This window comes from Ambystoma mexicanum, chromosome 5p, assembly GCF_040938575.1.
Source record: "Ambystoma mexicanum isolate Mex_15411 chromosome 5p, UKY_AmexF1_1, whole genome shotgun sequence".
Taxonomy (NCBI): Eukaryota; Metazoa; Chordata; class Amphibia; order Caudata; family Ambystomatidae; genus Ambystoma; species Ambystoma mexicanum.
The window spans coordinates 448700935-449854367 of record NC_090930.1 but is presented as its reverse complement, the minus strand read 5'-3'; the positions used below and the strand labels follow the sequence as shown (position 1 = coordinate 449854367).

At 45.8% G+C, this 1153433-nt stretch overlaps 1 protein-coding gene across 4 annotated transcripts; it reads right to left on the bottom strand.

Moving 5' to 3' along the window:
- Positions 1-190921: 190921 nt before the first annotated feature.
- Positions 190922-744318, bottom strand: KLHL13 (kelch like family member 13). 4 transcript variants are annotated; one of them, XM_069612858.1, is made up of 7 exons: positions 744057-744318; positions 531140-531281; positions 458966-459098; positions 359424-359620; positions 338609-339404; positions 247412-247525; positions 190922-192452 (listed from the first exon to the last, which is right to left on the bottom strand). In XM_069612858.1, exons 1-7 carry the CDS (start codon positions 744113-744115, stop codon positions 191965-191967), a joined length of 1929 nt encoding a protein of 642 aa, XP_069468959.1. In that variant the 5' UTR covers positions 744116-744318; the 3' UTR covers positions 190922-191964. The 4 variants fall into 4 exon arrangements, with proteins under 4 accessions (XP_069468959.1, XP_069468958.1, XP_069468957.1 ...); XM_069612857.1 differs by lacking the exon at positions 744057-744318 and adding an exon at positions 637854-638198; XM_069612856.1 differs by lacking the exon at positions 744057-744318 and adding an exon at positions 637291-637703.
- Positions 744319-1153433: the final 409115 nt, after the last annotated feature.

The following is a 1153433-nucleotide window of genomic DNA, read 5'->3' as shown; positions in this document are numbered from 1 at the left end:
ACATTCTGGCCATGTAGGCAAGTCTTTGAAGAGAACCTAGTGGTACAACGCTGCAGATAAATCAAGCATTATTAACAAAGAAGCATTGTGGTTATCCACGGCTCCAGAGTAGGCCCTCTCTGACGTCAAGTAAGGCCATCTCTGTACCATGTTGAGGACAAAACCAGGCTAGTGCAGCCCCATTAGATTGTAGAGCTCCACAAAACCTTGTAGGTGGGTAAATACTATCTATAAATGATCTTCATTGGAATGGGAAATTGGCAAAAGGTCCAAAGAGGGTTTTTTGAGCAACAGAGAAATTCATGATAACGTTAAAACAGGGTGACTAAATCCAGGAGTAGGGATGTGTTAATAACATTTCCTAAATGTTAGAATGGACTCAACAGAATTTTGGATAAACATAGGACAATGATTGCCAGGCAAAAGTGGGTTGCATGGACAAAAACACAGAACGAATTTGTTCTGAGGAGAATTCGGAAAATTCAAGTTTAAGAGAAGATGGAAAATCATCTTTAGAGGAAGGTCCAGTAATCTGGGCAGTAGCAGAGTTACCACTTCAGTGGCGGATCTGGATGTTTTCATTATCCATGGAAAGAGGAATTTCCTGGAGCCATACAATAGAAACAGATTTAGAAGGCCTGGTAAGGGCTTTATTTTCCAATAGTCGTAAGGTTTGATATGTTTCTCCAGAACATGGCAGTCCACAGACAACAGCACCCCATCCTCTTATCACGGATCTGAAAATCATTAGGTTTGCAGTATAAGCACTTTAAAAACTATGCTGATAAGAGAATGGGAGTTGTTGAACCATATTTGACTAGAGCCCCCTCACCACAAATACGCATGGCTATGGTGAGAATGCGATTTTATCTATGGCTCACCCGAGATGTCTTGGCCCAATGAAAACAAATCCTTGTGTCAGAGAATTTTTGCAGATTCTGCAATGATCTAGCACAAAAAGAAACCTTAGAGCACTTAATTGTGGAAAGTACAGCGCTGAGTTCCCTGAGAAACAAATTATTTGTGAAACATATGGACTCAGTTGGAAATGTGCAGCCTGAATTTAGATGGGCTTTCCTTCTTAACTCTGCCAACATGAGCTTGAACATGGCCCTGGTGAATTTTTTTACTACGCTTCTTCATGATGATGAAATTGGTTAATATGCGAATGACAGGATCCTTTATTAGATTTCATGCCATTCATGTTCTGTTCTCTATATAATAGTTATGTAAATAGTCACGGCTTATATCTGTAAATAATTTAGTATGTTTTTCTTTCTGTAATTTAGCATGAATGTAAATAGTCAAGGTTATGATATGCATATAATCATTTAGAATGTACCTTGTCTGTAATTACTATGAATATATGAAAACTCGTTTTTTTATAAATAGAAAAAAGTAGATTATTTTCTGCTAAATTTCAATAAATAAATAAAAATAAATAAAATAAAACACAAACCACTGCAAATAAAAGATATGTTTCTCCAGAACATGGCAGTCCACAGACAACAGCACCCCATCCTCTTATCACGGATCTGAAAGGTGTCACCATGTCATCAAAACGTTATATATGTACCTGGGAACACTAAATCAAACACAGCATAGAATATCAGCAGATAGCATTTTCAATGTATCTTGACCTCTGCATTTATAAGGAACTGAGTTTCAGCACATCCTCAGCCACAAAAGTATTTTAAGATGCAATCAGAAGTGCCCTTCTATGCTCGGCAGATCAATGACATGTCGGTGCTCTATTGCACTGAAATGAACATATAATGCAACTTTAACCAGAATTCCAGTTTCTGAAATATTTCATGCTAATGCTCCTCAAAGAAAAATTGAATTCCAGAAAAACAGAGTGCAATTTGTTTTCAGTCAGGGTGGTATTATGGCTGACCCAAAGAAAGTCGCATCAAAGCCACGCATGCTCCGTAAACTGTTTCTGAAGTCAGATGTTTCCTAAGTATGGTAAACTGTGGTCACTGTTTCATATCCTACCTGGCAACTCTGACAGAACCACTAATACACCTCACACAACCTATCAACCCACAACTGGAGTAAAAGCTGTTAAAAGACATTTCAGTTGCTTAAAGATGCACTCAGTGCTAATGCCACCGTATTGCACTTGGACACAAAAATGCTGGTAGACCAGTACATGTGGCCTTGGAGCTGTGCTCTGGCTCTATGACCAAAATGGAAAGACCTACATCATTGCTCTCGCCAGCATAGCGTGAATTTTAATTCATACATTTAGAGAAAAACAATTGTGGTTGTATGGTGCATGCCGTGCACCATTTCCATCACTATATGTAAGGTCAATATTTCAAGACGATGACGAAACACAAACTATTCATCCCCATTTTCCATGGAACAATCCCTTTCCAACCTTCGGAAAGAGAAAAATTGATGAACTACAAAGGTATGGGGTTTCACCTTTTTTCTTAGAGTTGAGATCTTCACTTGAGGATTGTTGAGAAGAACGGGATCTTGAGAGAGAGGCATTTCTAGAATATAAGAACCTGGACACAGAAGTAGCAGCCTATGTATTGTAAGTGAGGATACTGCCAATTTTGCACTTTTCCAGCTTATTCCCACTAACTCCCCGCCTCCGAACCCTTCCCTTTTCAGAGCCACCAGAGCACCAGGGGACCACTCTGGTGGTGATAGTGTGTGGTAAAAATATCCTTTAACATTAACATTGATTGCAGAGGTATGTTAGGTTTGCAGTTGCTTTTAATCACAGTACTGGTTCATGTTGGGGTGACATCCAGGTTTTCAGTAAAATGGGCCCAGATAAGGGAGTAGTATATGTAGATGGCAAAGGTTTTGGGCCGTAAGCGAGGTACAGTTATGTGAGGGCTGGACAACCTGAGAATTTGCACCATTTAGTTTGTGTGACAAAATGGCCCTCATTCCGAGATAGGAGGTAAGTTCCGTCCATTACCGGCATGGCGCAAATAGCATGTCTGAGCTGGCAATAGACCGCTAAAAGCGCACTATTACGAGTTCGCGGGCACAAGCTTTGCGCCATGCTGGTAAAGACCCTTGCGGCATGCCGCAAAAACGGCAGGAAAACCCTCTATCAGCATGACCCGCACCGTAACGAACACTACCGCCTAATAGCAACGCGGCATTAGCGGTGACCGTAAATAGCGGTCACCGTTATTTACGGTCACCGTTAAAATGCAGAACCGGAAAAAGCGTGATTGCGCAGGAACTGGAAGGAGCACTGCAGCCATCTTTAAAAACACAATCCATTGCCATCCTCACCAGACAGGACCCCTGGCACACTTTCTACATACCGGGAAGATAACATCATCAAGGAGGAATGCCAAAGCACCAAAAAAGGGAGCTGCCCGCCTCCAAAAGGAGCGGTTCAGCCCTGACAAACTCCAAATGCTGGTGGATACCCTCCATGAGCATGCTGACACTGTTTTCAGCAATGACATGCGGAGGGTGGCGGTGATAAAAAAAAGATCTGGGCTCTAGTGGCGCAGAAGGTGAGCGCCGTGGGCAACACCCCCCGCACCACAAAGGATTGCAGAAATAGGTGGGACGACCTGCGGCTGAGGGTGCAGAGCATACTCTCGGCTAATAGAAGCCAGGCCCTGGAGACAGGAGGAGGCCCAGGTTTGCCCATGAAATTAATGCCGTGGGAGGAGACATGTGCGGCCATGATAGGCCCCGAAGCCATCGAAGGGGTTGGAGATATGAAGTGCGGGCAACGTCATCCGCTGATGGAGGTGAGTGTCCAAAGTCAATACTGCCAACGCCAATGTTATGAAAGTCACTGCTAAGGGCTGGCCAAGGTGTCACGGCATGGTCGGCCACACCCTCCCCTTTAAATCATGCCGAAACAAGTGAGACCCAGGCTAGTGCCAGGTACGAGGCCGTAACCTATATGAGACATACCACACAAAGTGGGCCATTCCGTGAGGCACACAGGGCAGTCGATGGAAACAGTGTGATGTGAGCCAGGACAGTACCCAGCCAACATGTGTGACACAGACATATGCATGCATTTACCACCCAAGCATAGAATAATGTGCCGTTCTCCACCCAAATGCCCACTAATATCTGTTTGTGATATTGTAGCCATGTCCAAATGCTGGCTCTCAAATCAACACTCATGCCGTCCCTCTCTTCCACCCCCACAGGCAGCGAGCATGACAGCGAGGAGCAGGCAAGCAACCGTCCCAGCACCTCCAGGGGCCAAGGCAGGGGCCGCCCTCTACCTGCGAGCAAGAACACACCTGGAGGCACACCACCGGCTCCAGCAAGGCCCGTGGAGGGTGCACCACCCCCACCCCCACGCCTACCCCACCCTGCACTGGTGGCAGACACATGCCCTACGCCACGCTCTGAGGAGTCGAGTGTGGCTGGGGAGATTGCAGCCATGGCCCCCCTCGAGGTTGCCGGCAGCCCCATATCCATATGCAGAGCGACTGAGGAGGACACATATGAAGTCGTCCACACCCCTGATGCCCAAACCAATCCCCAGGTCTCCTATCAGGTGAGTGTGACACACCTGAGCTTACTGGCCAAGGAGCAACACAACATGCCAGTCCTGTGGCCAGTTCCCTTTCTGAAGCGCCGGAAACACATGTGAGCCTGATTCCCAGCAGGGCAAAAACATCAGCCATTGATGCTGAGCAGGCTGAGCAGCTCACAGGCCTGATCAATGACTTCATACAGGACAATCGGCAGTCCAGGGAGGAGTGGCGGAATGAACTGAGGGCACTGGGCCAGGTCATTACGGACAGCACCAACCGGCTCTGTGAGGTCCTTGGCCGGATAGCAGATGCTCTGGAGGCTGCACATCCTGCACAACAGCCCCAGCAGGAGGACACACTCTCCGTCGGTCCCAACGTACGATGCGCCGCCAGGACATGCCTCCCCCTGGCTCTGGGAGCGCACAGTGACAATGCTGCCATCCACATGTGGCCTATGTGGTCCTTATGGGACTTGTGTGGGGTTGTTGTGGTGGTAGGGGGGGTGAGGGGGTGTTTGGGAGTTGTGGTGAGAGGGGGTGGGGGGTGGGGGTGTGTTTGGGAGTTGTGGTGGGAGGGGGGTGAGGGTGTGTTTGGGAGTTGTGGTGGGAGGGGGAGGGGGTGAGGGTGTGTTTGGGAGTTGTGGTGGGAGGGGGAGGAGGGAGGGTGGTGGAGGGTTTGTTTTCACGTTTAAACCTTCAATTCTAATACACTGGTTGTTCATCTAAAAAAAACACAGTGGACATTCATCATTGAGCATGTGTCATTTTATATCGCACAGTGCATTGTGTACATGTATCCCCACACCCAGTTCCCGATGTCCTGACATCCTCACACCCTCTGCTGACTTGTGTGTCAGAAATATTATCCAATCAATGCTTGCCGCACAGCACGTACCTCCTGTGCATCGGCACTGTGATGCTGTCCTGCCCCTTCTTCCTCCTCCTCCACTTCATCATCATCAGGTGGTAGCAGTTCCATGTCAGGGGGCAGGGGCACGTTCCGACTGATGCACATATTGTGCAGCATTACACATGCCATGGTGATCTTGGACACGTTCTCATGGCTGTAGATGAGTGCCCCACCCAACCGGCTGATGCAACAAAATCGTGCCTTCAATAGGCCAAAGGTCTGCTCAATCACCACACGTGTACGGGTATGGGAACGATTGTAGTCCTCCTCGTGCCTGGTCTGTGGGTTTCGGACAGGGGTCATGAGCCACGGCTTCAAGGGATAGCCACCATCACCTGCATGAGAGGGGAATGAAAGTAAGTGTTTGTACATTCATGGCAGACAACTGAACTAGTCTTACATGGCAGCAGATGATTTCTGCCCATACGCACATGTGGCTGGATGCATTGACCCCATTTCTGGCCCCGCTATGTGTCCTGTACAATGGAATGATGGAGGGGGTAGCATCTTCAAGATGGTTTATGGTATGCACTCACATCTTGTTGCACGTGCATCATATATGCATGCAGCAGTCTTGGGGTAAAATCATTCATGTGCTGATTTCGTAGTAGGGAGTGTTGGCTGTAGTCAGTAGCATATTCATCATTCTGCACTGATCAGTACCATGGTGACTTGCAGCCCTCCTATGGGTGTGCGGAACGAGTGACACGCTGTGGTATCCCTGTTAGTCTCACTTCAATGCACTCCCAGGGATTACTGTCCTGTGTGGTGATATGCTGGAGGCAGCGACATAGTGCATATGCAGTGCATAGTGCAGGAAGGCCTTACGGTGTGTGAGGGCTGCCGATGAGTGGTGCATGTGTTGTTGAATGCGGCCTGGTTACCTGTTAGTCCTGTAGTGTTAGGTGTCGGCCTTACTTCATCACTGTGGGATTTGGTAGTCATGTGCCATTTCACTTGCTTTGGGGGACAGTGTTCGGTGAGGTGCACATCGTGCATCATCGTGCACTGGCTTCAGCATTTCCAGGTGGAGTATGCATCTCTCCCCCCCTTTGCACCCAGATTGAGTATGCATCTCCCACCTCTCCCCACCCAGGTGGAGTATGCATCTCCCCCCTTCCCACCCAGGCGGAGTATGCATCCCCCCCTTCCTACCAAGGTGGAGTATGCATCTCCTCCCATTCCCACCCAGGTGGAGTATGCAGCCACCCACCTCACAACCCCGATGCACTGCCATGGCCCAGTCAGGCAACTCACCAAGCAGCCAGGCACGTTGTCCAGCATTTCGCTCCATATAGCGTGGAGTTCCGCAGGACCAAAGAGCCATGAGTTGATCCTGGATATCGTGCACAGCAATGTGTGATGATCTTGCAGGTGTTACATACCATCTGCAAGTTGATGGAGTGGTATTGCTTGCGGTTGCGATACGCCACCTCCATGGCATGCGGGACCACCAACTCCACATGGGTGCAGTCGAGTGCACCTATACAATTTGGCAAGCCTGCAAGTGCATGGAAGGCAACTTTTGTATCGAATATCTCCTGGGGAGTCCGTGATAGGGATATGTAGTCCCTTGTGTGCTTGAGGAGGGCATCCAGCACTTGGGTCAGTATCCGGGAAAATAAGGTTTGTGATATGCCATGCATGTGCCCCACTGTGTGCTGGTAGATGCCTGTGGCAAGGAAGTGGAGCAAAGACACTACCTTCAGTAGAGGGGGGATGGCGGTGCGTTTTTCTATGAGGCTCACTATGTAGTCAGGGATCAGGTCCACTATGGTGGTGATGGTGTCACGGTCAAGCCAGTACAGGGTGTGGATCTGCTCTGGTGTTAGGTCGAAGGGGGTGGCTCTGATGCGAGGGATTGGGGGCTGCCGGCCTGGTAACAGTGGCTGCACTGGTGGGGCATGCTGGGCCTGTCTTAACCTCCTTCTCCTCCTGTGTATCCTCTGTGGTGGGGGTTATGGTTGTTGTTGTTGCTGTTGTTGTTGTTGTTACTGCCTTGCAAGCAGGGCCTCCAGCTCCAGTAGTGCTACTACTATAGGTATCACATTGGTGTGGGAGGGGGTGTGGTGTGTGGGTGCGCTCCTTTTGTGCTGTGCCAGACTCCTTGCCTCCACCTGTGCTGATTGTGTGCACCTGTGGCTCTTGGAAACACTGCTCAGGGTTCTTAACATCTTCTCGGAGATGCCGGTATTTACTCCATGCCGGAAAGGTACTTTTCGGCCTTCAGTAGGCCATTATTTTCATGTCCGCATGGCTTGTGATCAGCTCCGGTTTACGGCGCCTGGACCACTATTTACGGCCCCATAATGTACGATGCCGTAAATAGCGGTCTGGTTGGTCAGAATAGCCCGTAGCGGTAAGCGATGCCGGTAATCCTTTACCGGCATCGTTTTTACCTTACCTCCAACCTCGGAATGAGCCCCAATGACTTCTACTCTGTAGGAGAACAAGGGCGAGTAGTGGCTAAGCCTCCTATTCCGCCCCCACACTTCTGCAATCCAACAGTGATCCCAATCAAAGTTAAAACAGGCACAGTTAAGAGATGTGCCTCCTTTGATATGATATGGCATTTATAACGCACCTATATACAAGTGTTTCAAGGTGTGACGAGGCAAGGGAGGGGGATCCAAGAGAAGACCGAGACAACGATCTTACTAGGCCAGGTGGCATTGAGATCGCACAAGTGCAGGGGAGGGGCAGAGGGGAAAAGTGCGAGTGGAAAGGGGGAGGGGGCAGTGCAGTACATAGGATAAACAGTAAAATAAATAAAAACAATAAATAAAAAGTGTGGCCAGCTGGTGGTAAGTGCAAGGGTAAGATCAGACATCAGGTGTCAAGTGCTGGCGGGAGGCTGTAGGGATACAGAAACAGCCCCTAAGTGCAAGGGTTGCCAGGTGGGCAGTAAAGTTGTGCAACTAGAAGGGATGGGACCTGGGCCCAAGGTCAGAGGGTAGCCAAGTGACCAGTGCAGTTTCAGTTTCAGCCAGGAGTTCAGCAGGGGAGAGGAGGAGCGAAAGCAGAAGCAAAGAGGAAGGTCTTGAGGTGCTTCCGGAACTGGAGATGGTTCTCCTCAAGTTTCAGAGAGGCAGGGAGGCTGTTCCAGAGGGAGGCCCCAGCTGAAGAAAGAGATCAACCACCAAAAAGCTGTTTGGAGAAGCGACTGACCTTGAGGGAGTTGGAGGCGGATGAGCAAAGAGCTCGAGAAGGAAGATATTTACGAAGGGGGAGTTGAAGGTATTGAGGCCCCAGAAGGCCTTGTGGACAATGCAGAGAGGTTTGAACTTAATCCTCGCAACCACTGGGAGCCAGTGCAGAGATTTCAGTCCTGGAGAGATATGATCACTGGGCTTGAGGCCAAGGACCAATTCTCGCAATCCTGTTTTGGATGAGTTGCAGAGATTAGAGGCAGGCATATTTAGAAAGAGGCTTTTGCAGTAGTCCAGCCTAGAGAAAACCAGAGCTCTGGAGACAGTGAGCTTCTGGGGGAAGGGGAGGAAAGGAAGAATACATCTGAGGAGGTGCAGCTGGTAGTGTGACTTCTTAGAGACGTCAGAGATGTGAGGAGAGAAGGAGAGTGTGGAGTCGAAAATAACCTCAAGGTTTTTAGCCTCGCAGGTGGGAGAAGGAAGAGGGCCAAGAGAGGCGGCCAGAGAGTCACAGGAAAGGAGGGAGCAGGTGTGCCGATGAGGAGAATCTCTGTCTTACTGGCATTAAGGCAGAGATCATTGGCGGCACACCACTCCCGGATAGCAGACAGACAGTCAGAAATTACAGAAGGAGACGAGGTGGCGGAAGAGAGCCTGAAAATGAAATGAGTGTCATCCGCATAGCACTGAAAGTTGGGGCAATGCGGTGGGCAAGAAGTGCCAGGTATTGGTTGAACAGCCAGGGAGAGACGTTAGACTTCTGGGAAACACCACAGGTAGTGATAGAGATAGAGGAGAGGAAGGACCCAAGTTGGACCTGGGAGGGTTTATCAGAGAGGAAAGAAGTCAGCCAAGCCAGGGCCTGATCAGTGATACCCAGGTTATCATGGAGACGGTTAAGCAGGATGGCATGGTTGACCATGTAGTGGGCCAAGGGAGGGCTATACTCTTAGAAGTGGTATCATTGTGACCCAGTAGAAACCCAAAGAGAAAGGTACAACAGTCCAAAATAAAAGGAATGTCCAATCAAGGATGTATAAAAATATACACTTAACAACACACCAATGTACAAATAACTATAAAAAAGTCTAAAAACATACCACTTTAAATGAAAGACAGAGAGATGTAAAATGTAATGGTGCAATAATCTGGCTTTTCAGCAGGGAGAATAAACAGGCCAGGAATGCAATAAAGAATTAAAAAAGGATGTCTTTTAGTGAAAAAAGGTGTTAAAAGGGACTTAGCCGGTCTCTATGGGCCCAAAAGGTGGACCAGAGTGACAAGGCCAGTACAAAGTACCTTATTCCAATGTTTAACAGTGTGGAATCATACTTTGAGCTGTATTACAGTGCAGGGTGAGCCAGGTATGGTTGTGGCAAGTCGTGCTGGGTCAAGTGTTGAGTGGACGTCCAGTTAGTTCAAAGTGGGAGTTTGGTGTGGTCCAGTGTGACATTCGGCTTGTGCAGTTCTGATGGCCCACCATGGTGGGTTCGAGGGTTGAATAGGTTCAAGACGTTGGTAACTGCTGTCTCAGTTCAGCAAGTGATGTGATGCTGCTGCAAGTTCTGCCCAAAGTCTGTCTGCTTGATCTTCGATGTGGTGGTCTTGGTGATCTGATGTAGGGTTCGATGAGGCAGCAGAGATTGTCTGCAGCAGTGAGCAGGTTGATCGAGCCAAACAGGTCACATGCTCTGATTGGCACGATGTTTCGTGGTGAGCTGCTTTGATGGTTGCAAAACAGCTGTTATTTAAATGCTTGATGAAGTGTTAAAAGCAGCACCATTGGATGGATCCCTCTGGTTCAGGAGCAGTAAACACAGTTCAAAATATCGTTTCACCAGTTTGATGTGGTAGAACAGGGATCCTGACCCTCCTGATGCTGTGAGGCCCACTGCAGGGGTTCTAGGACAGTGTGAGTCCTTTCAGGGTGAGTCCTTTCAGGTTTTGATCTTCCAGCCTATGGAAGTTTGGTAAGGAGTGGCAGGTGCTGGTCCTCAGCAAGTGTCACACTCAATGTACCCTGGGAGTGGGTAGTAGGCAGAGTTCTCACCTCTTCTGAGATAGAATTACCTGCATAATTGTATTATTGATAAAAATAGAAAAAGCCAGTTCTTCTACACCGTTGCCAGATGGCAATCCTTCACAGTTTGCTCTTACTTGTATGAAATTATTTAACTTTAAGTATTCAGCCAGCTATATATGTCTGGTGGAACAAACCCTTCATCAATTCTGGGTGTCTTCCATGTGGTAACGACAGGAAAGGTTGGATTAGTTTAGAAGACGCATGCATGAGTGGGATCATGCAAATAGTACAAAGGGGGGATAGCAGAGCACTGGTGGACACCAGATTTACTAAGTCCAAAGTAGATGCCCCAAGCAAAACGTATCTTGATTACTTAGGAATGATTTAAACTATCATAGTGGAAGTTTGCATACTTTCCAGATGGTTGCAGTGAGTGCCAATCCTGAAATCATGCAAGAGGTCGAGGAAGAAGAGCATGGAGATGGTATCAGGTAATCATGTCCCCATACATAATGTCCCCATACATAATGTCGCTTGGAAAAGCCATTGGCAACATTATATATTGTGACATTATCTATAAGGGGCGGGTTGTGGGGAAGTCCCCTGCTCCTCTTGTAAAAAATAAAATCAGGGGTTGCTGGTGTGTCCCCCACATTTTCAATGTAATATTGTCTCTGCAAAAAACAGGTACTTTTTTGTCAGGAGACATTTTAGCGGGGACATTATTACATGGAACCATGGAGATGGGGTTGTCATCAGTTGAGGCAAGGATATCATTCACAAGTCCTGTTTTGGTATGTTGCATGGGTTGACATGATTTTAAAATCTGACATCCCTCATAATATCCTGTAGCTGGATGATTATAACTTGTGCAATGATTTTGTAATCGGGGTATGCTAGCATTGGGGACAGAAGGGGGATTGTTAGAGTGTGATGCTTTCAAGCAATGTTTATAAATACAACTGCTTGCTTGAAGTATCTCAGTATTACACTAGATCAGGGGTAGCCAACCTGTCACTCAGAAGATTTTTTGGCCTACAATTCCCACCAATCCCATCCAGCGTAGCCAGTGGTTGGGCATGATGGGAGTTCTAGGCCACACATTTGGGTGGTGACAGGTTGGCTATTCCTACACTAGATACTAGAGAGTGGATGGAGAGGCAACAGAGACCTTAGGCTACCCGCACATTCAGGACCTAGAAGAGTGAAATCTGAGTTGTTAGGGAATTTTGGCTAGCCTAGTTTATGAGAGAGGAACTTAGACTAGTGTCATGGGAAAAAAGGGAAAATGAGAGGTAAATAAATCAAGCGCTATGGTAGGGGTTACGAACAAAGATGCTAAGGTCAGAAGAGGAGTTCTGTGGTTAGGGAAGTCCATTCAAGGTGGATGGAGGATTGTTTGGCATGTTTAAATATATTTCTACACTGGTTGGCACTATAGATTGCAAGAAGACAGAATGGATTCTTGGCTGCAAATTTACCTTGTGATGAACAGGGTAGGTGAATTTGATGTCAGTGATGTGTTTGCTGCAGTAGAATCTTTGAGTGTGGAAAAGGCACCTTGATATAAATGAAGGTACTGTTATTTCATGGTGAAAGTAACTGACATTGTTCACGCTGGTTACTGGGCTAAATAATATGCCACATTGCTGTTGAAATGGATCCTGGGCCTCATCACAAGTACGGTGGTAATGGCAAAAAAGGTGCAAAAACAGAATTACCACTACGTTTACCATTTGCTTGAACGGGTGATGCGGTTTTTGTGTTGGAATGTAGTTACAGGTCTTATGTTTAAGTCAGAGTTGAAATGAAGTCTCTAGCTATTAAATTGAGGGAATTATGCAAGGTTGAATGAGAGGTGTTTTTAGAAAAATAGAGCAGAGAAAAACTGAAAATCGGTTTTAAAATGACAGGTTACCTAAACTAGATTTAATGGCAAAGAAAAAGAGAATGCGACCCGTGAATCTTCACAGTTACACGTCCGCTTGTAACCCTTCACGTGGCGGATACACCCTTTTCTTTATGGAAATTACTTTATTTAATCAAAATCACTAATGGTTTATGGTCTAGTAAAACAAAAATGAAGAGAACAATCAGCGCTAACACTCGGAATCACAGACAGGGTTGCAAGAATGGTGCTGACAATATTACAGGTTCTTAAGGTAAAGATAGGATGGTTTGGAGATTGATTGGGATAGGACAAGACAAGGCAAAACATGCTATGGTTTACTATGATTCCTATTAATACTTACAGTCCACTGTAATTTAAGATTTTGGACCGTCAAGGGTTCTGGTCATCGCACGGACCAGTCTAACCAAGGTCAGCAGGACACATCTGGCGGGATAGGACAGCTGGGTGGTTCTGGTGATTGGACTGCACACTGGACTGGATTAGATTGGCCTTTCTGGTTACTTTGGAGATATTGCAGAGGCTGGTGTTGTGTCTCCACTATGATGTGTTCCCCCTGGATGAATGGGCGGTAATTTTGAATGCCCGCACCGTTGCCAGGAGTGCCTTCTCACAATCGTTGAATTTTTCCTCCACAGAGGATAAAGTCTTACTTGCATAGGAGATTACTTTATTGACCTAGTCATGCTTTTGGCATAATACTGCGGTCAAGCATGTATTTGAGAACCCTGTCTCCAAAAAGAACTCCTTATTTTTGACAGGTTAAGCTAGACAAGGCGCTCGTGGGAGGCCTCTTTTGAGTTGCTTTACTGCCTCGGCTTGTTCTGGACCCCACTCCCACTTGACCTCCCCTTCACTTCAACAGATGGATCAGGGGTCTTGTGATCTCTGCGTAATCCTTAATTAACTTTCTGCTGTAATTAGTCAGTCCAAGGAGGCTCCTTAGCTCACGCAGAGTTGTGGGGTCTTTTAGTTTCAGGGGTGCTTCCACTTTCTTTTCCTGGGGACAGAGACCCTCAGGAGTTATCTCATGACCCAAGAAATTGACAGGGGTCCTGCACCACTGTGCCTTTTGGAAATATAGTTTTGCTCTGGCAACCCTCAACTGTGTCAGAACAGTCCACAGTTGAGCTTTTGATCAGAACATCATCTACATAGGCCAGGTTAGCCCTGCCACCCAAGTCGGGCATGGCATTGTGTAAGAAGATATTAAATTAGTTGCCGGAGTTAATGTATCCGAAGGGAGTCCCGGTCCATGTGTACTGCTGCCCCCCGAAAGTAAAGGCCAGCTTGTCCTCCCTACTGACAGGTACGGTTCAGTACCCATTGGGCGGGTCAATGGCAGTGTATACCTATGACCCCTGGATCTGGGCCAGCCCCTGGTGAATGTAGGGGAGGGGCCATCGGGACATGTGGACCCGTTTGTTTAGCTCCCTTAGGTCAGCACAGAGTCTCCACTGGCCGTTGGGTTTTAAAATCCTCAGCACCGGATTATTGAAGGTGCTGTGGACTAGATGAATTATCCCACGGGACTCAAGGTTTTTAATGATTTCTATGAGGGACTCCATGGATGCGAGAGGCTTGCGATATTGCTTCACAAACACTGGAGTCATACCCGGTTCAGTGGGAATTGTTGTTGTATGGATTTCGGTGCGACCACAGTCATATGAGTCCACCGCAAAGAGATCCTGAAAATCTAAGAAAACTTGTTTCAACTTTTAGGTTGACTCACTTTTCAACCATTTGCCTGAAGCCCGGAAAGACTTCTGGTTTAGCTATTTCAGCGGCCTCCTCCATCTGGGTGGAGAGGTCCCTGGTTAAAATGCTGACCTGGACAGAGGGCTCCAGGCACCGAAGGCAGTCCTTGTGGACCTGGAAGATCACCTCATCCCTCCTGAAGTCACAGGTCACCTCTTCGTTTCCATAAGGGCAGGAAGAGTACACAAGGAAATTCCCCCCATGCCGGGTGAAGATCCTGTCTGGTGTTGTGTCATTGTCGCTATCACTGTCAAAACAGTCATTGGGGATTGGTCCTATCAGTTCATTACCTAAATCTATGGAAAAATGTCGGTCATCAACCGCCATCCAAATAATGGGGCCTGCGCCCAGAGTGATACTCCTAAGGTCGCTTTTATCCATCAATATTGGAATGGTGTTGTGTTCTACATTGACTAATGGTGTTGGGTTTAACCCCAACCCTTGCTGTTGGAGATGGGTGTTGAGGTGAACATATGCGTCCGGATTTTGCAGTTTCTGTCCTCTTTTCATTTTTTCTTTAAGTGGGAATAGTCGTGTCTGTGCTGGGATGGTGACTTCTTCTCCAATTTGAACTTCAACTGCATACGGCAGCAATTGGGCTGACCAAAATGCATTTTCTGAATCATCAAAGTCCATGGGATTACCCCTTAATCGGGACCAGGCATTGTAGTTTATCAGGTCCAAATTAATGGCAAAGCGGTTGAGAATGTCACTGCCTAAATAGAATGCAGCAGGGACATCTCACACGACCCAACAATTAGGTACTATGCTTTTGTTGCCTATAGAAATTGTGAGCATACACCTGCTAGGCAGGAGATGTTTGGATTTGGAGTTTGCAGGTCCATTTCCCATTTGTCTATCAATTTAAATGTGGGAATGGCTGGATCTTTTGGGAGTTTTCGGAACATGGCTTTGCTGATGAAGCTCTTACCGTTGTTCACACATATTCGGGCGAGAACAGAGTCCTTACCCTAATTTAACTGAATAGGGATAAATAACTGTTCTCTAATCTTCTGAATGTCAGCTAAGCTTTGAGCTGGTTTCTCATCATTTTGGACTATGGAATTGGGAGTTTCTGATTGTGAATTAGTATAGAATTTCAGAGTATTTCCTTCCAGTGTGGAATGCCACTTGAAACTGGAAGGAAGGTTTATTTTCAGAAATACAGAGGAATTCCCATCACCATTTTGTTGTCCTACAGAAATTACTGTCACGTCTAGTATTTGGTTATTTTGAAAATGGAACTCAAAATGATTCGGTTTTTGTTGAACCATGTGGCGTTTGCCCTTTAAACTAACATGGTTGACACTATGTGTCAGAGGATTTTGTTCATGCATTATTGTTCACTATTAAGGGGGACAACCTTTGCAGGATGTCATTCTCCAGTAGACAGGGTGTGCCCTCTGGCATCATGACTATGACTGGGTGTTTCACCTTGTGTCACCCAATTTTAATTTCCAAATCCGCAGTCCCCTCAACAGGCATTTCATTCCCATCGAAGTTCTGAAGTTGTCCCGGAAGAGGGGTGCGAGGGATCTGGTATCTCCCCCCCTTCCTGAATTCAGCTGATCAAAGGCTCTCTTTGACAGAAGAGTGGTTGGGATCAAGTGTCCACCAGTGCCGAAAATGTGCATTGCTCTTGTACTTGGACCGGGGCATAAAATCTTCCCTCTGTCTCCTCAAGGGGGCAAAGATAATGTGCACTGTGGGCCAGTTGGTGGGTTAGTTTCTTGATTCTTGATTCCGACACAGGGGTAGTTTGGGCAGGATTCTGTATGGGGGCTTGGGGATCTGCAAGAAAAATGTGGCAAATGGATATTGGGGGAGTTTTGGGCTCCCCTGGTTCTGATTCTGGGTCGCCCCCTCCCTTTTTGGAGGCAGTCCCCAGAATAGGTTTGGGCAAGGTGGTTTTCTGGATTATTATTCTGGGGTTCAATGATAGGCGATCCTAACTTAGTCCCCTCATTCACCCAGTCTTCATTAGGATCTCTCTGGACCCATTTTTCTTTGGGAGGAGTTCCGCCATCGCTGAAGAAGAAGGTCATTATCTCAGAGTCCTCTGAGGACCCCTCTGATTCAAACTGAGGACACTAACCTCCACAAAATGGGTCTTTTTAGGTCCTTTATTTCTCCTACCCGCCCTCTGTTCCTTGGTTTGCAGACTTTCAGGGGCAGGAGATTTTGGTTCCAGTTCCTGGGTTTCCAGGGGCTTTTCACAAGTGGGGAAGGAAGCTTCCTCTAAGGCTTTACACCCCCATTCCCCTGTGGCTCCTCCCTTGGAACCAGTGAGTTGTCGGGATTCTCTCCCCGTCATTGTTCTGGGTACCAGACCTTTGGTTTGTGGGGTTTTGAGCTGCCATGCTCATCTGAGGGTTCTGCTGAGCCCTCAACATGCGACCGAGATCCTGGGACAAGTTCTGGACCTGGCGCTCCAATTGGGACACCCGCTCTGGCTAGTACGGGGGTCTCTGGTCCATCCTAGGTGGATCACAGGAAGGGTAACTGTCCCTTCTACCATAGAACCATGGGTTTGGATAGTTTGGGCAACCCTCCACCCTTGGCCTCCCCTCTCCCGGATTCGGCTGTCTGGGCTTAGGAAAGTGGGGAAAGAAAGGAGGGTTGTTTTGTAGGTTGACGTTTTGAGGGTACCGGGGAAAGAAACTCAACCCGGCATTTGGGGGATTACTGCCCTCCTGGGGAAAGTTAGGAGGGAAGTTTCCTGGGTTGGTACCTACCTGGTTGGATCCCTCCCCTTGGGCTGGGGGAGTCCACACATACCCCAGGATGGGTTTGTTACCCTTGTATCAGGGGCTAATGTAATTAGGGGAGTTAGGGGTCGCATTTGTGGGATTACGTCCCTGACTACCTGTCTGGGTTTGGCCCGAGGGCCTTCTGGTTCTTTGGCTGGATGGATTCTGTACAGGTATATTTTTAGGCCCCTCATCTCAAGATCTAAAATGGGGGCCACCTTCACCTCCACCACCTTAGCAGCAGCAGGGTGTTGGCTGGTTTGGGGTTTTTATTGGTGTTCTTGTTATCTACAGGTTTCTGCACCTCATAAATACGAATCACCTGTTCTATGACCCAGTCCAGTGATCTCTTCTCATGAAAGTCCCTCACCAGCTGAGTCATTATGAATTTGGGGAGTGTATGGAAGAAGGTGTTGATGAACTCCCTACTATCTGTGCGCACCTTCCTGGTGGTCTGCACGAAGGCGCGTTTGAGTTCCTGCACAAATTCTTGTGGGGCCTGGTCTTCCCCACACTGAAGATTGTAGGCCGCCTTGCTGGCCTCTTGGGGGTTTCTATGGACAGAGAAGTGTTTTAAGATGGCACCCTGTAGGTGGACCATCTTGAGTGGTTCTGATCCTCCAATCCCGCAAAGAAGCTGGAGTACTCAGGGGGGAATGTCCATTTCACATACTGGATGCAATACTGACTGTCTTTCATATGAAAAGTGTCCATCATCTGTTCATATAATTCAAGGTGTTCCCAGACCGAATAATTTGCATTTTTATGATAGGGAGTATAACACTCCTAATGGCCTTGATCTGCTTAAGGGGATCTTTTTGCATAGCTCTCTTACTTTTGTTGGCCTTTTTGGTTTTAGTCACCCGAGTCCACTCATCCTCTGACTCAGAGGCACTGCTACTGGAGGTGGTTTCTTGATCCTCTAGGCACTCCCTGATTCTGTGAGCTTGAGAAGGGCTTTCAGAATGTGGAGGCCTAGTTTCCCTATTCCTGTGGTGCTCAGAAGAGTCTGCTCCCAGGATTGGCGGAGTACCCCCCCACCCCCACTGCTCTACCTAGGAAGAGGTGTTTAGGATACTCTTTTTGGGTTTTATTTCCTGGAGTTCCCCACCAAATTTAACAAACTGATCTTTTGGTAGGCGGTATTTTTGAGGATCCAATTCCCTGACTCTCCCCTCATAGGAGTCTTCCTGATCAGAGATGTTAGCCCTAACATTTGGGGATCTGTACAGAGACGGCCGTCCATCAATTTCTGGGAGGTGCTGATCTGTCAGTCCCATTTTACCAATTCTGTTGAAGTCTACCATCCCCATGGCCCCTGGTTCATATGAACCAGCGGACATGAAGCTGGCAGAGTTCATGGTACTGAAGGGGTTTGAGTCCCTGAGTACAGGGTCCTGATGTGATGCTCAGTGGTTGCTCTGTCCCTCTCTACCTTTTCTCTTTCAGCCCCTATTCCTTGATGATAAACACAAATCTGAGCCTTTTGTTCCTCTATCAAGGCCTTACTGGTCTCAATGATTCGCTCTTGCATTGCTATCTGTTGGTGGAGCACATCATTGTTTTCACAGAGAGCCTCATTGTCTCTATGTGCTTCCTGTCTGGTCCGGGAATACTGGGCCAATTTCTGCTGCAGAAGACTCACCTCCTGAGTTTTGGCATTATTGGTCTGGGTGTTATTTTCCAGAGCATCCTCCACCCGTCTGGTGTGCTCTAGTAGCTTCTCATATTCTGTTTTAAATTCATTGCCTCCTAGAAGGCCAGCTCTCTTCCCTCTAACTCTATTTTTAATTGGCTTACTTCCTGGCCTAAGGCGTCCCTCTCCTGACTCAGGGTGCCCCTCTGTTCAGCCAGGTCATCCCTTTGTTTTTTAAATGCATTGGATTTCTGGCGCTCCACATCAAATTCCTCCTCAGAGTGGAGGTCTTTAATAATAAATTTATTATTTTCCCCTTTCAAGGTTTCTATCTGGTTTTGTAGGGTGACTATCCGTTCTGCGCATACTCTATTATAATTTAATTGATGCACCAGTTTCTGTTGACTTTGTTGCAGAGAGTCCACCCTTTCCTGACACTTCTCTTTTAGTGTCTGTATTTGGGTATCTTGCTCTGCCTTCTCTTGCTGTAGGAGAGCCAAATCTTCTTTTAATTTTGTAACATACTGTCTAGATTCTGTCTTAATTCTTGGCTCTTCTGTAGCCTTTGTCCTGCAGAGTTTAGATCAGTCTGAATCTTCTCCAGTGCTTCAACTTGATTCTGTGCCAGAACTATGTTTTCAGAGTGCTTTTCCTGCATTACTCCTATGTGGAGGTATAGGTAGGCCGCTGTTCTGCCAATTTTACTCTGCTCCTCTTTCACTTTTGGGTACAATTCACTAAGAGCTTGGCGTAATGGGCCCTTGTCCTGCCATTTATCCAGGTCCATGGCAGTGACCTGTTCTTTGATTTCCTGCAGCCAGACATTTTCATCCTGCTCTGGCCACTCACCCCTGACAAAAAGCTTGTGCAGGGGGTGCTCCCTAGCCATATTGATTTCTACCGGGATAGCCATTTTGAAACTATCAATTCCTTTATGAATTATTTCAGGAATTATTTACTTTTACTTTTTTAAAAAGGCCTAGTTTTGGAGTATTTATTTTGAGAGGTGCTTGTACGGTGTAGCACAGTACACCAACAAGGTGTCTCTATCGAGCAGGTTAGTCTGCTGGGTTAGACTGTCACGGGTGGTAACTCAAAATCACAGCACGAGCCCCCAAATCTGTTAAGAATTTCAGTCAGGCAATTCACCCGGCTCTCAACCTAGCATGCAGTGCACAAATGAAATACTTATTTTATTATATCTATAGGTTCAATATTCTGAGTGATATGCCACTCATATCACACCCCTTCTCAAAATACCCCCAGGTCACAATAGACCAGAAATCATGCTGGTTGGTAAAGGTAATATTTATTTATTTATTTAAAATTCAAATCAAACATATGTTTTAATATATGGGGCAGCAATCACCAATGTGGTGACAATACAAATAAGAAAGTAGGTAATGCAGTTGAATTCACTTTTAGCAACACAAGATAGAAAACACAGAGAAAAGAACAGTTTTGACTTGTTTGAAAGATAGCGCTTGAGTTAAGATTTCCCCCTGTAAAATTCCCTAACCCACAAATAAGCAATTCTAAACAGATGTGAGTAAACAGCAGGTGTTCAGAAATAAAGAACAGTCAACAGAATTTAAAGATAACATTCCCTCCCCAAACAAGAGAGAAAAACGGTTTGGAAATCTTACACTTTTAAAATGACATTCGGAAATGGCTGAGCAAAACAATGAAAAGTGGGCAAAAATCCAAAAACCATTATACATTCCTATTGGAGCATATAGGAGAAACACTAAAAAAAATGCTAACAATCATAAGCTATAGTATGAGCAAAATTACACACTTTGAATCTTAATGGAAGTTTGGAAATACTTGAAATTGAAAATCACATGTGTAAAACGACAGGAATGCGAATTCCCACCTAAATTTCACTAAACGGTTTTTGGATGCAGGTTTTGTGTTGGAATGTAGCTACAGGCCTTATGTTTAAGTCAGAGTTGAAATGAAGTCCCTAGCTATTAAATTGAGGGAGTTATGCAAGGTTGAATGAGAGGTGTTTTTAGAAAAATAGAGCAGAGAAAAACAGAAAATCGGTTTTAAAATGACAGGTTAATTTTACCTAAATTAGATTTAATGGCTAAGAAAAAGAGACTGCCACCCATGAATCTCCAAAGTTACACGGCCGCTTGTAACCCTTCACGTGGCGGATACCCTGTTTTCTTTATGGAAATTACTTTATTTAATCAAAATCACTAATGGCTTATGGTTTAGTAAAATAAAAATGATGAGAACAATCGGCGCTAACACTAGGAATCACAGACAGAGTTGCAACAATGGAGCTGACAATATTAAAGGTTCTTAAGGTAAAGATAGGATGGTTTAGAGATTGGGATGGGACAAGGTTAAGCAAAATATGCTGTGCTTTACTATGATTCCTATTAATACTTACAGTCCACTGTAATTTAAGATTTTGGACTGTCAAGGGTTCTGGTCATCGCACGGATCAGTCTAACCAAGGTCAGCAGGGCACATCTGACGGGATAGGTCAGCTGGCCGGTTCTGGTCACCGGACTGCACACTGGACTGGATTGGATTGGCCCTTCTGGTTATTGGAGACTAGAAATCAATGGGATGGCGAGTTTGGAGCAGGCAAGCATTTATGGTAGCAAGCCAGACTGGATTAAAATGCTTACCTTAGGTTTTGGGTGTCATGGCCACTGGTCAAGGGCCACTACCTTTATGCCCTACAGGGTCTAAATGGACTCAGTCCTGGCGTCTTTCGCGCCAGGCTCATTTGAAAGTGTGTTCTGCACACAGTGTGCCTAAGGCACGTACATCCAGGCTGGGCGTGGCCATACAAAAACATTGGAAGCATGTGCAGAAGTCTGAGGGAGTGAAAAGGTGGGGCCACAAGGCGTGGTTTAAGGGTAGTGGCTGCGGCCAAGCTATATAAGCCAGCCCCACCCACATGCTGGCACTTCGCGTTAGTCTGCTGTATGCAGCGTAACGCTTACCGCCGTCTGCAGCTTCTTACCTGTTTCCAGCTCTGCACGCTTCTCTTCAGTCTCTGGAATTCCATCTTCAGTGCGCACCTACCTGAGTCCAGCCACGCCATCGCTCGAAGCGCCGCTTACCTAATTCGTACTCTGCAGCTACAGCACGCATCTTACCTGAGTTCAGCCACGCCATCGCTCGAAGCCCTGCTTACCGCATTTCCAACTCTGCAGCTTCGACACGCATCTTACCTGACCTGTCTCTGCAAATCCAACGCCTGCAGCGCCTCGCATCCTTACCTATTCCGAACGCCCAACAGCACGGGAGACATCCTCCGGCTCAGCATCCTCACGGATCCATCCATCGGGCAGCCGACATGTCCTCGTATAACCGCTCGCCATCAAGCACTGTCAGAACTGCAAGGGAGACAGAACGCACAAGGTTAGCAACTGCATAAACTGTTAATGCTTGCCCGCGTAATACGCTAATCTTGCACACCATCCGGAAACCCAACTTACCTTCTAGTGGAGTCTTCCGAAATCCCCTCTGGCACTGGTTGAACTCGCTTCCATTACGCGACTCCGCGTGGCCATCTTCACATCTATAGGGGAGAGAAAGGACATTACAACATTACAGACAATAATCATTAGGGAAAAGTCAATACAAAAGGACACAGACAATAATCACTGCTACAAAAACGCACCTTCAAGGTGGATTGGTCACAGCCAGACTGGGCCACCGCGCACACGGACCAGTGACGCAACTTGGTCCAGCAACGGTGCCCCTGCTGAGAGAAAGCAGGACAGAGAGTTCATCCTTACAAAACAACAGGTGAGATCATATGGGAAAACGCATGCTCATCTCACTCTGGAATGAAGGGTTTGAGGGGGGTCGCAATTCAACTGCAGCATTTTCATTGCCTCTTACCTTCTCCCAAGGGTATTGCCAGCAACCAGAGCAGTCCACACTATCGCAGCTGGGGGTGAAGCCTGAACCAGAGGAGTCCAGTCCAGGGAGGGCTCCAACCGTGCCCCAACGCCCCTGCAGAGACCAGATGAGCATAACATTGGGATGGTTTCAGAATTTGGGCCTAACTGAAAAGGAGTTCAGAAATACAGAGGCCTTGGTTTTGCAAAGAAATCTGGAATCAGGAACAAGATGGAGAATTCAGGAACAGGGCGCCACGCAGAAAATCAGGATGGAGTCAGGAATCAGTGTCCTTGTGTGCAGTGAGGTTCCCTTATTTATCATGCCAAATGACATCACTAAGGTTTATGGTAGGGTCAGACTTACAACCCACACCCACAATGCTTTGATTGGTCAAAGGCACAGTTTCCGCCTTTCTTTTCACTGATTGGATGACAGAAAGGGGTGTCATGTTTTATGGGATGATCTGGAACCCTCCCATAACTATTGGGACCAAAATCTAACTTTCCCACAAATACATATTTATGTAGTTCTGCCCTCTACTAAGAAAATCAGATACATAAATTACATATTTCGTGGGTCATATTTAAATCCAACTCCCAAGTTGGTGGAACCTGGTTTAGTCTTTCTGTTGAATTTTGGCAATTTTAACCATAAAAGGTTTGGCCTAACATTTCCCAATTCTGTAAATATACGCGCAATTACCCCTAGGACATGTGTACACAATGGTATGTTTGTAACATTAATAGTTTCTGCACAATTGTTCATTCTTTATAACTTCTGTTCCTTACGCAGTAAGAAATTCTACCAACAAATGACTAGCATAAATTCAGATTTATATGTATGCACTTTTCATATCTTTTCTCATTCTTGCTGCCAAGTTAAATGTCTTGAAGTTCAGTGGCAAAATAAGCATTTTAAACCCAAAAGTCACATGTCATTTTTTTCTTTCTTCCCAAGTGTAAGCAAATGTCCAATCCTTTGAAGTTGAATGAGGGGCCTCTCACTGGAGAGTGGAGCTTCCTGCCCCTCCCCTGGAAGGGTGGGTGTCCAAGCCTGCTATTTTCTTCACCTGGGGCAAAGACAAATGTCTAATGAAGTCCCTTTGTCATGTGTATGCGAGGCCTCCCAGCAGCAATTAGCCTTTCCTGCGCCAGCAGTGGAGGTGTCAACCTTTCTCATGGCTAAGAACTGTCAGAGCAAGGTTTTTTTGTTATATAGTTGATTAACTCAGACTGGGTTTAGCTCTAAGTTTCACCTTTTAAATCTTTCCTTTAAACATATCAAATTAAACAGTTTATAGGTGGATTTTTAACATTAGCAAATCCTTTGACATTCTTAAAGAATTAAGCCTATACACAAGAGCATACTTTCACAACAGGCGATTTTGCTAATCATTCATGAAAAAGCACATTAAACTTATTTTCTTTAAATCTGGTTTACATCTGCAGCAAATACACATTTTAGTCAGCACAAGTTCTTCCCTAGAGTGCCCAGTTTTAGCCCTGTTTCCCATGGAAAAATGAAAACACTGTCCCTGGTTTGCTTTTACAAAGATATTACAAAGATATTGTTACCAGGAGCTGTCATTCAATGAGGCCCGGTTCCCTGAGCCACAGTGGATGATCCTGAGCATTTCAGGGCCTTTTTGATCATGGTGGTTTATGAGAAATGAATGGATTTGGGGCAAAACAGCACTTTGAAGGTTGAAACAGGACATTTAAAAGAGGCATTTGGGGTTTTTCAGTACAGTAATGCTGCTTCTTTCCTTGGCTTCATGTTGAATGTGGCAGAGCCCACTGGTATGCTCCTGCAGTCAGGACTCTGTTTTTACCCCACCTGAACTGTGTGTGGCAGGGTGTGCAGCCTTTCTCTGGTTGTGACACAAATGCAGTTTTAAAGATTTTGGCACGCACAGGAGTCAGCGTGGTCATTTTGGGCTGTTTCCTTCACCATTGCAGTAAAGTGATGTAGTGGGGCACATTGGAATGGGTCAAAATATCCCACAGTAGCAGCAACAAAGAACATACTAGTGCCAAGGCATAGGACACATGTGGCAAGTAGGCTGCCCATGCCCTAAGTCAGACCATCTCACGGAGCACTGAGGAGATTGCAGCACACCAATAACATGCTGCATGACATGTCAAAACCTATATTTTCAAAAGTGCTGTGCCAAGTGCCCAATGCTCTAACGAAACACAATGTCACATCTCTCTGCCAGCAATCTGTGAAGAAGAGTGTGTCATAAAGGCCATATTCAATGCCGTTGCCTATTACCCCATTGTCATGGCAGCTTTGGACTGCACGCATGGCATTGGGGGAAACACCAGACATCGGAGCATGTGCTTAGCAACAGCAAACTATTCAATGAATATACACATTGCATGTGACACTGACCTTACTGGGAGCCACACAATTTCCCTGTTTCAACTCATGACACCCTGGTACTGCCAAACCCAGCCTGCATGCATGAGCACCCAAAGAGGACAGCACACTTTGTTCCTGGATATGTATCCACAAAGATACATGTGGAAGTGCGTTTCAGCAACTGGAGGTAAGGGGAATGTGTGCCAAAGATACACCATACATATCTAGCAAGAACCTTCTTGGGGCATAATTCACATTCCCTCAACAACACTCCCTGCCATGCCCCCTCCAGTGATTCACACCGACACTCAAGCACTTGGGCAGAAGGGACCACATGTGGCAGAATGCATACAGTAGCAAATCAGGACTTGCATTCTTTTGCTAAAGCCCCCTCACCACATAGATAATGAACACCCCACGTGGTTACCAATGGAGGCAGAGCGGAAAGAACCTCACCACTCCTAGTAGCACACAAACGTATGCAGACATACAATACACCAATCTAACACACTGCTATAGGCATACATCCATAACACAAAAAGCCAGCACAGGATGCAATATGCCAAGTACCATCTAGAATGTAAAAGTCGGAAAGGGGGTGCAGCAAATAGTGGTGAAATACATATGCTCCAGAGCAGGGTGAGCACAACTCATTGGGCATTGTGAACTGCAAGCATCCTACCCCGATAGTGCTTTAGTGAGCACACTTTACTTTATGAAAGTCTAACACCATCACTACTTATTCAGGAGGCATGAGCTCCACCAATAGTTTATATATCAGTGAATCAATGTCATCCCACTTGCAGGTGACTCTGGCTACTGTGATGAATCCTGTGGAGTCATCACTGATCCCCAGCCTACAATCTCATCCCATGTGGTCAGGGGAAGGCAGCCGCTACCCGATCCTGGCCATGGAGGTGGTATTATGAGGGAGGATAACATGGGAGGAGATGGCTGTCGGGGAGATGTGGTGACCCCATAAAGGTAGATGCTGTATTCTTCCCTTCCATGTGGAGAAGGCCCTTTAATTCCTAAAGTCTGTTCTCATACAAATCCTTCCAGTGGTAAAACCCTAAAATCCCTTCTTGACAGACACCCTATGCAGGATACCATTCACACTTCATATGTACATAATGCTCACTTAACATCTCCTATTTCTGACACTTTTAATTCAATCAATTATTCAAAGCAATGCAGTATTAAAAAGTCTAAAAACTCCTATGAACTCCAACTCAAATAAAACCTCCAGTGCTATAACGAGGAAGAGGAGTTAATGTTGAGCAGAACAAACACCAAGCTAAATGTGCAGACTAGTTGCTGTAATAGACATCAGCTGTGCAGGACATTTAAAAATGATGTGCCTTTTCAAGTTGAATGTGAAAAAGAAGGAAAAGAGAGATGCAGAGCAAGCGATGCGGGAAGCAGAAACGGAGGCAGACACACGAGAGTGGACTGTGTGAAAGGAGGCAGGTGCTTCCTACTGACAAGGTGTGAGACCAGAAGAAGCACAGCGGGAGCTGCAGGTGAACCACTGAGGAGCCGGCAGCAGTGGAAAGGCTGCCAGGGATGTGGTCTCAGTGAAGAGCAGTTGTGCCACCAGCAAATGAAGGAGAAGCCGAAGGGAGAACCGCGGGAGGGTCTGCAGAGTGGGAAACACTTTCCCCAAGCACAGACTTCACCGCAGCCATATGCCAGGGTCAGAAGCGTCAGCAAACACTGGTAAGTCTGCACAGAAGCATTGGGAGTCCCAGAGCATACCGACAGGTGAACAAACAATTGGGAACCTATTTTGAATATCAGCCAAATGGTATAGATAGACAAAATATACACAAGTCTCCATGTATGAGATGTCGATATGGGGAAAGCTGGAATAAATGCTGTCATAAGCAAGTGAACACTAATGAAGACGTTCAAAGGCAAGATCTGCACCGGTCTTCTTATATGAGATGTAAACATGGTGAAGATTGGAAACAATATGGCCACAAGCCAATGAATACTGACAATGAAGTTTCCATTTATGAGATACCACAATGGGGGAAGTTGGAACAAGTAATACCTGGAGTCAACAAAATATAAACAGTGAGGGAGTACAACTGTATTATACTTAAATAGAAAGAGATCTGAAAGATAAACAATATAGAGTGTAAGAAGACCTGCTGAAAGAAGTGCATTAGGCATCCTGAAAACATAATTTCCTTGAAAAGACTAATTCCATCATCTTTAAGAAAGTGTTAGATGAAAGAGACATTTCGCCTACTCTTAAAGAACCACAGTTTTAACAGAACATTTTTAATATTTTACCTGAAACAGTTCAAGGGAAGGGAATCAACTCCTCGATACAAGGATTGTTTTGTTGGATTTTCATGTTTAGTTTTTGCACACCTTCTGCTGAATTTAATGCAGAAACATTTACTTTGCACCTTTTGTCATTCATTTTGAGTTCTGGATTCTGTATCCATCTTTAGGGCATTTGAGGCATAATGTTCTGTATGTTTCAAAGTACAACGTGCACCTGTGTAGGTTACTGTATACCCTAAAGACATAGATACCACACCAACATGGCTGTACGTGTGGCTGCCGAACCAACGCGAATGTGCATGGTTGCCATGCCAACATATATACACAGAGCTCTCAGGCCGCGTCTTAGACTAGTTGTTGGCTCCAAGCACGATTACGGACTTGTTTGGTAAGGCAGTTTGCAACTTACATACATTATCTCACTTAAAGTGTATTCGCTTATAGTACTATGACAATTATATTTGCAACTTTCCATCGTGCAAGGCAGGTAAGTGGAGGCCCCTGGAAGACCCTCCGGGCCTTCTATATTTATTTATTATTTATCGCACCTCTGCGGCCTCTGCACCACGCTCCCCTTCCCCTCCCCAGACTTCCTGATTGCCACCTCCCTAGCCCTCCCCCTCTGGTGATTGGCTGCTGCAAGCAGAGCCTGCTAGGCCCTACGGCCATGTCTCCCCCCCTTACTGCACTTTCCATCGTGCAAGGCAGGTGAGTGGAGGCCCCTGGAAGACCCTCCAGGCCTTCTATATTTATTATCTGCGCCCCTGCGGCACCTGCACCGCGCTCCTCTTCCCCTCCCCAGACTTCCTGATTGCCGCCTCCCTAGCCCTCCCCCTCCGGTGATTAGCTCCTCCCCTGTCTTAAACAAACACCCCCCAGGGCAGCCCCTCCACCCAAGGGCCCCCAGGGCCAAGGGCGGCTCCAACAGAAGCGGCTTCAGGAAGTGTCAACAGGAGTCTGCAGGGGAACCCAGTGAAGCCAGTGACCAGCCATGAACCATCAACTACAAGGACCAGTAAGGTAGGAGTGGCCTGGTTCAGGGGAGAGCTACAACTCCGCCCCTGAATCCTAGCCACTTAGCAAACCAGCTTTAAACAGTGTGAATAGGTCTCTCTCCCACTATACAGGTATCTCATATTTAATAGGGGTTCGGTCCCCATATTACATTGTGTGATGTCTATATCGCATTGATGGGCCTCGCTCCCACGATAAGGGTCTCTCATATTGCATTGTATGATGTCTAGATTGCATTGATAGGCCTCTCTCCCACTATACAGGTCTCTCAAACTTAGTAGGGGTTCTATTTCTAGGCTGCTACACTGTGTGACACTCAGATTGCATTGATTGGCCTCTCCCCCACTATACAGGTCTCTCATATTTAATAGGGGTTCTGCCCAATAATGCATTGTGTGGTGCCTAGACTGCATTGATGGGCCTCTCTCCCACTATACGGGTCTCTCTGGCTTAGTAGGGGTTCTGCTTCCAGGCTGCTACACTGTGTGGTGTTCGGATTGTATTGGTGAGCCTCTCTCCCACTATATAGGTCTCTCATGTTTGGTAGGGGTTCTGTCCCCATATTGAACTGTGTGGTGTCTAGATTGCATGGATGGGCCTCTCTCCCACAATGGAGTTCTCTCATGTTTAGGAGGGGTTCTTCCCCATATTGCATTGTGTGATGTCTAGATTGCATTGACGGATATCTCTCCCACTATACAGGTCTCTCAAACTTAGTAGGGGTTCTATTTCCAGGCTGCACTGCTACACTGTGTGATATTCAGATTGCATTGATAAGCCTCTCTTCCACTATACAAGTCTCTCATATATAAAAGGGGTTCTGCCCAATAATGCATTGTGTGATTGTCATGATCTCTGCTTCCAAAAGGTCAGGGTTTTCCCAACTCCCTTGGAAGCAGATCCATAACCCAGGTTCCGAGTGCCAACAAGTCCCAATTGGGACCTTTTGGACCCAGTCCTGGCGCCAGTGGCACCAGGCTCATAAATATGCCCAGTCCCAGCGCTGGAAGCGCCGGGCTCATAATGCTTGGGTGGACTTACCTTCAGCAGACCATGCTGCTTACTTGCCTGCCAGTTGAGCCTCTGATCCTCTTCTGTTTGGAACTACTTTTCCTGTTGGGTGGGGCTGGAGCCACTCCCTAGATTCAGAACACTGGAACTCTTCTGGAAGGCAGGAACTCTTTTCTTACCAGGAACTCTTTTCTTACTTAGGCGTGGCTGTGGAAGGAGACACCTAAGCACTACAGGAGGCTATTTAAACCACACCCGGTGGATGAATCTTGCTTTGCGTTATTCTGCAACCTCTGCAGCAGAACGCTCATCGTGTCTTCTGCATCCGGTCCTGGGCCTAAGGAAAAAGGCTTACCATCCTGAATCCAGTCTTCAGCAACACCTATAAAGACAAGAAAGAACAGGTTAGCATTCCGGCATCTGAAAGGCAAAGGCTTACCATCCTGAATCCAGTCTTCAGCAACACCTATAAAGACAAGAAAGAACAGGTTAGCATTCCGGCATCTGAAAGACAAAAGTTTACCAACTCTTTGCACGCTCCGGAGGCCTTCGGCGCTGCATCCCGCATCTGAAAGACAAAACAAGGTGCGTTTAAAGACATTGGGGAACTTTAATACTCACGTGCCATTACTCCTTTCCACATCTAATCCAGTGGGTATTCCGGCACCCTGCAGCCGCTCCGAACTCGTACCTGCAAAATAAAAAGACAGTTAGAGCGCATAGTGAAGCAGGCAACAAGCGCTTACTTACGTGCTTCCAGGCGCTTCTATTCATCACACGGGCTCCATCTTCAACTCACTTCAGCCCGTCATCCGCCATCGCCGGAACCCTGCAAAACAAGAGACATCATTACTAAAGACTTTAAAGACATTTGAATGACTCGAAACTTACCGTTCGTGCAGTAAACGACGGACAGCAGTCCTCTGAAGTCAAGAGGCCTGCGCTACCTATCCAGTGAAGAAACTGCTTACAGCACCCTGCCCTGAGGCAGATGGAGAGCTCGGCATTCACTTACCTAAGGTGAGAGCGTTAACCTTTGGGGGTCTACAGGAGAGGAGAAGAGGAAAGAGATAGGGACACCCCAATAACCCCAGTTCATTAACCCCATATTTTCTATCTGCAGACATCTTACTCTACACGTCAGGCATACAGTGCACAGAGGTCCAGCCCAAAGAGCCAACCGGGTGCTACACATCACCTTTGAAGATACGGTAGTCGCCTAGTCAAGACCGGCGCCTCTGCGAGAATCAGGTGAGCGTTACAGAACGCAAAGCCTACCGCAAAACTCTCGCCCAGGCGCTATGGAAACCTCGGATACTGACCCCCTAGCCCGGTTACTTGGGGAACTAAGGGCAGACGTGCATGCAGCTCGTCAGGAAATGAATGCTCTAAGAAGGGAACTAATTATTTCCAAGGAGAGAACAGACAATCTTGCTAGACAAGTGCTACAGTCACAAGCCGGACAGACCCCGTTACCCGCATCAGGGGCAAATCTTCCTTCAACATCCTCTATGAATCCAGTGCAGATCAACCTACCTGGGAATGTACCTCTGGCTCCGCCCGAACGATTTTCTGGTGACCCAAAGAGGTTTGCAGTATTTATCAATCAGTGCCGGTTGCACTTCTTATGCCGGCCAGCAGCCTTTCCAACTGATCAAGCAAAAGTAGCTTTTGTACTTTCGTACCTTAGTGGCAATGCGGCAGACTGGTCGATCCCTCTAGTTAATCAAGATGATCCGGTTCTCCATGATTTTCAAGCCTTTCAGCTTAGTATGGAAAAATTGTTCGCAAGACATTCACAGGGGCAGGCCTTGGACAATGAGCTTCTTTCGTTGCGACAGGGTAATCAAGACCTTTTGGCTTATATTGCATCTTTCAATAGACTAATAGTGGAAACTCAATGGCCTGAGGACAAAAGGATTACGCTGTTTTATAGAGGTCTACGTGGAGAGCTCAAAGACGTTTTAGCCCAAGTAGTGAATCCCCCACAAGACTGTTCGGATTATATAGACTTGGTCGTTCAAATAGATCACAGGCTGCAGAACAGGAAGGCCGATCGTTCCAAGTTTGATGCTCGAGTATTTTCCAAACCGCCAACTCCTTCCAAAGGAGTAGACTCCGGGGAACCCATGCAAATAGGGGGTCTGAAAGGTCCTCTAACACAAAGGGAGCGGGAAAGGAGGAAACAGTTGCAATTATGCCTATATTGCGGAAACTCAGGGCACTTTCTTCGAGACTGTCCGGTGAAACCTGCCAGGAAGGCAGTAGGAGCTGCAGTTACCAAAGTTACAAACTCTGAGCAGGGAAACGACCTCGCCCGACAAGAATAGAGGTCCTCTTGCCGAGCGTGAAAACCAGCTCCGTGACCTCGCATTTCGTGATACCTATGGTCCTCATTAGCCCTGATAATCCGGATCGATTACATGCAATTGAAGCTTACGTCGACAGCGGTGCCATCGGCAATTATGTGGATCATGAAATGGTTTTGAGGATGAATCTAACTCTTTGTCCCAAGGCTGTAAAGGACGTCATTACTACGGTGGATGGTACGGAGATAGCCTCCGGGCCAGTAACGCATACCACTCAAGAGGTGACGCTAGTAAGTCAAGATGGACACCATGAGAAGATCGTGTTCGATGTGATCAAGGCCCCTCAGTTTCAGATTATTCTAGGAATACCTTGGTTAGAGAAACACAATCCTCTGATCGATTGGCGAGCAAGAACGGTCCAGTTTCCAGAATGTGTCTCTACTTGTCACCCTCCACCTGGTGTTGCACTGGCCGCAATTTCTTCAGAGACTCCCCAGTTACCTCCCGAATACCTAGAATACCAAGATGTTTTCCGGAAGGATCAGGCTAACTCTTTACCTCCTCATAGGTCTTATGACTGCCAGATAGACCTGATACCTGGATCTACTCCTCCTTGTAGTAGAATTTATGCCCTCACCGAGCCTGAGAACCTTCACCTTCGACAATACCTGGATCAATACCTGGCAAATGGGTTTATTCGTCCTTCCAAGTCCCCTGCTTCTTCAGCTTTGTTCTTCGTTCCAAAAAAGGAAGGAGACCTTAGAACTTGTATCGATTATCGCTCCCTGAACCAGATCACCGTTAAGAATAGATATCCGTTACCTTTGATCCCTGAACTCCTGGACCAAGTCAGAAAAGCATGCATATATACAAAGCTGGATCTTAGAGGAGCTTACCACTTGGTACGAGTAAAAGAGGGCGATGAATGGAAGACGGCCTTCCGCACCAAGTATGGGCTATTTGAATATCAGGTCATGCCCTTCGGACTTTGCAATGCCCCGGCCGCCTTTCAATATTTTATGAACGATGTCCTCAGAGAGCTCATAGATGTATGTGTTGTTGTTTACATTGACGACATCCTCGTTTATTCTTCATCGGAATCTGAACATCGGAAACACGTGAAAATGGTACTCGAAAGATTGCGTCAACACAAACTTTTCGCTAAGTTGGAAAAATGTGTTTTCAACGTGACTGAAGTTGAATTCTTGGGATTCATATTATCACCTGGCGGAGTGCGTATGGATTCAAAGAAGGTCGATGCAGTTCTCAAATGGCCATCACCATCCTCCGTAAAAGGTGTGCAAAGCATGTTAGGCTTCGCTAACTTTTACCGCAGGTTTATCCCCGAATTCTCTCGAATAGTCCAGCCCATCACTGCCTTGTTAAAGAAAAACAAACGTTTTGAATGGTCTACCGAGGCGGAACAAGCTTTCCAGGATTTGAAGACTAAATTTATCTCTGCACCAATCTTAAAACACCCTCGCCCCGAACTCCCCTACATCGTGGAAACTGATGCTTCAAGCCTTGCCATGGGGGCAGTTCTATCACAAAAGGACCCGGTAACCAATCAGTTGCATCCCGTGGCATTTTGGTCCCGCAAATTCTCGCCTCCTGAAATCAATTACACGATTACTGACAAGGAACTTCTGGCTATCAAGTCTGCCTTTAAGGCTTGGCGGCATTATCTGCTGGGGGCCCGACACACCGTTACTGTGATTACGGATCACCGAAACCTGCAATATTTGAAGACCGCAAAAGCCCAATCCTCTAGACAACTCCGTTGGGCATTATTCTTTGCCGAGTTTGACTTCATAATTACCTATCGACCTGGTACAAAGAACGGTAAAGCCGATGCCCTTTCTCGGATGGGAGTGGAAGAACACTTGGTCAACCCTAAACCTGTACCAATCATTCCCGAACAAAGAATTCTGGGTGTAATCGCCACAGAATCCATAGAGGAAGTTAAGGATAAAGCCAGGCAACTTGTAACTCCAGCAGACATACAGAATTGGCATCTGCAGGGAAAGGACTTTGCAGTAAAGGACAACTTATTGTATTTCCAAGAACGATTATACCTACCCAGCACAGATTTACAGAAAAAAGTAATCTCTTGTTATCACGACTCTTTAATGGAAGGTCATCCCGGTATAGCCAAGACCTCAGAAAAGATCAAGCGCTACTTCTGGTGGCCGTCTTGGAAAAAAGATATCAGAGACTTTATAATGTCCTGTGGAGTATGCGCCCAAAACAAGAGTCAAAAGGAAAGACCCGCAGGCCTCTTACGCCCTATTGACATCCCACTTCGCCCTTGGCATACGCTTTCTATGGACTTCATCACCGATCTACCTCCATGCTCCGGATACAATACGATTCTAGTAATCGTGGACTTATTCTCCAAGATGGCGCATTTCATTCCGCTCAAAGGCTTGCCAACAGCAGCAACTCTGGCCCGAGAATTTCTCGAAAACATCGTCCGACTGCACGGTTTTCCTTCGGTTCTAATTTCGGATCGAGGTAGTCAATTTATTTCTCATTTTTGGCGAAGTTGCTGTCGGTCGGCTCAAATTGATGTGAGACTATCGACCAGTCACCACCCTCAGACCGACGGACAAACCGAGAGGACCAATCAAACTCTGGAACAGTATTTACGCTGCATGCTGCAACAAACTGAAAAAACTTGGAAAGATATCCTTTGGATAGCCGAGTATGCCTACAATAACTCTGTCCATTCGGGAACTGGGAAAACCCCGTTTTTTCTTTTGTACGGCAGTCACCCTCGAACCTCGGAGTTGGATCCCCTCCAAGATCTTGAAACACCAGCAGTAGACTACCTGCATTCTACAATCACCCAAGCCTTTAAGGAAGCTGTTTCTCACCTTCAAAGGGCTAAAGAACAATACAAGAAAGGAGCAGATCAACATCGGAAGGAAGCCCCTCACTATCAAGTAGGGGATCAAGTCTGGTTATCCACCAAATATCTATCTCTAAAAGGGCCACGCACATTCAACCCAAGATACCTTGGTCCCTATTCCATCACTACCATAGTAAACCCAGTAGCGGTCAAGTTGGACTTGCCCCCGCACATGAAGATACATCCGGTCTTCCACGTCTCTCTATTAAAACCCGTGCAACCTCAAACCCGACTAACCAAATCTCCAAAACCTATCCTAGTGGATGGAGAACTCGAGTTTGAAGTCAAAAGCATTCTGGACTCCAAGATCTCCAAATCTAAACTATTCTACCTAATTGACTGGAAAGGCTACGGCCCCCAAGAGAGATCCTGGGAACCTGCTGAATATGTCCACGCTCCTCGCCTAATCAAAAGATTTCACCAAACGTTTCCTGACAAGCCAAAACCCCCGGAGAAGCCCGGTTTGGGAGAGGCCTTGAGGGGGGGTACTGTCATGATCTCTGCTTCCAAAAGGTCAGGGTTTTCCCAACTCCCTTGGAAGCAGATCCATAACCCAGGTTCCGAGTGCCAACAAGTCCCAATTGGGACCTTTTGGACCCAGTCCTGGCGCCAGTGGCACCAGGCTCATAAATATGCCCAGTCCCAGCGCTGGAAGCGCCGGGCTCATAATGCTTGGGTGGACTTACCTTCAGCAGACCATGCTGCTTACTTGCCTGCCAGTTGAGCCTCTGATCCTCTTCTGTTTGGAACTACTTTTCCTGTTGGGTGGGGCTGGAGCCACTCCCTAGATTCAGAACACTGGAACTCTTCTGGAAGGCAGGAACTCTTTTCTTACCAGGAACTCTTTTCTTACTTAGGCGTGGCTGTGGAAGGAGACACCTAAGCACTACAGGAGGCTATTTAAACCACACCCGGTGGATGAATCTTGCTTTGCGTTATTCTGCAACCTCTGCAGCAGAACGCTCATCGTGTCTTCTGCATCCGGTCCTGGGCCTAAGGAAAAAGGCTTACCATCCTGAATCCAGTCTTCAGCAACACCTATAAAGACAAGAAAGAACAGGTTAGCATTCCGGCATCTGAAAGGCAAAGGCTTACCATCCTGAATCCAGTCTTCAGCAACACCTATAAAGACAAGAAAGAACAGGTTAGCATTCCGGCATCTGAAAGACAAAAGTTTACCAACTCTTTGCACGCTCCGGAGGCCTTCGGCGCTGCATCCCGCATCTGAAAGACAAAACAAGGTGCGTTTAAAGACATTGGGGAACTTTAATACTCACGTGCCATTACTCCTTTCCCCATCTAATCCAGTGGGTATTCCGGCACCCTGCAGCCGCTCCGAACTCGTACCTGCAAAATAAAAAGACAGTTAGAGCGCATAGTGAAGCAGGCAACAAGCGCTTACTTACGTGCTTCCAGGCGCTTCTATTCATCACACGGGCTCCATCTTCAACTCACTTCAGCCCGTCATCCGCCATCGCCGGAACCCTGCAAAACAAGAGACATCATTACTAAAGACTTTAAAGACATTTGAATGACTCGAAACTTACCGTTCGTGCAGTAAACGACGGACAGCAGTCCTCTGAAGTCAAGAGGCCTGCGCTACCTATCCAGTGAAGAAACTGGTTACAGCACCCTGCCCTGAGGCAGATGGAGAGCTCGGCATTCACTTACCTAAGGTGAGAGCGTTAACCTTTGGGGGTCTACAGGAGAGGAGAAGAGGAAAGAGATAGGGACACCCCAATAACCCCAGTTCATTAACCCCATATTTTCTATCTGCAGACATCTTACTCTACACGTCAGGCATACAGTGCACAGAGGTCCAGCCCAAAGAGCCAACCGGGTGCTACACATCACCTTTGAAGATACGGTAGTCGCCCAGTCAAGACCGGCGCCTCTGCGAGAATCAGGTGAGCGTTACAGAACGCAAAGCCTACCGCAAAACTCTCGCCCAGGCGCTATGGAAACCTCGGATACTGACCCCCTAGCCCGGTTACTTGGGGAACTAAGGGCAGAAGTGCATGCAGCTCGTCAGGAAATGAATGCTCTAAGAAGGGAACTAATTATTTCCAAGGAGAGAACAGACAATCTTGCTAGACAAGTGCTACAGTCACAAGCCGGACAGACCCCGTTACCCGCATCAGGGGCAAATCTTCCTTCAACATCCTCTATGAATCCAGTGCAGATCAACCTACCTGGGAATGTACCTCTGGCTCCGCCCGAACGATTTTCTGGTGACCCAAAGAGGTTTGCAGTATTTATCAATCAGTGCCGGTTGCACTTCTTATGCCGGCCAGCAGCCTTTCCAACTGATCAAGCAAAAGTAGCTTTTGTACTTTCGTACCTTAGTGGCAATGCGGCAGACTGGTCGATCCCTCTAGTTAATCAAGATGATCCGGTTCTCCATGATTTTCAAGCCTTTCAGCTTAGTATGGAAAAATTGTTCGCAAGACATTCACAGGGGCAGGCCTTGGACAATGAGCTTCTTTCGTTGCGACAGGGTAATCAAGACCTTTTGGCTTATATTGCATCTTTCAATAGACTAATAGTGGAAACTCAATGGCCTGAGGACAAAAGGATTACGCTGTTTTATAGAGGTCTACGTGGAGAGCTCAAAGACGTTTTAGCCCAAGTAGTGAATCCCCCACAAGACTGTTCGGATTATATAGACTTGGTCGTTCAAATAGATCACAGGCTGCAGAACAGGAAGGCCGATCGTTCCAAGTTTGATGCTCGAGTATTTTCCAAACCGCCAACTCCTTCCAAACAAACTACCCTACTCACCAACCCCCCCACTAAACCCTCCACCACGCCAACGGCCTCCTTTACTCACACCCCTTTCAGCTTCACCCCACTCACCATCCTCGAGGTCGAAAACATCATTCGCAACCTAAAACCCTCTAACTGCCAAGGTGACTCTTGCCCAGCACCTATCATTAAGGAAGCGGCACATGACCTTGCTCCGTTCATAACCACCTTCATCAACTCTTCATTCCTAACTGGTACAGTACCCAACAATTTAAAGGACGCCTGGGTTATCCCTCTCCTAAAAAAAACGAATCTAGACCCTGAAACACCAACGAACTATAGACCTATTACCACTGTACCGTTCCTACTTAAAATACTTGACAGAGCAGCATACCTGCAGATTCAGAATTACTTAGAAACTTATAACCTCCTCGGCTCAAGACAGTCTGGCTTCAGACCCAAGCACGGGACTGAAACAGCTCTTCTTGACCTAAAAACTCAAATTGAGGACCTTAAAGACAACGGTAAACTGTCCCTTCTACTACTACTGGACCTATCTGCTGCCTTCGACTTGGTAAACCACCAAATACTATGTCGGCACCTGAAATCTGCTGCCCACTTTTCTGACAATGCATCCAACTGGATCAGCTCATTCCTCGACAACAGACACATGAGAGTTTTCTCACCCACCGCTTCGGCCGACCCTACACCAGTCCCATGTGGAGTCCCGCAAGGGTCCTGTGTCTCCCCTACTCTCTATAATGTCTTCACCAAACCATTATTTGATGTGCTTGACTATCTGGGTGTCACCTACACGAACTACGCCGATGACACCCAGATACTCATACCCATCACTGGTGACTACATTGCTGATTCCAAAGCCCTCAATGACATTTACCTTGTCATTCAAGCTTGGATGGCCCAGCACGAGCTGTGCCTCAACGATGATAAGACTGAGCTTCTCATCTTAGGCACGCAACAGAGACTTAACAAACTAAGTCCCCTGTTCGGCTCCTTTAACATTGACGGTAATCTAATTAAAGTATCTAAAGATACCAAAACCCTGGGTATCTACCTGGACGCCTCCTTATCTCTCACCCGACAAACCAATGCAGTGGCTGCCGCGTCTGCCTACACCTGCAAATTGATCTCAGCCTGTCGCCCATTCCTCACCGCCAAGAACTGCATTACCCTGGCCAGGACCTTGGTTATGTCCAAATTGGACTATTGTAATGCATTGTACCAAGGCACTAACCAGGGCAATCTCAACAAACTTCAGACCACCCAAAACAATGCCATTAGAGCGGCCCTTAATATCCCTCGATCTGCCCACATCTCAGAAACAAGGAAGAACCTCAACTGGCTCTCCGTCGCCCAAAGGATCTCACTGAAAGCACTCACTCTTACGTACAAATGTGTCAACCAACAGGCCCCCTCATATCTAGCCTCTCGATTCACTCAACATATACCAACGCGAGTACTCAGATCTGCACAGTCCCACGGTCTTGCAATCCCTAGATTCAAGCTTCACACAGCTGGTGGTGCCAGCTTCCCTGTCCTGGCAGCCAAGCTTTGGAACACTGTACCACTCACCATCAGAACCTTACCGTCATTCAACCTATTCAAACACAAAGCCAAGCTTTGGCTAGTTACATCTCACTGACTCTGACGGACCATCCGGCTTTGCTTTGCTCCGACATTACTGTCCCGCTCATTGCTTTGCTTTGTAAACGTCAATTGTATATTCTGTATATTCTGATCGCAATCTGTTGGTACCAGTGCGATGATTTGTCATACCTGTAACTTTCTGTCAAGATATGCGCCCGGTTGCCTTTGGGCCTGGTCTGCGCTATATAAATAAATAAATAAATAAATAAAGGAGTAGACTCCGGGGAACCCATGCAAATAGGGGGTCTGAAAGGTCCTCTAACACAAAGGGAGCGGGAAAGGAGGAAACAGTTGCAATTATGCCTATATTGCGGAAACTCAGGGCACTTTCTTCGAGACTGTCCGGTGAAACCTGCCAGGAAGGCAGTAGGAGCTGCAGTTACCAAAGTTACAAACTCTGAGCAGGGAAACGACCTCGCCCGACAAGAATAGAGGTCCTCTTGCCGAGCGTGAAAACCAGCTCCGTGACCTCGCATTTCGTGATACCTATGGTCCTCATTAGCCCTGATAATCCGGATCGATTACATGCAATTGAAGCTTACGTCGACAGCGGTGCCATCGGCAATTATGTGGATCATGAAATGGTTTTGAGGATGAATCTAACTCTTTGTCCCAAGGCTGTAAAGGACGTCATTCCTACGGTGGATGGTACGGAGATAGCCTCCGGGCCAGTAACGCATACCACTCAAGAGGTGACGCTAGTAAGTCAAGATGGACACCATGAGAAGATCGTGTTCGATGTGATCAAGGCCCCTCAGTTTCAGATTATTCTAGGAATACCTTGGTTAGAGAAACACAATCCTCTGATCGATTGGCGAGCAAGAACGGTCCAGTTTCCAGAATGTGTCTCTACTTGTCACCCTCCACCTGGTGTTGCACTGGCCGCAATTTCTTCAGAGACTCCCCAGTTACCTCCCGAATACCTAGAATACCAAGATGTTTTCCGGAAGGATCAGGCTAACTCTTTACCTCCTCATAGGTCTTATGACTGCCAGATAGACCTGATACCTGGATCTACTCCTCCTTGTAGTAGAATTTATGCCCTCACCGAGCCTGAGAACCTTCACCTTCGACAATACCTGGATCAATACCTGGCAAATGGGTTTATTCGTCCTTCCAAGTCCCCTGCTTCTTCAGCTTTGTTCTTCGTTCCAAAAAAGGAAGGAGACCTTAGAACTTGTATCGATTATCGCTCCCTGAACCAGATCACCGTTAAGAATAGATATCCGTTACCTTTGATCCCTGAACTCCTGGACCAAGTCAGAAAAGCATGCATATATACAAAGCTGGATCTTAGAGGAGCTTACCACTTGGTACGAGTAAAAGAGGGCGATGAATGGAAGACGGCCTTCCGCACCAAGTATGGGCTATTTGAATATCAGGTCATGCCCTTCGGACTTTGCAATGCCCCAGCCGCCTTTCAATATTTTATGAACGATGTCCTCAGAGAGCTCATAGATGTATGTGTTGTTGTTTACATTGACGACATCCTCGTTTATTCTTCATCGGAATCTGAACATCGGAAACACGTGAAAATGGTACTCGAAAGATTGCGTCAACACAAACTTTTCGCTAAGTTGGAAAAATGTGTTTTCAACGTGACTGAAGTTGAATTCTTGGGATTCATATTATCACCTGGCGGAGTGCGTATGGATTCAAAGAAGGTCGATGCAGTTCTCAAATGGCCATCACCATCCTCCGTAAAAGGTGTGCAAAGCATGTTAGGCTTCGCTAACTTTTACCGCAGGTTTATCCCCGAATTCTCTCGAATAGTCCAGCCCATCACTGCCTTGTTAAAGAAAAACAAACGTTTTGAATGGTCTACCGAGGCGGAACAAGCTTTCCAGGATTTGAAGACTAAATTTATCTCTGCACCAATCTTAAAACACCCTCGCCCCGAACTCCCCTACATCGTGGAAACTGATGCTTCAAGCCTTGCCATGGGGGCAGTTCTATCACAAAAGGACCCGGTAACCAATCAGTTGCATCCCGTGGCATTTTGGTCCCGCAAATTCTCGCCTCCTGAAATCAATTACACGATTACTGACAAGGAACTTCTGGCTATCAAGTCTGCCTTTAAGGCTTGGCGGCATTATCTGCTGGGGGCCCGACAAACCGTTACTGTGATTACGGATCACCGAAACCTGCAATATTTGAAGACCGCAAAAGCCCAATCCTCTAGACAACTCCGTTGGGCATTATTCTTTGCCGAGTTTGACTTCATAATTACCTATCGACCTGGTACAAAGAACGGTAAAGCCGATGCCCTTTCTCGGATGGGAGTGGAAGAACACTTGGTCAACCCTAAACCTGTACCAATCATTCCCGAACAAAGAATTCTGGGTGTAATCGCCACAGAATCCATAGAGGAAGTTAAGGATAAAGCCAGGCAACTTGTAACTCCAGCAGACATACAGAATTGGCATCTGCAGGGAAAGGACTTTGCAGTAAAGGACAACTTATTGTATTTCCAAGAACGATTATACCTACCCAGCACAGATTTACAGAAAAAAGTAATCTCTTGTTATCACGACTCTTTAATGGAAGGTCATCCCGGTATAGCCAAGACCTCAGAAAAGATCAAGCGCTACTTCTGGTGGCCGTCTTGGAAAAAAGATATCAGAGACTTTATAATGTCCTGTGGAGTATGCGCCCAAAACAAGAGTCAAAAGGAAAGACCCGCAGGCCTCTTACGCCCTATTGACATCCCACCTCGCCCTTGGCATACGCTTTCTATGGACTTCATCACCGATCTACCTCCATGCTCCGGATACAATACGATTCTAGTAATCGTGGACTTATTCTCCAAGATGGCGCATTTCATTCCGCTCAAAGGCTTGCCAACAGCAGCAACTCTGGCCCGAGAATTTCTCGAAAACATCGTCCGACTGCACGGTTTTCCTTCGGTTCTAATTTCGGATCGAGGTAGTCAATTTATTTCTCATTTTTGGCGAAGTTGCTGTCGGTCGGCTCAAATTGATGTGAGACTATCGACCAGTCACCACACTCAGACCGACGGACAAACCGAGAGGACCAATCAAACTCTGGAACAGTATTTACGCTGCATGCTGCAACAAACTGAAAAAACTTGGAAAGATATCCTTTGGATAGCCGAGTATGCCTACAATAACTCTGTCCATTCGGGAACTGGGAAAACCCCGTTTTTTCTTTTGTACGGCAGTCACCCTCGAACCTCGGAGTTGGATCCCCTCCAAGATCTTGAAACACCAGCAGTAGACTACCTGCATTCTACAATCACCCAAGCCTTTAAGGAAGCTGTTTCTCACCTTCAAAGGGCTAAAGAACAATACAAGAAAGGAGCAGATCAACATCGGAAGGAAGCCCCTCACTATCAAGTAGGGGATCAAGTCTGGTTATCCACCAAATATCTATCTCTAAAAGGGCCACGCACATTCAACCCAAGATACCTTGGTCCCTATTCCATCACTACCATAGTAAACCCAGTAGCGGTCAAGTTGGACTTGCCCCCGCACATGAAGATACATCCGGTCTTCCACGTCTCTCTATTAAAACCCGTGCAACCTCAAACCCGACTAACCAAATCTCCAAAACCTATCCTAGTGGATGGAGAACTCGAGTTTGAAGTCAAAAGCGTTCTGGACTCCAAGATCTCCAAATCTAAACTATTCTACCTAATTGACTGGAAAGGCTACGGCCCCCAAGAGAGATCCTGGGAACCTGCTGAATATGTCCACGCTCCTCGCCTAATCAAAAGATTTCACCGAACGTTTCCTGACAAGCCAAAACCCCCGGAGAAGCCCGGTTTGGGAGAGGCCTTGAGGGGGGGTACTGTCATGATCTCTGCTTCCAAAAGGTCAGGGTTTTCCCAACTCCCTTGGAAGCAGATCCATAACCCAGGTTCCGAGTGCCAACAAGTCCCAATTGGGACCTTTTGGACCCAGTCCTGGCGCCAGTGGCACCAGGCTCATAAATATGCCCAGTCCCAGCGCTGGAAGCGCCGGGCTCATAATGCTTGGGTGGACTTACCTTCAGCAGACCATGCTGCTTACTTGCCTGCCAGTTGAGCCTCTGATCCTCTTCTGTTTGGAACTACTTTTCCTGTTGGGTGGGGCTGGAGCCACTCCCTAGATTCAGAACACTGGAACTCTTCTGGAAGGCAGGAACTCTTTTCTTACCAGGAACTCTTTTCTTACTTAGGCGTGGCTGTGGAAGGAGACACCTAAGCACTACAGGAGGCTATTTAAACCACACCCGGTGGATGAATCTTGCTTTGCGTTATTCTGCAACCTCTGCAGCAGAACGCTCATCGTGTCTTCTGCATCCGGTCCTGGGCCTAAGGAAAAAGGCTTACCATCCTGAATCCAGTCTTCAGCAACACCTATAAAGACAAGAAAGAACAGGTTAGCATTCCGGCATCTGAAAGGCAAAGGCTTACCATCCTGAATCCAGTCTTCAGCAACACCTATAAAGACAAGAAAGAACAGGTTAGCATTCCGGCATCTGAAAGACAAAAGTTTACCAACTCTTTGCACGCTCCGGAGGCCTTCGGCGCTGCATCCCGCATCTGAAAGACAAAACAAGGTGCGTTTAAAGACATTGGGGAACTTTAATACTCACGTGCCATTACTCCTTTCCACATCTAATCCAGTGGGTATTCCGGCACCCTGCAGCCGCTCCGAACTCGTACCTGCAAAATAAAAAGACAGTTAGAGCGCATAGTGAAGCAGGCAACAAGCGCTTACTTACGTGCTTCCAGGCGCTTCTATTCATCACACGGGCTCCATCTTCAACTCACTTCAGCCCGTCATCCGCCATCGCCGGAACCCTGCAAAACAAGAGACATCATTACTAAAGACTTTAAAGACATTTGAATGACTCGAAACTTACCGTTCGTGCAGTAAACGACGGACAGCAGTCCTCTGAAGTCAAGAGGCCTGCGCTACCTATCCAGTGAAGAAACTGGTTACAGCACCCTGCCCCGAGGCAGATGGAGAGCTCGGCATTCACTTACCTAAGGTGAGAGCGTTAACCTTTGGGGGTCTACAGGAGAGGAGAAGAGGAAAGAGATAGGGACACCCCAATAACCCCAGTTCATTAACCCCATATTTTCTATCTGCAGACATCTTACTCTACACGTCAGGCATACAGTGCACAGAGGTCCAGCCCAAAGAGCCAACCGGGTGCTACACATCACCTTTGAAGATACGGTAGTCGCCCAGTCAAGACCGGCGCCTCTGCGAGAATCAGGTGAGCGTTACAGTGATGTCTAGATTGCATTGATAGGCCTCTCCCCCACGGTAGAGGTCTCTCATATTTAATAGGGGTTCTAACCTCATATTGCATTGTGTGATGTCTGGATTATATTGGTAGGTCTCTCCACCACTATACAGGTCTCTCAAACTTAGTAGGGGTTCTATTTCCAAGCTGCTACACTGTGTGATGCCTAGACTGCATTGATAGGCCTCTCTCCCACTATACAGGTCTCTCAAACTTAGTAGGGGTTCTACTTCCAGGCTGCTACATTGTGTGATATTCAGACAGTGCATGGTGTGAACTCTAGGTTGCACTGATAGGCCTCTCTCCCTCTATACAATTGTGTGATGTCTAGATTGCATTGATGGATATCTCTCCCACTATACAGGTCTCTTAAACTTAGTAGGGGTTCTATTTCCAGGCTGCGCTGCTACACTGTGTGATATTCAGATTGCATTGATAAGCCTCTCTCCCACTATACAAGTCTCTCATCATATAATAGGGGTTCTGCCCAATAATGCATTGTATGATGTCTAGATTGCATTAATAGTCCTCTCTTCCACGATAGAGGTCTCCCATATTTAATAGGGGTCTATCCCCATATTGCATTGTATGATGTCTAGATTACACTGATAGGTCTCTCTCCCACTATACAGGTCTCTCAAACTTAGTAGGGGTTCTATTTCCAAGCTGCTACACTGTGTGATGCCTAGACTGCATTGATAGGCCTCTCTCCCACTATACAGGTCTCTCAAACTTAGTAGGGGTTCTACTTCCAGGCTGCTACATTGTGTGATATTCAGACAGTGCATGGTGTGAACTCTAGGTTGCACTGATAGGCCTCTCTCCCTCTATACAAGTTTCTCATATTGAATAGGGTTCTGTCCCCATATTGCATTGTGTGATGTTCAGAATATATTGATAGGCCTCTCTCCCACCATACAGGTCCCTAAAATTTGGCAGGAGTTCTAATTCTGGGCTGCATCGTGTGATATTTAGATTGCATTGATAGGCCTCTCTCCCACTAGACGGTTCACTCAGGTTTGGTAGCGGTTCTAATTCCAGGCTGCATTGTGTGATATTTAGACTGCATTGATAGGCCTCTACACAGGTCTCTCAAATCCTGCTGACAAACTCACTTTAAAGTGAGACAGAACCCACCAGTGAATTACCGGGTAGTGAGACCCGGATTAGGGGCTCACACCTCATAAGGCACAAGTCCTAGCCGCGCCCCTCAAAATCATCCTTCAACTAGTAGATATCCTTCTTATACGCACACTGCTAGCTCACTACAGTGAACCGCGTTTAGGGAGAAGGGCACTAAAGAGAGCCAACAATAACACCCAACTTTATATCCCCCAACCACCTACCCTAGCCCCCTCAAGACAGTGACTGAACGAGTCAGCAACATCGGCCGGAAATACCACCTACAGACAGAGCACTAACTTTTAGCGGACAGCCCCCCACTCCCATTACTACAACACAAGACAACCAGACCAAAGCAGAACCAACGGGACATCAGCAAACAATAAAGACTAAACAACTCCCTATCTCATAATGCCACGCAAACGGCCCATTCCGAGGGAAAGAAAAAGAGAAGAAAGAACAAACACTCTGGAAGAGCAACAAGGAACCACAACTACAGAACGCACCCCCGCAGTCAGGATCAAGAATCAAACTAACACTGAGAGAAGAGACAAATCCCTCTACTTAACTCCTTATCTCGCTGACAACTGGTCACCAGAGCAAACCAACCCAACTCCAGAATCAGCAACATCAGACTATACAACACAAGCGCGCAGAAGGAGGATGAACAACACAAGAAACAACAAATACATGACTGATGCGATAACACCCTACATCACCAAAGCAAGAAGAACCTCCAATCCACAACCACAACTCATGGAAGACGAACCCGATGAAAACAAAAACCCAAGACAGAACCTAGAAGAACTCTTCGAAGACGCTGACGCCCCAAAATCTATACCTCAACAAGAGATTGACCAGGAAGGAAACCCCAACACCAATCAGAAAACATCCTCAACAAGAAAGTCCAAATCAAACAACACTTCCAAACTCCACTGCAATCTTATAAACGCAAGATCCATGTCAAAACACTCAACAGAGATCTTCGACCTACTCGATGACAACGGCATTGACATCTGTTCATCACAGAAACATGGCTGGACGACAGCTACAAAATCACACTCCAAAGCTGCCTTCCAACCAACTTCAAATGCCTTCAAATAAACAGGAAAAACAAAAAAGGAGGAGGCATCGCAATAGCATTCAAAGGCCATCTGAAAATAAAAACAGACGAACCACTCAACATCCTCAACTGCGAAACCATGGTAATACACCTAACAGCAAGCCCAAAAACCAACGTCACATTCATCCTGGTGTACAGACCACCGACATATGATGGAACCTTCGTCGACTACTTCATAGAAGCCGTCACCAACATAGCCATCAACTACGAACACCTAATCATCCTGGGGGACTTCAACATCTGGTTTGAAGACAGTAAAGCCAACTCCCAAAACTCACTGATCGAACAACTCGCTACCATGAAACTATGACAACTAGTCAAAGGGGCAACACACTCAGCAGGACACACATTCGATGCAATTTTCACCAAAGAAAAACTCATCACCACGGCACCACCGATACAAATACTGTGGAGCGTCCATCTCATCATCCCATTCGTGATCACTCTGCCTACTCAAGTCAGCATTCATCCTCCTAAACTCACAGCCACCACAAAAAGAAACTGGAAACATGTCAAAGAAAGCAACCTATTTGAACAACTGGAATTAACCAAACCCTCAACTACAGAACTAGAGCTAGCTGACCTAGATGGGAAAGCGGAGCTATTACACCAATTGATTGAAGATACAAACGACAAGATCGCCCCAGAAAAACCATTCACCCCATCAAAAAAAAGAGCAATGGCAAAATGGTTCACCCCACTAATAAGCACCATGAAAAAGGAAAACAAAAAAGATGGAACTGGAATGGAGGAAAAAATACCACCCATACAAAAAAAACTGTGTTCCAGAGACAAATCTGCACATACAAGAAGGAAATTCAAAAGGCGAGGAGGATGCATTATGATGACAGAATCACCAATGCCACCAACACACAAAAAGAAATGTTTAACATCATTAAAGAGATGGGAAACCCTGCGGGCTGTGACAAAACCCCAACCCCCTCAGAAAAACTATGCAACGACCTGGCAGACCACTTCAAGAAAGAAATTAATGACAGCCGACAAACCATACAAAACATACCAACCGACCACAACATAATACCAAGCGAACCTATCACAGAACCTCAGCACAAACTCAAAAACTTTCCAGCAATATCAGCAGAGGCATTCGCAATGCTGGTAAAACAGCAGGAAAGCTGGATCACCCATGGATCCCAGCCCCCGGACATCTACAAATCAATCCTCGCACAAGGAACGCCAGCAGAATACTACAGAAACCTTCTGAACCTATCACTAGCAACAGGAACTGTACCGAGGACCTTCAAATCAGCATATATCAAACCACTTCTGAAAAACACAAGTGGCGACATAGAAGACCTCTCCAACTACAGGCCAATTTCAAACATTCCCTACCCAGCAAAACTCCTGGAAACCTACATATATAAACTAATCCAAGACCACTTAGAAAAACACCACCTGCTAGATCAAGCTCAAGTCGGTTTCAGACCCGCAAGAGGAACGGAAACAGCACTACTATCCATCTGGGATGACCTAAAATCTAACGCAGACTCAAACACAACCTCAGCCCTTATTCCACTCGACCTCTCCGCAGCCTTCGACACAGTTAGTCATGACACCCTGACCACAAGACTAAAAGACATAGGCATAACAGACACAGCACTACTCTCGACTAAATCATTCCTAGCAGACAGAACAGAAACGTATGGGTCAAACCCTTCAAATCCACTCCACGAGTTTATACTGTGGAGTGCCACAAGGTTCCTCACTATCACCACTGTACTTCAACATCTACCAGACCCCGGTTATCAGAATCTTCAAAAAATACAACATTATGTGCTACAACTACGCAGATGATACTCAAACCATCTACAGAATCATAGACACCCAAGCCGATCACTCAACCCTAACCGAGTGTTTAAAAGAAGTCTTCAACTGGATGAAGGCCAACAACCTGAAAATCAACCCAGGAAAGACAGAAATCATGATCATATCCAAAGACCAAGAGTACAAAACCGCCATCCCGTGGCCAACGGAAATGGGAAAAGCACCATCAACATCAAAAGTAGTAAAAAATCTCGGAGTCCTGATGGACAACGCCCTAACCGTAGAACCACAAATAAATGCAACAGTCAATAAATGCAACAGTCAAGAAATGTTTTTTCCTCCTCCACACGGCAAGAAGAATCCTACCTTTCCTCTCCTTCACACACAAAACACTCACTATCGTCGCTTCATCATGTCAAAAATTGACTATGCAAATAGCCTCTACCTCGGATTACCAGAATACCTCCTGAAAAAACTACAACGGATCCAAAATACAGCAGCCAGACTACTCCTCAAATTATCAAGAAGAGAACACATCACTCCTGTCCTAAAAACACTACACTGGCTCCAAGTAAAACATTGCATCACCTTCAAAACAATGTGCATAACACACATGGCAATCAATGGACAAGGAGCAGAATTCCTACAAAAGAAAATAACAATCTACAAACCAACAAGACTCCTCAGGTCAAGCAACGAAATCCGCCTGGAACCAAAACCATACCTCAAGAAAAAGCTATGAGGCACCTCCTTCTACCAATTAGCCGCAAAAACCTGGAACAACATCCCAAAAGAAATAAGAAACACCAAAGATCACCTAAAATTTAGGAAATTACTAAATACCTGGCTCTTCAACACCACAGACTCAAACTGAAAACGAACCAACAGAAAGGAAAATCGATGACTAAACTGGAGCGAACACGGACAACTCCCAGAACAGACTGGGAAACGCCCACGGCACCTGGACGGGTGACGCTGAGTAGAGCGGAACACAGGCGACACCCATGGAGACAGAGGCAACAACAACCCTAATCCCACCCAACACCCGCACTCGCCCCTTAATTGCCACCAGGTACCACAATGATAGGGAATTGTCAGGATATTAATAATCACCACACTAGCTGTGTTGAGGACATTGGCAGGTGCACTGGCCGCATGAGTGGGAAAGGGAGACAGCTAGGGCGGCGATGGAGGCTGGGGAAGGAGGGGACAGATGTGAAAGGGACCTTGGCAGGGGCACGGGCCGTATGAGTGGGAAAGGAAGACAGGTAGGGCTGCGATGGAAGCTGGTGAAGGAGGGGCCAAATGTGAAAGGGACCAGAACAGGACAGAGGTGCAGGGGTGCTCCTGAACCCCATCTGGGTAGATTACACAAACCCAGCACCTTAATCCAGGATAGAGATGCCAACTCACCAATTTCACTAACAATTTCCCCCTCTGCATACACCTCTCAAACTCCAAACCAAACAAAACCAAAAACCTACAGCACAACAAACCGCACAAACTTCACTACATGGCAACAACAAAACAAAAACACACATAGACTTGCACAACAGCACACGATGACTACCGGCCGCAAACACCCCAGGCCCAGCCAACAGACCCACCGGGCTGAGGCCGCCAACAGCAGATCACTGCTCTCTTGCACTTTTCCAGCTTCCTCCCACTAACCCCCCCTTCCCTTCCCTTTTTCAGAGCCGGCAGAGCACCAGGGGACCACTCCGGTGGTGATAGTGCGCGGTACAAATGTCCTTAAACATTAACATTAACCTTTGCTCGACACGGCGTTACACAGCGTTGTAAACTGTGCACTGGTGATGACCACTTGTCTCGATCATCTGGCCATGACACGCGGCAAACTCCCCTTCACTTCACATTTTGACACATAGCTGGCTCAGAGCACTATTACTGACTTGGTTGGTGAGTGTGCATACAACTCCCCAGTACTACCTCGCCTAATGGTAAGGGCATATAGCTTGCCCCTCCGTATGACACAGCGGGACACAAAAAGGTTTGCTTTGTGTTAGCGATTAGGCACCTTTCACGCACACCTAGCTATGACACATGGCATACTATCTGTCTATCTGAACACAGACCACTCTGACACCGCTTTGTGAATACGGTTGGTGGCCTCATTCCGGCGACAGGATGGGGGCACACATACCGACTACAGGCGGGTCTCCCCTGGCCGTTCATAACACATTAACGCCCATGAGCCCTCAATTTATCAGTTTCCAGATATTTATATCATATATACAACAAACAATTTGATACCCATGTTGCCATGGTACACATAAGCATGTGACCCATTACTGTCATGTTACAGTGGACTGACTTGAGTATCATAAGCAAACCACAGCGGGTTATCCAGAGACATCCCCCGGCCCTGCCGGTACCCTTTGCGTGGCGGCTGAGTAACATTTTGTATTTCACTTTACATCGGTCCTCATCACTGATGGGCTTATACTTTTTCCTGACCAATAAGATACCCTACGTGTATATTTTGTCTTCACCATATCCCTTCTATATGCAGGGTCGTTACACCACAGAAATACGCAGAAACACCATACAGGTCAGTGTACCTTGTACTTTTACGTATTTATATGTAGATTGATTAAGTTGTTCAAGTTATACATTTTACTAAGCACACTCACCTGCTGTATTCACAGGTGTAGTTTGTACTTTAAAACATACAGAAAATTAAGTCTCAAATGCCCTGAAGATGAATACAGAATCCCAAATGTGCTGGCCTTAGATGATGCCTTTACAACAATTTTTTACAGGACTCAGGTCCACCAAGAGTGCGAATAGGGTTCTCCGCTAGCGACAAGGGGCTTTGTTTGGATGTCAGTCTTATGATCTCTGGTGGCCTAGCAACCAAACCCTTTTGCACCAGAAGTCTTAGACACGAACTGTTAATACAGAGAGATACTTATGGAGACAGAGTCATCACTTAAACCCAAGTGACTTTTCGTTATAACAAGGGTTGTTCCCCTCTTGCCCCCGCTCTTTCTCTACTGAGATTTGGTCATACCACAAATAGCACTCAATGAATGATTTGACTAGGAGGATGTCAAGACAATATTTCATGAATAAACTGTCCTCATTGTGGGATTATTCTCAAAGTATGATTCTGCACCTCTTCAAATTTAACAGGAACAATACAATTCCTTCTGGGGGTTGTCAAGTGCAACTGTAGGGTGATGACTCTACTGTAAGGCTCTGCAAGCTTTCAGAGGGGCTGTCAGTGAATGAGGATCATATTTACTATAATGAAATAGATCTCTCACAACCTGTTTCAGTGAAGAGGCACTTTCTGTCATCTGTCGATGCCATGATCCATTGGCTGAGAATCAAAGCCCTTGGTAATTGAGCTAATCAACTTTCTCTATGAGAAGATTATCAACATCTATTATACACTTCTTGAACCTCCTGAAGCCCATGAGCATCAACTTTGTTCTAGATGTGTTGATGCTTAGAACATTTGTGAGACAGTATATTTTGAAAGACCTTAACCAATGTAACTAAACCATTTTCTGTGTGGTCCAAAGCACTGCATCGTTGGTGAAAAGAAGTATTGTCTCCCTTATGCTTCCAAACTGCCCCATACTGCACACACCCTTAAGTTACCCTGTGAAATTCCTGAAGAACGGAAATCATTCCTATTTCCAAGCTAATATTTTATTGGGCCTTGCATGAGAAATGCTGGTCTACGGAATTAAAGGCTGCCAGAGTCTAAGAGCACTACATAGCAGTTTTGCTTGTGAAGAAGTGCACATTTCCTATAAAAAGAGTCAATAATAGGCTTTACCCGACAGAGCTAACTCCATCTTGGAACTTCTTATGTGAATTAACAATGATTTTCTCTGTTGTCAACCAGTCTAGGCATTGTAGTATGACCCTAAAAGATAATTTGTTTGTTTTTCGTGGTCAGTTTTATCGTGTGCACTTTATTCTATTTTTTTCCATTTTTTTCACTGAATTTTTGTTTTAAATATATTTTATATGTTTGTGGGGGTAGGGTTTGTGGGATCGGTGATGTAGACTACAGGGGGAGTTTGGTGGGGTGACCACCTGGTTTTTAAAAAAAAGAAATTCAGTGAAAAACCTAATGAGCAAAAGTGCATACAGTTAACCTAACCACACAAAACCTAGAACCTCAGAAAAAGATCTTTCATAGAACCAGTTAATAAAAAAAAAGGTGAAAATTGCTAGGGTCATTTTTGTATCCCTTTTTTAAATACTTTATATCACCCTAAGTGTAGCCCCTGGTTTTATGGCCATGGCCCCGGGGCGGACACGTGAAACTTACCCCGAGCCAGCAAAGGGCCACAATGGAACCACCACCACCCTCGCAGACCAGCTGGTGAGGTGAGGCACTGAGCAACCTGCAATTAAAGATGATGTTACTACAGGAGATGGGACACAATCCTGTTTTCATGACCTTCAGTTTTCAGCCTTTTATATGAAAAAAACTTGTAAGCCTATTAAACCTGTAAACGTTCTTCCACCTCCTCTTTGCCCCTTTTAATTCTCCGTCTCACGGGGTCATTACGACCCAGGCGGTAATTACGCAAACTTTACCACCATGGTGTAAACTACGTTTACACCATGGTGGATGGTGGATTTACCGCCCCATTCCAAGGTGAGTGGGGCGGTAAATCCCCATTTCCCATTTTCGCTTCCCCATTCCCATTTTTGCCCCATAGGGCATAATGGGAGTGGGGAAGGCGCTAATTACGCCACCGTAAATTACAGTGGCGTAATTAGCATCATGGCGGGTTAGCGCCATGGATTTTAACGGCTGCTAAAAGCAGCCGTTAAAATCGGAATCAGGCGTTAAGGGTTAACGACGGCGTTAACCCTTAACGCCTGAGTTGTAATGAGGCCCACTGTTTGTTGTGTCATTTACAAAATAGGTGATCCTCTATAAAACAAACCCCACTCCAGATGAACTTGCCTCGGCTCCCATCTCTCCTAACCAATACTCCCCCTTTTTCCCAGTACACTTTTTGTTGTATTAATTTCCCTAACATTGGCAACTGCAGCATGCCCTTAATTGCCATTCCCCATGTGTCAGTCAATGTGTATTTACAAATGTTCGAATGACAGTACCTTTAAATTCCAGAAAACTTCACTTCTACAAGATGCAACCCCCCTGTGCTGCAGGTGGTTGCCATGGGTTTCGCAAATTATATTTTCTTCAGGAGTAAAGAAGACCAACTTTCCGTTATAATTATTGGTTTCCTTTTTGGCTGTGGTTTTTGTTATAAAGGCCTAGAGAGCCCCGATTTCCTCCTTGGCAGTGCTTTTTGTTATTGTCTAGAACTTACGGAGCCCATTTTCCTCCATTACGGTGCATTTAATCACTGTCTTTCTGCCATTGCAGTGTTTCTTTAGTTCCCCGTTACATGATATATGATGTGGCATTCACAACACTCCTGTACATAAGTGTTTCTAGGTGTGAAACTCCATCAAGCCCTGCTCACCTGGTAGAGATACTTTCCTCTGTGGTGGTGTCCATGAGAGCGGAATCAGTCTCTGTTGGGCTCCGCCCAGGTCCTGCCAACCTGGGTGGAGCCTGCAAGGGAGCTTGTCTCCTTGCTGGTCCACCCAGTCAGCCCCGCAAGTGGGCCAGAGTCGGTGCTTTATCTTCACCCGGACTGCTACGACAAGCACACCTGGGACTTCCAGGCGATGCTGCCTGAATCCCTGATGCTCTGGGGGGGGGGGGGGGGAGCAGCTCGAGGCCACGCTCTTACAGGCAACGCTATTCTTCTTTTCTCTTCTCACTCTCCTTTTATATATCTTCTTGGCTGTCTCCTTCTCCTTCAACTTTCAGTTGTCACTTCCAACTGCCTTTTCTTTTCGTAATTTGCTATTAGAATCCCTATAAGGTAGGTCCATTCTTGTTGACACGGGAGACCTGTCCGTTGTTCTAGATCCCAGAGTTATATGTGTCCCAAAGGTGGGGCCAGATGGTACCATCAGGTAAGTCCTTCAAGCAAACCAAAACGCATACAAATTTAATAAAATACCTTTAAACCCTTGTATCTTGTTTTTTCTATCAGTCCTTCCTTTCCTACCCCTAGCCCCTACATGCACCTGCCTATAACTCCCCTATCTACCTGGACTCCATTTGGGTCACATAAATCGGCTTTCTTTGCTGCAGAATTAAGCATTTTTCAATGAGGCATAAAAACACTTGCAAAGATGGGACCCACAAAGTTCAGAGTTGAACAGAAATAGATCAAAATAAATGCTCTTATAGCCTGGGGTAATGCCTGTTTTGTTTTTTTTTTAAGCAATTTCATGACTAAACTACATCAAAGGGCCAGGTCAAAGCATGTTTCTGTTTACAGTATTATAAAATGGTCAGTGTCACTTTCCAGTCCCACAAGACATGCATCCTTGACCAATAATAATTGTCTATCCTATTCACCCTGGTGGGACATTAAACTTTAAAAAATAAACAACAAAACAGCCAGGCCTGGTTATTGCATGGTGGCTACTGGGATCACACAATAATACAGCCTCAGAATGTGGATGTCATATTGTTGTCAACTTGGTGAGCAGTATTCCAGTCATGAAAGCAATGGTGTGTATTAACTGTCTGGCCTGGGTGTCTCCACAATAACCATTTTGGAGCCTGTCCCCGGAACTGCACTTTTGGTTCCTTTCAGGAAGGGGACACATTCCGTCAGGGCACAACAACTCTCTAAGATAAATCCCCTGGGAAAAAAGTTCTTCAAAGACAGTTCTGACATTACAAAGTCTCTCTCACACCAGGGAGCGGATCCCTGGAGTCCTTTTTAATTAGGCAGACATGGGGTGTAGTTAAGGTACCCAGAGGACAGGTTTAAGCCAAGGGAGGGAGCCATCATCTTGGATTCTAATATGCTCCCTAAACGTTCTACTCCACTTCTTGCAGACAAGGCACTCTTGGTACGACATCAGAAGGTAAATAACACTTACGGCATGGATTAGACCCCTGACAACAGGCTTGTTTCGGGCCAATCCACTATAACAGTTTGGTTTTGTAAGTGGGGAAACCCTGCTTTTAGTTGATTCATCTTTGGAGTTCAAGACAAGAAGGATTCACCTGGAACTATGTTGGGGATATAGTCTATTCCAAAGTCCTCTGCCACAGCGTATAGGTAAAGACAGGAGATTCCAAGGAATTCTGAGGAAAGCTCTTCTCCCTACCAACCTTGTGGGGACATTTGGGATAACACTGCTGCTGTGGACCAAGACATCTCTGCTGCCTGTGCACTGGAATCAGGATCCTGCTAACTGGAGGTGAAGGACCTGTGTCAGGTCGGAAGAAGGAGTCGGACACTTGGAAGACATGATTCAGGTTTTTAATGAAATTATAAGTAGAAGGCCTAGCAGTCCCTATCACTAAAGGGAATAACCTGCATAAAGGTGCTCGTCCGCTGTCATAAAGTAAAAAGAATATAGGCCTCATTAGGGGTTTGGCAGTATTCCAGCAGTAACTCTGCTGTGGCAGAATTAGCGTTACCACAGTGTTTTGCTGCAGAATTACATCCTGGCAGGCATGTGCACACACCAATGGTGGTAACTGTCCGCTCAGCGGGGTTACCGCCGAACAACCTGTGGTGCGGTGTTATTCTGCCAAAATTGCCAGAATAACCATTACTGCCATGGCAGTCAGTGTAATTTCCACTGGTGGAAATACCACCAGCGGAAACTTGTCATCGCTATAAAAGGAAGCACCACAGTTGCCATTTTGGAAATCACAATCCATTGAATATCTCAAGATATAGGTGTGCCATCCAGACACCCAGCTAATGCCAAACATGTCACCGGGAAAGGGCAAAGGCAGGGTGCCCGATATGAGGCAGCGAAAGCCCAAATTAATGGAGCAGGAGCTCATGGTGTTGGCAGAGCAAGTGGTTGCCCACTCTGAGGAGCTGCATGCAGCATTGCACATTAATACCAGCCAACAGAGCAAAAACAATATATAGGTGGAAATCAGGGACAAGGTGGTGGCCGTAGGGCACGTCCAACGTGAGTTTGAGGACATGAAGAAGAGGTGGAATGATCTCAAGGCCAGAGTCAGGAGCCTCATCTCCATCACCTGCCAAGAGACAGCCGCCACTGGAGCTGGCTCATTGGAACCCTTGCAACTGACATCATGGGAGGAGATGGTAAATTGGATACTGCACATGGTCAGGATCGAGAGCGTGGGCACGGCAGAGCTAGGAGCCAGCAGCCAAGCTGATTCTGGTAAGTAGCACAGTGAGATACACCTATAAATGGACAACCCTGCATGCATCAATGAATACCCATACTACAATTGAAAGCAAGCAACATGAACTCCAGCAAGCAATCACCATCTACGTGAGGCACCAGGCCACAATGACAGCAACCAGTAGCCACAGGACCCCCCCTGTCATGACACCCACGCACAGTGAACATAGCCACCATGCAATTTGTCCCTGCCCATGGATGCACAACTGTGGATGGTTGCATCGCAGCCACTAACCCCTCGACTACTGTGGCCCATGTAGACACACATTGATGAGTACACATCTGACAACATGGTCATCTGACTCACACACAACCAAATGTACTGCACCCACCTGACTGCACCACCAGATACATGCCACCAACAGACCTGACACACCACTGCACAGGACAGCCTGTAGCCAAACACATCCCAGGGATGCACCACCAAATCAAACTGGCCAATCCACACCTGGCCATCCAGATGCAATGTATGCCATGTACACAGCGGCCGATGCATGATGCCAGCCCCCCATGAGGCCCAACACACAGTGATGACAATGTATAAGTGACATTGAACGTTAATTTGAGAAGCACTTCATCACCAATGTGTTAAGGCACATCTCAATTTGTCCCAGCAGGAATGCAAGGCAACCAGGAAGGGACTGAGGTGGCTGCCCCCTCCATGACACCAGCACGACACCAGCAAGACACCAATAGCAAGCAGATGGGGAGTGTGCCTCCAAAGAAGAGGCACCAGGCCATTAGGCCACTTGCAGCCAACCCAGGCATCCAGACGGGCACACACACAGGGCTATTACAGACCCCAGTGTGCAGTCTGTGCCACCAGAGACAAGCAACGGCATGTTCACATCGGGTCTGATTGTGAACACACAGGTGGATCAGAGTGTGGATGAAAGCCTGCAATCAGAGCAGGCCACTGCAGGCACGGGTGTCGAGGAGTATGAGTGTGCCTGAACTGCGTCCAGCCACCTACATTCCCCATCTGCCAATTTTCGCCTGAGTCCTCTCCCATGCTCCTACTCCCCCCACTGCACACACCACCATCCCACCGTGATTCCCATCATGCCCTGCACTGTGCGAAGGACTCACCTGACGAGAAGGCCAGGAATGCTTGCCGTCATGGCCAGCATGAGGAACATGATCAAGGTCAATCACCACAGCCAGTGCCTGCCCCCACATTCCAGGCCATCTGGGACTGTCTGGACCGGATGGAACAGAGGCAGGCGGAAATGCACGCCATTGCATAGGAACACTTGAGGCATGCTGACGCCATGCGTGACTGCATTTGGGGGGCCTGAGACAGTTGTCAAGGTCAAGCAATCATCTCTGTAGGAGCACAGTGACATGCAATGCAAGCCTGTGCCTCACATGCCAGAGGCTGTGGGGGCTGGCTGAACAAATGTCCTCATCACATGAGACTACGGCCTAAGCCATACATCTCTGCATGGACCATCTACGAGGGATCGTGCAGGGGAGCTCACTGTCCGTCACACCTGCTGATGGGTAATTGGTGAGTACCCCGCCCAGGCGCTCTCAACGGCGTGCATCAAATGCTGCTTAGCCTGCGGACAAGGGGGAGAAGCGCAAGCACTAGAGGGAGTAGGACCTGGTGCTGTGGGTGGGAATTGGGAGTTGGTGTTGAGGATGGGGGTGGGAGTTGGTGTTGGGGATGGGCTCACTTTGTTGCTAGTAATAAACACACTTGACTCCTCATCAGGTTGACGGTTTTCATTCGATGCAATTTTGATATATATGCATTCATTGCATGTATGGGTGTCATGTCTCTAGAGTCAGAATAATTATCCATGAGCTCCTGGCGGGCCATCCTGCCTTCCCTTACTTCCCCACGGATGGGCTGTGGTGCCCTGTTCCCTCCTCCAGCCTCTTCCTCATCAGAGCTGAGGGGGGTCATTGTCCTCATCTGGTTGCATTTCAACATTCCTTCATATGCATATTTTGTGCAGCATGACGCAGACCACTACGATTTTCACGACTTTTTCAGCGCTGTACATTAGTGCACTGCCTGTGTTATGTAGGCACCTGAACCAGGATTTGAAAAGGCCAAATGTCAGCTCAATACATAATCTTGTTCTCCTATTGGCCTCATTATAGCCATATCCCATGGTGTAGTAGGGTTTCTCACTGGGTTCATTAGCTATGCCAACTGTGGTTATCCTGTGTCACCTGAAAAACATGGATGGACTGTGTGAGACATGGCGGGGTGAGGGCCGGGAAACAAGTTAATGGTCCTGACATGTATGCCCCCATGTTCATAACTCAGTGTATGGGCACAGTGCACCTTGTGTGCATCGGGGTTGAAGAGGCATGGGCTACATTGCAGTCAGAGACATTGTGGGAGTCAGCAGTGATGTGGTGTCTGTCACTGCTGTGGCATTGGCAATGCGCTGGTCAACTGTGGTGTGGCAGTATGCCATGTAGGGTACATTGCAATGCTTACATGGGTTGCACGTTGCCCTGGTTGCCTGGTGCTGCCTTGCATGGGTGGATTGTGGAGGGTTTTGACCCATGTGGAATCATTAGACGGGGTGAATGTGGGGATTAAGCTGTCGCTGCCCATCATTTTACCCCAGAACAAAAATAAATCATTGGAGTGGGTAAAGATGGGGATGCGCTGTCGCCGCCCATCATTTCATCCCAGAATCCAGGAGAGCTGCGCAGTTGTGCGCACACCAAAATGGTTACCTAACTTGCCACCCACCAGTGTAAAGAAAGGTCTTTGTTAACAAAATCCACTGTTACTGATGTCAAAAAGTTGCTGAAATCGTGACTCATTGGACCACTTTAAGGATTCAGCCCTTTTTGTGGGGTTCCACATAACCATCTTACTGTAAGGAGCCCGATCAAAACAATGTTAAGCAAGGATTTACTACCATGTAAGAACCATTCCTGTTTAGAATGCATTAATCCAAGAAAGATCCCAAAATTGCATGCAGTACCAACAAAATCCTCAAGGCGGCACTAGCGGTCTAAACTCTGACAGGAGAGCTGTCTTGCAAAACTGTCTAAGTGCAAAGAAAGGGGTCTCATGTCATTAAAAGTTCAAAGGGGTTGCCTGTCCTGAGAACTCTTGACACTTCAGAACTCAACACAAGGAGCCAGGAAATCACAGGGTTCTGTTAATTAAATGCAAAGTGGCTCCCTGGCCTCCTGATGTCAGCCTGCCAGACACCACACAAAGGACCCTTTCCTCTGAAAGGAATATGTTGATTTTTACTGTTTTACTGTCAACAAAGGCCTGCCTGCCAGAGGATGCATGTGACTGACCCACCCAAGTCTTGGAGGCGGACCTCAACACTCTGAACTGACTTGAAAGCAAAATATATATTTTACAAAAACACTGATAACTCTTTGTAATCAAATGACAGAAATGTATAACTTTGAGAGCCTTAATTTAAAAAATGTACCTTTAATTCAAGCCCAAACTCCAAATTGTGGGATATTCTGGGACAAAACCCTGCTGTTTATTAATATTACAGACTCCCTGTTTCAGCTAGACAAACGAAAATGCATTGGTATGTGGGTAGATATGTGAGGAACAGTTGTATAAAATTTAATGAAGATCCAATGTTGTTTAGCACATTAAAACGTGCAAAATATTGCCATTTCTGGATGCAAGCTCCTAGAAACGCCAGAGTCAGAACAGGGGCTAACATCAATAATGCCTCATGTGTGTATGTCATTTTAAACAAATGTGTACCTGTGCAAATATGTCTTTTGTTATCAAATATAGAATGTGTGCAATTTGACAGGGGAGTGTCCTCTCTGCAAGCCATAAAATGACATCACTCTGACACAACTTAGCTCCCCCAATCAGGGGAGAAATGAAAGCTGGACCAATGGCAAGTGGAGAGGGGTAGGGTCTAGTGATGCTGCATACACACCCACTCTCAAAACCCATAAAAGCAGACAGTCAGGACAGATAGGGACCTTCATTTCCATCTGCCGCTGGAAGCTCTGCCGGAAAAATCCATATTTACCTCCATCAAACCTCCAGAGAGACAAACTAGAGACTTCAAATCCATCAATCTCCAGAATCCAGAAGCAGTGCTGTACCCAGAGAGAGAGCAGAGCTGACCCAGACCCATGTTAGCAGTTCCAGAGACCAGACCGCTGTGCGGAGAGACCGTCCGTGGCGAGTGAAGAAAACCTGACCAGATCCGTGACGAGGCCCATTTAATTCAAGAATATAGTGTGAGTACATAGTAAAACTGTACCAAACCAAAGCTCTTAGTTTAAATTCATCTAATTCAATCTATTTAACCTAAGTAGAACTGCCTGATAACTCCAAATCTGTCACCTGTCATTCTAGCTGCAAAATCTGTCACTTGTCATTTTGAGCTTTTAAAATTTCAAATCTGAAAAACAACCTTTACAAAATCGCTCATATCTCCGCGACCGTTTGTCTTAGAGACTTGCAGTAACTTTCATTTGGAAGCTGAGATCCCAGGCTTTCCTAGGACCCCAAAACGATAGTGATAGTCCTTGTATTTCTTCTGTAATAGCGCCCGGCGCATTCGCGAATTTTACCGCGATTTGCAAATTTCTCCACATGTAAAAAAATCTGCTGCTGCTTGCCTTCCATTTGCCAGAAATTCGTTTAACCTGCTAATCATTCCTGAATCATTGCAAGAGTGAGCCTGGACTAATATTAACTAGATACCACTCACCCTGAACCTCTGAAAGGGAATTAAAAGCATTTCCAGCATATTTCTCATCCATTGCTAGCACATATAAAAACATTTGGGCCTGTGTTTTCAAAACTCCTATCTGTTTTCTTTAAGCGTGCTTGGGGGGGATTGAACTGAATTACATTGATTGCATTTCTGAGAACTGTGTGCTTTCCTCCCATTTCCTTGCATTGCATAAAGAGGGGGGGAGTGAATAGCCAGAGAAAAGTGATTACATTGTTTGGTTAAAATCATATTGAGTATTTTCTGTACTGCATTCATTGAATATTGCATCCACCTGAGCTTACATAAAGCATTCTGTACCACCTTCTTCTTTTGTTCCTATTCACCTGTGTGCTACCTTATCCATTTCATGTCAACTCCTTATTGATCATAGAGAAGCGTGTTGGTGCCAGATTCTCCGTTGTTAATCTTTATCATATCAGATTAAGTGTGCTATTCAATTATTAATTTATTATAAAGTGTGATATATATATCTATTGTTTAAATTATCAAATAAACCTTTTAACTTGCAAAACAGAACTACTTCTTGGCTCAGTGGGGTCAGGAGGATTCCAAGAGAGGGGTGTTATATAGGGGTAGTCATCCAGAACGCATGAACTGGACATAAAGGTATATCAATAAGGGTTTTCATTCAGTATTCTAGACTAGGCGTTGACTTAGCTGTAGTGTTGAATTGAATCCTCTTACAAATTGGGGGCTCGGGCCGGACGTTTGGGTTAGATCTATCGCTTGTGCAGATTAATACAGTGTGCTAACTGATGGGATACATGCATCCAGTCGGATCACCACGCTGTGTTACGCTGTGAAGCATTCCTCAAAAGGGACACTCCAAGAAAAGTTCTGTTCTGCAAAAATAAAATACAAACTTCTGTAAGTCAGGACAGAGACCAATCTCTAGAATGACGACCTTAGTAGACATGAAAATAACCAGAGAGCACCTCTTGCATAAGCTATTTGTGAGAGGTGAATGGACCGAACAGGGCCAGGATGCGTGGTTGCAGGCCATCACACAACAGGTCACTGAAACAGGGTCAGATATATATAGAGATCAGGGTCCCTTACATGTGGCCCTGGGTGAACTATATATGGCTCCTAAAGCCAAAGAGGAACACAATAAGATTGCCAGGATAGCAGCATACCTGTACCTATATATGGGAGACATGCAGGATAGATGTGCTGAAAGCCAAAATCTGGCAAATAGGCAACAGATGGTGTTAGAGAAGGTCCAATCTGACCTGGTCTCTTCTGAGCAGAGGCTGCAGAGGAGCCAGGAGTCAGAAAATGACAGCAGACGGTACATCACTAAAATAAAGGAGGATATGGATATACTGCAACAGGAAAAGGCTGACCAGGATACTAGATTTCTGGCCCTGCAGAAGGAGCACCAAGACAGTTTGGACTCCTTACTGCAGAGCCAGAAAAAGCTGGAGCAACAATTAGACTTTAACAGGGCATGCACGGAGCAGGTAGCCACCCTGCAAAGTCATCTAGATAGAGTGAAGGTAGAGAGCAACAAGCTGATTTTGAAAGACCTGGATACCCAGGCAGAGTTTGATGAAGAACGGCAGAAAGCTGGTGCCTTTCAAAGGCAGAGGGACGACCTGGCGGCACAAATGCAGGCTCTTAGTCAGGAAAGAGACGCCTTAGGCCAGGAAGTCTGCCATTTAAAAAGGAAAATGGAAGAAAATCACCTGGCCCACCAGGGACTGGGTGACCTCCAAAAAGAACACCAGAACTTGGTAGAGCACACCAGAAGGGTGGAAGATGCTCTGGCAAGAAAGGAGCAGGCCGGTAGGGATGGGACTCAGGAGGTAAACCTCCTGCAGCAAAGACTGGCCCAGTTCTCCAGGACCAACCAGGAAGCACAGAGGGAAAATGAGGCCCTCTGTCAACACAATGATAGGCTCCAACAACAGGTAGCGATGCAGGAGAGACTGATAGAGTCTAGTAAGGCCTTGACTGAGGAACTGAAAGCACAAATGCAGGCTCTTGCATTGCAACAGGGAGCAGGGGCGGATAGAGATGAGGTCCGCTGGGAAAGAGAGACTCCTGACCATAACCTCAGGAGCCCTAACACCAGGGGCCTTCATCTCTCCCAGTCCCTGGACTCTACCACCCCCATGTCCCCTGGCGCACATGAGCACAGGGCCACAGGGATGGCAGATTACTATCCAGCTAAAAGTATGGGGCTCATAGGCCAGTACCACTCAGGAATGGAGGGGTGGGCATCCGGGTATGGGCACCCAAGTACAGTACAGTTCAGTGGGGAACCCCAGGAGAGTAGGCCCCTTAAGGGCATCCTGAAAACCTCTGCCCAGTTAGGTCAGTGGGGGGGGTACCCAGCAAATCCTGGCAGCAAGGAGGGATCTGAGGACTCCTCTGAGCACCACAGGAAACAGGAGACCAGGTCCCCACATTCTGCCAGCCATTCCCAGGCTCGCAGAATCCGGGAAAACCTGGAAGATCTGACGGGAACCTCTGGGAGCAGTGCCTCTGAGTCAGAGGATGAATGGACAAGGGTTACCCGAACCAAAAAGGCCAATAAGGCAAAAAGGGCCTTGCTTAAGGACCCCTTAAAGCAGATTAAGGCGATCAGGAGCGTCATCACGCCTTACCATAATAACGCTAAGTATTCTGTTTGGGAGCACTTAGAGTTGTTTGAACAAATGATGGAGACTTTCCATTTGAAGGACAGCCAAAGCTGTATTCAATATGTAAAGTGGACCTTCTCCCCGGAATACTCCAGTTTCTTTGCGGGGCTGGAGGACCAAAATCATTTAAGATGGTCCACCTATAAGGCGGCCATCTTGAAACATTTTTCTGTTCACAGAAATCCTCAAGAGGCTCGCAAGGCAGCCTACAATTTGCAATGTGGGGAGGATCAGGCCCCACAAGAATTTGTGCAGGAGTTAAAGCGTGCTTTTGCACAGACCACGAGAAGGGTGCGCACGGATAGCAGAGAATTTATTAATACGTTTTTCCATGCCTTGCCCAAATATATCATGACCCAGCTCGTGAGGGATTTTCACGAGAAAAGATCTTTAGACTGGGTCATTGAACAGGCTACCCGGATCTATGAGGTGCAGAAACCGATAGATAGCAAAAGTAATGCCCAGAAAAACCCCAAAGCCAACAGCACCCCTGCTGCTGCCAAGGTGGCAGAGGTAAAGGTCACCCCCGTTTTGGATTTGGAGATGGGGGGGCCTAAAAACCTACCTGCACCTAATAATGCTAGGCCCAGGAGGTCCTCGGGCCAGTCACAGACAGGGAGCCAGGGAGGCAGCCCCACAAATGGGGTCCCTCGCTCTCCTGATTATGTAAGTCCCCGTTACAAGGGAAATCGACCCATCCTGGGTTATGTGTGGACTCCTCCAGCCCAAGGGGGGGGATCCGGCCAAGCACCTAACCCAGGGAACCTCCCTCCTAACTTCCCACCGGAGTGCAGAAATTCTCCAAACCCTGGGCAGAACTTTTTCCCCAGATATCCACCCGACTTTCAGCCCCAAAACCATCCATCCTTCTTTCCCCAATTCCCTGAGCCCAGACCACTGAATCCGGGAGAGGGGAGGCCAAGGGTGGAGGGGTACCCAAATCTTCCCAACCCGGGGTACTACCAGAGAAGGGATAGCTACCCTTCCCGGGATCAGCCCAGGGGAGAAAACAGGGCCCCGTATCAGCCTGAGCGGGTTTCCCAGTTAGAGCGCCAGGTTCAAAACATGGCGCGGGATCTGGGTCACATACTGAGGGCTCAGCAGAACCCTCAGATCGGCATGCCGGCGCAGAACGCACCCAACTCTGGACCTGGTGCTCCAGAACAATGACGGGGGCAGCACCCCGATAACACACCGGTCCCCAGGGAGGAGGCACAAGGGGAAGGGGGGTGTAAAGCCTTGGAGGAAGCTTCCTTCCTCACTTGTAAACAGCCCCTGGAAACCCAGGAACCGGAAACAAAATCTCTTACCCCGGAAAGTCTGCCTCCTAAGGAGAAGAGGGGGGGTAGGAGAAACAAAAGACCCAAACAGACTCAGTTTGAGGAGGAGGTACAGATCTTCCAATTTGAGGGAGAGGGATCCTCAGAGGATCCTGGGAAAAGGTTCTTCTCCTTCAGAGAGGGGGGAACTCCTCCCAAAGAAAAATGGGTCCCTAGGGATGCAAATCCAGACTGGGGAGATGTGGAGACTGAGCTACCGCCGCCCACCATCTCATCCCAGAACCAACAGCAAGAAAATCCCCTGGTTCAAACCCACCCTGGGGACTGCCTCCAAAAAGGGGGGGGCGGCCCAGAACCGGAACCAGGGGAACCCACAATGGCTCTGATCTCCAGTTGCCAAATTTTTCTTTCAGATTCCCAAGGCTCTCCACAGAATTCTGCCCAAAATTCTTCTCTCGCGATGTCCAGAACCAGACAATTAGCCCACCAGTTGTCCAAAAATGTACATTATCTGTGCCCCCTTGAGGAGAAGGAGGGAAGATATTATGCCCCGGTACAAGTACAGGGGCAGGGTACAATCTCGGCACTGGTGGACACTGGATCTCAAGCTACCCTTCTGTCCAGAAGGGCCTTTGACGAACTGAATGCAGGAAAGGGAGAGAATTACCAAATTCCTAACACCTCTCTTCCTGGACAACTCCAGAACTTTGACGGGAAGGAAATTCCCGTTGAGGGGACGGCAGACTTGGACATTAAAATTGGGCGACATAAGTTGAAACACCCGGTCATAGTTGTGACCCCAGAGGGCACCCCTTGTTTACTAGGGAATGACCTCCTGAGAAGGTTGTCACCCCTAATAGATTGCGTAAACAATGTCCTCTGGACCCAGACTAGCCGACCAATAAAATTAAAACAGAGTGTTAACCATGTTAGTTTAAACGGCACCTGCCACATGGTTGAACAAAAATCTGACCAAGTAGAATTTCACTTCCAGAACAACCAGATTCCAGACGTGACAGTAATAGCAGTAGGACAACAGACTGGTGATGGGGGGTCCTCTCTATTTGTGAAAATCAACCTTCCTTCCAGTTTAAGGTGGTATTCCACGCTGGAAGGAAACACTCTGAAATTCTATACTAATCCACAATCAGAAACTCCCACTCCTATAGTCCAGAAAGATGTGAAATCAGCTCAGAGCCTGGCTGATATTCAGCAAATTGGAGAGAAGTTGTTCATCCCTGTTCAGTTAAATGATGGGAAGGACTCTGTTCTCGCTCGAGTGTGTGTGAGCAACGGTAAGAGCTTCATCAGCGAAGCCATGTTTCGCCAACTCCCAAAAGATCCAGCCATTCCCACCTTCAAACTGATAGACAAATGGGAAATAACCTGGAAGCACCTAATTCCAAACATCTCCTGCCAAGCAGGTGTATGCTCAAAATCTCCATTGGCAACAAGAGCATAGTCCACAATTGTTGGGTCGTGCGAGACGTCCCTGCCGCCTTTTACTTAGGCAGTGACATTCTCAATCGCTTTGCCATTAGTTTGGACCTAATAAACTTCAAAGCTTGGTCCCGATTAGCGGATAATCCCATGAGCTTTGATGATCCAGAAAAAGCATTTAGGTCAGCTCAATTGCTACCTTATGCAGTTGAAATTCAGGTTAAAGAGGAAGTCACCATCCCAGAAAGGACCCGACAATTCTCCCTGGAAGTGAAAGTCAAAAGGGGACAAGAGTTGAAAAACCCTGATGCTTACATACATCTAAATGCTTCTCTCCAACAGCAAGGGTTGGGGGTAAACCCAACTCCATTAGTCAACATAGAACATGACACCATTCCAATAGAGGTGGATAACAGCGACTTAAAGAGTATTACTCTAGCCGCAGGCACCATTATTGGAATGGCGGTTGATGACCGACATTTTTCCATCGACTTATTAAATGAACTGTTAGGACCAATCCCCAAGGACTGTTTTGACAGTGACAGTGAGGACAATACAACACCAGACAGGATTTTTACCCGGCATGGGGGGAACTTCCTGGTGTACACTTCCTGCCCCTATGGTAAGGAAGATGTGACTTGTGACTTCAGGAGGGATGAGGTGATTTTCCAGGTCCATGAGGGCTGCCTGTCCCACCTGAAGCCTCCGGTCTAAATCAGCACTCTGACCAGGGACTTCTCCGCCCAGCTGGAGGAGGCCGCTGAAATAGCCAAACCAGAAGTCTTTCCAGGCTTCAGGCAGATGGTGGAAGAGAGAGTCAACCTAGCTGATGCCTGTGTGACTCTGGAACAAAAGCAAAAGTTGAAACAAGTTTTCTTGGATTTCCAAGATCTCTTTGCGGTAGACTCATATGACTGTGGTCGCACTGACATCCACACAACAACAATCCCCACGGACCCTGGCATGACTCCAGTGTTTGTGAAGCAATATCGTTTGCCTCTCGCATCCATGGAGTCCCTTACTGAAATAATTAAGAACCTTGAGTCCCGGGGAATAATCCGTCCAGTCCACAGCACTTTCAATAATCCGGTGCTGGGAATATTAAAGCCAAACGGCCAGTGGAGACTCTGCGCCGACCTCAGGGAGCTCAACAAACGGGTCCATACTTCCCGATGGCCTCTGCCCTACATTGACCAAGGGCTGGCCCAGATCCAGGGGTCACAGGTATTCACTGCAATAGACCTGACCAATGGATACTGGACCGTGCCTGTCAGCAGGGAGAACCAATACAAACTGGCTTTTACCTTTGGGGGCCAGCAGTACACATGGACCCGGACTCCCTTCGGATACCTCAACTCCGGCAATGAGTTCAACATTTTCCTACATAAGGCCATGCCCGACCTGGGTGCGAGAGGTAACCTGGCTTATGTAGATGATGTCCTCATCAAAAGTTCATCTGTGGAGGAACACATAGCGGAGATCCGTTATGTTCTGACACAGTTGAGGGCCGCCGGAGCAAAACTTTCCTTTCAGAAAGCACAGTGGTGTAGAACCCGTGTTAATTTCTTGGGGCATGAGATTACTCCTCAGGGTCTCTGTCCCCAGGAAAAGAAAGTGGAAGCCCTCCAGAAACTGAAAGACCCCACAACTCTGCGAGAACTAAGGAGCCTCCTTGGACTGACTAATTACAGCAGAAAGTTCATTGAGGGCTACGCAGAGATCACCAGACGCCTGATTCATCTCCTGAAGGGGGGGGTCAAGTGGGAATGGGGTCCAGAACAAGCCGAGGCGGTAAAACAACTCAAAAGAAGCCTCTCACAAGCGCCTTGCCTAGCTTACCCTGTCAGAAACAAGGAGTTCTTCCTGGAGACGGGGTTCTCTAATACGTGCTTGACGTCAGTATTATACCAAAAGCATGACAAGGTCAATAAAGTAATCTCCTATGCGAGCAAAACTTTATCCTCTGTGGAGGAAAAATTCAACGATTGTGAGAAGGCACTCCTGGCAACGGTGTGGGCATTGAAGAATTACCGCCCGTTTATCCAGGGGGAACACATCATAGTGGAGACTCCACACCAGCCTGTGCAATATCTCCAAAGTGATAGAATCCGGACCGGAAATGTGAGTAATTCCCGAATTACTTCCTGGATTCTTTCAATGCAAGGCTTTCCTGTGGAGGTCAGATATGGCCAAAACAAGAAGAGTCCCCTCGCGCAAGGTCTGGCTGACTTGCATGATTGTGCCAGAGAAAACTGTCTCGAGGACGAAAGTCTAAAAATCAAGGACAACACGGAGGCATACCTTAATTCCCCACACAAAGTCTTTGAAGAGGACAAGTGTGAGGGAATGCCCACTGTCTATGTGGATGGATGCTCTTACCATGTTGACAACGACGGGGAGAAAGAACTGGTGGCTGGCGTAGGGAATGCATGGGTGAATGAGTCCCCAGAACCCTCCGCTGGATACAAAATTGGTCCCCGAAGTAGTCAGGTGGCAGAATTGATGGCTGTGCATCAGGCCATCCTCACTGCTGTCCAGCATCAACTCCACGAACTGGTCATAATCACAGATTCGGATTATGTACGGAACGGGTTCGTGGAGCACCTGGTTAATTGGAAAACCAGAGGCATGTTATGTGCTAACAACAAACCCTTGAAACATGGGAAGTTGATCCAAAACATTGATGATCTGGTCACATTGAATGGGATGACCATCTACTGGAAAAAGATCAAGGGTCATTCCAAAGTAGAGGGACCAGACAAAACTGGAAATGACTTAGCTGATCAGCTGGCCAAAACCGGGGCCATCCAAGGGGATCTAATTGAGATTGAGTCCCTGTTGGGGGAAATCCAGGTCACTGCCATCACTAGGTCCCAGACAAATGCTCACAACGACCTTTCAATTGTACAATGGAGTAAGGAGACCCCTGATGCTGATTTGATTACAGCTCAGAAGGGGGATCCAATAATTGGTAAATTTTACCAACACCTTGAGGACCCTGAGAACTTTCCCCTGACGGATACCGATTACATTGGGAAAGAGGACCTAAGAGTGTTGATGAAATGTCCAAAAATGTTCCGGATCCAAGACGGTTTGTTGGTAAGGAAATCCAAAGCTGGCCACGATCAGTGGGTGGTTCCTACCTCATTCCGAAGCCTGATGTTAAGTCACGCCCATGATGCGGCCACCGCCGGTCATAGGGGGTTTCACACAACATTGGAAATCTTAAGAGAGGTTGCATACTGGCCACACATGGGGCAGGACCTCGACCAATATTTGAAGGGTTGTCTTGTGTGTGCACAATTTCAGCCGACATCCCTCACACACCGGGCGCCTTTACAAAAGAGGGGGATGACCCTGCCATGGTCAGATTTACAAATCGACTTTGTAGGCCCTGTGATTCGCTCGGCTAGGGGGAATAAGTACATGTTGACTGTGACATGCTTGTTTACCAAGTGGGTGGAATGTCTCCCAGCCCCAAATTGCAAGGCAGAAACTGCAGCTGCCTTGATGATTAACCACATCTTTTCCCGTTTTGGTCTACCTCAAAGGATTGAGTCAGACAGAGGTAGCCACTTCACCAGTGAAGTAATGACAAAGATGTGGGAGATACTGGGGGTCAAGGAAAGCTGCATATTGCTTATAGACCAGCTTCTTCTGGGGCAGTAGAGAGATATAACCGAACCATTGTGAGCATATTAAAGAAGTTTGTGGCAGATTCTGGGCCAAGTTGGGATATCCGATTACCTCTGGTCCTAATGGCCATCAGATCTACCCCTTCATCTGCCACCAAAATGTCACCATTTGAGTTGATGACTGGGCGCAAGATGGTGCTTCCGCAGCATTTGCTCTACAGGACCCAAGAACAGACACTGATAAATGCCTCCACAACTCATGAGTATGTGGAGAATTTAAGGAAACACCTTCAACATGCTTTTGCTTATGCTCAGCGGAATCTAGAAAGATCAGCTGATAGCATGAAGACCCATTATGACCTGAAAACTTCCAGGAAGGAATATCAGGTGGGAGACCGGGTCTATCTATACAACTTCCAAAGGAACCAGGCCAAGCAGCGCAAATTGTTGCCTACATGGAAGGGACCCTTTGAGATCATCGACAAGATCTCCCCTGTGGCCTACAAAATCCACATCCCCAAAGGTCCTTTGACAGCGGGGGAAGACAAGTGGGTCCACATAAACCAGTTGAAGTGTTGCCATCCCAGGCACACTCTGCAACAACTGGAGGAATCCTCTGGAATCCTAGCGGGTACTGTCTCAGACTAATTCAGTTCCAACCATAAAACATACCACATCTAGTCTCTTAAATATTGTGATTCGCATGAAACTGTCTCTTAGTTATACTGTTTTTTTTGTTTTTTCAAAATAAGAATGTAATGTTTCGTTATGATGAAATGCATATGCTGCCCCACTATCTCAACAGTGGTGGAAAAATGTCTATGGATAGGTATTGCCGCTCTTCCTTTGTCGTCCTAGGAGAAAGAAAACCGGGAGACGGGCCAAGGAGGACGATCCGGAGACCGGGAGCAGAGACGCAACGGGCCCGGGGTACCGCCCAATCTTCCCATCAGGACCGGCGAGGAGAACTGATCGATCTGACCGGATGGAGAGGAAGATGCTGAACTGTGCCATCTACAGAATTGGAAGAAGATAATGTGGACATACCAGCGCCAGGGTTCAAAACCTCCCTTGCAACCGACTCCCCCTCGACTCAAGTCAAAGCGCAGTCGGGCGGGGGGGTTTGTGGAGGGTTTTGACCCATGTGGAATCATTAGACGGGGTGAATGTGGGGATTAAGCTGTCGCTGCCCATCATTTTACCCCAGAACAAAAATAAATCATTGGAGTGGGTAAAGATGGGGATGCGCTGTCGCCGCCCATCATTTCATCCCAGAATCCAGGAGAGCTGCGCAGTTGTGCGCACACCAAAATGGTTACCTAACTTGCCACCCACCAGTGTAAAGAAAGGTCTTTGTTAACAAAATCCACTGTTACTGATGTCAAAAAGTTGCTGAAATCGTGACTCATTGGACCACTTTAAAGATTCAACCCTTTTTGTGGGGTTCCACATAACCATCTTACTGTAAGGAGCCCCATCAAAACAATGTTAAGCAAGGATTTACTACCATGTAAGAACCATTCCTGTTTAGAATGCATTAATCCAAGAAAGATCCCAAAATTGCATGCAGTACCAACAAAATCCTCAAGGCGGCACTAGCGGTCTAAACTCTGACAGGAGAGCTGTCTTGCAAAACTGTCTAAGTGCAAAGAAAGGGGTCTCATGTCATTAAAAGTTCAAAGGGGTTGCCTGTCCTGAGAACTCTTGACACTTCAGAACTCAACACAAGGAGCCAGGAAATCACAGGGTTCTGTTAATTAAATGCAAAGTGGCTCCCTGGCCTCCTGATGTCAGCTTGCCAGACACCACACAAAGGACCCTTTCCTCTGAAAGGAATATGTTGATTTTTACTGTTTTACTGTCAACAAAGGCCTGCCTGCCAGAGGATGCATGTGACTGACCCACCCAAGTCTTGGAGGCGGACCTCAACACTCTGAACTGACTTGAAAGCAAAATATATATTTTACAAAAACACTGATAACTCTTTGTAATCAAATGACAGAAATGTATAACTTTGAGAGCCTTAATTTAAAAAATGTACCTTTAATTCAAGCCTAAACTCCAAATTGTGGGATATTCTGGGACAAAACCCTGCTGTTTATTAATATTACAGACTCCCTGTTTCAGCTAGACAAACGAAAATGCATTGGTATGTGGTAGATATGTGAGGAACAGTTGTATAAAATTTAATGAAGATCCAATGTTGTTTAGCACATTAAAACGCGCAAAATATTGCCATTTCTGGATGCAAGCTCCTAGAAACGCCAGAGTCAGAACAGGGGCTAACATCAGTAATGCCTCATGTGTGTATGTCATTTTAAACAAATGTGTACCTGTGCAAATATGTCTTTTGTTATCAAATATAGAATGTGTGCAATTTGACAGGGGAGTGTCCTCTCTGCAAGCCATAAAATGACATCACTCTGACACAACTTAGCTCCCCCAATCAGGGGAGAAATGAAAGCTGGACCAATGGCAAGTGGAGAGGGGTAGGGTCTAGTGATGCTGCATACACACCCACTCTCAAAACCCATAAAAGCAGACAGTCAGGACAGATAGGGACCTTCATTTCCATCTGCCGCTGGAAGCTCTGCCGGAAAAATCCATATTTACCTCCATCAAACCTCCAGAGAGACAAACTAGAGACTTCAAATCCATCAATCTCCAGAATCCAGAAGCAGTGCTGTACCCAGAGAGAGAGCAGAGCTGACCCAGACCCATGTTAGCAGTTCCAGAGACCAGACCGCTGTGCGGAGAGACCGTCCGTGGCGAGTGAAGAAAACCTGACCAGATCCGTGACGAGGCCCATTTAATTCAAGAATATAGTGTGAGTACATAGTAAAACTGTACCAAACCAAAGCTCTTAGTTTAAATTCATCTAATTCAATCTATTTAACCTAAGTAGAACTGCCTGATAACTCCAAATCTGTCACCTGTCATTCTAGCTGCAAAATCTGTCACTTGTCATTTTGAGCTTTTAAAATTTCAAATCTGAAAAACAACCTTTACAAAATGGCTCATATCTCCGCGACCGTTTGTCTTAGAGACTTGCAGTAACTTTCATTTGGAAGCTGAGATCCTAGGCTTTCCTAGGACCCCAAAACGATAGTGATAGTCCTTGTATTTCTTCTGTAATAGCGCCCGGCGCATTCGCGAATTTTACCGCGATTTGCAAATTTCTCCACATGTAAAAAAATCTGCTGCTGCTTGCCTTCCATTTGCCAGAAATTCGTTTAACCTGCTAATCATTCCTGAATCATTGCAAGAGTGAGCCTGGACTAATATTAACTAGATACCACTCACCCTGAACCTCTGAAAGGGAATTAAAAGCATTTCCAGCATATTTCTCATCCATTGCTAGCACATATAAAAGCATTTGGGCCTGTGTTTTCAAAACTCCTATCTGTTTTCTTTAAGCGTGCTTGGGGGGGATTGAACTGAATTACATCGATTGCATTTCTGAGAACTGTGTGCTTTCCTCCCATTTCCTTGCATTGCATAAAGAGGGGGGGAGTGAATAGCCAGCGAAAAGTGATTACATTGTTTGGTTGAAATCATATTGAGTATTTTCTGTACTGCATTCATTGAATATTGCATCCACCTGAGCTTACATAAAGCATTCTGTACCACCTTCTTCTTTTGTTCCTATTCACCTGTGTGCTACCTTATCCATTTCATGTCAACTCCTTATTGATTATAGAGAAGCGTGTTGGTGCCAGATTCTCCGTTGTTAATCTTTATCATATCAGATTAAGTGTGCTATTCAATTATTAATTTATTATAAAGTGTGATATATATATCTATTGTTTAAATTATCAAATAAACCTTTTAACTTGCAAAACAGAACTACTTCTTGGCTCAGTGGGGTCAGGAGGATTCCAAGAGAGGGGTGTTATATAGGGGTAGTCATCCAGAACGCATGAACTGGACATAAAGGTATATCAATAAGGGTTTTCATTCAGTATTCTAGACTAGGCGTTGACTTAGCTGTAGTGTTGAATTGAATCCTCTTACAGGATGCCCTGTGTCTTCACATGTTTCATGTTTGTGTCCTGGGGTAGGTCAGTCAGGGTTCCTGGTCAATTCTGTGTATTGTGTTGTTGCATCATGGGAGTTGTGGTTCATTCACTTTAATACTTCTTATGTCCCCCCAGGTGTGCGTCAGTGCTTTTGGTAGTCAGGTCTGAGTGCTACTTACCTACAAGCCAGATATGCTGTCCTCTGTGCCTCTCCATGTACACAGCCGGGTGCTGTTGCACAGAATCAGTGAATGATGTGTGGCCCCAGGAGATCGGCACAGCAGTGACTGATGGTTAGGTCGGGATAACAGGTCATCTGCACATTCATCAAGTGATATTGTTTCCAGATGTGGTATGCCTGTTCTGTTGCCTGTTGTGGTACCAATGCCACATGGATGCAATTCAATGCCACAATGGTGTTGGAGAAGCAGGCAATGATGTATTACCTTGCCTTGGCTGCATGCACCTGTGCCTTGGTGATGGGCTTAGATATGTGAATATGTGTGTGTGTCATTAGGGCATCCAGGACTTGGTCCAGAACCTTGGAGAATGTGGGCTGGGACATGCCATCCAGTGTCTATACTGTGTGCTGGTTGGCACCTGTACCACAGAAATGTAGGACTGCCACCATCTTCAGAAGGCGGGGGGGGGGGGTGTCCAGATGGAAATGGCATCCTGCAGTTGTGCCTGTGTCAAGGTCAGCAGGTTGGTGATGGTTGGACAGTTCAGTCTGTATAGGGTGACTTATTGAATGTCAATGGTGATGGTCAGACATGTGGTATGATATGATATGATAGTTTATTTATATAGCGCCTACACACAATGTGTTTCAAAGCACTTCAAGTCAAGGGAGGGAACAAGGAAAAATACAATGACATTCTTACAGGCCATGAACAGTAAAGATGTGAAATTAACTATCGTACTCAGCCTGACGACATTTCAGATAGTGAAGACATAGATGAGGAAGGGAGGGGGAGAGTGAGAAGGAAATGGAAACAGACAGGCGACTACCGTACTAAGTCTGACAACATTTCTGGAAGAGCCGGAGGAAAACAAAAGGTGAGCGAGAGGGGTGCAGCAAAAGGAGGGCAGGAACAAAACAATCTACTATCGTACTAGGCCGGACGATATTTGAGATAGTGTTGCGGGGCAACAAGTAAGGTGAGGGGTGAGGATACAGACGAGGTTGCTATCATACCAGGTCCAGGGACAATTCTGATAGAGAAAGTGCATAGAAGAAATTAAGGGGAGGAGAATGGAAAAGGGAGAAAGGGAGAGGAGGAGAGAACAGAGAGTAAGCAGTCAAAAAGAGTGGAGAAGCAAGAGGGGAGAGCAAATGCAATTGCAGAAGTCAGTAGTAACACATAATGTTGCAAGCCAGGATACAAGATGAAGATGGGAACAGCATGATTCAGGGCTACCATGAGTACAAGATGCAAAGGAAGTCCAGTATGGTTGCCATCTGCAGCATATGCCTCCTACGCACTGGGTACCCCTGTCTCCTTCCCTGCTGTGGTACAGCATGCTGCTGTAGCTCGATGTAGAGTAGCAGGTTGTGGAGAATGTAATCCACCTCTGCTTGTGGCTGCATGTTGCGAGGATGTGTTTTGGGGGTGGGGTTGGGCCATTAATACTCCACCTGGGTGGATTTGTGGGCCTTGATTTTTGACACCTGTATGCATTTGCCGCCACCTTTTTTATGGAGGTAGTTGTGCTATGTTTTTGAAGGAATTTCCTCGGATTTTTGGAGATAATTCTGCTGTTTTTGAATTTATAATCTTGCGGTAATGGGTTTCCTGGATTTGGCAGTGATTCCCTTGGTGGAATTAGCCCCAGCATTGTTTCTGCTGATTTTTGGCAGATTTACTGCTGGAGATAATTCTGCCGGAGGTAATTCGCCGATTGAATTACTGCCGATTTTGGGGTCACTCGTAATTTAGCGCAGTGATAAAGTTGGCAGGAACCGTATTACAAGCAATGTTACCACTTACGGCCAAACTCTTAATGAGGTCGTATATGTTCTACGTCCAAAGTAACCTATCTGGCCCTGCCACTAATGTTAACTAACTGAAATAAACCAAGAGAATGATTTGTCTTCGCCTGGTCTCCCCTCCAGGTCATTAAATAGTCTTGATTTGTGCCACCTCTCGGTGGAACAGATAGTCTCTGTGATCAACTATTGCAGCTCTTCCAGAGCAACTTTTCTTTCTCCTGCTTTCTGTGGTCCCGTTTTCCAAATGTCTTTTACAATAACCTTTTTTGCCACTCAGATAGTTATTTGCAACATCTTTCCAGGTCTTCTCCTCAGGAGCACTTGATAGGGGTTGTCCTCTGCCCCTTTCTAAACTTCTATTATCATCTGCAGACTTTGAGTGTCTCTTTCTTTATTGGTTAACCCCAGCTATACTGATGCAGTGCCTCTCTTCTAAGCTTTTCCCCTCTGGTTTGGGTATCTCTCCACTTATTGCTCATACAACTGTCTGTGCTTAGCCCCTCTCTTTTAGGCTTTTTGTTTCTGAAATGAACTGTTCTGTATTTGATAACTACTCGTTTTGAGCACTGGGGCGAGTTTCTTCTGCTAGATAACGATATGCCGTGGGCCTCCCACTTCACCCGGTCCCACAGGTATGTCTTAGTTACAGTGGACTGCTCTCTCTGCTGCTCGGTTTCTCAGGTCCACGTCAAACTCCTGCTTCATACTGTCACTACTGGTGTGAAGCGACCCTCACTCCCTGTACGGACGGTAACAGCGTTTGTGCTGGGGCGTCCTGCCCACCACGTCCAGCTTGTGGTCATTCCACCACTGGGTTGCTTGCTCGTCTCTTGGCAGACGCAAGACTTTTCTCGTGTCTGCATGTGCCGGTTCTCTGGCATCTTCCGCTCTCTCTCTCCAGAAGTTGTGGTCTCTGCGGAGAACTACTGCTGACGTAATGTTGCCAGGGGGATTCACCTGCATATCGGGCTTCTCCTCCTATCTCTTCCGCCTTGGCACAGTTATATATGTGTCTTGCATTAAAGAGATATCCTCCCTTTCTGGTGCCATTAGGTTTTGTGTTGCATTGCCTTCAGCCAAAGATAAGGATGCCGAATTCTGCAGTTTATCAGGTCGTCCTATGTATGCAATTACATTTGTTGGTGTAGGGAGTTCCTCACAGGAAGGAGTAGTCTCTCCCAGTGAGGTCCCACTTGCCTGGACCCCTATGGGGGAGGGTTATATGGAGTGGGCTCACCTACCAAGCCTCATAGGCGAGGCCTTCCCCTAGGCGAGAAGGAGTGAATACCTGTGTTTCATCACAGACCCCTTGTAGGTACCAGAACATCTTCCTGGAGTGATAGTGCAAAGAAAATGGATCGCTTTCTCCCTGCAGACCGAGGATCGGGCCTCCCAGCAACTATGAAGTCCAAGGGCAACTCAGAACCCCTGTTTACCACCGCTAGACATCTTCAAGCCAGCTTGATTGCACTTGACCCATTGAAGTGGACCACTTCCACTCAATCAACAGCTCCATTTTTTGTCTGTATTGAGTTAGTTGGGGCCATGGCAGGGGGTCTGTGTGGCCAGAGCCACCAAGGGTGTGCTAACAAGCCCTGGAGGTGCTGTGTGCGGGAGGAGCCTCCATGAATAGACTACAATTCCCATGATTCCATGGGGAGACATGCATACGTGCTTCATGTGCATAGCAAGGTCTCTTAAGGAGACCGGCCTGTCTGTGTGAGGTGCTGGTACTTGTTTCCCTGAATGGCACGGGCTGGGTGGCGTGTGATGGTGGGGAGTTTTGAAAATTCCCGGGCGGCGGCAGTGAAAAAGGAAAAAGGCATGCTACATGCATGGCCAGCGTGAGCAATCTATGCAGGGCTCCCTGCTTCCCAGTGGGAGTTCCTTTGCATGCTGAAGGCAACTGTAAATCGGGTCGCACCACCGAGGACAGCAGCAATGCTAGTGATTTATCCAACTGCTCTTACCTGCTCGGGCTTGCAGTCGGTGCCCCGAGCCTCAGTTAAGTGCTCATGAACTGTCCATGTTGTTTGACAAAGTGGGAAGTTTAAGCTCACTAAAGAGAGATTGCCTGTGAAGTAATATGAACTGGCATTTCTGTGACACCCAGCGTCGCTGAGGAAACCTATGGCATTCAGCTTAGAAGCCTAGGACTGAAGCTGGTAGAGATGCTAGTCTAGGCAGCACTTCACAGTAAGGAAATATGTTAAGAGGAGAGATGTGCGAATTGAAAGATATGACTATTGTGTTTATGTTCGCTCATTCTGCTTATTGTTGGCAGCTGTATTTTGCCATTCATGCTCCCATTTCAGTGTGCATGCTATGTTTGTGCTCAACATTTGGAAAGCACGTCTTGACTGGCTCAACAGCAGTAAAGTGCCTACAAGCCTGGCACAGTGCCGTTCAGCGCCAAGGACAAGAAAAGAAAGATATCTGAAGAGGCCCTGGCCCACTTGTCCGTCTTAAAGGATCTTACTAACTTTTTAGCTCATCATCTTTACTTTCAAACGCATATCCTTGAACACTGACATTGCTGCTAAAACCTTTCGCCTGAGCATCTCTCCCCATCTAAACAAAGTTCTCTTTTTTTCTCAGTCTGCATTCTTGGGAGCTCATATTTGAGTCCCCCGTAAAAAGCAGTGAGGACCTGTAATTATTCTGCTTCAATGCATAAAGGTCCCTGCTGCCTTATTTATTTACCACTGTAAAGTGCAAAGCGGGAGCGCAAAAAGGCAGCGCACACCCTTTACACCGCCCGTTTGCACTTTGCCATGTAAATGAAGTAAATGCCATCAGCCATGTAGGAATGGTAGGCAGTGTGTACAATGGATTCCTATGGAGTCTGTTGCTTCTTGCTGGTACAAAAAGCCAGCGGGCTCCATCAGAATCTCCTGCAGCTTGTGTTGCTTCTGGCGCACCATAAATTGAATGCGTAAAAATCCTGCGTAGGACTTTTACCCATTCAATTAACGGTGGGTCTCATTTTGTATGGGGGAGAGGAGGGCATAACTTAACTTACATTTCTGCTGCTCCCTTCCTCTCCAGCACACAAATACTCCAGCATGCGCGTTTGCATCCATGCCTGGATGCCATACAAATGAATGAAAATGAGGCGCACCGTTAATTGAATGCGTAAAAGTCCTATGCAGGATTAACGGTGTGCCAGAAGCCACGCAAGCTCCTATGTGTTTTCTATACAGGGGGTGGGACGTCAGTGTTTTTAATCATTTGTGTGCTTTGTTGTTTTTTAATCAAAGTTACTATTTTCGTAGAACCTTGGCTGGACATTCTTTTGTTTTGGTACCATCACAATATTATTGTTCATGTTGCAGCTGCATCTGCTAACACCCCTCAGCCCAAAGATGCGAAGGGCGAATACCTGTCAGTCTGTGCTTACTGAACGATGTACTCCTGCAGAGCAGAAGCCATTTCATCAGACTGATTCTTTAGGCCCCACTGCCCCAGGTTCCACAAGCAATAATAGCCCTGGGAAACCCAAGCCTTTACAAAATGTGTAACAAATCCAACACCATAGAAGATGCAATCAAACAGTGTCTATGCCCAAGCTAGGAACCAATCACTTGTCTGTGTCTATCATTCTAGATTTAAACCGGCCCCAGTATTGAAAATGACAAATGAAGTTGATTTAAAGTAAATTGTTTTGTTGAAACTTTATTTTGAAAACTGCTTCATCTTTTGATTTCAGGAAGATGCGAGTTTAAAAACACAAATCTCTGCTGTAGATTGTTTGTTTGATTTGATTCTTTGTGAAATTATCCACATCAAGTTGTTTGCTTACATATAGAGAAATGTTTCTAGTTAGATTTGCTTTAGACTGAGGTGTGGGGGCAGCCCCATTGTTATTCAATCGTGGAGCCACTCGCCACATTATTTTGATGGCATTTTATTTGAATACATCCATTGTTATTGCAAACAAGCTTGTTTCTTGTCTCAGAGAGTGTTAGGGGGGTTGTTACACATTGAATTATTATAATGAATGTCCGAAACTATACAACTGAAACATAAATCGATTGTGATAATCGTTTTCAGGGAAGATCTTTAAGCCTCCTTGGGTAGAGTGTCCCCCAATTGATATATAAAAGCAATCCGATAATGCATAATGAGACTGAAACGCGTCTGTGGTTGCATTTTCCCAGCTGTTTAGAATGGACTATTACTTTTGGGGTGGGAGGAAGCCAGGCTTGCATATGGTCTTTCCCTTTCTATAATGACATGGCAGGCTGAAAAATGATTGTTTGCCTGAGAAGGACAGCAGTTATGATTCATTCAAAACATTCCAACCATCAACCTTCTGGTTTTCTAGGGATTGCAAGGAAGACTCGTTTTTTTCATGCCATTGTTTTTCAATAAATCCCAATGCTCACCAGTGATTCACAAGGCAGCCGCCAATCATTCTCTGGGCATCACATGACATTGGCAATGACAGCTGCCTTAAGTAAATCCATATTTTAAAGTGACACGTGCCAGTAACGTTATGCATATCAGCAGACAAATCTTTACAACCTCAATGCAGACCAGCCTAGTCGCCCGGATTTCCAGCAGTGCCACGAACTCTGCCTGTGCCTCCATGTGATTGGCTAAAAACAGACCAATCACATGCAGGTTGGGGCAGAGATCCAGTATGGCGTGCAAATCCTGCCCACATCTGTTGTCTTGTCAAAGCCCAATCAACAGCATAATGTTTTATTTTTGCATTTTTACAGATGTGAGCACTGTCTTGTGGGTTGTGATGGGTGTGGCAGGGGGCCAGGGTCTTACATGGGAGTGGGTTTGGCCTTGCATGATGTAAATCGCTGGATTTTTGTTCGTGAAATTTTAAAACTCAACCGATCCACAGCTTATTTTAGCATAAAGTGTTAATAATGCATGATAATGTGTGAATAAAGGTTCACACATTTCCCATGCAAACACGCATCTACAAACCCACACCCCCACCCACAACCACAACACACCCAAGACACATACCCACCCACACCCACACCCTTTACACACCCCCACCCACATCCCCAGCATACCCCTACCCTACTTACCTTAGCTTCACGCTGTCTCCCTGCAGCGCCAGTTCCCTTTCACTTCCGTGATCGGGAACCAGCTCGGCAGGGTCCTTTTCTTCTTTTTTTTCGGGTGCAGCAGGGGTGTCCCCGCAACTCCTGCTCACTATACCACACACTATAGTGAGGGGGTGTTGCAGGGGACACCCCCGCAGCCCCGTTTTTTTTCTTTTCTTTTCCGGGTGTGCTGCGGGGGTGTCCCCCGCAACACCCCGCTCACTGTACCACACAGTATAGTGAGCAGGGTGTTGCGGGGGACACCCCACAAGCCCTCTGCACTTTTTTTTTATTCTTACGTACAATGCTACCACCAAAGGTTTGGACTTCTGGTGTTCGAACCTTTGGTGGTAGCATTTTTTGGACTTTTTGTACGGTCGGACCTTTTTTTTCGGTACGGTCGTACAATTCCGTTTTGAACTGCAACACAATCTTTCTGCCATTCCTATGAAATCCAGCAGAATGAAACAATTTATATTACATGTTCTAATAGCCTTAAATAGAATTAATATATGTCCTACTTAGTCATCCTGTGCTAGACCCCCAATAAATGTACCTTTGCCGAAACAGTCATGGTAACACACACACACACAATCTGGCTATGTCACCAAAAGTAATGATATAGTCGGACACATATTTTCTACAGAAATAATCAATGTTCATATTTTTTAATCTATAAAGCAATACATTTCTTCATCTCAATTTGGCCAATCGTAATTTCAAGTACATTTTCAAATTCCAGTAGCACTCTTCCATAGTAAGAAGCAGCTCCAGATTGCCCCTCGGCCTTCCGGTAGGTAAATCCAGCAAAGGAACCACCGTCGCACTCTGAAAAACTGTTTAAAATCGCCTTTAAACGCTTCTATACACGGATTCTGAGACGGTAGATTGCAGTCCAAATGGATTGCTCGACATTGGCAAGAAATCCCGAATTCATTACGATGGTCTTAGTGCACTACATAAACTATTTGGTGTTGCTGCTCCTATCCAGAGTGGATCAAAATCACACATATTGTACTGGCCACAACAACACAACCCCTGAGTACGATTGCCTAACCAGGTCCTGCTTGATTTCAAGCTGCTCTCGCTGTGATTACTGGAACATACCTTTCCAATTCATAAGTCTCTGAAAAGTAGATGGCGAACATGCCAGGCATGTGGGCATTCTTTGATAACAAATGCCGCCAAAACATTTGCTGAATATGGTGCACTGCCATAGTTGCCTAATGATGATATGTCGCTCCATAAAAAAGGTAAGATCCACTGACCTTGCTAAAAGTGCAAAAACCTAGCTGGGAAATTTAGTCCGGAACCATGCTGGAACTATTAAAGCCACCAACCCAAATAAAAGGCGAACTTGCAGACTGAAGGATAAACACAAAGGGCCACATTCATGGAAATGTGCATAGAAATCCAGCAGTGGCTGCGCGCCGAGAAGGACACTGCACCAGTCTGCAAGCAGAATGAGAAATGCACCCCCCGCGTATTCATGGAATTTACTGCGCAAAGTAATCGTAATCACAAGTCATAGCCGGGACACCCCCGACATGCACACACGCAAAGCAGAAACAGCCAGAACATATACCTTTGCGAATATATGCCCCCCTCAAACAGCGTGTGGGGTCCCCTGCAAGCAGGCCTGCTTCTCAGGCACACTGCGCGGAGTCCCCCGTAACTGTATCTGACACGCCAACAACGGGCGTATAAAAAAATTGTAACTCTGTAATTACTCAGGAAATCTGCGCGCGAACCCCAGTGAACCGTTTCTGCACCCCGCTAAACTGCATACGTGCATCCCCTAAGTTATATCGGAAACCCGGTTGAGTACACCCACCCCGAAATCCGACATGCAACCCCACCTCCGCGCTGCAAATCCTACGCGCAAGTGTATTACGCCTGCCTTCGGGTGGCGGTTAGTATGAAGGACTTGCATGGCCATTTCCCAGCCGAGAGGTTGCTTGATCGAATCCATGACTACATCTCGTGACATTCAATTTTGGGCGTGTAAGTGACTGCCTACAGGCCATCCTTTAGAACGCCTATTTTTTAGAAAGTTTTTCCACATTTTTGGTGTTCCGCCCCCTTCCCATCCCTCTGTACAAGCCTCGCCCATGCAAGTCCAGGAAAAGTACTGTGCATTCAATGCCAGGAATCGCCGAACAGGGATTTTTGTGCAGTATGGTGCGCAAGTACCCTATTGTCTATGCAAATAATTCCATGAATCAGGGCCAAAGGTCACAAGGCACTAGCTACATATGGGGAGTGAAGTCTAGCCCAGGTAGCTGAATTAGGTCATTGCCTTGTTAATTTGCACGCAGTCATCTTCATTGGACGCTACTACCGTCAGGAAGAGACGGGACCATGGTCATAGGCTGGACAAAGACCCCAGTCATGATAAGACACCAAGCACCTGAAATGAAGCATGCAAGGATTCTCCACTCCCTGAGATTGAGTTGGTTTAACACTGTTCTGGGTGGACGCTTGGGAAAATGTTCCTTTTTAAGACTAAGGTTGGACATTGGACCTAGGGATCTTTAAGAATAGGTACTACATCACAGACTATGGGGGTCATTATGAGTTGGGCGGTAAGGGATGCTGGGCACCGGTAAGGAGACCTGTGGCGTTAATCCCTTACCGCCCAATTCCGAGGTCCCTTAGCAGGAACCGTAAAGGACTTGTGGTCTGACCACACCTCCTTTATGGGTCCCGCTAAGGGGCCAGGGCGCTAATAATGGACCTGCTATTCACGGGCCCGTTATTAGCGCCTTCCCCATTCCCATTGAGCCCTATGGGGGCTCAAATGGGAATGGGGAATGGTTGGTTGAATGGAGACTTACCGGGTCTGCACAGGTCGGAATGTCCCGGTAAGTCCCCATTCAACCAGACCGGTGCTGGACCCAGTATTGTACAGTATTGTGCAGTCATGGCTGCCTCCAATCTCGGAATGAGGGGCTATGTGTTCCTAATACCATACATGGTTTTACTTAGAAAACTCGCTTACGTTACCCATACACTGTAGGCCATTATTTAACACAACCCTTAATAAACAAAATATCTCTTTGCTTAAGTTTAGAGAACCTGACTCAGGGGACAACCTCCTACCTTGTGAAGGGCAAGGGTTGTGCAGAATCCCAAAACTCATCATAAATGATTCGACTGGAAAGAGGCAGCAAAGGTAGGCAGAAGGTTTATTTCCATACAGAAATGGGTTGGGATACCAGTGTAGTATACACTTCCCAAAAATGTTGTCCCTGAGCACAGAAGCCTTGGGGTTTCTATACAGTTTTAGATAATGAACCTCATACAGAAAAGTCAGTAAAATACTTTAGTTGCTGACATGAACAATGAACTTCCTAATGGTAACATTCTGGGGCATGGCTTCACAGGACCATTCTACCTTGATGTAATGCTGCTCAGCCCACCCACGTGAGACAGATTAGCTCCTTCTCTGGAGTTTTCTACCACACGTGACGGTATAAAAAACCACGGACTCAGCAGTCATGTGGTCGCCATTCCGTCTCGCAAGCGGTTAAACCCACCTTCATTATTAAACATTGTGGGATGTTTTTACCCATGCATCCAAGCCCTACCACAAAAACTGTGCAGTGCTGGCATGGAAAACATCATGATGGCCAGAACTTCCCAGGAAATGCACAGGGAAATGCACCCATTTTTGCCTATGTTGTGAGCACAGAAGGGCACAGAGCCTAAAACCATTGTAAAAGGGGCAATGCTGATTGCCAAAAGCAACCCATAACTGGTGGGAATTCGTTTTCTTCAGGTCAAACATGGCTAATTTATGGGCACAAAATTATTTTACTGCAGAACTACACCAATGCCATTTGTTGAACCTGGACAATATACTTCCATGTAATATCTCTTGTTTGAAATGCTTGAATTCAAGACTGATCCAAAAAAAAATTGCATGCAGTACCCGCTTTTGACTGAGGGCGGCGCTAGCGGTCTAAACTCTGACAGGGAAACTGCATGTCAGGAGTTGCAGGAGAGGCCTTTACATCAAAGGCTGGGAGTTAATTAAAATCTTAACCACATGCTGTTCCCAGAAGACAATCTGATTTAATTAACAGGCCAAAGGCTGGGAAACCTCTCACCTCCAGAGATTCACACCAGGAGGTAGAATCTCACATGACCTCTTGATTGATAGAAGGCAGACTGGCTGGGAGCCTCCTGGAGACCACACAATAGGCTCTTGCACTTGAATAGAATATGTTGATTTTGACTGTTTCCTGTCAACAAAGGCCTGCCTGCCAGCAGAGGCATGGTCACTGACCCACCCAAGTCTTGGAGGCAGACTCCAACACTCTGAGAACTGAATTGAAAGCAAAATATATATTTTACAGAAACACTGATAACTTATTGGGACTAAATGACAGGAATGCACAACTTTGAGTTCCTTAAAATGGAAACTTTGCCTACAATTCAAGCCCAAACTCCAATTTGTGTGATGTTCTGGGGCAAAACCCTGCCATTTATTGATACTACCGACTCTGTGTTTAAGCTAGAGACATGGGAATTTACTGGAGTATGTATGGACAGGCCGTGTATATGTGTATCATTTTTAATGAAAAACCAATATTGCAAAACCAGTTAAAAATGCAAAATGTTGCCATTTCTGAATGCAAGCCCTCAGGAAGAGCAGATTTGGGACAGAGACTACCTCATGTGATAGGTAATATGTACATGCAATGACAAACCACTATGTATTTGAGAAATGTGTACTTTGATCAAATATAGATTTGTGTGTAATTTGACAGGGGAGTGTCCTTTCTGCAAGCCATTTAATTACATCATTCTGACACACAATCCTGCTCTCCAGTGAGAACGCAAAGAATTATCCAACCTATCAGAACTCTCAAGGGGTTGGGTCTAGAAAGCTAGCCTCTCCACCCACTTTCAAAACACATAAAAAGAGACTGCTGGGACAGGTAGAGAGATTCAATTCCATTTGCTGCGGAGCATGCTGACCGACGACTTCACATCCAGAGATCCAGACTTCAAATACATCAATCTCCAGAACCTGTAGCAGTACCCAGAAAGCAGAGCAGTATCCAGAATCCAGAGAGGCTAGACCAGCAGAGCAGAGCTGATCCAGATCACTGTGAAGTGCCGAGACCAGAACCGGCGTCCAGTCCAAAACCTGACCAGATCCGTGGCGAGGCCTAATTCAAAAATATATTGTGAGTACCTAGCAGAACTGTGCAGAACCAATCTCTTAGTTAAAATAATCTAATCCAAACTATTTTAATCTAACCAGAACTGCCTCCTAGAAGTTGTCACTTGTTATTTTGCAAAGCTGTCACCTGTCATTTTCTAGCTGCAAGCTGTAACCTGTCGCTTTCAACTTTTAAAAATTTAAAATCTGAAAAACTACCTTTATTTAATCGTCCCTATCTCTGGAACCGTTTGGGCTAGGAACTTGGTTTAACTTTCCTCTGAAAGCTTAGAATCTCAGCTTAGAACAGACTCCTTATACTTTTGCCGTAATCACGATTCTCGCACTCGCGAATTTTGCCGCGATTTGCGATTTGGCCCGATTTCTTTACTTGTAAAAAGATAGCTGCTTTTGCCTGAACTGCTAAATTTCGTTTTGCCTCTTAAGAACCATCCCTGAATCATTGCTAGAGTGAGCCTGAACTCGTATTAACTAGAAACCACTCACCCTGAACCTCCTGAAGGGAATTAAAACCATTTTCAGCATATTCCTCACTTCATTGCCAGCACATATAAAAGCATTTTGGGCCATGTTTCAACTTCTATCCGTAGTCTAAGCTTGCTAGGGTGAACTGAATTACATTTGATTGCATGTCTGAGAACTGTGTGCTACTCTTCATTTCCTTACATTGCATAAGGGGGGGGGGAGTGAATTGCCAGAGAAAAGTGATTACATTGTTTTGTTGAAATCATATTGAGTATTTTCTGTACTGCATTTTCATTCAACATTGCATCCATCTGAACTTATATAAAGCATTCTCTACCACCTTATTCTTCTGTTCCTATTCACAAGTGTGCTAGTGCCAGACTATCCATTATTGATTACTGCTCAGATTAAGTGTGATATTCAATTATTAATTTATTATAAAGTGTGATATACATATATATTGTTTACATTCTCAAATAAACCTTTTAAACTTGCAAAACAGAACTACATCTTGGCTCAGTGGGGTCAGGGGGGTTCCAAGAGAGGGGTGTTATATAGGGGTAGTCATCCAGAACTCATGAACTGGACATAAAGATATATCAATAAGGGTTTCCATTCAGTATCCCAGACTAGGCATTGACTTAGCTGTAGTGCTGGATTGAATCCTCTTACAACATGGGACATCGGGATAGGCGAACCTCTGCAACTGATTGTGGCTTACTTCATACGTGCACGACTTTAAGAACAGCCGTGCATTGGTATATGATCTGTGCCACCACCTCTTAGCATGGTTGTGGCTTTCATGTCATTGTCACAATGATGGCTGTTGTTCTGCACCGTCTGAGGGTCATATACGCCCAATGATCCAAAGTAAAAGACCACCAGCTTTCACATAGGCCCCTTTTGTGCTTTGAAGCACAATATTTATTGTGCTTCCTAGTTCATCCCCTATGTATTCGACCCTCCATGTTCCCATTCAAAACTCCTCCAGTGTCCTGTCGTACTCCTATCACTAGATAGCCAGATTTGCTAGTGTATATCAGTGTGCTTTAGTCTTGTTATGTGCATATAATCATCACAGTTCCATTTAGTACACAAGCAGATGAGTGTATTATACATCCTCTATCTGCAACATTTCTGACATAGTTTCTTCCATCTGGGTCGATTCATTTTTACAAGCAGTTTACATTTATCTACTCAGTGCTAATGACGACGAGGGGTATCATTTGCTCACTGTACATTTGTATAGCTCTTTCTTGACAATTCCTAAAGCCGCTCCAGAATCAGAATGAGACCGTGACCATCACAACAGTAGTAGACATGGGTAATATGATCCTCCTTAAATGTTCTGGTGTTGGTTGTCAGATCTTCAATTATCTTCAATTCCTTAGACTCACATCTATATCTGTGAGCTGGGAGCCAGTCATTAAACCTACTTTTTTTCCCCAGCTCTCCCAGCCATTTTCATTTTTCACTTCCCCTAGAAATAGACCACGCAGAAGCCACTGGGTGAAGGTCATCCCATGCCTGGCTGTCCAGACTGCTTTCATTCTGTATTTTGCTTGGGCCAGTCTAATCATAGCACCTGTTGAGCAATTGGGAAAAAGAAAAGTCACTTTGACGTTTAGAATCAGTAGAACAAAATGCATTGTGCCAAATGTGGCATTATAAAATGTCCACTTTTCTGGATTTATTTAATTCTCTAGTCTTTTTGGTTGGGAAATACAGAACAGTATTTTCTTCATTATGGTGCATATCGGGTTTCTCTTATATGGGGCATAATATGGCAACAGTCTATAAGACTTTTTTGCAAACAATGTTTCTCATTTTGTATCTGCATACGTTCTTCCATAATGAAATTATAACACTGGCTTCCTATTGCTGGACTCTTATAAGCAGGTAAACAAATTCTGGTGCTACCACTGCGTGTACTCAACGTCAAGGCATATTAAAGCTCACCTCCCAACCAGTCACCCACTATATGATAGCTGTACACTTATCCTCGTATATCCTGGAAATAAACATACCTAGCACAATACTCTGTTAGATTACTTTTCTGGATTGGTTTTGGCATTTCAAATGTTTTTATTTTTGTCACCGATTGCATAGGCTTAGTCTTGCACTTTTTAATAATTTTTCGTTGTTCCAGAGATCTTAGCTCTTATTTAATGGTCAAACACATGTTTTCCTACTGCTCTCAGTCCCTTCCTCGATCCATTGCAAAAGTTTAGGGATTGGGGTTTTATCTGAATATTGTACTTGTAATCCCTTCTCCCAGATCCATGGCAGCCATTTTTTTGCTCTTTTTTTCTCGAGTTGAGAAACGGTTCACACACCGTTTCTCACTCTAGAAATAACATTATTAGTACCCCGGTACTAATAGCATTTGAACTTTCAGAGTTGGGGGGGCATCCCTTGCTTCACTCAGGTTTGTAACTGTCTTCCTGGGGGCATTACCCAACCAGTAATGCCCCCTCGGAGGATTCAATTGCTTCATTAATACCAATTTATAAGAAGGGCCCTACGGAGGACCCAGCAAATTACAGAATGTTATGTGAGGGGTTAGAAATTAAACCGGGACACAAAGTTGTCATCTTTCTAGTTGAAGACTTTTATTTAAATGAAAAAAGGGTTGGGAAAATGTCTCTCAGAACCTATTCTAAAGAGGAGGTTCTCTACCTAAAAACCAAATTTCAAGATCTGTCTGTGCCTGATTGTCAATAACTGAAAAGCTGCCATTGTGTCCAAAACGTCCTATCCTGACCCTCACACTACAAACAAAATAAAGTGTGAAAGGAATGTCTTCAATCATGTTCACATTTGAAAATTAGAATAGCTCCAACAAAAATGTTCTCCAAGGTAAAAGACCCTGGACGCAGAGGGTGGTTCCCTTTCCCTGGATTCTGAAATGGGATGGCAAAGTCTCTTTTACTAACAGTTTCTTTGTGTCCTTGATTCACAATGTTCCAGTTAGGCAGCCAGTTTGTAACAGTTCCTTTGTGTCTCTCCTTGATTCACAATATTCCTGCTAGGCAACAAGTTCTGTAGCAGTCTTTCTTTAATACAAGTTTCTCCTATGTCTAGCAAAACACTGTCCTGCTTTTGTATTTCTTGTAGCTTTGCAACTCGCCTGGTATACTCCCCTGACAGGACTCTCTATGCAATTCCAAATGCCCGGTGTTCTCTCCTGCCAGGACTTCTCTTGGGTTTCAATTGCCTGATATCCTTCCCTTGTCAGGACTTCTTATAAGTTTCAATTGGCTGGTATCATTCCCTTGCCAAACTAGCATTGCCCCAGGGCATGAGTCGTTTTACTGATATGCAACTCAAATGGCTTAACATAGGGCTGCCACACTTTTTCCCGATGGAAGCAATACACATGGAGGTAGGACTTGTATCCTTGCCTACTTTATTAAAAATAAAAAGAAGTATGCTACTAATAAAAATGATGGCAAATAGTGGCAAGACTTTATTAAATTGGCATGTGAAAGTTAACAGACAAGTGTCCCTTTTATCGGCGACTATGATGGCTATTCACTCCTCATGTGTAGAAATTCATGAACTAATTGGATGGTGTATGGATGAATTGCTTAATCTTGGTGTTCCTAGGAAAACTGACAGATTGTGCTCGCGCCTGGGATAGAGCAAATAATGTTGATTATCTGCATGGTAAGAAATCATTAATTTTGGTAGACAGTCCTTTCCTGACTTGGAGCCTATCAGCTACATTCGCTACACTATTGACAATAATTTACGTTGTTTTCTTATGTTACCTCATTTTAATCTTTTTCCTCCACATATGGTAACAGGAGCATGGGAATCTATTCCACTAGCAGACAGGAAGTGCAGGGTTTGTGACAAGGCTCTATAGACTATAAGACATCTACTCACACAATGTATTGAGTTATTCACACTCTATGGAGCCCACTATCAGAAATGTGTCTGTCGTCTGCAGGATGTGTCAGAGGATCAATTCTGGGCTTCTGTGATCAGTGCTCAATCAAATGTTATTTTACATTCCGTCTATTTAGTGTGACAGGTGCTAGTAAGATCATTACAGAAATGCGTGTTGTATCTTTAGGTTTTAATGAAGATCTTATCTTTGGAACTAAATATGGATAGACATTGTATTCTTATTTGTGTTGTCTTCATTGTGATCTAATGTATGTGTTAAGGTTTATGTTTAAATCAAATACACGTAAACATTTTTTAAAAATGCAGCAGCTAAAATGATTTTCTACCAGGGCTGTAGAGCCAATTTGGCTGCAGTCTTGCACACTCTCCACTGGCTTTTAAAGTGTTGTTCCTGGTATATAAATGCTGTTACTACCAGGCCACTTCCTTTATTAGCACCATGTTTGTTCATAACAGCTCTCCCGCTTACTTCACTCCACTGCAGCCAGGCTCCTTTATGTGCCCAAGTTTAGGCTTTCCATATGGTGTGGTTGTTCTTTTTCAGTGCTGGGAGCTAATCTTTGAAATGCTCTCCCAACACACCTACGCCTTCACTGCTATTCATCTGGAGTTCAGGTGGAGCTTAAACACTTTCTTGTCTCTATACTAATCCCATATGCTTACGGGTGGATTGGTATTAACATCTTTGACCATGCCTAGGCTCCAAGATGCCTTTTCAAGGCGATAGTTCATGCTTTACAAATCTCTATACATACCATCATTGTGGAAGGGGTAACCATTGCACATTTTGAGTCTGCCACTGCCTTAGCCAACATCTCAGTTTCCTAATCTTCAGGGAGCCACTCTGTCAGGGTGGTACATGCAGAGTGAACTTGGGCAAATGCAACTGGGATAACCCCAATATAGTAATCAATGAAACACGCTCAAGATTGAGACACACATCTCCTGTCCTTCCAGGTAACTACATTCCTAGAGTTGCACCACGGCCAATTCTTGATCGGTACAGTGGTTATTAGATGTTGAACAATCATTTTCCAACACAAGTTTTAAAAAATAATGCCACCCTAGAAACCCAGATAAACAAGGTTAAGATTAAGATGCAAGCAGCTCAGCAATGGCGTCAGCATCTGCAGCAATCTCCAGAGATGCTGCTGAACAGTTGTAGCCAGGCAGGTACATCCCTGCAGGGAATGGCAGTTCCCATTAGCAAACTCTCAAAGGGCCCATCCAGCATATTTAGTATATATCACACACACACATCTGTCCTGGTTGGAAAGCCTGGCAGGGAGTAGGTGAGCTCCTGGATCAGCCTTGTTGGACCTGCTGATAGATGGAACAAACAGTTTTCTCTAAACCTTTACATTAGGCACGCACAGTGCCCCCATTCAAAGGCAGTCCTAGACATACCAGCAAACGCGTTGTTCTACTAGAGAGTATCTAACAGGGACTTAGTCCCGTTATTCTACTGACAGTTCCCCTCATATTCATTAAAGCTAGTGGTAGTGGGTCTGACCACCTGAAGCCAGTTTCTGCACATATCTTATCTATTTTCCCTATTATCCCATTTTGGCTTCCAGTAACCCCCCTGATTGTGGGTGGTATGGCCAATGGAGCTTTTGTTGTATTGTTAGTATTTTGCTGAGTTCATGTATTGGTATTCCTCTAAAATGGGTCCCTCTATCACTATTACCTCAAAGCTAGGAATCAAATCCTGTATCAGTGCATTCAGAACTGATTGTGTGCCTATCCCTATGAGTAGTAGGATACGCCTCCACCCATTTATAGTATAGAATGAATTGTCTATACCCAGCGCATATTCCAGGCGTGCATCTCTCCGCATCTGAATATAATCTCACTGGAGTTCTGAAAATGGGGCAGGGTGTGCATCTTGATATACATTAGATTTTTCTATAATCTGATGCTGGCATATGAAGCATTTCCAAAATGTGCTCTTTTGTAATTTGTAAAAACACTTGGGCAAACCATTCCCATTGTATTGCCATGATGATAACATCCCGCCTTTCCCCAGGCATTCTTCACTATACAGGGCATTTGTTCTTGAATTGCTCTGGTGTTCCATTTGGCCACTTTTGTAACTGCACCGTTCACTGAGGCATCATCTTCTCTGTCAAATGTTCAAGTCAAGGGCAGCTAGAGGTGCCTGCCTAACAAAAAAAGCTCCCCGGTTCTGCATCACCTAGGCCCATGCCTGCAAGTCTGGAAGCCATTGGTAACATTGTGATTGGTTCCCAGATGGTCATATGACTGACTGGATGTTTCTTTCAATTTTCTTTTCCACTTGGCCACACCATGGTTCTCCAAGGAACCATGTACACCATCTGAGGGTCCTGCCTACAAAAAAAAGCTGCCTGGGCCCACACCACCCAGGGCTCTGCCTACAAGTATTGAAGCGATCTGGAGCGCAGCGATTGTCTGCCATCTAACACACTGTCTCCCTTACTCAGTATTCCCTGGGCATCCAGCACTGATGTCTGCAGTCAAAAGCCAAAAGCAGGAAAAGGTGACTTGCTGTTAGCTCCAGAAAGAGGCTAGGACTAGAGCCCCTGCTCAAGGTAGAACTTCACCAAGCTCCCCCTTTACCCGACTCTTAGTTTTACGCGTAGGGATCCTTCCACCCATACACAACTCATTCAATGCAGAACTTCTGTTACCTGAAAGGAAAAAGAAACATTGCTGTTTTGGGCCTGTTAACTGTCTTTTGGTTATCTATAGACCCACTGTAGCCCAACAACTAAGAACTTGCATTGGCTTCTTCAAAGCCGACCATATACCCTGCCCTTTCTGCTCACCCACCTATTCTCTCTCTTGGGCGTCACCCTCCTTGTCTGCCTTCACTTGCAAATGTCTTCTACTAACCATCATACACCTTGTACTTTCACCATTCCACCTTCTACTCCCTCTTCTTCCGTTCTCTCACAGCCTTCAGCCTCAACCTGGTCTACCTTTTCCCTCAATATCCGGCATCCCACTCCCCCGCTGGCCTTTCCTAAATGCAAAAACATTCCTCCAACAAGAGACAAGCATTCTCCCAGGATCACTCTATCACTTGGATGCTGGAATTCACAGTCCCTCTGCAACAAGCCTTCCTAAATCACTGTCTACTTTAACTATTATCACCCTCAACCTTCCCTTCTTGGTATCACAGAAACCTCCACTTAAAGAACTCCCTTCATGACTACTACACTAGCAGCGCTCCACACTGCCTCTAACACCTTCGCCCACAGTCTGTGACCTGTTGGGAATGGTGGCAGTGTGGATTTCCTTATCAATAAAACCCTTAAAACTGTCTGACGACTACCTCGTTTGACATCACCTGTTCCTCTTTTGAATATGCCAATTTCGAACTACTCCTTCCTACCCCGCTCACTGTTCTGGCTCTCTATCAACCTCCTGGTTCTCACATATCCTACTTCCCTGATCAGAAACTTCTCCTTGAGTCAATTCCAAACGATGTCCCAAGTGTCATGCTGGGGGCCTTTAACCTTCCCAATCTCTCTGTAGCTAACTGCCTTAAACTTAATTCACTCCCTCTACTCCCTCCCTAGTCGCTTTGTAGTGTGTGTTGTACCCACCAAATATCTACCAAATCATACATGGAGCATATGTCAATTTTCTGAGGGTTAGGACGAAATTATCTAAATAGAAAAGTCCTACCACCAAAAGTCTGACCCCCATTTTTTTGCATATGTATATGTGGGGGGTAAAGTTAATAAAAATGTATAGGTGTAAGGTGGGGGGCTGTGGTGGGTCTCCCCATATATATATATATATATATATATATATATATATATATATATATATATATATTGCAAATAAATGGAGAAAAAAACAGACTTTTGGTGGTCAGACTTTTCAACTCAGTAATTTTACCCAGCTCCTTTTCACACTGGCTTTGGTTGGCTGAATCACGTTTGTGTTGGATCTATCCAGTACGGTTTAGTACTCCATTAAAGTCTCTGCCTCAAATTACTGTGGAGTTATGACAGGGAATTAAGTTTAGGAGCACACAATTAAACAAATTGGGATTATCTACGTTGGGGGCATAAGTGTTTATCATAGTGACTTGTGCATCTGTCAGGATCCCGGTCACCATCAGGGTCCTGCCTTCCTGGTCTTTCCTAACTGTCAGGAGTCAGAATTGAAGGGAACTATGGTTGGAAATCACCACCCCTCTAGAGCATGTAGAATACGAGGAGTAGTATCCCATTGTTGGGCCAACTTGTTTGCTGTGGATGAAGTGAGGTGTTTCCTGAGTAAATGCAATATTAACATTGTAGCGCTTAATAATAAAAGAAGTTTTCTGATTTTACCCAGTTGATTACCACCCTGAATATTCCACACAGCCATCTTAAATCTCACACAAAACACACAGGGGTCATATCTTCCTCAGGACTGTATTTTAGGGACCTACTCATACTCTCAACCAATGCCCTGCTTTCATATGGGGTCAACCTTCCCCCAGCCAGAAGGCTCGACATGTTTTTCCATGTTCTGCCCCACCATTCAGACACTACAAACAACGAACAGAACAAAACCTCCCACAACACAACCTCCCTTTACCACCCACCCACACAGACAACCCCAACTGGCCTGTATCACAAAATCCCTCCCAACCCACAACCTTAACCGAGCGAATAACACATGAGGTGCTCGCGCCATGTCAAGCACCATCCTAAACAGTGTACTTATTTCAAATATCAATTGGTGCAAACCCCTATCATATATTGGCCCCACTCTTTTCACCATCCGGTGCGATGACAAGATGCTAACCCAGCAACTACAGTGCCCCATCATACACAATAATGGTATTCCAGTCTTAAATTCTCATGGGGCGTCATGTATTCCAGTTTCATTATCTGTATCTGCAACCCTCTCCTTCGAGCCACCTCCAGGCTGCGACTTCAAACTTTTTTCTACAAATGAACTGGCAGCATCAGGTGACGTAATAAAATGTACGTTTCCTTAATGTTGGATGCGTAATTTTGCCAGGAACGTCTTGGAGTATCTTTTTTTTATCATGGAGCTTTTGCGTAGTCTGAGAAATTCTGAAAGATTTGTAGTTTATCTACATGAAATTGTAGGTTACCCTTCAGTCTCAACAGCCGAAGTATGGTATCCCAGTATTGGTAATTGTGAATGCATGCAATGTTTGGCTTTAGCGGAGCTCCCAGCACTGGTATCATTGTGGGTACCCTATGTGCACGTTCCAGCACAGACAACAGTGATAAATCTTCTCTGTCAAATACTGTTGTTGTCAGGTTACACCCCTGGAAGTTGTGGCACTTTTGGAGATTCTAAGATCACGTTTTGGCCATAATCAGGATATGTGGTCTAGTCCTCACCCAATATGGCAGCTGTTTGTTTATCAATGCACCGTTCCCAGTGAACGGTGTGTTGTATCCGTCCCTTCCTTGGTTACCCGCTACTGTGTCTCGACACAGCTTCCTCTGCAGTTGTATTGCTCTGTGCTATTGCTTTAGCTTCTTTTCCCTCCTGGTGTTTTTGCTTGTTCCGTTTTCCTGCTTGCTTTTCCATTGCTTGCCTTCTCTCTGTTTCTTTAACTGTTAGCATTTTTTGCATATTTTTCTTTATAGTATTGGTTATCGTATAGTGCTCCCTCTCTGTCTTATTTTTCCTCAGTTAGATTTCATCTTTCATTTCCTGATCCGCGTCCCGCGGTTTCATTTATCTGATGCTAACCTTTCACAGCGTACGCGCTGCTTTATATACAGCTCCTTATTTCTGTCTACTGGTGATTCCAGCCACCGGAACGCGATTTGCAGGGTTTCCTTGAATTCCACAGTGTTCATGGTGCGTTTTACTTTCTCTCTTTTCCTCAGACTTTTGTGCATCCTTCACGTCTGATTACTCACCTCGTAGACTCCAGTGCCTACTTTCAGAGATATTTCTGTACGTGTACTTTCTTTCTTCCTTTGCTATTTCTGTTGCTCTCTATCTCCTTATCCTATCACTATGTTTCCTGGATCTTTCTTCTCACCCTATTATTTGCTCTGCGCTATCACTCTGTCCATCTTCTAAGTGTTCTGCTCTTCGAGCAGTTCTGCTATTTTGTTTATTTATCTACCTGTCTATCGAGCACCTCCAATTGTTGCTGGGACTCTCATCTGGGGACAACTCTGGAATTGCCGGTTCACTTTCTTGTGTGCCAATATTTTGGCCAGGGGAACTCGGGAACAAGACATACCCACGACACTCCTTCTCTTCTCAAGCCACTGAAAAGTTCTGAGGATTCTATTGAACAGTACTCAGTTAAGGACTATTCCACATGGACCTACCAGGGTTTTTTGGTGCCATTGGCTTTTTTCCTGGAATTTAAGGCAGGCTCCTCTGGGTTCTTTGCGACTTGACAGTATGCAGCGCCAAACTACTACCATGGCTTCGCTAGAACAGTATCAGAAGTTAGTGGTTGCGTTACAGAATCTGACAGCTGAAGTCCAATCTCTTTGATCCGAAAATGTAACACTTTGTCAACAAGTGGTAGCCCGAGATGAGAGTCGGGGGGATCTTCCTCCCATAGCTTTACCCTCTGGAAAGTACAATGGAAGTCCTCGAGCATTGAAAGAGTTCCTCGACGCCTGTCACGTCCACTTCACTTTCAGGCCTCAGACTTATGAAACTGCCTGATCCCGAGTAGGATTTGTAGTATCCAACCTAGTGGGCAATGCCTTGGCCTGGGCGACCCCTCTAGCTACTCGGAATGATCCAGCACTGAATGACTTTGACCAGTTTGTCGGTCTACTGAAGAACAGATTTTATAGACCGGAAGTTCTCTACTTATTTTACAAGGCTATTCTAGATATTCGCCAAGGTCCCACGGAAGTACAATCATACGTATACCGTTTCCAGAAGCTGGCGGTGAATGCTGAGTGGCCAGACTCTGCACAACAGACTTTATTCAGACGTGGCTTACACAAGGAGATCAAGGATGAGCTGGCCAGAATAGCCAGACACACGTCCTTCCAAGAACAGGTGACTAACCTTGCAGATCGAATACCGATTGGGCGAGCGCCAACAGGAGAAAACACAGTCTTTTATGTACCCTCCTATGAACACTTCTCCTCTGGCTACTAAGGAAGTACAGTCATCAGAAGAACCAATGCAGATTGGTACCACCCGAGGACCTTTGACACCTGATGAACGCAAGAGAAGAAAGGATCAAGGTTTGTGTATGTATTGCGGTTCTTCGAAACATCTGCTCAGGAACTGTCCGGAGGTGCTTCCCAGACGAAAGAGAAATGCCAGCCCCCGATCTTATGCAAGGGAGATTTCGGGGGAAGCGATTGTAACCCTTGTAGCCACACCAGATCAATAGACAACACTGAGGACAACCAACTGATGGTATTCAGTACCCTTTTAAGACATAACTCCTCTGAATCCATCAAGGTCCTGGCCATTTTAGACTGTGGAGCAGCCAGTAACTTTGTCGACATTACATGGGCCAAGGAAGACAGACTACCCTTACATGCTAAGCAACGACCGGTTCCAGTTGAAGGTGTTGACGGAACACCCCTCTCGTCTGGTCCTATAATCATGGAAACCATTCCCATGATTGTGCAGCTGGGAGAACACCATGAGACGTTAGTATTCAATGTCATACGAGTAGCTCACTTTCCGGTTATTCTTGGAATACCATGGTTGCGCAGACATAACCCCACTATAAATTGGTGAGCCAACAAGTTGAGCTTCGATTCTGACTATTGCCAACAACATTGTTTGGGGCCGGTTGTCTCTGAGGAGCAGATTGGTGAGACCTCACTACCCCCAATGAGAGGATTAACAGTCTCCTCTGTACCTGTTCACTATCACAGATTTGCAGAGGTGTTTAAAGACAAGATACCCAGACTCCTACCTCCACATCGCCAGAAAATTGTGCAATCGACCTGATTCCAGAAGCCACCATACCTTTTGGCTGAATGTAACCTCTATCTCTGCCAGAACGCAAGGCTCTGAAGGATTATCTAGAGATCAACATGGCTAATGGACTTATCCAGGCATCAAGATCCTCAGGGGGGCATCCTTATTCTTCATACCGAAAAAGGATACGACCAAACTCAGGCCATGTATTGGTTATCGAGGTTTGAACAGCATCACAGTTCGAGATTGATATCCTATGCCGCTTATTAGGGACATCTTAGAAGCAGTCCAAGGTTCCGTGATCTTCACAAAGCTGGACCTCAGAGGGGTATATCATCGTCTGAGAATAGAGGAGAGAGATGAGTGGAAGACAGTGTTTCGAACTCGACTAGGGTTGTATGAGTATAGGGTAATGCCATTTGTGCTTTTCAATGCACCGGCAGTGTTTCAGCGATTCATTGACAAGATTTTCTCAGACCTCCTATATCTTTCGGTAGTCGTCTATTTAGACGACATCTTAATTTTCTCCCCGTCAATATCAGAACACAGAAGACATGTTCGAGAAGTCCTAGGTCGTCTACAACCCAACCAGTTATTCGTGAAGCCTGAGAAATGTCAATCTGAGGCAAGTTCTGTTTCCTACTTGGGTTTCATTCTGTCCAAAGAAGGAGTCTGTATGGATCCAGGAAAGGTAAAGGCCATTCTAAATTGGCGAGAACCACAGACCGTCAAGGAAGTACAACGATTGCTGGGATTAGCACATTTTTATAGGCGCTTTATTCCTAGGTTTTCGGACACTGTATTACCTATCACAGCTCTATTTGTTTTCTATGGCCCCAGTGCTCGTACAACCTGATCAAGGGTGGCAGTTCATCAGGGAAACAGATGCTTCAGGCAGGGCTTTGCGAGCTGTACTCCTCCAGATGGCCACAGATTGGCAAGAACACCCCATGGCTTACTATTTGAGGACTCTTACAGCTAGCGAGCAAAATTATTCAGTCCTTGAGAAGGAGCTCCTGGCGATAAAACAGGCTTTGGAAGAGTGGAGACACTTACTACAAGGAGCTACTCATGCCTTTATTGTCCGAATGGACCACCGGAACTTGCAAGTACTTCAGCAGATGTAATGTTCTAACTCTCGTCATGCCCGATGGGCATATTTCTTTTCACAGTTGGATTTCCACATTACTTACATACCCGGCTCAAAGAACTTGGTGGCAGACGCCTTGTCCAAGAGCTTCGGGGAAGACACAGGAATCTATCTAGGCCAAGAAAGGCTTTTACCCAATACCAAGATGATTATGGTGGCTACAACCTTCCTCTCAGAACATTAAGAGGGAAATCGCTCCTCTGCCTCATCCAGTGATCTCAGCCAGCTGTGTAGTAGTAATGATGGACTGTATTATCATGGTCATGCATTGTATCTGCCCACAAATACCCTTCATACACAAGTAATCTCGTGGTGTCACGACATACCTCTAGCAGGACATAAAGGACTTAAGAAGATGCAAGAACTGGTATCAAGACATTTCTAGTGGCCTTCATTGAGGAGGAATGTCGTGAGTTACGTGGTTTCTTGTCCTGTGTGTGCAGCCAATAAGACAGTAGCTGGTAAGCCCTTAGGTCTCCTCCAGCAAGATACTTTACCATCCTGTCCAGGGGAACACATCTCAACTGATTTCATTGTTGACCTCCCTCTTTCCAATGGCATGATGGCCATTATGGTGACCATAGATACTTTTAGTAAGATGGCACACTTCTCGGCGACCTTGGTGTCTGACTGAGGAACCCAATTCACGTCCAAATTCTGGTCTTCATTGTGTCACCAACTGGGAGTACAACAAGCTCTCTCGTCGGGTTATCACCCTCAAAGCAATGGTCAGACAGAGAGACTTAACGCCGGTCTTGAACAGTATCTCAGCTGTTTTTGTAATCGAGAGCAGGCCGACGAGGCATTCCTGCTACCTCAAGCAGAATTTGCCTACAATAACTCAGTTCATACTGCCATTAAGATGAGTCTGTTCTACTGCATCTACGCGTACCATCCGTAACATATCCCTTGGGAAAACCTCATGACCACAAGCTCCCCTACGATCGACAGCCTTCTCACAACTCTAAAGAGAGCTCATACTGAGGTAATCCACACGTTGGGGGTTAGTCAACAAGGGTATAAGAGGAGGGCAGATACTGAGAGGACGAAGAACCCTGAGTGGCAGCAGGGAACTTTAGTATGGTTGTCTACCAAATTCCTCCCTAGATGGGTTCATCCTGGCAAATTTGCCCCCAAATTTATTGGTCCATACCTTATCGAGACACAGATCAATCTAGTGGCCTTCAGGTTGTGCTTGCCTACCAGTCTTCGCAGAGTGCATCCTGTTTTTCATACTTCGCTCCTCAAGGAGTATAAGGAGGATCCCCTCAAAAGAAGAATTTGCAGGTTGAAGACATCTAAGGTGCAGGACCCCGAGGAATATGAAGTTTCTCACTTAGTAGACTCTAGGTATCGAAGGGGAATCTTGCAGTATCTAGTCCACCGGAAAGGATAATGTCATGATACAAACTCCCAAACCTCTGGAGCTTATGGGCCTACCCCAGTCACTGGCACCCTTAGGGGCTTACCAAGCCCCAAGAGTTTTTCCTAGGATTTCCTGGACTCAGTCCTGGCGCCGTTGACACCAGGCTCATAACATGTGCTAATTGCATGGGACTACATTCACAGCCTAATAGGGCTGAGCCTTTCTGTATACCCTGGGTGTGGTTGAGGGACTTCTTTACCTGAGATGGCAGGGTGTGGCTAAGGGACTATTTTACCTGGAACTACTTACAAGGCTATTTAAGCCACACCCTGCAGGCAGAACATGCTTTGCGTTATTCTGCACTCCTGCAGCGTAACGCTCACCGTGTCTGCTCAGTACTTGAACTTCTACAGCCACGCCCGTCCTGAGATCCCGATCCATTGGCACGCGAGAGAAGGAAAAGAAGAGAACAGAACAGGAGTTAGTACAGCAACAAAGGCCTTACCTGCAGTATTCCATCCAATCAGCCGCGCCTTCAGCTGCTCTCCGGACCGCCGCACCTGCAGAGAAGAAGGTATCTGCACGGGCACCTAATACTCACCCGGGGTCTGCATTCTTCAGGAATTTCGCTGAAGCGGTTCATCCCATCGCCGTCCTGGAGTCGTGCCACACCTGCAGAAAAGGAAAAGAAACAGCAGGTTAGTCGCGTACGGAAAAGAAACAGCTATACAGACATTCAGCGCCACTCACTCGCGCTAATACTCACCTGCAGGAAATCTGCTCAGCATCTTAGGAAGAGACAAGTCTTCATCCAAAAACCGCTCAAGACCGCGCCTGAAAGAAAAGAGAACAAAGGTTAAGACTTGGTCAATAAGGACATTAAGCACCTATACCAAGCATCCATTAGCATAGACACTTACCTGCTTAATCCAGCTAGTCAAGACTCAGCGACAAACCCGCAGGATCAGTGAAGTAACTTGGTCCAGGGAAAGACTGTGTATACCGCGCCCCTGCTAGAGATTGCAGGACGGAGAGCCTGCCATTAAAAACTCCAAGGTGAGACAGAAGAGGAGAAGTGCATCAGAAGGTTAAAGGAGGTGGAACTAATCCGGCTCCACTCAGTTAGCTAATATCTTGTTTCGACATTGCAGGCAAACGCCTCCTGGGGTGATAATGAGGGAGAATATGCGGGCAAGCATCATCACTCAAGCTGTGCAACGCCTGTGCAGACATCATTCGTGCGGCTACGTGCTACGCCCCCGTGGAGACCAGGTGAGCGTGACAGATGCTCCGTTTCTGAGAGAACATGGGAACCTAGGAGCCACATTCATGCGCCCAGATTGATCAAGCGCTTTCACAGATTTCATCCTGGAAAGCCGGGGGGTACCCCAAAGGAAAGGGGTATACTGTCAGGTTACGTCCCTGGAAGTTGTGGCACGATTGGCAATTCTAAGATCCCATTTTGGCTGGAATCGGGATATGCGGTCTAGTCCTCACCCAATTTGGCCGCTGTTTGTTTATCAACGCACCGTTCCCAGTGAACGGTGCGTTGTATCCGTCACTTCTTTGGTTACCCGCTACTGTGTCTCGACACAGCTTCCTCTGTAGTTGTATTGCTCTGTGCTATTGCTTTAACTTCCTTTCCCTCCTGGCGTTTTTGCTTGTTCTGTTTTCCTGCTTGCTTTTCCCTCACTTGCCCTCTCTCTGTTTCTTTAGCTGTTAGCATTTTTTTGCGTATTTTTCTCTATAGTGTTGATTCTCGTATAGTGCTCCCTCTCTGTCTTATTTTTCCTCAGTTAGATTTCATCTTTCATTTCCTGATCCACGTCCCGCGGTTTCACTTATCTAATGTTAGCCTTTCACAGCATACATGCTGCTTTATTGACAGCTCCTTCTTTCTGTCTACTGGTGATTCCAGCCTCCGGACCGCGATTCGCAGGGTTTCCTTGCATTCCACAGCGTTCGCACTGCTTTTTACTTTCTCTCTATTCCTCTGACTTTCATGCGTCCTCCACGTCTGATTACTCATCTCGTATACTCCGGTGCCTACTTTAATAGGTATTTCTGTACATGTACTTTCTTTCTTCCTTTGCTATTTCTGTTGCTTTTTATCTCCTTATCCCATCACTCTGTTTCCTGGATCTTTCTTCTCACCCTATTATTTGCTCTGCGCTATCACTCTGTCCATCTTCTAAGTTTTCTGCTCTCCGAGCAGTTCTGCTATTTTGTTTACTTATCTACCTGTCTATGCCATCAACAAGTGAATTACTACTGAATTCTGCCCAGTACCTCCAATTGTTGCTGGTACTCTTATCTGGAGACATCTTTGGATTTGCCAGTTCACTTTCTTGTGTACCAATATTTTGGCCAGGGGAATTCAGGAACAAGACTCACAACACTCCTTCTCTTCTCAAGCCACTGAATACTTATGAGGATTCTATTGAACAGTACTTCGTTAAGGACTATTCCACAAGGACCTACCAGGGTTTTTTGGTGCCATCAGCTTTTTCCCTGGAATTTAGGGCAGGCTCATCGGGGTTCCCCACGACTTGGTATCTATACCGGTCAAGGTGGCATCCGGGGGAGCCCAACCCTACTTACACGAAAGGAAACAGAAAAAGCATAAGGAAAAGAAGACTCTACATTCCCAAGGAATCCGTAGGAGAAGGCAGACGGAGACCAGAGAGAGTTCTACAGAAGAACAAGGTGAGGAGAAGGTTCGGGAGGGTACCCCACTGCATGACAGTTGTGCAGACTTTCTCGACAAATTCTTCCATGCATTCAGTTGGTTCTGCTTCCCAAATTCCCACCAGACAGATGTTACATCGGGACCGTCCAACCAGGTTCTCGTTTTTTGGCAGTTACTGCCTTAATGGTAGATTCCAAGAGAGTTAACCTGGAGGAGGAGATTGCTGCCGACCCATCTTCCAGACCCGAAATCTGATTTGCTGCCAGCCCCAGTCTGGCGCCATGTTTGTCTAGGCACACTTGAAGCATATTCACCTTGCTTATAAGTGCATCCAATTTAGTATCTACCTTGCTGAGACCAGCCTTAAGGTGTAGTAGAAGTACTTTCACTCCTGTTCCGGGGTCATCAGCTAAGTGTACTATTTCCTCATCACTTTCTTCGGTTATAGGAGGAGGGGCTAGGACTTTGGGTTTTTTCACTATTGCTTCACCTTCAAAGGAGAGCTTGCACTGGTTATTGTCTCCCTTGTCCATGTTGGTGTTTTCCCTATGGAGGAGTACAAGACTCCTTCTGATGAGTGTTCCACAGCTCACCCTAATGTGCTAGTGCTGGGATGTAACTGATTATATATGTTCTAGGTCGGTAAGTTCACAAGATGAATTACACTGATTGTTAACAGCAACCCCAATCAGCTTATTTCTGTGGCAGTGCACTCGGATCCAGGGCAGCCAGACACAATGTCTGTGCTTACCAGAGTCACACAGGACTGATGACACTCCCTCACAGCACTCCGGCGGTTACGCCACTGGTGGGCCCCACCGGGAAGAGCCATCAGTGGGACGTTCCGCTAAGGGTCGGTAGAATGCAACTTACTGACAGCACAGCCTCCTGATTGCTGTTATCATGCAGGGCCCCACTCATGCAATGCATTTCGCCATTATACGCTGCCTGTGCCACCTATTATTGGATATGTCTCTGAACTTAAGCCCACATGCTGCCAGGATCACAGCACCTGCACAGCAAAGTCTCCTTCTGCCTGTGGTCCCTCATAAAATTGTCATGCATCCGACCTGTCACTAGAGCAGGTCGCACTGGTGGTTAGCGCTCAGAATTCGCTGTGACTGAGGCATCTGAGGTGCAGCTCAAGTGATCGCCACCTCCACTGATGGTGCACCACTATATGCCGGGCTGCGGCTCGCTTAGGCCTGATGGAGAAGGACGAGACGACAGCCACGTCTTCTGACTCACCCCCGTGAACCCAAATCACATGGATTCTTTCTACGCCGTTCCACAACCGGTTTTTGGAGTTTTCAGTGCGGGAGCACTTTGATATCCATCAGATTTAATCAGGAGGTTATCCTGGTGTGCAGAGCTGAAACATGATCTGACATGCTGGATCCGGCTCTCGAGCACCGCAAGGCAACTCTCTTGACCTTGTCTTTCACTCTAATTTACTCTCCCCTGCTCTCCCTGATCACTCCATTGTTCACTTTAGCATCTCGGTGCCACCACTCTTTATTCATAGACTAATAGGAAATTCAGGCAAGACTCTCTTGCACCTTACCTTGATGATGTGAGGAATGCTCTTCTATTTCTTACCCCTATAAATCTCTCTTTCATTGTCCATGCTTTTTGTGACTTGCACTATGCACGTATGACTTAATTTGACCAACACTATCCTGGTTGCACATTCACACCTTCTCGTACACACCCTGGTTCATCTCTGAAATTCATAACCTCAAAACAAAAATTCTATGAGGGGTAATAAATGAGAGTTATACACAAAGTTGTAATTTTTTCATTATCAGATCTCTTTACTACAATAAAAGGGTTGGATAAAGACCTCTCTCTCTGTCCCTATCCTAAATAGAGTTTCCCTACCTAGGAAAATAAAACTAAAGATCAGTCTGTGTCTCGTTGTCAAAATTATATAAATTATCCTTGTGTCCAAAACATATTACCCTCACACTAGAAATGAACAACTAAAAGTCTAAGGAAATGTCTCTGACATAGGTTTGGCAATTAAAAAAAGCAGATAAATCCAACAAAAGTAGTCTTTCGCAAGGAGAAATCCTTGGATCCAGAAGATGGTCCTCTTCCCCTGGATAACTCAGATAGGATGGCAAAAGTATCTTTTCCAAACAACAGTTCCTTAAAAGATGGCAAAAGTTACTCTTTCAAACAGGAATTTCTCAAAGATAGCAAAAGAAAGTGTCTATTTCAAGCAATGATTCACGTGGTTTCAGCTCTTTCTGGGTTTCTTTGCACTGAGTTCACAAACCAAATAGGTCTTATTCAGAAGATGTTTCACATGGGGTGCTCTTCAACCATTTTGATATTTTAGCAGACCACCTGATGTACTTGTCCATCAGAAATCTGCTCTTGAGGTCTCTGCTTATACCCTTCCACCAGTTATTTTGATTTCAACAGGAAAAGGGTCTTTATTCATTTTCACAATTTCCAATGGCCTATTTCCTTAGAGTCTCTGGTTATATTACCATGTGCCGTGCAAAAGTATGTAAATTCCTTTTTATTACTTTTGGTGGACTTCCAGGATTTCTTTTGGTAGGTTCATCAGACCCCTGGTGTACTCTCCTGCCCAGTATCTTCGCACAATGTTAACATTCTTATTTAACTTCAACTTGCCAGGTGTTTTGATGGCCAGGGCTTCCTTTCACTCGGTTCTTAATCTTTTGTACATTTCAAATGGATTGCGTGGTGTACTTCCTGCCCAGGAATCCCCTTCTGGGGTCTTGCAGATTCCCTTGTTTACCTCTCTGCCAGGTATCTCCCCCGCTCCCAAAATGCTCACTGCCTGATGTGCCTCTTTCACCAGGACTTCTTTTAGAATTGCACAGTTGTATTCTTTCACTTTGTCTATACTTTAGGGGCTTGAGGTACTACTTGTTCCAACTTTCCCCAGATTGATATCTCATGTATGGAGACTTGTCCAAGTTCTGTCTTAACTTCTTTATTAGTATTCATTTACTTGTGATAATTCTTGACCCAACCTTTCTCAGGATGGCATCTCATACACAAGGATTTGTGCAAGTTCTGTCTTTCTATTTTACTTGGTTGATATTCAAAACAGTTTCTAAATTGTTCATATGCCTGTCGGTACACCGCAGGGTCCCCAATATCTCTGGGCAGACTCACTGGTGCCTGATAGCGTTACCGACCCATGGCATGTTGCTGAGGTGAAGCTTCCTCTCTGTGATGGTGTTTTTCGCACTAAGGACCTTCTCCCAGCTCCGCTTTCACCCGCTGGTAAAACTGCTGATTCTCTGCATGTCTGCATCCCTAGTAGGTCTGCTGCCGGCTCCACAGCGGTTCTCTCACTGTGCCTGATGCGTCTCTTGTGGCCTCACATCACGCCAGTAGGTAATGTTTGCGAGTGACAGTATTATGGAAGTGCGTGCCTCCTCCAGCATGGCTCGCTCCTGTGGTGCTGCTTTCTCCCTCGGGTCTGCTTCCTTCTTCTCCTCCAACAGTTCTCGGAATGCGGACACCATTTTTAAATGTCCTGCGCACTCAGACTTCATTACAACAACTAGTCTGCATGTTTAGCTTGGTGTTCCCTACAATTCATGTTAACTCCTCCTTCCTCTTCCTCGTCTCAATACTTGAGGCGTTATGGTAGTTGAGTTCACAGGATTTCGGGGACTTCTAAAGTAATATTGCTTAGGATTTTTGTTTGGAACAAAAACATCAGAGAAAGGAGATGTTAGGTGTGGGTTACATGAATATGAGGTATGAATTGTATTCTCATAATCAACACAACACCATCAGCTTTATTTCAGTAGTAAAGTACCATAAAAGCACAAACAGATATAATACATTAAATACAAATCATATAACAAAAGTGCTTGGTGCTTACAATACCAAAGTTGTAAAATAGATCATTTATACAATAACCAATTATTTCCTGCAGCAGATAAATTAAAACAAGATAACATACAAAGCTACATGTTCAGTACACCATGCATAAAATATTAACAAATGTATGCTAGGCAATACAAATTGCTTTCTACTTAATAGGGTGCCCATTTAAGCTTCAAGTACAATGTATGCGGTGCATTCTAGTCATAGAAACAGTAAAACCCAATTAAAAATATTGTTTCAGCAATAAATATGTAGGACAGTGATTGGTACATTAAGAATATGTCAGTCATCAGATGCACACCCAGAGTGATTAAGATCCTAGGGAATTATGTCTTCATTGCTCCTACATAACTCTAGTGCGGAACAAATATTCCTTACACTCCTGTATCAAAACAAGGGAAATAATTAACAAGATGGCAGATCATTATAACCTGCACATAGAAGTAGTAAGTGGCCCACAGTCTCTTCTATAGTGCCACAAACCAGGGACCTTGGGCCAATGGTGGAGCCCCACTTAGCTGTAAACGATGCCACTTTTAAGGTGGTTTTGCATAGTTGTATGTAAAGTGCACGTGCATATCCTGGAGTTATCACATCAAGATAACTTTCATAACCAGACAATTGTTCACAGGTTAAATAAATGCGCCCAGTGCTCAGTGCTAAGTAATCATACTTCAGCTGTGACATGCTATGGTTTAGGCAAGCGTCTTTTACCTGCTGTTTATTGCTGGAATTCACACTTCCTGGATTTTCCTGGAGGGATACCAGGTTCAGCCTCGCCAGTTCTAAACAAACAAATCTAAACCACAGAAGTGATTGTGAGCCACACTGTTGGAGAAAGTTACTAAGTGCCACTCAAAGCACACTTCCAAGTTTGGGTTAGTCCAGATATGTACCCAATAAAGTAAGGGTCTCAAACAGATAATCTCAGCAATCAGATGTAGGTTGCACTCCCAACGAAGGCTAGCCAACGGTGCCCCTATTAGCTGCATAAGGAGTGCTCTTACAAAGACATTTTCACAAACACTCAAGTTGGTTCACTTAAATGGCCCCACAACTCTGCCCCGTAATATTTTTCAAGGGTTCCCGTTGCTTTTAACTGCTGAGCAGCCCACGAGAAATTCTCTGATAATCTTATACCACAAGTAATCACACATTTTTACTTGTTCCAGGGGAATACCTTCGATCTCAATTTTTTGTATTGATCTTTTTGACTGGTGAGGCCGAAATACATATAGTTTTGTTTTCTCTATATTTATTGTCAGGCATAACTTTTTGCATTTTCTAATGAATATATCAAAGTTATGCCTTAAACTGATAGAGGAAGTTGCCAGTGTTGTCGCGTGATCAGCAAAAAACAGAGAGGGACACTTAACCAAACCCACCTTAAGTGGATCAAGGCTAGAATTTACAGGTTCCTCTAATAATTCATTAATATAGAGGCAGAAAAGGATGGGGACCAGCATGCAGCCCTGCCAAACCCCCCTTATGGTATTATGCTTAGAGCGTTTTGCAGGAAAGGATTTTGGAGTTCTACAATATGAGGGTTTTGTATACTGACAACACACCTACAAGAATTTAGGATTGATGAGGTCCTCTTCTCTGGGAAGGGAAGAACACTGCATCTCTCATGATGAGGTCACTAGCTTCCCCCGACAGCTGTCTGTCCCCCCCCCCACATGACCCTGCCTCATAATGCCACCCTGTTTTGCCCTCCCCAATCTTAGCACCTCTTTTGCAATTGAGGTGTTCCCCAATGCTGGAAGGCAAGATGCTTATTGGAACACAAGAATTCATCAACGCTCATTGTGAATTGTAAAATGGGTACTTTTCTGGCCCTCTTTATTATCTCTTATCAAAATACAGAAAGAGAGAAAACCAGAAATGTTAATATATCACCATTAGCATTGTTTTAACACACATCATCTCTGCAAAATCGCTTCACTGGCACCCCCAGGTTGGAAGAGAGTCACTCGCCAATGGGAAAAAGCCGACGAAACATGTCTGCTTACATCAGCCCAGCCGAAATGACTTGCTCTTTCTCTGTCTTTGTGATTTCTTTCCCTCAAAATGTAATCCAGTATTTTTCCAGCGATGTTTATCGTCAGTAGAATCGCACAGCTGCATGGCTGTTGCAGCTACTGAACTCCACTAAATTTGTAAATAATCTCCAGTTTCTCATGAAAAGCCAACATACCTTGCTCTTGGCTGCTGAAAGAATCTAAAACAAGCTTCGTCTGAACACAAACAGAAATGGGCTTCTCTTTAAGCCTGAAATCTAATGTTCACTGGTGTTCACAGAATGTCTCTCATCTTGACTCCATATTGGAATCAAAGAAATGCATTTTCTAATGCATTACCCACCCCCAGCATCAGGACCAGGTAGCGGCTGCCATCCCCTGGCCCCATGGGAGGAGATCTTTGCCAGGGAATCAGTAATGACTCCACAGGATTCATCACAGTGCACATGGCCCACAACGCTGGCACAAACTACAGGCCCCTACCCTACAAAACCTCCTTTCTTCCTTCACCTCTGTACTCTGGCAAACTTCCCAACTACACAAAGCTAATTTCTTCCAATCACAATCACCCCCACAAACTTTCATCTACCCTTCAAATTTTGCTCACACCTCCCAAGCCAATACCCATCGCCTCCTCCCTTTCTGCTAATGACTCTGCTCACATTTTCTCTACATCTCTAAAATTTGTGAGACTCTCAGTCTTTCTCTCTCTCAGCCCCAACCCTCATTCTGTCCACCATCACACACCCTAGACTACTTCAATACCTCACTTATTGAATTGGCACCCATCCTTTGCAGCGCCAACCCGTTTTACAAACTATTGACCGTTTTGCTCTCCAAATGGTCAAAGACTTAGTCTCAATCAGCTTATTTCTCTGAGCTCTTTACTCTCTACCTGCTGCACTCTTCCCTGCCTCTTTCAAATCTGCATCTATCTTACCTCATTTGAAGAAACCCTCTGCTGAACCAAACGTCCCGGCAAAATATCACCCAGTTTCCCTCTTTCTCCTTTATTAGAAAGTCCTTTTATGGGTGGTCTTCAACCTGATCACCAAGTACCTTGTGGATAATGGCCTTTGATATTTACTTCAAACAGGCTTCCTTAATAGACACTCTGTAACTCTTCTCATGCACGTCTCCATCATTCTCTTTGATGATCAATGTTCAAACTCTCCTATATACTGTTGCTTTTGTACCTCTATGCTGATTTTGACATGGTGGACCACTCCTCTCTCCTCACTCTCCAGGACCTTGGGATTCGAAAATCTGCTCTTGCCTGGATCTCCCCCTGCCTCAAAGTTTGATCCTTTAGAATCTCCTCGCAAAGCTTTGACCCCACGACTCACCTTGTTGGTTTCTCCAAGGATCATTCTTTGGACCTCTGCTCTTCACCCTATGTAGCTCTGCCCTAGGAAGACTCATAATGTGTTTTGGCTTTCAATATCACCCTTTTGGCAAATCCAGTTCTTTTCTTATCACCAATCTGCATGATTCACCCACTGGCCAAGTCAAACTAAGATACATCAAAACCTTAACTGAACATTATGGCGATACTGTCTTCTTTTTCATTGCTGTGGATTTTAATGTCAGTATACCAGCCGCCAGCCTTTCTAATTCTATCTCCAATACTAACAAGGGGAAATATAGTCAAATGAAAGATGAAAAGGGTAGACGGTGGGTTTACCTATTATATTCTTGAGGATTTATAATGCTAAATGTCCATTGTCATATGAAACACACCATAATGACCACAAGTAGTACTACCACTCTTGTCTATGTCCTTGTAAAGTTTATCAACAAATGTCATTTTATTAGAATATCAGTTTGGATGAACGTCTTGCTATCCCTACCTTCATGAGGATTCCCCTGCCTAAAATAAACTAATGGAAATACTCTAATAAAGGATATCTGTGTCTCACACTTAAACATACAAAGAAAATAAACAATGAAATACTTGGCTGTTCAAAACAATAATGATTGAGTTCATATAGCAACCAAAGTCTCATGTCACAACCTTGGCAAACTCCAATTCCCCAGTTTTTAAATGTGATTCTACTTTACAGCTCAAACAAGGAAAACAAGATTTGCAACAAATTTCCAACATAGTTTGATGTAACTGTCACGATCCATGCCCCTGACCCCCTCAGGTATAACAGCCCCCTGACAACAGTGGGGCTAAAGCGCTTCACACCGGCCCCAAGGGCCTTAAATCTCCATCAGAAACATACATGGAGTCAGTCCTGGTGCCTTTGGCGCCAGACTCATTATCAGGAATGAAGCAATATCAGTTTTGGACCTAAATCCCACATGGAGGCCTATTACAAAGCTCAGTTCCTTATAACCAAGCCATGCGGTCTAGTGTTTTGGGTGTGGCTGGGTCTGGAACTATTTGGCCTGGAACTACTTTACCTAGGCTACCAGGACGGAGAGTTCAATGCACAAAAACAGAAGATGAGCAATAACCCTAAGGGAGGGGATTTGGACCAGAGGGAGGTGGGAGTCCACCCATCACAGAACCAGTATCTTAACCCTCCATTCTCCTGTTATAGGTGCTACCTAAGGTCTGGCATATAACCAAGCAGAGAGGGGTCCGGATAGCGCATATACCTCCATCCAGTATCGTGTGGCGCCCCCGTGGATACCAGGTGAGGGTAACAGAATGCGAAGACTCAATCAAAGCATCCACCTGGGCGTCATGGAAACATCAGAGACTGACCAACTAGCCCAGTTACTGGGAGAATTACGGGCTGAGGTGCAATCTGCCCGGCAAGAAACCAACGCCCTTAGGAGGGAGTTGATTGTCACCAAGGACCGCACCAATGAATTAGCCAGACAATTACTCCAAACACAGGCCGGGCTGGCTCCGTTGCCAGGAAGTATTCCGTCAGTTCCAGCCACATCCGTCAATCCAGTGCAGGTGGTCCTCCCTGGGCAGATCCTTTGGCCCCACTGGAACATTTTACGGGGGACCCAACAAAATATGCAGTATTCATGAACAAGTGCCGCCTCCATTTTCTTTGTAGACCCAGAGCCTTTCCTAACGATCAGCGCGGGTTGCCTTCATTCTGTCATATCTGAGTGGCAGTGTCGTGGATTGGTCCATACCGCTAGTAAGCCAGGATGACCCACTCCTGGAGGATTTCAGGGGGTTTCAACAGGAGATGGAGAAGCTGTTCGCCTGACATACCCATGGCCAAGCTCTGGATAACTAACTTCTGTCCCTCCACCAAGATGTGTTAACATATATCGCCACTTTTAACAGACTTGTCGTTGAAACTGGGTGGCCTGAGGAGAAAGAAACAACGTTATTCCATCGAGGATTACAGGGGGAATTGAAAGACGTCCTAGCTCAGGTGGTAAACCCACCAAAAGACTGTGCAGAGTTCATCAACCTAGTGGTGCAGCTAGACCACAGGCTGCAAGATCGAAGGACAGATCTAGCAAGAACGGAAAATCAGACTGTGTATGTAAGCACAAAGGAGAACAGTCCGTGTTCATCAGAAAACACTTCGGAACCCATGCAAATTGGTGGGGGTACGGAGCCCATTAACAAAGGCTGAAAGAGACAAAAGGAGACAACAGCAATTATGCCTGCACTGTGGGAAATCAGGACACTTCCTCAGAGAATGTCCCGTAAAACCCCCTAGGAGAACAGTTGGAGCTACAGAGAAACAAGAGTCGGAAAACTTCCAGGCCCGGCAAGCATAGAGGTCTGTTTGTCGAGCAAAGGAAAAGAGCCACAGACCTCACACCTTGCTCTGCCTGTGATTTTGATCAGTAACCAACAACCGTCTCGGATGCATGCTGTGGAGGCATACATAGACAGCGGAGCCGTTGGTAACTACATAGACCAAGGCCTGGCAACAAGGATGGGGCTTCCCCTCTGCCAGAAAACGACAACTGAGAAAGTCACCACTGTCGACGGCACGGAGATAGCTTCTGATCCTGTAACTCAACGCACAGCAGAATTGACCCTTCTATGCCAAGACGGACATCGGGAAGCCATTGCCTTTGACATTATCAAGGCCTCTCAGTTCCGGGTGATTCTAGGGATGCGTGTTGGTGCCTGCCGCCAATCCTAATATCGACTGGCGAGCCAAGAAATTATCCTTCTCCAATGAGTGTGCTCATGCGTGCTACCAAGTGAAAATTTCCATCATCTGTCCCAGAGACACCTGTCAAAGATAAAGAGGCATTGGTACTAGGTGTAACAAGTACAATACCAAGCGTATACCACGATTTCCAAGATGTTTTCCAAAAAGAACAGGCTAATACCTTACCCCCTTACAGGCCATATGACTGTCAGATCGACCTCGTACCTGGTGCACAAATCCTGTGTAGTTGAATTTATGCACTCACCGAACCTGAAAATCTCCACTTGAAATCATATCTGGACCAATACCTGGCAAATGGTTTTATCCGCCCGTCCAAATCCCCGGCAGCCTCACCCCTATTCTTCGTACTCAAGAAGGAAGGGGACTTGAGAATGTGCATCGACTACCGCACACTAAACCAGGTAACAGTAAAAAAAAGTTATCCTCTACCGCTTATCCTAGAACTGCTGGACCAAGTCAAGAAAGCCCAAATTTACACCAAATTGGACCTCAGGGGGCATACCATCTTGTGCGTGTAAAGAAAGGAGATGAATGGAAGACCGTCTTTCGTACTTAGTCTGGGCCGTACGAATATCAGGTGATGCCCTTTGGGCTTTGCAACGCTCCTGCCGCATTACAGTACTTCATGAACGATGTACTATGGGTATTGATCGACGTATCTGCCCTAGTTTACAACAACATCATCTTGGTGTACTCCTCTTCTAAACAGGACCATGTCAGGGACGTTTGCACCGTCCTTGCAAAACTCTCACAGTACCAGCTATACGCAAAACTTGAAAAATGCTCCTTCCATGTCACCGAAGTCGAGTTCCTTGGTTTTGTCCGCACTCCCAGAGGCGTCCGGTTTGATATGCACAAAGTAGGAACCATCCTTAGCTGGCTATCACCGTCTTCAGTCAAAGGTGTCCAAAGTATGCTCGGCTTTGCGAACCTTTATCGCCGATTCATCCCGGGTTTCTCCCAGATTGTGCACCAGATCACTTCTTTATTACGAAAAAACAACAAACTGTTCCAATGGACAGAAGAGGCAGAGAAGGCCTTCCAGGAACTCAAGAAAAGATTTACCTCAGCCCTGGTGCTACGACACCCCTGCCCAGATCTCCCATATGTAGTGGAAACAGATGCCTCCAGCATGGCAATGGGGGCTGTTCTTTCCTAAAGGGATCCCGAAACAGGCCAGCTGCATCCTGTGGTCTTTTGGTCGTGAAAATGTACTACACCAGAACTTAACTATGCAATAACAGACAAGGAACTCTTAGTGATCAAGACAGCCTTTAAGGCTTGGCGGCATTACCTCCTTGGCGCCAGACATACCATCACAGTAATCACTGACCATCGCAACCTACAATACCTCAAGACGGCAAAGGTTCAATCATCCCGTCAACTCCAATGGGCTTCATTCTTCGCAGAATATGATTACATAATCAAGTACCGACCTGGAGTCCAGAACGGAAAAGCTGATGCCCTATCCTGCATGGGTATTGATGAGAACGCATATTCAACCCCAGACCCAGTGGCCATTATTGCAGGTGATAAAATACTAGGACTTACAACGACGTTATCTCTGGACGAACTCCAAAAGGAAATTCAGCTCCTAATGAACACCGAGACTCTACAAGACTGGACCACTCAAAGTGAACATTACACAACACAAAACCAACTCCCGTATTTCAGAGGGCATTTATATCGACCAAATAAGGCACTACAAGAACAAGTAATTTCTGGTTATCACGACCCCCTGATAGAAGGACATCCAGGAATTGCTAAGACCCTAACCAAGGTGAAAAGAAATTATTGGTGGCCGACCTGGCGAAAGGACATTACGCAGTTTATTCTGTCATGTGGCATTTGTGCACAGAATAAATCCCAGAAACAAAGACCTGTGAGACTGCTTCAACCCCTGGAAATTCCACCTGTACCTTGGCACACACTCTCCCTCGATTACATCACAGATCTGCCTCGCTGTCAAGGGTTCAACATTATCCTAGTGATTGTTGACCTATTCTCTAAAATTGCCCATTTCATTCCACTTAAGGGTCTACCAAACGCATCCAGTCTGGCAAAGGTGTTTTAAGAGCAAATCGTACGATTACATAGTTTCCCCTCCATCCTGATTTCTGACCGAGGGAGTCAGTTTGTGTCTAACTCGTGGAGGAAGAGCTGTGCAATTGCCCAAATCGATATTCGTCTGTCCACTAGTCACCATCCCCAAATGGCCAAATGGAGCAGACGAATCAGTCACTAGAGCAATACCTACGTTGCATGTTACATCAAGTGGAAGAAAGCTGGAAGGATGTGCTGTGGATAGTCGAATATGCCTACAACAACTCGCTACACACCAGTACCGGACAGAGTCCATTCATTACCGTATATGGAAGGCACCCACATACTTCTGAATTAGATACCCCCATGGCCATGGCCTGCGGTGAAGACTTTACAAACAACCATCACCCAAGCCTTCAAAAAGGCAGCAGAACACTTGATCCAAGCCAAAGAAAGACAGAAAAGATTCTCTGATCAACACCAAAGAAAAGCCCCAAACTACCAAGTCGGAGATGAAGTCTGGTTGGCCTCTCGGCACATGCTTATAAGAGGAACTCGAACATTTTGTCTCAGATATCTAGGGCCCTATACCATCAAGGCTATTATAAATCCTGCGGCAGTAAAACTAGTTTTAGCACTAAATATGCAGATAAATCCCGTATTCCACGTGTCAGTCTTAAAACCTGTTCAGCCTGGAACTCGGTTCAAAACACCACCAAATCCGGTACTGGTTAACGGAGAACCTGAATTTGAAGTCAAAGACATCCTAGATTCTAAACTTACCAGGTCCAAGTTATATTACTTAGTGACCTGGAAGGGATACGGCCCTCAGGAGAGGACATGGGAGCCTAGCAAGCACTTCCATGCGCCACGCCTGGTAAGACGATTTCATCAGAACCATCTGACCAAACTAGGGCCAGACGGAGGAAATACCTTGAGAGGGGCCTTAGGGGGAGTGCTGTCATGATCCATGCCCCTGACCCCCTCAGGAATAACAGCCCCCTGACATCAGTGGGGCTAAAGCCCTTCACACTGGCCCCAAGGGCCTTAAAACTCCATCAGAAACATAAATGGAGTCAGTCCTGGCGCCTTTGGCACCAGGCTCATTATCAGCAATAAAGCAATACCAGTTTTGGACCTTAATCCAACATGGAGGCCTATTACACAGCTCAGTTCCTTAGAACCAAGCCATGCAGTCTAGTGTTTTGGATGTGGCTGGGCCTGGAACTACTTGGCCTGGAACTACTTTATCTAAGCTATTTAAACCACACCCAAACAGCAGAACACGCTTTGCGTTATTCTGCACTCTTGCAGCCTAACGCTCACTGTGTCAGCTCCTGCTCATCTGCTTCTCCGGTGGCCCGATCCTGAAGCCCTAGATCCGGATTCCATTAATAACCTGGAAGAACAAGAACAGCATTAGCGAGCAAGAACACTTACCTGTGAAGTAACCGGCCTTGAATCCATCTTGCACTTTGCTTACCTCGCCGATCTCCGGAGTTCGCCGCAGCCTGCAAAGGTAAAGAAACAAGGACAGCATTAATAACAATTCTTACCTGGGCAAGCAGCGAGTCCTGGCAGCACCCTGCGCTTCTCTTACCGCGCCCATCTCCGGGTTTCACCGCAACCTGCAAGGGAGAAGGAACAAGGTCAGCATTAACAAAGCACTTACCTGGACAATCAGCGCTTCGATCGCTCATCACTCTGGAACATCACTGCAACCTGTACAAAGAAGAGAAGAGAACACAGGTTAGCAATTAACATCAATAAACAGTGCAGCGCTCCGCGCATCAATAACTCACTGTGGTTCTTGCCATCGGCGTGGCAACTCCGAGATCGCAACCACCCCTGTGAAAACAAAAAGAGACATTGTTAAGGAACAGCGTAGTTGAGCAAGACGATGAGAAGACAGAGAAAATGGAGGGAAAGAAAGAGACAGAATAAAAACGGAAAAGACATTTTAACTCACCTGGAAGACAGCAAGCAGAGTCAGTCACAGCAGGTCTGGACCCGTCATAAGGGCACACGGACCAGTGAAGCAACTAGGTCAATGGAATGCCCGTACCAACCACACGCCCCTGCACAGAGATGCAGGACAGAGAGTTCAATGCACAAAAACCTAAGGTGAGCAATAAGCCCACGGGAGGGGATTTGGACCAGAGAGAGGTGGGAGTCCACCCATCACAGAACCCGTATCTTAACCCTCCATTCTCTGTTATAGGCGCTACCCAACGTCTGGCACAAAGCCAAGCAGAGAGGGGTCCGGAACAGCCCCCGTGGATACCAGGTGAGCGTAACAGTAACTTCACCTTGTCAACAGAAGTTTCCAACACATGGATCGCATGATTCTTCTTCCTCTTTGAACAGACTTTTTGTTCTTCAATAGCAACAATGTTTATATTTGTCAGGATGATTTGCCACTTTAACAACTCCAGGTAATATAACTTCCCTGCAACAGCCTTGCTTGGCTCTTCCTCCAATACTACTAAAACAAACAATGTCTCTGTCAGGACCCCCTTGTAGCACTTCTCCAACTTTCACTTGGCCTGCTTCCTTGCCAAGCCTACAATCTCCAAGGTTTTCCATTTTGGTATACTCCCCTGTCCGAACAGCTTTTCCCAGCAACAAGAGCTCTTTATAGTCAAAGTCAAGTGGCAAGAGTTTACAACAGTTTCACAGCATTCAACAAATAACAGCTTCAAGATTCTCAACACCTTTTCAGGAAATACAACATTCACATTGATGCTCTTCAATACTTTTCTGCAAATTATGTTCCTTTAATTCTACACACTTGTCCCCAGAAGGGCAGCCTTTTTGGCACTCTTCTTTCCCCACTTCACCTATGTTATTTTATATATATTTGTACAGCAGGGCATCTTGGCGCTAAGCAGTAGAGATGAGGAAGTGAGATAGCAGAGTGAATACCTAAAAGTGGAAAGTCTTGATGTATCGCCGGAAGGCCAGATGGTCGGCAGTAGCTCGAAGAACCCAAGGAAGCTCATTCCAGGCTTTAGCAGCTGTGACGAGAAGGCGCGGCCACCTGTCTTTGACAGTCTGATACGGGAAACCGATAGCAGAAGGGCAGACTGAGACCAGAGGGTGCGAGCAAGGACATACTGAACAAATTGTTCCTGAAGATACTCTGCTCCCAACTTGTAAAAGGCACGATGCACCAGCCACATAGATTTGAACAGGATCCGCTTCTCAATCGGGAGCCAGTGCAATTGTCTCAGGAGCTGTGCCATATGTGCTTGTGCAGGAGGATGAAGGATTGCTCTTGCCCCCGCATTCTGGAGCAACTGGATACAATTTATCAAATCACGTGGTTGGCCATAATACAATGAGTTACAGTAATCGGCTGTGCTCAAAACAAGTGCTGCTATCACTGGGGCATGGAAATGGCAGGGGATGAAAGGCAGAACCTTTCGTAGGATGCGTAATTTGTAATGGCCAGATTTTCACACCGCACTCACCTGCTCTACCATTGAAAGAGAAGATGAAAACTTCACCCCAAGATTTTTCACTGAAGGGGAGGGCAGGGGAAATGGGCCAAGGGAAAAAGGCCAGAACTCGGGGGTCCAGAAAGAAAGTGGACTAGCTGTGCCTACCACAAGGACCTCAGTCTTGTTGCCATTAAGCTTTAGCCAGTTAACAGTCATCCAGGCACCAAGATCTGCCAGACAACTCCTAGGCCGAGATGCAGTTTCATGGCGAGAGAGATCCAAGTGAACCAGGAACTGTGTGTCATCCGCATATGAGTAAAAACAGAAACCATGTGACAGAATGAGAAAAAGAAGAGGACGAATATAAATGTTGAACAGAATCGGTGAGAGAGCGGATCCCTATTGGACTCCACAAAATAATGACAGCCTTCGAGCAGAAGGGAGGCAGAAAAACTGATTGAGACTGATCAGCCAGGTAGGCAGCAAACAAGCTCAACACTTGGCCCCCCAGGTCCAATTGGAGAAATGCAGCCACCCCGCCCTGATCGACTAGGTGGGTGTGATCATCCAGCACTGAGTTGAGCACTGAATCGGTCCCCCTTCCCAGCCGAAAACCGGACTGAAAGATATAAAAAAAACCTGGAAGTCTCCAGAAAAGATGAGAGAAGACATGACTAACTCCTTCAGTGAGTCTGCCTTCATTCCCGCTGCTTCCAAATAGAGCTCCTCTTGGTCCAGAAGCCTTCTGTTGCAAGCCAGCCACCAGCGATAGCCTCAAGGCTAACAGGTGCATGCCAGCCACCCGAAACAGCCCTCCTGCGTGCTTCCTGCTGTGCAGCCTCTGCACAGCAGGTCACCAGGTAGAAAGCCTTCCTTATGCACCCTTCCTGCTGCATGACCTCTGCACCTCAGGTTTCTGGGGATACAGACCCTCTCAGGACCAGCAACTGGTATCTGTCCTGCAGTGGTCCTGGCATCCTCTCTTTCCTGCAGTTTCTGTCTGGGCTGTCAGCTAAGTGCATTCTGCCTCTGACTTCCTCTGCTCTTCAGCAGCAAAGTCAGCTCTCTCTATATGGCCTGCACCCGAGTGGGCCTTTTAAGCCTCGCAGTCTCCCTCAGGTGTGAGTCATCTGCACTAATGAACTGACCACTCCTGCAACATTGTGCCTCTTCAGCCATTTTCCTTGTCCAAGTACTTAGTGAATTCTGGGACTTGAAGCCTTTAAAGGAAAATGTAAGTTTTCTTACCTCTGTTGTGTTATGTTCAAACACCAATTTGTTCCTAATAACATTCTTTGAAGGAACTTTATAAGAATTAGGTATTAGCCCAAATTGTACAGAAAAAGGTGATTCTTTTACGCTGTTCTCATTCCCAATTTTAATTTCACTGTCTTCTTGGCTGTAAGGGAGGGTCCTTATTATAGGTCTCCCAACCTTTAGAAGGAGTTTGATTTCTCTCCAGGTCTAGGAGTGTATGAGTGGGTTCACCCCTATTTGTATGGATATCTCAGTGGCCAACCAGATGTTTATTACAAGTCATTATAGACTTTGGCATTGCTGATACACCCTCCCTAAAGGAAGATAAATACCATGGGCCTCATTACACGGAAGGCGGTAAGGGTTTACCGGTACCGGTAAGGGCACCAGTACCGGTAAACCCTTACCGCCTTACTACGAGGTCCCTTTGCATGTCCTCCCTTAACGCCTGGTTTTTACAGGCGTTAAGTACGGGACCCGCAAAGGGACCTTGGTGCTAATTACGGTACCGCAATTTGCGGTACCGTAATTAGCACCTTCACCATTAACATGGAGCCCTATGGGGCTGACTGGCAATGGTGAAGGGGCAATGGTGGATGACGGAATTAGCGCCCCCACACACCTTGGAATATGGCGCTAATTCCGCCATCAACCAAGGCGGACCCGGTAAGGTACCGGTGGCAGCCATGGCGCTAATAGCGCCATGGCTTACTGCCTTCCGTGTAATGAGGCCCCATGTCTCATCCAGCGGATTCCTTTCACTCCCCCTGCCCCCTTCTACTCCCTTTTGTTACGGTTTATTGAGAAGCCACCCTCCACATTGGGATTTCCTTCCTTCCACACTTAAGGTGTGATGCAACAAACTGTTTAATGGATTCTTTTCTTTAGCCCTATTTCAGACACATTTCATGCCCTTTCGATCCCTCTCCCCTGAGCTAACAATGAGCCAAGAACCAGGCTGGTGTACAGGAAATAAATTGGTATTTATTTAAACTAAAAGTGATAGAAATTAGCATGAAAATGCCAAACACCACTTTATCCATGGCACAACACCATCAACTTCTCTCAGCATAAATAAATCACAAATGTGAATTGAAAAGAACACAATCACAATTCTTCACTTGCTACAAATTTCACTTCATGAAATAATTACACTGATCAATAATGAAAGCAATCATGTGGTGTTGTGAGATTTTGATTTTCCTGCAGGCTTAAAAGGCTAGCAGTAGGATTACAAGATAGGCACACATACATATGGCAATTATGATTTTGCCCACACTTTTGGTTTAAAATAAACACAAGGTGATTTAGCGGTTTGTTTTTCAGACCCCTCCCCCCTACTTTGGTCTGTGTTAGGGAAGTCGGATGGAAAGGTTGGACTGATTTAAGAACAAAGACACCCCTCTTACTTAAAGAAGTCAGGGTCAACAGGACAAAAAGGATTACCCAATTAAATTATAGGCTATACTTTTCAGAGCACACTGGGAAGTGAGCTTTGTTAATTTTGAATTTTAACAAAATTCATCCTGCAGTGTTCTGCCTAATGGGCATTTAATGAAATTTATATTTTTAGTTAACTGGGCTAAGGATCTACACAGTTTTGCCCCAACACCCACTATAAAGGGAAAGGATTCAAGGCAAGCAGATTCCCGCACTCCACCATAGTACCCAGTCAGCTTTGATTCCTTTCGAGAAATAGACAGCTCCACCCAGATGCACTATCAGCAATCTCCTCTGGTGTTTCCTGACAGCTGTCATATGGTAAATTTCAGCAGCCTTCTTTGTCTCTTTTTCTCTCCTGTGTGTTCCTGTCCTGTGTCGTCCTCCTGTGTGAGTGCCCCCCTTATATAGTAACAATGACACCACCAATTTACAATCTTGGGGAAGTCCCCTGCAATAATTCAAGCAACCAGAATTGGACAGTTAACTTTCTCTCTCCTCCCAAACCCAGCCTCTAAATCAGGATTGGTTTAGGAGTCTGGAGCAAAATATGGCCCTTCCCATTTTGTAATCGCCATTTGTTCTCCTTTCAAATAATGGCAAAAAATAGTTATGTATCACAACTTCATAATTGTACTATCAATTGCCACAATATACATATATTCTGATTCAGCGAATCATGGGGAATTAGATACACCGACCACCAAGTCCGTACCATGTAGCATGGCCATGTGGCTTGTTTTTGCCATTTCCATAAAAACCATAACAGTTATGAAGATATAAGTTATTATCCATAACCCTAATTTTATTCTCCACCCGCTCACCAACTCTCACATTTGGAATATGTTCAGATCAGACAGAAACACATCTTAGATGGCCATTACAGTTCCATGCGTCACAGGTGGATATATTTTATATCTCCAGAATCGCCTAGAAATTACATAACAAATGGTACATAGATGAAATCCATCTGTCTTATGGTTGCTGAGAAAAAAGCCTAAATGATAATAGTCCTTTTAAATTAATTGTGAATCTTCATGTGGGTCAAATTGTCCTCCTCCTGCCTTCAGGCCCTTTCTTTTCACTGGTTCAGCCTGTACCCAGAGTTTTTTTTATCTGAGTCTCTTTGTGTTGAAAGCATGCTCTTTAAAGTTGCTGCCCCCATTTTCATACTTTTAGTCATGCTCCAGCCAAGGGGAACTTCTCTTGCAGTCAAGGCCCTCAGAGCCAGCAGGTCTGGAGAGCACTGAATTTGGCACCCTTAGCAGGACACTTTATTACAGTTGGTGATTAGATGGGAGATGTGACATCGAGGCTGGGAGTGGGAGAATTCCTTGTGAAGTTTCCTACAGCCAACAAAAGGGTTAATCTTGGGCTGACATTTTTTCATGAATACAAAGTGGCTTTTTCAAATGTCACTGGAGTTTTGTAGGAGAAACCTAATATACATTGCTTTTTGTCAACCCACACATCAGGTCTTTTCCCTGACATTTTTCTGTTAGCAGTGATGCATTTTCACCTTTAAACACACACCTCTTCCAGCCATTTTTGGTGCCAAAGTTTAAAAATCCTGTTTTTCATGTGAAAGGGGTCTTTGATTTTTCCTTTTTTTGTAAATTAAAATGCTGATTTTCCTTTGGCAATGGCAGGTAGGAGCCTTTTCCTCATGGCTATTCAATTTTACTTGAAAACAAAGGCCAAGTCCTTTTTGTTTCAGTGTTTAAAATCCTGCTGTTCATGTGAAAGGGACTTCTGGTTGGAGCCTTTGAATGTGCTTCACACAGGTGATCCTTTCTGCAGAACAGCACCCCCAAGGTCAGGAAGCATCTGCCTTTCCCTGGACACCTGGCAGGAGACTTTAGACAGGAAGTTAATGAGGGATCCGTAGGATTTATCACAGCAGCCATATGGGATTGATATGCAGATACATGCAAGAACTGAAAGTGATCACTTTCCTCTCCTTTCGTATCTAAGCTACCCAAATTCTGTTGTGGGTAGCAATGCTATAGGTAATCTTGAAATACATCATGGCCTCAATAGATTCAGTTGTAACTCTGTGAACATCGACAAAGTAACCTCTTTGATTGATGAATGCGCTACTGATCCTTTGGTTCCAATATCTACTGAATCATTAACTATTAGGGGCTTCTGACCTTAAGGACTGTTAATCAGAAATTAGTTAATCACAGACCTTTCGATCAGGATACTTGCAAGGCCAAAAAGCAATTAGCATGTGATATATGTCAACTTGCCAATTCTCACTTAGACCTTGAAGATAACATTGTTGGATTTCACCTAAGGAGGAATGATTATCAATCCTGGCTTAGACATCAAACACATAAAGCAGACAAAGAACGCTGGCATCCTGTAGCTGAATGTTCTCACTCTAATGACTTGAGAACTTTTTGGCAAATTATCAAGCGCTCTGACATTGTTTCCTCCTTGTACAGTGGAGCTTCCCCCACCTCTTGAACAAGGTTTATCGGTACTACATAGGCAGTGCCCCTCAGAATAATGGTATCCCTGACTTTGATACCTGGTCCTGGATATATTCCTTGCAAATTTCAGATCTCATTCGAATCATTATGAGTAATAAGTCCTCTCATGCGCCCTACCCTGAAGGCTTCTGTAATCTCATTTTAAGAAAGAGACCATATTGGTGGGACAACATCCTACAGACTATCTTTGATCATTAGCAGCACTAATATTCTGCCCTCTTCTTGGACTAATAGTCCCAGTCCATAAAAAAGGCTCACGTGCTGGGCCGGTTAGATATACGCTAATATCTATGCTAGACTTTTCACCTCAAATTTCTTCACAAGTTTTATTAGAAGATCTTAATGGTTGCATAAATGCAAATAATATAATTCCCATACATCATGCAGGGTTCAGGAAGTCCTCCAACACACTGGATAACATACTTGCCTTAGTGAATATTATCCAACAGGCATGGAACATCCGTTCACAGTCAGTGTATGTGTCTTGCATAGACTTCAGCTCTGCATTTCACACAGTTCAGAGATGGCTCTTGTGGCAAAACACATTGGGCCTCATTACGACCCAGGCGGTAAGTTACCGCCTGGGCCGTGACTTTACCACCATGGCGTAAACTATGTTTACGCCATGGTGGTTGGCGGACTTACCGCCCCATTCCGAGGTTGGCGGGGGCGGTAAGTCCCCAATCCCCATTTACCCTTCCCCATTTTTGCCCCATAGGGCATAATGGGAGTGGGGAAGGCGTTAATTACGCCACCGTAAATTACGGTGGTGTAATTAACTCCATGGTCCCTTAGCGCCATGGATTTTAACACCTGCTAAAAGCAGGTGTTAAAACCTCCATGGCGCTAAGGGACCTCGTACTCAGGCGGTAAGGGTCGGCGCTGTTTACGCTGCCGTTAACCCCTTACCGCCTGAGTCGTAATGAGGCCCATTAGGTGGAACATTCCTCTGTGGCTGCTATGAATTATTGTGGCTCTTCATAATCACATTAGAGTGAGTGTTAGGCTTAATAGATAAGTTAAGGTAACTGATTGGATCCCTACCTGGGTAGGAGCCAATCCGGGTTGTATCCTTGCCACTACCCTCTTTAATTTGTATCTTTCCAACCTACCCATAGCCTTTTCCTCTTCTGTTGTATTCCCTTCTAGAGTTGGACTTTCTTCCACCAAATGACTATGCTACATGGATGATTTTGTTCTAGTTGAAAGCACTCCATAGGGGCTACAGGAACAATTACATTTACTCATCGAATTAAGCCAAACTCAATGGTGTTCAAATCAATACCAACAAACCAAGACTGTGTTTTACTCCAGCCTTCCCAGAAGAAAAAAAAGGGTTTCACATGGAAGTTAAATGACCAAACTCTACCAAGTTTGCTGTTGGGTAACATGTTGATGCACTCAGGGCCTTCTCATACAAACATGGTGGCTATTCTGTACACTCAATTATGAAAGTATATAAAGCCAAAATTGTCCCTATCTTAACCTATGGGGCACAAATATGGGCTCATAAATTCAGTCGAGAATTGGACCTACTTGTAAGCAAATCATTAAAGTCGTTATTTAGGTTACTGATTGGCTTTCCTGTGTAATATATTCATGTACCAATTTAACCTCTGCATGGTGCCACTCTTATAATAAGATACCTTAATTATCATGATAAATGTCTGTCTTCCCCCTACTCTTCCTTGCTGTCATGTGTATTTGGCCTTAGTTCCTTTTGAGAGAGGTAGTGTCAGGGAGCGGTTATTTAGCACTGCAAATGGGTAGAACACAAGGCTGTGTGATAGCCAGATAATGTGAACCATACGTTTTATAAAAAGAGTGTAAAGATATCTGCTCTTTTCAAATCTTGGTTGATTTAGCGACCACAATAAACAGTGCTGAATTTGTCTGCTATAGATTGAAAAATATATCTATTCCTTCCTATTTCCTCTCATTTCCCTATCACAAATAACTGTGCATATATTTAAATGTTATATTTAATCAAGTACATTCTAGGGAAGCAACTGGTTCTTGAACTGGCATACACAGATTATAATGTTTTTCCACATTTTGTGGCAATGAATTATTGGAATCTGCGAAGCACTTACTTATAGAACGTGAATGTTTTAGCCATTTATGCAGAAGGGCTTTGTTGGCTTATGACAATGTGAATCTGGACCCCACTATTTTGATATATGGGACCACTACATGTTGGGCAATTGCATGAATTTAATTTACCATGTAACAAAGCTTTGGGTTTTAATATCCCAATTAATTGATCAAATGTAATTGATTGCTTAGTGATTGTTCTGTGTACTAACTGTCAACTGTTGATTGTATCTCAAAGACCTATTTGTTATATAGTGACTATTTATATGGTAAATGTGTAAAACGTCATATGATGAAATTATACTAATATTTTTTTTAAACTATCACCTTTTTACTGATAACAGGCACATCTTTTTCTCCTTTTCTCCTTTCCCTCCTTCACCAGATTACCAACTGTCACACTTACATTTTTCACTGAATCATTCTAAACTGCCTCAGGCTGAACTCTTTAAAAACAAAAGTCCTCTTTCTTCCAGCTTCCAATGCCATCCCTACCCTACCCTCTCATATCTTCTTCCGACCTGGCATTGCTCAAAAGCTTGGGGTCCTCTTTGATAGTGACTTTTGACAACAATAATTCATCACTATCACTGCCCCTGCTGCTCGTATTGACCTCCCCAAAATGTATTTGGAAAATGAATCTTTTTCTTACTCACCACTCTACAAAAACTCTTTTGCTGTGCACACTTGACTAGTGATCAAACCTACTCCCATGCTGGAGGGCTCTCCATGCACAACCACTTTCTTTTCAAGTTCCTTGTACCTGTCTACAAAGTTATCAGTGGTCTTGCTCCTCAGTACCCATCCGTATCTTTTTATTCACCATCCCATTCCCTCTGATCCTCCTCTGCACTGTAACTCACTTTCCCATGCCTACATCGAAGCCAGCCCAACTGTGGATCTCTTCAAAGCTCAGCTTAAATTTCACTTGTTTGATAAAGAGGGAGCTTCCTTCCACTCGCCCTCATTCCTTCCTATTTAAGCGTACCAATCCATTCAGTGATGCTAAATAATGTAATTTTGCATATTTGTATAGTAGTCCTCTACTTCAAAGCACTTGGCAGTTCAGGCTAATGTTTCCTTTGTAAGCCAACTGTTTTCTTATATCTAGATTATCTGTTTGTTTTGCCCCAGGCAAATGTTCCGCTTTTTTACATCCTTATAAACTGGTTCGGCATTTGTTCTATTCTTTGCACTATTGTACAGGCACCTTTTGCAGGAACGCCTCAAATGTCTGTAAATGTGTTGTTGTAAGTCATTTCTGAGCAAAATTGGCATCCCTGTTCTTACATACAAATACAGTGCCTCTCGCCGTTTGCTCAGCTAGCGCATTCCCTTTGCTGACATCATCCCTTGGGACTTGTGCATGGCACACTTTAGGACTACTTATTTTTTTTATATGATATGATAGTTTATTTATATAGCGCCTATACACAATGTGTTTCAAAGCGCTTCAAGGCAAGGGAGGGAACAAGGGAAAATATGATGACATTCTTACAGGCCATGAACAGTAAGGATGTGAAATTAACTATCATACTCGGCCTGACGACATTTCAGATAGTGCAAGAGCTAAGACATAGATAAGGAAGGGAGGGGGAGAGTGGGAAGGAAATGGAAACAGACAGGCGACTACCGTACTAGGCCTGATGACATTTCTGTTGGAGCCAGAGAAAAACAAAAGGTGAGGGAGAGGGGTGCAGAAAAGGAGGGGAGGAACAAAACAAGTGACTATCGTACTAGACCTGACAACGTTTCAGATAGTGCTGGAGGGAGGGGGTAACAGTAAGGTGATGGGGGAGCGACACACGAGGTTGCTATCATACTAAGTCCAGGGACAATTCTGATAGAGTAAGTGCATAGAAGAAAGTAAGGGGAGGAGGGGAGGAGATAGGAAATTGGAGATGGGAGGAGAGAACAGAGAGTAAACAGTCATAAAGAGTGGAGAAGCAAGAGGGGAGAGCGAATACAACTGCAGACGTCAGTAGTAACACATAATGTTGCAAGCCAAGATACAATATGAAGATGGGTACAGCATGATTCAGGGTCACCATGAGTATAAGATGCAAAGGAAGTCCAGCATGAGAGTTGAGAAAGGGTAACGCACAGTGAATCAATCATATAGGGAGATATATGCATCATTTGTAATAGGGTTCCTGCTGCAATTAAATTTCCTAGCTCCTTCTATAAATTGTAATTTTTATGCATTATTCCAAAGGCATAGAAGGAACGAGTGTATTTATTGGCTCACTTCACAGGCATCAGAAAGTGCAACAAATTCAGCCATTTGACCTGTATTTGACCTGTATTTATCCCGTTAGGTGTGTGCTGTCTACCACTTCATGAAACTGCATAGGCTTTAGTTCTGGGTTTTTTAATGGAGTTTCCTGTAAATCTTCCCTAGGCTTTGTGACAGCACTTGTGATTACAATGCAATAGTTCTCCTTCCCATCTGTAGGGCACACCAATTACGACGCAGGGGTCAAAACTGGACAGCGCACAAAAGTAATGTTTGCAGAATTCAACAATGCTCATATTTAGTTAATTGCGATGTTGACAGATGTGTTTTAGTAATAATAGAGCATTCACTATGTGTGTGGACGCATATATGAAGGGGTGCCTCCCCAATGCTATATTCATAGAATGATGGCCGGTCAGTCCATCTGCTGAACTAATCATAGGCAGGACAGTAGAACATCCTCTAATGGCTCTAGTCCTGTACTAAAATATGCAACCGGGCAGCATCTATCACTGTGTTTGAGTAAGCACAGCTCCCTGTTTCATATCAATATAAAATGAATATTTATTTATAATCTGGTAGCCGGTGGGCTGAGGAGCCCTTTAGTGCCTACTTTCTTTCTGCAAACACCCTGTCAGCTTCGTCTGTCCATTGTAGGGGTTTCAGATGTATTCAAATAAGTTATTTTACCTTCACTGAGTTTACAAAGTCTAAGGTGAAACGAGAAATGTCTTTAGCCTTGGGAGGTTTAGAAAAGTATCACAAAAGAAGATTAAATGGCTCCAACACAAATGTTTTTCCAGGACAGAGGTCCCTGTTCCAGAGGGTGGTTCCCTTCCCCTGGATTCCTCTTTGCTCTTCAAGATTTTACATACAACAGTTCTTTGTGCCTTCCTAGGCTCACCACAATTGATGTACTAACTTGTTGACTTTGCAATTGTAATTTCCCAATACCTGGTATGCTTTTCTGCCAGGCTTTCATTTCTCTTCTCCGGGACAACACAATACCTATTCTAGTCCTGATGTTTCTTCTCAGGACCTCTTTGCTTTTAATCAACACAATCATTTGTTCAGTCCTGACCTTTCTCCTCAGGACCACTTTATTGCTCATAGGTTTGCCTGTTCTATTCTCCAGCCAGGCTTTCCTGTGTTCACACACTTGTGATTGCTTGGTATACTCTTTTGCCAGGACGTCTGCTGTTCACAAACTAGTAGTGGCCTGGTATACTCTCCTGCCAGGAACAGAGCTTTGGCCCTTCTCCAAAGTTGCATATATACTCTGTTTATCAATCTGTCCTCCAGATATATTATCTGGTCTGGGTTTCCCCTATATGCATATCACATATATCCATTTGCTTGCAATGGGCTTGTTTGTAGCTTAACTCCCCTTCTCACATCAAGTTGATTAATTCTTGCTCTCTCTGCTTCTTGTGACTCAATTACTTGTACTCTGTGTTGCCGCCGTCATGCAGCAGGGTCCCCACTGCCTCTGGGTGGACTCACCGGCTCTTGTTGGCATCTTTTGTTTCTCCCACGACCAACTGGAGAAGCGTCTCCATCTGCTTCCTTCTCGCCACTGCTTCCTCTTGGTTCCTTCTTCTCTAGTGGCTTCCACTTCACATGTCTGCTTCTTTCTGGCCTCTGGTAGGTAAAGTGCTACGCTGACACCCAGAAGTCTCTCACTGGCTCTTGGCATTCCCGCAGCAGGTCCTTCTTGCGCAGTCTCTTCCTTTTTCATTGGAGAGTCGCATGACTCTACCACACCGGTAATTGCCTTTTGGTTTCTTCACCTTCATGAAGAGACGCAGCTCTTGGAGGGAGAAAGAGGTACACAAAAAAGGATGAGAGACCCAGAAGCAGCCAATCGAGACCAGTGAGCACCAGTGAGCACCCAGAAGAGGGTTGGGAGACCGGGATTCTTGCTGGGAACCCTGAGGGACCAAACCACAGTAAGGCATGGGTCGGGGACCCGTACACAATAAGAAGTGATATTTAAAGTCAGATTATTTGTGGCAGTCTCTGGCGGACTGCTGATATCTTGAGAAGGGGAAATACAAGTCTGGGACCCCCCAGCAAATTCCGTCAAGCAGTCTGAAGTATCTTTCCCATGGCAGTACCTGGAAGGTTAGTAAGCCAGGTCTGCTGAACACAGCCTTAACGAACCAAACAGGGGTCTGGGACCCATGCCAGAAAGCCTAAAGAGACCGATGGGAAGGGAGTAATTCCCCATAGCCTTAAGAACTGTGAGAAGTGGGCTAAAGATGACCAGGGGAAGGAAGTCATTCCCCCACCAGTTGTCAAATTGCCACATAAGCCTGAGAAAAGCCTGGTGAAGAGAAACATTCCCCCGGTATGAACATTGTGAAAAGCCAAGAGAAGGGAGGCATTCTCTTGGCATTACAAGAAGCCTGGGGAAAGCCAGGAAATCCATGGGAAGTGAGGCATGCTTTTGGCAGTACAAGGAGCCAACAGAGAACCAGGGGAAAGGGAATCATTCCCCTCTGGTGTTTTGTGAAAACTGCGAAAAGCGGGGCGAGGCACTCTCTTGGTATTGTAAAAAGCCCAAAGAAAGTCAGGTGAAGTGAGTCATTTACGCCCTGGTGTCTGGGAACACTGTGATAAGCCTGAGTAAAACCAAGAGAAGGGACACATTCTCTTGGTACCAGAATTTGGAGTTGGAACTTGGGTTCTTTCTGGGCCAGAGAACCTTCTGCTACTGTGGAACTTTGATTTTCCCCTGGAACTTTGCTTTGTCTTTTGGAAACGTATTGTGACTTGGGGAAGGGAGCATTCCCTCAGGAACCACTTCCCCTGATATACGGAACTGTGCCTGTCCAGAGGGAGTAATTCTTCTGGACCAAGAGGATAGCAAACCCCTTTAGTTTATGTGTAAGTGCACGGGTTGCAAATAGGCTTTTGACACAGGATGGTGGACTCTTTTTGTTTTTTTAATATTCTAACAGAGTCCTTCGTTTTTGTTGAAGCAACCCTATCTTGCCCGAACTCTTAGAGTTAGGGCAAGATCGGGGTTTCTTTAAATTTGTTCTACTTTAATAAATATTTCTCCCAACCACTATGCCACCAGTGTGTCGGAGTCGTACTTCTACACCCTTACAACACACTCCACCCGGGCTACAGTAATTAGTACATCTCACTTTGCACAATACTAACACATTCACTGGGGGGACTGTTAGGCGGAAACCTGTGCAGTTCCCTCTGGGACCACTGCAAAAGATTTAGGACTACAGGTGTTTGGCGGTGAACCCACTTGGTAGCAGTCTGTACCACACAGATTCACTTACTCTACGCAGAAGAAAACGATCAATCCCCCTAACAATATTTCGACAAGTCTAGGTTCTACCGGTATCACTTATTTTCAGACAGAGGTGTGTACCTCAACCTAGATGGCACTCTAATATTAGTTAGGACGGGAGAGAAAAATAGGAAGGTTACGAAATCAACACAGTTCAATACTTCACGGATAAAATGCAAGGCAAGAAGGCAAGAACCACAATAGATCATAAAGTTCAGAGGCCAGGCCCACTCGGAGAGAGGCAAGGCGTTATGTCCCAAAAAATCTCTAGTGGAAATGCGTTCGAGTCTTTGTAGCAAATTGTTATCGGCAGATTGAACCAGTTTAGAACAACACGCTAGAAAAAGCTTGGAGGCGACCCAACGGAAAGGCGAGGATTAAGACACCTCACTCGAACCGATCGAAAGGGAAGCCAGGCGGACACGGTACCTTGTTGTGGAGAGACAGCTCCGGCGGGGGCAGTTATTCCTGGTGGTGGATGCACGTCGGGTCTTTGCCAAGAGTAGAGATGATCTCGTTGTCGAAGAAAAGTGAAGTCCGGTGCACCACCAGGGAAGAGACCAGCCGCGGAGTGCTCCGTCACAAGGCACCACCTTTTGGTCACGGTACAGGAGTAGTGGCTATCCGGTTGCCGGGGTGCTCTGCAATGGCAATTCGACCACCGCGTCCTGAGGTGAAGAAAAAGCAAAGGGGACTGGTTGTTCCCACCAGTCAGGGGAAGAGACTCTCCGGCAGGGAGATCTCCTTTGTCGTCGGGAAGTGGTGAGTCGCTTCAGCAGGGCTCCACCGGAGGTGTCGTCGTTGCAGGTCGGCTCAGCGTTACCCTCGTCGGATTCCTACGTCCTGTGGCGACTTCTGAAGATCCAGTCCCAAAAGCCCTGCTTTTATGCAGAAAACCCCCATTCATTCAGCCTAGCTGTCAATCAACACTCACTAAGTGGTTAGCGGGGAGGCTCACCACTTGGGCCAATCACTCCAGAGTGCAACCGGATTTGGCAAGGCAACTCGGTCCAGGGTGCCTAAACCCCCTCCCACACCCGTGTGGTAACCCAGACAGAATGGCACCACTTTGGAGGGTCTCTGTACAGAGGCCCGCCAAAAGTGGAACAAAGGGCTCAACCTTTGGTTTAGGAGTCACAGAGACGAACACAGACGCCATTTTAAAAACCGAGTTCTGGCAGAAAATACCATCCGATAAACTTATTTAAGATAAGTAGACCGGTGGTACGTTAGAGATTAACGAGGAAAAGTATCAATCTCCAACAATGGGACGAATCCCATAGGGTTATGTTCGGGGTCGAACATAACAAGTAGTTTCCACTGCCACCAGCCAAAACTCGACGAGGGGGGACGGGACAGTGCCCCCTCGAATAACAGATCCAGGAGTAATCGAATTACCCCTAATAGTACGTCCACAATAAGATGGTTTGTACTACTTCTGCTAGTAAATTTAGGTCTAGTAAAGAAAATGGTGACTTTACATGCCCGGGGAGACAGTAGTCAGTCCCCGGGTATGGAGTCTATGGTGGAGGTCCGCTAGGACGCCCCAGTGCTACGGCACGTAGGGTGCGGTGTAACACACATAGAAAAACATATGAGACCCTATGGAGTAAAAGACCCCATAGCCCATAGAACACATTGACATTCAAGGGAATTACACACATACATGTCCAAGAGTGGGAGGAAAAGAGTCTCACTCTTGGCAGGATGGAAAAAAACAAACTCCAGAAATGCAGCAAAGCCGCTGGGGGACTCACTAGGTTAGGAAATTCAGCCTAAACAGAGCATTCTCCCTAACAGGGACAAGTCTGTACGGGAAAGAATGCTGATCTGAAATGGGGCAATAGAAATTGGAAGCTTCAGTCACAGGATGAACTGCTGGTTTACTAGACATGCTGGCGACTTTCACAGTTTCAGAGGATAAGATGACTTTCTTAAAATCTTTTGCCTTTATTGTGGAGTGAATTTCTCTGGTGACTATTAAACATTGCATCTTTTACCACTGATTTTAGAACTGCACATGGACTTCCTTGGCCTACAGGTATTAATGCTTGCAATATGACGACAGCCACCGCTTGGCAATCTTAATCATTATTCTGTTGCATCTTTGAGAATGTTCTGGTTGTTAATTTGAAAAAGTAGGGGAGGAAGGTACCACAGTCCTTCCCCCTGTGGATTGGAATTGAGACTGCTTCGGGAATGCACACTTCTAATACCCCTTTTGTTTACAATAGTTACAAGCCAAGTTAGTAGTCACAAATCCATTCAAGTTTCCTTGTTGGTGAGGAGCATCCCCTCAATGGCCGCTGTGCCTTCCCCGGGCATTTCCTGTGCCTTTTCATAGTGCTGGGGTCCCTAACTCCAGCATTCACAAACACTGCCCTTCCCAGACCTGCTATGTGTTGCTGAAAACTTTGTACATGGAGGGTCATGAATTTTCCCTCATTTGCCTTTTTCTGCTCTTGATATGAAATGATGATTCAGAAGTGAAATTAACCGGGAAAGGTGCTTGGTCTGCCATCCAGTACAAACAAGCTTGAGTTGTTGCTGCACATCGGGCAGCACCATCTGTGCAAACGCACCTGCTATTGCTCCCTTTGCCATTTTAGATGGCTTATTAATTACTGAATGATGCATAAAACAACCTTTAAGCCACTAAAATAATCAGCTGGTGATTCATCCTTCCACTGTTTGTAATTGTATATGTTGTCTCAAGCAGTCCTATGTGGGCATACCACAGGATCATTTATAGAAAAGCATCTCTTATGTGAACCAATTCAGCACGTACCATATAACGTCCGTGGGTCAGCTGCACCCTTTCAATCAATCGCTGGTGCACTTCAGCTGGCACAATCAGCCTAATAAGCCGATTCATATCAGGCCAGAAGGGATTACAGCACTGTATTACAGTTCACAACTAGTTATTGAAATTCTCAAACTCCTAATATTTAGAAATTATTTTCACAAATTTCTCAAACCTGGAGGAGTCCATGGAGCATGTACTGTTACCAAGCAGTTTATCAACACTCACCCCCATTAACTGTCTCAGTGGTGCTTGTAGATGTACAGTCTCAGCATTTTAACTCATGCCAGCATGGGTATGAGAGGGGCTGGTAGGACATGCCTCTTGCCTGGCCGGCTAGTTCTTGCGAAAAGGGGCGGCGGGGGGCCCTTTCTGTGCTATGACTGGGGACTTTCTGGGGTTGCTCTTGCATAGGATCCGCTGTTCGGTCAATCCCTGAAGTCATTTTAATATCTTCTGTCCACTTCTAGTCTGTTTCCTCCCCATCCTTAATTTCTGTTAACTTTTCATACACTTTAGTTGTGTGGGCTAAATAGTTCCGGCTCTCCCCTTCCGTTATTCGCTTATGTCGGTGGGGCCTTTCTAATTTATGGTGTAACTTCATCTTTGTTTGTGCTAAATTTCTTAATCTTCAGCCGCCCTAGTCTTTTCAAACCATTTGCAAACCAAGTCAGAAAGACGTCCCATTCTACTAGTCTATTTGATGAGCTCTTGGATTCCACGCCATTCCCCTCAGGTGAAAAAGCTTTATTATAACGAATGTCTGGAACCCTTTACCTCTACCCTCTGTGTCAATATGTTCATTTTTTCTAGATATCTACATGTTTCTGGACAGTAGCCAATACATATAGCATATGCTGCCATACCTCTGTTCTGCGGTCTAGCTCTTTTTACTAATTTCTTCCCATGTTATTGTTCATTTATTATAGCAAGTAGCCTGGTGTCTACCCGCTTAATCCTTTCTCCCATGACACCACATTCAGTTCCTATCGCCTCCATTTGCATTTGCTCCATTATTCTCAAATCCCCTACGTTGTGTTCTACATTTCCTCTTATATTCATTTCTGAATTTGAGACTTATTTACACTTTAAGTGTTCCCAAACAATCTTCAAGGGCAGCTCTCCTCCGAAACACATTTACAAGCTTCAATTTGTCCTTTTAGCTATCTTCTGTGTGCACACACGAGTTTGAAGGGAGTTGGTCTGCTATTCCCATTACCGTCTCAGGAGGGCATGATGGCACCAAATGCAGAATCCTCATCATCAAATAATCCACCAGGGCACCAGGCAGCAGAGACAAGGCACTTCGATACAGCTGTACAGAAATGGTTTGGGAAACTAGCAAAAGTAGTCCCATGCCAAGGCCAGAAACCTCAGAGTTTTTATACAGTTTTATAAAATGGGCTTACATACAGGAAAGTCAGTAAGGTGCATTTAGTCGAGTACACGAACAATGAACTTCCTGATGGTAACATTCTGGGCGCGTGGCTTTGCAGGACCATCCGAGCATAACATAATGCTACTCGAACCACATAACAGACTCAGGAGTTTGCCATCACATCCAACGGTATAAAAAACTGAGGACTCAAGACATGCCATCACCATTCCTGTTCTCAGGAGGCTAGACATGCCCTCGTGATATACAAGCAGGCATACCTGTACCTCGGATAGCGGGCAACGTAAAGCTTGCACAGCCGTATGTGCAGCCGTGCACTTGCCAACCAATCTGTAGTTGATCCACGCCACCACTCATTACCACGATTGAGTCTTCCATGCCATTGCCACAATGATGGCTGCTGCTGCGCACTGTCCAAGGCTCATTTACGTCCACAGACCTAAAGTAAAATGCCACCAGCTTTCACAGTTGTTAGGGTTCAACATACTCTTTCTTGGACCAGATAACTTTGGGAAAGCGCAAAGTCGAAGAGGATTCTTTGTTGTGATAACTTTTGCTTTGCTCTTCATCCTGACTGCCAAAATAAGCCTTTTGGAAAACTGTAAACCAGTGTTTATGCTTTTTTGCAAAACATGTGATATCTGTTGGAAGACATGGGATCAAAGCACTGGCTCTACCATGTTGAGCCCGAATGCCAAAACACAAGGCCAACGTTATCGTCGAGAACCCTAATTTCATACCTCAAGGATGGCTTGGTGGATTGCCTGAGCCACTTTGACCCATAGGAGACTCTGGGCCTCATTACGAGTTTGGAGGTAGTCAGGTCGTTTTTACCGGCATGGCTACCCCCAAACTCGGGTCCGGGTCCTGAAAAATGTGAATTACCGGGCCATTACGACCTTTGCGGTCCCGGTAATTCCAATTTGCAGGACCTGGACCCAGTACATCCCAATTCCCATTGGTCTGACCAGGCGTACAGAGCGGCCCCGCGAGCAGAACTTATAATGTGGCGGTAGAGTGATAACGGCACCAGCAACACTACCGGCGCTGTTATCACTCTACCGCCAGAGTCTTAAGCTCTAGCTCTAGCTCAGGGGAATAGTTGCATATACATTGAATCACAACCTCGGTGGAGGAGTGGGGGGGGGTGGACCACACCAGAACGTTACAGTAAGGCCCATCTCCACGTGAAATTAAGCCAAATCAACATGTTCCAACCCTCCCTCGTGATACCTAGAAAGCAAGGGAGGAAAATACTGATTAAGTATCCCTCCGTTGGTCAAAATAGGGGTTGTTTAATGATCCACTAGAAGACAGTCAAATAAGCCCCTTTAAACACATCTAACCCAACTATGTTTCAAGAAAGGCATGATAAAATGCCCCTCCAGGGACTTTTGAAGCAGCTGGTAGACCAACAGGTAAGAAAGGTGTCGAACAGCGACACAATGTGTAACTGTAAGAACTAAAGACCACTGTTTCCAGTCCTGGCTGAGCACCACACATTTCATCCATTCTACTGCAGGGGTGTAGGAGTGAATAAGATACGGATGCATTTTTTAAGAATTTGTAGATGGTAGGGGAAACTGGCCGTGTGGGCAGAATGGCTAAATAGATTGTCCCACTCCTCACAGGGAAATTGCAGGCAGCCGATCAGGTTCTAAATCCGGAAGAGACTGCTCCTATGCAGACTTCAAGTGAGGCCTTCTAGAGCATATGGGGAATGGCCCAGAGTTCTACAAGCAGAAATGTTGGGAGTATCCAATTATTCCCCAGTGAAAACACGCACCATTTATCCTGCCGAATCAAAGACAACATCAATAAATGGGTGGGGGAGAAATCCATATTAGAAATTAAAGAATTATTAGTAATAGAAGAATATAGTTACTTACTCCCTTCCAGCACACCTCCACTATGTGGTCAATTATACAACCCTACTTGACAATATTTACACCCCTTGAAGTCCCTGGTCCTCTGTGCCTAGTCGGTTAGTGTCATCCAGACCATTGGGAAAAGGAGAGATGTGAGTCAGTTAATCTCCTTCCCCTTTTGGTGACCAAGTGCCCACTAAAAGCTAGTTCCTGCGGGAAAACTGGGCATGTAGCACACGCTAGTCTGGATCTCAAGATAAGGAACCTATGGCAACAAGTTAACAGTAGGCCAGCAAAGATCCGGACCAGGATGGCGGGGGCAGCGGGGGCAGCTGTGCCAAACAGTGGGATTCCAGCGCAGAGAATTACTGATACGCACCAAATTGGTTTAGATGGGCTGCTTTTGTTGAACCTCCTGAATCAAATAAAGCACTAGATGTCAGTCAGTCTTTAATACTTTATGCGGTATAAAAACCCAAAAAGTACATATATAAAACATGCATACATAGCATATCAAATAAAACATACAACTATTTTTCAAGTTTGTAAATATATTCCTATTCCCTTCTCTTTTTCCCTTGTATTAAAAAGAGGAGAGTACTTGCAGCCTCATATAAATCCCAAATTGAAATCAATCGCTACCACCCGAGTTATAAGGGCTATATAAGAACATTTTGACTATCATCACTCATATCCTTATTCAATAACTTCAATCTAAGCAGCCAGGCTCTATGAATATAGTGGGCTACTGAGAATACAATATGAAGTTCATTAGAGAGTCTATAAAATGTCATTGCTTCAATAGTAGATCGATGGTTAGTTGTCCTGAGAAGTGGTCTTAAATATCAAACTCTCAAATCTTTCAGTTGAGCACAGAAAAACAGAACAAGAGTAACAGTTTCCATACCTAAGCCACATAAAGGGCATACACCAGATCCACATTGAACCCAGTATTTAGTAAAGGAGGCTAGTTGAAGCGTTCCCATCCTAAAGCGCATATATAGGGATTTCTCGTAGGGCGTATCTATGTAATCAAGGTAATATTCAAAACCAAAATGTAGTTTGTTATCAATATAAAATGGTCTCAGCTTGATGCATTTTCCAGCATCAGCACTTTTTCTTTCAATTTTATTATCCTCTTAATCCTGGGAAAAGCAGATGTGTCTATTTTGTCAGGGAATTCCCATACTGCAGCTTCATTCAGCCCTATTAATTGCTTCTTCCCATGCGCTACCCATGGAATACGTTTCCCCCACCTCAAGACTCAAGAGATGATTTAAAGCATCTCGATATTGCCATAGGCTTTCAGAACTCCACAGCCGAAGCCAGTTGTGTACTGGTTTGACGGCAAGTAGGTCACCTAACGGGTTGATGTCAAGCTCCAGATGTGATGGGGCAGATGGAGCGCTCGCCTCTTTGGCAGTATTAAAACATTTTTTTAAACTTATTTTTCAATGTCTCAAGTGCTTGTACCGTAACCCCACATTTCTGCACCAAAATGTTGAGGCTGGTATTGCCTGCTTTCGATATAACTCCAAAGCAGGCAAAATTGCACCTCTCCCATGCTTAACAAAAATGGAATGGGTAGCTCCAGCATACTTTCCCAGGTTGGAGCAAGCTACGTCAACTTGTGCGGACCATCATGGAATCTGATTCCCAGATAATTGTAGAATATTGTCTGTTGTCATTTGCATTCCTTTAAATAGATATCCAGTTTGTTGTGTTTTGAGAACTGTGGCACCATTATCTTTCCTTGTATTAGTATTCAACGTCAGTCTCACATTTATCAAGGAATATATCCTTTTTTAAAAAAAAACGTTTTATTTATGTTGGCGGTTTACAGGTGTATCAGAGAGTGAAGCATCACATCAACAGTGTTCATATACAACAGTATTTACATCATCTTTACGGGTAACAGCTCATATATGCAGGTTACAACAGATCATATGAACAGCAAACATACAAATGATCAATCCCTCAATTCGTCACGTGCCAGGTGGCTGCGAAACGTGCCCCATATATCTCGAGGCCTGCAGAGTATGGGCATACAGTTCCTCGTTCTCTTGCGCCCAAGTCAGCGGCCTTAAGCCACTCTTTCTCGGGGGGGGGGGGGGATTTATTTTTCCAATGGAGGAGTATTGCCCCCTTAGCAATCATGCAACCTATGTTCACAAATGCTCTGTCACTTCTACCCAGTGTCCCAGAACATGCACCAAATAATGCAGCTAGTGGGCGTTTCTCCAACTGGACGCAATACTTCTATTATTCTAACCCAATAGATATTCAGCTGCGTGCAGTCCCAAAACATATGTAGGGGCTCGGCTGTGATGCTGTTCGTTGGGGGGGGTGGGGAGTAGGTCATTTTGCCAAGTCTGGCGGGGGTATAGTATAGGCAGTGTAATATTTTAAATTGCATGAATTTGAACCAGAAGTTAATGGAGACTTTCTTACTTTCTTAGTGTGGGCACACATGCGAGCCCAGCGAGTTCTGTTGCCAGTTCCTCAGACCAACGAGACGTGCTTTTGAGGGGGAGGGGAGAGGGTGTCATCTTTTCTAACAACATTTTATAAAGTGTGGCTAATGTGTGCCTGCTATCTCCTGAGTTGGCTATGTAGGCCAGTATCAGAGTTTCAGGCGGTTCGCTAGGGTATTCAGGCCATCTGGATGCCACCGCAGAGCAAACCCGGTAGAATTGAAACAGATCCCCTCCAGCGTCTCCGTGACCCGGCCTCCGGGTCTCTGGCGTGAGGAACTCACCATTTGGGAACAGGTCTGCTAGTGCTCTGCACCCAACGTCTCCCACCGGGCTTGGGTCGCTCTCTCCCGCAGCGGCAGAAGCCCCAGGAAGTTTCATATTGGGAGCCATTTGTAGAATGGGTGTGCAGCCCCTACGTGAGAGAAGATCAGTTGCCAGACCCTCAGTGTGGATGCTACTGGATCCATCAGAGAGTCGGTCAGTGCGACCCGCAGCAAGTGACACAAGTTTATCATGAGGGGGGGACATTCCACTAGGTACCAGTATGAGAAAATTGCACCTGTGCGGCCATCCAGTATAGTTCAGTGTGTGGTGCAGAGAATCCCCCCTTCTCGTAGGGGGCCGTTAAATCGACCCATTTCTTTCGGACTGCTCCGGAATGCCACAGGAACAGGGCAAACAGTGAGTGCAGTTTGGCAAAGTAAGATTTGCCCGGCCAGACAGGTACGTTGGCAAATACGTAGAACAATTTGGGCAGCAGTGTCATTTTTATTAGTGAGAGTTTGTCCTGGGCGGAAAGCCGGAGAGTTTGCCACTTGTTCATTTTGCTGTTGACTATCATGGCGGCAGTGTCATAGTTGTTCTTCAGCAGTGTGGGTCGCGTCCTGGACATCAGCACCCCCTGTATTTGACATGATCAGGTGCCCAGCGCAGGGGGAAGAGGCCTCGATATGGGAGGGTGCAGTCCATGAATGGAAATATTTCCGACTTGGAAAGGTTGATTGTGAACCCAGAGGACTGACCAATATGAACTACATCCTGTAGTATGGGATCCAGGTTGATATGTGGACCGCGGACATACAGCAGTATGTCATCGGCGTACAGTTATACAATTTCCGGTCGACCAATCAGGCGGAGCCCACGCTGACCATGTCGTTCTCTGATATGCCTGTCATGGGCTCGATAGCCAAGGCAAATAGGATGGGGGAGAAGGGGCAGCCCTGATGGGTGCCCCTGCTCAGCTAAAATTGTTCAAATAATTGGGAATTAACCGCCACTCTAGCCAGTGGCTGAGTGTACAACAGTTGGATACATTATAACATGTTCGGGACAATACCCATTTTCCCAAGGACCACCCACAGGTATTCCCAGGATACCATGTCAAGGCTTTTTGTGCGTCTATGGTAACCGCAACCGTCTGTGCAAGGGGATCTAACCGTGCCATTGCGTTGAATAGTCTCCTTATGTTGAGTGATGTAGACCTCCCAGGTCTTGAGGGAAGTTTTGGATTTCTCCAAATCCCTGCGGATGCACTTAAGGACCCTGGCTTCCCTTGATATAATCATCCACCTGATAAATACCTTGAAGGCTGCCACCTGATTCCATGCGACATATCTCCTGCAAAGTTAGTGGTGAAAATGGTGTCAATGTCTGCTTTAATGTCTGCTCGAAAAGCTGCATCAGTCAGAGCGGCCCACTTAAACCTCCAGGGGCAGTCGCCATGTCTACCCTCCATCCGGATGGACAAGGATATCGGAGACTGGTCAGAAAGTGTGCAAGGTCTAATGTCTATGTCAGTGACTCTACCCAATATGGACCCAGACACCAAGAACATGTTGATTCGGGAGGACATATCGTGTACAGAGGAATAAAAGGTGTACTCCCTTGTGTGAGGGTGCATGATCCGCCAGGGGTCACATAGGCCTAAGAACAGCATGAGAGAGTGCAGCTGGCAGTCTGGTCTTGATTGGGGTCTAGGGGCAAGGTTAGTCCTGTCTAGTATTTGGTCTAATATCAGTTTCATGTCCCCTCCCCACACTATGGGCACCACCACTTATGTTGACAATAGCCGCTCTAGCTCCACGAAGAACTTTGGGCAGTCCACATTCGGGCAATAGTTATAAGCCAGCACCATTTCCACACGTTCTAGTATACAGTGGACTACCACAAACCTCCCCTCAGGATCTATATGCGATTTCTTAACAACGAATCTTAGGTTTTTATGCATCAGTGTAATGACCCCCAAGACCGAGAGGAGAAGGAGGTGAAATATCCATGCGGGCCCCAGCTAGGAGCCACACAACTGCTTCCTTGGCATGCGTTTCCTGGAGGAACAGCACATATGCCTTGTGTCGCGTTGCATATGATATGATCTTGCGGGTCTTAACAACATTATCCAGTCCCTGGTTTTCCAGCTCAGGAACATTAGTGGCTGTGCCATATACTGAATGTCATTACAACATGTGCCAAACAGGATATATTGGTTCTCTGTAGTTTGATTAGTACTGTCTCCTCCCTCTAGCACCCAGCCGCCAACTGGTTTAGTTTATACCCCCCAAGAACTTACAAGGGTTGTGCCCAGTGTCCCAAAAATAGCACCAGGTTGCTCCCTGATCATGCCAGAACAGTCCCCTACCTCCCCCACTACAAACCCCAACCTAGCAGTGCCCCTAGCCCTACTCCCTTCCTTTTGCGGCCCAATAGGAACCTGGGGACCGCCCAACTTGTAGAACAAATATTGCAACTGCAAAGGGATACGCCATTGCTGCAATGCCATAAACAGTGTAGTAGGGGTTGGAGACCCATATCTGTAGAAAAGAAGGTGGCTATTTTGTTAGTGCACCACTATCTGCTCATGGTAGTGAAGAGATCAGGAATCTGCACCCAGTCCAAGTGGCCAGATCCTCTCAGCCAGGTTGATTGTTCTCAATCGGGGCTGCCACCGGATTGACCCCGGGTATCTGTGCTTCAGTGTATTTCACAGCTTCACTCGGGACTGTGAAGAAGTAGAGTTTGCCACAGAAACGGAGTTTTAGGCGAGCTAGGAACAACATTGATTACTGTATATTTCTCTCCCTAAGCATCTTCACACCTAAAAATTGGCGTCGTTCTTGTTACACCCCGGTGGAAAAGTCTGGGGAAATCCTGATGATCTGGGATCCCAATCTCAGCTCCCCTTTTTCCCGGGCCAGCCTGAGAAGCTGGCCCCTGTCACGGAAACTCAAGATTTTCACAAAGATAGGTCTGGGGAAGTCGTCAGGTTTGGGGCACGGGGCCAGAGCCCGGTGGGCACGCTCAACTGCAAAGAATGGGGAAAGGTTGGGGTTCCCAAGAAGCTCTTTGAGTAGGTTCTCATTGGCCAATTGCATCTTTCCTGTAAGTGCATCCTCGGGTACCCCAACTATTCGAATATTGTTCCTTCGTGAATGGGATTCATGGCCGTTGCACTTGTTTTTTACAAACTTCATGTCTCGAGTAAGGTTCGACACAGTGTCTTGGAGGGCATGTAACCCATCCTCTTTGGCCCCAATCCTGGTCTCGGCCTCCGTGATGCAAGCACCTTCATGGGCCAGCTGCGTCTGCATGGATGCTACGTTTGCGTTAATGTCATCGAGCTTCTCATGAATGGCCGCAAAGTTTTAAGCCATGGCCTCCACCATCTTGGTAAGGTCGGGGATGGAGCAGGGAATAGCCTAGAGGATTTGCCTTCATCCTGTGCCAAGGGGCTTCGGTCAGATCTTGGAGTTGACTTCACAAATGCATCCACAGCTCCTGTTTTCTTTCCTCTCTTGGCCCCTCTGGTCATGACTTGGAGTCAAAGCCGCTGGGCACCACCTGTCGCCGTCACAGCCAGCAAGTCTAGGCAATACGGGAATGCCGGGTCAGTCACCCTCTGCAGGGCTCCACTCACAGCGAGGGGGGGCACTGATACAGGACCGTAGGGTTGTTGTGTAGCTATTGGGAGAGGCAGTTTCCCCTCGCCACTCACCCCTGGCAGGTACTGACAATAGGTGTTTTTACCTAGGTTAGTCAGCAACGACCTCGCACAGCATTTGAAATAGTGAGGTGTGGTGTGTCTTGAGGGCGCAGGCGTTGTAAATCCTTCAAGTGGCAACCAAACAGTGAGGGATCAATATGTGTGGTGGTCTTGGCAGGTCAGGGTATCCTGCCAAGAGCGGGGTGTCCAGTGAAGCACACAGAGGCAGTCTCTTGGTCCCAGAGACACAGAGACCGCCTCATGCAGTGGTAAGGCAGCAAGTGCTCATATGCCTCCTGAAGCGCGCAAAGTCGGTGGGTGCCAGCCTCATGCGCTCTCAAGATTTGGGGTGTAGAGTCTATCAATCTTCATAGGCTGGAGCGAGAAGGCTACTGTGCTCCGGATAGGATGAGGCTACCTTTGCCTGTATGTGTGGGATTCAGTTGGTAACCCAAGGGAGGCAGGTGCCCCCCTGGTGCCGCGGTATTGGAATAAATGTCTCCTGTAAAAAGGACCTTGCAGGTAGGAGTTAGTGGGTTGGAGTATGGTCTAATTCCCAGCTTCAGGCCGGGACCGGAGTGTTGAGCACGTTCCAGGCCCAGGCCCAACAGGCCCAGCAATCCATGGCACCTCTGCTGGCTTCAAGTTAGGGCATTCCGGGTGTAGTGAGCAGCTCTGACATGCAGAAGGGGGGGGGGCGCACGCCTGGGAGCATCCCAGTTTCTTCCATAAGCTCCTGAGGAGGGAGCAGTGTGTTGCCCTTGTTCTTGGGAAAGGTTTCCTCGATGCCCAGCTGGAGGTACAGATCCCCGCCAGAGTCACAGGATTGCCAGCAACAGAGCATGGCGTTTGCAGGGAAACCCGCCCAACGGCATGCCCAACTGGATCATGTTGTATGATATCACTTGGGTGGGCCCCAAACAATGCACGAGATGAGGCGTGCAGGGTCCAAATAACGGGTTGCACAGCTGCCTGCGGTAGCCCAGAGATATTGGGAGTCTCCCAGTGTCTCGTGCCCCAGTCGGGTGCACTCCCGCTGGGGCGGGGGTGAGGGGCACCAGGCAGTGGTTCCCAAAGCTCACCTCAAGTGTATGAGCTGGGATCCAGTAGGCGGCTGTGCAGGGAGCCGGGTTTTCTCGGGTGGGCATAGCTCGCAGCCAGAGCAGGAGTCGTCTTTTACCTGGAGGTAGCAGTATCTCCATCGTAGATCACAGCAGAGGAGTGAGCCTCGCAGGGGACAGACATGTGATATTACCACCGGCTCTCTGCAGACCCCCCCCAGTTCCATCAGCACCCACCTCTAAGCTGCACCGCAGGAGTCTGATGAGTACGCTTCCCAATGTTGCAACTCCAGCGGGAAGGTTGCGCAGTCAGACCGGTGACGTGGAGTGTGGCAGATCTGGAGGAGGTGCTGTCCCTCATATGATTCCCAGCAGCGCCTCGCCCTGCCCAGGGACTCAGCGTTGTTGAGTGAGAGGGTGACAGCCGGAACCCCGGCAGGTGTATCAGCGCTTGAGTGGGGAGTTCCGAGCCAGTGGGACCCCGTCAGTTCACAGGCAACACAAGCCCAACAGCTCCCACCACTTCAGCAGCATCTGTGTCGTCACTCAAGTCTAATAAGAACGAGCCGCGGGTGCCGTCTGGCGAGCAAGAGATCACCCACATGTAAGACACCGGGTGCACCAGGTCTTCCCCCAAGTTTTCCTCTGGCTATCGGCAACTCAGGATGTCGCCACCTTCTTGTTGGGTATTCCGGCCATGTAGCGGAGCAACATCACTAAGCAGCCATTTTAGTTGGCTGCTCAACAGTGCCCCCATCCCCCCCAAGGTATATATTTAGTGTCATCCTTAGCCCCTGTGACAGTATCACTGCATCACCGGCATAAAACAGGGCCAGGTAACAGTCCTGGCCCATCTTTGGGCAGTCCATACAGCTCTCAGTTAGTGCCCTGACAATTTCTTCTATATATTATAATTATATATATATATATATATTACATAGCCACGGTAGTGGCCATGTAGTTATGGTTAAGTTGATGTTTCCATAGGAAGAGCACTTTTGGGCGGCTTATAACTTTGCTCCCCCTGGAGGAATCCTCACCAAACTTTGCAAAAAAAGTATATGGCCCACTCTGAATTTTTTTGCAAGGTTTGGTGAGGATTCGTCAAGGGGGGGCAAAGTTATAGGAGGGGTCCCAAAACTTTTTTTTTCCCCATAGACTGAATGGGAAAAATGATTTGCTCGCGCCTACAGCCCAAACCGCTGGACGGATTTTCACCAAATTTGGACCAGGAGCAGCGGCTTGGTCCCAAAAGAGTGCTTTTGGTGAAAATCCGTCCAGTAGTTTTTTTTTAAATGACCAACAATGAGGTAAAAAAAAATTACTGATATCTGTGTTCAGTCCGCGGACACACTTCCCTGTACGCTCCGCGTGAAGCGGGTAAGATTTTCGGTAGCACCCGCCATCTTGGATTTGCGGACGCCCGTGGACAGCGCAGTGAAAGTTTGTTCAAAATGTGTATTTAGTAGAGTGTGTTGGTGTGTAGGAGTGTTTGGGGAGGATGGGAGCGTATGAGATAGGTTAAATGTGATGCTTTTTTATGTGGTAGACGTTCTTTTAGTGTTCGATTTGTCTGCGGACATCACGGGTGTTCTGAAATGTTCTAAAACTGAATGGGTGTGTTCTGAGGACTCAATATGTGTCCATTTTGTTCGCAAGCAAGCTGAAACTGTTCTAAGAACACTCGCGGTGTCCTGAAATGTTCGCAAATAAACATAATGGGGGTGTTCTGAGGACGCTGTCCGTATTGTTCTGTGGCAAGCTGAATGTGTTCTAAGAACACTCGCAGTGTCTTAAAATGTTCGTAAATAAACAAAATGGGGGTGTTCTGAGGACGCTGTCCTTTTTGTTCTTTGTCAAGTTGAATGTGTTCTAAGAACACTCGTGGTGTCCTGAAATGTTCGCAAATAAACAAAATGGGGGTGTTCTGAGGACGCTGTCCGTATTGTTCGATGGTAAGTTGAATGTGTTCTAAGAACACTCGTGGTGTCCTGCAATGTTCGCAAATAAACAAAATGGGGGTGTGTTCTAAGAACTCACACGTTGTCCTGAAATGTTCGTTGGAGGTGTCCTGAAGATGCTGTCCGTATTGTTCGCTGGCAAGTTTAAAGTTTTCTAAGAACACACGTGTTGTCCGTATTGTTCTTTGTCAAGTTGAATGAGTTCTAAGAACACTCGCGGTGTCCTGAAATGTTCGCAAATAAACAAAATGGGGGTGTTCTGAGGACGCTGTCCGTATTCTTCGATGGCAAGTTGAATGTGTTCTAAGAACACTCGCGGTGTCCTGAAATGTTTGCAAACAAACCAAATGGGGGTGTTCTGAGGACGCTGTCCGTATTGTTCGCTGGCAAGTTGAAAGTGTTCTAAGAACACTGGTAATGTCCGCGGACATTAAAAGTTTCCATAGGCCATAGTTGAAATGTTTGACTCTATGGGTGTGATATGCGGCAATGGTTGTGGCCATGGCATAGAGTGTATAATATGCTTACTATTTGGTTTAGTAACTGGAGTACATGTATTCCTTGTTAATTTCTGTGATAAAAGAAAATAGCATGTTAGTATTAGTATTTTGTAATGACTTATTACATTGTATAATTGACTTTTTTTTTTTTGGACCCTCATTATTTAGTAGATTACAAACCAGAGTACTGTGCAATTTGCTCAGTTTCTGTGTTCGTTGCTAAAATCATTGGGTCTGTGGGAGAAAAAAAAATCCATGTTGGATTAAAAAAAAAAACTTTTTCTGTTATGCTACAGTTTATTTGTTTGTTTTCAGTGTTCACGTGTTGCTTCTGGCTAATGCTTTATACATTGGGTTGTTGCATTTTTTTGGAGCATTAACATATTATTTATTTGTTTAGATATTATGAAATTATGGAGCAGTTAGATACCAGTAGGCGTATTCTAACTGTCTGTTTATTGATATATTTTAGTGGTATTGATTTATCTGTTTCGATATTGATAAATTTTGGGACAGTTCGATACCAATTGGCGTATTCCAGCTGTCTATTTTTTGCTCTAGTTTAGGGGTATTCATTTATCTGATTAGTTGTTGTACAATCTTCGGGCAGTAGCTTTTGGAATATTCTAACAGTTTAAATTTTTTTACTACAAGTTTACTTAAGGTTTAAGTACAGTTTAGTTATCAAATTCTGGTTTTAAGAACATTAAATAAGTATTTGTAAGATTTGCTGGTATTCTCTGCTTTAGAGTAATGGTACTATCATTACATTCAAACCATCCACATTTCTTTTTTACATATGCAGTGTAGTGCCCTGAATTGGTTGTGGCTCATGCGTGGTAGATTATACCTATTGTTGTGAAGGTTTTCTTACCAAGTGATATTTGACCATGTGTGAATCCAGTCAGCTTGCAGTTGTTGTTGGTACCATATGCATTGTAACGTAGAAGCATTAGTATTACGTATTTACTATGTGTTTGTATTACTAACGTGGAGCGATTATCTGAATTGCAGGTAGAACATAATCTACCATGGTTTGCATTTTGTACAAGTTGCTGAAATGGAATGAATTCACAATTAGGTATTGATATATTTATGAAGTGTTCATTGGGGATTTCTTCTTGTGTCACATTGTTGCAGAGAGTGCATGTATGTTTCCACATGTATGAAATCTGGAAGATTTCATTTATAGGTATCTTTTTGTTTTCCAGTACTTGTGGTAAGTACATTAGAAATTCTTGTGGATCTTCCTGTGAGTTTATAGTGAATTTCACCATTCCAGCACAGTAGTCCAATTGTTGTCTTATTCCATAAACACTAAACGTGTTGTCATGATTGTTTGCTGCATTGTTTTTGAAGTACTAACATTTGCATGCACAATGGGTCTGTACTGTGTAAGTAAATGTTGTCAACAATTGGTGGTAATTGAAATAGAATATTCATCGCTACATTTGCGTAGCAACTTACACCAACTATATTTGAGAGTTTAAATGAACCAGGTAGTTCTGTATCTGATTGCTTTTTCTGGAGATTGTCTTCCTTCTTTGAAGAAGTACCTGGTTTACTTTCCCTAATTTATTCTTTTTTGCTTGTGGTACTTGATGAAGTATTACTTTCTTTTACTCTCTTTGGAGGATTTGCAGTGACATCCTGTTGCATTTCTGTTTGATTTATTTTTCATTTATAACGTTTTACTTTTTGTGGAACAGAATATGTGTTTAGATGGGGGGTGTATAGTGAGCAAAGTCTATTGTATTCTAAAATGCAAGGAATATCAGCGTTTATTTTACTTGCATCAAAGTTGATTAGAAATAGACTGTCAAGTGTACGTAAGCGTGATAGTGCTACGTAGCTCATGCTTCTTTAAAGACTGTGTTACCAATATCTATCATTGCTTTGTCTAGGGTAAGACATTGTTTCATAACATCTGTAGCACTTGCATTATCGCCATAAAGTGCATTAATTTGCCGGGTTTTCAATATTGCTTCTGCTTCTTTAGAAAGTATACCAACTCTGATACTTTTTAAGATGTTGGCATAAGTGAGATCTGCAAATTGCTGCATGTTTTCTGTTAATTCTCTGTATTGGAAATGTTGCCAAAGGTTGACATTTCCAATGCTGCCAACAGTTTTACGGCAGAGTTTGTGTCCTAATGTTTTAAAAATAGGCTCCCCTTTTACTGGTGTCAATTGAAGAAGATCTCCGAAAACAATAATGTGTTTTCCTGCAAAGAGCTCTTCATAGTTTGTTTTGAGTACTTCTTGTAATCTGAGGTGAATCAAAGCCAACATTAGGTTGGAGACCATGCTCACTTCATCTATTAGTAGCATTTTCATTTGTTTCAATACTCTGCCTAGTTCCATTGCGGCTTCTGCAGAACGTTTGTAATAGTCTAATTTGTTATGGTGTTCTACTGGCAATAGTAGTAATCGGTGTAAAGTGACACCACCTATGTTGTAGGCAGCTAAACCTGTGGGGGCAGTGACAATAGCTGACAGTTTATGGTTTGTCAATTGTTGAAGGAACTTACTGATGATTTTGATTAGGAATGTTTTGCCAGAACCAGCTTCACCACTGACGTACAGTAGTATAGGTTTATAATTACAGCAGGAACATTCTTTATTTTCATGTTGTACACCATGTGCAATTTGTTCTGTACTTCTTGAAAAATGCTATGTTGCTCATTGTTTAGTTTTGATTGTAGTATAGTTAAGTCTTCTTTATCTTCATACTGACACATGGTGTTTTCTACTTCTAGCATAGCTAATTCTGCCTCATTTATTATTAGTGGTTCTCCCAGTGGTTCTTAGCTTCCTGTTACAGAAGGTTGACTACTGTCAGGAGTGTCCTTATCTAGGTGGACCTGGAGTTCTTCTTCGTGTTGCTGTTCATTGTGCAACATTGTTTTGTGTTGTGTAAAGTTTACATCAGTTATAGTGCTTTCATTTGCTTTGAAAGCATCTTCATATGAGTCATAGTTATCTAGTATTTCTTCTTCTTTTCTCCATGGTTTAAAGAGTTGTAGCAGGGACATGTAATATACTTCTTTATGTTGAGGAGTCTTTAATGACAATTTGATATGATTAAATAAATTTGGTTTAGTGAGTTTAACTAAACTGTCTTCACAGTTTGTCACTCTGTATTTACCTTTTTATTCATCAGGTTTTATATTATTTTTGTATGTGTAGTTTTGGGCTATGTGGTATAGACACATGGTTTCCAAAGTATTACTTCTGTTTGGGTAGTATGTGTCCAATAAATTGTTTTTTAAAATGTCATGGCTATTGGGATCACGTTTGGCTATCGTTTCTATATCTTTGTATGATTTTAGAACTCTTTTTCTAGATTTAGCTGGACCAAGACTTAGCCATACTATATTTTCAGATTTACCCTACAATGCAGTACCAGTTAAATGATCAGCTGCTTCATATGATCCACATTCTCTATGGGAGAGCATTTTTATGCCCAAGCTGTATAATTTCTGAGACACTGTTTTATCTGATGAGAGGTCATTCCAGAGGTCTTGGAGCTCTGTCTTTTCTGCTTTAGTTAAGTATGCTGTGACATATTGTGCAACTGCAGTAGAATTGTCTGCAATGTACTGCACATCTATGTTTGCATTCCATAAGTGGGCAATGATTGCATTATAATCATTGATATATTTTTCTTCTTCTTTTCTTTTTATGTAATATGTATTTTTAGGTGACTTACCTTTAACACTATGTCTAACTCAAGACATGAGGTTGTTCACTTGACCTGTATTTGTAACTGGTCTAGGGAAACCAAATCGGCATTTAGTGTAGTATTTCCCTTTGTTTTTGTATTTGCAACGACAATATTTCCCAGATTTGTGTCTTTGAAATTGTAAAATTTGTGCATGAAGATCGCTATTTGTTGTTTATGAAGGAATGTCACAAGTGACATATTTTTCAATAAACTATAAAACTGTGGCATCACTGTCTTGACCAAATTTAGGAGCATCTTTAATCCATAAAAGCATGTGGATATGTGGTGCTCCTCTGGCTTGGTATTCTTTTCTCCAAAAGAAGTGTTGCACTTCTCCAAGGGGAGTAACAGTTTTATTACAAATAAAATGTAGCATAGCAATGAAGCGATGGTGAAAATAACTTGAAACATTAACAGGATCCAAAGAACAAAGTTCTCCAGGTGTTAATATATCTATGTTTTGTTTTTGCTTGATATGCGTAGGAAATCATGTAAATCTTCCCATGCATATTCTGCACAACTTAATGTAACAAACCAAGTGGGTGGGCCAAGGTTTCTGATCATGCTAATAGATTAGTAATATTTGATTGTAAAACCTCATCCTTTTGTTGCACCTTTTGTAATAATTGTGTAGCTGTCATATTTTGAAAGTGTGATCCTGATTTTAATATGTGTGCAACTTCGTAATATAAAGTTGCTAGTTCACTTTCAAAGAGTAGGTGGAATATGTATTCCACATTTTGTCTAAATCTGGGATCTTCAGAATATATCCGTAATGAGCGGTATTCTGATGCTGATATCTGAATAGGTCTATCATCGTACCTTCCTCCTTTGCCAGTAGGAAAGAGTAGAGGAAAAGCACGTGCTTCTATACTTTTTTCCCATATGCTGATTGGTGATCATTTTGTTTGACGCATTTGGTATGTTTCCAGTGCATCTTCTATGGTGTCATTAGAGTGCAACGGATGAATTGTATAATGGTCTAAAGTATTTGATATTGTAGCAGGATCTAGGAGCTCAAATTGACTAGTTTCTTGTGTTTCCTGAATTATTTCAGTTGTATCCTTCAAGTTTTCTTCAATATTAATTTCTTTGTAATATTCATTATTCTCTTTAAGATATTGCAAGGCTTGTCTAACTTTATGTAAATCTACCAGCTGTTGCCATATGTTTTTGTCTTTTGTAGGTACTCCATTTATCCATTTACTAAGATAATTAAAGATTGCTGCATTGGACGTTGCACTCCTAGAGTATGCACATTTTCTTTTAGATCTAATGGTAAATAAACTACTTTTCCACAAATGCCTTTTACCAGTTCACAGAAAGGTAATTTTGCTGTTTTTGGTTGAAGGCATGTTATTGCTAGAAATGGGTGCACTGTTTGAATGATGATGCTCTCATATAAATTAAGTTGTTGTAGGGGTTTTGGTAGTGGGTATAATTCCAAATTATTTGTGATAGCACGTGAAGGAGTTTGGTTGTTGTCAAGTACTGTAGTGCAGTAACTGCAAAGTATTAAGGGGTCAATTATTTCGTATTTGTTTTCTGCTACAAGGTAGAGAGCTAATTCAAACCATTTAGAATCTTCATTGTCTTCTATTTTGTATGATAGGTCTACAGTTTTTGTGTTACTTTTATAAAATGTTCTGCAGCAACATACACACATGGTTTGGTACTTCAACTGATGTACTTTTAAATTTTATTATTTCTTTTTTGTATGTGTTTAGTAAAAGATATCCATGTGTAGAATTGTTGCTAATTTTGTTTAAAGCTATTTCATTCTGTAAGTGGCTTTCACTTCCAAAATATTTTTTCTGGATATAGACAATTTCTTCAAGTAGGTCTTTTGCTGTACCATGTAGAAGATTGTTATTTAAATTTGCTAGTGCTAAAGCAGGACTTTTAGCATATTACAGTTTATAGACTAGATTTCTTATAGTTGAATGATGTGTTGATATCCTTTTGATATCATGGAAGCTGGTTTTATAAGTAGATCCTGTAATGCAGGCCAATGAATGTCCTTGTAGTCCTGTGTACTTGCGCACTGGACAGGTATCCATATTTTGCAGTAGTTTAATTTTGATTTTGTCTTTACTTTTTACATGTTGATTGAGGAATTGGCGTAAAGACTTGAAAAATTGTTTGGGAATGTTACACATTGACGTGCATGGCCATTTGTACACTCGATGTTCTGATTCAGTTGAATGGAGGGGTAATTGTAAGTTTTCAGGGCATATTTTTGTAAGGAGTACTTCTTGTTCCATTATGGTATTATTAACTTTTTCATAACCTCGACCACTGATATGTATGGCAATTGTATTTGTTTGCTTTTGTTTGTACGCTTCTTCATTAATGTATGGTTCTGTGCTCGTAGTGTGATTCCATTCACCTCTGCATATACTTAAGAAGTTCTTTCTGTTGACATTTTGTTTATTGAGAAGTCTTTTTTTTGTAATTTAGTTATTAGTTTTGTTAGTGGTTTCATTTTGTTTAACACTAAAATAAATAACTTTCTTTTGAGAAGAATTGCACTGTCTATCAACGTTTCTAAGATTAATTTCCTACGATAGTTTTTAAGCATTGAACCTGATTTCTCTCCTGTTTTTATAAGATTTTGAAGGACTTTGTGACGGTACATTTTGGCTAAAAGCAGTTTTAGCTGTTGTGACAGCTGATTTTCTGTTAATTATTTTTTGGTTTGTTTTACATTTTGATAGAGGAGGCAAAGTTTTTGTACTTGAAACTTCTTGTGTTTCAGTAAATAACTATTAGCTGTTTTGTTTCGACTTTTTTTTACAAATTCTGCTAGAGATGGATGCTTATGTTGGACACTTTTATTTTCATTTGTTCTACTTCTGCGTTGCTTTCTACGGACTTGACTTTTGGTAGGCATTCTTTAGGGTCTGTTGAAAAAAATAAAGATGGTATGGGTTGGGGTGTTCTGCAATGTATGTGTGCTGTGTGCATGAGTGTTTGAGTAAAATGATAAAGATGTATGTAATGGTGTGCGATTGTGCATTGGGAACTACTACTAGTAGGGATGGGTATTCTTGAATTTATGTGCTACTAAACTGGGGTTCAGATGACAGAAAAAAGTAAGCTAGTGGTGTGGAGAAGTACAAATAGTAAATCTAATGTATACAATTAAAACAGTTGTTTGTTCTATAATATTAAAATTCTAGCGGTTGAGTTGGGTAATTTGTGTGTCCAAAAATAGGAATTTGTGGGCCATTCTGGCTGTAAATCGCTGTTTAAGGCATGGGATTTTTGGACAGAATGGTGCACAATCTCTATTTTTAGGCACAGAAATAGCATGAATTAACTTTACAGTGTGTTTGAGTAATAATACAAATATTATGGTGATATTCTGCTTACTTTTTTTCTAAAATGAACAGGTTATTTCTTAGTTCTTCTTTGTTCTTCAAATGCTGCTGCTTCTTTTCAGGAGAATGGTCTTCACTGCAATTGTAAAAGAAACAAATTAGTAATTTTGTTTGTATATAGCACTGTTTTTAATTTAGACATTGATTTTTTTAATTGAAATCCTCAGTGCCTTCCGCAAAACCATTAAAACTATTTTATTTGCATAAAATACGTCGCACCAGTTCAATACATATGATATTTTCTTAATGAACAAATTGTATTCCAATGACTAACTGCAGCAAACAAAATATCTTTACTAGGTCTTGTGAAATTCATAATGTACCACTGAATACCACTATTTCTGTAACTAAGCTGTTCTAGGTAATAGTGCCTCAGTGCCATGCTTAAATTAAAGTAATTAAATAAATAAATAAAAATATGTACTTGTATAAGTATTATATTTTGAGATTTGAACAGAGTGTGCATGCATGCAATTTTGTTTGAATATATGTATTCTATATATTTCATTTAAAAAATGTTAGTTTAACATGATTTGAGTGTGTGTGTATAAAGAAAGTAAATAGTATAAAGGTTTATAATTGATAGTTGATTTTAGGAAATTGGAAAAAAGACAGTAGATTCATTTTACAGATTACACAAGCTAAAAGTCAGTTTGAAAATGTGTTCATGTACTGTACAGAAAATATGCATACCTATAGTTTGTGTTCATGCATATGGATATGCATGGAGCTGCAAGTAGAAATCTTGGAGACTTGTACAGTATTTCTTGTAGATGGTGCTTGCCAATGATATGACACTTGTACTCAGAGAGATTCACAGTACATTTGCAGTGCTGATCTATGATGATGCAGTTAGATGTAGAGGTCTTGAATGTGATTGGTCATGTGATTTCTTAGCTACATCCAATGAGGGAATGGCACAGAGAGTGAAGTGGAAATGGTAGAAGGGCTGTTCATGTTACGATATGTCCGCGGACATGGCGGTAGTTCACGGACATCGGGAGTTACATCCGGGGATTTTTTGGTTCAGAAGTCATGCAAATGAGAATGCGCACTGAAAGGGATTGGTCACGAAAGTTTAGCGGGTGTGTTGTGTTGTGCCAGGAGAGAGTTTCTCAGATACTCTTTTTGCTGAGAGAACAACAGATAGCTATGGCTGTGTGTTTCAGAAAACAGATTGGATTTTGGGAGATTCGTGGATACATTGGTTGAAGGTGCATGCAGAAAGGTGTGGAGTAGCTGTAGATCTTGGATTTCCACATGTGGAAGTACACTGGCATGGAGTACGTGGAATTACGTGGTTGGTCTTGCTACCTCTCTGTGCTACTTTGGAGAGAGACCAACATCCAGACATAATTGTAATTCATTGTGGAGGGAACAATTTAGGACATGTGACTGGAATTGTTTTGCAATTTGCTATGGAAGAAGGACTTGGGAAGGTCATGGACATGTTTCCTTATTCTCAAGTGATATTTTCACGGATTGCGCAGAGACAAATGTGGCTTCGTTCTTCTTCATTTGGTCCCCAAATGGAAAAAGCAAGGTGCAATGTTAATAAAGCTGTTTGTGCCTTTCTAAGAGATGTTGGCATGTCCTCTTTTCACAATGAAAATATTATGTTTCATAGTACATACATTTTTTCGCAGAGATGGAGCCCATCTTACTTATGCTGGCAATCAGATTTTTCTGTGAAATGTTCAAAATGCATTGCTACCTTTTTTAGAATGACAGCATCCATTTTGAAGTAGGTGTTAAGTATTCATAATTTTTGACATACAAACACCTCCCAAAGGCTCTTTTCAGAGCCATCACTTCCTCCCTGAGAAAATTGCAATAGTTATAATAGGGTAGCAACCCAATTTTTTAGATGTTCGCGAACTGTCCGCGGACTTCTAAAAAATACAAAGGGCCCTGATTTATTTATCTTCACTTCTACTTTTTAACTGTGAAAGGTGGCTCTGAAAAGAGCCTTTTTTTTGTTATTTTGTATTTTTTTTTGGTTTTTTGGTTTTTTATACACCACACACTAGGAGAGGAAGGGAAAGGAGGGTAAAGGGGGGGGGGGACACTAACCACAGGGATAAGAAAGGGCGAGCTGAGAGAGGAAGATGTAGAGTGGGTTTTATTTGGGTAGTGAGCAGGTCTTCTCGTGCTCTGAGACGATAGTCTCAAAAGCACTCTGAAGTTGCTCCCCCTGCAGAGTACTGTGTCACAGTACATACATACAACTGTGACCCTCGAAAGGTAGGGGTCATCAGAATTCTGTATGGCCTGTGAGGCAGCTTGAGGAAGACGCTATCCCACAGAGGTGGTCCTTGTGGTGACAGGATCAGAAACGGAGGATGAAGTACAGGAAATCAACCTACTACGTTCTTCGCAAGGTACAACCTTGCGAATAGCCCCAGAGTGAAATGACCTCAGGTGTTGCTTCATGGTCGTGGTCCCAAAGCTGTACGAACCGTGCCTCCCGCGACTGAGTATCATTTTGCACTCATTGCAGGTGACACGGTTCGCACGAGCCTTAGGACCATTCCCATGAATGGTAAACAACCGCCACACCCAAGACTCACGCCTAGTGTGGGTAGTAGGGATTTCCTCTACCTCATTCTCCTCATCCTCTTCTTCCATCTCTGCATCCTCACTCCTGTTCCCCTCTTCAGGCCCTTGGGAAGGTGGTGGTGGTGGAGGTGGTGCTGAGACAGATACAGCACCGGCTGGCAGCAGTGGAGCTATAGTTGCCATCAGGTTCATGATGGATATCTGCAAGTGGCAGCAAAAATCGCAGTGCTCTGAAGAATAGTCAGAAACACGAGAATAAGCTCTAGGGCATGGTCTTTTATAGGGGTGCTTGTACGCAGTCCGCAGACATGCGCGCTGTCCGCGGACAGATCGAACACAAAAAAGGGTTCAAAAAGTTTCAAAAGGTATGTAGAAACTCAAGATTACTATGTGGGACTTGTGCCATGATGAGTTTTTATTGGAAAATATTGTGGATTACTTGAAAATGTACTTTTAAATTGTTCGGGACACGAACAGTGTCCGCATTCAGAACACGCGATTAGCGTGGACGCGGTTACATGATCCCTTCGCGAACATGTCTGCGAAGGAAGCGCCTGTCCGCAGGACACCAAATGCACGGACATTGGTTTGCGCATGCGTGTTGATGTTCTACGGACACTGTTCGGGTCCTGAAGTAATTAAAAATGCATCACACGTCAAACGAACATTTCAGGACACCGCGTGTGTTCTTAGAACAGTTTCAACTTGCTAGCAAACAGTACGGACAGGTATAGTGTTCTTCAGGACACCTCCATTTTCGTTTAATTACGAACATTTCAGGACAGAAATTGTGTTCTTAGAACAGTTTGAACTTGCTAGCGAACAGTACGGACAGGTATAGTGTTCTTCAGGACACCTCCATTTTCGTTTATTTACGAACATTTTAGAACACCTGCGCTGTCCGCGGACACCTACATTGTTTTTTAAAACAAAAAAAAAGAAACTAAGTACAACACAATATAAAAATGTAACTTTATTTAACATATATTAATAATTTATGACAGAGAAGGTGAGGCAGAAACGAAAACAAAAACAGGAGAATTAGGGGTTTCAACATGATTGGTATCAGGTGAAGAAGGGATGAAAGTCTCATCAAAATGTTTTGGGTTATGGAGAGGGTTTGGGGATAATTGACTGGGATATGGTGAGGGGGACATGTACATGTGGCGCAATGGTATGAGGTTTTTGTTTTAAAATGATCTTCAACAAACGTTTTCAAATTATTAAAATTGGTCAACAATAAATCCATTTTTTCTTTTATGCTGTCAAGCGTGTTATCCATAACAGGTTCTTCAGAGGTATTTTCTATTTTGGTATGCTCTGTACAAAAAATATATATATGCTAAATGTATATGAAATAATAATCATTAAATGGTTTATATTGTAAAGTGTTTACCATTAGTTTCACTATCTTGTGACATTTCCTCACTTGGGAAATGCTCCTCTAGCCATTCCAGCATACTAGACATTTCTGTGAGAAAAAAAAAGATTTTTTTTTAATCTAATACAGAAAGTTTATAAATATATGAGTAAAATGAAGTACACTTACTATTTCAGGTAAGATATGTTCTACGTACTCTGTAGGTCTGGTCTTGTTCTTAGTTCTGTAGTGTCTGTGAGGTAATTATGTTGGAAGCCAATTTATCTTCTTTTGGTATATTCCATTTTAGAACGTATTGCATTTAAATGAATGGTTAGTGTGTTACATATATGGGTTACATTTCTTATGTATTACTACAAATAATGCATATGTGTGCTGCTTTTTGAATTTGTTTAATGTTCCTATGTTATGATATAAGAATCAAACATACCCCCCCAGAGTTTTCAGGTAGTGGTACTGTTCTCTGAACATGTCCGCGGACATTAAAAGAGTTCACGGACATCAAGTTCAGAGGTTCAGTATGTTCCATATTACATGTACATAAAGGCAAAGTTATTATTATTAAGTTGCGCTACTAAAAACCTATGACATTCAGTGAAAAAACTTTGTTAAAGGGACGTTATGGTTCCAAGTAAAACCGAAAACCCTTGAAATTCGCCACTTGTGGTAAGCTAAGCAACCATAACTCGCGCCACCGCCGTGCACTGCTAAGCCTAACGCCCAGGACATAAACGATGATATCACAAATGTCATTGATGACATCACTGATGACATCACATGTGTATTTACTTTTCATGAAATGTGTGTACAACGGATTCTTATTATAATGTTGTTAAAAAAACTGTCAAGGATCATTGGAATAAATGTCATGAGCTAATTAGTGCATTAAGCAATGCATTGATATGAATAGCATTCTATTGTGAAGTTCTATCCAGTATACTAACCTACTCATCCAGAAACATAGGCATTGTGTGCAGCATATATGAAGGTACAATATTCATAATGTTGATATGTTGAATAATGAAATGATAACTGTTTTCTTATTAGAGTTTTGCGTACTGTGAAATATGTAATAAGTAGCTAATAAAACCCACGTATTACATAATTGCATTATTACAAACAAAACACAAAGAGACAAGAACACATACAGATATGGGTATATACAGGGAAAGTGAAGTAAGCAAAAAAGCAGAAGTAGTAGCAGAAATAATTCATAACCTAACTGATTATCTTTATACAAATAAATGATTGCTCTGTTTGAAAGCTGCTATTTACCCTATGTATATGTATCACATGATGTGACTGGACCCTACGGAAAGTAATGTGAGTACAATGTATACAAATATGAGCATATACAGGGAAAGTACAGTAATAAAAAAAACAACAAAACTATCAGAAAGTGCTGATAAATCTACTGATTATCTTCATGCACAGAAAGGATTGCTGTGTTTCAAGCTTGTGTCTTCCCCTATGTATATGTTTCATATGATATGACTGGACCCTAAGGGAATTACTATAAGAACATACTTGAAGGATAAGTCTACAAATATAGTACGTTTACAATTTTTAGTTCCTGACTGTTACTGAAGAAAACATGTGGCCTAGATATGTCAGTAATGGAAAAAAGAGGGAGCCAGACAAGTGATGTTATCAATGATGTCATCAATGACATTTGTGATGTCATCTTTGATGTCCTGGGTGTTAGGCTTAGCAGTGCACGGTGGTGGCGCGAGTTATGGTTGCTTAGCTTACCATAACTGGCGAATTTCAAGGGTTTTTCGGTTTTACTTGGAACCATAACATCCCTTTAACAAAGTTTTTTCACTTAATTTCATAGGTTTTTAGTAGCGCAACTTAACCATAACGTCCCTTTAACAGTTTTTTCACTGAAAATATATATATATATATGACAAAGTAGGAGGGCAATGACACAGCCGTGTCTCACCACTTCACCACACCAAATGGCGTGGTTAATTCACCAGCTATTCCGAAGTGTACAACTGCCTTGTTGTCAGTATACAGCAGCCTAATGGCACAGATCAATTTGAAGGGGACCCCTTTTCCCTCACAGGGATTCCCTTGAGATACTGTTGAACGCTGTCCTTAGATCCACAAATACAGCATAAAGTTTCCTTTTCAACAACACAATGTACTTCTGGATCAACAGAAACAGCCAAAAACCTTGATTGACAGTACTCTGTTTTTGGAACACTGCCTGTAGGTCGCTTATGATGCCATTTTCCCTTGGCCCAAGATTGAAGGTGGGATAAAACAGCCTTGGCATATTACTTTCCCCATAGTATCCAAAAGGGAGATAGGATGGTAAGATCGTAGGTAGGATAAGATCCACTAAATGTAGATTGGAGTGTCCACCATGACAGGTAGGAAAACACATGCACATTCTATCTAACATGTAAAGCTTGACCTTTCTATTCCAGAGTCGGCTGCCAGGTTTCGTGTCTGTCTGGAGGCCACGGGGGAATAGATGTGCAACAACTGGGTCAAGTTGAAAAGCAAGAAGACTGAGGTGCTTGTGGTGGGCCCCCCTCTGCATATTCCTTCTGGACTCTGTAATAACGAGGACACACACTGGTGGTGAAACGATACCTTTATTGATCAACCTGTAACCAGACGTCCCACGGCTTCCTCCGCTCTTTCAACAGTCCTCTAACAGCCCACAAACCAAAGGTAAACAATCTAGGAACCTTGGAATTACGAGCGTGGAGTTCTACATGCAGAACTCCACGCTCGTATGACACAAGCTACTTATAACACGTCTCCCCCCCTCACACATTCAATCAACACGCATTGACCAACTAACACTAAGGAACCAGGAGACTAGGGAAGGAAGGAGAAAAGAAATGGGAAGGGATAAGGGAGAGGGGTGGGCACCCACACAGAAAAGATCACCCTGTAATGGAACCCAGGATAAACTCATTATACTTAGAAGGAAACTTCCTTACCCTCACCGGGATGGACCTACCCATACCAAACCCAGAGCTGGGCTCTCCGGGAGTTGTTACTGCTGCCTTCCCATAATTTGAAGTAGAGGCAGAACCATCTGGACCAGTGGGTACCCCTTCAGCACCCCCTCAGAACCTTCAGCACCCTTCACGGATCTTTCTGGACCTGTGGATGCTTCTTCAGCACTCCTTCGACCCCAAGATGCCAAATCAGCATCCCTTGGAGCCCCATCCTCTGCATTTGCCATTACTACAGTACTTCCACCCTCCACGGTACTGTCGCCATCCAGGCCAGGGACACAGGCGGTAGAACCTCAGGAAAATCGCCATCAAAACATTCTTCGACGCCACCTACACCCGAGGCGTTTTCCCCTCGAACCACTATGCACCCCTTTTTCACAATAACCACACGTCTTACACTCCACCTGGTACCATCGTCTAACTTCACAGAACCACGACCCGTCTTGGTCACCACACGCGGCTGCATGTATTTGCTAAAACCCTTAGCCACAAACCTTGGATTCTTCACGACAACTTTGTCCCCAACTTCCACTCACAAGGGTTTCCTCAACTTTAGTTAACCCTGCCAAAAGGCCTCCTGTTTGCAGCGCACTCTCTTCAAAACTTCCTGCATGTCCACCTGTGACCGGCCACCGAGGGCGGGAACCCTCAATTTAGAGCCTGGCTTCCTGCCCCTCATTAGCTCAAATGGGGACAAACCCGTGAAAGTTGAAGGAGTCAGCCTATAAGCCTTGAGTGCCTCAGAAACCACGCTGCACCACGGTAACCCATTGGTGAGCGCCAATTGTATGGCCCCTTCACGAAACGGTTCATGCGCTTGACCAACCCATTGGCATCCGGATGATATAGGGACACCCTATGGTGGTGAATCCCTAAATGAAAAAATAAATCTTGCATGGCACTTGATACGAACTGAGAACCATTTTCCGTGACCATACTAGCAGGAATATCTTCTCTATTGAAGACAGCAGAAAGGAACTCAACCACTTTCTCAGTCGTCACAGAAGTTAGCGCGTGGCCTCCACCCACCTGGAGGTGTAGTCCACCATCACCACAATGAATCTTAAACCACCAACCAAGGAATCTATGGGTCCTATTATGTCCACAGCTACCTTGGACCACACATCCTTGGGTACCTCCACAGGATAGATGGGCTGGGCAGCAGTCGCCTTGCTCTCATCACTGGCTGAACACGCTGCGCAGTCTTTGACAACTCTCTCGACATCATCATCCATCCTGGGCCACCAATATACCTCCCTGAGCCTCCTTTTAGTCATAGATCTCCCTAGGTGTCCTTCGTGAGCCAGCTCTACAAGCCTGCCCTTGAGTGACTCGGGCAGAATCAATCTTGGGCCCCTGGCAATACCCCACGGACCCTCGGACAATTCAGGCCACACATGACCAAACAACTTTGACAACTCCTCATCACGGACTCCGGGCCTAAGGGCGGACCTGATATTACCCAAAACCGGATCCATACTGCACTCCTCGCTCTATAGCTGTTCGCAAATGGCAGGAGTAACGCCAGTTACCAAGATCCAATTGTCACCGGACAATTCCTGGATATGATCCTCACCCCCCTGACGCGGAAAGTGGGATAGATAATCAGCCACAGCATTCCTTTGACCGGCACATACTCGACCTTAAAATTAAATTCTCCCATATCAGCCATCCAACGTATGACCCTGGAGGACGCCTGGGATAAGCTTCTGGTCGTTAAAACATGTACCAATGGCTTGTGAACGGTGCGCAATATATACTCAACACCCCATAGAAATGTTCTAAAATGCCTCGAGGCCCAGACCGCAGCCAAGACCTCCCTTTCGATCACAGCGTATCTACGCTCAGCCTCCTTGAGCACTCTGGATGCGAACGCAATGGGGCGAAAAGTGCCGCCCTCCCACTGTTCTAACACAGCCCCAACACCATACTCGCTAGCATCCACAGTCAAGACAGTTTTCCTCGATGGACAAAAGGATGCAAAGTACGGGGCTTGGTCTACGTCCACCTTCAAGTTCTCAAACTCACTTTGACACTGATCAGACCAATCAAAATGTGCACCTTTGAGTAACGCCCTCATGGAAACTGTTATCAGAATACGCTGGTATAAATCTGCTATAATACTCAGCTAAACCCAGAAAGGATCTCAACTGGTCCTTATTGACTGGGGAGGCGCGTCACGTAATACCTTTACCAATTCCTCTTTAGGATGTACCCCCTCAGCATCCAGAGTATGTCCTAGGTAAGTCACACTCTCCACACCCACCTTGCACTTTCTCATTTTGACTGTGAGACCACTCCTTTCTAACACACCCATGACCTGCAGGACTCTTTCATCGTGCTCCCTTTGAGATCTTCCCCAAGCCAATATGTCATCTTGGAAGTATTCCACACCGCTGACCCCTGTGAACAACTTTTGCATAACCCACTGAAAGACAGCTGCGGCGGACGCTAGGCCGAAAGGCATTCGGCGGAAATGGAATGCCCCAAACGGGGTGATGAAAGAGGTGAGAGGGCGTGACTCGACATGAAGGTCTATCTGATGATAGGCAGAGGAGAGGTCAAAGGTGGAAAAACAGGATGCTCCCCCCCACCAAGGAGAGCATCTCGCTGATTTTCAGCAAAGGATGCCTGTCGATCCAGATGTTGCCATTTAAGTCCCTAAGATTGACACACATTCTCATGCCCCCATTAGATTTGTGTGCCAGAACCACGGGGGCCAACCACTCCGACGACTCCACCTCCTCAATCACTCCTGCCTCCATGAGCTTGTCGAGCTCCGCCTTAAGTGAGTCTCAGGCAGCAATGGGAACACGTCGAACTTTGTGTACAACAGGGGTGGCACCTCTTTTTAAAACTATCTTGTGTGCAAAACCCTGCAACTTGCCTAACCTGGATGTGAACACACTGGGAACCTTACTTGAAGTAACTCAGCCGTTAAGGGTGCAGCCACATCCTTACTGCTCCCACTTCCTTCACTCACACTTCAAACTGGGATAGCCTTCCCAGGGCGAACTTCTATTTCCAGGGCAACCTGCTCGTCCCACCCTATGACCGGATCACCCTTGTGTGCCACATATAGTTTACCCCTGGTACTTCGCCCTTGAAACTCTATGTCAACCCAATCAAAACCTAGTACTTTAATGGAAACACGCCCATAGACACAAGGGTTGATATCAGAAGAATGCAAGTCAGACGCCTTCTTCTGAAATTTGGACTGATACAGTTCAGGAGATACCATGAGATGGGGGGATCCTGTATCAACCATCAAGTCAACAGGCACTCCATTTACACACAAGGTTTCCCATGCGCTCTTCCTTGTTGAGCCGACACTCAACAATAAAGCCTACTTGACACAAACATTGGAAGTTGGAGAAGACCCCACATAACAATCACCGTCACCTCATCCTCCGTATCATTAGGGTCAATCATTCGCACAGTTTCCTTAGTATGACTATTGTTTCTGCACATACCGGCGTAATGCCCTCTGCTTTTGCATTTCCTGCAAACTACAGTGGTGGCTGGGCATGCCTTCGACCCCGCCGAATGCCCCCGCCAACCACACTTTCTGCAAACATCTTTTGAGTTGAACGTCCCCTTGGAGTCCTTGTCTCTGGCTCTGGCATCATCAATTCTGCATGGTTGGACCATGTGTACCATGTTGCATCTTTCAGTCATTTCTTTCACACTCTTTCTGGATTCCTCCATGGCGCGGGCAATTTCAATCACTTTCTCCAGTGATGGATCTTTCTCCATCCACAACCTTTCCCTGACTCTCGAGTCACTTGTCTTCATCATAATTTGGTCGCAAATATATTCCTCCACCACGCCCGTGAACTTACATGTGGCTATCAGTGTGCGTAGGGCAGTCACGTAGGAGTCGATCCCTTCACCAGGGCTTTGTGCCCTCGAGAAGAAGCGATATCTCTCCAGGACTATGTTGGCCCTTTTCCAAAAACGTCCCTCCAATTTGCTTTGCGCAGTTTCGTACGCCCGGACGGTTCCTTGGGTGGCGTCACCCCCATCACCATTATCAGGTGGAGGGGCCAATATACTCGGACCAGGCATATGTCTGAAAATTCTAAGACCCTCTGTGCCAATGCAATTGAGCAACGCCACTTCCTTGTCGTCATCTGACAGTCTGGCACCCCCTGACGCCCTCAGGTATACCTTGAATGTGTCCACCCACAGCTCCCAGGCAAAGGGAGGCTCACCCGGGTTGGGCAGGAAGGCAGGGGGAGGACACACATTGCTGTGCTGCATATTTGGTGGAAATTTTAAGTTAGGATCTCACCTGGGGGTAGGAGGGTACCAGGAGGGGACCTCCGCGCAGTGCAGGCGTTTGACCTGGAACGGTGAGGGTGCAAATTAATGCCACCTTTCCTAGCACTTAGGCGTTGTGGAACAACCACAGTTCCGTTTGTTTACTGAAGGGTTGGCAAACCCCAGACAGGGAATGGTTAACTGGTGCTCCCTCAGTCCCTATTGTCTTTCAATTGCACCCTGGCAAACCCGAGGCAGGGAAGGGTTAACTGGTGCTGAAGGCCAGAGCACGCCCGCCTCCCTGGGAGGCACGTCTTCGCTTGTAGGCTGGTTAGAGACCGGAGCCCCGTCCCCTTTTCACTTGCCTTCTGCCGTGGATGCGCACTAGTTCAGGGGTGGCAGACTTCACAGGGACTTGCTAATGTGAGCAGGGTGGAGCTTCCTGCCAGGAGACACAGACGTAGCGCTCGCCACCTCACCTTGATCACCGGGCTCCGCTCCCGTTCCTCGTTACTTTGGTCGCTGAAGCACTTGGCGGCACCGCGCGCGCCGCGCTCAAACCCAGCAGGGAGCGCAGCCGGTTGCCATGGGCTGTGTGTCCCAAAGCGGCGCCACCGAAGGAAGACGGTCCAGGTCCGGATGAGGGCTCCGCCTCCAACAGCTCCGTGAGCTCAGGGCCGTGAACAGGAAGGCAGCGGCCGGCGATGCGAAAAGACAGGACAGCACGGCTGGTGGTCAGGTGCATGGGTTCACAGGTTGATGGCTCGTCGCCAGTGTAGTAACGAGGACACACACTGGTGGTGAAACGATACCTTTATTGACCAACCTGTAGCCAGCCATGCCACAGCTTCCTCCACTCTTTCAACAGTCCTCTAACAGCCCACAAACCAAAGGTAAACAATCTAGGGACCTTGGAATTACGAGCGTGGAGTTCTACATGTAGAACTCCACGCTCGTATGACACGAGTTACTTACAACAGACTCCTGATGTATGGCCTTCTTCTCTGGACCCCTAACCTTCTACTGTTTCTATTGTTAAACATCTTGTGGTGAAACTTTCTCTTTCCATGGGGACGCAGGTTAGCACAGTGTGTCAGCGGATTATTTCCAGCTTTAACTCCTTTGTCATGTTCTTACTTTTATTCAGGCGAAGCACTGCGCCCCTGGGGTTTCTGCTCTTGTCACAACTTCTATTGAAACTCTCTATTCCTTGCCCAACTGGGCTACCTCAAACAACATTTACAGGTCCTTCAAAAAACCGCTGCATGGTTGGCTACCTCTATGCCCCACTGCGCCCACATCTTCCTTATTCTACAGAAACTTCATTGGCTCGCGGTAGCCCAGCACATCCAATTTAAAGCCCTCTGTCTGGTACATCAGGCTTTTTATGGTCATGGAGCAGAATATTTATAAGGGGCCCGCAATACAATACATGGCATAAGGAACTGGAACGCTGGGCTGCAGCTGAGACCGAAGCATGGGGAGTGGGGGTCTCTAGAACAGATGATGGGGCAAGTATAACTTTTGAAGCATGGAAGACACTGGTATGGGACATGTTTCATCCCTCAGACGATAGACCCCCTTGAACGGTCACACTGCACTGGTAACTGAAGTTGCTGACCTAACGGATAAAGACTGTGTACCAAATTGCCCCACAACAAAATGCAATTAATCATCACTGTGACCCCAAAGCAGTCACGAACAAATATGGATATTTTACAAGGAGACAATTGCTGTTCGTTAATGTTTAGTTGTTATTAATGTTGTTACATTTTTGTCTTGTTTCTTTTTATTATGCGTAACACGCTGATGCAACAAATGATTTAATGTTATATTTAGAGAAAAGCCAATAAAAACAATAATAAATGGAGCAGAATATTTATAGGCCAAATTCTGGCTTTATGTCCTATGCCGAGATCTGTGGTCCAGAGATGCAAGTCCAGTCAGAAAGGGGGCTGTTCCTTTTCAGTGGTAGATGTTGAGCTATGGAATTCTCTGCCTCGCTCTATTAGGGTGACGGTTAACCATCTCTTTTTGCCAGGCCCTAAAAACTCTTCTGTACTAGTTAATTTGTCTGCCCCCTGCTGAGGAGCGCCAAGATGCCTTTGGGCGAACGTTGTGCTTAGTAAGCACAATACAATACACAAACACCTATTAGGCAAAAGAAAGGCAAATGTTTGCCTGTGTCACACACATTAGTTTAAAGATTGTTATAATATTAGGGTTCTGTTTGTGGCTTCTGAGAAGTGTACAGTTCTATAATGTCCAAAGTAATGCTAGAAAACTATGTGGCTATCCTTAGACATGGGTTGAACGCACCTCAAATGAAGGTAGTGCAATATTTCAGCTAAGATATGCTCAGAGTAACTAGGCGGTCCTTTTGACTTAGAAAGAATGTTATTGAGCATATCAAGCTTGATTGTAGAAAAAGATTTCACACTGACAGATGCCTTCATAATGTTATTTTATCATAAACACATGATGCATCTCAATTTTACATGAAGAGGTGATAGAACCTCTTTATGTCACTATCCCGCACGTTGAAGACTGCAACCAAGAAAGGCTGCAATTTTTAGTCGGATTTGGAGTGGCCTTCAATGAGCAGGAAAGACCCATTTCGGGAGCGAGGGGGGCAGAGGTTACCCCCAAAGTCCTCCCCAACCGCCCACTATCTCCCACCCCCACGTTTCTCACATGATGACAGGAGTGTCTTCTTTAAAGGGGTTGCACCCATCATCTTCTCCTTTTGCTCTCCTGTCTCCTCCCTTACCTCCATAAACAATGACCAGCTGCCTACCAAACAGAATCAAACATACATACACCCCAACATCTGCTCTCCATGCCTTTCTTCTTCTGGGCCACTGCAGAAGAGTCTGTCAGCCTCAGCACACACTCACGTGAATCATGGGATGGGGCTCGGCCTCTGTAGCTCAAAAGAATCCGGCAGTCTTTTTTTGCCCAATATATTGCAAGCAAAAGACTGCATATCGATGAAGTATCATTTAACCAGCACTCATGATATCTCTGTCTATTTTTCACTAAAGGTTCTATGCATCATTTGTTAATGATCAAATTAGCGCCTTGAGAATGTACCTGCCAGCACGAAACATGTTGGACAAAACAGTGATGTGCCCAATAAAAACCCAATAAGTCATGGAAGGACCCTTATGCTTGCAGAGTGGACTCCAATTCCACCTCTGGCGTCACACTGATCAAAATGTAAGAAGACCTTTGAATGATCAGCCTGCTGTATCCTTCCATTGCCTGGTCCTCTCATCCGCAACCTCTTGGGATACCATGGAACACTTCTGGTTGACGACTGGCACCATACAAATCAACACTGAATAAATAAATGTATATTAATGACTAGATTTAACCCCCTCCCATTGGGGCTTGTGCGACCCACCTCTAATTATACACACACCTTGTTTCTCATACTCCCCCCACATGCTCCCAGCCCTCTAGGTGAGACTGCCCCCCTCAACACTCACTTTTATCTGTGCCTCCTCTGCCCCCTTGGCTCTGTCTGTATCATCGGATTGCATGTCCCGGCTACTGGTTCACTTCTGGACAATTTTTCTCCCCCCACCCCCGAACACAAGCCCTGTGAGCTGTTCCTTCCCACTTTTTTAGCCATTTTTCTTAACCCCCTCCAGCCTTCCGTGCTGTCCCCTCCCCACTCTTCCCATATGAAGAGACATTATTTCTTATATCACCACCACTTCCAGCACACTCTTCCTGCTTTTAAGCCCTCTGACTTGGGGTGTCTTGGGGTGTCACCTGTTTGGTCCTGTTCGGGCATGAAAAGTGCCAAAGGCCAAAAACCGTGTACAGCACTACCCAGATAACCCTACCATCAAGTGCTTCACTAATTATACACCTCTGCTCATCACCACCCTAACTATCACACACACTGAGAACGCACTAAGCACCACCACAGCTCTAATAATCTCACACGTATGCCACTTACAACTTCTCAGCCTAATCCACCCAAACACACATGCAACCTCAGCTCATTCTGCTATACTCCATTTGGCAGACATTGCTGCTATCACCATGCACAACCTTGATGCACTCTTCATAATAGAAACTTGGTTTAGCCCTACTTCCTCCCACATGCTGGATGGCCTTGTCACTTGCAATAGCAGCACCAATCCTGTCAACCTTTCAGAGTCCAATGTGGACGTCAGAACCATCCTCAAGACTTCATTGATATGCATGCTCCAGGATCCTTCACAGCTCAAGCCCATGGAGATCCCGACATGTCATTTTCCACTCTTCCACACTACAACTATTTTCCATCTGATCTACTATCCAACACAGAGTAACAAAGCCTTTCTGGATTAAATCACTGCATCAAATGCCAACCATTTCATCAACATTTCCTGGTCAACCTACATTTGCCAGGAACGCAAGTGTCCAAGTCAACCAAAAAAGTCCTCTTTGTCTCCTGGACACCCTGCCCATCATACAACTCATCAATGATCTCACACAAACCAAAAGCAGGACTCTTTATGTACTGTCTACCCAGACAACTTGAATGGATGATGCAGCCATACCTATATCAAGCCCAAACACTCAAAACCTTTCCATTGAGAGTAACTGAAACCAAAAGACCTTAGCGCTAATTCAAAACCTGCCCTCTGGACACCTTACAAGGAGATCTCACCAACCTGGCTTTCACACTGTCAGGTTCCTGTCCCAAATGTAGAACTGAAAAGGCGTCTCTTATGGGTGCGTCATTTCTGCTTCATGTGACGTCACCAGTCTTCTCTTTTATTCACTTTCACACTTCTTCCTAAACTTCCTCCAGAAGATGCAATTTCTCTGCGGAAGCATATAGGGTTTTCGCAATGGATACCTTGTTTCAAGGACACTTCGTGGTATAGGTACCATTACTGGCCTTGCGCATGTGGGGTGGGTGTTACCTTCCCTCACAAAGGAACAAAGAGAGGCAATCCCCAAGGCTACAGTCTTACCAGCAGTGGCAAAGCAAGCCTGTCAGGAGGAGAATACACAATCCTTTCATAGCTGAGCTGGGCTCACAGGGCTGACATGTGTGATATCAAATTGCATCAGCTAAAATAATGAGAAATACTAGAACTCAGATGCGGCTTCTGTGGAGTGAGAGGAGCAGAAACCTGGTTATAGAGGGGGACAGGGGGTTTTGAACATTGTGGATGTCTAAGAAATTGGTAAGTCTGTTGAACACAATCGTTTTGAGCACTTTAGAGTAGTGCGGTAGGAGAGACACAGGACAAAAGTTAGCCGGAAGGTTCGGGTCAGCCTGTTGCTTTTTTAGGAGATGGATGACCATGGCTGTTTGAAAGTGGAGTCGAAGGACAGGTTGAAGAGTTCAGTTCAGTGAGAGACCACTAAAGGGGAAATAGGCTTGACTAGCTGAGGAGCAAGTGGGTCTGATGGGGCCAACGAAAAGGTTAGCCCATAGTTAGTATTACTGTTACTAAAGTGGGAGATAGAGACAAAGGATGATGGCGGAGTATGAAATATAGGACGAGGGAGCATGAGGAAGGTCAGGAGAGTCTCTAATGTTGGACATTTTTGCAGCGAAGTATTCAGCTTGGTCATTAGCTGTGAGAACAAAGTTGTAAGCTATAGACCGAGGAGGAGTGAGGAGGGAATTTAGGGTGCCCTATGCCCGGCGAGGATGGTTGGAGTGAGAGACAATGAGGGTTAGGTAGAATTCCCTTTTTTCGCTCTATCAAGAGTGGACTTGAGAGAGTTCAGGGTAGAGAGGTAGAGATGCAGGTCCTCATGCGAGTGGGTACGCCTCCACTTGTGCAGCACCTGATGCATGTCTGTGCAGAGCCAATTTATGAATGGGGTGACCCATGGTTGAGGATACTGAGACAGGAGTAATAAGCACTGAGAGGAGAAAGTCATACAGTAGGGATTGGAAGCTGGTAAAGGAAGTGTTGGTGGAAGAGGCATCGGGTCTGAAGGAGGCGAGTGAGAACTGTAGGTTGGAGACAAAGGGGTAATGGCAGAAGGTTTAAATTTCCATTTATTAATAGGTGTAGCAAGTGGTGTGGAAAGGAGATGGTGGTGGAAACAATTGAGTGATCAGATATGGATGGTGTGACAGTCGTATTAGTGACTGAGAGAGGGATATAGATGAATAAGAGATCCAAAGAGTTACCCCCTGTGTGGGTAGGTAGGTTATGGATAGAGTGGAGAGCGTGGTTATTAGGAAAAAGCAGAGGATTTTTGTGAAGTAGTTGGAGAGGGTACCCACGATCATCAAAGAATGGTCCAGTGGGACCAGGAGGGTGATAGATGGAGATGATGTGAACTGAATGGGGCAGAGCAACAGTAGAGATGGCAAATTCAAAAGAGGTAGGAAAGGACGTGGCCTGGGAGAGTTGAGAGGCATTGAGGCGAGAGAGCCTAAGTGTCCGACGCCTTCACCTCTGGCAGTCAGTCGAGGAGAGTAAATGAAGGCTAGTTTGGAGTTATGTAGGGCTGCCAGAGTTGCAGTAATAGCAAGGTTTAGGGGAGGAGAGCTGGTGTAAAAGTAGTCAGTGATAAAGGAGGTGTTGTTGCATACAGACTGAGCATTCCAGGGTGCGATGTTCAGTTGATCTGTTAAGGATGAGTAGAGAAGTTGAGCCTCAGAGGAAGAGAGGAGAGGTGGATAGGTGTTAGAGGAGGTATGGTTAGCCCACCAGCATTGTTTGTTGGCAGGAAGTTGGAAGAGAGATAGAGCAGTGGGATTTTCGAGTTCTGAGCTTACTCAGTAATTCTGCTCTCAAATGCGGGGAGATGTAAGATAGCTCGAGATCATGGTAGCTGGATTAACAGGGTATTGGTGGTGGCGGCTAAGCAAATCGTGAGGGTCGGGAAAACAAGGAAGAAGCCAAAGGTGGAGGGATGGTTGTCTGATCTACAGACTCTGCCCAGTTACAAGAAACGTATGTTAAAAAAACAGAAAAGAGCCCGAATATTTGGAACTATGGAGACCATTCAATGAACTGTATAATTGAGGCTAATCTGTTAACATGATTGGATGATTTGGGCGAGTGTGTAGTTTGGATTGACGTGAATGAATAGGGACATTTGTGTTGTTCAGTCTATTGATGTGAATGTATTGCCAAGTTTGTTGTTGTTTCTTGTGTGTAAATAGCAAGAATGTATTGGGTTAGGTATAGTTAATGATTCTATTATATACCTTTAAGGTGAATAGTGAATTTGTTAGGTTCTTGTTTAGTAGGAAAATAACTGACTAGTTTAAGATTTAACACGCAAATGTCAATTGATGACTGTTATGTTTATAACTTTGAAATGATAGAGTAAAAATAATAATAGGGATAGGAAAGGAGGAAGTTGTAGCGTGATTGGAGAAAGTCTAGGGAGAGGCCAGTAGGAAGAGCAGGATTTAATGCATTATTGGTGAGTAGCACAGTGTGGCGAGACAGAACAGTAATTAGGAAGCTTGGGGTACTCACAGGTGCAACATGGAAAAAGACAAAAGCAAAGCCTAAGAGGCAAAGAGTCTGGTCAACAGACGGTCTTCATCTTCACTGTTCCTTACATGGTCGGGACCATGCCACTGGGCTTTGAGCTTTTGTTCATGGCTAGGCATTACCACAAGGACTTTATTACCAAATGAAAGTTAAGTAAACTTGCTTTTTGATTGCACCATGTTTTTCTGCTTTTTTGTGTGCTTCCTCCAAGTTCCCACTTTTCTGATCAATTCCATGTGGGCCTACGTGCTCTGGAAAAACTGACCAGTTGATAGTGGAGTTTTGCTGGCCCTGCTATTCTTCCCTTATAATATGGGCTATCAATGGTCCGAAGACTGTAGATGTTTGCAGAGTTTTTCAAACAGCAAACAGAACCCAGAGTAAAAAGGTGTCCCAATTGCTTCAATATCTGCCCGTTACCTTCCTCAAGTAAATGCTTGAGACTTCTCTCCATTGACAAGACTTTCAGTACATGCATAGAAATATTGATGTTCTCATTCTTTTTTTCTCAAAAGATCTTTTACCTCACCCATGATGATTGACATGCATAGAGTGCCTTTATCGGTCAGAATAAAAGCCTCAAAAACATTTGCCTTGGTTTAGTCCATGAGGTAAACACCTCCAATTACCTTTTGGCATTGTTTAGGATGACCAATATCTATTTAAATCCACTTCTTGCTTGAGTGGTCCTACTCTATCCTTAAAGGGGACTTCAATAACAGGCAAGGGTTGAAGTAAAGCTTCTGAGCCATCTTTTGGAGTTGTATTTTGGCATATGTCAAACGACTGGATTTAATATTTGATCTTAATATATATGCCTGGCCAGTACAAACTGCTGAGAATATGATCTTATGTTTTGGATATTCCAAAATAGACTGCTGTGAGGTGGGTATGGGTGTGGTCGTTCAAGTTGAGTTTAAATAGCATGGAGATGAGCAGTTGCCTTTGGAATCGGATTCAAACTAAAAGGAATCCTTTTCTTTCCCTTTGCAATGACTAATGTTTATGTTATACATCAGACGGCCAAGAGTGTAGCTTAGCCAAATGCATAATCTCTGTGATGGCAAAGTAATAGTTTTGGGTAGCTTGCCTCATGCCCTCAATGTAATGTAATGTAAGGAGAAAGCTGATTTCCTGTTAACTCCTGTTCTCCAGCATTAGTATCTTTCATAGATTCACATGCTGTGAATATTCCCCAGCGACAAGTTGGGAATCCTCAGTTACCTTATAGAAATAATTCTCTTGTACAATTTTGAGGGCTATCCACCTCGTTATGGGTGTACCGGCCACATCCAATGGGATATTGGGTGTGAGGCTGCTCCCACCCAGCCTTCCTCATATTCTGACCAGTCATACTGGATTTTGTAGTAAACTCTGAGGCCTTTTACCTGGTCCAGGTGGCAGGAGGGTGCATGTGGATCTATTAAAGATACCAATGCTGGAGAACAGTAGTTACAGGTAAGCAACTTACTCCTTTTCCAGAATTGGATCTTTCATAGATTTACATGCTGTGAATAGATTGTAAAGCAGTATGAAATAGGTGGTCGTAGCCAGATAAAACGGCCTCTTACCTTACTGAAATGAACACTGCAGAACCGCTCATCCCGTATGTACGTCTGCTGCTTACTGCTTCTCCAAAGAGTAATGTCTAGTAAATGTATGTGTCACCTTCCAGGTAGCCGTCTGGCAAATGTCCCTGAGTGACATACCTCCCCATAGCGCGGCTGATGCCGCAGTGGCTCGTGGTGCACCCTGAGCGGCCTTCCCGCTTGTTCATGACTTTTAGAAATAGCAAACATGATTCATCTGGCTACAATTTGTTTAGATATTGCTTTCCCTTTGTATGCTGGACCGAAAACCACAAAGAGCTGCAATGACTTCCTAAGGGGTCTTGTCCTGTGCAAATAGAACTTGATGGCTCTCTTCACGTCCAAACAGTGCAATGCGCTTTCGGCTGTGGAAAAAATGTCGGTGGCGCTATGCTGGTGTTTTGATGAAAATCCATTGTTACTTTGGGTTGGTCATTAGTAGCACTTTATCTTTCCGGAACCGTAGATACGGATCCTTAACTGTTTGCAGCTCTGAGACCCTTATAGCTGATGTAATTGCCACTAAAAAGCTGACTTTCCAGGATACACATTTGATGCAGGCTGTGGCCAGTGGTTCAAACGTCTTCTTTGTAAGACCTGCAAGTAATGTATTTAGACTTCACTATGGGGGAGTCTGTTTTGTTGGAGGGAAGACCCGAAACAGTCCCTCCAGAAAATGATTAACTAGCCTGTCACAAAACAACAGTGTTGCATTTCTTTTCCTTGTGTATCTGGAAATAGCCGTCACATGGACTTTAATGGACGTGGGGCTAAGGCCTGCCTTTGCTCGGAACATCAGGTATGGTAGCAGTTGTACTGGTGTTACGCGAAGCGGTTGTAACATGCCTAGCCCCTGGCACCACTCACAGAATCTTTTCCAATTGAGCCAAAATGACTTGTTTGTAGCAGGTACCCTTTCTGACTCTAGGACTTTCTGTGTTCCTCTGCGAAGTCAGGAGCCACACTGTTAACTGCAGGGAGTGTGGGTCGTGGTGTAAAATCTTCCCACGGTCTTGGGAGATGTGCAGATGCCTGGGGTAGTCGTATTAGGCGATCTACCAGCAGTTGCTGGTGGTCGGAATACCATGTTTGCCTCGGGCAGTATTACTTTACACGTATGAGCCATGATTTTCTGTATCGTCCGATGTATGATCGGAATGGGAGGAAATGCATAATCAAACAGGCCTGCCCACGGGAACAAGAATGCATCTCCAACTGAGCCTTTCTGCTGAGTTCTGCTCGCTTATGCTGGGCACTTCTTGTTGCTGGCTGATGCAAATAAGTCTATGTCCCCGCCGCTTGAATACCTCTCTGAAGCTGCTGATGGTTGATCCCCCATTCGTGAGATTGAGCCAATTGTCTGCTCAGGCTGTCTGCTATGCTGTTCAGGACTCCTGGCAGGCTCATCTGTCTCGTTATTGCCCATTTCCCGATGCGTTGGGCTTCCTGTGATAATGGTATGGATTTTGTACCCCCTTGTTTTGTGATATAAAACATAGTGGTTGATTTTTCTGTTAGTACTTTGACCATGGTCCTCTGCAGGACTGGGACACAGTTCAAGGGTGGTTATTAAACTGTACATGCAGGGTGGAAAAATGCCTAACCTAAACCTAAATCGAAAGATGGAGCAAGCTTCCACCATCAAATGAAAAATAAGGCAGTCCTTGTGGCGTCTTATCAAAGAAAAAGGCCTATACTAAAAAAAAAAAATCTATTGCCGAATCCTTACAACTAATTACAGAAAGAGTGTGGGATAGGGGTTTGAATAAAGGAAGAAGTGTTCAAAAATAAGTCAAGATGTGATTGCCAGGGGGTTCCCTTTCCCACGTTTTGTGCACAGGACAAAGTGGATCTCCTGAGCACAGCACACACTTGAGCTTTCCCAGCACGAGCGGACAGTTACGTACCAGCTATTAGGTTCTTCGATGGTTAAGTCTCTTTTCAATAAAAGTCTCTTGCCTTCGAGGGCCTGATGTATTCAACAAAACAAATAAAAAGTTCCAAATGCACTTTGGGTAATTAATTTCCACTCCTGGATCTTCCTCTTTCGGGCTCGGACTCCTCTCAGACTTCAGCGTCCCTTTGTCGGGTTTACTATGGCTTTTCTTGCATTCAGAAACCTTAATGTCTTTTCAAACAATTCACTGTGGACATCCCTCGGTGGGACTTCAGGCTTTGCCCCTTCTTGTTAGCATCCCTCTGCCGGGTTAACTCTTAAAAACCTTTGCAACACACAGTTCATGTGTTAATTGCACCAAGCGGGATTAATTTCCCCTAGCTTCACAATCATCTGTCGGTCAAAGACTTTCAACTGTACCAAGGATTTTAAAAAGACCCCTGTATGATCACTTTGACCCCTTTTCCCAAGGCCTTCTGGTTATGGTAGTTTCAACAATCGGGTAATCGCCCAGAGCTCCACGAGTGAACACCCATGTGTTGGAATCCTCTGTTGCAGGTTTTCCTCCTTCTTGCATCAATAGCTCCATCGGCCGTTCACAGTTCAATTTAGCCGTTTGCTACTTTTGGTTCCACCAGTTTCTTATTGGCTTTCCCCTCAACTCACCGTCTGTGATTAACCGCTTGGCTTTCTTTCTCTTTGGAGTAAAGGTTTGTACCGTGGGGACAAGCGTCTCTCCCCGGTTTGGTTATCAGCGGAGGAGGGTCTCATGTACCGTTGACATCTGATGCAACACACGCTGGTTCTTGTTCACGGTTTTACGATTCCTTCTGCGGAGGATTCACGGGCCTTGGATGGAAAGGGCGAGGTTGCTTCTCTCCTTGTCACACTGTTGGTATGCGCTGGCTTTCTCCTCCTCTTGAACTGCCGTCCTGAGTTAGCTCTCACGGCGTGCGGTCTGCCGGAGGGAGGCAGTGCAAGTGGAGTGTGGCTGGGCCCTGGATCGAGGTCAGTGAGAGTGGCCAAGTTGTAGATTCAGAGCAGATTCAGTGAAGAATTAAAGCTGTTCAGCAGGGGAGAGGGAGAGAGAAAGCAGAAGCAAAGAGGAAGGTTTTGAGGTGCTTCTGGAACCGGAGGTGGTTTTCCTCAAGTTTCAGGGAGGCAGGAAGGCTGTTCCAGATGGAGACCCCTGCTGCAGAGAGAGATCTACCCCCAGCTCGTTGCTTCGAGAAGCGGCTGACCCTGAGGGAGTTGGAGACGGATGAGCGAAGGGCTCGGGAAGGAAGATATTTAGGAAGAGAGAGTTGAAGGTATTTGGGCCCCAGAAGGCCTTGTGGACAATGCAGAGGGTTTTGAACTTAATCCTCGCAGCCACTGGCTTAATCCTCGCTTACTGGCATTAAGGCAAAGGTCATTGGCGGTACACCATTCCTGCATAGCAGACAGACAGTCAGAGATGAGGGAAGGAGAGGAGGAGGCCGAGGGTAGCATGAAAATGAGCTGGGTATCGTCCGCATAGCACTGGAAGTTGGGGCAGAGAGCGACGATGCGGAGGGCAAGGAGTGCCAAATACTGGTTGAAAAGCCAGGGAGAGAGGTTAGATCCCTGGGGAACACCACAGGAGGAGAAAAAGATGTCAGAGAGGAAGGACCCCAGTTGGACCTGGGAGGGTCGATTGGAAAGGAAAGAGGTCAGCCACGCCAGAGCCTGACCAGTGATACCCAGGTTATCACGGAGACGGTTGAGCAGGATGGCATGGTTGACAGTGTCAAAGGCAGAGGAGAGATAGAGTAGAATGAGAACACATGGAGTGTTGGAATCGAGGTTCGAGAGCAGGTCATCACGGATGTTCAGGAGAGCAGTTTCCGTGCTTCTGGCAGCTCTGAAGCCAGATTGATGGTCATGAAGACTACCAACAGATTCAGCTTGGAGGTTAAGCTGGGAGATGGCCAGTTTCTCCAGGAGCTTGCCCAGGAAGGGAGTAATGGAGATTGGGCGATAGTTAGCCGGGCAGGAAGGGTCGGAAGAGGGTTTCTTGAGGAGGGGGTGCACAAGGGAGTGCTTGAGGGGGGAAGGGAAGACTCCAGAGGCGAAGCAGTGGTTGCAAAAATCAGCCAGGGCAGGAGCCAGGGAGTCGATGTGGTCCTTGATGGTTTTGGAAGAACAGGGGTGAACCTGTTTAGACGAGACTTTCATAGATCGGACTTGTCTGGAAACCTCATCAGCAGAAAAAAGTGGAAAGGCAGAGAAGGAGGGGGGAGGGGTGGCTGCAGAAGGGCCATAGGAAGAGCCAGGAAGAGAGGGAGGGAGGTGAAAGGAGGAGAGCGAGGACAGGATGTCCTGAGTTTTTGAGATGAAGTGAGAGGCCAGTGCAGTGCAGAGGGCCTGGGAGGGGACAGGAGAGGTAGAGATTGCAGCAGGGTTGGCCAGCTCCTTGCAGATTTTAAAGAGTTTGGCCGAGTTGTTTGATGCCTCAGAGATGCGGGCTTGGATAAGGGCTCTCTTCTTGGTGAGAACGGAGAGCCGGTATTGCCTTTGGAGCAGGCGGCAGGCCAGTTTGTCAGAGGATGAACATGAAGCATGCCATTTCCTCTCTGCCACCCTGCACTTGCGTTTTAGGGTGACGAGATCCGAGTCATACCAGGAGTTACATTTGGCTTTGGGCTTCAGGCGGATTCTCATGACGGGGGCAAGCATATCAAGAGTATTAGATGTAGCAGAGTGGAGCATGGAGAGGGCTGTGTCAGGGTGGGAGTCAGCCGAAGAGGGAGGCGGGGGCGAGAAGGTAGCAGCAAAAGCCTCAACTGACACGCGCTTCATGGGTCGGATGACCGAGAAGGTGGGTGGTAGTGAAGAGGGTGGCTTTGCCTGTGGGCTAGGGAGGGTGAAGTGGGAGGATAGGAGAAAGTGATCACTCCAGGAGAGAGGAGTGGAGAGAGGGACGGAGAGGGGAAGGTCGGAGGAGATCAGAGCATCAAGAGTGTGCCCTGCAGAGTGAGTAGGCCCAGACGGGAGAATAGAGCGTGCGAGAGAGTCGCAGAGGTCACGAAAGAGACCAGTGGGGGGACAGGAGGCATCGAGGTGGAATTTGAAGTCACCAAGAAAGAGGAGTTGAGTGGTTGAGGACAGGAGTGAGGAGGAGAGGTCAGCCCACTCAGAGAGGAAGGAGGAAATTTGACCAGGTGGCCGATAGATAGTAGCCACGGTAAGGGAATGGCTAGGAGAGAGAGAGAGAGTCGGCAGACGAGAAATTCAAAAGAGGAATAGGTCTGCGTAGGAGTGACAGTGGCAGGAATCCACTCAGGGAAGATAAGGGCAACACCACCCCCTGCACGGTTGGGCCTGGGCACGGAGAGGATCTTATAACCGTCAGGTAGGAGTGTGTCAAAGCTGGTGGCAGAGCTGGCAGTGAACCATGTCTCAGTGAGACCGAGGACATCGAGGTCCAGTTCCTCAAGAAGGCGACAGATATCAGAGGAATGCTTGATGGCAGAGCGAGAATTAAGAGTAGCAATGTGGAGAAGGTTGCCATCCTTGAAGAACTTCCGTGGAGGGGTACAGATCAGAGGTACGCCCTGCGGAGGTGTTGGAGAAGGAGGTGAATAATGAGCACGAGAGGGGGCAGGGAGGGAGGGTAGAGGCAAGGTAGCCGAGGACAGAGGAGGGGGGACAGCAGGAGAGGAGAGGAAGTTGATGAGGCGTGGGAAGCGTCTATCAAAGAGGTGAAGGTTGGCCTGAGGGCCTTGAACCAAGACAGTCCCATTAGCGTAGACATTAATGATGGCCTTAGAGGCGCGGAAAGGGGCCAAGAGGACATCCCAACGGGTGCCACCATTAATGGGAAAGGAGGAGAAAGGAGAGAGCACAGAGACCATATGAAGGGTCCATAGGTCAGGCGAAGGCACGAAAAAGAGAATTTCAGTGAGAGTTTCCTTGGAGCTGGCACTAGTGTAGGTGTCAGCGATAGGGAGGCCTGGGTTGGAGACCAGGATGTCCCTTTTAAACTTTTTCCTACCAGATTTAGTGCGGAGAGCGGGATAGTCAATGGAGAAGCAGTTAGAGAAGATAGGCGAGATAGAGAGCACCATGGAGGAGGAGGAAGTGGGGGGGTGGGGGAGGAGGACAGACGAAACGAGAGCACGCAGACAGGAAGTGAGCGGCAGGCAAGTTTACCACATTTCAGAGAAACAGTAAATGCGTATTAGGTACAGGGCCACCTAAGTTTGAGAGTCCTGCGAGGGGAGAGAAACAACCTAGTTTACCACATTTCAGAGAAACAGTAAATGCGTATTAGGTGCAGGGCCACCTAAGTTTGAGAGTCCTGCGAGGGGAGAGAAACAACCTAGTTTACCACATTTCAGAGAAACAGCAAATGCGTATTAGGTGCAGGGCCACCTAAGTTTGAGAGTCCTGCGGGGGGAGAGAAACAACCTAGTTTACCACATTTCAGAGAAACAGTAAATGCGTATTAGGTGCAGGGCCACCTAAGTTTGAGAGTCCTGCGAGGGGAGAGAAACAACCTAGTTTACCACAATTGTGGAAAACAGTGAGGCAAGGCACCATGCGGATGAGGTGAACCAGGTGAAGGAGGGGTGGGCCGGGGGAGCGGAGAAGCAGGTGAAGCTGGCGCCTTGCGTCCCCTGCGGACACCTGCAGACACACAGGGAGCTGCAGCTGAGGAGTCGCCCTTGGCCTGGGGCCCTTAGCCACAGGGGGCTGCCGGGCAGAGGGCTGCCCAGGGAGGAGGAGGTTATAGGCAGAGGGAGAGGAAGGGGAGGGGGGGGGTGGGCGGGCAGGGAGGCGGGAGGGAGAGGAGGACCAGGAAGTGGGAGGGGGCAGCAGGAGAAAGGCACACAACGCGCACGGAGCGCGAAGCAAGTTAACAAACAATTTCAAGATTCAATACTCACGGGGCCCAGGCAGGGCTTCCAAGCCTGCAGTTCCCTCTGGGCTACCGGCGACCGCTCTCCCACGCACCGCTGAGCAAAGAAGCAGGCGGGGGGAACGGCTGTCGAGTAGGCCAGAAAGGAACAGCAAGGTAGCCAATCAGAGGGGGGGGTGGGCGGGCAGGGAGGCGGGAGGGAGAGGAGGACCAGGAAGTGGGAGGGGGCAGCAGGAGAAAGGCACACAACGCGCACGGAGTGCGAAGCAAGTTAACAAACAATTTCAAGATTCAATACTCACGGGGCCCAGGCAGGGCTTCCAAGCCTGTAGTTCCCTCTGGGCTACCGGCGACCGCTCTCCCATGCACCGCTGATCAAAGAAGCGGGCGGGGGGAACGGCCGTCGAGTAGGCCAGAAAGGAACAGCAAGGTAGCCAATCAGAGGGGCGGTGGGCGGGCAGGGAGGCGGGAGGGAGGAGGAGGACCAGGAAGCGGGAGGAGGCAGCAGGAGAAAGGCACACAACGCGCACGGAGCAAGTTAACAAACAATTTCAAGATTCAATACTCACGGGGCCCAGGCAGGGCTTCCAAGCCTGCAGTTCCCTCTGGGCTTCCCTTGAAAGAAGGGAGATACTCTGGCTCACCCGTCTGTGTCCCATACCCACAGGACCCCCCCATTCAGGTGATCCTCCCTCAATGGTCCACCCCCAGGAACTGGATCCAGTAGCGATGGCTGTTTCCTGGCCACCTGGATGAGAAATCCCCGGGGACCAGCTAGGGAGACACCTTCAGGTTTCTCACAGAGCCCATCAAACTTCCCTTAGCTCCAGTAGATTGATGTACATTTCGGCTTCGCTGGCTGTCCATAGGCCCTTGACATGTGTAGGTGACCGGTGTGCCCCCCCATCCTGTCATGGATGTGTCTAATTGTTTTGTCTGGGTCCGGTTCTTGGAACGGGTACCCTTTGCTAAAGTTGTGTTTGTTCTTCCACCATTGTAGCCGATGCTGGGGTGAAATGTACTTTTTCGTCCCACGACTGCAACACTTATGACTAGTATTTGGCTACAAACTATTGCAGGGGGCGCATGTAGAGCCTGCAATTTGGGATCAGGGGGATACACTACAACATCGTCTCTAGCAGGCGCATGCACTTGCGTACTGAGATGAACCTTTTTGGGTTGAGCGTTGGCACTAGTGTGAGCAATGCATTTACCCTTTGTGAGGAGGGTCGCACACTCTGCTCCTGTGTAGAAACGCGTGCCCCTCAGAAATCAAATTTTTCGACGGCTCCAGTGAAGATTGTTTGTAGTTTATGGAAAACCCCAATTTCTGGAGTGTTCGCACCATCTCAGATATGGAATGTTGTGTCTTGTGGAATGATCGTGCTGTTATTAACCAATCGTCTAAATATGGGTAGACGTTGTGGATTTTCCTCCAGAGGGCTGCTGCAATGGGCGCTAGGCATTTGGCTAATGTTCTTGGTTCCGACTTCAGACCAAATGGCAGTACTCGGAATTGGTAATGTATGTTGTTGACCATGAACCTTGTGGAAAAAGGTATCCCGCAAGTCGAGGGATCCCAAGAAGTAATTGAATGGCGGCGATGACTTTTTGTAGTGTCGATTGGAATTATCTATTTATAAACTTATTGAGGTTGCGCAAATCCAAAATTGGACGACAAGTGCCGTCCGGTTTCTTGACCACGAAGTAAGGAGAGTATACTCTGTGGCCCCTTTGGCACCTTTCTAATGGCTTTTTTTCTGCATCATTTGCTGCACCTCCTGGATTAGTACATGAAGGTGACTTTGAGATTGTGCGGTGGGTGGTATGAGGGTTTTACAAATTCTAGGAGGTGTCCGTGTGTGATTGCTTGAAGAATCCACCTGTCTGCGGTTATGCAATGCCATTGGTGGACATGATTTGACACATTCCACCCACTTGGTCCTAGGTGAGGGCATAGCAATGGTAGTGGCTTTCCTTGTCTTCCCCTCTGGGGGTTAGCTCTTTGCTTGCATCGCTGAGGTTGTTGGAAATCGTTAGATTTGTTAAATCCCTGGAAGTACCTCCTGTATCCCTGGGAGTAATATGTTCCCTTGGTACATGTTCGGCCACCCTTGCAAGAGGAAGAAGAGTAGTTCCTTCCAGATGCTCCTCTAAAGGGTCAAAAAGTGTTCCTGTTTTGCAAGCTGGTGAGTGAGCAGACTTTGTCGGTGTCAGTCTTGATTGCTCTAAAGGCTTGTCGATCTTACTGCCAAAGAGAACATCCCCTTCAAAAGGCATGCCCACTACCTTGTGCTGGACATCCTGCCTTTCAACCAACCATGTCTTCTCATGACCACACCGTTCCTGTGTTGCTTGAACCCGGCCTCAACCAGGTCCACTGCCATATCTATATTACCTATGGTTGGTCACTTCTTTTCCTTCCTTAAGCAGTGGCATTGCTTCTTTCCTTTTATTGTCTGGCAGATCTAGTAAAGGGGCCATTCTATGCCACATTTCCTGATCGTAGAGAGATATGATTGCCAACGAGATAGCTGCCTTAACTGTGGTTGCTGCAATTTTGATTACGGTCTTTCCAAAGGCATCCAACTTAAACCCCTCGTTCTCAGGCGGAACTGCACATATTTTTGTTTGAGAATGTGCCTTCCTGCTTGCTGCTGCTGATGCAACAGATTCTGGTTTGGGTTGAACGGTGTAGGCAATTAGGTGTTGAGTCTGGTGTCTTATAATTCTTATCCCATCTGCCTTTAACAGCTGGCTCGGTAAAAGGGTGTTTTAGGGTTTGCAATCCTATGTCCCATATATGGTCTCATATTGGGTTGGACACTACTGATTTTCTTCTTTTGCCCTTGTGATCAATTAAGAAACATTCCTTCTTCTCTTCCCCAGGAACCAGACTGAAATCCTGACAGGCCTTTGAGATGGTGGTATGGAAACCACCTATGTCAGGGGGAAGACAGATTTGGCGTTTCCTCCTTTTGGTCCTTCACTGGGGTGTCCTTATCCCACCCCGTATGCATGGGGGATGTGGTAGTGGTCGAGTGTGTCTTGCAGATCAGTATCTGTATCTCTTTCTGTTTCACCTTCCTCTTGCTCCCTAACACTACTTTATACCACCGGTCTCTCCCTTTGCGCTGGCATCCTTTTAGATTTCACCTTTTGGAATTGAAGGCGATCCGTTGACCTGTATGAAGACCTTGATTTTTCTGGTGACATTGCTCTGAGTGGTGAACTAGACCTGATGGGTGATGCCTGTCCCAAGCTAGATGGTGACATGCACGCTGAAGGGGGTTCTTGAACCTGCATTTGACCTTGTTAACGGCCTGAGAGGTCAAACCAGCTGATGTCCTTGTGGCTGATGATGACCTGTTTGGGCTGATGGCAGCCTGGTCTGCAGCTGCAATACTATTGCTTGTAAATACGACAGGACCTGTAGTGATAGAGTTTGCGGGTTCAAAAGCGCCTGGGCAGGTTGATCTGCCATCTGAATGTGAGTAGATCCCGCTGAATCAGAGTCCTGAACTTGAGATCTTCCTGGTCTGGGTGGTATTGACCTTTCAGAGTCAGACAACTGTGATAATTGTGCCTGTTGTGCTATGAAATCGGAGTCTATTTCATGTTGGAGGACATCCTCTGGCATTACGTCCGAATAAACTATTGGGGAGACTGGCGAGGTTGTCACTTTCTCTAGATGCACTTCTTGAAAAGGCTGTAACGGACCCTTCTTCTTGCCTTCGTGGGGTTTGTACTGTCTCGGTCGTGGCCCATCTTGCCTGGTTTGATTGGCTGGTTTCCTTGGTTGTAGGCGACTTTATTATAGTGCCCATGGTCGTGGTCGACAGTCCTCTAGCGGACAGGTGCATTGAGGACGAAGTGTGTACCTGGGGCTAGGTTGTTCCACCAGTCGACAGTCTGCCGTGGTGCTTTTTTATTGATGTCTTCGTTGATAAATGTCCTATTCCTGAAGTGGTGGTCGATAAGGTTTTTGTCGACGTCGAGGCCTGCTTTTGTGGACGACAAGATTTTTGCAGTTGACTGGCTTGTAGACGAATTACCTGATTTTGCATCTGACAAGGTTTTTGCCGCCGCCGGGGCTGTAGACGAATGACCTGTTTTTGCGGTCGTGGACAAAGGATTCTTCGAGGAAGAAAAAGCTTTTCATGCGGTCATTGTTTTTGATGTACCCACAGTCTTTGTAGCAGACGACTGCGTCTTCGGTGACTAGGATAGTGTTGACGATTCAGTCGTTGACGTCCTCACCCCCGCACAGTTTACGTAGACTTTTTTTCCCTGTGGTGACCCTTATGCCATTAAAGGCACGCCTCTTTTCGGACCTAGCCCTTTCCCTAGTTGAGATCTGGTTCCTCTGGATATGGTCATGCTCTTGGTGGATTCCGACTCGGATGGCAGATAATGCCCCTCGTGGAGCCAACACACTTGTCGTCTATTCTGTCTTTAAGTGTTTTTGAACTAATACCCTGAGAGATTTCACAATCGTCAGCCGAATTACTGGGATAAAGGCTAAAGATGCACTCACTGTGTCTGTCGCCTTCATAGACATTCTTGAGGCCTCAGGCGTTAAAGGCCTTAAGTAGAGACTTCTCTTTTCCCATGTTTTTCAACACCGCTCTGCCCTATTCTGTCTCCCAACAACGACGCCGTTGAGGAACAGTGATCCTTTTTGATGAAAAAATTAACTTTTCCTTAGAAATTGTGGTTTCTCCTGAGGAGAACAAACCTGGGGACTCCATCCAGTTTGACACGCTGTTAGAACCTGAAGAAGGCTGAGTGGAAGGAGCTTCACCCTCGATATCCCAATGGATGGGGCTAGTACACCCATAACAAGGTGGCTAGCACCCAAAATGTTACTTCGAAAATTATTTCTATAAGGTAACCGAGGATTCCCAGTTTGTCGCCGGGGAATCTTCACAGAATGTGAATCTATGAAAGATCCAATCCTCGAGAACAGAATTTATAGAGCGCAGACAAGGCCAGATGGCATCTAAGCGCTGAGAAAGCAGCAGACAAATCAGCAGACAAGAAAGAACACCGTCAACAGTGAAGAAAAACAGAATTAGAAAAGATACGTTTTTAAATCTTTCTAAAATCTCTGCTTGTTCACCTGAAGAGAATTCCACATAGCAGGCGTGAGGGTTGAGAACGCTCGGCCTCCTGCTCGTGCTCTGCAAAATATTGGGACTGTCTAAGGTTTCTGCGAGGGTGACCTCCGAGCTCTAGATGGCACATAGGGGATCAGTTTAGTCTGCAGGTACTCTGCACCGGTCTGTTGAAGTGCCCGGGCCACAAGGCAGAAAGTCTTAAACTTAATACAACTGCTCACCGGGAGCCAGTGCAGCTGTTGAAGGTCTTGAGAATGAGCAAAGCGGTTTGCTCCCAGAGCCAGCTTTGCTGCAGCATTTTGTAATAGCTGCAATCTCTATAGTAAGAAGACTGGTTGGCCTAAATAGATACCATTACAGTAATCTACGGACCATAAAATGGAATTTGCCACAATTTTCAATATCGTGGGGTCCCCTGTATTTATCCAATTTGTGCGGGGGGGGGGCATGCTCGGATTTGTGTATTCAAATCCTTATAGTCCCCTTTACAGGCATCTCCAGGTTCTGGACTTTCTGAACTAAAGGGGAGTACTTTTTGTAATAAATTAAATGGAAGTCTCCTTTTCTTTGACTTTGAACTGGGAATGTACTATCTCCAGAATTAAAAAAGTAGTAGCACTACGCTCTCTATAATCCTTAATGAAAAGGTATTTGCCATCATCAATTACGTTTTTCAATGTCCGTCCGGAATGGAGTGCAAACCTCCCATGGGACCCATCCAGGATGTCTACTTGAAAGCTGATCTGTACCAAACAAATGGGATTGGCAAGGGGTGGTTACTCACTGGCACCATATAGGTGTAGAGTAAATGCGTTGGTTTAATCTTGCGATGGTAGAGAAGTCACCATAATGACTTATCATTAGACCTTCCCGATTTGCCATTGTACTTGGGATGTCACTTTATTTTCTATGGGTTGGACCTCTTTGTTAACTACTGTATCACCCCAATTCTAACATTGGTGACATACTCAAGGTGCCATTTTAGTGAGGACAGGTTATTGGGTGAATGCATTTGTGACATAAGCAGAGTCAATGGTGGGCATTTCGGGAACCACAGCAACTAAATTTCCTATAAATGTTTATTAAATTGTGCAATACCAATGCACAAAAATAGATTTCAGTGTTTAGTATTTACTATCTAAATGGTTGATCTTTTTTGTGACACTGGACTACTCATTGTGCTAGCCCAGACACAGATTGTGCTACCTTCTGCAAGGGGCAGATACTCTTCAAATTTCAAAATTGCTTCTTGGTCAGATATTGGTTACAGTAGATTCCTGTCTTCTGCTATAGCACTTTATGTTACTAGTTTCTTTAACACAAACACAATATTATTTAATGGATTGAAGAATACAAATTACTCAACAGGAGTAAAGGTAGGTTAAAAACTAAATATATCCAGGCTGAATACCAGCTCTTACGTTTTTAGATGGGTGCATCAAGGTGCTGGCACAAAAGAGAAGTATGCATAGTGCAGTCACGGTTTCTTGTACTGGACATACTGTGCGCTGGACCATAAAGAAGCTTTCATGAAATGCAAAGGGATATTAACTAAATTAATTTTTTCAGGCACACATCGGAGAGAACATTGCACTGTTAACTCATTTCACTACTTCATTTACACTGATTAACTTTTCTATCTCTCATTTACAACTCTTAATTGATAGTCTCTTTTCTTTACCCTCTTTTTCTGACATACGTTATTGATTGATTGCAAATTTAGCCACTCTGATGTAACTATCACCTTTACCTTTGGTGTGGAGTCTTTCGCTGTCATGAAAGCTTGTACTATTTTTTGGAGGTATGAGAGTTTCACAAACAACTTACGAATTTAAAAATAATTCAATTTTGTATTTACATGTACTTGATAGTAGTACAGATTTTAGTTTTTCCAGTGGTGCATTAACACCAGTTGTGGGTAAATAGAAGGACGCAATCGCACATTGGATGCAAGAGGGCATTTATGGTGTTCCGAGGCAGTTTAGGAAACATTCGAAATTAGTGCAAGTGACCAAGCGTAGCGAGGGAGCCCCATGTGATGTAGCGTGATTGCCCAACTGAGAACATTTTTTAAATAATGCCTTTAAATTGTGCATTTTACAGTACAATATTTGAGAAAAATAGGAGGAAAAGCCATATAATTTACAGTTGGTTCTCCACGAGAACACATACAAAATCCTGTAAATGCCATGCCACCACAGTAAATGGGAGCGTTCTGCAACATTTTAATGAGGGTGCGGCCACAATCTGTCTACACTAGTAATAAAGATCACTATAAATCACTTGCAGACAGCTAAAGATGCATTGAACGTTTGCGTGTGTACGCGCGCAGGCAGGCGCACAGTGCATTACTTACAAACACGTATGCATGCATACATACATTAAAAGACACTTACCTTTCTACAGGGAATTTTCTCTTTGGGTAGAGTAGGGAGCAGGCTCTCAGTCCGAACCAATCCCGGCAGTGCTGGCGCAAGCTGGAAGGACTAAAACATGCAGGCCGTGCTAGCGCCGCTTATCAACATGGTTTGTTTGTTTGTTGAATCCATAACAAGTACACACTTAAAAACAGAACAATGTGTTCAGTGAGCAGTAGCCCTGCAAGAGACTGGAGCTGACAGGGCACTGAGGAGGGTTCCGGGCGTGACGGCGAAGAACTGACACCCCTCCCTCAGAGATATTCATGTGCAACCCAACAGTCTCAGTGGCTTATAGTGGGAAACTGACATTAAAATCATTTTAACTTATACCAGTGCCCAGATTCTCTAATGGGAGTTGCAATTGTCTTTGTTGTGTTATATAGCTAATAGCTGTATTTGGAACTTACGTTTTGTTAGACGAGATAGCGTGTTATATATTTGCACGTAGCAGTGGTAAAATATTGTTTAGAGGACTGCGACATGGCAAATAAGGTTGCCTTGGCAAACACGTGCATCCCCAACTAAGAATTATGCTGGTAGATCAGTGAGGGTACTTTAAAGAACACGTGTTTTTTTTACTCAACCAGAAATACCAACAATGACTAACTGATAGCTCGTCCCACGTTATGAAAGCATGTTACGGTAATTAATCATCATATTTATATATATATATTTCAAGCTAGAATGTTTAGTATATAACACTTATTGCATACTCCTTTATGAAGGCAGAAACATTATTTATTAATCCTATCTTGAAATGTTACATATTTGCCTAGCCAGTTTTAAATTCCGTGAAAATGGTGATGAATAAAATGGCAAACACGTTTCTCGAATGTAGGTCAGAGAACCAATTCAAGCTCATTTATGCACTGGCTTCTTAGCAAGTGCAGCTTCCCACACAGACACAATCAGCAAGTATCTAGGCAACAGGGATGCAGCAGAATATAAAAAGTGCATTAATCAAGTATCTCAAGACTGAATAATTGCAGTTAAAAGTTTTATTGAACAAAAGAAAGAAAAACAAGAGTAGTCCAAGTTCACTGAGCGGAAGCAGCCCCCCTGCTGAAGCTGCATTTTGTGCTAAATAACCTTATTTATCTGAGACTGTACAGAGAACACATGGGTGGAAATTTATTTCAGAGGGTAAACAAATTGAATCGCTGGAACAGTTTTGGTCAGTGTAGAAATAATGTTGCTTACAATGTGTCTAGCCCTTATCTATCTGAATTTAGTATAGCTGCAGCGAAGATCACCAAACTGGTACACTAAATTGTGATATAATTTGTGCTTCCACAACAGCAGAAACAAAAGAAAATGCAAAACATTTCCTCCCGTTGAAACTACTTTTCAAAATCTGAAAAGGTCAAAGATAAACTGCTCCCCACAACTGCATGAAGGAAAAGCACAAAAAGCCTGTAGAACTGCAACTGGTACTCAGAAAGTTGCCTATTACTCCTTTCAGACATTTTGTAATACTTGGTCACCTAAAAAAAACTCCTTATGCTTTAAAATCGTACACAGGTTAGGGAGTGAACTGATATGCAAGAAGTACTGTGAATAAAAGGGAGGTAGCTCGTTCTTCTGGACAGCCTTCTCTTTGTCACATTTCATTGTGGAGTGGAGCTTCAAGTGATCATTTTCTGAGACACCTTGAGGAGGACGTTTTGAAATTGAGGTTCTTTATGTTAAGTATTTGCTACATTCCTTCCATAGTTTAATTTATTTGTTTTTTCCATGTAAGGTACCTCAGACTCAATATACAATATTAAAAGCGTACCTAATTTTAGCATTTCATCAACGGCACCCTAGTAAAATTGATTCACTTTTCTCTCTGATGATAACATGTGCAATGTTTTGAAATTCTCTTGACAAACATTCTAGGTCAAACTGCAAAAGTAGCCATGTAGTCTTTAGACTGATGTTTAAGTTACTGGTACCAATTGTTGTAGGCCACGCCTGACAGATTAGTATTGAGTCCATGATGCAGTGCAAAAATATTACTGTAACATCTTCTATCTAAAGATGTTTACGGTGCTGAAAGAGGTGATTCTCGAGAAGGTGACCCTGTGTTGTCTTCTGGTGGAAAAACAGAGAGAGTACATGCTCGAATACCACCAAGGGATTCGGGGAGGTCAAATACTTTGTGCCATTCGTCTTTTTCTGGATCATACTTCTGAACTATTTCCACCATACAACGGTTATTCCAAGAATATCCTCCAACGACATAGATTTTATTTTCAAAAACAGCCACCCCAACGTCACTTTGTCCACGTAACATAGCAGCTATTGGGGTCCACTGGTCGATAGATGGTGAATAGAATTCACAGCTTAGTACATCATCATAATCACTTGTTCCTCTAAAATGGTTTCCTCCAATAACATATAGTTTATCCCCAACCGTACACATACAGTGTAGCCCTCGGACAGTTGTCATGGGAGCCTTCTGAGTCCATTTGTCTGTATCTGGATCAAAGCACATCAGTTCTTTCTGGAAAGTATCATGAGTGATTCCTCCTGTAACAACAACACGGGCAAAGGTTAATATTCTGCACATATTATATAAAAACACAAAGCATGTTCACTGTGCTGTACTAATGAGATCATTAAGATATTCTAGTTCGTTCTTCAGACTAAAATGGGCTGGATACAAAACAAAAATGAACTACTTCCAACTTCGATCAATAAAGCAAACCACATCTAATGTACATTTTACAAACAGGTTTTTCTATCAGGACACCAGCATCCCTTTAAAAAAAAAGCAATTTTGATAACCTGATGATGGTTGTGTAGAAAGGATTATGTGTCTTTTCTGAAAAATATGCATACCATGTTAATGCTATATTCACACATTAGTTAATGAACACAAATTCACCTTAAATACGAAACATATTTAAACAATAACCTCCACAATGCAAAATAGGTTACTAAATAAAAAAATGTATAAGATTAACCAGATGTAGGTTACCTTTTTTGTAAATTTTATCTTTTATTTTCATCATACTACAACACAACCTATCAAAAAACGAAATCGTCAATTATCCATAAACATTTCAACCCCCCCTTCACTCAGACGAACTCCCTCAGGTCAATGTGTGTGTACATCACATGCATCTACATTCACAAATCACTAGGAAAAATCTTGAAACCCAGATCCCGGTTGGCCTTGAATGACCTCCCAAGGACTAAGGCCTAATGGCTTGGTATTTCACTAGGAACAGAAACCTTTCTAAGTCAATATTCCATGTGGTGTCATGGAAGAGGCGAGCAAACATTTCCATTCCAGGTCTTTCCCACAACATTGCCACAGACTCCTTTTTTGAGTGTGGGAGAGGTCTTTTCCACACAGCTCCTATACGTGGCTTTTAACGCTATCAATACATTTTGTCCAATGCGAGCGAGACCATGGGCGTCTGCAAACTTTGGAGGAAGCTCTACCTCCCTGATCCATCTAAGGACCACCTTTCATTAAGTTTTGGATTCTTTTGCATCCCCACTGGACAAGCCAGAAACGAGTGGATGGTGTTAGGGAACATTTTCGATAAAAGGGGCATACTGCTATCTAGGTAGCAATTTGATTTCATGAAGCTTTTATTGGCATGAGCAGACCACCGACCAAACCTAATCTGTGATGGGAACTCCCAGATTCTTCTCCCAGGAGGGGGATGCCTTGTGGTCATCACTGAAATTTGCTGCAATCAATGCCTTGTATAGTTTCAAAATGACTTACTAGAACCGTCATACTCATCCAACATTTGCTCAAACTTAGTCAGCTCACTTCTAATTGTACCATCGTATTTCAGGGCAGAGAGAACCTCTTTAAGCTGAAGGTAGTAAAGAAGAAAAAATAAATCAGAATGGGCCCAGCACCAACTCCACTTTTAATTGAGTTTGGGGTATAAAATGGCGGACCTCCAACATTGGTCCTCTCTCGCAAGCCCTGCCTCATACCATTGTTGAAATCTTAAGGGATCTACAAGATCATCTCTCATGGGCCACGTCCATATACAAACAACCAGCAAAGATACAAAGAAAGGCATTCCGTCTCCATCCTCTCTTGCCACAACTCCCATAACATACCCAGCACCGGTTGCTACTTCGCTCTAAGTGAGTGTCTTTCTAGCTACCCAGAGTCATTAGTAAACTGTAACTTGAGCCAAGACCGGATTCTGGAGAAAACCCATTGTTTGTCATCATTATTCCTCAAGTGGTTCCCCATAATTTTCAATTTGATAGTTCTAGAATAGTACTAAAAAGTGGGTGTCCCAAAGCCAACCCCCTACCACTCCTTCCTTTGGATGAACCAGCATGTTTCAAGTCACTCTTGCTCTCTTCCTAATCCATAGGAAATATAGCACCCATTTATTTAACTATGGGAATGCACAGTCCGGAGGTTCAACGGACATTTGACTAAGGAAAAGAACCCTGAGCAAAATGTTCATCTTTATGGAGTTTAGTCTCCCAAGTGTGAGGTACCTGAGGGCATCCTCACATTTACACCCCCTGGAGCCTCTTCTCAGGTGGCCAGGGAAAGGCCTTCAATCTTGTATCCTGACCCTGGGGATGGAGATGCGAGGGAGGATCACCTCGCTGGAGGGATCTTGAGAAGTGGGGAAGAGGATGTCTTTGAGTGAGAAATGGTATCCCCTTTGCTTGTCACAATAACACCTATCCCCTCACACCGCCTTTATAGGTTGTCAGTCATTTCCTCTTTCTTATACTCATTCACACCACTTTGATACTGAGACGAGGAAGCGGCGACTACACTGGACCGAAGAGAGAGGATGCCCAGAGGAGCGGCTACATACCAGTGAATGGAATAAAGTGAACACTCAACTGGGGAGCTCTTGGGGCTGCAAACGGACATATGGTAATGCCGAACGAATTGAAACCTTTGACAATTGGTCATGGAACCCGGACTGAGGGGTTTTGAATGCAGAGCAAGCTGCAAGTTATTGTGAAAGCATTAAAAGATGAAACAAGTGATATTGAAAACCAAACTAAAAGAAATGTATGAAGAATACGTGAACAAAATGGAAAACAAGTAATGAGCATTTATGAACCACGAGAAAAGCAAGTGATGAGCACTTATGAATCCTGTGAAAGTAAAGTGGTGAAAAGGGTGAACACCATGGAGTGAGTTGTGTGGAAAACATGTGGCAAAGCCAAGAGACTGCCATGAAGAATCAGAAATGTATGTAAACTCATGACATGTGTACAGAGAGAGAAAACCTGTGTTGGCAGGAAAACCCAAAGAATGCAGAAGGATAAAAGGGTGCCATGGGTTATCGGTTGTATGACCTGTAATGGGTGGATCATGTGGTCGTACAACTGCGCCTAGACAGAGTGACCCATGCCTGGAAAGAAGAGCCAAGGAAGATAAAGATAAGGAAACTGTATTTGATGACATGATTGCTGAAGTGAATGAGAAAGAGAGCAATCTGTACTAACCATTGAAAAGCTTGAAGGATTACAAAGTTGAACTCAGACTGTTTTTGAAAGCCAAGAGATTTGAACTGGATTGTAGGTTTTGAATCTGGTTGGAAGCTGGAAGAGCTGACCTCTTGGGGAAGGGAACCAACTTTGCGAACTATGTCAAGCTCTTGTGGAAGGGACCCAAGACCTTTTGGAACTATTTTGAACTTGGGGAAGAGGAAGCAGGAAAGTAAGCCAAGACCTGGAAGGAGCTCAGAACTTTATTTGCAACACTTCGTTTTGTTGCTGATATCTCTACACATTGTTTATCTTTAGTTGTGAGAACAAATGTAGGTTTTGGACACAGACAGACTTAAGTTGAACTTATTGAAAGTAGTTTCTTTGGGTACGGTAATCCCACATTACCATGGGACATTTAAGAAAATAAAAACATTTTATTAGAAAATTGAATCTGTTGTCTATGTCTTACTTCATGATGCCTTCACACAAGCCATGATAGTGTCAGTCATGATGAGCCTCTAAATCCGTACTTAGTCTGTCCCAAAGAGGTGGAACATTTGCATTGTACAGATTTTACAGGTATTTAGGCAGGTGTATCCCAGGAATATAATTTGATTAAAAAGGTATATGAGCTCCTTGTAACACAGCCACTGTTCCTAGGCAGCCTAACGGCATCAAAGTGGACTTATGGACATTTTGTATTTATATTTATTTATTTTAAAAGAGATGTCAATTTCGATCAGAAATTACTTTGACATTTACAAAAAGCATTCCTAGAATGGTGCTGTATAATAGCACACATGGGGAACAAGATAGTGCGTAAACAGAGATACATTCAGACAGATGCTGAGGAGCAAGATCATTAATAGCTTTGTAGACTAGAAGGACCTTGAAAGGTGGCAGTTGTGCATGGAAAGCCAACCGGATTGGTGTCTGTAGGTAGAAGTGAGGGAGGATATGGGTAGGTTGTAGAGAGCGTGGGCAGCAAAGTTGAGGTGAGGGCTTTGTCTAGAGGGAGGACAGAGTATAGAGGAAGGCCAAGGACTTGGCTTCAGCAGTAGTCATGTTTGTGGAGTACGAGGGTGGAGATTAGAGTATGTAAGTAAGAAAATGATGCATTTTTGAATTGCTGAGGAGGTAATTAGGAACAGCAGTAGTAGTGATGATGATGATGATTTTTTGGAGGCAGAGGTTGCTATCAAGGAAGACCCAAGGTTAGGAGGTTTTGGTGAGGGAGCAAAGCAGGAAGGAGATTGAGGAGGGGAGGAATGGCATTGGTAGTTGGGAGAAAGAGTATTCTGATTTTGAACAGTTTAGCATGAGGCAGCTGAGAGCCACCCAGTGACGAATTGCTGTGAGAATGTTGTTAATTCGTTCTGAGATGGCTGGGATGAAGGTAAGAAAGGAGAAAATGATTTGAGTATCCTCAATCAAAAGATGATGGTGCTATCTAAAATGACAGGAGAAGTCTTCTTAGGGCAGAGGTATAGAGGGTGAAGAGCAGAGGTCCAAGGACTGAGCCTTGGGGGTTGCAGACAGAGAGGTATGGGTGGGGTCAGAGGTTTAGGAGTTCTAGGAGATTTTAAAATATCAACCTTTCAGATAGGAGGCGATTCAAGTGAAAGCAAATTTATGAAACTCAAGGTTCTGTCAAGTGACGAGACGAGAGGAGTGGTCGACAGTGTGCAAAGCAGCAGACCGGTCTAAACGGATGAGTATAGAAGAGAGTTTGGAGTGGTGAGCATCAGAGAGAAAGTTGCAAACATTCACCAGTCTCTATGGAGGGTTTACTAAGGAAGTCAGGTATACATGGATCTCCACAGAAATGATCCTCAATCTACTTAGTGATCTGCTTGTAGCCCTCCCACTGAAGGACCTTTGACTAATGGGGAATGAGCCAAATGGGCAATAGTTTTCTTTGACGTCTGGGTGAGCGGAGGGTTTCTTTAGTGTTGACAGTTGCAGATTTGAAGGGGGCAGGAAAGAGTCCAGCAGAGAGAGAAAGGTTAAAGAGCTCAGAGAGATACGGGCAGGAGATTGAGACCAAGTCTTTGAACATTTAGGGAGCAAAAGGGTTTAAAGGAGCGTAAGATAGGTTGGTGCTGCGAAGGATGGATGCTAATTCCAGAGAAGAAGTAGTGGAGAGTAGAAGAGTACGGGGGAGAGGTGGGGGAAAGAAGGAGAGGAGGGAGAGAGAAGGCCATGAGAGTGTCAAACATTTTAGAGGAAAAGTAGTGAGAAAAGTCATGAGCAGAAAGGGAGAAGGAGCTGGATATTGTCTTGGGAGCTGTAAACAAAGCTTAGTGGGTAGATGCAAATTTGCAGAGGAGATTGTAAAGAGGGGTGATTACATCTGTGAAGCAGGAGAACCTGTTAGAGGCCAGTGCAGAGGACATTTTGTAGGCTAGGAGTAAATCAGAGGTCCTTCATTTGTGCCAGCATCATAGGACACAGCACAGGTGGGTTTGTTTTGAGGATCTGAATATTTCAGCAGCAATCCAGGGATAGGGACAGGAAGGGGTGAATTTGAGTGTGTGCAGGATAGTGTTGGTCAAATGGAGTCATAAGTGCATAGTTACTAGAACGCCGTAACTAGAAACATGCGCAACATCACAGAAAAGAAACTACAACCCCTGATGCACCCTATTACCAAATACCTTGACAACTCTGCGAATGACCCACTATGGTAGAGGTATACAATCAAACTCTCTTAGTTGCCATTGACAAAGTTGCGCCACTGAACATGTGCAAAGCTAGACCTCTAGCCCATTCATGGTACACCTCAAACCTCAAAACTATGTGCAGTACCAAGAGAACTGCTGAAACAACTGGAAAAATACCTTACTGAATCCAACAAAAAGACATTTTCATAGCTGCCCCTAAAGGCTATAAATCGGTCATCCTCCAAACTAAAAGTGCCACATAACAAAATTGCCAAAGCCAACTCCATCACCAAGGAGCTTTTCACCATTCTACGAGAACTAGAATCGCCAGTCGAAATGCTAGAAACGTGTTTTAAAGATACCGCCTGGTGCACAAATATACAAAAAGCTCTCCTTGACAAAATCGCCCTACTACAATTGAAAAATAATAATTTAACACCTGTCCTAACCCATCAGGTTCCTCTACATACACCCTGGAACACTAACACAATTTGAATTCGCCCCTCTCTCAACAATAGATGTCTTGAAAATCATTACAAGCCGCGAGCCTTCCAGGTGTCAAGTGATATTTGCCCGGCCTCACTCATCAAATACTGCGCAGCCGAACATACCCCATTTATCACAACCTTAATCAAAGCCTCTTGAAACGAGCAATGTCCATACTAACCTCGAAGATGCATGGGCCCTGCCTTTACTAAAGAAACCAACCGTAGACCCCAACATCCCTACAAACTACTGACCTATAACAACAGTATTTATTTAGTCAGTTTATTTATATAGCACTTATAAAAAGGTGGATTATTTCGAAGCGCTTGAGGGTGGGAAGGGAACAAGGGAATAACAGTATTCATTCTTAGGCCTTGAAGATTCTGAATATCAAAACAGAGAAAGAAAACTAGAATACCAGGCCTGATGACATTTCTCCTATAGTAAGTGCATGAAGTGTTATAGTTGCGACTAACAACATTAAAATTCTCAGATCTCTAAAGATATACAGGAAAAGTTCCATACTGTTACTGCTTCCCTGTATCCATGGCCATTAAGTCATTAGCTCTCAGAAGACTGCTTTAGAAAAACACTGGCAGACACTTTGAATGCAATGTTTGATGGTAAGGCTAGATCAAAGCGAGATCAAAGATTTCCATCAGGTGTTTTGGGCAGGGAGGGGCAGGAACTGGGTGGGAATGGCCATAGTGATTAGCAGGGCCATGGGCAGTCAACGGGTGGCCAAAGAGATAAGCATCTACAGGCTGTGTCCCTCCTATGTACTCTAATGCAATCATTTTGGCTTATAGGTGTCGCAAGTGACATCTAATAGCACAAACTAATAAAAATACAAAACTGATTATACAATAAATTTACAATCGAAAATAGCAAAACGTAGCCCAGGCATTTAGCAAAGCCAATTTCAGGGCAAGATGCACAACCAAGTACCCGCTTTAAAGTAACGGATCATCAAAAACTGTAAAATTCTAATCAAAGTTGTTTCTGACCCCTTAAGCCACATGAAACCCTCAAAATCAGGGAGTCTGGTGGGCAGAATTATGGTGAAACAGTTGCATTTGTGCAACGGGCAAGGGTTGATCATGTTGAAAGCTTTAGAGATCCAGATGCACGAGGAGTGAGAACTCTCCCGCCCCCTCCCCAATCAAGCATACCACATTCTCATTTCATATAAAACCAGGAAGCCAGATGGACAAGAAGACACAACTGTTAACATAGAGCACGCAATTATTTAACATGACTTAATGTGATCGAAATTCTTTCCAAGTAAAGACATGACAGTTATGGGCTTGCAGTTACCCAAACAATTCTAATCCATATCATTCTTAAGCAGCATTGTAAAGTATTCGGTTTACAGGGAGCCACAGACAATGATGATGAAAATCAAGCAATCAACAGACAATGACGAATTAGGTTTAACAATGGATATGGTAAAGGAAGACCACTGCTTAAATTGTAGCTTTCAATTTAAAAAGCAAGACAGCATGGTGGAAACATGAAATCATCACTCATGTTAGGTAGCTTTGGGAAAGAGTGCTACAGAATGAGGAAATATGCTCTTAAATTGGTAAAAGATGTCTTCTTTCCACAACTGTTAAAAACATTGACTAGGTAGTGAATTCTAATGCAAACCAAAACTGATCACTCTTGCCGCAAGAACTCCATTTTACTAATCCAGTCATACGTACAGTACTATCTTCTCCTTCTGTGAAGGTCCTATTACTTGTTCCTGCTACTGGTGCTATTGGCTTTTAACATTTTGCAAGAACATGTTCTCCTGAAAAAAGATTTACAATAATATGATCATATATTAAAATTCAAGTGAATGTCTATTTGTTGAACACATTTATGAAGTAATATTTCCTTTAGCTGCTCGCAATAAAAGATTTAAAAAAAAAAGCTAAAGTGTGCCCTTTGAAACCTGAAACAAAGAGTAGTACAGTTACATCTTTATCAGAATGATTAACAACCCCGGCAGGCTATTATCAAAATGTGCCTATTTCTGACAAACATGGCAATAATTTCAACACTTAACAAATCTTGTTTTGGGTGACAAGGCGGCTTAGAAATCAGGTAATGCAGTCACCCATGCCTTTTTTATTAGAAACATACATAGCAAAAGGGTGAATGCCAAAACAGTGCTATCTAATATTGGGACGTTACACAGAGCTTCCCTAGATCGATGTAGAAAAGGTACAGTGTCCTCAAAATGTGCACTTGCTACGTACGAAATTGTGTGCTATGTGCATGTGGACATTCGTGTGAGTAAGTGACTTTTTATGCCTCACTAGTAGCTTGCAGCTTCTCTGTAGTACCTGCTGGTGAGGCACTGGTCAAGTTGAATTGTTTTTCCTGGAAACAGTGTCCTCCTTCTAGAAAAAATTATTAACAGCTCTCTTGAATACGGTTAATTTCCTGACCAATTCAAACATATGGCCCATAGCTCTTGGTCCTCTCCAGTGATGGCCCAAGAGAGTGTATATAAAGCATGACATCTCTAGAGGAAAATTCTGTTACACAGATGTTAAACCTTACAGGGAAGGAAATGCACTGGATTTTGACCTCCTTACTGGATGATTTCGGATTGATGGTGGGCAGGGAGGGTGTGACCATCTTGGCTTACTCAACCGCTCAGTGGCATTTGATAGCATCAACCAAAGCTCGATTGGATACATTTAAGTACTTGGGTACAAACGTTTACCTCTAGTATATCTTACAGCTCCACACTGCCCCAGTTTCTGTATCTTTGGTCACTGGCAGACGTGATCTGCTCCGACAGATTTCTAAAATTACGCTGATGATAGCCAGCCCATCAATGAACTAAAATTCACATCCCCCAGAAGAACTGCCTATCAGAATGTTTCCCGGTGATAAATGATTGGCTGAGCAGGAATTTCCAAAAGCTTAATTTGATGAAAATAGCGTTTTTGTTAGTGGACAATTGACTCCATTCTGCCAACTTTGGTCTCAATTCTGCAAAGGTCCATCCTCTGTGGTTAAAAAAATACTTGGAATTTATATAGTTTCTGAACTGTCCAATGAACAGCAGTATAACATGTTACAAAGACAGGCCTTTTCCCACCGATTTTTCAAACATCTCGTCTTCTACCTTGATCCACTTCCCTTTACACATGTGGCCATTGCATTGGTACAGACCAAACTCTGCTATGTAAATAGCTCAAATCTGGATCTTCTTGCTAAGCTTATAAATAGACTGTTAGGTCTCCAAAAAACAGCCATTTGGACTGTGAAGCAAACATCAATGAGAACACATAAAACAGGGATGTCATTTGGGGGTCACAACTGTGACCTCTGGGTCCGTGGCCACGGCCTCTGTGGTCTAGCTTGCAACCCCTGTATTTTCTTTTTTAAAGTACATGATTTTTTTTCCGGTAGCTCCAACTGCTCCCACGATTCAGCACAGAGGATGGGGAGCTTCACTGCTGGCTGGGTGTGGCGCTGGCAGACCCAGACCCCTGTTGCCAAATTTCATTAGCAGGATGCATGCAATAAGTGGCTGCTTCTGCCCCGACTACAAAGTGTGGAGAGCATTTTTGCAGCTGTTTATCTCAGCCATCATTCTGCTCCAGCCGCCCGCAGTCTGCTGGCGAGATAGCTTTGCAGTTTCAGGTACCGAGAAAAAGATCTGCTGCTTAACCAAAAAGGGTCTTTGACAAAACAATGGAACATAATATTGTGTGTGCTGAGTGTCTATTTTTGAAAAGAGAATGCCAATACAAGTAAGGCCCTCTTGATAGTTAAAGGAATGTCTAAAGTTCGTTTTTAATATAAGCCTATCAAGTAAGGTAGTAATGCTAGTGTTAAGCCCATTTGAAATTCTTAATTATTTACACCAGGGCAGTGTTAAAATCATCTCTTTGAAAACAACAGCAATTGACATTATAAGATTTAATGAAAAACACAGCAAAGGCAGTCTGCCCTTTCTTCATCTTCGAAAGGAAAAATGAAGAAAATGCCTATTCTCCCCGCATGGTGTTTATCTACAAGTGTCGGCCTGGCGGCTGGCGCCACTGAATAAGTAAACATCCCTGCCCTTCCGTGACCCTGCAACAATTAAAACTCCGAGAGGGGAAGATGTGAATCCTGGTCTGTGGGTGGCTCGAGTATATACCAAGTTAGATATTCACACAAGGGTAATTTAATCAAGCAGGGACACATTTGCAATTCATTTCCTTTGCATTATGTGTGTACATAACATCCAGGCAGCAGAGGACACACGGCATGCTGCAGCAGGGTCTCCCATGAAAATCATCAGTGTTAGTGAGCCAAAACGACCTCCACCTATGCAGGACCGCACAACAGTGCACAGCTTCCAGCATGGAGCATAGTCCTCCCCTTGCCACGTCGCCAAACTGCTCTCCCAGAAACCCTCCATAGAAGACCTGCACCACTTACTGCAGGTGCAGTATCAGAGCTGCCAGGTGTGTGCCTTTGCCGCCCTCTCACATCATCTGTTCGGGGTTACCCATAGTCTTAACTGCTGCCTGCCCAGTGCCCATCTGGCTGACTTTGAGCAAACAGGTCAAAAAGCCACAGCGGCTGAGCGGCCTTCCCCTGCCTGGAGCTATTCTTTCCCAGAAAAAGTATTTCAATGTTAGGGCTTGTAAAGGAAGTTGAATTACAAGCACCAGGTGGACCAGAGGCTGCCAGGTGATGAAAGTAATAGTGTTTCTTGCCACTCACTGCCAGCATTAAAAAAAAGAATCCTTGCTTCAACAGTTCAGTGGGTTAAGCGCCTGCAGCAGAGATCATTGTCTGATCTGTGATCACAGGTAAGGTTTGGAAGTTGACTGGATAACTGGGTACTCATTTTATCTACTTCACAAGAGTACATGGATGCCAACATCTATTCCATGCGGGAGACACTTCTGCAATCCTGTTTTAGCCTTGCATTCTGGGAGTAGTAGTCTTGGATTGCCCCATTATAAACCCATGACTAAGCATCCCAGAATGTAAAGTTAAAAGCAGGACTTGACTAGTGGCCCAAGAATCGATACTTTTGCATGTATAATGGGCGAAAATGAGTTTTGTGTAAAAACGTGAGTCAATGTGTTTAGTAAATGAGAAAAAGAGACAAGTAAATAGAAATACAACAGATAAAATGGTGCTATGCGAACAAGGTAATATGCCTGCTGAGCGAAGTAGACAGCGTCAGCAGGGCAGACAGTACTACATGTCTATGTGCACGGGTCGCGAGGGCAGGGCAGCACTTTGGAAAGCGATTGTTCCCTAATATACACCAATCGCAGAATTTCTCACTTCTACATTTTCTACGATGGGTAGGTTACATTAAATAAGGGGGAGTTCTACAAGTTAGTTCCTGTTTGAAGTTGCCGTATTTGAATTTGTGTTGCATGAGGACGGTCTCACTCACTCGAGAGTTAAATTGCTTTTTGTGGTGCAGCCAGCAGCGGGTGCCACTCCTTTTCATTTGTATGTGGTGGCATGGTTTATTTGCATGTTTCAAATATAAAAGGCAAGCAAACTGAGCCAAACCGCATACAGCCCTATCAGCAAAGCATCTAAATTTAACTTGTGTAAAAGTAGTCCTTTATTCATCCGTGCATCACGGCAATCAAGGTTGTTGTGCTTCCCCTGTTGGGGGAGCTTTGTTGCCTATCCGAGGGAATTTACCTGTGCTGTGCAATTTATTGTGGGTGTTTGGTAGCTTGCACTGGCCTAGCCCCAGGCGTGCTTATACTCTCCTTCTAAGGGACACGTCAGTAGGGCGGACCATGCAGTGCATACATTCTTCATGTTTTTAGTAAGCCTACAGGCTATAGGTTACGCATATGTTCTTCATGGGAGAGAAGTTTGCACTGGCTGTGCATATATTGTAGGCAAAACTGCACTGCCCTGCCTGTGCTGACTGGCACTCTGGCTGCAATTAAAAAGGAGGGAAGTGGGATGGTGGGACAGATGGGGTGTGGGGGCACGGGGTATGAGTGTCTAGTGGGTCACGGGTGACATGGATCACACACTTTGGCTCAAATTGTTGGATTTCAACAGTCATAATGTCTTATGGAGTTGAATTACAAAAAACACAAATTGCATAATAAAGCTGCATGACATGTACATTCTTATAGTAATATGTTAAGGCAAAATAATATAATTGTGGCTTTAATTTTCACCTCCTGAATGGTAAACTATTATGTGCCAGAATACAAGATAATGCCGAACTGAAAAATCTAGTTAACTCCACTGTACTTTCAGTGATTTAAGACTTGTAATACAAGAAGTTGTGTAATAAACAAAGCTAGATATGCAGATTCTTTGTCACAAACTTATTTATTCTTGTATTAAATGTGTGCCATATTATATTGATATTGTGACCATATTTTTCTTAGTGTACTGAGGGATATTGCCTTAGGATGCCACTTCCGGCGATGTCACTCGGGGGCAGGGTCAAGTGACATCACATCCTGTGATGTCACTCAGGGGGCAGGGTCAAGTGACATCACTTCCGCGACCCCTGGCATTTTGCTGAAATGACATCCCTGACATAAAACCAATACTGCATAAACTACACTGGCTCCCAGTAAAGAAAACGTGTGTTATTTATATCTCTCTGAACTGCCCACCAGTCACTCCTTGCTTTTGGACCACTGTTCCTTATTAGTAAAAGAATCCCATTCTTCTCTGACGTCAGCGCATGGGAACTTGAAGACTAATCACATCTGTTTTTTCACCACAGCTGAATGGGTGGCTAAGCATTTCCCGTCAAGACAGCTACTCTCTGAAACACCAATGGACATAGATTGAAGACCTTGGCTTTTATAAAACAGTTGGCCTTTGCAGGTGTTTCTTCTAACACTCGCACCAGGACACTGCTTCAGCAAAGACGTTGGGCTTTACGCACTTAGATTAACATGCCGTCCATTTGTGCCCTCTTAAGTAACATGTGCCCAGGAGATGAACAATAATCAAACCCTCCGCTTAATGGAAAAACTTCAGCTCCTAAATATTTTTCCAATATTCAAGACTTTTTATTCAGGCCCCTTTTATCAGAATACTATATTTACAACATCAATTAAACAACTGAGCAGAGGTCGCTATATCTCAGGTTCAGTACATTAGGAAAGGTCCGTATTTGAAGAATACAGAAGAAACAATTTTACAACCGCTGTAACCTGTTGTACCACTTGAAAGCAGCTTAAAAAAATGTCTTACATTCATAGCTTATCTAGACATTTCCTGGAGGCTATGGATCTGACAGGTCATATTCCAATACAATGTTGTGGTTTTTTTCCATTGCGTCCTTATTTATGTCTGCAAATTAACAATACTTTTGAAATTCAGTTTGAGGAATCAGTTATCTATAAGGAATAGGTTACATATAAACGCTTTTTCGAAACAAAGATCAAGAGGGGCACCAAATTTAGAATTTTTATTACAAAGTACTTTGGCGGTAGGTTAGTTATCAGCACATGCCCAATTTACAAACCGTAATGACAGCAAGTGTTGGAGTGTAATGGAATAGCACTGTGTATTTTCTCTGGTATCGCCAAGCCTGTTTTATTCAGGAAATAACGTAGTTTGCGTCATTAAAGTTACCTTGGAGATCGTAAACATATCTCATTTTATTTTCATTACTCCTTAAACTTAAACCCACCTTGAAACTGCTTATAAAAGGTCGATGCAGAGTTTCACCAATTAGTCCCTGGAGACTAGCAATAAGTAACAAGTTACTTACCTGTAACTGTTGTTCTCCAGCATGGGTCTGGCATGGATTCACATGCTCATGAATATAAGAATATTCCCTGTCGTCAGGCCGGAATTCCTCGGTAAAGAAAAAATCAGTATCAGTTTCGTTTCTAATCTGTCTTTCTTAGTAGTAACCAATCACTGATCTCTGGCTCATACTGCCCCCAGCCAATGACTGCCCTCTACCTGAGCCTGGCAGCCATCCTCAGATTTGGTAGCACGTAAAGTGGCAGTATGACCAAGTGAAGAGCCGCAGAGGGGAAGGACGGAGGGTTCGCATGCAAATCCATGTCAGACCCATGCTGGAGAACAACAGTTACAGGTAAGTAACTTGTTCCTTCTCCAGCATGGGGTCTAGCATGGATTCACGTGCTCATGAATATAAGAATAAATAGCAGTTTACACATGCACAACCACGGGAGGTGGCAACAGGCTCAACATTAAGCAATACAACAACTCAACATTAAGCATCTCTTACCTCCTCACCAGGCTCACCTTAAGTGAACAGGTTGCGCAGCACTGCTTGGCCGACCCTGGACTCCTCCCTGGAGTCCCGATCGACGCAGTAGAATCTTGTGAATGTGTGCGTCGACCTCCACGTAGCAGCCCTGCAGATGTCCAGCAGGGGCACACAAGACAGGAACGCCGAGGTAGCAGTGATCGCTCTGGTCGAATGGGCTCTCGGACGGCCGGGCAGCGGTCGGTTTGCCAACCGATGACAGTGCATGATGCAGCCAGAGAGCCATCTGGAAATGGAAGCCTTCGAGAGAGCCTTCCCCTGATTCACAGGTCCAAAGTTCACAAACTCTTTGTGCGGTCCACGTAGAACTTCAGCGCTCTAGTCACATCCAGCGAGTGCAAAGTCCTCTCGGCCGGCGACGAAGGCGACGGGGAGAAAACTGGCAACACCAAGGGCTCGTTGAGGTGGAAGTCCCACGGCACCTTGGGCATAAATGAGGGGTACGTCCTCAGCACCACCCTCGTGTCGTGAAAAGTCAAGTATGGAGGCTTGCAAGACAGGGCCTGGATCTCTCCCACTCATCGTGCAGAGGTGATGGCCACAAGAAATGCTGTCTTCCAAGACAGGAACTTCAACGGCGCCAAATGCATAGGCTCGAATGCACTCATGAGCCTGGTCAGCACCACGTTGAGCTCCTACGCCGGGGCACGGGCCCTCACCGGCGGGAACGATCGGAATAGTCCCTTCATGAATTCCTTCACCAGGCGATGAGACCACAAGGATGCACGTCCTGTAGTTCTGGTGTATTGGGAAATGGCAGCCAGATGTACCTTGATGGAGACGTGAGCCAATCCAGCTTTGGCCAGCGACAGTAGGTACGGCAATACTTGAGGGGCCGTAATCCCCAGAGGGTTCATCTCCTGTGCACGGCACCAGACAGAGAACCTCTTCCACTTATGTCCATAGCATTAGAGAGTTGAGGACGCCCTGGCATTTGCAAGAACCTCTCTGCAGTCAGCCGGGATATCGTACCCTCCAAACTCTAGTGCTGCAGGAGCCAAGCCTGCAAGTTCAGCGACTCCGGGTCGTGATGAAGAATGGCGCCTCCTTCTCTGGAGAGAAGATCCGTGTCCGTCGACAGCTTGATAGGTGGGGACGCTGACAAGTCCAGAAGGTCCGGGAACCAGATCTGTCTCGGCCACGCCGGTGCGACGAGGATCATCCTGCACCTGGACCTCTTGAGCTGGTTGATGAGATGGAGCAGCAACAGCAACGGAGGGAACGCGTACAGGAACAGGCCGTCCCATGGGAACGAGAAAGCATCGCCCATGCTCCTCGGTTGTGTGAACCTGCTGGCGATCCTCTGGCACTTGGAGTTTGTCGCCATCGCGTACAGGTCGATCTGGGGTTTGCCCCACCGTTGAAAGAGCCAATCCAACTGGTTCTGGCGTAGTTCCCACTCGTGGCACAAGCACAGCTCCCTGCTGAGTGAGTCGGCGATGGTGTTTTTTATTCCTGCCAGGTGGAAGGGAACCAGAAACATCCCCTGGGCGACGGCCCAGTGCCACAGATCCTGGGCCTCCTTGGATAGGGCTGGGGATCTGGTGCCTCCCTGCTTCCGGATGTAGAACATCGTGGTGGTGTTGTCGGTGAAGATCCTCACCACTTTGTCCTTGAGGGACGGAAGGAACGATTTGAGCACGCAGAAGACGGCTCGTAGCTCGAGGATGTTGATGTGAAGAGACCTCTCCTGCGGGAGCCAGAGGCCTCTTGCGTGGAGATCTCCGGTGTGGGCCCCCCATCCCTCCAGGGAGGCGTCCGTCGTTACCGTCTCCTGATACGCCGGGGCCTGAAAGTCCATGCCTGCCGCGATGTGCGCACGGGCACCCCACCATAGAATCGCCCAACGGAACTCCTCGTCGAGCAGGATCCTGTCTTCGAAGCTGCCCGCCGCTTGAATCCAGCGGGTGTCGAGGAACTCTTGTAGCGGACGCATCAGAAGTCTGCAAAGAGGCACAAGGTAGATGCATGAGGACATCATCCCGAGGAGGGACTTGATGGACCTCACTCTGGCCACATCCGTGGCCAACAGGCGCTGCATCTTGCCCAAAATGGCCTTCGTCCTTTCTTCCGACGGAGATGCCAATCGCTTCACTGTATCAAGCTTTGCTCCCAGAAACAGTGCCACCTGCGACGGGACCAGATGGGATTTGGGGTAGTTGATGGCGAATCCCAGCTCTGTGAGCAGGCCAGGAAAGAGAATCCTCGCTGTGTGTTCGACGGCGAGTTCTCTTGACCTTGCACGGATTAGCCAGTCTAGGTAGGGGTCGACGTGGATCTCTTGCAGGCGCAGCCGCGCCGCCACTGGTGCGAGGCACTTGGTGAACACCCTGGGTGCCGACTTTAACCCGAACGGCAGGGCTCTGAATTGGTAGTGACGCCCTGGACTACGAATCTGAGGAACTTTCTGTGTCCTTTTAGGATGGGGATGTGGAAGTAAGCATCCTCCAGGTCCAGTGACGATAGGAAGTCGCCCTCCTCCAGCTGTCCCAGCACGTGCTGGAGGGTGACCATCTTGAATTTCTGTGCCTTGATGTCCTTGTTCAACCGACGCAGGTCCAGGATGGGGCGCCAACCGCCTGTCTTCTTTCTGACGAGGAAGTATCTTGAGTATACTCCGGAGCCCCGGATCCTCTTGGGGACGAGCTCGATGGCACCTTTCTTTAGCATCGCCCTTACCTCCAACAGCAGTTGAGGGACGTGATTCTCTTTCCTGGCCACGGGAGGAATGCGAGGACACTTCTTTTGAAATTCCAGCGAGTGTCCGTGGGCCAGGGTGTCCAGCACCCAACGGTCGGTGGAGATGGACTCCCACACGCTGACAAACTTCATCGGCCGGCCTCCCACCGGGGTGCTTTGGTGGGGGCCCAACGCTACGGCCGGTTCAGTCCTGCTTGGAAGAGGCCTTGGCCTCCTTGCTGATGGCGGCGAGACCCTCCTTGCTTGCCGCGGCCTATGTAGGCCTCCTGGGACGAGGAGCGGGCCGCCTGGTAGTAAGTAGAAGAGCTGCCGCTGGATCCCTTGGAGGCTCCCTGTCTGCCTCCAGAGCTCTGAAAGGGTTGCCGTTGCTGAAGGACTCCTAGGGCACAGGCTGTTTCCGTGTCTGTCTTGATGGCCTGGAGGGGCTCATCCACCGTCTTTCCAAACAGGTTGTTGCCGTCGAACGGCATGTCCAACACTCTGGTCTGGATGTCCTGGCAAACGTCCGTTGCCTTGAGCCATCCTCGTCGTCGGAGACAAACCCTGTTGCACAGTTGGCGAAATCCGGTATCGGCAATGTCCGTTGCCACCGTTATGGCGTGATTCGATGCCACCTCTCCTTCCTGCAGAATCTGTAGGGCCTCTGCCCTCTTGTCGTCCGGCAGGAAGTCTAGCAGAGGAGCTAGCTTGAGCCAAAGCTCCCTGTCATAACGGGCCACAATCGCTAAGGCATTGGCCGCCTTAATCGCCGTCGCCGCCAACGAGATGACTAGTCTTCCCATGGAGTCCAGCTTCTTGCCCTCGCTGCTTTCTTCTTGGCCGCTGCCGAGACGACAGAGTCCGGTGTGGGCTGGGCCCTGAAGCAAAAGGGGGCGGCATCAGGGACCCGGTACTTCTTCTCGTACCTGTCCCTCTTGGCGGGTGTCGTGGAAGGGTTCTTGAGGATAGCCAGCCCTACGTCCCAGATGTCATCGAGCAATGGCACAACGAGGACCGTCTTTCTCTTGGCCTCTCGCCATTGGTAAAGAAAACCTTCCTTTTTCTGTTCCTCAGGGCAGAGCTGGAAGAGCTCGGATCCCCTGGCTATCATGGCGTGAAAAGAGCCAATTTCGTCGGGCGGAGAGGCCCGGGGGAGGGGGGGGTGATGACGGGATGTCTGTTGTGTCATCGCCGCCGTCGTCGTCCGTCCCTGTCGCTGTATCCTTCGCTGTATCCTCCCGGGGGTCCGGTGAGGGCGATGAGGGGTCCACAGGCCTGGCGGGTACGAAGGGCGGAGCGGGGTGGATTCTCCTCCGCTTGTTCGGAGGGCTTCCCGACGGGCCTGGTTCTGGATCCTCTGTCAGGGTCCTTGGTAACCTCGTCCTTATCTCAGTACATAAGGATTGGATCGCGAACAAAATGGCCTCCGAGCTATCCTGGGGCTCGGGTAATGGCTGCGACGGACGGGATGGTTGCTCCACTGGGCCCTTGTCGTCGCCATCGTCGCTATCTTCGATCACATCAGCGGGAACCTCCCGCGGGGATCGAACCTTCTCGAACCTCTCGTTGAGGCCTATGAACCTCTCGTTGAGGCCTTTCACGGTTTCCACCGGATCCTCCTCGGAGGCTGAATCCGAGTCCGTAATGGCCACTGGCCCCCCCCCCTCTTTTTTCGCTGGGGTCTTCACGGGGGTCTTAACGATGGTCTGGAAAGAGGATTCCCTCCGCGGCGGCAGGGAAACTCTGGGCCCCGAGGCAGCCTCCACTGGCGTAGCCTCTGCCGGCTTCACCGTGGCCGCTGCGACAACCTCGATAGAGGCCTTTACCGGGTGGATCAAGGCCCTCACCACCTTAGGTGTGTCCTGGGCCTTTGCTTTGGGGGGGGTGAGGGTCATCGCCTTGCTCCCCCTTGGCTCCCTTCGAGAACGACTGGGGCCTCTCCAGACGCTTACCCAGGGTCTCGGACTTCCTCTTGCCCGAACCAGAGCGCTGGCTCGTGGTTGATAGTGCCGGGGAAGTCGCGCCCTGCCTGGCAGCCGAGGATCCCGACCTTTCGGCGCTCCTGGTGCCCGCGGACTCGCGGTGCTTGGCCTTCTGTTGGGCCCCCGTCGCCGGGGCGCCCCACAGGACTTAGAAGACCGCTCAGACTTTTTCTTTGTCTTCTCACCTGCTGTGCCCTTCACCAGCCAGGCGGCGAGGCGGGAACGACGATCTTGCTTGGTCCGTTCCGACAGGTTCTTGCAGAATGCACAGTCCTTCTCCACGTACGTCTTATCCTCATGAAGGCAGTAGAGACATCTCGAATGCTCGTCCTCCTTGAAAACATTTTGCAATCCGCATCCTGGGCAGCTCCTGAACAGCTTGGATCCAGGGCGTCGAGCTACCCTTGTCCTGGGCCATGTCCGTTGAGGTAGGCCACAGATCTTCTGGAATCTTCCAAGAAGTGTAACTCGACGAAAACTTCACCCTTGAGGGGCGTAGAAGAATTCCGAAACGGGTCCCCGTTATCGGAAGTAGAAACGGTGGAGCTTGAGGCTCGAAAAAATGAGAAAATTCTCCTGAAAAAGCGCAAAAACGCAGTAAAAGCTTGAGAGCTAAAACACGAGGACTCCCAACATTTGAACGTGCGATAAAAATCTGAGGATGGCTGCCAGGGGAGGGGCTTAAGCAGAGGGCAGTCATTGGCTGGGGGCAGTATGACCCAGAGATCAGTGATTGGTTACTACTAAGAAAGACAGATCAGAAACGAAACGGATACTGATTTTTTCTTTACCATGGATTCCCGGCCTGACGACGGGGAATATTCTTATATTCATGAGCATGTGAATCCATGCCAGACCCCATGCTGGAGAATTGTTTGTGTTTTCCTCATTATTTTGAGATAAGTATATCTATTTTTTCAAGTACTTTTAAACGCATCCTAAGTGTTAAGGTTCCAGTAGCGGGACCCATTTATTTTTTAATTGGGAGATTGCTTTAATTCCCGAGTCGATTATGACTGGTGTAGTGTCATTAGCCCTTTTTTGCTGCAATTATTCCCAATTATGATGAAACTTCTCCTTCAGATTTTCACCGTTCTGTAAGGAATTTCATCTAGGAGGGAAATTAGTTCTAATCGGAAATCATATATATATATACATATATATATATATATATTACATCATGTGTTCTGAGTGATTTTAAAGTTGGCAGCTACATACCACACATTCTCTATGAAAGGAGGTAATCAATACATTTTCCATTACCTTCCGCACAGGATGTTAGGGAAAGGCTTAATCTAAAGTGGCTGCTTTCTGAACAGAAATGCACTTTTGTTGGAGACATTAACACAGATGCCTTTTTAATACTGGAGTTTTTATTTCCCACATCTTCGAAGGTCTTTATTTGTCAAAGATGAAGTTCAACAATATTTTTATAGACCATGTTTAAATAACTCTTGGGGGGTGGGGGGCGGGAGGCAATTGGTGTCAAAATATGACTGGGGTTGTCATGTATGGTATAATTCAAAACTCAGATCTAATTGAGTCCAATTGCTTGTCTGTATACAAAACACAATTACATTTTTCTCAAAGGTGGCCATATAACCAGTAAAGCTGAAAAGCATGGTTATTGGTTTAACATGCGAATACTAGACCTTCTAGGTTTTCCAATTAGTAGAAATTTAACTATCAGCATTTATAGCCGGCTTTATTTCAGAATGTTAAACTGGTATTTGACGGATGGCTGTGCTGCTTCCGATCTTTTTGAAAAGGTGGCCTAAGGAAAGTAGGAAGACTGACTTTCCTTTTGGATTACTTTATACAACGTTCACTATACAAATGCAAGGGAGACAAAGGTGTTCGTCGTTGAATGCTTTTAAAGATTCCAGAGGTAACTCGTGAATGAAGAGCACCCCTTTACATTATCTTAGGGCCATATACAAATGTCTATGCTCTATTAATCAGCCGGTTGAACAGTGTTTAGTATAAACACTGTTATTCAGTTGCCGACGCAACTGTGTTTAGCCTGTATAGCAGTTGGAGGGTTCTCTGGTTAAATCATCCTTCATCAGGACGTGGAATTGAAAGGGAATCTCAATCAATGAAGTATCCTGTGGTCGTGATCTAAACAGAACGGATACGGATATAGGAGTTGATTGGGTCTATATTCAGGGCATATTTTAAAAGCTTTTAGAGCTAGTTGATTTCTTCAAGGTCCCCTGCAAAGAGATCTTACTACTGTGCAGATTAAGAGTTCAGGCGGTATGTGTGTGATATCTGTAACAAGGCTGTTTTAGCAATCTGTCTCGTCTGGATGAATAGAGAGCATAGAAAGAGCTATAAATTACTTGGGGATCGTGACGCCGGGTCACTAGGGTCCACTTTGGAGTTGTAGAGTTCTGGAGTTCTCAAGGGGCGATAATATGTGAATCTATCCGGAATCAGCCACACAACAAGTCGACATGTGGGGATCATGCGCAGAAAGGAAATGGCAACACCTATCCACTTAGGAAGGGCCTGCAAATAGCTCACTAGTTATTGGGGTGCCGGCTCCCTGTAATCCAAAATAAATTGGATGCAAGTGGACTCTTCCACTGTTAAGGGGCCAAAAATCCCAGCTGAGAAGGTAGCTCCGGAGTAGGCACGTGCAGTGGTATCGGGGTCCCAATAGTGATCGGTATCATAACTAATGAAAGAAGGCAATGTGTGCATGCAGCAATCCACAAAGTGGTGTCAGAGTGCCAGTGCATGATGCATTTAAAAGGCCCAGAGTAGCTCACAGAGTGAGCCCGTTGTCAGAGGGACACGTAGTTAGGGCAACAGAGATCGCAGGAGTGTCTCATGTTTTCAGTAATCCGATATATGGCTGTGATGGTTTAGAATCATGATTGTGGGGCTCTTAGGAAAGAGTGAGGGCCCCCAAATGTGATCCTAGACCTAAGGTGTGTGCCAAATCTGAGGTAACTAGGGGGTCCGACCGCCGGCTCTGCATCCAACTGGAGGTGCAGTGAGGCACGCTGGACCAGGTTTATATGGTAATCATGGAAACCCGAGACCAGATCACAGTGGAAGTTTCCATGGCGGCCATCTTGGGCTTACTACAAGCCTATTCCAGTGCACAGACCGCTGTTGAACTAAAAAGCATCCCATGTCTTTTCATGTTTAATTAGGGCATTATAAATCCTTGCTTGTAAAGGACGGTTCTCTCTCTCAGGGTGCCATCTCCCTATATATGTTATCTGGATCAATCAGCATAGATTGACATCACTGTGCCGTATTTTTTGGGTACAGAATACAAGGCAATTTAAGAGTCCTGTAATGTGCTGATTAGTGTTTGGGCGGGCCTCCCTCACATATTCCCATCTATGGTGCAAAAATATTGTCAGGATTCTAATGGCCCCCCCACCCCGCTATATACACCCATTGTTCACGGTCACTCGGAAGGTGGTATGGCTGGTTAGTGTGTGCTGTGGGCCCATACTATTATTTGAACTACAGCAAAGTAGGTATACAAAGTGACCTCAGCCTCGTGCCAACAATGGTGTGTCTGAAGTAGCATGGTGATTACTGTAATGTAATCAGGTCATGGCCACGCTTAAGGAGCCAAAGAGAGAGTGTTCACAATCATCTTACTTACACTTTGGACAGATCTAGTGAACAGTTGTGGCATCTCATTTGAATATCACTTTGTCTTCAACACCATAATTTTTCTTACATTTTTGACAGTTCTTGTAAATAGTTGGAAGTATGCTATGTACAATTTCAACACAGGAATGTGTTAAATAATGTGACAATTGACTCCTGCCTGGTTCTGAGAGTGTGAGATACCCTTTGGAGTACATTTAAACAGAGATCACAAAAACATTACAGGTATTACAAGAATAGAAGTGTGGTTTGGACACTTACCGTCACTAGAGCAGAGATATTGTGTTTCAATAACTTTTGTGTCCCAGTGTAAACTGTTACCTAAACACAGAAAGTGGTATATAATAACAGCTGCCTCCTGCGCGGTTCTGAACATTGTCTAACATCCCTTGGGAGAACAATAAAACAAAGTTCACACAAATATTACAGGTATTCTGAGTACTTGGAGTGTTATGTGGACACTTAATGTTACTAGAGTAGAGGCATGTTAGATATGTTGTGTGACAATTCAATGCCTCCTGCCTGGTTCTAGAGGGGGTGTGAGCCCAATCCTACTGAGTGATTTGATTGTTCCACTCAACAGAGACGGTGAGACCACTGTTGGCAGTGCCTAAGCGATATATCCACCTCTGCTTTAGCTTGCCAAGTTCTTTGTCTCTATATCCCCCCTGCCCCAATTGAGGGTAAGCATCAGGTCAGTATGTTTGTTTTGTGTAAAGTGTTCCACAAGTGGTTTGTCAGAAACTTTGTTGGGTATGCAGGATCTTTGTTCTGGGATACGCTGCTTAACTGGTCGTATGGTCTTGCCTACATACAGCAATTTGCAGGGACACTCGCTGACGTAGATGACCATCTTGCTGTTGCAGTTCGTGTGTGTCTTAAGGGCCCAGTTGGTGTTGCCATGGTCAAAAGTTTGTCTAGTATCTGTGAATTGACAAGCCAGGCACTGTCCACATGTGTAGTGTCCTTGAATAGGTAGAAGCCCCCAGGTCCTCTCAATTGACTGCTGTATCACTAGTTCTTGGTAAGGTATGGACAAGGCGTTCTCATAAATTTTCATTCTTCTTGAAAGCGAAGAAAGGTTTTTTGGAGAGGGTCCCAGTGTCCTTGATGAGGTGCCAATTTTTGTTGATTGTACTTTTGACTACATTACTAATGGGACGAAAAGTGGTGATATAAACCAGTCTACTTAAGGGTTCTTTAACCCTCGGGTTTAAGCAAACAGCTCTTTTTTTGGTGTGTCTCATATTTTATGTGGGGTATCCCCTTTGTATCAGTCTTTCTTGAAGACCCTTGGCATGTCTCCAGAACTGTCTTTATCAGTCCAATTTTTCCAGATTCTCAAACAATATTTGTAAGGTAAGTTGGTCCTCAGGCCAGCTGGATGGAAACTCTTGAAATGCAGCAAACTTTTGCAGTCAGGCTTTTTCCTGAATAGTTCGGTGTTAAATTCCGGGCACGACCTATATATGTGTAATCCAAGAAATGAAATTGAATTATGGTCCCAGTTGATGGTGAATTTAGAATGAAGGTTGCGCATATTAAGCTAAGTGTGGAATAACTGGAGTTGGTCTGCAGCATGTCATCGATGTAGCAGCGCCAAACCTGTATGAATGGCTTGAAGGGATTTGTTTCGGCATACATGTGGTCTGCCTCATATTGAGCCATATATAAATTGGCGACATCCAGAGCAAAGGTTGCCCCAATACGAACACGTTTTGTTTGTAGAGTTTTTTTTTTTATAATAAGGAAGACATTTTCGGTCACTGCCAGCCGAATCCACTCCAAAATAAAATGTGTATGTACTGTTGAGGTGGTGGATCTTTTGTCTAAGAACCCACGTAATACGCGTAGACACTCGGTCTGAGGGATGGAAGTATACAACGCCTCTATGTCGAGGGTTGCTAAAATGCAGGGCCTGTCTACAGTGATGCCTCTAACAGGCAATGCGTCAGGTGTGTCCCAATATCAGAAAATGATCCAGTAGACGCACTTACCTAACATATGGGTGTTTGTACACCTGCTGTACGTACACACGTGTGTACACACACACACACACACACACACACACACACACACACACACACACACACACACACACACACACACACACACACACACACACACACACACACACACACACACACACACACACACACACACACACACACACACACACACACACACACACACACACACACACACACACACACACACACACACACACACACACACACACACACACCCCCCCCCCCCCCCCCCCCCACACACACACTTGCTACAGTTCATCTAAGTGTATGGTGGTGTTGGTATAAATTTAACTTTGCTATTAGCAAATGGTTTTTACTGGATCCAGTTGCTTACAGTGGTTGATGTAAATCTCCTGGGACTGTGACGATTTTGTCAGACCCTGTGCACCGCACCAATCTTTGCCTATATCTGTTGCTATGTCTGCAGACAGCAGCCTCCAAGCTTCACTCGCCCTAGGTCCTCACACTCATGCAATCACCACCTTCTTTACATGGCCACCTCTTTCCAGGGTATGTAGCTTCGAATTTCTTCATTATTTGAGAGTGTGACGTGGATGTCTTTCAGTGTGGGCAGTGTTCATCCAACAGACAACCATACAGCCTTCCATTTCCACATACAAGAGGCATATTTATATAACAAACGTTTTTGGGTGGGAACTGCATATATACATTTATGTATGTGCAGGTGGAGGATTGTTATACCTTCTTTCCTTCTAATGACACTCAAACAGGCAATGGAGCAATTTGCATATGACACAAACAGTAAAACAATCTCGCAAACCCCAAACACAATAACGCACAAAGAATCGAGAGATCTCCAAACTTGCTTTGGGGATCTGAATTGTTGATGTTTGCCTTAACTTCATTCCAACAGGTGAAATTATGTGTAGTCGAAATAAAGCCCAAGGGATGGATAATCTCTGTAGCCTGTGTGGGCAAAGTGATAAATAGACCTTGGAATACAATGTTGGAAAGTCGAGCTACTAAGGAGAAGAGAATTAGTCATTTTAGACGTTTTGTGGACAAAGAAGACTAGTTATCGACAGATAATTTCTGGGAGAGAATGTCAGCAGGACATGAAGTTTTTGTGTCAGTTTTAAAAGTGTTGAATGAATTAGGTTTTATTAAATTGTGAATGATTTGTCAATATGATATGGGAGTTATTGTTTTATTGTTGTAAATTGTGAAAAGTCAAATATCGGTAAAAGCACAATACAAATAAAAATAAAATAAAATAAAATAGAAAGGCTAATACTATGTTCAACAACCCAACCAGTCTAATGGAAAACAGTTAGGATGCATGAAATGCTAAAATATAAACATAAGAGATCTAATAAATAAGAACCAATAATTTCTAGGTAAGTAAAAGATTTTGAAAATAATCAAAGAGGGCACAAACAGTAACTAAGACTGTTCCAGAGTGGCAAAACAAGGCAATATTTTAAGTTCTTTGCATTTGCTTAAAAGGGTCGTCCAGAGTAGACATTTGAGCAAAGCACCACCACCTAAAATATCAGAGACCCTTTGTCCTTTAAACATTGGAGAGAGCAAGACAAATCATTTTATAGCATAGAAAAATCAAACTCAATATGTGCCAACAGATGCATCCAATGAAGATCTAAAATATTGGAACGGAAGTTTAAAGTACAATTCATTTTAACAGACTTTTAGGAAATTTGAAAGAAGCAAAATTGGTAAAGGAGAAGAAGAGTTTGCGAAAAGAGAGACAGAAATTCAACTGAGTTGTAGAAATCATGAGGATATTAGGAAGTACAGTAGGATACACTCAGGTCACTCAGTGACCAATCTAGCAGACCAAAAAGAAATGTGGAGGCGAGAGAATTTTGGCAGTTTCAGAAAGAGAGAAAGGGATGCATTTAAGAGAATTCAAGGGAGAAGAAAAAAGGAGCACATTTAGAACTGAGGGTATAGCTTTGGAGGAGAAAGTTATACTTAAATGTACTTTTAATGAAATGAGTGGAAGAATGGAAACCAATGTTATACAATGCAGAGAACGCCAACCAGTGGTGTATTAACCCTATTAGTGGAGGGGGAGAAGTAAATAATTTAACTGCAGTTTAAATAAATGTGCTTGTGTTTTGATCATTTTAAGTTGCATACAGAGTTCTAAGTTCAACAGTTAAGACCAGGTCTCTCTTACAGTTATCAAAAAAACAAAAACAAAGGCACCACGAAGAAATATTCAAGATTCAAGGGGGCGAGTTTCCTTATTTTTAGTGTACGAGTTTGGATGTGCATTAGATTACTGTAGACACATTAAAATTAGCTGCCCTTTAACATACGATGAATTGTTGGGGGTAGGTAATGTATCGCACTTAAATGGATGGTGGGGGGCATGAAATGTATCACATGTAGATGGATCGTTGGGGGTAGGAAATGTGTTGCTCCTAATTAACCGCATTAAAAATTCCCCATTCTGCATACTCGACCACAAATCTAAACACAACCATAGCTCTACCTCACCACAAACCGCACACACTTCACAACTCCCAATATGAAACCAAACCATGTACAATCACAAGCATGGCGGCTACCAACCAAAAACGCACAAATGCTCAGTGACCGGTTTCTCTGAACTAAAGCTGCCAATAACACATCAAAGCTCTCCTGCTCTTCTCCCTCTAAATCCCACAAACAACCCCCAACCCTCCTGACAGTGCAGATCCACCAGAGCGCCAAGAGACCACGCAAGTGGCAAGAGCGTGCAGTACATAACTACACAACATTAACATAAGCACAATAAACAACAACTAATGCAAATAGCACATGCACTGACTGCTTCTGTGCGCCACATCATTTTTCTGTAAGAGATGTACATGTTGGGCTTAATCTTCATTGTACACACATTTGGCCCATCTCCACCAAACAGACACAGTGTATGCCATTGCAGAGAATGTTGTGCATGCGTGCCCTGCTCGGCACTCACAAATAAAAAGACACATGGTAAGCAGTGTTCCCAATTGAAATTAAACCCAAACGTTGGAGGGGGTTTCATTGTAATTGTACACGCTTCCTGCAATGCGCGTGCACAATGGATCCCTATGAAGCCCGTCTGCATTATGCTTTTGCATAAAGCAGGCAGACTTCACAGGGATCTACAGCATTTGCGCCAGCATGAAAATGGGGGAAGAGGAAGGTAGCATTGGAAATGCAAGTTGCGTTCCGTCCCTCCTCTCCGCCACAAAAAGTAATGAAAATGAGCTGTGAGGTGAATGCAAGGCATCAGAGCCTTTTATGCCTTGCATTCACGGTACGGCTCAATGGAAAACAAGCCCCTGTGTGTTCTATGTTGGTGCTGGATGTTTTTGATAACTTTTACTAATCTATGATGTTTACTTGGTGCGGTTTATATGGACTGACATGCCAATTTTCGTTTTGCAATATATTATTTCAATTATTACTTTTAACAGCATAATAAGGTACAGCCAATGGGAACATATGTTGGACTGTGGGGTGATGCTAAACTTTGTATTAGAACAATTACCCTTCCTTACAGACAATTACAGGTGTGTGGATATCTTGGGGAAGTTTGTCTTGGAAATGGGGCACAAGAATGGCCACATCTGCAGCACCCTACCCACACTCTGCAGACCAAATTAAAGGCAAAAAGTGGAGAATATGGGTCTGTAGTCTTGGACCTAAAATGTATATAGGCACAGCAGCTACTTGAACTAAAATCCAAACATAAAATATACAGCCACCTCTAGTGAATCAGTTCAAATGACCAGTTTTCCCTTTCAAAACACCTTGGTCTCATTAACCACGAAACTTACAACAGTAGATTCTCTGGCTTCCTTGTGGGTATAGCTTACTGCAAGCAAAGCAGCCTTTCAAGAGGGTGAATGCCTTTTGGATAGTCTCTGACCTACAATAAACTATAGACGGTCACTACTACTAAGTCATTTCGTTCTGCATCGACATTCTGAGGATCAGTTCAAATGGTTAATCACTGATAATTTAACAATACACGGTACTGCCTTCTCCAGAGTAAACAGTCTCCATAAATTGGGCCAAGATTCCATTCAGAGACTGGCGAGTCACATAACAGGCCCCAATGAAAACTGGCAAGATTTGCCACGTGTCCGCAGCGAGTAACTGACTGACTGCTACAAGTCAGATTGAGAACTAGGTTACAGGGCATGGACGAGTTTCTAAAGCAGTCTATTTGCTACATTTATATTACAAGAGGGGGTTGTTTCAGGTTGTGGGGCTTTCACAAGTCCATATTTAACCTAGAATAGCAATGTGAGTCTAAGACACCCAATTGTACGTTTAACAGCTGATATCCATGGAGTAGAGTTCAATGTTTTATTCTAAAAGTAGGCTTTTCAGTAGCATCTGAGTGCCAAAGTGGTGTGACCCAATGTAGCTTTTGTGCTTATAGTGCTGTATAGAATCATGTGTTTGAAACCGACTGCCCTAGTGCTTCGATTGTATTGTCACATATGATTTTATTTATTTTATTAATTGGGTATTTATAATGTGCCTATACACAATGTATTTCAAGGTGCAACAAGACAGGGGGCTGGGGGTTGCAGGGCAACAGTGATGACGAGAACGGTCCTACATGGGCGTGTGACATTCGTATCATGCAAGTGCAGTAACACGAAGTGCAGGGGGAGGGAGAAGTGCCTGTCAGGGGGGGAAGGGCCTGTGGGATAAGTGAGTGTCGGGGGCGCTGGGGGGTCAGGTGGACCGCCCAGGGAAAGCAGAGATTGCAGGGGAAGGAAGGTCCATGTGCTAGGTGCGAGGCACGGGGCTGGAAGGACTCAAGGGGTGCAGGCCCAGCCGGGCTAGTGCAGGGGAGGGGAACCGGAAGGCAAGTGCTGGTTGAAGGAGGGGGGAGTGGGTCAGGCGAGACAAAGTGTAGGGCAAGATTTGATCAGCAGGGCCCGATGGCCTGTAGGAATCTGAGGGAACCAGGCAGCCAGTCAAGAGGCAGAGGGGGACATTAGCAGGGGAGGAGAGGGAAGGAGGAAGAGAAAAGCAAGGTCTTAAGAAGCTTCCAGAACTGAAGGAGAACCAGCTCAAGTCTGAGAAGGGCAGGGAGGCAATTCCAGAGGGAGGTACCTGTGGAGGAGAGAGATCTAACCCCCACGCTTTGCGTCTGATCCGAGTTGGAGCTAGAGGAATGAAGGGCTCTAGCAGGAAGTCATTTAGGGAGAGCCAGTTGGATGTAGCGGGGTCCAGGGCCCCAGAAAACCTTGCGGATGATTCAGAGGGTCTTGAACTTGATCCTCACAGCAAGGGGGAGCAAGTAGAGAGTTCTTCCTCATTGAAAGAGTTGTTGCTACAATTGTTTTCACGAGTGCTGCAAATACCAGTGGCATTATCTTTCAAAGCACTCTAAAGAGCATACACATTGTATTGCCACACAGGTGTTCTGAATTTCAGGATGCTCATTGGATTAAGTACTCATCCAATCATTATTGCTGTCTTCTGGGGGCAAAGTAAATGGAAAATGTGTTTCTTAGAAATAGATGCTCTGTGGGGCGGAGAAAGTCATGAATTTACAGAGTGTTTGTTTAGCGGTTAAGGTCTTTTTACATTTTACCACTCGCTAATGAAAGAGAATCCTGATTTATGTTTTAAATGTGCACATTTATGACCTCATTTACGTGCATTTGTTCCAGGTAACAAACTATACTGTGTTGCAATTTACTTATTGGGCTGCCTCTTTTGGGTAGTCTGCCCCTCTCCTGTTTATTGCGACCGGCACTGAAGTGAATCCAAGATGGGCGCTACGCGCCAAATCAAAGGAGCGGTTACAACGAACTAGCACTCCCGGAGAAGAACGAATCCAGAGCGCTGGGAAACCTGGTGAAGCTGGAGGCGTCCCGCATCGCCACTCCTGAAGCGACCGACAGACGCCCGGAATGAGTGCCCCTCGTAAAAAGAACAGGGCGGCCTGCGGTGGAGGCGAGCGGCCGCAACCTGATCCCCTGCGCAGCGCCTGGCGCCTGGAGAGAACGACACACCCGGAACACAGCCTCCCGCTCCAAACCGCGGCTTGCGGGCGTTCCGTACAACGTTGAGCGCCTGCTGACATCCTGCATAATCAAGCCGGTAAGGAGTGGGGGTGGGTGGATGAAAAGGGCAGGGCACCCCTCCCTCCCCAACACAAACTAAAATACTGGCCATACAAGAGCTGGGACAGAGAGGAGTGCAGAAGGTAGATCCTGAATTAACGGACAAAAGCTATAAGAAAGCAAACCCCACTCACGCCGCCTGCACAGCGAGAAGAAACACAGGGGTAAGGGCCCCAATAAAACTGAGAGGGCAGGGGAAGTCATACAAGCCCATACAAGCTGCAGGAGGGAAGATTAGGGAGGAAACTCCCCCAACTAATTCAACCGAACAGGACTTCCCCGGGCTCAGCCTCCAAGCGGAACTCGAGCTGCGACAACCCCTATAACCAGGGGGGGGGGGAGAAGGAAGACTAGACCCATGAGCCAACTCAGTAGCCGGCGGAACACAACAAGGAGAGTCCTCACATAGATAACAGAGAGCCCCACAGGAGCGCAACACGCTTTGGTTACTAACTCTCGCACAAACACGAGTGCCACTGCGCAGACTACCCCGCAAGCTGACTCGAAACACTAAAGCCTGCGCCAAAAGCAACCCAACAGCCGACAACTGCGATGGGCAAAGATAGAGCGACAACAAAAAAAGGGACCAACCAGAGCACGATGGAGCAATTCACAACCACCGCCATGCTTCCACCAACGGAAGCGGGCAGATCCGAGGATGCACAAAATCGGTCCCTATGGGATGTGATGAACGCCATCTCCAACTCACGCACCTCTATGGAGGTCAAAATGGACGGTATTTCCACAGAAGTCTCCCTACTACGCCACGATCTACAAAAGCTCTCATCCCGCACTGGAGAGACGGAGACCCGTATATCGGTTGCAGAAGACGAACTGAGAGGCATGGGTCAGCAAATGAATAGAGCACTGGAACGCATAAAGGTACTGGAAAGTAGGGTGGAAGAAGGTGAAGGCAGGTCAAGGCGAAACAACATCCGCATACTTGGCCTGCCCGAAAAGGCTGAGGGAGAGAGCATGGAACTCTTCCTAGAACAATGGATTGCCCAGCTGTTTGAACCCAAGACTTTGTCGAAACTGTTCTCGATAGAAAGGGCACATCGAGTACCGACGGGCAGGCCGATACCTGGTGGGCAACCGCGAACATTAGTAGCGAAGATCCTTAACTACAGAGATCGCGATGCAGTGCTGCAGATAGCCAGGGCAGAAGGTGACATAACATGCAACGGCTCCAAGATCGGCTTCTTCCCAGACTTCACTAGGGAAGTGCAGAAAATGAGACAATCCTTTGACCCCCTCAAAAAACGCCTTCAGACACTGAATGTGAAATATGGTCTCCTGTTCCCAGCTCAGCTGAAGATATACCACAATGGCACGACAATACACTTTACTGACCCTAAAGAGGCATGGACCTGGGCAGAGAGAAATCTGAAAGGAGACGGGAATCCACACAAACACCAAGAGAGGAGAAGAAACAGGTCACGGCTAAACGAACCACCAGAAAGGCCACCCCATCAAGAAATGGATGCGATACCACAGAGAAGACGAATAATGGGACGGCGAATGAAAGAGGAAAACAGATATGGCATGAAATCAAACGAACTTTGCTTGACACATATTGCAACCGGAAAATGATTGCTGGCGGCCCATAGACCGGCACAACACACCCCCCCCACACAGCAGCAAGTGCGCACCGAGGTATTTCCAATACCAAAGACAGCTACGCACTTGCAATTAGTTTGATTGGTTAATTGTTTTGCTCAATGGGCGACAGATGCTTCAGTTGGGGGTGGAGTATGGGGAGGGGGAGTTGGGAGTTACACAGGTATTCGCTAATCAAATGGCTCAGCAGGGCTACAACAATAACAACTCGCACATAACACCAAACCCAAGGAGTAATGGCCACATCAAGAAATAATACTAAAAAGTTAGCCTTTCTGACATGGAACGTGAACGGCCTGGGAAACAGCATAAAACGAAGGCTAGTGATGCAATACATAAAGCGACAAGACCCAGATATAGTAAAGCTAACTGAAACACATCTGGCGGGCACAAACTGCCGATTCTTCAAGAGAACCATGTATAGGACAGCAATGCACGCAGGGTTCTCCATGGGCTTGAGAGGTGTGCTAATACTGATAAATAAAAGGACCCAGATCGACATAACTAAAATAATCCAAGACCCTGGAGGCAGATTTGTTTTCATACAAGTCACACTATGGAACCAAACCATAGCTATATTGGCAGTCTATTCACCCCCAACACTCATGACAGCTTTAATCGAGGAGATTACACCGATAATAGTAAACAATCCAACGGATACTTTGGTAATAGGCGGAGACTTCAATGAGGTAATGAACATCAGTGAGGACCGCACGCATACAAGGGGTAGAAACCCGGCACTACCAACCAAGCTTGCTACCTTCACGGCGGCACTGGGCCTAAGGGATGCATGGAGAGACCTTCACCCAGAGGAGAGGCAATTCTCTTTCCACTCGGGCGCACATGCGTCAATGTCCAGACTTGACTATTTTTTCCTCCCTTGCGAAAGCATACATAAAGTAATAGAGGCGACACTACAACCCCGAGGGATCTCAGATCACTCCCCACTCACGATGCTGCTTGAGAAAGAGAGACCACAGCCGCCACCGAGGTGGAGAATGAATGCATACTACCTGGGATTCCCGGAACTAACAGAAAAAAGTCAGGAAGCAACTGCAGCATACTTTGAACTGAACCAGGACTCAGTGGAGGACGCGGGAGTAGTATGGGAAGCATACAAGGCGACCCTGAGGGGTGAAATCCTGCAGAAGCAGAAGTGAAACGGGCTGAGGCAAATTACATAAGCACAGGAGCGGCCGGAGAGAAAACAACGCGCCAAAATATACGAAATGGGAGATAAGGCCAGCAAGATGCTTGCATGGCTAGAAAGGAGAGAAGAGGGCCACCTACAAGTACGCCGGATAAAAACCACAAACACCGAATGGGCCACAACGGACCCAGATATTGCAGAAGCCTTTGCAACCTATTACGAAAACCTACATGCCCCGCCGATGACCCCTACGGACCCCAGCATACTGGATACGTTGACCATTCCGACATTAAATGAAGCACAGAGGTTGGCACTCGAAGCTGAAATAACAGAGGAAGAACTGACGACTGCCATCTCCCAGCTTCAAAATGGGAAAACCCCGGGACCCAACAGCTTTCCTGTGGAAATCTGGAAGAAAATTGGCACCGCAGAAGTGGCACCAGACATGCTTAAAATGTTCCTGCATGCAAAGGAAAAGGGTATACTCCCGCCGGACTTAAGAAAGGCCAGTATAGTGGTGATACATAAAGAAGGCAAACCTCCGGATGCATGTAGCTCCTACCGACCAATCTCACTCAAACAATGAAGCCAAAGTACTGGCGAAAATACTAGCCAACAGACTGCAGACAGTGATAACATGCTTGGTCCATCTGGACCAATGCGGCTTCATGCCACAGAGATCCACACGAATGAATATTCATAGACTACAAACTGCCATCGAAAGATTAACGGCTCTACAAGACAAACTGGCGCTCCTCACTGTTGACTTTGAGAAAGCCTTTGATTCCGTTCACTGGGAGGCCCTCTGGATCTAAAATGGGATTTGGAGCTCAATTCACAAACTGGGTTAAACTCCTATACAAAGCCCCAACAGCAGAAATCAGAGTAAATGGGTGGTCCTCGAGAAGCATATAACTTGGAAAAGGCACCAGACAGCGATGCCCCCTATCGGCGATGTTATTCGCACTGGCGATTGAACCACTAGCGATAATGCTCAGAGAATCACAGGAATGGAAAGGTTTCCAGTGGGGACAGGACTGGGAAGACAAGGTCTCCCTATACGCCGATGATCTTCTAATCTACCTGAGTGACCCAGCTCTCTCTTGCCCCATCGTCACAAATATGTTAACTACCTATGGGATCTTCAGTGGGCTAAGGGTAAACAATGATAAATCCCTGCTATTCCCGATCAAGGGACTTGATCTGACAACTCTGATACAAAACAGAAAGAGAGCAGTTCCGATACCTTGGGATAAAGATCACAACAGATCTAACACTATATACAGAAAAGAACCTACACCCAATAAGAGATAGATTTGTGAATGATGTGAAGCACTGGATGACTCTTCCACTCACACTGCTGGGAAGAGCTGCTCTATTCAAGATGCTCGCCCTCCCCCGGTTCATATACATCCTGCAGAACGCTCCGATATACATACCGAAAATAGAATTTCGCAAAATAGATGAGACGCTTAGGAAACTGTTGTGGGGAGGAGGCCACCCTCGTATTGCACTGAAAACCCTACAGCGATCAGTATGGGAAGGATGAATTGGACTCCCGCACCTACAAACTTATTATTGGGCAGCCCAGATGCCAGTAGTGAATGACATCCTACACAACGACACAAACCTACCGCACAACAGCGCAGACACGCAGGCGGAGCAAGGGATCACCCCCCATGGAAAACCTCTATCAAAAAAGAACACAGCAGAACACATCCACAATGGGCGCTCAGAGGACACAGATCTGTACGGACGCACACAAACACCTGGGGTGGGAAGGGAAGGTCACAATGAACAGCCCCTGTGGCATAATAAGCATCTTCCAGAGCTCAGCGGTATCCCCAAGTGGTCGGCCTGGGGTGAAGCTGGGATCCAGAGACTAGAAGACATGGTAACAGAAGGTGAAATAAAATCTTTCCAAGCTCTAAAAGACGAATTCAATCTCCCTGATTCAGAACACTTCCACTACAGGCAAATGAGACACGCCCTTATCGCAAGTGAGATTGACATCCCTAATGTACCCCGATCTAGAGGAACATAGTGATGGAGCGAATCGATCACAAAATAACATCTACAATGTACAATGCAATCAACTCATTTGCTACAATGGAACTCACAGAACTCAAAGAGAAATGGGAGAGAGATGTGGGTCCAATTCATTCAGAGGACTGGACTAATGCCCTCATGTACCCCAAAGAGACAGCAATCTCTGCCAGAATCAGGCTGATCCAGCTAAAAATCCTGCACAGAATACATTATCCCAGAGAGGATCTGCATCAATGGGGAAGGGCGACTGATCCCAACTGTCTACGATGCCATCGAACGAGAGGGACCTTCTTTCATATCCTGTGGGAATGTCCACAAATACAAGACTACTGGCAAAAATGCTGCGACAGGCTATCAATAGTGGTTGGCCGCGAGATACCGATGGACCCCAAACTCCTGATACTAGGGATCAATGCAGAGATAGAGCTATCTCGATACGAAAAACTCATGTTTGCAACATCCACTAGACTTGCAAAGAGGAATCTAGCCCAATTATGGGACTCAGCCTCACCCCCACAATATGAGAAATGGGTAACGGATGTGGACATGTGTGTACCGATGGAAACGAGAGTGTACACCACAAGAGGATGCCCAGAGAAAGCAGCCAAGATATGGCAGAGGTGGGAAGACACTTGAAGGCATGAAAAAAGGAGCCTAGAATCTGATGAACTACCAGAATAGAACTCATGCATGCGATCGAGACGATCCTAAAAGCCACTGAGCATAACAGATCTACAGTATAAAAGGATAGGAGAAAGCATTCAAGCTTTGCAAAGAAGTGACTACCTGTATTGACCAAGTGTTAATTTATTGATGTTATGTTTTGTTTGTACCTATAAAACAATAAATATTTTATATAAAAAAAAAATAATAGCTGTGATAAATTGATCAGTTTTGATGGCATGTTGCCCCGTAGCCTTGCACTGTGGCGTCTGTACCTTCTAGGGTGCAGCCTGTTCTATACCCAACAACTAGAATAGCCTGATTCACTAAGGAGATATAGGAGTAGATAAATGATCTACAGCCACCGAATGTCTATAAATGATTACATCAAACATTAATGTGCATACATCAAATTCATTCCATATAAGGTCTACACCTTTATCTATGGTAAAATCGATACCCTATATGGGCCCATATACCCATTTTGCATCAAAGATACTCATACTTGTGTGCTGTTGACCTTCGAATCATACGTAAAATAGCATCATGAAATCTTAACACTAAGTGTTCTACTCGGGTCAATTATCAACATAAATGTACAGTCTTGTTAAGTAATCAACATACTGGACTTCCACTGCATAATTAGTTACAAGAAACAATTTATATCCCAGTCCTCATTCAAACCGTCGGGTGAGAGCAAGTTCAATCTATCTATCCAAAATGCTTCCCGTTTGGCTCTCTTCTTCTTGCTGTTTTGTTGTTGCGTATCAGAATGGATAACTTCTAGAACTTGAAAATTCAATTGGGTAATGCTGTGTCCTTTGTCCATAAAATGCCTTGTTACTGCTGACAGTGCATTTCTGTTTCGGATACAAGATTTATGTTCTGTCATCCTTACTCTGATTTTGCGACCAGTATCTCCCACGTAATAGATACCACATGGGCATCGTATGCAGTACACTATGTTTTTAGTGAGGCATGTCTCATAGCATTTCAGTAGAATTTTCTCTCCGGTTCTTGGATGCAAATCATATTCGCCTTTTGTGACATTGTTGCAGTTACTGCAATTAAGTCACCAAAACGTGCCGCGTATCCGACTTTACGGTCAATTTCCATCCTTTTGTGCTAACCAAAAGGTTTCTCAGATTACTACTTCGCTGATAGGTGAACACTGGGGGTCTAGGTAATAGGTCCTTGGTTCTCACATCGCTAGTCAAAATCATCCAGTGCTTGTTGATGCACCTTTTAATTTGATTACTCTGTACTTAGTACTTTGACACATACACAATTGGTGGACTTGCTCAATGTGCTTTGCTGTGTTTTTGCGGCTAGTTTGGTTTTTGCAGATGAGAGATCTTCTAGAGGGTAGCCTCTCTCGCTGAGTTTCTGGCATATTTTCTCCAACTCACTTTCACACTCTGTGGGATCGCTAACAATGCGCTTAATTCTTAACATTTGTCCATATGGTACATTTTTAAGTGTATTCTGTGGATGAAAATTGCGTCGATGTAAAAGGTTGTTCCTATCAGTCGGTTTAGTGAACAGTGTGGTGGAGATCTGGTGGTCTCGTACTTTAATTTAGATATCCAAAAAATTGATGTCTGGCTACCAATCTCTGCGATAAACTGGATCCTTGCGTTAATGGTATGGATATATACCAGGAACTGATCAAGTAGATCTCTATTTCCATGCCAAATGCCAAAGATATTGTCTATGTAACGTGACCAAATCTTGATGTGTTGCCCCCATTCATGATGTCGAAGTATATTGGTTGCCTCAAATTGATACATGAACAGTTAGTATATGCCGGGGCCATTGTAGCTCCCATCAGAATTACTGATGTCTGTAGATAGTAATCCTTCTCGTATCGAAAATAGGAGTTCTGTGAGATAAAATCTAAGAGAATCATGATAGATTCCTTGGATGCTCCGATGTCTTCTTGAGGAAGCAGCCACTCGACTGCTTCTTGGCCAAGGCTGTGTGGAAAACTGGTGTACAAACTGTTCACGTTTAATAATATTTTTTATTGATTTTCAATATAGGTAAACGGAATAAACCATAAACATATGGCAGTCAAACTGCGTCTCCCTCAGTCCCCCAGGCACTGATTTTGTCCTCTGCCGCAGGTTGGAATTTACCCTATTTCCGGGATTCAGAGAGCTTGTGGGCAAAACCGTTTTGTAGTCATCATTCAGAAAGGCCTTCCCAGTCTGTTCCAAACTTTGTTTGTGCCCCCTGTAGTGGAGTAGGTCATCCATTCCAAAGCGGCAAAATGACAGACTTTCCTGAACCAGTCGTGCTTTGTTGGGGGAGTCTTTGGCCTTCCATTTATGCACGATGACCATTAGTGCAGCTAGCGAAAGGATCACATAGGCCTTCCTGGTTGGTTTCACCCATCGGTTCCTGTCCGGGTTGGCCAGGCATAGTATCCCTTCTCTCAGCCCTCTGCGAGAGCCTGTGCCAAATATCATGTGCAAGTGTTGGTCTATTTGTTTCCAGTAGCCATCCAGTTTTTTGACAACCCCTCCAAATGTGCAACCAGCCTCCCTCTTTGAAACATTCCCGCTAACACATCCCGTCTTATTGGGATAAATCTGTTTCAACCTTGACGGAGTATAGTGCCAATGAGTCATCAGCTTGTACCAGAATTCCCTGATCTGCATTGCATGGGTACGTTTTGGAATGTCACCCAGAGCCCCTCCCAGTTCTCAATGGTATGGGTTCCCCGAGTATCGCCTCCCATGCCCTCATATATTTGGTGGTTGGGACTTGTTCCGCGTTGAGGCCTAGCTTGCAGATGTTTGAGATTAGTCATTTATCCGCGGGGTTGGATGTCAGACATTTTTCGAAGTGGGTGAGGGTCCTGGTGACCGCAGCCCGTATACGGGGACCCTTATCCAGTGACGCAGTTGGAGGTATTGCATTCTTTCGGTTTCCAAGAGCCTTCGCTCCAACTTGCAATGGGGGAATGACTATATCTTGGCCCTGGAACATGTCCCCTATCTTGGTGCATCCTGCTTCTTTCCATTTCTTGAAAGCACCTGCGGGATGCTTGGGGTGAATTGAGGGTTGCTAAAGATCGGAGTATGAGGGGAGGGGAAGGTGATGAATTGTTTGACTCGAGCCAGCCAATTCCATTGTTGCTCTGCCATGGTGGTAATGACTGATTTATGCATGTTGGACGGGCGATTTTCTTTATGTAGCCAGAGGACCTCCCCCAGTGGGGCGCCTACTACTGCCTGGTCCATCTGTCGCCATATCTTCGCTGTGGAGAGCCAGTTTTTGATCATTCTAATTTGGGCGGCCCTGTAGTATATGTAGAGGTCCAGCAAGCCCAGCCCTCCTCTTTTAGTCGGTGTGTGGAGAAGTTCTGTCTCCAGACGTATATGTTAATGAGTTTGTATATTGCTCAGAAGAAAGATTCCAGCACTGCGATTGGCAGGGCTTGCAAGAGGTATAGTAATCTGGGGAGGACAGTCATTTTTATAGCATCATTAATTCTGCCAAGCTAGGGGTTTGTGAGGGGGGGCCCAGTTGTTGAGTTGTTTCCTGAGCTGCTCGATCTGCTGGGGGTAGTTGGCCCCATAGAGGCCCTACAGGGTTGGAGGTAGGTGCACTCCCAGTACTTTGACGCTTGGGTGTACCCATCTAAATTGGGCTGATTGTTGTGCTTGGGTTAAGTTATTCGCTGTCAGTGTCAGATTTAGGATCTCTGATTTTGCCAGATTCACTTTCCTGCCACCATCGCATATCTTCTCCGAACATCTTTGATCACTGCGGGAAGGGATGTCTCTGGCTTCCCAAGCGTTAGGAGCATATTGTCGGCATACGCTGTTACCTTGTAGTCTGCCATCCCAAATGGTATGCCCTTGATGTCCCTGTTCATGCGGATAGTGGCCAGGAATGGTTGTAGAGTTATAGATAAAGGGCAAAGAGAAGGGGCGACAAGGAACAACCCTGTTTGGTACCTCTGGATAGTTTGATCTGCAATGATAATTCCCTGTTCACCAGGATTCAAGCCAACGAGTTTCTGTAGTTTGCTCTAACCATGGCCATGAATTTCGGCCCCATGCCCATTTTCCCCGTAGTGAACAGGAAGGTCCACTCCACCCTGTAAAATGCTTTTTTTGGCATCAAGTGAGAGGACGATGGCCGGGGTTCCTCTCTTCTGCGTTTTTTCCAGGATGTGGCAGACCCTCCTGATATTGTTGTGGGTTTGTCTCTGGCTTATAAACCCTGATTGGTTGTGGTGGATTAATTGTGGCAGCAGGGCCTCTAGCTTGCTGGCCAAAATTCTGGTTTAGATTTTGGTGTTGATGTTTGTTTATCAGTGCAATGTGTCTGTATGAGCCACATTGTGTGGGATCTTTGTCTGGTTTGGGGAAGAGCAGGATTTTTGCCTCTTCCATAGTAGGGGCCATACTTCCCGAAGAGTCAAAAGTGTTGAAGAGCGCTGCTAACTTGGGGGCCAGGATGTGCTGGTCAATAGAACCCCGGAGTGTACCTGACCGGTCTGGGGGCTATACCCGTTCGAAGACGTTTTATCGCCTGGGTTATTTCAGCCGCCAGGCCTTTGCTTTCTACTATGGATATTTAAGGGAGTGTGATTGGTCTAAGGAACTCGTGTTGGGTTTCCTCGTCGGGATTGAACTGTAGAGGCTCTCATAGAAGCTAACAAATTGGGCTGCGATGTCTAGTGTGGAGTGGACTTTCTCCCCTTGGGGGTGGCTATCCCTTTGATCATTTGGGCATCTGACTTTTGCTTGAGCTGACTTGCCAGCAGTCTAACTCCCTTTGATATAATATTTTTGTTTTAATGCTAGTAGTCCCCATTCTTCCTTTTTAGTTTGAAGCATATTCAGCTGAACTCTGATATGTTGGTACTCTTTATGCAGTTTTCTCATGGGATTGGGCGCCATTCTCCCCATTATGTCCTGGAGGTGTTTTTGTAATTGGGTCTCCAAGGCAGGCGCTGTTGGTTTCGCCAGCGAGCTCCATGGGCTATGAGTTCCCCTCTTAAAGAGACCTCTAATTATATGGGGCTCCTACTTGTATCCCTGTATTTATTCTCCACACTGGTCGGGACAGTGCACCGCATCGCAGCCTTCCACCCCCTTTTGGAGCTAGGTTCCCGTATCTCCTCTGAATCTTCTCCTTATTTCTCTATTAAAAAACTAATGGCCATAAAAAAGGAAAGAAAGTGCTTTACTCCAAACGGTCACACAATGCATTCACATTCAACCCTTGTGTGTTCTCTTCAGTCACACTGCTCTATATTCCTCAAATTCCCTTATTTGTTTTTCCTTGCAATTTATACTCACATGCCCATGTTCTTCCAAGAGCCTCGTTTTCAGTATATCCACAACGTCTGGGCTTCTCCCTGGGGCCGCACCCGGCTCAGGTGAGCAGCAGGGTATGCGCAAAGCTGGAACCCACAAAACCCTTTTTCTTCTGCATACATGTTTTTTGGGGACTGGTCAGCCGTAGGTGGGGGCGGCCTTGCCAGAGAATCTCTGATCTTGCCGCAGGTACGGGGTCTCGAGGAAATCACGCTAAGGGGTCACCAAATGAACGTGGGCACCCAATACGCGTCATCTCAATATGCAAAAATAAGGATAACACACCCCGTCAGGGAATGAGACCAAGAGATAAGTTGCAAGGATAACAAACTTTGTATAACAAAGTATTAAAGCAAACAACTCTGCTGCCCAAGAGCACTCTGACAAAAAGTACACGGGCAGCACATTAAAAATGCGCCAAGCGTCATAAGTGACATCATGTATAGGTAACATTTCAGCATCTTTGGTTGGTTGGAGACATATACTAAACCCAGGTCCATATAGGATGCCTGGGCTCCACTGGCTGTTACTTCTTAGTCGATCAAGATGCACGGGGGGGTTAGCTGGGCTCATCTCCGTGGTGAAGGTCAGGACAAATATGAAACATCTCTAACTGTCTAAGCTAAACAACAGGAACTGATAGTAAGAGAATAATCCTTGCATGAATGGGGTTCCGCTCCCAGGTGTCTCCTTCTGGGGGTTTGATCTACTATTTATATGTTCCCTGACGTCTCATGACGCTAACAGACATGTTTTGAATTGGAGAGAATATACTGCTACACATGATTAAGTCTATGTTAGGTGTTCTGGAATTGTCAGTATGAGGGGGGTCAGATGGGTATCAACATGAAAGAAAGTGGAGGGTCAGGAACTGGTGGGCTCTGGCCTGGCGAGGTGGGGGTTGAGAGGGCATGGGCAGTTTAGCGAAGATGGATGGGCACTGGTGCTGGGGCCTGCTTCGATCTCATGCTCTGCGGATTGCACATTCTTGGGAACTGATGCTAAACAATTGCAACAATAAATGGCTGGACTTCATTGAGAACAAGGCCCGCGCAGAGCTGGCAAGGAAAAGGGGTGGCGGTGTCTTGGGCTCTCTGTGCGAGTCGCTGGGGATGGGAGAGCTGAGTTTACAGAGGGATGATTTTTGGGCCCAGTGAAAAGATGGCGTTTGTGCCAAAGCAAAATGACACCTGTTTTCGGGCCTGTAACCAATGTTATTTGTATAAGTCTCTATGTTGTAGCATAAGGGGAAGGGCCGTGGGGGTGTCTCCCCCCCTTGGTTTACACATCATCTATTTAAGGCCTGGGGGGGTGGGATAGGACCATTTCCTTCACAACAAGGTGATGCCAACTTGCTAATCTGATGCATCTTTCTTTGTTGTTCTGTTATCTCCTATATGTTGTGGTCTATGTGTGTTGTGGCCCACCGGTACAACGTTGTTACATTTACCAAGTGCACGGCCTAATTGTTTGACTTATCAGATGAGAAACAAAAATAGACCCTGAAGAAGGACCATGTCAGTCCCAAATGCATTGGTCTGATCATGCATCTGCACTATATTTTGAATTAAATATGGAAGTTTTATACTTGAAGTCCTTGACATCCTCCTTCAAGACAATCACCCAGTGGATATGGCAGTGCTAGCAGAAATGCTTTCTTCGTGCATGAGGGAGAAATCAAGAATTTTCTTACAGAAGGTCGTCACGGCAGAGGCCCTTAAGAAGGTTCTCTCAGGCGCAGTAGTTAACAGGAGGGAATGAGGTATTGGCCTCTACCATAGGCAATGGCATACCCTACTTCTCTCCCACAGCCCTACTCTTCCATGATGGATGCGGCCACTCTCCAGTGCAGGTCCTCAGCAAGCACCTCCATGGCATTAGTTTTGGGGAAGGAGAATAAGCTCCTCAACGCCTTTGGCCCAAAGGCATAACCATAATGAGCCTTGCAGTTCAGGCAAGCCAATAGTTTGGCTAGGTTAGCGGAAGCCAAACAGATTGTGGAGGTAGCTTGCCAAATTCGACAGTTTCATACAGGCTGACAAGCAGATGGCTTTCCATTACAGTCTTGCAGAGGCTGAACAGGTTGTGCATAATCTTTTACAGTCAGCGGCAAACCCTCAGGTAGAGAGGCTTCCACATTTACTCTTGCATTAATGACAGGCTGGTACAGTCTCCCAGCCTGTTGAAGGTGGAGTCCTCCCTGTGTGTCCTGCTGTTCTGCCCAGGTCTCTCAGTGAAAGCAGCAAAGTAATTCTTGCCACCAGTCAGAAGCTTATAGTCATCCTCGTCAGGGTTTTTCTGACAGAGGGCACAATATAGGGGAAACTCTGGACTGGGTCCATCTTTTTGACCACTTATGCGACCAAAGATTAGTGGTTTCAGAGAATGCTTGGCCACATAGCCTCCTGCATCTGGTCCACTTCTCACGCCACTGTCGAGATGAGGTTGACCCAAGTTTATCTAGCGTCTGTCTGATCTCAAGCATCTCACCCCTAGTCAGCAGCGTTAGAGCTTCCCCCGCCCCCTTACACCCGGACCTTGGGTGGGGGGGTGCGACTATGCCAATCTTGTGAAGGTAGTGGAGAAAAGATATTAGTGGTAGCTATAGTGACATAGTGAAGGGGACTGGGAACATCATGAGGGGGGTATAACTGATGGGCATACGTTACATATATGTTATTTACAATTTAGAACCTTTATACGCATGTACAATTAAGAGGATTAGATTATGACTCATTCATAGGGGAAGGTTGATTTTATTGCACACAGAACCTCCACCTAGAAAGAGGGGGATTCATAGGGGTGATTATGAAACTTTTTACCAGGAGGTGGTTTTGGATTTCTGTTGTAAGGAAGTTTCAGTAATGAAGAGTCCGAAGGGTGAAAGTAAGAGCAGAGTTGGTAAAGGAGGAATGTGAAGAGAATGGCTTGGAATCAAAGAGTGTGAGGGTTTCAGTAGCAAGTCATAAGAGACAAACATATGGGGGGTATCACATGGATAGATTTAAAGCCATTAAAATTTGAATGGGGTGGTGCAGGCAGGATGAGGATCATGATACGTGGAAGAGGGTGGGCAAGTTACAGTACTTAGTCAAGCTGGGTAACAGAACAGAGGTGGTCGCACGCGGTGGCTGGAGAAGAAATCCACCCAGCCAAGTACTACAGTAAAGAACCATTTTGGGAAAAGAAGAACAGGGGACTAGTTTTCAAGCTACTCAGGATGTTGACCTGGGACCTATAGCAGTGGAAGTTATAAAGTTTCAAGTTTAAGACTGCCGTTCAACAAAAAACCCCAGACTACAAGCTGTGCAGGATAAACCGAGAAGATGACAGGGAGAAAGAGGACTTATGTTTTGAAGGATATGAGCATCGGGCAAGCAGTGCCATCTAGTGATAAATGGCAAAGATACTGTTGGTGATGAAACAGGAAAGCGCACAGCTGAAGGAGGGAGGAGAGAAGAATATTTTAATGTCTGTCAAATAGATAATAAAAGAAGTCAAAGGCAGTGATGCGTTTGCCAAGAGGAGATTAGGTGTACAGCGTAATGCGCATGGGTGGGGTGGTGGGGGTGGGGACGGGTGACCATGGCAGCCTTCAGAAACAGCTACTATGAAAATGGTGGCGGCAGAGGAGGTGCCAGTATTCCAAGTTCTGGAGAAGGAGCAACTGGCCAGGAAGGAAGCAACCCAAGAAAATGGTGCTATTCTTGGAAGCCAAGCTGTGCGAGTCCAGAAGAGACTGCGATGGTCAATGGTGTCAAAAGAGAGAGACATGAGGGTGGATAAGAGGTGGCAGTGGAAAAGTTAGAGGCAAGGATTAGTGTATTTCCCTTGAAGTGTTTGCTCCAGAACAAAGATTAGAGGGGTAATTCAGTCAGTTAGCCCTCAGGTAAGTGGTATTCGGCTTGCACATCAAACGATCCAGGACCTTGGAATAGTAGGGATAAGTGAGACCGGTCAGTAATTAGCCACGTTTTTGAGGGTCAGTGGTGGTTTCCTTCAAGATGGAAGTAACAGTAGCCAAGAGAGGTAAAGGGTAGAAACAGGTTGCTGGTGCAGTTCTGATGTCATGGGAACAGAAGATAAGTGGGGAGACCAGAGTATCAGTGCCAGCTCAGCCAAAGTGGTGGAAGGTAAACCTGATAGAGATGAAAGTTTAGGGGTGGACTGGTGGAGAGGAGTAGAGAAAGATGGTGTAATGTTGAGGGGTAGCAGGAACACATCAGAGAAAAGACTAGGAGAGAGAAGAAAGTCAGGAGAGGGGCAAACATGAATTGAATAGTTTGCAATGATGAGATTGAAGATAAGAGATTACGGTTAATATATTTGATGCACTTGGCAGAGTACAGGTCACTGCATTTTCATCCTGAGGTCACACTAGAAAGGTTTCAGAGATGTTGAATGGTAGTGTCATGTTCTACATAAGGGGCAGTCACGAGAAGGTGAGAGTGCATCAAAGCATGGAATACAGTGGTCACAAATAACCAGGTTTTGGGATCTACAGTGGGATCTACAGTGCCGGATTTAAATCCCCTTACCAACTGATGAGTTTGGAACAGGACCACAACCTTCATGAAGACTTTTAGGGCTGAAATTTGTTTAAAAAGGAGTAAGAGTAATATGCAGTGCATATGCATACCCACATCACCCCAAACACTTCTTGAATTTATGAGGCTGGGAAATTGACCAAAACACAAAACTATATAACAAATCTTTAGCGTGACCGGGATCTGCTTATTGCGTAAGATCCTGAATTTTTACCAGTGGTTTAAAGGGATTAATAATGGCAAGTAGCCACACATTGCCTTTAGTCAATGGCTAAGAACATTGTGTATAAATGCAGCTTCATTCTTCTGCGTGGACAACATTTATTGTTGCCAGTAGCAGTCGCATACTATCATTGAAGCAGTGTGTAGTAAGAGAGCAGACGTGAGATGAGAAGTTGGCAAAGGGGGTCACAAACATTGCACACAACTGAAAGAACCACATACCCTGGGTGAGGAACAGACTTCTGTAGATCCTGGAAGAGCCAATCCAGATGCTAACTTGGGCATGAACACAGATTTGGTTCTCAAAAATGATTGTGTTTCAAGATTGCTTCTTGAACTTTGGGAAGACAAGTGGGCGGGGAAGTCATTACACTAGTGTGCAAAATACTTGATACCTTGAAAGGATCAAAAGGCAGACTATCGGGACACATTACACATTGTGCACCATGCAACTACATCCTTTAATCCCAGGAATATACAAAATGGGAGTGAATCCAAAAGTAGTATTACTGTGTGAAACTTAGGAGCTAACGGCTTCATGACAGGACACTCTGTACGCAAAGAGGAGATTAACAGTATCAGACAGAGTGATGCCTACTAAGCCATGTGCTTGGTCTTCTCAGTTGCTAAGCAAAGTTCTCTCAACCTTTCCTCATACATGGATGGAGAATGCATGATTGTCCTTCTAGCTACCGAAATCCAATACTAATATTGCAATTGCCTCACCATTCCACATTGCCCTTTCTGCAGATAAAACACTTAAATATGCGTGGGTTGACATGGCACAGAGGAAAGAAAAAGAACAAAACTGCTTTCCCTTCTCTCACTTTGGTCAAAGTCTAGCAAAGGTACATTGGCCGCACCAGAAGGATTATATGTGTATAAATTGTTAGAAGGAAGAACTGCATCATGGAAACCTTTGAATGGCTTACACAAAGGGAAACATTTAAAAACCTCACAGTTTAAAAAAAGAAGTAAAAAAAAAGTTCTATTGCAGCACATGATTGATTTAAGAACAGCACTATACAAGTCTCATTATTCAGACATTCAGGGTGGTACACGAATTGTAAGGAACACTCTGTAAAACACTTCATACATACCAGAGAAACGTAAAAATGATGTAGACTATTACAGAGTAGAGACAATGAGTTGCTGCAGGAGGCTAGCCAAATAAGCAGCTTTGTTGTCTATTTTATTACCCAAAAATAATTAGGGAGTAACAGATATGTAGGTGTTTTTCTCGTGTTACCACATGTACTGCTGTGTTGATGTGATTGGACCAGAGTGGTCAGTAGAACATGAGGTGCACTACTGTAATCTGAAAAGAAAGGGGACTAGGGCAGGATGCCACAACCTTTGGCTCCCCAGATATTTTGGACTACAACTCCCATGATCCCTCTCCATGAAAAATTCTAATTTATGGCTGATGGGAGTTATAGTCCAAAACATCTGGAGAGCCAAAGGTTGCTGGCCACTAGACTAGGACATTACAAACAAGCACTTTCTAAGCCAACAGTTTTGGCTTGTGTCTAGGGATGAGTTCTGCATTTTTCAGGTGAACAAGTTACTTTCTTACCTGGTAACGTTCTTTTGATGGGATTTTCCTCCGACATATTCCACATCTATGACAGGTAATCAACACAGCTGTGCTGCTTCGGAAGAATTTTCGGCGTCCTGTGTCGATAACATCGATACGCTGTCCTCGAGGCCTCCGTCGAGCCGACGTCACCGGATGTTATAAGTAGGACGTTTTTCCCCAGAACGTGTGGCACCAATCTTCTGCCAGTATGACTACAGAAAGCCTTGTGGAAAACGTAAGATGCAATCGCATAAAAAATTCTGTAGAGGGGCAGGCTGAGAGGGTGCGATGTGGAATACGTTGGAGGAACATCCCATCGAAAGAATGTTACCAGGTAAGAAAGTAACTTTTTCTTCAAGGGGATTGTGTTCTTGGACGTATTCCACATCTATGACAGACTCCAAGAGCAGTACCAACGTATGGAGGTGAGAAAAGAATTTAGAATTTTAGAATGCCCAATAAAATTGCAGAATAGAGGACCGCCTTGCCAAAGGTCATATTTTGCCCATGGATAGAATCCAGGGAGTAGTGTTTTACAAAAGTACGGACAGAGGCCCATGTTGCTGCTTCACAGATGTTACGAATGGGAACACCCCTCTACAGAGCATTAGAGGCAGCCACACCCTAGAAGAATGGGCCCGTAGGCCTACCGGAGGGTCCTTACCAGCCAGAGGGTAGCATTCAGAGATTGTCAAGATAATCCATCTGGACAAGGTCTCCTTAGTAACAGCTTCACCCAAACGCCTTCCAGTGTATGCAACAAAGAGCTGATCGTCCACTCTGACCCGGCACATGTGTGAGGTGTAGAAACTTAAAGCTCTCCTAGGATCCAACCTATGGAGTCTCTCCTCTTCCTTACCAGGATGCGGAGGAGAATAGAACGCCTGAAGAACTACCTTCTGGCTCAAATGAAATTCCGACACAACCTTTGGAAGAAAAGAAGGACGAACCCTAAGGACAACCTTGTCATTATGGAACACAGTGAAGGGTGGTTTGGCAGAAAGTGCCTGCAACTCACACTCTGCGTGCGGAAGTAACCGCAACTAAAAATACAGTTTTAAAGGTTAACAGTCTCAATGGACAAGAGTGGAAGGGCTCAAACGGAGCTCCCATGAGGAACTTTAAAACCAAATTCAAATCCCACCCCGGCACCTGGAAAAGCGACGGTGGAAACACATGAGTTAGCCCTTTCAGAAACTGAGAAATCAAAGAGATCTTAAAATAAGAACACAACTCAGACAAGGGCTTACACTTTGACAGCGCCACCAGGTACCCCTTAATGGTTCCCACTTGCAGGCCCTTGTGGGCTAACGAAAGCAAAAAAGACAGAACCACAGGAATGGCACATGAAAAAGGATCCACATTCTTTACCCTGCACCATTCGCAGAACTTTCTCCAACGGCAACGGTACAGGAACTTTGTTGCAGGCCTTCTGGCCGAAAGCAACACCTCCATCATGTCTTCAGGGAGGTCCCAATCCTTGTACCTCACCCTTTCAGAAACCAAGCAAGAAGGTTGAGAGACTTGACCTCTGGATGGAGAACCCAACCCCCCCTCCCGTGAGAGCAGATCGTCTTGGTTGGGAAGATGGTGTGGAGGGCAGATGGACATGTCGAGAAGGTCCGGGTGCCACACTCTCCTGGCCCATGCCGGAGCAATGAGGATCATTCGGGAACCGAACCTCCGTAACCTCTGCAGCACTTGCGGAATGACAGGGACTGGAGGAAACGCGTACAGCAGTGGGAAGGACCACCCCACTATGAACGCGTACCCCAAGGCTCCTCTTGGAGGAAATTCCCACTAGCAGAATATTGCGCACTTCCGGCTGACACTGGTGGCGAAGAGATCCACTTGTGGGGTCCCCCAAAGGGCAAAGATCTCTAGGAGAACCTCCTGAGCCAGCCTCCCACTCGTGAGAGACCATGCTCTGCCTGCTCAGAGCGTCTGCCGCCTCGTTTTCGTCCTCCGGCTAGATGAACTGCCGAGATCGAAATTTCCTGCTGGATGGCCCAGAACCAGAGCTGCATCGCCTCTCTGCACAAAGGGAGAGACCCTGCCCCCCCCTTTTTGTTGAGGTAGTGCATGGCCACTGTATTGTCTGTCGGAATCAGGACATTATTCCCCCTTCAGGGCTTCAGGGCTATCCTGACGACCCTCAGCTCCAACAGATTGATATGGAGTCTGGACTCGGACGGAGACCAACGACCGCTGACTGTCAACTCGTTGGCATGAGCTCCCCATACCGTCCAAGGTAGCCAAAATGGAGCCCCCTTCATCAGATTGCCTTCGACAGCCCACCACAGAAGATCCTGGGTGACCGAGGGCGGCACCTGAACGGGATCTGACATCCTGCTGGAGGCTTGCGAACACTGCATCTTGAGAGCCCACTGCAGAGATCTCATCCGCAGCCTGGCCTCTGGCACCAGAAGAATGCAGGATGCCATGAGGCCAAGCAACCTCAAGAACTCGAACGCCGGGAGACTCTGGGCACGTTGAAACTTGTCCACCATCTGCAGAATGTGATGAGCCCTCACCTGGGGAGGCAAACACTGCCCCAGAGATGTGTTGAGCATTGCTCCAATGTACTGGAGCCGCTGGGTAGGTGTCAAGTGGGACTTCTTTAAGTTGAGGGAGAAGCCCAGCTTGTGAAGGGAGTGGCAGGTGACTGACAGACGATCCAGGACTTGCTTGGGAGAGCCCGCCCTGATCAACCAATCGTCCAGGTAGGGGTAGATGTGAATCCCCCCCTTTCCTGAGATACGCTGCCACCACAACCATGAGCTTGGTGAAGACCCTCGGTGCGGAGGTCAATCCGAATGGCAGTACCCAAAACTGATAATGGGAGTCACCAACAGCGAACCTCAGGTACTTCTTGTGCTTCGGATGAATTGGCACATGAAAGTAAGCATCCTTGAGGTCGAGAGACACCAACCAGTCCTGAAGTTGAAGGGCCTGGAGGACTTGAGAAAGAGTAACCGTCTTGTACTTGTGCTTCCTGAGGAGCCGTCTTTTTTCGGGCTAAAAAAATATGGGGAATACCATCCCTTGTTCCTCTCCGCTACAGGCACCAGTTCTATGGTGCCTTTCTCCAGCAGGGATTTGATCTCCTGCGCAAGGAGTGGATCCGGACTCTTAAAAGAGAGCTTCCCTGGTGGATTGTCATGAGGCCTCTGCCGGAAAGGAAGACAGTAGTTGTGGGCTATGATCTCCAGAACCCACACATCTGAAGTAATGGCACGCCATTCTACAAGATGCTGCGCCAGCCTTCCCCCAACCGGCAAACGATGGGACATGGCCTCATGACTGAGCTGAAGTGGCTGCAGCAGTGCCCGAGGGCCAAGAGGCAACTGCCCGAGTGGCTTTGGCACCTCGAGTGCCTTGTTTACCACCTCTGGTACTCCTATGTTGGCCCCTTTGACTGGCAGCTCCCCTCGATCTACCAAAGGTCGAGTAGTATTGAAAGGAACCTCCCCTCCATTGCTGTCCCCTAGGACGAAATAGCAGAGGTTGACGAACTGCAGTGCTCAAAGACTTCGCTGCAGCTTTGGAGGTCTGCAACCTCTCAAGGCTCTCGTCAGCCTTGCTGCCAAAAAGATGGTCACCATCAAAGGGCATGTTGAGAAGCCGGGAGTGTACATCAGGAGCAAAACCTGACTTCCGCAACCACGCAAACCTGCGCATCACGGTGCTCGCCGTCATGGACCGGCTGACACAGTCTGCCACGTCCAGACCCAACTGAACGGATTCACACATGGTATCCTTGCCATCCTGAATGAGGGCAAGAAAACCATCCCGTTCCTCCCCTTCGGGAATATGTTCAGCCGCCAAAGATACACAATTCCACAGTGTGAGTGAATCTTGCCAAGGCACAAACTGAGTTGGCTGCCTTTAAAGCCACACCCCCAGATGAAAACACTTTCTTTCCCCAACCGTCGAAACGCTTGTCGTCCCTAGCAGGAGGGATAGTAGGGTATGACGCCTTGTTCGCTGGGGCCGTAGCCGCCTGCACCATCAAACTCTCCGGAGTGGGGTGCAAAGACAAGTAGCTGGGGTCGCCACTGGCTGGAAGGTATTTATTCGGCAGCTACCTATTCAGTGCCGGGAGAGACTCCGGAGCAGTCCAAGCCGCTGCCACACTTCTTTTTAAGGCCATATGAAATGTCAGCAGCAGGTCGGGGTGGACCGTGGTCCAAGATATCTGTCACGTCATCCTGCAGAAATTCCACAGGTGGAGCAGACCATCCCAAAAACTCCCCCTCGACATGAGACGTCTGTATGAAGATTCGGCGTGAGTACCAGGCTCAGGCCTGCCAAATTCAACCTCCGGGGAGGTGTCCAGACCACTGGCGTCATGCAAAGATTGACGCAGGTCTTCCAACTGGCTATGACCAGACAACAAGTCATCAGGAACCTCCTGGGGAACCAGACCTTCCGCATTCGACCCTTCATCCACCTCAGAGATATAATCCAGAGGCTGGAACAAATCCCTGGATGAGGGCACAGAAAAAGGCTCAAACACAGGCCTCACTGACTTACTTAGGGCCTTCCTCTGTGTATCCACCGGTCTCTAGGGCACTTCCGATAAAGCCTCTTCAAAAGGCGTTGAGGGTGTCGACGGCCTCGGCACCAATGGCATCGATGACTTCCTCGGAGGCGGAGCCTCGAGAGAGTCCCTCGACGGACATGGTGCTGATGGCGTCGACGTCTTCTTAGAAGACCGCACAGGCTCCGACAGTCTCAAGGGCGTCGAAGAACGGGACCTGCAGGGGGCATGGCTAGAGCGATCAACTTTGTCCGATTGGGACCTCGACGGCCCCCGATTATCACGCTGACCGCCCGAGCCCAAAGGCGTGCGAGCAGTGGTCCTAGCGTGTTCCTTGTTGGCGTTTCTCGAAGGCTCGTACGGAACGGGGCCCTGCGATTCAAAATTCGCCATCATCTCCTTACGAAATGCATCCCAAGCAGGAGAGGAATGCTTGTTGGGACAAGCAACCCACCGTCTGGTGGAGTCTTCGGACGAGGAAGGCGACCGGTAACGGCGCTTCCGCAAGTGCCTAGAAGAGGCAGAGGAATGACGGGAACCACTCTGCGACCGAGAGCCGCTGGACTTACGCCGACGCGGAGAGTCGCCCCTCGAATCGTCGGTCGAAAGCCCAGCCGATTTCCACTTTCAGGGTTTGGAAACCCTACCTACAGATAGCTTCTTCTTCCGCTCCTGCAAGTCCTTCGAAGTAAAAGACTGGCAATCGTCACAGTCATCCGTGGTGTGGTCCACGCCGAGGCACCAGAGGTAGACGTCGTGCGGGTCCGTAAGCGACATCTTGGAACCGCAGTCCTGACACTTCTTGAAGCCGATCGAGGGGTTGAAGAAGATGAAGACATGATTATTCACACAAACCAAGAACGAAGAACCGATTCAATCAGGAGAAGAACCGAGGCGTGCTGAAATTCCGAAGCGAACACGTTAGCGGAAAAAACGGAACTGAGGCTACGGACGTCGATGCGTCCTACTTATAACATCCGGTGACGTCGGCTCGACGGAGGCCCTCGAGGACAGCGTATCGACGTCATTGACGCGGGATGCAGACGCCGAAAAATGTTCTGAAGCAGCACAGCTGTGGTGATTACCTGTCATTGATGTGGAATACGCCGGAGGACACAATCCCCTCGAAACAATATTACTACCTAGCCATAAGATGGCAACAGCTGTTAAAGGAGAAAATGGAGAAAAGGTGGGCACCACTGTTGGTTCTGTTTGTCTTAAAGAAAGACTAATTCCGTCAGTTGTTTTGATAGATACTTGCTTATATATGGAGGTTACCGGGTTGAGAGAAGCCCAATGACACTCGGGCTCTATAACACATACAATGGCAAGAAAAACAGAGTGGAAACCACCCCGTAAAGCCCAGTGCTCCTTATTGCTTCCTACCAGGAAGATAAATTCATTCCTTTGCATCTTGAAACCTTTTTGTTAATGTTATTAGCTTGTAAATTAAGCTCAATACTGTAAGTAATTGTAGTCATTTATGCTACCAAGTTCAAAAATGAAGCTGTCTCAGTCGCTCTTTTTCAAATCTTTACTAATATGATTGTGTTTGAGTCACACAATTGTTAGGCGAATCCACAATTCCTCTACTTTAAGTAGAGAAATTGTGGATTCGCCTAACAATTGTATTAGTAAAGATTTGAAAAAGAGCGACTGAGGCAGCTTACTTCCCCTGAAACCCCCTTAAATCCAACCCTTATCTTACACCCATTTTACAGCTTACCTTACCATAGCCATTCTCACCAAAATGCATACGAAGTGAAGGTATGACTAAGTACATGCATGACAAAGTCATGAAGATGAATTAAGTGCTGGCGAAGTGTTTCCTCATCATCTCTTTCCCTCCCATCCTCCTCTGCACTCAACCATACCTAGACTGTGTCTCCTCTCGCTTCCACTCTTTCTCCCTACTCACCCTGCTCTACTTGAACTCACTGTCCATAACAACCGAAGCCAGTCCACCCGTGGACCTCTTCAAAGCTTGGCTTAAATTTCACTTACTTGCTAAAGAAGGAAGCTCCGCTCTCCCCCATCCTCCCTGCCCGACACCACAAATACCTACATCTTTGTACTATTTTACAGGCACTCTTTGTGGGGATGCCACCACCATCTGATCGAAATTGACAACCCTGTTCTTCGAATTAATACAAAATACAAATTGCTATAATTGTACACTGGATAGATAGCTTGAATAACATTGGTTTTGTTAAGCCATATGAAATCTTATTAAAATCCGCACACTACGATTGTGCCAAAAATATCCATTTGAACGGATCTGTTTTCATAGTATGATTCCCTGTGCAGACTTAAAAAAACATGTTAATCATTTAACATTGTTCTCATGATCATGAACTCCTCAAACATCTTAGAGGCAAAATAATCAAAACAGTGTTGCACATTTTACAGTAACACACTAATATACATTGTGTACAATTGAAGTATACACGTTAAATTGCTGGACATGGATTACCTGAAATGTACATCAATCCACCAAAAACAGTTCCAGCATGCCCATAATGTGGTTCATTCATTTTTGCAACGTAGCTCCATTCGTTCATGCGTGGATTGTAACATTCCACTGTAGCTGTTGAAGTAAAGCAAAAGATAATAATGTATTGATGCTTCTGATATTAAATAACAGCAACTAACCCGACAGGGCAGCTCAGTGCTAGGAATGAGAATTTTACATTAGTGGTGAAATACAGTACGTTTACATTGAAGAAATACAGAGATTGGGCCTCATTACAAGTTTGCCGGTCCGGAAGCTTACCGGCACTGTTGTTTCCAGACCGGCAAACTACGAGAGTGTTTGCCGGAGCTGGTGTGCCACGGTAGGCAGACCATCACGGAAGCACCGGCATTGTTTATGACGGTGCCGGTGCTTTCGTGATCCTCATTCCCATGGACTCCATGGGAATGGGGAAGAACATTTTACCCACACCTAGCTCCCGATCTGCCGGGACCTTTAATATCCCAGTGTTAACGGGAAGCTTAATAGAGCAGACACAGGAGTGCATCAGTTTAAATAGGTCATAAAAGTGAATGGCAGGAAAACTCGATATCCTATTTTATACAATTTTATTATAATTAGGGGTTTAACTCAGGTTTGGCATCTAAATGATTTCTTGCAAAATTCAGATAGATTGCCAGATAATTTGAAATTAACCCTTTCTAAAGTGGCCCAGGACACATGAAAACGTAATTTATTTTAGAACTAAATCTACATAGAGGTTGTTGATACATTTTCTGCTTTTAATGTCAATTACTACTATTCACAGTTTACGAACATTGTTATCACATGTAGCAGAAAGGTTCACCATCATATTGGGAGTCACATAATCCGCTCAGAAATAAATCAAATATAATCAATATAGCCGGATTTACCTGCGAATCGATTTTAATCATAATGTGCATAACAGAGAAATACTGTTTTAAAGCTAAAAGAACGAGAAATGTAAAACCTTGAGCCACATTTCTATAGAAGTAGATGCCAAAAATGAGATTGGAGCACTTGTCGAGAAGACAATAGGAAAAGATGAATATGCTACACAACCTGAAAGTGACCAAGGTGACGTTGAAGATCAAAGGGAAGGATCAAGATACTGTACTCCCCTTCTACACACTTTATAAATAATTTAGTTCATTTCTGAAACTCATGTTTATTTACTACTCATAGATGGTGATCAATAAACAGTTAAACTTGAAATATTATCCCTAGAAGGTTTGCATGTCATAATCTACAAAATGTGGTATCTGCTTTATTTTAGATTCCTAAAAGTAGTATTACGAGGAACTGTTTTCTTAAAGTAGGTTAAGTGTAGAATTGGGGCAAGATGGGAGAGCAACTGAAAATATAATGTCCAAATAAAGTTCCAAGTAACAACAACCTACCCAGACAATACTACCTTACCAGGCAAAGAGCTCACTGCAGCATGCAGATGGGAACCCAAAGATGGACCAACATCCCTGTAGCTAAGCACAACCTTTCGTTGCCACTGGAATTACTGTGGCAAAGTGCATGAAGAGAGTCATGGGAGAACCCTCCGTCCCTCTTTCTACCAACCAGTTCCTCACCTTTACAAGTCCTTTCCTATCTGCCTGGCTGGAAAATCACTGTAGTCACGTAGTGGGAAACGAAAAACTGACCAGCAGTTCCTGCAACTTTGCAACTGATTGCCAGTCCAAACCAGCTTGTTTATATAGATAGTGAGACCAGCGTGGGTGACCATCGAGTGGTGGATGAAAAGGATGTCGCCTGTATTCCTTTCCAACACCCCACACATTCACCATACCAAGTCCACATAAAACTTTGAAATAAGGTGAGTGAAGCTCTCACCACCACTATAAATCAACAGCGGTATCACTTAGGGGTGCTTACATAATTAACATCACATGTAACAGCAACTGATTACCATTGAAGACAACATCTACACTGGAAAATGATTCTTCTATTGTGATGCCTCAGTGAATTTCCAAAAAGCTAAAGTTTCTATAACTGCTGACCCTTTCCTTTGCAGGTTACAATCAATACAAGGACGCAAGAGCACTAAACTTCTAAAATGTAACTATTACTGCTGAGCAGTTGAAGGTTTGCCCACTTTTAAATCAGTTACTGCCTTTGCCCCCCCAGGACCCTCCACAGTCCTAGTTCTGCAGCCAGCTTATCCGTTAGGCTGGTCCTCTCTGTCCTATCCCATCCTTTGCTCAGATATCAGGACTGGAGGCACTGCTTCACCGGGGCCTGCTGTTTGTTATAACCCTCTGGCAAGAAATTAATAGTTACTCACCATAGTGACTAACATACTCAGTCCATAATCCCCTTTCCTCCATACTGCATGGGCATCCCTTGCTAGGTACAGGAGACGGAACCTTTTTCACCAGAAAAAACCTTCTTCCCCTTAAAATTTAGAGGAGCGGCCCTAGGAGCATTGTTAAGACGGATTTCTGAACTCTGCCCTGGAGGAGCAGAGGTTCAGAAGGCCAGCCTAGTTTCTTGGAACAGGGTAACCTCTGGACAAGCCAGACCAATCAGGGTAGCGATCGCGGCAGTCAAGACTAGGTCTCAAGAGGGGTGAGGATGCCAAAGCCCGCAATGAGCACACAAAGCAAGGACACTTACAAATTACTCCAAGCAGGTGTTATATTAAAAATATATACACATTTATTACAAGGCCTTTGTAACATTGACCGTAGCGAGAAATCACAATAAAACTCCAGTAAACCAACACATACCAAACCAATACAATATATATATACAAATACAAACGAGTCTAACGAGTTAGACGCATGAAATGTGTAGACCCCCTAGATGGGGAGGAAAACAGGCAGTGCGAATAATAATTAGACCCAGTCCGCCTTCAGAGGCACCTAACTAAAAGGAAGTCCAAGCCCTACGAAGAGTGGAGCCATGTGCTCAAAAGTACCTGCACACGCTGGTGCCAATGGGCAAAAAGGGGGGTGTCTCTTCGAGGGAATCAGGCAGTTTAGTTCGGTGAACAAATGAATATGAACAGAGCTCCACGACTCAAGCGCAGGTCCACTGTGGGCAGAAGCAGAGCACAAGTACGGAAAGGCGTGCTGTTAGACACAGCAGGGAAAAGCTATGGGCTCCTGCAGGAGGGCGACCAGTTCCTAGCGATGCTACTCACCGGTCCCCGATGCAAGCAGACCCAGGCTTCTCCGCGTCAGTTTCAGTGCTGGCAGGTTCAGATATGAGCAGGAGACGTCTCAGCGTCGTGTAGATTCCGCAGCAGCAGAAGTTGAGTTGAGGATGTCCCAAACGCAGTGAACCCGCACAGTTTGTTACCACAGCAGGGCAACGGAGCGGCCGTGTGTATTTCAGCCCAATGTACACTACTCACTTCAGACCTGGGAATGCCAAGTGTACGAATCGTGTGAGAGTGACGAGGACTTGTAATACAACACAACCTGACGGCGGTTACAGAGCAAGACTCCTGGGTAGGCTGGTCAGTCTGCTGGATGGCCCAGAGACACTTCCGAAGGCTTACGTGCAGGAGATGGTGAAGATGCCGAGAATAGTTGTTCCCACTATTCCAAGGGGTCGAAGCACCAGTACAGGCCTTCTCATCAGAGGTAGAAAGGGTTTCACAAAGTGACAGCAGTGCAGAGGAGCAGTCCTTCAGCGGGTCACCAGCGATTCCTCGGTTCAGCCTCGTGGTTGCAGGATACTTGGCTCCTGTATTCCTTTGTTCGTGAGAACTCAGGAGATCGACATGGTAGTGGTGTTTCCAGCCCCTCTTATCCACGGTTCCCTTCGCGCCAAAACGGAGGGGGACCCAATGGGAGATCTGCTCACAAAACACTCACACCATACGTGGACCTATCACGGACCACGGAGGTCCCAGGCATTCACACCACCCTAGACTCTCTGCCACCCAGGATGTGTATTGGGACCAGACATCCCACCCCACATCCTGGAGGCACACACAAGGCCTGTAGAAGCCCGCGAAAGCATCTGTGTTTCGCGGGAAAGTACATGCCCAAATAAGGAAGGCCCCGGGTCGGCTCGACCTGGGGGAAAGTGAAGGGGGCAAGACGGTCAGCAGACAGGACAAAGAGCCTCGTGGTCTGGCCATTTTGGGAGCTAGGCCACCATTTTAGGCTAAGCGCGAGAAACGCGCTTAAACACCAAAAGGAGCTCAAAAACACAAGAAACGATCGCTGACACCAGTCCCGTCGTGATTCACTTGCACCGTTCATTATCAATCCAAAGAGAGTATCTAGGGCCTGTAGAAGACTAGAGACCCAAGAGAGCAGTAATTTAGCTTACAGTGCCCTCTTGTGCCATGTTGCGCGAAAGCTGCAACATGATAAAAGAACTACGGAAAACAACGTTTCCCGGTACTGACTGTCTTAAGGGCATGTCAGTTTCCCCGTAAGAATGGAGCGAAAGCCCAGAGGAGTGCGGCAGAAGGCTGCACTTCTCTGGCAAAGTCTAGATCCTGGTGAAAACAACAGCAAAATGTTTAGGGGTTGCCACATGGAAGGAAAATTACCCACAATTAAGAAATCTTTCCTAACAAGCATGCGCTCCCCTGATTCCGTCCACCAGCGCAACTTCTCAGTCCCCATTGACTCGTCAACAATATTTACCATTGCCTAATGACACCAGTGTTAGGGGGGAGGATGGTGGGACATATGGAGGAAAGGGGACTATGGACTAAGAGTATGTTAGTCACTACAGTGAGTAACTATTAATTACTCTTATGTCCCGTCGCTTTCCTACATACTGCATGGGCGATTACAACTGAATGTAGCCCCAGGGTGGAGAGGAGACCCTCCTTTAGAAAATAGATTCCTTAGAACCGCCTGTCCGACAACCGCGTCTGACTTAGAGCCGGCATCCAAACAGTAATGCTTACAGAAAGCTGACGGGGTGGCCCAGGTGACCGCCCTGCTGATGATCTGCTATGGTACCTGCTTTTGGAATGCAATGGCCGTGGCCTTGGATCTGATAGTGTGGGCGTGCATGTTGGCCGACAATGGCCCTGATGGCGGAGACCATGAACCGTGCAATAGAGGCTTTGGATGCCTGATGCCCGGGCCTTGACCACATGAAGGTAAAGAGTGCGTCCGACATGTGGAAGCCCCTGGTCCTGTCCAGATAGCATTTCAGAATGTGTCTGACATCCAGACAGTGCAAGAACCTCTGAGCCTCGTCATAGGGTCAGCAAAAAACATAGGTAAGACTATTTCCTTGTTTAAATGAAAAGCGGAGGGTGTAGTTTCTTGATGGGCTGGCAGAGCCTGGAGAGGCCTGCCAAATGTCTTCTATCAGATTGGATGAGGAGAAAGTCTCTGCAGGTCCCTATGGCTGACAAATAGGTGTGGCATGTGACCACCAGCACGCCTGAGCACGCAAGAGCGCAGAGAAGGAGAGCACATCATCCAGTGTGCACGTAAGGAGGTCTCTCTCTTTAGAGCCCGCCCAAAGACAGAACCTTGTCCATTTACCTTAGTACTGGCTTCTGTAGCTTTACTCCTGGCTCTCTGAATGAGCTCTAGATTAGTCTGCGAGAGGCTCAGGTGCTTGAGCGTGACCTGTTCAGAAACCACACTGTGAGGGCTAACTGCCCACTTGCTGTGCCAGAAAAGGAGCTGGCCCCCTCAGAAGGTGAATGGGTGGTCTGTCAGTGAGGCTGAGGAGTTCGGAGAACCACGGTCTCGCCGGCCACCATGGAGCTATCTGAATGACGCTGAGTTGACAAGATTCCTTTATCTGCAGATCAAGGGTGTGGGAGGGAAGGCATACGCTGTAAGCCGTCACACTGTATCTGGAATGCATAGCCCTGGGATCCCTGCCAGGACGCAAACTGATGGCACCTCCAGTTGCTGAAGATCTCCAGCAGTACCTGGTTGTTCAATTGCCACACGTAATTGTCTGATCCCAGCCTGCTGAGCCTGTCCGCCTCCATGTTGGACAAGCCCGGGAGGTGGATGGCCCTAAGGTAGATATCGTTCTCAGAGGGAAAGACTCTCTCTGAGCTTGTGTCCCAGATGAGGCCCTGGAAGGACAGGTTCTGCATAGGTTGCAGCTGAGTTTTCTGAGGTTGATGGTAAACCCCAGGTCGTGGAGCATGTTCATAAGTGCGGAGGAAGTGTGGTGTACCGCCTCTGGAGATCTCAAACTGACGAGCCAGTCGCCCAGGTATGGGTAGACGTGGTGGCCTTGAGCCCCGAGGAGGGCTGCCACTGCATTAATGCGCCTGGTAAATATCCTGGAGGCTGAGTTGAGGCCAAAGGGTAGCGCCTTGCATTGGAAATGGTAGCCCATGATCCTGAAGCGCAGGAAAGAGCGATGTGGTTGCCAAATCAGGACGTGTAAACAAGCGTCCTTCAGATCCAGGGAGCAAAACCAGTCTCCCTTGTCTAGTGTCTCCGCAATGAGTGCTGGCGTAACCATCTTTAATTTTTGAAGAGGGAGGGAGAGGTTGAGGGTGGATAGGTCCAACACAACTCTCAGGCCAGCCTGGCTCTTCTTTTGTATGACGGAAATCCTGGAATAGAAGCCAAATCGTTTCTGGGAGTCTGGGACTTCTTCCACTGCCTGGTTCTCGACGAGCAACCAAATTTCCACCCACAGATTTGCTGTCCCAATCTGTGGGAGGGGAGGAGAGGGAGGGACCAGTAGGTGGTACCCCGAGGATACTACAGTGAGGATCCAGGGGTCCGAAAAGTTCTGGCGCACAATTTGCACGTGAAAGGCAAGCCTGCCCCCACCGGAGACATGTGAACCTGAAGGGACGAGTCATTCTTTCTTTCCCTCTGAGGCTCCTGCGGAGGAGGGGGGGGAGTGGAAAAAGCCCTAGCCCCTTTGTTGTTTGCGCCGGTGCTGACTCAGAGAGTGGTCAAGCTGCCTCGACCTCTGTTCCTGGAAGCCCCGGAACCTGCCCAACACCTGCCCCTTGTCGGAGGGTTGATGCGACTGGGTGTACGCCTGTAGCGTGGCCTATATTAGGATAAAGACTTCACAGTTTGCATGCTGTTCTTTTGATCCAATTCCTCATCAGTGGTAGAGTGAAAGAGGTCACTACACATGAATGGAAGGTCCAATATGTGTTCCTGAACATCAGGGTTAAAGTTAGCAGCCCGAAGCCAGGTTGTCCTTCTCATGTCCGTGGTGATGCATATGGCCCAGCCAGAGGTATTGATGTGGGCCACAGTGGACTCCATGATTTCCTGTGCTACCAGCTTGGCTTCTCCTAGCCCCACCTTGAAGCATGCTGGCTCTGCACCGTTAGTTCTGGAAGGAAGTCCGCTATTTCCTGCCAAAGCCTCTGGTTAACGGCTGCCAGCATGGCATCCAAGTTGGATTGACACATGTGCAGCAAGGTGTTGGAGTGCAGCTTCTAACAAGTACACCTCCAAGGCTTTTGCTGACAACTGCGTATCAGGGTCCTCCTCGTCGTCTGTGTCCACCAGAGTATCTGGCTGGTCTGGTGCGGGTGGAGGTGTGCTGGGCGCTGTGGGCTGCCGCATGGAGACCGGAGCTGGAGGCGGCTGCGGGGGCTGGTGTGAAACCCCCTGTACGGTGGGAGGCAGGGGATCGAAGGAGCTGGTGGGGCTGCGCTGGCACCTGTGGCACCAGAGCCATAGGAGGAATGACTATGGGCGCCGGTGGAGTGACCGGAGGGAGCAAGTCCCTGACTGGATCCCGCAGGATGCCCCCCATCTGAGGGGTTCTCATCAGTGCCAGGAACCTTTCGAAGAACCTGTCTTCGGAGGCTGAAGAGGTTGCAAGTGGATAATAACTGAGTGGCTGGAGGCTGCTGGGGCCAGAGCGCACTCTGTCTCGGTTGCAGAGGGAACCTGGCCTGCGCTGCTGATGGGTAAACTGTAGGCCACATACCTGGTTGACATCAATTCCACCTTGAAACTCGTTCTCCCACCTGCTCTGTTCCTAGGAGAGGCCTCGGATGAGTGGCCATGTTGTCTGTTGCGGTTGACATGTTGTCGAGCTGTGTGCCATGTGCCGAAGTCGTGGTGCTTGGCTCCCTGGGCCCGGCTTCCTCCAAGACTCTTAGCGGTGGAGCATGAAACCTACCCTCACCTCAGGCCGGGGCCTGCAAGGAGTATTGCCGTCAGCATTGTCACGCGGTAGTGCTGTGTGCAGGTGCCCCCTCGGACATTAGGCCGGCACTAGGGCGTTGCCCTTCAGGTGTACACCTGGTAAAAGAACCTTGTGGTCCCTCAGCACTGCATCTGGAAGGATCTACTGACCCCTCGGGCATGAGGCCGGTAGCTGGACAAGCCTTGGTGCGTGTACCAGAGAGGTTCCTCCCTCTCAAGCACTTCCTTGGGAAGGAGTCGCCCTTACAGGGTGCAATGGAAAACAGTGCCCCTTCCTTGGGCCTCGATACCTGTCTGACGAAGTTCTTTAAGTCCTCTGAAGGCGACCTTTCGAAGATCTCCCTCCACCTAGCTAGCCTGTTCTTCAGTGCGCGTGAAGTCAGTGCGTCGCACGCGGTACAACCTTCCCAGCCGTGGTCGGGGCTAAGGCAGCGGAGGTAAAGAGCGTCGGGGTTCGGTGTAGGAAAGAGCCCCTCACAGGCTGGACACCTGCTGAAGCCCGCTGAAGTCGACATGCGCCAGGGAGGAGCATGGCGCCAGAGGTGTCACAAACCTCAGCCCTGATCCCCACTGGCAAGCCCGTTGGCCCGTTGAAATCAGGACTCGGGTCACGCGGACACTCCGCACATCTAAGGGAAACAAAAAGAGACATTAAACAGAGAGAAGGCATGCAAGAATTACAAAACAATAAACAGCAATAAGACCTACCGGAAAGACATTACTTGGGCCGCTGTCAGTGAAGTAACTGGACCGCGCTCGCCCACGAAAGACAATGCGCCCCTGCCCAGAGAGCAGCGTGGAGAGCTTGCCAACCTCAAAAACAAGGTGAGAAGAGGGCCCAGAGGGGCTGAAGTCATACGGGAGGTGGGGGGAAACTTGCCTTGGTTGGCCAGTCCTAAACACAGTCCTCCTGTATTTCCAGGCGGGACTTCCACCGAGAACCACACCAGAATCACTGAGAAGGATACCAGCAACCAACTGGCTGGGTGGCGTCCCAGTGGATACCAGGTGAGCGTAACAGGAGGAACAAGTACCTGATTGACAAAAAGAAGACAAGATAGAAGTATCTGGGGAAGAGAAGCCAAACCCAGGAGCGCTGGTGAAATCAGCCTGTTCCCGCCGACGCAGGGGACTGAGGAGTGGCGCCAGTGGGCGGAGTCAGGGGAGAGCATGCTCCCTGGCCCGCACCCCCACGTGCCTCTAACTTTAAAGGGGGCAAAGGTTTTTTCATGTGATAAAGGTTCCGTCTCCCATCCCTAGCGACGGACTCCCATGCAGTAGGGAGTATGGAGGAAAGGGGGTGGGATGTAAGAGTAAGCATGATGCTAACTTTGCCCCTTGCTGCTCCTAACCGCATAGTGAATATGCCATGTGAGATGAAACCTAGGCTTACCTATTTTAGTAAACTGAGAAGAGGTGCTTCATCTACATTTTCTTTTCTCTGAGGGTAACTCCTTTTTTCCCCCTTCAGTCTTTTTCCCAGATTTTTGTCTTCCATTGCATTCTTGTTCATTATTTTGAATGAACAAATTATTTACCTCTCAGTAATGTTCTTTCGAATGGATGTCCCTTCAACGGATTCCTCATCTATGATATCCCTATGCCAGCGCAGTTCTCCAGAAAAAAAATTCCCCACCGGGGGCTGCAGAGCGGCTGAGCAGCTGGACTGCCTGATGCTTCTAGCACATCTCGCCAGATAGGATTTTGGAAGCCAGTATATACAGCAGTGCCGCACTCCCTGACCTCAGTAGCACTCTGAAGCTGACGGACCATAGAGCTGATGGTGTATTAGCTTACCGCAGGAGGGGTAGGCAGGGAGGGTGATCAGGAATCTGTGTGAGGAACATCCATCAGAAAGAACAATGCAGAGAGGCAAGTTATTTGTTCTTCTAATAAATTATTTTCTCCCACAGAGGACTCACAAAGCAGTACGTAAACCTGGAGGAGGGAGGAAGCAACACCACCACCTAAACCAGGAAACTCTGGAGGACTGCCCTACCAAACCAAACATCCTGGCTCCCAAGGGAGTCCAAGCAGGACTGCTTAGCAAACGTGTGCCAAGGTGCCACGTTGCCATCTGGCAAATATCCAGGATAGGGACTCGCCTCTGCAGGGCAGAAGTGGCTGCCCTCCTCTGGTAGAATGAGCTCTGAGACCTTCTGGCACATCCTTCCCAGATGATCCACCAGGACAGTGTCTGTTTGTTCGCAGCCCTGCCAGCACAAGCGCCAGCGTAACCAACAAAAAGCTGTTCATCTTTCCTCGCCCCTCTAGTACATAGGACATAGACCATAGACCATAAGGGCCTGTACGCGGTCCAAATGATGGAATTGTTCCTCTGCCTTGGAACACAGGAAGACAGATGGAAATTCGAGACCACCTTTGGCAGAAAGGAGGGTCTCACTCTTAATGCCACCTTCTCTTTGGTAATAAAACAAATAGAGAGGAAAGAAAATCAGTTAAGGGCGTGCAATCTAATAGAACATTCATGAAGGGGGAAATCACACACAGCGCCCAAAAGAAATGTTAAAAGAAAATTCAAATCCCATGGTACCACAAACTGACGAGGAAACTGGCTACATAAAGCTGTATGAACTGCAGAAAAGTGGGGTTTGGGAAAAACGAGCCCAGTTCCGGTGAACTTTTAAATATTGAACTAGCAGCAAGGTAACACTTCACAGTGTCAATATGCAGACCCTCCTTTGGTAAGGTAAAGCAGAAAATACAACACAGTGGACAGTTTCCAAGCTGAAAGGAGCACATCAAGGAAATCTTTCAACAAGTCCCCCTCCTTGGATCTCAGCCTGTCAGTAGCCAAGCATGAGGGTTCATGTTGCTGCAGTTTGGGTGCAGGACATGCCCCTCCGATTGGGGGAGCAGGTCGACTCTCCTCAAAAGATGTCAGGGAGGGCATATGGACATGTCCAGCAACTCTAGATACCACGTTCTCTGGGCCCAATCTGGGGCGATCATGATCATCATGGTTCTGAACAGGCGCAATCTCCTGAAAACCAGCGGAATGACAGGGATCGGCAGGCAGGCATAAAGGAGGTTGAAAGTGCACTCGACCTTCAGCACGTCCCACATAGCACCCCCCACCAGACGAGAAAAATTCCATGGAGCAGAACAACTCACACTTCCTGTTGACATAGGAAGAAGAGGTTCACTTGAGGAGTTTCCCAACAGGGGGAGATCTCCTCCAGTACTTCCTGACAGAACTCTCACTCATGGGAGGCTGAAGTCTGTCTGCTCAAGGTATCCGCTGTGACATTCTCTCGTCTGGCCATATGAGATCCTGTTCACCAGAGCCCAGAACCACAGTTGCATTGCTTCGCAGCACAGAGGCAAGGAACCCACACTACCTTGTTTGTTGAGGTAGTGCACGGCCACTGTGTTGTCTGTCAGGATCAGCACAGTCTTGCATTTCACAGAGGGGAGGAAAGCGACCAAGGCCAGCATGATGTGTTGATGTGTTGCCGAGACTCCGTGGGAGACCACAGTCCCCTCACTGTTCGGTGTCGCAGGTATGCGCCCCAGCCTAAAATGCATCCATGACCATCATCACCTAGGGCTAAAGTTGGCAAAACAAAGTGCCTCTCGCAAGTTCTCTCGTACGGCTCACCAGGCGAGATTCTGAACCACCTGGTCCAACACCGGTAGAAGGTTCGACATGTGTCCCTGGATTTCTGCGACCATTGGCAACAGAGAAGCCACTGAAGTAGTGATGTGTGCAGCCTTGCCTCTAGCACCAGAAGGAAGCAGGAGAACCACAAGGCACAGGAAACTCGAGTCAGGTACTTGTTCCTGTAATGCGAGGATATTGACCATCCAAAAGATGTTCACCACTCGATCCTCGGGTGGTAAAGCCCTGCCCAGGTGAGTGTCCAAGACTGCCCCGATGAATCGGAGAGACTGGGACAACGAAAATTCTGAAGTTCAGGAAAAAGCCCAACATTTGCAAAAGTGTGCATGTGCAGAGAAGGTGCTCCGACACTAGATCCGGGGTCGTCTAGGAAGGGAAAGACATGAATGCCTTCCCTCCTGAGGTGAGCCGCTAACACTGCCTGCTAACACTGAGGAAAGAGAGAATGGCAGGACCTTGAACTGGTAATGTTGTTGGCACTTCCTGTGCGTTTGATGAATCGGCACATGGAAGTAAACATCACGAAGGTCCACAGAAACCAACCAGTCCTGCAGATCAAGGGCTGGAAAAATCTGGGCTAGAGTAACCATCTTGAACTTATCCTTGCATAAGAAGTTCAGCAGGCACAGATCCAGAATGGGATGCAAGTCTCCGTCATTCGGCACCAGAAAATAGGTGGAGTCCCACCGTCTTCCTCATTCAGAGCGCATAACTGGCTGTATCGCTTATCGCCAGAAGCGGATGCACCTCCTCTAGGAGGACCTAGTACGGAGATACAAGGGGATAACCAGAGGAGCATTATCAGGGGTGTGTGGGTAGGGGGGGTGGTCGCACTGTACAAACTCGAGGCAATAACCCTGTCGGGTGATCCAGCCCAAGCGTCAGACGTGATTTTTACCATTCCGTGCTTAACATGGAGAAACCCCCCCCTCCTCACCAGACGTGTGGTTAAACACGTCACCAAGGTTTGGCACCCTGGGGTGTGGCAGTGGCATTGCCACCCCTCTGGGCAGATCTTCTCATACCTCTCGGGAAGCATCTTCCTCTTCCCGGGGCATATTTACCAGGGCCTCTTGGGGCAATTGCAGTGAAAGGACAAGAAACCCTGCCCTGAGAAGAGCGTTGTGCGGAGGGCTGTTACCTGGCAAGTCCCAAGGACTTTGCTGCCGATTTGGACGACTCAACCTTCTGGAGGACGTTGTCAGCCTTAATTCCAAAAAGGTTGTTGCTGAAGGGCATGTCCAACAATCTGGCTTGATTGCCGGCAGCAAACCCAGACGTACTCAGCCAGGAGTCGTGCCTGTCGATCGTTCTGGTGGCCATGGCCCTACCAACACAGTCTGCTGTGTCCAACCCTGATTGCAGCATTTTGCGTGTCATCTCCTTGCCATCAGAGACCAAGGATTGTAAACTGTTCCTCATTTCCCCTTCTGGGATGTACTATGAAGCATTGGCGCAAGAGGAATTCATGGCCCGCAGTGCAAGACTGAGCGATGTGAACACCTTCTTGCCCCATGCAACAATCCTCTTAATCTTCCTGTCCGGTGGAAGGGACGGGAAGGTAGAGGTCTTCAGACTAGCCGTAGTGGCCTGAACCACCAAGCTCTCTGGTGAAGCGTGAACAGAGAGAAAGGCTGGGTCTGACAGAGCAGGATGGTATTTCTTTGCCATGTCTCTGTACGCAGCTGGAACAGAGGCAGGCTTCTCCCATTTCTCCACTACTGCCACAGTGAAGGGCAGGATTGTCTCTCTCTTGGGCGCTTCGTCCAAATTGTCACAAAGATCATGTTGAACCTTGGACCTGGATGGAGCAGAGCAACTCAGTACTGGCCACTTCAGCCATCAAGCGCTGGAACCAGGCTTGGGCTTTTTCCAGCGTGGGAGCTGCAAGAAAGCCAGCTCCAGGGAGGTGTCTAGGTCACTGGCTCCTTCCAGGTCCTCTGCCATTGCGAACACATCCCTACCTTCTCTGTAAAATTCTTCTGGGAAATCTCTCATTTCCCTAGATCACTGAGGTTCGAGCCCAAAAGGGACCTGGTCACCCTCATCGTCATAGATGTTGTACATCTTTGATATAAAAGCACCTGTAGGGAGTGGGGCATATTCTATAGAGCCGTGGTGTCCCTGCCGTCGACGAAGACGCTGTTGCTGGCACAGAGTGACCTCAGCTTCTGTTTGGTCCAGGCCCTGAGCCCTTGGGCATGCAGGAGTGGTCCTTTGAGGGTACTCTGCCAGTCGCAAAAGACGCGGTGCGACCCTACGGTACTGTGGCAGAAGCCTTTAGGTGCAGAGACCAGAGCTGCCGGAGCATTGGTGATGATGTCTAGCATCTTCAGGCGGAAACTCTCCCATTCCTTTGGTGCAATGGATTGGGACGGAAAAGGTACCACTTTTAGCCGCTTAGTCGAAACCCTATAGCGGTGGCTCTTCTTCTTGGAAGAGGAAGACTAATGTCGGTGTGAGGACTGTAAGGAAGGTATGGTATCAACAGTAAGACAGACAAGTGACCACAGTTCAAGGGTGTTTATTGAACTTTAACAAAGGGGTGATAAACGCCTATCTAATCCTAAATCTACAGATGGGAGCAAGCTACCACCATCAAGTAATAATGATGCAGTCCTAGTGGAGTCTTGTCAAAATAAAAGGGCATGTACTAAAAAAAACTATTGGTAATCCTTAGCTCGACATACAAATAGTGTGGGGGTAGCGTTCATGAAAAAAATAAAAAAATAAAAATTGTTCACAAAAATATGTCACGTCTCCTCCCACTGTCTCACCACCTCCCAGGCCCGCATTAGCCACGCCTCCCAGACCCGCATCCAACACCTTTTCCCCTGGTCCCACACATGTCACCCCTCAAGTTCCCCACAGCCCTCGCCACCATGCACACTCTGCTGCAGCCAATATCCAGGCTACGGCCTTTTTTACATTGGCATTTCACTTGGCGCTTACATCCCAAGCAGCGCTGGTCTACGAGACATTCTACGAACTTACGTCGGCGCTCTGACATTAACACACAAAGTGCCTCCGGTCATGTGACCTTACACCGGCGACTGTCTCCCTTCACAACAAGGGTCACGTGACGCGATTCCACGTTCCCTTGTGACTCGTGACCATTTTCACACAGTCAAAAGGGCAAGGGAAACGCAAAGTGAACACTTCACAGCTGTTTCGTTGGAATGCTGCACAGTGTTTTTGATCACTTTGGAATTTTGGATTTCGTGACTACAGAACGTTCTACGGATTGGATTGCTCTTCCCTGCTGTTAAGTTGAACTGTTGTCCTCCGGTACTACGACCTTTGGCTTTGCTATTCGGATTTTGAACTTTGGACTTTGGTGTATTTCTTCTGGCTACTGACCTTGGACTGTTAATTGGATTGCTCAAGGATTATCCACTGTACTGCCTGTTTGGCTCAGGTGTTTTTCCATCCAGAGTGCTGCCATCGGCCCCTCCTACTCTCCCTATCCCTTCAAGGCTTTCTGGTCAGCTCATTTGGGTAAGCCTTTAACACATTGTTTTGGTATATTGAACTGCCATCCATTGCTACTGTTTGACCTAATCATTCATTGCTTTACAGTGGTCAGGGGGTCCTTCCGGTGTTCCTGGTTCCAGCTTTTCGGCACTCTACATCTGTGGCCTCAAAGAATTCATTGGTAGTGAATTATTTTCTAGAATTATTTTCTATCAGTGTGGTACTTGGGGACGGAGGTATCTTAATCTGCACGACCATCACAAACAGAACAGATATGTCAGGATGTTAAGGCCATTGGCCGCCCTTCCCCACGTTTTCAGCATGGGACAAGGCAGTTCACTGGAGCATAGCACACACTCGGGCTTCTCCGGCACAAGGATACAGGTCCATTACCAACATCAGGGCCTTCTGTGCCCAAGTCCCTTAAGTTATCAAAGTCTCTTGATTCAGAGGGCCTGATGTACCAAAACAAACGAAAAGTTCCTTTCCTCAAGTCAGGTGATTCACTCTTCATCCTGGAACCCCCTCAGCCATGCTCGGCCCCCTTTTTATACCACAATTGTTACTTTGGATCCCCCTCTTCTGGCCTCAGATCCCCTTCTCCAATGTTCAGAGAATATTCTTTCTCGGGTGACTCACGGTTCACCCCAGATCTTCACTAGCCAGGCTCAGATCCTTCCTCTTACACAGTTAGTCTCCCTCAGCGGGGCTCAGGACCAATTGCAGTTCGTATAAGCTATCGAAGACTTTCAAATGTGCACAGGGTTTAGCTTGACCCATTGCAGGATCACTTTGATTCCACAATTTACACTTTAAATTTGCCACCTCTCAGTTGGATACCTGACAGAGACCTTCGGATGAGCACCCACGTGGTGCAGGACCACTCTGTAAATGTTATCTATCTTGGCTTCAAAGGTTCAGTCACTCCTTGGATGTTCAATTATATTTGCGTCGCTCATCACATCTCATCGCTTCACACACTGATCTCTACAGATTTCTTCATGCTGCCACTTGCAACCTTGGTTCTAACACAGACCTGTCTGCTATCAGTCTCCCCGACTCACCGGCTGTGCTGACTTCACAGGCGCTGCTTTATTTTAGGAGCCAAGGACAGTAAACACAGCAGCAATCACTCCACCCCACCTTGGCTATCAATGCGGGAGAGCCCCGGGTACCTCTGACGCACAATGCACCTTTCTTCAGTTTTAATTCCCGGCCTTATATTTCTTACTCTCAAGGGCTTGTGAAAGTAGCATTTTTTCTCTGAAAAGGTCAAGGGCACTTCCCTCCTTGCAACCCTCTATGGTCTTGCCATCTTTCTCCTCGTATTAAACTGCCATCTTGGAACTGCTGCTTCCTCATGTATGATATGATGTATGTTATTTATAACGTGCTTAATACCCAGAGGTTTCTAAGCGCGGACTCGGGGATCGAACCTATGTTGTTCTGTGTCATCTTGCTTCCAAGGCAAGCACGTTGCCGCTGAGCTATCCTCCCGAGACTATGTGTTTTGCCTTGCTCAGAGTGTGCTTTCGGGCTCCGCCTTTTATCCGTGTGGGGAACTGTGATGGAAGTCAGGTGTGTGTAACTATCAGTAATTGCCAGACTCTGCCCGACTATGGTGTTGGGACATGTCAGGTATATGGCTCTGGTGTTAGTCTGTTTTCTCTCAAAGTAAGCTGTCCGTGGGAAAGTGTTTGTCTCGGGAAAGGGGGTGGAGGGTTGAGCACCCAAGTATCCAACCTGGTAGGATGGGGAAAAGGTGTTATAAGAAAGGGTATACTGCGTCGCACCATTTGGTGTCCCTCTCCCATTCCACAAAGACCCCTCATCCAGGGGACCCTCCTGCACTGGTCCACCCCCAGGAACTGGATTCAAAAGCGATGTCCGTGTCCTGGCCACCTGGATGACAGATCACCGGGGACTAGCGGGTGAGACACCTTATGGTTGCTCACAACCCCCAGGGTCAGGATCCAGTAGCGACAGCCTTTCCCTGGCCAGCTGGAAGGAGGATATGTTGGGGAAAGAAGTGAGGACATCCTCCGATTCCTCATAACAGCCATTCGAGCATGGTGTCCTTGAAGCCAATAACGTCAAGCGTTTGAAAGGGATTTTCTACAGTGTTGAAGGCAGCTGAAATATGTGATGAATCCAGAGAATTCGTCCCTTCGCCCCAAGGGGAAGCCACCCCACTCCCATGTGAGGCTAGGGAGGTATGTCTGCTCCGCAACACCCTCCCTAGGGGAGGAGGCAAGTGGGACCTCACTAGGAGAGACTCCCCTTTGGGGACAAGGACTCATGTTCCTATGAGGAACTCCCTAAACCATCCGCTGTGGTGGCATATATGGGATCATCCAATATGAAGGACTGTATAAAACTCAGACTTCACTAAGGATCATACATATTGGCACAGACAAGAGGAGCTGTCTCTTTAAAGAGACCGCCATTTAACTAGGACGAAGGAACTCCAAGGAGAGGACACGCCGAGCCATGTTGAAGCAGAGAGGCATACGCACACAGGGGAAGCCCCCCAACAGAGTAACACCTGAGTGAGGTGAAGCTGAAGCGAGCCGCAGAGCATGCAACTGTTGAAAGTGCTCTGAGTGTAGGAGCGAGATGCTAGAGGTTCGGCGTCTAAGAGGATGGAGAAGCCAAGGAGATAGGAAATCAAGTCCCGGGGGTGGCATGACCACAACAACTTCGGGGTGGGCAGTGCGCCTGTATATCCACGCCAAAACCACTTGCCGGAGGAATCGGCTAGAGAGCTGGTTACACATAGTGATATGTGATGGCCGAGAGAGAGAGTCGACAGAACGAGAGATCGGCAGAAGCAAGAAGCAGGCGAACATGAACAAATGAAGAAGAACAGAGCAACACCAGCAACGAAACAGGGCAGGTGGTGCAAGAACTTCAGAGGGAAGTGAGAGCTATAAGGGATAAAAATGAGGATCTCGAGGCAAGGTCAAGAAGAAACAACATCAGGGTGATGGGGATCCCGGAGACTGTCCTGCAACAGAACATGGAAGTATTTCATTAAAGATGTGCTGCAGGAACCATCATTGTCTTCACAATTTTTGGTTGAACAGGCGCGCAGGATATCGCAGCTTGCCCCGCGGCCAAGTCAGAATCCACGCCCCATGATAGCAAGGATACTGAACTACCGGGACAGAGATGCTATACTGAGAAGGGCGAGAGAAGTGGGAGACCTCAGCTTTGGGAATTGTAGAGTGTCCTTCTATCGGGATTTCACCCCGGCAGTACAGAAAGCCTGCACGCTATTTGCAGCGGCAAAGAGAGCGCTACACAACAGAGTGCTGCAATACTCTATGCACTACCCTTCCAAATTGAGAGTCCAGCATAATGGAAGAGCGCACAGAATTTATAGAATCACTGCCGAGATGACCGAGCAGGCGACTAGAAGAAGGAAACAGAAGTCTACTCTACTCGATCGGCTAAGGATTTGCGCTATGTTGGAAGCCAATGATATCAGCAGAGTCATAATGTGGGCTTGTGCACTGAAGGGTCATGCTGAATCATCGCTAGACATGTAACGAGTCAGCCCAGCTGCGTTTGATAAATGTTATTTGCTGTTGGTCCTCCTCCCGAGGGGTCAAGGAGTAGGAGGTCACTTGGTAGATGGTGTCTGGCACACCCGCGCGGACGCCCATGTTGACTGGGATGTTGGATAATCATGCGGAGAGGGTCTTATCCACTGCAGGTTGGGGGAGGGGATTGTAGGAGGGGAGAGGCAAAGTTGGGACAGGGAGGGGGTGAAAGGGGTTGAATGCCTTGGAGGCACAGTTGGGGTATTTCAAAAAGGTTCACATCTTCTCAGAGAAACCAAAGGTCAGTTTACAAGAAGGTTGGGATTGCAGAGCACAATAGCCTTTCGATTCAGTCCTCACCCAAGTGATGGCATGTAAAGTACTCAGCTGGAATGTCCGCAGGCTGCATGAGCCACGCAAAGTCCGCCAAGTAATGCAGTACTGAGAGCGGCATGGGCAAAAGTGGTCATGCTACAGAAAACGCACCTCAAAGGGAAAGGGAGTGAGGGGGTGTCTAGGAGCTGGGGGAACTGTAAATATTTTACCACTTACTCAGCGTATTCAGCAGGGGTAATGACACTCATCCATAGATCATTGGGGTTTCGGGCAAGTGACACCTTACATCGACCCAGGGGGGAGGTTCGTTATCGTCTTGGGTTGTGCGGGAACCACAAAACTTACACTGGTCAACATATATGGGCCCAACGTTTACAACACCGAGTTCAACGTACTGCTCGGACATTGTCAAAAATATGTGCACACCAACATTATATGGGCAGGGGATCTTAATGTGATTTTGAACCAGGAACTGGACAGATCGGGGGAGGGGGGGGATTCACAAGGGCGGCAGGGGCGATGCTGACTGCCATGGAGACACTAGAGTTGGGAGACATATGGCGATTATTACATCAGGGGTGGAGAGGTTTTCACAACATTCCACAGTGCACAATACTTCCACAAGACTGGATTATATCCTGGCAGGCCCGAGCCTTGTGCACTGGAGAACAAAAAAGGGCTCCAACCACAGATGCAATTTAAAGACACTCTCCTAATGTCGGAGTGTCCATATAATTCTATATGAAAACTTAAGGGTAGTGCTTCAAATAGTAAGCCAAATACCCTTTACATGCATTATTAGGTCAACAAACGTGATAGAAGAAGGTAGACATCCCTCATTCTTAATTTTCGTTCAATTAAATTTATTGATTTTTGATATTAATCAAAAAATATATAGAAATAAGAAAAATTAAGTCTACTAGTTGGAAAGGCAAATTCACAATGGATAATCTCGCTGTTCAATATTCACACAGTGAGTGGGTAAGTATCATCTAGTGGTTTAAGAAAACATATTTGTGCACAGTAAACAGAAAAAAACAAGGTATTTTCAGTTTTAACAGCAAGTTGTTTAGTTGTTCTGTGACACAATGCGAATAAATATGCTGGCCAATTATTTGGTCCCCATGTGCTAGCAAAGGCTAGCTTGTAATTCTGTTTAAAGTTGGGTGTCCAACGAGTACAGTTCCATAAATCAGGGAAACGTCTGACAGAGTAGAACGAAATTGGTGTATCCAAAGCGATGCTTGTGAAGAATGCACAAAGACCAGGGGGAAATATGGGGAAAATCAAAGGGGAGTAAGCCCAGTTTGTTAGTCCACTGATACGGCCAGGTGTTCAAGTAGCCCAGCTATGTAAGAGGGGACCAAACAATCAAATCAGGGTGACAATTAAATTGCAAAGCAGAGGACCAAAACCATCAGTCAAAACTCTGTGCTACTCCTAAGAACGTACTTGCATCATTTCTCGGTGCTGTGGTCGGTGCATCTGGACGTAATATTACCCCACCCCGATGGAGATTTAAACCAGCGGCGCTATTAGACATAGGGCCTCATTACACGTAAGGCGGTAATGGTTAACGGCCACCGTTGATGGTAACGGTGACCGTTAACCATTACCGCCTTACTACGAGGTCCCTTAGCGGGTTGGTGCTTTAACGCCTGCTTTTTGCAGGCGTTAAAAACCAACCCGCTAAGGGACCTCGGAGCTAATTACGGCACCGCAAAAATGCGGTGCCGTAATTAGCGCCTTCCCCATTCCCATAGAGCCCTATGGGGCAGAAATGGGAATGGGGAAGGGCAATGGCGGAAGGGGGATTTACCGCCCCTCCAACCTTGGAATGGGGCTGTAAATCCCCTTTCCGCCAAGGCGGTGTCGGTATTTTACCGGCATGAGCCATGGCGCTAACAGCGCCATGGCTCACCGCCTTCCATGTAATGAAGCCCATAGTGTTCAAGAGCGAGATACATGATCTGATTAAGCATTACTTCCGGGAGAACCTGGGTAAAGTGGTGGGGAAAGTGATCTTGTGGGAAGCATTTAAGGTGGTGTTCATGGGAGGATGCATGTCCACAGAGATGGGGTGTTGAAATTAATCCGTAAACAGTTACAGGAGGTGGAGCTCGAGGTAAAACACAGGGAGCAAGAGGCGAATAGGTTGAATACGTTAAGTTCGCTAGCCAGACTAAAGAAGGGTTTGGACCATTCCCACAAACTGGCTGAGAGGGAAGTGATGTACTTTGCCTGGCCGGCAATGGGCAGTAGATAAGGGGAGTGAGACACGAACAAGGCTACAGGGAAATAACTGCAGTGAGAACGAAGGATGGGGAGGTGGTGGTGAAACCAGGGGGGAATCGCAGGGGAATTTCGTGAGTGGTATAAATCCTTATACGCTTCAAGAGGCAAACTATCAGAAGCCGATCTTAGGAGATTACATAGAGGTGGCAGCGGCACTCCCCAAACTCGGTTTTGAAGCTGCCGAGGAGGTGCTGGTGAGCCCCGTCACAATTGAGCTACCGAGTGCGGCGCGGGCCCTCCCCACGCCCAAGGCACCGGGTACCGACGGCATAACGGCTGAATTTTACAAGGAATGGGGGCCGGGGTAGCCCAACACTTGCTAGGGGTGTGGGAGGAGGGGATGTTAGCGGGACAGCTTCCACCAACGATGCGGGAAGCAGTGGTAACTTTGATTCTTAAACCGGGAAAGGATATGCTGGATTGCTCCTCTTATCTTTCGATCTCCCTGTTAAACCTAGACACAAAATTGTTTGCGAAAGTGTTGGTGGACCGCCTACTCCCACATATCACACAGATAATCCATAGGGACCAGTCCGGGTACATCCCCGGGAGGTCCACCTCTTTGAATCTTAGACAGGTATTCGCAATACTGGCCCAGATAGACCCCGCAACACAGGCAGTTGCGGCACTACTTGATATGGAAAAAGCATTTGACTCGGTCGAATGGAAATACCTGTTTGAAGTGCTGTCCCCGCATATTTTTTTGAAAGCAGTACAACTTCTGTATGCAGGCTCCAGCACTCCAGATAAATATTGGCAGCACGTGGTCAGACATGTTCAAGCTGGGGAGCTGGGGAGGGGGACTAGGCAGGGGTGCCCACTCTCTTTGCGATAGCGATCGAGGTGCTAGCGGGTAAGCTGCAGATGTTCCATGAGCACAGTGGTCTATCCATGGGAGGGCATAGTGAACTAGTCTCGCTATATGCAGACGACGCAATTATTTATTTTAAGAATCAAGAGGTAAACCTGGCACCCCTGAGGGGCCTCAGGTTGAATCGTTCAAAGTCCTCCCTTTTACCTCTAAACGAGGCCACCACTTGCCCACCTGAAACGGAATGCTTCGGGTGGGAGCAGTCCGTAGTTACATATCTGGGGGTTAGGATTAGTAGGAATGCCCAATCTCTGTTAAGAGACAATCACAGGAGCTATTTACAAGCTCTGAAAGTTTGTATAGACAGATGGTGTAGACTCCCACTCACACTTATGAGCAGGGTACTGTAGCCAAAATGGTAGAGATCCCCAAACACCTTTACATGTTCCAGAATATACTGGTGTGGCGGGGGATGAACTATTTCCGAGAAGTGAACACAGAACTGATTAAGTTGGCCTGGCATCCGAAAGCCCTAAGTATAGGTTGGACGTTTTTAACACTGCCGTAGGAGAAGGGTGGGATGGGCGTCCCTGACATTGAAGTATATTTCCTGGCTGCTCAGTTGTCTTTTACCCAGTTTTGGATGCCGGGAGCGCCTCTGACACCTCACGTACGTATAGAAAAAAGCTCAGTGCACCCACACTCCTTACGGGGAGTTTTGATCTCTGGCAAAGTGGCTGACAGGTGTCGATTGGACCCAGTAGCTTGCACGGCACATGCCTGGAAGAGAGCCCGGAAAAGACTTGGGGTGATGCATCAGTTTGACCCAGGAATCTCTCTTGGCAGATAGAAGTCTTGGCACCAACCTGTGATATGTCAGTGATGTGCGATTGTGGGGGCGGGTATCTCACGGCTAGAAGATATGTACCCGAATGGGGTGTTCATCCAGCAGGACAAATTTACTGACAAAATGGGGGGTCGATTCCAATGCAGGTTACAGTACTTCATGGTTGAAGGCAGCCTTTAGAGAGTGATCCCCGGTGTTCCGCACACAACCCCACTATTACTATACATCAGAAGCTCAGCTGGGTGCAGAGGAGTGATCTAGTTGATATATAATATCATTCAGGCAGACTCGTGCCGAGATCCTCTTCGCTGCAAAAGCAAGTGGGGAGAAGACTCGGGCGAAACCTTTGCTGCCAAGCAATGGACGGTGATGTGTGGCACCACACACACAGGGGGGCTCAGCTCCAGACTGCAACAGATCCAACTTAAAACCCTTCACAGGGCCTACATTTTGCCTGCATGATTACATATGTACGATGAAACTAAATCAGCTAAGTGTCCAAGGTGTAATATGGAACCAGCAGACGTTGTACATATGCTATGGTCATGCGCCAGTCTGCGAAACTATTGGGAGGCAGGGTTTGCAGTCATGGCGCAGATGCTGGATCAGATTATTCCCTGTACATTGTTATGTTGTATGTTTGGGTGGGCTCCTGGGGTGCCAAAGTCATGCGCCCAAGCTATTGGTGACGGGCATGATACCGGCTAGGAGATGCATTCTAATGAAGTGGACAAATGCAGCCCCACATAGGGTGAATAAATGGCTGAGAGGTTTAATTTGGTTGAAAGACATGGATAGAAACTATGCATCTCTGTGTGGGGAAGCAAAACATGCATAAAACCATTTGGGACCCTCTCGCGGCCTACCTGCTGACAAGAGACGATGCTCAGACCTAAGGGGCATTGTAGGTAAAATGGGTGTAGGATTAAAATGCAGAGTAATTTATTCAGATGGGGGAGTGGACTATTTAATAATAATAATAATTTGGCATTAATATAGCGCTACAAACCCTCATGTATCTGAGCGCTGCTTATTATTACCCACAGTGAGCGGTGCTCATTTATCGACCTCGGAAGGATGAAAGGCTGAGTTTGGCCCTGCCGGGATTCGAACCTGCGTTAGCAAGCTCTGCACTGATGCCAAAGCGAGCGCTCTACTTGCTGTGCCACTTGACGACTTGCCATTTGGACCAGAATAACACGTATGCATACCCCAACTGATGTGATGAGTTCCCAATTCTGTATGCGAAAGAGCCTCTGTAATAACAGACAGAATTAATGTGGTTTGGTGATGTAAAGATGTGAACCGTTCAGTAAAGAAATTTATTTTTATTTTTTTTATTTATTTTTTTAAGTACAGAAGAAGAACCGAGCAGGCACCGGAAAATTAAAAAAAATCGAGAGAAACTAGTCCCAGTGAAATTGACAAGACAAGGAATAAAATGTCGATGACGTGGAGCTGCAATAATCTGAGAAAGAGAAGCTCATTGTAAAGAGATCAGACTACAGTGCGAGTACCATGGGAAGAGGGGAAAACTCCATGGCCCTCATTACAAGTCAGGCGGTGGACCATGGTGCTATTAGCACCATGGTCCATGCCGGATTCCGCCATGGTGGATGGCGGAATTACCGCCCATTCCAAGTTGAGTGGGGCGGTAATTCCTCATTCACCATTTGCCCTTCCCCATTCCCATTTTTGCCCCATAGGGCATAATGGGGATGGGGAAGGCGCTAATTATGGCACCGTAAATTACGGTGCCGTAAATAGCACCAAGGTCGCTTAGCGCCTTGGACTTGAACGCCTGCAAAAATCAGGCGTTAAAGTGTGAATCAGGCATTAAGGGTTAACGGCGCCGACAGCGCCGTTAAACCCTTAACGCCTGACTTGTAATGAGGGCCCATGTGTTAAGAAGTGAGGAGTGAAACAAATAAGAGCAAGAGAGAATACACCCAATGAGAGGGGACACATGAGTAAGCCTTAAAAAGAGACTATTGAAACTGAGACACAAGTACTCTGGGTTGAAGGGAAAATACAAGGTACTCTAAAGGCTGAAGAGTGAAGCGAATTCAAGGGAAAAAATACTCCAATAAGAGAACGAATTATATGGAGTAAAGGCAAGTGAAGCCTATAAGAGCAAAGAAACAACAACCAAATCACACCAGGAGAGGGAGAACAGTCAAGAAAGCATCTACCCCATAAGAAAGTGTATGTTAAAAAAACCCGAAAGGAACATTAGCCTAGGACAAAGGCTAAAACAGAACTACAAGAGATTCCTGGAAGTCAATCTCTAGGGAAGAAGGAAAACCTAAAGATCTTATGAAAGAGTTGCAACAACTTGTACATAAGGTGACAAAGGACTAATTGGTTAGAATAGTGGTAGGGTCAGTTAGTATTAGTTTTTTTGGACTGCAGACTTATTCTTTTTTTTGGTAACCTCCTGATGACAGACAAGCGCTTTAGTTATACATAATGGCAGGGAATACCCCATAGCAATAGGGAAAGTTAGGCCTTTTGATTTTCGTTTAATAAAACCAGCTGAAATGGCATCACAGTGTCCGCGTCCTCCTCCTGACACGCCACAAACACCTATAAAAATGAAAATGGAGACGAGTGGTGGGCAGTTTTAGGAGAATTGGTGATGTGAATGAATGAAGTCTCAGTAGAGTGTTTGGACTGTAATCCAGATTAGAGGGGGTCAACAAGTGAGAACCTTGAGATAATGGACTATCGAATATGTGTTTGATGAGAACCCTCATGTATTTTAGAGTGGTAGGAAAGGAGAGAGACAGGTCTGTAGAATGAAGCGTTGCTGGAGTCAGCATTTGGTTTCTTTTGGGGAAGTGTGACTAGGATTAACAATATTAATGAGTGAACAACAAATACTAATTCATATAGATCAAGCCTTGAACAATTTCATACACTTAACTAAAGTGCACAATTCACAGCCATGGTAGACCTAGAATATCAATGAATGACAAAACATGTTCCTTTGCTTATTTGATGCTAAATCTCTTATGATGAAGTCTGCTATATGTCTTCATCTATGGGGGATGTTGAGGTATTGTGAATTGTCTCCAGACCTATGTGGTAGGATGGAGATGCTGGTGTGACTCCCACATATGACCCAGAAACTGATCTTTCAATGCCCTCCACCCCGGATATCTGCTACACTTCTGAGGACTCTTGGTTTGCACGAGCAGTGAATATCCCAGCATGGAGCCCACATGGAGTGAGTGACTGGTGGAACAGGCTAGCCGAGAAGACTATGAAAAAGCAGCCTGCATGAAACTTCGTCAGAATTGGTAGGAGCTTCCTTGATGCAGAGGCAGAACTGGCATACTGCATTAGAGACATAAAAGGAAAGGCAGGATTTTGTTCACCTGCAGGAATTTAAAATAGACTGACTATATAAATAATATCACATTTGGAAAGATATGGAGAGCAGAAGAAGGGAGACCAGAATGAAGTGGGCCAGAGAGTAGATATGAATGTCGAGAGCAGAAATCTTGAGAATGGAGAGAGCGGTGCATAGAAGAGAGCACAGAGCAGGGAGAGGGTCCAGGATAACCGTTGACACATGAAAAATTGCCTACATTCATTCCGGCAGTTGGGACTTGCCTGATTCGTTTGCAGACACAGAAATCATTTAAAAAAATATGGGCGCTGTCGTTTTTTAAAGCTGTTATGCGAGTCCTGCATTCAGCTTCCCCTCACACGATGGCCCCGCCCCATAAAACAAGCCTCACCAAATGCCACTCCTCATTCCACTATTTCCCCCCACCCCCAGCTCCCATGAGTGGGTTCCGACCTGTGCATGTAGGGAAGGAAGGGAGGGAGGGTTGTAAAGGCGAGAGAGCAAGAACTAAGTAGCAGAATCACCATGAGGGTGATTTTCTTTCTTAAAATGTTCTGCTCTCCTCTCCTTCCCAACTGAATGAGCAACAGCCAACCAGTCCTAGGATGTGGCGACCACATATGTCGACCAGATTCAAGCAAATAAATTGTGCTGAACTCAAAGGAACAACCCACAAAGAAGAGTGCTTACAAAAAGCATGAGAAGTGTAGCCCATGTGTTTGCCCGACATTTCTGCAATGGGTAAATGGCTTGGGAAAGCAACAGATGCTGCTTTTGCTCTGATGAAATAAGCCAGAAGTCCCCGAAGCTGAGAGTATCTAGTAATGCAGGAAACAAACCAAGTGGCGAGGGAAGCTTTAGCCAAGTTGTTATCTGGAGACAAATCACATTAAGTGACAGAATGTTGGTAAGAAGAATTTAAGGGGGAACTACAATCTACATAAAACATTAGAGTGTAGACCACATCTAACCTGTCCAAACTTTCTCAGCTCAGGAAGCATTAGCCTGGGTTAAAAAAAAAACAGCTAAATTATCTCTTGGTGAAGACACATTTCTGAAAGGACTTTGTGAATAAAGAAGGGGACCATTCCAAGGACCATGGTTGTGAAAGACTGATTGGAGTTTTTTGGGTAATGGCGCTTAATGCCCTAATCGGTCTGGCCGATGTAAAGGCCTCTAAAAATAGATCTTCCAGGAAAGAAGACCTAAGTCACAAGTATCCATAGGTGCAAATCTTTTGTGCATTATGAAGCATACAACAACATTTGAATACCATTGAGGCGCAGGCTGTGTAACGGGAGGGTAAAAATGAAGCACACCGTTGAAATGTTGCTTCATGGGCTAATTTAAGGAAAATTAATCTTGTTGTGATTTCAAATGAGCTGCAATGGCTGAAAGATAGTACTTGAGGAATCAATAAAGATACATGTGGCTGCCAAATAATGCATGGACATGACATTATCCAACACTGCCATATGAGGATTAATTTAGGGGCCACTGGCAAAAACAAAGCTATTTTCTTCAAAATGTTTTGTGAATCGGCTCCTTCCTAGCAGCTTACATAATATCTAGATTCTCTTTGGATAGTTTTAAGTGAGAGTAGGTTAAATGCTCATGAACCAGGCTCTCAAGTTCAACGATGATAGAGAGGGGTGTATTATGCACCCATTCTGCCGAGACGGGTGGAGTTCCCGAAACACAGCAGAGCTGGAGAAGATCTGGAAACCAGATTTGTGTGGGTCAAGTTGGAGCTATCCAAATCAGAGTTGACAGTCATTCTGAACTTCCTGAATGTCCACAGAAGAACAAGAGCAGAAAGAAAGTAATATATGATTTGTATAACCAGTCAATGAGAAGGGCGTTTCCTAGAGTGGAGCCTCAGGTCCAGGTGAGAAGCAAAGTGGACACTGCTCATCCTGGTGACTTGCAAAGAGATCAGAGGGAACTCCCACTGGGAAAAGACCATTTGAGGAAAGTTGAGGACCTACTGCCTCCTTGCTTGTTGAAAGAAAATACATGGTCATGCTGTCTGACATCACCCAAATCACTTTGCTCAGAATACAAGGGAGAAAGGACATCAGAGCCGAGAAGATCACCTTAACTCCTGAAAGTTGATGTGTTGAGACTTGTCCAATGGTCCCCACAGGTCGCGAGTCTGGAGATCCTGGTAGTGAGCTCCTCAGCCATACCCCGATGAGTCTGTTAATGGAAGGGAGCACCCATCAACTTAATGCGCTCCAGAAACCACTACTGAAGGTGGTAAAGTAATGACAGAGTAACCAGAATATTTCTTAACTGTGATTTTAGAGTCTGACTCCAGTATTAGCCCAGATGTAATTGTGAAGGTGTAATTCTCCAGGTGCGCTGATGGAAGCACATGGCTGCAGGAGGACATAAGGACTAGGAGTCTTTGGAATAACTAAGCTGTTGTCAAGACACGTAGAAATATAAACCACCTGCTCTCTAAGCAGAAAGGATTTAGTTCTAGGTATACTTTCCAATATTGGCCACTATAAAGTTGATCCTCTGGGTGGGTTTGAGGACTGGCTTTGTTTCGCTGGTGGCAAACCCCAGAGAAGACCAGGTTGAACTCTCAGAGGACTGAAGAGCCTGATCAAAGTCAGAGGTCCAAGATCGAAACAGTCAGTTGTTGAGGTAGGGGAAGCAGTAGATAGGGAGACTGATAGGCGTTTAGAACAACCCGTCTCAGGGCCTGCATGTTAGTTTAACTATGGTCCTAGTCAGTGGTCCCTGGAAAAAACACAGCCGCTGGAGTACTGAAAATCTGCCCTGGTGGAATACAAAAGTACTGAGAAGCAGAGTCATCCACGTCAGATGAAACAATAGGATTGTTTCCAGTACCAAAACTAAAGACTCTACATTAGATTTCATGGAAGGCTGCGATACTGGAGGAGAAATGAAAACCTTGACATAGAGAAGTGAAGATGCTTGACCTCACAGTGGAGTTGTTTTTGAAATGCAAGCCATGAACGAAAGAAGCCTCTGGTATCATACGCAGTACGGTCATTAGATGGCTTCTTAACCTTCCCCAAGCATGCAGATGCAAAACTCTCAACAAAGGCCTTGGGATCCACTTGTATGGATGGGTTGGCACTGGGACTCAACTTTAGTGGGTTCATCCCAAAGCTACAGGATTCACTGGTTTCTTTAATTTGGTATTAAATTGTAGCTGCTCAACACTAGGACACTTGGCACTTGTCCAGGTTGCAACCGAGGTATGGGTTTGTTTATTTTATTTATAAAGCGCTCCGGACCCGGGGGTAAATGGGCGCTGGTACATGTTACAAAGCACAATACATGGTCATTAACAGTGATACTTTTTAGCAAAGGTTATATACAGAGAGTACAGCCAATGGCCAATAAGAGACATAACTGGTACATGTACAGTAAATGCAGATAGTAACTGTGTCTAACATGCTAATTGACTTTGTGCCAATAGCCACCCAGTGGCAAGTTTCCTGAAGGACTGGAAGGAATTGGCCGAATGTTTAGTGGCAGGGAGTTCCAACGTTGGGAGGCGAGGATAGTGAAGCTAGAGCCTCCGGCTCTTTTAGAGATAAATATGGGCACCATGAGACATAGGGTGTTGGAAGATCTAGTAATTCTGCTGGACTGCTTCCAGGTGAATTTATTAGCAAGGTACGGGGGGCTAAGTGGTTGAGAGCTTTGTATGTGAGGCAAAGAGTTTTTAGGTCAATTTTTTGTTGGATGGTAAGCCATTTGCATGTGATTCTAGTGTTGGAGATATGCTCTCACCTAGGAATATTTAGTGCTACTCGTAGCGCATTATTTTGAATGACTTGGAGTTTACTAATTATGGCTTGGTTGGCACCTAGGTAGAGGCTGTTGCAGTAGTCTAGCTTGGACTGTATGAGGGCTCTCTCTAGAGTAAGGCAACTATTAGTAAAGAGAAAAGGTCTGCAAGCCCGAATTAGTTTTCCTGTGTAGGCGGTGGAGGAAGCGGTACAGTTGACTTGCTTGGTGAGATTGATATTGGCATCAAGATAGAAGCCTAGAGTTTTCACGTTTTTGGGGACAGGGATGGTGTTGCCATCGATGATGATTTTAGAGTAGTTGGGGCTCAGTTTTTGTAGGTTGTTAGGTGAACCAACAATGAGCAGTTCGGTCTTCTCGTCATTCAGGCAAAGGCCATGTGTGGGCATGCATGCCTGAATGACAGAGAACATTTTATTGATCCTGGTGACATCAGTATTGTAATTGCCAGATATGGTGAGGAGTATCTGGGTGTCATCCGCATAGTTTGTATAGGTGACACCCAGACGATCCAATTTATCAAAGAGAGGCTTTGTAAAAATATTATAAAGTGTGGGGAAACGCGTGAGCCTTGTGGGACACCACAAGTAATGGGGATGGGGTCTGCTGCTGTCACAGGGGAAAAGACCCTCATGGTTCTGTTGGCCAGGAAGGACTGTATCCATGTGACAGCAGAAGGGGAGAAATGAGCAGCAGATGAGAGGTGGTTACAGAGTATTTTATAGTCGACCAAGTCGAAAGCTGCTGAGAGGTCTAGGAGGAGTAGGATAGCAGCCTTGCCCTTGTCTTTAATGTCATAGGATAATATTCTCTGAGAGAGGTTTAGATTTCTCTGCTATGAGGGAGGTTATATCTTCCTCAAAGGTCCCTGTTGGGCCATGGGGCCTGTATATTAGTTCCAAGGTGATAGTGGTCTTAGGTGTAGTTTGTATTTTAATACAGAGGTGTTCACATGAATTTAGTATGGGGGCAGTGACAGATCTAATATCAAGCAAGGATTTGAATATGAGAGCTACCCCTCCTCCACGAGCATTGGGTCTGTCGGCCCCAAGGATGGAGTAGTTGTCGGGAACCGCAAGGGTTAGGTAGGGACCTGCTGCTGCATGAAGCCAGGTTTCTGTGGTGGAAAGGAAGTCCAGGTCTTCTGAGCGGATAAGGTCAGTGATTTCAGTAGGGTGAGCAACAAGGGATCTGACGTTGAGTAAGGCTCCTTTTAGTGAACCGGTGCTTGCATGGGTATTTTTGTTGGTGTCTTTAGTCGTGGGCGTATTTAATATTTTACTCGGTAAGGTGTGTAGTCTGCAGCCTAGTCTGTTGTTGCGAGTGGTGATGTTGGGGTAGGCTGTAGGGAGATATTCTGTTATTTTGGGTGAGTTTTGGTTGGTGTCACAGTGGGCATCTTTGGCAAGGTCAACGCGGTTAAGTGGAGGGTGATCTGGAGTGACGCCGATTTTAGCAGTATGGTCTATAGGGGCGCTGTGGGGGAAGGGAGGCAGGGTGGGCAGGAAGGGTGTGGTGAGGGAATGGGGTGATGTCTAAGGCAGCCAAGCTTGGCTAGACCATTGCTAAATGGGATGTAGCTTCTTCTACTACAAGGTGTGTGATTGGGCATGACACAGAAGGGGAACATGATGAGGATGAGCCAGGCTGGCATAGTTCGAGGCAATGGAAAGGGCATGAGTACAGTGGCTAGATTCGAGTTGTGTGTAAACTGGCAAAGTCACTGGTAAATAGAGCAGACAACAAGCTGGTTAAGGTGGCAGCTAGGTACAATGCAAGTGTACAGTGGTCAGTGCGTGACCATAGGGCACAACACAATTGCACAATGGTCAGTGAGTGACCATAGGGCAAAACACAATTGCACAATGGTCAGTGAGTGACCATAGGGCACAACACAATTGCACAGTGGTCTCTGGGCGACACTAGTGTACAGCAGTTACATTTAGGCACAGGGCACATCAGACTAGGCAATGCAGAAACACACATAGGCAAGGTGAAATTTTGGCACAGGGCACTTCTAGGCTAGTCAGTGTAACCTGGTAACAGTAATAGATGCAAATGAATGAAATGATTTAAACAATGAGAGAATGTCTAAATCTAGTGGACACCGTGATGCTACGAGTGCATGTGACTAGTAAAGCAGTGATGGTTCAGCTAGGTGTTGTAGTCCTCTGTGAGGGTTAATCATACAGCAGTAGTAAGGGCTATTAGTTTCATCATTGTGGGGACAATAGCTGGTAACAACAAAACGGGAAGTGGAAGCAATTTCACAAAGTTCAAATAGGCAGTAACTTCAACAATAGCTAGACGGTTGTGATCCTGGTGGATGTAGCATATACCATGACAGCGTGATAGTGCATCGGGTGATGGTGCCTCAGGGATCCAGATGCGTGATTTGGGCAGTCTACAGTCTTAGGTGGTAAAGGCAGAGTGTTATGCCATGGGTCAGTGCAGTTATGTGCAGGAAAGGGCGGCAGTAGGTTTTAGGAGACCAGGCGTGATTTCACAGATCGGGGGGCAGGGTAAGCAGAATAAGGCAAGTGTGACTTACCAGTATTGGGTGGCAGCGCTGGGTGCCCAGAGTCCATACTGCCCCAGACAGGCTCACGTCAGGCACTATGCCTTAGTATGGGTGCCTTCGTGTGGAGCCGGCTCGAGCCTGCCGGCTCGCAATTGGCTGCTTAGAGGAGGCAGGGAGCCAATGGAGCAGGGCAAGGGGGTCTGTTCCTCCTCCTCAGAGCCGGGGAGTGCAGGCAGGCACTCCGAATTCCGGGTCGGCCATTTTGGAGTGGCGGTCTCCCCGTGGGTGCTAATGGCGATTAGCACAGATCTTTAGTGAAACGAATCTGGTGTGCAGGCGAGGGGGCTCAAAGGGACATCCAAAGTGCATACAACACTTAGATGATGCAGCCTTGGTAATTAGGAAGGATGTTGGCGGCGGGCGGCGGGCATCCAGCTTCGTGATATGGTTGGCAAAATTAGGCAGACAGCCTAGCGAAAAAGCGGGTGCACATCCGAGCACCTCTCTTCTGGCCACTACTCCTGTGCCCTCTGCTGTACTTTTATACATTTATCTGGGGTGAAAAGGTGGTCCGGTACTGCAAGTTCTCTGGTGAGAGAAGGAATAAGTTACTTACCTGTAATCCTTGTTCTTCAGCATTGTTCTCTTTCACAGACTCGCATGCTGTTGAATATTCCGCGTCAGTCTAGGGAATCCTTGATATATTAATAAACCAGCCTCAAAGAAAACATAAGAAACTGCACTTAATTTAGCGTTCTATTAGTCTCATTAGAATAGATTAAAACAGTAAAATATGTACAAATTACCTTCATGGTGATTCATGTTCTCTTAGTCCGTGTACTCTCTCCTTCACAAATGTTTAAGAACGCATGGCGATTTGGAAAAAGCAGATTCAAAAGGATATCTGCCCCATTAAGAATTTGAGTGATGTGCCTAACCCGTGCGTGAGCTCCTTCGCGTGTCAGTCCCACCATTTACCCCTACGTCAGCAACTACCCACACCCAGATCCCTTCAGGTTTTTCCGATTTAGCCTACAGGCAGTTGTGAGTAGGTATATGCTTTTAATCGGGGTGGTTGGGTGGGTATTGTGAAGGTGAGAGAGCAAGGACTAAGAGAATCTGAACCGGACTCCCAAGATGCCGCTGTGGGAAGAGGACGTGACGGAGCCTCTCCTCACAGGGCCGCAAATGTAGCTTTCAAATTAGCAATGGCTACACCCCTCAAGCACCCCGAAAAGTAAAGACGAACCCCAGGCAACAGCACCGAACCGGTGAAAACGGCAGGAACGCTGCAACCGGAGCAAGGGAATAATCTGCATGACCCGTAGTGAGGCATGGGCCGGCGCAGCACAAGGCAGCCGGCAACGGGTGAGAGGAAAAGCAACACTGGAGGAACCACTGGCTGAACCACACCAATGGGAGCGAGGGCCCACAGAGAGCAGCGCCGCCCCAAACCAACATTCCGGCAGCGCTCCCGGCTCAAAGCGGACAATTATCAGGGATAGCCGCCCGCCACGGAGGAAACGCACACATAAAAGGTAGCAGGGAGCCGCTCTCACACAGAGAAGATGCGGACTCCCGCTAATATAGCAGGCCACCATAGAGAACATAAGGAGCAGCTACAGACTGGGCTCATTCGATTGAGCAGACCTTAAAACGGACCGCCGCAGGCAGCGGGGCTACGGCAATAAAAGCAGACTGCCAGTCAAGGAGGATAAAAGCAATTAAAATATTGCAGGAGTGCCTGCAAAGTAAACAAACTCGACTAGAACGAAACAGGGAGCCTCTCCCTCACAGGGGAGGTACGGCCTCCTGTATACATTCATGGCACACAGAGGGCATCAGAGAAGGCAAACCCAGACTAAATAAGGACTAGAGGAGCACTGGCATAAGGAATCTCAAATAGAAGTCAGTCTGGAGTATTTTTGTAGCAGCAGAGATGCAGGGTTCCAAACAGAAGCAAAGGCACACCAGGAGAGGAAAATCACCAGCAGACACAGGTGAGAAACAAGGTGCCCACCCACCACACAGCACAAATCCCCAACGCAAGTAGGTTACAGTGGGCCACACACATACAAGAGCGCCCTGAAGAATGAACTGCTGCCCGGCAGTCTAAATAGCACAGAGTTCCAATAACTGACACCTGCGGCAAGGGGTACCAACAAATAGGCAACAGTTTAGGAGGATAAGGCCCCACCAAAGAGGGGACGGAGAACCGGAAGAGTACTACGGAACCCTGAAGGGACCTGAACCCGTGTGAACGACGGTCCCCACTGAGAACAAGCTACAAGCGAGGGTGTGCTAGCAACTAGAGAACACCCACAAAATTGAAAACGTCAGAATCCTAATAGCCTCAGACCAGGGGGAAATCGGTGGCGACAGTGTCTCAACATCCACCCCTCACAAAACAGACCTCGAGTTTAAAGGATTAAACAGACCTCAAGTTTGGTGGGGCACAGACACAGCAAAAAGCTCAGGGGGTAAACGAAACAATCAGAGTTCGAAACAGCAGGATACCAGTCCAGTGCAACCATTGCAATCTGAAAAGAAGGTATGAACAGCTGGCTTAAGGAGTTTCAAGACTAATTTATGGCCTCCTTTCAAACACAATTTAAATCACTGAGAACAGAAATAAAAACACACTGTACAAGAACTGAAAGTGGATGTGGCATAGAGTGGAACGGGAGAACCTGGAGCATGCCCCTGAGATGTTCTGGCCGTGGTTGCAAGCAGCAGCAAGACGCTCAACAGGAAATGAAAGGGCAAGGAAGCTGGAGTCTGAGAACACAAGGCTGTCAAGTAAGAAGGGGTATGGTAGCATAAGGTACCACAGTGAAGATACATAGAGTGTAACCGTTACAATGGTAGAGGCCAAAGGGAGGCTGGATGGGAGACGTTTGATGGAACACAGTTGGGTTTAGTAGCCCCCACGACGCAATCTCTGGGAGGACAGAGGGCCAGGCGCGATGGACACCACGTCTGTGCGGTCATAGGATCCTGGGCCCTCCTCAGGGAGTTGGGAAGCGTTGCGAGGGGTTAAAACAAAAAGGGGAAGGAGGGGAAGTTGGGGTGGGGGGGTGAGCAGGGAATTTATTAAGGGGAGCGAGGGGGGTGATGTAGAACCAGGACTTATTGAAAGAGACAGTAACTCCAGGTAGATAGGATGGCTCTCTATTAAACATACTTACATACAATGTGAGAGGGCTAAATACCCCAATAAAGAGGAAAAAAATCAAATAGCTGACACGGAGGACGAAGGCAAACATAACGTATCAAGAGACTCACATCAGGGTAGCTGACAAGGAACTCTTGAGGGTAAGAGGGTTTTCTCAGACTTATCAAGCGAATGCATGGTGTGCTGATAGCGATACAGGGTGGATTGGGAATACAGATGTAGGGGACCATAGTTGACAGGGAAGATAGCTACCTCTTTTTGAATGCTACATACGGTAACCGGAAGATAATACTGGCCACTATATATGCCCCCAACACGGAGCAAGATGGGTTTCTGAGGTGGGACTCTCTCGCGATTAGGCAGCTTTGCCACCGGCGAGGTGGTCCTAATGGGGGACTTCAACCTAGCTTGGGCACTACAACAGGACAGAAGCAACACCACACATTTGGGGACACTGGGGCCATCTAAAGCATTGAAACTGAAAATGGAGATGTTGGCACTACACAACGTATGGAGGGAGATCAGGGGTCAGGCACAAGGATCCACTCATTACTCCCATGTCCACACCTCCCAATCTAGAATAGATTGCATCTGGACCACCACAGGGTTGGTGGGGAAAGTTATGTAGATAGATCTAGGGTCCATCTCCCTATCTGATCATGCCCCAATTATGGCGACTTTCAATGTGGGGCATAGCAAGGGGGGGCCTAAGGAAGTTGAACTTCCCCACAGAATTGTTACAGGACCAGGTGATGGTAGACTCCATTAGGGAAAAGATAGACCAATATTTTACGTATAATGACACAAGGGAACACTGTTGGAAACAGTCAGGGTCTCAATTAAAGCAGTGCAAAGGGGAGACCTAATAGCGCTAAAAGCAGGTAAGGATCAACAGAAACACAGGTGGGAGGAGCAATTGGAAGGGAAGCTGAAAGATTCCAGGAGAAATTTCCAAGCAAAAAACTACAGTTGGCACTGAGACACGTTCAGGGGCAGCTGAATGCCCTGCGCACCAAGACGGCCACAAAATCACTCCTATACCTGAAACACTCGTATTACATAAGGACAAACAGGGCAGATAACCTCCTGGCTCAACAGCTCAAATTTGGGGAGAAGAGTAGAACTATAATGAAACACTGGGACAAAGACAGATGGGTCAAGAAGGATAAGACATGGGGGAGATCCTAAGGGACTATTAACAAACGCAACGCACTTCTGATAACCCTAAAAAGGACAGGCAGGATGAATACCTAGAGAACCTCACCCTCACTCGGATTTCAGAGGAGGAAAAAGAATCCCGGAAAGGCAATAGCACAATAGAAGAAGTGACTAAAGCAATTAGAAACTTACCGGGAAATAAAGCACCGGTACCAGATGGGTACTCTGACAGCTTTTACAGGAAATTTCAAGATGTTCCCCCCCTAGACTAACAGAGCTATATAATACAAACAATGAATGAAGTGAAACTGCTATTCTTCCCCAAACAGGGTAAAGATGCTATCGCCCGATAGCCCTAATAAACCTAGATGCAAAGCAGTACATGAAGATACTGGCCGAGAGGATCTCGCACCTACTCAGATCACTCATAGCTCCAGAATAATCAAGCTTTATATCGACAAGGCAGACATTTGACAACACATCTAGAGTCTGTCTGTCACCTAATAGAAAAAATGGAAATTACACAAACAGCCATACTAGTCTCACTAGATGCAGAGAAAGCGTTGAGCAGGGAGGAGTGGACACTTCTATTCCGTACTATGGAACGAATGGGGTTTGGACAGAATTTCCTCAAATTGGTTAGGGCCAAATACAGAAACATTTCTACAACCTTGTATCGGAAACCGACAGTTAAGAACTCCGTACTCAATTTCACAAGTTTTCATCCACAAGCTTTGAAGGAAAATCTGCCATTCGGCCAATTTCTAAGGATCAGGAGAAATTGTACTACATTGCCAGAATACGACCACCACGGCAAGGATCTGGAAAACAGGCTAAAAGCTCGAGGCTATCCACCACCGATCATTAGGAAGGCTTGAAAAACAGCAAGGAACACTAACAGAACCTACTGTCTGACTAAACGACAAATAGAAGCACACAAAGAAAAAATGACATGCGTTACAACATTTACACCAGTCAGCAACGCCTCAGGAAAACCATTCTGAACAATTGGAGCCTACTGCAAACAGACACATTTACACCAGAGAAACCAAGATTTGCATTTAAAAGAAGCAAAAAGGAACACGTTACCTACCTGCAACTGTTGTTCTCCAGCATGGGTCTGGCATGGATTCACATGCTCATGAATATTCCCCGTCGTCAGGCTGGGAATCCTCGGTAAAGAAAAATCAGTATCAGTTTCGTTTCTGATCTGTCTTTCGTAGTAGTAACCAATCACTGATCTCTGCGTCATACTGACCACAGCCAATGACTGCCCTCTCCCTTATCCCCGCCTCTGGCAGCCATCTTCAGATTTGGTAGCACATGAAGTGGCAGTATGACCAAGTGAAGAGCCGCAGAGGGGTAGGCGGGAGGGTTTGCATGTGAATCCATGCCAGACCCATGCTGGAGAACAACAGTTACAGGTAAGTAACTTGTTCCTTCTCCAGCATGGGGTCTGGCATAGATTCACATGCTCATGAATAAAAGAATACATAGCAGTAAACACATGAACATCCACGGGAGGTGGCAAAGGCTCAACATTAAGCAATTCTTACCTCCTCACCAGGCTCACCTTAGGCGAACAGGTTGCGCAGCACTGCTAGGCCGACCCTGGACGCCTCCCTGGAATCCCGATCGACGCAGTAGAATTTCGTGAAGGTGTGCGTCAACCTCCACGTAGCAGCCCTGCAGATGTCCAGCAAGGGCACACCAGATAGGAACGCCGTGGTAGCTGCGATCGCTCTGGTGGAATGGGCTCTCGGACGGTCAGGCAGCGGTCGGTTTGCCAACCGATGACAGTACATGATACAGCCGGAGAGCCATCTGGAAATGGAGGTCTTCGAGAGAGCCTTCCCCTGATTGACAGGTCCAAAGTTCACAAAAAGTTGCGACGTCCTCCGAAAACACTTTGTGCGGTCCACGTAGAACTTCAGGGCTCTAGCCATATCCAGCGAGTGCAAAGTGCTTTCAGCCGGCGACGAAGGCGACGGGAAGAAAACAGGCAACACCAAGGGTTCGTTGAGGTGGAAGTCCGACGGCACCTTGGGCATGAAGGAGGGGTGCGTCCTGAGCACTATCCTCATGTCGTGAAAAGTCAAGTACGGGGGCTTGCAGGAAAGGGGCGGGATCTCTCCCACCCGTCGTGCGGAGGTGATGGCCACAAGAAAAGCTGTTTTCCACGACAAGAACTTCAATGGAGCCGAGTGCAGAGGCTCGAACGGAAGTCCCATGAGCTTGGTCAGCACCACATTGAGCTCCCACGCCGGAGCCTTCACCAACGGGAACGATCTGAACAGTCCCTTCATGAATTCTTTCACCAGACGATGAGACCACAAAGACGTCCGTCCCGTGGTTCTGGTGTATCGGGAGATCGCAGCAAGATGAATCTTGATGGACGTGTGCGCCAGTCCAGCCTTGGCCAGCGTCAGTAGGTACGGCAGTACTTGGGGAGCCGTAATCCGTAGAGGGTTAATCTTCTGTGCGTGGCACCAGACAGAGAACCTCTTCCATTTGTGTCCATAGCATTTAAGAGTTGAGGACGCCCTGGCCTTTGCAAGAACCTCTCTGCAGTCGGCCGGTATGTCGTAGCCTCCAAACTCTAATGCTGCAGGAGCCAGGCCTGCAAGTTCAGCGACTTCGGGTCGTGATGGAGGATGGCGCGTCCTTCCCTGGAGAGAAGATCCGTGTCCACTGGCAGCTTGATTGACGGGGACACTGACAAGTCCAGAAGGTCCGGGAACCATATCTGCCTCGGCCACGCAGGTGCGACGAGGATCATCCTGCGCCGTGACCTCTTGAGCTGGTTGATGAGCCGGATCAGCAACGGCAATGAAGGGAACGTGTATAGAAACAGGCCCTCCCAGGGGAACGAGAAAGCATCGCCCATGCTCCTCGGCTGGGGAAACCTGCTGGCGAATCTCTGGCACTTGGAGTTCGTCGCCGTCGCAAACAGATCGATCTGGGGTGTGCCCCACCGTCGGAAGAGGCGGTCCACTAGATCCTGTCGTAGTTCCCACTCGTGGCACGAGCGCAGCTCTCTGCTGACCGAGTCGGCGATGGTGTTTTTTATTCCTGCCAGATGAAACGGCACCAGAAAAATCCCTTGGGCGACGGCCCAATGCCACAGATCCTGCGCCTCCTTGGACAGGGCTGGGGATCTGGTACCGCCCTGCTTCCTGATGTAGAACATGGTGGTGGTGTTGTCGGTGAAGATCCTCACCACCTTGCCCTTGAGGGACGGAAGAAAGGACCTGAGGGCCCAAAACACTGCACGGAGCTCCAGGACGTTGATATGGAGGGACTTCTCCGTCGGAAGCCAAAGGCCTCTCGCGTGCAGATTTTCGGTGTGCGCTCCCCACCCTTCCAGCGAGGCATCCGTGGTCACTGTCTTCTGGTGGCCCGGGGTCTGGAAGTCCATGCCCGCCGTCAGATGCACGCGGGTGCCCCACCACCGGATCGCTCGTCGGAAACTCTCGTCGAGTGTGATCCTCTCCTCGAAGCTGCCCGTCGTCTGGATCCAGCGCGCGTCCAGGAACTCCTGCAACGGGCGCATCCGGAGCCTGCACAGGCGGATGAGATAAATGCAAGAAGACATCATTCCGAGGAGGGACTTGATGGACCTCACCCTGGCCGCGTCCGCAACCAGCATCCGCTGCACCTTGCCCAAGATGGCCCTCGTCCTTTCCTCCGATGGAGAGGCCAGAAGCAACACTGTGTCGAGCTTCGCTCCCAGAAACAGTGCGTCTTGCGCGGGCACCAGGTGGGACTTGGCGTAGTTTATGGAGAATCCCAGGTCCGTGAGTAGTTGGACGGTCCTTGCCGTGTGCTCCACGGCAAGCTCCTTCGTCTTCGCTCGGATGAGCCAGTCGTCCAGGTAGGGGTAGACGTGGATCTCCTCTAGGCGCAACTGCACCGCCACCGGTGCGAGGCACTTGGTGAACACCCTGGGTGCCGACCTCAATCCGAAGGGAAGGGCTCTGAACAGGTAGTGACGCCCTTGGACCACGAATCTGAGAAACTTTCGGTGTCCCTTTAGGATGGGGATATGGAAGTAGGCTTCCTCCAAATCCAACGACGACAGGAAATCGCCCTCCTCCAGTTGACCCAGGACGTGTTGGAAGGTGACCATCCTGAACTTCTGTGCCTTGATTAATTTGTTCAGTCGTCTTGGGTCCAGGATGGGACGCCATCCTCTCGTCTTCTTCTTCACGAGGAAGTATCTTGAGTAAACTCCGGAGCCCCGAAGCCTCTTTGGGACGAGCTTGATGGCGCCCTTCATGAACATCGCCCTTACCTCCAAGAGAAGTTGAGGGACGTGATGTTCCTTCCTGGCCACAGGGGGGACGCGCAGGCACCTCTTTAGAAACTCGAACGCGTGACCCTGAGCCAGGGCGTCCAGCACCCAACGGTCGATGGAGATGGACTCCCACACGCTGACGAAGCTCGCCAGCCGGCCTCCCACCGGGGTGCTTCGGTGGGGGCCCGACCCCACGGCCGGTTCAGTCCTGCTTCGACGAGACTTTGCCGCCTTGTCCTCCTTGGCAACGACGACGGGGTCCGCCCGACTTGCCTCGTCCCCTGTAGGCTTCCTGTGATGACGAACTGGCCGCTTGACGATAGGTGGAAAATCCGCCGCTGGAACCTTTGGAGGCACCCTGTTTGCCTCCGCCGCTGTGAAAGGGCGGCCGTCGTTGCTGGAGAACACCAAGAGCCCCGGCCGTGTCCGTGTCTGCCTTGATGGCTTGTAGGGAATCGTCCACTGTTTTCCCAAACAGGTTGCTCCCGTCGAACGGCATGTCCAAGACTCTGGTCTGCACGTCCTGACGGAAGTCAGTAGCCTTGAGCCATCCACGCCGCCTAAGGCACACGCCGTTGCCCAACTGGTGAAATCCAGTGTCCGCGATGTCCGTCGCTATCGTAATGGCGTGGTCCGACGCCACTTCTCCTTCCTGCAAGATCTCTAGGGCCTCCGCCCTCTTGTCGTCTGGTAGGAAGTCCAGCAGGGGGGCGAGTTTGTACCACAACTCCGTCGTAGCTGGCTACGATAGCCAAGGCGTTGGCGGCCTTAATCGTCGTCGCTGCCGATGAGATGACTCTGCGTCCCATCATGTCCAATTTCTTTCCCTCACCGTCCGGCGGGGAGGTTGACGTAGAGGCCGCGCCCCCCCCGCTTTCTTCCTGGCCGCCGCGGAGACGACCGAGTCCGGGGTCGGCTGTGCCCGAAGGCACAAGGGGGCCGCGTCCGGGACCCGGTACTTCTTCTCGTACCGATCCCTTCTAGCCGGCGTTGTGGATGGGTTCTTGAGGAGGGCGAGACCCTCATCCCAGATATTGTCCAGCAGAGGTACAGCGGGAACGTCTTCCTCTTGGTCTCGCACCGTTGATAAAGGAAACCTTCCTTCTTCTTCTCTTCCGGGCAGAGCTGGAAAAGCTCGGATGCCCTGGCGATCATGGCTTGAAACGATCCAATCTCGTCGGGCGGGGAAGCCCGGGTGGGAGGTGACGACGGGAGATCCTCGTCGTAAACCTCGTCGTCAGTACCCGTCGCGGACGTGTCAGTCCCCGTATCATCCCCACGTGTGCGAAAAAGAGAACATTTTCCTAAGAAAAAGCGCGAAAAAAGCACTAACGCTCGAGAGCAATAGCACGAGGATCCCAACACTTGAACATGCGGTAAAAATCTGAAGATGGCTGCCAGAGGCGGGGCTTAGGGAGAGGGCAGTCATTGGCTGTGGTCAGTATGACGCAGAGATCAGTGATTGGTTACTACTACGAAAGACAGATCAGAAACGAAACTGATACTGATTTTTCTTTACCAAGGATTCCCAGCCTGACGACGGGGAATATTCATGAGCATGTGAATCAATGCCAGACCCCATGCTGGAGAATCTAAGAGACCACCTGGTACACACATACCCCATCGAAAAACTAAAAAGACCAGACCAAACAGTTCTATGGCACCTTCTAAGGTAGTGGGACATTATAGATGCAGAAAATGTTCAGTATGCCACCTTACACAAGATCAGAAGGAAATCTCTCTCAATGGAACAATTTGGGAGTACAAAACATTCTACAATTGTCTAACAAAATGGAGCATTTATATGATCAAATGCCCATGCAACCTATTATACATAGGAAAAAGCAAGAGAGAAATCCGACAAAGAATTTGTGAGCACAGATCATGTCTCGAGAACTTCATCGAAGACAAACCCATGGTGGCACATTTTGTCAAAGAAAAACACAAGCATATTGAACTACGTTGGTGTATCATCCAGACCATTAATGCAAAAGCCAGAGGAGGGGACAGAGACCTAGAGCTAAGGAAACTAACAAAAATGGATACACCGTCTGGATACGGTTAAGAATGGCTTAAGTGTTTCCATAGAATGGAACCTTTTCTTCTAAAAACACCTAGTTCACAACTGGGGTCCTTTTATCGGGCACCACAAACACTTCCTCACCACCACAAAAGTAAGCAGCCCCCACCACCCAGACAGCACACAGATCTGAACCTTGAAACACAAGTGATCAATTACCAGTGTATGTTACAATAATAGGCTGTGTTTTCCTTGAAATGTGTTAAATTGCATACAAAGCTAGAGCGCCTGTCAGTACAAATCACTGACCAAAGTCGTAGAGGGACCTTGTATAGGGCGTCACGAAAAAACTTTAATGAACACACCCAGCAGAAGTGTCTTAAACTCTCTGAAAATCACAGATTGTGCACTCTCCATACAATGAGGGGCAGAAACAATAGACGTGTGTTTATTTGTCCTTTTTGTAAATTGTGATCACTAAACAAAAGTTAAGAACCGATTGAAACGTATATATGATTTATACCCAGCAGGCACTGAATACACGTCATGACACGTTCTTATGTGTTTCATAAGAGACACATTACCGTCTACATAATACGACAGGCGTATACCGCTATTAGTGACCCTGCAGTATTATGAGTCACAATGGAGCACTTCTATCCACTACGTGACACTATACACCAACAGCATCCCCCCACTGCGTACGCGCTGCCCCAAGCGCCAGGGCGCTTAGCAACCAGCGTCACACTATAAATATGGTATAGCGCATGCGCGCCAGTAGGAACACATCCACGGATACAGCTAGAGTACTGTAGAACCTCTCTTCAGTAATATGATCGCAACATCTAGCACAAATAGCAGCCCGTTGGTGGAGCGCACTGAGATGTTATTATCTGGGTTCCACTATTACAGGAAAATATTTTGTTTACAAAATTTTTATACAGAGACACAAACGTGACGATTTCATCAAGTACTGGAACAGTCTCATATGGACCTACCAGCTTACGCTAATTAAAGAGCACAGCGAGCATTTTTGTCCGCATTTTCGTTAACACAGTCACGCGGTCAGCATTGTTGCACACCAGTGGACAACACAAGGATAATAAATCCCTGTTTCCATTTTATCAGCTGCACAAGCTAGAAATACAAAGAATAGCACCTAGAAGCACAGGAGCCAGCAAATTACAGCGCACAGAAGGCACCGAGTGAGATGAATACCGCATCTCTTCTCAGAACCTGTGGCACTACAATGATGCGCTCAGGTAAGATATTTCTCAGTACACCACATAGGTAATAAACATACCTATAGAGAGACACCAACCACACTGATTTTATTTCCACTATCCAGTTTTTAGATTCACCATCTACGGGAAACCAGAAGCGACATCTTCCAATCCACTTCATAGTCCTAAAGATGGTACAAGAACACCCACCTCATCAGTTCTTGCCAGAAACACCACAAAGTGTCAACTAGGAAGATGTTTTGGTTACAAGAACCACATTCTTAGTCACTAACTGCAAAAAATCTTTTGTCTGTGCAATAATCTCAACTAAAAATTATTATTATATGAATGTGTAATATGATAAAATGTGTACTAATACCCATAACACATGGGGTTAGACATGGCAGCACATGTATAACGACCTAAATAGGCTTTTTATGAGAAAATAAAATTGTTATATTCACAAATTCTATTTTTGGTGATCTCCTATTAATGTACGGATCAAATGAGTTGATCAGTTAACTTGTACTGTGAAATACTGCCGGCCAGTGCCAGACAGGTGGGGTAGTCTTTGTCCTCTTGTCATATACTATGGGGTGGGCGGACAGTACCCCAACCCACAGTGGCAGTATGAAGGAGTACCAAGGGGAGGAGGAGGATTTCGAGGAGCAAGAGCAGGAGGCTTTGTGGGGGATAGGGCCCAGGGAGGAAGATTGGGAACATTACAGTGCTGGTTTTGCGGGAGATGGGGGAATTTTGCAAGGTAATGCACCAACAGGCCTGGGATGGGATGTAATTGTGGGCCATCACCTCCAGGGCAGGGATTCCAAGGGTGACAAGTAATGGCACAACAGCAATTTGGGCGAGGGGGTCATAATCAGTTCCCTTATGGGACTGACAGGCAGGGGCAACGTGGGCAACAACCACAACAGCAGGGTGAGGGAATACAGGATGACGGGGAACAGCCGTCCCATTCCAAGGAGTTAGAATGGCAGGGGCGGCACTTTTTCATTCCCTCGGACAAATGCATATACTGATTAGGACAGCCCACAGAGAGCACTTGCGTGTACAATCCTATTGCCAACCACACACCCTGAAGAGGAGACCATGGTGGAAGCGAAAATAGGAAACAAGCAATTTCAATTTATGGTCAATTCAGGTGCAACTAAATCATGCATTATGTAGGGTAACTCTCCATTATCAGGTAATACTCTTGACATGCAGAGATCCTCTGTGGCTATTTTTACGGTTCCATACACTGAGGAGCAGGATATAAAAGTGGGAGGGAAGGTAGTACGAGCCACGTTGCTATTTCCAGAGAATTCCCCTGTTAACTAACTAAATATAACTATCATTCACAGAACAAGGGGTATGTGTTCCACTCCAGGGATGTGTGTAGCTCGAGCAATGGTAATAATCAATGCAATGGCAAGGGAGTCAATAGTCCCTGGGGTACCTGTGGTCCCGGACATATTTGTCTATGGTATCAAGGTATTTGCAAAAGCAGTGCCTCAAATTGCGACAAAATGTTGGCAAGTGCCCACAATTTTATTTTCCGACCCATGGTGCCACCCGAGATGGTGGCAGGGACAATATTGTCATTAAATTTGCAAGGACTGGTAGTGTCAGACAAAAGAGTAGTTGTGATTGGAACAGACCAGGACAGGTGAAAGTGGCGCACAGTACTTTGTGTAGACCCGACAGTACAACTGACAGAAATGAATGTTGAGGAGTTATTTGAGGATAGTGAGCAAAATGGGGAGATCATTTTGGAAATCTGCATCCCCTGTGATACCATGGTGCATTATAGGGAGGTACAGTTCCCCCTGATGGCAGTGGTGACCCAGTCTTTATTAATTGAGGAGGACATGCAATATGTGCCAGCACATTTATGGACTATTAATCCACATGATGTTGGGTTACTGAGAGATGTGACCCAGTACAGATTACATTGAAATCAGGAGCAGTTCTCCCGAGGGTACGGCAGTACCCGTTATAAAGGGAAGCAGACGAAGGGATAAAACGCACTATTCAGGCTCTGTTACAGCAAGGAATCATTGTGCCATCCACATCCTGTGCAATACAGCCATATACCCAGTCAAGAAAGCAACAGGGGTAATTGGGAGGATGATCCAGGATCTACGTCCTCTTAATGATGTGGTGCAGAAGAAAGTTCCACTAGTTCCAAATCCGGAAACAACCCTATGTACCATTCCCATTATGGCGACATATTTCACAGTGGTGGATCTGAAGAATGCGTTCTTCTCAATCCCACTTCACCCTGCTTCATGGTATCTCACTGCATTTACACATGGCCAATGGTGCTTTGAGCACACAAGATTGCCTCAAGGGTAGTGTGAAAGTCCAAGTATTTTCAATAGAGGACTGCATGCCGACATGGGAAATATTCAGGTGCCTAGCACAATCATCCAGTATGTGGATGATCTCCTGGTATGTAGTGAAGATTAACAATAATGCAGGAGGGATTCTGTTGCATTATTGCAATTGATGGCTCACAAAAGGGTACAAGGCAGATAAGAAAAAGCTACAATACTGCCAACAGGTGTTACTATACTTGGGACAACTCATTTCTGCAAATGGGTAAAAAATATTGCCAGATAGGGCGATTGCAGTATGCACCACCCATAGACCCAGTACAGTCCAGCAAATGCAGCGATTCTTGGGTTTATGTAATTATCGTAGGGCATGGATCCTTGACTACGCAGCCTATTAATTTATATTCATTTATTTATTTATTACATTTGTATAGCGCACAGCCTACACAAGGCCGCTGTTAAAAAGTCTCAGAGAAGGACAGAAGACAAAAAATGGTTCATTGGAATGGACTAAAGAAATAACTAGACAATTTGAGGACTTCAAAGAAGCTATTTGCACTGCCCCCGTTTAAACAACTCTGGATTACACACAGGAGTTTTATTTATTTTCCCACTCTGATGGACGGCTCATGACAGCAGTATTGAACCAAAAGAGCACAATGGGCCACAAACCATTGGCTTATAGTGGGACACTCGATTCGGGCATGCAGGGACAATTTGTGTGCGAACAAGCACTCACAGTGGCTGCATTTGCAATAGAGAAAAGTTCCATGATTGTCATGGGGTGCTCTGTTACCTTGTTTGTGGAACATTCACTATTTACCATTTTGGAAAGACCTAAATCGACCTTGACAACTCAGAGATCCTCTGCATATGAGATTAGAATATCCAAACCTCAGATTCATATAGTAAAGTGTGGAACAGTGAATTCTGCCACATTTCTAACAGAGGCATTCACGGAAGATGACCTGAAAATGCATGACTGTGCTACATACGAGGGTGAAGAGGAGGGTAAATCTAAAGCTAGAGACAGTGGGCCTCATTACAAGTGAGGCGGAACGGGTTAACGGGGCCCGCTAAAGGAGGCTGACCCGTTAAACCCGTTCTGCCTCATTACAAGCTCCCCTCGCGGGACCCGGTAAGTAACGCCTGGTGAAACCAGGCGTGCTTACCGGGTCCCGCGAGGGGAAGAGGGAGCAAACAACGGGCCGCTCGTAATCGGCCCGTTGTTTGCTCCTCCCTATGGGGGGGCTCCCTATGGGGGCTGAATGGGAATGGGGAAGGTCTGGGCGTGGGTTCCTGGAGGGAGGAATTACCGGGCCCTCCGAACTCGGAATGGCCCGGTAATTCCCCATTCTGGGAACCGGACCCGATTTTGGCAGCAGCCATGCCGCCAATAGCGGCATGGCTACCGCCAAAATCGTAATGAGGCCCAGTGCATTGACAGAAGGAGAGACACTATATGTTGATGGGTCATCAACAATTCACCAGGAGACGGGACGGAGGCACACATGGATGGCAGTGGTGCGTGGTAAAGGGGGGCAAGTTCTGATCATGAAAAAAACTACCTGTGCATTATTCAGCTCAAGCAGCAAACTTGTCGCTCTCATTGAGGCATTGAGAGCCTCAAGGGCAGTGTGTCACCATCTACTCAGACTCGGCATAAATCACAACAGTGATTGTGGGTCTGTCTCGGTGGAAGAGGAGAGGGTTTCAGAGTGCAGATGGCTCTCCAGTGCAGCATGCAAGACTATTGGGAGAACTGATTGAAGCCTTATCATGGCCCTCTGCTGTGACAGTCATCAAATCCGCTGACCATACCAATGCCATGGATGAAATCTCTAAGGGCAATGTGGCTGCAGACCAGGCAGCCAAGTTGGCAGCCTATCTCCCAAATAGAATGTTAATGGAGTGTACAGGGACCACCCTCGTAGAGAGTGAGACCACAGTTCCATAAACAGCATTATATCACAGATTATAGAGTTGCAAGGGAAAGCGCCTGAGGAGGAAAAGGAGCTATGGTTGAGGAGGGGATGCAAACAGTCTCCCACTGATCTATTGTGGAGGCAGGAGAGCTCTGGGAAGGTGGTGATTCCCCAAGAATTACTCTGTGGCATTTGGGGAACTCCATTTCCCCTCCCAGAGCTCCAAACAACATATTGTGGCAGTTATTCAGGAGGACTGGTTTGTACCAAACCTCCAGGAGAGCATTTCGGAAAGAGCAATACGCTGTCTGACATGCCAAAGTTTCAGCAGAGTAATGAAATTAGGGACATTAAGAAGTAAATTACCTCACCCTGTGGGGCTGTTGCATGAACTGCATATAGATTAGGCAGATATGGGGTAAAGATGCAATTGATAAGGATACCTTATTGTGGTGGTTTGCCCCTTTTCAAGGTGGGTGGAGGCAGGACCATGTGCACACCCAGATGCAAAGTGTGCAGCACGGTTCCTGGTCAGAGAGGTGTTTCCACGATGGGGCATGTGCGAAGTATTGAGCTCAGATAATGGCACACATTTCTTTAATGCGCTATTTCAACATGTCGCTTCACTATTGGGCATAAAACATCGAATGTGCTCAATTTACCACCCTCAGGCTAATGGTGTCGCGGAGATGATCAATGGGCTTTTGAAGAGTAAACTGTCAAAATTGTGTTCCATGTTGAAGAAAAACTAGGTGCACTGTTTGCCCTTGGCCCTCTTCAGTTTACACACACAGCCTAGTAAGGACCACCATTTGACACCACATGAGATAGTCACAGGCAGGCTCATGCAGATATATATATTTTTTTAAAAATGCTCTCTCTCTCCTCTCCAACATTAAGCAAGGATGCCTGACCGACTTGTTCAAACCTCTCGGTTATGTAGAGATACTGTCAAAACAAATGTCATTTGCTCTAGGAAGGATATATTATGCTTTAAGTATTATATAGTTTTGTATGACACTTGTTGTGGTTGTTGTAGTGGATGAAGGTATGTCTGTATATGGGGTGGCCATATAAAAGGGGGGTGGAAAGTTGGAAAATAATACTAGTATGACTATGTCTATGATGAGAAAGAATCACAAAATGTCTCACTTTTTGCCGGCCATCCCTACAACTTTTCTTACACTAATAAAGCGGAAAGTACGAATGACATAAGATTTATATAGGGGTTGAGCTTTGGCACCATTTCTGACATAGACTATGCAGAATCCTCCAACAGCTGGTACTCCCATATGCGTACTGAAGGAAGAAATGTGATAAATGAAAGCTGTTACGCGTGTGCACTTATCCCGCACACATCAGAGGTCCCTAAGGTTTTAGTTCCACATCTAGTTCCAATTACGGAGGCACAATTCTTGGTAGATCTTGCACTATATAGGATAAAGAACACATTCCAGGCACACAGCGTGCAGTTGAGGAGCATTGATCTAGCGCCAGCGCTATGCAATGGCAATATGAAATACCGCAAGTGTCTACAAGTACCATATTTTCCTTGGGAGGTTACTCACATGTCAATGACAAATGGCAGGGCACCACAGTGACGTGCCCGGCAGATGTACTGATCAAGTACAGCAAAAAGACAACAGCCTGGGTAGAGACTATGTGTGCACAAATATGGTCCCAATGTATCAAAAGGCTGACATGGATTGCAACAATGGAGAAGACAGTGTGAATACATAGAGCCACCACCCCCACTCCCCTCTCGTTTAAGTTTGGCACAACCTCAATTGCAGTCAGGCATAGTAATCGTAGCCGCCTTGCTCTCTGATTCACCTTGCCTCCCACTGTCTTGCAAAACCTTGCAAACCCACCTCCATGCCCCTTGTGAATGTCTCCATGCCCCCACCCACCCTCTGCTCTCCTAGCAGCCCCTCCTCTACTCCTCCCCTTCCTTTCCCTCCCTCTGTTAAATTCCGGCACTACCTCAATTGCCGTCAGGCATAGTAATAGTAGCTGCCTGTCTTTTGCAGCCATCTTGCCCTCCCCTGCTCCCCCCACCTGTTCTTTTATATCTTTAGCACTTACTCTTATCTGTCCCTTGACCTCTGATAACAGCTTGTATGTCTCTCCCCTTCCCTCCTTGTCTTTTCCTCCCCTCCCTCCTCTGTACTACCATGAATAGTCGTTAACCTTTTATGACAGTCACTTTTTCTGTTCCTCTCCCTATCCCTTCTCTCTACTCCTCCTCTTCATCCCCCCCTCTTGTCATTCATACACTGCAACAATTGTCGTCAGGCATAGTAATGTTACTGCTAGTCTTGTCTCCCTTCTTTCCTTCCTCTCCTCTCCCTTATTGTTCCATGCACTTGTACTGTTATATGATAGGTATTCTCGCATTCTGATTTGGTTGAAGGACCTGTAAGAATGTAACTGTATTCTCTCATGTTCCCTCCCTCCTTGAAGCGCTTTGAAACACATTGTGTATAGGCGCTATACAAATAAACAATCAAAATCAAATGGACTATGAACTTTGTTTCAGCAATGAAGGAACAGTTCCTTACATAAATCACTGACAATGAAGTAAGGAAGACTTTGCAACATCCCTTATATGGAAGCAGGACGGTTTGGGGTGAACCCATGCCCTTATCCAGTGACAGAACTGCAGCAAGCCATGGGTATAAAAGCTCCTGCCTGGCACCAGTTTGGGAAGAGAAAGGAACGGAAGAGGGACAGAAGGCCATTCAGGGAGCAGAGTTCTTTGCCCCCATCCTCATTTCTGTAAAGAATAAACTTGTTATCCATACAAGATAGACTCTTGGCCTTACCTCCCTAGAGGGGTGCATGTGTGAGCGTGATTAGGGGTACCCTTATAATTAGGGATACCCTTGTAAGTTGGGCTACCCTTACAGAGGTCAGAAGACAATCTGAACTGCACTATGACAGTTCACTAGACCAAAGATCGTGTGGCTATTTGCTATGGGATGGACAGAATTTTTTGGGATGTTGTAAAGCAAGACCTACATGCTTGGGTTTACTACTGGAGTGGAGAGGTAATATCTAGTGAATAACCGCACAATAGAGTGGTTTAGAAAGTACTACAATCAATGACAAAGATATTTAAAAAAGGTTCTGTCAGTACCCAGAATTAATTGAAATGGAAAAAGGAACCAGATTGATTTTCCTTAAACTGAATAGAAAAAAGAAGACTTAACTATAGGTTAAAAGGACTAATACACCATTTCATTGCAGCATCACAGTCATTTCTTGTGGGCTTTCGTACCTTTTTAAAAAAAAGGTGTTTAAAATATTTTCTTGGCAAGCTCTGACCACCACAACATAGATGCTGTCCACCCATAGGTTGCTTTGCACTGAAAAATTCTGGAATTGGCTACTGTCCAATTGTATGGGGAATACCAATGTGGCCATATATAGTCAAAAGCTCTACTGCCTGAGATTTTAATTCCTGAAGGAACAATACTAATTTGGCACCCCGCCTGCCCCACCGTATTTGGCAGCCAACAAAGGTTTCAATGAATGAAAGCAAGTCTTTGTGGCTTGGGATTGGAAATCTCACACAATCACCTCAAATATGCAGGGCCTGCCCACTACCCTTTTAAGTATGGAACCAGGCATCTACAGGACAGAGCACTCCTGAACAAACAGCAAGTCTTGCTGAGACTTTTAGCCAAAGTGTGTATAATATTTTAGGGGAAACATACTACTTTACCTCCCAGGAAGAGGCAGTGGTGCCTTTATCTGTTCCAACATGATCAGCCAGAATTAAACCTTAACAGTTGTCACCGACCATGCTCACAAGCCTCAATGATGTAGCCCACCTGATGGGAGAGAGCACCATCGGTCGGAATTGAAAAAATGAACATGACAGAGCCAGCCCTGAGCTTTGCAGCTTATCCATTAATCAGCAGGAAATGCTATTGCATGGTGTATGTAAACCCCTTAACCAATTAATGTTACCTGGTCCATGTGGTCAAAGGCTGTGCCACCATCTCTGGAGCCATGTCTCCATTGGATCGGAGATACTACACTATACCCCAGCTCCATGGACAGTACTCTGTCCTATCTGACAAGCTTGGATGAATAGCAGTACCCCACGCCTCATCCAATCCGAAGTTAACTCTCGAGGAGCCCTCTAACACTAGAGCAGGACACTACCCAAGCCCATTGGACTAGTAACCTGTAACCTAATTGCTGCATGTTTGACAACTGGTGACTTAAAAATGATGGAAACATGATATCAAGGTACGCACCTACAGATTTGATAGCTGTGCCATAAATCAGTCGAATGGTTCCACCCATCAGGTACCACTGTGTTGGGTCCTCATTGGACAGGAGCATTTTTTTTTTACCCATTGTTCACTTATGGGCACATCAGCTCTTTGGGTAACAAAAGACTGCAAAAGACCACGCATCCCCAGTGAACATGGAAACAGAAAACCACAAACACAAAGCAATAAGCATCCAGCAACTTTCCAATAGTGAAAAATAAAATAACTTCATTTAAAGAGAACGTATTTTTAAACTCATTCATTAGAGGAAAAGGGTATGAAGCATTGAAAAGTGCAGGGGTAAAGACTAAATTGCAAGCCACTAATCTGGCATAAAACGTCACTCACCACTCCCATTCTACAGATACACACAGCACACCATTTTGAGACCATCATATGGAAAAATAAAAACAACCCACAGCCAACACGTTCAGGAGGCATGATAGACAATTGACAGAAGTTCGTCTCTGATTAAAAATAACCGCCAATATAGTACTACAGCCAGAGTTCTAAACACCTATCACAAAAATGTTGGTAAGAGGACAGTATCAAGATAGAACAGACAGAAAATAAGATTTCAGGTGAGGTCAGCGCTGTTCGACCAGTACAGTTGTGACGGCACAGTAGGAACAAGTTACTTACCTGTAACTGTTGTTCTCCAGCATGGGTCTGGCATGGATTCACATGCTCATGAATATTCCCCGTCGTCAGGCTGGGAATCCTCGGTAAAGAAAAAACCAGTATCAGTTTCGTTTCTGATCTGTCTTTCGTAGTAATGACCAATCACTGGTCTCTGCGTCATACTGACCACAGCCAATGACTGCCCTCTACCTAAGCACCGCCTCTGGCAGCCATCTTCAGATTTGGAAGCACGTGAAGTGGCAGTATGACCAAGTGAAGAGCCGCAGAGGGGTAGGCGGGAGGGTTCGAATGTGAATGCATGCCAGACCCATGCTGGAGAACAACAGTTACAGGTAAGTAACTTGTTCCTTCTCCAGCATGGGGTCTGGCATGGATTCACATGCTCATGAATAAAGAATACATAGCAGTACACACATGCACAACCACGGGAGGTGGCAAAGGCTCAACATTAAGCATTACATCAAACTCAACATTAAGCATCTTACCTCCTCACCAGGCTCACCTCAGGCGAACAGGTTGCGCAGCACTGCTTGGCCGACCCTGGACTCCTCCCTGGAATACCGGTCGACGCAATTTCGTGAAGGTGTGCGTCGACCTCCACGTAGCAGCCCTGCATATGTCCAGCAGGGGCACACCAGATAGGAACGCCGCGGTAGCTGCGATCGCTCTGGTGGAATGGGCTCTCGGACGGCCAGGCAGCGGTCGGTTTGCCAACCGGTGACAGTACATGATACAGCCGGAGAGCCATCTGGAAATGGAAGCCTTCGAGAGAGCCTTCCCCTGATTGACAGGTCCAAAGTTCACAAAGAGTTGTGACGTCTTCCGAAAACACTTTGTGCGGTCTACGTAGAACTTCAGCGCTCTAGCCACATCCAGCGAGTGCAAAGTCCTCTCAGCCGGCGACGAAGGCGACGGGAAGAACACAGGCAACACCAAGGGTTCGTTGAGATGGAAGTCCGACGGTACCTTGGGCATGAGGGAGGGGTGCGTCCTGAGCACTACCCTCGTGTCGTGAAAAGTCAAGTACGGGGCCTTGCAGGAAAGGGCCTGGATCTCTCCCACCCGTCGTGCGGAGGTGATGGCCACAAGAAAACGTTTTTTTCCACGACAGAAACTTCAACGGGGCCGAGTGCAGAGGCTCGAACGGAGGTCCCATGAGCTTGGTCAGCACCACGTTGAGCTCCCACGCCGGGGCCGGAGCCTTCACCGGCGGGAACGATCTGAACAGTCCCTTCATGAACTCTTTCACCAGATGATGAGACCACAAGGACGTCCGCCCCGTGGTTCTGGTGTATCGGGAGATCGCAGCAAGATGAATCTTGATGGACGAGTGTGCCAGTCCGGCTTTGGCCAGCGTCAGCAGGTACGGCAGTACTTGGGGAGCCGTAATCCGTAGAGGGTTAATCTTCTGTGCGTGGCACCAGACAGAGAACCTCTTCCATTTGTGTCCGTAGCATTTAAGAGTCGAGGACGCCCTGGCCTTTGCAAGAACCTCTCTGCAGTCGGCCGGTATGTCGTATCCTCCAAACTCTAGCGCTGCAGGAGCCAGGCCTGCAAGTTCAGCGATTTCGGGTCGTGGTGGAGGATGGCGCCTCCTTCCCTGGAGAGTAGATCCGCGTCCACCGGCAGCTTGATTGGCGGGGACGCTGACAAGTCCAGAAGGTCCGGGAACCATATCTGCCTCGGCCACGCAGGTGCGACGAGGATCATCCTGCACCGTGACCTCTTGAGCTGGTTGACGAGCCGGATTAGCAGTGGCAAAGGAGGGAACACGTAGAGGAACAGGCCTTCCCAGGGGAACGAGAAAGCATCGCCCATGCTCCTCGCCTGGGGAAACCTGCTGGCGAACCTCCGGCACTTGGAGTTTGTCGCCTTCGCGAACAGGTCGATCTGGGGTGTGCCCCACCGTCAGAAGAGGCGATCCACTAGATCCTGCCGTAGTTCCCACTCGTGGCACGAGCGCAGCTCCCTGCTGAGTGAGTCGGCGAAGGTGTTTTTTATCCCTGCCAGATGAAATGGCACCAGAAAAATCCCTTGGGCGACTGCCCAATGCCACAGGTCCTGCGCCTCCTTGGACAGTGCTGGGGACCTGGTTCCGCCCTGTTTCCTGATGTAAAACATGGTGGTGGTGTTGTCGGTGAAGATCCTCACCACCTTGCCCTTGAGGGACGGAAGGAAGGACCTGAGGGCCCAAAACACTGCACGGAGCTCCAGGACGTTGATATGTAAGGATTTCTCCGTCGGGAGCCAAAGGCCTCTTGCGTGCAGATTTCCGGTGTGCGCTCCCCACCCTTCCAGGGAGGCATCCGTGGTCACTGTCTCCTGGTGGGCTGGGGTCTGGAAGTCCATGCCCGCCGTCAGATGCGCGCGGGTGCCCCACCACCGGATCGCTCGTCGGAAACTCTCGTCGAGTGTGATCCTTTCCTCGAAGCTGCCCGTCGTTTGGATCCAGCACGCGTCCAGGAACTCCTGCAACGGGCGCATCCGGAGCCTGCACATGGGAATGAGGTAGATGCAGGAAGACATCATTCCGAGGAGGGACTTGATGGACCTCACCTTGGCCGCGTCGGCCACCAACATCCGCTGCACCTTGCCCAGGATGGTCCTGGTCCTCTCCTCCGACGGGGAGGCCAGAAGGGACACTGTGTTGAGCCTCGCTTCCAGAAACAGAGTGTCTTGCGCGGGTACCAGGTGGGATTTGGCGTAGTTCACGGAGAATCCCAGGTCCGTGAGAAGTTGGACGGTCCTTGCCGTGTGAACCACGGCGAGCTCCCTTGTCTTGGCTCGGATGAGCCAGTCGTCCAGGTAGGGGTAGACGTGGATCCCTTCGCGGCGCAGCTGAGCCGCCACCGGTGCGAGGCACTTGGTGAACACCCTGGGTGCCGACCGTAGACCGAAGGGGAGGGCTTTGAACTGGTAATGACGCCCTTGGACCACAAACCTGAGGAATTTTCGGTGCCCCTTCAAGATGGGAATATGGAAGTAGGCATCCTCCAAATCCAACGACGACAGGAAGTCTCCTTCCTCCAGCTGACCCAGGACGTGCTGGAGGGTGACCATCCGGAACTTTTGCGCCTTGATGAACTTGTTCAGACGTCGCAGGTCCAGGATGGGGCGCCATCCCCCCCGTCTTCTTCTTCACGAGGAAGTATCTCAAGTAGACTCCGGAGCCCCGAAGCCTCTTTGGGACGAGTTCGATGGCGCCCTTCTTGAGCATCGCCTTCACCTCCAGGAGTAGTTGAGGGACGTGAAGTTCTTTCCTGGCCACGGGGGGGACGCGCGGACACTTTCTTTGAAACTCGAGCGCGTGGCCCCGGGCCAAGGCGTCCAGCACCCAACGGTCGGTGGAGATGGACTCCCACACGCTGACGAAGCTCGCCAGCCTGCCTCCCACTGGGGTGCTTCGGTGAGGGCCTGACCCCCCGGCCGGTTCAATCCGGTTTCGACGAGGCTTTAGCGCCTTGTCCTTGGCGACGACGGCGGGGTCTGCCAGACCTGCCTCGTCCTCTGTAGGCCTCCTGAGACGACGAGCGGGCCGCTTGACAGTAGGAGGAGAAACCGCCGCCGGAACCTTTGGAGGCGCCCTTGCCTCTGCTGCTCCGAAAGGGCGTCTGTCGTTGTTGGAGAACTCCAAGGGCCCGGGCCGTCTCGGTGTCCGCTTTAATGGCCTGAAGGGAATCGTCCACTGTTTTCCCAAACAGGTTGTCCCATCGAAGGGCATGTCCAGGACTCTGGCCTGAACGTCTTGACGGAAGTCCGTAGCCTTGAGCCATCCACGCCGCCTAAGGCAAACGCCGTTGCCCAACTGGCGGAACCCAGTGTCGGCGATGTCCGTCGCAACGGTAATGGCGTGGTCCGAAGCCACCTCACCTTCCTGCAGGATCTCCAGGGCCTCTGCCCTCTTGTCGTCCGGCAAGAAGTCCAGCAGGGGAGCCAGTTTGTACCAGAGCTCCCTGTCGTATCGGGCCACGATAGCCAAGGCGTTGGCAGCTTTAATCGTCGTCGCTGCAGACGAGATGACTCTGCGTCCCATAGCGTCCAATTTCTTTCCCTCGCCGTCCGGTGGGGAAGTCGATGTGGAGGCCGCACCCCCCCGCTTTTTTCCTGGCCGCCGCGGAGACGACAGAGTCCGGAGTAGGCTGCGCCCGGAGGCACAGGGGGGCCGTGTCCGGGACTTTTTCTCGTACCGGTCCCTTCTAGCTGGCGTCGTGGAAGGGTTCTTGAGGAGGGTGAGGCCCTCATCCCAAATGTCGTCCAATAGAGGCACCGCGAGGACCGTCTTCCTCTTGGCCTCGCGCCGCTTATAAAGGAAACCTTCCTTCTTCTTCTCCTCAGGGCAGAGTTGGAAAAGCTCGGATGCCGTGGCGATCATTGAGTGGAACGATCCAATCTCGTCGGGCGGAGAAGCCCTGGTGGGAGGCGACGACGGTACATCCTCGTCGTATACCTTGTCGTCCGTACCCGTCGCTGCCGTGTCAGTCCCCGTATCATCCCCTCGGGTGGACGGGGAGGAGGGCTGGAAGGGGCGCGACGGCTGAAAAGGAGGTGGAGGGTGGATCCTTCTTTTCTTGGTAGGGGGAACACCAGAAGGTCCCGGTTCTGGGTCCCCCGACGGGAGAGGTTCCGTCGGCAACAGTAGTCTCGTCCTTATCTCTGAGCATAAGGACTGTATAGCCAACAAAATGGCCGCCGAGTTGTCTCGCGGCGCTGGCAGAGGGGAATCCGACGGGCGATCAGGGGCCCCGTCGGTACCCTCGACGATGTCGTTGTCCCCTGCGTCCGGATCCATCCCGACGGGCCGGTCTTCTTCCACGCCGAGGCCGAGGCTTAAGACCTCGACCAGCTCCTCCTCCGAGGTTGAGGCCGAATCTACGACGACGCCCTGCCCCCCCTTTTTCTTCCCCACGGGGGATTTCACAGGGGTTCTATCGATGGGCACAAAAGAGGACTCCCTCCGAGGTGGAGGGAGACTCTGAGCCCCGAGGTCGCCACCACTGGTGTAGCCTCCACAGGCTGAGCCAGGGCCGCCGCGACAGTATCGATAGAGGGCTTGGCCGGATGGATTAAGGCCTTCACCACCTTAGGTGCGCTCACCGCCTTATCCTTGAGGGGGGGGACACTGCCTCGCTCCCCCTCCGCCTTCGAGCTCGACCGGGGCCTCTCCAGGAGCTTCGTCGGGTGCTCGGCCTTCCTCTTACCCGACCCAGAGCGTTGGCTCGTGGTTGATGGTGCCGGGGAGGGTGCGCCCTGCCTGGCGCCCGTAGAGCCCGACCGTTCGGCGCTCCCGGTGCCAGCGGACTTGCGGTGCTTGGCCTTATGTTGGACCCCCGTCGCCGGGGCGTCCTCAAAGGTCTTAGAAGACCGCTCGGATTTCTTCCTCTTCTTCTCGCCGGACGGGCTCTTTCCTTCTAGCCAGTTGGCGAGACGTTGATGGCGGTCCTTCATGGTCCGCTCCGACATGTTGCCGCAAAACGCACAGTCCTTCTCCACGTGCGTCTTGTCCTCATGTAGGCAGTAAAGACAAAGAGAGTGTTCGTCCTCCTTGAAGACGTTCTGCAGCTGGCATCCAGGGCAGACCCTGAACAGCTTTCCGGGCGTCGAGCTTCCCTTCTCCTGGGCCATGACCGGGCCTGAGAAACTTCTGGAGTCCTCCAAAAGCGTAGCTCGACGAATCTTCACCCTTGAGGGGCGCAGACGAATCCGAAACGGGTCCCCGTTGATCGGATGGAGAGTCGGTGGAGCTTGAGGGCTCTTTTGACCGAAACAAACGAAGTTTTTGAGAAAAAACGTGAAAAAATAGCACTAACGCTCGAGAGCAATAGCACGAGGATCCCAACACATGAACGTGCGGTAAAAATCTGAAGATGGCTGCCAGAGGCGGTGCTTAGGTAGAGGGCAGTCATTGGCTGTGGTCAGTATGACGCAGAGACCAGTGATTGGTTATTACTACGAAAGACAGATCAGAAACGAAACTGATACTGGTTTTTTCTTTACCGAGGATTCCCAGCCTGACGACGGGGAATATTCATGAGCATGTGAATCCATGCCAGACCCCATGCTGGAGAATGAAAACACTCTAAGCTACCATGGCAGGTATTCTGCTTCATGACAAAGCAGGTGTTTCCATCATAGATAATTACAACCTCAAATGTCCCAGCAATGACATTTCTTTTCTAGCCGAATCAATGGATTTACCCCAAACCAGTCAACGAAATTAATTTGATGCTTTGTGCCCAAATTGTTTTTTATTTGTTCCAAATCTGCCCAGCAGTTTTTACAGTATGGCTGTTCAAAGACAGCACTTTTGTCTTTATGGGAAAATTAATGCACGTTGAAAACAGAATTTTCTGTGTTTTCTTAATATGACCCCTTTCTGATCCTGGTTGATCTCTCTTGTTGTCCCGTCTATGTCTCTGTTTTCTGTGTGCCCTGAGGCCTACGGGCATGCTGTGGGTTATAAGAATAAAAAATAAAAATAAAAAGTTTGCATTTAATAATGTTTGCATTTTTTACCGAATTGTTCCCAAAATGTCAAGTTTGGAGGAGCCTTGACTAACCTTTGGTTTAGAATATTTCATCCAAATCCATCCAGCAACTCAAAAGTTATTAGCCTGGCTCAGCCTCTCTGCTGTAGAAACCACCAAGGCTGATATAAAGGTTTTGAGGAGTAGGGGGCAACTCTTCTCTCGCAAATATTTTTAAAACTGTTCAAAAACTGCACTTTTTCTCGAACGGACTGAAACTGCGGTTTTTTGAATTCTTAACAACTTATTCCTTTTTAAAACGTGTTATTCCTGAAATGTGCATTGCCGTTTGGAGAGGCCCTTGACAAAAGTTTTGTTTCGAAAAGTTCATCTAAATCCATAGAGCAAGTCAAAAGTTCTTAGGAATAGAATTTTGTGAAAAATGGCTAGTTATTTCATTTCTGAAAGGCCTGTCAGCCTATCTGATACATTGTGGGACACATATATAGCTATAATTTTAAGAGAAGGGGCGCCACCTTTTCTGTCAAACATTTTAACTACTGAACGGAATAACGCCAGCCCCTCCCAGAAAGCGAGTCAATGCTTCGTGCCGAAGTGGTTTCATACCTTGTCCAATTCCGTTCAGCAGGTTTTGCTGTGCGCTGTGCAAAAATGTCGACTTTTTCTCTATGGGAAAAGAGCATTTTTGTGCTTTCTTAACAACTTTTGTATTTTTTAACGATTCTTTCCCAAAATTTACAGTCGGGAGTGGGGGACGGGACTGTGACAAACCTTTTTTTTGCAAAATATCAGGCAAATCTGTCATGTAAGTGAAAAATTATTAGTATCAATTTTCTGGTTCACTTTGGAACTTTATGCTCCGCTTATCTATAGAGATATATCCATAAGTACAGAAAGGAAATGTATTTGGTTCAGACAGTATTTCAGCGGAAAAGATGGGCAAGCAGGTATCTTACTCTGCTCGGCATTCAGTCAGTTATGCTTTGTAGGCCAAGTTGGGGTGTGGGGAGGATTTTCATATGACTGTGGGTATGTCGTTCATATCACCAGCAATTTTTTATTTTTCATAGGGCAAAAAAAAATAGCTTGGCTTGATGTGCGAGCACCGTTTTTTTGCCCAGTATATCCTTACAGAACATGCACGTGTGACTTTCTAAAAATAATTATAGAAGTCTATGTGTGCGTTGAAGGGGAATTAATGGATCGATGTGTGATTTGGTGTCCGTCTGTAAATGCAACTGTGTTTATGGAACATAGCTTCATCACTAGGAGGCCCGCTCAAGGTGTGTGGCCCCTGTGACTTTTAGAGCGAATATTAGCCTATTTGCATTGAACGTAAACACCAGGGGTCTAATTCACAGAAGGGTTTTATAATGGTAAACTACATTGGAAAACGCTTTGTGAATCAGGGCCTAGGTGTTAACTTGATCCGAAGAAGCCCAGCTGTGTGTGCCCACTGAAGACAACCAAGAACTACTGTAAATAAAAACTAAAACAGCTGCAGCACAAATGGAAATGTTCAAAGAATAAAAACCATAACATTGTATTCTTACTTGGTACTATACATGCGATACCAGTGATTGAAAACTAATTACAAATAATTAACTTTTTCTCTGCTATCAAAATGTCGAATGTAGGTTAGCAGAGCACTGCAGAGTGAATAGAAAGTTACTGCATACCCCAAAAAGATCACCCCGCCCGAAAAGGACAGACAATTCTGATATGGCAACAGAAAGGGACTATCTGGAATCAACACATGGGAAGCACAGAGTTCACATTAGAATGAACTCTGGCGTTAAGTGTCTTTACCTTCATTCTTTGCCTCAGCGGAGCCCTAAAAGTACATATAAATAACATCATTATCCAATAAATACAAACACGAAGACTAATCAAAGTCCTTATTTTAAGGTAGTAAAAATAAATCAATAAATAAGACAATGTATACATAATGTTTGCTAAATGGTCTTCCATCCATAGGCCAACTGTAAAGGACAAATGCATTAGTTGCATAACAATTGCCACCCTAAAATCTAACACATGCCAATCCAGAATGAATCAGAGTGGAACAATTAAAATATAGTATCAATTCCCCATCATTCTTATGAAGAAATAAAACAAAAAACACAAATTACCACATAAGCACATGATCCATTTCTAACCAGTAAGATGATCCTTGTTTACAACACTACAAAATAGATTATTTTTTAAATTGTTAGTTTATTCAACTTTTCACAAAGTACATTCAAAACATCACAAAGGAAACTGAAAACAGGAATTATCCTAAAACCCCAACTAAAAACTTGTGAGTCTGCACAATCCTGCTTCCGCATCACACTACAATGTCTCCAAAACAGGCTATGGAACACAATACAGGCGTGGTCATTTCCACTCAAATCTATCCCACTGCTCCTCCTCTGGCATGTCGGATCTCCATCCAATGGCTAAACACGACTCCGTTCTTAAGGTCCCCAGTGCTTCATATTGACATAACAAATGTCTGACTCACTCCAGCACACCCTACACCACATAGTCGACATTCCCTCTCCGATCCTAGGATCATTTGCAGGGCTCCCTCTAATTCCCTTGTTCTGACTACATTATACTTGATCTTCAGGTGATCCCAGATCAGATAATATGCAGCAGGGTGGCTCCTTTGTTAAATATAGTGCACAAACTCTGCAGCATTGTTCCTTGTTCCTAGATTAACCAGTGCCTGCTCCGCCCCTTGCTCGATAACGATAGTTTTCAGCACTAATTTGTAATGCTGTAGCGATTCACCCAAAATATCACCTGGGGCCACCTTTAGCCATTTTCCTGCTACTTCACTCTAGACAGCTTGCTAACAGCATATATTTGGCTTGTGAAATATACGCCTACAGGAATAGATTTAACAGTGAACCCACTGGCGCATTAACCATTTTCCAATAAAAAGTTAGATATCCCAAGGTCATCTTCTGGCCAACAGACATGAGATTGAATTCTAACAAAATCATTTCAAAGGCATTACGAGTTGGTAGTCATAACACGCTCTTTACGAGCCCTCTTTCCAACTTGGACAGTTCTCCAATTTTAGATCGTGCTCACGATTCCATTCCATAGGTGTTCACTGGAATCACCTTGGCTTGATACAGATGGAGAGCAGAGCCCACCAAAATGGCCTCCCCCCTTATGTACAAGAGAACGAATCTCCCCCAGGCCACTTAACTTTCTCTTTTTCTTAGGTGGATCAAAGATCATAATCTTGGTTTTGGAGATGTTAATGATCAGTGAATTCTCATCAGCATAATGCTTTAGTTTATCCAAGGAGGTTTGTATCCCTCCCAGTGTTATATCTAAAATGGCCAAATCATCTAGCCATAGAGCCAAGTTAGGTGGAATCACAGTAGAGTGACACAGGGCCACACCCAAGTCTGCTGTGTAGAGATGAAACAAAATCGGGGCCAGGGTACAGCCCTGTTTCAGACCCCTGTGGGTTGGTACCCAACCCACAGGGGTCTGTGTCTGTGGGTTGGTATCCAAGCGGTACAACCTCCTTGCTAATCCTCCATTACCTTAAACCTCATCTGGGAATACAAAAGCACCAGCAGACTATAGACAATATAATATTCGCAGCATACAATATTAATTTATTTATTTCTTCATAGCCAGGCTCCAAGTATAAATGTCCAGGGCAAAAATTAGATTTGTATATTTACAACGCATCTCAACTGCCCTCAACGTTCTTATACGTGGTTGTTCAGGCAGGCCTTAAAGTTCGCTACTTTAATGCCCTTGTAGGAGAGGCAGCTGAACATAAAACTATTAAGTGTTTCTTTACATCTTTTACAAAAAGATACATTGGTCATGAGCCCTGCTTAATCTTCGGCCAAATCACACATTTTCCCCACTTTGAGACGAAGTGAATGTTCGCTGAGCAAACAAGCATACAGATTTAAAAAAAAGTTAATTATGTTTCCTGTATTTTAGGGACACATGTCTCGGGTGCATTGGTCAGTAAGACCCAAATCACTGCCCCTAACAAATCCACTGCAGCACCATCCAGCCAAAACCCTCAGACAGATCCCTATCAGCACCACACCCATGCAATCCTCCATCTGTCCCCTAGAGGCACATCCAAATCCTTCACCCACCTCTCACAAAGAAATGAACAGCAACCTCATTCATCCATGGTATTACAGGCACACGTTTGCCTTCCCTCCACACCACTTGAGCAACCACTGGTACATGAAAGGACAGGTAAAAGAGTGGTGAAGATTTTAAAAAGGGGAAGTAGAAGAGAATGTAAGAAGAGGAAAGGAAGAGATCTAATGAATACATTGCCTGACATGGAATTAGAAGATCTGGGTTCCAATCCCAGCTTCTACACTTGACCAAAATGATGTGATGTTTGGCAAATCATGTTTGGCCATCTGCCAAATGTGGGAAAGCTTAGCAATGAAGTAAACATGTGCTATACATTCTCTGCCTGCTGTTCCAGCCACCCGAAGCCCTTCCAAGGGTGGTGCCATTTTTTAAAATGTTTTTTATGTGGGGAGGCAACATTAAGCCTGTCATTACAAGACCAACATGGGCTGACAGAGCTGGAAAGGACTATATCTGTTGCTTGCTTGTTTCTGCTTACATGAGGGGGGTGGGGGAGAGTGGACCCTGCCCCCCCCAACACATCTCTCACCTTTTGGCATAACAGGACTGCCTATGAAACTACCTACATGCTGTGGAAGTTCAGTTCCAAACAAAGGGGTATCCAGGGTTGTCAAAAGCATCCAGAAGTCTTGGAGGAGTCGACCCAAGCCTGTGCCTGAAATAGGCACTTCCAAGTGCCTGAAGTCGACCACAACAGACCACCACCCACCTACAAAACAGCAGCAGTTAACATGCAAAGGACACTGTCCTGGCCCAGTAAATAAGATAATATATGGACTGCAGACCTGGCTTGGGGCTGGTGTGAGGTTCGCATTGTGGAAGGGACTATTAACCAACCATTATTGCATTGCCACATTTTGTGGCGCCTTGAGTGAACCTTAGTCAGCGGTCTTACCTTTTGGTGAGAATTCAACCCCATGCCAGAGACTTTTTTCCCTCACGTTTTGAAATATTCGTTGTTATTAAAATTAGGCACCACAGGAAACCATGTTAAATGGACTTCCATTGGCTTCACAGTGGAGGCTACCATCGGCTTCACCGTGGAGGTTATCTTGAATGGATTACTTTTTTGTAGTAAGCCCACTCATATCTTTATGGTGCGTAGATAATACAAATTGCTGGTTATCATAACTTGGTTTGGACAGCAACATCGCTGGTTGAGTTTCCTCTTTGCACTGGTAAACTGGTCACCCCACCCCTTATATTTTAGGAACAGGTTTTGCTCTTTGTCCACATTACCAAAGGGAGACTAGGTTAAGGCCCTTGCTTTGTCTTATGATGGATCATCTCTACGAAAAATGGTGATTTAATACGTGCAATGCACTATCAAATGGCGTTTGATCACCTCCATGACCCACACATTTTAGGCCCATTACAGGAATGAGTGTCTCAAAATAAATGTTTTGCTTTTTTGTACATTTTCTTATGGAGATTCTTTGAAAGGGCATATTCTACACATTCACTGGAGTAGTGTCCTTCTCTTCAGTAGACTGCTTCACGATTGGTTGGTACCAACCTCTTATAATGGTCCTTCATATGGGCAGGGCTCAGAATTTGCCTGAGCCATTGGCGAGTAAGAAATGGTGTGTTGTGTATACGTGTAGAAATTAGGTGGCAAGTGAGTTTTTATTGCCAGCTAGTAGATTGCAACTTAAAATGTGTACCCCTTCTTATGGGTATATCTAATACAAGAATTATTAATGTGGCGGTATACGCAACTGTGTTAAAGCAAATTTTCAGATAACTTTTCTTTAATAAAATAAGATGTTTTATTTAGTTTAATCAATTACAGATTTTGCTAGCTTCTTTTCCTACAGTTATGGACACAAAATGGTGCAAGAATCGGATACTAACATTAACCCTATTTCCAGGCTAGTGTAGGAGAGGATAGGTCAATAGGACCCCCCCCTCCCACTGCATTTCCCACCCTGGTGAAGACTCATGACTCGTCGGCAGCCCACCGGCCCCCGGGCGGCTGCAGACCGACACGTGAGGCTGCACCACCACGTTATGTGGCAGAGCACAGACGCCATCTTGTACTAAGCCAACTCCATTTTGCTAGAAACGTTCAGATCTAACCCAGGCAGAGCCAACGTGCACACTGAAAGCTGCAGCTTGACCCCCACTCGACCGCGCTCACAGAGGCCCACACTTCCCCCATCCCCACCGCATGGCAGATCCGCTGAGGACTCGTTCTCACGAGCCACCAGACACGAACAAACAACAAAATAAAACACTGTAGCTGTTAACCTTCCGCAGTACATCATTGCCCCAGCCATGAACGCGAACATTAGGAAGTAACTGAAACCAGCCCAAAACCTGCATGCCCTGACCCTGTACCAAGCCCCCAGCGTTAGACTGTGTGGCGCCCTACACCCCTACCTACCCCGAAAACTCTTGTAATATGTAGAAACCATTTATGTAATATATGTCATGTTGATTAACGTTTGCTGCTAATGTGAAGACGAATGGGTAAAGAGTAATATGCAACAGATATTGTTTATAATGTAAATATGTACGAAGACTGGCTAGCTGATGACAATATGCAATAACATGTGTTGCCCTCTTTATAAATACACCTGCCTAACACTACCTCATGTTCATATGTCAACTATAGATGTGAATTGTTGTGCTAAAGGGTATGGCCCCCAGTTAATATCCCTTCTAATGCAAATGCATACGAGTCCTCTTAGAGACCCCACGTGTTATTCGCCCCTCACCCACGGGACAGTATACCGCCTTGTGCAGGATGCCGCGCACAGAGCTGCAAGGCCATCTCCCCCTCCTCCCGCCCAGGCCCTCCAGAGATAGCTGGTGTTCAAACAGCACAGCCTCGCCTCCCCTCCAGACCCGACCCTGCTGGACCCATTTCAAGCATCCGCCTCCCCCATGTCAGAGGCCGCCACAGCCTGACTCCATGATTTATGAGCTGCCTGGTCCTAAATCCCACTGTCTCTCCGGCACTAGTCACATGCCCCCCATGGGCCAGTGGTATCTCCGCCGACCCCAAGTTAATGGCCCTCAAAAGGCGGGCGCCCACCCTTGTACCAACAGATCGTAATACCACCCCTCACCAAATCTACCAAGACAGGGTGGCCAAGTGACCCTTCCCATGCCCCCGACTATGCACATTGGACCAGATTGTTTGACCCTAAGGTATCCTCCAAACTGATGTATTGGGACCCTTCAGATTACATATCAATGTTCCTGTCTGCGTATTGATCTAAGGTCAGCACTTACAAGAGTTGCACACCAACGAAAGCATGAAGTGTGACGAATGGGTGCGAATGTGTGGCCAAAGGGGCAAATGTCAGTTTAGTTAACAATCATCGTTACAAGGCATATCCGGCCCGGCATTCCACCCCGATGAGCCCAGCTGACCTTCCAACCCAACGTGGCGCAGCACCAACGTCAGCCAATCCTGGAGGAGCAGCTATCTACTGTGTATACCCCCTAGACATCAGCACCCAATCCCCACGATTATGTGTCCCCTATAGCTTGTGTCACCCATGACGTGTTCTGGAAATAAGTAGGCCTGTCTTTGCTATTGTCAGACAGAGCGCTCTCGGAGTTTTCAGAGTCCTTTGCATGCCCTATATTGATCTATATAAAGCTCTTTTGATCTCACCCGGACTTGGTCCTGGTCCCATTCCCCTTCTGAGGTGTGTCCTTTATTGCCTCTCACTAAGGGGGGTGCGTTTCTGGGGACGCTTACATTCAGTGGTGACCCCATAGGCGTGATTTATTTCTTAAGGTTAAACTGTCCCCTTGGCACGAGACGGCCCCAATCTCAGTGGAGACGCACGGCGTGCCCGCTCAACAGAGCCGCCCACCTGCGGCAACTGGTACGCAGAGACTTGCGCACTCAGTTAGGGCAAGAGGGTACGGGTCCCATTTGAAAAAACCCTTCATACCGCTCGCCGGAGCCGGGTGGGGCCATTGAGTGCGAGGCCGTGCCGCTTGAACAGACCAAGTCCGGAGAGTCTCGGATGAAGACGGGCACGTGAGTATTAAGTGCGAGTAATACTAAAAGGGGAAAACATGTAGAGGAGAAGGGGAAACAAGTCGGGGACATAGAGGGGACTTTTAACTTCTAATACTTTCTCTTTCTTTGTATATGGCCATTAGGATACAAAAGTGAAAAAGGGAAAAGAGGACGGGAACCTAACTCTGCAAGGAGGTAGAAGGCGGCGCCGCGTAGTGCTATCTCGACTAGTGCTGGGAATAAGTGAAAACAGTGAAAGAATAAATTAAGGGTGTCTGAGTGAAGAGACACGGAAAATACGTTAGTTAGTTTTCTCCAATTCCTCTCCTCTAGGGTAAAATAAGGTCTCAAAAAAAAATATATATATATATAAACAAAAGAAGCTTTGTGAGGGTTAGAGGGGGTCATAGAAGGCGAAGGGCAAGGCAGGGAGGGTAAATGCTATATGTGTATGCTGAGGTATGATGAATGTCTGTTGTGTGTTGTGCACATCGTGTGTTTATGTTTTTTTGTAATCAATTGTCTCTATATAATAATACTGATTTCTAGGGGGCACGGTCAATGTAAGTGTGACCTGGTAAGATTTGACAAAGCAGTGTCTTTTGTTGAGTAAAGGTGTAAATTGATTATTAGAACCTGAAAGTGACTAAAGCCCCATGCACACAGTTACCCACGCATAGTGACGAAAAAGATTGACACAAGAGAATAGAGTAACACAGGTCTAGGCATGGGAGCAGAGACACCCTTAGCAAACATTTGTAAAAGATTGCCGGGGCATGCGGAAAGAATAACGAAGTACCATGACCAGTGGGTCACAGAACTAAAGGGGGAGGGTCTCCCCCAGGTTTGGCCACAAGGAGGGTCCTTTGATAAAAGTGTTCTGGACATGGTAGCCACCTGCATATTCCTAAAATACAAAGGAAAACACTTTCATAACAGGAGAGAGATACTAGATCTATGGCGATTATTCGAGGAAATACCTCCACCAAAGAAAATAGACACCACACTTGATCAACCTGCCCTCACGGCTACCCCATCAGCACGAGCAGAGGGTGGTAAGGAGGACGGGGGAAAGAAGGAGTGATAGAGGTGACTCGATTGTACCCACTTCTGAATAAGCCCCCACCTGCTGAAGGATATAGTGATCCCACCTACGTGCCCACTAGTACCCCTGCCCCCACAGCACGGCCAACAGCACCACCACCATATGAGTGCCCCCGATCAAATGGACAGGTAAGTACCCCCTCAGTAAACATATGTAAATTAACAGAAGACTTAGATGCCAGGCTCTCTATAGCCAGAGAAGAGTTGTCGAGGATACAAAGCATATGTGAACAAGGTGAGCCCAGTACGACAAGGTCAGAGCGATTGTCCTGGTCGCACACCTTAGATAAGTCAAATGAGGAAGGGTGGAAGAAAGGGGAGATACTATTCAGGATACAAGAGGAGCTCACCCAGATAGTAGAACTGGGAGTGAACAATACAGGAGGAAGTGTAGAGGGAGGAGAAGTGGAAGGTGATGGAGAGCAGAGCTATGGTGTGACATAGAAGACGACGAGCAGGAAGCTGGGAGATTGGGAATGCCGGCAGGAGGTAGTTTAGTGGAATTCGGGGAGACACCGCTGGGGAGGACAATGGAACAGGAGTGGATAGGGAGATTAAGAAACTAGGAAAGAAAGCTATGGTGGGGAAGAAAGGAACAAAGGTGAGTATTGGGAAAGGAAGTAAGGGACGATTACAACTCCCACTAATACATCGGGGGGCGGGAAGACCAAATTATATACCCTGGGTACAGATGGACAAGGCAAACTTACTAAAATCACTGCCCCCGCTATCAGGTGGAGCTAGCAAGTGGATATATGCCTTCGAGAAGCACACCACAGGGGTGCCCCTGGCCATAGGAGATGTTAAAAGTTTACTCCTGTCAGCAGTAGGTGACCAATCAGACCGGGTGTGGGCAAAAGCAGGTTTCCCGGGAATAACACTGGATAGTGACAGACATGATGGCGCTGCCTTCAATACAGTGCGCGCGTGCGTTTGGGACGCATTAAGGGAAACATTCCCAGACACGCCAGATTTACAGTCAATAATGCAATGCACTATGAACGATGGGGAAGAGGTTATGGATTACATTTTTCGAGTACAGGAGATGTGGAGAGCTGAAATGGGTACACCATTTGACCAGTCAACAACATTATTTTACTTCATAATAAAGAGGGGGCTCTCAAAAGAAGTGCAAAAAGCACTTGACAAAATAGCAGCGATTGAAGCGAAAGGATGGCCAGAGATACAGAGCATAATAGTACACCATTGCAAAAGAATCAAGGAAAGGGAGAAGACAGTGGCACAAAAAAGGCTGCAAGACGAAGCCAAGTTAGTACAAACGAAACTGGTGAAGGTCGCTGCAGCTGTAGCAGCACTCCCACACGACAGAGACACGGAGGAGGAGGAGGAGGGACTGGTAGCGATACAGGGGAAGATGGCTGCAAATTGGGCAGACAACGGGCAAAGACAGTGGAATGGACAGGAGGAATATGGAGGGCAGCAGTGGCAAGTGTGGCACCCCAGAAACAGGACAGGTGGGTACAGAGGCCGACGAGGAGGTGGACAGGGATACGGAGGTAATGGCGGAAATGGGGGGCCGGGACCCAGAGGGGGACAAGGAAACTGTTGGAATTGTGGGAGGTGGGGACATTTCTCGCACAAGTGCAGAAGAAGGCCTAACCCAAGTTATCAAGATGACCAATATTACGGGCACCCCCATCCAGGGAGCCCATACGAGTTGCCCCGGGACGGAGGAAGAGAACAGCAAGACCAAAGGGGGCAAGAGCAATACAGGGAACGACCACACAACGTTCAACAACATCCACAAAGCAGTGAGCACCTTCCCTACACTCAAAACAACCCCTTCACTACAACATCAAACAGTGCGCCTGCCCCATATGGAGTAGTAGCAGTAGTTTCAGGTAACGTTTTCAGCCAGGGGGATACAACCAGGCATCCAGCATAGGACAGCCCACAGAGAACACTTGCGTGTCCAATCCTATAGACAACCTTCAATGCAAGCGAGGAACCATTGATAGGGGCAGAGATAGGAAATAAACAATTCATCTTTATGGTAGATTCGGGAGCCGAAAAATCATGCATACGTGAAAGCTGGTTTCCGCTATCTAATCGTAAATTGGAGACGCAGCGGTTCTCTGGGGTGGTGGTCGAAGTTCCTTACACAGATTTGGACGTGACAGTGGGGGGAAAACAGTAAGGGCACCCCTATTGTATTATGAGCAATCCCCTGTCAACCTGCTGGGAAGGGATCTCCTCAGCAAACTGAACATGACTATTTCATTTACTAAGAGAGGAGGGATTGTTTGCTCAACCCCAGGGATGTGTTCTATGCGTGTGTGCTAGTGATATATTCAAGAGCGACATGCCCAGAGGTGCGCGGCATACCCGTGGACCCAGATATGTTCATCCATGGGTTAAAAACATTGGCACGGTTGGTCCCAGAGTTGGAAAAAACTAGAGTGAAGAGTACCAACAGAATTTGTTTTCCGCCCAATAGCCCGCCCCGAGATAATGCCAGGGACGGTGATGTCACTGGACATACATGAAGTACAAATCACAGCCAAAAGAATAGCTGTAATTGAAATGGACATACATGGCTGTGAATGGCGTACGGTGTTATGCATAAACGCCGACATTGCACTCCAAGATTTGTCAGACAAGGAACTTTTCACAGATTCAGAGAGTGATGAAGAAATAATCATGGAAATAGCCATCCCTTGTGAAATAATGATACAGCAGAGGGAGGTGCCAGTACAGTTAATGGCAGAAGTAGGGGCCCCACCTTCTTTCTTTAATGATGACATGCAGTCGATGCCCTGGCAGTTGTGGGCAACAGGTCCACATGATGTAGGACTGCTACGCGGAGTCACACAAGTGAAGATCAACCTTAAGCCTGGAGCAATTCTGCCCCGGGTCAAACAATACCCCTTATTTATTTTTTAATTTATTTATTTTAATATTTATATTGCACCGGTAGCTCGCGAGCCTCGGGGTGCAGAGACAAGAACACGAAAGACAGATAAATGGTGATAGGACGGGACGATCACATAAGATTACTCTGACAGGGAGTTAAATGGGTGGCGGTTTATTTGAAGAGGTGGGTTTTTACCATTTTGCGAAAGCGGGTATAGTTGGTTTCCAGTCTTAGATGGTCCGGAAGGTTGTTCCAGAAACTGGCAGCAAGAGTCTGAAAGGCTCTGCCTAGGCCACTTTTGAGTTTGTGTGGGGCCGTTGCAATTTTGCCGAGTTGGGACGATCTCAGTGTTCTATTTGGAACATATGGTTTGATCCTCGTTTTTAAGTACGTTGGTGCCTTTCCGTGGATGCATCTGTGAACGATGGTTAAGGTCTTAAATTGCACCCTATCTTCAATTTTCAGCCAGTGAAGCTCCCTTCTGGAGTTGCTGATATGCTCTGTTCTAGATTTAAACTTGACAATTCTTAGAGTGTTGTTCTGTACAACTTGGTAGCTTTGTAGGCACTGCTTGGAGGCACTTCCCTTGTCCCGGGAAGCAGAAGAAGGAATAAAAGAAACAATAAATGCCCTACTCGCAAAAGGGATAATAGTACCCTCAAACTCCCCATGTAACATGTATTTACCCAATCAAAAAAGCGAAAGGAGGGGCCTGGAGGATGATCCAGGACCTACGCCCACTAAATGACGTCATCCAGAAAGCGTTCCCTTTGGTCCTGAACCCAGCATCCATTCTATGCAGCATTCCAAAAGACGCATCTCACTTCACCGTGGTGGATTTGAAAAACGCATTCTTCTCAATACCCCTCGCAGAAGATACCCGACAGCATTCACCCTAGGGGGTAGGAGGTATGAACACTGCAGACTGCCCCAGGGTTATTGCGAAAGTCCCAGCATATTCAACAGAATATTGCACGATGATCTTGGGAACATGACAGCCGACAGCACGATAATACAGTATGTGGATGATTTGTTGATTTGCAGCAAAAACGAGGAAGAATGTAGAAAAGACTCCATTGCCCTTTTGACATTACTAGCCCAAAAGGGGTACAAGGTGGACAAAGAAAAGTTGCAATATTGTCAACGTGAAGTGCTATACCTAGGGCAATTGATCTCAAAAGATGGCAAGAAAACAATCCCAGACAGAGTAGCAGCCATCTCGGCTGTAGGGAGACCAAAGACAGTGAAAGACATGCAAAAATTCCTAGGGATGTGCAACTATTGTCGTGCATGGATATTAGACTATGCTGCAAACACACGCCCATTGCTCCAGGCACTCAAAGAAGCCCAGAAGGAAAATACAGAGATACAGTGGGACTCAGAGTTGTGCGATGCATTTACGTCACTCAAAGAACTAATTTCAAGCGCACCAGTGCTCGCGAACCCAGATTATGAACGTGAGTTCTACCTGTTCTCGCACTGCAAGAGAGCACTCATTACAGCAGTCCTAAACACAGGTCACAAGCCTCTGGCATACTACAACGGGACATTAGATGCAGTAATGCAGGGACACTTCGCGTGCGAACAGGCTCTCGCAGCCGCCGCGTTAGCCATTGAAAAAAGTGCCACCATAGTTATGGGATGCTCACTGACACTGTATGTAGAAAATTCATTGTTCGCCATACTAGAGCGATCAAAAAGCATGCTAACCACACAAAGAGCCACTGCATGTGAAGGTAATACTGTCAAGCGCCAATATACATGTAGTAAGGTGCAAGGTGGTAAACCCCGCAAGATTCATCTCAGAACCATGCACTGTGGAGGATGTACAGGCACATGACTGTGCAACATATCAGGGCGAGTAAAATGGAACAACTGTAGTGAGTGAGAACGCACTGGCTGAAGGAGAGGTATCCTTTATAGACGGGTCCGCTTCCATAAATTCAGAAACTGGAGAAAAACATGTGGGGGTGGCGGTCGTGCGAATGGAAGGCGGCGAGTACGAGGTCCTAATACAGCAGCGACTGCCGTCCCATTTCTCAGCGCAGGCAGCATAACTGGTAGCATTAAATGAAGCACTACGTGCAGCAAAGAGGTGTGCCGTGACAATTTACACAGATTCAGCATACATGGCCACAACAGTACATGGAGGACTTGCAAGGTGGGGAAGAACTGTGCAGACGTTTCGTCCGTACAAAATATAGAACTACTAACGGAACTCATAGAAGCGTTGAAAGAACCAACCATTGTAGCAATAGTAAAATGCCAGGCCCACACCAACAATGCAGACTTTGTGTCTTTGGGAAACACGGCAGCAGCCGCAGCTGCCAAAGAAGCGTCATATCTAACAAAAGAAAAAACAGGTGAGTACTTAGTGCGGAAAGAATCGGAGGACGATGTTCCAGACGGGTACAACGCCATGCCAGTGTCTCAAATATTGGAGCTACAGGAAGGGGCAACTGAGGACGAAAAATAATTGTGGACAAAAAGAGGGTGCAGCCAGTCCGCCACTGATTTATTATGGCGGCAAAAAAACACAGGTAAAGTAGTCATGCCAACTAAGTTATTAGAAATACCATTCCAGCAGCTAAACTTCCCAGCGCACAATGCAAGACAACACATCGCTGCCGAGATACAGGAACACTGGTTCATTCCAGGGTAACAGGAACAACTCTCTAAGCTAGCAATGTAATGTACATCGTGCCAGATATACAACTCCGGCATGACTCTAAGACCACTGATGGGATCGATACCCAAGCCGGAAGGACCGTTCAGAGAGCTGCATATAGATTATGCAGACATGGGTGAAAGGTGCAACGGGGCGAGGTACATGATAGTGGTAGTTTGCCCCTTTTCACGGTGGGTAGAGGCAGGTCCCTGTGCCCGCCCAGATGCCAAGTGCGCTGCGAAGTTTCTAGTGCGGGAAGTATTCCCCCCGCTGGAGAATTTGCGACGTAATTCGCTCTGACAACGGCACACATTTTGTGAACGATCTCTTCAAAGAAGTAACATCAATGCTAGGAATTAAACACAAATTATGCTCGATCACCCGCAAAGTAACGGTGTGGTAGAAAAGATAAACGGATTACTAAAAGGGAGACTCTCAAAGCTATGTTTCACCCTTAAGAAAAACTGGGTACACTGTCTCCCCTTGGCCTTGTTTGAGCTGAGGAATCAGCCCAGTAAAGACCACCATTTGTCACCCCAAGAGATTGTGACAGGGAGACGAATGCACACAGCACATTCACTTCTCCGTAGACATTCAGATGCACACAGAAGCGCTACTGTACTAAGAGCGGAATTCAACGACTACCTGACAAAACTCACTAAGGCAGCATGCAGGATAGCAAAACAACTCGCACCACCATTCATAAGTGACGGGGAAAATGAAACACATGCTCCAGAAAAAGAAAACCCAACAGGTCAGCTGGAACCAGGTGAGATGGTATATGTTAGGAGTTTCGTTCGTAGGTGGAATGCTCCAAGATTTCATGGCCCATACGAGTTAGTGCTTTGCACGCCCACGGCGGTGAAAGTGAAGGGCTTGAGATAATGGATACGTTTGACAGACGTCCGAAAAGCCTATGACAGTGTGGGATCAGTAGAAAGTGCAGAGAGCCCTGACAGGGAAAATGTGCAAGTATAAGACAGTAATTGTGTAAAAAAAAAATAATAATTACGCACATGAGCCTGCAAGGTTTACTGAATGACAACTGTATTATAACGATGTTTACGGCAAGATGTGAAACAGTATTAAACGAAAATGACCTGTTTTGTTTTGTTTTTTCTTCTCTCTCTCTCTCTCATCATCATCATTCCAAAGTTGGAAATGCAAAAATGATTGCAACTATATGCCTAATCTGCCTTTTTATGTTTTAACGTATAGGAGAAACCATGGCAACAAACAGGCAGCCTGCAACAATTAGAAATAGGGACGCTAGGAGTAGAAATGTTTTTGATTTACGAACATACTCATATGAATGCGGGTTGACTGTCTGTGCAGTTATATTCTTCACACTCATGTTTGGCCTAATACTCTATTGGATAATAGCATTTATCTGCATTGAGATAAATGAGGGGGGAGGTAATGGAACCAACATGGAAAATGCAAGCAAACCGTTTAAGGAGGGTAACTATTTAATATGGGATGGCTTTCAGCTGGTATGGGGGTACGGCCCCCATCCAGACCAGGCAAAACGTCAGAACGATACTAACAAGTCAACCACCCCTCCGAAGCCCCAACACAATGCTATAAATTTTAGTGTACATGAACTAAATGACCGGCATCCATTTGTTATATCATGGCTATATGACACCACTGCTACCCTGCCCACAGCGACAACCGATCCTCCTAGAGAAAATTACTACACCACAGAGAGAATGAAAGAGAATATTGAAATGGCTGACAAATGTATGACTCGGTACCAGGAGTGGGAGAAAGAGGAGGGGGGAGAGGGAGTCCCTATTGCATGCAGCCAGCAACACGAAAACATTTCTTAAAAACAGGAGAAGGAGGGAGGCGGGTAGAAAGAGATATGACGAATACTATGGCCTGGGACTAGATACAATAGAAGATCCCAGGCACCCACACCAGTCGAATAAATGGTATGCAGACATGAGCTCCACAGCTAAACAAACAACTATTGAAAGCTGCTACGTGTGCTCCCTAATCCCCCATGCCTCAGGCACACCTATGTTTTAATGCCACAAGAACTGCCTCTCGCAGATTCCCAGTGTCTCCTCCATCTCACCCTGTGCAGAATTAAGAACACCTTCCAGGCACACACGGTATCTTTTGAAATGCTGCAGAACGAGAAAATGTGCTACTCGAGGGCCAAAAGAGTGGTGTGTTTAAAAGAATCATTCTTTGTAATAAAAGGAACACTATTTTCGGAAAACAAATGGAAAGATGATGTGGTAACGTGCAAGGCTGACGCACTGAGAGGGCTACCGACCGAAAAACTACAATGGATTGCAAAAACGTGTACCACAGTCTGGTCAGAACATATAGCAAAATTGACCTGGTTGAGCGCTATAGAAAAAGCATTGAAACTACAGAAAGAAATCTCAAATGAACTTTGCTTCTTGGGAGAAGGGAAAATCGATATGGGCGTACATGCACCTCCCACCATAATGGAGGGGCACGTGTTCCCTGGCGACACTGCACTCAGCTCTAATGGTAATACCGGAAAGCCACATCGGAGAAGGGGGCAGGACGATGACCCAAGCAGCAGCCAACGCCCCACCCACTGAAGAGCCACCACTGTACGCCCTGTCAGAAGGGAACACCGAAAGAATCGTATCCAGAAAACAGAGGTCGTCAAACTACATATCAAAGGCCTCCTCAGAACTTTTGGCACAGATCCCAGACAGGTACAGGCTATTCAGCTCAGCGGAAACCTTCTTCGCCTCCCTCATCCCAAGCATTCAGGCCCGGGAAAATGCAAAGTGGCTACAGATTACGCGGTGGGAGCTGATCCAATTGGCCAATGACACTGAAGAAGGGTTTAACGTGATCAAGGTGGAGCTAAGGGCTCTAAGACTAATGACAATGCAAAACAGGAATGTCTTAGACCTGTTGACGGCGATGGATGGAGGCGTTTGTGAAAAATCAGAAGTGCCTGTTGCACTTTCGTACCTTCTGAAGATGCTGCTAATGGGACACTATCACACGTCATCGCTGCAGTGCACAACCTAGGGGAACACATGAAGAAAGAAGGTGGTGCAGAATCAAGCACATGGTTCGACAACATTTTTTCATGGGTACCATCCTGGATGGGGCTCGCAGTGAAACTACTAGTGCCCCTCATCGTATTTTTGCTTCAGATTTTGTGTGTGTGCCAGTTGGGTCTTCGATGCTGCGCAAACGCAGTCCCACATGGAACGATGATGATGGTGAAAATGGGAACGCCAGAGGAGGGGCACAAATGCAACAGGAAGCACACGTACAAACTGGTGAGAATTCAGTTTAGAATGGTACCTATATATTATGACGGGGATATAGTGGATAGGTTATATCATACCACAATAAAGGAGCCCCTTGAACTAGAACGGTACACAGAGGTATGGGTGGACCTGGAGGGAGACGGGGGGTGTATATATATGACCTGCACACCAGATGAGTATGCTAGAAGGGGGGAAAGCCTCCGGGGGGTTTGCAGAGCCTGGATGCCAATAAAGGGAACGCTGGCCTGGGAAGAGGCAGTGTTAGCTGAGAAGGAGCGCGAGCGGCTAGGGGGGCTAAGGTATTTGTTACTTAAGTAACGAAGGGGGGAATATAAGGGAGGATAGGTCAATAGGACCCCCCCCCCACTGCATCTCCCACCCTGGTGAAGACTCATGACTCGTCGGCAGCCCACTGGCCCCTGGGCCCAGGCGGCAGGGCGGCTGCAGACCGACACGTGAGGCTGCACCACCACGTTATGTGGCAGAGCACAGATGCCATCTTGTACTAAGCCAACTCCATTTTGCTAGAAACGTTCAGATCCAACCCAGGCAGAGCCAACATGCACACTGAAAGCTGCAGCTTGACCCCCCACTCGACCGCGCTCACGGAGGCCCACACTCCCCCCCCCCCCCCATCCCCACCGCATGGCAGATCCACTGAGGAATCATTCTCACGAGCCACCAGACACGAACAAACAACAAAATAAAACACTGTAGCTGTTAACCTTCCGCAGTACATCATTGTCCCAGCCATGAACACGAACATTAGGAAGTAACTGAAACCAGCCCAAAACCTGCATGCCCTGACCCTGTACCAAGCCCCCAGCTTTAGACTGTGTGGCGCCCTACACTCCTACCTACCCCGAAAACTCTTGTAATGTGTAGAAACCATTTATGTAATATATGCAATGTTGACTAACGTTCGCTGCTAATGTGAAGAAGAATGGGTAGAGAGTAATATGCAACAGATATGGTTTATAATGTAAAGATGTATGAAGACTGGCTAGCTGATGACAATATGCAATAACATGTGTTGCCCTCTCTATACAAACACCTGCCTAACACTACCTCATGTTCGTATGTCAACTATAGATGTGAATTGTTGTGCTAAAGGGTATGGCCCCCAGTTAATATCCCTTCTAATGCAAATGCATACAAGTCCTCTTAGAGACCCCACGTGTTTTTATTCGCGTCTCACCCACGGGACAGTATACCACCTTGTGCAGGATGCCCAGGCCCTCCAGAGTTAGCTGGTGTTCAACCAGCACAGCCTCGCCTCCCATCCAGACCCGACCCTGCTGGACCCATTTCAAGCATCCGCCTCCCCCATGTCCGAGGCCGCCACAGCCTGACTCCATGATTTACGAGCTACCTGGTCCTAAATCCCACTGTCTCAGGCACTAGTCACATGCCACCCAAGGGCCAGTGGTATCTCCGCCGACCCCAAGTTAATGTCCCTCAAAAGGGGTGCGCCCACCCTTGTACCAACAGATCGTAATACCACCCCTCACCAAATCTACCAAGACAGGGTGGCCAAGTGACCCTTCCCATGCCTCGGACTATGCACATGGGACCAAATTGTTTGACCCTAAGGTATCCTCCAAACTGATGTATTGGGACCCTTCAGATTGCATATCAATGTTCCTGTCTGCGTAGTGATCTAAGGTCAGCGCTTACAAGAGTTGCAAACCAACGAAAGCATGAAGTGTGACGAATGGGTGCGAATGTGTGGCTAAAAGGGCAAATGTCAGTTTATTTACCAATTATCGTTACAAGGCATGTCCGGCCCGGCACTCCACCCCGATGAGCCCAGCTGACCTCCCAACCCCACGTGGCACAGCACCAACGTCAGCCAATCCTGGAGGAGCAGCTATCTACTGTGTATACCCCCTAGACATCACCACCCAATCCCCACAATTATGTGTCCCCTATAGCATGTGTCACCCATGACGTGTTCTGGAAATAAGTAGGCCTGTCTTTGCTATTGTCAGACAGAGCGCTCTCTGAGTTTGCTGAGTCCTTTGCATGCCCTATATTGATCTATATAAAGCTCTTTTGATCTCACCCGCACTTGGTCCTGGTCTCATTCCCCTTCTGGAGTGTGTCCTTTATTGCCTCTCACTAAGGGGGGGTGTTTCTGGGGACACTTACATTCACTAGCCTCCAAGACCAACAGTTTAGGGACAAAGTAGACATCAATATTTGTCTGACAGATGCATCAGCATTACTTATTTAATACCTTATTTACTTTTTTTTTAAAGCTCCTAAACAGCAAACTAAAGAGCTAAAGTAATAATCAGGTAAAAGGTTCAACCAGCTGAAATATTAATCCATTTGATTTTACAGGGTACAGATTACACTTAACAGTTCTACAATAGAGCAGTACATATGTAAGTGATAGACTCACTGTCAAAACATGAAGGCTTGTCTCCCTTGGCATAGCTGTACAGCACCACATACAGAAAGAAATGTACACAGCCAATCTTCGACTGAAAAGCTATGTCCTTGCCATTATGAAACAAAACAAGGCTTTTAGAGACACAATTCCAGAACAGGACCCATTAAGATAAACGATAAAACTGGCATGCAGTGATTGGCATCTAATATTCTGCCCGACATTGTGGAGGGTTTTGACCCATGTGGAATCTTTAGACGGGGTAAATGTGGGGATTAAGCTGTCGCTGCCCATCATTTTACCCCAGAACAAAAATAAATCATTGGAGTGGGTAAAGATGGGGATGCGCTGTCGCCGCCCATCATTTCATCCCAGAATCCAGGAGAGCTGCGCAGTTGTGCGCACACCAAAATGGTTACCTAACTTGCCACCCACCAGTGTAAAGAAAGGCCTTTGTTAACAAAATCCACTGTTACTGATGTCAAAAAGTTGCTGAAATCGTGACTCATTGGACCACTTTAAAGATTCAACCCTTTTGTGGGGTTCCACATAACCATCTTACTTTAAGGAGCCCCATCAAAACAATGTTAACCAAGGATTAACTACCATGTACGAACCATTCCTGTTTAGAATGCATTAATCCAAGAAAGATCCCAAAATTGCATGCAGTACCAACAAAATCCTCAAGGCGGCACTAGCGGTCTAAACTCTGACAGGAGAGCTGTCTTGCAAAACTGTCTAGTGCAAAGAAAGGGGTCTCATTTCATCAAAAGTTCAAAGGGGTTGCCTGTCCTGAGAACTCTTGACACTTCAGAACTCAACACAAGAAGCCAGGAAATCACAGGGTTCTGTTAATTAAATGCAAAGTGGCTCCCTGGCCTCCTGATGTCAGCTTCCCAGAGACCACACAATGGCCCCTCTCCTCTGAAAGGAATATGTTGATTTTTACTGTTTTACTGTCAACAAAGGCCTGCCTGCCAGAAGACATGTGACTGACCCACCCAAGTCTTGGAGGCGGACTCCAACACTCTGAGGACTGAATTGAAAGTAAAATATATATTTTACAAAAACACTGATAACTCTTTGTAATCAAATGACAGAAATGTATAACTTTGAGAGACTTAATTAAAAAAATGTACCTTTAATTCAAGCCCAAACTCCAAATTGTGGGATATTCTGGGACAAAACCCTGCTGTTTATTAATATTACAGACTCCCTGTTTCAGATAGACAAACGAAAATGCATTTGTATGTGGGTAGATATGTGAGGAACAGTTGTATACAATTTAATGAAGATCCAATGTTGTTTAGCACATTAAAAAGTGCTAAAAGTTGCCATTTTTGAATGCAAGCTCTTAGAAACAGCAGATTTGGGACAGAGTATACCTCATGTGATATGTGACATGGGTATGTAATTTCAAACAACTGTGTAACTGTGAAATATGTATTTTGATCATATATAGATTTGGGTGCACAGATGACAGGGGAGTTTTTTCAAGAGATCATAAATGGCTGACATCACTCTGACACAACTTAGCTCCCCCAATCAGGGGAGAAATGAAAGCTGGACCAATGACAAGTGAGAGGGGCAAGTTTAGTTATGACCAACACACACACCCACTTGCAGAACATATAAATGGACCACTGAAACTTAGGTAGAGGCATTCATTCCCATCTGCAGCGGGACGCTCTGCCGGAAAAATCCATACTTACCTCCATCAACCTTCAAGGAGCCAACACTTAGACTCCAAGATAAACAGAGACTACAGAACCTTAACCAAAAAGGCCACTGCCAGCAAGAGTATTTGTCAACAGGCCTGAAAATCTTTTTGCAACTGAACTCTTCAGACAGCCGGCTGACGCCGTCTGAATTTTGCCAAGAACTTTTGCAAGAACCCGGTGACAGAAATATCCAAAGAGAAGGCAGGACCCGACCCAGAGAACCGGTGCCTAGCAGAGACCAGGCCATTGTATCCAGAGTGCTGACCCCGATGCTGTGAGCAGTTCCAGAGGCCAGGCGCTGTGAGCGGAACTCGGGAAGACCTGACCAGACTGAAGTCCGTGACCAAGTCGCTTTCCGGTTCAAAATCTCTTGTGAGTACTCAGCAAAACTCAGAACACATCTCTTAGTTAAAATCATATAATTCAATCCATTTTTAATCTAAGTAGAACTGCAGCTTAGCAATTGTGTTATTCTGCCATCATTTTTAAAGCTGAAAAAGTGTTGCGTTTAAAATTTGCAAAACCAAAAACGACCTTCACTAAATCGCTCATATCTCCGCGACCGTTTGTCTTAGAGACTTGCAGTAACTTTCATCTGAAAGCTTAGAATCTTAGCTTTTAATCGCTACCTACCCCTTATAGTTTTACCGCAATCGCGGAACACGCATTCGCGAATTTTGCCGCGATTTGCAAATTTCTTCACGTGTAAAAATCTGCTGCTGCTTGCCTTCCATTTGCCAGAAATTCGTTTAACCTGCTAATCATCCCTGAATCATTGCTAGTGTGAGCCTGGACTAATATTAACTTGATTTCACTCACTCTGAACCTCCTAGAGGGAATTAAAAGCATTTTAGCATATTTTTCACTTTATTGCCAGCACATATAAACGCATTTTGCCTGTGTTTTCAACATCTGTAGTCTAAGTTGCTGGGTGAACTGAATTACATTTGATTGCATTTCTGAGAACTGTGTGCCTTCCTTCCATTTCCTTGCATTGCATAAAAGGGGGGGTGAATTGTCCAAGAAAGTGATTACATTGTTTTTGCTGAAATCCTATCAAGTTATTTTCTGTACTGCATTTCATTCCACATTGCATCCATTGGAAACCATAAAAGTATTGTTGCTATCTTATCCATTTCATGTCAACTCCTTAGTGATTATCAAGAAGTGTGCTAGTGCCAGATTCTCCGTTGTTAATCTTTATCATACCAGATTAAGTGTGATATCCAATTATTAATTTATTATAAAGCGTGATATAATATATATTGTTTAAGTTATCAAATAAACCTTTAAACTTGCAAAACAGAACTACTTCTTGGCTCAGTGGGGTCAGGGGGATTCCCAGGGAGGGGTGTTATATAGGGGTAGTCATCCAGAACGCATGAACTGGACATAAAGATATATCAATAAGGGTTTTCATTCAGTATTATAGACTAGGCGTTGACTTAGCTGTAGTGTTGAATTGAATCCTCTTACAACATAATCTGATTCATTGAAAAACCTGTAGGACCACAAGAAAAGTATTGAAACAGTAGATATTTCTTTCAGTTTAAAGAGCCTCCCCACGTCAGCCACCCAGCACCAGAGCAGGAGCTCTTGGGCGCGCTCACCGTTCCCCTGGAGCTGCTACCGCTTCCTTTACCTGACCTGGAGGCCAAGGTAAGCCTGCACTGCATAACCATAGTGCCTCGTAGCCTCCGACCGAAGCGCTGCATCCAATGCCTAAATAGGCTTATTAGCATTGCCCTATGCTAAATTTCAATTCTAACGCCCTACTAGATGCAACTTTGTGTAATCCCCTGAATTTTGCCCATATTTCATCTCACGGCATCTGTAAGCCCTTTGTTGTGCTCTTCCTAAGATGGCCGCCGCAACAGGGCTCCTTCCAACCATCTCCTGCCTGTAGGCAGCTTCACCGCGAGACACCCTGATTGGATGGCTCCTCCTTCATCCTCCTATAGGATTCGCCGGCAGGCGAACGCCGGCCCTCGCTAAGGCACTCGACAAGGCTAGTCGCTGACTGAGCGGACCGAGCGCTGCCGGCGCCAGGCGACGTCTCCATGCGCAATTTGTTGCGGTTTTCAGACATTCCTAGTGCCTCCTGCCCGCAACATGTCTACACAAGGTAACCACTACCACCTACCTGTACCTGAACACACTCTTTGACATTATACTTGTGCCCTGGTATCCATTCACAGACTGCTCCCTCGCCGCCTGGCGATCAAGGTCTCTACACTATTAGTCTATAGCTTCACTGCATTACTGCTACTATGTTCCTAGATTTGCAAGCCTGCGGTGTATCAGCATTGTCTATACTGCGGCACGGGAACAACTATCTCTAGCCACGTCGGCCCCTAGCCTATTAAGATTAAATGCAAACCTTGCCTCAGTGTGCCCTGTACTATTAAGCCTGTAGAGCGATCCTCGCTGACCCCAGCCTGCTGTATTGTGCACTGTTTACCATGTTGTGTCTGTTAACTGAACCCAGCCTCACTGCATCTCACACTATTTAGATCACGGAACTGTTACATTTGAGTCAATTGTATCTGTGCCAACTGACCCTTATGCAGTCCCATTGTATCTTAGTCTATTGCTCACCCTAAATATGTGCTGCTTATTGATTTCTGAGTCAAGTGTTCCCACGTGCAATCCCATTGTACTTTAGTTCCATTTGAGTCAACTGTATCTGTGCCAACTGACCCTTATGCAGTCCCATTGTATTTTAGTCTATTGCTCACTCTAAATATGTGCTGATTATTGACTTTTGAGTCAAGTGGTCCCGTATGCAGTCCCACTGCACTTTAGTCTATTACTCACTCGTTAATAATGTGTCGCCCCATTGTATCCTAGTCACTCATGACCACTGCTAACCTAGGTGCTGCCCATTACACCTGAAGCATTTGTTCCCACTTGTACTTATGTCACCCTAATAGGCTGTCCTACATAGCACTGCTACAGCTTGATTTGCCCACCCCACCACGCCTACTCCACAAGATACAAACCTTACGAGTGACACTAGCCCTTCTTACACTAACAGCATTCAGTGCTAACCTAGTTTACAAACTCAGGACCGCTCCAGTCCCTGCCATTGATTATACCACCTTTCAGCTCTGGGCCCTCTCTCCTACCATGACACAGACACAACGCCAATCCCTATCGAGCCATAATGACCAACTTGAAGAACACTAACAGCCCTGTTCAATCAAGTCCAAACCGTGCAACACCACATCTAGAAATGCTAGACTCCGAGCTAGGCTTGCTAAAATATATGAACCTCTCGCTAGAACGCTGACCATGTCCAACCGTAACAAGCCTACACCTAACAGGAAGACTGAAAAACCTCACAACCCTAACTTCAAAACACAGAACATGCACACACACACCCCTGCCATGACCCAAGGAAAGATACACACACCTCCATCTACCACCCCCCACCTTAAAGGTGCTTTAATTAACACCAGATCTATGATTGCCCATGCCATTGAGATTGCTGATCTCATTCATACAGAAAACCTCGACTTCTTGGGCTTCAATGACCAAAACGACTTACCTGCAAGTAGAGTGGTTAACCTACTCTCTGAACTAGGATTCTCACAAAAAGTACTTCACCCCACCCACAACAAAGGTAGAATACTTGATTGGGTGGCAGACCACAATTGTAACGCCTCTATCCTATCGATATCCCCCCAAATTTGGACAGACCACCAACTTATAACATTTGCTCTAGATATGGACAGACCCACCCCTAGCTTAGCCCAGCCAGCTCTGTCCATCGCGACAAGGAATAAGAGAAACATCACCCCAGACAACCTACTCACTCTCATCCTCCCTACACTTAAATCACTACCAGACAACCTGGACCCCGAAGCTTTAGTGAATGAGTATAACAAAATCATGCCTTCTGCACTGGACTCAATTGCTCCACTGAAAATGAGACAAAGCAAACCTAAAGCCCACCTCAACTCCTGGTACACCCCCCACCTGAAAACACTGCGCACCAAAAAAAGACAATCTGAGGTCGCATGGAAACTAGAACCGTTGGAAGAAAATAAAAGCACTCTGAGGGATATATCTACCCTCTACAAAAGGAAATACTGTCGGCAAAACGAGAAACCTATAACACTAGAATAGCCCAAGCTAACTCTAGTATGAAGGAACTCTTTATCATCCTAAAGGAAATTGAATCGCCCATCCCAGTGCCAGACAACTGTGTCAAAGACAAACTCTGGTGCACCAATATTCAGCTAGCCCTAGCTAACAAAGTGTCAACTCTCCAATCCAAAATTGCCAAGAAAAAATCCTCACTCAGCTTGGATACTAAGCCCAAAATGTCCATCACCACCCTTAAAAGCAACAATGACACTCCTCGCTTTAAGTTCTCCAAAGTATCTTTTTTTGAGACTGAAAAAATCATACTGTCACTTAAACCATCAAACTGCCAGGGGGACCAATGTCCAGCCCAACTGATAAAGGAAGCAGCCAGAGACCTGGCTCCCTTTATCTCAAAACTTATTAACGCCTCATTCTCAACAGGATCTATACCTAGCAATTTAAAAGAATCCTGGGTTCTCCCACTGCTTAAAAAACAGACGCTAGACCCAGCCATACCCACGAATTACCGCCCAATCACCACCGTGCCATTCCTCCTAAAAATTATAGATAAGTGGCGTATTCTCAAATTCAGAAACACCTTGAAACCAACAACCTGCTAGGAGCACGGCAGTCTGGCTTCCGTCCCCAGCAGGGGACCGAAACAGCCCTTTTAGATCTAAAAGCACAAATTGACGAGCTAAGGGATCAAGGGAAACCAGCAAGGTCGTTTGTAGGCATTTGGACATGGCTGCACACTTCTCCGAAGAAGCCACAAATTGGATACAATCCCTCCTCAATAATAGGACCACGAGAGTCTTCTCCACCACTGCGGCAGCAGACTCCATCCCCATTACATGCGGCGTGCCTCAGGGATCCTACGTTTCCCCCACACTCTACAACATCTTCACGAAGCCCCTTTTCGATGATCTGGACCTTCTTGGTATCACCTACACTAACTATGCAGATGATACTCAGATTCTCCTACCACTTACTGGTGATTATGATAAGGATTTGGCCTTGGTGAGCAGGGTGTATCTGATCATCCAGGCATGGATGGCCACTCATGGACTATGCCTGAATGATGACAAAACTGAAATCATTATCCTTGGCACACCCGCTACCCTTAAAAAACTGGGCCCCAACTATTCCTCCTTTAATATAGATAATAACCAAATTACAACCGCTGCGGTAAAAACTCTAGGCTTCTACTTGGACTCTACCCTCTCCAACAAGCAGGTGAACGTGATGGCTTCTGCCACCGCCTACACTTGCAAATTGATAAGAGCAGGTAAACCCTTCCTCTCCAATAGTAATTGCATCACACTGGCAAGAGCTTGTGTGTGTTATCAAAGCTGGACTACTGTAACTCGCTCTATATTGGGGCCATCAAAGTTATCAAAGAATTCAAATCTTACAGAACAATGCGCTTAGAGCAGCATTAGGCATCCCCAGGAGAAGCCACATTACTGAACCCGGAAGGGCCAACAACTGGCTTTCTACCCAAGAGAAAATCCAGCTAAAAGTGGCCTCTCTTGTTTACAAATGCCTAAACAATGTCGCACCATGCTACCTTTCTGAGAGACTCATAAGAACTAAACCTACAAGACTCACCAGATCCGCCAACGTCAACAACATTTCTACACCTAGATTTAAATTATCCAGAGTCGATGGTTGTAGCTCCAAGTTAAAGCAGCTCAACTCTGGAATTCCTTACCACCCACCTTGCGGACAAATAAACCATACTTTACCTTCCGACACAACCTTACAAGATGGATTAAAGACACAGACAAATAATAGACCACCATTCTGCCTGGTCTTAAACTGCATCTCTCTCCACTTCTGCACTTTGCACACACCTACTACCCAGCGGTTACCGCCTGCCTAAGTAGAACTGTGAATACGTATATATTCTTTGTATATTTCTTGTTGCTCTTTGCATGTGTTTGCCTGTAACTAAGCTGTAAGTTGTCTTAAAAATGCGCCCCATTACCCTTGGGTCTGGTGCGCAATACAAGTAATAAAAACAAACAAACAAACAATGTGCCAACTGTAACCAGTATTCCCGATATTTAAGTGCCATGTAGCACAGTTGGAGAAAGGGAGTGTTTAAGAATTCTCCCATTATTATAATTTGTGAAAAACATAAAATAAGTCTTCAATGTGTGGCGGATAGAAAAATGAATAGGATAGATTCAGTCTTAAATTTAAAATAGTTTAAAAATCGTTATAGAATGTGTCAGAATGGTTTCCAGTCTCTTGGGCTTTCATCAGCCTCTTCTTTGACTCTATGAGATCTTCGGTACACAAGCCACTTCAGCTTGTATCAGCTTCTTTTCCCCTTTTGGAAGGTAAATGCTTCACCGGTCTCTTAGGCTTATATGCCACCATCTCAGGATGTGGGGTAGGAGTGAGACTCAGGCAGTCACAATCGCTTCTGTAGCCCTCACAGGATGCCTAGTGGGTGTGAGACTCTTGCACCATTAATGACTTCTTCAGCTTCAAGGCAAGCTCGAGATTTGGGGGCGTGGAGGGGAGGTGGAGTCCACAGCCTCCCAGGAATCATACAGTCTCTTTTGCAAGATCTTTTGCAGAAGTGAGATGCAGCGGTCTCAAAGACACTAGGCAGCTTCTCTTAAGACTTTCTGTAAGGTTCAGAATCTCCAACATTCACTTAAGTTGATTCTCTGACTACCTATTTCCTCGTTTTTCTTCTTTGGACTATTCTCAGCCTATTTACTTTCCTTGCTGTCCATATTGTGTGGACATATGCAACCATCCTCTCTATGGTCTGGAGTTTTAGGGGAGTGAAGGCACCAGGGTATGTGGAGACAGAAAGAGATTTAAAAAAACCGGTCCACAATTTTGAATTTCACTCCCGCCTTTAGCAGCAGCATGCATGCTGACTCTTGCTCTCTTTCTCTAATGTAATAGGGACTGATACTGTGCCTGTTAAAAGTGTAGTGGTCACCCGGCAATTAGGCATGTGTAAGTGGATATTGCGTTATATGCCCAAACTGGTGTTTGCAGGCATTGGTCTATGGTGGGAAGAGGAAGAGCAAGGTTTAGAGTGAGTTGGAGAAATAGTGTGCAAGTAGCTCACAGTAGGAGGTAAACATGGAAAGACAGTAACGCGGGAATGGGTTGTGTTGAACGCTTGTGGCTCAACTTCTCCATTTGGGGCGGCAGAAGTGCAGGAAATTAGCAGCGCGGGACTGAGATGCAGATAATCTGACAGATGCATACTAGCTGGTAGGTGATACAAGTTGGGTGTACTTCGAGAGAGTGTGATTGGCTGCATGATAGGCTTTGTATGTGCTCAATCAGTCCAATGAAGTTTAGCGCCTAGATGGATTAGATTAGCGTATAGGAGTCCCCCATCAATACTTCTTTGCACCTAGTAACTTATGCCAATTAAAATATGCATTTAAGATGCACTTAAAGTTCTGCTTGCGATCAAATAGTAATAAGAGTTCAATCCTGCTGCACTGCCCTGCTGACACCACCAATCCATATCTATCCATGGCGCTCTATGGGTAAAGGTAGTGAACAAGCACCTGTTCCTGTTTCCTCAGTTGTGTTGTCTGCATTTCCAATTATTCGTTTAGATAGCTAAGGTGGGCAGCTGCTTATTTGTAGGGCTGGCTAGAATTATACATTACCTGATATTTACACAAGTATCTGTATTTCAATCTGTTGCAGAAGTGTTCCTGTACAGTTCATGCGAGTCATAGGAGTGTTACTTTACAGAATGCGAGAACTTTACTTCAAAGGGAGCTAAATTGTACGATTATGGCTGCATGCAGCTGTTTGTGTCTATAGACAATGGTCCACAAAGAGAAGTGCTTTGATGTATACATTCTGGCATTTTGTTATGTTAAGTGATATTCATAAAGCACAATATTAACCATTTACATGACTTTGTGGAAATGATGGCTGTCATAGAGGCAAGCGGTAGCTTCAGCAGGGTTGGGATGCCATTAGGAGAGATTTCCCTGGGTATGTTAGGGGGAAAGAAGATTTGCTACATCTCAAACACAATGTAGTATGATATAGGTATTTGATATCCTGCACAAGACAAAAGAAAAGTGGAAAGAGCAACATGGAAACCAAATCACTCCTAAAGTTAACATTCAACATCTTTCTCTCCAATTTACACAGTTGCACTATCTTCTAGATATTACATTATAGAAGATATTTGACCATAACACACTTGTTCACATCATGGAACAGCCTGACAGTAGGGCACCTCTACATATTACAGTAAGAGCTCTGGTATCATGCTAAACCCATGTACAGCCAGATCGGGAAAAAGATCTTGCAATGGTTGTCAATCTTGTGTCCAAAAAGATTCCCAACAAGCTTCTAAATGGCACAATAATCTATTAAAGTTATAATGATAGTTAAGACTGCATTACAGTTTTTAGCCTGCTGAAAGATTTGGTGCTCTTGAAATATGGAATTTAGGCAAACTGCAATTCAATGGTTTCATATCAAGAACAAGTGATACATATATTGACAATAGAATATATTCCATAACAAATTCAACCTGTTGGAATGCCCAGGACCTTTAGGTCACAAAATGGTGTTGGCTATAAAATAGGAAACTACAGCATAGAAACAAGCACCGTCAAATCGGGAAACACTTACCCAGTTCTCCAGCAGCATTCCTACCACCAACTGCATATAAATGTCCTTTGAGGGCACTTAAGTGGAAGAAGGTACGTTTCTCATTCAGTGATGCAACCTGCATCCACTTGTTATATCTGGGGTCAAATCTGAAGACTGTGTCCACTGCTGTCTTTCCTTTTGTGTCATAATTACTCTGTCCACCGACGACATAAAGAAAGTTTCCAATCACAGCAATCCCATGCTGGTACCTTGGAGCATCCATAGGAGCTAAAGATTTCCATTCATGTGCCTTTTCGTCATACATCCTGAGTTCTTTGCTGACAACCAGCTGCTGCCTTAAAACTCCACCTAACGTTACCAAGTGAGTACTATCCGAGCGGATGGCAGTTCTCTCGGACTGCATAACTGGTTGCATGTATGGCATCATTTGGTAATTGCTGGCTTCCAAAAGCAAATTCACACAAGTATTGTCGGTTCTCATGAAATCCACTGTCTGGACATGATTAATAAGATCCTGTGGTGCCATGAGGGGAAATCGGATGTTCTTCATTAGTTTTGCAGCATGTTCCATTCGAGGCTCTTCGTACCGCAGCCAACGGCAAGCGGCTTTAAAGAGTTCAAGTTCAGTACAGTGCTTAAGGCTATTACTTGAAAGCACAAAGGCAAGACGATCAAACGGCAACTTCACAAACTCCCCTGTAGTCAACAAAGGAGGGAAGTTCTTCAGAATAAAGTTATTAACGTACTTGTCCACTTCTGTGAGATTGTAGGTGTTAGCAATGCGCCCAATCTCTACACAATTTTCTAAAGAGACCTAATGGAAAAAGCAAGACAATGTGAATTAGAAACATTCTATATTCAAATAATAGTTACATAAATTATTGATGATTGATTAGTAAGGTCTCAAGCGCTGATTGAGATCCAGAATATTAAACCGGGCCAGTCCCCTGAAACATTAGTTCACAAAGCTTTTCTACTAAATTTCAGTATCTTCCGAGACCTCCCTTTCAGCGGCTAACTTTTGTATACTCGAATATCTTTATACAATGCTCAGTTCGGGAGCATCCTTAAATCACACTTGGTTTGAGGTGAGTAGGTGTATATCAAGTGTGCATTCCACTATGTTAACATGCATGTTCTTATACATCTTAATATGAAGACAACCATCCTGACATACCAGCATATCTACATGCAACCCTAGTCACCTTGTTGGATTTCCCCAGCTGGTCAAAGGGACGTGCTATGGCACTGCACCGGTACGAGAAATGGGCTGCCTTTACCAATTGCGATAAAAGAAACAGTTACTCGCTATAGTGACTATTGTACTCGTAGCTCATAGTGTGCTTTCCTCAATACTGATGGGAGTCCGACTTATGTCCATCAAGACCGGAGAATTTTGCACTGCAAAAAAACAACTTCCCATTTAATTGTGTTGCACATAAAGACGTGCCTGGAACGCACGTCCACATCCTCCCGCCAGCTTTGCCCATCACCTGCTACTAACATCAAAATGATTTGCAGGGGACAGACGGTGGGTGGTATGGAGGAAAGGGGACTAGGAGTACAGTAGTCATTATGGTGAAAAACCATTTATTACTACTGCATACATCATGTCCCCTTTTTTCCATACTGATCGAGATAAAACAGCAAGGAGCAGCTTTGGGGAGTGGACAAACCATATTGGCTAGCAAACAGGTTGCATAGGTCAGCATGTCCGAAACTGCTGTCAGCCCTCAGGCTGGTATTCAAACATCAATGCTTGCAGAAAGCAGATTGTAAAAACCATGTGGCAGCGCAGTGTGCAGCACTGTGTGTCGGGTGCTACCTGGCACTCCCTGCTGGACTTGCTACTCGTGAGAGTATGTTGTCTCTTTCCAATGGAAGGCGGATTTCTTCTACTTAAACACCACGCCAGCGCGGTGTGTGGCAATGTGTGTCTGGTGTCTGGCGCTGGAACACAAAATGTTTGGCTATCTTTGACATAACCACCTGCTGCCTATGACTACTTTTAAGTGTTGAAGCATCCTGAACTGACATCTACCACGAGTAAGTGTCCCCGAGCCGCTCAGTCCAATTGCGAGTTCACCCTGTATGGGACGAATGCTGCGGCTCTTCCGCTCTCTTAATCAGTGCCCAAAATTTGCTGCGTGGATGACTAGGTGTCAGCTGTGACGGGCTCTTAAAAGGGGGTAACTGCGGGCTCTGTCCTCTGAGCTCCCCTGTGGCTGAACTTACACCAGTTCCCAACCACAACTTGTGTGGACCTTGGGCTAAACATTCCTTTTTTCTGCACAGAGTTCCAAGAGCGGAGTGCTTGCAGGATTTCTTCCTTTGAGCTCCTCGTATGGGAATTCATGACAGCAGCTCTAGCTGACTTTTTGTTGCTGGCTTTGCCAAACGCCGTATATAACATGTGGACCTACGTCTAAACATCCCTTTCTCTCTGTTTGGTGTCCCACTGTAGGAGTGACTGCGGGATGCCTTCCATTGAGCTCCTCATATGGGTCTTACAAGTAACAGTATTAGCTGACGTTTGCTATTGGTCTACATTACGCCCTGTTTAATTTCCTTGTGGAGCGATTGCAGGAAGTTTCCTTGAAGCTCCACATTTTGAGATACCCTAAGATACCTTGAATGGTAGCCTGTTTTATTTTGTGTTTTTTGTTTTAAGTTTATGTTCATCTGATCAAGTGTCACTGTGCTATTTTAAATAGTAAGAACTGGAATTCCATATTATAGGGGTATCCCATGAACCTGCGAATTCAGATATTTTACTTAGGACCTGAATTCTATCCCTTTTAGATCTGGAAATGGTAAATCTATGAATCTGAAACAAATAATTTAAGATATGTATTTATTGGACCTGAATTTTTAGGAAATTATAAATTCCTGAATTTGTGATAATTTATTTTAGAATAGGAACTGAACTCTATCCTTACTTATTAAAGAATAGGAGCGGGACTTGGGTCTGATCCTCTTTCTCCGGATTTGGCTCTTAGATCCAGTGATCCTTTTACTTTGAAGAGACCGAGTCTTTGTTTGGCTAACGGGGAAACCATTTTTACCCTTGGTACCTGTATCCTGTTGAGAAGTACCCTTTCCCTTGCTGTTCCTGCTGACTATCCTACCCTAGAATGCCACGAATGGGACTGAGGAGGCAATTGACCATTGAAGATTCAATTGATGATAAACAAGATATGGCACCTATTGAAGACCCTCTTATTGCTTTGTCTCGGGTCACAGATCCTTTAAAGAACAATAATTTGGCGGATTTAACTGAGACAATTGAGCTGCAGGCTGTGGATGAAATTATGCTCCATTGCAAGACTGGAACAATCTTTGATGGATGAGGCAGCAAGGATTCCCAGAGAAAATGAGCTCCATGAACTGATTATCATAGAGTTTGCTGATCTTGTTATGCAAAATAATGGAAATGTTAAATTTGATTCTTCGTCTCATAGCATGGTGCAGCAGACATGTGATGCTTCCTATGCGGGGTCATCTACGGAGCCAACTAATTTTATTGATGAATATACAAAAAAATATCAATGGCTCAGAGAAAGGGGCCTCACTTAGACGCCCCCATACATCACACCCTCATGGAAATAGACGATACAAACCGCCTGACGCAACCCACTGTATCAGCCTTAAATATGGTCCTTAGTTAGTTTGTGAACCTCCTTGAGAATATTTGGGCGGACGTTAGAGCACATACCAAACTGAAATGTATAATAGATTGGAGGGATTAGAAAAGAGTTGTGGGTTAGTCTTACAACAAAAGATAATTCCAGAGGTTGACCCGTTATTGATGGACGAATTGAGGGAACTCAAAAGATTGGAAGGGTTTGAGAAGACTTGTGCGTCAGTAGTGAACCAGCAGTTAACTTTCGGTTTTTGAAGTCCCCGGTTTGGTGGGCTTGTTGATAGATGCCAGAGAATGCATTATAGGAATTAAGGGTGGGATGTGTCCTCTGGCGAATGGTCCGACACCTGAGCAAGAGGCCTCCAAGGCTGAACCTGATATTATAGATATTATAGACTTAACGATTAATGATGTCCCTAAGAAACTAGTTATACACAATACTAATGAAAAGGGGTTTAAGGCAAATAAATCAAACATTTTTTAAGAACATTAAAAAACAGAACAATTCCTCACGTAAATATCTCTGCAACCTTACTATATACCAGAGTCTCTGGTCAAGAGAAGTTACAGAAATAAAGGCTTACAAAATGCGATGACACTAGTTTTGGAGGAAAGCATTGAGGAGAGAATACCTGAGGTGGGAGTGGTACCAACCTGTCTTGGGGAGGGGCCTCCGGGACATAGGAACCGTAACCCACAGGATAAGATAGGTGAATATGGGACACACTCCATAAGGGGTGAGATTGGTATCCAAACTGATCCTATGTGGAAAACAGTGGAACCCAACGAGGGATCAAGGATTGGCCTGGGAACCATCCCAGGGGCCACTGGAGTAGGCGGGAACTTAGTTTTGGTGGGGCATGGTACTCCACTGGTGAGACCCCAGCACTAGCTATTAATAAAACAATAGTGAACCCTGAATCCTTTAGGAAGGTTGTCGCTTTGGTCAAAGAGGGAGACTCAATATCAGAGTCTCCCTCTTTGACCAAAGCGACTGTTTGAGAAACTGTCCCTCCCGACCTTTCCCTGTCCACCGCCTGATCAGGCACTGGACAAGGTCACCAGGCCAGTAGGTGGTAATCTGGGTGCATTAGTTAACACTAATCTACAGTGCCCAGAGTAGATTAAACTTTTGGGGAAAATGTATGTTCCGAATGTCACACAGAATCCTATGGATTATGACATCTCTCAACCGCACATTTGGTTTTCGAGATAGGAAACCTCAGGATCCAGGTGTTGGGATCAATGAGTATCCTGAGCGGAGCCAAAGTAGCAATGTTCAATTTATGCCTGGCAGTAATAGTGGAATTTCAGGGTTATCTGACGGTATTAATGGAATACATGGAAATGATCTGCAAGTTACACAACTTGTACAGATGACAAGCCTTTTGGGACCTAACAGGTCAGTGTGTTTGAACCGGGGAAATGTTCTTAAAATCTTAGCAAAAATCCCGAAATTGAGTCGCATATCCTCCTGTAATTTTAACAGGATTCAATTTCCAGAGCGTGAGCAATGGGAGAAATGTAATATTTATTTCAACTCCCAATTGGTTATGAATTGTGTAATGGCTGAAACTGACACTTTGGGGAAACTGGGGTTTGAGGTCAAATTACAGGAAGTAGAGTAACAACCCTTAAAAGGTAATTTTACCATCATGATAGACACAGGCAAGCGAGGCAACAGCACAGTGGCCTTAATAAACAGAACAATGATTGGGCCCAAATCAAAGCAGCCCTGTGGAACTGATCCCGCCCCAATAAGTATAGAGCCGAAACGGTTGACCGAGGATATTAAACTTAAGGTGTTGTCTTGGAACACAATGGGAGAACACTCTTTTGTTAACCAATCCAGAAACCGTTGCCAAGTTGAAAGAAAGTAACTGCATTTTCTTATAAGAAACTTGGCACTTACATAATCTTTCTATAGTTGGTTATGAGGTGTTCTCCCAACTCACAAAACGTAATAGCGTAGGAAGACCCTCGGTGGGTCTTATGACTGCGATCAAGGGGCCATTGGGATTTTCAGCTAAGGCAGTGCCGGATCTCCCGCTCGGGATCTTGGGTGTGAAAGTGTCTTTTCCAGTGGGTGTTACACCTTTTAGGCGATGATCGCTGTTCTACAAAAGAAGGCTTTGTGGATCAATACAACGTTCCGCCACATTAAGGTCAGACAATCCTGCCTATGCAAATATCAGCAGTCTAGTCGTTCTACGTCCGCAACGGACATCGATTGAAAGTCATGTGATCCCATTAAAACCCCAGCGAGGCTCTCTTTGTCGCGTTGCTACTGTTAAGTTTGTTTCCAGGGATATTCTTATTCCTCTGAACTTGCCTTCCTTCCCCTTCTAAGCTAATATCTTAACTGTTATTTCTCACTATCTCAGAACACTTTTGCAGCATCAGTCCCTCCCGGCCCACTTGAATCAGCCCGTACTTCCGAGTCCTTCTGACCCAGCCGACCCTCTGCTCCCCAGTCACCGGTCAGGTGAAAGCTCGATCCCAATTCTTTCTTATACAGGGAGTCATTCCTTTCATTATTCTGCATTTACTTTTCCCTAATACCTGTACTCACTCACCTTCATCTTGTAGGAACCTCTGGGATTTCTGGGATTTCGATTCCAGGTGGATTCCATTTCCAGGGTGTCTCTTCATCCCATTTAACGCCCTTTTCCTGTATTGGATTCCCGTAAGATCTTCCTTTAATTCCACCTCATTTATTTTTATCTCTCTCCTTTCGCATACTCACCTATCGTTCTCCTTACCCCATAGAATACAGGCTTCCGTACCGCAGAGAATCCACGCCAGAAGAACTCATCCACCTGAGGGCCATCTCGCTCAGGGTTTTCTTCCCCAGAAGGTTTCCCTGGGGTTCGTGCTCCTTCCCTGTGGGTTTTCTGTGGCAGTGGGGGAGCAGGGTCCTCAGTGAGTCTCTTGCTTTCTGCCTTTGCTGCTTCTGGACCGTCATACTGACCAGGTTAGTGCCCTTTGTTGAAATATTCGAATTGAGCTTGTCTATTGCTCAGAATTTCAAAGTTACAGTAACAGTAAAAGTAACAGTGGGTGACCTTGAAATTCTCCTTGTAAATGTTCATTGGCACAAGGCGATAGCTGATTTAGATTTTATTTGGGAACAATCACCACCCTAGTTCAGCATTGGCAGGGAGCTGCTCCTGATGGTAGAGTTATTTTGGCAGGAGACCTTAACTCCGATTGCAGTCATATGTATGATGGTAATGTACCCTGGGAGACCCCACCGAGTAAGCAACAATGGGGGAGAAAGTAGATCTTATCGTTAGAGTCCTTGGGTGAGGTTTGTTTGAATGGAGGTTTGGATGCAACAAATTCAATAATACCAACTTGGCGCAGAGGAAGCAGCTGCTCCACCATAGATTATATTTTTGTAGATGTAATCTTCTCCAATTTCAATACAGCGGTTAAGATATCCCCTAATCACTGGAGTGACCATAGTGTCCTGAAAGTTGACTTTGATATACTAGTATCCAAGTCGATCAAAGGCGACTCAACTTAATTTAGAACAGTGGGACAGGGTAAAGGGATTAGATGGTCCCCATAGCATATAGGGACCCTTAACAATGAACTGTCCACAGTTCTGAGTAGCCCTATCAAAAAACAACCCAAAAGTTATCAAATTCTGTGGGGGGCGAATACTTCGAGTTTCCAAAACTCAAAGTATTCACCCCCCACAGAATTTGATAACTTTTGGGTTGTTTTTTGATAGGGCTAGCCCTAATTTGAGGTGAGGTTCACATGTCATACGCATAGGCATATGTTTAACGATCAGCTAGCCGGTGTGAAAAGCATCTATGCATCGAAACATGAGGTACAGCTGGGACCAAGTTCAAAGAAATTCCAGAATTAGATTGGTCAAACAAAGGTATAAAAATTATTGAAGATCCAGAAAGGCAGCAAAGTTACAAAAGGATGCTGAAATCATGCTGCATACCCTAGATGTAAGGGCATTCGGGGCTTTGATTAATAATCAAGGAGTTTTCTACCATCGTTAACCAATTGAATGCGGTCTGCGAAACCCAATAGGTCAATTTCTTCACTGATTTGTATGGGGTTACCCCAGGGGCTTAGTCTTAAGACTGTGGTGATCCGTCCCAAGGTAGCGGGGGTGAATGGTGAACAATTATTGATTATGAGGTGGTGTTAAAGTTTATTAAGAGTGCTAGAACCTCCCGGGGGGCAGGACCTACTGGCCTGACCAACAATACCTCCAAGCGGGATCCCGCTGTTTGGGCGCAGGTCCTCACCATGCTTTTTAAGAGCATCCTGAAAAATTGTGAGATTTTGATTTCTTGGCAAACTGCCTATGTGGTTCCTATCTTTAAACGGGGGGAAGAGAGAAACTATTGACCCATAGCACTAATCAAAGCTGATTGTAAAATGTTTGCCTCAATCTTGCTAACCCACTTGAATGAGAGGATGACTTCCTCACACAAATCAAATACATTCCAGACAGGTTTCCGAGTAGGTCATTCCACGAACCTGAATGGATTAGTTATGAGGGCATTACAGGAGACAGCCTGGGGAAAGTATGATGGGAAATTTATGTGGCTTCGATTGATCGGTTGACTGCTTTCAGCCATGTTATTCGGAGTCGCCTGTGGGCTAAGCTTGCAAAGAGGGGACTGCCGGGGGGGATGGGGAAGGGTCTGTTGCGGCTCATCGTGGCTCTCTTTGATAATGCAGGGATCCGCGTTAGACTCAACATGGAAGACAATTTGTTCTCTGTAGGATTGTTACTCGCGCGGGCGCAAACAGGTTTGTGCTCTTGTCCCCTGTCTTTTTAATGTATATGTATCTGATATAGGAGATTATATGGCTGAATTTGGTCTGGTTACACCGAAATTGGGAGAGTTGCATATTACTTGGCTGGCCTATGCCGACAATGTTCTGCTCCTGGATTATACCATGGTGGGCCTCCAATGTTTAATTAACAAATTTGCAATATACGCGGCACATAATGGATTGTTATCCCCCGTAAAACCAGTGTTTTGGTGCTGTCTAGAGGATGAATAAGGAAAAGACAGATGCAGGGGGTGCCCATAGAGAGTATGTTGAGCGTGCTCTACTTGGGGTTTCCCATGCTGGCCCAGCTCTTGAGTTCGGGACTTTGCTCATTCCTCAAACAGAAAGCATCTGTCCAATCAAACCAAATGACCAAATTGGAGCAAAAATGTGGGCGCTTTTCTATTAGATTTTTTGATTTGCTTCTACGAAGGCAAGGTTGTCCCTAAACTAATATATGGTATGGAGCTACACTATCAAGTGCTGTTGAAATTTTGGGAAACATTGGATCACAACCTGGCGCAGAGAAAAGACCGGAGTAGAAGCTCTGACGCCTCTGGTCCAGGAAAATGGCTTCTATTGGCCCCATGGGGAGGAGCTTGTTGACCTCTCCCACAAGCGGAGAAGTTCCCAACTGGATGATTGGTGGGGAGGAAGGAGGGGAGAGGAGAAGAACAAAGATGGTAGACCTTGAGGCACTATCGATCATGTCTAAAGGCCCTGAGAGATGGTCTAACAATGCAGAAATTGACAGAGGAGCCTGCAGTCAACTGCTGTTGTGTGTACCTGGCTCCACTAGTCGTTGCGAAGAAGCCTTTGGAAGAGGAGCAAAGCTGCCACCTTCTATAGCTATTGAGAGACCGGTTGTGATTTCTGTTTTTTCTTTATTGGTAGCCACGATACCCATCAGAGGACCTCTACCTGACATTCCTGGAGAAGGATAACTTCGGAAAAGATGTATTTCTGGGTTTGGAGATGACAACAAGAGACTTGGTGGTCTGGGTCAATGAATTCCATTTATTTAGCACTTTGTCCATAAATGGAAATAACAAATATTGAATGTCAAAAGGAAAATCGAGTATCCAGTCTTAAAACTCCATAGTAAACATGGCGTATGCGCATCAAAGGCCACCCTGCGCATTTCAACACCCAAAGCCATGCCTCTACTGTAGGTATGGATGTGGTATACCGATGCCTCGATCAGGTCCTGAGCGATGATCGGAAGGAAAGCCTTAAAGTTGCACATTTTCCTCCATAGCTCTTTATTCACAGTCACCCAAAGTACTTTAGATTTAGTGTGCATGAGTTGCAAAGAGGCGTTGGTGTAGATCTTGCCACCATAAGCCTCCAGAGGTTTTTCATCCTTAACCAATAAGGCTGGTGATGAGGAGGAGATGCCTTAAGTAAAAGGATTAGCATAAAGCGCTGTAGAAGTTACCAACTATGGAGCATGGTTGCTGGTGAACTTTGAGGCACAATTTCACAGAATTGAGGGGCCTATATCACACCTCAAGTCTCCTGTTGGTGGCTTGCACAGAGTGTGGTTTCTGACAGATCTTGCAATTTTAGAAAAAAATATCTTTCTCAAGATATACTTTGGATCTACCAGAGGATCGGAGGGCCAGGCTCCGAGAGAAGACACCAGACTATTGTTGGGGATCTTCAGGAGCTCTGGAGGAACTGTGCCAGGCCAAGCATACCATTGTGGAAGGCCTTAGCTGAATGAGGAAGGTCATCATCGGCCAACAAGACAAATCCCTTGTGTTGGGGGTCAGAACGATCTGTGGGCAGAGCTGATGGCTGCTGAGGCACTGGGACTTCTGGGAGAGTCAGTGGTTGTGTTGGCGCTGGCAGAGGGTCAAACGGAGTCACAGCATTGCCTTGGGAAATGTACACAAATTCTCCCTTTGAAGCAGGGCCATACTCCTTAAGTGCCAAATCAGTGTGCGTGATCACGTGTGTGAAAGATAGTAGTGTGTTTAAATTTATTTAAATATTTCAAGTGGTATGTTTCCCGTTGATCTCCATATCTTTCCAGGAGATGCCCATGCAGATTTTAGATGAGGTGAAAAGACATTTTCTATCGACGATCTGAAAATGTGTTTCTAACCGCTTCCCTCACAGAGATATGATTCTTTCAAAGAATTTAAGTTTTGATTAAAAATAACATCCATCTGCTACATTTTGAATTTTGAAAAAAAACTCGGCCTGCAGATGTCATTGGAAATTGACTATTTTCCATAATACTGCTACAGCAAGCTCAAATGCGATTTTTTCTCTTGGGGTAAGCATGATCTTATGACTTAAGCCTGTAAAACCTGTTTGAATGAGCCTTGCTGCACATGTGATTCATACTCGAAGTAAGCAATATTTGGGCCAATGATCATGGCCTCGTGACTGCATTCCTAAGGTGGGGTCAGGATGTTAGTGTGAGATGAATTTTCAGGCAGTTTCAAGTTACGCCAAGATACAACCACAATATGTATGGGCCTGTTCACTTCAAAGTTTAAATTCTAGATAATATTATTCAGAGTGAAGTGAATGCAAGACAGAATGAAATGAAAAGTTGGAGCCATTTATGCATCTTCGATTTTCCCCATGGGTTCACCATTGAAAAGAAAGTAACATTTTAAAATAATAGACACCTTTTGTTTACACACGGCAAATTATAGGCTGTCAAAATAAGTGTTCTGGGACATATTGAGTTCTCCTGCCGATGGCCCCATGATTGGTACTCCTCTACATGTGGCAAAAGTTCTGACATCTATGCATTTTTGAAAGCCCTTAGCATCACCCAACCAGTCTCACATTAAAAAGCCCTAAAAATCATTGCAATCGATAAGGTTGACTTTTACTCTGTTGCCGACACTGCATTATTTTCGCTTTCTGCATTTTTCAGAGGCATGCATTTCATCATCGCAGCAACCGAAATGTGCAATTCAAAGGTAGGCATAATTTGTGATTGGCTCTTCTCTCGCTCTTTCAGAAAGGTTTTCTCAGTTCACTTTATTTTAAGACATTATCTGAGCCTTATTCTCTCCGACAATTGTTAGTGTAATATTTGAAAATCAAGGCAATTAACTAAAGAGCAAAATAATTCTTGGGCACTTGTCTGACAAGGGCTGCAAAAGCCTGCCTAAAGTCCAGAACAATTTTGTACGATCAAACATGGTAGGCTGTTTGTGACTCACTTAGGTGTTCTCTTTAGTGCCACAACCCTACTGCAATGCCTGGATTAAGTCCATAAAATACTTTTCTGCCATCTTGAATACATGCAAATGCTTACAGACAGGGCCTACGTTGTGCAAGTGAAACCAGCATTTCCTGCTGTGTTTGTCTGAGGTGGCCCATTTGCTATAGCTGAACAACAATGGGATCACATTGACCATTAACATAATACTGTTATTTATTAAAAAAACATAAGGCTCTGACTGCCACCTTTCATGGTAGAAGCTCTTAAAGAGACAAAGTGGCTTTTGGTCCATTCACTCTCAGGAATGGCAATCTCCCTCATCTCCCTCACATCCTGCCTTGAAGGGACCACAACAGAAATCTGACATCTGGGAAGTCCTGACACCCCTACATGGAATGGCGGCTCAGCTATGGTATCCTTCCCAAGCCACCTTCCCCCTACCCAAGCCCTGTAGCACTCTGCCATTTTGAACATCTGAATTTGGGCATCCAGGAGTGGTGCCTAATGACCACAATTGTACCCATCAAAATACCCAGTAAGTCATCACATCTGATCCGATGTTGGCATTCTGGAACAGTGTGCATAATGCATTGGCAGCCCAAAGGTATAGGCTGTCTGGTGGCAGGCTGGCCAGGGTATAAAGCTTTGACCTAGTGCTCAAGGCCTGGACCATCAGACTCTCAGTGATGGCATGAAAAGTGCCAACAATAGGATTCTGAGGCACATGTCTGCTTTTCTTTTCACCTTTCAAACACACTGGGGGTTGTGAAAAGGTCCCCACTACATTTTCCATAGATGACGTTTGATGGACTCTGAGGACATGGGGAAGCCAAAGATTCAGTGAGGCAAGCTCCTTACAGTTGTTTGTGCAGCATTCCCCCCACAGCTCCTCCAGCCGATCCGTGTCAACATCAGGGGGTGCAGACAGCCCTGGCATTGTGAAATGACTCAGGGTAGACAAGGGGTGCTTCTGTTTCATGGAGGAAATGAAAAAGAATGTTCCCTAGTACCTGGGGCTAGCATCCACTTCTGAAAAGGAATGAGAATTATTATTTATATAGCGTGTTTGATAAAGTTATGTACAAAGAACTTTTACATAAAATGATCACCCAAAAGAAGTTGGTACTGTAAGGAACTCATGGTGTCAACAGTAAAGACGGACACAAGTGATCACAGTTCAAGAGTCTTTATTAAACTGTATAGGTAGTTTGGAAAAATGCCTAATCTAAACCCAAATCGAAGATGGGGGCAAGAGTCGATCATCAAATAATAATAAGGCAGTCCTACTGTTGGTGTCAAATAAAAGGGCCTATACTAAAAAAAACTATTGCCAATCCTAACGCTAAATACAAAAAAAAAGTGTGGGATAAGGTTCTTAAGAAAGGAGGACGTGTTCACAAATAATAAGTCATGATGCGGTAATTTGGGTCTCCCTTCCCCACGTTGTCAGCACGGGACTAGGAAGGACTTTGCAGCACATGCTAGAGCTTTCCCAGGACGAGCTAATAGTTCCGCTTTTAGCAATCCGGGCTTTCGGTTAAGTCTCTTTTGACCCAAAATGTCTCTTGCAGGCTCGGACCCTTCTCAATTATTACCCTCCCTCTGCTGGGTTCACTATGGCTTTCAACAAAATCTTCTTTGTGGCATTCATGATTCTTAATGTCTTTTTGTACAGTTCACTGTGGACATCCCTTGGCCGGGTCACTTTGTATTTCGGGACTTTAGACTTTGCCCCCTCTTTATAGGCATCGCTCATTCGGGTTCACTCTTGCCAATGGCTCCTTTTTCATTCAAATCTTACGATGCTGGATTCACTTCCCTTAGTTTCACAATCAAAGAATTTTGACTGTACAGAGGATTTTACGAGACCCCTGTACGACCACTTTGACCTCCTTCTCGCCTTTCCCCAAGGCCTTTTGGTTATGGTAGTTTCAACAATCGGGTAATCGGCCAGAGTTTCCTGAGTGAGCACCCACGTGGTGCTGGACTCCTGTTGCTGGTTTTCTCTTTCGTAGCATCAATAGTTCTTTTAACCTTTCACAGTTCAATTAGCCGCTTGCTACTTTTCGTTTGTTTCTTATCGACTCTCCTCTCAACTCACTGGCTGTGATGAACCGCTTGGCTTTCCTTCTTTTTGGAATCAAGGTTGGTACAAGCGTCTCTCCCCGGCTTGGTTATCAGCAGAGGAGGGTTTTGTGTACCGTTGACATCTGGTGCAGCACATGCAGCACATGCTGGCTATTGTTCGCTGTCTTACGATTCCTTCTGTGGGCCTTAGTCGGAAGCTCGTTACCCTCTTGAACTGCCGGGTGGAGTTAGCTCTCACGTTGTGCGGTCTGCCTTGCTCGTATTGCGCTCTTGTTCTCTACCTTTTATCCCTGTGGGGAAAGTAAAGGGCCCAAAGGTGTGTGAAGTTCTGGTAAATTGCCTGACTTTGCCTGACCCTTGGGTTGGGACATGTCAGGTAAACAGTTTTGATAATCTGTTGTTTTACGTGGGGTAAGACCGTATTTGTGTCGGAAACAAGGGGTAGAGATTCAAGGTATCCTAAGGGATACGAGGGAGAAGAGGTGTTATATGAAATTATAGCCCTCTTACAAGGGATTTTGGTAAATTCAGAATGGCAAGAATTATAGGGTTTATGGAACAAACGAGAATTTACCAGGATTATTGTCGGAAAAGAAAGGGCATTGTGGGAACGGTAGCGTTTGGTCCTCAAAGTTTGGGAGTGTGAAAAACCATAATCAGAGGGACGTGGAGAACAATGACTGGGTGTGTTGGGATAGGAAACAGAAACACAGGGGTTCTGGGAGTTGTGGGTTTTAAATGTAACAGAGTTTGTATTCTTGGGGGATTTGCCAGATATGGAGGGGGCGTTGGATTTGGGTAAGGGAAATTCTTTGGGTGGAAGACAGGTAGACGTGCAACAACCTATGATGGCCTCAGGGACTTCGTCCTCCTCGCCTTTGTCCCTGGTGTCATACTGCGTCTCACTTGGGGCACTCCCCGAACATAACTCCAGGATTCACAATACAGGTGATCCCTTCTCGCTCTTTCGCCCCAGAGTTGGGATCTGAGCGTGTAAGCCTTCCATGGCCACCTGAATAAGGGCTTCATGACGTCTCCTCTGGAGAATACCGCCAGGTTTCTTACAGTACTCTTATCGACCTTGGAAGCATGAAAGGATAAGTTGGCCTGCAGGTCACACACAGATTGCAGCAGCGAGCAATCAACCCACTGGAGCTATCTTACCGGCTATAACCAGTACCCCTGCAAAAATAATACCCAGAATAAGTGTTTGAGATCTCGACATTAGGGTGTGGTTTTCCTTCTCCGTGAGAGCATAAGCGCAGAGCGGATGCCCAACCTCTTAACCTCTTGCATGGACTCTGGACTGGCAGCCACTGAAAAAAACAGGCAGCAAACATTAGCGCTACGCACGGTGCTGCCAGAAAAGAACAAAGACGCTTGCGGAAACACAAAGATGGCGAAGTTCTGGCTTTGCAGGTAGCCACAGATAATGTACCTGATTCTAACATGGCAGACAGTTTTTATAAATCTGAGTCGTCAGGGCACAGGTCGATCTAAAACCGGCTATACATTTGGGAACGAGTTGGACGCCTTTAGCCATGGCCCGGTGTCAGTGGCTGCCTTTGCCTACACCTACTCCAATCCTCGTACTCTTGCGGCCGACTCGCTCCCTGACACAGCCCTCTCTAACTTTCACCTTTCCATTTCCAATACTCTCGATATCCTTGCCCCTATTCATGAGGGTCCGACTGAAGCCTCCCAAAAAGTGCACCTCTTGGTACAACTCTTATCTAGCAGACCTTAAACGCAAGTGCAGGACAGCATAGCGGAAATGGGGATCTTCGGGCGCACCATCTGATAAGCTGGAGTGCCGCCTTCTGCAAAGGCAATACAGACTCTGCATTCGGCACAAGAAAGGAGACCATATTCAAATCTGCATCTCTGCGGCTTCCAACAATACAGCTGAACTTTTCAAAATCTGTAAGGAGCAGGCCTACCCTACTGCAGCTGCAGCCTCATCCTCTATTGCACCCACCCAGGCCCTTTGTGGGAGCCCCCGTTTCACACTTGACCTCCGAAACACAGTACATCCTGTCCTCTCTCTGCACCCACTCATGCACCATCATCTCCTGGGTCCCCTTCGGCCGCCTTAACCTCTCCCACCATTCTCTCCTCCCTCTCGCCTGTCACACATGAGGAGGTTTCTAGTCAAATTCGGTCTATGAAAGCCTCCTTCAAACAGGTGGACCCTTGCCCCCACAAAACCATCAAGGAAAATATACCCCAGCCTTGGCAGACCTCTGCAACTTCTCTTTCACCACTGAAGTCTTCACCACATCCCTCAAGCACTCTCATGTGCACCCTCTGCTCAAAGAACCCTCTGCCGACCCTTCCATTCTGCTCTTTTCCTGGGAAAACTCCTGGAGAAGTTGGCTATCTCTCAGCTTACCCTCCACACTGAATCTGTTGGTTGTCTCCATGACCATCAATCAGGCTTTAGAGCATCCAGAGGCACAGAAACTGCTCTTGTGAACACCCGTGAAGACCTGCTCTCAAACCTTGACTCCAACTCTCACTCTGTCCTCAGTCTCCTTGACCTCTCCTCTGCTTCTTTTAATACAGTAAACCACAACATCCTGATCTCTCGCCTCTGTGATACACTTGGCATCACAGATCAGGCCCTGCCGTTGTTAAACGGGATATCATATCGTACCTCCTTTATTATATATATTGGCCTAAACCCAGTCGCTCTGCAAAGAAATCCGCGTTGCAAGGTTCTGACCTTAGATCGATTTAGCCGCCATTTTAGGTTCATCCGCCATTTTGATTCTCGCTCCAAAGTCATCCTGTGTTCTAAAATGGTGGACAGTGTTCTTCTGTTTGTAACTTGGCTGTCTTGACCTCCACATGCAAGTTAATGTCTAAAGTGCCCGTAGGCCAAATGTTAGGATCATGTAACAAGACCTTGTCCTTCGTTGACCTGTAGATCGAGGATTACCTGTGCCAATGAAACTGATCCGCGAGCATATATTGAGTACAATGTTGTTTAAATACTAAATGTGAACATTTGTAGAACTGCATTGTATAAAATATGTACGAAGGCTTAATGTTAAATCCGAAAACACACTGTTGCCATTGTAACCTATTGGAGTATGTACTAGGAATAATCCATATGCATGTACATGAATAAATTAGAAGTGAACTCGGCACGAACCCCTAGCCCGAGAAATGATTAACCTGTAAATGGGCTGGACATTATGTTACAAATTGTATAAAAGAGCGAATTTTCTGATGTACAGTCCCACTCACTTCTCACACCGAAAGGGCTGGTATTCGCTGTGATGCACTGAGGGCCAGATAGCTATCTGATACTTTGTTCCTTTGAAAACTGTTCAGTTGTATAATAAAAGATCTGTGTATCTTTGTAAACCTGTGTTTGGTGCATTTCCTTTTGTGGTACTCAATCTCGATATTCTCTTTTTGCTTTTACACCGTGGTTTGCGTCCTTTCTCTAGGACTGTCCTTCCCAGGTGGAACTTGGGTCCTTGCCCTCCGCTATTACTCTCTCTAATTGTGGTGTCCCACAGGGATCTAATCTATGCCCCTGGTTCTTCAATATCTACATAGCCCAGCTGGCCCACAAAACCTCTGCCTTTATCTCCAACTTTCAATCTTATGCGGATGACGCACAGCTCTCTTCCTCTTCCTCTTTCTTGATCATTCCTGACTGTCTGAAATTCAGTCCTGGTGTGCTGCTAACTACCTCTGCCTTAACGCCAGCAAGACCGAGATCATCCTCATCGGGAACCCTGCTCCCACTTTCCCACTCTCACTCTGGAGGGCCTCCCCGGTCCTGCGCCGATCCCACCAGTGAGGCAAAAAATCTGGTGGTTATCTTCAACTCTACTCTTTCCTTCTCTTCTCACATCTCGGACATGTCCAACAAGTCTCACTACCAGCTACACCTCCTCAGAGGTATTCTATCTTATCTCACCTTTCCCCAAAGGCTCATTGTCTCCAGAGCCCTGGTTTTCTCCAGACTTGACGATTTCAACAGTCTCTTTCTCAGTCTTCCTACCACTACTCTTCAACCTCTTCAACTTTTCCAGAACAAAGACGTGAGACTTCTCCTTGGCCTCAAGCCCAGGGACCGCATCTCACTGGCAATTAAATCTCTTCACTGGATCCCCATGGCTGCAAGGATCAAGTTCAAAAACCTCTGTATAGTCCACAGGGCTTTCTGGGGCAGGGCCCTCATTACCAACATTGTCTCTTCCCAAATACTCTCCTTCTACAGCCCTCCGTTTGGCCTGCTCCAGCTCTCTGCGGGTGAGCCGTTTCTCCAAACAGAGACTTTGGGGTATATGTCTATTCTCTGCAGGTGGCTCCCTCTGGAACAGCCTTCATACCTCGCTCTGTCTTCAGCCAGACCTCCTCAAGTTCCGGAAACTCCTCAAGACCTTCCTCTTCTCTTCGTCTTTCCCTCTCCCCTGCTAACCTCCTTCTCTTCGCTTGCTTTGCTCCCTCCTTCTCTTCCCTATCCTTCTAAGTTAAATGGCTGGTCACCTGGTGTCCCTCCAGAGCCTCACAGGTCCCAAGTTCCCCCACCAGTCCTTCACTTACCTCCGGGCCTCAGCACTCTGCCTGGCACTACTGCAATATGCTCCATGATAGGGGCAACCACTCTGCACTTAACCCTGGCTCCTGCTGGACTGGGCGCATTTGTCCCCCTCCCTGGCACTTCCTGTTCCTTTCTGCGCACTTACACAACCCCGGATGTCTGTCCAGTCCTTCCTCGGTCACCCCTCCCAAGCCTAGTCATGCTTGAAATACTCTTGCATAGGTGCACCGGATGACCAACCACCAAGCAAACTGAAATGTTCACCAGACCAGTACTGTTTATTGATCTGTATGTTCCTTTCCCTCTTCCCTTGCCCCACTTTTTCCCTGCACCATTTGTCAAGCACTACTCTTGTTGATATTCCTCTTGCCTAGTATGCTAGTTATTGTTGTTAGATCATTCAGAATCTTCAAGGGCTAAGAATGACAAATTAATTCCCTTGTTCCCTTCCCGCTTTGAAGCACTTCACCAGTGTATATGCGCTCTACAAATAAACAATTACAATGAGCCACGAAGCAAATAGGGAAACTGCCCTGTGAATCAAAGCTCCAATTCTGTTAATCATGCTATTAACCTGTGCATAAAAGCAGACCTAAATCTCCAGTATGCTAGAGCGATAGGATGGGTTCCTGATTGAGCAGTTACAGCGTGAGGAGGGTTAGATCTGGAGGATTAGATCTGGTGGAGCAGAAGAAAAGAACTTGGAATAGACAGACCAGATGACCAAAGTCCAAGTTTGAGGTAAGGAATAGGGATGTAACGGTATAACGGTACACCATTAAAGATACCGTGAACCACTTAATTGAACAATAATAACCGTCACATTGTTTATACCGTTATACCGTTCATACCGTTAAGTGTGCTTTTCAATCTAATTTGGAAAGGCTGCAGTAAGCAATTGTTGCATAGTCTTGGTTTTGCACTGTTGGATGTGCCGTCTGCCAAATAGTTTCAGTTGGAGCAGTTTTTAATGCCATTCCATAAACCACACGTGCCTTACACAAAATCAATATGTTAGCAATAGGAAGAATAGATACAGTGCCAAGAAGGAAAAGGGTTTACTTTGGGGTGGCGGTTTTGGGGTTTATATATTTATAATGGATAATGTTCTATAAACATATGCCAATGGGGGATTTCCTAGTTCTATCATTGAATTTACATATAATAAGTCACACTGCAAAATTCACTCATCTCTGTGGGTATTCCCTGCTGCCATACCAAAGGGTAACATGTCAGTGATTACTGAACACCTTTTGGCCCGCAAGTAAACTAAAGGCTGTAAAGTAAAAAGAAAGTGCGTGTGTGTGTGTACGTGCACAAGCGTATACTACCATCAGCCTCCATTGATCTGTGGCATGCAGGTTATCAAGATGGCAACATGTTCATCTTCACCAGTAGCCAGTGGGGAAGCAAACAGCCTAAATAACCACTTAAGAAAAGCTTTTCAGTTTGCTTTGCCAGTTGCAGCAGGCCTCCACCCCACCCCCTCCTCTCCTCTCCACACGTGTGTTTGTGTTTGGTGGAAGCAAGGCATTTCAGTGGAAAGTATGTTGAAAAGCCCAATTCTGGCCCTGGGTGCCTGGTTTTGTTTGTGATGATAAATCTGTCAATTTATGACCTTCTAGAAAATATTTGTTAAGCTCAGTTAACTCCACCTGCTATACCGCAATAACCATGATATACCGTCATTTGGCAAGAAGGTTATCGTACCGTCATAAAACGAATACCGTGACACCCCTAGTAAGGAGACAGACCTGGAAAGGTCCATCTGTGTTTGCCAATTGAGTGATTGCAGTTTCCCAGTGTGTTCCGTTCCAAAACCCATTTAAATGGTTGACTTTCCCTGCTCTTTGGTGGAGCAAACTAAATCAAACTTTTTTTGGATTGGAGAAATTAACTGTACCCAGGGCATATCCTTGTGACAAAAACGTATTTTTTTTAAAAAAGCACATTGGCAAACGTTTAATTTCAGTTAAGACTGGTTGTTCGTTCAACATTTAAGCATAAACTGTTCAGAATCATTGCTCTTGTATGTAAAGTAACATTATTTGCCATGAATGCATTGTGGGGATGGGATGAAATTGAGTTTACATTACTTTCAAAGTGATAATGAAAAGAAATGTCAAGTAATACAACACTGACATTATCTAATACAACACAACCGTGACCAAATGAAGATAATTTTAAATTAACCATTTATTCCATTGTTACTGCTACTGATAAAACATTTAACCGTATAGTGTACATTCTGCTTTTGATATTACAAAAACCAGTATGTGATTGGCAGATAATATGTAATTGGGGTAGCATTCAACAACACACAGTTTTCTTTTTGTTATTTTTTTATTTTCTTTTTACATATTTACATTTTGATGCACGGGGGCAGTGATTATCTGGTGAAATGTAGAAGCAGGTATTTGATCCTAGGTCTTCATATTCGCATATGAGCAACTTTGCCACTAAACCATCAACGTGCTGTACTTAAGTGTTAGGGGGGAAAAGAAGGACAGAATGCCAAACCAATTCTTACCCCAGATATAAGAAACACTTTGCAGAAGTCCAAAACAGGCAAGATCTGTAAAAAGCTGGCAGCTTCCAATGTATCCTGAAGGTTGTCCATATTCAGAGACAATTTAGCAGTGTAAATAAAATCAATTATTTTCTTTAGACCAATTTTGTTCACGCCGTGAAGCTTAATGCACATCAGATCTTGTTCCTTCATGCCCCCTACACAGGGAATTAAAATGATCATCGTCAGTAATATTTCACACATGAAAGGAAAACACGTTGCTTTCACAAACCAATAGCGAGAATAGTCAATCCCTTTTATTTTGCAAACTAATTTACCTATACTTTCAATTTTAAAATTGTAAATTATGCAAGCAGAAATTCTTACTACAAGTTCTTTTGCAATCTGCTTATCTTAGGAGTTCAGCATGTTGAGCAGTTTTAATGAAAAGTGCCTCCATATTCAGATCAGCACATTTTTTTTAAACTATGGAAAGGGGCAACTATAGAAAAATATCAAAATATTTTCATCTGACAGTCGTAGTTCTGAATCTGTAGATTTGTATTTCTGTTTCAAAAAAAGATGACTACCTTAGAACAGTTTTATGTGTTTTGGTCCATCAATTATGCAGAGAATGGAACATTTTCTATAGGCCACTAAAAGTTGTAAATGCATATAACATTGTCTTCATGTCTTGCTTTGTCTCACGGTCCTAGATCATTTACTGGGTGATTTTGATTTTAGCTAGTTGCTTGCTAGGCGTTATATTGTGTACAGCGCGTTTCCAGGTAATAGAAAACATGGTAAAACATGGTAAAACCAGGCCTCCAGATAAGTTGCCTACCAGGCCTTTTTACACATGAAAATCTTGTAAATACTACAGCTTTATTATTTTCCTGTGTACATTTACACACACGTTTAGAGCAGAGGGCAGTGCAAAGGTCAGATTACTTGACACAAAGCAGAACACTTCTTTTGATTGTTATCTACATGGATGCAATTGCAAGCTATTGATAAAAGCCTCTGAAACAGAATATATTTCTCTGTAGCATTTCAAAAAAAGAAACTGCACTCTGTGATTAAAGGAATGGTGTATTTCCATTCAGATTCTGCTGTTAATGCTCATGGAGGAAACAGAAGCACTGTGTATATTTATTTTCCTAGCATTTTAGGATGCTTTTTTTCCAGTGAAAGCAAACCAGTATTTTACAATTGTATTTTGCAGAGTTCCTGTGCTGTGTGCATAATCATGCAGAGGCATTTATAGCCTGATTCATGGAATTATTTGCGTGAAAAACGCAGATTTGCACGACTTTGTGCCCGAAAATCCCCATACTTCAAACAGGGATTTCCAGGCAAAAAGGCGCGCAAATGTGATTTTTTCACGCAAATAATTCCATGAATCAGGCTGATAATTTTTACACTTATAAAATTTACACTCTAATTATGAAAACAGTGTGTAAAATGCATCCATTCAACATGAACATTACTATAAATGGTCAGTGACAGCAGAGTCTTTGCTCAAGGGTGAGTGATTGCCATTACACCAATCACTGGTCTTCTAGCCTCTCAAATCTTCAAGACTACAATTAAAACATCAAAAACCTGACTCTCCAGAAGTGCATGCGCTGTTAAAAAACACACACACATGAAATTTACATTTGTAATTGAAATAGAAACTCAGCAAAACTGGTCCCTGTGATAATCCAGATATTTTATGTAGCGCTTCATACATGGTTCGTCCAACATCTAGGCACTGTGATTATTATAACTCGGTCGATACTTAGTTAACCGACCGCTGAAGGATGTTAGTCAATAAGATAGCTCAGCTGGTTGAGCCTTCGTTGCTGCGATTTTTGTGTGATCTGTAGGTTGCAGGTTTGAAACCCAGCAAGATCAACTCAGCCTTTCATCCTTTTGAGGTCGATAAAGGATTACAGACTTCGGTTTGGTGATAATTGTGATATATATGCTCTATGTACAGTGCTTTGCCAAAAGAGCCATATAAATAACCATTTGACCATGAGATTAGATATATAATTTAGCATGGAGTCCTTGCCTCCCTGCACTGTTGTATCATGACACTGGCATACCATTAGGTATTAATAGCTCCAGGAAATTAGGACTTTCATTAAACATCAAAAGACAATTCTGCTATCAAACCTTAAAACACACAATACAATTAATGTTTGCTTTACTATGTAATTGTCTAGGTTTTTGTGTTTTCAAAATTATATACAGGACAAATCAAATGGCCAGACCTTACAGAAATAATGAAAGGTGTATACTGTCACAATGCAGAAAGCTGCCACATAGTAATGATTTCCATTCAGTTTTTGCAGACATCGGCTGGGTGTCGCATACATTTTACTCTCTTGCAAAGGAGAAAAGTCATCTTGACTCTCTTAAAATCACATTTACTCTTAAAGTTTAAAAATAGGGAGTACAATACTCCCACCTGAAAATCTTATCTGGAGCACTGGGTAAAACAACCTATGATGCATATGGAATATGCAGGGGATACTACACAAACACATCCCCTAGTTCTTGCATGGGTTAAAGAGTTCCAGGAAGCTCATGAATGGAAAACATGCAATGGGTACACCTATGACATTGTCCGGGACAGACTTCTGGAAATACCAGTCAGTGGACAAACCTAGCCGATCGTTACTCCCCTTCTGCATAATAAAAACAAATAGGAATCAGATGCTTTTCCCTCTGAAGGGGGTTCATAGCATGTTCACTGTATCAACAGAACAAGAACAGTCACCAAACTGCCCCTACAATGGAAGGGAACATTTTTGACTTTGACTACAACATCCTTTCTATAAAAAAAAAAACAGGCCACACCCTCTGAAACGTAGATAAACCATATTACAATTATAGCGGGTGACCAACAGGTTCTCATTTACTGGCACCTCAACCCTCAGACACATAAGGATGGTTCACTGAATGTGCATTGCCTACAAACTATAACCCACACATGACCAAATCACTATTCAGCTACAGACTGGTGAAAGAAAAATAACATTGTAGTAAGGTGGGGGGAGGAGCGGCTGAAAACGATACATAGAATGTGAAAATAAGTCTTGTGTCAGCAAGCGCACATTGGTGCAGTTCATGTCACATTTTCCACCTTGCGTGTATATTGCAGTAACCTCCGCTCCGCCGCTGGTAGTTTTAGTTCTTCTCTTCTTATGACAACAACATGCCAGAAACGGCGGGAAACACCACCTAACTGTTGTATATATGGGTTTACTGTGCTGGGGGAATGCCAAGTGTTGCCATGGGGATGGCGAGCATTCTTTGTATGGAGTCATTGGGCTGTGCATGGTTGAGGTCACAATGCTCTGCTATGGAATTTAGGATTTGTTATGTATTGTATTTCGGCAGTTGGAGATCTGATGCTGTCCTGGTTGGGGGTCTCAACTATATGTCTGATACATGTCCCAATAAATCTGCTTTTATCCTCACCTGGTGTGTCTTGCCTCACTACATTGGCGAAGAGGATGGGATGCTGAAGAAGTCAGAGAGAACAACCCAGGCAAGCCTTGATGGTGAAGGAGTTTTTTGGTTTTTTTTAGACCCCCAGCCCGGTGAATCGTTGCGGACCTACTCTGCAGTCCTTGTACATTACCAAATGATAAGATTGCGGCGGTCCTTGAAGAGTGGATCACTGTTCGCCGTCTCCAGCTTCGCACACGCTGCCTGGTACTTGCAAGTACAGAGGTCAGCAGCTGCCAAACCCGAGTGTTGTCTGGTTGCGACACAACTAGTGGTAATTTTATCGAAGAAGTATCGGGACATGGCTGTGGCGTTGTGCTGTGTGAGCAACATGGCGAGTGCAGACCGGTGCGCGATGTGATACGGCTCTCAACGAAGTGTGTACAGGATCTAGTCCACCATCTCACTGTGCTGCGAAGAGTTGGTGGCTTCACCGAATTCCTACTTCCTGTAGTCGTAACCCGACTCATATGACCCAGAATTTGATACACAGACGGCGAGCGCGTACCTGGTCACGTGACAGCATCACAATTTCTTTTCCCTTCAATCTCCGTTGGTTGGAACTAACGTCTTGACCCCAGGAAGCAGCTACGAGATTGGTCAACCGCCCAGGGCCCTTTTGGCAAGGCGGCGACGTGCTACCTGCTGAAGAAAAAGGTCGAACATACACTATTATTGGTCGAGGTGAGAAACAACGTGGCAGGGTTTGCTGTTGATTGGTAAATTTAACAGAACCTTGGTCACGTTCGTGAAGAAGAGCACTACTGCTATAGAAGATACCAATACAGTTACTCCTAACATGGCTTTGTCTGGTGTCCCTGGGCCACAAATGTTCATGCCTACCCCGGGGCCTGCTAGGATCAAGTGGGGCCCAAGGAAAAGGGGATTTTTGCATTATGTTAAGGTGACATGTGGCAATGGTATGTCTACGGAGAGGAAAGTATCCATGTTAATGCACTTTTTGGGCTATGAAGGGCAAAGAATTTATGAAAAGATGCCTGACATTGCAGAATTGGACATGGAAGATGGTGGTAATGACTTTGACTATGCTTTGCTTAAATTAGACAAACATTTTGAGGCAAAGATCAGCACGGTGTTGGAACGTTATCATTTCGGAATGAGATTCCAACATGGCGGCGAGTCAGTAGAAGAATACATTACAGCTTTGAGACACTTGTCATTGAATTGCAAATTTGGTGGGTCATTAGATGAACATAAGGGATCAGTTCATGTTACATTGTTCAAATGATAAAATTCGAGAGGAAGTGTGGTTGAAGGACTATCCTGATTTAGTTATAACGATTGCTAAGAGGATAGAGCACACATTGAAGTGCGTGGCGAAATTGGGTACGAAAGACGAAACCTGTTCAGCCTATTGAAGTTTTGAAGATTAGTGATCCTAAGAAGGGGGGTACTAAAGGGAAAAGAAAATCGAGAAATAAACTTGTAAGAGGGAAAGACTCAGATCAGAGGACGAGTGGGGCTGGGCAAGCTCAACTGAGTATTAAAAATATTCAGAAGGAGGTTACTTATAGAGGTCCAAGAAGAGAGGAACGTTTATGTTTTAGGTGTGGGAGTGCGCGTCACTTATCAACTTCACCGATATGCCCCGGCAGACGAACAAATTGCTCCATATGCAAGAAGTGGGGGCATTTTGAAAACTGCTGTAAAAATTATCGTATATCTGGGGCTAAAGGAACCATGTTTGTTGAGGAATGCGAGGTTGTTTCATCAGGAGAGGGTGAAGAGTCAGAGTGAGGTAGTCACTGTTAATATGGTGAAATGTTCTGAGAATGAGGAGTGTGAACATCCTGCGGCGTGGGTTAAAGTGAATGGGCAAGAAGTAAGAATGTTAGCAGACTCATGTTCAAAGATTACTCTGATGCCAAGGGGTACTTATGAAAACATAGTACATGGTCGGATGGAAGATCTAACACCATCAGATAAAAATCCTGGGGACTACAATGGCGGGAAAATAGAGCTATTGGGGTGCTGCATGGCTCACTTCAGTTTCAAAGGGAGAACGACATATGGCAAAATATATGTTACAAGGAAGGGGGAAACTTTACTCGGGTGGAGAGAACAAAGAGGTCTGGGCATCAAACTGGACCCTAATAGTGAAGAACAAGTCCTTAACATTGGAAATGTCAGAGGGCCTATTAGAGTGGGGGATGTTAACAGTGATTTCATAACGAAATATCCCAAAGTCTTCAGTAATGGAGTAGGTTGTCTGAAGGGTATGGTGCACAAAATTACGCTAAGAGATGGGAGTAAACCAGTGTGTGTGAAAGTGAGACCATTACCTATGACGATGTGTGATGCTGTGAAAGACGAACTAATTAAACTGGAAAAGGCGGGTATCATTGAACCAGCCAAGGCCGTAGAGGATTTCCCCGGCTGTGGTCGTAAGGAAGCCAAGTGGTGAATTAAGAGTGTGTATAGATTTAAGAGAATTGAATAAGTGTGTCATAGCTGATCGACATCCACTACCCAATATGGGTGAGTTATTGAGTCGAATTGGTAATGCTAAGTTTTTTTGCGAAGCTAGACATGGCAAGTGCATACCATCAAATAGATTTAGATACTGAATCGCGAAAAACTTACTGCATTTATTACGTATGAAGGAGTTTATCAATTCCGACGTATGCCGTTTGGGCTAATATCTGCTTCATCAGTATTTCAAAAAGTGATGGACAAATTACTAAAGGGAGTGAAAGATGTCTGGTGCTTCCAGGACGATGTGTTAGTGTGTGGGAAAACTGAAGAGGCATTGAGGGAAAAAGTGGAGGTGGTTCTAAAGATATTCAAAGAGTGGGGAATTACGTTACGTGGTCAGAAGTGTGTCTTTTGCACTCGTACGGTGGAGTACTTGGGCCATGAAATATCTGAGGGAGGTCTTAGACCTAGGAAGGATTTGGTTGATGGGATAAGAAGAATGCAAGTTCCGAAAAACAAGGCAGAATTGAGGTCATTCTTAGGTACCATAGAATTTTACCATTGTTTTGTAGAAAATTTTGCGGATAGAGTAATAAACTTGAGAGCTCTGCTAAAGAAAGGTGTTGAGTTTGACTGGGATAGAACTTGTCAAAAGGAGTTTGAAGAAATAAAGTTGAAAATTGATATGGCGAAACCATTGGCTATGTACGACACCAAGAAGACGACTATTTTATCGGTGGATGCTAGCGAAATGGGGATTGGAGTGGTTATGTTCCAAGCATGAGCGGATGGTATGGAAGATGTAGTTTTACATGCTTCACGCATGTTGAAAGGGGCTGAGTTGAATTACTCAGTAATAGAAAAGGAGGCCCTAGCGTGCCATTGGGGAATTGAAAAACTGAAAATTTTTGTGTGGGGTCAGGAACTCACTTTGCAAATTGACCATAAACCATTAAAGGTAATCTTTGAAAGTAAAGGCCTGGATAAAGTCTCAAGAAGAGTTGCATGCTGGGTAACCAAGTTACAATGTCTTAAATTCAATATGGAAGTTGTCCCTGGGAAAAGCAATGTACAAGCCGATTATGCTTCGAGGTTAAGGGTGGAAAGTAGTGATGATGAAGAGAGTGAAAAATGTGGTGATGTTGGTAATATGGTATTTGCGACCACTGAAAGGGTGATACAGAGAGAAGAGTGGATTGAAGCTCTGCAGTCTGACGATATATGGAGACGCATCATGGGTTTCGTCAGAGAAGGTTGGCTGGAAAAGAGATTGTTGTCGGGAGAGGAGAGATCATTGTGGGAAGTAAGATTAGAATTGTCGGTGAGGGATGGCGTATTATATCGGTGGGACAAGTTGGTTGTTCCTGGGAGTTTGAGAAAAAGGCTGGTCTAAGGATGTTATAAAGGCTGATTTTTGGAGGCCATGTTGCGATCGAGAAATCGAGAGAGTCGTTGGTGAGTGTGTAGTGTGCATTAAATCAGGAAAGAATCTTTCGGCTGTGGTCCAACCAGTAAGAAAGACGTTGGTACCGGAAGGTGTGTGGCAAGATCTTGCCATTGATATTCAGGGCCCTTTCGATATGGGTAGAGGACGAGGAAGGTTTATTATTGTCTTAATAGATATCTTTTCAAGGTGGACTGAGTTTAAAATATTGAGGGATGTTACAAGTCAATCCATTGTGGAGTTTTTGAGAGGGAGGGTTTGCCAAGGACCCTTCTCACAGACAATGGTCCACAATTCACTGGTAAATTGTTCCAAGAATATCATTTCAAATGTGGAATTCGGCACAAGAAGACTGCATTGTATTATCCACAAGGGAACGGAATGGTTGGGAGAATGAACCGTTGATAATGGATGGTATTCGAGGAGCAAGCGCATGTGGTGGTGATCGTAAAGTAGCAGTCAAAGAGCGTTTGTGTGCTTTACGGATGGCCCCCAATGCTGAAACGAGAGTAAGTCCCTTCGAATTGATGAGAGGGCGAAGAGGTAACACTGTGTTGTCACCGGCATGGTTGGGAAGAGTGAGGGAAACCAATGAGGTTGTAGAGGAATTAAAAAAAAGAATGGAAGAACGAAAGGGTAAATGGGTCGAGAAGATGAATAAGATGACCCCAAAGAGGAAAGTAACAATTGTTGAGGTGGGTGATTGGATCAGAATACGGATGCCCGTAATAAACAGGAAAGGGGATCTGTTGTATTCGGATCCTGTCAAGGTTGTCCAAGTGTACAAAGGTGCCGTTAGGACAGAAAGCGGCCAAATTTGGAATTTGTTAAGAGTTGCGAAGATAAGAAAGTAGTTGTCTTAAATCATCCCTGTGATATGTCAAAAGTGCAATGTCTGCTGATGTTATACTTGATATTTCCATTTTTTTATGTTAATACCCAGTTAAGTTATGTTTCATTTGTTATTAATTTTAGGCTTTGTTCAGATAAGGGGGGGGATGTGTTGTATATATGGGTTTACTGTGCTGGGGGAATGCGAAGTGTTGCTATGGCGATGATGAGCATTCTTTGTATGGAGTCATTGGGCTGTCCATGGTTGAAATGCTCTGCTATGGAACTTAGGATTTGTTATGTATTGTATTTCAGCAGTTGGAGATCTGATGCTGTCCTGGTTGGGGGTCTCAACTATATGTCTGATACGTGTCCCAATAAATCTGCTTTTATCCTCACCTGGTGTGTCTTGCCTCACTACACTAATCGTTGCTCTTTCCTCCCGAAGCTCCTGGGGCTGCGATCCATTAATCAACACGCAGAGTACTCATTTAATTTCCCCACCGGTGCTCCCAGTTCCTGCCACACTTGGAGCAGACTGTTTTTTCCCTTTTTTATTTTTATTTGTGTTATGGTTTATCAAAAACTTTTCACAAGATAGCCCATTTCTTTCTTCATCAGGAAAGAGGGCCCAAGGACGTGAATATTTTTCATTATTATTTTTCCTCTGAACAATGATCCCTGCTAGAGATAAAAATGCCTCTGAGAGGCCACGTTTCTGGGTTTTTCGTTTAGTTTTCGTACTTATGAGATCCTGAAGGCACCAGCCTGGAAAAACCCAGGTCAGGTTTGATTCATTTCTTTTTAGTTTGGGCTAGTAGGTGGCAGGGCCACCTATAGCTGAAACTATTGCATTAGAGTACAAAGGCCATATGTGGAGGGACACAAAGCTTTGAGGTGGTGTTTGGTTATTTGCCCACCGTGGAGGGTCGGAATATGGATGAAGACTGATGTCCCTTTTCACTTTGAGATTTATTAAAGAAAAGTAAAAATCCCCATCTTTCCCTATTCTATCGCTCGCTTTGACGTCTGTGCAGAGCCTGCTGACGCAGGTTCAACTCCCGGCTGGGGGACTCAGCCTTTCAACCTTCCGAGGTCGATAAATGAGCACCACACACTATGGGTAATAATAAGCACCGCTCAGATACCCGAGTGTTCGTAGCGCTATATAAATGCTAAATTATTATTATTGTTATTATTAGTTCAAATATGATTTGACTTAGCCTCATCTTTCTTGGATGATTCTCCTTTTGGACTATCACTTTTCTCTTGGTCCTTCCTACAGGACCGTGTTCTTTTCTCTTCCTGAAATAAATGATTCAACCATTTACAAATCTCTCCTACTTTGCTTTCTTGGGTTTTACTCATTAGAGACGGATTAGTTCAGAATCGACTCTTATGCCCTTCTTGAGGGGTCACCAATTGGATTTGTTTATCTTGTCTGAGTCGAGCAAGATCTCTATTCACTTCTCCTCATTCACGTATCACAGTCTTTACTTTGACGGGCAGGATTAGTCCCAGAACGCTCCCGCTACCTGGGATTTCTTGGGGCAATGTCACTGGGGCCTCTTGTGGCTCTGGGTGGGTTCTCTGTACAGGCAGGTTTCTCCCTCACTCCTTAAATCTTTCCTTTTCGTATCAATGTCGAGTATGGTCATACATAAAGAATGATTCTTCCAAAAGAACATGAGTAATTTGTACTTTCTGTACCTTTCTGCTTCATGCTTTTGCTTGAGGGGTGATCTCTGCGTTGTTTGGAGCACTCCTGGTCCACCACGAGTGGTCACACCACCACCTGCGATACTTCGCTTTCAGTCTGTGCTCCAGGACGCCCAGCATCTGGCTGCTTCTGCAGCTTTTCCCCAGGTAAAACACTGCGTGTCTCTCTCGGCTTTGCGTTCCCTTTTAGGTGTAGGAGGCCACATGTCCAATTCTCTCTGTTATGCAGGCAAGACGCTGTGTGTCTAACTCCCTCTCTCTGATCAGATGCAGCATGTCTACTTCTCTGTCTGTGACCGGCAACATCCCACGGTTTGTAAATTCGTGGGCTTTTGCGCTTGCTAATCTCCTACCTCTGTCTCTCTGACGTATGCTTTCCCAGCGTACGTCCAGGCCTTTCTTTATTACTCTTACTTGGTTTCTGCATCCCACTGGAATGGGATGTTTCATTAAAAGAGATATTTATGGTTTCTGAATTACAATAGCAGATATTTGTTTCTTCCTCATTCAGGATTCCACAATAGATGTTCTCTGAGGTATGATGAAGAGGGAGTTCCTTATCAGAACAGGAGTCCTTGTCCCAAAAGGGGCAGTCCCTCCCGATGAGGTCCCACTTGCCTCTACCCCTAAGCGAGGGTACTGCAGAGCGGACTCACCTCCGTAGCCTCACAGGGGGGCTCCCCCTTGGGGAAATGGGATTCATTCCTGTGTAACGTCACAGCAACCATTATTATTATTAAGCACAGGCCTAGCTTTGAGAACCAGCAGGAAACTTTACAGTGTTATACAACAATACAGATACATAAAAGAGCACTTTAAAGAGGTATACAATAGTATAGATGTATAACGGAGCGCTTTTCAGAGGTAACAACGGAACAGATATACAACGGTGGGTAGGATTCAGAGGGGCACAGAGCAAGGGTACAGCTGTACCAGGATGCGAGGAGGGGAAGAGAGGGCAATGTCATCAATTTGGATTTCTCAGCTCTTAAATCGAAGCCCAATAAATAAGGCCACTCTCTCAAGGATGGAGCAAGGTGGCAAAAGAGTACAGGGTTAACATGCAATAACACACAATAAGAGAAAGTCTACACAGTAAATAGGCAATATTTACAAACATATACACTATTTCATTCATCTACAGGGACGAACAATCGTCTTGATTACAAAAGAATGTACAATAGATACAAAATACGATTTGATGGGAAGCAGTGACCTTCTTACAATAGGGTGAATTCGAGTGTCATTCTGACCAGGTTGACAAAAGATAAGTTGACATAAATAGATTAAGGACAACCAACATTAGACAGCAGCCTGACTTGTGGTACTCCTGGACCAGTCTCTTTTCACACAAAGATACAACACTCTGCTCCAACAGCATGCCTGTGAACGGCTTCTCCACATAATGAATGCCAGACATTGACTGTCCACGGTCATGCTTATCCCTTTGGCCATTCCAACCCAATTCCTGCACTTCCCTGCCCAAAACACCTACTCATGGGAACTCTTTCAGCTCACTTTAACAAAGCCTTACCATCAAACTTTACACTCAAAAGTACCTGCTGTGTTTTCTCAAAGCAGACTTCGGCGAGTTAATGACTTAGAGCATAAACACGCTACTGGTGTAGTAAAAATGCTTAAAGCAGGTCTCCCTTCAGCCACTTGATTTATAAGCACTATGTGGGTCCTTCACTCAAGTCCTGTTAAAACAAGCATTGGCAAAGCCAACCGTTTTGGTTGGGTATTAGCTGTGTATAAGTTTAGCCATTTGTCAAACACTGCTAATGGGTACCCAGGTATTCATACCATTTCACGGGCCCCCAAAGGGAGTGCACGGCCATACAAGCTCCTTTGGTAATATGTCCGTAGCGCTTGTGCTGTCAATGAAACCCCACTGAATGTGACAGGTCCAACAGGATTGTTAATGTTAAAGATCATTACCTCTTTTCTGCTTTATGCAGAGTTCAAGAGAAAAAGCTCACATTGAAAGACGCGCTCATCCAGAGCGAAGTGCTAACTGATCGGACCTCGGTACAATCGTTATTCAAGATTGGAATTCTACTGAACTAGAATGGTAAGCTGAGATGTACACGTTCAGTAGATTTGGTAATAGCTTAATTGACTTTAGATACATTTTTGCGTGAGGTCCTGTTTCAATCTGGGACTCCCAAATGTTTTGTAATTAGTAACATTGCCGTGGAGTGCGTCATACGCTCAATACCACAACCATGTTCCAGAACTCTTCGGGTTGTCATAATATAATGTAACTTAAATACTTAGTCACAACCTACTGAAGTAGTTGACATCACAAGAAATGACTGACATATGGTAATTTCACACCAATGTCCATTCTGTTTCAGGGGCAGGTTCGCTATTCCGGCCAGGTGAAGATGACCATCTTGAACAAAATATCAAGAGTATAGTAGAATCTGCTCTACTAATAAACGCAACAGTCAAGAAATGCTTCTTACTCCTCCACATGTCAAGAAAAATACTACCTTTCCTCTCCTTCACACACAAAACACTCACTATCGTCGCCCTCATCATGTCAAGAATCGACTATGCAAACAGCCTCTACCTCGGAATACCGGAATACCTACTGAAGAAGCTACAACTGATCCAAAACACAGCAGCCAGACTACTCCTCAAACTATCCAGAAGAGACCACATCACCCCTGCCCTAAAAACACTATACTGGCTCCCAGTAAAGCACTGTATCACCTTCAAAACAATGTGCATAACGCACAGGGCAATCTGCGGACAAGGAGCAGAATTCCTACAAAAGAAAATAACAATCTACAAGCCAACGAGACCCCTCAGGTCAACCAACAAAATCCGCCTGGAACTAAAACCTTACATCAAGAAAAAACTTGGAGGAACCGCCTTCTACCACTTAGCCGCAAAAACCTGGAACAACATCCCAAAAGAAATAAGGAACATCAAAGATCACCTTAAATTCAGACAATTACTAAAAACATGGCTCTTCAATACCAGAGACTAAAATCAAAACAGCAGCAAGACAAAATGACTAAACGGGAAAGGACATTAACAAGCTCCCAGAACCGACTGAGAAGCACTCAGGGCACAAGGAGGGGTGACGCCGGACAGAGTGGTTCACATGCGAGGCCCATGGAGATGGAGGCAACAACCCCAGCCAATCCTTACCATCCCCAACCGCCCGTTTAGCTACAACTAGGTACCACTGGGTTGTGGAACTGGCGGGATACCACCAATCACCACACTAAGGGCCTAATTACACAGAAGGCGGTAATGGTTAACGGCCACCGTTAATGGTAACGGTGGCCGTTAACCATTACCGCCTTACTACGAGGTCCCTTAGCGGGTTGGTGTTTTAACGCCTGCTTTTTGCAGGCGTTAAAAACCAACCCGCTAAGGGACCTCGGAGATAATTACGGCACCGCAAAATTGCGGTGCCGTAATTAGCGCCTTCCCCATTCCCATAGAGCCCTATGGGGCAGAAATGGGAATGGGGAAGGGCAATGGCGGAAGGGGGATTTACCGCCCCACCAACCTTGGAATGGGGCGGTAAATCCCCTTTCCGCCAAGGCGGTGCCTGTAATTTACCGGCATGGTCCAGGGTGCTAATAGCACCCTGGACCACCGCCTTCCGTGTAATGAGGCCCTAACTGAGGTATGGACACTGGTAGGTGTGAGGAACATGCAAGGTTGTTGACAGAGCGGGCAGAGGAGGCAGCGAGATGTTCAAGGGGCCTCGAATGCAAAACGAGCACAGACCTACAGAGGTACAGGGTGCCCAAGCCCAACTGGTCAATTCAGGATAGAGATACCAACTAACCAATACCACTAACAATTTCCTCCTCTGCATACACCTCTCAAACTCCAAACCAAACACAACCACAAACCTCCAGCACAACAAACCACACAAACTCCACTACACAGAAACAACAAAACAATAAACACACATAGACTCGCACATCAGTACACGACGACTACCTGCCGCACACACCCAGGCCCAGCCGACGGAGGCTGCCAACAGCACATCACTGCACTCTTGCACTTTTCCAGCCTCCTCCCACTAACTCACCTTCCCTCCCTCTTTCAGAGCCGCCAGAGCGCCAGGGCACCACTCCGGTGGTGATAGTGCGCGGTACAAATGTCCTTTAACATTAACAATAGCAATCTGATCCAAATGAACCTTTGGTTATTGCTTTCTAATTGCAACCGTGCATTGTGTTTAGACAGGCAGCCCCTGAAGAATGTCCTGTATTGATTAAGCAATCGCGGAATATGCAATGTTTGATGAATTGGCATGATTGGTATGGTATGAGTATGAATGGTGTGCTTTATGTGTGTTTTACATAATCAATTGTTTGCACAGCACCAGACACTTAATTGAGAGTAGTGTAAGATCCAAACTGATATGCTTCCCTTGCGCAAACGTCTTATTTGCATTGTTGAATCTTAATAATTGAATTGTCTAAAACCAAAGTAGAAAAATGCTTTTTTTTTAAAGTGAAACACGTTATTAATAAAAGATGACAAAAAACTTTTGTCAGTTGCATTGTTAGGACTGTCCAGTGCTTTAGCTCTATCTCTGCGGACAGCTCCACTCATGAGGCACCCAGGCAGTGCAGCGATGCCAGCATTTTCTTTTTAATAGTGCGCCGATGAGGGTTATCTCACAAATTCCTCACACTGGAGCTCAGCAAAGGCGGTGGACGTCATCTAGAGTACCAAAACTGGCAGGTCAACCCTCCTTGCCTAAGCAAACCAAAAAGACTGAAGTACTTTGGGGATCCGGAGGAAGTCCTCACTTCTTTTGTTATACTTGGCTTCCCTAGTAGAGCAGAGCACCGCAAAACATGCAATCCTTTCTTTCTTGCAGGGACCACAGGATAACTATGGGTTGAATGTCCTCCCTCATCTTTTTGAGCAGCGAGTAACGCACGGCAAGGTAGCAATTACGGCTCCCATGTCAGGTTTGGTGGGCACAGCCCATGCCACTCTGTATGGGGCTCCACACTACTGCGGACCATCTACCTCTCCCTCCTGTGGTGCTCCCCCATGCTTACTGGGGTGCGGTGGGATATCTGTATAACCCCACATCATCATTTTTGTATTTTCATTACTTTGCTGAGGGCACACAATCTATGGCTGTGCTACTGGAAACCATGGTGTGCCACAGGGCTTCAGGTGGGGTCCAAACTCTCAGGGCAGTGTGGCAGCGCTCCCAATGGTGGTGGTGCTCCACAGCACACAGGAGTACTGCGACTGTCCTGCAGCAGATGGAATGGGCTCCCTCCATTAGCTCTTGGCAGCCCCCTGTCCCGAGTGCTGAAGCACCCCACAGTTCTCTCCAGGTTTGGCACTGTTTTCTGCTTTTTCTCTTTCCAGCTGCGCAGTTCCTTTGTGCCCTGTGTTGCCAGGGGTGACGAGTTCTAGCTGGCACGAGTCAAAATTTAAATGACAAGCGCCCCCAATTTGCAAGTCACCGCCTCATTGTTGTGGAGGCTGATGGCATTTTACTGAGGTTTGTGGAAGTACACAAGCATTGGACAGTGCAGACAGATAGCCATCATTGTTGCAATGGCACAGAGGCCTCACCTATGCTAGGGCGGTTGGTGCGGAATGAATAGCGGGTGGCTTGCAAATGCACAAGTTTCTATAATGCTGTGCAAGGATGAAGTATGCCACTCCCCGATGCACAGGTACCCATACCTACACGTCCCGCATTAGATCATGAAGGTGGGCTTAGCTGCTTCAGAAAAAGAAAGCCTGTCATACGGATCACACAGTTTTAGTACAGTTAGGCGATGGAAAGCTCATCAAGTGGAGTTGCTCTATGTCACATGGGTGGGCCGAGCAGTACTGCATCAAGCTCAGATGGTCCTTTAAAGGCATTCCCACAGTACTTCCATTAGAAAGTCCATTGTTAATGCAATAGACTAAATGCATCTTGCTGACTTCTCTGTATGAGGTTCATTGGGCAAAACTGTAAAAAAAACCCTGGGTTTTCCAAGCTTGGGGCCAATGTTATGTTTTTGGGACAGAATACTATGCAGGTTTCCGGAACCAATACCGCACAGCTGTATTGAAAAACACCTTGCCTCTATCTCTGCTACCTATCTCCTATGACCGGGTCACAGGCATGACCTTGTCAAGGAAAAAGGGGGGGGGGGGTTGTTGTAAGGACTTTGGTGCTGGAACTGTGTATGCCAATTGGTCCCCTTTCCTCTGACACAATGCCTATCAGCATGTGTTGTAGCCAGGTCTCGTTCTATGATGGGCGCATGCACCAGCCACCTCAGAAACCTGGCATGGATTCAGTAAAAAGTAAACCTGGGGCTGAGAGTACCACAATGCACCTGGGCCTCACCGACGAGACAAAGCCTGAAACAAGAGGAACGGATTCATTATGCAAATATAAATGGCCTACGAGCGATATAGCCCGAAAAGAGGAAAGATCTCAACAACAATCATGCAATCATTCCAAAAGCCCTTACAATGCATCGGAGCAAGTAGCAATTCGCGAACAATGAGCACAAGCAGAGTCGTGAATAAGATGCTTCACCACGTAAAGTGAAATTGTGCTCAAGGAATACAAGAGGACACTCTCACCTAACTGTACTGGGAGAGGTAAACCTTGGAGCATATGACATCATATGCCTGCAGGAGACATGGCTAGTACAACCACCAACTCTAGAGTGATGTCAACTTACCACGGCACCAGCAGTAAAAGGTAATCTCGGTCGTCCTTCATCCGGCCTCTTGATTGCATGCCGCAATGGATGTGGTCTATCAATGGGACAAACACTGATTGCGAATCTGTCAATATTGGCAGTTATAGCCACCTGGGAGCAAAGGAACAATGGGAGCGACGCATCAAACACAGTAGTAATTGTCAACACATACTGGAATCTGGCTGCCATTAATGCAGAAAAATGTATTTCACTATGCGAACAGGTGATTGACGAGGCCATGTCAACAATAACAGTGTCCTTTCTATTGATCTGCGACGACCTGAACGCAGTTTGCAAAATAGACAAAGGAAAAAGAGCAAAACTCAAGATTTCACCAGCAGAACAGCGAGGGAAAGTGTGGCTTGATTTGATCCACTTGCGAGAGTTACACAATCTCGACAACATCTTCATGCTAGCAAATAGAGTACCCACTTGGGAACGTGCAGAATCAGCAGCTACAATTGACTACATCTTTGTTTCCCAGCTGCTGTTGACCTTAACGACCTCTTTTGAAGTTCGGCAAACAATTTCCAGTGACCACAATTTATTGGAAACATGCTGGTAAATTCCGGGGAAAAAAACACACCAGGGCGAACACACAAGTTGAGACCAACGCGCAAGGCTCGCAAATTAAATTGAGTGCAAAGGCAATCGAGGACCTGACGGCGAAACACAAGTCAAATAGTCAACAGGAACAAGTCAATTCGGTTGACTACCAACCCTTATTAGCGGCATACAAGCAACATTCCGCAAGCCTGGAATGCTCACACATTCCAAAAATCATGTCTACAACAAAGAGCTTGTTGAAAAGAGAGGTGAATACAGAAGAGACAATAGGATGGCAAGAAAGTTGACGCCGCCAGAAGCCTGTACAAAAATCAAAGAAATAAGAGCGTACAAGGGATGTCCACTGGCCTCAGCGCTATTCTTGACATACATACGAGATTTCCAAAAGAGTGAGGCGTCCATACATGCATTCCCTCCAAAAATCGGAAATACATCGATTTTGCGTTTTCTATATGCCGACGATCTTACACTATTCGATCAAACAACCCTCGGTTTACAGAGGCAATTGAATGGCTTACTCTGGTACACGGACAAACATTTTCTTGAGATCAATAAAGAAAAAACTAAAGTCATGATACTACAAAAATCTAGCAAGAAAGTAGACGACAAAAAATGGTGTCTGGGAGAATCTCAAATCGAGACAGTCGAATCATTCAAATACTTGGGAGTCCTGTTGGACAGCTCCAAACATGAAAATGCGATGCAAACGGCTCTGCACGGAAAGATCAAAAAAATCCGCGGCTCAGGCAAAAGCAATTGACAGAAAATTTGGGAGGTTCTCCTTAATCCCGACATTACATTTTCACAAAACAAAGGTGGTGCCAGCTGTGACGTACGGTTCTGAGGCCATGCCGACTAGTCCAAGGGAACTGTGGGCCAAATTAGAAGCCGCCTTTTGGAGATCTGTCCTAAAGTTGCCGAATTCTACATCTGGAGCCACAATCAGGTGGAAACTAAGTTTACAATCACTTGAATGTACTGTTAGCTGTAACTCCATAATGCTGTATCGAAAGTGTAAAATTGCCGACAGTAACTCAATATACAAAATGATCAATGGAGAAATGCAAGCGGGAGATGCAAACTATTAAACTGGCAAAAGGAAAATGAACTCCTAATAGACAACTTGCTTTAGAAGAAGAGCTCATTCAAAATCCGTGCAGAGTGCTGCACAAAATTAAAAATCTAGATTGGGTAAAAACGATTGAAACAGCGTCAAAAAATAAATTGACGTCACATTTATCTCACAACACAAAAAAGTTAAATGAACTGCAACATTACATTAAGAAATTCCCCAACAAGGTGGCGAGAAACTTGATATTAAGAGCAAGACTAAATTTGTTAGAGACCAATGAAATACTATACATTAGAGGTCGCTCACAAACATCAACCTGCCGCTTTTGCCAGGATGCATCGTCTCACCCGCAAGAAACAATTCGACATCTACTGATGGTATGTGAAGGGACACGAGCGATTAGATGACGATATCTCGCAAGTCTAGTCGGAGCTGACACACTGTCACAGAATAAGACTTGGTGGAACCGGTTAATAGACAGCGACAGAACTAGTTGGCAAATCGCCACAGCAAAGATTCTGGAATACATTGTGAACAACTTGCTTTAAGAGAAACCATCGACCTGCTGAAAGTGACACTGCATTAAACAAGTTACAACACAATACAAACACTGAACTTGTCACGGTGAAGTTGATTCTTGGCTGTAATATTGTAAACATCTCATGTTGAGTAAACAATAAAGAAAAAAAAATGGGCTAGACCACCAACCACAGAATGGCTACAGGGGAGCAGTGGAACAGCAGCAGGGAAACTGGAACCGTCAAGGGGCTTCATGGGAACAGGGGCGACTCAGCAATACTCCCCAAACCCTGTTTGAACTCAAACCGGTTATGGATAGGACAAAATCAGAGAGAAAATGACCCCCAGTAACCACATGATTGATTGGAGGAAAATGTACACTGAAAATGGGGTGGGGCTAAAAGGCTTTTTGAAGACTTCCAGTGAAAGCCCCAGCCCTCAAGGGCTGGGGCAGCAGATCAAGGGACCAATAGTAGCTGAGGTGAGCTAAGAAGGAAAGGAAAGGAAGGGATGTAAAAAGCAGGCAGATTCAGTTGAGAGTGAAATTTGTATGAGTCAGGTTGGAATAAGAGAGAACCAAGAGACTGGTGAGGAGTTGGAGGAGACTATTGGAGGACTATGAGTGAAAGTAAGGTTTTGGGACTGCGAGAGCGGTACTAAATTTGGATTTATGTGAGTGAGTGAGTGACTGGGTGAAGGGAGTTTTGGAAGGAGAGGGAGGTGAGAGGCAGGAGGATAGAACAGAGTAGAAGCAGGCATACCCTTGGGAAAAGGGAGTTTTGGAGTAGGGAGAGACCAGAAGGCAGTTGGCAGGTCGTGACAGAAGAGAAAGAGGAAAAAAGGTCAGACTAGGAAATGTAGCATAGGGAGAGGGGCTAGAGATCAGTTGGAGGGTGGAGACAGGGGGTAGGAGAGAACGGGAAGACATGGGGCTGGAGCGTGGAGAGAGAGAGAAACAAGGATGAGAGGGAAAAGAGAAGACAGTCAATGGAGGAGAAGGTTATGAGACATCCATCAGCAGAAGGGTGCCAAAACAGACAGAACCCACTAGTTCCCGTTTCGAGTCCCAGAGAGTGTCATCTAGACAAAACTACAGCCTTTAGTCCTCCGTAGAGGAAGCAAGAGAATTAGACAGTAGGGGTGCCCTGGATGTTGTCAACTGATCATGGAACGAGGAGTGGAGGAATAGGAAGCCTGGGCAAGGGTGGTGGGAAGCTGAGGGAAAGGGGCATGGATCATCCTGTGACTGGGAAACGCAATTGCTTTGTGTACCTATATTAAGAATAGAAGTTGAAACGTATTGGTTGTCGTCATCCGATTCATTGAGCACATTTTCAGGCTCCCTATTGCATTATTTGGTGATGCGCTTTGGGTTTCTGTATTCTCCACCATTTCTGGCACTTCCTGGTAAGTGCTCAATACAAATTGGTTTACAGATTTTAAAAAAAGTCACAAGCTTAAGTCAATTAAAAAATGCTAATTTTGTAATGGGCTTGATGTGAATGCAGGTGCCTGGGAATGCATGAGAGAAAGTTGGTGTGCCTGATAGAATGTTTAGCTGTGAGTTTAGGAATGCTGTAGTGAAGGTTCCACTGTATGTCAGTTGGGGAGCCCCAGGCTGGGTGATGGGACCCAGTGGTTCATACTTGCCATCGTAATGTAACTGGAAAAAAGGTGACTAATGGAACCTACCCAAGATGTCTAAGGATCTTTGATTATTACACTGGTGACAAGCTGGTCTCAGTGGGAGGCCTGAAGAAGGTCCTATGTGGGAAAATAGACGATAAAGGCAACCAGTCTACGGCAAAGAGTGCAGAAATGAAGGAAAGGAACCACTGCCCCCACTCAAGTAAGTCCCAACACCCAAGGCCAAGACAGAGGGAGTACTGCAGTACATTTGGGACGACCAAGGCCCAAGATTGGATCCAGCTTATATGATACCCCAGGAGAAAGGGGGAGCTGCCGTACATTTGGCAACGGCTGAGCAAGAAATAGGGGAAGCTGCGCCCCAACAAGAGATCAGGGGCTTAAGAGAAGGATGAAGTCCTCAAGGTTTGAGGAAAGAGAGAAATTAATTTGAAAGCAAAATAAGTCAATTTGCGGGCAGATGGTATAGTTGGACATAATTAGGGGTCAGAAGTTGCTTGTATAAAACACACTGAATATTATCACACAGAATACATTTTCTAGATTAACAGAATCTTTGAAAATGAACCAAACATGTGTGCCATTTTATTCATATCAAAATAAATTATTATTTTAAAACTGAAGCAAGATCTTTTGACCCAGATAAGAGTGGCGAGAGGAGGATAAACAGGGAGGGAAGGTAGATAGAGTGCTCCATTAGGACATTCCAGGCAGATCTAAACAAGCAGCATCAATAATCAAAAATGCAGCAAGCGACGCATGCAGACCTAAGCACTTCAGCGGCCGCTGCATTTTTCCTTTTAAATAAACCCTTTTTGCTGCTCTAAAGAACCCCATCTGCCTACGAACGCTAGCGAACGCACTTGGGCAGCCGTCGCTGCAGCTTTGAGACGATTCGGACCAGGGGGACTCCAATACCGGCTCGAAGACCGCAGGCTGGTGGGTGATCCGCAGCCAGAGCAGCGTGAGCGGAGGCGACTGCTCACCCCTCCCCCTCTGGGGCACACCAACGCATTGGCATCGGGGCACGTGCTGGAGAAACGCCGGCGGGCCAACAGAGCACGCCCTGGGACGCTCTGCCGGAACTGCCGGAGCCATGAGTGCAGTCCCTCCCGCCCACCTGATCCTGAACATTGCCGGGCGCTAGGACTGAGGCGGCCCCGATCGCCGATCCACTGCATCCCGCTAAAGAAATCCTCACCTTCATTCCTGTGCCTGCGGAGGATCATGCGGGAAGCGCTCCAACACCACCTTATCACGGACCCGCGGCTACCTGAAGTGCTCGCCCCAGGCCCGGGCCTATGCCACCAGACTTCCATCGGTGGTCTCGCCTCCCACTCCCCCTCCCCCCCCCATCAGCGAGACTGCACCGCCCAGGGTTGAGTCGCGGCACACCTGGGAAGATCTAGTGCCGCGCTCCCCTTCTGGTGGACGACACGAAGGCAACGGACCCATCCATAGCAAGGTAGGGGTGTGAGTGGGCCCAGGAGCCAACCCTGCTTCTTCCCCCCTATCCCTACACGTCTCCTCATAAGCCCGGACTGGCGACGGGGCCTGTGCAGCCCTTGATCAGAACTGTTGAGGACCGTAATATGCACTAACCTGTGCTCCCCCTGGGAAAAATATAGCGATACGATCCTGCACTCCCTCCAAAACAGTTTCTCTCTAATTAAGGCCTCAGCACGCCTGGACCGCGGTGGGGGCGTGGATGTGAGGGACGATTCACAAAACAGCTCCTACAGAACACCACTACTACGGGGCAAGGTCTCTCCCACTCGCCTGGCCTAGCAGTTTGTATGAGAGACCCACACCCCGGGGACGCACGCTCCGCTGACTTCGACGCCGACCCCGTGTGAATACACCGGGGACCCCTTGTGTCACTCCTGACCCGACTACGTAATATACACGTGCCTGCTGCTATACTGGTGTGACACCTGCGACATGGGGAAAGAAAAATAGTAAACTCTTCAAAGTAAGATAGATTTTCATACAACAGGGCCCCCCACCCTAACCCCCCGCCAGGGGACGCAGACTTCAGAAGAGGAAGTTGCCGGCGAGGAGGCTCAGGACCCCCCAATTTCTCTGTCCGACCTCATGAAAGCGATTGGGGACTCGAGAACATCGCTGGAACTCAAAATAGGCGGCCTGTCCTCAGAGGTCTCCTTTATCCGATAGGAACTACGCAACCTCTCAGCTAGGGTGGGCAAGGCGGAACAAAGGGTGTCCGCCACAGAAGACACCGTCCACCACCTGGAAAAACAACTTGCCACAATCACCCAGAGAGTCACCCAGCTGGAATACCACGCTGAGGATAACGAGGGTAGAGCGCAACGCAATAACCCGAGGATCCTTGGAATACCGGAGAAAGAGGAAGGCCCCAGTGCTGAACTGTTCCTGGAAGACTGGCTGACTCACGTCTTCGCTCCTAAAAAGCTATCCAAATTTTTCTCCATAGAAAGAGCACACAGGGTGCCCACTGGGCGACCTACCCCTGGAGCCCCACCTAGAACAATGATTGCACGCCTGCTGAATTACCGAGACAGTGATGCCATCCAGCAGATGGCCAGGGCCTCTGGCCCGATCACGTACAACGGATAAAAGGTTGGGTTCTACCCCGATTACACCAAGGAAGTTCAAAAGGCCTGCCAGTCATTTGACTCCGTTAAGAAGAAACTCCAGTCGTTATCTGTCAAGGACGCCCTGTTCTTCCCGGCACTGCTCAAAGTCTACTACGAGGGCACCACTCACCTCTTCCACAACCCCAGAGAGGCATGGGACTGGCTTGAAACTCAAGTCCTCATGGACCCTAGAGCTGGACGCACACCACTGGGCCCGCCCACACAGAAGCCCTGGTCCGAGCGGCCCTCGCCCCCTCGATCCCCGACCAATGCAGACGACGGCACGGCTGGGAACCCTACAGAGAAGGGATAAGGCCCACGCAATATGGGGACGAATCTGCAACACAATAACATGGGAACGCTCATATAGCGGCTGCCGCACCTAGTGCTTTACGGGCGCTATCACAGTCCAGGCTATCCCGAGGACGTTTACCAAGTTATAAGTTTGATGTTTGGGCGACAGGTGCTCCCAGTTGGGGGGGGGGGGAGATACAGGGAGGGGGGTGTTTTAGGAATATAAGGAATCGGAATCACGGATCGAGAAGGCATGACACCGGCAGGCACTGCCGAGGGGGGCCCGCACAGCCTGCGGGTGGGACAGTTGATAACAGAATTATCCAGGCGTCAGGCACGTCACTACGGGGCGACTCACAGACGTTTCCCCTGAGGTAATACCCCTACACTCCTTTGAAAACTATGCAATTGCCATTGATCCTTCCAGATGCCGAGTTATAACGCCCATGCCGATAGAATGAACTCCAACAAGGTATCCTTACTGTCCTAGAACGTTAACAGACTTGGATCCAGCATAAAACGAAGACTGGTGCTCCAATATCTCAATCGTACTCACCAGACATAGCTCTTCTAAACGAAACGCATCTGATTGGTACGAACACCAACTTTTTCAAAAGGTCCAACTATCCACATACCTAACAGGCTGGATTCACGAAAGGCGCCAGGTGCAGGATGATACTCGTCCACAAGCGTGTCCCCCTACAGTTTAGGAAGGTGAAAGCTGACCCCCGGGGCCGCTATGTAATGATATTCGCCGATATTTGGGGCGAGAAATGGGGCCTCGCAGCAATGTATGCCCCCCCCCAAGCTCACGAAAGAACTACGGTCCGAGCTCCAAAATGTGCTCCTGGAAGAAGAGGCCGATCTGTCGGTGATAGGGGGGGCCTTTAACAGAGTGATGGAAACCGCAGTCAATAGATCTCATAGGAGATCAGGATTCCGCCCCGCCTCTACGCCACTCGCCATGTTCGCCAAAGCCCTGGGGTTCACATATGGCGCTCATTCCATAGCGACGAGGCTGGTTTTTCCTTCTTCTCTGGCGTGCACAAATCGTTCTCAAGGATTGATTATGCCTTCATCCCCGCAGCACAAACCACAGACTCCTAGCCGCTGAATTCCTCGCAAGGGGTATTTCGGATCACTCTCCACTTCTCCTAACCTTGAAGAATGCCTGTCGATGTCCGGATCGCAACTGGCTCCTGAACACATACCATCTGCAGCTCCCCGAAATCGCGGAGGAACTGGAAAAAAAGACAACAGAGTATTTCGAAATTAACAAGGGCTCAGTGGACTGCCCGATCTCGATCTGGGAGGAAGACAGTCCTTCTGAGAGAAGACATCTCAGCGGTTTCCACCCACCAAAAACGACAAGTCCAAAAGATCAGAGAGGCAGAGGCACATGTCCTGGTGTGTGAGCGACAGACCCTAGAACACAGCGACCAAGAGACAAAGGATGCCCTGACCACGGCACAAGATACCCTCAGTAACCTTGTTCTGGACAATGCACGAACAGCCCACCAGCTAGTCCACAGTCAAATTTATGAACGTGGCGACAAAGCAAACAAGACACTGGCCTGGTTGGAGAGGTGTGAACAAAACAGGGGACATGTACGTGCCATTAAATCGCCAGATGGCACGCTACTCACAGACGACTGACATTGTCGAAGCATTTGCCACCTACTACGAGAAGCTCTACACCCCACCCGCTGAACCTGCTGTACCCTCCCACTACCTCGACCGGATCGAGATCCCAAAACTCTCACAACACCAGTCAGAACTCCTGAACGCTGAACTCACGGAGGCCGAGATGCAAGAAGCACTAACACAGCTCCAGCCCGGGAAAACTCTGGGTCCCAACGGTTTCCCCACAGAAACATGGAAATACCTCAGAGGTACACTATCGGCCCATATGCACCGCATGTTCCTACATGGCAAAGAACTAGGGACGCTCCCCTCGGACCTCAGGATAGTAGTCATACACAAACCAGGGAAACCTCTAGAGGAATGTGCCTCCTATCGTCCCATCTCACTAATCAATGGAGAAGCCAAGGTTGTCGCCAGAACACTCACCAACAGGCTTCTGGAGGTGATAGAGACCCTTATCCATCCGGACCAATGTGGATTTATGCCCAATAAATCCACTCGCATGAATTTACGCAGAATCCAACTGGCGCTGAGCAGAGCTAAAGAAATACCGGCCCCACTAGCCCTCCTGGCGGTGGACTTTGAAAAGGCATTTGACTCGGTGGGGTGGGACGCTTTGTGGGCAATCATGGACTGGATGAACCTGGGGCAAACCCTTATATCATGGGTCAGGCTGCTCTATGCATCCCCGGAGGCCACGGTAAGGGTGAACGGTAGGTCCTCTAAATCATTTCCCTTGGGTAGGGGTACGAGACAGGGGTGCCCGCTGTCTCAGCTTCTCTTCCTCCTGGCCATCGAACCACTTGTTATTGACCAACTGGACCGGATTTGCCTGGCCGGGTGGGGGGGAGGGAGAGAAGACCGCCTCTCGCTCTACGCGGATGACCTCCTTGTGTACCTTAGTAACCCGCGCACCTCATGCCCTATTGTCTCCCTCATCCTTAGAGAATATCAAAACTTTGCAGGCCTGAAAGTGAATGAAACCAAAACCATTTACTTCCCAATCCAGGGTGGCGAATCTGCGATTCCTGGGACCTGCCCATACCATATCTCTATCAGGGAATTTACATATCTAGGCATACGACTCGATCCGACACTTGAAGGGTTCCTCCAGCTGAACCTACAACCAGTACTAGAGCGATTTAACAAAGACACTTCCCACTGGCAATCACTCCCCCCTATCGATAAAGCGCAGAGCTGCATTATTCAAAATGATGACCCTCCCCTGACTCCTTTACGTTCTCCAAAATGCCCCATTTACCATCCCCAGAGAAACCTTCGCACTTATTGATAGGAACCTCTGCACGCTACTATGGGGAGGGAAGCAATCCAGAATCGCCCTGACACGCTCCATAGATCGGTCTGGGAGGGGGGGTAATCGGTATCTCCCCTGCATGCATACATATTACCTTGCGACACAGATCGGAGTGGTAAACGATTGGATGCATGCAGACCCCACACTACCACACATCCACATCGAACTGGAGACCATGACCCTGTTAACCCCGCTGCAGACTCTGTATGCCACCCACAACCACCTCCCGAAATTACCCAAGACGACGCATCATATCCGTCGAGCTTGGTGGGAGGCACACAAACTGATTGGCTGGAAAGGAAAGCCAACACTGTCCCAACCTATATGGCACAACGCACTCCTTCCAGAAGTAGTGAAAATGGGCTCTTTCGGTCACTGGCACGCAAAAGGGATACACACACTGGCACATGTGATACAGGAGGGTCGCCTCCTGGACTTCGGGACCATGCAGGTGCAGTTTGATCTGGCGCCCATGGACCGGCTTCGGCATGCGCAGCTGGCCCACGCCATCCACACCCAATTTCCAGACATGACAAACATACCCCCATGCTCTCCCATTGAGACCAATATCATCCCGCAAAGCATCCCCTCAAAGGTCACCTCCATTTTCTATCAGGCCCTCAACTCTTTCAGGGCTATACAGCTCGACGGGCTCAAAGCAAAGTGGGAAAGGGATGTGGGCCAACTGGAGCCGGAAGACTGGGTTGATGCATTAATGTCCCCCAGGGTAATCGGGATAGAAAATAAACTCAGACTAATACAACTGAGAATCCTTCACCGCTCTTATCACTCACATACTGCAATGGCCAGATTGGGGGGGGCTAGAAGATGGGACATGCATCAGATGCAAAACTGAGCCAGCCACCTTCTACCATATGATATGGGACTGCCCAGTGCTACAGGTCTTCTGGGAGGACTGTATTAATATGATCTCTGCTGCCCTGGCAACGCCAATCCCTAGGGATCCCAAAAGGGTACTCTTAGGCAAATCATCACACGTTCACCTGAACACTTCCCAGTCATGAATGAAAGCTGCAGAAAGCAAGGCCTGGAAGTACAATATGAGGGCCTTCTTGAAGGGGAGCAAAGGTCCAACCAAATTTCTTGACAAAATTTACTGTACAAATGGGGCAAAGAGCACTGGCTCAACCTGTGGCAACTGGGGCACCATCAAGGGCTATTATAGCAAAATATTTAACCATTAGGATAGGGAATCATTACTGCAATATCCGAAGGCAAACAGACAAATTAAGATGCATTCTACTTTGTCTGTATACCCTTACTACATACACAACAAATACAAGTCACACAGTTCTTATTATGAGGTGAAAAGAACATTGCAGAAAAATATGTACAAATACACGTTATACCCTGAAAAGCTCAAAGTACCACACGTATAAATAATAAACAAACAAACGTAAAGAAAGGAATGCTTTTTTAACACCAGAGGAGGCAAAGGTGCTGGATTGAAAGTGAAGCAGAAGAGGAGCCGAGCCATATACTGCCACAAATTTAAATATATAGCATAAGGGAAACAATGCAGACTTGGGTCACTCACTAAATGCCAGCTCAGCATTGTCAGTGCAGGATCCATAAAGGGGAAAGCCGTTCAGGTGAAAAATGAGGAAGATGGAACCTCTAAAGTTTCTTTGCAGGCTGAGCTGAAATTTAACCTGCAGGCGCGGGCCTGGAGGGGGTTGCTACAGCAATAACATGTAATCCCTTTACCTCTTGAAAATGAATACACACAAACATGTATACAGTTATGTCTGTTAATGAAGCAGTTATTAACATGAAGACCTTCTTCTAAAAGGAAAATAGGCCATTTATGTGGGTACATAAAAGTAATAGAAATGTAAATGATACAGGTCTTTATTCTATGAGGTGAATGATCAAGTCACTGAAGTGTAAGATATCAAGCAGCCGGGGTTACATTACTACAAATAGCATTATGCATGGATTATGCGAAAGGATCCAAGAAGTGTCTTGTAGAGTTGGCTGGAAAGTGGAGGCGACTGATGCTAAACAATTACATACTTAATCAATGCATGGGGGAAGGTTTTGTGGGGGGGTCGGTAAGGAGCTGTCTGGACACCAGTTGTAACAACTAAGGTGTTGCGTAGCTAGTGCTGCTGCTAGGGAGATGTCCGAGGCTTCGAGGAGAGAGCTCCTTTAAAAGCTAGGTGCGTTAACGTATTTTAAGATCATCACAGCACAATGGCAGGTGAACTACAGTTAGAATTTGGACTACTATTGAAAATGTAAATTATATAACTTGGAATGTCTGCGGTTTACATTGCTCCACAAAAAGGTTCAGAATTACCTACTTCCTTAACAGTCAGAGAATACACATGTAATTCTGACAAGAGGCATTGGATTGCAGAAGAGCTTTCTAGACTTAACAGAGAACAGGGGTGGGTGTTGTGTTTGGTACCACATACTCAAAATGTGCAAGAGGTGTTTTGTTTTGGATTGCTGTAGATGTTCCACTGGAAGTAAAGAGGAACATAAATAGCACTGCAAGGTGTAATATTTAATTAATTGATCTATTACATGAAATACCTAACATGCTTGGTCAACGTGCATGATCCAAATCATCAGATACAATTTTTCCCCAATTCATATGCAAACATGTGTTCCACATGTAGGCAGGATTATGTTGTAGGAGGTGATTTAAGTGTACATTACACAAAACTCTACATCATTCCAAGTAGGAGTAAGAAGAGAAATAGCAGATGGGGTACTGAAGAAGGAGCGGACACAACATAAATGGTGGCTGTCTGGAAGCTTGATTACCCAGATGAAAAGGCTTACTCATATTACTCAGCACCCTATGATCTGCATACCAGACTAGATGACAATTTTGTTGCTGTGTCCCAGTTTCATAGATTTGCTAAATTACAATAACTAACCAGGATAACCTCTGTTGAGTCCCATTTGCAGGGTCATTTTCACTGGAATTGGAGCACTGAAGCAGACCACTGTGAGGGGAACATATGGACTCATTACAGGAAGCAGGATTCAGCAGGGGAGATATCTGTAAAGATACCATATAAATGTTTAATGCACCAAAAATATGGCGATTTCTGAAGTTATTGACTGGGAGGTATATAAAGCCGTTATACAGGGTGGTTGCATCTTCAAAGTTGTGGGTGCAAGGGGAGCTTTGCACAAAAACTAAGTAGACTTGAGATGAGTTAGTGGTACTGCAAAGATTAATTGATTTAAGGAAAAAACATTTTCAATCCATGGAACTGATGCAAAGATTTGAAAATAATTTGAGACATACCAAGAAACATGAACTTGGGGGCAAACCCGGGAACTACTAGCATGGTTAATCAAGAACCAGTATAGCCGACATTATTACATCTATCAGTGAGACATGGATGGCATGAATGTTATATTCCCGGGTGATAAAAATTTGTCATTATGGTTCTAGTTGTATTTATACCCTGAAGCCCCTATATTTAAGAAAGAGCAAAAAGATAAGATGATTGACCACAACAATATTAAGAAATGATCGCAGATATCTTATTGCATCGCAATTGTCATTTGTATAGCACCTTTCACCATTGGTATGGACCCAACGCACCCTGATGCCTGCGGGCTCCGGAGATATAAATGGACAAATAAAATAAAGGCTGTTGATTTAAAACCCTCGGGGGACCGAAGTCCAGGTATGGGAAATTCGTGTGTGCATTTTAGCCAGTATGAAGGTTGGTAGGGATGGTCAGTCCCTGCTAGCTATCCAAGTCGAGCTGGCATGTGGATGGGTGCTGAGAGGTAATTAGGAGAGTATACAAGAGCAGTAGACTCATTAGGTGTGCAGCTAAACAATCTTTGTCGTGGGGGATAGCTGCATTCCAATGGCAGGGGTGTTGTGCAATGTGTCTTAGAGTAGTGTATGATTGCAGATGCTTGTCAGTTGGTTGCAGTGCCTTCAGATATCTTCCAAAAGCATGGAGTGCGATACGTACCTGTGTGTCCTGGCTGGTTTCGTAGATGAAGCTGAAGTTAGCCACACTACACTCTGATATTCATTTAAACACTACACAATGGCTGCAGCGCCGATAATGCTGCACATTGACTACACTCTGGTATTCTTCTAGAATTAATATATTGGCTAAACGTTAATATTCACCTAGATGTAATACATAAGTTACCCTCTAAATGCACTTTTAATACAAAGGCTACTCTGATATTCACCTAAGCTAAGTGCCATTGACTGCACTCTGAAAATACTTGCCTAGATTCAATACATTGGCAACCCACTAAGATTCACCTAGATGGAATATATCGTCTACACTTTGAAATGTACTTAATTGTAATACATTGACTACATACAGATAATCACCTAGTTTCAATGCATTAGCTACACTCTCAATGCACCTAGATCCAGTACATTGGCTAGGTTATAAATGTACTAAATTCAATACATTGACAACATTCTTATATGCACATAGATACAAACATGGCACTATGAAAATGTACCTAGATTCAATACATTGGCTTCACTCGAATATGCGTGAGATTCAAAAACATGGCAATACACTAGTATGCTTCTATATTCAAGATTCTAAATGCATCTAGAATTCAGTATGTTCAATAAATATGCAGCACACTAAGGAACATGGATTCTGTCTGATGAAATCAGGATAGGAATTCAAATGCCTATTCCGTAGTATGTACCTAGATGCAATACGTTGGCCATGCTCTAATATGCCATTAGATGATGCCTAGTGGAGGGCAGTACCGTGCAAATGACATCTAGTAAAGTGAGTGACTGTAGTAAGCCCCTAGTGCAAGATACCGATATAGACTAATGCATCCTAGTGTAATGCTCAGTTTAGGTACTGATACAGCTTATACAAATTGGAGAAAGCGGTAGAGGTGGTTTTGCTGGATTAAACAGCTACACACAATACAGTACATTCTGACTGGTTGTCTCTTACATGTGTTGTAGACTCAATGTCGGGCTACGGCAAACAGGTGATGGGGAGCTAGCCCAGGGAGCTGCCCTTTGCCTTTGGTCCACAGCCAGCTGCCTGGGAAAAGCTACCCTGGAGCAGATACTAAAGTGATTGTGTTCTGGTCACGTGTGGCAAAAACCGATGAATGGGGAAGGGTCAGGGCAGGCGGTGGTAAAGAGGACTGGGATCAGCAACACGGAGGACCAGGGCACAAAGGCAACCACTAGAAAAACCAGAATGATACACAAGAAAAGCATACTTAGCAAAGGTGTGCCAATCACAGGCAGGGAGCAAAAATGGGTTTCTGAGCCCGTAGCACGCAGAGTAAGTGTGATGCCTCAGAAAGTGTTACAGACACGTGTGGCACGCACAGACCAGTGGGGAAGGGTCAGGGCAAACAAGTGTGAAGGTGGTCTGGGATCAGCAATACGGGACACCACGGCATAAAGGCAACAAGAAAACCCAACACGAGCCACAAGAAGAGCAGACTTACAAAAGATGCTCCGATAACGCCAGTGCACAAAAATGGCATTCTGATGTGTTTCGAACCCATGTGGCACACACAGAACAATGGGGAAGTGTCAGGGCAGGCGGTGGCCATGTGTGAAGGGCGACTGGGGTCAGAAACACGGGAAACCAGCACCATGAGAAAATCAGCACAGCCCAGAAGAGCAGGATTACCAAAGGTGCTCCAAAGGTGGATAGAGGCATGCTGGTACACAAATATATGGACAAGAAGTATGTTACGCTATCAGCGTTCCGGGTAAGAGGCAAAGCCCAGAGAAGTGATGGCATACTAGTAGAATTGTAAATTGCATACGAAGAGAAAGTAACCCCCAAACTGGAACTAGTCTTCAATGAGGTTCAGCATAATGGCAAATTCCCCCCACCAATAAGAGAGGTAATCACCAAATTATTGCTGAAACCTGAACCAGAACAGTTACATTGCTCATCATATAGGCTATTAGCCTTACTAAAAGTAAAATGTTAGTGCATTGCCTTCCTCCTCATGTCGCAGACCAGGTTCATGATGATCAGTTAGGGTTCACTCCGGGAGTAAGCACCAGGTCAAATTTGAAAGGGTTGCATGCGTGAAACAGGAAATTAAGACTAGCCCTGACAATATAGCCATTAAATATATGCTCCCTTCATTGATTTGGGGACAAGAGAGGTACCAAGGAGCCCTCCACACACTCTGCCAGACATTTGACGATCAGGGGTCAATGGAGCGGTCAGCACAACAGATGTAAAGTTCAATTATTTAGCCTCTCAACTACAATTCGTAACATAATGGCTAGATCAAGATGAAAACACAGGTGGTCTGTTTGGCGCACAGATGTCTTCTTTGTACTGAGTTGATCTCTTTATAGGTAGAACTAACAGGGGTATATATGTTTATGTTAGCTTGTACAGCATGTGTTTTGACTTTTAAAAGAGTTTAGACTCCATTCCCACATGCGCCAAGTGGTCCACCTGAGTTCTCATGCCTACCTGGTCCTAAGCCCCGCCCACCTGGTACCTTCCTTACTGCCGCTCTTTTTCACCACTTAGCAAGTCCTGCCCACCTGGTGCCTTCCTGCTTGCCGCTCTTTTTCTTACTTAAGGAGCCCTCCAGCCTCTTTTCCTTTGCATATGGAAAGCAGGTGCAAGTGGATCTAGGTCACCTGGCCTAAGCCCCGCCCACCTGGTGCCTTCCTGTTTGCTGCTCTTTTCCACCACTTCGCAAGCCCCGCCCACCTGGTGCCTTCCTGTTTGCCGCTCTTTTTCACCACTTAGCAAGCCCCGCCCACCTGGTACCTTACTGTTTGCCGCTCCTTTTCCCTACTTAAGGAGCCCCCGAGCCTCTTTTCCTTTGCAGATGGGGAGCAGATGCAAGTGGATCTAGGTCACCTGCCTAAGTCCCGCCCACCTGGTGCCTTCCTGTTTGCCTCTCTTTTTCACCACTTAGCAAGCCCTGCCCACCTGGTGCCTTCCCGTTTGCTGCTCTTTTTCACCATTTAGCAAGCCCCGCCCACTTGGTGCCTTCCTGTTTGCCGCTCCTTTTCCCTACTTAAGGAGCCGTCCAGCCTCTTTTCCTTTGCAGATGGGGAGCAGGTGCAAGTGGATTTAGGTCACCTGGCCTAAGCCCCGCCCACCTGGTGCCTTCCTGCCTGCCGCTTTCTTTCACCACTTAGCAAGCCCCGCCCACCTGGTGCCTTCCTGTTTGCCGCTCTTTTTCACCACTTAGCAAGTCCCGCCCACCTGGTGCCTTCCTGTTTGCTGCTCCTTTTTCCTACTTAAGGAGCCCTCCAGCCTCTTTTCCTTTGCAGTTGAGGAGCAGGTGCAAGTGGATCTAGGTCACCTGGCCTAAGCTCCGCCCACCTGGTGCCTTCCGCTCTCTTTCTCCACTTAGCAAGCCCCGCCCACCTGGTGACTTCCTGTTTGCTGCTCTTTTTCACCACTTAGCAAGCCCCGCCCACCTGGTGCCTTCCTGTTTGCTGCTCTTTTTCACCACTTAGCAATCCCCACCCACCTGGTGCCTTCCGGTTTGCCGCTCCTTTTTCCTACTTAAGGAGCCCTGCAGCCTCTTTTCCTTTGCAGATGGGGAGCAGGTGCAAGTGGATCTAGGTCACCTGGCCTAAGCCCCGCCCACCTGGTACCTTCCTGCCTGCTGCTCTTTTTCACCACTTAGCAAGTCCAGCCCACCTGGTGCCTTGCCGTTTGCCGCTCTTTTTCCTTACTTAAGGAGCCCTCCAGCCTCTTTTCCTTTGCAGATGGGAAGCAGGTGCAAGTGGATCTAGGTCACCTGGCATAAGCCCCAGCCCACCTGGTGCCTTCCTGTTTGCTGCTCTTTTCCACCACTTCGCAAGCCCCGCCCACCTGGTGCCTTCCTGTTTTACGCTTTTTTTCACCACTTAGCAAGCACCACCCACCTTCTTAGCCCTGCCTCTTCCTTCCTGCTCCTAACTATTGGATCAAGGGCGTCTCTCGCCCGGGCGTCCTAAGCGAAGGGCAGACGATGAAAAGGGGAATTCCTGTTAGGACCTGTTCGGACCAGGAGGACCCCGGGCCCGACCCCCTGCTCAGACAGCAGGTAGGCATGCACCAACATGTGTTACTCCCTCTGGTCCCCCCGTGATGTTCCCTTGTGCCTCCCCATTCTCGCACACAGGTGTTGCCTGTTTTGCTTGATTCTTCTACCCTGCTCCCCCCTCACCCCACTCAAGCCTACTTCTGCAGGAGTCTGTCTTGATACATTCTGGTTTCACCAGCACCGTCTTGTGGACAATGCTGGATTTGACTTTTATGGACTTCCTTCATTCATGGTGCGTCGCCCTTTCTCAACTCTCATGCTGAACTTCTTTTGCATCTTGTACTCATGGTGGCCCTGAATCATGCTGTTCCCATCTTCATCTTGCATCCTGGCTTGCAACATTACGTGTTACTACGGACTTCTGCAATTGTATTCACTCTCCCCTCTTGCTTCTCCACTCTTTCGACTGCTAACTCTCTGTTCTCTCATTTCCCTTCTCCCTTTTCCTATCTCCTCCCCTTCCTTTCTTCTATGCACTTACTCCCTCAGAATTGTCGCTGGACCTAGTATGATAGTAACCTCGTCTGTCTCCTCTTCCCTCCCCTTACTGGTTGTTTCCTCCCCAAACCCCTCCAGCACTATCTGAAATGTTGTCAGGCCTAATATGATAGTTGCTTGCTTTGTTCCTCCCCTACCTTTCTGCACCCCTCTCCCTCACCTCTTGTTTTTTTTTCCGGCTCCACCAGAAATGTCGTCAGGCCTAGTACGGTAGTCGCCTGTGTTTCCATTTCCTTCCCACTCTCCTCCTCCCTTCCTTATCTATGTTTTAGCTCTTGCACTATCTGAAATGTCGTCAGGCCGAGTACGATAGTTAATTTCACATCCTTACTGTTCATGGCCTGTAAGAATGTCATTGTTTTTTCCCTTGTTCCCTCCCTTGCCTTGAAGCGCTTTGAAACACATTGTGTATAGGCGCTATATAAATAAACTATCATATCATATCATACCTAAAACTTTAACAGAGAAAGACTTGTATTAACGGCAACAAGAGGATTGCAGGTTAATGAGGGACCCACATGGAAATGCTAAGTTTCACTCTTCGCTGAAATATGACTAAACCATGGCAACCTTTTACGGTTCACTATACCATCAAAAATAGTGCAAGAAATCTGGAAAGGTTTCCCTAAATGGCAGAGGGAACCCATGGTTCTCCATACTCCTTGGGACATTGGCATGTGCATAATCTACATTATAGATGGCACAGCATTCCAAAGGTTAGGTAACATTATATTGATTCTAGTGCACACATACAATGTCCAAAGTAACCCACTAGTGTCAGCATAGACATCCTCTTCTGGTTCTGTGAAATGATAGGATAACATCATCGATACCTAATAGTGTGCAGCGAGGACAAATGAATACAGTGGAAGGGATTTCAAACACAACATTTTCCCTTTTGGATGCCTGTGCCACAGACTAAGTGTTTATTATTTTTCTTTCATCCCAGCAGGCATTAATTTAGGGTAGTTCCCTGGGTGCTTTGCATTCGAAAATGGTAGTATAAGATTGTTAGAGGAGCAATGTCAACACGTTGTATGTGTGTGATACAAATGAAATAAATAAACTCTTTAAAACCTTTTGAGGCATTTAGGGGCATGGGGTGAAGGACATGAACCGCAATGTTTGGACTGCGCCGGTTTCATTCAGCTCCAACAATGGGACTATATATTGTGGTGACCATAAGGAGGCAGTGGGCCTACGCCCCTCGTCTGAGGACAGAACTGGTGCAACTTGAGGGCTAATATGAACCGGAACTACTATGTCACATGACGCCCGATGAATGCTGGAAACATATTGTTTTAGGGAGGCTGGAATTTAGAGACCGAAGACCTGTAGAGGGGGACGGCGTGGGTTAAGTGAGTGTGCGGGGGTAGGGTGAGATGCTGTCTGTCTCCTTACAAGACAATGAAAAAATAAAACCTTGCCTGCTCATCCTCTGAACACTAATGTGACTGGTTTTGTACTATGTGCATAGATGGTACTCCTGACTCAGACCTGTCATGTAACGCCGTGAGCTGCCGGACCCGATTTGCCTTCTTACCCCGGGAGCGCCCTCAAGAGAAGATATGAATCCTGGTTAAAACTCCAGGGAGCGGAAGGTTTGTTGTGAGGAGGATAGCAAGGATAAAGGATGTTTGACCTAAAAACCTGACCTACTGCCCATTTGACGTAATTCTTTTGACTCAATTTTGTTTTACCTACTGTGGAGGGAGACCCTCCGCAACCCCCGTCTTCCCCCCACCTCAAACTATTCTCTTACCTCCACCTCACAACTATTTGTTTATTAAAGTGTACCATTTGACCTATCGAATTAGGTCAAAAAGATGCAGTCAAAAGGGAGTAGGTCAAATTGGCATTCGGTCAAATTGGACAATAACGGTTAGCAGGGCTGGTAAGCATTCATGTGGGCCGCACAGGGAACAAAGGGTCTTAAGGGGAACCCTTGGCTCTCCACATGTGTTAGACTACAACTCCTTTAACTACTAGCCTAGCATAGTCAATAGTGAGGGATCCTGGGAGTTGTAGTCCAAAGCATTTGTAGAGGGCGAGGTTGCAGACACCAGATACAGGGGATATGCTAAAATGGGATGGAGGGTTTGGGTTGGATGTACCGCATTTGTTGTGGGATGTGCCGGTTTTATTTTACTGATCCTAGTAACTCTTTATTACCCTTTCCCTGATATAAATCTGGAAAAATCATCAAATCAAATAATTAGGCAGGCTGTTTCTGGTATATGGTTTTCAGTTGACCGAATGCATTCAGTTCCTGTTAAGAGAAGGGTTTCGTAGAAAACTTTTCTGTATTATCTTTATTTGCGTCAATGGTTTAAAAAAAAAAAAAGAACAATAAAAGGGGAAAATTGGAAAACTGAAGCCAGTTTAAATAGGGACAGAAGAAAGTTTGTAAACCGAGAGTCCCTATCAGGACCACACTGCAGTATGGCATTGTCTCTGGTTAGCCGCACCTCTCTTCTCAGGGCCACGTAAGAGTGGAGGTCAATGAGTGAATGGAAAAGAGGCGCCTGGTTAATGGGGCAACTGGAGACAGAGCAACAATAGTAGGGACAGCAATGGGCAAAGAACAATTGAAGAAGGTGTAGGAACCCCGAAAGCAGTGTCCCACCCACTGTTTACCCATTTTAATAGTGCTTCATGTGATTATTTTTGGACACTTTAACGTAGACAAGTTGGGGGCCCTGTGGTGGGCGTTGATGGAGCAAAAGGAGAAAGCAACTTCGAAACAATGGGGAGCATTTGCGACTTGGTTTGAGGAGGCAAAGGCACAAAGAAATTACTGTAAGGTTAGAGAAGTTAATGATAGGCTGAGAGGGCAGATAAAGTACTTCAGGCTGAGAAGTGCAATGGTTAAACACACACATTTGTGCCGCTAAAAATATTGGAGAAAAAGGATAAGGAGAACGAGAAGGAGGACAAGACGAAGAGGATCAGAAGGAACAGGGTGGTGCATCATCTGAGGAAATTATTGAAATCTTTACTAGCATGAGGTGAGAGCTGGACAGAGATGAGGGGGCTCAAGATCAGGCATCCTTTAACAATTAAACTTTATGCAGCCAAACCACCAGGATCGAGTGGTCAGGTAGCGGCAGGAAGACATATATGTTAATTAGTGTACCTCCCTCCATGATGAGGGGGAAGCACGATCTATACAAGAGACCTTTGAGTGTTTCAAGTGCCTTTTAGACAAGTGCTCAGCAGGTAACGAGGAAGAAGGGCACCAACCACCAAACTGTTACAGAACATGTTCCATGGATGCCAGGGGACCTGAGAAACCTGACAAAGGAATTCTGAAACAGAGTGGAACTGCAGAGCCTGTAGAGGACCTGCAGATGTTCCTCCAGTGTTATAATCCCTCCTGGGTGGATATGAATCAGTTTATCAGGATAATCATGCCACCGGAGTTGAGACAAAGGCTTATAGAGCATGCCACTTGGCCAGCCTTGGATCCAGGGACAGGGGAAGCATTGGTTCATGCTAAGAAGAGGATAGTTATGGCGATGCCTGATATATGTCTGCAGAAACAGATTAGGCCAAGACCCTTAACTGTGAAAGAAAAAGTACCTAACACTTACGTGGATGAATCCCAAAGGGATGATTCAGCCTTTGACCACACCCACCAAAGCCACCATCTTTTCAGAAAAGGAGAAATCCAGAGTTCTCCGGCCATGCATCAACTACCATCAATTAAACCGGATCACAATCAAGAACTAGTACCTGCTACCACTCATTTCAGTGCTCACTGATCAAGTTAAGGACACCGCCAGGTTCACAGAGCTAGATTTATAAGGAGTGCAAAATCTGGTACAGATCCCGGCAGGCACTCAAATCTTCCTCTCACTACAGAAGAAATTGCTGAATCCATCAAATCTCTCCCCTCGGGCTAGGGATTGAATTATATAAAGAACTAAGCACGGTCCTGGACCCTAATTTGCTTCTGACCTGGGAAGAATCATTACAAACCGGAACTCTCCCCCCCTTCGATGTCAGAGGCATTGATTACCATATTGCTGAAACGCAATAGATCCCCCACAGACATGGGTTCCTACAGGCCACTGTCCTTACTTAACTCTGACATTAAAATTTGCACTAAATTACTGGCTGCAAGACTCCTCCCGTACATGTCAGATCTAGTTACCCTGATCAGTCTGGGTTAATTCCTGGGTGGACCACTGCATTTAACCTGCGAAGACGCTTCGGTATAGTTTTGCAACTTAACCAAGAGACGCAAGCCGTGTCAGCCTCTTTGGATACCAAGAAATCGTTCGACTCGGTCTCCTGGCAATTCTTGTTCTTCGCCGTATGGGCCGGGCCGAATTTCTTTATACAATGTGTCCATCTCCTATATTCATCCCCAAAGACAAGGTTCAGAACTGGATCCACGTTGTCCCCTATATTTTTTCTTGAACGTCGCACTCGACAGGGATGCCCTCTGTCCTCATTACTCTTTGCCCTTACTATAGAGCCCCTTGCATTTATCATGCGCCTCAGACACATACATCGAGGTCTGCGAATGATGGGCCCCACGCACATCATTTCTTTATATGCAGACGACACACTGCTCTATATTAAAAACCCGACTACAAACCTTGCCCCAATACTCGAGGAAGCCCGCAGATTTTCTGCATTTTCTGGGTACTGCATTAATGAGGCCAAATCAAAGTTGTTTCCCCTGAACGAAGCTACTATCTCCCAGCAGATCTCCAGGGCTTTAGATGGGCCCAGGTTAAACTGAATTATCTGGGCATCATGATTACTTGACACCAGCACACCTTACTTCTCGAAAACCACAGAAAATACATGCTCACACTTACACATAAACTGAAACTATGGGCCAGTCACCCAGCCTCGCTCTATGGCAGATTGTCGCTACTGAAGATGATCATAGTCCCCAAACTATTATACTACTTTGTCAATATCCCTGTGTGGCCGGGGCAGACATTCTTCGACAAGCTCCGATCATTGGCAATTGGCTTTGTTTGGGGCGCAGATACCCCACGCATGAAATGGGAGGCCATGACCAAACCATATGATCAGATGGGTCTTCAAGCTCCTGACTTCGGGCTATATTGTGAGGTCGCTCAGGCTCACTTTGCTAGCCACTGGTACACCCCACACGCCCGTCCATACATGCAGGCCTCGAGAGATACAGAGCTTCCCCATCAGACCTGCGCACAATTGTACTTGCTAATCGCCACCCTGACATTTGCACATTCAACCCGGTGCGTACGACTGTTAATGCATGGTCCAGACTGTTCAAGAGGTTGCAGGTCCACAGGCCTTATTCGAGCTCCATCCCACTTTGGTGTTGCCCGTGGCTCCCCACAACGTACAATAAAGCTATCCATGAAGGGTGGGATCCAACTGGCATAATGACGCTACGCGATCTTTTCCCAGAAGGCACATTAGTAACACTGTCAGGCTTTTACTGAAAAATTGGGAGCTGGCCCGATCAGGACATTACAGTACTACAGAATTAGTGCTGCAATCAGGGCAAAGTGGTTGTCGCTCCCCAGAGAGCCAGACGCATGTCAGCCTCTTGAATTGGTCATGGCAACTGGGTACATCAGAGGACTGCTTTCTACCCTATATAAGAAATGTCAGGACACACACTCATTACCCAGTAAAGCTAGGAGAGGCTGGGAGGAGTACTTGGGCACCCCACTCGATGACGAGCGGTGGGCACGCTGGTGCCGTCTCACCAAGGAGGTCTCCCTGAACGCCAGGCATAGGCTCATTCATTTTAAAGTACTTAACAGGTTGCACTACACCCCTGGGAGGATTTCCAAATTTGCCCCTGATGTCGCTAGGTGTACCAAGTGTAATGTTGCTGTTGCTGACATGCAGCACATGGGCCTGCCCCAAGATTATATATATATATATATATATATATATATATATATATATATATAGCATACATTACTCACCGTAATCGTATTTCTGATGCTTGTATCTGCTTAGATTCACATGCTGTGCATAGGCCGACATCTAGTGGAAGCTGCGGAGTATTACAGTTTGTTTTTCGAAACTCGAAAATGGGCGTCGACACAGGGCGTGCCAGTAATACTATCCCTAGTGTGACGTCCACTGTACCCAAGATCCCTCACGCGTCTAGGATCCTCAGATTGTATTTTTTCTGACATGAGGTAGCATGAGGAGTAGCGTGAGTACAGATAATCCAAGCAGATAGACAGACAGGTAAGACTACAAGCAATCATGCGCCTTCTCTCGGAGGGGAGGAAGGGAGGGTCGCATGTGAATCTAAGCAGATACAAGCATCAGAAATACGATTACGGTGAGTAATGTATCCCTTCTGAGGCTTGTGGAATCTGCTTAGATCACATGCTGTGCATAGATTAGCGAGCAGTACTAGAAGAAGGAGGTGGGATGTGAGAAGGGTCATGAGCAAATAAGTGTCTTAGAACCGCTTGTCCCACTTGTGTATCTGTCTTGGAATGGGTGTCAATGCAGTAATGCTGAGTAAAAGTGTGAATAGAGCTCCAAGTAGCTGCTTTGCAAATGGTGTCAAGGGGAACATTTGCAATGAAAGCCAGAGTGGCCCCAATGCCTCTAGTAGAGTGGGCCCCTGGCGTAAAAGGCAGAGTCTTTTCAGAAAGTGAGTAACACAGCTCGATACAGTTAATAATCCACTTCGAGATGGCACCTTTAGAGACGCGATCCCCCTCTCTGCCTGTAGCTACGGAGACAAACAGTTGATCTGTTTTCCTTAGCGGTCTTGTTTTATTTACATAGTAGAGGAACGCCCTATGCACATCTAGGGTGTGTAGTTTCACCTCAGCCGAGCTTTGCGGGTTCTGGAAGAAAGCCGGAAGCTCGATGGACTGGTTTACATGGAATTTAGATATAAATTTAGGTGAGAACCTAGGCTGTGTGCGTAAAACCAGTTTGTCTTTATGGATAGTAAAGAAGGGATCCTACACTGACAGAGTCTGAATTTCACTGACCCTTCTTATAGAAGTAATAGCTACTAAGAAGGCTGTTTTATAAGTCAGGTGTTTGAGACTGCTTTTATGCATGGGTTCGAAAGGGGGGCCCATGAGCTTGGCTAGCACCACATTAAGGTCCCACCCTGGCGGTGGGTTTGAGATAGGAGGGTGAAGTCTCTTTACTCCGTCCAGGAAGGCTTTAACTACTGGTACTTTCCACCACGACACCTTGCTATGGGAAGTGGTGTAAGCCGAGAGAGCTGCCAGGTGTACTTTCAGTGAGTTAAAAACCAAACCTGCATCTAGCAGGTGGAGCATGTATGTAACAATAGTGGAAGGAGTGCAATCAACTGGGTTGATTTGTCTACTCTGGCACCAGATAACGAACCTCTTCCACTTGTCAAAGTAACAGTGCCTTGTGTTTGGCTTCCTAGATTCCTTTAGGATGTCCATACACCTCTGTGGCAAATTGAGTTGTCCAAACTCTATGACCTCAGGAGCCATGCTGCCAGGTTCATTGAGTTGGGTTGCTGGTGCACTGTTTGACCTTGGTGCTGGGACAGTAGGTTGTACCAGGCTGGAAGTTTGATGGGCTCGCACACCGCCATCCTGCGTAGGTGTGGGAACCACGGTTGTCTTGCCCACATGGGAGCAACTAGGACGAGCGTCATCGATTCCCTGTTTATTTTGTTCACCACTTTCCTGATGAGGGGAGTTGGTGGAAAAGCGTACGCAAACATCCCTGACCAGTTCATCCACAGGGCGTTCCCCTGGGAGTCTGGTTGGGGGAACCTGGATGCAAATCCTGGGCATTGTTTGTTTTAGCTTTTGGCGAATAAGTCTATAGTGGGGAAACCCCACTGAGAGAAGAGATCTTCTACGACCTCTCTGTGAAGAACCCATTCGTGTTCCTCTGGGAGGGAGTCTCTGCTCAGGGCATCCGCTAGGGAATTGAGCTCCCCTGGAACATGTTGTGATGACAGGAAGATGTTCCGTCTGAGTGCCCATATCCAGATTTTCTGGGCAAGCTTGGACAGATTTGGCGAGCGAGTCCCTCCTTGCTTGTTCAGGTAGAACATGGCTGTAGTGCTGTCCGTCCGGATTTGCACTGACAGGTTTAGTAGATGGGGCTCGAACGCCTGAAGCGCTCTGAACACTGCCAGAAGCTCTAGCAGGTTGATGTGGTTCTTGGCCACTGAGTGAGACCAGAGACCCTGAGCTGTGTGGTGGAGATGGTGAGCTCCCCAACCCGTTAGACATGCATCTGTAGTGACTACTGCCTGTACTTCGGGATCGTAAAAGGGTTTCCCCTTTGCGAGATTCTCTCTTGTCCACCAGTGAAGGCTTTGTACCAGTGTTGGCGAAACGACCACTAGATCATCCCACTGACCACTTGCCTGAGACCACTGTTTCGCCAACCATTCCTGCATGGGACGCATGCGCAGGCACGCGTGGGGGACCAGGTAAATGCATGACGCCATCATGCCCAGTAAACACATTGCTTTGCGTACGGTTATTTGTTGACCGGACTGATAATGCGGAATTTGCAGTAGTATATTCCGAATTCTTTCTTCTGAAGGAAAGGTCAACCCCTCCTGGGTATCCAGGATTGCTACTAGGAATTGTTTTGAGGTGCATGGCACCAGGCTTGACTTCTTCTCGTTGATTGAGAAGCCTAATTCGTGGAGGAGGTCGATAGTCCTTTGAATGTTTGTCCTGCAAATTCCTGGGGTTTCCCCCGTTATGAGCCAGTCGTCCAGATAAGGGTACACTGGGATTGCCTCCCTGCGTAGGTGTGCAGCCGCCACCGCCAGTACCTTGGTGAATACCCTTGGTGCTGAAGCTATCCCGAAGGGCAGTACCTTGAATTGGTAGTGGCGACTGTTCTCCTTGAAGCGCAAGTACTTTCTGTGCGCTGGGAACATGGAAATATGAAAATAAGCATCTTTCATATCCAAGGTTGCCATGTAATCCCCCTTTTTTAGGAGGGGGATTACCTCTTGTAGCGTGGTCATTCGAAATTTTTGGGGCTTGACATACTTGTTGGCAGGCCGTAAGTCCAATACTGGGCGCATTGTCAAGTCTTTCTTTGGCACAAGGAAGTAAGTTGAATAAATACCCTTGTTTACCTGGTGTCCCGGGACAAGTTCTATCGCGTCCTTTTGTAGAAGAATGGCGATCTCCTCGAGGAGAACCTTCTGATGTTCTAAGGAGTGTACTCTTTGTCGTGGAGGATGGTTCCGGGGACGCTGCAGTAGCTCTATACAATATCCCGTGGATACTGTTGACAGCACCCATCTGTCTGATGTGATCCCTTCCCAAGCCTGGGTGAAGTTTGAAATGCGTCCCCCTACTGGGGTTGCGTGAGAAGGGACCCTGAACTGAGCGTCACTGCTTTGGTGGAGGCGTGCCGCCTCCCTTGCTGGGGCTGCCTCTGCCTTTACCACGACCTCTCCTATTACCTCTGCCGTAACCTTGGGTAGACTGTTGGTTGTTGTTCCACTGTGTACCCTGCCCCTGGGAATAGTTAGATCCTCTCTGGGAATTTTGGCCGCGTGGGTGACGAAAATTACTATTCCCTCTCTGGTTAGGGGGTTTATTGGTTAACTGGCCAAGGGATTTGAGTGTCTCGTATTCGTCCTTGGCATTTTTCAGTGCGTCTTCGACCGCCTTACCAAACAACAGATCGGCTTCCACCGGTTTGTCTAACAGTGATGCCTGAGTTTCTGCCTTAAAACCAGACTGCCGTAACCACGCATGTCTCTTGATAACAGTACCTTCTGCTATCAATCTGCCTGCATTATCCGCGGCGTCGAAGGTTGCTTTCAAAATGCAACCAGACACGGCTCTACCCTCTGCGGAAATCCGAGCTAATTGGCCCTTTAACGGTTCAGGAGCAGAGGCTATGAGAGCCGCGACTTCTTCCCACTGATGGCAGTTGTAGCTGGCCAACAGGGTGGTGGAGTTAGCAATCGTTGCTTGATAGGCGGACGTTGAGGCTACCTTCCTGCCGAAACCGTATAGTTTTTTGCTCTCCTTGTCGGGAGGAGCTTCTGACGAAGACAAGGGTGTTCCACCCCTCTTACGAGTGTTGCTAACAACTAGGGAGTCTGGCTTCAGATGTCCTCTTATATAGAGAGGGTCAGACTGAGCTGCCCTGAAAAGTTTTTCAACCCTGGGATTGACTGCTCTGGTGAGGTTTGGGTTCACCAGGGACGGATCTATTCTCCGCTGAATGGATTTAAGGATAGGGATGGTCTGGGCAACCGGCCTCCTTTCTCCCACTAACTCTTCTGCGAAGTCCCTTTCCTCCTGTACACCGTGGGTGTCAATGTGGAAATGTTCTGCTGCGTGAGCGAGAACCTCATTTAGGAGGGGCTGGTTATCGACCGGGGAGTCGGTAACCGGGGCTTGGTTCTCTGCCGGGGAATCTACTCTGTATGTTTCCGGGTCATCCTCTTCTTCTTCCTGTTCCTCATCATCCCCATAGTAGCCCATCCCGGTTTGCTCTTCTATCATACCCAATTCTTGGTCTCCACAAAAGGAAGCCTCTCCTTTATACTGTGAGTATGGTGTTGCGTAAGGTTGTACCTCGAAGGGTTCAGACCTCATCGGGGTTTCAAACCGGGCCTTCTTACTCGGGGGGATAGGATCAGTAGAGCCTGAGGGTGTGGCCCCTTGTGGATCATACGAGAGGAAATGTTCTGGATTTTTATCATAAAAATCAGCCAAAGAAGACATTCTTGACATGACCCTATCTATGTCTTCACTGGACCATTTTTTGGAACTGGGAATGACTCTCTCAGCAAGTCTATGGGATTTACCTTGAGTAGGTTTGCTGGTTGTGGACCTATCAGCAGACCTGGGCTTGTCTGTCTGTTTAGGGGGTGTGGAGTGTTTCACAGGTGTTGAAGAATGTACAGGTAGTTTCTTCTGCTGGTTTCCCCCCTCCCCGTGCGTAGAAAAATGTTTTCCCTGTCCCTTAGTGGCTCCGGAGATTTTCGACGCCTGGCGTCGAGGATCGGGAGCGGTGTCCCTGTCCTTTGAGCGTGGGGCCTCGCTGGCTTTAATTGCGGGCTCCGCCTCCTGGAGCGCGGCCTGGGGGTGGAAGTCGTCTTAGTCTTCCGACGATCGAACTTCTGTTAGCCGAGGGAGCGAGGCACTCTTGGCAAGAGTGGATGATTGCCTGGAGTTATGCGGCGATCTTGATCAAGAGCGCCCAGAGGACACCGAATCGGACCGTTCTGTCTGTGCCTCTTTCCGAGAACTCGACGTCGTCGAGTCTCGGTTTGACTTAGTGTGTTTAGTGTGTGTAGTATGTGAAGCGCTTGCGTCGCCGGGGGTCTTCCCCATAGCCGCCCTGCCGGACGAACTTCCGAGGACGGGGACCTGCGCTCGGCTGTCTTTCGACGCCGTAATGCCCTCGCCATCCGAAAGTATGGCGTCGCTGCCATCGCTGAAGGCGCCCTCCGCTGCCATGGCGCCTGCCTGGCGTGGTGGGCCCAACGCTTCGTCGAACGGTCCTTAAGTGTCTTAGGTTTAAACCTACTACACACTCTGCAGTTCGCTTCTGGGTGGTCCCTCGGCAAGCAGAGATTGCACGTGGCGTGCCTGTCGACCCAAGGGTATTTGCGGTTGCACTTGGGGCAGAATTGAAAAGGGGTACCCTCCATACGCACCTTGAGGCAGCGGGCTGTTAAGTGTAGGAAATGTATAAGGTGTTCCTATATACCAAGAGTGTAGAGTATGTACCACCCCCCACTCTCCCTACTTGCATGGCCGAGGCCAGCGGCCTACCAGGCCCGGGCCGAGGCCAGCGGCCTTCCGAGGCCCAAATCCGTCGTGCAGCAGCCGACGGTCGATTTCTTCTCCAGCCAGCGTCGAGTGTCGAAGTTCGACGTTGGGGTGGGGAAGGATGTCAATAGATTAATAATTTAAAATTTTAGCAAAAGTATGGCTAAGGCCAGGGGACTCCGCAAGATGCTTCTGACCAGTATGGCGGAAAAAAACAATCTGAGGATCCTAGACGCGTGAGGGATCTTGGGTACAGTGGACGTCACACTAGGGATAGTATTACTGGCACGCCCTGTGTCGACGCCCATTTTCGAGTTTCGAAAAACAAACTGTAATACTCCGCAGCTTCCACTAGATGTCGGCCTATGCACAGCATGTGATCTAAGCAGATTCCACAAGCCTCAGAAATATATATATATATATATATATACCACTGAAACCGGTAGACACCGGTGTTACGCGGTGGAGGCCATAAATGTGCTCTACCTATACCATGAACAACCTGTTACATGCTTTTTATGTTTGCCCCATGCCCCGCCCTACTATCTAGTATCCCCTTGGGACGGGTGACACGGGCATTGTTTCTCTTCATTTAAAACCTAGCTCACCCACACTAGGGAGTACCCTGTACTCCCTAGTGTGGTTTTACAGGGCACTCCCTACCGGAATACAAACCGCAGTAGAGTCTGGAGCTTCTTTTTAGTTCTTAATCTTGAGCTACCCTGGGATGGCCAGACTAGTCTACGGGATATTAAAGTAGTGTTGACCCAGAGTAGACATTTCGGTCCTCCCCTTTTTTCAGTCCTAGGTGTACTCTTTTTTAACACCCCCTATGTTTGCATTCAGTCCTTCAAGAGGATCTCCGTGACCAGGTATATATAGGAGTCCAAGAATGTCTACATTGTTATGGTTTTTCAGAAATGGCTTCTCTTTGCCTTCTTTTACTATCCCCTTTTTGTGTAATCGTTGCACCAGCGCTTTCTAAGGAAAGTTTCCCTTAGGATTGGGAAAAGACAGGGACAGGAAGTTGTTTTCTCTCTATCCTTCTGTCTTTCCTAATGACCCAGTATGTCCCCGGTCACTGTATATGTGCTTGTTTACTGTATTTGAGGGACTTTCACATTGCCTCTCCGTAATTATATACAGTTGTGTGTTGCCCTCCTTTTTTGTGTTAAAACATTAGCCTGTTAGGGCTTCACCCTGTACATTGTACTTCTAGTGCCCCCTAGGTTGTAACAACCTGCCACAAGATCGCTAAGTTCTGGTCTGAGGTTGCTGACATACTATATGAATGCACTGGTGTCCCCCCAGCTTTAACTCTGCCAAAATACCTATTCAGTGACATTGGCAAGGTCTCTATCAGAAAGGGGAAACTATTCAACAAAGCTGCGGTCATTACCTGTCAAAGATGTGGAATACGTCAGAGGACAAATTCCCTGGAAGGACTGTACAGAATGTGCCCACTGAACTAAATTGCTTATCTTTAGTATGTACTCGATGTGGACATTTGCTGACTCAGTTGTTGCACACTGCAGTATGAATGTATTCCGATTGCACACTGTTTCTTTGGATGTATGTCTTCTACTGCGTTGAAAATAAAGTTTAAAAAATAAAAATCTGGTACAGATCTAAAAAGAAAATGAGTAAAAGACAGCATTCAAGATCAACTAAGCCCACCAAGTATACCATCATGCCTTTACAATGACCGTGTAGCCTTTTAAAATGGTCACTAACGCATTATAGAACATAACCGGAGTCTATTTAGCTGTGTATTTAGATGATCTACTCGCCCAACAGACAAGATCATGTACACCATATACAGGAAGTACTCTGCTGATTTCCAAAACATTGTCTTTATGAGACATTTGAAAAGTGCCAGTATCTCATGAAGGAGGCAGAGTTCTCACAGGGGTACAAATGGATCACAAGAAAGTACAAGCTGTCCAGTAGTTTCCCACACTTACCAAACTGACAGAACTATAACGATTCTTGGGATTAAACAACCTTGATTGGCGATTTCTCAAACACTTGTTTAGGCAGGCAAAACCCCAACCGGGTGACTCTGAAGTTGTTCCCTTTAGTTGGAAGGAAGAGGCGCAGTAAGCCTTTAACCAGCTCAAACAGGTCTACTGTTAGGCTCCTGTCTTGATCTAACCAGCCGCTTCTCACCTGCTTGTACTCGAAGATGTTGTATCCTGCTAAATCAAGGCAGCCATCCTCTCTCAAAGTGGAATGATGAGGAGAACTCACCCCGTCCGATTGAAATGAAGCGATATATGATCACGTCAATATTTTGCACAATACCAGCCTCAACTCCACAAAACTGGTGGACTCTCCTCTGCCAATGCTGCAGCTGGTAAAACAACCAGAGTTACTAGTGACCTGAAGACACATTATATTTGCAAGACAGTCTAAAACACCTTAAGTGGTGCCTTGTTTTTAATCTATGTGGACAACCCACCCAAAACAGGAGAAGGGAGATGGTGCTAAAATGCTTCTGGTGGGCCCACATGGCCAAAGATATTGAAGTGTATAAATAAGAATGCAGCTCTATGGACAGCAGAAAGGAATTGGACAACCACCAGCCCTACTCTTACAACTCACCTGTGAAAACCTCTGCCTACAAAAGCTGGCATTGTTTGCACTTTCTTTGCATCGGAATATCATTTTTGCTTGGTATCTCGTGGGCTGCCATGATCCCAGTGAAAGACCTTTTCTTCTCACATTTGGCTTTGTGAACATATACATTTTACATAACTGTTTATACATTTAACTGGCTTTTACACATATGCTTATCGATTTTCTCCAGCTAGGGGCATCCCTGCAACACAGCCTCTTAATATAGGTGACCCCAAGCACATCAGAGAGTTTACATAAGCAGGCCCAGTCCTACAAATAAGGGGGGTATCAGCCATTTTTACCCTCTAGAAATAGGCAAATACTCCCACAAAAAAAACCAAAAAGGTGGGGGAGTAAAAAAGCTCAGAACAAAACTCAGAAATTGACAGACAGGACTCAAAACAGCTACATGGAAATGTTTGGACCAGTGGTGCACCACAGGAAGAATCTGCTATAACTACGGATAAGGTCCCAAAGTTAACTTAATGTGCAAAGAAGTATTCCTCACAAAAACATGTGTTCTACAGTTACAAATATTTGTAGTAGCTTATAAAAATGCTCCTATAAAGGGAACAGGGCTTTACTTTTTTAATCCCTAAAAAATCTTTTTACACCCAACTTTATAAAATAGGAAGTAAAATACTCCCACTTCAAAATCTTATCTGGAGCATTGAGCAGGCGCCTCTGTGCAGTTTCGATTCATTGCAACACAAAGTTCAAACACCTCACGGAAATCGGGACAGAATTGAATGTGTGTATATTGCACTAGCATATGAATGCATGGCGGGAGGTATTTACATGGACTGCAGATTAAATAGTCATCTTTAACAGTTGCTGGAAGATACCATAGGAATCCAATGATTTTCTGCCCTTATCAATTTGGATTTCTAAGACTGAGCATAAAGGCAGTTGCCTTGTTCCGTTACAGAAATCATTTAAAATATACAGGTTTTAATTTTTTAAATTTTTTTTTAAACATTCTTGTTTTACCACATAACACAGTAAGCATTGCCTTTTGTATTAACATATCTCAAATAATCAATAGTTATACGGGACTGCAATAAAATTGTTCCCTCTCAGCCCTCCCTTTTCCCCAATCTCTATCCATTGTATAGCTAGTGAACAATTTTTATATGGGAGACAGATAATGCTTTACATCCATGTTCCTATTTCGGACAGCACAGCTTAAATGTTGATCGCCCAGTTGAAGGTGGCTTATCATCTGAATTATAAAGCAATGTCTGCTTTAGTAGGTTCTACGCCATCATCACACCTTCCCTACCAGACTGTTCCCTGTTCCAATTTTAATGGCACACGGATGCTTCTCCCATACTCCCCTCTTAAATTCTATGAACCATTTGTCTATTCTAGGCCTTTTTTGTCTTTCCATTCCACTGCTATCCTGCAATTGGCTAGTATAAAAGCTAAATCAACACATTTCATGTTTTTGAGGCTTTTTTCTTCAAGTACAAACCCAGTAAGTTCCTGGTTCGAGATTTTACTGGGAAGACCCAAGAATATATGCAACAAGTTTACTTTGGGCCTCATATTTTAGTCACAAAAACAGCTGACACTAAAGTTCAATGTCTGTTTTTTTTATTTTGGTTTGCGGGACAAAAGGATTTTTGTTTTCCATTTTACCCCCCCCCACAATCCAATAGTGGGGTGTACAATGGGGTTTTCAGCCTCAAAAATTAAGCATCAGCTATTCCAGTAGCCAAATAAACCAAAAATGTGTGAATATATTGATGAAAAGTTCTTCAAAGTTGTGAATGGAGCTTGTAGTTATGAGAAACAACCTTGCATTAGTGACTGTTATGAGTGGATTCTAGCCCTGAGGTACAACTCCAGTTTTTGTATGCCTTCTACAGTTTTAATTACAGCTCTTGTTGCAATGGGATGTTCTCAGCAGACTAATGGACCCACACACAATGAAGGAAATACCCTAGATTGGGTGCTTTCTCACAATATTTTGCTTTCACCATTTCACTCTACTCCATGCCCATGGTCTGACCACTTCGTAATCACATTTGATTTACATCTTCCAGCTATGCTAAAGCGGGTGAATGCTAATCCTAGGGTAGAGAAGAAGGTGAGAAACCTTGGGAAAAAATATGCTTGCTAATTCGCCTCCAACTAAGGATATGGTTGGCCTACTTACTCAGTTGCAGCAGATAACACTGATGGCTGTTGATTCAAAGGCCTCCAGAAATCACTAGGAATATAAAAACTAAACCAAAAAGAACACCTGGTTGAATAGCAAAGTGATCCTACACAAATAAATTAAGAGAACCCGCAAAAGAAACTGGTGAAAGGACCAGTGTTCTTAGACTGAGATCGCTTAGAAACGAGCAGCAGCAAGTTATAAAAAAAACATTTTGTCAGCTAAAAAGGAGGATTATGATATCAGAATTTCAAGTTCAAAATCAAGTTCTCCGGAACTCTGATCCATATTTAAGGAGTTGGAATGGAGAAACGGTCCCAACCTAGATCATTTAAAAAGTGCCACCTGGTGCCAAAACATCCCGTCTGAATTTATTAAGAAAATAGATGAGCACCAATTAGCTATTAAGGAGCAACAAAAACAATTGCAGGGCACGCATTTCAGTATGGCTCAAGACTAATTCCCTTGGTGCATCAACTATTGTTCCTCCTACGTTTACACTCCAACAGGTTTCTAAAAATTAAGTTTACAAAACTGTGTCAGGTCGAAACATTATTTTTTTAAGGCGATACCTGTCCTGTTAATGTAATCAAGTACTCGTTAGATAGTCTCACACACTTGTACATTCTGGATTACAAAAATGGTCAATTCCTCCCTTTTATCATCAAGCATACCTAATTGTCTGAAGGAAGCATGGATAACATAAGCCAGTCCTGTAAGAGGATTCAATTCAACACTACAGCTAAGTCAATGCCTAGTCTGGGATACTGAATGGAAGCCCTTATTAATATATCTTTATGTCCAGTTCAGGCGTTCTGGATGACTACCCCTATATAACACCCCTCTCTTAGAATCCCCCTGACCCCACTGAGCCAAGAAGTAGGTTTGTTTTGCAAATTTAAAAGATTTATTTGAAAAAAATTAAACATTGTATAGATATATCACACTTTGATAATAAATTAATAATTGGATATCACACTTAATCTGATATGATAAAGATTAACAACTGAGAATCTGGCACTAGCACACTTGTGAATAGGAACAGAAGAAGAAGGTGGTAGAGAATGCTTTATATAAGTTCAGATGGATGTAATGTTGAATGAAAATGCAATACAGAAAATACTCAATAGGATTTCAACAAAACAATGTAATCACTTTTCTCTGGCAATCCCCTCCCCCCTTTATGCAATGCAAGGAAATGGAAGGAAAGCACACAGTTCTCAGAAATGCAATCAAATGTAATTCAGTTCACCCCAGCAAGCTTAGATTACAGATCGGAGTTTTAAACACAGGCCCAAAATGCTTTTATCTGTGCTGGCAATGAAGTGAAAAATATACTAAAATGCTTTTAATTCCCTCTAGGAGGTTCAGGGTGAGGGAAATATACTTGGGATGAGTTCAGGCTCACTTTAGCAAGGATCTAGGGTGTAACTAGCAGGTTAAACGAATTTTTGGCAACTGAAAGCAAGAAAACTGCTGTTTTCACACGTTGAGAAATTTGCAAATCGCGGCAAATTCGCGAGTGCGTTTTTCGCGATTGCGGCAAAACTATAGGGACTAGCACTATCGTTTTGGGGTCCTAGGACAGCCTAGGATCTCAGCTTCCAGATGAAAGTTACTGCAAGTCTCTAGGACAAACGGTCACAGAGATATGAGCGATTAAATAAAGGTCGTTTTTCAGATTTGAAAATTTAAAGTTCAAAAAGACAAGTGCAGCTTGCAACTAGAAAAGACAGGTGACAGCTTTGCAAATGACAGGTGACAGTTTTACTCAAGTTAAAATAGCTTGCATTAGATTATTTTAACTAAGAGATTGGTTCTGCACAGTTCTACTAGGTACTCACACTATATTTTTGAATTAGGCCTCGCCACGGATCTGGTCAGGTTTCGGACTGGACTCTTGTCTGGTCTGGGTCTCTTCACAGTGATCTGGGTCAGCTCTACTCTGCTGGTCTGGTCTGGGTTTCTGCTTCTGGATATTGATAGATTTGAAGTCTGGATCTTTATGCACAGCTTTCTCTAGAGATTGATGGAGGTAAAGTATGGATTTTCCCGGCAGAGCGTCCCGCAGCAAATGGATTTGAAGGTCCCTATCTGTCCTGCCTGTCTGCTTTTATGTGTTTTGAAAATGGGTGGAGAGGGCAGCTTCCTAGGCCCTACCCCTCTCCCCTTGTCATTGGCCACTTCATCCGCTTCCACTTGATTGGGGGAATGAAATGAAGTGTCATCATGATGAGGTCTGTTTATGGTACAGAGAACCCACCCCTGTCAACTTACACACAATCTATATTTTGATCCAAAAAACATATTTGCACAGGTACACATTTGTTTAAAATTACATGCACCCTTCACATATCACAGGAGGTATACCCTGTCCAAATCTGCTCTTCCTGGGGGCTTGCATTCAGAAATGGCAACTTTTGGACTTTTTAACTGATTTTGCAATTTCGGACATTAACCCAAATTTACACACATGTGCGCAAGGAGTATGGACATTAGTTGATGAAGTGTCAGATTTTTCACATGCACACATTTTGAGTAATATCCTCTTTTCCGCTAAAACCCCCCTGAACATACCACCGGGTCCTAGCACGTCTTAAAACGTGGGCAGAAAAATCACAAGAATTATGGTATCATTTAAATAATTTTCACAAGTCTGTACTATGAGTTATTCATCTTTTTAGAGTTATGTTCTGGCCCCAAAGGGGTGTGGTTTCCCCCCAGCACAAGGTTGAATTTCTGTTTTTTCCAGTTCTGCCAAGCCAGCTTGCTCTCACAGGCAGTGCCCCTCCCCTGTCCTTCCAGGAGGAAGCTCCATTTACGACTCCCGCCAATAAAACATTTGCCTGAGTCAGGACAGGGCTTTGTTCAGAGCTCCTGTATTCTGTGGGGGCTCCCCTTAATTCAATTATCAGAGAGATGGCATATCCTTAGTGTGGCCAGCAAAAGGCAGATAGGCCTGGGAACACAGCTGTGACTCAAGTTTCACTCCTGATGGGGGGTAGTTGCCAGGCAAAATTGGAATCTCTTTAAGCCAGTTTTTAGCTACATGTCATTTCTGTTCCCCAGTTTTCTGCATTCAAATAAAACTAAACATTTTTTACATATGCAGCTAGAATGCTGATTCTAAGTTTAAAACTATGACATTTAAACAATTGCAGCCTATGTGACATTCAAAAGTAGGTCACTCATTTCTTTTAAACATTTAGATTTTTAGTGTCTTTCAGTCCAAATTTACTTAAACTGCTGAAATCCACAGCTCAGCCAGTCTTGTTATAAACCTTCAAGTCACTTCAGAATATAACTTTACATTGGATCCACCTCTCAGTAAGTCTTTCTTTGGCTTGCCTTGGGTTCATTTATTCAGTTTTACACAAAATCTGGTGGTTTTAAAACGCCGGCTTTCTGATAGTGGTGTGTACTGGTACTGCACCCCTTTTTGGGATTTAAGAAAATGAATTCCCAACAGTTATGGGTTTGCTTTTGGCAATCAGCATTGCCATTCCCAATGGTTTCAGACTACTGTGTGGGTAGTCCAATGGTGGTTTTAGGCAGTGTCCTTCTGTGCCCATAACATCGGCAAAAATGAGTGGCAGCCTATTCTTCATGCATTTCCCTGTGCATTTTCTGGGAAGCTCTGGCCATCATGATGTTTTCCATGTCAGTACTGCACAGTTTTGAGGTAGGGCTTGGATGCGTGGATAAAAACATCCCACAAGCCCCCCTCTTGCGATGGCCATTCTATTTCACTAATGGGACTCGCAAGACCTGGGATGTTTCCTCATCTTCTTCCAATAGATGGCACAGTTCAGCATCTTTTTCTCCATCCGGTCGGATCGATCGGTTCTCCTCGCCGGTCCTGGTGGGAAGATTGGGCGGTACCCCGGGCCCGTTGCGTCTCTTCTCCCGGTCTCCGGATCGTCCTCCTTGGCCCGTCTCCCGGTTTTCTTTCTCCTAGGACGACAAAGGAAGAGCGGCAATACCTATTCATAGACATTTTTCCGCCATTGTTGAGATAGTGGGGCAGCATATGCATTTCATCATAACGAAACATTACATTCTTATTTTGAAAAAAAAAAACAGTATAACTAAGAGACAGTTTCATGCAAATCACAATATTTTAGAGACTAGATGTGGTATATTTTATGGTTGGAACTGAATTAGTCTGAGACAGTACCCGCTAGGATTCCAGAGGATTCCTCCAGTTGTTGCAGTGTGTGCCTGGGATGGCAACATTTCAACTGGTTTATGTGGACCCACTTATCTTCCCCCGCTGCCAAAGGACCTTTGGGGATGTGGATTTTGTAGGCCACAGGGGAGATCTTGTCTATAATCTCAAAGGGTCCCTTCCATGTAGGCAAAAATTTTCGCTGTTTGGCCTGGTTCCTTTGGAAATTGTATAGATAGACCCGGTCCCCCACCTGATATTCCTTCCTGGAAGTCTTCAGGTCATAATGGGTCTTCATGCTATCAGCTGATCTTTCTAGATTCCGCTGAGCATAAGCAAAAGCATGTTGTAGGTGTTTCCTTAAATTTTCCACATACTCATGAGTTGTGGAGGCATTTATCAGTGTCTGCTCTTGGGTCCTGTAGAGCAAATGCTGAGGAAGCACCATCTTGCGCCCAGTCATCAACTCAAATGGTGACATTTTGGTTGCAGATGAAGGGGTAGATCTGATGGCCATTAGGACCAGAGGTAATCGGATATCCCAACTTGGCCCAGAATCTGCCACAAACTTCTTTAATATGCTTACAATGGTTCGATTATATCTCTCTACTGCCCCAGAAGAAGCTGGCCTGTAAGCAATATGCAACTTCCTTTTGACACCCAGTATCTCCCACATCTTTGTCATTACTTCACTGGTGAAGTGGCTACCCCTGTCTGACTCAATCCTTTGAGGTAGACCAAAACGGGAAAAGACATGGTTAATCATCAAGGCAGATGCGGTTTCTGCCTTGCAATTTGGGGCTGGGAGACATTCCACCCAGTGGTGAACAAGCATGTGACGGTCAACATGTACTTATTCCCCCTCGCGGAGCGAATCACAGGGCCTACAAAGTCGATTTGTAAATCTGACCATGGCAGTGTCATCCCCCTCTTTTGGAGAGGCACACGGTGCGTGAGGGATGATGGCTGAAATTGTGCACACACAAGACACCCCTTCAAGTATTGGTCGAGGTCCTGCCCCATATGTGTGGCCAGTATGCAACCTCTCTTAAGATTTCCAATGTTGTGTGAAACCCCCTATGACCGGCGGTGGCCGCATCATGGGCGTGACTTAACATCAGGCTTCGGAATGAGGTAGGAACCACCCACTGATCGTGGCCAGCTTTGGATTTCCTTACCAGCAAACCGTCTTGGATTCGGAACATTTTTGGACATTTCATCAACACTCTTAGGTCCTCTTTCCCAATGTAATCGGTATCCGTCAGGGGAAAGTTCTCAGGGCCCTCAATGTGCTGGTAAAATTTACCAATTATGGGATCCCCCTTCTGAGCGGTAATCAAATCAGCATCAGGGGTCTCCTTACTCCATTGTGCAATTGAAAGGTCGTTGTGAGCATTTGTCTGGGACCTAGTGATAGCAGTGACCTGGATTTCCCCCAACAGGGACTCAATCTCAATTAGATCCCCTTGGATGGCCCCGGTTTTGGCCAGCTGATCAGCTAGGTCATTTCCAGTTTTGTCTGGTCCCTCTACTTTGGAATGACCCTTGATCTTTTTCCAGTAGATGGTCATCTCATTCGAGGTGACCAGATCATCAATGTTTTGGATCAACTTCCCATGTTTCAAGGGTTTGTTGTTAGCACATAACATGCCTCTGGTTTTCCAATTAACCAGGTGCTCCACGAACCCGTTCCATACATAATCCGAATCTGTGATTATGACCAGTTCGTGGAGTTGATGTTGGACAGCAGTGAGGATGGCCTGATGCACAGCCATCAATTCTGCCACCTGACTACTTCGGGGACCAATTTTGTATCCAGCGGAGGGTTCTTGGGACTCATTCACCCATGCATTCCCTACGCCGGCCACCAGTTCTTTCTCCCCGTTGTTGTCAACATGGTAAGAGCATCCATCCACATAGACAGTGGGCATTCCCTCACACTTGTCCTCTTCAAAGACTTTGTGTGGGGAATTAAGGTATGCCTCCGTGTTGTCCTCGATTTTTAGACTTTCGTCCTCGAGACAGTTTTCTCTGGCACAATCATGCAAGTCAGCCAGACCTTGCGCGAGGGGACTCTTCTTGTTTTGGCCATATCTGACCTCCACAGGAAAGCCTTGCATTGACAGAATCCAGGAAGTAATTCGGGAATTACTCACATTTCCGGCCCGGATTCTGTCACTTTGGAGATATTGCAGAGGCTGGTGTGGAGTCTCCACTATGATGTGTTCCCCCTGGATGAACGGGCGGTAATTCTTCAATGCCCACACCGTTGCCAGGAGTGCCTTCTCACAATCGTTGAATTTTTCCTCCACAGAGGATAAAGTTTTGCTCGCATAGGAGATTACTTTATTGACCTTGTCATGCTTTTGGTATAATACTGCCGTCAAGCACGTATTAGAGAACCCTGTCTCCGGGAAGAACTCCTTGTTTCTGACAGGGTAAGCTAGGCAAGGCGCTTGTGAGAGGCTTCTTTTGGATTGTCTTACTGCCTCGGCTTGTTCTGGACCCCATTCCCACTTGACCCCCCCTTCAGGAGATGAATCAGGGGTCTGGTGATCTCTGCGTAGCCCTCAATGAACTTTCTGCTGTAATTAGTCAGTCCAAGGAGGCTCCTTAGTTCCCGCAGAGTTGTGGGGTCTTTCAGTTTCTGAAGTGCTTCCACTTTCTTTTCCTGGGGACAGAGACCCTGAGGAGTAATCTCATGCCCCAAGAAATTAACACGGGTTCTACACCACTGTGCTTTCTGAAAGGAAAGTTTTGCTCCGGCGGCCCTCAACTGCGTCAGAACATAACGGATCTCCGCTATGTGTTCCTCCACAGATGAACTTTTGATGAGGACATCATCTACATAAGCCAGGTTACCCCTCGCACCCAGGTCGGGCATGGCCTTATGTAGGAAAATGTTAAACTCATTACCGGAGTTAAGGTATCCGAAGGGAGTCCGGGTCCATGTGTACTGCTGGCCCCCAAAAGGTAAAAGCCAGCTTGTATTGGTCCTCCCTACTGACAGGCACAGTCCAGTATCCATTGGTCAGGTCTATTGCAGTGAATACCTGTGACCCCTGGATCTTGGCCAGCCCTTGGTCAATGTAGGGAAGAGGCCATCGGGAAGTATGGACCCGTTTCTTGAGCTCCCTGAGGTTGGCGCAGAGTCTCCACTGGCCGTTTGACTTTAATATTCCCAGCACCGGATTATTGAAGGTGCTGTGGACTGGACGGATTATTCCCCGGGACTCAAGGTTCTTAATTATTTCAGTAAGGGACTCCATTGATGCGAGAGGCAAGCGATATTGCTTCACAAACACTGGAGTCATGCCAGGGTCCGTGGGGATTGTTGTTGTGTGGATGTCAGTGCGACCGCAGTCATATGAGTCTACCGCAAAGAGATCTTGGAAATCCAAGAAAACTTGTTTCAACTTTTGCTTTTGTTCCAGAGTCACACAGGCATCAGCTAGGTGGACTCTCTCTTCCACCATCTGCCTGAAGCCTGGAAAGACTTCTGGTTTGGCTATTTCAGCGGCCTCCTCCAGCTGGGTGGAGAAGTCCCTGGTCAGAGTGCTGATTTGGACTGGAGGCTTCAGGTGGGACAGGCAGCCCTCATGGACCTGGAAAATCACCTCATCCCTCCTGAAGTCACAAGTCACATCTTCCTTACCATAGGGGCAGGAAGTGTACACCAGGAAGTTCCCCCCATGCCGGGTAAAAATCCTGTCTGGTGTTGTATTGTCGTCACTGTCACTGTCAAAGCAGTCCTTGGGGATTGGCCCTAACAGTTCATTACCTAAATCTATGGAAAAATGTCGGTCATCAACCGCCATTCCAATAATGGTGCCTGCGGCTAGAGTAATACTCTAAGTCGCTGTTATCCACCTCTATTGGAATGGTGTCATGTTCTATGTTGACTAATGGAGTTGGGTTTACCCCCAACCCTTGCTTTTGGAGAGAAGCGTTTAGATGTATGTAAGCATCGGGGTTTTTCAACTCTTGTCCCCTTTTAACTTTCACTTCCAGGGAGAATTGTCGGGTCCTTTCTGGGATGGTGACTTCCTCTTTAACCTGAATTTCAACTGCATAAGGTAGCAATTGAGCTGACCTAAATGCTTTTTCTGGATCATCAAAGCCCATGGGATTATCCGCTGATCGGGACCAAGCTTTGAAGTTTATTAGGTCCAAACTAATGGCAAAGCGATTGAGAATGTCAGTGCCTAAGTAAAAGGCGGCAGGGACGTCTCGCACGACCCAACAATTGTGGACTATGCTCTTGTTGCCAATGGAGATTTTGAGCATACACCTGCTTGGCAGGAGATGTTTGGAATTAGGTGCTTCCAGGTCCATTTCCCATTTGTCTATCAGTTTGAAGGTGGGAATGGCTGGATCTTTTGGGAGTTGGCGAAACATGGCTTCGCTGATGAAGCTCTTACCGTTGTTCACACACGCTCGAGCGAGAACAGAGTCCTTCCCATCATTTACTTGAACAGGGATGAACAACTGCTCTCCAATTTGCTGAATATCAGCCAGGCTCTGAGCTGATTTCACATCTTTCTGGACTATAGGAGTGGGAGTTTCTGATTGTGGATTAGTATAGAATCTCAGAGTGTTTCCTTCCAGCGTGGAGTACCACTTTAGACTGGAAGGAAGGTTGATTTTCAGAAATAGAGAGGACCCTCCATCACCAGTCTGTTGTCCTACTGCTATTACTGTCACGTCTGGAATTTGGCTATTCTGGAAGTGAAATTCTACTTGGTCAGATTTTTGTTCAACCATGTGGCAGGTGCCGTTTAAACTAACATGGTTGACACTCTGTTTTAATTTTATTGGTCGGCTAGTCTGCGTCCAGAGGACCTTGTTTACACAATCTATTAAGGGTGACAACCTCCTCAGGAGATCATTCCCCAGTAAACAAGGGGTGCCCTCTGGAGTCACTACTATGACTGGGTGTTTCAACTTGTGTCGCCCAATTTTAATGTCCAAATCTGCCGTCCCCTCGACGGGAATTTCCTTCCCGTCAAAGTTCTGGAGTTGTCCAGGAAGTGAGGTGAGAGGAATTTGGTAATTCCCTCCCCTTCCTGCATTCAGTTCATCAAAGGCCCTTCTGGACAGAAGGGTAGCTTGAGATCCTGTGTCCACCAGCGCTAAAATTGTACCCTGCCCCTGTACTTGTACCGGGGCATAATATCTTCCCGCCTTCTCCTCAAGGGGGCACAGATAATGCACATTTTTGGACAACTGGTGGGCTAACTTTCTGGTTTTGGACATCGCTAGCGAAGAGATTTGGGCAGAATTCTGTGGAGAGCCTTGGGAATCTGAAAGAAAAAATTGGCAACTGGAGATCAGAGCCATTGTGGGTTCCCCTGGCTCTGGTTCTGGGCCGCCCCGCCCTTTTTGGAGGCAGTCATCAGGCTGGGTTTGAACCAGGGGATTTTCTTGCTGTTGGTTCTGGGATGAGATGGTGGGCGGCGGTAGCTCAGTCTCCACATCTCCCCAGTCTGGATTTGCATCCCTAGGGACCCATTTTTCTTTGGGAGGAGTTCCCCCCTCTCTGAAGGAGAAGATCCTTTTCCCAGAATCCTCTGAGGATCCCTCTCCCTCAAATTGGAAGATCTGTACCTCCTCCTCAAACTGTGTCTGTTTGGGTCTTTTGTTTCTCCTACCCCCCCTCTTCTCCTTAGGAGGCAGACTTTCAGGGACAAGAGATTTTGTTTCCGGTTCCTGGGTTTCCAGGGGCTGTTTACAAGTGAGGAAGGAAGCTTCCTCCAAGGCTTTACACCCCCCTTCCCTGTGTGCCTCCTCCCTGGGAACCGGTGTGTTATCGGGGTGCTGCCCCCGTCATTGTTCTGGAGCACCAGGTCCAGAGTTGGGTGCGTTCTGCGCCGGCATGCCGATCTGAGGGTTCTGCTGAGCCCTCAGTATGTGACCCAGATCCCGCGCCATGTTTTGAACCTGGCGCTCGAACTGGGAAACCCGCTCAGGCTGATACAGGGCCCTGTTTTCTCCCCTGGGCTGATCCCGGGAAGGGTAGCTATCCCTTCTTTGGTAGTACCCCTGGTTGGGAAGATTTGGATACCCCTCCACCCTTGGCCTCACCTCTCCCGGATTCGGTTGTCGGGCTCAGGGAATTGGGGAAAGAAGGATGGATGATTTTGGGGCTGGAAGTTGGGTGGATACCTGGGGAAAACGTTCTGCCCAGGATTTGGAGAATTTCTGCCCTCTGGTGGGAAGTTAGGAGGGAAGTTCCCTGGGTTAGGTGCTTGGCTGGATCCCCCCCCTGGGGCTGGAGGAGTCCACACATAATCCAGGATGGGTCGATTTCCCTTGTAACGGGGACTTACATAATCAGGAGAGCGAGGGACCCCATTTGTGGGGCTGCCTCCCTGGCTCCCTGTCTGTGACTGGCCCGAGGGATTTCTGGGCTTAGGATTATTAGGTGCAGGTAGGTTTTTAGGCCCCCCCATCTCCAAATCCAAAACGGGGGTGACCTTTACCTCTGCCACCTTGGCAGCAGCAGGGGTGCTGTTGGCTTTGGGGTTTTTCTGGGCATTGCTTTTGCTATCTACCGGTTTCTGCACCTCATAGATCCGGGTAGCCTGTTCAATGACCCAGTCTAAAGATCTTTCTCGTGAAAATCCCTCACGAGCTGGGTCATTATGTATTTGGGCAAGGCATGAAAAAATGTATTAATGAATTCTCTACTGTCTGTGCGCACCTTTCTGGTGGTCTGCGCAAAAGCACGTTTCAGTTCTTGCACAAATTCTTGTGCGAGCCTCTTGAGGATTTCTGTGAACAGAAAAATGTTTCAAGATGGCCGCCTTATAGGTGGACCATCTTAAATGATTTTGGTCCTCCAGCCCCGCAAAGAAACTGGAGTATTCCGGGGAGAAGGTCCACTTTACATATTGAATACAGTTTTGGCTGTCCTTCAAATGGAAAGTCTCCATCATTTGCTCAAACAACTCTAAGTGTTCCCAAACAGAATACTTAGCGTTCTTATGGTAAGGCGTGATGACGCTCCGGATCGCCTTAATCTGCTTTAAGGGGTCCTTAAGCAAGGCCCTTTTTGCCTTACTGGCCCTTTTGGTTCGGGTAACCCTGGTCCATTCATCTTCTGACTCAGAGGCACTGCTCCCAGAGGTTCCCGTCAGATCTTCCAGGTTTTCCCGGATTCTGCGAGCCTGGGAATGGCTGGCAGAATGTGGGGACCTGGTCTCCTGTTTCCTGTGGTGCTCAGAGGAGTCTTCAGATCCCTCCTTGTGGCCAGGATGTGCTGGGTACCCCCCCCCCCTCCACTGACCTAACTGGGCAGAGGTTTTCAGAATGCCCTTAATGGGCCTACTCTCCTGGGGTTCCCCACTAAATTGCACTGTGCTTGGGTGCCCATACCCGGATGCCCGCCCCTCCATACCTGGGTGGTACTGGCCTATGAGCCCCATACTTTTGTCTGGATAGTAGTCTGCCATCCCTGTGGCCCGGTGCTCATGTGCGCCGGGGAACATGGGGGTGGCAGAGTCCAGGGACTGAGAGGTATGAGGGCCTCTGGTACTAGGGCTCCTGAGGTTATGCTCCGGAGTTTCCCTTTCCCAGCGAACCTCATCTCTATCCGCCCCTGCTCCCTGTTGCAATGCAAGAGCCTGCCTTTGTGCCTTCAGTTCCTCAGTTAAGGCCTTACTAGACTCTGTCTCTCCTGCATCGCTACCTGTTGTTGGAGTCTATCATTGTGCTGGCAGAGAGCCTCATTCTCTCTCTGCGTTTCCTGATTGGTCCTGGAGCACTGGGCCAGTCTTTGCTGCAGGAGGGTTACCTCCTGAGCTGTGTCCCTATTGGCCTGCTTCTGTCTTGCCAGAGCCTCCTCCACCCTCCTGGTGTGCTCTAGCAAGTCCTGGTGTTCTTTTTGGAGGTCACCCAGTCCCTGGTGGGCCAGGTGATTTTCTTCTATTTTTCTTCTTAAGTGGCAGACTTCCTGGCCTAAGGTATCCCTTTCCTGACTAAGAGCCTGCATCTGTGCCGCCAGGTCGTCCCTTTGCCTTTGGAAGGCACCAGCTTTCTGGCGCTCCTGGTCAAACTCTGCCTGGGTATCCAGGTCTTTCAAAATCAGTTTATTGCTCTCTGCCTTCTCCCTATCTAGGTGGCTTTGCAGGGTGACTACCTGCTCAGCACATGCCCTATTGAAGTCTAACTGTTGCTCCAGCTTTTTCTGGCTCTGCAGTAGGGAGTCCAAACCTTCTTGGTACTCCTTCTGCAAGGCCAGAAATCTGGTATCCTGGTCAGCCTTTTCCTGTTGCAGGATATCCATATCCCTCTTTATTTTAATGATGTGCTGTCTACTCTCATTTTCTGACTCCTGGCTCCCCTGCAGCCTCTGCTCAGAAGAGACCAGGTCAGATTGGACCTTCTCGAACGCCATCTGTCGCTTATTCGCCAGATCTTGGCTTTCAGTACATTTATCCTGCATGTCTCCCATATATAGGTACAGGTATGCTGCTATCCTAACCATCTTGTCTTGTTCATCCTTAGCTTTAGGAGCCATGTATAGTTCACTCAGGGCCACATGTAGGGGACCCTGATCTCCCCATTTATCTGACCCTGTTTCAGTGACCTGTTGCGTGATGGCCTGCAACCAGACCATGCGGTCCTGGTGAGTCCACTCACCTCTCACAAATAACTTATGTAAGAAGTGCTCTCTGGCTATTTTCATGTCTACTAAGGTCGTCATTCTAGAGATTGGTCTCTGTCCTGACTTACAGAAATTAGTATTTTATTTTTGCCAAACAGACCTTTTTCTTAGTGCGTTCCTTTGAGGAGTGCTTTACAGCGTAACACAGCGTGGTGATCGGACCGGATAGTGTATCTGGTCAGCTGGCACACTGTATTAATCTGCACAAGTGATAGATCTAACCCAAACGTCCGGCACGCGCCCCCAATTTGTAAGAGGATTCAATTCAACACTACAGCTAAGTCAATGCCTAGTCTGGGATGCTGAATGGAAACCCTTATTAATATATCTTTATGTCCAGTTCAGGCGTTCTGGATGACTACCCCTATATAACACCCCTCTCTTAGAAATCCCCTGACCCCACTGAGCCAAGAAGTAGGTTTGTTTTGCAAATTTAAAAGATTTATTTGAAAAAAATTAAACAATGTATAGATATATCACACTTTGATAATAAATTAATAATTGGATATCACACTTAATCTGATATGATAAAGATTAACAACGGAGAATCTGGCACTAGCACACTTGTGAATAGGAACAGAAGAAGAAGGTGGTAGAGAATGCTTTATATAAGTTCAGATGGATGTAATGTTGAATGAAAATGCAATACAGAAAATACTCAATAGGATTTCAACAAAACAATGTAATCACTTTTCTCTGGCAATCCCCTCCCCCCTTTATGCAATGCAAGGAAATGGAAGGAAAGCACACAGTTCTCAGAAATGCAATCAAATGTAATTCAGTTCACCCCAGCAAGCTTAGATTACAGATCGGAGTTTTAAACACAGGCCCAAAATGCTTTTATATGTGCTGGCAATGAAGTGAAAAATATACTAAAAATGCTTTTTATTCCCTCTAGGAGGTTCAGGGTGAGGGAAATATACTTGGGATGAGTTCAGGCTCACTTTAGCAAGGATCTAGGGTGTAACTAGCAGGTTAAACGAATTTTTGGCAACTGAAAGCAAGAAAACTGCTGTTTTCACACGTTGAGAAATTTGCAAATCGCGGCAAATTCGCGAGTGCGTTGTTCGCGATTGCGCCAAAACTATTGGGACTAGCACTATCGTTTTGGGGTCCTAGGACAGCCTAGGATCTCATCTTCCAGATGAAAGTTACTGCAAGTCTCTAGGACAAACGTTCACGGAGATATGAGCGATTAAATAAAGGTCGTTTTTCAGATTTGAAAATTTAAAGTTCAAAAAGACAAGTGCAGCTTGCAACTAGAAAAGACAGGTGACAGCTTTGCAAATGACAGGTGACAGTTTTACTCAAGTTAAAATAGCTTGCATTAGATTATTTTAACTAAGAGATTGGCTCTGCACAGTTCTACTAGGTACTCACACTATATTTTTGAATTAGGCCTCGCCACGGATCTGGTCAGGTTTTGGACTGGACTCCGGTCTGGTCTGGGTCTCTTCACAGTGATCTGGGTCAGCTCTACTCTGCTGGTCTGGTCTGGGTTTCTGGTTCTGGATATTGATAGATTTGAAGTCTGGATCTTTCTGCACAGCTTTCTCTAGAGATTGATGGAGGTAAAGTATGGATTTTCCCGGCAGAGCGTCCCGCAGCAAATGGATTTGAAGGTCCCTATCTGTCCTGCCTGTCTGCTTTTATGTGTTTTGAAAATGGGTGGAGAGGGCAGCTTCCTAGGCCCTACCGCTCTCCGCTCGTCATTGGCCACTTCATCCGCTTCCACTTGATTGGGGGAATGAAATGAAGTGTCATCATGATGAGGTCTGTTTATGGTACAGAGAACCCACCCCTGTCAACTTACACACAATCTATATTTTGATCCAAAAAACATATTTGCACAGGTACACATTTGTTTAAAATTACATGCACCCTTCACATATCACAGGAGGTATACCCTGTCCAAATCTGCTCTTCCTGGGGGCTTGCATTCAGAAATGGCAACTTTTGCACTTTTTAACTGATTTTGCAATTTCGGACATTAACCCAAATTTACACATATGTGCGCAAGGAGTATGGACATTAGTTGATGAAGTGTCAGATTTTTCACATGCACACATTTTGAGTAATATCCTCTTTTCCGCTAAAACCCCCCTGAACATACCACCGGGTCCTAGCACGTCTTAAAACGTGGGCAGAAAAATCACAAGAATTATGGTATCATTTAAATAATTTTCACAAGTCCGTACTATGAGTTATTCATCTTTTTAGAGTTATGTTCTGGCCCCAAAGGGGTGTGGTTTCCCCCCAGCACAAGGTTGAATTTCTGTTTTTTCCAGTTCTGCCAAGCCAGCTTGCTCTCACAGGCAGTGCCCCTCCCCTGTCCTTCCAGGAGGAAGCTCCATTTACGACTCCCTCCAATAAAACATTTGCCTGAGTCAGGACAGGGCTTTGTTCAGAGCTCCTGTATTCTGTGGGGGCTCCCCTTAATTCAATTATCAGAGAGATGGCATATCCTTAGTGTGGCCAGCAAAAGGCAGATAGGCCTGGGAACACAGCTGTGACTCAAGTTTCACTCCTGATGGGGGGTAGTTGCCAGGCAAAATTGGAATCTCTTTAAACCGGTTTTTAGCTACATGTCATTTCTGTTCCCCAGTTTTCTGCATTCAAATAAAACTAAACATTTTTTACATATGCAGCTAGAATGTTGATTCTAAGTTTAAAACTATGACATTTAAACAATTGCAGCCTATTTGACATTCAAAAGTAGGTCACTCATTTCTTTTAAACATTTAGATTTTTAGTGTCTTTCAGTCCAAATTTACTTAAACTGCTGAAATCCACAGCTCAGCCAGTCTTGTTATAAACCTTCAAGTCACTTCAGAATATAACTTTACATTGGATCCACCTCTCAGTAAGTCTTTCTTTGGCTTGCCTTGGGTTCATTTATTCAGTTTTACACAAAATCTGGTGGTTTTAAAACGCCGGCTTTCTGATAGTGGTGAGTACTGGTACTGCACCCTTTTTGGGATTTAAGAAAATGAATTCCCAACAGTTATGGGTTTGCTTTTGGCAATCAGCATTGCCATTCCCAATGGTTTCAGACTACTGTGTGGGTAGTCCAATGGTATTTTTAGGCAGTGTCCTTCTGTGCCCATAACATCGGCAAAAATGAGTGGCAGCCTATTCTTCATGCATTTCCCTGTGCATTTTCTGGGAAGCTCTGGCCATCATGATGTTTTCCATGTCAGTACTGCACAGTTTTGAGGTAGGGCTTGGATGCGTGGATAAAAACATCCCACAGTCCGATAGCACAGCGAGTACAGCGCTCACTTTGACATCTGTGTAGAGCCGACTGATGCAGGTTAGAATCCCGGCAGGGACAAACTCAGCCTTTCATCCTTCCGAGGTCGATAAATGAGCACCACATACCGTGGGTAATAACAAGCAGCGCACAGATGCCCGAGGGTTCTTAGCGTTACAAAAATGCGAAATTATTATTATTATTTTAACACCATAACTAAAAAAAAGAAATCTTAGATCCTGAAGTTGCAGGTAACTATTGCCCCGTTACTAATGTCCCCTATCTTCTGAAGATCTTGGACAGGAAACCGTACCTGCATGGTAGACATCCGTCAGGTTTCGGAGCGCTGCACAGACTGCCTTTCTTGACCTACAGGCTAATCTTCTGGGCATTAACGGCCATGTTAATGCTTCTTAACCTTTCTGCTGCATTCAATTTTGTGCACCACACCCCATTGCTGAATAGGCTTCCTGAGATTGTGAACTGCTCAGTGAATCAGGGTCTCTAAGGTTGGTGAATTTAAGCCTTCACCGGCACCTTTGCTACGTGGATCCGCCCCCCCACCCCAGGACTCCTGCCTTTCTCCTACAATGTTCAACATATAAACACGCACTTTGTTTGATGATACCCAGATGATCTCTGATCTCGGGCAATTCTGATAAGATCTTAAAAACATAAATCAGACTTATATGTTGATCGAGTCTTAGATGGCTATGAATTCTTTAGCCCTCAATGCCAACAAGACTGAGTTGTTGATTGTGGGGTCAAGCCGTGTCTAAAGAAATTGCAGTCTCAATGTCAATTTATGATTGCTGATTCAGTTATTCCGCTAACGCCATTTCTAAAAACCCTTGAAAGTCTATCTAGATTTTCAGTTGTCAGTGAAAAGACATGATGCGCACCTGCGATCTTCATCAAACTCTTGAAGCAGATTAGACTATACCTTTCAGTAGAAAAAAGATCACTCTTGGCCTATGCCCTTTTTAATTCAAAACTTTGATTATTGAAATAGTCTGTTGGAAGGCACATCAAAGACTAACCTGAAAACTTTGCAGGTCATCCAAAAGTGTGAGATAAGGGTTGTTCGAGGAGTAGGAAAACTTAAAAAGATCTCTTCATTGTTTGCCTGTTTCTCAGAGAATCTCTCACAAAATGTTGACATTGACTCATTAATCTTGGGCTTAAAACACACTGTCCTACTTATTTGACCGATTAGTAGAGGCCCCTAAACAAAGATTATTATGATCTAATGATAGCAAAAGCTTTTCCAGCCATAGTTTAAATTAAATTGAAAGGCTTCAGTAGAACAAGTTTTGATGTTACATTATCTTAAATTAACTTATACCGCGCACCGTTAACATTTGTCTGTGCACCGAGTGTACGGAATAGATTGCCGCTCAAACTTTGCAGTAGACCTTGCACTTCTAATTTCAAGAGGGCAATTAAAACTTTCCTTTTTAATTCCAAGGATTGAGTTCCTTGTACTTAGTAAATGCATAAACAGAATGAGCTGCTGACTCAGTTTCGGCATCAGATTTGCACTGGATTTCCTTGTGTTCTCTTGTCTTTATCTCATGTGCACACTGAGGCCTGTGGGTGTGTTGCGCGTTAAAGTAATACAAAATAATAACCACTGCAAAGGAACCCTGCCCTTTCAGCAAGGTGGTCATTTGGACTGCTTCTCTGCCCTTTCTGATGAGCTAACTCTACTGAGGTTAGACTTTTTTTTACCATTGGTCGAGCAAATCTGCAATAGCTCTGCGTGTTGGTGCACCTAGCATCTTCAAAACAACTAAGAGTGTCTTCTAATGTTACTCAGGGCTTGAATACTGCATGTGTCAATATAGTATTGTAAGCAGTGTCATATGTTTTCAGTGATTTACTGTGAAGCAACATCTAATGTTGGACTCGGTCTAAAGAACTGTGCCCAGTGGGATTTTCATGAAAGGTGGAAGAGTGATTAGTCTAACCGAGAGTAGACCCTTTACTTTGATTTAGACTGAAACTGTATCACCATACAGTATAAGCGGGTAACAGCAGAGATTTAATCACAGGACCCGCAGGATTCATTCGTAGTCAAGAGGACCACAATCTGGGAGGGACGTTTTGAAAGAACTGCCATCCTGTCTACCTACTGCTACTAATTGTAAAACAGACTGTTATTATTAGGAATATTTTGTTTATTAACTTTTTTGAACCACTTTATTATACAGGCCAAACTAAACAAATACTCATGGTTTATTCAGTGGCTCCATAAGATAATGTATATTCTCAGTGTAAGATTGTATAAAAGAATCATTTATCTATGCAGGGGACACACTGCAGTAAGAAAATATAAACAAGTGCATGTTATATCTCCTGGTTGTATAGTTTATTCAGTAGTATATCTGAGTCAAAGCATCTTTTTTCCTCATGCAACAGGAGATCAGGTTTATGTTTAAAAGTATTTGATACGTTGAAAATATAACCAATGAAAATAGGTAAGAGTTTCTTTCGTAGGTTTATATAATTGAACGAAGGATAATAGTGCTGTCTCTGCCACCTTCATATCCTTAGGTGTGAGACAGGTTAGACTTGCATAATAGCGCATGTTTACTCCAAAAATAGGTATGATGGCGTTTACTGACACATGAACAGTTTGTCCACAACAATCTAGTGTTGTTTAACCGATGTATTAGAGACATTTATATTATAAATAGGAGGGTGCAAAATTTCAAGTTGTAAGCTACTAGTCATAAAAAAGTAACTCGCCACCTCAATTACATAGACACAGCATAAAAGTTCTTACTTGCTAAGAGTGAAATATCCCTGGCCAATGGCTAGTGGCAAGTGCACATTTTGCACCCGAGAATAATACCATCAAAAGGTGTGTCCTACAGGTGTTCCTTTATTTGCTTTCAAAAAGGAAAAAATGTACAAGGCCATTTGATACACTCTTGAATGAAAGAAACCCTTCACCAACAAACCTTGTGGAAGCTTGGTCCAATTAACGGCCATTTTCCATGTGGTTCATGCTCTGTATGCAAAGCACAATTACCTAATGAATATAGAGCTTTAACATAGGTGACAGACTTTGGACCTTAACAACCGTCGAATTTGAAGACTAGGGGAATCATCTACTGTACTGAATGGCCTTGTTGGCATAGCTATATAATCCAGACTGCAAGGTCTTTTAATGTACATATTAGTGCACACAGACCACACACATCAACTTCCTACACCAAGAAGCACCACTAATGAAACTATCTGGTAAATCAGCATGCCCAGAATGACATTCTAAGGTCAGTCATTGTAATAGTCACGAACACGTCACACATTGAAAGGGATTTGCAATGTAAGGAATTAAAATGAATATACCTTACAAGTGGAGAGGCAAAGTGGTCTGCAGTTGATGCATGCCACCTATCAAAGCATGTTTCCTCTTTCTATTTTGGAGGTGGTGCTTAATGTAAACAACTTTGACACTGCTACAAAAGAGCCATTTACGTGCAGAGTGCAGCGCAGGTAAGTGGAGAGGCAAAGTGGCCAGCTGGTGGTCGCAGGTGATAACCTAACTGGAATATGACGTATGAAGTAATTTATTTTGATCACTCAATTCACAAGCACGAAAACGGTCCTTATGGCTTTCCTTCTGATATATGTTCATACTGCAGGGAAGTGTTTGTAAAAATGCAGGCATTTTCAACAAAGGAACAGCTCCGCAGCACCTTTCGGGTTGTGTGTAACAGTGCGCTTGTTTCTAACAGATCAATTCAAAACATGGCAAAAACTCCAGAACAAAGTAGTAGTTGCTGGTATTATTAAAGGTGTTTGTGAAAAGAGCAACATTCTTGATGCTGCCCATGGTAAAATCACTGCCTTCCTTAGACCACACTTACAACTAAACCAGACGGTGTCCTGATAACGGATAACGTGGAGGAGCCACTGTTACAGATTGAGCCTTCTGACAAGACCAGATATATAATCATTCTCTCCTTAATTTATGCCTCAGCTTGCAGAGCGAGTCTCGAAAGACAACGCATTGTAATTCTTAACTTACTGATACTGCAAAATCAACAGAACATATTGATGAGATTGCTTGCGCTTCAACCAACTTGTCTAAGTCACCTGATCCAGTGGCATCTTAACCACTTTTGAGGCCCTGGGCAGGGATATCTTTGGGGGCCCCCTCCACCAAACCAAAAGAGTGAAGTGATCAAGAATATCTGGTCACATCCCCGGCCCCCTCATCGCAATCACAACCTATAGGTTGATATGATGCCTTGCAGCATTCAATATAAGCATGTTTACTCCCTTGAAGTCCCCGTACACTCTTCATTCTTGCTCTAATCAGAATGATAAACAAGTAGCATTTGAAGGTCAACATTAGCAGTCTAGACGAGAGGTTACTGCTGTTCTAGTATAGATACAGGATACATTTTATCAATAGCTTCCACAAAGGTATGCAGCCTGTATTATTAATGCTGGACCGTATGTAAAAGGTAAATGTAATCTAGAATAGACACAAAACTCACATTAGCTGCCTCACAGAATGCAAAATGGCTCAAGCATGGATAGAGGAGATTAATTGGAAGGAAGTAGAAAGCTACACATACCATACCATGGATAGTGGATGCAGATTAGAAGCTAGCAGGAAGGTATCTGTATGCAGACAAACTGAGATAAGAAGTGGGATATGGTTTTCAAATTTGTGCTCGAATTGTGCCCTGCACTTGCGCGATCTCATTGTCACCGGCCTAGTAAGATCGTTGTCTCTGTCTTCCCTGTGCCCCCCACCTTGCCTCGTTGCACCTTGAAACACTTGTGCATAGGCACGTTATAAATGCCATATCATATCAAATAGTGTTGCCATTAGAGATCAAAGGAACAAGTGCCTGTGGTGTGCAATATATCAATGCTGACTATTCTAGTGGAAGCAACACCATAGTGAAACCATGAATGAGGCTTTTATAAAGCTCATACCCTGAGAAGGAAATCACTCTGAAGGGTTAACAATTTTGAAAGGATTAGGCAATACAAGATTAAATGAGATATTCAGGATACCACATTGCAGAGTTGGCACACATCCACCGCTTAACCAAGTTCTGCATTTGAACACTTTTAGTTTAAATTCATTGTAAGAACTATAAAAGAATCTCATTTTATAAAACTGACGTGGAAAGTACACAAATCACATTGCCAAACAACATGACCATTTAAACAAAGAAATATTATAGAAGGGTGTTACGCAAAATGGGAATGATTCTAGATTAATTCTTTACATCATCAAGGGAACTATACAAGTACCAGCATACCAATCGGTTACTTAGTACATTTAATCGGTTTTTTTCTTCTCGTATTTTAAAACTTTAAATACTTCCAAAACAATGGCTTGTGACATTGGAATTTATAAACGTGCATAAAAACCATTGACTTTAACAAAAAAGCTGTTTTTTTTGTGTCAAACGAGCAGACCTTAAAATATGCTTGCTCGAGGCCTGCAACATCTGGCCCGCTCTATTCGGTCTAACCACCCCTTCCAGTCAAATGGCATACATAAGAAAGATCAACTAATGAGCAAAACAATACCACTGCATACAACGGCAAACCTAACAGAAGACAGTGCAGTAATGTAAGAGATGTTAGATGATTTGACCAGGATCACTGTCGTCTGCTGATAAAGCCAGGATAGAAGCATGAACGCTTTTGTTACACAGGCTTGAATCTGGATACTTATTCACCTCTTGCACTAACCATTTTTGCTCATCATTGGAGGTGATTGCCTAGGTTTTACAACACCCGATCTGAACAAACAAATGTCTAGACCTTCGCCATACAGATGATATGTTAGTTTGTATAGCAACCCCTGTCTGATGCAGGTATATTGCTGATAATAGCACCTGTTATGCTGTAAAACCAGGTGCATATGCAGGCAGTTTTATAAACTTCAAGCATAGGAAAGGCTCACCTGGTTCTCGCCGGTTTTGCTGCAATGTGCTCTTCTAATCTTGCATATGAACACATATCTCTGCAATGAGTGCTTAACACACTGAGCCAACTGCTAAACGATTGTGGCAATCAATTTATCAATATGCATTTCAACTTTAGCTATTGCACATGATCAACATACTTCCCACAGGAAGGAAAGAATGCTACAGAGGGGTACCGTTAGGAACACACAGTGTAGGTATACCATAGTTAATAAAGAAGGCATTACATGATGATCAAGGCAAAATGTACTTGTCAAAACAGACAGGCAATGGGGTTAGAACCTCAGCAGCATGCCATAAAATATCATGGAATCTTAAGTCTTTAGATCAGGCAGCCTTGTGGGGGCAAGTGCCCCTTTTGCCCTCCAATAAAAATGTCTCTGACCTGATCTAGCTCGTATAACGGCAGGCATTCACGCCTCTCCACCTGTGCATAATTCATTGTATTCCTCATCTGATTCTTCCGAAGAAGAAGAACAAGTGGATTCTGAATCCCTTATCATAACAAAGGCTTTATTTAAACTGAGCAGTAATATATCGAAAGAGCAACAGATATTGATTTGTGTAGATTCTGGAACATATATAAAATCTGGACCACAGTTGTACCTGGTAGGAAAGAAGTCATTCCAATTGCTGAGACCACTTGCATAGATTATATTACTAAGCTTTGTAACCTCTCAGCAGTCATGGATGACATTCCTGTCCATTATGTTTTCCCTCTTGATGAGGGTACATTGTTTTTTACTCCTGAGGATGTTATGATTTAATAAGTAAGCTTAAACCATTTAAGTCTCCTGGCCCTGACGGGTTGCTGTGAACAGTCAGGAATGCAACTCGGACACAAGAAAGTTATCTTTTTGGTTAAAGACTTGTATTGAAAACAAAAGGATTGGGAAAAGGCCTCTCTGACCCTGCTCTCAGAGGCATTCCCCTACCTAAGGCCAAAAAATAAGGATCTGTCTCTGCGAGGATGTCAAAATCAAAACCGTCCTTGTGTCCAAACGTTCTATTCTGAGCCTCAGACTATAAACTAAACTACAAGGTGAAAAGGGAAATGTCTTTAACCTTAGGTGGTTGCAAAAGAGTTCATAAAGGAAGAATAAACAGCTCCAACACAAAAGTTCTCCAGGGGTGAAAAGCCTTGGCTCCAGGCGGTGGCTCTTTTCCACTGGAATTCTCCTGGAGACAAATGATTATTTGTCTAACAGTTCTTTTGTCTTCCGTGGCCCACAACAGTACTGTTACTTACAAAAGCTGCACAACCTTGTATTTTCCTTTTGTCTGGTAAAACGCAGTTCTATATTTCTTCTTATGACATCTTGGAGACTTGCAACTGCCTGGTATACTACCCTGCCCGGACGTTTCATTCACTTGTGTTTGCCTGGTATACTCTCCTGCTAGGGCCTCTTGTATTCATACACAATTGTAATTGTCTGGTTTACCCTCCTGTCAAGACGTCTTGTAATTACAAGTTGTTATTCTTACTTCCACAGTTGTGCATACCTTTTTTATAAAATATATCTTATTGATACATCTTTCGATTTGGATTCCCCACATAATTGTATTCCATACAATCATATCTTGTTAGGGGCCTAATTCGCAAAATACTGTGGCTTTAATTATTAGTTTGTATTTGGCATGGTCGCCGAAATGCCCCGGTCTCCCCACTGTGTTTCGGTTAACTCACTGGCTCTCTTTGGCATTCGCAGCCCCATTCGCTCTCAAGCAGAAAACGTGTACCGGCGGCTTTCCTCTCTGGACTGCTATTGCTTTGCTCTGGTGTCTCCTGCAGCCTTGCCTCAGCACGCTGGTCTCGATCCAGGTCCCAATAGGCAAAACACTGCTTTCTGTGGTTGCTATACGCCCAGGAGTTTTCCACTGGCTGTTGGCGTGTCTACGGCACGACCACACCTTCCAGCATTTCTCTTCTCCCTTGCTGTTGAGCTGCCGGCTCCTCCACACCAGTTTGTGCTTCCAAGACTCACAAGGTCTTCTTCCAAACAGCAGCCTCCATGACTTGGCCTCTGGGTTTTAAATATTGTGCATACAGGTGCACTTTGAAAACAACTAAAAAGCTCATTGAGCTTGTGGCTCCTTTCGTTCTGCATTGCTCTTTTCCACTTCCTAGTCCCAGTTTTTGGGTGATTGTGGGAAAAGTAGATTGTAGACATTGTTGTCGGGTGAAGTAGATTACTTGGAAAATCACTTTCAACCGTTCTAAACGATAAATCAGTTCTATATGGTGAATAATTAGAAATGAAAAGGTGGTCTTGTGAGCTTCCACGTTTTAGACCTGGGATGGAAGTCATATAGAATCTTGGCAAAGGGTTTATCTATTTTCCCTAAAAGGGGATGTAGATGTATGGCAATAGGCCACAAGGGTATTTGGTATAAAGGGGGTAATCTTCACGGGCAATATGAGGGATACCTTGTCTCATCCAAAGAAGCCATGAGGTCTCGCAGCAGGCTGTGTACTCCCATGTGATCCTGCCTCATATAGCCGCCCCCAGGGTCAGGGTTAGGGTCAGGTAGCGGCTGCCGTAGCTTGGTCACATAGGAGGAGGTTACCGCCAGGATATTAGTGATGACTCCATTGGATTAATCACAGTTCCTAATAGTGTTATTAAGTTAATGTGGGCGAATGTTTTCTATAAAACATTTGCACAGATTTATTTCTCTGGGGCAATACCATTAAGTTAGAAAAGGTGGATATTGATAGTCATTTACAATAAAGGCCCTAGAGACTACACATCTAACTATCGTTTGCTAGCGATGGTGAATTCTGACTTGAAACTCTTTTCTCAGCATTTGTTAAGTTAAATGAATGCTTGGATGAAAGAACAACAACTCTTTAAAAACCAGCAGTCCGGTTTTAGAAAGGGTTTAGGTAGCTATATCAATTTATGGCCCTTAGTATTACTTATTGGCTCCACCCTTGAAAGAAAATGGTGTGTGCTTTACATACGTTTTATTTACTGCAAAGTCACATTCGATACTGTGGACAATAGTAGACTATGGGAGAAAAGTAAGAAATGGTATTTGGATTTATGTACCTTACATTTTCTTAAATAATTATATCCCGACACCTCAGTTCAACTGAGGATTAAGGATTAACCAAGAAGCTTTACTTAGTGAAAGCATCCAACTAATCATGGCCTAAAACAGGTTTGCTGCTTAGCCTCAATTTTATATAACCTTTATGTAGCTGATCTGGACGAGGAAATTAAAAAATGCTGCATCTTTACGCCACGTTTTGGCATGCAACACATGGCATCGTTGACTCATGCAGACAATACCATTATTATAGATCAAACTCCTCTGGGCTTGCAGCATAGTTTGAATGCCTTGTACAACTATTTGGTGGAAAATGGTTTGACCATTAACTTTAAAAAAAAACAAACGTTATGCCTACACAGTCCAATAAAAGAAAGCCCACTAAATATGTATGGACAATTGAAGAGGAATCCAGGTGCTTCTAGATGAGGCAGTAAATAAAAAGGCCTGGTAAGCTTTAGTGCATATCTTAATCCTCCTCTTTGAAACTTTTCATTTTTACTCAGAAATTAATTTCTTCACTAATTGGTACTGTTTACAAATGTTTTGTACCCGTATTGCATACACATTTTCTATGGAGTGTGGTAGGTAAGAAGGAGGAGTCGGGCACATTTTGGACATGTTAATTTTTCTTAACAGACACATTCATTAACACCCCACCCCATCCCTCCTACGTGCATTATAACACAAGGTGTCTAGGAACAGATTAACAGTCACCATGTATCAAACCAGCATAGGTACATGCCACCCAAAAACCTCAACCTATATTTTCCCACATCTTGTGACTAGAGAATGGCGGAACTGCATTCCTTTTATCACCCCACCCCACCCCACTAGCCTACCTAGGCCCAACCGCCCATATTATACCTTTGTTTTCTGATATTTGTGAAAGGAATGTTAACCATTAGCCCTCCTTTGAGGACCATAGGTCATGTAATAAGGCCATTATGTCCTCCATAGAGTATATTTCCAAAACCGTGTCCACCCATTCCCTCTCCAAAGGCAAGAGCTCTAAACCTGGCCCCTAACCAAGAATCAGCGTTCTCCCTCTCGTAACTTCTGTTTCAAATATTCCAATTTTCAGACAACTTCCTCAATCCCCAGTTCCTTTAGTTCCCACCTTTTACCCTTTGCCTCTACCAGCAGCTCTTCCTCTGCCTCTTCTGAATGATGTATTCTCCGTTCCAGTACCTCTATCTCCCGGTGCAACGTATCGCCTATTAGCAGTCTTTACCTCTTTTTTCTCGCCCCCTCCATGATCAGCAGGCCCCTCCACATCACCTTTGCTGGTAATATCCACCTCCCAGTATCATTCACAACAAAATATTCCACCATCTCTTTCTGCAATTCATCTGCAAAAGCAATGTCCCTTCAAAGGGAATCGTTGCACCCCCACTGCATGTCCCGCAAATCCAAACCCCAAAATGGGATCTCCATAACCACCATTCCATGGTCTGACCAACCAATCAGAACAACCTTAAAGGATGACATCCTATCCAACACTTCCCTGGGTACACACAAATAACCTAACCTTGTGAACGTGCCATGCGGAGGGGGAAAAAACGTGCAGACTGGCCCCAAATGCTTCCATCCCCATACATCATCCAGACCGGAGATCCAAAACCCCCTCACAGGGTATACCAATGCTGTGCTTCCTTCGGAGCCACCCCGATGAATCCCCTTCCAATCCAGCAGTGGGTCTGCCCACATGTTAAATTCCCCACACATGTTAAATTCCCCCCTAGCAACACCAGACCTCGAGACCCTTTCAGAACCAAGACCAGCTCTCGGCACAAAAGAAAAACGCCTTTCCCGGATTGGGACAATAAATTGTTGCCACCCTCATTTTGACCCCTCCTATACTGGGTTTGACCACCAGGGTTCTACTCTCACCAATTAAGGGTCAGTCAGCCTCAACCTTTCGTGAAACACGATTCCCACTCCTTTCCTTGTTTGCTTCTCCTGAGGCCCAAAATGAATGCCATATAAGAGCACACGGGATAACGTCGCTCCTCCCCACCAAAAGTCTAGGTTCCTACCCCACAAGTATATCCAGGCCCAGCCTCCGAAATTACCGAGCAACCAGAGACTGTTTCATTGGATAATTCAGGCCTTTCACAGTCAGGGGGCCCATCCTGACCTGGTTTCCACCACTCTCTCGTTTCCTCTCTACACCCACCACTTTAGACCTATTGCAGACTTTGTGAAAGTACCATTTATGTCACTGTACCGGTCCTCTCACCACCAAAATATCCCCCAAGAAACATTATGTCCAGCCCCTTTCTCCGCCCACCCCGTCCCTCCCATTAATCTACCACGCATTCCCCACACTAAAACGCCCATCTCAGAAATGGGCCACTAGAGCAAGACTCCCTCCACCCCCTACCTGCCCATAAACCCAACATTGCATTTAACCCTTTCCCACAAAGCTCAAATAGACAGTAATATACTTGTTCATAACTTTGGTGCCCAACTCCAATCCCCTCAAAACAAGTCACTTCACCAGGGAGGGAGTTCCAAATCTACATTTCCTATGCGTTTGTTTTTTTTGTTTTACTTTTCCATAGAGCAGCGATTGAAAACAAATTTATTGGGTGAATATTGTAATGGAAAGTGTGGCCAAGGCTTGCATTACATCTAAGGTATCCACTGCTAAGCAGTCTGATTGTACTAGGTCTATTTAAAAAAAAATAAAAAAATAATATTTTTTTGATTTTGTCAGCATACAACCATAAGAAAAGATTATTATATGGAAACAATAATAAAGATCCAAACATGAGCACCCTAATACAATTCAGAAAACATGTTCCCCCTCTCCCCCATGAACCCACACAGCTTTAAAATAATGAAAAACCGAGGGAAGAGGAAGGAAAAAGAAAAAAAAAACTTCTTTATTAAACCACCCCACTCCTACTTTGCTTGACAGGTGAATACAATGTTCCATACAGACCATATTAAATACAGTTAAATGAAGAGAATCAAAAAAGTACTTATCTTGTCATGCATCACATCTCTCGTCAGCAGCTTAGTCCGGTTCAAAACTTAGAAAGTACCCCCAAATTCTTTCAAAAAGTTTGTCATTTTGTTGCATTGACATCACCACCTTTTTGATGCCACAATTTGTACATTTCCTCCAACCACATGTTCACCGTAGGAAATGTAGCCGGTTTCCAATGACGTAGAATTATTCTTTTTGCAACTAATGAACCTCAAGATTCAAGTCACCTGCTGGTATTTTAAATCATCCAAGTCCGAGACCTCGCCCAAAATCAATGTATCAAAGATAAACTCTTTTCCCTTGTTCAAGACTTTGTTTAGTTTCAAAAATATTCCTCTCCAAAATTATTTTACTTTATGGCATTCCCAAAACAAATGCTCAAGTGTGCCATGTGCTTGACCACAGTTCCAAGAAGCATCTGTTAAACCCAAACCTTGACGGAACATAAGTTCCGGTGTCCAAAATACTCTGTTCAATATTTTAACTTTTCGTGCCCACTCTCCTATATTCAAAGACATTCTTGGAATGTTTCTACATAGATCTTACCATTTTTCTTTGGTCATTTCATCCTGCTGGCTATGAAACCAGCTCTCCATGGATTTTTCATTTCATCCCGATTTGCCGCTGAGAAGGTTATACATTTTAGAAGCTATGTGCTCTTGTCTACCCATAAACCTCATTGTGATCATCAAGTCTGGAGATACAAGATGCTGTAGGTTGACAGCATTCCTTAGTTTCCTGTATTCTCCATATGGGCAATCTCTCAAATTGAATTTTCTCTCCAGCTCTTGAAATTATTGCCATTTTCCCTCTTCTCCTTACTCCCATTTGGCCAAAATATTGTTTTGTTCCTAATCTTGATTTCAGGATTCAGCCATATCGATGACGAGCGCATTAATTAGGGTTTTGTATCTAATGCATTGGCGATACTTGTCCATATTGACCTCAGGAAATCAGTAACTTCAGATTTCTCTCTCCAATCTCTGTTAGTGGACGACAGGACTGCCGATGTTTCAAATGGGCCCACCATGCTTGCCTCCCCATTTGCCCACTCATCATGACCCTTTGAGATAAACGCTAGAAAGTGCGTGATCGTGAATGCTTGATGGTATTGATCGTGAATGCTTGATGGTATGTCTCAAAGTTGGGAATACTTAGACCTCCCCTTTCTTATAAAAGTTGTAGCTACCATAGCTTTAATCTAGGTATCTTCTTTTATCAAACAAAGGTTTGGATCAAATTATCAAGCCGCTTCAATAATGATCTCTTTACAGGTAAAAGTATCACACTCATTACATATGTTATTTTTGGTGTTGCTATCATCTTAATTGCATGAAATTTGCCTCCCAGTGAAAGCTTCAGTGCTTCCCACCTCTCAAACTCTGCAGAGACCTTATTTATTGTTGCTGTTAAGTTCAACTCCATCATTCCACTGATCTCAGGCGTTAGCCATATTCCTAGATACCTCATTTTATCAGGGCACCACTTGAAGCCCAGATTTTTAACCAGCAACCCATTAGTACCTGGAGTGTAAGGTAAATCTACATTTCCTACCACCTGGCACCAGTTTTCGAGCTGGCAATGCCCAAGACAAAGCTTTTCTCCCCTCACCTTGCATTCCAGCAGGGTGGTTCCCCTCGTCCTGTGCTCCCTCTGTCAGGTACTGGAGATCCAGCATCTTTTCAGAGCTCAAAGTAATCCTGTAATCCACTTCCTTTACTTCAAAGATCAAGGCAAACCGATAAACCCATCTATACCGAATGCCCTTGTCATTCAATGAGGTTATTAGTGGACAACACTGTCTTTGTCGCACAAGCATAAAAATGGATATGTCCTGGTATGTGCTAATGCCCTCACGCTTATATTGAAGCTACAGGTGGCGTGTTGCTCTCTCCAACACTGCTGCCTTTTCTGTGCAATAATGAAAGCAGACCACCAATGACCCTTTCCGCCTCCCCATCAACCGTTGTGTGCTCTATAGAAGATGACCAGCAAGGCAGAGAACATTCACAATCTCTTTAATCTTCCTTTCCATGTCAGCTGCCAGTTCCCCTAGCTGTTCCTTAAGACCGAGAACTCTCAAATTATTTCTCTGCTACTTATTTTCTAAATTATCCAGTTTCAGCCAGACATCATCTTCCCTGTTCCCTAGCTCGAGGAACCTTGCAGTTCCCCACTAATCGGATTGTTCTCAATGCCTTCAATTCTGTTCTCCAGTGAATCCAACGCCCCCCTGAAATCCGAGAGCGAAGACTGTATATTCCCCCTGAGGCCTTTAATTTTCAGGAGTTTGCCCTGTATGTACCTTTCATTGCTACCACTGACAGTCCACTATTTTCATCCTCCTTCTGGGCCATCTTCTGTTCCCCACGCACATACATTAATTCATGGCAAAATCGCTGCAGTGCATGAACACCCTGAAGGCCTTTCTCTTCTAACCAGTCTATGTAGGTTCGTCCCTGGGGGGGCTGCCACTCTCTTTCAAGCCCAAAGATAACAGCCAAAGATTCAGACCTGGTAATCCCTACCAACCCCACCCAAAAAGCAAAGCTCAACCTGCCAAAACTGAGGCTCACATGCCTTTGTCTTTGTACAAATTCTGCCTCCTGAATCCAGTTCATCAACCAGGACTTCATCACCAGGGCTTCTTAATGGACCACACCTGCCACTGTCACAAAAATGCTGGTCTCACCCAGTACACGTCGTACGAATAATGGTGTCCTTCAGAGAATGCACAGCATAGCAACATAAACAGTTTTAAATAATCCTCACTTCCAGCAGTGGGAGAACCAGGAGCATTGAGGCTGCACGGGGGCGAACACCTCCTTGCCTCCGGCACTTCAACTATGTTCACAAAGTACTCTCTCCCCACCGGCAGAGTCTGTGTCCGAGAGGCATCTTCGCCAACCCGATTCTCTCTGTCCTTATAATCGCTTTGTCCTTTCGAGTCTTCACAGGAGGATGGGCCCACCAGTGGGTCAGTGACCTAACACCACCCAAACACCTCCGCAGAGGTCATCTAGCACTCGGTCCTGCAGAGCAGACCCGGTCCAAGCCACCCAGGCTCTCTCTGGGTTTTTCTCAACAGACCTTGTCTTTGTGCTCTGAATCACTCCACTGCTGCTGTCTCGTCGCCGACTTCAATCCTTCTCCTCACCATTTTTCCATCCCAACAGAAGGGAGCCTCTCTTCTCCATGCCGGTGCCTGGGACGCACAAAACGTCTTGCCACTTAAACAGGGGTAATCAAAGCCTTATGAAGCACGGGGTAGGCCGGAGCATGGCTTCAGATGGCCCTCTTGGCCTTCGCCCCCTAGTGGTGGTGTTAACTTTTTTTTAATGAAATGATAAAGAAAAGGCCTATCCATGTTGCTATGGGCGTTTCCCTGCTGACTAAAGTAATTCAAGGTGCTAGGTTGTCATCAGGAAGTCTAAAATAAATGTTCAGTCCAAACCTATCTACCTGACGCTACCACTAATATGAATAACTAAAGTAGTTCAAAAGAATCTCTCTCATCTCATTTCCCTTTATGCCTTCTTTTTTTCTTGCAGCTTTTTCTCAGTTTTTATCCTTTTTCCTTTTATGCTCAATGTCTCCGAGTAAAAATAAGTTTCTTGTACTCTTCTCTGTTTTCCTTGTGTAGTCAACTGTACAACTGTCTACAGTTAGAAATATGCTTCTTACGTGGCACTTCTCTGATACTCTTTCAGGAGCTCTTGTACCTCCTCCCAATTGTTCATGGGTTTTTAATTCCTTTTAGAGTAGTGGTTTGTTTAGAATTTCTCTCCACATATTGTCTCACACACTTTCCTTGAGATTCAATCTTTCTTAGGTTTTGTATCCTTTTTAACTTGCATTCAGAGTTCCCCTCTCCTGGGTTCTTCCTATTGGCTTATGTCCCTCCTTATTATGTTCACTTGACAGTCTTAATTTACAACAACACGGAACACCGCATCAGTGAGTGCTCTCCCCACTCTAACCTTGAGTTCTGATGGTCTTCTCCCTCTTTCCCAGGGTTCACTTCCACTTTCCCTCGGTTTCCCAACTAGCCTTTTTCGTTTCATTCTTTATCATTTCTTTATATCTCTAGTTAGGCTGGTTTACTAGGGGAGTGTAACCTTTCTGGCTGTCACACGTTCCACTTTTTACATCTGGTTGCCCCAGCAGCCTCCTGCTCTTCGCCTTCACCCCGGTACCCGTGTTTCTCTGGGGCAGTATTGTGTGGATCAGCATTCGCTCGGGTAATGAGTTTGGCTTTCTGATTTCTCTGGCTTCCCTCACGTCTCATTCTGTGCGTCTCAGCAAGAGGTTGCGTTCCGGGGCTGGGAGCTGTCAGCGCTCCCTGCGGTAATGTTCTCAACGTTGATCACCGGGCGCCTGGCCCACCACAGTAGGACGGTGGTCACGCCACCTCGTCAGACAGGCTTTCTGCACCTGCCTATACAAAGGTTTCCTCCTCGTTGTCTTCATTGCCAGTTCTCCGGCATCTCAGGATGACTTTCTGCAGCTTTCCAATTGCCACGGGCTCTGCTGTTCCCTCTGGTTCTGCCTCTCTGAGGCATGCTTACATCTGGGCGCTTCCCCTGCGCACCATACTCTTGCTCCTCTTGTGGCCCAATCATCTGAGTAAATATGAGTCTTTTCTTAAAGAGATACTCTCTTTGTCTTTGTTTTGAACCCTTATTGTCCTTTTAATCGAGGCAACACATTGTACTATGGATGAGATGAAGACTAGCTCTTACACCAAATAATAAGACCGACTCAGGAAGTTGGCAAAATGTCTCCATTTTATTCTCAATTATCTAAAACCGGGAGTTACAACGGACATCAACGGACGTCAGACAGCATAGTCTCAAAGCATTTCATTAAAAAACATTCTTATATAACAAAAATTTGTCATACCTGACGTCATACTATGTGGCAAACTAAGAAAACCAACGTGAGACTGTGATAGGACTAAGGGCATATCTAAGTATACATTCTTTAAGGGATCAGGTTGAGATTGGGTCTCTACAGTCAGGTGGACAACTTATGCCCTCCCCTAGTGCAAGTCATCTTCAACAGTTATTAAGTACGCAATACATCATTGGCTCTCAAACTATAAGGCCCTTTGTTATATGGCCCTCTACAATTGTTTGGCACACTTGTACACTTCTGGAACATTTGATTCTCTAGCAGCATGTAAGCTGGTACCCCAGGTGCTGGTGGGTGGACTTGACCGTACCTCACCACACAATTAGCCCAACATCGCTCATCCCTCATGCCTTCTGCCATTCACATTGTCTTTGAACTTGGCCTTGTAGTAGCTTTTCTTCTCTGGGAACATAAGGGAGTGTGAGCATGTTCTTATCAAGCTTCAGGTCAACATGCCCATTTCTATTTCCATCCTGGACTCACGTGACAGGAGACAGTGAATCAGCCCTTTTATAGCATTTCTTTCTCTTGAATAAAGAAACTTGGCACTCATGGTGTTCTCTCTTTGCATCTTAACAAGGTATGCCTCAGCGTCTCACATTCATTGTTCAAGGACTGATAACCAGTTTTGGCTGCTTTAACCTTTGACACCAGGCCAAACAGCTTTCCTTTGGTCCATCTTCGAGCTTCAGCTTATTTCTTTGCTGCGGCACACTCATAGCTATCAATCATCCTTTCTCCATGGGTTGAGCTTACTAAAATTGTGACATTGAATGTCTAGATCCTATGTTTGTTGGCCTCCATTGTTGTGATGCCGGGCTGGGGTTGCTAACCCTTGATTTTAACATTTTTTGTAACCGTGAATTAATTTTGTGAAATAAAGGACACTTTCACACTTTTGCACTGCAATACGGATGGTTCGCAACCCGTTCTTTTCAAGGAGTAACCCTGTATGCATACCCGTGCACTCCCACCCTGTGTAGTGCAGCTCACTTCTTCGACAAGAGGGCTCTCTTGACGGAATGCAATCTGATATATATATATATATATATGTTGGTGGCACCGCCTGCAGTCTATTCACTACTTATAGCCAGCCTTTACTATTACTTGGTTAACTTGCGTTACAGCATCTGTACAGTTATAAAATGGCTTACATTTTCTGCAGTGCTTCTTCACACGTGTAATCTTCATCCTGCACATGAAAGTCATCTTAATTCTTTACTTCGCCATCATATTCTATAAGGGCTATGCATTTTCTTCTTCAGTCATCCTTCTCAGTGCGTCACTCATTTCTTGTGACATCACCAGCCTTTCCTTTTCACATCTTCACACTTCTTCAGGGATCTCCTCAGGAGACCGTCATCTCTTCAGGGATACATCATATAGGGTTTTCTCAAAGTCTCTTCGTGGCATTGGCACCATCACTGTCGTTGCGCATGCCGCTTTTTCCGGTTTCCAACATACAGGCAGAATAGGGGCGGCACTTCCTGCAGAGGCATTCAGCTGATCCTCTACAGTTTGATCCAACATTGCCTAAAGCAACATAGAAGGATGACACTGTATTATTCTTCAAAGAAGTGTGAGGGGTCAGCAATGCAAGGCAGACAACTTTTGGATGATTGTTCAAAATATGCCATTTTATTCAATTATAAATGTTATCAAACGCCTCACTTTCCATACTCCGATGAGGATTTCCCTGCCTAAAAAAACTAATGGGAAACACCAACACAGGATGCCTGGCCCTCACACAAACATCAAATACAAACAAAAAATATATGGCAATTCAAATATCAACAACAATGATGGTTGCAGTTTATTGATAACGTTTTAGTAACCTGGGTGAACACCCATCCCCAGGATTCAAGGTAAATGCAGCTCCAATGTTCAACAAAAAAGAAACAAGGAAATCATATAGGTAGTATAGTCTCAATTCAGTTCTTGATGTTTCAATGTCAAGGTAACGTTTTGTTAACCCAAAGCTCCAACAACAACAAAGCTTGTCTTCTTGGTGAAATACGTACTTTAGACTTACTCAAAATAGCATCAATGTTATTCCCAGGCAAAATGCTTTGCCACCACTTCCAGTTATCCAAGAAGACTTGCCACACTTCAAAAGAAATACAACTTCTGAAAATGTTAGTGAAAAACAGTTCTTGGTCAACACTTAGTATGTCTCTCTAGATAAGATTAGTAATCACAGTAAGTATCTTTGTCAGGATGACTTCATAGCACATCTACCTTCACTTCAATAACTTCCACTTCTACAAGAGTTCACCATGTGGGCATGCTCCTTTGTCTCACAGTTTTCCACTTCACTTGTGCTACTGAAGTCTTGCATCTACTGACAACCAAAGACACTAGTACGGCTTCAGTGCTTTGTAATGCCACTATAGCTTCAGTACTTCGCAATACTACTACAGCTTCAGTACCTTGTAACTTCAAACATGTTTCGGTTCTAGCAAATCTCTGCTTCAGGTACTTCAACAGCTTCAAATAGGCAGGGCACTCTTCCTCTGAATATACCTTTTCAAAGGGGCAGATTCTTAACCTCTCGTCTTGTCTGCAACCTACAACAACCTATAATTACCTTCAGAACACACCTATTTCTTCCATTCACAGTCTTTGGCAATGTAGGTTGTATCAGCTTCAAAGAGTAGCAAGTTTCCCTTCCCAAACCTTGCCTTTATCCCTTTGTCAACTGTTAGCCGGGATAATTACCCAGAAGCTTTGTGGCCACTCTCTTGGCTTCAGGTAATGCTGCCACACATATATTGGGCAATGATTAAGTTCTATTAGGCTCACAATAGTGTTTAGACTGCTTTCTGTCTTTGGGAAAGGCTGCTTTCAGTCTCAATAGGGGAATACTCTTTGCTTGGGCAATGCTTGCTTTCGCCAACTTCAAATACAATGGTTTAAACACTTGATATTTATTAAGAAGCAATTGTAGTCTGCATGAATAATAATTCAAAGTTCACTCTTCCTTTGAGAAACTTAATTAGGCACACACAACCACTTCTTCATAGCTTTTACAAGGTTTAAAGGTTTAAAAATTGCTTTTCTGTAACATTTGCTCTTCACACGAGTGAAATAGAATTACTCGATCACACGCAAGGGTTACATTTCAAGTGTCCCACTGTTAATGAATGAACAACTTTGCCTTGTTTCTACTCTACTCTTACGTGAGTGCTTTTTAAGCTGGATGCAGTTGCCGGCAGCACTCGCGCAAGGAATCAGAACATCAGGTTTAACTCAACGGCTTCCCTTTTCCTTTCTCACCACTTCTGCGACTTCTGGCTTCACTTGGGACCCAACCCCTTCATTTTTTATTTATTTTTTTACATATTAGTTTAATACAAAAACATTTGCAAGGAATCCTCCGTAACAATCCTTCAATATTCCCAAATGTAACAGCCCCAAAATCCTCCAGTGTAGAGAATTAAAACATTCCCTTAAAAATGTAACTGCTGCGATCATCACAGCAGTCTTCTCGCTTCTCAGAAGCAAGGACCACCAGTCAGCTGCAGATAACAGCACATAGCCTTCCAGGAATCGTGAAAAATGTCTTGTCCTAATCAATGTAAGAGCTGTGCATCTTGTAAACAAGTGAGGAAGGTTTTCGACAGAACCTGTGCCCTTGCAGAATCTGCAACACATTGAAATGGAGCGCATCACAGCTCTTGATGACAAGACTTCCATTGTTTTAAGCAGGTTCAATCTGACACTCATAAATTGAGTCCTGTAGTCAGGGTCCGGAAATGTCCTTGGATACTCTGGTACATTGCCTCTACATCTTGTTTCTTTCGCAAGCTCATGGAAGAGTTTGTATTTATTTATTTCATCATTTGTTGTTATCCAATCTAAAGTCCATAACTACTTCTCGACTTTCGTCGGGTTACGACAAAGATCCTCCACTGAGGCGCCTAACTGTCCCAAGGTAGCTCTACAGTCAGCTCCCCAACTCACCAAAACACTCCCATCTTCTTTCAGCAGCTCTGCTCTTAAAATGGCCACGATTGAGGCCAAATTCAGGATTTTCCACTCAGCTGCCGCTTTCAATGAGCCTAAACCCAATTCACATCTAACTACCTGAATTGGGATTAATCTTTGTAGGCCCAGAACCAGTTTCCAGAAGAACCCAGTGTATTTAGGGAACCAGAGCAAAGTATCCGCTCCGTAAGTCATCACCAGGACCTCCTTTGCTTTGTACATCTCCAAAAGAGGTAACAGCAAGTACCGGCAGTACCTAAGTTTCACAATTAAGGCCTGGTTTGCTACAGCAATCGCTTTCCGCTTTAGGGAAATTCGAGTGTGCATTTCTACAACACTACTGGAGATGTAAACCCCCAAGTACTTAAAGGAGTCCACAATGTCGAACATCTCCTCAGCCCCCAGGGCCCATCTGAAGGGTTGTTTCCTCAAGGTCCTTCCCTTTTTTTATTGTTAAGATCTTCGTCTTCTCAATTTTAATTTGGAGATCCTTTCCCAATGTGCATTCGTTCAGGGTCTTTATTTGTCTTTGTAGTCCTATGGCTGTTTGATCTAGAAGAACTAGATCATCTGCGTACAGTAGACGAGACACCGTTACTCCAACCACTGAAGGCAGAAAGCATCCTTTTTTTTTCCATAATGCTGGCAGGGTCCGAAATGTATAGATTGAATAACGCTGGGGGCAGAAGGCACCCCCGTTTGACTCCTCTCCTGGTTGGAATTTCCTTACTTAGCCACCCATTAGCATTCAGACGCAATCTGATGTTAGTGTGGGAATGAAGGGACCTTAGCTGGGCCACAAGATCTTCTGGGCACACACAGTCAGCCATCTTATTCCACAGGCACTGCCTGTTTATGCTATGAAAGGCTTTTTTAAAGTCCACAAATGCTAAGTGGATTTTACCATTCACTTTGAGGGTTTTGTCCTCCAAGATCGATAGTAAAAAGATTGGGGCAGTAGTCCCCAGGAACCTGACAAAGCCACACTGAAAGACAGAATTTCGGCCTTCTCTATGTGACCACTCATTCAGTCCCTAAGAGTAAGGCTAAATATATTTCTCCTAGGACGTCTAAGAGGGCAATAGGCCGATAGCTATTGGGATCCCGTCTGTTACCACTGTTAAAAATCAGGATCACATTGGCTGATTTCCAAGAGCCAGGAATATTTTGTGCCACCAGCACGTTCTACAAAATCAATCCCAGCATTACGGCTCATTCATCCAGGTTTTCTTTCAGCATTACGTTTGAGAGACCGTCAGGGTAAGGCGCGCGAGGGATTAGTGCACCTAATCAGATTAGCCAGGTCTTCATGATCAAAAGCCAAACAGTAGGGACTATATGAAATCCGGTGGTCATTATCTCCTGGAAAAGGGGTGGCATACAGAGACCTAAAAAGGTTGGTCCAGAAAGTCACTGCCATCCCATTTACTTGAACAAGTTTAAAGTCCTGGTTCGGCCGATTTATAAACCCCCAGATTTCAGCTGTGGTTTTGTTGCTAATGGCTTTCATCATCCGCTCCGCACCTTGCTGGACGATGGTGCTTCTGTATCCACAGAGCCAGTTTCTATTGTTGTTTCAGATCTTTTTTACATCCATTACCCAGTGCCACGGGCTAGATCTCTTGGCCGTCCGGACAGCCCTTTTCATTTCTTGTTTTTTTTCAGCTACCAGCTGTTTATAAGCATACAAGCATGCAGATTTCCTCCAGAAGCTTGCTTATTTATGCTATTTGTGACCAGAAATTGGGCCAAATTTGTAACGTAGTTGACAACACTCAATGGTTTTAAGGTATTCATCTCCATGAGTTTTGCAGAGATGACGGCAACAGCTTCTCTCGACATTCTGAAGCGACATCCACTGTTTACGGTCTCCTGTTTAGAATTCACCAATCGTATATGCTTCACTGCCTAAGTAGACCACATCATTTTTAGTATGCTGTGGTCGGAGGAACTAGCAGGCAGTACTTCCAGGGTGTCCACAATGTCCATTAGATCCCTGGAGACAAAGATATAGTCGATGACTGATGTTTGCAGAGCCCGTTACCAAAGCCTGTTCCCAGGAGGGTTAACAACGCCCAGCTATTTCAAAGTGGCCATTCAAAATATAAAGGTCCCTACTCTCCATTAGGGCCAACCAGAGATTCCTCTCTGGATATGTGCATTAGGTGAATTCAACTCTCCCTGAATCACTTTCCCATTCCGATTGATCAATGGCAAGTTCAGGTCTCCACAGAGTATTGTTGAGGGATTATCCTGGCTACAGGCCTCATCAATTGCCAGGCCATATTAGTTGAGAATTTCTTTTGCACCAATTTGTAGCAGATTCCAATAAATGTTTATGATTATCAATGTTTTGGACGGCCCCTCCTTTAGATCCAAGAAGTCCCCCATTCAACAATGTAGTTTGCTGAATAAAAGGGCCTCTTCTGATGTGGGACCTCACTTCATATGACATAACACTCCCGATTAGGTCAGTGGACCTGCTTGAGAGCGGCCTGCCGCACCCATCATAGCTGGATTTGAGTGCATAGTAAAACCATTTAGAGCTGGGCATTCTCTTAGCCACGTTTCTTGCAGGTCATTGAACAAATGAAATTATCGCACTGCAGAGGAGATGCATGTGCATCTATGATCATAAAGACTTGTTCCTCCTCCATCATTGGAGCAGTCTTTGTTAATGCCTCATTATCAGAGGGTTTAGTACCTAATGAACTGAAACATACCATGGTTACCCCAATTATTAAGAAGCCAGGTCTGGCTAGGGACAATCCTTTGAATTTCCGACCCATCTCAAACACCCCCTTTCTCCTGAAAATATTGGATAGGGTAGCTTATCAACACATTTCGGAACACCTGAATCAGCATACCATCCTGCACTCTCACCAGTCGGCTTCAGAAAACTCTATGGTACTGAGACCTCGCTCCTAGAGTTTAAATGTAGGCTATTATCACAAATGGATAAAAGTAAGCTTTCTCTGATCATATCACTGGACCAACCCTCCCACAGTGCCTTTAAGTTAATGGACGACATCATTAATCCTCTCCCTAAAACCAAAATACTGGGCGTCACTTTCGATCAATCCCTTAACACAAAAGCATGTGTCTTCCGTCGTATCTTCAGCAGTATACTATGTAAAACTGTTGTCACACTTGAGGCCTCTTATTTCCCAAAAAAAGTGCGGAAACCATCACTAGGTCAATAATAGGGGCCGAGATGGACTATTGTTGCAGTCTTTTGCTGGGATCCAGTGAGGGGGTCATACAGAGACTACAGGTGGTCCAGAATTGGGCTCAGAGTGGTAGTTGGCCTCTCAAGGCGTGAGCACGTCACAGAGACCAGGCGAGGACTCCACTGGTTGCCCCTAGAATCCAGAATTTAATTTAGAACGTTGGTGATAACCTTTAAGTGCAGATTGTTGATGATGCCTCTGTATCTCCAATGTGACATCACCGACAAAGTATTTAGGAGAACCTTAAGGTCGGACTCTAAAAATCTCTTGGAGCAACCTAGAGCTAGGACATCTACGGCAGAAAATGGGGCCTTTGCATTTAAGGCGCCAAGTTTGTGGAATAATCTGCCAGATCATTTAGTTATTTCTATGTAGTTTCTTTCTCATTGGCCTTGGGCACTAATACCATTAGGCCTGTGTTGTCTACCCTCTAATTTTTGTTGTCTGCGCCTTCATCCATGTTGGTCTATAGTGTGCTATATAAATATCTTGCAATGTAAGACATGGAACGCCAAATCTCCCCACTTTAAGTCCCCTTTAGAGAAACGATGGGAAAAGCCCTGCGTGTTACATAAGGCCAGTGAAAATGTCTTCCCCCTGTTCGCTCGGGGGTACAGCTAATATAAATCCGTGTTTATTAGAGCCGCTATCAACCAAGCCCAGGATTCATCCTCAGACAGCTATGATGGTTTTTGGATTTTTTACGGCACAGAATCTGTACTCGTTTGTACCACCTTGATGTTTTATTGTTTGTGTCAGGTTTATCCTTAGGCGACTCTGGGCAGAACCCTCATTAACTGGGGAATCATAGGCAATTATAGAGTGAATCACCCCTTTTGGCCCTTGTGGCCTCCTTTCTAAGGGGGTATCCCTAATGGTACACATAACAGGGGTTCTCCTTGCGAGGGCTCTGTGACGATCGTCGAAGAGCATCTGTGAATCCTCGGTCACTCAAGTCTGTGAGGTTGAATCCCAAAAGCAAGAAGCTTGGGGCAACGGAGAGTATTAGGTTCTTTACCACATTGGAGCAATGGTGAAGATGCACTAAGCCCATACGCTCTTCCCATGTAAACTCCACAATGGCAATATCATCTGTGTTAATTTTGAGTGCAGGGATAGAGTGATATAGCCTCATTATGTTGAATCTGTTTAAAATAAGTTCCACCCCTTTATCCACAACCCTCTCTTATCTGAGGCATCTGAAATAGCCTCTATTTGCGCAGTTATTTTTCTTATTTTCAGGGGTGGCTGATTTATTCCGCCTTAGCCGAGATAGAGGATGGTTTTTCTTTCTAGGCACCCAGTGGATGGACAGGGTGTGAGAATGGAACTTATAATTTGAAGTAAGTGCAGGGACAGTTAATCTCTTAACAATGCAACATGGTTGCTCATTGCTGCAATGAGGTCTTCTTGCCATCGTCGAAGGTGGACATTTCAGATCCTGAAACGACGGGGTTACGTCCCTGATGCAAACGACCCTTGATGTCCCTCTTCTCACGCTCTAAGGATTTAGTCACAGCTATAGCCCTTTTTTCTGCCAGAGTTAGGAAGGGTTTATGCAGTCCCACAACACCGATATCCACTGTCCTTTGGCTGGCGTCCAGAGGCTCTGAGTAAATCGATATTTCATCTGAAACGCACCTCAGGGTATTCTCTTCCCCCTCCTCGAGTAAGTGGATAGATTTATAAGTGTGTTTAAAGTCTCAAGATCCAAATCGTCCTCTGCCTTTTGTGTGGCTATTTCAGCAGCCATCTTTGGCTCAGCTTTTCTCTGGGATTTTGTTTTTTTTTTATATTCTTGTACCGGTTTCCCCAGGTGCAGGAGAAAAACATTCTCAAAAAGCTTTAGGAACCTTTTGACTTGACCATTGGGATTTGACTTTGAGGATTATATAGGGTCAGCCTCAGATGGCTTCTCTTCCGTTTCCTGGCAAAAAGTGGAAAGGGTTTTATTGAAGTACCTTCTATGTTTGGGTTTAGAGGTAGCGCTTCTATAGTTGATAATACCACCCGTTCCCGCAATGACACCCCAGAGGTCTTAAGCTGGTGTCTGTTGGAGCTTCCCGCTATAGATGTAGCCTCAGCCACCACAATAGGACATTGCTCCACCGCCTTGGCCAAACCGTCTGCTGGTGATGTTCTAAATGGCTCCTTTTTATTTTGGTCGTCCCCCGAGTTTGCAAGATGGCAGTTTTGGGCCCGCTGTCATGATCTCTGCTTCCAAAAGATCAGGACTTGCCCGACTCCCTTGGAAGCAGACCCATAACCCCGGTTCCGAGTGCCAGCCAGTCCCAATTGGGACCTTTTGGACCCTGTCCTGGCGCCAGTGGCACCAGGCTCATAAAGATGCCCAGTCCCAGCGCTGGAAGCGCCGGGCTCATAATGCTTGGGTGGACTTACCTGCAGCAGACCATGCTGCTTACTTACCTGCCAGTTGAACCCCTGATCCTCTTCTGTTTGGGACTACTTTTCCTGTTGGGTGGGGCAGGAGCCACTCCCTAGGTTCAGAACACTGGAACTCTTCTGGAAAGCAGGAACTCTTTTCTTACCTAGGCGTGGCTGTGGAAGGAGACACCTAAGCACTACAGGAGGCTATTTAAACCACACCCGATGGATGAATCTTGCTTTGTGTTATTCTGCATTCTCTGCAGCAGAACGCTCATCGTGTCTTCTGCTTCTGATCCTGGGCCTAAGGGAACAAAGGCTTACCATCCTGGAATCCAGTCTTCAGCAGCACCTGTAAAGACAAAGAAAGAACAGGTTAGCACTATGGTCTTCAGTGGCAGCGCATCTCTTACCTGGTCCTTCGGCTGTCACCAACGCCTCGCGCTGCATTCCGGCATCTGAAAGACAAAGGCTTACCTACTCTTCGCATGCTCCGGAGGTCTTCGCACTGCATTCCGGCATCTGAAAGACAAAAGCTTACCAGCTCTTCGCACGCTCCGGAGGCCTTCGGCGCTGCATCCCGCATCTGAAAGACAAAAGAAGGTGCGTTTAAAGACATTGGGCAACTTTATTACTCACATGCCATTACTCCTTCCCACGCCGAATCCAGTGGGTATTCCAGCATCCTTCAGCTTCTCTAAAGCTCCGAACTTGTACCTGCAAGATAAAAGGGACAGTTAGTGCGCATCGTGAAGCAGGCTACAAGCGCTTTCTTACGTGCTTCCAGGCGCTTCTATTCCTCACGCGGGTTCGATCTTCAACTCTCATCAGCCTGCCATCCGCCATCGCCGGAACCCTGCAAAACAAGAGATATCATTACAAAAGACTTTTAAGACATTTGAAGTGCCCAGAACTTACCGTTCGTGCAGTTAACGACGGACAGCAGTCCTCTGAGGTCAAGAGGCCTGCACCCTTATCCAGTGAAGAAACTGGTTACGGCACCCTGCCCCGAGGCAGATGGAGAGCTCGGCGTTCACTTACCTAAGACATCTTACTCTTCGAGTCAGACATACAGTGCACAGAGGTCCAGCCCAAAGAGCCAACCGTGTGTTACACATCACCTTTGAAGATACGGCATTCACCCAGCCAGGACCGGCGCCTCTGCGGGAATCAGGTGAGCGTTACACCTTCAAATCTGTCTCCTTTGCACAAGTCGTCGTGACCACCCCCTTCACCCGTTTGCCTCTCCGCTGTGATATATCCTTTAATAAAAATCATCTTGGAGCATTGCCAGCAAGGTTTTTTGGTCTTTTAGTGGGTCATGTAGTGACTCAAATATCTTCATGAAGGGAGCCATTGCAATAGTCTCCACCGACATTTGGCTGAAGGGATTCTGGCCCGATTTTCTTGGATGGCCACTCTCTATCCTTCGGGCTGAAACCCCACAACCGATGTACCCTACAAGGTGTGGAAGAGATTAATGAATGCTTTTAAATTTATCCCCTGAAGAATGTTCGCCTGAACTGGGCAGTTAAGAACAGAAACATGTTGGGATGCTTGTTGTTTTAGTGACACATTGAGATTTTTTTGTGTGTTATGTGATATCTTTTGTGTCGTATAAATAAGTTATTTGATGTTTTACATTTGTTTTATATTTGTTTTTTAATGTTTAGTACACTGTGTTAGGTGAGGGTAGTGTTTTTTGTTTAAATTCAGTTTAAATTATTTGAATAATAAACTTGTTATACATTTGTGTAAATCAGTTATAGCAGACGGTCCATATTTTTAGGACTAGTGATGCTGGAAAACCTTATAGAGTTTTTGTGTGAGGGGGTTGGAGGCAAGTAAACAACACGTATCATCTTGCTCTTTATTGTATTACATATATCTATATCCCCGTTGGTGGAGTAGGATGTTTTCATGTTAATAGGGATTCTTTATACCTATTTAAACATATTAACCCTACAAGAGTTCACCATCGGTGCGTTCCACCTCCTTCATACTTGGGTGGCTTCGCCCACACAATGTGTTATTGAAGAGAGCCGGCCTTGAAGTAGATTTTTCCAAGACACACAAAGATGTAAATGACGGTGTAAAGAAGCAGCCACGTCGTCTTTGGAGCCTTTACCACCCTTCCATCTCCATTTCAACGGAGCACCTGCGACCCCGCTTGTTTCCCCAACTGTTTTTTCTGCGTGTTGTTACATCTATAAAGGAAACTATTTCCATCGGAGCACATGGGGTCGGGATATGGACCAATGCTGTAAATGGTGAAGATTTAGCATCATTTGCACTCTTATACATAGAGCCATCCTGGCCCTGATGCTGTTTTGCCACTGGGAATGCACTGGCCAACACATCAGCAAGAGCTGTCCGGTCTGTTGCCCCCAAAGTTGGAATTACGGCGGTGGAAGCCATGCCCTCTGTTGCCTAGATGCTGGATTTATCATGTTCATCAAGGAGGCCATTGTGAGACCCTGTCACAGAATGGAACTCACAGGGCTCATCTCTTTCTGCCATACGGCCGCCTTGATCAGTTCTCCGTGCAAGACTCAAAGTTATGTTACCGGCATAGATGCCACCGGCACACATCCCAACCGCCTTCATTTCTGATGCAATATCACCACAAACGCTACGATCCACACAAGCATCCATGGCTACCCCACTAAGCCGGCATTGACCATCCATTAGTTCGAGCCGGGCTGAGATCATCACACAAGGGGTCACAAAGAGTTCTGGGACTATTTCGGGTAGGGTAGCAACACTGCCTGATTCTCCTCCTCCAGTGTCTGTGAATCGAGAGGAGTTGATAGAGCGGGAGAGGAAGCGGAAATCGCAGAGTAAGACGGGGGTCCAACCAATGAGGGGTGGAAAGCAGAAGTCTTATCCATCAATTCTTCAGACTCCAAGGCTTCTTCATATTATATGGCGACGCCAGGAGTATGAAGAGAATGGGCACTCTGTAAATTGTGAGGTCGCTCTGTCGTGTCGTGTCTCGCAGGTCGCCCACATCTCACTTTGCTGGTTTCCGTGCCATTATACAATCCGTCTGTACCGGCCCGAGCCCAGGCACTCAGCTGCTGTCGACTAACTGGTGAGTGACTGGACTCGGCTTGGTACTCCGCGCCTTGCTGGGTGCAATATAGAAATCCTTAAAAGGTGCAGTAAAGTGCAGTCAGACATGCTGGCAAGTGAATAACAGTCTTTCCCCACAGCAAGAATTTAAATTTCACTCTGCGGCGTGTTTGTATGCATGAGCATGCTGGCGGCATCTGTTGAATGAGTAGGAATAGTAGCAACGATAATACTTCAAAAGGGAGGTTAAAGAGACACACACTTCACCGTAATTCCACTGTGATTGCTGTAGCAGAATTAATCAGAGCAGAAGCAATGGATGTTTTAGCTGGTTTTCCACATGCCTCTGACTCTTATGAGCCCTGCCGGGGAACTGCCTCTCAGACTACCGCTACGCTGACGCTCGGTTTTGGGAGACTTTTAAACCCAGCGTCAGCAGCAGACCTCCTTCCTTCCCGATTAGCCACGATTTTGCACAGATGCAGGTTGAAAGGGAACACTGTCTCACACTGCCGCTAGCGACCCACACCCTTCCTTCCTGAAGGTGTCTCCGGCCCTGCCACTTAATTAAGCAGCCCCTCTCGCTCTCAAGACCCACGGCTTCATGATGGTCTCCGACACGCTTCTCGCTGCGCAATCTCTGCAATTAGGCTCACGTGGGAAAAGGCAGCACACCCAAGTTTGGGGGAACAGAACCCTCATAGGATGGTTCTCCCAATGCTGCCTGGATTGCCAACACTGTCTTGTTCCTTCTGCCTTTGCTACTACTGCACACACTCCAGTCACAGTTCCAGCTCCTTCTAACTGCCTGCACCTAATGGGGCCTTTTCTGCCCCTCAGGTTCCTTCAGGTGTGGGCTATTAGGCTTAATTGCCTGACTACTACTACAGCCTGACTTTTCAGCCCTCTTCGTCGTCCCAGTACTTCTGAGATTATAGGACTTGTAGTCCCAAACAACAAATTCAGATGTTCTGACTTCTGCTGTTTGGCAAACAGCCTCTCATGTGATCCCATGCAGTACACCACCCCCAGGGTTGGGATTAGGAAGCGTCTGCCTTTCCCTGGCCACATGAGCAGGGTCTCAGGCCAGGTTTCTGTGAGGAATCATGACCGATTCATCACAGAAGGCAATTCCATACATGCGGGTATGGTGGTCAGCCTACGGAGTTCCCTGTGGGAACAGGAGTCCTTGTCCACCAAGGGGAGTCACTGCAAAGTGAGGTCTCATTTGCCCAGACCCCTAAGGAGGGTCTTGCAGAGACGTTTGACCTCCCTACCCTAAAAGTGGGTGGCTCCCCCAGGGGAGAAGGGACGAATACTCCAGATTCGTCAAAGTAGGTATATGCACATATTAGATTTTTCATAAGCAATTTCAAACTGAAAAAAATTCTATCTAATTTGACTCAAACGAGAGGTATGCAATTTAAACTAGTCTCAAAGAAGTTAATTATAACTACATACATTTTGTTTTAGTGTTCAAGAACTGGACGAAGTTTGCAACATATGAGGTAGACCCAAAGAAATAAGTTGGACAGCAGAATATTTCTTCGCCATTATGTACAGTCAATGCCTCGATAATTACTATCTGTAAAACATATAGAAACATTTCCACTTCTGGAAACCGAGTAGATGTGGCTGATTGTACATAGGATCTTTAGCATTTGGTCCTAACGAAATGTTACAGCAACGTCGATCCTGAATTACCAACTTAACGACGATAGTGAAGAAACTGTATTCCAACTTCATATAACTGTTCTTTAATGTTGACTTGTTAGTGTATACTATTAGATGCATTTCTTTGCTTTTCTTGCACTGTTATGAATTGCTCTCACTGGTTTTTCACTTAAGGGAAAACAAGGTGACAAATATTTTACTCATGTGGAGTGTTCACATGCATATTGGATCTACTGAAACTATACTTAATGTATGACACTTTAATATGCAAGATAAAGAAAATTCTTTAACAAAAATGTGATTTAAAAAGATTTTTGAATAGGAACAATTTGTGAATGATTGTCCTGGGTTCGTATTGTAGAGTTTGCATTACCTTACTACATATATTGATTAAAAACATGGCAATTAAACAGCATTGGCACATAGCTGATGTAATGCACCTCAGAAACAATTATTCGAACTCACTGTTACACGCCCCAGTCTCTCCTCTCTACAGAAAGATCTGAACATGTCCTCAACCATTTTATTTTAACATTTAGCAAGGTACATCTATCAGAAAAAAAGGGGACTTGTCTTTGGGGAAATCAGCAAAGAAAAGAATGGCACTCTCTGTGGCCCTCAACAAAGTATGTACTGTTCATAAATAATCATACCTTAAACTGTAAGATGTGCAAGCAATGCATGATCACATTCCATTGAAAATACAATTAGTACAGCACTTGTACGTGTAATCTAAGAACACAGTCAATAATTAGGGTTGCTAGCAACAGTACCTGTAAACATGGCCTTGAAGTAATCACTGGCTGATGCCATCATAGCTCTGTGAACAGGAAATACTTCTTCTCCATCTCCTGGTACGAGTGTCACATCACACAGCAGACCTTCTATTCGTAACTGGTCGAAGCCCTGCAACAAGTTATAACAGTAATAAGACATTTTGACATCATCAATAATTACTATACTCATTTATTTTTGTTTTATCTTGTTTTTAATTGCGTTTTGATTTACATGAAACCTTACACACAAAACTATTTTATAGACACAAAAGTAAAACAGAATCATCTATATAAATAACAGGATTAAGCGTCATGTCAACTCATACCCTTTACAGTTTCCAGTATGCCTGGAAGGAGAATTGAAGCAGAAAAAAAGAAAATCAATTTCATTCAAATAAAACATTCATGCATACTACACATAATTCCATTGTCTTTGCTTCCTACTACGTACACACAGGATCAATTTAATTCAGGAAGAGTACCAATGCAATCATTAGAGAAATGTTCTCACCCCACATCAGTCTCACCCATAACAATTCCTGGCCATGGACAGTTTTAAAACGTTCAAATTTTTTTGGGAAGGAGACTGCCCGAAATGTGCTTTTGGCAGGACACTATAGAATCCAGTGTCTTAGGGTCTCCATGGTTGACATAGACTTACAAAAGCGACCGTTTAAGCCTCCCCCTTCCAATACAGAAGTCGCTCAATGTTTAGTCCTTTTCCTTGGTGTGAATTTGGTTCAATCTGAAGCTCATGTAGATGTTTTTTGACTTTTTACAAGGAAAGCACTTCAGATTAGTAGATAATTGGACCCTCTTATGTGGAAACCTTGCATACTCCTGATGGAAGGAGTGCGCAGACATGACATTGAGTGTTGCCCCCAGTCTTCCCTGAAGAGTTTATTCTTAGTAGCAGCTGGGTTACCTCGGAGGAGTCAATTTTCTCCAACATGTCATGCGTGGTGTCAGTATACACAACAACCGATTGTACGTAGTGACTCATTAAGTAGAGTTGGTCTAGACGTTGTATCAATCGTCTCTACTTCCTCATGTACCATCTTCCTCAAACATGGTGCTGTATCAGTCCTCACATTGAGGGATGTGGTCTAACACTGTAGTCATTCCCTTGCCATGTGAGCAGGTTTCATTCTTTAGGTGACTAGCTAAATACAGAGTTCTATGCAGGTCGGGTCCCTCAGTGACACAGCATGTGCGTGTGTAAGGGGACTTGCGAGTATATTTGCTGCTAGATGGGTTGGTTGTCTTCCTTCCTTATTTTATTGGCGGAACCCTGGGGGAGGAGGGGGTCGTCTATCTGGGTGAGGTCTATCTTTCTCTGGTACTCTATACGAGTGCGAAAGGCTCTTTGTCGTTTGAATGGCTAAACATGATTTTCGTGTTTAGGGAGCAGATTTTTGACAAGCGCCCTGCATACTAACTGTCTAGGGACAGACTTTGCGCACTGATCTATTTTAATATATTTTTATAGTGTTTACTTTTTACTTTCGTTTTCAGTCCCGGTGTTTCCAGATTCATTGCCCAACTCTGGTTTCTTGCGATTATTCTTCATTTGGACTACTTCCCGTGGTATTCGGAAGAGGCTTACTTACTTTATCTTACAGCACAAATTTTGAGTGGGCTTATTTTTTTTTAAATTCTGACTGGCAAGTATGTTCTGTTTTTTCTCGTATTTAGTGGGTTACAGGTTGGGAGCTGTGCACCCAACTTGGTTACATAAAGCATTTGGATGCTACTTATGAACTGTGTGCCCAAATTGATCACCTTTGTGCTACATGTGGACGTGTCTGGAGTGTTTAACCACTAGCTGCAGCCCTTTGTTTGGCTCTGGTAAGTTTTAGACAACACAGGTCTCGTTATAGGCGACTTCTGGGATATCTATCTATCTATCTATATATATATATTACACATATAGGATACATTATTCACCGTAATCATATTTCTGATGGTTGTATCTGCTTTGATCACATGCTATTCTTAGATCATATGCTATGCATAGGCCGACGTCTAGTAGAAGCTGCGGAGTATTACAGTTTTTTTCGAAACTCCAAAAGGTACGTCAACAGGGTGTGCCAGTAATACTATCCCTAGTGTGACGTCCACTGTACCCATGGTCAATATATTTTATTTTTCTTCTACTTCTCTGGGTGTAGTTTTTCTACTTCTCTGGGTGTAGTTTTTCGACAATGGTGGAGGGGATCTCTCTTTTCTATTGCATCTGGCGTGTCAACATTTTCAATAAGAACTTAAACAAATCTTTCTTTCTGTTTACTTGGTGATGGTATTCTCTACAGGTGTCAGAATCTGCTATGTCATTTTTCTGTAGGTCCTCTAGAGTGATGTATTTGTTTTTTTTTATTCTTTTGTTTCACAGGGCCTTTCTCGGTCCTGGCGAAGGTGCTGAATAATCTATATCACCAAAATGTTAGGGATATGCCCCCTCTATGTTGTATTGCCACTAATACAATTATGTGACGAGAGGCAGGTTAGCCCTGCAGTTTATAACACTCCATATGTTTATGTTGTCTAGGGGCATGCCATTATACGTAGAGCCGTAGTATTAAACGATTTGAGTTGTTTACTTGAGTGGTTCATAGGTTACAGATATCTAATTTTGGGTATCTGGTGCTTTGATTATCTATGCTTCTGTCTCTATTTTTGTGGGTTTTGCTTTAATAGTTTTTTGCAATTTTTGTGAAATGTATATATGCTGTTTTCAAGCAATCATTAAATAATGTCTTTCGTGATGCAATGAATAATGTTTAAATACCTAACTACATGTTGCATATTTTTTACATATTGGTTTCTGTATCAATTTGTGTGTTTGGTTCTTGTATATGTAATAATTATTCATTTTTTATTACAGCAGATATGGCACTCGTGTTAGGGGTGAGACTAAGGCCAAAAAAAGTAAAAATCATTAGAATAAGCTGCCAAAAATTCCTGATGGGAACATCTGTCTGTTCTTATGCTTGCGTTTACTCCAGTTCCCATTGGAGATGGAGAAAGCCCTTGAGTGTATAAATCCTAAACAGGAAAACAATCACAGATGAAAAGGCTTTGTGTCCCTTAATGTTGTGATCGTTCAGTTGCTGGCATGTCACTTCCTATTCAAATTGTCAAGAGTCCATGGTGATCATCAGAAGTGACTCCTGGTCTGAAAATGTGAGGTGCACAATAGAAGCCCGACGCCCCCCACCACTAGATGAACAGCTTTATATCTTGAGGGATGGGTATTCTAGCTGCCTGTTCAAGGGCTGCCAGATTCCAATGAGCAGAGCGGTGCAGTTGTACACATCTCATTTTGCACCGCACACAGGGCACTGGTAAAACACAAAGCCATGAATCCCAGGAAGTATTAACATATCTGGCTGTGGCAAAAGAACAGGAAAGAAAGTGACAGACAGCTACTGGTCCCGAATAATCTCCAGCACATGAATATTGATCTCCCCAAGAATTCTACAGGTATTGGGACTAATCAAGGGAGATCTTCATCACTCCCCTAGGAACTACCACCCCCCTTTGGGACTAGTCAGGTGGGCCCACTACGCTTAACACCCCTTGGGTAAGCAGGATTGCTCAGAAGGTGACTCAGCCATGTAGGATAGTGACCCCAACAGGGGTATAAGTCACTATCCCCCATGCCCAAGCACTAAAACCTTCGTAGGGTATGAAGGGGTTTGATATTGTGATGAACATGCACACCCTTTACTAATGGCTGATTCTGACTCTAGGTATGCCCAATCTCCTGTGAAGAAGAAGAAGAGACTAGTGAACCAGCCCACTGAGGAGCATCTCTGGTACATCAAATAACACAGGAGGCTGATCAGGCCCCCCAGAGTTCAACTACACCAAAGACAGCAAAGGAGGTGTGGCCAGAGACAGTGAGAGAGAATGCCAGTGTCGGCAGGCAGTGCACACCATGAGGGTGCAGCGAGGCGCAGTTAAGGGCTGGGCGGAGCAGCCTCAGAAACTGCGAGAAAAAGGGAGAAGTCCCACGGAAGACCAACGTGGTGCCCAGCTAAAAAGTGGCATAAGCAAGTGCACAGCATGAGAAGAGTCAACCAGACTCAATGCCCGTCCCAAGGAGCACCGCTCGAGGCAGTCAGGTAGATGGTGACTCAAATGGAGAGGGAGGCGGGTGAAAGAGAGAAAGGAGAAGCATACCCTAGAGCATGGGAGTGAGAAGGGAAAGAGCCCTGGAGTACACAGACTGGGAAAGCCCCAGACTGGGGAGAGCATTGGAACACCTCAGAGTGAGGAGTGAGATGAGCCCCCGAGAGGAGAAAGACTTAGACCGCCCCAGGATGTAGAGTTTAAAGGAGTAGAACCCCAGAATGTTGTAAGGAACTTATGGTGGCATCAGTAAAGACAGACTCAAGCAGTGCTCCAGGTGAGATTTTGAGGTGGCAGTATTGATTTAAAGAGAAAAAATTACTTTTCTCGTTTGCAAAACGGTAAAATCTATGCGATATCCAGGCGACGTGTGCAAAAACTGTATTGAAATCATTACCATGCGGCAGCTTTCTGCATTGGGACAGAATACACCCTTCATTATTTCTCGAAGGTCTGGCTATTTGATCTCTCCTGTACATATATAAATGTTGAAAACACAAAAACCTAGCCAATTTTACAGTAAAGCAAACATGAATTGTATTGTGTGTTTTGAGGTTCGATAGCAGAATTGTCTTTTGATGTTTAATGAAAGTCCTCATTTCCTGGAGCTATTAATACCCAATGGTATGCCAATGTTATGATACAACAGTGCAGAGAGGCACAAGGACTCCAAGCTAAATTCTATACCTAATCTCATGGTCAAATGGTAATTTATATAGCGCATTTGGCAAGGTGCTGTACATAGAATGTATTTATAACAATTTTCACCAAACCGAAGTTGGCACTCCTTTATCGACCTCGAAGGGATGAAAGGCTGAATTGGTAATGCCAGGATTCAAACCTGCAACCTACAGATCACACAGATCTCAGCAACGCGCACTCAACTGGCTGAGCTATCTTATTGGCTGACATTCTTCAGAGGTCGGTAAACGGAGTATCGACTGAGGTATAATAATCACAGTGCCTAAATGTTGGACGAATCATGTATGAAGCGCTACATACAGTGTTATACCTATCTAGATTATCACACGGACAGGTTTTGCTGAGTTTCTATTTCAATTACAAATGTAACTCATTGGTTTGTTTTTGAACAGCGCTTGCACTACCTGTAGAGTCAGGTTTTTGATGTTTTAATTGTAGCCTTGAAGACTATAACACTCACCCTTGAGCAAAGACTCTGCTGCCACTGACCATTTAGAGTAATGTACCCTATTGACTGCAAGGTTGAATGGATGTAAACTAGACCGTGCGTACTCGTTTACACACTGTTTTTATAATTAGAGTGTAAATAAGTGTAAAAATAATCTGCCTCCGCATGATTATGCACGGAGCACAGGAACGCTGGAAAATACAATTGTGCAATACTGGTTTGCTTTCACTGGAAAAAAAGCCATAATTTGTTAAAAAAAGATTAATTATCAATTGCAATGTATTTTTGATACGGTGAATAACATTAGTATATGCGCTCTACCCACTTTTTTCAGTTAGTAATGTTTTATTTAATTTCGGACTGATCCATGCTAACTGGAGGTCAGTGGCTGCATGGCTACGCAGAGACCGACATCCACCTATCAGTCTGTTAGGTAAAGTACAGGAATTGGTTTCCTATGTAGGCCTGTGCGCATTCATATATACATTATACATAAAATCCAAATTTGGAATAATTATCAAGTGCACACTTTTTAGTGAGTACGAAATAGCTGGTTTTAATTCAATTGTTAGAGTTTCTTCACATAAAGAAAAATCTTTTCCAAAATAAGTTCTTTATCGAACTTGTGCCAACATTTCTCCGCTAGGAGGGAGGTGAATGTGTTTCGCCCTTTCTTGGGCTTTGTCAAGGCACTAGTACATTGTTTGGCAGTTAACGTGCGATTAATATCGACATTTTTATTGTTTATACAGTACAGAAAAGGTTTCTTCCATTAACAATCCTTAAACAATGTTCTTGGTTCTTCAACACATTTCTGTGGGTTCAGGTGAGGTTTTCCGCTGTCCTGGGGTCATGTTATAATTAAAGATACTGCAGCGTTGTGCAGTCCATCTTCTGGGTTGTGCCGCTCTTGGTTATGCGTCCTGACTTTTGATTGATTATATCATTCCCTTTTGGGTCCTGTCCTTAACCCTGATGCTTGGAGCCACCGCCGTCTTCATCTCATGCCTGGTTCGACTCAATCAAAAGTCAGGACGCATAACCAAGAGTGGCACAACCCAGAAGAAGGGCTGCACAAGACTTTCGACTGTACAGAAGATTTTACAAGACCCCATGTATGACCACTTTGACCCCTCTTCTCGCCTTTCCCAAGGCCTTCTGGTTTTGGTAATTTCAATAATTGGGTAATCGTCCAGAGTTTCCCGAGTGAGCACCCACATGGTGCCGGGCTCCTCTGTTCCCCTTTCTCATCAATTGTGCTTTATGCTTTCAAAGTTCAATTAGCCGTTTGCTACTTTTCATTCAACATAGCTGGTTTCTTATTGACTCTCCACTAGACTCACCGGCTGTGATGAACTGCTTGGCTTTCATTATCCTCAGAGTAGGTACCACGGAGACGAGCACCTCTCCCCGACTTGGTTATCAGCAGAGGAAGGTCTTGTGTACTGTACATATCTGCTGCAACACACGCTGGCTTTTCTTTGCGGTCTTACGCTTCCTTCTACGGAGGTCTCATGGGCCTTGGTCGGAAAGGGCAAGGTCGCTACTCTCCTTGTTACCCTCTCAGTATGTATGCGCTGTATTTCTCTTCCTCGAACTGCTGTGCTGAGTTAGTTCCCTGGACGTGCGGTCTGCCTTGCACATCTTGTGCTCCACCTTGTATCCCTGCGGGGAAGGGAAAGGGCCGTCAGGTGTGTGTGGTTCTGGTCAATTGCCTGACCCTACTTTTGTGACATGTCAGGTAAATTGCTCTAGTGTTAGTCCGTCGTCCTTCGTAATGTCAAAGGGTTTGCGTCGGAAAATGGGGGAGGAGGGTAAAGTGCTTGTGTATCCTACGTGGTAGGTTGGGGAAAAGTTGTCGGAAGAAGGGGGGATACCGCGTCTCACCCGTCTGTGTCCAACTTCCACTCCCCTCGGATACCCCATCCAGGTGAGCCTCCCTCACTGGTCCACCCCCAGGAACTGGATCCAATAGCGATGGGCGTGTCCTGGCCACCTGGAGGACAGACCTCCGGGGATTGGTCAGGGAGACACCTTCTGATTTCTCACAGTGTGTAGACTGAGAAAACCCCAGAGTGGGGAGTAGAGAGTGAGAGAAACCCAGAGTGGGGGTGGATGAAAGACTAAGAATCCTAGAGGGGGACGAGAGGACAGAGACTTGTACTAAGACCCTTGGTTAACCTGTCAGCACATTAGGAACTGTCTTGTTTTAACTGTAGGCAAAGGCCATTACTGAAAGGCCAGGGTTGGGGTTAAAAACCAGCAGTTATGCCTTCCTGTGAATAGTTACACAAAAAGTGTTCCTTTGTTTGGTTTGTTGTTTTTTGGAAGATAGGGAAAGTGGTTTGGTTAGAAAAGATTTCAGACAGAGGATTTTGTATTAGTTTTAGAAATCCTCATAAGCACCCCTTTTGACTTCCTTTTGTTATAGAAAAGGGCTTGCGCTTGTAGATTTAAAAAATATTATTTGAAGTGACAAAAACAAAACCCTCAAATCAATGTCTGGTTGTTTTAGTCCTAACATCACATTAGCCAATAAAGATTAGGCTCTGGGCCAGGCCCCGCTTATACTTACTGTGGCTTAGTCAATGCCCTCTGCAAAACAATTCTCAGAGGGGTTATAGTACTGGTGCAGCCTCTTGTGAGCTGGGGGCTTTGATGGCATCATGAAGCAAGACACAGACAACAGATTCAAAGTTGAAATAGAACACTTATTAACGTAAATGTAAGAATGGTGTAATGCCTAACTTGCTAAGGTGAGATTTCCCTACCTAAAGAAACTAAGGACAGTCCAAGTCAATTGTTTCAACTTAAAGGTCTGTGTCCAAAACCTATACTTGCCCTCACAACTAAAGCTAAGCAAAGTGTAGAGATGTCAGCAACAAAAAAAGTAGTGTTCCAAATAAAGTTCTGAGCTTCTTCCAGCTCTTGGCTTACTTTCCAGCTCCCCTTCCCCCAGTTCAAAGCAATTCCAAAAAGCCTTGGGGTTCCCTTCCCCAAGGCAACAACAAAGTACACAAGGTCTTCCCCAAGATATCAGCTTGTCCAGCTTGCCAATTCACACTCCGTTCCAATCTCTTAATACTCAATACCAGTTCCAGGTCGACTTTACTTTACACAGACTGCCATCTTCAGCATTCCCTTCAGCAATCTATTTCATAAGTGAAGATTTGTTTTCTATATTTTTCCTTGACTTTTTCAGACAGAGTATCCTCAGTCTATGCTCAGTTGTCGGATCACACGGTCGTCACACAACGATAACCCTAGGCTTTCTTGCCTACAGAGGTTTCTCTGTCACTGCCCCTGTGCTCTGGTTCACATTCACTTTGGTTTCCAATTGCCAGCCTCTTGGCTTTGCCCCAATGTGTTTTTATCCTTGCCAGTCCCTTGGCTTTGCCACAGTGTGTACTTCCACACAATTCACTCGGTGGTGCTCACTCTCTTTCACCACCTTACTTTCACAATCTTCAGGAATGTTCATTACTTACTTTTCACTTTATTCAGTACATTCTCTGCTTTGTCTTGCAGTGTTCATTACGTGTTTCACACATGCTTGCATTCCATTTGTAGGTTCATCTAAACTTTCTTTAGTTCTGTATTCAATAATGCTTGATTCACCTTCTTTCACTTCTAGTTCAACTTGCTCCTATTGTTCAATAAAACCCCTCACTTAGGATTCACTTTCAATTGCACATATATTTCCGTTCATCCGACAGTAACACTTACCCTGCAGTAGCCCCAGGAGGGCCCAAGTACAAGTGTTCCCTTCACTCACCGGTCATTGGCGGCTCCTCCGCGCATCTTCTCTTTGTTCTCGGCTCTGCCCACACTTCTCTGTAGCTTTGCGAGCAGTGCTTGCTTTTCGGAAATAACGCTGTGGTTTGCCTCTAGCTCCACTCGTCACTTGTGGGCGCTACCGGTGATCTGCAGCACTGGAGACACTTCTGTGCTCCACAGCTCTGGCTGTGGTCACCCGACCAGGGATGCTCTGGCAGCTTTGACCTTCTCACGGCCCACTCAGCCCCTAGCATCGCAGTCTCTCCTTGACAACTGCTGGTGTCCTGGCCTCCAGGCAGGACCCTCGCCTGCAGCCTCCTTCTTAGCAGGACGTCTCTCCTCTCAGGCCTGTAACTCCCAGCCCGGCTTCTCTACAGCTGGTCTCCCATTCCTTGCTGGTGGCTCCAACTTTTATGCACATGTGACCGGTTAACAGGTTGCAGGTGCAAGCCCTCCCAGTCCAATTACTTATGTTGCTGGGACATGCCTGACCCTTTCAATAGTTTCCAGGCCTCTTCCTCATCTCAATACCAGAGTGGTGTAACTGAGGGGAAAGGACTGTCAACAACCTATGAAGATAGGGGGAGAGTAGGGTTTGCTATCACAATGGAAAGAGGGATACCATGCCTCGGCTAAAGACATCCTCTCCCCACTCCCCAAGGAACCTCCACCCAGGTGATCCTCACTCACATCTCCACCCCCAGGTTCAGGATCCAAAAGCGATGGCCTTTCCTTGGCCACTGAGCAGAGGCTCAAATGGGAGTAGGTGTGAAGATGCCTTCAGGCTTTTCACAGGTCTCATACAAAGGTGATTAAAGGCTGCACTGAGTTCATCTAGTTGAAAACACACCGCAATGAACTAAGGCCAAAAGGTAGGACCCTGGAACTGGCGGCCAGATACGGATAAATATTATTCAGTCCCATTACACATCCTTTCTCATGGAAGTAGAGCTGAACAGATTTGCAATGTGATCATCTCGAACTTATCTTGTGGAAATACAAGGATATTCGAGAGGTCCAGGACAGTGTTTAGGCAAGTGGATCCTTTTTAAACACTTTGTGTAATCTTGAAAAGGAACCCTGTGAATTCTTTCGGTTAGAGGGACTCTCTTTGGCTCTGAAACCAGCTATTTAAAACTTTGGTCTGTAATACAGCATGCATGTCTGAAACAGTGATGGACAGGAATAATGGGTAGTAGAAACCTCTTTTCCATTTATTTATCTATTTATTTATAGAGTGTACTAAGCCCTTGGGCATCAAGGCGCTATTATCTGGTAAACCATCCAAAACAGAAATCATGGTTTGCGGCAACTCCGATCTTCTACCGCACCCACTACCCTGGCCACCCGCCATGGGAAACTCACCGACACCCTCCAACACAGTGAAAAATCTTGGATGCACCCTTGACTCCGACCTAACACTCTCGCGCCAAGTCAACAATGTCTCAAAGCCCTGCCACTTCCACCTCAAAAACCTTAGGCGCATCTTTCCATATCTCATTTCCCAACAGAGTTTCCGCGGTCCAATCAATCGTCATATCAAGACTGGACTACGGAAACTCCCTATACCTCGGAATTCATGCCTACCAACTGAATAAACTCCAAAGAGCACAAAACGCGGCGGCCAAAGTGCTACTCGCGCTCGGTCCAAGAGACCACGTATCCCCAGCCCTCAAGACACTGCACTGGCTTCCAGTAGCCCGTAGGGTGGCCTTCAAAACCTTATGCCTCACCCATCGAGCACTACATAAAACTGGACCACAATATCTTCAAGAAAAGTTAATACCTTATCACCCCACTCGCACCCTTAGATCAAGCTCAGCCGGCCTCCTAGTAATTCCCAAGACAAACTCAGTCAGTTTAGGTGGAGCATCATTCTCAGCCCTGGCCCCAACCCTATGGAACTCGCTCCCTTCCCACATCCGCCAAACTGAGGACTTAAAGGCATTCCGCAAACTACTAAAAACCTGGCTCTTTCCCTAAAACCAACCGGTTCCAAACCAGCAACATCAATCATCACAATAACACCGACCCAGCAAACCACAACATAAATAAATAAATAAATAAAGTACAGCTAAACTAACCAGAATGTAACCTGCAATGACAAACAGAACTAAAACGAGTAATGTAGATCTAAAACAGTGAAGTGGATAATAGGAATAAATCACTGGGAATGTAGAAAGTGCAGAGAGCGGATGAACGTGGAGACCGGACGAGCGTGGAGAGCAGAAGAGTGTGGAGGGCGTGATTGGACGAGTGGGGAGTACGAATGAGTGTGATGAGTACGAATGAGTGTGATGAGTACGAATGAGTATGATGAGTACGGATGAGTGTGGAGGATGAATGCTGTTGGCGGATGAGTGTGGAGGGCAGTTGAGTGTGGAGGGCAGTTGAGTGTGGAGGGCAGTTGAGTGTGGAGGGCAGTTGAGTGTGGAGGGCAGTTGAGTGTGGAGGGCAGTTGAGTGTGGAGGGCAGTTGAGTGTGGAGGGCAGTTGAGTGTGGAGGGCAGTTGAGTGTGGAGGGCAGTTGAGTGTGGAGGGCAGTTGAGTGTGGAGGGCAGTTGAGTGTGGAGGGCAGTTGAGTGTGGAGGGCAGTTGAGTGTGGAGGGCAGTTGAGTGTGGAGGGCAGTTGAGTGTGGAGGGCAGTTGAGTGTGGAGGGCAGTTGAGTGTGGAGGGCAGTTGAGTGTGGAGGGCAGTTGAGTGTGGAGGGCAGTTGAGTGTGGAGGGCAGTTGAGTGTGGAGGGCAGTTGAGTGTGGAGGGCAGTTGAGTGTGTAGGTCGGTTGAGTGTAATGAGCGGACGAATATGAAGAGCAAATGAATGTGGAAGATGGATGAATGTGGAGAGCTCATGAGTGTACAGAGCGGTTGAGTGTAGAGAGCGGAGGAGCGTGGAGAGCGGATGAGTGGATGAGCGTGGAGAGCGGATGAGCGTGGAGAGCGGATGAGCGTGGAGAGCGGATGAGCGTGGAGAGCGGATGAGCGTGGAGAGCGGTTGACTGTGGAGAGCGGATGAGTGTGGAGGACGTGAGCGGATGTGTGGGGAGAGCGAATGAGTAAGGATGAGTGTGGATAAGTATAGATGAGTGTGGATGAGTGTTGGAAAATGAATGCTATTGGCGGATGAGTGTGGAGAGCGGATGAATATGAAGAGCAAACGAATGTGGAGGACGGAAGAGTGTGGAGAGCAGTCGAGTGTAGAGAGCAGTTGAGTGTGGAGAGCGGTTATGTGCAGAGAGCAGAGGCACATGGAGAATGGAAGAGCGTGCAGAGTAGAGGAGCGTAGATAGCGAAGGCGCGTGGAGAGCAGAGAAGCATGAGAGCGACTGAATGGGGGGAACGACTGAATGGGGGAACAACTGAATGGGGGAACAACTGAATGGGGGAACAACTGAGTGGGGGGAGCGACTGAGTGGGGAGAGCGACTGAGTGGGGAGAGCGGTTGAGTGTGCAGAGCGGTGGGGGAGCGACTAAGTGGGGGAGCGACTGAGTGTGAAGAGCGGATGAGTGTACAAAGCGGATGAGTGTAGAAAGCGGATGAGTGTAGAGAGTGGATGCGTATAGAGAGCGGATGAGTATGGAGAGCGGACGAGTGTCGAGAGCGGACGAGTGTCGAGAGCGGACGAGTGTCGAGAGCGGACGAGTGTCGAGAGCGGATGAGTGTCGAGAACAGATGAATGAGGAGGGCGGATGAGTGCGGAGGATGGGAGAGCTGAATAGGAGACCAAATGAATATAGATGAGTGTGGATGAGCGTGGAGGAGGAGCGCTGCTGGCAGACGAGTGTGGAGCGCGGATGAGTGTGGAGGTAGGTTGAGAGTAAAGAGTAAAGAATATGAAGAGCAAATGAATGTGGAAGACAGATGAATGTGGAGAGCACATGAGTGTAGAGAGAGGTTGAGTGTAGAGAGAGGTTGAGTGTAGAGAGAGGTTGAGTGTAGAGAGAGGTTGAGTGTAAAGAGAGGTGGAGTGTAGAGAGAGGTGGAGTGTAGAGAGAGGTGGAGTGTAGAGAGAGGTGGAGTGTAGAGAGAGGTGGAGTGTAGAGAGAGGTGGAGTGTAGAGAGAGGTGGAGTGTAGAGAGAGGTGGAGTGTAGAGAGAGGTGGAGTGTAGAGAGAGGTGGAGTGTAGAGAGAGGTGGAGTGTAGAGAGAGGTTGAGTGTAGAGAGAGGTTGAGTGTAGAGAGAGGTTGAGTGCAGAGAGGGGAGGAGCGTGGAGAGCTGAAGAGCGTCCAGAACAGAGGGGCGTGGAGAGCGAAGGAGCGTGGAGAGCGGCCGAGTGTGGAGAGCGGCCGAGTGTGCAGAGAACGGCCGAGGGTGCAGAGAACGGCCGAGGGTGCAGAGAGCGAACGAGGGTGCAGAGAGCGAACGAGGGTGCAGAGAGCGAACGAGGGTGCAGAGAGCGAACGAGGGTGCAGAGAGCGAACGAGGGTGCAGAGAGCGAACGAGGGTGCAGAGAGCGAACGAGGGTGCAGAGAGCGAACGAGGGTGCAGAGAGCGAACGAGGGTGCGGAGAGCGAACGAGGGTGCGGAGAGCGAACGAGGGTGCGGAGAGCGAACGAGGGTGCGGAGAGCGAACGAGGGTGCGGAGAGCGAACGAGGGTGCGGAGAGCGAACGAGGCTGCGGAGAGCAGACGAGGCTGCGGAGAGCAGACGAGTGTGTGGAGAGCGAACAAGTGTGCGGAGAGCGAACAAGTGTATGGAGCGAACGAACGTTGTGGAACGGATGAACGCATGGAACAAATGAGTGTATGGGTGAATAGTGCATAGAGCGGATGTGAAACAAAACACATAGAACGGACCTGACCGCTCAGAATTGCGTGACGTGCATATTTTGTTTTGGAATGCAAGGAATCTTTGAAAGAGCATACTACATATCACACCCCACGCTTACTCTTTCCTTACACCACCATTCAACTAGAACACAGAGATACTATGACACCATTCGGTATAACTGTTCTCATATCAACATCTGCCGCTCACCCCCCATCACTCTAAGTAAATATGGCTGGTCTCACACCCCCAGCCAGGCGTTTCTCCTCAGGCCTAATCGCAGCCACACTCGGTCTGGATAATTCCAGCCAGACCAAACACATTCCCCTGATCTCTCAACCACCACACCTACCGCTAAGAAGCAGCTACCACATGAATTCCGCACCAGCTGCACACATACCGGTGTGCACACGCACCTTTGGACTCTCTCTAATCTTTCCACTGACCCGAACTTCGGTTCCCAAGGGCGTTCAACCTACCAGCGCCTTCAGACCATACCAATGGTATATAAGGCGCTATATAAATGCAAAATAACAATAACATAAAACAGTTACACATGGCCTTCTTCTGGCAGAGCTGATGGCCACAAGGAAAGCCGTTTTCCACGAGAGTAATCTGAGTGGAGCCTGATACATAGGCTCGAAGGGGGCTCCCTTTGGCGTTGTCAGAACCACGTTGAATTCCCACGCCAGGGCAGGAGCCTTCACCAGCAGGAAAGATCGAAAAGGTCCTTTGAAAAATTCATTGACAACTCGGTGGGACTAAAGCGATGATCTTTCTGGATACATGGTATATCAGAACATCACCGCCAGATGTACCTTGATAGAGGTGTATGCCAGTCTGGCCTTGGCCAAGGATAGCAAGTACGGAAAGATCTGCAGGGCCGTGACCCTGAGATGGGTAATCTTCTGAGACCTGTACCACGTATCGAAGAGCTTCCACTTGTGACTGTAGCACTTCAAATTCGAGGACGCCCTGGCCTTGACAAGGACCGCCCTGAAGTCTGCAGGCAACTCATTCTCCAAACTCGAGGGCTGCAAGAGCCAAGCCCTCAGGTTCAGCCATCCTGGGTCGTGATGAAGGATTGCACCTCTTCTCCGGTGAGAAGATCCGGAACCACTGACCAAACCGGCCTCGGCCACGCCGGGGTGATGGAATATCATCTTGCATGGACACTGTCTGAGCGTGCTGATGACTCGTGTTAGCAGAGGGAATATGGAAACGCGTACGGAAACAGCCCTTGCCACAGGAAGGAGAAAGCGTACCCCAGGCTCCTCGGCTGATGGAATCTGCTGGTAAATTTCTGGCAATTGGAGTTTGCTGCCGTAGCAAACAGATCTATCTAGAGCAATGGTGTTCTTCACTCCCAACAGGTGGAGCAGGAAGAGGAACATCCCCTGTCTGACGGCCCAGCACCACAAGTCCTGCGCTTCTTGGGAGAGCACCGGGGATAGAGTGCCCCCCTGCTTCCTGATGTAGAAAATGGTGGTGGTGTTGTCCGTGAAGATCCTCACCACCTTGCTTTTCAGAGAGGGTAGGAACGACTTGAGGGCACAGAACACTGCCCATAGCTCCAGGATGTTGATATAAAGATCCTTCTCCTCCAGCAACCACAAGCCTCTGGCGTGCAGACATCCGGTGTGCACCCCCATTCTTCAAGAGAGGCATCCCTGGTGACCGTCTCCTGGTATGGGGGGATTCTGAAATCCTGTGTCTTGGCCGATGTTGGAGCGGACGCCCCACCACCCTATCACCGACAGAACTCATCATTGAAAGAGATCTTGTCCGTGAAGCGTCTAGACACTTGTACCCAGAGCGCATCCAGAAATTCCAGAAGAGGTTGGATTTGCAACCTGCAGAGCCGGATGAGGTAGATGCAGGACATCATCATGCCCAGTAACAGCTTAATGGCCCACACCGTGCCGGTCTTCGTCAACGACAGTCGCTGCCCCTTTCCTTGAATGGCTGCTACCTTCTGATCCGAGGGCGACGCCAGGCAAGACACCGTATTGAGTCTGGCACCTAGGAACAGCGTGTTCTGCGATGGTGTAAAGCAGGACTTTGGATAGTTGATGGAGAATCCCAGATCTGACAGTAGCTGGACAGTCATTTCTGTGTGTCCGTCGGCCAGCTCCCGCGAGCGGGTGCGAATCAGCCAGTCGTCCAGGAATGGATATACATGTATGCCCTGTAGACGCAGATGGGCCGCCACTGGTGCTAGGCATTACTTGAATACTCTGGGGTCTGACTTCAAGCCACAAGGTAGAGCCTTGAACCGCTAACGCTGTCCTTGCACCACAAAACTTAGAAACTTTTGATGATTCTTGTGAATGGGAATGTGGAAAAAGGCATCCTCCAGCTCCAACGACATCAAGTCTCCTTTTTCCAGTTGGCCGAGCATGTGTTGCAACGTGACCATCCTGAACTTTTGGGACTTTAGGTATTTGTTCAGACATCATAGGTCTAGGATGGGCCTCCAAACCCCCGTTTTCTTCCTGACCAGAGAGTATCTGGAATAGACTCCAGAGCCCCAGAGCCATTGGGCAACCAACTATCACCCCTTTTTGCAGCATGGCCCGTACCTCTTACAGGAGCAGAGGAATGTGATGCTCCTGACTGGTAACCGGAGGAATCCGTGCACACCTGAGTTGAAACTCCAGATGTGTCCATGGTCGAGAGCACCCAGCCCCCATCTGTCAGTGGTGATCTTGGTGCACAAGTGGGGGCCCGACTTCCCAGTCGGTGCAGGCTTGCTTCAGTACTGGTGGCCTGCCCTGCGGGCTGCGGCAACGCTGTCCTCTGCTACTGTAGGCCTGGGAAAAGCATATGTGGGCTTCCACAGCTGTGGATCTGGATTTCTGGAAGGCTGACGGTACAATGTGGAGAAACCTTCTGAAGACCCGCTTGAGTTTTCCCTGGAGGAGCGAAAAGAAAAGCAGTGACGCTGTAGAGTGCCCAGGGAACGGGCTGTCTCCGTATCCGCTTTGATGGCCTGAAGGGACGCGTCGACCACCTTCCCAAATAGGTTCTCTCCATGAGGGCATTTCCAGCACCTTCGCTTGGCCCTGCTGATGGAAATTCATGGGCTTCATCCAGCCTTGGTGATGAAGGCAGAGACACCATTCCCCATTTGCCGAAACCCTGTGTCTGCGACGTCCAACGCCACTGATAACGTCATCATCCACTACCTCCCCTTTCTGGAAGACAGTGATTGCCTCCATTTTATTATAGTCAGGGAGGAACTCCAGAAAAGGCCCCAGCTTGTACCACAACTCCCTGTCGTGCTTGGTTAGGAATGCCGGTGCATTGGCCGCCTTGATAGTTGACACCGCAGTGTAAATCACCTTCTTTCCCATGACGTCCATCCTCTTCCCCTCGATGTCTGAAGGGATTGAAGATCACGAGGACGGTTTGGCCAACCGTTTCCTCGCAGCCGCCAATACCACCAAATCCGGTAATGGGTGCGGAGTTCAAAGTTTGATATTTCTTCTCCAGCCTATCCCGTTTGGGTAGAGCCATGCAAGGGTTCTTCATGATGGCCAGGTCCTCTTACCAAACATCGTCCAGAAGACACACCGCCATGATTGTCTTCCTATTAGCCTCACACCTTTGGTACAAGAAGATTTCCTTCTTGGTTTCCTCAAGCACTAGCTGGAATAGTTTGTAGGCTCTGGAGATTGTGGAGTGGAACTATCCCACCTCATCCAGTAGGGACAGCCTATGTGGAGCATCACCGAACGCTGCAATGATATCCTCGTCATCCGTTGTCATGGCTGTATCCGTTCTCGTGTCTGGGTCTGCTGGGGGAGAAAGGCCTGGTGGCAGATGTTGAAATGAGGGTGTCGGATTATGCTTCCTCTTCTTCACTGGAGGCTGATCGGCGACCTGGGGGACCAGAGGTACCGGAGCAGGAGGCACCCTCATCTGGATCTCTGACACAAAGGTGTGTAGAGTTGACAGAATATCCAAGGAAATGTTCCTCGGCTGAGCAGGCAGGACAGGAAAACTAGGCCCTGCGCTGTCATCGTCCTTCTCTTCAACGTCCTTGAGGACCGTGTCTACAGACTCCTGGTCTTCGTCGTCCGTGGACGAGACCTCCATGGATTGGGCGACGGCCTGGAGGGCTGATTTCGAGGCCTCCTCGTCCTCCTCTTCATGTCCTCCCTGAGGATCTTGAACTGGGGCCAGAGCCGGTTTTCCACCTTTTGGCATGCCTGCAGACTATGCCCAAGTCACTGCGGTGGCCTTGTGCCTTGGGGGTAGGGACACCACCTGAGCCATGGGGGGCTACCCTAGCAGGATCAGAGCCCTTAGCTGTCCTGGCATTAGCAGTCGTCGATGCAGTTGCTGAAGAGGTCTTATCCTGTGCCGGTTGAGCGTGCTTGGGCTGTTCGGCCTTCTCCTCCGTCCGTGGCTTCTCAGATTTCTCACATAGTTTAGACTTCCTCTTCGAAGAGGAGCTCGATTGCCGGCTGGCAAAGGAGGCGGAAGGTGATGTTGATCGCGCCATATCCACCTTGGGACCCACTTCCACAGTAAACCCAGAAGACTCGGACTTGCAGCGCTTGGCCTTATCTTGGGCCCCCACGAATGAGGCGCTCTCAAAGGACTAAGACGACTGCTCCTCGGACCGACATGTTCTGGCTGAGGTATGATCCTGCTGGGAGCACGGGTCAGAGGCCTTGGCATTAAGCAATGCCGCCAGTCTACTATGCCTGTCCGTCTTCTTGGAGAAACAAAGGCATATATTGCACTCCACCTCCTTGTGGTCCGGGTGCAGGCAGTAGAGGCACTGCAGGTGCTTGTGCTCCACAAACACATTCTGTTGCCCGCATTTGGTGCAGGCCTGAAGAGGGACCTTCCCTCTTTCTCCTCTGTCATGGTCAGAGTGCGCGAAGTAGGCCCAAGTGCCTTCTAGAACCTTCGAAGATCTTAGCCCTTGAAGGGCCCAGAACTTGACAGACAACGGGTCCCCGCTGTCGGCAGGTGAAGCAAAGAGCACACTGCTTCTTTGAAACAAAAATAGAACTTGTTCCATCAAAAACACACAAAAAGTACAAATAGCTCTGAGAGAAAACTTGAGGACTCCCAACACTGAAGCATGCAGTAAAAATCTGAAGATGGCTTCCAGAGGAGGGGCTTAGAGAGCGGACTGTCACTGGATGGGGGCAATATGACCAAGAGGACAGTGATTGGTTTAGGGGAAAAATACAGTTTTTTAGTGAAAGTGAAACTGTTTTGACTTTTACCGAGGATTCCCAGCATGACGACGGGGAATATTCATGAGCCTGTGAATCCATGCCAGACTCCACACTGGAGAAGGCGACATTGAATTTCGCTGGGAATAATCATCACTGCTCCCAACTTCTTCCTTGTCTCAGTTCTTAATAACCTAGTCTTTAGGGTGTATTGTGGAATACTTGAAGTAGATTTGGTTAGAGGTTCAGGGAGCATGCCACAATATGCCATTCGAGGCATGAGGAAGAGAGGGAACATCCCTAAGAGAGAATGGGGGTTATGGGGCTGTTTTTGATGATGCCTTGTTATCCCCCTGAGGGTCACCTCCCCCAATGTGGTCCTCCCTCAAATAGACGGCCCAGGGTCAGGATCAGGATCAGGTAGCAGCTGTCATCCCCTGGCCACATGAGAAGAGGCTACTTCGGGAAAAGGAGTAATGACATCATCAGATTCATCACAGGACAAGGACTCCCATTCCGATGAGGAACTCCGTAGAGCAAATGGCATATCTCTCTATATGGGACTGCCAGCCAAGATGATTAATCTGTCATCCTTAAATTTGGCCCCAGGTAATGTGAGAACCAACCAGCCATACCAGAGAAAAGGTAACGTCTCTTTAAAAAGAGACATGGATATACCTGAGACAAGTAGTTCTTGTGAGGAGAGAGAGCATGGAATGCAGTGAAGCCGCCTTACATGAATATGCCTTGGAGAGGTGGAGCAGAAGAAAGTCGTGGAGCCTGTGACTTCTGGACAGGCGACGAATGCCAAAATTGGATGCCAGAGAGACGAATAATCCTGCAACAGGCACACAAGATCAGTACAAGGTGGCAGCGTGACCACAGCGGCATTGTGGTGGGTGAGAGGCCCAGCTAACGATGCTGACACTGCCTGAGAAGGGAATGCCCTGGGCTCCCTGCTGCCTGTGTTTAGAAAGCATTCCGCTACAGAGGAGCCAAGAACGCGACACTGGAGAAGCGAGAGAAGAACTGAGAAACTAAATACTCTAGAACGCGCCGAGCCCTACGCAGTTCTCCTGCATCAGAAAGGGTACTGGGGAGAACGGGAAAGGTGATAGGCTGCCAGAGCAACGTATTGAGAGAAAAGAAGCTTCTCAAAGTCACATCTGTGTAAGTCTAACAGTAAATCTGCAGAATTGGAGCTATGCTAAATCCATACACAGTTTGGGAAACTGATAAAAAGTGGGAACACATTACCTGGGGTTTTCTTCCCTGCTCTCAGGGTCAAAACCCTAAAGAGAGGCTACTGCAAATAGGTATAATTGTTGTGAAAGGAGACTGTTAAGAGAACAGAATCAGCAAAGAGACAATCAGTACCAAGAACCCAGGAGAGGGGGGATCACAATTGGTAACAATGACAAAACCTAGGGAGGATTAACCTTAAAAAAATATAAGAGGCAGAATAGTAAAGATATGAGGGTGAGAAAGTATTCTAAAGAACATTCTATTAAAGCTGGAAACAAAGAGTACACAACTACAAGTATATGGGTAAGAGCTACAGAAGCTAATGAATGAACTATCAAGCGATTATTTCTTTCTGTAAGTTGTCTTTCTTGATAATCTAACAAGAGACATTTGACTAACAATAACCACAGGATATAAGATACAGATTTAAAGAGAAAGCCACTGGGAAGAAAGGCATGAAGAGAAACAACCAAGAGAAGAGAGACATTCTTTGCCCTTCTGAGTTATTCATGTTAGTGTTAGGGCTAGGGCTAGTTAGAGTTTGGTTGGGACTGAGTAGTTTGATCCATGTCCCTGTAGAGTAAGGCTTATCCACCAGAGGCAGGAGGCAAGGATAGGGGGAATGAGGCCTACAAAGAGCAATCCATGAATTCCAACAGGCTAAGCAGATTCCATATGTCCTTTTTACAACTACTAAATCATTTAAAATGTAAGTGAGCTGATCATACGTTGATGGACGCCATATCCATAGGAGACATTAACGGACCACTGGAGGCAACTGCCACAAAGTAAGGCTGCATCAATTTCCACAGGCTAGTGTGGGCAATTAAAATATTGACCAAACTTGTGCTTCCTGGCTGGTTTCCATGGATTATAAATGGAAAGGTCTCATGTGATTAGCACATGGAGATTGTTACTGACCTCCTCTCAGCCAACCAGAATGTTCAGATTGCAGTCATGGACTACTGGTATTTACTGCATTCTGAACATACTGCCTTCAGAAGCATACAAGGAAACGTTACATTACCAGGCAAGATTCTTTTCAACAAGGCCCCTTTTTTCTTTTCAACAATAGACCGATTTTTGATTGTAATGTGCTATGTAACACCTTAAGAGAAAGCTAAAACAACGTTGGAAAATGTTTCCTTTTACATTGCACCTAGTGCATGCTCATGTAAAACCTGTTCCCATTTAAACAAGTAGCAAATAAAAGGCTTACATTATGAAGGCAAACAAGTAATTCAAAAACTACAAAATAAAACCACATTTTAATTACTAACTCAGTTAGTCTATGTACTTTGCTCGCCCTTAAATTAATTTTTTTAACATCATCACCAAAACTCCAACACGTGTATTGCTACTTCCACAATGTGGTAATAGCTGTATAGATCTCGGGAGTGGTCATAATCTTTTGGCATACTGACCCTAACAAAAATGATGTCCTTTGGCTTCACCTTGGGTCATAACTTGGTGGTTTCTCATTATCAACCCCCCCCCACTCTATATTAATGGTGTGAAATCCTTAAACAGACATATACATTTTTTCTCTCACACGGTATAGAGGCCTGGGTGAAATTATGTTGTAAAGAAGAAAAACAAATAGTAACTTTCATATATTAATAATAACATAGTTAACATTGTAAGCCCCTTAGTTTTCTGGGAATTCACACCACACAAGAGAAATGGCAGTGCTTTGGTACAAAAGGCATCCCTTCAACTCAATTGTATTTTACATTATCGCCTTTTTAATACGCATGATTTAGTTAGTTACTGTCATGGAAAACTAGTTAAATGCCTTTGTGAATGCTGCAACATTGTGTATGAAAATTATCTGTCTTCGTCTGAAGAAGCTATGTATAAAATAGCACTCCTTTTAAGACAAAGACAATGTTCTGGAGCTAAATGCTTGCCTTTAGACTAATTTGCATGTCCACATGGCTACAGGAAGTGAACCTCCAGTGATGGCTACTTGGCAACGCTGTGGCAGGTGTGACTTGGCCCAGATGGATTATTTTGAAAAATATATGTGGAATGTGTGGCTTGGCTCAAAGGGATTATCCTTTTTTCACATTTCAGGTGAAAGTTTTTTTTTCCAAGCCTTTTTAAACCCACCATGATTTTATTGGCATACACCCCCACCCCCAATGCTCCAACCCCAAGACTACACTGCACTGATGATCCTGAATAAGGGTGCGACCAGGTACGTAGTTGTCTTGCAGCTTGCAAAATGTCTGTATTTCAGTTAAATTATGTATAAGTACCACAACCCTCTAGAACAAAGACAACAAAATGTCCTGGAGCAAAAGGCGTTCATACCCAAAATGCCATGCTGCTAGTACTCTGAACCAGAGGTGAACTTCCAGGGAAGGCTACTATTTGGACCTGTGGAATGTGAGTGAGACTTAGCTCAAATTCTCCGGCTTACACATACATTTGAGGTGAAAGGTTTTTTCAAGCATTTTTTAAACCCATCATATAATTATTGGTTATGTGATTTATAAGCAGAATATATAAAACAAAACACCAATGGGAAAATTGAATGGAAATTCATTGAATTCATTCATTGAATGAAAATTGAATGGAAACGCCAATGGAAAATTGAAAATTCCAATGGGGAAAAAGCACTCCTCCCTCCTTATTCTCCTTGACCTTTCTGCTGCTTTTGATACTTTTGATCCCTCTCATCATTTGGCTTCAAGGACAACGTTCTTAACTGGCTCTCCTCTTATCTTTCTAACCACACCTTTTCTGTGTCCTGGGGTGGCTCCTCCTCCCCTTCTTTTCCTCTCAACTATGGAGTTCCCCAAGGCCCTGTCCTTGGCCCTTTTCTTTTCTCACTCTACACCTCATTCTTAACTCCTATTATCTCCTCTTTTGGCATCTCGCACCAGTTCTATGCTGATGACACCAAGCTCTTCCTCTCCTTCTCCTCCTTCTCTCCTGACATTCATGATAAACTCTCTTCTTGCCTTTCTGCTATTAAATCATTCCTGGATGTCCTCACACTTTCTTACTCTGAATACTGATAACATTGAACTCCTCTTCTTCCCTGCTATCACTGTTCCTCCTCCCTCACACTTCATTCTCTTTCCCCCCGCTCTCCTCTCCCCATTCCTGCAACCTTGGTCTCCATCTTGACCCTCTCCTCTCTCACCACATTTCTCTCACTGCTAAATCCTGCCGCTTTCACCTCTATAACATTCGTAAAATTCGACCCCTCCTTACCTTTCACGCCACTAAACTTTTAATTACTTCCCCCCACTCTTCTCCAGACTCTTCTACTGTTATACTCCCTTCTCTTCGGACTCCCATCCGCTCATCTCTCCCCTCTTAAATCCATCTACCACTCTGCCATCCGCTCCCTATGCCTTCTCTCACCTCTTGACTCCATCTCCTCCTCCCTCAACTCACTAGGTTGGCTCTCTTTCCACTCCCAACTCAAGTTCAAGTTCCTCTGTCTTGTTTTCAAATCCCTCTATGATCTTGCTCCCCCTTACCTCTCCTCCCTTCTACACCCCTTCTCGTCCTCTCCGCTAATCTTTTCCTACTCTCTCCTCCTCCTCCACCCTGCGCCCCCTTCCGCTCCTTCAGACACCTTGCTCCATTCCACTGGAACCGCCTCCCCCAGCACATCCGCACTTCTCCCTCCTACCATTCCTTTCCCTCTTCTCTAAATTCTTACCTCTTCCACTCACCTCCCTAATACGCCACCTTCCCTACCTCCTTCCTTCCCTTTTACCCTTACCTCTAACTCCTCCTCTTCCTTACACTCTCCATCCCTCCGATCCCCTTCCTCCCCCCGCCCGATTCTTGTCTCACCTTCTCCGCTCTTCTTCCCTCACATTCCTGCTCTTTCCCCCGTCCTTACCTCCTCTAAGACCTACCATTCCATTGTTCACCTCCCCCCTCCCACACCCTCCTCTCCGCTGCAATATTGTAAATTGTTCTTTATGCTGTTATCAGGTTGTGGTTCAATTGTCATCTTATGCTTGCTGTATGTTTACTTGTTCTTATGTAAAGCACTTTGGGGTAAAGGGCTATATAAATTAAATAAAATACAAAATACAAATACAAAATTCTATTGCTAATTTTTGACTTGCAGAATCGGCAGATGTTTTCTAAACAAAATGTTTCTCACAGTGCTCACAGCTACCCCCACTCATGCAAAGATTCACTAAGAAATGGAAACGTTATTAAGAAAGTAAAAAAAAAAATGCCTTTTTCGGCCAAATGCCATTCATTTTCCCATATAGAAAAAGTGCCGTTTTTGAACAGCCGTACCGTAAAAAACGTTTAGCAGATTTGGACCAAATAAGAAACAATTTGGGCGCAAAGCATCGACTTAATTTCTGTGACTGGCTGGGGATAAATCCATCCAGTCGTTTTTAACGGGGTGTCCCCTGTACCTTAAAACACATATCAGCATTGGTGCATTGCAACAGAGACGCTTTTCAGAAATGAATAGTAACCTTTTTGTTCTGCTCATGCGAGGAGCGATTCACTCGATAATACTGCGAGAAGCGGCAAATGAAAGAACACAAAAATCTGCTTGGATGAGGAAAAAGGATGCATTAAACTTTGGAATGAACTCCTCCACGACCTTACAGAGCCTAATAACGTTCGACATCAGAAAGTGACTCAAACATCTTATGTGGTCACTCCAAGGGAAACACAGATTGTTTTGGCAACAGCGCTTAGATGGCCTGGCAATAGGCGCTATATAAATAGCAACAGCGATAGCAATCCCATCAGGCAAGAGGTCGGGACTGGGAAAGAAGACACCAAGAGAAGTTGAGGGTGGGATGGGGAGACAGTTACGGGCAGAAAATTTTCAGTTTATCAGGGGAAGACAGCACAAATCTCACAAGATTACTGTGGCAACACTGCAAGGTGCGCTCGTAATAATATGTGCATCACACAAAGCGATGAGTAATGGGGGTAATGAGAGAGGGCTAGGGAGGGCAAAAGAAATTGAGTGGAGTGAGTGGTCACATGTTGAGCGCCTGTGAGGATGTGGAAGACTAGCATTCTGAGAAATGTGTCCCTGTTATCGCAGGAATCAGAGACATGCCACTCTACCACAGGAATTTCTGTTATTGGAAAGGATTACTGTGAAATGATTGCGGAAATATGAAGTTGGAAAAAAAAAAGGTTTAACATCTGCAGTGCCTAAATCTACTGGGGACAATGGGTGTTTGTTAACACATTAATGGTGTGACATGGCAAGTGGCCAAGGCTAATGGGCCCAAAATAAAACTATTAGTACAACATGTACAGTGGCCATAGCTAGTGAGACCTCAAGAAACCATGCAACATGTTCAGCCATGGCCACTGGCCACAGCTAGTGGACCCAAAAGGAAAAACTATTGGTACAACATGTACAGGGGCCACAGCAGAAAGCCATGGCTAGTGGGCCCTAAGGAAGCTATGGGATAGCAAAACAATTGAAATTCAGTGAAAAGCCAATCGTTAAGAGAGTGTTGAGGTTATCAGATTTAATACAACAAAACCCCTGAAATTCAGCACACTAAATTTCAATCAAGTCCACCTTGGAGAAGAAAATGCATCAAATGAACCAAACAATAATGGGGGTAATGAGCAGGAGAGGGCCGGGGAGTAAAGAAATTAATTGAGGGAAAGGGGGTGAGTGGTGTGTGTACCATGGAAAGAGGAGTGGGCACTTGGTGAGGGCCTGTGAGGCCAGGGAAGAGTTTGGGATGTTTTAGCATAACTGTGGGAATCCCTTAGGCATTGGGAGTTGAATGCTGCTGTGTAGTTCGTTGCCATTATCAGGGGAATCCCACAGGAATGGGGAGAGAGTGGGGAAAAAAGTTATTTTACACCTGTAGTAATCACATCCCTAGGTAGGGGCTAACAGGTCTCTGTGCCGAAGGTCATGGCTAATGGGCCCCAAAGAAACCTATTGGTGCAACATGTTCAGTAGGTCCCAAATAATGCTATTGGTGTAACAAGTACCATATCCACGGCGAAGGCCACGGCTAGCAGGCCATGAAGAAGTTTTAAGTTATTTACCTGTAACTATTGTTCTCCAGCATGGGGTCTGACATTGATTCACATGCTCATGAATATTCCCCCGTCAGGCTGGGAATCCTCAGTAAAAGAAAAAACAGTTTCACTTTCACTTTAAAACTTTATTTCTTCTCTAAACTAATCACTGTCCTCTGCGTCATGATGCGCCCATCTAATGACAGTCCTCTCCATAAGCCCCGCCTCTGGCAGCCACCTACAGACTTGGTAAGCATGTAAAGCGGCAGTATGACCAAGAAGGGTTTGAATGTGAATCCATACCAGACCGATGCTGGAGAACAATAGTAACAGGCAAGTAACAAACCTTCTCCAGCATGGGGTCTGACATGGAGTCACATGCTCATGAATAACGAATACACAGCAGTACACATTGCACAACAACGGGAGGTGGCAAGGCTCAACAGAAGCAATTAACACTTACCCCTGGAACAGACTTACCTCAAGCAAACAGGTTACGTAGCACTGCCTGGCCCACTCTGGACTCTCCCTGGAATCCCTGTCGACACAGCAGAACTTTGTCAAGGTATGTTTGGACCTCCATGTTGCAGCCCTGCAGATGTCGACCAAGGGCACACCAGAAATGAACGCTGTCATCACAGTGATCGCTCTGGTGGAGTAGGCTCTCAGACGGCCCAGCAGAGGCAAGTTAGCCAGTCAATGACAGTGCAAGATGCAGCCGGAGAGCCATCTTGAGATGGAAGCCTTCAACAAGGCCTTCCCATGATTTACAGATCCAAAGTTCACAAACAATTCAGAAGTCTTCCTAAAACTCTTAGTGCGTGCCAAGTAGAACTTCAAGGCACGAGCAACGTCCAGCGAATGCAAAGTCCTCTCCGCTAGAGATAAAAGGTTCAGGAAGAAAACGGGCAACACCAAAGGCTTTTTGAGGTGGAATTCCGACGGGACCTTCGGCATGAAAGTGGGGTGCATATGCAGCACCATCCTTGATATGTGGAAAGTAAGATACAGCTGCTTGCAAGACAGGGCCTGGATCTGACCCACTCGCCTGGCTGAGGTGATGGCCACAAGGAACACCGTCTTCTACGAGAGAAACTTGAGTGGGGCCTGATGCGTAGGTTCGAAGGGTGGCCCCGAGTGTGGTCAGGACTACGTTGACTTCCCTTGCGCCAGGGCAGGTGCCTTCACTGGCGGGAAAAATCGAAAAAGCCCCTTGACAAACTCCTTGACGAGGCTTTGAGACGACAACGAAGATCTTCCCGGGGATCTGGTGTAGCATGAGATGATCGCCTGGTGTACCTTGATGGATGCGCGAGCCAGACCAGCTTTTGCCAAGGAAAGCAAGTATGGAAGAATATGTGGGGCCGTGACCCTCAGAGGGGTAATCTTCTGCGACCTGCACCATGTAGAGAAATGCTTCCACTTATGGCTGTAGCACTTTAGTGTCAACAATGCCCTGACTTTGGGGAGGTCCTCCCTGCAGTCTGCTGGCAGATGATAACCTCCAAACTCTAAGGCTGCAGGAGCCATGCCTTCAGGTTCATAGATCCTGGGTCGCTATGAAGGATTGCGCCCCGCTCTCTGGTGAGCATATCCGGAAGTACTGGCAACTTCACTGGAGGCGACACCGACAGGCTGAGTAGGTCTGGATACCAAATCTTGCACTGACAATGTCTGAGTGTGTTGATCACATGTAGCAGGAGAGGAAACAGGAAAAGCGTACAGAAACAGACTTCCCCATAGGAAGGAGAACGCATTCCCCCATGCTCCTCGGTTAGTGGAATCTGCTGGCAAACTTCTGGCACTTTCAGTTTGCTGCTGTGGCAAACAAATATATAGTCAAATGGGACTGACCCCCGAGCAGGCAGTCCACCTGATCCTGACGAAGTTCCCACTCATGGCAGGAGCGTAGTTCCCTGCTAAGCGAGCCGGCGATGGTGTTCTTGATGCCTGTCAGGTGTAACGGGACGAGGAACATCCCCTGTCTGATGGCCCAATGCAACAAGCCCTGAGCTTCCTTGGAGATCGCTGGGGATCGAGTGCCCACTTGCTTCCTGATGCAGAACGTGGTGGCAGTGTCGTCTGTCCGTGAAGATCCTGACCCTCTGGAAAACTTGAGGGCCCAGAACACTGCCAGTAGCTCAAAGATGTTGATGTGCAGATCCTTCTCCTTCGGAAGGCACAGACCTCTGGCGTGTAGACATCCGGTGTGAGCTCCCCAACCTTCCAGAGAGGTGTCCGTGGTGACTGTTAGGCAGAATCCTGTGCAGTGCCCTTAGGGACCACTACACACGATTAAGACTGCAGGTGGCAATACAAGTTTTACCTTTGGTACAAGCCTGTACTACTATGTCAGAGTGGTAGCAGTGGCAGAGCAGCCAGGCCTATCTCAAGAGTATATGAGCAGTAGCAGCGAAGGGACCACAATTACTGTGACTCAAGCAAACACTGACTCAAGGTTTCAGGTAAAAAATATAAGTACATTTATTTTTTAACCATTTGTTATAAACACAACACTTCTATTAAACTTAAATTTAAAAAAAAACACACGTTAAATATACCACCACTAACCAATTCACTTTGTACAGTAAGTCTCAAGGTAAGTACCCTGTGTTTGAATGAACCAGTGTTACGAACAAAACACGTTACCGCGAATACGGTTGCAATCACTTTTTGACAGTTCGGTCTACTAAACAAACGTGTATCCATGACATGAATTGCTACCGGGGCAAAAACACACTTAGCACTTCAGATACCCAGAGGGAGTTGGGGACAAAAATCACAGGCAATATTTTGGTTAGGCAAGCAGAATCAAGAAACGCTCAAAGACAGGAGTTCAAAAGTCAAAGGGCCGGAGCCAGGGTCGAAAGACGCCGGGGCCAATTGCCGAAGATCACACGGTCAAACAGTTCACGATTCAACGTAGCCAAAAGTACTTCGATATTATCAATGTTCGGAAGCAAAAGTTATAAGAAGGAGGGAAGACAAGGGCAAGCCTTGGAAATGAAGAAAAAGGGGTTCACCCAGTTTCCTCAACAGAACACAGTACCTTGTTCCAATGGTGCAGCTGGTGCTCTGGCAGTTGTTCCTGTTGGTTTCCCACAGACCCACAATTCCTGCAGCTTCGTTGAGAAGGAGGACGTCTGAAGGGGGTCTGCACCACACAGGGATGAAGCCGGCAGCAGCGACAAGGAACAAAATGTGCGCTCCTTAAAAACAGGAGAGGCTCTTCAGGTGGCTATCCGGACCACTACAGCAGTGTGCAGCGATTTCGACCAAGGAAGAGGATCCTCTGGCTGTAGAAGATGAGCTGGTTATCCCCACCAAACTCAAGGAAAGAAGACTACGGACTGGATCTTCACTAAGTCGTTGAAGGGAAGATAGCTCAGGACTGCAGCAGGGCTTCACCGGGACGGGGTAGTTGCAGCAGCCGTTGTTCTTTCTGCTTCTCTTTGGTTCCTTGTAGTTCCAGTGGCGACTCTCTGACTTCTAGCCCAAGAGACCTGCCTTTTATGCAGAAAACCCCCATTCACACAGCCTGGCTGTCAATCACCCAGCAGGTGGGTTGTCCAGCCCGGACAACTACCCTGGCCAATTATGACAAAGTGCGACACCCCTCCCTCACATGCAGCCCACCTAGACACCCAGGCTCCTTGAGGAGGGCTTCTGAGCAGAAGCCCGCCAAAAGACAGTGAACAAAGAAGGCGAACCTAGTTTGCCGCGCAAAGTAAAACACAAGAAGGACTTTAACAAAAAGAAATGGCGAATAAACCCAACCGGAGCCAAAAGAAAGACGATTTGGTCTAGCAGGTTTATGTTCGAGGCTAATATAATAGCCAAGAACAGTACCACGTTTATCTAATATAATCTGGGTAGAAAAGTTAGGGTAGATACCACTGCCACCAGCCAAATCTAAATGTTAAAAGAGCGAAACAATGCTCAAGTAGGTACAGATAAAAAGTGATACGAATTAACCCTTTGCAGTACTCCATGGAAGATGGGGTGTACTGGATCTGTGGTAGATTGACTAAGTTAAGTTAATGGTAACTTTACCCTTTTCTGGGGGACAGTAGTCGCCTCAGAAATGGAGTCGAGGGAAGTCTTAAGGACAATCCTGTGCCACGGCACTGAAGGTGCTGTGTGACACACAAAAAGAAGGGGGCTGCTGAAGTGGTGTGCTTCAGAGTCCACAATCACAAAAACAGAGAGAAACACATAGCAAAACACAGGTAAGAGTGGGGGAAAAGCTCTCACTCTTACCAAGTGGAAAACAATAAACTCCAGAAGTCCAGCAAAGCTGCTGGGGGACTCACTAGGTGAGGGAAATTAGCCATAGATGAGAATTCTCCCTAACAGTGACTGTCTCCTGGTACGGTGGGGTTTGAAAACCTGTCCCCTGAGTGATGTGGGAGCGTACCCTACACCACTATCGCCTGCCGGAACTCCTCATTCAGGGAGATCTTGCCTGCAAAACTTCCGGACACTTGTATCCAACGTGCATCCAAGAATTCCTGTAGGGGTCGCATTCGCAACCTGCAGATATGGACGCGGTAGATGCAGGACGACATCATGCCCAGCTACGACTTGATGGACCGAACCATGGCCATATTCAACGACAACAGTCGCTGCACCTTCCCTTGATTGACCGCCAGTCTCTCTTCTGAGGGGCATACCAGGCAAGCCACTGTGTTAGTCTGGCAACGGTCACGGGGGCGGACGCCTATCAGCCAATCGTCCAGCTACGGGTATACGTGTATGCCCTTCAGACGGAGGTTGAACCCCACCGTGGCCAGGCAATTTTGTGAACACCCTTGGGGCCGACTTTAAGCCGAACATTAGGGCCTTTTGAACTGATAATGTTGCCCTTGTACTACGAACAGTAGAAACGTTCGATGTTTCCTCTTGAAGGGGACATGGAAGTATGTGAAGTGGGAGAACGGAACAAAAGGCTCCCACCAATCCCCTCACACCCCTGGCCTAGAGGATCACGGCCCAGGCACCCGCCACGAGCGGAGTTTGCCCATCTACCAGACGACCAAATACCCTGGTACAGGAACATACGGATGTGCCCACCCGCCTGCCCACCAGCCTGCCCTGCCCATGCCGACACCTGCGGCATGGATGGACTCGACTGAACCATCCAACACTAAATCAACACATCGTTAGAGATGCCATGACGACCTAGCCAATGGTCAGCACACCCGTGCAAACATGCACACTGGACACTCCCACACCAATCCACACGAAGAACATATTCAGTGCTATGACGTAGGTGACGGACACACTCACTGACGCGCATCTTTATTATTTTTCACATAGGCTTTTTTCAAATGCAGAAACGCAAGAAGCACAATGAACTCATCTAAAATGCTTGCTCACGCTTCTCCTAAAACCATGCATTACAATGAGAAATATAACAAAGACATGATACTGGGGATAAAGCAATATGATACCATAACCTAAAGCGCTGTGTATCAAACGGTTCCACCTATGCGCCAGGCCCAAGTAGGCCGCAAGCAAGAGCTTCCATGAACATTGAATGAGCAAGAGTACAGTTGCTGACCCTGCAGAATGAGCCCGGCGAGAGCAGACAGTCAAGGGCACAATGTTGCAAACTTGCATGCCGCAAGCCGACGCCAAGGTCACATCTGCAAATTAAGCCAGGCACACAGTGGAAAATGCAATATTAATTGTGCAGAATTCTGCCTCAACCACGGTCTCACCTCACATGACCAAGCCGAACCTGACAGGGTGCCAGGCCCAGGAGGAGGGAGGCGCCTGGATCCCACGTTTCAAGACACAGGCAGATACAATTAAGCGACTCAATGGACATCTGCGGCGGTGGGAGTAGTCAGCCTTCCAGCATATGAATAAATCCTCACATTGTCTGCACATACCCATAGTGATACATTGTTGCAAATGACAGGTGCACCGCGAGCTGGGAACAGCGATGGTCCCAGACTGGGGGGCTCGCGAGTGGACCAATCAGAACATGGGGCTCTTATCACTGACGACATTAACATTAGCCAATCCTCAGGGGTCTTCATGTAACAATTTTCATGTATCAAATTGAAGGAACAACCCAAGTATACCACCTGACTAACCCTCGACCACTAATAACGCTCTCTATACGTATGCTATACTAACCCTACCACTCGAGGAGCCAATCCAGAGTGGCGATAGGTTTTGTGCTAACTTTCCCAGGTGACGCAAATAGCGCGTCATACTAAGGTAAAAAGGGCCTGTGAGCCCCACGATTAGAGAGAGAGTGTCAGGACGGACGCGTACGATCCTTGACCCATCCCTGCCGTTTTGTTTAATAAACAGCAGAATCACCTTGCTTCTTGCGTGTGTCTCATGCTCATTTTTTGGGATATACGGGAGGAGTTGGGGCCTCCCTGCCCGGAGGTCCGCAGACGGCCCAGCCGACTCTGAGAGAATTTCCCCCGACATACGCATCCTCTAGGTACAACGACATCAAGAAATCCCCCTTCCTCCAGTTGGCAGAGCATGTGCTGCAACATGACCATCCTAAGTTTTGGGACTTCAGGTACTTGTTGAAACGGTGCAAGTCATCCTCATGGACTGTACAGACGGACGCTTGGTCGTCGTCCCTGGAGTAGATGTCCATTGGCTGATCATAAACCTTGGGGGGCTGCTTTGGGGCCTCCTCGCCCCCCCTTTTTCCCCGCTGAAGGTTGTGTACTGGGATGTGAACCAGTGCAACCCCTCCCCCCCTCCCAAGGGGAGGAGGTGATACTCTGTGCTGTATGGACCACCCTCGTCTGGTCAGTACCACCCGTCGTAGCGGTCGCCCCAGTGGGGTCGGTACCACCCACTGTAGCGGTCAGCCCTGTGGATATCAACAAAGTGGTCTGACGGCGTCTTTGGTTGCGCATGGTGAGCGATCTATCCAACCTGGGACCCGCATCAGCGGCGAACCCGGTGGAATTGGCCTTGCGGTTCTTGGCTTCATCTTGGACCCCAATGGATGGGGTGTCCTCAAAGGACTTCAACCTCCTCCTGGAGGGAGACCGCTCCTCGGACCGACCAGTCCTGGGTGAGGCATGACCCTGCTCAGAGGAAGGGTCAGGAGCCTTGCTTGACTTGAGCCCTGCCGCTAGCCTGCTATACCCTGTCTTTCTTTGTCTTCTATGAGAAGCCCAGGCATATCTCTTTCCCATCCTCGTTGTGGTCCGGGTGCAGGCAGTACAGACACTCTTGATGTTTGTCCTCCAGGAAGACGTTCCTTAGCCTACATTGGGTGCAGGGCCTGAAAAGGGCCGTTCCCTCCTTTTGCTCCTCCGTCATGGTAGGAGGGCACAAAGTAGGCCCAAGACAGCCTTCCAGAAACTTCGACGAACAACCACCCTTGAGGGGTGCAGAACTTCAACGACAACGGATCCTCGTTGCCGGCCGATGAAGATAGGAGCACAAGGGCTCGGCTGGAACAAAAATAGAACTTCTCTGCGAAGTACAAAGTACAAAATAGCTCGGAGAGCAACTCGAAGACTCCCAACACTGAAGCGTGCATTAAAAAGCTGAAGATGGCTGTAAGAGGCAGGGCTTAAGGAGAGGACCGTCACTGGATGGGGACAGAAATGCCCAGAGGACAGTGATTGGTTTAGCAGAGAAATAAAGTTTCAAAGTGAAAGTGAAATTGTTTTTTTCTTTTACCAAGTATTCCCAGCCTGTCGACGGGGAATATTCATGAGCATGTGAATCCATGCCAGACCCGTAGTGAAAAATCTTGGGATGGGTCATCATATTTAATGCAACAATATCCCTAAAATTCAGCAATCGCACTTCGAGTAAGTCCACCTTAACTATGCGCCCCTGTTGCGCAGCATATCATAACAATATCACTGGTGGTGTTACTAATTATATAATGCATGACATCACTGGTTTGATTACATTTTGAAATTTGACAACTGTTTAACATAACATATGTACATATTTCATATTTAAATGTAACACGTGGTGCACAATTATAAGTACATACAGACATTATTACAGAAAAGAATGTAATCTGGTATATTGGAATACAAATGTATAATTCTTTTCAAAGAAAGGACTAAAAATATTAGTAATACAATTGCTATGTCTATAATTAAATATTTACTTTATAACCTTAAATTCTTTTCTATAAATGTAATTATGTAGCATGTTGCTAATTAACCAACCTTCTTATTCTTACATTATATATTATCACAATGCACAAAGATATATACTTTCTTTTGTATGGGATTATTTTTTTTATAAACTTTTCATTTAGAAAACAAAGTGTTCATGTAATGCTATTACAGTTAGGCAAATTGTACATTTAAATGTGAACATTGACTATTTTCATTCCACTTGCTATTAAACACGTTTCTACTTCTATCTTTTCTTACTATTTTTTTACTACTACATAGATTTACCAGAATCAGCACTTTCCCTGCAACAAAGTATTGTCATTTTACTAATACATGACATTCAAACCATTTGCAGAAAGTTACATCTTTTTATTTTAAAGTTTATAAGTCCTACAAATGAATGCTCTACATGTAATCCTTTCATAATTCTCTATCAGTATACTGTTCCATGTCATATTATTAAGTGTAATAAAATGAAATATGCATCAAAAGAGGCCAACAGAAACACTAACTTATTTAATCAGTAATGACACATTTGATACAATTATTGATATCATCAGTGGTGCCATGTATGATGTAATCAGTGATGTCATCTATGAGGTCATCATGTGGTCATCCGCTGCGCAACAGGGGATGCATAGTTAAGATGGACTTGCTCGAAATTAGTTAGCTGAATTTCAGGGGTTTTGTCGCATTAAATCTGATCACCTTAACTCTCTTTTAACCAAGGTTTTTTTTCCACTGATGTATATTGTAAGGGTGCAGAAGTAAGACTCAGACACAATGCTATTCGAATTTTCGATATATAAACTTAATAAGTAGATTTGAAAATACCTCTCTATCCATACGGCTAAGAGGGGATTCCCTACCTCAAAAGGAAACTAATGAGATTGTCAGGAAGTCTGAAACTAAAAAGTCACTGTTGTGTCCCGAAACCTCACTTCTATCCCCAGCACTAACAATCTAATTTAAATGTGCAATATTACTCTCTTCTAAAAGGAAAAAGTGTTCTTTGCGTTTTCAAACAACTGAAAAGTTCTCAGCTTTGCTGGCTGAAAACAGGTATTACAAAAATAAGTTACAAAGTGTAAATGTCCAATCTTAGGGATGTACTCCTTTCCCCTAGCTTCTTTCTTAAGTTAAGTCTGAATAATTGGTGAGGAACTGTGGTCTGTTTCACAGTTCCTATTTCTTACTAGTATGCTCGGTTCCCAAGCGAAAGTTTCCAATGTTAGAGTTTTGGTTATTCCCATAGACGTCTTTGATGATATAAGTCAGGAAGAACTGTTCTTCGGTAGTACAGTTCCTGTATCTTACCAGCTTTGCATATTCTACTGCCAAGTTTAGGATTGCAGTGGTTTTGATCCTGTTGTTATCAGTCTCTTAAATGTGTGCGAGTCCTAAGCTTGCAATGCTTTGTGTGGCGTGTTTGGTTTCCTTTTGTGGTTATCTTTGGTGTTATCCTTCAAAGTCTCTGACCCTCCTGGCTCTAGACCCTGGTTTCACAGGTGGGTGCGAATCCCAGACCTGCAATGTTGCATTGTTACAACTTGGTTCACTTCCCTCCAAGTCTGCCACTCCTTCTCACTTGCTTCAGGGTCTGAGAACGTTCCAAATGTGTAATTTGTCTAATGTTCATTTTAGGGTCCCAGACGCTTTTAACAAATAGGTAATGGTCTCTGTCGGGTTCCAGGCCTTCTTGGCTTTGAACTTAGCTTTCAGTGGTTGGTGAGAGTCCCAGACTCACAATATTGTGTCACATCCACTTGGTTCACTCGCCTACCAACTGCAACTTTCTCTAATTTATTTCAGGGTCCTGGACCCTTGGGTTTTGGGTATGGGTCCCAAACTTGCACAGTCTTGTACTCCTTTGGCTCATTCACCTGTCAAACATACAACTGTCTCTTATTTGGTGCAGGGTCCCAGACCCTCTTTCTCCAGCTCTTTAGCTCACCCATGTGCTTCTTCGAACCTCCTACAGCTCTGTAGCTTCCCACATACCTGCCTGCCTCCTTCATGGGAGTCTATGTGGTCCCTGGGCAGCTGTCTCCTTCCAAGAGGCTCCAGCAGTGTTTGGGCGTCCAGCGGGGTCTGCAGCCCTGCTGCAGATTAAGGCTCCTTCCTGGTCACGCTTGCGTTTCTTTCTGCGCGTCTTCGCTCATCTGGATCTGCTTCCCGGTTGTTCTCTTCGTGGGACGGCTCTCCCTCTCTTGCGTCCCTCCGTCGCTTCCGTTTGAGCACCGTTTTACTCCCGTGTTGAATTGATATGTTCCTTCAAGCCAATCAATCAATTTATTTGCATAGCGCTCTATCACTCAAGGCATCATGGCGCTCAAACAACTGATAGTCAGGATAGATGTAAACGAAACCCAGGTGTCAATGGAGGTAAGTATCTCTGAGCTTTATCTAAAGAGAAACTTTTGAGATGCTTTTTGAAGGATAAGAAATCCTCAATTTTTCAGGCAACGGATTCCAAAGCCTGGGGCCGGCCACTGAAAAGGCCCGGCCACCCAAACTTTCTTTCCTGTACTTGGGTATCTGAAGGAGTGCTGCATCTGAGGATCTCAAAGAACGCACCAGGCTATATTTAACCAGTTTCTCCTGGATGGCTAAGCATCCATTTCCAGCTAGTGCACAGTGCATAATGCAAAGCGCCTTAAACTGCACCGAAGCTTCTACCGGGAGCCAATGGAGAGATTGTCTAGCCTTCGTTACTCCTGCTCTGGCTGGCAAGTGGGTACGCAAACGCACTGCTGCGTTTTGTAGCACCTGTAGGTGCAGAATAAGGAATGCAGGCTGTGCCAGGTAAACAGCATTACAACAATCCAAACTTCCATTAACACAAGTTGCCACTACTTGAGCATGACATTTATCTGAAATAAACGGGAGGACTTTCTTTAGCCGTTTGAGCTTAACAAAGGCTGCACCATACACTGAGCTAACCTGCGCCTCCATAGACAGGGATTCCGAAAGCTTTACACCTAAATTACGAACTGTCTTGGTAGGCTTAGGCAATGGGCCCAATGATGTAGGCCACAAAGCATCGGACCATCCTTCAGCAGCCCCTGGCGGGCCCGAGATCAAAGTCTCGCTCTTCCCGCCATTCAACTTGAGCCGATTTGACTCCATCTAGACTCGGACAGCTTCCAGGCAGTTTTTTAGCTTATCTCTTACATTGCCCTACTTAGTGTCCAGTCTAAACAGCATCTTTGTGTCATCTGCAGAGAAGACTCTATAGCCAAAAAGAGGAATCAATATCAGCAAAGGGTGAATATATTAGTTGAAAAGCAGGGGAGAAAGAGCCAAACCCTGCGGAACACTGCAGGAGACCAAAATGGAGAGGAATGGTAGGGGTGAAGGGAAACTATCTGCGAGCGAGAGGTCAAGAAAGCACAGGTGTCTGGAAGCTAGACTGCTCATTCGATTAAACGTGAGTGATCCTTGTACTCCTGACCATCTTCCTCGTCACAGTAACGTCTGTCACGTTACCTGCACAATATTTTCTATTGTCAGCGTTGTTCTGTAAGTCAGTTTGACTATATGCATTTTCAATATTATTATGCAGGTCAGTTTGACTATATGCATAATACTTCATACAGTGTAGGTCTTCAATCACGTGGGTTATTGCCACTAACTTGACAGTAATATATATTAGCTTTATAGGAGTTAGTCTTGGAAAAGGGGTAGGGTGAGGTAAAGAGATATCGCGTTCCCTGGTGATAATCATCCCCAATCCCATACGGGGATTCCTTCCCATGTGATCTTTCCTTGGTGCACCACCACCAAGGGGACTATTGTACTGTGGACATAACAACCTGGCCTCATGGGAAGGGTCTTTGCGTAGGGAAGAAATCCTCAGATTCGTCACTATATGTTTGTTACTATAGGGCGCCCCATAGTTAAGGTGAGTCGGAGTCGCACATGAACCCCTTAAAATTCTATTGTTAATAACATTTGATTTGAGTAACTGATTTGGCAGAAATCTCAAAAGTGTTAGATACCCGTGCCCTCCCTCCCCCAACCGTAAAGTGTTGTAAAGATGTGTTTAAAAAATAAGAAAGTTGTTGAGAGGACAAATAAAAAAACAAAGTTGCAACCTACTTCCCATTCACTTTTCCATAGAAAAACAAGGTGAATTTTTTGCCAAAGAGCATAGCCCAAATTGATGGATGGACTTGGATCAGATGCGAAACAACTTGGGCACGAATCGTTGTCTCATGATACATGCATGGTTTGGTGTTATTCCGTGCAGTAGTAGTGATTTAAATATTTGACGCAGAAGCGGATGCCCCCTTCTCAAAAACAGATAGCTAGATCTCCGGGATTTACCAAAAGCTGGGTGTATTTAGAAATTAAATAACCGCCATCTTGTTTTTCTCTCGATGCAAGAGATATTTGACGTTATAGCCGAGGATAAATCAAACACAGGAAAAAAGCTATCTGCAGGTCAGAAAAAATGCAAATGCCATCAGGTTAGAGGTGGAGGCAGCTAGAGGACGCCAAGTGAGATTTGAGAGTTGGAGGGGAGTCCAGGGACTGAGTTTGCAACAAAAAGCTTTCGGTAGCCTCAGCTATAGTCGCGAATAGCCGACATCACAAAGCAAACTACGTCACAGAAACAGCATGTGTTGTGGGGGAAAGGGAGAGTGCAGGGGAATTGAGGAGGCCATCTGGGGAGTGGTGGGAGCTAGCACAGATGATGGGGGCACTTGGTGGGGCCCCGAAAGCATTTATTTTGGCAGTTTTTCCAATATTTGCATCTAACTTCGAGGCTACAAAGGACTACGGATAGCTGTGGGGAAGAGTAGTTACGTGCCTGTGGCTATACATTTTGGGATGTGTTTTATTTTTGGCCATGGTCAGTGACACGGTAGGTACTTGGGAGTTTCATCTATTTTGGCTGTGTGTTTTCAGACTTTCTTACATGTGAGACTGTGGAGAAAAAAGAAAATGGTTTAAAAAAAATCAATACAAAAAGGAGCCACCCTACTCTAGTTTTAGATGCCACATCCACTGTGTGTTAGCGTGTGTATTCACACCCATGCTATTGTATCTTGTGTAATTGTACCCATTAAATGTATCCCCACCTAGTTTACGGTCATGCGTACTTTATCATTATCTACCTTACATAAACTACATGAGCAGTCATTTACTATATAGATCTTTTAACATCCATTGTATTACTAAGGTCTCGTCTGTCATTCATATTCCATACTCAGACCTTTAAAAAAAAAATATATAATAATAATAATAATAATAATATGCTATAACCACTGCTATATAAACAGGGGAGCGATTGGTGTATTGAGGATCGCACCAGCAACGACTGGGTTGTTTACCCACGGCTATCCAAAACCCATCCCACACCATGCATTGTTACTTGCGGGTACACCCTATAGCTAGGGATGTAACGGTATAATGGTATACCGTTAAAGATACCGTGAACCAATCAATTGAATAATAATAACCGTCACATTGTTTATACCGGTATACCGTTAAGTGTGCTTTTCAATCTGATTTGGAAAGGCTGCAGTGAGCAAGTGCTGCGCAGTCTTGGTCTTGCACTATTGGATGTGCCATCTGCCAAGTAGTTTCAGTTGGAGCAGTTTTTAATGCCATTCCATAAACCACACGTGCCTGACACAAAATCAATATGTTAGCAATAGGAAGAATAAATACAGTGCCAAGAAGGAAAAGGGTTTACTTTGGGTTGGCGGCTTTGGGGTTTCTATATTTATAATGGATAATATTTGCTAAACATATGACAATGGGGGGATTTCCCTGGTTCTATCATTGAATTTACATATAATAAGTCACACTGTGAATTTCGCTCATCTCTGTGGGTATTCCCTGCTGCCACACCAAAGGGTAACATGTCCGTGATTACTGAACACCTTTTGGCCCGCAAGTAAACTAAAGGCTGTAACGTAAAGAGAGCATGCGTGTGTTTATGCGCACAAGCGTATACTACCATCAGCCTTCATTGATCTGTGGCATGCAGGTTATAAAGATGGCAACATGTTCATCTTCACCAGTAGCCAGTGAGGGAGCTAAAAGCCTAAATGACCACTTAAGAAAAGCTATTCAGTTTGCTTTGCAAGTCACAGCAGGGCTCCCCCCTCCTCCTCTCCACATGTGTGTTTGTGTTTGGTGGAAGCAAGGGGTGGCATTTCAGTGGAAATTATGTTGAAAAGCCCAATTCCGGGCCAGGGTGCCTGGTTTTGTTTGTGATGATAAATCTGACGATTTATGACCTTTTAGAAAATATTTGTTAACATTGGTTAACTCCACCTGCTATACCGCGATAACAATGATATACCGTCATTTGGCAAGAACGTTATCGTACCATCATAAAACTAATACCGTGACACCCCTACCTGTAGCCGCGGCTATGGAGCAGCCACTGGCACGTCGTGCGTTGTGTAGCTATGGCTATAGACATTTATTTTAAAAAGATATATGTGTGTGGGTTATCGTCTTGGATTTTTTTTAAAGATTTGAGTGCAGTTGTAACATTTTAATACTTTTTATTCATTAATAGTGTAAGTGTACATACTTTAAACAGGTAAATAAATATGACAACAAAGTTTGTTAAAAGCAGTTTTATTTTGGGTGGGTTGTGGGTTTTCTTTTCTTTGGCCCAATTATCTGTACTCTTACTGCCCACGATTTATCCTAAATTTTCAATGTTTTTTTTTCATTGACTGTACTCCTTTTTGAACATGAATAGTTGTTTTAATTCTTTTAATGAATCCATCATTTAGTTTGTGTGGTGTTTCTTGTTTAATTCTTTGTGATACTTGAATGATTTCTTCATCTGTTTGAAAATATTTGAAATATTTTTCAACTATAGAAGATATAATACACTTTAAGAATATTTGTGTTGGTTGCATAGACATTTAAAAGTAGTTAGATAAATTATATCTATCTGTTTGGGGACTGACATTTGTTCCTTAAAATATTATTGTTAGTCTCATTTTATATAAATATAAATAATGGATTTACAAAATCCTGAATGTTGCGTATTTTCTTCATTTTCCTTTTCTTGAGCTGCTCGTCGCCTCAGATATTAGAATTAGAAATGGAGGCAGATTACATGAGAGAAGGAGGAACGTCTTGTATTTACTTTCTGATTGGTTGTTTGTTTGTGTGGTGGGTAGCTGCCAATAATATGTCAAGTAGATGCTGTTCAACTGTTGAACCTATTAGAGAATGTACTTTTGAGTGATGTGTATATGTGACAATAAACTGTAGATTATAGCCAAAGGCTCTTTAAAGAACCACCCAGATAACTAAGTCAATTGGAAGGGAAAATAACTTTGATGCCTTTTTTTTCGTCAAATAGCCGTGGTTACGACGTTGCGGCCTGTCAGAGGTGTTGTAGCCGCGGGTACCACTAAGCCAATTTGACGTCGTGGTTTTTTGTCGAGTGCAGCCACTGCTATAACTTTTGCCCTATCCACCGGTATAGCGATACCAATTCTTGTGTATTATCATGATATGATTATCATGGTGCCTTCCTGGTTGCCACTCTTTCTCCCTACTTACGGAGCACTCCAGCCTCTTTTCCTTTGCAGATGGGGAGCAGGTGCAAGTGGATCTAGGTCACATGGCCTAAACCCCGCCCACCTGGTGCTCCTGGTTGCTGCTCTTTTTCCCCCACTTAAGGATGCCTAAGCCCCGCCCACCTGGTAACTTCCTGGTTGCTGCTCTTTTTCCCTACTTAAGGATGCCCAAGCCCCGCCCACGTGGTGACTTCCTGGATGCCGCTCTTTTGCCCTACCTTAAGGAGCCCTCCAGCCTCTTTTCCTTTGCAGATGGGGAGCAGGTGCAAGTGGATCTAGGTCACCTGGCCTAAGCCCCGCCCACCTGGTGCATTCCTGGTTGCTGCTCTTTTTCCCCACTTAAGGATGCTTAAGCCCCGCCTACCTGTGCCTTCCTGTTTTTGCCTACTTAAGGATGCCTAAGCCCCGCCCACCTGGTGTCTTCCAGTTTTTCCCTACTTAAGGATGCCTTAGCCCCACCACCTGGTGCCTTCCTGGTTGCCGCTCTTTTTCCCTACTTAAGGATGCCTAAGCCCCGCCCACATGGGGTCTTCTTGGTTGGCACTCTTTTTCCCTACTTAAGGAGCCCTCCAGCCTCGTTTTCTTTGCAGATGGGGAGCAGGTGAAAGCGGATCTGGGGCACCTCGCCTACGTCCCACCCACCTGGTGCTTTCCTGGCTGCCGCTTTTTTCCCCTACATAAGGGTGTCTAAGCCCTGCCCACCTGGTGCCTTCCTGGTTGCCGCTCTTTTTACCTACTTAAGGAGCACTCCAGCCTCTTTTCCTTTGCAGATGGGGAGCATGTGTAAGTGGATCTAGGTCACCTGGCCTAAGCCCTGTCCACCTGGCGCCTTCCTGGTTGCCGCTCTTTTTTCATACTTGAGGATGCCTAACCCCACCCGCCTGGTGCCTTCCCGGTTGCCGCTCTTTTTCCCTACTTAAGGAGCCCTCCAGCCTCTTTTCCTTTGCAGATGGGGAGCAGATGCAAGTGGATCTATGTCACCTGGCCTAAGCCCGTCCACCTTCTTAGCCCTGCCTCTTCCTTTCTGCTCTCAACTCTTAGATCAAGGGTGTCTCTCGCACAGGCATCCGAAGCGAAGGGCAGAAGAAGAAAAGGGCGATTCCTGTTTGGACCTGTTCGGGCCAGGAGGACCCCTGCTCAAACAGCAGGTAAGTATGCACCAACATGTGTTTACTCCCTCTGTACCCACAGACCATCCCCAAGGCATAAATTAGTTTAAAAAAATTGATTAGCAGAGTTTGCTAATCAAAATATTTTTGATTAGCAAACAGACCCATTTGATTAGTAATTTTGTACTAATATTTTTAATGTCACCAGAAGTTATTTGTACCCAAGAAAGGAAATGAGCAACAATACAGGAGTTTTGCATACCACTGAAATAAGACAGAGAGAAGTCAGGCCATGCAAATTCTTTAAACTTCAGCTAGATCCGCAGGTCGGGTAACTTAGTTTACCTTTTCAACCTAAGCGAAATGCACTTGACCCATAGCAATGGACGACAACATATTTAAAATGTGATTTCTGTAAAATGGTGCATGTCACTACAACCCCACTTAATGTTTGGCACATAGCTGCCATCCAGAGGCCAGCCATGCACAGTGAAACCTCGATTTGACATTTATTGCAAACAAAGTAAATTCTAAATAAAGATTTTAAACACCTCGTGTAAATGCTACTCGTCATTCATAAAATCTACTCGCTGTGCGAGATGGCAAAAAGACTTTGCGAGCCATAGGTGAGTGGCTGTAAAAGGTAAAAGGTTAGCTGCATGAATGGATACAAATAAGGAGATATGATAAAAAGACTCTGAAAACAGTTTGGCCAGCTGTCTCCTGCAGGTGATAATATACAATACAATCATAAAGCAAAGCGAGCTCTAGAGGTTAACTACAGTGTTTGGTAGTGCAGTAGATCTGTGGATGTACAGACTGGATGGAACTATTGATCACTACTTTGCGTAAGCATTTAGTTTGCTTTGTGTATTCATTATGTAAGAGAAAAGAAAGACTAAGCAGAATGGATTGCATAGCAGGCAAAGAACTGGTCAATCTAGGTAGAATATTGTAGTTTGTCGTCATCTCACTTTTAGGGTACCTGGTATAAAGCAACAGGGTGATAATATAGAATCTCACCGAGTATTGGTTCAGTCATGGGTTGAGTACCAGTTGCAAGATGTATGCAACCTGCAGGTTGCATAACTAGGTTTGCCATCAAAGGCATTTCATCATGTGATCATGTACATTTTCAAAAGTTCACTAGTCAACATGATGCATCTTCCCCAACAAAATGAAAAATAGTTGACGCTATAAAATTCAGATACACTAACAAACTTTAGTCTAAAGCATGGAGATGATGCAGTGTTTCACAGTATCAATACTTTAATTATGCATTATGTAACAACTTACATTTTAGGAATGGAATTGCATGACTGTCTTTTTAAAAGATATAAAGTTGACACATACTGGTCTTTGCCAAGACAGGATATAGACAGCTTAATAAAAGTATAATCCCGATTACTTCTGGTTTGTAATTATATGAAACAAATTCTTGCCTAGCACCCCTACACAGAGTGAGGAGATAATTACTGCTGCACTTTCCCTCCATTAGCACTTAAAGGGACCAGTGAAAAGAGCGTCAAGAGAGCACTGAGGCCAAGAGAGGACTGCAGGGCAAGCTGTGCTTTCACTGAAGAGGGCAACTTAAATAGCTAACTTTGCTACACAAGTGTTCATTTGATTAGCAAACCTTCAGAATTGCATAGCAAACTGCTATGCAACACTGCTTATTTTATCCCTTGCATCCACACCATCGTCCGGTAATTGCAACATCAACTTCTCCGGTGCTGGGGTGAGGACAGGTGCTCCACGGCCCACCCCCCCTTCCTGGTCCCCCGTGATGTCATTGATGCCCCCAACCCCATTCCTGTTCCCCTGTGATGTTATTATGCCCCCCTCCCCGGTCATATCCTTGTGCCCCCTCCTCGAACGTCCCCACCCCTTTCTTGCCCCCTTATTATGTCCTCCCCCCACCGCTGCTTGCCAGCTCTCTTCCCTTATCCTTTCTGCCACCCCCTCCCCCTTCACATCTTACAGTACAGGAGTTGTCTCGATTCATTATTTGTCTCACCATCACCGCCCTGTTGCCAACGCTTGGATTTGACCATATGGACACATTGACTTGGTGTTTCATCTTCCCAACTCTAATGCTGGACCTCCCCGGGATGTTGCACTTTGGGTGGCTCTGAATCATGCTGTGCCCTTCTCGATTCCTTGCCTACATTCTCTGTTCCCTGAAACATTATGTGTTTTACTGACCTCTGCAACTGTATTCACTCTCCCCTCTGCTTCTCTGCTCATTTTCACAGTTTATTCTCACTTCCCATTTCTCTCCTCTCCCTTCTCCCTCCCTCCTCTCGGCCTCCCTTTCTTTTCTATACACTTATTCTATCGGAATCGTCCCTTGACCTAGTATGTAAGCAACAACGTTGATCTCCCCCCTCCCATACTTATTCTCCTCTCCCCCCCCCATTCCCTTCCAGCACTATCTGAAATGTCGTCGGGCCTCATACGATAGTCACTTGTTTTGTTCCTCTTCCTTCTTCTCATCCCTTCTCCCTCTCCTCTTGTAAAATTCCAGCTCTACTAGAAATGTTGTCAGGCCTAGTACGGTAGTCGCCTGTCTGTTTCCCATTCCTTCCTATCTGTGTCTTTGCACTTGCTCTATCTGAAATGTCTCCTTGCCGAGTATGAGAGTTTAATTTCACATTCTTGATGTTCATGGCCTGTAAGAATGTCACTGTATTTTTCCCTTGTTCCCTCCCTTGACATGAAGCGCTTTGAAACACATTGTGGATAGGCGTACATAAATAAACTATCATATGTTATATCATATCTCATTGATTTTACAATACACAGTTTTACATGCTTTTCTGATTCCATGTCCTCATGTGCACCTTTGTGTTGTTTGAATCTTTATACCTTGTTATTTTGTCTTTTTGAATCTGTTAAAATGTTACGGGAGGCCATGACTACCAGCGGTTGTTCATACCTGCGGCTATCAGTGCTCCAATTGGCGAAGAGCATTTTGGCGGGCAAGTGTAAGCACGGGTATGAGCCCACCTAGCCTGCCCGTGGCCAAAACCATTTGTATTTTGGTGCAGTGATCATATTATTTTATGGATGTTTACCTCCGAATTTTACATGCCTTTCTGTTTGGATGTTTCCACCTTCAGGCACACATGATTCAAATCTGAAACCTTTGCAATTTGTGTTTTTCAACGTGTGTTCATTACATCCAGAGTGCTTTCACTCCTCTCCTGTATTCTGCTGCCTTCTGTTATCTGTTGACCCTTACCCCAGTCTTCCATCAGGTCCGTTTGACCATTCTGACGAGGTAAGCCACTTGCTTAACTGCCCTATTGAACTACTTGCCTTGTCAGTGTATACCATATTGATTGCCTAGTCAGGGTCTAACCACATTGCTTGCCTTGCAGTGGTCTCGGGGGGCGGGGGTCCTTCCGGCGTTCCTGGTTCCAGCTCAACAGCACTCTACACCTGTGGCTTCAAAGACTGCACGAGCAGTATTCACTATCTGCTCGTGTGGTACTTGGGGATGGAGGTTCTATAATCTGCACGACCATCAAGTCTGAACATGTGGTCGCTCATGAATGCTGAAACTACTTTATTAACATTTGTCCGTGATTTTTCAATTTTACCATTAAATCTTGTGGTCCATCTCCATTTTTGCCTCAGAGCGGTTCTGTGAGCCCCTTCCTTTGGGACTCCAAGGGAATGGGGATTTACCTTTTCCACCATCTGCCATAATATCCCGGTGGCACCAGGAAGTCAGGCAATGGAAATAGGGTTACGGGGTTGCCAGTAACCCACCGCCTATCGGCAGGTTTTGCCGACAACCCCGTAATGAGGCCTAGAGTCTTGAAACACCTGCAGAAATGGAGCACTCCTTCAAAAATGCTAGAGAGGTTGAGAGCGAAGACTTTTAATAAAGTGTTTACAGATGTGCTCCTCCAATCTCCAGCAGTACCACTTGAATGAATGAGAGGCCTTCCCAAGATCTTTTCTTTCTGATGCAATACATCTGCCGGAATTCTTCATCCAATTCATCCTGGGGCACTAATAGTGTCTTTATTCGGTTGGAATTTTTCAGAACTGAAATAAATGTTTTTTTTAAAGTCTGCCATGGAATGGGATATTAAGCCTGTTCCCCCTTTCGATGGCAGCCATTAAAAACAGTCCAAAAAAGGAAGTTGGATGTCATGGAATGGGAGAAGGGACAACATATAAAAGAAAAAAAAAACGAACACCAAGTGACGTAGTGGTGAACGGTGCCTTTTCGGGCTGCTAAGGACCCCGCATTTGTAGTATTATGATTATTCCTCGTCAGGTACTTATTGTACTTTAAACTGTCTTCTTGAATAACATTAGAAAAATGAACACATTCAAGATATAGTGGAAAAGTAAAACTGTTACATGATCCGATTACCTGTTAAAAACCAGTGCAAAGCTGCATCAACACAGTTTTCAAAGTGATTGGGCCCTTCCTCGACGTGGCTACAGCCACGTGCAGGCGTGTCTTCTTATTGATTTAGGTGATTGGTCAAACATTTTGGTGCGAACACGCCATTGTTCTTTGGCTTACCCACACGTACGGAAAACACATTCTGGTTCGCTATATCGCGTATCCACGTTTATACCCCTCTCCCAAGCACCTCTTTCCTGTTTTCTGTCATTGCTGTTTGTCTCTTGGTGAGTGAACCTTTTTGTAAGCCTTTAGGAACTTTTAAAAGCAGTACCTTGATGTATCCATTCCTTTTGTTACCTTTCTTCTTCCTATACCTTTGTCTTGTACTTTGTAGTTTGTCATTTTAGCTTATATTAGAGTCCTTTTTCTGTTGTGTATTTTTACAGTATTTACTTTTCAATCTAAATCCTGCATTTCAAGATGACTACGACCACTGATGAGGTGGTGTGGGTGGCTTGAGCTTTATCACTACAGAAGAAGCCATGTGCACACAAAAGAATTTCTGACAGTTGGCAATATTTCTACGTAAAGGACCAACACAGCAAAAAGGAGATCAAAGAGTTTGTGTGCAATTTCTTTGGTATTAGCACCATGGCTACCCCATTACCGCATTCCGGGTTCGGGTTCTCGGAATAGGGACTTACCGGGTCATTCCAACCTTGGAGGACCCGTTAAGTCCCCATAAGTCTCAATGGGAATGCGGATGGAGCTAATAACGGGCCCGCTAATAGTTGGCCCGTTATTAGCTCCCTGGTCCCTTAGCGGCTCCCGCTAAGAGACCTTGTAATGCGGTGGTAAGGGGTTAACGGCAACGACACCCTTACCGTTGCCGTTAACCCCTTACCGCTGACCTCGTAATGAGGCCCAGTGTGTTAAAAAATATATATATATCCTTATATATTTCATTATAGCTGCCGTTATCCCCTGTGGAATTGCGGGTAAACCCCCCCACATTACCCTCCCCAGTCGTTGACGCATTTAGTCACGCATGCAGCCTTGGTAGCCATGGCTATAAAACCATTTTTTAAAAAAAACATGTACATATATGTATGTGGGCAGTAGTCTTGTAAAGATTTATTTTAGGATACATTGAATATAGTCTTGGTACACAGTTACTGTAAGAACTTTTATATTCATCAACAGTACATATAAATGTAAACCCTATAAAATGAAGCAAAGTTTTTTAAGAGCAGGTTTATTGGGGGGGAATGTGGTTGCACAATTTATTTTTATTTTACTTTCTACACATGATAGATCGTTTTCAATAGTCCAAGTGTCTATATTATTCATTTACAATCCGTATGGAATAACAAAACCTGTGAAATTCAAGGAACATATTTTTGTTGCATGGACTTTAAAGTTAGAACTTAACAAAACCCCTGAAATTCTGCTAAAGCCACCTTAATTTAGCGTCCCCGTTGGGCAGCCTATGACCACAATGATGACATCACATGCCCACATTGGAGCCACCAGGATTAATTACTTGTTCCTCGTGCAGCTTCTGTACTATTCTGGTCAGGAGCGGTGTCAGGGGAGAAGTGCAAGCACATTTACCTGACCACTTCATCCACAGGGCGTTCCCCTTGGATCTGGGTTGGGGAAACCTGGATGCAAAGTCTGGGCATTGTGCGTTTAGGCTTGTGGTGAACAAGTCTAAAGGAGGATAGCCCCAGAGGGAAAAGATATGGGCTAAAATGTCTCTGTTGAGTTGCCACTCATGCTCTTCAGGTAGGGGATCTCTGCTTAGCGACTTATTTTCAGTTTCAAAGAGGAACGTCGACAGGGCGTGTATATAATACTATCCCTGCTCTGATGTGTACAGTATCCACGATTCTTCACGTGTCTAGGTCCATATATGGTGCGGTTTTTCTTGGGTGACCATTTTAATCCGTTCGTTCAAAACTTAATTGGACTTTTGTTTCTTTTCTCTTGTAGTAAATGTTCTCAGGTGGTTTATTGCCCGCCCATTGGTTCTCTCTACAGAGAGTTCTTTGTTCCTCTTCCCATGGTAAAGTTATCATATATTTATAAATCTCTCCTTTTGGCTTCTTTTCTCTTTTCTACTGTTCACAACTGTTGATCTCTTTCTGATCTCCATCTTTGGACATACATTCCGATACAGCCTTATCCTCTGGCTTGTGTCTTATTACTTCATTCCTTTCTTGAACTCTGCTTTCTTTGCATTGACTGGGACAAGCATGATTAGTCCCATTACGATTCTCTGTCCCCTGTTACCTGTTGCTTTCAGGGAGAACGTCACCATGCCACCTACTCGCTCGGGTCGATTATCTCTTCCGCCAGCCTGGCCCCTCTCATTTTTTCAATGCTTCTTCCTTCATGCTGTCATCTAGGATGGTTGAACAGTATTTCTGATACCGTTAGATTCTGTGTCTTCAATCGCGGAGTGCTTTTGATGTGGTTTCTCGGACCCCCCTAACCCCAGTCCAGTGCACCACAAGCTTTTCATAGTCATGCCACCACTTTTGTTCTCACCCTCTTGATTCCAGGATGCTGCGCATCCAGCTTTGCCTCTGCACCAGCCATTGAGCAGTTGTGTAGCTCACAGGGTTTCCCTGCTCTCCCTTGATTCCAGGATGCTGCACATCCAGCTTTGCCTCTGCACCAGCCATTGAGCAGTTTTGTAGCTCACAGGGTTTCCCTGCTCTCCCTTGATTCCAGGATGCTGCGCATCCAGCTTTGCCTCTGCACCAGCCATTGAGCAGTTTTGTAGCTCACAGGGTTTCCCTGCTCCCCAATCTCCTCCCCTCTCATATATGACTTAGCCGCTTCCCCAGCACGCACGTTTCCCTCTCCCCCCTCTGTCCCTCCCTTCTTTTTTTTTAAAGAAACACTTAGTGTTTCCAGTTGACATACCACATACTTCTATCTTCATATAAGTTCTCACCAAATATATTCAAGAGGTACTGTTGGGATGTTTTCTAGAGAGCGCCTCACAGGAACAGGAGTCCCTGTCCCCAAAGGGCGAGTCTCTTCCGGTAAGGTCCCAAGTGCCTCAACCCCTAGGGAGGGTGTTGTGGAGTGGAGTTACCTTCCTAGCCTAACAGATGGGGAACGGGGTCCCCCTTGGGGGGAAGGGACACATTCCTGTTATTTGTCACAGGAGCTACATGGACATTTAATGAATTGACCAGCACTTGCCCCTTGCCCTTCTCTCTCCTCCGCACATCTTGTTACTGCACTTGCAAGATCCGAATGACAAGGCCTAGTAAGGCCAATTTTTTCTTTATCTCTGTTCTTCCCCCTTCACCACACTCCCCTTTTGTCTTGCTGCGCCTTGAAACACCTTTTGCTGTGTAGGCGCATTATAGATAGTGCACTATACGCAATGCTGAACTGTCAATTGGTTTGACATTTGACTTATTACACCATATGACAAATCCTTTCCTTTTATTAAAGTAGCAGTGTCTAGAGTTTACATGCCTCCTTTAACATTTCTTTACATCTGTCTGTTAAATTATGAAGGCCAAACTGTATAACTTCAGCAGCAAAGCTGCTCAATGTCCAAGGATATGGGTGCAGGGTGAACCCTTGATTCTGTGACTACATGTTGTAAGGGCATATTAGTTTAATTGGTAGGCAAATGGACATTTTGAGAAGGTGTTAATCATGTGTAAACAAGTCAAAAACCCAGGTCTACCCGTGGCCGGACAAGGGCTGCAGAACCTTCCTTTGTATTGTCTGGGTAACATTATATTGCGTATACAGCAAAGAAAGAAAATTGAATTATAAGCAATAAATGCTACAGACTCCCATCCCAGGCCTACTGATTGGTATAGCAGAGCGAATGCATCATATAGTACAACATATTTAATTTAAAATTCATGTAATAAAACAGAGGTGACAGCACTTAAAACCCACTACACATAAAAAGATATTGCACACATTTTGTATACAAATACATTTAAAATAATGCAAAAAAATGTATCCAAACCACAAGTGTGCCCGAATTTTTTTTTTTCTACACTAGACCCAAATAAGTGGTTATTTAAAACTGCCCGACATGTTTCAGTCCCCACACATAAATATTGGGTCATTCTTCAGGGGCAACTTCTAAAATGATTGACGGTGGGTCAGCTGGTCTCCAAAAACTTAACCTCTCCACAAACTAGGGAGAAGGAGAAAGGGATAGAGGGAGACACCATTAACTTCTTTATATATAATCGAGAAGGTGTCAATACCATGTCAGCCATGGCCACATTGGAGCGACTAGGATCATGGTTACGTGGTACTGATGCATCTTGTGGATTATTTTGTTCAAAAGTGGTGTTGGTGAAAAAGTGTAAGCAGATTTAATACTAACTTATCCCCTTGGACCTCTTCCCCAGGAACCTGGAGGCGAAACTTATGGCCTTTGTGTTTTCTCCTGTGGCAAACAGATCTATGTCCGTAAGACTCCAATGTGAGAAAATGTTTAAAATACATGAATGTAGCTCCCACTCGTGCTCAGAGGGTTGATCTGTGTTCCTGTTAGTATGTCTGCTAGGCAGTTGTGTTCACCTGGAACATTTTGAGATACAAGGACAATTCCTCTCTGGAGGCTCCAGTATGCTTTATTTTATTTTGTGTTGACGTACTGAACACCGTGCAAGAGCTATGCATGTTTTTCAGGTTTACCGTTGTCACCAGGGGAAGCCTACATCACAAAGCAGAACACCTGCCATTGGAAGCTGGCGACCGGCACTCATGAATCCTCTGTTTACCTATGGGATATCTCCTCAGTATCGTAATGGAGACTGTACTGTCCTTCTCAGCATTAGATTCCTCTGCACCCGCGGGATATTCCGTTGATGCCTCGGCTTGCATTGTGCAGGCTGCCAAGCGGTTCAATCATCGATCCAATAGGGTCTTCAGCTTGAAGAGCTTGCACGATTGACATTTGGCCTCCTGATGGTCTCTTGAAAAACAATGGTTACACACGTTGTGTGTATCCTTGCTGGGACATTTACAGTTACAGGAAGGGCAAAGTTTAAAAAGGAGTTTTCTCCATGACTAGCATCAGCGGACAGTGAGACAATATGTATTATGGCGGCAATGTGTGGAGACATTCTCCTAAAATGTTTTCCTCCCAACTCTCTCTACTGTGAAGGCCAAAGCCTGAAGAGTTGTAGGCTGTCTGCGATTCGCCTGACCACCAGAGTGCTGCAAAGTAATTGCATTGAGCGTGGTCGCTGAAGATGGTAACATGAAATATACAAATCTATCTCAACAGACAAATACAAATGCTCGATGACGATCAACGAACTATACAAAGCTAGAAACTCGACCAACACGATGCAGGGAAAAAACTATTCGAGGACCTTGACGGGTATCAGGGTATGATACACATTACAGTAGGGATTTCTCAGTTGAGTTTCTCAGCTCTGTTTAGGTTCACTCACATATAATTTTGCTGTAGTGGCTAGATTTCCAGTGTGCAGCGGCTGTATAGCAGTTCTATGTCACTAGTGGGAAGCAAGACTTTTTTTGCGGCTTTCGAAAGAGAAACCCGCCTCTTCTTTTCTACCAGAGTCCTTAACCAGACCTTCTTACCTCGGTTATGTCCCTGCCCACATACTACAGGCCACTGAAGAACTCAACATTGCCTTGACAAAGACAATTTGTCGAAATACGTGTTGGCTGAAGGATTTTAATGTTTGTTTGTCAAGACCTAATTGACAAAAATGAACAACAAATAATTAGCAAAATTCTAGATTATTCTTAAATCACCTATATTTACTCAATTAAAGACCACTTAGGCTGGCACAACAATCCAGACCCACCCTTACCTTTTCACTGCTTATCTTTGGGGTTGGGAGTAGGGCCCCGTGATTCTGGAGGTGTGTGATGCTGGAAATGCATTGGAGGGACAGGGCCTCCATGTCCTTGTCCTGTACTCCCTTATCATGTATGTTCTGTGTTGTATTCTGCACAGGAGTCCATGTGGGACTTGTGGCAATGCAGCTCTTCCCATTAATGGTTGTGGAGAACAGAGACCCTTGGAATTTGCTTATGGCACCCTGTGTGCCTAGTGTAAGTTTTTGGGCACCTGTGTGTGCCCACAGAGCAGGGTATGAGCTGGTGGCAGCTCCATGCTGAATTTGACAGGTGCTCCAAGTATCCTCCATTTTGGTATACCCAGGCCCTACCATAGGAATCAGTGAATTCCTGATAGGAGACAATATGGCCCCTGTGGCCTCTTGGTTTCTATTACCAGTTACCTCATTTTCCCAAAATCCTCAGAAGCCCCCGACTCTGACTGGCTGTTGGGTGGAAGAACCATATATGGTATTGCGGGGAAGTCCAGGCCAGACTGGCTGGAACCTTCCCGATGACTGTATGTTGTGGGTACACCCTTGGGGTGGGGTCCTGGGTGAATGGAGTGTGTGACCAATATGCATTCCATGTTATGAGTGTCTGGTATCTGTGTGTGCGACACAAAGAATGAGACAGCCCTGCCCGAATACCGAAATGAATGTAGTGTGGTGTGCTGAAAGGCTGAGTGTTTGCTCCAATCCACATTCCTTGTGATGGGTGTCTGGGTGGTAGCGAATGGCCTGAATGCACCGTGAGCCCGACTGGCTGCTGCCTGCATGAATGCCCTCCTGACTGGCTGACTGAGCTTGGCTCAGCAGTGTGAATGAAGACAGATCTGTATATCTGGGGACCTCTCACTTACCAGAATTGTTCAGAAGCTGAAGTTTAAATTTGAAGAAGCTGCTTCTCCTTGAAGCCCAGTTGGAAGAAGGTGGTTTGCTCCTGCTCTCCGTCGACGAAATCCAAAAGCTGTCGTGTCCATCAAGGACTGATCCAAGAGAGGACCTGTTTATGAGACCTCTCCCCGAGCTAAGAGGGAACATCATGGAGAAGCCGATCATCAACGCACCCTGGAAGTCAGTCCCAAAAGGCTGTCGGCCGGATACGCGGTCCGCAGACAAACATTGAAGTGAAGCACCAGGACATCGAGGCCGCCGACGTACATCACCGTCGACCGGGGTTCAAAGAATTTTCGTGACCGCTGGAAACCGCTGACTCGTGTTTCCCAGAAACGGGGAAAGCTTGTCGCTGTGCTACTCGATGACCAGAGCAGCAACGCTCCACCATTGCCTAAGAATATTTAAACTAAGGGCTCCCTTGCCTTAACCGTCAACCACTTTGTCCATCCGGGGGAAAACCTAAGTTGCTGACGACCAAGGAGAATCCGCCAGTGGATTTCCCACCACCTGAAGTCCACAAAGACGCAGACGAGTGAAGGTCCAGCCATGGTCGAGTCCCGATCGTCGACACCAATGCTGACACGCGATGCCCGCTGCTGGGCCTACGCTTGTCACTGAGTCCACTTTGCGGCCCCGAACTGTGTCATTAAGGTGCACTGCATGCCTAGTCTACGCAGGACATCCATGATTGATCGTCAACGAGCACCCCGAAATTTGAAGCTGCTGTTCCGACAACACTGTTCACATTTTCTTCACGGAATCTCAACGGCCATGGCTCCTGCTTTAAAGGGAGTACACTCACGAGGAACCCATTGACGAGCTGTCGAAGAAACACTACTAACTCAGGTACATTGGGGTAATGGACATTTTTAACCAGGAAACAAGACAATTTAAACATAAATGGACTGGGCTTGTTAATACCCTTTATTAGAGGTTGCCCAGGTGGGGGGAATCCTCACACAGAACTGTGTTTTAGTAGCAGGAGAACCAATCTGCCATTGTTTAACCTAACTTGCCTTCCTTCCTGATGCACATTACTGTTTGATTTGTATGCCATTATAAACGGTCAGCAGCTGGTGCATTTTAAAGGAGTTAAGAGTGATACCACATAGACATTGTATACATTTGCTATATTAGATTTGCCAAAGTACAAATTGTGTTTTTAATTGTGTATATACCTTGTACCTTATTCATATATTAAGAACTGTGTTAGAACATAACAGTGTGTAGACATTCATTTGTGGGGGTCTTGGGGACTACAGTGTACTTAAGAACCAGCCTGCATCACCTCCTGAGAGCTTATGCCTTGGTTGCTCGTTCTTCACTACCCTATAGAGAACCTTGGCTGGGGTGCTCTGTGCTTCTACTCTGCCATATAGAGGGCAGGAGTACATATAACCCCCCTCCAGTCTTTACAATGTTCAGCAAGCCAGATTATAAATTAGGATGAGAAGCGCACGGTTAGTCGGATGTACTCTAACCATTAGAATGTATTGGGCATGTGTGTGCATGCAGGCCATACACACAGCTCAGCAGACAGTAAGGACATACCAAGATTGGGAGCACGGTACAACATTGTTACATAGACAATCATTTTTGTATTATTTTTTTCGAAAACCTTTTTACTAAAAAAACGAAATTGTCAAATATAGGAGGGGTGGGGAAAGCCATATAAGGGGTATGGGTATCGTGCATATGTAAAAAAAAAAAACAATAGGAGAGCGGGGCTGGGGGAAACCCTCCAAAACATATTTTTTTGTTAAAAAGATTTCCTTTTAAACATAAAAAAGGCTGTTGATGTAATGACATAGAACTGGGAGCACGATAGTAGCCCAACATGTAAGTATCACAAAGTTCTCTGCCAGCTTGTGAAACATCAGACAGCAGAGCAGCAGGAAGAGGCCCACAGACCCAGCCGCCCAGTCAGCAGCAGAGCAACAGGAACAGACACTTTGCAGTCGTAACTGCCATGTCAACAGCGGGGCAGCTATCGGGTGCACACAGCACTGGCAGTCAAGGGAGAGGAACCCGAGTGGACGTACCAGAGCCACCCAGTCAGATGCATAGAAAAATTAGCTGTAAGGTAAGGCTAGAGCAACCTAGAATATGCCATGCACATCAACTTCATATATATTTTTAATAGAAAAAAGCAGCATAACAAGGTAAGATGGTTCAATATAAATCGTTTTCCAATATATTTCGCTTGTCCATTTTAGGTAGCAAGATTTAAACATGTATGGCATTGTTCTCTGTTTGAAATCTTTGCTTGTGAACAATCAAATATATTATCTGACCCTTTATTGTCATGTCTATATAATCTAAGATTTTCAACCCTGAAATAAAAATAACACATTGTTACAAAACAGTTTGTTTCCTGATCCAGGGTGTAGCGTGGGATTGTCGAGTTGTGAACCACTGAATGGGATTATAGTCAAGAATTAGAAACTGGTATTTGTAGGATTTATGCTGGGGTGGGTATTAAATTGCCCTGAATGGGCGTCGCACCATTCAATATCCAAAAGGACAAAGTTGTCTTGCAAATCTCGCAGCCTGGCACATTATCGTCTTGATAGAGGAAGCAGACCCACTCCTCATAAATAATTGTCACTCCAAATTTACCACTAAGCTTTTGGGGATTTCGTCCTTTTTTCTGGCATCTTGACACTAAATCTAGCCCAAATGCGTTTTAAACACAGCAAAACTGTATCAAGCTCAGAAACGGTGACTCCATAACGGTTCCCAGGTAGTGAAAGTAAGAGACACAAGGTTTTAAGGGTGAAACGTCAGCAGAGCAGAGGGAAAGGGATTAGATAAACCCTATTAACCTTAGAAGAAGTATTGAATACACCTTTCATAACTAAAAATGTGGAATAATTTAAAAAATGTAAAAACGTACATGTAATGGTGTTGAGCTAGCAACACCATACACGGCACTTTCCAAAGGAAAATGAAGAAACGTCCATATAAGTTCATTAAACGTGTGATAAACGGACTCAAATCAAATATGCATGACAAATTTGGTGAAGTTTCATTAATATTTTGACATAGAAATGAAGAGATAGACTTGAAAAAAACCGTGTTTTCTTGTATTAGGTTTTCTATGTACCCAAAAAAACAAGGCTTTATACAAGGCACTTGTGCAGAGGTTTAGGACACAAAAAGCAAGTCAAAGTTCGATTAACCAAACTGAAGATATTCGTATTATTCTGAAAAGAGAATGTATCTATATATTTTTACATGCAAACCCAGGGTATGGTACATGTAATCTAGACAAAAACAAACCTTGCACATAATCGTATTTTTCAGAATCCGCAGTGACAAAAACATTGACAAAAAAGTTTCTTGCACAAGCACCAACAAAAGTATGTGCAGCTGTGCTTCATAAAGTTGTCCACTGAACATGAATGCCTGAGAAAAATATCAGACATCTGTACCCCAGATGATGAAAGTATTATGAATTTAGGTTTATAAAAATAGATGGCATTTTTACAATCACACACTTGGTGGTCACCCTTCTGCAGAGTTCGGAAAAAAACAATGGCATCTAAAACAAAGAAAATATGCTCCAGCTGACATAATCAGTTCATGTGATGCATATTTTCTGTAAGCAAAAGTGTTCAGATTGTATTGGAGTGGTTTGCATAAGGGGAACACACGTCTATGCTTAACCAAAACCTGTATAAACAGAAAAACAGACTGGCAAATAAAGTGAAGATGCATGAAAATTGTCCCCGTCAGGGAAGACTCGTTCATAGTACATGAGCATGTAAAAGCAATTTACCTATCTATCAGGCAGTTCACAGAATAAATACTTATGAAACATGCCCTCTCAGCTAATCAAAATGAACCCCTTTGGGATAATTGTGTCTACGAAGCCAACTTCTGCAATTCTTTCCCACCAGAAATGTAGAAGACAAAACATCAATTGGACAAGAGAAACACTACAAAGCAGATGGACTGTGATGGATGGACAAGGGGGGAACTAAAAAGGGAGGAAATAAATATTAAAGGTATAGCAGCCTGCCTGAAATTAATGAATACTTTTTTGATAAAAGAGCGCACAAAGAGGAGGGAGGGAGGGAAGAACAATATAGCATTAGAAACTAAGTGCGACAGCCTCGGACCCTGTACTAGAGCTTTGACCTACTTGGCTTTCAGATGTAGAATGGATTAATAGAAAAGTCCGACGTTTTTTCATAGCCACATCCTTGTCGACTGCCAGCGTGCCGGAGCAGACGGGAGGGCCGTAAAACAATTTCCTGGAGATGGGGGGAAGGGGGTGTGGTGTGGAGATATATATATATATATATAAAACCGCCAGATCATATTTGTTGACCACAGGGGAAACAGTAATGTCAACACATTCCTCTGTCTTGGCCATCATGTTAAAAACAGGTAACCGAGTGCAGGTAATCAGAAAGGTTCAGAAAGGTGCATAGGCCATTGGCATCCTGAAGGTCGAATGCCATAATCACAAGACACAAATGCTGCTCAAAAAGGTTGTCTGCAAGTTCTCCCTCTTCCAAGAACGCCAGGAGAAAAGTAAATAAGTGCCTTCCCCAAAGGTCTGGCTAATGTTAGGTAAATACTGACTTCTGCTTCGGGAGGCCCAGATAAATCTCGTGGTAAGACCCAGCGCAGGATGGCGCTACAGTAATCTGCAAAGGGCTACTATGCCCAAAGACAGAGTCATGTGGGTGAGCAAAAACCTCCTCTTATGCCAAACCCTCAACCAAGCACAACCAGATGCAGTGGCTGGTAGTGCTCTTTTGGCCTTGCAAGGTGCAGGTGCTGAAGGTACTGGGCCTTAGCAAAAACATTTTGCATTTTTTTTCCTGAACTCGTCTCACTGCTCAAGCATAGATAAGTAAGTGGAGGATGGCTCCTGTGCAACCTTAACTGGCGATTCCTCTTACTTCTATGCCAACCACTGAGGCAGAGAGTGGTGAGGTATCCTTCAAGAGGAGAGAGAAGTGTGGCCTTTGGAAGAAGATGAGCTCAAGGAACGAGATCCATTGTGCCGCCTTTTTGTATTGTTCTTCTTGACTTTATTCAGCATGGGATCTTCGATCCTTAATTTTTAAAGCCTCTGACAGACCAGAACCAGCAACTTAGAGGGCTTTTGTTGCCTTTATGTAGGGTGACAGCAGCACTCGAACAGCCTTTGGATGCACCAACTGGCAAGAGGCACATTCCACTGGGTCATGAGCTCGGTCCAGACACCAAATGCAGAATGCAGTGCTGGTGTCGATCAAACATTGGTTTTGTAGGTTTTTAAGATGAAGGTCATCAGCGGAAACATGATACACTTAACAAAATGAAGTGGTGGCATTTGGATGGTAGCATCCGAGTGTGCAAGGAAAAGGGGAACACAGATTAAGCTAGCTGCAGTGCGCTTCCTGGTGGCTGAAAAATATTAAAGCCAAAATTCCACAAGGAAAGGGATTTCAAAGATGGGGAACTTGAAAACAAGGAATCCATTAGTACTCATGATCCCTCATTAATGCAAGGGGAGCCCTCCTCTGGTCCAACACATCTTCACATGGGGCCTGCTAGTTGGGTGACCCTTAACAGGTTAAATACAGCATGGGACGAAAGGGAACTCTAGTCAATGAGCCTGCAACAGAGATTCAGAACTGGCAGAGGCTTACGGTGCACTAAGGTGCTCCCAATTCATGCATTTATTAATGGTAGAGGAGGTCCTTATCTTGAGCCTCCAGACCCAAACACTCAGAGGGAAGTGGCCTGTAATTGGACACCTGGTGTATTGTATTTCATACCCAGGATGAGTTGTGTGCATCAATGTGGTGCATCCAAAACCAAGGAAAATATTTTAGGTTTGAAGTGCTCATTTGAGGGTACTACATTAGCCCAAAATGGGTGAACCTTTGGCAAAGACTCTAGGCTGCAAAGTACCCTTTGACAGGTACAGTTTAATAAGTCCTTACAGTAAAAGCCAGTTGGAAACAAAAGATTTGCGCTATGCAGGAAAATGGGCACCTTTTAGGCTTTTACATCACCTCAGTGAGGTTTCTGGTCATCGCTGGGGGCCATTGTTCAGGTCTTCCCCCAGTTAAAGTAGGCAGAGCGTTATGGAGGAGAGCCTTTGCAAAACAATCTTGATGGATTTTCTGGGGCAATTATATGGTGTGGGCGGCCCCATCACTTCTATAGCGTACTTAATGAACTGAATCATGTTAAGGCACTGCGAATTAAAGGAGAACTGAACTGAAGCCCTTCTTACCTCCATTTCTGATCTACAAATGCCAAGATTCTCAAACAGTGCATTGAACATGAACAAGAAGGGTGTGGGGGTGCACCACATGAGCCTGCTGAGGAGGGACAAGAAAGCAATGGCAAAAGGTATGCACAGTCCAGGGCTGCGTGTATCCTCGCACTAAGTATAAGGGTAACGTGTTCCAGCTTTGAAGTTCAGCACTTAGCATGCTTAAATCTGGTTGTCAATGGGAGAGGCTGGTGCCAGGAATTGGGCTGAGTCTGTGCATCTTTAGTTCAAGTCTGTGCTGCCCCTTTCTATGGAAGCATTGAGTCAATGATAACATCTCAACAAGAACTATGCAATCAAGCCTAAACATGTGCACTTGGCTAGGTGTGTGTGGGCGTGCGTGCGTGCGTGCGTGCGTGCATTCTAGCTACCAGCTTGCAACTTAAGATGCTTATCCTCATACAAGACAAAAGGAAACAGTTTCCACGGTCTGTGGAACACTTGCACCGCGTCCACAGAACAAATTGTAGACAAACATTCATAAAAATATATTGACCATATGGCAAATCAAATTTAAGATACATTGGGGTATCCACATGTATATCACATATACACAATCTTACAATTTTGTTTTTTAAAGTTTTTTTCAAATTTTTACTTAAGAACTTGTGGACCTGTAGTGTTAGTACCAGTTGACAATATTATATTCATATTGTGCAATATAGTATTTCAGATGTAACAACTCATCAAAAACCAACATTAATAGTGTATCAAACAGAAGAACAAGTTACTTCTTACCTGGTAACGTTCTTTCGATGTGATGTTCCTCCGACGTATTCCTTATCTTTGATAATTTGTCTCCAGCTCGCTGGCCTCGGAAAATATTTTCTCATTAGAGGGCCCTGCGCATCGACGTCCGTCGAGTTGGTGTCCCTCGACAGCCACCGTATGGGCGCAGACGTCACCATGCCCATAAATAGCCACGCGCAGCATCCGTTGCTCAGTTCCGTTTTGTAGCATAAGGCAAGTCCTGCATGAATTGGTAATTGACCTTGAAGGAGCGTAAACTGCAACCACAAGGGAAGTATTACTTCAGGGATGGATGGGAGGGGCGATAAGGAATACGTCGGAGGAACATCCCATCGAAAGAACATTACCAGGTAAGATGCAACTTGTTCTTTGAAGGGATTCCGTCCTCCGACGTATTACTTATCTTTGATAGACTCCCATAGCAGTGGTGTGTAATTGGAGGTGGGAGTAAAAACGCCATGTTTCCCTTTAGGAATGAACAGAATGTAATACGGCTTTGCCAAACCTAGTCTCTTGACTAGAGGAGGAATTTGGGTTGTAAATTCTTGTGAAGGTATGTGCGGACGACCATGTGGCAGCCGCACATATGTCTCGAACCGGAACCCCTCTTTGGAGGGCCGAAGAGGCTGCGATACCCATGGTTGAATGAGCCCTAAGATTTTGAGGAGGCTCTTTCCCTGCTAGTTTGTAACATTCCAGAATGGCCAAAATAATCCATCTGGAAATGGTCTGTTTTGTTATCGGTAGTCCCAATTTGTGCCCTGAGTAACCTACAAACAGTTGGTCTGCTTGCCTAATCCTAGCAAGTCTGCTGATGTAAAAGCTTAAAGCCAGCCTTGGGTCCAGCCTATGTAGCCTTTCTTCCTCTTTCCCCGGATGGGGAGGAGGATAGAATGAAGGTAAGGTAATTTTCTGAGTGATGTGGAATTCAGCACCACCTTTGGGAGGAAATTAGGCTTCACCTGTAGGACAACTTTGTCTTTATGAAAAATTGTCTGAGGGGGTTTACAAGATAGAGCTTGTAATTCGCTCACCGTTCTAGCGGATGTTAGTGCCACTAATAAGACAGTTTTAAGGGTGAGAAATCTTAGCGAACAAGAGTGGAGTGGTTCGAAAGGAGTACCCATCAGGAAATGTAAGACTAAATTTAAGTCCCATAAGGGAACTTGGAATGGTCTTGGAGGATAGACATTAGTTAATCCCTTTAGAAATTGTATTACTAAGGGTAATTTATAATACGATGGCTCCTCTGCAGTGCGCTTGAATATCGATAGCGCTGCGAGATAGCCCTTGATAGTGCCAATTTGAAGGCCTGAATTTGCCAAATAGAGTAGAAAGGATAACACCGTTGGTGTACCACATGAAAAGGGGTCGATATTCTCTACTCTACACCAGCTGAAAAATTTGTTCCAACGGCAGCGGTATAAAGACTTTCTGGCCGAAAGCAACACCTCCATGACCTCATCAAGGAGGTCCCAATCCTTGTATCTCAACCTTTCAGAAGCCAAGCGTGAAGGTTGAGGGTTCTGATGTCTGGATGGAGAACCTGACCTCCCTTCTGTGAGAGAAGATTCTCCTTGAGTGGAAGGCGAATTGGAGGGCAGATGGACATGTCCAGAAGGTCCGGGTACCATGTTCTCCTGGCCCAGTCTGGGGCAATTAGGATCATGGTCCTCCGGAATCTTCTCAACCTACTGATCATTTGAGAAATGACGGGGACTGGTGGAAATGCGTACAGGAGTGGAAACTCCCAGTCCACTACGAACGCGTCCCCTAGAGCTCCTGTCGGCGGAAATTCCCTTGAACAAAACAGATCGCACTTTCTGTTGGCGAACAGATCCACTTGAGGGGTTCCCCAAAGGGCAAAGATCTCCTGAAGGACTTCCTGAGCTAGTTCCCACTCGTGGGAGACTGTGCCCTGCCTGCTCAGAACGTCCGCCGTCAAGTTCTTATCTCCGACTATGTGAACTGCTGATAGAGAGATTCCTTCTTGAATTGCCCAAAACCAGAGCTGCATTGCCTCTCTGCACAGTGGCAGTGATCCCACGCATCCTCTTTTGTTGAGGTAGGGCATGGCCACTGTGTTGTCCGTCATTATCAGGACATTTTTTCCCTGTACTGATGGCACGAATGCTTTCAGCGCTAGTCTGATCACTCTCAGCTCCAATAGGTTGATGTGTAGTCTGGACTCGATGGGGACCAACGACCACTGATGGTCAAGTCGTTGGCATGGGCTCCCCAGCCCGTGAGTGAGGCGTCTGTGACTACTGTGATCTCCGGCCATGGTTGCCAAAACCGTTCTCCTTTCAAAATGTTCTCTCGATAAGCCCACCATTGAAGGTCTCGGACTACCTTGTCCGGAATCCGAAGGAGATCTGTCATTTTTCCTGAGAACTGCGACCACTGGGTTCTTAGTGCCCACTGGAGAGATCTCATTCTCAGGAGAGCCTCTGGCACAAGGAAGATGCAGGATGCCATGAGGCCTAGCAACCTCAAAAAGTCGAAGGCTGGGAGATGTTGAGCATTTTGAAACTTGGTGACCATCTGCAGAATATCTTGAGCCCTCACCTCTGGTGGCGAGGCTTTTCCCAGAGAAGTGTCCAGGACCGTTCCGATGAACTGAAGTCTCTGTGATGGTATCATCTGTGATTTCTTTAAATTGAGGGAGAAGCCCACTTTGTGAAGGAAGTGGCAGACATAATCTAGCTGGATCTGAGCTTGTTCAGAAGATACAACTCTGATCAGCCAATCGTCCAGGTAGGGGTAGACGTGAATCCCTCCCCTCTTTAGACTTGCCACCACTACCTACATTAACTTGGTGAAGACCATCGGGGCGGAGGTCAGCCCAAATGGCAGAACTCGAAATTGATAATGAGAGCCGCCAATTGCGAACCTCAGGTATTTCCTGTGTTTGAGATGGATTGGCACATGGAAATAAGCATCCTGGAGGTCCAGAGATACCAGCCAGTCCTGGAGCTGGAGGGCCTGAAGGATCTGAGAGAGAGTTACCATCTTGAACTTGTCCTTCCTGAGGAACTTGTTCAATTCTCCTAAGTCCAAGATAGGTCTCAGTCCTCCGTCTTTCTTCGGTATGAGAAAGTAGGGGGGAGTACCAGCCTTTGTTCCTCTCCGCTACAGGTACCGGTTCTATGGCACCTTTCTCTAGCAGGTCTACAATTTCCTGCAAGAGGAGCGGATCTGGAACTTTCAGAGAGCTGTTCCCCGGTGGATGACTCTGAAGGATGCATAGAAAAGGCAGGCAGTAACCTTGGGTAACTGTCTCCAATGCCCAAGCATCTGACGTAATAGCCTGCCATTCCGTCAGATGTTGAGTTAACCTGCCCCCTACTGGTGTCTTGTGAGGAGAGTCCTCAGAGCGGTTTGGAGGCGGCAGATGCAGATGCCGAGGGTAAAGAGGCACCTGCTGCGGCTTTTGTATTTTTAACCCGTCCACCTCGGGTGAATCTTTTCTGGCCCCTTTGAACCGACTCTCCTCTGCCTCTTCCAAATGCAGAATAGAAGCAAAAGGACTTACCTCTCCAAGAGGTTCCTGAGGGGCGATATGGTGTCTGACGGATTGCAGCTCCCAGGGATTTTGCTGCTGCCTTTGATGTTTGTAGCTTTTCTAAACTGTCATCTGCCTTCTTACAAAACAAAGAAGAACCGTCAAAGTGCATATTCAACAGTCTGCTTTGCACATCTGGAGCAAAACCAGACTTTCGCAACCAAGAAAATCTCCGGGTTGTTGTACTTGCCGCCATGGCCCTGCTGATGCTGTCAGCAGGATCAATGTCAGTTTGAAGGGTTTCGTACATTGCGTCTTTACCATCCTTAGTGATGTTTAGAAACGCTTCCCTTTCTTCTCCCTCCGGGCGGCAGTCAGCCGCTGATGAAGCAGACTCCCAAAGTGTGTGGCTGAACCTTGCGAGTGTACAAGTAGCATTGATGGATTTCAACGCCATGCTACATGCAGAAAAGACTTTTGGCCATAGAGTCATATCTCTTGTCATCCCCGTCCTGTGGAACAGTAGGGTAAGCCGATTTACTACCTGATGAAGTTGCTGCCTGAACAACCAGACTCTACAGAGTTGGGTGTCTGGATAAATATTTAGGGTCAGCACTAGACACCCTATATTTGGCTGATAATTTTTTGTTAACCGCCGGGATAACCTCAGCCAATATTTTCCTTTGTAATGCCGCATGAAATGGCACCACAGGATCCTCCTGTGGACCTTTACCCAAAATGTCTGTGAGGTCGTCTTGCTGAAAAGCAGATGAGGGTGTAGACCACCCCATAAACTCTATTATCCTTGCCATCAAGGTTCTTCAGCATGTTCCCCTGGGTCTGGTTTGGCAAATTCCACTTCTGGGGAAGTGTCCAACTCACTTGCTTCATGTCAGGATTCTTGGAGGTCCTTTAACCTACATTCCCCTCAGAGGTAAATTTCTCTGGTACAGGAGTTGCAGATCCCTGCAACTCAAAAGGTCTTTCCTGATCCGAATTCTCCCCTTCTTCATAAATAGATGATAAGGCTCTGGAATGATCAGAAATTGGAAATGGTATAAATCCCATTTCCAGAGAAGAAGGGGCCAAATTCGTCATAATTGGCTGAGAAAACATAGACGCCGTCGACGCGGACGTTAAAGGCTTCGAAGCCATCGAAAAAGGCGTTGAGAAAGTTGGTAGAGGCCTCGAGGAACTCGAGAGAATCGGAATTCTACTCGAGGTTGTCGACGACATTCTCGTGATCGAGGCTCTGGGTATGGCCACTGGCTGTGAGGTGGCCGTGGGTTTGTCCTTTCTCGGCGTCGACGTCGAAGACGGCGTCGAATCGACTGACCTGTGCGTCGAAGAACCCTTCGATAATGGCGTTGAAGACGCAGATCTATGCGTCGAAGGGACTTTCGCCGATGGCATCGAAGACGCAACCTTGCCTTTACTCGAGGGTTTGTGGCGCTCTCGAGTAGCTTCTTTCGCCGGGTGCTGCGACTCGCAGCATTTTGATTTTTCGGGTCTTTCACCCAGGGTATCACCCTCAGCAGTCTTCGAGGGGGTCGAGGTATCTTTTTCCTGAATTCCTCCCACTCAACCTGAGAGCTGTTTTGTGAGGCAGGAGACCCTTTTCGGGGAAAACGGAAGACGACGAAGAAGGGGATCTTCGATGTCTCTTTTTTGAATGCTTAGATCTCGAAGAGTGATGGGAACTGCTTCGAGACCTAGAACGAGAATGTCTTTTGTGATGGCGAGGAGACGAATGTCTCGACTCCGCCGAGGAAACTTTCGAAGAAGTTTTAACTGCCTTACCTCTCTTGAGCTTCCCCTTACGCTCCTTCAAGACTTTCGCCGTCATGGACATGCAGTCCTCGCACTCCGAAACAATGGTGCTCGACTCCCAGGCACCACAAACAGATCCTGTGAGGATCCGTCAATGACATTTTCTTTTCAGAGTCTCGACATCTTTTGAAGGCGAACCGTGGAGTCGTCGGTTCGGATGAGGAAGCCATCGAGTACGAGTCGGTATTCTTGAGGAATAAAGAAGTATATTTGACTGAAGAACTGAGCAACGAAATTCCGCGGCACCACGAAGCGTGGAAAAACGGAACTGAGCAACGGACGCTGCCCGTGGCTATTTATGGGCATGGTGACGTTGGCGCCGATACGGTGGCTGTCGAGGGACACCAACTCGACGGACGTCGAAGCGCAGCGCCCCCTACTGAGAAAAAATGTTCCGAGGCCAGCAAACTGGAGACAAATTATCAAAGATAAGGAATACGTCGGAGGACACAATCCCTTCGAAAAGATTTTTTTATAAAAAGAAAACTAATTTGCACAAAATCGCGTTTCAGGATCCAATATCTTTTCTTCAGGAGCAGGATTTCATATTAGTCCAATTGACTTTTTCCTAAAACAAACGCTGTGTAAAATATAATAGAACACATTTCGGTTAGCTATTCTATACGGTTCCGAATCGTACTCCCCGAACTAGCATATTCATACTTGTCGTGGATGCCAACTGCAGATCTCTACGGGTATCGCAATGGAGAAGGTCCTTAAAGGGAATTTCTCCAGGTGTGTAGAGAGTCACTCTAAGTCTAGGTAACATAGGACAATTAATAAAGGGTCGCTTTTAGTCCACGTGTTATATTCATCTCATAAGGAGGTCAAATAAGAAACTGATAATTGAGTAATACTTAAGGGGAGTCACAATCCTACCTGTCTCTAGGTGGTCAGGCTATGTAGTTTTCTAATTGGTTTTCTCGTGGCATTTAAAACTCCACCTGTGGACAGGTACGATAAATGTACTGTTTATCTGCAAATGGATATAATAAACAGGATTATGGTGAAGCATACCCTACGATCAGTCATCTCCATCCTGAGTACATTTAATATCACCTCTACAGAATACTAAGGACCCGGTGACTACTGGTTTTGTGGGCCAAGCCACAGCACATGCAGTTCGAACAGAGGACCAATTAGAAACTACATAGCCTGACCAACTAGAGACAGGTAGGATTCTGAATCCCCTTAAGTATTACTCAATTATCAGTTACTTGCTTATTTGAGCTCCTTATGAGATAAATATAACACATGGACTAAAAGGGACCCTATATTAATTTTTCTAGGTTACCTAGACTTAGGGTGACTCTCTACACACCTGGAAAAATGCCCTTTAAGGACCTCCACCCTTGCGATACCCTTAGCGATCTGCAGTTGGCATCCACGATAGGTACGAATATGCTAATTCCTGGAGTACGATTCATCAAGGATTCAGAACAGTATAGAATAGCTAACCGAAATGTTTTCTATTATATCCTACAGAGCATTTGTTTTAAGAAAAAGTCAATTGGACTAACATGAAATCCTGCTCCTGAAGAAGGGATATCAGATCCCGAAACGCACTGAGCTTTTGTGCAAATTTGTTTCCTTTTAAAAAAAACTTTTCTGTTTGATACACTATTAATGTTGGTTTCTGATGAGTTGTTACATCTGAAGTACTATATTGTACAATATCAATATAATACTGGTACTAACACTACAGGTTCACAAGTTCTTAAGTAAAAATTTGAAAAAAACAAAATTGAAAGAGTAATTTGTATATGTAACATGCATGTGGACAACCCACTGTATCTTAAATTTGATTTGTAATATTATCTATATATTTTTATGAATGTTGTTTGTCAACAATATCTTGAGTGTGCACGGGGCGACAGTGTTCCACAGAGCGTGGACACAGTTTCCTTTGGTCTTGTACCACTACGACACAGTGTCAGGGTTGATATACACTCCTGTGCACCTCACTACTTCCATTAAGTTAAATATACAATTCTGAAACAGATAGGTGTGTGTCTGTATAAACCTTTGTTTATCCCTGATACAAGAGCATGCATCTAAGATATGTAACAAAGGCACGGATGCCTCTTTATTTACTAGCCATCAGTGTCAGTACTTTCAGTCCCTTCCCAGTAATTTACAAGAAACTGCTCAGACTACAAACTAAATACTGACAAGATGGCACCCTTTTAGTTGGAAAGGCAAGACTCAAAACTTTGCTATTCCCATATGGTCTACCCTGTCAACAAACTCCCAATCTTTTCCAGAAAGGCTTCATGGATTAGTTTGTTCTTAAGATTATGATTTACTGCAATAGTGTGGAAACGAGAGGATTTCCCTAAACGAAATACAAATGTCAAACAGTGCAGACATACACATTACCTGAATTACAGTAAATGTATTCAGGCTCCAGCAAATGACCATAAGTCGTATGCCCCTTCAGAGCCTAACAATTCTGATTCCATTTGAAACCCAATTGGAGAACACTGCATTTTAACCAACAGGCATAGACTCACCTAGACATACAAGTTATAAAAGCATCTCATGGTAATGATTGTTGAAAACCTCAACAATTAAAATTAAAGGCATGGTCTAGTGAAACATTTTATTTAAAAAATAGATAGGCAACATAAAAAATAAATACTGGCATTCTCTTTTTTAAAACTTCCTATGTAAAATTTTGAGCTATTCAAGCTCAAAATTCGCAAAAGCAAGCACATGGGCGCATCCATTTGCCCTACTGTGCTGGCTTTTGCGGCACTAATGAAGGAAAAGCCAGCTAGCTGTAGTAAACAAAAGCTACCGCTGGGTGGCTTTCCCTTCATTAGTGCTGTATGCGGGGGGACGGAGACCGGAGACCAGAGCAGGAAAGCTGCAGCTGAATCTTGGTAAGTGCTATTTATTTAAAAAAAAAAAACAAGCACTAGCTGCGTTTTTTTTTCTAAGTTTTCCGGGCTGGAGGAGCCCGGAAAACTTAGAAATAAAACTGCAGCTTTAAAAACGTTGTATTTATGTTTGCGGTCGCTTTTGAAGCGACCGCAAACATAAATACAACATTATTGTGTTGGAAAACGCTGCGGTTTTTCCAACACAGCCGCGTTGTTTCTGCCTAAATCTGCTTTCCCATTTGGGGCTCTGGGCCTCCGAGCCAGAGGAGCCTGAGAAACTTGAAAAGAAAAACCGCAGCTAGTGCTTATTTTTTTTAAAAAAAATAAATAGCACTTACCGAGATTCAGCTGCAGCTTTCCTGCTCTGGTCTCCGGTCCCCCCCGTCCTCTGCGTACAGCACTAATGAAGGGAAAGCCACCCAGCGGTAGCTTTTGTTTACTACAGCTGGCTGGCTTTTCCTTCATTAGTGCCGCAAAAGCAAAAGCCAGCACAGGAGGGCGTCCATTTCACAAAATGGATGCGCTCATGTGCTTGCTTTTGCTAATTTTTAGCTTGAATAGCTCAAAACGTTACATAGGAAGTTTTAAAAAAGAGAATGCTAGTATTTTTTTTTATGTTGCCTATCTATTTTTTAAATAACATTTTTTACTAGACCATGCCTTTAAAAACCTGAGAACCAACAAAAAATGAACTTTTGCTAATTACAACTGCTGGGTATCACAACAATAGATCAAATGTACAATTAACAAGCCCTTAAATCCTTCATCCAGCAGTCTGAGATTATTACCTTCCGGATCTACAATTCATAAATTGTCTAAACATCTGTAAATTGTAGGTTTCGAAATTGAGGGGAGCTGGGAGCTATGTAGCTCCTGCTTGTAGCATGGATGAGCCTGGTTAGCTCGACACAAACTTCTACCAGGAGCTACTTTTGACTCCCTAGGCCAACTGATGCCAAACAAACACACCTATGTGAATTTAACTCTGTTTGGGACAATGTATGAATAAACATACTGACAAATCTACACCACATTCAAAGCGTGAGGGATCATAAATAATGGACAAAATGATATGTTTGCATCTTATGTTGAAGTTAGGTTTGCAGAAACCCTAATGTACTAGCTGCTTGTTCCCCATTGGTAGCCCAGTCACTGGTTCATGCTGTATACACAGGAGCTCCTTTTAGCTCCTGCTTATCCAATCTTAATTTTGATCCTTGAAATTGCAACCAGAAATGTCCCAACTCTATATTCTAGATAACAAAATCTAACCCTAAATCACCAGTACCAACATTTTACCGCCAATTTGCTTAGGTGAATCATACTAAAATGCCAAAAAAGAAGTGAATCCAAATTGGAAATTGCACTTATGCCCAACCGTCAAAGAAAACAGTAAGAAAATCTATTCTTCTAGATCTGACATTATGACCTCATCACTGGTTTTTTTTCATGCATTCAAGAGACATTTTCCACCTCGAGGCCTCGCAAAATCTAATGAACACATGCATACTCAAGGAGTTTTTATTAAGGTTGTGAAACATTTATACGGTACTCGCCTTTGCTAGCGAGTACAATGAAATTCTGGGATTTTTTAAACTGATTTGATATTTACTGCAAACAAACTTTGCAGGAAATGTCAAATAAAGAGTTCACTGTGAATGGCAGGCAGCAGTGCGTCAAGCATGAAGTGGGCTTATAGCGACAAGCACCATTTTACAAAAAGCGATGGTAAAAATGTTCAATTATCATCAAGGGTCGAGTGCATTTGTCTTACGTCGAGTAGGTAAACTAAAGTTACGCGATCAGCAGATCTAGCAGGATTTTAAAGAATTGACGAGGCCTGCCTTGAAAGTTTTTACAAAGCCATTATACACAGACACTCTTAGTGACTGAGAAATGCATGAGATCTAATGAAGGAACAAGGCTTTTGGTACACATGCTGTTCAAAGGCAAATAACTAATTTGGAAATCAAAATTCGAATTCATTGTTCACACTTTCGAAAACAAAATAATTTCAATTATAACCATGTATCCTCTTTACAATGAGAATGTACTTTCTTTCTAGCTTATCATCACAATGGCCACAGCTGTTCAGAAAATCAGTGTGAACTGAAATCAGTTACCCTCCTGGAAAATCAGCTACCCTCCCTCCTAAACTCAACACTGTCATCTACACTATCTGAAGAAAAACATCATGTACAACCTCCATAAAATGATACACATTGCTTAATATCTAGAAACTTTTAAAGAATCTTGTGGTACTCTCAATTACCAACACTAAACCACTATCTCCCTCTTCTTCACACTTCTTAGATCTCCACATTTCACTGCATCGAATTATTGCAGCTGAACATTAATATTATTGATGTTTTTTTATAGAGGAGTTATTAATTACACACATTAAACCTGCTCCTTGTGAATTGTGCTAGTGATCGTTTCTAAAAGCAGCTTTAGATCCACTCCCATGTTCATGTTGCCTTTATCTCTAACTCTTCTTTCCAAATTGAAAAAGTTCAATAGAAAATATTAGAAACCAAAAGTAGGAAAGGAAGGTTACAAATGTGGGCAGCGTTGGTTTCTCTCATTATAAATCTATACTGTATTAAAGAGATGTAGTACTGGTCTGTAATGCGTAAAAGACATAATGAAAAACTGTAAACTTAATTAACAAAATGAGAAAGGTACCTGTAGTACCACAGAACTGTGAGTGTTGCTAGTGAAAAATCTAGTTGTCCCGGTCTTTGACGACTGAAGATGGGCAGACACGCCCATATCGCTGCTCCCAAGAGAAACTTTCATATGAGGATCTTCCTCTTCCACTAAAGATCTGTACCAGAAAGAGAAAATACAATTTTAAGGTTGTTAGTCTTTCAATCAAGAACTTTACACAGCAAACGCTACAAGTCATAACTCTTGTTTTCTTATTCTGAAGACATTTAAAGAGTCAACACCCCTTCGTCAAGTCCACTGTTCCAAGTATTATTTCATTAAAATCATGGACTTCCAACAACATGCTCATCAGGTAATCAGCAGAGCTATCTTGTGAACATAATTTTTCAAATAATTCATGAACAACTTAGAGAAATCTAAAAAATACAGGTTTTTGCTAGGCACATCTTTTCGCCAAAGAATGACTAAATTATATAGAATAACTATGTAAAGAATGATTTAGACAATTCTAGGACAGAATTACAATATTTGTGGTATCTGCAAACTTTTATATTTTAGGAATATATTGAGACGATATGAAATAACCAGACATTTCACAAACGTTTGAAGGACTTGAGTCTCATGCTAGCATGAAATAAAAGGTTATCTATTATTTTCTGCTCCAGCAATGGTGTTTTTTTTACATGTTGAGCCACGTGAGACTGTCTGCTGTGATCTGGAAATATTGTACTGTATAATGGACATCTTTGTTGCACTGTTCAGAGAATGAGCTTGTTGAATGGCTACATATTTCAAGAGCTCGAAAATGTGAATTTGATTGACAACCAACTTTTTCTTACAACAAACTATGTGCAAATACTGGAAATCTGCAAAGATATCCTGCTAAAACAAATGACATGTGCATGTGTAGATAAATATGAACATTCAACTGAGCAAGAAACTACGACAGTATGATTAAGATTCGCAATAGATACGCATGGCAAGTGTGACCAGAGTATGGTCACCAGATGGATGGGCTAAACAGAGAAATGGGGTTATACGGTTATCAATGATCAATTTGGGAAAAGCATACATAACATGACAATATAATTTTATAAAATATTTGGCACTTATTCAGATTCTACAGCAGACTCCAGTTATTTGTCCTTAGATTTACAACAGCAAAACAAAAGAGTTAATGGCTAAAAGCTGTAGAATGAATCTTAATCTCTGGCATTTCTCTGGGCAACCCTCCAGACCATCATTCTTCGCCTGCCAAGCCATTACAAAAGGGTAAAGACCATATGCAAATCAGGCTTGATACCAACCCAAAAGGGGCAGACCAGCTCAAACTGTTTGGTCCCATGCCTTCTGCATGAGACCACAAGCATTCCCCAAGCATATTTCGGCCTTGTTGGGCCTCATCAGTAAGGAGTAGCTTGGGTCTCTAGGCTCCAACAGGCACGATATCCACTCGGGGTGACTGCAGCTTTTGGTATTGGGTGGCAGGGTGGGATGAAGCCTGATTTGCATATGGTCTTCACCCTTCTGTAATGGCTTGGCAGGCTGAAAAACGATGGTCTGGAGGGTTGCCCAGAGCTGTGCCCATGGCTATGAATTGGTAAAACCTTGCAGCCATCAACTTTTGGATTTGCTTTAGTTACTCAGAGTGGGACAGGTATGCCCAGTTGTGTGTCCCGAGCCTGCTGTGCCTAGAGACTCAAGGTATTTCTCACTGATGATGCCCAACAAGCCCGAAACATATCTCGGGATGCTTGTGCAGAAGGGATGCGACATAGTAGTTTGGGCTAGTTTGCCTCTTTTGGGGTGGGACCAAGGCTGATTTGCATATGGCCTTTCCCCTTCTGAAATGGCTTGGCAGACTGAAAAACAATTGTCTGGAGGGTTGCCCAGAGCTGTGCCCGTGGTTATGATTTGTTCAAAACTTTCCAGCCATCAACTTTTGGCGTTGCCTTTCATTTACAACATACAAACAAAATTGAATCAAATTTGATAAAACTAAGTAACATGAATGATGAGAGATTATGGTCCCTGCTGGCAAACACGAACATCCAAATTCAGAGTGGATGCACTGGTCTCCAATTAAGTAGCCTTTCATCCCCATTGAGACAGAAGTAATCAAAAACATTTATTTGCTTGTGGAGTGCAGGCTTTATCACCAGTTGGGATTTCACTCCAAATGAACAAACACTGGACAAGTGCCTTTGTAGGTTTGAAAGATGGTTGTATGAATTTAAACCTTAATGCTGTCCCTCAAACTGCAGCACAAACCACAACCTTGGCTAGAGTTGTAGTTAATGCACTCTTAATCTACGGAATATATGCCATGAATCCATGTCCTCCTCATCAACGCCAAGCCAAAGTCGAAAAGGTAGAGGAGCCAACTCAGAGTTGCTATTGCTATTCTATTACCTATCCTAGCCCTCTGTCGAAGTCTGTAGGAAAAGGTTCAAGTAGGATCGCCTGGTCTCCAATCCAGGCCTGCCCATCGCCGAAACCTACATCCACTTTGTCATTACTTCTCCGGACCTTTGGATTCCCCTTATGGTCTGTGTTCTCTCCCTTTTTTCCTCCTCTCCCATCAATGGTGGCAGCCATTGGGAGGTACTCTTGGCATCTTTCCCGTCTTCTAGGGTCATCATTAATGTCTACCTAAATGGAAATGTCATGGTACAGGGCTCTCAGCCCAAACTCCTCCCTCTTGATAGGTGTCTTCTGTCTCTAATCAACTTCCTCCCATCTCCTGCCATTCTTCTTTCTGCCACCCCTCTGGCCCCTCTGCCACCTCCGACGGGTGTACCACATTCCTGTACCCCTCCACGGAAGACCTTCAAAAGTGGCAACCTGCTCCACTTAGCTACCTCTCAACTCTTGCTAAGCCGTCAAACACTCCTCCGACATCTGCCACCTCCTTGAAGACCACGCTCTCACCGAGACATGGTTCACTGCCAGCTCTGTCACGAGTTTTGGTAATCTCCTCCCTGGTGTTACAAGATCCTCTCTAAACCCAAGTCTAACCGGCCCGGGGACGGAGTGGCCCTGATCTTCCCTGAGTGGGTTCCTGCTACTATCAAACCCACTCAGGCCTACTCCTCTTTTGAATGCCTTGTCTGCAGGCTTGCTGTCCCTCCTGGCCTCTCATCAACTTTGGTCACCATCTACAGGCCCCCGGGCCAGGTCTCTCACTTCCTCTCAGATTGGGCTGACCTCACCTCTTCTCTTCTGGCCTCCACCTCAGAGACTTCAACATTCACCTCGACTCCCCTGATGCCGCCTCTGGGCTCTTCTGCAACCTCTGTGACTATTTCCCTCTCTATTCTTCCCTGCGGTCCGACACATTCAGCTGGATACACCTTGGATGCTCTTATCTCTTCAGACACAGCCCCATCTCCAACCCCCTCTCTACGTCTCTCTCCTGGTCTGATCATGTTCTCCTGTCCTCTCACCTGAACCTCCTGGGTCCCCCAGCTAAGCCCACACTTCCAGCCTCCTTCTCCGTCATTTGACATATGAAGTGACTGTCAGTTGATGCTTTTGCCACCACCTTCACTCCCCCTCCTACTCCTACTCCTACCACTGACTCTCACTCTGATACAGCCCTTACTAACCTTCAACTCTCCATCTCCATCACTCTGGACATCCCTGTCATGAGGATCAACATTAAACCTGCCTCCAAGTGCAACTCTTGGTATGGCTTGGTATGGCTCCGACCCGGCCACTCCGAAACGCAAGTACAGAGCAGCTGAGTGGAAGTGGCAGGCTTCAAGCACATTCTCTGACAAACTGGCCTGCTGCATGTTCCAAAGGCAATACAGACTTTCCATCTGATCGAAGAAGAGGGCCTATATCCAAGCCTGCATTCCTGCGGCCACTAACAACACAGCTGAACTTTTCAAAATCTGCAAGGAACTTGTCAACCCTACTGCAGTCTACACTTCTCCTCTGCGTTCCCTGGCCCTCTGCACTTCTCAGGCCTCTCACTTCATTTCTAAAACTCAGGACATCTTGTCCTCACTCCCCATTTTGAAACTTTCTCCCTCTCCCACTCTCAGGGCTCCCTTGGCCCCCCACATCCCTCCCACTCTCCTCTTTTTCTCCCAGAACACCAAATGAGGTTTCTAGACAAGTCTGCTCTATAAAGGTGCTCCTCCAGAATTATCAAGGATAACAGTGTCTCCCTAGCTCCAACCTTGGCAGATTTCTACAATCACTCCTTTGCCACTGGATCATTCCCCTCACTCCTTAAGTACTCCTTGTGCACCCTCTTCTCAAAAGGCCTTCTGCCGGCCCTTCCTGTCTGGCAAACGACTGCCCTATCTCCATTACCCCATTCCTGGGAAAACTCTTGGAGAAGCTGTTCATCTCCCAGTTTATCCACCACAGTGAATATGTTGGTTGTATCCACGATCACCATTCTGGCTTCAGAGCTACCAGAGGCTGGGAAACTGCTCTCCTGAACACCTTTGAAGACTTGCTCTCTAATCTCGATTCCAGCTCTCCTTCTGTTCTCATCATTCTTTTCCTCTCCTCTGTCTTTGATACGGTCAACCATGCCACCCTGATAAATCGGCTCTGTGATATCCTTGGTATCACAAACCTGGCTCTGGCCTGGTTGACCTCCTTCCTCTCGGACCGACCCTCCCAGGTTCAACTGGGCCCTTTTCTGTCCACCATCTCACTCTCTACCTCCGGTGTCCCTCAGGGCTCTATCCTCTAGCCATGGCTCTTCAACATCTACCTGGCCCCTCTCGCTCATTTGATCTCCACCTTCTCTGCTAACTTTTAGTGTTATGCGGATGACACGCAGCTCTCCAAGCTTCCCTCCTCCGCCTACTCTTCCGTTCTCATTCCGGAATGCCTGTTATTCAGGCATGGTGCACTGCTAACAATCTCTGCCTTAATGCTTGGAAGACAGAGATCCTTCTCATTGGGACCCCTGCTGCCTCTTTCCCTTTGAAAACTTGGGCCGCCCTCCATGGGGCCCCTACCCTCCTGTGAGGCAAATAACCTTGGTGTCATCTTCGACTCCTCTCTCTCCTCACATCACAGATCTTTCCAAGAATGCCCACTTTCAGCTGCACCGCCTTAGAGACATTCTCCCTTTCCTCACCTTCTCCCAGAAACTCAATGTCCCAAGAGCTCTGGTCCTCTCCAGGCTGGACTACTGCAACCGCCTCTTCCTCAATCTGCCTAACTCCTCCCTTCTTCCCCTTCAACTAATCTAGCACAGGACAGTTGCTGCAAGGAACGAGTTCAAGACCCTCTGTATCATCCACAAGGATTTCTGGGGCCTGGGACCCCGCTGCATCCAACTCTCTCTCCTAAAATATCTCCCTGCTAGAGCCCTTCGTTCGTCTAGCTCTAACTCTCTCCTGTTCAGATGCTTTTCCAAGCAGAGAGTGTGGGGTACATCTCCCCCGCATGTGCCTCCCTCTGGAATGGCCTCCTTGCCCCTCTCAGACTTCAGCCGGATCCCCTTAAGCTCCAGAAGCTTCTCAAGACCTTCCTTTTATCTTCTTCTTTCCCTCTCCTCCTCACCTGCCAATGTTTTGAAAATATTTTGTCCATGTTTAGGTTTTTATCTAGTTCCTGTATCCAGCGCCAAGCAGCTTCAATGTAATAACAAATCAAAGTAAATTTATTTCAGATTTTAAAAACCCAAATGATAAAACTGATACACAAAAATACATCAGAAACATTTTATAAAGAATTTTCCAGATTTCACTGCTCAATCACACTAATAATTTAGGAAAGAAGTGCCCATTGCTTCACAGCATACTGTTTCCTATTTCAAAAAGCTTTTTACAGTATAAAAATACAATTCAAGCGCAACTGATCTATCTGATATGAAGTACAAATACCTTTCTGCCTCTCGTGCATTTTGGAACCAATTCATAAGCCTATCATAATAACACTCCATTTCCAATTATAGATGGTGCTGATTGGTGTCCTTATTCTTTTAATAGTCATACTTTGTGTATTTTGTGGCTTTAAATATTTCAAGCTCAATGCTTTTATATTAATTGACCAGACATAGTGGCACATGTAATATTTGTAAGACATCCAAAGAAGCCAATTCTTTTTTCCCATATTGTATTCAGAAACTACTAACAGATACCAATTTTCAACATTCTGGGGGTGAGGTGTCAAATTCGATCTTTCCAGTGGCTTACCCACTACTGGGCAAACTTGAACTTTGAATCACATCACAGGACAAGTGACATGGGAGAAACCAAAGAAACATGTGGGTGGGGGTCAGAAGCAAACCACCCCTTCCTGCGTTCAGTAGAACTTCCTGATCAGACCTGGTGTAGTTGAATTTGTGTCATCCTTTTGTAAATGGTAGAGACATGATTTAGCGTAGATTAGAGTTTGGACAGAGGACTGTTGATCAAACATCCTGACAAGAAAGACATATATTACTCACCGTAATAGCATTTCCTATTGTATCTGCTTAGATTCACATGCTGTGCATATAGTCCGACATCTAGGGGAAATCGCAGAGTTTTGCTTCTTTTTTCGACGATCAAAAGGGGACGTCGACATGGGCGTGCGTGAATGTAACACTATCCCTAATGGGACATGTAGTATACTCAAAATCCCTCACGCGTCGAGGTTCATCTGGTTGTGTTTTTCTGCCGTGAGGGAGCCTTATAGTCAGCGTGAGCGAGTACAGAAGAGAGATGGTGTAAGATTTGTTCCTTCTACTCCACGAGGGGAGGAAGGGTGGGCGCATGTGAATCTTAGGAGATACAATCATCAGAAATGCTATTATGCTGAGTAATGTATGTCTTTGGATGCTTGTGGATCTGCTTAGCATCACATGCTGTGCATAGACTAACAAGCAGTACCCACAGATGGTGGTGGGATGCGTGAAGGAACAGTAGCAAAGAGATATCTTAGCACTGCTTGTCCCACCTGAGAATCAGACCTAGAGTGTGTATCCAGGCAGTAGTGTTGTGTAAAGGTGTGTAGAGAACTCCCGGTGGCTGCTTTGCAAATGGAATCTAGAGGAACATTTGCAATGAATGCTATTGTAGCCCCTGTGTGCCCTGAGTAGAGTGTGCTCTGGGCAGGAAGGGTAGATCTCTTGGCAAGAGAGAGACAGAATGGGATACAGTTTACGATCCACCTGGAAATTGCTGATTTAGAGACAGGGTCCCCTTCTCTACCAGCTGCCACTGATACGAAGAATTGGGCTGTTTTCCTTAGTGGCATTGTCTTTTCCAGATAGTAAATTATCGCTCTCCTCATATCTAGTGTGTGGAGGCTTCTTTCCGCCACATTAGTGGGGTTTTGGAAAAACAGGGATAGTTCTATGGATTGGTTTACATGGAACTTTGAGATAAATGTAGGCGCAAAGTGAGGGTGTGTGCACAAAACCACCTTGTCTTTGTGAATCGTGAAGAATGGGTCCTGAATTGAAAGGTCCTGCAGTTCACTAACTTTCCGTATCTAGGTGATCGCCACTAGGAAGGCAGTCTTGTGACTGTTTTAAGGCTAGCTTTGTGCATTGGTTCAAAGGGAGGACCCATCAGTCTGGTAAGAACAACATTCATGTCCCATCCGGGAGCTGGGTTGGAGATAGGGGGATGAAGTCTCTTTACCCCTTCCATAAAGGCTTTAATTACAGGAATTGTCCACCAGGAAACCATGCTCTGGGACGTGTTGTATGCCGAAAGCACCGCTAAGTGGACTTTAAGAGAACTGAAAACGAGTCCTGAATCTAAAAGGTGCCTTAGGTAAATGACAATATCTTTAGGTGAGCATTCAATAGGATTGATGACATTGCCATTACACCAGATGACATAGTGCTTCCATTTGCTGGAGTAGCAATGTCTGGTGGTAGGTTTACGTGCCTCTCGGAGTATGTCCATGCATTTTTGAGGGAGCTGGTGGTGCCCTCACTCTATGATCTCAGGAGCCAGGTTGCTAAATTGAGAGTTTCAGGGCATGGATGTAATGTTCCCCCCGCCCCCTCTGATCTTGAGACACCATGCTGTATGTGCATGGCAGCTTCCCGGGAGGGGAGACTGACATTGCCATGAGATGGGAGAACCAAGATTGGTGCATCTTGTGCACTATTCTGTTGAGCAGGGGGAATGGGGGGGGGTGGGTAAAGTGTAGATACATTTCCCGGATCGTGTTCCTTGATGTTTGAGACTACAAATGTCCTTGTCCCGTAAAAGTATGACTTACCCCTTCCACAGTGTGGCATGCAGCACGACTGTGCAAATAGTTTTATGATCTCAGAGGAGAGTTGTAAATCCACCGGAAAGTTTGGGTGCTGTTTCTGGGAGGCTTTGTTAAAATAAACTGAATTTTTGTTCTTTACAAAATATCTTTAGCTAAAACAAAATACTACAGTACTAGAGTGCCCATGCAATGTATGTATGACGTGAGGCTCAGAGTCTGATTTTCACTGCAGCATTGTGTATGTCTGCTGGTCACCAGCTTTGCTCTGTGTGTTCCTTGCATCTCACTGGGACTACTCAAACACAATGGTAGCCTGCAAGTGGTTTAGGGAAAACAGCAAAGTGAGCTGATCACTGTGAGCTAATCTTTTTACTCTTTCAGGTCATAGCCGTACGTGGAATTGCTTTAATGCTGCTTGACACCAGTATCGCCATGTACACGTCTGCCAGCGAAGCAGCTCAGGGAGCCAGATCAACCCCACACTGCCTCGGGCTGTGAAAATCAAATTGCAAAGCAAACTTAGATGGTGTCTGCAATACAGTAAACTGGTCATGAGTTGTCCATGTTAAGATCATTAAACTTTCATTTTGAAAACTATACCGCCAGTGTATTCACTTGCAATTTCATGAACAAAATGTTGCGTGTTCCCTTTTCCAACAGCATTACACATCAAGTGAGATCTTCTTTCAAAAATACATGGCAGAAATGCATTGTGATACACAGATGCATGAAAATAGAAGCACATTGTAAATACAATGAGTGGTACAGTTACATGTTTCATTTCATACAAGGAACACATTACTGCTTAAATCTGCATTGCCAAATATAGTATTCTGTTATGGAGTTGACAATGTTAGATTTCTGTTGATTCTTTAGCCTGGTCACAAGCTGAACTCATGGTCAATCCAGGATATGCAATGCTTATAGGAGGTATCCCAGGAGAATAGATTGCTATTTGAAGTTAAGCAGACTCATTCATCTTGCACCAAAAGAAACACATTAAATCCTTACCACAACGACCGTCTGTTCAGAGACTTGGATTAGAACATTTAATAAGACGCCCCATACTCACATGGAACCAATCTCAAGGGAAGGATTGTTAAAGAAAAACACATGTAACATTTGAAATATGTCTAAAGTACAGTCCTCCAACTGATAACATTCTAATTAAACTCATATGCTAGGATCTGTGTTTTCCAAACTCCCATGCTTCAAAGGAAAATTATTGCACCTAAGATCGGACCAACAACATTTTCCAGTTGGAGTTTACAATAGGATTTGAAAATAAAAGAGGCCACAGTCATCTTACCAGGTCAATCTTTATCTGCAGGGAACACCAGACATGTTTTCACATCCACAACTCAAAAGAAAGGTAAAACTAGTATTTCAAAACGAAATTTCAAATCCAAACACTAGTTTCGACTTAACTCCACAATCATAGGCCTTAGAATTAAAAGGAAAGGTGTTTTGCAAAAGGGGGGGCCTACTCTGATCATTGAGAGCAAATTCAACATAAAAATAAGTCACATTTTATTGCATACATTCATGCAGCATATCTCTGCATTTGTGAGGGTAATGAGAACCCAGAAATCTGTAGTTCACCTATGTGTCATGTTGCTACGATGAGATAGGACTTCAGAAGTGCCCAGAGCATACATCACCATCTTTGTCACATGTTGAGAAATATGATCAACATATGATAAGTCAGGGGTGTCTTTCTCTTGGGGTGTCTGCCTATTATTTGAGCCAATGGAAAGGCCTGATCAATCAAAAAGTGTGAGGTCACAATGCCATGGCGGGGGATTGATTCCCGTTATATATGTACAAACAAACAAGGAATAAGGAGAGATATAGGATTCTGAAAGGTGCCTAGCCCTGTTCCAAATGGAAAAGTTCTGATCTTGGATAATATCTGGAAATGAGAGGGGTGAGCTTTAGGCAGATTTTACCTCTAATGTTTTTTTAGAGGGAAAAGAAGAGCAGAAGGGACCTGCTCACTGAAATTCCTTTGCAACCCTTGAGAGTCCTTGCTGGCTCTGTGCCTTAAAGAAGGATTCAAAAGAATGCATAAACATCTTCCAAATTAAATTAGCTAAACCCGCTAGAATCATTTCTCTGGCAACTGCCAGGAGTGGATGGACTGGGAGGTACGCCAGCTAGGGAGAGCACGTTCCGAACAGAATGCATAATCATGTAAAATGGAACTGCTCTTCGCTTTCTAAAGGTATTTAAAACTAAGCCAGATTTGTTTTGCACAGAAAAAGGCAGCATTGTAAAGCACAGCTATTTGTAAATCAAAAACCAATCAAATGAAAGCCAGCAGGTTTTCCCATTTGTAGTCTGACACCGGCTTTATGGAAGGGTGCATGCCCATTTCCACATCTCCATGATTGAAAACATGGGACCTGTGAAAGGCATAGATCTTTAAAAAGACAATGATCGTGTCACTTCTTTTTTTTAACTTTTCTATTTGTCTCAGTTGAAATACAACTTTTACAAACATTCTCATCAATTTATCAACATTTAAAATACAATAACGTTTTAACAATAGAATTATTAAAATCATCATCTCAACCCAACAATGTTAAGATACTTTGACATGTTAGAAAATAAAACAATCTTGGCACGGACTGTCATTCGGAGTCACAATGAGTATAGGACCACAATATTTGCATGTTATCAACAGAATCATCTTAGCTCGAGAAATGTGTGTATATCTAAATAATGCTTATTTCCATTATCACACTGGTTATCATGTGTACATTGATATCATTCTATTCTAGGAGCATGTTGCAATTGTGTCTTTATGTAGCATATAATCTATAAGGTATAATCAATTCCAAATGTTATTAGATATGAATTGCAGCTAGAATCAGCGATATACATTGTGCGTCGCCCACACAGCTTTTACCATTCTGGTCTGAATTAAATTGAATCTGAACCTCATTATTACCATTCTATATTGCAAGTTCGGATGTTTTTGCATGTAATTGGGTATTTCATTGACTTTTATGAGGAAATATCACGTTTTGAAAGCATTTATACTTTAAACATGCATTTCTAGTTTTTATCCAATCTATTCCCCAAAATGTAGCTTTCGCTCCAGTGAGATTTTCTAATAACAGTCTTTCACGGATTCCTGTTTCTATCAAATTACTTATGCATTTTTGTTTCCATGTGTTTATCATATCAGTACCATTTATTGTAAATGCCTGTGAGAAGTTATTTATTACCGTGTTTTTATACTGCTCTGAGACTCTACATTTGCTATATAGATTCAATGAATTCCACTCAACTCGGGATTGCAAGTCCTAACTCGTGGAGTAAGACCGACAAGGGAAAGGTTTTTGGAAGTTTCAGCAGTTCTTTCCAATATTTACCTTCGAGATATTACCAATTTGGCCAGTTTTCTATCATTTTTGCTCGAAGCCCCATATATTATGGCAGGAACTACCTTTTGTCAGTAATACGTGATAATTGCTGGAGAGTTGAATTTCCCAAATTTGCACTATTAGTTTTGCCTGTGAACACAACATTGTCATTCTCTCCATTAGCTCTTCTTTGGATGGTGTGTCAGAAGGACTATCATTAATATTGATACCTAGATATTTATACTGCTTTACTACTTCTATCGCTATTCCACCAAGAAGCTATTTAAATTGGTTTATTGTTGTACTTTTGTTTTCTATGATCATAATAATAGATTTTTTTAGAATTAATTTGGAGATTATTCTCATTAGCGTTATTTTCCAAAGCTGATCAGATTCTGGCTAGGCCTCATGGTGTTTGATCTAAAATAACCAAGTCATCAGCATATAACATGTATTTTATAGGACACTGGTTTAATTTAGGCGGGAACAATCTGATCTTACTGAGATGCAAGTTAATTTCTTTAATATAGAAATTGAACAGAATGGAAGCATCCTTGTTTCAATCCAATATTAGTTTTGATCTCTTGAGTTAGTAAACCTCTCGATTTAACTTTATCCTGACAGAAGTTCCAATGTACAATTGTTGTATAGCTCTAAGCAAGTAGCTCGGGCACCCTGCTGTTTCACGTTTGCTCTACAATAGCGGTCTAGATATGGTGTCAAAAGCTTGCTTATAGTCTATAAATACTATGTACATTTTTATTTGGATCTAACAGTTTGATTTTTTTAAAGCCTGGAGTATGTGCAAGTTAGGGGCTGTCACAAAGCCTGCTAGGTTGCTATCAAGCAGGTTATTATCTATTAGTTTAAGCTGGTCAATATTATTTTGGCATAGTTCTTCCCTGGAGAGTCCATCAAAGCTAATGGCCTATATGTAGTTAGCAGCCTCCATCCTACTTCCCTTTTTAAAAACAGGAAAAATAATCGATAGTTTCCAAGTCTTGGGAATCTCACCAGTTTGCTGGACTGTCAAATATATTTGCTGCAGGATCAAAGACCATTTGGAAGGATTTGATTCAGGCCCAGGAGCCCTTGAAGCACTTAATTTTTTAATGATCGCTTCTATTGTATCTGTTTCGATATCTAAATGTTTTTGGTTTTTAGGACACTTCACTGGAGAATCCATTTTTAGAGACATATTGTAAAAACGTTTCTCAAAGTGCTTAATCCATCCCTCTTCTCCTATCGGGTAAATTATATTTGTGTCCGTCTTTACTCTGGCGTCTTCTTTTAATAATGACCATATTTGAGCACTAGATTTCCATGTTATAACCTTTAACATCACTTCTCCTTTTAATTGTTTTTTCTTAATTTGGTATTGGTTCATAACATTTCGGTACCTATTATTAATTTGCTTTATCTTATCTCTGTAATCACTCCTTCCTTCCATTTAAATGTTTCAGATTGCTGTTCTTTTTTCCCTTTTTTTCCTCGTATTACAGGGTCATAGACCCCTACGTAGCTTCGCCCGGGATGCCTCTTATGATTATCCACTTGCACGAATCGGTGTAACACTTCCACATATGGTTTCTGAGGTGAGCTTTTCAAATGACCATGTTTGTTTCATTTATTTTCGGTCCATTTTATTCATTTGAGGCCCTGATTTATACAAAGATCATAGTCATGAAAATCTTGTTTTGTTTGTTTAATCACTAAGGAGAAGTCAATTTCTAATATATTATGATCACTAAGGCCAGTGGCTATTATCTTGAAATCATTTATCAGCTCTATTGCTTCTCTTATAACAAAAACAAATCGATAATTGCTGTTGACTCCCCTCCTTTCCAAGTAAACTTGGGAGGATCATCGCCCTTAAGCAGCCATTTAGCATAACCATATTTCTTTGTTCCATTAACTTGAGCCATTTTCTGGTCCTGTTGGTTATCAATTTTTTACCATTATACCATTATTAATACAATAAGTATTTAGATCACCAGCAACAATAGTTAAATTGATGGTTTTATCTCTCTCTATTTCCTCCAGTAATGCTCTAACAAGTGAGAGAAATTTGTCATCAGCGATTCGCGAGGGATTCCAATAGGTATTCATGATGGCCATGGCTATGGTAAGTTGTGGGAGATTTCACATTTCACTAATTGTAAGCCAGGGTGGGGCGTTTTTCCAGTCTGTTATTTTCCCCGGATAGGACATTTTTAGAGCGTCAAGTAGGCCCATCATGGGACTGCCTTTGTTTTGTTTAATTGCCAGGACCCAGCAGATTTGCCGATATGACCAAGCTGGTGCATCAATCAGCCACGTCTCTTGTTATAAGATGAAGTCAAAGTTTTTTAGTGCATTCACTTTATCAGGTATCATTACGTGTGAATGGCCTCTGGTATTCCAAATACCAATGGCAAACTTTGTTTTTTCAGCTGTCTCTCTTTGTTAATTATTTATTTTGTGATTTGTTTCCATTTTAGATCTGGTCAACCAGGACCATTTGACTGGCTTTATTTCTGTTGTTTTCGGTTTCTCATTGTTATAATACACCTCTCGTCTCAGATTACCCATTGTACCTTCACAGTTTATTATCGGGGCTTGCCATAGAAAATGATGCCAAAGTAAATCACATTAACTCCTCACTCATAACAATAAAAAAGGGAGGGGTATTCCTTCATTAGAAAATCATAAAACTATATTTAAATATTGAGTGGATATGCCCCTACACTCTTGTTTTAAAGTGCACATTATATCTAAACACATGCCTAAAGTGCCTGATGGAACTCAAGAGCTTGCATTCAATCTCCATGCATACGTTAGAAACCCACATAACCGTAACTACACATAGGGTCAATTCATCATAAATGTTTTTCCCATTAAGGTTGCTTCACTATGCAACCGTTATCAGATATCAACACTTCTTTTTGATATTGTAGAAAATAAAATATATTAAATTTGCCATTCAAAGAAACTTAGTTCGATGTAAATGGTATGCATATGTTACACTGGTCGATAAGTTGCGAAGAAAGTATAGACATTGTCTTGTTTAGAAATTACATAGTCTTATTACAATAAGAATCAGAAAAAGTATTGATCTATTTTATTTGATTTGAATAGAAATAAATATTGATTCCTGCTACAGCCTGCCTTCTTGTCCCATAATTGTTGGCCGAGATCATATACCAGGGGTCGTTAAGTTAGTGGATATACATTAGTGATATCTGTAATTGAATTCACAAAAGATCGGACATGGCTAAAGCACCAACTCAGCCCCTCAATAGCACCGAACTAGCCTTGATCCCAATTATAAAAGTGAAACAGGCAGAGACCAACAGGTATAAATAACCACCTTTGCCGCTTTTGGTAACGTGGGGTGAGGGCAGGCTTCACTCTTCAGAAGGGATGTGAGCTGGTACAGATGTAATGTAAACAACACTATCACTGTGGTAGCATAGTAAAAATGTACATGTAAGTTTCTATAAAAAGAGAATCTTTAATTTAGCTAACAGAAATGTACACAACTAAAATAAACACTATTTATCCACACCTATAAGGGAAACAGAGATAAAGCAGAGCTTGGAACAAAGGAGCACCCTGGTCTTCTAGACTTAGGCAAAGATTTTATCCACAAAATGTTAAAAGTTATTGAATAGGTCTTTCAAAAGGTAGCGTAAGGGGCTCGAAAATCCATAGGGTCCTATAAAGCAGACAGGAGGAAAGGGCATCTTCAAATATGTTTAGATTCTGATATTTTGGGCTCAATTGCGTGGAGCCAGGCTTCTTACTAGAGAGAACCACTGTTGAGACAGTAAAGTTATCCTTTCCTAGTGGCAAACTGGCATCGAGAAAGTTCAAGGCAAGAGCTCCTAGTGGATCGAGTCTGCGTTTGTAGCGGGTCAAGACTGTCTTCCAGCAGGCCAGGTCGGCAGTCAGGTTGACGGCGAGACTATGCTTCCATTGCATTGAGTCAGTGGTTGAGACATAGTGAGTCAGTTGCTTCTACACAGTCTAGCTGATCGGTTGGAGTCAGCGTCTGAATGGCTCCAAGACCAAGTGCAAGTAAGCGGTCCAAAATTATAGAGTACAGTCACGCCGGCTCGAAAAGCGTCTCAAGGTAGTAAGCAGGCTTTGGGCTACTTTCTGGACTTTGCAGTTGCTGTGAGGACTGAGTCCAGTGTTTCAGGGAAAAGGGGAGTCCTTTCCTTTACCCTTTTTGTGGAGATCACTTGAAGAGTTCGATCACTTCCAGCGAGCACGTCCTGGTTGCTAGACTCGGTTGCAGTAGGCCTTATCCAGCCAGCTGGTCATTCCACCAAGGCCAGTCAGGGAGAAGCGCTTTCCTCTTCTTTGGAGCGCTCGGTCTCCAAAGAAGAGGAGGACTTTGGAGCAGACGGTACTCCTGATAGAGTTTCAGGTGAATACTTCTTCAAAGGTCTTCCTAAGATGACACAACCAAGGGGAGGGTGCCTTATATTGAGACACAGACAAGTGAGTCTAGGCTACCCCACCCTTTAACACAGTATGGTACGGATAGTGGCCTACAGCAAGTCTGAGGTAAAGATAGTGGCCAACAGCAAGACTAAGGTAAAAATTCCTCTTTCGTTTTGATCAGACACTAGACAAAAAACTGATAAAACAAAATGTATTCACAATCAATAATACAAAAATATATATTAAAACAGCACAATCATATCTAATAGTATAACTAATCTGCTTAGTCTAAATCTCACAGAGTCCAACATAGGTAGCAAGGAAAAAATGTTTAAATAGTGTGGTTAGGAGCTAAAGTGACTTGGTGCACTGTTTTTATAATCAGCACACTTCGATGGTCGACAATTTTGTTGTTTCCAGTTCTGAGGCAAACTGATAAAAATTGCAGTTTGCATGTATAATATATCCTCTGGGCTTTCTTCAGGACAATATGGCTTAATGCAATGTAGTATAATTTTAAAATCCCTTGACGGTAGAGAGAAGTCTCCAGTCTGCATAAAAACAAATTAAATATATCGTTGGGCAGGTTTTCTCGAGAGAGAGACATGCGTTTTAAAAACTGATCAAAATAAGAAAACATAGGATTGGTTTCTGAAGGCTGTGGATCACTACCCACCTACAATTACTTCTTTGGGTCTTGGGCTGTTTGATGTAATACTGTCACCAATACAGTAATATAGCTTTTTTATCCGCTGGTCAATGCTGCAGAGAGGGGCGAGAAAGGGCAACAAGTTCCCCATTATTTGTTAACCATTCTACATAGCTTAACTTGATTGCGAGTACCAGACTCGAAAAACTGGCTGTATTGTACCCGATAATGTCGGTAACCAGGCAGTGTAACAACATGCAGTTTTTGTAAGGGTGCAATTATCTTCACACAGAAACTAGCAAGTCAATCAAAAAGTATTTCCTCTACAAAAAAGAGGAAACAGAGTTATTCATATTATTGTTGACTAGGTGTAACAGCATTACGTCTTGCATGTTGTAAATTGAGGATTAGTGCTGTATGGCGTACAACGTTATAGATTGGCGAACGCAAACAATGTGAACAAATGTGATTTTTTTAGGGAGATACCAATCACCATCGTGGGATAAAACTGTACAATGGATTGACTTGCAGAATATCCTATTTATAAACAAAGTTACGGCAGGTTCTTTACCTTCTCCGTCCTCGGTTATGGGATTCTGTACGTCTCGCTTCTCTGTCTGGCATGGTAAACAAGTTAATGTAAGAGCTCCCGGCTAAACCCTGATCTACCCAGGTGGGTTAATAATAATATAGAAAAATGACCAGGGTGACTGCACACTGTATACACACCTCTCACAGTTTTCACACAATCAGCATTGTTTCAGATTGATTGAACAACATCAGCACTTTTAAATAGAAAAAGTTTTTCTTTTCTATCCAATGATTTAATACATAATGAATTGTTTTTGTTAAAAAGTATTTACAGGACACTTGTCAGTTTAGAAACAGTATCTCCATGTGATACCCAAATAATTATCCAGGTCTATGTGAAATGTGCCTGGATCACAGTACAAAACATACATAAACCCTTTTGTCAGTAAGGGAACGCGTTTAGACAAAAGAAAAATGTAGATAGGGTAAATCCGATTACAAAACCTATACAGTGTGTGCGTTTAACACTGGGAGGGGGAGTTGACCCAACAGTGTTTTGGCCATTAGTTAGCTATTATTTGTTGCTGAAGGTTAGTAGGCCTTCATCAGGACGAGAAGAGAGTTTGTAGTGGAAGGGTCCTGTTATCTCGTGTTTCAATGATGTCTACCCTTGTTCGATCTTCTTGACTCTCTTGGAACCTATTTTGCAAATTACGCAGATGACACTCAGATTATCTTTTAACTATCTGGGGTCTATACTGCGGATTCCATAAGAGTTAATAAAGTTTTCAAGGCCATACAAATCTGGATGGCTTTGAACTCATTTGCCTTCAATGACGCCAAAACAGAGTTACTTATAATTGGCACCCAATATAAACAGAAAAATCCTGATATTCTATACAAATCCTTTTCAATAAATGTGACGGTTATTGTTGTCTCAAACGGTTAAAACTCTGGGTGTCTATTTTGATTCTCATCTCACGTTCGAGAAACATGTCTCATCTCTTAAATCCTCCTGTGCCTCTTTACCAGTCTCTTATGGCAGAGCCGCTTCTAAGTGACTTGAGGCCAACTGTGCACTGATCGCCGCAGCTATTGTTAACTCTAAATTAACAGGTAGCTCCTGGTAGCTGTTAGTTTTAAGCCAAGCAGGCTCTACCAAGGTGGAAACAGTAGCTAAATAGCTTCCAGCAATATCAAACCCTGTTATCCTAGCGCTGAGCTGGTTGCCTGAGATCCCAGACAGGATATTATGGTCAGTGCTAGCTCTGAAGAGCTTGATCAGGGGGAATGTTGGCATGCTTCAGGGATGTTTCCTTTAAGGTGCAAGGACTGGACAAGCTGGCCATCATAATAGGCAAAACAGATTGTGTAGGTTGAAAGAAGTGGAGCACTTTAGAAAAACAGACAGGAACCAACCTTGTCGTCAAGCACACCTACAGTTCCTAAGATTGACATGTATTCAACAACATGACTTTGCGATAGCCTTCTAAAATGACCCTCTCTGGAAACACTACTTCAATCACAGCATCCCCCATATAGTCACACTGAGAAGAAAGTGTTTTTCACAGGAAAATAGGTCTACTTTAAAGCGTGACCAGATCATAAAGGTAAAGTAAAGCCTTGCCCTCAGCTAAAGGTCCGATTACATTACAAGGAGTGGTTATAAAAATGTACCATGCCCACTTTTATAGCTCACATTTAGGGACGGCAGGGATGCACTACCATTTCTGCATCTGATTCTAATGCTAGGAGTATACAGCAGCATCAAAAGGTAAAGTAGGACCTGCAAAATCTGTCAGAAAAGGAATGACATGGACATTTTGAAGGCTCCCTTCCCGCCATTGCTCATTGCCTTACCTTTTGAAAAGATTGTGATAGAGGTTATCAGACCTCTCGGACCATACTAGAGTGGATTACACTACGTATTAGTCTCCTTGGATTATGCTACTGTTGTAAAGACTAGAGGGGGATGTCTGTACTTCTGCTCTCTTTATGGTAGAGGAGAGGCACAGAGGACCCCAGCCAAGATTCTCCATTATTGGTACGTGGTCGAGCAATCAAGGCCTAGCTTCTCAGGAAGTGATGCAGGCTGGTTCTTAAGTACAGTGTAGTCCCGAAGCCCCCACAAAGGAATGTCCACACACTGTATAAGTTAAAGCACAGTCTTTATAAAATTAATATTCAAGGTTATGTACACTATCAAAATAACTCATTTTGTGCTCAGAAAATCTACAATGGCAAGTATATACAGTTCTAAAGTGGTACCACAATTATCAGATCTCATTAAAGTGCATCAACTATACTCTGGTCAAATGTCACACAGATCCAGGAGTAAAAGTAACCAACAATAGATATAAGAGGAAAGCAGTTGGTTAGAACAATAGGCAGAATACTGGCCCCTACCACTAGACACAGTTCTGTGTGGAGATCCCCCCCCCCACCGGGGCAACCTGCAGAATAAAGAAATACCACAAGCCCAGTCCATATATTGTTTACAAGAGTCTTTCCAATAGTTCAGCAACCCCAAAGTACCTGGTGCTGTCGAGTTCCTCGTCGGGAAATCGACGGCCCATCTTGAGTGCACTCCCTTTAAGGCAGGAGCCACAGGTGGACGAACGTCCGGCGAGAGCAAGGGTGAACCACGGCGGTGAAGTGGCAGCTCATTCCTGGCGGTGCTCGGCGACGACGGAGCGTAGGCGTCCTGCAAGGAAGAGGCGTGCGGAACACCTCGGTGACAATAGCTCTGGACCGCAAAGAGTTTGAAGAACTGTGGCCCAGCAAGGGTGTCGAGTCGTCGGCATCTCTGTGGCATTGGGCGGTGGGAAACCCACCTGTGGATGTTCCTCAGCGTGTCGACAGCCTCAACTTTCTCCGGCGGGAAAAAGTGGTCGACGGTGCGTACGAGAACGTCCTTGGATCAAATGAAGTTCTTTGGCAAACGGGAGTGCGGCAGCTCCTGTCGGCGACAGTGGTCGTCGATGGTGATGGACAACAGTCCAGGGGCTGCTCTTTGGGATTCTGCGCGGTCCCCGTCTCTGGTCAGCAGCCTGTTGTAGGTCTGTCTACCAGGGAGCTTTGGCAAAGATCAGCTGGTGCACGATGGTCCCTCGTAGCTCGGGAAGAGGGCGCCTTACCAGGTCCTCTCTGGGTCAGTCCTTGAAGACACAGCAGCTTTCCGATTGATGAAGAAAGGTAACAGCAATTCTTCTCTTCCAGCAGGGCTTCAAGGTCAAGCTTCAGTTTCACTCCAGTTACTCTTCAGCTTCTGAACACGAATTCTAGCAGTGAGAGGCCCCCAGATTTACTAGTTGGTCTCCCATTCATTCTGCTGGGTCACACTCAGGCAACCAATCGGTCAGAAGGGCATTCATGCAGGCAGGCAGCCAATCAGGTGCATAGTGCATTTAGGCCATTCACTTCTCTCCAGACACTCAAAACAAGTAATGTGTATTGGGACAAGTACCCAGCCATTCAGCACTCCACACTGCATTCATACCAGTTTCGGGCAGGGCTGTCTCAGTCATTGTGTCAAACACCAGATACTAGACACCCCCAACACAGAATGCGTATTCGTCACACACTCCATTCACCCAGGTCCCACCCACAGGGTGTACCCACAACCTACAGTCACTGGGAAGGCTCCAGTCAGTCTGGCCTGGACTTCCCAACAACACCATATATGGAACTTCCACCCAACAGCCAGAGTCAGGGCATCCCAGGACTTTGGGAAAACAAGGTAACAGGCAATAGAAAGCAGGCGGCCACAGGGACCATCTTGTTTCCTATGGGGAATCGACTGATTCAATGGCAGGGCCTGGGTATTCCAAAAATGAGGATATTCAGAGCATCATTCAAATTAAGCATGGAGCTGCAACCAGCCCATACCCTGCTCTGTGGGCCACAGAGAGGTGCCCAAAAACATACACTAGGGGCACAGGGTTGTACCCCCACCCATGGGTGCCATAAGGGTATCCCATGGGTCTGTTCACCAAAACCAAAAGAGAGCTGCACCGCCAGGAGTCCCATATGAACTCCTGCATGGAAAACACGCCAGAACACGCGATAAAAGGCAAAAAAGGACAAGGATATGGGGCCATGTCCCTCCGATGCATTTCCAGGATCATAACTGTGACGTATCCCAGGGTATTGTGTCACTGCTCTCATGGGGGGAGCCCCTTCCAATGAGGACAAGGCAGTGAGGCTGCTACTCGATAGTCCCTCTGGGGATGGCACTCAGCAAGATAATATTATGGAGAGGGAAGCCCCCCTATGGGACCAGTGACGACTATTCTGGGAGAATGTAGCATTTCCACCCTCCACTCCTGCCTCCATTATACTCCTATCCTATATCCACCTCTGAACTTCCCAGTACCTCTAACCATTGCTGTAGAGGATCCCATCCTTGTAAGATATACTGAGACGAGAAAGAGTAGGGATTACCTAGAAGGAGTACATCAAGAAGAAAAACTCCTAACCCCAATGGAGAGTAATCCTGACAAAACTGGGACAAAGAAGATCTGCAGAGGAATAAGGTGCATACAGCCGAACCAAGGTACACACTCCATTCAATGTGGACACTTTAAACATATATAAAGGACTGCAAAATACATCTGATCCTCACAGGAGGAGCTGCGAGAGCCAGCACAGCCCAGGAGAGAAGAAAGCAGACCGGGGAGCTGAAAAGGGAGCAGGAAGCTACAGGGCCGGCGCGGACCGCAGAGAAACCACAAGGGTCGGGGAAATCCCACAGATGATCAAACATGCCCGGGAAGACCCAGGATGGTCGCGGACTGGGAAAGAAGGTACAGAGTCGCTGGGAAGGCACTGAGGCCCCCGAGATAGTGGCAGAGAGCCAAAAGGGGAGAGCCAAGAATACAGACACTTGGACCATAACCAAGGGGATGAGGCGGTAGCTTACCATGAGTCACACAATATTACTTGGAAGGAGAGTGAACCAAGTCTATCAGAAGGGAAACCCACACGAACAAGGCGAGTTTAGGACCTGCACACGCAAGAATGTCAAATATATAGGGTCTGGATCCCTAACTATGGAGGAGAGATTTGCATACCTTGGGCTGCATGACAGTACTTGACAGGAGAGTGAACCAAGTCTATCCAGAAAGAGGGTCACACAAAAGAAGCAAGTTTGGGACCCGCACAAAAGGAAGAACGATCCCCAGTACCTCTTCATAGTCACATAACCTGGCAGAGTGATAAGCCAGGTGGAATGTGCATTCAAATGGGAAAAGGAAACCAGCGGATGAAGCCATTCCCCCTCACAACACAAACTTCCACGAAGCCTGAGAATTTGAAAACCCAGAGAAAAGCCAGGGGAAGGGAGACATTCCCCAGCAAGTATTGTATTATTTCAGAAGCCTGAGGAAGGACAGGGGAGGGAGACATTCCCAGACTTGAGCAACCAGAAACCTGAGAAAGTTTAGGGGGAAAGGATTCCGCCTTCCTAATACTATAAACTGGGACTAGAGGGGATGGCGCCATCCCCCTGGTAAAAGAGTTGAAGAAGCTTGTATGCAAAAGATATCACAGTGAAGACAACTATGTGTATTGGAGAAACCTGGTGAATCTAGAACTTTATGTTGTTTACAAACGGCACTATAACCTGAGGAAGAGAGACATCCCCTCAGAACACAGTCTCAAAGTGGATCTGCAGAAAACCCCTCAGTTCTTTAGTTTAGTTCAAAGTGTAAGGAAGGAAATAGTATTCAGACACAGGGGGGTGGACTGTTTACTTTGGACATCCTGACAGATTCCGTACTATTTCTAGTTGAGGCACGGAAACTCTGTTTAGTATTAGGGATAGGTAGGGGTTTTTCCTCCTTTATTTTCCTCTAATAAATGTATTTGCCAACCACCATGCAACCCTGTGTAATATTCACAATTCTGCGCACTTACTCAATATTCTTTAATATGTCTACTATGGACCAACACCACCCATAATATATTAATAGTACTCTGCCCTGTTTGAAGCCGCAGGGGAGGGCCATTCTGGACTCCTTGGCACTTCTTTTGGTGCCTCGGGGAGCGAAGACCTGCAAGGAACTGAACTCGAGGCAAAGGGGTCTACACCGCTCTGGAAACAGAAAGACAGTCCTCTTGACGTTAAAAATGCAGAAATGGCAGATCACAGGATGCTGGTATGGAGCTGGACAGAGGACTGCAAGGGGAGCTTCAGGCTGATAAATGCCACCCCTCCCAGGGGGGGCACGCTGTAGGAATCTACACTACATTCCGCACATAACTGGACACCACGGGGCAGGATGCCCCCAAGTACGTTTCTCAATAAGGATTGTACAGTATCACATGATCAACCCATACATCGACCCTGGTTGGTTCTTGTAGTTCTCTGCAGGCAGCCTCATGCAGATGGAATGAGTGCTTCTGGTGGTGGTGTGCTGAGCTCTGTGTTCCTCTCATCTCATTTGGAGGCCCTTCCGAGAACCAATCCTGTAAGGTCCAAGCAGGCACGCACAATTCCACCAAATCTAAAGCCATGTCCACTTAACCCACCTTCTTTCCACCACACTAGAGGGTGCAAGGCGCTAAACCTTTGTATATGCCACTTGCCCTTCAACCCTCCACCCCACAACAGCAGATACAGTCCCCTCTAGCCCTCTCTTTCCACACAGAAAAGTGCTGTCATTGCTTCTCTTAAAATCCTTTCCTGTTGGAGCAATGTGGCAAATGATGTTATTCGAAATAATTTCCAATAAGCAATTTCTCTATAGAGGCAAATATGGGTTCAGAATTGTAAGCCACATCTTGCATTTACTGGAACGTAACTGGCTTGTTTATCAGACGAATTGACTTGGTACAAGCAGCATACCTGTTGAAAGGATTTCTGATTTCCAAATATCCTCCGATACTAGAGTCCCCATACCTATCTATACTCCCATTTGGCAGGCTGGTCCACATGGAAACTGGAGAGATTTCAATGATGTATCAGATTTTTCAGTAGACATTTCCCATAGGAAGAAACTATGTTGGCCTCTCGCTAATCCTCACAATTCCTCTCTAAGATACAAACATAAGTTTAAAAAGTGTGATCATGAAAGCTATTGACAATGTTTAATTCCATTTTCTTTTGCAATCTCCGCTCCGTCACACACTGAATTATTACAATGCAGGGTTTGAAATTGCTGGGAGCTATTTAGCTCCTGGGTCTAGCCAAGGGGATCTTGGGTAGCTTTAAACTAACAGCTGACAGGAACTACTTTAGACTCCCCATGCAAGTGGTGTCTATAAAACCTAGCTGTGTGTAATTAACTTTGTAGGTTTAGGAATGTGTATAAAAGAGAATGAAGGACATGCATAAGGGACATTTAACGGATATGGGATAATACAAAAAGGGCAAAATGTTAAAGTTTGTATCTTGCACACAAGTTGGATTTGTTGTGCACTATGTACTAGCTCCTACCTAACGTGATGCCTGATACCAAGGAGCTGCTTTTTGTTCCTGGTCAACACATCCTAATTTTGAGCCCTGCAATGAGAAGATAAAATATTCGGCTGTAGTCGAAAAACTTTTTTTCAGCCAAAATGTGGCCGAATAATCCCTTCTTTAACCCCTTAAGTGCCACCGACGAGCCCGCTCGTCCGGGGAAAGCGCTCAGGGTTTCTACTGACGAGCTGGCTTGTCGGTTTTGGCACTCTGCTTTGCTCGATCCCTGCAACGCAGGGATCGAGCAAAGCTGTAATCCAACCCCCGGCTATGTGAGGGGGAGGTCCCCCCTCACTGCCAGGGGGCTGGATTACCTTCAGTTTCACGTCTGTGTGCATAAAGCACGTCAGCGTGAAACTGAAAGTAAAATCACCACAGCAGCCATTTTCGGGGTGGGGTGCCACTAGCCACCATGGATTTTTTACTCAATAAAAGGGGGGTGGCCCTCGCCCCCCCGACCGAGGTAGAAAGGGGGGCACCCCTTGTAACCCTCCCTGGGAAGGGGCATCTGACCCCAGGGAGGGATGCATGAGGTGGGGCCTCCCCTATCTGACGCCAGGGAAGGATGCATGAGGTGGGGACCTCCATTTGGGGTGGGGGGGAAAGAGTGCCACCCCCCCGTTGCAGTACAACATTCGCTGTCAATTTAGGGTGCCACTCAGCCCCCCTAAAAAGCCTACGATTTTGTATTATTTTTTTTGTTTACCCAACTTCGCTTGGCGCAGATGGCCACATTAGTGTGCCAATCTGGCCCCAGGGTGCCCAAACCCTACTGCCCCGTCTATTGGGGGGCCTGCCCCAATTTTTGTGGTGGCCCTCTCCCCGTCCACCCCAAATGGGTGGGGGGGGCACCTCATGCAGCCCTCCCTGAGACTCCTAGGAAGGGCTGCATGATGTGCCCCCCCCTCCGTTCGGTGATCGGAGATATCTGCTCCTACGAACGGACGCCTGAGCCCAGGGAGGAGTGCAGGACAGCCCCCCCCCCATTATCTGCCCCTGGGGAGGGCTACATGAGATGGGCTGCCCCTCCAATTTGGCCATGTGTGGGTTCCCACGGGTGTCCTTTTTTGGAAAATGCGTGGGGTTCCCCGTTTTCGACACCCTAGGCCCAAATCTGTAGGTTGCCCACAGAAACAAAATGGGCAGTGGCGAAAGGCTTGGGGTTCCCAGTGGGTAACCCTTTTCCTTTTGTGCCCCCGGTAGGTGCACCCACACATGTGAGGTACCGTTTTCATCGGGACACGTGTGGGGATGCTGGAAGGTAGGCCACGTGTTGTTGGCGGTGTTTTTCGGTGGGTGGCCAGAGCGAAATGTCGGAGGATTGTCTGCATTTCAAGCCAATTTCAGAGACATTTCCCTGTGTCCACTCACCGAAACACGTCGTCAACAACAGATATCATACCTTCTCGCATTGCCACAGGTGTCCCGACGAAAAAGGTACCTCACATGTGTGGGTGCACCTACCGGGGGCGCAAAAGGAAAAGGGTAACCCGCTGGTAACCCCAAACCTTTCCCACAGGTGTCTTCTTTTCGGAATTTTTTTTTTTTTTTTTTTTTTTGTTTTATTGGTTTGACAAAGTTAAACCTTTAACATTCCCTTAACAATCCCTCCTCAAAGAGGTGGAGGCCCCCCTAAAAATAGGGTCGAGTTCCAAAGTCACTAGATGATCGTCCCTAGGCCAGAGGCACTAGTTATTTGGGTGGCATCCACCTCAGATTCCCCTCCCGCTCCAGATTCAAAGATTCAACAAATTTCAGAGCATCCAAGGTACGGCCCACTTTCTCAGCTGTGATGAGCCTTTCCCAATACTCTTCTTCATTCTCCTCCGTGATCAGGCTCGTATAATTTCCCATATACATCAACCGAATCAGTTTAAGGTTCGGGCAAGTCAACATCACATGCCTTATAGTTTCCAATTGGGTCTTCTTTCTGCAAAATCTACAGTGTGCTAGTGATTTGTCAATTTGCCTTCTGCGCCACCTTATTTCTCTCGAGTGCCAGATGTTAAACCTACAGCGCATGAGCAGATCTCGATAGTGCTGTGAGGGGAATTTCATCAAATATGGAGGTAATAAATTCAGGACTTTGCGTTCCCAGATGACATTGTGACATAGGTCTCGTGCTAATTTCTTTTCCTGTGTTTCCTCCCAATCTTTTTCCCGATTTGTTCTTTTAGCCTTTTCTGGATTGTTTTTCAGAGTATCTTCGGAGATCGACAGGTGTTTCAAAGTATCTTCACACCTCTTTTTCCAGTCTTGGAGAATTGAATCACTACTAGAATCGCCTAGCTTTGCTAGGATTCTGAATGGTGCAGGTGGATTATCTAAGATGCACTTTCTATAGAGGGATAATGATTTCCACGTCGTGATTGAAATGATGGATTGCAGTCTTAATTCCATTCTTATAAGTTCCAGGGGTAATGAATTCGGAAGGCGCAAAATCTTTCGCCAGAAGTAGGCTTCACATTGGTTCCAGACCTCCCAACGTAGGGCTAAAAGAGCCTCAGCTCCATATGTGATGACTGCTACTACCTTTTGCTTGTAGAAGGTTATAACCGGCAATAAAGAGAATTTCCCATATCTGCGATGTACAAGTAGCCCTTGGTTAACCAGACTTTTTAGTTTTTCTCTGATCAGAGTATAGTGTGCCTGCTCATTATAGCTTCGGTTAATTCTTATCCCAAGGTAGATCGTAGTATCGACCACTGCCAGTTTTTCTTTATTTAACGACCATGAGTATATTTTCCCTGCCGATTTCTTTCCATGACTTGATTTCATGGTCAGGATCATTGATTTTTTTGCATTTACTTTCATATCATTCATTTTCAGATATTCATTAAAGGCCTCAATCCTACGCTGAAGACCTATCGGCGTCTGATCCATGAACACTACATCATCCGCATAGAGCATCCATGGTATATCTATGCCATTGATCTTCGGAGGGAAGGCCCGAATCCGATCTTGTGAGGATTTCATGTCAGCCATGTAAAGTATGAAGAGAAAAGGGGCGAGGGCACATCCCTGCTTAATGCCTCGGGATGTCTTGATCTTCCTTGATAGTCCACCGTCTGCATTAATCTGAACTTGGATTGAGGTGTCGGTGTACAATGCCTGGATTGCCTCCAGTAGGTCCACAGGGCATCCCCAAGCGTTCAGTTTAGCCCAGAGCCGTTCTCTGTTTATTCCATCAAACGCCTGCTCGAGATCAATAAAGGCCAGGTAGATAGTTGTTTTCCCTTTTAGGGCCTTCGCTTTTAGTATATTGATCAGGAACAGGTTAAGGCAGGTGCCCACTCCACTCACAAAGGCAGTTTGTCGCTCGTCTAGAATTCCGGCTTGAGCTGCCCAGTTCTTTAAATCACGTAGAAGGATGGAGGCAAAGAGCTTGCCAATGGAGTCTAGTAGCGCAATCGGCCTGTAATTTCTAGGGTTGCCACGATCACCTTTTTTAAAAATAGGCACAATGTAGGCCTCCGTCCACGTACTAGGTATTTGTTTAGTTCTCGCTATTTGTTTAAAGAGGGCGTGAATTAAATCAGACCAGCCTTCCATGCTTTCTTTTAACATTTTGTTGGAGACGCCGTCTGGTCCAGCCGCCCTAGAAGAGCTTAGTTTTTTGATCAGCATTTGGATTTCTTCTTTATCAAAGTTCAATGACCACGTAGCGTTTCCTGTTGTTTTTACCGCAACCTTACCCTCAGTTTTTCCTTTGAACAGGGCAGTATAATGGTCGAACCAGTTTTTCTCGGAGACTTGGTTAGTACCTATGGCCGATTGGTTTGAGTCTCTGTTATTAATAAGATCCCATGTACTTTTGGTATTGTTAGCTGCTAAGGCTGCCATCATGTGTTCTGCGTCACTTTGAGTTCTTTGATATCTGGTTGATTTTAACCAGTTCTTGTAGATTTGACGGCATTTTCTTTCCCGATCGCATTTGTCTAGGCTATGAGATTTTTTAATACGCCTAAGGTCAGCTCTGTATCTTTTTCTTCTGGCGACTACAAATTCATTAAAGGCGTGTTTTTTTCTTTATTTGCTTCAGCTTAGATGGATCATACTGGACCTCATAGGCTTTAAATAGCCATTTATAATCGACCACCTCTTTGCCCTTTTCTACAGCTTCCTGGAAGTTTTTCACCAGTATTGGAATAGTCTGGTCTTTAAGTCGCAGTCTGTTTCTTCCCCATGATATCTCAGTTTCCATCACTTTTCTTCCCCTTGGGAGAGTTCTTGAATTCCATGCAAGCTCGGTTTCCAGAAGAGAGTGATCACTATTTGCTTGCTTGATCACTCGGAAATGCATGGAGGTCCCTGTTTTTCTTGCTGGCTGCAACACCCCAGGCCTAAATCTGTAGGTTGGCTCCCCAAACCCTTTGGGGGCGGCGGGGTAACGGTGGTTTAGCCTTATTCCTTCACGCCCAGGTAGGTGCACCCACACATGTGAGGTACCGTTTTCATCAGGACACCTGTGGGAACGTGGGACGGTAGGCCATGTATTGTTGGGGGAGTGTTTCGATGGGTGAGCCGAGCGAAATGTGCGGAAAATGCGGTTTTTTTCCCACATTTCAGGCTTTGCAGGGGTGTGTGGGTAATAGATTCTGGGGCGATGTGGGCAAATCATACCTCTGCGGATTCCCACGGGCATTCTCTTTTCGGAAATGCCTGGGGTTCCCTGTTTTCCTTGGTGGCTTGGACACCTGAGGCCCAAATCTGTATGTTGTACCGGTCGGCAGAGCGTCTGAAATTCCAGTCTGAAAACAGACTTGGGGTTACTTGTGTTTTAGGCTTTCCCCTTGGCGGCAGGTTGGTGCACCCACACATGTGAGGTACCGTTTTCAACGGGACACGTATGGGAACGCGGGACGGTAGGCCATGTGTTGTGTTTGTGTGGTTTTCATAACGTTATGACCCATTTGCTGGTGCCCTTTGTCACACAAACCTTTCATTTCACAAATGCGACCTACATTTAGTCGCTGCTTTAGGCACCATACTCTTTTGTAACCTGCACAAGCCACCTACCCTTGAAAAGGTCTGTCTGTGCTCTTTCAAAATGTATGCTTACCGTTCCTCACCACATTGGTTTTCCCGATTTACACATGCTAAATGCGTCTGTTCAGGCTGTGAGCGTAAAACTCCTGTGTACCATGGCTCAGTGTTTGGCTTGTGGTATTGTTTGTTTTGTAAAACACTACACAAAATGTGTGCTCTCCTAACTGCAAGAGTCGGGGGAATGTAGCGGAGCATTGCATTTCTCAAAATTCATAGAAGGCATTGCCATACCAAGCCAACCCTGTCCAACACATACCTTTTTTTCGGTCATTTTCCTGCTTTTCCCCCAATCTATGGCAGTTTCCCCTACCTAGTTGTTGCCTGACCTACGCAAATCACCCCTCCCTAAACTTGGAAATTTGTCTACTTTTCAGAAATATATGCCTTTCCGTCCTCCAAAATCGGCTTTCCTACCCTTTTCTTCCATTCCGTCCATGCATGTCCAATTGGCAAAAAAGGCCAAAATCGCCTACCTCTCACAAAACGGTTGATAACCACATCAAAATAATTTTTTTCCGTTTCCACTCATCCTGTTCTTAAAAGCCAGGAAATTGGGGAATTCAGCACAGCAAACCATTCGTTCCTAGCTCTTACAAGGGAGAAACCACAGGCTACTTTGTACATCAGTTGATTGGCGTTTTTTGAAAAAATCCCAAATTGTCCCCCTTTTTGGTTATTTTCTCTCATCCCCCTACAGCAACCTAGGATTCCTACGAATCTTGTTGGGTGCATATTAAACTGAATTATGACATAATAGCTAATGTACAATTCTCATACCAAGTAGTTTGATTTTGACTTGAACATTAGGAAAACCCCTTAAAAACATTTTCTGAAACAAGCAACAGGGTCTAGATATTTGGGTCATACATTAAACTTAGTAGATTACCTTCTGTTAAAAGGTTGACAAAAACTTTGGGAATAGATCATCTCCAGAAGGGTTTTTGTTCACTTGCAAATTAGACTGTACAAATTGTCTGGCACAGATCATTTTGTATGCATGTATTCATTGACATGCAACATATTGAGATACTAACTTCTTCTGAAGATTATGAAGTGTATGATCTTTTTTTCATTTGGGATCTCTACTCTTTTTATTTCATTTACGGTCGTAATCTAACCTTTTCATTTGCAAAGGTTTCGCAATTCCTTGGCCATCTTAAAAGCCTATTAACTGTAACTCTAATATTTGCGAACTGAATTTCTTTAGCAATACCAATATAATGAATTCAAGAGAAAACGAATCAATTACTATGCTTAAACAATTCAATAATACTCAGAGCTTCGCTGTGAGGAATGGATGCCGTTTACTGCTAGAAAGGCTAATGGCATCTCTGTACTCATGTGACTTCTTAGCCACTTAAGGTATGAAGGAGAGCTTCTTTGGGCCTTACTTATTTTAAAATAAGAAAACATGTGTGCGTTATGGTTCTTCAACTTATTTAATAACAGCCTGAAGCCCCCAAAACATATAATAACATCAAATAAACATCAAATGAAGCAGTTCTGCTCCATCCTCTTACATGTACGTAAAGGCAACAGACTGGTATTCCCTGAACACTTTCAAATAAGAAGCATAGGTTTAAAAAAAAAAGCACTATTTACAAATGCAATCTAGAAAATAAAAGGACAAAATAAATACTCGAATGTAGCAATTATTAAAAGAAGAGTGAATGAATTGAATTTAAACAGGCTTGAAAGGGCCTGCAAATAATCACTTTCCGCTACCCTTCACCATATACAAAAATTAGCCACTTTGATGAACAAAATAACAGTAGTCCTCTTTCAAAATATACAGTACTCATTAAGTTGATGCAAAAGGAATGGATCCGGAACCTTGTGTTGCCAATGGCATGACAAATTACCTCAAGTAGTCATCTTAAATTGTTCAGGTACATTTTTCAAGTATATTTTTACATATAAAAGGAGAAAGCAGCATAGGTTACATATATTGTGTTTTAAGAAAAATAGGCTGATCCAGAAGAAGCGATGCAAAGGCAAGAATGTGTTTGTAAACTTAAAAGTAATTAATACTTTATAATCACGGACACCAAACGTATCTATCGCCCCATAATTTCATGTTTTCACATTCCCTATTTATGCTTCCTTTATGTAAAATTCTTATGTCCTTTAAATCAAGTATTGAATTTAAGGCGCTTAACTATATATGATCTCATTTATTATAGGTCCACTATATATTGTGTAACAAAAAAAAGTAAACATTATATCTTTGAATCACTGATTATGCAGAACATACAGCAACAATTAAGGACACATTTATTTTTAAAAGGGCTCATCCTGGCAAAGGAATTTTACCATTCATATTCCCACCACTAAATAATTGTACAAGTGATCCATATGATTAACATAAATGTAACAATCTTGATCATAGGTTGGCTTTCCTTAATGCACATGTGCCTTAACTGTGGTGAGCAGCATTTTTCAAACAGCAACTCATTTTGAAAATATTCAAAAATGTACTCTTTCTTACTCATTCTTAAAGGAAACGTGCCTGGCCATTACTGCATATTATTTTTAAAATGCAGCTGTGTACGACTAAATGAACGAATATTGTTTTAAATATAGAGAGGTATACAACGGAGCAAGGGACTTTGTATTCCCACTCAATGTCGTCAATAGTGGTATCACGCATATGTATGCACGTAGGTACTAAAACTGATCATTCCACCTAAAGCTGAAAAATGTCCAAAGAGACATCTCCTTCCCCACACCTCCTGTCCATGGCAAACATAAGTATGGCTTTTCACATGTACTCTGGCCAGCTTGCAATAGTCCCTCCAGATCTAAGCTACGTGTCCACTTTGAGTTATGCCATACTTTTGGGAATGGCCATGAAACTACAGCAATGGGGTGTCCACATGGTGGCACACATCGTAAATACGATGCCTCTTGGAATGGTCTAGGGCTGCTAGTCCCCAAACCAGGCATATACTCAGCGCGAAGTCAATATGGCGAATTAATAAAACAACATAATAGATGAATGGCAAACCAACGCCTGTTTGGGTAACTGAAATATGCATGCAATACACTCCTGTGGAGGAGGTTCTGGAGACTTTATGATCACAATTCCAATTTATTTCATTTGAATTGAAAATAAACTTTCCACAGTCTACTATGAAATACAGCATGCCATTCATTTCTTCAGAGGTAAGCCTAAGAACAAACCAATGAACCTCACACTCAAAGGCTATAGAACAAGTAGGCAGCTCTGCTTGAAACTATGTTGCGGAATGCAGCACCTTAACTTTTCTAAATGGAACTCTTGTCTATTTAAGTTTTATTTTCGAAAATTGGTGAGTGCTCCCTAGAACAATTTGTATTTGTCGTTGAAAGGTACTTCATGGACTGCAAAATCGACGACATGCACGTAACCTATGTGAAATGTCCATTGCTCAACTCAGGAAGCAAAAGACAGCAGAGCAGCAGGAAATGTGGGAAAGTGGGTTGGGGAGAGTAGAGGATAGATTGTGGAGTAAAAGGGATGAGGGGCAGAGGGAGGAGTTGTTGGGGGAAATGGGAGAAGAGGGGATCAGTGAGGGTTCCAGGGGTGTTCCTTGATAATGACAGCCAGGAGGAGGCAGTGGTCCAGGGTGAGGGACGGGGGTTCCATTGTTGTCCTCTGGAGAGTGAGGAGTGGGCAGGGGAGATGGTTGGGGGGTGGGGGTGTTGGAGCGAGGGATCATTTTTGCAACTCCCATTGTGATAAGGTCTATGTGCAGTGGGAATTTCGAACAGGATAACTTCACAGTGATCCCATACAATCCTTCAAAGTTCTTTCACCACCTTCAAAATACGAAAAGTGTCTGACCCCTTGAAAACAGTCAGATCACTGGATAAATCCTTGCAAAAATGCAGGAGATTAAAATTCAACCAGGTTTTATTTTCACAGACTGCTCTGCAAGTAGGTAAACCCTTAAAAGCATCCAGCTTGTGCACTGCTGTATGGGGTTTCCCCCAAACGGGTTTTAGTGCCCATTACAATGAATGGCTCAGTTTAGTTTGAGGTGCCAGAGGAGATTTTTGGCTCTATAGCAGGTTACGGTCCCTGCTCCCCTTAAAATGCAATAGTCAAAACAATGAAGATTACTCCCTGGGATACGTTGGGCTTTCTCTTCTAATGTACAGACTACTGTTGACTTTCTACCCATTACTTTAAGGGGGGTGCATGGAAACAAAGAAGAAATACAGTTTATTAATACAAATTGAGGCAGGTCACAAAATGCGTTTAGACAGGACATCATCAATAACCCTATGTGGAAGGGCTTGTATCTGTAGCATACATTTCAGTGGAGACTTCACTCACAGACTTACCCTAATACCCCCTAATTTGTTGAGTGTCCAAACAATGCCTTACTTGCACAAGATATGGTGACTAGTAGGGTACCGATATAACCAATCTATTTACTTTTTAACAACTGTAGGAGTGAAGGCCCCTCATTTGCATGAAACACCAACTGCACATTCAATCACGGAGCAGCGAAAGGGCTATTTGTGTGCCGTTTTGGAAATAAAGGGAGAAGGGTTCAAGTGCAGTGTACTAACCTAAGGAGAGGACAGTCGCTCCTGTCCAGGGGAAATATGTGCAAACAAAGGATATCCTTCGACCGTGGCAGCTGCAGATTATGAATCATTTGATAAATGAAGTGGATCCAACGTTTCCCTTTTGGTCTTGAAATGATTGAAAGAAACAATGCAATGATTTTGAGTGGCTGGTGATTAATGTGGGGATACAAATGTTCCATTAACCATTGAAAAGAGTGGGAGCAAAAATAAACTGCAGCTTTTCTTAGTAATTCTGTCAAGCAGTTCAATACAGGCAAATAGAAATTCACATGTACGCTCAAACTTCGTGGCGCAAGGATAACGCTCAAACAGAATGCTACCCCTGTGCAATCAATTTACACTTCACATTCTCATCCAATGCATGCTAACTCCAAGAGTACGAAAGGCTGCTCTGTGGACACAAATGCCTCTGTGCTCTTGCCACCTGACGCCGAGAAACAGAACTGCATGAAGAGCTTACGGTACTTCCAACAACACAACAGCAAAGCTCTCTTGCGTTTTCCCGTCTCTCCTCACTAACCCAACTCGCTCCCTTCTCTTTGCAATTCACCAAAGTGACTGGAGGCCATGCAATTGGGAACGATACGTGGAATAAATCCTAAACAGCGTGCACAAATTCCACTCGCCATTGGCTAGTGAGACTTTACTTTTGGCAATAGTGTGCTGTGAGTATGCATATAATGGAGGTGGCAAGTCACTTTTTCATGGCTGGTTAGTAGCTTGCAACTTGACTTTTTGCCCGAACTAATATCATAACATAACAAAATGTTTTAGTAAATAAAAAGCCATAACTAATTTTTCATATTGTACAGTTTGTCTTTAAATGGCAGATTGGTCTAGTTTAAATGTTTACTTGTATAACTTGTAAATAAATGTAAAGTTTAGCAACACTGAATAAACCTTAGATATTTCGCAAAGTACTTCAAGTGGTTGACATTACAATACACGTGTGACTTGGAATGATAAAGCATTATTGACATTGATCACGATCATTCACTGCTGTGGGGACGGCAGCCACAGACCTAGTCTTTTGATTATCTGTAAGTGTTACAATAATATCTCAAAACTAAAGAAATATGATATGAAAAACATTTATTAAAATGTATGACCAATAGATTTTAATTAATTGTAAAAATCAAATTTGTATAGTAGATAGGGATTGTGATAAGACAACGAGACGGGCAGCCTTCTAGATGTTTCTAACTGGCCATACCGGCTCAGAGATCAAAAGAACTCTAGGGAAGGAGGGTGGGGGGGAGGGTGAATAATACAGGTTACTTTAAACTAGTATGGTGCAAGGCAAGAGTTCAAAGCATGCTACGTGCACTGTTGTTGAACTGAGCATAGACATATGTAATTAGATTGTATGTAGTGCATGGGTGGCATATTGACGTATTCCTGCGTGTCACCCTTAAAGTGGACAAGAACCAGAGTTGCACATTTAAGAGAAACTGTGCAAAGTTTAGTACAATCCATCGCAGGGGGTGGAAGGGATTATCATTCTTCTATTGTAATTGCCATGCAATCTATTCATTGTTTGGAGTTTGGAATACATTAGTCAGAAAGTCAACATCTTGAAACCAAAACGTCTTCTAATAACTCAGAAGATGTATTGGTTAGACAAATAAATTGGCTCTACGTGTTAAGATTGCTAAAATATTGCTTTGAATACCAGTTGTAGAGTAATTATACTCATCTTGGATGATTCATTCAAAATACTGGAAAGCATATCATCTAAACTTAAAACACGTGACTGCATTTAAATAAGAGTTACTGTAGACAAAATGACAAACGTGATGGGTCCCATTTAAAGGTGTTCTGTGGGAGCATGAAGACTATAAGTCCATGTGGTTGCTTTCTGTTTCAGAGCCTCATTTTCTTTGTGGCATTAGAACATATTATAACTCATCAATGCCATTAAACCCTACTTATCCAGCCCCAACCGCTTGGCCATAGCTAGAGCAACTATAGGAGCCAAACTCGATTATTCCAACGCCCTTGTAGCTGGCACCTCTGCCAAAAACATTCACAGACTGCAAACCACACAAAACAATGCCCAGAGACTATATATCCCACGCCAGACGTGAAGCCCGGTGGCCCCAGGTCAAAGACTGTATTACTCTGAAAATCCTCACCATCACTCACAGATGCATCAACAAAACCGCTCCAGCATACCTATCTGAAGCAATAGGACCACATCCACTCGCCCCACCAGAGCTCAGTACACCAACCAGCTACACATACCACGCATAAAGAGAGCCACAGCAGGAGGTCTAGGCTTCTCCTATATTGCACCCAAACTCTGGAACTCACTCCTTGCCACTCTTGGAGCTGAAACTTCCATCTCTGTCTTCCGCAACAACCTCAAGGCCACTCTCCTCAACTAGCAAGTGGAGGACAGCCTCATCCACTTCTGCCATGTATATTGTAATATAACATAAATGTAATATAACTATATTGTAACCTGTATATATACTGCTAATGACTATGTACATAAGGCTGTTGTGCGCTATATAAATACAAATAAAACAAACCCTTTAAACTGATGCAAGTCTTTTCATTCTTGTGCTTTTCGGTCTTATGCAGTAACACAGAGCTGGAGGATATTGCCACTGCCATTTCTGAAGATTCTAATGTAGTTGACAGAAATTAAACTTTTGCGCGTTCACAGCAGAGGGCTTAAAATGTGCACTTGCTACTAGCCAATGGTTAGTGATTGCTGAACCTTGGCGAGTAAGAATTGGTTTGCTGTGTGCGTGTGGGCAATTGAGAAGGCGACTGTCTTTTTAGGCCTGGTTAGTAGATTGGCACTTGGCATTTTAACCCCTGCTCTAGAACATCATGTCAGTGGTCATCATAAAAGCATAGAATAATTTGACATCAGCTGCCCTCTCAGCCACCTGCAGATGTTCCTGTATTTGTTGTCGCTACAAAAGCCTGCAGTGCATCCTTTCCTTCAGTACTTAAGATGCATCAATCAATTTGCTTGCAGAAAGTGATAAAATATGAAGTTAAATATTATGTACTGCTTTGCAAGACGCAAATAAATATTTAGAACATCATCTATATAAGTATAAAACGTATATCAATACCATTGGGATTTATCACTGTGCTACCATAGACTGCCTTAACTGGAACCATAATAGTTCCGTTTTATTTATTTTTTACAACACTTTGCATGGTTGAAATACAATCATGTATTGAAAGATGCGATGGTATGGTTTCAGGGGTTTGCTTATCTTTGAGTTAACCATCACTAGATTAGTATAACTAAACAACAACGGATATTAGAAGAAATATTACCGCAATTGTTCATTAAAATATAGTACCATGGAGGCCACCAGGGGGTGCAGGCAAGATGGCAGCCTGAGCCGATAGCTCTGTACCTATCCCCAGGAGTTTGGCAGAGCAACCGTAGTAAGGGGCCCAAACCCCCTGAGGAGGCGAAATTCGTTGGGGTGAACCACTGGCCAGCCCGACAACAACTCCGGGCCCCCGGGGTGACCCCCACCCAGAGAACGGCCGAGGTAAACATCTTGGCGCCCCTCCCCCCACCGGCGTAGCTGTTGAAAAGCCATTGGGGAGGCGGGCGCTGGCAGTGGCGGGTGGGGAGACCCGACCCCCTGGAAGGAGCGGTAGTGCACACCTGGTGGTGGAGGGCCGCGGCAGGACTGGGCGGTGATATCTCCTGTTGGGGCCTGGGTGGGACGCTCCAGGCCCCATGGCGCCTGGTACCAGCTCGCGGTGCGGGTCTCCCCCTCCCCTGACGCACCTATAATACGTGGAGTCAGAGCTTGCCCCACACGGCATTTGGGGGTGTGAGTGGCAACGCGTGCACTGGTGGGGGGTTGATGACTGTCCCCCCCAACCCCGAACATTGCAGAGGGACTGTGGCACTGAGTGGGTGACCACTCGCCTGGCGGGTGAATACCACTGGCTCATCAGAGCGGACGGCCCATTAGGCGAAGACTGGGCACCCGCGGTGTGAGTGCTGGGAAGACCACCGTGGGGCACATGAGGGCGAGTTGTGGCAGATTGAAGTAACCCCTGGTCTACCGGCAGGCTCTGGGTGAGGCTACAGGCGGAGGAGAACCAAACGAATTGTGCAGTATTCACACTATCAGCACAAAGGAGGACCCCAGGCTCTGGGAGAGGCCATAGGTTGAGGTGGACCTAACTGATTGTAATGCACACGCACCACCACCGCAAAGGTATGCGACTTTGCGAAAATGCTTCTTGGGGCATACACCGCCTAGCGACGCCTCCCTGGGCAGTAAATTGAACTGGCCTGACCATGCTGGTGGGAATGGCAGGGAAGGCACGAGCCCTGGGCTAACATTGCAGACTCGAGCCACATCCGAGGCCTGCACCACCTAACCCGGTACTCTGGTCTGGCGCTTGGGGTTGTCCCTGTCCTTTGCTCCTGGCACTCTCACTGGTTCAACGTTTGGACCTACCTCCAGCTCACTATCAAGGAGTTATTGGTGCATCACTGGCAGCACACCCAGACATTTCACGGTGATGGCCCTGGAGACAAATTGACGACGCAACACCACCGACTGTGGAGTTCGAACCTTGTGACCTGGGCTACTGCGCATTGGACCGGCATCTGGCGGTCTGGCTATGGATGCGGGGGCGAAGGATCACACCTGCCGGAGTGAACATACTGTGCGCTGCCTGGGCTTTCGCGCTGGGCTTGCTCCCATCCTTGAGGCAACGCTTCCCGCTGTTGCACTTTATTGGTCAAGACAGGTGGCAGCGACGGTTTTGTGTTTTCATCGGCCCCTTAACTATAACCACACAAGAAACCGGGGAGCTTCCCAACACCTGGCCAACATAACTGGGCCGCGGTACGACCTCCATGGGTTGGAAGGAAGCTCTATCTAAATATCGGTTTCAGGTTGGGGTACAGAGATGGCGTCCGGGGGCTCCCCTGCTCCAACCCCTGACCTGGGCACCATGCAGAATAATATCCAGATGATGCTGGAGGAGATCAGGGGGATACGGACAGACATGGGGGCCAAATTGGCAGACCTCACATCGAAGGTGTCCACACTGGAAGACCGCATGGAGGGGGTTGAGAACAACCAGCTGTCGACAGCGCTTCTGGAGACTAAAATGGAGGCAAGATACAGCGACGTGAGGAGGAATTACGTTTCAAGGTGGACGACATGGAGAACTGGGAAAGAAGGAACAACCTACACATCTTTGGCCTGGGGGAAATCGGAGGGCGAGCGTCCACTTGACCTGGAAGGCAAGGTACAGGACATTATACTGATTGTACTGGGGTCGGATGCCGGAGAGGAGATCATGTTAGACTGAGTTCACCGAGCTGGGAGCCTGGGGGTGGAAAGGCCTCACTCAGTATTGGCAAGATTGCATTACTACAGGGACAAAGCTAGGATACTGGAGAAGGCCAAAAATCTTCAGAGCATACAGAATGGGGACTCTACGGTTGCCATTTACCAGGACCTGTCTGCCCTCACGCCTCTGATGAGGAAGAAGTGTGGGACCCTCACCAGGTGGCTGCAGGAGAACAGGTTACCCTTGTCATTAGCGCTCTGGTAGTTTTCTATGGTAAACAGTGGAGCTAAAGTAGCGTATGTCAGTTTAGCTCAACCAAGGAACACAAGGGAGTGAAATTATTTACAAACATAAAAATGCAATTTATTAAATTCTCAAAAACAAATGTTTAAAACAGCGACATATGCCATTTTAGGGACAGGAAAAAACATTTTATACAAATCTCAAGTGATTATGCATATAGGTGGGTTAGTACAACTGAAGTGACTGTAATTTCATGTGTTGCTAACAAATGAGGCAACAAGTAACCGTTGTCGGCACACATAAATCAGGTGTTTCTAGTGCGGTGAATGGATTGAGCTGCCAGCGGGTGAAGGGATGGTAACTGCTGGGAGTTGCACCGGACTGTCTTCAGGACTGGGAAGACTTGAAGCAAAATGGTGCTAGAAGAGTGCCAGGCACCTACAGATGGTAAGATGGACGGGAGGTTGAGATTAATACACAGAAGATTTGCAGGGTGTGTTCACAAGGAAACACTGTGAGAAGAAAACATACCTAAGGTAGTGGGAGCATCATGACTGAACGTCGTTAGGTGGCCAGTTTGTAGAATCTATCTCTGGCGAAAACATTGAGGTCCTTTTGAATAGACTGGTGGTCTCTGCAACAATTTAGAAGAGCCCAATGTAATTGGGGTTTAAAGCGAGTGAATGAATAAATCTTGAATCAATTGCTAAATTACCTGGTGAGGCTGGAACGGGATCCAGGTAAGATAAGAAGAGAGAGGAGTTCTCTGTCTGGGGTACGGATTTGAGCCGTATTTTAACTGTGGAGGAAAGTGTAAAAATAAATCATGGAGAAAAATTGCTGCATGGGTAAGCAAGTTTACTGGCATGCCGGTGGGGTAGAGTAGGTGCAAGTCTATTCACAAGCTGGTGTATGGAAAGGCGCTAATCAAAATTGGTCGAATGTAAGCGAGACCAGTATGGCTATGGCTAGAGCGATTAGGAGACGGTCTGAAAAGAGAAAGGCACCTTGTGTGTGACCTGGAAGGTTAGAGGTAGCTGGAGAAACCCGTGATTTTGCAAAAAATGCCATTATTGACTGTGCGGCCAGAGCTGGTGATGCGAGACTGCCGTCTTGTGAATAGAGCCAAAAGCAAGTCAAAGAACAGGGCAGGCTACAGTAGTGGGTGCCTACTTAAGTTATTGGACACTGATTCCCAAACAGAGGAACGGAGGTAGTTTACGCAGTGTGAAGCGGAGCTTACCTCTGCTGGAGAGCTGTGTAGTAGACTCCCGATGTTGTCTGCTACTGACGCGTGCGTGGGGAGGGACACTGCGTCTAAATGTATTGTGTCGGCGGGGTGCCCTCGAAGCGCATGCGTACGGAGAATAGTGTTAATGAGATCAGCGCAGGCACATTGAGTTGCTGTGTGGTGCGGATGAGTGTGGGATACACTTGGTGAAACGAATAACGGGACCTTCAATAAATGTCTATGGGTCGAGGAAAGGGGTATTAAAGTGTTGTTGAAGCAGCAGGTTTCAAAAATACATTTTTTCTTTGATATCACTTTGAATTCAGATTAAATTATATTGCACGTTGACACGTATATAACGTGAAAAAGTTACAGAAGACTATTTCATACAATGGGTCGGTATTGTAAGTCATGGTCGTGTAAACCTTCTAACACGGTCATGTATACTTTATAACATACAGTATGGAGGGCCTGCCGGAACATGCACGTACATAAATTGGTGGATGGTCAGTGGCTAAACCCGAACAAAAAAGGCACAACATTTGAACAAAGTAAAAATGAAAAAATGAAGACAGGAACATTACTTTCTGTAAATATATATATATATATATATACACCATGTGACATTATTTTATTTATTTGTTAGGTAACAATTAGAGCAGTATTTAGCATGAAGTGCACAAAAAAGGTTCATAATGATATGAGCCCAAGGATGAAAACCGCACTTTTGCGGGTTTAAGGACAAAAAACATTGGCATTAGGTGGGGGTTGTGTGACACAGTGGATGTATCTAGACTCAGACTAGGTTAGGCATAAGGGGGGGGAGATTGATTTTCGGGTCCAGATTAAAGGGGGCTAGTCCACCAGTGTATAACAAAATACATCTGCACAAGGTAGTGTGTTACTATGGCACAGAGATTTTTACGGACCATATCGTTTAGGCGCTAGTAACTATGAATAGGTCACTTATCGAAGAAAAGATTCCATTCAATGGATATATTTAGGCCGGCTTTGACCGAGTCCAGGCGATATATCCACTCCCGTTTGAGTTTGCGGAGTGCTAGATCTCGATTTCCTCCACGAAAATGGTTGTTGACAGTTTGTAAGACAACCCAGAAGATGTCATTGTGGCTATGTTGTTTTTGCTTAAAGTGTGCTACTAGGGGTTTGTCATCAACTAGATTTTTGACACAAGAGCGAGGTTCACAAATTCGTCGTTTGATCTCCCTTTTGCATTTGCAATATAGATTAAGTCACAGGGACATTTTATGGCATAAACAGACCATTTTGTTTTGCAATTGCTGAAGTTCGGAAAAGTCCATCTAGTGCCTTTTAGATCAATATATTTGATGTTGTCGGTTAGATTGCACACTGAGCAGTTAAAGCATCTGAAGTTGCCTTTAACGGGGGGAAGATTCCACAATGTGGTCTGGCTTGTCTTTTCTTTAGTCTCGTCTTCATAAGTATGTACTACACGATCTTTTAAATTTCTGTTGCGCTTGAATGCAAATCTAGGTTTTTCAGGTTTGAAGACTTCTGTATGGAGTTTGTCCCAGTGTTTAAGAATAGTCTTCTTGATGGTGTTACTGAGGGAAGTAAAGGTTGTTACGCAGGTCATCCTTGTTGTGTGCGTTTCTTTAGCTGTTGGTGACAAGCACTGTTCTCTGTCAGTGTGTTTTGCTCTTCTGCAGGCTTGGCGTATGACATGACTAGGATAACCTCGTTCTTTGAGTCGCAGGCTCATATCGTTGCTTGTGGTTTCGTATTCTGCATTGGTGGTGCAGTTTCTTCTCAGTCTGAGGAACTGCCCAAAGGGCAGATTCATCTTCAAACCTGTTAGATGGAAGCTACTATAATCCAGGAGGGTGTTCTTTGAGGTGGGTTTTCTGTAGAGGGTGGTGGCTAGACAGTTGTTGGAGTCTTTATAAATGTAAAGATCTAAAAAACATAACTTGGTGCGGTTGTAATCAACTGTGAATTGAATGCATGGATTCTGTTTGTTTAGCCAATCTTTGAACACGAGGAGTTGTTCATAGGCATCTTTCCAGGTCATAAAGACGTCATCTATGTATCTACACCAACAACCGATCGAGTTTTTGAATGGGTTGGAGGTGTGTTAGATGGATTGTTGTTCGAAGTAGTCCATGAAGAGATTTGCGACGTCAGGGGCAAAGGTTTCCCACATGCTCGTGTTGTGACACTGCTGATAAAAAGTTTCTTCATAAATGAAGTCGTTTTCTGTCAAAGCTAGCCTTATGCATTCTAGGAGAAAAGAAGTTGGAGGTTCGAGGCGGGCTCTTATCTAGATAAGTGGACAATACTTGTATGCATTCCATTTGTGGAGTACTGGTGTAGAGTGACTCCACATCGAGGGTCACTAGCAAATAAATCGTTTGTCGACTGTAATAGTTCTTATCTTCTTGATCATTGTTGTAGTGTCCTGTATGTAAGACGGCATGCGGCTGATGAAGGGTCTAAGGAAGTGGTCGATGTATATTGATAGAGGTTCCAAGACTGAGCCGATTCCGGCGACTAATGGTCGTCCTGGAGGGATCTCTGTATGTTTATGTACTTTAGGAAGTAGGTAGAATGCTGGAATTATTGGATGATGGTTAACTAGGAATAGTTTTTCGTCTTCATCTATCCAACCCTCTTGCCAAGCAGGGCACATCAGGCTTTCAATTTCTAACAGTAGTCTGGTGGTTGGGTTAGCGGGTATCTGCATGTAAAATTTGGTATTGGATAGTTGTTTGGTCGCTTCGTTATTGTATAGGTGGCGACTCCAGAGGACAATACCACCACCTTTATCCGCTGGTTTTATCAAGAAGCTATGATCACCTTCTAGTGATTTGAGGGCCGAGCGTTGTTGTTTAGTGAGGTTGTCGGTGTAGTGGATTTTGTTGTTTCTGAAAATTTTGCGCATTTCTAACAAGATTCGGTTCTCAAACGCGAGGATCTCTGGGTATACCATCAATGAGAGGTTTGAAGGATGATGGTGGTTTTAGTCATGTTGATTGTGGTGCTTCTTTTCTCTGGGCTATCTTGGAAAAAGTAGCGAAGACGAATGGTTCGGAAATATTTTCTTAATTCTACTTCTGTGTTCAATCTGTCTGTTTGTGTGTTGGGTATAAAGCTTAGCCCTTTGCTGAGGATGTCGATTTCGTCAGAAGATAGGATGTGATCACTCAAATTGAAAAATCGGGATTACCATGTCTGTGCTGGTGGCACGCATTGGCGAGTTCGCATTTGGTGAGGCCCTTGGATTTTCGGCCGGCTGCGTTTGCCGCGCCCTTGAAAACTGTTGTTGGTTAGCCCCTGCCTGTCCGCTGGTTGTAGAGTCCAAGTTCTTTGACTCGCTTTTGACTCTATTGACATAACGGCAGTCTCGCATTACCAGCACTGGCCGCACGGTCAATAATGGCATTTTTTGCAAAATCACGGGTTTCTCCAGCTACCTCTAACCTCCCAGGTCACACACAAGGTGCCTTTCTCTTTTCAGACCGTCTCCTAATCGCTCTAGCCATAGCCATACTGGTCTTGCTTACATTTGACCAATTTTTATTAGCGCCTTTTCATAGACGAGCTTGTGAATAGACTCGCACCTACTCTACTTACCTGGATCCCGTTCCAGCCTCACCAGGTAATTTAGTGATTGATTCAGGATTTATTCATTCACTCGCTTTAAACAGCAATTGCATTGGGCTCTTCTAAATTGTTGCAGAGACCACCAGTCCATTCAAAAGGACCTCAATCTTTTCGCCAGAGGTAGATTCTACAAACTGGCCACCTAACGACGTTCAGTCATGATGCTCCCACTACCTTAGGTATGTTTTCTTCTCACAGTGTTTCCTTGTGAACACACCCTGCAAATCTTCTGTGTATTAATCTCAACCTCCCGTCCATCTCACCATCTGTAGGTGCCTGACACTCTTCTAGCACCATTTTGCTTCAAGTTTTCCCAGTCCTGAAGACAGTCCGGTTCAACTCCCAGCAGTTACCATCCCTTCACCCGCTGGCAGCTCAATCCATTCACTGCACTAGAAACACCTGATTTATGTGTGTCGACAACGGTTACGTGTTGCCTCATTTGCTAGCAACACACGAAACTACAGTCACTTCAGTTGTACTAACCCACCTATATGCATAATCACTTGAGATTTGTATACAATGTTTTTTCCTGTGCCTAAAATGGCATATGTCGCTGTTTTAAACATTTGTTTTTGAGAATTTAATAAATTCCATTCTTATGTTTGTAAATAATTTCACTCCCTTGTGTTCCTTGGTTGAGCTAAACTGACATACGCTACTTTAGCTCGACTGTTTACCATAGAAAACTACCAGAGCGCTAATGACAAGGGTAGTTTTTGAATCCATTCTCTCTTAACAGTTCTGACCCAACCCTCTGGAGTCGAGCCCCCTTCAGAAAAGAGGGTTCCCTGCCCTTATCTCACACATGCAAGAGAAGGAGGGTCAGATACAGCTGGGGTCACCCCTTCTATCTTGCGTTTGAATGGCAGGGGGAGAAGCACCATCTTGTGTCTGAGGAGAATATTCATAGGTCACGGAAGACCATGTGGGCGGCGGCCCTGGCCCCTCAGAGGGACGGGCGGGGGAGATTTAGATCCCACCCGGAGACCCAGCGGCCCAGATTGATTCAAGGGGAAGGCTAAAGTGAAGGGGGCTCAGAAGTTCCAAAAGACAAGACACCCCTCTACTGCCTCAGAGGGACCCTTAAAGTGATGTCGACATTGTTTTCCAAGTGATTCATATATTGTTGGGAATGAGGTTGTTCCCGTAAGGGCGGTTTTAGGGAAGGGGATTGACTGGCCTGGGCCCCGTCGGGACAGGCTTACTCCTCAGGTTTTGCAGGTTCAGAGGTTATTCCTGCGGTTGGAATATGGTTGCACGGCTCAGCGGGAGTTACGTTACGAAGGGGGGTGGGGGAGGGTGAGTGGGACCTCGGGAATTTGGATTTGGAGTCATTGGGACATGCTGATGACGATTACACAGGGGGGAAGTTGAAGGTTGGGACACCCATTGGTGGATTGTCTTGGAGCTAGGGACGAACTCCTGGTGCTTTGTTGACTGATCCCAACATGTTTTGGAGGATGGAGACTGACGCCTCAGTTGGGGGAATTGGATGGGGGAGACTGGGAGGGGACCTGTAGGGGACCGGTGGGGGACGGTGCAGGAGAGGGGATTCTGGGGGGGGGAGGGGGGAGATGAAGAAGGGTCAGCATGATATGATTGAGAAGTTGACTAAAGGGTTGCAATGGGCTCTTGGTTGGAACTGTTGAGTGGGGGTCTTAGGGAACAGGACCAAGGATGACAATGGTTGAGGGGCGGGTGGGCACACTCAATGTTAACGGCTTGAACTCCCAGAATAAGATCTCCGACTAGCAACATGTTTCGCAAGCCACACTTGATGGTCCTCTTCTTGCAGGAAACCCACTACAAACAGGGGAAGGAGTCCACGATAAAAGGGAGGGATATTGGGAGAATCTTCTGGGCCTCTCATAGGAGTTCCAAGAAAGAGGGCGTAGGCATACTCCTGGGAAAATCATTCCATCTCACGGATGTTGAAACTAAGAGAGGCTTTGGAGGGCGGTTTCTTGGGGTCAAGGGCACTTGTGAAGTAACACTAGTGCACTAGTTTCTTAACAGGGTTTTTAGGGTGATGGATGATTGGGCTGAGGGAGCCATGATACTAGGTGGAGACTTCAATCTCATAATAGACCCTAAACTAGATTGCTGATCAGTTAAAACTGTGGGGACCAAGGGGATCATGAAGGACAACATTACCCTGTAGAACCTCTTACTAGAGCACTAATGGGTGGACATATGGCGCACATCATGCCTGGGACCAGGAGGTTATAATTTCTTTTTACCCCCTCACCACTGCTGGCTTTCTAAGGAAGGGGGAGGGGAGTTTGGTATGCCGACAGTAGAAGCAATAACCTGGTCAGACCACAACTTTTTAGTGGTCAACTGGTCACTTCAGGGAACCTCGAGGACCTTAAGATGGCGCTGCAATGACACACTCTTAAGGGACTTGGTGTTTAGAGATTTCCTAAGGGATGAAATGAAGGCCTATTTTGAAACCAATGATAATGGGGACACTGGGATGGTTATAGTCTGGGAGACGGCCAAGGCCACCTTTCGGGGCCTCTTGATGGCAGAGGGAGCCCAGCATAAGCGGGAAAGGGCGCTTATTGAAAGCAGGCTCCGGGATGAACTGAGGGATCTACGTGCCCGACTTACCCATAAAGGGGAAGATCGAGAGGCCCTCGTGAGTGAAATGTGGGAGAGGAGGCAGGCACTACACACGTTCCTTATAGGGGAAGTGGTTAAAAGGATGAGGTACACACGACAAAGGTACTATGAACGAGGCAACAGGGTGGGTGCCCTCCTAGCCCAGAGAACGAGGGGATGTAGAATTGAGAGAAGGGTGGGTGCCATTAGAGACAGGGGGGGGCACAATGAATGGAAAAGGACAGAAGATTGTGGAAAGTTTTGCAGACTTCTACAGAGGGCTGTATACTAGACAGGAGGGTGAATCGCTCGATGACGTCCAAGCCTACCTGGCTGAACACCCGCTCCCCCGGTTGACGGAGCTGGAACGCGAGGCACTACAGGGGGACATATTGGAGGAGGAAGTGAAGGTTGCCATTCAAAGATTAAAAACGGGGAAAGCCCCAGGAAGAGATGGCTACACGGCGGACTTCTATAAAGAGTTTCAATTGATCTTGATAAAACCGTTGGCCAAGCTATTTAATCGTATTAGGGGTGAAGACACCATTTCGCCTACATTCTTGCAGGTTCCGATTGTCGTGATCCCCAAACCAGGGAAGGACCTGGCAGACTGTGTCTCATATAGGCCTATTTCTCTACTAAATGTGGACGCAAAGATTTTCACCAGGATCCTGGCGACACGCCTGTAGAGATACCTCACTCGCTTGACCCATCCGGATCAGGTGGGTTTTGTGATGAACAGACAGGGCTCCGACAACATGAGAAAGACCCTCCGCGTGCTGAAAAGGGTGGTCTGTGAAGAGAGGGCTCTTCTACTGGCCCTGGATGCTGAAAAGGCCTTCGACAGGGTCAGTTGGACCTTCATGGGGGAGGTTCTTGCGTCTTTGGGGAAGGGCCCGAGATGACTGGGCTGGATGTCTGCTCTATACTCCACCCCCTCAGACAGGGTGGAAGCAAATGGGATTGAATCTGGGCCGTTCCCACTGGGAAGGGGTACGAGGCAGGGTTGCCCCCTGTCCCCCCTCATATATGCACTGGTTATGGAACCCTGGGCGGCCTCAATCTGCAGTGATGAGGCGATTAGTTCGATGAAATTGGGAGAGCATCACTGCAAGCTTGGTCTGTTCGCCCATGATGCCTTGCTTTACATCACCAAACCGTCCCAGACGGTACCCCGTGTAGTGCAAAGTTTGACACGATATGGAGCCCTCTCTGGGTTCAAGGTTAATCTGGGCAAATCGGTGGTATTTAGAAGTGAAATATGTGGGTGGGCTCCCCTTTCGCATACAGAGGGATGGCTTTCACTATTTGGGTATTCAGGTGAGGCGCAGCCCAGAGAGCCTCTTTTCCGTCAATTTCCTCCCCCACTGGACATCCATTTAAAGGGATATTGACAGATGGGCGAGATCGGGGCTCTCTTGGATGGCGCGCCTTAACCTGGTGAAAATGGTGATTCTGCCCAAGTTTTTATTTTTGTTTCAAATGCTCCCGGTGCTGGTTCCCAAGATGTTTCTAACGGAGGTCAAACAGGCCATCCGACATTTCCTCTGGGAGGGCAAGAAACATAGGATTTCTTATGAGGTGTTGACTAGGCCCAAGGACGATGGTGAGGTGGGATTCCCGGATCTGGAAACTTGTTATAAGGCTTCTCAACTGAGGTTATTGGTAGATCACTTCACCCCAGGGACAGAAAAGCAATGGGTGGCAATGGACAACAGGGTTCTGGGCCCGGTCACGTTGGATGAATGGCTTTGGATCCCCAGGGCGTGCATTCCTGGGAGGGTCCTGCAACACCCGGTACTAGGGGTTTTGTGGTCAGTGTGGAGAGAGGTGGGTACTATAGATGGCTCACGACGTGGCCCTCTCCATTGAGTTGCATTTGGGCCCCTCCAATTAGAGATAAGATTGATGCCCCTGAAGTGTTTCAACAATGGTATGAGGCTGGCCTCAGTAGGGCAGATCAGTTGTAGGTAGGGGGATCCTTTAAGCCCCTGAAAGACCTAGAGGAGGCCTTGGGACTTAGCAACCTCTCCCCATTTCGTTATCTCCAGCTGAAGGAGGCGCTCACTGAACCTACTTTGGGGGGGGGGGGACACCCACCCTTAGAAGGGATCTTACAGAGTTTCAAAAAGTTCTCATCTCCAAGCTGGGATCAAAGGGTGTCATATCATGCCTTTATAACCTTCTCATATTTGCAGCAACAAGGGATCCTCCGCCAGCACGAACACAATGGGGGAAAGATTTAGGTGAGGAGAATGGTGATGGGTAATGGTCCAAAATGTGCAAACGAGCCAACCATTCAACAGCTTCGCTCCAATTCCAAAATCAGGCCCTAAAAGGTACTTCACAGGTGGCACTACCCGCCACAAAGGATAGCAAGGATGAAAGCAGGGTATGATCCACATTGTTGGAAATGCCGAATAGAGAAAGGAGATTAGATAAATATGTGGTGGAACTGCCCAGTGGTCCAGACATATCGGGCACAGGTGCTGTCCTGGATTAAGGGGTGGATGGAGTGGAGAGGGTTATGTCCCCGTGGCTTCTTTTTGGGATTGATGTGGGTGGGGATCGCGCAGAGTCGCAAGGTCACATGTTGCAGATCATGTTGGTGGCAGCTAGGTGTTTGGCCCAGAAGTGGAAAAGCCCGGAAATACCCAGGGAGAATAATTGGGTCATCAAAGTATGTGCTATTTATGATATGGAATTTTTGACGCATCTTATTGATGAATCCAGAACGGACATTGAAGGTTTGTGGCTCCCCTTTGAGAAATACGGACGTTTAACATGAGATGATATGTGCCTGCTGGGAGGGGAACCCGATCCCATTGAACCCTGTGGAGCCTCATGTAGTTTGGGTAATATGTGATATGATATGGGTACTGTTGGAAGGGTTGTGTTGAGCCCAAAGCCCGAGTGCGCTATTACAAAGGAAATCCAGACTGTAATGTGAAGTAACAATTAAGAGCCCAATTGACACTACAGATGTACATGCTCAATCCATGACCGTGGGAAGGGGAGTGGAGTGGGGTGGGGTGGAGAGGGGAGGGGATAATGTTATAATTATCGTTAGGATACGAGACAAATTGGATATTGTGTGTTGTTATAACCAGAAATGGCAATAAACTTTGATATAACAAATAAAATATAGTACCATAACCACTGATAATACAGAGCTTATTAATTTGCATCGCCAATAAGCCTTTCAACATAATGTAAAACATTTTGACTATATATTGAATATATCCCATTTGAACGCTCATTCCAATAGACAAATGATAATTCACTGAAGGATGGACTGTACCAGAGTAATTTACAGGATTCGACATTGAGGGAAGCTGGAAGCTGTTCGGCTCCTTATAGCCTAAAAGAGCCTGGCTAGCTTAAAACCAACAGCTCCAGGAGCTAATTTTGGCTCCTGAGGCCAACTGATGTCGAACAAACACAACTATCTGAATTTAACTCTGTGCATTGGGGACAATCTATGAATAAAACATAAGGACACATCTACAGCACATAAGTGGTCATAAATAATGGATACAATTATACTGTTGCATTTTGTAGAGGAATTTGGATTTGCGTAACGCTATGTAATAGCTCTTTGTTCCCCAGAGGTAGCTCCTGGTGACTAGTTGCTGCTGGATAACCAGGAGCTGCGTGAGGACAGATAGCACAGCTTTTGACATTCCTATATTAGGGCTCGGACCCACTACGACTGGAAAGTTTTGTGCAAATCCTTGTTACGGTACAAAAGATATAAGGTGTTTCTCACTTTTCCATTCATTTTCCCATAGGAAAAATGCCACATTTTTGCTCATGTGCACCCCCAAACTGCTGGATGGATTTGCGCCAAATAAGAAACAAGTCGGGCATGAAGAACTTAAAAGGAAATCCTCTCTTGTTTCGGTGGAAATCCATACAGTAGTTTTTATTTTATTTTTTATTTGGTGTTGTTCCTGTAGCCAAAACGTTCCCATGATGCCTTGCTGTTGCAAAGCCTTTTCAGTTCTGAAAGTTTTCGGAAAATCGAGTTCCAAAAGTATATTGTAAAGTGCTCTAAAATGATGTAAGGGCGTTAATTGGGGAGTTCCGAGGTCAGGGATAATGTGGGCATGGTTAGGAAGGACACTTGGTGAAGGTTTGGGGCCAGCATCGTTTTCTTTGTGTTATGCCGAGTTGAAGAAGCAGTGCAAACAGCAAAAAGAAAGTAAATACTGAAAAACTATGATACATTGAGATGTGGTGATTAGTGTGGTTGCTAGTTAGGGGAAGAAGAGCATTTCAGGTTAATTTAGGATTTCTTTTTTTAAATATATATAAAAAAACATGTTTTCTAAATGAACTTATAAAGTGCAGCAGGGGTTGTATTAAGGAGATTTAATATGCTGTGTTTGTGTATTGAGATTGAAAACTGTTTTATTTAACTTTGTTTTGTGAATATAAAGTGCATCACTGTGGCGCATTCATGGCCGAGCTGTGATTACATTGCGTTTTGTTTTGATTGGATGAGGTTTTCACATGATCTGAAGGAACGCTCCTCTATTCAGTGTTCTCTTCGAAGCAATTCTCAAAGTCAGGATTTGTATAGAAGTTGTAAAAGTTGATTTTAAGCATGTTTAATGTTGGATTTATTGGAATCGATGATGTGAGGGGTATGAAGGAGGTAGATTGGGGTCTGTTTTGAGAAAAGAGCAGTGGATACAGAGACAAATCCACACTATTTTGCATGATTTCACGATTTGTGACATGTGACCAATGAAGAGTAAATAATGTAAATAAAGTGAATTATCAAGTGGAAAACATTAGATCTTGATTTTTTTTTTAAAGTTTAGTTTCTGAAAATGTTTGGTTGAATGTGATCTGAAGGAACGCTTCTCTATTCAGTGTTATCTTCAGTGCGGTGCGGTTATCGAAGTCAGGCTTTGCACAGAAGTTTGAACAGTTGATTTTAGGATTGTTTACAATTTGATTTGTTTGAAAGGTGAATGTGAGGGGTATAAAAGGAGGTAGTGTAGTGTCGGTTTTGGGAAAGAGGCAGTTGGCACAGAGATAAATCCGCACTATTTTCCATGATTTCTCAATTCGTAAGACATGACTAACAAAGAGTATCAAATGTCGTATTTCGGAATTTGAATCGCAAAGTCAAGCAAATGTTTCTTCTTCTCCAAAAGAGAGCAACTTTGTAGTGTTTACATTCTCCCTTCACATAAAATAAAGTTATTGGAAGATTAAGATGTAGTTTCTATTTCAGTTGGTGTATACGTGGTTCTCGAACTGCATTTTTGCTCAATGTACTCTTCCTCGTCACAGTATTGTCTAAATAATTTGTAAATTTAGAAGTTCTTGATTCATTTTGGGTGGGGGATAGAAAAGTAAACTTTGAAAACATTTTATCTGGTTCTCGATTCACATAATGTCTTCATATCTCTCCTTTTTTGTTAATTTTCGATCTCAATTCTGTGATGAATCTGATTATGTCATTACTCATTTCCCTCAAGCTGACTAAGACCTTTAAACCAACACAGCAGTCTAGTCTTTGGAAGTTAATCAATCATGCTGGGAAGTTTAAATCTTTAACAGCTAATGCCAAGGGGAGAGAGCTGAAGAAGCTGCGCTGTACCGCAACCTGTGCTAACACCGGTCAGAACACTGAGGGAAATCCTGCTGTGAGAAGCGGCATGAAGGCGAATGCAGACAGCATGAAGAGTAACCGGAGTGCAGGAAGCCAGCCACCTCAGAGTACGAGGCAGCAGGAATTGTGCACAGAAGAGAAGGACACAGCGAAGACACAGCAACTCAGGATGCATGCCAAACCAGCGGATCAAAGGGAATAGAAGCAAAAAAACGCAGGAGAGATTTAGGCACCCAGTAAACCCAGTGAACACGTATCGGTTACCTGAAAGTGGGTGCCGTTTCACGAAAGGAATGGGAGAGAGAAAACAGGAAGCTTGTGAAGAGATTAACATATTTGTAAATTGTGTCACAAACAAACAGCTGAGTCTATATTCCAAAATTAAACTACAAGGTAAATGTGAATGGTCGTGAGGAAGAGACCCAGTGTATGAAAGATGGAGCCAATATTGAAACAGACTTTACTAAAAAGGGGCCATAAGCCAACATTGGGTAAATATTTTGTGGATAAAAGGAAAAGCAACTGTATAGAAGTCCTGGTAGAAGAGAATATCAGGCAATGTCAAATACAATAAGACAATCTCAACGAAGATCCAAGCCCTTTACATTGTGAATGGTTGGAAAGGTGGAAAGGAGCCTGGCAGGAGAGTATACCAGGTGACCTTCGGGTCTGGGACCCTGCACCCAAATTTAGAAGTGTTAGAAAGTGCAGTTGGCAGTACTGGCAGCAGTGTTTACGTCCTTTGCTAAAGATCTTCAGGTTTATCATTGGAAATGCACATAACGTTGCTAACCACGCACCCACGAACCCTGAACTCGGAAATCACCTTAAAAGGGACAGAGCGCAAGCATTTGTGCGTGCGCATTTGGAAGTGAGTTCCAAAGTGCAGTTGGCAGTACTGGCAGCAGTGTCTACGTCCTTAGCTAAAGATCTTCAGGTCTGTTCTATTGCTGGAAAAACGCTAGACTTTGCTGTTGCACAGATATTTTGAAGCAGACTTTACCTGTATTCTGCCTTCTTACTTTGTTTCTTTGATTTGTAGGTTTATCTTTGGAAATACAAATAATGTTGCCAACCAAGCTCCCTTGAACTTTGAACACGGAAATCACCTTAAAAGGGACCGAGTGCGTGCATTTGGAAGTGCGTAGGAAGTGCAGTTGGCAGTTTGCAGTGGCAGTGTATACATCCCTCCTGCCCTGCACTAAAGCCACATGGAAAACTATTTTTTAATCTACAGAGGGATTCACCCCCTTTCTCCCTCTTTGTGCCGCTTGACGTCTGGTGTTTGCTCAGGTATCCTTCCAGTTTATTTGTAATGTTGGCTAAACTGTAACATTGCACATTATGGAAAGGACTGGTTCACGATACTGTTAATTACTGATTAATGGTCTGAACCTGAAACCCACATCCTTCGTGTGGCCGCGTGGCTTTGCTTTGCAAGCTATCCAGCAAGAATTAGTAAGTAGCAAGAATCGATGGTATAGAGGGCATATCACGGACACTGCAAGTGTTTCTTCTGGTTACGCTGTGATCCCATATTGCCTACTGTATTTATTGTACCCTGTGAGATCGAGTTTAAATCTGTCACGACTGGATGAAGAGATAGGAGATGAAGGCGGTGAATGTATGGATGGTGTATGTAAATCTATTACATCCGTAGTCACAGTGGGTGGTAAGGCAGCTCTGAAGCATTTGCGGCGCTGCCGTCGAACATGTATCCCAAAGTTATCACTAGAGCAACATCGACGTCTAATACCACAAACTGACATCCTTTTTCCCCAAAAAGAATGTGCTAAGTAAAATGGATAAGGAGAAAGCTGTTCTGGAGATTGTGTCTGAACTGAATATGTCATTGGTGTGTTTATGATCTAAATGTATTGATGACGTGATATCGCCAACTGAGAAGGCTTTTCAAGCTGAAACAGCAGACTTGTCAAATGTGGCTCCGATAAAACTGACATCTGATCCTAAGCCGGAAATACGTGAGCAAGCATGTGAGCAAGAGATGAAATGTGCTGGTGACAGTGTGTCTGATCTGATTTATTCAGACAAAATTACAGAGGGGGTCTGTAAATACAGCCGATAACACAGTGGTCGAAGGTAAACAAAATAAGATGTTAGCTGATATAGGATTGATAACAGTCATGATACATAAGGCTATTAATGATGTGTCAACTAATCCAATTGACAAGAGTGTAAATATTGACTTGTCTTCCGAGTTGGTGGAGGCGGAATATCTAGGTGATGTATGTGATATTACTTCGAGTCCTTGTTTATTGTCCATCGATCCTCTATCGATAAGAGTACCATTCTTGGCAGTGTTGGTGCTAAACCATCATAAGAAGAAACCCAAAATCAGTTTCCTTCTTCCTCGAATGGTAGTTCAAGAGATAGGGGTGATAATGGAGCAGCCCTAACAAATGATGTATTGTCACCACAGGCCTGCCAGAGAACAGTTCAACAAGAATAACATCGAATTAGATGTTATTGGCATTCAAATGTGTGTTAACTACTTTAGTTTCAACATATGAAAAACTAGAAAACAAGCTAGAAATTCAATTTGTTCTCTTACACAAAAGTATTAATTGGAGCCGTAAAATACTACGAGAGTAGGGCTGTATTATGGTACTATCTGGTTGTGTGATCAGCACAAATTTAATTTTCAAAGCCCTGAATGTCAAAAACGTGGCTGAAGCCTTAAGTACTAAAAACATAGCAGTTACAAAAATCCACTCTTCCGAAAGGTGGCACTACCAAAAGGAAAAGTACAGTTATTTCTCATGCATTTATGTATGCAAAACGTGCTAAAATCCCCAAAAATACATGTAGTGTTAGTGAGGAAAATGCACCTGAAAATACTATCCAAACCCCTAGTCTCAGTGACAGTAGCAGTGCGAGTACACTGCCTAGACACCAAGCCATCGGACCTCAGCGTATAACGCTGAGGTCCGATGGCTTGGTGTCTCGAGGAGGGTCATACTTGACAACGGTACACTCTGGGCCCCAACTGCTAGTAGCTTGTAGGAGCAACTTCAATCACAGGGATGTCTCCCGTTAAAAGCCCCAGTACAGTCCCAAAAAATCATCACCGTCCCAACCACAAACCTCAATGTGGCAAGTGACCATTCTGGCAAAACAAAACTAACAGATCTTTGGGTCACTCTGACCTCAACCCTGCCGAATACTGGATCTTCCACTCGGTTTGGGGCAACCTTTAAAGACTTACAAATAAAACCTATATCCGCAGCTGACTACCTTCCTCCCTTAAAAAGGGCTAAACAGGGCTGCAGTTTTAAGCATTTTCGATTCAGTAGCTCCTTTAAGAGTAATACGCACCGACGATATTAAAACAGTTGATCAGATGGACCATGTTCATATGAGCATTTCTAACATTTGGTTTAATTCTGAGGCAACTCAATTATATTCTGAAATATATGAGACAGAAGAACAAGTTACTTACCAAACTGGCAACGTTCTTTCGACTCCAACATATTCCTCATCAAAGACACGTAATGTCCACAACTGTGCTGCTTCGGAAATCTTTTCGGCAGAGGGCGCCTTTGCATCGATGACATTGAGTCGATGTCCCTCGAAGGCCTCCATCGACGGGGACGTCATTGGATGTTATAAGTAGGACGCACGGCACCCATAGCCTCAGTTCATGTTTTTTCCCCCCTCCCAACGTGTGGCACACATGTCTAGAACACCAAAAGGACTGCACTTAGCCTTGCGGGACGTAAGCTGTAATGACATGGGAAATTCTTGAGAGCGGTAGGCTGGGATGGCGATGAGGAATACGCTGGAGGAACTTCCAGTCGAAAGAACGTTACCAGTTTGGTAAGTAACTTATTCTTCAAATGGATTGTGTCCTCCAACGTATTCCTCATCTATGACAGACCCCCAAAGCAGTAAAGATGAGTGGAGGAGGGAAAAGAAATTAGACATACCCAATTCAAATGTCAGAGTAAAGCACTGCCTTACCAAAGGCAACAACATCCTGAGCATGGGATGTATCCAGGGAGTAATGCTTAACAAATGTGTGTATAGAAGACCACGTTGCAGCGTCACAGATATTTTTAACCTGCACACCCATCTGGAGTGCTGTCGAAGAAGCAATGCCCCTGGTGGAATGAGCCTGCAAACCCTCAGGAGGTTCCTTACGAGCCAACCGGTAGCATTCCGAAATAGTGAGGATAATCCACCTAGACAAGACCTGCTTAGAAACAGCCTGTCCCAAACGGTGTCCAGTATACCCCCACAAAGAGCTGGTCGTCCACTCTGAGCTTGGCCATTCTGGAGAGATAAAAGCCCAAGGCTCTCCTAGGATCCAACCTATGGAGCCGTTCCTCTTCCTTACTACGATGAGGGGGAGGATAAAAAGTGGGGAGTGCCACCTTCTGACTCAAATGAAATTCTGACACAACCTTTGGCAAAAAGGGCGGACGAACTCACAGTTTGACCCTGTCCTTGTGGAACAAAGTAAAGGATGGCTTAGAAGAAAGTGCCTGCAACTCGCTCACTCTTCTAGCAGATGTAACTGCAACTAAGAAAACTGTTCTAAATGTCAACAGCCTCAAAGGGCAAGAGTGCAAAGGTTCAAACGGAGTACCCATCGGAAATTTCAAAACCAAATTAAGGTCCCAGACCGGCACCTGAAATGGCGAAGGCAGGAAAACATTTGTGAGCCCTTTCAAAAAGGGAGTGATCAGTGGTATTTTAAAATAAGAAAATTCCTCTGAAGAGCGCTTAAATATAGACAGCGCTGCCAGGTAACCTATAAAGGTGCCCACCTAAAGACCCCTGAGGCCCAAGGAAAGCAAGAAAGAGAACCTCCGGAATCGAGCACTGAAAGGATCCACATTCCGTCCTCTGCACCAGTCGCAAAACTTACGCCAGCAACAACGGTATAGGGACTTTGTTGCAGGCCATCTAGCCTAAAGCAACACCTCCATTAAGTCATCCGGAAGGTCCCAACCTCTAGATCTCAACCTCTCAGAAACCATGCGTGATGATTTGAGAGTCTTCACACCTCTGGATGAGAACCCGACCTTCCTTTCGCGAGAGACGATCCTCTTTGAGGGGCAGACGCATTGGAGGACAGATGGACATGTCTAGAAAGTCCGGGTACCATGCTCTCCTGGCCCAATCAGGATCATGCGTGCCCCGAACCTTCTCAACCTCCTGAGAACTTGAGGGATGGCTGGGATCGGAGGAAACGCGTACAGTAGCGGGAAGAGCCACTCCACGACAAACACATCTCCCAGACAACCTCTCGGAGGAAATTCCCTCGAGCAGTACCTTTCGCACATCTGATTGGCACTGGTTGTGAACAGGTCCACCTGTGGGGTTCCCCAAAGGGCGAAGATGTCCTGAAGGACTTCCTAAGCAAGCTCCCACTCGTGGGAGGCTGCGCTCTACTTGCTCAGCGCATCCGCCGCCATAGTCTCCTTGCCGGCTAGATGATACGCTGATGAGGACATTCCCTTCGCTTATCGGCTAGAACCAGAGCTGCATTGCCTCCCTGCACAGAGGCACTGAACCTACACCTCCTCTCTTGTTGAGGTAATGCATTGCCACTGTGTTGTCCGTCAATATGAGGACATTCTTCCTCCATACAGACGGCAGTGTGATGGGTCTCAGCTCCAAAAGATTGATGTGAAGTTGGAACTCCGAGGGAAACCAACGAGCGCTGATGGACAGATAGTCAGCATGAGCTCCCCCACTCGGTCAGGGAAGCATCCATCACCACCGTGACATCCGGCCATGATTGCCAAAAAGGCTCTCCTTTCATGAGATTCTTCTTGTTGGCCCAAAACAGAAGGTCCTGCGAGACTGAGAGCGGAACATGAAGAAGATCCGACATCCTGCCCGAGTACTGGGACCATTGAGTCTGTAGAGCACACTGAAGGGACCTCATTCTCAAGCGGGCCTCTGGCACCAGAAAAATGCAGGATGCCATCAGGCCGAGCAACCTTAAGAATTTGAAAGCCGGAAGACTCTGGGCTTTGTCGAAATTTTGAGACCATCTGAAGAATGTGATGAGCCCTCACTTTGGCTGGCAAAAACATCCCCAAGGACGTGTCCAAAACTGCCCCTATGTACTGGAGCTGACTGGTGTCATATGTGACTTCTTGAAGTTGAGGGAGAAGTCCATCTTGTGAAGGGAATGGGAGGTGACGTTGAGATGATCCAAGGCTCATTCGGGAGAATGCTCCCTGACCCGCCAATCGTCCAGGTAGGGGTAGACATGAATTCCCCCCTGAGATGCGCGGCCACCACCACCATGAGCTTGGTGAAAACCCTCGGGCGGAGGGGAGCCTGAATGGCAGGGCCCAAAACTGATAGTGGGATCCACCAACTGCGAACCTGAGGTATTTCCTGTGCTGATGATGGCTCGGCACATGAAAATAAGCATCCTGCAGGTCCAATCCTGAAGTGGGAAGGCCTGAAGGATCAGAGAAAGAATTATCTTGAACGTGTCCTTCCTGAGGAACTTGTTCAAGTATCGCAAGTCCAAGATGGATCTCAGTCCACCATCTTTCTTCAGTATCAAAAAATAAGGGGAATACCAACCCTTGTTCCACTCCGCCACAGGCACTGGTTCTATAGCGCCTTTCTCCAGCAGGGCTAAAATCTCCTGCACAAGGAGCGGATCGGGAACCTTCAAAGAGTGTTTCCCCGGTGGATTGTCGTGAGGCCGGTGTAGAAAAGGGACGCAGTATCTGTGGTCGATTGTATCCAGAGCCCACACATCTAAAGTAATGGCTCACCAGGATTCGAGATGCTGCGATAGCCTGCCTTCCAGCGGAGAACAATGAGACTTGTCCTCAGAACTGTTTAGTAGCGGCAGCGACAGTGCCTGACGGCAAAGAGGCAGCTGCCTGAGGGGCTCTGGCAGCCCTACCTCGTTCACCCCTTTGACTGGCCATCCCTTTCGCCTTTCCAAATGAGGAGTGGAAGCGAAAGGAACCACCCCACTATTGCTGTCCCCTAGGACGAAAAGGCTGAGGTTGTCGAACATCTGCGCCCAAATATTTGGCAGCTGCTTTGGAGGTCTGCAACCTCTTAAGGCTCTCATCAGCCTTGCTGCCATAAAGCTGCGACCCGTCAAAGGGTATGTTAAGAAGACGGGCCTGCACATCGGGTGCAAACCCGCACCTCCGCAACCACGCAAATCTGCGCATCATGGTGCTCGTAGCAATGGACCTATCGACACTATCCGCAGTGTCCAACCCGACTGAAGGGATTCACACATGGCATCCTTGCCATTCTGCACAATAGCTAGAAAGCCATCCCTTTCTTCCCCTTCGGGAATATGCTCAGCCGCAAGCTTAACAATTCCACATAGTGTGCGAAAATGTTGCCTGGCTACAGGTGGAGTTGGCCGATTTCAGTGCCACACTGCCCGCCGAAAATACCTTGCGCACCCATCCATCCATCCATGCGTTTATCGTCCCTATCAGGAGGGATGGTAGGGTACACAGCCTGCTTTGAAGTGGCCGTAGCCGCCTGGACCACCAAGCTCTCCTGAGTGCGGTGTGTGGAAAGGTAGCCGGGTCGCTACTGGATGGGCAGTATTTCCTTGACAAACACTTGTTAACCGCCAGAATAGATTCCGGGGGAAGTCCAAGTAGCAGCCACCCTCTTTTGCAGAGCCACATTAAATGGCAACACCGTGTCAGTGGACGGACCCTGATCCAAGATGTCGTAAGGTCATCCTGATCATAAGCTACCGGAGGCCTGGATCAACCCAGGTAATCAACCGTCAACATCAGTTTCCGTTAAGAAGATTCAGCATGATCACCAGACTTGGATTTACCAAACTCCATCTCAGGAGAAGTGTCTAGGCCACTGGCATCATGCAATGATTGACGCAAATCCTCAATCAGACTTTCCTCGGAAATGAGACATTCTGGAACACCAGGCGTCCCATAATGAATACCAAAAGGGGCATCCTTCACCTCGGACCTCTCCTCCTCTTCAAAGATATTTTGGAGAGACTGAAAGAACTCCTTCCTAGGGAGAGGAGTACACCTCTTGTCAAGGACAGGCTTTACAGATTTAGAAAGAGCCTTCCTTGGGGGTTCAACAGCCACAGGAGCTTCCATAGGCAAATGGTAAAGACCTGACAGACTCACTCGACAGACACGGCACCAATGGTGTCGACTCTTTCTTCGACAACTTCACAGGCTTCGACGGTTTTGCTGGAGACAAAGACCGCGGCCTGGACCTGGCACGTCTCTGGCGATCCCCTGATGCCTTGTCCGAACGGGACCTCAACGGCCCCCGAAGCTTATCGCGCTGAGTACCCGGGCCTGAGGGCGCACGAGTATCAGACCGAGACTGTTCCCTGCCGGCTTCAACTGAAGGCGCGGACAGAACTGTGCCCCGAGGTTGGAAAATCTACAACATTTGCTCCGAAAAGACTCCCCATTACTCGGGGGTAAAGGATTTAGTGGGGCAGGCCACCTTCTTCGGGTAGTCGTCAGCCGCTAAAGATGGGCAAAGCAAACAGTGACAACGCTTCCGGGACAGCCTCGACAAAGAGGAAGAATGGCGCAATCGACTCCGGGACCTAGATCTCCTGGACTTCTTCCGACAAGGAGAGACCCCTCTCAACTCGTCAGTCGACAGTTCAGTCTATTTCAATTTACGGGGGTTGGGAAACACAGCCTACCTTCAATTTCCCCTTACGCTCCCGCAAGGCCTTGGCAGTCAATGACTGGCACTTCGAGCAGTCGTCCGTGGAGTGGTCCACACCCAGGCACCGCAAGCAGATACGGTAGGGGTCTGTGATGGACATCTTGGAACTGCAGTTCCGATATTTCTTGAAGCCAGACCATGGGGTGGAAGACAACGACATAATAGCACGAGACAAAGTAGGAGAGACGAGGCGCGCTGAGTTCTTGAAGTAAACAAGTTTACGAAGCAAGTTTATGGAAAAAATGGAACTGAGGCTTTGGGCGCCTTCGAGGGACATCGACCCGATGCCATCGATGCAAGGGCACCCTTTGCCAAAAACAATTCTGAAGCAGCACAGCTGTGGACATTACATGTCATAGATGAGGAATACGTTGGAGGACACAATCCATTCAAACTATGTCGCCTTGATTCTATATGCAGCATATTAAACATTACTTCAGAAAAATTAAGACCATGTAAAGCAGCCAATGTAAATGATAACAGCAAACATGGCATTGATCGGATAAAAGATAGCAAAACACTGACAGGGAAAAATGATCGACGAGTCATCTCAGCCGCTGAGTAGCCTGACACAGTGAGATGGTGATTTTTCCAGTGGCTGTGCACCAGTAGGCTCTGACTGCCCCATAAATATTGGTGAGACGTGTAAGGATGATGGCTACTAGCAATGGTTGCCTTTAGTTTTTAAATCCCATTTCTCAGTGTTGAGTACATGACATTGATGTGTTATGCTCATGGAATACACAAGGTTTCTCGCATTTGTTTGAAGATGATGGCTTGTGGTCAGTAATGGATCTATTCTCGGTTATAGTCTTACAGGAAACATGGCTTGTTGACAATCTACTCCTGGATGGACGCGACACCAAAAGGGGGACCGTTGATATCGGTCCGGCAGCCGTGGTCTCTCATTGACCTACCAGGGATCTCAATAATGGTGTTGGCTGCTAAATTGGTTAGGGCTGGTCTAACTATCATAATCATTAAAGTGTATGATCCTCCCAATGGCATGGTTACTAAAAGTAATATTGCAGCAGTAAAACACATTCTTGTAACATACAAGCAACAGTTCTCAATATGGATCATGGGGACTGTAATGCTGAAATTGTATTACATGATGGTGATTTCCAAGTGACATCAGATTTGCCCACATACGTCAGGATAGCTCTCAAAGAAATAATAGTCCATGGACATCCGTCCTGGATGCATGTGGGTTTATTTGCCTTAATGGGCTCTGGCCTGGTGATGAACAGAGGGCTTTCACTCGGGTGAGTGGAAAGAGTGCTTCGACTATTGATTAGGTGTTTCACTATGAGTACATCCAACACTGAAAGGACATATGATATGAATGACAACGGTTTGTGAATAGTGGAGTGAACCGTATTCAATGGCACCCCAAAGTTTAGCTAAGGGTAAATTAGCCTCCGATCAACTCATACCAGTCTTTATTGAACAATTCTCGAGTGACATTTCCTCCTTAAGCAACATGAGTGAAGCTTTTTCATCTATGATCAGCTCGATACAAAATTTGATTGGTAGACAAAGTTCTTATAAAACACTGTATAAGCACACAAACAAAATATTTCATAAGCGAAATAACTATGACCCAAAGATCAATGCTGCAAAAAACTACTACTAGCAGATATTGTGGCTTTATTATCTTCTGCCTCATGGTTTCATAGTGCCGTGAAATAAATTTAAGAATCAAAGAAGCCAAAAAAACTATTGTCGCTGGCTTAAAGATCATAAAGGCCAGAGGTGAAATGAACGATGGTTACGCATTGCCTATTTGGCTACAACTAATAACATCAAAGCAATATGGCAAGAAATCAAGGCTGTGTCTAAAAGTGACATTCCAATAAATTGCGTTGCAGAGGAGATGTGGGTTTCACATATAAATGCTACTTTGGGATCTTGTGATCAAGACAATGTTGTATTGCCGATACCAGATACGATCTGGACTTGTAAAGCTACTATATACGACATCCCACTAATAATTGAGCAGCGAAATAGATCTCGAGCGTCTGGACCAGACGGTACAAGTAAAGGTCTGTTTAAAATGTCCGCTGATATGTGGGCTTGCGCTTTACATTTCGCTTTTATTGATATTGGAAGGTCTGATATCCTTCCTGTTACATGGTGTGAGAGTCGCATTTTACCGATATATAAGAAGGGCAAACGAAATGATGCAAGAAACTATTGCATGCTCGCAATGCTGGATATTCCAGCAAAGATCTTTGCGCGGGTACTTCTCGTTGAATTAAACCTATCGATCAATACAAATGCCATCCTAACTCATTCTTATGTTGGTCTCATCAGTGGAATATTCATGGACATGTAGGCAAACCGTAGTTTATGGTGCCTACATAGACTTTGGTGCCGCCTTTGACACTGCAAAAATTCGAATGCGTTTTTTTTTTTTTTTTTAACCCCCCTTTTTTTTATTTACAATTTATTTCTACTAGCTAAACCCCAAAAAAACATACGAATAAAAAAAAAATTCAAACATTTTTTTCTAAATTAATTTTTTTACATTTTTGCATTTCACCAAATGTTTTCGACTTTTTAACTGGATACCGGTTCAACTATCCACTAAAATCTATAGTGGCCCATTTATTAATCAGAGAAGTCTCTGAAGTAGTAAACCAAAATACACTGATGACTTTCCGGAGTGCGGGACTATAAAACAGTACCTACTACTTAAACTGAATCACTCTGCAGTGCTCGAACTTGAGGGTGCTAAAAGAGGTATTCCTTGCGCAGAACGGTACTGTCGCTTATGTGCTGAATATGCAATTGAATCTCTTGAACATATCATGACCAAATGTGAGAGTCTTAATATAATTAGGGCCAAATTTATGAAATCATATAATAATCAAATGGATTGTACTGATACATCAAGGCTTTGACAAATGTTTATGGAAGACAACTATCTGAGTTTTATATATTTTACAGTGAAAGCTTATAGGAAGTGTGCTGAGACACTTGAGCTATTATGAATGAATGGTTTTATCTCGTTTTAAGTTACTATATCTTGGTTTTAATTCTGTGATCCTGGAAATGTTTATGATTTATGTATTGTATATACAAAGCCTTATGGCTGTATGTATATTAATAAATTCAATACAGTGAAACGAGAATCCCAAGGAAGATACATGCCCTAAGGGTTTTGAACTTTATTGAATGTAAAGAGGAATCTGGGGAAGGGAGCCATTTTCGAGAGAACTTTCAACCCAGCAACAGGAGAGAGAGTTTTGGGGATACAAGGAACTTGGATTATTCTTTGTTGGAACTTTTCATTTTGTCTGAAGGAATCTGGTGAAGGGAGCAAATCCCTGGAACTAAGAACCAGAGACAATATCTTTTACAATTTAAAGTTCTAGAAAAAGAATACTAAAATGTAGTATTTTTCTTGGTATTTAAAGTCTTATATATTAAAAGAGGTCAATGAAATTTGAAGTATATTGGGTATACCATTGGGTATACCATTGGGTGGTAATGTGGGTATATTCATTAAAAATAAAAGATCTTTTCTCTGGGGTGAATAATGAAACATAGTAAATAAGACTGTAGAGGAAGTCACAATTAAAACCTGCACTCCAAACGTCCATTTTGAAGTACCAGTAAGGAACAAGTTACTTACCTGTAACTGTTGTTCTCCAGCATGGGTCTGGCATGGATTCACATGCTCATGAATATTCCCCGTCGTCAGGCTGGGAATCCTCGGTAAAGAAAAAACCAGTATCAGTTTCGTTTCTGATCTGTCTTTCGTAGTAGTAACCAATCACTGGTCTCTGCGTCATACTGACCACAGCCAATGACTGCCCTCTACCTAAGCACCGCCTCTGGCAGCCATCTTCAGATTTGGAAGCACGTGAAGTGGCAGTATGACCAAGTGAAGAGCCGCAGAGGGGTAGGCGGGAGGGTTCGCATGTGAATCCATGCCAGACCCATGCTGGAGAACAACAGTTACAGGTAAGTAACTTGTTCCTTCTCCAGCATGGGGTCTGGCATGGATTCACATGCTCATGAATAAAGAATACATAGCAGTACACACATGCACAACCACGGGAGGTGGCAAAGGCTCAACATTAAGCATCACATCAAACTCAACATTAAGCATCTTACCTCCTCACCAGGCTCACCTTAGGCGAACAGGTTGCGCAGCACTGCTTGGCCGACCCTGGACTCCTCCCTGGAATCCCGATCGACGCAGTAGAATTTCGTGAAGGTGTGCGTCGACCTCCACGTAGCAGCCCTACATATGTCCAGCAGGGTCACACCAGAAAGGAACGCCATGGTAGCTGCGATCGCTCTGGTGGAATGGGCTCTCGGACGGCCAGGCAGCGGTCGGTTTGCCAACCGATGACAGTACATGATACAGCCGGAGAGCCATCTGGAAATGGAAGCCTTCGAGAGAGCCTTCCCCTGATTGACAGGTCCAAAGTTCACAAAGAGTTGTGACGTCTTCCGAAAACACTTTGTGCGGTCCACGTAGAACTTCAGCGCTCTAGCCACATCCAGCGAGTGCCAAGTCCTCTCAGCCGGCGACGAAGGCGACGGGAAGAACACAGGCAACACCAAGGGTTCGTTGAGATGGAAGTCCGACGGCACCTTGGGCATGAAGGAGGGGTGCGTCCTGAGCACTACCCTCGTGTCGTGAAAAGTCAAGTACGGGGCCTTGCAGGAGAGGGCCTGGATCTCTCCCACCCGTCGTGCGGAGGTGATGGCCACAAGGAACGCTGTTTTCCCCGACAGAAACTTCAATGGGGCCGAGTGCAGAGGCTCGAACGGAGGTCCCATGAGCTTGGTCAGCACCACGTTGAGCTCCCACGCCGGGGCCGGAGCCTTCACCGGCGGGAACGATCTGAACAGTCCCTTCATGAACTCTTTCACCAGACGATGAGACCACAAGGACGTCCGCCCCGTGGTTCTGGTGTATCGGGAGATCGCAGCAAGATGAATCTTGATGGACGCGTGTGCCAGACCAGCTTTGGCCAGCGTCAGCAGGTACGGCAGTACCTGAGGAGCCGTAATCCGTAGAGGGTTAATCTTCTGTGCGTGGCACCAGACAGAGAACCTCTTCCATTTGTGTCCGTAGCATTTAAGAGTCGAGGACGGCCTGTCCTTTGCAAGAACCTCTCTGCAGTCGGCCGGTATGTCGTATCCTCCAAACTCTAGCGCTGCAGGAGCCAGGCCTGCAAGTTCAGCGATTTCGGGTCGTGGTGGAGGATGGCGCCTCCTTCCCTGGAGAGTAGATCCGCGTCCACCGGCAGCTTGATTGGCGGGGACGCTGACAAGTCCAGAAGGTCCGGGAACCATATCTGCCTCGGCCACGCATGTGCGACGAGGATCATCCTGCACTGTGACCTCTTGAGCTGGTTGACGAGCCGGATTAGCAGTGGCAAAGGAGGGAACGCGTAGAGGAACAGGCCCTCCCAGGGGAACGAGAAAGCATCGCCCATGCTCCTCGCCTGGGGAAACCTGCTGGCGAACCTCCGGCACTTGGAGTTCGTCGCCGTCGCGAACAGGTCGATCTGGGGTGTGCCCCACCGTCGGAAGAGGCGATCCACTAGATCCTGCCGTAGTTCCCACTCGTGGCACGAGCGCAGCTCCCTGCTGAGTGAGTCGGCGATGGTGTTTTTTATCCCTGCCAGATGAAACGGCACCAGAAACATCCTTTGGGCGACGACCCAATGCCACAGGTCCTGCGTCTCCTTGGACAGTGCTGGGGACCTGGTTCCGCCCTGTTTCCTGATGTAAAACATTGTGGTGGTGTTGTCGGTGAAGATCCTCACCACCTTGCCCTTGAGGGACGGAAGGAAGGACCTGAGGGCCCAGAACACTGCACGGAGCTCCAGGACGTTTATATTCAGGGACTTCTCCGTCGGGAGCCAAAGGCCTCTCGCGTGCAGATTTTCGGTGTGCGCTCCCCACCCTTCCAGGGAGGCATCCGTGGTCACTGTCTCCTGGTGGTCTGGGGTCTGGAAGTCCATGCCCGCCGTCAGATGCGCGCGGGTGCCCCACCACCGGACCGCTCGGCGGAAACTCTCGTCGAGTGTGATCCTCTCCTCGAAGCCGCCCGTCGTTTGGATCCAGCGCGCGTCCAGGAACTCCTGCAACGGGCGCATCCGGAGCCTGCACATGGGAATGAGGTAGATGCTAGAAGACATCATTCAGAGGAGGGACTTGATGGACCTCACCTTGGCCGCGTCAGAAGCCAACATCCGCTGTACCTTGCCCAGGATGGACCTGGTCCTTTCCTCCGACGGGGAGGCCAGAAGGGACACTGTGTCGAGCTTCGCTCCCAGAAACAGTGCGTTTTGCGCGGGTACCAGGTGGGACTTGGCGTAGTTCACGGAGAATCCCAGGTCCGTGAGAAGTTGGACGGTCCTTGCCGTGTGCTCCACGGCGAGCTCCCTCGTCTTGGCTCGGATGAGCCAGTCGTCCAGGTAGGGGTAGATGTGGATCCCCTCGCGGCGCAGCTGCGCCGCCACCGGTGCAAGGCACTTGGTGAATACCCCGGGTGCCGACCGTAGTCCGAAGGGGAGGGCTTTGAACTGGTAGTGACGCCCTTGGACCACAAACCTGAGGAATTTTCGGTGCCCCTTTAGGATGGGAATATGGAAGTAGGCATCCTCCAAATCCAACGACGAAAGGAAGTCTCCTTCCTCCAGCTGACCCAGGACGTGCTGGAGGGCGACCATCCGGAACTTCTGCGCCTTGATGAATTTGTTCAGACGTCGCAGGTCTAGGATGGGGCGCCATCCGCCAGTCTTCTTCTTCACGAGGAAGTATCTCGAGTAAACTCCGGAGCCCCGAAGCCTCTTTGGGACGAGTTCGATGGCGCCCTTCCTGAGCATCGCCCTTACCTCCAGGAGAAGCTGAGGGACGTGAAGCTCTTTCCTGGCCACGGGGGGGACGCGCAGGCACCTTCTTTGAAACTCGAGCGCGTGGCCCCGGGCTAAGGCGTCCAGCACCCAACGGTCGGTGGAGATGGACTCCCACACGCTGACGAAGCTCGCCAGCCGGCCTCCCACTGGGGTGCATCGGTGGGGGCCCGACCCCACGGCCGGTTCAATCCTGTTTCGACGAGGCTTTGCCGCCTTGAGCTCCTTGGCGACGACGGCGGGGTCCGCCAGACTTGCCTCGTCCTCTGTAGGCCTCCTGAGGCGACAAGCGGGCCGCTTGACGGTAGGTGGAGAAACCGCCGCCGGAACCTTTGGAGGCGCCCTTGCCTCCGCTGCTCCGAAAGGGCGTCCGTCGTTGCTGCAGAACCCCAAGGGCCCGGGCCGTCTCAGTGTCCGCTTTAATGGCCTGAAGGGAATCGTCCACTGTTTTCCCAAACAGGTTGTTCCCATCGAACGGCATGTCCAGGACTCTGGTCTGTACGTCTTGACGGAAGTCCGTAGCCTTGAGCCATCCACGCCGCCTAAGGCACACGCCGTTGCCCAACTGGCGAAACCCAGTGTCGGCGATGTCCGTCGCAATAGTGATGGCGTGGTCCGACGCCACCTCACCTTCCTGTAGGATCTCCAAGGCATCCGCCCTCTTGTCGTCCGGTAGGAAGTCCAGCAGGGGAGCCAGTTTGTACCATAGCTCCCTGTCGTAGCGGGCCACGATAGCCAATGCGTTGGCCGCTTTAATCGTCGTCGCTGCAGACGAGATGACCCTGCGTCCCATAGAGTCCAATTTCTTTCCCTCGCCGTCCGGTGGGGAAGTCGATGTGGAGGCCGCACCCCCCCCCCCCGCTTTCTTCCTGGCCGCCGCAGAGACGACGGAGTCCGGGATAGGCTGCGCCCGGAGGCACAGGGGGGCCGCGTCCGGGACCCGATACTTCTTCTCGTACCGGTCTCTTCTAGCTGGCGTAGTGGAAGGGTTCTTGAGGAGGGCGAGGCCCTCATCCCAAATGTCGTCCAGTAGAGGTACCGCGAGGACCGTCTTCCTCTTGGCCTTGCGCCGTTGATAAAGGAATCCTTCCTTTTTCTTCTCCTCAGGGCAGAGTTGGAAAAGCTCGGATGCCCTGGCGATCATGGAGTGGAACGAACCAATCTCGTCGGGCGGAGAAGCCCTGGTGAGAGGTGACGACGGTAGATCCTCGTCATATACCTCTTCGTCCGTACCCGTCGCTGCCGTGTCAGTCCCCGTATCATCCCCTCGGGTGGACGGGGAGGAGGGCTGGACGGTGCGCGACGGCTGAAAAGGAGGTGGAGGGTGAATCCTTCTTTTCTTGGGCGGGGGAACACCAGAAGGTCCCGGCTCAGGATCCCCCGACGGGAGAGGTTCCTCCGTCGGCAACGGCAGTCTCGTCCTTATCTCTGAGCATATGGACTGTATAGCCAACAAAATGGCCGCCGAGTTGTCTTGCGGTGCTGGCAGAGGGGAATCCGACAGGCGATCAGGGGCCCTGTCGGCACCCTCGACGATGTCGTCGTCACCTGCGTCGGGATCCATCCCGACGGGCCGGTCTTCTTCCACGCCAAGGCCGTGGCTTAAGACCTCGATCAGCTCTTCCTCCGAGGTTGAAGCCGAATCTACGACGACGCCCTGCCCCCCCTTTTTCTTCCCCGCCGGGGATTTCACGGGGGTCCTATCGATGGGCACAAAAGAGGACTCCCTCCGAGGTGGCAGGGAGACTCTGAGCCCCGAGGTCGCCACCACTGGTGTAGCCTCCACAGGCTGAGCCAGGGTCGCCGCGACAGTATCGATAGAGGGCTTGGCCGGATGGATTAAGGCCTTCACCACCTTAGGTGCGCTCACCGCCTTATCCTTGAGGGGGGGGGGGGGACACTGCCTCGCTCCCCCTCCGATGGGGCCTTCGAGCTCGACCGGGGCCTCTCCAGGAGCTTTGCCGGGTGCTCGCCCTTCCTCTTACCCGACCCAGAGCGTTGGCTTGTGGCTGAAGGTGCCGGGGAGGGTGCGCCCTGCCTGGCGCCCGTAGAGCCCGACCGTTCGGCGCTCCCGGTGCCAGCGGACTTGCGGTGCTTGGCCTTGTGTTGGACCCCCGTCGCTGGGGCGTCCTCAAGGGTCTTAGAAGACCGCTCGGATTTCTTCTTCTTCTCGCCTGACGGGCTCTTCCCTTCCAGCCAGTTGGCGAGACGTTGATGGCGGTCCTTCATGGTCCGCTCTGACATATTGCCGCAAAACGCACAGTCCTTCTCCACGTGCGTCTTGTCCTCATGTAAGCAGTAGAGACAAAAGGAGTGTTCGTCCTCCTTAAAGACGTTCTGCAGCTGGCATCCAGGGCAGACCCTGAACAGCTTTCCGGGCGTCGAGCTTCCCATCTCCTGGGCCATGTCCGGGCCTGAGAAGCTTCTGGAGTCCTCCAAAAGCGTAGCTCGACGAAATCTTCACCCTTGAGGGGCGCAGATGAATCCGACACGGGTCCCGGTTGATCGGATGGAGAGTCGGTGGAGCTTGAGGCTCTTTAGACTGAAAAAAACGAAGTTTTTGAGCAAAAAACGTGAAAAAATAGCACTAACGCTCGAGAGCAATAGCACGAGGATCCCAACACATGAACGTGCTGTAAAAATCTGAATATGGCTGCCAGAGGCGGTGCTTAGGTAGAGGGCAGTCATTGGCTGTGGTCAGTATGACGCAGAGACCAGTGATTGGTTACTACTACGAAAGACAGATCAGAAACGAAACTGATACTGGTTTTTTCTTTACCGAGGATTCCCAGCCTGACGACGGGGAATATTCATGAGCATGTGAATCCATGCCAGACCCCATGCTGGAGAATGTTCACACTGAGATATGTGATGTATGACGAGCAAATAAACCAGCAGAGAGCCGCAGAAGGACTCTGCCCAGTGTCTATTAGAAGAACAGCACCTATTGTACCAATACCCAGAAAACCATGGACAGTAAGGTATCCATTAAGAAAACCCTATCAACAAATGAAACAAAATGAAGATCGCCTAACTACAGTCCCTGAAAAAAACAAAAAGGCCTAAATAGAAGACGAATGGTGATGTCACGAGGGCCCGGGTTGACTCACAGAAATGACAACCAGAGAATGATGAAAAGAGACGAAACGTCGTGAATAAGGATATCGTGAACCTAAAGTGGAAGGACGATGTCAAAAAGCAAGAAGTTTAAGCTGTAAGCAAGATGAAGATATTCGACCAGTTTACACCTGTAAATATGCTTGGAAACGCAAAAAAGCTAAGAAAACAGTGCTGCTTGCAATGCTTAGTAGAAGAATAGTGCGGCAAGCGCCATTATACCTAATGCACCTCAAATGAAGCACCTTATTAGAAGTTTATTTCTACTTTGCACAAGAAGCAGAATCAACCCAGGTTACTAAAGGCCACACAAGAAAGCTTCATATTTAGCAAAAACAAGAAGACGGCTGAAACGAAACTCAGCAGAGGCAACTCGTGCCAGGAGAGCGAAGGTTATACCAATAAAACAAACGAACAGTAGCTACTTCTAATTGAAACTCGGAACAGAATATCCTGCCTCTGAAAGGTCGAGATAAGAAGGTGAAGGCAGGTGGCCAGTGAAACGAAAATCAAATACATGAATTGATGGAAAAGAGGCAAATTCATGGTGTCTGAATCACGTGACCAGCCGAGAGAGAAGAAGCGAGGGTTCACACCTACGCATGGCACCAGGCCAGATGAAGATATCAGAACCCTTTCCAGACAGAAGATGCTGTTTCGAGGCCAACCGCACAGAACTAATTGACACATCGCTACTAAAGTTATGATTGATTGTAACAAGGATTGGAGGAAGGCCGGGTAACTAATGGGCACCTCGCACCTGGCCGACCATTCTGCGTGCTGCTAAGCAAAGTAGAAAAGTATACATGGGGTTGGTGCCAACCCAATCACAATGGACCAAATAATCTAGGGTCCTATAGTTAGTAGAACCAATAGGACGTTGTACTTTTAGTGACGTCTAGTGTAGTCATTTTGAAGGAAGGGCTTAGAGGCCCACCTGACAGTGTTTACCCAATCCTCTCACTCCTTCACCATATACAGATAAAGTACCTATAGTAAAGTTACCTTTTACTAACCAATAGAATTGCACGTCAACTTCTGAGTGTTACATGTCAACGATGACGAGTTTTGAGTATAAATGTTACAACTTGTATGAAGTTCATTGGAGTTCAAGCGAGAAGGAAAATCGCTTCACTGCTGACATCCATAACTCCCCTTTTTTGTACTTGTCATTAAAAGGACTCCCTTTGCCAAACCGTTTGAGTTGTCCTTATTAATTGGTGTTGGAGTAATAAATCTGCACCCCCATCCATCTCACGGGTGCTGCTATCTTGTCTTAAAGTGCTTCTGAGCAAACTCTGACTCTATGGGCCGTTCGGGGGTCTCAGAGTACACTTGGTGGCAGAGATTGATGGTTATCGATTAGCATAAGACACCCATTGAGCGTCGACATAAAGTAACTCTAGGTCCTCGGCAATATCACAAGTCCTTTGCAATTTGGCCGAGTAGACCGTGAAGCTCCCCGTAGACAGTGGTAGATTAAAGACAAAGAATCTGCAGAACGAGGTCTGAAGGGACTCGTGTTACCCACCTAACCCCTTCCCAATCCTACGGGCAGCTGAGCGGGAGAAAAGCCAAAGAAGGCAGTGACGAAGGGGTGATCCCGAGGGTCCAGAGAGGAAACATGCGAACGGTGAGTGAAAAAGACTGAGTGTTTTGGCAAAAGTGCATGCTTTAGAACAAGTAAAGGGAAAAGGTAATGGAGGGAGGCAGGAAAACAAAATATAACTAGAAGCAGAGAAGAATGTAAATATATATGGGGAAAGGAATAATGGCTCAAGAATAATTAAGTAGATAAAAGGAAGATACTGGGGAGGGCACCCGAAAAGAGAGGTTACCGTGGAGGACACCCGAGAAGAGAGGATTCGCCTTATTCCTATGCTTAATAGAGCAGCTAGAAGAAACGTGTATCCAGAGGCCCAAATATAGGGGAACGAATAGACTACCATGGCGATTAAAGACGCCGTGAAAGGGATACATTTAAACTCCATGTCGGGGTAAATTTAGAGGCAGAGATACGTGTGACGAGTTGGAGTTCGTCTAGTCTGTTAACATCAGTCTTATGTGTTGATTGTTGTAACGTCATAGGAGGGAAACATTTCCTTCAAGGAACTAGTATAAAAACCGTGCGATTGGACATCTGGCAGATCGTAGAAGACAACCTGATGTTTTTTTGAGTAAAATAGAAGACATAAAAATGTTGTGAAAAAATTGGGATTGGAGCTTGTGGTGATTGGTGCTTGCTCATATTGTTGAAATTGTTTAAATCACATGAAGCTTTGATAAAAGTGTTATATAAAAGGAAAGGGAACAGATTTAAACGTGAAGGACATAACTCCACTAGCACATCTGTGCAAACAGTTGCCGAAACATGCACGAAGCTGAAAAAATACAGTACAGAGTTGGTTAAAGGAACCGCCCACAAAATGTTTATGCCATGGCCACAGGGCGGGTCCTTGTCTAAAGCTGGTTTTACAACACATGACGACATATTTGCACGCCACACACACGGGCAAAAAGTTAGACAAACGCCTAGCTGTTCTAGAGCTTTGGAAAATATATGAACAGGGAAAGGAAGAGGAGCTGCTAATAAATTGGATACTTAATATATGTACAGAGGGGGCTGAGACGCCTACCGCGCCACCTGCCCTGTCTATAGCGGAAATTGAAAACAATAAGGACGAGGGGTTATACCCACTGAGAGAATTTAAACCAGCCACGGGTTATAGCAACACGGCGTATGAGTCACCTACGCAAAGTAGTGAGGAAAATCAAGGTAGGATAAAGATAAGGATATCACCTCCACAGTCCCAAGGGACAAGGAGAGACGCGATGATGAGAGAAGGGACCAGACACAGACAAGTGCATCGCTTGATAAGGAGAGAGAAGATAAAAGATGGAAAGGAAGCGAGGATAGAACTGATGGGATAGCATTCACAAAGAACGAATGGATGGGAGGGCAGATGATTTCATTGAAACTCGATGGCAAAGGCATTCATGATGCAAAACAAAAGAAGAGGCTAGATAATGTACAGAGAAAGGAGAAAGAGAAAGAATTGAGAGACGAAAGAATAAGGAAAAAAGATAGGCAACGACGAAAATAGTTATATCAAGAAGAGCAAGAAAGACAGCTCGATCGCAAACAGAGAGTAGCCAATGATCAAGACAGACAAAAGCAGCGTAAGTTAGAGGAAGAGCAAAGTATACAAGAGAAAAGAATAAAGAGACGAAGGGCTAAGGAAATCCGAAGGACAGATTAGCGTACTAACGAAAAGAAAAAGGAAGAAGATAGGGTCAGAGAAGAGTCGAGCAAGCGCAGAGAATTCGATGACGATGTAGAACGTAAGCGAAGAAAGAGAGCACGAGATCTTGAATATCTGGAGAGAGGTTAAGAAACCTGAGCCAGTAGTAGATTGGGAAGACATCGAAGAATTCTTTCCTGAGTATGATTCAGTACCAGGCACGTCTCGGGCGGATATTGAAGATGACTTCAAAATGGAAAATGAAGTAATCGGAGGATCTGTTGATTTACATACAGAATTTTCAAGACGCGTGGGTACTCGAGACTCATGAATCCTGAGGGAAATCTATACCTGTGTTCTACCATATATTGTGCCAAGGGCTGCCAGAGTCTGTACACAAACAGCTCAAGAAATTGTTAGGAATCGAGGCTAAACCATGGTTAGAAAAACAGCTGACCATCGCACACTATTGCAGGCAACTGCAAGAAAAGAATCGCAAAAAGGAAGCTGCACAAAAGGTTGACGAGGCCAAACTGGTGCAGAAGAAATTGTTAAAATATGCTCGAGGGAGCCATGATAACTAGCAAGCTGAATCGAGCATGCAGCAGGTCAATAATCCACAGCAGAATAATCAGGGCAATACAGAGTTTTACCCCAGGGGAAGAGGATGGCAGAGTAATCAAGGAGGTTTCCAGAATAATCAGAGAGGTTTTCAAAATATACAAAATGGTAATCAAGATATGTCAAACAGGTAAATGCTCAGACCACCGCCAGTATGTTGGTTGTGTGGGATGACAGGGCATTTAGCGCGCACATGCAGAAATCAAGGCATGATGCAAAACAGACAAGGAATAGGAGCAGGCATGGCAAATCCACCCACCATCATACAACAGGGAGTTGCACAGAATCACACGGCGCAACAGCAAACGCCAGGAGCACAACAAAACCCACAACCCCAAGGTATAGTAAAGTTTTCCACAAGGGCAGTCCCAACAGTCACCGTTGCAATTGTCGCAAACGATGAGCACAGGGCGAGCCGTGAGCCCCGGGATAGGGAAGCAACATTAGGAACAAGGGAAATCCATCATCACAAGGTGGGACAAAATTGTATATGACTGGGACAGCTCACTGGGAGCCCTGATGTGTTCTACCCCATCAGTGACACCAGTCCGTCAACGGGAACCAAGGGTGGATGTCGTTATGGGGGATAAAGAATATTCCTTCTTAGTTGACACGGGCGCAACACGTTCGTGCATACGTCAAGGCAAGTTTTCCTTGTCTGGCGATGCCATAAATACTCAGAGTTTCACAGGAGCTACGAGTTTAGTTCCCTTCACAAACGCTTCCAATCTATATAGGAGAATGTGAAATGGATGTGCCTTTATTATATTCACGGCAGACCCCAGTAAACATTTGGGGTCGAGAGCTAATGACAAAGTTAAATATGACAATCTCATTCACGGAGGAGGGCATAATATGTTCAACTCCAGGAATGCACTATTCAAACATTTGCGAAATGATTAAAGCATACGCAGGACACACAGCTATGAGGGCTACACCGTAGAGCCTGAAATATTCACGTATGGAATATGTGTGCTAATGGCAGGGCTGCCAGGACTTGCAGAAAAAAATCATGAGGACCCCAGATGAATTTCTATTCCGAACAAGAATACAGATGCACGAGGAAAAGGGACAAATATTTCCTTTGACGATACACACAGCTGCAGTATGAGGGGAAATAGCTTTGATTGATGGTTATGACGATGAAGCCTCCCCCAATGGTGCGCAGTAATCGCCATTGAAGAGGGATACCGATTGACTGACGTCAATGATGACGATCTGTTTGAAGAACAAGCAGATAGGGGAGAGACCATAGTGGAGGGGAGTCTCACCTTTTGGGTGAGAATGATCAAAAGAGAAGTGCCTCAGAGAATGAGGTTGGCACGGAACCGTCCTGAATATTTTGATGACGACATGTCCCAAGTGCCTGTCTCAGTATGGACTACAGGCCCCTATGACGTAGTGTTACTGATAGGAGTTGGAGAGGTGAGAATCAAACTGAAGCCAGGAGCAATTCTTCCAAAAGCACAACAATATCCCATGTCCAGAGAGGCAGATGAAGGAATTTTTAAGACAATTTCGGCTATGATGGAACAGGGCATCTTAGTGACGTCTGAGTCGTCATGCAATACGTCAGTTTACCCTGTGAAAAAAGTAAAGGGGGGTCTTGGAGGCTAGTACAAGATCTGAGGCCAATAAATTATATTGTTGAGGCAGAGTTCCCTTTTGTCCCGAACCCGGCTACAATCCTAGTTAATATACCTGTTGAGGCAAAATATTTCACAGTAATTGACTTGAAAAACGCATTTTTTTCAATCCCGTTGCACTGCAACTCACAAGATCTGACGTTAATCACTTGTAGACAGATGCGTCTGAAATTCACAAGACTACCCCAGGGGCACTCTGAGTCTCCTCCTATTTTTAACAGAGTCCTGCAAATGGGCCTGAGCAATATTGCATTAGAAAGCGTTGTCCTGCAATATGTGGATGACATCTTAATTTGCAGCACGACAGAGGAGCAATGTAGACCCGATTCTATCTAGCTATTGACTGAGAAAGGATATAAAGTTGACAAAGAGAAGTTACAATATTGTCGACAAGAAGTGATGTACATAGGCCAACTGATCTCGCATGAGGGGAAAAGACTTACCCCAGAACTGAACACGGCTAAACCACACACATAAAACAGATGCAGAGTTTCTTAGGCCTCTGCAACTATGTCAGGGCATGGGTCTTTGACTACAGCTCTTACACCAAGCCTTTGCTTCAGGCCTTAAGGAAGGCCCAAGTGACAAAAGAAAAAATGGAATGGTCAGAGACCATGGAGCAAGGTTTTGCTGAACTCAAAAGAGCCATTTGCACTGCACCAGTTTTGGGGATTCCCAACTATGCAGAGGAATTTTACCTGTTTTCACACACAAATGGCAGCGTTATGACGGCAGTGTTCACTCAGAGAACCACATTGGGGTAAAAGCCCCTGGCATATTATAGTGGAAATTTGGACCCTGTGATGAGAGGCCATTTCCCACGTGAACAAAGTCTAGCTGCCGCAGCATTCGCCATTGAGAAGGCTACAACCATTGTAATGGGAAGCTCAATGACCCTGTACTTCGAGCACTCACTATTTGCTATCCTAGCGAAGCCTAAGGGCACACTGACATCTCAGAGAGCTTCTGCTTATGAAGTGATCATATCGAATCCTTCAATTAAGATAGTCTGATGCAAAATAGTGAACCCAGCTATGTTCATAGCAGAGCCAGTCACTGAAGGAGAGCCAATACATGACTGTGCGAACTATGACGAATTCTAGGACGAAATACCCAGAGTAAAATAAAATGCTTTGGCAGAAGGAGAAAGTGTCTTTATTTACGGTTCTTTGAGAATTGATTGAAACGATGAGCAAAGATATACAGGCGTCGCTGTCATGAAACACACCGCAAATGGAGAATTTAGAGTACTCCTTAGTGCACGAATACCATCTAATTTTTCAGCACAGGCTGCAGAATTCTTGCCATTGATTCGCGCCATTGAGAATCACTCAGATCAGGAAGTAACGGTGTACAGTGACTCTGCCTATGTGACATGCACAGTGCATGCAGGCTTAGCCTGCTGGAAGAGGAGGGACTACCTCCGAGCAGACGGCACACCAGTGCAGCACACAGCCTTATTGGACAGGCTGATCAAGGCACTACAGCTCCCAGTGGGCACAGCAGTCGTGAAATGTGCCACCCACACGAAAGGAACAGATTTTATCTCACGCGGAAATCAAGCAGCAGACATGAAAGCAAAACGTATGGCATCCAAAAGTGAAACGATCATGGAAGTGGAAGTCACCCATACAAACGAGAGGATGATTGTTGCACGGACCACACCTGAAAGCTATAACAATCTAGGACAGACAAAGTTGATGGAACTCCAAGGGGAGGCACCACAGGAAGAGAAAAATCTGTGGAAACGACGAGGGTGTTCTTCAAACCCCTCTGACAGCTTGTGGCGACAAGGCAGCACTGGTAAACCGGTAATGCCTATAGCCCTGTTAAACATAGCGCTGGAACAGTTACACTACTCAGCACACATGACACAAGAAAATCTAGCAGCAACGCTCGCAGAAGACTGGTTCATACCGAATTTAAAAGAGCATGTTGCATTTTTTATAGTGAACTGTATAATATGCCAACAATTCACAGCTGGGCACACATTAAAAGTAATGAGAGGAGTCATCCCAAGGCCAAATGGGCCTTTTCAGCACTTGCATGTCAACTATGTCGATATGATTCAAGTATGTAACGGGTACAAAAACCTAATTGTTGTGGTGTGTCCATTCTCTAGATGGTTAGAAGCAGGTCCATGTACACACCCAGACTCTACCTGTGCGCCCACATTTTTTGTAAGAGAAGTATTTCCCAGATGGGGGGGTATGTAAGTCATGAAGTCAGATAATGGGGCTCACTTTGTAAATGAGATTTTCGAACAGATTAGCTTGTTGCTTGGTATAAAGCACAAGTTCTCGTCGGCCTATCATCCACAGGGTAATGGGTCTGTGAGAAGCTCAACGGCTTATTAAAGGAAAGGATAGCCAAGTTTAAGCTTACTCTAAGAAAGGGATGGTTGCACTGCCTTCCCTTGGCAATGTATGCACTCGGGATCCAACCTGGTTCCGACCATCCTCTTACACTGCACGAAATAGCCACAGGAAGAAGAATCCACACTCCCCTGACACCCCGAGACAGAGCTAGATATGATGCCCATTCAAACAGGAGAGGTTTTAGGGTCTGAAATGCAAAATTACCTCAATTGCATGACATCTTGCCTTACTGTAATTGAAGACCAGCTGCAGAGACAACGAAAAGGGTGCAGGGCAGCACAGAACACAGAAGGAGATACTACTACAGGCACAGCTCAAAGACTTTGTGTATCATCCATTTTCCCTGGAGATACCATCCTAGTAAAGAACCATACGAGGAAAAGATGAGCCAAGATTTAAGGGTCCCTTTAGAGTGGAAGACTGTACTCCTTCCGCAGTAAAACTGCAAGGCAGAAGAGCTTGGATTTTTCTGTGCTATATCAAATCCTACATCGGAGAAGGCCCCCTGCCTGCACCCCAGCGCGAGGAGACTACGAGCGATGGGGAAGAACCACAGCACGTGCAGACGAGATCCATGACGAGGAAAAAGGACACATGAGCAACAACAAAGTAAAGGCAAAGGAACTTTTGTGAGATAGTTGTGGTTTCACTTTGGACATTGCTCCGAGCTAAAAAGAGGATAAGGACATATAAAACGGACACTGTGCATCCTAGTTGCAGGATGAAGAAGAAAAATTGCATTTCTAAACCATAACATAGTCTGTTAACTTTGAACTTTGGACTGAGCCACACTAACACTGTGACGAGAAAATAATATGCCAAATTTTGATCGAGAACACATGAACTGGAAGAAAATACAGTACTCCGATTCCTTCCACACAGAAACTTTGTTCGGAATTCCCTATGGAATCCCACAGTAGCAGCATCACAAAAGACGTGGTGACATACTTCGATCTAGTGCTGAGATCGTACCCGTCACTGGTGGGGAGGCTCACAAGTGTCACTGACTTTCTTCAAGATCCTGAAAACGAAAAGATCATAAAGACACTGCTTACTGTGATCACCGAACAAGTCCTCCTACTTCCTGAATACAGCGAAGCAAAGCCAAATGTCCCAAGCAAAGAAGGAAGTAAATGAGCTTTTCAATACATTGTTCTTTTGCATAATCGAACACTGTCCAAATCTTGTCGGGAGAACGACAGACGTACTCACGTTTCTTCGAGATCCAGCAAATGGAGAACGTCTAAGCAGACTCCTAAATAACCTTGTGATCTTAGTTGCACTCCACGCAAATGCGACATGCAGACATTGTTTACATTGAAGAGAAAACATACAATCCTGAACCTCAGCCAGACAAGACAAATATCCCTGTCACCAGAAGACCGCAGGTTGGCCAGCAACGTTTTCTTTCATTTAATAACCAATTTTCCAGAACTACTGGGGAGGCCTGTAGATGTTGACGTCCTCACCTTCATCAGAGATCCAGCTAATGCTGCTCAGATGGGCATGCTCTTGCATGGAATAGTGATGCAAGTGGAACTCTCCAACCATCAGCAGAACCATTTGAGAAGATTTTAGACTTTACGCCGAGGGACAGATCGAGAGAACATTGCCAGAGATTTCCCTTCTTATTTTCTATTGACAAAGACAGTATGTCTTGAGGAATGAATCAGATAAGAGGCATAGACAGGGAGTTGACATACTTTGAACATGTACAGTAAAAGAGACTTGCTGAATTATTGCTTGATGTGGACACTTCCCTTAGCCTAGTAAAAGAATTGGATCCCAAGATAACAGACAATTCATTATTCACAAGAGGGGGGACCATTGTGTAACACCTGAAACTCACAACAAAGAATCCGAAAGACAATATTGTTTAAAGCAGTATAGTAAAATGTAAAATTATGGTGAATGATCAAGATGGGGATCCAGAGCAGCAACCTTGTCCTCCCTCAGGAGGAAAGACGTCCGCATTTCTCTCGAAGTAAATTCTGCCGCCTGACCTACAGGGGCATAATGTATTTGTGTATTATATTCATCATTGTTTTACAGTCATTAACGATCAGAACTGCATTTTCTATTGGTGCACAAAGCGTTCCTATTCCAGTGCACCCCCCTAATGATGTGTGCATGAAACCTACGAAAGTACCCAGACCTTACATATTCATTCCAGTCCCTAGAAGATCTGATGGTGGAATGAATGAACTTGAGATGGATGTGATTAGCAATGACACATACACTTTTGGTAACAGATGAATCGAAAAGCCGGAGACAGGGTCGACAAAGTATGAATGTGACAAGATTACTGACGACAACACGCATGCAAACATTGAATGCAGATACGCCAGGCCTAGTGGCAATGACTGCGGAAACACGATATGAAAGATTATCTATCATGAGAAGTTCAGCTGCAAGTGAACCAAAGAGACACATGGGAAAAGCTGAATTGGTGGAGAAACAAAAGAAAGTAGAAAAGAAGCCTGCAGGAATAACAGTAATGGACTTTCCCCATACAGCACTTATAGAAATAAGGGCAAGCCAAGAGAAGATCCTTGCACGAGCAAAACTGATAGCAGATTCACTATGGCCATTCATAGGCAGGAAGAGACAAGAGGAGTTGGATAATAAACCCACAGAGACAGCATGGACAAACCCATATGTTCCAGTGAAAGGGACAAGTACAAGTTCCACAATACAACCATATACAGGACCAATGCCAGCATGGATATGGGCACTCCTAAACAAAAAGAAAAGGATATACGAAGACAAGGAAAAGGCTGCCAGACTCTTGTCCACTCAAATGGCACAGATGAGAAGGCCTGCACCATGGACCAGGATACCCGAGAATCCTCCAGTGAGAAAAAGCCATACAGATGCATTCAGAGATAGAGTTATAGCAAACTACAGGAAAACATTAAGAATCAAGAGAAGCATGCATGGAGATGACAGTGAATTAAACGATTACTTGGACAGCACAGCACATTTGGGAAACAACATTGGGTACCAGCACATGAAGGAAGTTGGAAGACGAAAATTAGAGAGAGAATGCTTTGTTTTGCACTCCTTACATACAGCATGGGGAAGTCCAAGATCTTTGTAGCTGTAGAAATTGATGTCCAGACAGCACACTGTCTTTCACACGTAGCCATTTGCAAAACCAGAGGTCAGTTCATGGGTAGTGATGCCTCACTAATATGGGCAACTGAAACAGCCTATCCTGATGAAGATGATTATGTTCAAGACATTAAGACAAGAAATAGGGCTCACACGAGAAATCATGCGATCAGGTACGAGAAACCTAGAGTAAAAGGAGCAGAAATTAGATGGGAATAAATCAGAAGCTAAATGTCCAAGGAAAATCTCCAGAAGAGGCTCGAAGTTGGAAGAACAGAGGCCAAATGCAGATTTGGGGAAAAGTGCTTTCACCAGATGGATGGGAAAAAGGAGTAGTGATTTGCAGGGGATGGATGGTCCTCTGAGCCTGCAAGGAAGCAACTGAAAACTCGCAAAGAATATGCAAGCCATTATGGCCAAGGCTTTCAAAACTGCTGACCTGGGTCAAAGACAGAGGAGGACCCTTGCACATAGTACTACTGGAGAGCTCAAAATTGTGTTTCAGGAATAATGGCACAAGGAAGATGGGAGAGAATCAGAATTGTGGACGAATCTTTGACGCCCCAGGCATGGAGCGCGGAACTGCAGTAATTATGGATCACTATTGGGCATGTGGATACAAAGCATACATCAGACTGCCGAGAAACTGGGGAGGTATATGCACAATAGTGAATATCCATGTTCCAGCTTTGGTGATCCTGAAAGGCGACTTGAATATCGACAGTTTCCCGAAAGCAGATGCTCACCTGAGGAAGAAGAGATCTGTGGAACTGATGACCCAACTGAAGAGGGAAAATTACTTTTCTGCCAAATCTGACGAAGCCTTTCATGCAATTCCATGTGAACACAGACTATTTAGCCTCACCTCATCAGTGTTCTCGACAATCCTCATGCCAAGATTCCAAGTTGGAGCAAATACTAAATGGCTGCAGATAACCAGATGGGAGTTACTGCAGACCATCAACACCACCATAAAGGGATTCAATGCAATCAAGGAAGAGTTAAGAGCCATCCGACTGATGACTCTCCAGAACAGATATGTCCTTGACATGATTACAGCTATGGATGGAGGAGTTGGTGGAAAAAAATCGGAGAATCATGTTGCACATTTATACCTTCGCATGATGAGGAAAATGGAACTCTAACAGAAGCCATAGGTATGCTGACAAAACTGCAGAACCATATAATTGATGAAACTGACGAAGTTGATGACGACAGTTGGTTTGGATCACTATTCTCATGGGTTCCACAATGGATGGCAGATGCATTCAAGTTCCTGGGAGCCCTGCTAGTGATGATATTGCTAGGATTTTGTGTTATTAAGATAATCATGTCCCAGTGTCAGAAAACTGCAAAGAAAGCCATAGGGATGAAGATCATGATTGATGTCAAGCCAGGATGGAAGCACAAAGACCTGACTGATGAAGAAATAAGAGACTTTGTGAAGTCTAGCATTCATGCACCAGAAGGAACAAAGTTTCTCTATCCCAGGAAACATCGAAATTATGTGGGAAGATGGGTTTACTGCAGCCCAAATGAACAGTGTCAACTGATGACATGGAATAAAGACGAACATGTAAAAACAGCAGAAAGCCTGAATGGAGTCATAATAATATGGACTCCAAAGAGACACTTCTTCAGACCATCATGTATAGATCCAGAAGGTGAAGAAGAAATGAACCCAGACGAGACGATGAGGTGAAGGTGAATACAGAAGAACCAAATAAAATGAATCCAAAGACGGAAATGAAAGTGGTCGATGAATCGCCCAGAGGGGTGTGTGTAGAGGAGGCCCCAAATAACACTTGCACTCCAAACGTCCATTTTGAAGTACCAGGAACGTTCACACCGAGATATGTGACGTATGACGAGCAAATAAACCAGCAGAAAGCCGCAGTAGGACACTGCCCAGTGCCTATTAGAAGAACAGCACCTATTGAAGTACCAATACCCAGGAAACCATGAACAGTAAGGTATCCATTAAGAAAACCCTATCAACAAATGAAACAAAATGAAGATCGCCTAAGTACAGTCCCTGAAGAAACCAAAAAGGCCTTAACAGAAGACGAATGGTGACGTCACGAGGGCACGGATTAACTCACAGATAGGAGAAATGACAACCAGAGAATGATGAAGAGACTAAACGCCATGAATAAGGATATCGTGAACCTAAAGTGAAAGGATGATGTCAAAATGCAAGAAGTTTAAGCTGTAAGCAAGATGAAGATATTCCACCAGTTTACACCTGTAAATATGCTTGGAACCGCAAGAAAGCTAAGAAAACAGTGCAGCTTGCTATGCTTAGTAGAAGATTAGTGCGGCAAGCACCATTATACATAATCTACGTCAAATGAAGCACCATATTACAAGTTTATTCCTACTTTGCACAAGAAGCAGAATCAACCCAGGTTACTAAAGGCCACACGAGAAAGCTTCATATTTACCAAATACAAAAAGAGACGGCTGAAACGAAACTCAGCAGAAGCAACTCGTGCCAGGAGAGCCATGGTCATACCAATAGAAGAAACGAACAGTAGCTACATCTAATTGAAACTAAGAACAGAATATCCTGCCTCTGAAAGGCAGAGATAAGAAGGCAAAGGCAGGTGGCAGGTGAAACGAAAATCAAATACACAAATTGATGGAAAAGAGGCAAATTCACGGTGTCTGAATCACATGACCAGATGAGAGAGAAGAAGCAAGGGTTCACACCTACGCATGACACCAGGCCGGATGAAGATATCAGAACCCTTTCCAGACAGAAGATGCTGTTTCGAGGCCAACCGCACAGAACTAATTGACACATGGCTACTAAAGTTATAATTGATTGTAACAAGGACTGGAGGGAGGCCGGGTAACTAAGGGGGACCTCGCACCTGGCCGACCATTCTGCGTGTTGCTGAGCAAAGTAGAAACGTATGCATGGGGTTGGTGCCAACCCAATCACAATGGACCAAATAATCTGAGGTCTATAGTTAGTAGAACCAATAGGACTTTGTATTTTTAGTGACGTCTACAGTAGTTATTTTGAAGGGGGGGCTTAGATGCCCACCTGACAGTGTTTACCCAATCCCCTCACTCCGTCACCATATACAGATATAGTACCTATAGTAAAGTTACCTTTTCCTTACCAATAGAATTGCATGTCAACTTTTGAGTGTTACATGTCAATGATGACGAGTTTTGGGTATAAATGTTATAACTTTTATGAAGTTCATTGGAGATAAAGCGAGAAGGAAGATTGCACCACTGCTGACATCCATAACTCCCCGTTTTTTGTACTTGTCATTAAACGGACTCCCTTTGCCAAACCATTTGAGTTTTCCTTCTTGATTGGTGTCGGAGTAATAAATCTGCACCCCCATCCATCTCACGGGTGCTGCTATCTTGTCTTAAAGTGCTTCTGAGCAAACTCTGACTCTATGGGCTGGTCGGGGGTCTCAGAGTACAAGACCTTCAACCTTTCCTAGGGATTGGAGAGATTTGTTGGAAATTATGGGGATTATGGATTATTGCTTCAACCTTTGATAGGTACTTCTAATCGAAAATAGCTCTGGTGACTCTTTACGTAATAAACACCAGAACTACTTTAAACCTTTGTTGATTAGATAAATTGTAGAGTATGATTTGGATTTTTTGTAAAAAATGTTCAAGGAGAGTCCAAATTCAATTACTTTCATTATAACTAGGTGTTCTCTCATTACACAAAACTGCTATTATTAGAATAGGAACAGACTATCCATCCCCACAACATTCTATTCAGCTCAATTGTAGAGCACTCTACCTAGGTTTGCACTACATAAAGCTCCTACATACACACATACTTTGTGTGTTCTGCTACAGATAACTCCTTAATGTATGAACTAAAACAAGCCCTTAAGTCAACATCTGCTTTTAATTACAGGGATAGCACAGAATGATAATGGAAACTTGATCTTCCGTTAACCTCATACAAAACCTTAGGATTTGCTTTAAATTGAAGTAAAATATGAAGATGTGGGTTTAGGTTACTCTTTATGCACATCTAGAAAAGGTGCCTTGTAGAAAGAATATATACATTCATTCCTAAATTTCAAACCACTGAACAATATATTCTGAAATCCACAAATAAAGAAAGTTGGAAATGTTTTATGCGTTTTACACTGAATCATATTGAAACATAGAAGCATGTGCCCTTGATTGTAACAGTAAAACATGTATCCAGTGAATGTAATTCAACTAGACATTTGAAACTTCAATTATTTATGAGATTTCTACACAGAAAAGAAAATACTGGTAATCTTTTTTTGAAGCAGGATCTTTTTATGTAAACCGATCTCTAATATTAGCAGTACCACAATTTTTTAATATTACAACTAATTTAACTGTACATAATGAAGAGATATAGTTAAGATAATTTTAAAAGCTTGGGTTTTAAATGTTTTTAAGGTGTTAACCTTTGTATATATGATGTATAACGTTTATTATAAACCAGTTACACCATAAATAAAAAAGTGCTATAATGCAATAGCCAGACGCGCCATTTGCGCAATGTCAATGCCAAAACAGAAAAGTTCTGATTAAGGTAATATATCAATTTATGCTTTATCTACAACTAACCACTGTTTTCTAGGATGTGCATTCACTATACAAGGATACCCTTTGACTTTATTCAGTCCTGAAGAAAGCAGAAGCACTAAAAAGATTAGCCAACTGTTACTGAAACTATAGTCCTTTTACTTTTCTTTTTTCCTAATTATGTTGTTTCTGAAATACTTCATAGTTATCATATGTATTTATCACTCTAGATGACGGTCGTCTTAAAACGTAAAAATGTATTGCATAAGCAGTATATTTCCTAAAAAATGAAAGGGTTTCTATTTGCACTGAATTTGTTTTCGTTCCAAGTAAATGCAAAGGTCAAATATTTGCTTGCAGTGCCACTAATGAAAAATGGTTGATGTGATCCTTGTCTGTTAAATCAATGAAATATTTTTAACTGGACATAAATCAAATATATTTTTACAATGCCTGTGGAGTCAGATCTTAGCGTGCTAGAGAGCCAAGCCACACTTGATTGATGATGCCGAAACATGTCTGGGGTTACTTGTGGTCTTTTAAAGAAGGGATGTGACCAAGCAAGCAGGCTTTAGAACAATAGTCAGGTTGCCCAGAGCAACTGCCAGACGTTAAGATTAATAAGTATCCGGCGGGGTGTGGTTTCGGCCATGTGGTAAAGCCCCCGCTCCGAGACTTCTTGGAGCTGGAGGCCGCCATCTTCCCCGTCCGCTAACAGGCAAATGCGCCCTGCGTCCCACTCCCTGTTCCACATGTGTAGCCCATGTGACACCACCCCACTTACCTGCTACTGCCTTCTCCCTCTCCTGCCCCAGGAACAACAGTGTTCCCGGCATGTCCCCAAAGCGAGACTAGCCACCATGGAAAGGGAGAAGGGACTAAGTGTAGTTCCCTTCTCCCCAGTCCATGGTCGCCATCTTGTTTGGTCGTTTTTTTTTAAGTTGAGAAAGGGCAAACATGTTTTATTTCATTTTATTTATTTTTACACCGATAAACTGCTCTAAGCCCAGGGACATCAAGGCGCTGGTTGCAGAAGTAGAAAAGCTGGTTCAGAAGAAAAAGAACACAGAGTCAGGTGGGTGTATCAAAGCGATGTTGCTCCTTGAGCGAATAACAAGGTCTTAAGTTGTTTTCAGAAGGCCCATTAAAATTGTTCAGCTCTTTACGCCAGGGGTAATGAGTTCCAATTATTGGAGGCAATGACCGGGAAGCTTAGCCCTCCTGTTCTCTTTAGGCGGAATCTAGGAGTGAAAAGACGGTGGGCGTGAACATAGCAGATGGGTCTTCGGGATTGCGCTTTCTTTTTTAACTTGTTAGATAGTTAGGCAGGGACTGAGTTCGATAGGCACTTATGGGTGCTGGCTAGAGTACACGCTCATGAATGAGTAGACAATTAGTGTTTCTTCTAGCCTCCGAGATGTGCTCCTTCTTAGGGATGTTCAGAGCAGCCCTTTGTGCAGGGGAGGCAGCCATCGGTCGACAGGCAGGGCCTTCTGGTGTTGAGTAGCTGGAGGTGTATGCCGCAGCGTATGCAATGGCATTGGCCTGACGGGTAAGCGATACGGTGGCATCCTAGTGAACCTCCAGGGGCTTGACAATGATGGCAACTGGGATGGTGATGCCATGAATAGTGAAGGCTTTGTATTCAAGGCCAAGCTTGCAGAGTACTGGATGCGACCCAACGAGAAGAATTTCTGTTTTATCGTCATTAAGACAGAGGAGATGGGATGCCATCCACGTTTGGATGGTTTGGTAGACTGACTGCAGTCGGGGCGTAATTTTCTGTTAGTGGGAGAGGATCGGTGTGTCATCTACATAGTTCGTATAGGATATGCCCTTGTCATCAAGTAGGTCAAATAGAGATGTTATAATGGTTAGGGCAGACACGTGATACTTGTGGCACGCCACAGGTGATTGGGACTGGGAGAGTGAAGTGTTGTCCATGAAGACTCTCATGAAACAATTTGACAGAAAGGAAGAGAGTCACTCAATGGCTTTGGTAGAGAAATGAGTGGCTGATGCTAGGTGCTGGCTTAGAATTTGATGGTCGGCGAGGTCAAAGGCTGCGGACAAGACAAGCAGAAAGAGGAGGGCAGAGTTGCCGGCATCTTCAATCTCTTCTACTTGCTTTTTTAAGTCCAGTAGTGCTGGTCGGAAGCCTGATGGACATAACCCAATATGTTATTGGATTCGAGGTGAGCCTGGATGTGGAGGTAAGCTACCGGATCAAGGATTTTAAAGAGGAAAGGAACAGTGGTTATAGGCCGGTAATTAGTAGGGATGGCTAGGTCTAGAGAAGGTTTTTTCAGTAACGTGAGGACCCAGGCATCCTTCAAGCTGGCTGAGACAGAGCAGCTAGAGAAGGGTGCATCGATGAGAGTGGCGATGAAAGGAGAAAGGTCTTTGGCGCTGTTCTGTAGTCAGGTAGATGTCGACATCAGGAAGGTTTGAGACCGGTCATGATTAAGGTCACCTCGGTTTCTGAGACAGGTTTGAAGGTAAGTAGGGGTATGTTGTGCCGCAAAGCTATAAGAAATGTGTTCTGTGGACCTGTGGAGACGTTGGATTCTGCACTTCTTTTGGTCAAAATCTTATGCTGGAGAGAGTTCATTTTGTTCAAGAGGGCATTTTGGATGTTTAAGCACCAGGTATTATCCTTGGTACAGCTAGTTGGTGGAGGTGCTGGAGATGAGTAGGTTTCTTACCTGTAACTCCTGTTCTCCAGCATTGGTATTTTTCATAGATTCACATGCTGTGAATTTTCCCAATCGTCAGGCTGGGAATCCTCGTTTACTTTTTGATTCCCCTTGCCCTAGGCAAGAAGAACCTACATTTTGTAGCCTAACACCCTTGTTATGGGTGCTTTTGGTCCCAACCAATGGGACCTCGAGTTGCCCTAGACTAGACCATCCTCTTCCTATTCCCTTCAGATGTTGACCCAGTGGTAACAGATATTCATAATCTGCGAGTGGGTTTACCTGGAGTGGCAGACGGAGGGCGGATGTGAATCTATAAAAGCTAACAATTCTGGAGAACAGGATTTAAGGTAAGAAACATACACCTTCTCCAGCATGGGATATTTCATAGATTCACATGCTGTGGCTAGACCACCTAGTATTATACAGACACAGGAGGTGAATTCAGGTAAAGGCCCCACTAGCATTCTGTATAACAAATCCATAGGATTGTACCTTATCGGAGCAGGCGCTGTAGGACCGCTCTCCCTGTACGCACTTCTTTGGCATGCTGCTTCTCCAGGTAGTAATGCCTTGTAAATGTATGCAGCAACGACCAGGTGGCGGCTTGGCAGATGTCTGTGATCGGGACCCACAACCATGATGCCGCAGACGCTGCTGTAGCTCCTGTTGAATGTGCATGCGGGGGGCCTGGAGGGGCTTCTCCTGCCAACTGTGGCAGAAAGCAATAGCCGATGAGCTCCATCTTGAAATGCTTTGTTTGGGTAGAGCATTGCCTTTATTCGTAGGGCCATATGCCACAAAAAGTTGTGTTGATTTCCTGAAGGACTGTGTCCTGTCAATGTAGCATTGTAATGCCTGCTTGAGATCGAGCAAGCGTAATGCCACATTTGCTGGAGTAGTTGGCTTGCTAAAGAAAACCAGTAAGATTATTGGGGAATTCTTGTGAAATACTGTTGGTACTTTGGGAATGGATTGTGGGATTGTCATGAGAAGTACCCTGTTCTTTTGGAACCGTAAGTAGGGCTGGTTGGCTGCGAGGGCCAGCAGCTCCGACAACTTCTTCGCCGACTTAATAGCCACCAATAAAGAGACTTTCAATGACAGGTATTCCCGCGGTGCAGAGGCCATAGGCCCAAATGTTTTCCTCATGAGCCCCAAGAGCACGGTATTGAGGCTCCATTCTGGCAATATCAATTTTACTGGTGGAAAGCTTCTAAACAAGCCTTTGAGGAAATGCTTTATGAGTCAGCATCCGTAGAGGGAGACGCCTTTCTCGCGTCTAGTGTATCTAGAGATGGCTGCCAAATGGACTTTAATGGAGTTATGCCCCACACCCTATTTGACCAGGCCTAGTAGGTATGGTAGCACTTCCGGTGTCACCCGCAATGGGTTGAGCCCTTCCTGGTGCTGTTGGCGTTGGGTTGAGCACCTCTTGAAAAAATGCTTCCACTCTAAGCGGTACGATTTGTTAGTGGCAGGGGCTCTTGCTGCTGCTAGAACCGCTCTAAATTCTTGCGATAAGTCACGAGCCATGACGACAGGCGAAGAGATTGGAGGTCGTGGTCTAGATTTTCCCCTGGCCTTATGTTATCATGTCTGGTCGGATGGGCTTGTCCATGGAGAGCTGTACTAGATGGAGTACCAGGTCTGGCGAGGCCAGTTTTGAGCGATGAGGATCACCTTGCAGGTGTGTCATTTGATTGATTGTATGATCTTGCGCAGGATTGGGAACGGAGGGAAGACGTACACAAAGAGGCTGTCCCATGGAAAAGTAAACATGTTTCCCATTGAGCCCTTTTGGGGCGTCCTGCTGGCATTACCTGGCATATTTCTTGTTGTAGACCGTGGTAAACAGGTCCACTGTTGGCTGGCCCCATCACTGGAATAGGGACTGCAGCGTGGTGGAGTGGAGCTCCCATTTGGGGTTTTGGGATATTTGCCTGCTCAGGCTGTCTGCCATTTGATTCTGTATCCCTGGAATATAGAATGCCTGAATGCTGATCCCGTGGGCAATGGCACAGTGCCATGTCCGTGGGGCCTCCTGGGACAGTGTCCTGGATCTCGTTCCTCCCTGCTTTCACAGGTATATTGTGGAGGTGTTGTCTGTCAGGACTTTGACCATTTGATTTTTCAGCATTGGGAGGATTTGAGTGCCCACCAAACCGCTCCGAGATCGAGCACATTTATATGTAGGGATGATTTCCACGGCGTACATAACCCCTTGACGTGTAGTTGACTCATGTGAGCACCCTACCCCTGGAGGGAAGCGTCCGTAACCAGCATTTTACCAGGTGTTGGATCTTGGAACCTTTTCCCCCTGCAGATGTTAGCTTTCTTTGCCCACCAGTGAAGCTGTGAGTACAGCTTGGGAGGGATACGTACCTTGTGCCCCCATGATCCGGTGGTCTGCGACCAGGTCACTGCCAGGAACTCTTGTAGTGGTCTCAAATTAATCCTCAATATGGGACCAGAGGCATGCACACGGCCATCGTCCCGATCAGATGCATGCCTTGTCGCACTGTTTTTACTTTGTTTGGCGTGAACGTCCTCAGCAGGCCCACAAGGGTTGTTATCCTGTTGCTGGAGAGGCACACCTTGGGTTCCTTGCTGGAGAATTCTGCTCCTAGAAATAGGAGCTTCTTTGATGGCCGCAAGCAGGATTTCTTGTAATTGATGGCGAAGCACAATGTTTGTAACCGGCCCACTGTCGCCGCTATAGAAGACTTTTCTCCCTGTCTGTCAGGACTTTGACCATTTGATTTTTCAGCATTGGGAGGATTTGAGTGCCCACCAAACCGCTCCGAGATCGAGCACATTTATATGTAGGGATGATTTCCACGGCGTACATAACCCCTTGACGTGTAGTTGACTCATGTGAGCACCCTACCCCTGGAGGGAAGCGTCCGTAACCAGCATTTTACCAGGTGTTGGATCTTGGAACCTTTTCCCCCTGCAGATGTTAGCTTTCTTTGCCCACCAGTGAAGCTGTGAGTACAGCTTGGGAGGGATACGTACCTTGTGCCCCCATGATCCGGTGGTCTGCGACCAGGTCACTGCCAGGAACTCTTGTAGTGGTCTCAAATTAATCCTCAATATGGGACCAGAGGCATGCACACGGCCATCGTCCCGATCAGATGCATGCCTTGTCGCACTGTTTTTACTTTGTTTGGCGTGAACGTCCTCAGCAGGCCCACAAGGGTTGTTATCCTGTTGCTGGAGAGGCACACCTTGGGTTCCTTGCTGGAGAATTCTGCTCCTAGAAATAGGAGCTTCTTTGATGGCCGCAAGCAGGATTTCTTGTAATTGATGGCGAAGCACAATGTTTGTAACCGGCCCACTGTCGCCGCTATAGAAGACTTTTCTCCCTGTGTGGATGGGGATCGTACCAGCCAGTCGTCTAAGTAAGGTTAGACGTGGGGTCCTTGCTTGCACAGGTTGGCTGCCACTGCTGCTAGACACTTTGTGAAGGTGCGTGGAGCATACTTTAGGCCAAATGGCAAGACCTTGAACTAGTAGGCTGACTTTCCGACCATAAACCCCCCGGATGGATGGGTATGTGAAAAGATGCAAGGAAGTTGTGGTGCTGTATTGATTGCTTATATGACCTGTTGTAGCGTGATCATAGTGAACTTCTGGCACTTTATAAATTCCTCCTTTGGTCTAGAATGGGCCTCCATTTTCCAACCAAAGTACCGGGAGTAGACTCCCTTTCCCCTTTGGGACGTTTTCCATGCCCTTTTTTTGAAGCATGAGCTACACTTCTCGTAGTAGCGCGGTCTTTTGTGCCATTAGATGGTGGTTTGGAGGCATGGGAGGGGTTGTTGGTTTGAACTCTAGTAGGTGTCCGTATAATAGCACATCCAGCACCCATTTGTCCTTCTTACTTCTCTCCAGTTTTGGGCAAATCTGGAGATTCTGCCTCCCAGAGCGCCGTCAGATGGTTTGTCACTGTTGGGACTTACCCTGCCGTCCCCTTTCGGAACCGGCGGGCTGCTTGCGGCACTACTTTTGCCTTAAGTCTTTTGATTTCTGGTAACCTTGGAGAGCTGTCTTGTACCCTTGGAAGTAATTGGTGGATCCCCTAGAGTATTGACATCCCATGTTTGATGAGGACGCAGATGCCCTGCCAGCTGCTCCCCCAAACAAACAAAAAGGCTGAAGGTTTGCATGGATGTTAACGACCTAACTGCCGGTATCTGTTTTGATTGTTTTTAGAGCTTTGTCAATCTTGGGTCTGAACAGCTCATCCCCCTCGTAGGGCATGTCCACTACTTAGTAGTGGACATCCGGATGGAAATCCGTATATGGTAGCCATGCTGGTCTACATAGGACCACCCCGTCAGCTACCTGTTTGAAACCTGTTTGAAACCTGTTTCCGCCAGATCCACTGCCATGTTTATCCCCAGGTTGGATGATTCTTCTCCTTCCTTCAGGATTAACTTTGCCCTCCTTACGTTTCTCCTCTGGGGGTATTCCAGGAATGTCTCAAGTTTATTCTATTCTCCACGGTTCTGAGTCACAGAAAGGGATGAAACAGACCTCTCGCTCTGTGAGCATACATTTTTACATATAAGAAGAAAGTCTTATATTTTTATGGGTGTAATTCACCCCTCTTACCACAATAACACTAATATCAAATATAACAAAACTTTATTACAATTCCATATATTTCATAAAACAATCATAAAAATGATCATAGTACATAAGACCATTATGTTTAAAAACCACACAAGTTTTGACACCATAAGTGAGTAATGTTTGTAAATATTCCATAAGGATCTTACAATGTGTGTACATCTCACACTCTGATTCCTGTGCCACACTACTAATGGCCTATTCCCTATCAGTGTAATGCAAACTACCCAACTTGTACAAGTTTCTGTCCTTGAACCACAACAATGTCGGACATTCTTCAGGGGACAAATTGTCTTGTGCCGTAATCTAGAACATTCTTCTTTTCTAGGGGAGAACCCTGTTGATCAAAAAATAATGGACACCCTATTAGTAACTTATAATCGAGTATCAATCTCTACTGACATGAAGAACATGTAAAAACATGAACCCTCATCCCTCAAAGGGTGCAGGATATGTCTAAAATTATGTACCTCTGTTCCCAGTAGTAAATCTTGGGCTTTTTCTATAATGTGTTGTAGATTCCCAATTTCTTCAGGAATTCTTACATATCCTTTCTCGCCCCTGTCTAAAATAGTGTGCAATATAAGCAAAATTAATACTGGGTATTGCTGCAGACTCCCGCCTCAAGTAAAAATCAACAAATTTGGAAAGTGGTTCCAAAAGGGAACTCACGCCTGAGACAATAGGTCTCCCCGGCGGGTTCTCCAAACTTTTGTGAATCTTAGGTAATGTGTAAAATATGGGTATCCGACCATTCTCTCTAATAAGATATTCACTCTCTTGTTTACTAATCATCTGTTCATCCACTGCCTTCTGTACCTTGTCCCGTATGATGTTTAAAAGGTCATTACTGGGATCTTTGTCTATTTTGAGGTAATGGTTCTCATCTGATAGCAATCTTTCACATTCCTGGATGTAATCACCCCGATTCAATATAACGATGGCTCCCCCTTTGTCAGCTTGGCGAATAATTATCTTATCATTCGCACCCAAATCTTTCAAAATGTTCTGTTCTACCATACTTAGATTTGAATGGTGAGGGATACCCTTGGTTTCCAACTTGGTTACTTCCTCCAAAACCTTTTTTTCAAAAACCTTGGATTCTGCTGAATGTGCGTTAATGGGTGCACAAAAAACGGAGGGATTTCTCAAACCGCTACAATTGTCACCTTTATCAAATGCATTATCCATAAAGAATTCTCTCAGGTGGACTTTCCGCATAAACTGGTTGAATTCAATCCTAAATTCAAAGGGATTGTGAAACTTAGTTAGTACGAAATTTAAACCCTTATTGAGCACTTCCTCTTCTTTTTTAGTGATCTGGGTATCAGAAAGGTTCACTACCAACCCCTGTAACTTCTCGTTTGCATCCGTTCTGGTTCCCACTGTCTCTGATCTCTGCCTCTTCCTAAAAAAGACTGTCTTTGGTTATTGCCTCTCTGGCTATTGTTCCTTGTGCCTCTCCCTCTAGCTCTAAAGGGACGGCCACCCCCCCTGTTACTGGGAATTTCTGGATCTTCGGATTCGTCATTGTCCGAGGAGCCACCTCCACTCGAACTGTACGATGTATTCCGGAACCGTACTCGCCGATTTTGTTTTATATTGGGTCTGGGCTCTCCAAATTTGTAGTCCTTGTTAGTATAACGGAAAGCTTTCTTGTGAGAGAAGTTATGAATGTCCTTCTTCATTCTTTTGATTCTTTCGGAGACAGTTTCACTCTTAAATTCTTGCATCTCTTTAAGATGTTTGTCTAAGCCTTTTTTAAAAGCTTCCACATCGAATTTGCTTTTGATTTTATCTTCTAAGTCCTTCAAATCAATCTCGATTTTTTTAGCTGTTTCCTGTGCTGTTTCTATAATTAATATTAACCAATCCCGGCCACATTTATTAGAAATGTAACTCCATTTTAATTTGAACTCTGGATTGTCTAAAAAGAGTCTGGGTTCATTTCTTACAATCAGGCCCTGGGGTAGAGCCTGGTTTTTCACATACTCCAACATGATGATGGCATGTAATTCTGTGCGGATGAGTCTTTTCCTCATCTGGGCTAGTTCATCCCATTGGTCATCCTTGTCTAATGCTTCTACATCTTTGTTGAGACCTCCTATTGGTAAAGATTCTATCAGCTTCCGAACATACTCATCATCATAAGCTAAACATTTATCGGTTTCCATAATGCGACACCTTTGACAAGCCACAAGGCCATCATCATGTTGGAGTATGTGAAAAACCAGGCTCTACCCCAGGGCCTGATTGTGAAACTGTCTCCGAAAGAATCAAAAGAATGAAGAAGGACATTCATAACTTATCTCACGAGAAAGCTCTCCGTTATACTAACAAGGACTACAAATTTGGAGAGCCCAGACCCAATATAAAACAAAATCGGCGAGTACGGTTCCGGAATACATCGTACAGTTCGAGTGGAGGTGGCTCCTCGGACAATGACGAATCCGAAGATCCAGAAATTCCCAGTAACAGGGGGGGTGGCCGTCCCTTTAGAGCTAGAGGGAGAGGCACAAGGAACAATAGCCAGAGAGGCAATAACCAAAGACAGTCTTTTTTAGGAAGAGGCGGAGATCAGAGACAGTGGGAACCAGAACGGATGCAAACGAGAAGTTACAGGGGTTGGTAGTGAACCTTTCTGATACCCAGATCACTGAAAAAGAAGAGGAAGTGCTCAATAAGGGTTTAAATTTCGTACTAACTAAGTTTCACAATCCCTTTGAATTTAGGATTGAATTCAACCAGTTTATGCGGAAAGTCCACCTGAGAGAATTCTTTATGGATAATGCATTTGATAAAGGTGACAATTGTAGCGGTTTGAGAAATCCCTCCGTTTTTTGTGCACCCATTAACGCACATTCAGCAGAATCCAAGGTTTTTGAAAAAAAGGTTTTGGAGGAAGTAACCAAGTTGGAAACCAAGGGTATCCCTCACCATTCAAATCTAAGTATGGTAGAACAGAACATTTTGAAAGATTTGGGTGCGAATGATAAGATAATTATTCGCCAAGCTGACAAAGGGGGAGCCATCGTTATATTGAATCGGGGTGATTACATCCAGGAATGTGAAAGATTGCTATCAGATGAGAACCATTACCTCAAAATAGACAAAGATCCCAGTAATGACCTTTTAAACATCATACGGGACAAGGTACAGAAGGCAGTGGATGAACAGATGATTAGTAAACAAGAGAGTGAATATCTTATTCGAGAGAATGGTCGGATACCCATATTTTACACATTACCTAAGATTCACAAAAGTTTGGAGAACCCGCAGGGGAGACCTATTGTCTCAGGCGTGAGTTCCCTTTTGGAACCACTTTCCAAATTTGTTGATTTTTACTTGAGGCGGGAGTCTGCAGCAATACCCCGTATTAATTTTGCTTATATTGCACACTATTTTAGACAGGGGCGAGAAAGGATATGTAAGAATTCCTGAAGAAATTGGGAATCTACAACACTTTATAGAAAAAGCCCAAGATTTACTACTGGGAACAGAGGTACGTAATTTTAGACATATCCTGCACCCTTTGAGAGATGAGGGTTCATGTTTTTACATGTTCTTCATGTCAGTAGAGATTGATACTCGATTACAAGTTACTAATACGGTGTCCATTATTTTTTGATCAACAGGGTTCTCCCCTAGAAAAGAAGAATGTTCTAGATTACGGCACAAGACAATTTGTCCCCTGAAGAATGTCCGACATTGTTGTGGTTCAAGGACAGAAACTTGTACAAGTTGGGTAGTTTGCATTACACTGATAGGGTATAGGCCATTAGTAGTGTGGCACAGGAATCAGAGTGTGAGATGTACACACAGTGTAAGATCCTTATGGAATATTTACAAACATTACTCACTTATGGTGTCAAAACTTGTGTGGTTTTTAAACATAATGGTCTTATGTACTATGATCATTTTTTATGATTGTTTTATGAAATATATGGAATTGTAATAAAGTTTTGTTATATTTGATATTAGTGTTATTGTGGTAAGAGGGGTGAATTACACCCATAAAAATATCAGACTTTCTTCTTATATGTAACAATGTCTAAAGTTTATGGCACATTTCCCCATCATATCTGGCTATGATGGCTCGGGAGTTATCTGCTTTAACTGTCTTGGCTCCCATTGCTGAGACGTTTTGACCGAAAGCATCCAGCTTTCGTGATTCATTGTCAGGTGGTATTGCGCATTTCTTTTTTTCGGAATTAGCTTTCCGGCTTGCCGCCGCCACCGATGCCACTGACTCAGGAGATGGCTGGGAAGTGAAGACACTTTGGTACATTTTCTGGCAGATTTTATTTCTTTTCAAGAAGCCTTTCACTGCTGGAACCGTGAAAGGGTGGCTTCATTGTCTTAAGCCCCTCTTGCCAGAGATGGCCGAAGATGGGGATTGAAACCACTGCTTTACGTTTTTTGCCCATGTAGTCAAATATAAAACATTCCTTCTCATCCTCGGAGGCCAAACTCCTTGCACGCCCCCCTTAAATGGAAACCTGTAATGTCATCTGCGCGGATGGTTTATCCGATTCCTCATCCTGGCAGGGGGGGGGGTCTGCTCAGGGGGAATCCGTGTCTCAATCGTCGTACCTTCTTGGAGTGATTGAGGAGAATGTGGTAACACAGGGATCGTCCACCTCCATCAGTTACTTCCCCTCCTATTGGCACCAGCCGGAATGGTTGTAAAACGGTATGGGGCATGTTGCGTGATGGAGGTTAATGTTGGTGACTTACTCCTGCCCCTGCGTATTGGTCAAAGAGCAGGGGATGCCAGGGGAGGTGGGGACAGAGAAATTTATCTGGATTGCAAGCATCCCCTAGAGGACCTTGTAGATCTTCCACGCAAAGTAGATCTGGGTTATAGATCTGGGTGTGGAAGGGGAGGAGTGCACTAATCTGACCCATGAAATAGACCTGGGTCTGACTGGGGTCTGGTGTGGTACCACCGTTTGAGGTGGTGCCAAGGCCGGGGTCACTTGTCTCATTACAGCTGCATCAAGTTGAGTGATGACTCTGCAGGGGTGGGAGCATGTGCATGGATAGTAGGCCTGTGGGTTGGATAGCAGGGCCTGTACTTCCCTTTGTTGTATTTGTAGGCGGGTGGGGGCAGTAGGCAGACCTGGGCCTACTCCTTGTGGCTTTGGCGGTGCTGAACCTGCCTAGTTGAGGAGGCTGTACCTCCTGTGGAGGTTCCTGTTTTTCCATCGACGGGGTGAGCGACGGGACCTCATTCTCTGGCTTCTTTTCGTTGACAAGTCTGAATTATGGTGTGATGTAGACAAGCTGGTTTTCTGTAGTACCATCGATGAGCTGGACTTCATGGACGAACTGAACTTGTGATGCATCGTTGATGAGACAGCTTTATGCAGCCTTTGTGGAAGGATCAGGCACCCAGTGCTTCGCCATTGACGGGCTGACTTTATGCGACTTCTGCCCCTCTCTCGCCGTTTTTGTGGTCGGGGTTTCTTGTGCACCATCCGCGCCTCGAAGGCTTTCGTTGTCCTGTGCTTCAGCGTTTTTGGCATAGCAGATGGCGACGAGGTACTTATGGCTCCAGTCATTGTGCGTCCCAGGTCATCTTTGTGCCCCCCCCCCTTCCAGGCTCAGTGACTTGGACAGGGCATCGCCCTCTCACACTGACCTTGCCTTATGTTTGTGCCTTTGTCTTTCTGTTGATTTGCCGCCTTCGCTGCTGACTTCTGCCCGGGCAAAGACTGTGCGGCTTTTCGGACAACAACGGTGGCTCATAGCTGTGGGCGACCTTATGCTTGGCCTTCTTTACCGGCCGTTCCTGCAATCTGGCCCTCTCCCTCGACAGTGGTCATTTTCCCGTGAGAGCGGCCATGCTTTTAGTCGACGTTGGAGGGATATTTGGGGTAATTTCCCTCGTTCAGCCAGCAGACAAGCCTTCTATTTCGATCTTGCGAGTCTTGTAGTTCAGACCTCGGCAGATAGTGCAGCTTTCAACGTGTGGTGGGGGTAAAAGCAGTATAAGCAGTGCGAGTGCTTATCTCCTTCATTTACATTTGTGAGGCCACAAGTGGCACAGGGCTTAAAAAAGGGGTCTCCTTTTGCCCTCCATCTCCTGAAACCTCCTCACCTTGAAGAAAACCACTAGATGTGGAAGAGAAAGTGTTTTCTTTTGCAAATTGTTGTTTTTGAAGAGCTTGACCTAAAATTCTGACTGTGGCAAATCAGAGGTCTCCCCTCAGCTGACCATGCAGTGAGAATCTGAGGGGACTAGGAAGAAGAGGGTTTCACCTAGATCTACTCGAGGTCCCATTGGTTGGGACCAAAATCACCAATAACAAGGGTGTTAAGACTACAAAATGTAGCTTATTCTTGCATAGGGCAAGGGGAATCAAAAAGTAACTGAGTATTCCCAGCCTAACGACAGGGAATATTCACAGCATGTGAATCTATGAAAGATACAAAGATGGAGAATCAAGCTCTTGCAGTATTAAGAAGAGCTCACAGGTGCTAGAGTTAGCATTTACAATCCTGGTATTGATGGTGAAGCTCTTGGCTTGCAATATGGCCCGTTTGTATTCTTTAGATAGAATGCTAAGGTCTTGTTTGTAGGGCTCAGAGGGTATGTTTCTCCATTTCGTTTCGGCCTCTTCTTTTTTCAGGCAAAGGGCTTTGATATCACCCGTGAACCATGTGTTCACATTAGAGGCATGTTCATATTAGCGGGGTGTGAGTGGTGCTACACCGTTTATTGCTAATATAAGGTTTTGATTGAAGGCGTCTAATCTGGGCAAGGTTGCTACACAAGTGTTGGGTGTGCAAAGCTTTTCCAGTAGGGGCAGGATATGCTCTTTAGTTAGTTTGCGGGAGCTTTGGGTGAGTGTAGGTGGTAGGGGAGGAATTGTAGTTAAAGTGGGGTTTGTAATAGGCATAGATTTCAGGATGATGTTCTGGTCTGTCCAAGGACATGGCAAGCTGGAGGTTACTGTGACGTTGCAATTAAGGTCAGCCATCCAGTCCAAGATGCAACCTCTGGAGTGAGTAGGACTGAGGATTTGTTTCATGAAACCTAGCACTGTGAGGGAGCTAGCTAATGAAGAGGCGTTTTCATCAGCCTCACCCTTGAGGCCTAGGTTAAGATTGCCAAGGAGTAGGGTCCAGGTGGATGGTTTGATGTTCGTGGATAGGAAGTGCAAAATGTCCTCTTCAGAAGAGCCTGCTGCGCCTGGGGCGCGGTAATCCATGTGCATGGTTATGGTGGAGGTGTTGGATAGGCGTAATTTAGTGGTGAGTAATTCTGCACTTGGGAAGGATGTGCTGCATATTTCTCAGATAGGTAAGGAGCATCTTACTAGGAGTGCCACTCTGCCGCCTCTAGAGTCCAGTCTGTCCTTTCGAAAGATGGTGTATTTAGGCGCGATGGCGATGGAGAGGGTATGGCCCAAGGCAGCGTGCAGCCATGTTTCAAAAATAGCTATTAGGTTGAGGTCATTAGAAGCAATGAAGTCAAAGATTTCAAGTGGGTGAGCAGGGATAGATCTGGCATTGATAAGGGCTCCCTTTAATGGTGAGGCCAAAGAATGGAGTTGTACCTGGTTGTTGGGTGCGGGTGATTTTCTAGTGGTGCCTATATCCAGGTTGTTTCTCAGCGTAATTAAAAAACACCATTAGAACCCTGGTACAACATGCCGGGGTACTAATAGTAATATTACCTTGTGGGGGGGGGGGGGTGGCATTACTGGGGCAGTTAATGGCCTGAACCAGCTAGAAGCCTGAGCGAATGCCCCGCCTGCTCAGGTAATATTGCTTAATTAGTACTCGGCGTGGCATGATTTCAGCTTCCCAGCCAATGAAGAGGGTCAAAATGGGTGCTTTACCACATAGTAAAGCCCCAGCTACGAACCGCCTCGGAGCTGGAGGCTGCCATCTTCTTCCGCCGGATAATCAGAGTGTTCTCCTGTGCCCCTGTGTGCCCATCCACTCAGCCTCCAGCCTCCTTTTCCACATATTTAGCCCGTCCTGCCACCACTCCCCACTTAACTTGCGCTGCTGTCCCTCGATGGCCAGGGCATTACCTGGCCTGCTCGGGTATAATGTTGCTCAATTATAAACCTTCCAGCCATCACCTCTATTGTTTTATCTAGATAACAGTCTTTCGTTCACCAATACGACAGATATGAATTAACTGCAGTCCCAGGAATCTTTCATGTGTGAAAGGATACAGTTGTATTCAGTATTATTTTTGGAAGCAAGTAGGTGTACCTGAAAATAGTGTTATCAACAGGTTAAAAAAGTGTACATGCACTACAGCTGGATTCCTAAAACGTGTATGTGGCCTGCCACGGTCTACCACAGATGGGAAGCCTCTTACACTGCGATGTAGCATATTGCCTCGGTTAGTCGGTCCCAGGGCAAGTAGGAGCAGTGCAAACGGACAAACTCTCTCCTTGTCATATTTTCTCTATGCAAATCTGGGGATCCCCTGCACAGTTCCTCGGACACTAAACACAATCACACCAGACCCACCAAGTGAGAGCTAGATCCTTCGGCAAAGGAATAATCAGCAGCTGGAAACATCATTGACGCTAAAATTGTTTTATGGAAAACATCCATGAATGCGCAGAAAAGCGGGTAGGTAATTAGGTATGATGAAAGCTGTTGCTCTCATTTTTTCTGGGCAGGTTTACAAATATTGTTTAATCACAATTATTATACATGCTTGAAACATTCTGTAATAAGGTTTTAGGGAAAATAGACGGTCCGTGTGAATGTCATTTATTTTGATTTGAATTTTTAAATCAAGCTGAATAAATGGGTAAACTAAAAGAACAAGAGTCAGTTTTTCTTAATGGTCATCTCTAAGGTACGTTGAGAATCGTGGGTACACAAGGCATCAGTTTCACGTTCCATGGCTTACTCCAATACAATCAGATTCCTGAAAATCCAGTTTTCACACACTGACCTCCCATATTATGTTCAACACGTATCATAAGGATTGATTAAATTCACTGCATCTAACTCACATTACACTTTTCACATGTGATCACTGCACACCATCTATCATTTGCACAGCTTCCTCACATACTATCACCAGGCGACTTAGTTTGCAGCATATGCTTTAGAAATTCCCCCCATACACTCACCAACAACCCGTATCTCTCTAGTGCAGGAGTCAACAACCTACAGATCTCCAGATGTTTCTCACTACAACTCCCCTGACTCCTCCCTATGGACTGTGGTAGCCTGGGTGGCAAAGATGGGATTAGTACTCCAAAACAAAAGGTGAGCCAAAAATACAGGCCCCTACTCTAGTTCTACAGCATCATGTAAAGACAGCTTTACCAAGGGTGCTACATCAGGAATAAGGTTTGGGGGGGGGGCATGTGGCCACACACTAGGTTGTTAATGGGTTTCTCCACTAATCCTTCACTCCCCTAAAAGTAATATGCAACCCCTACAATCAGCCATGGTCCTCTCCCGCCTCAACACACCACCACTAGAATGAGTGGGTTTCAAGGCAAACTAACTCTCTCAAAGGTCTACTAATGGTCTTCAAACCTAACACTGACATAGCCGCCACTAACGTGCTGACTGCATTATTCGATTCCCTACCCACAGGGCCCTCTACTTCTCGACTCTCAATAACGTCTCTGTGTAAGACCTCTGCAGCCCTGGGTTACCTCCAACTTCTGCTCCTTCCCTTAACTGCCTGGCCCAACACCCATTTCTGGACTGGTCTTCCCCCTGGCATTAAAGAAACTCAATCAGTGGAATGAATTAAGACCAGGTTCGAGTGCAATCTGCTCGTCAGTGAAAGGGCACCTTTGGCTTCTTCGATAACCTCCCCACATATCCGCTCCATCCGACAAGCTCAGATGTGAAACAACTGTACATATGTAAATGTGTACTCCTGAAAATACAAGCCATTGCTTAAATGTATACCATATTTAGGTGGGCCTGTCTTTCACTAAACATCCCTCTTTCGACATGCCAATGCATTACCCCGAGACTACCCAGCATGGCCCTACTAATACAATCAATTTCATTATGTACAGACAGCCTACTGAAGGATAGCCTCCTCAATTTGCTTTATCCCCTCTATGCATGGAACCTCTAGTAGAAGTGTCTGACCAACCCACCCAAAAAATACACATAAAACATACTAATAATACAGGTTAGTTCTTTAAGAAGACACAGGTGGATAGATTTCTGCCAATTCACGGATATGTAAAAGCCAATGGGCAAACACAGTCTTGGATAGCCATCCAAGGTTGATATAAACCTGCATAGCAAAAGTCCCATTCAGAATCTTTACAAATCGTGATCCTCTTTGAAAAGGACCTGCCTCTGCGAAATGATAAGTGGAAGTGATGCATTTGCACAGGTTGAAACAAAAAACTAGCAATCCTAAATGGGGGAGATGTATAGCCTTGCATCTCTTCTCCAAAGCACATATGTAAAACCAACAATTCATGTTTCAAAGAGCAGCCTAAAGTAAGACAAGGTTCTAACCAGATCGGCGGTTTCAAAATACACTGCTACTAGTGAACGACGACGTACACCGTGTGCCATCTAACGGAAATGTACGAACTTACTGCATGCAAAGAAGACAAATAGTTTCGAATTGGGCAAATTACGCTTTTCAGAACAATATAATAATCAAATGTGTTGTCTTTTTTTCGCACAAACATCATGTTTCACGGCAACACATAGACATGGACACACACACAAACGAAGGAGATTATTTAAGAAGCAATGCATAATTCACCTCTCACATAACATTGGAGAATGTTGTTTGGCGACACACCAGTAATCGAAATAAAAAAATAATAGCATTTGAAATTATACTGTTATTCACAGTCACTGAACAATAAAGTGCGTTTTATAATTAGATACTGCAGAATGAACAATGTTCTGAATGCATGGTCAGCAAATCAAAATGTTTTCAAATAATTCCCACACTAGATATTCTTGACTTTACGTCAGAAAATAGTTTAAAAGAAACATACACAAGATTTCAAATAATGAGATGACATCACAAAATTCCACAAATGGATTCATTAAAAAAGCAGGCATATACTTGTTCTAAACTAATGAGTACAAATGAACATTCACTCATTTGGACGGAGAGAATACGGTGAAACACTAAATATTCAATAGTAAACACCACGTTGCAAGCTGAATACTACAACAGTGACTGATAGAAAATAACGTAAAGATACGAAATGTTTAAATGACAGTCCTACAATTTTGGGAAATTTGTTTAAGAAAAGCAATAATTAAAAATATATCCTAAATACAAAACGTATGAAAACTATATTTTGTTTAAAATTGTGGTTCATGGGCCTGTGTGCGTCAGGAATCGCTGGCCAGTATGTTACGGCCACAATATGATGGCAATGCCGTCTGCATATGCTCTGCGACCGAGCTCCTTCCTTCACACAAAACTGGTTGTTATGCACGCGCGGAATAAACATCGGGTTTGGAAAATCTTTTCCTGCAACTGGAAAAACAGTACCAAAAACCTTCCATCACGGGGTATAATGTTCAAAGCATAAGTCCTCTCTGGAACGCATGCAACACCGAACTAAAGGGACACCATTAAATACGAGCATGAACACCACCCGGCACTGGTAGCACGTACATAGCAGCATCGCTCACTTACATGTAGGCAGGAGAAAGTGGCGATGACCGGGACGCTTTAAGCACGGGGACTGGGAATTTCCACATAGCAGGAGAGCTCGTTTTCCATTTCAATGGCATGTTGTCAGGTGGGCACTACAGCGACAGTAAACAGCGTTTCCATAACAGGCTCCCGGCAAGGGCTGCCATCCCACACACTACTGGCGGGGCTGCTGCAGCTCTACCGCTGCCCTGACAGCCAGCGCTGCAGTCTGTGCACGGGGGCTGCGAGGAATCTGTTCTTAAATGCGCCCGTCCCCTGAAGCGATCGGAGCAGTCCCTGCTCCCAACTCCACTCCACGACAGAGCCGGCTCGTAACGGGGAGCCCTGGCTGCAGTGTGTGCCGAGGAGGCGAGCCGCTCAGTGCAGCTTCCTTCCGCGCCGAGGTGCACAATGAGAGCCAAAGCGGCATGTAGTACTATTGTTCCACCTGAGCAGGGACACTGCAGCAGTGCTCCGCCACATTCTGCATCTTCAGCACTAACCCGACGCCTGCTCGACCCTGGCAGGGAAGAAAGCAAAGGGACGCACATGAAACAACATACCTACTCAGAATGCACTTGTCATCCTCCGAGGAGTCTTCTTGCGCGCTGCAACAATTCCAGCGTGAGACGAATCTCAGCATAGCCCTGGGCCCAGGCTAATGAGAGACGACTCGCCAAATTCAGCAACCGGTCTTCTTCCAGCGCAAAGCTCTGGCCAAACAATGCAAGCATGCCATTATGGAAAATAGCCGTCCTTCCGATCCGTGGGTAAAAGGGCAAAATGCACACGCGCGACCTGGCGCAAAATCCGGCATGCTTTTGTTCCCGGTATGCTTCAGCCTCAGACTGCGCTCATTTCCCCGGCCTCGTCAGACGCGAACAGCACAAGCCCCTGCATTTAAAAGCATGCTGCGGGCAAGGGGACATCCGCGCCTCTCTTCTGCGGTGAAGCAGCATTGCTGTGTTTGTTTGCAGGGACGCGATCTCCAGCAGCCTAATTTGGGGGCCCCCTCCCCCTTATTTCTGGAAGTACCGACAAAGCAGACGGCCATGCAGGTGTCACGCTGGGGCCGCTCTCGGTAGCGCTGCGGTCCGATCGGTGACCTGAAGGGGCTGGCTCTGCGGACTGACAGCGAGGTTAAAAAACGCAGCAGCTAGTAAACAGAACAGCAGCCGAGCGACGCTTAATGAAAAGAGCATCGCACAGAGTTCAAGGCAGCTCGGGATGGGAACCTCAAACGCACAACTCGGGTCAATTGATTGTATCGGTACAAAATATCTGCTGCAACAACCCCACATGCTGTCCATGATTGGAAAAGGTACACGCTTCAAGAGAACAACGAACCTCTCTAAAAGCTTTCTCGATGCAGATTTATGGCTACGTCATTTTAGAGCCTTCTCTTTGAAACCTGAAAATTAAATGTTATATCATCAAGTCCCCTTCACCCAAATCATACTAAAAGTACAGAAATCTGCATGCGGCCACATAGAAGCATCGATTTACAACATGGTCAATTTAGCAAGGGGCCCAGAAAGTGGGACAGCTTTACGCCGCGATAAACTCACGACACATTAAGAAGATGAGAGTCATCGCAATCCAATGAAAGACCAAACATTCAGAGCAGCAGAAGTTAAAGGCCCTTTGTGCATTCGACTCCAGACAGACTCACAGTCACAAGCACCTAGTTTGGCATGCACTAAAAAAGCCCGAGTGGTGCAAAGCGAGAGAGCGCAGTCTGGTAAACACTCAAAACTTCCATGTAAGTGGAAACAGGCAAAGCAGGAACTGCACATAACCGTGGCACACTCTGCCATGGGTACCCCCCACACAGTATGCTATGCTTTTAGTCAGCAATGTGCAACGATTGAAGCCGACAACCTTGAGTGCGTAGAAAAACGGTTGCAGGTTTATTACACTTTCAAAATCCAAATACATACATAACATTTAATAAGCGACCAGCATCGGCAGGCATTGTCCCTGCCTCTTTTGCAGATGATACCTTCACCCTTTTAAAGAAGTCCTTAAGCCTAGCCTCAGTTCTCCAACCTTCTCCATTACAGGACGGGCCCACCTGCGCGGGTTCCATGCCATGGGCTGAAAGAAAGAAACACTGTTCTTTGCCAAGCTGAAAGGGGAAATCACGTTTTATTCCCAAGGCACCTTTGCCATCCAGCATTCAAGGAGATGATCCCCTTTTAAAGAAGTCCTTAAGCCTAGCCTCAGTTCTCCAACCTTGTCCATCAGAGGACTGACACGCCTGCGCGGGTTCCATGCCATTTTATTTATTTATTTTAATTTTTGAGACGCGCCAACATGCCCGTGAGCCTCAGGGCGCACAAAGAACAAGACAAAGACAAACAAGCATAAGAGGCAGATGGAGAAGCGAGTCAGGAGATTATTCCAGGTTAAATAAGTGAGTCTTTACGGCACGTTTGAACGCTGTATAGCTCTGGATCTGCCGTATATCAGCTGGAAGTGTGTTCCATAAAAGGGGACCATTTGGCTGTCCTAAATTTAGGATAATTGAGAGCGAAGGTTCCTCACGTTAGGTTTGATGCCTATACGGGATGACAGATAGGTTGGGCCGCTGAGACTGAGGCATTTATGGGTCGTATTAAGCATCTTATGCGTTATGCAGTGTTTGACGGGTAGCCAGTGGAGTTTTTTCCTAAAAGTAGAGATGTGTGTGTGACGTGACTGATTGAAAATATTATGCACGGCATTGTTCTGTGCCACTTGTAAGGATTGGATGTTAGAGGCTGTGGTGCCCGCCAGGAGGCTGTTACAATAGTCCAATCTTGAATTTATCAATGCAGTGGACAATAGAGCACAGTTCTCTTCCGATATGAATGGTCGAATATATCTAATTCTCTGGTTTATAGCACCACAACTAGATTCAATGCTAGAAATATGGGATTTCATGGAGAGTTCTTCATCAAGTACTACTCCTAAGGTTTTGACTTTCTTTTGAACTAGGATGGTGTTATTGGCAATATGGAAAGAGGCGTAGTTAGGATCAAGCTTTGCCCAGATGTTTTTAGATGCCACAATAAGGAGTTCAGTCTTTTTATCATGAAGAGCAAGAGAATTACAAGCCATCCAATCTCGTATTGCCTTATATATTCGGTTAATGGTTTCCGAATCGCTGCTGTATGATCCACTCAACTGAATAACAACCCGAGTGTCATCAGCGTAATTCGTATATTGCACTCCTAGTTTGTTCAAAAGATCGAGAAGGGGCCGGATGTAAAGGTTGAAGAGTAGCGGCGACAGACAGGAGCCCTGAGGGACTCCACATGTCAGAGATAGGAGAAGATTGTTTATCACCCACGCAAACCCTTACAATTCTGGGACCCAGAAAGGAAGCAATCCATTTGGATGCAATTGCAGAGCAATTGGCGACCTCTCCGAGCCTTGACACTAGTAAGCCATGGGCTGAAAGAAACACTGTTCTTCGCTTTGCCAAGCTGAAAGGGGGGAAGTCACTTTTTATTCCTAAGGCACCTTTGCCATCCCACATACAAGGAGGACTTGCCCGAGGAAAGTTTGCCCACCTTCGGTTACAACAATGTCTTTATCTTGCACTCAATACATTTTATCCTTTGCAAAAACGGCCACGCCACGCTTGGGATACGTACTTCTTTTGGCTTCCCCAACTATCCCATGTATCCACCAGTGCTCATTCAGCACCCCAAAACGTTCCATGAGAGGTGGACCCCCATCTTCCACATAACTCCTGGGCACATCAAGGTTTATCAGGCCACAATGCATATGGGAAAAAGCCATATCCTTACACAACTTCCCCAGAGCCTGGCTAACTCTCTTGTGTGACTTTTCTACTGCACAGTGTGACATGGCTCCAAGCCAATTGTAACACTGCACTATCTCGGACAACATTAGTTCGGTTCTCCATCTCCCAAGCTGGAGGTAGGCATTCTGAAGGAGCCCATCATTTCAGAAAATAATTTACCTCTGCCGAGGCTTGTCAAGTGGTTACCTCCCAAATGTGTACCAATCACCACCGGCCTTCTTTGTATTTGCAGGAGAGCCACTATGGGTTCTGCCAGATTCTCCCAATGCATGCCATGCCTCCCCCACCATTTGACTATCTTGCTGCTAGTCTTTCTCCATCTTCACCTTCCTACTCCTGCTAGTTCGTGGCACATAAAAGTGTCCAGTTACCCAAACAATTTGTTTCATACATCTTCAGGGCAATGCTGGGGAGATGAATGAGACTTTGCAGCGGGGGCATCAACTCAAATTTTGTCCACCCCAGCCAATAGCTTTTAAAACTGTTGGATTTCCATCCTCACCACCCTTCATCATTCCGGCCTCATTGAGGCCACCCCAAAAAGTGGCTGACATGGCGGCCCAATCCTTAAGGAGCAAGTACTGAAGCAGCTCTTTTCTTCTTTCCCAGAACCATCCTCATAACCGCCTGGAATTGATAGTGGCTCTATACACAGCCGTCATGGTGCACAGAGAGAGGGTCACCCAAGATGTGTGCGGTGGGCCTTATTTACAAGTAATCTTTGAGTACACATACAAGGCAATAGTGGCTGCATATGCATGTCCAACCTGATCCGTTTTGAAACTTATGCTCTTTGATCCGTGATTTCTGCATCATTTATTGCCTGGCATCGGCCCCCTTTGCCCACCTTTCCGGAGGGCACTAGCTTGCTCACCTTCATCGTCCTAAAGAAAAAGAGTCTCCTCTTAGGTTCCTTTGGAATGGGTGGGAGGGCATGGATTAGTGCTCTCAGCTTGAACCAAATCAATGGGATGCCAGCATTTTTCCTTAGGCGCTTCAAAACGAAGCCAACCCTTCATGGCCATCCTTATCTAGCAGCCCTTTCACAGAGTTTTCTTTGCCTGCCAGACTGTAAAAACGTGCTTTTAAGCCAAATGCGCGAAGACCAAACTCTAGTTTTTTATTTTTTTTTGGCAACGGTGCAACCTATGAACGACGACACTAGCTCGGGAACAGTCTGTTGGCCCTTCAACTTCTGGGAGACCTTTATGTGTCCCAGTATGCCTTGCAGAGACTCAATGTGCAGAGTGCCAACACGCTGCTGATGAGTCCACCCACATCTTCCTAACCATTTCCCACAGCTCTATCAGAAATGACTTCATCTGCTCTCCCCACAAGGGGATCAGTGCTCACTGAAAGCAAGAGAAGTCAGCAGCACAATTGTATACCCCTAGAATATGCCTTGCTCTGACATCTGTGTTTATCCTCAAAAGAGTGGCTATCAACTGCCATAGCAATGAGAGTATAATGGGACATGCAGTGGGGCCTCTGTTAATTACATGTACTTGCCTGTAAGTTGTCTGGTCAGAAGTTCTTTTTTTGGTCTACAAAATCTGCCCCCTAAGCAGAAAGCTACTGTAGTAGGGTACAATTCAAGCAGGGCTATATTATTTTAGCCCCCTTCTTGCAGATATGGCCACGGCTGGGTGCACCATTCACTGCTTAAATCGCTTAAAAACCTTGCCTTCCTGAAGCACACTTGAATAGCTCAATTCGTTTAACCCAATAGTCTTTCCACAACTGTACACCATTGAAATTGACTAAAAACGTATCCCGCGTTTTCAAGACTGCCTTTAGAGCTGCTCCAAAGTGCACGTGGTGGGAGGTTTTCAAAACTAGGCACCTGGCAAACTCCCTACCTGCTGCCTTCAACATTTAATTTACCCAACAAGGATTGTAGCTTTGTTAGAGTGGCTTTGGCTTTACCCAAAAGGACTGCAATGACTTGCTTCAAGGCATCTATGTTGGTTTTGGGAATCCTAGTCACCCCGCCACATAGTCTACTCTCAGCCCAAAAATGTTAGTGACATCTGGGCGCAAACCATCTTTTCTCCCTTGTGAGACCGTTGAAGCCAGCCAGCACCCTAGCACATTCATCAGTGCACTCCTCTGCACGAATATGAAGTTGTCTAGATAATGGATAGCCTTATCTTTCCAAATTCTCTGCTGCAGAGACCAGTCTACAAACTTGCTAAACATTTCAAAAGAGATGCAGGATTCGGTGCAACCCATTTATAAACATTTGTCATAGTAACAGTCATCAAGTCTAGCAGGTTGATGTTATCAGGGTGAACTGCGAGTAATCTAATGCGGACTGTCTCCTTTGGTCATCGTAACTCTTTTGCTGGGAAGTCTGAAAATATCCACCATTTCCTTCAATGTCAAGTAATTCACTTTACAATGTTCTCCCCTGAACCAATGAGTAATCCTCTGAGGGCGATAAATGCTAAAGTAGGTCGAATTGGCCTTCTTTCTTTGGTACCACACCCAGCGGTAAGATGATGAGATTTGCCAAGGGGGGGCCATTGCAAGAGCCAGCTATCCTTCCTAAACTCAATCCCTTTTCAATGTTCTGCTTCATGAATGCAATGTGGGATGATTCAACCCACTTGTTGCTCTGCCATGCAGCATCACTGTGTTCGGATGGTGCCGGAAACATCATAGTGGCTGCAAAACCCTTGTGCGCACCAAAACCTCTGAAAATCGCACTTTGCAAAAGCACAAAAAGATGGCTGCTCAATCTGCCATTCATATTGTCAGTGGTGGAACAGAGATCTCACTCCTGAAAAATGTCACTGGGCTTCACAACATGTGAAGATGGAGTACAGAAGGAAAAGCAGTGCTAGGCTAAAGGAAACCCCATATCCTGCTCTAAATCACTTTTTCTTTGTTGCTGAAACTGCAGAATGTCAGTACAAAACACCCTCAAACACAACATCCAAAATTCTTGCTGGGTGCTACAATTCACTTAGTAGAAGAAATCATTACGAACTTACAATGTGCTGAAAAACTGAAAGCATCAAGGGATTTCCACAGCAAAAGTGGCTATTAAAACTTTAAACATGTATAAACTAAATCAAATGTTTGCAAGCTAAGAGGCCTGTTATTGAGAGTAACCCATCTTGTAATTGTTTTGATTCCATGGTTTAAAATCTTGAAGAAGTATTTAGGTGTGATTTGATACCACAAGTTCGTTGTATGCTAAGGGAAATTCAACAGAATTAACATTTAAATTTAAGCCTGGCTAAAGCTACCAAACCGGAATAACAGCTTTCCTCGCAGAGGCAAGGCCTCGCCTTCCAGCTCCCTCCACCAGGAAATCACACCTAAGTGATAATTATAGGGTGTGGGAAGAATCTGGTCTGCGGGGGGGAGGAAACAATGAACAGCTGCAAAGCAGGAAAGGCTAGGTGTGAAGACCGTTGTAAAATGGCCTGTGCCAAGAGAACAGGGAGGAGACTTCTCCTGAACTGCAGGGAGACAGAAGGAGGTGGAGACAATCAGCCATCTGTGGCTGGACATTCAAAAAGAACATTTCGTTTAAATACCTATAACTTGCTACTTAACATTGTCAAAAACACAAAAATAACAGAATTGTAAATCTAATTTTTGGCTGCACATTTCAAGCGGCGGCAAAATCGGGTTATATAATTTGAAGGGAAACGGTAGAAAATGTGATGTTACACCAAATGTATTTCTGCTAGAAGTATGAAACTGTATACACTTATGCCCACGTTATACGCGCACACTTGTAGAAATTTATTGATAAATGGGACATTGTGTTCCTGATGGAAAGGGCGAAATTCTGGGAAAAACAGACACAAGATCCCACAGCTACGGGCTTTGGAGGAGTGGCTGCTGTACAAAATATGTAATCTATGTGGTTGATATAGAGTTTGCATATGTGTAAACATGTATTATGTCAAAAGTAGATTTTATGTTCAAGAGGCAAGGAGTGGACTCTAAGCTTCATAAACCCACACCATAAAGGTGACACCCTGTTTTTCTCCTCCTATCAAGGCAGAGAGGAGATTCTGACCAATCCCTGTCAAAGGGGCGAGCTTAGGATAAACCAGCACACACACACCCTATATCATAGCATAAATAGAAACAGCAGAGGGCAGAAACAGACAGACAGATTCACCCACTATCTGAATGCTGGCGGAGCACCCTGCTGCAGAACTTTCCATCTTCCTTGCTCCAGACTCCAGAAACTTGGCAAAGCACAACCCATTGCATAGCTGAACCACTTTCAGCTAGGCCTCAATTTCCAGAACCAACCCAACAAACCTTAGGGGAACTAAAATCCAGCTGGGCTGCGCTGTACTGCTTGCCTGCTGAAATAATTATCATCAGAACCAAAAAGGGCAGATCCAATCCAGTCCGGTGCCGTGCTGTGACCAGAGTGCATTGCAGATCAGATCCAGTCATGTGCCGTGCAGTGTCCAGAGCAGCTTGACGCTGCTCAAATCCGATGTGCCCAGCAGTCTGTCCTGACCAGAATCCCTGACCAGAATCCCCGACGGTTCCGTTTGAAACAAATCTAGTGAGTATCTATAGATAGAACTGTGTCACTAGCATATGTACCTTGCTTAGTCCAATCCCTATCTTGGATCCATCCTATCTTGTCTTCAGAACTTGCATTGTTAGGAGTACTTTTGAATTGCCTGAACTCACTATCCAATCCCTATGAGGGAAAGTACTGACCTCACAGGCTGCGCTCTACCATCCAGTCATATCTATGCATTTAACCACTCAAGTAATAGATGGTGTATTTGGCAGTGCAAACAAATAATGAGGAAAACACCTGGAGTCAGAGTAAGTATTTAAACTTCTGTATTATTATTCATACAGATTGAATAGCACATACATCACGTCAATAATGGGTCACCAATCATGTTTTGTACTAATTAACAGTGCCATTTTTGGCAATCTGTGTGCAATAACAAAAAATGGGATACATTTAACAATGTTTTTTTCGGTTTCCTTTTCTCTGCGTTTTTCTCTCTCCACTCCCCTCCTGCCCCATTTTTGTCTCCCCACGCTCACCGTCAGGGAAACTTTTCTTGAAATGCTCTAAAAACTTAGGTTTTGACTAATAATTGTAATAAAATTTGTTACAATAGTATCTTGTGATGCGCCCTGAGGACAACCTTTTGTAGGGTTGAAACACGTGTCGGCGTGATGTATGTGCTACTGACGTGATGTATGTTCTATTCAATCTGTATGAATAATAATACAGAAGTTTAAATACTTACTCTGACTCCAGGTGTTTTCCTCATCATTTGTTTGCACTGCCAAATACACCATCTATTACTTGAGTGGTTAAACGCATAGATATGACTGGATGGTAGCGCGCAGCCTGTGAGATCAGTACTTTCCCTCATATGTTCACTATATAGGCGGTTGTGGAAAATCGCCTAACTCACCACACGGCTGCAGCCAGCTCTCAATATACATATATACTAGATTCTATTTTCCTTTTGATGTGCGCATACCCACAATGGGGGCTTTTTTTGTTTCCACAAATCTTCATAGTTCTCTATCCAATCCCTCCTATCTTCCTCCTGTGCTAGTTTTGTTAAAACTATCTCTGCGCTGATCTTTTCTCGTCTGAAGAAGGCGGGACCACTGCAGGCAGTCGCCCTGATCAAGTGGCTGTGTTCCTGTGTGGTATTCGTTGTCTTCATAGTTATCCTCTAGTGTAAGAAATCCTTTTTGTCATTTTAAAAGTGCATTCCTGTTCTCCATTCTTGCACCTATCTCGAAAAAACGACCTCCACTAAAACCCCCATAACTGCCTCAGTTTTTGTGCTAGAAACAAAATGTCTGTTAAAAAAAAACTGTCATCCCGTTATCGCGATTATCACTCAGTGAAAAGTTTGCCGCAAATTTCGTTTTAGGGAAATTCTTACATGTGTAAAACAGCTTATGATTGCTCCCGACCTTAATTTGAAGATTTCAAATTGTTTCTTGGTATTAAATCATTGCTAGTGTTTGTGTGCAACTTTCCAAAGCAGCGCCCATAAGAATTACAACAATTTCAGCAATTTAAACCATAGTTAGTGTTTTTGGCAAGTTTTTTAAAAAAAAGTTCAGTTCCAACATTTGCCCCCTCCCCACACCACCTCCAACCAAAAAAAGACCCAACAAACAAACAAGCCACTTCCCAGTGTTCCTTGCCACTATAAGGTGCTTCAGGCTCCCCTACTGTTCACTGCAGGTCCAGTAGTCTAAGGCGCTGCAGCACCAGCCAATCCTGAATTCATCCCTAAGGAATCCCATCACTTCTCCCCACTCGCTTGCAAAGTTCTGCGATGCATTGCTCATAGCGTATGTCGCCCATTCCATCGCAACTATTTCCCAAATTTTCCAGAGCCAATCTTGAAATGCTGGTACATTCGGGTTTTTCCAGTTCCGGGCAATCAATGTCATTCCCGCTAAGGTAAGCATCACCTGTGCTCTCTCTCTAGGTCAAGGTGCCCATGCCATGTCATCACATTGAATGCACATCAAGGTCAACTCCGGAGATCTACTCCCCCCACCCCCTCTGGTCCAAATACCTGCTGTTGAGCCTGTAGGATTTCCTCCCAGAAGGGCAATATTTTAGGACACTTCCACCAGATATGTTCCGCTGTTCCCACTGCCCCACACCCTCTCCAACAATTACTCGACGTCCCGGGGTATAGCCTGTTTAGACGAGCTGGAGTGGAATGCCACCTATAAATAACTCTGTACCAGGCCTCCTGGGTTTGAGACGCTCTTGCTAATCTTGGAATTATCTTCCATAGTCTCTCCCATTCCCTGTTCTCAATTCCTCTTCCCAGGACTCTTTCCCATTGGGCCATAAAGGTCCAGCTTTGCCTCGGAGTGGCATGGTCTAAAATCTTGTACAGTTGCGAGATCAGCCCCTTTGTGCCGTCATTGGACATTAAGAATCTTTCGAGCCCAGTGGGGTCTCGGACCGCTGCCTTCTTATTTTCTGGATGCAATAGCCAGTGACGAAGCTGATAGTATCTCAACCTTTCCTCCTCCGCCAGGGCGAAGTCCCTTTTGCACTCGAAAAAGGAGCTAATTTCTTACCCAATGAACATATCCCTCATTCTCCTGCAGCCCCCTTCTTGCCATTTTTTGAAGGCTCCCCTTTCCAACCCAGGTGTGAAATCCCCATTATCGAATATTGGTGTGAACGGGGACGGGAAGGTAGTAATGCCTCTTAGACGGGCCAGCCTGTCCCAGTTATCTGCGACCAGTTTAGCGATAGAGCTCATGTACATGTGCTTCGGCCGGTGGTGTTTAGGGAGTCATAGTACCATGTCCAGGTCATACATACTTACAGCCCTGTCCATTCTCACCCAGTACTTCTCCTCTCCTTCTCAAAGCCACTCTTTAATGACCCGCAAATGCGCTGCCACATAGTATTGTATAAAATTAGGAAGAGCCAGTCTGCCCTCTCTTCTCGGGGCTGTAAGTAGCTGTCTATTAACCCTGGCTCTCTTACCTTCCCAAATGAAATTATTCGTTATAGTGCAAAGCTCCCTAAAGAAGCGCTCCAGAACCGCCTCGGGTATAGCTTGGAATAGATATAGAAGGCGCGGGGTTATGACCATCTTTATAGCTGCAATCCTTCCAAGCCAGGAGACCCGGAGGTTCAGCCACTTATATAGGTCCCTTTTAATGCATTTCACTAGAGGGGGTAGTTAGCTGCGTACCATCCAGAGAGCTTCGGAGTAATCTTCCCTCCCAAGTAAACAATCCCAACCAGGGCACCATGCAAACGGCGAGGACCTCCTGAGCTCTTCCCGCTCCTCTTTCCCCAGATTCAGATCCAACAATTCTGATTTACTTATATTTATACGTAGTCCTGACACTTCGCCAAAGGTTTCTAGCAGTAATCTACTGGCCTTACAAGATTTAGCGAAGAATAAGGGCGACAAGGGGCAGCCCTGCTTTGTACCCCTTTGCAATTGAAACAGTCTAGATGCCATCCCATTTACTACCACCCTAGCCTGGGGCCCGTCATAGTTAGCTTTGACCATTCGCAGGTAGGTCCCTCCAAGCCCCGTGCCCTTCATGACCCTAAAAAGGAATGACCATTTCACCCGGTCAAACGCTTTTTCAGCGTCAAGCGACAGTAGGGCCGCAGGGATATTTGTTTTATCTACTTTTTCTAGCAGGTGCGCCAGCCTCCTGATATTGTCTGCCGTTTGCCTGCCCTTGATGAAACCTGATTGATCTTGGTGGATTAAATGTGGGAGAAACCCCTCCAATCTGTTCACCAGAATCGTAGTGTAGATTTTAGCATCCACAAATAATAAGGGCTATCGGTCTATAAGAGGACCTTTCCAGAGGGTTTTTGCCCGGTTTCAAAATCACGGAGATCTTGGCTTCTTTCATAGAAGGGGTTATACTGCCAGTGACTTTAAAAGTGTTAAATAAGTAGGTCAAGTGGGGCACCAGCAGCCCGGCAAACAGTTTATAAAAAGCGGCCGAGAAGCCATCCGGGCCTGGGGCTTTGCCCAAGGGCAGCTTCCCTATGACCCCCCTCACTTCGTCCTCCGTAATTTCTTGGTTTAAAATTTCTTGCCCCCCCCCCATCCTGGATAATTGGACGCCCTCTAGAAACATCTCCTGGAGCTGCTCCTGAGGGTTTTTTGTCCTATATAACGATTCATAATAATCAGCCATGGTTTCTTGAAGGTCCTCGAGTCGGGTAACCCTAACCACCGCCTCCGTATGCAAAGCAGTGATTTTATTCCTCGACTCTATCCCCTGGAAAAGGTGCGCCAGGAGGGTGCCAGTTTTGTTGTCCTTCACATAGAATTTTTGCCTTACAGGCAAGAGAGCCCCTTCTGCCTTTTTAGTTCGTAGTAGGCCCATCTGACCCACCGCCCTTCTGTAGATCCTGTGGTTGCGTCTATTGGGGGTCTCGACAGCTCTTTTCCTTGCCTCCTCTACCTCCGCTTCTAACTGGGTCTCCAGGACTAGCAGCTGTTTGCGTCTTAGTGCTGTAGCTGCTATAATTTCACCCCTCAATGTAGCTTTAAATGCATCCCAACGATCTTCCTCCGTTTCTCCCCTTCTATTGCAATCAAAATATTCTTTTATCTTACTCTCCATCTCCCCCATAATTACGGGATCCCGGAACAGATACTCAGGGTATTTCCAGCTCCACAACCTCTCTCTTTGTCCCAGCTCGAGTAGCATTATGATTATCTTGTGGTCTGCTATCCCCATAGGACCCACTTCCACCCCCCTGATCCTCCCCACCCTGAAACCCCAAAATAGTCTATTCTCGATTGTGTCCCATGGACCTCCGAGAAGAAAGTAAACCCCTCCTCGTCCCCCTTCTCCTCTCTCCAGACATCTCGTAGGCCTACAGCTGACATTCTCTCCCGCAAGTTGGGTGAAGCCACCACCCACCTTCCCCTCAAATTGTTGCCTGACCTGTCCCTTACCCTGTCCCACACGATATTCAAATCCCCCATTAACATTATTGGACTCTATGAGTGTTCCCCGATCCTCCGTAGAAGATGCCGAAGGAATGCTTCCTGACCCGAGTTCGGGTCCTAAACGACTATTGTGCAGAGCCCAACATCAATGGATTAGGAATCTGCCTCGAATCACATTGCCACCCTGAAGTTAGTCGTATTACCAATTGCCAGGGCCTCGAGGTACAGACCCCCGGCAATCCGCTCCCTGGCACTCCCCCAGGACAGTGCCGCAGCTCCAGCCCCGCGTTCGAGAACGCTTGCAGGCCAGTTCCTCTCCGTGGCCTCAAAGGAGGGAGGGGGGGGCGCCACGGGTCTCGCGGTCGGGTACTCCCTCAGGCCGAGTCGGCTACAGAGCACCTGGGGAGCCTCGCCGATCCTCCGCTCTGCTGCAACCCTGCCTCGACTTGGCAGGCTCCCCCGCTGTCTTGTTGCACGGCTGGAAAGTCTGCCCGATCCGGTCCCGGAGCAAGTCTGCCAAACGCGTGTGGGCCGGCTGCCACTAGGCTCCGCTCGCCGAGCAGAGCACTAACAGGCCAAAATGCACTAATGGGTTGGAACCAACAAAACCCATTACCAAAAGGCCACTAGAATACCCGGTTCCTCGCCTCTCCGTTGCCTGAATGGGGGTGGTGGAGCACCTTCCAGGCCAGAGGGTATCGGAGCGCCGTCGACACATGTCTATCTAGTGTCGGCGGCCATCTTGGAATCCTTCAAGATAACTTTGAAAGCCATTCAGACAGTTTGACAGTCCATTCTGTTTTCTCTTGTGTTTGCTGGGGGGAAAGTGGGATTGTTATTTTGTTTGATTTCTGCCATTTCTGAATAACTGCTCTCTCCTCCTATCTCTTTACATTGCCTATTGGGGGGCGGAGGGGTGTGCAGGGGGAACCTTTAACCACAGTGCTATTTGACACTGACTGCCAGCCACACCCACAGCCACACACAGCCACACACACACACACTTTGTTTTGCTCATTATTACTCCTTGTGTATTAAGAGATCATTCACTGTTACAACACCCCATTGGTGAATATTGTGTACCCATAAAACATAGGGTGATTAAATTGTATATAAATAAATACATATTTCAACTTTGCGAACCAGCCTGATTTCTGGTTCAGTGTGACCGGGTGGGTTCTAAGAGAGGGGCGTGATATGAGTGATACATCGTTATGAATAAAGAACTTTTAGACACAAATAAATAAGGATTTCAGTTGTGCATTACACGCTAGGCATTGACCTGGGGGTGTGCCGGATTGAAATCACTTACAGCAAGCAATGGCCTGGCAGTCTTGAGCTGTTTTACTTTACTACAAATGGAGGGTAGCTGGTAAGGTATATAAAATCCTAGGGAGAAACCATACCATGGCACTCAATCGTCACTCTTATTGTGGTATGCATAGAGTTGGGGGAGCAGCATATCTATGTGCTGGGTGATAGAGAGACACTTTATGACAGTATTGTTGAATTTACTTCACTAAGGCTGCTTGTGGCTTTATTTATCGTTCGGCCCAGCTCCCTTCTCTTTAGGGGCACAGCTGTTCGCTGGGTGATATGCCGCATATTTGCTGTAGGAATTATTGTATCTGCAGCCCTTACAAAAGGACACAACCCCTCTATGAATCTCCAGCCCCTTCTGAAGCAATGCAAGTGTGCTCCCCCAATCTGCATTTTTAGCCTAACACCTTTATCATATTGCAACCATGCTTCACAGCCATGTGTCAGGTAGGCATCATGGATTCTGTGTTCATATGCTCAGAGTGCCCATGTCACTCGGTTACCTTTCCACCATAATGGAGGCCAACATGTAGATTACTGCAAGCCAGTTCTGTAGGTTTCTCTCCTAACCTTCACGGTCTCCTCCTTTTCTTCCTTCTTTAATAGGCAAATACCGTCCTGCTCCAAGTCCAGCAACAAACTCACATTCGTTTAGCAGATAGTGCCACACCAATGCATTCTCTTTGGCCATTAGTTGAGTGAATCCAGGTGCTGACCTGGCATAATTAGTACAGGAACAACTTTTACTGTAACATTGAACCACGTTCTGAGTGTACAGAGGAACAGGTGGATACATTCTCCCTAGTCACCGCCCTATCTCCCCCGTCCTATTGGAGTGACAGACGAAGAGCCACAATTGGGAACTTGCATATGAACCCCTGCAATATTCCTATACATTGCAGATTATATAAAAGATGATATGCACTTGGACAACCGTTCAGAACACACCCTCATGTTGAAACAGTGGAAGAATCCTAACAAGAAGTATGTCCCTTGCTGAATTGCTGGAATGCAGCTATGAATAAAATGGTGCGCGACAAGGATGTACATTAAACAAAGTAATGACAGTAAAAGGATGTCCTAAATAAGATATATGGACCTATGCTGAAACAATATGAAAATACTTAAGAATGACGATGTAACTAAAACACTAAGAGAAACATGTACTCCATGATACAGTAGCTACGAAGAAGAATGAAGTGACTCACTGGTCAATAAAAGTAAATACGCTGAAACACAAGGTAGAAACAATACACAGAAGCTTGCTCATGAGAGGTATATATTCAACATTTAGGACAACCATTAAAAGAAGACGGATGACAGAATCAACCCAGCTACCTCAAAATACGAGCCCAGGATCTTAACGTGGAAAGATGAAGAAGCTGTTTTCCCTTGCAAAATACAGGAGTATATTGGTTTGGAACAAAGGATACTATTTCGAGAGATGGTGGAAAAACACAAAGGGAGTCTATGAGCAGACCATGTGTAAGGAAATATTTCCCAAAGATTATGATGAACAAGAACATTTACTGATGTCAAACATTGGATATTTAAATGGGCATGAAGTCAACATGAGTTAGAGTGAGCAAGTTTCCGAAGGCTAAGAGGCGCAACTGCACCCAGCATAACAATCAAATGGTGTTCAATGCACCATCAAGATGGACAGTTTCATGGTCTGGTAACACGCGATGAAGAGCTCGCAAACAAGGTCTATTCATGAAGTCTGAAGTTAAGATAATGATGTGCCTACACTCCCTCGAATTTCCCGAGACAGTGCAGACTGGCAAGGTCAGCCTTCAAAAGAGAAGACACTGGCATAAGGCCTACCAATGAGAGAGGGTAGAACTAATTGGGAAAACAATGGGAAAACTGATGTATCTCCAAGTACATGGGTTTCGTTTCTATGTACGTGCAGCTAGCAGACCGAATGTCCAAGCTTGGATTTGTGTTGCCAACCAATTAAAATAGCCTGCCATGCACTATCACATACAATGTTGCAAAGAATTATTCTGCTGCCATGTTCTCCGCTATGACGACTGCCTTACACCACATGTATAGAAGTAGCCCAGGGTGTGTATCACAGATAAGAGACCACCAATGAGGGACTAACACGCATTTTCTATATGTAGACATGTGCCCCTAATCCAATCCCACCCCCTCAATAGGCGTTACAGTTTGCCACATAGCATGACTTATAGATGACCCATGTAGCATTATATAAACTAAGTATAGTTGAAAAGACAGTGTGATCCTGCACGAGTCGATTTGATGAGTGTTTATTCGCCCTGCTTTCTTTCTTTGAGATTAAAGCAGTATTTTTCCATCTCCTTTGAGTCTATCCGGTTATTTGGTTTGAGATATTGTATTGGTAGTGCCATCTAGCACACAGATGCTTCAAGGTTGCGCACTGCCCCTGCACTTGCGCACTGCCCCCTGCCCCTACCCCTGCACTTGCACGATCTAAATGACAGCTGGCCTAGTAGGATTGTTATCTGTCTTCCCCTTGTAGCCCCTCCCTGCCTCGTCGCGCCTTGAAACACTTGTGTATAGGCGCGTTACAAATGCCAAATCATATCATATCAAGGTGCTAGAGCACATTTGGTAGCAGTGTGGATGATTCAGGTCTAATCGACCTACAACCAGACATAGAACGCAGACCTAGATTCCAGGACGCTCGACAACTCCCGCCATATGCCAAATGTGCGCTGAGTTTCCTGCTGTGAGCGTTGCGCAAAAGCAGATCCCCCTTTGAAGGAATTCCTGTCTGGTACCTGCAGGTGCCCCGCGGATTAAAGGCAAATTGGCTGATTGTGGGAGAGTCTATGCCGGGGGACTCGGGCTGAGAACCAGACATAAGTAGACCATCGCAGTTGGTAAAAGCATAAGGGCGAGGGATTGTAATTGTGGCATGTTGCAAATAAAAGAGAAATAAAGGAGTAACTGGATTTATGGGATACTAAAAAGGAAGAGAGATAAGAATACCTTGGAATACCTTGAATTCACTGGCTCAAAAGAGATGGAAAGGGTACACACTATATTCCCATAATCGGAGCATTAAGGACTCCTAAGGGCAGAGCCTATCAGAAGAGCGTGTATCAAACTCCCAGAGGGGGTATAATAATACATCCACTAAGGCAGTGGGGAAAGATGTACACAAAGGGGAATATAAATATATATATTGGAAGTGCACATATGTAAAGGGTATAACATGATTGCATAAAAAGATAACATGTTTAAAATGAACCTAAAACAAAGAACGAATATAAATAAAAACAATTGTTTTCCAATACACTTTTTGACAAAGGATTGACGTCGATCAAAAAACTAAAATTAGACTAAACCAAAATAGAAGTAAAAAAGACAGTTTGAAGATATTAAAAAACCAAGAACGTTATAGAAAGAATTAACGGAAAGTGTAAACAAAGGAATTAGAAAAATTGTGTCAAATAATGTTTAAAAAAAAATAAAGAAAAAGGTAGGGGAAATATTTTGATCTCTTGGAATACGAGTAGCAATTGATGGTGCCTAGCAATTGATGGTGCCTACTCAAATATATTGAAACAATATATTTAATTAATTTTGAAGTAAGAGAAAAATTTGAGTATGTATTGACTTTCTGAATTGGCTTGTCGTAATGGAAGAAACACCTCTCACACATTTATTCAGGACACTGCCAAGATATACAGCCAAGATTATGCAGTACCATTGCATATGGCTTCTGGCTCGGCTCCCGTCTTCAGCCTGCACACCTTGAGCCTGCACCCTCGGAGGAGCCAGTCCCTTCCCCACACTGCAGGAGCAGTTCCCCCCCCTCTGGAGAGGGTCGGGGACATCACCTGCCATAAGGTAGACCCCCGGGCACGTTTCCCGAAAATTGGAAAAAATCGCCAACTACAACGGATAATGCCGCATTTGCTTATTTGCCCTTCAAAATTGCCCCCAAGTGCATCCGCTGTGCCCCAGTAGTGCAATTTTGTTTTTGGAAGCCTGCACAAACCATCTGAGTGCTAGCCTCCATTACTTGCCGCGAGGTCTAGTCACTCCAAGATGGCCGTGCAGAAAAGGGTAATGGCTGGCTGGGCCTAACCCTCACCAGGCACATCCCCCTGCGACCCGATTGGCCTGCTCTCGCTTCTTCTGAGCCTACCAGACGCCGGCAGGCGAACGCCAGCAACACCCACCAAGGCTCACTCCTGTCTTGAGCCGTTGGGCCGAGGGCCATGTCCTGCCGCCCATTCCGCCGACATCACTAAGGTACTCTTGCCCTACCCTTAAGCCGGCCGCAAAGCTTCAAACATTCGCTCTTGCACAATTAATGCCCCCATCTTGCGCCGCAGTACACACGTGAGCAATCCATACCCCCATAACGTGTCTCGGCACCTTGCTGCTTGCTGCCTTTCCCTACTGCTCAACCACCACTCTCGCTGGTCTTGGCACTCGTTCGGATTTGTAACCATTTTGAGCCGCACCTGTGCCGCACGTTGTACTTTTCACCTGCTCGTCCCATCTATGCCTTTCACTACCTCCCCCCACGAGCCTTCTCCGTATACTGCTCTGTCTGCTATTGCTCAAACCGTATCCTCACTGCAGTCACGACAGGTCTATCTACCTAAGCCATATATTATTGTTGACCGTATCTAAGTCAAATATTCACTAGAACCCTAGTGTTCCCGTACTCGAAGTCCAATGGCAACTTCTCTCTCACAGTTGTTACCTTCAGTGCATTAAGTCTAACTGCATTTAAGAACTGCTGACTGTAGCCTTTGTTCTGAGCCCAAATGTTCTTGTTTTTATGCTGACTGTAGTCTAATCTGCATTATTTGTAGCCTAATGTGCATTATTCGAATCTAGATGCCCTAGCACTGAGCCCAAATGATTCTTGTAGTCTGCTGTTTGTAGCCTAATGTGCATTATTTGAATCTAGATGCCCTACCATTGAGCCCAAATGATTTTTGAAGTACTGATGATTGCAGCCTCATTGCATTAGTGCAAACACAGTTGCTACCACCTTTGCCACGTTGCCAATAGTTCACAGTACCAAGACACTGCCACATTAACTGTAATTCCTCACCTGGCACCACACCTCAAGTTACTTGAGAACCAACTAATCACGACATGCAGTCGATGTCCTCTACCAGCCTCTACCTCACCCACATAGTCATCCTAGGATCTTTATCCTTCACTGCAAGCAGCTACCCTGCCAGCATCCCTAAGACACACCACAACCGCCAACTTACTCGTCCTTCCACCATGCTCCACTGCTCGGACCCTCCATCAAACCCGTACCTTAACAACCCAGCCCTGTGGCTCAAGCACTTTGCAACCAAACCTACACCTAACCTCCCATGCACACTACAACATAGGAATATCAGACTTAGATCCAGACTGCCCAGACCAGCCTGTATTCAGCGCAATCACTCCGCTCCTCCACAGCCCAACATACCTGCAGCACCTAGCCCCCCCTGTCCACCCCACCTACCTCAGCGCTAAAGGGAGCCCTTATTAATGCAAGATCCCTTACGGCCCATGCCCTTGACATCACAGACCTCATCACTGTCCATAACCTTGACTTCCTAGCCATTACCGAAACCTGGCTACATGATGCCTCTGGCCCACTCCTCGCCTTATCCCTACCCAAGGGTTATACTATTATTAGAAATGACCGTCATTCCAACGCGTCTAAAGGAGGAGTTGCCGCTTTCATACATAGCGACAAGATCACTATGAGAGCTGCCGACAACACACAATTCAGCTCTGCAGAATCACTATCAGTGAAACTTTCTCTCTCTCCCACCAACACAGCAACACTCCATCTTGTATACAGATCTCCAGGTCCACTGGGCTTGTTCGCTGATGATGTTGCTTCCACCATGTCGGCTAACACCAAGCCAAATTCCCAGATACTGCTATTAGGTGACTTCAACCTCGGCCTCTCTGACCCCAAGGCCCACATGGCCGCTGAAGTTGACACTACCCTTTCCAATCTAGGCTTCCAGCAGCGCATTTGTGATCCTACATATAACAAGGGTAGAAAGCTCGACTGGTTAGCCGACCTAAATTGCAACACTAATGTCATCTCCAACGCTGCTTGCGCTTGGTCTGACCATCATGTTATTACCTTCCTCCTGCCAGCCTCCAACCCCAGCCCTCACCTATTATAGCCCCTGCTATACCCACCAGAAATAAAAAGGATATCACCAGGGAGAAACTGCTTCCTCTCATCCTCCCTTGCTTGCTTGAACACTTTCGCTTCGCAGCATAAGGACAAGCACCCCACTGTTTTAGTAGACGCCTTCAACAGCCTCATGATCAAAGCCATTGAGAGCATAGCCCCACTAAAAATTCGCAAAGCCAAACAACAGTCCCACCTAAACTCCTGGTTCACTCCGGAGCTCAATGCGCTGGGCAAAGAAAAGCATAAGGCCGAAGCCCTCTGGAAAAGTCATCCCAGTCCAGCTAATAAAGCCTCCCTACTGATCACCTCTCTCAACTATAAGGAAGCCATCCTTCAAGCTAAAAAAAAAGAGACCTATAATTCACGCATATACCAAGCAGAATCCAACACAAGAGAATTATTTAAAATTCTCAAAGAATTAGAATCCCCCTCACCTGCCCCTGACGTGTGCACCAAAGATAGCACTTGGTGCAACAATATACAAAATGCACTTCTCAACAAAATAACCACTTTGCAATCCAAAATCAACACCAAACAAAACTCCCTCCACACTCCTACATTTAGCAACACCCTGCCACCCAAAATAACCACCCCTGACTCCCTGGTGCCATTCAGCTTCACACCGCTCTCTGTTCTGGAAGTTGAAAAAATCATCTACAACTTAAAACCCTCCAACTGCCAAGGGGACGCATGTCCAGCCCAGATCATTAAGGAATCAGCTCATGACCTCGCACCTTTTATTACCACGTTTATCAATGCCTCCTTTCAATCGGGAGTGGTCCCTAACAATTTGAAGGATGCATGGGTCATCCCCCTCCTAAAAAACCCCACCTATTAGACTTATCTGCAGCCTTCGATTTGGTTAACCACCAAATCCTCTGTCACCACCTGAAAACGGCCGGCCACTTTTCCGACAAGGCCACTAACTGGATTCAATCCTTCCTGGATAACAGACAGATGAGGGTATTCTCCCCTACCGCCGCTGCAAACCCCGCGCCAATCCCTTGCGGAGTCCCCCAAGGATTGTGTGTATCCCCTACCCTTTACAATGTTTTCACTAAACCCCTGTTTGATGTGCTCGACTATCTGGGTGTCACCGACACCAACTATGCCGATGACACCCAGATACTCATCCCCATCACTGGCGATTACACGGTAGACTCGAAATCCTTAAATGACATATACCTCGTCATCCAAACTTGGATGGCACAACATGAGCTCTGTCTCAATGACGACAAGACAGAGCTCCTCATCCTAGGCACACAGCAAAGACTTAACAAGCTGAACCCACTGTTCAGCTCCTTTAATATCGACGGAAATTCCATAAAAGTTTCCAAAGATACCAAAACGATCAGAATCTACCTCGATTCCACTCTCTCCCTCCACAGACAAACAAATGCAGTTGCGACCGCCGCTGCCTACACCTGCAAGTTGATCACAGCATGCCACCCTTTTCTTTCCACTCATAACTGTACTATCCTTGCTAGAACTCTGGTCATGTCAAAACTGGACTACTGCAATGCACTGTACCAAGGCACTAATCAAGGCAACTTAGACAAACTCCAGGTCATACAAAACAACACCATCAGAGCAACCCTTAATATCCCTAGATCGGCCCACATCTCGGAAACCAGGAAGAACCTTCATTGGCTATCAGTCATCCAAAGGATCTCTCTAAAATCGCTTGCCCTGACCTACAAATGCATGAATAACCTGGCCCCCATCTACCTCTCCTCACGGTTCACGCAGTATACACCATCTCGATCTCTAAGATCTACCCTCAACCAGAATCTAACGATCCCTAGATACAAGCTCCAAACAGCCGGTGGATCCTGCTTCCCAGTTCTGGCAGCCAAATTGTGGAACTCTGTCCCCCCTACTATCAGAAACCTTCCTTCTCTGAATCTCTTCAAACACAAAGCCAAACATTGGCTAGTCACATCTGAGGTCCAAGCTGCACTTTGAATACTTGATTACCTATGTATATATGTACAAACTACCAATGTGTTTTATTACTATGACAATTTAAATGTTACCTGAAATGTCGTAATATTATGTAACCACTGTTGCTAAGATATGCGCCCGGTAGCCTCCGGGCCTGGTTTGCGCTATACAAATAAAACAAATACAAAGACATACAGAAATGGGTACGACCAATAAGACATTTATGCTCTGGCCTCCATGAGGCTCGCTGTCAAATACAGTATTACGAAACCCAACAACATATTTACATGCCAAGCATAATGGAAAGAAGCAGGAGGAAAGATTGGCAGTACAAGAGCTTTGGAAAATGTATCAGAATGATAAGGAAGACCCAGTCTATAGGGAGTGGATGCTAAGTCAGCATAAAGGGAAAGAAGTAACGCCTTCAGCTCCTAAGATAAAGAGAGGGGATTTTACCCTATAAAGGAACTGAAAGCAGCAGCGGGGTATGTTAATCCACCATACAAACCCCCTGCCTATATTAGTGAAGAGACAGAGGAAGAGAGCAAAAGTAGAGAATGCAAATATATACAGACAAGCAATGAAAGTAAACAACAGGATGAGAAAAAGGATATACAGAACAGACAGAGATAGAAGAAGAGGCAGAGAAACAAAAAATAATAACAGATATAGCTAAGGGTACGGCAGTAGTACAGAACGAATGGATGAGGACACACATTCCTCAAACTAGATGAGAAAGGGAAGAGCAAGACAAGAAAGCAAAAAAGAAGGAAGAAGAGAGGCTATATAAACAAGAAAGAGATAAGGAATGTAAGTGAAGGGAAGAATGAAGGAAATATGAGGCAAAAAGTGCAGAGAGGCTAGAAGAAGAGAAACAAGGAGAAATAGAAGCCCAAAGATTGAAAGCACATAGGTCACAAAGAAGGCGAGAGGAAGAGGATTTAAGGGAAATAAGTAAAAGGGAGGAAGAAATGAACAGAAGTAGGGGATTTAAAGATAAGACTGAATATATATGCAGTAGGAGCATGATACCCAGAGAAACTCGAGATAGAACTGAAGAAGAGAGAGGGTCACAACCGTCCCATGGAGGATGGCGAGGACCATTAGATATGCCAACATGGAGAGAAGAAGATACAGAAACCATAGGAACAAGAATGGGGAAGCTATATAGACAAATGAGGGATAAGGAAGGGTGTAGACCTCAAGAGGGCGAACAAGGAGCATCTTTTAGAGGAACAGGAGGATATGTAGATGACTTCAGAGTAAACTATCACAGAACTATAACCTTATGTGGGTTAGATCTTGAGGACGCGTAAGAGGACAACAGTCATACGAGTTGGGGCATAATGATGTCAGACAAGGAAAGGGAGCAAAATGAGAAGACGCAAGAAGTAGGTACATATTGATTTTCAAGAGAATCAAGCATAGATAAAGGGGTAAAATGGTTATATATAGGAGGACCCTATAATAAAAACACCAGAATCAATACCATATGCTGAACAACCACAAGTACGATAGCAAAGTACATGGGATGTGTCCCCACCATATGTGAGCAGACTAAGAGCATTGCCAGGGAGAAAACAAGCAGGAGACGATAATACTCCCTGGAAAACAAGGAGCGTGGGTAGGTATAACAAAGGATCAGGGTTTTCACAGTTCCCACTATTAGAGAAAGGAGGGGGTCCACCACAATATATACCATGGCCCAAGATGGCTAATGATAATTTAAAACTGTCGAGTTTGACTAGTGCAGAAAAATGGATTAAGGAATTAGAGAAAAGGACATCAGGATTGACGTTAGCTATAGGCGATATAAAATGCCTATATCAGCTATCTTACCTGAGAGATCAGATGACATTTGGAATAGAGCAGGGTATCCAAAAGTAACCGCGCTAAACACAGGGCACGATCGGGCACCATTTAATTATTGAAGAGCAGATCTATGGGCGAGCGCTTAGAGTACAATATCCAGCTACATCCGATATTGTGGCGATAATGACTAGGATGATGAGGGAGGATGAAGACCATCGCTTTTATACAGGATATTCAGGATAGATGGATTGCAGAGACGCACGAACCGTGGGATAAAACGATGGCGCAATGTTACCAGACATTATGTCAGGGACTGCCAGAACCAATACAGAAGCAGTTAAAGAAACAGGTGGGAATGGAAGCAAAACCATGGCCAGAGATAAAATTGGCAATTGTGCACGATTGCATAATGCTAAAAGAGAAAAACAAGAGGAAAACGGAGGGTAGAAAGCAAGAAGAGGCGAAGTTGGTGCAGAAAAAAATATCAAAGACGCCATAGAAGAAGCAGTGTTGACAAGTAATGAGGGAAGCACTGCACAAGTGATGCAGGTCCCACAGCAAAATAATGCAGTCGGTGTTCAAGATCAGAATGGGTATAAATATATGCCAAGTGCATCCAAGTGCAAGAGGCAGAGGAAATGGCCTTAAGGAGGATGAGGAGGATTTCAAAACCCTCAAGGAATATGTAGAAGTAGTGGAGGCATGCAACAACAGATTTGGCAATCTCCAGGAAGGGGGGAGGGAGGGTATGCTCCACAATAGAATACAGATTCAGAAGGTTATTATGCTAAAAAACACACACAGAATCAAGCATATGAGCCACAACCACAGCAGTTCAGCAAGTGCCAATACAGACACAACTGTCACAACCACAGCAATTTCAACAAGAAGCAATGCAGACATTCATTACAGGGGCAGCAACAGCAAGTACCCACGCAAATGCATCATGCACCCACTCAACAAATACAATGTATCCCAATGCAACAGACAGGCGCATCACAATGGCAAATGGACACGGGAGCTACACAAATGGCCAAACCCAAAATAGGGAGTGTGACTGTGGTGGGAGGGAATCCTTTCACAGACACAGGGATGAATTTATACCAACAATAGGATAGCCCACAGGCTGACCTGATATGTTCAATACCATCTGTAACACCAGACCCCCAAGAGGAACCACGAGTCAAGGTGATGATAGGCTGCAAGTCATTTCATTTCTTGTACACACTGGAGTGACTTGTTCCTGTGTCCACGAGGGAAAATATTGAATGTCAGGCATTGCCATCAATGCTCAGAGATTTACTGGGCCGACGAGTTCAGTTCCATTTACAGACGAATTACCTATTTTTATAGGGGAACACGACATGTCCACGTCATTACTATATTCTAAACAGACACCCGTGAACAGAGTACGATGTGATTTAATGACAAAACTTAACACGACTAGATTGTTTAGTGACAAAGGCATAGTGTGTTCAACCCCGGGGATACATTATATAAATGTGAGGGAATTTATATTAGCCTTTGCAGGAAAGAAAGCCTTAAGGGGAGTCCCTCTCGACAAAGAAGTGTTTTTGTATGGAGTGAACGTTTTATATTCATGGTTAACCAAATTGACGGTAAAATAATAAGGGTAACTGATACATGACAGGGAAGGGCAAGTTTTTCCTCTGGAATTAGAAGCAGTAGTAGTAAGAGAAGAAAGTGTGATGCTTCATGGGACAGACGATGAGGGAAGGGGATGGAGTGCAGTGATAGCCCTCAATAAAGGCTACAGACTGACAGATGAACTGTTTAGCGATGACTATTCAGGTGATAAATTAGTATTCTTTATAAGTCTCACTTATTGGATTAAGGTTACGAGTATAGAGGTACCACAGAGAATGTTGGTAAAAACAAAGCCATAATTTTTTCAGTAACACATGGAAAAGGTGACAAGTATTTTATGGACCACAAGTCCATATGACGTAGGCCTACTGAAAGGAGTAGGAGCAGTGAAAATTAAGCTTAAACAAGGAGCTATTTTGCCAAGTGCAAAACAGTACCCAATGTCCAGAGAAGCGGATGAGGGGATATTCGAAACTAGATCCTCCCTAATGAAACAAGGCATTCTAGTGCCATCAGATTCTCCATGCAAAACGGATGTGTATCCTGTCAAAAAACCAAAGGGGGTGGGGGGTTGTGGAGATTTATCCAGGACCTTCGCCCTCTAAACCATATAGTCGAAGCAGAGAGTTTCCTTTAGATCCAAACCCTGTGACAATATTGTGCAATATCCCGTCAACAGCCAGGTATTTTACTGTTGTCGATTTGAAAAATTCATTTTTCTCAATTCCCTTACACGAAGACTCACAGGATTTGACTTCCTTTCCATATGGAACAATTCACCTGAAACCTACTCATTTGACTCAGTGGTTCCGTGAGTCCCCTCTATTTTTACTAGAGTCCTTCAGATGGATTTGGGAAATGTTGAGCACGAGCGCCATAATTCAATACGTGGATGACATTTTGGTGTGCAGTGAGACAGAAGAAAAATGTAGAGAAGACTCTGTCAAACTTATGACAATACCTGCAGAAAAAGGATACAAAGTAGACAAAGGAAAATGACAGTATTGTGAAGAAGTATACATTGGACAGTTAATCTCGCATGAAGGGAAACGAGTGACACCTCAAAGAGCACAAGCCATTATGAGAGCCTTACAGCCGAACACGGTGAGATAAATTCAATAATTTTGAGATCTATGCATTTATTGCAGGGTCTGGGTCTTGACTACAGTACATATAGTCAATGGGGCTCATTACGAGTCCGGCGGCAACCGCGGCGGTAAAACCGCCTGGTTACCGCCGGACTCGTATTACCATTCCGCCTCCGTGATTCCCGGAATTACCGGGACATTACAACCCCGGTTTTCCGGGAATCACGGAGGCGGAATGGTGTAAATCCCCATTCCCATTGAGTCCTATGGGACTCAATGGGAATCGGGATCATGGAAACACCGGCAGCATCTTGTAATGCTGCCGGTGTTTCCTCGTCCGCCTGCATGAGGGAGGTGTTAAACCCGCCAGGTCAGACCTGGCGGGAACATCACCTCCCGTCTGCAGGGGTCGGGATCAGGCGGTCCGGAAACAACGGTGGCGGCGGGTTTACCGCCACCGTTATTTCCGGACCGCTAGGGTCGTAATGAGGCCCAATGACTTTTAACAGTACTTAAAGAGGCATAGGTGTCTAAAACCTAAATAGTGTGAACAGAAGACATGACTGAATGATTCATTAAATTACAAAACAAGATTAGTACAGTTTCTGGTATTAGGTATTCCAAATGACAGCAAAGAATTTGATTATTTTCCTATTCAAATGGAGAAGTCATGACAGCAGCCCTTACACAGGAAAAGACATTAGGACAAGGTCATAAACCACTAGCTTATTACAGTGGGAGTCTAGACCCATTTAAGAAAGGACACTATCCCTGCGAACAATCTTTGGCAGCGGCTGTATTTTCCATAGAAAAGGCTTCAAGTAGAACTATGGGGTGTTCCAGAACTCTATTTGTAGAGCATGCATTATTTGAAATTCTAGAGAAACCCAAAAGTACGTTGACCACTTTAAGATGCCGATCAAGGCAGACTTTTCCATACAAAGATATAAAAATACAAAAAGAATGTAGAGTGGAGAAACTAAAAATGTATGCATCCATCCCAATTTGCAGAGAAGATATAAGCTGTTGACATGAAGAGAATGAATTGCTCAGATATGACTGAAAAATCAGGATGCTGGGAAAAGAGCACAGCTGTTGGTATATGGGTGTGTAACAACCAGAAATGGGTGGGAAGATTGAATAATATCATGCCCTGCACACCTACTGAAGAAAGACTCTGTCCACAGAGTGCAAAAGGTGAACGATGAAAGTTTGGAATCATGGGCTAAGCATGCAAAACTACTGACTTGGGTTGACAACGAAGCAGGACCAGTGCATATACTACAAGTAAAGAATGCAACAACCTGCTTCAAGAATAATCTCAAGGTCTATGTTGGAAGGAACAAAGGTTGTGGGGAAACAATTGAAGTATCAGGAATGAATGGAGGAACTGCAGTTTTGATGGATTGATATTAAGCCTGAGGACCCAGAGCCTACATGCCGTTGCCTAAACATTGGGGAGGAGTGCGCACCACTGTAAATGTACATGTCCCAGCACTAGCGATTCCAAAGTAACCTTCACATTGAAGAGTTCCCAAAAATAAATGACAGCAAGACAGCAGTTATAATGACATCTATATTCACACCAGGACTTCAAGCTGCAGTGAATGCCTCGTGGCTCCAAATTACAAGATGGGCATTACGGTAATCACTTTTTTCAATACCGATGTATGAACATCTTAAAATATATCCTAATATTTATGTGAGGTGTTTCTCCTGATGTTTTTGTTATGAAAAGCTGAGCAGCAACCTGTCGGAGACCTGAGCATGGGGATACATACACCTTAATGCACGCATGTGCAAATGAAAACCCAGGGGGATAATTGATGGACCCTCCTATGAAGGCCTATAGCAAACCTCAGTATTTGCGGGCTGCCCTGAGGGAGAATGGGCCCTCCCCTATGGCAGGTCCGCCCTGATGACCGACAGTTGTACTGGTCCACCTGGTTAAATAAAGACACAGGGCCTCATCATGAATATGGTGGTAACCATTAAATGCGGGGGGCAACGCTATTACAGCCGCATTTAAGGGTCCACCAAATCACTGTCTTGGCAGATTTACCCCCCAGTTCTGAGATGGGGACAAATCCACTGTGATTCTGCCGAATTTCAGCGCCATTACCACCAGCGGTAATAGTGGCAAACATTTCCCATTGGGCCCATTGAGGAATGGGAAATTCCCGATTGGGCCCAAAGGGGAATGGGAACTTACCGTTCTGCCAAACCCGTGATCCGGCGCTAATAGTGCCGGGGGTTTGGCAGTAGGGCTAATAACCCCAGCGGTTTTACTGCCGGGGTTAGCGCCCAACTTGTGATGAGGCCCACAGTCTTATTTCATTTGATAAGCTTAAACAGCCTTTTTATTTACTGAATTTATAAAAACAGATCCTTGGTATCACACAAGTAATATTACACCACTGGGCCCCTAGCGGAGGCACTCTCAGTTAGTACATGAAGTAAATAAATACTTTAATGTCTTCCTTCCATTACCTCTGGTATTAAATAATTAAATAGCATCAGTCAAGTCACCTGGGAGCAAGTTCATTCACATTTGATGAATAAATAATTTAATAGCATCAATTGGGTCACCTGGGAGCAAGTTCATTCACATTTGATAAATACATAATTAAATAACATCAATTGGGTCAGCTGGGAGCAAGTTCATTTACCTCTGGCCATAAATAATTAAATAATATCACCTCCTAGATAAAGGATAGTTCCGGGACTTTTTTTTTATTGTTCCTATGGTTCGGCCATGTGTTTTTAAGCATAAATCGATAGATCGTAGAAAACTTTCCTATGGACCTTACCCGACTTTTCGTCCATTAACGCACTCGAAAACATCCGCCATTTTATGATAATCCTATCACTTGCCGCATCGCCCTGGCTCACCTGCTTTTGCGGCACTAAATCAAATCCCCCGCCCCTGAAACAGACTTGATCAAAACATTCATATTCCCCGCCTCTATCCGTGACGTGACTGTGCTGCGTAGGCAAACGCGCCCAGGCGTCTTCTACGCGACTCCACACAGAACCAGGAAATCAACACAGATGAGCTCACACAACACAGCGCGCCACAATTGGGAATATGAAACTGTACTTTTAAATTAAACCGCAAGATTGTAAATTTGGTAAAGTACATTTATTTGACATCAAATGTTTTGAGAATATTCAGCGATTTGTATTTTTATTTGCTCACGTTCCGAAAAGTTCGTTTCGAGGCACACAATGTTCCTTTGCTGTACACAGGGTCTTAGATCAATGAATTTTTATTTGCTCTCGATCCAAAATATTTCGTCTTGAGGCAAGCGATGTTCGTGTGCAGTAGACAGGGTGTTGGTTTACGATAAAATAAGCTCTTCGGTCGCACTGATAATCGCATGGCTGTTCCAACAACGAGGCACTAGGCCACCACAATGGTCTGTATGTTGCATCTAGCCGTTAGTACCGCGTAAGGGCATACTTGTACTTGGCGATCGTCCCACAAAATGGTCAGGGTGCGAACGTTGTTCACGCGGAGAAGCAACTGGCGGTTAAAAAACCCATCCGCCGGTGTCTGGTACTCGTGACACAGACAATAATGGACGATGTATCTATTTGAAAAACATAAAAAAAGGAAATTAGTCTCACCATCAGATCTTTATTAAAAATATTCATTTTATATATTAGGTCTGGAAATTATTTCATAGCTAGGACAGTGCAACTGGGTTTTATACGTCAAGGGGGGGCTGTAGGATACTGAGACAGTCCCCCAGTGCAGGGGTTGACAGGGAGTGCAGGTGGAGAGTGGAAGGGCCCAGGATCGAGGTCGCAGACAGTGGACCAGTTGTAGCAGGGGAGAGGGAGAGAGAAAGCAGAAGCAAAGAGGAAGGTTTTGAGGTGCTTCCGTAAAAGGAGACGGTTCTCCCCAAGATAGTGCGCGGTACAAAACAATATGCCACATAGATTGAACAAGTACAACTTAAACCCGTCTTTAAAGCTACTGTATAGTAATTAAATTGCGGTATAAACTCATCTAAAGAGTTACTTACATTATATTTGCATTTTCCATTGTGTCTGTGCGTAGGGCAGCCCCGAAATACCACTCCTTCTATGCCGACGTTTTATTTCTTCTAATGAACGAACATGAAATGGCTTTCGTTTCTGAAATTATATTCATTATCGTTTCTTACGTGGTCCCGGCCTGTCAAGGTCAAATAACAATAGAACCTTATACTGAGTCGTGGGCCATTCTGGCACCCGAGAAAAAATCAAAGCAGCTGACCTTCACTTTGAACGAACACACATTCCTAGTTAGCTACATTCAGTGTAAGGCCGTCTTACAGGACTTGAAATTTACACTCCATCTTTGCATTTTGTCTGCGTGCTTTGCAGCCCCACAGAACCATAAATACGGAGACATTCTATATTTTTGGAAAAATCATTTATATTACTGTTTGGTTTAATTTAATGCGCAAATGAACAAGGTTGGATAGATAAACATATTCAATGGGCCTGCGACATGAGGAGACTCGAGAGAACAGACAATCAAATTACAATCATTTAAACCGTGATGTGTATTTCTCAATGAGCTCTTCTTTAGGTGGACATGGAACAGAGGCAATGTTGGGTGGCAATGCAGTTGTCACCTGCACAGGTTCGTTCACAACTCCATTTATGTGCCTATCTAGGACGTCAACAATAAGTCTCTCAATAAACTCATATTGCATATCCTCAAACACTGGTTTGATCACCCATTGTTTACTTCTTTTAGTGAAGGCCTTATTGTAGCAAAGCGTCCCTAAAGTTCCGGTCGTCCTACTTTGTTGACGGCCGACATTATGGTTATGTGCCAAGACCGCTAAAAGAGTCCGATTTATCATGCCCTCCATGCCAAAATGCAATCGTTTTGGCCTGTACTTTAGGCACATATTGTGGAACACCTCCAAATCTCCTGTGTGGCAGAATTCCGTGAGTCCCCTCAAAGCTTTTGTTATAGTTTTATCAAATACAATCTTTTCAATGGCTTTGTGAGTGGGTGATGAAGAAATCAACCACTTCTTCTTCCGTGCCTCCTCTGTGGACAAATGGCCATGTTCACAATTGTGGAAATGTTGGTTCGTGTTCCAGCTGTGCACGTTTGTACAGTGTAGCATTACTGACCGCCATTTTTCCAGTAGAATTCCCAACGACCCTCCACATGTTTTTGAGCTCCACCAAAGATGGTTGCTGATTGACTTGGACCACTGTGAAATACCTTGCATATCTTTTTTTTTACCTGCAGCCGACAATTTTTTATTGATTGTTTTTGCAAGATGCCAAACGTCAAATTGGTGATTTATATTTTTGTACTCTTCTCTCATTGTCTTGGCAATTGAAACGTGTCTGTCCGTGGCTATCAGGTCGATCACCATTCCACGCGATTGTAGTTCTTGCAATGATGCTACAAAGCCAACTTTCTCCATGGCCACTGAGGATGTACTTTGTGACACCTGCACGACCACCAAACTCACAATTTTCTTACTTTCCATGTCCTGAAAGTGGTAGGTGCAGTACTTGGCTGAAAATCCTGGGCTGTCGCACTGTCCATCACCGGCTAGCCTGAACCGTTTGCCCGCGAATGTACTATCAATAGACATTTTTTCCATTCTCCAAGCTTCGCTAATGGCTGGAAATAGATAATCGGTTTGGTATTTGTAGAACTGAGTTTTCGCAATGAAATGGATTCCCACAAACTGAAAGAAAGACTCTAACTTTTTAAAACTTGAACCACTAAAAAGTGCGGCCGCTGCACAAAGTAGATTGCCTGCTGGCAGTTGCCCCAGCATGGGTTGTGCAGACCATGAGAAAGGATATTTTGTACAGGTGGCATGTATTTTAAGGTTAGTGCCTCGAATTGCACGAGTCGCATTAATCAATGGCTCCCCACATACTTCCCCACCTACCGAATGCCAACATTTCAACCGAATAATAATATCAATCAAACAACTATCGAATACAATGAATTTGGCCTCTTTCCTTATACTGTCACTCTGCATCCCAGCTGGTTCGGCCTGTAACGTTGAGGACATGTCACTCACATGAAAGGTAGAATCTCTGATATCGTCTTCCGCTATGTTCAGTGATATTGATGGTGTTTCATTGTAATCCACTTCATTCTCTTCCATTGCAACATCTGTTCCTTCTCCGGCGATGGGTGAATAAGACAATTTCTTCAACTTTCTCGCGGTCTTAGTTTTTGCGGGTGTGGATTCTGTGAATTGATCTCCGACTGCATCCGAACTACCAGGAGGACATTCACTATCAATGGCTGGTGGTGGTATAGCTCCGTTGTCAATCACTTCATATTCTTCCCATTGGCACGATGCATCTCCAGTCTCAAGTCCCTGCCAAAAGGTTTGACAAGCAACATCTCTCGTTCGCTTCACTGTCTGTGTAGATCTAGTTCGTACACCCACTCGCAACTAGAGGACAGATTGGAAAAGGGATGTTCAGTTTAAACACAACTTACAGTATTGAACTATTAACAGTGAAAAACAACATAATATAGTGACCAGGACACTAACCTTCTTTTGCTTTCTTTTCTTTGAAACTTTCTTGCCTCGAACCTCAACATCAGGACGCTGTTGCTCCGACTCGTGTGTGCATGTCTCCACTTCCTCTTGCGCTGCAACGACTACATTTTCATGATAAGCACATCCATCACGCACTGACGCTCCATCGACTCCCTGAAACATAGAACTTTCATTAGTATGTATAATAATATCGAAAACACAAAATGTACTTGGGGACCAATACCCACGTACATCTCAATAGCAAAACACGAATGAACGCTTTGTGTAGAACATTCAAACGACAATTATTCACGCATTGTTGATCTAGTTAGATGGAACTGTCAAGATCCATACCTCGGGCTCCTCATAGACTTCCATTGATGATATTATTGAAGATGATGCTTCAGTGACTCCCTGAAACACAGTAATTGCATTAGTATGGTTTTCTATTTTGATAAAAAGAACAGAAACTTTGTTCAGGCGTGAACGGCTCATCTAAATAGACCTGCACAAATGATCAGTTGTCTAAAATAAATAATGGATATGTAAATATGATTCGATTTGGTCGATCGTTGGAAGTGTCACCACCCAGAGATCTGCATCAACTACTAGGGGTGATGTTCTTGTAGAAGAAGCTCCGTCATCTCCCTGAAACATAGTACTTGCGTTAATAAAGAAGGAAGTATAGCGGATGTAATCACGTCATATGATTTCGCTTGATCGAACTGTCAGTATCCATACCTCGAAATGCATAAGAACATCAAGGGACGATGTAACTGCGGTGCACACTTCTGCAAGCTGTTGAGCCGACCCGTAACTGCATGCTCCCCCTTCTTCTTGGACTAATGCTCCATCGACTCCCTGAAACATAGGACTTTCATTAGTAATGAACACAAAATTGAAAAAAGAAGACACATAGGAGGGCGACGGAACTGTCCTGAAACGTACCTCGAGCATCTGAGTGACATCAATGGTAGTCGTCAATAGGTTGGACTCCTCAGCATCTGCCTGAAAGACAGTACTTGCATTATTTTGGATAACAATAATTATAACTGAAAACAAAGACTAGAGGACGAGTACAAGGGTGTACCATTAGGTAACATAATTACACGATAAATTAAAACTATTGATTTACATGCCTAAAACAAGTCAGTGGCAGAATAGCCAAGTAAGATTACCCGATAGGCGCTTGAAGTGGCTGATGACTGCAATAACGACACGGATGGAGAATCTTCCGCCTTCATATTGAGTGGATACATAAATGGGGAAATTATTGTTAGCTAATGCTACACACTACCGCAAGGCCAAGAGATAAATACGTAAACTTGACTCACCAGTGGAGGGATGTGGACGAATAGAGTGGGAATAGCGGTTGAGAGCAATTTTCGCCTCGCTCGCGGTGTGTTCTTCTTTATTAGCAATGATGTGGAGTACATGTCAGAGGTAAAGTGCCTGCTGCAGATGCGGTATCGATCACCCCTTTTGTCCGCAAAGACCTCTAGGACTCTACTTTCAAGCTCAGACGGTGGATATCCGCAATATCGGACCCATTCTCTTATCTGATCTATTGTCTTAGGGAAAACATGCATTATAGTACCTTCAGATTTATTATGGGTCTTCGAAGGGCAACCGCCAATGGAACAGGCAGGCATTGTGGAAAGTTCTGAAAAGTAATGATCAACAATTCTCTATGAATACCAATGTAAACTCAGAACATGTGACTAGTTCCTTGCATGTACTGTCTTGAACGAAAAGAAATTGGACGCAAAATGATTATGGTACATGGCCTTACCTTGACGAACAAACAGTTAGATGCAGGGATCAGAGTAGTTTCTTGTCGTAGAACAGGGAGCAGTTCACAGGTTGCAAACTGACGAGTTTCCTCGAAGTGGTCACGGAAGTTCACAGAGACGAAGAGCAGATAACCAGCACCTTCACGGGTTGACTAGCAAAGCGCAAAGAAGTGCTCATTAGAAATATGAAGTGGGTTATAAAGAATTCGAAACAGGGGTGTGTTTGTGAATGAATGACGTGTATATGTCGTGGCATTATGTGGATTGCAGGGGGCCGCCCAGCGTGAGGGGGGATGCTTGGCAGGAGACACGGGGTCTGGAGGTAGACATGGGAACAACAACCCATGCTCTATAGACCACTTTGAAGTGTACATGGTCTTTGGCACCTCTTGGCCTTTATCGCTCCCTGACTGCTCCAGTTGCCAGCACAAGTACCCCGGTGCGAACTGCCTTTGATAGGGCGGGGGGTGGATTGGGGCGGTGGTCGTGCAGACAAGACACAGGAAGACTCGTGAATGGAGACACACTTATGTGGATTGCAGGGGGCCGTCCAGCGTGAGGGGGGATGCTTGGCAGGAGACACGGGGTCTGGAGGTAGACATGGGAACAACAACCCATGCTCTATAGACCACTTTGAAGTGCACATGGTCTTTGGCACCTCTTGGCCTTTATCGCTCCCTGACTGCTCCAGTTGCCAGCACAAGTACCCCAGTGCAAACTGCCTTTGATAGGGCGGGGGGGGTGGATTGGGGCGGTGGTCGTGCAGACAAGACTCGTTTGCCGCAGGGCCTCACCAAGGAGAGGCCATCTAACTGCATGTAAGAGGCTGGCTGCAGGATCTAGTACATGGAAGGCAGGGGGGTGAGTTTATAAATACCTCACCCTCCCAGGAGAATATATGGGTGCAGTTCACCCTGGAGACCCTGGATGCCTAGGCAGTTAGTCAGCAGCAGGCTGGCCTGTGGTGGCAAGGCGGCACGGGCCAGAGGTGGTCATCTCTGTACCCGGTGCCCAAAAGGATGATTTATTATGATCAACCATATTTACCTATAACCATGTTTTGTATCAATAAAATACAACGGCCTTCCTTTTATTGCCAACGCTTGAACAAATCAAAACAACCATTGTTAAAATATATATTGGGTTTTATTTTGGATCTTAATTTCAATTGAACATAAATAATAAACATTACACATTGTAAATTTGCGGTTGCAGCACATCCAGGGAAAATCCGCGGTATTGTCCACTGTCGCTGGGGAAATGTTGTCTAATGGCAAGTACCGCACAGGCAGGTAATACTCTCCGAACGCGGTGTCCGAGCCTCCCGTGAAGCCACCAAGTGAAGCAACGATAGGCCACCAGCCTGTACCACCTGTGAAAATGAAAGATGCAAACTGTATTAAAATGACAAAACTTTATCACTGTCGATTCAGGTAAAAAATGTCATTCTGCTTTGAAAAAAATTCTATCTAGAAAATGCACAATATGGAACCAATTTACATGCATTCGAATGATATGTAGATGTAATTTTATATGTGGGAGACGACCATGACATAGTAGTGGCATCACTGACATCACAACCAGAGTATACTTACTCGTTACTCGGATTACGCGGACGAACAGTGCCGCGAAGTTCGTGCATAAGCACCATCATCATCCTCAACACGGTCCGTGAGAGGCAGGCTTCCCTGAACTCTGGCAGCTCGGTGATGCATTGCGGACTTGGCTCGCCTTCCGAAATGTAGGCCAGGCATCCCGAGTTTTCTCGGCAGCAGCAGTTCTCCTCCTCAGTTGGCATTAGCTCGCACCGATTGCACGTGCACCAGGTGGAGACGCCGTCCATGCGACATGGTCCAGGCTCTTCATCCGTTGACTGGTCCTCCCAACTGCCGTCCGAATCCCCATCGTTTTCGCGTGCTTGCCTTTCCAGTAGTTCTTCCTCGGTGTACTCGGGCTCGTACATATACAGCATTATTGTAGCCATTATGTGGTAAAGAAAGTAAAATAATTTATAGCGGTGGTACTGGTATCTGTTCACACGGGCTACAATCAACGAAGGTAGCTGACCAGAGCACAGAAACGAGTCACAGAATACTCAAAGTAACACAGAGAGATGAATGGATTCGAAAATCTGCTGCTGTGTGTTGTGAAACGGTCTGTTTATACTTATTGAGGAAAGAGGCGTCCTGCCATTTCCATGGCGACATTTCATTAGCTGAGGCGCAGCGATTGTTGACACGAAACGGGAAATGGGCGGTACGCATCTGCTGATGTCAGGCTCAGGGGCGGGGGATTTGATTTAGTGCCGCAAAAGCAGGTGAGCCAGGGCGATGGGGGGAAATGATAGGATTATCATAAAATGGCGGATGTTTTCGAGTGCGTTAATGGACGAAAAGTCGGGTAAGGTCCATAGGAAAGTTTTCTACGATCTACCGATTTATGCTTAAAAACACATGGCCGAACCGTAGGAACAATAAAAAAAAAGTCCCGGAACTATCCTTTAACCTTTAATGTTACACTATAGATTGACAGTACAATACTGCTGCTTCAGGAGTCCTGGTCTCTCTTCCCCTTGTAATAGCCGGAGGCAGCACCTGGACACCAGGACTAATGGTAGCTGCAGACTACCACAAGAGGCCAAACACATAGGACCCCAATAAACAAACAAAGACAAAGTGTGGTACTTAAACCAACCACTAACTGCCCAACCTTCCCATGAAATGGGAAGAATCGGAAAGGGAAATCCCCTCAATAAAAACACACAAACCCCGGGCCAGGCTGGACCTCTTAAGAAAAAGCGGGTAAAGCCAGCAGCAAGGGCCCGTGGCCAAGCCCTCTCTCTCTCTCTCTCTCTCTTCTCCTGTTATGATCCCCTATGGCCCTTCACCAAGCGAGTACCCCTGCAGGAGCACCCTAAACTGTGCTGTGGTAAAACTCCCTCAACAACACTTCAACGGGTGGCACAAGCAGAATCAGGCCGCTCCGCGCTCCACCCTGACAGGACTTGTTAAGAATAGACAAGCCTGTCTATAAACACCAATGAGCATAGGTACATCAAAACATGCCGTATATATATTCAGTTCCTCCCTCCCCCACACTTTCCCACTCCTTCCTTGTAGCCGCGACACAAACAGGGAGGAAAGCAGCAGGGCTCTGTCCATCAGAAAGCAGGCAGCGCCAGTACTTCTAACAAGCACCAGCCTACTTTCTCCCTCACTCCCAGCACAGCACACCATCTCAACCCTGGAAAGGGCCTGCCAGGAGAAACGCACCCTCTGGGGACATCCCTTCACGGAGACAGCGTCACCGCCCTCCGTGTTCTCTCTCTTCTTCTTCGGTGCTCTCCCACGACGATCCCCTCTGGGCTTTTTATCCCCCGGGGACCTTCCACCTGCGTTTGCTGGCCGGGGGTCTCCAGACAGCCATGAGGTGGAATTGCTTCAGTAACGCGCCCGCTCCCCCTATTGGTGGAGCGTACCATCTCCCCAGTGCACTCTGCACACTGGGAGCACAGAGAAAGATATATAATAATATGCCCGGAAAACAAAACGTGAACACCAGAGCCCATTGACATATGGAAACTCACAAGAAATGCGGGTTTACACTCACCCCCCTCTCCTTCAAAAGCCCTTGTCCCTAAGGGTTTACATGCTCTCGAGGTGCAGACAACAGAAGCTGACATTTTCCATCCCATAACAATCCACCATTGTTGAGCATAACAGATTGGTTTGTTAGCATATGCATCTGTACATATAGAAGCTTGAACAGGAAATCCCCTTCCGATAGCTTCAATTTGTGCTGCAAGAGCATCGTAGCTCAGCATTCTGACTGGTTTGGCCTCTTTGATATCCCTGAAGCCCACCGTATGCCTCTGAATGATCTTGAGCTGCTGCTTCTTGATTGTCTACTGATGCTGAAGGGCTGTCCATAGTCACAGAGTCCGACTTCGGTAGGTGCCCCTCTGGTGTTGGCAAGAAAACGTTGGTATCTCCAAGAGCCGATACCCCTCTCCTGTTCTCAGACTGTCCTGAGGGACCCAGAGTAGTATCCTCACTTTCGTTCCAGTAGGCTATCTCTGAGCCCTCTGTAGTGTCATCCAGGTCCTCCCCCGGGAGGGCTGAGGGCGTTGAGCTACTTCTGGGTTTGGGGGGGCTTTATACTCAGCATTTTCCTTCTCTCTTGAGCTGGAGTCTACAGATGGTACAATACGTGGGCCTGCAGGATGTAGGACTTCCCCGTGGATTGACTCCGGTTGATGCGTTCTGGTACTCCGTTTACTGGGGGAACGAGGAACTTTGGCAACAGTCGGATCCATTTCCACACCATCCCCTCTGGGTAGGATGTGATTCAGGTGGAGGGTCTTCTCGGGGTGCCTTCCCTTCTTAGTCTGAGCACAGGCAACCCTGTCAACTGTCTCTGAATAAGGTATGGTTGAGATTCCCAGCAATCTCCCAACTTGTTTCGTCCGCTCTTCCCTAAACTCCTAATGAGAACCGATCACTGGGTTTTAGATTGTGGAACTTGACTTTATCCTCAGATCTCTTCTTGTTTTGTTGAACATTCTGTTCAGCAGCGGCTTGCAACAGCTGGAAGGCTTGGGACAATTGGTCTTGAAGGTCTCCCGCATACTTGCGGTAGTTCTCTACACCAATTCCATCAGAGGAGAACCCAAAACTCAAGTCTACGGGTAGCCTGGCATCCAGTCCAAACATCAGCTGATACAGTGTGAACCCAGTGCTATCATTCCTTGTACAGTTGTATGCGTGAAATAGAGTTGACACATGTTGACTCCACTTGAGTTTCTCTTTGGCAATCAGCGTCCTCAGCATACCCAACAATGTGTGATTGAAATGTTCAGTTTGTGTCTCCCCTTGTGCCTCCCCTTGTGGGCGATAGGGGGATGTCCTTGTTTTCTTTACCACAATCAACTGCATGATTTCTTTGATGAGCTTGGATTCGAAGTCTCACCCTTGATCGATATGTAGGTGAGCAGGTCAGCCATAATGCACAAAGAACTTTGCTATGGTGGTAGCCTTCTGATCTTTAGTAGGGTGCGCTTGGGCACATCGGGTGAAATGATCTGTCACTACCAAATTGTTTCTGAGTTCCGCTGTGGTCTATTTCAAAGCTCAGGAAGTCCACACAAACTAAATCCATGGGTCCAGAGCTCTGTAGGTATTGAAGTGCCGCGGCTGGATGGCTGAGAGTTTTCCAAGCGATACATCGGGCACAGGTGTGGAAATACTCTTATACTTCTGGGCCCAGACGCGGCCAGTAAAATCGGCTTCGTACTAACTCCAATGTTCGTTCACTTCCCAGGTGCCCATGCTGATCATGAAGGGCGCGTAGTGCCAGTGGATGTAATGAACCTGGGAGTACAAGCCGGTGTATAATTCACATGTGGATTTGACTCTCCTTGTACAGCACTCCTCCCTTCGGATTTCCATTCTTTATGATAGATCTGGTGATTGGGTAGGTTTCTGCTGTTCGGGGACCCCTTCGCACCATTCTCTTTGAAGAACTGCAGCACTTCACGTAGCTCCAAGTCTTGCAACTGCATTTGTCTCAGCCTGGTTCATGTGCGGCAGTTCAGGAGCCATTTGACTGGTTGCATCACAATAGCTCACAGGGACCCCTTTAGTCGTTCTTGCTAGACAGTCGATAAAACGTGCTGGTTCATCTTGCCGGCAAGTTTCTTTCCTGCAAATGGCTTTCATTGTGGCCACACAGGCCATCTCAATAAGGATGGACTCGGAGCTGACGTCATTGGGGGGGGTCTTCGGTACAGGGCGTCAGCATCAATGTTTTTGGCTACAGGGTGATATTCCAAGTGGAAGTTGTACATGGACAGTAGCGTCCAACTTGGCGGATTTGAGGATGTAGGTCAGTGGATTGTTGTCCGTCCTTACTGTGAAAGTTGCTCCGTAAAGAGAATCATGCAGTTTCCAGCAACTGCCCACTTCAGGGCCAAGAATTCCAGCTTGTGGGTGGGGTAATTCATCTTGGAGGGGCTCAACCGATGGCTAGCGAAAGCCACGGGTCTGACGGTGCCCTGCTGTTCTTGGTAGAGTACTGCACCCAACCCTTTGAAACTAGCATTCACATGTAGGATATAAGGCAGGTGTGGATCAGCATACGCCCGGACAAGCGCTTCTGTAAGCGTCTTTTTCAGACTAGCAAAGGCTTGCTCAGACTCCTCACTCCATCGCAGACCAAAGTTCTCTTTGGGATGGTACACAGCCTTGGAGCGAGTTCCCACGCTAGTGGTATTCTTCTCTGCGGCTGGGTAGCCAATGATCAACTCATTGAGTGGTCGGGCTTTGTTGTAGAAACCTGGCACAAACATTCGGTAACAATTGCACAACTTCAGGAAACTTCTCATCTCTCGCAGATTCAGCTGACAGGGCCAGGTTTCGAGGGATTCCTTCTTGGCGGGATGCACACGCACTCTTTCGGCTGACACCACATGGCCAATATACTTTACACTGGTGCGGCAAAACTGGCTAAACTGGCACTTTTCCAAGGATACCTTCAGTGCCTGCTGCTGGGGACGATCCAAAACCTTCAGTAACCATTACTGATGTTCTTCCAGGGTCCTCCCAAACACGATCACATTGTCTAGATAAACCAGCACCTCAAGTAAGTACATGTCCTCCACAGTTCTTTAAATCAAGCCTTGAAACGTGGCTGGCGCTCCAGATATCCCCTGTGGCATACGAGTAAACTGGTAAAAACCCAGGGAGGAGATGAATGCCGTCTTCTCCTTGTCTTCGAGTAACATGGGGATCTGATAGTATCCACTCCATAGGTCTAAGTCTTAGAACCATTTGCTTCCAACCAGACAGGCAAGAGCCTCATCCACTTGGGGGTGGTGTATTGATCAGGCACCGTTCTGCTGTTTAGCCGCCGGTAATCAATGCACAGCTGCACACCATTGTTCTTTTTTGTGCCACCACGATGGGGGGAAGCATAAGAGCTTCTCGATTCCTTGATGATAGCTGCCTGCAGCAGTTCTTCAAGAGGACGCCGAACGTCCTCCACATCAGCAGGCGCCAGCCTTTGTGACATTTCTCGAAAGGGGGTGACACTGTTCAGACGGATGTGATGCTTTACTCCCTTTGCTTCACTCAAGTCCCAGTCACTGGTTGAAAACACATCTGCCCGCATGTACAGCTGGTCTCGTAGATTATCTTTTTCATGTTCTGACAATCGTGACTCCCCAAGGTTCATCTTTCCCACATCCAAGGGAGGATATATGCTTCTGGTACCAGCTGCATTGGCCACCGAGTCAGCAAGGTGAAACTAGGCAATTGTCAGACCTCCGGATAGGTGCACTGTTTTGTCTGTAATATTACTGATCGGGACTCTAATGTCTTTCACTCCTTGGCCATTGTCACGGATCAGTGTCCGTTGGACCATCAAATCTCCATGCAGTTCTTCACCTTCAGGAGCCTCCATCACTAATCTCCTGTAAAGGTTTTGTCCTTGGAGGCGCGCATGGCCAGGCATCACCACCCTCTGGCTGGGCAGTATGTAAGTTTGACCGTGGTTCATGGTGGTCTCTTCTCCCACTGGCCAGTCAGGTAGATTCGTTATATTTATGCTTTTCTTGATGTAGGCCTGTTGGCAAGCTGGGTGCATCTTCAGAGATTGTGCAAACTGTGGACCTGCCATCTACATACACATCTTGGCCAGTGTACAGAGCAGAGTTGGTGCCCATGATTAGGGGAACCTCCGGATTCTAGTTCTTCGTGGTGCACACTAAGGCCAAGGTAGTCAAGGTGGTTTTCACTCCAGCCACTTCCCGATTTTAATGGATCTTCACACAGGTATACCCCAGATATCGGCAGGCGGAGTCTCCTACCCCCATCAGATTTAGCCCTTCCAACGGATCGAAGGGCAGATGCGCCATATGTCAACGATAGTAGGGCTCATACACTATGGTGACTTGGGAGCCACTGTTCAGTAATGCTGTTTTCCGTCGCCCTTCGAGGTCAACTGGGATGGTCATGGTGGGCCCAATGAGGCTAGCTGGAATTCCTCGGGAAGACGGGCTTGAGTTTGTAGTCTGTTTCAGGTCACTGGTAGTACCTTCTTGGGGTTGCAAGCTCCTGGTCTAGACTGAGATGGTCAGCTTTGGTACCCTCCTGAGCCTCAATTCGATACTTGGTAATTTGTAGTCCGGAATTCAAAGTCCTTATAGAGATGCCAGGGTTATTGGCAGTGGAGCTTACTCCAGTAGTCGAGGGTCTAGCTGTTCCTCCGCTACAACCTCCTGTGTGTGTTTCCCGACAATGCCCGGATTTGAGTGGATTTCAGTGCATTAAAGTGAGCAGCTACTCGGGCATTATCTTGGTCTTGGACAGACAGCCGAGTTGAGTGGCTGTCATCCCCAGATCGATGGCAAAATCTCCATGGTGGTAATGGGGCGGAGAATTGGGGAAAATTATCAAAATACCTGATGCTCTCTTTCTTGAGATGAAGGGAAAACTTCTCTGCCTCGATGTTGATTTGCATTTGAGCTTTCCCTGAATTGCACTACGGCCTGTAATTCCTGACTAGATGTTGCAGCTCCTCAATATGCTTCAGCTGAGAAATGGCATTGTGGGGTGCTGGGATCCTGCCTTGTACTGGGTGGCTCTGCACATTGATATCGCCTGTTTCTTCTTCCAGTGCCCTTATCGACCTTAGTAGCTCTTCATAGGATGGAGGTGTGTCCAGTTTCTCACAGTCTCAGTAGCAGAATGGGTAAGGCGGCTTCTTTGGCCCCTCCAAGTATTTGCTTCAGACGACACCTGTTCAATCGGGAAGTCTCTACTCCTCCTCTATGGTGTACCAGGTGCAGAATTTATTTGCTCAATCCTCACTAGGTAATCAGACAATTTCTCTCCCAGCTTCAGAGAGGTGGCATGAAACCTCATCATCAAGTCCTCCCCTGGTTTGGTATTGCCAAACGCTCTTTCCAATGCGCCCATCACTTGCAGGGAAGTCGGATCAGGACGCAGGGCTCTAAGGGACTGTACCGTCTGTAGTGTGGGCCCTCGCAATGCCTCTATTACTCATCTCCTCTTTTCTTGGTCAGACACTTTCCAATCGCGTAGCATAAGCCGAGTGAGATCTGCCCATAGTTCATAGCGCTGTTCTCCTTCAGGCACAGGTTTTTTGCCTGAAAAGGGTTGTAAGCGGGTGTAGGTTCCCTGTTCATTGACCAAAGGTGACAGGATTGCCGTTCCATAGTTACTCTAACAGCCTCAGCCACCACAAAACAATGACTCTTGCATCATTGGTGGCGTTAGTAGCTTTCAGGCGCAGAAGTATTCCGAGCCAAGCGTCTAAGGTCCAGACAGGGCAAGTAATCAAAGGCTCCCCACCTTGGATTTGTGTGTGCAAGGTTTTTCCTGAACCTTGAGAAACCGCACTATAACATAGAATATAACATTTGGTATCTTGACCAGGTATGCACCTCACATTCACTTTCCCAGTGATCGGTTCCAAAGGACCAGTCATGGCCAATACTTGATCAGTCGTGATATGTAAGAGGACCTCGCCAACTATGAAGCAGACGTCTAGACTAAGCCCTTCTGCTCGTACCCAATGCAGCACATATTCATGCGCCATTTTGATTATGTGTACTAAACCACCAATGTATGAAAAGGGCACCTGTTGGATAAACTAGAGCTCTCTTCTATATTGGGTTAGGCAGAATCACCTGCAGTACCCTTGGCGAACACTACAGGCAATTAGGACTACAAGTGTAAGCACAAATTCACCTTTGGTACAAGCCTGTACTACACATTAAAGGGGTAGCAATGGTTGAGCAGCCAGACTTATCTCAAGAATTTAAAGTGAGAAGTAGAACAAGTTACACAAAGGACCAACAAATACAGTGATTCAAACAAACACTGATTCAAGGTTTCTTGGTAAAAGAATATACATTTATTTACTCAGTCAGTTAGAAAACATTACACTAGCATAAGCAGCTCAATATCACACACTAATACACCACAAAAATCCAACCAGTAAGTAAATGAACAAGATAAGCTCCAAAATGAAGTGGGAGCAAAATGGCACTTCAGATACTTAATAAAGGAGGGAAAAGACAAGGTTATAGGAATAGACAGCCCGAATACATTCATAGGCAGGGCAAAGGGTTTCAGTTAAATACAAACAGCAATTCTTCTCAATAGGCCTGGGCCAAAGACAATGGTTCAGAGTCTTTTGTATAGGATAGCACAGTTCTGGTATATAACGGTTAAGTCTTTGCCACGGAATTTTAAAGAATTTGGCTAGGTGAAAAGTTTGACGAATGTTTAGGGAAGGACAAGCCTTCGTAGTAGAGGAAAATATCATGCACTTGTTGTTCCTGGCAGTTCAAGCAGATCTTGCTGTTCCGGAGCTTCAGTCGTGGGAACAAGAAGGAGGACTTTGGGAGGTTCTTGCACTGCCCAGGGAAGAGGCCAAAGGCTGTAGCAAGAAGTCGGTTTAAGGTGCGAGTGCCTTAAAGTCCACAAGCTGGTTTCCTTCCCTCTGGCTATCTGGTTTTCAACAGCACTCTGATGAAAATTCAACCAGATGGATGGGGACGATGTCCAGGTGGCTGGCGAGTTGGTTGTTCCCACCAAACTCCAGGGAAGAAGTTAACCTTAAAGGGCTTCTCTGTCGATGGAGTTTCAGGCAATTCGGACCTGCAGCAGGGCATCACTGGTTATCCAGGAGTTGCAGCAGTCCTCTTCCTTCCTCTCCTTTTCAGTTCTTTTGTTCCAGTGGTCGACACTGCTTTCCAAGTCCCAGAGACCTGCTTTTAAACAGTTTTCCCCCATTCATTCCAGCCTGGCTGTCACTCACACAGCGGGTGGCTGTCCTTGCCAGACAGCTAGCTGGCCAATCACGCCAGAGTGAATTCAGGTCTCCTAAGAGACTGAGCACAGGGAGTTTCGAGCACTTCCCTCACATTCTGTCCACCCCAGGCACTCAGGCGCCATATGAGGGCTTCAGCACTGAAGCCCGCCAAAGGCCAACGAACAAAGGGACCAAAACTGGTTTGGCACACAGAGAAAAACACAAAGGACCTTTCCTAAAAGAAATGGTTCTCCCCTGTTCTCCCCTGACAAGGTTTCTAAACAAGTCCGATCTATGAAAGTCTCGTCAAAACAGGTCCTTCCCTGTTCTTCCAAAACCATCAAGGACCACACGGACACCTTTGCTCCTGCCCTGGCTGACCTCTGCAACCACGCCTTCGCCACCGGAGCATAAAACTTCCCCCCCCTGAAGCACTCTTGTGCACCCTCTTCTCAAAAAACCCTCAGCCGACCCCTCGTGCACGGCTATCGCCAGATCTCCATCACTCCTTTCCTGGGCAAACTCCTAGAAAAGCTGGCCATCTCCCAGCTTAATCTTCACACTGAATCGGTTGGTTATCTCCATGACCATCAGTCTGACTTCAGAGCAGCAAGAAGCACGGAAACTGATCTCTAACCTTGATTCTAATCGCCCCTGTCCTCATCTTACTCGATCTCTCTTCTGCCTTTGACACGGTCAACCATGCCATCTTGCTCAATCATCTCCATGATGACCTGTGTATCACCAATCAAGCCCTGGCCTGGCCTGGCTGACCTTGTTCCTCTGATCAACCCGCCCAGGTCAAACTTGGGTCCTTCCTTTCCTCCATTTTACTCTCTAGCTGTGGTGTTCCCCAGGGGTCTAACCTCTCTCCTGTTCAACCAATACATGGCACCTCTCGCCCACCGCATTGCCGCTCTCTGCTCCAACTTTCAGTGCTATGTGGATGACACTCAGCTCATTTTCAGGCTCCCCTCTGCCACCTCTTCTTCTCTCAACTCCAACTGTGTCTGCTATCAAGGCATAAAATAAGCGGTATTGCATCGCAGTTTGCGATACAATACTGCATATTTGCTTTTTATTTAAAGAATCATGTTGCACTAAATGCGACATGTTTTTAGAAGAGGATTCATTTTAGTTAATGTGGCTTGCCTGTGCTTGGGCTGCACAGCTTGCAGGCGAGGCAGAGGTAGAGGATCCTGGGCTGGGCTCAAACATTGTATCTTGGCTCGGGGTAGCTGTGCAGAGTGGCGACGCCACTCTGCTCCTCGGCTCTCTGGTGGGAGTAGCCGCGCCCTGGGCATCTCAGCCCAAGGAGCGCTTGCAGAACAGGGAGGGCTTTTCAAATCCGGGCCGCCCCCGATATCGCAGAGAGGCTCCCTAGACTGTGCGAGAGAGAGCCATGGAACTGGCCAGTGACTGAGGGTTATGCGCTGCTGCTGGACCGGTGCCGTGATCCACAGAGAGCGCTGTGCTTGTGCTCCTGGCAAGGGATTAAGAGCTGCGCATTGTACGGCCCTCAGCGGGCTCTGGGGGGCTGCGCGGTGGCCAGGAGCGAGGAGCCGCTGCCGGACATGAGTGCTGCTTGGGGAGGAGGTACCTGGAACAGATTGAGACGTGGAGCAATGCGCTGAGCGCCCATGTGCAGGGAGAAGCAGGAGACCATGATCCTCACACGTAAGAGACCGCCGGGCGTGGGTATGAGGGGTGGCGTGTACACCGTGAAGGGCGCTCAGCTCTCTGGAAGCCCGGGGTGGGGCTGGTCCAACAAGGCGCACTGCTGCCTTCCATGTGAGGCCAACAACGAGTCTCTTAATGAGAGGATACAAGAGGGCTCTCTGCAGCCATGTACCCAGAGCATTTAGATGGGTCCGTGTTGGACATAAATTGTGGGCGGTTGCCTCTAGTGTGCACTTCTATGCCATGGGGGAGGGTAGTGGGTGGAGGTCTTAACTTGAATGGGAGGTGGTGCAGCTGTCGGGCTGCTGTGGGTCTGCGGGATGTCAGCCCAGGAATCCTGGCTGTGGCACGTACAGCAGAGAGCACGTCTTACTCTGTGGGCCTACGGTATTTGAGCTACCGGTCGGGGCGGGGCAGGGCAGGGCACCTTTTACCCTGCAACGCTGCATTAGTGGCACTTTCTCGCTCCTCGGGTGGGTGCCACGCTGGACAGCAGGGAGCGATATCTTGCACCTCACTCCTTGCAGTTGCCATGTTGGGCACATCTCGCTCCTCGAAAGTGCACGTGTTGGGTACATTCCCTCCTAGAGTTCCACAAGTGTTGGCCATATCGCCCCTTACTCATGGAACCCTCCAGTTTTTTTTTAGTACATCTTGCCCCTCAAACTTTGCAACTTCCTTCTATCTCGCGCCACTGTGTGCGCGCAGAGCTGATAAGTGTGTGGTGCAAGCCTCCCGTCGGTGAAGCAGCTGCAGCAAGGGGCGGGGGTGTTGTGTGAGGGTAAAACCACTTCTGGTCGCATCTTACACTGGCAAATGCACATTAGTCGTTTCATGGACTAACTTCGACATTGCACTGTGCGCTTGGGGGGTGGGAGGGAGGGAAATCAGACCTATTTTCAGCTCACCCCTACATTAAGCCACCGCTTAGTGTATCGTTAACGAACGAGCACAGGTAACAAAGAATTGTTGCATTGTTAACATCGTGCTTGACAAAATGGAAAAGCTGGGCGTAGTGTAGAGGATGGCTGAAATAATGTACTTTGCGCGTTGAGAGCGTGCTTCTGAAAACAGCCGCCCGATGCTATCAAGCCCCGGTGTGTGATATTGCCTCACTGTGTTTGATGGTGCTCATTGCGTATGCCTTTTTTTAATGATAGATGTTAACATTACATAGAAATGCCAGTTATGTATCGATCTATGTGAAAGCTGACCCACTCACCGTTCCCTATTTGGGCCTGATTCGTGGAGTCTTTTGCACAGTGCAAAATGATTTTTCACTGGTGCAAGGTGACTTTCCACTGCCAATAAGTTTCACCCCGATTCATGGAACAGTGCAAGATGTATTTTTGCAGTGAGGGGTCACTTTGCACCTAGCAAGAAAAGTCCATGAATCAGGTCTTTGAAACGCACTATCCAGTTGTCTTATGTGTGGGGGGGTGGGGAGGAACACTGTGCCTCCTGTTCACCCCCTTGCACCCTTGAGCACTAGGCTGCTCGCATGTCTGGATCCCAGTAAGTGCATGGCATTGGCTGCAGGCATCCTTGTTTTTTTTTCTATGGCGTTTTGGTGTAATTGTGACGTTATACGTGTGCACATTTGTGCGTTGGCTTGTGTGCTTTATCGCAATTGCTCACTCATGGTGGTTTACAGAACTTTTAATAGGAATGTTGTGTTTAATGTCTCGAAATTCCTTAAATGTGAGGACTGAGTGGATTAGATTGGGTAATTATTTGAGGAGGAGCTGTTTGGGTAGGGGGGGTGGATAAATAACCGGGCATTTTCACCTGCAGGAGTCTGTCCTGACACGTTCTGGTTTCACCATCTCAGTCTTGTGGCCAATGCTGGATTAGACTTTTATGGACTTCATTGATTCACGGTGCGTCACCCTTTCTCAACTCTCATGCTGGACTTCCTTTGCATCTTGTACCCATGGTGAACCCTGAATCATGCTGTTCCCATCTTCATTGGCTCCCAGTGGCTTCAAGGATAATGTTCCAAACTCTCTGCATTGTCCATAAGGCCGTCTGGGGCCTGGGTCCTCAATACCTCCAACTCTCTCTTCGTAAATACCTTCCTACTCAAGCTCTTCACTCCCCCACCTCCAACTCCCTCAGGGTCAGTCGCTTCTCCAAGCAACACGCTGGTCGTAAATCTCTCTTCGGCTGGGGACACCCTCTGGAACAGCCTCCCTGCCTCTTTGATACTCGAGGAGCACCATCTCTGGTTCAGGAAGCACCTCAAGATCTTCCTTGTTGCTTCTGCTTTCTCTCCCCTGCTGATTTCCTGTCCGATATTGCACTGGTAACCTGGCGACCCTCCGATTTAGGGCTCAGGTCCCTATCCGCCCAGTTGCACACCTGCACTGCCTCCCGGCAACCCTTGAACTTGGGTCTGTATCTTTAACCCTACAGTGTCCCTCCCTGTACTTTTGGACACCTGCTGTCTGCACTTACCCTTGCACCTGCCACCTGATGGCCACACTTCTTGTTATTGTTTTGATCCCATGCACAGCACTGCCCCTCCCCTTTTCCCCCTGGCACTTTTCCCCTACCTTGCACTTGCACAATCTCAATGTCACTTGGCCTAGAAAGATTGTTGTCTCTGTCCTCCCTCTGTTCCCCCTTCCTTGCCTCATCGCGCCTTGAAACACTTGTGCATAGGTGTGCTACAAATGCCCCATCATATACCATATCAATTAAATAGCATCAATTGGGTCATCTGGGAGCAAGTTCATTTACCTCTGGCCATGAATAATTAAACAACATCACCTCCAAGTTAACCTTTATGTCAACACTGCTGCTTCAGGAGCCCTGGTCTCTCTTCCCCTGGTAATAGTCAGAGGCAGCACCTGGACACCTGGACTAATGGTAGCTGCAGACTACCACAAGACACACAACACATCGGACCCCGACCAACAAACACAGACAGCCTTAAGTGGGGTTCTTAAACTGACACTAACTGCCCAACCTCCCCATGAAATGGGAAGAATGGGAAGGGATAGCCCCGCAATAAAACACACAAACCCCAGGCCAGGCTTGGCCTCTGTAGAAAACGTGGGTAAAGCCAGCAGCAAGGGCCCATGGCCACCCCCTCTCTCTCTCTCTCTCTCTCCCTCTCTTCTCCTGTTATGATACCCTATGGCCCTTCACCAAGCGAATACCCCTGAGGGAGCACCCTAAGCTTTGCAGAGGTAAAACTCCATCAGCAACATTTCAAAGAGGGGCACAGCAGAATCAGGCCGCTCCGCGCTCCACCCTGACAGAACTTGTTAAGAATAGACAAGCCTGTCTATAAACACCGAGGAGCATTGGTACAGCAAAACATGCAGCATATATATTCAGTTCCTCCCTCCCCCACACTTTCCCACTCCTACCTTGGGGCTGCGACCCAAATAGGGAGGAAAGCAGCAGGGCTCTGTCCCTCAGTGCCGGTACTTCTAACAAGCACCAGCCTACTTTCTCCCTCACTCCGGGCACGGCACACCATCTTGACCCTGGAAAGGGGAGCGCCAAGGCCTGCCAGGAGAAACACACAGCCTCTGGGGATGTCCCTTCACAGAGACTGCGTCACCGCCCTCTGCGTTCCCTCTCCTCTCCTTCTCTTCCGGCACTCTCCCACAAGGATCCCCTTTGGGCTTAGTGTCCTCCGGGGACCTTCCACGTGCGTTTGCCAGCAGAGGGACTCCAGACAGCCAGGAGGTGGAATCACCTCAGTAACATGCCCACTCCCCGTTCTGGTGGAGCGTACCATCTCCCCAGTGCACTCTGCACGCTAGGAGCACAGAGAAAGAAGAAATAATAATAATAATGATATGCCAGACAAACAAACGTGAACACCAGGGCCCATTTACACACGGAAACCCACAAGAAATGCAGATTTACACTTAGTTCCTTCAGATATCTTTTACTAAAATACTACAAAGGAATAAATAGTGATATGATGCATGTGTAGCCATTTAATGTTTCAAACAATATACTCATTTTCATGAACTATTCTAAAACGCTAATCTCAGATATGTAGAAGGTAAGGGTGGTCTAAATATGGGCAAATACGCACAGTGATCTTATGTCTGATGCCATTAGTTAAATAATCATTTATGTCATATATAATGCTATTAGCGATGTCACTAGTGATGTCACCAGCGATGCCATGATGTTTTGACAGTGGTATTGGTATGTATAAAAGAGCCTAGACTTTGAGAACTAACAATGTTTTTAGGCAACGCGCAGTGAGATAAAAATATATTGCCATGGATCAAACACTTTGTTTAAGCAGCGCGCTACAAACCCATTGTTTTATGGCCGGTCTCTTGGTAACTGTTGCGATACACCACGCGACCCGTACTAACTGCATTTAAGCAGCACTTAAAAGGTAAATAAATGACCGGCTGCAAGAATAACATACTTTTGTCCCACAGCGAAAATCAAAAGCTGCCACCCATGAATATACTCACATTAAGTGAACATATATCTTAAAGTGAAATATACAAATGTAGTTCAATTGACCTTTCCCTTAGAGGATAGTGTGCAAGACAAAATAGCATTGAACTTTAAAAAAATAAATGAACACCAGAAAAATAACCTGGTGGAAAAAATGTTCCAATAAGTATGCTGGCAAAGTATAAAAGGTGTTCACCTTTTAAACCAAGCAATCTGTTGCGAAATATTCCATTTCATTTCTAAAAATAAAACACAGTTTTGGCAAATTACCCGAGATTAGACTGTGAGCATGTTGGCACTGCAATGGGGTACCCAGCTCTCTGCTACATATGCTCTGGGATCGACAGAGGGTTACTCAATTTTCAGCAGACGAGATGGAAAAGATTCACATGGTGTTGAATAGTAAGATATCAATGTATGTTGGGGATAGTTCTGTTGTATGCACATAAAAGTCTTGACAAGCTAGGTAAATCTGAGAAGTGGTGGTACATCAGGGATGCACCTATGGCTACAGTTGGAATGGTGTGCCTTTTGGAAGGCAGTGGTGATATATACATTGGAAAGGTGCAGAGCGACTGCCAATATGCTGGCATGTTGAATGGCAGTTCAAAGGCTGCAAATGCAATGAGGAGCTTCAAATTTCACCAGAGGCAAATACGTGCTTGGCTAGCGTGGTGCAGCGCCAAACTGGTTTGAACATGCAATTCAGCGGTTCAAAGATCGGGTGAGTGTCAAAAGGTGCTCTGCGGGCTCAAATCATCACATCTCACAGTGGTGATTGCAGAAAACACCGGAATCCTGGCTGTCTTGGCTTTCAGGTGCTACGAGTCCCTCTCAGGGTCTAGTGAATAAATGTGGTCCTTATTCTCGGGCTCCCAATGCAAGTGAAACTAGTGCACACTTTTCACTGCAATGAGGTCCTGGGCATCTGTGTGACTGGCAGAGATGCAAGTCTTGTTCCAGAACCAGGTCACCCCCAATGCGCCTTGGGGGTAGATGGGGAGCAGATCTCTCCTCTGCCTTGGCACTCAGTCTTCACCTCAATGGTGTAGGCATTGGGAAAAGAGGTCCAAAGGATTCTTCCTAAGGTGTTTGTTCCAAAGTGAATCAAAGGAGTGGGAGACTACTATTTTTAAAGTCAAATATCCCCAGGTGATTGGACTAAAGCAAGCATACTTTAAGGGTTCCAATCCATATACTTGAGGCAAGTGGTGTTTGCTGTCTGAAATCACACCCAGAATGCTTCCTGCCAAAGGAAGTGAAGGAGACAGGAAGGAAGGATGGAGGTAGAGAGAAACAAGATGGTGGGATCTTCCCCCAACTGTATTGAGCTCCCTGTGTCTACACTAACTCTGCCCCCTTCCCTTGTCGATAGCAGTAAAGGCCCTTTTGGCATTCAGCACCCTATTGTGAGGCTAGTCCTTTTGGGTGTGGATGTGATCCAGTAGCAACCCAAACAGCACAGTATAACAGTCCGAAATAAAGGGAATGGCCTATCAAGGTTCTTTAAGAAATATATACTTTACACACCATCTGCAATAATAACTAAATGGAAAACACTGTACAAAATCCACCCATGCGGAAAGAACAGATATTATCCAAAGATACAAGATGCAGCACTCTTGAGTAATGAAGCAGGGGAGAAAAAGCAATGATAAACCACAATGATTGTGAAAAGGATATGTACTTAAGTGAAAAGGGATGAATGGTGACCTAGCCAGTCTCTAGGGTCAAGTGGGCAATTACCAGTCAGTAGTACCTTTGCTAGCCTTGGCGGTTCAACAACAGCAAACCAGGCTAGAAGGTGCTGTTTGTGCTGTTCGAAGCAGCTTGAAGGAGGGGATTGCGTAGTCCTAGTCTGGGAGCAGGGTCAAGCTGAAGTTTGTTACAGTTCTCAGCTTGAAAAAGGGTGGATCAGGAATGCCACCAGGGCTGGTTCAACAGAGAAGATGTTGGTGACTGGATGCGCAGTCGGGCGGTTCGATGCAGCATCTGTTGTGGTTCGATGGGGCAACAGGATCTTTAAAAACGTATTGAATTTCAATTTATCTAGCATCATTTAAACCACTGTCAGCACAGTGGTGTCTCCAGAATGATTATGTAATACACAAATGACTAACCCATGTGTACATATAAACCCAATCATCCATTATAAAACAGGGCAGGAATGTTAACTGGGCGACAACTACTTGCTGGTCTTCAAGACAACATTAAAACCTACATTACCACAATGTGTCCAACTGGAACTTAATAGAAGATTTCATCAATAAGTGTTCTCAGTTGAATATTAATTTTAGCAGAGCACAAGAGAGAAAACGCAGACATCTGCAGAGGCTAAAGGAAGAGGAGTAGGAGCAGTGGCAGTAGGTGTGGCAAAAAGAATATATACACTCGAACCACAGTACAACACAGCCTACCAGAGGCCACGCCCGCTACTAGATGACACAACCAGAACTAGCAACTGGCATAGAGACTATACTGGCAGATTCTGGTTAAGAGCTACACCCATATGCCACTGCTATGCTATGCAATTGATTAGGTCTTGATGATGCACACAATTGTTGAAATGCATATCAGTCGGCAATGCATTTCTACGATTGCATTTTAAGCAATGACAGACCGAGGTATTCCAGAAATACGGGTCAGGTTGAGATCCTGAATATACCAATGGCAAACGAGTGCTTTACAATTGACTCAACAGGTGCACCTGTGACCTTTATTATGATTGGGTCAATCTATCTTGATTAGGACTAAGCAAACCAGCACAGATATAAAATCTGAACAAAAGACGAAAACCATCCATATCAAAGAATTGTTCACAGAGGGTACCTCACAAATACAAGATGTCATGCTAGAGGCTGTGTATCTGACCCGCTTCGAAAGTAAATACTGAAAGTTTTGTAGCACAAAAAAAAACCGGGACAAAAACAGAGCAGTCTTTCCAAAACACATCAATACATTTCTTCAATTATTTATTTGAATAATATAAGTGTACTCTTTATTATCATGCATTTTGGGGTAGAGTAAATCGTAAACATTAAAATTGGAATATTTTAAATAATTTAAGTCATTCTATATGATAGTTAAAAGTACAAGCATTCCGTTATTTATCACCAATTAAATGCGTATACAGATAACCCCGTAGGGCAGTAAGAGACAAGATCATGTGGGCCAGTATAAAGTCTGTGCCAGAAGCTCTCCTTAATAACGTCTCAATGTTTTCTTACAAAACGTCCTCAAAAATGAATTCTCATAACTTCTGTACACTTTACATAAATATATGTTTTAATGTCTCCACGCTGTCCTAAGATATGCACAGCGTACACATTCTACTCTCTCTCTCTCAATACTTTGTGTCTGGTACTCGGGACTTTTTGTTATTCCAGTACATTAAATCAGAATCGCAAATAAAACCGTTTTTTATGCTTGTCTGGCCATTCTGACAGTTTCCATTCTCCACATGTCTATTATTTGAATAACAATCCCAAATAAATGCTTTCTTTCGTATTCCTTCCTTCATAGGATATGGCAATTAGGACCCTCCCACCGGCTACTCAATTTCCGTCAGAAATCCAAGTGATTTAGGTACATAGCGCCCCAAGTCCCGACATCTCCCAGTATCCCTTATGCAGTCTCTCCTGGGGTCGAAGGCCAGGCGTCTGCAGCGAAGGGCCAAAATCAGCAAACAGTAAATCATTGTTTGGGCCGATTGGTAAGGGTGTATGGCCAGAACCCCAGCTCATGACAGGACTTCAGCGAGATCACCCTTTACCAGACTACGGCTTCCATGCATTGGTATCCTTCCACGTATTGACCATTCACCACAGAGCTTCTGTTACCGCACAGGACCAACGAACATTACTTTTTTGGGCCTAACTGTCTTTCTTTTGGTAACGTAACCAAAAGACTGCTTCTTCTCAGTCAACCTCTCCCACCCCCCCCACCACCCCTCACCTTTTTCCGATCAGCTACCAATCCTATCACCTGGGCTGCACCCTTTCTTCATGGTTTCCCTTGTCAATTTCTCTGCCCTCCATCATGCAACTTCTACTTCACTCCATTACCCCTTCTACTCAATCTTCTCTTTTGTCATAGCCTTAAGCCTCAATTCGGTTTACCTTCTGCCTCAGCCTCCCAACCGCTCCTGCACCCATCAAAACAAGATGCTCGCATTTTACCAGGATCTCTAAATCTCTAACCTCATCTATCCACCTTGCCTGCCACCAAACACCTGCTCCCTTTCCCACCTCGAATCCCTCTTTTTACTTGGCCTCTAGAATGCAAAATCCTTCCACAAAAAGTCTTCCTACTTCACTGACCACTTCGACTTTTATCACCGCTCAATTTCACTACACTAGTAGTTCTCCATACTGACTGCTACGTCTCCCACTCTCTGCAACCTGTTAGAAAGGGTGGCAATGTGGGGCTCCTTTTTAATAAGCCCCTCAACTCTGCTCCCTACCCTGTTTGACATCACCTCTCCCTCTTTTGAATATGCCACTATTGAACTCCTGTCACCAACTGTTCTGGGTCTCTACAGACCTCCTCGGTACTCTCAACGTCTTACCGCATTTCAAGCTTCTCCTTGATTTGCTTCTTACCAACATCCCGATTATTATACTGAGAGACTTTAAGCTTCCCAAAACCCTCTACAGCCACCTGCCTACACCTTAACTCACTCCTATCTGACAACTCCCTCTACAACCAGCCTACCTACTCTGGTGGGAAACTCTCTTGAGCGTGTATCTTGTTGTGTTTACATACACTAATTGTTATTAGGTAAACACAGACTGAACAAGTACTAACAAGGATATATAGTTCTGAGCGTGGAATTGACCATTCACAATGTTCTGTTCATGTTTCTTATTCATTGTTCCATGCGAGTCATGAGTATTCTTAGAGTGTTATGATTTGGAGTGTTTTTCTATGAAGTTCTGAAGGTGTTCAGTTGGGTCCTGCCTTCAGAGGTGGTGCCTGCTGTCGCTTGAGCTAAACTTGAATAAACAAGCTCTTAACTGCAAACTTTGCCCGGTTCGATCATTTTAACATATCTCTCTCCAATTCACTCTCCTCCTTCAACCTCTCCACTCTCCCCTTTCTCTCGGATCACTCCATTTTTCACTCCATCAACTCTCTTGCCCCTTACCCTGATGATGTGTGGACCTCTCTCCTGTCTCTCCCATAGTCATGACTCTTCAACAGACTGTGCTTTCTCAGACTTTGCTAAGGATTCCAATCGGGCGTGTCACACTGGACCAGGACACTTGATCTTAGCCTGGTATGTGGTGTTCAATAGGAATGTTTTTTTCTTTAATTTCAATTAATTCAAATTGATCCGATACCCGACCAGTAAATTTTAAAAATCACAAACATTTTAATGTTGGGCAGCAATCACCATTGGGGTGATAATTACAATGGAAATGGAAGCAATGCAGTCGATTAACCTTCTAGTAGAACATATCCAAAGCACAATATAATAGGAGTAGGAGCACTTTTTGAATTCGGATAGATAGCACCCAAGTTAAGGTTTCCCCCTGCAATGTTCCCTCAACCCACAAATAACCAAATTTTGATGGATAGAAAGAAGCAGCAGGTAGTCGGGGATTTTAAGCCCTTTGTAATAGCATGAAATGACACTCGGAAATTGACAAATAAATAACTAATGCGGTTAAATCTTCGAGACAAATATGACTTCTCACGACAACAGTCATTCATAAACACTAGCAATCACAAGGCAAGGGATCAACAAAAAGCATACAATTCAAAAACAAGTGGAAAATTAAAACATGCGTCAGCCAAATGACACGTTGGAAAGTTGCAATTTTCTCAATTCCCGTTTAAAATGACACAAACGAATTTGAGGAAAAATGGTGAAATACTTGACTTCTTAATGCCCAAATTATGCAGGAAGCGCAGAGAGACAAATTTTACTTCAACTAGATTTAAAGGCTAAGAAAAGGGGAACGATACCCGTGAATAACAAAGTTACGCTGCAGTTCTAACCCTTCACGCAGTGTACCCCTTTTCTTTAGGGAAAATTAATTTAATCAAAATATCGCTAATGACTTATGATATATGCAGAACAAAAAGGAAAATAGAAAGTGGCACTAACGCTGGGAAATTCAATGACAGGGTGCACAGAAAATTCTAACAGTTTTAACAGGGTAGGGATAGTATTGCTTAGAGAGTGGACAAAGACAAATGGGTCAGGATGGGTTAGACTATGTGTTATGGGATGTGGGATACTCACAGTCCACGCTTGGGTTTGGAAATTTTGGAATAGTCAACGGGGTTCTGGTCACTGCACAGCTCGAGTCACCAGGTATCGGACACTCCTGGGAAAAGACAGCTGGGCAAAGGTCTGGTCACTGGATGGCAGGTGCAGCTGGGCAAATCAGGTCACTGGATGGCACAGGTAGTGGACAAGCAGCTCTGGTCTCAGGATGTTAAGGTACCACAACCTTTCCCCTTTTTAATGGGATTTAGTGAGATTTTCTTAATCTAGGCCTTTGCTGGAGTAGAGTCAGCTATGCTTTGCCCTGGCAGTGAAATCTGGTCAGCTTTGCTTTGGCCTTGTACTGGAATCTGGAGTCTGGCAGGATGAATGTGGAAGATCAGGAACGCAGGCGCTGGAAATTCAGGAGTGAGTGAGTGTGTGAGCGAGTGTGTGAGTGTATATATATATATATATATATATATATATATATAGCTCTGGCAACCACTCTTATTTATAGAGCATGGTGACATCACAGAATTATTGGTGGGCAGAACTGAGCTAGGCCTACCACTAAAACAGGCATTTTCTTTTTCTCCAGTTTGTAAAAATCCCATTCTGACACGTGGTGAAAGCTGGCATATTCCTTTCAAATTTGGTTTTGCTCTTCCATCTGGATTCCCACATGTCTTTGTAGCTGTAGTCAGCTTGTTTTACACAACAGTCTGTACAAGGCAAAAGTCTTCATGAAATTGACATGTGCACAGAAAGCTATGATCTTCTTTACAAGCAGTGATTTTTGACATTTTGTAGCAAAATTGAAGTGTTTCCCCTGTAGCTGAAGGAAAGCTTTTGCTGATTTTCTCAGATTTGGCTGGCACAGCCCGTCTTTCAGGAATAAGGCTCTTTTCTGATGGAGCACAATGTGAATATGGCTGGGCATGACAGGGCCTTTTTGATAAAGATAGTGTGATGAAGAACAGGGACAAATAGCAACAGAGCGGCATTATTTTAAAGGTGAAATACTCCCTTTTTCAATGTGAATTTCGGGCTTGCAGCAAAACAGCGCTGCTTTTTCACTCCATTTCTTTTAGACAAACAAGAACACACCCGAATAGACTTTCTGGGGGTGCTCTCTGTTCCATCTTGCCCAATGGCGCTTAGCAAAACATTGAAGCCATCCTTTTGTCGCTGCAAAATGCAGTTTGGGTGCAATGGTGCTCAAATGAGCCAGTGCAGCCATTTTGCTGTTTCTGCTGAAATGAAGCTCGGTGATGTGGGGGGAAGTACTGCCGAGTGGGTAAATATATCCCACAAATCTCACTATGCCCTTATGATTCCATAGGCCCAACACTACCCTGTTCGCACATCAGGGCTTGCGATTAGAATTCATAGAGCAGGAGCTGGAAGTAGCTCATGGGCGTCAGAATTTTCCTCGGACCACGAGTTAACTCATTGTGACTCGGGAGCAATCCAACTTCCAAATGAGATGCAATTTGAACTTTGTGTATAGTACATATGATCATATTTAAATGCCTTCTAGAAGCTTAGTAAGACATCTTCAGATAGGTATATTTGAGTGGCACCAATTGGCTTTGGGAGCCAAAAGTAGCTTCTGGTAGCTGTTGGTGTCAAGTTAACCATGCTCTGCTATGTCCTGTCCAGGAGCTAAATGGCTCCCAGCAATTTCGAACCATGCACATTTACACCCTTTTTTATGTGATTCTGTTTATAAAACCTACACATCAGTATAAAACAATTTCATAATATCTCCAACTCACAATTTCCTCCAACTTCCATATAAATCATAAATACAAAATTAACAAAACAGAATATTCAACAATCCCTTTCCAAACCCAGATCAAAAGACTAATGCAGCATAGTATACATATACAATATAAAATCATGTAGACATTTAGCTGATTATTGCCACAATTCTACAAACCCTAAATACCACAATATACAGCAGCCATAATATACTTTAAAACCCATATATAAATAGTTTGCTCAGCATCTCATATACAGCTTTAATAAAGTGAAAAAGTGAACCCCCTTCTTGGCACATGGTTATCCGCTTTGCCCCTGGTGTCCCCCATCTTCATATATGACTCCAAATATTTTAACCCCTTAAATCCCAGGCTATTATGCAAGTCTGTGCAAAAAGGACAAACACACTTGTCCATGGCACTTAAGAGAAGGGCCTGGGACTTGAGGCACATTCAGCAACAATGCGGCCCTTCCAATCCCTGACATATCTGTATCTTTTTTCTCAATACCTCTACAGGACCCCATGATATCCAGTGTGCAATAACATGCTAAACCTAAACCTAAGATAAGTCGTTCTGATTCTTCTATCTGAGAACTTACTCAAATATCTTAGTAGGGTGTTTATTTTGTTCAATGTTTGCTTATAGTGTTCGTACATTTTATATTTCTGAATGTTCTCATTCTGTTGACACCAATCCCATCATTTTACTTTTGTTTTTACCCTATTTTGGTTAAATATTAGATCTTCACAATTAGAACCTATATCTAATGTTGTGTTGCAGAAATGTTTTTGCGGACTGCGAGGGAATGGTGTAACGCTCACCTGATTCCCGCAGAGGCGCCGGTCTTGACTGGGTGAATGCCGTATCTTCAAAGGTGATGTGTAACACACGGTTGGCTCTTTGGGCTGGACCTCTGTGCACTGTATGTCTGACTCGAAGAGTAAGATGTCTGCAGATAGAAAATATGGGATTAATGAACTGGGGTTATTGGGTGCCTCTTTACTCCTCCCTTTCTCTTCTCCTGTAGAACTCCAAAGGTTAACGCCCTCACCTTAGGTAAGTGAACGCCGAGCTCTCCATCTGCCTCGGGGCAGGGTGCCGTAACCAGTTTCTTCACTGGATAAGGGTGCAGGCCTCTTGACCTCAGAGGACTGCTGTCCGTCGTTAACTGCACGAACGGTAAGTTCTGGGCACTTCAAATGTCTTAAAAGTCTTTTGTAATGATATCTCTTGTTTTGCAGGGTTCCGGCGATGGCGGATGGCGGGCTGATGAGAGTTGAGGATCGAACCCGCGTGAGGAATAGAAGCGCCTGGAAGCACGTAAGTAAGCGCTTGTAGCCTGCTTCACGATGCGCACTGACTGTCCCTTTTATCTTGCAGGTACAAGTTCGGAGCTTTAGAGAAGCTGAAGGGAGCTGGAATACCCACTGGATTCGGCGTGGGAAGGAGTAATGGCACGTGAGTAATAAAGTTGCCCAATGTCTTTAAACGCACCTTCTTTTGTCTTTCAGATGCGGGATGCAGCGCCGAAGGCCTCCGGAGCGTGCGAAGAGCTGGTAAGCTTTTGTCTTTCAGATGCCGGAATGCAGCGCGAGGCGTTGGTGACAGCCGATGGACCAGGTAAGAGATGCGCTGCCACTGAAGACCGTAGTGCTAACCTGTTCTTTCTTTGTCTTTACAGGTGCTGCTGAAGACTGGATTCCAGGATGGTAAGCCTTTGTTCCCTTAGGCCCAGGATCAGAAGCAGAAGACACGATGAGCGTTCTGCTGCAGAGAATGCAGAATAACGCAAAGCAAGATTCATCCATCGGGTGTGGTTTAAATAGCTTCCTGTAGTGCTTAGATGTCTCCTTCCACAGCCACGCCTAGGTAAGAAAAGAGTTCCTGCTTTCCAGAAGAGTTCCAGTGTTCTGAACCTAGGGAGTGGCTCCTGCCCCACCCAACAGGAAAAGTAGTCCCAAACAGAAGAGGATCAGGGGCTCAACTGGCAGGTAAGTAAGCAGCATGGTCTGCTGCAGGTAAGTCCACCCAAGCATTATGAGCCCAGCGCTTACAGCGCTGGGACTGGGCATTTTTATGAGCCTGGTGCCACTGGCGCCAGGACAGGGTCCAAAAGGTCCCAATTGGGACTGGCTGGCACTCGGAACCGGGGTTATGGGTCTGCTTCCAAGGGAGTCGGGCAAGTCCTGATCTTTTGGAAGCAGAGATCATGACAGCACCCCCCCCTCAAGGCCCCTCCCAAACCAGGCTTCTCCGGGGGTTTGGGCTTGTAAGGAAATGTTTGATGAAATCTTTTGATTAGACGAGGGGCGTGGACATATTCTGCAGGTTCCCAGGATCTTTCTTGGGGACCGTAGCCTTTCCAGTCAATCAGGTAAAATAGTTTAGATTTGGAGATCTTGGAATCCAGGATGCTTTTGACTTCAAACTCGAGTTCTCCATCAACTAGAATAGGTTTTGGAGATTTAGTTAGTCGGGTTTGAGGTTGCACGGGTTTTAATAGAGAAACGTGGAAGACCGGATGTATCTTCATGTGAGGGGGCAAGTCCAACTTGACCGCTACTGGATTTACTATGGTAAATAGGGACCAAGGTATCTTGGGTTGAATGTGCGTGGTCCTTTTAGAGGTAGATATTTGGTGGATAACCAGACTTGATCTCCTACTTGATATTGGGGGGCTTCCTTCCGATGTTGGTCTGCTCCTTTCTTGTATTGTTCTTTAGCCCTTTGAAGGTGAGAAACGGCTTCCTTAAAGGCTTGGGTGATTGTAGAATGCAGGTGGTCTACTGCTGGTGTTCCAAGATCTTGGAGTGGATCCAACTCCGAGGTTCGAGGGTGACTACCGTATAAAAGAAAAAACGGGGTCTTCCCAGTTCCCGAGTGGGCAGAGTAATTGTAGGCATATTCGGCTATCCAAAGGATATCTTTCCAAGTTTTTTCAGTTTGTTGTAGCATGCAGCGCAAATACTGTTCCAGAGTTTGATTGGTCCTCTCGGTTTGTCTGTCGGTATGAGGGTGGTGGCTGGTGGAAAGTCTCACATCAATTTGAGCCGACCGACAGCAACTTCGCCAAAAATGAGAAATAAATTGACTACCTCGATCCGAAATGAGAACTGAAGGAAACCGTGCAGTCGGACGATGTTTTCGAGAAATTCTCGGGCCAGAGTTGCTGCTGTTGGTAAGCCTTTGAGTGGAATGAAATGCGCCATCTTGGAGAATAGGTCCACGATTACTAGGATCGTATTGTATCCGGAGCATGGAGGTAGATCGGTGATGAAGTCCATAGAAAGCGTATGCCAAGGGTTAGATGGGATGTCAATAGGGCGTAAGAGGCCGGCTGGTTTTTCCTTTTGACTCTTGTTTTGGGCGCATACTCCACAGGACATTATAAAGTCTCTGATATCTTTTTTCCAAGACGGCCACCAGAAGTAGCGCTTGATCTTTTCCGAGGTCTTGGTCATACCGGGATGTCCTTCCATTAAAGAATCGTGATAACAAGAGATTACCTTTTTCTGTAAATCTGTGCTGGGCAGGCATAACCGTTCTTGGAAATATAATAGGTTGTCCTTCACCGTAAAGTCCTTTCCCTGCAGATGCCAATTCTGTATGTCTGCTGGAGTTACCAGTAGCCTGGCTTTATCCTTAACTTCCTCTATGGATTGTGTGGCGATTACACCTAGAATTCTGTGTTCGGGAATGATAGGTACAGGTTTAGGATTGATCAAATGTTCTTCCACTCCCATCCGAGAAAGGGCATCAGCTTTACCGTTTTTTGTACCAGGTCGATAGGTGATTATGAAGTCAAACTCGGCAAAGAATAGTGCCCAACGGAGTTGCCTAGAGGATTGAGCTTTTGCGGTTTTCAAATATTGCAGGTTTCGGTGATCTGTAATCACAGTAACGGTGTGTCGGGCCCCCAGAAGATAATGCCGCCAAGCCTTAAAGGCGGACTTGATAGCTAGAAGTTCCTTATCTGTAATAGTGTAATTGATTTCAGGAGGCGAGAATTTGCGGGACCAAAATGCCACGGGATGCAACTGATTGATTACTGGGTCCTTTTGTGATAGAACTGCCCCCATGGCAAGGCTCGAAGCATCAGTTTCAACGATGTAGGGGAGTTCTGGGCGAGGATGTTTTAAGATCGGTGCAGAGATAAATCTAGTCTTCAAATTCTGGAAAGCTTGTTCCGCCTCGGTAGACCATTCAAAACGTTTGTTTTTCTTTAACAAGGCGGTGATGGGCTGGACTTTGAGAGAATTCGGGGATAAACCTGCGGTAAAAGTTAGCGAAGCCTAACATGCTTTGAACACCTTTTACGGAGGATGGTGATGGCCATTTGAGAACTGCATCGACCTTCTTTGAATCCATACGCACTCCGCTACGTGATAATATGAATCCCAAGAATTCAACTTCAGTCACGTTGAAAACACATTTTTCCAACTTAGCGAAAAGTTTGTGTTGACGCAATCTCTCGAGGACCATTTTCACATGTTTCCGATGTTCAGTTTCTGATGAAGAATAAACGAGGATGTCGTCAATGTAAACAACAACACACACATCTATGAGCTCTCTGAGGACATCGTTCATAAAATATTGAAAGGCGGCCGGGGCATTGCAAAGTCCGAAGGGCATGACCTGATATTCAAATAGCCCATACTTGGTGCGGAAGGCCGTCTTCCATTCATCGCCCTCTTTTACTCGTACCAAGTGGTAGGCTCCTCTAAGATCCAGCTTTGTATATATGCATGCTTTTCTGACTTGGTCCAGGAGTTCAGGGATCAAAGGTAACGGATATCTATTCTTAACGGTGATCTGGTTCAGGGCGCGATAATCTATACAAGTTCTAAGGTCCCCTTCTTTTTTTGGAACGAAGACCAAAGCTGAGGAAGCAGGGGACTTGGAAGGACGAATAAACCCATTCGCTAGGTATTGATCCAGGTATTGTCGGAGGTGAAGATTCTCAGGCTCGGTGAGGGCAAAATTCTACTACAAGGAGGAGTAAATCCAGGTATCAGGTCTATCTGGCAGTCATAAGACCTATGAGGAGGTAGAGAGTTAGCCTGATCCTTCCGGAAAACATCTTGGAATTCTAGGTATTCAGGAGGTAACTGGGGAGCCTCCGAGGAAATTGCTGCCAGTGCAACACCAGGTCGAGGGTGACAAGTAGAGACACATTCTGGAAACTGAACCGTTCTTGCCCGCCAATCGATCCGAGGATTGTGCTTCTCTAACCAAGGAATTCCTAGAATAATCTGGAACTGAGGGGCCTTGATCACATCGAACACGATCTTCTCATGGTGTCCATCTGGACTTACTAGCGTCACTTCTTGGGTGGTATGTGTTACTGGTCCGGAGGCTATCTCCGTACCATCCACCGTAGTAATGACGTCCTTTACAGCCTTTGGACAAAGAGTCAGATTCATCCTCAAAACCATTTCATGATCCACATAATTGCCGATGGCACCGCTGTCGACGTAAGCTTCAATCGCATGTAATCGATCCGGATGTTCAGGGCTAATGAGGACCATAGGTATCACGAAATGCGAGGTCACGGAACTGGTTTTAACGCTCGGCAAGAGGACCTCTATTCTTGTCGGGCGAGGTCGTTTCCCTGCTCAGCATTTGTGACCCTGGTAAACTGCAGCTCCTACTGCCTTCTTGGCTGGTTTCACCAGACAGTCTCGAAGAAAGTGCCCCGAATTTCCGCAATATAGGCATAATTTCAGCTGTTTTCTCCTTTCCCGCTCCTTTTGTGTTAATGGTCCTTTTAGGCCCCCTATTTGCATGGGTTCCCCGGAGTCTACTCCTTTGGTAGGAGTTGGTGGTTTGGAAAATACTCGAGCATCAAACTTGGAACGATCGGCCTTCCTGTTCTGCAGTCTGTGGTCAATTTGAACGACTAAGTCAATATAGTCCGAACAGTCTGGCGGGGGATTCACTACTTGGGCTAACATCTTTGAGCTCTCCACGTAGACCTCTATAAAACAGCGTAAACCTTTTGTCCTCAGGCCATCGAGTTTCCACTATCAGTCTGTTGAAAGACGCAATATAAGCCAAAAGGTCTTGATTACCCTGTCGCAATGAAAGGAGCTCATTGTCCAAGGCCTGCCCCTGTGAATGTCTTGCAAACAGTTTTTCCATACTGAGCTGAAAAGCTTGAAAATCATGGAGAACCGGATCATCTTGATTAACTAGAGGGATCGACCAGTCTGCCGCATTGCCACTAAGGTACGAAAGCACGAAAGCTACCTTAGCTTGATCAGTTGGAAAGGCTGCTGGCCGGCATAAGAAGTGCAACCGGCACTGATTAATAAATACTGCAAACCTCTTTGGGTCACCAGAAAATCGTTCGGGCGGAGCCAGAGGTACATTCCCAGGTAGGTTGATCTGCACTGGGTTCGTAGAGGATGTTGAAGGAAGATTTGCCCCTGATGCGGGTAACGGAGTTTGTCCGGCTTGTGACTGTAGCAATTGTCTAGCGAGATCGTCTGTTCGCTCCTTGGAAATAATTAGTTCCCTTCTTAGAGCATTCGTTTCCTGACGGGCTGCATGCACTTCTGCTCTTAGTTCCCCAAGTAACTGGGCTAGCTGGTCGGTATCCGAGGTTTCCATAGCGCCTGGGTGGGAGTTTTGCGGTCGGCTTTGCGTTCTGTAACGCTCACCTGATTCCCGCAGAGGCGCCGGTCTTGACTGGGTGAATGCCGCATCTTCAAAGGTGATGTGTAACACACTGTTGGCTCTTTGGGCTGGACCTCTGTGCACTGTATGTCTGACTCGAAGAGTAAGATGTCTGCAGATAGAAAATATGGGATTAATGAACTGGTGTTATTGGGTGCCTCTCTCCTCCTCCCTTTCTCTTCTCCTGTAGAACCCCAAAGGTTAACGCCCTCACCTTAGGTAAGTGAACGCCGAGCTCTCCATCTGCCTCGGGGCAGGGTGCCGTAACCAGTTTCTTCACTGGATAAGGGTGCAGGCCTCTTGACCTCAGAGGACTGCTGTCCGTCGTTAACTGCACGAACGGTAAGTTCTGGGCACTTCAAATATCTTAAAAGTCTTTTGTAATGATATCTCTTGTTTTGCAGGGTTCCGGCGATGGCGGATGGCGGGCTGAAGAGAGTTGAGGATCGAACCCGTGTGAGGAATAGAAGCGCCTGGAAGCACATAAGTAAGCGCTTGTAGCCTGCTTCACGATGCGCACTGACTGTCCCTTTTATCTTGCAGGTACAAGTTCGGAGCTTTAGAGAAGCTGAAGGGTGCTGGAATACCCACTGGATTCGGCGTGGGAAGGAGTAATGGCACGTGAGTAATAAAGTTGCCCAATGTCTTTAAACGCACCTTCTTTTGTCTTTCAGATGCGGGATGCAGCGCCGAAGGCCTCCGGAGCATGCGAAGAGTAGGTAAGCCTTTGTCTTTCAGATGCCGGAATGCAGCGCGAGGCGTTGGTGACAGCCGATGGACCAGGTAAGAGATGCGCTGCCACTGAAGATCGTAGTGCTAACCTGTTCTTTCTTTGTCTTTACAGGTGCTGCTGAAGACTGGATTCCGGGATGGTAAGCCTTTGTTCCCTTAGGCCCAGGATCAGAAGCAGAAGACACGATGAGCGTTCTGCTGCAGAGAATGCAGAATAACGCAAAGCAAGATTCATCCATCGGGTGTGGTTTAAATAGCCTCCTGTAGTGCTTAGGTGTCTCCTTCCACAGCCTCGCCTAGGTGAGAAAAGAGTTCCTGCTTTCCAGAAGAGTTCCAGTGTTCTGAACCTAGGGAGTGGCTCCTGCCCCACCCAACAGGAAAAGTAGTCCCAAACAGAAGAGGATCAGGGGCTCAACTGGCAGGTAAGTAAGCAGCATGGTCTGCTGCAGGTAAGTCCACCCAAGCATTATGAGCCCAGCGCTTCCAGCGCTGGGACTGGGCATTTTTATGAGCCTGGTGCCACTGGTGCCAGGACAGGGTCCAAAAGGTCCCAATTGGGACAGGCTGGCACTCGGAACCGGGGTTATGGGTCAGCTTCCAAGGGAGTCGGGCAAGTCCTGATCTTTTGGAAGCAGAGATCATGACAAATGGTGAGTGCCAGTGGATTGGCAATAGGTTTTTTTTAGTATTGGCGCCTGTGATGAGTGAAAAGCAAGCGTTGGAGGTCAACAGTAAGCGTTCTATGCTTTACGCATAGACCCGCACTGTCGTACTTAACAAGTGCTAAATTAAACTGACTGTGTGTAGGAGTTCCTGGTTTATGGCGATTTCAACCTCTGGAGCTGCTCAGTAGTGTTTGTGAAGTAGATCAACATCATCATTACGATCCCAGTGAATAATAAGAGCAGCTGGTTTGGATTGGCATATCCCTTCAATAGTGTTGATCTTTATTGCCATAAACCTCACTTGGTACTCCACGAGCCAGAGTCTTTTGGGTTTGTCCACTCTCCACTTTGTTACTCTCCCCATTGCTAGGAGCCTGATTGAGAGTTGTGATTGCGATAAACGCTAGTCCCCGGGAATCTGTCATCCAGGTGGCCAGGACAAGGCCATCGCTTTTGGATCCAGTTCCTGGGACGTGGACCAGTGTGGAAGGATAACCTTGGTCAGAGGTCTTTGGGAAATGTGAGTGGCACACCAGATGGTGAAAAGCGGTTTCACCTTCCCTCTAACACCTTTATCCGATCCTACCAGGAAGGATACTTAGGAACTCAACCCTCTAACCCCCCTTCACAACACAGACCCTTTCTCACGTGGAGCTCGCTATGTGAGAAAACAAACAAACACCTGAGCCGTATGCCTGACATGTCCGAATATGATAGTCAGGCAGGGTGAGGCAATTACTGAGCATCACACATACCTGACTTCCATCACATTTCCCCACACGGATAAAAGGCAGAGCACGAGTGTACATTCTGAGCGAGGCAAAGCACACGAGGAAGCAGCAGTTTCAAGATTATGGCAGTTTAACACAAGGTAAAAGACTGCAAAACAGAAAGGGATCGCAAGGAGGGAAGTGCTCTGGACCTTTTCGACGATGAACCGTTACTTTCGTGAAGCTTCGAGAATAGAAGGAGTAAGACCAGTAAACCAGGCTGAAGAATCTTGCATTGTGTGTCTGAGGTACCCTCCCACGTAGATAATCAAGGCGGATAGAATTGCCAGCTTCCCTGGTACTGTCATTGGCTCCTACAACAAAGTAGCGCCAGTGAAATCAACATAGCCGGTGAGTTGGGGACGCAGATACCAGACCGGTCTGTGTTGAAGCCAAGGTTGCAACCAGCAGCATTGTATGGTGAACGCTGAAGCGAACAGTGTATGAAGCGCATGTGAAAACCAATGCAAGTAAAACTGGACAACAGATGAGTGATTGAACTTTGAAACCAAGATACGATACCTTAGACAGAGTGGTCCGGCACCGCGTGCGTGCTCATTCGAAGGTCTCTGTAAGGTAAACAACTGAGAGGTGGCCAAAGAGAAAGAGTGACAAAGGATTGCGAATCGAAGTGGTCCTGCAATGGGTCAAGCAAAATCTTGTGCACAATTGAAAGTCTTCGATGTTAATAGAGTAAAGAAAGTTGATTAAAAAATAGATAGATTTGGTCCGAGCCTGAACTAGGGAATTTAGCCAAAAACGGCCCGAATATCCTGACTTATCCTTGGGCACTTTCTTTTACATAACACTGTTTCCCACACTATTTGCAATTAGAGCCAAGGATTAGCAATAGGTTTTTTAGTATAGGCCCTTTTATTTTGACATGGCACCATAAGGACAGAGTTATTATTCGATTTGAAAGTCGTAGCTTGTTCCCATCTTTAGATTTAGGATTAGATAGGTGTTTTTCAACATCCTTGAACTGTGGTTACTTGTGTCCGTCTTACTGTTGATACCATGCCTTCCTTTACACAGTGTAAAAGGGATGAATCCCAAAGGAAATCCATACACGCTGAGAAATAAAATGGCCACGCCCCTAGATAATGAAGTAGCTAAATCCTTGACTGAGGCCAAACACGGAGATAAACCTGCTGACAGTGGTAAGATTACTGACTCTTTTCACTTGCCAAACCTGAGAAGCTTATTAAAACATATAGTCAAGTGGTCCAGACTGGTGTGCGGGGGGGGCCAATGAGAATGTTACATGCTCAGAGGGCAGTGAGTTGGGCACAGAATTTATGATCCGGGCATCGGATACCAGGCAGATTATCAAACAGGCAGGCCCCAGCACACAACGGTATGGTGATTACACAGAAAGGACTGTGGTGACTAGTCCAGTGATGTTTAGGTCAGTCAATACGAAGCAAGAAATGGCGAATAATTCTCTCCAAATGTAGATTTAAATATGGAAGCAGAAAACCCAGAGTGGGGAGTTCCATTAACAAACTTGAGTGTCTCTCCTTGCCTATTTGCTCACTCTAATTCGGTTGGCAAGGAAGCGCCATCTTCTGGAGATATGTCTAGAGACTTTCCCCCTACTGATAACAAATAATCAAGTCAAGGAGAGCTTGATCCGATTTTTGTTATAGCGCCACTAGTAGTGGTAGTGCAATGTCTGCCCTGAATTTAGTTCTCCAAACCTTGGTTAAGCTACACGATAACATACATACAGAGGTTCAATTGAACTTCAGTTTTTTTACTCAAACTTAAAGAGACTCTGAATGGCCCTTAAAAGCATGAGATGACTAGCAGGGGTCACATGGTCCTAGAGCAAACCTGTGATGGGATAATAAAGTTGTGAGTCTTCAAAATCAAACAGAGATGAAAGAATCGATCCTCAAAAGGTCGGGTTGTGGCAACAGCAGTTGTGAAAGTAACTAAAACAAAATGTCAAAAAAAAAAAAATCAACCAAAATGACTGCTCAAACAGGTGACGGTGCTCATGCAAATTTCTTTGTAAAATTTTGCAGTGCAGGCGGCCAGATGAGAAGAGCAAAAAGGCAAGAACGATATCCTAATGTCAAGGGAGCCTGTAAAGACGGATGATGTGCCTGTGATGTGCAGAAGGAAGTCATTTTAGCTTGGAATGGGTGGAGCCCCTAATAGAGCAAGCGGAAAGGGCCACCTGAAGGGGAGGATACTGGAAACAATCTGCAAAAGAAGAAAAAGGGGTCAAAAGTCAAAACGAAAAGAATAAAGGTTATGAAAGGTCCTTACGTCAGGCACATGTGGAGAAGAGCCTCATACATTTGAGCCGCCTGAGATATGCGAGGTTAAGAGGTAATTTACAGTTCTTCTGATGGAAAGTTTCATGTGTGACATTGGTCTGCACCCAATTATGGAGGTTGAGTGGCCAGTCCCTGCTAAGCTCTCATAAGCAGTTTTATCAATAGTTTTATCAATAAAGGGGGCGGATGTATTTTTAAATTACCCCCCCTATGCCCTGTGAGGTTTCAGGAGTTATGGGTGGGATTACAAAATCTGAGAGTCGTGTGTAGAGTGGTCCTCTGTGTGTAAATATGTCTATGATCTTTAAGGATGAAATTCAATATCCGCTCAATAGAGAAACAGTTTTATCTATTTTAGGACTGGTAAGTCATTAGCTAGACTATCATCGAGCGATAATAGCAGGTTGTGCTCCCAGAGGTCAACTGTTTTAATCAATGCATGGTATATTTTTAGACTGGATTAATATAGGACTTAGTACTGGCAGAGCAGGAAGAATTCCTCTTTAAGGGGTATGATGCTGTTCGCCTGAAAAGTAGGAAGTTAGAGGGGGCACGTTTGATGTTTTTAGGATACACACGACAAGTGTTCCTTCTAATAGGTACAACGACGCTAAGAGGAATGTGGTCCAAAAAAATATGGGGGTGATCGTTTGGGATGTATGTCATGTAGAATTGAGGCCTCTGTTTGGAGGCAGGTTTTCGTGCATCATGAATCCTCAAGGGAAGAAGTTGAAACGGGGCTGGTTGGCACGGTCCCTCGGGGATGGGGGGCCAGCATCTATGATTTTAATACTGATAATTCCAAGATTGTAAGCTGGAACTCAGGTACACTGTGACAGTAAAAAAAGCCAAGAAAGGTCAGATGGGGCACCCCTATTGCTGACCGAAGTTAAACATTTTCCTAATTGGGGTTTTAAGCCCCTTAACACCTTCTCAGACTGTCTTTTATTGGGTATTTTAGAAATGTCTATGCAAGCTGTGGAATTTAAGTGTTTAATGATTAATTTATATATCAAAGTCTGACACATTATTACATAGGGAATGGATGCACTTTTAACAAACTGGCATGAGATAACTAGCACTCCTGTAGTGCTATATATGGGTGATTTTAACTTGTATTCCGATGGTTTGGAAAATGATTGTGACAATGTACAATCCAAGGCTAATGGGACCTCAGTGAAAGAAGCAAGGGGGAAGAGGTGGATGAGTTTTATGAGTAAATGAAACCTTAAGTCAGATAACAGTGGCATTGATGGCGACTGGGGATCTAGATCAGCGTGGTTTGGACCATATTCATCGTCTACCATTGATTTAATCTTTTTGATTGATTCAATCAAAACAGCTTTATTTTGGCTTTGCACCATAAAAGCAAAGCCAAGATATATTCTTCCTTTTTTAGAATCGGCTCCAGATGTCTTCCTTAAACGGTTAATCTTCTTTCCCCTTTACTAGTTGGCAGCTATTTCACGACTTCTCCCACCACCAGTACTTTGCACAAAGTGTGTAAAGCTCGGTAGGGTTTCACATTCGCTCAATATGCCTTTCTCCAGGTTTTGTCACCAGGTGTCTACTCCAGGTTTTGTCATCAGGTGTCTCTACTTCCCTCAGGTCTTTCCCCATGCAAAAGTCAAAAGTCCTGCTCAGGGCCATGTTCTCACTGTGGCTAGGAGTTCACCTTCTCTTGGTTCAGCCAGTTACTACCCCTACCACAGCAGTGTTTCTTTAAATTCCTTCAGCTCTACTCTATACGAGCTTCTCAATGGGCTCAAGGTTCACTTTTGCTTGGTTACTTTGCGTCTGACATCTCGCATCAGCCCTAGTTCACCTTCGTTTGCTGCATCACTGCAACAGTGTTCTTCAGACCCTCCTCTTCGATCACTCTTCACCTACATTTTAATGATACGTTTACCCATCCTTCAGGTGCTGGCTTCTCTCTTCTCTCTTCATATGCCCAGTTATGGCCTGGCTGTTACGATCATATAAAAGGGAAGTATTCCTTCCATGGTTCAAAATTAAGATTCGATGAGAAAGAGCTAAAAAAATAAATAAATAAAGCTCCTCAGCATCAGGCATCAGCCAGTAAGAAGAACCTACCAGAGGGGAACTAGGAGCGAGTCTAGATTTTGCAGACAATTCACAACTCAAAAACACAGCGCACTGCAAATCTAACTTCCATAGGAGCGGCAAACTAACCTTTCACTCATTATGTACGATCTATTATGTTAAAATGTGTACTTGAGGTGTCCCAATTCTAATAGTCAAATACTTAAAGCAAGGGGCAAAAAAATGGTTTAAGCTAGTAGTCAGCTATATAAAAAGTAACTGGTGTTGGGATGCATGTCCAGCTCCCATGTCCCCCCCAGGAGTTTCAGGGTGAGAAAAATATATTACGTGCACGTAGAAATGAATGTGTGCGGCTGTGGGGGTTAGTGGGGTGTGAAACATACAGAGTAGGGGTAAAGTGTGGTGTAAAGGTACAGTGAATTTAGAGTAAGCCCAGATATAGGGTGTATGCATGCGTGTGTTAGTAGACTATAGTTATGAAAGTGGCAAGAAAGAATAACGTGACAATCAGCCCCACCATAAGAAATACTGAAACAATACCATATTAACAGTGAGGCCTAGTCTGCCACAGGCCGCGGTGAAAATAGCAGCTCATGGCAACTAGCTCCAAAACACTTCCCCCCCCCCATCCCCTTTTCCCAGCGAGAGAATTAGAAAGGAGGCCCGATAGATAAACCTTAATTGGATCAGGTTGCCGGCCTGAGAAACCAGAAAGGACTGCTATTGGCAGAACACAGGCAGGGCCGCGCCCATCCCGAAGAACATACCCATGGAGTCAGGGCAGAGGTCCTGAGCTGCCAAAGCAAACCATCCCAGATTTAGGGCTCTAGCACCTGCCAGGATAATGGTCATCCTATTTAAACTGCCAGATGCCCACAACAGAACTCCTAAATCCCTCACAACGTGACTGATAGTGTGGTCCTGCAGAGGCCCACGTTTAGTCTTGGGAGGGGCAGCTGTCAAGGGGGGGGGGGGGGGGGGACACAGAGCAAGATGTCCTGTGATTTGTACTACAAGGTGCCAGTGGTGAGGCTGACAAATCTAGTTCTGCAACAGGGAGGCATGGTGGGAGCGTCTGCGTGTCTGGGATCACAAGAAGTGCTTCTTTAGTCCAGAGGGCCAATTTGACCTCAAAAGTATCCACTGAGCTCATGTCAACGACCATGTGCACATCACATGATTCAGCCCATGGGAAGGGTAACATTCTCAGATGTCTGCCAATCATGTACACACAAGCCTAGGTTGCGGGGCAGAAGACCACATGTTGGGGGGGGGGGGCTGGAATAGATTAGAAATACGGCCAATCGGTCGAGGTACAATAGGGGAATGGTAGAATGTACATAGGGCATAGCCAATGAGGGTGAGGAACAAGCACTGCATGTTGGTTGTGTCACGAGTGACCACATTGTCTCTTAAAATCCTTTGTTTGATTTGAACGAGCCAGAGATCTCTGTGGCAGTTGGATTAATCACTCCCTCCTACACATTTTTCTTTTTTTTTTCTTTTTTTTGTAAACTCTTTATTGGCATTTGTGAGTTAGGTTACAAAAACATTGATTCAATTTGTGTACGCAGTGGGACACACAATTCAGCATTTAGTCAGATTGCATAAACGTTAGTGCGGCCCCTGGAGAGGCTCGTAAGCGTTCGATGCTATTCAGACCATAGACATTATCTTCCATCCACCTCTTGGAATGACCCCATTCTCAGCCATGACCAATAAAGATAACCAGAAGTCCTGAACATTAGCTCCCCCCATGACCCTCTCTCTGCCCCCTTAACATACAGTTGCTCCTTAATGATTCTGCCATTTCTGCCCATTTTGTAGTTGGTCCGCATGTCGCTTGACTTCTTTTGCTTAGTGAAGTGTATGAGTGAGTGCGGGGCGATCAGCCCGGGAATGAGCAGTGGGAAATACTGCAGTTCCCTCAGCCTATGTGAGTGGTCAATTAGTTCTCTGAATTTTGATAGTCCGAGTGCTCTGCAGGGTGTTTGGGTCTGCCCACGGGCTAGGGCTGCCTATTCCATTCTGCAAATTTTTACGAGAAGTGTGTTTCGTTCTGCCGGTGTGGGGGGGGGGGGGGGAGAACATTGGCTTTCCAGTGGGTTATGGGATATTTCAACCCATGCCAATGCGCCCTACTACATCCCTTTGCCAATGGGGGAAAGAAACTGCCAAAAATGGAGGCGCTGACCCCTGTGCGCGCCAAATCTGCAAAACTGGTTCATAAATCACAAAAAGGCTGAACCACCTTGCCACACACAAGCAAAGTTGATGTCAAAACAAGAACTCCCTGCAGGAGAATGCCAGTGGGTGCTGTTACCGGTCACATGAATCAAGGCCACAGAAGTGGAGTAAAATCCGAAAATGCCTTTAAAATACAGTTTTCTTAATCAATTGCAACCTTCAAAGTGCTGTTTTGGCGCTAATATCAGGCATTTTCCAAGTGAACTATTGAAATTAAAGAGTGCTGAAAACACAGATCATCCAGTACAGTCAGATGAATCCAGGCCTCACTGCCTGACAGCTGCATAAGAAAATTAGATGGCAAACCTAGTTTAAATGTGCTTTTTCTCTGAAGAAGTGCAAAATTCACCTATTAAAGCATGTTTGTGAAGGGCTTAATTCTTTTAAATGTCCAAATCCCTTATAAACTGTGCTTATTTTTATATGTGTTAAAGAAAAGACTTTATTGTGAATTTTAAAAGCAACCCAGTATTGGAGTTAAGTAACTGCTTAATTCTGATTGGACAGTGGCCAGCCTGGGAAGTTTGACACTTCAGTTTGGCAATCCCTTGCTACAGGAAGCCTTAATGGTCATCGCATATGGAGCACAATGGACTCATTAGACATTCGTCTTGTGGCTGAGCCAAGAACAAAGGACAGGCTCTGCTGGGGAGGAGCAGGATGCTTCCCTCTACACCCCACCCTAATCAAAGGTATCTGACAGCTGTTTGTTGAAAGAAGAGAAGAACAAAAAAAATCTCTGTTCAAAGCAACTTTCTGGTGTTTAAATCTGTATTTGTGGTTAAATTTGAAACTCTAACTGTGTAACCTAAAGAAGGATAGATCTGAAAATTGGTAGATGTTAACCTAATTTCAGGCTTTTGCTTTGAAGACACTGATGAAACATGTACCACTTAAGGAACCAAAGATATGAAAAAATCCTCATTGTAGCAGAACTATAAATGTTGCAAGCCTAAGATTGTATGTACATGATCCACTGATATGTATCAAATTAGAAATCATTAATCCAAACTGTTATGATTAAAATGTATAAAATTCTACAGAAAGAGAAAGACAGCTCGCACACAGAGGTGGGGATTGAAGGTGAATATTGCCCATCAAATATGAAATGTATATGTCCGATTTTATTAGGGTACATCATTTTAGAAATGTACATTTGTGCAAATGTTTTGGTCAAAATCAATGTGGGAGTTCCTAAATCCCATCGTAAAGACGACCGCTCTGTTCCGACTGCCAAACAAAACAAGGCAAGTGCCTGTGGCCACTCACAGCCGTGGGGGTGTGTTTTTAAATTCTGCCCACACCATAAACTTGGTGATGTCATTTGGTAGTATAAATATAGGAACACAACACATAGGACAAACTGCTTCCAGAAAACATCCAGATTTCCGCACAGCACCTTGTTCCAGAAATCTTCATCTTGTAGCTGACTCCAGACTTCTTTGAAGATCCAGATTTCTTTGCAGAATCCAGACTTTAGCATTGCTGAACTCTTTTTAGCTAAGCCCAAATTCAACCATCCCAAAATGTAAAAGAATAATTCACATTCAGTTTGGCTTGCTGCCATTAAGGCTTTCCCGCCGAAACTTGCATCCTGCAATCTGCCGTAACCAGTGGCCAGAAGGGCCCATCCAAAATACAGTCTGAGGTGCAGTCCAAAATTGACCAGAACCTAGCTGCTGATCCAGTCCCTCCAGAAGTGCCCTGCGGCCGGTAGACCTGACCCGATCCATGACCAGAACCATGATGGTCTAATTTTAATTACAAGGCACTGCAAGTATTAATAGGAAGAACAGTGACCCATAGTATATGTGCATTGTCTTATCCCTATAGCAGCCCATCCCATCTTTAACTTCAGAACCATTTTTGTACTGGTTTTCTCTCATCTGTGTTACAAAACCCTAAGGCATTAGTGATTTTGAGTAACTAAAGTAGATCCCAGAAAGAAATCGAGTCTACCCCATGTTAAGGGTTACGCTGGCCACGTAACTGAATATTCATGTGTGGCATTCTCTTTTTCATAGTCATAAATATAGTGTAATCAACCAATCTGTCATTTTTAAAACCAAATTTCTGTTTTCATTTTTGCGCCTATTTTGCAAACGCCTCTCACTAAAACCTCCATACCTTGTTCAAATCTATAGATAGAAATGGAATTTCAACTCTCACTGATACCCAAGACCCTTAGCTACACCCACAACCAAACACTGCATCGCGCAAAAGTGTATTTGACCCGTTTTTCTCAAACATCGCCTCGTGAAATTTTGCAGCCAATTGACATTTTAGCAAATGTTTACACGTGTTGTTTTCCCATTCAAAGTGCTTCTCAACTCCCATCCTGATCTAAAGTGGGTACTGGTGTTTATATTGTAGCTCTTGTTTGTTAGGACCTGTTCAGTGTTGCTTTCCTAAGAATTGTTATCCATTTAAGCATTTTTGACCAGTTTGCATTGTTGCACAAAGCCATTTTTCACCTGTCATTTTAAAAGTGTCAAATTCTAAAAACTGTTTTCTCTCTTGTTTGGGGAGGGAAGATTGCATTTAAACTCTAGACCCTGTCTTTCATTCCTGAATACCTGCTGATTACTGACATCTGTGTAGGATTGCTCATTTGTACATTAAGTACTTTGCAGGGGGAAATATTAACCTAAACGCCATCTGCTCACAAACCAAAACGGTTCTTTTCCCTGTGTTTTACCTTCTACATTATCATAAGTGAATTCAATTGCTTTACTCATTTTGAATTGTATTTTCACCACTTGGTGATTGCTGCCCCATATCTCTATATATATTAAAATGTATGTGTGATTTGAATATAAAATAAAGAAATACATCTTTACCTTTACAACCTAGCCGGATTCCTGATCCACTGTGACTTAGGGGGTATTTTGAGAAGGGTGTGATATGAGTGGTATAATCCAGAATATTGAACTTATAGACACAAATAAATAAGGGTTTCATTGCGCACTACATGCTAGGCGAGACCTGGGTGTGTGTCTGATTGAAATCCTTAACAAGGTGACCAAGAGTTTCCTTGCCAAGAACAGTATTAGGCCAATGAGCTTCCGGGTGATTCCGTCCTCGTGCCAGGCATCCGCTCCCCCCCCCAGGAGCATCACCCCGGGTGTGAATTTGACATTGGCCCAGTTTACGCCCCTTATTTGCCTATGGACATCGCTCCAGCATTGGGAAATCTTTGGGCAATGCCATAGAATGTGTCCCATCGTGCCTAGGGCGCCGTATTCTCTCCAGCAGCGGTCTGTCTGGGAGAGCCCCTCCTATATAGAGCTTTGGGAGTGAAGTATAGTCGCTGCACTATTCTGAGCTGGATCTCGCGATTTCTGAGGTTAGTGGATATCTGGGGGATGGCGGCAAAATATTTTAGAATGTCAGATATGTCAATTTGGGTCCCCAGGTCTTCAGACCAGTTGTGCACAAGCGTATCATTCCGGCTTTGGTTGTTAGGAATCGCCATGAGGTAGAATGTGCGGAGGTGTGGGAAGAAGTCCAGTTGCCGCTCCATCTCTGCCTCGCAGGGGAGGTTGGGCCAGGGGGGTGTGCTATGTGATTCCATATCGTGGCACAGATTGTGTGGTAGCTGAGCCAGTCACTCGGTCCTAGGCCAAGTGTCAAGCGGGCATCTCAGAATTTCTGTGGTGTCCATTATCCTAACGTTGGCCCAATCTAGATTTTGCCTGGGGTGAATATTATCTGCCAGCCCGTATGTCAGCACCACTCTGATGCTGGACCAGGGTGGTAGGCGTTTGGTTAGGGACCCTTGCGCTGCCCTCAGTCAGTGCCACTATGTGAGTGTTGGTCCCACTATAGGGTGATCTCATCCGCTATAGCAAGCCATTGCTTCACCCAGCACACTGGCGCCGCTTGGTGGTATGCTTTGAGGGACGGGGCTGCGAGCTCGCCATTCGCTTTTGCGGCTTGCAGGACTCGGAGGCGGATTTGCACTTTCTTCTCTTTCCAGATGACCTTAGAGATATAGCCTTATCAAGCTTTTTTAGGGAGGTGGTATACAGGCAAGCCGGGATAATCGTTGCGATGTAAGTAAGCTTAGGGAACAAATTCATCTTCAGGGCGTTTATCCGCCCGGTCTGAGCGAGGTTAAGGGTGTCCCATCTCTTTAGATCCTGGCATATGGGCGCTATTTTTGGGGGATAGTTTAGATCTCGGAGGTCGTCAAGCGAGGCACTAATGAGGATTCCCAGGTATTTGATATGCTGTGTTCGGAGAGAGAAGGTGGCGACCCTCCCCCCCAAGAGTCCCAGGGGATATCCGGCCACAGCAGCGTGACCTTGGATTTGCCCCAGTTTACTTTATATCTCGCCATTGGCCCTACCTCTAGCAGGAGAGTCCTAATGTATGGAAGGGCTGCGTGACCATTGCTAATAAACAGTAGCATGTTGTTGGCGTATAGCGACACTCTGTGTTCTTCCTGCCTTGCTCGAGTCCCGCCCAGCCTTTAGCGGTTAGTAACTTGATGGCGATTGGATCAATGGAGAGGGCGCATAGTAGTGGCGAGAACGGGCACCATTGACGCGTGCCAGACTGCAGTACGAAGGCGGGGAGGCAGCACCGTTGGTTACCACGGCAGTGGTAGGGCCTGTATAGAGCAGCTTGATAAATTGTATGAGGTGGAGGGGGCGGGGGAGCCGTACCGCGGCAGTACTCGGAATATGAACTCCCACTGTACCTTGTCGAAGGCCTTTTCGGCATCGACTGCCAGTACGGTATCCTCTGGGTCCCTTTCCCCGGCCACCAGATCCAGAAGCCATCTAACGTTGTCGCTCGAGTGCCTGTTGCGTATGAAGCCTGTTTGATCTTTGTGGATGATGCTTGGGAGACTGGTTTCAAGAATTTCACGAGTATCTTGCCATCAGCGTGAAGGGAGATGGGCCTGTAGGAGCCGCATTGTGTCGAGTCCCTCCCACCTCTTGTGAAAGACTATGATATTTGCTGCTAGCATAGATTGGGGTAGACGGCCCAAGGTGACTGCTACTTTGAATATCCCTTCCAATCTGGGAGCTACTTCTGCATTCATCTCCTTATAGAAGTCTATGGGGATCCCGTCTGGACCTGTCAACAGTGACATTATAGCTTTGGATATTTCTGTGCCCGTGATCTGGGCCTCCATGGCAGAATGGAGCCAATTGCCTGCGCTGCTCGTCTTTGCTTCAGGGCTAGGGCCATCAACCTTAGGGGCCTATCACTATCAGAGTAGTATGCCTGGGACCAGCACTGTCGGACGATATTTGGGCGATTTTGGTACAGAGTTTGGTTAGTGAAGGCTTCAGTGTTGGACTCCTGGATTTTTTGTGGGCTTTCTCCACTTTTTCCAGCCCTGACGTTAGGCGGGCTCCTTCTTCCCCCCATAGCCTGCGCTTGTATGCCCAATACAATATACATTGCCCCCTCATACAGGCTTTGTAGACGTCCCAGCATTTGTGGGTAGAGTATTCCTGGGCCAGATTGGATTCCCAGACCTGTTCTGTGTCCTTAGCTAGGTGTTCCACCAGGTCGGGGTAGTGAAGCATGCGCAGGTTGAGTCTCTCCTGTGGAGGCTGCTGTTGTGTGTCTGGTAGCGCCATTTGCAGGCGTAGTGGGCGTGGTCAGGAGTATCATGCAGTCCCTCACGAGATAATGCGATGTTGCAGGGGTGAGACAGTAATCTAACCGCGAGTAGGTGTTGTGTGGATGTGAGTAATACGTGTAGTCTTGTTGTTGGTCTTGAGTGCTTCTCTATATGTCTATCGAGCGCCGGTCATGCATTATGGTATGTAGTGCCGACCGCTTCTTGTATGAGCTGGCGCTACCCGTGTTATCCCCGAGGCGGTCGAGGAGGGGGTCCAGGGTAAGGTTGAGGTTGTCTCCTATAAATGTGAGGTTCCCCAGGTACTGTGCGCAGGACGCGAACATGTTCTTGAAGAAATGCGGGGTGTCGGAGATGGGCACATAGATGTCGAGAAGTGTGATTGTATGGTGGTATATGAAGCCCTGTGGAAGAATAAATCTACCTTCCGTATGAACGATCGTGTGTTTGGCCTGAAATGGAATCGGTTTATTGATAAGAATGGAGACCCCACTTTTCCCGTGGAATGGGTAGTGAAAAGCAGCCCAGACCAATCCTCTTTGCAGCTTTGTTGACTCCGCGTTCCCCAGGTGTGTTTCCCGTCGGAGGATTATGTCCCCCTGGAGGTCCCTCATGCTGTTGAGCGTTCTCTTGCGTTTGATAGGGTGCCCCAGGCCCTGGATACTCAAAGTTAGAAGATTAATGTCTAGCCCATTAAGTGGCGTGGATAAGCTTTACTGGCCTGCCAAGTGTCTAGTGGGCACGGTTTGATTATGTGGCGCTGTGCGATGGCAGCATTGCGATACAGTCGCTGGGTCATCTTGGGAGCAAAGAATTCAGAACGACTCCAACATGAGTCGAAATAAACTCTTTACCAGACTGAACTATTCAAAAGTTGGGTCGGCCTAACCGGTGGCCCTCCCCCAACAGGTGGCACGTGTGCCCAAGCACGTGGTAGAGTGGAGACGCAACCCGCTGCCTCTTCCCCTTCCATGTGCCGCACCCTTAGCCAGGTGCTTCTGGCCACCCTGGGAGCCAGCTCGAGTCTCAGCCCACCCCGCCCAGCCCAGGGGCAGCTGATGAGACGCTGGGCATTAAAATTGTGCGCATGTGTCATATGAAGTGCGCTGAATGCAAGCTTCTGCAGGATCCAGAGGTACTCTTGCCGGTCCGGTCCACCTTCGGACCCTTAATCAGTCCTTGACCACTTGAGAAATGTTCTTGAGAAGTCTCTAGTGACTATTTCCTGCTGCTGGAGCAGGCGCCAGGCAGCTTCCGGGTAATCAAAACTGTGCCACTACTTGTTGACTTTTGGTAGTGGCAGAGTTCCAAGTCCTTCAATGCCTCAAAGATCGGGTTGAATTCCTTGTGACGCCTAGATACTTCCAGTGAGTAATCATTAGAAAAGTGGATGTCAGCGGGCCAATTACAATATGTAGCCAGATGGCTCTCCGAGGACACCACCTCGGAGTCCAGACTATTGAGGGCGGAATGTGCACCGTATTTCTTAAATGAATGGATGGATGTGGGTGACTGAGCCCCCGAAAAGGAGGGGAGCGGCAATACTGACCCTGGGTAGGAAGATCTGGCATAGGACCTGTATAATTCTGGGAAGCCTGACACCGTGCTCCCCGCAGGTCCCTCTGGTGACACTAAAGGGGATAGATGATCAATTGAGACGTGCCATAAGGGAACACTGGTGGGGGTGACAACAGTGGGAGATGTGTGGCGAGGAGATGGCAGAATAGAGTTTGATAGCTTAAGCGAAGACGCGGGCCTACTATCGGGCAGTATATCACGTATGTGAGATTGATGGCAATGTTAAAAAAAGACGTGGTCAGAAGTTGAACTGACCCAGAAGCCAGCCGAGGCTATAGAATTGTTCCAAACGGCGTCAGACGGGGGTCATGAGGTCTCCAGAATCTACGAAATACTGATGTCGAAATTGGGAAAGGAGTTGACTCAGAATAGGCGAGACTGGGAAGAGGAAAGTGGGGAAACAATAAGCGATGGGTTATGGGAAAGGGGCAGGGTTACCAAAAAAAGTGTTGAGGAATGTCCGATTACAACAGATTCAATTGTATATCACTCAGAGCATATATAACCCCCAAGCGAATTGCTAAATTTGCAAATGTGGCTACACAGCGATGCCCGAAATGTGGGGTGGAAAATGCTGAGATGGTACACATGTTCTGGGCTTGTCCCGAAATTGCGAAATATTGGAAGGATCGACTGGCGTCTAAGGGGATTGAACTAGTGGTCGACTCCTTGTGGACATGCATGCTGGGAGGCTTCCCTAGACTGCGCAAACTCAAGTATGTGTGCAAACTCAAAGACCTAGCCTATATTTTAGCTAAAAGAAGGAAAGTCATGGGATGGAAAGCTCAGGCAAGACCTAATGTAGATACCTGGTGGAGGGACCTTCGGCAGTGGGCCGAGGCTGAAACAGTGGTCTGGAAAGAGACAGTATGTAGAGGGAGCGAGGAGGAAAAAGAATCATTGATGGCGTGGCAGCATCTGATTGCATCTCCGACAGGCACGGGACACGAAGAATTGGACACCGATAGCTCCCTGGATTATGGAGAAGAAGAGACAGTTGTGGATTAGTGGACCGTGTTGGCCTTTTTATAGTGATTTTAAAGAGGGGGGGAAGAGGGGTGTTGGGGTTTGGAGTAGTTTATGCACCATGTTAAGGTGCAATGTTTGTTTGTGATGAAACTAATAAAATGTTTACAACAAAAAAAAAAGCGGATGTTCGCCGACCCTAACTTGACAGGGCCATATGCTTTGAGAATCAGCATTGATTGACAGTTGAGTAGGCATATGGTCACGATCCATTGCCCCTGTTACAGCGAAGGTTTGGGTATTGGTGCCTGGTATATCCTTTCAAGTATGAGGTCCTATTTTGAGGTTATCGCGGAAGAAGCCCCTGATGTAGGCCTCAAGGTCCGACTCTTCTGTGTTTTCTTGGAGGCCCACCACTCTTATATTGTTCTGGCGAGAGCGGTTTTCTTGGTCATCGATTTCTCGCACAGTCTCTGGACCTCCTTTATGACCCTGTCTAGGTCAGTTGATGCTGTTGTGTAGTTGTCTTCCTGTGCACTAATGCGTTGCTCATTATCGGTGATGCGCTCGGCCTGCTCCGATAGATGGGCTTGGACTTCCTGAAGGTCCCACTTAATGTCTAATACCGTGCTGTTAGTTTCTTGGGTCCTTTGTCCGATAATGCGCATCTCGGCCAGTATAGTCCCAACTGTGTCTGGACATCCATCTCCGCCCTATTTCGGCAGGATCTCCTTGGTTGGTCAGGTGTAGCTGGTGGTGGGTGCTCTATTGGGGTTGTGGTGAGGGTTCCCTTTAGCATCCCCGCACTGCTTGTTTCGCCCGGTCCTCCGCTTGCTGTGGGCTAGGTTTGTGTGTCCCGGTAGCTTGGGCTCTGATTAGGGGCGGTTCTGCTAGCTGGCCTTTGGAGGAGTTGGGCTGCCCTTGTCATTGCCTGCCGAAGCTTGGAGGGGCGGGGGGCCCTAGGTGCTGCTCTTGCTATCCTGATCTTCTTTTGGTGCACTGTTGGCTGCGCAGCTTGGGTCCCTCAGGGTGGGTTCCGGGGTGCTGAGTCTGTCCTCGTTCCGTGGGGTGGGTAGGTGGGGACAGGGGGCCTTACAGGTTGAGAGGGGCGGCTTGCTGTGTTTTGGGGGCCGCAAGTGGATGGCTGATCAGTTCCACGATGTGCCCCACGAGTAGTGCAGGTTGGCCGCGAGGATGGAGCTCCACTCTTTCCAAGCGTGGGTGTTGTAATGGTCCGGAGCTGCGCGGAGGGAGTGCGACCTCCTCTACTTATAGCAATTCACATGGGGGCTTCCTCCCGTCTGGCCAGTGGGGGGAATTGGACAAATGTTCATGGAACCTGTCCAAGGCAATCAGCTGACCGGATCAAAAAGGTCCTCAAATCTAATTAGCTGTACCCTATCTAATCTATGCATGATGACCCTAGCCATAGTGAACACCATTGATGCCTTACTGCGAGGGATCAATTTGTTAAAATGTACTCCTTTGGTCCCGAGGAAGGCGGACGCTAGCCACCACCGCCGAAACGTAAAGACCCTTGCGTCTTGATCTAGACACGCAAGAGGCGTGTGCCGATTAGGATTTCCATCACCGCCATACGTAGACCCCGAATTGATCCAACCTATGTTGAGACTTTCCATTCACACAACAATTTTGGAATAATACATCAACCCCATATTGTACTAATGAAAGCCAATAGGGCAGCCTCTTAGTAAATGCTCCGTAAAGCTTCACAGATTCAACAATAGGTCTAATGATGCTTATAGACAAGGTGCGGTCCCAATGTATTGCTAAAATTAAATGTGAAGACTATGCTTGACTAACTTCTTTCTAACATTTTCCTTTGAATGCTGGTTTATACTGTCTTGACTTTTTGTATTTCCGATGCTCCAACTTCCTGACTCTTGTTTTAGGTCTTTTGTGAATAATGCTTTAAATTGTTTAGACATATTTTGTTTATATTTTTGTTGCAAAGAATAAATGTGAAACCTACACAAGTGCTAGGATTCACTACAGTGCGTTATAAGCTCTTACCTAAATAGAGAGTTAACATGAGGACAATACATTGTGATGGGGGGCTGGCCATGGACCACCGACCAGCCCCCTGTGGGTGCTATGGGAAACCAGCACCACAGAGGGCCAGTGCCTCGAGGGATTGCCGGGGAGACACCCTGTCTTGGAGGGACAGGACAAGCCTTACCCGCACATGCGGATCCTGACCACTTCTTTGGTGGGAGGGCCCCATGACAACATGGCCTGCAGGCCTGTGCTTACACGGGGTGGGCCTGCAGGCCTGAATGAGACATGGACTCTGGTCATTCCATCTTGGAGTCTGCAGCCGTTCTGCTGCACGTGCCTGCAGGGCTCCTTTTATTAGCTTGGGCCAGGACACCGTCATGGCCCATCTGAAAAGGGAAGTACACATCGACAACATACATAAGGTGTAAATTACAGACACAGTGTATGCAGTCCCTCTTGAGACATTTTACAGTGACTCAAATCCACTGTCAAACTGTATAGATTCTCCTATCGGGACAAACCCCACTTGCCTTCTATCCTTCACATGGAGACGGGCATCTCTCCAACAACACATCCATTCAGATGCACGAGAACTGTACAGAGTTTCTGCCATCTAGTCACTTTGGTTGGTTGGTCCTAGTGCCCAGGCTCCTCAGAATCTTTACTGATCTCTACATGAGCTCTCCCCATCCATCATTCTTTCTACCACAGGCCCAGGAGTCCTTACTGCCCCAGTAACCAATTCACTTCCCTGCACGTTTTAAGATTCCCCACTATTGGCTCCATGTTAATTCAGTTGCCCCTGCATCTCTGTACTAGTGTTCTCTCTCCCTACTTCACGTTCTGACATTAACTTGTCCAATTTCCTTATCATGCATTTTTATACCCTTGCTCTCCTCATGTAACGCTCACCTGATTCTCGCAGAGGCGCCGGTCTTGACTGGGCGACTACCGTATCTTCAAAGGTGATGTGCAGCACCCGGTTGGCTCTTTGGGCTGGACCTCTGTGCCCTGTATGCCTGACGTGCAGAGTAAGATGTCTGCAGATAGAAAATATGGGGTTAATGAACTGGGGTTATTGGGGTGTCCCTATCTCTTTCCTCTTCTCCTCTCCTGTAGACCCCCACAGGTTAACGCTCTCACCTTAGGTAAGTGAATGCCGAGCTCTCCATCTGCCTCGGGGCAGGGTGCTGTAACCAGTTTCTTCACCGGATAGGTAGCGCAGGCCTCTTGACTGCAGAGGACTGCTGTCCGTCGTTTACTGCACGAACGGTAAGTTTCGAGTAACTCAAATGTCTTTAAAGTCTTTAATAATGATGTCTCTTGTTTTGCAGGGTTCCGGCGATGGCGGATGACGGGCTGAAGTGCCTTGAAGATGGAGCCCGTGTGATGAATAGAAGCGCCTGGAAGCACGTAAGTAAGCGCTTGTTGCCAGCTTCACAATGCGCTCGAACTGTCTTTTTATTTTGCAGGTACAAGTTCGGAGCGGCTGCAGGGTGCCGGGATACCCACTGGGTTAGATGTGGAAAGGAGTAATGGCACGTGAGTATTAAAGTTCCCCAATGTCTTTAAACGCACCTTGTTTTGTCTTTCAGATGCGGGATGCAGCGCCGACGGCCTCCGGAGCGTGCGAAGAGTTGGTAAGCTTTTGTCTTTCAGATGCCGGAATACAGTGTGAAGACCTCCGGAGCGCACAAAGAGTAGGTAAGCCTTTGCCTTTCAGATGCCGGAATGCTAACCTGTTCTTTCTTGTCTTTATAGGTGTTGCTGAAGACTGGATTCAGGATGGTAAGCCTTTTTCCTTAGGCCCAGGATCAGATGCAGAAGACACGATGAGCGTTCTGCTGCAGAGGATGCAGAATAACGCAAAGCAAGATTCATCCACCGGGTGTGGTTTAAATAGCCTCCTGTAGTGCTTAGGTATCTCCTTCCACAGCCACGCCTAAGTAAGAAAAGAGTTCCTGGTAAGAAAAGAGTTCCTGCCTTCCAGAAGAGTTCCAGTGTTCTGCATCTAGGGAGTGGCTCCAGCCCCACCCAACAGGAAAAGTAGTTCCAAACAGAAGAGGATCAGAGGCTCAACTGGCAGGCAAGTAAGCAGCATGGTCTGCTGCAGGTAAGTCCACCCAAGCATTATGAGCCCGGCGCTTCCAGCGCTGGGACTGGGCATATTTATGAGCCTGGTGCCACTGGCGCCAGGACTGGGTCCAAAAGGTCCCCATTGGGACTGGTTGGCACTCGGAACCTGGGTTATGGATCTGCTTCCAAGGGAGTTGGGAAAACCCTGACCTTTTGGAAGCAGAGATCATGACACCTCATCAATCCCACTATTTGCCAATCAGATGTGACTTCCGTTAGGGTAACAGAACCACAGCATAACCCAACTTATACTGCCACTGGTGGTCCCATTGCAAGTTCCTAAGGTGGGTTTTTCGTTGTTGTGGAGCTCTGGTGAGATTACCCATTGGATTCATCCATATTGCACTCACTTCTGTCTGTCAAACTTGATTTGTATTCAGAGGTTCCCCTGAACATCATACTGTTGACAGGAGACTCTGCAGAGCAGCCAGTAGAGAACTGATATGACAGAAGAAGGGTCCCTGTGGCAGAGAGATTATGCCTTGCATATGCGGTACTTGATTATATCAGTCTGTTGAGGCCTATGAAGAAGAGGCGTCCAGCCTCGAAACGCGTCGCCACCCAGAAACAGACTTCTGACAACACTCCTTCATTCTTCACTTGTTTTTTGCAAATGTACTGAGATTGCTTTTGTCTTTGTACCCAAAAGCCTGTACTTAAAATAATAACATCTGCACTTATGTGCTTTTCAAATAACTTTTTGTGTTTGAAACTTCTTGTGTTTAAATACCATGTAATTACTCATAAAGAATTTATTTCCTCAAGGATATAGTAGTTAGATTATCCAACACACCCTACAGTGTGCAGGGGACAGGAGGGTTCAAAGTTTGAATCTTTTCCTTTTTTGTTGTTATTTGTAGAGGTCTTGTGCCAGGATCTCAGTTCCTCCCCCGCACCTTTAAAATTTAAATACCATTATTTTTTACGTTTCTCTAAATAATCAGTATACTAGGTTGTGCACCTGCCTTGGTATTTTGCAATATTATTGATACACTGGCTGCCATTAATGCCACTGAAGCTGTAGAATGCCCTCCACCACAATCATTGCTCCTTGGTAAATGCATTGTGCTTGCCTTGCTCCAAGCCCGAAAAAACGCAAAGCTTTGAGACAGATGGATAAGACTGCACCAAATAAGAACCAATGGATGCATGAACTGATGAAAGATAGTGCACCCGGTGGCGAGACCAAGGGGCAGTTGGTGTTATTTAGCAAACACACAGTCACATATTGTCGTTTCTAATAGTTGATGGACATAATCTGAAAAAAACATATGACTATTTTGAACTCCTGGGATAGGACAGAGTAATGTCAGTGCTCTTTGTTTGTTATTTATTTTGTTGTATGGATGACAAATCTTTGATATATACCAATGAATATAAAAGGATATGTTTTTGTCAGGGGACTTTTGCTATGCAGCCATATGCCGTATATATTTGTTGTAAATGGCACATTTTATTAATAAGATACTTTTAAGAAACATGGTGAAAGCAGAGAGACTAAAGGAGAGACAACCATGTGTAGCTCTCCTGGAAGAACCTTCCTAGTGACACTTATTTTACTCGGGCTAGATTACAGGGTTAAAAATTGCTGGGAGCTAGGAGATATTTATCTTGTTTAGCTCTTGCTTCTAGCCTAGGAGAGCTCGATTAGCTTGAAACCAACAGCTACCAGAAGTTACTTTTAGCTCCAAGGCCAACTCGTGCCTTACAGACATACATATTTAATATGTGACACTAAATTGAGTATTTGCTAATACTAATATAAATATAGAAGTGCTAGCACATCTAGTACACATTTTAACATAAGGAATCATGCATAATGGGAAAAAAGTTAAGGTTTGCCTCTCCTGTGAAAGTTAGATTTCCTGTTAACTCTCTCATGGATCCCCACTAGTAGCTCCTACCTACTGGGTGATGCCCGGCACCCAGGAGCTGGTTTTGACACCTGCTCATTGATTCTTAATTTCGAAGCCTGAGATTGGCATGGGCATTTTAGATTATGCTTGTGAACACTCGTGGGCCAAGGTTTTGAATTTCTGTAATAGCTTAGCCTGGCTTTGACTTGTTTAGAATAGGACATGGGAACTCTTCTGTTGGCCACTGCATTGGAAATTACTTTGTAAATTAGGGTGTCCCAAAAGGGAAAGTTAATACTTTATTTGGACCATCCACTATGGAGATGGGAAACACCCAGGAAACTCGCTTCTGTGTTGACATATTTCTATTAGGAACATACTGTACGATATTATTTCCTAAAGGCATCAGAGCAACCCTTTCCCAAAAAACATACTGGACAAAACATTTTGTTTGAACCACTAGAAAGTCATGTGTATCATTTTGTGGCTGTTCCACAAACATGCACATAATAGGCGAATTAGCTCAATCCCCTTTCAATCTTCTAGTCTGTTTGTACCTTACTCTTTCTTTAGACAGAATGACAAACACTGTCATTTAAATGGGGCAGTGTGTAGGGTCATATGACTGCACAACATGAGTTCTTCGGAAAAGAAAATGTGAGGTACCAGACTTGCCATAAGAAATGAACTTTGAGAACAGCAAATGATAGGCTTAGCATTACTGTTGACAATGTGGATGTTGCATTATCCCATGATGTTCATCAGAAGACTCTGTACACTAGGAACTGATAAATCTAATAGCTATGGTAATAACAGGGCCAACGTAACATCCTGGTGACTGACTCCCTGAAGGCTAGAGAGACAGGATGAGGGTGGAAAATGTACGTTCCTACAAATTCTCAGTTGGGTAGCTTTGTAATAATTCCACATCTGTGGTATATGCTCTCACGTTATATCATGGAACATAGCTCGTATTTGTCCAAAACTGCAGAAAAGTGTGTGCGTGGAGTTTGTGCCCTCCATTGGTTTAAAATCAAGTTAACAGAAAACATAATTAGGTGGTCGTTGATCAGAGGGATCCTTCTTTGGGTATTACTTAATTCAAGTATTAAGTACTCACAATTCAAACTGGATCTGCTAATATCCTTGCACAGAAACATTATTAAATTGAATGCTATACTCCATTTAACAAACTTTTAAAAACCACATTTGGTAGAACTGAGATTCTGCATACTAAATAGTTAAAGAAACTTTTATTGTTGATGGTTCATCCTACCATATCGGCCGCAAATACCACTAGTCTAGTTATTATTGGCAATTTTAACGCAAAAGGTTGGCCAATGCCAACTTGATGAAATAAATGATGGGGAGGAGGATATGGCCTACAGAATCTGCAGGGTGTCTATGCTTCTTGTCGCTCCTAATGGAATTGGGTTTACACACTATTAGTGGCCATGTCTTTCTGGATCATACAGTGAAAACGAATTATACGAATGAGACCTGTTCCAGTAATGACTATTTCATTACTCTTACACATTACTGGCATATGGTACAATTCTTTGAGATTCTGTATAGTGTTTTATGTTTCGTCATTTGCATTGGCCAATAATCACATGCATTGTTATGAGGCCTCAGGCGTTAGGGCTGCTGGCACCTAGTGCCGAATCTGGTGAACAGATGTTCAGGAGGCCATCCTAGTTTAGTGAAGCAGGGAACACTTCTGCAACGTTAGCCAGGACAATTCAAGGTAGCTTGGAGAGGAGTCAAGGCTAAATGTCAGGAGAAGCAGGGTGATCGGAGGTCTTGGATGAGCACACCCACTAGGACAAGAATTACTCATAGACAGTAGCATATTAAAAATATACAGTTTATTAGACCCAGAATAAAACCATGTGAATAATGAAGAACACAGTAATACTACTACTTAAACACACACTAGATAAAATAAATGTACAGTCACTTTTTCAGTCAATGTAGTGAAGTGTGGATTCCCGCCAAAACCAGTAAGAAGTGAAAGCACACAAACCTTAACACAACGGGCAACTCCAGAAATGGATATCCCTAACCTTAAAAAATGTCCAGCCCTACGAAGACTGGAGCATTGTGCTCAACGTTATGTGTGTGCGTAAAAGCGCTTGTCGATGCGTAAAGCTCACAAGGGACAAACTTCAATGGGAAGGAAAAGTTAGAAGAGGACACTGGAGTGTGCGGAATGCTGGTACAAGAGTCTGAGGCGGGTCTGCTACAGTAAACAAAGCGGTCCCCAACTTTCGGTTGACTATAGGAAGCAAGTGCCACCCAAGTCAAGACAAGGACCACAAGGGATCCTTTGTGCGGGAAAACAGTATGGATGAACTAGGGGCCACAGTTAAGTGGCATGATTTACCCACCGCCCTTAGATCACACTGGGCTCAAACTTTGCAGGTTTGAAGAAGGTCGCCTGGACTACAAAATCCCCTCCTTGGTTATGCTTCAATATGTACAGGCGCTGCGGGTGCGGATGCAGGTCCGATTTACATCAGGAGCTGTATGTCTCGTCTTGAATGCAGGACAAAAAAAAACACTGAAGCAGCAGGTCTCAGGACACTTGAAGAAAGGTGGGAAAGTCGCCAGCAGCGACCGCCACTTCAGCACAGTGATGCAGGAGTACCCAAGCCTCACGGACTGACAAATGTTTCTCTCTCCCGGCCCAAAGCAGTAGGGATGAATAGATTTGGCAAGAAGGTGCCTTACAGTGCAAACTAGGGTTCTCCCAAAGCTCGAGCCAAAAAGCTATGTAGCAATGCTACAGCATGGGTGCACCAGGGAAAGCTGGTCAGTCCACTGGAGGGCCCAGGGACACTTCCGAGAAGGCTTGTTTGCAGGGCACCAAGGAGACGGTGAGAGTGATTGGTCCCATCACTGAAAAGCGTTGAACCACCTTTGCAGGTCTCTGGAGATTGAGCGCAAAGCATGGATCTACCAGGACAACAGCGGGCTCAGGGTGCCAAACCTTCTCTGTGTGGTTCCGGACAGTCCTTGGATCTGCCCAGCTTCTCAGGATACTTGGCTCTGTGTAGAGGTCGATTAGGGCCTCAAGATGATCTGGGGGTCTGGACTCAGAGCCCCTTCTCATATCCTGAAGTCCAGTGAGTGCTCGCACCCCAGCTGGCAAATAAGGAGATCTGCCCAACTCGTGCATGTTAGCAGTGGTCCAACCAGGGACCAATGCAGCTGTCATGCATACCAGACATTCTGGCACCAGTAGTGTGGATTGGCACCAGACAGTCCCAGCCCACATCCTGGGTTCCCACACACGTGACATTCATTAGCCTGCGAAAAGTGCTGGCTTTCACGAGTGAATGCATGCCCAAATAAGGACTCCCCGGGTCACAAAGAGCAATGGAAAGGCCAAAATGACAAAACCGCCAAAGAAGAATCCAAAAGACGTTGTGGCATGGCCATGACGTACACTAGCCACACTCATGAGCCAAAAACGGTATGACTCGGCAAAAGTTAATAAAAAACACACAAAAAGATTCTGCTGCTACTAAGTTTAATCCTAGGCACATTGTATGTGCAGCCTTTAATAGTCGAGAATATATATATTTTTTTCTGAGGATTCCATGGCCATCCCCGAGGATTCCATGGGCATCCCTCAGGCTTCTACAGGCATCTGATACTCTTGATGTTCTTGCCCCGTCATGAGGATCCGCTTGAAGCCCAAAGGTAAGTGCAACTTCTGGTACGACTCAGACCTCGTCACCCTTAAACGCAAGTACAGGATGGCTTAGAGGAAATGGCGTGCTTCCTGTACATCCTCTGACAAACTGGCTTGCCGCCTGCTCCAAAGGCAATACCGGCTCTCTGTACCAAAAGGAGAGCCCTCATCCAAACCCACGTCTCTGCAGCATCCAACAACTCGGCCGAACTCATCCGCAAGGAGCTGGCCAATCCTGCTGCAGTCTGTACCTCTCCTGTCCCCTCCCAGGCCCTCTGCACAGCCCTGGCTTCTCATGTAATCTCAAAAACCCAGGACATCCTGTCCTCTCTCTCTCTTCCTCTCCTCCCCCCTCTTCCTCTGGCCCTTCTGTAGCCACCTCTCCTCCCCCTTCTCTGCCTTTCCCCTGTTCTCCCCAGATGAGGTTTCTAGACAAGTCTGATCTATGAAAGTCTCGTCAAAACATGTTCTCCCTATTCCTCTAAAATCATCAAGAACCACATTGACACCCTGGATCCTGCTTTGGCTGACTTCTGCAACCACTCGTTCGCCACTGGAGTCTTTCCTTCCCTCCTGAAGCATTCCCTTGTGCACCTTCTTCTTAAGAAACCCTCAGCTGACCCCTCCTGCCCTGCTAACTACCAGCATATCTCCATTACTCCTTTCCTGGGAAAACTCCTGGAAAAACTGGCCATCTCCCAGCTTAATCTCCACACTGAATTGGTTGGTTGTCTCCATGACCATCAGTCTGGCTTCAGAGCTTCCAGAAGCACGGAAACTGTTCTCCTGAACATCTGTGAAGACCTGCTCTCTAACCTTGGCTCAAATACCCTGCGTCTTCATCTTACTTGATATCTCTTCTGCCTTTGACACGGTCAACCATGCCATCCTGCTCAACCGTCTCCGTGATAACGTGTGTATCACCGATCAGGACCTGGCTTGGCTGACCACTTTCCTCACCGATCAACCCTCCCAGATCGAACTTGGGTCCTTCCTCTCTTCTATATCTCTAACCTGTGGTGTTCTCTCCCTGGCTGTCCAACCAATACCTGGCACTTCTTGCCCACTGCATTGCCGTTCTCTGCCCCAACTTTCAGTGCTACGCGGACACTCCGCTCCTTTTCAGGCTCCCTTCACCACCTCTTCTTCCTCCCTCCTCTCGGACTATCTGTCCGCTATCCGGGAGTGGTGTGTCGCCAATAATCTCTGCCTGAATGCCAGTAAGACTGAGATTCTCCTCATCGGCACACCAGCTCCCTCCTTTCCTGTCGCTCTCTGGCCGGCCTCTCTTGGCCCTCTTCCTTCTCCCACCTGTGAGGCTAAAAACCTCGGGGTCATCTTCGACTCCACTCTCTCCTTCTCTCCTCACATCTCTGACGTCTCTAAAAAGTCACACTACCAGCTGCACTCTCCTTCTATCCTCACATCTCTGACGTCTCTAAGAAGTAACACTACTAGCTGCACCACCTCAGAGGTATTATTCTTTTCCTCTCCTTCCCCCAAAAGCTCACTGTCTCCAGAGCTCTGGTTCTCTCTAGGCTGGACCACTGCAACAACCTTTCTAAATCTGTCTGCCTCTACTCTCCGCCCTCTGCAACTCCTCCAGAACAGGACTGCAAGACTTGTCCTTGGCCTCAAGCCCAGGGATCGCATCTCTCCAGGACTGAAATCTCTGCACTGGCTCCCAGTGGCTGCAAGGATTAAGTTCAAAGCCATCCGTGTTGTGTACAAGGCCTTCTAGGGCCTGGGGCCTCAATACCTCCAACTCTCTCTTCCTAAATATCTTCCTTCTTGAGCTCTTCGCTCATCCGCCTCCAACTCCCTCAGGGTCAGTCGCTTCTGCAAGCAACAAGTTGGTGGTAGATCTCTTTCTACGGCTGGGGCCTCCCTCTGGAACAGCCTCCCTGCAACTTGAGGAGAACCATCTGCGGTTCCGGAAGCACCTCAAGACCTTCCTCTTTGCCTCTGCCTTATCGCTTCCTCATCCCTGCTGATTTCCTGACTAATACTGCACTGGTCACCTGACTAACCTTGGATATCGGGCCCAGGTCCCCTCACCCGCCAGCTGCACACCTGCACTGTCTCCCGGGCAACCCCTGCTCTTGGGGCTGTTTCTGTATCGCTAAAGTCCCCCCAGCTCTTGACACTTGATGTCTGCACTTACCCCTGCACTTGCCACAATTTGGGCACAATTAAACCTACTGTTTTTTTTATTATTTATTTTGATGTATTCCTTACCGTTGATCCTATGCATTGCACTGCGCCCTCTCCCTTCCCCCCGCACTTTACCTCTCCCCCGTCCCCTGCACAGTAAGATCATTGTCTTTGTCTTCCCTCTGCTCCCCATCCCTTGCCTCGTTGCGCCTTGAGACACTTGTGTATAGGCGCGTTATAAATGCCATATACCATATCTGTGAGTTTTCCATTTCTGAAGTACCCCAGACCTTCCCTGCCACAGGGCTCAGAGAAAAGTCAGTTTAACCTTGTGTGTGAAAGTAGACAAAGTAGTAGAAGAAGGGGCTATTTTAGGACAGTTTGAATTTTCAGTGTGTAGTGTCGGGGCTCGCAGAGCTAGCCTGAACAATTGGAAAAGGACAGTCCAAAGATGTGACCGCACAAATCAAGGGCACTCTACCACGCAAGTACCCTCGGTACAACAGTAGGTCAGTTAGCTATTTAACAAGAGTAGCATTCCTTAAAGTGACAACATTGGATTAAGAAATTCCTCCTCGAAAAGTACTTCTGATGTCCAAAGCGAGCTCTGGAATCTAAAAAGGGTTTTAAAAAAAAAGTCCAAAACAATGTGATACTTTTCCGATTGGTAGCAGGAAACATCAAATAGACTTAAAACATCTAAATTGGTTCGATTGAAGGATTCAAACAATATCATTTATCATTGAGTACATTAACTGAAGATGTATAACCAGACTGGCACCAGCTCCACATTACCCTCAAGTAAAAAAGGTGTGCAGGAGGAGGAAGAAGTGGAAGGTAATCTATTTCTTTACCAACAATCAATCTAACCCAAACCACACTGCTCCCCAGCAGCCTGACCAGACCCCACCCCAAACTGCTCTGCAGCAACCCATCGCCAAACAGCCCGTTTGCCTGTATCTGCATGCTACTCTGTACCCACTCCAAACGCAACTATAAACCCTGGGTCAGTTACCGGCAATGGGCCCTCCAGTCTATACTCCAACAAAGTACCTGGGATGTGCCCCCAGCCCCTTCAAACACGGGTTTACCCGTATTCCTGAAAACTCTCGTCTTCTGCTTTATGTAAACCGGGCAGGGGCACCAACTACAGGAGGGAGACACCAATAATTCAAGCACCTCAGAGACCGCTTTCGGGGAACACTGATGAAAGAAACGACTCAGTGACTGTGCATGCCGGGAGCCCTCCGAAACATACTCAACGACTTTTTAAACATTCGAGCGGAATCACACACGTGCCAGAGGAACACAAAACAGCAATAACATTTTAGTAGTCCCTCAGAAGGTGAATAACAGAATGAGGACATATAGACAACTGCAAACAGAACAAAGGAAAGACCCTGATGATTTCTTGTAGCATTTACCCAACATTCTGACATAACAAATTTAACAGATGAAGTTCACGCGGTTTAAGCAAACTTAGTTTTGTTCACTGACTATTGCCAAAACTCTAGGAACAGCTGAACATTATTTGTACGACGTGGAAAACTAATCAGTGATCAGAATTAGTTACTGTGGTTAAATACTGTTTGGCGTTCCAGCAGCAGAAGAAAGAACACAAAACAAACCTGTGGCTTTGTAGCTGCAAAGCCTCCAATGGCAGATGTACCATGGGGAGGGAGACGTTTCTAGCTGGGAGGCAGGAGAGGACAGGGTAGGAGGAGAAGTACGGGGATTAGGTATTGAAAGCCCCACCACCTGTAATTATTGCAAACAGGGGGGTCAGTGGAACAATGAATGCCCAAATCAACACAAAGAAGCTTTCCAGCACTCACCCTCGTTTTCCAACCCAGGTGCACCAGCTTTCATGAAAACCTTTATGGCACCCAGTGCCCCAAAGGAAGACCAGTATTAGGACAGGCCGGGGGATGACAGATTCATCACGAGTCTCTTAACACACCTTTATCAAGAAGGTCCCTATGTGCAATATATTACAGAAGACAGTCTGTATCATATCTGAGAGATAAAGGAGCTAATAAGTCAGCCATACAAATCATCTTTCATCCACCGCTATCAACACTATCAGTATTTCTAATATATCTGTACCCCATAGTGTAACTAAGCCTACACCTGTCTCTCTAGGTCCTGTTATGGATCAGTCTGTTTTCTTATTGAGCCACTGTGATTGGCCAACCAATTACAGGTATGACACATATGTATCGATGCATTCAACCTATTACTATATTTCGACAGTATCAGCAAAGAAAGGGATTAACTAATGCCTACTGGTACTAAAAGGTTCTATCTAGAATCCTATACAAGATCTTCTACGGGAACAGTGTCAAGGATGGTTCAGCTTTGTACCCCTTGATGTTCAGAAATAATAATGTTCCGACCTTAGCTTTAGAGTGCTTGTCCTCTCCCCTCCCAGGGCCACCCTAGTCTACAACTCAAATGTCCTAACAAAATCGCCAACATAATGATTTGTAACCTACCATTTAAAAAGGTCCAGCTATTATTAGGAGTCCATCCCCGCACTAATTCAAAAAGGAAACATACAAAGAGGGATTAATAAAAGAGTTACAGTCAGGGGCGCTGTTGAGCAGCCGGCGCATGCAGAGGTGTGTTTCTGCTGCTTCAATTTGAAATTAAAATCCTGTTTATGGCTTGGGTCTTACCAATAATTTTATAACGCTTGGTCTGCGAAACTCCTCTGCTACATCCTCCACAAAAAACGAAGAAAAAAAACAGCAGAGACCAGGATCAAGCAGACTCCATAAAACGTAAAGAGACCATCCGCCATCTTGGCATGCTGGTCAGAGGTAGGCGAGGGGCGCCAATGGCAGGGGAACACCCGGGCCCCACCTGCAGTGAACGGTGGTCATGGCAGCCAGACACTGAAGAGGGAAACCCGAAGAGCTGTCCAACCCTGCGGACCACGTTGTCGTGTGGGTCTGTGCACTTGGAAGAGACCCGGGTTGCTGGTGACCCTGAAAGAGGCTGGGGAGACCTGCAAAGAACCTGCAGAGGGAACCGCCGGTCAAACCCTCCCGCCGGAGCCATAAATCCAAAAAAGGAGCTGTCCAGCACGCACCCAGCACTGCGGCAGTGAGCAAAGCGAGCCCTGATAAAAAGGGCGCACTGTGGGCGTGGCGCCATCACAAGTCCAGACCAAGGGTGCGAGGTGACGACCCCTGCTGTCGCAGGATACCAGCAGATCAGGCTCCTCGGACAGGATGGAGTACGGGGAGACCCGCTGAATAGAGACTAGAGTCCCCAGAAAAAGGTTGTCCAGTCAAAGGGTTGAATACATTGATTCGAATTACAATAGTTTTGAGTCAAAAGGACCGAGAAAAAAAAAAAAAGAAGGTTGAATGCCTTTTTGAAAATATCTTTTTTTTTTGCTTCCGTATAGGAAAAAGAAGTGGTTTTACCACCAAAAATGGGAGTTTGGGAAAAAAAACGACCTTTTTTTTCGGTCCTTTTGACTCAAAACTATTACATTTGAATCAATTGCAGTCAACCCTTTCACCTACAACCCAGCAAAAGAGAAGACACACACTGAGGTGGGTTGTGTGGGATATATTTACCCACATCACCAAGCCGCAAACAGTAAAATGGTTGTGCTGGCTCCTGTGAGCACCATTGCACCCAAACTGTGTTTTGCAGCGACAAAAGGATGGCTGCACTGTTTTGCCAAGCGCCATTGGGAAAGATGGAACAGGGAGCACCCCGAGAAAGGCTACTAGGGTGTGTTCTTGTTTGTCTTAAAGAAAGGGAGTAAAATAGCAGCGCTGGTTTGCTGCAAGTCCAAAATTCCCATTGAAAAAAGGAATATTTCACCTTTAAAATGATGCAGCTCTGATGCTATTTGTCCTTGTTCTTCATCACACTACCTTTATCAAAAAGACCCTGTCATGCCCAGCCATATTTACATTGTGTTCCATCAGAAATAAGCCTTATTCCTGAAAGAAAGGCTGTGCCAGCCAAACCTGAGAGAATCAACAAAAGCTTTCCTTCAGCTACAGGGAAACTCTTAAAATGTTGCTACAAAATGTCAAAAATCACTGCTTGAAAAGAAAATCATAGCTTTCTACGCACATGTCAATTTCATGAAGACGTTTGCCTTGTACAGACTGTTGTGTAAAATAAGCTGGCTACAGCTCCAGAACAATATTGGAAAATAGATGGAAGAGAAATCCCGGCAACATTTACCATGAACTTGTGCAAACCAGAAAAGAAAATCTGTTTTAATAAGTACAATGTTTAATGAAAGCTTGTCCGTGCCTAGCAATGTAAAGGGGTTTGTTGCTGGGCAAACCTATATGGGCTGTTTTATTCAACAGGCTTGTTTTGATTCAGGACAAAATAAAATAAAAATAAAACTGTTAAACTGCCTGGGCTGGATTTTGCAAGCTCCCAAAACAGGTTATTCCTGTTGGCAGAGCTAAGGCTTCCCCCAAAATGGAACCACCACAAACTTCCAGGTTGGAAAACTTTGACTGACCAAGACAAAGAAACTTCACATACTAATCAGACTTGGGTCTGGGCTGAGCCATCTTACAATGGAACTTCTGGGACACCAACCTGAGAAGTCATAAACCTTGAATCAAACTGGGAAACCCCCTCCACAATGGGCTGAACTGACAGTTGTGGGGGGGGGTAGCTGAAGAGAAAAAAATGCTTCCAGTGAAGAATAAAGGATGCACATTTGTTTCAAAGACTATTTTTAAAATAAAAAACTTGTAACACTTATCTTTGCAATAGGATTTCGCAAAAATGTGAAAAGTTAACAGTTTAAATGTGATTTTAAGGGCTTTAATTTAAGACGTCATAGACTTCACTGCCACATGGGGAATAGAAATGGCAGATAATTGGGTATTACTGGGAAAGTGTACAAGATGCCACTGTCAAAATTAACACTGATATGCCTAATAATAATCTATACACATATGTAAAGTTATAGAATTTTAAGTAATATAATTCTCACTGAAAAGCACAAAAACTGGTAGAAGGACGAAACAAAGTCCCACAACCGTGAGGATTGGACTGTTATGCTCTACATACAATATGTAATCTGCCCATGTGATTTGTTAAAGTGCCACAAATGTATAAATGTGTAAATTAGGTGATGACTGATATTTGGCAAAAAGGACTGTGGGATGGCTTTTTACCTCATAAAATGCAACCTCATAAACTGGGACTCCTCCTCGAGAAGGCAACCAACACTGATTGTCCTGGAGGAAGACTTAGCTCAGTTCTGCCCACCAATAATTCTGTGATGTCACCATGCTCTATAAATATGAGTGGTTGACAGAGTTCCAGGCACACTCTCTCCTGAATTTCCAGTGGTTGCGTTCCTGATCACTCACATTCATCCTGCCAGACTCCAGATTCCACTACAAGGCCAAAGCAAAGCTGACCAGATTTCACTGCCAAGCCAAAGCATAGCTGACTCTACTTCAGCAAATGCCTAAATTAAGAAAATCCCACTAAAATCCCATTAAAAAGGGGAAAGGCTGTGGTACCTTAGCATCCTGAGACCAGACCGGCTTGTCCACTACCTGTGCCATCCAGTGACCCGAATTGCCCAGCTGTACTTGCATCCGGTGACCAGACCTTTGCCCAGCTGTCTTTTGCCAGGAGAGCCTGCTACCTGGTGACCCGAGCGGTGCAGTAACCAGAACCCAATTCCCAAACTCAAGCGTGGACTGTGAGTATCCCACATCCCATAACACATAGTCTACCCCATCTTGACCCTTTGTCTTCGTATCACTCACTAAGCAACCCTACCCATATCTCAATAACTTATCCAACTATCAGAATTCTCTGTGCCTCTTGCCCTTGATCTCCAAGCGTTAGCGACACTTTTCTCTTCATTTCTGTCCTGCAGAGAACATGTCATTAGCGATATTGTGTTTAAATAAATTAATTTTCCCTAAAGAAAAGGGGTACACTGCGTAAAGGGTTACAATTGCAGCATAACTTTTATATTCACTGGTGGTGTTCCTCTTTTCTTAGCCATTAAATCTAGTTTAAGTAAAATATATCTTTCATTTCAAAGCCAATTTTCTCTTTTTCACTGCTATATTTTCCTAAAATCCAACCTCACCCTAACTTCCAAATCTCTCTCAATTCACTAGCTAGAGACCTATTTTCACCTCTATATTGTCCCTGTGAGATATATCTATCCCCAGCACAAAAATCACATTGAGAATTCAAGTATTTCACCCCTTTTTCCTCCAATTCGTTTGTGTCATTTTAAACGGGAATTGAGAAAATTGCAACTTTCCAACATGTCGTTCAGCTGCAGTATGTTCTAATTTTCCACTTGTTTTCGAATTGCATGCATCTTGTTGATCCCTTTCCTTGTGATTTCTAGGGTTTATGCATTACTGTTGTTGTGAGAATTCATATTTGTCTCAAAGATTTAACCGCACATTATTTGTCAATTTCCGAGTGTCATTTCATGCTATTACAAAGGTTTCTCCCTCTTATTTTATGAGGGAAGGTCTGATTTTGATTTGCTGCCTCTTATGCCCGACTACCTGCTGCTTCTTTTTATCCACTCAGAATTTGGTTATTTGGGAGTTGAGTGAACCTTGCGGGGACACCTTAACTTGGGTGCTATCTATCAGAATTCAAAAAGTGCTCCTATTAAATTGTGCTTTGGGTATGTTCTACTAGGAAGGTTAACCAAGTGCATTGCTTCCATTTCCATTGTAATTATCACCCCAATGGTGATTGCTGCCCAATATTAAAATGTGTGCGATTTTTGTGAATTCTAAGAATAAATAAATATTGTATTTCACCAACCGGCCTGGTTCATGGTCCATTGTGACCCAGGATATTTATAAAAGGGGGTGAGAGACGGGTTGGGTATTGGCTCAATTTGAATTCATTGAAATTAAAGAAAAAGCATTCCTATTGAGCACCACATCCCAGGCCAAGACCAAGTGTCCTGGCCCAGTGTGTAACGCTGATTGGAATCCTTAACAGTTGCATGGTGGGGCCAATGGGGACAGTGACGTGGCTCTGTGGAAGCGCTGACAATCAGCTACACAAAACACCCTGGGGTGCGCCTCCATGCACACAATGGCCCCGGGGGCCCAACACACAGCCCGGGGAAGCAGTGCTCCTATTTAGGCACACTACAGAGTAGAAGCGCTGCATCTCGTCCCCGGATCCGCAGACCCTTGTTGGCATGCCCTTCCACCCCCTCTCCCCCTAGCACAAACACTTGGGTTGACAATCCACTAGGAACAGAGGGGGCCAGCAGGACAGAGTGGTGACTGAACACTCCTGGGACCAACATGGCTATGGTGCAAGACATGCCCCGGAAAGGGCTCACGCAGAATAAAATAGACTGCTATCCAACAAGTGTCCCGCCACCCTCTTCCTCTGCACAGGAGAAGATGGCTGTAGATGAGGAATGTGCATGAGCGGGGCAGATAATATCGCTCAGACATTATGGCTGCAATAGGTGAATCCAGGTCATAGTTTGAAACCAAACTTGATGGCCTGGCCTCTGGAGTCTCCTTGCTGCGGAGAGACCTACACAATTTGACCTCACGGGTGGGAGAGCCGGAACAGCGCCTATCGGACAATGAGGATGCGCTAAAAATGATGGTGGAACGTCTGACGTCGATGTCACAGAAACGAAGGACCATAGAAAAACAGGCAGAGGACAGTGAATGCAGGTCCTGCCGCAATAACCTTTGCTTACTCAGGCTCCCGGAAAAGGAGGAAGGACACTCAATGGAAACATTTTTTGGACGTTGGCTATCAGATAACTCTCAAACTTCTTTCAAATGAATGGGCACACAGAAGTTCCAATGGGCCGACCTGTGCCAGGCACCCCTCCACGTAAAGTGATAGCGCGTCTCCTAAATTATAGGGACCAGGAAACACTCTTACACATGGCAAGGGTGACAGGCCCGATTACCACCGAATTGGCCTCTCCCCAGACTACACAAGGGAAATACAAAGATCACAGCAATACTTTGACTCAGTGAAGAAGAAACTAATGTCCCTGAACATTAAATATGCACTTTTCTATCCGGCCACGCTCAAACTCTACTATAACACTACGGTACACGTGCTTCAAAGCCCCAAAGAGGTCTGGGACTGGTTGGAGCCACACGTTCTCTCTGGGGCATGCCCAGAAACATAGAAAGATCATACAGTATGGGGAGAGACCACCAAAACGCCCCCGGCTGGAGGTGCAGAAACCACGCATCAACCTCACACTTAAAGTGCTTTGTGACAAAGGAAGTGGAGGGGACAGAAAAGAAGAGAGATTATAGAGAGACAAAAGATGGTGAAATCTTTCTCCAACTATGCGGGGCTCCCTCTGTCTACACTAAACAGGGTTCGAAAATGAGGGGAGCTGGTAGCTATTTAGCTTGTAGCCTACAAGAGCTTGGTTAGCTTGATACCAACAGGTACCAGAAGATACGTTTGGCTCCCCAGGTCAGCTGCTGCCGAACAAACACACCTATGAGAATATAACTCTGTGTTTGGGACAAGTTATAAATACACATCAATACAGCAATTAAAGCCTATGGGGTGATAAATAATGGCAAAATGCTGAGGTTTACATCTTATGTGGGAGTTGGTTTTATAGAACGCTATGCACTAGCTTCTCGTTCCCCATTGGTAGCTTGTGGTCACTGGTAAATGCTTGTTACCCAGGAGCTGCTTTTAGCTTCTCCCTATACAATCTTAATTTTGATCCCTGCTAAATCTGGTCTTTTCCTTTGTCAATAGCATCAAAGAACATTTTGGTATGCAGCACGCTGGTGTGAGGCTAGTGCTTTTAGAATAAATGTGCCCTTTGATTCCTGTTTCCCATGGACGATACATAGGCTGTCCTGCTGGAGAGAACTATTACCAGACCTCACAAAGGATCAAAAGGAGAGGCACATTAATTCAGCCTCCTGCCCAGAAAGTTGGTATAATCAGGCTGTCTAACCAGAATGCACAGAATCCCCCATAACCGGGTTCACAGAGCGAACACATGGATGATAGTAGTTTGACGTGTCTTGGGTAATATGAGATGATGGCAATTATGAGATATGCTAGCCACCATACTGTAAATTCTGGTATGGCTTATATTAACTGCCACCAGGATAGTGACTCTCATAGTCATGTGGTTTGGGAACAGAGGTTTACATCTTAAATGCAGCCCCTGCACTGCAGTGACGTAGATATTATTACTGATGTCAAGAGGGCACCTGTGCCCACTGAACCTGCTCTGTGGCACTAGACAGGTGCTACAGACCACGATACTAATTCAGCATGGAAAAGGTGTATACGCTGCTTTTAGCATAGTTAGCTAAAAGGCAGCCTGGTTAAAAGGTCATTCTTTCTGAGAAGGAATCACCTGCACCATTTTATTATAAATATAAAAAAGCCAGTGGTTCTTCACCCTTGCCAAATGACAATCCTTCACATACAGAAAATAAAAAAAGTGACAATAGTGCCAGGCTGTTCTTATAGAAGTCGAGGGAGTCAAATATCCAGAAGGTGGAGGAGCTTGCCTGTAATGTGTTGGACTGGTTTGGGATAGGGTTCTACAAATGCCCCATTTTACAGACTGGTTTGGATTGTTTCAGAGTATGTTGTGTCGAGAAAATAAAATCCCTAGACAGAGGCATGTTGGTTTCAGTTTGAGAAACAAAGGGCAAAGAGGCGGGCACTCCCGGGAGCAGGGAGAGAACCAAACTATTAATACACCGACGCCTCAGTTAGGCACTGGGTCTGCACAGAGAGGCGACTTGGACTGGCAGCTGCAGACAGCACAAGTGTGTGAAAGTGGTGCCAGGGAGAACCCTCTAAGGAATAATCAGCTGATGTTTGAACAACAACAACGGCTATACGCTGCAGATACAGGGCGAGAGCACCCCAAAATGCTGACTATACTACCAATGAGTTTAGGATTCACCCCAGGACAATACCCAGTCTTTTAATCAAATACGGAACCCAGTGGCCGGCAGGATGTCAGGGATTTCTTTGCTGTAAAAAAAAAAAAAAGTAAATCGGCTGTCCCATCGCCATCTGCGGCTTTTGTACAGCATTCTGAAATGTACTCCTTAAATTGACAGTCAACTAGCTATTGCGTTGTCATTCGACGATACTTCATGCACATTCCCCGAAACACGGCATTGCACATGTTTCGCATAACTGGACACCGGACTGATCCTGAACAGGAAGCCGTGGGAATGAATACATGACGCTCGCTCTTTGCATACACTTTAGGAAAGTCCTGCCAATGTTTTTGTTGAAGAACAGGCATTAAACCGAGTTTACTAAGGTTCTTGTAAAACAGTAATGCAGATCCAACACACAGCCAGCAAGCGTTCCCATGTCAGGAGTGCGCTCCTCACCTGCCATGCTTCTATTCTATGCCTTACTTTGTGATACTTATAATTGTGTTTCTATTGTTCGAATTAAAGAACCAGAAGTCTCAGAATGCAAAGTAGGTTGAACATGATTAGATTGTCTTCGCAAGGGTGACATTGTGGTCTGTCAATTATAACTTTGCGCTAGAAAAGAGCACGTTGCTGTATAAACAGAAGGTTAGCAATAGAGCGACTGAGTGTACAATCACCCTGACAGTTTGGTGTAATTGTTTAGTGGGAATCATTAACTCACTTTCCCCGAAACTTTGAGAGGTTACTTGACACTGATGATGGGGAAGTGGTAGGTGACTATATTTTGGTAGCTGAGAGCCAATCGATTATGCACCACTAGCAGTACGAAGAGGGAGCTCGGGGCCCCCAGCACTTGTGGGCGGCACCATCACCAAGGTAGGGGTGCACATACCTGTCATGCAGCACAGCTGGTATCAGTTCCCCCCCTCTGTGCTGGGCGGGGTAGTCCATCCCCGGGTTTGTGGCCCCGCCCTGCCACCCGTAGCGCCTTACAGAACCAGTAAGCGCTGATGCCCACCAGGACTTCCCCAGCCGCTGTCACTAGAACCCATCACAGGAAGTGGGCTAGCCAGGACAGATCAGATCACATGACCTAAACGTCACCGGACATCTCGCGCATGCGTGCCTTCCAAATGAGTTTCGCTTCCTTTTTTGAATTCTTACGAGACTGCTGTAATTCGGTTTTGCTTAACCCATTTACAGGACTGGGTAGTTTTTAAGAAAGGAATGGAAAACAGTGGCCATGTAAAGAGATAACGAACCGAAACCCCGAAGACCAAATAGAAGATTTCTGAGCAGAGATGGAGAGAATCGAGGGTTGTTCATGGCAGCAGAAGAAAACGTGAGTTTAGGAGCTCTGACGAGCAAGGACAGGCTTAAAGCAAGACAACCACAAGACTGTGGACATTGAATCACGCGACCGTTGACTGAGATAGGACCATCAATGGGAGGGAGCTAAAGGGGACAACGTTCCCTTGCTTCTCAGGGAAATCTGTCAGAGTTCCCTTATATTATGTGACCTGGAATACCGTTTGTTAAATGCTGTTCTCCCGGAGGCCCAGCACGAAGGGCTGGCTCCGGTCCAGCAGGTCGCGCGGCCTGGGCAGGAGCGCTAAAGAAACACACACACACGCTGGTCTGCATTCGCCCGGAACTGCCTCCCACTCCAGGGGGCGGGGCTTTTATTTAGCTGCCCTACGTCACTGCGCTGCGGGACGTAGGGCGGATATAACATTCCTCCTTTATTTCAAACCAACCTAATAAACAACATGCTCAACTATAAACTCCTGCCACTGTTCTTGGCTTAGCATACATAGTCATTCAGCCTCGCAGGCGGTCTCGTGGTCTTTCTCAGACTGTACCGCTTCGCTTGGGGGCTGTCCCTGCTCGGTTCGTAAGTCTGCTCACCTTCGCTGCATGTGTCCTCACTGCTGGGCAGTCTCGGTGATTGCCAGCTGCGATCCCCTGCGGATTCTTCCTCGGGGTCTTGCGCCGGCACGTCGCTGCTTTGTTGCTCGTTGTCGTCGTGAGGCCCCTCACAATCCGTCCAGAGATGCTGGGGCACGGGCTTGAACCAGGAGGCGTTCCTTGTTACTTTCCGACCGCCCCGGGTGACAGTTATCATGGTCCCACGCCGGTTGCTGATAGTCCATGGCAGTTCCTCGTACCTGGTGTCTAGCATGGATTTCGTGGGGTTTCGCAACATGATGACTTGGTCACCCACTCTGTGGTTTGAGGGCCTTGCTCTACTCTTGGCGCTCATGTGAGCGTTGTCACGTGTTCTCCTCGTTTCCACGCGTGCATTGTCGACGTCGTCAGGGGTCCTGCTTGGATGATGGGGAATCGATGAGTTGATGATAGTTCCAAACATAAGGTCAGCAGGTGGTATGCCCGTGGTGCTGTGGGGGGTGACCCGATAGTTCCTTAGGAACCGGAATAGGTCGATCCTCCACGGGCTGGCGTTTGCCTTTGATACTCTGAGTACCTTGTTGATGGTCCTCATGAATCGCTCGACGTCCCCATTAGCTTGTGGCCACCTTGGCATGATGTGGTGGTATTTAATGCCCAGTTCCTGTAGGTCTGACCTGAATTCCTCCCCTGTGAACGGGGGTCCATTGTCACTCTTAATGGTCGTGGGCAGACCATGGGTGGCAAGCATCTTTTCTATCACCGGGATGACCACTTCCGCGGCGGTGGACAGTATCTCGACCTCTGGATAGCGTGAGTGATCATCGATTGCCACCAGTAGATGTAGACCCTCTCTGATTTTGCAAAAGTCAATGCTGATCGCTTCCCATCGTGCCCGGCCACGCTCGGCCGATAGGATTGGTTCTGGGTCTGGTGGCCCACTCGTTATTTGGCAGGGTAGACATGTGTTCACTAGGTCCTCGACACAATCATCGATGTGAGGGAACCATACCCTGTGTCTGACCCGGGCCTTTGTTCTTGCGATCCCTTGGTGTCCTTCATGCGCTAGGGCAACTATCCTGTCTTGCAGCCTTGGGGGTATGATGATGCGGTCACCCCTTAGCAGGAGCCCTCCCTCAGTGATTGAGAGGTCTTGTCGAAACGTGAACATGCCTGCTAGGAACTCCTTGGCCCCCTCGGTTCTGTTGCGTGTGTGCGACATGAATTCTTTCCAGTTGCCTGACATGATGGCATCTTTTACCAGATCGCAACAGGGGTCATTTTGGGTTTCCGTTGCAATGTCCTCAATGTTTATCGCTTTGGGCCTCATGGTGTGGACTACTTGACAAATGTGTTCCTCCGTTTCTTCGGCGACTAGCACTTTCTGCTGGGTGGCTGGTCGTGGGTGTCTCGACAGGAAGTCTGCGGGGTTGCCACTGCCCGGTTGGTAGACAAGTTCGAAGTCATATTGCTGGAGGTGTAGCAGCCACTTGGTGATTCTGGCTGGTGGGTGCGCCGATGACCCAATGAAGATTGGTAGTAGGGGCTTGTGGTCGGTGATCGCCGTGAACTTGCGCCCATATAGGTACATGTGGAAGTGTCGACACCCCCATAGAACGGCGATTGCCTCCTTTTCTATATGGGAATACCTTTGTTCCGTTGCTGTGAGCGCCCTGGATGCATATGCAATCGACCTTTTTGTGCCCTCTTTTGTGACCTGCATCAGGATTGCTCCAAGTCCCACTGGGCTGGCATCCACAAATAGTTCTGTCGGGAGGTCCGTGTCGTAGTAGGCCATCTTGGTGTCAGTTGATAGGGAGTCTTTTATGCTCTCAAATGCTTTCTGGCATTCGGGCCCCCAGTCCCACTTGGTGCTGGCCTTTGTTAGCTCACGCAGCGGTTCGGATAGGGTTGCTAGGTTCCGAATGAATCTGCCACAGTATGTGGCCATTCCCAGAAAACTGCGCACCTCGGTGGGAGTCGTTGGGGGACTGGCAGCTTGGATGTCCGCCACTTTCTGGGGGTCTGGTGATATGCCGGTGCGGTCGAACCTGTATCCAAAAAAAGTTATTTCTGGTTTTAGGAATTCGCACTTCTCTCGATGAATTGTGAGTCCGGCGTTTTCCAACCTGCCCAGTAGTGTCTTGAGTCTCGTGATGTGTTCCTTGGTGTCCGGCGCATGTAATAGGGTGTCATCGCTCACGTTCAATACCCCTGGTATGCCTCTGATGACCTCCTGGATGGTCTGTTGAAAAACCTCCGCGGCCGATGATATGCCGAAGCTCAGGCGCTTATACCTCCTCAGATCTAGGTGGGTTGAGAAAGTGGTGATATAGCGCGACTCTCTGTGGAGCTTAAGCTGGTGGTACCCCGCCTTTAGGTCTACCTTCGAGAACACACAAGATCCAGTGAGGTCGGTGATGATTTCATCAATTGTGGGTGTTATGTGTCGTTCTCTTTTTATGGCTGCATTGGGCAGGCGCATGTCAATGCAGATCCGAACTTTTCCGGGCTGTTTGGGCTTCCTGGTGACCACCATCGGGGAGACCCACGGTGTTGGTCCCGTGACTTCTTCAATAATGCCAGCGGCTTCGAGTGACCTTAACTCCTTCTCAACCTGTTCCCTCATGTGGAACGGTGTCCTTCGGTGTCTTACCGCACGTGGTTGCACTGATTGATCAATATGTAGTTTGATGGTCTTTCCCTTGAGACAGCCTATCCCCTTCTGTAGCTTGGGGTGTTGCCTGAGGAAGTTCTCGACCTCGGACGTGTCGTTAATGTGGCATATGAATTTGACCACGCCCAGGTCTTCAGCCGCATCTCCACTCAGCAGGCTTTCAATTCCCGCCTTGACAACATAGATCTTCGACCACAACTTCTGTTTGCCATGCTCAAGAGTGGTGCGGAACCTCCCGATGACTGGTAAGGGTCTCCGACTGCCGTAGGCAAATAACCGAGTGTCTGTGGATTTTAGCTCGGGTGGTGGTACGAGGGTTTGGAAAACGGTGGTTGGCATGACGTTTACTGAGGCCCCCGTGTCAATGGTCATCTGTATGTCCAGGCCTTGTATGTTGACCATGCATTTTCATCGCCTGGCGGTTCTTTTCGACGGTGCTGGCCCTTGGTTCAGTGTCAATACTAGGTATACCTTTCGGCCCTTTCCTTCGTTCTCCGTGCCTGCTGTTAGTCGTAGGGCTGAGAGGTCATCCCCTTCCTCTTCCGTCGAGGAGTTGACTACCGCAACCCTCCTCGCGCTGGCTTGTTTCTTTTTTTTCGATGACCCTTTTTCCTGCGGAGGCTGTAGTGGCGTGTTCGCTGATCTGCACACTTTCGCGTAGTGATCCTTCCTGCCACATGCTCCGCACGTGGTGCCTTGCGCCGGGCAGTTTCGCCTTCCGTGCCTTTGACCCCCACACCATCCACATTCTGTTGGTCCTGGTGCTCGAGGCTGCCACCTGTTCTGGGTGTAGCCGCTGCCACTTTCGCTTCTCGTTGATTGTCTGTCCGAGATTTGAGCGACCATCGCTGTGGAGAGTGACGGCTGGAGTTTTTGTAGGGTCGCTTCCATGTTGGCGGCCCTGGAGTGGGCAAGCTCCCTCTGTCGACCCAGTTCCAGGATGCGTTGTAGAGGGATGCCCTTTTCACTGAGCACGAGACGCCTCAGCTTCTCCGAGTGAATTCCATTTATGATTTGCCTCCTAATCTCCCTTTCAGTGTTCGTAAACTCACACGACATGGCCAGCTTCCTCAGCCTCGTGTGGTAGGCGTCGAGAGTCTCATCGGTGGCCTGGATGGTCGTGCAAAAGATAAAAGTTTCATAGTCTGGATTGAGTTGCGGGAGAAAATGTGCTGTTAGAGCGTCCTTTGCACTCCGGTATGCGTCTTGGCCGTCATCCACATCCAGGGAGTTGAAGATGCACAGCACCTCGTCGCCCACGCTGAGGAGTAGATGAGCTTTCATCTTTCTGGATGACGTGATGTCCTTACATTCCATGGCCATCTCAAACCTTTGTAGCCATAGCTGCCATCTGGGCCCACTGGATGATGGGTCTGAGAATGGGTCGAATGGTTGGATCAACGTCGACGAACTCCCCTGCGTGCGAGGCGGTGGTGACGCCATTGACAGGTTTGCCGCCATCCTGGACGGTGTTGAGGGTCCAGGGGTAGATAACCCAGTCGCCATGGTGTTGCGTGCGCTTGGTCAACGATTCTCCGCCCTCTGGGTTCGTGCGGACCCTGTGGTGAGGCAGTGTCCCACGTGGTGACAGTTCCTACCGGCACTTGTGCTCCGATCGATTGGCGCTTCGTGGCCTGTGTGCCATGCAGGAGACGTTGTGCAGGTGATGACCGGGAGAAAACGAGAAAAAAAAATTTCACCCCCGAGGATGAGGTGTGTGAGGGGAATGAAGACATTTTTTTTTTTTTTTTTTTTTTGGGGTGGGGGTCATGTGAGCGTGGGGGCCCCCACCGGGTGTCCGTGTGGCATCCGCGTGTGAAATGGTGGTGGAGCGCGTGGATCGTGGATGCTCGCTCACTTCCTCGTCGCCATTGTTAAATGCTGTTCTCCCGGAGGCCCAGCACGAGGGGCTGGCTCCGGTCCAGGAGATCGCGCGGCCTTGAGCGCGGCCTGGGCAGGAGCACTAAAGAAACACACACACACGCTGGTCTGCATTCGCCCGGAACTGCCTCCCACTCCAGGGGACGGGGCTTTTATTTAGCTGCTCTAAGTCACCGCCCTGCGGGACGTAGGGCGGATATAACACCGTTCCCAGACGGTAGGAAAGGCCACTTTTTTTTCTAAATAACTAGTGATGACGCCGTGGGAGGTGGAGCCGACGCAGGGGGAGGCATAAACTTAACCTGGGCCGCAACCCCGGTGGCTAACAAAGGAAAGCGCAGAACCCTGTGAAAAGAGCTTGGACCTGGAAAAGTGGAATGGTGGGTCTGCAGCCGGAAGAGGGGAAGTCGACCACTAGGGGCTTGCCCCTTTCCAAGTATATAAAGGTGAGCTCCCGCCCTTTCAGGGCCCTATTTTCAGTTTTTGCGGCTACTGAAAAGGAATGGGCATCATTTTATAGAGAGCGTCAGGTTTGTAAGCGGATGCTACCGTGCCAACGGGGAGGATTCGTCGGGTTCGCTGCAAAGAGGAGAGATGCAGATGTTAAGGTGGGGTAGAGGGCACCTTGCATTAGGCACGGTCCCTTTGTGGGCAATTCGGTTTTAAAAACCCTTAAGTGCAAAGGACGAGGTATCTCGCCCTCGGCACTACATAGGGGTCCAAAGAGAGTTACAGCAGTCAGAGGTAGTGTAGCTATACTCAAAGGTGGGGAGTGTTGGTCAGTATCCAGATTGGTGAAGAGCTCCATTAGTTCCTATGATAATGGTAGGGTGGAGAGCGATAAGGATGAAGAAACCGGTGTTGATCAGAGAATGGTTGAATCACAAGTCACATCAGTCTGATGAGAATGATTTTGGAATCTCTGTGCATTCAAACAAAGATCATTCCAGAGGGACAGATCAAGAGAGCTACAAGAATGCCGGACCGATTCAAAGACTTTTATCTTGAGTAACTCAATTGGATGTTGGTGCATATGTAAGGGGGAAGGTGTGTTAAGTGTTGGTAAATGCTTGATGCACTTAGAACCTGCTCAAGGCACTGTTCTAAGCGAGGTGTTCGCGTTCTGACACTTTGTTCAGAATGCGAACACCAGAGAATGTTTTTATTCATTTCGTTTTTCAGTTGAAGCTTGTTTGGCTTCCTTACTATTTCGTCTGCTGCCTGTTACGCTTTTAATTGAAACAAACATTTCAATCTGTTCCGGCGTCATCTTTGACTTAACATTTGTCACTGGTTCACTAGCATTAGCCTGAATGCAGACCCCAAGTTCCCTCTGTTCGTCCCATCCCAATAGTGATGCTCCCTTTTTTGCTGCCAGTATCTTGGCGAAGCACTCTCTCCTTCTGTAGAATACTCTTGCTTTGAATTCCCCTACCAAGGCAATGGACGACTCCCCATATCTACATGGCTGTACACCAGCTTGAGTCAATATTTTGGAATCCTTTCCAAACACGTTCTTGAATGTCTCTAGTGATATAATTGTCCACGGGGAAGCCAAATCCACTTTCATCTCGATATTGTACCCGTCAATCATGAATTGATCAATCGGTCCTTTAAAATCACCCGACACTGCATAAATATGGAAAATATGACAGGCACCATTCTCCTGAACGGGCACCTCATCCAGTTTCCTGTTCGGTGCCTGACCAGAGACGTGGGTTTCGGGATCCCTTTGCTCAATAACAATAATGGACGATTCCCTGCACAAATTTGCAAAATGACCTCTTTTCTTGCATTTGTAGCATTCTGCGAATCTTGCTGGGCAAGTGGGATAGATGGCCGTGTGCCTTGATTTGCCGCACCGTGCACACTTTCGACCCCAACACTCCTTTCTATTAGGTCCTCTTTTCTTCTGTAGTACAGCACACACACCGTGCCCCAGACCCTTAGATGGTTGTTTGTCAAGTTTCATAGCTCTCATGTATTGAGATGTCTGCTGAATACTGCGTGTCAATTCCACTGCTTGCTCCAACGAGACATCCTTGGCTAGTAGCTTCACCTGCACTCTGGAACTGTTCATGCAGTGTACTAACTGATCTCTGATGAGGGAGTCAGTGAGATCCCCAAATTCGCACGTATGACTCAGTGTTCTTAGTGATGCCACATAAGACTCTACTGACTCCACACTGTCCTGAGCTCTCTGAAAAAAGGTGTGCCTTTCAAAAGTTACATTCTTTTTCGGCTCGAAGTGTTCCTCAATTTTTTTCGTCAACATCGCCAGCACCTTCTTCATCACCACGTGTGAGGCCATCAAAGACGATGCGTCCTTCCTATCACCGCCTATGGCTACTATGTAGTTCGCAAATGTTTTAATCCATCTTTCCCATCTCACAGGCGGGCGGCCAGGTTCAGAAAGGAATGGAGTAGGTGGCGGTATTGCTGCTGCCATATTGTCTGTATCAGATGAGAGACCCTGGGTGGACAGATTGCAGCACTAATCAAGGATGGATGGATAGGGGGCTTGCCAGGTTTAAGGAGGACTGTTATTAACGCCTCCCGGAGAGATGGCGGAAGTATGCCCTTTTCGCACGATTCCTCCCACAGCGCCAGCAAGTGTGGGGCCAGGAGTGACTTGTATTGCTTATAAAATTCCATGGGGAGACCATCCAGGCCTGGGGCCTTCCCAGCCGACAGCGAGTCAATGGCCTCAGTTAGCTCCTCGGGAGTGATATGCTTCTCCAGGGAGATGCCGGTATCGGTGGACATGACTGACAGAGGAAGGCAATCCAAGTAGGAGTCAATTTCTGATATATTTGGACCATCAACTTCTGAGTACAGGGAGGTGTAAAACGATAGGAATTCCGAGTTGATATCCTGAGGGGAAGTGGCCAATGAGCTGTCAGGCCTCACTATAGCCGGAAATTCGGGGGCTCCGAATTCACGACGCAGCAGCCTGGCCAGCAGACGGCCCGGCCGCTCTCCCTCCCCATATTTCCTTACTGACTGGGGGGAATCAAGGAAATTAACTGCACATTCTGCAAGGGTGCGGAACCGATCGAGCTCCAAACCCAATGCCACTGAAGTAGTTGGGGAGTGGTCCCGAGCGTATTGGATCTCGAGAGTAGCCAGAGTTGATTCACTAACGGTAATATCCGCACAGATCTTCCTTAGAATGCTGCATCCCTTAGAGATAGCAATTCCCCTCGTATAAGCTTTAAATGATTTCCAAAGGAAGGCTTGCATTGTCACAGAGTTTGTATTGACCTCAAAGAATTCCTCAATTGAGGTTTCGAGCTCATTAGCAAAGACCTGATCGAGTAGCGCATGAGAATTCATCCTCCACTGCCTTGTTTTGTCGGCATCCGGACACCAGTTCAGCGAGATGAGTACCGGTGAATGGTCTGATAAAGTTCTGGGGAGGATAGCCTGGTGAGCAAGGATCTGACCAGAACGTCGGTTATGAGCCATCTATCTATTCTAGAGTGAGAGTCGTGAACTGAGGAATAAAATGAGTACATATAGGAATCGGGGTTCATTAGCCGCCAGGCATCTACCAGTGCCAGTCAAGAGAGAGTTGTAAGGATGGTGTAGGCTGCTCTGGAGAGTTGGCGAGGTCGTAAGCCCGACCTGTCCAGGGTAACATCTAGTATCGTGTTAAAATCGCCTCCCCAGATAATGGGGATCATGGGGTAGCCCTCCAGGACAGAGGCTAGGTGTAAGTAGAAGTCGGGATCATCGACATTCGGACCATATATAGCTACCTCCTGATGTTGTAACATGCCGATGGCCAATACATATCTGCCAAGGGGACCTCGCTCATATCTGACTGTCCGCAATTCAGTCATGGTGTGCTGCAAACAACCTCTGCCTCAACGCCAGTAAAACTAAGATCGTTCACATTGGGACACCTGCTCCCACTTTCCCACTCTGACTCTGGCCGGCCTCCCTTAGGCCTTCGTCCACACCCACCTTGGGGTCATCTTCGACTCCACTCTCTCCTTCTCCACTCACATTTCGGACATCTCTAAACAGTCCAGATACCAGTTACACCTCCCAGAGGTACTCTTCCTTTTCTCACTTTTCCCCAGCGGCTCACTGTCTCCAGAGCCCTGGTTCTCTCAAGGCTATACTACTGCAACAGCCTCTTTCTCAATCTCCCTGCATCTGCTTTGCGCCCTCGGCAACTCATCCAGAACAGAACCACAAGACTTATCATTGGCCTCAAGCCCAGGGACTGCATCTCTCCGGTGCTGAAATCCCTCTACTGGCTCCCCGTGGCTGCACGGATCAAGTTCAAGACCCTCTGCATTGTCCACAAGGCTTTCTGAGGACTGGGACCTACCTATCTGCAACATTGCCTACCTAAATACTGTCCTTCCCGAGCCCTCCGCTCATCTACTTCCAACCTTCTGCAAGTGAGCTGGTTCTCCAAGCAGAGATTTGGAGGGAGATCTTTATCCTCTTCATAGGCCTCTGTCTGAATAGCCTCTCTGCCGCACTCCGTCTTGAGCCTGATCTCCTTAAGTTCTGGAAACTCCTTAAGACATTCCTGTTCTCCTCTTCCTTCTCTCTCCCTCTACCCTGCTAACCTTTATCTCTGCTCTATCTCTCTCTCCCTCCCTTTCCATGTAGACTGCTGACTGGCCGCCTGGTGTACCTCTTAGGTCCCTGGCACCCTCGCCATTCCTTTCACACTTGCTTTCGGGCCTTGCACTTGCCTCATCGTGACTGCACTTGGTCAATGACCCATGAGAGTGGCATCTCTCAGCACTTACCCCAGCTTCTGACTGACTGGGCGTACTTGGTCCCCTCTGTCACCCCCCCACCTCCTGCACTTGTCCCCCTGCTCTCCTCTCCTGCACCTGTCTGCGCACTTGCACGATCTGAATGCACCATGCTTTGAAGATCGTCTATCGGTTTTTCCCTTGTCTCCTCTCCTTGCATGGTGGCGCCTTAATGCACTTGGAGAAATGGCACAATCATCATCAGACCTATTTGCTGTTATCTACACCGTTAATTGTATTATATGCACTTGTTCCATGCACCCACTCTGCCTGTGCAGACTTGTATCGTTCAGAAATTAAAGGGGTCTGAATGATTGTTGGTTTTCCCCTTTTTCCCTCCCTCCTTGAGCACTTTGAAGCACTTGCTTTGTGTATAGGCGCTTTACAAATAAACAATACCATACCAACCCGATCCTAAAGGTAGCAGACTTTTCAAAAGAGTTTGTGTTACAATCTGATGCCTCTCTTACAGGGGTAGGTGCAGTTTTGTCCCAAGTTTGTGATGGATTAGAACACCCTGGGCCTCATTACGCGGATGGTGCTAAGGGATTACCGGCACCGGTAAGGGCACCGGTGCCGGTAATCCCTTAGCGCCATACTACGAGGTCCCTCAGTGGGTCCCGTCATTAACGTGTGGCCAGACCACACGTTAAGGAAGGGACCCGCTGAGGGACTTCAGGGCAAATAACGGTACCGCTAATAGCGGTACCGTTATTTGCTCCTTCGCCATTCCCATTGAGCCCTATGGGGGCTCAAATGGGAATGGGGAAGGGCCTTGGTGAATGGGGGAATTACCGCCCCGCCAACCTTGGAATGGGGCGGTAATTCCCCCATTCACCAAGGCGGAATCGGTAAAATACTGGCGGCACCGCCGTCCGTGTAATGAGGCCCCCTATGTTATTCACCAGTCGAAAGCTCATCCCACATGAAACCAGTGCAGGAGGATCACGTGGGTGAGGGGGCTTCGCGTGTGGGAGTGGGACACTGGATGGTGAGAGGTGCTATCTCCTTCCTTGTAATACCTTTACCCCAACCTACACAGACCTGGTAGGATCTTTAGGAACTCTATCTCCCCTCTTCCAACACAAACACTTTCTCACTGACAGCTCGCTCTAAGGGAAAATAGACTAACACCCAAGCTGTACACCTGACATGTCCCAATACCATGGTCAGGCAAGGCCAGGCAATTATCGACAATCACTCACACCTGACTTCCATTACACTTCCCCACATGGATAAAAGGCAGAGCATGTGAGCACACTCTGACCGAGGCAAACCCCACAAGGAAACAGCAGTTCCAAGATGGCAGTTTAACGAGAGAAGGAAGATGGTGAAACAGAAGGGGATCACAAGGAGAGAAGTACCCTTGACCTTTTCGACAAGGAACCGTTGCTTTCATGAATCCTTGAGATTGGAAAACATAAGAACAGGAAAGCAGGCTGAAGAATCCTCCATTGTGTGTCAATGATACCCGGGGCCCTCCCGCGTCAAGAATCAAGGCAGGGAAACTCACCAGCCATCGTGATACTGTCATTGGCTCCAAGAACAAAGCAGCGTCAGTGAAATCAACACAGTCGGTGAGTTGGGGAGACCGATGCAAGAACGGTCTCTGTTGAAGCCAAGATTGCAAGCAGCAACGTTTTATGGTGAGCGCTGGAACGAATGTTGTTAAAACACATGTTATAAGAGACACTAGTGAAGTTAAACTGCTGATGAGTGATTGAACTTTAATGCAAGCTACAATACCTTTGACAGAGTGGTCCGACACTGTGTGGGACCTCAATTGATGCTCTATGTAAAGTATGCAGCTGAGGAGTAACGAAAGTAGGTACATTTGATCCAAGCCCGGCAGAGGGAGATCATTTGAAAGTGACCGAATAAATGTGAATCAAAGTGGTCTTGCGAAGGGTCAAGCAAAATCCTGCGCACGGTTGAAAGACTTCGATTTTGACAAAATAGAGAAAGTTTGGAAAAATACATGAATCCGATCCGAACCGAGCAGAGGGAGACCAATTGAAGATTTTGTGTTAAAGTGCGTCTGAACCCAGCGGAGGGGGACACAGGATGAATCGAAAACCACCCACGAAGTTGTACATGAGATTTGAACTGCATCCTCATGCTAGAGAAGCCAGAGACTGTGCTAAGCTGGAGTTTGGCGCCTTGTGCCCTGCTGAAAACATGGGGAAAGGAAGCCATCTGTAACGCTCACCTGATTCTCGCAGAGGCGCCAGTCTTGACTGGGCGACTACCGTATCTTCAAAGGTGATGTGTAGCACCCGGTTGGCTCTTTGGGCTGGACCTCTGTGCACTGTATGCCTGACTTCTAGAGTAAGGTGTCTGCAGACAGAAAATATGGGATTAATGAACTGGGGTTATTGGGGTGTCCCTATCTCTTCCCTTTTTTGCTCTCCTCTAGACCCCAAAAGGTTAACGCTCTCACCTTAGGTAAGTGAATGCCGAGCTCTCCATCTGCCTCAGGGCAGGGTGCTGTAACCAGTTTCTTCACTGGATCGGTAGCGCAGGCCTCTTGACTTCAGAGGACTGCTATCCGTCGTTTACTGCACGAACGGTAAGTTTCGAGTAATTCTATTGTCTTTAAAGTCTTTAGCAATGATGTCTCTTGTTTTGCAGGTTCCGGCGATGGCAGATGACGGGCTGAAGTGAGTTGAAGATGGAGTCCGTATGATGAATAGAAGCGCCTGGAAGCACGTAAGTAAGCGCTTGTTGCCTGCTTCACGATGCGCTCTGTCTTTTATTTTGCAGGTACGAGTTCGGAGCGGCTGCAGGGTGCCGGAATACCCACTGGGGTTGATGTGGAAAGGAGTAATGGCACGTGAGTATTAAAGTTCCCCAATGTCTTTAAACGCACCTTGTTTTGTCTTTCAGATGCAGGATGCAGCGCCGAAGGCCTCCGGAGCGTGCGAAGAGTCGGTAAGCTTTTGTCTTTCAGATGCCGGAATGCTAACCTGTTCTTTCTTGTCTTTATAGGTGTTGCTGAAGACTGGATTCAGGATGGTAAGCCTTTTTCCTTAGGCCCAGGATCCGATGCAGAAGACACGATGAGCGTTCTGCTGCAGAGGATGCAGAATAACGCAAAGCAAGATTCATCCACCGGGTGTGGTTTAAATAGCCTCCTGTAGTGCTTAGAGGTCTCCTTCCACAGCCACGCCTAGGTAAGAAAAGAGTTCCTGCTTTCCAGAAGAGTTCCAGTGTTCTGAATCTAGGGAGTGGCTCCTGCCCCACCCAACAGGAAAAGTAGTTCCAAACAGAAGAGGATCAGAGGCTCAGCTGGCAGGCAAGTAAGCAGCATGGTCTGCTGCAGGTAAGTCCACCCAAGCATTATGAGCCCGGCGCTTCCAGCGCTGGGACTGGGCACATTTATGAGCCTGGTGCCACTGGCGCCAAGACTGGGTCCAAAAGGTCCCAATTGGGACTGGTTGGCCCTCGGAACCTGGGTTATGGGTCTGCTTCCAAGGGAGTTGGGAAAACCCTGACCTTTTGGAAGCAGAGATCATGACAGTACCCCCCCTCAAGGCCCCTCCCAAACTGGGCTTCTCTGGGGGTTTTGGCTTGTCAGGAAATGTTCGGTGAAATCTTTTGATTAGGCGAGGAGCGTGGACATATTCAGCAGGTTCCCAGGATCTCTCTTGGGGGCCGTAGCCTTTCCAGTCAATTAGGTAAAATAGTTTAGATTTGGAGATCTTGGAGTCCAGAATGCTTTTGACTTCAAACTCAAGTTCTCCATCAACTAGGATGGGTTTTGGAGATTTAGTTAGTCGGGTTTGAGGTTGCACGGGTTTTAATAGAGAGACGTGGAAGACCGGATGTATCTTCATGTGAGGGGGCAAGTCCAACTTGACCGCTACTGGGTTTACTATGGTAGTGATGGAATAGGGACCAAGGTATCTTGGGTTGAATGTGCGTTGCCCTTTTAGAGGTAGATATTTGGTGGATAACCAGACTTGGTCCCCTACTTGATATTGAGGGGCTTCCTTCCGATGTTGATCTGCTCCTTTCTTGTATTGTTCTTTAGCCCTTTGAAGGTGAGAAACAGCTTCCTTAAAGGCTTGGGTGATTGTAGAATGCAGGTAGTCTACTGCTGGTGTTTCAAGATCTTGGAGGGGATCCAACTCCGAGGTTCGAGGGTGACTGCCGTACAAAAGAAAAAACTGTGTTTTCCCAGTTCCCGAATGGACAGAGTTATTGTAGGCATATTAGGCTATCCAAAGGATGTCTTTCCAAGTTTTTTCAGTTTGTTGCAGCATGCAGCGTAAATACTGTTCCAGAGTTTGATTGGTCCTCTCGGTTTGTCCGTCGGTCTGAGGGTGGTGACTGGTCGATAGTCTCACATCAATTTGAGCCGACCGACAGCAACTTCGCCAAAAATGAGAAATAAATTGACTACCTCGATCCGAAATTAGAACCGAAGGAAAACCGTGTAGTCGGACGATGTTTTCGAGGAATTCTCGGGCCAGAGTTGCTGCTGTTGGCAAGCCTTTGAGCGGAATGAAATGCGCCATCTTGGAGAATAAGTCCACGATTACTAGAATCGTATTGTATCCGGAGCATGGAGGTAGATCGGTGATGAAGTCCATAGAAAGCGTATGCCAAGGGCGAGGTGGGATGTCAATAGGGCGTAAGAGGCCTGCTGGTCTTTCCTTTTGACTCTTGTTTTGGGCGCATACTCCACAAGACATTATAAAGTCTCTGATATCTTTTTTCCAAGACGGCCACCAGAAGTAGCGCTTGATCTTTTCTGAGGTCTTGGCCATACCGGGATGACCTTCCATTAAAGAATCGTGATAACAGGAGATTACTTTTTTCTGTAAATCTGTGCTGGATAGGTATAATCGTTCTTGGAAATACAATAAGTTGTCCTTTACTGCAAAGTCCTTTCCCTGCAGATGCCAATTCTGTATGTCTGCTGGAGTTACAAGTTGTCTGGCTTTATCCTTAACTTCCTCTATGGATTCTGTGGCGATTACACCCAGAATTCTTTGTTCGGGAATGATTGGTACAGGTTTAGGGTTGATCAAGTGTTCTTCCACTCCCATCCGAGAAAGGGCATCAGCTTTACCGTTCTTTGTACCAGGTCGATAGGTAATTATGAAGTCAAACTCGGCAAAGAATAATGCCCAACGGAGTTGTCTAGAGGATTGGGCTTTTGCGGTTTTCAAATATTGCAGGTTTCGGTGATCCGTAATCACAGTAACGGTGTGTCGGGCCCCCAGCAGATAATGCCGCCAAGCCTTAAAGGCAGACTTGATAGCCAGAAGTTCCTTGTCAGTAATCGTGTAATTGATTTCAGGAGGCGAGAATTTGCGGGACCAAAATGCCACGGGATGCAACTGATTGGTTACCGGGTCCTTTTGTGATAGAACTGCCCCCATGGCAAGGCTTGAAGCATCAGTTTCCACGATGTAGGGGAGTTCGGGGCGAGGGTGTTTTAAGATTGGTGCAGAGATAAATTTAGTCTTCAAATCCTGGAAAGCTTGTTCCGCCTCGGTAGACCATTCAAAACGTTTGTTTTTCTTTAACAAGGCAGTGATGGGCTGGACTATTCGAGAGAATTCGGGGATAAACCTGCGGTAAAAGTTAGCAAAGCCTAATATGCTTTGCACACCTTTTACGGAGGATGGTGATGGCCATTTGAGAACTGCATCGACCTTCTTTGAATCCATACGTACTCCGCCAGGTGATAATATGAATCCCAAGAATTCAACTTCAGTCACGTTGAAAACACATTTTTCCAATTTAGCGAAAAGTTTGTGTTGACGCAATCTTTCGAGGACCATTTTCACGTGTTTCCGATGTTCAGATTCCGATGAAGAATAAACGAGGATGTCGTCAATGTAAACAACAACACACACATCTATGAGCTCTCTGAGGACATCGTTCATAAAATATTGAAAGGCGGCCGGGGCATTGCAAAGTCCGAAGGGCATGACCTGATATTCAAATAGCCCATACTTGGTGCGGAAGGCAGTCTTCCATTCATCGCCCTCTTTTACTCGTACCAAGTGGTAAGCTCCTCTAAGATCCAGCTTTGTATATATGCATGCTTTTCTGACTTGGTCCAGGAGTTCAGGGATCAAAGGTAACGGATATCTATTCTTAACGGTGATCTGGTTCAGGGAGCGATAATCGATACAAGTTCTAAGGTCTCCTTCCTTTTTCGGAACGAAGAACAAAGCTGAAGAAGCAGGGGACTTGGAAGGACGAATAAACCCATTCGCCAGGTATTGATCCAGGTATTGTCAAAGGTGAAGGTTCTCAGGCTCGGTGAGAGCATAAATTCTACTACAAGGAGGAGTAGATCCAGGTATCAGGTCTATCTGGCAGTCATAAGACCTATGAGGAGGTAGAGTGTTAGCCTGATCCTTCCGGAAAACATGTTGGTATTCAAGGTATCCGGGAGGTAACTGGGGAGTCTCTGAAGAAATTGCTGCCAGTGCAACACCAGGTGGAAGGTGACAAGTAGAGACACATTCTGGAAACTGGACCGTTCTTGCTCGCCAATCGATCAGAGGATTGTGTTTCTCTAACCAAGGTATTCCTAGAATAATCTGAAACTGAGGGGCCTTGATCACATCGAACACGATCTTCTCATGGTGTCCATCTTGACTTACTAGCGTCACCTCTTGAGTGGTATGCGTTACTGGCCCGGAGGCTATCTCCGTACCATCCACTGTAGTAATGACGTCCTTTACAGCCTTGGGACAAAGAGTTAGATTCATCCTCAAAACCATTTCATGATCCACATAATTGCCGATGGCACCGCTGTCGACGTAAGCTTCAATTGCATGTAATCGATCCGGATTATCAGGGCTAATGAGGACCATAGGTATCACGAAATGCGAGGTCACGGAACTGGTTTTCACGCTCGGCAAGAGGACCTCTATTCTTGTCGGGCGAGGTCGTTTCCCTGCTCAGAGTTTGTAACTTTGGTAACTGCAGCTCCTACTGCCTTCTTGGGAGGTTTCACCGGACAGTCTCGAAGAAAGTGCCCTGAGTTTCCGCAATATAGGCATAATTGCAACTGTTTTCTCCTTTCCCGCTCCTTTTGTGTTAGAGGACCTTTAAGACCCCCAATTTGCATGGGTTCCCCGGAGTCTACTCCTTAGGAAGGAGTTGGCGGTTTGGAAAATACTCGAGCATCAAACTTGGAACAGTCGGCCTTCCTGTTCTGCAGTCTATGATCTATTTGAACGACTAAATCTATATAATCCGAACAGTCTTGTGGGGGATTCACTACTTGGGCTAAAACGTCTTTGAGCTCTCCACGTAGACCTCTGTAAAACAGCGTAATCCTTTTGTCCTCAGGCCATTGAGTTTCCACTATTAGTCTATTGAAAGATGCAATATGAGCCAAAAGGTCTTGATTACCCTGTCGCAACGAAAGAAGCTCATTGGCCAAGGCCTGCCCCTGTGAATGTCTTGCGAACAGTTTTTCCATACTAAGCTGAAAGGCTTGAAAATCATGGAGAACCGGATCATCTTGATTAACTAGAGGGATCGACCAGTCTGCCGCATTGCCACTAAGGTACGAAAGTACAAAAGCTACTTTAGCTTGATCAGTTGGAAAGGCTGCTGGCCGGCATAAGAAGTGCAACCGGCACTGATTGATAAATACCGCAAACCTCTTTGGGTCACCAGAAAATCGTTCGGGCGGAGCCAGAGGTACATTCCCAGGTAGGTTGATCTGTACTGGATTCATAGAGGATGTTGAAGGAAGATTTGCCCCTGATGCGGGTAACGGGGTTTGTCCGGCTTGTGACTGTAGCAATTGTCTAGCAAGACCGTCTGTTCTCTCCTTGGAAATAATTAGTTCCCTTCTTAGAGCGTTCGTTTCCTGACAAGCTGCATGCACTTCTGCTCATAGTTCCAAAAGTAACCGGGCTAGGTGGTCAGTATCCAAGGTTTCCATAGCGCCTGGGCGAGAGTTTTGCAGTAGGCTTTGCGTTCTGTAACGCTCACCTGATTCTCGCACAGGCGCCAGTCTTGACTGGGCGACTACCGTATCTTCAAAGGTGATGTGTAGCACCCGGTTGGCTCTTTGGGCTGGACCTCTGTGCACTGTATGTCTGACTTCAAGAGTAAGATGTCTGCAGACAGAAAATATGGGATTAATGAACTGGGGTTATTGGGGTGTCCCTATCTCTTCCCTTTTTTGCTCTCCTGTAGACCCCCAAAGGTTAACGCTCTCACCTTAGGTAAGTGAATGCCGAGCTCTCCATCTGCCTCAGGGCAGGGTGCTGTAACCAGTTTCTTCACTGGATCGGTAGCGCAGGCCTCTTGACTTCAGAGGACTGCTATCCGTCGTTTACTGCACGAACGGTAAGTTTCGAGTAATTCTATTGTCTTTAAAGTCTTTAGCAATGATGTCTCTTGTTTTGCAGGTTCCGGCGATGGCAGATGACGGGCTGAAGTGAGTTGAAGATGGAGTCCGTATGATGAATAGAAGCGCCTGGAAGCACGTAAGTAAGCGCTTGTTGCTTGCTTCACGATGCGCTCTGTCTTTTATTTTGCAGGTACGAGTTCGGAGCGGCTGCAGGGTGCCGGAATACCCACTGGGGTTGATGTGGAAAGGAGTAATGGCACGTGAGTATTAAAGTTCCCCAATGTCTTTAAACGCACCTTGTTTTGTCTTTCAGATGCAGGATGCAGCGCCGAAGGCCTCCGGAGCGTGCGAAGAGTCGGTAAGCTTTTGTCTTTCAGATGCCGGAATGCTAACCTGTTCTTTCTTGTCTTTATAGGTGTTGCTGAAGACTGGATTCAGGATGGTAAGCCTTTTTCCTTAGGCCCAGGATCCGATGCAGAAGACACGATGAGCGTTCTGCTGCAGAGGATGCAGAATAACGCAAAGCAAGATTCATCCACCGGGTGTGGTTTAAATAGCCTCCTGTAGTGCTTAGGGGTCTCCTTCCACAGCCACGCCTAGGTAAGAAACGAGTTCCTGCTTTCCAGAAGAGTTCCAGTGTTCTGAATTTAGGGAGTGGCTCCTGCCCAACCCAACAGGAAAAGTAGTTCCAAACAGAAGAGGATCAGAGGCTCAGCTGGCAGGCAAGTAAGCAGCATGGTCTGCTGCAGGTAATTCCACCCAAGCATTATGAGCCCGGCACTTCCAGCGCTGGGACTGGGCACATTTATGAGCCTGGTGCCACTGGCGCCAGGACTGGGTCCAAAAGGTCCCAATTGGGACTGGTTGGCCCTCGGAACCTGGGTTATGGGTCTGCTTCCAAGGGAGTTGGGAAAACCCTGACCTTTTGGAAGCAGAGATCATGACACCAACAGCTTGAATATCCTGACATGTCATTTCTTGAACACATTTCTTTTGCATAACATTGTTTTCCACACTATTTGTATTTAGAAGTAAGACTTGGCAATAGATGTAGTATTAGTATAGGCCCTTTCATTTTGACAAGGCACTACTAGGATTGTTATTATTATTTGATGGTTGTATCCCATCTTTAGATTTAGGATTAGATAGGTGTTTTTCAAACCCAGTAGAAGTTCAATAAACACTCTTGAACTGTGATCACTTGGGTCTGTTTTACTGTTTGACATCATGCCTTCCTTACAGCTGTGTTACAGCTTTTCCTTTCAGTGAAGAATGGGGAACCTGATGGGGTTCCTGGGACCACTGCTGGGCTTGTGGAGGATCGACCCACATGGGAGACAGGCGCCCAAGGCCAGAGTCAACTCCCATGGCCGCCCTGGAGCTCTGGCTGGGCTGCGTTACAGCCTTTGCCTCTGTAGAGTAATGGGGACCCTGCTGGGGTACCCTGGGACCACAGCTGGACTTGTGGATGGTCGACCCACATGGGAGACAGGCGCCCAAGGAAGAGGATATCTCAGCTGCCCTAGAGCTCTGGCTGGGCTGCGTTACAGCTTTTCCCTCTGGGGACGGATGGAGAACCTGTCAGGACTCAATGGGACCGCCGCTGAACATGTGGCCAGTCAACCAAAATTGGAGACAGGAGCCCAAGCGCGGGGGCAGCAGCCCTAGCTGTCCTAGAGCTCTGACTGGGCTGCGTTACAGCTTTTCCCTCTGAGGAGTGATGGTGACCCTTCCAGGGCTCCCTGGGACTGCCGCTGGACTTGGGGAAGGTTGACCCACATGGGAGACAGGCTCCCAAGGCCAGGGACATCCCGTCAACCATCCTGGAGTTATAGCATGGCTGCATTACCGGTTTTCCCTCCAGGGAGGGATGGGGATACTTCAGGGGCACCTTGGGACCACCGCTGTACTTGGGGATGGTTCAACCACATGGGAGACAGGCGCCCAATGCCAGGGACATCACCAGCAGCCTACCTAGAGGTCTGGCTGGGCTGTATTACAGCTTTTGTTTCTGGGGATGGGTGTGGACCTTGCCTGGGCTCCCTGGGACCGCCGCTGGTCTTGGGGACTGTGAACCCACATAGGAGACGTGCAACCAAGGCCGGGGACATTACCCCAGCCATCCTAAAGCTGTGGCTGGGCTGTATTACATCTTTTCCCTCCAGGGAGGGATGGGGTCTGTGAGAAACCGGACAGTGTCTCCTTTACTAGTCCCTGGTGGATGACATCATCCAGGTGGCCAGGACATGGCCATCACTATTGTATCCAGTTCCTGTGGGTGGGCCAGTGAGGGAGGATCACCTGGATGTGGGGTCCTCAGAGAGTGGAACTGGGACACTGACGGGTGAGATGCAGTATCCCCCTTCTTGTAACACCTTTTCCCCATCCTACCCCGTAGGATATTCAAACACTCTACCCCCCTTTTCCAACTCTAACACTTTCACACATCATGAACGATGACTGACAAACACCAGAGCCGTTTACCTTACGTGTCGCAACACAAGGGTTAGGCAGAGTCAGGCAATTGACCAGAATCACACACACCTGACAGCCCTTTCCCTACCCCACAGGGATAAATGGTTAAGCATGAGAGCACCATATGAGCAAGGAATACCTCACAACGAGACAGCTATTCAAGCACAGCAGTTCAAGAAGAGGAGAAAGACAGTGCGAACCGAGAGGGTGACAAGGAGAGAAGCCGTCTTGCCCTTTCCGACCAAGGCCCTTGAAACCTCTGTGGAAGGAATTGTAAGACTGTGAACAATAGCTCAAGTGTGTTGCAGCATATGTCAACGATACACTGAGCGTGCCTAGGCTCATAAGCAGGACAGAGGGAGATGTCTACTATGGTGGTACTGGCCTTGGCTTCTGATATGAAAAAGCCAAGTGGTTTATCACAGCCAGTGAGTCGAGGGGAGGACCGATAAAGAAACCAAACTGTGTTGAACAAAAGTAGCAAACGGCTGATTGCAGAGTGTACAAAGAACTGTTGATGTAAAAGGGGAAAGCCAGCTGCAGATGAGCCAGGCACCACGTGGGTGCTTACTCGAGAAACTCTGGGCGATTAACCGTTTGTTGAAACTACTATTACCAGAAGACCTTGGGAAAGGTGAGAAGAGGGTCAAAGTGGTCATGAGGGGGTTTAGTAAAATCCTTTGTATAGTCGAAAGTCTTTGACCAGCAGATGATCATGAAGAAGAGAAATTAATCCCACATCATAAGAAAGTACAAGGAACTGTGCGATTGGAAAAAGAGAACCCGAAGGAGGGATGACGATGAAAAGGGGAGAAGTATTAAGTCCCAAAGGAACAGTGTGTTGACAAGAGTGAACTCGGCAGAGGGTTGTCCACCTTCAACTGTTTAAAAAGACATTGAGATTCGTGAATTCCACGTAGGGGAATCCAAGGGTGAAAAAGCATCACCCAACGTACAAGCAGAAAGGAACTTTTGTTGTTATTTTGAATGTGTCAGGCCCTCGAAGGCAAAAAACCTTTTATAGAGCAAGAGATTTGGCCATCAAAGATCCTGAGCTGAAAACTGAATTTTGTCTCTTGCTGGGAAAGCTGGAGTATGTGCTGTGCTCCAGAGTCCTGCCTTGTCTCATGCTTAAAACATGGGGAAAGGAGACCATGGAGACCACAACTACCGCATCCTGACATATTGTTTGTCAACACATTGTTATTTTCCTATGAACCCTATCTCACACTCTTTTATATTTAGCGTAAGGATTGGCAATAGATTTTTCTTAGTATGGGCCTTTTATTTGACAAGACACCTCTAGGACTGCCTTATTTTGATTTGATGGTCATAGCTTGCACCCATCTTAGATTTAGGTTTAGATTAGGTGTTTTTCCACCCTGTCAGGTGTTAGGGAGAATTCTCACAAATATGCTAATTCCCTTCACCTTAGAGACCCCCAGCAACTTTGCTGGATTTTGAGGACTTGATTTTTTTAACCTGGAAAGAGTGTGAGCCCTTTTCCCCACTCTTTCATATGTTTTGATTTGTGTTTTACGTTTGTGTTCTCTGATTATGGAGTTTTAGATAACTCCATAGGCATCATATTTTCATATGTGTTACACAGCACCATCAGTGCAGTAACACAGGGATATCTTTTAGACTTCCCAAAGGTTTAATACCTTCTCTGGGATAATCTACTGTTTGTCAGAGAGTGTAAAGTAAAATTGACTTTACTAGTCTTTTCCAAATTCATAGACCCAGCACACACCATCTTACAATGGAGTGCTGGAGGGGTTACATAGTATCCCCCTGTGTCCAAACACTCATGTAGCAGTCAAATGCTACCCATTCCTATTGAAAAGGCTGGTGGCAGTGGTTTTACAACAAACTACCATGATTTTTCCCAACCGCAAACACCGGTAGCTAAAAATCACAGGAGCCATGTTTTTCAAGATGGCGCCTTAAGCCCCTTTGTTTAAACGAGTCCCGGTCTTCTTTTTTCACCATTTCCTTCTGGAAAGGTCCTTCTAGTGTTTGTCTCTGTGCACCAAACCAGGTTTGGTCCCTTTGTTCATGTGCCTTTGGTGGGCTTCAGGACTGAAGTCTGCCTTAACGCCTGAGTGTCTCGGGTGGGCAGGAAGTGAGGGAGGGGCCCGAAACTCCCTGTGCTTAGTCTCTCTGGCGTGATTGGCTGGCTGACTGTCCGGCAAAGACAGCCACCCTGCTGGGTGAGTGACAGCTAGGCTGGAATGAAAGGGAGAAAACTGTTTAAAAGGCGAGTCTTGTGGGCTGGAAGGCAGAGTCGACCACTGGAATGAAAGAACCGAAGACAAGCTGTAATAGGACGGCTGCTGCAACCACTGGACCATTGGTTTGCCTGGTGAAGCCCTGCTGCAGGTCCGAATTGCCAAACTCCATTCGCCAGAGAAGCTCCTTCAAGGACGGCTTCTTCCTTTGAGTTAGTGGGACCAATCAACTCATAAAACACCTGGATACCATTCTCAAGGCTGGTTAGGTTTAACCAGGGAGAGGGACACCAGTTTGTGTTCTTGAATCTACAGCTACTGGAACTGAAGTGACTCCATTTTGTTTGCTCTCTTCAACAATCCCGTGCATTGCAGGAGTCCCCTGACGTCCTCCCTCTTTTCCCCACGACTGAGGCTCAGGAAAAGCGAGATCTGCAGGAACTGCCAAGAAACACGACATCAGCAACATTTGTTGTCTTCATAAAAAGATACTGACTGTGCCAAACCGACTGAGAGAATGCCACTCTCGTGGAGAAAGTTTGTGACACTTTCCCAACTTGCAGGCCTAATCAGCTTGTGACCCCACAAATTATTCTTTTTTGCCTAAACTACTTCTGAAAACTTTTGCAAAGACTTTACCATTTGATACCAGAACTGCTCTTTCCTATCCAGAACACTAGCCCATTGACTTTGGCCTGGCCTATTGACTTGAATTTAACTATTCTGGTGAACTGAAACTATTTGCACTGCCTAGAAAGTATATATAATCTATTCTACTTACTTTTGTCCTTTTTGCTCACTGCTAAGTAACTGAACTGCCATTTAGCTCATTTTTCACAGGGGCTCAAACTGTCTAAAAAATGTAGAGTTTTGTATTGAAGTGTATTGGTCTATAATATTAAGTTGTCTTCTTCTAGTTAAATGTTTTATACATGATTGTGTAAATAAATGAATAAGTGTTTTACCAAGAAACCTTGAGTATAAGTGTCTACTTGAACCACTGTGATGGAAAGTCCTCTGTGTAACTACATGTACTGCTCACATTCACTCTTGGGATAAGCCTGGCTGCTCAGTTCGCTACCAACAAACTGTGTGGTACAGACTTATACCAAAGGTTGGTCATGCATACACCTGTAGTCCTAATTGTGTGTGGTGGTCCTAGAGGGTACTACATGCAATTATGCCTAACATCAGTCGTGGGGTGTGACTCAATTGAAACTAAATGGGGAACCCTACAATTTCAAAAACCAAGCCAGAGAGCCTCTGACCCTTACATTAGTGCCAAGTAATCAATAGGGTTCAATATCTGCAGTAGTAGTGTGAGTCTGGACATTCCATAGCATGGACGGTATATTTTGTTGGCCGAAAACCAACCGCATCATATATTCAGCATTGTTGGTATAAACTCATGAGCATAACCAGAGAGCGTCCATTTTGTAGGAAAATAATTTCCCATTTTAGTAAATTTTGTTTTCTTGCTTTCTGTCCAAAATGCTTTGCTGTAAGTGAACTCTATTTCGTTTTCACTCATGCATAGAGTGAGGCCACAAGTTACATGTTGAAACGCAGCCCAGACAACCCAGACAGCAATGCCCTGGTCTCCTCCCTCACAAGTCCTTGGAAGTAAGCAGTAAGGCATTTAATCAGTACACAGGTGCCAGCTAGTATCGCTGGAGCGGCAGAAACTGTAGAAATGAACAGCTAAAGGCTGAATTATGCACTCTTCTGCGGCCCCCCCTTCATTGAGCCCCTGTAGATCGAGCTGACCTCTAGCCCACGAATAGAAACTTGAAGATAGTGAGGCATGGAATGTGTCTCTCCCCTGCACGCAGCTTGCTTGTAAAACCAAGAGCATTATGTTCCCTAAAACAAACAATGGTGTCTGCATCTTTGCAAATTGCAAACTGTTGCTGAATAAATGTCTGAAGGGTGTCATATTCGTCATAATTGTCAATCATCAAACCATTGCAAAGAAAGATACATTATGGGTGGTTTTGAATGTGTCACTACTGATAATAAGATGATCATTTTGTATATATGTAACTGATGTAAAATGCTTGCTCTCTTGCGTCCCACGAGGTCTGGGTGACGCACGTTGCGGGACGTGAGACCCAGTCGGCCGACTGAGACTATTTGCTTTGCAATTAACCCTAGATTTTGGGAACTGAACCTTGTGTCTAGCGTATCAGTTGGTGTGTGGTGATTGTACCTTGTTTCCATACGCGAGGTTCCCCTAAGGGCCCCATCAGTAAGGAAGCTATTATCCATCCCGGGGTGTTGCATACAACTGGCCCCAAAATCTGACCTAGCATGGAAATTCGGGATAGACGTTATTGATCCCGATTTCTGGGGAGATGTGAGGTTTCTCTTAAAGAATCATGGTGAAATCCCTTTTGAGATACGCCAGGGAGATCAAATTGCCCAGGGAAATTTGGAAAGAGCTCTATTTCCTGAGTTCAAACAAAGTGAACCAGATAAAACAGAAAGAGGTAACTTAGGCTTTGGGGGAGCTGATACATCTCTGAACATCGAAGAAAGGAAGGGAGAAGAACCCACCATTTACCCCGACCTAGTCTTCGCTAAGCAAAATGTTCCAACTCTCGCTGAAGCTTTTCTACCAGCTATCCCGGAAGGGGAGGGCTTAGAGAAGGGAAGTCCATTTTCTTCTTAAAACAAGGATTGCTTTATAGAAGAGAAACAACTATGGAAGGTTTAATAAAAACACAACTGGTAAAACCCAAATGTCACTGAAACTTTGTACTGGAGATCGCGCATTCCCATCTCACGAGGTGTGGGGCATTTAGGAGAATCTAAAACGCAGGTGCGTATTAGTGGCAAATTTTATTGGTCAAGTATCCACGCTGATATAAAAACCTACATCCACACGTGTGAAATCTGCCAAAAAAACAGCATGCACATCCCATTACCTACCCCTTTGAATCTGTTGCTGATCACAGAAGTTCTCTTTTCAAGAGTCGGTACGGACATAATTGGACCTTTAGAAACATCCAGGTTAGTCGATAAATATGTTCTTGTGATTGTAGATTATGCCACCTGATATCCAGAGGCATTCCCAATGCGAAATAATGCCACACAGCAGATCCTTAAACACCTTCTACTGTACTTCTCCAGGGTCGGCTCAAATGACAGACCAGGGTTTGAATTTTATGAGTAAACCTATGGCCGAAGTCAAAGAGCTACTCCACATTACCACCCTACGAACATCCCCAAACTGGAGGCTTGGTGGAGAGATTCAATAAAACCCTGAAGCAAATTTTATGAAAATTGGTAGACAAGGATGGGAAAGACTGGGACCGAATGATACCTTGGACACTATTTGCAGTGAGAAAAACCCCCAAGCTTCCACAGGTTTCTCTCGGTTTGAGTTGCTCTATGGTAGAGAACACAGAGATGTCCTGGACATGCTCTGGGAAACCTGGGAAGAACGAGAGGAGGCCCCCATTCCCATCTCGCAAACCACCACTAGAATGCGAGAAAATATGAAATTGGTTTGAGACTTAGTTTGTATGCATATAGAAAAGGCCCTGAGCCGCGCGTGCTGTTGAGCAGCCAACAAGCATGGCCACTTAGCTTTGTGCTCCGTGTCACGGTGGAACACTTGTCTACATGATGGCGGTGATCAGAATTCAAACCGCAAGAAAATACCTGCATCTGTGCGTGAGGAACCAGGGAACATTGCGCTGGAGCCCCGTCTGTAGCGGAACCTGCTACGTGACATCTTGCCCGCTCTAACTGCGGAGGCTCTCCCGTGTGAGGAAGACAACCGTAGCCTGCTCCGGAGTGCGCAGTGGAGTGCATGCACACACGACATCCTGGCTGTCTGACTGGGGCAGAGCCGACCCCTGTGCCCATCTTCCTCCCACTGTGACCCAGAAGACACACAACAAGGGTCAGGCAGCTCCAAGGACACTGCGGAGGTCCCGACCCGATACACCTGGTGCATTCCCTGCAGCTAGAGGATCACGGATTTGAGTCAATCCTTCTCCCGCTCCTGATTGCTCTCTCCCGCACTGTATAATGCTATTGGTCCCACAGCAAAGGGCATTACGTCCACCCCACCAGACTGTTAGCCCCCACAGGCTCCCCAGTGCCAGGATAAACCCCCGCTGGATTAGCCTGAAGGGTGAGTACTCCACCCATCCATGAGAAGCCCTCCACTGCCCACAATTCCCGTATAACGGCTGGGCTGCTGCGTGGTCACTCAGCTGGTGGCCACACCATTGCCTCATCTTCAGCCAGCCCCCACTGCACCGTACATACCTGTCGTGGGGCTGTGGAGTACAGGGGAGCCCGCTTCAGTCTGCGGTCCCCCATCAGCGTAATGATCCTCCGCCACCCACTGGGAGCGAGCGCCCCCCCCACCGGTCTCTCTTGCAGCACTGAAGCGCTGATGATCCTCTGCAGCCTCCCTCCCATCCCGGGCTCCCTACTGCAGCCCCTACTCCGAGACGCCCTGGTGCCTGGAGTTGGTTCAACCATGCCAGCAGAACCAACGCACAGCAACTGGGAGAGGAGCCAGCACCTTCATATTTTGCCGGCCCTGACATCGGGCCCTGATCACAGCTCCAGCACCGGCGTGCTCCCGGAGGGCACAGTTACATACCTGCTCGCCGTCTCCATCTCAGAACGGCCGCCACGCTGCCTGCTGCCCACAACCGAGCAGCCACACCAGGTGAGGCCGCGCTCCCCCGTCATATACAATTCCTCAACTCTGATTCCTCTCTGGGCTGGCCCAAAACACCTGCGCCATATAGATTTGCAGCCTGCGCACCCCCTGGGCAGGGCCCAGTGACACCCATGCCATAAATCAACTCCCCCCTCCACCCACTGGCCCCCTGCCCGTGCCTGCTGCTCTAGACCATGAGGGTGTCGGTGTACCATCCCGGGGGCATGTATTGGAGCACTGGTTTGACCCTCAGTTCTGGCTCACACCCCTCCTCCTCACGTTACCCAGCCTACAACTTGCAAAGCACTCACGGCCAGTGGACCTTTGCACATCGGCACCCTGCTTGCCAGAGGGGTCCCTCCAGAATCGCTCTACAACTGCTGCTCAACAATTCACAGCACTAAATCCAGGCCTAAACCAACCTTCACCTAAAAGAGGCTGATCCCCCCACTGTGACCTATTGTGAGACCGCCAAACTGGAACACTTGCAGCGTTGGATTGGGGGGCGATAATACATACTCCCCCAAGGCCCTCCCCAATACTAAGGAGGGGATTCAACTACCCACACTTAAATCAACCCTCAGCTCTATCCTATGACTAGCTCCATCCCTGCAGGCACTTTTGCACTATATCTTACGGCTATGACACCGAGCCTGCCCTAACCTACTACGAGGGAACAACACACATCCCATTTTCTGTGGGCCCGCTGGGGGACTAGAATCAGAAGCTGCCTTCAGGTGCTGCACCGATTTCAGAACAACTAAAGCCGGCAACCTCTTAAACCGGAAATTCCCACAAGACGTCTACAATCTGCCGCAAGCCTGAGCCCACAACAAACAACACCCGCTCCCATCGCACTACAGCCGGTATGACTAAGGGAGCCGGTGCAGGGGAAAAAGGCAGGTACGATGGACAAATTTGCAAGAGCAACCCCTCGCGAGGACCCCCCACACCAGTCACATCCAGCGGTAAAATTATCACCCGCACGAGCTAACTCCTTACAAGCGACAGATCTCTCGGGCATGATGGAGGCTATGGCCAAAGGATTCGCCGCAGTTCATGAAAACCTGGACGATATCACAGCCAGTTTAGCTTCTATGTGCTCCCAGTTGGCCCAGGAGGGTGCCAGAATAACCGAAGCAGAGGGGAGAATTGGAACCAACGAAGACAACATCCGCACTTTATAGGATACGGTGGACATTCTAGCCAAAGACATGAAAATTGTAAAGAGTACGTGTGTCGACCTTGAATCGCGCTCCCAAAGGAATAACAACCGGATAGTGGGGGTTCCTGAGGATGCTCTAACCGGCAATATGGAACCTGCTGTTGAAAACCTTCTGAAGGACCTGTTGGATCAACCATACCTCTCCCCATTCTTTGCAGTGGAGCAAGCACACTGAGCCCTCTCCCTTAGGCCCAAGCCGGATGACTTCCCCAGGCCAATTATTGCAAAGATTCTAAGCTACCGAGACAGAGTCACACTCCTCCGCTTGGCCCGTGATAAGAAGGAGCTGAGGCTGTGGTCCCAAATCATCAGAATATTCCCAGACTTCTCCATTCCTGTACAGCTGGAACATCATCAAATTATCAGAGTCAAAAAGATGCTGCGTCAGAGGAATATACAGTATGCTATGCTGTTCCCAGCTTGGCTGAAGATATAATTTCGGAGCAATATATTTCTTCACGGTCCCCAGTGAAGCTGTTAAATTAATCGAGGCGCAGATCCCAATACTGGGCCCCGACAAGAACTCCGCTGAATGAGCCAAATTACCCATCCTCTACTCTGTACCCAAGTATTTACTCATGGCCCTCCGCTGAGACATAAGCAGATAGCACTTACTCCAAGTTAAGCTCCCTTGATACTGGCTATCACTGGACACAGTGTCCCCTCAGGATATACACCGTGCTACAACGCATTTGCAGTTGCTTGTGTGTAACATGTTGTGGTTCGTTTTGATGCCCTGCTGGCATAAAGGGATAGTTCTTGGGTTAGGAAGGCGGGGTATACACACTGCAGGTTTGGGGTTGGCAGTGAAGGAGAGGGATAGGGGCAACAGTACCGGCTCCAAGCCCGGTGCAAAACAACACCACAGCGCCGGTTGCACTTATTTATTAGCAAACAGGGCGCAAATCCATGAAAATCTGGCATCTAGGTGCAGTGGTGTATGAGAAGTCGACTACGATGAAAGCCACATTGACTCTGCACATTGACTCTACACATGGGAACAAACACGATCCACTGAATAAGCGATGGGCCAGCAGGTGAACATTTTAAGCTGGAATGTCCGGGGAATGGGTAACTTCACTAAGGCACGTAATATAATATACGCCCGTCAGCAAAAGGCCAATACACTATTTCTCCAAGAAACTAGTGCTAAGGAAAACACATGCCGTAATGTGGTTCTCTCATGGGGGGAACAGATACTTTACCTTGTATTCCAGTCAGTCCAGGGGAGTTATGATAATTGTTCATAAAGCCCTGAAATTTACTGCAAAGATTACACATGTAGATCCAGTGGGTAGATTCCTGGTGGTGCATGGCGTTCTTGAAGGCCTAAAAATCATACTTGTGAACACCTACTGCCCCAATACCGACTTACCCGAATTCTTCGAACAATTAAATGACACCTTGGCAATATAGGTACTATGGATTGCCTATAATATGGGGGGTGACATGAACCTTATTCTAGATAGCACTTTAGACAGGTCCAGCAAAGCCCCCCGGCCCCAAACCCATGCAGCTCACCAGCTAGCAACCGTCATGCAAGCACTCAAAATCAAAGACGCATGGCGTATGATACACCCGTCATTAAGAGATTACACTTTCTACTCTTCGGCACACAATATGTCATCCCGGATAGACCTTTTCCTTATCTCAACCTCACTAATGGGGAGAGTGCTGGAAGTGGAAATCGGCCCTCGCACCTTATCTGATCACTCCCCGGTCTCACTAACCCTGAAACCAAAGGTGGGCACGCCCAAATCCTCCTGGAGGTTTAAATCTGCGGCACTCCACGATGTGGTGTTCAGAGCGGATATCAAATCCAACATAGACACCTTCTTTGTACCAATAAACTTGATGCCACCTCTCACGCAAGTAGATGTCAAGCCTTTAAAATGTGCATGAGGGGCATGGCGATGTATAGAGAATCTGGAGTGCTTAAATGCATTAGAAGGGACCTCGAGGTCTCTGAAAGGGCACTCAAAAATCTTGAACAAGAACACTCCTGTACTTCTGATCCAGCATTGCTGGGCCAAATCCGCTCAGAATTGGAGTGGTTTGAACCCCACGCTCTGAGAGAAACCCAATACTACCCCCACCCTGTCGCCTCCAAGAAGTACGGTGAAGGTGATAGACGGGGAAGGATGCTGCAAGGCTGTTCCACTCTGAGCGCGGTAGGGATCAAGTAGACTGTATACTAGAGACCGATGGCAATAATAAATGGTCCGATGCAGATGTGGTTGCAGTATTCCTTAGCTTGTACATACACTGTATACTGCACCAGCACCAAGTGATACTCATGCTATTCGTACACTCCTTCAGAACATTCCATTGCCCTGCTTAAATGTCCAAGCCAGAGATGAACTAGAGGATATTGTGACGGTCATCTCCTCCCTGCCCAAAAGTAAGGCCCTGGGCCCGGATGGCCTGCCGGCCGAGTTCTACCAAGAATATGCCACTACACTATCACTGATCCTGTTGCTGGAATGGGAAGAATCCCTGTGCTTCGGTGTCCTACCTGAATCGCTGAGGGAGGCCCTCATCACTGTAATGATAAAGCCGGATAAACCTAGCAATGAATGTGGCTCATTCAGGCCTTTATCCCTTATTAACTGTGATACCAAGATTAACGCAAAAGTTCTGGCCAACTGCCTTCTACCGCTCATGCCTTACCTACTACACCCCAATCAGGCTGGGTTCATCCCCGGGAGGTCCACCAGTCTTAACATTAGGCGTCTGTTTAACATAATGGCTCGAATAGACCCCGAAGCACAAGCAGTGGCGGTAACTATAGATGCACAAAAGGCGTTTAACATGGTTGCCTGGGAATACCTCTTCACAACAATGGAAAATATGGAGTTCGGCCCTAACATGCTGGGTTATATTAAACTTTTATGCACTCAACCACTGGCCAGGTTCCTTGTCAATGCATGCACATCCTCCACTTTTCAGCTTGAGAGGGGCACCCGACAAGGATGCGTGTTCGCCCCCATTTTTTTGACCTGGCCATCAAGCCTATGGCAGAATATATCAGGGTACACCATAAGCATTGGGGGTCCACCTGGATGGCCCCCAGAGATCATATCCCTATACGCTGATGATGTAATACTCTACGTTAGGGACCCCTCGATCAACGTGATTCCGATACTCAAAGACATCACTTGTATAGGGGAACTTTCAACTTCACGAAATCCGAGATATTCACCCTCACAGAAGCCAGCTTGGATTACCTCTCTGCGGTGGCCCCCGGAACGCTTCAAATACTTAGGGGTATGGGTGTCGCGCTCACACCCTGCCCTTCTACAAGACAATTACGCTTCACATAAAGTGTATACAGAGACCAAAATGAATAAATGGAGATCCCTTCTACTCTCCCCCACTGCTAAACTATCCCTAATCAAGATGACAATACTCCCCAAGATGCTATACACATTCTCTTATGTCCCAACCTAGCCTGGCAAACCATACATCTCTAAATTGCATGGCTTACTTGCACAGTTCCTATGGCACTGGAGTGGTCCGTAAGAAATGGGTTGAGATGACCTACCCTTATAAGGGGGGTTTCACCGCACCAAACCTACAACTCTACTGGACAGCCGCCCAAGCACAGTTTGCCACATTCTGGTACCCCATGGCATCAGCCCCCCCCCCCCACATGTTAAACTTGAGACACTAGCTGCAGGGGAGTCCAATTTAAAAACACTAATACTTGACCAACGTTACAAAGACGACTGCCCGTTTGACCCAGTCGCCACCACACTGCGTGCATGGCACTCATTTTTTGCACACACAGGAGCGGATAAGCCCTCCTATCGCTGGCTTCCCCCTATGGAAATGTCCTGACCTACTCCCTACATGGGACAAACAATACAGACGAAGTGGGAACGCCTGGGATACAGGGCTCTTAACGTTCTCTTCCCCGTGGGGGAATTCATCACACCCTCCACTTGGAAACCGGGTAATAGTTATACCAGTGTGGATAACCTCCAATACTACAGGCTACGTGCTGAGACACACTCTTTCTACACTTTTGAACTTGGTGACCTGCAGCCCTTTAAGATGAGTAGCAATACCCTGGAAATGGATGGGAATGCAGAATACCCAACCTGGTATTCATTACCAGCCAAGTGGCGAGGGCAGGAACCCCCACCTACCTGCACCAGAGGACCGGATCTTCACTGAGGATCCGACCCACTTCTGCAACGATCGACGCTGCGGCCGATGCCCCTTCTCATCCTTCCATACCTTCTGCCAACTGCTCATCACTTGTGCAGTTTACACCTTCCAGCAGCCCATTGTGCCCCCAGCAGCCCTTTTTCACCCAGTTGCAGCACGGGCCCATGTGCCAGCATCAGCTCCGACATTAAAACAAAAACAAAATGTTGGGTGCTGTTAGGCAGAATCCCGTGCAGTTCCGTCAGGGAGCACTACCCAGGATTAGGACTACAGGTGAGAGCAATGAAAATCCCCTTTGGTATCAGTCTGTACCACAAAAATTTAGTTGGTAGCTGTGGCTAAGCAGTCAGACTTATATCAAGAGGGAGATGAGCAGTATTCAGGGTTTACACAATAGGTATCACAGCACTATGGAACAAGGAAACACTGACCAAAGCTTTGTATCAAAAAGCGAATATATATTTATTTCATACACATCTAGTTCAACACATGAATTACAGTTGATAAAGCAAGTTAAGTTCAGTTAAGGAAAAGTATAATGACAAAAAGTTTGTTTTCTTTTACAAAACTAAAAGTCAATAAAAAAAAAAAAGTTTGCGGTAGGGTGAAAACTGAGCAACCCGGCACAGTGAAAACCAACTACAAATGGCACTCTAGCAATTTAACGAAAGGGAGGGAAAGCACAAGTTAAACCAAAATATCTTCAGACACCCCCTAGCAAAACTTCCCTGAGGTTTTGTGAACAAGTAGTGCACAGTAACACTTTAGCAGAAAGATAAGTGAATGAAAACTGAGCAAAATGGCACTCCACAAGTTAAAACAGTAGGAAGGAAGAGGGGTTTAGAAGATTCAGGTGCATCAACACATTTCTCATTGAGAATCAATCTAGTGAGAGCAGATCTAACAAATCAGCCAGAGTCAATAGGCCGGAGCCAGAGTCAGTGGTACAGGACCAAGAGCTTAGGAGCAAAAATGTTCTTGTAGCTGCAGTAAAGTCTTTGGTAAACGAATATTGAAAAGGTAGATGCGCGGCAAAAGACAATGTTAAGAGAGAGGACGGCCAACCCAACCAGTAGATAAAGGATTTAAAACACCTTTAGGGCTACCACTGGGAAAGGGAGACCTGGCGGAACAATGTACCTTAAACGTGAAGCAGTGGCTCATGTGGTGGCGGTTGTTCCTGGTAGTTGCTGCAGTTCGAGGGGTCCAGCAGAGGAAGAGAGGCTCTTGTCGTGGAGGAAGGTTCGAGTCACTGCACTACCCAGGGATGAAACCAGCCGCGGTGCTGCCAAACGAAGTTTAAAAGGTACGCTCCTTTTAATCGCGGTCCGGGGCGATAGCTGCCTGGCTATCCGGTCTCCAAGTGCTGGGCACTGTCGATTCGACCAAGGCAGGTCCGGGGAAGCAATGGGTGAACTGGTAGGTCCCACCAGCTCAAGGGAAGAAGGCTCTTTCGATGAAGATCTCCTCTTGTCGTGTGGAAGAGAAGTGGTGAGACGATCCGGCAGGGTTTCACCGGTGGGATAGATGCTGAAGATGTCTGTGGCTTCTCTCCCCTTCGGTTCTGTAGTTCCAGTGGCGACGTCTTGCTCTTCCAGTCCTCGGGACCCTGCTTTTATGCAGAAAGAGACCCATTCATACAGCCTATCTGTCACTCACACAGTGGAGTGGTCTTCTTGACAGGAGACCCTCCAGCCTATCAGGTTAGACTGCGACCTGAGTTGCTGCGGCAAGGGGTTCTACTCCCCCTCCCAAACAACAGACCCAGCCCAGACTCAGAGACTGAAAGGAGGGCTTCTTGGCAGAAGCCCGCCAAAAGAGCGAACAAAGAATCCCCGACCTGGGTTAGGAGTTTAGAGTAAGACACGAGAAATAATTTATATTAAAGTTCTGGCAAATAAAACCTACCAGAGTAAAGTTAATAATAAAATAACCCAGCGGTATGTTAGAGGCTGTCAGTAAAAGTGGTAGCCTCGAACAATGGGAAAATCCCATAGGAAAATATTTGCAGTTGAATATTTATGGTAGTAACCACTGCCACCAGCCAGAAACTTTAGAGAGAGGGACTTTAAGGTACCCCCTCGAAAATGAACCCAAGGGAAAAACTATGAACCCTTCCCAGTACCTCCATATTAAGATGGATTGTACTGGTAAAGTTCATAAGATTTGACTAGTAAAGTCAATGGGGACTTTACATGCCCTGGGAGACAGTAGTCAGTCCCAGGGAATGGAGTCTATGTTTGGGGGTCGCTATGACACCCCTGTGTCACTGCACTGAGGGTGCTGTGTAACATGTGAATAAAGATGGTTCCTATGGGTGAGAGAAAATCCCATAGGCATTAAACACAAAAATAGCCTAGAACACACATAGCAAAAATGCCTAAGAGTGGGAAAAAGAGTCTCACTCTTAGCAGGGACTCTATAGGTAAGGGAAATTAGCCATAGAATGAGAATTCTCCCTAACAGGTGCGATGCAGTGCTACAACGAGGCTGGGCGTCCTCTCGGTTGCTAAGCAACCGTCTGTTTGAAATACTCCCCCATCCGCCGGCAGGCAGAAGAGCCGGCCCACCAAAAGCCACCTAAGGCCCTGCTTGCCCCCGTTCGCGCCTGAGCGTTCTAATGCCCATTTAGTCGGCGTTAATAGTTTGCCATACAATCCCTCACTGAAGTACTCGGACACATTCAGGAACCCGCATGGACGGGTGAATGGACCCGCCTCTCCTTGGAAGCTAACCCCAGTAACGAACAGTGGCCGACAAATCTGCTATGCCTAGATCCTACTTTTTAATAGCACATGCAGTGATAAATTGTATATAATGCTGTAAGGCTGCCTTCACAATTTGGAGCGCTAACGTGCAGATGCATATGCCTAGCAATCTCTACTTAAATACTATCCTTCCCAGCATTAGCGTATCATTCCACAGAGTCACTACCTCGATGCCCATACCATAACTGTCTGTATGTATAGCTAAGGTCTTATACTGAGTTAAATGACAAATAACATAACCCCTTGTGTGCCTGTATTTTGGACACATGTAAGCAACAACTGCCTTAGACTGTGTGCATACCCTCAACTAGCCTATTACCATAGATTGTTTGTTTACCTGAACTAGCCTATTACTATAGATTGTGTGCTTACCTGAACTAGCCTATTACTATAGATTGGGAGCTTACCTGAACTAGACTATTACTATAGATTGTGTGCTTACCTGAACTAGCCTATTACTATAGATTGTGTTCATACCTGAACTAGGCTATTACTATAGATTGTGTGCTTACCTGAACTAGCCTATTAGTATAGATTGTGTGCCTACCTGAACTAGCCTATCACCTCAGACTATGCACATATTGTCATGGCCAGTGGTCATTGGCAGTTACTTCACATCCTGTAGGGTCCCAATGGACCCAGTCTTGGCACCTTTGGCACCAAGCTCATTATAAAGTGTGCTTTGCACACAGACTGTTGAAGGCACATGCATCTGGACAGGGCGGGGCCCTAGAAAGGCATGGAAGGCATGTGCAGAAGGCAGCAGGAGCGGCAAGGTGGAGCCTCAGGGCAAGGTCTAAAGGGAGTGGCTGGGGCCAGGCTATATAAGCTGGCCCCACCGACATGCTGGCGCTTCGCGTTAGTCTGCTAGAGCAGCGTAACGCTTATGTAACGCTCACCTGATTCCCCTAGAGGCGTCGGTCTTGACTGGGCGTATACCGTATCTTCAAAGGTGATGTGTAACACACGGCTGGCTCTTTGGGCTGGACCTCTGTGCACTGTATGTTTGACTCGAAGGGTAAGATGTCTTAGGTAAGTGAACGCCGTGCTCTCCATCTGCCTCGGGGCAGGGTGCTGTAACCAGTTTCTTCACTGGATAAGGGGAGCAGGCCTCTTGACTTCAGAGGACTGATGTCCGTCGTTTACTGCACGAACAGTAAGTTTCGAGTAATTCTAATGTCTTTAAAGTCTTTAGTAATGATGTCTCTTGTTTTGCAGGGTTCCAGCGATGGTGGATGACGGGCTGAAGTGAGTTGAAGATGGAGCCCGTGTGATGAATAGAAGCGCCTGGAAGCACGTAAGTAAGCGCTTGTTGCCTGCTTCACGATGCGCTCTAACTGTCTTTTTATTTTGCAGGTACAAGTTCGGGGCGGCTGCAGGGTGCCGGAATACCCACTGGGTTAGATGTGGAAAGGAGTAATGGCACGTGAGTATTAAAGTTCCCCAATGTCTTTAAACGCACCTTGTTTTGTCTTTCAGATGCGGGATGCAGTGTGAAGACCTCCGGAGCGCACGAAGAGTAGGTAAGCCTTTGTCTTTCAGAATGCAGCGCGAGGCGTTGGTGACAGCCGATGGCCCAGGTAAGTGAAGAGCTGTCACTGAAGACCGTAATGCTAACCTGTTTTTTCTTGTCTTTATAGGTGTTGCTGAAGACTGGATTCAGGATGGTAAGCCTTTTTCCTTAGGCCCAGGATCAGATGCAGAACGCACGATGAGCGTTCTGCTGCAGAGGGTGCAGAATAATGCAAAGCAAGATTCATCCATCGGGTGTGGTTTAAATAGCCTCCTGTAGTGCTTAGGTTTCTCCTTCCACAGCCACGCCTAGGTAAGAAAAGAGTTCCTGCTTTCCAGAAGAGTTCCAGTGTTCTGAACCTAGGGAGTGGCTCCTGCCCCACCCAACAGGAAAAGTAGTTCCAAACAGAAGAGGATCAGAGGCTCAACTGGCAGGCAAGTAAGCAGCATGGTCTGCTGCAGGTAAGTCCACCCAAGCATTATGAGCCCGGCGCTTCCAGCGCTGGGACTGGGCATATTTATGAGCCTGGTGCCACTGGCGCCAGGACTGGGTCCAAAAGGGCCCAATTGGGACTGGTTGGCACTCGGAACCTGGGTTATGAATCTGCTTCCAAGGGAGTTGGGAAAACCCTGACCTTTTGGAAGCAGAGATCATGACAGCTTACCGGCGTTCAGAAGCCCTTACCTGTTTCAGCACGTGTATCCTCAGACTCCAGAACCCTCCAGCATCTTACCTTGAGTCAGCCACACCATCGCTTCACTTCTGCAGCTATGCCGAATCTTACCTGAGTCAGCCGCACCATCGCTGGAAGCACTGCTATCGCTTCACTTCTGCAGCTACTCACGCATCTTACCTGAGTCAGCCGCACCATCGCTGGAAGCGCTGCCATCGCTTCCCTTCTGCAGCCACGCGCATATCTTACCTTGGTCTGCAGGCCATCGTTGGTGCCGCCCAGCATCCTTATCAGTCCCGAACTTCCATCAATACGGGATCTTCTTCCGACGTACCATCCTCGAGGATCTGCATTTCCAGCCGACTGTAGGAGTTCGGAAACCGCCCATCAAGCACCAATCAGCTGCATCTGCAAAGGGAAAGGAAACACAAGGTTAGCACTTGCATAGACTTTCATACTATAAGCAGCGAGCTTCAGGTGGAGGCCACTTACCTCTGGTAGCTCCTCCGGAGTAGACTTTGACATCACACGTTCCTGGGTCATCTTCATACCTAAGGAAGAGAGAAAGGACAATATAGGGTTACGGACAATAATCATGGAGGAAGATTGATTGATTGATATTTTATTTCTATCGCGCTCATACACAAGTGTTTCAGAGAGCGACAAGGCAAGGGAGGGGAACAGGGGAGAACAAAACAACAATCTTACTAGGCCCAGTGACATTGAGAACGCGCAAGTGCATGGGAGAGGGGGGAGGGGAAAAGTGCATGGAAGGGGGGAGAGGTGGAAAGTGCGAAGCAGAGGAGAAACAGATAAATAACAATAAATAAATAATAAAGGCAACAAACAGTGGTAATGCAGCCAGCAATTTGCAAGTGCTAGGTTTAAGGCAGCAGACAGGGTAGGTCTGATAAGTGCAGGAAGAAAAAGGGGGGCTGTATCGGTACGGATACAGACCCCAGTGCAAGGGGTGGTCCGGAGGCAGTGCGGGAGGGTGGCAGGATGAGCAGGTACCTGGGCCCAAAAGACAGAGGGTGGCCAGGTGCACGGTGCCAAGAGAGAACAGATCAGCAGGGGAGAGGGGGAGCAAAGGCAAAAGAAAAGGGGAAGGTCTTGAGGTGCTTCCGGAGATGGTTCTCCTCAAGTTTTAGAGTGGCAGGGAGGCTGTTCCAGATGGAGGCCCCAGCTGAAGACAGAGATCTACCCCCAGCTCGTTTCTTAGAAAAACGACTGACCCTGAGTGAGTTGGAGGTAGAGGAGCGAAGATCTCGAGAGGGGAGGTATTTGCGGAGGGATAGCTGAAGGTATTTTGGACCCAGGCCCCAGAAAGCCTTGTGGACAATGCAGAGGGTTTTGAATTTAATCATTGCATTCACTGGGAGCCAGTGGAGAGATTTCAGAGCTGGAGAGATACGATCCCAGGGCTTGAGGCCAAGGACAAGTCTTGCAGTCCTGTTCTGGATTAGTTGCAGAGGGTGGAGAGTAGAGGCAGGTGGATTTAGATAGAGGCTGTTACAATAGTCCAAGCAAGAGAGAACCAGAGCTTGAGATATCATGAGCTTCTGGGGGATGGAGAGGAAAGGCAGAGTACCTCTTAGGAGGTGCAGTCGGAAATGTGACTTTTTAGAGACCTCAGAGATGTGGGCGGAGAAGGAAAGGGTGGAGTCAAAGATGACCCTGAGGTTCTTAGCCTCGCAGGTGGGGGTAGGAGGAGGGCCAAGGGAGGCCGGCCAGAGAGTGAGGGGAAAGGATGGTGAAGGTGTGCCGATGAGGAGGATCTCCGTCTTGCTGGCATTCAGACAAAGATCATTGGCGGCACACCAATCTTGAATTGCCGTTAGGCAATCAGAGATGGGAGAGGAGGTGGCAGAGGGCAGGCTGAAAATGAGTTGAGTGTCAGCGTAGCACTGGAAATTTTAGCAGAAATGGCAATGCAGTGGGCGAGAGTTGCCAGGTATTGGTTGAAAAGCCAGGGCGAGAGGTTAGACCCCTCGGGAACACCACAGGTAGAGAGGAAGATAGATGAAAGGAAGGACCCAAGTTGGACCTGGGAGGGTCGATCTGAGAGGAAAGAGGTCAGCCAGGCCAGAGCCTGATCAGTAATACCCAGGTTTTCACAGAGATGGTTGAGCAGGATGGTATGGTTGACCATGTCGAAGGCAGAAGAGAGATCGAGGAGTTTGAGGACAGAGGGAATGTTAGAGTCAAGGTTGGTGAGCAGATCTTCGCGGATGTTTAGGAGAGCAGTTTCCGTGCTTCTGGCAGCTCTGAAGCCAGACCGGTGGTCATGGAGACAGCCAACAGAATTGGAATGAAGGTTAAGCTGAGAGATGGCCACCTTTTCCAGGAGTTTGCCAAGACAGGGAGTAATAGAAATTGGGCGATAGTTAGCTGGACAAGAAGGATCAGCTGTGGGTTTCTTGAGAAGAGGATGCACAAAGGAGTGCTTCAGATGGGAGGGGAAGGATCCAGAGGCAAAGGAGTGGTTACAAAAATCAGCAAGGGCCGGAGCGAGGGTGTCAATGTGGTCCTTGATGGTTTTAGAGGAACAGGGATGAACCTGTTTTGAAGAGGCTTTCATAGATCGGACTTGTTTAACAACCTCGTCAGAGGTGAAAAGAGGAAAGGACGAGAAGGATGGTGGGAGTTTGCTAAAGGAGGGTCAGCAAGCACAGATGGAGAGGGAAGAGGAGGAGTGTGGGTGGAGAGGGTGGACAGAATGTCCTGGGTTTTTGAAATGAAGTGAGAGGCAAGGGCATTGCAAAGAGCTTGGGAGGCAACAGGAGGGGTAGAGACTGCAGCAGGGTTGGCCAGCTCCTTGCAGATTTTAAAGAGTTTGGCCGAGTTGTTAGATGCCGCAGAGACACAAGCTTGAATCTGGACTCTCTTCTTGGTGAGGACAGAGAGTCGGTATTGCCTTTGTAGCAGGCGGCAGGCCAGTTTGTCAGAGGATGAACAGGAAGTCCTCCATTTCCTCTCACGTTTAAGTGTAGCTAGGTCAGAGTCATACCAGTAATTGCACTTGGCTTTGGACTTCAAACGGATCCTCATGACAGGGGCAAGAGCATCAAGCGTATCAGAAATTGAAGAGTAGAGCAGAGACAGGGCGGTATCAGGATGAGAGACAGCCAAAGGTGGAGGGGGGGGGGTGTGGCAGCAAAAGCCTCAACTGACACACGCTTCATGGGCCGGATGTCCGAGAAGGTGGGTGGCAGTGTTGGGGTAGGCTTGGCTTGGGGGGAAGAGAGGGAGAGATGAGATGAGAGGAGGGAGTGGTCGCTCCAGGAGAGAATAGTGGTCAGAGGGATGGAGAGGGGGAGGTCAGAGGAGATCAATACATCAAGTGTGTGCCCTGCAGAGTGAATCGGGCCAGAGGGGAGGAGCAAGGAGAGTCTTAATGTATATTTTGGTCACCGAGAAGGAGGAGTTGAGAGGTAGAGGCCAGGAGGGAGGAGGAGAGGTCTGCCAACTCAGAGAGAAATTAGCTGATTTGACCAGGAGGCCGGTAGATGGTAACCACAGTAAGATAATGGGTAGGCGAGAGAGAAAGCCTACAGACAAGGCATTCAAAAGAGAAGTAGGTCTGAGTGGGAATGATAGAGGCAGGAATCCACTCAGGAAAGATCAGGGCCTCCCCCCCACCGGACCGGGAGGATCTGGGTGCTGAGAGGATCTTGTAGCCATCAGGGAGGAGAGTGTCAAAGCTCGTAACAGAGCTGCCCATTAACCATGTCTCAGTAAGACCAAGGACATCAAGGTCTATTTCTTCAAGCAGGTGGCAGATGTCAGAGGAGTGTTTGACGGCAGAGCGAGAGTTGAGAGTGGCAATATGAAGAAGGTTGCCAGCCTTAAAGAACTTCCGGGGAGGGGTACAGATCAGAGGTACGCCCTGCAGAGGAGAAGGAGCCCTAGGAGGGGCAAAGGAGGAGGAGGAGAGAGAGGGCAAGGTAGCCAAGGGGGAGAGTAGGGGACAGCAGGAGATGAGAGGAAATTGATGAGGCGAGGGAAGCACCTATCAAAGAGGAGGAGATTGGCCTGAGGGCCTTGGACCATGACAGTGCCATTTAGGTAGACATTAATGATGACTTTAGAGGAGTCGAAGGAAGCCATGAGAACTTCCCAGCGAGTGCCACCATTAATGGGAGAGGAGGAGATAGGGCAGAGCACAGAGACCATATGAGGAATCCATAGATCTGGCTAAGGAACGACAAAGAGGATGTCCGTAAGGGTCTGTCTGGCGCAAGCATTGGAGTAGGTGTCGGCGATAGGAATACCAGGATTAGAGGCCAAGATATCCTTTTTGAACTTCTCCCTACCAGACTTAGTGAGAAGGGAAGGATAGTCAATGGAGAAGCAGTTGGAGAAGATAGGAGAAACAGAAAGCGCCATTGGGGTGGAAGTAAGGAGAGGATGGAGATACTGGGGGGGTAAGGCAGGTATGTGTGAGACAAAAGAGAGTGGTGAGGTCACTGGGCTGGCAAGTTACAGAGAAGAAACAGTATACAAGAAAAATACAGAGCATTTTGCAATGGGCAGCAAGATATGACTTTTTAGCACAAAGCAAAAACAGCAAGATTTGACTTTTTCAATCTTGGAATCGGATGTTAGCAAAGGGTTTTAGGAAGCACTGCGCAGAAGGATGACAGCATGGGAGCAACAAGCAGAAAGAACAGTGATAGGCAAAGGCAGTAGAAGTGAGTCCATAAGAAGGGAACTAATCCATAGTTCTGGAGGTGGCAAAGTCAAGGCAGTCCGGATTTCTTAGAGGAGTGAGGTGGCAGCATCATTGTGGTTAAGGTGCAGGGAGGACCCTAATTAGTGTTCCGGAAGCGGACAGGGAGCAGACAGGGGCCTTGGAAGTGGGCCTTTGCCTAGAGGGCCGGCTGAAGCCTGCCGGTCCCTGATTGGATGGAAGAAAACACTCAGCAACCAATGGGAGTACAGCACAGGGAGAGGTGATTCAGCACAGCCTGCCTACACAACAAAGAAAACCATGGCAGCCATCTTGTAAGGGCCAAAAACAGTCAAATAAGCAGCAATAGTAGGAAAAAACTAGTGCTTTCAAAATAGCAATGCAGCTCCAGGTATTAAAAAGCTCAAATAATGGCTGCACGATGAAAATGCCAAATAAAACCGTCCTTTCCAACAATATTATGCAAATTTCCTCCATTTTTCTTTTTCTTCTTTTTTTTCTTCAAATTTCGATGTTTCAAATTCAATAATTCCCCAGGAGGTGCAGTAATGCACAGAAAGTGCATCTACCTAATGAAATGGTCAGCAGCCAGGCACAAACTCCACATGTGCAGGAGAACAACAGATGGCCAGGAGGGTGGAAACAGGACCTCACTCCCAGTGTGAAGCAGATGAAAGCTTCTCAAGCATAAGCAAAGCTTACCTTCAAGATGGAATGGTCGCAACCAAGGACCAGTGACGCAACAAGGTCCATCTATAGCGCCCATGCTGGAAGAAAGCAGGACGGAGAGCTCATCTTTCAATTAAAATAGGAGAGTCTGCATGGGCAAACTCTTGCTCACAACCTTCTGGCACGAAAGGGTTGAGGGGAATCCTGACGTCACCACGACATTTTCACTGTCTCTCATCCTCTCTCAGGAGCAGAACTGGTATCCGGGGTCCTCGATAATGCAGTGGCTGGGGGAGAGAGCTGATCCACGGGAGCCAGGTCCAGGGAGGGCTCCAACCGCTCCCCAACCCCCCGCGGAGAACAGGTGAGCGTAACAGAACATGAAGCCTCTCGAATCTCTGCCTGGGTGTTATGTATGCTTCAGAGACTGACCAGTTGGCCCAATCGGTGGGGGAACTATGAGCTGAAGTACATGCCTCCAGACAAGAGACTAATTCGTTAAGAAGGGATCTTATTGTTGCATGAGAAAGAACCGACGAACTGGCAAAACAGGTACTTCAAACACATGCGGGGCAAGTCCTGTTACCTGGAATCGCCCCAACCCCTTTGCCACCATCACCACCAGTGCAAGTGGTACTCCCAGGTGCTGTACCATTGGCTCCACCCAGACGGTTTACCGGCGACCCCAACAAATATGCGATATTTATGAATCGGTGTCTCCTGCACTGTATGTGATGTGCAGGGGCTTTCCCGAAAGACAGTTCCAGAGTGGCCTTCGTACTTTCGTATTAGGAGGCAGTGCTGCATATTGGTCAATACCATTGGTCGATCAGGATGACCCAGTACTCCACAACTTTGGGGGGTTCTAACAGGAAATGGAAACGTTGTTTGTGAGACACTCCCAAGGGAAAGCTCTGGATAACGAACTATTGTCTCTACGACAGGGAAATCAGGAATTATTGACATATATAGCCACCTTTAATCACCTCATTGCACCAACCAACTGGTCTGAAGAAAAGAGAACCACATTATTCTATTGAGGACTGTGTGGGGAATTCAAGGATGTGCTAGCCCAAGTGGTTAAGGTTGTACAGAGTACATTAATCTGTTGTTGCAACTGGATCGTAGATTACAAGGCGGAAATTAGATCGCATGAGAACGGAAGAGAAAACAGTCTACATGCGAACCAGGGATAACCCCGTCAAGGCCCATGAAGCGGCTGAACCCATGCAAATCAAGGGGTTACGGGCCCCCATATCTAAGGCAGAGAGGGAAGAAAGGAGGCAACAACAGCTTTGTTTATATTGTGGCAAGGCTGGACACTTTCTGCGAGATTGCCCAACGAAACCCCCCAGGAAAACTGTAGGCGCCACAGACAATAACGATAACGAGCAAGACCAGGCTTCGGCTCTGGAAAACTCCAGCGCCTGACAAGGGTAGTGGTCCCCTTGTTGAGCGAAATAAAGAAAGCAGTTCAGACCTCACACCTAGTCATTCCGGTACTTATAGTTCACCCTCAGCAACCATCGCCTTGGAGGCGTATATCGACAGTGGAGCAGTTGGTAACTATATTGATCAGGAGCTAACTGCACGAATAGGCCTTCCTCTTCAGCATAATTCGCAGGCAGAAAACTTAACTGCAGTGGATGGCTCTCAACTATCCTCTGGACCAGTAATGCAACACACCGAAAAAGTTATGCTGATATGTCAGGACGGTCATCGAGGTCATCGAGAAGACATCTCTTTTGATCTCATTGGAGCACCACAGAGAAAGGACAATATAGGGTTACGGACAATAATCATGGAGGAAGATTAACACAAGCAATACGAACAATAATCATAGTTACAAAACTTACCTTCAAGACAGAATGGTCGCAGTCGGTCTGGACCTTCACGCCAAGGACCAGTGACACAACTAGGTCCATCTACAGCGCCCATGCTGGAAGAAAGCAGGACGGAGAGCTCATCTTTCAATTAAAATAGATGAGGCTGCATGGGCAAACTCTTGCTCACAACCTTCTGGCACGAAAGGGTTTAGGGGAATCCTGACATCACCACGCCATTTTCACTGTCTCTCATCCTCTCTCAGGAGCAGAACTGGTATCCGGGGTCCTAGATAATGCAGTGGCTGGGGGAGAGAGCTGATCCACAGGAGCCAGGTCAAGGGAGGGCTCCAACCGCACCCCAACGCCCCCGCGGAGACCAGGTGAGCGTAACAGAACGTGAAGCCTCTCTGAATCTCTGCCTGGGTGCTATGTATGCTTCAGGGACTGACCAGTTGGCCCAATTGTTGGGGGAACTACTAGCTGAAGTACATGCCTCCAGACAAGAGACTAATTCGTTAAGAAGGGATCTTATTGTTGCACGAGAAAGAACAGACGAACTGGCAAGGCAGGTACTTCAAACACATGCGGAGCAAGTCCCGTTACCTGGAATCGCCCCAACCCCTTTGCCACCCTCACCACCAGTGCAAGTGGTGCTCCCAGGGGCTGTACCGTTGGCTCCACCCAAACGGTTTATCAGCGACCCCAACAAATATGTGATATTTATGAATCAGTGTCGCCTGCACTTTATATGCCGTTCAGGTGCTTTCCTGAACGACAGTTCCAGAGTGGCCTTCGTACTTTCGTATTTAGGAGGCAGTGCTGCAGATTGGTCAATACCATTGGTCAATCAGGATGACGCAGTACTCCACAACTTTGGGGGGTTCTAACAGGAAATGAAAAAGTTGTTTGCAAGACACTCCCAAGGGAAAGCTCTGGATAACGAACTATTGTCTCTAAGACAGGGAAATCAGGAATTATTGACATATATAGCCACCTTTAATCGCCTCATTGCACATCAACAAAAGAGAACCACATTATTCTATTGAGGACTGCGTGGGGAATTAAAGGATGTGCTAGCCCAAGTGGTTACTCCTCCTGAAGGTTGTACAGAGTACATTAATCTGACGTTGCAACTGGATCGTAGATTACAAGACTGGAAATTAGATTGCACGAGAATGGAAGGGAGAACAGTCTACATGCGAACCAAGGATAACCCTGTCAAGGCCCATGAAGCGGCTGAACCCATGAAAATCAAGGGTTTACAGGCCCCCATATCTAAGGCAGAGAGGGAAAAAGGAGGCAACAATAGCTTTGTTTATATTGTGGCAAGGCTGGACATTTTCTGCGAGATTGCCCAATGAAACCCCCAGGAAAACTGTAGGCGCCACAGACAATAACGATAGCGAGCAAGACCAGGCTTCGGGTCTGGAAATCTCCAGCGCCCGACAAGGGTAGGGGTCCCCTTGTCGAGCGAAATAAAGAAAGCAGTTCAGACCTCACACCTAGTCATTCCAGTACTTATAGTTCACCCTCAGCAACCATCAAGGGTTCATGCCTTTGAGGCGTATATCGACAGTGGAGCAGTTGGTAACTATATTGATCAGGATCTAGCTGCACAAATAGGCCTTCCTCTTCAGCATAAATCGCAGGTGGAAAATAGTCGACTTTGGGCCTCATTACGACTTTGCCTCCAAAATCGTGTCCGGGTCCGGTCTGGTGGAGAGGGGACTTACCGGGACATTCCACCCTAGGCGGACCCGGTAAGTCCCCATTCCAAATGCCATTCCCATTTGAACCCCAATAGGGCTCACTGGAAGGGTGAAGGTGCTAATAACAGGCCCGCCCAATCCCTCACTGCCCAATTCCGAGGTCCCTTAGCAGGAACCATAAAGGACATGTTGTCAGACCACACGTCCTTTACAGTTTCTGCTAAGGAACCTTGGAATTGGGCGGTAAGGGATTACCGGCACCGGTCTCCTTACCGGTGCCCGGTCTCCCTTGCTGCCCGCCTCATAATGAGGCCCTTTGTCATCACACATTCCTGGGTCATCTTCATACCTGAGGAAGAGAGAAAGGACAATATAGGGTTACAGACAATAATCATGGAGGAAGAGTAACACAAGCAATACGAACAATAATCATAGTTACAAAACTTACCTTCAAGATGGAATAGTCGCAGCCGGTCTGGACCTTTACCCAAGGACCAGTGATGCAACTAGGTCTATCTACAGTGCCCCTGCTGGAAGAAAGCAGGACGGAGAGCTCATCTTTCAATTAAAACAGGTGAGCCTGCTCGTGCTCACAACCTACTGGCACGAAAGGGTTGAGGGGAATCCCAACGTCACCACACTATTTTCACCATCTCTCATCCTCTCTCAGGAACAGAACCGGTATCCAGGGTCCTCGATAATGCAGTGGCTGGGGGAGAGAGCTGATCCACGGGAGCCAGGTCCAGGGAGGGCTCCAACCGCACCCCAACGCCCCTGCGGAGACTAGGTGAGTGTAATACATATCTTGATCTAGCCTATTACCACAACCGGGTTCTAGATATCAAACTAGCCCATTGCTACTTACTGAGTACACTACTCAGATTACCCCCTTGTTACTAGCGTATTACTATACAGGCCCTATCTAGCTATCTACTCCACCATGGCATCACTAAGACATGTGACACTCAATGTGGCCTCTATCCTCTCACTATTCCACAACATAGCACCATCCAACCTCCTTCCCAACACTTGGCTACTTTATTGCCTACTTTACCTACAGGAACTCCCCCCCCTCAGCCACCTCTATCACCAGCAGAATGGATTGCCAAATTTGCCACCCCACCCACACCTCTTATACCATGGCCCACACATGTGAGAAATGCAAAACTAGGATCCCGCTCGAATACACCTAACATCTTGAATCTTGACATTGCATGCCCCTTGCACACAATAAATGCTTGACTAAGCTCCTGCTTCTGCTTTAAGCATACCATACATACCAACCCTCCCGATTTAGGCGGGAGACTCCTGACTTTTTGTGAAAAAATATTGCTATTTTTCAGGTTCTCCCGCCCAAAATATTTCTAGCCCCAATGCGTCCCTATGGGAAAATGTGCAACTCCCGATTTCTCTGATGAAATCTCCCACCCAGGTGAGTTGGAATGTTGGCATGTCTGGCATATACCCGCCAGAACCCCCTCATCACAATTGGGGGACATCAAATCACCACACTGTAATATACCCTCATCCTAATCGGAGGAGCCTAGTTTAGTTTAGTTTAGTTTGTTTATTTATAGAGCGCGGCCGAACCCTCAGGTAGCTGGGCGCATAATCATGTGGACAACGTAGTTACATATCGTTGCGTGACACAAAAGGAAAAAGAAAAGGTACATACATTCAAAGCCGGTCAAGTGGCACAGCGAGTAGAGTGCTCGCTTTGACATCGGTGAGAGCTTGCTAACGCAGGTTCGAATCCCGGTGGGGCCAAACTCAGCCTTTCACCCTTCCGAGGTCGATAAATGAGCACCACACACCGTGGGTAATAATAAGCAGCGCTCAGATACCTGAGGGTTCGTAGCGCTACATAAATGCCAAATTATTATTAATTATTAATGTTACAATGAGAGTAGCAAGTACAATATAGCATGTGGACCGGGTTACATGGTGGTCCGTTTCAGGAAGTGGCAAGTCATGCGGTAGAAATTGGTAAAGTTAGGTGGAGAGCCAGGACTTCACCATGGCTCTAAATGGCCAGAAGGAAACTTCCGATCTGATAACAACCTCTGCCCTGATACACCATGTACTCGCCTGCTTGATGACTCAGCGGCTATTGCCGCCCCCACACTTAAAAGTGCCCTCATCAATGCATGCTCTTTAGTTGCCCACTCTCCTGACATTGCTGACGTGATCACATCTTTGCTGCAGTAACTTAAACCTGGCTACACCCCGCTGCCGGACCGTCAATTGCTGTCCCAGAGAACTACTCTATCACCAGAACAGACAGAACATCTGGGATGGGGTGGAGTAGCCATTATTGCTGAATCTAACTTAAATATCAGAGAAGTCACCAACATAGACAGAGGGTGAAGTGGGCGAGAGCGGTCGGGAGCGGTGCTCCTATACTTTTTATTTGTAAGTTTCACTGTTACTATACTTTTATTTTAAAAAGAAATCGTTCTGGTTTAGTTTTAAAATAAAAGTGTAGGAAGAAGTTGAAGCTTGCACTTCAGTTCACTGCACTGAACATTAGCATAAAGAGCAGGTGTGTTTTTTTGGGGGTTTGGATTGTGTGGGAGAGGGGGTGTGGCGATGGGGTTTGTGGCGAGCGGGGGCAGGCCAGCAGGGAACATAGTTCCAGTACTTCTTTTTGTACACTTCGACCACTGAACATAGACATATTCTCTGCCGAACTGCTATCCTTCAAACTCCCACTATCTAGCTCCCGAACCATACTCTTTCACCTTATATGCAGAGCTCCAGGAGCTATCACTTCCTTTGAGGAGGACATCTCACATATATTGACAGCCAATACAAAACCAGGCTCCCAAATCACTCTACTGGGTGACTTCAACCTCGGCCTTCAGGACCATAATAATGCTAATGCCTCCCTGATTAATGACACTATCACACAACTAGGCCTGACACAACACATCAACAAATCCACACATGTCAAAGGCAGAACATTGGATTGGCTTGCTGAAGTCATCTGTGACATCTCTGTGACAAACATCACACCATGCGCCTGGTCAGACCACCATCTTATTACCTTTACCATACCCAAAAGCACACAAAAAAGCAAACCTTCCACCAATGCACCGCAAACTCTAGCAAGAAACAAACGCAATATTACCATTGAAAATCTGAGACCTCTAATAAAGCCAATCACCTCTGAAATTCTTAACTCCACCAACAAAAATCCCACATCCCTAGTCAACCTCTACACCGACACATTGGAACAAGCCCTGAACCAAATAGCACCACTGAAATTAAGAAAGACTAAACCCACTGCTCATGTGAACAAATGGTTCTCGTCAGAACTTAAGGCACTTCGTAACCTCAAGATAAAAGCTGAATCCAACTGGAGAAAAGTCCCTTCTATCACAACCAACGAAAAATTCTCACTGACAGCAGCCACATACAAAGCTGCTATTATGAATGCCAAAAAAGAGATCTTCAATAAAGGAATACACAACGCCAAATCTGGCACGATAGTGCCTTTTTCCATCCTAAGAGAATTGGAATCACCCCTGCCCCCCACCGATGACTGCATCAAGGACAAAACTTGGTGCAACAACATCCAACAAGTGCTCTCAAGTAAAATAGCTCTCCTGCAAGCCAAAATAGAATCCAAAAAAGCTAGACTCACTAGCAAAGACCACGTCACCCATTTGCATAGTTCTCCTCATCCCGACTGCCCCCTCTTCCACTTCTCACCAGTCACAGAGGTTGAAGTAATAAACATAATTACTAGCCTAAAACCATCTAATTGTCTAGGTGGCCTATGTCCTGCCCCATTCATTAAGGATGTGGCCAGTGACTTAGCTCCCTTTATCACCTCTTTGATCAATGCATCGTTCAAAAACGCGGTAGTCACGAACAACTTTAAAGAGGCCTGGGTCCTACCTCTGCTCAAAAAACCAAACTTAGACCCTAACATACCCACGAATTACAGGCCCATCACAACGGTCCCCTTTTCTCCTAAAATTACTAGACAGAGTAGCATACCTCCAAATACAACGACATTTGGAAGACAACAACCTTCTAGGACTACAACAATCTGGCTTTAGACCCAGGCACGGGACGGAAACAGCCCTCTTGGATCTAAAAATCCAAATGGATGAAGCTAAAGACAAGGGCAATTTGGCCATCCTGCTCTTGTTGGATTTGTCCACAGCCTTCGTCCTAGTTGACCACCAAATTCTCACCAAACACCTTTACTCAGCTGCTGCATTCTCCGAGGATGCCACCAGTTGGATTCGGTCCTTCCTATCGGGCAGAACAAGCAGGGTCTTCGCCCCATCTGGCAGTACTGCGGCTGACTCGGTCCCAATCCAATGTGGAGTCCCCCAAGGATCCTGTATCTCCCCACGCTTTACAATGTCTTCACTAAGCTCCTCTTTGACCGCCTTGATGACCTGAGCGTCACATATACAAACTATGCGGACGACACCCAGGTCCTCATCGCTCTCACAGGGAGCTATGATGATGATGTTGCAAAGCTGAATGAGATCTACCTTGAAATCCAAGCATGGATGGCCACCCATAGCCTCTGCTTTAACGATGACAAGATGGAACTGCCTATTGTCGGCTCACAGGCCCGTCTCAACAAACTTGACCCCAGATACCAATCCTTCACCATTGATGGCAACACCATAAAAATGTCAAAAGAAGTCAAAACACTGGAGGTGTATCTTGACTCCGCACTCTCTCTCAAAAAGAAAATCAACACCACCATCTCATCTACAGCTTACACCAATAAACTTATAAACACCTGTTAACCTTTTCTATCCACCAACAGCTGCCTCACATTGGCTAGAGCCCTCATATTGTCCACATTGAACTATTGCAATACACTTTCCTTGATTCCACGAACCACAACTTGAACAGACTGCAGATACTCCAAAATAATGCCCTCCAATGTGCTCTCAATCTTCCCCGCAAGGCCCACATCTCCAATTTCAGAAAGGAATCTCACTGGCTCCCCATGCGTGAGAGAATTAAATTACGTGTACTGGTCATTACACACAAATGCCTATATTGCACAGCCCCACGATACCTTTCAGACAAATTTACGAGACAGAACTCTACCAGACAAACCAGATCCCCTTACCTTCACCAACTCAACATCCCGAAGTTCAACCTGAAAACGGCCGTGGGAGCACGTTTTCCTGTACTAGCAGCAAAATGCTGGAATGCACTACCTATGACAATTAGAGCTCACACATCGTTGTGGTAGTTCAGAGCCAAAGTCAAGGAACTACTCATAACCCAACAATAGTCTGTCAGCCGCACCTAACTATATTCATTTGTACCATCATCTTATTTATGCCACTATGTACGCCACTCTGACATCTGTATCCTTGATTAAATGTATGCCACGATTGCTGCGGACCAACCTGTAACCCGGTCCCGCCACAATCTACTGTGCCCCTTTTCTCGGACCACTCTGTAACCTGGTCCCTTTCAACATTCTCTGTACTGTATAATACTCGCCTGCCTCTGTATGTGCAACCTTCTGTAACCATTGTTGATCCTAAAGACTTAACGCCCAGTTACCCTACGGTTCGGCTGCGCTATACAAATAAACAAACTAAACTAAATTAAACTTTATTCATATATCAACAATCGAAACGACTCAAGTAGTTGGCAAAAAGGATAAATGTTTTAATATCAATTATTTAAAACAGGAAGTACAACGGACATCAACAGACGTCTCAGCGTAAATTCTCTCAATACATCTTAGAAAAAAATTCTTTTATGGCAAAGAATCATCATAGGTTACATCAACGTTCATTTTTACTAGCGTCATACTATGTGGAAAACTACAAAACCTATTGAAGAACGTGATAGGGTCTAAGGGAATATCTAAGAATACGTTCTATACTAGTATGGGACAGTGAAAGAAAGTAATTGGTTTCTTAACATCAGGTGGGGCAACTAAGACCTCCCCTTAAACAGGTCACTATGAACATCACTAAATACACAATGTCCTAATGGCTATACAAACTATAGGACCCTTGATTACGTGGTCCCCTACAATTGGTTGGCACTCTAACCTTCGTCAGTACTTTTCCTCCTATGACAGCAGCATGCAGGCTGGGCTCCCAGGTGCTGATGAGCTTGTCTTGACCATAGCTTCCTACCAATTAGCATATGCATCTATCATCACCTCAGTGGTTTGCTGCCGATTAGGACTTTGAACTTGTCCTTGGGAGTGTTCGTAACTCTGGAGAATTCAGGGAGTGAAGGCACGCTCTGCACTCATACGTAGGTGTGACCATCTTGTTCGTTCAACTTCATCCTTCCACATGACTGAAAACCACAAAATTGAGCCTCTCGTGTATTAAAAAGTCTATTTTCTAATAGACCTGTGACGTCTTCCTCATTTGGCTCATGCCTTCTGAACAGGGGTTTTGTTCTTTCACACGATCTGTATTCAATATCTGCTCACTCCAGCCTGATAAGACCTTGGCTTCTTGACTTGGATTCATGGCTCATCCAGTTTCACCTTTCTGAGATTCACTTGGTAATTCATTTGTTTTCTTACTGCGACACACTGGAAAAGAGGCCTTCCTTTTGTAGCCCAGCTCTGCAATTGTTCGTAGTGGAACCATCCAATCTTTACTCACTTATGCATATATACATATGTTGGCGCATGCCGCAATCTATTCACTATAAAGCTAGCCTCAAGAATACTTTGTCTGCTTGCATTTCTCTGATGTCACCATTCATATTGACCATCCACTTGCTTGTCTTCTTCCGAGATTTCATTCAAATGGCCATCGTACTTTCTCGTATGCAAGTAAGGTTTTCTCAATGGGATCCTTGCTTCCAGGATTCTCTTTGGTATAGGTATTTTTAGTGGTACCGCACATGTCTCACACTCTGGTTCCCAACATAAAGGCAATATGGGTGACATGGCTGAGGTGGGGGTACTTGGCTCCTTCTCTATACTCCCCCCTCTGGGCAATTTATCGACCACTCTCCCATCATCCTTCACATCTAGACATCCTTGTCTGAAAAAATGCTTCTTAGGTATCCCTAGCTTTATGACTCCCGTCAGGCATCCAGCTCATTTCACATGCTCATCATTGTTCCATGTCATGAGCATGCACTGTCCACTTGGGCTGCAATAGATCCATTTTCCCACATACTTCTTATGGTTCTTTGGATACAGGAATTTCGTCAACTCAGGTGCACGGATGCTGGCCTTCACAAAGTCTCTTATTTCTTCATCTTTCAAATCTCTGGCCTTCCCTCCTGACTCAACATCGATCATGATTTTCATCCCTATGGCTTTCTTTGTTGTTTTCTTGCATTGTGTAATTATTATCTTAATCACACAGCATCCAAGCAGCATCAAAACGACCAAGGCTTCAAGGAACTTGAACATATCTGCCATCCATTGTGGAACCCAAGAAAAGAGTCATCGAAACCAGCTGTCATAAGCAATATGTTCCACTTCATCTATCATCTTCACATTTAGTTCTGTCAGCATCTCTATGGCCTCTGTCAAGGATCCATTATTGTTATTGTGAGCAGGTATGAATGTGCAACATGATTCTCGGATTTTTACACAAACACCTCTATCCATAGCTGTGATCATGTCCAAAACTTATCTGTTTTGGAGAGTCATCAGTCGTATGGCTCTCATCTCCTCTCTAATACAATTGAATCCCTTAATGGTTGTACTGATCGTTTGCAGCAATTCCCATCTGGTAATCTGCAGCCATTTGGTACTTGCTCCAACCTCGGCATGAAGACCAATGTGAAGACTGACAAAGTCTGACTGAACAGTCTGTGTTCATACGGGATAGAGCTGAGAAGTAGTTCTCTCTTTATTCTTCTTATCAGCTCCACAGATCTCTTCTTCCTCAGGTGAGCATCTGCTTTCGGGAAACTGTCAAGATTCAGGTCGCTTTTAGGAATCACCAATGCTGGAACATGAACATTCATCATTGAACATCGTCCCCCCCAATCCTCGGGTATCCTCATATATGCTCTAGATCCACAAGCCCAATAGTGATCCATGATCACTGCTATTCCAAGTTTCATTCCTGGTACATCAAAGATTGGACCACAGTTCTGATTCTCTCCAACTTAACTTTTGCCATTGTTTCTGAAGCACAGCTTTGCACTCTCCAAAGGCACTATCTTCAAGGGTCCTTCTCTATCTTCGACCAAAGTCAATAGCTTAGCAAGTCTCGGTCATAGTGGTTTGCATCCATTTTGCACTATGTCAGTGGTTGGTTGATAACAACCAATGACCACCCAGGCTCTGCAGATAACCACTCCTTCTTCCCATCCATCAGGTGATAGCACAGATGCCCAAATCTGCATTTGGGCTCTGTTTTTCCATATCCGAATTTCTTCTGTATATTTTCCTGGACTTTCAAGCCTTCTGTTTGCTTCCCACCTGATTCCAGCTCCTTTTACTCCAGGCTTTTCATATCTGATTATGTCATTTTTAGTGTGAGCTTTTTTTTAGTGTGAGCTCTGTTTCTTGTCTTCGTGTCCTGGACATAGTCATCTTCATCTGGATCTGTCCATTCAGTTGCCCATTTGAGATAGGCATCACGACCCATGAACTGGCCTCTTGTCAGAGTGCTATGTGCGATAGACAATGTGCTGTCTGGACGTCTATTTTAATAGTTTTGAAGATTTTAGACTTCCCCATGCTATAAGGCAGGAGTGCACATACAAAGCATTTCTCCTTCGAGGTCCTCCTTCCCACTTCTTTCATATGCTGATAACATATGTTATTCCCCAAGTGTGCTGTACTATCCAGGTAATCATTTAGTTCATTATCATCCTCCCTAACATTTCTCTTTGGTCTGGTTCTTTTCTTGTGATCTGCTGTGATCATCTCATAAAGCATATCAGCATAACTCTTTCTCACTGGACCAATCATAGGCACATCCGTCAGTGGACTGGGTGTGTTTACATGTACTACCTGTGTAGGCTCACTCCTAGACAATCTCTTCCTGTCACGATGCCTGCTCCCGGGGAGCCGGCTCAGGCCCTGCGTCCCCGAAAGTGGATATCAAGTCCCCGGGGAAGGTCCCAGCAACCCCTTATAGGGGCCCTTTGGACAGCATCCTGGCGCCTATGGCGCCAGGCTCATAGAAAATGTCAGTCCTGGCGCCATAGGCGCCAGGCTCATTATGAAAGTGTTTGGGTGCACTTACCGGATGCAGACCATGCTGCAGAACCCCGGCCTCCTTGAGGCATGAAAGGAACTACTTTACCTGTGGGACTCATTTACCACCCGGGCGTGGTCGGGGAAGGATACATACCTGATTGGAGGAGGACACATTCTAGGAACTTCTTCCAAGGCTATTTAAACCACACCCGATCAGCCACACGTGCTTCACGTTGTTCTGCATCTAGCAGCTGGACGCTCACCGTGTCTGCTCCTGCATCTTGACTTCTGCCACACCTGCCAGCATCCTGAATCACCTGCAAAGGAAGGGAACAAGAGAACAGAAGAAGGAAAAGGCCTCACCTGCTAAATCTGCATCCCAGAGACATTTCGCCGACAATCCTGAAAAGGAAGACATTTATTTTTAAAAGCACATCGCATCGATCGCTGCAGTGCCACATTCTACTCACCTTTACAGGGCACCTCCATGTTCAGCAGTGACCATCCGTATTCGCAGTCGCGCCCCCGCGCCTAGGGAGAAAAAGACAAGAACAAAGGTGACAGAAAGAAGGGAAAAGGGAAGCTAAAACTCCATGTCAAGACTTACCTGTTGGGCCATTTCCTTTTCATTTCGGGTCCGCGCCGCATCCAGGCATTTTTGGACCCCGGCCCCTAAGGGGAAAAAGACATCAGCGTTAATGAGTGAATGAAAAGACATTACCAAAACACTCATTAAAGGCTCAAGAACAATCTCCAAAACACTTTCTCAAAGAACGATGACTAGTGACAAACTCAGGTATTTTCTCATCATCCACTGGGACTGGGATATGGTATGATTTGATATGGCATTCATAACGCGCCTATACACAAGCGTTTTAAGGCGCGAAGAAGCAAGGGAGGGGGAACAGAGGGAAGACAAAGACAACAATCTTACTAGGTGAGGTGACATTGAGATCACGCAAGAGCAAGGGGAGGGGGGAAAGGGGAAGTGCATGGGGCAGGGGGCAGTGCAATACATAGTATCAACAGTAAAGAATACATAAAATCAATAAAAACAATAGGTAAAAGTGCGGTCAGCTAGTGGCAAGTGCAGGGGTGAGTGCAGACTTCGAGTATCAAGAGATGGGGGGACTGTATGGATACAGAAACAGCCCCCAAGTGCATGTGTTGCCTGGGAGGCATTGCAGGTGTGCATCTGGTGGGGGGGTGACACCTGAGCCCTAGATCAGAGGGTAGCCAGGTGGCCAGTGCAATTTCAGCCAGGAGTTCAGCAGGGGAGAGCAGGAGAGAATGCAGAAGCAAAGAGGAAGGTCTTGAGGTACTTCCGGAACCATAGATGGTTCTCCTCAAGTTTCAGGGAGGCTGTTCCAGAGGGAGGCCCCAGCCAAAGAAATATCTACCACCAACTCATTTCTTGGAATGGAAACCAATGTGAATGTTTATGCAACTTACACAAGGTAGCAAAAAGTAACATTTCCATTGGCAAATCAAAGGATTTGATAGAAAGTCAATGCCAATTTACCAACGATATCTGCTAGCTACTAGCGCCATAACTTGAGTTTAGACTTGCAATTGGCCCACTGTGAGAGGCCCCAGTAAACTTTGCAAATCGGCGAGACCACTGGCCATACTTTTGGAGGGATGATTACATAGGGTCTTGATTGCTTAGTAGTTGCCACGTCTGTACCTTCCTTCTCTTCAGGAAGATTCACAGGAGTCCTTGCTCCATTTACGTCTATATAGTAAGATGTGCACACTGTAAGTGAGAGCAATATCATTATGAACAAAATGCAAACATAAATCAGACAAAGGTATGTCCACTTGCAGCAATGGCTTTTTATACATCGCCGATGTCTCTTAGGATCTGGAATGGCGATATTGCTACTAATGCAGCCCATTTTTCTTTTTTCAGGAAGGACAAACAAATTTTTATTAGGGCAACATTGTGCACTACCTGTGGAAGCTGCTGAATCGGCTCTGTAAATCTCCTCGATCAGCAGACTGCTTACTGGATGATGAATACGAATTCCCAATGAATGCCACGAATTGGCCTTTCACCAGATGACATGATTCTTCTTTCTCAGCATGAAACAAAAGTTCTTTAACCAGTAGACCTCGGATCTGTCCCTCGAAAGAAAGTTTAATTCAGTTCTTAATGTTCTCACAGAGTACCCGTTCACTTGCATTATGATGTCTCTCAATATTCTATTGAGTGCTGCATTGTTCCTCGGGTCTCTCAGGAACGTTCAGACGTAGGTTTGCCTTCCAACAAGATGCTGGCACTCCTCGATCAGGTAGTAGAATACCAAGCTGACCAGTCTGTGTGCATTATCCGGTCACAGGGGCATTTGCGTTTTCCCCACTGAACTCAGGAAGCTGGAGAATCTGCTCAACAATGGCTATGAGCAATCTCCTCACGATTGGACCATTCTCAGGATCTTTCTAGAAAACATGAACACTAGTAGTTCTCCGCACAAGCCTAGGGAATACGCACACCACGAACACGAAAACTGCAAGAATGACCCGTGAAACGCTGTCATTAGGCACCACCATGCATGCCTTCGAACAGGAACTCAGTCAGAAACGAATCTGGGTACTGCTTCCTCTTCCAGTCGTCGAAATGGAACTCCAGATTTGGCATATCTTTGTTTTTCAATCAAGGCTTAAGCATGCCTCAGTCCAATGTCAACAAACTCATGTGCCTCAAGAACAAATAGCTTCCCTTAACTCCTTTTTAAATGACTGAAAAGAGTGTCCCAAAATAAGCCACAGTCCACTGAACCCTTTATCTTTATTCAACTGCTTTGGTGTCCTTCTTCCTCATCATAGATCTAGTCTGCACGTGCTGTGGTTCTTCCCCGATGCTTGCTTCTGATGGGTGTGGGGGATCAGGGGAATCTTGAGCATAAACCTTTACGTCACCAAGAAAAGTGTAAGCATGTCTGCCTTGCACTTTGACTGCAGACGGTGTGATGTTCTCCACTATGAAAGGGACTTCGAAGCTTGGCTCGTGCCCCTTTCTAGTGAAGTTCCTTATTAGGACCCCAACTCCGGGGAAAAGTTTGGGAAGACAAAACTCTTTAATTCTACTTGTTGAAGCATCTCCTTCTGTGTTCTGTGCCGAACCACACCCTTTTCGCTTGAGCTGATCTGAAGTGACAGAGATACTTGAAGTAATACAAATAAGATAATCACGTAGCTACTTTCCTAACAATTCTTCAGTTGACTGGGCATCACTTCTAACCCTAGCCAGAGGTGTGAGAGGTGTCCTCATTCGCCTCCCTGCCACTAGTTTGTGCGGGCTAAAATGTAGTCTGAATCTGGCTGATTTCTCAACACATACAATGCCAGTGGTAGGCAATGCAACCATCCTTTTTGCAAAGTAAGCCTCAATTTGGCTATTCTTTCCTTAAGCAAGCCGTTGGGTTTCTCACAGAAACTGTTCGCTTTCGGGTTATAAGCCGATGAAAACTTGTGCTTTATGCCAAGCAACACGTTAATTTGCCCAAAGACTGCATTTATAAAATGAGGGCAATTATCTGATCTCAATATTTCACATATTCCCCATCTGGGAAACACTTCTCGTACTAGAAATTTTGCTGCACAGGTTGAGTCTGGGTGTGTACACGGTCCAGCCTCAATCCGCCTCGAGAAAGGACATACCACTACAATCATATATCTATATCCATTACATACTTGCAGCATGTCGACATAGTCGATATGCAAATGCTGAAAAGGGCCACTAGGTCTAGGAATAACTCCCCTAATTGTGTGCAATATATGCACAGCAGTCAACATTTGACATACGATACAATTTACTACATAAAATACAACGTGTTCTACCAAATTTGGGACAAACCACTCCTCTACAATAGTTGCAGCGAGGTTCTCTCTACTAGTGTGCGCAGGGTAATGTAGCTGTTCCAACACCACCCTTAATAAGGCTACAGGCATCACTGGTTTACCAGTACTGTCTTGTCGCCACATCACTCCAGAGGGGTTTAAACAACACCCTCACCGTGTCCACAAGTCCTTCTCATCTTGGGATGCTTCCCCCTGGATCTCTATCAATTGTGTCATAGTCAGGTTATTATAACAGTTAAATATACTCATCATCACCACCATGCTTTCATTCACATTCGCTGTTTCAAACGACATAATGTCATCTGAACATGCAACACATTTGGCTTCCTCGTCTGCTTTCTGATTTCCATGCAAAATAAAATCTGCCCTTTTAGTGTGAAATGTGCATTTAATTAATGCAATGGCTACTGGGAGTTGTAGTGCTTTAATAAGCCTGTCCAATGGGGCTTTGTGTTACACTGGAGTGCCGTCCGCTTAGAGATAGCCGCACCTTTTCCAACATGCGTGCATTTGTGATGTCACATAGGTGGAGTCACTGTATACCGTTACTTCTTGGTCTGCGTATTTCTCGAGCGCGACAATCAGTGCCACTAATTCTGCAGCCTGTGCTGAAAAGTGAGATGGTAGCCATGCGCCTACCAACACTTAAAACTCCCCATTGGCCATGTGCTTCACAACAGCAGCACCTGAATATCTTTGTCCATCATTTTGATCGATTCTCAAAGAACCGTCAATAAAAAGAATCTCCCCAGCTGCCAACGCATTCTCTTTTACCCTGGGGAGTTCATTATAAAACTCTTCATAATTCGAACAATAATGTGCATGTTCGTCCTCTGCCAGTGGTTCAGCAATAAACCTGGCAGGATTCACTATTATGCATCAGACTATTTTAATCGCTGGATTCGATATGACTACTTCATAGAGAGAAGCCCTTTGAGATGTCAACGTGCCTTTAGGTTTTTCCAAGATGGCAAATAATGTATGTTCAACAAATAACGTCATGGACCATCCCATCATTATGCTAGCAGCTTTCTCAATGGTGAATGCGGCGGCCACCAGAGATTGTTCACAAAGAAACTGACCCCTCATCACCGGGTCTAGAATCCCACTGTAATATGCAAGGTGCTTGTACCCCAAAGTAGTTTTATGCATGAGGACTGCTGTAATAACAGTGCCATCCGTGTGCGAAAACAAAAATAATTCCTCTGCCCAATTGGGAATCCCCAAAACTAGAGCTGTGCAAATTGCCCTTTTTAATTCATCAAACCCTTCTTCCATTTCCTCAGTCCAAACAATTTTCTCTTGGGTTGCCTGTGATTTCTTCAGCACTTACAACAAGGTCCTTATGTATGAACTATAATCAAAGACCCATTCTCTTACATAATTACATAGTCCCAAACATCTCTGCATGTGCTTTATCGTCTGTGGATTTACTGTTTTCAAAATAGCCTTAGCTCTCTCAGGAGTAACCTCCTTTCCTTTATGCGAGATTAACTTCCTATATACAGTACTTCCTCTTGACAATACTGCAATTTCTCTCTGTCGACTTTGTATCCTTTCTCTGCAAGAATAATCATTAGCTGAACTGAGTCACATCTGCACTGTTCCTCTGAGGTACTACAAGCCAATATGTCATCCACATATTGCAACACAACACTTTGCAAATCAATATTGCTTATGTCCATCTGTAGGACCCTAATGAAAATCAATGGAGACTTAGAGTACCCCTGGGGTAAACAAGTACTTTTCAACATAGCCTGACGAAACGTAAATGACGTCAGATCTTGTGAATCCTTATGCAATGGGATTCATAAAAATGCATTTTTTAAGTCAATCACAGTGAGATTAACTTCCTATATACAGTACTTCCTCTTGACAATACTGCAATTTCTCTCTGTCGACTTTGTATCCTTTCTCTGCAAGAATAATCATTAGCTGAACTGAGTCACATCTGCACTGTTCCTCTGAGGTACTACAAGCCAATATGTCATCCACATATTGCAACACAACACTTTGCAAATCAATATTGCTTATGTCCATCTGTAGGACCCTAATGAAAATCAATGGAGACTTAGAGTACCCCTGGGGTAAACAAGTACTTTTCAACATAGCCTGACGAAACGTAAATGACGTCAGATCTTGTGAATCCTTATGCAATGGGATTCATAAAAATGCATTTTTCAAGTCAATCACAGTGAAATATCATGCCTCAACAGGTATATTACATAAGATTGTCACAGGATTAGGAACTAGAGGGAACTCGGCCTCTACAATCTGGTTAATCGGTCTTAAATCTTGAATTAGATGCCACAAATCCCTCTTAGATTTCTTAATAGGGTACACTCAAGTAGTACATGGTGAATCTGACGTCACTAGGATGCCTTGTTCCATCATAGCTGATATTGTCTTCAAAATACCTTCATCTGCCTCTCGAGACATAGAATACTGCCGTGTTCGAGTTAAAATTGCTCCTGGTTTCAATTTAATTTTCACTTCATCAACATCCTTCAATAGGCCTACGTGATAGGGGCCTGTTGTCCATAATGAATCTGGCACTTTCGCCATCTCTTCCTCCAAATACTCGGGATGTTTTTGTGCTAACCTCATTTTCTGAGGAACCTCTCGTTTAATTGCCCTAACCCAATAAATGATACTCATCTCGCATATGACTTCGTCATCTGATGGATGATATTCAAACATATCCTGATCAGTGATGTCAGTCAATCTGTAACGTTCCCCATTGGTGATCACTGTGCTCCATTGTCTTTCTTCGTAATCATTTCCATCGAGCAAAGCCATTTCTCCTCGCACTATGGCTGCTTGCAATTCTAAAGGAAAGATTTGCCCTTCCTCTTCATCCATAGGTATCTTTGGCCTGAATAGAAATTCATCGGGTGTTCTCATAGGTCTGCCCACTAAGCCTGGCAGCCATGTCAGCAAAATGCATACCCCATAGTGAAACACTTCTGGTTCTAACGGCATTGCTCGTATGGCCATTGTCCTGCAAATGCCATAATGAATTCACTCATATTTAAATAATGTATTCCTGGTTTTGAACACACTATGCCTTTATCAGTGAACAAAATCATCATATTTAACTTGGTCATTACATCTCGACCCAATATATTGACAGGTGTCTGCCTTGAGTATAGCAACGGCACCAACATGTCGCACTCTCCTATAGAGACTGACAATGCGTCAGTAAAAGGAATTCTGCTTGTAGCTCCTATAAATCCTTGAGTATTCATGGCACTTCCATACACTTCCAGACAAAATTCCCCTCTCGTATACATGAGCGTGTTGCACCCGTGTCTACTAAAAACGAAAAGGATTTGCCTCCTATGTTAACATCAACCCTTGGTTCCTCTTGAGGATTTGGCGTTATCGATAGTATTGAACACACCAAGTCTCCCAGTGAGCTGTCCTATTGTGGATACATTCTCATCCCTGTACCGGTGAAAGGATTTCCTCCATCAACAGTGACACCTCCTACCCTAGGTGTCATTAACTGTCCTGTGCTTGTGCTTTGCTGTATTTGCATAGGCGAATGCTGTGACTGCCCTTGTGGCAGACTCATTGTGGCTTGTTGTGTAAATCTTGCTGCACTTTCGGCGCTTGTGTCTGCTGCACTGTTTGAGTCTAAACAAACCCATCTCCATTCTGCTGCGAATATGCAGGTGGATTTAAAGTCCACCCTCTTAAAAACTGCCCATTCTGCACAAAACCTTGACTTCTAGACATATGCGAAAACTGCCCTGACATACCACATGTCCAACATATAGGAGGAGGTCTCCCCATCTGTCCTCCCTGCATGCCTTGATTATTATTCTGCATGTTCTGAAACCCACTTTGATTATTCTGGAAGTTCCCCTGATTATTCTGAAAACCTCTTCCTCGAAAACCTCCCTGTCCCTGTGGTAAACCCATTATTACCTTGGTTTAACTGCCTTGGGTTTTTCATTTGTGGCATGTTTACTGCTTGCCTGTCACGTTCACCTGGGTACTCTGTGGGAGCGATGGATCCCTCTCGGTCCTTCCTATCTCCTTATAAAGGATCCTTCTCACTCTAGGTTGGGAAATGGAAAGTTGACCTGTCAAAGAAAGAGAGGTTCAGTAAATAGTTTCTTCTATCCAGGAACCCACCCCCTCCACTTCTCAGAACGCAGTATACATGTGGATTCTAATTTGAACACTAGGCTCACCTTTGTGGTTAGGTTGGTTCACTCTCCGTCCTGAAATATGCAGGGGTGCTATTCCTTAGGTGGTGTGGGTCCCAGCTGCTTCCCTGGGAGTGTCTCACTGAGTTGCAGGAAAGTTCAGTTATGCCGCTCCCTAAAAGCCTGACTTGCTGCTAGTTGAATAAGTCTCTGCTTGCAATTTTCAGTAGAGGCTGCACATATGTCCATAAACAAATGGAAATTCTTGCTGCACTCGTGTTAACATCCACCTGTGTTCCAAACTGTAGGAATATGGCTGACTTGCTGGACTATACAGTATGTTCTGTGATTGAGCGCTGTTAGAGCACTCTTTTATCTCTTCGGTAAGGCATGTTGCTCTGTGAATGTCCTTTGCTAACGCGCTGCCGTCTATGCACGAAGCGTGACTAACTTACTTGTTTTCTTTCTTGCAGATACTGCAGGCGTGGACAATGCTGCGAGGGCACTGGACCGAGTTCAAAAGAAGCCTGAAGTGCGGCGGACCGTGCGATGCAGACCTTGACAATTGCCACCGGAGACTCCAGTGGATATCAGGTAAGCGTGCCGTAATGGAAAACAATGTTCTTTCTTCTCATAGAAGCTCTGGGGAAGCAGCAAAATCTGTGGAGGACCAGAGCTGCAGGTAAGCCGCAGTAAATGTGTGAACAGAATACACACGAAGCACGGATCGGTCTCTGGGCTTGGCTTATATAGGCAGCCACGCCCAGAGGCTAGAGCGCATTGTCTAGTTCTCATCCTGATGCCAGGAGGCCATATTAGGCGGGCAGGTAATACCGCCTATACTGGGACACACGTGTTGTTCTTTGGTTCAAGGCCATGGTTGCTAAACTATGGGGAACAATACCTAAAAACTACCAGAGGCCGTTGACATTATCGTGGTATGCCAGGACCTAGCCCAGTCAGCCCCAGCCTGCCCATTCAATCCCCTGTGGCCTTGGGAGAGGAAAGGGATAGCAGAGAGCCCAGCACTCGTGACATTGCTGTGAGCCCGATCCATCTCCACTGGTCAACATTGCCCCTTCAATGGCATACTTGGATAATTTTTTCTGTACTAACTTTGCCTCTTCACCTTTCCTAACATCGTCTTCTTTGCGATTCTTTTCTTGCAAGAGTCTGCAATAATGCGCAATGGTCAGCTGTATCTCTGACCACGGTTTGGCTTCCATACCTACTTGCATACCTACTAACTTCATAAACTACTTCTGTACTGGGTCTGGGATAGTATATGATAAAACATAGATATATATTTCGCGTGTCTCCAAAGCCCATTGCTCTTGAATATTCAGAATACAAACAAGCGCATCATCCCCTTCCTGCATCTTTTTCGACATTATAGCTCCCATATCTTACGTGTTCGGATACAGCACTCTAAGGGCTTTCCAAACTGCTGCTCTGCAATTATTAAATGGTGCTCTATCATGAGCAGTGTTTACCGTGGTAACACAAGAATATCCTGCTCTTGACCAAACATCATCAGCCGTCTCTCCAAGGATGGCAATCAGGAGACCCTTAATGTCCCCCATAGCTAACGTGTTGCCTCCTGTCATTTTCTCTAATTCATGTATGCTCTTTCCAGTGCCAGATGTTAAACTCTGGAGTTTGCACCTTAAATTATCCTTATCCATGTGCGGCCAAGGTATATACTTGGTCTGGCCCCTCCCTTCTCTAACAAGGGGAGTTGTGAAACCCTAAATTCACTCTCATCTCCCATTGTCTGTCTATTCAGAGCAGGGACAATGGGTCCGCACCACCTTCTTCCTGGCAGTGTCCTTAACCTGCTCATATAAGGTGGCGTGTCCCCCCTCTGACCACAGGATCACCCTATGGGTTGATCTGGCTGCGTCAATGATTCTGACGCCTGAGATATAGGTGGGTCTAGGTCCAACCACCTTACTTCCTTCTTAATTGATAAACACCCTTCAAGGCCACACGCGTCACCTTCCTCTTCCTCATGGAAGGTTGCTCTGTCTTCGTCTGACATCTCCAGTACCCAACTCGTGTGAGTTCTCTCCTCTTTGTCTCTATCCAGAGTCATTCTATCTAAAGACACCTCCCGTGGATCAAAACTACATGAGGCTTCCCCTTTATCATACATCTGCGTACTATCAAGTCGATAATTTTTACCCTTCCCCTGCACTACTTTCTTAGTCTTCATATTATGATAGACTTTATTGATAGCATCCCCAATGCTTCTAGAGTCAAACTCATCCTCTAGATTTGCTTTAGATGGACTGCTATTGGCTCATGTGCTGGGAAGAACACTTCTATGTCTTCCAATGACAACACTGGATTAGGCTCTATTGCTTCCTTTTCCATATGATCAAGATCGCGTGTTCTCTGCCTCTTCTTTCGTTCTAATTCATCGTCAAATTCTCTTCGCTTCCTTGCTTCCTCTCGTACCCTGTCTTCCTCTCTTCTTTTCATATCTCTTCTCTCATTTGCCCTTCGTATTTCTTCATCTCTGTCTTTGCATTCTTTTATCCCTTAATTTCTGTTCTTCCTCTTCCATTCTTTTCGGTTCTAGTCTTTCCCGCTATTCGATTGCACTCTGTCTGTTGTCATATTTGCTCTGCTCTCTGATCTTTTCTGTTCCTTCGATTGCTCATCTTGATATAACTTTTCCTGTCTGTCTATTCTTCCTTTTTGCCCCATCTTCTTTCAATCTTTCTTCCCTTTCCTTATCCTTTAAATACTGCACGTCTCGATCTTCCTTTTGCCTCACGTCCTCGATGCTCTTACCATCAAGTTTGAGCAAAATCTGACCACCCATCCATTCCTTCTGTATAAACGCTAACTCATCAGTTTTATCTTTTTCTTCTTTCCATCTCTTTATTTCTCGTCCTATATCTAAGGATGTGCTTGGTTGTTCACTTCTCTCTTTATCTCGTCTCTCCCTGTCCCTCGGGACCTTAGAGATAATGTTTCTCTCAGTATTGTTCTCTTGGCCCTCATCGCTGCTTTGCACAGGCAACTCATATGCCCAGTTGCTATACCCCGTTGCTGCCTTAAGCTCCCTCAATGGGTACAGCCCATCATCTTTAGTAATATCGCCATCTGCTTCAGGCGCAGTGGGTGGAGCAGAAGGATCTTTACCCCCTCTTTGCATACATTAAGTAGCCAGTCTACAGGAGGTGGCTCATCTCTCTCCTCCTGGTTCATCTCCCAGAGCTTGCCTAACTTTTTTCCCGTAATGTCAGCATGCAAATATGTTGTCATATGCTTCAGAACTGCCTTCGATAGTGATCCCCCTTGTGGCCATGGCATGAACATTTATCTGCGGTTCCTTTAAACCATTCTGCACTGTACTGTCTAAGCTTAGGTGCGTGCTTCGGGAGCTGTTTGCAAAGGTGTATAAGCGGAGTAATATCCTCCATTTTGACACGTCACTCTTTGACCATCAATACTCACCTTTGCTCTTTGCAGATTTCAATAATACTTTTCAAGAAAACCAAACAATATGAGCGTGCACCAATCGTTGCAGGCTCCAAACCCTCTATATCACGTTTTTTACTTTAATCTGCTAAAAATACCATCAATTCAAATTCATTAAATACACTTAATCCTTTAACTCTTGCGTTTCTCCTCTGTACGTTTTATCAATTTCGTCTACTATTTCAAGTGAGACCCAGAAATGTAGGGTTTTCAGCATGTGTACCCCTCACACCATTGCAAATGTCTCCTTTTCAATTGTGGCCCAATTCTGCTCTTTCTTGTTCAACCATCTACTTAGGTATGCATAGGTTTGCTCTAACTCCCACAGAGCTCAGTTGTGTTAACACTTAACCAATACCAAATCCGTAGTCATATGTCTTGGTAATTAATTCCTGACCATAATCTGAAATCTTTAGAACTGGGGCCTGTCATAGGCCATCCTTCAAAGTTGAGAGGAAAGTCTAGTGTCCCATAAACCTTGATAAAAGGCGTGTAATAACCCGTGACACCCAGGAAGGGTCTCTTTTGAGTCTGATTCGCAGGGATGTCCCATTCCAATGCCGCCTGGACTTTGAATTCGAGACGCTGTTTCTTACCTCTCCCTACTTGGTGTCCTAAGTAAATCACAGTTCTATTTGCTGCCTGGCACTTGGAGGCCTTGATAGACAAGGCAGCCTTCTGCATGGCTTGTAGCACCTGTTTCAGATGGGATAGGTGGTCTTCCCAAGTCTTTCTGAACACTGCAACGTCATCTAAGTAGGCAATGTTGAAGTCTTCCAGTCATGATAGTACCTTGTCTCCCATCCTCTGAAAGGTGGTAGCAGAATTTTTAACCCAAAGGGCATGACAGTAAATTGATAGTGCCCTGTGAGAGTGGAAAATGCTGACCTCTCCCTTGCTTGATCTGTTAGGCTGACCTGCCAGTACCCTGCTGTGAGATCAAAGGTACTGAGTACCTTGGCATTTTGTCAATTAGCTCGTCCACCCTTGGTATGAGGTGTTCATCTGTCTTTCTGTCACATGCTACGGAAGCTGGCGGCTCTGGCCCCGATGGCGTTTGAGCCGCCATTGACCTGAGCCGCCACGCTCTCACGCACCGTGTGCCACGGTCTAGTCTTCTGACGCTTTTGACATCGGAAGCCCCTTTTCCCTAGTCTCAACCCAGAAGCCTACGTTTTGCAACCTTCGTGCGTTAGGCTTTCGGGTTGACACGCTGCTGTTTTTCTTGTCCTGGCTCCCTTGTCTGTCTTCCTATTTAGCGCCTTCACCCTGCCCAGCCCCAGCTGTTTTTTCCGTCCTCTCTGGGTCCAGCCTAGTACTACCTCCGGTCCATACTCTCTCTCCTTATTTAGGGAGTTACCTTCCTCGCTATTTCCTTTCTTTGGAACTGCTTCCCAGGACTCTTTTCCCTTGCTACACCGCTTGCCACTATTCTGCCTGACATAGTGTTTCCTTCACTCCGGATCATATCCAAGCTGACTGGAATTTACCATCTTGATTCCTCTGCTGAAGATCTGTGGGTCACAGCCTGACAGGGGTTTTTTATGCCATCCAGCTTTTTCCCCTGGACTAGTTTGCTTTGGAAGAGGGACCCCCCTAGGCCGCTTATTCAAAGGTCAGGGAGGCTTCCTTCCGAGGTAGACCCTACCACCACTCAAACAAAAAAAAGGAGGCGCTGTGGAAGAAGAGGTTCGGAGAATAACTGATTTCGACATAACAGGTGAGGAGGCGGAAGGGGAGAGGGGCGAACAGGAGGAGATCAAGTCGACGAGTGAAAGTTTGCAGTGCCAAGTATAACAATGGCCACTCCTGAACAGATTCAAGAATTGGTGAATGCTGTTCAAGCTATGAATCTCGAATTGCAGAATGTTAAGGCTGATAATACCGCTCTGAGGCAAACTATAGCCAATCGCGAAACTCGTGACTCGGATTTACCACCCATGATGTTGTCTTCAGGAAAGTATGATGGAACTCCTAAGAAATTGAAATAATTCCTCGAAGCCTGTTCCATATACTTTGCATTTCGCTCCCAGACTTTTTCCACGGACCGTACTAAGGTAGGCTTCATGGTATCCAACATGATCGGTAATGCCTTAGCGTGGGCTACGCCTTTGGTTTTAAATAACAACCCGGTCATTCAGGACCACGGGGCTTTTGTAACTCTACTCAGACAAACGTTTGAGCAACCCGAGAACGTTTGAGCAACAGATTGTTGCAGAGGAACTGCTTGATGTACAACAGGGGACCTGTGACTTGCTCACCTATATTTCCACCTTTAAACATCTCGCTACCGAAGCCGGATGGCCTGAACATGCACAATATACCATATTTCGTCGTGGCTTGAAGGAGGAAATTAAGGATGAACTAGCTCGTATAGCTTGCCCAACCACCCTATCAGATTTAATGTCCCTTGTTCTCCAAATTGACTACCGCCTAAACGAACGAAGGTTAGAAAGGAGAAAACATAAGACACCAGTAGTACATCCATCCAGTGCCCCATCTCTGCCTCCTCTGCCTGCTCAGGGCAACAAGGAGGAACCAATGCAGATAGGAACGGCGCAGGGCCTCTGACTCCGGAAGAAAGGAGGAGATGTAGGGAGTCCGGCCTCTGCATGTATTGTGGGTCCAGTGCTCATCTGCTGCGAAGTTGCCCAGATGTTCCACCAAGCAGAGCGGGAAACGAACAACCTCGGACCTAATGGGGACGAGTGTCTGCGGTTTATCTTCCAGTCCCTATGTTACCGTGACTGTTGCATCGTCTACTGAGTCAATATATTCACGCCTTATGGTGGTTGCAGTCCAGCTAGAAACCCCAACTATGCTTCTCTCTACCATGGCTCTCCTTGACTGTGGAGCTGCAGGTATTTTTATGGATAACCAGTGGGCACACCAACAAGGTCTCTCCCTTTTGAAATGTGAAGATGTCCAAAAGGTCAAAGGAGTCGACGGCTCCCCTCTATCTTCTGGGCCCATAACGCATTCCACTGAGCAGTTAAGAGTACCCATACTCCAACATTCAGAGCAGTTACAGTTCGACCTGATTCGGCTGCTCACTTCCCTATCATCCTTGGTATTCCATGGTTCAGAAAACATAATCCAGTCATCGATTGGAACCATAACACCATGGCATTCCAATCCGGATTTTGCAAGCAAAATTGCTTATCACAGATGCAAGGGGGAACGGTACATGTCATGACTCCGGAATGTAAGGAGGCTCGGAATATCTATAGTATCCCTCCCGAATTGGCGGACTTCCAGGAAGTCTTTAGTGACAACCCAATTCTGGAGCTACCTCCACATCGTCCGGAAGACTGCGCCATTGAACTAGTTCCTGATGCCTTGGTGCCTTTCGTGCGCATGTTTCCTTTGTCTGTAACAGAAAAACAAGTCCTACGCAACTATTTGGATTCCCACTTAACCAACGGTTTGATTCAACCATCAAGATCCCCAGCTGGAGCCTCACTGTTCTTTATACCCAAACGCGATTCGTCTGAATTAAGGCCCTGTATTGATTACAGAGGCTTGAATAAGGTCACCATTCGCGATCGCTAGCCGATGCCCCTCATCTCCGATATACTGGAGGCTGTGCAAGGTGCGGCTGTCTTCTCAAAATTGGATCTGCGGAGTGCATATCATCTCCTCCGAGTATGCAAGGGAGACGAATGGAAGACTGCGTTCAGAACTCCCTTTGGACTATACGAATACAGGGTTATGCCTTTCGGGCTAGTCAACGCCCCGGCCATTTTTCAACGTTTTATGGACCGTTTGTTCTCCGACCTACTGTATGTTAGTACCATTGTATACCTTAATGACATTCTGGTCTTTTCCTCTACCCAACAAGAACACACTCAGCATCTCAGAGATGTCCTCCTTTGTCTCCAATCTCAACACCTACTGGTGAAACCGGAAAAATGCCTATTCAAAGTAACCTCGGTCCCCTATCTGGGTTACATACTCTCCCAGGAAGGCATAACAATGGACCCCAGAAAGGTGTCCACCATCGTGGATTGGCCGACACCCACTTCGTTAAAGGAAGTTCAACGGTTTTTGGGTCTGGCCAACTTCTATCGAAAATTCATCAGCCAGTTTTCCCAAATAGTGCTACCCATCGCAGCCTTACTCAAGAAGGAGGCTAGGTCTTTCGTCTGGACTGACCAAGCTAACCAAGCGTTCCAGCGTCTTAAGAGGATGTTCTGTACCGCTCCCGTCCTGAGCCAGCCGGATCAGTCGCTACCCTTCATTGTTGAAGCAGATGCCTCAACAGGCTCTATGGGAGCTGCACTCTTACAAGTCAAGAATGGTAAAGAACATCCAGTACCCTACCTCTCCAAGACTTTTTCCCCTAGTCAACGAAACTATTCCGTAATTGAAAAGGAATTGATGGCCCTTAAAACCGCGTGCGAAGAGTGGAGACACCTATTACAAGGCAGTTAACATCAGTTCATACTTCGCACCGATCACAAGAACTTACAGGTCCTTAGAAGCATGGAATGCGTAAATTCCAGACAGGCTCGCTGGGCCCATTTCTTTAGCCAATATGACTTCACGATCACATACATACCGGGAACTCATGACGGCCTGGCTGATGCTCTCTCCAGACGTGACACCCTTGAGGCACAATCAGCTCCGTCATCAGAGTATATGTTTCCTCAGAACAGAATTGTGGGAGTGGTAACTTCTTTTCTCCAGGAGGTAAAATCCAACACCACTCCTGATCTGGAAACAAAGTTGTCCAGTCATCAACGGCGGTTTGTCAGATGGTCTGATGGTTTGTTATTGGTTAATCAGAGGTTATATATCCCTTCAAAAACCATACAGTTAAAGATCCTGAGATGGGGCCATGACCACGTTACTTCAGGTCATCGAGGCTCGCAAGGCACACTGGAACTGATCTCACGTTCATTCTTCTGGCCTTCTGTATCTCGGGACGTAAAGAAATATTGCAGAATCTGTCAAACCTGTGCCAAGAACAAGAATTCCACCCTTAAGCCATATGGCCTACTCGAACATCCCGAATGACCAGTTCGACCTTGGTCCCAAATCTCGACCGATTTTTTCGTTGATTTACCACCGTCTCATGGTTTCTCCTGTCTAATGGTTACTGTGGATTCTTTTTCCAAACTCGCTCACTTTACTCCTTTCCCTGGTGTACCGCCTGCTTCTAAAATGGCTGTGGCGTTTCTGGAGGATATCTTGAGGTTACACGGTCTCCCCGATAAAATCATATCTGACCGTGGTAGTCAATATACGTCCCGCTTCTGGGGAGCCCTGTGCCAGCGGTTAGGCATTGAGCGGGCCCTCTCCTCGAGGTTCCATCCTCAAACTAATGGCCAGACTGAATGACTCAATGCCTCCCTGGAACAATACCTCAGGTGTTATACCAACAGATTACAAGATAACTGGGTAGCCCTTTTGCCCATGGCAGAGTTCGCATACAACAATGCCATGCACATGGCTACCGGCCTCAGTCCTTTTTTCTGCACTTATGGTATACATCCACGTGGTATACTGCCGGTGCATAACCTTCCCACCAACACACCTACCATTGAATCCACACTAGCAGACATTGCTTCAGCTCACAAGATCACTCAGCAGAGCCTCCTCACAACCCGTAAGAGGTATAAGGTGCCAGCAGACCGGTCCCGTTTGCCCTGTCCTGGGTGAAAGAGGGGGATCGAGGATGGTTGTCGACTAAGTTTCTGCCCCAGTGGCTTCATCCCACCAAATGAACCCCCCTGTATATAGAACCCTTTAGGATCACAAAGAAGGTGAACCCTGTCGCCTTTAGATTACTCCTTCCTAAGAGCATGAGTCGTATTCACCTGGTGTGCCACTCTTCCCTTCTTCGCCCGGTAGATCCTGACACCTCGTCCTCTAGGAACAGGGGGCTAACGGGATGTCTTCCGTCCACCCCTGAGGAATATGAAGTAGCAGGTATTTTGGATTCCCGTTATAGAAGGGGCCGGCTGGACTCTCTAGTGAATTGGGAGGGGTACCCCCGATCAGAGGATTCCTGGGAACCTGAAGCTCACGTCCACGCACCTGTTTTGACCCGACGGTTCCATAGGCTCCATCCGGGCAAACCAGGTGGCGTGAGTAGGGGTGGGGGGCATAATGTCACACGCCGCGGAAGCTGGCGGCTCTGGCCCCGATGGCGTTTGAGCCGCCATTGACCTGAGCCGCCACGCTCTCACGCACCGTGTGCCGCGGTCTAGTCTTCCGATGCTTTTGACGTCGGAAGCCCTTTTTCCCTAGTCTCAACCCAGAAGTCTACGCGTTGCAACCTTCGCGCATTAGGCTTTTGGCTTGACACGCTGCTGTTTTTCTTGTCCTGGCTCCCTTGTCTGTCTTCCTATTTAGCGCCTTCACCCTGCCCAGCCCTAGCTGTTTTTTCCGTCCTCTCTGGGTCCAGTCTATTCCTACCTCCGGTCCATACTCTCTCTCCTTATTTAGGGAGTTACCTTCCTCGCTATTTCCTTTCTTTGGAACTGCTTCTCAGGACTCTTTTACCTTGCTACACCGCTTGCCACTATTCTGCCTGACATAGTGTTTCCTTCACTCCGGATCATATCCACGCTCACTGGAATAAACCATCTTGATTCCTCTGCGGAAGATCTGTGGGTCACAGCCTGACAGGGGTTTTTTATGCCATCCGGCTTTTTCCCCTGGACTAGTTTGCTTCGGAAGAGGGGCCCCCCTAGACCGCTTATTCAAGGGTCAGGGTGGCTTCCTTCCGAGGTAGACCCTACCACCACTCAAACAAAAAAAAGGATGCGCTGTGGAAGAAGAGGTTCGGAGAAGAACTGGATTTCGACATAACAGGTAAAGAGGTGGAAGGGGAGAGGGGCGAACAGGAGGAGATCAAGTCGAAGAGTGAACATTTCAGACAGAATTCAACCCTCTGTAGTCCTTGCAAAATCCGACTTCAGTTTGAGCTGGGTGTGGCTCAATCACCCCGATCTTGGAGACTTCCTCCTTGATGGTATCCTTGACCTTGACAGAGATGCAGATGAGAGTTTTCACTGCTACAACTGAACGCTACGATAACCAGCGTGCATCGAACAGTGGTGATACTCGCAGCAGTCTCACAATGCTGGGGCTCTGTTCCTATTTATGAACGTATGGTCCAAGAAGATCATTGTATTAGCTGGAAGCAGTGCCTCTCTTCGATACCCATTAACCTTCCCGCTCAAAGACACTATGGTATATTTGTCTAGCCCCTGGCCTACTGGGAATTTATCATCCATGGCCATCATTACACAATCACATAAAACAGACAGACAGGCAGACAAACAAATTCAGCCGGCCACATTTACTACAGAGTTTGAACTGCCCTCTTTAAACTTGTCTAGAACCGAGTTTGTCTTCTATGTCATCCGCTATGGGGCTCTAGGCGCTGTTCCTTCTGTTACGTTCTTTAAAACGCAGGTAAACTAGGCGTACTCTTTATCGTGGTCTCTCCTCACGAGACCTCTTAATTGCTTGGCCTCTCCTCACATCAATTTACTCAATATTTAACACTTATCATTCTTAAGTTGCTTTAACCCAACCTCCCTCCGTTACTCGCTTTCCCCTTACCACTTTCTCCACTCACTGCCCATACACAATTTTGCCACCTCACTCAGTTTTACTCACCATTCGTGTGTTCAACTTCCGACTCCCAGGATTGTCCGCCTCGTTATCACCTCTTCAACTTCTCGTTCGTTCAGCTTCCTTTAGACACTGGGAGGGGATTCCATAGAAACCCGGGGACCCGTCACACCCTAGCTTGCAAGCTTAAAGTTTTTAACTGATGCCGCTATCTACAGGGAGCTTCACGTCCTTTCAGCCAAATGGCAGAGGTTGTGTGATATTGCCAGGAACCCCAAAGCTTACTTATCTCGATGGGTATCTAACCATTGTCTGCTACCACATGAACTGGGTGACCTCCAGCCCTTTAAGATGAGTAGCAATAGCCGGGAGTTGGATGGGGATGCATACTTTATTCATAAATCAATAATCAAAATTACTCAGGTAGTTGGCAAACAGGATAACTGTTTTAATATCAATTCTCTAAAACAGGGAGTACAACGGACATCAACAGACGTCTCAGTGCAAATTCTCTCAATGAATCTTAGAAAAAAGCATTCTTTTATAGCAAAAAATCACCATAGGTGACGTCCACCCATGTATTTGCTAATGTCATCCTACATGGCAAACTACAAAACCTATTGAAGAACGTGATGGGGTCTAAGGGAATAACTAAGTATACATTCTATACTAGAATGGGACAGTGAAAGAAAGTAATTGGTTTCCTAACATCAGTTGAGGCAACTAATCCCTACGCTTAAACAGGTCACTATGAATGTCACTAAATACACAACGTCCTATTGGCTACACAAACTATAGGACCCTTGATTACGTGGTCCCCTACAATTGGCTGGCACTCTAACCTTTCTCAGTACTTTTCTTCCTACGATAGCAGCACGGAGGCTGGGCTCCCAGGTGCTGGTGAGCTCGTCTTGACCATAGCTTCCCACCAATTAGTATATGCATCTATCATCACTTCAGTGGTCTGCAGCCAATTAGGACTTTGAACTTGTCCTTGGGAGTGTTCTTAGCTCTGGAGTATTCAGGGAGTGAAGGCACGCTCTGCCCTCTTGCGTAGGTGTGACCATTTTGTTCGTCCATCTTCATCTTTCCATGTGACTGAAGACCACAAAATCGAGCCTCTCGTGTATTAAAAATACTATTTTCTAATAGACCTCTGACGTCTTCCTCATTTGCCTCCTGAACAGGAGCTTTGTTCTTTCACACGATTTGTATCCAACGTCTGCTCACTCCGGCCTGATAAGACCTCAGCTTCTTGGCTTGGCTTCATGGGTCATCCAGCCTCGCCTTTCTGAGATTCACTTGGTAATTCATTTGTTTTCTTACTGCGACACCATGGAAAAGAGGCCTTCCATTTCTAGTCCAGCTCTGCTATAGTTCGTAGTGGAAACATCCCATCTTTACTCACTTATGCATATATGTTGGCGCATGCTGCAATGTATTCACTATAAAGCTAGCCACAAGAATACTTTATCTGCTTGTGTTTCTCTGCATCTGTACACATGTAAACTGGCTTGATATCTTCATCAGTTCTGTGGCATAAGATTTTTCATCTTGGTCCCAAGATGTAACTTATCCTTGATACTTTCTTGATGCCTTATATAATATCTGCGTTCTCTTGCCTCTTCATCTCTTCTATGTACATCTGCTTCTTCCGGGATTTCATTCAAATGGCCATCATACTTTCTGGCATGCAAGTTTGGTTTTCTCAATGGGAATAGGTATTCTTCTGCTGGATAACACCTCTCCCCCAACCCCGCGTGCACCAGAGGGATGGTCCCACGAACTGGGCTCCAAACTCACAGACGACCAATGGGCCCGCATGTGTAGGCACACAAAGAAGGTTTCGCTGAATTTCCGATTTAAATTTATACAATTTAAACTCCTGAATAGGCTCTACTACACACCTGCCAGGCTCTCCAAAATGGCCCTCACAAATTCTCTGGGCTGTCCTAGATCTCATCACTCCCTTGCGGATCACCTTCACATGTTCTGGGCATGCTCACCATTAAATGATTACTGGAATTATATCATGAACACGATCTCCTAAGTGCTGACCATACCACTTGAGCAAGATCCACTGGGAGTGCTCTTTGGCATCTGATCGACTATTCATAGCAAAACTCACTGCACATTTGTATACATAGAATGCATGATTGCCAAGAAAGTTATCCTTTTCAAGTGGAGAGACAAAAACCCTCCTTCAGTGAGAGAATGGTTGGTCGCATTGACATGGGCCCAGGAATGTGAAGACCTATACATCTCTACAAATCCAGACCGCAATGCCTGGGTCACTTTCCGTTCTTATCTCTGTGAATTGGAGGATCTAGGCTGAACTGAAAAGCGCCATCCCCACCTAAGTTGTCAAGTCTGCCCTAAATATTAATTTCACATTGTGTCGTCTCATGCTGTTGCTAATGTGTTAACTGAAATTAATACTGTTATTGATGTTATCGCTATCCTGTGCCTGTTCTGCCAGTAATAAATAAAGGTTTTAAAAAAGGAAAAGGCCCATAACCACCAAAAAAAAACGATTGTGATGAAAAGGTAAACTGAAGATCATTCTCCATAGGACAAAAAGCACTGGTCCTCTTACCAACCTCAGAAAACAAACTTGTTTCCAAATGTCTCGTGCCTTATGAGATGGTGGAAGGAGTGGGAAGCTGCACTTAGAAAGTAGCCGAACCGGACAGAAAGCAGAAGATCCACCTGTATCACATCAATCTCTTGAAAGAGTGGAAAAAGAACCTGTCAGCCACCCATGCCAAAGTACTAGCGTGTCTGGTTCCCGAAGAGGTAGATAACTTTGAATGAATTCCTCCAGAGCTGTCTTTCCAACAACAAGAAGATTTAAAAGATGTAGTAGTGTAATTTCCGGATGCGTTCTTAGAAAAACCACAAAGAGTAAAAGGCACATACCACTATATTAGAACACCCAAAGGTAAAGTGATCACTTAAATCCATATCGACTCCCAGAAGCCCATAAACAGATAGTGATTGAGAAAGTCAACAACATGTTAAAAGCCAATATTATTGAACCATCTTCCAGCCCCTGGTCCTCTCCTATCGTGTTGGTCACTACACCTGACCGTTCCTGAAGATTCTGTATAGAGTTCCTCGGACTTGGAGGCATATCCCATGCCTCGCATCGATAACCTAATTGATAAACTTGGAGCAGCCACCTTTCTATCTACCTAAGATTTAACCAAAGGGTACTGGCAAGTCCCTGTATGTGGGCCAGATAAAGAAGAAAACACATTCTGATGGCCTGTAGGACTATTTCAATTTAAAGACCTGCCTTTTGTTTGCCTTACACGGTGCACCAGCCACTTTACAACGCCTCACGGATCACATTTTACAACCCTACTCTGATTTCTGTGGAGCTTACATTGACGATATCATCATTTATAGTAAAACCTGGGAGGACCATCTCTTCCATCTTTATACCATCATGAAGGTCCTCAGAAAAGCTGGCCTTACTGCAAATTCAGCTAATTGCAGATTGGCCCAGTCAGCCGTGAAATACCTAGGCTTCTTCATATGGAATGGGAATGTCCAGCCACAACATGAGAAGGTAAAAGCTTTCTTAGATACACCAACCCCCTAGACCAAAAGACACCTTCAAGCTTTTACTGGTTTAATAGAGTATTACCCTAGGTTTATCCCCAACTTTTCATATACAACCTTCGGGCTAACCGATAATCTTAATAATGCTGAACCCCAGAAACTTCATTGGAATGACGAGGATGAGATACGATATAACACCTTCAAACAGGTTCTGTGCCCGAACCCGATGGTAAAGGTAGTCGACTTATTCAATGAATTTGTCTTACAAATGGATGCCTCCCTTACAGGGTGAAGAGCAGTCCGGTCCCAGGTTTGCGATGGAATGTAACACCCCATATTATTCACCAACCGCCAACTGTTCCCATGTGAAAAAAACTACTCTGTGTTGGAACAAGAGTGCCTGACCATCAAGTAGACCATAATCCATCTTAGATACTACCTATTAGGACGAAAGTTCAAACTCATCACAGATCACTCACCCCTAGTTTGAATTAGCCAACTGTAATACTGGAAATGCATTGGGGTAACAGGGCCTCCAAGTCCTTGTCCTGTCCTCCCTTATCATGTGTGTTTTCTGCACAGGAGTACAGTTGGGACTCCTGGCAGTGCAGCTCTTACTCTTTTTGGTTGTGGTGAACAGAGACCCTTGGGATACTCTTATGGCACCCATGTGTGGGGGTAAAACCCTGTACCCCTAGTGTATGTTCTTGGGCACCTGTGTGTAGCCAACAGAGCAGGGTATGGGCTGGTGGCAGCTCCATGCTGAATTTGACAGCTGCTCTGAATATCCTCCATTTTGGGATGCCAGGCCCTGCCATAGGAATCAATGGATTCCTGGTAGAAGGGAAGATGGCCCCTGTGGCCTCTTGGTTTCTATTGCCTGTTGCCTTGTTTCCCAAAGTCCTGGGAGGCCCTGACTCTGTCCCTTCCCCTGATTGGCTGTTGGGTGGGAAGTCTGGTCCAGACTGGCTGGAGCCTTCCCAGTGACTGTATGTTGTGGGTACACCCTTGGGCTGGGACCTGTGTCAATAGAGTGTGTGACCAATATGCATTCTATGTTATGGGTGTCTGGTTCCTGTCTGGATGACACAATGAATGAGACAGCCCTGCCAGAAACTGACAGTAATGCAGTGTGGTGTGCTGAAAGGCTGGGTGCTTACCCCAATCTGCATTCCTTGTTATGGGTGTCTGGGTGGAAGTCAATAGCCTGAATGCCTATGAGCCTGATTGGCTGCCTGCCTCCATGAATACTCTTCTGTCTGATTGGCGGGCTGAGCTTGGTTCAGCAGAGTGAATGGGGGACAGATGTGCATATCTGGGGACGTCTCACTTCCCAATTTGTTCAGAAGATGAAGTTGAAACTTGAAGCTGCTTATCCTTGAAGCACAACTTTGTGGGATGTCTTAACCCACTAATCCAAGCCCTGCAACATCACTGTGCATTTCTGGCAGCAGAAACATCATAATGGCCGCCGGAAAGCATGCTGCTCGCCAGAAATCACCAGAAAGTGCGCAGTGAAAACCTGAAAAGTAGGCCACCATCTACTTTTGCCTATGTCAGTGGTAACACAGGAGACCACTACCAAAACCCATCATTTGGCTGCTCACAGACCAAAATCATTGCACAAGAAACAGAGCTGGTTTCAAAAATCCGTTTTCATTTGGTGTCAAATTTGTAGAAATCATGGCTTACAAACCACCCAAAAAGATCCAACCTCCTTGTTGGGTGGTCAACATCATTCTCTTGCAAGAATCTACATAAATATAAGGTCCACAGAAGTATATATATATCTGAACAAAGTATACTTTTGAGGATTGCTTGCTGGAAGAAATCTGTCAAAAATGGGTGTACTACCGTTACTCACCTCTACCAGAAGCCGGCTTTTTAAAAACCATTTTGGGTAAAGTTGAACATGGAACTCAAACTATGCCAAAGAAAGACTTGCTATCAGAAGCCTAAGAGGTGGATACAATTTAAAACCATATTCTGAAAAGGCTTGAAGCAAGACATTGTTTAATGTATGCGTTAAAAATGTGAGTTATATTATAAGAAAAGACCATTTTTAGACATTGGGTTAAGAGTTAAAGTTTCCCACACTGTGTTCAAACAAATTCCACACCTTCTCCCTGGACAAAAGAGACTTCCCCCTGCCCTTGGCTAAGAGATTGACAGGCTGTTGTGAATATCAACTAGGAGGGGCACCCTGGCCTGTTGCTCTCAGTGCAGACAAAGGAATCCTTGGGCTGAATAGAAAATGCTAATTCGGGTGTGACTGACAACAAACTGCTGGCAGAAAGGAGAGACATGTGACCTCTGAGTCAGCCCAGACCCTGGAGGTGGAGACAAACCATTGTGTGGATTCAGAAAGCCCAGCAAATGTATGTTTTAGAAAAATGATTATAAAATATTGTACCAAATTGACAAAAATGTGAAACTTTGAGATTGTTAAAATGAAAAATTCGCTCACAGTTGAAGACTAAGCTGGACTCTGTGTGATGTTCTGAGACCAAACCCCGGAAATATTCATATTGTAGCTACTGTGTTAATGCCAGGAACCGAAAAATTACACAATTGTGCTCAGATGGGGTGTGCATGCATGTCTAAAAATTGGAGCAGAAATAATATTGAGAAACCCACCAAAAGTGCAAAAAGTGGTCATTTCTGAACCAAAGCTCTTAGGAAGATGAGCGTTGAACAGAAATGTACCTTAGTTAATCTGTCATGTGATTTATGTAGTATTAACAAGTTGTGAATATTGTAAACATGTGTTTTAAGAAAAATAAGATACTCTGTACAGAGGCAAAGGGGAGGTTTTTCCCTTAAGCCATAAAGATGACACAGGATGACACGCTGATCCTTTCTCCGATCAGGGGACAGGGAATCCTCTAACCTATCAGATCCTTAGAGGGTTGGGCATAGAGAATCAGCCCCCCGACCCACTTTGGAAATACATAAATAGGGACTGCTGAGGACAGACAAGACACACACTTTTCCACTACTCAACTGATTTCTTGGCGAAGCACCCTGCAAGAGGCTCCAGACAAAGCTCCAGACATAGATCCAGAAACCAAGCTCTAGAACCAACTCTAGAACTTTGAAGCAGAGTGGCCTAACGCAAAAGCTGAATCCTTCTCAGCAGGCCTGCAGAACCGTTTGCAACCTGATTCTAACCCCTAAACTTCCAAGGGGCTCTCACATTCAACAACTGGGCTGTGCTGCTTTGCTATTTGAGCCAAGAACCCTGTGCTAGAACCAAGATCCAGACCCAGAAAGCAGAGCTGTATCAAGAACCCGTCAGATCCAGTCCAAGAGACCACGCAGACCGCAGTGCAGTCCTGAGAGCAGAACTGAGACCCGTCCGGTGGCGAGAGAATCCCAGCCAAACCCTTGACCAGTTCTTTGACGTGGACCACTCCATTCCCAAGCCATAGGAGTGAGTATCCAGTCTAGAACTGTACATAACCAATCTCTTATTTTAAAGTAATACTATTCCATCCATTTCAATCTGTCCAGAACTGTATTACGGAACCTCTGTTGTCTATCCTTAAATCTTCTCTCCTCCACATAATCCTTGATAATTGTAGTGATAATCATCTTGGCGCTAATATATATTTTCTGGAGAAAGGCAATCATCTCATTCAGACAGAAACCACCCGGAGGCACCTCTGGATAGGTGGCTGGGCTGTCGTGTAAATTGTGTTTCCCACATGTGGAAAAGTTGCAGCAAATTGCAATTTAGCTCCATTTCACCACAAAATAGTTGTTTCTTGTTTTAAACTGCTGAATTTTGTTTTCAATCTGATAATCATTCATAACCATTACTAGTGTTGACCTGAACCAATCCAAAGTAACTCTCACTTATCCTGAATTTCCTTTAGTGAATTAAAATCATTTTAGCATATTTTCCCTTTCATTGCAATAACATTCAAAAGTATTAGCTTGCTGGGGGGAACTGGGATTGAACTGCATTGTTGATTAATATTCCTGAAACCTGTGTGCCCTCATTTCCATCTCTTCATATTGCATAGTGGGGGGAGTGAGTAATAACAGGGGAAAAAGTGATCATATTATCTTTTGATTGAAATCATATCAAGTTTATTTCTGTGTTGCATTCTTTCCCCTGATTGCATTTCCTTGATTCATACAGAGTATGCTCTGCTACTTTATCCTTTCTATTCCTACTCCTAACTGATTAAATAGATTGTTGATATTGTAATATACCCATTGCTGCTCACTGTACATATTCATAAGTGTGCTATTCAGATATTATTCTGTTCATAAAAGTGTGATATATATTGTTCAATTCTTCAAATAAAACTTTTATTTTGCGAAACAAACCTACTTCTTGGCTCAGTGAGGTCGGGAGATTCAAAGAGAGGGGCGTTATATAAGGGTTCATCATCCAGATTTAAACAACTTTTGCCATAAATATGTATAAATAAGGGTTTCCATTGAGCATCCCAGACTAGGCATTGACTTAGTTGGAATGCTGGATTGAAGTCTCTTACAGATTGGGGGCTCGTCGCAGGATTTCTGGATTAGAACTACCACTTATGCAGCTTAATACAGTGTGCTAACTAATAGGATACATAAATCCTGTTGGGCTACCATGCTGTGTAACACTGTAAAAGCACCCCTCGAAAGGAAACGGTCTGTTTTGCTAAATAAAATAAAAGACTTCTGTAAGTCAGGAAGGAAATCAATTTCCAGAATAGCGACATTGGTAGACATCAAGATAGCTAGAGAGCACCTTTTATATAAGCTATTTGTGAGAGGTGAGTGGACTGAGAAGGACCAGAATGCGTGGTTGCAGGCGATCACACAACAGGTCACTGCAACTGGGTTAGATATCTGGAGAGACAGGGTCCCTTACATGTGGCCCTGAGCGAACTATTTATGGCCACTAAGGCCAAGGATGAGCACAACAAGATTGCCAGGGTAGCAGCATATCTATATTTATCTATGGGAGCCATACAGGACACATGTGCTGAAGGCCAATATCTGGCAAGTAGGCAACTGATGGCATTAGAGAAGGCCCAATCTGATCTGGACTCTTCTGAGCACAGACTGCAGAGGAGCCAGGAGTCAGAAAACGAAAGTAGGCAACATCTAGTTAAAATCAAACAGGAGATGGGTATCCTGCAACACGAAAGGGCAGACCAGGATACCAGAATTCTGGCCTTGCAGAAGGAGTATCAAGAAGGTTTGGACTCCCTATTGCAGAGCCAGAAAAAGCTGGAGCAACAACTGGATTTCAATAGGGCATGCGCAGAGCAGGTAGTCACCCTGCGAAGCCACCTAGATAGAGAGAACGCAGAGTGCAACAAATTATTTCTGAAAGACCTGGACACCCAGGCAGAATTTGAGGAAGAACGTCAGAAAGCTGGTGCCCTTCAAAGGCAGAGGGACGACCTGGCGGCGCAGAGGCAGGCTCTTGCTCAGGAAAGGGATACCTTAGGCCAGGAAGTCTGTAACATAAAAGGGAAGCTGGAAGGAAATCACCTGGCCCTCCAGGGACTGGGTGACCTCGAAAAAGAGCATCAGAACTTGTTAGAGCACACCAGGAGGGTGGAAGATGCTCTGACAAGAAAGGAGCAGGCCAGTAGGGATGGGACTCAGGAGGTAACCCTCCTGAAGCAAAGACTGGCCCAGTACTCCAAGACAAACCAGGAAGCACAGAGAGAGAATGAGGCTCTCTGTCAGCACAATGATAAGCTCCAGCGACAGGTAGCCATGCAAGAGAGACTGATAGAGTCTAGTAAGGCCTTGATTGAGGAACTAAAAGCTCAGGCTATTGCATGGCAACAGGGAGCAGGGGCTGATAGAGATGAGGTCCGCTGGGAAAGGGAAACATCTGAGCATAACCTCAGGAGCCCTAGTACCAGAGGCCTCCATCTCTCCCAGTCCCTGGACTCTGCCACCCCCATGTCCCCTGGCGCACATGAGCCCAGGGCCACGGGGATGGCAGATTACTATCCAGTCAGAAGTATGGGACTCATGGACCAGCACCTCCCAGGCATGGATGGGCGGGCATCTGGGTATGGGCACCCAAGTACTCTGAAGTTTAGTGGGGAACCCCAGGAGAGTAGGCCCACTAAGGGCATCCTGAAAACCTCTGCCCAGTTAGGTCAGTGGGGGGGATACCCATAAATCCTGGGAGCAAGGAGGAATCAGAAGACTCCTCTGAGCGCCCCAGGACACAGAAGACTAGGTCCCCACATTTGCCAGCCATTCCCAGGCTCGCAGAATCCCGGAGAACATGGAAGATCAGACGGGCACCTCTGGGAGCAGTGCCTCTGAGTCAGAGGATGAATGGACCAGGGTTAACCAAACCAAGAAGGCCAATAAGGCAAAAAAGGGCCATGCTTAAGGACCCCTTAAAACAGATTAAGGCAATAAGCAGTGTCATCATGCCTTATCACAAGAATGCCAAGTATTCTGTGTGGGAACACTTAGAGATCTTTGAGCAAATGATGGAGACTTTCGATTTGAAAGACAGCAGTAGCTGCATTCAGTACGTAAAATGGACATTCTCCCCAGAATACTCCAGTTTCTTTGCGGGGCTGGAGGACCAAAATCATTCAAGATGGTCCACCTATAAGGCGGCCATCTTAAAGCACTTTTGTGTTCACAGAAATCCCCAAGAGGCTTGCAAGGCAGCCTACTATTTACAATGTGGGGAGGATCAGGCCCCACAAGAATTTGTGCAGGAATCTGAAGCATGCCTTTGCGCAGACTACCAAAAGGGTGCGCACGGACAGTAAAGAATTTGTTAATACGTTTTTCCATGCGCTGCCAAAATACATCATGACCCAGCTAGTGAGAGATTTTCATGAGAAAAGGTCACTAGACTGGGTCATTGAACAGGCCACCCGAATCTATGAGGTGCAGAAGCCCATAGAAAATAAAAATAATGCTCAGAAAAGCCCCAAACCGACCAGCACCCCTGCCACTGCTAAGGTGGCAGAGGTAAAGGTTGCCCCCATTTTAGATTTGGAGATGGGGGGGGCCTAAAAACATGCCTGCACAGAATAATTCCAAGCCCAGAAGGCTCTCGGGCCAGTCACAGACAGGGAGCCAAGGAGGCAGTCTGACAATCGGGATCCCTCACTCCCCTGACCATGTAAATCCCCGCTACAAGGGAAACCGACCCATCCTGGGTTATGTGTGGACTCCTCCAGCCCAAGGGAGGGGATCCAACCAAGCACCTAACCCAGGGAACTTCCATCCTAACTTCCCCCAGGAGGGCAAAAATTCCCCAAATCCTGGGCAGAACATTTTCCCCAGGTAACCACAGAACTTCCAACCCCAAAATAATCCATCCTTCTTTCCCCACTTTCCTGAGCCCAGGCAACCTAATCCGGGAGAGGAGAGGCCAAGGGTGGAGGGGTACCCAAATCTTCCTAAACTGGGGTACTACCAGAGAAGGGATAGCTACCCTTCCTGGGATCAGCCCAGGGGAGAAAACAGAACCCCGTATAAGCCTGAGCGGGTTTCACAGTTAGAACGCCAGGTCCATAATATGGCACAGGATCCGGGTCGCATGCTGAGGGCTCAGCAGAACCCTCAGATGAGCATGCCGGCACAGAATGCCCCAAACTCAGGACCTGGTGCTCCAGAACAATGACGGGGGCAGCACCCTGACAAATCACTGGTTCCCAGGGAGGAGGCACAAGGGGAAGGGGGTGTAAAGCCTTGGAGGACGCTTCCTTCACCACTTGTAAACAGCCCCATGAAACCCAGGAACCGGAAACGAAATCTCCTACCCATGAAAGTCTGCCACCCAAGGAGCAGAGGGGGGGTAGGAGAAACAAAGGACCCAAACAGACCCATTTTGAGGAGGAAGTACAGAACTTCCAATTTGAAGGAGAGGGATCCTCAGAGGATCCTGGGAAAAGGATCTTCTCCTTCAGAGATGGGGGAACTCCTCCCAAAGAAAAATGGGTCCCAAGGGATTCAAATTCAGACTGGGTAGATGTGGGGACTGAGCTAGCACCGCCCATCATCCAATCCCAGAACCCACAGCATCAAAATCCCCTGGTTTAAACCCATCCTGGTGACTGCCTCCGAAAAGGGGGGGCGGCCCAGAACCGGAACCAGGGGAACTCAAAACTTCTCCCATCTCCAGTTGCCAACTTTTTCTTTCAGATTCGCAAGACTCCCCACAGAATTCTGCCCAAATCCCTTCTCTCTCCATGTCCAAAACTAAAAAAATAGCCCACCAGTTGTCCAATAATGTGCATTATCTGTGCCCCCTTGCGTAGAAGGAGGGAAGATACTATGCTCCGGTTCAAGTGCAGGGGCAGGGTACAATTTTGGCACTGGTGGACAATGGATCCCAAGCTACCCTTCTGTCCAAAAAGGCCTTTGATGAACTGAATTCAGGAAGGGGGGAGGATTACCAAATTCCTCTGACCTCTCTTCCTGGACAACTTCAGAACTTTGACGGGAAGGAAATTCCCGTCGAGGGGACTGCGGATTTGGACATTAAAATTGGGCAACACAAGGTGAAACACCCGGTCATAGTTGTAACTCCAGAGGGCACCCCTTGTTTACGAGGGAATGACCTCCTACGAAGGTTGTCACCCCTAATAGACTGTGTAAACAAGGTCCTCTGGACCCAGACTAGCCGACCAATAAAATTTAAACAGAGTGTCAACCATGTTAGTTTAAATGGCACATGCCACATGGTTGAACAAAAATCTGACCAAGTAGAATTTCACTTCCAGGACAACCAAATTCCAGACGTGACAGTAATAGCAGTAGGACAACAGACTGGTGCTGGGGGCTCCTCTCTATTTCTGAAAATCAACCTTCCTTCCAGTCTAAGATGGTATTGCACACTTGAAGGAAACACTCTGAAATTCTTTACCAATCCACAATCAGGCATTCCCACTCCTATAGTCCAGAAAGATGTGAAATCAGCTCAGAGCCTGGCTGATATACAGCAAATTGGAGAGCAGTTGTTCATCCCAATTCAGTTAAATGAAGGGAAGGACTCTGTTCTCACCAGAGTGTGTGTGAACAATGGTAAGAGCTTCATCAGCAAAGCCATGTTCCGCCAACTCCCAAAATATCCAGCCATTCCCACATTTAGACTCATAGACAAACGGGAAATGGATCTGGAAGCACCCAATTCCAAACATCTCCTGCCAAGCAGGTGTATGCTCAAAATCTCCATTGGCAACAAGAGCATAGTCCCTAATTGTTGGGTTGTGCGAGACGTCACTGCCGCCTTTTACTTAGGCAGTGACATTCTCAATCGCTTTGCCATTAGTTTGGACCTAATAAACTTCAAAGCTTGATCCTGATTAGCGGATAATCCCATGGGCTTTGATGATCCTGAGAAAGCATTTAGGTCAGCTCAATTGCTACCTTATGCCGTTGAAATTCAGATTGGAGAGGAAGTCACCATCCCAGAAAGGACCCGACAATTCTCCCTGGAAGTGAAAGTTAAAAGAGGACAGAAATTGAAAAACCCTGATACTTATATTCATCTAAATGCTTCTCTCCAACAGCAAGGGTTGGGGGTAATCCCAACACCATTAGCCAATATAGAACATGACACCATTCCAATAGAGGTGGATAACAGCGACTTAAAGAGTATCACTCTAGCCGCAGGCACCATTATTGGAATGGCGGATGATGACTGACATTTTTCCATTGATTTAGGAAAAGAACTGTTATGACCAATCCCCAAGGACTGTTTTGACAGTGACAGTGATGACAACACAATACCAGACAGGATCTTTACCCGGCATGGGGGGAACTTCCTGGTGTACACTTCCTGCCCTTATGGTAAGGAAGATATGACTTGTGACTTCAGGAGGGATGAGGTGATTTTCCAGGTCCATGAGGACTGCCTTTCCCACCTGAAGCCACCAGTCCAAATCAGCACTTTGACCAGGGACTTCTCCACCCAGCTGGAGGAGGCCGCTGAGATAGCGAAACCAGAAGTCTTTCCAGGCTTCAGGCAGATGGTTGAAGAAAGAGTCAACCTAGCTGATGCCTGTGAGACTCTGGAGCAGAAGCAAAAGTTGAAACAAGTTTTCTTGGATTTTCAAGCTCTCTTTGCGTTGGACTCATATGACTGTGGTCGCACCAGCATCCACGCAGCAACAATTCCCACGGACCCTGGCATGACTCCAGTCTTTGTGAACAATATCGCTTGCCTCTCGCATCAATGGAGTCCCTTACTGAAATAATTAAGAACCTTGAGTCTCGTGGGATAATCCGTCCAGTCCACAGCACCTTCAATAATCCGGTGCTGGGGATATTGAAGCCAAACGGCCAGTGGAGACTCTGTGCTGACCTTAGGGAGCTCAACAAACGGGTCCATACTTCCCGATGCCCTCTTCCCTACATTGACCAAGGGCTGGCCCAGATCCAGGGGTCACAGGTATTCACTGCAATAGACCTGACCAATGGATACTGAACTGTACCTGTCAGTAGGGAGTACAAATACAAGCTGGCCTTTACCTTTGGGGGGCAGCAGTACACATGGACCCGGACTCCCTTCGGATACATCAACTCTGGCAATGAATTCAACATTTTCCTACACAAGGCCATGCCCGACCTGGGTGAAAGGGGTAACCTGGCTTATGTAGATGATGTACTCATCAAACGCTGAACTGTGGAGGAACATATAGCGGAGATCCGTTATGTTCTGACACAGTTGAGGGCCGGCGGAGCAAAACTTTCCTTTCAAAAGGCACAGTGGTGTAGAACACGTGTCAATTTCTTGGGGCATGAGATTACCCCTCAGGGTCTCTGTCCCCAGGAAAAGAAAATGGAAGCACTCCAGAAATTGAAAGACCCCACAACTCTGCGGGAACTAAGGAGCCTCCTTGGACTGACTAATTACAGTAGCAAGTTCATTGAGGGCTACGCAGAGATCACCAGACCCCTGATTCATCTTTTGAAGGGGGGGTCAAGTGGGAATGGGGTCCAGAACAAGCCAAGGCAGTAAGACAACTCAAAAGAAGCCTCTCACAAGCTCCTTGCCTAGCTTACCCTGTCAGAAACAAGGCGTTCCTCTTGGGGACAGGGTTCTCTAATACATGCTTGACTGCAGTATTATACCAAAAGCATGACAAGGTCAATAAAGTAATCTCCTATGCGGGTAAAACTTTATCCTCTGTGGAGGAAAAAATCAACGATTGTGAGAAGGCACTCCTGGCAATGGTGTGGGCATTGAGGAATTACGCCCGTTTATCCAGGGGGATCACATCATAGTGGAGACTCTACACCAGCCTCTGCAATATCTCCAAAGCGACAGAATCCGGGCTGGAAATGTGAGTAATTCCCGAATTACTTCCTGGATTCTGTCAATGCAAGGCTTTCCTGTGGAGGTCAGATATGGCCACAACAAGAAGAGTCCCTCGTGCAAGGTCTGGCTGACTTGCATGATTGTGCCAGAGAAAACTGTCTCGAGGACGAGAGTCTAAAAATCAAGGACAACATAGAGGCATACCTCAATTCCCCACACAAAGTCTTTGAAGAAGACAAGTGTGAGGAAATGCCCACTGTCTATGTGGATGGATGCTCTTACCATGTTGACAACAACGGGGAAAAAGAACTTGTGGCCGGCGTAGGGAATGCATGGGTGAATGAGTCCTCAGAACCCTCCGCTGGGTACAAGATTGGTCCCTGAAGTAGTCAAGTGGCAGAGTTGATGGCTGTGCATCAAACCATCCTCACTGCTGTCCAACATCAACTCCACAAACTGGTAATAATTACAGATTCAGATTATGTATGGAACGGGTTCGTGGAGCACCTGGTTAACTGGAAAACCAGAGGCATGTTATGTGTTAATAACAAACCCTTGAAACATGGGAAGCTAATCCAAAATATTGATGATCTGGTCACCACGAATGAGATGACCATCTACTGTAAAAAGATCAAGGGTCATTCCAAAGTAGAGGGATCAGACATAACTGGAAATGACTTAGCTGATCAGCTGCCCAAAGCCGGGGCCATCCAAGGAGATCTAATAGAGATCGAGTCCCTGTTCGGGGAAATCCAGGTCACTGCTATCACTAGGTCCCAGACCAATGCTCACAATGATCTTTCAACTGCAAAATGGAGTAAGGAGACACCAGATGCTCATTTGATTACGGCTCAAAAAGGGGATCCAATAGTTGGTAAGTTTAATCAACACATTGAGGACCCTGAGAACTTTCCCTGACGGATACTGATTACATTGGGAAAGAGGACCTCACAGTGTTGATGAAATGTCCAAAAATGTTCCGAATCCAAGACGGTTTGTTGGTGAGGAAATCCCTAACTGGCCTTGTTCAGTGGGTGGTTCCTACCTCATTCCGAAGCCTGATGTTAAGTCACGCCCATGATGCGGCCACAGCCGGTCATAGGGGGTTTCATACAACACTTGAAATCTTAAGAGAGGTTGCATACTGGCCAAACATGGGGCAGGACCTCGACCAATACTTGAAGGGGTGTCTTGTGTGCACAATTTCAGCCAACATCCCTCACACACCATGCACCTCTCCAAAAGAGGTGGATGACACTGCCATGGTCAGATTTGCAAGTAGATTTCATTGGGCCCATGATTCACTCCTCTAGGGGGAACAAGTACATGTTGACCGTGACATGCTTGTTTACTAAATGGGTGGAATGCCTGCCGGCTCCAAACTGCAAGGCAGAAACAGCAGCTGCCCTGATGATCAACCACATTTTTTCGCGTTTTGGTCTACCCCAAAGGTTCGAGTCAGACAGAGGTAGCCATTTCACCAGCGAAGTAATGACAAAGATGTGGGAGATACTTGGGGTTAAAAGGAAGCTACATATTGCTTAACGGCAGCCTCTAGTGGTGCAGTAGAATGATGCAACAAAACCATTGTGAGCATATTAGAAAAATTTGTGGCAGATTCTGGGCCAAGTTGGGATATTCGATTACCTCTTGTCCTAATGGCCATCATATCTACCCCTTTATCTGCAACTAAAATGTCACCATTTGAGCTGATGACTGGACGCAGGATGGTGCTTCCCCATCATCTGCTCTATGGGACCCAAGAGCAGACATTGATCAATGCCTCCACAACTCATGAGTATGTTGAAAATTTAAGAAAACACCTTCAACATGCTTTTGCCTATGCTCAGCGAAATCTAGAAAGATCAGCCGACAGCATGAAGACCCACTATGACTTAAAGACTACCAGGAAAGAATACAATGTAGGAGACCGGGTCTATCTATACAATTTCCAAAGGAACCAGGCCAAACAGCGAAAATTTTCTGCCTACCTGGAAGGGACATTTTGAAATTGTAGACAAGATCTCACCAGTCCCTACAAGATCCTCATCCCCAAAGGCAGTTTGGCAGAAGGGGCAGACAAGTGGGTCCAAATTAATCAGCTAAAGTGTTGCCATCCTAGGCACACTCTGCAGCAACTGGAGGAGTCTTCTGGAACCCCAGAGGGGGCCACTCCAGATCCATAAAATTCCAACTCTAAAATATTCCACATATAGTCTATAAAATACCATAATAAAAATGTCTCCTGATTTATAAAATGTATATGTTCGCCCCACTACATTAATAGTGGTGGGGAAATGTCTACAAATATGTTTTTGCTTTGTCATCCTAGGAGAGATAGAGAGAGAGCGAGAGAGAGAGACAAACCATGGAGACTAACCAAGGAGGACTATCCGGGGACCGGGAGCAAAGATCCGAGGGGCCCGGATTATTGCTCAATACTCCCATCAGGACTGGCGAGGAGATCCGATCAATCCACCCCTGATGGAGGAAAAATGATAAACTTTGCCATTCGTGGAATCTGGAGAGATGAGGCTGACATCCCAGTCTTGATGGAAGATCAATGGCCATCGCAAGAGGGGGACTTGTGGGATGTCTTAACCCACTAATCCAAGCCCTGCAACATCACTGTGCTTTGCTGGCAGCAGAAACATCATAATGGCCGCCAGAAAGCATGCTGCTCGCCAGAAATCACCAGAAAGTGCGCAGTGAAAACCTGAAAAATAGGCCAACATCTACTTTTGCCTATGTCAGTGGTAACACAGGAGACCACTGCCAAAACCCATCATTTGGCTGCTCACAGAACAAAATCATTGCAAAAGAAACAGAGCTGGTTTCAAAAATCCGTTTTCATTTGGTGTCAAATTTGTAGAAATCATGGCTTACAAACCACCCAAAAAGATCCAACCTCCTTGTTGGGTGGTCAACATCATTCTCCTGCAAGAATCTACATAAATATAAGGTCCACAGAAGTATATATATATATCTGAACAAAGTATACTTTTGAGGATTGCTTGCTGGAAGAAATCTGTCAAAAATGGGTGTAATACCGTTACTCACCTCTACCAGAAGCTGGCGTTTTAAAAAATATTTTGGGTAAAGTTGAACATGGAACTCAAACTATGCCAAAGAAAGACTTGCTATCAGAAGCCTAAGAGGTGGATACAATTTAAAACCATATTCTGAAAAGGTTTGAAGCAAGACATTGTTTAATGTATGTGTTAGAAATGTGAGTTATATTATAAGAAAAGACAATTTTTAGACATTGGGTTAAGAGTTAAAGTTTCCCGCACTGTGTTCAAACAAATTCCACACCTTCTCCCTGGAAAAAGGAGACTTCCCCCTGCCCTTGGCTAAGAGATTGACAGGCTGTTGTGAATAGGAACTAGGAGGGGCACCCTGGCCTGTTGCTCTCAGTGCAGACAAAGGAATCCTTGGGCTGAATAGAAAATGCTAATTCGGTTGTGTGACTGACAACAAACTGCTGGCAGGAAGGAGAGACATGTTACTTCTGAGTCAGCCCAGACCCTGGAGGTGGAGACAAACCATTGTGTGGATTCAGAAAGCACAGCAAATGTATGTTTTAGAAAAATGATTATAAAATATTGTACCGAACTGATAAAAATGTGAAACTTTGAGATTGTTAAAATGAAAAATTCGCTCACAGTTCAAGACTAAGCTGGACTCTGTGCGATGTTCTGAGACCAAACCCCAGAGTTATTCATATTGTAGCTACTGTGTTAATGCCAGGAACCGGAAAAATTACAGAATTGTGCTCAGATGGGGTGTGCATGCATGTCTAAAAATTGGAGCAGAAATAATATTGAGAAACCCACCAAAAGTGCAAAAAGTGGTCATTTCTGAACCAAAGCTCTTAGGAAGATGAGAGTTGAACAGAAATGTACCTTAGTTAATCTGTCATGTGATATATGTAGTATTAACAAGTTGTGTATATTGTAAACATGTGTTTTATGAAAAATAAGATACTCTGTACAGAGGCAAAGGGGAGGTTTTTCCCCTAAACCATAAAGATGACACAGGATGATACGCTGATCCTTTCTCCAATCAGGGGACAGGGAATCCTCTAACCTATCAGATCCTTAGAGGGTTGGGCATAGCGAATCAGCCTCCCCACCCACTTTGGAATTACATAAATAGGGACTGCTGAGGACAGACAAGACACACACTTTTCCACTACTCAACTGATTTCTTGGTGAAGCAACCTGCAAGAGGCTCCAGACAAAGCTCCAGACATAGATCCAGAAACCAAGCTCTAGAACCAACTCTAGAACTTTGAAGCAGAGAGGCCTAACCCAAAAGCTGAACCCTTCTCAGCAGGCCTGCAGAACCTTTTGCAACCTGATTTTAACCCCTAAACCTCAAAGGGGCTCTCACATTCACCAGCCGGGCTGTGCTGTTTTGCTATTCTAGCCAAGAACCCTGTGCTAGAACCAAGATCCAAACCCAGAAGCAGAGCTGTATCAAGAACCCATCAGATCCAGTCCAAGAGGCCGTGCAGAAAGCAGTGCAGTGCTGAGAGCAGAACAGAGACCCGTCCGGTGGCGAGAGAATCCCAGCCAAACCCTTGACCAGATCTTTGACGGGGCCCACTCCATTCTCAAGCCATAGGAGTGAGTATCCAGTCTAGAACTGTACATAACCAATCTCTTAGTTTAAAGTAATACTATTCCATCCATTTCAATCTGTCCAGAATTGCATTACGGAACCTCTGTTGTCTATCCTTAATTCTTCTCTCCTCCACATAATCCTTGATAATTGTAGTGATAATCATCTTGGCGCTAATATATATTTTCTGGAGAAAGGCAATCATCTCGTTCAGACAGAAACCCTCCAGATTCGCCTCTGGATAGGTGGCTGGGCTGTCGTGTAGTTTGTGGCTCCATAGACTCTTTAGTGTTAAGAAATCTTTGTTTCTAATCTTTAAAGCGCATCTGTCATTTTTGAAATCTTGACTTTATTTCTGAAAAATCTACCTTGATTAAAACCTCAGTAACTTTTGAACCGCACGTCCTAGAAATTTAACTGTCATTTTGAAGCTAAGATCCTAAGCTTTCCAAATAACCTAAAACGACACGCACCTGGAAAAGTCGCCGCAAATTGCAATTTAGCTCCATTTTACCACATGTCAAAATAGTTGTTTCTTGTTTTCAACTGCTGAATTTCATTTTCAATCTGATAATCATTCATAATCATTATTAATGTTGACCTGAACCAATCCAAAGTAACTCTCACTTATCCTGAATCTCCTTTAGTAAATTAAAATCATTTTAGCATATTTTCCCTTTCATTGCAATAACATTCAAAAGTATTTTGCCTGTTTTAAACTCATACTTCTTTTCTCTAAGCTTTGCTGGGGGGAACTGGGATTGAACTGCATTGTTGAAACCTGTGTGCCCTCATTTCCATCTCTTCATATTGCATAGTGGGGGGAGTGAGTAATAACAGGGGAAAAAGTGATCATATTATCTTTTGATTGAAATCATATCAAGTTTATTTCTGTGTTGCATTCTTTCCCCTCATTGCATTTCCTTGAATCATACAGAGTATTCTCTGCTACCTTATCCTTTCTATTCCTACTCCTAACTGATTAAAGAGATTGTTGATATTGTAATATTACCCATTGCTGCTCACTGTACATATTCATAAGTGTGCTATTCAGATATTATTCTGTTCATAAAAGTGTGATATATATTGTTCAATTCTTCAAATAAACCTTTTAATTTGCAAAACAAACCTACTTCTTGGCTCAGTGCGGTCAGGGAGATTCAAAGAGAGGGGCGTTATATAAGGGTTCATCATCCAGATTTAAAGAACCTTTGACATAAAAATATATAAATAAGGGTTTCCATTAGGCATCCCAGAGTAGGCATTGACTTAGTTGGAATGCTGGATTGAAGTCACTTACAACTGGAAGAAGAAGAATCGCTGATGCTTTCCTTCAACCCAATCTAAAATCTATTGAGTCTGTCAAGGACTGATCCAAGAGAGGACCTGGCTAGGCGACCTCTCCCTGAGCTACGAGGGAACATCGTGCAGAAGCTGATCTTCATCCAGGCACCCCGGATGCCAGTCCCGAAAGGCTGTCTACCGGAGACGGGTCTGCCAAGAAATCTTGAAGTAAAGCACCAGGACATCGAGGCTGTTGAAGTCCATTGCCGTTGACCGGGTTTTGGAGGATTTATGTAACCGCTGGAAGCCAGTTGAGTCGTGTTGTCCAGAAGCGGGGACAGCTTGACGCTGTGCTGCTCGACGACCCGAGCCGCAACTCTCCATCTTGTCTAAGAACATGAAACAAAGGGCTCCCCTGCGATCACCGTCAACCGCTTTGTCCCACTGGAGAAAGTCGAGGCAATCGACGACCGAGGAAAGTCCGCTGGTGGGGTTCCTGCCACCCGAAGTCTACAAAGACGCCGACAAGTGAAGATCTGAAATCCAGCCGTGGTTGAGTCCCGTCCATCGACGCCGACACCCGACGCTGGCTACTGGGCCTATGTTCTTCACTGAGTCTTCTTTGTGGCACCAAACACTTTGCATCGAGGTGCAGCGCAGAGATCGAAGCTGCTGTCTCCGTCAGTGTTTACATCTCTTCGAGGAATCTCTATACCTTGTGGCTCCTTTTTTAAAGGGAGTCCACTTTCGAGGGATCCGTCAAGATTGGTATATTGGGGGTAGTTGAACATTTCAACCAGGAAACAAGACTATTTAAACATTAATGGACTGGGCTTGTTAATACTCTTTATTACAGGTTGGCCAGGTCGGGGGATACTCACTCAGAATTGTGTCCAAATAGCTAAAGACGTAGTCTGTCAGTGTTTAACCCAACTTGTCTTCCTTCCTATGCTCTATGCTGATACACATTGCTGTGTGATTTGTATGCCATTATAACTTTCAGCAGTTGATGAATTTTAAAGGAGCCAATAGCTTCGTGTGGTACCACGTAGACATTGTATTTATTTGCCATATTAGAATTGCCAGACTACAAAGTGTGTTATTAATTGATGTATATACCTTTTACCATATTTATATATAAATAACTGTTTTAGCACATAGCATAGTGTGTGCACATTCCTTTGTGGGGGGTTTGGGGACTACACTGTACTGGAGAACCAGCCTGCATCACCTCTTGGGAGCTTAAGCTTGGTTGCTCGCCCATTCACTACCCTATAGAGAACCTTGGCTGGGGTGCTCTGTGCTTCTGCTCTGCCATATAGAGGGAAGGAGTACAGATACCCCCCTCCAGTCTTTACACTGGTGGCAGCAGTGGGATGCTAATAGTTTTAAGAATCAGTGTGTAGCCTTGACACCCACAAAATATCCACATTTTGTTAATTTGAGGTTTTAGTTGTGTACTAGGATAACTACATTACAAGCAATGGAACCTATTGCAAATGGCAAATTGACCCAGATGAGCTTAGAGGCTCTCCAGTATGCTTGTGAAGCCACAGAGTTAGACTTTGAAGATAAGTCTAGGGCTGAGCTGATAGCTGCGCTGGTGGACCAACAGACTGATTGTGATGCTCTTGATGAAGGGGGGATGAAACCACTGAGGACCCTACCCCTGGGGCTATTACTGAATCTGTTTCTGGGGTTGCCACCATTCCTGTCACCTCTATTCCAAAACCCAGCATTGTTTCTTCAGGGAATGCCTTGGAACTTGAATGATTAAGGATGACATTTGTCTTTGAATATACAAAGTTGGAGTTGGAAACTGAAGCTGAATTGAAGAAAGAGGAATTGGCACAGCAAGTGATACTCAAAGATAAGGATCTTGAACTCAAAACCAAGGACAATGAATGTCAGAGAATCTAGCTAGAGAAAGCTACAGTGGAGAATTCAGTGAAACCAGTTGAAAGTATCTGGTCCCCTGCCACCAAGTTTATGAAAGATTGTGTTGTTGAGTATGCAGCGGGTTCTGATATCCTCCAATGGATAGAAGCATTTGAAATGCATTTTGGAATCCATGATGTTGATAAAAGAGATTGGGCGGAGTGTTTGTTAAGTAGAGTGCCTCAGCTGGTTATGACTGTATTCTGAAACTGAGTTTGGAAGAAAGGGGTCAGTATGAGTACATGAAAACTGCTTTGATTGCCAAGTCTGGCAAGACATCTGCCCAATACCTTACAGGGTTTAGGGAATATAAGAAAAGAGAGAATGTGTCTTGGGTTGACTGGGTGAGTGCTGCACATATGAACATGATGGGGTGGATCGATGGATACAAGGTAAAACCGTTTACACACAAAGGTTAATTGGTCTGAAGACTTTCAGAGAGCCTTTGTTGGCTTGAAGGAAAGTCTGTGTAGGGCACCTGTGTTGTGTGCGTCTGATTACAGAATACCCTTTATTGTTCGAACTGACTCCTGTGACACCGGAATTGGAGCTGTCTTGTCCCAGTTAGATGACACATGGAGGGAACATCCTATCATATCCATCAGTAACTAACTCAAAGGTAGAGAACTTGGGTGGGCTACTGTTGAAAAGGAATGTTTCAGTATAGCTTGGAGCCTTAGGTGTTTTAGGCCCTACATTACGGGGTCTACCTTCAAGGTACAAACCGACCATAAGCACTTAAAGTGGCTTATGCAGATGAAGTGTGAAAACCCTAAACTGCTCAGGTGGTCCATTAGCCTGCAAGGGCTAGACTTCACTATTGAGCATAGACCAGGGAAGAGCCATGATAATGCAGATGGCCTTTCTAGAAGGTATGTTGACCGTCTGTATGAGGGTGTCAATCTCGTGGGAGATTAGACCACCCTAACCTCAGTCTGGGTGGGGAGGGCGGGTTACTGTGATGCTGGAAATGCATTGGAGGGACATGGCCTCCATGTCCTTGTCCTGTACTCCCATATCATGTGTGTTCTGTGTTGTTTTCTCCAGAGGAGTCCAGTTGGGACTCCTGGCAGTGCAGCTCTTCCTCTTTTTGGTTGTGGTGAACAGAGAAACTTGGGATACTCTATGGCACCCATGGGTGGGGTTACAACCCTGTACCCCTAGTGTATGTTTTTGGGCACCTGTGTGTGGCCAACAAAGCAGGGTATGGGCTGGTGGCAGCTCAATGCTGAATATGACAGGTGCTCTGAGTATCCTCCATTTAGGGATACCCAGGCCCTGCCATAGGAATCAATGGATTCCTGGTAGAAGGCAAGATGGCCCCTGTGGTCTCTTAGTTTCTATTGCCTGTTGCCTTTTTTCCCAAATTCCTGGGAGGCTCTGACTCTGTCCCTTCCCCTGACTGGCTTTTGGGTGGAAGAACCATATATGGTATTGTGGGGAAGTCCGGGCCAGAATGGCTGGAGCTTTCCAAGTGACTGTATGTTGTGGGTACACCCTTGGACTGGGACCTGTGTGAATAGAGTGTGTGACCAATATGCATTTTATGTTATGGGTGTCTGGTTCCTGTCTGGATGACACAATGGGGGTCATTACGACACAGGCGGTAAGTACGCCAACTTTACCACCATGGTGTAAACTAGGTTTACACCATGGTGGATGGCGGAGTTACCGCCCCATTCCAAGGTGAGTGGGGCGATAAATCCCCATTCCCATTTTTCCTTCCCCATTCCCATTTTTGCCCCATAGGGCATAATGGGAGTGGGGAAGGCGCTAATTATGCCACCGTAAATCACGGTGGCGTTATTAGCATCATGGCGGGTTAGCGCCATGGATTTTAACGGCTGCTAAAAGCAGCCGTTAAAATTGGAGTCAGGCGTTAAGGGTTAACGACGGCGTTAACCCTTAACGCCTGGGTCGTAATGAGGCCCAATGAATGAGACAGCCCTGCTAGAAACTGACAGTAATGCAGTTTGGTGTGTTGAAAGGCTGGGTGCTTACCGCAATCCATATTCCTTGTATGGGTGTCTGGGTGGAAGTCAATAGGCTGAAGTCCTATGAGCCTGATTGGCTGCCTGTCTGCATGAATATTCTTCTGTCTGATTGGCGGGTTGCGCTTGGTTCAGCAGAGAGAATGGTGGACAGATGTGCATATCTGGGGACGTCTCACTTCCCAATTTGTTCAGAAGCTGAAGTTGAAACTTGAAGCTGCTTATCCTTAAAGCCCAGCTGGAAGAAGAAGAATTGCTGCTGCTTTTCTTTGACCCAATCTAAAAGCTGTTGAGTCTGTCGCGGACTGATCCAAGAGAGGACCTGAATAGGAGACCTCTCCCCAAGCTACGAGGGAACATTGTGCAGAAGCTGATCTTCATCGAGGCACAAACTGAAAGGGTGACAAGGAGAGACGCGACCTTGCCCTTTCCGACCAAGTGTGTTGCAGTGGATGTCCATGGTACACAGAGCGTGCCTACGCTGATAAGCAAGACAGAGGCAGACGCATGCTACCGTGGTACCTGCCTTGACTTCCGATACCAAGAAAGCCAAGTGGTTCATCACAGCCAGTGAGTCAAGGGGAAGACCGATAACGAAACTGAACTGTGTTGAATAAAAGTAGCAAATGGCTGATTGAAGAGTGTACAAAGAACAGTTGATGAAAGAGGGGAAAGACAGCTGCAGATGAGCAAGGTACCACGTGGGTGCTCACTCTCGAAACTCTGGGCGATTACCAGATTGTTGAAATACTATTACCAGAAGTTATTGGGAAAGACGAGAAGAGGTTCAAAGTGGTCATACAGGGGTCTACCAAAATCCTCTGTACAGTCGAAAGTGTTTGACCGACAGATGATCATGAAGAAGTGAAGTGAATCCCACATCATAAGAACGTAGAAGGAACTGTGAGATTGGCAAGAGTGAACCCGAAGGAGGGATGCTGAGGACAAGAGGAGAAATCTAAAGTCCCAAAGGAACAGTGTGTTGACAAGAGCGAACCCAGCAGAGGGTTGTCCACCTTGAACTGTTTAAAAAGACATTGAGATTTGTGAATACCACAGAGGGGGATCCAATGGTGAAAAAGCATCACCCAACATGCAAGCATAAAGGAACTTTTGTTGTTATTTTGAATGCATCAGGCCTTAGAAGGCAAGAGACTTTTTTAGCGCAAGAAACTTGCCCATCGAAGATACTGATAGCTGAAAATTGAACTGTTGTCTCGTGCTGGGAAAGGGTGAGCGTGTGCTGTGCTCCAGAGTCCCGCCTTGTTCCGTGCTCAAAATGTGGGGAAGGGAGACCATGACTAGCCTATCCTGACATATTGTTTGTGAACACTTTTTTACTTTCTTATAATTCCTATCCCACAATCTTTTGTATTTAGTGTAAGGGTTGGCAATCGGTTTTTCTTAGTATAGGCCTTTTATTTGACAAGACGCCACTAGGACTGCCTTATTTTGACTTGATGCCCGTAGCTTGCTCCCATCTTAGATTTAGGTTTAGATTAGGCGTTTTTCCACCCTACCTATACAGTTTAATAAACACCCTTGAACTGTGATCACTTGTGTCTGTCTATTCTTGATACCATGCCTTCCTTACAGGACTCTGCAGGGGCTCCCTGGGACCGCCGCTGTACTTGTGTACAGTCGACCCACATGGCAGACACCCAAGGCCGGGGGCAGAACTCTCGGCCGTCCTGGAGCTCTGGCTGGGCTGCATTACAGATTTTCCCTCTGGGGAGGTATGGGGACCCCACCGGGTTGCCCCATGACTGGACTTGTGGACAGTCTGTCAGGTAAGGACAAAGGCAGTGAATATGGCAAGGAAATGTGCACAATATCACACAGTGAATAGCTTGAGTCAAACAACATACACACAGGGACCAAGACTCATTTATACTAAAACCAGGAGTGCAAACAAAGTGTGATAACAATACAAATATATGAAAAGGGATGTGGGGTAAGCACTTAGATGCTCCTTATGACTGCAAGGAAAGTCAGCACGCTCCTTACCCACAATTGCTATTACAGGTACTGACAGCGCTAAACCCATGTAGAGGACAAGCAAAACAGGATCTGTGATCTAACACTCTTGATGGTATTGAATAAGGAACTTAAAAACAGTACTCATGAGGACGAGAAATACCACTTGGATGTCAGCAAGCCCACAAACCTTGTTGATCAAACAGGGACCCAGAAAGGCTGTAACAGCAATGGAAGGATAACTAAATACATAAGACCCAAGACAAGGGGCAAGTAGGAATAGTGATTACAGAATAGTGAGGAAAACATAGGCATTCACACAGGAGCTAGCTACAACCGCACACCACACCTAATAATCAATGGGAAATATATGCAAAGGTGCGCGGGAAAACATGGAATGGATTCCAAGAGAAAGTAAAGGAACAGGAGCAGGGAAAACAAAATTACAAGGGCACATGTCCCCCACCCATCCAAGGAAAAAGGCAGGAAGCTAATCTATAAAGAGGAAAGACTAAAGTATCAAGGTTTACAAGAGCAAAGGAAAAAGTCATAGAAATATAGAACACAGTTAAACCGGGTTGCACCAAAAGGGAAAACACTGAGAAAAGCTGCCCGCTAACAGAGGAAGACAGAAAGGGAATCTGGGAAGCAGAAATCAATTAAGCATATAAAATTCGAAATCCAGGTTTAAGGAACAAGGAATAGAAACTTGGAACTAGGCACAAAGCTGAGAACCAGGAACAAGGGACCAGTCACAAACAGGAAAACTGCATCAATGACCAGCGCTGGACTGAAGCAAACTGAGGCTATTAAACTTGCTTAAGGAGTACACGCCGTAGGTGTGCAGCTTGCTGCACCTGCAGCCACAGGTGTTGCCTATCCTCCACCCAGCCTTGTCCTGCAAGGGTGGAGATGAAGCTGTGGGCCAGGCATTCTGGGAAGCATAGTCATTTGAAAAAAACAGCATACTGGCTGCCAAAAACCTGGGATGGATCCGGAAGGGAAGTAGCTTGAAAAATAAGGATTTAGCACTCCCAATTCATCACAGCACTGTTTCATGAGGAATAAACCCCAAATCATGCCCCCAAGTGGTGGGAACGGGAGCAAAGGAAGCGAATGGTGACACAGTCGGCCCCCATGGGAGACAGGCGCCCAAGGCTGGAGGCTGCACACCCGGCTGTCCCTGAGCTCTGGCTGGGCTGCATATCAGCTTTTCCCTCCGAGGAGTGATGGGGACCCTGTCACTTATCACCTGGACTGCTTCTGGACTTGGGGACAGTCGACCCACATGGGATAGAGGTGCCCACAGACAGGAACATCACCCCTGGCCGTCCTACAGCCCTCGCTGGGCTGCGTTACTTTTTTCTCTCCAGTATAGGGATGGTAACTGTAAGGAAGGTATGGTATCAAACATTGAAGACAAACACAAGTGATCACAGTTCAAGGGTGTTTATTGAACTTCAATAGGTTGGTTGAATGCCTATCTAACCCTAAATCTAAAGATGGGAGCAAGCTACGACAATCAAAGAATAAATAACGGAGTCCTAGTGGGGTCTCTGTCAAAATTAAAGGGCCTATACTAAAGAACCTATTGCCAATTCTTACCTCTAAGAACAAATAGTGTGGGAAAATAATGTATGCAAAAGAAAGGTGTTCAAGAAATAATATTTCAGGATAGTTGAGCAGTTATCTTCCCTTCCCCACGTTTTCAGCACGGGACAAGGTGGCACACTCGAGTTTCACACACACTCTGGCTTCTCTAGCACGAGGATTCAGTTCAGACCATAGATATCCTGGCTTTCTGCGCCAAGGTCTCTTTCCCAATAAAAGTCTCTTATTTGCAGAGTGGCTGAATTAATAAAGAAATGCCAAAGTTCCTTTCCTATCAGGTTTTTTCACATTCACCAGTTCTCGGGTTCACTGTTCATCACAGGTCTCCCTCAGTCGGGCTCGGACCCCCTTAAACACAAGTTCACAATAGCTCTCCCTCTGCCGGGTTCAGACCTTGTAATCTCACTTTCCTTGCTTTTCACTCTTTATCAAAAATTGAAGACTTTCGACTGTGCAATGGATTTTGCTTGAACCACTGCAGGACTACTTCGATTAATTTTATTCCTAAATTTCATCTTTAAATTGTACTTTCGCTTCTTCCACTTCTTGGCTGGTTACCTCAAACAGAGACCTTCAATTGAGCACAGCCGTGGTGCCGGACCACTCCGTTAACTTGATTCATATTAAAGTTCAAACATCCATCTGCAATTGAGCTTTACTCGCATCTTTCATCACACGCGTTAATGTTCTTTGCTCTTAATATAATGTTGCTGCTTGCAACCTTGCCTTCAACACAGACCGGTCTTGTGTCAGTTTCTCCAACTCACCGGCTGTGTTGATTTCTCTGGTGCTGCTTTGATCCTGGAGCCAAGGACAATACGAAGGCGGCTGCTGCTCCTCCCCGACTCGACCAATCATGCAGTAGGGCCTTGGGTCTCTCGTACACACAATGTAGGATTCTTCAGTCTCGTTTCCTGGCCTTATGCCTTTTAATCTGAAGGCTTCTGGTAAGTAATGGTTTCTTATTGGCAAGGTCAAGGGTATCTCCCTCCTCGTTCTCCCTTCTTGTTTTGCTGCATTTCTCCCCTCGTTCAGGTGCTGCTTGGAAAACGCAGCTCCTTTGTGTGTTTTGCCTCGCTCAGAGTGTGCGCTCGTGCTCTGCCTTTCATCCTTGTGGGGAAGCTTAATGGAAGTCAGGTGTGAGTTGTCAAAAGTAATTGGCTGACTACTTGACCATAGCAATGGGACATGTCAGGTGCATTGCTCTGGTATGAGTCTGTTTTCTCTCAGAGCAGGCTTTCAGTGTGAAAGTGTTCATGTAGGAAAGGGGGGCGGGGGGTTGAACGGTTCCCAGGTATCTTACCTGGTAGGATGGTGTGAAGGTGTTGCAGGGGGATACCGCATCTCACCATTAGGTGTCCCACTCCCCGAAGACCCCTCACCCAGGTGATACTCCCGCACTGGTCCACCACCAGGGTCTGGATACAAAGGCGATGGCCACTTGAGAGAGAGATCCCCGCAAACTAGCAGGTGAGACACCATCTGGTTTCCCACAGGACCCTGCCGGGGCTCCCTGGGACCGCTGCTCTACTTGTGTACGGTCTACCCACATAGGACAAAAGTGCCCAAAGCAGGTGGTAGCAGACCCGTACGACCTGTAGCTCTGGCTGGGCTGCGTTACAGCTTTTCCCTTCAGGGAGGGATGTGGACCTAGTCAGGTCGCCCCATGACTGCGGTGGACTTGTGGATGGTCATCCCATATGGGAGACAGGTGTCCAATGTCATCCTGGACCGCTAGCTGGGCTGTGTTACAGTTCCAGGGAGGGATGGGGACCCTGCATGGGCTTCCTGGGGCCGTCGCTGGATTTCTGAACTGTCGACCCACATGGGAGACAGGCACCCAAGGCCGGGGACAGTACCCACAGCTGTTCTGGAGCTCTGGCTGTGCCGTGTTACAGCTTTTCCTTCCGGGGAGGGATGGTGACCCTGCCAAGGCTCCCTGGAACTGCCGCTGGACTTGGGGACTGTCGACCCACATGGTAGACAGGTACCTAAGGCCGGCAACCCCGGTCGTGCTAGGGCTCTGGCTGGGCTGCGTTACAGTTTATCTGTCCAGGGAGGGATGAGAACCCTGCTGGGGCTCTCTGGGACCACCGCCGAGTTTGGGGATAGTCGACCCAAATGGGAGACATGTCCCCAAGTCCGGGGACATCACCCCTGACCATCCTGGAGGTCTGGCCAGGCTATGTTACAGGTTTTCCCTCCAGGAAGGGATGGGAACCCTGCCAGGGCTCCCTGGGACCGCCGCTGGATTTGGGGATGGTCGCGTTATAGCTTTTCTCTCCGGGGAGGGCCCGGGACCCTGCCAGTTCACCCCATGACTTCCGCTGGACTTGGGAACGGTTGACCCACACGGGAGACAGATGTCCAAAACCGGGGACATCACCCCAGCCACCCTAGAGATCTGGCCGGGCTATGTTAGAGATTTTCCCTCTGGGGAGGGAGGGGACCTTGCGGGGCTCCCTGGGAAATCCGCAGGACTAGTGGCGGTTGACCCACATTGGAGACAGGCACCCTAGGCCAGGACCAGCATCCATGGTAGTTCTGGATCTCTGGCTGGGCTGTGTTACAGCTTTTCCCTCCAGTGAGGCATGGTGACCCTGCCGAGGCTTCCTGGGACTACTGCTGGGCTTGGGGACAGTCAACCCTTTTTCTTTTCCGCCCATGTAAGCGTACCCACCCATGTGAGGTGCTGTTTCTTGTTGGGACACCTGTGGGAATGTGGAAAGTTCTGATAGTTCTTTCCCCAGATGCCCATGAAGAAGGGTATCCCCACCTTAAGGTTTATAATGTGGGAAGTTAGGACATGCATTGTTGCCTCTGACTGGGCTGCGTTAAAGTGTTTCCCTACAGTGAGGGATGGGGCTCCCAGGGTCTGCCGCTGGGCTTGGGGATTGTTGATGCACATGGGAGACAGTTGCCAAGGCCTTGAACAGCAGCCACGGCCGTCCTGGAGCTCTGGCTGGTTTGGGACCCGACTGGGTCACCCATGAGACTGCCGCTGGCCAGGGGAAGCCATCCTGAACCTCTGGCTGGGCTGCGTTACATCTTTTCCCTCTGGGGAGGGATGGGGACCCAGCCTGGTCTCACTGGGACCACGGCAGAATTGTCGAAGGTCAGCCCACATGGGAGAGAGGCGCCCAAGGTCCCCCTCTTCTGGGCGCTGACCCCACCTTACTTTCAATGTTCTCTTTTTTCCACAGCTCAAATGTTTGCGGATTCACTTCCCTTTCTTTCACAGTGCTCTTCTAGATCAAAGAATTTCAATTGTACAGGGATTTTGCTCGACTCTCTGTATAACCACTTTGACATATTTCGCTGATCCTTCTATGGCCTTCTGGTATCTGTGGTTTCTCTCATATGGTGCCCGACCGGAGTCTCCCAAGTTAGCACCAAGGCTGTACCAGTTGCCCTCTGCAGCTAGTCTCCCCTTCAATATTTGTTACAGTTCTTTACACAGTTCATTAACCTTGGTTTAAACTTGCCACACTCAATACAGCCCGGTTCTTATGAACCGCTTGGCTTTTGACTTTTCTGGAGTCAATGCTGGTATCACGGGCACAGGAGCTTCCCTCGCTCCTCCTTATCAGCATAGGCTTGCCCAGTATACCGTTTACATCTACTGCAAGACACTTGTGCTTTTGTTTGCAGTGTTAGGCTTTCTTCCTCGAAGGTTCCGTGGGCCTGGGATGAAAAGGGCAAGGTCACTTTTCTCCTCGCTCTCAATTCCTGCCACTTTTCTCCTTTCTTGAACTGCTGCGTTGGGATAGCCGTCTTGTCGTGCTGTCTGCCGTGCCTGCCCTGCTCGTGCTATACTCTCCTGCTCCACCTTTTATCCCTGTAGGGAAAAGCAAGGGCCGTCAGGTGTGTGTGACTTAAGTAAATTGCCTGACTTTGCCTGACCCTTGTGTCGGGATATGTCAGGAAAATTGTGTTATTACAAGTACGCTGTGCAAAGGTGTTTGTGTCGGAAAGTATGATGGGGAAGGTTTGCGAAATGGACGAGAATGACTGGGATGGAGAACAGAACATGGAGGAATGCGGCAACGGCAGTGTTCTGTTATAGTAGATTGGGTGTTTGGAAGATGACAATCAGAGGGACGGGCTTGGTAGGGTCTGTGGAGCAAACAGGTCTGACCAGGATTATTAGTATGAACAGAGGGAATTGGGGGAATGGTAGTGTTTTGTCTGAGCAGAAGGGGAGTGCAGGAAATAGTAACCAGAGGGTTGTGGTTTTGAATGACCAGGTGTATGCGGGTAAGGCACAGGAATACAGGAGTTTTCGGAGAGACGGTTTGTGAATGTGACAAGGTTTGATATCCTAGTGGATAGGATATATATAGAGAGGGGTCGGTGGATTTGGGTAAGAGAGATTCAATGGGAAGAAGGGGCGGTAGATGTGGCGCAGCCCATAAAGGTCTTAGGGATCTTGCTTCCACTCCTCGTCTTCCCCGGTAACATACTGCGTCTCACCTGAGGCATTCCCCTGAGTGTAACCCCGGGCTCCCCTCTCCTTCAACACAGACCGGTCTCCCCAACTCACCGGCTGTGTTGTTCTCTTTCGCCTCTTTGTTGTTGGAGCCAAGGATGATACAACAGCATCTGATGCTCCTCCCCGCCTTGGCCAGTTACACAGGACCCTCAATATCTCTGACACACAATGCAGGGTTCTTTAGCCTTGTTTCCTGGTCTTACATATTCTGCCTTGAAGGTTTCTTGAAAGTAACAGCTTCCTGTCAACGAGGTAAAAGGTGTTGCCCCTCTCACAAACCTCTTGTGCCTGGCCGTCTTTCTCCCCTCGTTCAACTGCCAACTCGAAACTGCTGTACCTTTGTGTGTTTTGCCTCACTCAGAGTGTGCACTCATGCTTCGCCTTTTATCAGTGTGGGAAAGTGTAATGGAAGTCAGGTGTGAGAAAGGAGGTGTGAGTCCAGGGAGGGATGGTGATCCTGGGATCCCCCTCTGCCGGGCTCCGTCCCCTCTCGATTCCTAGCCTCCCTTCACCAGGTTTACTGTTTCTCTTGATCAGGGTGATATTGGCGCAACCCTGGGTTCCCCTGCCGGGGGTCGCATGGAAAGCCGCTGGACTTGTGGACGGTCGACCCACATTAGAGACAGGAGCCCTAGGATGGGGCCAGCATCTCTGGCTGTCCTGGAGCTCTGGCTGGGCTGCGTTACAGCTTTTCCCTCGAGTTAGGGATGGTGATCCTGCCGGGCCTCCCTGGGACTGCCGCACGGCTTAGGGACAGTCAACCCTTTGTCTCTTCTGCCCAGGTAAGCGCACCCACGCATGTGAGGTACTGTTTTTTGTCGGAACACCTGTGGGAACGTGGGAAGTTAGGAAATGCATTGTTGCAGCATGTTTCTGTGGTTTCTTGGTGCAAATGTCTGAAAATGTTGTTTTTGCCCTAAATTTGGGACTTTGCCAGGCCCTGTGTGTAATACATTCTAGGGTGATTCAAGCAAGTCAGACCACTTTGGATTCTCACAGGTTTCTTCTTTTCCGAAATGTTTGGGGTTCCCTTTTTTCCTTGGTGGCTGTGACGCACCAAGCCCAAATCTGTGGGTTGTCCACAGGACCAAATGAAATAAAACGTGGTCTTCCCAGGCCCTTTGGTCTACCAGTGTTTTAGCCTTTTCCCTTTGTGCTCAGGTAAGTGCACCCTCACATGTGAGGTACCGTTTTGGTCAGGACACCTGTGGGAACATGTGGAGGTAGAACATGTTTTGTTGCCCACGTGTTTTGGTGGTTTCCTGGTGGCAAATGGCTGAGAAATTTGTTTTTCCCTATAATTGGACTTTACCGGGCCTTGTGGGTAATACATTTTAGGGCGATTCCCACAAGTCAGACCTCTTTGGATTCCAACGGTTGTCTTCTTTATTGAAATGCACGGGGTTCCCTGTTTTTTGTTGGTGGCTGCGACACTGTGATAAACCTGAAGGTGTCTCACCCGCTAGTCCTCAGGGATCTGTCATCCAGGTGGCCAGGAGACGGCCATCGCTTTTGGATCCAGTTCCTAGGGTTGGACCAGTGCGGGAGGATCACCTGGATGGGGGTTCCTCGGGGACTGAAAGAGGGACACTGACGGGTGAGATGCAGTACCCCCTTCCTTATAACATCTTTTCCCCATCCTACCCCGTAGGATATTCAGAAGCTCTACTCCCACCCCTTCCCGACACAAACACTTTCTTACAACATGAATATCAACGGACTAACACAAGGGCCATTTACCAGACATGTCCCAACACAAGAGTCAGGCAGAGTCAGGCAATTCACTGTAACTACACACACCTGACGGCCCATTACCTTCCCCACAGGGTTAAAAAGCAGAGCACGAGAGCACACTTTTAGCAAGGCAGACTGCACAAGGCAGCTATTCCAGGATGGCAGTTCAAGAGGAGGGGAAAGGCAGCAGTAACCGAAAGGACGACTGATCCTGACCAGCAAAGCCTCTGTGAAATTAATCATAAGGCTGGAACAGCAGCCAACATCTGGTGTAACAGATGCGAACAGTGCACAGAGCCCTCCTACACTGATAACCAAGTGAGGGAGAGACGCTTGCTACTGTAGTACTGGCCATGACTCCAGAGACAAGAAATACAAAGTGGTTCATCACAGCCGGTGAGTCGGAGGGAGAACCGATAGTGAACGGAACTGTGTTGAACGAAGGTTGCAAACAGTAACATAATGTGAAACAAAGAACCAAGACTTGTGTGTTACAGAACCCTTGAAGCAATCCAGGGAGAGACCAGCTGCAGAGTGGTCCGGGACCACGTGGGCACTCATTAGAAAGACTCGGGATGGTCCCCGTTTGTTAAAACTACAGATCCCAGGAGATACTATGAGAGCCAACTCAAGAGGTCAAAGTGGTCATACAAGGGTCAAGTAAAACCCCTTGTACAATCGAAAGTCTTTGACCCGTAACCAAGAAGAAAGCAAAGGGAAGTAAATCCTTCATTGTGTAAAGAAAGGTGAACTATGTAACTGACAAGTGTGAACCGTGCTGAGGGAGGCCTGCAAAACAGGGTGAAGTACGATAACCCTGTGAACATTGTGTTGAGGAGAGTGAACCCTACTGAGGATGTCCACAATGGAAGATTGTTAAAAAAGACTTTGAGTCTCGTAAATACAACAAGTGGAGCATTCTGAGTGCAACCCTACTGAGGGAGGCTAAAACTGAGAGAACAAGGATCAAAGCCCGACTGAGGGGCACCAAGAAGAAAGCTAAGGGAGGTGAATACCATACTGTGATAAAGCCAAGGGAAGGCTGAGGGAAGTGAACCCCATCTTGTGATAAAACCCAAGTGAAATATGTTGTTTGGCATGTGAGAGATGCCTGCAGATTAGGGTGGACAGTAACACACCAGTGAACATTGTGGTAACAAATGTGAACCCGAACAGGGATGTCCACAGTAAGTGGTTGGCCATAGTGAACAAGTCTGAGGGAGGCCCACGTTGCAAGAAGCATCTGAGCCCGGTTGAGGCGGATCCAAGGGTGAAGAGAAATCACCTCACATGAAGATTTATTGAAGATACTTTTTGTTTGTTGTTTGTGGTCCATCAGGCCTTCCAAGGCAAGAGACTTTGGGGTTCATTACGAGTTTGGAGATAGCCATGGTGCTGTTAGCGCCATGGCTGCCTCCAAACCTGGGTCCGGTCTGGTTGAATGGGGACTTTCCGGGACATTCCGACCTGTGCGGACCCGGGAAGTCCCCATTCAACCAACCATTCCCCATTCCCATTGAGCCCCCAGAGGGCTCAATGGGAATTGGGAAGGTGCTAATTACGGGCCAGCGTTATTAGCGCCCTGGTCCCTTAGCGGGACCCGCAAAGGACATGTGGTCAGACCACACATCCATTGCGGTCCCGCTAAGGGAACTCGGAATTGGGCGGTAAGGATTTACCGGTACCGGGTCCTTACTGGTGACTGTTAACCCTTACTGCCCAATTCGGAATGAGGCCCTTTGTAGAAAAAAGACTTGACCCCAGAAGATCCTGGTATTTTTGCAAGGAACTCTAATCTCGTGCAGGCGAGGCCCAGGAGTGTGCTGTGTCCCGTGCTAAAAACGTGGGAAAGGGAGACCCCAGCCATACCATCCTAACTTATTATTTGGTGAACAGTTCTTTCTTTTATGGTGAACATTATCCCACACTATTTTGTAGCTTAGAGGTAAGGATTGGTAATAGTTGTTTTTTAGTATGCGCCCTTTTTATTTGACAAGACACCACTAGTTCTGCCTTATTATTATTTGATGGTCGTAGCTTGCTCCTATCTTAGATTTAGGTTTAGATTAGGTGCTTTTCTCATCCATTCATACAGTTTAATAAATACCCTTAAACTGTGATCACTTGGGTCTGTGTTTACTGTTTCCACCATGAGTTCCTTACAACACCCCTAGCCCAAATCTGTGGGTTGTCCACAAGACCCAATACAGTAAAAACATGGTCTTCCCAGGCCCTTTGATGTACCAGTAGTTTAGCATTTTCCCTTTGCGCCTATGTACGTGCACCCACTTATGTGAGGTACTTTTTTCATCGGACACCTGTGGCAATGTGGGAATGTAGGACATGTGGTGTTGTTGGTGTCTTTCAGTGGTTTCTTGGTGGCAAATGTCTAAAAATTGTGTTTTTTTCCCCCTCATTTTGAACTTTGTTGGGCCTTGTGGGTAATAAATTTGAGAGCAATTCGCAGAAGTCAGACCTCTTTGCATTCACACGGGTGTCTTCTTTTCAGAAATGCATGGGGTTCCTTGTTTTCCTTGGTGGCTGCGACACCCCGGGCCCGAATCTGTAGGGTGTCTACAATGCCAAATCCAGTCTTCCCCAGGGTGTTTGATGTACCAATGGTTTAGCCTTTTTCCCTTTGTGCCCAGATAGCTGCACCCATTCATGCAAGGTACAACTTTTATCGGGACACCTGTGGGAATGTGGGAAGGTAGGACATTTGTTGTTTTCTCTTGGTTTTGAAAACGTGTTCATATATTTCCTACTGCACTTTGTTACACAACCCTTTCATTTCCCAAATGTGACCTACCTTTAGTCGCTGCTTTTGGCACTGTACGCTATTCTAATCTGCGCAAGTCACCTATTCTTCAAAAGGTCTGCCTGTGCTCTTTCCAAAAATGTATGCTTGCCATTCTTCACCACAATTGTTTTCCTTATTTTCAAATGCTAAGTACGTCTGTTTAGGCCGTTAGTATAAACATCCTGTGTAGCATGGTTCACCTTTTGGCTCGTGGTATTGCTTGTTTTGTGAAACATTTTGAAAAATGTGTGATTTACTAAGTAGAAGAGTCGGGGGAATGTAGCGGTGCATTGATTTTCTCAATATTCACAGATGCCATTACCTTACAAGTGCAAACATGTCTAGCACATAATTTTTTCTATCACTTTAGACTTTTTTTCCAAAACTATAGAAATGTTAGTACATAATTGTTGCCTGAACTGCGCAAATGACCCCTTCCTGAACATGGAATTTTATCTACTTTTCAGAAATGTATGCCTTTCTGTGTTCCCAATGAGTGTTCCTACCCTCCTCTTCCATTGCGTCCCAGCATGCCCTATTAAAATAAAGGGAATAATGGCCTTCCTCTCACAAAACTGATGGTAACCTTATTGAAAAATATGCAAACCATTTGTTCCTAGCTCTTACAAGAATAAAACCACAGGCTTCTTTGTACATCATTTTATTGGCATTTTCTGAAAAAACACAAAACGTGGTCACTTTTTTGTTACTTACTCACACCCTACAGCAAATGACTAATCATTGGTCGCGCTATGACCTCCTATATGTGGGAAGAAAAGGGTGTAAATTTGTTCAGGATATCACTTGTAACAAGGGATTGAATGATGAGATACTAAAATGTACAAAAAATGGCTCAGCAGTGGGAGGGAAAACCCTCAGCAGTTAAGGGGTTAAAGAGGAGAGTGCGTTATCTGCAGCTCCCTTCATCTGCACTCTCTAAGATTGCCTTTGTTGCTGAGCTGCAGGGATTACCTCTTGTGGGGTAGATTTATCCGCCCAGCAGAACTTCCATACATCACCAAACTGCATTTTTCAGCAGTATCAGCTCTGGTGAGCACCATTGAATTGCACCAAAACTGCGTTTTGCAGTCACCAAAATAATGGCTGCGCTGTCTTTGCCAAGCACATATGGGGCGAGATGGAAAATGGAACACCCGAGAAAGGCTGTCAGTGTTTTCCTTATGTGCACCAAAGAAAAGAATTGAAAAGCAGCACTGCTATGCTGGTGGCTCAAAATTTCCCATTGAAAAGGGAAATATTTAGCATTTAAAATGACTGCACCCTGATGTCTTTTCCACCATTTCAACAGTACACAGTTCTGTTCCAGTGAGACCCAGCTATGTCCATCCATATTCAGGTTGTGCTCCAACAAAAGGGGGCATTTCTCACTGAATGACAGGATGTCTCAGGCAAGATCTGTGAAATAACAAAGAACTTCCCTCCAAGCCGTATGGAAAAACGTTTGACTTTTTGCAACAAAGTATCACAGCTAATCTCTTCACAAGAAGCCCTATCTCTCTGTGCTTATGTCGGTTTCAGTGGACACTTGCCTTGAACAGATTTCTGTGTATGAGAAATTGACTAGGGCTACAAATAATGTTTAGAATCTAGATGTAAGAGAAAACTGCATTGTGAAGTGACAGCAAAGGAAAATTAATTATGTATAAAATGGTGCTTTTTACAAACAAGGAAATGTGTGTTTAAAAGTAAACTGTTGAATTAAGGCCCTGTCCTTGCATAGAAAGGTGAGGGGGGTTTGTTTTAAAACATATGTAGGATATTTAATTCCAACAGTTTTGCTTTCTGGTTCAGGAAAGAAAATAAATAAATAATTAAATACATTTGCTGAAGCCACAGAACAGGTTTTTGCCTGGCCTCACTTGAAAGGACTTTGCTAACTGGGAACAGGAGCTGCCTCCCTTCAAGTGGACCAGCCCCCGGGGCATGTGAATAGGCAAGGGTGGTGGATCTCACACCCTCGTCAGACTCTGTGGCAGTGCTCCAGCCTGGTACAATGGATTTCTGGGACTTTAGCATTTTCTCCCCTAAACTAACTCAGGAGCTTCAAAGGCATCTCCAGAGCAACATTGGATTCAGGCTGGCTAAAACCTGACATTTAGTTGGGGGTTGGAAAGTATGCCCTTATTTGGAAGACAATGCTGGCCCATTTGGGGCCAAAGGCTATTCTTATTTAATCAACTTTAATACTTTTATTTCTGCAACTGGAAAACGCAGTAATATGACAGTTTAACAGTTTAAATGTAATTTTGGTGGCATTAAAACAAGACGTTGTAGCTTTCCCTAGTATGTGGGGGATGCAAAAGGCAAAATACATGGTATCACTTTGAAATGTAATGCAAACGTGATTTATGATAATAGGTACACATATCTAAAATTGTAGATTTCTAGGTGAAGCGTTTTCCACTAGAAATGGTGAAAATTATTAGAACAGCGAAACAATATCGTACAAATGTGGGAATTGGAATGACAGACTCAGTGTACAATCTGGAATCTGCCTATATGATTGACGAAAGTGCCATAACTGTAAAAAATATGCAATTTATGTCATATTTGATTTTGGCTAAAAGAACTGTGGGAGTGCCATGGGCATTCTTAACCCACACCATAAAACAGATGTCATGTCCCTGCAGTCCAACTGGCTGACAGGAAGGCGGTAACAGTAACCCCTGACCAATCCATTTGTTAGAGGTATTTGTTAGAGGTATGTCAAGCCAAAGGTCTGCCCCCATAGTAAATCGTGGGATGTCATCTGCCTTATAAAAGGTAGAGGCTCACAGAGACAAAGGACACTCTCTTCTGAATGTTCCAGCTCCTGTGTATCCAGACATTCCATATTCATCCTGCAAGATTCCAGATTCCACTGCCAGGCCAGAGCATAGCTGACCCTATCCAGACAGGACCATTGATCCAGAAAAACCCCACTAAAAAATCCCAATAACTGAGGGATAAAGGGGAAAGGTGGCTGAATCCTCATTGGGATTATCCAGTACTACCTGCTTGCCCTGCTACCCGCTTTATCCAGCTTAGCTGCCACTGTGCTGTGACAAGACCTTTTCCCAGCTGTTTTCATCTAGGAGAGCACACCACTGTGACCAGTGACCAGATATTGCCTCGCTGTCCAGAAACTCAATCCACTGTCCAAAATACCCCATTCAAGTGCTTGTTGTGAGTATTTCCCTTCCCCAACAACCACAAACTGCATCCCTTGCTCTGTTACATTGTATTAGGTCTAATCCCATAGAAATCCCATAAGTGCCTTAGCAGGAAACCTTAAAACTATCAGAACCATCTGTGTATCCTGTTCATTGATTTCCAAGTGTTAGTGCCATTCTTCCACTCAATTCTGTCCTTGTGTAAATCCTTAGTACTATTTTGATTAAATAAATGAATTCTCCCTTAAAGAGGCTTAACCTTTCTTTTCACGAGTGGCGTTTCTCTTTTCTAGCCAATGAAATCTAGTTTAAGTAAAACTTGTCATTAATTTAGAGTCACTCTTTCACTTTCTTATTATCCCTGTGATGTGCATATGCCACTCAGCATAAAAACTGCATTCCGATTCTGCCCATTTCACCCATTTTTCAAGTTGGTTTGTCATTTTGAACCTGTGTAAATTAGCTAAGGCAACTTCTACGCGTGTGATTTCGCTGCACTGTGTTTTTCACTTTCAAGTTGTTTTCCTGAATTGCATGCCCGTTGTTAGGACATTGCTTGTAGTTTGCTAGTGTTCTTACATCCCTGATACTGCTATAATTCATATTTACCTCATTCATTCAACCACACATGTAAATCAAATCTTTACTAATTCTGAGTGCTATTTTGTTCAATTGCAATAGATTTTAAATTCGATTTTGCCTTTCATTTCGTGGGGGAAGGTCGGATTTCACTTCTGTTTGTTGCCTAGTATACTTTATTACCACCCACTGGCCTGCTTCATGGTCCGTTGTGACCCGTGGTATTTGTAAAAGGGGGTGTGAGATGGGTTAGGTGCCAGCTCAATCTGAAATTCTTAGGAAATACAGTACAAGTGTTTTAATTGTCCGCTGCATCCTAGGCTAGTGGCAAGAGTCCTGGTCTGGTGTGTGATGCCCGATTAGAATCCTTAACAGATTGGGGGCTTGTGCCGGGGATTGAGAAAGTGTTGGCACCCGTGACAGCTTAACACAGCAGGCTAACCCTCAAGGTAGTGATACTTTGTGGGGTTAGAACACTGTGTTACCCTGTAGAAGCGCCTTCCCAAAACATAAACCCTAAGTATCAGGGCTGTGTGTAAACACAAATTAAAATCGACAAAAAGCAACACAATACAGGTTACCATTATAACAATAAATTAATAAAGAAACAGCACTCTCCATAATGACCACAGTAGAGATAAATATGGCCAGGCAGCAACATCTGCATAAACTATTTATTAGAGGAGAATGGGAACACCAAGGTGAGGAGGTCTGGCTAGGAGAAATAATGCAACAGGTCACCGCAGTGGACATGGATGTGTGGCAAGATGGTGGCCTGTTACATCAAGCCTTAATGTCATGATGCCCGCTCCCGGGGAGCCGGTTCAAGCCCTGCGCCCCCGAAAGTGGACATCCAGTCCCAAAGGAAGGACCCAGCAACCCCATATAGGGGCCCTTTGGACAGTGTCCTGGCGCGTATGGCGCCAGGCTCATAAAAGACATCAGTCCTGGCGCCATGGGCGCCAGGCTCATTATGGAAGTGCTTGGGTGCACTTACCTGATGCAGACCATGCTGCAGGATCCCGGTCTCCTTGAGGCCTGAAAGGAACTACTTTACCTGTGGGACTAATTTACCATCCGGGCGTGGTCGGGGAAGGATAGATACCTGATTGGAGGAAGGATACATACCTGGAACTTCTTCCAAGGCTATTTAAACCCCACCCGAACAGCCACACATGCTTCGCGTTGTTCTGCATCTAGCAGCTGGACGCTCACCGTGTCTGCTCCTGCATCCTGACTTCTGCCACGCCTGCCAGCATCCTGGATCACCTGCAAAGGAAGAGAAGAAGATAACAGAAGAAGGAAAAGTCCTTACCTGCTAAATCCGCATCCCAGAGATATCTCGCCGACAATCCTGAAAAGGAAGACTTTTATTTAAAAGCTCATCGCGTCGATCGCTGCAGCGCCGCATTCCACTCACCTTTACAGGGCGCCTCCATGTTCAGCAGCGATCATCCGGATTCGCAGTCACGCCCCAGCGCCTAGGGAGAAAAAGACCAGAACAAAAGGTGAGAGAGAGAAGGGAATAAGGAAAGCTAAATCTCCATGTTAAGACTTACCTGTTGATTCATTCCCTCTTCATTTCGGATCCGCGCCGCATCCTGGCATTTCCGGACCCCGGCAAATAAGGGGAAAAAAAGACATCAGCGTTAATGAGCGAATGAAAAGACATTACCAAAAAACGCTCATTAAAGACTTACCTGATTTCTACAAGGATTTCACCTCTCATCTCGGGTCGGTGCCTGTTCCCCGGCATTCCGTACCCCGGCCCCTATGGGGAAAAAGACACTAGCATTAGTACATTAATGCATGGACACAAGGGGAACCTCTTATCAAAAAACTTACCTGGAAGCCAAGCAAGTTTGGTTCTCACCAATCCGAAAATCCAGTGAAGTAACTAGGTACCAACGCGCCCCTGCATCAGAAGCAGGATGGAGAGCTCGTCCTTCCAGACCCTAAGGTGAGACGCTACGAGGAATCACAGAAGGGCTTCTAGGAGGGTGAGAGGGGAAAGTGGGAGGCTGATTGCATTACCCCGCAGACAGTTAATCCCCTATTTTCACCTACAGAAGGATACTTCTGCGAACCAGACAAGCCAGATTTGGGGGCCCGGTCCAGTCTGTCTTCCGAACCCTGCGCATCACCTTAGAAGAGGTCACAGCAGCGTGAACCAGGCCAGCGCCTCCGTGGGAGTCAGGTGAGCGTTACACTTAAGTGAATTCTACATGACTCCAAATCTTAAAGAAGAACAGATTAAAATGGTCTGAATCACAACCTACATATATCTCCACATGGGGATTATCCAAAATAAATTTGAAGAAAACAGAACTCTTGTGCAAAAAAACAATCTGAACTCTTAACTCAAATCCAGAGCTGAAACTAGTCGAAGGGAAATTGCAAAAGATCCAAGATTCTGAGGTCCAAGTTGCGAACTACATCAAACAGCTAAAAGAGGACTTGGCTCTACAACAAAAGAATAATTCAGACCAAGAGGCCCAATTAAACGCATTAAGAGTGGAGTGTCAAGAAAAGGTTGACTCTTTGGAAGAGAGTCAACTGAAATTAAAACAACAAGTGAGATACAATAACGCCAGCGTAGAGCAAATGGCCACTTTACAGAATCAGATAAAAAAAATTGGAAGAGGAAAGTAATACATTAATTATGAAAGAACTCCACTTTCAATCAGAATGTGATGAAGAGCGCCAGAAATTAGGCGCCATAACGCAACAAAGGCATGACCTGGCTGAACAAAGGGGCGCTCTGCATCAGGAGAAAGAGGCCCTATACCAGGAAATGTGCAATTTAAAAAACAATCTGGAGAGAAGGGAGTCAGACCTTCAGGTACTGACTGGTATAAAAGAAGAACATGAAAAATTGATGGGACATAGGAGACACATGGAACTCGAGTTAGAGCAAGTCATAGAGACACTAAATGTGCAGAAAAGGAGGTTCACCTCCTGCAACAGAAATTGTCTCAGTGTTCACAGACCATACAGGTAGCGCAAAGAGACAATGAGGCCCTCTTTGAGGAGAACAATGGACTCCACAAGCAGGTGGCACCGCAAGAGCGGGTCATAGAGGCCAGTCAAGCCCTGATAGCCGAGCAAAAGGCTCAGACCTTTGCCTACTATCAAGAGGTATGGGCTGAGAAGGAGAAACTAGGAGGTTGGAGAAAGAGTATGCCAGGCTAAATCCAAACTTGAGGGACCCTGAACAAGTAGAGAGGGACAGGGAAACCCCTGATCACAGTGTGATGTCCTCTGTACTAAGGGCCTCAAACCCACTTACCAATTTGTATGCCCCAGGCACTGCTGACTTCATGCCCGCCGGTTCACAAGAACTGGGTGTCATGGGGCAGTCAGACTTGAATAGGCCTAGCATGTTTCAACGGACAGGTCAGCGCCCCTCAGAAATGGATGTACGGGCAATCCTATATAAATACACAAATATTAAGGCTGATGTCTCTGACCAGGAAGCCTTCTATGAGGAGAAAGTCAGGGAATTCGATCTGCAGAAGCATTATCTCCAAAGGGACCATTTAGTTTGATTTGCAGAAAAACAGCATGAAATGAGGCCCCAAAAGAGCATTCTGAAGACCTCCACCCAATCAGGGCAGAGGGGGGAATCCTCTGCTAACCCTGAAAGCAGGGAGGAGTAAGTAGACTACTCTCCTGTGCGCCACAGGGGAGAAGAAACTAGGCCCCACCATTCTGCGAGCCCCTCACAAGCTCACAGAATCAGGGAGCGCCTAGAAGATCATGAGGGGACCTCAAACAGTAGCGGCTCAGAGTCTGAGACAAATAAACCGAGGAGAGTTCTTGTGAAAGACCCCATTAGGCATGATCAAGGCCATTAGGAATTTCATAACACTGTACCACAAAAACACAAAACATTATGTCTGGGAGCATCTGGAAATCTATGAACAAATGATGGACACTTTTCACATCAAAGATAGCCGGAACCACATAGATTATGCCAAATAGACATTCTCTCCTGAGTACTCCAGCTTCTTTGCTGGACTGGAAGATCAAAACCGTTCAAGGTGGTCCACCTACAAAGCAGACATCTTGAAGCACTTTTCCGCCCACAGAAACCCCTAGTAGGCTCACAAAGCGGCCTACAATCTGCAATGCGAAGAGGATCAGGTCCCAAGAGAATTTGTGAAGGAACAAAAACACGCCTTTGCACAAACTAACAGGCGGGTGCGCACTAATTCCAGAGAATTCATAACCACTTATTTTCATGCGCTCCCGAAATACATAATGACCCAGCTGGTGAGGGATTTTCATGACAAAAGATCCCTTGACTAGTAATAGAGCAGGCTACCCGGATCTATGAGGTCCAAAAACCTGCAGAAAATAAAAACCAGATAAAAAATCCCAAACTAACCAACACCCCCCTGCTGCTAAGGTGGCAGAGGTGAAGGTTACCCCCATTTTAGACCAAGAAATGGGGGGGTCCTAAAAACAAACCATCCCAAAATCAGCCAACTCAGAGTAAAAGAAGGCCATCTGATCAATCAGCAACAGGTGGCAGTCAGGTAGGTAACCCCACGAATAGGACCCCTAACTCTCCTGATTACATCAGTCCCAGATATAAGGGCAACCAAACTATCTTGGGGTATGTATGGACTCCCCAAGCCCAATGGGGGAGATCCAACCAGGTAAGTACTGCCCCAGGAAACTTCCCTCCTAACTTCCCTAAGGAGGACAGTAAAACCCCCAAATCCTGGGTTAAGTTTCTTGCCCTGGTATCTACCAAACCCCAACCTGCAGGACAACACTGCTTTCTTTCCCCGGTTTCAGGAGTCCAGACCACCGAATCTGGGAGGGGGTGGCCAAGGATGGAGGGTTTCCAAAATCCCCAATACCCAGGGTACTCCAGGAGAAGGGATAGTTACCCCTCCCGCGAACCACCTAGGTATGAACAAAGACCCCCGTACCAGCCTGAACTGGTGTCTCAACTGGAGCACCAGGTCCAGGACCTCATGCAGGATCTGAATTGCATGTTGAGGGCTTAGCAGAACCCTCAGATGAACATGGCGGCTCAGAACCCCTCAAACCAAGGGTCTGGCACCCCAGAACAATGAGGCGGAGAGAACCATGACAAATCACCGGTTGCAGAGGAGGAGGCACGGGAGGAAGGGGGGTGTAAAGCCCTAGAGGAAGCGTCCTTCCTCACCCGTGAAAAGCTACTGCACACCCTGGAACCGGATCTAAAGTCTCCTGCCCCCCGAAATTTGCAACCCAGGAAACAGAGGGTGGGTAGGAGAAATAAACTAATTAAAAAGGGCCATTTTGTGGAGGAAGTTAGTTTCCTCCAGTTTGAAGGGGAAGAATCCTTAGAGGATTCTGGGAACAGAATCTTCTCCTTCAGGGACGGGGAATTCCTTCCAAAGAAATATGGGTCCCAAGAGATCTGAATGAAGACTCACCCATGCCTGAACTCCAGAATTGTCATCCTGAGAAAAAAATATTAATGGAGGGATCCTCCCCACAAACTGGTTCTAGTGACTGCCACCAGGTAAGAGGGGGCAGCACGGAGCTAAGGGAAAAAGGAGATTCCGAAATCCCATCTATTTCAGGATGCAAAGTTTTTGTTAGAGATTCCCAGACTCCGGCACAGAAAATTGTCCAAAACTCCACCGTGTCAGAGTCTAAAATAAAGAAATGGACCACCCAGCGTGCCCAAAATGCTCATTACCATTGCCCGCTTGAGGAGAAGGAGGGGAGATTCTATGCCCCTGTTCGAGTGCAAGGGCAATTTGCATTTTCAGCACTGGTGGACACTGGATCCCAAGCCACTCTTCTGTCTAAAAGGGCCTTTGAGCAGCTAAATTCAGGAAGGGAGGAGAGATACCAGATCCCTCTCACCGCTCTTCCTGGAAAATTCAGCAATCTGACGGGAATTAAATTTCTGTCGAGGGGACTGCTGATCTGGAAATAAAAATGGGGCGACATAAGGTGAAACACCTGGTCATAGTCATGACTACAGAGGGAACCCCCTGTCTATTAGGGAATGACATCCTTCGCAGGTTGTGTCCCCTAATAGACTGTGTGAACAAGGTCCTCTGGACTCAGAATAACCAGCCAATAAAATTAAAACAAAGTGTCAAAAATGTCAGTTTAAATGGAACATGCCACATGGTTGAACACAAATCTGATCATATTGAGTACCATTTCTAAAATAATCAAACACCTGACGTTACAGTGATTGCTGTAGGACAACAAACTAGTGATGGGAACTCCTCTTCATTCCTGAAAATCAACCTTCCTTCCAGTTTCAAGTGGCATTCCACATTGGAAGGAAATACTTTGAAATTTTATACCAATTCCCAATCTGAAAATCCCGCTTGTATAGTCCAGAGTGATGAGAAACCAGCTCAAAGTTTTGCTGACATTCAGAAAATTAGAGAACAGTTGTTCCTCCCTATTCAGTTAAATGAGGGGAAGGAGTCTGTTCTCGCCAGGGTGTGCCTGAACAACGGAAAGAGCTTCATCATCGAAGCCATGTTCAGAAAATTCCCAAAAGATCCAGCCATTCCCTCATTTAAATTAATTGATAAGTGGGAAATGGGCGTGGAAACACGCAATTCCAAACATCTTCTGCCTAGCAGGTGTATGCTCAAAATGTCTATAGGTGATAAAAGCATAGAGCATAATTGTTGGGTCATGCGAGATGTCCCTGCTGCATTCTATTTAGGCAATGACATTCTCAATCAGTTTGCAATTAATTTGGACCTTATAAATTACAAGGCCCGGTCCCCACTAGGGGGCAATCCCATGGGCTTTGATGATTCTGAAAAAGCTTTTTGGTCATCCCAATTGCTGTCGTATGCAGTTGAAGTTCAAATTGGAGAAGAGGTCACCATCCCAGGACGGACCCGACAATTCCCACTTGAATTAACAATTAAAAGTGGACAGAAACTGCAAAACTCTGACGCCTATGTACATCTCAATGCCCATCTCCAACAGCAGGGGTTGGGATTAAACCCAACACCAGTAGTCAGTGTAGAACACAACACCATTCCAATATTGATGGATAACAGTGACCCTAGGAGTATCACTCTGGGCGCAGGTACCATTATTGGAATGGCATTTGATGACCATTTTTCCATGGATCTAGGAAACAAACTGATAGGACCAATTCCCCAGGACTGCTATGATAAAGACAATGACGATGACATACCACCAGAAAGGATCTTCACCCGGCAAGGAGGGAATTTCCTGTTGTACTCTTCCTGGCCTTACGGGGAGGAAGAGGTGACCTGTAACATCAGGCAGGATGAGGTGATATTCCAGGTCCACAATGACTGCCTCTCCTTCCTGAAACCCTCTGTCCAGGTCAATACTCTAACCAGAGACCTCTCCACCCAGCCGGAGGAGGCTGCTGAGATAGCGAAAACCAAAGTCTTTCCAGGCTTCAGGCAAATAGTTGAAGAGCGGGTCAACCTCGCTGATGCCTGTGAGACTGAGGAGCAAAAGCAAAAGTTGATACAGGTTTTCTTAGATTTTCAAGATATCTTTGCTGTGGTCTCGTAGGACTATGGCCGCACCAAGATACATACTACCACAATTTCCACGGACCCTGGAATGACTCCTGTATTTGTGAAGCAATATCGCTTGCCTCTCACATCTATGGAGTCCCTGACAGAAATGATCAAAAACCTTGAGTCCCATGGGATAATACGTCCAGTCCACAGCACCTTTAATAATCTGGTGCTGGGGATTGTATTTTTTTTGTTGAAATAATTTTTATTAATTTTTAATCAAACAAAACAAAACCAACATGCAACCAAACACGCAGTGCATTTTACAGAAAAAATAATCACCTGGTGCTGGGGATTGTAAAACCAAATAGCCAATGGAGACTCTTCACAGACCTTAGGGAGCTGAACAAACGGTTCCACATTTCTCGATGGCCTCTCTCCTACATTGACCAAGGGCTGGCCCAGATCCAGGTGTCCAAGGTATACACTGCTATTGACCTGACAAATGGATAATGTACCGTGCCGTCAGTAGGGAGGTCCAATACAAGCTTACCTTTACCTTCAGGGGGTAGCAATACACATGGTCCTGAACTCCCTTCGGATACATAAACTCTGGCAACAAATTCAACATCTTCTTACACAAGGCCATGCCCGACATGGGTGAAAGGGGTAACCTGGCCTATGTGGATGATGTTCTGATCAAAAGCTCAACTGTGGAGGAACATATAGCTGAAACCCCTTATATTCTGACCCAGTTGAGGGTTGCCAGAGCAAAACCGTCCTTCCAGAAGTGGTGCATGACCTGTGTCAACTTCCTGGGACATGAAATAACTCCTGAGGGTCTCTGTCCCCAGGAGAAAAAAGTGGAAGCACTACTAAAACTAAAAGACCCCACAACTCTGCGTGAGCTAAAAAGCCTCCTTGGACTGACTAATTACAGTAGGAAGTTCATTGAGGATTACGCAGAGGTAACAAGTCCCCTGATCCATCTGTTGAAGGGAGGGGTCAAGTGGGAGTGGGGTCCAGAACAAGCCGAGTCAGTAAAACAACTCAAAAGAAGTCTCTCACAAGCGCCTTGTCTAGCTTACCCTGTCAAAATCAAGGAGTTCTTCTTGGAGACAGGGTACTCGAATACATGCTTGACAGCAGTATTATATGACAAGGTCAATAAAGTCATCACCTATGCAAGCACGACTTTATCCTCTGTGGAGGAAAAATTCAACGATTGTGAGAAGGCTCTCCTGGCAATGGTGTGGGGATTGAAAAATTACTGCCCGTTCATCCATGGAGAACACATCATAGTGGCGACTCCACACCAGCCTTTGCAATACCTCCAAAGCAACAGAATCCAGGCAGAAAATGTGAGTAATTCCAGAATTACTTCCTGGATTCGGTCTATGCAAGGCTTTCCCGTGGAGGTCAGATATGGCTAAAACAAGAAGAGTCCCCTCGCGCAAGGTCTGACTGACTTGCATGCTTGTGCCAGAGAAAACTGTCTCGAGGATTAAAAGTCTCAAAACCTGGGACAACATGGAGGCGTACCTGAATTCCCCGCACAAAGTCCATGAAGAAGACAACTGTGAGGGAATGCCCACAGTTTATGTAGACGGGTGCTCCTATCATGTTAATAATAACGGGGAAAAGGAACTGGTGGCCAGTGTTGGGAATGCCTGGTTGTATGCTGCCCCTGAACCCTCCGGCTGGATACAAAATCAGTTCTCGCATTAGTTAGGTGTCGGAGTTGATGGCAGTGCATCAGGACATCCTCACTGCCGTCCAACACCAACTCCATGAACTGGTCATAATCACTGACTCAGATTATGTCTGGAACGGGTTCGTGGAGCACCTGGTTAATTGGAAAACCAGAGGCATGCTGTGTGCTAATAACAAACCACTTAAACATGTCAAGCTAATACAAAATATTGATGATTTCGTCACCTCTAATGGGATGACCATCTATTGGAATAAGATTAAGGATCATTCCAGGATAGAGGGGCCAGACAAAACTGGGAATGACCTAGCTGATCAGCTGTCCAAAAGCGGAGCCACCCAAGGGGATCTCCTTGAGATCGAGTCCCTGTTGGGCGAAATCCAGGTCACTGCTGTCACTAGGTCCCAGACAAATGGGGACAAGGAACTCTCAACTGCTCAGTGGAGTAAGGAGACCCCAGATGCTGATTTAATCACAGCACAAAAAGGGGATACGATTATTGGGAAATTTTATCAACACATTGAGGACCCTGAGAACTTTCCTCTGACGGATACCGATTACATTGGGAAAGAGGAACTCAGGGTGTTGATGAAGTGTCCCAAAATGTGTTGGTAAGGAGATCCATCTCTGGATGTGACCAATGGGTGGTACCTACCTCATTCCGGAGCCTGATGCTAAGTCACGCCCATGATGCAGCCACAGCCGGTCATTGGGGGTTTCACACTACTCTAGCAATCTTGTGGGAGGTTGCATACTGGCCACACATGGTGCAGGAGCTCGGGCAATATTCGGGCAATATTTGAAGGAGTGTCTTGTGTGGGCACAATTGCAGCTGAGTTCACTCACACACTGAGCTCCCCTCCAGAAGAGGGGGATGACACTGCTTTGGTCAGATTTACAAGTAGATTTCATCGGGCCCGTGATTCACTCCTGTAGGGGGAACAAGTAACAGTAACATGCTTGTTTACCAAATGGGTGGAATGTCTCCTGGCCCGAAATTGCAAGGCAGAAACAGCAGCTGCCCTTATGATAAACCACATCGTCTCACGTTTTGGCCTACCCCAAAGGATTGAGTCATACCGAAGAAGTCACTTCACCAGCGAAGCGATGACAAAGATTTGGGAGATACTTGGGGTAAAAAGGAAACATCATATTGCATACGCTGTCCTCTAGTGGGGGAGTTGAGAGGTACAATAAAACAATTGTGAGCATTCTAAAAAAGTTTGTGGCAGATTCTGGGCCAAGTTGGGACATCTTATTACTGCTTGTCCTGATGGCCTTCAGATCTACACCATCTTCTGTGACCAAAATGTCTTCATTTGAGCTGACTAGACGAAGGATGGTTCTACCTCAGAATCTGCTCTATAGAACACAAGAGCAGACACTGATAAACGCCTCCACAACTCATGAATATGTTGAGAATCTAAGAAAACACCTACAGCAGGCTTTTGCGTACGCTCAACAGAATCTGGAAAAATCAGCAGAGGGGATGAAGAGTCTATATGACTTAAAAACAACCAAAAAGGAATACGAAGTAGGAGACAGGGTCTACTTGTACAATTTCAAAGGAACCAGACTAAGGAAAGAACATTTCTTCCCTCCTGGCGTGGCCCTTTTGAATTTGTAGATAAAATTTCACCTGTCGCCTACAGAATCTGAATCACCAACGGAGAGCTGACAGAAGATAAATGGGTCCACATTAATCAGTTAAAGAGTTGTCATCCCAGGCACACTTTGCAGCTGATTGATGAGCCAAGGAAAAGTCAAATAGAAGAGACATCTGGAGAATGAGAACAAAAGAAAGAAGACCCAGAAGGGAACAAGTAGGTCCATAGGTATATCTATATAACAGGGAGTACTTTTCTTCATTATCATTGCAAAAGTGCCTCAAATAACCATGGCGTAAAAATAACTATCTTTGCCTTGTTGAGGAATTATTTGCTGATATTTTTCGAATACTGTAATGAACGTAATGTCTGTGTGTCCCACTGATGTCAACCTTCCGGGAAGACAATCAGTGAGAACATTTTGTAACCTGTCTTTATTCACTAGTGAGTACTGACTCCTTTCCTTCATAGACCGATGAGAACCTCCCTGAGGATCCGGAAAAGGGAAGGAAGGAAAGGGGGTGTCGATACACACTCCAACGAATGACAAAGGGAGGATCGTGTCGTACGGCTCCGTGATGGAAGAAGGACTCTATCCGATGAACCCCACTTTGCCCTACTCTCCCTCTGTGGGGTACATTTATCCACCCACCAGAACTCCCCTACATCACCAAAATGCATTTTTTAGCAGTACCAGCAGAACGGCTGCGCTGGCTCTGTTGACCACCATTGCATTGCACCAAAACTGTGTTTTGCAGTCAATGAAATAATGGCTGCGCTGTCTTTGCCAAGCACATATGGGGCAAGGTGGAACATGGAACACCCTGAGAAAGGCTGGCAGTGTTTTTCTTATGTGCACCAAAGAAAAGAACGGAAAAGCAGCGCTACTATGCTGCTAGCTCAAAATTTCTTATTGAAAAAGGAAATATTTTGCATTTAAAATAACTGCGCCCTGGTGCTCTTTTCCACCATTTCAAGAGTACACAGTTCAGTTCCAGTGATCAGTGAGACCCAGCTATGTCCATCCATATTCAGGTTGTGTTCCAAGAAAGGGGGCATTTCTCACTGAATGAGAGGCTGTGTTAGGCAAGATCTGTGAAATAACAAAGAACTTCACTTCAAGCCATACGTAAAAACACTTGACTTTTTGCAACAAAATATCACAGCTAAACTCTTCACAAGAAGCCCTATCTCTCTCTGCTTATGTCATTTTCAGTGGACCCTTGCCTTGAACAGATTTCTGTGTATGAGAAATTGACTAGGGCTTCAAATAATGTTTAGAATCTAGATGTAAGAGAAACCTGCATTGTGAAGTGACAGCAAAGGAAAATTAACCACGTGTAAAATGGTGTGTTTTACAAACAAGGAAATGTCTGTTCAAAAGTAAATTGTCCTTGCATGGAAAGGTGAGGGGGGGTTGTTTTAAAACATATGTAGGATATTTAATTCCAACAGTTTTGCTTTCTGGTTCAGGAAAGAAAATAAATAAATACATTTGCTGAGGCCACAGAACAGGTTTTTTCCTGGCCTGGCCTCAAAGGACTTTGCTTCCTGGGAACAGGATCTGCACCCCTTCAAGTGGACCAGCCCCCAGGGCATATAAATAGGCAAGGGTGGTGGATCTCGCACCCTCGTCATACTCTGTGGCAGTGCTCCAGCCTGATACAATGGTTTTCTGGGACACATAGGTGTGACTTTTTAGCAGAACCTCCCCTAAACTCAAATTGGGAAGCTACAAAGGCAACTCCAGAGCAACATTGGATTCAGGCTGGCTGGAGCCTGACATTTAGCTGGGGGTTGGGAAGTATGCCTTTATTTGGAAGACAATGCTGGCCTATTTGGGGCAAAAGACTGTTCTTATTTAATCAACTTTAAGACTTTTATTTCTGCAACCGGAAAAAAATGCAGTAAAACAACAGTTTAACAGTGTAAATGTAATTTTGGTGGCTTTAAAACAAGACATTGTAGCTTTCCCTAGCATGTGGGGGACGCAAACGTCAGAAAAATGTATATCATGGGAAAAGTATACATGGTATAACTTTATAATTTCATGTAAACATGCTTTATGATAATAGGTACACATATTATTTTCGGTCAAGTGGTTCCCACTAGAAATGGTGAAAGATCATTAGAACAGCGAAACAATATCGTACAAATGTGGGAATTGGAATGACAGGTTCAGTGTAAAATCTGGAATCTGCCTATATGATTTTCAAAAGTGCCATAACTGGAAAAAATGTGCAATTTATGTCATAACTGATTTCGGCTAAAAGAACTGTAGGAGGGCCATTGGCATTGTTAACCCACACCATGAAACAGATGCCATGTCCCTGAAGTCGAACCGGCTGACTGGAAGGCAGTAACAATAACCCCTGACCAATCCAGTTGTTAGAGGCATGTCAAGCCAAATGTCTGCCCCCATAGTAAATCCTGGGATGTCATCCGCCTTATGAAAGGTAGAGGCTCACAGAGACAAAGGACACTCTCTTTTGAATTTTCCAGCTCCTGCGTATCCAGACATTCCATATTCATCCTGCAAGATTCCAGATTCCACTGCCAGGCCAGAGTATAGCTGACCCTATACAGGCAGGACCATTGATTATGAAAAACCTCACTAAAAATCCCAATAACTCAGGGAGAAAGGGGAAAGGTGACTGAATCCTCATTGAGATTATCCAATACTACCTGCTTGCCCTGCTACCCGCTTTATCCAGCTGAGGTGCCGCGGTGCTGTGACCAGACCTTTGCCCAGCTGTTTTCTTCTAGGAAAGCACGCCACTGTGACTAGTGACCAGATATTTCCTCGCTGTCCAGAAACTCGGTCTGCTGTCCAAAATACCCCATTCAAGTGCTTGTTGTGAGTATTTCCCTTCCCCAACAACCACAAACTTCATCCCTTGTTCTGTTAAATTTTATTAGGTACAATCCCATAGAAATCCCATAACTGCCTTAGCAGGAATCCTTAAAACGATCAGAACCCTCTGTGTATCCTGTTCATTGATTTTCAAGTGTTAGCGCCATTCTTCCACTCAATTCTGTCCTTGTGTAAATCCTGAGTACTATTTTGATTAAATAAATTAATTCTCCCTAAAAGAGGCACACAGCGTGAAGAGGTTAAAACTGCAGCTTAACCTTTCTATTCACAAGTGGCGTTTCTCTTTTCTAGTCACTAAAATCTAGTTTAAGTGAAACTTGTCTTTTCCTTTCCAAACCAATTTTCCTACTCCACTGCTTTCATTTTTAAAACCGAACTTCCTTTCCCATTGAGAATCCCATCCTGTCATTAATGTAGAGTCACTCTTTCACTTTCATATTATCCCTGTGATGTGCATCTGTCACTCAGAATAAAAACCACATTCCGATTAGTCTATTTCACCCGTTTTTGAAGCTGTTTTGTCATTTCTACAAAGGCAATTTCTACGTGTGTGATTTGGCTGCACTGCATTTTTCACTTTCAAGTTGATTTTCTGAATTATATGGGCGTTGTTAGGACATTGCTTGTAGTTTGCTAGTTTTCTTACATCCCTGATACTGCTATAGTTCATATTTACCTCATTCATTCAACCGTCCATGTAAATCAAATCTTTTCTAATTCCTAGTGCTATTTTATTCAATTGTAAAGGGTTTTAATTTCTCATTTCGTGGGGGAAGGTCGGATTTCACTTCCGTTTGTTGGCTAGTATACCAGACTCCTTGTTACTCCTTGCTACTCACACCAAATTCGGTTAATAGGGGTTTGAGGTTGTATTGCAGGGGGAAATCTTAACTGGGTGCTATCTACCTGAAAATAAATATTGCTCTCATTCAGTTGTGCTTTGTGTAAGTTACATTAGAAGATCAAACTAATTGTATTTCATCAATTTACCTTGTAATTATCACCCCATTGGTGATTGCTGTCCAATATTAAATTTGTGTGATTTCATTTAAATCTTAAAATAAATAAATATTGTATTAACACCCACCGGCCTTGTTCATGGTCCATTGTGGCCCAGGTTATTTGTAAAAGGGGGTGTGAGACGGGTTGGGTGCAAGCTCAATCTGAATTCTTAGGAAATAAAGTAAAAGTGTTTTAATTGTGCACTGCATCCTAGGCTAGTGGCAAGAGTCCTGTCTGGTGTGTGACGCCCAACTAAAATCCTTAACACACTGTTGCCGGGCTGTGGGTTAATTTTGCCTCTGCACTCTCCAAGATTGCTTTGGCTGCCGGGATGTGGGTATATATTTAAATATGAAGGGTAGCATGGTTTTGTTTCATTTACTCAACGTGTTTGGCGGAGGGGTTCATAACTTCCAGGCTACTCTTGTTTAAAGTGAATGGGCTTTCGATAATCTTCGGAGTGGTTTATCGCAGCAGCAGGATTTCATCAAGCAAGGAATACAGGGAAATCGCTATACAGTGGGTGTCTGTGTACCTCAGTTTGCACTCTCCAGTCCTCGGTGTAGTAACATATTGAAATTATTCTGAGGTAACGGGTAAATGAAATGCGCTCTTTTGCACGTGAGCGTGGTAAACTAGAGGAATCAGGCACTGCATCTCAGAATGCTGCTAACTCAAAGTTCAGCGTTTTATTCGTCTTGTAATGCATGCATCTGCTCACATCAAATGACTACATGCCCATGGTGATACAAGGGAGACCTCAAGTCCAATGCATTCTAGAGTTACAGTGCCCAAATTATTTTAATACATATCCTTCGCCCGGCTGCAGAATTCCTCACAGAATGAAAGCAGTGGAAATATTTTGCAGTTTGGAGACTTGCTCTCCAATCTTGACTCTAATCTCCCTTCTGTCCTCATTCTCCTCGATCTATCCTCTGCTTTTGACACGGTCATCTATGTCATCATGCTCAGTCACCTCCGCGACAACCTTGGTATTACTGATCAGGCCCTGGCCTGGTTCACCTCCTTTCTCACTGACCGACCCTCGGGGGTCTAACTGGGGTCTTTCCTCTTTTCTATCTCTCACTGTACTTGTGGTGTTCACCAGGGGTCTAACCTCGCTCCCAGGCTCTTCAACCACTACATGACACCTTTTGCCCACTGCATCGCTACTTTCTGTTCCAGTTTTCAATATTATGTCGATGACACTCAGCTCTCTTTCAGGCTCCCCTCAGCCATCTCTGCTCCTTCTCTCATACCAGACTGTCTGGCCGCATTTCAGGAATGGTGTGCCAACAATGATCTCTGCTTAATGCCAGCAAGACTGAGATTCTCCTCATTGGCACACCTGCTCCCTCCTTTCCTCTCTCTCTCCGGCTGCCCACTCTGGGCCATCTTCCTGCTCCTTCTTGTGAGGCTAAGAACCGTGGTATCATCTTCGACTCCAACCTCTCCTTCTCTCCTCACATCTCTGATGTATCTAAGAAGTCAAACTATCAGCTGCATCTCCTCAGAGGTATTCTTCCTTTTCTCACTTTCCCCAGAATCTCACTGTCTCCAGAGCTATGGTCCTCTCTAGGTTGGACTATTGCAACAGCCTCTTTCTAAATCTTCCTGCCTCTACTCTTCGACCTTTACATCTTATCCAGAACAGGACTGTGACACTTGTCCTTGGCCTCAAGCCCAGGGATCGTATGTCTCCAGCTCTGAAATCTTTTCACTCGCTCCCCATGTCTGCAACCATCAAGTTCAAGACCCTCGGCATCGCCCACAAGGCTTTCTTGGGCCTGGGACACTCTACCTCCAACTTTCTCTTCCAAAACATCTTCCTTCTCGAGCTCTCCACTCATCCACCTCAAACTCTCTGAGGATCAGACGCTTCTCCAAGCAGAGAGTTGGGGGCAGATCTATCTCCTCAGATGGGGCCTCCCTCTGGAACAGCCTCCCTGCCTCTCTCAAATTTGAACAGAACCACCTCTGGTTCTGAAAGCAACTCAATAACTTCCTTTTCGCTGGTTTCTCTCTTCCTTCCCCTGCTGATGCACTTGACTGCTCTGCGCACTGGTCATCCTCTGAACTCGGGCCCAGGCTCTTGCATGTCCAGTTGCCCTCGCACTGCCTCCGGGCTCCCCAGCACTTAAGGCTCTGTATCTGCAACCCTACAGTCCCTTCTCTCTGCACTTATGAGCCACCAGCTGACTGCACTTGTAAATTAACTGCACTTCCTCCTTCCCCTCCCACTGGCACTTCTCCCATTGCCTCTTCCCCACACTTGCACAATCTGAATGTCACACCGCCTAGTAAGATCATTATTTTGTCCTCCCTTTGTTTCCCCCTCCTTGTCTTGCTGCGCCTAGAAACACTTGTGTAGAGGCGCGTTATAAATTCCAAATCATATCATACCATTACGGCATTCAGTTTACTTTCTTGTCTCAATCATTGAAACATACGTGTTACAAACAGCATGGATTAGAAGAAGGGCCATATTAATGCCCTATTGAACGGATTGCCTCTAGCACGGTGCATTGGTGGAAAGGTCAGGTTTTCTGCAGCCAATGTGAGAGGAAGCCACCTAATATGCATGCTCATGTGTTTAATTTTTTCGCATCAGACACGAATCTCGTTTTATGGTCGGGGGAAACAGCTGGATACGAAGGAACCGGATGGGAATACACCAAAGCTGGTAAGACAAAGGGTTTAAAACTTCCTGAAGTGGGGGGAGGTGCTAGAGGGTTGGGGTCTGTTGCAAAATAGCTTTGCCCGGCCATGGGTGCGATGCCCATCGACCCGAGTACCTCACCATTATTTCCACAACCAACGGGAGCTCCAGGTAATTATCGTACGGTCGAAGGTGGCAGGAAATATCAGAATACCAGGGCGAGGTGTCTAGGGATTGCTTCAGTACAATAAGTAGTGTTGGCGAGTTGCTTAATTAAAGGATAGTTCCGGGACTTTTTTTTTATTGTCCCTACGGTTCGGCCATGTGTTTTTAAGCATAAATCGGTAGATCGTAGAAAACTTTCCTATGGACCTTACCCGACTTTTCGTCCATTAACGCACTCGAAATCAGCCGCCATTTTCTGATAATCCTATCATTTCCCCCCATCGCCCTGGCTCACCTGCTTTTGCGGCACTAAATCAAATCCCCCGCCCCTGAGCCTGACATCAGCAGACGCGTACCGCCCATTTCCCAACGCCAAAGCACGTTTCGTGTCAACAATCGCTGCGCCTCAGCTAATGAAGTGTCGCCATGGAAATGGCAGGACGCCTCTTTCCTCTATAAGTATAAACACACCGTTTCACAACACACAGCAGCAGATTTTCGATTCCATTACTCTCTCTGTGTTACTTTGAGTATTCTGTGACTCGTTTCTGTACTCTGGTCAGCTACCTTCGCCGCTTCTAGGCCTTGTGAACACCTGTACCATCTCTGTAAATTATTTTACTTTCTTTACCACACAATGGCTACAATAATGCCGTATATGTACGAGCCCGAGTACACCGAGGAAGAAATACTGGAAAGGCAAGCACGCGAAAACGATGGGGATTCGGACGGCAGTTGGGAGGACCAGTCAACGTATGAAGAGCCTGGACCATGTCGCATGGACGGCGTCTCCACCTGGTGCACGTGCAATCGGTGCGAGCTAATGCCAACTGTGGAGGAGAACTGCTGCTGCTGTGAAAATTCTGGGTGCTTGGCCTACATTTCGGAAGGCGAGCCAAGTCCGCAATGCATCACCGAGCTGCCAGAGTTCAGGGAAGCCTGCCTCTCACGGACCGTGTTGAGGATGATGATGGTGCTTATGCACGAACTTCGCGGCACTGTTCGTCCGCGTAATCCGAGTAACGAATAAGTATACTCTGGTTGTGATGTCAGTGATGCCACTACTATGTCATGGTCATCTCCCACATATAAAATTACATCTACATATCATTTGAATGCATGTAAATTGGTTCCATATTGTGCATTTTCTAGATAGAATTTTTTTCAAAGCAGAATGACATTTTTTACCTGAATCGACAGTGATAAGAAAGTTTTGTCATTTTAATACAGTTTGCATCTTTCATTTTCACAGGTGGTACAGGCTGGTGGCCTATCGTTGCTTCACTTGGTGGCTTCACGGGAGGCTCGGACACCGCGTTCGGAGAGTAATACCTGCCTGTGCGGTACTTGCCATTAGACAACATTTCCCCAGCGACAGTGGACAATACCGCAGATTTTCCCTGGATGTGCTGCAACCGGAACTTTACAATGTGTAATGTTTATTATTTATGTTCAATTGAAATTAAGATCTAAAATAAAACCCAACATATATTTTAACAATGGTTGTTTTGATTTTTTAAATGAATCTAGTGTGTCTCCATTGAATAGTCTTCCTGTGCCTTGTCTTGTCACACCACATCCTCCCTCACGCTGGCCGCCCACCTTCAATCCACATAACCGTTGAACCCATATGCAGCAGACATACATATGTTATTTTGCGGGTTGGCATCAAGCCTCCCGGCCTTGCCTTCTCCCCCAAAAATACTTACCACACCACTTTGTTCAAGCGTTGGCAATAAAAGGGAGGCCGTTGGATTTTATTGATACAAAACATGGTTATAGGTAAATAATCCATATGGTTGATCATAATAAATCATCCTTTTGGGCACCGGGTACAGAGATGACCCCCTCTGGCCCGTGCCGCCTTGCCACCACATGCCAGCCTGCTGCTGACTAACTGCCTAGGCATCCAGGGTCTCCAGGGTGAACTGCACCCATATATTCTCCTGGGAGGGTGAGGTATTTATAAACTCACCCCCCTGCCTTCCATGTACTAGATCCTGCAGCCTGCCTCTTACATGCAGTTAGATGGCCTCTCCTTGGTGAGGCCCTGCGGCAAACGAGTCTTGTTTGCACGACCACCGCCCCAATCCACCCCCCCGCCCTATCAAAGGCAGTTCGCACCGGGGTACTTGTGCTGGCAAGTGGAGCTGTCAGGGAGCGATAAAGGCCAAGAGGTGCCAAAGACCATGTACACTTCAAAGTGGTCTATAGAGCATGGGTTGTTGTTCCCATGTCTACCTCCAGACCCCGTGTCTCCTGCCAAGCATTCCCCCTCACGCTGGACGGCCCCCTGCAATCCACATAAGTGTGTCTCCATTCACGAGTCTTCCTGTGTCTTGTCTGCACGACCACCGCCCCAATCCACCCCCCCCCCCACCCTATCAAAGGCAGTTCGCACCGGGATACTTGTGCTGGCAAGTGGAGCTGTCAGGGAGCGATAAAGGCCAAGAGGTGCCAAAGACCATGTACACTTCAAAGTGGTCTATAGAGCATGGGTTGTTGTTCCCATGTCTACCTCCAGACCCTGTGTCTCCTGCCAAGCATCCCCCTCACGCTGGACGGCCCCCTGCAATCCACATAAGTGTGTCTCCATTCACGAGTCTTCCTGTGTCTTGTCTGCACGACCACCGCCCCAATCCACCCCCCCCCCGCCCTATCAAAGGCAGTTCGCACCGGGGTACTTGTGCTGGCAAGTGGAGCTGTCAGGGAGCGATAAAGGCCAAGAGGTGCCAAAGACCATGTACACTTCAAAGTGGTCTATAGAGCATGGGTTGTTGTTCCCATGTCTACCTCCAGACCCCGTGTCTCCTGCCAAGCATCCCCCCTCACGCTGGACGGCCCCCTGCAAACCACATAATGCCATGACATATACACGTCATTCATTCACAAACACACCCCTGTTTCGAATTCTTTATAACCCACTTCATATTTCTAATGAGAACTTCTTTGCGCTTTGCTAGTCAACCCGTGAAGGTGCTGGTTATCTGCTCTTTGTCTCTGTGAACTTCCGTGACCACTTTGAGGAAACTCGTCAGTTTGCAACCTGTGAACTGCTCCCTGTTCTACGACAAGAAACTACTCTGATCCCTGCATCTAACTGTTTGTTCGTCAAGGCGAGGCCATGTACCATAATCATTTTGCGTCCAATTTCTTTTCGTTCAAGACAGTACATGCAAGGAACTAGTCACATGTTCTGAGTTTAGTCAAATTATCTTTCTATTTTTTTAAAGTTATTCAAATACTTATCCGCATGTGAATAACGTGTATAGTTCCAAGAACCAAAACGAACCTTGCATTGAACCTTTTATGTGTCATTTAATTTTTTAACACATTGGTATTCATAGAGAATTGTTGATCTTTACTTTTCAGAACTTTCCACAATGCCTGCCTGTTCCATTGGCGGTTGCCCTTCGAAGACCCATAATAAATCTGAAGGTACTATAATGCATGTTTTCAATAAATCAATAAATCAGATAAGAGAATGGGTCCGATATTGCGGATATCCACCGTCTGAGCTTGAAAGTAGAGTCCTAGAAGTCTTTGCGGACAAGAGGGGTGATCGATACCGCATCTGCAGCAGGCACTTTAGCTCAGACATGTACTCCACATCATTGCTAATAAAGAAGAACACACCGCGAGCGAGGCGAAAATTGCTCTCAACCGCTATTCCCAATCTATTCGTCCACATCCCTCCACTGGTGAGTCAAGTTTACGTATTATCTCTCGGCCTTGCGGTAGTGTGTAGCATTAGCTAACAATAATTTCCCCATTTATGTATCCACTCAATATGAAGGCGGAAGATTCTCCATCCGTGTCGTTATTGCAGTCATCAGCCACTTCAAGCGCCTATCGGGTAATCTTACTTAGCTATTCTGCCACTGACTTGTTTTGGGCATGTAAATCAATAGTTTTAATTTATCGTGTGATTATTTTACCTAATGGTACACCCTTGTACTCGTCCTCTAGTCTTTGTTTTCAGTTATAATTATTGTTATCCAAAATAATGCAAGTACTGTCTTTCAGGGAGATGCTGAGGAGTCCAACGTATTGACGACAACCGTTGATGTCCCTCAGATGCTCGAGGTACGTTTCCAGACAGTTCCATCGATGGAGATCATCAGATCTTGCATTCTTGTAGCGTGATTGTTACACACAATGTTTCTTTCGTTTTTAGCCATTGATATGTTCTTCTGTCGTCGCCCTCCTATGTGTCTTCTTTTTTCAATATTGTGTTCATTACTAATGAAAGTCCTATGTTTCAGGGAGTCGATGGAGCATTAGTCCAAGAAGAAGGGGGAGCATGCAGTTACGGGTCGGCGCAACAGCTTGCAGAAGTGTGCACCGCAGTTACATCGTCCCTTGATGTTCTTATGCATTTCGAGGTATGATACTGACAGTTCGATCAAGCGAAATCATATGACGTGATTACATCCGCTATACTTCCTTCTTTATTAACGCAAGTACTATGTTTCAGGGAGATGACGGAGCTTCTTCTACAAGAACATCACCCCTAGTAGTTGATGCAGATCTCTGGGTGGTGACACTTCCAACGATCGAGCAAATCGAATCATATTTACATATCCATTATTTATTTTAGACAACTGATCATTTGTGCAGGTCTATTTAGATGAGCCGTTGACGCCTGCACAAAGTTTATGTTCTTTTTAACAAAATAGAAAACCATACTAATGCAATTACTGTGTTTCAGGGAGTTACTGAAGCATCATCTTCAATAATATCATCAATGGAAGTCTATGAGGAGCCCGAGGTATGGATCTTGACAGTTCCATCTAACTAGATCAACAATGCGTGAATAATTGTCGTTTGAATGTTCTACACAAAGCGTTCATTCGTGTTTTGCTATTGAGATGTACGTGGGTATTGGTCCCCAAGTACATTTTGTGTTTTCAATATTATTATACCTACTAATGAAAGTTCTATGTTTCAGGGAGTCGATGGAGCGTCAGTGCGTGATGGATGTGCTTATCATGAAAATATAGTCGTTGCAGCGCAAGAGGAAGTGGAGACATGCACACATGAGTCGGAGCAACAGCGTCCTGATGTTGAAGTTCGAGGCAAGAAAGTTTCAAAGAAAAGAAAGCAAAAGAAGGTTAGTGTCCTGGTCACTATATTATGTTGTTTTTCACTGTTAATAGTTCAATACTGTAAGTTGTGTTTAAACTGAACATCCCTTTTCCAATCTGTCCTCTAGTTGCGAGTGGGTGTACGAACTACATCTACACAGACAGTGAAGCGAACGAGAGATGTTGCTTGTCAAACCTTTTGGCAGGGACTTGAGACTGGAGATGCATCGTGCCAATGGGAAGAATATGAAGTGATTGACAACGGAGCTATACCACCACCAGCCATTGATAGTGAATGTCCTCCTGGTAGTTCGGATGCAGTCGGAGATCAATTCACAGAATCCACACCCGCAAAAACTAAGACCGCGAGAAAGTTGAAGAAATTGTTTTATTCACCCATCGCCGGAGAAGGAACAGATGTTGCAATGGAAGAGAATGAAGTGGACGACAATGAAACACCATCAATATCACTGAACATAGCGGAAGACGATATCAGAGATTCTACCTTTCATGTGAGTGACATGTCCTCAACGTTACAGGCCGAACCAGCTGGGATGCAGAGTGACAGTATAAGGAAAGAGGCCAAATTCATTGTATTCGATAGTTGTTTGATTGATATTATTATTCGGATGAAATGTGGGCATTCGGTTGTTGGGGAAGTATGTGGGGAGCCATTGATTAATGTGACTCGTGCAATTCGAGGCACTAGCCTTAAAATACATGCCACCTGTACAAAATATCATCCTTTCTCATGGTCTGCACAACCCATGCTGGGGCAACTGCCAGCAGGCAATCTACTTTGTGCAGCGGCTGCACTTTTTAGTGGTTCAAGTTTTAAAAAGTTAGAGTCTTTCTTTCAGTTTGTGGGAATCCATTTCATTGCGAAAACTCAGTTCTACAAATACCAAACCGATTATGTATTTCCAGCCATTAGCGAAGCTTGGAGAATGGAAAAAATGTCTATTGATAGTACATTCGCGGGCAAACGGTTCAGGCTAGCCGGTGATGGGCAGTGCGACAGCCCAGGATTTTCAGCCAAGTACTGCACCTACCACTTTCAGGACATGGAAAGTAAGAAAATTGTGAGTTCGGTGGTTGTGCAGGTGTCACAAAGTACATCCTCAGTGGCCATGGAGAAAGTTGGCTTTGTAGCATCATTGCAAGAACTACAATCGCGGGGAATGGTGATCGACCTGATAGCCACGGACAGACACGTTTCAATTGCCAAGACAATGAGAGAAGAGTACAAAAATATAAATCACCAATTTGACGTTTGGCATCTTGCAAAAACAATCAATAAAAAAATGTCGGCTGCAGGTAAAAAAAAAGATATGCAAGGTATTTCACAGTGGTCCAAGTCAATCAGCAACCATCTTTGGTGGAGCTCAAAAACATGTGGAGGGTCGTTGGAAATTCTACTGGAAAAATGGCGGTCAGTAATGCTACACTGTAGCAACGTTCACCGCTGGACCACAAACCAACATTTCCACAATTGTGAACATGGCCATTTGTCCGCAGAGGAGGCACGCAAGAAGAAGTGGTTGATTCCTTCATCACCCACTCACAAAGCCATTGAAAAGATTGTATTTGATAAAACTATAACAAGAGATTTGAGGGGACTCACGGAATTCTGCCACACAGGAGATTTGGAGGTGTTCCACAATATGTGCCTAAAGTACAGGCCAAAACGATTGCATTTTGGCATGGAGGGATTGATAAATCGGATTCCTCTAGCGGTCTTGGCACATAACCATAATGTTGGCCGTCAACAAAGTAGGACGACCGGAACTTTAGGGACGCTTCGCTACAATAAGGCCTTCACTAAAAGAAGTAAACAATGGGTTATCAAACCAGTGTTTGAGGATATGCAATATGACTTTATTGAGAGACTTATTGTTGATGTCCTAGATAGGCACATACATGGAGTTGTGAACGAACCTGTGCAGGGGACAACTGCATTGCCACCCAACATTGCCTCTGTTCCATGTCCACCTAAAGAAGAGCTCATTGAGAAATACACATCACGGTTTAAATGATTGTAATTTGATTGTCTGTTCTCTCGAGTCTCCTCATGTCGCAGGCCCATTGAATATGTGTAGCTATGTATTGTGTAAATAAAAGTGATTGCTCTGTGAGTCCTGTGAGATGGCCTTACACTGAATGTAGCTAACTAGGAATGTGTGCTCGTTCAAAGTGAAGGTCAGCTGCTTTGATTTTTTTCTCGGGTGCCGGAATGGCCCACGACTCAGTATAAGGTTCTATTGTTATTTGACCTTGACAGGCCGGGACCATCCCGAAAGACTTCTTTTTGGGGGTGTGGGGCAATAACGTAAGAAACGATAATGAATATAATTTCAGAAACGAAAGCCATTTAATGTTCGTTCATTAGAAGAAATAACGTCGGCATAGAAGGAGTGGTATTTCGGGGCTGCCCTACGCACAGACACAATGGAAAATGCAAATATAATGTAAGTAACTCTTTAGATGAGTTTATACCGCAATTTAATTACTATACAGTAGCTTTAAAGACGGGTTAAGTTGTACTTGTTCGTTCTATGTGGCATATTGTTTTGTACTGCGCACCTTGAGGAGAACCATCTCCTTTTACGGAAGCACCTCAAAACCTTCCTCTTTGCTTCTGCTTTCTCTCTCCCTCTCCCCTGCTACAACTGGTCCACTGTCTGCGACCTCGGTCCTGGGCCCTTCCACTCTCCACCTGCACTGCCTCCCTGTCAACCCCTGCACTGGGGGACTGTCTCAGTATCCTACAGCCCCCCCTTGACGTATAATACCCAGTTGCACTGTCCTAGCTATGAAATAATTTCCCGACATAATATATAAAATGAATAATTTTAATAAAGATCTGATGGTGAGACTATTTCATTTTTTATGTTTTTAAAACAGGTACATCCTTCATTATTGTATGTGTCACGAGTACCAGACACCGGCGGATGGCTTTTATAACCGCCAGTTGCTTCTCCGCGTGAACAACGTTACCACCCTGACCATTTTATGGGACGATTGCCAAGTACAAGTATGCCCTTACGCGGTACTAACGGCTAGATGCAACATACAGACCGTTGTGGTGGCCTAGTGCCTCGTTGTTGGAACAGCCATGCGATTATCAGTGCGACCGAAGAGCTTATTTTATCGTAAACCAACACCCTGTGTACTGCACACGAACATCGCTTGCCTCAAGACGAACTATTTTGGATCGAGAGCAAAGAAAAATGCAAATCGCAGAATATTCTCTAAGCATTTGATGTCCAATAAATGTACTTTGCCAAATGGACAATCATGCCGTTTGCTTTTAAACCACAGTTTCATATTCCGAATTGTGGCGCTGTATTGTGAGATGATCTAAGACCCTGTGTACAGCAAAGGAACATCGCGTGCCTCAAAACAAACTTTTTGGAACGTGAGCAAATAAAAATGCAAATCGCTGAATATTCTCTAAACATTTGATGTCAAATAAATGTACTTCACCAAATTTACAATCTTGCGGTTTGATTTAAAAGTACAGTTTCATATTCCCAATTGTGGCGCGCTGTGTTGTGAGCTGATCTGTGTTGGTTTCCGGGTTCTGTGTGTAGTCGCGTAGAAGACGCCTGGGCGCGTTTGCCTACGCAGCACAGTCACGTCACGGATAAAGGCGGGGAATATGAATGTTTTGATAAAGTCTGTTTCAGTGGCGGGGGATTTGATTTAGTGCCGCAAAAGCAGGTGAGCCAGGGCGATGGGGGGAAATGATAGGATTATCAGAAAATGGCGGATGATTTCGAGTGCGTTAATGGACGAAAAGTCGGGTAAGGTCCATAGGAAAGTTTTCTACGATCTACCGATTTATGCTTAAAAACACATGGCCGAACCGTAGGGACAATAAAAAAAAAGTCCCGGAACTATCCTTTAAGGACAGAGGGGTTATTTACTATTGTGGGGTTAGATGCTGCTAAAGTAGGGAAGTTCAGGCTTGCATTATTTTGCAACAGGGGATTCAGTGTTTTCCTTTCAAGCTGTATAAAATAAAGCTACAAATATTAATCTAATTTACATGTTTCCATAAGGATTGACATGTTGCCACAATGGTGCAATTTGCAAATTAATTGTTGGGGGAGGCATTATGGCAGGCATTTAGATCAGAAACGTAAACATTTGTTTCAAATAAAGTTTGGAGTGGGTGTTGTCGAGGATTACACTGCTTGGTTGGTTATATTTGGAAGCCATAATTACAGGCCGCCCATAAGAGGGCAATTATTTGGGGAGGAGTAAATATTAGCTGGCTCTTGTGGAAGGAGAGATGAACGAAGAAGGATAACGAGGGGATCGGGGTTGAAAGCCCTAGATCTAAATGTTCGAGGGAGAAAAGACAGAAGATTATTTTTCTGAAATAACCTTCTGTCTTTTCTCCCCTGGACATTTCCAATTTTGCCCCAGCCCCCACCCACACCCACACCACACCCCCACCACACCCGACCCCCTACTGGCCGCTGACTTGCAGTGTCCCTGCAACGCCTGTTCCCTTTCACTTCCGTGATCGGGAACTGGCGCTACAGGATCCTTTCCTTTTTTTTTGTGCTTTTTGGGATGCTGCGGGGGACCCCCTCGCAAACCCGGCTCACAATATAGTGAGCAAGGGTGCGGAGGACATCCCCGCAGCCCTCTTTTATTTTCTTTCTTTTTTCGTGTAGCTTGCTTTTTCAGGGTGGCTGTGGGAGACCCCCCCACAACCCCTGCTCACAATATAGTGAGCACGGGTGCAGAGGAATACCTCTGCAGCCCCCGCAGCCATTAGCACCGCATGGATGATTTGGTCAAACTTTTCCACCGTTCAGAATTTTTGACCGGCTGAAATTCAGCCAAATCACCCATTCGGTCTTATAAACTTGTTGGTTGATTCCTAACAAGGCACTGTTGGGATACCCCTCAGCTGAAGGGTAAAAAGCACAGTACACTGAGAGAAAAGGTGACATTTTTCCAGAAGTGATGGAGTCACCCGGGTGGAACAGCGCCTTCATGGGTGGATTGCGTTGGATCGGGGGGCTAGCATGGTCTCTAAGCGCTTTAAGAAGCGAGGTCATGGTTATCTAACTTAATGGGTAATTAAATTATTTTAATTAAGACACACATCTGAAGCAAGGCATACAAAAGTAGTGTTGCTATGCAATTCTGTACATTTTCTAATTAAATTGACACCTGTGTAGCAAAGTTAGCTATTTAAGTTACCCTGTTCAATAAAAACACTGCTCTCCCTGAATTGCGCTCTGGCTCTCAAAGCTCTCATCACCCTCTTATATGTTCAATGCAAGGTCAAAGGGGATCATGGAGAGAGAGTGCAATGGTAATCATCTCCTTCACTCTAAAGTGCCAAACGTCTGTGTGGTACTGTGTGGGAGTGCTAGGCAAAATTTATTTTCATTTTCAAACAATTGAAAACCAGAAGCAATCTGGATGATACTTTAATTAAGCTATTTCTTCTCTGGCAATGATGAGTATGTGTATTGCAAGCAGTCAAGCTATTCCATTCCTAACAATTTAACGTGTTCCATAATGCAGAACTTCAGTATTGCTTCTTTAAAACACTGCATTGTATCCATGGTTTACAGTAAAGTTTAGTTTAGTGAATCTAAATCTCATGGTGTCAACTAGTTGTTTTTTTTGTTGGGGAAGATGTATCACATTGATGAGTGAACACTTTTGAACATGTACATGATCACACAACTAACTGCTTTTAGTGTCAAATCTAGTTCTGTGACCTGCTGGTTGCATTTATCTGTGCAACTGGTGCTCAACAATGGCGCAACTTTATACTAGTTACCCTGAAAGTGAGATGGCAGCAAACTACAATATTCAACCTAGTTTGACCAGTTCTCTGCCTGCTACGCCATCTACTCTGCTTAGTCTCTTACTTTCGTTCCTCTTACATAATGAATACACAAGGCCAACTAGATGTTTACGCAAAGGGATGATCAATCGTTCCATCCAGACTGTAAATCGACACATCTACTGCAATAACACAGGCTAGTTAGCCTCCACAGCTCACTTTGCTCTATGATTATGATTGCATTACATATTAGCACCTGTGGGAGATGTAAAGAAGTCATGGTATCGAAGTAAGAGAGACACAAGTGACCACAGTTCAAGGGTGTTTATTAAACTTTCAAACGGGTGTGATCAACGCCTATCTAAACCTAAATCTAAGATGGGAGCAAGCTACGACCATCAAATAATAAAGAATGCAGTCCTAATTGAGTCTTGTCAAAATAAAAGGGCCTATACTAAAAAAATCTATTGCAAATCCTTACTGCTAATTTACAAATAGCGTGAGGGAATTTTCATGAAAAAGAAAGAAGTATTCACAACATGATAAGTCAGGATGTTCGGGCCGTTGTCCTCCCTTCCCCACCTTTTCAGCACGGGGCAAGGCGGTTCACTAGAACCAAGCACACTCTCTGGCTTCCTTGACACGAGAACAAAGTGTAGGGTGCAAGGCACAACTGTGTCAATAATGCGTATTTAGGTCATTAAGTTGGGGTATGGTCATAATTCTCAATATGTTTCATAGATTTCTGGTGCAGCAGGAAGAATCTCGAGGCCACTCGGGATTCAGAAAAACCGAAGCACTAGACACACACCAGCCGTTGCCAGCTGGTAGCCCTATGCTGCACTCTTTGTGGGACACAGTCCCCGATATTATTTTATAGAACCTCGTGAGTCTAATCCCCCTCCCAACTGCAGAGGTTTTGGGTCACGAGAGTCAACAATCTAAGTATTGTTGCGATGCAGTCAGCATTTACTAAGTACACAATATATTCATATGATAAACAACGTGTATAGGGCCTCTGTCAATCTGCTTGTCTACAGCAAGGCACCACAACACTGAGGCGAAACAGAGTTTACACAGATGAAGTGTTTTTAACAGCAAAACAAGTGTATTGACAGTTTTCAGCTCAGTAACAGTCCCCACAAGTACAAAAGTATACTTGGAAAATTATACACAATAAAAAATTGTGCCTCAAAGGACCCAGTACAGTGTGCTGGAAGCAGGATCGGAAACAGGAGTCCCGGTCAGGCATTGAGTTCATTCGATACCTGTGATTTTGGGGTGTTGAAAGTAAACAGATTTGTTTAATGGTGATATGCACTCTGATTTTCCAGATTGTGAACGGCGGAGGCATCGGGAGTTCTGTGTTGAGTCTATACCATGTGAGCCTTGTAACAGGCAGGCAGTTACCTGATTCAGTAGAATGTTAGCGGTATTCGCACCGCAGGACCGACACTTGGTACATGTAAGGGTGTTCCACATCCAGCGTCCTCATTGAGGCCAATGTATAAGATATATGGGTTTGATTGATGTGCATACCACTCTAGACTTGTGGTGACCCATAGGTGGGTAGGAGTGACGGGTATCTGTATCACACCATGCTCACCTAATGGTCTCCATCACTATCCAGCATGAAGTTGGGGCCTGAGGCAGTGTACCACTGCCAGGCGCCCCTCTTCCCGCTTTTGTAACACCATACTCTCCACTCATGTATCCAAAGTGACAGCGGCAGGTGGGGGCGCCTCGCAGTTTTCTACTGCTTGGATGCCCTCCCTCCCGCCTTGAATTTTCCAGGGTGTGCGTTCTCGCCACTCATGATTCAGGACCTCTGAATACCGTTACATCGCTCCTATTTACCATAACACACAGTTATATCATTATCTCCTCCAAGGACATTACCTGTGAAACAGGTTAATTCTACACTGATTGCCATTTTGCAGTGGTGAATACAAGCACTTTTCTGTGCCTGAGATTAGTTACAATGCGCATGCGCACAATATATAGATTGAATTGAATATCCGATTAGGAAGACTCAGTTTCCACATTTAATCAATTTGGAGCTCAGACCCATGCATCGCTCTGACAGAGTGATGATTAGATACCTGTGGGAGGAGCATACTGCAGGTTTTCTGCTGCAGGCAGCCAGTTCCACACCAAGATTGAAGTCAGGAGTGGACACGCGAATGCGCGCTGACTCCATGACAACCATGTAAACAGAGCACTATCAAGCAGCGTGTCTTGGTTACAGGCTGCTCGATCGTGCTCGGAGTAGCGTGGTCGCGAAATGTGAGTATATTTGTTGAGATACCCTGTGCCTTGTGCGTATGGTGACGGGCACGGAACACAGGGTGTACCTTTGTATTAAGAGAAAGCATGTTAGCGTCCCCAAACATGAGAGCCCGGGCTATCTCGCACGTTCTGGTAATGGATTTTTCCAAACCTGCACAATTGGCATATCCCGCGCCACTTACGGACATGAGTTTGTCCTAGCAACCCGGGATGAACACAGACTTTAAATCATGGCTTGGACCACATTAAGATGTATGCCCCACACGGATGTTTGGAGTAGATTATCTACGCACATTGGCCCAGCAGGCACACAGGCACTCGGGTCAGTTCAATATGAATTCACAAGGGCAGTACTTTAGTGATCCCTTCACTCCCTTTTGCCAAATACAGCAACAACTACTAAGAGACATATTCACACCGCATTAATAGTACACATTTGTTCTGTTCTTGCCTTCAGCCTTTGCTCACTGGAAATCAAAGCCTATCACCATTACTTCACCCGGGGAGAGATAGTTATCTTCCATCCGGGTGAGTACACCAAAACTTTATTTGTATCATGGAATAAGTTGACTCATGCCATAGAACAAATCCTGATTATGCACTCTTGCACATTTACTACACAGGTTGATACCGGTTTTTGCCACACATACAGGAATTAAGGTCAGTGCTAAACCTTCACTTGTGAGTTACTTGTGAAATCTCTCTAACTTTACAGAAGCCTAATTAGTCTATCCTCCTTTTTATAGGAGTTAATGAACACTCATGAAACAGTAACACACCACGCCCTGAAGAAGGATTATTTAATCTGAAACGCGTCGGCACGCATGATTGATATGAGTGTGTTTAGAAAGCTCTGAGCAGAAAGAATCATACTGCCCAGAAGGACAATCAAACTAATGTGGTTCAGCCACATATGAATTCCTTGTTCAATCGAAAATGTTATATTGTATATAATTTTCTGAGTATACTTTTAATTTTCTGAGTATACTTTTGTACTTGTGGGGACTGTTACTCAGCTCCAATTACTGCTAATATTTCAGAAACTGTCAATACACTTGTTTTGCTGTTAATGATTTCCCGCACTATCAGGAAATAGTGTGGGTGCTAATCTGAACGTTTCTTGATGAAACTTATATAAAAAACACTTCATCTGTGTAAACTCTGTTTCGTCTCAGTGTTGTGGTGCCTTGCTGTAGACGAGCAGATTGACAAAGGCCCTATACACCTTGTTTATCATATGATTATATTGTGTACTTAATAAATGCTGAATGCATCGCAACAATACTTAGATTGTTGACTCTGTGACCCAAAACCTCTCCGGTTGGGAGGGGGATTGGACTCACAAGGTTCTATAAAATAATATCGGTGACTGTGTCCCACAAAGAGTGCAGCATAGGGCTACCAGCTGGCAACGGCTGGTGTGTGTCTAGTGCTTCGGTTTTTCTGAATCCCGAGTGACCTCGAGATTCTTCCTGCTGCACCAGAAATCTATGAAACATATTGAGAATTATGACCATACCCCAACTTAATGACATAAATATATATTATTGACACAGTTGTGCCTTCCACCCTACACTTTGTTCTCATTTCACTACGGTGGCCACAATCAGGGAGCGCACACATCTTTACTAGACTCTCTCAATATACCATCATCTAATTATCTAATTTCTCACCGCACAACAATTCAAACACAGGACCATGTCCTTTGCAAAAATTGATGCTACCACTCACAATAGAGCCGAGTCACTGGGCTTCAGCGAGGAAGAAGCCAAGAGGATTCTAAGCCTCATTAAGTCGACAGGTGATGAACTGATCTCTTCAGACAAACCGGAAGCGCTCATCAAGCAACTTGAGTGGAAGATACGTAGAGAAATAAACTTGAAGCTACACGCAACTACATTAGCACATTATTATAAAGCACAAAGAAACCCGAGAGGATTAAGGGTTTATCTAGAAGTGACCTTATGTAAGGAAAATCTAAACTTTGTGAAGAAATGGAGACAAATTCTAAATAAGTGTTCATTGGACCTATTTTACTGACGATCGAAGAACTCTCTTGTAATCTGACAACCCTTGATGAGGAAATTGATACCATTAAGGGAGCTCTCAGTAAAAGCTTCTCTGCAGACCAACTTAAACAAGTTTTGGATTAAACCAATGAAAAATTAGCTAGGTATAAACAAGAACTGGAGACCAAGAAGATATGCAAATTCAGACGTGATACCCAGGACTATAAACTCAACATCGTCTATACCTGGCAAGAGTATTACTGCCAGAAGATTCCAAGACCTTTTCAACCACGCACCCCTAAAGCAGGGCCTCCAAACGCAGACACCACCTCGTCAGAAGCATCTAGTGAGGAACTTGAGGTAATTACTGACACAGGAATACCAACATCCTCGCCCCCAGGATCTGAGGGCAACGATCCAAGGACGGATGTTCCTTTTTTAGAAAAAGACCAACTAGACAGGGACAAGGGAAGAAAAAAATCAGAGAGGAAGAAACAGACCGGGAAAAAGATATAGTGGTGAATATTTCATCATATCAATTGTCACACATGGAATCAAGAGTTCTGCACAAAGGTCTCTGGTTTGTACCACAGTATACCACCAATCTCCTGAGAGAAAGGATTGATTTTTTTAAACTTATGAGGAAATTAAAATTAAAAGTCTTTTTCAATGAACATGCAGAAGACGAAGACACGAGTGAAACCTCAGAATTCCTTGAACTCACACCTAAGAGCATGTTTAATCCTCCTATTAAAAATCACATCCTGACGGTGTTTGAGAGAACAGTGTTGGACCAGTTTAAGAACATTTCCTTTAGAACCAAGGAAAGAAGCAATTTTTTGAGGATTGAATGACAAACTCTTAAAAGGTTACTTGACAACAGCGAGATTATTTTCAAACCCGCAGGCAAGGGAGGAGCCCTTGTCCTTATGGATAAGATCAAATATATTGAAGAGATTGAACGTCAACTAGCGGATAGAGAGATTTATCACAAAGTGGATTATAATCCAACTGAACAAGTTAGGAACCTGATAAAGGAGGTTCTGGACGAAGCTGAAACAAGAGAAGTCATCTCAGAAAAAACACGTAAATTCTTGGAAACAACACACCCCATTACTCCGGTGATATACATCCTCCCTAAAATTCACAAGAGACTCATAGACCCTCCAGGGAGACCCATTATAGCGGCAACCAACAGTATCCTGGAACCTCGTGGCCAAATACCTGGACAAGACCCTGCAACCCCTCATACAGGAAACCCCGCCCTACATCAAAGATACCACTCACTTCCTGAAAAAACTCAAAGAGATGTTCGTGGAAGGGAGAGATACCTTGTTTACTATGGATATAACATCTCTGTACACTAATATCGCACATGAGGCGGGGCTAGAAGCTGTAGAATGGTTATTGTTAAATTCCAACAACTGTCAGGGTGGTAAGCTATTTGTGTTGATATTGCTCAAATTGGCTCTAATGAACAACTTCTTCAGATTTCAAGACAGATTCTTTCTGCAAGTCTCTGGAACTAGCATGGGAGCCGCAATGGCCCCAGCATATGCGAACATCTACATGTATCACCTGGAAACAGAACACGTCTTGACATCAGCAAGGTGGCTATGTCATCTAACCATCTTCGTGAGATATATTGATGACGTGTTCGGCATTTGGTCAGGACCGGAGGAAGACTTACAGGAATTCTTCGGAATGATGAATAAAATGCACCCGAGGATTAAGTTTACAACTATCACAAGCAAAACCACGATCAATTTCTTGGATGTAGAAGTTTATGTGAAGGGGTAAATCTGGAGACACAGATCTTCACTAAAGCCACCGACAGAAACAGCCTGCTACTGGCTACGAGTTTCCATCCTCGTAGGACAATTGACAGTGTCCCTCTTAGTCAATTCTTACGGTATCGCAGAAACATTTCAGAAGGCACTGAGTTTGTGAGACAATCGGCATCTCTACGTCACCGGTTTATGGAAAGAGGATACAACCCCACTACCTTAACCCAGGTCGAGGAGAAAGTGGCTACCATAGAGAGAGAAACCCTACTGTAACCTAAAGAGCGGAGTAAAGATGACTCTATGGTCTATGTTACCACATATTCAGCCCAAAGTAAAAAAATCAGGAGCATCATTCAAAGAAACTGGCCAATGCTGCAAATGGACCCCTCAACACAACCACTCTTTCAACAATTACCAATTTTTGCTTACAGGAATAGCAGTGCGTTAAGAAACAACTTGGTCAGAGCGGATTTATCACTGCCACTTGAGGCTCAGACTAAACGCAAGGGAACTCAACCTTGTTACAACTGTCAGCATTGCAGTAATATCTTCCCAGGCAACACAGTTTAACACCCCTACACAGGGAAGCCCATTATATTGAAACATTCTTGCACCTGTGATTCTTCGAATGTGGTTTATGCCCTCAAATGCCCCTGTGGGTTCTATTATGTTGGGATTACCATGAGAAAGGTGAAATTGCGTTGTGTGAAAACAGAACAATGATATTAGGCCGGGAAGCCCAAAAAGAAACACACCAATACAGGTTACAAAGAAACATACAAGTGCTTTATTTCAAGCTACAACAGTTACCAAGTCAATTGACAAACGGATAGCTATTCGGCTCTCAGTATAACATAATGAACTTCAACGAGGGTTCGATGTGTTAGTGAGAGACTGCATATTGGAATACCCGGGCCTTTTATACAATTTGTCCAGTCCTTGGCCAACCCTCTTGCGGGTTAACCATTTCTGCGAAATATAATTCCGGTCTTAGGGTTCCTTACCAGGTCAACATTTAATATATGCATTTCAATTAGTTTCGCTGATATAAGTAGTACATTTACACATAGGTCATCAGTAGGACAAGGTCTCTGTTCGCGACCCCGACAAGTGGCCTGCAGGCATATTAATTATTCAGCTGTACGGAGGTCACAACGGCCAGAATCTTATTCAGAATGTCATTTGGCCTCCATTTTGATGTTCAGGGTGACTTCTACATAACAAGAGAACCTAAAATGGCGGTTTAATCCAAGATGGCGGCTTACATTGATTTCTCTAAGGTCAAGACTTTGTCGTGGAGTTTGTTCGCGCATGATGTTTAGACAACTTGGCGTAGGCCAATACATATACAATTATTACAATAGGAGGCATAATATTATTTCTATTCCGACAAACCCTCCTTTTGGCCTATGCCAAGTGCTAATACTATTTCTAATGTCTTTGCAAATAACTCCATGCATTGTCGTCCATACATCCTGAATTGTTATCTGTAATATCTATAGCCATTAGGTCATTCACCAGAACCTCTTGCAACACAAACTCTTTAGATGCTGTATCTGGGGCATACATTTTATGTCCTATCATGCTCACCGCCTGAGCGCAACATCCCCCTAGCATTGCACATATACTAGGTAGACATTGGATAAAGCAACAAAGGAATAGCAGAATTCCCAAAATAACCAGTTTGACAGAAAGCACCTTCCAACCCCAGGATCGTAGGGAATCCCAGAACCAAGCACTAATACTCCAATCTCCCACAGGAACATGCACTTCTGAACTAAGGATGTGCAAGTTCTGTATTGCTTTGAAAATTGTCGGTGAGGAATTTGGTACGAAAACACAACAAGCGGACCCTACTAATTTACATACTCCACCACGTTCTGCCAGAATGACATTTAATGCCATCTGGTTTTGAAGCGCTACCAATCTTATTGCTTTCTGTTCCAGTGTCATATTATATAGTATATCCGTGGTCCGGTTGATGGTTCTCTCCAGTACTCTTGCTAGCCCCCTAATATTTTCAGAATTTGCTATCTATCCCCAAAATGGCACAACTGATTTTGTTATATCTCCCAATATTTGCCCAGGGGTATCTCCATTCTCCTTCCGCCGTGGGCGAGCCTTAGAAACTTCCAATGTGCTAGCTATGAATACCCCAGGTAACAGGATTCCTAAATAACAGGTTCCCCGCCAATCCTTGGGCAACCAGGGAAATGCTGAACTACCGCAAACGAAATAGACAGGCCCCCTTACATACAGAGGCCTGTTCTCTCCGGTCAAATTTACAATGTTCACACAGCCTTCAAAATCTCCCATTGACCGAGTGCCATTCCTTTGTACACAGAAGGGGACTGAATCGGGGCTATGGTTAATAGCGTAGGAAGGAGGCACGGCGTCCTTATTGCCTATCGGAGCCATTTTAAAGGAAATTAGAGTTCGGAAAGGAAGAGATAGTTTATCAGATGGCCTAATAGAAGCAACATTAGGCTTACTTTTATTTGCAAAAAGCGAGCATCCCAGGGGAGTCAATTCACGTTTCTCAAAATCATTTAAATTAGTTCCATCAAAGTTCCCTGAGATGCTGTCATTCCAACGGCCAAAGAATAGTGCTCTAAGAGAGGCATAGCAAGCAGTCGTTAAAGGTAAAGGGTGAATATACCATCCTAGCCCTTTGTTCCCGTGTTGCGGTAAATGGGTGCAGATCCAGCAATTACTCTTATTAAAAATGGCATGCGTTGAATTCATTATTATCCTTAAAGTGTTATTATGATACTTTCGTCTATGCTGGGAGTCCATAGGTGACAAAGTATGAAGGTGTACAGAGGGATTCAGAGCAGTGGGTACAATTTCAATTGGCAAAAGTGGCTCTAGAGGATACATTTCTTCAAAGTACCAGAGTCCCACGGCAGTAACTATACAAATTCCAATTACTATCATCACAACACAGCAATACGTTTTTGGGGCCCAGGCACATTGTTCATTGTCCGAGTTGGTCACCCCCTTATTTACAAGTCCAATGCGAGCAACAGCGGTGGAGGTGGCAGACATCGTAGTTTCTCAATCGACGACCCCAATGTTCGATGCTGGTGACACTACGGTCGCGCGACTTCTTAGTCCTTCCCCAATGCTAGCCAGCAGAATCCCTTTCTTTTCCAAAACTTCCTTTTACAAGAACAAAACTCTCAATTACTGTTTTCTTTTCCAGATGCACAGGCAAAACCTGTGCGTAGTTCTATTTTCCTCGTCGAAGGTCATACCTGGTGGTTCCCGGTACTGTTTGATCCGGAAATAAGGTAACGTCACTTCCTAAGGGAAGCAACGTATCAGAGGCGACGGAAGTCGCAGAACTTGAAACAACGTTTTCCGGAAGTGACCTTTCCAAAGAGTGTGGAGACAAAATGGACTGTTCCCCAAGCTCCACAGGCTCAGAGGGATTCTCTGACACACTCACAGCGCTATTTGCTACTCCAGGATCTGAGATTGTAGCATCAGCGAGGGGTTCTGCTTCTTCTGTAACGTGTGGCGACGGGTGAGGAAGTTTCTTGACATGCGTCGCGTGGATCCAGTGTTTTTTCCCAGCCACCCACCTTTCATAGGCCTTCACCAGGACCCAACTTCCAGGCTGAATATTGTGTCCTGGGCCCCTAAACCGTACAGGTAAAGCTGATCGAACCTGATGATAAATGAGATACAGATTTTTAGTCAACTGGTTACAGTAGTCTACAAGCAATATGTCACGATGCCCGCTCCCGGGGAGCCGGCTCAGGCCCTGCGTCCCCGAAAGCGGACATCAAGAATCTGATACAAACTCAGAACCAGTACCAATAATTCCCGAACAGAGAATTCTAGGCATGACTTTGTTACAGATGCTTGAAGACATTCAAGTCAGAGCGAAACAACTCCTGGACCCTACAGTCCTACAGGATTGTATACGAAAGGGATCAGACTTTACCATAGATAATGGTTTACCTTATTACCAAGGACGCTTATTCCTGCCGCACAATGATTTACACAAACTAGTTATTTCAGGTTATCATGATACATTAATAGAGGGACACCCCGGTATTGCCAAGACAATGGAAAAGGTGAAACGACAATTCTGGTGGCCCTCTTGGCGAAAAGATGTTAAATCTTTTGTGATGTCCTGTGGTGTTTGCGCCCAAAATAAAGGTCAAAAGAAAAGACCAGCCGTTCTCCTTCAACCTCTAGATATACCGCCAGCACCCTGGCACACCCTATCAATGGATTTTATTACGGACTTGCCTCCTTGTTCGGGATACAATACCATTCTGTTAATTGTGGATTTATTTTCCAAAATGGCCCACTTCATTCCTTTGAAAGGTTTACCTTCAGCTTCTGTCCTAGCCAAAGAATTCCTCGAAAATATTGTTCGGCTACATGGATTCCCATCTATACTAATGTCTGACCGGGGAAGCCAATTAATTTCCCACTTCTGGCGCAAATGTTGTCAAATGGCACAAATCGACGTAAGATTATCGACCAGTCACCACCCTCAGACCGATGGTCAGACCGAGAGGACAAATCAGACCCTTGAGCAGTACTTATGGTGTATGTTACAGCAATCTGAAAGCAACTGGAAAGACATTCTTTGGATAGCCGAATACGCATATAATAATTCGGTACACTCTGGAACTGGCCATAGTCCTTTTTATACCTTGTTTGGACATCACCCTCGAACCTCAAACCTCGACTCACCTCAGAACCTCGGAGTGCCCACAGTAGAACATCTGCATTCTACCATTACCCGAGCCTTCAAAGAGGCAACCACCCATTTACAACAAGCCAAGAGAAAATACAAGGAGAATGCTGACCTACATCGGAGTCAAGCACCTCCGTATCAGATTGGGGATCAAGTGTGGTTGGCTAGCAGACATTTACCGCTCAAAGGGCCTCGAACTTTTAACCCAAAATATCTGGGACCTTATTCTATTACGGCAATAATTAACCCAGTAGCGGTTAAACTTGATTTACCAACTAATACGCAAATTCACCCTGTTTTTCATGTGTCACTTCTGAAACCAGTGGTCCCCGGAACCCGACTACTCAAACCTCCAGAACCTATTCACATAGATGGGGAACCCGAATTCGAAGTGAAGAACATTTTAGATTCAAAAATGTTTAGGTCAAAGCTTTTCTACCTAATTGATTGGAAGGGGTACGGACCTCAGGAGAGGTTATGGGAACCCAGTGACCATGTGCATGCACCTCGATTAGTCAGGAAATTCCACCGACTCTTCCCAAACAAACCAAAACCCCCGGAGGGAACAACCTTGGGAGGGGCCTTGGGGGGGAGTGCTGTCACGATGCCCGCTCCCGGGGAGCCGGCTCAGGCCCTGCGTCCCCGAAAGCGGACATCAAGTCCCCGGGGAAGGTCCCAGCAACCCTTTATAGGGGCCCTTTGGACAGCGTCCTGGCGCCTATGGCGCCAGGCTCATAGAAAACGTCAGTCCTGCCGCCATAGGCGCCAGGCTCATTATGAAAGTGTTTGGGTGCACTTACCTGATGCAGACCATGCTGCAGAACCCCGGCCTCCTTCAGGCCTGAAAGGAACTACTTTACCTGTGGGACTCATTTACCACCCGGGCGTGGTCGGGGAAGGATACATACCTGATTTGAGGAAGGACACATTCTAGGAACTTCTTCCAAGGCTATTTAAACCACACCCGATCAGCCACACATGCTTCGCGTTGTTCTGCATCTAGCAGCTGGACGCTCACCGTGTCTGCTCCTGCATCTTGACTTCTGCCACACCTGCCAGCATCCTGAATCACCTGCAAAGGAAGGGAACAAGAGAACAGAAGAAGGAAAAGGCCTCACCTGCTAAATCTGCATCCCAGAGACATTTCGCCGACAATCCTGAAAAGGAAGACATTTATTTTTAAAAGCACATCGCATCGATCGCTGCAGCGCCGCATTCTACTCACCTTTACAGGGCACCTCCATGTTCAGCAGCGAACATCCGGATTCGCAGTCGCACCCCCGCGCCTAGGGAGAAAAAGACAAGAACAAAGGTGAGAGAAAGAAGGGAAAAGGGAAGCTAAAACTCCATGTCAAGACTTACCTGTTGGGTCATTCCCTTTTCATTTCGGGTCTGCGCCGCATCCAGGCATTTTCGGACCCCGGCCTCTAAGGGGAAAAAGACATCAGCGTTAATGAGTGAATGAAAAGACATTACCAAAAAACTCTTTAAAGACTTACCTGATTTCCTCAAGGATTTCACCGCTCACCTCGGGTCGGTGCCTGTTCCCCGGTATTCCGTACCCCGGCCCTTATGGGGAAAAAGACACTAGCATTAGAGCATTAATGCATGCACACAAGGGGAACCACTTATAGAAAAACTTACCTGGAAGCCAAGCAAGTTTGGTTCTCACCCATCCGAAAATCCAGTGACGTAACTGGATACCAACACGCCCCTGCATCAGAAGCAGGATGGAAAGCTCGTCCTTCCAGACCCTAAGAAGGATACCTCTGCGAGTCAGACAAGCCAGATCTGGGGCCCGGTCCAGTCCGTCTTCCGAACCCTGTGCATCGCCTTAGACGAGGTCACAGCAGCGCGAACCAGGCCCGCGCCCCCGTGGGAGTCAGGTGAGCGTTACACAATACATTTTCAACCTCTCTCAACGCTTTAGGCTTCGGAAGACCCCAAATATTAGCAGGTCTCCCCATCACTACCTCAAATGGAGAGAGCCCAGTCTTAGTTTGGGGTGTGGCACGCATGGCTAACAATACAATAGGTCAGACGTCCGACCATTTCAGTTTGGTGCCTGCGCATGTTTTAGCAAGCTTATTCTTTAGGATACCGTTATGTCTCTCTACCAACCCAGCACTTTGAGGATGTCTAGCCGAGTGAAATCACTTTTCAATGTGTAATGCTGTGCATATCTGCAAAATTACTGTTGCAACAAAATGTGGACCGTTGTCCAACCAAATTACTCTTGGCAGCCCAAATCGTGGGAAGAACTCCTTTACCATAGTCTTCGCAGTGGTCATGGCAGTAGCATCCTTAACGGGGAAAGTCTCAACCCATTTACTAAAAGCACAAATGATCACAAGGACATATTTTAGATTGTTACACCGTTCCATCTCAATAAAATCAAAGTGGATGACCTCGAAGGGAACAGAAGGAGGCCCAAAACTACCCCTTGGAGTTACTGTCCCCTTCCCCACATTGTGCTGTAAGCAAATCATGCAATTTCGGACATAGCGCTGCGCGATTTTCAAAATTTTATCATTTACCCAGACTTGTTCTAACATTTTCGTGATCTGCTGAGCACACACATGCATAGGACTGTGTGCCATCGTAACCATCGCCAGCACATATGAATCACGGAGCAACCATTTCCCTTCAGATGTATCCACCCAACACCCATCTTCATCTAGTTTCCCCATCCCTTCGGCCCACTTTTTAGACTCTTCTATTGTGGCATCAGCTTGGATATCTCGTACAGACCCAATACCCTCATCCATTACATAGGCATCTCTTGTTTCTCTTAGAGCATACATGTCTGCGCTAAGGTCTGTGGCCGTTTGCCTGGCTATCTGGTCAGCAAAAGCGTTCCCTTTCAGCACATCATCTATGATCTTACTATGCGCTGCACATTTCATGATCGCTAACTGACTAGGGAGCGCGAGTGCCGAGAGCAATTGCACTATCAGGGGGCCATGCTGAATCTTGGTCCCATGTGAGGTTAGGAACCCTCTTTCCGACCAGAGCCTCCCAAAGTTGTGAGCCACCCCAAAGGCATACTGGCTATCAGTATATATATTTACTGTATGCCCTTCGGAGAGTTCACAAGCTCGGGTCAACGCTATAATCTCTGCGGCCTCTGCGGAGTTATGCGTAATTCTCTTAGTTTCAACAACCGTACTCAATGTAGTGACTGCATAAGCAGCTGTAGATGTACCATCCGGAAGTTTGAAGCAGGAGCCATCACAAAACAGCTCCCCTTCCGCATTATCCAAAGGAGTATCTATAAGGTCTATCCTGCCCTTTGTTTCCTGTTCAGTAGTATACAGGCAGTCATGTGATCCTTCGTCACCGCAAACAGTATTTTGCGGGAAAGGTAGGAGTTCAGTCGGAATAAGAACACAACACCTCTTAATTTGAATGTGAGGGGCAAACAAAGTCAATTCATACCTCGTCAGCCGTGCAGAGGTGAGGTGCTGTGTTTGGGTTTTATTCAATAGGACATCTACAGAGTTAGGTACCATCAGGGTTAAATCATGGCCTAGGACCATTCCCTCACTCTGTTTTACAGATGCGGCAGCAGCAGCGATGGCTCTCAAACATCTTGGCAAAGCGCATGCAACAGGATCAAGGGCGGAAGAGTAGTAGCCGCACAGTCTATTCTTCCCTCCGTGTTCCTGTGTTAACACAGCCAAAACACATCCATCACATTCATGCACAAACAACACAAAGGCCTTATTGTAATTTGGAGTACCCAGAACCGGTGCAGAGCATAACGCGGTTTTGAGAAGCTCAAATGATTGTTAATGTTCCGACTTCCATGGCAGCGGTGAAGAAATGCCCTTCTTCGTCAAGGTCAACATCGGTTTTATCACTAGTGAGAAGTTCGGGATCCACAGCCTACAGTAAGAAGCCATACCTATTAAGGCTCTGACTTCCTTCTGTGTATTTGGAACAGACATGTCAGAAATGTGTTTTATTCTTTCAGGTGTCAATCTTCTCCCCTCCTTTGACAGGAGATAGCCTAAATAGGCGACCTCCTGACAACGATATTGAAATTTCTTAAGCAAAGCTTTAAGACCATGTTCAGCCAAATGAATAAGCAACAATACAGTGCCTTCTTTATAAGCACTTTCAGAATCTGCAGCTAGAAGCAAGTCATCGACATACTAAAGCAGTGTACATGTAGATGGCAATTCAAGGGTGCCAAGCTGCTCTTTCAAAGCCCTACTATAAATGCTTGGACTTTCAGTATAACCCTGAGGTGCACAAGTAAATGTGAACGAACGTCCCCCCAAGGTGAACGCGAACAAATATCTACTATCCTTGTGTATAGGAATACTGAAGAAAGCATTCTTCAGATCCACAACACTAAAGTGAGTAGCTGTAGCAGGGATCATCGTTAGTATCGTTGTCACATCAGGCACAATTGGAAATTGTGGGGCGACAACTTTATTAATAGCACCTAGATCAATTATGAAATGGAATGGGATTGCATTGTCGCCTTTCTTGTACATGGGTAAAATCGGGCTGTTACATGAACTTCCTGCAATCTCTTCGATCACTCCTCGATGCACAAAATCGGAAACAATGCACTTCATAGCACGCTCACCCTCAACTGATATTTTATATTGCGGAATGCGTGGTAGTTTAACTCCATGTTTCAAAACTATTTTAACGAGTTCAACCTGTAATACCCCGACATCATTGTCGTCGACCGCCCATAAACACTCCGGGACAACGCTAAACTCAGGAGGCAATGGTCGAGTCAGAAACTGAGAACTGGGAAGTTGCTGTGGTGAAATCGTCAGTCGCACTCCGTCAGAGGAACAATGAATTACTGCATTTAATTTCCTCAACAGATTTAACCCCAGCAAATTCTCTCCACAGTTCGAAGTCAAGAGGAATGGACAGTGGTCCGTAAAGGGAGCCAAAGAAACAGGCACCGGCGAAGAAACTGGACAAGCAACTGGTATGCCAGAAAACCCTACAGAAACATTTGTTTGCCCTGACAGTGGAATGTTTGGAACCTGAGAATGATCAATGGCGCCCTTCTGTGCTCCAGTGTCTATCAAGAACTGATGTTTCCTATTCCCCACTAACAGTTCAACGTAGGGACCTTTTTGACTAACGGGAATAGGTGAAGGTTCCAAACCCTGCTTCGGGCAATCCTAACGAAACAAGATATCGTTGAAAGGAAGCTCTTCAGAAATGTAGGCAGCAGAAGGGTGATCAAATATGTTTCTTGTGTCCACACTCGGAGTCTGATTATCCCGTGAAAAAGGTTGCTGAGGATCTTGTGAGAATTGACCTCTATCAGGGCCCCCCACTCCGGGGCGACCTCTAGGTCGTCTACCCATACTCCCAAATGTGTTGTTTGACCTCTGTCGAAGGACGGGGCACTGTGCACGCCAATGACCTTCCTGGCGGCAATAGGCACATTGATTAATATTCACAGGACCCAAGGGGACGTTACCTTTCGGAACATACTGACCTCTGGTCTGTGAATTACCTCCTCTGGGATTTCTAACAATTTGTTGTAACAAGACTTTAGTCTTCAAATCTTCTTTCCTCTTCTCTATTCTCTCTTTTTCATTATTAACACGGTTCTTATAATACTGAGCCATGTGCAAAACTTCAGATTGGGATTTTGCCTGCCAAGCGCTCTCGGAGGACATAATCTGTGACTGGATGTCAGGCAGCAATCCACACACAAATTTGTCCACAAAAAACCTTTTCCCAGACTCTGTGCCCAAGTCCGGTCCACTGAAGTCAGAGAATACCTGTTTGAATCGATTAAAGAATTCGGTGGCACCTTCAGATTTTCCTTGAACACAGGCCGTAAGCTTGTCCCAAATAATTCTTTTCTCAGGAATTATGGTTTTCAATTTTGCAACAATTCTATCAGGCAAAGTGAGTATTACCTGAGGTGGTTTCTCACCAGCTGGTCTTTCCCCATCAAACCTAGTTATGTTAGCCCACGTATCTCCCAACCCAGGCACATTGTCTATTGTTCGAACCTGCTTCCATAAATCTATGGGCAGGAGTACAGGGATTAGCAAGTCAATATCACTTAAGGTGAACACAGAGGTCTGTAAAACAGACTCTATGGGCCTCATTACACGGAAGGTGGTGAGCCATGGTGCTATTAGCGCCATGGCTCATGCCGGTAAAATACCGGCACCGCCTTGGCGGAAAGGGGATTTAGAGCCCCATTCCAAGGTTGGTGGGGCGGTAAATCCCCCTTCCGCCATTGCCCTTCCCCATTCCCATTTCTGCCCCATAGGGCTCTATGGAAATGGGGAAGGCGCTAATTACGGCACCACCATTTTGCGGTGCCGTAATTAGCTCCGAGGTCCCTTAGCGGATTGGTTTTTAACGCCTGCAAAAAGCAGGCGTTAAAGCACCAACCCGCTAAGGGACCTCGTAGTAAGGCGGTAATGGTTAACGGTCACCGTTCCCATTAACGGTGGCCGTTAACCATTACCGCCTTCCGTGTAATGAGGCCCTATCTCTTTGTAGAATCCTGTCGGATTTTTCCTAATATCAGGAATTGATTGTCTAATAGTGTTCACTTCCTGTCGCGAAAACGGGACGTGAACAAATTGTGATACATAATGTGCGGTAATGTCCACAGAGGGTGCACCTGTCCCAACGTTAGCAGGAATATCAACCTTTGGGACAAATGTCGGAGGAACCTCTCTGATAGGCAACTGAGATATAGGTAATTCCGATCGCTTACTAAGCAACAGAGCCAGGTCGAGCGCTAAGGCAGTCGAAGAAGTGTCGGGCGAGAAAGCCCTCTTACAAATACCCAATAACTCTGTAGGACAACTAACGTTCTTCCTTTTTTCATTCATCCTGCAGGTACTGTACCATTACCTGAATCACCTTCCTCTGCATTTCTACCGTATACTGACTATACGTGTCATACACTTCATCTGGTGGTATCGATGAATCCGAGATCAACGAATCGCATCTTTGGTACAGATTCGTACTTCCTCAGATGCCGATTTACGACACGGAAGGAACCGTTTCTGTACATACATACTGTCATCTTCATCATCCTCATCCCGTAATCTTTCTAAGTCCCTCCTATACTCAAATAACCTCTCAACATGACCATGTACTTTCTCCTCAGTGTCCCTCGAAAGCGCTAAAGTATTCAGATCCCTCAATCCTTGTGGGAGATCTGTATTATGTAATCTACCCCACATTACACATAAATAAGTCCCCAAACCTTCAATAAAAACATTTTTCTCGGGAAAATTGCCCATATTTAATAACGTGGAGAAAACATCAGCTTGATCACCTCTCTCCATACAATGCTTAGCCCATGCAAATAATTCCCGTTTCTTTTCTGCAGAGACAGTATTTCGAGTGACAATCTTTGACCCCGCCCCCTGATCAACTTCAGTCAGTACAGAACTACCCGGGAGCGGAGGTGCGGGCAAATTCATTGGAGGTGCGACTATCGGCGCAAGGGGAAGGGCTGGTAGAGTAGGTGGAGGAACAACAACTGGAGGAATAGGAACAATAGGTTGTACAGGGGGAACAGGAATAACAGCAGGAATAACAGCAGGAATAACAGCAGGAATAACAGCAGGAATGGGCAGAGCACCAGGGAGAGGATCATACGGAGGTGGTGCAGAGGCACCAGGCCTGCGTTCGTTTACCAATTTATCAATAAATTCTTCGGAAGCATGAAAATCTTTGGCGGGATAGATTTTCTGGATACCGAGTGAGAAAGCCCTATCCATACTATGACTCTGAATGTTTTTCCTTATCATATAACAAAGCCTTTTCGGCATTCGTTTTATGATGGCGTGCATGCTTATCCCTACTTTTAAGCTGCTGCAACGCTTCTTTTTTCCAATTCTGCAAAACATCAAATGCTGCAGGTCTGGCCTTCTTCTTTAACAAGACCGATTCTAGGTATTCAATACGGGGGATCTCAAAACTACCATTGATTGGCCACTGAAATTCGGGGGCATGTCTGGTTTGTCTGTGCCAAATATCATTAAATACTATACTTCCAATGCCATGCTTACAGTACATAGTACATGCCGGCGACCCCTCCTGTGGTGCCGGGCAGCTAAATTCCAAAGATTGTCGATCGCTGCGGAACAGTGCCCTAAAGCAGCTAGACAATTTCCCAGGCATTTCACAAACAATTGGTGTTACCTGGTCAATAATTGTGTCTGCAGATATAATACGCCTAATTCAAATTGTCAGGGTTAAATTAAGAGTCGGGTCACGACTACGCCTGACCAAACCTAAGGAGGACCATACGGTTTACCAAATTACCAAATAACTTACCTAACAAATTTTACCTTGTGTTTGGTGGTTTCGACAAATCTGCCCGCCTCAAAAATGGACCCTCGTCAAGATGCTGAGTCAGACCACACGACTATCGTCCAAGGATCGGATTGTGCAGTACTGCCGAGGTATCACGTCTCGTTAGGTCGGGCCCGCAGTATCACACCGTCCGATCCCGGTTCGATAGCCTGCGTCAACCTTCAATGATCCGGCATCAATCTTGAGGGTCCATATTCGGGCGCCAACTGTGACAACAGAACAATAATATGAGGCCGGGAAGCCCAAAAAGAAACACACCAACACAGGTTACAAAGAAACATACAAGTGCTTTATTTCAAGCTACAACAGTTACCAAGTCAATTGACAAACGGATAGCTATTCGGCTCTCAGTATAACATAACGAACTTCAACGAGGGTTCGATGTGTTAGTGAGAGACCGCATATTGGAATACCCGGGCCTTTTATACAATTTAGCCAGCCCTTGGCCAACCCTCTTGCGGGTTAACCATTTCTGCGAAATATAATTCCGGTCTTAGGGTTCCTTGCCAGGTCAACCTTTAATATATGCATTTCAATTAGTTTCGCTGATATAAGTAGTACATTTACATATAGGTCATCAGTTAGGACAAGGTCTCTGTTCGCGACCCCGACAAGTGGCCTGCAGGCATATCAATTATTCAGCTGTACCGAGGTCACAACGGCCAGAATCTTATTCAGAATGTCATTTGGCCTCCATTTTGATGTTCGGGGTGACTTCTACATAACAAGAGAACCTAAAATGGCGGTTTAATCCAAGATGGCTGCTTACATTGATTTCTCTAAGGTCAAGACTTTGTCATGGAGTTTGTTCGCGCATGATGTTTAGACAACTTGGCGTAGGCCAATACACACACAATTATTACAATAGGAGGCATAATATTATTTCTATTCCGACAGTTGGACCCAGCATAAGTCCAACATTCGGACAAAAAGTCTCAGATCCCCAGTATCAATGCACTTCTTAGAAGCAAAACATAGTATTGCTCAACTTAAGTGTATGATCTTGGAACAAGTGAGGGTGGGACCGAGAGGGGGTGATCTCCACAAGAGATTGCTCCAGAGGGAGATTGCTTGGATTGACCTTCTGGACTGTCTGAGCCCAAGGGGAATGAACTGTGAATTTGACCTTATGTGCTTTCTTTAATGTTTTCTTTTGTGGTTCTAACTTTTTGTGCTATGTAGCTTGCAGACTGTCATTAATGAAAGTCAAGGTAGTGTTTTTTTTAAAAAAAAATGTGCTTGAAAAAATTGTGCCTCAAAGGACCCAGTACAGTGTGCTGGAAGCAAGATCGGAAACAGGAGTCCCGGTCAGGCATTGAGTTCATTCGATACCTGTGATTTTGGGGTGTTTAAAGTAAACCGATTTTTTTAATGGTGATATGCACTCTGATTTTCCAGATTGTAAACGGCAGAGGCACCGGGAGTTCTGTGTTGAGTCTATACCATGTGAGCCTTGTATCAGGCAGGCAGTTACCTGATTCAGTAGAATGTTAGCGGTATTCGCACCGCAGGACCGACACTTGGTACATGTAAGGGTGTTCCACATCCAGCGTCCTCATTGAGGCCAATGTATAAGATATATGGGTTTGATTGATGTGCATACCACTCTAGACTTGTGGTGACCCATGGGCGGGTAGGAGTGACGGGGTATCTGTATCATACCATGCTCACCTAATGGTCTCCATCACTATCCATCGGGAGGTTGGGGCCTGAGGCAGTGTACCACTGCCAGGCGCCCCTCTTCCCGCTTTTGTATCACAATACTCTCCACTCATGTATCCGAAGTGACAGCGGCAGGTGGGGGCGCCACTCGGTTTTCAACTGCTTGGATGCCCCCCCTCCCACCTTGAATTTTCCAGGGTGTGTTTTCTCGCCACTCATGATTTATGACCTATGAATACCGTTACATCGCTCCTTGGCGCATGCCTACACCCACATTTACCATAACACACAGTTATATCATTATCTCCTCCAAGGACATTACCTGTGAAACAGGTTAATTCTACACTGATTGCCATTTTGCAGTGGTGAATACGAGCACTTTTCTGTGCCTGAGATTAGTTACAATGCTCATGCGCACAATATATAGATTGAATTGAATATCCGAAGACTCCGTTTCCACATTTAATCAATTTGGAGCTCAGACCCATGCATCGCTCTGACAGAGTGATGATTAGATACCTGTGGGAGGCGCACACTGCAAGCTTTCTGCTGCAGGCGGCCAGTTCCACACCAAGATGGAAGTCAGGAGCGGACACGCGCATGCGCGCCGACTCCATGACAACCATGTAAACAGAGCAATATCGAGCATGTACCTGTACCTTCTGCGTATGGTGTCGGGCACGGAACAGAAGGTGTACCTTTGTATTAAGAGAAAGCAGGTTAGCGTCCCCAAACATGAGAGCCCGGGCTATCTTGCACGTTATGGTAATGGATTTTTCCAAACCTGCACGATTGGCATATCCCGCTGCACTTACGGACTGGAGTTTGTCCTAGCAAACCAGGATGAGTCTTTAAATCATGGCTTGGACCACACTAAGATGTATGCCCCACAAGGATGTTTGGAGTAGATTATCTACACACATTGGCCCAGCAGGCACACAGGCACTCGGGTCAGTTCAATATGAATTCACAAGGGCAGTACTTAGTGATCCCTTCACTCCCTTTTGCCAAATACAGCAACAACTGCTAAGAGACATATTTAAACCGCATTAATGGTACACATTTGTTCTGTTCTTGCCTTCAGCCATTGCTCACTGGAAATCACAGCCTATCACCATTACTTCACCCGGGGAGAGATAGTTATCTTCCGTCCAGGTGAGTACACCAAAACTTTATTTGTATCATGGAATAAGTTGACTCATGCCATAGAACAAATCCTGAGTATGCACTCTTGCACATTTACTACACAGGTTGATACCGGTTTTTGCCACACATACAGGAATTAAGGTCAGTGCTAAACCTTCACTTGTGAGTTACTTGTGAAATCTCTCTAACTTTACAGAAGCCTAATTAGTCTAGCCCTCCTTTTTATAGGAGTTAATGAACACTCATGAAACAGTAACACACCACGCACTGAAGAAGGATTATTTAATCCAAAACGCGTCGGCACGCATGATTGATATGAGTGTGATTAGAAAGCTCTGAGCACAAAGAATCGTACTGCCTAGAAGGACAATCAAACTAATGTGGTTCAGCCACATATGAATTCCTTGTTCAATCGAAAATGTTATATTGTATATAATTTTCTGAGTATACTTTTGTACTTGTGGGGACTGTTACTCAGCTCTAATTACTGCTAATATTTCAGAAACTGTTAATACACTTCTTTTGCTACTAATGATTTCCCGCACTATCAGGAAATAGTGTGGGTGCTAATCTGAAAGTTTCTTGATGAAACTTATATAAAAAACACTTCATCTGTGTAAACTCTGTTTCGTCTCAGTGTTGTGGTGCCTTTCTGTAGACGAGCAGATTGACAGAGGCCCTATACACCTTGTTTATCATATGAATATATTGTGTACTTAGTAAATGCTGACTGCATCGCAACAATACTTAGATTGTTAACTCTCGTGACCCAAAACCTCTCCGGTTGGGAGGGGGATTAGACTCACAAGGTTCTATAAAATAATATCGGGGACTGTGTCCCACAAAGAGTGCAGCATAGGGCTACCAGCTGGCAACGGCTGAGGTGTGTCTAGTGCTTCCTTGACACGAGGACACAATTCCAATTTCAGCATCAGGACCTTCTGTGCGCAAGTCTTTTTTTCCATCAAAGTCTCTTGATTTGGAGGGCCAGATGTGCATAACAAAAGTAGAAAGTTCTTTCCTTCTTCGAATTATAGGATTTCAGTATCTTTACCTGGATCCCCCTCAGCTGGGCTCATATCCCTTTATTTTAAAATTTCAAAAGTATTCCTTCTCTGGTGACTCAGAGTTCACCCCGGATACCACACAGCCGGGCTCAGATCACTTCTTCATATTCAATTAGTCTAGGCTTGGACCAATTGCAGTTCACTTTATACTTATCGAAGACTTTCGAATGTGCACAGGGTTTAGCCCGACCCGTCGCATGACCACTTCAATACAAAGTTCTTTTTTTACAATGCAGTTGCCATTCAGTTGGATACCTTACAGAGACCTTCGAATGAGCACCCACGTGGCGCCGGACCACTCTGTACCCGGTATCTTATTGGGCCTTTTCAAAGTACATTCACTCCTTTAGTATACACGTGTTCGCGCCTCTCATCACATGCACTTCAAACACTGTCTTTTGTGGATTTCTTCATACAATGTTGATGCGTGGTTCAAGCACAAGTTGATTTCCTATCGATTTCTCTGATTCACTGGTTGTGCTGCTTTTACTGGCACAGCTTTCTTCCAGGAGCCAAGGACAGTACCACAGAGGGAATAGCTCCTCCCGGCCTGGGTTATCAACACGGGTGCACCCCGGATACCTTTGATGCACAGTGTAGGATAGATCAGCATCAGTTCCCGGTCCTAGGCTTCTCACTCTCCAAGGCTCATGAAAGTAACAGTTTCTAGAGGTCAAGGGCACTTCCCTTCTTGCAAACCTCTCCGGTCTCGCCATCTTTCTCCTTGTGTTAAATCGCCATCTTGGAACTGCTACTTCCTCGTGTGCTTTTCCTCGCTCAGAGTATGCTTTCATGCTCCGCTGTTAGTCTCCTCACAAGGGGAGTTCCTTCCCTTGATACGCCCCTCTCCTGTTTAGAACTCACAAGATCAGAGGAGTAAGTCAACTGAAAGAGCGGGTAAATCACACCGCCAATGTTCCAGGCTGTAAGGAAAAATAAAACAGATATGATATGACAGGTTATTTATAACACGCTTAATACCCAGAGGTTTCTAAGCGCGGACTCAGGGATTGAACCTTTGTTACACCGTGTCGTCTTGCTTCCAAGGCGAGCATGTTGCCACTGAGCTATCCTCCCGAGACAGATTAAACAGTTTGTTTTAAGGAAGGAACACAATTAGAGCAGTAGTTAGAAGAATAACCTACTGGTCTAGCACATGTTTTGATTTATTCTTAGAAGAACTGAAGGAGACAATCCTGTTTCTTCCTATTAGTGACAGAGGTAACAACTATGTGATATCTAACATCAAGGCTAACAAACCATAAGGATTTCAATTAGGGATATTACCGGCAGTATATTAGTTGGGTGGTAAATGAATATGGTTGCAGTAGACAATAAAATCCAAGGATGGTCAAAATGAAGGAAAAGGGATGCACTAGTTCCGGGACGGTGCACTAACAGTTCACTGCAGAGCGTCCTGATCGTGTGCACAAAGGAGTCCTTGCATTGAGTTTCCACAATAATAGCAGGATAGACTCAGAGACTCGGAGAGTGGACAAATCCAATAAGAGGTGAGTATAATTAGTCCAGCAGCAAACAAACAAACACACAGCATGTACAGAGATAAGTCAAGGGACAGGCAGAGGTTTCAGTTTTCATGCAGGCAGGAACGAGAATGAGAATGGAAGGCAGGAGGCTGTCTGGAGAACAGGCTAGGTTCGGCAATGGTGCTGACAACTGAGCAGAATTGCAAGGCAAAAGGCAGTCCGTGGTCACAGCGGAGGATCAAAAAGGCAAGTTCAGACGAAACACTATAGGTACAAACTTTAATCAGAAGCAGCTTGTAGTAGAATGGGAGATGTTTTATGAGGCAAAATGGGCAGAGCTTGCCGTGCGGAACAGACAGGGTAACCACATGACCGTTCCACAGCGTACGTCGTGCTGCAGTGGAATGCAGCGTTGTAGAAGGGTGTCTGTACACGGCATGACGCCATTGTAACCTCCAACGGTGATAAAGCGTAGAAGCCGTGAAACAAAGCCAATGAGAAATATGTTTCCTCAGACGGGATCGCAGAATGTGGGATCGGTCGCAGTCCCTTGGGAATGTGACATCCGCCTTGTGTCCGTGTGGGGAAGTGTGTTGGGAGTCAGGTGTGTGTAATGATTAGTAATTTCCTGACCTTACCTGACCAGCGTGTTGGGATATGTCAGGGAATATAGCTCTGGTGCCAGTCCATGGTCGCTCACGATTAACTGTCCGTGAGAAAGTGTTTGTGTTGAGAAAGGGGTCAGGGTTTGAGCTTCTAGATGGGGAAAAGGTGTTACAGGAAAGCGGATACCACGTCTCACCCTTCAGTGTCGCACTTCCACTACCCGAACACCTCTCGTCCAGGTGATCCTCCCGCAGTGGGTCAACCCCTGGAACTGGATCCAATAACAATGTCCTGGCAACCTGGATGACAGATCCCCAGGGACTAGCGGGTGAGACATCTTCAGGTTTCTCAGAGAGAGGGCTGGCCAAACTGTTTTCAGATTCTTTTTATCATATCTATTTATTTTTGCCCATTCAGGCAGCTAACCTTTTACATTTTATGGACACTCAGACAAAACTCACAAAATCCACTCACCCACTTGCATAGTCCAGTAGATTTTATGAAGGGTGAGTATCATTTGCAGGGGACTTTGCAACTTTGTAACATTTATTTTTTTGCAGTAAATGTCAAATAACTTTCACTGTGCATAGCTGACCCTCTGGGGGGCAGTAGTGTGCCAAATCTAAAGTGGGTTTGTGGTGATATGCACCACTTTACACCGAAAACGCATTTAAATTATTTGTCACCCGTTGCTATGGGTCGAGTGCATTTCTTTTAGGTCGAGTAGATAAACTAAATTACTGCAGGTCTAGTGGAATTTTAAAGAATTTGCAAGGCCCAATTCGTCTCTCAAATATCTTACTTCTGCGGTGCACAAAAATGCTGTATTGATGCTCATTTTATGTTTTGGATCCAAATAACTTCTGGTGACATTACAAATATTAGTACAACATTTTTAATCAAATGGGTGTGTTTGCTAATCAAGAAAAATGTAATTAGCAAACTAATACCTTTTTGAAAATGAATGTATGCTTTGCCTCTATATGCTATGCCCTGAAGACCCTCGTGCATGGAAACAAGGCACAATCACCATAGACAAACTGATACGACAGACACGAGGTTCAATTCCCAAAATTTAGGGTTTATTGAAAAGCAAAAAGACTCAGTCGGCTGACTGGATCTCACGTCTCGCAACGTGTGTCACCCAGACCTCGTGTGACGCAAGAGAGCAAGCATTCTACAACAGCGTCAAATATACAAAAAGACAATCATTCTATCAGTCTGTGACACATCAAAACTGGCCATAATGTATCTTCTTGAGCTAGGGTTCAGTGATTGACAATTATGACAAATATGACACCTTCTGAGACGGTTCTTTGTTAATCTATATTCCTTGATTTAGCAACAGTTGCAGTTTGCAAGACACAGACAGGATCCTTTGTTACAGAGAACGTAATACACTTGTTTAGTGAACCGACCATGTTCGTAGGAGAGACACATTCCAATGCATGTTATCCTCTGGTTTCTATTCATGAACTAAGGGTCAGTCTGATCTAAATGGGCCCAAAAAGGGGGGCTGTAAGGATAGTATAATTCATGACTTTAACGGCCTGTTCTACAGTTTCAGCGAGACCAGCTGGCACTTGGCTTGGTGATTAAATGCCACCTTCAAGGACTTGTGAGGGAGGAAAACAATGTATTTCTGTCTGCTTGGGCATTTCTGTCTTGGCTGGTCTCTCAACATGTAACTTGTGGCCTTGCTTTGTGCAATAGCAGAATGAAATTAAATACAGTTCTGCATAGCGTTTGAACAGGAAAGTAAGAGAAAGCAAATGGCGGATCCTGCAAGCACAAAATGGACACTCTATGGTTATGCTGACGATTCCGTAATTGGCGATGCTGGGCATATGATGCAATTGGTTTTCTGCCAATATAATATAGCATCTATACTATGGTAGGGTATTTTCTGGACTCGCACATAGGGTTTTTTTTCTTTAATCCATAACTAATTCAAGAGTCTGCATTTCTAGGAATATATTTGAAGGAGTTTGGCAAATGCCCACGTACCTATTACACTTCCTGCATGGTATGCTGTAGTGGACATAACACTGAATGTGGCACTGGTAAACCAGGTGTACGGTAAGCCAAATGTATTGATATTTTTGGAGTGAGTCGGTGTGAAGAGGAGGTTTCACTGTGAAAGCAAGCCTCTAGCGCAGTGGAGGGAGTTACCACGTGGTAACTTGGAGACTCCTATGTTTTAGCTGCTGTGGTTCCACAGTAAAAGTAACAATGTGTCAACAATCAAAGTTATAAAAATAGGGTGTTGCCAGTTAATCCCCTACATACTGAGAAGCGGGAGTTGATAGCCTCTAAAAGAAAAGCTGGTTTGGGTGCAGGTTGAAAGTTGGCCGAGTCAATTGACTACAAGCACAGTAAAACTTCACGGCTATAGTACCAACGGCCTGTATCGGCGAGACATGAATGTGCACACATATTGAGATTAGCTGGATGGCAAAGAGGGAGTTTGTCTGATATCAACAGTTCCCGGGTACTTTGCTTGTCAGTTTGATATTATCCAGTTACATTATGTTATATAATCATCCGGGTAAACGCTATGGATTCACCGGACAGGGAAACTGAACAATCGATTGATTTAGCTATTTTTGTTCTGGGGTGTGTAAGGGGCGCCTCGCAGTGCTTGCTTTCGACTCCAATTTTCCATCACTCGGGATATACAGATGTATTATCACCACTTTGCTTGTTGACACTGGTTCCCCCTATCGGCCCATGGTTGGTAGAGACAGTCTAGGGCTCTTCAGTGGACAAGACCCAGAGTAGGGGAGAAAGTTAAGCAAGAGCAATAAATCAGTGATTGCATGTTGTAGGGGAGGCATGGTATTACACGTATGACACAGACAAAATAGGTACAATTTGTAAAACCTTTATTGAAGTTTCTGGGGTTGGAAAACTCCTACTCTGCCATGTAACTAGGATGGGAGTAGTCTCGACCATCAAACGATAAACAAAACAGTGCTAGTAGAGTCTGTCAAATCAAAATGGTCTATGCCAACAAAACCTAATGCCTGCCCTATCTCTTGTACAAAAATTGTATAAAGTAGAAATGTATGTAAAGGAAAAATCAGTGTTCAAATTAATAAAGGTAACTAAATCAGCTCTCCTCCCCACATTAAACCCCACAGAGTAAGTCTTACAGAAACAATCACTCATATACATGAAGAACATGCTTTTACAGGTCTGTAGATAGAGGACAGATACACATACATACTGACAAAGCTTTTATTATTGTTCTCATTAGCCAGTGCAGCAACATTAAATGCAAGGCAACAAAGAGACCCTGAGCAAGCTTGCAGATGCTTATGGCGATTAACCCTATTGAACTACAGAAGTATATATGGAGACTGGTAGGGCCACATACGACTAACCTATAGGAAAGATAGCACAATATAAGTGTGTTGAAATCATACATTTTTTAATTTTTTTAATTTTTTAAAAATTATTTTTATTTGTTCATTACAATTTTTTAAAAGGAAGAGAAAGACTCCCAAGAAAGAGAGAAAGAAAACAGGCAGATCAAAACTCAAACGACACAGAAGGTAAGTCAATTTTTTTCTACTCCTCTGGTCCTTTTCAGTCTCTCTATTTGATCGACCGTTTGGTCTTTTGTCTATTAGACAACGCCAGACTTTGGGGCCTTTGTCGTTAAGTTTTTTCGCCAGCTCTCCAAGTATGTAGTTAAGGCAAACATTAGTTGTCTATTGTCTCCATCGTGCATTAGGGCCCACAAGTCATCTGTGTTTTGGAATGTCTTAACAGTGTTCACTTTTTTTAGGTGAGTTGCTCGTAACTGTTACAAATTTGTGCAGTTTAGGATCAGATGTTTTAAGGTTTCTTATTCTTATGCACAACATCGGCAAATATTGTCTCTTATCTCCACTTTCTTCCAGAGATTTATGGCTTCTTTTGTGTGAAAAAGGTTCAGACGAAATATAATGTAGCTTTTCCTTCTGGTGGGGCAGGGGAATCGCTCAAGATATTTCGGGAGCTTATTAAACGCCCTTGTCTCGGGAGGAGCATATTTCATACACCTGTAACTCACTCTCTGATCTGAATTTTCACACCAATCGAGTTCCCATAACTTCTTCTTTACTTTTTTTGGGTTTTGCATAAGGGCTTCAGCGTCTGTTCCCAGTTGTTCTAGCAGATTTTCACAATATGTATTCCACTGTGTGAAAATAGAGTCTGTCGTTGTTTGGTTTGAAATGTTTAATATTTTAAATTGGGGTAAATCGTCAACCCCAAGATTTTTCTGTACAGAGTCAAAGTGTTCCACTGTACCCTGGCATTGATGGATAGTAGGCCCAGTTCGTAGCGCACACAAACGACCGGGGCTCCTTTTGGGAGTTGGAGGATCTTAGACTAAAAGATATTCTCAGCCCACGTCCAAGTGTTGAATGAACACCCCAGCATTGCTTCTGCACCAAATATCAATGCCGGGATTGCTTTGGCTCTGTAAAATTCCATTACTGGCTTCAGACTGAATTTTCCATATTTTCTGTTTATTGCCGTCGCTTGTGCTCCCAGCATCCTACATTTCCTCTTTATTTTCAGTACCATTGGTTTGTCGGTTATGTTAGCATTTATTGTTACTCCTAGATATTACGCTTGGGTTACACATGCAATGTGGACGTTCCCAATTATCCATGTATACTTGTACGCCGATTTTTTTTGTTGCTCCCCTGAGATTTTGTTACACCAAAATCTCAGTTTTGTTAGCATTTATCACCAAGCCATTTTTATCTGTGTAACTTTCAGAGCAGTCAATTTTCTTTGTAGACCGATTGGTGTTTACTCCAATAGTACCATGTCGTCAGCATATACCATCTGCCCCAGTTCTTGGCCGTTTATCATCAGAGGGAAAGATTTAACTTCGTTTAGATCGTGTCTGACGTCAGCTGTTAACAGATTGAATAGGGTTGCTCCTAATGGGCAACCCTGCTTTACTCCTCTTTCCGTTTTTATTGGAGCAGATAGGGTACCTGCGGCATTCAGCCTAATTTTAATGATTGTTTCAGAATATAGTTCTTGTATTGCCCTCAGTAAATGAGGCGGGCAGTCCATTTGTGCCATCTTGGCCCATAGTAGCTGTTGATCAACACTGTCAAAGGCATATGCCAAGTCTACAAAGGCCACGTACACTTTTGTTCTGTTCTTTATGGCTTCCATCTTTAACAGGTTGATCATTAGTAAATTTAAAGAGCACCCTAACCCCCTTGACGAAACCGGTTTGTCGGATGTCAAACTGTTTGGTTTCTTTTATCCATGCTCCTAGTTGTTTGAGTAGCTAAGTGGCGAAAACCTTCCCAATAACATGGAGCAGTGCAATGGGTCTAAAGTCTTTTGGTTCGCCTCGGTCTCCTTTTTTAAACACTGGCACAATCACTGCCGTCTTCCAGGACTTTGGCACTCTCTTCTCTAATTGGATGTTCATGAAAAGAGTGTGGCAGAAATCGGCCCAAGCTTCTGGGTGCTGTTTGAGTAGTATATTCGTAAGGCCATCAGGGCCCGGGGCTCTTGAGGAGCTCAAGTTTTTAAGGTTTATCAGAATGTCCTCCTTGGTGATATTGAGGGGCCACTCAATCAAGTCGTCGACTGGTACATCTGGTGTTTGGTTATGTTTTTTAAAGAGTTCTGTGAAATGTTCAATACACTTGTGTTCGTTAACAGAATTCGAGAGAAGCACTCTTTGGGCTGCTTCCATGTTGTTTATTGTGGCCCAGAATCTACTCACATCTCTTGATGCTATCAAACTTAACATTTCTTCGGCATCTTGCTGCAAGATGTCATATTTGTGAGAGGTTAGCCAAGCTGTATAGGTTTGCTTACATTTTTTGATTTTTAACCCGATGTCAACTTCTTTGTTTTTCTTTAAGGCTCTGATCTTTTTGCGTAACTCACATTTTTTTGCACTATTTTAATGTCATTGGCATGCTGATGTTTAAATGTCGGTTTTTGATTTACGCTTTGGTGTTCATCGTATTATCGAGCAAAGCGCTATAATCAATCTGCTCGTGGATTGCGCAATTTCTTGCGTCGACGAGTGAATTTGTCATGTTGTTAATTATTCGTTCATCAAGCCGGACCCTGTGTCTCCCTGGGACGACTATTATTGGGTTTTTCCAGGCCTCCAGCTTCTCTCTTTGGGCCATCTTTAGGGACACTGTAACTAGTTTGTGGTCACTTTGCATCATCGGTATGACTTTTAGTGTTGTAACTGCACTCAGTATGTTCTCAAACGCATTAAAAGTAGTCTAAAATGGATCTACTTTTGCCTCTCTCCAAAGTATAGTTTGCAGGAATGTCACCAGTAACGTTTCCGTTCAGTAGCATCATATTCCATGTTTCGATCTCCTCGGACCATGCAGAGTTAATTTGATATTGGTTGTTTTTTCCCCTTGCTGATTTGTTTTTGGTCCTTTGATCTTTAGGAACACAGTCCATGTGCAGTTCTCCACATAGGATGATTGCAGCGTTTTTTTTCTACTTCATTGATTTTGTCAATTATTTTGCATGCCAGATCAAGCAAGTCAGATTCATGCAAGGCTTTATGCTGCCAGTAGATATTGATTATGTGTAGTCTATTGACTGCTTTATCTCCGTTGGATTTTATTGTTAACTGTGACACCGGGACATAAGGAGACGATTTACCTACGAATTTAACTTTATATTTCTGTAACGCTCACCTGACTCCCACGGAGGCGCTGGCCTGGTTCGCGCTGCTGTGACCTCTTCTAAGGTGATGCGCAGGGTTCGGAAGACGGACTGGACCGGGCGCCCAAATCTGGCTTGTCTGGCTCGCAGAAGTATCCTTCTTAGGGTCTGGAAGGACGAGCTCTCCATCCTGCTTCTGATGCATGGGCGCGTTGGTATCCAGTTACTTCACTGGATTTTCGGATTGGTGAGAACCAAACTTGCTTGGCTTCCAGGTAAGTTTTTTGATAAGAGGTTCCCCTTGTGTCCATGCATTAATGTACTAATGCTAGTGTCTTTTTCCCCATAGGGGCTGGGGTACGGAATGCTGGGGAACAGGCACCGACCCGAGATGAGAGGTGAAATCCTTGTAGAAATCAGGTAAGTCTTTAATGAGCGTTTTTTTTGGTAATGTCTTTTCATTTGCTCATTAACGCTGATGTCTTTTTTTTCCCCTTAGGGGCCGGGGTCCGGAAATGCCAGGTTGCGGCACGGACCCGAAATGAAGAGGGAATGAATCAACAGGTAAGTCTTAACATGGAGATTTAGCTTTCCTTATTCCCTTCTCTCTCTCACCTTTTGTTCTGGTCTTTTTCTCCCTAGGCGCTGCGGCGTGACTGCGAATCCGGATGATCGCTGCTGAACATGGAGGCGCCCTGTAAAGGTGAGTGGAATGCGGCGCTGCAGCGATCGACGCGATGAGCTTTTAAATAAAAATCTTCCTTTTCAGGATTGTCGGCGAGATGTCTCCGGGATGCGGGTTTGGCAGGTAAGGACTTTTCCTTCTTCTGTTCTCTTCTTCTCTTCCTTTGCAGGTGATCCAGGATGCTGGCAGGCGTGGAAGAAGTCAGGATGCAGGAGCAGACACGGTGAGCGTCCAGCTGCTAGATGCAGAACAACGCGAAGCACGTGTGGCTGTTCGGGTGGGGTTTAAATAGCCTTGGAAGAAGTTCCAGGTATATATCCTTCCTCCAATCAGGTATGTATCCTTCCCCGGCCACGCCCAGATGGTAAATTAGCCCCACAGGTAAAGTAGTTCCTTTCAGGCCTCAAGGAGGCCGGGATCCTGGAGCATGGTCTGCATCAGGTAAGTGCACCCAAGCACTTCCATAATGAGCCTGGCGCCTATGGCGCCAGGACTGACGTCTTTTATGAGCCTGGCTCCATAGGCACCAGGACACTGTCCAAAGGGCCCCTATATGGGGTTGCTGGGTCCTTCCTTGGGGACCGGGAGCGGGCATCATGACAATTTCTCCCTGTTTGTATTAATGTTAATAGTCTTGTTAGGCAGAATTATATGCCATACCCTTTGGGAACACCACACACAAATAAGACTACAAGTGACAGTACAAATTCACCTTTTGTACAAGCCTGTACTACACAGTAAAGTGGTAGCGATGGCTGAGCAGCCAGACTTATCTTAAAAGCAAGTGAGCAGTATCAAATAGTTATACAAAGGACAGCAATTACTATGATTCAAACAAACACTGACTCAAGGTTTCTGAGTAAAAAATATACATTTATTTACACATCAGTTTTATAACAACTCACTAAAGTAAAGCAGTTTAGAAATCACACTCTTAATACACCACACCAATCTCAATAAGTTCCAGACAAGTTAAGCTCACAAAATGAAGTGGGAGCAAAATGACACTCCAGAATTTTAAAAGGGAGGGAAAGACAAAGTTAGACAGAAATTGAACCACACCTACAGGTAAGTACTCAGGGCAATTGAGCAAAAGGAACTACAGTGATAGAATCAGGGAAAAAAGGCTTAGGGCCAAAGTCAATAGGTCAAAAGTCTTTTGCTCAAGATCACGCGGTTCAGGGTAAGAGAAGGACAAGCCCTCGGATTGGAGAAAGATTTCACACACTTTCACCGCGGCTGAACGAAACGAACAACTGGATTTGCACAGTACCTTAAAACGGAGAGGGAGCTGTAGCTGAGGCGGACGTTCTTGGTAGTTCCTGCAGGCTCATATTTCCTGAAGTGACTGTCGGACTGACACGAGGTAGGAAAACTGGAGGTTCCTGCACCACCAAGGGAAGAAATCAGCAGCAGAGCAAAGCAACAAATAAAACTTGCTCTACTTAAAACCCAAGTAGAGTCCGACCTTCCTGGCTATCCGGCCCACTGTAGCTTTGTACAGCAAATTCGACCAGAGGAGGGGTCCTAGCTTGAAGTTTGGGCGAACGGGTTGGTCCCACCAGCTCAAGGGAAGAAGATTCCTGGAGGATCTTCTCTGTCTCTGGAGTTCGAGGATTCCTATCTGCAGGAGGGCTTCACCGGGTGGTTCAGTCGTGGTAGGGGTCCTCTTCCGTCAGCTCCTTATCAGTACTTTTGTTCCAGTGGCGACTCTGCCTTTCCAGTCCCAGAGACCTGCTTTTTATGCAGTTTTCCCCCCATTCACACAGCCTGGCTGTCAATCACGCAGCCGGGTGGCTGTCCTGGTAAGGACAGTCACCCAGCCAATCAAACAGGAATGCGACTTGGGTTAGCAAGGGAACCCATGGCAGGGGTCCTAAGACCCCTCCCTCACATCCTGCCTACCCAGACTTTCAGGCGCCTTAAGGAGGGCTTCCGCGAAAAGACGGTGAACAAAGGAACCAAACCTGGTTTGGTGCACAGTAAAACACGAGAAAGACTTTTAAATAAAGAAATTGCGTATAAACCCAGCCGGAGCCGAAATAAAATATATTTGGTCAAGCGGGTTTATGTTGGAGGCTACTAAAATAGCCTAAAACAATACCATGGTTATTTAAGATAACCGCGGTAGGAAAAATAGGGTAGTTACCATTGCCACCAGGAAAGTCTTGATAAAAAGGGAACGAAACAGTGCTCCAAAACAAACAGACAAAAAGGGATAAGAATTAACCCTTTCAAATACTCCATGTAAGATGGGGTGTACTGAGTCTGTGAATAAGGAGACTACATAAAGTTAATGGCAACTTTACATGTTTCTGGGAGACAGTAGTCAGTCCCCGAAAAATGGTGTCAGTGGGAAGTCTAAAAGACAACCCTGTGTCACTGCACTGAAGGTACTGTGTAACACACACAAAAAATGATGCCCATGGAGTAGGTGAGGTTCCAGAGCCCAAGATCACACAGTTGGTAAAAACACACACAGCAAAACACATGTAAGAGTGGGAAAAAGGCTCACACTCTTACCAGGTAAAAAAATAAACCCTAGAAATCCAGCAAAGCTGCTGAGGGACTCAGAAGGTAAGCGAAATTAGCCATTTATGAGAACACTGCACCCGCACCCCAGACTAAGGGACAGGAGGATTTAATCCACTCCTGGATGAATCTCTACCTCTAGTCGGTTAAAAACATCCTAGAGAGACCATCAGCATTTTGGTGGTGACATCCTGCTTTGTGTTCAATGGTGAAATCAAACCCTTGCAGGCAGATTGACCATCTTAGAAGTTGTGGGTTCTCCCCTTTCATTTGCATTAACCATCTCAAGGTTTGGTGGTCAGTTTGAATCACAAAAGTAGATCCATACAAGTATGGTCTAAACGTCTTCAAAGACCACACAATGGCAAAACATTCACGCTCTATGGTTCCCCACCTTGTTTCTGGTTCCTTCAGTTTCCTACTGATGAAGCAAATGGGGTGCTCCCTACCTTTATCATCCAGTTGACTAAGGACTGCACCTATACCTGTATTGGATGCATCTGTCTGCGCAATAAAGGGTTGGTGATAATCAGGAGCTCTTAGGACTGGAGCTTGACAAAGGGCTTTCTTTAGCTTTTCAAAGGCTTGAGTGCACTCCTCAGTCCATCTAACCTTTTTAGGGCATTTTGGAGAGAAGATCACATTCAAGGGAGAAGCTATGGTCCTATAGTTCTCTATGAAATTCCTGTAGTGCCCAGTGAGACCTAGGAAAGCTCTCACTTGGGTTTGAGCAGTAGGGGTGGCCCAGTTTTGCACAGCTTGTACTTTGAAGGGCAATGGCCTTATTTCACCTCCTCCTACCTCATGACCAAGGTAGACCACTTTACTCTGACCAATTTGACATTTGCTTGCCTTTATGGTCAGATGGGCCTGCTCAAGAGCCAGCAAAACATATCCTAGGTGATCAATATGTTCTTTCCATGTAGGGCTGAACACTGCAATATCATCCAAGTATGCCATGCTAAAGTCCTCCATCCCATTCAGAACTTAATAAACCATCCTTTGAAATGTAGCAGGTGCATTCTTTAGTCCAAAAGGCATAACCTTAAACTGGTAGAGGCCTGCTGGTGTGGAGAATGCAGTTTTCTCCTTGGCATGGTCTGTCAGTGCTATTTGCCAATAGGTTAGATCAAATGTACTGGGGTACTTGGCTGAACCAAGTCTATCCACCAGTTCATCTGTCCTTGGCAATGGATGGGCATCAGTTTAGTGACTGCATTTAGAACTCTATAGTCCACACATAATCTCAACTCCTTGGACCCTGCCTTTGGTACTAGAACAACTGGACCAGGCCATGGACTTGCAGAGGGCTCTATAACCACGAGATCAAGCATCTTGTTGACCTCTCCTTTGATGTGGGATCTCACATGTTCTGACTTTTTGTATCCTCTGCTTTTCACAGGGAGACAGTCACCAGTGAGAATATCATGCTGGCCCCAAAGGGTCAAGCCTGGTGATAGTGAAAACAGGGAGGCAAACTGATAGGAGAACTTTGCACTACTCCTGTTGTTCAGAAGTCAGCTGAGAAGAGAGATTAACTCCTTCTATTTTTTCATCTAAAGGTTGTTCCTAGAGCAGGTCATGTAGCGGTTCATTCTCCTCTTCCTCTTGAGCGGAAGCTAGAAGCAAAGCTCCTACTTCTGGTCTCGTGACATAGGCCTTTAAACGGTTGGTGTGAAAGATTCTGGGAGCCTCCTTAGGTCTGCCTAAATCCACCAAATAGTTCACCTCTCCAGGTTTTCCCACAACCTTGAAGGGTCCTATCCATTTGTCCTGCAAGGCCCTTTGCCTTGCTGGCACCATAACTAATACAAGCTGGTCTTGAGTAAACTCAACCATGCTGGCCTTCTGGTCATGCCAATGTTTGACCAGAGCCTGACCTGCTTTCAAGTTATCACTTGCTTCTGCCATCATGTGTGACATTCTCCTCCAGAGACCTATCACATAGTCAGTCACTTTGACTGGCTTGGGGGAAGGAGCACTCTCCAACCCCTCCTTATTCAGGGCCAATGGACCTCTGACTGGATGGCCATAGAGAGGGTCAAAGGGACTGTAACCAACTCCCTCCTGAGGGACTTCCCTATATGTAAAGAGAAGGCATGGCAGTAGAAGGTCCCACTTTCTCTTAAGGGGTTCTTCTAAAGCACCTATCATGTTCGTGACACCACAGTTTTTCCACATGGCTTGCATGTAGTTGGACATAAAATTGGATCCACTGTCGGATATCACTTCCTTAGGAAATCCTACTCTGGTAAAAATACCAAGTAGAGCCTTAGCCACAGCCTGAGCTGTAACAGTTCTCATAGGTATAGCTTCTGGGTATCTTGTAGCATGGTCTACTACAACCAGGATAAACCTGTTCCCTGAAGATGTGGGAGGGTCAAGGGGACCGCCAATGCCAATGCCCACCCTCTCAAAAGGAACTCCCACCACTGGGAGAGGCACCAGGGGTGCCACATTCTTGGCTCCACTCTTGCCAGAGGTTTGGCAAGTGTGACAGCTCCTACAGGTTTTGTCAACTTCTGCACCCATTTTAGGCCAGTGGAAGTAGAGAGAGAGCCTTTCCTTGGTCTTCTTGAAGCTCATGTGACTAGCCAAAGGTATCTCGTGGGCTAACTGTAGGAACTGGAGCCTGTTGGCAAGGGGCACTACAATTATTTTGCAGTCCCCAGGGATAGACTCAGTTGGTTCACCGTAGAAGAGGCCATCTTCCCAGCTTAACCTGTGCTTTCCAACTTCTCACCCATCAAGTTGGTTAGCACCCCGTTGTCGAAGACCTTCAAGAGTAGGACACTCTCTCTGTCCTTTGCTGAAGTCTGCCCTGTTGGGTCCACCTTCTGCCAATAAAGACTGCAGCTCAGGATGGTCAACAGGGTCAAGATCTCCAACTAAGACAGCTTCTTCTTCCAGATCTGATTCTTCAGAAACTGGCTTAACCACACAAGGTTGCACCTCACACTCTGCCTCAGCAGGTGGAGGAGTCACAGGTGTGACTTTGGACAATCTTGGGGATGTACTTGATGGTAGCAGAGGGGTGCTGTTTGACTTTTTCCTGGAGGTCTTGGGTTTCCCCTTTGTCTCATTCTTCTTAGAAATATCAGTGAGCAACTCCTGTGGAGTGGGAGTGATAGTTTCCTCTATCAAGTCTTCTGGAGAGCCTCTCAAGGTCCTCTGCATTGCAGGCCTAGTGAGCTCCTGTCTCCTCTTACTGGGAGGCCTGGGGGTGCTTGACACAACTCCGAGAGTTTTAAGGTCATTACCCAACAGGACTCTCCCAGGTACTTCACTCTGCACACTAACAGGTATTTTGACAGTCATATCATTATACTGGATGAGAGCTGATAACTGGGGAAGCATTTGCACAGGGCCTCCAGCTAACTTGGTGAGGCGTTTGGGTGCCTTAGCAACATCCTCCACCTTGAAAAATGATTCATCCACCACAGTTATGCTGCCTCCAGTGTCTCCGATGGCAGGGGTCTCCTGACCATTCACAAGAACGCTATCTTTATAATACTCTTTAGTATTATCTGGGATGGAATTATAGACATCTAAATTCTGTTGTTCCCACAAGCCCACGGACACTAAAGAAACACTAGCTGAGACTCTCATGGGTTCATCAGCCAGTAAGTGAAAGTTTCCACTTGCCATAGGTACTTCGTCCTCTGGGGAGAAGGCTAAGGAGACAGTGTGGATCCCTGAAGGCTTACCCTTGCATCTGGGATCCCCTTTAACATGGTCAGTTGACCCACAAACATAACATTTCCCAAATGTCTTGATGAATGGGGGTTTGTTCTGACCTCCATCTGGTTTGGGTCAAGATGGTGCACTAGCCTGATTTGGTTTCCCTTGTGGTTTACCCTTATGTTGGTGTTTGTGGCCCTCTTTTGGATGGGAGGTATTAGAATTCTCCTTTTTATCTTTCTTTGGCTGCTTTCCCTCATCCTTCTTCTGAGTGGCCCCAGAATCCTTGTAGTAGCCCGGTTGCCAACCCACAAGTCAGCAGCCTTAGCTAGTTTCTTTGGATCTATCTCCTTAGAATCAGCCAAGTGCTGTTTGAGCTCAGGAGAGCAGACATCAAAAATAGACTCCGACATAACAAGATTTCTCATTCCTTCATAAGTGTTCCCTCTGTAACCCTTAATCCAACCATCCAAGTTTTTCAAACATTCACATACCCAGGTAGCCCAAGGGGTACCATCATGCTTTTCGAGGGTCCTAAACCTCTTAAGGCACTGGGAAGGGGTCTTCCCAAATCTAGCAATTAAAGCTAGCTTCACACACTCATAATCCATCCTATCCACCTCCCCCAACTCCATTACAACATCAGATGCAACAGGGAGTAGCCTAGAGAAGAGCCAGGGAAGAAAGTAATTCCATGTGAGACCTTGAATCCCAAGGTTATATTCAAACATTGCCAACCAATCCAAAATGTCAAGCTTAACCTTATACATACCCACAATTTATATCAGGCATACAGGGTCTCTTAGGACTGGATGACCTAGAAAACTCTGGGAGAGAAGCATTTTCGAGAGATAATCTTTTCATTTCTAGTTCATGATTCAACTCCATTTCTCTGAGCTTAAGTTCTTGGTGCTTTTGTTCAGTTTGAGCATTTAAATGTTTGAATTCCAGTTCAAGCCTCATTTTCTCTAGATCAATGAATTCAGGACTGAGTGTAGGACCTGTCAGGGTCCCAGTGGACAAGGGTTGAGGTTGCTGAGCAGGCAAGGGAGCAGAGAGACCTACATACGGAGACACATCTGCCTATTCCAATTCATCATTAACAGACATATTATCAACCTCAATACTTTCCACATTTGCTAGAGAGTCAGGTATTTCAGACCCACTCCCCAGACTTTGGTTCTTTAACAACTTTTCGATCAATTCAGTCTTTTTTGCCTTTGGTAGAGAGTTTCCTTTCTTTACATAGATTTCTTAGATAATCTGCAGTGTAACTCAAGAGGGTCTCCTGACTGTGGCTTTCCATATCAGACATGATCAATATTGCTTTTTAGTGATGTTAGCCTTGTGGTTAGTTGATCCAAGGTAATAGCAGCACTCTAAGTGTAATTACTATACCTTGATCCTCACCGCTGTACATCAGTGTTAGGCAGAATTATATGCAGTACCCTTTGGTAACACCACACACAATTAAGACTACAAGTGAGAGTACAAATTCACCTTTGGTACAAGCATGTACTACACAGTAAAGTGGTAGCGATGGCTGAGCAGCCAGACTTATCTCAAGAGCAAGTGAGCAGTGTCAAATAGTTACACAAAGGACACCAATTACTATGATTCAAACAAACACGGACTCAAGGTTTCTGAGTAAAAGAATATACATTTATTTACACATCTGTTTTATAACATCTCACTAACGTAAAGCAGTTTAAAAATCACCACACCACTTAATACATCACACCAATCCCAATAAGTTCCAGACAAGTTAAGCTCACAAAATGAAGTGGGAGCAAAATGGCACTCCAGAATTTCAAAAGGGAGGGAAAGACAAAGTTAGACAGAAATTGAACCACACCAACAGGTAAGTACTCAGGGCAATTGAGCAAGAGGGACTACAGTGATAGAATCAGGGACAAAAGGCTTAGGGCCAAAGTCAATAGGTCAAAAGTCTTTTGCTCAAGTCACGCGGTTCAGGGTCGTTTGTAGTAAAGGTTGTGCCACGAGTTCTGGACGAGGTTGGTCGGCAGAAAAATGAGTTCAAAGAGAACAGATGGACAAGCCCTCGGATTGGAGAAAGATTTCACACACTTTCACTGCGGCTGAACGAAACAAACAACCAGATTTCCACAGTACCTTAAAATGGAGAGGGAGCTGTAGCTGAGGCAGACGTTTCTGGGAGTTCCTGCAGGGTCACGGTTCCTGAAGCAACTGTCTGACTGACACAGAGTAGGAAGACTGGAGGGTCCTGCACCACCCAGGGAAGAAACCAGCAGCAGAGCAAAGCAACAAATAAAAAGTGCGCTCCTTAAAACCCAGCTCTGTACAGCGAATTCAACCAGAGGTGGGGTCCTGGCTTGAAGTTTGGGTGAACTGGTTGATCCCACCAGCTCAAGGGAAGAAGATTCCTGGAGGATCTTCTCTGTCGTTGGAGTTTGAGGATTCGGACCTGCAGGAGGGCTTCACCGGGTGGTTCAGTCGTGGTAGGGGTCCTCTTCCGTCAGCTCCTCATCAGTTCTTTTGTTCCAGTGGCCACTCTGCCTTTCCAGTCCCAGAGACCTGCTTTCTAGGCAGTTTTCCCCAATTCACACAGCTTGGCACACAATCACGCAGCAGGGTGGCTGTCCTGGTAAGGACAGTCACGCAGCCAATCAAACAGGAGTGCGACTTGGGTTACCAAGGGAACCCATGGCAAGGGTCCTAAGACCTCTCCCTCACATCCTGCCTACACAGACTTTCAGGCGCCTTAAGGAGGGCTTCTGTGCAGAAGCCCGCAAAAAGACGGTGAACAAAGGAACCAAACCTTGTTTGGCGCGCAGAATAAAACACAAGAAAGACCTTTACAAAAAGAAATGGCGTATAAACCCAGCCGGAGCCGAAGAAAATATATTTGGTCAAGCAGGTTTATGTTGGAGGCTACTAAAATAGACTAAAACAATACCATGGTTATTTAAGATAACCGCAGTCGGAAAAATAGGGTTGTTACCACTGCCACTAGCCAAGTCTTGATGAAAAGGGAGCGAAATAGTGCTCCAAGAGAAACAGAAAAAAAGGGATAAGAATGAACCCTTTCCAATACTCCATGTAAGATGGAGTGTACTGGGTCTGTGATTTAAAGAGACTACATAAAGTTAATGGCAACTTTACATGTTTCTGGGAGACAGTAGTCAGTCCCAGAAAATAGAGTCAGTGGGAAGTCTAAGGTGCTGTGTAACACACAAAGAATGATGCCCATGGATTAGGTGAGCCTCCAGAGCCGAAGATCACACAATTGGTAAAAACACACACAGCAAAACACATGTAAGAGTGGGAAAAAGGCTCACACTCTTAACAGGTGAAAAAAAGACACCCTAGAAATCCAGCAAAGCTGCTGAGGGACACAGTAGGTAGGGGAAATTAGCCATTTCTGAGAATTCTCCCTAACAAGTCCTGCCTTTGGTCTTCCTTTAGGTTGTTTTATTGCTGGGTTAAGGGCTAGTTTGTAATTTGCGGCGCTGGGTAGGGATTGGACCCATGTCTCTTGTAGACAAATTATGCCCAGGTCTTGGAGTTCCTTCGGTTGTGTGTTGTATAAATGAAAGAACCCTCGAGTATTCCACGATCCCAATGTTAGAACTTCCTTCGTTGGGCTGTTCTGGCATTAGCTTTTTGCATTGCAATTTATGGTTTCAGCTGACCAGTTCCACCTGGCCATCTCTGACTCTCCATATTAGTCAATGTGGCAGCCGGCAGTCAATTGATCGAAGTTGCGGTATATGTTTGAATAGCTGCAGAACATTACGCCTGTTTAGTATCCATGTGCCTTTACCGCAAAGCTCCCTTTCTATCATCAAACAATAATTTGCGTTTGTTTTCGTTCTTTTTTGTTGAGTCCTCATTCTTGGGATTGGCAGTTGGTTTTGGTCCCGTCTTTTTTCTCCCTCCAACACTTGTCGACTATGGTCTTGTTTCAATTTGTTGACTCCTTCTGCTCTGTTATGTTGCTCACCTTTTCTCCTTATCGGGTATGTTTCGCCCTCATTTTTTTTTAGTTTAGTACCCTCGTTGGGAGTTGACGGTCGTATTGTTTTTCCCCACTGGGCTCATCGCTCACCGAGCGTTATAAATCTTCTCATTGTTATTTGCGGTGGATCAGGTCTTGGTACGTCAGTGTGGATCCTTTTTTCATGTTAGATTATCTTACAGATCCTCCTGGGCGGCATTCCAATCTGGTTATCAGCCTTGGGACCAATTGCTGATAGCATGGCAATTTTTGGTCCCTCTTCCTCTGCCAATTCATTTTCTGAGTGGTCTGGTTCAATGTCGTCTTCGCTGGCCGTGACTAGATCGTGTGTAGATAAATTCCCCAGAAGTTCGATCGTGGCTGCATCTTTCTTTTCTTGCTACTTGGGGCTCATCGCTTCTTTTGCTTTATCCTTTGGTAACTCACCTTCAGGTTTGTCAGCGGCGCTTGTTTTTTCTTTAGAATTGCTCCTCTCTTTTTTTTCTATGTTGACTGTAGGAGGGTTTTAGATTTTTGACATTTCTTTAAAATGTACAGGAACTCCTTGTATGGTTATTTTTTTGTTTTGGCATGTTTTTAGTCTTCCGTGCCTGTTTTTTTGGCTTGGTCCTCTCATCTATAATTTCCTTTGGACTTACTTCGTCACTGGTCTTATTGAAGATTGGAAAGTTCCTTGGTGCTTCTTTCGGGCGTTGTTCTAGGATGGTCTTTGTCGCCAATCCATCTGCATTAGCTGAAGTTGAAGGTTGACTTTCAGACTCTGCAGCATATTCAGGGGATATAACTTCGGGGTCCTGACACAAGGATTCTTTGTCCTTATTTCCGTGTGTTTTTGTGGCCTCAAGATCTATGATTTCTTCAGGGATGTTTTTACCTCCCGTTTTCTTTCCGGTGCGTTTCTCTGTGTGCGATGCGCTTTTACAGCTCCCATCAGGTTCTTGTTGGTCTGGCGGTGGGCAACTTCTTTCCAGATGGTTGCTCTCACTATGATGCATTAAATCTTCTTTCTCGTCGTCTACCGGTACTTGTTTAATTGTCATTTGTGTCTGGTTTGTGATCAGCGGAGCCACTGTGATAGTCAAAGCGGAGGTTAAGTTTGGGCGTAACTCGTTGATAATTTGTTCTATTAAATTCGTGCACCACTTGCATTCTTTTTCGTGGTTGGGTGTTTTTCTGTTTTTAGTTTGTCTACGGGACTCTCTTCGTATCTTTGGGTAGTGTCTTTCCATAATTGAGGAGTCTGTTGATGACTCCGTCTCTATATCTGAGGAGTCATCTAGTTCAGCAGTTATTTGAGGTTTTTGCAGGTTTGATAAAACCCTTGTCTGGTGTTTTGTTTGTTTAGATTTTTTGCGTGTTGAATTGTAGTTTTTTTGTGAACACGAAAGTGTCACCGTAGGGCTTAAGTCGATTTTTCGTCTCTTTAATGGTTGCACCTGAACTCCTTGTAACGTCATGTGAAGAGGGAGTTGGCAAGTTGCTCTCTCGTTTCTTTGTATACTTTGCACTTTCGTTATATTCAATGGATCGTAGCAACTTAGTAGTTGATCTTTAAGTGATTGATTTGTTATAGGGTTTGATTAATGCCCATCAGGTCTTTCAAAGGTTTGTCTGCTACCGCAATCGAGTCTCGTCTATGTGGTGGCAGATTGTGTTTGCTAGTAGAATCAGATGAGCTGTTGTTGTCATCATCCATCCTATTTAATAGATTTAGCTTGCCAGCATTGTCCGATATAAACACATCATCATTTATGATAATTGGTTTGTGTGCTTGGATTGAGAGTGGTACATCTTGTGTTCGTGAACAAGGGTAGGTGTATTTTACTCTGCGTAACAGTAGGTCCGAGTTGCTTAATTATAGTTGTGTGATTGTGCTTAAAGACGGTACTGGCCTACTCTTTTTCTCTTTTTTCTGATTTGATTCCTGATGTGCGAACCTCTCGGGCGAGGGTGCAGCAGGATTATCCTGCTCGGACACAAGTTTCTCAATCGCCCTCTCTGCACACTCCTTGCTCCTCTTCTTTACGGAGTCACTGATTGTGTCAAGGCTGTTGCAGCATTCGCTTGCTGCTGGTTTTTGGACCGGTACAGAAGAGGCGATTGTAGCCGAGGTTACCGACTGTGGGGCATTATCGGCTGTTTTTTTGTATTTTTTTGTATTTTTTTTATTTTTTGGCAACTTTAAAAAAACGAAACACGTACATCATTACAGCATTACAGATATCCATATTTGCCCACATATGTTTTTTGTGTAACCATCCAGCGACCTGTACTATGTCAACAATTTTTCCAGCAGAGTCAAAAAGCGGATTAAGGCATAGTTCAGCTGCTTCTCACGACTATCAAACAAGGCTTGCCACCATTCATCAGCACTTGGCGTTTGATATTTGGTTAGCTGTGGTCCCAATGTCAGCGATCTTTGCTCAAGTAGCCCTTTACAAAAGAGTGTTAGATGCTTTAGTGTTTCGTCTGTCTGGTTGCAGAATCTACACTTTCCATTGGAGTCTTCTGTATTACGTAACTCTCTTAGCCACTCTTTAGTTTTGAAGACATTTAGTCGAAACAGTATATACAGCGATCTACTCACATCGTCTGGATATATATTGACGTAATTCTGCAGCTTATTTAGCTTTCTGGCTTCAGGCGGGGCGTCTTTCATTAGCTTGTTTGATGTCCTAAACTCCCTTGTCAGAATCCAATCTAGGCACCAGACTTTGCTTTTTGCTGCATTCGGAGTGTCGTCAAGAGTTTTTAGGTCTATGTTGTAAAAAGCAAGAATTTCCTCGCAACACTTATTCCATAGTGATAGAAGGCACTAAGGATTTCCCTTGCTTGGGTTTTGGAGTATCTGAAACTGCAGGGCTACTTCTTTTTTGCTGTTTTTCATATTGGAGGCTTTGTTACTAGAAAATTTTATTTGGATTTGCTCCCCCAAGTCTCTTGCATTGGATGTCACATTTTTTGAGTCGTGACTACTTTCGTGATCCCGTTTTATCTGGTGCGTCGAGTCCTGTCGCGTACCCTGACGCCGATATCTGAGCCTCGATGGATTTCTTCCTGTCAGAAGGAGCTGACCAAGCTTCTGTGTGCTCTTGTATGTGTTCGTTATAGTTATCTCTGTCGGTTACTTCCAAGATGTCAAACCCTAAAGACATCATCTGCGAAGTTGCCTCTAAGATAATATTAAATATCATTTTTGACTTAAGATGGAGGATCACATGATCATTCAGGCCTTCTTGCGGGAATTCCACCGTTTGAATATCAAGCGATTGTATGGTTCTCAGACGCGGTACACAGTGCAAGAGGCGTAGAACATTGTTGCGGTTCATGATCAGATCATCTCGACTTTCAATTCTTTCTAGTTTCAGTTTGTACATTGCAACAGGAATTTTGCCGACTTTTTTTTGTGTTTGAAATATTGTTCGTGTTTTAGACTCCTCGAGGATTTGTTTCGACACAAATTTGTTTCTTGCAAGGGACCCCTTCCCGTTATGGTTGATGGGTACAAACTTGCTGACTTCCGCTTGCTCCCCTCGAGTTTCCTCCAAGCATTCAGAGTAAGGGGTGTTTTTTTTTGTGTCCATCTCCCATTTATCTCTTTCAGCATTTTTCTTAATGAGGTTGTCTCTTCTTTCTTTCATTGGGCCTCATTACGACCCAGGCGGTAAGTTACCGCCTGGGCCGTGACTTTACCACCATGGCGTAAACTACGTTTACGCCATGGTGGTTGGCGGATTTACCGCCCCATTCCGACCTTGGCGGGGCGGTAAGTCCCCAATCCCCATTTACCCTTCCCCATTCCCATTTTTGCCCCATAGGGCATAATGGGAGTGGGGAAGGCGTTAATTACGCCACCGTAAATTACGGTGGCGTAATTAACTCCATGGTCCCTTAGCGCCATGGATTTTAACACCTGCTAAAAGCAGGTGTTAAAAGCACCATGGCGCTAGGGGACCTCGTAATTGGCGGTAAGGGGTCGGCGCAGCTAACGCTGGCGTTAACCCCTTACCGCCAGGGTCGTAATGAGGCCCATTGTTAGGAAGATCGGGCTTGTCTCAGGGGCCTGCTCATCTACTGTTTTTGCCAACTTCGGTATCAGCGAACATATTCTTTGAGGAATTAGGTCAGTGGGAGCCAACGTTGGGTTCATATCCTTTGGCTCGATGTTAGTCGATTCAATCTCTTGAAGGGGAACCTTATGGGCTGTCGGTGGCCCATTTAGTAACGCAGATTCGGGTGCTTCCAATTCATCTGCATCCTCGTGGGTGGACAAGTTCAGTAATTCATTAATTTGCTTGTCGTCCTTGTTAGCATCTACAGGTGATTTTACATCTAATTCCCCTACATTTGCCGTTTCAGAGTTTTCCTTGTGCTGAGTTCGAGTTTTTGCACTTAGATTTTGATCTTCCGTTCTTAGATTTTGATTTACAGTGACATTAACAGTCTTTATGTTACGTAAGAACTTTCTGGAGTCGTTACCACGTCGAAAGTTCTTGCTGCATTGGTTTTTAGACTTTTTACATTTTGACGTTTTTTTTACTTTGATTTTAAGTGTTTCATGCAATTGATTGTTGTTTCCCTTGAAAATCGGAAAGATGTCATTATTTGTTGTCTCCTCTGTATCAAGGATCGTTAATTCACTGGTTTGAAGGGTTCCGCATTTGCTCATGTCTGATGAGGTACTTAGTATTTGTGGATCCAGCACAGCTGGATTATCTGATGATCTCGTTTTTCCCAAAATACTTTCAAATCAGGACATGTTTTTTGGTTCGGGAACCTCTCTTCTACCAGCCTCGAGTACAGTGGAGCATGGTGTGTTGGTTTCCATCGAGTTATCCAGTACTTCAGTTCTTATTTGGGTATCCAGGCTTTTTTTCTTTTGTACCTTGTCTTGCTGTACATGTTCGTCTTTAGTTAGGTCTATGGAAGGCAGCATTAGGTCAATCTCTTCATGTCTTCGACCTATCGTGCATGCTGTCTGGTCAGACGGATAAACTGCAGTGTTCGATGAAGGTGCCAGATTTGGAGTCGCCTGACCGCTCGGTCTCTTGTTAGACACTCTCAATTCCTGCTGATTCGGATTGACAGGCATAGTCTCCTCTCTGGCGATCTCAGATAAAATTTTCTTTGTTTTTATTAAATTAAGTGCCTCTTTCGTGATTTCAACCAGCAGCTTTTTTTCCATACCATTAGTTTTTCTTTGATCCAGCAGGGTGTTTAAGGAGGCCTCTATTCTTTTATTATAATTGCGCTGTACCTGGTTGGTTAATGTGATTTCCATGTCCACGCCAAACAATTTTGAGTTCATCATTGCGACCTACGTGGTCAGGTCCTTCAGATTCCCGTCCACTTGCTCATAGAGTTTTATGAATGGAGCTATTGAAATGGCAAGCGACAACATCACTATGGGTTGGATTTCTTTCATTATGGAACCCACTAGCTCTGAACGTGCCTCCTTGTTCCTTTGTTGAAAAGATGCCTGCTGTCGAGATTTAGAGTATCTTGGTTTGGTGTAGTTTTGATCTGAGGTACGCGAGTCAGGGGATGAGGACGAGGAGGTAGATGATTTTCTTGCCTTGTGAGCACCTCTATGCGAATGAGTAGGTGTATTGATACTCTTTATTGGCAGGGCAGTTGGATTCATGCCTTTCCTCTGTGAGCACGGCAGAGTGGGGGATACGCCAATTTCAATGTGCCTGCGTTTCCCATAGGTGTTGTTCTGATTCCGCATAGACGATGCGCTCAGCAACTCGTGCATTACCTCCGTAATGTTTAAGATGGCCTCTTTAATGCTAGGCTATTGTCTCGTAGCATCCTCATTTTCTTTACTGAAGAGCTGCGTAATTTGTTTATAGAGGAAATGTCATTTAGAATTTTGTTGACGACCTCCAACGAGTTCCGTCTATTTATTCCTGAACTGTTGAGCTCCACACAGCATAGAGTCTCTATTATGGAATGATGGGCTTGCAAGAATACATCATCGTCGTTTGAGATAGCTTCGCGCGCTGGGCTCTTTTTTTCAGGCAAGGTATCAAGGGGTGCAGAGTCTTTCCAACAATTGGAATTTCTACAGGGAGCCTCCTCTCTGGTTATTTGAGGGCTCTTTAAGGTTGTTTGTGTGATTTGTTTACCCGTTGTGAGCGAGCTTCGAGTGGAATCCTCGGTCTGACAGATTGATGGCACAGTTCCGCTTACAACGGGGACGAGCGTCACCACCTCTACATCTTTTGAAGACGGCTTGTAGATAGCACCAGAAAGGCCTGGCGCATGATCACACACGCATTGGGTCTCGGCTTCGCAGAGTGAATCTCCTTCGCGGGCTCCATCAGGATTTAAACTGACGGGACATAAGTCGGCCGGGCAGCTCACCATCCGGTTTGCACTTGCAGCATGTGGTTGAGTGATATCCTGGTGATTAATGATGGTAAGGTCCACGACCTCCTTTTCGCTAGTTAGGGTATTACAATCTCTTTTGGAGTGTAAGCTCCCAGATTGTATTTGACTTGTAACAGAAGTTAGACCATGTTCGAAAGCAGAGTCAGGTGTTAGGCTGTTTTCCATACTCTTGTAATCACAGTCTGATTTGCTTACGAGGGAGCGTGTGGTTTTGCTAAAGGAAGCTAGCGAATTCCATCTGCGCAGCTGTGATCTAGTTTGGTGATGAATCTGATTCTCCGTGTGTGTTGGAGCGTTAGGCACCTGTTTCCCGCATGCCAACTGTTCGGTATTAGTTTTGCCATAAGTTGGAGACATCCTACGCCTATCCTTTCTGGGCGTAAGAGCTCAAATGTGCTCAATTAATCAGGGTTTGGCCAACCGGGTTGGCTTGACTAAACTCAGTTGGCACTCAGGGCTCGCTGGGCTCACAGGGTTTAAGGGATCAAAGGGGTGAACCCCCTGCAGTCTCCCTAGCCCGGGCACATCTGTTACAATAATGCGATATGATCAAGAAGAATCACTGTTTGCAGATCAATATTATCAATAGATAAGGATACCAACTGAGTTTAAGCAATGATCTGCTTATCTCACCTTGATCGCTTCCTGGCTAAGTTCAGGGTGAGCGCCTCCAGTGCCGAACAGCTGCACAACAGCCAGCAGCCTTTACTCCGTCGGGCTTAACGCCGCAAGGGTGGACTGAGCTGTGCTTTGTGGCAAGGGAAGGTCACGTGAGCAGGACGGCCACAGTGCTCTGCCTCCTCCTGGAAGCGAGCGTTGGTGTAGCACAAGTTCTTTAGAACTCCCAGCGCAGGATTGCAGGCAGCAGACAAGAAGGTGTTCGTTTTTGCACAAGTAAAGTTTCACTGGGAATGGAACACACACGCCGCTCGGTTGGAATGAGCTGTGCTTTGTGGCAAGGGAAGGTCACGTGAGCGGTCACGTGACGGCCACAGTGCTCTGCCTCCTCCTGGAAGCGAGCGTTGGTGTAGCATGAGTTCTTTAGAACTCCCAGCGCAGGATTGCAGGCAGCAGACAAGAAGGTGTTCATTTTTGCACAAGTAAAGTTTCACTGGGAATAGAACACACACGCCGCTCGGGTGGACTGAGCTGTGCTTTGTGGCAAGGGAAGGTCACGTGAGCAGTCACGTGACGGCCACAGTGCTCCGCCTCCTCCTGGAAGCGAGCGTTGGTGTAGCGCGAGTTCTTTAGAACTCCCAGCGCAGAATTGCAGGCAGCAGACAAGAAGGTGTTCATTTTTGCACAAGTAAAGTTTCACTGAGAATGGGACACACACGCCGCTCGGTTGGACTGAGCTGTGCTTTGTGGCAAGGGAAGGTCACGTGAGCAGTCACGTGATGGCCACAGTGCTCCACCTCCTCCTGGAAGCGATCGTTGGTGTAGCGCGAGTTCTTTAGAACTCCCAGCGCAGGATTGCAGGCAGCAGACAAGAAGGTGTTTGTTTTTGCACAACTAAAGTTTCACTGGGAATGGAACACATTCGGCTGTTTTTTCTGTTAAAGGAGGCAACTCAAGCCTCTGGTCACACTCTTGTTTAAACATGTCTCGTGCATTGTGCTCGAGTTGGTCGCAGCCGAGTGGTTTATCTCTGATAGACAGCATACCCGGAGTATGTGATATTTCAGGGGAACTCTTTAGCCGGGCATTGTATAGCTCTCTAGTTCCTACTTGCTTAGCATTTTGCACAGGCATTTCATTTCCAGCTTCCAAACCGTTATGTAAACTCATCATGTGTGTAGCATTTCTGTCATTTACTTGTAGTGTCCTGTTTCCTGCAGTAGATTGAGTCACCGCTGACTCCTATTGTCGTCATCTCAGCGTGCTGGGACGTAGCAAAATAATTTCCCTGTTGGCCAGGTTTGACGTCTCACGTCAGTATTTTCATTGCAGCTAATTGAGTTGCAGCGATGCCACAAAGCAGCAAACAGCCAAACAGCAATGTTTCAAAACACAAAATTTGCCCTTTGCATGCATGGCTTAGCGCCACAAGGGTCTCTGGGGGCCCCTCTTAACCCTCACACTTCCAAGTTAGGCGGAGCAAAGTAGGGTGGAGCAAAGTTGCACGGCGGTCCAATGCTGCAGCTGCTTCCAATCTCGCTCACAGCCACAGCCAAACAGCAATGTTTTAAAACACAAAAATCGCCCTATGAAATCATATTATAAATCTAGTGAAAATCACAAAAGGCCTTAAGCTGCAGGACACCAGACAAGTGAATCGCACAACCACGTGATGCGGCTGAATTAGACAAAGGGTATTCATCCATGGTGGGAAGATGAACTGTTCTCAGCAACCCAGACGAGAAGTCAATCAATGTTTGCAACGTGGAGTGCATTCTCATAAGCAAAGGTGGTGTTACTACCAAATACATTTGAGACACATAGTCATTTCACATCCCCTTGAGGAGGTGCACAGAGGGCTATGAACCAAACTGGGTGCCAGGCCTGGGGAGACCAGTCCCAATCAATTAAGAGACATAAATCCAGGGTGGATGGCAGAGGGCAAGGGCCAATGGTAAGTCTACGACCCTGCAACAATGTATAGATAGGATTTCGCGGATGGGGGCGAGGCAGGTCAGCCACCTGACATGGAAGGTCCAGTAGAATTAGACCTATACTGACCCTTTATATGGTCTACCACTCCAAGCACCCAATAGCAATAAGGCATAGGTTTTTGGGGGGATGGCCGAAGTGAGGACTCAATCTGGTATCTGGTAACCCACCCATTCCTACTGGTACTACACACACTCAATTTAACTTCACTCCTCTCTCCAACAAAAAGGTTGAAACCATCATTATGAAACTAAAACCTTCAAGCTGCCAGGGAGACACTTTTCCTGCCCCTATTGTTAAGGAGGCTGTGAAGGAACTTGCCCCATACATTACCACCGTTATTAATGCCTCATTCAAATCAAGCATAGTACCTAATAATCTTAAAGATGCATGGGTACTGCCGCTTCTAAAAAAACGTCCCTGGACCCTAATAACCCATCAAACTATAGACCTATCACAACAGTGCCCTTTTTTATTAAAAATCCTTGACCAAACAGCTTACTCGCAGATACAGCAATACCTTGAATCTAAGAACTTGCTTGGTCTCAGACAGTCAGAATTTAGAGCCAGACATGGGACTGAAACGGTGCTGATCGACCTCAAGACACAAATTCAAAATCTCAAAGACAAAGGTAAACTGGCACTGCTTCCCCTACTGGACTTATCAGCGGCCTTCGATTTAGTGAACCACAAAATCTGATGGCAACATCTAACATCTGCTGCACATTTTTCGGATCAAGCAAACACCTGGATTCAGTCCTTCCTCAACAACAGATCCATGAGGGTCTTTGCACCCTCAGCCTCTGCAGAACCCACCCCGGTCACTTGCGGAGTTCCCCAAGGGTCCTGCGTGTCCCCTACTCTCTATAATGTATTCAGCAAGCCTCTATCCGATGATCTTGACTACCTGGGTGTTACCTACATGAATTACTCAGATGACACCCAGATACTCATCCCTATCACCGGTAACTACATTATAGACAGTAAAACCTTGAATGAGATATATCTCATCATACAAGCATGAATGGCTAAGCGTGGGCTCTGTTTTAATGCTGAGCATACAGAGCTGCTCCTTTTAGGATCTTCGGCTAACCTGAACAAACTCGAGGAATCATTTGCATCCTTAATATTGACTGCAACATAATCAAAGTCTCTAAGGTTGTAAAAACCCTAGGCATTTACATTGATTCCACCTTATCCTTAACTAAACAGACAAACACCATAGCATTCTCATTGGCCTTCACATGCAAACCTATCACTGCATGCAGGCCCGTCCTGACCCCATCCAACTGCATCACAATAGGAAGAGCTCTAGTCCTCTCCAAGTTGGACTATTGCAATGCTCTTTACTTAGGCACTACACAACAAAATCTTAATAAGATGCAAATTATTCAAAATAACGCAATTAGAGCAGCTTTGAATATCTCAAGGAAACAACACATCTCTGAAACTGGACATGCCTTAAACTGGGTAAACATCAAGCAAAGAATTGCACTGAAAACACTGTCCATCACCCATAAGTGCCTATCTAACTAGGCTCCCAAATACTTGGCTGACAGCATCACTCGACACACAACCTCCTGTCCAACCAGAATATCCCAGACCTACTGCGTCAAGATCCCACGGTTCAAGAAACAAAGAGCAGGGGGAATTAGCTTCCTGGTCCTGGCAGCAACAAATCGGAATGTCCTCCCCATCTCCCTAAGAAATGAACCGTCATACTTCCTCTTCAGAAAAAATGCCAAGGTATGGCTACGAGAGCAGGATTCCAACCCTATCGTACAACCACGCCTTCTTGCCTAAGGAACGTCCAGGCCATGTCCAGGCCAACTAACCATTATAGCTATACTACACATCTACCTACCCTGCTATTTATGATCGCTTGTGTTTACCTGTAATTTGACTGAATCACTGCTGGCATCTATTTGTACTTTGTATGCCTGCTAACTTTGTCCTAGTAGACCTATCACATGCTCTGCACATATGTAATATATTCTCCAAATTTCAACTGCATAGCGGTTATTGATTATTTTGTTACATACGTCTGTATTTTCCTTGCTACCTTTCTGTACTGTAAGTCTGTATTTCCTGTGCAACCTGTAAGCATAGCGCCCAGATGCCTACTGGCTTGGCGCGCGCTACGAATAAGTAAACTAAACTAAACTAAAAAGGGGAAACTCGTCTTGTGGAATTGGAACTGCTGGAGACTTGTCATTGTCCTGTATGGTCCCTGTTGGATTTTGTAATAAACGACAGTTCTAACTTGCCCTTGGCTGAGTTCTCCATTTATTCTAGGTAACTCTGGCATGACGGTTTTCTCTCCAGCAACATGACCATGACTCACACAAAGGTAAGCCAATGTTTAGGCTCTTTGCTATTACCTTGGCATCACCGTACAATGTTATCTCTAAATTGAATATGATCATTTCAATTGGCACAAGATCACACCTACCGCAACCAACACTATTTCTACCTGCGCTCCACCCCACCATACCACCCTTGGAAGCTCCCTTTCACCATCTTCCGCAGACCACCCATCGTGGTTAACACCGCAACCCACAAGGTTCTTATCTGCGCTTTACCCAGTCCCTACTACCATCTCTAGTATTCCCCTTCCCTCAGCTGACCACCCAGCTGGCCATTTGCCTCCTGTCCTAACGCGCTCAGCAAATTCTCACTCCCTGTACCCAATGTACAACTCCAACATTGCTAGCAGCATCATCTTGCCAAGCCAGCCCCAAGGCAGCCTCTACACATTCTTGCATACTCTCTCCAGCTCCATTTCTGGCAAGGCACCACACAAACTTAGGGCAAGCGAATCCTATCACCATAGCACCCCACCTCAACCTCCCCTATACGCATTAACCCCAGCAGACCACTCTGCATGCTTCACTGTCAGGTGTACACCCTGCCCTGCTCCAAAAGACTACCTTGATCGCCACATGACAGTTGCACCATTGTCACTACTGTGCAGAGGACAAGTGATGTTGGAGCCCATACCCTCCACCTGCATTCCAGCAGCCCACCATGCCCACCACATGCCAGCCTCCACGCAGCACAAAGGCCCAGTCACCCTCGCAACTACACCACCCAAACTTAGCCTCTGCCTGCCAGAAACTGCAGGCTACCATGCATGCCACAAATCTACCACTGTGCTGCGCATACGCCTAGATCTAGTGCTCCACCTCCCAGTCCGCAATCAGTCACAAGCGACCCATACACAAGTTGTCCCCCATGGTACGCTAAAATGTAACTCTTTTCTGAGTTATCGAACCCAAGCCCCCAGCCCACCCAAAATACCCTCAATCGTTTGCTCCTCACAATTAACCAAAACTAACAGGTACCTGAGCACACCTACCCTGTCACCTACCTTATCATTCGGTTGTAACTTGATTAACGCCAGATCCATTGTGGCCCACGCTCCTGACATCCACAATCGCATAATCGCCAACAGCATGTACATCTTTATTTACAAGGACTCCATCACACTTTTCTCAATTGCCTCCACCCCATCCCTCCTTGTGAATCCATCTCTGCCAAACTTAACTGGTCATCCAACTGTTCTATGACCCTCCACCTCCTCTATTGAGCACCGGGACCCCTTGCTACCTTCGAAGATGACCTCATCCAAGTCATCTCTGCTACCCTTAAAACGACCTCTTAGGTCATTATCCTTGTGGAATTTAATCTTGGCTTTAATGACTCTTCAGAGATTGTCACCACTGTCCTCGTAAAAGCTACTTGGGTTCTCAGCTGACCCAACACATCCTCAACTATACACTTTCACATGGTTGCACCCTAGACTTGCTCCTGGACCACAAGGGCACTATATTTTCATTTGCTCAAATGTACCTTGCCCATGGACCGACCACCATTGTATAATCTTCACCGTTCCCATCCCAAACAGGCAGACCAAAACTCTCACCTTCCTACCCCTCACCCTAGCAAGCAGCACCTGCAACCTAACTAAGGACTGTCTTCTCCCACTGCTTGGTGCATCAAATGTATGCGAAAACAAATAGGTGAGTTAAAGTGCTCACACTCGAATACATGAGAAGGAGGGCCACCTGGCTCGGCGTACCTTGCCCTAAGGAAGAACACCCTGACCCTGACGGGGCGCCTATCCCTGGGTTGCGCGTGGTGTATCGCCTACTAAAAAGATATAGAGGAGAGTACTGTCCCTCAACCTTCTATACTGGTGGCAATGTCTGGAGACAGACACGAGTAGTCCAACAGGGACATCTAAAAAGTGGTAGACTTCAGCAGGTGAGGCAGCGTGCAACAAAACTGTATATTAGATCTTGAGGCTGTTAGAATGCATGGATACAACCTGTGAGACAGGTCAACTGCTTCTATTCCATCCAGAATGTATAACTTTAATAATTCTCGTAGGTCATTGTGGTTGGAGTATGAAACAGTGCTGCTGGAGACACCACTGGAGGGTATAAAAAACCACAAACCCAGCAAAAGGGCTGTAGGGCTAAAAATGGCTCTTATAAAAAAGGTGTAGCTCACTCTGTGAAAGTGAGTGTGCTACAATTTAGCAATTTTTGAAGAGTACGGTCTCTCCCCCTCCTTTCTGTCTCCCCACAGGAGACACCAGCATCCCCTTGTTCAGCATCCATCTGAACATTTGGCAAACTCGTTTGTCTTTCAAGTCACGGTCCTGAAGAAGATGGTTCGAATCCCCCATGCCATCGAAACCGGTCGACCTCTTTCGGTCATGAGGGCTCTCATGACCTACCCGTGATCTCTTTACACCAACCAAAGAGACCGTACTCTTCAAAAATTGCTAAATTGTAGCACACTCACTTTCACAGAGTGAGCTACACCTTTTTTATAAGAGCCATTTTTTAGCCCTACAGCCCTTTTGCTGGGTTTGTGGTTTTTTATACCCTCCAGTGGTGTCTCCAGCAGCACTGTTTCATACTCCAACCACAATGACCTACGGGAATTATTAAAGTTATACATTCTGGATGGAATAGAAGCAGTTGACCTGTCTCACAGGTTGTATCCATGCATTCTAACAGCCTCAAGATCTAATATACAGTTTTGTTGCACGCTGCCTCACCTGCTGAAGTCTACCATTTTTTAGATGTCCCTGTTGGACTACTCGTGTCTGTCTCCAGACATTGCCACCAGTATAGAAGGTTGAGGGACAGTACTCTCCTCTATATCTTTTTAGTAGGCGATACACCACGCGCAACCCAGGGATAGGCGCCCCGTCAGGGTCAGGGTGTTCTTCCTTAGGGCAAGGTACGCCGAGCCAGGTGGCCCTCCTTCTCATGTATTCGAGTGTGAGCACTTTAACTCACCTATTTGTTTTCGCATACATTTGATGCACCCTGAATACCTTCTCTCCTATAAAACCGTTGTTTTTGTGTTACCATATGTGATTCTGTTAACGGTTAAAAGGACAAACACGGTTGTACCGTGCACTTTAGCTTTATAAGTTTTCCCTGTTGTTTTCTGTTCTCCCACTGCTTAACACTCAGCTACCCTTTCACCATGACATCAACTCCCTGGTGGAGCACTGCAATACACTGTTAGCTAACGCTGTCAATGACTTGGCCACTCTCAAACCGCACAAATCATAAAAAATCAGGCATAAAAATAACTGGTTCACCACTACCTCCATGCATTGCAGGCAAAAAGGAGAGCAGCTGAAGCTGCCTGGCAGAAGGCCCAAACTGTCACCAACAAAGCACTCTTTCAAGACCTGTAACAGAAATATAAACTTACGATCCACACAACTAAAGTAACCTCCTACAACAAGAGAATTGCGGATGCTGTCTCGAGCTCATGAGAACTGTTCTCCATCGACCGAGAATTATAGTCTCCCATTAAACCCCCTACGAACAAGATAACACTTGGTGTGGTAACTTCCAAGATGCCCTCACCAGTAAAATTACATAATTGCAATGCAAACTCAATGCCAAATCGGCCTTCTTGCTGGACACCCTACAACATAATCTCTAGGCCACCTTTTCTGCCCACACTCAACCCTTCAACTTCAAACCCATCTCCAAGCCCATCCTGTCCCCCATCATTAAAAGGGATCAAACCGTCTTGCTGCAAAGGGGATATCTGCCCTGCCTCCCTGGTAAAAGAATCTATAGAACCCTTTCTCCCACTCATCACTGCCATCATCCATGCCTCCTTCGCCTCAGGCACTGTCCCGGCCATCTTATTGAGTCTTGGCTCACCCCTTGTTCAAAAAAACCTTCACTAGACCTAACCATCTAAACTAACTACCCGCCTATCACCACCATGCCCTTCCTTCTCACAATCCTTGACAGAGCTGCCTACATCCAAATTCAAGAATTCCTGGGGACACACCACATCCTCAACCCCTGCCAATCTGGCTTCCGCCCTAGACACGGAATGGAAACAGCCCTTCTCTATCTAAATAATCAACTTGATGATGCCAATGACTTTGGTAACCTGTCCCTCCTTCTGCTACTAGACCTTTCATCAACCTTTGATCTAGTCCACTACAAGACCCTATGCCATCATCAGACCTTAGTCGCTTGTTTCTCTCCTGAAATCGCCAACTGGATCTCCTCCTTCCTTGACAACAGAACATCTAGAGTCTTTGCAGGAGATGCTGTTGCACCTAACTCGTGTGGGGGGAGCAACAGCACAAGGCTCCTGTGTCTCCCCTACCCTCTACAATGTGTACATAAAACTACTATTTTTTTTTTTATAACATATTTTATTGGTTTTACAACACAAGAACCGCTGGTCCTAGTCGGGCCAGAACATAACATTACAACAACATTAAAATTGAATGGTATACGTGCTCATATAGATTGCATACGTTGCATATCATTTCACATGTTGAGATCTCCGCCGCTGCATTTATTCGTATCTCGTAACTCCTGTTAACAAGGCTGCGTGGTTCAAGGGTTCATATATTGTCCTCCCAGCGCTGCCAAATCTTTTCTGCCTTTTCGGGACATCCCCTGGCTCTATATACTCTTCTTTCAATGGCTATGCAGATTTGTACGTCTGTGATCCACTGGTTTACCTGTGGCGGTTGTGCTGCACCCCAGAGGTGGGCTATATTTCTTTTGATTATCGCAGTCGTAGTCATAAAGCATAGTTTTTCATACCTGGGCAGATCTATTTCGCTGTCTGCTCCTAGTAGCATCAGTTGAGGATCTCTGGGGATTGTTTGCCGCAGGACCTTCATAAGGATATCGCAACACTGTTGCCAGTAATGACTGATATGCAGGCATTCCCACAGTATGTGAAAGAAAGTTCCTAATTCTTCACGACAGCGCAAACAATTAGGTTCCGTTATTTTTCCCAACTGTACAGGGCTACTCTCGGGTAATAGACCCTGTGAAGTATTTTAAGCTGTACCAGTCTTAGCCTAGTTGAGATGGCTGTGTCACGGGGGTGCATGAGAATTTGGACCCAGTCTTCTGGCATGATTTCCCCAACGTCCTCTTCTCACTTTGTTTTCAGCCGTGTCAGTTCTGGTGTGGCAAAGGAGGTTATAATGTTGTACATCACTGTGGTGACCTTTGCTTGGATTCGATCTTCAATTATGTTACGTTCCAGTGGGGTACTATCTGGCATGTTGGAAAGGGCAGGGAGATGTTGCTGTAGTGCGTGTCACAGCTGTGTGTAGTGGTATCGTTCTGACTCTGGGAGGTTAAAGGACAAAGCCAGATCTTCATAGGGTCTAATGTTGTCGTTTTCTACGATGTCTCCCACTTTTCCTATATCACATCTCATCCATGTGGGCTATTCAGGCAGTTTGGTTATCTCGGGGAGGTTCCTATTGTGCCATAGGGGCTGTAGTGGTGTGACCTTGTCGTCCCATCTCATAAAAACATGCGATTCCCTCCAGATGCAAGGTGCCTGCGTAGCCATGTCCCCGGGGCCTACTCTGGGTGTTGCAGCATATAACGTCAGGGGGGGCGATGCTCTCACGTGTGGTAGTGTGTGTTCTGCATGCAGTGCGTCATTTATCACCGAAATTTGGCCAGCCCAGTAGTAGGATTGTAGCCTTGGTAGGCCAATGCCGCCTTCCCATATCGATCTTTGCAATGTCCGGAGAGCTATTCTCGGTCGTCCACCTCCCCATAGAAATGTTCTGAGTATGTAATCTATTTTCTAGAACGTTTTCCCCGGTATGTGGAGTGGGGCTTTTTGGAGAATGTATAGGTATCGGGGGAGGTTAGCATTTTAAATAGTGCTGCGCGACCTAATAGGGTCAATGGCATAGATTTCCAATGTTGCACATCCCCGCCAAACTGGTCTGCAATGGGTTGTAAATTATTGGACGTATATTCCTTAAGGTTCCTTGTGATCTTGATACCCAGGTACTGAAAGTGGTCCGGGGCATTCTATATGGGCAGGGCTCTGGGGGTTCCATGCCTAGCTGTTTTAGTGCGAATATCGTAGATTTGGACCAGTTCACCCTCAGTCCACTGAAGGCCCCATATTTCTGGAGTAGCTGCGTCACCACCGCACATGCTGACCTGGGGTCGCGCATATATATCAACAGATAGTCTGCATATAATGGCACCCTATCCTCCCAGTCTAGTCCGCCCGGAATCCCTCTCCATGTGGGTGCGTCCCTCAGGAGCTGGGCAAGTGGTTCCATGGCCAATGCAAAGAGGAGGGCCGATAGGGGACAGCCTTGTCGCATCCCTTTTCCCAAGGGGAAGGATCGAGATGTCCAACCGTTCACTCGGACCTCAGCCATTGGTACGTTGTATAGTAGTTGAACCCATGATAAGAATTGCTCGCCGAACCCCATTTTGCGCATGATCTCCCAGAGTGCCTCCGAGCGGACAGAGTCGAATGCCTTTTCGAAGTCAATTGCAAGAACTCCTAGGGGAATGTTCAGGGTCTGGGCGCGTTCAATGGCTAAATGTAGTCTTCGGATATTCATTCTCGTAGACCTGCCAGGCATAAAGCCACACTGGTCTGGGTGAATCAGAGATGTTATGACTCGTTGTAGGCGTGTAGCTAACAGTTTGGCCAGTATCTTCGCCTCAGTGTTTATAAGGGAGATTGGTCTATATGAGCTGCACTTTTCTGGGGGCTTATTTACTTTGGCTATTACAATTATGGTGGCCTTTCTGAGGTCCGCTGGTAGGCTGCCTGTGATTCGAGCTTGCTGGTACATTTTGAGTAGATGAGGAGACAGTTTGTTACCTCCTATCTTCTTCCATGTCTCAATGGGAAAGCCATTCGGCCCGGGTGTGTTCCCGGATTGGAGTTGCATCATGGCAGTTATGATTTCATCTTCGGTGATTTCTTTTTCTAAGGTAGCAATTTGTTCAGCATTTAAGGAGGTGAGAGCGATCTGTTCCAACATAGAGGTCTCAGGGGCAGGCGCTGGTGCTCTATATAATTCCTCATAGTACCTTCCGAACTCTTCAGCTATCTCTGCTATCTCATGGTTCCGCTTGTTGGGATGTGATCATTCTCACTTGGCTGTGTCCTTCGTCTCTCTGTTCGAGCCAGGCAAGCATCTTCCCTGCTTTGTCACCTGTTTCATAGATTCTGGCTTTCATTGCATTATGCGCTTGTTTTGCATTGTCCGGTGCAAGGTTTTGGAGTTTTTTTCTGCACCAGGGTTAATGCCCTGTTTGTGTCAGCGCAGTCTTGGCGTAGATGTGCTGCCTCTGCTTGCTCCACATTTGCTTCCACCTTCTTTATTGATTCTAGATGTTGTTTCCTTTGTGCTGTAGTCCAGGAGATAATTTCTCCTTGTATCACAGGTTTATAGGCTTCCCAGAGTGTGATAGAGCAGTCTACCGATCCTTTGTTTAGCTCAAAGTATGTCGTGCTAGCTTCTTGTAGGCGTTCTACCAATTCAGGAGAGCCTAGGTGATAACTGTTCAGTTTCCACGCAGGTGGGGGTTTCGGTTTACATGTGGTTATTGATATGAGTAGAGGGGAGTGGTCAGAGATGCCTCTTGGGAGGTATTCCGCTTGTGTTGCTGTGTGTATTGCTGCTGCGGTACAAAGAAGTAGTCTAGGCGTGATAACTATGCGTGTACCCCAGAATGATAGGAGTATTGTCGCTCCTCGGGATGCAGGTGGTGCCACACATCCCTGACGCCAAGTGCCTCCACAAATGAGGCCAGGTTGGTTCGGCGGGTGGGATCTCTGCTGCATAGATGTGTGCGATCCTCTGTGTTACTTATGACATCGTTAAAATCACCCCCAAGGATCAGGATATCGGAGGCGTTGTCAGACATCAGAGGTGTTATGACCCAAGCAGGATTGCCTGCAGTGCAGGCGGGGCGTAGATCGGCAGTAGGGATAGCGATTTATTCCATAGTGTGCCTGTGGGATATGCGAATCTGCCCCCGGTATCCTGTGTTATTTTTGAGAGGGTGATTGGCAACCTTTTATGTACAAGTATCAGAACTCCTCTGGCTCCCATCGTGAAGCCTGCCTGTGCTGCTGTCCGGTAGTTTGAGCGGTCGAACAGTGCGTTGGATGTGCCTGCCAAGTGAGTTTCCGTTAGGAAGACTATGTCTGGGCCATGCCTGTTCAACAGCAGTCGCACCAGTTGCCTCTTCAGGCTGTTACCTAGACCGTTCACATTCCAGGTAAGATGTTTTAGAGTATGAATTTTGTCGACCTGCAGCGGTATTTCAGTGCTCGTGATCCTGGGTGCCATCACGCCTTTCTGGGATAATGGTGTCGCCTATATTCATCTTGTGGCAGAGAATCGTCAGCCAATATTTGGTTATTTTCTAATGTCTGTATGCTTTGATATTCCGTTGAGCTTTCCATTCTTCAAATTTTACATCCAACGCCCCCCACCCCACACTTCGTCCCCAACTGAAGTATCTGTCGCCTTTTCATAACTTAGTAACTTAGTCCAAACTGAACTGATTAGGTATTCTGTGGTTTCCTCTTCATTAGGGGGGTGGCTCCGGTGTGACCGCCAGCCGTTGCATGTTTATTGCTACTTGTTTACCGTTTCGGGTATGAGCTTCTTTTCGTCTCATTGTGTAGTGATAGAGCCAGCTCTGGTTGACAACAGGTGATTATTACGTCTTTCATTATGGCAGTATTTCTTCCTGCTGTTGCTGGGGTCTGTCCTCTGGTCGTCTCTAACGATGCAGCCCATTCCTTTCGCCTCCTGTTTTCTTTTTAACGCTCCAGTCGCCTGCTATGTGTCTCTCAGCCCAGTTCCACGCTTCTTTCGGATCTGTGAAGTGCACTGTGGTTCCATTGTGGAATATCTTAAATTGGGCAGGAAAGATTAGACCATACTTTGTTCCCAATGCCTGCAGCCGTTTTTTGAGTGGATCAAATGATTGGCGCGCTTTTTGCACTTCCCTGGTGAAGTCCGGGAAGAAAGTGATTTTCAATCCATTGTAGGTGATGGCCCCCTTAAATCTCGCCATCTGAAGCACAGCATCCCTGTCCCTATAATTTAGGATTCTTGCGATGACTGCTCGTGGGGGTGTCCCCGGTGAAATCCTGCCAGTTGGGATACGATGTGCACGTTCAATGGAGAAGAATTTGGAAAAGGATTTTGCATCGTACATATCTGTGAGCCATTCTTCGAGGAACAGCTCCACTCTTTCCCCTTCGGCCTTTTCGTGGAGGCCAAGTATGCGAACATTGTTGCGCCTGGATCTCCCTTCATGTCATGATGCCTACCCCCAGGCATCCGGACCAAGCCCATCAGCCCCGGGAGTAGGCATCTAGACATTTAGTAAAACCTCAGCAGCCCCGGCTAGGGGCTATCTGGGTTCAGTCCTGGCGCCTTAGGCGCCAGGCTCATAGTAGAAATCAGTCCTGGCACCTAAGGCACCAGGCTCATAGGCATTACTTACCTCAGGCAGAGCATGCTGCAAATGACTCAAATCCAACATGAAGCCTGAAAGGGACTATTTTTCTACAGGGACTATTTTTTACTCAGGTGTGGTTCTAGGGACTTCTTACCTGGGACTACTTTTGAGGATATTTAAACCATGCCCGACCAGCAACACACGCTTCGCGTTATTCTGCATCCAGCAGCGTAACGCTCACCGTGCCTGCAGCCTGCATCCAGTCTTCTGCCACGTCTGCCTCGAATCCGGAGCTCCTAAAACAAAGAGGAAAGAAAGGGACAAGGTTAGAAAACGAACTTATTTCTATTCCACACCTGATTCTGGATCCATCTCGTCTCCGGACCTGTGAAGAACATCATTTCTGCACGCACCGCACCTCAAGCTGCAGCGCCGCGCCATACTCACCAGTCTTCACAGTATCCTTCGGGTCGGCGCTGCCTCCATCATTTCTTCACCAAACTTCGGCACCTAGGAGACAAAAGAAAACCACAAGGTGAGCCGAGGGAACCACTAAATATAATTCTTGCCACCATAGACTTACCTGATTTACCACCGGAGGCATCCTTTTGTGATTCTCCATATTTTCACGTGCCACATCTATAAAGAGAGACAAAACAACACGTTTTCCACGTGCAACATTTACCGCACAGCGCCGGGTAATAAAGACTTTTACCTGAGCGCCACCAGCTGCCACAAGAGCATCTTTTCACGAGCCAGCTGCAAGACAAGAAAGGAACGGGGGAACAAGAGTGAACATCGGACATATTGAACTCTATGAACTTAATACTTACTGGTCCTCACCAGGAACCTCAGAGTCAATACTCTCCGGAACTCTCCCGAGCCTTCAAACCAGTGAAGTAACTGGAATCGACGCGCCCTGGCAAATCCACGCAGGATGGAGAGCTCATCTTTCAAGAATATAAGGAGAATATTTCTACGGGTTAAGCAGACAAGATTAGGAGGGCAGATCCAGTCAGTCATCGCTGCACTACGCATCATGTGGGTGGAGACCACAGCTGTCCGGGTCCGACCGATGCCCCTGTGGGAGCCAGGTGAGCTTAACACTTCATTGTTGTTGATTCTCGTTTCCAGGGTTTTTATTCGGTCCACCATTACAGACATATATCTATTGACCCCCCGAAGGCTGTCTTCTGTTTCCGAGATGCGGGCCTCATCTTCTCCAGTGCGCAAGGTCAATTTCTCAAGTCATGTCTCAGCAGGGACACATCAGCCCCAATACTGTCCATGTTTTTCTCCATCGATGTTCTAGAGCTGGCGATAGTACTCATCACATCCCTGAGGGAAATGTCATTCCCCATGTTGTCAGAATCCATTGATGCCGGACGTTCCGGTGAGCGGGACATAGGTGTTGTTGCGTATTGTTCTATCCTGCTCTGTGTGGATGTCTTTTTTGGTCTATCCTTTCCCATGCTGGATCAGTGTCGTAATAGAGCCGGGGTGTCTTGTGCTCCAAGGGAATGTTTTTGCAGAGGGACCACGTAGGTGCGATGCGAGGACCTGTAGATTTTGGGGATTGAAGATGTGAGATGTTTCCGAGTCGTGGCGTTTAGGGCGGGATAAAGCTGTGCTACTCCCAGAGTGGAGTCTTATTTTGGTATTGTTTCCCTCAGTGGAGGCATCCATTGCTTGTGGGACAGCACATACAACTGTTTTCACAATTTTCGCACTGGTCGTTTATACCTCTACTGTCCACAGTGTTCGGTTCTGATCTGTTTCCCACCTCGGTACACACACCTCTCCTGCTTGTGATGCGAGTTATCAAGTGCCCACAGCAGCGGGTTCCTTTAAGGCATTTGCTGGGTGACCCACAGTGTGCTTTCTTCGGGTGAGTTCCGTTTCCCCTCCCCTTTCCTTTCTGATCGTATTGCGTACACCACGGTCCTCCCACTCCTTACCGGCCTTTTTCTCCGCCGCGTCGAATGGAAATTTGTACCGTCGCAGCCTGGGGAGCTTCGGCGGGCACTCTACGTTAGACGGAGCGCCCGCGGTGGATCGCTCCCGACCGGAGCAGGGGACCGGCAGTCTGAATCTCCACACGTCTTCAGCAGCAGTCCCGCTTCTCCGGAGTCGCTTCGACTTTCTTTTCTTCTCCTGCGGGGGTGCGTTGGTTCACACCCCTAGCTCGAGCGTCAGGGTCCTCGGTCGGGAACCAACGCCTGTTTCCCACTTCGCTCATCTCCGCAGCGCCGGGCCGCTAGGTAGGGGTCCTCCCTCCAGCTCCGTGGCGGTTTCCCTCACAGGGGCAGAGTGGAGCGCCGCAGGGAAGACAGCGCCACACCTTCCCCGCTCGTCCTAACACCACGCGCTCCGCTTCAGTTCCGTCAACCCTCAGAGTCAGTGGTGTGCGCGGCAGCCCCTCTGTCTCAGTGCCCGCCGGCCATCTTCGATCTGTTCCGGCGCCGGTCTCCTTACTTTCTCTCAGCGAATTTCTTTGTATTTCAGGTGCGGATACGTCCAAAATCACATCAGGCTTTTAGCTGGGGTCATACACTTCGATTTAAGGCAGGTGAATGCTCATTTCGTCGTGTTTCTCATCAGGATAATGTAGGATTTTGCTGGCGGCCCGGAAGCTCGCAGAGATTACGTCTGCATGCCGAGCCTGCTGGCCACGCCCCCATACACAAAACTGCTATTTGACCATCTTGACGCATTGGGAATTTCCTTCAAAAACTATGTAGACGATACCCAAATCCTCATTCTCTTCTCAGGTGTCCATGCCCAGGACTCCACTAATGTGAATACCATCTACGAAACTATCCAAACATGGATGGCCCAGCACAGCCTCTGCCTGAATGATAAGAAAACAGAGCTCCTTCTAGTTGGCATGTCAGTCCATCTTGCGTAACCTGACCCTGCCTTCCGTTTCTTGAATATCAATGGACATAAGATCCCTGTCTCCACCTCGGTGAAAACTCTGGCCATCCACTTTGATGCCTCGCTCAGCATTTCCTGGCAAATGAACCACATTATTTCTACAGCAGCCTATGCCACGAAGCTCATTCGTGCGAGTAAACCATTCCTCTTTACCGACAATCGCTTCACTGTTACCTGCGCCCTAGTCAGATCCAAACTGGATTATTGCAATGCCCTGCTTTGCAGTACTTAAAAAAAAAACCTTAACAGGCACCAAGTTACCCAAACCAATTCTCTCCTTGCTGCTCTGCACCTGAGTAAGTATGACCATATCTCTGAAGTTAGGAACTCTGTCCACTGGCTCCCTGTCCGGGTAATAATAAAATTCAAAATCTCTTATCAGTCGTTGCTGCCTGTCTAACTTCCCGGTGGTGACAGCCAACTTCTGGAACAATCTACCAGTTTACCTCTGATCTGAACCTTCCTACCATTTGTTCAGGAAAAACTCAAGACCCACCTGTTCAATTAACCATATACTATATGTATCCACTGTTCTCATCATGTCTGTAACCAGCACCTAGATGCCCAAGGGCTTTGCACGCTTCTACAAATGGAAAATTAAATAAAGAACATTGTGCACCTTATGACTTGTTCATTTGTATCATCATGATCCTGATATTTGTGTGGCAAAGGAGAGTACGTTTAATGACAAGTACAAAAAACGGGGAAACATGGAAATCGACAGCAGAGATCGACAGCAGGGCGACAGCCTGTCTCGCTTCAACTCCCTCGAATTTCATACAAAACATAACTTTTATACTAAAAATGCATCATAATCTGCCATGTAACACTCAAAAATTAACATGCAATTCTATTAGTTGGGAAAAGGTAACTTTAATATATGTGCTATATCTGTATATGGTAACGGAGTAAGGGGATTGGGTAAATACTGTCAGGTGGGCATCTAAGCCCTTCCTTCATAAATGACCACTATAAACGTCACTAAAAGTACGTCTCATTGGTTCTACTAACTATAGGACCCTAGATTATTTGGTCCACTGTGATTGGGTTGGCATCAACCCCATGCATAACTCTCCACTTTGCCTAGCAGCACGCAGAATGGTCAACCAGGTGCAGGGTGCCCCCTCAGCTACCCGGCCTTCCTCCAATTAAGGTTACAATCAATAATCACTTCAACAACTATGTGTCAATTATGTTACTGTGGTTGGCCTCGAAATTGCATCTTCTGTCTGGAAAGTTTTGATATCTCTGTCTGGGCGGATGCCAAGCATAGGTGTGAACTCGTACCTCCTATCGCTCGGCTGCTCATGTGCTAGTACACCATGGATTTGCCTCGTTTCTCTCCATTTGTGCATTTGATTTTCGTTTCACCCTGCCACCTCTCTTCACTTTCTTATCTCAATTCTTTAGAGGCTGGATATTCTGTTCTTTGCTTTAATTAAAGTAGCTACTGTCTACAGCTTCTATGTATGTGACCTCGGCTTCCCTGGCACGAGTTGCCTCTGCCGAGTTTCGATTCAGCCTTTTTCCTCTTGATGCTAGAATATGGAACTTCTTGCATTTGCCCTGTAATAACTTGAGTTGGTTCTGCTTCTTATGCAAAGTGGACCCGCACTTATAATATTGTGCTTCATTTTGACGTAAATTCTATACAAAGGCGCTTGCCGCTCTATTCTTCTACTTAGCATAGCAAGGTGCACTGTTCTCTTTACCTTCTTGCGGTCCCAAGCATATGTACAGGCGTAAACTGATTGACTGTCTTTATTTTGCTTATAGCTCAACTCTCTTACGCTTTGATAGCATTCTATCACTTTAAACTCACAATCTCTTTTCTCAGGGCGTTTCGTCTCTTTGTGTCATTTTTGGTTCATCATTTGTTCTATCTGTGAGTCCGTCCGGGCTCTCATGACGTCACCATTCACCCTCCATTAAGGATTTTCTGGTTTCTTCCTGTACAGTACTTAAACAATCTTCCTTTCGTTTCATTTGCTTGTAGGGTTTTCTCAATGGGTGCCTTACTGCCCATGGTTGTCTGGTTACTGGTACTTCAATAGGTATTGTTCTTCTAATAGGTACTGGGCAGAGCCCTACTGCGGCTCTCTGCTGGTTTATTTGCTCATCATACGTCACATATCTTGGTGTGAAAGTTCCTGGTACTTCAAAATGGGCGACTGAAGTGGAGACTATATTTGGGACCTCCTCTACACCTCCTCATCTGCAGTGCTCAGTGAGCCTGGTTGCTGCCTGCACAGTGCATTAGGGGCTACTAAGGCAGAGTGGCATGGGTTAAACAGTTAGGTTTCTGCTCCCTGTGGCTCGCATGTACCTTATATTTACTGGTGCGGCTAGAACCCATATCAACAAAATACGGCCCGCTGGTTGCTCTACTAACAAATCCAGAAAGAGCTTCAAACGCTGTTCGCTCATATTTAAAGGCTGCTTGGTTTTCTGCATTGTGTAACTTAATTTGTATTTCTGAAGTTTTAAAAGTCGAGGGCTGTTTTTTATAACTGTGAATGCACACCATTTGTATGTATTGAAAGGTCAGACACTTGAAGTCTGTGTTGTTTCAATGGTGTAGTACCTATAGATACAATCTTTTTTTTGTTATTGTGATTTGGTTTATAAAGGTAAACCTTTCACATACAACCAATCAAGAGCATATCTTATCATTAAAAGATAAAAGAAAACAACTCCAGAAAACCCTGTATTGTAATTAAATCAATCCAGACTTGTGTCTAACGACCACCTTTGGAATTGATTTAGACAGACCCAGGGTTTCCTTCCAGATTATGCCCGGTAAGGTGTTTAAGCAAAAACCCAGCTTTGTCCATTTCCTATCAAGACCATACAGAGTTGTCAGTTCCACTCTAGCCAAATAAAATTGGATTCATGGAAGTAGCAAGTACTTAAACAGTTGGTTATATAATCTTTTTAGCTGGGATATGCAAAGGCATCATGAAGCAAGACACATACAACAGACTTAAAGTTCAAAATAAAATAATGTATTAAATAAAATGTCAGGATGGTAGAAGGCCTAACTTGCCCTATGCTAAATTGGGATTTCCCTACCTGAATGAAACTAAGGAAAGTCTGAGTCAAAGAGATCAACCTAAGTCTGTCTTTACCCAAAACCTATATTTGCCCTTATAACTAAAGCTAAACAGTGTGTAGGGATGTCAATAATAAAAGAAATTGTGTTCAACTCAAAGTTCTGTGCTTCTTTCACCTCCCAGCTCTCTTTCAGACCCCTTCCCCAAGTATAAGTACGTTTCACAAAAGTCTCAAGAATACCTTTCTCAAGTTCAAGGAAATATAGTTGTAAAGACTGGAGGGGATATCTGTACTTCTGCTCCCTATATGGGTGGGTACAGGCACAGAACACCCCCTGCCAGGGCTCTCAATTTGGTAGAATGGGCAAGCAGCCAGGCTTCCGCTTTCAAGAGGTGTTGCAGTCTGACTCTTAAGTACGGTGTTTCCCCAACCCCCCGCACCCCACAAAGGAATGTCCACATACTATGTTAGGTTATAACACAGTTTCTTTATATAAAATAAGGTTGCTCCCAAAACAAACACATATAAATAATATACTTTGTACTCTGGAGATATTATTTAGAATAATGGCAACTACTCTATGTGGTACCACACAATACTTAAATTCAGTATTAGATGCACTAACTGCAGACAATTTTAAATAGGCATGTGAATTCTAAAGTGAGGTGTAACAGCATAGATTAGGGAAGAAAGGAAGGTTAGTTATGAACAGTGGCAGAATGCTTTCTTTAGTCTAGATACACAATTCTGTTCGAGGATTCACCCACCTGGGAAACCTGTAATGGAAATGTTAGGGAGTAATGCATCTTGTCTTTTACAGCCCAGCGCATAAATGTTCAATAATGTAGAGGAGGATCCAAATACTCCTACCAGAAGCTCCTCCCAATGTTGCCATATGTTGGGAGCCGGAAAACGCAACATGTGCAGTGCCAGTGAGGATGCCTATACCGCAAAGAATCCTTGAGATAATGGATCTACTGAGAAAACCCTGCAAGACTTGGCCTCAAGCCCAGGGATCGTATCTCTCCAGGACTGAAATCTCTGCACTGGCTCCCAGTGACTGTGAGGATTAAGTTCAAAACCCTCTGCATTGTCCACAGGGCCTTCTGGGGCTTGGGGCCTTAATACCTCCAACTCTCTCTTCCTAAATATCTTCCTTCTCGAGCTCTTCGTTTATCTGCCTCCAACTCCCTCAGAGTCAGTCGCTTCTCCAAGCAACGGGTTGGTGGTAGATCTCTTTCTTCGGCTGGGGCTTCCCTCTGGAACAGCCTCCTTGCCTCCCTGAAACTTGAAGAGAACCATCTCCGGTTCTGGAAGCACCTCCCTCAAGCCCTTCCTCTTTGCTTATGCTTTCTCTCCTCCTCTACCCTGCTGAACTCCCGACTGAAACTCCTGGGTACCCTCTGATCGTGGGCCCAGGTCCCTGGCTACGCTCTGATCTCGGGCCAAGTCCAAAAGCAGATACTCAACTGAGGAAGAAAAGATCCGCTGAACTCCTTGATTAAATGAAAAGAGAAAACTATTTCTCAGACAAATCAATAGAGGTTTTTGATGCTATTCCATACGAACACAGATTGTTCAGCAATAGTGCTTCAGTTTTGACTATTATCTTTATGCCTGGGATCCAGACAATGGCAAAAGCCAAGTGGTTGCACATCACCAGATGGGAGCTTTTGCAGTCGATTAACACCACCATAAAGGGATTCAATGCTATCAAGGAAGAGCTAAGAGCCATACACCTATTGACACTTTAGAACAGATATGTCTTGGATATGATTACAGCTATGGGTGGAGATGTTTGTGCCAAAATCAGAGAATCTTGTTGCACATTCATACCTTCTCACGATAACGAGAATGGCACCTTGACAGAGGTCATAACGATTCTGACAAACTTACACGTCAAGGTGGAAGACGAAGTGGAAGATATTGCTGATGACAGCTGGTTTGCATCGATATTCTCATGGGTTCCACAATGGATGGCGAACATTTTCAAATTCCTTGGAGCCCTGCTGGTGATGATCATTTTTGGATTCTGTGTGATTAGGATAATAATCACACAACACAAGAAGACTGTGATAGGAATGAAGATTGCGATTGATGTGAAATCAGGATTCAAACCTAAAGAGCTGACAGATGAAGAAATCAGAGACTACGTAAAGGCCAGTAGTAATGTACCTGAGGGACAAATTTTTTGTATGCGAAGAACCTCAAGAAGTATGTGGGAAGATGGATCTACTGCAGTCCCAATGGACAACGTAGCCTTATGACCTGGAGTGTTGATGAACATGTGAAATCAGCAGGATGCCTGAAAGGAGTCAAGATATAGACTCCATAGAAGCATTTCTTCAGACGATGGTGTCTCAATGTGAAAAGTGGTGCGAGTGGTCGATGAATCTCCCAGAGGGGGGAGTGTAGATGAGGAGCCAAATACCCCTACCAGAAGATCCGCACCCATGTTGCCCATATGTTGGGAGACGGAAATTGTGACATGCGCAGTGCCAGTGAGGATGCCTATACTGCACAGAATCCTTGAGACAAGGTATCCACTGAGAAAACCCTATATGTATTCACGAAGAAGTAATGGCCTTCTGGAAAAAGTCCCGGAAGAAGGATGAAAATGAATGAGAAAGAAGACTGGTGACATCACACGAAACAGAACTGACGCCCCCAGAAAAGACATGAATGAAGAAAGAATATAGACCTTCTATAGGATCTGAGGATGAGGTGACAAAGTAGACAAAGTAATCCTGAGGCTAGCTGCGTAGTGAATAGATTGCGGCAATGCGCCAATCTATATACACAGGAATGTATAGAATCTGGATGTTCCACAATGCACTTTAGCAAACTTGAACCCAGTGAATGGAAAGGGCTTGAAGTGTGGCGCAGTTGAAAATAGCTGATGACGAAGGATAATTCAAGAAAGGCTGGTTGGCCCAGCAACAAGAGTCAGGCTATCGTGAGCCTGGTTGTTTGTCAAGAAGCTACATAAATGTGAGAAAGAAACAAACTTCTGTTTGAGGTGAAATGGAAAAACACTGAAGGTGCCAAGAGTTCATCATTTAATAGTATTATATGCAACAAAAAGCTCGAAAACGTGGTCTCCAGTCACATGGTCAGATAGAAATAGACTGTGGGTTGAGCTACACCAAAACCAGAAGATAAAACCATGCCAGATAAACCTTTTATTCTCAGGCACAGTGAGCCTCTAGAAGTCCAAGATCAAAGCCTAATTGACAGACAGACCACAGGAGTTATGATAATTGTTGCACTAATTGGGTGGGTTGCCATGACCAAGCCAACCCTCCTAGCACCTGGGATACCAGCCTGCGTGCTGCTAGCAAGTGAAATATTCCAGAAGGGTTCAAGTGTGCCAACCAATCCTAGCGGGCTATGTATCAAAGAGCCCTATAGTTTGTGTAACCAATGGAGTGTCGAGTATTAGTATGAGACGGAAGATGACCTGCACTTGGGATGGGCTTAGTTGTCCACCTGAACATAGAGACCCAATCATAACCCCGTCATTATGGAACGTATACCTAGATATTCTCTTTAACCCTATAACATCCCCTAGTAGCTTTTTCTTATTTGCCACGTAGGATGACATTATGTCATGGCCACTGGTCAAGGGCCATTAACTGTGTGCTCTGCAGGGTCCCAATGGACCCAGTCCTGGTGCCTCTGGCGCCAAGCTCATTTAAAAGTGTGCTCTGCACACAGTATGCTTAAAGCACGTGCATCTAGGCTGGGCGTGGCCATACAGAGGAAGCACGTGCAGAAGACAGGGGGAGTGGCAAGGTGGGGCCACAAGGCAGGGCCTAAAGGGAGTGGCTGGGGCCAGGCTATATAAGCCAGCCCCACCTGCATGCTGGCGCTTCACGTTAGTCTGCTGGAGCAGCGTAATGCTTACCGCTGTCTACAGAGCCTTACCTGTTCCAGTTCAGCACGAGCATCATAGTCTCCGGAGTCCATCCTGCATCTTACCTGGAACCAGCCACGCCATCGCTGCAAGCAGTGCTACCGCTTCCAACTCAACAGCGACCGCACGCCTCCTACCTACCTGCAAAAGAGACAGAAAGCACAAAGTTAGCAATTGCATAAACTTTAAACGCTGGGCAGCGCAACTCACAAACTTTGCGCATCATCCGGAAAAACCAACTTACATCTTGTAGGTTTTCCGGATTGGACTCTCTTCCATCACCTCGTACTCATGGGGCAATGTTCATACCTGGAGGGAAAGGACAATATAACGTTACAGACAATAATCATTGGGGAAATCATCACCACGAATACGGAATATAATCATTGTTATAAAACACCTACCTTCAAGGCGGGATTGGTCGCAGCCGATCTGGGCAACCACGCAAAGGACCAGTGTTGCAACTAGGTCCATCCACCGCGCCCCTGCTGAGAGAAAGCAGGACAGAGAGCTCATCCTTACACTAAAACAGGTGAGCTTGCATGGGCAAACTCTTCCTCACTTCATTCTGGCACAAAAGGGTCGAGGGGAATCACGACACCACCACTCCATTCTCATTGCCTCTCATCTTCCCTCAGGGGCAGTACCAGCATCCGGAGCCTTCCATTTCACAGCAGCCGGGGGTGAGAGTCGATCCAAGGGAGCCAAGTCCTGGGAGGGCTCCAACCATGCCCTAACGTCCCCGCAGAGACTATGTGAGCGTGACAGAACGCGAAGCCTCTCCGAATCTCTGCCTGGACGTTATGAATACCTCAGAGACTGACCAGTTGGCGCAATTGCTGGTGGAACTACGGGCTGAAGTGCATGCCTCCAGACAAGTGACAAATGCTTTAAGAAGAGATCTAATTGTTGCTCGAGACCGAACTGACGAATTGGCAAGACTGGTTCTTCAAACTCATGCAGGGCAAGTGCCTTTACCTGGAATCGCACCAACCCCTTTCCTACAGCCAACACCACAAGTTCAAGTTGTACTCCCGGGGGCTGTACCTTTGGCCCCACCTGAACGGTTTACCGGTGACCCCAACAAATATGCCATATTTATGAATTAGTGTCGCCTTCACTTTGTGTGCCATCCTGGGGCCCTCCCTAACAATAGTGCCGGAGTTGCTTTCGCACTTTCATATTTGGGAGGCAGCACAGCAGACTGGTCCATACCACTAGTTAACCAGGATGATCCAGTACTTCACAAGTTTGTGGAATTTCAATGGGAATTAGAAAAGTTGTTTGCGCGACACATCCAAGGACAGGCTCTAGATAACAAACTGTTGTCCCTAAAACAGGGAAACCATGATCTGCTGACGTACATAGCCACCTTTAATCGCCTCATTGCACAAACCAACTGGCCCAAAGAAAAGAGAACCACATTATTCTATTGAGGACTACATGGGGAATTAAAGGACGTACTAGCCGAAGTGGTCAACCCACCTGAGTGTTGTGTAGAATATATTAATCTGACGGTACAACTGGATCATAGTTTACAAGACCGAAAGATGGACCGCAAAAGAACTGAAGGGAGGTTTGTTTATATGCGACCCAGGGACAATCAAGCCAAGACCCGTGAAACAACCAAACCCATGCAGATCGAGGGTTATGGGCCCCTATATCCAAGGCAGAGAGAGAAAAAAGGAGGCAACAACAACTTTGTTTACATTGCGGCAAGGCAGGACCTTTTCTTCGGGATTGCCCAACAAATCCTCCCAAAAAAAAGTAGGTGCAACAGAGAACAGCAATGACGAACAAGACCAGACCCTGGAAAACTCCAGCGCCCGACAAGTGTAGGGGTCCACTTGTCGAGCGAAATGAAGAAAGTAGTTCAGACCTCACACCTAGTCATTCTGGTACTTGTAGTCCACCACCAGCAGCCATCAAGGATACACGCTTTGGAAGCGTATATTGACAGTGAAGCTGTGGGTAACTATATTGATCAGGATATAGCCGCACAAAGAGACCTCCCTCTTCGGCAGAAACCACAAGCGGAAAACGGAACTGCAGTAGATGGCTCTCAATTGTCATCTGGGCCAGTAACGCAACACACTGATAAGGTTATGCTGATGTGTCAGGACAGTCATTGGGAAGACATCTCCTTTGATCTTATTGGGGCACCACAGTTCCAGATGATCCTAGGAATGCCGTGGCTAGAAAAACATAATCCCAGAATAGACTGGAAAACGCAAGTGCTGACCTTTCCGCAAGAATGCGCCAAAACTTGTTACCATAAGGACCAGCAGAACCACAAAATCAAGGCAAAAATGCTTCTGGGTCTTGCCGGTGCCTTACCCCCGGAGTATTTGGACTATCAAGACATGTTCCAAAAAGAACAAGCAAACACTTTGCCTCCACATAGACCTTATGACTGCCAGATCGACCTGGTACCCGGGGCTCAAATCTTGTGCAGTCGAATATACGTTTTAACAGAGCAAGAAAATCAACACCTAAGAACCTACTTAGACCAGTACCAAGCTAACGGATTCATCCGCCCATCTAAGTCTCCTGCTTCCTCAGCTCTCTTCTTCGTACCCAAATAGGAAGGCGACCTCAAAACGTGCATCGATTACAGGGCATTGAATCAAATCACGGTTAAGAACAGATACCCTCTAGCACTCATCCCTGAATTACTTGATCAGGTGAAGAGCGCTTGAATCTACATGAAACTAGACCTCCGGGGGGCCTATCACCTTGTATGTGTTAAAAGAGGCGATGAGTGGAAAACAGTATTCCAGTCCAAATACAGACTTTTCGAGTATCAGGTGATGCCCTTCGGGTTATGCAATGCACCGGCGTCATTCCAGTTCTTTATGAATGATGTACTCCACAAACTGTTGGATGTCTGCGTCCTCGTTTACATCGACGATATTCTGATCTATTCACAGTCCAAGGAATATCATGTTAGCCATATAAGGGCGGTGTTGGAAAAGCTTTGTCAGCACTGACTGTTTGCCAAATTAGAAAAATGCTTCTTCCACGTCACAGAGATCGAATTTTTGGGCTTCATGCTTACTCCACAAGGAGTTCATATGGACACACGTAAAGTTGAGGCTATCCTTCAGTGGCCATCTCCGACATCTACCAAAGGGGTGCAGAGTGTATTCGGATTTGCTAATTTCTACAAACGATTTATCCCACGATTTTCACAGATCGTCCATTCAATCACAACTCTTATAAAGAAAAATAAAAAATTCTTTTGGTCTGCTGAGGCAGAGAACACCTTTCAAGAATTAAACCAAGCTTTCACCTCAGCACCTATACTTCGACATCCTCGGCCTGACCTACTGTCACGGTCCATTTCTCCACACATCAGGTGCAGACCAACCTGCCCAGGACTTCGACTTCCATGAGGGCCTTTAAGGCCCCAAAAACTCTCTCAGGGGCCTCCTGGACTTGGTCCTGGGACCATTGGCGCCAGGTTCATCCTGCCATTAACAACATGGCAAGTTTCAAACAAGGTAAAGCACGTGTGGGCCAATCTGAGGCAGGCTGAAGGGACTACTTGCCCAGGGAACTATTTACTTGGGTGTGGTTGCTGGAACTACTTTACCTGGGGACTACTTTTCTGAAGCTATATAAACCACGCCTTTAGTACAGAACACGCTTCGCGTTATTCTGCACTCCTGCAGCGTAACGCTCACCGTATCTGTTACCTTCAGGCCATTCAGCTACAACGCCAGTCCAGTTCCTTCTCAAGCAACCTGCAAAGGAAGAAAAGGCATCAGGTTAGCCGCGCTGACCAAGGATACCCATCCCTACACAGCGCTTCGTTCATACCTACCTGAGAGCTGCTCTTCCCGGCAAACCAACGAACCTCCATCCCGCAACCGCTCATCATTCGCCCACCACGCCTGAGTCACTGCACCTGTCGGATGAAAAGAAGAAACATCAGGTTAGCGCAAATAGGGAAAAACAACATTCGAAACAGTTAACTCAGCGACATACTCACCTGAAGGCCGCTCATACTAGCGATCCGCTGATCTTCATCACGTGGTCCTACAGCACCTACAAAATAAGAGAGCAGCAGGTCGGTCGCACAGAAGAGTCATAGCGCAAATACAGATTTATCACAGAACGCTGGTGCGAACTTACCTTTTCTGGGAAAAACAACTCTGCGTTCTACGAACTTTCGCATCAGTGAGAAACCTACAAAGGAAAGACAACAAAGGGAAAACCTGAACAATTTGAACTCTTTGGCTAACCATTTTTATGGTAAAGACTTACTCATTGAGTCAACGTTGTCTGAGACTCGACAGGATCAGTGAAGTAACTGGATCCTAGAACTCTACGCGCCCCTGCATACAGCTGCAGGACAGAGAGCCTGCCATCCTTAAAGCAAAGGTGAGACATAGCAGAGGGGCTTTCAGAAGACCACGCGAGGCGGGTGTGGGTCTTCCGCCTCACAGTTGGGTAACACTTCATTTAACCCTTTAGGCACACCACCATGGGGGCACAGATACAGAGAAGACAAGTGAGCCATCTAACAGCAGACCTGCCAGTCCCGTTCAGTGCCCCTGTGGAGACCAGGTGAGCGTAACATAACGCAAAGCCTTACACAAACTTCCACCTGGGCGCCATGGAAACCTCTGAGATGGATCAACTAGCCCAGCTTCTGGGGGAACTCAGAGCAGAAGTGCATTTGGCTCGGCAAGAGACTAATGCTCTAAGAAGGGAACTGATTGTGGCAAAAGAGCGCCCCGATGACCTTGCCAGACAACTACTCCAAGCCCAGGCTGGTAATACGCTGCTACCCGCGATGGGGGGATCAATCCCTACTCAGTCAAGCAATCCAGTGCAGGTGGTCCTTCCAGGAGCCGTACCCTTAGTTCCACCAGAACGCTTTGCGGGAGACCACAAGCGGTTTGCGGTTTTCATGAACCAGTGCCGTCTACACTTCTTATGTCGGCCAGGGGCCTTCCCGAACGATCAATCCAAGGTGCCCTTTGTGCTTTCATACCTCAGCGGCAGCGCAGCAGACTGGTCAGTACCACTAGTTAATCAGGATGATCCTCTCCACCGAGACTTTCAACGGTTTCAGCAGAATATGGAAAAGCTGTTTGCTTGGCACTCGCAAGGCCAGGCCTTGGATAACGAAATGCTGTCTCTTCGCCAAGGGAACCAAGACTTGTTAACTTATATTGCAACTTTCAATAGATTAGTGGTAGAGACCGGTTGGCTAGAAGACAAAAGGACTACCATATTTCATCGGGGGCTGAGAGGCGAACTGAAGGACGTCTTGGCCAAGTCGTGAATCCTCCCCGAGACTGTTGGGAATACATAGATCTTGTGGTGCAGTTAGACCACAGGCTGCAGAACCGGAAGGCTGACCAAGCTAAATTTGAGAATAGAGTGTTTGTGCGTCCGAAAGACAGCACCCCCAAGAGTTCAGACACTTCGGAACCCTTGCAAATCGGAGGGGTTCGAGGACCGTTATCCAAGTCTGAGAGAGAGAAGAGGAGGCAACAACAATTGTGCCTATATTGCGGAATGGCCAGTCACTTCTTCAAGACTGTCCTGTGAAATCTCCCAAGAAGTCAGTCGGGGTTGCCGAGAAGGTCGGTGTCGAACCGGAGCCGGAAAACTACCCCACCCGGCAAACGTAGAGGTCCGCTTGTCGAGCGAGAAGAAGGAATCCCAGACCTCGCATCTAGCCTTACCAATAATCCTTATTAGTCACCAGCACCCGTCTCATATGCACGCAGTTAGGGCCTACATCGACAGTGGAGCTATAGGTAACTACATGGATCAAGAATTGGCATCAAGGATGTGCCTTTCTCTGTCTCAAAAAGCAACAACCGATTTGGTCACCACCGTCGACGGAACAGAGATCTCTTCAGGTCCTGTAACACACTCGACGAAGGAGATGACCCTGTTGTGCCAAGACGGGCATCGAGAAAACATTGTGTTCGACTTAATCAAGGCCCCGCAATTTCAAGTAATTCTGGGAATGCTGTGGTTAGAAACGCATAATCCTTGCATAGACTGGCGTGGCAAGAGGTTAACCTTCTTAGAATGTGCTCATACCTGCTATCCAGAGAAAGCATTGCCCAAGGCAATCGCAACGATCATGGGTCCAGCAACTCAGATACCCCCAGAATACCAGGATTTTCAGGACGTTTTTCAGAAAGACCAAGCCAACACGCTACCACCTCATAGGCCATATGATTGTCAAATCGACCTGATACCTGGAGCTCAGATCCCATGCAGCAGAATTTACGCCCTCACGGAACCCGAAAATCTTCATCTAAAGCAATACTTACATCAATATCTGGCTAACGGCTTTATTCGTCCATCCAAATCCCCGGCTGCCTCCCCCTTATTCTTTGTCCCAAAAAAGGAGGGGCACCTAAGAACTTGTATTCACTATCGCGCATTAAACCAAGTGACGGTAAAGAATCGGTACCCCCTACCTCTAATCCCAGAACTACTGGACCAAGTAAAAGAGGGTCGAATTTACACCAAACTGGACCTCAGAGGAGTGTACCATCTCATACGAGTTAAAAAAGGGGACAAATGGAAAACTGCCTTCCACACTAAGTATGGACTTTTCGAATACCAAGTGATGCCCTTTGGCCTTTGTAACGCCCCGGCAGCCTTTCAATATTTCATGAACGATGTCCTTCGAGAGCTGATCAACGTTTGTGTAGTCATATATATTGACGATATCCTTGTGTACTCGGCCTCCGAACAGGAACATGCAAAACACGTTCGTGCCGTACTAGAGAAACTTCGGCAACACAAGCTCTATGCTAATTAGAGAAATGTTATTTCCATGTTACAGAGGTAGAATTTCTTGGGTTCGTCTTAACGCCAGGTGGAGTGCTGATGGATTCGCGGAAAGTGGATGCTATCCTCAAATGGCCCTCTCCAACTTCAGTGAAAGGAGTGCAAAGCATGCTTGGATTCGCAAACCTCTATTGCAGATTCATTCCCGGTTTTTCGCATTTAGTACACCCCATCACATCCTTGTTACGAAAGAACAAACGCTTCCAGTGGTCTGACAAAGCTGAAAAGGCCTTCCAAGACTTGAAAAAGAAATTCACCTCAGCTCCAGTTTTAAAACATCCACGCCCAGACCTCCCCTACGTGGTGGAAACTGATGCGTCCAGCTTGGCAATGGGGGCGGTTCTTTCGCAGAAGGACCCAGAAATGAGTCAACTTCATCCCGTGGCCTTTTGGTCACAAAAGTTCATGGCGCCAGAACTGAACTATGCTATAACCGACAAGGAGCTTCTGGCATCAAGGCAGCATTCATAGCGTGGCGACATTATCTCCTTGGAGCTAGGCACACCATCACTGTGATTACTGACCACCGAAATCTACAGTACCTCAAGTCAGCCAAGGCCCAGTCCTCCCGCCAGCTCCGATGGGTTTTATTTTTGGCAGAATTTGATGTTGTGATTGCGTACCGACCCAGTTGCCGAAACGGCAAGGCTGATGCACTGTCCCGTATAGGGATGGAAGAGGCATACTCAAGTCCGGACCCTCTGCCCATCACCCCAGAGGGGAGAATCCTTGGAATCATCACGTCACCAACTCTGGATGACATCCACAAGGAAATCTCACACCTCTTTAATTCTGAGGCCTTACAAGAGTGGTCGACCAAAATCAACCATCATTCAATTATTGAACACTTACCTTATTTCCAAGGACGCCTGTACTTACCTAGTAAAGAACTGCAAAGACAGGTTATCTCAAATGATCACGAGTCATTTATGGAAGGCCACCCTGGAATTGCAAAGACTGAAGCCAAAATCAAGAGACATTTTTGGTGGCCAACATGGCGAAAAGATATCGGACAATTTGTACTATCTTGTGGCGTTTGTGCGCAGAACAAGGCCCAAAAGAAGAAACCACCTGGTCTATTACAGCCTTTGGACATACCTCCTGCACCCTGGCATACGTTATCCCTTGATTTTATTACTGACCTTCCTCCCTGCAACGGCTACAACACCATATTGGTGGTGATAGACTTATTTTCAAAATGGCCCATTTCATTCCGTTAAAAGGCTTGCCCTCCGCTTCAATTTTGGCAAAGGAATTCCTAGAACAAATTGTCCGGATACAGGGATTTCCCTCCGTCTTAGTCTCGGATCGGGGCAGTCAGTTTATTTCACAGTTTTGGCGAAAATGTTGTCAGTTGGCCCAAATTGATGTCAGACTTTCAACCAGCCACCATCCCCAAATGGATGGTCAAACCGAGAGAACCAACCAGACTTTAGAGCAATACCTAAAATGCATGTTGCATCAAACTGAAGGCAATTGGAAGGACATTTTATGGATCACCGAGTATGCCTACAATAACTCTTTGCATTCCAGCACGGGGCAAACCCCGTTCGATACAATATATGGAATAGATCTACGAACTTCAGAACTCGACCAACCTCAACATTTGGAAATGCCTGCTGTAAGCAGTCTACACTCCACCATTACCCAAGTCTTCAAGAGAGCAACATGACATTTGAAACAAGCTAAAGAAAGATACAGGAAATCTGCAGATCAACATAGGAGTGAAGCTCCTAAATGCCAGATTGGAGATAAGGTTTGGTTAGCCTCCCGACATATACCACTAAAAGGAACCCACACGTTCAACCCCAGGTAGTTGGGACTATATACCATCAAGGTCATCATCAACCCAGTAGCAGTTAAACTGGAGTTACCTCCAAAGATGAGAGTCCACCCGGTATTCCACGTTTCCCTGTTGAAACCTGTACAACCAGGAACTCGGATAACAAAACCACCAAGACCTATTTTGGTAGAGGGTGAACCGGTATTCGAGGTAAAAGACATTCTGGACTCAAAGTGGGTCAAATCAAAACTTTTCTATCTAGTTGACTGGAAAGGCTATGGTCCCCAAGAAAGGCCATGGGAGCTCAGTGACCACGTTCATCCACCTTGACTAGTAAACCGGTTCCATCGAAATTACCTGACCAAACCCGGACCAGCAAAACAAAACCACCTTGGGAGGTGCCTTGAGGGGGAGTGCTGTCACGGTCCATTTCCCCACACATCAGGTGCAGACCAACCTGCCCAGGACTTCGACTTCCATGAGGGCCTTTAAGGCCCCAAAGACTCTCTCTCATGCTGCCATTACCAACATGGCAAGTTTCAAACAAGGTAAAGCATGTGTGGGCCAATCTGAGGAAGGCTGAAGGGACTACTTGCCTAGGGAACTATTTACTTGGGTGTGGTTGCTGGAACTACTTTTCCTGGGGACTACTTTTCTGAAGCTATATAAACCACATCTTTAGTAAAGAACACGCTTTGCGTTATTCTGCACTCCTGCAGCGTAACGCTCACCGTGTCTGTTACCTTCAGGCCAGTCAGCTACAACGCCAGTCCAGTTCCTTCTCAAGTAACCTGCAAAGAAGGAAAAGGCATCAGGTTAGCCGCGCTGACCAAGGATCCACATCCCTACCCAGCGCTTCGTTCGTACCTACCTGAGAGCTGCTCTTCCCGGCGAACCAACGAACCTTCATCCCGCGACCGCTTATCATTCGCCCACCAAGCCTGAGTCGCCGCACCTGTCGGACGAAAAGAAGAAACATCAGGTTAGCGCAAATAGGGAAAAACAACATTCAAAACAGTTAACTCAGCGACATACTCACCTGAAGGCCGCTCCTACTAGCGATCCGCTGATCTTCGTCACGCAGTCCTACAGCACCTACAAAATAAGAGAGCAGCAGGTCGGTCGCACAGAAGAGTCATAGCGCATATACAGACTTATCACAGAATGCTGGTGCGAACTTACCTTTTCTGGGAAAAACAACTCTGCGTTCTACGAACTTTCGCATCAGTAAGAAACCTACAAAGGAAAGACAACAAAGGGAAAACCTGAACAATTTGAACACTTTGGCTAACCATTTTTATGGTAAAGACTTACTCATTGAGTCAACGTTGTCTGAGACTCGACAAGATCAATGAAGTAACTGGATCCTAGAACTCTACACGCCCCTGCATACAGCTGTAGGAGGGAGAGTCTGCCATCGTTAAAGCAAAGGTGAGAATAGCAGAGGGGCTTTCAGAAGACCACGGGAGGCGGGTGTGGGTCTTCTGCCTCACAGTTGGGTAACACTTCATTTAACCCTTTAGGCACACCATCGTGGGGGCACAGATACAGAGAAGACACGTGAGCCATCTAACAGCAGACCTGCCAGTCCCGTTCGGTGCCCATGTGGAGACCAGGTAAGCGTAACACCTACCATATGTGGTTGAAATGGATGCCTCCAGTATTGCCATGGGATCAGTTTTATCGCAAAAGTACCCAGAGACGGGGAAACTTCATCCCATAGCATTCTGGTCCCGTAAGTTTTCTGCACCTGAAAAGAATTATGCAATCATCGACAAAGAGCTCCTGGCAATCAAAGGAGCCTTCAAAACCTGGAGACACTATCTTTTAGGGGCAAGGCACATGGTCACTGTTATCACAGATCACCATAACCTGCAATATTTAAAAACTGCTATGGCTCAATCTTCACGTGAACTCTGCTTGGCTTTATTCTTTGCCAAGTACGATTTTGTAATAACCTACAGACCAGGAGTGCGTAACGGAAAGGCAGATGCCCTATTGTGTATTAGAGAGGACAAAGAGACCTTTAATCCATCAGAACTGATAGCCATTATTCCCGAAGAACGAATTCAACATCAGATTGCTGCAACTACCTGCTGCGAAGACGTGAAGACTGATCTCCAAGTACAGATAGATCAGAGAGCCCAAAAGGAATGGTTGAGCAAGGGGGACCAGTACTTCATCAAAGATAATCTACCATACTTTCAAGGAAGACTGCATATTCAAGACAAAGAAGTGTGAACCAAGATAATAGTGAATTATCACGAGTCATTGGTGGAAGGACATCCTGGAATCGCAAAGACTAGAGCCAAGACCTATAAAAACTATTGGTGGCCCTCTTGGAGAAAAGATGTTGCCCAGTTCCTCACAACTTGTGGTGTTTGCGCACAAAACAAATCCCAAAAATTAAGCCCTGCAGGGTTGTTGAGACCATTAAGAGTACCGCCAACACAATGGCATACATTGTCTATGGACTTCCTTACCGACCTGCCATCCTGTGATGGGTTTAATACAATACTGGTCGTGGTAGACCTATTTTCCAAAATGGCACATTTTATTGCGCTGAAGGGGATCCCCACCGCTGCTACTCTGGCCACAATATTCCTGCAACGAATCATCAGACTACACGATTTCCCATTTGTATTGGTTTCTGACCCGGGAACTCAATTATTTTCAGCCTTTTGGAGAAGGTGAAACTAGCCCAAATCGGCCTTCATCTATCCACAAGTCACATCCCCAAACCAATGGTCAAACAGAGAGGACAAACCAGATGCTGGAACAATACTTTAGATGTATGTTACAGCAAACAGAAGGGTCCTGGAAAAACATCCACTCGTTAAGTGAATTCGCGTACAACAACTCTATTCATACCAGCACTGGACAGACCCCATTTTACACAATAATAGAATAGTCGGCATCCAAGAACATCTTCTTTTGATCCACTTGACGAATTGGAGATGCCAGCAATCACATCCTTGCATAAAATTATTACTCAGTCTCTTAAAGAAGCTACCGAAAACTTAAACCGAGCTAAGGAACAGCAAAAGAAATTTGCAGACTGACATAGAAGAGAAGCCCCGCAATATCACGTCGGGGATAAAGTATGGTTGGCATCCAAAAACATTCCATTAAAGGGACCTTGTGCCTTCCGGCCAAGATACTTAGGACCATATCCAATTAAAGGTATTGTGAACCCTGCGGCCATGAAATTGGATTTACCAGCCAAGATGCCAATACACCCAGTTTTTCATGTCTCTCTTCTAAAACCAGTGAAACCTGACACTCGAATTTCAACACCACCAGAATCAGAGATCATCACAGGAGAACTTGAGTATGAGATGAAAAGTGTCCTGGACTCCAAGAAAGTGCGCTCAAAACTTTACTATTTAATTTATTGGGAGGGCTACGAGCCCCAGGATCATACTTGGGAACCAGCTGAATTGATCCATGATCCACGTCTCATCAAACAATTTCACCGGAACAATCTCACCAAACCGGGACCAGGGGGAAGGACAACCGTGAGAGGGGCCTTGAGGGGGAGTGCTGTCATGGCCACTGGTCAAGGGCCATTAACTGTGTGCCCTGCAGGGTCCCAATGGACCCAGTCCTGGCACCTCTGGCGCCAAGCTCATTTAAAAGTGTGCTCTGCACACAGTGGGGGTCATTCCGAGGTTGGAGGAAAGGGAAAAACGATGCCGGTAAAGGATTACCAGCATCGCTTACCGCTACGGGCTATTCTGACCAACCAGACCGCCATTTACGGTACCGTAAGGTACGATGCCGTAAATAGCGGTCTAGGGTCATGCGCGTGACACGCCATGCCAATATTAGCAGCATGGCTTAAACCGGAGCTGATCACAAGTAATGCGCACATGCAAATAACGGCCTCCAGAAGCCTGTTAAGTACCTTACTGGCATGGAGTACATACAGGCATCTCAGAGAAGGTGCTAAGAACCCTGAGCAGTGGTTCCAAGAGCCACAGGTGCACACAATCAGCACAGGTGTAGGCAATGGAGTCTGCCACAGCATAAAAGGAGCACACCCACACACCACACGCCCTCCCACACCAAGATGATACCAATAGTGGTAGCATTACTGGAGCAAGAGGCCCTGCTTGCAAGGCCTCAACTACAACAACACCAACAACAACAGGCCCCACCACAGAGGAGACACAGGAGGAGAATGAGGGTGAGACAGGCTCAGCATGCACCACAAGTGCAGCCACCGTTACCACGCCGGCAGCCCCCAATCCCTCGCATCAGGTCCTGTCTTTCAACCTAACCCCTGAGCAGATCCACACCCTGTACCGGCTTGACTGTGACACCATCACCACCATAGTTAACCTGATACATGACGACATAGTGAGCCTCATAGAAATATGCACCGCCATCCCCCCTCAACTGAAGGTGGTGTCTGTGCTCCACTTCCATGCCACAGGCACCTACCAGCACACAGTGGGGCACATGCATGGCATATCACAACCGTTCATTTCACGGACACTGAACCAAGTGCTGGATGACCTCCTCAAGCGCACAAGGGACCACAAATCCCTACCAGGAGATATACGATACAAAAGTTGCCCTCCATGCACTGGCAGGTATGCCAAATTGTATAGGTGCCCTTGACTGCACCCATGTGGAGTTGGCGGTCCCGCATCCCATGGAGGTGGCGTATCCCAACCGCAAGCAATACCACTCCATCAACGTGCAGATGTTATGCAACGCAAGCAAGATCATCACACATAGGTGGGGCCGACATCCAGGATCAACTTATGACTCAATGGTCCTGCGGAACTCCAAGCTACCACGCTAAATGGAGCGACATGCTGGACGACATGCCTGGCTGCTTGGTGAGTTGCCTGACTGGGCCATGGCAGTGCATCAGTGTCATGAGGTGGGTGCCTGCATACTCAACCCAGGTGGAAATGTTGATGCCAGTGCACGATGTGCACCCCACCAAACGTTGTGCCCCAGAGCCAGTGAAACGGCACATGACTACCGAATCCCACAGTGATGAAGTAAGGCCCACACCTAACACCACATGACCAACAGGTGACCAGGCCACATCCCACAACACATGCACCACTCATCGGCGGCCCTCACACACCGTAACGGCATCTAGCAACATGCACTGTATATGCACTATGTGGCTGCCTCCAGCATATCACCACACCAGAGAGTCATCCCTGGGAGTGCATTCAATTGAGGCCAGCAGGGATACCACACCGCGTCACTGGTTCCGCACACCCATAGGAGTGCTGGAAGTCACCATAGTACGGATCAGAGCAGTATGATGAATATGCTACTAACTACAGCCCACACTCCCTACTACTGAATCCCACAGAACACAGCACTTCAAGGATCTTACCCCAAGACTGCTGCATGCATAAACGATGCATGTTCTACAAGATGCATGTGCCATAGTCTATAGATCATCTGGAAGATGCTACCCCCTCCATCATTCCATTGCACTGGACACATATCGGGGCCAGGAATGGGGTCAATGCATCCATGGACATGTGCGTATGGGCAGAAATTTCCTGCTGCCATATAAGACTAGTTCAGTTGTCCACCATGTAAGTACAAACACTCACCTTCATTCCCTTCCAATGCAGGTGATGGTGGCTGTCCCTTCACGTCGTGGCTCAGGACCCCTGTCTGAAACCCACAGAACAGGCATGAGGAGGCCTACAATCATGCACGTGTGGTGGTTAAGCAGGCATTTGGCCTGTTGAAGGCACAAATTTGTTGCCTCTGCCGGTTGGATGGGGCACCCATCTACGGCCATGAGAAGGTGTCCAAGACCCCATGGCATGTGTAATGCTGCACAATATGGGCATCGCTTGGAATGTGCCCCTTTCCCCTGACATGGGACTGCTACCACCAGATAATGATAAAGGGTAGGAGGAGGAAGAAGGAGCCGATGCACAGGAGGGACATGCCGTGTGGCAGGCATTGATTGGACAATAAAACTGAAACACAAGTCAGGAGAGGGTGTCATGACATGAGGACATAGGGCACTGGGTGTCGGGAATACGTGTACACCATGCACTGTCAGATATCAGAAGACACATGCGCAATGATGAATGTCCACACTGGTTTACCTTTGCAACACAAACAGTGTATTGAAATTGTACGAGCATAAGTGTATAACAAACACTCCACCACCCCACCCCCCTCTGACTCCCCCCAACTCCCCAACACATTCTCACCCCCCTCCCCTCACCCCCAACTCCCCAACACACCCTCACCCCCTCCCCTTCCCCCTCCCCCCAACTCCCCAACACACCCTCAACCCCATTCCCCTCCCCCCCAACTCTAGTCCCATGGTGTCGATGTAGGCCACATGTGGCAGGTAGTCAAGTTACTCTGCGCTCCCGGGGCCCGGGGTAGCCATGTCCCGGCGGCGCTGGGAACGGAGTGAACGACGCAGTGGGCTCGTCTGGGTTGAGTGACTGGTTGACGGGGTGTCCTCATGCTCAGCCTGCTGAGAAGGACGTGCAGCCTCAAGGGCATCAGCAATGCGTCCGAGGACATCACATAGACGGTTGGTGCTGTCCGTCACCACCTGCCGCATTGCCCTTAATTCCTCCCGCCACTCCTCCCTGCCCTGCCGATTGTCCTGCATCAGCTCGGTGATGAGGGCGGTGAGCTGCGATGAATGCTGCGCATCAACTGATGGTGTGTCGTCCCTGCAGGGGATTGGGCTGCCATGACCTGCCAGGGCTTTGCCTGGGGGACTGGGCACAGATTGGCTTGTGTCATGATGCCTACCTCCAAGGAGCCAGGTCTGACCCAGCACCCCAGAGGCAGGCATCATTTTCCCCAGGGAAGTGCCAGCGGGCCCAAGCTGGGGCCCTTTGGACACAGCCCTGGCGCCTTAGGCGCCAGTCTCATGTTGGACCCCTGTCCTGGCGCCTTAGGCGCCAGGCTCATAAAGCTAGACATGTGTTCAAGTGTTTTAATGTGCACTTACCTGATGCAGACCATGCTGCTACATCCAGGCCCTCTTGAGGCCTGAATGGAACTACTTTACCTGTGGGACTACTTTCCCCTGGGTGTGGTCAGGGAAGGATACATTCCTGATCGGTGGAAGGATACATACCTGGAACTTCTTCCAAAGCTATTTAAACCACGCCCGATCAGCAACTCACGCTTCGCGTTGTTCTGCTCCTCGAAGCTGGACGCTCACCGTGTCAGCTCCTGCATCTGGACTTCAGCCACGCCTGTCAGCATCCTGGGTCACCTGCTAAGAGAGAATTGGAGAGAAAGAAGACCTTACCTGCTAAAGCTGCATCACGGAGACCTCACACCGACAATCCTGAAAGGGAAGACATCATTTTAAAAGCATTTCGCTTTGATCGCTGCAGCGCTGCATTTCACTCACCTTTCCTGGGCACCTCCATCTTCAGCAGCGATCACCCGGATCCCAGCCACTTCCCAGAGCCTAGAGAGAAAAAGACAAGAACACAAGGTGAGAGAAGGAAGGGGATAGGAAAAGCTCAGTTTCCTTCTAAGACTTACCTGTTGGGTCATTCCCATTTCATTTCGGGTCCTGCCGCTTCCTGGCATTCCGGACCCTGGCCCCTATGGGGAAAAAAGACAAAGACTTTGAATGAGCGAATGCAAAGACATTACCCGAACGCTCATCCAGAACTTACCTGTCATTTACTGGAACTGCACGTTTCACTTCGGGTCGGCGCCATATCTCTGGCATTCCGAACCCCGGCCCCTAAGGGGAAAAAGACTTAAGCGTTAGCGCTTGCTGCAATAAGACAATGAACATTATTAAGCTTGAACTTTTGAACTTGCTACAGAACTCTTACAGCGCCTTACCTTAATAGTCAAGCTTATTTGAACTCCCATCAAACCTCAATCCAGTGAAGTAACTGGGTTTCAACGCGCCCCTGCATCAGAAGCAGGATGGAGAACTCATCCTTCCAAACCCTAAGGTGAGACTTCACAGGGAATCGAGGAAGGGTATCGTGGAGGGTTGGAAGGGAGTGGGAGGCTTGAGCATTGTTCCGTCAGTAGGTAATACTCCCTTTTCACGCACAGGGGAATATTCCTGCGAGCCAGAGAGTCCATCTTCAGAGTCCTGCGCTTCACCATTGAAGAAGCATCAGCACTCGAAGCCAGACCTGCGCCTCCGTGGGAATCAGGTGAGCGTGACAGAACGCGAAGCCTACCCATAATTTCCCACCCCGGCGCTATGGAGACTTCCCAGACAGATCAGCTGGCCCAGCTTTTGGGGGAATTACGGGCAGAAGTGCACTCAGCCCGGCAGGAGACTAACGCCCTCAAAAGAGAACTGATCCTATCCAAGGAAAGAACAGATGACCTGGCCAAAAGGTTATTGCAGGCCCAGGCAGGGCACACTCCTTTACCTGATTCCGGAGGTACTTCCACATCAATGGGTTTGGATAACCCGGTACAAATCAATCTACCTGGACACATGCCTTTGGCCCCGCCTGAACGTTTTGCGGGGGATCCCAAGAAATATGCCGTCTTTATGAACCAATGTCGTTTACACTTTCTATGCAGACCCGGGGCTTTCCCTAACGACCAGACCAAGGTAGCCTTTATACTATCATACCTCAGTGGCAGTGCTGCCGATTGGTCTATCCCATTGGTAAATCAGGATGATCCCATTCTCCAGAATTTTCAGGGTTTCCAGGCCAGCATGGAAACATTGTTTGCTCGACACTCTCAAGGACAGGCCCTTGATAACGAACTGCTATCCTTATGACAAGGTAATCAGGATCTCCTGTCTTACGTTGCCACCTTTAATAGACTGGTTGTGGAAACTGGATGGCCAGAAAACAAAAGGATCACATTGTTTCATCGGGGCCTGCGCGGAGAGCTCAAGGATGTTCTAGCTCAGATGGTAGATCCACCCCAGGTCTGCGCAGACTACATAGACTTGGTGGTTCAACTTGATCACAGACTTCAAAATAGAAAAGCAGATCGGTTCAAGTACGAAACCCGAGTACCGATCAAAACCCACGCTAACTCCAAGAGTACCGACGTATCCGAACCTATGCAAATCGGTGGTGTTAAAGGACCATTAACGCAGAAGGAACGAGAGAGAAGGCGGCAAATGCAACTTTGTCTGTATTGCGGGACTTCCGGTCACTTTCTTCGAAATTGTCCGTTTAAACCACCTAAGAAGGTGGCTGGAGCCACTGATAACGATTTATTGACACCTGATTCGGGAAACGACCTAGCCCGGCAAGCGTAGGGGTCCGCTTGCCGAGCTTGAAAACAAACTCTTTGACCTCGCATTTTGTCATGCCAATGGTGCTCGTGGACCCAAAACAGCCTCAGCTGTTGCATGCTATAAAAGCATACGTCGACAGTGGAGCTATTGGAAATTACATAGACCGTGAATTGGCTTCCAGGATTAAGCTCCCTCTCCGCCCGAAAGTAACCCAAGATGTCATTACTACAGTAGATGGAACCAAAATAGCCTCAGGGCCTGTAACGCATTCCACTGTTGAAATGACACTGGTGGGTCAGGATGGACATCGGGAAGCAATCGTGTTTGATGTGATCAAGGCCCCACAGTTTCAAGTAATTCTTGGAATTCCTTGGTTAGAAACACATAATCCCAGAATTGACTGGCGAGCAAAGAAGATAAGTTTTCCTGATTGTGAACCAACTTGTTACCCAAGAAATCCAGTTATGGGTCTAGCCTCAGCAACTTCCACCCCTGTACAGCTACTGTCAGAATACCAAGAATTCCAAGATGTTTTTCAGAAAGAACAGGCTAACACGTTACCTCCCCATGGGTCTTATGATTGCCAAATCGATCTGGTACCCAATGCTCAATTACCTTGTAGTAGGATTTATGCTCTTACGGAACCTGAGAACCTACATTTGCGTCAGTATTTAGATCAGTACCTAGCCAATGGTTTTATTCGCCCATCCAAGTCTCCTGTCTCCTCAGCTCTGTTCTTCGTGCCGAAAAAAGAGGGCGACCTTAGAACATGTATAGACTATCGCGGCCTAAATCAAATAACGATTAAGAATCATTATCCTCTGCCCCTGATCCCTGAGCTTATCGACCATCTGAAAGAGGCTTGTGTGTACACCAAGTTAGATCTCCGAGGAGCTTATCACCTGGTGCGTATAAAAGAAGGCGACGAATGGAAGACTGCATTCCGCACCAAATTTGGGCTCTTCGAATATCAGGTGATGCCCTTCGGTTTGTGCAATGCACCTGCCGCCTTTCAGTACTTTATGAATGATGTTCTTCGGGAACTTATCGACGTCTGTGTCATTGTTTATATTGATGACATCCTGGTGTACTCTTCTTCAGAATCCGATCACAGAAAACATGTTAGGGCAGTTCTTGAGAAATTGCGCCAGCACAGACTATTTGCAAAGCTCGCGAAATGCGTTTTTCATACCACTGAAGTGGAGTTTCTCGGATTCATCCTGACACCTCAAGGAGTCCGAATGGACTCGCGAAAGGTGGATGCCATCCTCAAATGGCCATCTCCTAGCTCAGTGAAGGGAGTTCAGAGCATGCTCGGCTTCGCCAATTTCTATCGAAGATTCATCCCAGAATTTTCCCGAACATTCCAACCCATCACAGCTCTCCTAAAGAAAAACAAACGCTTTGAATGGACTCTTGAGGCCGAACAAGCCTTTCAGGACCTGAAAACCAAATTCACCTCTGCACCTATATTGAAGCACCCGCACCCAGATCTCCCTTACATTGTGGAAACCGACGCATCCAGTTCGGCCATGGGAGCTGTCCTGTCGCAAAGAGACCCAGAAACTAACCAACTACATCCTGTGGCCTTTTGGTCCAGGAAATGTTCTCCTCCTAAAATCAACTACGCAATTACCGACAAAGAGTTACTGGCTATTAAATCTGCTTTCAAGGCTTGGCGTCACTACCTTCTCGGGGCAAGACACACCATCACCGTAATTACGGACCACAGAAATTTACAGTATTTAAAGACGGCCAAAGCTCAATCTTCACGACAACTCCAATGGGGTCTATTCTTTGCGGAATTTGATTTTGTAATTACCTTTCGCTCTGGCTGCAAGAATGGTAAAGCGGACGCCTTATCCCGGATTGGCATGGAAGAACCCAATTCGAGTTTAGAACCTGTGCCAATCATACCTGAACAAAGAATCTTAGGCCTAACTTCATTGCAAACTATTGAGGACATCCAAATGCAAGTAAAACAACTTCTAGACTCTTCAGCCTTACTGGAATGGAGTCAAAAGGGTCCTCATTACACCGTTAAGGATGACTTACCCTACTTCCAGGAGCGGTTGATTCTGCCTAGTAAAGAATTGCAAGAACTTGTTATTGCCCATCATCATGAATCATTAATGGAAGGACACCCTGGTATCGCTAAAACGGAGGAAAAAATCAAACGCCACTTCTGGTGGCCTTCGTGGAGAAAAGACATAAAGTCTTTTGTATTGTCTTGCGGAATTTGCGCCCAAAACAAGGGTCAAAAGAAAAGGCCAGCCAGCCTACTTCAACCCTTGGATATTCCACCGGCACCATGGCACACCTTGTCAATGGACTTTATAACTGACCTGCCTCCTTGTGCTGGTTACAACACTATCCTTGTAATTGTGGATCTATTCTCCAAAATGGCCCACTTTATCCCTTTAAAAGGTTTGCATTCAGCTTCCACCTTGGCCAAGGAATTTCTGGAGAATATAGTTCGCATACATGGTTTCCCTTCCATATTAGTCTCGGATTGTGGAAGTCAATTTATCTCCCATTTTTGGAAGAAGTGTTGCCAACTAGCACAAATAGATGTGCGGCTATCCACCAGCCACCACCCCCAGACCGACGGACAAACCGAGAGAACCAATCAGACTCTCGAGCAATATCTTCGGTGCATGTTACACCAATCCGAGTTAAATTGGAAAGACATCCTTTGGATCGCAGAATATGCATACAACAATTCAGTGCATTCTGGAACCGGACAAACTCCTTTTTATACTTTGTATGGTCACCATCCTTGGACCTCTGATCTAGATCCACCTCTAACCCTGGAAATGCCCGCAGTAAATCATCTGCATTCCACAATAACCCAAGCCTTCAAAGAAGCTACAACTCATTTACAGCAAGCCAAGAAAAAGTATAAAGAAAACTCTGATTTGCACCGAAGTAAAACTCCTCCTTACCAAGTAGGAGATCAGGTATGGCTAGCAACGAAACATTTACCCCTCAAGGGCCCGCAAACCTTCAATCCCAGATTCATAGGACCTTATCTCATCAAGGCTATAATCAATCCCGTGGCCTTTAAACTGGATTTACCGTCTAACATGCGTATTCATCCAGTTTTTCATGCATCACTTTTGAAGCCAGTACAACCAGGGACCCGACTGTCCAAGCCTCCAGACCCAGTTCAAATTGAAGGGGAATTAGAATTCGAAGTTAAAGACATTTTAGACTTCAAGGTGTTAAAGTCCAAACTCTTCTATCTTGTTGACTGGAAGGGATATGGACCTCAGGAGAGATCGTTGGAGCCTAGTAACCATGTTCACGCACCTCGATTAATACAAAGGTTCCACCGGAGATTTCCGAACAAGCCAAAATCCCCGGAGGGAACAACCTTGGGAGGGGCCTTGAGGGGGGGTACTGTCATGATGCCTACCTCCAAGGAGCCAGGTCCGACCCAGCAACCCCAGAGGCAGGCATCATTTCCCCCAGAGAAGTGCCAGCGGGCCCAAGCTGGGGCCCTTTGGACACAGTCCTGGCGCCTTAGGCGCCAGGCTCATGTTGGACCCCTGTCCTGGCACCTTAGGCGCCAGGCTCATAAAGCTAGACATGTGTTCAAGTGTTTTAATGTGCACTTACCTGATGCAGACCATGCTGCTACATCCAGGCCCTCTTGAGGCCTGAATGGAACTACTTTACCTGTGGGACTACTTTCCCCTGGGTGTGGTCGGGGAAGGATACATACCTGATCGGTGGAAGGATACATACCTGGAACTTCTTCCAAAGCGTTGTTCTGCTCCTCGCAGCTTCACGCTCACCGTGTCAGCTCCTGCATCTGGACTTCAGTCACGCCTGTCAGCATGCTGGGTCACCTGCTAAGAGAGAATTGGAGAGAAAGAAGACCTTACCTGCTAAAGCTGCATCACGGAGACATCACACCGACAATCCTGAAAGGGAAGACATCATTTTAAAAGCATTTTGCTTCGATCGCTGCAGCGCTGCATTTCACTCACCTTTCTTGGGCACCTCCATCTTCAGCAGCGATCATCCGGATCCGCAGCCACTTCCCAGAGCCTAGAGAGAAAAAGACAAGAACAAAAGGTGAGAGAAGGAAGGGAATAGGAAAAGCTCAGCTTACTTCTAAGACTTACCTGTTGGGTCATTCCCATTTCATTTCGAGGCCCTGCCGCTTCCTGGCATTCCGGACCCCGGCCCCTTTGGGGAAAAAAGACAAAGACATTGAATGAGCGAATGCAAAGACATTACCCGAACGCTCATCCAGAACTTACCTGTCATTTACTGGAACTGCACGTTTCACTTCGGGTCGGCGCCATATCTCTGGCATTCCGAACCCCGGCCCCTAAGGGGAAAAAGACATAAGCGTTAGCGCTTGCTGCAATAAGACAATGAACATTATTAAGCTTGATCTTTTGAACTTGCTACAGAACTCTTACAGCGCCTTACCTGAATAGTCAAGCTTATTTGAACTCCCATCAAACCTCAATCCAGTGAAGTAACTGGGTTTCAACGCGCCCCTGCATCAGAAGCAGGATGGAGAACTCATCCTTCCAAACCCTAAGGTGAGACTTTACGGGGAATCGAGGAAGGGTATCGTGGAGGGTTGGAAGGGAGTGGAGGCTTGAGCATTGTTCCGTCAGTAGGTAATACTCCCTTTTCACGCACAGGGGAATATTCCTGCGAGCCAGAGAGTCCATCTTCAGATTCCTGCGCTTCACCATTGTAGAAGCATCAGCACTCGAAGCCAGACCTGCGCCTCCGTGGGAATCAGGTGAGCGTGACAGCTTGTTCCTGTGGCTCGGCCAGGTGTGTCTGGCTCCCCCGATTCGCTGCATGAGACCTGTGGGTAGGTGCTGGCCTCTGGGGTGTGGACAACTGAATATGTGTCCTACTCTGCCGCTCCACAGGTGGAAAAGGGGCCATCTACGGATTCCAGGGGGGCCATGGCTGCCACCTCCCCAGTGACGCTAGACTCCTCGGACCTTGGGGTTGACAATGTTCCTGACGGCAATGCAGGGAGGGGTGGGGGCGGTGCACCCTCCATGGGCCTAGCAGGAGCCGGAGTAGCGCTCCCAGGTGGGTTCTTCCTGGCTGGGATGCAGCGGACCCTGCCTTTGCCCCTGGAGGTGGTGGGACAGCTGGTCTCGTGGTCCTCGCTGTCATGCTCACTGCCTGTGGGGGTAGAAGAGAGGGACGGCATGAGTGATGATTTGAGACGCAACTTTCATTCATGGCTACATTCACATATTCAGTCATTTGGGGTTTATGGGCATTTGGGTATGCAACAGACCTACATTCAATTTGTGGGTGGGATATGCATGCAGGTGTCGGTGTCACTCATCTTGGCTGGGTACTGTGCTGTCTGACTAGCACACTGTCCACACCAGCTGCACAGTGACCGCTTGCGGCAGTCCTTGGGGATGCAGGGGGTGCTGCCGACTGCGCTCACCCTCTGGGCCACTAGTGCCCAGATGTTCTTCTTCCTGAGCACCGGCTCTCTCCGCATGTCTCCGCTGAAGACGATGTCGGCATGCTCCTCAAGGGTGTCAACCATGATCTGCAATTCGTCGGGGCTGAATCGCTGCTTGCGGAGCCGGTCTGCTGTCTTCTTGGGTGCTTTTGGCATTCCTGCTGCTTCAGATGGCCTTTCCCAACGTTCAAAATGGTCCTAGGGGTCCTGCCTGGTGAGGATGGAAATGGATTGTGTTTTTAAAGATGGCTACCATGCTCCTTCCCGTTCCTGTGCAATGACGATATTTCTGGTTCCGTTATTTAGCGGTGGCCGTAATTTACGGGCATCGCTGTTTCCACTTTATTCTATGGCGGTAGTGTTAAGTACGCTGGCGCTTCATGACGGTAGGGGCTTTTTCGGGCCCTTTTGCAGCATGGCACTAGGTACTTTACCGGCATGGCACAAAGCTCATGCCCGCGAAGTCGTAATTGGCCGCTATTAGCGGTCTGTTACCAGATCGGACACGTTATTTGCTCCATGCCGGTAAAGCACGGTACTTACCTCCAACCTCAGAATGACCCCCAGTATGCTTAAAGCACGTGCATATAGGCCGGGCGTGGCCATACAGAGGCATTGGAAGCATGTGCAGAAGACAGGGAGAGTGGCAAGGTGGGGCCACAAGGCGGGGCCTAAAGGGAGTGGCTGGGGCCAGGCTATATAAGCCAGTCCCACTCGCATGCTGGTGCTTCGCGTTAGTCTGCTGAAGCAGAGTAACGCTTACCGCAGTCTACAGATCCTTACCTGTTCCAGTTGAGCACGAGCATCGTAGTCTCCAGAGTCCATCCTGCATCTTACCTGGAACCAGCCATGCCATCGCTGGAAGCACTGCTATCCGCTTCCAACTCTGCAGTTACTGCGCGCATCTTTCCTGGAACCAGCCACGCCATCGCTGGAAACACTGCTACCCGCTTCCAACTCTGCAGTCACTGCGCGCATCTTACCTGAGGCAAGCCACGCCATCGCTTTAAACAGTGCTAATGCTTCCAACTCTACAGCTACCATGCACCTCCTACCTGTCTCCTCAAATCCACCTCTTGCAGCTCCTTGCATCCTTACCTGACCCGAACACCCATCAACACGGAGTCATCTTCCGGCGCACCATCCTCGCGGATCCTTCCATCTGGCAACCGGCAGGAAATCAGAGTACTGCTCGCCACCAGACACCGACGGGCTGCAGCTGCAAAAGTGACAGAAAGCAGAAGGTTAGCAATTGCATAAACTTTAAACGCTGGGCAGCGCAACTCGTAAACTTTGCGCAGCATCCGGAAATCCAATTTACCTCTTGTAGGCTTTCCGGATTAGACTTTCTTCCATCACCTCGTACTCGTGGGTCCATCTTCATACCTGGAGGGAGAGGAAAGGACAATATAAGGTTACGAACAATAATCATTGGGGAAATCATCACCACGAATACAGACAATAATCATTGTTATAAAACACCTACCTTCAAGGCGGGATTGGTCGCAGCCGTTCTGGGCCACCACGCAAAGGACCAGTGATGCAACTAGGTCCATCCACCGCGCCCCTGCTGAGAGAAATCAGGACAGAGAGCTCATCCTTACACTAAAACAGGTGAGCTTGCATGGGCAAACTCTTGCTCACTTCATTCTGGCACAAAAGGGTTGAGGGGAATCACGACACCACCACACATTCTCATTGCCTCTCATCTTCCCTCAGTGGCAGTACCAGCATCCAGAGTCTTCGATTTCACAGCAGCTGGAGGTGAGAGTCGGTCCAAGGGAACCAAGTCCTGGAAGGGCTCCAACCGTGCCCCAACGTCCCCGCAGACACCAGGTGAGCGTAACACATCAGTAGTGACACATTTTAGTATAAGAATATTGTTTTTTCATGAAATACTTTGTGTCAGAGCTTGCTTCTTCTTGGCGCCGTGGCAGCACAAACGCAGCAAAAACACCACCCTCCCCGTTAGGTCTTAGCACCTGGAAATTGACAACGCAGGCCACCTTGACCCTTCGGGGAAAGAGGGTTAGGGTCCGTTGGATAGATAGGTATGGGAAGTTAGGAACACCGGTAAGAGAGATAGGTAGAGGTTGTGGATGGGAAGGGGGAATAGCAAGGTCACATGCTCCTCGGCTCCAGTTCCAGGAATACTCTGCCCTTCCACTCTTGCACTCTCCACTTACTCTTCTACTGTGTGTCTGTTTTCACCCTGGGCCTTTGTGCTGGAGCCCTCACCAGGACATTCTCTGACTTCCCTGAAAACACATATCACATGTATATACCTGCAGTAGTTCATACATTAACTCATGTACGACTTATACTCGCCCCCGCATTACTGCATGCAGGGTTTCAACACTGCATTACCTTCATGCAGCAACAATTGCAATTCCCCCAGAAATAACCTGAAAATGCACTTAGCTTCGGTTTGCCTGAGTCCTATGACTTTTCTGGCCTTTTCGTGTTGGTTGGCCACGAACTTCACCAGTTCTCTCCTGTCTCTGCAATAAGCAAGAATCGAGTCAATACAGGTGCGGAATGTGTGCGCGACTGAGTTCTGGGCTTTGGTTCTTAGTAAGGTTATTCCGCGCGGCGGAATAGCCGCTCCGGATTCAAGTGACTACAAGTCTAACCACTCAAACACATGCAGGCATTGTTAGTTCGAGTCTCATGCAGGGTTAATGATGTTATGACATCCAGCGTCCCCTTCTAGTTCGTTCGCGCTTCCTGCTAAGTGCGGCTGGCCGGAATAGGAGCCGCTCCTATTACGTGGCCCCTCGGGTGCTACAGGCTGCCAGTGCTAGGTAAGTAATGCACTTATCTCAGTTTGTACGCAGGGCCTGGGGTCTTGCAAGTGGTGCCACCGAAGCTCCTCTGAACACGTCCTTCCAGTTCGCCGGTCAGGATTGCGAGCAGCGTTCCATGGGCGCAGCTCGTGCATGTGTGTTCATGCGGGCGCGGCCGGGGCGTGGCGATCTTCCCTCGTGCAGGCCCAGTTGGAAGACATCCTGCTGGGAAGCATAGTTTCCAGGCTGTTCTCCATCCCTGGGCCACGGTCCTGCAGAAGGGGTGGAGAACACGCCTGGAATACATGGTGGAGTGCTTTCTGGCTCCTTTTCCACCCCCAGTGCACACCATGAGTGCATTTACCCCCACACCTGCTCCAGCCCTGACACTTTGAGTGCGAGAAATCGAGCGAACGTCCGTTGATGTCCGTTATAACTCCCAGTTTTAGATAATTGTTAATAAAACAGTACTAAGTTTTGCCAACTTCCTGACTCAGTTTGATTATTGATGTATGAGTACGTTCTGCATCCCCATCCATCTCTAAGTAATCCTACCTCGTCTTAAAGGGCCCCAGGTCCCGGGGTTCACGTGGCCGCAGAGGATGTTTAAAGACCCATTGACCCAGTAGGGTTTTAAGGGTCTCGGAATATCGGACATCCTCTGCCATTTAGCTGGAGGATCGCAAGGCTTCCTGTGGATAGCGGCTGAAAAGTTATTGCAAGACACTAGAGATAGGTGGGACGGTTCCCTCTTTAACGAAATCCCCCCCTGCTTTCCTCAAGGAGATGAGCGGACCGAAGGCGGCGGTGGCCGGTTGAGGAGGAGACGATCCCGAGGGTCAGGAGCTGAAAAGTGAATGGTGAGTAGATTGAGAAAGGTGGCAAAAAATGAATGAGTGTTAATTGGGGAAAGTGATGATGGGAAGAAAGTAATGGAGGGTTGGTGGGATATTTAGTTAATGACAAAGAGCATCACACAGAGGTATATGACGACGAGCATCACAGAAAATCCCAGAGTCCTATGTTCAAGGAATTTCTAGAAGAAATGATTTCAAAATCCAATCCAATAGGCGACAAGCAGACAAGGTTTGCTAAAGGAAATAATTTACACTACCATTGGAGTAAATTTAGGGGCAAGAATAGCAGTGAAGAGCACTGAGAAGAGATATATGTTGGGGCCAGCCAGTCTGTCTGTTTGTATATGTTATGTATTTTATGTATAGAGAAACAAGTGAGATGTTAAAGAGTGACAAATGATAGGTTGTGTTAAGAGTTTAGAGTAAATTATTTATTTAACATTATTTATTTATTTAGTCATTGATGTTATCGACTGAATAGGTAGATTGAAGTAAAGTGAGACATAGAGGTTTGGAGAAGCGATGATTGGTTCACGCTCATGTTTATTGTTTTTCTGAAAAAGTATTTTTTGTGTAAAATAACGGTATGTGTTCACAGTTGACTGAGACTTGTCACAATGGGGAATATTACTCAACTTAGTTTTGTTTATTTATTTGTATAGCGCGCCAAACCCTCAGGTATCTGGGCGCATTTTTCCAGTTACATTTGTGCAAGATATAGCTACAAGTTACAGGTACTTATATAAAACATCAAGATAATATTTACAACATTGGCATTTTACATAAGCAGTCAATAATACATGACATTATGAACAAATAAGAGGGAAGTGACAAACAGAGTCATTGGGCCTCATTACGAGTATGGATGTAGCCATGCCCTTCATAAGGGCATGGCTGCCTCCATAGCGGGTTCCAGTACCGCGTTCTGTGAATGAGGAATTACTGAGTCATTCCAACCTTGGAGGACCCGGTAATTCCTCATGCATAAAACCAATCCCCATTTCCATTTGAGCCCCATAGGGCTCAATGGGAATGGGGACGGAGCTAATAACAGGCCTGTTAATAACGGGCCCGTTAATGCCTCCTTGGTCCCCTCACGGGACCCAGAAAGGACATCTGGTTTTACCAGACGTCTGTTCCGAGTCCCGCTAGGGGACCTCATAATCAGGCATTCCGTAATGAACAGTGCCGGTCCCGTACCGGCACCTTTCATTACGGGAGCGCAAGCTTCGTAATGAGGCCCATTGTTAGTTAGTTGGTTTCAAGGGTGGCAAGCCATTTCTTTGCGCTTGCTCTGAATTGGGGGAGAGCAGGTACAGTTCTTATGGCTGTAGGTATAGAGTTCCAAAGTTTGGATGCTAATACCGGGAAGCTAGTGCCTCTGTATTTCAGGCGGATATACCTTGGGACTTTAAGGTAGTGTAGTTGGGCTGATCTAGCGGGTCGAGACGACGGATTTTTGGTGAATCTACAGACCAGGTAATTAGGGTGAGTGTTTTCAAAGATATTCTGTTGTTGATGGACGGCCAGCCGGTGTTGTGCATCGTTTCAGAGACATGGTAGGATCGGGGTATTTTATAGGCTGCTTTAATAGCGTTGTTTTGGAGGACCTTGAGTTTGTTTAGATTTTTTTTGCTGGTTCCGAGGTAGAGTGCGTTGCAATAATCCAATTTGGATAGGATCAGCGCTGTAGCTAAGGTGGAGCAGCTTGTGAGGGAGAGAAATGGTCTACAGGCGTTTATTAATTTACAAGTATAGGCTGTGGCGGAAGCTACGGCGTTCACTTGTTTCGTCAGCATTAAGGAGGAGTCAAGATAGACGCCTAGGGTTTTAACAACTTTAGAGACTGGGATGTTGATGCCGTCTACACAGAGGGAGTTGAAGGTGGTGTCAAGTTTCTTTAGTTTGGCTTGTGAGCCGGTTAGTAAGAGTTCCGCCTTCTCATCATTGAGGCAGAGGCCATGTTTGGCCATCCACACCTGAATGATGAGGTAGATTTTATTTAGTAATTTAGAATCAATGTCATGATTGCCAGAGATCGGGATGAGGACTTGGATGTCATCTGCATAATTAGTGTAGGTGACAGTCAAGTGGTCCAGATCTTCGAATAAAGGCTTAGTAAAAATGTTGTATAATGTTGGTGACATGTACTAGCCTTGTGGCACTCCACATGTCACCGGATCAGGGTCAGCAGAAGATAGGGGCGAGAACACTCTCATCATTCTGTTTTCTAAAAAGGATTGAATCCATTCGGTAGCTTCTTGAGAGAAGTGCGCTGAAGAGAAGAGGTGGTTGCAAAGGACTTCATGGCTGACAAGATCACATGCGACTGATTGATCTAAGAGAAGGAGGAGTGTTATATTGCCTTTGTCATTTTCTCATCAATTTATGTTTTTAAATCTATAAGCTCTGTTTCCGTGCCATGTCTAGGCCGGACCCTAATTGCTGCTGGCCCAGAAGATTGTTTGTTTCCAGACCGGTCTGTATTTGGAGATAGGATGCCCTATTGAGAATTTCCAATAGGAACGGCACTGTAGTAATGGGTCTGTAATTTGTGGGGACGTTAGGGTCAATGTTAGGTTTTTTTAGGAGAGGGTGTACCGAGGCATCTTTCAAGTTAGTGGGGACTGTTTTGTATTAAAAAGAAGAGTTGATGAAGGGTGTGCTGGCCAGTGCAAGTTCTTTTGCTGCCTCTTCAATGACAGCCACAGGGCATATGTTGCCTTGGCAGTGGGAAGGTTTTAGGCTAGTGATAATATTTTCCCCTCCAGTGGTGGATCCACTTATGCATCTATGTAAGCTACTGCCAAAACACACACTCAAGCTTAGGCAATATATTGCAGAATGGGTTAAGGGCACGGCAGATAAAATGTTCATGCCATGGCCACAAGGGGGATCGTTGTCAAAAGCGGTTTTGCAACATATGACCACATACTTGCACGCTGCTTTCTTGGGAAAGAAATTGGTAAAAAGGCTAGCCAGTTTAGAGCTCTGGAAGATGTACTAGGAGGAACGGGAAGACCCGTCTCCTGAAGAATGGATGCTTAACCAGTGTAAAGAGGGGGATGTTGAGCCTTCTGTTCCCTCTACCGCTCATGAAGTAAATGGCGATAGTGCAAATGATGAAGGATTGTACACATTAAGGGAATTAAAAGCAGCAACAGGATATAGTAATCCAATACATGAACCACCTGCGTATAGCAGTGACGAGAGCCCAGAAAGAACTTAAGGAAAGGACGCAATCTCTAAATTCTGACAGGACAAAGAGAAAAGTGAATGGCCGAGTTTGACCTTAGACATAAAACGGGAAATTAAGAGATGAAAAGGAGAAAAAGACAAAACTGGCGAGATAGCGCTCATACAGAACGAATGGATAGGTGGTCAGATATTGCTCAATGGGAAGAGCATCGAGAAAGTAAGGTAAGGGAAAGATCAAGATGAACAGAGTAAAAAAGACAGGGAATGAGAAAAAAGATTGAAAGAAGACGAGCATAAAAGAAAGAGTAGACAAAGACGAGGAAATATGTATCAGGAAGAACAGTTAAGAAAGGAAGAAAGAGCAGAAGAGCAAAGAAGACATGACAATAGGCAAAGAGCAATCGAAGAACAAGACAGAGTAGAAAGGAAAAGTGAAGAGGAGGAAGAACAGAAATTAAGAGATTAAAGAATGCAAAGACGAAGAGACGCGTAGGGCAAATGAAACAAGGGAAGTGAAAAAACAGGCAAAAGATAGGGTTAGAGAGGGAACAAAGAAACAAAGGGCATTTGATGAGGAAATGGAACAAAAGAGAAGACAGAGGGCATGTGATATGGATCGCATTGAGAAAGAGCTAATGGAGCCCAGTCCAGTATTATGGGAAGACATAGAGGAGTTTTTACCCATCGAAAGAAGCAATGCCAGGACCCTTGAGGGTAAACCTAGAGGAGAAATTTGAGATAGGAAGTATCAGAGACAGAATCGAGAAAGCTTATAAGGAGATGAGAACAAAAAGTGAATTGAGAGAACAGGGGGGAAAAAAGATCGATTGGAAATTGCCCAGTCACGAGGCAAGAAAGGAAGCCTATTTAGCCTCGAGCATAGAGCCTTGTCTTTGGACAGGCTGACTCTAAACAGAGATGAGAAAGGTGATAGCCATACTAGTTGGGGACAAGATATGTCAGATGAAGACAGGGAAACTTTCCGTGAGGAGGAGGGTGTTAGTGCATGCAGGCCTGATGGATGCTTCTAGATGGGTAAGGAAGTAAGATGGTTGGATTTAGACCAACCTAACGAAAGGACGCCAGAGCCTATGGCGTACCCAGAGCGACCTAAAAGGCGATCTCATAGTGAGAGGGGAGAATCACCACCATATGTGAGCAGACTGAGGTCCTTACCAGGAAGAAGGCGATCAAGAACCATTGTCCCTACTATGGATAGACAGACGATGGGAGCCGATTGTGATTTGGGATTTTGCAATTCCCTTTGTGAGAGAAAGGAGGGGAAGACCGTAGTATATCCCTTGGCCCCAGATGGATAAAGACAATCTAAGATGCAAATTGCCCAGCTTAACAGTGGGGGCGGGGAAATGTATTTATGAATTGGAGGAAATATGTTAGCCATAGGAGAAATTAAAGGTCTTCTCGCAGCTATCCTTGGGGAAAAGGGCTGATGATATTTGGATGAGAGCAGGACACTCAAGTGTCAAAGCACAGAACACAGAGCATGATGGACTGTTGTTTAATAGTTGCAGAGCGGCAGTCTGGTAAGTGCTTAAAGTACAATATCCTGATACGTTGGATATGGGTGCAATTATGGCACGTAAGATGCAGGAAGGCGAAGGTCTGCTTGCTTACATTCAGAATTTTCAGGAAGAGTGGTCTTTGGAAACTCGAGAGCCTTGGGAAAAATCAATACCTGTATTCTATCATATTCTATGTCAGGGATTGTCAGAGCAGGTACAGAGACAGCTCAAGAAGCTGGTGCGAATGGAAGCAAAGCCATGGGCAGAAATACAGTTGACAATTGCGCACAATTGCCGATTGTTGCAAGAGAAAAATCCAAAGAGGGAAGATGCTAGGAAGCTCGAGGAAGCTAAGCTAGTTCAGAAGAAACTGTCAAAATACGCTATAGATGGAGCAATGCTGACAAACGGAGAGGGGCTGGGTGTACAGCAAGCAGCAGGGGTACCACAGGCAAATAATCAATGACAGTCGGATCAAGGAGGGAATGGGTTCATGCCGAGAGGCAGGGGAACAGGTTTTAGAGGAAGGGGAGGCTTTCAGAATAATCAAGGAAGCTTCCAGAATAACCAAGGTTGTTTTCAGAATGTGCAGAACAATAATCAATGCATGCAGGGAGGGCAAATTAGAAGACTCCCTCCTGTGTTTTGGACATGTGGAATGACAGGGCACATTGCGCGAATATGTGGGAGTCAAGGGTATGTACGGAATGGGCAATTCTCAAGAATGGGGACAGCTTATCCTCCAGCATATAGCCCAGAAAGTAGGGATGGGTTCGCCCAAGATTAAACACTGTATCAAGCACAAGTACCGCAAACACAAATCTGCTGCAAGGGCAGTCACAGCACGCACCCATGCAAATACAGCATAGTGCAAACACAGGACAGTTATTAAATCCTAGAGTAGGGGGTGTCAAACGGACTTGAAAAGCTATGTGTTCCTAAATGTTTTGCCAGAGACACATTTCTACTTAGGAAGTTCACCAGAAAGTGGCACAAACCCAGATTTAGTGGCCCTTTTGTAGTGGAAGACATTACTCCCTCAGCAGTTAAAGTCCAAGGGAGGCAAGCTTGGATTCACTTAGGAGATGTGAAAGTCTACGCTGGTGAGGCCGACATACCCCCAACCCATTCAGAAGCAAGTCAAGAAGAAGAAGTTTAGCATGTGCAGACTCGATCGATGACGAAGAAGAAGGACGCAAAGACGATCCATTAGATAGACAAAGGTTTACATTTGGACAGTGGCTCCCCTGAAACACTCCTTATAGATATTGTAGCAGGAAGTGAGGAAGTTACTGTTCTTGAGCCACAGGAGCTTGTTGACATTGGACCCTAGGAGTGATGAAGCAAATTAAAAATGCCCGATCTAGACTTCCTTTTCAGCGACTGGAAAAGCGAGCAGTTCCCCGACTCGTTTCTCACTGAGTTTCTCTTTGGACACATAAATGGTCCTGTCTAATGACGATGCCCAAAGACTACTTGCCATGATCTTTTACTATATACTTCAAGTTTGTCCTTATCTTGTTTGGCCAAACAGCAACACATATGTGTTTCTACGAGATCCTATAAATCGTCCTGCAATCAGTTGGTTACTTATGGAAACTATGGAGCAAGTCAGACAACTACCCGAGCATTTAACAAGGTTGCCTGATTAAAAAGAATGTTTCCTTCCTTAAAAGTAATTACAGGTAAAATGTGGTCTATTGAACATATTACAGTACCAGAGAGTGAGCAGAGTCAACGACGTGTGGAGGGACACCGATGGTGGGGCTGAATGTATTGGTGCATGATATAGGCCTGTTTAGCATCTATTATCATTTTATTATTTCTACTGATCCACACGGTTTACTTCAATGGCCCCAAAAGGGAAGGAGTTCTGTTAATCCTTCCCACTCCAGTTACGTTTGCAGAACTAGACACTGTAAGAAGGCCAAGGCCATATGTGATTGTTTCTACACCTGTGATACTTGTGAAGGTACCGATTTCTCTGACAAATGTTCTTAGGAGTCCATTTGTAGGACTGACTGTTTTGGATATTCTTAATGAATATCAGGAACAAGCTCTTTTAGCAAAGCAAAGAAAGAGACCCATGAGAAGTGCGAGGGAGGATGATTATGAATTTAATGATTATTTAGACAGTACAGCTCATCTGGGAAATAACATGTGCTATCAGCCCATGAAAGAAGTGGGAGAAGAACTTCTAAGGAGGAATGCTATGTATGTGCTCTCCTGCCTTATGCTTTGAGAAAGTCTAAGATATTCATAAAACGGCATCCTTGGTATGGGTGAAAGAATGGTCAGCTCCAGAAGAAGATGATTATGACCAAGATTTGAAGACAAGAGAAAGAGCACATACCAGAGATCATGTGATAAAATATGAACAGCCTGGCATGAAGCAAGCTGGAATTAGATGGGAGATAAATAGGAAACTTAACTGCCAAGGAAAGACTGATGAAGAAGTTCAAAGCTTCAAGGAAAGAGGTCAGATGTGAATCTGGGGAACAGTACTTTCTCCAGATGGCTGGGAAGAAGGCATAGTCGTATGCAGAGCTGTGGCAGTAACTGGTCATCACAAGCCAGTTATCGAAAGAGTTGCAAACCACTCTGGCCGAGACTTGCAAAGCTTCTGACGTGGGTCAAAGACAAAAGTGGCCTGTTGCAGATAGTGCCTTTGGCTAGTGCAGAGCTATGTTTCAGAAACAATGGCACGAGAATAGTTGGAGAGAATCAGCAATCTGGAAGAATCTTCGATGTGCCAGGAATGAAAGATGGGACAGTGGTGATAATGGATCACTACTGGCCCTGTGGATCCAGAGCTTACATGAAGCTTCCCAGAGATTGGGGAGGGCTGTGTTTTATAGTGATTGTTCATGTTCCAGCATTGGTGATCCCGAAGAGTTACCTGAACATTGGCGAGTTTCCGAAAGCAGATGCTTACCTGAGGAAGAAGAGATCTGCTGAACTCCTTGATCGAATGAAAGGAGAAAACTATTTCTCAGCCAAATCAATATAGGCTTTTGATGCTATTCCATATGAACACAGATTGTTCAGCAAGACTACTTCAGTTTTTATTGTTATCTTTATGCCTGTGATCTAGATGATGGCAGTTGCCAAGTGGATCCAGATCACCAGATAGGAGCTTTTGCAGATGATTAACATCACCATAAAGGGATTCAATGCCATCAAGGAGGAGCTAAGAGCCATATTCCTAATGACTCTTCAGAACAGATATGTCTTTTATATGATTACAGCTATGGATGGAGGTGTTTGTGCCAAAATCAGAGAATCATGTTGCACATTCATACCTTCTCACGACGACGAGAGAATGGCACTTTGACAGAGGCCATACCGATGCTGACGAACGTACACGTCAAGATGGAAGATGAAGTGGAAGATATTTCTGATGACAGCTGGTTTGGATCTATCTTCTCATGGGTTTTACAATGGATGGTGCGCATTTTCAAATTCCTTGGAGCCCTGCTGGTGATGATCATGTTTGGATTTTATGTAATTAGGATAATAATCACAAAATGCAAGAAGACTGCAAAGAAAGCGGTAGGAATGAAGATTGTGATTGATGTCAAATCAGGATTCAAACCCAAAGAGCTGACAGATAAAGAAATCAGAAACTACATAAAGGCCAGTATTCATGCACCCAAGGGAACAAACTTCCTGCATCCAAAGAACCACAAGAAGTATGTGGGAAGATGGATCTACTGCAGTCCCAATGGGCAATGTAGCCTTATGACCTGCAGTGTTGATGAACAGGTGAAATCAGCATGATGCTTGAAAGGGGTCTTAAAGATATGGACTCCAAAGAAGCATTTCCTCAGACGAGGATGTCTCGATGTGAAGATTGATGAGAGAGTGGTCGATGAATTGCCAAGGGGGGGGGCACTTCTCTACACCTAGAGAAGGAGCAAAATACCCCTACCAGAAGCTCTGCCCCCATGTTTCCTATATGTTGGGAGCCGGAAATTGCGACATGCGCAGTGCCAGTGAGGATGCCTATACCACAAAGAATCCTTGAGACAAGTTATCCACTGAGAAAACCCTATATGCATTCATGAAGCAATGGCCTTCTGGAAAATGTCCTGGAAGAAGTATGAAAATGAATGAGAAAGAACACTGGTGACGTCACATGAAACAGAACTGACGTCCCAAGAAAAGACATAAATGAAGAAAGAATATAGATAGGATCTGAGGATGAGGTGTCGAAGTAAAGCACCATTTTGGGAAGAAACACTGAAGAAAATGCAAAAACATTTTACCATTGTACAGATGCTGCAATGCAAGTAGACAAAATAATCCGAGGCTGGCTGCGTAGTGAATAGATTGCAGCGATGTGCCAATGTATATACATAGAAATGTATAGAATCTGGATGTTCCACAAGGCACTTTAGCAAACTTGAAACCCGTGAACGGAAGGGCTTGAAGTGTGGCGCAGTTGAAAATAGCTGATGGCGAAGGAGAATTCAAGAAAGGCTGTTTGGCCCAGCACCAAGAGTCGGGGCCACCGTAAGCCTGGTTGTCTGTCAAGATGCTACATGAACGTGAGAAAGAAACAAACTTATGTTTGAGGTGAGATGGAAAAACACTGAAGGTGCCAAGAGCTCATCATTTAATAGTATCATATGCAACAAAAAGCTCAAAAACGTGGTCTCCATTCACATGGTCAGATAGAAATAGACTGTGGATCGAGCTACATCGAAACCAGAAGATAAAACCATGTCCACCTGATCATAGAGACCAAATCATAACCCCCATCAGTATGGAACGTATACCTAGATGTTACTTTTAAGCCCATCACATACCCTAGTAGGTTTTTCTTATTTGCCACATAGGAGGACGTCAATAGTGACACATTTTTTGTGTAAGAATGTTGTTTTTTCATGAAATGCTTTGAGTGCGAGAAATTGAGCGAACATCCTTTGATGTCCGTTGTAACTCCCTGATTTAGATAATTGTTAATAAAACAGTACTAAGTTTTGCCAACTTCCTGAGTCGGTTTGATTATTGATATATGAGTAAGTTCTGCATCCTGAGTCCAAGAAGAACAATGGAACCAAAGTCCTTCTGAAGTACAGCAGTTTTGCTCTTCGTGGTACTCTCCTTTGGTCAACAATTTCCCTGACTGTAGAAGTTCTGGGAAGATGAAACTTGCTGTGGGTTCCTTAAAGGCTTGTCAGATGAGAGTAAGACCCTTGGCACCCTTAGATAGCTTCTGCAGCAACGGGTGCATTGGTCACTTTTGGTGTCAGGTTTCGGATTTACGCGGTTTCTGACTTTTGGTTTTTCTGTGCTGCAGCTGAAGCACGGACCTCTGGGAACCTGGTCTTGACCACTGAAGTGTACCTGTATCTCAGAGCCTCACCAGGTCTGGACCATCTGGACATCGTCATTAACTTTTGGTGGTGGGAAACCCACCAGCGGACCTTCCTCTGCACTCAGCAACTCTTGGTTCTCTCTGGCAGGAAAAGAAAAAGTGGTCAGTGATGATGGCAAGGATGTCCTTTGAAATGTTCTTAGGCAGTTTGGAACTTTCGCAGATACAGGTGTCCAGCAGAACTATGCCTGTGTACCCCCTCTCCTGAGCAGTAGACAGCAACGGCTTCCAGCGGTCACAAAATGCACCGCCGGACCCTGGTTGACATCAATGGGCTTAATCTACTTGAGATGTCTGGGCACTCCACTTCAGGACTCACGAAGACCCCGTCTCTAGATGGCAGGCACATGGGACTGGCGTCCAAGGCACTTCAGATGAAGAGTAGCAGGTTGCGGTATGGTCCCTTGCAGCTTGGGGAGAGGTGTCCTTTGCAGGTCCTCTCTGCATCAGTCCTTGGAAGAACACGGCAGCTTTTGGATTACACAAATAAAATGCAGTAGCAAACGTCTTCTCCAGCCGTACTTCAAGGAACAGCTTCTTCTTGCTTCAAATTCAGTTTCGGCTTCTGAATAAATTGGTGAGTGTCAGGGTTCCCTGGGTCTTGCACGGAGGTAGCACATAGACCTGCCTTCCCGTAGGGTCTTGATGCCTGGAGTGTATATAGACTCAAGCCTCCGTAACCCGCCGGGGAAAGAGGGTTAGGGCCCACTGGATTGGATAGGTAAGGGGATTTTAGGGAAACCGGATTGAGGGTTAGGAGGAGGTAATTGGTAGGTTGGGGGTGTTTTAGGGAAAGATGCAGCTGTTTTCCTTTCCTGGGTTTCCTGAGATTCGTAGGTACTCCGCCCACTCACTCCCATGCACAGTACTCAATACTCCCCCAAACCTGCCTAGTCCTGCCTTCACTTCAGGCAATTTAGACTGCTTTGCATTATTGGCATGCACTCCTGCAGAAAATCATACATGAAAAATGCTGACACATGCTAGTCAGGATAGAACACATACAATGTGCTGGTTGTTGAGACTCACAACCAACACATAGAAAACAAATACAAGGTAAGATCACTTAGCTTTGGGTCGTCGTGCAGCTGGAGGACCGGCTGGGCCAAGTTCGTTCGAGTTCGTGTTGCTACGGCGTGCACCGCTATAAAGAAACCAAAGTGATATGTCAGATCATTGGATAATGCGTCTATATGCACACACGTGTTTTATAATTTTCAATTGCCTCTACCCTCCGGCGAAACAAGAACGTGATTATAACTGGTCTGCGGTGCCGGTGCTCCAGCAATACTGTTTGGGGACTCCTGTCAGTCATAAGCACTCTGACATACACACACACACACACACACACTTCCCATGGGCTGTGGAAGAAATGCCTGCCCGAACGCTGCTTGTGTTCACTTTCGCTCGTCTGAGTTACTCCCAGTACTTTTGCCCTTATGATCTGCCCAAACGCTTGTGCGCGATCATTTTCTGAATTATCCCAAAAGCATAAGCACTTATCTGTAGCAGGGTGCGGGGCCTGGAGTAGTCACAGGCGAGGTATGGCCCCGCAGATGGCGGCCTGCAGGAGCCCTCTGCATACACATCTTGATCCTCTCGTATCCGTGAGCACAAGCGGCGTAGTCCGTGCGCGCTGCACATATATCCAGAACAATGGGTGTTGCTCTGAAGAACCCAGAGGGCTCGTGGCCACACAAGACTTCTGGGTAACATAGTTCTTTTGCCTTCTTGGGTTCCTGGGACCTTTTGAGAGCCTACCAAGCCTTTGCCTTGCACATAATACAAAGAAGTCTTCTGAAATAAGAATGTTCTTGACTTTTAACTATGTTTTCCTGGCCACATAAATAGTTAACTTTATGATGAGCCATCTTGCTCACGCTTGCCACCTGTGAGCTCCGAACAGTACTCCCCCTCCCAACAGGCCCTGGCTTGGTGGGGTGGTTTCGGTGAAACATGCGGAGAAGGCGTGGGGCATGAATATTGGAAGCTGGTTCCCAAGAGCGTTCTTCAGGTCCGTAACCCAACCAATCCACCAGTTAGTACAATTGTCCCAACCAGAAGTGAGAGTCTAATATAGCTTTCACCTCGCACTCAGGAACCCCATCTATGAGGCTGGGCAGTGGTTTAATTTGACGTATAGAGGCCGGGGCAGGTTTGAGCAATGCTAAATGGAAAACTGGGTGCACATGCATTTGGGGTGGGAGTGATAGGCAGACCGCAACTGGATTTATGATTTTATCCACTAAGAAAGGGCCCACAAACCTAGGCTGAAATTTCCAGGGGCCTATCAAGAGGAGGTTTCGTGTAGCTAACCATACTCTGTCACCAACCTTTTATTCGGGGCCTGGGCATCTCTTTTTATCTGCCTGTGATTTATAGTTTTGCTTAGCTTCCTCCAGATTAGTTAGTATACTGCGCCACACCTTTTTCAAATGCTCTCTATGTTCAAGTACAGCTGGGACAATGTGTTTTATTACGTGTGGGACAGGTTGAAATCGTGGATGATAGTCATAAATGCCATAAACGAGTGTTAGCTTAGTGGATGTATGTACCGCATTGTTGTATGCTAACTCGGCTAACCAAATTACAACTGCCCATGTGGAATCGTTATTGTAGGTCATACAGCGTAAGTACTGCTCTAGGGTCTGGTTCACTTGTTACGTTTGTCCATCAGTTTCTGGGTGATAACTGGTGGATAGTTTCATTTGGACCCCCCCAGACTCACAGAATGCCCGCCAGAAGTGTGATGTAAATTGTGAACCCTGATCTGATAGGATGTGTTGGGGTATACCGTGAAGGCGTACTATGTTCCGGAGAAAGAGATCTACCAATGCTTTAGCTGTTGGAACTTTCTCACAGTGGATGAAGTGTGCTAATTTGGTCAATGAATCGACCACCACAAGAATGGTAGTGAAGCCCCTATTTGCTGGCAAGTCTAATATCAGGTCCAAGGATATGGTATACCAAAGCTGTGGCGGTGAGGGCAGGGGTCGTAGCAGTCTGGCAGGTTTCTGGTGTTCTGGTTTGTTTCTCAAACAACACTTGCACGTATGGATGTACTGAATAATGTCACTTTTCATTTGGGGCCACCAAAAACGACCCATCACCAGTTTGCACGTTTTGGCTATCCCAGGGTGCCCCACGAATGGTGAGTCGTGGCACCACTTTATGGCTTGTTTACGATTTGCCAGAGTAGAGAGATATAATGCAGTGTCATAAAAAGGTAGTGCATCTTTCACTGTTTGCTTCTTGCTTGGTTCATTCCATCGGGCTAGTTCTTGAGCTGACATCGCTTTTCTAATGTTTTCAAACATGTTGTCCACAATGCGCTACCGATGACACATGTAGGCGGTAATATGGGTTTTGGTTCCTCTTCTCTGTTGACCTTGTATTCTGGTTCTTCGTATCGAGACAGCATGTCAGTCTTTCTGTTTTCAGCTCCCGGGTGGTAAGTCACTATGAAATCAAAGTTGGTGAAATACATGACCCATCGTAGTTGTCTGGGGCTTAGGGCTTTAGCTGATTTCAAAAATTGTAAGTTACGATGATCAGTCAGAATGGTTATAGTATGTCGGGCACCCATCAGGTAGTGACGCCATTTGCAAAACCCGGCTTTGTTGGCCAAGAGCTCCCGATCGGCTATCACATAATTTTGCTCCGTGGGTAACAGGGTGGGTGAGTAATATGAAACTGGGTGTAAACACCCAGAGTCATCCCGTTGGGATAGAATTGCTCCCAAGGCGTAGCTGAAAGCGTCTGTTTCTACAATGTATGGGTGAGTCGGATCCAGATGTAATAACACAGGAACCATCATGAATGCTGTCTTCAGAGCCTCGAAACCTGCTTCCACCGCTGAATCCCACTGAAACGTGATCCGCTTTTTTAGTAGGCGGGTAATCGGCTGCACCTTTTTGGCAAACCCATCGATGAAGCGCCTATAGAACTTGGCAAAACCCAAGACGCTTTGAACATATTTCACAGATGCGGGCGATGGCCATTCCTTGATGGCCTGTACCTTCTTTGTGTCCATGGCCACACCTTCTGGGGAAAGAATGAACCCTAAAAACTCAACTGTGGTCTGATGGAACTCACACTTTTCGAGTTTAGCGTACAGTTGGTGTTCTCGTAGACGCTGAAAAACTGCTCGCACATGTCCCTGGTGCTCCTGTAGGCTCTGTGAGTAAATTAGGATGTTGTCTATGTAGACTACGGTAAACACATCCAGATAACCCCGTAGAACCTTCTCTAGAAAGTGCTGGAAGGCGGCGGGTGCGTTACAGAGACCAAATGGCATTACCTGATATTCGTAAAGTCCGAATTTCGTTCTGAAGGCTGTCTTCCACTCGTCCCCTTCACTCACCCGCACCAGATGGTAAGCACCTCGCAAGTCGAGTTTGGTGTAGACCTTAGCATCTCGTACCTGGTCCAACAAGGTAGGGATCAACGGTAGGGGATAACAATTTTTTACTGTTATCCGGTTTATTGCTCGGTAATCGATACATGTTCTTAGGTCCTCTGTCTTCTTGGGGACGAAGAACAATGCGAAGATACCAGCGAGGTGGAATGGCGTATGAACCCATTGGCTAAATTTGTCTTGATGTAGTCCCGCAGGTGTTCATTCTCGGATTCCGTTAATGCATAAATGCGACTACATAGTAAGGCCGCTCCCGGCTCCAAGTCGATTCTGCAATCAAATGTCCTATGGGGTGGCAATGCTTCGGCGGCGGCGTCCTTACTGAAGACATCAATATACTCTTTATACTCCACTGGCAAGGTTTTGTCAGTGTTCCCAATTATGTGTTCATGCCTTAAAGATGTTCGAACCCCAGAGCTTCCGTTAGAGGCAATATGACAGTGTTCTGAGCAATAACTAGAGGAGAAACGTAACGCACCTTGAATCCAATCCACCTCGGGATTATGCATGCCCAACCATGGTAGTCCTAAATTGAGTCGGAACTGAGGCGCTGCATTGACATCGAATCGGATCTCTTCAAGATGCTGTGGGTCATATTCCAGATGCACGCATTTGGTTTGTTTCGTGATTGGACCTGAGATCAAAGGCGACCTGTCCACTGATTTTACAGATTCTTGATGTTCCTTTTCTTCAAGAGGAAACCCCAGTTGTACTGCCAAGCCTTCGTCAACAAAATTCCCTGTAATGCCCAAATCTACAATCAATGACACTGGCACCCTCCGGCCTTGCCAGCTAATAAAATCCTGTTTGTCACATGTGCTACCCGCTCCTGTAGTATATTTGCCAAATACCTAGGGGTGTCTCTTGGTTGGCTTGACCGGGCCACCCTCACTGGTGAGCGTTTGCGTTTCCCGGCTGTTCACTTTTGGGCTTTATCGGACCCTCCCGAACGAAGTGTCCCGCTTTTCCGCAATATAGGCATAACTTCTCTCGCCACCTCTAGTCTTTCTCATCTTTGGTCAATGGCCCACGCACTGTCCCTATCTGCATGGGTTCCTCTGTCATTTTTTCGAGCTTGCTGGATTTCTTTTGTTGCTGTTCTAGCCGAAGGACAGGTCTTGGTTCCCATTTCCGACGATCCTGTTTTCTCTAGTTCTGTCTCTGTTCTAAGCGTAATGCCAGGTCTATGGAGGAATAGGTATTGGGCTATGGATCCACTTGAGCTATTAGGTCTTTCATCTCATCTCTCAAACCCTCAAACCCCGCTAATCGATTGAAGGTGGTGACATAAGTGACTAGGTCCTTTCCTCCTTGGCGTAAGGTGAGCAACTCTATGTCCTTAATTAATGCTACTGCTCTTCAATAAAAGATTTTTCCGACTTCTTCGAGGAAAGTATCCAAGCTGTACAAGATTCGGTTGTCTTTAGCCACTAATGGGGTAGCCCAAGATGCTGCATCACAACCTAAGTAAGAAATCACAAAGGCTGTGCATGCTTGCGCCGAGCGAAACACCTGTGGCTTGGATATAAAATGTAGTTGACACTGCATCACAAATTGATTATATTTTTGTTGGTCCTCATTGTACCGTTCAGGTGGTGCTAACGGGAGTGGGGGCTCTGTTGTGACCTGTACCTGCACGGGCGTGGGTGGTGTTTGATGCTTGGGTAAGGGGGTAGCTTGGGCAGTGGCCTGTTCTGTCAAGGTGTGCACCTGAACGGCCAGGCTAGCGTAATCCTGCCTTGTTGCCTGCAATTCTGTTTTGAGCTCTTTTAAAGCTGCCACGATATCCTCCATGGTCTTGTGCTACCCAGGCGCCTGATGTCACTTGGGCTTGTGCTACTGTCAGGGTTCACTGGGTCTTGCACGGAGGTAGCACGTACACTTGCCTCCCTGTAGGGTCTTGGTGCCTGGAAAGTATATAGACTCATGCCTCCGTAACCCACCAGGGAAAGTGGGTTAGGCTCAGCTGGATTGGATAGGTAGGGTGATTTTAGGGAGACCGGATTGAGGGTTAGGAGGAGGTAATGGGTAGGTAGGGGGTGTTTTAGGGAAAGATGCAGCCGTTGCCCCTTCCTGGGGTTCCTGCAATTCGTAGGTACTCCACCCACTCACTCCCATGCACAGCACTCAATACTCCCCCAAACCTGCCTAGTCCTGCCTTCACTTCAGGCACTTTAGATTGCTTTGTATTATTGGCATGCACTCCTGCAGAAAATCTTACATGCAACATGCTGACACATGCTAGTCAGGATAGAACATGCTGGTTGTTGAGACTCACAACCAACACGTACAAAACAAATACAAGGTGAGACCACTTAGCTTTGGGTCGTCGTGCAGCTGGAGGACCGGCTGGGCCAAGTTCTTTCGAGTTCGTGTTGCTATAGCGTGCGCTGCTATAAAGAAACCAAAGTGATATGTGAGATCATTGGATAATGCGTCTATATGCACACACGTGTTTTATGACTTTCAATTGCCTCTGCCCTCCGGCGATACAAGAACGTGATTATAACTGGTCTGTGGTGCCGGTGCTCCGGCAATACTGTTCAGTGACTCCTGTTGGTCGTAAGCACTCTGACATACACACACACACACACACTTCCCACGCCTTCCCACGGGCTGTGGAAGAAATGCGTGCCCGAATGCTGCTTGTGTGCACTTTCGCACGTCTGAGTTACTCCCAGTACTTTTGCCCTTATGATGCGCCCAAACGCTTGGGGGCGAGCGTTTTCTGAATTATCCCAAAAGCATTAGCACTTATCTGTAGCAGGGTGCAGGGCCTGCAGTAGTCACAGGTGGGGTATGGCCCTGTAGATAGCGACCTGCAGGAGCCCTTTGCATACATGTCTTGATCCTCTCGTATCCGTGAACATAAGTGGCTTAGTCCGTGTGCGCTGCGCACATGCGCACAACGTTGGGCGTTGCTCTCAAGGACCCCTAGGGCTCGTGGCCATGCAAGACTTCTGGGTAACGTAGTTCTTTAGCCTTCTTGGGTTCCTGGGACCTTTTGAGAGCCTGCCAAGCCTTTGTCCTGCACATAAAACAAAGAAGTCCCCTGAAATAAGAGTGTTCTTGACTTTTAACTCTGTTTTCCTGGGCACATAAATAGTTATCTTTATGATAAGCCCTCCTGCTCACGCTTGCCACCTGTGAGCTCCTGACAATGAGTGAGAGGTTCCCTGTCATACACATTGGTTCCCATTCACTCATGCTGATCCAGGTTCAGTCAACCAATCATACAGAATGGCATTCATGTAGGCAGGCAGCCAATCAGGCTCACTGGCATTCAGGCCATTCACTCGTGAGGCCCTTTGGGTAGCATGTCATGCAGTGGATGGGAAGCAGAGTAACTCTTACACCAAATAACGGAACCAACTCAGGAAGATGGCAAAGGTTTTTCTGTTTTAATATCAATTGTCTAAAACTCAGAGTTACAATGGACATCAATGGATGTCGCACAAGCTCTCTCAGCGAATTTTACAAAAAAAGACATTTATATAGCAAAAATGTGTCATACGTGACGTCCTACTATATGGCAAATATAGGAAAACCTATGGGGGGTTGTTGTGATACTCTCAAGGGGAACATCTACGTATACTTTCTCTATGGGGTTGGTTTGTGATTGGGTCTCTACTGTCAGTGCATGTCATCTTCATCATTATATAGTACACAGTATATGATTGACTTTCAAACTATAAGGTCCTTCAGGAGGATAGCTCAGTGGCAGCGTGCTCGACTTGGAAACAAGATGACACGAAGCAACAAAGGTTCGATCCCTGGGTCCGCGCTTAGAAACCTCTGGGTATTAAGCGCGTTATAAATAACCTATCATATCATATCATATCATATCATTATAGGGCCCTCTACAATTGGTTGGCACATTTGTGCCAGTCTGGAACATTCAGCTCACTAGTGGCAGATAAGCTCATACCCCAGGTATCAGGAGGTGGACTTGACTGTACCTCCCCACCTAATTAGCCCAACGTCTCTCACCACCCATGCCTTCTGCCATGAAGATTGTCTTTGAACTTGGCCTTGCAAGTATCCTTGCCTCTGGGAATACAAGGGAGTGCGAGCACACACTAGCGTTGTTCTCAAATTCTTTGCCCACTTCTAATTCCATCCTTGGCTCATGTGACAGGAGACTAGCATCTGGTCCATTTTTCTGCATTTAATTGTCTTTAATGAATACAACGTGGCACTTTGGGTGTTCTTTCTTTGCACATTAAAAGGGGATGATTCAGTATCTCACGTTCACTGCCTTCAAGAATAGATAACCAGTCTTGGCTGCTTCGGCCTTGACACCTGTCCATGCAGCCCTTCCAGACACATCCATGATCTCGGTTAATTCTTTGCTGCAACACAGCTCTCAGCACTTCTCTCCATGGGATTAAGCTTACTAAAGTTGTGACACCGATGTCCAGTATCTATATAAGGTTGGCTTCACCTGCAGTCTATCCACTACTCATAGCCAGCTTCTAAGATTACTTGATCTACTTGCGTTGCTGCATCTGTACAATTATTAAACGACTTTCATTTTCTGCAGTGCTCTTCACACATGCAATCTTCTTTTTGCATATGAACGTTTACTTGATTCTTTATTTCATCATCAGTTTCTACAAGGGTCATACACCTTCTTCAGCCAATGCGCCACCCTCGCTTCTTGAGATATCACCAGCTCCTTTTCTTGCTCCCTTTCATATTCCTTCAGGGATTTCCTCCATGAGATTGTCATCTCTTCAGGAGTACATCTGATAGGATTGTCTTAGTGGATACCTTTTCTCGAACATTCGCTGTGGAATGGTCACAACTGCTGGTGTCAAGCATGGAACAATCTCAGGCCTTCAATGTATAGGTGGGAGGGGGCATGAGTTCCTGCAGAGGCATGTGGTCGCTCTGCTACACCCATAACAAAGAATGTGAATTGGGGTAAGTACCCAGCCTTTCAGCACACTACACTGCATTCATGTCAGTTTCAGTCAGGGCTGTCTCAGTCATTGTGTCACCCACAGAAACAAGACACCCATAACACAGAATGTGAGTTCACTTCAGACTCCATTCATACAGGTCCCACAACCCACATCTTCTGTGAAGGCTCCAGTCAGTTTGAAGGCAGACCCACAGCCATATATGGTATTTCCACCCAACAGCCATTCAGGAGGAAGGGACAGAGTCAGGGCTTCCAAGGACTTTGGAAAACAAGGTAAAAGGCGATAGAAAGCAAGAGGCCACAGGGGCTATATTGCCTTCCTGTCGGAATCCATTGATTCGTATGCTGGGCCTGGGTGTCCCAAAAAATGGAGGATACTTAGAGCCACTGCCAAGGGAGCATGTAGCTACCACCAGCACATACCCTGCTTTGTGGGCAACACACAGATGCCCACAACCACACATAAGGGGTACAAGGGTGTACCCCCACTCATGGGTGCCATAAGTGTATCCCCTGGGTGTTGTTCACAAAAAGGAAAACATGAAGAGCTGCACTGCCAGAGGTCCAGGCTGGAACTCAGTGGCAGAAAACATTGAGAAAACACACCTAGAGAAGTGGTAGGACAAGGAAAAGGAGACCCTGTCCCTCCATAAGGCATTTCCAGCATCATAATAGTTCAAAACAATCCTCGGGGTTCCTTTCCTGAAGTTCCAAGCAACACAGTTCAAAAACAAAAGGTCTTGAGGCTTTGTTCTCAAGACCACATGTGTAGTTCCTCAAATCTCAGGGTTCTCTTCCCCAAGACTTTAATTTCACCACCGCAATGTCTTTGGTTTTCAGCATTCAGGACTCACTGGTCTAGGAGCAGTTGTCAGATCATACGGTCCACCCATCACAGGTCATGCAACCAGGACCCCTGCGCTCTCCAGCCCACATAGGTTCTTTGGTACTGGCTCCTGTGCACCAAGTCACCTTCACTTAGTTCCTCTTTATCGTCCTCTTGGTTTTAAGTGCTGATTTATACTCCTCTGGCTTCTCATTGTCAGCCTCGTGGCTCTGCCAACACGTGCCACGCAACGCCTGCCAGTCTTTGGCCTTGCCACATTGCATTCACACTTAAAAGTTCACTTTGTTGTTTTTTGTTCATTCTCCACCTTTGTATGACGCTCTGTCATACTTGTGCCCTTTTCTGTAATTTGTTATCTCATAAGCGCTTGGGCGATCCTCTTTTACTTGCTTTGCCCATAAAGGTTTATTCCATTCAGCATTTACTATGCTTAACATAAAGGTTTTATAGTCAAGTCATGGTGCAATATGCATTCATGTTGTTTAAATTGAAGTTCCCATTCAGTTCGGTATTCAATATGCATTTGTTTTGCTTAAATTGAAGTTTCCAGTCAATTCGGTATTCAATATACATTTATTTTGCTTCAATTAAAGTTCCTATTCAATTCTGTATTCAATATACATTTGGTTTGCTTAATTGTAAATTTTCATTCAGTTTGGTATTCAATATGCATTTGTTTTACTTGAATTTCGTGGACTGTTACTTATTCATGGCCTGCTAGGAGCGCCATGGGTCTCGAGAGCCCTGCCCGACACTCACCAGCTTCCTGCATCTCCTCTCGGCGGCTCATGCTGCTTCTTCTCCGGCTTCTGAAGCCAGGAAGTCCGCCTGAGTGAGCCCCGCTTGCTCGCCATGTGTTTCCCTCTGCACTCCGTCACCTGAAAAACTTCTTCACGGACGCGGACAGCACCCTTTCTTTGTCGGTTTTTTCTGCAGCTCCTGCTGCCTGCCCTATGTCATGGAGGCTCCCAGACCTGCGGCAAGTGCAAAATCCACTTGCTTCGGGCTCCACAAGTCCTCTGGGATATCTGCCAGCCTTCTGGCTCCTTCCTCAGTCCCACAAGTGCTGGTGCCTCCTCCTTACAAGGGTGCCCTGTGGTCTCTCCCATACAAGCCTCCCTGTTGCTCTCTGTGGTGTTTTCTGCCTCTCACTTTATACGCCTGGAAACCCTTTAACTGGTTGCAGGTGGGATTTCTCAATTTAGCTTGCCTGACTATGATAAAGGGAACATGTCTGACCTCACAACACTTTGCAGGTATCTTCCTCTCCCAGTACTAAAGTGGTGAAATTGCATAATTTTCATCACTCTTAGTTGCCTCTTCCTCGCCTCAGTACTAGAGTGGTGAAATGACATAGTGTTCATCACTCTTAGTTGGCTCTTTCTCATCTCAGTACTGTCAAGTGTCACATGTCGGGAAATGAGAGGAACAACTTTATAGTAACCCATAAATGTCGGGGGAGGGTTAGGTTGGTCCTCAACAGAAAAAGGGGATACCATGCCACGCATGTGTGTACCCACTCCCAGTACCCAAGGACCCTCCACCCAGGTGATCCTCCCCGCTTCTCCACCCCAGGATCAGATCCAAGAGCGATGGCCTTTCCCTGGCCACCTGAGCAGAGGATTCAGCGGGAGTAGGAGTGAGAATACCCTTGTGTTTCTCACAGATATTAAAGGGCGAGATTTAGCTCTCAATGAGTTGTTCCACTCAGAAATAGAGCCACTGTTTGTTAAACTGTAGCCCAAGTATCTGATGGATGAAACTCTTCCCAGCCTTTGATCTCCCACCTTCCAGTACATAGTATTCATTCTGGACTTGGTAAAAATTAAACATGTTGATGTGTTGCCATTAGCCAGGCGGTTATTATCTGTGGCATAATGGAAGAAAAGGTTGAGTTTCTTCTATAATCCGATAGCAGTATTATTGGAAAATATAAGGTTATCTACAAAAAAAGCCTATCAGTCGAGTTTAAGATTATCCCGGATAAGTATTGCCAGATGACCAAAGGCTATCAATTTCTGATATGCGTTGAAGAGGGCAGAGACCCAGACACAGCCCTCTCTCAGGCCAACCGGGCTCTCGCCTGGTCCTGGCACCTTACTCTCCCTTGTCAACCTAACTTTAATGGCAGGACCATTATGCAGAACTGCAAGCAATTGCACCAGTTTCAGTAACCGTTTATTCCAGAGTATTTCTCTATTGACTCTGTCAAAGCCACTGTTCATATCTAAGAATGCCATATATGACGTAATAGTGGCACCTTGGTCGTACTCAGAGCAGTGCCCATGCAGGGACTAAAACCTACTTGGAAACGAGTGATCCCACCTCGATACGCCAGCCAACTATTTATGTCCCTCAGTATGAGAGACACAAAAATTTTGCTCGACTCATCCAGAAGTGCGATTGGCCTGTAATTAATTGGATTGTTGGTATCTCCCTTTTAATAAATTGGGATAATAATTGACTCAGGCCATGTCGGAGGTAGATAATGGGAGGCAAAAATTGATTTGACCAGTGCTTGGAGCGGGCCCACCCAGAGTTTAGGGTTGCTCTTAATGACAACTCGAGCTAGACCATCAGGGCCGGGCGCTTTCAACTAATTTGCTTTTGTAATAGCCCATACAATGTCATCTATGTCCCATGGACAAACAGCAGGGACTATCATCTCTGAAATCTTATGAAACACCTGTACGACCCTAGCTGGTTTAGAGTACTTGACTGAGTAGAAATCTGTCCACGAATGGTCTGAAACAGGACAAGACATGATCATGCGAGAACCACCCACCTTGTTATTTACAAGGGCCCATAATTTGGAAGGGTTGCTATTTTTGCATTTTTCTAAGATATTCTGATTGCCATTATTGCACATTTGTATCTTTAATGACTTGATGTAATTTGTATAGCCCTGATGAATGGACATCTTCTTGAGCCCAAAGGTGTTCAGTGGGAGCTGTTCATGCAGCAAGTCTCTGAACTGTTTTCTCTTAAACATTTCGACCTCTCTGACTCTGACACCATATGTTTGGAGGGATTTCTTGGTCCCCAACATCTTACCCTTCTCCACTAGTACTTTTAAACACCGCAGCAGTGGGGTGCCAAATCTTTCTGTGGAGAATAGGCAAGACGTATGTTCGGCCACTGATTTTCCAGTACTTATAATGTTCTTCAAAGTGTTAGAAAAATTATGACAGGATGTTGTGTTCCATTTTACTGACATGCCGCCCCAAGCCAATGATACCATAACCGTAGGAGGAACAACACTATGGAACTTAACTGCCAAGTTTAAATTATATTGTGGGAACCATCATTACCCAAACTCAAGAAATCCCACTGCCTTTTATTGCCACCAACTACCCAATGTCTTGCGTACTACCTGGGGGGCTGTGAATAAGCATGGGGACAGGGCTCAGTGCCACCCTGGTCATGTTACCACCCAGACGACATACGGGTCCACTGGTTATGGGCAATGCTCAGAGCCTCCCAAAGCGAGGCAGGGTAACCGTTGCCCCATGGCTGCCTAGGCAAGGAAGAGGGGGAGCAGCAGCCCAACAAATGGGCCAGCACCCCTCTTCCCCCACAATACTACAAAGGCGAACACAGTCGCCGCACCAGGAAACACAGAGGGAGGGGCAGGGTGTTAACACCCTGCCCTCCTCACACAGGGATGCAAAACATCAGGGCCCCCAAAGGCAGGAAGTAGGCGGGGAAGCTAGGCTGAGGCACCATAAAGTGCAATTAGCTGTCAGCAGATGCTGGCCAGGGGGCTGGCACCACAGCCCCCACCACACAGAATGACCCAAGGGACAGCCCCTGGGTCCTATATAAGGGCTGCTGTAGCCAAGAGCAAATCAGTTTGTGGACCCTGCACGGGGACCCAAACCAAAGAGTACTCTGTGAACTCAGAGTCTCTTCTTATTTTTCCCCAGAACCCTCCCACCCTAAGAAAAAGGATGAGAAGAAGGAGAAAAAAGACAGGTCACTGTACGGTGACCACACTGTCGTGGGACAAGATGGTGGCACGGGCCAGAGGGGGTAACCTCCAACATACTTTGGTTACTGTAATTATGATTATATTATGTTATGACCATAACTGTGCAATAAAATCCCACAGCCTTTTATTGCCAACAACTACCCAATGTCTTGCGTACTATCTGGGGGGCCAGGAATAAGCATGGGGACAGGGCTCAGTGCCACCCTGGTCATGTTACCACCCGGACGGCATATGGGTCCACTGGTTATGCTGGCCAATGTGGAATCTGCAGTGGGTGGAAGAGGGATGCAGGGGCGGCGGCGGGGGGCATGCACAACATATAATTATAGATAACTGCAGATTCACTCTTGCTGTCTATCAGCTGTCACTCGAAATACCTTGCCGCAATATAGCACCATAGTGGATAGTTACCCGTCTATAATTCTATATAGAGTCATGCTGCATTTACTGCAGTTTTTTCAGCAGTCTTGGTGCCATCTCAGTCCAGGAATTACAATCTGCGCATTTTACGCTGGCGGCATTAGCACACTCGTCAATTGCTTCTTTTTGTGACATCTCTTCGACCAAACTGTGCAAGACCACCAACCCCCTTTAAAAGAGGGGTTCCCAAACCTTTTTATGCTGTGTCACCGTCTAGTAAAAATAATCTTTGGTGGGTCCCCACCATATGCTGGAGCGGGATATATTTTCTTTAAGATCTCCTTTTTAAAGGAGCCCCGCGCCCCCACCTCTGCCCACGGACACGCTATGCACGCCCGCACGGGTACAGCCCTACCTAGATCACTCCCTTAAAGTCTTCTGATGAAGAAGCTGCATGACATAATTTGAAACCGGCGTTTTGCTTGTTGACTGCAGGACGGATGGCATCCTGTGTCACAGTGCGACAGCTGGAAGAGCCTGCAGGGATTTCTTTTTATTTCACACCGTGTTTCTTCTGTTGCTGTTACTCACTGCATGACTAAAATAGGTTTCCAGTCATAGGATGACTATTAGGGGCATCACAACCATTACTACATCTCTGTTAGGAACGAAGTGCACGCTTCCAAAGCCTTGACATGTCCTCTCCATCTTGTTTAATAACAGTTTATTCTGCTCGCCACATAGGCAAGCACCCAGAGGCATACACAGCACAAAGCAGAGGTGGTTTATGAAGCAAAAGCAATACATCGTACTTCCTTGGAAGCAAGTACATAACAAAACTGAAGCATAGCAGTAAGCGTGGTATGCTAGAAGGCGAATAGCGTTCAGAGAGGGATTGGATAAATGCCTGCCTAAGCCATGTGTTTTCGCTGTACACCAAAAGTAACACTTCCTTAGTCACGAGGAGAGTGCTCCTGTATGCCATATTCGAGTAAGCAGAGGAGGAAGTGTGATCCCTGCACGCTGTGATGTTTGCTCTGCCGCCTCTGGAGCGAGCGGCGATATCAGCGTGTCCGCGGCCCCCTGCCAGGGAGGCCCGGCCCGCGGAGCAATGCAATGCGGTGCGCAAAGAAAGACACGCGACTCGTTCGTAGCTTGCATAAACCCGGACTGGCGCGAAACCGCCAGTTCCGGTGATTCCTTTAATCTCCTCCTACTCCTTGTGTCACGTGACCGTTCTCTCTCGGCACGTGACACCACATTCCTCCCCAAATTGGAGGTAAATTCACACATGCTATATAATGCATTTTAGTATGGATTATTGTCTCTTCCGCTAGTCCCTTTACAATATACCCCGTCTATGACATACCCTTTTAGGCGGGACGATGGTTTGGGCTTCTCCCTCAGGCTGTAGCGGGCGTTCCGTCCTTTGGGCGATGTGAGGTGGTGGTTCCTTCTTCTGTCTCGACCTCTGGTGGGCCTGGACTGTCTGACACTTCCGGTGTATTTTCACGGGTTGGCGGTGTGAGTCTTTGGGGCGTCTCGACAGCCTTTTCCTTCAGGGACAGGGGGTGTTCTTCCCACATCTCCGTGGGTACTCTCTTGAAGTGGGATATGTTCCTGGTCACCGTCTCCCATCCTCGGGTGGCCGTGACCATGCTGTGGTTGGTGGTTTGAACTGTCCATGGACGGACTTCGAAATTTAGGGACATCTTTCTTGGCTGTGCCCGGTTTTTGACGAGGACGGTGTCCCCGGGGTTTAGTTCCCGATGGTGTGCGCGCCTGGCGACGCTCTCTTGCTCGTTGCGCCTCTTCCTCCTCACATCCATTTCTTGGATGTCTAACTTGGGTGCGACCCAGTGTGGATGTATGGGGAGTTCCGCCTGTATTGGTACTCCAAACATGAGGGCTGCTGGGCTGATCCCAGTGGCTGAGTGTGGGGTTTGCCGGTGCGTCCTCAGAAATCGGTAGACTGCCTTCAGCCAGGGGTGTTTTTTCTCTTTGGCAATTCTGATGACTTTGTTTAGCGATCCCATGAAGCGTTCTGCATCTCCGTTGGCCTGAGGCCACCGTGGGGTGATTCGCTGATGCTTCACGTTCACCTCTTTGAAAAACTCTCGGAGCTCTTGGCTGGTGAATGACGGTCCATTGTCACTCTTCACCTTCCTTGGGATCCCGTGCGTGGCGAATATTTTCTCCAGCGTGGTGATGGTGGTTTCTGCATTGGTGGATGGTACATGTTCTACTTCGGGGTATCTACTGAATTCATCTATCACTACAAGCAAGTATCTTTCACCTGCGATGGTACAGTGGTCCATGCTCACTGCGTCCCATCTTGTGCAGCTCCGTGGTGCACTGGCGATCGGTTCTGGGTTCTCCGGCCTCCTGGACGCTTGGCAAACTGCGCATGACTCAATTAGTTCCGTGATTCTCTGATGCATGTTCGGCATCCACATCCGGGACTTGAGGTACGCTGAGGACTTGACGATCCCTTGATGTCCACTATGTGCTAGTTTGAGTGCCCTCTCTTCGAGGGACTCCGGCAGAATGATGCGGTGGCCTTTCAGGAGCACTCCCTCTGGTGCTATCGACAGTTCGTGCCTGATCCCGAACAGTGCTCTGAGCTTGGTTTGGGCTGATGTGGTGCGGTGAGATGCAGACATGAGATAGGTCTTCCAACTTCCCGTTTGGATGGCCGAGGTAGTGTGTTGCAAGATGGCGTCTTCCCTTGTTTCCTGCATTATTTCTTGCAGCGTCAGGGCTCGTGGCCTGGCACACGCTACCACATGACAGACGTGTTCGTCTGTTTCTTTTGCATGATGTCGTTCGCTGTCGGTGGCGGGTCGCGGGTGGCGGGATAGGTAGTCTGCCGGGTTGTCTGAGCCTGGCCGATATTCTACCTCAATGTTGTACGGCTGCAGTTGCAGCATCCACTTCTCTATGCGGGCCGGGGGGTGTGGAGCCGAGCCTCTGAAAATTGGTATCAAGGGTTTGTGGTCCGAGAAGACTTTCGCTTGCTTTCCCAATAGGTACACCTTGAAGTGGCGACACCCCCACAGTATTGCTAAGGCCTCCTTTTCGATGTGGGCGTAATTTTGTTCTGGCTTCGTGAGGGCCCTGCTGGCAAATGCGATGGGGAACACTCTACCTTCGCTGTCTGTTTGGGTTAGTACGGCCCCTAGGCCTACGGGGCTGGCATCTACGAGGAGCTCAGTCTGTCGGTCTACGTTGAAGAACGCCATGGTTGTGGTAGCCGACAGGGCGTCTTTGATCTGTTGGAATGCTCGCTGGTGGACTTCGGTCCACTCCCATCTTTGGTCTTTCTTGGTCAGTTCTCGGAGGGGACTCGCGATGCTTGCGAGATCCGGGATGAAGCGTGCGCAGTAAGTTGCCATCCCCATGAAACTTCCCACCTCCGATGCAGACTGGGGAGGTTTGAAGTCTTTGATGTCTTGTACTTTGGATGGGTCTGGGGATACGCCTGCGGCACTGAAGATGTATCCGAAAAAGCATAGTTCATCTTTGTCAAATTCACATTTCTCGGCATTGAGCGTCAACCCTGCTCCCTCGAGTCTTTCCAGGACTGCTGCTAGTCTTCGGTGGTGCTCGTCCTTGTCTGCGGCGTATACCAAGATGTCATCACTGATGTTGGTGGCACCAGCTAATCCTGTGATGACTTTGCGGATCTCGTGCTGAAAGACTTCTGCGGCGGATGAGATCCCAAAGTTCAGCCGCTTGTACCTCATGAGGCCGAGGTGGGACGAAAACGTGGTAATGTAACGTGACTCTTTGGACAGTCTTAGCTGGTGGTATCCTGATCGGAGATCGAGTTTGCTGAATACTTTCGCCCCGGTGAGGTCTACGATGAGCTCGTCAATGGTGGGAGTTACGTGGCGCTCTCGGCCAATGGCTACGTTGGGGAGCCTCATGTCGATGCATATTCTCACCGCGTTCTGCTGTTTCGGTTTCTGGGCTACCACCATAGGTGAGACCCACGGGGTCGGGCCTGATGTTTTTTCGATGATTCCAGCCTCCTCGAGTTTGGATAGTTCTTCTTCTACAGCTGTTCGCAGGTGAAACGGGATTCGTCGGTGGCGCACTGCCTTGGGTTCGACGGTGGGGTCTATGTGTAGCTTGATCGACCTCCCTTTCAGGCATCCGATGCCTTGAAATAGTTTCTTATGACGGCCTAGGATGTTGCTGAGTTCGTCGTGTTGGACGCTGAACGCGAAGTGTATCAGCTTTAGTTTCTCCGCCGTTCTGCAGCTTAGTAGGGTTTCGCAACCAGCATCTACGACGTATATCCGTGCGCGGCAGTTTGTGTTGTTGTGCGCAAAATTGGATTTGAACGATCCTTGCACTGGTAGGGGTTTCTTGGATCCATAGGCGTATAGCCTGACTTTCTCCTTTTGGAGTGTTGGTTTTGGGTGGAGCCTGTTGAATGCCGTCACGGGCATGACGTTGACTGTCGCGCCAGTGTCAATTATCACTTGGAGTGGGTCTCCGTTGGATAGGACTGTGCACGACGGTCTCTTCTTTTGGCGTGATCGGCCTGATTTGACTGCCGATATTAAGTGTACACGGTGTACTGGTTTTCTCCCTTTCTTCTTCTTCCCTTTGGTCTGTCTGTCGGGGGACGAGCTGCTGTCGCTCTCATCGCTGTCGCTTGAGCTCGGGGTTCTTTGGGATTCGTCGACTGCCCTCGCTTTACCTCTCCTCGTCTGTTGGCGGGAGTGTTCTCTCGGTGTAAATCTCCTCCGTTGTTCTTGTGTTGTGCGGGAGCTTGGGTCTTTGTCATGTTTATTTGGTGGATTCAGGCAGACCGCTGCGTAGTGGTTGAGGCGGTTGCATTTTCTGCACGTGGACCCCCAGGCGGGGCAAGAGTCGCCTTTATGCCATGGGCCTCCGCACCATTTGCAGGCTTGGTCTCGTCCTTGAGGTTGGTGCGGCTTCTGGTACTGTTTCGGGCGAGTTGATTGTTGTTTGGAGATGGCTGCTACGTCTTCTGCGAGTCCGGGGCAGTCAAGCGGTAGCCTCTGGATGGCGGCTTCCATCACCGCTACTTGGTCCTCTGTCTGTTCACGGAGGCGTGCAGTTTCGAGAATGCGTGATAGTCGCATGTTGTTCTCCGACAGGATTGCCCTCCTTAGTTTTTCAGACGAGATTCCATTGATGATCTGGAGGCGAATGGCAAATTCTTCGTCCGGGAACTCACAGCCTACGGCCATTTCGCGAAGGCGAGCGTGAAACTTGTCTACTGTTTCCTTCTCGCATTGGCGTGCCATGCAGAAATGGAACCGCTCATAGTCCGGATTGAGGTCAGGCTTAAACATGTTGGTGAGCGCAGCCCTCGCTGCTGCGGAGTCAATGTCGTTCCCGCGATTTGGTAGGGCGTTGAAAAGGCGCAGGGCTGCTGACCCTAGATTGAGCAAAAGGAAGGTGCGCATCATTTTGGGTGTGGCGATATCTCGTGCCTCTAGATGCATCTCAAATTGTTGTAGCCATATTTCCCACCGGATTGCTGCTCCGCTGGTGAAAGGGTCGAATGGCGGCATGAACGTTGTCAGTGAAGGGTCGCTGCGCTCCTCGGTGATGCTCCTCCTTGATGATGAGGAACCGGTGCTGATTCTTGTTGGGCTTGTGTTTGGGCTCGACATGTTGTTCTGTGAGATGGTTCTTGGGGCTGAGCGTAGCTGGTGAGGTTATCCTTGCTACCTGGTGTGACGGCACGTGGCGTCGTGCGAAGCGATGCGGTCCTGGGCCGTGGTGTGCTGCGCAATGGCTCTCCTGGGGTGTCGGCGCGTGTCCAGAGATATCTTTTCCCTTGTTGTTTGGTGTGGGAAACGAGATAGAGGGAAGAAGAAAAAAAAATTTTGTGCGTGGGCGGAGCCGGGGCTGAAGCTTACCGGCCTCCGCGGAGTTGTCGTGGGTCTGTGGACGCCGCGGCTCCTTCTGGTGCTGGGAGGCGTGCAGTCCACACCCGCCTCGTCGCCAGTGTGATGTTTGCTCTGCCGCCTCTGGAGCGAGCGGCGATATCAGCGTGTCCGCGGCCCCCTGCCAGGGAGGCCCGGCCCGCAGAGCAATGCAACGCGGTGCGCAAAGAAAGACACGCGACTCGTTCGTAGCTTGCATAAACCCGGACTGGCGCGAAACCGCCAGTTCCGGTGATTCCTTTAATCTCCTCCCACTCCTTGTGTCACGTGACTGTTCTCTCTCGGCACGTGACACCACACACGTGATAGCCAGAGCTCTCAAGCCCCCAAGTGCCATGCGCGGGAATGTATCCAGTTCTGTGTTTGTCTTGCAGTTTTAGTACTTGTAGTCCCAGATTGTGAAATCCACCCAGCTTCAGAGCTCTGGATAGCCGCGTTCTTTGATCCACCATAGCTTGTCCAAACAGTGGGGAAAGAAATTAACACAGTATTAATATTATGAAGCAATAGAACGGATCTAGGGACACGTGGTTCAAAACAAAAAATGGACACAACACAAACTCCTTTCCCCTGCCTCCTGTTTTGACATCATATCTTTCGCCAGCTGCACATACCCTCTGGTTGATTTAATTGCAAAGGCAATACTTACGTTTGGCAGCACTTTTCACACGTGTATTCTTTGATTGTTTAGATTGAACTAAAACATCACAGCGTGAAACAAGGAAGTCACATCGATTCACCTTGAATCTCAGTGGCCAGCCGCTGGCCATTTCCTTAACCTAGGCACTTGGCCACTTCTTGGACCATAATCCCCAAACTCCTGCATGATTACAATACCTGCAACAACCCTTATAGCGTAATAAATGTCCAGAATCTGCTTATTCTCTGTGCCTTAAAGGGCTGTTTATTAGTTCTATACAGCAATCTCACTAAATTCAATTCTACTTCATGATTGTCAATACTGCAAAGTACACTTTGGTACATTGTTATTCTTTGCTTCAAATCATTGATTTGCAATACAATATTATTACTCCTTATGTGGAGGCCAGGCGACTAAATCAAAATATCCTTGCTTCCCCCTTTTTTTTTCAACCATCTCCATATTTATTTAGACGCTGTTCTCCTGCAGCAGCCAACGCAGAAAGCCTGTCTGTCTTCTTCTTACTGATACATTGTATCCATTAGCAGTGATTTTTTGGATACCGAGGCATGAGCCTCATTACTCCATCTTCTCGGTTTGAGTATGTAGGATTCTTCATGGTCTGTCTGGACTTGTCACAGTAGGGTTGGTTTCACAGGGTCTGCGCCTTGATGGACCACGGGTAGCGGCTGAAAGGGTTTGCAGTGGTGGCAGTGAGTCTTCTATCAGAAGGTTCGGGTTCTGTTCCAGTCCGAGTCTTATGAGGCTGGATCCCCTTTATATGCATATGGAAGGACAAGCCCTCTATTGGCTGCCGTCCCTTCTTTCCGGCTGCCCCCTTCTCCACTTTCCTGTACTTGGGCCCTGTTTTCGCAGGGTTCCGCCCCCTTCTTTGTTTCACCTATAGGGCCGCGGCCCAGGTTAAACTTGTGCCTCCTCCAAGGTTGGCTCTGCCTCCCTCATCATCACCGACAATACTTCTTGTTTAGTTCACTCCCTCTGTGGGACAGAGCATGTTGCATATCAGAGGTCCTCACTGCGAGTTTCGCAGTTGGACTAAAACGTCTGGTGTTTAACATGCCATCAAAAAGGGCCATTTTAGGTGATTGCGGTTCCAGGCCACAGACACATTTGGGGCTTCATCAGAAACAACAGAAATGAAGGGATTCAAAATCTTTCGTCATGACCCCCCTCCTTGTGACCATAACCTAAACCTTGATATGCTGACCCACCTTTGACTAAAATAGGCATGGGTGCTCTCCACAAGCCCCCCTTTCCCTCTCCATCCTTGCAAAAATGATAATAATAAACAAGTGGCATTTCAAGGGCCAATTTACCAGGCGGCAAAGGACTCTTTGTCTTCTGCCATAATTACAGGACACATTTTAACAATAGAGCAGGTATACATACTGTAGTATAGATGCAGGACACAGATCAGTATCTGCATGAAAAAGGTATACATGCCCCAGCAATGTAACAACATCATATTATCAGCCTCACGGAATGTAAATGTGCTCAAGCTTGGGTATAGGAGATAGACAGGAAGCAACCAAAAAGTTAGACATGCCACACCAGAGATAGCGGATACTGATTAAATGTTATCAGGGAGGTGGAAGTATCCAAACATATGCTGAGATTAAAAGAGGGTATTTGGGCCTCATTACGAGGTCCCCAGTTAGGTAAAAATACCGGAACAATTGCCTGTAACACCGGCACCAGCATTTTTACCAGACATGGGAAACACAGTTTGCCGGTGGGGGCTCTGATCTACAGGCAGGCCAGACCTACCGGTAGATCAGGCCCCTTCTGTCAAAGAAACACCAGAATCACTGGTACTACTGGTGACGGTCATTCCAGCAATTCCATCACATGGAATCCTATGGGACTACATGGAATGATAATTTACTGCCGTCTCCGCCACCCATAATATCCTGGTAATACCAGGATATCAGGCAGCGTAGATGTTAGGGGCAATGTCCCGGTATCCCGCTGGTAATTCCGGCGGGATACCGGGAAACTTGTAATGAGAGCCATTGTGTTTAAGAGGTGTTGCCATTAGTGATCAAAGAAACACATTACTTTGTTGTATACAGTACATCAATAGTCACAATTGTTATGCATGCTGCAACCCTGTAGCCATGAATTGAGATTTTTTGAAGAGCGTTCCCTGAGAACTAAATCATTCTTAAGGGCTGACAATTTTGAAATATTTAGGGACTGACAATTTGATTTCACAGTCTCTAATGTAGCAGTCTAATCACCTCTACTGACTACCACTGTATGCCTTCATTGTGGTTGGCTGCAAACCCTCGTTTGGCGGAATCAAGCACTAGACCTGCACCATACTGATGCTATGTTTGTTGTTATAACTATCGCTATCTGATGTAGGCCTGTTGTTTTGTAGGCATTGATATGACCAATGCTTACAAATACTTCAGTTTGTCAACCTCGGAGAAAGGAAAGTCTGAGTGGATGTAGCCGGAATATGGCACTGTGATCAGTTCATATGAACACATACCCCTGCATCAAGTGCATAACACAGTGAGGTATCTGAAAGACAGCGGTACTGACATTTATTTATATGCATTTAAAATGTTGTTTTTCCCATGATTAATATGGCGCCCCCACACCCCTGCAGAGGTGAAAACGATAGATGGCTTGTACTATAGTGCTCTCACACATTTGCTCTGTCTGTACTCAATACAAATAAATTGACACCAGCATTTGTTTAATAATCTTTTTAAAGGATAAACATGACATGCCCTAATGATTCCAGGCACACTGTCAAAGCAGTACTTAATGTATTTTGTAAGGGGAAATTATTTGGGTTTGAGTGAAAATTAATTAAGTACTTGGCCAAAGCCGAATATCTCATTTTCAGGTGGAATTAATCTGAATACTTACTGGAAGCCGAATTTCGTACACCCCTACTTTAAAGTGACACTTGCTAAACAAAGAACTATAGGCCATACCGCGATCAAACACATCCCTGCAAACAAAGTCCCTGCCCTTCATGTGCTGGACGATAAAGGAGGACCAGTACAAAAAGTACCCCAGAGGGATGCCTCCTTATGTTTCAGAAATAATGGGACAAGGAAAGTTGGAGAGAATCGCCAGTGTGGCTGAATTTTTGATGTTCTAGGTATGAAGGTAGGGACAGCTGTCCTGATGGATCACTGTTGGGCTTGTAGGTCCAGAGTCTACATGAAGCTTCCCAAGGACTAGGGAGGAACGTGTTCCTTAGTGCTCATCCATGTTCCGGCGTTAGTGATTCCTCAGAGTTACCTGAACATTGGGGAATTTCCGAAGGTAGATGCTCATCTAAGGAGAAGAAGATCACTAGAATTTCTCAATCGAACTAGAAGAGAGAATTACGTCTCGGAAAAATCAATAGAAGCCTTTGATGCAATCCCACGTGAGCGCAGATTGTTCAGCAAGACTGCCTCAGTATTTACAGTTATCTTCATGCTTGAGATCCAGGCGATGGTTAATGACAAATAGTTACAGATCACCTGATGGGAGCTCCTGCAGACGATCAACATCACTATAAAGGGATTCAATGCTATCAGAGAAGAACTGAGGGCCATAAGACTGATGACCCTGCAGAACAGATATGTCCTTGACATGATCACAGCAATGGATGGAGGAGTTTGTGCCAAAATCGGGCCATCATTTTGCACGTTCAGACCTTCTCACAATGACGAGAATGGGACTTTGACAGAGGCCAAACGCTTTTGGGGGGTTTTGATGGCCAGTTATCATGGCTATAAGAGATATGCCCTGAATGGCGGTGCGATTACCGCTGCTACACAGAACCTGCTATAGCCGTGGGAATGCGAGCCCACCAAAAATACACATTGTGACATTGGTGGGGGCCTAACCACGGCTATAGTACGCCCAGTATTATTGCGGCTATGTAACAGATCTGAAACAAATTGTAAAGTGATACTTGCCACACAAACAACCACAGGCAACGCCACAATCAAACATCTCTAGGCCACTCAAACCGTAAAAAATAAAGATTTCCTGGTTTTTGGGCTTTTTCGGGGGTGTTTCACAGCCCATTATCATGGCTATGAGAGACGCACCCCGATTAGGTGGCGAGATTTCCATGGCTACAGAGCCTAATGTATTCCTGTGGCTACCATTGGTGGCCCATGGACGCAAATTACGTACACGTGGTATTCCCACGGCTACACAGGTGTTTTGAAACGAACTGCATATCAACATTTGCCAATCAAACAACAATAGGCAATACCATAATGAAACATGTTTAGGCCATTGACACTGTTAAAACAAGCTTAATCCTGCTTTTAAAGGTTTTTTGTTTAGGTTTATACGGCCGGTTACTGCGGCTATGGGCCAGAGGCTCCCAGTGGGCTGCGCGCTTCCAGTGTCATCACAGATGTGTGCATCATTTCCATGGCTATAGAGATGATCTGCAACATGCTTACATATTTATCACACTACTGTAGGGCATACCACAAACAAACATTGTTAGGCCCTTCAGATCATTAAAACAAGGAAAATCCCTTAGTTTTGGTTTTTTTTCTCCTTTTATTTAGCTTTTTAACATGAAAAAAAACATCCATCGCGTGAATGCAGTGACTCCTCCCGTGACTTCGCAACGTGATTCCTAATTGGTTCACGTCCCATTCATTGCACCACACCCACAGGAAATGTATATTATTCTTTCATTGCTTTTTTACTTGGGTTGAGAAACACCTGCTTCCACCTCAAAAAGCCTATTTTGACCCAAAAAATGTATTTTACTATCACTCTCCCTTCTTGCCTTTTCAGCTGTGTGACTTGCCTCTTCTTTATTTTAGCTTTCTTTTCTTTGCCTTTTGTCTGTCAGGTCCTGCCATTTCCACCATGCAGAGATCAATTAATGACAGCAGTGATTATTAGGTTCGAAAGGTAATTGTACCTGATGAAGAAGAAGATGTCATCTGCGTCTCCACCGCCTCCCCCCTGCGCAAGAAGATTAGACCACAATGGAGTCTTCGGACAGTCGGAGGTACTTCCTGGTGCTGGAGCACCACAGTCTAAAGGAAGTGGTGTCTGTCTGCTGTACCCTCTGTCGCAAGCTCCTGCAATGGGGGCTGTCTTGTGTCCCATCCCAGAACCTGGCCACTTTGACAGTCATTTAACATCTCATCCACGTCCACTGGGATGAAGTGGACGAGCCCTACCGGAAGGCACACCAAAGGCAAAAAGTCAAAGCCTATGGACCCCAGGCTGCACAACGGGCATGCAGTGCAGCCTCCACCTCCACATTGCCAGCATCAGCTCCTGCTATCTCATCAGAAACTCCAGGACTGACATCTAGAGCCAGTGCAGGCCCATTGCCTTCTACCTCCAGCAAAGTAGTGGAACCAACCTCAGGGACCTAGCATGCTGTTTTACTACTAGCGGTAAACCTCTGCATAGTATTATGCCTCGTATACCACAACCAGATTACCGTGGGAGGTGCCACCCTAAATAAGTGGGCAGTTCAAATAGCAAACCATCAACAGATCTACCACTGGTAGGATAATTCTTTTTAAAGTGTCATTCCCCCCCTTTTCTCTAGAACCCCCAGAAAGAAATTAAAAAACATACAACCACCAACAAAAAAAACAATAAAACTTATAAAAAACACATGCTCCTTTTTCATACCTTGTTACATTTACCAACCCTAATGTTCTTCCGGTTCAAATTCCCACTCCTTCTTCCACCCCAAAAGTTCTTTTCAGAACCATACTTAAAGTATACAAATAAAAAATAATAATGCACTGTTATGTATTAACGAACCAAGCAGGAAACAGATGTGCTGAAGAAGGTTCAGTTTTATTAAGAGCAAGGTGTACGACCCCTAGCCAGGAAAGCAGCCATCAACTCCCTCAACATGGAATACGGAGAGTTATGAATGTTCCCATTCCATATTCTGAACCTTGCGATGAACATAAATAGCAACAGTAGCTATAATAACAATACTTAGATAACTATGAAACACCAATGTAATCTTAATCTTGAACTAATACAAGTTGTCAGTCCTGGCACTCAAACAACCCTTCTAACACCTCCCTTCCTTAATGTTTCAACAAGTAGACCTCACCTTCCCTCCTTCCATTCATCCTGAGCACAGCCACCCTCTCTTTGTTCCATACTCCCCCACCTCTAACCAACACAGAAGAACCCAAATCCTTCACAACTTCTTTGGGTTCTGAATAAACAGAGGAACCTTTTCACACCTTGATAGGCGACTTGACTTTTATTCAGTCACTTCCTTCACACTGAAATTCCTACAACAATTTCTTTGATCAAACCGTGCTTTAGCTTTGACACCACTCAAAGAAATCTTTTCTCTTAAACCCTCAAGATCCATACCCACAGACTTCGACTTCTCCATCCAAAATGGACACAAGTGTGAATTGGGCTTCCTCCCTCGCAAAACTTCAAAAGGTGACACTCCTGTCATGCTGTGAGGAGCCAACCTGTACTGGAAATTCTTTCCATCACCGTTTGTAACCAGTCACCCCCAGTGGCTACAGAAATTCTAATAGCCTCCATGAGCGTTGTGTTGAAACGCTCTACGCATCCATTACTTTTGGGGGTGATACACCATGTTTACACAAGAAATCTTTGAACTCTTTGGACACTAGTTGAGAACCATTGTCAGATAAACATATTTTAGGGAACCCTTCCCTCCAAAATAATTGCTCCAAGAACCTAATAATGTTGGCACTTGAAATGTCCTTTAAGACACATACTTCAGGCCATTTTGATAATAGATCAACTACCACCAACAAATAATCATCTCTTCCCCTACTGATGTTAAACGAGCCTAAAATATCTAATGCCACCTCATCCCACGGTACCCTGGGACACTTTCTCACCACCATGGGGACCTTCTGTCCCATGAGTCCCTTATCACGCTCTGTGATGCTGGAAATGCATCGGAGGGACAGGGCCTAGTGTATGTTTTTGGGCACCTGTGGGTGGCCCGCAGAGCAGGGTAGGGGCTGGTGGCAGCTCCATGCTGAGTTTGACAGGTGTGCGGAGTATCCTCCATTTTGGGATACCCCGGCCCTGCCATTGGGATCTGTTGATTCCTGATGGAAAACAAGATGGCCCCGGTGGCCTCTTGCTTTCTATTACCCATTACCTTGTTTTCCCAAAGTCCTGGGAAGCCCTGACTCTGTCCCTTCCCTCTGACTGGCTGTTGGGTGGAAATGCCAAATATAGTGTTGTTGTGAAGGCCCGGCCAGACTAGCTGGAGCCTTCCCGGTGATGTATGTTGTGGGTACCTCCTGTGGGTGGGACCTGGGTGAATGGAGTGTGTGACGAATATGCATTCTGTGTTGTGGGTGTCTAGTATCTGGTGGTTGACACAATGACTGAGACAACCCTGCCCGAAACCGGTATCAATGCAGCTTGGAGTGTCTGGAGAGAAGTGAATGGCCTGAATACCTCGTGTGCCTGATTGGCTGCCTGCCTGCATGAATGCCCGTAGTCGTGATTGGATGCATGAGTGTGACCCAGCAGAATGAATAGGAGATCAACAGTATATCTGGGGACCTGTCACTGCTAGGAATCGTGTTCAGAAGCTGAAGTCCACTACGACGAGTAACTGGATTAACTGACGCTTGACCTTGAAGCCCTGCTGGACGAGAAGAATTGCTGTTGCTCTCCTTCGCAATCTGAAAGCTGCTGTGCCTCCAAGGACTGACCCAGAGAGGACCTGGTAAGGCGCCCTCTTCCCGAGCTACGAGGGACCATTGTGCACCGCTGATCCTTGCAACGCTCCCTGGTGGACAGACCTTCGACAGGCTGCCGACCCGATACGGGGACTGCTGCGGAACTCCAAGGATAAGCACTCGGACTGTTGTCCGCCACTGTCTACGACTGCCGTCGCAGACTGGAGCCACCGTGCTCCCGTTTGCCTAAGAACTTCAATTGATGATCAGACGCTCTCGTCTGCATCGTCACCCGCTTGTCTCCCGCTGGAGAAGGCCTGACCATCGACGCGCTGAGGAGCATCCACCGGTGGGTTTCCCACCACCTAAGGACCACAGAGACGCCGACGACTGGACGCCCTTGCTGGGCCACAGTTCTTCATCATCTCTTTGCGGTCCAGAACTATCGTCACCGAGGTGCCTCGCACGCCTCTTCCTTGCAGGACGCCAACGCTCTGTCGTCGACGAGCACCGCTAGGAACAAAGCTGCCACTTCCCTGCCGTAGTTCACCCTGTTCACCGTCGGACATTCGATGACCCGTGACTCCTGACTTAAAGGGAGGCACTCAAGAAGGATCGGTTGACGCATCGTCGGAGAACTCTACTCCACCAGGTACATTGGGGGGGTAAAACCTTAATAGGAAGAAGTGAGACTATTGGACATATGGACTGGGCTTGTGCGATATATCCTTACTTTACAGGTTGCCCAGGTGGGGGGATCTCCACACAGAACTGTGCCTAGCGGTAGGGGTCAGCATTCTGCCTATTGTTTCAACCATCTTACGTTCCTGCCTATCTCTATTGCTGGTTTCCTCGTTATTAATCTGTGTGACATTTTAACCGTACAGTTGATGCACTTTAATGAGTGCGATAACATTAGTGGTACCACTTTAGAATTGTATATATTTATCATTATTGTCTTCCGAGTACAAAGTGCGTTATTGTGATCGTGTACATACCTTTGAATATTAATTATATAAAGACTGTGTTTTCAGTAATACAGTGTGTGGACATTCCTTTGTGGGGGTTCGGGGACTACACTGTACTTAAGAACCAGCCTGCATCACCTCCTGAGAAGCTAGGCCTTGATTGCTCATCCATTGCTACCACAATAGAGAATCTTGGCTGGGGTCCTCTGTGCCTCTCCTCTACCATATAGAAAGCAGAGGTACAGACACCCCCTACCAGTCTTTACACCCTCCATACACTCAGTACATCCTGTCACCTGCTCCTCTATATCCTTGTCCACTCCAGGCCACCAACATTAGGCTCTCACTACCCCTTTTTCCTGGCCATGCCCAAATGTCTAACATGGGCCAAATCCAAAATCAACCTCCTCATATTGCATGGCACCACCAGTTGGTGTCCCTTATGCAAATAATTTCTCTGAACCCCCAACTCATTCCTTACTCTACCATAGCCTTCCATGGCTCCATCATTCCTCTTGATGTCACCTTTAATGACCATTGCCAACACTCTCTGATACATTGCATCTTCTAGACATGCAAAGAAAATAAAGGGTGCTTAGCAAGGTCCTGATATGCACAGGTGGGTACATATATTGATAACACAAATAATCAGGATGTGAGATCCTCACAAAAATCCACGGTTTTTAGATATATTTATTTCCATCTCAAAAACCAGTGTCTTCTATTTTTATACAAACTTTCGCTAAGCACGAAAGCGATACCGGACAGATTTTCAATAAAAACATAGGGAAGTGCAGTTGTGCACCCTCATCGGGATGTAGAAGATGAGTACCCTAGTAACAAGCATATGTGAGTATACGACATAGGTGACACAGGTAGCTCAGATCAGTGCTGCCTGTGGTTGTTTTTCAACCCGGGTGTGGTTTTCAAACAAAAACAGTGTACACAACACGAAATTCGAAACATACAACAAAGGGTATTTTCACAGTTGTGCCACAAGTGATCGACACAGTTGTGTTTCGGCCACAATCGCTGGGTTGAAGCTAGTAGTTGTGGTGGCCTTCATCAGGAGAGACTAGTTGAAGAGTCTGTCCGTATGTAAGATCTATGGGAGGGAGGAGGACTATGAGGATCTCATAACGTACATAATGAATTAGGGGTTAATAAGACATGCTACATCCCAATCATCCTTCTTTAGAGTGCTGTGAACCTGAAAAATCTCTCCCAACTCATCCGGTTCCTGCAAATGCTGTTCTGTGCCTACTACTTCACGCTCCACAGATCTAGATAAGGCATTTGCCACCTCATTACTTTCACCTCCTACATAGACCATGGAAAATTGTAGTCCCTGCAATGCACTCACCCACTTCAAAATGCATCTAGAAACTCCTTCCAAAGCCCCTTTTGTAAAAATACCAACCAACGGTTTATGATCTGTACAAATGGTGAATTTTCTTCCCCACAAATACCTCTTAATTTTTTCAACTCCCCACACACAAGCCAAGGACTTCTTTTCGACAACAGAATAACAGCATTCTGGATTTTTCAAAGACATGGACACAAATGCTATAGTATGCAGTCCCACGTTATCCTCCTGCATCATCACCACCCCTATGCCATAATCACTGGCATCCACAAACAAGGTATGTTTATCTTCTTAAAAAATCTTCATTATGGGCGCATCCACTATAGCCCTTTTGATCCCCACAAATTCTCCTTTGCACTTGTCATCCCATTTAAAAGCCACATCGTTGTAGGTGAGAACTCTCATGCTCCTGGTTTTATCCAAGAGTCCTTTGATGAACTTCCAATAAAATTCCACTAATCCCAGGAACAAAAGCACATCACCTTTGCACCTGGGTGCTGCCATACCTTTTAATTACCTCTATGGCATCTTCCTTGGGTTTCACCCCCCAAAACACTCGCTGCAGACACCAGACCAAACTGCATTCATATGCACCTGAATAGTCCCACTGGTTTTATAAAAGCTGTGAGATCTCTAGACCCCTCATGCAATTCCACTTAATGGTGTGCCGATTTGAGATCTAGAATCGAAAATACTTTTGCCCCAGACACCCCCACCAACAAATCATCTATCCTCTGCAAAGGAAACTTGTCTGCCACCACCATAATATTCAAATGCCTGAGGTCAATACACAATCCTATGAGCCAATTGGATTTGCTAACAACTACTATGGGACCGACCCATTCCGATGCTTGATTTCTCTCAATGACCCCATCCTTTTCCATTCTCTTCACTTCATCCTCTACTTCTTTCCGTAGTGCCAACGGTATGGTGCATAACTTTGCTACCTTAGGCACTGCACCCCTCTTTAGCCTAACCCTATGCACGAAGCCCTTCAAACACCCAAGCCCATTGGTATTTTGTTCCTTGCCACACTCCTTAGTGAAACTGTCATTGTCAAACATTTCCACCCCCTTCGCCAACCTGTTCAGGGTGACTCGCATCAAGTCTGATTTTCAACTCTGTCTGATCACTCCAAGAAAGAAATTCTCCACCTCTGTTTGCAACATAAATAGTGCCCATGGCCTTCCTCTCTTTGAACTGTAACTCTCCATCAAATCTTCCTATTATGTCTATAGGTACATCCCCATACGCATTCACTCTTACTCCATCCTCCCAAAGCGTGCAATAATGAAATTTCTCTTTTCCACACCTGCACACTAATTAAGGTGTAATATGCTCCACTATCGATCAGCATGGAAAAAGGTACACCCCGAATCATTACTACTGCATAGTTTTTTCTTCCTCACCCTTCCCACAATGGCATTCACAGAATTCACAACCTCCCTACCAACTTCATGATACTCATTATCCCAATTCACTTTGATTTCATGCACCTGACCGGGACTCAAACTGAATTTTATACAGCAACGAGCAAGATGCCCCCTTCTACCACACTCATGACATACTATATGGATTGCTAGGCATGCTTTGTCAAAGGCTAGATGTGACATGCTCCCACATCTATGACATCCTCTCCCAGATGAAACCCTGAAATCTCTGGAAGACCCTGATTCTCTGGACGAAACTCTCAAATCCTTGGAAGGAGCCCACTGTCGACCCCAGGCCCTGCTGCCAATGGACCTGTTTTCCTGGAGATCTTCAGCTCTTTTGACAAAAGTCTCAGGTCGCTGCATGGCCCTGCTTGCAAACTGTCTCTGCGAGACCTTGGAAACCTTCTGCACCACTCCATCATCTAACTTTGTCTTGTCAGTCAATGAATCATTGGTCCTGTCCGCTTGAAGTGTTCTGATGTATTTCTCAGTGTGCTCTACTGTTTTTGCTACTTCTATCGCCCTCTCCAAGGACGGATTTTGCTCCTTCGATAATTCCTTCATGATGTTATCGCTGGTGCACCTAATCATCAACTTGGTAATGTTTGTCCAATTTAGCTAAAGTTCTTTCAAAAGGACCTGCATCCACCATGTCTGTCGGTTCAGGCAATTTCCTCAACACATCCTGGCCTTTCGGACCCAGGCAATGAAATAATAGGGCTTCCTTTCTCTCATTGGAGTAGTTTGCCCCAAACATAGCTAGTGCGTACTTAATGAACTCCCTCCAGTCTGTCCAACGCACTCTGGGTTCCCCTGCATTAGGCATGAAGAATACCAACGCCAGTATATTTGCCATGTCTGTTATTGGTGCTGTCACTCCACAGCTAGCTTGCCTACAACTAAATGCCAAACTGTACTAAATATATATATATATATATATATATATATATAGCGACCCGTTCTGGACTCTCACCCTCACAAGCCTCAGGATTGCACCTTCAGAGATCAATCACTCACCACAAGTGCTACTGGCGATTGTCACAAGCCAATGAGAACAAGAAGATGATCGGTGGGAAAGTCAGCTACTGAAATACACAAAGTTATATTCCTCATTGCTCGGAACACTTGCGTTGCTAAAACAGCCGAGTCCAAAATGGCCGCCGCACCACTCATGCCGACAAGTGCCTTCCTCTAATGTGTGCTGGTTTGTTATGCAAACGCAAATCACTGTTGCTCTACACCAAAGCGTTCCGCATCACACTGTGTTCCGCGTCACTACATGAAGACAGTATGTCATCCACGCAGCTTATCGCAGTCACTCATGGCAACCGGGCGCGCAGACGTTCTCTCAGTCCTCGATCTGCGCTGGGTCGCTACAGCAACCAGATGCTGCCAGAGTTCAAAAGTAAGCAAAGACCGATGGCGTCCAAATGGTGCTGAACTCTAGTACTAGTTCAAAGTTAATAAACAAGTCACCTCCTCCGACGTTGTGTCTCCCAGGATCAGCTGAAATCCACCGTCCAGATAGGTCACTTCCACAGAGATATTACAAATCCATTTTTACTAGTCCACCTTCACCCGGAGTCAGAGCACAGGTAACTCTAGGTATCACAAACTGGCCCTCGTCTGAAGTGACACCTCCCACGACCTCAAAGCACTTCTCGGTGTTGCTACCCTCCAACAGATCTCTGCATAGCAGCTGATTCAGGTCGTTAAATCCACATTCCTTCCCTCATAGAGCAAAGTCACTCAATTGTCAGCTCTTGCCGAGAGCAGCTGGGGGTCGTCGCCCAAGTCCTTGTCACCAATGTTATGTATGAACAAACCAAGCAGGAAACAGATGTGCTGAATACATTTCAGTTTTATTAAGAGCAAGGTGTACGACCCCCAGCCAGGGAAGGAGCCACCAACTCCCTCAACATGGAATACAGAGAGTTGTGAATGTCCCCATTCCATACTCTGAGCCTTGTGATGAACATTCATAGCAACAGTAGCTATAATAACGATACTTAGATAACTATGAAACACCAATGTAATCTTATTCTTGAACTAATAAAAGTTGTCAGTCATGCCACTCGAGCAACCCTTCTAACATGCACACATTGTATAAATGTATTGATAAACCATGTATCATCCTTTTTATACAGTATGTAACACTAGAACCCTATGTATGGTCCCAATGTTCCATTGCTGCGGCTATAGAAAAATGCACCATTTCTTTACTGCGATAATTTGATAGAAAACGCACATTCGCATTTGTTATCTTTTCAACACCTAAAATGACTCCCTTTGCCCATAAGTAGCCTCCTCACACCCTACCCCACTCTACCCCCTTCTCAGAATCCCACAGCACTGCTTGTTAATATTCTTTCAATCTTTCCTCTGACGCACTTCCATTTAATATATTTAACGTTATTACTGTGTTAATATAGCCGCAGGTAAACCGCGCTATTTTGACTTACTGCACAAAAACCCAGACTCGTTAGAGTGGAAAAGGTCGCTTTAATGTGACAGGTCAAAGCTTACAAATAAAACGCTTACCTGGCTCCCTGGCCTTACAAACTAACAAACTATTTAAACAACCAAACAACAAATACAATTTTCATTTTTACAAACATTAAATAATTAAATAAATAAAGACATCAACTTCCTCCCTAAACATCCCTTGGTCCCAACAGTCTCCTTACCACTTCTCAAGGCGTCCCCTTTTTCCCCTGGGGCCAAGCCACTTCAGGTTCAATACCTGCTCCCCCGGGGTAGCCCGCTTGTGCAAAAACAGCACCACCCCATCCTTTCCCGCGCCATTCCCCCATTGTTCTTCCCTCCCCCCACATCAAAAGGGGCCATGCCCCCACCAACACAACAAAATCCCGGACCCCTCCAAACTCCCCTCTACTCCAAACTCCTCTCCTAATGACCTGCAGCCAGTCTGACCTGCCACATCAGCAACAAATAATGTACATCACACAAATCAAATACCCCAACCTGACACATAAAACTACCAAAACAATACCGACTGGAAACGGTACCAAAGAACCCCAAGATAACCTTTTAAAGAGAATTGATCCCAAAGAACACAAAATAAAAATATGGGAACCCCCCTCCCTAGACAACTAGAACCTGATACCTCAACCCAAGAACAAAAAAGGGGGCGGGAGGGTCAAACCGAAGTCCCCAACCGTCGCCTGCTTCCCGAACATTCCCTGGCCCTTAAATACCCCTGAGACGCTCTGCACACGGCCACCTCGATGGCCTGTGCAGCGTCAAAATAAACCCCGGGAGGAAACGCTTCGCCTTCCCCCCGGGGCCACCTTTTTGACTTACTGCACAAAAACCCAGACTCGTTAGAGTGGAAAAGGTCGCTTTAATGTGAGAGGTCAAAGCTTACAAATAAAACGCTTACCTGGCTCCCTGGCCTTACAAACTAACAAACTATTTAAACAACCAAAAAACAAATACAATTTTCATTTTTCCAACCATTAAATAATTAAAAAAATAAAGAAATCAACTTCCTCTCTAAACATCCCTTGGTCCCAACAGTCTCCTTACCACTTCTCAAGGCGTCACCTTTTTCCCCTGGGGCCATGCCCCTTCAGGTTCAATACCTGCTCCCCCGGGGTAGCCCGCTTGTGCAAAAACTGCACCACCCCATCCTTTCCCGGGCCATTCCCCCATTGTGCTTCCCTCCCCCCACATCAAAAGGGGCCATGCCCCCACCACCAGAAAAACCCTCCCCCGAGGTGTTCTTTCTGCCCCACCCCCCAAACCCTTCCTACTTCCAACTCTTTAACATGTCTCTCACCAACCATATCACTTCCGACAGGTAGTAAGTATTCCCAATCATGGATAAGTGGACACCATCCTCTCTAAATAACATAAATCCATCATGACCAATATCCTTGTGGTCTAAAACCTGCACCGCCATCGAGGCACAAAATGTTACCATCTCTCTGTTTATCCGCTTCCTTGCTCGCTCTATCGCACCTTCACTTCTCGCTCCCCTCCAAACTCTCATAGGCAACAACTTGGTCCAAACTACAGATGCTTGTGGCCACATTTCTCGCACACATAACAAATCCCTCTTCATCTTTCTAAGGAGAGCCACTCCAGTATCCCGTACCAGGTCATTTTCCCCAGCATGAATAATCAGCCCATCTGGAGTCCCGTGTTGCTCCTTCAACCCTGCCAACATTGGGAATAACTGATCCCAGCGAAGCCCACCTAAACCTGCCCATCTTACCACAACATCTTTATAGCTGCAACCCAATTGCCTGGCAAAAACCCTTTTCTCAGCTTCTTTCTCAGCCCACTTAACAATGGAATGCCCCACTATCCATAATTGTGCCATCTGACCCGACCTCCGAGCAGCATATGAAAAAGAAATTATAAATTACTGACAAGAACAACATTATGTTTAAATACAACACTCCTAAAACTTCTGAACATTATTCTTTCAAAACATCCCATTTACCCAAATCCCTGACATACCCTTTGTATCTTCCTGACTTCCAACGCCCCAAACTTTTAACCTTTTCTTCAGAATAGCCCAACCTGCTACCTTCAGATGCTGCCCCCATCCTAAAAGAATGAGTACCAAAATCCTCTGCCTTCTCGCCCACCGATACCAAAGCTTTCCGTAACATCCCCAGAACTTGTTGTGCTAATAGCGGCTCTCCCTTCTCATGCTGAAAAACCAAACCTACCCTCCCCTCACAACGCTCCTTCCAAGACAAACCTGACCGAACCGGGCATAAATCCTCACTCTCTCGCCCCAGCAAAACCCAAGAGCCCTTCCCTTTCTGATCTGTTTTAGACCTCCTGATCTTGATGTCCAAACCCACGTCAGAGAACTGCTCGTCTTCCCATTGCAGCCCACCAACTCCATTCTTCCCCCGCACCAACTCAGAAACCCTAAAAGCCCCAAAGAATAGACACGTAAAACAGGTTGCAAACAGTTCATCCTCCCATGCCGACAAGCAAATTCCCCCTACAGCCTGACATAGCCTTGCCAACAATTCGGCCGATATCGGTCTCCTCCTATCTTTTTCCCTCTTGCTTTCTCTTGCCCAACCTTCAATCATCCTGCTTGACATTTCTCCCCCGCTCGGTTGAAAACCCCAAAACCACTTACCATAGAAGGCAATCCCTGCCATTTTCCCCAATATAGTTACTTTGGACCAACCCCTACCATACACCTCAATAGGAAATTAGTGACATCGTCCCTTCTCCGCTCTTCCGCATCCCCCCCAACCTTTCCAACTACGAGCTCCTCCTCTTATTAAATCCTCCCAAGCCCTCCTGTATCCCTTGTCAGGTGTATTGACCCATGTTTGAGCTGCAACAGTTGGTGCTGTGGGCTTAGAAAATCCAAGATGGCCGAAAAGCCCACGTTGCGCCAGAATCCAGGAGAACCGCGCAGTTTTGCGCACACCAAAATGGTCGCCTGACCTGCCACCCAACGGTGCGAGCGTGATGGACCGGAATCGCCATGGGTAAAAGGTGGTGCCCAAGTAAGAAAAGCAGGGCCGGTTAGCTCAAAAGCGCTTTTAAACCACCTTTGTTTCTCTGAAATGCAAGCAAAAAATGCCTATTTTAAACATTGCAAATATTCAAAAATCTCAATGAACCCCAGCAGACATTTGGCAGAATGTAGTCTTGTGTGCATACAAAATCTGGAAAGATGAAGAGCCCAAAACAATGTTTATAACGAAACTGGCTGAGCTGTGGATGTCAGCAGCCTAAGTTAAATTGGACTGAAAGACACTAAATCTAAATGTTTAAAATAAATAATTGACCTACTGTTGAGTGTCACATAGTTTGCAACGGTTAAATGTCATAGTTTTGAACTTAGAATCAGCGTTCTAGCTGCATGTGTAAAAACTGTAAGTTTGATTTGGATGAAGAAAAACTGGGAACAAAAGTGATATTTAGCTGAAGCCTGGCTTAAAGAGAGTGAATTCTGCCCGGCAACTACCCCCGACAGGAGTTGAAACTTGCTCAGCCAATCTTCCCAGGCATGGCTGCATTCTGCTGCCCTCACCAAAAGGAGATGACACCTCCCTGATTGGATTAGGGGAGGAGCAGCGGGGGACTGCAGGAAACTGAACAATGAGCCTTCCTTGGCTCAGGCAAATGTTAAATTAGGGGGGGGTAGTAAATGGCTTCCTCTTGAGAGAAACGGGGAGGGGCAGTGCCTCTGTGAGCAACTTGAGTTGGAGGAAGTGGGCAAACCAGAAATTCCACCATGTGCTTTGGGAAACCACACCCCTCTGGGTCGGAGCATAATTTTAAAAAGATGGATAATTCATAGTACGGACTTGTCAACATTTTATAATCAATATCATTATTCTTGTGATTTTTCTGTGCACATTTTAAGAGGTGTTAGAACTGTGTACCATGTTCTGAGGCAAAACCCCATGAATTATGGAGATTGCAGACACGGGGTTCACGCTAGAAAAATGAAAATTTACTGGAATATGTGTAGAGAGATGGTGTACATCTGTGTAATTTTTGGTAAAAATCCAATATTGGTAAACCAACCAAAAAGCGCAAAATGTTGTAATTTCTTAATCCAATCTCTTAGAAACATCAGAGTTGGAACAGAAACTACCTTATGTGATATATGATGTGTATATGTAATGTCAACCACTTGTGTATCTGTGAAATGTGTTTAGTTATGAAAATGATTTTCTAAGGTAAAAGCAAAGGGGAGTGTTCTTTCTGTATGCCATAAAGATGACACCTGATGACTCACTGCTCCCATCTCAAATCAGGTCAAAGAGAAATCCTTGACCTATCAAATCATGAGTGGGGTGGACACAGAAAGTTAGCATCCACACCCATTTTCAAAAGACATGAAAAGAGCCACTGGAAGCCAGACAGGGACATTCATTTTCCAACCTTCAACTGAATTCCTGCGCAGCACTCTGATGGAGAACTCCAGAATCCAGAACTTCACTCCAGAACTTAAAGCTGAGAGGCCTGGACCACCAGCTAAATCCTTTTTCAGTAGGCTTTCAGAATCCAGCAATCCAACCAAACTATTCTACAGCTGGGTGAGCTGTTGGATTCTTGCCAAGAACTTTTGCCAGAACCGGTAGCAGACCCAGAAAGCAGTGCTGTATCCAGAGAGACCAGACCAGATCACTGTGAGCAGAACCAGAGATCCAGACCAGCAGAGCTGTCCTGACCCAGATAGCTGTGACTTCAGAACCAACCGCCTGGAGTCCAGTCCCAACCTGACCAGACCCTGACGGCCTATTTCAAATTCATAGTGTGAGTACTCAGCCAGAACTGTGCAAAACCAATCTCTTAGTTTAAAATAATCTGATTCAAAACATTTGAACCTGTCCAGAACTGCATCATAGGAATCATGTGTCCCTGCTCTGATTTTAAACCTGTAAAAGTGTCATTTCGCCATTTTGAATCATTATTTCATTTCTGAAAATCTGCCTTCACGAAATCGTCCGTATCTCTTGAACCGTTTGTGCTAGAAGCGATATTTACCTTTCATATTAAAGCTAAGATTCTAGGCGTTCCAAAGAACCCAGAACCATTATACTTTTTCCGTAATCGCGCTCGATGCACTCGGAAAAAGTGCCGCGATTTGGCTCAAATTTCTTCACTTGTCAAAATAGCAGCTTCTTGCTTTCCTTTGCTGAAATTCGTTTGCAACCTGACAATCATTCATAGAGCATTGCTAAAGTGATCCTGAACTAATTGAAAGTAGCTATCACCCACCCTGAATATCTTATAGGGAATTAAAAACCATTTTTAGCATATTTTACTTCATTGCCACCACATTTAAAAGGATTTTGCCTGTGTTTTAAAATCATCCCTGTGATCTAAGCTTGCTAGGGGGGAACTGAACTACATTTGATTGTATTCCTGATAACTGTGTGCTCTCCCTTCCATCTTCTATTGCATAGGGGGGGTGAATTGCCACCAGGGGAAAAGTGAACATATTATCTCTTGTGAAACCCTACCAGTTATTTCTGTACTGCATTCTTTCCATCATTGTATTTCCTTGAAACCATAAAAGCATTCTCAGTTACCTTTTCCTCCCTATACTATCTCTTAAGTAATTAAATCAGTGTGCTAGTGTAACATCACCCAGTGTTGATCATTGGCATATTCTTAAGTGTGATATCAAATATTAATTTATTATAAAAGTGTAGTATATATATATTGTTTAATATTTCTAATAAATCTTTTAAATTGCAAAACAAACCTACTTCTTGGCTCAGTGAGGTCAGGGGGATTCAAAGAGAGGGGCATTATATAAGGGTTTATCATTCAGAGTATAACTTGTCATAAAAATATATAAATAAGGGCTTCCCTTGGGCGTCCCAGACGAGGCACTGACTTAGTGGGATTGCTGAATTGAAGTCATTTAACAGAGTTGGGCTCGTAGCCGGGGATTCTGGATTAGATCTATCACTGTTTGATCACCACGCCGTGTTACACTGTAAAAACACCCCTGGAACGCTCTTAGGAAACGGTCTGTTTTGCAAAATTAAATACAAACTTCTGTAAGTCAGGAAGGAAATCAAGTTCCAGAATGACGACCTTGGTAGATATCAAAATAGCCAGAGAATGTAACGCTCACCTGGTTCCCTCGGAGGCGCTGGTCTTGGGCTGGGTGCTGCAAACGTCTTCAAAGTTAGGCGTAGGGTTCGTTTGGCTCCCGGATTTGGCCCCTTACTCACCGAAAGCTTGACCTGCAGAGTGAGGTGTCTGCAAGTGGAAAATCAAGGTATTAGTGGCTGGAAGGATGGGAGAAGTTCCTAGCCCCTCTCTCCCTTTCTCCCCGTGGTACTCAGATGATTGTTGTGCTCACCTTAAGTAAGTGAATGCTGAGCTCTCCATCCTGCGTCTTGTGCAGGGGCGCTGGGTCCAGTTACTTCACTGGATGTGAGTTCCGCCTCTTGATTGCAGAGGGTAGGTGAGAGCGATGCCGCCGTTTTGCTGCACGAGCGTGACTTGTAAGTATTAAAGTTCTCTTTGGATTGCTCTCTTTAAATGTCTTTTTCCTTATGTCTATGTCTTTTGCTTTTAGGATGCTGTCGATGCCAAAGAAGATGCTCTCCCAGATTCGTGGCAGAGAGCGTAACAAGAAGATGGTGAATTCGAAGGCACGTAAGTAGGAAGACTGCTTTAGGGCCGTAGAATGCACCTTAATGTCCCCTTTTGTTTTTACAGGTGCCGGAATGCAGCGCGAACAAAGTTGGAGCAAGCGCAACACAGGTAAGCAGTATTGTAACTGAACGTTACTAACCAATGTTCTTTGTCTTTGCAGGCCCGATGCCGGACGCGGAATGAAGAAAAGAAAACGACTTGGATGCTGCCGATGGCTCGGGTGAGTTGAAGCGCTAACTTTGCCTTTGTCTAACCTGTGCCTTTTGTTTTGCAGGAGCTGCTGAAGATTGAAGATTGGTTCCCAGCAGGTAATTTTCGTAACTACAGGATCCGGAGCTGAAGATTCGCTGGAGCTGACACGGTGAGCGTCCTGCTGCAGATGCAGAATAACGCAAAGCATGTGGTACCAATCGGGTGTGGTTTAAATAGCCCATAGGAGTACTTAGGTGTCTTCTTCCACAGCAGCCGCGCCCAGGTAAAAGAGTTCCTGCTTCCAGAAGAGTTCCAGCATCAGTGATCCAGGGAGTGGTGCCTGCCCCACCCAGAAAGAAAAGTAGTTCCTGTTAGAAGAGAGTTAAGCATCATCTGGCTGGTAAGTAAGCAGCATGGTCTGCTTCAGGTAGGTTCACCCAAGCACTTTTACACTTGATATGAGCCCGGCGCTTCCTGTGCCGGGACGGGTCCTTACTATGAGCCTGGCACCACCGGTGCCAGGACAAGGTCCAAAAGGTCCCTATTGGGACTTGCTGGTGCCGATAAGGCATGTTATGAGCCTGTTTCCAAGGGTGTTGGGTAGGTCCTGACTCCTTGAAAGCAGTGGTCATGACAGAGAACACCTCTTACATAAGCTATTTGTGAGAGGTGAGTGGGCTCATCAGGACCAGGCGGTCTGGTTGCAGGCAATCGGACCCCAGATCACTGAAACAGGGTCAGATATATGGAGAGATCAGGGTCCCTTACATGTGGCCCCTAAGGCCAAGGATGAGCAGAACAAGATTGCCAGGGTAGCGGCATTTTTATATTTACATATGGGAGCCATACAGGACAAATGTGCTGAAGGCCAAGATCTGGCAAATAGGCAACTGATGGCATTAGAGAAGGCCCAATCTGACCTGGTCTGACCTGGTCTCTTATGAGCAGAGGCTGCAGAGGAGCCAGGAGTCAGAAAATGAAAGTAGGCAGTATATTATTAAAATAAAATAAAGGAGGATATGGATATCCTGCAACAGGAAAAGGCTGACCAGGATACCAGATTTCTGGCCTTGCAGAAGGAGTACCAAGAAGGTTTGGACTCCATACTGCAGAGCCAGGAAATTCTGGAGCAACAACTAGACTTTAACAGGGCATGCACAGAGCAGGTAGCCACCCTGCAAATCTGACTAGACAGAGAGAAAGAGGAAAGCAATACATTGATTTTGAAAGACCTGGATACCCAGGCAGAGTTTGATCAAGAACGCCAGAAAGCTGGTGCCTTTCAAAGGCAGAGGGATGACCTGGCGGCACAGATGCAGGCTCTAAGTCAGGAAAGGGACACCTTAGGCCAGGAAGTCTGCCAATTAGAAGAAAAAAATTGAAGGAAATCACCTGGCCCTCCAGTGGCTGGGTGACCTCCAAAAAGAAAATCAGAACTTGTTAGAGCACACCAGGAGGGTGGAAGATGCTCTGGCAAGAAAGGAGCAGGCCAGTAGGGATGGGACTCAGGAGGTAACACTCCTGCAGCAAAGACTGGCCCAGTATTCCAGGACCAATCAGGAGGCACAGAGATAGAATTAGGCACTCTGTCAGCACAATGATAGGCTCCAGCAACAGGTAGCGATGCAGGAGAGACTGATAGAGTCTAGTTGGGCCTTAACTGAGGAACTGAAAGCGCAGGCTCTTGCATTGCAACAGGGAGCAGGGGCTGATAGAGATGAAGTTCGCTGGGAAAGGGAAACACCTGAGCGTAACCTCAGGAGCCCTAGTACCAGAGGCCTTCATCTCTCCCAGTCCTTGGACTCTGCCACCCCCATGTCCCCTGGCGCACATGAGCACAGGGCCACACGGAGGGCAGATTACTATCCAGCCAAAAGTATGGGGTTCATAGGCCAGTACCTCCCAGGAATGGATGGGCGGGCATCTGGGTATGGGCACCTAAGCACAGTGCAATTTAGTGGGGAACCCAGGAGAGTAGGCCCACTAAGGGCATCCTGAAAACCTCTGCCCAGTTAGGTCAGTGGGGGGGGGGTACCCATCAAATCCTGGCAGCAAGGAGGGATCTGAAGACTCCTCAGAATCCGGGAAAACCTGGAAGATCAGACGGGCACCTCTGGGAGCAGTGCCTCTGAGTCAGAGGATGAGTGGACCAGGGTTACCCGAACCAAAAAGACCAATAAGGCAAAAAGGGCCTTGCTTAAGGACCCCTTGAAGCAGATCAAGGCAATAAGGAGTGTCATCACCCCTTATCACAAGAACTCCAAGTATTCTGTTTGGGAACACTTGGAGCTCTTTGAGCAAATTATGGAGACTTTACATTTGAAGGACAGCAGTAGCTGCATCCAGTACGTCAAATGGACATTCTCCCCAGAATACAGTTTCTTTGCGGGGCTGGAGGACCAAAATCATTCAAGATGGTCCACCTATAGAGCGGCCATCTTGAAACATTTTTCTGTTCATAGAAATCCTCAAGAGGCTCGCAAAGCAGCCTACAATTTGCAATGTGGGGAGGATCAGGCCCCACAAGAATTAGTGCAGGAATTAAAGTGTGCTTTTGCGCAGACTACAAAAAGGGTACGCACGGACAGTAAAGAATTTGTTAATACGTTTTTCCATGCCTTACCCAAATACATAATGACCCAGCTCATGAGAGATTTTCACGAGAAAAGATCTTTAGACTGGGTCATTGAGCAAGCCACCCGCATCTATGAGGTGCAGAAACCGGTGGAAAATAAGAATCAGCCCAAAAAACCCAAAACCAACAGCACCCCTGCTGCTGCCAAGGTGGCAGAGGTAAAGGTTGCCCGTTTTACATTTGGAGATGGGGGGGGCCTAAAAACCTGCCTGCACCGAATAATTCTCAGCCCAGAAGGCCCTCGGGCCAGTCACAGACAGGGAGTCAAGGAGGTAGTCCCACAAATGGGGTCCCTCGCTCCCCTGACTATGTGTCATGATCTCTGCTTCCAAAAGATCAGGACTTGCCCGACTCCCTTGGAAGCAGACCCATAACCCCGGTTCCGAGTGCCAGCCAGTCCCAATTGGGACCTTTTGGACCCTGTCCTGGCGCCAGTGGCACCAGGCTCATAAAGATGCCCAGTCCCAGCGCTGGAAGCGCCGGGCTCATAATGCTTGGGTGGACTTACCTGCAGCAGACCATGCTGCTTACTTACCTGCCAGTTGAACCCCTGATCCTCTTCTGTTTGGGACTACTTTTCCTGTTGGGTGGGGCAGGAGCCACTCCCTAGGTTCAGAACACTGGAACTCTTCTGGAAAGCAGGAACTCTTTTCTTACCTGGGCGTGGCTGTGGAAGGAGACACCTAAGCACTACAGGAGGCTATTTAAACCACACCCGATGGATGAATCTTGCTTTGTGTTATTCTGCATTCTCTGCAGCAGAACGCTCATCGTGTCTTCTGCTTCTGATCCTGGGCCTAAGGGAACAAAGGCTTACCATCCTGGAATCCAGTCTTCAGCAGCACCTGTAAAGACAAAGAAAGAACAGGTTAGCACTACGGTCAGTGGCAGCGCATCTCTTACCTGGTCCATCGGCTGTCACCAACGCTTCGCACTGCATTCTGGCATCTGAAAGACAAAAGCTTACCAGCTCTTCGCACACTCCGGAGGCCTTCGGCGCTGCATCCCGCATCTGAAAGACAAAAGAAGGTGCGTTTAAAGACATTGGGCAACTTTATTACTCACGTGCCATTACTCCTTCCCACACCGAATCCAGTGGGTATTCCAGCACCCTTCAGCTTCTCTAAAGCTCCGAACTTGTACCTGCAAGATAAAAGGGACAGTTAGTGCGCATCGTGAAGCAGGCTACAAGCGCTTACTTACGTGCTTCCAGGCGCTTCTATTCCTCACGCGGGTTCGATCCTCAACTCTCATCAGCCCGCCATCCGCCATCGCCGGAACCCTGCAAAACAAGAGATATCATTACAAAAGACTTTTAAGACATTTGAAGTGCCCAGAACTTACCGTTCGTGCAGTTAACGACGGACAGCAGTCCTCTGAGGTCAAGAGGCCTGCACCCTTATCCAGTGAAGAAACTGGTTACGGCACCCTGCCCCGAGGCAGATGGAGAGCTCGGCGTTCACTTACCTAAGGTGAGGGCGTTAACCTTTGGGGTTCTCCAGGAGAAGAGAAAGGGAAGAGGAGAGAGGCACCCAATAACCCCAGTTCATTAATCCCATATTTTCTATCTGCAGACATCTTACTCTTCGAGTCAGACATACAGTGCACAGAGATCCAGCCCAAAGAGCCAACCGTGTGTTACACATCACCTTTGAAGATACGGCATTCACCCAGTCAAGACCGGCGCCTCTGCGGGATTCAGGTGAGCGTTACACTATGTAAGTCCCCGCTAAAAGGGAAACAGACCCATCCTGGGGTATGTGTGGACTCCTCCAGCCCAAGGGGGGGGATCCAACCAAGCGCCCAACCCAGGGAACTTCCCTCCACACTTCCCCCAGGAGGGCAGAAATTCACCAAATCCTGGGCAGAACTTGTTCCCCAGGTATCCACCCATCTTCCAGCCCTAAAATCATCCATCCTTCTTTCCCCAATTCCCTGAGCCCAGACAACCGAATCCGGGAGAGGGGAGGCCAAGGGTGGAGGGGTATCCAAATCTTCCCAACCCGGGGTACTACCAGAGAAGGGAAAGATACCCTTCCCGGGATCAGCCCAGGGGAGAAAATAGAACCCTGTATCGGTCTGAGCGGGTTTCACAGTTAGAGCGCCAGGTCCAAAATATGGCACGGGATCTGGGTCACATACTGAGGGCTCAACAAACCCTCAGATGAGCATGCCACCGCAGAATGCCCCAAACTCTGGGCCTGGTGCTCCAGAACAATGACGGGGGCAGCACCCCGATAACCCACCGGTTCCCAGGGAGGAGGCACAAGGGAAGGGGGGTGTAAAGCCTTGGAGGAAGCTTCCTTCCCAACTTGTAAACAGCCCCTGGAAAACCAGGAACCGGAAACAAAATCTCCTACCCCGGGAAGTCTGCCACCCAAGGAGCAGAGAGGAGGTAGGAGAAACAAAGGACCCAAACAGACCCATTTTGTGGAGGAGGTACAGGTCTTCCAATTTGAGGGAGAGGGATCCTCAGAGGATCCTGGGAAAAGGATCTTCTCCTTCAGAGATGGGGGAACTCCTCCCATGGAAAAATGGGTCCCAAGGGATTCCAACCTAGACTGGGTAGATGTGGGGATTGAGCTGTCGCCGCCCATCATTCTATCCCAGAACCAACAAGACCGAAAACCCCTGGTTCAAACCCATCCTGGTGACTGCCTCCAAAAGGGGGGGGCGGCGGCCTAGGACCGGAACCAGGGGAACTCGAATACACTCTTTCAAGTTGCCAACTTTTTCTTGCAGATTCCCATGACTCTCCACAGAATTCGGCCCAAATCTCTTCTCTCGCAATGTCCAAAACCAGAAAATTAGCCCACCAGTTATCCAGAAATGTGCATTATCTGTGCCCCCTTGAGGAGAAGGAGGGAAGATACTATGCCCTGGTACAAGTATAGGGGCAGGGTACAATTTTGGCATTGGTGGACATTGGATCCCAAGCTACCCTTCTGTCCAAAAGGGCCTTTGATGAACTAAATGCAGGAAGGGGGGAGAATTACCGTATTCCTCTCACCTCTCTTCCTGGACAGCTTCAGAACTTTGACGGGAAGGAAATTCCCGTCGAGGGGACGGCAGATTTGGACATTAAAATTGGGTGACACAAGATGAAACACCCGGTCATAGTAGTGACTCCAGAGGGCACCCCTTGTTTACTAGGGAATGACCTCCTGAGAAGGTTGTCACCCCTAATAGATTGCGTAAACAGGGTCCTCTGGACCCAGACTAGCCGACCAATAAAACTAAAAGTGTCAACCATGTTAGTTTAAACGGCACGTGCCACATGGTTGAACAAAAATCTGACCAAGTAGAATTTCACTTCCAGAATAACCAAATTTCAGATGTGACAGTAATAGCAGTAGGACAACAGACTGGTGATGGGGGGTCCTCTCTATTTCTGAAAATCAACCTTCCTTCCAGTTTAAGGTGGTATTCCACACTGGAAGGAAACACTCTGAAATTCGTTACCAATCCACAATCAGACATCCCCACTCCTATAGTCCAGAAAGAGGTGAAATCAGCTCAGAACCTGGCTGATATTCAGCAAATTGGGGAGCAGTTGTTCATCCCTGTTCAGTTAAATGATGGGAAGGACTCTGTTCTCGCCCGAGTGTGTGTGACCAACGGTGAGAGCTTCATCAGCGAACCCATGTTCCGCCAACTAACAAAAGAATCAGCCATTCCCACATTTAAACCGATAGACAAATGGGAAATGGATCTGGAAACACCCAATTCCAAACATCTCCTGCCAAGCAAGTGTATGCTCAAAATCTCCATTGGCAACAAGAGCATAGTCCATAATTGTTGGGTCGTGCGAGACGTCACTGCTGCCTTTTACTTAGGCAGTGATATTCTCAATCGCTTTGCCATTAGTTTGGACCTAATAAACTTCAAAGCTTGGTCCCGATTAGCGGATAATCCCATGGGCTTTGATGATCCAGAAAAAGCATTTAGGTCAGCTCAATTGCTACCTTATGCAGTCGAAATTCTGGTTAAAGAGGAAGTCACCATCCCAGAAAGGACCCGACAATTCTCCCTGGGAGTGAAAGTTAAAAGAGGACAAAAATTGAAAAACCCTGATGCTTACATTCATCTAAATGCTTCCCTCCAACAGCAAGGGTTGGGGGTAAACCCAACACCATTCCAATAGAGGTGGATAACAGCGACTTAGAGAGTATTACTCTAGCCACGGGCACCATTATTGGAATGGCGGTTGATGACCGACATTTTTCCATTGATTTAGGAAATGAACTGTTCGGACCAATCCCCAAGGACTGTTTTGACAGTGACAGTGATGACAATACAACACCAGACAGGATCTTTACCCGGCATGGGGGGAACTTCCTGGTGTACACTTCCTGTCCTTATGGCAAGGAAGACATGACTTGTGACTTCAGAAGGGATGAGGTGATTTTCCAGGCCCAGGAGGGCTGCCTTTCCCACCTGAAGCCTGTAGTCCAAATCAGCACTTTGACCAGGGACTTCTCCACCCAGCTGGAGGAGGCCGCTGAGATAGCAAAACCAGAAGTCTTTCCAGGCTTCAGGCAGATGGTGGAAGAGAGAGTCAACCTAGCTGATGCCTGCATGACTCTGGAACAGAAGCAAAAGTTGAAACAAGTTTTCTTGGATTTCCAAGATCTCTTTGCGGTAGACTCATATGACTGTGGTCGCACCGACATCCACACAACAACAATTCCCATGGACCCTGGCATGACTCCAGTTTTTTGAAGCAATATCGTTTGCCTCTCACATCCATGGAGTCCCTTACTGAAATAATTAAGAACCTTGAGTACTGGGGAATAATCCGTCCAGTACACAGCACCTTCAATAATCCGGTGCTGGAAATGTTGAAGCCAAACAGGCAGTGGAGACTCTGTGCCGACCTTAGGGAGCTCAACAAACGGGTCCATACTTCCCGATGGCCTCTGCCCTACATTGACCAAGGGCTGGCCCAGATTCAGGGGTCACAGGTACTCACTGCAATAGACCTGACCAATGGATACTGGACCGTGCCTGTCAGTAGGGAGGACCAATACAAACTGGCTTTTACCTTTGGGGCCAGAAGTACACATGGACCCGGACTCCCTTCGGATACCTAAACTCCGGCAATGAGTTCAACATTTTCCTACACAAGGCCATGCCTGACCTGGGTGTGAGGGTTAACCTGGCTTATGCAGATGATGTCCTCATCAAAAGTTCAACTGTGAAGGAACATATAGCGGAGATCCGTTCTGTTCTGACCCAGTTGAGGGCCACCGGAGCAAAACTTTCCTTTCAGAAAGCACAGTGGTGTAGAACCCGTGTTAATTTCTTGGGGCATGAGATTACTCCTCAGGGCCTCTGTCCCCAAGAAAAGAAAGTGGAAGCACTTCAGAAACTGAAAGACCCCACAACTCTGCGGGAACTAAGGAGCCTCCTTGGACTGACTAATTACAGCAGAAAGTTCATTGAGGGCTACGCATAGATCACTAGACCCCTGATTCATCTTTTGAAGGGGGGGGTCAAGTGGGAATGGGGTCCAGAACAATCTGACAACTCAAAAGAAGCCTCTCACAATTACCTTGCCTAGCTTACCCTGTCAGAAACAAGGGGTTCTTCCTGGAGACAGGGTTCTCTAATACGTGCTTGACGGCAGTATTATACCAAACGCATGACAAGGTCAATAAAGTAATCTCCTATGTGAGCAAAACTTTATCCTCTGTGGAGGAAAAATTCAACGATTGTGAGAAGGCACTCCTGGCAACAGTGTGGGCATTGAAGAATTACCGCCCGTTCATCCAGGGGGAACACTGCATAGTGGAGACTCCACACAAGCCTCTGCAATATCTCCAAAGTGACAGAATCCGGGCCGGAAATGTGAGTAATTCCCGAATTACTTCCTGGATTCTGTCAATGCAAGGCTTTCCTGTGGAGGTCAGATATGGCCAAAACAAGAAGAGTCTACTCGCGCAAGGTCTGGCTGACTTGCATGATTGTGCCAGAGAAAACTGTCTCGAGGACGAAAGTCTAAAAATCAAGGACAACATTGAGGCCTACCTTAATTCCCCACACAAAGTCTTTGAAGAAGACAAGTGTGAGGGAATGCCCACTGTCTCTGTGGATGGATGCTCTTACCATGTTGACAACAACGGGGAGAAAGAACTGGTGGCCGGCGTAGGGAATGCATGGGTGAATGAGTCCCCAGAACCCTGCGGTGGGTACAAAATTGGTCCCTGAAGTAGTCAGGTGGCAGAATTGATGGCTGTGCATCAGGCCATCCTCACTGCTGTCCACCATCAACTCCACGAACTGGTCATAATCACAGATTCAGATTATGTACGGAACGGGTTTGTGGAGCACCTGGTTAATTGGAAAACCAGAGACATCTTATGTGCTAATAACAAACCCTTGAAACATGGGAAGTTAATCCAAAACATTGATGATCTGGTCACCTCGAATGGGATGACCATCTACTGGAAAAAGATCAAGGATCATTCCAAAGTAGAGAGAACAGACAAAACTGGAAATGACTTAGCTGATCAGCTGGCCAAAACCGGGGCCATCCAAGGGGATCTAATAGAAATAGAGTCCCTGTTGGGGGAAATCCAGGTCACTGCTATCACTAGGTCCCAGACAAATGCTCAGAATGATCTTTCAACTGCACAATGAAGTAAGGAGACCCCTGATGCTCATTTAATTACGGCTCAGAAGGGGGATCCAATAATTGGTAAGTTTTACCAACACATTGAGGACCCTGAGAACTTTCCCCTGATGGATACCGATTACATTGGGAAAGAGGACCTTAGAGTGTTGATGAAATGTCCAAAAATGTTCCGAATCCAAGACGGTTTGTTGGTAAGGAAATCCCAAGCTGGCCATGATCAGTGGGTGGTCCCTACCTCATTCTGAAGCCTGATGTTAAGTCACGCCCATGATGCGGCCACAGCCGGTCATAGGGGGTTTTACACAACACTAGAAAGCTTAAGAGAGGTTGCATACTGGCCAACCATGGGGCAGGACCTCGACCAATACTTGAAGGGGTGTCTGGTGTGTCCACAATTTCAGCCATCATCCCTCACACACCGTGCGCCTCTCCAAAAGAGGGGGATGACACTGCCATGGTCAGATTTGCAAATCGACTTCGTAGGCCCTGTGATTCGCTCGTCTAGGGGAACAAGTACATGTTGACGGTCACATGCTTGTTTACCAAGTGGGTGGAATCTCTCCCGGCCCCAAACTGCAAGGCAGAAACAGCAGCTGCCCTGATGATTAACCACATCTTTTCCCGTTTTGGTCTACCTCAAAGGATTGAGTCAGACAGAGGTAGCCATTTTACCAGCGAAGTAATGACAAAGATGTGGGAGATACTGGGGGTCAAAAGGCAGCTGCATATTGCTTATCGGCCAGCCTCTTCTGGTGCAGTGGAGAGATACAACAGAACCATTGTGAGCATATTAAAAATGTTTGTGGCAGATTCTGGGCCAAGTTGGGAACTCTGATTACCTCTGGTCCTAATGGCCATCAGATCTACCCCTTCATCTGCAACCAAAATGTCACCATTTGAGTTGATGATGGGACGCAAGATGGTGCTTCCCCAGCATTTGCTCTACAGGACCCAAGAGCAGACATTGATAAATGCCTCTACAACTCATGAGTATGTGGAGAATTTGAGGAAACACCTCCAGCATGCTTTTGCCTATGCTCAGCGGAATCTAGAAAGATCAGCTGATAGCATGAAAACCCATTCTGACCTGAAGACAACCAGGAAGGAATATAATGTGGGAGACCGGGTCTATCTATACAATTTCCAAAGGAACCAGGCCAAACAGCAAAGGTTTTTGCCTACATGGAAGGGACCGTTTGAAATTATAGACAAGATCTCCCCAGTTGCATACAAGATCCGCATCCCCAAAGGTAGTTTGACAGAAGGGGAAGACAAGTGGGTCCATATAAATCAGTTAAAGTGTTGCCATCCCAGGCACACTCTGCAGCAACTGGGGGAGTCCTCTGCAATACCAGAGGGGGCCGCTCCAGAGTAAGTCAGTTCCAACTCTAAAATATCCCACATATCAAAAAGATAGTAATGTAATGGAATGTTCCCTGTTATATCTTGTTTTTAAAATACGAATGTAAATGTTTATTGATTTATAAAATGTATATGCCACCCCTCTATATCAATAGTGGGGGAGAAATGTCTACGAATAAGTATTGCTGCTTTTGCTTCATCATCCTAGGAGAGATGAAACCATGGAGACTGACCAAGGAGGACGACCCGGGGACCGGGAGCAAAGATCCGAGGGGCCCGGGGTACCGCCCAATATTCCCATCAGGACCGGCGAGGAGAACCGATCGATCCAACTGGATGGAGGAAAAGATGCTGAACTGTGCCATCTACGGAATTGGAAGAAGATGATGCAGACATACCAGCGCCTGGATCAAAATATGCTTTGCACCCGACTCCCCCTCGACTCGAAATCAAAGTGCAGTCGGGCGGAGGGGCTTGTCAGGGGTATTGACCCACGTTTGAGTCATTAAGCTGCAACAGTTCGTGATGTGGGCTTAGAAAATCCAAGATGGCCGAAAAGCCCACGTTGCGCCAGAATCCAGGAGAACCGCGCAGTTTTGCGCACACCAAAATGGTCACCTGACCTGCCACCCACCAGTGTGAGCGTGATGGACCGGAAGCGCCATGGGTAAAAGGTGGTGCCCAAGGAAAAACAGCAGGGCCGGTTAGCTCAAAAGCGCTTTTAAACCACCTTTGTTTCTTTGAAATGCAAGCTAAAAATGCCTATTTTAAACATTGCAAGATATTCAAAAATCTCAATGAACACCAGCAGACATTTGGCAGAATGTAGTCTTGTGTGCATACAAAATCTGGAAAGATGAAGAGCCCAAAACAATGTTTATAACGAAACTGGCTGAGCTGTGGATGTCAGCAGCCTAAGTTAAATTGGACTGAAAGACATTAAAATCTAAATGTTTAAAATAAATGAGTGACCTACTGTTGAGTGTCACATAGTTTGCAACTGTTAAATGTCATAGCTTTGAACTTAGAATCAGCGTTCTAGCTGCATGTGTAAAAACTGTAAGTTTGATTTGGATGAAGAAAAACTGGGAACAAAAGTGACATTTAGCTGAAGCCTGGCTTAAAGAGAGTGAATTCTGCCCGGCAACTACCCCCGACAGGAGTTGAAACTTGTTCAGCCACTCTTCCCAGGCCTAGCTGCATTCTGCTGCCCCCACCAAAAGGAGATGACACCTCCCTGATTGGATTAGGGGAGGAGCAGCCGGGGACTGCAGGAAATTGAACAATGAGCCTTCCTTGGCTCAGGCAAATGTTAAATTAGGGGGGGTCGTAAATGGCTTCCTCTTGAGAGAAACAGGGAGGGGCAGTGCCTCTGTGAGCAACTTCAGTTGGAGGAAGTGGACAAACCACAAATTCCACCATGTGCTTTGGGAAACCACACCCCTCTGGGCCGGAGCATAATTTTAAAAAGATGGATAATTCATAGTACGGACTTGTCAAAATTTTATAATCAATATCATTATTCTTGTGATTTTTCTGTGCACATTTTAAGAGGTGTTAGAACTCTGTACCATGTTCTGAGGCAAAACCCCATGAATTATGGAGATTGCAGACACAGGGTTCAGGCTAGAAAAATGAAAATTTACTGGAATATGTGTAGAGAGATGGTGTACATCTGTGTCATTTTTGGTAAAAATCCAATATTGGTAAACCAACCAAAAAGCGCAAAATGTTGTCATTTCTTAATCCAATCTCTTAGAAACATCAGAGTTGGAACAGAAACTACCTTATGTGATATATGATGTGTATATGTAATGTCAACCACTTGTGTATCTGGGAAATGTGTTTAGTTATGAAAATGATTTTTTAAAGGTAAAAGCAAAGGGGAGTGTTCTTTCTGTATGCCATAAAGATGACACCTGATGACTCACTGCTCCCTTCTCAAATCAGGTGAAAGAGAAATCCTTGAACTATCAAATCATGAGTGGGGTGGGCACAGAAAGTTAGCATTCACACCCATTTTCAAAAGACATAAAAAGAGCCACTGGAAGCCAGACAGGGACATTCATTTTCCAACCTTCAACTGAATTACTGCGCAGCACTCTGACGGAGAACTCCAGAATCCAGAACTTCACTCCAGAACTTAAAGCAGAGAGGCCTGGAACACCAGCTAAATCCTTTTTCAGCAGGCCTTCAGAATCCAGCAATCCAACCAAACTATTCTACAGCCGGGCGAGCTGTTGGATTCTTGCCAAGAACTTTTGCCAGAACCGGTAGCAGACCCAGAAAGCAGTGCTGTATCCAGAGAGACCAGACCAGATCGCCGTGAGCAGAACCAGAGAGCCAGACCAGACCAGCAGAGCAGAGCTGACCCAGATAGCTGTGACTTCAAAACCAACCGCCTGGAGTCCATTCCCAACCTGACCAGACCCTGACGGCCTATTTCAAATTCATAGTGTGAGTACTCAGCCAGAACTGTGCAAAACCAATCTCTTAGCTTAAAATAATCTGATTCAAAACATTTGAACCTGTCCAGAACTGCATTATAGGAATCGTGTGTCCCTTCTCCGATTTTAAACCTGTAAAAGTGTCATTTTGCCATTTTGAATCATTATTTCATTTCTGAAAATCTACCTTCACAAAATCCGTATCTCTTGGACCGTTTGTGCTAGAAGCAAGATTTAACTTTCATTTTAAAGCTAAGATTCTAGCCTTTCCAAAGAAACCAGAACCAACTTCCTATTCATTATACTTTTTCCGTAATCGCGCTCGACGCACTCGGAAAAAGTGCTGCGATTTGCGATTTGGCTCAAATTTCTTCACTTGTCAAAATAGCAGCTTCTTGCTTTCCTTTGCTGAAATTTGTTTGCAACCTGACAATCATTCATAGAGCATTGCTAAAGTGATCCTGAACTAATTGAAAGTAGCTGTCACCCACCCTGAATCTCTCATAGGGCATTAAAAACCATTTTTAGCATAATTTACTTCATTGCCACCACATTTAAAAGGATTTTGCCTGTGTTTTAAAATCATCCCTGTGATCCAAGCTTGCTAGGGGGGAACTGAACTACATTTGATTGTATTCCTGATAACTGTGTGCTCTTTCTTCCATCTTCTATTGCATAGGGGGGTGAATTGCCACCAGGGGAAAAGTGAACATATTATCTCTTGTGAAAACCTATCAGTTATTTCTGTACTGCATTCTTTCCATCATTGTTTTTCCTTGAAACCATAAAAGCATTCTCGGTTACCTTTTCCTCCTTATACTAACTCTTAAGTAATTAAATCAGTGTGCTAGTGTAACATCACCCAGTGTTGATCACTGTCATATTCTTAAGTGTGATATCAAATATTTTAATTTATTATAAAAGTGTAATATATATATATATTGTTTAATTTTTCCAATAAATCTTTTAAATTGCAAAACAAACCTACTTCTTGGCTTAGTGAGGTCAGGGGGATTCAAAGAGAGGGGCGTTATATAAGGGTTTATCATCCAGAGTATAACTTGTCATAAAAATATATAAATTATTTCTTCCCTTGGGCATCCCAGACGAGGCACTAACTTTGTGGGATTGCTGAATTGAAGTCATTTAACAGCCTCTCTAGATGCCGGAGCCAGTGAACACTCCACCAATGAAAGTGCTCTCAGCATCCTATTTTCCACAGCTCCTCCGGAATCCTCTGCCCCTTCCATTCCGCATCTGGAGCCAATCCACGGAATCTCTGCCATTGAAAACGAGATAACGCATCAGCAATGCCATTATCCTTGCCTGGCATATGTGTTGCCTTGAAATTCACATTCAATTCCATGCAACGCAAAACAAACTCTCTCATTAGTCTCACCACCCTCTGATCCCTTGCTGACTGTCGATTCACTACATGGACCACCCAAATATTGTCTATGTTGAAATTCACCTTCTTGTTTTGCAACTCCTTCCCCCACAACTCCAACGCCACCAACAAAGGAAAAAATTCCAGAAATGCAATGCTCCTTCCCTCCTCCAACCAAAGCGATGGCCACTTCTCTGCGCACCACTTTCCTCCCCAAAACACTCCAAAACCGCCTGCGCCTGAAAAAATGTACACTTCCCAAGAAACAGGTTCTCCTTCCAACCACATGGACACTCCATTAAAATTCTCCAAAAATCGAAGCCAAATTCTACAATCTTCCCTCACTGCACCTGTCACTCTTATCCGATGATGTGGGCACTTTGCTCCTGCCATCGACCTTGACATGTTCCTGCAAAACGTCCACCCAGGTGCCACAACTTTGCATGCAAAATTCAAATGCCCCACCAAACTCTGCTTTTCCACTAGCATCAACTTCTTGGCACCTACCGCTTTCTCCAACAATCCCACCAGTTTGCTCACCTTGTCATGCAGCAAGCGTGAGGTCATAGCCACTGATTCCAGCTCAATCCCTAGAAATGTCAACACAACTGCCGGCCCTTGTGTTTAGTCTTCCGCTAAAGGCACACCCAGCTCTCCCATCAAAACCTGAAAAAACGTCAGCATCTCTTCACACTCTCCTTCATCTTCCGCCCCGCCAATAAACAAGAAGTCATCTAGGTAATGCAGAACACTGTTACAACCAGAACTGTATGAGAAAACCCATTGCAGGAAAGAGCTAAAACGCTCAAACAAGGCGCAAGAAATTGCACACCCCATTGGTAACGCTTTGTCAATGTATATCCTGTCTTCAAATTGCAAACCCAACAGCCAAAAATCCTCTGGATGCACTGGCAACAATCTGAAAGCCGCCTTAATGTCACACTTGGCCATGAAGGCCCCACACCCAGCTTTCCTCACCAATTCCACAGCTTGTTCTACACTTGCATATACAACCCTGCATTCTTCAGGGGCAATGAAATTATTGACAGACCTGCCTTCGGGCCTTGACAAATGGTGTATCAATCTGAATTCCCCAGGGGCTTTCTTAGGCACCACTCCCAGTGAGGATACAACTAAATCGCCCTGTAAGTCAACAAATGGCCCTACTAGCCTTCCTGCCGCTATTTCCTTGTCCAATTTTTGTCTCACCACCTCAATATTTTCCTTGGCTGACTTCAAATTTTGAGCCCACCGACGCACCCTTGGCCCCTGATAGCCCAGCCTGAAACCATGTCCAAAACCTTCACTCAAAATTATCGCTCCTTCCCTGTCCGGATAAAATTCCAACCACTTTTTAAACCCCTCCAATTTAATTGGAGTAAAAGCCTTTCCCCACAACCCCTCTGCCAGCTCCTCTCCCCCTACCCCTGTCTCCCTATTGGAAACACTGAGTGAGAGAGTGTTTTCCTGCACATTTGCTACATTCATGCCCAAACCTACAGAATTTCCATGTGCAGCAATCCTTGTTAAATGCCCAACACGCTGCTGAGGACTGCCCTCTACCTCATCCCTCCGCCCCTTCCTGGGCGGGGCGACCAAGAAAGGGCCCGGAAAGGCACAGGCAGCCCACTTGCTGTGTGCAACGTCGGGGCAGGCCTCGTTGGAGCCATCCATTGCAACCATAAATCCATATCTATCTCCCCCCAAACTGCCTGACTGTCTTCAGCCATTCTTGCTCTAAATTCTTCATCATAGCGCACCCACGCAAAGCCCCCAAAACTTGTAAACGCCTTCCTGATCACATCCATATATTTTAACAGAGCCACACACCGCTCTGAAAATTTCTCACAATATACACTAGCGTAAATAATGAACGCTGATGTCCAGTTTTCAATTGTTACCGGGACTCGTGGGCGGGACACCAACTCTCTCTCCTCTTCCTTAAAACCCTCCTTTGCTCTCACTTCCCTATGAAGCAATTTAAAAATGTCCACAAGTTCCCCTGCCTGAATCTTGTCCTTAGTCGCTGCCATTAAATGTGCCCCCAAAGGTTTTGTGATACCAATGTAAGGTAGCTTTTTCTCCTTGCTCTTCACTTCAACTTCATTTACTTTTGAAACCTGTACATCGAGCGCCAATGGCTCAACCACTTTATCCGTTTGTACCTCCACCGAGCAAATTCCCTTGTCGCTCTCCCGTGGCTACAATAGCCTGTACACCAATCTCCTTCCTTGCCTTTTGCAAACCAGTCCCTTCATTTCCTACCCTCGTTCTCATATCCCTTCTCTGCCATGCAGATGACCAGTCCCTTTCCCACTCGACTCTTTCCGTTCCACCATCTACTGTCTGCGGTCTGGCCTCCACTCCAATGCTCCTCATTTCTTTTCTTACTGGGCTCCTACTGCGGGGACAAAACATGTCAGCCGTCTCGCCCAACCAATTGGTCCCCCGACCTCTTGCTCCCCAAACCCCTTGCTCCCGTCTTTCCCGGTGGGGCCACGGAAACCCCTCCCTGGTCCTCTTCTCTCGGGCGAGGCGTGCTCCCCTCCACCCTGTGATCCTCCTCGCTAGGGACCGTGCTGCGCCCTCTAGACTGTCCTTGTGCTGAACGAGGAGTGGTCGTACCTAAACACTCTCCATATTCCTCCTCTCGAACAATGGGGGCTGCGCAGCGCCCTCCGCTACCCGTCCTTCTTTTTGGTGGGGCCATTCCGCTCCCCTCCGTAACCTCACTTAGTGATGGGGACCTCTCTCTCCTTCTCCCAACTACACTTTTCTTCAGATATTTGCCACCCATGCACCTCTGTCCGGATGCCCCACCCTGCGCCCCGTCACCCCCACTGACGTGGATCTCTTGTCCTGTCCCTCACCTTCCTCAAGTCCTCCACCTCCTCCTGCTCAATATGCCCTCCAACCCTAATCTGTTCCTCACCTAAATGCAACTCCCCCCTAGAAGCTCTCATATCGATCTTCCTCCTCAACTGTCTGCCCCTGGATTCCCATGCTTCCCCTCTGCCAGCCGCAGGAGCGCAAGCCACCACTGCTGCTAGAGCCCCATCTGCCGCTGCGGTCTACCACCACCTACCTCTATTTCTTCTGTAACCTCCCCCACCGCCCCTTCCAGTTGGGCTTTAGATGCCCTACTAATAATCTCCAGGGCCTCCCTAAGTGCCCTGGCATCCACTAAACCCTTCTTGCTGGCGCCCTGGCCCACCATAATAAACTAAAAAATCTGACTTGATTTCTAAATAGTGCCCCTATATAATTAATAACTACAATAAACACCCAGGCAGTACCTAAATGCGGACAAATGAGTCCTGTGAAGAAAAAGAAAAGAGGAATGAGAATGAAAACCAAGCTATTAAAGAGAAATAGTAAAATAACTGTCAACATTCCCCAATTTAAATGACCCATATTTCTTATATAAAGTTACTAGCCCTTGCTCACTTTTTTATTTTTTAAATAATTTCACAACTATATAGTGCTATATTATTATGTGTGACCTCAGAAGGATGAAAGACTGAGTTTGGCCCTGCCGGTATTTGAACCTGCATAGGCAGGCTCTGCACGCGTGTGTCAAAGCGAGCGCTCTACTCGCTGTGCCACTTGACCAGCTCTAACTCCACCCCTGCCCTAGCCTTGTAGACAACCATTATAGCATGCACCAAAATGGTCACTCACAGAAAAACAAAAACAAAGCACAAAATGTAAATTCTGTTAATAAACATCGGAAAACACACTACCTTCTACCGTGCGTTTCGGGTTACGGTCCAATTCATAAATGGATTTTTGCCACTTACCGGGATACAAACCTGCGCAGGCAGGCTCTGCACGCGTGTCAAAGAAAGAACTCTACTCGTTGTGCCACTTGACCAAATAAATGGATTTTGCCCCATAACGTACTCTACCTATGTTCACTTCGCTGGAGCAGAAGCCACACAACACGGGCTCTTAAAACGGACGGATAACGTCCTTGACCCCCTGCACAGCTGCACTTGAAAGGAGGGAAAGGCGCGCAGGAGCCTGAAGCGGCAATTATTTAATAAAATACACGAACAAAAAGGACTGACAGAAACGCGCACCCCCCAAGAACGAACACCGCCCAAAAACATTTGAAATACACGGTAAGGGGTGGGGGGAGGGTACCTTATATACGGTACCTCAGGCTATGTGAAACTTTTTTTTTTTTAATAATATGTTAAATAATTCCCCCAACCTCCCTTAATAAAGCAAACTAACCTACCTCACCTCACTTTAACACTAGTCACTAATGCCTCACTACCAGGGAAGGCTCGGAAGCAGGCGACAGGACTTCCGAAACCGAAGTCCACAACCGTCGCCTGCTTCCCGAACCTTCCCTGGCCCTTAAATACCCCTGAGACGCTCTGCACACGGCCACCTTGCAGGCCTGTGCAGCGTCAAAATAAACCCCGGGGGTAAACGCTTCGCCTTCCCCCCGGCACCCCATTTATCGCGGTAATGAAAATTCCTTTGATCGAATCTCATTATCTGCTCCATCCCAGACTCCCCAATTTCACGTTCTCCACCCCACCACCACCACTACCCTGACAGCTTTCAAAGCTTTTTTCTCTTCAAAATAATTTTGTGAGCACTTATTATATTCGCATTACCCCGCTATTACTCCGGGCATCACTCGCATCAAGCAAACAAAATAAATGGTGCCTTTTTTCTGAAAAGTCTCTCTGCTGCAAAGCGCCATGGGAGATATAGCTACATTTTTGGGAGCGGGGGGCACCCCCTTCCCAGTGACATATTTTAAAAACTGCTGGACGGAATAACCCCAAACCTGTCCCGTATGTTAGGTCAATGCTTCGTGCCCAAGTTGTTTCTTATTTGGTTCAAATCAGCAGTTTTTGCACTTCGGCTTTACAAAATTTGATCTTTTTCTCCATGGAAAGATTAATGGGAGTAGGTCAAGAACAGTTTTGGTTTACTTTATTAATAATTGTTTTTTAACACATTTTTCCCAAACTTTCCAGTTTTGCGGGGGGCTGTGACAACCTTTTTGTTTGGAAAATATCAGCCGCATTTGTCCTGTGAGTCAAAAGGTATTAGCAAGAGAATTTGCAGTTCATAAGGCTACCACCTTAACTATAGGGCAGCTATCGCCACATTATACTGGTTCAGGTAGTTTCCGAGTTGCTCCAGTGGGAGTCTTTGTGAATAATGTCTAATGTAGCTGGAGCAAATCCGAGATTCTCAGGGCACCTCCTGACTTCTTCCAGTGCAAATATTTGTGAATTGGCGCTAGCATGCCATGTTTAAATGTGTGCCGCTATACTACCTGTGTCCAATCCATTGAAACAAAATGTTATACCCATAACATGGAAACTGATTTGTCAGCATGCTGTTGGGATAACATTGGGCTGTTTTTCAGATACACTTGGGCTACAAATGGGTTTCCATTTCTGGCAATCCTGTATGAAATAGTGCTGCATAGATAAGGAAGCAAATATGCTAGGTAAATCAAATTGATATTTTGAGTATCTGTGTTATAATTGCCCCCAATAAATACACAGATGTAGAGTTGTTGTGTAACCATCCCACTATTTATTTCGCTGGGTCTGTAATCATCTTTGCCCAGTGTTTTCCAGACCCACCCCACAAAGTGTCTGTTTTCCTCTGTCCTCTTCCTTAACTCTGTTCTTGCCCTTACAACAATGCAGGTATAATATTGGAGCTATGGTAGGGCGGCGATGGGCCACCACCTTCATCTCCTCCTCCCTGTCCCAATATTCTCCATCCAGCACCCCGCTTATGAGCCTGGTTTAAAACATAAAACTATATCATTCAATTGGTGCTGGGATCTTTGTGAGCTAAGCCGCACCACACAGACTCTCTCATACAGCATACTTGTTGCTAGGCAACAAAGTTCCGATACTGGCCAGTCCCACGGGTGCGTTATTATATACACCACCAGGTAACATGTGCCAAGCTTTCTGAATTCTGTTGACCCAAACAGGTAATAAAACGAATGAGTGAGCCTATGAGTACATTTTACAGTAGCAATGCTGGCATATATTGTGGGCACTGGCATCATGAACCTGTTGTAAAAGGCTCCTATGTAGTCTTGATGAACTGGCATCTACTGGATTGGTTTTCATATGTTACTCTACTGAAATGATTGTAAATTGTAAGGCTCTCTATATCATTTTTCTCAGCAATTATGCAGTAAAATGCCCAATTTCAACCCTTTGGTGTAAAAAATAAATCTAGACGGGAGCCTCCCTGAACCCCCTTCTGTTACCGAGGGCCACTTTCTACACATGGTTGTTTGTGCTAATACAAGAGAAATATTAATTCCCCTCCACTGAAAATATTCACCACCCTTCACTGACCTTGAATCATGTAGAAGGCCAGCGCCCCCTCAAGAGCTATCTGCTCCCCTGCAGCAAAAGATGCCTCTGCCACTATGTAGGTAGGACTCACCAGTCTCAACTACTTACATCCTAGGGCAGGGCTACTGGAAGAATGAGCAGCATTCTCTCCATGAATTCAAACTGTGGAAACGGAGATGGTGTACTAATTAGAGAGGATGCCCTATGTGCTGAAAAATTCAATAAATGTGTTTGAGAAAGCACATGCTGAGGACCAGAGAGTGTGTTCTTATTAAAAATATATCATTTTATTCTGTTACAATTTCATAAAATACATACTTTCTGAACAATTATAAGACAACAATTAATTTCCATTCAACATATATTTTTGTGAACAAGTTTTTATGTGCAAATAGCGCATTTTTGTGTAGACATTTCTCCCATGTGTATATCACTAACACACCATTCTACCATTCGTCTTCACAATCAAATCTAGTTTTTATAGAGACATTCTAAATAACTTTTACAGTAGTAATATTCCTACTTTGACAGTCCACCAGTATGTATCAACTATAAGTATCCAAGATTGTTCTAGTAGTATTCCTCTCATTATTGGATTTCCTTTTATATAGTTTTGACTTGACATCAATTGGGTAGATTTTACAGAACCATTGGTCATAGTCTTCTTCAGGATTAGTAGACTTATTCAAAGGCTTTATCAGTGCTACAACATATACAAACAACAACACCATGATTTAAAACATTAAATAATGCGTAAAAACATAGCCAAACAACATTGTTAAAAAAACACAATCTCTGAGCTCCCTCAGTATGCTACTGTTATTTCATAAATGGGGAGCAAACTTCAATTTTGTTGTAAACTCAGACCCAAGATGCTCGGGGTTAGTTAACCTCCTAATGCAAAAAACAGGGGTAAATTAATTACCATTGTTAAAATTGGGCCACTAAGTCCCCAAATGACTTCAAATAAAAACCAAGAAAACCCCCTTACTGTACATTCCTGTCAGTTTAAGCAATTATAAGCCCCCAAAGGGTGCACCATACAGAGGGCCAGGGTTAAAGATATCTGTAAAGCAAGCTCATTTGTACATTTAAACATCCATTTAGAAAAAGTTTTCTTTTTGCAGCTTTGCAAAAAGTTCCGATTCCTGTGGTTTCCCACTGTGTCTTTCCACTAGCGTTCAGTAAGCGAGTGAAATATTTATAGCTCCACCTCTAAGGCAAAGCATTGCACTAAATACAATTCCTGTGAATATAATAGTATAACATAGATAAATGTTAGTTGAAGCATAGTGTGTCTCTAGTTAGCAGAAAAACAGTGTTGTACAGTATCTGATTAACAAGAACGGTATAGTACCGTTTTATTTTGGTCTTTCCAATGCTAGTGTTGATTTTTGCATAGGAAAAAAGTCATTTTACCTTCAATATGTTTCTACCGAGCTGGGGCACGCTTGCTTCCCTGCTACCGAATTCGCTCAACAGTAAATAACTACCAAGAGAAAGAGGGAAGAGAAGGAAGGATAGTCAATGAACTTATTATTTCTAATGTGTGAAACTACATATCCCATAATTCCATTTCCATTTGCTTAACAAAATTCATCTGAGAAAGGGTGCTTTAAGTCTAGTGCAGATTTTTACATGAAAAAGGTCATTTTACCTTCAAAAAGGGTTCCAGCACACTTGCTTCCCCACTGTCAAATTCACCCACCAGTATTAGACTAAAAAAAGGAAGATGGTGGGAAAGAAGAAGAAGGAGAGTCAATGGACGTAGCCCTTTGTTTAGCATCAGAATTTGTATGTGAAAAGGGGTCCCAGGTTAGCTTACCTTGAATGCTGGCTTCAAAAAGAAGGGCCTCGCCTACTCAGGAACACACGAAAAACAGCAGAGAAACAGAACCGCAGCAGTCAGCTGTTCCGAACTGGACATTAGGTTTACTTCCTGCTTCCTTTTAAAGGGGAACTTGCATTCTAATCTGCCAATCGCGTGACTGCTCCTTCAAACATAAATGAGATAGAAAGAGGACTAGGCATTGCCTCAGTCTACCCCAAGCTCAGGGTACACTCATAGAAACAAAAAATTGACTATTTATTCAAGATAGATTTAGCATTGCCTCAGTATAACCCAAGCTCAGGGTACACTCATAGAAACAAAAAATTGACTATTTCTTCAAGAAGAATTTAGCAAAAACACTCTCTAATGCATAAAGATAGAATACGATGAAGGCTAAAACATAAGGACAACCCAAGTTAGCCAAAAAATAAAAATAAGAAGTATAATCATTAATGTAGATAAAAAAATAAAAAAATAAAAATTTGAAAAACGAAAATAGATTGAATGAAATAAACTGAATAAAGCAGCCCAGCTAGCGGTAATCCTCAATCAGAGTGGAAACCTTACGATAGAGAAAATAAATAAATAAATACTAAAGAGTCTTAAGGAAAGGATCGTACGTTTGAAAAACACAAACGGAGATGGTGGGCTGCTGCTGAAATTCTTTAATGCTTGTTGACGCGTTCCTGGCTTTCGTTGACTTAATACATGTATTGTTGCTTGCGCATCATACAACATCCTGGCTGCTGCGTAGTGAACAATGGGTCAATTGACAGTGCCTCGTATTGTAGGAATATTTATAGAGTGCAAAAGAAATCAGAAGAGGCATCAAGGCGCTAGGTTGGGAAAGAGAAGAGGGGGACATCAGGCCTAGAACAGATAGGTTTTTAAAGCTTTTTGAAAAGGAAGATATTCAGAAATGGTACGAAGATCAGGAGGCAGACCGTTCCAGAGCGTAAGGGCAAGCACTGTAAAGGATCTTCGTCTGGCACTAGCGAGGCGAAACCCAGGAATGCACGACAGAGATTGGTTGGCCGAGCAGAGAAGTCTTCTGGGGTTGTAGGCCACAAGTGTAGATTGTAAGAGTTCTGCCCCCACGTCGTGAGCTGCCCGATGAGACAGAGAATTTTAAACCTGACTCAGCTCTTGATTGGGAGCCAGTGTAGTTCATGAAGTAGGTCCTGAGAATGAGTTAGTGTAGGGGCTCTCAGAGCAAGGGGAGCTGCTGCATTTTGGAGAATTTGCAGGTGCTGCAGTAGCGCCTCAGGTTGGCCCAAATAGATGCCATTACAGTCTACACAGCACTCTGGTGCATAGAAAGCTTTCATACTTTCACAGCTGTGACTGTAGTTTAGTAATGATTAAGTCGCGGCAGTGGACCAAGGGCTTTGACTAGGAACATAGATATTGCCCTGTCATGGGCCAATGATGCTGTTCATCGTAACTTATTATCTGCCGTTTTTAAAATGGCTATTGCTCGCGGAGGCATGCTTAATTAGTTTCAGCAATATTTATCAAGGGATGTTAAAAAACAAGTTAGATTCATGATTCCGCCAACAGCTCCTTTCTGGAAAAAGCCTCTTAAGCTATTATCTTTGTTTCTGCTTTCTTATTACTGTACATTTCGGAAGAAAAGCACAAACTATTTACTGTAACTCATCCCAACAGTGGTGATATATTATTATGCAAACAGACCACAAATAGGCGACACATGGAATTTAAATAGGTTGAGGTGTCAAAAAGAAAACATGCAATCCATCCTAAGCCATACGGGCAATATTATGGCAAGTCTAGAGTTATGCGATGTATGTATTTTATAATTGAATCTTAGCTGTTCTTTACGCAGAATTAGCCATTTCCACCAAATCATATATAACACAGTGCCATGCAGTAGCCCTTACTGGAAGTTCACCTCCAGTTGAGAGTCAGATGGGCAAAGCATTGTGGGTATGCAAATTGGTTTATATGTCAAGTCTTTGCAACAGGAAAAGGTCTTTGTCTATCAGAGAGTGCCATTTTATACATAATTTTTCAACACAAGACAGAAAGCTCTCAACGATTTAGACAACGGCATGCATGTGTCACGCCTCTTAAGGATCATTAGTGCATTATGGTCTGAATCCTGGTGCTTGAAGCATTGGGGCATGTTGAGCCAACAGCAGCAAAGTTCAGGTGGGTCATCATAGCACTAGCCTGCATTGGTAAAGACAGGATAGAAGCATATCAAGGATGGAATTCATGCAAAATTCATGAAATTCATGCAAATTAAAATAGCGTTAATAGCTGGGGGCGGGGCGTACATGGCCCATAACGGTATGTTAGCCCAAGCTGTCAGACTTAGGCTTCCACTGGCCATGTTAGCCCTACCGGCTATTAATGTTATCAGACAATCCAGGAAAACATAGGTGCTAATAGGAATGGAGGTGGGCTGTGTGAGGGCTGTAGTGGCGCCAGCAGGCCATGAGGCGTAAATCAAGATTCAACCTGCGTTTCTTGGGCACATGATGTGCTGAAATAAATTCAGATTGCAAGAAAGGGGTGTTTGAAAAAGACATTTGAGCGTGTGTTTGGCATTAGTTTACGCTTTAGGAACATCCTGTATGTGTTTTATTTTTTATTTTTCCTGACGTGAAAAAATCCTGAGTACTTAAAGTACACGGTTCTACGTTGTCTTTTCGATTGCAGTTCCCGCGTGTGCACTTTCCTCGTCTTTTCCTTGATGTATTTTTCACCCATTCTTTTTTCAAATGGGGTCCCTCAAACCTCCCCTGTAACGCACAACATCACCCTGCCACTCCTGCGCCCCACTTTCCTTCCTCTGCCTCCACTTACAAAACATATATTTTTCGTAAGAATACAGCAAAAAAGACACCGAGCAAAAGGGCACAAGGAACGTGCACAGGAGGAGACTGAAGTCGATAGGCAAACGCATTGCGGACAGTGTATGTCAGATCGCGTCATTAACAGATTATTCATCACAGATAGTGTTTACGTTTAATACTCAGTGGGAGTGAACAATAGCTTAAGTCATGTCATTCACTTGACAGTTGACCTTGTTTGAGGCCACGCAATATTGAGTGTAAACATTTAGAAATGGTGTCATTCTTGCTCAGACATTTTTAAATTGTAGCTGTTTAAAAAGTAAGTGCATAGTTCTAGAAGCGCGGTAGAAAGTTCAATTCCTAAACTGGGCTTTGACTAAACAATGAGAGTGTGTCAAATACTGAGGCAATATTAACCGAGGCGGTGGGCTCGCGAACAGCCTGCTGCCCAAGTTAAGGGCCTGAGAGAAGGGTGCTAACGGTTTATAAGAGATGTGGGGTAACTGAAGACGCTTAACTAAATGTCAGCCGTTCAGTTTGAATTCAAATCTGTGAGCACCTCCATGGTTCAAATGACATTAATAGTGTTGCCCAGTTCAAAATGTTTGGCTGCCAGTAATTGTGGTGTGCATGTTATATGTGGCTGCTTTATTTTTTCCATAGACTTACATTCCAGTTGACAGCGTCCTGGTTTTGGTAATAGACACTATGGACGGAAATGCTAAATCTACATGAGGCCGGCCACACATGCTGTCATTGGATTTGCACATTTGTTTTGTGTTTTTAAGGGCTTGAAATAGTCGCACCACGACATTAATTGGTTGTAACAGTGCAGATATGCACGTTTAATTAATTCAGGGGTCAATAACCTAGGGCTCTCCAGATGTTTTGGACCATGATTCCAATGATGTCTCACCATTGAATATGCTTGCTAGGGCTAATGGTAATTGTAGTCCAACACATCCAGAGAGTCAAAGGTTGCAGACCCCTGAACTAAGGCTAGGATTATAGTCTGAAGTTATTGATAGGGTTGTGAGTCCCTCTGATACCGTGACACTTTATCTCCTTCTGTGTATCGGTTTAGAAAACTGATCAGGCCATCAGTATAAAGCAGCATTTGCAAAGCCAGGTGGAGTTATGTACTTATGCTAGTGGGCATGTATTTGCTTGACATGACATATACAAATGAAGAGTGTGAGAAATTCATATTTTACGTTTCCTGCAACTTGCAGCTTTCCCATCCCATCCCATAGATGGAGAAGAAGCAGCCTACGAGCAGCAGTGTCTAACCTTCATGCCCAGAGATATCATACTCATATCGGGTGTCGGGGTAGACTGTAGCTTGTTGTCATCCTAATAATCCAGTTTAGAGCACTCTTAGTATATTGTGATGATACCAATTTGAAGCAGGAAACCTATGTAGTTGTGGGAGACACTCACAGTATTGTGGGCCAAACTGGGTTTACTCAGTAGTATTTTGTAACAAAATGTGATTCTTCTAGGGAGCCTCCATTCGTTCTAGATAGGCATAGCCAGAGGGCAGCACTATCATCCACTAGTGCTGCTTGAGTCTGCTGTACCAGAGAGACCAGGGCAAAACAAATACAGTAGGAATTTTAATATCTACATGAATTCAACCCAGATTTGGGAGCTATTCATTATCCAAAAATCATAGTGACATATAGATCATTACTATTGGGGTTGGTATTTTAATTGAAACATGAAAAGCAAATCCCCCAATCAGATCATTCAATGTATAGTGTTCTTTAGGGGGTCGATGACGAGTAGCCAATGAAAACGTTTGGATTGTAATTAATCTTGGATTTGTAGAATATGGAAATTCTGCAGTTTTCCACCTTAAATACTGCAGCCCAGAATGGGCGTGTTGAGTTCTTTGCAGTTCAGTTCCACTTAGCTGTGTGATATTCTCCCGGATGTATTTTGAGAATAAAGAGCCGTTTTGTCTAGCATGTTGTGCACTCCATTTTTGATTACTTGTGTGGTTTACTTTGGGGGACTGCACCTTTATACTTGACTCGGGGTAAAGGGCAGCATGCATCAAAACAATAGATTACAAACTACAATCAAATAATCCAAATATAGAACATTGTTTTTCAAAGTTCAATACTGGATTGAGCCCTCCTGGAATCTTCCAGTTGAAGCAAGACATGTACTCGACCTCGACGATGTTGGATTTGCATGTTTACACAAGTATTTCATGTATTGATCTCAATGACATTGTGCAATGGACATTTACTATAAGTGCACAATTATAAATGTCAGCCTTTTAAAGCTGCAATGATTCCAGGGAGATTGTCTCCACTCCCCAAGGGGGAGCCAATCCTTTTGTGACTAGGCAGGTGAGGCCACTACGCTTAACACCCCATAGGGGACAGGGTAAGCAGGATCCCTCTGGAGGTGACTCCCCCTTGGAGGATAGAGACTCTGACAAGGGAATGAGTTACCATCCCTCCCCCCAGACAATAACACCTTTGTAGGATACATAGGGGTTGGAATTTTTGATGACCATTTACACCCTTTACTAATGGCTGAATTGGCTTCTGATCCTAGGTTTGCCCAATCTCCTGTGAAGACAAAGGAGAGACGAGTGAACCAGCCCACTTGAGGAGCATTCCTGGAACAGCCAATCATAGAGGAGGTTGAGCAGGCCCCAGAGAGTTGTACAGCTTCAAAAAGGGCCAAAGGCGGTGTCTCCGGAGAGTAAAGGGAGAGTGAACTCCAGTGTTGGCGGGCAGAGATACAGCTAACGGCTGGATGGAGCAGCCCAGAGAATGAGAGAGTGTTGGTAGGACGGCGCAGAGCCCAGTAGAGAGAAGGCACGTTAGGTACTCCACCCCAACCAAGCTGAGAGAACAAGAGCGAGGCTCAGTAGGATGGTACAAAGCCCTGCGGAGAAGCCGCATAAGCGACTCTGCCCCAACAAAGCTGCGAGAACGAGAGACCGTCTTGATAGGACAGTGTGTAGCCCAGCAGGGAAGTCGCATAAGCGGTTCCACTCCAACCAAACCAAGAGAACGAGAGAGAGTCTTGGTAGGACAAAACAGAGCCTAGCTGAAAAGTCACATAAGCAACTCTGCACTGACTGAGCTGTGGGAACACAAAGGTAGAGAGAAACTGAAAGAACCCCCGAGTAGGTAATGCAAAGGAGAGGATCCCCAGAGTGGGGCGAGAATGAGAATACCCCCAGAGGAGTGTGAGGAGAGGAGCCACAGAGTGAGGGAATTATATTCTCGATTGGTTGAGAGGTTTCTAATTTGCTTGTAAGATTCAAAAGACGACTGAGGGTATCATCATGCAAGTCTCCTTGACCATATACCCTGTGTGCCTATTGTGCTATTCTGCAGTTAAGTGAGGAAGAGAGACTGGAATATGAAAGTATGAAGGAAGCTCTCATAAGGGGATTTGACAAGACTCCCACTCAGTGTCTGAGAGCTTTTAGGGAGTTTGTTAGAAAGAACAATGTCCAACGGTTGTCTTGGATGCAGTGAGACCTAGGAAAAACCTGAATAGGGTGGGTGAATGGCTAGAAGGTAGGCTCATTTTAAGGCGAGATCTATTTGGTCATGCTAGAGCACATTATGGAGGCTTGTTCTCTGCATCATTTCTTGGCAGACTCCAAAATCTTGGATCCAGACGAGCAGCCAAAACTGTTGAGTTTTGGGTGTCAGACAGAGTAGACCACAAGGACAATGATAGTGATTCTGGGTCAGGTAGGTCCAGTAGGTCACTTACTCCTTCCTCGCAGGTCCACAACATAGAAGTGGGTGAGCCCCTTGAGAGTGGGTCTCACAAGAAAGGTGGCATGACTGTGAGTTGTAAGAGGATTCAATTCAACACTACAGCTAAGTCAACGCCTAGTCTATAATACAGAATGAAAATCCTTATTGATATATCTTTAGGTCCAGTTCATGCGTACTGGATGACTACCCCTGTATAACACCCCTCTCTTGGAATCCCCCTGACCCCACTGAGCCAAGAAGTAGTTCTGTTTTGCAAGTTTAAAAGGTTTATTTGATAATTTAAAATATATATATATATGACACTTTATAATAAATTAATAATTGAATAGCACACTTAATCTGATATGATAAAGATCAACAACGGAGAATCTGGCACTAGCGCACTTCTTATAATCACTAATGAGTTGACATGAAATGGATAAGGCAGCACACTGGTAAATAGGAACAAAAGTATAATGTGGTAGAGGATGCTTTATGTAAGCTCAGGTGGATGCAATATTCAATGAATGCAGTACAGAAAATACTCAATATGATTTCAACCAAACAATGTAATCACTTTTCTCTGGCTATTCACTCCCCCCCCTCTTTATGCAATGCAAGGGAATGGGAGGAAAGCACGCAGTTCTCAGAAATGCAATCAATGTAATCAGTTCAATCCCCCCCAAGCTTAGACAACAGAAGTTTAAAACACAGATAGGAGTTTTGAAAACACAGGCCCAAATGCTTTGATATGTGCTAGCAATGGATGAGAAATATGCTGGAAATGCTTTTTAATTCCCTTTCAGAGGTTCAGGGTGATTGGTATCTAGTTAATATTAGTCCAGGCTCACACTAGCAATGAGGCAGGGATAGTTAGCAGGTTAAACGAATTTCTGGCAAATGGAAGGCAAGCAGCAGCAGTTTTTACATGTGAAGAAATTTGCAAATCGCGGTAAAATTCGCGGATGCGCCGAGCGCTATTACAGAGGAACCACAAGGACTATCTCTATCGTTTGGGGTCCTAGGAAAGCCTAGGATCTCATCTTCCAAATGAAAGTTACTGCAAGTCTCTAGCACAAACGGTCGCGGAGATATGAGCGATTAAATAAAGGTCGTTTTTGGTTTTGCAAATTTTAAAGTTCAAAAAGACAAGTGCAGCTTGCGACTAGAAAATGACAAGTGACAGCTTTACAAATGACAGGTGACAGTTAGGAGGCAGTTCTACTTAGATTAAATAGATTGAATTATATTATTTTAACTAAGAGATTGGTTCTGCACAGTTTTCTAGGTACTCACACTATATTCTTGAGTGAAATGGGCCTCGTCACGGATCTGGTCAGGGTTTTAGACTGGGCTCGGGTCTCTCTCTGGGCACAGCACTGCTTTCTCTCTGGGTACAGCACTGCTTTCTCCCTCTGGTCTGGTCTCTAGTTCTGGATAGATTGAAGTCTCTAGTTTGGCTCTCTGGAGGTTTGATGGAGGTAAAGTCTGGATCTCTGGATGTTGTATGGTGCGGCAGAGCGCGCTGCAGCAAATGGAATTTGGAAGGTCCCTATCTGTCCTGTCTGTCTGCTTTTATGTGTTTAGAATGTGGGTGTGTTCTAGCATCACTGACCCTACCTCTCTCTCAGCTTCTAATTGGTCAAACTTCCATTTATCATTTGATTGGGGAATGAACTGTGAGTCAGAGGGATGTCATTTTATGGCTTGCAGATAGGACACTCCTCTGTCAGATTGCACATATTCTATATTTGATAATAAAAGACATATTTCACAGTTACACAGTTGCTTGAAATTACATATACATGGTGTGGCTGAATTTAGCCATGTCTCTGTCCAAATCTGCTGTTTCTAAGAGCTTGCATTCAGAAATGGCACATATTTCACTTTTTAACTGATTTTTCAATTTCTGACATTGACCCAACTTTACATACATGTGTGCAGGGAGTAGGGACATTAACTGATGAAGTTTCAGATTTTTAACATGCATACATTTAGAGTAATATCCACTTTTCCGCTAAAACCCCCCTGAACACGCCACCGGGTCGAAAAACCTCTTAAAATGTGGGCAGAAAAATCACAAGAATTATGGTGTCATTTATAAAATTTTCACATGTCCGTACTATGAGTTATTCATCTTTTTCTAAACAATATTCTGGCTACAAAGGGGTGTGGTTTCCTCTCAGCACAAGGTAGAAATACTGGTCTTTCCAGTTCTGCCAAGCCAGCTTGCTCTCACAGGCAGTGCCCCTCCCAGCTCCTGCCAAGAGGAAGCTACATTTTACGACTGCGGTAATAAAAACCTTTGCCTGAGTGAAGAGGGCTTTGTTCACTCTCCTGCAGAGCACAGGTAATTCAATTATCAGATAGATGGCATATCCTTAGTGTGGGCAGCAAAAGGAAGGTTGGCCTGGGAACACAGTGGTGACTCAAGTTTCACTCCTGATGGGGGTAGTTGCCAGGCAAATTGGAATCTCTTTAAGCTATCATTTCTGTTCCCCAGTTTCTGCATTCAAATAAAACTAAACATTTTTACATATGCAGCTAGAATGCTGATTCTAAGTGCAAAACTATGGCATTTCAACAATTTCAACCTATGTGACACTCAAAAGTAGGTCACTCAGTCAATTTGAACATTTAGATTTGTAGTGTCTTTCAGTCCAATGCAACTTAAACTGCTGACTCCATAACTCAGCCAGTTTTGTTATAAGCATTGTTCTGGGCTCTTCATTTCCCAGATTTTGTAGGCACACAAAACTCCATTCTACCAAATGTCTGCTGGTGTTCAGTGAATATTTTGCACATATTGCAATGTTTGAAATAGGCACTTTGGCTTGCCTTCAGAGAAACACAGGGTGGTTTTAAACTGCCGGCTTTTGGATAGTGGTGAGTACTGGTACTGCACCCATTTTTGGGATTTAAGAAAATGAATTCCCAACAGTTATGGGTTTGCTTTTGGCAATCAGCATTGCCATTCCCAATGGTTTCAGACTACTGTGTGGGTAGTCCAATGGTGGTTTTAGGCAGTGTCCTTCTGTGCCCATAACATCGGCAAAAATGAGTGGCAGCCTATTCTTCATGCATTTCCCTGTGCATTTTCTGGGAAGCTCTGGCCATCATGAGGTTTTCCATGTCAGTACTGCACAGTTTTGAGGTAGGGCTCGGATGCATGGGTAAATACATCCCACAAGCCCCCCTCTTGCGATGGCCATTCTATTTCACGAATGGGACCCGCAAGATCTGGGATGTAGTTCTCCTCTTCTTCCGATAAATGGCACAGTTCAGCATCTTTTCCTCCATCCGGTCGGATCGATCGGTTCTCCTCGCCGGTCCTGATGGGAGTATTGGGCGGTCCACTGGGCCCATTGGATCTTCGTTCCCGGTCTCCGGATCGTCCTTCTTGGTCATTCTTCATGGTTTCATCTCTCCTAGGATGATAAAGCAAAAGCGGCAATATCTACTCATAGACGATTTTTTTTTTTTTTTTTTCCACCACTGTTGAGATAGTGGGGCAGCATATGCATTTTATCATAACGAAACATTACATTCTTATTTTAATAAAAACAGTATGACTAAGAGACAGTTTCATACAAATCACAGTATGTTAGAGACTAGATGTGGTATGTTTTATGATTGGAACTGAATTAGTCTGATACAGTACCCGCTAGGATTCCAGAGGATTCCTCCAGTTGTTGCAGAGTGTGCCTGGGATGGCAACATTTCAACTGGTTTATGTGGACCCACTTGTCTTCCTCCTCTGCCGAACCGCCTTTCGGGATGCAGATCTTGTAGGCCACAGGGGAGATTTTGCCTATGATTTCAAAGGGTCCCTTCCATGTAGGCAAAAATTTGCGCTGCTTGGCCTGGTTCCTTTGGAAGTTGTATAGATAGACCCGGTCCCCCACCTGATATTCCTTCCTGGAAGTTTTCAGGTCATAATGGGTCTTCATGCTATCAGCTGATCTTTCTAGATTCCGCTGAGCATAAGCAAAAGCATGTTGGAGGTGTTTCCTTAAGTTCTCTACATACTCATGAGTAGTGGAGGCATTTATCAGTGTCTGCTCTTGGGTCCTATAGAGCAAATGCTGAGGAAGCACCATCTTGCGCCCAGTCATCAACTCAAATGGTGACATTTTGGTTGCAGATGAAGGGGTAGATCTGATAGCCATTAGGACCAGAGGTAATCGGATATCCCAACTTGGCCCAGAATCTGCCACAAACTTCTTTAATATGCTCACAATGGTTCGGTTATATCTCTCTACTGCCCCAGAAGAAGCTGGTCTATAAGCAATATGCAGCTTTCTCTTGACCCCCAGTATCTCCCACATCTTTGTCATTACTTCACTGGTGAAGTGGCTACCTCTGTCTGACTCAATCCTTTGAGGTAGACCAAAACGGGAAAAGATGTGGTTAATCATCAAGGCAGCTGCAGTTTCTGCCTTGCAATTTGGGGCTGGGAGACATTCCACCCACTTGGTAAACAAGCATGTCACAGTCAACATGTACTTATTCCCCCTAGCCGAGCGAATCACAGGGCCTACAAAGTCGATTTGTAAATCTGACCATGGCAGTGTCATCCCCCTCTTTTGTAAAGGCGCCCGGTGCGTAAGGGATGTCGGCTGAAATTGTGCACACACAAGACAACCCTTCAAATATTGGTTGAGGTCCTGGCCCATGTGTGGCCAGTATGCAACCTCTCTTAAGATTTCCAATGTTGTGTGAAATCCCCTATGACCGGCGGTGGCCGCATCATGGGCGTGACTTAACATCAGGCTTCGGAATGAGGTAGGAACCACCCACTGATCGTGGCCAGCTTTGGATTTCCTTACCAGCAAACCGTCTTGAATCCGGAACATTTTTGGACATTTCATCAACACTCTTAGGTCCTCTTTCCCAATGTAATCGGTATCCGTCAGGGGAAAGTTCTCAGGGTCCTCAAGGTGCTGGTAAAATTTACCAATAATTGGATCCCCCTTCTGAGCGGTAATCAAATCAGCATCAGGGGTCTCCTTACTCCATTGTACAATTGAAAGGTCGTTGTGAGCATTTGTCTGGGACCTAGTGATGGCAGTGACCTGGATTTCCCCCAACAGGGACTCAATCTCAATTAGATCCCCTTGGATGGCCCCGGTTTTGGCCAGCTGATCAGCTAAGTCATTTCCAGTTTTGTCTGGTCCCTCTACTTTGGAATGACCCTTGATCTTTTTCCAATAGATGGTCATCTCATTCGAGGTGACCAGATCATCAATGTTTTGGATCAACTTCCCATGTTTCAAGGGTTTGTTGTTAGCACATAACATGCCTCTGGTTTTCCAATTAACCAGGTGCTCCACGAACCCGTTCCGTACATAATCCGAATCTGTGATTATGACCAGTTCGTGGAGTTGATGCTGGACAGCAGTGAGGATGGCCTGATGCACAGCCATCAATTCTGCCACCTGACTACTTCGGGGACCAATTTTGTATCCAGCGGAGGGTTCTGGGGACTCATTCACCCATGCATTCCCTACGCCAGCCACCAGTTCTTTCTCCCCGTCGTTGTCAACATGGTAAGAGCATCCATCCACATACACAGTGGGCATTCCCTCACACTTGTCCTCTTCAAAGACTTTGTGTGGGGAATTAAGGTATGCCTCCATGTTGTCCTTTATTTTTAGACTTTCGTCCTCGAGACAGTTTTCTCTGGCACAATCATGCAAGTCAGCCAGACCTTGCGCGAGGGGACTCTTCTTGTTTTGGCCATATCGGACCTCCACAGGAAAGCCTTGCATTGACAGAATCCAGGAAGTAATTCGGGAATTACTCACATTTCCGCCCCGGATTCTGTCACTTTGGAGATATTGCAGAGGCTGGTGTGGAGTCTCCACTATAATGTGTTCCCCCTGGATAAACGGACGGTAATTCTTCAATGCCCACACCGTTGCCAGGAGTGCCTTCTCACAATCGTTGAATTTTTCCTCCACAGAGGATAAAGTTTTGCTCACATAGGAGATTACTTTATTGACCTTGTCATGCTTTTGGTATAATATTGCCGTCAAGCACGTATTAGAGAACCCCGTCTCCAGGAAGAACTCCTTGTTTCTGACAGGGTAAGCTAGGCAAGGCGCTTGTGAGAGGCTTCTCTTGAGTTGTCTTACTGCCTCGGCTTGTTCTGGACCCCATTCCCACTTGACCCCCCCCTTCAGGAGATGAATCAGGGGTCTGGTGATCTCTGCGTAGCCCTCAATGAACTTTCTGCTGTAATTAGTCAGTCCAAGGAGGCTCCTTAGTTCCCGCAGAGTTGTGGGGTCTTTCAGTTTCTGAAGTGCTTCCACTTTCTTTTCCTGGGGACAAAGACCCTGAGGAGTAATCTCATGCCCCAAGAAGTTAACACGGGTTTTACACCACTGTGCTTTCTGAAAGGAAAGTTTTGCTCCGGCGGCCCTCAACTGTGTCAGAACATAACGGATCTCCGCTATGTGTTCCTCCACAGATGAACTTTTGATGAGGACATCATCTACATAAGCCAGGTTACCCCTCGCACCCAGGTCGGGCATGGCCTTATGTAGGAAAATGTTGAATTCATTGCCGGAGTTGAGGTATCCGAAGGGAGTCCGGGTCCATGTGTATTGCTGGCCCCCAAAGGTAAAAGCCAGTTTGTATTGGTCCTCCCTACTGACAGGCACGGTCCAGTATCCATTGGTCAGGTCTATTGCTGTGAATACCTGTGACCCCTGGATCTGGGCCAGCCCTTGGTCAATGTAGGGCAGAGGCCATCGGGAAGTATGGACCCGTTTGTTGAGCTCCCTGAGGTCGGCGCAGAGTCTCCACTGGCCGTTTGGCTTCAATATTCCCAGCACCGGATTATTGAAGGTGCTGTGGACGGGACGGATTATTCCCCGGGACTCCAGGTTCTTAATTATTTCGGTAAGGGACTCCATTGATGCGAGAGGCAAGCGATATTGCTTCACAAACACAGGAGTCATGCCAGGGTCCGTGGGGATTGTTGTTGTGTGGATGTCAGTGCGACCACAGTCTTATGAGTCTACCGCAAAGAGATCTTGGAAATCCAAGAAAACTCGTTTCAACTTTTGCTTTTGTTCCAAAGTCACACAGGCATCAGCTAGGTTGACTCTCTCTTCCACCATCTGCCTGAAGCCTGGAAAGACTTCTGGTTTGGCTATCTCCGCGGCCTCCTCCAGCTGGGTGGAGAAGTCCCTGGTCAGAGTGCTGATTTGGACTGGAGGCTTCAGGTGGGAAAGGCAGCCCTCATGGACCTGGAAAATCACCTCATCCCTCCTGAAGACACAAGTCACATCTTCCTTACCATACGGGCAGGAAGTGTACACCAGGAAGTTCCCCCCATGCCGGGTAAAAATCCTGTCTGGTGTTGCGTTGTCATCACCGTCACTGTCAAAACAGTCCTTGGGGATTGGTCCTAACAGTTCATTTCTAAGATCAATGGAGAAATGTCGGTCATCAACCGCCATTCCAATAATGGTGCCTGCGGCTAGAGTAATACTCTTTAAGTCGCTGTTATCCACCTCTATTGGAATGGTGTCATGTTCTATGTTGACTAATGGTGTTGGGTTTACCCCCAACCCTTGCTGTTGGAGAGAAGCATTTAGATGTATGTAAGCATCAGGGTTTTTCAACTCTTGTCCCCTTTTAACTTTCACTTCCAGGGAGAATTGTCGGGTCCTTTCTGGGATGGTGACTTCCTCTTTAACCTGAATTTCAACTGCATAAGGTAGCAATTGAGCTGACCTAAATGCTTTTTCTGGATCATCAAAGCCCATGGGATTATCCGCTAATCGGGACCAAGCTTTGAAGTTTATTAGGTCCAAACTAATGGCAAAGCGATTGAGAATGTCACTGCCTAAGTAAAAGGCGGCAGGGACGTCTCGCACGACCCAACAATTGTGGACTATGCTCTTGTTGCCAATGGAGATTTTGAGCATACACCTGCTTGGCAGGAGATGTTTGGAATTAGGTGTTTCCAGGTCCATTTCCCACTTGTCTATCAGTTTGAAGGTGGGAATGGCTGGATCTTTTGGGAATTGGCGAAACATGGCTTCGCTGATGAAGCTCTTACCGTTGTTCACACACACTCGAGCGAGAACAGAGTCCTTCCCATCATTTAACTGAACCGGGATGAACAACTGCTCTCCAATTTGCTGAATATCAGCCAGGCTCTGAGCTGATTTCACATCTTTCTGGACTATAGGAGTGGGAGTTTCAGATTGTGGATTGGTATAGAATTTCAGAGTGTTTCCTTCCAGCGTGGAATACCACTTTAGACTGGAAGGAAGGTTGAGTTTCAGAAATAGAGAGGACCCCCATCACCAGTCTGTTGTCCTACTGCTATTACCGTCACGTCTGGAATCTGGTTGTTCTGGAAGTGAAATTCTACTTGGTCAGATTTTTGTTCAACCATGTGGCAGGTGCCGTTTAAACTAACATGGTTGACACTCTGTTTTAATTTTATTGGTCGGCTAGTCTGGGTCCAGAGGACCTTGTTTATGCAATCTATTAGGGGTGACAACCTTCTCAGGAGGTCATTCCCTAGTAAACAAGGGGTGCCCTCCGGGGTCACAACTATGACCGGGTGTTTCAACTTATGTCGCCCAATTTTAATGTCCAAGTCTGCAGTCCCCTCAACGGGAATTTCCTTCCCGTCAAAGTTCTGTAGTTGTCCCGGAAGAGAGGTGAGAGGAATTTGGTAATCCTCTCCCCTTCCTGCATTCAGTTCATCAAAGGCCCTTCTGGACAGAAGGGTAGCTTGAGATCCCGTGTCCACCAGTGCCGAGATTGTACCCTGCCCCTGTACTTGTACCGGGGCATAATATCTTCCCTCCTTCTCCTCAAGGGGGCACAGATAATGCACATTTTTGGACAACTGGTGGGCTAACTTTCTGGTTTTGGACATCGCGAGAGAAGACTTTTGGGGAGAATTCTGTGGAGAGCCTTGGGAATCTGAAAGAAAAATTTGGCAACTGGAGATCAGAGCCATTGTGGGTTCCCCTGGCTCCGGTTCTGGGCCGCCCCCCCCTTTTTGGAGGCAGTCACCAGGATGGGTTTGAACCAGGGGATTTTCTTGCTGTTGGTTCTGGGATGAGATAGTGGGCGGCGGTAGCTCAGTCTCCACATCTCCCCAGTCTGGATTTTCATCCCTAGGGACCCATTTTTCTTTGGGAGGAGTTCCCCCCTCTCTGAAGGAGAAGATCCTTTTCCCAGGATCCTCTGAGGATCCCTCTCCCTCAAATTGGAAGACCTGTACCTCCTCCTCAAACTGAGTCTGTTTGGGTCTTTTGTTTCTCCTACCCCCCCTCTGCTCCTTAGGAGGCAGACTTTCAGGGGCAAGAGATTTTGTTTCCGGTTCCTGGGTTTCCAGGGGCTGTTTACAAGTGAGGAAGGAAGCTTCCTCCAAGGCTTTACACCCCCCTTCCCTTTGTGCCTCCTCCTTGGGAACCAGTGAGTTATCGGGGTGCTGCCCCCGTCATTGTTCTGGAGCACCAGGTCCAGAGTTGGGTGCGTTCTGCGCCGGCACGCCCATCTGAGGGTTCTGCTGAGCCCTCAGTATGTGACCCAGGTCCCGCGCCATGTTTTGAACCTGGCGCTCTAACTGGGAAACCCGCTCAGGCTGATACGGGGCCCTGTTTTCTCCCCTGGGCTGATCCCGGGAAGGGTAGCTGTCCCTTCTTTGGTAGTACCCCTGGTTGGGAAGATTTGGGTACCCCTCCACCCTTGGCCTCCCCTCTCCCGGATTCAGTGGTCTGGGTTCGGGGAATTGGGGAAAGAAGGATGGATGATTTTGGGGTTGGAAGTCGGGTGGATATCTGGGGAAAAAGTTCTGCCCAGGGTTTGGTAAATTTCTGCCTTCCTGTGGGAAGTTTGGAGGGAAGTTCCCTGGGTTAGGTGCTTGGCTGGATCCCCCCCCCTGGGCTGGAGGAGTCCACACATAACCCAGGATGGGTCGATTTCCCTTGTAGCGAGGACTTACATAGTCAGGAGAGCGAGGGACCCCATTTGTGGGGCTGCCTCCCTGGCTCCCTGTCTGGGACTGGCCCGAGGACCTTCTGGGCCTAGCATTATTAGGTGCAGGTAGGTTTTTAGGCCCCCCCATCTCCAAATCCAAAACGGGGGTGACCTTTACCTCTGCCACCTTGGCAGCAGCAGGGGTGCTGTTGGCTTTGGGGTTTTTCTGGGCATTGCTTTTATTTTCTATGGGCTTCTGCACCTCATAGATCCGGGTAGCCTGTTCAATGACCCAGTCTAAAGATCTTTTCTCATGAAAATCCCTCACGAGCTGGGTCATGATATATTTGGGCAAGGCATGGAAAAACGTATTTATAAACTCTCTACTATCTGTGCGCACCCTTCTTGTGGTCTGTGCAAAAGCACGCTTTAACTCCTGCACAAATTCTTGTGGGGCCTGATCCTCCCCACATTGCAAATTGTAGGCTGCCTTGCGAGCCTCTTGAGGATTTCTGTGAACAGAAAAATGTTTCAGGATGGCCGCCTTATAGGTGGACCATCTTAAATGATTTTGGTCCTCCAGCCCCGCAAAGAAACTGGAGTATTCCGGGGAGAAGGTCCACTTTACATATTGAATGCAGCTTTGGCTGTCCTTCAAATGGAAAGTCTCCATCATTTGTTCAAACAACTCTAAGTGCTCCCAAACAGAATACTTAGCGTTCTTATGGTAAGGCGTGATGACGCTCCTGATCGCCTTAATCTGCTTTAAGGGGTCCTTAAGCAAGGCCCTTTTTGCCTTATTGGCCTTTTTGGTTCGGGTAACCCTTGTCCATTCTTCCTCGGACTCAGAGGCACTGCTCCCAGAGGTTCCCGTCTGTTCTTCCAGGTTTTCCCGGATTCTGCGAGCCTGGGAATGGCTGGCAGAATGTGGGCACCTGGTCTCCTGTGTCCTGCGCAGTTCAGAGGAGTCTTCAGATTCCTCCTTGCTGCCAGGATTTGATGGGTACCCCCTCCACTGACCTAACTGGGCAGAGGTTTTCAGGATGCCCTTAATGGGCCTACTCTCCTGGGGTTCCCCATTGAACTGTACTGTACTTGGGTGCCCATACCCGGATGCCCACCCCTCCATTCCTGAGTGGTACTGGCCTATGAGCCCCATACTCTTAGCTGGATAGTAATCTGCCATCCCTGTGGCCGTGTGCTCATGTGCACCAGGGGACATGGGGGTGGCAGAGTCCAGGGACTGAGAGGTATGAGGGCCTCTGGTACTAGGGCTCCTGAGGTTATGCTCCGGAGTTTCCATTTCCCAGCGAACCTCATCTCTATCCGCCCCTGCTCCCTGTTGCAATGCAAGAGCCTGCATTTGTGCCTTCAGTTCCTCTGTTAAGGCCTTACTCGACTCTATCAGTTTCTCCTGCATCGCTACCTGTTGCTGGAGCCTCTCATTGTGCTGGCAGAGAGCCTCATTTTCCCTCTGTGCTTCCTGGTTGGTCCTGGAGAACTGGGCCAGTCTTTGCTGCAGGAGGGTTACCTCCTGAGCTGTGTCCCTATTGGCCTGCTCCTTTCTTGCTAGAGCATCTTCCACCCTTCTGGTGTGCTCTACCAAGTTCTGGTGTTCTTTTTGGAGGTCACCCAGGCCCTGGCGGGCCAGGTGATTTTCTTCCATTTTTCTTTTTAAATGGCAGACTTCCTGGCCTAAGGCGTCTCTTTCCTGACTAAGAGCCTGCATTTGCGCCGCCAGGTCGTCCCTCTGCCTTTGAAAGGCACCAGCATTCTGGCGCTCCTGATCAAACTCTGCCTGGGTATCCAGGTCTTTCAGAATTAGTTTGTTGCTCTCCTCCTTCACTCTATCTAGGTGACTTTGCAGGGTGGCTACCTGCTCCGTGCATGCCCTGTTAAAGTCTAATTGTTGCTCCAGCTTTTTCTGGCTCTGCAGTAAGGAGTCCAAACTGTCTTGGTGCTCCTTCTGCAGGGCCAGAAATCTAGTATCCTGTTCTACCTTTTCCTGTTGCAGCACATCCATATCCTTCTTTATTTTAATGATGTGCTGCCTACTATCATCTTCTGACTCCTGGCTCCTCTGCAGCCTCTGCTCAGAAGAGACCAGGTCAGATTGGGCCTTCTCTAACGCCATCTGTTGCCTTTTTGCCAGATCATGGCCTTCAGCACATTTATTCTGTATGGCTCCCATATATAAATATAAATATGCCGCTATCCTAACAATCTTGTCGTGTTCATCTTTGGCCTTAGGAGCGATATATAGTTCACTCAGGGCCACATGTAATGGACCCTGATCTCTCCATGAGTCTGACCCTGTTTCCGTGACCTGTTGCATGATGGCCTGCAACCAGACTGTTTGGTCCTGGTGAGTCCACTCACCTCTCACAAATAACTTATGTAAGAAGTGCTCTCTGGCTATTTTCATATCTACCAAGGTCGTCATTCTAGAGATTGGTCTCTGTCCTGACTTACAGAAGTTAGTATTTTATTTTTGCAGAACAGAACTTTTCTTGGAGTGTCCCTTTTGAGGAATGCTTCACAGCGTAATGCAGCGTGATGATCCGACCGGATGTATGTATCCCGTCAGTTAGCACACTGTATTAAGCTGCACAAATGGTAAATCTAACCCAACGTCTCGGCTCGAGCCCCCAATTTGTAAGAGGATTCAATTCAACACTACAGCTAAGTCAACGCCTAGTCTATAATACTGAATGAAAACCCTTATTGATATATCTTTAGGTCCAGTTCATGCGTTCTGGATGACTACCCCTGTATAACACCCCTCTCTTGGAATCCCCCTGACCCCACTGAGCCAAGAAGTAGTTCTGTTTTGCAAGTTTAAAAGGTTTATTTGATAATTTAAAATATATATATATATATGACACTTTATAATAAATTAATAATTGAATAGCACACTTAATCTGATATGATAAAGATCAACAACGGAGAATCTGGCACTAGCACACTTCTTATAATCACTAATGAGTTGACATGAAATGGATAAGGCAGCACACTGGTAAATAGGAACAAAAGTATAATGTGGTAGAGGATGCTTTATGTAAGCTCAGGTGGATGCAATATTCAATGAATGCAGTACAGAAAATACTCAATATGATTTCAACCAAACAATGTAATCACTTTTCTCTGGCTATTCACTCCCCCCCCTCTTTATGCAATGCAAGGGAATGGGAGGAAAGCATGCAGTTCTCAGAAATGCAATCAATGTAATCAGTTCAATCCCCCCCAAGCTTAGACAACAGAAGTTTAAAACACAGATAGGAGTTTTGAAAACACAGGCCCAAATGCTTTGATATGTGCTAGCAATGGATGAGAAATATGCTGGAAATGCTTTTTAATTCCCTTTCAGAGGTTCAGGGTGATTGGTATCTAGTTAATATTAGTCCAGGCTCACACTAGCAATGAGGCAGGGATAGTTAGCAGGTTAAACGAATTTCTGGCAAATGGAAGGCAAGCAGCAGCAGTTTTTACATGTGAAGAAATTTGCAAATCGCGGTAAAATTCGCGGATGCGCCGAGCGCTATTACAGAGGAACCACAAGGACTATCTCTATCGTTTTGGGGTCCTAGGAAAGCCTAGGATCTCATCTTCCAAATGAAAGTTACTGCAAGTCTCTAGCACAAACGGTCGCGGAGATATGAGCGATTAAATAAAGGTCGTTTTTGGTTTTGCAAATTTTAAAGTTCAAAAAGACAAGTGCAGCTTGCGACTAGAAAATGACAAGTGACAGCTTTACAAATGACAGGTGACAGTTAGGAGGCAGTTCTACTTAGATTAAATAGATTGAATTATATTATTTTAACTAAGAGATTGGTTCTGCACAGTTTTCTAGGTACTCACACTATATTCTTGAGTGAAATGGGCCTCGTCACGGATCTGGTCAGGGTTTTAGACTGGGCTCGGGTCTCTCTCTGGGCACAGCACTGCTTTCTCTCTGGGTACAGCACTGCTTTCTCCCTCTGGTCTGGTCTCTAGTTCTGGATAGATTGAAGTCTCTAGTTTGGCTCTCTGGAGGTTTGATGGAGGTAAAGTCTGGATCTCTGGATGTTGTATGGTCCGGCAGAGCGCGCTGCAGCAAATGGAATTTGGAAGGTCCCTATCTGTCCTGTCTGTCTGCTTTTATGTGTTTAGAATGTGGGTGTGTTCTAGCATCACTGACCCTACCTCTCTCTCAGCTTCTAATTGGTCAAACTTCCATTTATCATTTGATTGGGGAATGAACTGTGAGTCAGAGGGATGTCATTTTATGGCTTGCAGATAGGACACTCCTCTGTCAGATTGCACATATTCTATATTTGATAATAAAAGACATATTTCACAGTTACACAGTTGCTTGAAATTACATATACATGGTGTGGCTGAATTTAGCCATGTCTCTGTTCAAATCTGCTGTTTCTAAGAGCTTGCATTCAGAAATGGCACATATTTCACTTTTTAACTGATTTTTCAATTTCTGACATTGACCCAACTTTACATACATGTGTGCAGGGAGTAGGGACATTAACTGATGAAGTTTCAGATTTTTAACATGCATACATTTAGAGTAATATCCACTTTTCCGCTAAAACCCCCCTGAACACGCCACCGGGTCGAAAAACCTCTTAAAATGTGGGCAGAAAAATCACAAGAATTATGGTGTCATTTATAAAATTTTCACATGTCCGTACTATGAGTTATTCATCTTTTTCTAAACAATATTCTGGCTACAAAGGGGTGTGGTTTCCTCTCAGCACAAGGTAGAAATACTGGTCTTTCCAGTTCTGCCAAGCCAGCTTGCTCTCACAGGCAGTGCCCTCCCAGCTCCTGCCAAGAGGAAGCTACATTTTACGACTGCGGTAATAAAAACCTTTGCCTGAGTGAAGAGGGCTTTGTTCACTCTCCTGCAGAGCACAGGTAATTCAATTATCAGATAGATGGCATATCCTTAGTGTGGGCAGCAAAAGGAAGGTTGGCCTGGGAACACAGTGGTGACTCAAGTTTCACTCCTGATGGGGGTAGTTGCCAGGCAAATTGGAATCTCTTTAAGCTATCATTTCTGTTCCCCAGTTTCTGCATTCAAATAAAACTAAACATTTTTACATATGCAGCTAGAATGCTGATTCTAAGTGCAAAACTATGGCATTTCAACAATTTCAACCTATGTGACACTCAAAAGTAGGTCACTCAGTCAATTTGAACATTTAGATTTGTAGTGTCTTTCAGTCCAATGCAACTTAAACTGCTGACTCCATAGCTCAGCCAGTTTTGTTATAAGCATTGTTCTGGGCTCTTCATTTCCCAGATTTTGTAGGCACACAAAACTCCATTCTACCAAATGTCTGCTGGTGTTCAGTGAATATTTTGCACATATTGCAATGTTTGAAATAGGCACTTTGGCTTGCCTTCAGAGAAACACAGGGTGGTTTTAAACTGCCGGCTTTTGGATAGTGGTGAGTACTGGTACTGCACCCATTTTTGGGATTTAAGAAAATGAATTCCCAACAGTTATGGGTTTGCTTTTGGCAATCAGCATTGCCATTCCCAATGGTTTCAGACTACTGTGTGGGTAGTCCAATGGTGGTTTTAGGCAGTGTCCTTCTGTGCCCATAACATCGGCAAAAATGAGTGGCAGCCTATTCTTCATGCATTTCCCTGTGCATTTTCTGGGAAGCTCTGGCCATCATGAGGTTTTCCATGTCAGTACTGCACAGTTTTGAGGTAGGGCTCGGATGCATGGGTAAATACATCCCACAGAGTGAACGTACATATAGGGGAAAACCATTGCTTACCTACTGGACGATTTGGAGGCCAAAACCCCATTTTAGGTGAAATAATTAACTTAAGACACAAAGATCTTCTTAAAGGCACCCCTGTGACTGTGACCCTGGTTTGAGACCCATGTGTAAAAAGGGATCTAGTGGTAGGAGGCATATGAGGCAGCAGAAGTCCCTCTGACCACCAGAATCCATTTGAAAACCCCAAAGCCAAAGGGGCAAAAGGCAAAACGTAAGGTGTCCTATAAAATGAGACTGTTGAAACCCCCAAAAATGGTATCCTACTCGAACAGCTTTCCTTAGTAGGAGGGGGTATGTCCTCACAGCCCACTTCACCATATGTGTCATGTAAAGTATCACATAGAGTATTAAGCAGGCCACCACCACCACAGTGAATGTTGTGATCCTACCAGGGGCCATCTTCCAAACCACAAACGCCCAGTGCAATTCCCCTAAAGAAAGCAGTAGCCAAGCTGATCCCAAAGTAGAGTTTGTTGTGTGCATATGTGAACTTCCACCTGAATCATGCCGATTATGCTTGAATGAACTTCTACAAATGTAGATGTGTTTCTTTTGTTTTCCTCCAAATATTCTTTATCCAGTAATACATTTGCAAATGTGGTTATTTGTGTTTTTTATATTCCACTAAATGTACTTTAGCTAGTAATAAACTTTGCAAATATGCTTATGCCTCTCGGTTCTTTAGCACAAGTGTGCTTTTCCGCACTACTCAAAAATTAGCAACACAAATTGGTGAGAAATGTCCTCTGCTCATTTGGTATGGGTTAAAAAACGTTGCCACTGACATAGGCAGAAGAAAGTAGCAAACGTTGCAACTTGACATAGCTGTGAAGTCTGGAAAAAATCAATCCGGCAGAACAAAAACTTTGCTTACCCAAAATTGTGGCCCACGTCCCTGCATATCTTCCAGTAGATCTTCCATCTTCTAGCAGATTTCATCCATTGGTGTGTGTGCCTAATGAAGTTCCAGAGTCTAAAGCAACTGGGCAGAAACAAATATATTATTATATATGGTCGTGCATTTGAAATACAAAATTGGGAGCATGGGCCTACTAAAATACAGAACAAGCAGAGTTCAGTCTAATAAACATGGATGCTGACCAGACCCTGATCAGAACTGGAGCACCAGAGAATGTACCTTATTATGGGAAATTGTCTTTTGATTGGAACATATATATTACAGCTTACTTCCAACCCAGGTAACAGGGCTGTGTGAAACCTCACTTAGGCTGTGAGTTTTTCCATGGACCAGAGCGCCTTTTCTGGTCCTTTTCAAGCATAGCATAGTCCATAGAAATCAGTGGTGTGGAAGACCTCCATGAAGAGCTTTTTCTTTGCTGAGTCTGACCCCGTGTTTTAGTGCTGGTTTGCTGCTCATGGAATCCCTGGAAAGTTTGTTCTATGCCAGTGGGGGTGCTCAGCGTTTCATAACCTTGAATTTATACTAATTAATTTTGTTCCTGCTCTTGGCTGGTGCTGACATTGGGACAGAATTTGTCTCTGTGGGTGTTAGTTATTGTGGCCATTCTCCCTCATTATATGTCATGTGTACTTATTGTGGGTATTCTCAGGACCTCACTGCTCTCTCATCCATGTGGCTGTTTGCACTCAAAGACATGAGTAAGACGGTCTGAATAAATCAACTGTCTGGGAGATTCCACAGAACGAGTCTTTCAAATCCACTTCCCAACACTAATGGCACTCAATCTACATTTTCAAAGTGTCTAGAATGGAAGACATTGGATTATTCTCCGATTATGGACTTGAATTAGAGATGAGGGTGACTAATTCCAGGAAATTGGCTATATCTTTCTGTGTGATTGGAAGGGCTATCTTGGAGTTAGGAATCCCTGTGCTGGTTTAGAGCAATGTCAGTGTATGTCCAAGCAGACAATAATCATTCAAAACAAGGCAACAAGGAAAAGGTGTCTTTCGTCTTTTGCTAAGATTCTTTATGATGATGTAGCCCATGAATTACAGTTGTAATAGGGGATTTCATAAGGGTTTTTTGTCTTAGTTTGAATTTCCATGAGCTGGCTGTGGAAGGCCAGAGTTCATTTGAAGAATGAGTGCTGTTCAGTTTTGTTGTGTTTTCTCAAAGGCTATAATTCCATTTTGGCCGCCTTCATTTACCCTTCCATATACATAAAGTATATAGTGATTTAAGGACAGCTTGGAACGAATGATACAATTGCATTTTGGCAGCGTCTTGAAATGTCTTGGGATCTAGTGTCACTTCTTTATAAAAAAAATCAGTCAGCTACAGCATACACGAGTTAAAGCGGCTCCTTTCTATTTCTATGCAGGGCTAAATTAAAATGTGTACGGATGTCATTCTGTGGATGCATTTGAAGTGTGTTGTAATGTGCATTTGATCCATTGCTTTCATAGAATAATAGTGCAAAAGGTGTCAACAAGAAATAAATAATATTTTAACATGTTCACTTGTTTATTATTCGAATTTTTTAACAAAAACAACCCTTCCTTAAACGTAAAGAATTGTAAGAGATTTCTCTGTTGCAAGATGTTGAACAACAGGGGCTTTGTAGACGAAAATCGGACTGTGGCACTGGTTGGCTAGTCAGGTAACTACCAGAAAAACAAAACAATTTAAAAACGTGTGGTGGTGGTTGAGGTGTGATCTTTGCATCCTTAACTCTCTCACATGTTTTTGCGAACTTCGTTTGGGCTGTCTATTGTAATTAGAGGAGGCAGGGTTGTTTTTTGTGATATAATACTGCTGTGGAGAGTGCCCGAGGTAGTTTACAAGGTGAGGAACGATCAGAGGCCAAAATTAAAACGTATTTGAATTCAAAATATTAGTCCATAGTACCATTAAAGAATGCTAACTTTAAAAAAAAGAAATTGTGGACAGCTATTAATGAAAATGTGTGGGCTTCCGAAACTGTTTAGCTGAACTACGCAGCAAAGCTTTATAATGTGGTGGTGTGTTATATGGAAAACCTAAAATTAGCAGCAATGATGCACATTTATCTTGAATGTGAAATGTTGCTGCAAAATGGTTAAAAAGTTGTGTTGATGGTATAACAAACAGACATGGCATTGTATCAAGGTGAATTTGCAGAATGTTCTACACATGAAAAAAGAAATAACAAGGATTTGCAAAAAATAAATACAGACTTTGAGACATAAAAATACACAGTCCCATTTTGAAAAACAAGTTACCATTTGTGTATGCCACTAAGAGTGGAAATGTGAACAAATTATCATGGAAATAAACACATACTGAGGGCAAGGTGGGCCAGAAAAATATCAATCAGATAGCATTTTATATTTTAGTAATGCACTGTAAATTGAACAGGACAAGTTAATTGAACAGGCGCTATATTATGTCACAAACAGATGCACACATGAAACATAAACAAGTTTGCAGAACTTCAAAACGAGTGGGAGCACTTGCTCAAACAATTACCCCACAGAGAGAAGGTACTTGAGTTGAATAATGGACTAAAACAACTAAATGGATAAATATGTGATATAAACACAGCTTCCCACCAGATGCAAGCAACCAAAGATCCTGCTACCAGTGAAACGTCTAGTGAGAGTGGATTCTGCAGCCGCGATGTTGCACTTCAAATTCACATATTCCCACCATCTCCCCACATCCCCTGCTCCCCCATACACATCCCAGATCCTCTGCTACCCCTGAGCCCCACTTCTAACCTCTTGGGTGCAGTCCCTATGCACAATGTTCCGTTGCATTTCGGCTAGGTTAGCGCTTTGTAAATCCTGTACATACGGACAAGGGTAGAATGCATCGGACAAGCAGTCGGAATTGGATCTGTTGCCAGCAGCTAGGCCTCAAGGTCCAGGGTCATTAGCTTATTAGACAAGAGAACCTAGGCTTGACAGCCTTCAGCGTGGGCGCACGCCCTATATTCCACTTAGTGGTTTTTATCAGTTATAATCATGTAGAATGATAATATGAATCCAGGTAGTTCAAAATAAATCAGTTTTATTCAGTGGTTATAGTAGTCTTCGAACAACTGTACGTGTATGTGTGAGTTAGCTGCTAAGGGTCAGTTTGCCTTTCCCTTGGTAACGGACGAGTACTTCTGATGTGAAGTAAAAGTTTCTAATGTAAAGGGAATAATCGTTGTTCGTTCTGCTAACTGACATAATCCTGAGTATTGCGGTCTTCAATAATGCTTTTAGAGAGTAAGATTGTGCATTCCCTATTGGTAGTAGACTGTGCCCTTACTAGTGTTTGCATCGTAGCTGCATGCATGTGTTTTTAAATTAATCGATATGTATCAGCATAACGTTCCCTTAGTAACGGTCGAGCGCTTCTGATACGCAAGCGGCCATCTTGGAATGACTTCTTCGTAGTCTAGGTTAACTATTCTATGCCAATGTATGTACAATTAAAGTGATTGATTCTGATATAAATGGAGAATGTTTAACATTCTATCATCATAGATTGGATATCTCTTTTGGATTGTGGTTAAGGATGTAATCTCTACTCCTTATGTGCATGTACATGGAATGTTGTTAAGCAATCTGCTCAGTGGCTATTATGAGAGTCTGAGGTAAAGCTAGCTAAATGTACTGCATATATATTTACTTGTAGAAGTATCTCATATATCACAGAAACTGAACGGAAGTTCAGAATGGCATTTCTACACCTTGTGTGCATATACATGCAAAATATTAAAAGTAATTACTTGGTAGCTACTAGGGAAATTAAGCTGGATCACACTCATAAAACTACATGGAGGTTTTTGTTAATTCGTAGAAAAATCTAGTGTAACTTCTATTGAGTCAATTGATGTCCGGAGGTTGGTGAAAAAGAAACGTGATTATAAAAAAACAGTAACAATTGAATTGCTTCCAATTGTAAATGCATAACGTGATTGTCGCTGCTTGTGGTGGGTACAACTACTTATTGAGAGCTCTCAGCGGGTTGTTCTTTCTTAAGACAGCAAATCATGGCCGTCCCTAAAAGGTGAGATATAACTCTAATTTCTGGGTCTGTATTACGTCTATAATGATATAAAAAAAAAGTTAGAGTTCTATTCAGTATCAAAAACAATTATTCAGAAAAAGAACTTAGTCACATTCTACATTTACCTCATACAAGGTGAGTGTAACTAGTCTCACACCGAAAAGAGTTTTGAGGGAGATTGGTTACTTTGCTCATGAAGAACAATTGTTCACAAAAAGAAATTCAGGTCCCATTCTTCTCTCATCCCATACAGGGTGAGGGATTCTAGTCTATCGATCCAAACAACTTCCCGTTTAGATCTCATTCTTTTTCCATTTTCTTTTTGATCTTTGTCTTGGATAATTTCAAGAACTTGGAATTTCACTTGTGAAACAGTGTGACCTTTCTCTAAGAAATGTCTTGCTACAGCTGATGTTAGGTTTGTATTCCTAATACAGGAGTTGTGCTCATTCATCCTGATTCGTACTTTCCTTGCTGTTTCTCCTATGTAGTAAATCCCACAGGGACATTTTTTGCAGTAGATTACATTCTCTGAAGAGCATGTTGCAAATTGTTTCAATTTGATTGTTTCACCAGTTCTTGGATGAAACACTATGGAGCCTTTGGCAACATGTTGCAATTGCCACAATTTAAGCAAAGGTGTGTCCCAGGATGTTCATCTTTATTGACTGTCTTCAGCACACTTCTTGTGTTAACTAACATGTTCCTTAAGTTGTTGCTCTTTTGGTATGCAAAAACGGGAAGTTGGGGAAACCATTCTTTTGTTCGTTCATCTCTGGTCAAAATATTCCAATGTTTGGAAATACTTCTCTTGATATGTTGGCTTTGGAAAGACTATTTAGAGACGAATACTATTCCTGGGGTGTCTCGTTGTTTTTTTTTCTGTAAAAGATCTTTATGTTGTGTGTTGTTGGTTTTATGTAATGCTTTTTTCAAATCCTCTTCTGGATACCCCCTATTCCTTAGTTTCTGCTGTAGTTTAGCTAATTGTTCATCACATTCTTCAGAGTCGCTAACTATCCTTTTGATTCTGAGCATTTGCCAGTATGGTAGATTCCTTAAATTGTTAGGTGAGTGAAAGCTTTAATCTGTGGAGATTGTTCCTATCTGTAGTTTAGCCAATTGTTCATCACATTCTACAGAGTCACTAACTAGCCTTGTGATTCTGAGCATTTGCCCGTATGGTAGATTCCTTAAAGTGTTAGGTGGGTGAAATCTTTAATCTGTGGAGGAGATTGTTCCTATGTGTTGAATTAGTAAACAGAGTTGTTGTTATTTTTAATTCTCATACTTTAATTTGGACATCTAGATAGTGTATGTCAGGGTTGCCAATCTCCATTGTGAACTGTATGCGAGCATCAATGTTGTTCAAAAAAGTTACGTTTTTCTGAGCTTCCACTCCAGATTCCAAAAATGTCATCTATGTCTCTCACCCATATTTTTTACTGTGTTGCTTCCATTCTGGATGTTCTAAGATGTGAGTAGATTAAAAACAATACATGAAGGTATTGTTGTCCCTGATGTCTTATTGTATTCAAAGAAGGAATTCAGAGAGATAAAGTTCAAAAGTACCATATGAAATTCCTTGGAGGCTCCTATGGTTTCTTCTTGTAGTAATAACCACTCCACTGCCTCTTGTCCTAAGTCATATGGGATACTAGTGTATATGCTTTTTACATTTACTGTAAATAGAACATCATTCTCAGTCAATTGAGTCTGATCTAAGATCTGTAGAAAGTGGGTGGTATCTTTGACGTATGTGGGAATTTCTTGTATGATCGGCTGAAGAAAATAATCTATATAAGTCACGAGTGGCTGTAAAATACCTCCTGTTGCTGCAACAAATAGTCTTCCCGGAGGATTCTGTACATTTTTGTGAATTTTGGGTAATATATATAGCTGTGGTGCTTTAGGATATGCTGACACTTACCTCGTATGAGGTCAAAGTAGAATGCGACTAACTTCTTTCTGTGAATACTTGCTTTTGATACTGAATAGAACTCTAACATTTTGATTATATCATTATAAAAGTAATGCAGGCCCAGAAAAGAGAGTTATATCTCACTGTTTAGGGATGGCCATGATTTGCTGTCCTAAGAAAGAACAACCCGATGAGAGCTCACGATAGGTAGTTGTGCCCACCACAAGCAGCGATAATCACAAGTTATGCATTTACAATTGGATGCAATTCCATTTTTTTTTATTGTAATCACGTTTCTTTTTTCACCAACCTCCGGACATCAATTGACTCAATAGAAGTTACACTAGATGGTTCTAAGAATTACCGAAAACCTCCATGTAGTGCTATGAGAGTGATCCAACTTAATTTCCCTAATAGCTACCGAGTAGATTACTTAGTAATAATACGCTTCTATGTATTAAGCATGTATATGCATGTGAGGTGTAGAAATGCCATTCTGAACTTCCATTCAGTTTCTTTGATATATGAGTTACATCTACAAGTAAATATATATGCAGTACATTTATCTAGATTTACCTTAGACTCTAATAATAGCCACCAAGCGGATTACTTGACACCATTCCATGTACATGCATGCAAGGGGTAAAGATTACATCCTTAACCACAATCCAAAAGAGATAGCCAATCTATGATGCTAGAATATTGAAAACTCTCAGTTTTTATGAGAATCACTCACTTTAATTGTACATACATTGGCATAGAATAGTTAACCTAGACTACGAAAAAGTAATTCCAAGAAGGCCTCTTGCATATCAGAAGCGTTTGACTGTTACCAAGGGAACGTTATGCTGACCCTTATCGGCTAATTTACACACACGCGCATGCCACTAGGACGCAAACAGTTGTAAGGACACAGTCTACTACCACTGCGGTAAGCATCTTATACTCTAAAAGCATTTTTGAAGAGCGCAATACTCAGGATTATGTCAGTTAGCAGAACAAACAACGATTGTTCCCTTTACATTTAGAAACTTTTGCTTCACATCAGAAAAGCTCAACCGTTACCAAGGAACGCCAAACTGACCATTAGCAGTTAACTCGCACATACACGTACCCCGCTAGGAAGCAAACACTAGTGAGGATACAGTTCGCTACGGTAAGTGTGATCTTACTTTCCATGAGTATTATTGAAGACCGTTAAACGTAGTATTAAATCTGCTAGCAGTTCAAACTATTATTATTCCCTTTTCAATCAGAAACCTTTGCTTCCATGATATTAGAAAATCGAGTACACCAACAGGTCAGAGGCATGTCAATTATTAGGAAATATGGCACAGTGCCACATCAGTTCATCTTTAGTGATAATCTACTGTTCACATTCACAGCACACCGTTCACATAAATAACCACTCGTTCTGTTTGATCAGATAGTATATGTTATTATCTAAATAACAGCAACAATGGGGGAGCAATGGGAGAGCACATGGACAACACAAAAGACACAATCTATATCACTATAAGAATCCAAATATGATAAATGCAACAGAATGTTTGCTTTCCTGTGCTACACATATGCATTATTTCTTCTTTTTTCTTTTTTTCTCTTATTTTATGTTATTTGGTCATGTGTTTGTCAAATGTCTTGTGGCCTGTTAAACATGGTACCCTGATTGAATTATATCAATGCATTAATAATGATCATATTATCGTATGTCGCAACTCTGTTTGATCTTACCTTTGATACACACTATATGTTTTGATAATTAATGCTGTGGTAAATGATGTTATTACTTTTGAATTAACCAAGGTGACAATACATGCCCAGATGAAGGATTTATTATCCTGAAATGCATTGGCCATTGATTCATCTGCCTACAATTAAACATTATGTAGAGGTGTCAGGGAGAATTCTCCAGAATGACTAATTTCCCTTACCTACTGAGTCCCTCAGCAGCTTTGCTGGATTTCTGGGATTTCTTATTTTCACCTGGTAAGAGTGTGAGCCTTTTTTCCCACTCTTAGATGTGTTTTACTGTGTGTGTTTAACATTTATGTGTTCTTAGACTTTGGAGCCTCACCTACTCCACAGGCATCATCTTTTTACTGTGTGTTACACAGCACCTTCAGTGCAGTGACAAAGGGTTGTCTTTCAGATTTCCCAACTCAGGCTCCATTTTCTGGGACTGACTACTGTCCCCCAGAACATATAAAGTTGCCATTAACTTTATTAGCCTCTGTGAAACCACAGACCCAGTACACCCTATCTTACATAGAGTACTGGAAAGGGTTAATACCTATCCCTTTTTGTCTGTTTCTCTTGGAGCGTTGTTTCGATCCCTTTTCATCAACACTTGGCTGGTGGCAGTGGTAACTACCCTATTTTTCCTACCGCGGTTATCTTAAATAACCTTGGTATTGTTTTTGGCTATTTTGGTGGCCTAAAACTTAAACCCGCTAGACCATATATGTTTTATTTCGGTTCCAGCTGGGTTTATTCGCCATTTCTTTTTGAAAATGTCTTTCTAGTGTTTTACTCTGCGTGCCAAACCAGGTTTGGTTCCTTTGTTCACTGTCTTTTCACGGGCTTCTACGCAGAAGCCCTCCTTAGGCACCTGTATGTCTGGGGGGGGACATGATGTGAGGAAGGGGTTTAGGACTCCCTGCACAGGGTCTCCTTGCAGACCCATGTCGCACTCTGAACTGATTGGCTGTGGTGACTGACCCGGCGGGACAGCCACCCTGCTGTGTGATTGACAGCCAGGCTGTGTGAATGGGGAAAAAGTGCATAAAAAGCAAGTCTCTGGGTTTGGTAAGGCAGAGTCGCCACTGGAACGAAAGATCCGATGAGGAGCTGACGGAAGAGGACCTCTACCAACACTGAACCGCCCGGTGAAGCCCTGCTGCAGGTCCGAATCCTCGAACTCCAACGACAGAGAAGATCATCCAGGAATCTTCTTCCCCAGAGCTGGTGGGACCAACCAGTTCACCCAAACTGCAAGCCAGGACTCCCTCCTCTGGTCGAATTCGCTATAGAGAGCTACAGTGGCCGGATAGCCAGGAAGGTCAGACCCTGCTTGGGTTTTAAGGCGCGCACCTTTTATTCGTTGCTCTGCTCTGCTGCTGGTTTCTTCCCTGGGCAGTGCAGGACCCTCCAGTCTTCCTACTTCATGTCAGTCGGACAGTCGCTTCAGGAACCGTGAGCCTGCAGGAACTGCCAGGAACGTCCACCTCAGCTACAGTTACTTCTCCATTTAAAAGTACTGTGCAAATTCGGTTGTTCGTTTTGTTCAGCCTCAGTGAAAGTCTGTGAAATCTTTCTCCAATCCAAGGGCTTGTCCTTCTCTACTCTTTAAACTAACTTTTCTGCCGACCAACTTCGTCCGGAACTCTTGGCAAAGACTTAACCGCAAACTTCCCTGAGCTGTGTGATCTTGAGCAAAAGACTTTTGTCCTATTGACTTTGGTCCTAAGCCTTTTTGATTTGATTCCATCACTGTAGTACCTCTTTCTAGTTTGCCCTGCTTACTTACCTGTTGGTGCTATTCATTTTCTGCCTAACTTTGTCTTTCCCTCCTTTTTAAATTTATGGAGTGCCATTTTGCTCCCACTTCATTTGTGAGCTTAACTTGTCTGGAACCTATTGGGAGTGGTGTGGTGCTTTAAGAGTGTGATTTTTAAACTGCTTTACTTTAGTGAAATGTTATACAACTGATGTGTAAATAAATGTATATTATTTTACTCAGAAACCTTGAGTCAGTGTTTGTTTGAATCATAGTACTTGCTGTCCTTTGTGTAACTATTGATACTGCTCACTTGCTCTTGAGATACGTCTGTCTGCTCAGCCATTGCTACCACTTTTACTGTGTAGTACAGGCTTGTACCAAAGGTGAATTTGTACTGTCACTTGTAGTCTTAATTGTGTGTGGTGTTCCCAAAGGGTACTGCATATAATTCTGCCTAACAAGAGGTAGTTTTCAAAGACTACTATAACCAGTGAATAAAACTGATTTATTTTTAGCTACCTGGATTCGTTTTTTCAGTCTACATGATTATATCTGATATTCAGTAAAATAAACTTTGTTAAAGGGACGTTATGGTTAAGTTGCGCTACTAAAAACCTATGAAATTCAGTGAAAAAACATTTTTAAAGGGACGTTATGGTTCAAAGTAAAACCGAAAAACCCCTGAAATTCGGCAGTTATGTAAGATAAGCAACCATAACTCGCGCCGCCACCGTGCACTGCTAACACTAACACCCAGGACATCAAAGATGACATCACAAATGTCATTGATGACATCACTGATGACATCACGTGGCTGGCTCTCCCTTTTTTTCCTTTCCTGACATATCTAGGCCACATGATTTTCTTCAGTAACAGTCAGGGACTAAAAAATGTAAATTACTATATTCGTAGACTTATCCTTCAAGTATGTTCTTAGAATAAGTCCCTTATGGTCCAGTCATATCATATGAAACATATACATAGGAGAAGTCACAACCTTGAAAGACAGCAATCCTTTTTGTGCATTAAAATTATCAGTAGATTTATCAGCACTTTCTGATACTTTTGATGTTTTTTTATTACTGTACTCTCCCTGTATATGCTCATATTTTTATATGTTGTACTCACACTATTTTCCTTAGGGTCCAGACACATCATGTGATATATATAGTTAGGGTAAGTAACAGCTTTGAAACAGAGCAATCATTTCTCTCCATAAAGGTAATCAGTTAGGTTATGAACACTTTCTGCTACTATTGCTGTTTCTTTTTCCTACTTCAATTCCCTTGTATATGTTCACATTTGTATGTGGTGTTGTCTCTTTGTGATTTGTGTATAATAATGCAATTATTTAGTAAGTGGGTTTTATTACCTACTTATCACAAGTTTCACTGTACGCAAAACTCTAATATGAAAACAGTTATCATTTCAATATTGAACATGGCAAGCTTATGAATATTGCACCTCCATCATGTATGCTGCACACAATGCCTATGTTTCTACATGAGTACCTTAGTATACTGGATTGAAGTTAATAATAGAATGCTATTTATATCAATGCATAGCTTAATGCACTGATTAGCACTTGATATTTATTCCAATAATCTTTGACACTTTTTTTATTAACATTACACTAAGAATCCCTTGTACAGACTTTTCATGAAAGGTAAATGCACATGTGATGTCATCAGTGATGTTATCAATGACATTTGTGATGTCATCTTTGATGTCCTGGGTGTAAGTGTTAGCAGTGCACGGTGGCGGTGCGAGTTATGGTTGCTTATCTTACCATAACTGCCGAATTTCAGGGGTTTTTCGGTTTTACTTTGAACCATAACGTCCCTTTAACAAAGTTTTTTCACTGAATTTCATAGGTTTTTAGTAGCGCAACTTAACCATAACGTCCCTTTAACAACTTTTTTTTACTGAATTTCATAGGTTTTTAGTAGCGCAACTTAACCATAATGTCCCTGTAACAAAGTTTTTTCACTGAATGTCATAGTTTTTTAGTAGCACAACTTAACCATAATATCCCTGACTTCATATACATGTAACATAGAACATACTAACCCCCTCGTAGTGATTTTCATGTCCGCGGACTACCACCATGTCCGCGGACATATCGAAAATCTGAGCGTGGTGATTGTAAATTTAAATAGTGTGCCCCATTTCCCCTTTGAAGTTGGCTCTGAAAAGAACCATTTTTTTTTAACAGATGCTTGACAGACACCTGTTATTTTGTATTTTTTTCCTTGTTTTTTTTTCTTACTTTACTCCTAAAATCTTTAAATAACCTTCTCCAAAGCAACCCTTACATTACAAATTAGAAACTCATTTCCCGTAAAAGATAAATCAATCCCATCTTCTTTAAAATTAACAGCATTACTGGGATCAATATTCTCATTGTTACAGAAGAACATACCAGCTCTAAGCATGAAGGCACACATGCCTTGGTTGATGACACACCTAGCAATGTTTTGCTGAGGACAAAAAACTGAACTATTGTCCCATATTGCCCTAGGTAGTAACCCAGAAAAAATTACTTTCGCATTTGGAAGGATCTTCATTACGGCTTGAACCAAGCGTTCCAAATCAGCCAACAAAGTAGGGGCACTGATGTTGCCCAAATGGAAAGCACCATAGTGCAAAACTACCACATGCGGACTGTTCATCGTGGCCATATCCTCACAAACTTGTACAATTCCCTGTACATTGCAATCAGGCACAGTGCTCCACACCACCTCCACTCCTTTCACATCAAAGTTCTTTGCAACATGCCTGCATTCAGCGTACTGCTGTAAACCATGCACAAACATATCTCTGAGCACCAACACCCTGACTTTCTCCACTTCTGCCATCTTCACCACACACAGTCTCTTTCAACACAAATCCACAACCTCGACATCTGATTGGCTGATCCGTACAGTCTTCTTTCCATGTTGGATTTCCTGGAAAAACCAGGATGTAGCACGCCCTGTCCACGAACAGCCGTGGTGTCCGCGGACGGCGTCCACTTTACTCTCTGTGCCATTCCCTCATTGCATACTGCTAAGCAATCACACAATACGAATAACGTCCTCAGAACACCCCCGTTTTGTGAATTTTCGAACATTTCAGGACAATTATCATTTCATTATTCAACATATTAACATTACAAATATTACACTTTCATCTTGTACTCTGCACACAATGCTATGTTTCTCCATTAGTAGCTCAGTATGCTAGATAGAATCCCATAATACAATGCTATTTATATCAATGCATCGTTCATAGCACTAATAACGGTATGATATTTATTGCAATATCCTTGACACTTTTTTCACAACATTATAATAAAAATCCCTAGTACACAAATTCCATGAAAAGTACATACACATGTGATGTCATCAGTGATTTCATCAATGACATTTGCGATGTCATCTTTGATGTCCTGGGTGTTAGTCTTAGCAGTGCACTGTGGTGGCGCGAGTTTTTTTTCATAGCTTACCGTAACTTGCGATTTTCAGGGGTCTTTCGGCTGTACTTAGAACCATAAAGTCCCTTAAACAAACTTTATTTAATATCACACAAACAATATGCAAACATGGCGTGCAAAAACCAAATTCTCACAGATGGCTTTACACAGAATGTTGCAAAGTAAGAATTTATGCTTGTTCACAGTGAAGGTCAGCTGCTTCCATTTTTTTCTCGGGCCCCGTAGAGGCTCACGAAGCGGACTATAAGGTTGTATTGTGTTTTGACCTTGACAGACAAAGATTGTGATGAAAGACTTCTCTTGAAGTAGTGTTGCTAAAACGTAAGAGAAGATAAGTATGAAATTTCTGAAATGAAACCACTTTTATATATTATATCACTATGCGAAAGATCGTTGGCACACGCAGAGTCGTACTTTGGGACTGCACCACTCGTAGACAATGGAAATTGCAATTGTACTGTAAGTAACCCTTTAGATTATTTTATACCAAATATAATTACAATAGTGTAGCATTAAAGACCGCTCAAGTTGAACTTGTTTGTTGAAAGTGGCATAATGTTTTCTACCGCGCACTATCACCGCCGAATTGATCCCCTGTCATTTAGAGGGCTCTGAAAAAGGCAGACGACACAGGGCGGGTTAATATAAATAATTTAACCGGTCTATAGGCGGTCAAGTGCTCTACTCACTGTGCCACTTCACTGTAGCCTGTCAAGTGGCACAGCGAGTACAACGCTCGCTTTGACATCCGTGCACAGCTTGCTAACGCAAGTTCAAATCCCGGCAAGGCCAAACTCAGCCTTTTATCATTCCGTGGTCGATAAATGAGCACCACACACCGTGGTTAATAATAAGCACCGCTTAGATACCTCACGGTTCTTAGCGCTATATGAATGGGAAAATATTATTATTTTATTACTAACATACTCCGCTGCACTATCTTCGATAGCATATAGTTTCACGCCCTAATAAATAAAATGATGATTTTTAATGAAGATCGGCTGGTGAGACTAATTTATGTTTTTTAAAACAGGTATGTGGCCCCATTTTGCCTATGTCACGATTTACAGACTCCAGCAGATGGGGTCTTCAACTGCCAGGTGCAGGTCCAAATAAGCAACTTCATGACCCTCACCATTTTATGGGACAATTGCCAAGGACCAATATGCCCTTACGCAGTACTAGCGGCTACAAACAACATACCAACCAATAGGGTGGTCTAATGGCTCGTTGTTGGAGCAACCTTCCGATTATCAGAGCAACCATTTACTGCTTTTATCATAAACCAACAGCCTATCTACCGCAAATGAACACCGCGTGGCTCCAAATAAACTTTTGCTGATCGACAGCAGAGACAATAGCAAATCACTAAATATTCACTAAACATTTCATGTGAAATAAATGTACTTTACCAATGTACAATCCTGCTGTGCACTTTTAAACCACCGTTTCATATTCCGAATCGTGGCGCACTGAGTTGTAAGCTGATCTAACACCCTCTGTACCGCAAAGGAACATCGCGTGCCTCAACATGAACTTTTGCGGATCGACAACAAAGACAAATGCAAATTGCTGAATATTCTCTAAACATTTGATGTCAAATAAATGTACCTTACAAAATTTACAATCTTGCTGTTTGCTTTTAAATCACTGTTTCATATTCCGAATTGTGGCGCGCTGTGTTGTGACATAATATGTGTTGTCTTCCGGGTTCTGTGTAAAGTCACTTAGGACTCGAGAGGACTGGGCGCATTTGATGACGCACCCTGTAACGTCACGGAGAGAGGCGGGGAATATGCATGCTTTGATAATATCAGGCTTAGGGACGGGAGATATGATTTAGTGTCGCAAAAGCAAGTCAGCCAGGTCAATAGCGCCAGTCATAGGATTATCACATAATGTCGGCGCACACCAGCCGGATTTATCGTTTCTTTAGTGGACAAAAAGTCGGTTGACGCCCAAAGGAAATTGGACTATTAGCGGACAAAAGGAGTGGTCTTAAAACACTTTCACCCTGACAATGAACAATTCAAACAACGTTCTCAGAACACCCCCATTTTGTGTAATTGCAACCATTTCGGGACACCGCGAGTGTTCTTAGAACACATTCAACCAGACAGATTACAATACGGACAGCGTCCTGAGGACACCCCCAGCGTGTATTTACGAACAATTAAGTACACCGCGAGTGTTCATAGCTCATTTTTACCTTCCTTGCGAACAAAAATGACACATACTCCGTCCTCTAAATACCCCACCATTTAGTTTATTTACAAAATGTCAGAACAGCCGTGTTCTCCGCGGACAAATCGAACGCAACAAAAACGTCTAGCACATAAAAAAACAAAACATTGAACCTATCTCATACTCCCCCACCCTCCCCAAACACTCTTACACACCAACACAGGGCACTAAATACAATTTTGTATCCACGTTTCACCGCGCTGTATGCGGTGTATGCGGTCGATGGCGAATACAAGATGGCGGGCGCCACAGAAAATCTGACGCCATCCACACCCCTCGTCATCCAATCAGCGAACACGTCACATGTCCACGGACATGACGCAAGGTCATGGGCCAAACGGGGTGCCGTCCACGAAGTGAACACAGATATCACTAATTTTTTTGCCTTACATTTTGGTCATTTTTTAAAAAAAACTACTGGACGGATTTACACCAAATTTGCAAAAGCACGCTTTCAGGACCAGGCTGCCGTTACTGCCGCAAATTTGGTGCAAATCCGTCCAGCGGTTCGGGCTGTAGCCGTGTGCAAAGTTTTTTCCCATTCAGTCTATGGGAAAAAAAAAGTTTTGGGACCTCCCCCTATAACTTTTCACCCCCTGGACGAATCCTCACCAAACTTTGCAATAAAATGCAGAGTGGGCCATATACTTTTTTGCAAAGTTTGGTGAGGATTCGTCCAGGGGGAGCGAAGTTATAAGCCGCCCAAAAAGTGCTCTGCCTATGGAAACACCAACTTAACCATAACTCCATGGCCGCTACTGCGGCCATGTAATAAACCACTAAGTGGAATGTAGGGTGTGCAGCCCACACCAAAGGCTGACAAGCCTAAATTCTCTCTTTCGTCTAATGACTTTTGCGCTTCACATTGGGTTTGCACCCCACTCAGATATATTAATTTAGTGAGATATACCAAATGCATCAAACTACTATTAAGACGACAGCTGTGCCCACTCAGCTCACTCAATTCAGGGTCATCAGCTTACCATATAATGAAAATGATTATGAAAAATGGAACAGAAATATAAATTAGATACATACAAGGACCAGGGCACTGACAAATGCCCAAGAGGGGGAACTGGGACACGACCAAAAACGTAATACTCAATAAAAGAGCATTGACCAATTTTCTCAAATACAAGGAAAGACACCCCAGAATTAAATCATGATTATTAAAGAATTATTGGGATACTGACTGCGAACAGCCGTTCAGTGATTGTATTCCCTGAACAAGGTATATCACTCTTAGTACCACAGAGGCAGGAATGTAGATGCTAGAAAAATTAATGCTACTTTGACTCTCACAATACAAAACATAGAGGTCATTCAACAGAACACAGCTTAGTTAATTAAGTATTGGCATGGGAGTCATGAACTCATAACAAAATGAGATGGCTTCCATTTAGATGCATCTAAAATAGACAATTTCCACACACGGAGAGCAGATCACACCAGGGTTAACCACTCTGTAAAGGCTACAAATGCTGATGCCATAACTTAAACATTGTGTGAAAAGTTAGGTTTTTGAATCTTGAAATATTTTAGAAAGCTTTGAAAGCACTTTGAGAATACCGGTATCTCAATGAGTATTTGGAATTGATTGCGTGGGTATTTGAGTTTAAAAGGCATTTTTTTCAATTATTTAAATTTCAAAAACCTCCTCAATTGTAGGGTTTGGAAAGGTGCTATTTGCAAATATGTTTCACCTTACAAAAATCCAGAGGCTAAATTAGCTGGTTTTTGTCTGCAGTGTTCTTACCATGAATCTCCCAAGCTTATTTCCATGTTTTGATGCATGCATTCATTCTTTAATGCGCTTATCCTTGTTACTTGAATTCTGCATACATCTATAGTCCCCAAGAACACATTTCCACACAGCTAACAAGAGATTACACGTAGAAAATTGAGGCTTAAATTGGATTGCCAACCAGCAACATGGATCTGTGAGGTTTGGAAAAATAACCATAACACAAAGACTCAAGAATCTCAGGCATCTACCACCAAGATGTCGGGGCCATCAACTCCGTCTATGACATTGTTCAAAACTGGATGGCGTCCTATCTGCGCTGCTTAAATGACAACAAAACCGAGCTCCTCACACAACGCACTCTGCAAACTGGACCCAGCCTAGAAAGCCTTCAACATAGACGGAAATCTGATCCAAACTTCACGTGCAGCTAAATCCCTGGGCATCTACTTAGACGCTACCCTCGACCTTTCGTGCCAAGTAAATGCCATTGCCTCCTCTGCTGCCTATACTGGAATACTCTTCCTCTCCACAACCAACCGCATAGTCATACCCAGAGCCATTACCAGAGAGAAACTTGACTGCTGCGATGCCCTCTTTGCAGGCACCTCCAAGCAAAAATTGTGTAGACAACAAACCATTTAATATTACGCCTTACGGGGCGCCCTAGGTCTGTCCAAGCATGACCATGTCTCAGAAGCCAGAAAAATGCCCACAGGCTACCAATCCGCGAGTGATCAAAATCAAGACTCTGTGAATCCACACCAGTGCTTCACTAGCACTGCCCTTGCTTACCTCTCCCGTCGCATGGAGAAATACATCCCCCAATATCAACTGAGTTCCACGAACAGCCATTACCTCAGAGTACCCATCTTCAATCGGAAAAAACGCATGAGGCACAAGCTCTCCTGTCATTGCTGCCAAGCTCTGGAACAATCTCCCCATCGCACTAAGAAAAGAACCCTCCTACTGGACCTTTAAGAAACATTTGAAAACCTGGCTCTTCACCTAAGCCACCATGCTCCAGCAGCTTCATTCAAAATTTTTCTATTGAATCTGTGTGATTGTACTTCTTGATAACCGATACCTTGTTTTCCCTCCCCATTCTTATTATCTCGTCTCCTACCCTAATGTAACTAGCTCCTAGAAACCTCAGGGTTCAGTGCGCTGCCTTAAATACAAAAATAAATAAATACATTTCAATCTGTGACTTTTAAAATTATCCAGCAATGTATCTGAATCAAAAATCCCAAAACATTCTCTCACTGTGTACAAGATTCTAACAAAGCAAAATGGTTCTTTACACCAGAAAACAGAATCTAGGATAACACAGATTTCGCATCAAACAGCACCAGGGTTCTCTAGCTTCCAATATCCAAAAGACTGCCTGGTTTTGCAGAGCCATCAATGCAGTATAGTATACGCAGAGAATTATCCAGATATGAATCAAAACAAAAGAAGGAGGGTTCTGGGAGTCCCTCTATTGGCATGAACACAGCCCATTGAACTGTTCTTGGGTGGATGGCCCCCGGGAGAGTCTCAACTAAGTCCTTAGCTCACTGTCCCTTTCACAGCGGAGAAATATCCCTGCATATCAGTCTTTGTCCTGCCGAGGGGCACTCCAGCACCAAAATGCTAGGCAATTCTCCTCTGAACGAGAGAACCAACAGCAACCCCAGACACGTGTTTCCGGCTGTCAGGCCTCATCAGTGAGGTGGAGCTGTGCCTCTCTAAGAACAGTGAGCAAGGGGTCCACGTCTGATTCCCCTGATAATTTAGGGTGAAACCCAAAGTTACTTAATGTGCAAAACATGGGGGGATCTGGGAGTCCCTCTACCAGCACAAACACAGCCCATTGATCTGTTCTTGGGTGGATGGCCCCCGGGAGAGTCTCAACCAAGTCTTTAGCTAACTGTCCCTTTCACAGAGGAGAAATATCCCTGCATATCAGTCTTTTTCCTGCCCAGGGGCAGTCCAGCACCGAAATGCTAGGCAATTCTCCTCTGAATAAGAGTACCAACATCAACCCCAGACACGTGTTTCGGCCTAGTCGGGCCTCATAGTGAGGTGGAGCTGTGCCTCTCTAAGAACAGTGAGCATACATCAGGGCAACATTAAAAGATAAATGTGTTTAATCACAGACCCTTTTCATTGAACTTGCCCGTAGGATTAAGGCTGGCTTTTGATTCCTCTTTACTCTTCCAGCCTCCTACGAAGAGGGGTTCCCACTGCCCTTTGGCAATGCCAGGTTACAAGGAAAATAACTGTGGGTGATCTGGGAAGCAGTAATGGAGTAGAAAGCTCAGATAAATGATGTGACAAAAACTAAATCTTTCATTATTACCCATCTTTGCTGAGCCTTGCCGTTCATCCTTCAAATACCCACTATGTAGTAGATAGTACCCCGGTTAATTCTTGGTCAGATTATGCTAATGTATTGGATGTGGGACCTATCTGGGGTGTTCAGAATATGGTGATCTTTACGGTTCCCTGCACCAGCTGCCAGTAAAGGATCACTTCACATAAGATCCTATGTTTAGCCTTAAAAAGCAACCACAAAATGGCCCCTGGATATCTGAAGAATATGGTAACCCAGAACCTGCATGCAACTGACCAATCCTTGTTAGTTATTTTTTTGTATTAAAGTGTTTAGTTACATAAAAACATAAACACTATCCATAAAAATGAATGTGTACCACACGAGGATGCAGAAGTGTCTCCACCCAAGACCCTCTTTTGTGGAAAGCCTGACCACTAAATATTGGGGCCCTATCAGACTTGTTGACCTTTTGGAGATCCTTAAAAAACCTGCGTTTCAGTCAATGCTCTCTGTACCTTCAAGATTTTACATTTTACTTTTGGCTATTCGGTTGGTGCCTGAAATCAATTTTGGTTGCGGTATACTCAACAGAAATCCTTTGATCTCAAATCATAAACAAAACGCGTTTTCTAAAAAAAAAAACACATAAAATGTCAACATAAGGAAAAACCTGGACTGTTAAATGAATCAGGAAACCGCATTCAGCCATCTGACGCACTGCCTGAGGTTTTTATCAAAGACTCAGGGCATGTTCAAAATGAGTGTAGTAATTTGCAATCGTTAGACACTTTGAAACATCAAAGGATTAGAGGGAAGGATAAGGGTTATGCATATGCAATTTTACTAGCGATACTCCATTCAAAAGTAGCAGCACTCCCTCAGAACATTCTGTAAAAGAGAAATTCATGAGGAAGGGAGGCTGCAGGTGACTTTGAGTATCTGGGACTGAAAATTTCCTTCACTGAAGTAAGCACACAGAAAGAACATCTTTGATATGGTCAACACATAGAGGGTGATTTTTCACCGGGTGGTGCAGAAAACGGAGGTGTAAAAACAAGAGGTATTACATTAAGCCTCCATTTTCCTCTCTGCCTGATGTCGTGCTAACACAAGTCAATGGAGGTGTATGGGGGGTTTACAGCTTTGCTGTGCTTTCCCCGTCCGACCTGTGTGGGCACTTTGTGTTACGCATGTATGAGATTTTAGATATTGCAGACATAAAACGAATGGATTCCTATGGAATTCTCCTTGCACTAGCACCTGCTAATGAGTAGGCTGATTATGTAGGAATCCATTAGTAAACACTGCCTACAAAGTGTAATTTGCAGGCAGCGTTTACTTGTTTTTCAAAACAGTGAAAGTAAATGCGATTTGCCAAGTTTTGCTCTTTACTTTTGCACTTCGCCTTGCAAAAGTTGAAAAATGCGTGCAAGGCGGACCAAGAGCACGTAATTGCAAACATTAGTGGTCTCCTGTACCCAATTTGCATTTTTTTCAAAATGACGCCCTATTTGTCCCGTTTTGTTACAAGCTCTGCGCGTGTGAAAAATGACATTGTACAAACAGAGCGAAAGAATCAGGGCCTTGCCGAGTCCATTGCACAGAACAAACAGTCCTTAAATACTGATCTCGTAGCATTTCAGAAAGACAAAAACACAAACAATTATTCATCTATTAGCAAGCATTCTGCATTAAAAGAGGGTGCAGCAGATATTAGAAAAATACATTCTCAACTACTGTTAATCCATCATTAAAAGGCAACTGTTTGAGAACTTTAATCAAAATAGGTAAGAGAAACACAAATGAAAATTGTAAATTCAGCCTCTTGAAGAACCAGTGGGGAATTGTTAGGGACACGCGAAACAAATTTCCGGGGTCATTGATGTTAAAATCGGTGAGCATCTTTTGACCCATCTAATGATCATTTTCCATTAGAACAATGCCCCATTCAAAAGAATGAATGGCTTTAGAGGCCATCTCTACTTTTAGAAGGAGTGAATATTGTGCTATTGATCCTTAGCACAAAGTCTAATCAAACACTAGAAGATGTTACATCAAAATCACAATTACCAAGAGTGCCATTTAATAGCAAATCCTAGACTTCCGTGCAGGAGTATCTCCAAAACAGCCTAAGCACTGACATTACGCTGCAGCAGCCACAACAACTCTCGTGGTCCTTGGCCCCAGAAAAGATTCCACCCAGGTTGCTACGTTTTCTCAGCATATAGCCATGCCTCTCAATCTTGTGGCTAGAAGCGAGTGATCAATAAGAACAAAAGCCGCTGGTAAGTCTCGCAGCATCCAGAAAGCGGTTTGACCTTCATCTATAATCTTGCTTATATTGGCTTTTAGATTCAAGAGTGATGACTCCGTCCCATGTTGTGCTCTGAAATCTGATTGTCGATTTCCTAGTATTTCATAAACTTTTGGAATTGAATGTATGCCACTTTATTCAGAATGTTCATAAGAAATTGCATGTTCGGGATTGGTCTATAAAAACTTCCCACTTCTGAGCCCAAATTATCTTTTCTTAGCAGTAGTAGTAGTACTTAAGGATCCAGAAAGGCAGAAGAACTTCAAAATGAGGGTACAAATGTAGAACCTGGTTTGAGGCCACTAACCTTGCTGGTGTCCCTAGCTAAGTCTATAAACTGTAATTATATCACTGTCCTTTAAGATGTGTATGAATACCTTCTAGTCTATGTCAATTAGTGATTTAGTTTGCTAGGAAAAAGTTTTAAAGTTTCACATTTGTGACACATGTTTAGATGTAACTTTCTAGTGTCATGAAATCATACTACACTGTTTGGTGGACTGTTCCTCATCGGTGGTGTCCTACCCTTCGTTCTCTTCTTTGAATATGTCACCTACACTTTTACCTGAGGATATTGTATGGAAAAGTGACCCTTTTGTTAAATCTGTTTCCCTGTTTGAATGCCCTTACTGCCTCTAAAATAACTATTATTAGCGATTCGGGTGGTAGCTGGTTCGGCTGTCCCAACACCACTTGTTATACGTTGGGTATCAGATGATGAGGGTGATGATCATGTTAAATATGTTCTTTGCTTGTTTGTGGAATCAGAGTCATGCTTGCTTGTAAGTAAAGATTCTGCCAAGTTCATGATCCATTTGGTTTCTTTACATTAGCATTGTCTTTTGTTTTGCATTCAGTGTCTTACTTGAGAAGAATACATCTTTCAATGTCACACAGTTTTTTTTGTTGATATTGGTATATTCATATTGTCAGTTTCTGTTTTAATACATTTCACTTCGAGATCATTCAGCAGATCAATGGATGCAACAGTGATAATATCTGCCCATGCTACTGGGATCCATTGGGTACGCCTCTTCAGATGAAGGTAAAATGCAAACAAGGAAGCCACTGATTACTGCTAACTGTGATAGGCATTTAGTAAGAGAGGTCTTTCCCCACCATTTAAATGGGTCTCATTTAGATATTTGTTCACATTTTACAAATTAATATCCATGGCTTTCCTATGATGGATCCTTTTTGGAATGTGTTAATCATTTCTGAAGGGTATTGGCATGAGCAATCGTGGCCTCTGAGTTGCTCATTTTCTGCATTTAAATTAAGAAATGGGTGCTTTTTTGAATGGAAAATGAGTTGAAACAATTGATTGGGGTGTGGAAGATATATTGCCAGCAAAAATATGTTTTTCTAACGAAAGCACAGTCACACCATATTTTGATGAGAAAATTGATACATTTTAGAGTTATAGCTGCCTTTAGGCAAAATTGCTTTCTCAATGAATGTTCAAAGAAATATGAGGAGGGCATTTTTAAGTCCTAGCATTTATTTATAAATGAAAGCAATCTCATTTGGACATTAGATCCAGGAGGTGCCATGTGTTTTGTGCATCTCAGTGGTTATCAGCGATTTAAAAAATGAGATTTGATGTTTAGAACTGGTCTTTATCAAATCTTGAGGATCAATCTCTGGGAGTGAAACTTGCCAATTTTCATTCTGGTACTAGTAGAGTTGCCTGTGGTGCGCCACTGCACTCTCCCCTGACAATGGTCTTGCTTAACATTTCCCTGGTTGCCCCCTTCATTATGGTGAGCTTTTCCCCACTCTCTATGCATTCTTACACTGACAATACTTTTGGTCTATTTTAAAGATTCAAGTACTGATGGAGAATGGTGTGCTCTTCTACATTGTATGACTATCGAGCTTGCAGGTACAAAGGAGCACTACCACCAATTTAACAGCTGCATAACAGAATGTATACTCTTCATGGAAAAAATAGGGATGGGTTTTCGGCTATTTCCATCATGCCTCTCCTTGGGCATTCTATTACCAGGACACTAGAGTGAAATGGTGGGTTTTCTTTTTAGACAACCAGTGACCAGATTACAGAAGCTTTGCATTGGTTCAAGTGCAAATTTGCACAGTATTAGCACGAGGGAAACGTTTTTCTCTATTTCCAAAAACACTTGAAAATATTAGAAAACCATTGCACAATGACAAGTGCAGTTTGGCATTGTATATGCACCAAGGCAAAAATTGCCGTAGTGCAAAAAAATACAGATCAACATGATTATCAATACACAACAATGGGATGTAAAACTACATCTGTTCGTTGACTGCCATGAATTGGCTAACAAAAACAGTGTCTGAATTTATGATTACGAAGATTTATGAAGAAAAGAAGGTTAATGAAAACTAACAATATCTAAACCACAGAGTGGATTTTAGGGTGTGCAACGCACACAGAAGGCTAATTAGCCTTGGTCTCTATTTCTTTTCCAGCATGTGGTTCTGTCACACCCAATAAAGTCTGTTTAGCCTAAAGGCAGACTAACACATCACTCACTGGGCGGCAGAGGGTGGGGGGGGCTTCTATTCCTGAGATTCAGCCTCCTAGACAGGGAGTTGACATTGCAAAGACCGTCAATTGATGGCAGAGACTCTCTGTTCCCCAGACCAGGAGACAGGACATAGGCAGTGCCATGTCCTGTCTCCTCAGGAAAAGAACATTTTGGAACTGACTCTGAGTGCCATGCCCTGCCTCAAATTAGATTCTAGTAGTGTCATTCTAAATGCAACAATGGCCTGATAGGATTTCACTGTAAATGTAGTGGTAACCCACTACATTGCTGATGTTGACAGCATACATTAATCTTCAATAGGGGCGAAGGCATTCATCCAAGATGGGGGCATGACCGTTTCCTTCAATGGTCCCTCAAGAACAGACAAACCACAGCTGCTCAAACTCAAAAGCATATTGCCTGCCTTATGAAACTCTTAACAATGTCACCCAACTATCCTGAGGTGGGCAGTGTTCCTGTAGTTGACTTTGTATACTTCCCTGGTATGGGAGGTGTAGCTCAGAGTACCAGCCCTTGTTGCTTCTTGTACTAGACACCTAGCACCCTTTTAAGGCCTGACATATTACATCTGACACTGTTGTTGCTCATTATTTCATTAAGCAGCATTTCAGACCGTTGGAGACAACAATGCATTCAGACCCCATATTGCGCCACCCAAACTATCACACACCTGATTTCCTGCTGTTCCCATAGAACCTGGAGAGACATCCTGCCTTCTTGAGCCGTTTACCACATAAAAACGCTGGGACCGAATCTCCTGCTTCATCTGCATAGAGAAGTGCCAAGAAGACCTACTTGTTGCTGTTAAAGGGATGGTCTAGTAAAAATTTGTATTTAAAAAATAGATAGGCCACATAAACAAAAAAATACTAGCATCCTCCATTTTAAAACTTCCTATGTAAAATTTTGAGCTATTCAAGCTCAAAATTCGAAAAAGCAAGCACACAGGCGCAGCCATTTTGTGAAATGGAGGCCCTCCTGTGCTGGCTTTTGCTTTTGCGGCACTAATGAAGGAAAAGCCAGCCAGCTGTAGTAAACAAAGTCTACCGCTGGGTGGCTTTCCCTTCATTAGTGCCGGGACTCGGAGGACGCGGACTGGAGACCAGAGCAGGAAAGCTGCAGCTGAATCTCGGTAAGTGCTATTTATTTTTTTTACAAGGAGGAGGAAAACTTAGAAATAAAACCGCAGCTTTAAAAACGTTGTATTTATGTTTGCGGTCGCTTTTGAAGTGATCGCAATCATAAATACAACGTTATTGTGTTGGAAAACCCTGCGGTTTTTCTTTCCAAGTTTCTCAGGCTCCTCCGGCTCGGAGGAGCCTGAGAAACTTGGAAAGAAAAACCTCAGCGTTTTCCAACACAATCGCGTGTGTTTCTGCCTGGTGTTACTATCACTTTGGGTCTCCGGAGCACCGGAGACCCAAAGTGAAAGCCACAGCAGCAGAAACACACGCGGTTATGTTTACATGCCGCGTAGTGTTTCTATCTGCAGCTGATTTCCCATTTGGGGCTCTCGGGCTCCCCGTGGGGAGCCGAGAGCCCCAAATGGGAAATGCTAAATGCTGCGTTGTCTGCCTAAATCTGCTTTCCCATTTGGGGCTCTCGGGCTCCCCGTGCATTGTGGAAAACAACCGCGTTGTGTCTGCCTAAATCTGCTTTCCCATTTGGGGCTCTCGGAGCCCGAGAGCCCCAAATGGAAAAGCAGATTCAGGCAGACACAACGCGGCATTGCGGAAAACAACCGCGTTGTGTCTGCCTGAATCTGCTTTCCCATTTGGGGCTCTCAGGCTCCCCACGGGGAGCCCGAGAGCCCCAAATGGGAAAGCAGATTTAGGCAGACAACGCAGCATTTAACATTTCCCATTTGGGGCTCTCGGGCTCCCCACGGGGAGCCCGAGAGCCCCAAATGGGAAATCAGCTGCAGGTAGAAACACTACGCGGCATGTAAACATAACCGTGTGTGTTTCTGCCTGCTGTGGCTTTCACTTTGGGTCTCCGGTGCTCCCCTGGGAGCACCGGAGATCCAAAGTGATAGTAACACCAGGCAGAAACACACGCGGTTGTGTTGGAAAACGCTGCGGTTTTTCTTTCCAAGTTTCTCAGGCTCCTCCGAGCCGGAGGAGCCTGAGAAACTTGGAAAGAAAAACCGCAGGGTTTTCCAACACAATAACGTTGTATTTATGTTTGCGATCACTTCAAAAGCGACCGCAAACATAAATACAACGTTTTTAAAGCTGCGGTTTTATTTCTAAGTTTTCCTCCTCCTTGTAAAAAAAATAAATAGCACTTACCGAGATTCAGCTGCAGCTTTCCTGCTCTGGTCTCCAGTCCGCGTCCTCCGAGTCCCGGCACTAATGAAGGGAAAGCCACCCAGCGGTAGACTTTGTTTACTACAGCTGGCTGGCTTTTCCTTCATTAGTGCCGCAAAAGCAAAAGCCAGCACAGGAGGGCCTCCATTTCACAAAATGGCTGCCCCCCTGTGCTTGCTTTTTCGAATTTTGAGCTTGAATAGCTCAAAATTGTACATAGGAAGTTTTAAAACGGAGGATGCTAGTATTTTTTTTTATGTGGCCTATCTATTTTTTAAATAAACATTTTTACTAGACCATACCTTTAAGACATCCAAGAGATTGACAAGTACACTTCTCGATTAGATGCACTGGAGGCACTCTGTCTTTCGTGGCCTTGCCTTTGCCCTAAAGACTGTTTAGGCCAATGTTTTAAAGCATATTAAAGTAACTATTTTAATTGTGTTTTCCTTTGTGTCCTTTATCTACTAATGTATTTTTGCTGTGGTTCTTGCAGCACATTTTCTTGTTTACCTGTCAATAGTGTATATATATTCAGCATACATTTTTGTGTGTTTTTCTCTTGCAGGAGTGTGTGATTATTGTATTTGGTGAGGCTCTCATTAGTAATGACTGTAATTTGTAAAGAGCATTGCTTGGACATTCCTTTTATTTTGGTGCCTATTTATTTCTTTATTTATATATATTGTTGAGCGCCACACAGCCGAAGGCCTCGGAGCGCTGAGAGACAGACAAACATAGAACATATACTAACAAAACCTATCACCCCAAGCAGGCTTAATCTATTTCTTTATTAAACAAGTACATTTTGAGATCCTTTTTAAATTTCTAAGTGCATGAACAGACATGCAATGGAAGGGGTAGGTCATTCCATGCCTTAGGAGCCCAAGCGTCAAAGCTGTGGCTCCATATCTTGTCAATTTAAAATGTGGTCGGCTGAGGGATATGCCATCATTCGAGCGTAAAGCTCTGACAGGGGTTTTAATGTGTTTTCGATTCTTCAGGTAATGTGGAGAAGACCCAGCCACACATTTCTTGTTTAGTATTAAGACTTTATGTTTGATGCAATGTTGGAGCCAGTGAAGATCTTGTCTCAGAGCGGTAACATGTTAGCCTCTCTTGAGGCCATGAATAGCTCTAATCACTCCATTTTGTACGGTCTGTAGCTTCCTAATGTTCCTTTTTGCAGTGCCCACCAATAAACTATAGCAATAATACAAAGGCGAATTAATCAGAGCGGCAGCCGATTCCGCTCTGTTTTCTATTGATAATTATGAGCTAATTTGATATAAGAGCTTATTTATATAAGTGCATGAAGACCTAACAGAATCCACATGTTTATAAAGACATCTGAGCGTCAAAAAAGACTCCTGGAGTCTTCACGTTGGGAGCTACTTTAATGATGCAGCCTGCCATGTTAACATGCGAGTACCTTGTATGCAACTATTTAAATCTGGGCCCAGAGCCTACAACGAGGAGCTCTGTCTTGCCATCATTTAACACAAGGGAGTTATTGGCCATGCATTGTTGCACCACAGCATGCATTTTATTACCTTTGCCTGAATCCTGATCATAATCTCCTGTTAGTTTAAGAAAGAATTTGGGAATCTTCAGCGTAGTTTGTGTATACCTTGCCGATGTTGGCCGACGGGTCAAAAAAAGGTCTCATATAGATGTTAAAAGAGTAGGATTTAAACAGGAGCCCTGTGGGACCCCACACTCCACTGAGACCGGGCGTGCTGGCTAAGCAGCCACAACAACTCTCGTGGTCCTTGGCCCCAGAAATGATTCCACCCAGGTTGCCACGTTTTCTCAGCATATAGCCACGCCTCTAAATCTTGTGGCTAGAAGCGAGTGATCAATAAGAACAAAAGCCGCTGGTAAGTCTAGCAGCATCCAGAAAGCGGTTTGACCTTCATCTGTGATCTTGCTTATATTGGCTTTCAGATCCAAGAGTGATGACTTCGTCCCATGTTGTGCCTGAAATCTGATTGTCGATTTCCTAGTATTTCATAAACTTCTGGAATTGAATGTATGCCACTTTATTCAGAATGTTCATAAGAAATGGCATGTTCGGGATTGGTCTATAATTACTTCCCACTTCTGAACCCAAATTATCTTTTATTAGCAGTAATAATATCATGCTTCTTTGAGGGATTCAGGAACAAAAGACTCCTGGAAGGATGCATTAATTAGTTGGATGGTATAGGGAAGCAGGACATCTAGGCAATCTTTCATTATTTGAGCCGGGCAGATGTCACCTACGCATCAAGTGGGTTTAAGGTTGGAAATTATCATTGGGATCTCCTTTTCGAAAAACCTGATGGAATAAAAACAAGTGTCTATCTCCTTCAAACTGCATATCTACATCCGACTCTGGCACCTTCCAAATGGGCACCTTATTTAGGCTTCTACGAGATTCAATGGCCTGCTTGTGTTTCATAATTTTACTTGTCAACTCATCCTGAACTTCTTGACACTATGCCTCTGTAACGGTGTGGTGTCCTTTTGACATTGTCTTGCCTTCACATTCTTTCAGAATAGTAAAACGTTCTCTAGGTCGAGATTTAGCTTTACAAATTCTATGGTATACATGATCTGTTTCTCCTTCACAATAGCCTGCTTGTATTTCTTACTGACATTTTATGAATGCACATTGAGTCATCACCAGGCTCTTTCTGCCTTACTGCTTACCCAACCGTTGGTGTTTGAAAGATTCCACTGTTGATCTACATCTCTGAAGAGTAGAGCCTTCCCCAGCCCATGCTACCAATATACAGGTAACAAGGGCATATTGGCTGGGACGGACTGGCAACATTTGACCTGGGGCCCAAGTTTCCTTTTCTGTTCCATAGTGCAATGGCCCAAGCCCACAGTGCAGTGACCCCAACTTCCAGAACAAGTATCCTCAATATCAACCTCACACACTCTCAATTATATCTTAGACATTATTATTATTATTTTTTTTTTTTGATAAAACATTTTTTATTGTTTTATATTCTCATTGAAACAACAACAACATATGTGGACTAGCATGTCCTTTCAAAATTCCATCATTAACAGATCAGTTATCAATCACCCATGACATTACCCCGGGTCTTCAGTGCGATTAAACCATATCCCCCTCACTGCATACAACAGGGTCCAACAGGATCTAATGTCCATCTTCTTCCCACCTCCCCCATATCTTATCCGCCTTGGTAGGGCAACCTCTGGCAGTATATACTCTGTGCTCTGTAGTTGCACAAATGTTCATGTCTGTTGCCCATTGCTCCATCGTTGGGGACTCCGGGGCTCCCCATTTTTGCGCTATATTGCGCTTCATCAATCCCGCTGCCGTGTTCAAGAGCAGTTTGCCCCACTTGTCAAGTGCAATCTCATCCGGAACACCCAAAATGAGAATCTTTGTGTCCAGTGGTATACGGCACGCCAAAACATTGCTAAGTACAGTACAGCATTCATTCCAGAAGGTACGGATTCGGGGACATGTCCAGAGGATGTGAAAGAAGGTCCCCTCCTCTTCTCCGCATCGGAGACAGTTCGGGTTCGAGGCTCTCTCCCACCTATATAGTATCATCCTGGGGTAATAGACCCTGTGCAGGATCTTTAATTGGACCAGCCGAAGCCTGGAAGAAATGGCCACCTCCCTTGGGTGCATTAATACTTGGATCCAGTCCTCCGGATCTATTACCCCTACATCCACCTTCCATTTGGCTTTCAGGGTCGTGAGTTCTGGCGTAGCAAAGGATGTAATAGCATTATATAGGATGGAAGTGCATTTGGTGGGGATGAAGGCTGGCAGCATGTTGCGCTCTATTGGTGTATAGTCCGGGACATTGGTGCCTGCAGGTATGTGGTTTCTTAGGGCGTGAGCCAGCTGTACATAGTGGTATCGTTCAGTGCCGGGGAGTTGGAATTTTTGCTGGATGATTTCAAACGAGGCTATATCCCCCTCCTCAAGAATATCCCCGACCCTCAGAATCCCAGCCGTTACCCATCGGGGCCATGGTTGGAGTTTCTTTATCTCGGGCAGGTTGCAATTTCTCCACAGGGGTTGTGCCACAGTTATGTTATGTTCCCACCCAACGAACCTATGCGCCTGTTTCCAAACCGCAATAATATGGGTCGTGGTCGTTGGTGGAAGGGGTCTCGGAAGGGTTTGGTATAACAGTTGCCATGGGTCGGTACCGTGCATGGCCGCAACTTCGGCCTTGATGTGGGGGAGTTCCCTATCTCCATGAAGCAGGTCATTTACCACTGCCAACTGTGCGGCCCAGTAATAGGTTTGGAGGCGGGGAGCTCCTATCCCACCTCCCAGATCGATCTTTGGAGCGTGGTTAGCGCTATCCTCGGTTGGCCCCCCCCCCATATTAGTTCCCGGAAGAGGGATTCAACCCGTTTGAAGTCGGAGTCTGGGATCTTTAATGGGGCGTTCTGTAAGACATAGAGAAACCTTGGAAGAGTCAGCATCTTAAAGAGTGCAGCTCTCCCCATGGGCGTAAGAGGGAGAAGCCTCCAGTGGTGGACGTCATTGACAAACCTATCAAGGACCGGTTGGAAATTGTGTAGTATGTATTCAGTCAGGTTTGTAGTCACCCAGATCCCTAAGTATCGAAACCCTTGTGGTTCCATTTGGTATGGACATTCCTGGGGGTCGACCTGCACATTGCCTTTCACTGGGAAGAGTACTGATTTCCCCCAATTAATTTTAAGCCCACTAAGTTCTCCAAAGCGGGTAAGCAGCTGTGTCACCCTGGGGCAGGATCGAGCTGGGTCCCCCAGGTAGATCAGGAGGTCATCTGCGTACAAGGAGACGCGGTCTTCATGTCCTTGAGGCCATCTGAACCCTGTCCATGCGGGATTCTGGCGAAGCCAAAGGGCAAGGGGTTCAATTGCCAGGGCAAAGAGAAGGGGAGAAAGGGGACAGCCCTGTCTCGTGCCTTTTCCCAGTGGGAAGGGTCGGGACGGCCAACCGTTCACCCTGACCTCCGCTTGAATGTTAGTATAGAGTCATTTCACCCATCTCAAGAAGCTGTCTCCGAACCCCATACGTCTCATGACCTCCCAAAGGCAGTCCCACCTGACCGAGTCGAAGGCCTTTTCAAAATCAATTGCTAGTAGAGCGAGAGGGGTATCAATGATCGGGGCACGCTCTAGCGCCAAGTGAAGCCGGCGCAGGTTCATACGGGTCGATTTGTGTGGCATAAAGCCACATTGATCTGGGTGGATCAAGGTATGGGTCACTGACTGCAATCGGTTGGCAAGGAGCTTGGCAAGAACCTTGGCTTCACTGTTAATTAATGAGATGGGCCGATAAGAGGCGTGACATTACTTTCCTTTTATGCAACATATTTTCCAGTTATGTTTGTGGTTTCTTAAAGATGTGGACCCATTGTAATTCTCCCGCATATCAAACGTAGTAAAATTATTTCACCAGAATAATATTATTGGTGACAGGGGAAAGCTGGGATTAGAGCCCAGTAGACAATGTATTACAGTTTGTAAATTGACAGCAGGCTACATTTCTTCCCATCATATGCAAATTGTAGTTTGAGAACAATGTAAAAAGGTTGCGGAGCTAGAGTATTTCTTACTAGAGCAGAGCCATTTCTGAACCAGGGGGTCTGGGTTTGGTCTCAGAGTCAAACATGAGCTGACATGGCAAAAAGCCCATACCCAACGTCCTGCTTCCCCAGCCCACAACACAAAACCCATAGTTGCACCATGTATACCCCTGCCCATAACATGAGACCTTCGGTTATAATCCTGCCATCTCACCAGTATGCTTAACATAAATTGTTAAAATTGTAATTATTGAAATAGTAACATTATAGAGTGTAAACCCATATGAGTGAGAATTTATATACAGATAGTTAAGGAAAATAAGGCAGATGAAAAGTGATTTGCTCGGTATCACTTAATGTATGAAGTGTGGAAGATGGGGATTTGAGTCCTGTCTTCCTAGTTCCACAGTTTCCAATTCAGAAAGCATGGAATACTTCATATTCTCTTATTCCATCTTCAATATTAGAAACAAAAAAAATGGTTTCTTCAAAGTTGAGATTCAAGGCCTAAACTAGTATACTGTTCAATAAATCTGGTTTTCAAGCGGCAGTGTATCTTCAAGGGGGTAGCCTATTAATCATCTGTATCCTGTGACAAATACATCTGAGAAATAGACTAAGATTATAATTATAATGAAAACATACTATAATTAAAATCTCAGTCTGTACAATTGTGTGTACTTTCAAAGCGCTAACTCACACGATAAACCAACCTGAAAAAATATAAGAGAAGTAATATTTGAAACATATGTTTATAAAGCAAGTATGCATTACTTATGCAGAAAAATGAGCCAGTTTCACAGTTGGGTGCAGTGACATGCAGGTCACATATAGATCTCAGCCAAAGCCAACCTGCTGATCTACTGTTCCAGATGTGTACTTTCATCTCATTTACCCTATTTTCCTTACCCATCATCCACCGATGTCCTTCCCTTGCACCACATTCTTTTTTTTAAAACATTTATTTTAATTGGCAATTTGACAAGTACAACAGAGAGTATAAAACATCTCCCCAACAGTATACATACATAGCAATCAAAACGAAATCTTACAACAGAATATATAACATAAGGGCTTCAACAGACATCCTTATTATCTAGTCAGTTATATAGTACAGCTGTTTTTGCCTCATTCGTCAGTTGTCATTTGGGCCATGTACGAGCGTAAATCTGTCCAGATATCATGAGGTTTGGAAGAAATAGGAAGGGTGATTGCATACTGCTCCTCGTTCTCTTGGGCCCAGGTCAGTGCAATAAGCCAGTCTTTCTCCCTTAGGATTCCTATTTTTCCAATTTAGAAGTATGGTTCTTTTGGCTTTCATGCAACCCATGTTAATGAACGCTCTGTGTCTTTTTCTCTGGATGTTAGGGCACAACCCAAATAATGCTCTGAGTGGGTTCTTCTCTATTGAAGTGGCCACCACATCAGACCTGATATCGAGAGGTTTATTCCAGAAATCTTTCAGTGGAGGACACTCCCAGAACATATGTAAGTGGTATGCTGAAGCAAAGCGGCATTTGGGGCACTACTGCTTGGTAGGTGGGGACATTTTGAAAAGTTGGGTGGGGGTCTAATATATCCTGTGCAGAATCTTAAAGAACCTGAAGTTAATAGATACCCTCCTAGTGTGCGTGCATATATGTGACTATGTCACCAGCAAGCTCTTGCTCACGAAATTGGGGGGAGACCTTTTTACCAGGATGATTTTTCATAAAGTAGAAAGGAGTTTGCTATCTACACCAGTATACATGTCTCTGTAGGTTCACAGTGGTAGTCTGGCCTTCTAGACTAGATCGCAGAGCGGATTCTATAATATTGGAATCTTTCTCCTTCCCTATCCCCATGTCCGGGCCTCCAGGTCTCAGGGGTAATGAATTTCCCATCCGGAAAGAGGTCTGCAAGTGCTCTGTACCCTAACCCATCCCATCTTACTTGGATTGTCCTGTCATGCAGAGGTTGTAGTCCGGGGAAGTTCCAGATCGGAAGCCACCGGTAGTATGGTTGGTCGGCAGCTATGAGGGTGAATATTGTGCACCACGCTCTCAGCCTAGAAGACACCGGGTCAAATGGGGAATCATTTTCATACTTTCGATCCAGCACCAGTATTTTGAGGTCCGTGCGGCCTGCCACTAATGATCCTAACTTGACATGTGGAGGAGGTCGCTCCAGGATATACCAAAATGAGGCGAATTGCACCTAGGAGGCCACCCAATAGAATTCCAGATGGGGCGCAGAGAACCTTCCTTTTTCACATGGGAATGTTAGTTGCACCCATTTGTTTCAGACCGCAATGGAATGCCACAAATAATGCAAGGAGGGAGTGAAACTTGCCGAACTAGGATTTCCCGGGCCATATTGTGACGTTAGCGAAAATATAAAGCAATTTAGGCGATAGCATCCTTTTAATTAGGGAAAGTTTGCCGACAGTAGAGAGCTGGAGAGATTGTCAACTCTGTATTTTGTTTTCAGCGATTACTGTGGCTGCTTCAAAATTGTCTTGCAGTAGTGCGGTGCGTGTCCTAGATATCACCACCCCCAGGTATTTAACATGGTCAGGACATCATCACAAGGGAAAAAGGATTTATAGTGAAAAGATCGAAAAGAAAATCTCGAAAAAAAAGGTCGAAAAAAAATCTCGAAAAAAAAAGTCACATTTTTTTTTCAATATGTTTTTTTCGAAATGGGGGGGTTCCCTCCAAACCCCTTTTTTCAATTTTTTTTATTTTACCCCTTTTTTTACTTACCTGACCCCAAAAATACATATAAATAAATAAATAATAAATTCAACCTTTTTTTTTCGAGATTTTTGTTTCGAGATTATTGACAATCGAGATTTTTTTTTGACCTTTTGACTGACCACCAGGAAAAAGCCCCCAATATTCATGGGTATTGTCTGTAAGTGTGAATATTTCAGATTTGGTAAAGTTAATCATAAAACCGGTGTGTTCTCTAATATATTTAATGTCTTGTAGAATGAGATCAAGATTCACGTGTGGATCTCTGACGTACAACAACACGTCATCCGCTTACAGGGATATTATCTCCGGTGTGCCAGCCAGGCAGACTCCACAATGTCTATGGGGCTCCCTGATAAAGTCAGCCAATGACTCAATGACCAAGGCGAACAAGATGGGAGAGAGGGGCATCCCTGGCAGGCCCTCTGCCCGACTAGTATTGGTTGGACGAGGATGAGTTAACGAACAATGTAGCCAAGGGTTGTGTGTACAATAACTTGATACATCGAGTCATGTTCGGTCCGATCCCCATCTTTTCCAGTGCTACCTATAAGAATTCCTACAACACCATATCAAAAGCTTTTTGAGCATTGATAGTCACTGCCACTGCTTGTGCTTGAGGGTCCATCCTGGCCATGACATTGAATAGTCACCTGATATTAAGCGAAGTGGATCTACCAGGGATGAACCCGGCTTGGTCAGGGTGGACCAGATATTGCACAAGGGGGAGAAGGCGATTAGCAAGAACCTTAGCAAAAATGTATGTATCGCAGTTCATTAGTGATAGCGATCTATAAGAGCCGCACTGGTCCCTGTGCATGTCTTGTTTGAGGAGTACCGTGATCACTGCTTCCCGCAGCAAATCCCTCAGAGATTCATCCCATACCCTAAGGAGGATGGGGGCTAGTACCACCGCGTATTCATGATAAAACTCTGCAGTGAGGCCTTCCGGACCAGGGGCCTTCCCTTTAGGTAGGTTTTGAAATGACCGCCACAATTTCTTCAACTGTGACGGGATTGTGAAGTTTTTCCTTAGATTGGGAGGTAAGGCTTGATAATGGGATGCTCTCTAGCAATGTATGTATGGCCTGACCACTTCGGGGTTGCTCTGCAGAGTATAGGTTGCAGTAGAATCGCGAACAACTCCCAGCACTTCAGCATCTGCCCACTTATTGTTGCCCTCCTCATCGAGAATAGAGTCATAAATGGGATTGCCCTGTTTCTACTTGTACCAGTCACAACAATATTTTCCCCAGTCTATCTCCCTGACCATATTTCCTGACTACCTGTGGAAGTAACACACTTCCCTCGTAGCTGTACATATTTGTGAGAGAGTCTGAGGGTCAGGGGACTAGGAGTATTCTGTTTCAAGCCTCTTAAGGGTTGATTCAGATTTCTCTAGAGCCATCTGTATGCGTTTAAGTACCCCAGCCTCCCTAGATATTGCCATCCCTCTAATATAGACCTTAAAGGCTTGCCATCTGATGCCATGGGAGGTGGATCCCGCCGTGTTGCAAGTGAAGAAGGTATCTATATCGGTTTTAATCTTTGCCCGGAACACTATATCCTTCAGTGCAGCTGATTTAAACCTCATGGGGAATACCGGCACTGGTATTTTAGGCAGACATTTTGCAGAAAATCCACCTATTTTTATCTCCACCCGAGTGGCACGAACATTCCCTGTAGCCTAGACTCTGCTCTTTCACTCCTTGTGGTTGCCCATGTTTGGGGGCTTCCCAGCCACATCGCAAACATTGCTGAAACCAAGACGAATGCCTCGCCCCATTTACACACAATCGGAGCAGTCTTTGCGGCACTCCCTCCACTTTCCTTTGTAGCTGGCTAGATTCTGAAGGATTTCTTCTTTTCCATTGACTTTTTTTTAAACATTTTGGAGCTCTGGCCCATGAGGGAACAGCCCAACCAGTCTGTGGGCAATTGCCCTTTTGCTCCCCTTGCCAGTCTGCCCCTGCATATTGTTCACTTTCTATCATTTTTACATACATGAGTGAAACACCAAAGACTCAAGTTGTGATACAAGCTTGGGCATAGCACATAGAAGCCTTTGCTTTCCCTTGTACCTCTGATGGGCAGCATCACATTTCACCACACTAACCCTCAGTTGAATTACATGATTAGTAGCTGCTTTAACCACACAGAAAAAAAAACCCTTGTCATCTTTTAAACAAATGGCCTTGATTGAGGTTGTGGCTGCTTACCCGATATTCCATTATCCTAGTGCACATTGTGGAAGCCTTTCCGCTCATCTGATTGCAAAGCTTCAGGCAGCACAAAATGAAATCTGCCTGGTCTGTGATCTTCTTACTAGACTATCATATTTACATGTATATCCTTTTTTTAAAACATATTTTTGAGTTCTCTGACATGTCTCTTCCTATTGTGTAATGTAATAATTTAACTAGGTAATCTCCCTTAATTTTTGTTAATGGGGGGTCATAGTCTCGGCACGGGAGAACAAGGCACGGGGCACTTATACAAAAGTGAGACTATTGACTAATCCACTCATAGTCCAGGCAGGCTGGGCTGGGTGATATATTATCAAACTTATTTGTGATGCAAGTCTCATATTATTAGAACAACGTACACAACCATCTCGCTTGTACACCTTCACAAAATCCAAACACTAAAAATCATTAGTCATAAATGAGTCCATATCAATTTATTATTAAGACACATTTAGAAAAGTTAAAAAAGAGAGAAAGCAAAAGCATACAGATATATGTCATCAATCAAAACTGCATAATCGATTTAATCTAATCCTAAAAACATGATAGGGGTTAGTAAATTTGATGAAAACTAGCTGATGTTGATAAAGCAGTGTTCTAGATGTAAGACTTTAGAAATTGATAAGTCTTGTCAAGTGTCGACATGTTTTGGCCTTGCTGGAGATTGAGGCACTATCTCTAGTGTCTCTACACCTGTGATTTTTCGGCCTTCTTCAGGACAGACGATTTCTTTTATCAAAATGGAAACCTCTTTCATATACCCCGGTCAATTTTGCATAATCTAAAAATGAACATACAACAGATTTTGTGAGCGACAATGGTTTAAATACCAATGCAACATATATAAAATTGTCCGGCATAACAGATTGCTTGTACCAATGTTAACAATGTTTTGTACACTATATCTCTCCTATGGGTTAGAAATGTACACACAAGGTAGAGAGAAACACACATTAAAAAGACACATCACAACTAGCACTATGGTCCCCCCTCGGGGACAACAGTCACAAAATATATCACCAAGCCCCAACTTACATCCTGGATGGACGTGAGAAGAACGGCTGCAAATGGCCATAGTGGGTGATTGTATCTAATTTCTTTGTCACCGGAGATTCGTGGATCACCTATTCATTTGTTCACCCGACCCAGCAATTAATTGGCACCTGCGCTTGAATGAAAACAAATTGCATATCATTTATCGCATCCGCATGTCTATGTTATTTCAGACAATGCGTGCATTCTGGATGTATTTACTACATACTGGTTTTGTTTCTTATTGTTACCAATATTTTCGTAATTTGACTCATGTATATATCACAAATTGGTTACAAATAGACAAAATAGAGAGGTTGAAGGAATAGTATGCCTCACTTCAGTCATCTAAGTTAACTTAACTCACCTCAATCTGGGTGAGTTATTAATTCTTCATGCAGTGGGTTCTACTACGTAGTGTGCCGCTCAGGCGTTTCTTGCCCGTCTAGCCATCCAGTGTCACAAGCCTGCAAAAGGGCTTCAAAACAACTCAAAAGTCGTTTGTCTACAAAGTGAAACATTTTAATTTTTAGCGTGGAGACTACATTGTTGCTCCGTTTCCCACCTTATAAAAGTTCTACCGCATTATATTATAAGTGTGTGAGCAAAAGGCAACATCCTCTTTGAAAAGCCCTTACCTTGAGTAACTTGTTGCGTGCAGCGGAACAAACATCCTCCCATCGGTGGTGTTCTCGCATCTCACAGCCGAATGCGCTGTTTTATCTTGTTCAGCTGAGATCAGGTGATCGATCACATGATCACCTGATGCTCGAGCTCAGGGTATGCCTTAAAGGGACCGCTCGCTCCGGCAAAATGCAGCCGTGAGCAAACGTCATGTAATGACCAAAATGGGCCGGTACAAAAGCGCGCTAGTGATAGCTTATGCTTGAAGAGGCATCTGAGGAGAGGATACATATTTATTTATACTAAATTAATGTTGGTCAGTGGCCAAGTTCTGGCGAATGGGTGTGCGACAAAAATAATAATGCTATCTAGTGGGCTCTTATGTCAAAGAAATCAATGAATTCCATTCTACCGCACTATTCAACCCTTTGGTGGCAGTGTTAAGGGAATAAATCCAACGCTGTTCACTTAAACTCAAGAGTTTTTCTCTGTTACCCCCTCTTTCTGTTGCAGGAATAATTTGTAATACGAACCAGAATAAATCTGTGTATTTATGTCTCTGCTGTTCATAATGTGCAACTAGGGGTTTGTTAGCAACTTTGTTTTTTAAACAGGATTTGTGTTCACTTATGCGTTGTTTAACGCATCTTTTTGTTTTCCCTATGTAAATCAGGTTACAACTGACTGGTGGGCAAACCTGGTTGAGGGTTGAGGTGGCAGTAGTAAGGCTTCTTACCTCTAGAATGCGGCAAAGCCTCGCGGCAAACGGCAGACGAGCAGCGAAGAGCTGCAAAGAGGTTCTTAACCAAATAACCACCTGAACTGGAGATTTCTTCTGCTTCTTTCCCAAACTGGAAGATGGCTACTTGGGGATTTGTGTGTCCTGGTCTATGGCCTTCAGCAGCAGGTAAGCAAATAGTTCTTTCAGCAATTGTCCCTTCTGTTCTCCTGTGGCAGTGATGGAAGGGTCGTTCTACTTTCCTGATTTTAAAAATGGTAGAAATGATCCTCATTATCCCTTAACTCACATGCTACTTTAGCACCATCCATGTCCAGCCTCCTCAAGAACACAAGTGCGCTGATTTCAGTTTCTAACACGATTTCAGTTACTAACCAGTTTTCTTTTTATTGTAAGGAGGGAACCTCACCTGCCCATCATGAAATCAGGCATGGCAAATAGAGATAATGACAGTCTCTACCAGAAGCCACGGTACACCTACTGAATTGAAACAGATGATGTATCAATTGTATACGTTGACTTGTCTAACAGAGAGAAATTCTCTGCAAGGATTTGTGAAATGTTGACGCAATGGTCCGTGGATTCAGGTGAACAAGCTTGAGGAAGATTGTCTGGAATCAATTGTCTGGCTTGTGGGATAATAGCTGGAGGGCTTCGGTGAGGGCCAAGGTTGATTTAAATCTGAGGTATATTCACCAACGTCTTTTAGGCCGTATTTATTGGACACCAGTGAGAATGAAGGAGAGAGGCTTGGCTGATGTAGATCTGTGCTGGGGTTGTGGGGGCTCGAGAGGGACCTATCTACATATGCTCTGGGAGTGTAGTAGAGTGCTGGACTTTTGGAGAGAAGTTTTGGATTGCATTGATATGGTAACTAGTATGACACTTCCTCGTACTTTTCTGTCAGTGATTTTCCTTTCAACTGTTAGTCGAAGTGTGGAGATGTGGGATTGTTCGAAATGGATTGATAGAGCATTGTTGATGGCCATAAAACAAATAATGAAGGTGTGGAAATCCAGGAAGAACCCACATTGGGAGAACTGGGTGTCGGATATGCGGACGCTCTCTTGGTATGAGAAGACTCAGGCAGTTCGACAACATCGGGAAACTGAGTACGAGGAGAGATGGGGGTCGTTCAGGGATTTATTTGGATGAGGTATAGGCTTTGGTTTATTTTGTGGATATTGAGGTTGGGGATTGGTAGGGGTGTATGTTTTGTCCTTTTTTTTGTGTTTTGTGTTGTCACGTCTTGCCATGAGATAGGAGGGTGGGGATGTTTTCGGATTTCGTTTTGAATAGCTGTTACTTTAGTAGTAATTTGCATTTTGTTGCACTGATGTATATGGAGTAATCTTGTGCTTGTTCCCATTCTGTTGTTACTCAGTTGTATTATGTTTTGTATAATTATTAAATAAAGTTGATAAAAAAAATAAAAAAATAAAAATCTTCCTCCGGTTGAATTGGGGAGCGCAACTTAAGCAGAGCGTGGCAATAGGAGATGGGCTAGCACAAAGATGATGTCTGGGATCTTCTAATATCAAGGTGAGGCAGGTAAGATGAGGACAAGTGGGAGCATTGTAAAGAGATCCACAAGTCATGCAGTACCAGTAGCAGCAGGGAGGAAGCAGTGGCAGGTGGATACAACTCACAATGGTCAGATAGTAGGTGAAAAGAAGCAGTAGACAGAAGCCAGGTGAGAATATGCTGAAGAAGAGGACTTCAGCGGGACATGCTGAAGAGAGGAAACGGAAGAAAGGGATTCAGAGCATGGGGAAAACACAGCCAAGTTGTGATACTGCAAGTGGGCAAAGTATGTCATCACGCAAAGTAACAAGCCATTGCGGTCTAGGAATGGGCACCACTGCTGTGGTACCCTCGCCAACAACCCCATTTCACCACACCATGTGACAACGTCAAAGTTATGACCCTGTCAAGGGGGGCTGAGGGCCCATCTTTACCAGGACAATGCCAAAAGCAGACCTACCCCAGAGGTGGTGTGGAGAGTTGATGGGGTCCCCGGCACATATGAAGCTGTGTATGTTCATTGGTGCCTTTGTTTCAGACCCAATGCCTATTAGCCTCTGTCCTGGCAAGGTCTCACCCTCTATTCTTTCAGTTGGTAAGCCCACCAGGCAGTAAGATCCAAAGTAGAACTAGGCCTTCAAGTACTACAATGCAACTGAGCATAACAGAAAAGATCTGGACTGTAACGGAAGGAATGGATTAGTTACCCCAATGTGAATGCTATAGGCTTCCCCATCCAGGAGCAGATGGGTGAGCAAATAACCACTAATGACTGGTCAGACTTGCTGTAAGGCGAGCAGCAGGGATGTAACCAGCAGAGAGCGACACAGCACTTAAGAAAGGAACATTCAAGTGTGGTATGTAACATTGAATTGAAAACTTCTTAGAAAACTGGAAACAGCATTTGTTGCAATAAGAAGGGACATCAATAAAGAGTCTAAGAGCTGCTAAATGAGACACGAAAGGTCTACCCAACCATGCTAAGAAACTTCATCATTACAGACTGAGCATGGGGACACACACTTTCTTTGTGTCCTGATGAAGGCCTAAAGGAAATCGTAGGGACGCTAGATTAAAGAGCAGGCTCTACTTTTTGCAGGGCGAAACACACTGGTGTCGACTTTCTGTTTTTCTAAAAACACAGTGCATGAGTAAACAAATGCAAGTCTGAGACAGGAAACACAAAGTCAACCATTGATTTTGTTGACTTTTTGTGTGTGCCTGCTAGGTTTGGCCTATGGAGATGATTTAGGTGACTATGTTTAATCAGAACGGCCAACGTTGAGATTCATGGCATCAAGTCCAGACAATCTACTGTGTTACATAGAGTGTAAATTTGCCAAAGAAAAATGTACTGTTTGAGAAGAAAATGTAGGTGCACTTTACCAACCCCATCATAATAATATTTGACCCACATTTTTGAAATTTGTTAAACATTCCAACAAAAGTGGAACATAGACTGTATTGTTCTTACAATTATGATATTGAATAAAATATATATTGTTTTATACATGAGCGTTTGGGTTGCTACTGAAAGTCTAGAATGGTATGATTGGACAGAGAATGTCTGAATTAAAAGGATGCTAGAGGAATAGACAGCGTTACTTAGTTCTAATGTGTCTCCTATGGGTGCTGTTTTTTGTGTTCCGTAACAGAGAGGCAAGTTGGAGTACCTATAAATGATAAAAATGAGATTGGACAGAATAAACGAAATGCCAATGGATTTTTAACAAGAGGCCCCATTTAGAAAATAAACCTATTTCTGCATACGGACAGTTTTGAGCTAATCAGTCATCTGGATTAACACTGTAGTTTTTCTAATATCTTCTGTGCTAATACAGAATGGATATCAATTGATCATTGTACAATATAAACTCACTTTCATAATACCAATAGGCTTTTAAATGAAATGACATAGAAGCTGGCATATATACAGTTTCCCAAGTACACACTTTACCCTCGAAATTGATAGTTAGTGGGCACTTAGTACAAAGGGAAAGGAGTTGATACGATGATAGTGATGCCCCTCAGGGGTTAGCAAGTTTAGCTTGAGCCTAGGTCTTGAATAGTTCCAAAGATTAATTGATTTGATGCCTGAGGCAGAGTCTTCCAATGGTTGGTAGCCAGTAATGCATAAGAGCAAAAGAGAGCAGTGGCGTGAGGGCATTGGACACTCAACCAGGTAGTTGGGCGCAACCCCCAGAATCACTTTCAAGAGAAGAAGTAGGAATCTGAAGGCATGATTTTGCATAGAGAACCAACTAGCTTGGTACTATGAGTCCTATGCCCAGTCTGTTTTCCCAAGTGAGTAAATGCTACCATGCATATGTAGGGTCCTCCCTTTCTCAATAATGTGCCATTATAATGTGCGTATCCCTGGAAAGAATATTGATGGTAGAGCTGGAAGTGTATTTTGGCAACTCAAAGTAGGTGGTGGTGTAAATCAATATACTTACCTCTCCGGAAGATAGGTTTACTTTGGTTTATTCAATTCAATGGATCTAACTGTGTTCATGTATCTGTACAACAGTGAATGAGGTGGAACATCTCTTCATTGGTGGTGAACCTAATAAAACCTCAATTCTCATATTCTTATAAAGCTATGGGCATTCAATATATATCAGGTACATTCATGAAATGTAATTAACTAAAGTTATCATGTAAATGATTGACCTCAAGTACAGATGTATGCATTCATTGTTAAATGCATACATTGTACGATTCACTAATTTTCAAATCTATAGTTAAGTTATTTTCTAGGGTTTACCTGTGATGAATGCCTGAGCAACAATGGCAGAAACATATGGGGGGTAATTCATAGAATTTAGCACACAAGTGGCGCAAGCAGCTGGTGCACAGAGGGCACGTGCGAATCTCTGCGCCAGCCGCGTGCGCCAAAATCCATTTCCGCGCACAGCGTATTCATGGATTTTAGCTACCAAAACCAGCCATGGCGCACAGTGGCGCAGCGACCCTGCAGCAGCGCCAGTTACGCACCCAAGAACACCCCTCGCGCAGGGAAAAGCCATCAAAATCCCCAATCCAGCGCAAAGGGCAGCGCTAACCCTGTACCAGCACGGCAAGCGGGGTACGTGTATTACTGGGGTTCGCGGGAAGTTTCACACGCGATTGGCCCTGTGCGAGCGGGGTACGTGTATTTCAGGGGTGCGCGGGAAGTTTCACATGCAATTTCAGCAGGGTATGTGTATTACAGGGGTGCGCGGGAAGTTTCACACGCGATTTCAGCAGGGTACGTGTATTTCAGGGCTGCGCGGGAAGTTTCACACGCAATTTCAGCAGGGTACGTGTATTTCAGGGGTGCGTGGGAAGTTTTACACGCGATTGGGCTGGGTATGTGTATTTCAGGGGTGCGTGTGAAGTGTTACACACAATTTCAGCAGGGTACGTGTATTTCAGGGGTGCGCGGGAAGTTTAACATGCGATTGGCCTGGGTATGTGTATTTCAGGGGTGCGCGTGAAGTGTTACATGCGATTTCAGCAGGGTACGTGTATTTCAGGGGTGCGCGGGAAGTTTCACACACGATAGGCCCTGTGCGAGTGCGGTACGTGTATTACTGGGGTTCGCGGGAAGTTTCACACATGATTGGCCCTGTGCGAGCGGGGTACGTGTATTTCAGGGGTGCGCGGGAAGTTTCACATGCAATTTCAGCAGGGTATGTGTATTACAGGGGTGCGCGGGAAGTTTCACACGCCATTTCAGAAGGGTAAGTGTTTTTCAGGGGTGCGCGGGAAGTTTCACACACGATTTCAGCAGGGTACGTGTATTTCAGGGGTGCGCAGGAAGTTTTACACGCGATTGGGCTGGGTACGTGTATTTCAGGGGTGCACGTGAAGTGTTACGTGCAATTTCAGCAGGGTACGTGTATTTCAGGGGTGCGCGGGAAGTTTAACACGCGATTGGCCTGGGTACGTGTATTTCAGGGGTGCGCGTGAAGTGGTACACGCGATTTCAGCAGGGTACGTGTATTTCAGGGGGGCGTGGGAAGTTTCACACGCGATAGGCCCTGTGCGAGTGGGGTACGTGTATTACTGGGGTTCGCGGGAAGTTTCACACGTGATTTCAGAAGGGTACGTGTATTACGGCGGTTCGCGAGAAGTCTCACACGCGATTGGATGCGGGTACGTGTATTTCGGGGGTGTGCGGGAAGTTTCACATGCGAAAGGGCCTGTGCGAGTGGGGTACATGTATAACTGGGGTTTGCGTGAAGTTTCACACGCAATTGGATCAGGGTACATGTATTACGGTGTTCGCGGGAAGTTTCACATGCAATTTCAGCAGGGTACGTGTATTTTGGGGGATGCCGGGGAGACCTACACGTGATTTGGCAATGTGGGTCCTCCCAGGTGTTCCCTGTACTCCCTCCACGGCCCCTGCAGGCAGCCCACACCACAGGGGACAACCCTGCACCCCTGGTCATGTCCCGCAGGCAGCCCACCCAACATGGGCATGCCCCCCAGCAAACCCACATGTCTCCTTGCACTACTGATCACCAACTCATGCATTTATATGTACAAACTGTGAAGGGGAAACTCAGTGCTGTCTACAACTGGGAGCAGACCCTCAGAGGTTACAGGTGTAAACATTGTACAGTATAACTAATTGGCAAGGGGTAAACTCAGTGCTGATGCTTAACTGAGTGCTAGAACCTCAGCCAAAAACAAAGGTGATTTGTGTAAGAGTTGTAACAAGGTTCTCAGGACGAGAGCCCTGGAGCATGTTTTCCTTACCTCCCCCTACCTGTCCCAAACCAATCTCCTAATCCTCTATTCGGTGATCCTCTTCTCCCGAAACCTATCCAGTCCAAGGACCCTAACCCTCTTTCCCTCAGGGGGTCGCGGAGGCCTGTGCTTCGTATAAACCAGGCGCCAAGACCGCCTGGGGGAGGTAGGTGTTCGTGCTGCTTCTGCGCTGAGGAACAGGAGAACCCGACAGTCATCCCAGATCCTCTCCCGTCCTTCCTTGTTGGCGCGTCTTGTTCCGTAGAGGGCATCATAATGCCCCAGGACATGCTCCACCAGCACACCAACTTCGGTGGCAGTGAAGCTGGTGGCCCTCTGCCTCTCTGGCTGGGGGTTGCCAGTGGTGCCAGATGGAGATGTGCCCGACATGGCAACCCCAGAGGCAGGAGTGGGTGGCCAACTGGGTCCTGGGGCCGGGCTGTGGAGCGATGGAATCCCAGTCGGGAGTCTTCTGTTCCAGCAGGGGTGGACACAGCAACTGGACCCCTGCAGAGGGCTGACATGCAGGCACCAAATAGCAGGGCACGTGGGCAGCAGGCAGGCAGGCAGCAGCAGATGGCTGGTGGGAGCATGCTCGGGGCTCTTGGGGGCAGGAAAATGGCCTTCAGGGCAGGAGCGTGGTCTTCCGTGTGTGTACGCGGAGTGATTTGGCACGTGAAAATCTTGCACGTCAGCGTGTAATTCGAGGAAAGGCCCTTAGGGCGTAAGCGCGTCAGCACACGTACGCGATATCATTGGACCAAGGCCCTTAGCGCGTAAGCGCGTCTGTGACGTATTGTGCACGGGCGTTGCCCTTTCGTGTGTAAAACTTGCCGTGCACCCCTGAAATACACATACTCCGCTCGAACAGGGCCCTTTCGTGTGTGTCCCACTCATGTCCCCCTGCACCCCCACCCCCCAGCAGTGCGGGGCACCTGCCAGCAGGCCCCCACTCATGTCCCCCTGCACCCCCGCCCCCCAGCAGTGCGGGGCACCTGCCAGCAGGCCCCCACTCATGTCCCCCACAACATGTCATCACGATCCACAATCATGGGCCTAATGGCCACCCAAATCCCACTCCACGCCACCCCAGTCGAAACACACAGCCACAGACACCCCACACTGAAATCCCCATCACATGAAACATCCCAAATGGCAAGTATGCACATCAATACATGTCCATCACACACACACAATGGGTGCAAGTGAATGAGAAAACATGCATCGTGACATGCAGGAAACCAAGGAAAGCATACCACACAATGAAGCATCAAATAAAAATGTATTAGACACAAAAGCAAGGGAATTAAATGAAATCACACAATATTGTAAATAATAAATAAAAAGCTGCATGTCCAAAATATGAAAAAGAAGTTGTGTAAAACCAGAATAAAAATCAATCCAAAAGCAAATGGGTCCAAAGAGTCTGTCCGTCAAATCAAATCCAAAGTGAAAAAAAAGAAAAATCCATTGATCCATGGTTAAAAAAAAAGGCAAATGAAGTGAAATCCATTGTGAAACTATATACAAAGTACAAATCCAGGGTCCATGAGCCCAACCATTGAAAGGAAACCTACTAAAACCCTACATAATGAACAACTATATACACAAAGGTGGGGCATTGTCCAAGCGCCCCAAATGAGAAGACAAACAAAAGGAAACCTAACACTATATAACTATTTACAATGGCAGCGGGCTAGTCCAACGGCTCACTTTCTGATTTCCCAGGCCAGGGCATCATTGAACTCCTGCTCGATGTCCCGGAGGCAGTCTTCTTCCATGGCCCGAGGGTTCGCAGGGACGATGACATCTGGACCTCCAGGTCCCTGCGAATGGCCTCGAGGCACTTGGCCCGCCTCAGAGCCCTATGCATGGAGTTCTCCGCCCTGACCATCGTGAGTCGTGCCTCTTCCGCCCGCTGTCGCTCCGCATCTATAGCATGGCCCAACCGCTGCCACACGGAAGACACTTCCCATCCTGGGTCCTCCTGCCCTCTGGCCGATGCCTGCCCCTCCGATGTTGAAGGCCCCGAGCCATCATGGCTCCCACCTTGTTGCTGCTGCTGCTGTGCCTCTGCCTGTACCCTGGCTCCTGCTGCCTGCACATCCTCCTCCGGCTGGGGGGCAGTTGTTGATGTGGCCACCCCTGCTGGACGTCCGACTCCCGACTGTGGCAGGGATGTGTCCTCCAGCAGCCTGGCCGCAGGGTCAGAGGCAATTCCACAGGGCACCCAGCTGACACATGGGTGGGAAGATGGCACGGAGGACGACTGGCGCATAGGGGGTTCAGTTGAGGAGGGGGTCGGAACAAGGTCCAGAAAACGGAGGAATCCGGCCCTGGTGAGCTGTCCCAGTGGGTCAACGTGGTCAACGAGCCATGCGAGAAGACGTGCAGTCTCCTCATGAAAAGACTGCAGGTCAGCTCGCATGGCACGCTGACGCAACGCCATCCCACCCAGGACAGGCTCAACCTGGTGCCGGATAGCCACATCCGCAGGGAGAGGAAGGCCAGTTGGTGTAAGCCGATCCCCTCCCTGAGAACGGGTCTGGACGTAGGCCTCCCTGATGGTGCGGGATGATGCAGTAACAGGATCAGGGACAGGACTACACACAGGCACCTCTGTGGTGGCCTGTGCTGCCTCCTGTCCCTGCCCCTGCACTGCACCACTAGCACCAGTGGAATCCCCACCTCCAGACCCCGTCTCTGTCCCTTGCATGGTCTCCTCCTCCACCAAACCCCCCACCAACCTGGATGACTCCATGCCATCTTCCTCCATCGGACCCTGTGGGGTGTCAGCTGCCCCTTCTGCTGCCGAGGAGTCCATCTCTGACCTCCGCCTCTTGGACCTACCCTTGGCAGCTGCGGCCTGGGACGCGGCACCGGACTCCTCACTCCCCGACGAGATCACAACCTGGGAGGGGAGCCGGGCCTTGCGTCTCCGGCTGGCGGTGCGATCCCTGCCGCTGGGCTCCACAGCACCCTCTCCGCCCTCTTCATCAGTTGATGCTGCAGACAGGGAGAGATAGGAGACAGGCATCAGGGCACTGTACAATGGCCTAATACACAAATGACAGTTCCACATGAGTGGCAGTGTCAAACTTCAGACATGGCATCACAATCCCCAACACTCATGTCATTTGAAATCACACACATGAGCTATTCCACAGCCATATCCCAACGGCCAGCCCCATCAATACACATACAACAGCATGAGCAGCCAAAGATGAGCCAGACATCACATGAAACACAGGGAGTGCACTAGACATGCACACACGCCACCACACTTACATGCATGTGTACACGTCCACCAACTGTCATAGTGATGAGATCGGTATCCATGTCACATCTGGCAATCAGCCTTCTACATATCAGTGTCAAATGCATCCATGTTGCATCACTGTTGCACCCTTGTCAAATACACACACATGCACATGTACACGGTGCAGATACATGCAGCTGGAACCAACATCCATGTGTGACACCACTACCATGCCAATTTACACACACAGTCATTCAAACATGTGTGCCCACACATATGCATTTGGCCTGCATGCTTACCCACACATACACCATCCATGTGTCTCACACATGAGAGGACTCACATGTGTTAGCCTCACGGCCCTATACATACACATTCATAGATGGCCCTACAAAACCACATGTGCAACCTGCACACTACTGGCACACCACCACACGCACAGCTTCCAATCAGTATGCATGTACACTTACCGCTCGACTCCAGACGGGTCTGCCTCTCAAGGACCTGGACGTGGAGCGCTGGGCATATGCATTCCAGGACCCTCATCTGGTGTTCCGACAGGTGGCCCCGGCACCCCTTAGCATCCGCTGCCTTCAAGAGGCGCCGGGCCTTATTGAGGGTCCTGGACCTGAAGTCCTTCCAGCGCTTCTTGACATGTTGGAATTTACGGACTGCCACCCCCTCCGCGTTGATGGCAGTCACAATGTCCGTCCAGATCCTGGTCCATCCTTCCTTGTCGGCACGCGAACTTCCGAAGAGGGCATCATACTGCCCCAGGACTTGCTCCACCAGGACAACAACTTCGGTGGCAGTGAAGATGGTGGCCCTCTGCCTCTCTGGCTGGGGGTTGCCAGTGGTCTCAGATGGTGGTGTGCCCAACATGGCAACCCCGAGGCAGGTGTGGGTGGGCAACTGGGTCCTGGGGCCAGGCTGTGGAGCGATGGTATCCCAGTCGGGAGTCTTCAGTTCCAGCAGGGGTGGTCACAGCAACTGCACCCCTGGCTGATGTGCAGGCAGCAAATAGCAGGGCACGTGGGCAGCAGGCAGGCAGGCAGCAGCAGATGGCAGGTGGGAGCATGCTTGGGGCTCTGGGGGGCAGGAAAATGGCCTTCAGGGCAGGAGCGTGGTCTTCCGTGTGTTTTCGCGTGGCCAGCTTGATACGGAGTGATTTGGCACGTGAAAAAAGTGCATGTCAGCGTGTAATCCGAGGAAAGGCCCTTCGCGCGTAAGCGCTTCTGTCACGTGACGTGCGGGGGCATGCGCGGGCGTTTCCCCCATGACGTGGGCATAGTGGATTAGCGCGCGTGCGAAAAAAATGCACGTCCCCGTGTGAATGCGTGTAATCCGAGGAAAGGGCCTACGCGTGTAAGTGATGTGACACGCGCAGGCGTTTCCCTCAGCATGGGTTAAAGGTGAGCGGGGCCAGCAGTTCACTGTACGTGCCTTTCGTGGAGACTGACGTGTGTTGCTGCTTCGTGTTGTTTTGCGCGCCATCACAACTTCACAGCTATCAAGGACGTATCTCTTCTTTTGGCGGGGGTATTGGCTACGCGTGTTTTTCTGCATCGCGCTAGTCAGACGGTGAGTCACGCACGCTATTTTTCCCACTACGGGTGCCCCTGTGTATCGCACCGTTTTTGATGTCATAGTAGCCTGCGTGTCCCACGCGTACGCGTTTTTCGTGTTACTGGGTGCCACTGCGTACTGTGGGAGGTTGATTCCACACACGTAGGCTGCAGGGTTGCACGCACGGTTTTCCAGCAGTTTTGGGGTGCCTGAGCATTGCGTTACCCGTCACTTCATCACCGGGGTCACACACAGCCTTGCAGGTGCAGGGGGGCTGTTAACATCTTGTTTCCCACCCCCTTCACCCCAATTGCCCAGGTCAATTGTGGTGTACACCTCCCATTGGCACTACTCCATCTGTGCCGGCACTACTACATCTGTGCCATGGTTGGGAGGACACCAAAGGTGAGGGGCGCCTCAGCTGGGCGTACTCCTCATGGCCGGCGTGGTCAGGGACGTGGCCGGGGTGCCCAGGGAGTAGGGGGACTCCAGGGAGTCCAGGGCAGCCGCAGAGGGGGAAGAGGCAGGGGTGCGCCACTTGAGCACGATGTCGTGCCATGTGTCGGTGCAGTCATGCCATCACCCCCTATGGTTCCGGGAGATGCAGCTTCTGCATCTGGCACTGGCGCCCGTGTGACCCGGCAGTCCGTTCCATCGACTGCCACGGGCCCAAGGGTAGTGGTAACTGCAGGTGCAGCTGTGGACACCACCACCCAGGCTCAGGGTCTGCCAGCACAGCCTGCGTTGGCACTTGAGGAGCCCTTGGAAGACTTCCAACAGGCCAGGAGGGAAACCGTAGGGGCACGCAGGGCTGCCCTGACCAAGACACGTGTCCCTGGGGCAGTTATGTCATCTGCTGCCCCAAACAGCCGGGTGTTGGCAAGTGCAGGGGCAGATGCACCCAACAACACCCCGGTTGTGAGTCTGCCAAACAGGACAGTTGCGGTCAATGACCCTGCCACAGCGGATGTTGCTGCGCAGGGTCCATTGGAGGGCACCCAGCTGCCACTGACAGAAGTCAGGCCTTTGGTCGTCCCTCCACCTGCCACTCCCTTGGCTCAATCCACCGAACCCACTGGCCATACTGGTCAGGGCGGCATTAGCTAGCCAGGGTCTGAGCCACAATCCAAGAGGAGGAAGGTTGCACCTGCAGCACAGGCTGGGACCTCACACACAGCCACAACCTCCTGCACGTCGAGGAAGAAGCCTTTCTGCAACCAGGAACTGGACTTCCTCATGGGCTACGTGCGGGGCCACAGCCGTGACATGCTAGTGGGTGCCAATAGTCAGATTACGGCTGCCCAACGTGATACCCACTGGAAGCATGTTGCAGAAAATGTCAGTGCATTCGGCCATGAGGTGCGCACGGCGCAAGAGTGCAAAAAGCGTTGGAACGACATCAAACGCAGCACTAAGGCTAAGCGTGCCTCAAATTACAACTTGACTCTTGTGACTGGCGGTGGGCTTGCACCAGACGAGGAAGTCTTCACTCCGCATGAGTCACTCGTTGCGGAGTTCATACCATCTGAATAGGTCGAAGGAGTGGGAGAGATGCCGGACTTTGATGCCCAGTCCAGTGAGTGTTGATGCGTGTTTGTTGAGGACGTGTGTGTTTTACTTGTGGGATGTGTTGTGCATGATTGCCACTACATGTGACGTGTACATGGTTCGGATGTGCAAGTAATGCAATGCTTCGGTGATGCATGTCTGCTCTGCTGGATGGTGGACATGTGGAGCAGACGGGGACTGTCGGCATCAACACTATTGCACCCTACTCACATGCTGATTACCAGTATGCCCCTCCGGTCCATGTCCCAGCTCACTGGCCCTTCTGCATGTAGCGTGGGGTGACCTTCCTCTCAGCCCAGGCCCAATGTCATAACATGACTGACATGCATGTGTCCTCTGCCTGCATGCGGGTACTCCATGTAGGCATGCTCCCTTGCCCCTCCACCACCCGCTCTTCACCCCAATTCCACCTTTGCATTGGTCTGCTTCAATATTGCCGTTGGGTACTTCCCTGTTAATGCGTCCTGTGTACATGCTAACTTCCCGCAACCAATCTGCCAGACATATGCTGTGTGGTACAGCCTTAGTTCTTGATGCAGGGTATCTCACTTGTACTGTGCAGAGGTCAGATGCCCCACAGGGACATGAGTGCCCATTCATGCTCCATGTGCATTGCACGCATGCCTCTATGTGTCCTTGACTGGATGATCACTGTAATACAAGTCCTGGGTGACATACATTTCATGGCATTTCATCAGCCTTCCCATGTCTACTGTGGCTCAGTACTGCGTTGCACACATGTTTAGGGTCTGACAATCTGGGTGGGTCACAGGCCTCAGCCTGTTTAATGGCCAATGACTCTGTCCAACTGGTGTAGTGTCCACTTCACACGTGGGTGGCCTCCAGACGTTTCATCATGTGTCCTGCTTACTGTGCCATCATCATTTGCAGTGTTGTCACTTGACTCACATGAAGCTGTTGATGCTAGTCAACAATGCCTGTCAACGCACAGGTCTATGGTCAGCCTTTTGATAACATGCTAGGCATCCATGCTTTTGCACTTGGGTGGAGGGGTGCTTTGCTTGTAGATATGCTACCCATTGAATGCACATTGCACGTGATGCCTGAAGTTGACCTTGCACTGCCTTCACATTTTCTGACACACACCATGAAGTACTTGTACATGTAGGTAGTGAGTAACATACACATTGGCTGCACTGCATAGACCAACTTCAATGCAAACTGCCACCTTTCAACAGGTCTGATCACAGAAGCAATTCCAAGTTGACCCAGCATACATGCCAGGTTCTATTTTGTGTGTCACATGTCTGCCTGATGTTGTCGGTGTGTGTGTGTGTTGTGTGCTTCTGACATGTGTAGTGACCTTTTTTCTCTCTATTTTTTAGATGATGACGCAATGGAGCCGGAGGATGGTGTTGTCATGCCAGGCACAGGTTTGGTATCACTACATCAACCCGGCACAAGTGGGGGTCGTGGGGTGACAGACCACGAAAACCCCCAAGTGCTACAGGCCATCTTGTCTCTGGCTGCCTATGAGTCCAGCCCTGATGACGACTCTGACGTCCATGTCGAGTTGGATGAGAATCAGGTCCATGTGTCAGGGGTGAGTGATTCTGATGTGGGCACTCCTCTGTCTGCAACACCTGCACTGAGGGGTCAGACAGTCTTGGAACCTCCGCCCGTGGTGGATGGGGACGCAGGGTCACCCTCCACACCAGTCACTGATGTGCCTGGGACATAACGTCGACGGGAGCATGTAGTCGTGCAGCCGCGGGCGGTGCCAACACGACGAGGATAACTGGTCCTTGGGTCCCGCAGGGGTCAAGCCCAGCAACGCGGTCATCACGCGTAACCGCTGTATACTGAGTGGGAGCAAGACATGACTGCCAATTCAGAACGGCAGGTGGCAGCAATGGAGAACATCGCTGAGAGCATGGAGCGTGTGGCCCGATCCGTGCTCCCCCCTGCTAGGCAGGTGCTTCTCCAGCAGCAAGCGGCACGGTCCACGGCCCGCTCGCTCAGGCTGGGCATGGCAGCCTCAGACAGGGCACGCCAGGCTGAAATCTCGTCTCTGCGTCAAGCAATTGCTGCTCACGCAGAGGCACACATGGAGGCCCTGAGGGAGGAGTATGCTTCCCTCAGATCCACTCTGGGTGTCCTTCTGATGTCCCAGAGGGAGCGGTCAGAGGAGAGGTTTGCACAGCTTGAGCGTACCATCTCGGCTGAGCTACAGGCTTGCCAGGAAGTGCAGCGGTTGTCCAGCCAGGCCTTGCAGGAGGAACTCCGTGTTACACGTGCTACCTTGCAAGAGGAAGCACGTGTATCACGGGAGGTTCTGCATGCAGACCTACGTGTCATCGCCACACAGAACCAGGCTCACCCGTCCAGCAGACATGCTGCCAACGAGGGGCAAGCTGCGGCTAGGCGTGGCCAGGCTACTGTGCCACGTCCTCCTTTCCAGGATGAGCCAGACTCGGACGACCATCTATCTCCCACATAGGTCGGGCTGTGCAGGCGTTGAGCCCATGGAGGTTTTTTTTTTTTTGGCTCTGCATCATCACATGTGGGTGTTGAGCAGCACCCTGTACCTCCCCCCTCCTGGGTGCCCCCCCTCCGGTCCTATGTGACCATTTTTGATTTTTCTTTTAGTTTAGTTAGTTAAGTTTCTGTTTGATAGTTAGTTTAATTAGGTAAAGTAGGTTTTTCGTAGTTAGTGTAATTAGTCAATATAGTTTAAAATTGCTCGTCTATTGTGCTTTCATGTGACAGTGTGGTGCTTTGTGGCTTTTGAAAGCATCCACTGTCTGTTCCAGCTGGGCACTTCAGGCTTGTCTTGTGTATGTGTTTGCTGCTTGGGGTCCTTGACTCACATATGCCACTCCTGCTTCCCTTATCCATGGGCTTGCAAGGATTGTTCGGTGTAACAGCCTATTACACAAGGGATTTGGACTGTCATATCTGTGGCATGTCTGCTGCTGTGGAACTTGTGTTAACACCCCTAGTGGGGATGATTGGGGTGTTATTGACCACTGTTCTGCTTTTGCTAGATGGGGTGTTTCATGATTCATGTGTACATTCATTGCTATGCATTGTGTAGTATGTTTCTTACCTTTACTGTACATGTGCTTGTTGCAATTCATGTTCCACACTTTGGCTGTGAAAGACGGACTGTGGCGTGATTTCGGATGTACCTCTCTGACATGGTCCAGTGATGTGATGCCTGAAGAGACACACACAGATGAATCTAATGCATTAATCATGTGTGTCAAGCCCTTTCTGCAGGGGGATGAGTCTCCAGACCACCTTTGCCAGCAGACATGGGCCATTGGACGTCTGGAATCTGGACACATTTGGTGGTGCCCACATGCACATGTGTGCGCAAGCAGAGGCACAGGGATTGCAATCATACATCCTAAAACTGCTGACGTGTTTCAAGGGACTCCAGGCAAGGTGAGCAGCACAGGGGGGCCACAACACAGCAAACCTTCCACCAGGCCAGTTGCACATACATGCTTAGTAGCAGCACTGAGGGTGAGCTTGGGCGAATATTGGTGTTGAAAAGCACAATACAGCTCAGATGTGTTGGTGGACTCATGGCTAGTTGATTGTAAGGTTGTCTGGGGCACCTGCAGGGGCAGTGGCACACTCCCTCCGGTCCACCATGGTCCATTGAGGCACTTGTATCACCGATGTAGCATTCCGAGACATGGAAAAAAGCAGCTGACAGGGACAGACGGCAAGGGAAAGACTTGGGTGCTGTGCATTTCATTTCCATGTAGAATTTGAAACATGCACTGCCTACTTTATTTGGGTCACCATGGAACACGACTTGTTTGGAAGTCATACCTTGCTATATGCGTCTGTCTGCTTACCCAGGGAACATTGCATGTTGTGTGATTCGTGACACATTGGTGTTCCATTTGCCACGCACCCACCGGCGCCTGACTTACTGCATTGACTGTGTATGAACCATCACAGGGGTAATGATACGTATGGGTACGAAGCATCCACACCTGATTGTCTGTTTGTAGAGTAGTTTGTTACTTTGGGGCATATTTGGTGGTGTGTTTGTGTGTTATGGGCACGCACAGATTTTTAACTGTGTCTCTCTTTGCAGCATTGAAGTGCTCCTGTTACCGGACCTGAGAGTGCGCAGGCAGGAGGCCAGCACTCACCCCAGAGATAAGTTTCTCTTTGACTTCCATTTCAGTGAATTGCTGCTATGTTTATGTTGACCAAGTTTGGTATGATTGTGTATGTGTTAATGTGAGTACTACATTCTTGGCCATTCCCTACTTTCCCGTGTCAATCCTACTCCCCTCTCCTGCCCCTCATTACGGTTATCCAGTATGCCAACGCCTGTCCCGACTCCATATACCTGACCCACCTTCCCCACCAGGGTCTCAGAGGCCTGTGTGAATTTGACCTTGCAGCCACCCAGACCACGGTGGGGGTGGTTGGTTCGTGCCACTCCTGCACCTATACAAGGGAGCAGTGGTGCTTCATTCTATGTTATGTACCACACATGGTACACATCCTGTTGTGACATTGTTTTACTGTGCTACCTTGGTTGTTACGTCATTGTGGTAGTACTTGGCCTTTGTGAGGTACTTCTACTTCAAGTCATCTACTGGAGGCTGTTCTGGTTAGTTTTTCTGCCTGCAGGCTTTTTGCTTGGCTTCTGTGTTGGCCTGCTTTGAGTTCTCTTGGATGTAGTGTTTTTGCAAATCAAGGTGGATTCTGAGGGTGCAGGCAACCTTTTACACACAAGGTGGGAGATGGTGACAAAGGGGAAGGGTGATCCTGTGGCCAGGTGAAATTCAAGGATGAAGGCTCCATAACCCCGGTGCAGTTGTTCAGTGGGCCATGGTGATTTGTGAGGGAGGGGTGGTGCTTGTTTGGTGATAGTTACCTTGCCCTGCAGTGTGATGGGCACCCTGACATTGTAATTGTGGTATCCTATGTACATGATGTGTTCTGCTGATCAATGCCTGTTCATGTGTTGTGTTTACCTTTCAGGTGTGAGGGGATAGTTGTGGTTTGACATGCTGGGGTGTACACATGGTGAATGTTCACATGTGATGTATAGAGGACACTGATGGTCACTTGATTGCACATGCATATGTTGAGTGCATGTCCCTACTGACCCACATACTCGCACTATAATGCACTACATGTACAACCACCCTTCCATGTCCACGTGTACACTCTGTTTTCCTTCTGGTGCCCACTGTGTCCCTGCAGCACATGTCCTATGACCAATTGTGGATCCTGTACATGCCTAATTTGCTTTTGGGTGTGGTTTGTCGCTTAGATGTGATGCTTGGGGTGTGCATCACACACAATGGCTGTTAACTGTGCTGTGCACTGAGAAGTGTGTTGCAGGAGGTGGACACGGCACACAGAAGCTGCAGTGTTGATTTTTCAATGCACAATGTGCATGTAGACAGGCATTCATTGTTATGTTACAACTTCGACTTTTGGAATGCATTTGAGTATGACTTCTTTTGGGTGGGAGGTTGTTGGCCAGTCATTTCATCTGATTCCATGTCAGGCATCATTGTCTGATGCTAATTTACATTTTTCACATGGCAATGTGTACCTTATTGGTACTGTGTTGGTGTATGGCTATTGCTTGCCATGTCATGTTGTGCTTTGGGAGAGTTTGAGTGACATACCAGTGATAGTCATGGCCTGTTTTGCAGGTGTGTGTGATTCACACCTTGCATGTGTGCCTTTTGGTCACACAGGATTGCTTGTGTTTAAGTAGCTAGGGATGCACACAATGTGGCACTTCCATGGCAACAATCTCAGGGTGGTAAGGTTGTGACAGTTGACTGTCTCTTTGTCATCATTGATTGTCACCTGGTATGTGCCAGGCCTGTGTGCACTCCGCAGGGGTGGGAGTTTAGGTGAAAAATGTGTCCACAAGCTGGGTCCGGGCATCCTCGCCACGTGCTCTATCCCCACCCATGGGCTGCGCCTGTGCCTGTGGTTGGGGATTTGGGGGCACCACCATGTCCACCGGTACGCCCTGCTGTGTTGCAACATTGTGCAGGACACATGCTGCCACAATGATCCTGCACACTACTGGGGGTGCATAGAGTAGCTGCCCACCAGAGCGGTCAAGGGAGCGGAAGTGTGACTTGAGCACTCCGAATGTGCGCTCCACTATGGCCCTGGTTGCAATATGGGCCGCGTTGTATCTTACTTGGGGTGCTGTGGTGGGGTTCCGGATTGGCGTCATCATGTGGTTGCTCAGAGGGTAGGCACTGTCCCCTGGAGAGGTGATAATGGTTGTGATTATTGGGGTTTGTGTATTTGTGTGTGTGTGTGTGACATGCATGCATGTGCAAGGGCATTTCTACTCACCTAGGAGCCATGTGTCGCCATGCTGCCCAGCTTCCAGGGCCCGGCTCAGGGCAGAAATTCTGTATATGAAACTGTCATGGGTGGAGCCAGGGTAGTTTGCATAGACAGAGGTGATGATTCCCTTTGCATCACATACCACCTGTACACTGATGGAATGCCAGTGCTTGCGGTTTCGGTAGATGTGCTCAGTGGCCCTAGGTGGACGTATGGCCACATGGGTGCAATCTATGGAACCGAGCACTTTGGGGAAGTGTGCCACCCTGTAAAAGTCCAAGACAACGGCCTGCCTTTCTGCGGGTGTTCTGGGCATGTATATGTGCCTGCGGACTGAGGGGCGCGCTGTCATGATTGCCAAGACCTGGTGTAGGCAGCGTGACTGCGTGGCCTGTGAGATCCCCCCCACTATGGCAGTAGTCCGCTGAAATGACCCAGTGGCCAAAAAATGCAGGACATTGAGCACCTTCTCCAAGGGGCTCAATGCTTGGGAGCAAAGGGTGGGGGATCTAAGGTCATCTTCCCACTCCCTGACCAGGTCTAGGATGATACGGGGTGGAAACCTATACCTGCCGTAGACCTGGTCGCCAGGCATCCCAAAAAGGCTTGTCCATGATGAAAAAATGCATCCCTGGCTATTCTCCTCCTCCTCCGGTGTCCCACGATCAGTGTTGCGACAAATGGGGCATTCATCGTAGCTGTATATACGTGTTTGTTGTTTGTACGCACTTTTATACTGTGCGCGGGGACGCTTCCGCCTGCCTTCGTGTGGCAGACGCATTCACGCCTGTGTGCGTCTTTTGCCGTGCGCGGGTTTCCCGTATTTGTATCCATGAATACGGGTTGTTCGCGTGCGTGTGGGCGTTCCGTGTAGTTCCCTGCAGTACTTCCCCAGTTACACCTTCTTTTTCACGCGTTATTCCCCATTCTGCATGTTACACCCACTGTTCCGCCTACTTTTGTTGTGTGTGCTGCGCTATGTGGGCTTTTGCTGTGCGCGTAGCGCACGCCGTTTGATGACGTGTGTGCCCGTGTGCGACATGCACCGATTTGGCGCACAACCAGTGGGAAACAAGCGCAGCGCCTTCCTTGAATCGCACGCGTGTGCGCGCACTTGCTTTCTCACGCTTGCGCCACCTTGCGCCTGCTTGTGCTGGGATTTTCGGCGCACGTTTGTTCCATGAATCGGCCCCTTGAAGTTTTAAAGAAACTACATAAGGTTCTCCCAAACAGTGAGAACATTCAAAATAACTCTTTGGAATTTTAAAGATGAGACAAAAACCCATGAATAGTAATTTTTTAAAATGTTTTTATTTGATTTAATTGCATTTGCAATTTTTACAAAAACATACACACAAACAGTGTAGAGCCCTTCGCTTTGTCCTCGTTTCATATTTCATGTTTCCTGACATTCTCACGTTTAATTCCACAGTTGCTCTGGTTCCGTTCTTGTAGTTCAAAGGATCGGTTGAGTCTGAGGGTAAACATTCCTGATAAACAGTACCACCGCGATGACCCAAGTCGTTTTCTGTCCACTCATCAGGGCTATCCATCTGTATTCGTCGTCCCAAGTTTGAGCCGTGTGAAAAAGGGGTGTAAGAAATTGATTGTGTTGTTTAATCAGACCAGGGCATCCAATTACCACGTGTTTGATAGTCTCCACTGTGACTGTGCTCATACAAAATCTGCAACTGTTTGTCTGGCTAAGCCCTCTAATTGCAAGTATTTTGTTTGTTGGGATTAAGTTGAAGCATAATCTCATGAAGGTGGCCTTAAAAAAACGTCAGGGAATCTTAGCAGGTAGGACTGAGGCTTGTTAAGTTTTATTGGGATCTGAGGCACATCTTTAACCAGTTTAGAAGTGTTGGCCTTATCCAGGGTCTTGATCCAGTCTAGAAGGAACAGTTTGTTTTTGACATTAATGGGGTTTGAAATTAAGTCTTCTTCAGAGCAACCAAGATCGACCAAGAGGGTCTTGATGTTGCTTACCCATTTGGTTAGTCTCAGCAATGTTTCTTTCTTTATTTTGCTTTTAATGATCTTCATTACCAATGGACTGTTTGGGATGATTGTTTTCCGGAAGAGTGTGAGCCTTTTCCAGTCGACTGTCGCATGGAGTGATACTAAAGATAATTCTCTCCGGATCACATCAATTTGGATTGAAATAGGAAGATTTAAGATCTTTTTCCATATGATGGCTTCAGGTTTTCCCCAGATCTCTGCCAGAATATCCAGGATGCCTTCCATTCCGTATGTTAGGGAAGGAACAACTTTCTCCTTATAGAATTTTAGGGCTGTCATCAATGAAAATCAGCCAAACATGTTATCCATGAGCTTTGCTTGACTTGCAAGCAATCTGGCCTTTGCTCGTAGGTCTTCAAGGAGTGGCGTCTCTACTAGGCTGTTATTTGTAGTGATACCCAAATATTTGAAAGTTTCAACTTTTTCTATTGGGTTTGAGTCTACCATCCATTGAAAAGGCTCTTTCCTTTGATTTCCTCGTTGAAAGCTCATTATTTTTGTCTTTAGTTGGTTTATCTCCAGGTGGTTCTTGGTGGTATATCTGTGTAGGCTGTCTGGCTGTCTTGGCAGGCTTTATTTTGTTTGGTCGATTAGTAGAAGGTCATCTGAGTATACCAGATGTGTCACTTTCACCCCTCCAATTGATGGCGGGAAGGATCTCAAAGCAGGCTCGAATTGTTCAATGTCTGAGGTGAAAAAGTTGTAGATTGCCAGAGACATAGGGCATCCCTGCTTAACCTCTTGGTGGGTTGCGATAGGAGACGATAAGAGCCAAGCACAATTTAGGCAAACTTTAATCTGAGTTCCTGTATGGAGTGCTTTCAAGGGACCCATTATTTCGTCAGGGCATCTATGGGTGTCCAGCTTAGACCACAGTAGCTTACGATCAACTTGTTTGAAAGCTTGGACAAGATCCACGATTGCTATGAAGATCTGGCCTTTGGTTGTATGGGACTTCTCTTTCAGTTTGCTCAACAGCATGATGTTTACGGAGGTTCCCACTGTTTTGCCAAATCCTGTCTGAAATGAATCAATTGCGTTGACTCGTAGTGTCCAAGCTGTAAATTTCTCCAACAAAAGGGACCCAAAACTTTTACCTATAACGTCTAACAACGCTATAGGTCTATAATTCTTCGGGACTGACCTGTCACCTTTTTTGTGGATAGGGACTATTGTTGCTAGTTTCCACAAGTCCGGTAGTGTCCTCTCTTTGGAAATGTCACTGAAGGGTGCTTGTATGAAGAGGGACCATTCATGAGGATGTTCCATGAGCATTACATTAATTAGTCCATCGGGGGCAGGAGCCCTTGATCTGTTTAATTTTCGTATCTTTTCCAAGATGACTGAAGCCTGGTACTCGCAGGCCCATGTTGTAGCAACCTCGCTCTTTATCCTAGCCGGCAGTGGCAGTATCGGCTCCGCATAGAGGGCGGAAACCTGTATTTTCCAAATTTGCTCACTCACGCAGTTGAGTTGTATATCTGTGTTAGGTGCCAAGGGGGGTTTTCTCAGAGCCCAGAAAGCTTTGGCTTTTTCCCACTGAGGACTCTTAGCATTTGCTCTGTGTCCTGCTGCAAAAGCTTGTGCCTGTGTGCGGTTGCCCAGGATTTATATTACTTTATAGCTATGATGGGCTTCGCTTTTAGGCCCAAGTTGTTAGACTTTGCAGCTTGACACTTTAAGCATCTCATCACCTTTCATTTTTCCACCAAGATAGAATTATAAGTGTGACTTCTCAGGTATCTGTTTTTGTTGCCAGATGTCTTGCTGCTGAAAGGGACTAACAGTGGTCTGTAGTCCATCGATTTTACCGATCCGTTTCCTGACGCTCTTCTGGAAATATAGTTCTTTGTGACTGTAGTAATATCTTTTGATTTCAATCGCAGTCTGTTCCCTGCGTTATTTGTTTCGACTTCCGCCGTCAATGTGGAGGCCCATGTGGTGGTTTTGTGTTTAAAAGTCAATTCCAGGAGATTATGATCACTTTTTACAGTCCTTATAACATTATAAGCTTTGATGAGATGGAACAAGTCATTCATCACGTAAATGTAGTCCAAGTCAGCGGCTTAGTCTTCACGTTCCCATGTTGGAACGATAATCAGATCTTTAGTTGCATCCTTTTCTACTTGGTGGAGATCTCTGTCCTTTATCAATCTTGACAACTTTTCCCCCTTTTGAGCGCTGTTGTATTTTGTTTTTTGGTCTTGTCGTTCCACTTTGAGGGGCCACAAATCGCGTTCAGGTCTCCACAGATTAATGTGTGGGTGATCACGTTGTTTAAGGTAGCTTCATCTAGGGTTGAAGTAATTAACTCAATGAATTTTTCATCTGAGATTGCTTAAGGGTTCCAGTAACACGTTAATATCAATGTGTTAACTTGTTTGCTTACCTCTGTCAAATTCCAGCATTCCGTCCAGTCGACGAGGATTGCCAAACAAAATAAGTCCTGGTGCAACGTTTTTATTAACTTTATCCCCACTCCCGATCTTAAAGCTACCAGGAGGCCAGAGTAGGGACATCCTTTAACCCCATTGGCTGCAAGGGCAGTGATCACTTTGTATCCGTCCATGAGTGGGGAGTTCATGAGCCATGTTTCTTGCAAACATAGTATGTCATAAGCACCTAGGTTGACATCACTTGGGATCGTTAGGTGGTAAAATCCTCTAGTGTTCCAACAGGCCGCTTTCAGGGGTTGATCTTTGCATCTCTGATCCATAAGTATGCTGTGTAAGATCTGGATCACAGTTCTTCTATTCAAGATGATCTTGCTGCTTTTATCCAGCATGCTTTACAGTTTGAATAATCGATTTCCGCTTTTATCACTTCTTTGGTGAGAGATGCTTTTATTAAATCTGTATTTGTCGCTGTGGGTTCTCGTCATGGAGTATCTTGTAGGCTCTTCTCTTGGCACGCTGTGCCTATGGTCTTTACTGGGCCTGTGTCTGTTATAGGGCTGGTCGTGATTTTTGGGAGCCAAATTTAGTTTGTAAGAATTAGTTTTGGCTTCCCTTGCCCTCCTGGAGTCTCGGTCCTTTGATTTGAGTTCTTGATCTTGGATGTCAGTATTTAGATGTTGTAGTTGCTTGAGATGAGGGGAAGGAGACCTGGCCTTGTCTGTTATGCTCCGTCTCTTCTCTGATAGCATTAGGAAGGACGCCAGGCCCGATTCAGTTGGAATTCTTAAGTCATTTGCCGACAAGTTCAAGTTTTCCGACTGGCTCTGCTTGCTGGGTTCCAGAGCGCCAGGATCTACGGATTCCATCACCCAGTCCTCACTTGGGTGTTGTGATAACTCTATCAAATCTGTGAGAGTTTCAGAGGACTCGCTAATGTTTCTGGCTGGTGGGGTGATCGGGTCTGTGTTTTCTCTGGGTGGGCCCATGGTGAACCCTCGAACAGTAGCCGAGGCATTCACGTTCAGTGTTTTCAGGTTATTGTCTTTAGTGGGAAGCTTGTTAATTGCCCCTATGTTTACCTGTCCTACTGGGGGTATCTCCTCACAATCACTCTGTGACTCACTCTCTCTCCACTTCTACACCACTGCTCTCGGAAGAACACATTCTCTAACCAACAAACTGGCGCTCTTGCACCCACCATACAATCAACCCTCCCTACCTCCCATCCCACCACCTGCAACCGCTACCCACCCGACCTTCGACTCTTTCACTCCACTAACAACTGACCAATTTCTCAAACTTCTCTCCACCTGCAAACCATCCGGCTCCCTGCTAGACCCCTGCCCAGCCACAACTCTCAAAGAAATATTCACATCTACCTGCGCAGGAGAACATGCAAGAAGCATCATAAATGACTCCCTCTCCTCGGGAATTATTCCCAACGTGTTCAAAACCGCTCATGTCAAGCCTCTTCTAAAAAAACCTTCCCTCGACCCTCTTGACCCCAAAAACTACCGCCCCATCTCAAGCACCAGGTTCCTTGCTAAACTCATTGACCGAACTGCCTACTCCCAACTAAATGCCTTTGTCGAAGCCAACAATCTCCTAGACCCCGCTCAATCAGGTTTCAGACCCCGACACAGAACCGAAACCACCCTAACCTCAATCTGGGATGACCTTAAAACACTGCAGATTCTGCGGGATGCGCTACACTAATCCTTCTTGACCTATCCGCCGCCTTTGACACAATCAACCACTCAATCCTCCTCGACCGCCTCCACTCCCTAGGAATCCGTGGAAACGCTCTCAAATGGATAGCATCCTTCCTCAACAATAGGAACCAAATAACCTTACTCTCCTCCTATGCTTCCCCCGCCCGACCAGTCAATACTGGAGTTCCACAAGGAGCGTGCCTATCAGCCCTCCTGTTCAACCTCTATATGTCCACCCTCCCACAAATAATCTTCTTGCACAATATCCTGTGCTACAACTACGCCGACGACACCCAACTAATCCTTATACTCCTTAATTCAAAACCCAACTGCAAACCCGACCTCGCTGCCTGCCTCCTTAACATTGATCACTGGATGACCACAAACCACCTCCTGTTAAACCCCTCCAAAACTGAAATCATGGTATGTGGCAACACCAAACTTATTCCGCACCCCCTACCCTGGCCATCTGCCATGGGCTATTCCCCGACAACCTCAACCTCAGTAAAAAACCTTGGATGCACTCTCGACTCTGACCTAACCCTCTCGCATCAAGTCAACAACGTCTCTAAATCCTGCCACTACCAGCTCAAAATTCTTAGGCACATTTTTCCATACCTCTCCTTTCCCAACAATTGTAATGTCAAGACTGGACTCTGCTAACCCCTTCTACCTCAGAGTCCATGCATACCACCTGACTAAACTACAAAGAGCACAAAAAGCTGCAGCCAAACTGCTACTAGCACTTGGCCCAAGAGATCACACCTCCCCAGCTCTCAAATCTCTGCACTGACTTCCGGTTGCCCAAAGGGTGACCTTCAAAACCTTATGCATCTCTCACCGAGCAATGCATAAAACCGGACCTCAGTATCTTCAGGACAAACTAAAACCCTACCATCCACCATGCAATCTAAGACTAAGCTCTGCCCGCCTCCTAGTGATACCAAAAACCAACTCAGTCAGGTTAGGTGGATCATCGTTCTCAGCCCTGGCCCCCACTCTGTGGAACTCACTTCCACCCCACATCCGACTCACCGAAGACCTCATGTCTTTCGGCAAATTACTGAAAACGTGGCTCTTCCCCTAAAAATCGATTCTTAACACAAACAGTATAACAGCAACAAGAAACAGTAGCCAGTGATTGCTGTAACAAAACGAAAAATAAATAAATAACAATTCAGCATCGAGAAAAATGGAAAACTAAAACTGATAGTGTAAATTAAAACGGATAAAATGAATAGAACAAATGAAGTGGATGAAAGGAATGAAGTGGATGAAAGAAATTATGTAGATGCAGTGGGTGAAACAAATGCAGTGGATGAAACGGATGAAATTATGCAGTGGATAAAATGGATGAAGCGGATGAATCGGATGCAGTAGATGTAACGGATGAAGCGGATAAAAGGGATGAAGCGGATCGAACAGATGAAGTGTATGGATCGGATGAAGTGGATGGCTCGAATGAAGTGGATGGACCGGATGAAGTGGATGGAACGGATTAAGTGGATGGAACCAATGAAGTTGATGGAATGGATAAAGCGGATGGATCAGATGAAGTGGATGGAACAAATGAAGTGGATGGAAGGATGAAGTAGATGGAGTGAATGAAGTGGTTAGAACGGATGGAGAAGATGAGGTGGATGGAAC

What these genes read in the sequence shown, in the direction of transcription:
- KLHL13 (XM_069612856.1), bottom strand. Translation starts at nt 637,388, where the DNA reads ATGCCATTGAAATGGAAAACGAGCTCTCCTGCTATGTGGAAATTCCCA. An exon ending in CCACTTTCTCCTGCCTACAT is followed by an intron (nt 531,282 to 637,290) that starts GTAAGTGAGCGA and finishes TTTCTGGTACAG; the next exon opens with ATCTTTAGTGGAAGAGGAAG. An exon ending in CTTCAAGGCCATGTTTACAG is followed by an intron (nt 359,621 to 458,965) that starts GTACTGTTGCTA and finishes TTCCCTGTGTAG; the next exon opens with GGGGCATGAAGGAACAAGAT.